Source organism: Equus asinus, chromosome 28 (genome assembly GCF_041296235.1).
Source record: "Equus asinus isolate D_3611 breed Donkey chromosome 28, EquAss-T2T_v2, whole genome shotgun sequence".
Lineage (NCBI taxonomy): Eukaryota > Metazoa > Chordata > Mammalia > Perissodactyla > Equidae > Equus > Equus asinus.
The window spans coordinates 34,982,209-35,807,363 of NC_091817.1; the positions used below are offsets into that span (position 1 = coordinate 34,982,209).

Sequence of the window (825,155 nt, forward strand, 5' to 3'; positions counted from 1 at the left end):
GACATCCCAGCAAACATTCCTCTGCCTATTCTGATCTGTTCAGTTTATAAAAGACCAACTTAGGGGTTGATCTCTTATTGAAGCTTTTCTTATGGTGAATGTATGCATATCCATTTATGGTTACTTTTGTTGTTCTCATCATGTAGAAGATATAGATGCTTGTTGTAGAAGTTTAGAAAATAGAGAAAATTACAAAGAAAATGATCGCCGTGAAGTAATATTTGCATTTCCTTCCAGTCTTCTTCTCTGTATATATTAGTTATATAAATGATGCCTAATCCTGCTTTGTTCACTCACATATTATGGGCACTTCTCCATGCCATTAAAACATTTTCATAAGCCTAATTTTAATTGTTTTTGTGAACTAGTCCATCTTATGAAAGTACCATGGTTTATGTAACCCATTATTTATCGTTAGACATATAGTTTCTAGTCTGCTTTTATAAATTATGCATTATACAATGCTATGATATTCTTGCATAAAATGTGTCAACTGTGCAAAGATTTATTTGTTTAGGATAAATTCCTCAACAAAAAAAAGAGTTCTGGGTCAAAGGTGCAAGCATTTTCAAAGCTTTTGTTATATTTTTGCTTTAGATGATTTGTAAATGTACCTATGATCTTGGAGAAGAAGTCGTATCTATTTGGTTGCAGTTGGATAATTGGTGACCTCTCAGACAATGAACACTTCTATTAAAAATTTTGGAGTTTGGGGGCTGGCCCCGTGGCCGAGTGGTTAAGTTCGCGCGCTCCGCTGCAGGCGGCCCAGTGTTTCGTTAGTTCGAATCCTGGGCGCGGACATGGCACTGATCATCGGACCACGCTGAGGCAGCATCCCACATGCCACAACTAGAAGAACCCACAACGAAGAATACACAACTATGTACCAGGGGGCTTTGGGGAGAAAAAGGAAAAAATAAAAAATCTTAAAAAAATTTTGGAATTTGGATGACAGTAAAAGCAATAGCTAAGATAGACTTATCAAATCGAGTGGATAACAGAACCAGGCCACCATGCTATTTAAGAGAATTGGCTTTCAGACACTGTACTTTGAGTCTCAGTTCCTTGGGGATTCTGCCCTCCTGGGCTTTTTGTATTCTTGGTTCTTGATGGATTTACATTTCCTGAACTTCATTTGCATCTGACCTTTTCCTAAAGAGCAAAGGATGAGAACCTGGGTAGGTGTGCACTCCACTTAAGAACCAGCATCCCTTTACTTCCTCACCATTCGACCTTGGGTTTTAGCCAGAGGAATACAGTCCTGATTTCTCCTCTTGATTTTGCATTAACAAAGCTTTTTTAAGTTCACACGTGCAGAAAGACTTGATATAGTGGGAACATCATTTTGTTTCAGGCAAGGGATAATATGTATGGGGGAAACATTGAAACTGAATTCTTGCATATTTAAAAAATTTAACCCATTTACCCAGAGGCAGAAATAATTTAGGGCTTAGGAAAAAAATCACAGGTAATTTTAAATTCATATGTTATTATCTGACCTAAAGCCATATCTTTCTTCATCTAGATATCAGTCTAATTCTAAGAGAAACATCCAAGGGGGTTTGAATGGAATTTTTTTAATGTAAAGAAATGGCACACTTTTTTAAGCCAAATTGGCTTTTCACAGTGGCAGACTTGCAGCTGTTAACTAATCCCATAACAAGCGGTATTTACCCACACATTTTCCAAATTAAATATGGGTATATGCAGGCCTGGCTTAAGATCCCGTAATACAGATACTTTACCTGCTAAGGAAAAAAAATTAAAACCAAAATCGCCCCAAGGATTATAAGCACTGAGGGAGAGGTGAGGATAAAAAAGCCAGAGAGGGGATGCATGTCACTTTGCAGAAGGCCCACTTAGGGCTGAGGGGAGGAGATTACAGGGATGGTTACAGAATAAGTAAGTGCCTGAGCATTGCTTAGGAGACCTGATCAATTATCCAGAACAAGTCATGCTTACATTGTTAGAACCTAGGTATTAAGACCTGCCGTTCAGGCAAGCACTGATGGTTGTTCTTTGCTAGGAGGTGTTACAATTTTTTTTTTCAGAATTACTGTGTAATTTCTATTTGCTCTCTCTTTAAAATTCTTTTTCAGACAGTGAAATGACATTTTTATGTCTTTAGTGTAATATGGATTCAGTTCAATACAGTTTTTGAAAACAAGAAGTTAATCCTGCGCTGGGCTAAAACTTGGATTGGTAGAATGGCCAATCACAGCATCTCCCCCTAGCCTGCAAATTTTTTGAGAATCCCATTACATTTTATTCAGGAGTTCCTTACCAGCCAAATGTATTGTTTCCATGGCTACAATTAATGGGGAAAGCAATTTTATAAGACTGATGTAAAAAATGAGCACTTCATCAGCCCCCCTGCTGGTTGCATTTAGAGACTGGAGGAAGGAAGTCGGCTCTTGCGGGGTTGGCAGAAGCTCTGTGGTGCAAAGGGGGCAAAACACTGAAAGCAGAAGTCAGAAGTGTCTTCTCAAGTGTAAGGAATTACCCCAGAAGACTTTATTAGGAATTGGAAAATGCCATTAATTGTGACATCTTTTCACACACTCTATTTACAGAATCGACTCTATGACAACCTTAAGAAAACAATAACCCGTTCCTTAAAAATACAGACGTCCCTTCTCCTTTAATTGGTGAAACAGGTTCCAGAGTATTTGGTACAAGACAGATAGACCCAAGAAAGAATGAAAGCCTTGAGGAAATAAAGAACTCGCTTTCTAACTCTAACTGTCACTCATTTCCACCACAACGTTTAAGTTTTAGGTGGTTATGACTCAATCATCAAAATTTCTCTTGATTAGCATTTTTATTCATTTATTTTCTGAAAATGCATACAATGAAGTGAAATCCTTGTCATCTCATCTCATTTTCGAAAATATTAAAGTGAAAATAAAAGAACCACAATGCAGTTTCCTAAGCATCGAAAAATGCTTTTGCTCCATCGCCCCCAGCTCAAGCCCAGAGCAGAAATCTGGAGAGATTTCTTGAAAAATTCAGGGGCTTACTGGACAATGGTCACAGGGCATTTGAATGACTATTAAAAATTTTTTTCCTGGAGCCTACTCTAATTTGAGGAATAAATGAAATGTGAACAATTCTGTGTTCAGTTTAGTACCATCATGTAGCTTGTGACAAAAATGTTGCCCTTTTCCTATTTTCATGTGACTGGAAATATGGGATGAACCAAATTTTCTTTTTTAAATAATAGGGTGTGGACAAGCATACTTTTTGGTGAATGAATGCAGTTTAATTCCTTACAAGCAAATCTATTTGAGAAACCATTTGTTTATATTTCCAGGAGCACAGCTATTCTGTTGTTTTTTGAAATTGCATGAAAGGCTGCTCTTAAAAAGACATTTCCCCTGCAGAGGGCAGTCTGCCTCTACAAAACACACCCACCCCGGCAGCATCTGAGTGTAGAGAACAAGTGTGTATAATTATTTTTAAGCTGTGAATGTAAATAATTCTTTTTCTTTTGGATGAAGCTATGGGGAAAAAAATCTTATATATTAGAAAATTATAGATTGTGTTTAGTTCTATGTGTGTGTTTTCCTCTTGTCCTTTTATATATCGTCTTGCTGACCAGCTTTTTTTAAAGATTGAAGGCATTTTTGAATAAGCATTGAGCAAGAGAGATAACAAATAAGGTCCCAAATGCGGGGGGGAGGGGAAGGCTGGGAGGGATGGTAATGAGGAGAATAAGAAACACATCAGGCTGGCATGTAGATTAAAAATGTATTTATATGAAGAATTTGAGGACCTACAGATTGTACCACAAATGCAGAGAAAATAAAACATATCACCTGATATTTTTTTAAAATACAGAAATTAATTTCAATTTAAAGAGGTCTTTATCTGCAGCAGGGGATATTTAATCTGAAAAGTGTGAGAAAATAGGTATTTCTTTCCGTAGTATTTCTTTCCTGTTTGATGTACGTCTCCGTCTGGGAGAGGAATGGATTAAATAGAGGAATAGAGGCAGCTATTCCAGAGGAGAATCGGAACGTTTGGAGAAGAGGCACTGAAATGTGTGTAACTGATGCACAGATAAACACAAGACAACAGAATTCCCAAACAGTTTAATCGCAGGTTTTCTGGACTTTAAAGGAGAGGTTCCATTTTCTGCTGACCAGGAGAAAAGTGCTTAGAGATATCGTGAAGGCTTAGTTTAAGAGTGTGTGAAAAATGATCAAGCTCAAATGATCATTTCAATAGATCAGCTTTAATGGGCAAAATAAGCCACCTTCTTGGTATAGAAATTCGTAAACACTGAAAAAAAATTGTACGGTTTTTGTTTATTGAAAAACATAAAAAAGAAATGTGTAAAACATTCCTTAAAAACACAGTAACTCATATAGGGAAAAATGCTCAGAAACTTATGTCTTGGGAATATTACAGGAATCTGCAGCTCACACTGATTTTCGCGTCGTGAAGGCAAGTTTGGAAATACCTTTGAGAATTTCTCTTTTGCTGCTTGCCTGCCTATTTACTTGCCAGCATTTTCTCTGTTCTTTTTCTGAAGCAGTTTGAAAATGTGATTTTGTCAAGATGCTTTTGTGAAGTGCAATTTATTTACTTGCTTTTCACCACATATGTTTTTATTAACGTGCAATTATTATATAGCACGATAATGCCAGCACAAAATTTATTGTCTCTAAATGAAGAGGAGGGACTGTAAGTGGTTTAATTTTTGAAACTTACATTTTTGGAGCCGGCTCTCAAATCATGCAGCTTTGTAGTCTGCGATTTATGACGGCTGCGGTCGAGCCAGGTGGAGCAAAAGCCGCAAAATGGCAGGACAATTACTATAAGGGAAGATCATGGAAGAGTCTTGTCAGTTCCCAACGTGAAATTTAATCAGGTTACATAGACTGATGTGATCTATCTTGTTAGCCCACTCTGAACTATTTTGCTAATATATATATAAACCTTTCAAAATTTAAAACATAGGGAGACTCAGAACTGCATAGGTTATCATCCAGATGTTTATTTTACTGCCATGAATTTTTATATTAGCAAGTTTATTTTAATCAAGTGGCACATTTGATATCATATTGATATTGCACACATAATCATGGTTGTTAGAAAGAATTTTATTTTAGCAAGTTTACTATGATCAAACAGTCTATTCTCTGTCATATTGCATTGTTCTATACTATCATAGTTGCCAAGGCCAACAAATAATTCTTCTTTTCCAGAACTATAGAACAAGTATAAAATGTTTGCATACGTCAGACTAGCTCGTTTTTGTGGGGTGTTTCCCCCTGTGCTATCATAAGCATTTGGGCATTGCTTATACCCTCTGATCTAAACAAATCTTACAAAGTTATTTGTGTTGTGTCCTTTTGTTTTAAATGAGCACACTTAAAACTCCTTGAATACAAAAACTTAAATATGATAAAATGTACAAACTACTATTAAGCCTTCCAGATATTTAAAGAGTTATAATGTTGGATAGGTTATTTTCCACTAAAAATTGAAGACTTTCAACCTGTAAAACTTGTGTGCATTTTGTGCCACCAATATTGATAAAATTTATGCGAATGATGCTCTTTCTTCACTCACACACACAAACACACACACATATATATATGAATATATAAAATATATAACACCCTTTTCTACAAAAAATATGCCTACTTTCTTCCATGGCTAGTGACATACACCTAATCAACTATTTGTAAATTAGTACCCTTGCCAAAATATGACTTTTACTGTCTGTTAAGTGCATCTTGAATACAAAGTTCACACAACTGGATTGGCCTATTTCTCCTAACACATCGTGAACAATGCTTACAGAGAAAAGGGTGGTTGGCTTTTCCGTGGGTTGAAAATTTCAAATAATATTCCAACTTGTATATTGTATGTGCTATCTAGTGATCTTAACATCTTGGTTTTTTTAAAAGATTGTCTTAGAATTTTACGTATACGTTGGAATTATGAAAAAGTATACTAAATGTTTTTTTCCCCTATCATCTCAAGAAAACTCAATTTAAGTAACTTTCGCATTTGATTTGAAAGGCAGAAGCATTCAACGCTGTGGGTTACCCCTCTGTCTTGAGTCTGCATTGTGTTGTGTTTCTTGCCACCTTCTGCAGCTGAGTGCAAAAAAACCACAGTGGGAGCTCTGATTTTTCAGCCATTCTGTATCTTTGTTGCTTTTAGACTCTTAATTCTGCTTGAGTTTATAATATTTGCGTTTGCTCTTATTACACCAAAAGAAATTCCTTGGAATGCATATTCACTTTCTCTCCATTCCTTTCATTTGCAGATAAAAGGCAAATGCAGATTTAAAAAAAATAAATAAGTACGATGTGGTTAGGACCATTCATCACATTCCCTGTCTGCTGGGTCTTTGTTTCTGTTTCATGCTGTGTGCATTACATTACATTTCTGAACCTGTTGTGAGGTTTTTTTTTTTTTTAGCATTTTTCTTTTGTAGTTTATTAAAATAAAAATATTTTCAGGCAGCAGAAATCCCATTGGTTCTTCGGGAAATCTTGCCCCACAGGCCTTTGCAGGACAAGAACAGATTGTCTGGGGCCTAATTCTGAGCATTGTTTTTTATGAGGAAATCAAAAGTATAATTGTTAAAACCCAGTGTGTCCTTTTATGTCTGGAAAGGAGAATTAAATTGCTGGTGGCAAAGCAACAGGGGACAGAGAGAGAGTGGATGTGAGGCAAGCCCTCTGGAATTGAGGGTTTGTTGTTGAAACTAAAGGGAGAATACACTTCAGAGTGTACCCAGGCGAGTGTGCATTTGGCAGGTAGCTCATGGGACCCACTGAGTACAATGCAACGGGAATCGAAAAGGAATAAATGCAATAAAGTGGTCTCTTTGGCCATTCAGTCTGCTGCTATCAAAGTCTTTCTTAAAAATCCCAATTTGCAAATGGTGGAGAAGACATTGCAATTCACACTTAGACGATGGACTATCAAACACGGATCAACTTTGGTTCTCTCTAGGATAAAAATTTTCATATTCTTGAGGGCATTTTACCTCCACACATGCTTTTTCAGCATTATTCATAATAGGACTACTCTAGTTTTTAGACCTGTCCTTCGGTTTTAATTCTGAGGATAAGTAGCTTGAAATTTTGATTTCATTTGAGGTGATTCATTTTCTGGATCTGATCACTAAACGACGTGTCTTGATTTGGGACTTGTGGCATAACAGTTCTAGATTCCTGGATTGAGTGAAGTTCTGAGACCATCCCCAGAGGTCTGTCTTTCATCAGAATATTCAGACCATTTTGAATTTTGCCTAATTACGTATAGCACCTCTGCATATTTTAGGGTACATGCGTAAGACAAAAGATCCTTGAAAACACTTTGTGTTCCAAATTTAATTGGAATGTAACAAAATAGATTTAAAAAAAAGTGCTGTGAATCCTGACAAAACCTTAGTGGTGTGCTGTGGTGGACAAATGGTTAAAATATACACTCATTGGAGTATGAAGGCAGTTCTTCTTGGCTGTCAGATAGTTTGACCAGTGTCAGGCTATCCTGACGCGTGCAGCATACCTTCATTGCATCATAAATAAAACAGACAAATTACTTTTTTTTTTCCTTAGGATGGAATAAGCACCATGAGAGAGGAGGGAAAAGGATTGGGGCGGGGGATAAGGGTGATTTGGAGGGTCTGTGTGGGGGGAGTGAAGAATTAGAAGGGAAAAGAAAAAAGAGAGATCCTTTCAGCCCCTCTATGAATCTCGGAATGGCAGCCGAGAACAATGAGAAAACCAGGCAATTACCTAGAATCCTGTTCCCTTATCCAGACATAGAAAATATATTCTTGCAACAGCCTTCCTTCCATCCCCCACTCCCCACCCGCCTCCTCCCCTTCCCCGTCTATCTAATTCAGTTCTTTAGTGGAAGGCCCAGCAGATGTAACAAAGGGAGAAGGGTTTCTGATGATGGGCCACTCAGGACTCGAGGGCCCAGCCTTCCAGGTCTGCAGTGGGAAACATTTTTTTATATTCTGTGCCCTCACAGACTTTGGTAACCTCTGTAGCCACAGCAGTGAAAAATGAGCAGAAAGGTATTTTATAGCCTGAACTCTTTGCCTGATTCCCTGAAAACCAAGTGGCCAGGATGCTAAATCACGTGGCCCAAATGCACCAAGCTGACATATCCCTTCAACTTTTGGAAATTCCACCATAAAGTGACTAGGAATTCTAGGCTCTGAAACTATTTTACCCGGAAACCTTCCTGAATTCCACTGAGGAGTTCTGCTTTATTTCTTATGAAATCATTGCAGTCCTGCAAAAGGCTGCCCGCTCCCAACTTTTCCCTTGGATTAGGCACCAGTGAATGAAGATGCTGGTAGCATTGGCAATTTGACAGGTTCTGCCAGAGTGATTAGAAAGTCTGCCCTTTCTTCACTCTTGCGCTTTCTGGCCACCCAGCCAAAGCACATAGGACACGTATGGAAGGATGAACTGAAAATGACTGCTCCCTTTGAGGCCTTTGCAGTTGGAATGTGTGCGTCCTATTATATGCTGAACAGAAGCATTTGGTTAACCAGTCTATTGAAGACTGACATTTAAGTGAGAACGTGTGACTGAACCCCTGTCATTTATATTCCAAGATGGCAAGAGTGGCTCTATATATGATTTCCTGAGTCCTCCATCCACCTCCACCCACAATAGGCAAGACCTACTTTGCATTGTCTTGAATGGCGATGGTTTATAACACACCATCCACACTTCTTGTCTTGACCTGTAGTTCATCCTGTGAGACAGCTGCCTGGGGTTAGGGTGTGGTTGGCAGCTGCTTACAAAAATTCCTCTGTGTGCTCTTTATAGTACCTGTGCAACCACTATAAAATGTGGAATACCCAAGCTTTCCTATGGCAATGCTTACTCAAGTATAGTGCTTGAAAGAGACTTAAATTTCTTCTTGGAAAAGCAATTAGCAAAATCTCAAAGGCCAGGAGATTGCCAAGACCACCTCTCTACCTTAGCCAAAGAAGACTTGTTGGCGTTCACTGGCTTCTTTAACCTTTTCCTTTAAGTAAAATAGATTTACTAGAAATGCCATTGTTTCCAGTGGAGTGGTGATGTTTGGTTTCAAAGTGGATGCAAAGTGCTTGGACATCTATTGTGCCTTAAAATGTGATTTACATCTTATATTATGTAGTTTTCACTGAATTTATTTTTACAACTTGGTTGTGAGTCAGGAAGTGTTGGAACCCTGGTTTAGACTTCTCTGCATCATCACGTAGGATCTGAAGGTTTGCCGTCGGAGTCTAGGGGTTCAGATTCCAGTTTTGCCTCTTGCCTGGTGTGATGTCAGGGAAATTGACAACTCGTACTTAGGTTGAGACTCAACTTCCTCGAGGACAAAAATTCATCAGCAGTATGGTGAAGTTTAATAAAATAAAAGCATATCATATCGTTTGGTAAACTACCAGATACCTAGAAATGTTAGCTATAATTATTCTACTATGTTCTCATTAATATTTGTTGATTGAGGCTGCATTTGTGTAAAGATAAGCCTAGATGAAGCACCTATTTTCTCAAGAGAGTTGTATTGTTTAGGGCAAACTCCTAGAAATAAAGTTAATTCTGGGTAAATACTAGAAAATATGTTGGGAGATGACAGTGTCCAACTTAAAAATATATCACCCAAAACAGCTTTAAATTTCCAGATAGAGCTTTTTTCCTTTCTCCTTAGAAGTCACATCTGAATTTGATGTAAGTTCCAAAATTCAGTATTGAGACAAAATGTAAAATAATCCAATTAATGAGTCCCAAGTGCAGTTTATAAGTTTATATAGCAGATTCATCATTAAAAAAAAAAAAACCCTGATATTCTTACTAGTGGTTTTTCTGATATTTAGATCAACTTAATTGGACCCCTTTGAATGCTTCTTGAGTATCATCTTTCTAAAATTTATCTACTACTGACTGTTACAGATGATCCTTCATTAGGTGAGATCACCTAGTTTCTCCAAATTTAATTTCTATAAACTTTGTGTTTTAACAAAACTTCACTGCAGTAGAGGTTTTTAATTGTCAAGATAATTGTTTTCAACCTTACTGATTTTTTAATTCCCACCATCTAATTCATTCATTCTATTATAATCACCTTCATTCCCCACACTGACAATGGGGGCACTTGTGCATGTTGTATGATGCATCCTATTAGATAGAGCCCTCGGAGCTGATCGGGATGGCTTTCATTTACAGATCTCACATATGAATAAAAATGTATAAAATCCAGAGAAATTCCACAAGTCTGACAGAATGAAGCAGAAAACCTTTTCTGGGTGATTATTGTACTGAAACAGCTCACCCAATTTTTTCGCTAGGGATTGGAGATGCTCTGGAAGGATTCCAGCCCACCCAAAGCAGTTCAAGTCCTTTATTCCGTCAACTTAAATGACCATAAAACACTTATTTGAGTGAGTAATTAAAAATATTATGTAAATAAATATTATGTAAATAATATATAAAAATATTGTGTATTAAAAAATGAGGTTATAGCATTACGTTTTTTAAAAATATTTGGCAAATCAAAGTTTTATTTGAAAGAATGGCTTTAACTTTGGGAGAAGCACAGAAGCAGAAAGAAAGGGTTAAAGATCATGCGTTATTTAAATACACATAAACTCTTTTAAGATGCTCCTTAGATGGTGAGATTTGTTTTTTAAATGTTGGAGGATGACAAGTAATTCTAGAGGGACATCAAAGGACAGAGGATGCTATATCATATTAAGATCACTGTTTGGTGAATCTGTGCAAGGCTTTTCCTTAATCTAATGTAAAGGTTTGTAAGAACCTGTCATCTAGCTGGTCGGTGGCTGCTTTTTACATAATGCCCTTCAGCATCATTGATACCAACCTCGATGGCATTATTATTGCTATTTACAGTCGCGTGCTAGTAATGTTAAACTCGAATGGGATTAATAAAGTAAATTAAGTGATAAAGATTTTAATGCTATTAAATACAATCAGTAATACTTCTTGACAGCCCAAGAAAAGGAATAGCCTGCCATTAGCCAGCCTAGATAGACTACAGTCTATAAACACAAAGATTCCTGGTAATTCATGTTGATAAAACTTACTTTCTTCAAGTGGCTTCCCTTCCCCCTGATTTCATATTTTTTTCCTCCCTTCTCTTTCTTCCTCCCTTCTTTCTCTTTCTCCCTTTTCCCCTTTCCACCTTTTTCCTTCCCTTTTCCTTTCTTCCTTCCTTTCTTCTTCCCTCCCTCCCTCCTTCTCCCTTTCCCTCTCTGTCATTTCTGTGTGTGTAAAGAAGCATTCTTCACCATCTTTCATCTTTACTGCTTTGTGGTTATTCTGCTGTTATTGTCTGGAAATTGACCACTGCCTAGCAATCGTGTGTGTAACTTCTGCCAATAAACCTGCTGGCTCAGCCTGCTTTCCCCCCAGCTCTCTTTGCCTTCCTTAGCTAGTGCTTTCCTCACTCCCACTGTCTTCCAGCTTCCACCTCAACACTCTTCATCCTCCCGCAGATGCTTCCTGGGGTTCTTTTTGAAATGGATGCTAGCCTTTTGTTCCAGTCCCACTCCCGAGCTGCTGGGGTCAGGCAGCTAGCAGCCTCCCTGGGGCAGTGCTATGATGAATTTTGGCATGGCCAGCCTGTTTAACAACTCCATCGCAGAGTGCCAGCTTCCTCAAAGATTGAAAGGAGCTGTGATGAGCTTTTTCCAAAGGCTCTACTCAAGTTTTGAAATGCCAAAGATTCCTGTGGATCTCTAAATTATGTGGTAATTTTTTGAACCACGCCTTCCCATTAAAAATGAATTTTCTTTTCCAAGAAACATGGCTACTCAGTGATCTTATTAGTTAAGCACTCAAATTTTCCTGGGATCCATGTTGTTTGGATTTAGTAATTTTTTATTTAAAAATGTTCAAGTCCTGACATCCTTTTTACTGCTGATTGTCAATTATGTCTCATCTTTGCCGTCATTCACGTGCTTTCCTCTTTTTAAAGTCATAATTATTATAAATGATTCCCTCAAATAATTCTTACAAACCCTAGTCATTTCAAAAACATTTAGAAAGTCGTTCTGAGTGCAATTTTTTTAGTGGGTAGAACCAGTTATTTCAGCCCAAATTATTTGTCTAGCTCCACATGTATGTGAAAAATTGTTTAAATTAGAATACACTTCATTTTCTTTTATGGTATTAAAAATTTATCTTTCACAATTATTTTATCTTTCTGTATCTACATATTTGGGTTGTAATGTGGCCACTAAAGAGGCAAATAGTTGTATTGAATTGGGTCTACTTAAGTAGTGAGACAAGGAAGTACTGCCAGGGACCTTCTGATGTTAGTCATGAATGAGAAAACATTTAAACTTAATTTATGTGGCTGTGTACACAAAACAGGAGCATTATCACATGGCCTCTTTGCAAATCAGGTGTGCCTTTCAGCTGGACTTCACTGTGATGACCCCCACCTTTTCTGGAACCAAAGAATGGGAAAAAAGTACATCAGGGTGTGTGTGTATGTTTCCACCGAATGTGATGAGTGTTCTCAGGAAGGATAACTTGGGTTGAGTTAACAGCTCTGTACCCTCCTTCTTATCCTTCCTGGTATTCGTTAAGTTAATATACTGTTGCCTGCATGGGGCACCTTCTTTGATGGTAAGTACAGTTAAATGCCTATTTAGGCATGTCATGGACTAACCAGTGCAAGAAGGTGCCTGAAGCGTGGTGCAGAGAGAGAGAGAGAGAAGTGTTGCTATATATTTTCTAACTTAAAAATGCTTCTTCTTAACAATCCTTTGCAGCTGGCAGAAGGCTAAGGTTTCTCACACTATGAAAGGAAGTCAGACCATAAATAAGCCAGTTGAGCACACCTGGAAAGAATAAAATGCCTTTCTAGACTTTACACTGTGCTTAGAATGGATGCCAGCCTGGTGAATGTATTCAAACGGTATGGAAGAATGTGTAAATGCCACATTAGTATAAAGCTAGGGAAATGTTTCCATGTTTAATCTCCAACTTTTAAACTAATGGTTTACAGGAGAAAATATGGAAAGGCATTTTTCAAAGTTTAATATCTTACTGTCGTGTTTGGGGCGATGAACCGCTTTCAAAAAGTAATGACAGAGTAAGACAGAAAGATATGGTACTTTCAGAGCCAGATAGAGACTAACAGACTTTCCAGAAGTTGTCACAGTTTTCACACTTATGGATCTAATTCAAAGAGCAAAGATAAGCAGTACATTCCTCATCTGATGTGCGTGAAAGACCTAATGTGATCCAGTGATTATTAGCTCGTTTTACCTCATCTCCTTTCAGGACATCACACAAGATTTTGTATCACTGCACTGGTCAGACACGCACTGGAGCAGTTCTTGAGCTGGAAGTTGTGGATGCTTCTGCTTAATCATTTGGCTGTCAGTACTGTCTGTGAATTCCACCCCATCTGGCTTAGGCCTTTTGCAAATTTTAAGGTAGGGTACTCAACCTCCCCAGAAGCTGGGCACAGCTGAAACAAGTCAGCAAACTTATTGGCTGTATTACTTTTGTCTGCAAAGCGTGCATTCGTAGGCTTCCTTATCTGCACAGTAGAGTTCACGTCTAGGCCACAGGGATGGAAGGGAAGCGCCTTGTTTGCTGGGCCAGGCACGACGGTGGGATAGAACTTCCAAGGTGAAGAAAACAGAGCTGGTCTTGTATGACCCATTCCTTAGTCTACTAACTTTGTCCTCAGATTCTGAAGTCCAGATGGGTAAGAAAGCTGTCTTTTTGTTTGGTCTGTATCAGCTTTTACAGATTAATGCCAAATGCAAGTTGATTGTTTAATACATTTTAAAACATTTATGGGTGTAGCAGGAAACTAAAAACAAGTATGTCTGGGTCTAGCTGCCTAGTAGTCACATTCTTCCCTCCTTTCCAAGTCCATCTCCTATCGCTGTGTCCCTGTAATGGCAGACACAGACTCTTCGTGTTTCCCAGCCAGTCTACTGCAGTAGGCCCCTCAGGCACAGAGGGAAATAGCAAACAGTGGAGGAGGGCCCCCGAGAGCAGGTGGAGAGGCTCCCTTGTAGGATGCATTATTCTCACCCAGGGAGCCTCTTCCCAAAACATGGGCTCTGCCTCTCACTCTGAAGCCAGAAGGGCTGGGAGAAAATGAATAATTATTAAGCGCCTTTTGTTTGCCAGGCATTGCCAGGACAGGCACTCAGTTTTTCTTGAGTCACTGTGGTTGTGTAAAGATGTTTTCTTTGATGGGTTTCAGACTTTTTCAGGGAATCTGTATCTCCTTCTGAACCTTCATGGACTAACATTCCTGATGATTATTTTATTCCAGACACTGTTAGAATATCACTTTGTATTACACAATTAAATGTATTTAAGGAGAGGAAAGTCTGAGTGTTTGACTTTTTTTATACCAACTTAGTAAGTCCTTCTAAAAGGAAGAGTAGGGAGGAACCAAAAGAGGAAAAAGCCTATCGTCAGTTTGTTTATTCTGTGGAAAAATTAGTTGTATATTTTGATTTTCTCTTCATTCACTCATTTTTTTCCTTCAGTAACTCTATACTGGGTAGCTCCTTTATGCAAGGCATTGTTCATGGTGCCATGGGGGAATGAGAGTCATGGTCCTTAACCTCTGAAATGTGTACCTTAATATCATATACAGAGGTGTGCTATAATTTTTATATATGTCAACAACTGAATTTTCTGAGTCAAGATTTTTTTGACAGAGGAGTCAAGAAACAAATGAAAATATTTGCCTTCTTTTTTCAGATTAGTGATAATTCCTGCTGATGTTAAGTAAAAAAAACCCCAAACCTTTTTACCTTGAATTTTTAAGAAATTTTTTGTTCCATTAATTAAGAAATTCAGGTGTTGAATATGCTTAGAGGATTCTCAAAGAAGGGTATCTTGGCTGAAAGACTAAAAACTTAAGTTGATAGTTTGCTTCAATAATAATTAAAGCCAAGTGTCCATTTTAATATGTTTGTTTGTAGACCAAATACTGAGAATACTTGCCTTCTGATAAAGATGGAACTCACCGTTCATAAAGTTACTATATATCCAAAAGGAGAAGAGTAGTATTTTCACAGTTATGTGCTGCTAATATTTAAAGTGTTGCTTTTCTGATACTATTGCTTAAAATTTCCAGTGGTGTAAATTAGACCCTCTAATCCTTGTCTCAGCAGTAAGCAATAATTGAGGATATTTTATGGTTTCTATCCGCATGGGAGAATGGACCGCATAATTCAAAAGCAGCAATCTTTGCATTCAGTTTATTTATATTGCATTTTTTAGTTTCAATATTTTGAGGAGGGAAGGAATGGTTAAATAATGTTTTCTTAAGTGACCAATAACAGAGATAGAAATGTAATAAAGAAATAAATGGGGATAACCCACATTAATATGCTTTTCTTGTGTATGAGTTCAGTTTATGTTCAGTTTTTGTTCAGTTATCTTTCAGCAACTATTTTCAACTCCTCACAAGACTCTTGGCTGATTTTGGAAGCGTGCATCATCTTTCGCATTTTGTGATCTGTTTCTTTGTTTTTCTAATATCAAAGCATTTTTAGTTTATCATATTTTAGTTCCTTTTTGGTTCAGAATCAAATGGAGAAATCAAACATGAGAGTGAAGGAGGCAATATTACTAGTTTGTTAGGAATGTCACATAACACATGTGGGTATTGTATGTCATGGTGTTATATATAAATCTCTTTACTGAGTTTATAACTTTACTGTCAAAATTCACCTGAGGGTGACGCTCTATAGGTAAGAAGTCTTAATTGAAGAGAGATTTACAAAACCAAACCTTAAAGAAAACACCAGAGAATGTTTCTAATTTTCTAAGCACAGTTTTCATATTTGTATTCTCTCTAGTATGGCTCTATGATTTTTAACACTAATTTTGACAGGCAGTAAGTTTAATTATTACTGAGCCTATTAAAAAAACATATATAGATATATAATGTAAGAGAGCTGGCATCTAAATATTTTGCTTTCACATTCATGGAATATCTGTTAACAAAGTTTCATGAGGATTTTTAAATCATTACATATCACAGTTATACCTCTAATAAACTAATTATATATGTTGTTTCTACTCTGTAATTAGGTGTAATTACACTAATTGCATAAACAGATGATAATCAACCCGAAATTACTTTATAAAACAAGAACATTTACACAACAATAATGTCATTAAAAAAACATAAGCCCCCAAGAATGAGACAAAGCAAGCACCACCAGGAAATTCAGTTAAGGATTAAGTGTCTAGCACCGTAGGTATAATAGGAATGCTGTCACCTTCCCATTACCCTAATGCACTCTATTCCTCTTAGATATAGTATGTTTAAATCCTGAGCTGTGAATTTCTAGGCCTTTGTGTCTTTGTCTCACCACCTTAACATTTTTAATGTAGTTTTTGTTGTGTAAATCTATATAAGTGCCATCACCCGTCAGCGGTGACATCTGATGGCATGAGGCCGACCTAGTCTGCATGTATTAGGGCTTTTTGTGTTTGTGCAGTGGAACCTACTTAAACAAATGCCAGTTGAAGGAATAAACCTGTAAAAGGAATACATTTTCCCTGTTCTGAAACAATAGCTCAGTGTTGAATGGATGCCCATGAAAAGAATAAATCACATAGAAGGATAAAGCTCTTTTCCTCCAAAAGGCAAGAAGAAGGTAATGATGATTTTGACCTTTTGAGGAAATAAATCTCCTGGTTTATCAGTTTAATGTGGAGACGAATCTAGAACACATGCCAGGAAGCCTCCTTGAAATTATTGCTAAATTTTGGATTGTCCAAAAAGAATTTCAAATAACAAAAGCAATATCAAGAACTCAACAATTTTGCAAAAAAAAAAAAAAAAAAAAAATTGAAGCCCCAGATGGGCCAGGAGCACTCTTGACATTCCTTACATAACTCTTCAAGATTTGGTCCTTCTATCAGTGCTGGACACCCAGTAAACCAAACACTTGGAATGCTGTGGTTTAAAGTAAAATCAGCCTCCATTAAAATACAGTATTTACATTACAATTGAACTTTCATATTGTCTGTGAACAATAGTTTAGGAGCTCTAGATCTGTTATCAGATATGCCTTAGGTAGCATTTGCTGTGAATTTACAATGAACTTGGAACTTTAGAAATGTATAGATCTTTGAGTCTTGAGCTCCTAATACTTGGGGGATCTATGTCATGTGAAATTTCAGTGCCCATTATCACATTAATTTGTAGCAGAGCCATTGGAGTATATTTAAGATCATTTACGACTTGAGATGCCAACTCAAGTTCAACTGGAGAGCTTGAAGACATCAACTTGTATGCTGGTTTCTACATCAATTAAAAAATGTGGACAAGAAAATAATGTAAATATAATTTTCACAACTGCTGGCTGCTGATATAAAGTAGACACACAGATGCTCAATAAATACTTTCAGACCAAATATATGAATAGAGGGAAAAAAAGAAAAAAATAGTATTTGGTAGTTTTCTCCAAAAGAAAATGTAGAATGTGAGCAGTGTTTTGCCTGAAAGCTTGGTAATGTTACTTAAATATTTTAATAAGACTTTATTTTCTCTGGTTAGAAACTACTATTTATTATAAAATCTTTGGAAACTACAAACAGGCACAAAAGAAGGAATAGAAAGGCTTTGAGGTATATGCTGCCTTACTGCTCTCCAGGAAACTTCCACTCCCACTAGTATAGGGTATAAGAATGCCATTTCCCCTCATCTTATCAGTATTGGGTGTTTTAATTTTTTAAATCTTTGTTAATTTTATGCACAAAGTATTATGCATCATCTTCAATTCTACAATACTGCTTTTTAAAAAATTTCTGTTTCCACTTGATTCTATCCAATATAGTTGGTGTTTGATAAATGTTATCTAAATGCCTTTTCTATGTTGAGAGAATTCTGCAATGTTTTGAGTCTTGGTGGCATCCTGCCTTCCACTGTAAAAACTGAAAAGTTCCAAATCTTCCTTATTATGAGAATACAGGCATGTATAACAGGTTCTACCCATAGGAGGCCCCTGATTCAGACTTGAGGTAACCCTAAGGTTACCTCAAATGTTTCTTTGTGACAGTTGTAGAAAGAGTAAGTTCCTGGGGAGTGCTGGCATCTGTGTGGGTATCCAGTCCACTGATGGGAGTGTCTGCAGCAGGGCTGCATTGTCCAGTGCTCAGCAGGAGCATGAGTAATATCCTCACTAGACCAACTCTGCTGGAGTTCTAGGCGTTACACCCAGCTTTGTAGCTCTGAACTTGTATCTTCAGCTTTCATGACAATTCTGTGAGCTAGACAATATTCTTTTGGTAAGTATCCGTTTTGCTTAAATAAACGAACATACCTTTCTATTACTTGTGACTCAGGATGTTAATTGATAAGTAATACTAGGACTGGCAGCTTCCAATGTTGCTAGTCAGTTTATAGAAAAAGAATAATAAACTCAAAGTTGTAAATTCTTAGCTCTAGAAAGGGACTTTCTCTTGCAAACCAAAATAATATGTTCTCTCTTGCAGCCACAGAGTTGAGGAAATTCAAAGTAAATGACAATTGACCCCTCCCCCAACCCCCAAGGTTGTTGAATTACCAAATCAGTTGAACTCACTTCCTGGTGAAAGTGTGTTGATGGAGAAACAGTGAAACTTCAGAATTAAGGTGGGGATATAGGGAAGAATTCGAATGATTCAGACTATAATGAGCTCCCAGCCCCATGAGGCTGGAGCTGTGGGCTGAAGCAGCCTTCTTGCCCTGTCTTGCTTGAAAACTCTGGAATGACCTACTTGCAAAGGGAATCTAATTCTCCTTATGGCCCATTCTCAACATCATACACCATCCCCAGCCTTATATCTAAAGACAGATCTTATGCCCTGGAATACCAGTTACAGAGTTGGAACTGCAAGATTTTGCTTTTATTTGCAAAAACTCTGATAATATGTGCGTAAATGGATTCTAAAAGTACAAGATCAAGGGAGAAAGGAGGACTGTAATTATAAATTTGGCTGAATTAATTGATATGGATACACTTACTACAGATTCTGGATTCTTAATAGTATAGTATAGTGTAGCATATAGTAAATATTGTATATAGTGTGGTATAGTAAATAACTGAGAAAACCTGCATGCCTGATGAACTGAGGTCTAACTTCAACCACCACAATAGTCTTAATCTCTTAAAGTCCCAAATCTATATGTTTAGAGTTTCAGAATTCTTTAAATGAAGAGGAGGTCAGATACCCTTCAGAGGGAGAAATCTACAATAACGTCTCAATTAGTGTATATAAATCTTCTTATCCTCTTCAAAGGGACCTGAGCCATTCATCAGGGTCACTGGGCACTTGGAGGAAAGGGAAATATTTAGAACTTTCAGAAAGTATTGGACATTAGCTCTGAGCTAACACTAAGTCCTGAGGACCCAGAACGCAATGTGGTTTTTCTGTAAGAATATGGGTTTTATTCAGATGATAGAGATTTGATTCAAATCTGCCTCACTGTAGGCCCAGTGGGACCCTGACTGCACCCCTCAATTATTTCTTTAATTCATGAATTTATCATTGGAATGTGTATTGTTAGCAAAGGAAGAACGCCATAATGGCTTATGATATATTAGAAAGGACCAAACAAAACCGCTGGAATTCATCTCAAGAAGAGAGTAAATGAAGAGTAATACCACATCCCTGGGGAACTGTAGAGATAAGTGTCATCATAAACCACTTGAAATAGGCAGGGACGTTGAGGCTTATCATTTCCTGACATAACTAGTGGTGCAGATAGGTCTTGGAGAATGCTGGTGGATTATCATTATCACAAGCTTAAAAAGTGGTAACTTCAGTTAAATCAAGTGTTCCAGATGTGATGTCTTTACTGAAGCAAATGAACATAGCTTTAAATATTGATCTTGCAAATCTTTTTTTCTCTGTCTGAGTGTATCTTAGAACACCAATAGCATTACGCTTGGCATGGAAAGCAATATACTTTTGCCACTTTGCCTCAGAGTTATGTAAACTCTCTGACCTTGAGCCTTAATTTAATCTCTAGGGAACTTGAACATCTCCTTATCCCAAAGGGAATCAAGCTAGGCCATTAAATTAATAACTTCATGCTGATATGATCTAGAAAACATGAAGCAGCAGACATTCTAGATACGTGCATGCCAGAAAATGGGAGTAATACCCGTGAAAAAATAAGGCCTGAGTTGCTCACTGAAGCATATAGAAGGTCCAGTTTGGAAAATTTCAGGGTATCTACTGAAGTTTGCATCTTCTAACATTAAGAGACACAGAGATAAGTGGGTCTCTTTTAACTTCGAAGGCAATATATGCCACATTTGGCTTTACTGCTTGAAGCCGCTTACTAGGTGTAGCAGATGCTGTCAGAGTCTCACCCATATCCTTTCACTTTTACCCCCACCCACCTCACCGCTTCAAAAAAACTTACAACTGCCAGCACCTGCATTCTTTTTCCTGAGAGGTTTCCCTGACAGCCAGAGCGTACTTTCTTGCCCATTACTGAAAGTGTCTTGACAAACTGGGTTGCTGGATGAAGACTACATTAAGTCTCAGCTGAAGAAGCATAGCAAAAGCCCCTAGAGTTTGGGATTAAAGCTGTGCTTTCTTAGTCAAGTCACTAGTTTATTGAGAAATAGCTCTCAACTTGCTTTAAGGCCCTTATAGAGACTAAATGTTTAACCATGGCGTACCAGATAACTATTCAACCTGAGGTGCCCCTGACGCATGTTATGTGATTCACCTAGCCATATATTTTGGTGTGCTAAACTTCAAGACAGTTTCAAGTGGAAGTAGTATATATGAGATCTAGCTCAAGTAGGTTTCTCTCAGCTCATTCTTATGTGAGCTCACCCATAGAGGAGGTTTCTAGGACCAACCGATTAAGGATGAAAGAAAAAATGGAAGCTTAGTTACCACTGGTTCAACAGGGACTGTTTTAGTTTTAAAAATATGCTCAGGAGCAGCCTAGCCTCAACTCACAAACTTCATCTCTTCAAGGTTGACTTAACAACTGTCATTTCTGAATACTCAGCCTGCTATCTGCAGCCTCTAATATGGTACCATACTCAGTAGAGATTAGTCAGACACCTAATTATATTAGACTGTGTCATTATGGAGAAAAGTAATTTTAATTTTAATTTGCTTTCATTTTCTGACATATTTTAGCCAGCCCTATCATCCTTAGATTCACTAAAGACTTTATTTTCCATTCTTGTGTCCCACACCACATAGTTCCTGAACATGAACTCACTTTACATCGAAAGGGGTAAGGCAATGGATGTAGCCCATGAGATTCATGCAATCTCCCAGAAGCTGTAGTCGAGTCTGTGAAGTGTAAGTTTTGGCTTTCCAGCCTTTGAAGTTTAGGAAAGCATATAGAAAGAAGAAGGTAGGAAGGGATGATAAAGGACAATCTGCCATTTTCTCCAATTCATGCAATCACCTAGAATGGTGGAATGGTCTATTGAAGACTCTGTTATTGCTTCAAATCAGAGACTATCTTGTGAAGTTGAGGTGCTGTCCTATGGGATGCAATGTATCCTTTGAACTAGTGGTCAAAATGTGATTGTGTCTGTCATATCTAGAACATATAAGTTTGAGCACCAAGAAGGAGGAAAAAGGAATGGTACCTCTCCTAGGTACAGCTAATAGCACATTCACAAAAGTTTTACTTCCTGTATCATTTAGAGTTTAGTGCAGGAAACAAAAATCACTCCAGGTATTTTAGGCAGAAAGACCTTTAATATAGATAATTAGGTGCTGATAAAATCATTGGAAGGAGGGAGAAGAAGGAATCAGGAGTCATTTCAGGAATAATTGAGTTCAAGAAAACCACCTATAGCCACAATTCTGGAATTGAGTAATTAAAATGAAGAAATGGTTGGAATGGTGAATTCATATCAACCATATCTGGAACATTTCTCATCTCAGAAACTCTGGGATCTGCTGCTTTAGAGACTTAGTACTCAAAGGAAGATGGCATCCATCAGAGGAGCAGCAGTTATTCCCTTGAATTGAAGCTGAGCCAGCCCATCTAGTCATTTCTGACTTCTAGTGCCATTTGACAAAAATGTAAAAAAGAGTGTTGAGGGTTGGCATGGGAGACTTTTTCCTGTCAATAAGGTTACTGCTATATAATAGTAGCAAGAAGGAGTATAAAAACCAGGGGATGCTTGGGGGTGCCTTCTTGTATAGCTCCAATGATAAAATTTAATGAAAGACTATATCAATATCTCAAATCCCTCAGGAATGCAGGTTTAGGTCATCACATTGGGTAAAGAAACCTGGTCAGCTGAGGAGCAGGATGAAATTGAACCTGGAAGGGGGAGTGAAGGAGGGAAGTCAAGTCTACCAAGAATAGCAGTGTCCATTTGCAGATTAGTGTAGCATCTGCTCATATTTCCTTACCTGCCATGTCTCATATATGTTTATATACCTTAACAGATTTCCTTCTGCTTTCCTCTTCCTTTTCTCTACTCCCTTAAATTGTATTTGTTAGTGATTGTTTGCTACACGGTTTAGTCTATAGATTGAAGAATATTAAAAAGTGACAGTACTAGAGAAGATCTTGGACTTAAAGCTGGATGTATTAACTTAAAGGTCTTTGGGTTGTCTACCATTGGAGGAGAGAAGGTGTGCTTTTAGATAAGGACGGTTGTATTATGTTAGGCAAGAACTCTTTTGAGGGAAAGCAAACATACAAGAAAAATGTATGTTGATGTGGAGCAGTCAAAGGGTGGTCTTTCAGCGAACAATTGTCATTATTTTGGTCACTCAGTATCTGAAACTCCTTCCCATGTTTTGGGTTCTCCCTCATCTTATGAGCCTGGTGGTGGTAGTACCTACCTCTTGCTGGAAAAGCTTAAAATGCCAGTCATTTGCTTTTCTACTTGCTTTGGCTCTCTTGCAGCTAAAGTGCAAGCACATAATCTAGACTCCAGGGACAACTGCCCTAGAGTCACAGAGAAGGCACACCCTCAAGGTGGTCTCCCTTGTAGGGGCAGTGGCTGCAGAAAGATCACGTTCCTGGGACAGCAATGGTGCTGCATCAATGAGAGCATCCTGTGTTCCTGCTTGTGTTCTCAAGTGCTCAGCAGTAACAGGAGTAGTGTCCACTCTCCATTGGTGTGAGGTGTGATTTTGGGAGTCTTTTTGTGTTGACCCAAATCTAGCTCTCTAGCCTTTCTGGGAGTTCTGTACATTACCTACTATTCTTTTTCTTTTTTCATCAGCTATGGTTGGTTTCTCTTGCTTGCCACAAGGAAAACCAATGTGTTCAATGACATACCAGAAGGAGAACTGGACTTGTAGGCAAGAGCCTGGGTTGGAAACAGGGTCTGTCACCTAGTGGTCATGTGACCTGGGCATATTATTTAACTTTCCTGAGCCACAATTTCCTTATCTGTAAAATGGGAATAAAAATTCCCACCACAATCATTTGGCATAAAGATCACATGAACTAATATTTGTGAAGGTTCTCAGACTTGTGCCTGTCATATCTTGTTTTTATTGCTGTTTTTGTTTTTAAATAAGCAGGATAATTGGAAGATATAGTGTTTGAGTAGAGAGTAACTGTAATCTTATCATGACTATATTTAATAGTACTTTCATTAAAATGTCCCAGGAAAGAATATGTTGTCTTGCTTGTTCCTGAGAGTACATAAAGTCATGGAGTTGTAGTTGCCAGTTTGGAATGCAAGTGTTCTTTACTTTTTGTTCAAGCAACTTCCATAGCACATAGTTAAAATTTCTGAGGGTTATCTTGGGAACTGGACAGTAGCTAGATGTACTTTTATATCTGATTGCTGTTAGAAAGTTTAACAAAGTTGGTGAATATATTAACAAATATGCCATTTGTGGTGAAAGGCAGCTTGCATATTTGTCAATTAAATTATTTTATTCTTACAAAGGAATATTATATATGGAAAGTATAAATAATAATTAAATAAACACCTATATAACCATCACTCAACTGAAGCCTCTTGTGTAATTCTCTCATACCGTTTTTCTCTGTCTTCCCTGTAGGAGTATGCATGAAAGATGCCTGGAATTATGTACAACAGACTGTTAACAGAAGCAGGAATCATGGTGTACTTTCATTTTCTTCATTTCTTTGTAGTTTGAATTTTTTAGGACAGTGAATTTTTTCATTTGGGAAAATAATACATTAAAAAAAGTAAAAGAACAATTATATTAATTACATTGGAGTAATAGAAATTAACTAATGAATTGGAAAAAATAAATACAATAGACTTGCTAAATACATGAAATTTTAGAAGCACGTTAGCAAAAATTATTTAGACAATGATTAATTTTTCTGATATAATTGCTGTCTGCTATTTGTAGTGATTAAAAGGGTGGACCCTGCAACCAGTGGGTTTCAAACCCAGCTCCAACACTTATTGGCTGTGTGGCCTTGAGCAAGCCACTTTGTGCCTCAGCGTCCTCACCTATAAAATGTGCATAGCTTATAGAATCAATCTCGTAAGATGGTTGTGAGGATTAGGTGGATAATTACTTAGTACAGTGGTGCATAAATAGTATGTATGTACATACAAGAAACAGAATTCTGGGACGTGTAGCTCAGCCTAGCCAAACAGATGCATTATAAAGCCATCACAATCCTCCATTCTCTCCACTTGCTCTTTGAAAAACTCTTCTTACATGGAGAATTCTTTCTAGCCTTCTGATTTGCTCATTCAGTTTTCAGTGGTTTCTATTCTGCTCTTCACTGCTTTTGTTAAACACCCCCATCCCTTTTTTTTCTCTAAATTTTGAAGAATTCATTGTTGTTCTCAGGTAGTTTCTTCTCTCCCTCGCCTCTTCTTCCTTTCTTTCTATTCTATTCTTGTCCCAATGGTGAAATAACCTCTTTAATCCCATTGAGACTGTAAGTTAAACATTCTCTACTGTTTCCTGCGTTAACATTAGGTCTATTTTCTCTGACTTCTCAGTTGTTTGCCCTCTTTGAATTTGCTGATAATCTTTATGTGTTTAGTAACTTTTCCTCGTTGCCTGATATTTAAAAATTAAGATCTTGTGTCTCGTGGTTCCTCAAAGAGAATGTGCCTTAAACTCAGCAGAAGGCTTTACTAAAAGTACAGACCCCTATGCCCTACCCCTGGAGATTCTGATTTGGGGGCTTGGGGACAAGATCCAGGAATCCTACTTTTAAAAATAAGTATCAATCTTTGACACCACTAGTCTGTATGGATCAGGTTTGGAAACTCCCAATCTGGGTTGTTCAGTATTTGTATCTAGTACAAGCTTATGTTGGCTGCAGTTGTGTATTTCTTTCTGTTCAGTTTTTCTTGTTAGTTTTCTCCAGGCATATCAGTTGGTGCATTACTGGTAGGTCTTTCCTTTCCCTACTCACAAACAATAAATAGGAGCTGACCATCAAGCATATCCTCTGTGAGTACAGAGTTGGTTGTAATGGGCTTCTTTAGCAGTATGCTATATATATTAAATATGTATACGTATATGAAAACATTTGGATTTGAATATTTTAGTTAATTTATTTTGATTCTTTACTGTTTAATAAGCTAACAATTAAGGCTATTAATTTGCCTCTGGGCATAGCTTTAGGTACATCCTATAAGTGTTGCTGTAGTAGTGATATCATTGTTATTATTTCCTAAATAATATGTGAGTGCTTTTTAATAAGGAGGCCCTAAAAAGTGTTAAAGTTTTGAAGGTTTTTGTTTTGTTTAAGCTTAAAGGTTTCTTACATTGTGGACAGATAATGGACTATAATGCCTGTATAATTTTTACTATTTGAAGTTTAGTCAGTATTTCCTTGTAGGTAATACATGGTAAAATAAAATTAATATTCTGTGGGTATTAGAATGTTTGCTTTATGTGGGGGTAATCATGTGAGTTACTATTTATATTTTGACTAATCTGTCAGATTTACTCTCTGATATTTCTTGTATTTTTACTTTTCCTTTACTTCTTTTAGATTTTTTAAAAAAATTCAGGGCAATGCTATTCCATGTATAAAAGTTAGTGATTGTTGTAGCTTCATTATATATTGTACTTTTCATCAATATAATAATACCCTATTTATTTATTTAATGCTTTTCTTGATTTTTGCTCTTATTAATATAGGAACTATCACTTTCTTTTGATTTATATTAGTCTGTTACATCTTTATCCATCCTTTACTTTTCAGCTTTCCATATCACTTTATAAGTGCCTAGGCAAGTTTTGTTGTTTTTAAAATCCAATCTAAGAATTTTTATCCTTTAATAGAGATGTTTAACTCATTTATATTTATTATTATATTTAGTAGGTTAATCCACATTACTCTTGTTGCTTTCAGAGCTTCTTTTTTATAATGTATTTTTGCTGTTTCCTGTCTTTTGTATCATGAACATTCTTTGCTTCTATTTTTGTCAGCGTTTTGGAAGTTATATATCCAGACTTTAATTCTAGAAATGGTAATGATGCTCTTTCAAATGCGTTTATTACTAAATATATTTTTTAATATAATTTTCAAAGCTGACCAAAATAATAGCTTAAACAAAACACTAATTGGCAGCACTCTCTGACTTCCATTGCTAATGGTTAATGAGAAGGAGAAAGGAAACTTTCTCCATCTTAACTCTTGCCAGTTATTACAGGAGCCGACAGGAAAAACAGCATCCATTGCTGTTGCTGAGAATGGTGACAGGAAACAACTTGAGTTTTTGTGCAGATTTGTGTATAGGAGGTATTATAGTTTCTAGCAAATAAGAATATATCTTTTTTAAGACCATAATGTATCTGCATCCCATGTTACTCTGCTGTAATTAAATAAAAATGTAATGGTGCTAGAAAAGATGCAGAGAAGGAAAATGAAAACAATTAAAAGCAGTTGAGAAGCTTCCATATAAGGACACATTTTAAAATAATAAATTTATAGTTCCATTGACAGGTCAGAACTCTGAACAAAAGGAAGCTCCCTCAATATGAGTTTTTAATTGTTTTTAATGTAATGAATTTCTTTTCAAAATATTGGTAATTTATAAAAAAAATCATTACATGCATATTTGGACCCCTTTAAAAATGGGATATGGAGATTATTGCTTATTTGATCAGAGATTAAAAGCCCTGCTGAGATCATTTTTTGTTGTATTTTTACTTTGAATCAGGCCCTGACTAAATGCTTAAATTGACATAGTCTTTTGTGTTGGAAGTGATCAAAATGGTTCAGATCCTCACCATATCTATCACTTTCTTTGAGTTGAATTCACTTCATATAGTTTTGAGATTATTCATGTTTTTCTTAGATGCCCAAAGCCCACATTTCTGCCTTGGAGGTGGTATGGAATAACACAAAATAGAGACCTAGAACAAAAGAGAGAAAAAAATGTATAGGGACTCACTGAAAGGCAAGAGAAGTGGAGAACTGATTAGCTAGCAGTAGAACTGTTGGTCAGTTTGGTATGGTGTATTTTGGGAATCCTACAGGTTTAGCCATTTTTCTGGGGCTTTTCAGTAAGCCAGATAAATGAGATGTCTGACCTGCTGGTTTGGGTAAGCAAAAATGTGTAATATCAGAATTCCTGTACATTACAGAATCATAATTTACCATGATATTTTGTATATAAATGATGACCCAGTGAAAGGACTAGGTTCTACAATTTATTGGTATCTTCAACCCTCAGAGGAATATTTTATAAGAACTCATTAAAAAGAAAGTTTAGAATGCATCATGCTTATGTCAAGCATTTGGTCAGTAGTACAATAACTGGGGCAATTGTTACCAAGCAGATTGTATCGTAAAGTGTATATTCTTTAAGAAGTGCTTATTTCCTTTCACTAGTAGGTGAGGATCATCTGATGAGAATGACTCTTCAAAGTACGTCTTAAATCAGGAATTACCTTGCCAAGGAATTCTGAATATTGGTAAATTCATTTGAAAGCAATTATGTGGAGCATCTGTCACTGTGAAGAAAACCATTTATAAAACCTGTTCAGCAAAAAGTTTTTCATATTTTAGAGAAAAACATGGAAGTACTATGACTTCTTTGGAATGTAGCCCAGTAGAAGGAAAACAAATATATGGAAGTGAGTTTCAGGATATTTATTCCCCATTCACAAACAACGCATTTTTCCAAGTTAAAAAGGTCTGACTATGTCTACGTATTTTTGGCATCCCCGTTTCACTAGTAGCTGATGAGTTATATAATTTCCTCTGCTCTACGTCTATATCAGGAAGGGTATAGCATGAAGATGGGATGGTGGTTCTAAGATATGGATATCAGTTGATGAGGGAAACAACCAAATGCCAGACAGGTTTGAAGGGCAAGTTGTTTACATTGTGTCCATTCTCTCCTTTCTTGCCCAGTTGGTGATCTATTTATAGGTGCAAATAGGTTATGTTGTGACTTGTCATGGTGTGCTCAGTGAATGAACTGTATTTTTTTCAGTCTTGTTAATCAAGAAAGCAATTCCAACAGAGCTTGACAATGCAGACAAAACTATTATGTGACCCATGAGATTTTTTTTTAAATTGAATTGTGATTTTTCTGGAGGCAAGAACAGTAAGGGATACCTGTTTCTGAAAAACGTTGAGAGACAAAGGAGGGTTTTCAAGCAATCAAATGAACGTAGATTTGAAGTAAATGAAAAGAGGGAAAACCAAAGTGACTGTGTTTTGCATGTCTCAGAGCATGCGCATTTATTTATTCCATTGTTTGTGACAGAGTATGTGATGTCACCCAGTCCCGGCCCCTGGAGGGGAACCTAAGTGTACCCACTGTTAACCATAGTGTGATGGACTTTGCCAAAAGTTTAAAGAGAAACACATGACTCCTGGATTGCTCCAGTATCTAATTAGATACTGCGTAGTGGGAGAATGTTGAATAATAAGAGCAGGAAAAAAATCTGGCATGTCTTTTGTTGAAATTCAATCCTCTTGTTCCCCCCCCTACATTCTCTGCAACAGGCTGAAAACTTTTCAATCACTTTTTTTTAAGGATGCAGTGAATTTTATCACAATTTTGTCAATCAAAACCACATGTGCTTGTTCCATTGATGACAGAGAATAGCAAAATCATATTTGTTAAGACCCAAACGCAGGTAATAAATAACTGGGATGCAATGTGAAATCTAATGTTCTTTAAAAGAAACAATGTTGCCAAAAAATCTAATTTGGAGAATAAAATGTACTTTTTGAAGAGAAAACCATGTGAAAGTAGCGCTTGTGGCTCCATGACCCTTTTTTCCTATCAGGCCAATTCTATTTTTCTATCCTGAGGCCATAATAAGAACTCTCCTGCAAAGTGCCCAGCATTCATATCATGGAGGCTAAGCTCCCCAAATGTGGGTTATGGTTATGACCACGTTTTAGAGCAGAGGTGGGAAAATTACCGTTTGCAGGCAAATCTGGCCCAATGCCTGTTTTTGTAAAGATTTATTGGATCACAGCCACGCCCATTCATTGACATGTTGTCTATGGCTGCTTTCATGGTACAATGATGGAGTTGAGTAGTTGCAAAAGAGACTGAGTAGCCCACAAGGCCTAAAATATTTATTATCTCACCTTTCATAGAAATAGTTTATTAGCCTCTCTTTTAGATGATCAAGAATATTCAGACAAAATACAATCAAAATAATTGACTCTTGGAGACAAAGGATTAAGGACTGTGGTAATTTAAGGAACACTTCCATCTGATTCTTGGGCTATGCCATTGTTTTGTTTTTTTTTTAGTGGTATCAGGAAGACTAATCCTGTGTATGTGATAAAGGCCATCAGCAGCCACTCAAGGACCTCCACTGTATATTACTGAAATTATTTGATCTTGGGTTTGGCTTTGGCGAGTATCCAGGACCTCTCTATCTCCTTCCTTATGCAGAAGGGCCTGGCTGTGACCTAAATGCATAGTAGCTGCTTTAGGAGCGTGGAAGCTTCAAGTTCCTCCTTTGATATCATCACTGTGGAATGGTTTGTCCCAGCATTTGTATCCCAGGATAGTTAAGGACCAATCACAGCCTTGCCTTTAGAAAATGATGAATGTTAGGGTGTCATTACGTCTGTTTTTATTTTTAGCTTTGGAACCTTTTGATTTTTGGAATGCTATCAATTTTAATATGATTGCACAAAAAGAACAAAAGAAATGTAATGGTATCTTGAACAAGATCTTTGATCTCTTAATTGATGAATTAAAGACTCTCAAAGGCCACGCATCCGGCGGAATGCTTCAGATTTACCGGTAATTTTAGAAGCGCTTTGTTATTAGTTCCTTATTTCTACCCGTCCTGCAAAAGGTATTTCAAAATGTATGTTAAAGTCAAAGCCAAGCTGCCTCTCTTCTCCAGCGGCTACAGAGCTCCAGGGAACTTTTCTAGGAAGGCAGTGTCAGGATATTTGGAAAGGTTAATTCATCTCTAGGTGATAGGAACCAGGTTCTGTCCATTTGAAGGGAAAGAATGGAAGGGGAGAGGGGAACAAAAATGAGACTAGGAAAAAAAAAAGGCTATATAACTAGAGAAAATAACCATGAAATGTGTAAGGCCTGTGGGCCTTTGCTTAAAAGAAATCAGGCTGAGGGCAGTTAAGAATTTGAATGTTAATATGAAAGGTCTCTGATTCGGTATTTTCAGGTGATTAATGCTCTTGGCCGTCCACCACATCATTGTTGGTAAGTATGGAGATGGTAATCATTTCAGCAGGTAGGTTTGATTTTGTGTGTTCCTTATTTAACAAAGCAAAGACGGGAAGTCGATTTCTCAGCAACCTCTTCCAGCTCTAGTGTGTTTGTGTATCTGAATTGTAGAACATCTTTTAAACTTACCCTGCCACTCAGAAAATAAGCTGACTCTGTTGTGTCCAGGGAAATCCCTGGGTACTGAGAACTCCTGGTGCCTTTGGGACATACCGAGTCCACGAATGGTCACATGTACAAATGGCAGAGATACACAGCTGACAGAGCTTGTTAGACCATCTTCTTGGGGAGATCCATGAAGTAGGCTATTTTGATATCAGAAAGGAGAGAAGAATTAGATAAACATGGCATGCCTAGACCTCTCTGGAAGGATTAGGTCTCAACTGGAAGTTTGAGTTTAGTTTTGGGGACCACATTTTAAGAGGTATATTACACAATGGAATATGTCCAGGGTGGTGAGAGGACTTGAAACCAGGTATTCATTCATTCAATGAAGTTTTTGAGTATTTATCATGTCGTAAGCACTGTACTAGCCACTGGAAATACAACAGTAAACGACAAATATGGAAGCTACCCTCATGGAACTTACAGCCTAAAGGAGAAAATGGAATAAACACATACAGAAGCCAACTAGTTAACTGACAACTCATGAAGGAGCTGTGATCAATAGGGAGGGGTGACTAGGTCCTAATTTAGAAAGATTGTCAGAGATAGTATCTCTGAGGAAATAATATTTAAACTGAAGACTGAAGGATGGGGAGGAACAGCGTAAAGAACATTCTGGGAGAGTGCAATGGTCCTGAAATGGGAAACAATTTAACATGTACTGGGGACTGGAAGCAGGCTGTTTTCACTGTACTGCAGTGAATGAGGTGAGGGAGATAGTGAAGCAGCATCAGAGAGGAAGGCTTTGGTGAGATTACTCAAGGTCTTAAGGACCATGGGTAGGAGGTTGGATTTTTTTTCTGAGTGTCATAGGAAGCCACTGAGGGTTTCAAGCAAGGGAGTAACATGATCTACTTTACATTTTAGAAGGACTACTCTTGGCTCCCATATGAAGAATGACTGAAAGAAGGGTGGGCTTGGAAGGGGAAGGGGGCAATTAGGAGACTGCATTACCTCAGGCTGGAAATCATCATGGCAGTGGAGATGAAGAAACATGTGTGGATTCACATACATTGAAAAGGAAAATTAGCAGCTCTTGTGTTGGATTAGAAATGAGGATGAGGTATGATGAAGAATCAAACATGACTTTCAGGTGACTACCATTTGCTAAGATGGGGAAGAGCAGGAAGAACGTGTCTGAAGGATATTGTAGGGGAAATCAAGAGGCATGACTGGAGAAACTGGAGATGTTTTGTCTTGGGAGATAAAAACTCTGGGGAAGACAAAGTGCTTCATAGTCATCTTTAAATCAATGGTTCCTAACTATGTGTGTGTATGTGGGGGTGTCACAGATTATTTTAGAATCTGATGGCGGCTAAGGCTCCTCTCTACAAAAAAAAGAAATCACATATCTAATATTGAATACAATTTTAAGAGCTCAAGTGACAACCCAAAGCTGACTCATGGATTATTCGTGAACCCCGTCTTAAGAACCCTTCCTTTAAATATGTGAAGAGCCCATGGAAAAAGAATTGCCCTAGTATCATCATTGCTCAATAGATAATCTGGATTAAAGTCACCTAAATTTGTTGAGTCTGAGATTCCCAATTGGCTAGATGAAATTAATAATGTCTGTTTTGTCGTTATATAGCTATTCTAGGATTTAAATGAGATAGTGCTTTCTTAATTAATATGACTGTGTAACTACTAATACTTTAAAAAAATGAACCCACAGGGATTAAATATGGCTTAGATGAAGAGGAGCTTTTGATAATTGGTAGCATTCCACGGCCAAAATGGACGACCTGGTGAGATAGTGCTTCATGAAATTGTTCAAGCAGGATCTGAATGATGTCTTGCCCATATTGAGGTGAGGAGAGTTGGACTAGATGATCTCTAAAACCCTATTCCAGTCTTCAGCGAAGCCTAACTACATGCAAATTTGTAAGATTCAATGGGGAAGTAATCTGTGCTAGGCAGTGTTAAATCACTAAATAAATAAGTTATGGTGGCAGACGATGCTGGGTGGTTGCTCCCATCCAAATCCACAGACCTGTTTCCTATAGTCACCTTCAACCAAGGGTGACCATATGACACATACTCTACCTAATGAGCAAGCAGACATTTCTGGGAGAGCTTTTGCTTTTCTAATAAAAAGTGGCAGACCCAACTGGTAAGATGTTTTGAACTTTGTTCTTTTACATTTACCTGCTTTGTCCATGGGAGTGATGCCAAGAATTGAAGCAGCTGTCTTGTGATCTTGAAATAACAGCCATGAGGCAAAGGTTAAGAGAATCCTAGAGATGTTTTCATTTCTCTTGGGTATATACCTAGTAGTGGAATTGCTGAGTTATTTGGTAACTCCATGTTACAATCTTTTGAGGAACTGCAAAACTATTCCACAGTGGCTGTACCATTTTACAACCCCCTAGCAATGTGTGAGGGTCCTATTTTTCCACATGATCTCCAGCACTTACTATTGTCTTTTTGATTACAGCTATACTAGGGGGTGTGAAATGGTCTCTAGTTGTGGTTTTGTTTTGCGTTTCCCTAATGACTAACAATGGTGAGCATCATTTTGTGTGGTTATTGGCCACTTGTATATCTTCATTAGAGAGATACCTATTCATATATTTTGCCTATTTGTTAATTGGCTTATTGATCTTTTTATTATTGAGTTATAAACATTCTTTATATATTCTAGATACGAGCCCATATCAGATATTTAATTTGCAAATATTTTCTCCCATTATGTGAGTTATCTTTTCTCTTTCTTAATAGTATCAGTTATAGCACAAAAGTTTTAAATTTTGAGGTAGTCTAGTTTGTCTATTTTTTTCTTTTGTCACTTGTGCTTTTGATGTTGTATCCAAGAAATTTTTGCCTAATCCAACATTATGAACATTTACTCCTATATTTTCTTCTGAGATTTTTATAGTTTTAGCTCTTACATTTAGGTCTATGATTCATTTTGAGTTAATTTTTGTGTCTAGTGTGAGGCAGAGATCTAACTTCATTCTTTCTTATGTGGCTATCCAATTGTCCCAGCACCATTTGTTGAAAAGACCATTATTTCCCCATTAAATTGTCTTGACGCTGTTGTCAGAAATCAATTGACCACAAGTGTTGTGGTTTATTTTCGGACTCTCAATTCTATTCCATTGATCTATATGTCTTTCTTTATGTCAGTCCCACATCTTCTTGATTTCTATAGCATTGTAGTAAGTTTTGAAATCAGGAAGTGGAGTCCCAAACTTAGTTCTTTTTAAAGATTATTTTGCCTATTCTGGATCCTTTGCTTTTCCCTGGGAGTTTGAGGGTCAATTTTCAATTTCTATAAAAAGTGAACTGGGATTTTGATAGAAATTGTGTTTAACGTGTAGACCAATTTGGTGAGTATAGCCATCTTAACAGTATTGTCTTCTGATTCATGAGTATGGAATATCTTTTCATTTATTTAGGTTTTATTTAATTTCTTTCAACAATGTTTTGTAGTTTTCCATATACAAGCTTTGCATTTCTATTCTTTGTGATGCTATTATAAATGGAATTATTTTCTTAATTTCATTTTCACAATTTCAAGTATAGGAAAATACAATTTTTTATATTGGTCTTATATCCTGCAATCTTACTGAACTTGCTTATTAATGTTAATATTTCTTTAGTGGTTGCCTTAGGATTTTCTATGTATAAGATCATATCATCTGTGAATAGAGAGAGTTTTACTTCTTTCTTTTCAATCTACATGCCTTTTATTTCTTTTTCTTGCCTAATTACTCTGGCTAGACCCACCATTACAGTGTTGAACAGAAGTGGTGAGAGCAGATATCCTTGTCTTGTTCCTGATCTGAGGGGGAAAACATTTACTCTTTTACCATTAAGTACATGTTAACTGTGGGGTTTTTGTAGATGCCCTTTAACAGATCGATAAAACTCTCTGTAATTCTAGTTTGTTAAGTGTTCTTATCATGAAAGGGTGTTGGATTTTGTGAAAATTAATAAAAGAAAACCTCATTTAAAACGGAGTCAGAAGGCCAGAAGGGGTAGCTCCCATGCAGTACTACTTGAGGTCAATTACAGGAAGCGTTGTCAATTATAGATCTCAATGTGAAGAATCCTCAACAGGAAAGAATCATAAATTACGGGCCTCAGTAGGAAAGATATAGATTGCATCTCCTGGAGGAAATCGACTACCCCAGCAACTAAACCAATGAGAACCTCTTGTCACCCTTGAACTCTTGCTTTCCTCCAACAGACTTTCATTCAAAGCAACCCTTCCCAATTTCCTCCATTTTCTCTATACAATGATATTCCTCTCCTTTTCTTGTTGGACTTACCTCTGGCCTTTCCTATAGCTTGCTTGTCCCAAAATGTGATATCTCTGCTATTCCCAAATAAACCCATTTTGCTGATAAAATAATGGCTATTTTATTTTTTAAGTTGACGATTTTGTCAAATACTTTTTCTGCTTATGTTGAGCTGATCATTTTTTTGTCCTTTATTGTGATAATATGGTGTATTGCATTAGTTACTTTTGGATTTTAAATCAACCTTGTGTTCTTTGGGTAAATCCCACTTGGTCATGGTGTAGATGTAGTTTTTTTTTTTTTAAGATTTTATTTTTTTTCCTTTTTCTCCCCAAAGCCTCCCGGTACATAGTTGTATATTCTTTGTTGTGGGTCCTTCTAGTTGTGGCATGTGGGATGCTGCCTCAGCGTGGTTTGATGAGCTGTGTCATGTCCGCGCCCAGGATTCGAACCATCAAAACACTGGGCCACCTACAGCGGAGCGCGTGAACTTAACCACTCAACCACGGGGCCAGCCCCTATATTCCTTTTTATATGTTGCTGGATTTAGTTTTCTAGTACAGGCATATCTCAGAGATATTGTGGGTTCAGTTTCAGACCACCGCAATAAAGCACACATCACAATAAAGCAAGTCACAAAGTTTTTGGCTTCTTCATGCACCTAAAACTTATGTTTACACCATACTGTAGTCTATTAATTGTGTAATAGCATTATGTCTAAAAAAAAACAATGTGCACACCTTAATTAAAAAATGCTTTATTGCTAAAAAATGCTAACCATTATTTGAGGCTTCAGTGGGTTGCAATCTTTTTGCTGCTGGAGCCTCTTGTAAAAAAAGCACTATCTGTGAAGCACAATAAAGTGAGACATAATGAAATGAGGTATGCCTATATTTTATTGAGAATTTTTGTATCTATATTCATAATGAACATTGGTCTGTAGTTTTGTTTTTTTCTTGTAATATCTTTGTCTGGTTTTGGCATTAGGGTAATAGTGGCCTTATAGAATTAGTTGGGATGTATTCCTTCCTATTCTGTCTTTTGGAAGAGTTTGTGAAAGAATGGTATTAATTCTTTTTTGAATGTTTGGTGGAATTCACCCGTGAAATCATCAAGGCCTGGACTTTTTTTTTGTGGGAAGTTTGGAAATTACTAATTTGCTTTCTTTACTTTTTAGGTCTATGCAGATTTTCTCTGTCTTCTTGAATATGTTCTGCTAATTTGTGTTCCTAAGAATCTGACCATTTCATTGAAGTCATCTAATTTGTCAGTATACAGTTGTTCATAGTATTCCCTTAAAATAGATATTTTAAAAAAATTCTGTAAGGTTGGTAGCAAAGTCCCTTATGTCCTTCCTGACTTCAGTAATTTGTGCCTTCTCTCTTTTTTCTTGGCTAGTCTAGCTAAATGTTTGTTAGTTTTGTCGATCTTTTCAGATAAACAACTTTTGGTTTAGTTGATTTTCTCTATTTTATTTTTTTCAGTCTAGTGTTTACTATTTTCTTCCTTTTGCTAAGTTTGAGTTTAGTTTGCTCTTCTTTTTCTAGTTTCTTAAAGTAGAAGTTTAGGTTATTGATTTGAGATCTTTATTCTTTTATAATATTGGTGTTTACAGCTATAAGTTTCCTTCTGAGTACTGCTTTAGATGCATCCCATAAGTTTTGTTATGTTGTGTTTTTGTTTTCATTCATCTCAAAGTAGTTTCTAATTTGCCTTGTGACTTCTTCTTTGACCCATTGCTTATTTAGGCATGTGCTGTTTAATTTTCATGTATTCGTGATTTTTGTTATTGATTTCTAATTTAATTGCATTGTGGTCAGAGGAGATACCTTGTGTGAGTCCAGTCTTTAAAAATTTATTGAGGTTTGTTTTATGGCCAGCATATAGTTTACCTTGAAGAATGCACCATGTGCGCTTTAGAAGAATGTGTATTCTGCTCCTGTTGGGTGGATTGTTCCATAGATGACTGTTGCATGTAGTTGGTTTATAGCATTGAAAATGCTATAATTGAATATGCTATAATTGAACATGGGATATCGAAGACTCCTTCTATTGTTAAATTGTTTATTTTTCTCTGAATTTTGTAAAATTAAGGTTTTTGTGGGGCTCTGTTGTTAGCTGCACATATTTTTATAATTATTATATGTTCCTGATAGATTGTTCTTTTTAGCATTATGAAATGCCCCTCTTTATCACTAATCACTTTTTTGTTTTGTCTGATATTAATATAGCCATCACAGTTCTTTTGTTATTGTTGTTTGTATATGTTTTTTTGTCATTTCACCTTCAACCTGTTTGAATCTAAAGTGTTTCTCCTGCAGAAGACATACAGTAGGTAATGTTTTTTAAAAATCCAAACTGACAACTGGCTGCTCTGAAAAGCCATCTTTGCATTGTTCCCGTACCCAGCACCTGCTTACCGCAGCCACCTCCGCCACACGCCTTGGCCGCCGCTGACTCTGGCAGCTTTGTCGCCAGAGTCCTCGAACTCTCGCTTCCTTTTTAATCTGCTGCACCGGTGTGCCCCACCATGTCAGACGTGGCCGTGGACACCAGCTCCGAGATCACCACCAAGGACTTAAAGGAGAAGAAGGAAGTTGTGGAGGAGGCAGAGAATGGAAGAGACACACCTGCTAATGAGAATGCTAAGGAGGAAAATGGGGAGCAGGAGGCTGACAATGAGGCGGATGAAGAGGAGGAAGAAGGTGGGGAGGAAGAGGAGGAGGAGGAGAAAGGTGATGGTGAGGAAGAGGATGGAGATGAAGATGAGGAGGCTGAGGCAGCTACGGGCCAACGGTTAGCTGAAGATGACGAGGACAGCGATGTTGACACCAAGAAGCAGAAGACCTATGAGGATGACTAGACAGCAAAAAAGGAAAAGTTAAACTTAAAAAAAAAAAAAGGCCTCCGTGACCTATTCACCCTCCACTTCCGGTCTCAGAATCTAAACGTGGTCACCTTCGAGTAGAGAGGCCGCCTGCCTGCCCACCACAGGCAGTGCCACCGGCAGGTGACACATGCTCTTCACCACCCAACCACAACCACAACGTGAATTTGCAACAGGGGAGGAAAAAAGAACCAAAACTTCTAAGGCCCTGCTTTTTTTCTTAAAAGTGCTTTAAAAAGGAAAATTTGTTTGTATTTTTTATTTACGTTTTATATTTTTGTACATATTGTTAGGGGTCAGCCATTTTTAATGATCTGGGATGACCAAACCAGCCTTCGGAGTGTCCTCTGTCCTACTTCTGACTTTACTTGTGGTGTGACCATGTTCATTATAATCTCAAAGGAGAAAAAAAAACCTTGTAAAAAAAGCAAAAACAACAATAAAAAAACAATCTTATTCCGAGCATTCCAGTAACTTTTTTGTGTGTGTACTAGCTGTACTATAAGTAGTTGGTTTGTATGAGATGGCTAAAAAGGCCAAAGGTAAAAGGTTTCTTTTTTTCCTTTTTTTGTCTATGAAGTTGCTGTTTATTTTTTTGGCCTGTTTGATGTATGTGTGGAACAATGTTGTCCAACAATAAACCGGAATTTTATTTTGCTGAGTTGTTCTAACAACAACAACAACAAAAATCCAAACTGACAGTCTCTGCCTTTTGGTTGGATTATTTAATCCATTCACGTTTAGTGTTATAATTGATATGGTAGGAATTATATCTGCCATTTTGCTTTTTGTTTTCTACATGCCTCATGTGTTTTTTGTTCCTCTATTCCGTCTTAATTGTGTTCTTTTGTATTAGATACTTTCTAGTGTTAACATCTTAATTCCATTAGAGACTTTTAAATTACATTTATTTGAGTTATTTTGTTAGTGGTTATTCTAGGGTTTATCAGTGTACATTTTTTTTTCCTGAGGAAGCTCTGAGTAACATCTGTTGCCAATCTTCTTTTTTTTTGCTTGAGGAAGATTAGTGCTGAACTAATATCTGTTCCAATCTTCCTCTATTTTGAATGTGCGTCACCACCACAGCATGGTTGAAGAGAGGTGTAGGTCTGTGTCCAGGATCTGAACCTGCAAACCTGGGCCACTGGAATGTAGTGCACCAAACCTAACCACTACACCAGGGGCCCAGCCCAATAATTATACATTTTAAGTTATCAGAATCTACTTCAGATTTGTACTTTGTTTTAATGAAATCTAAAAACTTTATTCCTTTATTGGTACATTCCCTCCTCCTCTTTTTGTGCTACTGTTGTTATACATATTGTGTCTAGAAATGTTACAAATCCAACAATGCATTGTTATAATTATTACTTTATTTAATCTTATGTCCTTTAAAGAAGCCGAGAAAAGAAAGGAGAACATCCTTTAGTATTTCTTGTAAAGCAGGTCTACAGCAGCAAATTATCTTGGTTTTTATTCATCTGGGAGTATCGTTTTCACCTTCATTTTTGAAGTATAGTTTTGCTGGATATAAGATTCTTGGTTGACAGTTTTTTACTATCAGCACTTTGAATATGTCATCCTACTGCCTTCTGGTCTCCACTGTTTCTAATGAGAATTCTGCTCGTCATCATATTGGGGACATTTAAATGTCCTCAATCTGATAAATCTCTGAAGTCCTCACCTGAGAACTTCTCACTGGCTTTCTCCTTAAGCCCCAGCCATGTGGCCAACTTGCTGCTGCTCTCTGTCCCTCTCTTTCTTGATTCCTTTGTCTAATTTTCTTCTTTTCTCCATTCAGGGTTCCCAACCCCTATCTCTCCTGCCTGCTTTTTTTTTCCTTCCTGAGTATCGATCTTTTTAAGAAACATTGTGGTAAAATATACATAACATAAAATTTACCATTTTAAGCATTTTTAATTGTATAATTCAGTGTCAATGAGTACCTTCACAGTGTTATGCAAACATTTATCATATCAATTTCCAGAACCTTTTCATCATCCCAAACAGAAGCTCTATACACATTAAACAATAAATTCTTATTCCCCTCTCCTAGTCCCTGGTAACCTCTAACCTGCTTTGTGTGTGTATGAATTTTCCTATTCTAGGTATCTAATATAAGTGGAGTCATACAATATTGTTCTTTTGTGTCTGGCTTAATTCACTTAGCATAATGTCTTCAAGGTTCATCCATATTGTAGCATGTATCAGAATTTCTTTTTTTTTAATGCCGAGTAATATTCCATTGTATGTATATACCATATTTTGTTCATCTACTCATCTATTGATGGACGCTTGGGTTGTTTCCACCTTTTGGCTATTGTGAACAATGCTGCAGTGAATGTTGGCATACTAGTATCTGTTGGAGTCCCCATTTTCAGTTCATTTGGATATATACCTAGAAGTGGAATTGCTAGGTCATGTGGTAATTCTATGTTTAGCTTTTTGAGGAACTTCCAAACTCTTTTCCGCAGCAGCCACAGCATTTTATATTTCCACCAGCAAGACACAGGGCTCCAATTTCTTTACCTCCTTAGCAACGTTTGTTATTTTCCGTTCTTTTGATAATAGCCATGCTAATGAGTGTGAGCTGTCCTGTCTGCTTTTCATTACTCCTCTGTCTACCCCTTCCAGGGTGTTGATGAAGATTCCTTTTATTTTACTGTGTAGGGCAAATTATCTGAGAGAACAGGAAGAAGCTATCTGTTATAAATTTGTCAACTTTTAAATTATAAAGTATTTCTAATATAGAGAAATGTATAAGATCTCATAAACTGCAATGTTTTAAAATCAGGTTTATCAGATCTTACCATTTTGCCATATTTGTTTTTTTTTTTTTTTTATCTTTTATAGTGTTTGCCGTGAGATGGCCTTCCTACTTCATCAGTGGTTACCTGTCTATAAGCTAAATGAAATGATTAGAATATTTATTCTCTTCCAGGTCCAGAGCAAGTGCCCCATTGTCAAGATCTATTTTTTGTTGTTTGTTGTTGTTATTTGTGTGTTTGTTTTAAATTTCTATTTTACCAACTTTGTATGCAAAGGCGTTTTCCATGTTCAGAATGAAGCTTTTCTTGACATTTAGGCAGACTGATTTGCAAATGAATCTTTCCACATTTCTCAACTTGCTTTCTAAATTATCATTATTACAGTCTCCTTCTAATAGGTACACCTCAGGAACTCCATTCTTCATGTGAGGAAACTGAAGTTTGGAGAAGGATAGAGGAAACACTTAAGCAGATGGAAAGGTCAGCATTAAATAAAGGAATCATGAGAATATGACAGTCACTCTTTTTGAGAAGTTATGCTCACTTTTCTTACACTAATGCTTGAATTCCAAGAAATCTTGCTGCCATCATCTTCAGCATTTTGAGAAATCCTGTGAGATTGTATCTGTTTACACGACTGAGAAAGTTCTAGTATTTTGTTAAGTGCTTGGAACCACAGAGAAAGTCAGAGTAGCAGGGTGTGAGAAGGTGGAAACAAATGTAGAAAAGGACTGCAGGGTTCAAGGATTCTTTGGCAGAGTTGATCCACTAAAATCTTTGAAGGGGATACAGTGCTTGGATTTGATGCCAAAGTTCCAGAAAGAATAGAAAGACCTAAGATAATAATGGTGATTGAAGAAATAAAACTATACATTAAGCTTTTTTTTTTCAGCTAAGGAGATTAACAATATTTCATATTTATTTAATACATTTAATCCTTTTTGGCTTATTAATATTTTATATTCATTATCTCATTTGATTATTACAATTACCCTGAAAAATACTTTTTCTGAATCCCGTTTTGTAGGTTAAAAATAAAAGGAAAGGCTCTACTTTTCATTGATCAGTTGCTATATGCTGGCCACTTGACAAACTTTATCTTATTTAACCATAAAATAGATATTGTTATTGCCATTTTTCAGGTTAGGACACAGGTGCTCAGTGCCGTTCCAGGGCTATACAGAGAAAAGCAGAGTAGAGGCTCAAATTTAATTCTCTTTCTACCATCAATGTTAACTTCTAGAATTTCTTAATCTGACACTATAAATCCGTGCTGTCCATTATGGTATCATATTAGCCACATGTGGCTCTTTAAATTTAAATTAATTAAAATTAAGTAACATTAAAATTTATTGCCTCAGTCACAATAGCTTCAGCACAAAATGCTGAAGATGATGGCAGCTCAGTCGCACATGTGGTTAGTGGCTACCATTCTGGACACTGCAGCTATGAAACATTTCCATCATTGCAGAAGTCCTTTAGAACAGGGCTGCTAGAAAGGCAGTGCCAAATGTCTAATACTTTTGTCGAGTGTGCATATGCCAAAGAATGAAAAAAGGGGGAATCAAGAAAACGTGGTAGCAGAATAGAAAGCAATACCAATGAACCCACTACTTGTTTTGTTAATATGGGGGGTGAAGCAAATTATTACCAAGAGTGTATATACAGCAGGCAAGAAGAAAAAAAGAAAAGATGCCTTCAACTCAGCGTATGGAAAGTAGCAGAGGTTGTGGGGAGAATGTATTGGTAAATGTGGTAGTTAGTGAATAAGTATTTGAGTGTCCGTAGGATGCTTAGTTCTATACTAGGTGCTTGAGGGTACGTATTAAAAATAGACATGGTCTACTGCACAGTTTGTGGATCCTATGATTTTTCAGAACTCCCAGAAAAGCTGACAAAGAATTGCCTTGTGCACTGCACAAGAACCATACAGATAAAAACCATTCATACTGTCAACACAGTCATACAGAATATTGGCTATTATTTTCTCCCTCAACAAATGTGGGAGATAGATTGCCTCAGGCAAAATAGTATTTTACACATGGTTTCCCAAAAGCCCAGTGCATATTTAGAGCTCTTCTCAAAATGTTTGCATTTGTTCTTCCAAAAAGAAATTTGCATGACATTTTAGAATTGCATTCTGTCTAGAAAGCAAATCCTGGCTTTTCATATTTAAATTCAAAGCTTTCTGATGTAAAATCTGCCAGGAAAATGTATGTTCCAAATTAGGTTCTTCTTAGAGCACAGCAGACTTTTTTGACCATTAAAATAATTTGGGGGAAAAATTCCTAACATCATGCTTTCCTTCTTTCTTGGTTGAGAAAACTGTAGATGGTGACTCAAGGATCCATCTAGTCTTCTACCTACAGAAAATTGAGGCTGAGTTCTATTTTGAGGGGGCTGCCCAGAGACAGTCATGTGCTGTTATTGGCTAGCCACTTGATGTCATGGTTTTTCCATGTAAGGGCCATTAATAGAGTATTTGACAACAGTAGCAAAAAAGAAAATTCTTTGCTATTAAAGTAGTTGGTGACCAATGTGATTAACAAAGCTTGGTGAATTGCTCAGGTTGGATAAAGGGACTCTTGGTAATCCTTCCAATTCGCCTCCCAAATTGACTTCATTGAACATCATCTCAATGAGCATGATGGCTTGCAGCTATGATCCTTTGAATTTTTCATTTTGGGGCAGAATTGCTCTTGTTCAATTGTCTGTAAGCAATTGTTCAGCATTCTTCCGTTTAAGACTCTGCAGCAAATTAAAAAAAATTCTAGTTCTTTTTTTTTTTCATACTGTCTATTGTAGAGTACCTACCATAACAAATTCTAATGTGACTAGGCTTAAGCAACAGTTATGGTCTGGAGGCAGAGATAAAATTGGTGGGACCAGAACCAGTGGTGTGGTTACTTGGTGTGGTAGATTCCTGGCCCCTTGAAGCCACACCACATGACTTTGGACTTTAGTCATGTGACTTGTTCTGACGAAGGGGACAATAGCAAATGTGACACAGCAGAAGCTTGAAAAATGCTTGTGCATTTGGGCTTTCCCTCTCTGACTACTCTTTGGAACTCTAAGACCGCTATGAGAAGAAACCTGGTCTGGAGGATGAGAGACCATATGGAGCAGAGTCCAGCAGTCCCAGCTGAGGTCTCATTAGACAACCAAAATGGCAGCCACCAGACATCTGAGTGGGACCATTGGCCTCAGTCAATTCACCAGCTAACTTCAAAGATCTGCCAAACTGGCCCAAGGTAGCTGCACCACCTGGCTAAATCACAGAACATCCGGAGAACCACCTTTTGGCATTGTTGATCTCTATGATTTGTTTTATATTACCTAATTTCTACTTTTATCTGCATTGTTTCTTTCCTTCTACTCTATTTGTCCTCTTCTTGTCTTACCTTCTTAAATTGAGTGCTTATTAATAATTTTTAGTCTTTTAAAGAGGTTGAGAAAACTTACTTTAAAGGTAGAATTGAAAGGATTTAGTGGTAAATTGGACACTGGGTCTGAGGGAGATAGAAGTATCACAAATGACTCTCAGGTTTTAGAATGCGTTTAGATTGGCATTTTCTTTGCTTTAAAGGTCCCAGATGGGTTGGCCTCATTTGTGTGAGTTTAGCTTTAACAGAAGTCTCCATTAAATCTCCAGATGGTATCACAGGTGGTAGGTAACTTTGTTATCTTTTAGTAGGATGAGCATGACAATAGTACTGATCTAATAGGATTATCTGAGAACTAAATGAGATACTACATGTAAAGCATTTGACGTGCCTACTAAATGTTAGCTGTTACTATATTATTATTATGCTTAGGCAGATATAGTGCAGATCCCAGGATGGGAATTGTTTCATTGAAGACCACGATTCACTTGGCAGGGCCTCCCGCCGAAGTGGGAACCAAAGGCTCAATGTTGAGTTAACTGAAATGTGTCTCCAACCTATCTCAGGCTTGTCGAACTCATTGGTTCTTGAATCATTACTTCTTTTATTTTTAAACCATGTCCTTGACATGTTCATTAGATCGTCTCACTTGATATCACTGTGTAGTGGTTCTTCATGATTTCTTTTTGTTCCAAATATGAAGAAATGGAGGTGCTGAGGGATCCATAGAGTTAGTGATGACATTGAAATAAAAAATCTGTATTCTGCGTTGTTGTTTAAGCTTTAGAATACTTGATTTCTCCTGAAAATTTCCCAAGTCATTTAAAACATGAAATGAATTTTTAAAAAGTATCTCTTTATTTTCAGTAAGCAGGGTTTGACTACGTCCCTCTGGGCAGGTTTTGTCCCTCCCACCTGTCCTCTCCAATTGGAAACTGGGGGTCTCTGGGCAAAGGCAGGCTGTGGACACCTGTCCTCTACGTTGGTGGCAACTGCTGCTTTGTCCTGAAGCAGTCTTCTTGGCTCTTTGTTCTTGAATTCCGTTTCTCTTCAATTCTGTTAAATTGTAACAGAAAATTACTCTTCTTTCTGTTGTAGGAAACTATTTCCCTTTTCCCTTTTGGGCTCTCTCAATAATTAACAATTCTTTATTTTAACACATTGCACAAGTATGAGGTCTTGTATTTGTACCAACATTTGGCGCTTTTTATTAGCTCCTATGTTGCTTCTGACAGGAATGCCTTTAATTCTCTTTGAGGTAGATGGAAGGTGTGCCTTGCTTCAGGCCCTGTGGCTGCAACAGTATATTGGACGGTGCTGGGTGCCCTGTTGGTGCCCAACAAATACGCTCTAATGCTGATGAGAATGAGCAGGCGAGGGAGAGCCATCCATCAACTCTCTGTTATATGGTATTGAAGCAGAGCGACTGCGGTGCGGACGGCAAACCTGTGCGGTCTATGTGGAGGTCTGGGCGAGGTACTGGGCACGGAATGCATTAGTTAAATCTTGCTGCAAGTAAAATACCTTCACACCCTCCACCTTTGATTATTGCATCTTGTTATTGCTGGCCAAAGGAACACAGCTCATCTATCCTGCTGCTCTATTAAAGATTGTGGCTCGGCTTGTCAGTCCTTTATATAGCACAGAAAAGGTGGGTGGCAGGGACACCTCCACTCTGTAACATAGCTAAAGGCCTTCCTGATCACATGGCACTTTTGGTACATGCGTTTTGTAGATTATGAAACAGATCTTGCCTTAAGTAGGACGTTTCTTTTGGCAGAGCAAAGTTGAAATGCAGAAACATTTGGCAATTTATATTATCCTTTCTACTCTATGAACAGTGAAGCAACAAGCAACCCACAAAAGGAGATGCTAAACATTTCAATCAACGTTTCTATGCCTGACGGACTCCTGCCATTTTGAACTTGCAGAGCCGAGAACTGAGTTTCTTTTCCTGGTTTTGCAAATTTCTTTACCTTTTCTGCTCCCCTGGTAGAAACTATAAATCATCTTAAATAAGGTGGCTGATTTTATTCCATTTCTGAAAAAAATTCAGGTTTTGCAGTACACCACTTAAAAGTACCCCACATGTCACTCTCACAAAGCATTTTGAGTTGAATGGGAGCTACTATGAACTCTGTTTTTTAACAGAGAAGATCGTGTTCTATCATAACAGTAGCTGCTGCCACTGAAATAATTCTGAGTTGCCATAGTCAGCTTTCCATCTCAGATGCCATAAATACAAGAGACTTATTCTCCAAGTGCTTTAAGGAAAAAGTGTGATTACAGTTTCTTCCATGGCTGCCTCGATTTAGAGCCTGAAATTCTTTAAAAGCACCTTCCAGATTTGAGCGGTGGTGGGAAATTCCATCTGGGCAGTTCTTCTGTGCAGGATCTGGGAGCGGTGCTAATGGGGAAGGGGGCTGGGAGTGGAGATTCTTACAGTTGGAAGAAATAACTACTTAAAGCAAATGCTAATGATTTAAAATGTTATTCCTTCTGTGCTTTTAGAAAAAAAAATAAAATTAAAGTAATAAAGGCTCACAGCCTGTACCTCATCTCCAGTCACTCCACTGAAATTCCCAAGAGGGTCTCGGCTCCCCTCTCCTCCCTTTAAAAATGGTGGACCTGGAACCACTTACAGGAGAGGTTTAATAAGAGGCAAATGTGTTTTATATTTTGTATCTTGTTAAGTGAAAAAAGATGGATTCTCACAAGTAGTCTCTTGGTGCAGATCTGAGTGGTCTGTGCATGCAAACGTGGGGATGCTTCACCAGCCAGCATCTCCATTCTGGTCCCCCATGGCTACTTAAAATCCCCCCTCCCATGCCTCTCTCCCCACCCCAGAGCCAGCAGAGATGAAATTGCTTCATTTGTAGAATGGATCTGCAGATCCAGGAAACTTGTTTCTATCTGATTTGCTGATAATTTACTCCTCATTTGATTTAGGGGGAAGAAAGGGGGAAAAAAAAAGAACTGGTTTCAGCTCACATAGCCCTTCCTCAAGGAAAGCGGGATTGCTATGCAGGTTGGAGAAAATCATGATTGAAAGCAACTGAAAAAATTAATAAAGATTTACGCAAAGGTTGCACATTTGTTAGAGGAAAAGCAGGGAAAAGCTTGCACCTGTGATGAAGTGACCAAAAGAAAACCAAACCTTAAAGTAGCTCATTGAGAACTGGGCAAGGGAGAATGATTTAAAAATATATGTATTTTATCTTAGATATATAATTTTACAATGAGACACATTCCCTTTCTGGCAATTTTTTTTTAATGACCTTTGGGTGCCAGATAGCGCCATTCCTGCTGTCTGCTTTCACTATTCAGCATTGAGGAAGCCCATTATATCTGTCTTTGATCCAAAGATCGGGATTGCTAAAACTGATGGCCACAATTAAAGGCAGTCCTGTTGAAAAGCTGACCTCTGTCTGCTCTCAACTGCATGTAAACTTTTCAATATGGATGTAATTTGGTATTAAATTACCCATGCTTTATTGCTTTTTAGTACAGCCCTGTCTGTTGCCTTTTAAAGATAAAGGTAACATAAAAGAAAAATTGTGGTGTGTCTGCATAATTATGTAATTATAAACTTGTTTTCCTACATTCAGAAAACCCTTTGTGTGTGTGTGCCTCTATTGAAAAGTAATAGGCTGGGAGGATTGGAGAAGAAGTCTTTATATTTTTTTTCTCCTGATCTGTTCAACTTAGACATATGCTGTGCAAGATAGGTCACTGTATTTAACCATTTTAATCTTGGCTTTCAGAGGGTATTCTTGGTTTAGAAGTGAGGTAGGTTTGTAAAAGATGTTGCTATGTTTATTCTTTAGAATTGGCCAAACCAGAATGGAGTTTATGCCAGAGCTCTCAGGCAAAACCTACCTGTTCCGCCAAAGATTGGGCCTGTCTTCGCAACATGATAATGTCCCAAATGTCTATGCTGAGCTCTTGGATGACTTAAACCTCACTAAGCTTGAAATTAAAAATGACAGCTGCGATTTTCTCTTGTAACATTCTTGTTTGGGGTGAATTCTGCTAAGAGGAACCAAGAACGAGCTGGAAAGACTGGAGGAGATTTTGCTTTTACATCGCAGAGCTGCCTGCACCTCACAGTTCTACCAGCTACCGCTCTGCTATTCCAGCCGTGAAGAGCGTAAGCTATCATTAGAGTTTGATATAGGTTTCTAGAATTGCATTTTCTGAATAGAGACAGAATATCTGTTTGGAGGGATAATTGAAATCACAATCCCATCATAAAACTTGGAGGAAGATACACTCTCAGGCCTCTGGAAATGTGCAATAATTCTGTGTGTAAATGGAGATTTTTGAGCTTGCTTCCTTTTCTTGTTAAATGTTCCATGGCAAGATTTTCCAGTAGAACCACATAAAAAGCCAAGCAGATGAAAAGCTGGTATCAAAACAAATAACCCAAGGGAACCAAGGTGTGTTCCAAATACCTCAAAACACAATAAAGCAAAATTCCAAGTTGGAGGAAAAATGTCTATAGACTGGAGGCCAGTCCACCTCTCCCTCCTTGCTGGACTTCCTCTGAGTTATGTGACTAGTCTGCTGCCCCCTCAGCCAGCCTGATCCTCTGGGCACACAGAAGAATTGTGGCCTGACCCGTGTTGTAATTCATCTGGTCACTCTATAAAAATTGCATCCTCTGGAAAACATATGCTATATACACTTTTATTGGCTCTCATGCAAAGAGGTAATTCCAGAATATTGAGGAAATGTTGAAAATAGATTCCAAGGTAGATTTAATTCCCTCTACCCCCAGAACTCCCCAGCATAGCTTGCTTTTAGAGACTGCAACCAAATGGAAGGCTCAGCTTCAAATAACCTATGTCAAGCTACTGTTTGAACAGGGCTTATTCTTTTTCTTTCATTTCTCCACCATGGATCTTTTTTACTCTGATGTTGCTAGTAACAATGAGATGGCTGGGGCATTAGATATAGTGGGGTTTAAGGGTTGGACTATGGGGCTAGATCTGAGCCATCCAAGATGGTAGTCACTAGCCCCATGTGGCTGTTGATATTTAAATTAATTAAAATTATGTTAAAAGAAATTTGTCAGTCACACCCACTACATTTCAAGTGGTCAGTAGCCACATGGGGCTAGTGGCTACCATCTTAGACAGTGCAGATATGGAACATTTCCATCACTGCAGAAAATTCTATTGGACAGCACTAGGCTAGTTAGACCTGGAATATCAGCTCCACTCTCATCTTGGCTTAGTCACTGCACCGAAGTTTATTCATCTGTAAGACGGGACTAATAATAGTATCTACATTTTGAGGTGATTGTTGGGACAATTGAATGAGGTAATACATGAGCTTTCCAATAGAACTTTTTGCAATGATGGAAATGTTCTATATCTGCCTTGTCCAATATGATAGCTACAAGCCACATGAGGCTACTGAGCACTTAAGTTGTGGCTAGTGTGATAAAGAATACGAAGTTTTAATTTTATTTACTCTTTATTAATTACAATTTAAATATCCACATGGGGCCAGCGGCTGCTGTACTGGACAGTGCAGGTCTACAACAGAGCGCTTGCTCAGTAAACAGTAGCTTTCGTCTCCATGACTCCTTCCACCAATTTGGAAAAAGTGTGTATCACACGTTTGTTTTGAAGTTTAAAGGAGAGAATGTTCATGAAAGTACTAAAAAATATTGCTTATTTAACTTATTTTTTCACCATGCATTGGATTTATTTACAAATATAAGGCTTACAGAAACAGAAGAGTTATGAATAGGAATAACAAAGCGTTATGAAATAGTAAAGGACCAAGTAATAAATTTGTCTTCTAAGTGCTCCAATAAGTTTGAATTCTAAGAAAGTTAAAAAGTACAAGTTCAGAAGACTAGTGAAAGAATTGTTATTTTTCTTTTTGTCTCCCTTAATTTCATGTGTTATCATTAATATATAGGTCAAATTTGATATTTTTTAAAAGGCCATTGCATCAGCTCACGTTTTTTCCAGTATGAATATTTTAATCTAGCAGTTTTCTCACTTGTTTTTGCATGTAGCCACAGGTTTGGGGAAAAACAGAATGTTCCCTTTTTAAATGCAGCTGCTTGAAGCTGTCTGATGGAGGAGAGCCTCTGTGGTGCGAAAATAAAGGGTTTTAGCCAAATCTTCAAGGTGAGCAGTCTTGCTTTTATTTGCTTACTTGCAGAACTTGTTTGGCAAAATTTCACTTGGCGTTTGATCGTGAGGGTTCTCGTGTTGTTTTGCGGGAGTTTGTCCTGCGATCCCAACCAAATCATAAGCTTCTTGAAGGCAAAGTCTAGAGTTTTATACTCATCTCCCATCTAGCACAGAGCTGGGAGGTAAGTAGTCTATAAATATGTGTTGACTTATTATTGATTTTCTCTACTGCCTTTTTCTTTTTGTAACACCAAATTTTATTGTGTAGTTGTGACACAGTGAATACACATAAGGCCCTCTGTGGCCATGAATAATGGTTCTGCATTTTTTTACACTCACAAAACCTCTGGTGGTTTTGCTATTGCATCCCAAGGACTTCCAACAGTTATGGAGCCCTGATTTTAGAAAAATCAGATCACTTGGGGGCCTCAGCATCACGTACAACCACTCTTTGAAGATCATCACTTATTTTACCAGTATAGAAACAACCTGACCTTCTTAATCTCGGGAAAAATATTCCATTTATCCTGAAACATTTGGTAAAAATTACAGTGTCTATTTAAAAAAACCATTATCAATTAAAATTAGGTATGCAAGAGAGGCTGCAATTTGGGATAACTTTAAAGATTCAGTTTTGTAAAAGATCTGAGAAGAATTTAGCTCCTTCTAAAACATTCCATTGAATATTTTGATCCATATCCATTCTAGCATTTCTTTGCATGAAAAACACCCAAACTTAAACATTCTTTTGGAAATTCACCAGGAAAGCCAATTGTGAGAGAAATGTGTCTACTCAAATAGACTTGGGCCTGAACATAGAATTTACAGTTGAAAGAGACCTCAGAACTCAAATAGCCTGGTACTATAGAGGTTAATTAACTGACTCACGATTACGCAGAGCCAAGATCAGGTTCAATTCAACTCTGAAGGGCCTGTTTTTACTTGCCAGTGTAGACGCAAGACGTGATTCCCTTAAATAAAAATGCATCCTGAGCTCAGGGCTGGTTTAACTCCAGTTGTTACAATTGTGCTACCTTGTGGGCCTTCTGCTACATTTTCATTAATCCCTAACTTCTCATTGAGATTACTTTATTTAAATGTCATCACCCAGCTCTAAAATACGCTTTTAAAATAACCGTGGTGGCCATGGGATACAAAGTATTGGGAGAAAAAAAGGAAGCAGTGGAAGCCAACTTTTGTTTGATATGTAGACATGTTTCAGTGTAGTGGGCCCCTGGTGGTGGTACTGAGGCAGGCTTTACAACCAGGCCCAGACATCCCAGCTATCAGAGGGCAGCTGCCATTGCCACTGACAGGGTTGTGCCTTTGGAGGCATTTGGGTCATTGGTAGAGTAGGATCAGAGAAAAGGTATAAAAAGTGAGATGAAGCAAAGGGGTCTATAAACTAAAGTCTTATGATGCAAGGTGGGGTGGGGGAGGCTCCTGGCATTAGACAGAGAGAAGATCAGAGTCAGTTAATAAGTTTGGGGTGCTGGCGACTGAAACCAGATCACTGGTGGCTGTCAGCTGGAGAGGGGTGTTATCCCAGGTGGATGGCGACCTGGTCAGCTCTGCTGCAGCATGTTCCTTAGTATTCATTTCTCTCCACTCCTGTTCACTTTTTTCAGTCCTTTGTCAAAAGACAGTGAAGGGTTGGCCTTTTCTCCCCCATGCTGATACAGGTAAAGGCAGAGACTGATGGTGCCAGCCTTAATTCCCCAAAGAAAAGGGGATCCAGATTTATGTGAATACCTTTAGTTCTGAAACAAGAAAAGATGAAACGGGTTGCATTCATGTATTCATGAAGCAGGCAGTGTGGGTATGGGCGAATTCTGTACAAATTCACTTATTGTTCCATCCCTCTTATTTCTGAAGACCCTGTGCTCATTTTCCCTCAATAATGTAAAAGCAGTTTTAGCACAACTGAGTTTTCAGATTTAAAGCGAGGTATCTACAGTTCAAAAATGCCCTTTGTGTGTGTGTTTTTGTGTGCAAATAGTTGATTAGAAGATCAGTGTGATTCCACTGGGAGCAAAAGTTTTTCCTGTTATGAGATTTTTTTTTTTTATCAGTAAAACTAAAGGACGTCTTCCAGCGAGGAGAATTGTGGTCACGGGTCAGAATTTTGACATCTTGATAAAGATGGTGAGCTGCGACAAGAAGCCAATTTTCCTTTCTTGGTCTGTATCACTTGTCTTGCTTTTCCACTGATAGGTGTTCTATCTTTGATAGCTGGAATGACAACTTTTATGGGGACTTGGAAAAAACTGGATCTAGAAACAGTGGTCCTCAAATGTTTGTATGTCCATAAATCACTCAGGGTACTTGCTAAAAAAAGAAGCAGATTGTGATTCAGTAGGCCTGGTATGCGGCCCAGGAATCTGTAATTTATACAAGTAGCCCAAGTGATTCTGAAATGAGGCCACACTCTGAGAGGTATTGGTCTAGGACAAGCGTGGGCAAATTATAGCCTGTGGTCGAAATCTAGCCTATTGCCTGTTTCTATAAATGAAGTTTTATTGGGGGCTGGCCTTGTGGCCAAGTGGTTAAGTTCACACGCTTCGCTTTGGCGGCCCAGGGTTTCACTGGTTCGGATCCTGGGCGCGGACATGGCACCACTCATCAGGCTGTGTTGAGATGGTGTCCCACATAGCACAACCAGAAGGACCTACAACTAGAATATATAACTATGTGCTAGGGGGCTTTGGGGAGAAGAAGAAGAAAAAAGGAAGATTGGTGACAGATGTTAGCTCAGGTGCCAATCTTTAAAAAAAAAAGTTTTATTGGAACTCAGCCACCTACATTTGTTTTTCTGTTGTCTATGGATACTTTTACACTGTGATGGTAGAGTCGAGTAGTTGCGACAGGGACTATATGGCCCACAAAGCTTAAAATATTTACTATCTGGACATTTACAGGAAAAATTTGCTGACCTCTGGTCTAGGATAAGGGAAAATTTTCAACTTTTTGATGCAAGTCAATGTATATATACACACATGTGTTTATAATATATGTATATATGTGTATGTGTGTATATGTATATATATACACACAGACACATACACACACATATATACATGTGTATGATATTTTAAGGGCCTGGTATTAGTTTACCTGTATGAAAAGTACATACAAGGGTGGATGAAGGTGGTGTTGTCTCAGTAATTTAACAGGAGAAGTGTAATACGGAAGTTAGTAGTGTCATCTCTGTGTTACACAGTGATCCAAGAACTGGCTCCATTACATATTGGACTTGTGACCTTGGACAAGTAGCTTTAGCTCTCTGATCCTCAGTTTCCTAATCTGTGAAAAGAGGGTGACAGTAGTACGTACTCGGGATTGTGAGGATTAAAAAAGATAATGAATGTGAAGTGCGTGGTATTTTGTCTAGCACATATCACGTACTCCGTGAATGTTGGCTCTTAGAATCATTGACATCCTCACCAGTGTTGTGTGCTGCTACTGAGTAGCAGGGTATTAAGGTCAACAGATTTTGCTACTGTGCCTGTTTCAGCCCACTGGGCTGACAATGTGGGCCAAACTTCAGGACTCTGGACAGCCTAGCCCCTGAATCTTTCGATTCTGAACCAGGCATTTTTGGAGGCATGATCTTCTTTTATTAAAAGTCATTCCAATTTTCCCCTTGAATATGCAATTTCAAGGAGGTGCTCATATCTTTGGAAGTGGTTATTCCAATCTCCTTTAAAAATATTGCTGGATTGTAGCCATGAAACCCCATTCCCCATCAAAAGTTCCATCAAACAACAGCTAATAAATGGTAAATTAAGATAAGGATTGAGAAGAACCTGTGTACTTTGTTATGCTTTCTTCAATCTAGGGTGAATCACTGATGGTGGATATGATACAAGTGCACATTTTCAGTGCAATTATGAAAAGATTTGCCTATAATCCAATGGCTATTTTGTTTTTGCTCTGCTTATTAACTATGGCTAAGTGGTTACAAAAAACAAATGAAAACACAAGATTCAGGTTAAACACTATCTTTGTCCTATTTAGAGGAGAGGTTGAATTTATCCTTAAGTAAGGAAAGAACAAATAAAATATCATCATCATCATCACAAATGTCTCCTGTACCTGCTGAATGCAGGGCTACGTGTGGGTCTCTGGGCACACCCCTGTGCCTTTACTGTAAGTAAGTGATTCTCAGTGAGGACAATGTTGCCTCCTCACCGGAGACATTTTTCGTTGTCACAACTTGGGGGGGAAATGCTACAGGCATCTAGTGAATAGAGGCCAAAGATACTGCTAAACATCCTGTAGTGCAGTGGACAGCATCACCCTGCCCCCACCAGAGAATTATCTGGTCCAACATGACAATAGTGTTGCTGTTGAGAAACTCTGATCTCAGGAGGGAAATCTAGGTCCTCCATTTCCTGGAGCAGCTCCTGGCATTGGTACCAAGTGATCAGTGATTATAGCCCATTGATTGCCTTGAGCTCCCCCTCCAAAATCTTCTTCCTCCCTTGCAGTCTTCCTGTCATTGACTAGTTTGATACCCCAGAAAGTATACTTCCCAGTTAAAAACAGTTTATAAAGTAAAATGTATTCACCTGGGGGAAGGTTATAACAGAGAAGAAAGGATTCAATCATGATATGGTCCGTAAGTTTTTTGAAGGTCAATGAGTCTTTACCTTTGTGGTCATCCAGTCTCACATACCACAGTGATTCATGGTGATTTCAAGTGCCTGACATGAAACATTATCTTAATTTTAACCGTTGCGTATTTACTTTAACACATTATAACATGTATTCTAATTATTTAAATATTATAATATATTACAATAAGAACACAGCTATTAAAAGTAAAAAGAAAATGTTAATAGTATTTAATAAATATTAATTAGAAAAATACAATTGACATTAAAAGTTTGTTCTAAATGTTAATTTTAGTAAACATTTAAATTTTAAAAAGTGAGTTCTTGTAAGAAGAAATATCAGGTAACACTTTAATGGCACAGGATATAGCAAAACAACAAAGGTGACATTAAATTTTCTGAGATCTGGGGAACTCTGATGTAGTCCACCCCCCTTGTTTTACACGTGAGGGTAGTATTAATAGTGATTTAGAAAGTGCTGTCCCACTTATCTATTACTGTGAAATGAAACACCCCAATGCTTAGGGGCTTGTTCATTTTGCTCATGAATCTACAATCTGGGCAGGGCTTCATGAGGACAGCTCATCTCTGCTCCTCTCAGCGTCAGTTGGGATGGCCAGATCACTTGGGGCTGGAATCCTCTAAATGCTCGCTCACTCACATATCTGGTGGTTGATGCTGGCTGTCAGTTAGAACCTCAGCAGGGGCTGTGGTCAGAACGTCTACATATGGCCTCTCCACGTGGTGTTTGGCTTGCTCACAACATGGTGGCTAGAGCCTCAAGGGTGACCATCCAAGACAGAAGAACAGGCAGAAGCTGTTTCACCTTTCATCACTTGGCCTCAGGTGTCATGCAGCATCACTTCGATCACAGTCATAGGGAGTGGAGACATAAACCCCACTTCTCAGTGGAGAAGTGTCAGTGTTACATGGTTAGAATAACATGTGAGATGGGATATATTGTTGCCACCATCTTGGCAAAAAACAGTCTATTGTAAGCACCGTAGCATATATATAGTATATTTAAATTCTTGAAACAATTTTGTGTGAATCCTTTTATCACCCTCCCCACCCCTGCTGTTTTCCAGATTACAAAATTGAGGCTCAGAGATCTTAAGTGACCTGCCCGTTAATACTTAGCTAGTTTATGGCTAAAACAGAGTTAAAGCAATTTTGGGGTCCAGAAAAGCAATCTTCACCAGGTTGTCTAGTTCCTAAGAGTTCTTCTCACCTTCTCTCTCATCCTCTCACCAGGGCTACTGCCTTCCTTCCACCTGGGACCATTCATTGAGCAATCCTAGAAGGGGCCAAATACAGAAACAAAGATCCGTGTCACTGCCTCCCCCAAATGTCATCAAATGCTGAGACACTTTCGTGAGAGGCTATTTACTATGTTTTGTTCAGCCAAGCAACTTAATTTCTTTTCGACACTAAGACTGAAGGTCAAAATGAGTTTCCTGGTCAGCTTAATGCAGAGATAATTGTGTTGACCACATTTTATTGAGTCTTTAAAACATTTTTCAGTTTTTAATTGTGAAATATTTCATATAAAACACAAAAATAATACTCATTACCTACCACCTGGCTTTGACAGATCTTTGCCATATTTATTGTTTCACTTTGAAAGATAGGACATTTTGCGAATATCCAAATCCTCTCTCTCTCTCTCCCTAGAGGTAACCACTGTTCTAATTTTGTTTATATCATTTCCAAGGATGTTTTCATTCTTGCTTCAAATATATATCAGGAAATAATATATTCTTTTAAATATATATAAATTCCTACATTTTGTTAAATATTATAGTTTTGAGATTTTTCGATGTTTAAACTTTAGGAAATAATTTATTCCGTTATTTTATCTGCTGTATACTGTTCCACTGAGTGAAAAATTAGTTTATTCATTCCTGTTAGTTTGTTTCTACTTTTGTTTGTTTGGTGTTTTTTTTTTGCTGTGATGAGCATGCTGGAGTAAACATCCTTATTATGTGCCTTCCAGAGCATGTGCAACTATTTCTCTAGAATTGATCACTTGAAATAGGATAGGCACATCTTCCTGTTATAGGAATTGCCAAATGTGCCTTAAGTTTCTTCACTTAATTATATATCACAGTTCTAATTTCTCTGCTTTCCTTGCTGACATTTGGTGTTATCAGCATACTTATTTTTTTAACAAATGTGATGGGATTAAGATGACAATTTTGTATTGTTTTAATGTGCTTTTCTGTGATTACTAGTGAGTTTGAACATCTTTTCATAAATTTACTGCTCATTTGAAGTTCTTACATTAATTGCCTGTTTATTTCCTTTGCCCATTTTTTTCTATTGTTTCTTTTTCTTATAAATATGTAGGAATTCTGTACATGTTCTGATCAGAATACATGCAATTATAAGTGTGGAAAATAGCTCCATCTGCTCTATGGACTGTCTTTTCTCTGTGTTCCTTCTGTGTTTTATCATTCAGAAATTTTAAATTTTAGTACAACCAAAATTATCAGCCTTTTCCTTTATTGTTTGTGCCTTTTCTGTCTCAAGAAATTCTTCCCTACTGGGATGTTAGAAAGATATTTTCCCATGTTTGATTCTTCAAATTGGCTGATTTTGCCTTCTCATGTTTAAATATTTAATCTATGTGCAATTATTTTTTTCCATTTTGGGAGAAAGTAGCCTAATTTTCTGTTTTTCTAAGTGGATGGTTTATTGTCCTAGCAGCATTTGTTGAAAAGTCCATCATTTCTCCCATCGATTTGCAATGAAGCTCTGTCATATCCCAGGTTCCAATATGTTTATGATACTGTTCCAAGTTTTCCCATGTCTATCTCTATGATGATATTAGATGGTTGTAATTAGTGTAACTTTATAATAGACTTTGCTATCTGGTGAGGGGAGACCCCTTCCATTGTTAATTCTTCTTTCTAAAAATTGCCTTGACTATTCTTGACTTTTTGTTTCCACGTGATTTTTAATATCAACTTGTCGACTGCTAGGAAATGCCCTGCTGTGGGTTTTGATGGATATTGTATTTAGTTCATAGATTGTTTTGAGGTGAATTTTCATCTTGAAATAAAGTTTCACTGTCCTTGAAAAAAGTGTAGCATTCCATGTATTCAAGTCTTTCATTGAGCCTTCAGGCCTCTATCTTCTGACACCTGTGTGTGGGAATCAGTCAAATACGCTTTTCTGGAAGTGCACGCTGGCTCCTGCCATCCTCCTCTATCTCCTGAGCTCAGTGAAGAGCCTGCTGTGTCAACGGTGATGATGGAGCGGCTCTGATAGCCATGGTAGCGGGCACTATGGATATGAGGATTCCTGCCCACCATTCTCGTCAGCCCATTGGTTGCTGGAATCCAGCTGCTATGATGGCAGCAGGGTAGAGAGGAGGAATTGGAGGCTGAGACCCAGGCATCAGGTCTGAGGAAGAGGCTGGAAGCTCCAGTCATTGGGAGTGTACAGTTATTTCCTGGGCTCAGTTGCTATATATCTGTGGTTTGGGACATAGTTTCTGAACTAAACTGCTTGAGTTCACTTCCCATCTCTACCTCTTACTAGCCTGAGAACATTGCTTAGCTTATTCATATTTCATTTCTTCCTTTGTTAAATAGTGAACTTCATGGGGTTGTTCTGAGAAGTAAAAGAAGTAATATCAGTAAAGTTCTGAGAATAGTGCTCAGCTCATTGGGGGTTACCTGCTGCTCCAGCATCACCATTAGTATTGTTATTATTATTACTGTATTGAACCATCTTGGATTCAAGCTGTATTTTCTTATGTGTGTTTTCTCTTGAAATGAGCTTCCTGGGACATACTCCGTCTAACCTATTGGAGGTTGATGGTGTCCATTAGCACATTCAAGGTTCTTAAAATACTTGAGGTAAAAAAACTGTTTAATCTTATTTAAGCCAATATTTCCCAAATCCACCTGTCCATTGAACTCTTCTTTTGTCCAAAGAGTACCTATTAACATCAGTGTAATTAGTATTCTGTAGAAGACAATTTCAGGAACAGTCTTTAGGGCATTACTTGTAAAAATTATCTTTATTTTGACATATATTACAGAAAGACATCCCAAGAAGATAATTCTTCATGGTGGGGTTTGAAAACAGAGGTTAGCTGAAGAACAGAGATTGACGTTAGTAGGCAGTCTCTGATCAGTACAGTATATCCTCTAAGTATATCAAAAGCCATATCATAAATTCGCCCAACAGCTCCCACTGATGACAAACATAGTCACATAACTTATGCCATTAAAAAAAAGAATGGCATAAGTTTGTGTTTGTTTATTTTAAAGTAGAAATGTCGCATATTTGGTATCTATCTGACTGCCTGGTGCAGAGGGAAAATGTGATTCATTTTGTAGAAGCCCCATTGGACTTTATCCTAAAGGCAAGGAGGCCAGTTATTGGTATTAATCACAGTTCATTTACTGCTTGTTTTTGTTTCTTCAAAGGACTCAGTTGTAATTAGGAATGGTATTTTGGGAATGTTGGGAATGCTACTGGGATATAGTCTGACTCCCCCACCCACCCCTCATATGTATATTGTTATTTCCTTAGCCATATTCTCCACCAACAGCCTGTGAAAATGTTGACTAGTTAATTGTTCTGAATCAAGAACACAATGCCTGGGCAAAGTGCCGAGGAGGCGGCTCCATGCTGCCACCTCCCCTGTCACTGTCCTGTCACTGCTCTTGCTACTCTTAGCTGAGCTGAAGCAGAAGTGGATTATACTAGTGTTTGATCCAAATAATTAGCTTTTTATCATGAAAAGCAAAGCAGAACTAATTGTGGACACTGTTTCCTTTCCTTTTGATTCTCAAAAGAGCTTTTCTTAGGATAACTTCCCCCAACCCCTTTTGCCTCTCTCCTTTTTCCCCATGTGGCACTTCTTATTGCATTAAGATGGCACCTCATTGTGGGCCATGGATGAGTCTGAAAGCTGCTGGGGCCAGGACCTGGTAGAGAAGGTCTAACCAACCAGAGAACTAGAACTGAGGACTAAACTCTCTGGTCAGGTCATTGGTCTTCTCAATTATTCATCATTAATTCTCCATCATACAGATTCTTCCCATTAAAGTGTTTTAGCAGATAAAGTGAGCAGTGAAATCCAGATGATTTGCTGATAAACTGTAAGACCTCCAGTTCACGTATGTTAGAATAACATGCCTAGTTTTCATTCTATGTCCTTCTAGAATCTTAAAAACAATCATTTTACAGCCTTGGTTTCCATGGCTTGTATTTATTTCTTTCAACACACTCATGCCGAGTAAGATGTCTTGGGTTAACTTGAACTAGGAACATTTTGTTGTTTTACAGTTTTATGAATGAAGTTTTATAGATGTTTTTGTCTCATACATTCTTTTCAAAGAAACTTCATATATTTACTTAAAAATCTATGAATTACTCAGAAATCAAGTGAAAGTAATAACTCTGGCTTATCTGTCCAAGCTATATTTTTATGGGACTTAATCACCACTGTATTTAAACAGAAACATTAAAATACAAAAAGAGGCTTGTTTTCATTAAAAAAGAAAAAACTGGTAACACTTGCAATATGTAAACATTGTTGGCTGGTAAATTATAATCAGATTGCTATTGGATTACACATTACATTGTGCTAATGCTAAAAGACCGATTCCCAGTGATGTCAATACAGGCTCTGAGCAGACAGGATCTATTACTATTAAAAAATGCTGTGCTAACAATTTGCAACAGACCAAGGAGTAATTTAACTGGGGTAGGATTGGCTAGAATTGTAAATAGGCATTTCTTTTTATTGAGAAAAACTTTCAAATGTTAGATTTTAACTCTGTCTGGGACCAGATTCATTAGACACGGACTATTTTATTTAAAAAGCATCTTTAATGCTGCCAAGTTCATTTCTCTGTGTATAGTTGACTTTACAATAGGATTAAGTGAAGGAGAAGTTGAGGTTTGCAGAAGAGTTTTCCTCTTTGTGCATGCCTCTGTTTTCACTGCAGATAAAATAGGAAGTGAATGGTCATGTAAATGGTTTTTAAAGCAGATGCTTTTTATTTTATACTGTTTTTTACCCCGGAGAGACAGTATGCATCTGTGATTCTAATATGTCCGCTAGTGGGCGCTGCAGCGCTTCCAACTTTCTGTATATTTTTATCTGGGCACAGTATTAAAAAATCACATAGTGAATGGCGAGTTTCCCTTAAGAGCTACTGTCCTGTCAAGAAAGACAACAAAAATACATTTGGAAGATTATATCTACTGAAATTATTTACTAAAATTTTAGAACAGAATAATGTGCTTGAGATTGCTACTCAGTTTTTGCTGGCATTCATTTGTGTTTGTGAATTGTCACATTTATTCTTGTTTGATAGGCATATATGTTGAAGCCCATATTATGTGGAAAAGAAAAGGTACTAATGCCATAGCACAAATTAACAATATTTATTAGGAGAAAATCCTGCCTTTTTCTATTAAAGAAAAACATTTAACATGTTCAGTTTATGTAATTTTTAGTATGAAGCAGTGCAGTTGTGGCTAAGGTGTCTATTTGATATTTAGGGAAGAATTTGATGCTTTAATAAGGGAATCCTCTGTCTCCCTCATCCATCATCCGCCATCCTCATCCATCCAAACACCACTGTAAATTTGTCAGAGCCTTTTCCATATTCAGTACTTGTATAAATAATGGCTGCTGTGATTTGAAAAAAGGGAAATGTGCACTTTCTGGCTATGTTATATATCTGATCACAGTCATGGCAACATCTCATAGTTTTTGTTTAGCATTGCTCAGCCTCAGTGCCTATAATTTAAGCTCCAGAGCCAAAGGACATTTTTGTGTGTTGACCCTTATTGTGGTTAGTACTTGCCAAAAGGAAATCAGTTTAGGGGGCTTTTCTATACCAGACGAAACAGCCTCTGCTCCATTACTATGCTTTTATCATTGCCCATCACCTCTCCTTCTCTCCTTTGCTATCTTAGGGATTACGCAGGTTCTCTGCAATATTCTGAAATTAATCAAAGGAAGCAAAACCCCATGCCTTATTATCCATCACAGAAAGAGAGTGGTTTCCACAATCCAGACCGCTTTGTGATGTTGTCCAGTTGTGTAACTAGAATTTTATTATCTTACAGAAAAAGGTTTTGGTTTTCACACAATGAAACCTTTTCATGTTAAACTCGTATGAGCAATGGACCCCTCCATGTGAGTGTGACAAAGGGTCTGAATTTAACTGATAGGCATTTCCCTTATTTAAATAAGGAAGTGATCTGTGAACAATGTCCATTTCTTTCTTTGATTTTTAGCTTAGCAGAACAGCTGTATGTCCTTAATGCAGTTTGGGTCATGGAAGCTTTCTATGCAATGAGATAGCAGCAAACTTACAGGATACTTATCCAGTCTGGACCTTGTATTCTATCTCATCTCTGTATAATCATGCTCTACAAATTATTTTTTTCCACTAAATTAGTGGCCATTGTACAGATTGCAGACACTTAGTTTGATTGAAAGTAATAAAAGGAGATTATCCACTGGGTTGGTTGAGTGAAGGTTCTGATTTGACCCACTGCCTGGAGAGAAAAGAATTAATCTTATAAACCCGACTCACTTCTGCCATGCTTTGAAAAACTGCCAGGAATGCATTAGATCCCTTTTGTCTTAAGTCCAGTGAGAGCTAAAGATGGAGTGGGACAGATCCAACGTATGAACCAAATAGACGGTGGCCCGCGTGTTATGCTCTGAGTGGTGTCTTCAGCTGTGGTGAGGGCTTTCTTTTGCTCCCTGAGTAAATTCCAATCACAACAATCTTTGAATTTGAGGAGGAGGAGGAAGAGAACGGTTTTCATTTATTAAGTATATTCTTTGTGCCACGGACTGTTTTAGATTCTAAGTTTAGAATCTAAGTTTATTTAGATTATATATGTTTTTGTATCGAAACCTCATGAAACAGAATATTATTTTGCCAACTTTATGGGCATAAAAGTAGGTACAAAGAGGTAAAGTGCAAGATCCTACAGCTGATAGTAGACGCTTTGAGATTGTAATTCAAGTTTTATTTTTACCCCGCAAAGCACTTTCTTGTAAACGCTATACTCACCGCCGTTCTCCAAGATAGCAGAGGTGAGACGTTAATTCTAGGAGACCAGAGTGAGATCTTGCAACACGTCCAACTTCAGGCTGGCACAGGGAGGCATTCAGAAAAAATGAATGAATAAAGAAGTACATCACTGATGTTGAGGGGAGAACATTTGTCTTTCTAGGAGATAGGATGGGGAATTGCAAAGGGCACAGGCTTTGGAGCCAGCCAGACCTGGGTGTAAGCATCCCGAGTCTTCCCTTTGTTGTCACTGGGAGCACAGCAATAACCTCTCTGAGCCTCTGCTTCTGTGTCCACAACATACCGTATAGGTTGTGGAGAGTGGGGAAAGACGGCCTGGTGAGTGTTGGATGGCAGATACTAGCATGGAGGTCTGTCAACAGATTGATGGGCTGCCTTGGTTGGGAGGTTGGAGGTTGGGGATGCTATTTTGGCACCAGAAGGAAGGCAGAGGGAGCTTCCCATAGGTCATATTAGAATCTTAAGGCACCTAATTCAAATGGAAAAATCCCAGTTTAGAGGTAATGAATAGTAGGATTCAAACCTGCCTCAATAACCTTTGAACCCTAAAAAGACAACCCTTCCCCCAGAGCTATTTTCAGGATACCCTTTAGGCAAAATGGCTGTGTCAACTCTGATCATTATTTTAGTTGTGTAATTTCCAATGAGCGTCTGGAACATGCTTCTTCCTGTTCATGGAAGCAGCCATGGTTTCACAGGAGAGGCACCGAGGAGGGCCTCTCACATCCACTTCTCTCTTCTTTGTATTTCGATTTCTGTCCTGTTTTAGCAATAAGAGTGAGAGAAATGGAGAGAAAACAAAGAAACATTGTGCTCAAAATAGTTCCTTTCCCTCAAGTTCTTCAGGTCGTTCTGTTTGTCTGAGGGTGTTTTCCTTTGATCTTTTGTTGTTGATGGTTGCAATCTATATTCCCAAAGTTGCCCCTTTTATTAATCTTGAGATCTGGTAAGATAGAATGAAGGAGGGAAGAAGAAAGAGTAAGAGAAAAGGAGGTCAGGAGGATAAACGTCGTGGAATCAGGCTGGGAGGCCATGAGAGGACAGCCCTTGCTCTGCAGGTCAGAGTGCTAAGGGCTGCTCTGTGAGCTGAACCACAGACGTGGCTGTGGGACCTATCGAAGCCTGGTGCTCATGTGTGTTATGGGGGGTGTGTGTGTGTGTATGTGTGTGCATGCATGTGCACGTGTGCATGCTCCAGGCTTCAACAAGCCTCTTCCTGCTGTCCCTGTATTTAGGTCTTTATTACCCACTAGCAGAATAGAATGATGCTATTATATTATCTTGTCTACCTGGTTCCAAAGACAGTAGTACTAGTCTTAAATCTTTCACGTTGTTATTCAGGTAATTTCAACCTAAAGAAAACCAGTCCTCCACTGTTTCTCTGGCAGGGAGAGAATGTGCTGTCTCTCTAACCCAAAGCTTTAGATATAAGTGAACTGGCAACTTGGAGGCCAGGTCAAGGACTGAGTCTGTTTTTCTTTTTCTTGTCAGTCTAAAAGGTTTTTGTCTAGTGTCTGGACAAAACCTGAAGGGGTCAGGATCATGGGTGGAGGTAGCGATTCAGTGCCCTCTTGATTTCTGATCATTGGGGCCACTGGGACTGCCCCTTCCTGTCCCTGTGCTGGCCTCTTGGAGTGGGTGTGTGATAGGAACTCTCTGTAGAGCCCCTTGGGCGTCTGGTTAGGGTTTGGCCTGACAGCTGCAGAGCACTCTTGTTGCATGAAAACCTCATCTGATTCTCCCATTCTTTTCCCTGCTGAAGGAAGGAATTCGACAAAGGAGGCCTGAGTAGGGAGTCCCTGGAGTCAGGCTGTGGTCCTCTCTCCGGTTCCCTCTTGCCTTTGTCTGAGCCAGAGTCAGGCTCCTGGTCTGCAAGTTGTTCTGCAGATGGCGCAGCAGCAGCCGCCCAGCTGGGCTGATTTAACCCACAGAGTGTTTGTGTTTGTGTTTGACAGCCAAGACGGGGAGCTGGAAAACTGTTTTCATTGGGATCAGCCTCAGTTGTTTCTCCAAAAGCAGTTGGTTGAACGGCTGCGTTCTTTCTGGAGCCATTATGCCACGAGGTGAAGTTTGGATGAAGGACAGATGTATTATCTAGGAAGGAATCTTGGTTCTTCTTCCAAAGAATGTTCAGTCATTGCCTGTGCCAACAAATGAAGCTACTCTCCAGTGTTCTGTTTATGTAGAGTCTATTTCTGGGGGAGAAAAAAACCCTATAACACTAATCCTCCTTTGCTCTCAAGCAAGTAAGTAGCAAGTGTAAGTGAATATCCATTTTATAGGTGAAGAAGGAGAGGCACTGAGAGTAAATAGATCAGTGCTTCTCAAACTGGCATTTGTTTATGAAGTGCCTACGGATCTTGTTATAAATGCAGATTTTGATTCCATAATCTGGAGAGGAGACCTGAGAACCTGTCTTTCTAACATTTTCCATGGCGTTACAGATGCTGCTTGTCTGTGACCCATACTGTGAGTTTCAAAGATGTGACTTACCTAGGCATGCGGTGAGTTAGTGAGCACCTTACTAGATAAGGCTACTTGCGTATGTCCCCAGGAGGCAAACCAATATAGCCTTCTAATAAAGACTGCATCTAGATTATTTCGAAATAGTTAGTTGAAATATGAAACACACCACTTACTGGATTTGTGACCATAGGGCATAAAACAACCAGATTGACAGGTTTGGTTTTTAGCGGAATTACCTAGTTAGCCTGGTTTTATGCAGCCATAACTATAGGCTACCTTAGATAAGACAGCCATAAGAAATTGTATCCAAGCATCAGAAATTCGGAAGTGCTTAGAACGGAAGGCAACTGCCAGCTTATGAATTCAAGTTTCATTCCAACTAAAGCCCTTAAATTGTGTGTGTGTGTGTGCACGCGCGTGTGCGCATGGTGCATAAATAAGTCCAATGTTACTCTGTTTCTAACTGTGCTCCTGTAGTCTATTTCCTTATAACACGTTATCAAGGCAGAGCTGGGCTCAGTAAAAGACAATCTTTCCCATGTGTGGCTACTCACAAGGATTGCACAATTTGTTGATGACTCACACATCTGTGTGGAAGTATACGCTACTGCCCCCAGCTGCAGTAGTTTATGCCTTTCTCCCCTCCAGAATATGATTACCCAGAAGTATGTAATAGTCATTTAATGGGGAGCAGGTGTAAGAAGAAATGCAGCAATTTTGAACAAAAGGAATGGATGCAAATTGCAGCATGAAGGATTTAGGTTAGACATCCACATGTGGGGAAAATTCTCTTCTGCCAGTAAGAGCAGTGAAACATTGGAACATAGGCTCAAAGCAGAGTTGTGGCACAGTCTCAGGGCAATTGAAAGAAAAGGTCACATGGTTTTATTTCAGTGCTTTCTATACAGCTCCTCTCAGAGGGAGGTGAATGAATTCTGCAATTGCTGGAGATCACTTCAGTTGTGTGATTCATGAGAGATGAATTCTGGGGACATCTGATTACAAACCATGTCAAAGAGCCACATATTCTGGAGATCCTTTTTGATCATTCTAATTGATACCAGGATGTCATTTTTTGGCATGGGGGCAGGAATCCAACAAGTATTTAAGACCAGTTTCATGTAATGTATTTTTCTTTGGATGATTTTCACCTACACCTTCAATGATAATAAAAATTGTCTTCCCTAAGGGCTCATGAGATATTGTAAGTAGAGTATCACCTGGAATACTCAAGGGATCCAAGGGTTATCAGATATTCTTTCTCCCAGTATTATTTGGAATCTTCCAAATTTTAATAGTCTATACAATACTCCTTCATTTTCCTTTATAATTGGAATTTCGACGAGGGATGCCTAGAGGCATTGACTTTCCTCCCTCTGAATGATTTGGTGCACTAGGCAACAATAAAGGATGTCCATACATTGGTCCAAAATTGCCACTCTGCTATCATTTTTGGCATAATACCATATTAAAACCCATGTCTCTGGAGAGAGTGACAGTGCCTGAAAATAATGGAGATTAAACTTTCCCAGCTTTTCGGAGGATCCTGAAAATAAAATGCTATGTGTCTTCTAAGTGACTAATGGTACCTTCTTATATACAGCATCATAAGACATTGTACGCACACACACACACACGTGCACAATCACATAAAGATGAGAAATGGGCATTTGAGTGTCTAGTGAATATTTTCTGGGTCCATTATATATGGGGTCAGCAGCACTGTACATTCAATAAAATTCACAGCAGGCAAATAGGAACGTGGAGAAATTCTGCAGATCTTTTGGAGCCAGATAACTCAAACATCAAGAAGGTGAGCAAATTTGCAGTTTTTGAAAGCAAGAATTAGGAAGGTGGAAAAAGAAGATGGGGGAAGCTGTTAGTGGGGAATGACAGGCCTATATTTTAAAGATTACTGTGTGGGGGGATTTATGGTGCTTGGATTCCATACCTTTCTCTTCTGTTATCTTTATCCCAATCACAGAATCTAACCCTAATTGAGCTGACCCATCAATCAGGCAGCGTCTGGACGAGAAAACCAAATTCTGTGGTGGTGTTTTTGGTATTAAATCCAAGTTAGCTAAAGCTAAGCCAACACAACAATTCATTCTCATCAGCTTGTCAGATTACTAGACCAATGAGAGTAATTAGTATTTTGAAAGAAAAGAAATGGAAGCTTTGTCCCTAGAACAATTTTTTTATTCCACAAAGTTCTAGAAATTTGGATTTCATGGATCATTAAATTTCAAAATTTTGCCAATCAAAATGCTTCCAGGAAAGTATTTCCACATTGAAAAAGAAAACTCAACAAACAAATAGAAAACAAAATAACCAACTATCACTTACTATAACCATCATATCATAACAGAAAAGACATTTGAACACTGAAAGTGTGGGAATGAGATATTCCCAGAATAAAGGATCTCCTGTGTGTTAAATAAATTTATCTTTATGACAACTAAGTGAAGACCAGTGAAAATTTCATCATGGACCAACACTGGCCAACTGATTGGGATTTGGGAACCACTTCTGCAAAAACCAGCTGCTTGTTGAGAAGTCGATCTGCTCGAAGGGATGGGGTGACTTCTGGGGGCACCTTGGACTTTGGCTGTTGGTGATCGTCACTGATGAGATAAAAAGGCCATAAAAATAAAAAACATTGGAATATTTATTTAAAAATATCTTCATAAATGAAAACACATTATTTTGACTCAGGCTTGAGGAATTTCCCAATACCCAATTAATTTTTTTGTTTCCCCAAGATTTGGTAATTTTGTGGCCTTTAAAATATAGAAAGATATGAAACCTGCTTTTTTGAAGAAAACACACTATGTCTAATTAAACTCTGCTCTGTGTTCCATTGTTGCAAACGTGAGATGACTTAACAATTTCACTGCAGAAACTTGTACGTCATAATATCTGAAACAAGAAATCTTCCTATTACAGTTATATAACTTTTAGTATTAGCTATTAACTCCTCTTACTATTATGTTATACGTAAAGCTTTCTGAACCAGGAAGACTTGGTTGAAAGGAAATGAAATGAACACCAATACTTGAGGATTGAAAACCAATTGCAAATGCCTAGGTTAGTCCAAGCCTTATATACTTACCTCCCAGTTTGTACCTCGCTTGGGTGTAATAGTCCATTTTTTCACCCAGATTTTGTGTTTGGAAACACATGCTGTGGATGAGGTAAGTGTCCCAGGATAAGCTCCCTTTCACCGTTATAACCATTTGGAGCAATTGTGGTACATAAGAATGTCTGGGCCTGACTTGGTAGTAATCACATAGAGTGGTACAGCAGGGGAGACTTGAAGAATACTTATTTTATAGATGAGAGAGGGGTAGGGAAGCATCTGGGGAGGGAGTCAAGTTGAAATGCAGATGTCTGAGAAAGGGTATAACAGGACCCAGAAGTGGAAAATTGAGGAAGATGACAGAGTTGAAAGGTATAACAGTATTTCAGATAAAACTTTACGGATTCCTTCCAGCAGTATGTGGATTGCAGTTGGAACTAAGTCAATGGTTTTGTGTATAATGTGTTCCACAGCCGTTAGGAGATGCCAGATGTGTGTGTGTGTATTATATTCTTTGGATAGACACTGCTAACGAGGGCCTGCACATGGTCACTTACCTATATTTGCAATCAGCTACAGCTTTCAAGGGCCATAAGGGCATCTTCCAGGTTCATTGCAACAGGAGCTCTCCCATTGTGTGCTGTGATGATAACTGTGGCAAAAGAAGATGTTGCTTAAAACATTTGCTTATTTAAATATTATATGGCCATTACACATAGAGAGTCTGCTCCAGTTTTAGGATCCCTGGACACTCTTTTGTCTTTCTTGATTCAACCCTTATAGCATGGACTGCTTTGGCTTGAAGCAAAATTTAAAAGGCCAAGCATCACTGAGTTGACCTTCCATGAGTAAACAATTAGTCTAAAGATCACAGTATAGTCCTTTTATTAAGCTCATTTTTGTTTGCTTTTGGGTTTTTTTGGCCTGCTATACCAAGGCATTCAAGTACTTAGGTCTTTGTAAAACTGTGTCTTTCCTCCACTTGTGTTAATACAGATATTAAGTCTAATAGTATCTACTTAGCATAAACAAGAAGATAAAAATGATTCCTATGATTGAAATGTTTGTTATTTAGCATTAAGCATCTTCCTGCTCCCATGCGTTTTGCATTTTAATCCACTTGGTGCTTGGTTTGGGGATTGCTAGATTAGTTTTAATCCCCTGTCTAATAGTGGAGTAGTCGTGAGATTTATTACACAGGCAGGGTTTGGTTCTTGGATTTAAGAGGGCTCACGTGCACTCTTCATGCATATTAAATTTGGGAAACCACCGGTTCAGTATAAAAGGTTGGGGAGACATGCTTTATCTCAGAATGGTTCTCTTTAGGCACACAAAGTGCAGACAGCATTTATTGCATTAATGAAAAGAAAATTGATTACAAGTGTTTCTCTCTTTTGGGGTCAGACTAACGTTCTCAGAATCTGTTTTGTTTTTGTTTTTTTTCCTTTTGAAATGTGCTCTATCATCATTTCAAAGCATTCTGGATGTTTTGTTTGGTGCTTGCTATGAATATTTCTTAGGAGGCCACCTCTAGGGGAAAGATAAATAGCTTATTATATAATGAGTTCTTCCCAAGAAAAATGGAAAGGGTTGAGTACTACCCAAACAGAAGAATAAATATTTTCAGAAATCTCAGAAAAATAGGATAGCTCACTATTCCTAGAGAAACCTAATCCTTGCCAAATTTTCTCCAACTTGGTGTAAAAACATGCTATTTTCAACATTGGAGGTTTATTATTATTATTATTTTAATATTTGCTATGTTTCACATGATGTGGAAGATTCTAGTTCATAGAAAACTTGAAAAAATCAGAATACTGTGACCTGCACATTTTTGTGATTAATAAATGAAATTAATACTATAGCAAAACTTTTAGTGGTAGTGTTGTTTTCTTCCATTGTTCCTCTTAAGTAATTTCAACTTAAGGAAAAGAATGGAATGTATTATGCAGTTAAGTGATAAATAGACAAGTGCTAGGAACAACTTGGGTTATTGACTGGAAAATGCAGATTTTTATGGTGTCAAATTACCATCCAATGTTTTGAATGAATCTTACCCACAGAATGTGAACTTGTATCCAGTGAACTCAACCTGTGACTTGGAAATCTTATTTAGTTTGTCTTTCAGGGCTTTTCTTCCCATTAAGATTTGATCCTCTGGAGGAAGAAGAGAGGTATGTGTAATGGTCAGTGGTCTCCTAATAATGAGGAGCCCAAATGAGGGCAAAACAGTTCGGCTTACTTAAGAGTCATATTTAAAATTTACAAAAGAATGTTTTCTCTTTATGATTTGAGAGTTCAAAGGAGCACTTCTATGTTCATTTTTTCTGTCCAATTTTGACTTTTGATTTTGTATCCAAATTTATATTTTTTTAATTAAATTTGTTTGGTGCTTGCAAGTAACTCAAAGTTAGTGTAATTGGTTTCCTTGAGAGACCAGAACAAGAAAGAAACGCTTTCTCTTGGAATGTTACTAATGCTGTGATTTTAAATACCACTCAATATGACTTTTAATATATATATTTAATAATATAAATAAATGGATGTCATAGTAATTCTACCAAATTTGAACTCTTGTTCAGCTTTTTTTTTTTTAATATTGGCACCTGATCTAACATGTGTTGCCAATCTTTTTTTCTTTCTTTCTTCTTTTCCCCAAAGCCCCCAGTACATCGTTGTATATTCTAGTTCTGAGTGCCTCTGATTGTGCTATGTGGACACTGCCTCAGCGTGGCTTGATGAGTGGTGCCATGTCCATGCCCAAGATCCAAACCAGGGAAACCCTAGGCTGCCTAAGCGGAGCAAGTGAACTTAACTACTTGGCCATGAGGCTGGCCCCTAGTCTAGCTTTTTAACATCTCTGTGACTCAGGTGAGAATATACTGTTGGATGTAGTAGTCTCTAAGGTACCTTTTGACTCCAGGAATTTGTGATCCTATGAGCTATGTCAAACAGAAGTCTATAAGCCTATTAAATTTCTGTTTTGAAAACTCAGCCAATTGTTTTGAAATATTTCTTTCATATTGAATAAAACATTAATATTATGATAATATTTTCTATTGCATTTCATCACCATGCAAATGTCGGCTCCATGAGGGAGGGACATCATCTATCTGGTTCACTGTGGCATCCCCACAGCTTAGAATAGGGTCTGTGACATGTCACATTTAATAAATAAAGGATGAATGGATAGATGGATGGATCTACAGAGAAGAGATGTTTGAGTCTCTTCTTGCAAGTTGTCAGACAGCAACTTCTTGATCTACTGTACAGACTTAGGGAATGGTCAGCCAGACTATACAAAGGGGATTGGGGAGGAGGGGATGGAGAGGGGAATGGGTTTGAATCTGGGGCCAAAATTGGAGTATAATGTTTTCATTATATATGTAAAATATGTAATATTTATTATAAAATAAAATATAAATATATAAAAATATATGTTATGTATATAATGGAAATATGCTATACCTCAATTTTTGTTGTCTGAGAGTTTCCTTCTTGTCATAGTTCGTTGAGTGTTTTTATCATAAAAGGGTCTTGTATTTTGCCAAATGCTTTTTCTGCCTCAATTGAGATGATCATGTGGATTTTTTTCACCGTTCTGTTACTTCTTCATATATTCCATCCAGTTTTATAGTAGTTTATAGTGGGAGGGGGACAAGTCTGATTGCAATCATTCCTTCATGGCCAGAGGCCTCTGGATCCTGAATTTTTTCGAATATCTTTTTTTCGTATCTATTAATGATTAACTATTAACATCCTGGATTCATTTTTTTTTGTAATTATTTGTATCTTTGGATATTTTTCCATCATCTTCTTTCTGTTTTCTATTTGTCTTGCTATTTCCTTGCTTCTTTTTCCATTGTTCTTGACATATTTTTTTCTGGTTGACTGCATTTTTGTTGTTGCTGTTCATTTCTGTAGTTAAATAATGTCTTAATCTACTCTCTAGCAAGTCAAGGTTCTCAGAACTTTTAGCTCACAAGAATCACGTACTGTCATTATTCAATAGTTTAGGTCTACATTTTTGTTTTAAATGCCACAAATTAGACATCATCATCATCATTAGTATTATTATTTTATACAGACCATATTTGTTTGGATTTACATCCATACTTACCTTTTGTTTGCTTACCACTTATTTCTGCATCTGAAGTCTCCTTTGGGGGTTATTTTTCTTTTTGAAGGACATGCATTTAGAAGTTCCTTAGGTATAGCCTCTTCATAATAACATTCTCAGTTTCTGTGGATTCATAAATATATTTATTTAACCACTTCTCTAGAAAGATAATTTTATTGAATATACATTTATAGATGGAGAATAATTTTCTCATCACTTTGAAGCATTATTCTACTGTCTTCTTATATCTAATATGAGTATTGAGAAGTCCATGATAATTCTAATTGTTGTTCTTTTGTAATTTTTCTAGTTCCTTCTCACTGATTTCTCTTAATATATTCTCTTTGTCTTTGGTATTCTGTAATTTCACTGCAGTGTATCTAGGCATGGGTCTCTTTTTACTTATCTGACTTGAGGAATGCGGTAGCTCTTGCGTCATTGGAATCATGCTTTTCATCAGTGCTGAAAAATTTAAACCATTATCTCTTTAAATTTCCTTTCCTCCGTTTTCTTTATTTTCCTTCACTGGTATTCCACTCAATTATTCTCTCCTTCATGTCTCTTAACACCTCTTTTATATTTTCCATCACTCTGTCTTTAAATTCTTAGTAATTTCTTCATATGAATTTTCAATTTCATGAATTCTCTCTTCAGCCATGATGATTCTGCTATGTAGCCCATGCCATAAGTGTTTTACTTCAAAACCATATTTTAATGTCAAGTTCCACTTATTTTTCTCTCACATTTATCTGCTAATTGTCAATACCTTTTTGTCACTTTGTTTTATCATGGTAACTGTGCTCTTATTTCTTTAAATATTTTTTTCATAGATACTCTCTATTCTGTATCTGAAAGTTGCAATGTTTACATTGCTTGAGGATCTAACTCTCCCATTTGTCATTTCTTTGACTCTCATTCATAGTGACTTGCCTTCACATGTGCTCATTGATATTTTATTGTGAGCCCTATTTCTTGATATTAGTTAGAGGGGCTTCTTCAGACCTAATTTGTGGATATACTTCTTCAGGAAAGATGTTTCTTTCTGTAGCCAAGAGATGCCTCCAGTCTGCCACGAGTCTTGGGGGTTTGGATTAGTGCAGAAGTCCCAGGCTGAACTTGCTCTTTCCTTGCTGGCCCAAGACTCAGTACCTTGATTGGAATGCTTCAACTGGCATTGCTTTCAGAGTAAATTTGTCTCTCCTCACTATCTGTTGCTCTGTCCTCAGTTAAAGCTTTTTGGTGGAAAGTGTGAAGTGTGAGACCTTCCCTATAACTTGTGAGACCAATGATGCCTTAAGAATGTGCCCCATGCAGAAGATAGTTGTTCTGAATTACAAGGCTCCCTCAGGACTTTTAGATAGTCATAATGCTTCAAGGAGAAGTCATATAGTTTCTTTTGAAATATTACTTAAAAAAACTGTTCCTAAAAAATGCATAAAGTTTACCTTTTAATTCAAATATTTTATCTGTAAATTCTTTTGGAATTTCTCTATACACATCTCTCTTGCAAATAATGACAAGATCGTTTCTTCCTTTCTAATCCTTTTAGCTTCTATTCATTTTATTTTCTGACTGTACTGATTAGAACCTTCAGTACAATGATGAATAGAAGAGGTGATAATGGGCATCCTTGTCTTGTTCTTGATCTTCAAGGGAATGCTGTCAGTGTTTCTACTAAATATAATCTTTGCTGCAACGTGTGTGTGTGCGTGTGTATGTGTACGTAGAAGAATTAATTCTTACCAGAGAAGTTGGAGAGAGTTTTGTAAGATTTAAATTTGATCCTGAAAATGAGTATGTTGAGATATGTCATAGCTCTATGGCATGTACTCATTAGATTATATTGACTAATAAAATAAAAGGTTAGAAAGGTTAATAAAATTTTTGATCTTGTGTTTGCACATTCTTTATTCATTTATATATCTAAGCATAACAAAGCTAAACACATACGTTTTGTTTCCTAGCTTCCTTTGTAATTGATATACACATTGCCTTTCTGTGTGCGTAATTCCAATATCAGGCAAAATTAGTAGTATAGTAGAACTCAAATATTCCTGAAGTTAGGGTCTTTCAGAGAGGAGTATTGATGGGGTAGCATTGATTAATTTTTTTCCTTTTTGCAAAGTTTCTTCTTTTTCTCACTTATCCTGACCAGAAACAGGTACATTCCAGCCTTTAGCGATATCGTTAGCTCTTGAATTCTTTGAGCCTGAGAAATGTTTTATAGGAGATGTGTTATTTGCTTAGCTCTCAGCCACCTGCATTCTAGAATGTACTTCCTTCCCTCCATATAAAACCATGTAGTTTTTCATGCTACCAACACCCTTCTCCCCACTAACTGTTTATTGGATGAGGGTGGCCACTGGCCTAGACATATATTCTTTCCTGAAAATTGGAATTGGAACCAAGAGAAAGCCAGAATTCTCTCTTTAAGTAGGTGAACTGGAAACATATAAATTCAGGAGCTATGGCATGGCCATTTGTACCTGCTATGAGATCTGTGGATAAGAAAAAATGATTCTGCAGAGCAGGAAAGAAGAATTCAAAGAGAAGTCGAGGTAAGTTATGGGAAGAAAGGACTGCCAAGGTTTCTGACAACATTCTTCTTTCTCATTTCGGTTTCTTTCCAAACCTAGCTGCCTTACAACCTTTGGGTTCATGAGACACCTCCGTCTTCCTATAACGACTCTTCCCAAAGGCTTTAGGGGACCACAGGCTCAGGTATCTAATACACCTAGATTTAAATTCTAGTTCTAGTGACCCTGAGCAAGTTGCTTAACTGCCATGAACCTCAGTTTCTGCATCAGTAGAATGGGGATAGTGACTTCTATTTTGCAAAGTTCTTGTGAGAATTTGAGCTAATGCATGTAGTGGAACAACTGGTTCAGAGTAGATTTTTAATAAGTAATAGTTATTACTTTTAAAATTATTCTCCCAGCCTGATATGATATCTGATAGTGCATTGTTTGCATATTTATTATCACACATCCTATTCTGCCTTGTGTTATTGCTTCTTGGATGCTCGCCCTGTCCTCCCATTAGATTTCAAGCTTCCTGACAGGATGGATACTAACATGTGCTTCTCTATATCCTATCAGAACCCCCCCCCCAAGTTTGTGCTCAATAAATAATTATTGGATGGGATAAATACTTTGGGGATTTCTTGTCAGAGAAAACTAGAAGAGCCAAGAGTAGACCACTTTACCTATTATTTATGATTGCTCCTTTTATAAACCTAGCCAAGCACAAACTCTGATGTCTTCTCTTCCAGAAAGAACTTCCCTTAAGTGAACAGTTCTCCTCCTCGGATAGGCCCCTTAAGACTCTATATTGTTTTAGTCATAGTTTTTCAAATCAAATCCTATGAGGACTCCAATATATGAAACAGATTTAAGCAGAGGCTTTGTGGCTGAGTAGGAGAGAGGCCCAAGCCCCATATCCCATCCCCATGGTAGACCCTGAGGCACCTTAGGGCTCTGTGGAAAACATTTTGAAAACCATTACTTTGGATTATCTAGGATAGTCTATGTAACCAATAGCTATCAGGTGTTTTTACTGAATTAAAAAAATGTGAAACCAAAGGAGCAAGATGCCATAACCCTTCCCAGAGTGATTATGAAGGTTTTAGAAAGCTTTAGAGGATTGTTGTCAAGCCTCTTAACGATTGAGGGTGTGGGAACTTTTGGCCACTATTATAAGCAAGAGTAGTTTTGATGAAGCAAGATGGAAAATGTTTTGGGCTTGATGTCAAAAGACATGATTTTGAATTCTGGTTCCTTTTCTTACTGGCCAGTGATTTTGGACAACTCTGCAACCTCACTAAGTCTCAACTGTAAGTTGGGAATTATCATCCCCATCTATTTCACAGATCCATGAGCTCAAACAAGACGGAGAGGTAAAATGGTGTTCTAGTCTGAAAAAATAGTCCTTTATAGATGTGAGACATTTTTAGTAACAGGATTAAGGGACTAAAGAGAAAAAACACAGTGTATACAATTAATGACTCCCCCTAAATCTGAGCTATTTTCATCTTGTGAAATGATATACACATATTCCTTATTGTTTTCACCTCATATATCTCAGGCTGGGTATTGGAGAATCTGGCAACCTGGAAATGCCAATGGGTACAGACACAAAAGGACCCAAGAAAAGACTGCTCCTTCTAGCCAAAGGACCATAAAAGAGACAGCTTAGGAAGACAGAAAACTTTCAGTGTATTAGTTTGCTAAGGCTGCTGTAACAAAGTACCACAGACTGGATATCTTAAATAGCAGAAGTGTATTGTCTCATGATTCTAAAGGCTAGAAGTCCAAAATCAAGGCATTGGCAGGATTGTTTTCGTCTGAGGGCTGTGAGGGAAGGATCTGTTCCAGGCCTCCCTCCTTGGCTTGTGGGTAGCTGTCTTCTCTCTATCTCTCTTCACATTGTATTCCCTCTATGCATGACTCTGTATCCAAATTCTCCCTTTTTTATAGGGACACCAGTCATATCAGACTAGAGGCCACCTTAAAGACCTCATTTAACTTGATTACCTCTGTAAAAACCTTATCTCCAAATAAGATGACATTCTGAGATACTGGGGGTTATGGCTTCAAGATAAGAATTTTTGGATGATGCAGTTCAGCCCATAACAGTAACTGCTATACTCCGGCCAAACATCACAGAAAAAGTCTCTGACCTTACCCCATTATCTACCAGCAAAGGCCAAGTGGAGAGCTTATACTTCTGCCCTTGCCAGGCTGTAATGAGGTGCCTTCCCTCTCATTCCCATGAGTGAGGACCATGTGGGGAGCCTGCCTGGACTTCCACCCTTACACAGGGGTAACGGGGTGCTCCTTCACCTTCCTCACTGTGGTGGTGTCAGAGGAGGCCTAGTGGAGAGTCAAGATGTCCAACCCTGCTCAACAGTAACAAGATATCGGTGGAGGCTGTGTGGGGAGAAGTAAAGGAAGCTCCTCTCCCAGCAAGGCTGTTATCAGTGGAGGCCTGGTGGGAATTCTTTTTTTTTTTTTATTGAGTTATTGATAGGTTACAATCTTGTGAAATTTCAATTGTACATTAATGTTTGTCAGTCATGTTGTAGGTGCACCACTTCACCCTTTGTGCCCACCCCCCACCCCACCTTTCCCCTGGTATCCACTAAACTGTTCTTGGTCCATAGTTTTAAATTCCTCATATGAGTGGAGTCATACACAGATTATCTTTCTCTCGCTGGCTTATTTCACTTAACATAATTCTCTCAAGGTCCATCCATGTTATTGCAAATGGAATGATTTTGTTCTGTTTTGCAGCTGAGTAGTATTCCATTGTATATATGTACCACATCTTCTTTATCCATTCGTCTGTTGCTGGACACTTAGGTTGCTTCCATGTCTTGGCTATTGTAAACAGTGCTGCAATAAACATTGGGGTGCACAGGACTTTTGGGATTGCTGACTTCAGGCTCTTTGGATAAATACCCAGTAGTGGGATGGCTGGATCGTATGGTAGTTCTATTTTTAGTTTTTTGAGGAATCTCCATACTGTTTTCCATAGTGGCTGCACCAGTTTGCATTCCCACCAGCAGTGTATGAGGGTTCCTTTTTCTCCGCAACCTCTCCAACATTTGTTGCTATTAGTTTTAGATATTTTTGTCATTCTAACGGGTGTAAGGTGATATCTTAGTGTAGTTTTGATTTGCATTTCCCTGATGATCAGCGATGATGAGCATCTTTTCATGTGCCTATTGGCCATCAGTATATCTTCTTTGGAGAAATGTCTGTTCATGTCTCCAGCCCATGTTTTGATTGGGTTGTTTGATGTTTTGTGGTTGAGTTGCGAGAGTTCTTTATATATTAAGGATATTAAGCCTTTGTCAGATATATGACTTGCAAATATTTTTTCCTGGTGGGAATTCTTAACTCTTGCTCACACCTAGCAGCAACAAGAAACTCTCTGGGTATCAGTGGTGGCTGAGTGGAGAACCTAGACTTCTATTCCCACTTGGAAGTAATGAGATGGTGTTCCCCCTTCCCTGCTGGAGCTGTGTCAGAGGAACCTTGCTAAAACAGAAGATTTAAATAAGATCCAGTCTTACCACATAATATCCAAAATGTTCAGGTATCAGTCAAAAATTACTCTTCATATCAAGAACCAGGAAGACCTCAACTTAAATGAGAAAAGACAATCAACAGACACTGCCACTGAGATAACACAGGTGTTAGAATTACATCTAAGCAGCCATTCCTAAAAATGCTTCAGTGAGCAATTAGGAATAAGTTTGAAACAAATGAAAATATAGCAAGTCTCAGTAAAGAAATAGCCTCAGTACAGAAATAAAAGATATAAAGAAGACCCAAGTAAAAATTGTAGAACTAAAGAAATACAATAATGGAAATAAAAAATTCAATGGATGGGCTCAACAGCATAATGGAGAGGAGAAAGGAAAGAACTAGTGAATTTGAAACTAGGACAATAGAAATTACCCAATATGAACAAAATAAACAAAATCTCAGAAGTATATGGGACTATAAAAAAAGATCTATCGTTCAGGTCATTGAAGTCTCAGAAGGAGAGCATAAAGATGGGGCTGAAAAAGTATTCAAGGAAATAATGGCTGAAAATTCCCCAAATTTGGCAAAAGACATGAACCTACAGACTCAAGAAGCTGAGTGAACTCTGGACAGGATAATTCAAATAAATCCGCATTAAAACACATTATAGTTGTACTTTTGAGAACTAAAGACAAAATAATTTGAAAGCAACCAGAGAGGAATGATGTATTATCTATAGAAAAAATAATTTGAATGACAGAATATTTCTCCTCAGAAACCATGGAGACCAGAATGCAGTGACATGAGATTTTTCAAGTACTGAAAGAAGAGAATAGTGAACTCAAATTCTATTTCCAGTAAAAATATCCTTCAGGAATGACAGAGAAATAAAGATATTCTCAAATAAAGAGAAGCTAAGGGAATTTTTTGCCAGAAGACCTATTCTAAAAGAATGGCTAAAGAAGGTTCTCTAAACAGAAAGGAAATGAAAAAAGAAGGAAACTTGAACATCAAGAAGGAAGAAAAAACAACAGATATAGCAAAATCATGAGTATACATACAAAAGACTTTCCTTCTCCTCTTGAGTTTTCTAAACTATGTTTGATGATTGAAGCAAAAAAAAATTACAACACTGTCCAATATGTTTCTTTCTGTATGGACAATATTCAAGACAAATATTTTACAAATAGGGAGACTAAAGTGACATCAAGTGACATAAAGTTTCTAAACTACTTGCGCTGGTAAAATGTTAATATCAGTAGACTGTGGTAAATTATGTATATATAATTTAGTACCTAGAACATACACTAAAAAAGCTGTACAAAGAGATATACTCCAGAACAAAACCCAAAAACTGTAGGTAAATCAAAACTAAATTAAAGAATTATTCAGGTAACTCACAGGAAGGCAAGTAAAAGGAAGCAGAAACAAAGAAAAATAACCCAGAGGGAACACACAGAAAACAAAACATAAAATGGCAGATTTAAGTCCTAACACATCAATAATTACATTATATTTAAATAGTCTACATATGCCAATTAAAAAAGAGATTGGTGGAGTTGATAAAAAAGAAATAGCCCAACTATACGCTGTCTAAAAGAAACTCATTCAAATATTATATAGGTAGGTTGAAAGTAAAAGGATAGAAAAATATATACCACACAAATATTAATCAAAAGAAAGCAGGAATAGCTAAATTAGTGTCTGATAAAGTAGACTTTAGGGCAAGTAAAATAATCTGAGACAGAGAGCCACATTATGTAATGATAAAAAGATCAATCCACCGGGGCTGGCCCCGTGGCCGAGTGGTTAAGTTCGCGCGCTCCGCTGCAGGCGGCCCAGTGTTTCATCGGTTCGAATCCTGGGCGCGGACATGGCACTGCTCGTCAGACCACGCTGAGGCAGCGTCCCACATGCCACAGCTAGAGGAACCCACAACGAAGAATACACAACTATGTACCGGGGGGCTTTGGGGAGAAAAAGGAAAAAAAAAATAAAATCTTTAAAAAAAAAAAAAAAGATCAATCCACCAAGAAGACATAGCAATCCTAACTGTGTATGTACTGAACAACACAGCTACAACATATGTGGAGAAAAATTAATAGAACTGAAAGGAGAAATAGACAAATCCACAATTATAGTTGGAGACTTCAACACCCCTCTCTCAACAATTAATAGAATAGCCAGACAGAAAGTGAATGAGAATATGAAAGAACACAACACCACCATCAACAACCAGGATCACATGACATCTATATAACACTCCACCCAACAATAGCAAAATACATATTCTTTTCAAGTATCCATGGAACATATGAAGATAGACCGGATTGTGAGCCATAAAACAAATCTCTACAAATTTAAAATAATTGAAACTATACAGTGTGTTCTCTGACTACAATGGAATCAAACTAGAAATCAATACTAGAAAGACAACAGGAAAATGTCCTAGTACTTGGAAACTAAACATATTTCTAAATAAACCATAGGTCAAAGAGGAAGTTTCAAGGGAAATTTAAAAAAAATCCATGGAACTGAATGGAAGTAAAAGTACAACATATCAAAACTTGTGGGGCACAGCTAAAGCAATGCTGAGAGGAAAAGGTATAGCACTAAATACTTATAACAGAAAAGAGGAAAAAAATCTCAAATCAATAATCTAAGCTCCCACCTCAGTGAAGTAAAAAAAAGAAAATAAAAATAAATCCAAAACAAGTGGAAGGAAAGAAATAATAAATACACAAGCAGAAATAAATGAGATAAAAATCAGTAAAACAGTAGAGAAAATCAATAAAACAAAAAGCTGGTTCTTTGAAAGGATCAATAAAACTGACAAATCTCTAGCAAGACTGACAAAAGAAAAAAGAGAGAAAATACAAATTAACATCAGGAATGAAACAGGGATATCGCTAGACTCCACAGACATCAAAAGGATACTAAGAACATAGTACAAACAACTCTACACACAAAAATTTGACAACAAACTACTAAAACTCTATGAAATAAATAATTTGAGTATTTAACTCTTAAGGAAGTGCTAGTTGTAATTCAAAACATCCTGAAAAAGAAATCTCTGGGCCCTGATGTGTTCACTGGATAATTCCACCAAATGTTTAAAGAAGAATAAACTCCTATACTACATACTAAAAAAAGAAAAGAAAAGAAGATTACAGACCAATATCCCTCATGAATATAAATACAAAAATTCCTTACAAAATATTAGGAAATAAAACTCAGGAATATATAAAAAGTTATATACATCACAACCAAGTGGAGTTCATTCCAGGGATGCAAGGCTGATTTAATATTTGAAAATCTATCAACTCAATCCACCATATTAACAAATTAAAGAAGAAAAACTAGATGATTACATCAATCAGTGCAGAAACAGCATTTGGCCAAATTTAACACCCATTCATGATGAGAAAAAAAATCTCATAAAACTAGGAATGGAAGAGAATTTATTTAATTTGGTAAAGAATGTCTACAAGAACATACAGCTAACATCATACTTCATGGTGACAGACTGACTGCTTTCCTGTTCAGATCAGCAACAAGGCAAGGATGCCCACTCTCACTATCGCTATTTAACAATAGTACTGTAAGTTATAGTCATGGCAATAAGGCAAAAAAAGGAAACAAATGGCATATTAATCAGAAAGGAAGAAGTAAAACTCTTCCTATTTACAAAATACATGATTGTCTATGTAGAATATCTCAAGAATCTATTTTTAAAAACCTCTTACTACCAGCAAATGAATTCAACAAGATCTCTGGGTACAAGATCAACATACAAAGTCAATTGTATTTCTATAGACTAGCAGTGATCATGTGGAAACGGAAATTTAAAATACAGTACCATTGAGAGAACAAAAAGACAAGCCACAGACTGGGAGAAGATATTTGAAAACACATATCTGATAAAGGTACGATATCCAAAATGTACAAAGAACTCTTAAAACTCAAGAATAACAAAGCAAACAACCCAATTAAATAATGAGCAAATGATCTGAACAGACTTCTCATCAAAGAAGATGTGCAGATGGAAATGAATATATGAAAAGATGCTCAACGTCATAAAAGAAAGTCACTGGGGAACTTCTAATTAAAACAGCAATGAAACACCACTACACACCTATTAGAATGACTAATCCCAAAACACGGGCACCCCAAATGCTGGTGAGGATGTGGAGCAACAGGAACTCTCATTCATTTCTGGTAGGAATGCAAGATGGTGCAGCAACTTTGGAAGACAGTTTCTTACGAAACTAAACATAGTCTCGTCATATGATTCAACAATTGCACTCCTTTGGTTTTACCCAAATGAGTTGAAAACTTACATACGCATAAAAACCAGCACACAAATATTTATAGCAGCTTTATTCAAATTGTCAAAAGTTGGAAGAACCAAGATGTCCTTCAATACGTGAATGAATAAACAAACTATGGTACATCCATATAATGGAATATTATTCAGTGATTTTTAAAAAACGAGCTATGAAGCCAAGAAAAAACATGGAAAAACCTTAAATTCATATTGCTAAGTGAAAGAAGTCAGCCTGAAAAGTTTACTATTTAATGATTCCAATTATATGACATTCAGAAAAAGGCAAAACTATGGAGACAGTAAAAAGATCAGTGGTTCACAGAGGTTGGAAGAGGGAGAGAGGGATGAACAGGTGGAACAGGGGATTTTTAGGGAAATGAAACATCTCTGTATGATGTTGTAATGGTGGACACATATCATTATACATTTGTCAAAACTCATAGAATGTACAACACAAACAGTGAACTCTAATGTAAACTATGGGCTCTAGTTAATCATAATGTATCAATATTGGCTTATCGACTAACAAATGTAGTACCACACTAACGCAAGATACTAACATAGGGGAAACTTCAGGGCACGAGGAGGGGTATATGAGAACTCTCTGTATTTCCTCCTCAATTTTTCCGCAAACCTAAGGCTGCTCAAAAATAGTCTATTAATTAAAAATAATGCCATTACAATTTATAGAAAATAGAATATTTAAATGTACATCGAACAGAACATGTACAGGACTTGTATGCTGAAAACTACAAAATGCTGTTGAAAGAAATCAAAGATTCAAAAAAAAGGGAGATATTGCTGTGTTCATAGATTTGAAGCCTCAACACAATAAAGATGTCAGTTCTCCCCAGTTTGATGTACAGGTTTAATGTAATTCCTAACAAAATCCCACCAAGATTTTTGTTGATAAAGATGAATATTCTGAGTTGTATATGAAAAAGCAAAGGAACTAGAATAGCTAAGGCACTTTTGAAAGAAATAGAATAAAGTGGAAAGAATCAGTCTACCCAATTTCAAGACATATGTGATAAAAAATGACATAGGGCTATATGCACGTGCCGCACCCATGTCAGATTCCAGCACTTGATACTATACAATATTTATGTATGATGTTAACTGTTGGGGGAAACCGGGTGAAGGGTACTGGGGACTTCTCTACTACCTTTCCAACTTCCCATGAATCTATAAATAGTCCTTTTTTAAAAAAGTAAATTTAACTTTTTCAGCATTATTGTACAATTGACATTTAAAATTGTGAGATATTTAAAGTGTACGTCATGGTGATTTGATAAATGTATACACTGTGAAAGGATTCCCACCATTAGTTAATTAACACATTTGTCACCTCACATGTTTATCTTTTTTTGATGAGAACATTAAAGTTTTACTCTCTTAGAAAGTCTCAATTATTAAAAGTTTAAAGGAAAAAACAAGCACGTTGCAACTGTTAGTCGTTTGCTGGTTTAGCTGCCAGTCCTTGTTCTTATCCTTCTGTGTTTTAGTGTTGTTTTGGGAGGGCACCAGGGATTTGCAAGTGACTTCTTCCAAATTCCTCTCTCATCTGGCTTCTATTAGGTCCTACCAATTAGTGACTCTGAGGAGGTACTAGAATATAGAATATGGGGAGAAGCTAGTGTCTTTTAGCTTCCAGCTTCCATTGACATTTTTCTAGCAACAGTGGACAGCTATATGATATAGCATTTTTTGGTGGTTCCAGCACATGTTGTCTGGAGCCTTTTCCTTGGTTCCATCACCAGTACTCAACACTCCTCAGCAGTTCTTTCTTTAGTCATGAGGTACTCCTTCGTAGTCATGGCATTGCAGTTTGGTCCTCTTCTGCGCTTCTGGGCTCTAGTAACACAGCCACTTCCATTTACCATCCCTAGGGGTGATGGTTGGTTTGTCTAGTTAGTTACTAGTCTTTAGGTTACCTCATTCCTTTTGGACTCTCTCAGTCCTTTTAATACCTTTCTAACCAATTCCCTGTATTAAATTTCTCTGTTTGAAATTCCTAGAGTGGTTCTGTTTCCTGATTTGCCTTTGACTAATACATCACTATTGGATGAAACAGAGCTAGTGCTACGTGTTACAGGAACTAGGCAAAATTCTTTCCATCTCTTTATCTCAGAGCTGAGCCACCATTCCTAGAAGCTTTTTTTTGGCAGAACCATCTGGAGGTGAGGAAAAGCATGGGATGTCTTAAACCTGAATTGTGGCTGAAAGTTGGCTCTAAGATCCCTGAAATCTTAGTGGGAGTGGTGGGGACTGAAAAAGAAAACATCATTTCAAATTGGAACACAATTTTTTAACTTGCAAGAGAAATTACACTTGGATGCTGTTCCTTTTTTTCTAGGAAATCTGCCTGAATAAGCCAAATAAAAACAGAAATATATTTGTCCAGGGGTTCTAACAAATTAAATCATTGTGTACTTCCTAGACTTTTTGATTTTATGTTCCTGGAAAAAAAATTTGGAGGATGAACATAGAGCCCAACTTTTTAGTTTTACCAAGGAAGATGTTAAAACTGGGAAAAAAATAGTAATAGTGTATCACAATAATTTAATTAAAGACAGAACAGCTTCTTTAAAAAGTAGATATCAGAAAAACAAATTGGGTTTTAAACTTGAGAAAATGTGCCTTACAGAATTTCACCGTTTGTTCTTGTTTATTAAAAATATATACTCATGGTTCATCAAAAATTCCCACTTGTCTGGCGTTCAGGAAGTCCTGCTAGATAACTTAATGTTGATTCCATGGTGTAAGTAGAGTGCATTTTTGAGACAATTTTTCTATTATGGAGAGGTTTCTTTTGTAAGTAGATTGAGACAGCACTGTCCTAGAAAACTTGTTCACTCTTTCAAAGATGTGTGTCCTCTTGTTTTAGAGTTGCAAATAAAAGTTAATGGTGATATTTTCATGAGAGACTGAGATTCTGTGTTTTCAGGAATCTGTATTTATTAGTGTCTAGGTAAAAAAGTACAGCACAGAGTTGAGGAAAAGGAAAGTCTCCTTACTTTTGCCTGGAATACATTGCTGTACTTTGAATACTCAGAGACTAGCAACTCTGAGAGCATCTGCAGAAACTCTCCTTGACCCATGTATTAGCTTTTTCATATTGGACTCCAAGGATAGTGAGAACAGTGATGCTCGCCCAAGTGGCTTTGCAAGCATGCAAGCCAGAGCAAAGCACGTCAGATGCTATATGGTGACTGTAAAAAAGAATTTTCAAGCACACATGAAACTCTCCCTTTGAATACCCTTAGATGCTCTTGGGAGTGAGGGATTTTGATAGGAAAGCATAAAATGCTCTGTGAGCTATGTACTTGGTTGTACATGGTATGTATCAGTTAGCTGTGGTGTATAACAAACCACCCCACAATTTAGTAACTTAAACATTTATTGTGTCTTTTAATTTTGTAGATTAACTGAGCAAGATTGGCTTGATTGGGGATGGATTGTCTAGGGTGGTTTTATATGTCTGTGGCCTCAGGTGGAATGGCTGGAAATACTGAGTCTAATGGGACCTCTTTCCATGTGGTCTCTCATTTTCAGAGGCTAATCCATGCTTTTGCACGTGGTGGTGTCAGTGCCCAGCTGCAAGAGAAGGAAAGTACTTTTTGAGCCTCTGAATACATCACGTTTGTTAATATTCCATTGACTAAAGCATCCATTGGTTTGGGTGATATTCAAGGCTAGATTTAAGGGAAGGAGAAATAGACTTACCCCTGGATAGGAAAAGCTTCAAAGTCATATGTAAAGGGGCATGGATACGGGGAATGGAGTAATTTGTGTCCTTTCTGCAATCTACCACATGGAATGATGGTGAGAATCTTAGCTCTGAGCGTATATGACACATAGGATTCATTATCCAGAGGCTTAGCATGGCTATAAGTTTCTAAGTGATGGGGAGGGCCTCCATCATTGCTAAGAAAATTTTTGTCTTCACTGGCAAGCATCACCTGCTGCAGCTTAATATTGTACCATTTATTAAATTATTGTCTTTCAGCTTGAGACTCAACCTTGTATATGCTGCTTTCTGATTCTAGAGGCTGGAAACCAGCAAATTACTTTTTTGCCTTGCTGCTAGGTTCCCTGGTAAGTTCTGCTAATAGGGACCACTAGAAGGATTCTGAAAGGCTGCAGAGGAAGAAGTGACACGCTCTTTTGGCCTACTTCTTATGGACTTCCTGTCAGCTTTTTCTTTATGAGTATCATCCCAGCATCATTTTGTCACTCTATCCATGGAGGTTCTTCCTGCAGTGGCAGTTGACTCCCATTTGTGTTTTTCTCGTATCTTCAGAGCCGGGTTTATCATGCTGCACTCAGCTCTGCCACCTAGCCCACCTAGCACTCCCTCCTCAGAGAACCAAGTTTGGCCCTTCTCCAAACCTTTTAGTTTTAATAATTCCAACCTCTTCCCTTTATTCTCCCAGTCCTAGGGGTGGTTGGTGCTTACTTAATACCTTAGGGTTCTTTTTGTCTTTTCAATTAGCTGGCTAAGAATTCTTTATACCAAGTTAACAATTCTATATATTAAAGTTTCTCTGTTACATTGACTGGTGTAGTTTCTCTCTTCTGCCTGAACCTGATCAGGTAGGAAAAAGAAGACGAAGAAGGGAAGCTGACTTGAAATGTTCAAGGCACCACTGTTTTTCTGCTATTAGTTGCCTAATTACAATTACAAAATATTTAAGACATTGTCTAACTTCTGTTATGAAGCTAGCATAGCCTTCATAGCAAGACTGCACAAGGATGGTGTGCAGAAAAAAACCCCAGCCTATCTCTTAGAGAAGCAGAGATGCAAAGTCAAGGAAAAAATATTAGCAAGCCAAATCCAATACTTTATATAAAGAATATTATTTTATGTCCTGGGCTTGGTTCTGAAATGCAATTTTGGTTTAGCATTAGAAAATCAATTAATATTTGATTATTATATATCATGTAATGTATATATACATTATTACTTTAAAAAGAAAAATGATATCATCTTAATAGACACAGGAAAAGAATTTGATAAAATTCATTATATCCAATGTGAGAATTTTTAGCAAACTAGGAATAGAAAGAAACATTCCTAATCTGATAACTAATATTTTAAAAACCTGCAACAAACATCATTCTTAGTGGATAAGCAATAAAAAGACCTTTTTTCTGAGATCAGGAAACAACAAATGCATCTATCATCACTTCCATTCAACATGGCACTAAATATCCTAGCCAGTGAAATAGAGCAGGAAAAAGAAATAAAAGGTATGGGATTATAAAGGAGGAAATAAAACTATCATTCTTCCTAGATGATATGATTGTGAATGTATAAAATCCAAAGGAATCTATTGATAAATTATTAAAATTAGTAATAACTTAACAAGGTTGCTAGAAACAAAATCAAAATGGAAAAATAAACTACATTTGTATGTATAAGCAACAAACAGAAATAAATTAAAAAAAATCACTTCTAAGAGTATCAAAAATATGAAGAACCTAGTAATAAATCTAACTAAAGATGTGTAATGTCTCTAACCTTAAAATTAAAAAACTTTATTGAAAAGCATTTAAAAGGTCCTGAATAAAAGGAGAAATGTAGCATGTTCATGAAATATAGCAGTTCCTCAAAATTGATCTAACATTTCAGTGCGGTCTCAATCAAAATCCCTACTTAAAAAAATACATGTATAGAAATGCAAGGGATGAAGAACTTCCGAGAGCCTTTCAAAGAGAAACATAGTTGAGACTTCCTTACCAGATGTCAGGATATGCTAGTAGGCCACATTGAGACAGTGTAGTAATGGCACAGGGGTGAGTAAACAGGCTGATGGAACAGAGTAGAAACCTGAGAAGCAGAAAAATCCATGTGTGTATATTAGATAGATAACAGAAGAGATTTTACAGATCAGTGAGGAAAGGAGAGACTTTTCAGTAAATGGTGTTGGGGCAATTGGTTATTTATATGAAAAATAGAAATGAAATTGGACCTCTACCTCACAGTATACAAAATAATCAATTCCAGGTGGAATAAAGACCTGAAGATGTAATAGACAAAGCAATAAATCTTTCAAAAGATAGTTTAGGAGAATATCTTTGTGACCTCAGGATGGGGAAAAATTTCTTTAAAAAGGCACAAAAGTACTTACCATAAAGGATAAATATAATAAATAGAACTACATTAAAATAAACAACTTATATTTATCATACGACACCATAAAGAAAATGAGCAGAAATACTATCTCATGGGGAAAGATATTTGCAACACATATAACTAACAAAAAAAGTAGTATCTAGAACATTTAAAGAATTCTGGCAAATGAATAAGAGAAAGACTAATCCAGTAAAAAATAGATGAGAAATCTGGACCCTTCACAAAAGAGCGAAACCAATTGGCCAGTAAACATAAGAAAAAAAAAATGCTTCTCTCTCCTGGTAATTGGGTCACTCCAAATTAAAACCAGAAAAAATATATCGGTGCATACCCAACACCATATTAACATTTTAAAAAGTTGTCAAAGACAAAGATCTTTGGGAATTTTGCTGATGAAAATGTTGAGACAACCATATTGGAAAAGAGTTGGATTTACTTGGTAAAGTTGAACTCACGCATGTACTAAGACACAGCATCCCCACTCCTGGGTATATACTCTAGAGAGAGTCTTGCTCACGAGTACCAGGAGACAAGAACAAGAATGTTTGCAGTAGCATTGTTTATTATAGCCCCAAACTGGAAATAATCGAAATGTCTGTCCACAGAATTGGATCAATAAAGTCTGATATATTCATAAAATGGAATACTACACAGCAATGAGAACGAATGGACCATGGCTACACATGACAAAAATCAGTAAACTGTATAATATTGAGTAAATGAAATAAACTCTGAAGAATAATGATTCTATTAGTATAAAACAAGCAAGACTAAAATCTTGTTGGGATTAACATACAGAGAGAAAAACTGTACGGTAAAAACACAAGGAATGACCGTCTTAAAAGCCAGGAGAGTGGGAACCTCTTAAAGGGTTGTGAGCAAGAAAGGAAGGATCATCGTGGAGTCCAAGACAGGGAGAAGTGGGGTATGGGAAGCGGCTGGTTTCTGAGGTGTTGGTAAAGTTCTGCTTCTTAGCCTGGTTGGAGGTCATGTAGGTTTTTGCTTTACACTTTTTCTTTCAACTGTACACATGTATTTACACTATGCTGTATATATAATATATTTCATAGTTAAAATGAATTTTTACTTCTCTTCTAGTACCTAGTATTGAAATTGTGGAGAAGGGAACGTGAACCTGGAACCTATGAAAGGTTGCTTCTTTCAAAGGACACTTTCTCTCAAAAAAAAGTAGTTTTTAAAAATTCCTTTGCATGTATACAAATGTTGATGTTAATTATCATTATTAATCAAGGTTAAGTCAGTTCATTATGGATTTGGCACAGTGTTGTACTAAAAATTCACGGGGTATCAGTCCTAAAACAGCTATTTTTGTGGTTCTAGGAATCTTAGCATCACTGGCTAATGTCTATTTTACTGTGAGTTGTCACCATCATGGAAAACACTGTCCATAACTCTTGAAAATGACTTGTACACTAGTGGGTTCAGAATGCCCCAGAATGCATTGCTTGGAGCACCCCTACATTTATAACCCTGAGTGGAACTCCATTTTGCCATTTATACGTCAATGCTTTCCTTTGGGGAGCAAAATTTCCACATTAAAAAAAGCAACAAAACAGCAATTATGTAAATTGAATGGAAGAAAACCAGTAGTGTCCTGTTTGAGGTAATTTTCCCCATAATGGGTGTTGGGGGCAGGAGGAGAATGGGAAGGACTGGAGGTTAAAAATGGGAACTTGTGTATGTGTATGTAATAAGCTTGCACAGGAGGCAGATGCATGGTGTGGAAGTCATGTATAGAGGCAATAATCTGTGACAGAAAGATTTACATAATATTCTTTCAGGGCAAGTTCCCCATCTTAAAAAGATGGTGAAATGCAGACGGCGTTCCTGACTGTAATGAATCTAAATCAGGTAAATAATTTGCACTCTGAGATTATAGCCCCCCCAGTCCACACTTGCTTAATGGATCTATTACAGCTTAGAGAGTGACGAGAACTGAAGGTACCCTGACGTGTGCATGTGACATACGTGAAACACTGCATTTCAAAAGGCAGAATGGTCTTGATAGACATTCGTGATTTTGATCATACCGATCATAATTAATAATTGGTGTATTTACAAGTAGAAGAAAAATCTCTGTAAGTCACAAAAGGAATGTTGCTTTAAACACACACACACATATACCCCAAAACTGGCTCAGAGGATTCTAGGGTAAATGGCATGCTGCAGTCCCCCTGCAGCGGGTCTGTACCATAAGATGAACATTATGTAAAACATCCATCAGCTCCCCTTCCTCTCCCTTCTCCTCTTTGGCAGTAAATTTTCATTTGGTAGTGGGATGCTTTTGGCAAAAGAACGAAAACCAAGAGCACAAGGTGCTGTTCACCCCATGTGATGTCACTCAAAACGGGACAGGGATGAGATCCAACTGCCCACCTGCCTTTAAATGTGATGACAATTCTTACATGTTAAGCTTTCCCTGCTTTTATTTATAAACACCTCACTTGTCTGTTATGCTCTCCATTACATCCGTGTAATTCTGAGTGACTTTTCCCTCTGCTTGTCAGTTGGACCTGAAGGTCTTTTTTGTGGGGATGCATCCGGTGCAGGGAGGCTAATAGACTTGACTCCAGCAGCCCGATACCAGATTTACGAGTGCTCACTTTTTACTGCGCAGTAACCATAAGCTGTTGCAAAGTCTTGACTTGGATACTTAATACCTTGTCTCTATTACACAAGTTTCAATTAACCTGCAAACCTCTTGGTTAGTGTAGTGCTTAACTAGAGCTAGAGTAATTAACCATCTGTGATTACTACACAAAGCAATGTATCTTTTCACATGCATGGAAACACAAAGAAAAACGCCTTTAAGACTTGATTTCTTCCTTTGACTATTGTACATGGATTATATTGTCCATTGTGTATGCATGGAATTTCTTTTTTAGGGAAACACAAAATACTGAAAAGGAAGCAAATCAGAGAACATATGCAAAACATCATTGTGGTTGTTTGTTTTCAATCTTTTCGTTTTCTTTTCAGGTCATCGGTATGGGGACTAAAATGAAATGAGAGAATTCTAATTAGGTTTAAAATAAAATACAGTTTATTTGGCAAGTGTGTCTGATTTGCCAAGGCACATCCCTGTTTCAGATGCAGGCGACCGTCAATTATTGCTACACATTTATCATCATAAAATGCTTATTTTGACTTTTTTTAAAGAAAGGGAAAATTTATATATGTATACACACACACACATACATATAAAGGGCAGAGCAAGGAGCTGTCTCTCAAGGGTAGGCTATTATTTGCCCCTGCTTGGAAGAAAAGGCTTTCTCAATGGGATTATGTCCTCTCTCATAACCTATCAGTTGTCTGATCAGAAATTCATAACGCAGCCCATCTATCGCTCAGCTCGACCAGGGCTGCAGGATTGAATTTAAATAGGCAAATGCCAGACTTGGGCGTTGACATTCTCTCTGTCTCTCTCAATCTTTCTCTTTCTCCTGTCCTCCTCCCAATCATATTGTCTTTTTCTTTTTCCTATCTTTTTTTTTTTTAATTCCTCCACACACCACCATTTTATATTAGGCATGAACTAACGTGATGAGAAGTTATCAGGAAATGGAGGATGGATGGTGAGTGGAGAGGCAGACACAGCGAGAGGCAGAGGGAGGGAGGATGAGAAAATGAGATGGAAGGAAATTGTAAATTGTTGCTGTCATACCCTCGCTGGGAAGTAAAACCTGGTTGCTATTTTTTTCTTTTTTTTGCATTTAAAAGGAAATATTTCAGGATAAATTACTTAGCACGTATCCTTACTCAACCAGCAAGATGTCTGTGTATATATAGTTTACATGTGTCCATATTATCCTCCTTCTTTTTGTGTGGCTGATATATAGAAATTGCATTTGAATCTGTGCGTTGTTGATCTTGGCTTCCTTTGGTTGCATGGCTACCAGGGGTGTCAATTCTGTAGAATTGCAACCCGATGACATTTAACTTTAAACTGATAAAGTAGTAATTCAGATTCCCTGTTCCCACTCTTCCTTCCCATCCTCTCCGACCCCAATAAAAGTAAATCAGATTTACCTCTAAGTCCAAAAACCACAATGGAAGGAAAAACTTGTTTAATTGAGAGCACATTAAACTATCTGTAGAACTTAAATGTTGAAAGTTGAGAGTTTTCCTGTTCAGACAGCAGGGATGAATGTTAATCACACTGTTTGGGCTATGCTGCGAAGGATTAAAAAATGAAAATTACTGTGAGAAAACTGCGTATAGTCCTGCCTCTCTTCTCTAAAGAAGGTGGTAAAATTCATTCAACTTTATGTCAGATTGCTAGCTTTTAAAAGTCATGCCACCCTCCCTCTCCCTCCCCAATGTCTTTTCACTGGGCCAGACAGTGAATCTTGAACTAGGAGTTTCATTGTGCTGGTGCTAACATTCCTCTCCTCGTGGCTACGTCTAGAGAATTATATCCCTTGATTTTGATGTTTCCGTCAGTAATGCTTAGTTAAAAAGAAACATTTATAAGTATTTATTATTTTTAAATCACCATCAATTTACTGGCATTTAAATTTATTTCGGAGGACAAACTCCAAATAAATTTTGTCCACATGGGAAAACATATGGTGTGGGGATATTGCACAACTTGTAACAAATACCCCAGCCTTAATAAAAAGGATATTCTGCACTTTAATATTTTATTTCTGCCTGGGGAAGGATAGTGTTGTATACCAGAAGATGTTGCTAAACATTTTCATTTTTAGAATTATCTTTATGCAACGTTACAACCTCCTTCCTGTCTTAGGATGTTGAAAACTCATTGATTTTAAATGATAGGAGTTTTGATAACCAGAAGCAAAAGAATCAGAGAAGCTGGTCCTAGTTGTCCAGTTAACCAGTCACTGACACGCTAGGACGTGCAGAATTTCCTTTGTTACCATGTTCCTTTTCAGATGTCTCCACTAACATGCAGGCACTTGATCCATGGAGAATTCAATTAGTACAGTATTTGGTCCAGTTGCTGCAGAAAAAATAAATTTAAACCAAACTCATCGAAGACTCAAATAAGTCTCCTTCATTCTGAGGTTTGCATTGATAGATAAGGGAGCCCTTATGCTCACTCTCCTTGGCATTTTCTCACTTATTCAGTTTGATGAGCCCCCCAGGTGTTGCTGTTTTTCAGGAAAGGCTAAATTATATACTTATGGTGGGTCAGGGTTTTACAAATGTCTTTTTTTTTTAAACAGGTTATTGAGATATAATTCGCATGCCATACGATTCACCCATTTAAAGTGAATTCAATTGTGAATTGAGTAGTTTCTAGTATATTCAGAGTTGTGAAAACATGGCCACAGTCAGTTTTAGAACCTTTTTATCACCCCCAAAAGACATCCCATACCCATTAGCAGTCACTCCCCATTTCCTCCCAACTCCCTCCCCAAACCCCCATCTCTAGGGAACCACCATTCTGTTTTCTGTCTCTATGGATTTGCCTGTTCTGGACATTTGCTATAAATGGAATCATATAATATGTGGTCCTTTGTGACTGGCAGATGTGGTTCTAAACATCTCCTGAGGACTCTGACCTCTTTGGGAGTCCAGAAGGATGCACATACATTGAGATATTGAGAACAGTCTTAGAGTAATTGTCCCTCCTGAAGTCAGGGACCGCTATTTAAGAGCACTGTTCACTTGGCAGAAATATTCTTTGTCCATATGAACAGCAGATTCAGAGGAGAAGAAGTGGGCAGGGGATAAAAACGTACCCTTGAAGTTGGCCTGTGGGTCGCTGTGTCTGTCCCAGAGGTTTTCCTGTGGCATTTATTTTCTTCCTTAGTGCGTTTTGGTAAGGGAAGACACCAGTAGAGCCTACTCATTTCTTTCCCCAAACAATAAATATTCATTCAGTAATTGCTTGGATTCACGTTTAACTCATATATTTGTTATTGTAAAATAAAATTGTACAGTCTAAAATAAATTAGGGTGGTCTAAAAGAAGTAAAAATGGTGAAAATGGTTTTATAGCTTAACTGTTTGCAGTTTAATTCACCTGTGCTACAAGCCAAGTAAAGGTCGAGAAGACTGAATAAGTTTTGGCAGTCCCTTAGCCTTCTTTTCAAGTCTGTAGGTAGGTAGGTAGATGAATAAATAAATAAGTAAAAGCCATAAGCAGAGCTCCAAAGATGCTTTTTAGAAATCAAGGGCTTGCATTTTTGCCAAATGGCCACTGGTCACCTTTTCTCTCTGCCTATTTACACACTTTTTTTTTTTTTCCTGCTGTCTTCCTGTAAGCTGGCTAATATAAGTACAGGATAGTTTGTCTTACTCTTTTCAAGCTTGATGTGTGTCCAAGCCTGCTCCTGAAACCCTAAATGTTCCATTTTTAGACCAGAATCTTCCACCGGCCCATAACGGTCTGGCATCTTTCACAGACCTTCTTTACCATGCAGGACTGGCGCACTTGCAGCCAGCCCACTGGGCCATTCTTAAGATTGTTTCTCACACTCCGCCTCCCTTTCCTACTCAGACTGTCTGACCTTCTGAGCTTCCAAGAAAGCTGCCTGGAGAGAAGCCCAAGCAGCCAAGTCTTCCCTCTGTAGTTTTTTCCAAAGGGGAGTCACAATACGGTTCAAACCCGTCAAACTGTCTTAGTTCACGGGGAAAATAATCTAGCCAGGTAATGTGTATTGTTTTTCAATGGACATTTACTATTTGTTTTCTTGTCTCTATTACTTCCTCTCTGCTTTGGTTGTTTTCTTTTGCACATTTTTTTTTTTTAAAGAGCAACAGAATTTGCTGGAAAACCAATTTTACACACACAATGAATCTTTATCTCCGTATTATTACAAGCAAGAGGTGGTAGGGGATCCGTGGGACCGGAAGTACAATAAATTTGTTTCTCATTTTCAGCTATAAGCCAGGGTCTAATACTGTCTTGAGATTGAGTAAAAGAAATACTGGATTCTGTGGTGCTCAGGCAAAGGTGGGCATATATCTGGGGTACAAAGCTGGTTAAAAGCCAAGGTCATGGCAACTGGGATTTCTTCATTCAAGGACATCCTCATGAGTAGTTTCCATTCACAAAGGGAATCCAAATCAGGCTTTTGTTTTTTTTTTCTTTTCCACAGTGTCAAACAGATAATTAAAATCATAAAAATCTGGAAAAAGGAAGAAATTCACTTGTGTGACAGGAGACAAGTACACAATTTAAAACTGACCTCTTGATAATTAGATCAAATGGGGTTTATTTGCCGTAGTGAAGATGTTTCCGAGAAGCCTATAAGGGGAGAAGTTTAACTACACAAGGACTGTAAGGGTTACCCTGATGTCAACCGAGGTTAGTTTGTCCTTTGAGATTTAAATTGATGGTTCAACCACATGTCCTGTAGAAAACCGGAAAGCTCTCACCAAAAATGCAGTTTATTTCTGGGGCCTGTGTTTTTACAGCCCCTCCTAGCTCTAAGAGCTTGCTTCCACTGACTTCTCAGTCCCCACATAAACCACACTCTATCAAGCTTTTTTTTTCTGGAAATATCTGCATTCCACAGTAACCTAGATATGGAAGTCAGTCCTTACCTCTCTTTCCCCCCAAACCACTTACATAAGATATGTTTGAGCAACCAACTTTGTTAAAGGTTTGGAGGAAAAGAAACTTTACTTTGCAATGGCACAAGCACCTTAGTAATAAATATGTGCATTTATTCAGGTAAGTTTTTTGGCCTCTTAACACCAGAAATTTCTGGTTACTTTTCTCTGAAGTCACTTCTTTTTCTATTTCACACCCTCATTTCTTTTCTCTTTCTGCCCACCTCCTAATTTCTATGTTTGCACATGAAAAACAGTTCAGCATTTGTTTTTGGTGGTTGTTTTCATCTTCCGATCAGGCTCTACTTCCACATGCACAGTGGCATATGAAAGGGTTTCCTATCCAGAAATGGTTTATTCCTTAGCATGAACGCTATTGCTCGTTGTCAAAAAATGTGTTTGTCTGCTGCATAGCTCCCTAAGGACTGAAGATGATGAAGGCAGAGCAAAATCAAGCCACCTTTTTTTTTTCCCAATGGCAACTTTGGAGGAATTCCGTCATGTTTCCGTGGACGGTTCCACGTGTGACACTAGATATGACATTTATAGTTTTTATATTGCATCAGTGAGTTGATTTTAGATCACTGAAATAGTTCTATTTGAATTCTTAAGGTGGAAAAGTAAGATTTGTTTTCCTCCAAGAGTAGGAAGCAATTGAAGCTACAGAGAAATAAAAAAGGAAGGAACTGTGAAGTTTCTAGAAGTAAATATGAAAAGGTATTTTTGGATCCTGCTAATAAATGAAAATGGTGTCTGCTGAGGTCAATATTAAGAATTTCTCATGCTGGTTATGAAACTTTATAAGTGAATAAGTAAATAAATCTTGTGGATGACAAAAATGAAAGAAAAAAATCCAAACCCATTCGAAATATAATTTGAATCTAAATTTCTTACAAAAAAGAAAATTTCGGAGGAATACAGCTAATAGCTGCTTATATACAGTAGAGAAATCACCAGTGTTTGAAAATTCACAAACTTTTGCACAAGGTAGTCTCTTAACTCTTACTGGATTCTCTCCACAAAGCTGTGACATATAAATGAAAGTATAAAGATAAAAATAACATTGTACTATCAGGATTAAATGAAAGCAGATCCTGGGCAAAATTTTTGCTCTGATTAAAATAGATTGTTAGACTCAGCTCTCCCTTGTGTGTGTATGTTTTTAATTCATCTCACATTGTTTTATGACATTATATAAATTTCAGGTATACATCATTATATTTTGACTCCTGTATAGACTGCAAAATGCAGCAGTCTATATGTTCACCACCGAAAATCTAGTTGCCATCCATCACCGTACACATGCCCTTTTACCCCTTTTGCCCTCCTTGGGTCCCCTTTCCCTCTGGCAACCACGAATCTCTTCTTCGTATCTATGTGTTTGTTTATCTTCTGCATATGAGTGAAATCATACAGTAATTGTCTTTCTCCATCTGACTTATTTCACTTAGCACAATACCCTCAAGGTCCATCCCTGTTGATGCAAATGGCAATATTTTATCTTTTTTTTTACAGTTGAGTAGTATTCCATTGTATATATATATACCACATCCTCTTTATCCATTCTTCTGTTGATGAACTCTTAGGTTGTTTCCACATCTTGGCTATTGTGAACAGTGCTGCATTGAACATGGGGGAGCATAAATCTTTTCAAATTTGTGTTTTCCTGTTCTTTGGATAAATACTCAGAAGTAGAATAGCTAGATCACATGGTAGTTCTATTTTTAATTTTTTGAGAAATCTTCATACTGTTTTCCATAGTGGCTGTACCAATTTACATTCCCACCAGCAGTGTATAAGGGTTCCTTTTTCTTTACGTCTCCAACACTTGTTATTTCTTCTCTTTTTAATAATAGCCATTCTGAGGGACGTGAGGTGATATTTCATGGTAGTTTTGATTTTCATTTCCTTAATAATTAGTGATGTGGAGCATCTTTTCATGTGCCTATTGGCCATCTGTATAGCCTCTTTGGAAAAATGTCTGTTCAGATCCTCTGTGCATTTTTTGACTGAGTTGTTTGTTTTTTGTTGCTATTGAGTTCTTTATATGTTTTGGTATTAATCACTTATCATATATATGATTTGCAAATATTTTCTCCCAGTTGGTGGGTTGTCTTTTTAGTTTGTTGATGGCTTCCCATCTTTTGTGTTTTGATTTTAGTCAACTTGTATCCAAAATTTAGCTTAATGGGGTTTCTGATCAGGTAAAAATCAAATGTAAAAAATCAAAAATTGAATGTTTTTGTAGCCTGAACAACGGTATTTTCATGTGCAATTCAGATTCTTTTTCCTGACCAGAAGCCTGCTGGTTTTCATCTCTATTTCTACATTGGTGAAGCTCAGTCCTCTTGGTTTGTAAATCTTGATAGGAATTACTTTCAGGTTAGCAGAGTTTTCATGATGTCATCAGATATTTCCTGATGATAACTCCTGGACATCTCATACCCACCCTATCTCCGCCTGAATATTTAAAATTGGTGTGAGTGTTAAATACAAGGCGTAATCTCTTATTCAAACATCTTGAAAGGTCTAGGTATTTAATATGTGCACATACTTTTGAGAGGGTTCCAATGGTGTTGATAACTAGTTTAGTTCAGCATGCAAAGCAGCTGATGGATCTGTACCTTTGACATACACATTTCCCACTCTTTAGTGGGATTCTTTTGGAAAGTATGTTCTAAAATAACACAAAGTAAGTTCCTTGAGAGAGCTTCAGTGCTTCTAACAGAACAAAACAAGAGAATGGGATCATTTGAGGGCCCGCCACTGAAAACTATAGTAAAGTTGGTTTGATAGAAATGTACCAATTCCTGTATCTACATCTGTTTTTCAAAACTTTTGAATATGTTTTCTCTCGCCATGTATGTAAATGTATGCGTGTGAGTGTAGGTGTTAATTGTTGATGATGGGTGTTTAATTGACAGATCCAGTAAGAAAAGTTCTATTTACGGTCAAGGAAGATATAGAGGCAAAGGCAGCTACAACACTACCCCACCAATACCATATCTGCCATGCCTGGTCCAATATAAATACTTCTAGAGAGAGATGATGGAGTGTCAGTCACAAGAAATTCATAAACTTAAGATGAGTGGTATACACTCATTGCTTATCCCCAATGTTTTGGTTAGCTGATAGTAACAGAAGTATTTGAATTATTCTGCAGCATTATAAAAGACAGAACTCATGTCTAGTATTTTCAGTTCTTACCCTCTTCATTAAGTATGGCATTCATTCTTTCTTCTCTGCTAACATCCTTCTTTTGTACTGGAAGTTTCAGGTACCTTTCCCTTGACTGTAAGATGCTCTGCCCTAACCCACTAGAGTACATTATTTATCAAAATGCCTCTGAATGTATCTGTTTGCATGTTATGTTCAGTGTGGGTAGTGGAGGGGAAGTTTTCATTCTAGTAAATGTGACCATGAATGCCTCCCTTGTAGTTGGTGACATGTAATTCAAATAAGTCCCCTGACCCATAAGGAAAGCTGCAGGAGAAATCACTGATGGAAGTCACTGTGGTGCTTTTCCACCTATGTCAGAGGGAGATGGATATACAGTGGCTTTGGTTTCTAAAGCAATGGTTCTTAACTTATTTGCGGTTGTGGATTCCTTTGAGAATCTGATGAAACTTATGCACACACACTTGTACACTCCTCAAGTTTTGCAAAGTATTTCAGAGGATTCTTGCACTTCCTGATGCTCATTAATGATCCTATTAAGGCTTAAGCATCCAGGTTAAGAAGTCCCTCCTCATCATCTAGAGAACCCACACACTGACTATTCTGCATATTAAGATAAAAATTCATTTTCGAAAATTATAAAATTGAATGGCCATAATAAGTGATATTATACTTTATGTCTCTTGGGATTGACCCCCGGCCCCCCCGCTTCTGTGTCCTGTTTCTTTATCTTTCCCATTCTTTCTCTGATTTTTGTCCTCTCACTCGAAGCTCTGTCCCAGTCTGGATATATGACTCCGATTTCTATTCAGGTTTCCTTCTTATTCCAGTTCTTTTCATTTGAAATCTCTTTTCCATTCCTACTAAGCTATGCTTTTTTCCATCTGTTTCCCAGATGCCTTGGTTCCTTTACGGGACTTGACAAATTAGATGGTGGTGCTTAGAGGAAACGGTCTGTAGCATGGTTCCATAATTTTGATAGCAGCCACTGTGCAGTATGACAAAATTGTGATAATCCAAGTTTCATTTTGTCAATATCAAAATGCAAAGAAAGAGAATAAGGGGAGGATGTGGTGGTAACATTTTACAGGCACAGAAATTTTGATGTAAAACAAAGAATATTGATGTTTTATCAAAAATGTTTAATATTTCATGTCACTGTGCTATGTGAATTATGATCCAGGAAAATGAGGCACCGACTTTGTTTTCAAGGGTGTTTAACAAGAGCTTTCAGTTTTAGAAGTAAAGTTCTGGTTACCCATAGTTGATCTTTAAGTTATTTACTTCTGTGCCACATTTTAAGTAGAGTCTGTTGAAACCAATGAAAATGAAAACCAACGAAGTGTCCATTTCAAGATACACCTTAGAATTAAGCAAGTTAAATCAATGGAAATCAATAGAATGTTAGGAGAACCAAGAATACTACCTGGCAGGAGAGCAGTGAAGTAGGGAATTAACTTTTCACGCCAGAATCAGTATATTTCCACTGCAGTCCTGGGGCTCCGTGGGCTCACTAGGGTGAGTAATCTACATGTGATTTCTCAATTTTTAACAATTTGAGGACAATGTTCTTGTAAAACTGCTATGTGATACCATCTACTATAGGGCTGGAGTAGGGACAGAACTTGCTTTTTTGAACATATGCTCCATCAGGCCTGAGATCCAGGTATGTATGAAACTTCCTTAAATGTGAAGATTCTAGCTCTCGCTTGCTTTTTTGAGAAATTCTTGATAGTGTTTGTTGAGATTTTGGTCCATGTGATTCAGTACATTGAATTTTGTACATTGTTTGAGTAGCTATTATAGCATGTACTATCTAAATAGTTGTTCATGAGCTCAATATGCACTAAACAGCTTCTCATCAGATATATCTTTTTAGAAGACTGTCTATCCCACTCCCATTTAATGTAATTATAATTCTTTCCCATTAAGAAAGAAATTAAGATGATGTATAATGAAGGATTTAGGCTAAATATAAGGAGTAATTTGATAATTGTTAAAACCACGCCAACATATGAATGGTTAGTATCAAGTTCTTTTTCTGAAAGTCTTGAAACCACAGTCATGGTTTTTCACTTGTCTGAGATGGTTTAAATGTAGCCCTGCCAAAATTCTGAAGAATTTTTTAGTAAACTTTTTAAAGAATAATCTATTTTAAAGAGTTGAAAGTTGATCAAGGCATTAAAGTGTTCTGAGTTACAGATGATCTCTAGGTTACCTGTGTACATTTTTAAAAGTACCTTTTATATTATGTTGCACTTATATGAGTTCTGAGCAAGTAATTTTGTATTTACAAAAGATACTATGTAGCATATTAGACAAGAAGATAAGCAAAGGGGGCCCTGTCCTACATGAAAGTACAGTGTTGTTCATGCCTTTTACTGTCTTTGTAATATTGGTGAACGTTTTATGGTATTCTTCTACAATTAAAAATGTCACATGTACAGATGTGGTGCAGAGTACGACCCAAAGACTTAATCAGACTGAAGGAGGAGCTCTGACTTAAGAAGCAGGAAAACTTCCCTGACTGTGTTGAGAAAAGTAAAGATATTTAGATTTTTGCAAACTTCCTAATTAAGATATAAAGCCATCTTCACCCTCTACTTCAGGATTCTATGCAGAAGACAGCGATCCTCTATTAAGTATCCACCAGTAATATGTTAAGTTGTAGTTGAACTAGTGACTTGGAAATGGGCAAATTGAGACGTGGTTGTTTTTACACTGCAAGAGGTTATATTTAGACCAAACTTTCTTGTAAATTTTTTTCAGTGTGTATTAACTACTACATTTATTGATAATTGCCAATACTCAGTTATTTTTGTCTAATAAAGTGGCAATTTCATCTTTCCACCTAATTAGATGTGTTTTGCAAGCTATAAATGCTGTAGGTTCTCCATTTTAAAAAGGAGATAGCAATTATACTTGCCTCATAAACTTGTTGTGAGGATTAACTGAGATGATACACACAACTTTCTTATACAATGCCTAGTACAGTAAATGCTCATGTACTCTTGCTAGGATCACTTTTGTTATTGATATTATGTATTTAAAACCCATTGTATTTGTATGGATAGTACTACTACCAAATTTAAAGTTTTTTTCCTTTGGTAGCTTGAAATATCTTAACAGCCACTGGATAGTGAATGAAAGATGGCCTCAGTAAATCTGCTTCCATGTTTTGGTGTAGATACTGTTACCTAATTCAGCTTTCTATCCTCAATGCTTTGTAAATGTCTTTTACCTGGTAAGGGCTGGTATATATTGAACTGAATTGCATTGAACTGAGTTTCTCTTAAGTTACAGAACAGTTTCTAATTTCACCCTATTCTTTTTGGAAGCTCCTTACAAGAGATATCAATAAATTAGGAGAAATTGGAGTGTATCTCAAGATAATTGCAAAAGATGGTGATGGTAAGAAAATCGCGTAAAATAGTCACTACCTTATCATTAGATGTGCTGAAACACATAAAATAGGCAAATGGGATCCTTGGGGGCAGAGGGGAGAGTTTGGCTACTGGTCAGACCTGTACCAGGTCACCTCAAGAATCATGCCGGGGATGACCTTAAATTAGTCAGCCTTCATGAGCTCCAACAGGTCCTTCTTCCATCCTAGCCCTTGTGAGAGAAGAAAAGGCACCTGAGAGGAAGGGACTGGGCATCCCCAACTCTTAAAGAACAAAATCTGGTTTTTGTTAAAGTTGTGTTTTCTCTTGGACTCCTGGTATTGATGGAAATTACTTTTAGCCATTTTATATGGTATATCATTTAAATTTGGACAAACATTAAATTAGGCATTAATTTCCTATGTGTAAAGATTTTATACAGCTATAAAACTAAACTAAATTTACAGATTACTATATAAATTTACTATAAAAACCACTAAAGTTTAAATTAACAACATTAATTTAATGTTCTATGTGATGTTTTGCTGAAACCAAAGCACTGATGGTAGATTTAATCATTGAAAAAATATGTTTTCATATTTGATATTTTACTTATTAAGTTGATTCCTTGGACTTTGAGCCTGATAGGATTATCATTTTAATAATTTTAATTTCTTTGGTTATTTTTCTTTTTACATACTGAATTCATTTTAAATCACTGATCCATCAGTTTGATAAGAGGCAATCAATTGGATAGTGCTACTCAAAATACAATATTGAAAAATTTAAAAATGTGCTTTAGTGAAAAATTCTTTACTATTATTTTCTACATTTCTTGAGAATGAATTGTTGCAAGTTCTTATGAATAAACATGGGAGTCTCACTATTAATTTAAAACAGAGATATTACAATAGGACTGTTATGGTAAAGGTTCTTTGGAATTTGGCTTGTCCATATTAGTGTGTGTCAGATGATGATTAAATTTTCCCACCAATTTCCTCCATTCCACCTGCCATGAAACTTTCATTCCTACAATGTGCTGTGAAGTCATTTGGCAAGAACCTATCATTATATATTAAGCTGGGCTTTGCTTTTTTCTCATTAGACGCTAACTATTAAAGGAACACATCAATCTACCACACTGTCATTTTCATGATGTCAAATCAAAAGCTCAATTTATTAAATAACTTAAGAATCTATGTCTTATTCTGTGAAAATGGCTCTCAATTGATAATTATCACCGCAAAAGAGAAATTTTGTCTTTGGAGTGTAAAGAATTCCACAAGAATATCATGATAGATGTAGCAGAATAATTTTGTGTTTAGATTTTTTCAATTTTGTAAAACTTTGGCATAGTACATGAATATGTTCTTTGAATGAACGCTTTGAGGGACCAGGATGAAGAGAATTGAAATGGAAGGAAGTTTCACTGTGAAATGGACGTGTCTACTACCCTGACCATATGTAGAATTGATTTTTCGAAAGAAAAACATGGAAGTCTTTGTTACAGAAGGTAGTGATTCCCAAAGCATTGTAAAATTGAGGTAACATTGCAAATTATTTAGGTTAGCACAAGAAACTTCAATGGCTGAGGCCTACTAAATTTGTCAATTGATACTTTATACTTAGCTTGTTTTATTGCTAATTTTAGTTGTTTCCTAAGCTTCTCATAAACACCTTAATTCTGGTAGTAAATTTTTACTCTATGGCATTGATTTGTCTTAAGAACAAACTGTGTGTATGTGTCTGTGTGTTTTAAACAGTAATTTCATTGAAGGAGAAATCAGAAGTGTCAGAAAACGCGAAGGCTAGTGCTACTTAGTAACTCTGAGATCTTTGAAAAGTCGGGGTCTCTCAGCCTCAATTTCCTTATCTGTAAAGTGGGACTAACACTACTTGATCTACCTCATCAGGGGGTTAGTTGTAAGGAAAGAGTGTAAGTTTATTGCGCTTTGAAAGAGTGAAACATGTATGTATACATATGTTGTTGTTATACTAAATAGACTCCAAATGCTAATCAAATGGGTTTAAAATTTTATGTATTTGCAATCATTAAGATTTTCCAGTTCTTTCACTTCTATTGAATTTGTCCACCCATTATTCCATCCTTTAGTTGCATCATTTTAAAAGTTATTATAGACCAGATCTCGGCAAACTGTAGGCTGCCTGCCTGCCACTTGTGTTTGTAAATAAAGTTTTATTGGAACAAAGCCATGCTCATCGATTTACTATTGTCTATGGCTGTTTTTTCACTACAATTGCAGTTGAATAGTTGTGACAGAGACTGTAGGGACTCTAAAACCTAAAATACTTACTATCTGGCTCTTCACAGAACAATGTTGGTACCCCCTGTTACGTATCACTAAAGTCCAGGGCCAATTATAATCCTGTCCTTTCTGGAAACTAAGTGCTTGATAGATGATGTCATTTTGTTTAAGATCCATACGCTACTGTAAGGAACTAAGCGGCTCTGAGTGTCCCCTGTTAGTAGGCAGCAGCCTTACCCCTCCTCTTCTGATCCATGAGTTCAAAGACGTGGATGTCTCGAGATCCTGTTTCTTTTCTTGCTGCTTTCACGGCTTGATTCCTTAAAAGAATATTCTCAGTGACTTGAATGATGTTGCTGAAAATTTCAGTTAGCAATCTAGGCACATTTTAAACCCAGTTCATTACCAGGGTACAACAGTGAATGCAGGCTAATGTCTTACACATTTTTAAGCTCAGATGGAAGGTTGAATAATGTAAATTATCAGCCCAGCAAATAGATTACGTGGAAATGCACTTATCTGTTTTTTCCATTTCCAGATTTTTATATGTTTAAGATTTTAAACTTGATATGCTATATTCATGTGAATTGGGAAGTATCTAATGGGAAAGATGGGGGACTTGGCATTTTCTGCAGGTTTACTTTTCACTAATTTAGAGAAGTCAGAGGTGTCTCATTTAAAATAGAGAATTTTAGAGCTGAAGCAGACCCAGAGATCAGCATTTCCCAATCTCTTTTGACCCATGGATCATTTTCATAGTAATTTATAATCTTGTCAACCCACTTAGGAATTTTTAAAATTAGTTCATAATTTTTGTGTGGCTTATTATGAAGAGATAATTTTAAGTGAAAACTATTTTATCTTAGATTAGTACATTATTAAGGATTACATTATAAATTTTGTTTTAACACAGTTATTAATGATATATGTAAACAAATTTTGCCTTTTTCATTTAATGAGTGAGTGGTAAATATTTTTTAAATTCACAAAGAAGAAATTATGAAAGGAAAAAGTGAATTGTCAAAAAAATTGAAAATGATATTGTTTTCATATGTAGTTTTGGAATTGAAATGTAGATTAGTATAAAAGAGGCAAAAATTGCTTTCATGATCTGAAATTTGAAATTCTTAGATTTTATGCTATAAAATTTAATGTAATTTTTATAATTTTTGTGTTAGTGCTTTAAATGATGAGATCAGGGAGATTTGGAGTTCCCTTCTCCAAAGAAGTCAAGTTGACTGAAAAGTCCCAGTGGAGAGCCAAATTGGATATAATTGTGTGTGTGTGTGTATATTTCATTTTAACATTTTTCAAGTACTAGACATATTTATATGCTATATAAGAATTTTGGTCAGATAAACATATTTTTTGAACCCCTTGAGGCAATTTGGCACAATTACTACTATTTTAATCTCCTCCGGAATTTTCATTTCAATATCCCTCCCCCCCAATTTTTTGGTTTTTGGCGTTAACTAAGGTCCATGATGCTTATGCATTAAGCTCCACATGACCATGAACAAGATAACTTAAGACTGTGTGATGGGCAGGGACATTGGTAGTTGGCTCTGAGTTCTGGGTCCAGAGCACACTCATTGCCACTAACCTCAGGCTTACTCCACATGCACTTGGAGGCTCTTGAACCCTCCAATTTAAAAGGAAAGGGTATTTCAATTATTATTTCATTTATTTATTTTAAAAAGGAATGGAAACAGATAATATTGACAAGAAGCCTGTGGTTTTCTCTTTTTACATACAAAGAAACTGGAACCAAGAGAAGTAAAATGATATGTGCAAGTTCACACAGTAGTCTAATGGCTAAGCCAGGGCTGGAACAGGACTCCTAACTCTCAGTGCATCATTCTCATGTTTTGACTGAACCGTCTAGCTAGTATCTTGCCACCTGAATGCGTGTGATGAAATAATGGTACTGTGCCCTGCACAAAGCAAGTGAAGTTGATCTAGTTGTGGTTTTCAACTGGTGGCTCACCAATTAGCACACCCAAAAACATGTATTGTGTTCTAAAGCTGTTATTGAGCAGAAGGAAGCCTGTCCAATTATTACTTGGATGTCTCTTTTGAAGATGCTGATCCTTAATGTGCCTTCCTTTATGATATACCAATATTCTAATGGTGATTATTTGTGTGTAAGTCCAATCACAGCAAATACCTATTCCATGGCAATTGCTTTGCAACAAAGAGTATTGAACCTGAACTAATGAACCATTTATTGGAAGTGAATCATTGACTGAATGAGTTTACAAAGTGACAAAAAATTTGGAGGGTACTCTAGTGCAGTAGATTTTCAGCAAAAACAAATTTTCCCCAAACCAATATGGAACAATTTGTTTAAATCATTGCTACAAATTCAGACTGAACATTAAGTGGAGTTTATTTTAGCATGTCATCTCTATTGGTTAGTCAAGTAGAATTCCATTAAAGATATGTGTTCATTTGTAAAGTTGTTTTGTTCATGATTATTTTTCCTACAGATTGTAATGAAAGGATTCCTTGAGTATCTTCAGTTGATTGTTGACTGTTCGTGCATTCAGCTAATATTTATTAATTTGTCGTCCTTCCCTTCCATTGTTAAATTTATCAGATTACGTTATCACCCAACTCAAAGCTATGCCGTCATCTTGCTGGAGATTGTTTTAAATTAGTATTACTACCAATAGGAGTGGAAGGTTTCCTTTTTGTAAGGTAGTGTGTTTAGTGGCTACTTATAGTGAAGATGAAATGCTAGCATATGAGAGGATGCAAAAGATCACAGCATTTAGGAATTTACTCTGGTCAAAGTATGTGTCTTTATGAAATAGGAATATACCTGGGTTTCCATATTTAGATGTTCATATTCTTCAAGCAACACTTTAGAATTATAAGGAAAACAAGGCCTTAACTAACTAACCATCAATTACTCTGTTTTCCAGTGTTTCTTTCTTCCACTCGTCATTGCTGGCTGCATTTATTCTTGATGTAGTCACGCTGCACCTGTGTACATTCCCAAAGAGGTACCTTTCAGGTATATTTGAAGACATAGTCTGACCACTATTTAATAAAAACTGTATTTATCAGCACCAAAATTAAAAACAACCAAGGTTGCAATGAGTAAAATCGTCCCTATGCCCATTTGTCTGTTGTTTAATTCTCTCTAACCAATTGTTGTAATGATCATTATTTGGAAAAATAAATTTTTTTACCTCTGCATTGTGATATCTTGGAAGAAAGCCATTTGTTATAAGACTTTTGCCTAAAATCCTAATTAAACACTTATGCTCTTGGGTTGTTCATGAGCCAAACATCTCTGCATCCCGTTTGGGGGTCGCTGGACTAGATGGGAGATGGTATCTCCTGACTTCCACATCCCTTTAAAACTTGCTAATACCAAGCTCTTCAAGCAAACTAAATTATCATGGGAACATTGATAATTGATCCTTAAAAAATATTACGTAAAAACTCTAAAAGTTTTTATGCTGCTTGCCATGATTAAGAGCCATGAAGTTCTCAGTGGGAAATTCGGTTACAGAGTAAAGTCTTATTTATGAAAACTTTGTAGGGAACTCCCACCATGAATCTCAGTGCCATGCTGAACTTACTACCCAAATGAGGCACCTTTGAATAATATCTCCTTTTCTTTGAGCCCCAAAGAGAGTGGGGAACGAGGGGAATATAAAAATACAAACCAGGCTTCTTTTCTTGCCTCTTTACTCTCTCAGTGGGAATCACCATTGGCAGATGATTCACGTGGCTCTGTTGTAAAATCGTGGATTTTTAATATCTGGACTACTGAGTGCAAACATAACATTTAAATAAAAATAATGCAGAGTTATTTATCTTCACCAAATCTTCTCTGTCCCATAGAGGATGCGAGCTGTCTCTTTAATAATGCAAAGGAGTAGTAAATTTCAAGCTGAGGATGGGCAATAACAAGGAGAGTGATCTCCACGCTGCCCTAATGTCAGTGGAGTGCCTTAGGAGAACACCTTATTAGTTCTAACAGGCTGGTTAGTGCCGGGTCACCTCTCTGCCTCCATCTTCCCCGGCAGGGTCACTCATCTCTGGACTATATTTGGGAGGAAAGAAGTGAGGGGGAGGGGAAGGAATATATTTAGAGCTTCTCTCATCTCCCCAGCATTGAGAGCTGTTTATTTTTATTCGTTGTCCAATTGTGTTAGCCTCCTCCTCCTCTCTCCCTCTCTCTTTCCTGAGCTGCCCATTCTTCTCTTCTGGTAGTACGTCTGCACGCATTCTCTGTGTTGAGTTAAAGCAGAAACCCCATCAGTGGTTTTTCTCATTATTGTTTGATTTTTAGAAATCATCTGAAATAAACGTAGTTTATAAATCTGTATTTAAATGAGTATTTACTGTGCTGAAAAACTGGAAGAAGGGCCCAGCATAAGTCGGCTTCCAATTAACATGACAAGCTGAAAACAAATTGGAGGGAATATAGATAGACATTTGTATACCTTTTACTGTTTTAAAAAATTGAGATCAATATATTTTGTAAATCAATCACATTTTAGAATTGCGCTTAATATGTTTTCACAAAAGAAAAAGATTAACTATCCTCTTTTTAAAAATGTATTTTTGTGTTGTCTTTGATTTTTTTTTCATCATAGCTACCGACATCAACCCGTTCTCCTCCCTAGCCCATCCCCCATCCCCCATCCAAAAATGAATGCAAAGAAATACTATTAGGCTGTCTGGTTATGTATTTTTTATGAGGCCATACAAGACGCTGCCTGACCCCTTGCAGCTCATGTTATAAGCACACTGAAGATGCTTTTCATTTGGGTTTTGCTTTTCAGCCTGGATGACCTCTATTAAATAAAAAAAAGGGAGTGGGGATGGGAGGGAAGCCCTAATATGTGACCCCAGGGACTAGTCGCTTCAAGGATTACATTTAATTCATATGATAATATTGAAATAGAACGTTCCTGGGTCTAATATTTTGGTTACTTTCTCTATTTCAGAGACTCATTGATGAGTCTTGTCATAGATGTTTTTCATCAATTTTGGGCAGAGAGCTGTAACTTGTACATTAGGGTCAGATTCTTAAAATTACCTTTTTTCCCCCCTTTTCAAATTCAGGCCATGAATATAAAACATCTTTCTTCTCATAGTTTCTCTGAGAGACACAGAGAAATTAATTTTTCTGATGTGTGTCTGCCAAGAGTTCTGTTTCAAATAAAGAAAATTTTTATTTTGGCATTTCCTTAACCATCCCCAACAACTGATCTTCAAGTTCTTTATTAGTATGAATGCTAACATCTTTTAAACTCCTCTCTTCCTCCCTCCCTCCCTTCCTTCTTCCGTCCCCTACAAAGTCAGCTGTACGTATATAATGGTATTCTCTCATATATGGTATATATCATGATCTACCCAATGACCGGCATTTGGGTCCTTGTGCCTGGTACATATATATGCTGTAATACATATTTTTACATTGCTTTTTATAATTATCCTACTTTTTATAATGCCCCTATTAGTTATTGAAAGCTCGGTTGCATACATTTTAGGGACTTATAACTTCACCTTACATTTTTTTTTTCCTTTTATAGTGAAACATTGTTCATACTATTTAAGTTTAGCATTAATGTTCAAAACCAATTTGCAAAAGCATGCCTCTGGCCACTTTTTAGAATTCTATTTCTATTAAAGTTTCTCACAGTATCAGGTGCCTGTTTGTCTTTGCTGGTTAAAATGAACAGGTTGAGAAATAGAATTGAACTACATGCCATTCGCTGTGTTTTGAAAATGTTTTCATTCCTTTCACTTAACAGACTAGCACCTAATTTCCTTGCATCAGCTGCTGTTCATCAGTGCTGCAGTGGCTCACTTGTCTTCGAAGGCAGCTTCCTTGGAGGGACAGCAACATTTCACTGGAGCTAATAAAGTCAATAAGGATAATATTATACAGTAGGCCACTAGAAAACCAGGTGCATTTTGCACAAATCATTCTGTTTTTAATTCCTACCAATTTTACACTTCATGAAGAGTGTTTAAAGAGCCCTATTATTATTACTTACATTAGCTTGCATATATATTTAATTGCCATTTTTCTTTTTCTTTCCCTTTTTTAGTTGTTGCAAGAAAAAGAAAGCAAAGAAGAAAAAAATTGTGGACATGTTCACACATTTTCATTACCACAAAAGTACTGATGAAAACGCATTGCAGTAGCTCGAAACCCCATCTCAAGCCAGTCTCTTATTACCCAGGTATTGCCACAAATGTGATTCAGCAAATAAAGCCCCTAGCTGCCTTGCCCCCTCTGCAATCAGAGAGCAGCAAAGTGGATCCGCAATGGGGTTTTCACAATGACTCATAATTTCCCTACATTTGTTTGCATCACAATCTTAACATTTTTGACATCTGGGTTACCGGTGAAAATGTACATGTGTCTCTGTGTATACATATAGCACATGTATTTTGTCTTGGTTAGTCATTGTATGTGAGGGGGATGTTTTAAAAACAGAGACTCCAGGTTCTCCTTTGTAAAGCATTAAGCTGTGACCCTCCCCTCCTCTCTTCCCTCCCCCTGTAGCCCTGGACTTCATGATGCCTTCTTGACTGCTAGCTGAACATGGAGTTGTCTTTTTATTTTTTTTTATAAACCCAGTCACAACACAGAAAGAGGAGGAGGAGGAAGAGAGAGAGAGAGAGAGAAAGAGAGAGAGAGAGTGAGAGAGAGAAGTAAAAACCCTGAAGGATGGTTCTCAAAAATTCTAAAGGAACCACAGGGAATTCCTTTTAAGAGCAACAGAAAGCAAGCCTAGCTGAGGTAAGGCAGATGTGGACAGCCTTTCTTTTCTTCTCTTTTCTTTCCTTCCCTCTCTCTGTCTCTTTCTGTGTATGTCTCTCTCCGTTCCCCCTCCCTGCTCATATCCTCTTTCTCTCTCTCTCTCTCTTTCCCTTTACATTCATATGTTCTCTCTCTCTCCTTCTCAAGAGCTGTTTCTTTATGGATCTGGGAGGGTAGGTGGGTGGGGGAGCAACCTAACTTCTTTCCTGCTTAAGCAATCTGAGAATGGAACTCATGTGAATATGCAAATAGGACTGCCTGGGCCGCTGCTGACACGTGTATGTGTTGTATCTTTCTCCCCACCTTCCTGTCTTAGCGTCTGATCTTCAACAGATTGCTGTTGTTTCTTGTGATCACCAGCACAGCGTGCTGGAAAGAGAGATGGGGGGAGAGGTGGGGATTGGAGGGAGTGTTGTGGGGCTGGAAGGCAGGAAATCAGACATGATTGCTGTGACTTTTTTATATTAATGTGTGGCTTTTTTCTAGCTCATTTGCATGTCAAAGTGGCGGAGGTGTGAGGGCAGAGATTAGTATGGAGATGACATAATGATGCAATGAATTAAATGTGATCACTTCTCGGAGCGGGGGTGTGGTGGGGGGTGGGGGGCAGCAGCGAGGTGGGGAGGGGTGGGAGCCAGCAAGACAGACGGAGTGAGAGAGCAAGAGGGGAGAGCGCTTCTGATCTTCACCACACACTTGATTGATGTCACCAGCGAGCAGAATGCATCTTTTTATTGTGATGATGGTGATGGTGGTGGTGATTGCCATGATTACACTTATCGTTAGTGTGAAATTTGAATTTTAAGTGGTCAGTGCTGGAGCTCCAGCGCACGTGATTGTTTGGTCCATCAGTGCAAACCCTTGGCTGTCAAAATTTAACGGCGCTCCACGTTTGCTTTTATTTAAAAAGGAAGATACAACATACAGGAAAGAGATTACTAATTTGTGATGTTACACAGTGGGCTGAGATACCAAGGTTTTTCATGGAGCTTCAGTTTTCTTGTGCGTATGAAAAAGAAAAAAAGAGGGGAGCGAGATTAAAAACATTTTTATTATTACAAAAAAAAAAAAATCTTCCACTGGATCGGTGGGGTGGCAAGGGTTTCAACCGTTGACAATAAAGAAAACGCAATTTCATCTCTGGCATTCGGTGTTATCTCCGTTTAATAACAAAACCAAACCAGACTGATTACTGAACAAAGCGAATTCTTAGGCAGCTCGTTGCAGGTCTGAACGCAGGAGTAAAAGCTGAACATTGTCCCCCTCTTCCTGTGGTTATTTTGAATGCAACACCTGCAAATATACACGGAGTCGGTGTAAAAGGATTGGTGGGGGAGGAAAGGGGTGTGTGTGTGTGTGTGTGTGTTTTTTAAACTTTCCTATAATTAAAAGAAGAAAAAGAATATAAACAGAAACTACAAAGGTTTTTAGACTTCATTGATTTATTTGTTTTGGAAGTCAAATTCATTCTGTCTGCCAGTAAGTTTTCTTCTGGTGAGTCCTCGGCTACTGCTGGTTCAGGAGGACGGACTTCCTACCATATAGACAAATCAGTATAGAAATTTAGGACTAATTGTTATGTGTGCAATAACCCTGATGATATAAATGAGCACTTAGGAATCCACAGAACATCACTAACATTAATTTATTGAAAAAGAAAATCCAAAGCAACTCCATTAGTTTTTCCCTGTTATTGTTAAGGACTTTAAATGGATTTCCTAATTGGATAATTTTATTCACAAGAATAATACACAAATGGAAAACAAGCCCTAACTCTGGAGGTGGGGGTGGGGGGTTGGAAGGAGGAAGAGTCAGTGTAAGAGCGAACCACTGTCAACTTCTAGAAAACCTGCTGAGAGAGTGCACTGAAGAGAAAGGCGAAGATTCAGAGAATAACACCCACGGGTGGGAAATAGCTGGCCAACTGGGGTGGGGGCAGACACAGGCTTTAAGCATGTTGAAGCAACACAGTGGATAAATCCGCTTGCCTCTTTTTTATGATATTTAAAATAATGTTCATCGTTATTGCCCCTCGTTGATCATAGGCACTTCAAGTTCGTTCTGTCTTAGGTTTTCCTAAGTCACATCTCCACCTTCTTTCACTCACTCTCATCCACATCTTTGGCATTTTCTGTCCACCAAGCTCATCTTCTTGGAGTGGCACTTGGCCTTGTGTCATGTCTCTTCTCTTTCTCAGATGAAGGTAGCTGTGCTTACCATAAGCTGGCTCTCCCTGAAGGGTGTGCACGGCTACTATTAATAGAAAAGCGTCTTGTGTCCTATTCTTACACCCTTTGCCTGCCCAATACATGGAATGAATTGAGACAGCCAGAGAAAAGTTCTCGAGCGCTGGTCTGGAGTGACTTTCCTCCCACACATCAACACCTGTATCCTTATTTTCCGTCTGTCTCCAGGTAGTACCGCGGCCTCCTCTACCTCCTGCTTTCCCCTTGCCTTAGTCTTCTAGGCCAATAAAGAAGAAAGGCAGGGATGAGGATTGTTCCTATTGATCTGCCCAAGGGGATCATTAGGCATCTGTATCAATCTACAAATCAGTGGGCCTGTGTTACTAGCTTGGGCAGTCATTGCCAATTTGTTCCTATTAGATGGCGGAGCCTGGAGGTGTTTGATGAGCAGATCGGGTCTTTATCTCAGCACTAGAAAGTATGCAGGCTTGCTGCCAGACGGCAGAGGGATACGGGCTTGTTTTTTTTTCAGTAGGGGGGACAGGGATCCTTATGGGTGTTTTTTTCAGCCTGAAATCTGTCTGCACCTTAGCTAGACCTACGTCCTACCCTGCCCTCACCGAACTGTCTCTAGTTAAAATCAGCCCCCACTGTGCCTCCTCCAGCCCTGACATCTTCTCGGAAAGTTGCCCACAGAAATATCTTCTTGAGTATTCTCTTGTAATCCTTTTCCAACCGACATCTGAACAATTGAAATGTAAACACTTTTTTTTTCTTCCTCCAGTTCCTTTGCTACTAGGAGCAGTGTATTTACTGTTGAGGAGGTGACATTTTTAGCTGATATTTTCTCTGTAGTTCAATTAGAGAAAGTAAAAGTTAAAGCTCCAGGTAATTTTGTTTGGAGAATCCTATTCACCTTTTCTCTCTGAATTGAAATCTAGAAAGAAATGTGTTCTCATGGCTATCTTTTTTAATTTTTATAAAATCTTTAAAAATCATCTTTTTCTCTAGTCTTGGGCTTTGAAAGAGAAGCAACTATGGTGAAAGCCAAGTTCTTTCGTATGCATGTAGATTTGAAAAATAAAAATTATGTTTCCATGGGGGAAGGGGAGGGGATAAGGATAATGAATGAATAAGCACAATTTATGCCGTTGCTGCTGCTAGCGTGACATTTCCTCTTCATTATTTTGCGAAAACCTCAATCTTAAACCTGGTTTTACTCATTCCTGACGTGAGCATTATTCAGTATAAATATCTGTCCACTGCCAGACCTCGGCGATGCTCTCAGTGACATTTCAGCTTTATGGCTTTTGGTGGGGGAGGAAGCTGGGAGGAGAGGTGGGCTGACGCAGATGGGGAGGGAGGGGACCAGGCAGCGTCCACTTCCTGGGAGCTCTGTTTTTATCCTGCCCTTGAGTTTGTTACTTGAGAATAATAAACTGTGATTCCGAGCTGGGGCCCAGGAGGTGGGTAAAGGAGCTCAACCTGAGTTGTATAGTTAGCACTTCTGTCTTCTCTTGAAATTTGCTCATCATTCCAAAGGGGCAAAAGAGGTCTTTTTTTAAAAAATATAACCTTTCATATTTTGAGTGTTGAAAATAAGATGGAACTCTGTTTACACTGCACACCAATTTCCAAGTGGTTTTCGCCTGTTTTTACTTATCTAACAGACTTCAGGAAGCTCTTAAAAACCAAAACCCTGCATTTTTCTTTAGAAGACTTTAAACATAGTGATTATTACCATTTATTAGTTTGTATTTACATTTTCTCACCTGTGTATTTTTTTCCCCCTTCTTGGCCCTATTCTAATTCATCCACTCTAAAAAAGCACTCATTTCATTCCTTTTGACAAGAGCCTGCTTTTTTTGGTTGTTGAGTAGCTAACTGAACTTCACAGAAATACATCTGTGTGGGGTATATGATTGTTGGAAGTTAAACCAGCTTAATTGATCATAAACCAGACATCCAGTCAGCTGTCATCGTTACAGTGTATGTATAGAAATCGATTTGGAGGAGACTCAGAGGAATGTTTTAAGAGTTTGTTTTGCAAATATTTATAAACCTTTTTCTCTGGAGCAGAGTCTATTTTAGAATGCTCATCAAACTATTAAGAACAGAGCTTATTTTGAGGAAGATGCTGCCAAAATCTGGTGTTTGTTTTATCTTGAGGGTTGGGAGTTCAAATTTGTTTTGCCACTGACATACTGTCAAAGCTAGAGATATCTGTGAATAAGCTGGTTATTTTATTCATAATCAGGGTGCCCAGCCCCCTTCCATTTTTTCAACCCCATGAGAACTTTAAAATGAGTGAAACAACTCAGGTGCTCACTTGGCTATTCTGCCTGGAGGACAGCAAGTGGACCTCTCTGCATTTCTCTTTAGCAGAAAAAGGAAACCCGTCATTTTCTCATCACCTAAGGGCTTCTTACTTAAGGATGTTGACAGAATGTTGCAACTTTATAGGAACTTATAATCAGTGAGAGTCTGGTTCCTCAGCCAGGACATTTACAGTTTCCAAGTCACCTAGCTTGTGTACTAGGGACATTACCTTGATTTCTCTCATAGTGATAGAAAACATTTTCATTCCTTAACACACTCTTCGTTTATTTATCCATATATCTCCCTGGTTTTTCTTGTTTTATTTAGTGTGGCTTCATATGTGCCATTTCTCCGGTGAAACAATTGATACATTCTCAGCATGCTGTTGTGTGTAGAAAAAACTCCTAGATTAATGGTCAGTGTCTCACACACGCACATTTGTGTTGTGATACTACAGAGGAGCTGCGAATTACTGACAAGATCTCGAATAATTCCTAATGCTGTCGAAGGCTTCATTTTCTCCTCGGCATGATGGATGAGGCCTAAGAACTGCTTTCTGAGATCATTATGTGCATCATTCTGTTAAGTGTTATTAAAGTCCGTCTGTCTGAACGCAGCCGAAACAATCTCTTGGCCCTTATTTTGCTTGTGTTTTTAAAAATGGTAACTGCAGATCCCTTTCTTCCTAATGTGAGCTTTTTTGAGATCATTTGACTATTAATTTGTGCCGTAAAATTATGAAGAATTGTATTTTTATTTCTGCTTAAAATTTGATAATATTAATCCATAAATGAATTCTGGTTTATTTCTAGACCTTAAATTCACAATAAATGCTTTAGAAATACATTTTATTAGGAAAAAATAGGAGATGTGAAAAGTATCAGAATTTGGGATGTGGGTCTCAGTCTGTAACTTCAAAGAGATTTACTAGTCTTTTATTTTCTGGACTCCAATTGTTTTAAATATCATTGACTATTTGTTAGCTTGAATTGGTTGTGCAAGGAACAGGATGAATTTGAATTTGACAAATATTTCATAGAATTCCTCCCTCCTAGGCAGATGTATTCAGAGCTGACAATGCAAAGACGTGTAAATGGGAATGAAAACTTTTCCTCCAACACTTGGTCAGGGAAAGTTTGTTTTTATAAACTGTGTATTTGGAGGACAAATTTCCCTCGATTAGGGGGCACTTGCTGTTTTTGGATGGGGATGGGTGAATGGGGGTCTGGGAGTAAAGTAGCATGCCCCGTTAAATTACAGATGGCTCGTGTTATATCTCAAGCAATTTCACCCAAACAGAAGAATTGACTTTAAAGGTTTGTAACCTTCCTTTAAGCGTAGGTTTTTCTTTGATAATAAAACAACTACTTTACAGAACATTTCATTATTACCCAGTAGCCCGCCCCCCATCACCTTTTTTTGTTGTTGTTCCTGTCTGGGCAGTATGGTGGACCATCTTTAGACCCCTGGCAGGCTCATCAAAAGAAAATGAAACAAACAAAAAGAAGCAGATCGTCACACTTCCTTTTAAAACACTACTTCTCCTTTGCAGAGATTCAGTGAGATCTAGAAAGGCTCACTTTTATACTTTTAATAGAATTATATAAGTTTGATGCACAGCTGGGATAAACTCAGCCATCCACAGCACAGTGAGTTTTTGAACATTTAATTTTATATTTGAATAATTCTCCAGATCAGGCTATAATCATGAATGTCATATAAAAAGAATTTTTTTTATAAATTACATTATTTCACAGATGTGCAAATACTTCTGAGAAAAAAATTACATTGATCAGTTTTTAATACCCCCCTGTCTCACCCTTCAGTCAAAGGGAAAAATAGCTTTTTTCCCATCTTTGTCTTCAGAAAGGTGCTAGATTGTAAACATCTGAAGGAAATGAAAGGGGGTTGGCCAGTCCACCCCAAACTCTTTCCAGATTTTCAATCCTTTCAGCAGCAGCCTTCAGCTTTCAGAAAAGAGGGAGGGTCTGGGGGAAAAAAAAGAAAGGAGATGTCTCTGTTTATTATTAAAATTTAAAGTGAAAAGCATTGCTGTAACTGGCTAATTTTGAATCTACTAATTTAGAGGGCTTGAACAACAAGAGGTAAAATTTAGACAACGTGTGTACTGTGATGATTGGGAAAAGATAAGGCATTTGCAGCTAATTAAGATCTAATTCTGCGAAAAGGACAATAAGCAACAGATGGCTATCATTTCTTTTATAGTTTCTGAAGCAATAGCATGTGCATATTTAATTCAAAAACTGTTCAGACAAACAATTATTTTTGCTTAGGCAGAAAGATGGTTATTCTTTGTACAGTGTTTCTGAAACATCGTCTATTTATTCCGGCTTAAATAAAGGCATTTTGGAATTTCTGTGTTTTGCAAATATTGGAATATTTCTGGAAGCAACAATTGAAGTCTTGAACTGTGGTCATTTTGGGAACAGTCACCTGTGGTTGGAAACACTGCTGTGACTCGGGGCTGAATGAATGAACAAGTGCTTTTGAATCTGAAACAAACAGTTTAATTGAAAGTCTTGCCTGTGTTGATTTTTCCGCGTTTCTTTCGTTAACGACTCCGACCTAGTAACATGGCACGGCCTCCGCACCTATATAATATCTGGATATTTGATATGTCAGCATAAAGGTATTCTGAAAGTGGAAAAAATTGCATTAGCATTTGGCCCATGGATAATGGTTTGGTTAAGTTTCAGTTTTTCAGGACTTCTTTATTCACCCCAAATACGTATTTTTTTCTTGAACCAAAACACTGAGAATAATATACAAAAATAAAACAAGGTGTTGTATTCAGATCAGTAGGTATGAAATCACAATTGCCTCTCTGTCTTTCAGAAACCATACATGCCAGATGCACTATGAGAAAAATAATCTAAAACGTTGGGTTTATTTTCAGTATGCAAGTAGTATAAAAATATGCAAGCTCTGATCGTAGTATGCTGGAAACCACTCCACAAAAATGTGTAACGAAAGCTGTTACTATAAGTGTGGTTCATGTATTGGAACAGCTGTGACAGCCTGATACAGTTTAACACTTGTTCAATTATAAGAAAAATTCAGAAGGGAACTAGATTTAGATAAGAATTTTAAATAATCCTTGAAATTTCCAAGGGAACTTCTCCTTCCAGTCAAAATCACCCCTTTTTCCTAGCTGGTCCTCTTCTCTTCTCCTCTGTTTACTGCCCACCCCCCTTCTAGAGACCTTGCAGGGAGCAGCTGCCCTGACTTGACCACCTCCTCCTTCCAAACTCCGCTCATGTTTTATGTTTTTTAGGGTCTGGGTTACAGCGATTTGCAAATTATTTCAGGTGTCTGCTCTTTTCTGTTCACTTAGAAAATTGCGAAGAAATCAGCTAATAGCTGGCCATACTTTTCTTTACACCCATTCTTTTTCTCACTTTCAAGTGATTTTACTATGCTTTTATGGCAAGTATATTTTGGTGCATATAAGAGAGGCTGACAGTGATATTGGCACCAAAGCTTTAGTTCTGGCAATTTGAACACACCATACTGTTTTCTTTTTGTTCAGCAAATGCTTGATTGATGTGGGTGCAATGTGCATGATTGTATGTATATATTGTATTTACATTGTATATGTGTGTATGTGCATGTAATGTATACATACACACACATATATGTGTCTAATGTGCTGTAGTGTTTGTGTTCCCTCTAGACTCATTCCTGGAGTCTAGAGGGAACACATAAAGAACTGAAGACATAAAGAACGTACGTTCCCACGTGTAAAATTTCCTTTGTTTAGCTTCACTTTTTATTTTCTAAGCTGAGTTGTCTCTACAGTTTATAATGTGTGAAAGGCTTAATTTGTTAATACTGCATATTTTGAGAGTGACATTAATAGTATTTGCTTGACGTCCTCAAAAATCAGCATTTTAATATCATTTTGAAATTTCCCGCCTCCAGAAAAAAAAAGAAAACCCACAAAACAAAACCTGTCTTTAAGCTAACAGAAATTATTTAGTCTTTTTCACCTGAAAGACTATTGTTTTCTTACCTTGACTAAACATAATAATCTCAGGCATTTTCAAAAAATTCCCCAAATCCTCAGTGTTTATGACCAAAGTCCGCTGGCAGATAGCAAGGAGAAGTACATGTTTGTACCAAGGGGACAAATGGCCCTCAGATCTCCATTTATAGAGATGACTGTTTCAGCTTCATAATTTCCATTAACTTTACATTATTTAAGTCTTTGAAAGTGGATGGGAGAAACAAGATACTGAACTTTTTCCAGTGCTTTTTCAGGACTCTTGGCGTCCAAGAAGCTTACAAAAGGGACTGTGCTTTAAGAGTCGGGCTGGAAAGGGGAGAAATGGTGAAAGCTATCTTTTTTCATTCTATAGTGGTTGGTATGGGCAATTTAAAGTAGGATCCTGGAATTTCCAGACCCTGACTCTATCTTCTAAGTCATTTCTTTACCTGGAATAAAATGTTGCTGTAGAAATTATTGACATAATAGTCCCCATGAGGACTCATAGCCATCAAAGTGAAATCTCACAATAAATTCAGAGGCCACCTGGAGAACCACCGTTAAAGAGCTTTTTAGAGGAGGAAAAAAAACTTTAAAAGCTTAATTCTTCTTAAATATAAGTTCACTGATCATGTTTCTGTACCACTTTCCTAGAGTTTAGTTCTTTACTTTTAGCTTTGTTAAATAATCCTTTAAAGCTTTTTTGACAGCAAAAATGCTGCGTTTTGTATAGATGACATCACTAGCCCAACTCCAGCCACGTTGAAAGCTGAGAGGTTACTAAGCAATAAACCTCGGTCAGGATTTCTGCGTCTCTCGCGGCATAAAAGCCTTAAAACGTGAGGTGGGTCTTAGTGATCTGCGGGACAAACATTCCTACTATAATACCAGGAGCATTATTGATCAGTTTGGGGGGAACATTTTTTTAAAAGCTAATTACTCTTTGCAGAGTCGAATAACTAATGCTGTTTTACACTTAGCACTTAAGCGGTGCTTTTCATCTTCAAAGTGCTTTGAAAACATTAACTAATTAATCATTAGCTAATTTAGCAATAGACGATAAAAGTTAAGAGACTAAAAGAGGCTGGATCCCACCAGTGTTTTCCGCAGTGACCTCTCTGTGGAGTCAAAGGGAGGGTCTTTGTCTGGAAGGGAACCGTGAGGCACGCTGCCAGGTGTGGGTGAATTTAGCAGACACTGCTCAGGTAATATCATAGAGAACCGAAACAAACTCTTGTAGATACTCCTGTACAATCTTAACAGGTAATGATCAGCTTTTTTTTTTTTTTTAAACTCATTTAAAAAAGCCACCTTAGTAGCAGAAGCCCTAGCAAATATCCAGAGTATATAGGGATGCTGAAATTTACAAGTGTGACAATCACGGGCAGAGTGGGAAGTGTGTGCCCAAATGTATATGAGATCTTTACCAGGAAACCTTTCTGGGTCTAGTGCAATGTAATCCATGAATACTGCCCTGGAAATCTAGCTTAGTTTGGGAAACTCAATGCAGAAACATAAGAGAATTTTCTTGCATGTTGTAACAAATACAACACTTTCCAGGGGGCTTGCCTGCTCTGCACTGTAGCCCCATCCATTATGTGAATGAGATGTGAACATAGTTCCTTGTTTCTCTCAGATATCAGCAGACCGCACAAGCTGAGTTTCTTTAAAAATACGGAGACAGTTCATCTATAGACTTATTCTGAATGCATGAGTATGTGTGGTCCAGCTCATTTAAAGAAAGAAGCACTCCACAAAGGCCACTGGTATTAAGAATGTGGTACCAGAGATGGCAGTTTTGAAGAGTGAATATACTTTGCTTTGCATTCAATTCCTTCTCGATCCCACAAACCCTTTCCTGCAACAAGGAAAAACAGGATTTCAGAGTATTAGAAAATGTCAAGTGTTAAAAATTTGTTCTCTTTGCTCTTGCCAGTTATCACCAAACTGTTGGTAAACAAGGGGAGAGGAGACAGGTGGTGGTTATGTTTTTTCCATGTGAGTACTACAGAAAAATTATTATCTGATTGAAAACTTCCCACCAGCCAAACTTTGACATCCCTGTAGAAGGTAATAGACAATGCATGTCTAATGCAGTTTGTTAGTTACTGCAGAATTACTCAGTGTTCTAATGGAGAAATTTAAGTGGAAATTTTGTACATGTGTCCTGGTATATATAGTACTTAAAAAGCTTTACTTCTAGTTATAAGCTTTTCAAGTAAATACAGATCTACATTATCCTAAGCTTGAACTTGGCTGCCATTTTAACTTCACTAGTCCTCTTGAATGTAAACCTGTCTCCCCCCCGCTCCACTTTCTCCTCTTACCTTTATTTCAAGCTCATCATTTCTTACAGAGGGATAATTAAAAAAAAAAAATCTACAGTGAAGTTTCAAATTATTTCCGTGATTTGGAAATTAAAATTTAATGCTTCCCTTGTTAAAATTTTTTAACAATTTTTTTTCGGGGGGGGAAGACTTCATATTTAAAGGTAACTATTTTTCAGTTTACTTTTTGCCTTTGGATGGTAAAGTCCCTTAATTTAAACACTTTGAAGAAAGCACCCCATTCTCCCCATCCTCCATCTAAACCCCTCTGCTTGCCCAAAGATCCCATCATGATGGCAAATTTTTTCCTTGCTTCTGGGGCATATCCTTTTGACAGCTACCGTCCATGAGGCAACTCTCCCCTTTAGCTCCCTCCCTTTAACTTGTTAGGGAGCCCTTTGGAAAGGTCAGGAGCCCTGATTATCCCTGAGGATAAAGAAATTATTGACTGGAGATTGCTGCTCTCCCATTTACACCTATTCTGCCATATTCTTATATCTTTCAAAAACATTTCATGCATCGACATGAATCATCGCCAGATAGAAAATCATATGAGAACGAATTTATATAAAATTGAAATTAGTATCCTACAATAGTTATCAGTGAGGAGGCAAGTGTTTGTTCCCGAGGGGACATCTGGTGATGTCTGGAGACCTTGCTGATTGTCACAGCTGTGTGGGGGGGTACCAGAGACATCTATTGGGTAGAGGCCGGGGATGCTGTGCACCACCCTACAATGCACAGGACAACCTCCTAAAACAAAGAATTATCTGCCCCGAAATGTGAATAGCATGGAGGTTGAGAATCTCTGCTGTTTACTTATGCCTATGCTTGGAATGTATAGGCAATCGCTTTTAGGTGGGAACTTATTTTCTTTTTGATAGTGCTTATAAAATAGATTTTTATTTAATTGGGGTTATCATCCCTTCTTGCTTCTTAAATGTTGCTTTCTTCAACTCAAATAGTTTCATAAAGGGAGTGGGAAACTGTGGCCCTGTATCCTTTCCATTCTCACTTTTAAAAATCATAGAGCAAGCCTGCCAGAATGAAAGAGAAGCGCACACAGGAGCAAGGATGTACTGGCGGAAATGTGAGACAAACTTGCAAAACCTGGATGGATTTTTATTTTTTAAAAGATACCTTAGCTTCTGCATCCCATGCAGCTTAAGAAGATACAGAAAGAGACTTGATGCTTAAGATGTGGAGGGTCCTCCTTGTGTCTTTGCTCTTCGCCCCTCCTCACCAGGATTCTTGCCTTTTCCATTGTGATTTCAGGGATTTAAAAAAAACCTTTTTCAGAGAGGATCCTAACACAAACTGCTTGTACAAATCACAAGCTAGAGATTGCAGAAAAGGCCCCCAAGGTCGCTCACTGCTGGTGATTATTTTTCTGGGTGTTGTTAACTTTTACTCAAGAGTAGCTGGAAGGAGCTGAAAAAGAGAAGCTTTAGCTGGAAATTAAGAAGCAAAATGCTGGGAGGAGATCTCTGAGGAAGAACATAACGATCTATAATAAGAACTGATGTTTCAATGACAATATCTATATTTTTCTTATCTTTTTTGAACAGTGAAGGGTGTCGGACTGGGTGTCTCTCCAGTTACATCTATCCCCCTTTTAAACTAGCCCTTGCTGTTTAAAGTGGAGTTGAACTTCACTTTCCCAGTAGATGGCATTGTAGTCTGTTCAGTGGAAAAGAGCTTCCTGTAACCAATAGGACTTTAATTTTTTTCCCTGAGCTTCTTCCTTGATAACGTACCCCCCTCCCCCTTGCATTAAATACTAGCTTGAGGTTATAAATAAGAATCTTGTTATTGCTAGTTACCTGTAACTCTCAAAAGATTTGATTTAAAAAAAAGATAAAGTAGATAATTTAATATCCCTATATCAAATGAAAAAAAATATAGACTAGATCTGGGAATGTGGCATATAGAAAAAATATGCAAGCATGGAATATTTTCAGACTACACTGTTTCAAAATGAGAGCTGCCTCTGGTCTTCCTAAGTACACTTTTCGGGTATTAATCCATTATACTTATAGCATTTTAGTGTCAAGGTGAAGAGACACCTTGAAGAAGTTACTCTGTCAAAGATTTTCAAGACAATGTATTCTTCTTGACTGAACCCCCAAAAAACTTTGAATCCTTTTTATTAACTAATTCCCCCCTCCCCTTTTCAAACCATCTTAGCTGGATTTCGTGTGTATTGTATGTGGGACAAACAATTGCATATTTTTTTTGTTAATTATAAGTATTATTTTCATGGTATTTTGTTCCCTTCTTTGAAACCATTGCACCTAAAAATAACGGCAGTGATTGATTGAGCTAGGGGAAGTTGTCATTACTTAGTGTTCGAAAAAGGTGCCTATATGTACATTATTATTATTATTTTGCTGCTTATGAAGGTCCCTGAAGAATAGTCAGACCATTAAACTGGATTTCAACCAAAGAGAAATGATGATATGGAGAATAGATACATTGCTTTTTTTTTAAATTCATAATGAGGATTTACCTATGTGAATACCTTTTAAAAATAGAGGTTGAATGTATTGACAATTACAATCAAAATGGATTTTCTTTTCTTTTCTTTTCTTTTTTTTAGATAAACTTTGAAGATGGAAATACTGTGTTTGTGTGTCTCTATGTGTGTTTTAACAGAATGTGGGTTGTCCCTGAAGAGTCCTTTTTCTGTGATGCTACTATGTTCTCTTTTAAAAAATATTTTGCTAAACTGTGAACTTCCCTCCTCCCCCAACAAAATCTTCTTTCCACAGAGTATAATCTATATTGCTCTGATAGTCATTTGGTAATAATATTTGACTTCCATTTATCAATACCATTTCTTTCCATTATTTTTAATCACAAGATTATGAGCTGTGTATTTAGTTATTATTTAAGCTAAATGGTGTCTTTGGCTGTTAGCTTGAAAAGATAATGTCCCAATATCAGGATTAAGTTTTCATCTGTATCAACTGGCTTAAAAATACCCAACTTGATTCCTTTTGAATTAACTGAGTCTTATTTTATTTTTTTTTCAATATCACCTATCACCATAGTAACCACTAGCTGTCAGTTCAGCTTCTGACATTTTTCTCATTTGGTAAGATTTCAGAATTGCCATCCTCCCTGCCAACATGTCATGAACAAGAAAAAAAAATTGCATGAAAAATCTAATGGGTGTCTGGTCTGATTGTCCTCATTCGTGGCAGGAAAGACAAAAACTGATGAATTGTGAAATGTATTCAGAGGGATTCAAGGAAGCAAGTGCCTGGGACCCCCTCCCCCCCAACCTCGTTTTCATTTTGTTATGCTTGATGCACCGTACATGCTTACCCTGACACTTGGGTTTGTAGAAATTTAAGATGAACAATTTTTACATTCACCCTGCTGATCTCTCTCCCCTACCTTGTTTTTTTGTAAAAAGTCATCATTAAAAATAAAGTTACCGGGGCTTCTGTTTAGCGTGATTTCTCACTCAGATCATAGATTTTTAGTAAGTCCAAATTGGCTTCCAATATTTAAGATGTTGTGCTTGCAAATGTACAGCTCTGTCTTGGAGCCACATATGGACTGTGGATGCACACGGTGGGTTTTGTGTGTGTGTGCGGGTGGTTGAGAAAGGACATTAGGTCCATTTGAAAAAAGAAACAAAGCTGATTCTGGACCTTTTCTAAGAGTTTGTTTTTCATGGCAAAGAAAAGTAAGAGAAACGCTGTATGTTCTAATTCTTTCCAGCATTCTGGTTTATCGAATGAATGGTGAAAAAAAACATGCTAATGAATTTCTGCCCCAAATACCCGGCAGGGTGGTTGATGAAAGGAACTATTTCTATATTTATTTCCTTCCTTTTGATTGCCAGACTTGTTACAGCAAAAAGCAAAAAAAGAAAGGGAAGTGATAATGTACTTTAGCTGATGTAAACATGCAAATTATTGAATAAATGTTACTGATATGACACAAACATATACCCCGTATATGGATCTTATCACTGACACCTAGGCAAGACATGTAATATGTCTGTGGTCTGAATACAAATAAACATATTAAATATATTAGCATGTATTTCTATCCATACAGATGTTCGTACTGTTAATATATCTTTAAGCTATCTAGGTGTACATGGGTTTTATAAAACTTACTTGTCCTTCCAGAGGTTTTGTTTTGAGCTAGATCAATCTTATAGAGTATTTTTTTCATGACTGTCTACAAATTCAGACTCAGCAGCAGGAACTCATTCCAGAAACATAAAGCTGATTTGATAAGCAGCTGCAGAATCCAATGCTTTTTACTAACGGGTGGACAACCCCAGGATCATGCACATAGACGTCGAGATGTTTCCATTTCACATTTCATATGCTGTGGCTTTAGCTCCTTTTAAAAAATTCACACACTGGACAGTTTGGGGACGTGTTGTATAATTTCTTGCAGATTTTTATTCACAAGTATATTTAAACATTACATATGGCTACGAAGGACTGGAAAGACCCAGTGAAAAAATCTCCATTAAAGCCCAAAGTCTCTTAATTTAAAAAGCAAAATCACGTGTATATTTTTGATTCAATTTATGTGAATATTAAAACATTTAATGTTCAGTGTAGGTGGATTGATAACATGATTTTGGCATTGATTAATGTTGTGCTGGAAATATGCATGCATAAGTGCATACATAGGTATACGGCTATAATGTGTGTGTAAAATTAGCAATTTGGTTCATCATGCTTTTGTTATTTGATTCTTTTTAAATTTAAACACTTTGGAGAAACCAAACGAATAATGCCTGAATGTTTGCTGCTATTATTATGAACAAATATAACCCTTGAGAAATAACTAGAAAACTGATATTGAATCTCAGGGTATATTTCAAACACATATTTAGAAGTAGAAAAATAGAAAGTATTTTTTGAATACAGGCAAATAAATTTACCTCATAAAATAAAAAAGCCAGAAAAATATAAATCTTTTAATAAGAAATAATAATATTTTTATAAGCTGTATTTTAAAATGAATGGTGTAAACAGAATATACTTTAATGCCTTTATGCTTTATAAGATTTATAACAATAATCAGCAAAGCCTTGTAACTGTGTTTGCACCTGTGTGCCTTCAAGCCCTTGGACCTTGCAGTTAATTGTATAAATTCCATACACTATGAGAAAGCATGATGTATCATTTATATTCAGCATGTGTCATGTGTATAAATATTAAAATATATTAGCCAAAAATGGCTGATTATTCTTCAAACATTTTGTGATAAATCTTATCTTTTTATGGGTTGGGTGGGGGAAACTAAATATTTTATGCTATTTGGAAATATCCTTTAAACAACCTAGATTTATTATTAACATTTTAAACATTCATAACTGCCTTAAAATATTCGGAGACTTAGTTCACTGAACAGCCCTATACCCGGGCAAAGTTATTTTTGAATGCAGCATATACAAGCAGTTCAGACTTAGCTGATCTTCAGTGTGGTGCCTGTGTAACCGTCCACTGGTGCCGAACTTATGTGGATTATGTGTATAAAACACCCATTTGTGGATATGTTCAGAGTTACACGGGATCCTTGATATAGATCCAGCTAGGAATACCGTATTATCTCTATGTGCAGGGATGTTTCAAAACCTATACAATTATAATTCTCATCTTTTAAAAATTATTTTAATCTATCCTAGACAGTAAGGCAGCATATAGGTGAATTTCTGCATGCAAATACCCTTTTATTTTCAGTATGTATTTGAGGAGATACTTTGCAAATGTGGGTTGTATATATTCAAACATAAAACCATAAGTCAAATATATGAAGGTCTGACGTAAGAGAAAATGTAAAAAATTACAGTGATACATATTTATTGAGACTGATAGAGATGCCTAATGAATAAACAAACACAGGGTTGAACTGTTTTACAAATGTATTTGGCAACTGCCCGTAGCAGTGAGTGTGTACATTTTGAGGGGAGGAAATGTCAGAACAGAGTCTTGTAAATACATGCAGCTGGAAAGAATAAAATAAAAAATGATGACTAGTGCTGACAGGCAGACTTGGGGTGTATGATATACTTTGTTCATTTGATTCTTAGAACTCAGTCGGGGGTTAAATTGGAATCCAGACATCAAAGAATTCTTCCACCAGACCCAAATTTTGCCCGTATAATTTTTTTCTTACAGTTGTCATAATTTTAGCTAATTTCACAGTACAATAAATTTTTACCGTTTGAAGTTTTTTTTCTTCTTAAATATGCACACAGTATGTATATAATATATCTCATGTGAACTACCCACACACTTAATGTTGGGTACACATACACATAAAAATGATAGACACACACATGTGTGTGTCACACACGGGCCCGTACACACATTCACAAACAGAGCAAGGAATGGTGTAGGCAGCCCCTGTCTTCGTCTGACCCTAATCTTGAAACATTAAAGAGAAAAGACTAACTGTTTTCAGTAGTGATACGTTTGTTTCTTTTTTTTGCCTTTTTCCCCCTCCTGACTGTTGTGTCTGAAAATGTTGGAAGCATGTGGTGCTGCATACTTGTAGGTTTTGCAGATTTCTGTACGATTTTTATCTGAAGGTGAGGGCTGAGGAAATACATCAGGTTGGGGTGTTTGCCATTTAGCCTCGTTCCTCTTATCAGATCATTTTGTCATGTGGGCCACAAAGAGGGAACTCCTTTAAAGAGAGAGTAAAAATAAGCATTATTTTATGCGTATGCATTTTTTTCCTTTTTAGAGTCACAACATCATTTCTACGTATACTTCACTTTCAGCATTCCTTAGGTTCATTGGCTTATGATTATAATTCCATTTACCATTTGCATTTCTCAAATAAAAGTGTTAAAGGTAAACGCGTTTTTTTCCCTGTAAAAAGTAAGAACAGTGATAAATCACATCCATAAGGTAGTGTGTCATTTCTGAGCCATTGGTGTAAGTTCACTGTACTTGAATTTACCTGAATATGCCACTTACGATAAAGAAACACATATAAATTGAGTAACAGGATTTTCTTTACCCGTGCTTTCCATAGATCTAAGAATCTTGTTTTGTGGATGGTGAACTCGCTGTTTTCCAATGAGCTAGGCTGGTGCAGGGCTGAATCTTTTGGTCACCACTACCACCGGGGGAGGTAAGCAAGCTGTGGCTCCCATTCCATGAAATTAACATTGTTTATGGAAGCCCCAGATGGAGAGAGAGTTTCACACCATGAATGATGTGAATTAAATTTATTCGAGGTAACTAACCAATCTCCATCACTTCCTGCACTATTCAAAGGGCATGCAGAGTCAGGGAAAATGAACTTCCGGTCTCCTGCTATTAAGAAAGGATCTCCTTCCACTTACATGGAGAATGATTAGACAGGAGCCATATGGGAGAATGAAAGCTATTATGAGTATGTGTTGGTCATGGCTTTTGGGAACCAAGTGAGAGATGCTTATTGTCTTTTAGGATTATTGGGTAACTAATTATGGTTCTTGTTCCAACCAGTCATTCATCTACAATTAAAAATGAGAATATGGATCTCAAAATTGGCTATAAAATCTTGCAGTTGGACCTATGGAAAATCCTAGATGACCCTCATGATGGTGTACCTGCCATTTTTCATAAGTACAATTACTCTTTGAAATAATTTCCAAGGAGAGTGGATCTCCCTGGGAATTCTTAGAGGAAGCCAAGTTTCATTTCCCTAAGCATCTATATAGTTCAGGGGTTCTGAAGCTGCATGTTGCTTTTCAGAGTGAATATTTATTTTGCTGGCTAGCCTGGCTATGGTCTCACTATTAAACAACTACCATTAGAGGTATCCAATTAGCATTCGATTTTTTAAAAAGAGGTACTGGTGAGAGACTACCATAAGCTTTGTTATGCTGTCCTTCGCAAAAGATAAACATTTTCTTTCTATCTTGATGTCATCTTTTCAGGTTATTATTTGGTCACTAATTTATCTCACCATTAGCGAATTATGGTAGATTATTGCTTGGATGCATTAAAAGCACCAAGGAGCTGTGGTCCTGTGGCTATTTCAGGCAAAGTCATAAGCACACTCTTTTTTTTTTTTTTTTATTGTCCTCCCAGGGAGCAGAATTTGAACTTAATATTCCATGAAATAAGCCATTGTAATCACGTTGGGTTAATAGAAGAAGTAAAATTGCCTCTCCTCTCACAAGACATTAGAGCAAGGCTGCGTTATTAAAGTTTTCTTGCGGACAGGCGGTTTAAAATATATCCTCAGTGGCTGATGCAAGTCCTTTCAGGGTGGATGACAGCTTTTCAGATCTTAATAGGCTGCTCATTCTTGGCCCACTAGTTTCCAGCAATTCTTCCTTTTGAGCCAGACTATGACATGATGGCTAAAATCTGACATAGCAGAGTACCATGGCCTGTGCAAATCCTTACTAAGTGGCTTCATGTAAATTTGTATCAATAAGTAAACAATCAGAACTTGTAAACACTATTGATTTAGACCACTTATTCTCACCCATTTGACTCACAAAAGTCTCTCTCGCATGGCCTTCTTGGAATTCACAGTCCATTGGTACATACAGAACAGTAATGGGAGTCCAGCAAGGATGAGATTCTGTTTGGCCCCAGAACTGCTGAGTCAATGGGGGATATTATTCAAAGATTTAAAAAAAAAAATCTCGCTGGGGAGTTGCACTTGGTCTTAGGGTGAGCTAAATTTAAGTAAAGGTTATAAGAAGAAGGCAATGAGGTATTTATGTGTCTCTCCTCCTCCCACACCCGACTGCTGCCCAGCATCTGCTGATGTTCATGTTCAGGTCCAGCTAATATTGGGAGGGCAGGTACTGCCCACCAGCCCTCATAACAGACTCCAACACTTCGTGGTTCTGAGTTGACTTTGAACTTAATTTGATTGGGGGACTGTAACTCAGAATGCATTTTCCTTTTAGTGACTTTATGAGCAAAGAAAAGGAAAAGGAGTTTGTTCTCAAATGCTTCATAAATGCCATTTTCCAAGTCAGGTTTTGTAGAAGAAATGTAGAGAATAATGGGTACTTATCTGAGTATTTCTCAGCTCCATGGGAAAAAGAAAGAATTGTTTTGAGGGTTGGGATGGACTAGTTTGAAGCTTGCTTTAGCTTTTTCCTCTTCCCGTCCTTGTTTTGGTTTCTCTTTCCTCTCGGCTTATCGCCACTCCGTAGGACTGAACAGATGAATGACTGCTACACTGATGGCGATGCTTCACGGCTCCGAAGATTGGCTGGAGGCAATTCTTTGTTACTGGCATTGCCTTCAGCCTGCTAGTTGAGAGGGAATACCTAACTCACGTGGTGTGTCTGATGCTCAGTGGTTGGGAAGATTCTCTCCCAGCATAATGCGAAATACAAGCAGCAAACCTCAACTGTATAGAAAGTGATTATCAGGGAGCTCCCTTTATCTCTAAATATAATGTATAAATAGATGCATAGTGAGGGAGATGGAAAAGATGATATTTTTGACCTTCCTACACATATTCAGTATTTGTAAATAGCTCAATAAGGAGTCAAATGGTTTATTTTCCAGAGAATCGAGAAGCTCTTTTGAGCTACTTTATGCTCACTTTTGAGGCTGGACACAGAAGATGGAAGAGAATTTGATTTAATTAAACGAATGTTTATTCAACATCTGCTTTGTTCAAGCACTGGCCTCACCCCCTGAGATCCCGGATGCAAAAGACGAGATACCGGGCTGCAGGAAACTTGCTCCTGCACAAGACCACACCCTTCCTCTAAACAAACAGGAAGCAGGATTAGAAATCACAAGCAATGCCTTGGCTTCTCTTCTAGGCCCGCGCATGATGAATATGGCTTCCTCCGCAGACCCCTGCTTCGTATTAGGGCAGTGGGCTTCTAGAGGTCGCGTGCCAGCATTTATAGATGGAAACATGTTAACAGCTGCCTGTTTTGTCATTGTTTTCTAGTCCCAGCGTATACGCCTATTTTTCCCATAATAATCCTTAAGTACAGTCATGCAAATACACAAATAAGTTATGTATGTATATCCTACACATTCTAAAGCATTTCTCTCGTTATCTTTTGCACGGGCAAGCTCTTTGTAGGAGAGTGTATTTTATCTGTGGTGCATAAACAGTTAGCCTTTTGTGTAACTTTTACTTGAAGATAGTTCTCTGCAGATGCTTAGCGTTTTTCAGTATTGACACAATCCATTCTCAGCTGATAAGTTTTAGCCCTTTCCCTAGTCAAATGGCATCTAAAATTTAACTAAACATTCCCTCTGTGTTTACTCTTAGAGTTGATTTGGGTGGTCGGTGCTGTTTGCTTATTCATGAGTCGTATTTAAAATGCTGTCTTTTCTAAAACACCCTGTAGGTTGCTGTGCTATGAATTTGTAGCTCTGCTACCAACTATTTTCCCAAAGTTCTACCATTTATGTGTGCCTTGACCATGATAAGGTTTTAAAACAAGTGTTGTAAACATTACTAGCTACTGGGGAGGTTAATGTGACATATTCTTAAAGAATACTGACCAGGACGAATCTCTCCAGGGCTTTCGGAGAGCACTGGGCACTTTCACCCTAATTTAAATTTAATAGGACAACATTCACCATTTTCAAAGGGTAGAACTTCCAAGGAGGGGAAATGGTATAAAGAAGATTATGAAATCGTGAGAAAGAATAAAAGTGTTCTTTAAAAAGCAGATCAATAGCTGGCTTAAAGCCTTTAGGTTATAAACTGATAATGCAGAGTATTGAAATAAAAATATGGAGCTTGGCCATGTGATAGAACAAGAGGGGAAAGCCAGTTCATTAAAAAAAAAAAAAAAAAGATGTAAAGAAACCCTTCAGCGTGCACTGAGTAATGTTTGCACTGGGCCATCCTCTGCATTCAAATAAAAATATAGGCTTTTAGTTGATATGCTCAGGTTTGGTACAGTGTCTGAGGGTTTCCCTCAGGTTGACTTTGCATTTACGTGATGGAGTGAAGAATTGCATACACTTTCAGAGGGGGCAGAGGAAAACTTCTACAGATGCCACTCAGCAACCTTTGCATGTATATAAATCGTACCACCTTGACTGAGAGACATGGACATTACAGATTTCCCTATCAGGTTGTCTGCTGTCTCTATCAGTTATGCTTCTTAGTTACAAACGTTGAAACTTACTCTGGGCAATTAAGCAAAGGAGATTTATTAGGAGGAAAAGAAGGGGAGCAATGAGCACCTGCCAGAGACCAGGGCACCAGGTTTAGGGAGGGGCAGGAACAAAGGAGCCGGCAGGGCTGGAGGTATGAAAAAGAAAGCATGGCACCCCACCCTAGTGAGGATGGTCTGGTTCACTGGCCATAGTTGCGGCTGCGGTGAAGGACTCACCATCCTCTCTCTGTTCTTGTATCACTTGCTCGAGATGTAATGTTTTATGAGAAGGCCTCTGCTTGGTCAAGCTGAGACTGCAGGTCTACCTGCAGATCCCCGGGAGGGATCAGGCCACCACAGATTCTCAAATGAGAAGCAAACCCCTGGGCTTCGCCTCTCGGCAAGCCTGCCCTACTGCACTACTGGAGGAGAAGCAATTATCTATGGAAAACACAGTGCACTTGGGAAGGGGCATGGCTGCTGGGTGCCCAGAAAATATGTGTCCACTATACTTTCTAAGTAAACTGTACTTCTTAAATAGCACAATTGCAAAGTCTTGTTACATACTCATGAAGTAGTTTAAAAAAGAAAAGACACATCTTTTAGGTGTATAAACTTTTAAATGGCTAGACTAACCAAGAAGCACAAAATTAAAATATGGGTGAGAACATCTAGTTTGGCTTTGTATGAGGTTGTGACTGACTGTGAGGTGAAGGTCATATCTACCATCTTTCTCATGGTTTCCGTAATGCTAGGGAGCTTTTAATTTGCCTATGTCTTGCAATCTGTCTTACCAAGCTGCCTGATGTTCAAGTGCATGGGTGAGTGAAGGAGAACCAGGCTTATGATTTGGCTCTATACCAATTACTCAGGCCAGAGACCCCAGTTCCCCTGCCTGTAAAACAGATCTCACAATGAGTGCGTAGCGTTGGTTTGAGCATTGCATGAGATAGCTCATGTGAAGCATCTGACATCAGAGTTGGCTCACAGAGCATTCTCAGTAAATGTTAGTATGGTGGAGGCTGTCAATGCTTCCACTCATATCCCCTTGACCCACCTCCATGTTTACCTGTAGTTGCAGTGGACAGTTCCAGACTACCATAACTTCCCCTCTCCAGGGTCTCTTTTTCTTAGTCTGTGGGATATCTCTGGGCCACAGGCACTGAGCAGCACGAGGTGCCAAGAATTTATGCCTCTGGGGGCAACTCCAAACCAAGAGGGGACATGAAGGGGGTTGAGGGATAAGCACTCTGCATCTCTACCCTGTTGTGGAGCAATTCTGAGCTTGTTCTACATGGTTTCATCAGTGATGCCCCAGCAGGACTGAGCACTAGGTTCACATAGCAGTCATTGGCTTGCTAGTGCACCATTAGTATTTTTCTCCTTTCCATACTCCATCACTTGTCCTTCCTGGGTTCACTTCCTGAATAAACTCCTTGGACTCAAGTCCTTGGATCAAAGCCTGCTTTTGAGGGAAACCCAACTCAAACAGCTGTCATAGTCAGCAGAGAAATTGTTAAAGGAAGGATTAACCCCAAGGATAAATTTGTTTTTGACAAAAAATTATGTTTTACCTTATTTGTATTATTATTTTTTGGTGCCTGGAGTAAATAAGGAGAGAATAAAGAAAGAAAGACAAAAATCATTTGAGGCCAGAATTATTTGAAAAGTGATAGATTTTCATAGGTTTTGGGGAGAGGAGGGAGTGATAAGCACTCATTATCACTTGAAGAAAATTGAGTTCTGAGACTAAGAACAGGATGCTCAGAGTCATCCCAAGGTTAATAGTATGTTCTTAGACACAAATGGATGCTTCTCAGAGTCATAGCAGTTCAGATTTTCCCCAAATCAGGATTCAGGACACTGTGCCTATGGCCTGGAACTGGCCGTGAGTTGAGGAAGAAATTGACAGTGTGAAGGTAGTTAATTACTGAACAAAGCAGAGAAGCTATTTAGAGCATCAGACAGTTGGGAGGTTGGGAATTCTCAGTTCCAGGAAAGAAGATATGGAGAGCTTCTTAAGTGAACACACAGCATGTAGGCTTCACAGAGGTGCCTCATTCTGCCTTACTGAGCCCTAGCCATACCTGTCTTTCAGTTTCTCACATAATATTAACTGCCTCAGGAGGCTTCCTCATGAACTTTCCTCAACCTGGCCAGTTTTTACACACTCAAGATCGTTCATTTGTTTGACTCCTTATTTTCAGATCTCAATTGTATCAGGTAGCATTTGCTGCATAACAAACCACCCCAAAATGACAATCGTATAGTTGCTCACAATTCTGTGGGTCAACAGTTTTAACTGGGTTCACCTAGGATGGCTCACCTCTGGTCTCGACTGTGATAACATTGTTCTAGGCCTTCAACTGTGACAGTTGGGATCCCTGGGCTTGACTCTCACAGAGCTGTTCCAACAGCATCAGAGAAAAAGCTGCAGGGTCCCTGGAGACCTAGGTTCAGAATTCACATAGTGTTGCTTCTGCCAGATCCTATTGGTCAAGTCCAGTCCAGATTCAAGGGGAGAGGAAATAGTCACTACTTCTCCATGGGAGAAGCTGTAGTGAATGTGTGGCTACTTCCGATCTATGATGCCACTCAAATATGGTTTCTTTAGGGATGTCTAACAACTCCCATGCCAGGCTATGTCAGGTGCCCCTATTTTATTTTCTCACGTCACTCTGTACAACTTCTGTTTAGTACTTGTCCAAATGTGCTATTCATTGTACAGTTATTTTGTTAATGTCTGCTCTACTCCTGCCTCTGTGTTTATCATTGTATCCTTGGCATTTAGCACAGTGCCTGGCACAAAATAGTTAATAACTGTTCCTTGGTTGAATGAAGGATGATTTTTGGGGTCAAGTATAAAATTAAGCATGGTGGTAGAGAAATTATTCTGGAGGAGGTGACAGAAATTGGCCATGGAAGTTGCAAGAAGCCCCTGCCTGTGTGTATGCTGAGATCAGTTATGAGTAAAATCCTGAAGGCAGGAGCATAAAATTCTAGCACCAGATTGTAAAACATGCCAATAATCTATTAGGAGTTTAATGCATACCAAAATAAAAGAAATTCTTTTGGAAAGCTAAGAGAAGGCAAAAGCACAAAGCAGGAGTAACTAAACAAAACTTGCCTTCATAGTTTGAAGCTGGAATTATTACATACTTCATGATCATTTTTCTATCTGAAAAATTGGGCTATGTGCATATTAACCAGAGTTCAGTAACTAATAAGACACTATGAAACTAAGAAGGTGGTTGGAACATGCTTCACTTATGGACTTACTCATTCTTTTACAAAATGTCTGTTGAGCTCCTCCTGAGTGTAGTTCACTCTGCTAGATGCTTTGCAAGATGTAAAGCCCATAAGGAAGGGCCACACATTAGAGTATAGTGGAGATCTAAGGTTTATGCACAAATGTCTATCTTATGATATGGAAAGTAATCTATGTTGGAAAAAAGGCCTGTGTAAAATAACTTGAGAATTCAGAGGATGCTCAGGGTTCACTTCTGGTCAGTGTGTGTTTTTTCACTTTTCTGCTTTTTTTCTGAGATTGAAAACTGACTGTCTTTGCATGTACTCTGCTCCCTGGGAGGAATCTCTCTGTTTAGACACAAGAATGACTTTGGTTTTTGTAAGCCATACACAGCCTTAGGCAAAGAAGGTGCTTTTGTTTTTGGTGTCCTACCATTCACACTCTTCAGTCCCAGTCTCTTCTGGGTCACCCTCCACCTGGGTTTACCTTCTGGGGTCATTGTTCACGATCCCCCACTTTCTGCCCACTGCCTACACACTAAAACTTAACTTTCAATATTCCATTCCTGTAGAGAGTGCTTCTACTAGTTAATCTGTTCCAGTTGTGCCGACCAGGGGGTCTTTTGGAGACCAGAACTTACTGTAAAGTCATATGACTTTTGGGAGTCATGTCAGGCTGACAGATGGAGGTTTTGGTATAGATAGCTTTCTTTACATCTTTCTGTTCCTTTCTTGCCTTGCTAGTGAGAATGGGATTCCAAAACCTCAGGGGGTGACAGAGAGACAATTAACATGTATAGATTTTTACTATGTGTCAAGCACAAAACCAAGTACTTTCACATGTGTATTTGATGAGGTCCTTAGTTACACACAACAGAATCCACTCTAGGGAAAGTCACAGGAGATTTTAAGTGATATAGATAACTCAGACTCAGCAAGAAGGCCTGAGATACAAACCCTAAACTGAGCTTCCAGCAAAGACTCCTAGAAACACACCAGAGAGCAGATTTGCCCCAGGAGCTGCAGCCTTTACTGTGATCAGGAAGCTGGGGCCACGGCTACAGGTTCAGAACCATGTGTTGCTTAGTGATCTGTACCCACAAAATGTACCCCCAGCGCTTGGCCTCTTTCTCCATATAACTCACATGGGTGTTTTCCATTTAAAGAATCCTAATGACAGAGAAGGCAGGAAATGCAGCTTTTAGGTTCTTCTTGGGAAAGGTGAGACAATACTCTGTAGGGAGCTATCAAAATGTGGAAAAGAGTTCCCCAAGATTTTGGGAAGTGATGACAGCAAATGTTTCCTCCGCAAATTCAAATCACACATTTTGAATATTTCATTTCCCTACAAATGATTTAATCTAAACTCTGTCAGTCAGGGATTAGTAGCTTCTCTTTTGACATTAGGGAAAAAGGCACGGAGGACCAAATAATTTGTACAGTGTTGGGGAATAGAATTGGGATTAAAACCTGCAGTAATCTGATTACAAAATCATCTGATTTCCTTGGCATCATTTTTGGTTGTATAGAAGAGTATTTGTCTTTCCTGGCCTTTGGGATTATCTCAAAAAGCAATGATCACATAGAAACTTTGTTGTTAAGCTGATGATTTTCATTCTAAGAGTACAAGTTTTTTAGAAATATTTTCAAAAATGTGTCAGCAGCCTTGTTTCCATCAGAGAGTATAGAAAAGGGGAACTAAGAAAATCCTACCTTCCCCCTTCCATATAGAACCCTTGGTAATACGCAAAGTGGAAGAAGCATGGGCTGGGGGCTGGGGAGTTGGTCCATGACACTTGTTGTTCAGGCTTTTATGGTGAAGTTGTGCTAATGTCTTTAACCACTTCCAAAGAAATGACAAGCAGAATTCTGCACCAAAAAGGCCTGAACTTTTATCAAGTGCTAGTGTCTTTAGGAGACAGCATGGGAGAAATATAAAACAGGCCTGAGGAAGGTGCAGAGTCTGCTTTGTTTCACTTTTTTTTTTCTATCAAGATATAAGTGAGATCTTTCTATAAAGACCAAAATGTCTCCACGAGAATTGCCATATTAGACAAGAGCTCTTTTTACTTTTTATGCGATGCATTTGTATTGAAAACACATGTTGGAGGCCAGAGTAATTTTCTTTACAGACAATGAATCTTACAACTGGTTTAAACAATTTTTTAAAACTTAAATGTTTTACCACTCCTTGTGATTGGTAGGACTCAAAATTGCAAAAAAAAAAGACAAGCAAACAACCCCAAACAGACAAAAAAAAACCATGAAGGAGAGAAAGAAGACAAGAAAAGCAAAAATGGAATAGAACTGTTTGAAAAGTTGCAGGTTACAAGAAATTAAGGGGTACCGAGAGCCTTCAAAAGGCAGTGATTCTGTTGCTTGGGAAATTTTGATTACGATCGTTCATGATATACTTTAAGGAAAATTGCATTTATCACTTTTCAAAATGTTGGTAATTTGATAATTCATCAAATTTTTAACTAGAAAAGAAAGCTATTAGAAACAAAAAACCACTTTGGGGTGATCTTGCTTCGAGATGGTCTGATACTAGGTCCCTCTTTGCTGTTTGGTTTCTGTCCGGCGATGATCAAGGCAATATCTTTAAACAAAAGTGGAAAGTTGTTGTGACCTTCACTGTCAGACTCAATTTGGACCAGGCCATAGGACTTTGCATTTTATTTTTTAAATTAGCTGTTCCTGTCTCTTGGTGTTTGTCTACAGGCCGCTCCTGCTGCATGAAAAAGACATGTGGTGGGATGCTTTTACTTGCCTTCACATTCCCTCATAAACAGCATTGGGCTACCTTTTAAAAATGCTCTGAACCAAAGTACGGCTTTCGGACATTGTGAGTTTTCTCTTTGGCTTTATTAACACGTGAAGCAGTTTTGTCTCCGCGTCTTAGTCGTCTTGGTCAGCCTCTCCCCATGTTTCCCTCCCTCCTCCATGGAAGAAAGTATGTTTCTCTTTTTTGCTTTTGTTTTTTGTTGTTGTTTTTGCTTTCTTGTTGTCACTTTGCTCTTGAATTCTTCAGTATTATTTTGTTAATAGCCATTGGAATTGTAATTTTCAAGCTCAAGGGCAAGGTTGGATCTGGGGATGCACTACTCTAATCCTTCTAGAAGTGAAGGAAACTGGATGCTGGAGAAATGAAATGGCTTGCTCAAGATCGCACATTGGGTTGATAGTCTGCAGACTCTCCATGTGAATCTCCTTCCTCTGTGCCAGAGGGCTGATAGGCAGAGAGAGATCGTGAGGCAGGTGAGGGCTGCTTCTTGCCCTAAGTGAACAGTTCAGAGGTTGAAGTGATTGTACAGGCTTTAATTTGCAAAATTAAATTAATTTTGACTCCCCAACTGTGGCACTGTAACAATAATAAGATTTAAATTTAGCGCTGCTCTTTTACCATTTTTCTTGGTAATATTTATCATTTTATGAAGTAGGAGCTACAGGACATTCCAGAAACTTATTTTAGACAACAGGGGACTTCAGTCCACAACTGGGACCTCCAAATGGTCCTGAGGGAAACTATGAACATAATTCCTCATCTCAGGCTGAAATTGGGAACTATTTCCTCGTATTTAACTGTCCAACTCCTCTTCTCTGGGGGAAAAGACAGAGATTTCCACTCTCCTTGTCTCCCCTCAGGTATTGTTTTGTTTTGTTTTTCAATTAAAAAATGGACTTTACACAAATAAAGATAGAAGAGCTGAAAAGGAGGGGTAGATGATTGTCAATGGCTAGTTCAGTTGGGGAGAGCTGGGTCAGAATCAGATCTTATCCTCCTTTCCTTCACATCTTACGTGCTCTGTAATTTACTGAAAGTTGTGGATTATTACGGAGCTAAGAATCTCATCATCACGATACAGCCCATCTGAAAACCCTGTATTAAAACCAGACCACGCTGTGATCATCTCCCACTTGCTGAAGCTCCCTGGACATCTTTTGTGATAGCTTTGTATTTTTGTATATTGAAAAGTTTAACGTGGAATTATTCCTCCTGAATCCAAATGCTAGATTAACCTATATGTTATCTACGTATTTATGAGACACTGTGATACTGGTTTTCTTTTATGGTGAATGAGACAATGTATGGCAGTATTTCATGAGGATATAATAATGCTATGCAGGGTCCTAAAATACAGTGTGGTGCAGTGCAATTCATGAAAACATAATCATTTCCTTTCAAAATGGCAAATTCAGTTTCCGTGCTAAAGAACCCTACTCTGACCGTTGTTACCGATGGAAATCGCATGTTGTCATCACAGCATCTAAGACTCCGTCAAGATCAGCAGCTGGTCTATCCAGATTGGTGCATTTTTCAATATTCAGGCCTTCCAGGGGTTCTTTGACGTGGTCTGAGCCTCTTTCTGTTTTATTTATCATTCTCAGTCTTGTAACATCACTGTTTACTGGATTTGTAGCCGCTGAGCTTTTCTTGTATAGGATGCCCAAATCCTCATGCGCACGACATTGCAGGACAAGCCCCTTTGCTAGGTTTAATTAGGGACATATCTTTGATTTCTTTAAGCTGTCAAAAGTAAGTATCAAGCCTCTACAACAGGACCAGGGACCAGGGACCTTATTCCTGACAATGCATGGAAGGAGAATCTTCATGGACTCTCTGTTTTATTAAAAAAGTGCGAAACAAACCTGGTGCAGTGTATTAGAACTTACATAGCATTGGGCAGTTCTCTTTATGGTTCCTGTATCAGCATCTTAGACTTAGAAATGTGTGGCCCACGGAACTTCACTGTAGAACATATCAAGGACATTCTGTACCCCGACCCACCCTTTGAAAGAAAACTTGTCTGTGGTTGGAATAAGGAAGTCTAAGAACAAAGGGAAAACTTTAGCAAAGAAGTAGAACCAATGGGGTTATTTTATCCTACAGAGAGGGGACATGTCCCTTCCACCAGAAGACTCAGCATCTTCGTGAACAATCACTTTTTCCACTGGTAAATATATTTAGGGAGAAGTGCATTTAGATGCCATCTTTACTCATTTATTCTTCAAACTGTAATACGGCACATTTTGGGTTTTCAGTGTATTGCATTTTAAAACTAATGATGCATTCATTCTAGAGCAAATCTTATTTCTAAGCCCTAATTTAATAGAATTAAACTCTAAGCTGAATTGGTTTTATGAGATAAAACTCTAAAGTTGATAACTGCATTTAGGAATAGTTCAGGTATTGAGTTTCTAATTTGCTTCCTGAGCATGGAAATCCCTCAGATAATCAATATTGACTACCTTTAATTGGTAGGAAAGGCTCTTGCTGAGTTTTCTCTCTTCCACTGAAGGAATTGCCTCTGCACATCAGTTGCCTGTGCCGCTCTGGTTGGTCACAACTGGAGAGCCCTGGGCTTGAGTTTATTTGAAGTTGGACATCTGTTCCTGTCCAGTTAACCACAGCTACATTCAGCTCTGTTCAAACAACAATGGGGCATGGAAACATTTTTTCTGTCCACTTTATAGAGTTTCTGGGTTTTAGTTATCCTTTTAAGACTGTAAATTTAGTTTTTATTGAAGACATTATTGTTTTGTTCAGTGGGGGCGGAAGGCAGGCTGGTCAAGATAAGATCAAGAGCTTTCCAGAGGGTGGAGACCTTTCTGATGACGGTGACACTTTGTAAATTGTTCTAATACCTTCTGTAAATGAAAATCTTGCTAATTGTTAAATGAAGTATTCACAGATGCTACAGGCATTTGGAAATGGATTTCTCCAAATCCCTTATGAAACAGATGCTGGCTTATTTTGGTACAGAAAATATATTTTAAATGTGAATTTAAAACATAGGCAAATGTGTATTTTACTTTTGGAGCAGAGGGCACCTATTCTTCCCATCCTTGATCCAAATCCTCTGACAAAGAACTTTTTTTGTCCTTACTAGTCTGGGGAGATTTTATTTAAAGGAATTAAATGTGAATACTGTAGAACTGCTTCTGCATCCAACCTCATTTTTCAGAAATAAGGCAATTTAAAATTTTTATTGTTTCTTTTTTCTTATTATCAAAGTAATACATGTTTAGTGTAAACCATTTTTTAAAACGATGTAATAACACACAAAATAAAGTAAAAACAAAATGTAACTTCACCACCAACACATAATCACTGCCATCATTAAAGGGTATGTATTCTTTTTTTTCCTCTATGCATATATATGCTTTTGTACAGTTTATGGAATCAGAATCAAAATGCACACACTTCTTTGTAAACTGCTTTCTAAATTTAAGGTTATATTCAGAATATTTCTCCATGTTATTAAATACACTTTTACAACATGATTTTTTTTTTTTTGATGAGGAAATTGGCCCTGAGCTAGCACCTGTTGCCAATCTTCCTCTTTTTGCTTGAGGAAGACTGGCCCTGAGCTAACATCTGTACCCATCTTCCTCTATTTTATATGTGGGACGCCACCACAGCATGGCTTGATGGGTGGTATAGGTCCATGCCTGGGATCTGAACCCGTGAACCTTGGCCACTGAAGTGGAGCCTGCTGAACTTAACCACTATGCCACTGGCTGGCCCTGCAACATGATTTTTTAATGGTTCCACAGTAGGGATGCACCATAATCTATTTAACCAATTCCTGTTATAGGGCATTTATTTTCTTCCAAATTTCTTTGTATTATAAGTAATGTCATGATAGATAACCTTGACCATAAATTTTGTAAAGCAGTTTTAACTCTCTAGATTTTATATGTATAGAAAATCTTGCTCCAAATACTCACACTTTGTGAAGCTTTTGTGGTGTGTTTGCTGACTTACTTTTTCCTCTCCTTTCCATTTCAAAAATTCTCCATCATAATGATGAAATGTTTTATACCTTTAGATTATTTGTGAAGTTTAGTTTAGTTCTTTAAGTTCTACACTCTAGTAAATACTTTCTGAGCTCATTATATTTTTCAAAGATGACTAAATCTGTGTATTTTATTCCCATCTATAAATTTGCATTAATTTAAAGGTATGTGCAGAAAAGGTGAACTGATTCTCAACTCAGGAGAGCTTTGGTGTTTGTTTGAAGTTTATGGCAGTGTTCTTCCTCCTCCTCGGGAAAAATCCCTCTGTTATTGGTGACTTGCCAGCTGCTCTCATGGCCTCCCACCTGTCATGCTGTGGCTGTTTGTGGCCCATGGAAGTTGGCTAGTTCTCTGATAGTTCAGAAAGGCCACTGAATATGAAATCCAGCCTGAAAGGCTGGGAAAGTAAATCATGGGTCTGGCACATTTCAATGCAAGTAAATTATGTTTTGTCAGCTTCATTGCCCGGAATTTCACGCGCAAATGTGGGACGTTGAACGACTGGCATTTGACAATAAAAAAAAAAAAAAGGCTAACACCTTATTAATGCAAACAATCTCTGATTCAAATGGCTGCAGGCAAGGAGTTGTTGCTATTTCAATGGGGACAATCACCATTTTTCCTTCTGTTCATATTAATTTCTCAGAAAAATTCACAATACTTTTTCTTTTCCATTTTTCTCCTCACTGGATTGGAAACACCAGTGCCTTCTTTGGAAAAATACTGCCTTTTGGAGGTTTTTAGAAACTAGGAGGTTTGGGGTCCTCATTCATCCTAGAGAGCCCATGTATTCTGATTTATGTGACCACATGCACATCCTCTTGAGTCTGCATCCGGGCGTGCCTCATTTACCTGCAGATCCTTGGGGTTTCTTCTCTGTGGTCAAACTCTCGGAAAAGCTCTTGTTGAAAATCCTAGGTACGGGAGCAGCACTGTAGGTATTTTGTGTCTGGACACATGACCAGAGGTTTTAGGTTGACTTTTAGAAATATAAGACTTGGTTCTTTCTTTTTTTGAAGCGAGAATAAATTTCTTTGTCTCATCAACTCCAGTAATCTTGGTATTTTGCCTTTTCCTGTCTGTTGGATCAGAGAAAATACCCAACTTCATAGAAGCAAAAGTCAATTCCTAGTTCAATTCTGTATGTTCATTCTTATTTTTATCTGTCTAAAGTAGGAACAAATGTGTACTTTTTATAATGTTAACTTTCTATACCAGAGGGAATCTGACACTCAAAATTCTAGCAAGTTTATGAGTATATTTGACCTGAAACTTTTTGTTTTTGTGGTTTGTCAATGCGGATAGGGGGAAAGATCTGCTTTGTCTCCTCAAATATCTATTTTGCCTCTACTTGAAAACATATACACAAAACATATATCCAAGCAAAAGAAATTGTGTTGTATGTGTGTGTTGGTGTGTGCTTTGTGTTCAGCTGAAAGGTTTTGCAAGAGTGTAATCTTCAGAATCAAAGACAGGGGTTCTTTTATTGTGGACTTGACTGAGATGCAGAATGGACAAATGACCAAGTCTAACAAATGTGACAAGAGGACATCCTCAGAGATTTGGGGAAACTTTTTCAGTCTTCTCAGTTAACTTCATAATGAACAAAGACCTAGTCTCAGGCAATACAATCACATGGGGATGAAACTTTGACCTTGACTTTTGAGCATCCTGCCGAGCTTTCAGGCCTGGGTGAAAGGCCTGGTCTTTCTAGGAGAAAAGTCTGACAGAGGAGTCAGGGCTGAAAAACTGGAGATTCTGCTACAGCCGTGGTAATGACCAATTTTGTCACCTTGAGCAAACAGGGCGTAACATCTGTTCACAATCCTTTAAGACCCAACAATCCCCTATCAATAACAAATATTTCATAACATCTTCTTTACCATCCTGACAAGAAATACATAGACATTATAACCTACCCATTAACATAATTTGAAAAAATCAATTAAATATCCCAATAGTACTATAACACAAAATTGAAAGGAAAAATAGCATAAAAAATGCTCATTTGAATATGAAAATACTCAGGACAACCACACTAGAAAACATAATGAAGAAGTCAATACCTATACCCACGTGGAGATTCACCATGGGTCAGTGACAAATACAGACTGATTAGAAATGTGTTATATTGGTAACTTGGTTTTATTAAGTGGCTTTGTCACAACTTTCTGATGTGCGGAACAATTCTTGGTAGAGTTTGGAAGAAAACAGCGTACAGTTGTCCCTTGCTTTATCGGGCAATTGCATTCCTGGGAAATTCATTTGTATTCATACTGAATGGTAAACAGTTTGTTTATATATGAAAGTATTTAGGCTCTAGGCTCAGATAGTGATTAACAAATTTTTACCTTTGTAAATGTCCGGTAGAGTGTTGGGAAGTCATGCAGGGGGTAGATGCGACAAATCTTCATTGTGAGAGCTTGTTCTGAGTCGTGCTAGATGTTTAACATCCCTGGATCTGTTCAGTATATGTCACTAGTGCCCCCCATCATTGTGCCAATCAAAACTGCCCCCATGAAATTCCAAACTATAGAACCGCGGTGGAAGATGGTGTGAAGAGGAATCTGAGAGACACAAATCTGTGAATGTTAATACCTCAATAGTTAAAAAACAACAACCCTGTGATGTCAAATTGGAGCACAGACTATATCAGTTTAGGCTGTATATTGATACATTTTGACATATAGTGATAAAGCTTCTTCATCATAAGACTTCAGTAGGAATTCTTCAATTTTTAGCTTCATAGTTCCCTCTGAAAGTACTTTTTGAAGTAATTAAAAATATATATGCTACATTTGAATGCATAACATGTGCCAAGCACTGTGTGAAGCAGAATTTATACTTTATTTTGTTTAAACCCTCACCTGTAACTTTTGAAGATGTCAGAGAAAACAGAGGTTTCAAGAGGGTAGAACCCCAACAAAACTTACTCAACTGCTAAATGTCAGAGTACGATTGAGCTCAAGTTTGTCTGCCCTCCAAGGAAGTAATATAACAGCCATCTCAATACAGACAACCTCAGGAGGGTACAGTTGTTGGATTTTTCTCTCTTTCTGTAAACTGCTCTAAAGTATGCTTGAGGAGTGTCTAAAATGTGGTTGCCCCTCTTGTAGAACTTTGAGGGCCTTCGTTCTCTTACATGCTGTGCCCTGCTGAAGGTTTTCTTATGCGCCGCGTTCTAGCGGTTAATTTTCCCCTCTCTGTATTGAGTTCTATATTTTAATCTATGTTTGAGCTCTTCGTAGAAAAAAAATAGTTTGTAACCATGTTTTGACAGCAATAAGACAGTCTGTAACTTGGAAGTGGAGATATTGTGGTCTTTTGTAATTGTGCTTAATCACAATATATTTCAACAAAAGGAAAGTTTATAAGGATGAAAAAAATGAAGAAAGAAGAAGATAATGGAAGTGGCACAGAGCTACGTGTGTTTTGCCCTAGAGGTCAGCGCGGTTGGTGGGTCCCAAGTTTTGATGGCGTGATTGGCATGCCTCCCTGGTAGATGCTGGTGAGGATGTGCCACCTGAATCTTCTGGGGTCCCTTTTATAGGATGGTTGCCCGCCCTCTACCTGCTGCTGTGGAGGCTGCCGCTTACTTCTGCAACCTTCCCCAGAAAATTGGCCTTGGCGCAGTAGAACTGCTTTGCCAGGAAGTTCTGGGAGTTATATTTCTACACCCACAGCCCTGGGTATCCTATAGTCAATAACCAACTTGGGTTGGGGGTGACAAAACCTTGTTCCCTTTCTTCAGGCCAGGACTGACTATGCCAGGCAGTTTATGCCCCAGAGCTCCCCATGGAATTGGGATGAAGCTAGACTTCACCCAAAACCACTTCCTTCCTCCCTCCTTCCTCTGCGTCATCCTGCTACCTTCACTCCCCTTCTCCTGAGAGCTCTGACTCAATGATTCAAGTGCCCATCTCAAGACTGTGAAACCAGACTTGAGACAGACCTAGTTTTCAAAAGGAAACCATATTGATTGCCAACCAAATTCTGGCAAGGCTTCTTTTAAAAAATAATGACCATTTTATTGAACATTATTTTTTGTCCGTAGCACTCCACAAAGCACTTTATATAAACTGTTTCTTTAGCTCACACTGAAAATCTTTTATGGTTGAGGAAACTGGGCTTAGAAATGTTAACTAACTTGCCCAACAGCACACAGGTTCGTAATTGATGGAGATGGGATTTGACTTCAAAACCTGTGGCCTGAGCCATGTTATTCTGCTGAAATGCTGGTTACTGATCACTGAAGTGATGAGCTCTCAGCAAGGTAAGCCATGATTTCCAAAAGTCAGCATGGTTTACTAAAAATAAGTCTTGCTAAATTAATTATATTTCTCTTTTTAAATGAGTGTGATATTTGTGGATTTTACCAAGGCTGTTGGTAAAGTCTCTTACATATCTTTGAAGACAAAGTGGAGAAATATGGACTGACGGGTGGAATATTAGTAGTTGACTAATCACTCTCAGCAAGTTGTGTTAACCAGAGAGGATGACCCTTATTTTATCACCACTCCCAAACTGGAGGCCCTGGTATCACTTTTTATTTTAAACAATAACTCAGATGATAACACAGAAACTACACTTTTCCGGGCTGCAAACTGAGAGAGAACTAATACATTGGCTATCAGAGGCAATGTGCATGGGACATGCTATGGGAAGAACTGCTCCAAAGGATTTGCCAGTCCTTGTTTTTAATCTGTCAGAGATCAAGTATCAAGTATCATTGTCAAAGTTTCATAATAGCTTTTTGCTTGGGCTCAGGCTTGAACATAGACCAGGTATAAAAAATAATACCGAAAATACAAAGCTATCGAGTGACCCTGACGGAGTCTACCTTCTCCTGGCCATCTTTTGTCCTGCGTTAGACATGATCCTGTCCATGTTGCCTCAATTCTGAGATTAGGACCTGTTTCAGCTGGTATTTAGGGAAATGCTGCCCCCATTGAAACGATCCTGTGTCCAGACTAGATTGAGTATGAAGTTTATAGAAACAAAATTGCTTTACTCTTCCTCTGGGTCTTACTAATGCTACTAATGAAAAATATTATTTATCAAATACTGTATACTAGATGCAGAACTGGATACTTGCTATACATTATCTAATTTAATCTTCATACAACCCTGAAAGGTAGCTTTTATTAGTCCCATGAGACAGATGAGTAAACTGAGGACTCAGGAAGCTGTCTAACTTGCTGAAGGTCACTCATTTACCAAAGAGTAGATCCAGGATTTCCCTCAGATCTTACTCCAGTCACACTCTGCACAGACTTGGCTCCTCAACTCACCACACTGATGAGTCAGTCCATTAACAGATGCCTTCTCAGGGAGCCTTTTTCCACCAAGGCTCTGACAGGAATGTGTTTTCCAGGGTCTGACCAAATCGCCTTCTGACATGGATTTGTAGTGGGATGCTAACATTCCTGGATCAGGGAGCAGTATCATCCTAAAGGGTTTTTAAAGTCCTAGAATCTTTGAGAACCAAAGAGATGGGTGTGATCTACAATGGAAAAGCTGAGAGAAAAAACTATTTAAAGACATTTTAACAATAAAAGTGCCTGACCGGAAAGTTTCAACCAAGAGGTCAGTTGACTGTTGAGGTCTGAAAACTTGTGATGGCCGATCCTTCATGGCTGAATTTGTCTTTTATTTTTATTAAAACTGTGTCTTTTAAAGTGTGCTACACTGGGAGGCTGGTTTTCTGTCCATGTTGAAAGGTTTGCCTCTGTGGATGAGAAGCCCCAGCTTTCACTGTAGTAATGTCACATATTTTCTCATGCGCAAGTAGGTAGCAAGAGGGCGCCCAGACATTTGGCTTACTGCTGAGGAATCTGTGCTTATTCATGCATATTTACGAGGTAATTAGTTGTCCATTCATTCATTAGTGTGTTTATAGGGCCACTCGCAAAGCCTCTCACTTGCGGCTTGGAGAAGAGAGACAGCCAAGGCTGGTCTCTGGGGGACACTTGGGTTAAACAGAGTCACAGCTGGATTTAGTGGAACCCACCAGTCCTGAAACCAGGACTAGTTTAGTAACTCAAATGTGACTTGTCAATCACCTTGAAATGAGGTATTGAATTGGCTCATTCATGTTTCCCCTCCAAAAGTCAAGTAGACACTCAGGGATGATAGACGTTTCCCCTTTCAAAGCCTTCCACAGCCAGGCAGACATTTCTATATTTCCTTTTTTTTTTTTAAGTAACTCTTATTCAAATTGAGATGTAATTTGCCTATAGTCAAATTCATTTTTTGGTGTACAGGTCCATGAACGGTGATGAACACATATAGCTGTGTAGCTATCACCATAATCAAGGTGCAGAACAAATGCCACGTGTTTTTAAAGTAAAGAATTTTTGCATTTTATCTTTTTCAAAATCAATTGAATAGATCTGAATTAGACATGCCTTACTTCGTGGAGCAAGAAAAGGCGATATTTTCAGAGAGAAAGGTCAGTTGGGGGAAGGTTTTAATCCATGATAACACATGTAGTTGTGTGAGCCCTTTTGGGGAAATCCTGGTCGAGCCAGCCTGCCTCAGTGGAGTGATACAGCCTCAGAGTGAGGTCAGCATTCTGCTGACTCAGTTGATTTAGGGTAACGTGTTTTGTTTTTTTTTTCTTTCTATTAAATGAGGATAATGTTTTCTTCTGCTGTGGTTTGGTGTGAATTAATATTATTCCTGTGACCCCCTGATTAGAGTGGGCGTGGGCCTCTGTATATTAAAACAAGCTCCCTAACCACTTAAGGCTGGGCCCACCATGGAGAAGATGCTCCTTGCACAAGCTGCTTTGCATTCCCGACGAGCCCCTCCTGGATATCAAAGGGAGGCAGTTTGTAAAACCTGTGTTTTTGAAAATCTGTCCCTACATTACATCTGAGAGAAAAAACGTCTAGCTCTTCAAATCATCTTCGCACTTTCAAATCCCCTCTGAATCTTTGTTTTTCCCAGTTCCAGGTCCTCCACAAACACGCTTCCTGTGGTTGCGTGCATGTTTCAATATTTAGTTCCTTCAGTCATTTCAAAACGACTTCAAACTCACCTCCTTCAGGAAACCTCCACCCACTCTAACCTTTCAGAAGAGTAGAGGGTATCGATGCTCGGCTGCTTATAAAAAGAGGAGGAGTTCCTCCCTCCTCTCCCTTCTTCAGTTCCTGTTCCAGCAGCCTTTTACGTACTTTCTCAGTGCCCATGTAGAGGCAGCGAACTGTGGGGTTAAGTGTTCCTTTTTTAGAGTTGAACTGCTGTTTATCACTTCTATCTATCTATGTATCTATCTAATCTCTAACTATCATCTATCATCTATATCTATCATCTATCTGTCATCTCTGTCATCTCTATCTATGATCTATTTATGTGTCATCTGTCTACCTATCTATCTTTCTATCAATCAATCATCTATCTAGCGCTCTATCCTCCATCCATCCCTTGGGCATGCTATTTATCCTCTCAGGGTCTCCGTTTCCTCATCTGTAAAATGGGGTTAATAATAATGCCTCATAAGGCTGTTACAAAGTTAAATGATATAATGAAAAATGTATACATAGCATATAGAACAGTTCCTGTCAAATAGGAAGGCTCTATAGTGTTAGCCTTCAATGTCTTTATTATTTTCATGACCTCCTTTTCTCCTTCCTCCTCCTATTCACAAAAGCAGGACCATGCTTTCTCATTTGGGACTTTCCTCAAACCCTACCTTCAAGTAAGTCCACGTGTTGGTAGCCAAACAGCAGTTCTGTTCAACCCTCCTTCTCGTACTCACTTCATCACATCGAGGACTGATGTGAATAAGCTTCACCACAGTTTATAGCTCTCTTTTCTATTTGTGGATCGTTCATTTTACCCCCCTTTCTTTACTGCTATGGTTTCATGTGGCTGCCAATTTCAGTTTCTCCATTCTCCAAGGTGTCTGTTCTTCTTGAACACATGTTCGAAAATGTGGGTCTGAGTGCCCAGGTAATATCAGTTGCAGTCTTTGAAGGGTTTGTGGGTTATGGAGCTTGGGTGGGCAATTTGCAGCCCACTGCCTAATTTGATATGGCCTGCCAGCTAAGGATGGTTTCTACAGTTTTAAATGGTTGGGAAAAAAAATCAAAAGAAGACTTTTTCATGACACATGAAGATTATGTAAAATTAAAAATCCAGCATTTGTGAAGTTTTATTGGAAGACCATGCCCATTTGTTTATGAATTGCCTATTTTTAGAGTTGGACTGCTATCTATCTATGTATCTATGTATCTACCTATCTATCATTATCTATCATCACTATATATCATCTCTGTCTCTATGTCTTTATCAATCTATCTATGTATCTATCTACCTACTTACCTATCATCTGTGTTACAACGACAGACTTGAGTAGTTACAACAGAAATAGAATGGTCTGAAAAGCCTAAAATATTTACTGTCTGGTTCTTGACAGAAAATGTTTGCTGACTGCTGCCTTGGAGTCTTGTTCTAAGTAAACCCACCAGTGCCAAAAGAGTACTCTGATGTGAGAAGTAGGGGACTGAAAGGAAGTTATTTTAAGTAGAGTTGTCTTTGAGTAGCTGTTGTCTCGCATTTTCAGTATTTCCTATTCCTTGTCTGATGTATTTAACATATTTGATGGGGTGTGTGTTAAGTCAGTTTGCATAAAACTTGCGCGTCAAGTCAATTTCTTGATTCTCTGCCCACCCTGTCATGTCTGAGTACTGGGTTTCACAGGACACAAACCCTTTCCTCAGTGGCGAAGACTTTGTTTCTTTGTGAACTATTGTAGCTCTTCTCGAATTTCTTTTATCGATGTTCAAAACCAGGCCTTTTGTGCCGAATATCTTCACACGTTTTAAAACAGTGCAACTCCGGGCTTTTCAGCTGTGCACGAGGAAGGAGCATACGCATTGTCTTTCTATTGGCGTGATTGACTTGTTCTTTAAATAAAACTCCAGCCTTTGTTCTCAGTTCCCCACTAACTGCCATATTCAAGTTGTTTGTTCTTGTCTAAAACAACTTCAGTTTGTGCCAGTTATTCTGCAGTCTTGCAAACAATTAAGCACAATGTTTACAATGTAAATTGACACCTATTCTGAAAAACTTCTGCAAAAACAAAGAAAGAAATCCAAGTTACACAACGGAGAAAAAAGAAATCAAGCAATTCTTTATTTTGTACATAATATGTTTCTGAAAACTTGTCCAAGAGTTGAACAATTGATTCCTGTGTTGTAAAGTGGGAGTTCCATTTGCAAAGAATTTTTTAAAAAAATGTCACAAAAGGCTTCATTCTGATTTGGGCAGACTATGCCTTCCTTGGGTCATGAGAGCTGAGGCATGAGAGGTGGCAGTGGGTAGGGAAGTGACAGCTCATGCTGGATTTTAGGGAAATAGAGCCAGGCATCTACCCTGACTGTGGCTGATGGTTAGGCGGCCCCTAACCTGGAACCTCTGTTTATGGATGTGTTTGATTCCTAGAATACAAGTAGGGGCAAAAGGGGTTTTGTTTTTTAAAAAAATTATTCCACCATATTAATAGTAGCACAGAGCCTTGTCTCTCCCCCTTCTGTATACTCCCCCACCCACACACACTTGTGGCTGTCACCTGACTCTTCCCAAAGGGAGAACCATGGTAAGGTAGGAGGGGACAGATGTTGAGACAGATAAGGGACTCAGATTGGAGACTGCACCCCTAGTAAAACAGCTGACTCCAAGTGTCCAGCTCCTGGCCACATGTGGTCTACCTGCTTTAGGCAGCCCATTGCAACAGCCATTCTTGGAGCCTATGGTTGGGAGGCTGCTTCCTCCCCACCCCGGTCCTGTGCAGGCTCTGGTAACTCTCCAAGGACCCATCCTCCCTCAGCCACCTTTTCCCTTGGTGGCATCAGGCAGTGTCATTATGGGATGGCTTACAATCCTTGTTTTTCGTGCAAGTTACAATAGTTCATGAAGCTGGATTGCAGAGTTACACGATATACTGATGTGCAAAGAAAATGTAGTTTTTGAATGTTTTATAGCAGATCTACTCTTCCCTGATAGCCTTCACACTGCTGGGTATTAAGGAAAAATAAAATTTGGTCTGATTCAATAATTTCAAATAGTTTCTTAGGTAAAGGTCTGTTTGGGGTAAAGGTTTAGTCTTTCAGATTTCTTCTTTTGCTTCCGTTGTTCCCCAAGAGAGCCCCTAGGTGGTTGGAGGAGGGATCTCAACTCATGGTGAGGGGGAGACTGTGGCTCACATAGGCAGCCTCTATACTGCCCACTGGATCCTCTTGTGGCCGTGGCCATGTCCTGAATCTGCCTGGTTGCCAGGTGCTGGCACTACTGCTGAAGTTTCCAGCTCTACAATCATGGTGCCTTCTCTCTAAGCCTGGTCATGCCAGGAATCCTCCCAGCTGACTCAGCCCCTCTTTAGCCCTGACCCTGAGTGCCTCCCGTGATTCCTGGTTCGGGATGTCTCCCTTGCAGTCCACAGCTCTCGGGATCACTCAGTCTCTGCTGTGAGCATCCCCTCCCTTATAAGTTCATCACCTATCTTCTGGGTCATTCCGCAGGGTACCTAGCAAGTAACAGATGCTTGTCTTGTCAGGTAGGAGCTGAAAAGGATGCTAAAAAGGTAAACTCAGCCTTTTCCTCTGCCTATATTCCCATGCCCCAAATTTGACTCTGCTACGGACACCCCAGGTTGGTATGGGGTAGGAGGAGTCAACATCTGGTATAGTCTTAGCTGACTCTGAGAGCCTAGTGGGAAGGAAGGCCTCTCTCTTCTTTGTTTTTTCCATTTAATATATTTCACGTGCCTCCCCCCATCCAGGACTCAGCCTGGAGAAAGGAAACAGGACATGCATTTTGTTTACCATCTGCTTTCATGTTGCTTGACCCAGTGTCCTACCAACTCCCCTGGGGTGGAAGGGATAATCTTTCTCTTTCCCCTTCCTATTTGAATAGAATATTCCCCTTATCCAACCTCCTCTTCCCTAAGCCAGTGTTCCCTTCCTCTATCCCATCCCCAGCCCCTGGAGCTGGAAGAGTGAAATGGCTGCCGAGGGACATGATTTATGGGGAGGAGAAATGGAGATCACATTTAGTTTACTATTTTCAAGATATTGTCTTGGTTTTACCTCAGTTTATGGTATGAAAGGCAGTTTAGAGATTCACTGTATAATGTGGGACAGCTTAGGGTATACGGGAATTGCCACAGATTGGTTGAGAACCACATCATCCTGTACCCTGTAGGCTCATTAGGTGCTGAGGACACAAACTACTTCTGTCCTTGAATGTGCTATAGAGTCCATCACACTCTGGAACACAGGGAACATTAAATCCTCCATTTTCAGATGATGATATTAGAAGTTTCCTATATCAAAGGAAATCATTGTTGTTGAGAAAAAGTCAGCCAATTCCTCGGGATCAGGCCAGGGAAAATTACATTGTGTATCCAAGTAAAATTGGGTTGGAAGGAATACTTAGGTCACCCTTAAAGATAAAATAGTCACATAACTTTCAGCCGAGAGGAGATTTGGCCTATTTAAGGGGCAGCTCCACTGCGTTTCTTTCTGTGGTGGTGGTATGGGCTTTAGGGACTGGGGGAAGGGTGCCTTTTAGCAGCAGGAGCACGAGAGTGGACTCTCGTCTCCTTCTCCATTTCCTCCCCTTTGCCGGTTCCCTTCTCCCTCCCTTCCCACTTCTTCCATTTCCATCTTTACTGCTCAGAGCCCTACTGGTAGCCTTATTGTATCGTTAGGGTTAAACATTCCCTTGTTCATTCACCATGGATTGAGTACCAGCTGGGTGGTGGAGAGGTGAAGATTAAGTTCCTGTTTGACAAAGATGCTTGGACAAGAGAGCTGCCCTGTATGAGATGGGATATGAGGGAGTTGTTCAACATGAGAGGAAGATGACTTTGGGAATGGAGAGGGGCTGGAAGGTCTATGGAAATGGGAAATGGGGAAGAGAAGGGATGGGGAAAATGTTGCTAGCAAGACTAGCAGGAAGTGCCTGGTTCACCAAGTGTCTCCCTCAGAGGTTAGTTTGGACCATAGTTTCCAAGGTTAGGGTTAGGATGATAGAGATGGCTGGAATCATGAACCCACTTAGCATATTAGAGGGCAAGCTCATGTCTCCTTGGGACTGGCCCACTCTGAGAGGGTAGTAAAGTTCATGGGTGTGTACAGGCTGTTTCAGTGCTGTGGGTTCATGTTTCCTCTTTTCCTTGATTCAGAGAAGTGAAGAGTGCTTTAATCCTGTAAATTTATGATGATGGACTCAAGACAGCTTCACAAGGATGGACATTAAAAATGCCCTGAACATTTTATTCCATTCAACTCTACAAGTGTATTCCATTTGACTGAAATTTTACCAAGACTGTTTGATTTTTTCATTTAGAGTCATTTCTTAGGTAGGGGCATGCAAAGATTACCTTCCACCCTGTCAGCTTCTCATATACATGTGCCCCCTGAAAGGTTCTGAAAATATACCTGAAATACTCCAAAGCATATTTTCAGTTCATTGTCTGTGCAGATCTAACTTTTTTCTGCTATTTTTTTTTTTATTAATGTTATGATGGATTACAAGCTTGTGAAATTTCAGTTGTATATTTTTGTTAGTCATGTTGTGGGTACACCACTTCCCCCTCCGTACCCTCCCCCCACCCCCCCTTTTCCCTGGTAACCACCGATCAGATCTCCTTCTCAATATACTAATTTCCACCTATGAGTGGAGTCATATAGAGTTCGTCTTTCTCTGACTGACTTATTTCGCTTAACATAATGCCCTCGAGGTCCATCCACATTGTTGTGAATGGGCCAATTTCGTCTTTTTTTATGGCTGAGTAGTATTCCATTGTGTATATATACCACATCTTCTTTATCCAATCATCAGTTTCTGGGCATGTAGGCTGGTTCCACGTCTTGGCTATTGTAAATAATGCTGCGATGAACATAGGGGTGCAACGGACTCTTGAGATATCTGATATCAGGTTCTTAGGATAGATACCCAGTAATGGGATGGCTGGGTCATAGGGTATTTCTATTTTTAACTTTTTGAGAAATCTCCATACTGTTTTCCATAGTGGCTGTACCAGTTTGCATTCCCACCAACAGTGTATGAGGGTTCCTCTTTCTCCACAACCTCTCCAACATTTGTCGTTCTTGGTTTTGGATGTTTTTGCCAATCTAACGGGGGTAAGGTGATATCTTAGTGTAGTTTTGATTTGCATTTCCCTGATGATTAGCGATGATGAACATCTTTTCATGTGTCTATTGGCCATATTCATATCTTCTTTTGAGAAATGCCTGTTCATGTCCTCTGCCCATTTTTTGATCGGGTTGTTTGTTTTTTTGTTGTTAAGCAGTGTGAGTTCTTTGTATATTATGGAGATTAACCCTTTGTCGGATAAGTGGCTTGTAAATATTTTTTCCCAATTAGTGAGCTGTTTTTTTGTTTCAATTCTGTTTTCCCTTGCCTTGAAGAAGCTCTTTAGTCTGATGAAGTCCCATTTGTTTATTCTTTCTATTGTTTCCCTCAACTGAGGAGTTACAGTGTCCGAAAAGATTCTTTTGAAACTGATGTCAAAGAGTGTACTGCCTATATTCTCTTCCAAAAGACTTATTGTCTCAGGCCTAATCTTTAGGTCTTTGATCCATTTTGAGTTTATTTTGGTGTGTGGTGAAAAAGACTGGTCAATTTTCAATCTTTTGCATGTGGCTGTCCAGTTTTCCCAGCACCATTTGTTGAAGAGACTTTCTTTTCTCCATTGTAGGCCCTCTGCTCCTTTGTCGAAGATTAGCTGTCCATAGATGTGTGGTTTTATCTCTGGGCTTTCAATTCTGTTCCATTGATCTGTGGACCTGTTTTTGTACCAGTACCATGCTGTTTTGATCACTGTAGCTTTGTAGTATGTTTTGAAATCGGGGATTGTGATTCCGCCGGCTTTGTTTTTCTTGCTCAGGATTGCTTTAGCAATTCGTGGTCTTTTGTTCCCCCATATGAATTTTAGGATTGTTTGTTCAATTTCTGTGAAGAATGTTCTTGGGATTCTGATTGGGATAGCATTGAATCTGTATATTGCTTTAGGTAGTATGGACATTTTAACTATGTTTATTCTTCCAATCCATGTGCAAGGAATGTCTTTCCATCTCTTTATGTCATCGCCTATTTCTTTCAAGAAAGTCTTGTAGTTTTCATTGTATAGATCCTTCACTTCCTTGGTTAAGTTTATCCCAAGGTATTTTATTCTTTTCGTTGCGATTGTGAATGGGATAGAGTTCTTGAGTTCTTTTTCTGTTAGTTTATTGTTAGTGTATAGAAATGCTACTGATTTATGCACGTTAATTTTATACCCTGCTACTTTGCTGTAGTTGTTGATTATTTCTAATAGTTTTTCTGTGGATTCTTTGGGGTTTTCTATGTATAAGATCATGTCGTCTGCAAACAACGCGAGTTTTACTTCTTCGTTACCTATTTGGATTCCTTTTATTTTTTTTTCCTGCCGAATTGCTCTGGCCAGCACCTCCAGTACTATGTTGAATAGGAGTGGTGAAAGTGGGCACCCTTGTCTTGTTCCTGTCCTCAGAGGGATGGCTTTCAGCTTTTGTCCATTGAGTATGATGTTGGCTGTGGGTCTATCATATATGGCCTTTATTATGTTGAGGTACTTTCCTTCTATACCCATTTTACTGAGGGTTTTTATCATAAATGGGTGTTGGATCTTGTCGAATGCTTTCTCTGTGTCTATTGAGATGATCATGTGGTTTTTGTTTTTCATTTTGTTGATGTAGTGTATCACGTTGATTGACTTGCGGATGTTGAACCATCCCTGTGTCCCTGGTATAAATCCCACTTGATCCTGGTGTATAATCTTTTTGATGTATTGCTGTAATCGGTTTGCCAAAATTTTGTTGAGGATTTTTGCATCTATGTTCATCAGTGATATCGGCCTGTAGTTCTCCTTCTTTGTGTTGTCCTTGTCAGGTTTGGGGATCAGAGTGATGTTGGCTTCATAGAATGTGTTAGGGAGTTCTCCATCTTTCTCAATTTTCTGGAACAGTTTGAGGAGAATAGGTATTAAGTCTTCTTTGAATGTTTGGTAGAATTCTCCAGAGAAGCTGTCTGGTCCTGGACTCTTGTTTTTGGGGAGGTTTTTGATTACCGTTTCTATTTCCTTACTTGTGATTGGTCTATTCAGATTCTCCATTTCTTCCTGATTCAGTTTGGGGAGATTGTAGGAGTCTAGGAATTTGTCCATTTCTTCCAAGTTGTTCAATTTGTTGGCATATAGTTTTTCATAGTATTCTCTTATGATCTCTTGTATTTCATTGGTATCTGTTGTGATTTCTCCTCTGTCATTCCTGATTTTATTAATTTGCGCTTTCTCTCTTCTTTTCTTGGTGAGTCTGGCTAGGGGTTTGTCAATTTTGTTAATTCTTTCGAAGAACCAACTCTTTGTTTCATTGATCCTTTCTATTGTCTTTTTTGTTTCAATATCGTTTATTTCTGCTCTTATTTTTATTATTTCCCTCCTTCTACTGACTCTGGGCTTTGTTTGTTCTTCTTTTTCTAGTTCCGTTAGGTGTCGTTTGAGGTTGCTTACGTGAGCTTTTTCTTGTTTAGTGAGGTGAGCCTGTATTGCGATGAATTTCCCTCTTAGGACTGCTTTTGCTGCATCCCTAATGATTTGGTATGTCGTGTTCTCATTTTCATTTGTCTCCAGATAATATTTGATTTCTTCTTTAATTTCTTCAATGATCCATTGTTTGTTGAGAAGCGTGTTGTTTAGTCTCCACATTTTTGCACCTTTCTCTGCTTTTTTCTTGTAGTTGATTTCTAGTTTAATAGCGTTATGATCAGAAAAGATGCTTGATATTATTTCAACTCTCTTGTATTTATTGATGTTTGCTTTGGTTCCCAAAATATGGTCAATCCTTGAGAATGTTCCATGTGCACTTGAGAAGAATGTGTAACCTGCTGTTTTTGGATGAAGTGTTCTATATATATCTATTAAGTCCATCTGGTCTAATTTTTCATTTAATTCTATTATTTCCTTGTTGATTTTCTGTCTGGATGTTCTGTCCATTGGTGTTAATGGTGTGTTGAGGTCCCCTACTATTATTGTATTGTTGTTGATGTCTTCTTTTAGTTCTATTAAGAGTTGCTTTACAAATTTTGGTGCTCCTGTGTTGGGTGCGTGTATATTTATAAGTGTTATGTCTTCTTGGTGGAGAGTCCCTTTTATCATTATATACTGTCCCTCTTTATCTTTCTTTATCTGTTTTGCTTTGAAATCTACCTTGTCTGATATTAGTATAGCGACACCTGCTTTCTTTTGTTCATTATTAGCTTGGAGTATTGTTCTCCATCCCTTCACTCTGAGTCTGTGTTTGTCTTTGGGGCTGAGGTGTGTTTCCTGGAGGCAGCATATTGTTGGATCTTGTTCTTTGATCCATCCTGCCACTCTGTGTCTTTTGATTGGGGAGTTCAATCCATTTACATTTAGAGTGATTATTGAGACGTGGGGGCCTACCACTCCCATTTTGTGTCTTGTTTTCCGGTTTTCTTCAGTTTCCTTTGTTTCTCGTCCCATGGTTTAATCTGTTCTGATGTAGAGCTGCTACTCTCTGTTGTTGTCCTTCTACTTATCTCCTCTGCTCTTGGTTTTGTAGCCCCTTTCCTTTTTTGGATTTTTCAGGAATGAGGGTTTTCCTGAGGATTTCCTGAAGAGGAGGTTTTGTGGCAATGAACTCCCTTAATTTTTGTTTATCTGGGAAAGTTTTTATTTCTCCATCGTATTTGAAGGATATTTTCGCTGGGTAGAGAATTCTCGGCTGTAGATTTTTGTCCTTCAGATTTTTGAATATATCATTCCACTCTCTTCTAGCCTGTAAAGTTTCTGCTGAGAAATCTGCTGATAGCCTGATGGGGGTTCCTTTGTAGGTTAGTTTCTTTTGCCTGGCTGTCCTTAATATTTTCTCCTTGTCATTGACTTTTGCTAGCTTCACTACTATATGCCGTGGAGTTGGTCTTCTTGCATTGATAAAGTTTGGAGATCTATTGGCTTCTGTCACCTGAAGATCCATCTCCCTCACCAGATTTGGGAAGTTCTCAGCCATTATTTCTTTGAATAGGTTTTCTGCCCCTTTCTCCTTCTCTTCTCCCTCTGGTATACCTATAATCCTTACGTTGCATCTCCTAATTGTGTCTGATAATTCTCGGAGAGTTTCTTCATTTCTTTTAAGTCTTGCTTCTCTCTCCTCCTCTGCCTGCAACAATTCTATATTGCCATCTTCCAAATTGCTAATTCTTTCCTCCATATTATCGGCCCTACTGTTCAGAGCATCTAGATTTTTCTTAATCTCCTCTATTGTGTTCTTCATTTCCAATATTTCTGTTTGGTTCTTCTTTATCGTATCAAACTCTTTTGTGACATAGCTCCTGAACTCGTTGAGTTGTCGGTCAGAATTCTCTCTTAACTCATTGAGAATCTTAATGATGGCTGTTTTGAAGTCATCGTCATCTAGGTTATATATCTCATTTTCTTTGGGATTGTTTTCTGTGTATTTGTTGCTTTCTTTCTGTTCTGGAGATTTAATGTATTTTTTCATATTGCTTGATGTTGTTGATTTGTGCCTCCGCATGGAGATAGAGTTTAGTTGCTCCTTTCACTTGTTTCAGCTGCTGCGGTGGGAGGAGCAGCTGTTTATATTTCACCAACCAGGAACCCTGTCCGTAGTTGCTAACTGGGCCTGGGCCCCTCTTCGTAGCCACAGTGGCCCTTTGGATTCCCTCCTCTGCCGTGGGGGCCGTCACAGGGGGGCTTCAGGCTGCAGGTGCCTACTGTTGCAGCCCACCTAGATGTGCTCTCTCCTTGGGGTCTGCAACGGTGTTATGGGCTTTTCCAGCGGCCAGGGGTGGGATCACTTATATTTGTCGCTCCGTTGCTGTCGGCACCCACCAAAACTCACTTGTCCTCTATGGGTCGCAGGAGAGCTATTGGCATCTTCTACAGTCTGTGGTTAGTACACCTAGCTATGCTGCTTTTGCCCTGGGGTCTTCCAGCCTTGTGGCTGGCGGCTGGGTGCCTTCTACTGGTGCTGTGCAGAGGCTTTCCCTAAGGCTGCTGTGAGCCTGTAGGGTTTCCCCCTAGGCTACTAAGCTGGGTCTCTGGAACTCTCTCCAGCCCCAGTCCTCTCTGAGATCTCCGGCAATCCCTAGCCTCACGGGGTGGGCAACGGCAGCTGGGGGTCGCCCCGCCCTCTGGGATTCTCTCCGGGCCTCTCCCGGAGCCGTGAATGCTCAGCGTGGCCCCTCTGCTAATGGCAGACAGAGAGTTTTGTCTGCTGCCTGGCGGAGCTCCAGCGCTTCCCCTCCAGGTCGCAGAACCGGCCTTTGAAAGTTCCCCCCGCCCCGGTCCTCTCCGAGATCTCCGGCAATCCCTAGTCCCACGGGGCGGGCAACGGCAGCTGGGGGTCACCCCGCCCTCTGGGATTCTCTCTGGGCCTCTCCCGGAGCCGTGAATGTTCAGCGTGGCCCCTCTGCTAATGGCAGACAGAGAGTTTTGTCTGCTGCCCGGGCGGAGCTCCGGCGCTTCCCCTCCAGGTCGCAGAACCAGCCTTTGAAAGTTCTCCCCGCCCCGGTCCTCTCCGAGATCTCCGGCAATCCCTAGCCTCACGGGGCGGGCAACGGCAGCTGGGGGTCGCCCCGCCCTCTGGGATTCTCTCCGGGCCTCTCCCGGAGCCGTGAATGCTCAGCGTGGCCCCTCTGCTAACGGCAGACAGAGAGTTTTGTCTGCTGCCCCGGCGGAGGTCCGGCGCTTCCCCTCTGGGTCGCAAAACCGGCCTTTGAAAGTTCCCCCCGCCCCGGTCCTCTCCGAGATCTCTGGCAATCCCTAGTCCCACGGGGCGGGCAACGGCAGCTGGGGGTCGCCCCGCCCTCTGGGATTCTCTCTGGGCCTCTCCCGGAGCCGTGAATGTTCAGCGTGGCCCCTCTGCTAACGGCAGACAGAGAGTTTTGTCTGCTGCCCGGGCAGAGCTCCGGCGCTTCCCCTCCAGGTCGCAGAACCAGCCTTTGAAAGTTCCCCCCGCCCCGGTCCTCTCCGAGATCTCCGGCAATCCCTAGACCCACGGGGCAGGCAACGGCAGCTGGGGGTCGCCCCGCCCTCAGGGCTTCTCTCCGGGCCTCTGCCGGGAGCCCTGAATGCTGGGCGTGGCCCCTCTGCTAATGGCAGACAGAGAGTTTTGTCTGCTGCCAGGCGGAGCTCCGGCGCTTCCCCTCTGGGTCGCAGGACCGGCCTTTGAAAGTTCCCCCAGCCCCGGTCCTCTCCGAGATCTCTGGCAATCCCTAGCCCCACGGGGCGGGCAACGGCAGCTGGGGGTTGCCCCGCCCTCTGGGATTCTCTCCGGGCCTCTCCCGGAGCCGTGAATGCTCAGCGTGGCCCCTCTGCTAATGGCAGACAGAGAGTTTTGTCTGCTGCCCGGGCGGAGCTCCGGCGCTTCCCCTCCGGGTCGCAGAACCGGCCTTTGAAAATTCCCCTGGCCCCGGTCCTCTCCGAGATCTCCGGCAATCCCTAGTCCCACGGGGCGGGCAACGGCAGCTGGGAGATCTCCGTGCCCTCCGTGTCTCTCTCTGGGACCCTCCGGGCGCCCCGAGCACCAGGCTGGGTCTCCCCGCCAATGGCGGGGAGAGACTCTCCCCGCGGGCTCAGGTGTGCAACTCCAAAGTTTCCCTCTGCGTTTAGGAGTAATTGCAGGGGGTTTAGGTAGGGTTCTGGTCACCTGTTTCCACCATCGCTCCTCTGTTGTGTTCTCGCTCCTGCCCTAGATGTGTGTGGATCCTCTGGGGGCGTCCGTTGGAAGAAAGCCGCTTGCGGGTACTAGGCTGCCCGTCGGGGTCGGAGAGTTTTCACCTATTTCCACATCCTCCCGGAGGAAAGTCCATCTGCCTTCCGATGTATAGTCGCGTGGGTGTCTCAGACGTCCTGAGATGCTGTCTGGATATCCTTTGTCAAGCGATAAGTGTCCAAATAATTGTAGACTCGAAGGGCGAGAGACAAAGAGGACTACTCACGGCGCCATCTTGGCTCTTCTCCTCTAACTTTTTTCTGCTTTTATAAAGTGAAGCCAATATACCCTACCCCAGCAAGCTGGGCACGGGAAGCTACAGGTATCTACCGACATTGGTAGTGATGTCTCCCACACATGTTCCTGATAGGATTTTGTTCTGGTGTCTTCCTTACCTGTCTCTGAGGCCCTGATCCTTCCTTGGTCCTTCAGTCTTGGTACTTAAGCTTTAGATTTTTCCTTTGGACTTTAACCTGAGCTACTCTTTCAGGTCAATGGAACATTGTAGGAAGCTTCTTGCTAAACCTCTGGCTTCAGAGAACTCCATTCCTGACTTGCCACTGCACACATATGCACATGCACGCGCGTGCACACACACACACAATACCCACAAACACACTTACACCCCCCAACACCACGCACAGAACACATACATACACACACATGGACACACACCATTCATCACACACACACGTGTGCACACACAGTGGTAGAAGTTGACCTGTAGGACCTTACTAAAACATACATTCGGCTCTTGCCTCCCTTCTGTCCAGCTTGAAGTTTGGAAACAACTCCTTCAATCAGATTAGAAAAGACCCCTCCTTGTCCACACCTGACACTGAAATGGGAACCCCTTCTTTGAAGTAGCACTTTATACTTCATAAAACACTTTCAAACTCATCATGTCTTTTAGCTATCTGGAAGCTATGTTAGGATTCATTAGGGTGCTTTGAGCTGTGCACCTTATTCAAGCCTTATGTAGCTGATTTTCATCTGATATAAATTAAATTGGCAACATGCTTTTTTTTGAACTGGCAAGGGGAGCCATTTTTTCTATGATTTGCCCATGTATCTAATTTTATTAGAATCTATTAAAAATGACAAGATAGCGCATATCAAAAATCTTTTTATCTCCCCCCTCCTTTTTTTTTTTTACAAGAGGACAGACAGAACTGCGCAAAAAGTGAAGGCATATATTAGCCACAGCTCTGGTCAGATCAACCCCAGACAGGAAAAGCAAGACATAAGTCCTAATGGAAGAAAGGCTTTCTGGGCCAATTTGGAATATGCTAGTAATGTACTAAGTTCAATAGAAATTTTTAGTGGAACAAACAGTATTAAGTGATCAAGTTGAAACAGAGACCTGGAAATGCTAAGGAGCTGAGCATGTCACATTCAAGTGCATATGGCAGTGACAGTGGGGCTTCATGGGCAGTCTTCTATCCCTACACCACTGCTGATAGAGAAACAAATTTCTTTTGGAAATAGCAGGAGTGGGGAAATAGAAATATAATTCAGCCGACTGTGTGTGTTTCCAAGAATTCTTGGCTCTTAGTGACTCTAGAGCTTGAACATGGAAAGCTGTTTGAGGAAAGTTGAATAGATCAAAAAGCAAAGCATCATTAAAGTATTTCAGGTACTTTTGTCTTTACTCCAACATTTCTGTTTTCCAGCAATTCCAGGTTTTACCTGGAATTTTTAGTTGGGCATGGAAGATCACAACCTGTTAGCCAAAGGCAGTCATCGTATTATTTTGATGAAGCTCAAAGAGCTGAAATGGAATAGAAGAAGTTCACATTTATGGGGATATTGTGTCAGACAGATTGGGCTAGATCAGCAAACTGACCAAAGATGTCAACACAAGTTTAGTTCTCATTCATGCTTACTCATTGTCTTCGTCAGCTCAGGTGGCTGTAACAAGAACAACGCATACTGGGTAGCTTAAACAACAGGAACCTATTTTCTTACAGTTCTGGAAGTTGGAAGTCCATGATCAAGGTGCCAGCATGGTCAGGTCCTGGTGGGAGCCCTCTTCCTGGTTTGCAGACAGTTGTCTTTTCACTGTATCCTCACATGGCATAGCGATAGATCATCTCTCTTACGTCTCTTCTTATAAGGGCACTAATCCCATTCTTGAAGGCTCTACTCTCATGATCTAATGACCTCCCAAATGCTCCATCTCCAAATGCTATCACATTTGGCATTAGGGCTTCAACATATAAATTTGGGGTGGGGGACACAAATGTTTAGTCCATAGCACTCATACACTTCATCCATGTGGGCAATGAGCTTCTGTTCATAGTTGCTTTTCCTGTACTTGTTCTGCCAGAAGCCCCATCTTGACAATGGGCTTCAACAATCCCAGAGGCAGGGGAGAGACACACTGTGTTAAGCCATGAATGTTCAAAGTTTCCACTTGGATGTGACCGGTCAACACTGGTCATATCTCATCTGATAAAGCAAGTTGCACTGCCACACCAGAGTTCAAGAAATACAATCCTCCCACACTGCCTAGAAAGTGTACTGGATGTTTGTCTATAGCTCCAACGACTACTACAGTTATACTTGAAGATGTTGGTATCTATTCTCCTTGACCTTGAGAAATGATTTGTATCTTCTCAAATCCTAAATCCATCCCATTTAAAGGATCCTTTCTCCCCCCCCAAAAAATGAATGTATTAAATAACCTATTTCTGTATTTAGGAAACCTTCTTTAAATTAATTCAGCCTACAAATATTTGTTCAGCTTTTTTCTGGTGTAGGCATTATATTAAACGCTATCCTCAAATTTCTTACTGTCTCATGGGGTGACAGATGTTACAGACAAATCCTTGCAGAATAATAAGATGACTCTTCTTCTGCAGATAGATTCAATGCGGAATAAGAGTAATGGAGAAGGTGTTCTGAAATCTTCTTGGGAACACTCAAGACAGTCTACTTACATTGAAAGAAAGTTACTTGCGCTGCACTCTATATTTCTCCCCTCTTGTTCTGGCCTGAAAATTGTTATCATCTTTGAGTAAAAGCTTTCATGTCCTTGAAATAAATACTATTCCACTTTCTTCCATCTTCTTTTCTATGCAAAATGAGCACAGGTCTTTTCATTTTCATGGATCAATTTTCCTTTCCTTTGTGGACCTTTTGAATCCTACCTTGCTCCCAACCCAGATATGGAAAAAGTGATGAGAGCACAAAGAAGGAAGGCACATTTGGTCAAAGAACAGGCTGACTGGAAAACATCATCAACTACTTCAAGGGAAAATGGGAAATTAAGCATAGTTTTCTTGACAACCGGGAGCGAATCAGCTCACGTGCACCTTAGTACTGAAGCTGCCTCAAAGCTGGAGAGGGTCATCTCTTCATTCTTCCGGTTCCAATTCTGGATCCATCATGCAAACCATACAAAGGAACTTCCAGCTCACTTCACTTCTCCGTGTCATTGGAATCCTCTCTGAGGAGTACTTTGTCTCGTGGCTTCTCCAATACTGCAGAAGCTAGTTCAGATACTGTTTTTGTTTGCTTTGTGCTGTTTTTGGTAGCAGGGGAGTCAAAACATAGAGTTTCACCACGTGCTACCTGAACACCTTTTCCAGTAATTTCTGAGGGCAACCACCTCCACTCCTCTACATCTTCATGTCTTTCCCCATTCTAAAGACCATCTGCAAAATGAAACCTAGGTCTTATTTAATCGTTGTTAAATGTAGTATCTGTAGCAGATACTGTAGCAGATACCCTATTGGAGGAAATACTTCTTTCCCACTCCTAATGTTGCTAGTATAACTCCTGGCCTCCCTCTGACCCCATAGACATGGATTTAGCTGATGGGTAAATTTGAGAAGAATAAGGCATCTGCTCAGTTCTATGCGTCTTCCTCTTGGAACCTGCCTTCCCTCCAGGAGCACTTGATATGCTCTGACTGTGGGGAAAAGTCCACCTAATTGTGAGCTTCACTTATTAGACTCTTTATTCAATGTCCTCCAACTTAGTCGTTTTCATTAGTAGAGGCAGTATCTGTGCCTTCCTCTGTTACTCTTACTGTTTGTCTATTCAGAAGCTGAGTAAGAAGGAGCGTTGTTAGTTATTGAGCCCATCACACCAGCAGGGTAAGAAATGCATTTCATGACAAAAGGCCGGATAGTTAGTGCCTTGGGCAGTGAGTGGACCAGTCCGAGCATTCCAGAATTAGCCCTGCTTCCTTTATCCTCTAGAGGCTCGCTTTAACCAATTCTTCCAGAAAAACCTCTCTAGTGACTCAGACTCATGTCTGATCTCTCCTTCCTTCTCCTTTCTAGAGCATCAATAGACTATCTGGCACATTGTGGCATAATTTGTTCCATTTCTCAGTCTCAGTTTCTTCATCCATTTTAGAGTACATTACCTTCCTCACAGTTTATTTTGGGGGAGGGTGACTGAGGTTTTTTGTATAGATACTCAAAATCACACAGGTACCTGGAGTAGAGTAGGTGCTCAATGCATAGTTACTATTCCTGTTGTCTTTATTTTTGCATAATTTCATGTCTTATATGTTTAAGATCCTGAGCTCCTTGAGGACAGGAACTATGCCTTATATATGTTTTCCCATCTTGTAAAGAATTGGTAACAAATTCTAAATAAATTATTGAAAGAATTTCTAGAAGCCTACATAAAACTAATCCAGCCTACTTTTGAGAACTTCTGAAGTCTAGTTTGTGCAGGAAGCACCCGTGTTCCGTTATGTTTTCTGTGTATAAGTCTGCATTAGGCATTCACTTAGATGATGAAATATTAAATTTGGCTGTCAAACAGCTTGCCTTCTTATTTCAAAACTCTTTCCAAAACTTTAACACTTATCAGACACTATAATGGAGAGGATTTTTGAGAAACAATATTTAGCAATATTTCTCAAAGAAATGACAGATGTATATATGTGTATTTAACATATAATACCAGCATGTGAGTAAATAGTAAAGAAAAGAAACACTGGTTAAAGCTTATAAAGCACCTTGCTTAAAATAATTCCATTTATTAGAAGTTAGTGTCAAAATATGCTTCTTCAATGTGTTGTACGTCTTATGCTCATTTCAGTCTTCTTCTTTCCCTAGTCTTAAGGAAGGGGCGACTGTGGGCTCTTTATGCCATTTCTTAGGCTCTTAGGTTAGCATTCCTTACAAAGTAAGTGTAGGGGCTTATGTCTAAATGACCCCAAGTAAACTGGACTCTAACAACTGTGGGTAATCTCAGCACATAGCAGAGACCCAGCAGGTTGGCCATCTGGAATGAAAACAAATAGCTTCCAGAATGATGCAGAAGTAGACAATGTGTCTTCAGGGAGAGTCAGTGCTGGGCGGATGGAGAAAATGGATGTCCACCTGCTTGGCCCTGTCCCCGAAGGAAGGTCTCCAAGAAACAAACTTTCTTCCTCCCTCTCACTTCCCAATCTATTTCCCCCTGGGCTCCTTCTCTTTCTTCCTCCCCGTCCCCCGTGGGTGCAAGATGCAATGAGTTGAAAATAATCATTCTTGGTGGGAGAGTTTTATAAGAGAAAGTGGTGGGATTGGCAATTATAATTATATAATTATAATTAGGTATTAGATTAACTGTCTGTGTGAAGGAGAGAAAGTCAAGGAATGAATTTTCCAGGGGCCGTAGAGTCCGTATGCAGTGCTCGGAAAGCAGTTCCCGTTACTGTTAATAGGCATCGCGTAGATAAATCTCCAAGCGCTGCACATACTCGTCTGCCCAAACCTCACTCTTCCAGCTGTCATTTTGCCCATTCCCATCTGCTTCTTGTGCTCTAATAAACGATAGCACTAATTTATTTAGCACCTCTCATCAGAGCCCCCAGGGCTGCTCCAACCCCGCAGGGATTCTCTGCCAATGTGTGATGACCTCAGAGTGGACACATGGCCTGCTGCTTCTGGACGTCAGTACCAGACTCTGAAATAGGACTTTGCCTTCGGGGATGCTCACCATCAATGGTGTGATTTTTCCACTGCCCTTTTCAAATCCCTTTAGCCTTGAGAATGGAAAATTTGGCCCATTTCTCCAGGGCTGCGAATACCCCGGGAGTTACTTGCCTACAGAGGGTCTAGAATGTTTGTAGATATTTATGGTTGCTTTTGAAAATGTTTACTCGTCTTCTATCGAGTCTTCTGGAGGTGACTGAAAAGAAAGAGAAATACATAACCTTGGCATTATTTTTTTTGAGAAAGTTTAGCCTTGAGCTTACATCTGCCACCAATCCTCCTCTTTTTGCTGAGGGAGTGGCCCTGAGCTCACATCCATGCCCATCTTCCTCTGTTTTATATGTGAGATACCTGCCACAGCATGGCTTGACAAGTGGTGCCTAGGATCCGAACCGGTGAACCCGGGGCTGCCAAAGTGGAGCACGCGAACTTAACTGCTAAGCCACCGGGCCAGCCCTAACCTTTGCATTTTTGAGGGTAATGTCAGTCTTTGAGCTAGTTACTGGTCTGCCAGGTGCCTGGATCTGTTTCTTCAGTGCACAGAGATGGTGGGCCTGAGAGCAGTGAGTGCAGTTGGCTGTCTTGTCCATGACTAACTTCTTATAGACTCTGAGGCTTGCAAGCTATAGTTCATTTGCACATTGAATGATTAGGCGTGGTATCTTTTGCAATATTTAAAATAAATTTGGTATACAAGATTTGGAATGCATAGGCAGCCTTGTGGCTTAGTGGTCAAGTTTGGTGCGCTCTGCTTCAGTGGCCTGGGATCGGTTCCTAGGTGCAGACCTAAACCACTCATCTATCAGTGGTCATGTTGTGGTGGTGGCCCACAAACAAAAAGAGGAAGGTTGGCAGGGTATGTTAGCTCAGGGCGAATCTTCTTCAGAAAAAAAAAAAAAAAAAGATTTGGAATGCAGTGAGACAGACAATTCAAGAAGTTAAAAACATTCACCTATTTCTTGTAAACTGATGCGTTGAATTTAGAATCTTTGAGCCAGTGCAATTGGTTGATGTTGACAATTTGTGGAAGACAGAAGAAGAGAGGCAAATGCCTGAAGCTTTAAAAACTGAGTCAGGGAATCCCAGACATGAGATTTTTACAGGAAATGGGAACACAAACTAAGGGCTTGTGCTGGGGGGAACTGGAGGGGTTGAGAGGGATGGGGTTTTACTTCCTGTGTACTCACAGGTTTCTAGCTTGCCACAGCCAACCTTGTCTTCTTCTGACAGTTTTAAAGTAATTTTGAAAGGAAGTACATTTCTGATACTGTTTTGGAGAAAATTAAGAAAAGGGGGTTTGCTTTATAAAGTTCAGAGGAATGTTTCTCAAAGTATGCTTCAAGAAACTCTGGCCTGACAAGATGTTGTTGGAAAAGAAGGAGTCTCTGATCAAATAAATTTGAGACACACAGCATAAGTTTTTCTTTCTCCTGGAGATTTACAAAGCACGTAGTATATTAAAGGCTCTGATAAGTCTTGCAATAAATAAGCTGGTTTGACTTTGTTTATCCAGTGTTTTTCAAACTTCTTTGAGCACAATGTTTTTGTTTGTTTATTTTCTGGACCACATCTGTGCATGTTTCTTTTCAGGGAACAGGCTTTGGGAGATGCCAAAGTACAATCAACTCTCCTGGACTATAACTATTTTGTGAAGCAAAATATGCCCAAGTGCACGAACCTTGTCTTGTGCGATTTCTGAGGTGTCATTAAAAATACCTATGATGTACCATTTCCCTCTTGGGATTCTTGTGGTCAATCAGAGCACCCACTAAAAGACATGGTCAGGTTTCCTTCTTCTTGGTGCCAGAGGAAGTAGATACTGGCACACTTCTCCTCTTGTCCTGTGATTTAAAACTCTGCTTGTCCTTTTAGACCAGGGCTCAGCAAACTTTACGTGTAAAGAGTCAGATAATGAATATTTTCAGTTTTTCAGGCCCCAGGGTCTTTGTAGCAACTACCCAGTTCTGCCAGTGTAGCGCAAAGGCAGCCATAGACACTGTGTAATGAAGGGGCGTGGCTGTGTCCCGGTACAACTTTATTCACCAAAGCAGGCAGCGGCAGAATTTGACCAACCTCTATTCTAGCCTCTGTTCAGGGTGATTCCCTTTGAAGCCTTTCTTGAAGTCCCAACCACTGTGCCTGTAATAGGTTGAATCTTTGTTTAGCAGTCACTTTATTCTGTCCGTCTGTGGTATCCGTTGTCTGTCATTTAGGTTATCCTGAGGGACGGAGGGACCCAGGAATGGCATTGTGTCCCATCTCATCTCTCTTATCAGGCTTTCCCTTCCTCCCTCCATGATGGCCTCTCTGGCCATCCTTTGGTTTCTCAAACCACTGTGCTCTGTGTCTTTGAGCATGCTGTTCCCCTGCCTGCAATACCCTTCCCCCTATTCTTCCCTGGCTGCTTAGCTCCTGCTTTGGTGTAAGGTCTTAGCCTACTCAAGATTTTCCTGACCTCATGGATTTGGTAAAACTCCCTCATTATAAGGACTCAAACTTTCATGCACCTCATAAACCCTGGCTCAAGTGCAATTTCCCATTAACTTTTATGATTAGATGATAAATGTCTGTCTCTTTCACTAGACTCTAAGCTCTATAAGTGCAAGAATCAGGCTTGGTGTTTTGCTCACTGTTAAATCCCCAGTGCATAGCCCAGTGCCTGCCGTAGAATAAGTGCTCAATAAAAATTTGTCAAAAAAATGAATGCATGAACTAATGCTTCAATGATTGAACTCATTCAGTCACTCATTTACCAGTGGCTCAGTGTTTGTCTAAGAGCTTGCACATGGATGCTTGATAAATATTTTAAGAAATAAAAATCAGTGACTACTGTTACTCTCAATATCTAAAAGTGACATGGACTTCCAGCTGTGACTCCCTCTGGCCTCAGTTAGAAATTTGTAGGTTATGCCTCATGCCACATTATGGCACTTTCATCCAAATATTGGATTTCTTTTCAAGTTGAACTGAACTACAACTGCCAGGCACAAACTTCACAATAAATGACAGAGAATGATTCCTTTCTACCTGGGGAACCTTCAATATCTGTGCTGAGCAGAACTCAGCTGGACATTAGCACCTAAGAATAAAGCCTTATAGCATCCTTTAGTATTTTTTTTTTAATTAAAAAAAAAGATAGTAAAAGGTGCCTTTTCAATGACAGCCGACCTGAGAAAAGCCACCAAGTGGAAAATTCTGAGTTAAGATGCAATTGTGTTATTAATTGTTTTAGGGTCTTTTACAAAAGTCATAACATAGTGAATTTGGGATGAATAGTTGCTTTTCCTTTGAAACTCAGTATTCTTAGCTGGCAGAAACCTAATGTGACTGAACTATATAGTGCATCTCCTGGACCTCTAGAGAAGAATGCCTCCAGCCGGGAGTGACGCAGCACATGGAGATCAGAGCTCCAGTACTGGGTTCTCATTCCCGGTCCCTCCCCTGATATGAACAAGCTTCAAAGAGAAAGAGAAAACAGGTGCTTGAGGGCACGGCCAGGAAAGAGAAGTCTCACCCGGGCTGACATGGGATCCTATTAGAAATTTTGGTTACACGTTGTTTGTGCTGGTCAGTGATGATGCCAGCAGAGAGGTCTTTCTATGTGGCCAAAGATTGCATGAAGGGCCAGGTGTGGAGTTCCCTTACAGGGCAATGCCTCAGCTGTGCTCAAAGGCAAATGTAGAGGATAGATCCCTTTGGAATGGGCCTCCAAGCACCAGGAATTCCCTGGTATGGGATCTTTGGGCTGTGTTCCCTCTTATACACATGACCTGGGACATATGGCATCTCAGAAGTGTGTGAGCAGTGCATTTGCAAAGTCAGCCCACGTACATGCATTTCAGACTAGAGTATTTTTGACTTCCCACTTAGCCCAGCGCCCCAACGACTGTCTTCTCTCAGTTATATGTTAGCTGGGGTAGCATGAGGGACGTATGTGCCCAACATGGCTCTAAATTTCTGGACATTAATTTAGGCAGGGGCTAAGTGTAAACACTGGAATCTATCTGGCTTCCTCATCCCTTAGACTGTACATGCCAGACATAGGTCCCTAGGCAGGTCACCACTTTCGAGTGCCCCTTATATGCCAGCACTGTCCTGGCATTATGGTATCCCCGTTATGATAACTCATTCCCCCAGAATGATAACTCATTCTCTCAAGTCGTCGTAAGAACTCTGATGAGTAGGAGTAATTCCCATTTTACAACTGAGGACTCTGAGGCTCAGGGGATTTGTGATTTCCCTATGGCCACCCAATAGGTAATAGGCACAGATAAGTTACAAAGATATTGTAAAGCAGAAGCATTAATTCTTTGAAAGATTGTATGGGATTTTCTGTTCCCAGTGCCGCTTTAGAATTGCTGCAAAGATGGCACCTGATCTATGTACCTGCCGAGTGTGCTCCTGGCTGCATCTTGAAACAGAGGAGATATTTATGCCAGTCCATGGGAAGAACTATGGCTGAGTATATTACTCTGGGAATCTGTGAGCACCGGATGAGTTCCCTGATAGGATTCCTTGAGTAACATTTGACAGAGCCTTTCTGCCCCCATCTAACCTCAGCTATTGTTACCATTGAGAGAACATTTTCCTAGGTCATGCTGTTAAGAGGGAATCCCAGCCATTGCTATGCCATTGACAATTCACTGCACAACAATGACTGGCTCCATGTATACTTTTTGTCTTGTCACCAGATGCAAGGAACACCTGGTTGCACAGGAGCCTTGAAGAGTTGCTTGGCCCTGGAGATCAACGTCATTGTGTAGATTCCCAAAACAAGTATACCAGTTTTTGATTATTTCAGAGTCCATCCCTGCATAGTTCCTATTCCTTCATTACTGTCAGGAGTTCAAGTCAGGTTTTCTTCATTATGGTGTGTGTTTTTGTCATTGTTTGTCTCAATGAAACTCTGAAGCTTCCTGAACTCTGAATAATCAATATCCAGCTCATTACTGACAAAATTGTGAGTAATTAAAGCTTGAAAACAAATTTGGAATGCAATTTGAGAAAGCACTGCAAAGCCACGACCACCTTCCAATTCAATGTGCATTTTTGTCTCCCTTTCCTTGAATGCATTTGGTGTTACTCGTCTTTCATTGCACCAGCAGGGACCCAAAAAGAATCTCTTTAGAACCTGTAGTTGAATTGAGCATGGTGTCTGTTTCTTTAATGCTTTGATGTAAAATATAGCAGAGTTGCCAGACATCTGAAACCCTAACTGAACCTTTCCTGAAAAAACATGGGGTCTGAGGGTCTGAGCCCTGTAAGAGCTTTTGCTGGTATCATAAAATGATGCTGCATTCGTGAGAGGACCTCTTATACATGCCATTTGTACACAAAATCTCCTGGCAAGAAAGCTATCCATCTCTGTGGTCTTGAGGTGGGGGCTGAGTTAATGTCTGCTAACCTGATGAAAATCACCTTGCCATGAACTCTAAGTTGAAATTCTGTTGCCATTTTCCTTCCTCTCCCTTGAAACAAGACGTATTAATTGGCTGCATTGCCCCTAAACAAGTATTTGCTTTTTTTTCCAGCATGCAGTAGGATCTCTGTTTTTCCATAAACAGTTGCAAATGATAAAATAAATCAATATTTGTTAATGTTATGATGCAGCAGCATCCCCCAGATCTGCAAAGAATGATTTATAGACTACAGCATTTCAAGCCTGACCCGTTCGGGTCTCAGAAAGCACTTAAAAAATAAATTTACCCTGGCCTCTCTCACCCCATTTCAAAAAGGGTGACAAAGATGAAGTAATTTATAAGTCACACTTTTATTAATGCTTTTAACTTTCATACACTTGGCTTTGTTGGCCTTCGAGTGGCATTAGTGCAGGCCCTGGTTGAATGGTAACCTTCGGCACTTTGAGGGGGGTTCGGTACAAATGATCAACTCATAAATAGGTGCTGGGCTCCACATTATCCTGCCATAAATTCACTAGACCTTTCAAGTACATCAAGTAAGAGCGAGTTGAACTAGGCGTTTTGCTCTGAGTTTACAGACTAATGCAGTACTAATGAGGATCTGGGCAAAGGGTTCCCAGAATGATGTCCAGCACTTTGCAATAGGAGATGCTGCTTATCATGATGGAGAGAAGAACCTTGTAACATAGGAGTCCTGGAGAGCAGGTCTGTCTGTTTTTAAGGGGACCAAATGGATGTTCTGAAGCTCTTGGAACTCCTCCTTCGCAGCCAGCACAGGAAAAAGAGGAATTGACTTGAATTTCACAATCTGCCTGTCAAAACTGTGATTTCAGGACTTACCGTTTAGGTGTCTGTAACACGAAAAGGAGAATAGGGAGAGAAACTCCCTGAAAGATGATAATAGCCACCTATTTGCTTGAAGTCTTTAAAAATGAGTCTGTTGTGGTTTACAGGATTAGTGATGACAGGGTATTGACCTGGCAGAGCAACTTTGAGAAGCAGCAAACTACTGCTTTTCTCCTTCCCTGGAGTACGGTGAATGAGTCAATGTACTACATTGATTAGAAGGGGCGGGGGGGGGGGGGGGCGGGAAATAACCCACTGAAATCATTGACCCTGTACTTCAGAATGGCTTTGGACTTGATTCATAGCATGAAAATTTCAGGCACGCCTTTAACTGTCAGTTCAAGAGATCACATGCTCCAATGCATGTGGCTGCATGCAAAGTGGTCAACTGTGTGGTCATCCAGATTGCAACTCCAGTCCTTCTCCTTCTTCTTCCCCAAACCCAGTGGTCACGAAGTCATATCGTTTAATCTCTCCTGCTATCTCCGTTACTCGTGTCTTTAAGCCCAGTTCACAGCTTCTGGGCTGCTCCAGGCCTTCAATGTCTTGTGCCAGGAATTTCAAACCATCAAAAAAACCACTACCTGATTGGTTTTCTCTAAATCTTCACTTTCATTTTGTCAACTCTGTGCTCAGGAACCCTTAGTAATGGTCGACTCTACAGTCTCAAGTCCCGTCTTCTTGGTCGCGTGTCCGTGGTTCTCTGGCTTGCACAATCTCAACCCATTTCATCTGCCTTCCTCTCCTTTGTTAACTTGCCTTTCAGGTCCTGCAGTGCTCAGTCCCATCTGCATCAAGTGCTCAGTCCCTTCTTCTTGCTGGGAGAGCCCTCTGCCTATCCAGTTCTTACCCATCGCTCCAGACTCGGCTCTTTCTGTTTGTTTGTTTGTTTTAGACTCCCTTGGTGAAGGCCATTTTTTGGATCAGGAGTCAGCAAACTTTTTCAGTACGTGGTCGGATGGTAAATATTTTCAGCTTCTGGATCATAGAGTCTCTGTGGCAGCTTCTCAACTCTGCCATTGTACAGTGAAAGCAGCCACAGACAGTACATCAGTGAGTGACTGTGTTGCAAGAAAACTTTATTTACAAAAATATGTGATGCGCTGGACTTTGCTCATGGGCCTAGAGCACGACCCCTGAACCCTAACTTAGAAATATGGTGGAGTGGCTTTCCAATGAGCTCACATGACAAATTTAACCTTTTCTCATATGCTTCCTTTGATAGCTTATACGTGAAGTTTATGTCAGATTATTTAATGTTTTATGACTCTGTCATCTCCATAATTAGATTTTAAGTATCTCATGTACAAGTATCAGCCAGAAAGTTTAGTGTAGAATAACAGAGCTGAAAGAGATCTAGTCCCACCATTTCACATATATGTGTCTGTACCCAAACCTGTATTATCTATAATTGTTTCTCTCTCTATGCATATATACACATGTTTTCTTATTCAACCTTGTTTTAATGGGTCTCAAAAATATGTGATAGATTGTTGGTCAAGTTGTGTCCATTAAAAAGTACTGATTTTAAAAAGTATATGTATATACATACACACATACTTTCACCCATGGAAAGTTTACCCCTCCATAGACCCATTAAAGGATTAACTTGAATATGAAGAAAATAGCTTAATAGTAATTACAACAATAGCTAACACTTTAAATATATCAACTACCGTTACTATATACACTATAAGGGGTGTGTGTGTGTGTGTGTATACACACACACACACACATACACACACATATATAGTTTAGTTTTTGCTTTTTGGGGTGAACTGGTCTCTTAGATCCAGATTCTGGATTTCTTCTGTCCCACCCATTCTCTCTCATTTTAGTTTTATAGATGAAGACATAGGTATTGAGCCTATGAAAGGCTAGGGTCACACACTTTAGTTACTTGAAAAGTGGTAGCTTTCCCTAGGTCTCCTGACACATGTCAGACTCATCCCACTGCCTTGGAGGAAATGCCACAGTGTTGATGAGGTTGCTTTCACTGGGGAGTAGAAGATGGATAAACAGTAGATTAGATTTGGGTCCTTGTAGGTCCTTCCAGATAAATTCTGCACAATTGACACAATGTGGGATGTTCTGGTTGGAGAGAATTAGGTGAAAGATTTCCTATGTTGCTAGGATGTTTGAAGACCACTTTTAAGCCTTTCCTAGAAGCCACTTCCTGCATGGAGCTTCTGTCACTAAGTTCAGGTTTACACTAAGGGTGGGTTTGGCTGTAGAAGTCACCGACCCTGGTGAAAAGCCTAGATCAGAAGAATGACCTTCTCTACTTGCAAGTGTGAGCTTTAGAAAGATCATCCTGGTGGCATGTCTCACCAGAGATAAGGAAGTCAAACTGGATGGGATATTACAGATAATAATAATAGATTCTATTATAGTTGGTATTGTTCTCATTATTCTAATACTTGTTGAGTGCTTGCTATAGGCCAGGCATTGGGCCAAGTTCTTTGCATGTGCCTTCATTCACCTGTTACATACTATCTGGCATTCTCCCATTACATTAGAGAAATGTTCCCTAAAATTGGTGACTATCATCCTACTTTCAAGTATAGGGATTTTTAAATTTCTTCAGGGATTTTGGAAAAAGCTGGATTGATTGCAACATGATAAATACTAGTGTTTCAGTATAGGTGGGATGTGATCTGTAATTTTGAGAAGTGGCAGACTGTGTAAAGTCAAAAGATCTTCTGTGAAAGGAAGTGTTAAGCTTCCTTTGAAAACACACCTATTATATATTTTAAAATTTGTATAGAAAGACATCTTTACAAAACGTCCACCTGCTGAGCAACTTTTTCATTAAATCATGAAGATCCCAAGATTACTTCTTCACATAAATTCAGAATGATTACCATCATCCAAATGATCTAGCCAAGCTAGAGGTGTTATTTGTTTTTTTGTTTAAATTTTTAAAAATAATTACTGTGTGTTTCGTTTCAATTTTGTAGATTTATAGTAAGATAGAGTGTCTGTCTGGCTACTGTTTTTCTCCACCTTCCAGCTGACAACGGTGGGGAGAAGAAATAACTCCTTGTCATCACTTTGCCTGATTTCATTTAAAATATAGAAGCTAATGGAAAAAATTGAGGATACAGATCCCATTCAGCTTTCCCATCACCCTGGCCTCCCTGCAATTAAGGACATATATTTAATTGTAGATGTTACTTGCAAGGAGGAATAACTGGGCCAACAGACTCCAACATGATGATTAGAGGAGGCAAAATCATTTACAGTTTAAGAGTGGTACCCAATAAAAGAAGATTGAAAGAAATGAATTGCTACAATGAGTTAAATTAAATTCAGCACAACTAATAGTAGATTAAGCAAACATTACAAATTAAAACCAAAGCTCCAGACAAACAAGGGAACAAATCTTGCCTGGAGCTGAGCTGCCAAGGGACCCAGCTGATAGCCATGGCATGTGCCTTTGCTACAGGAAGGCGTCCTTGACTATGGGAGGACTTATTGGGTCTGGGGTGCAGGAGAGGAAGGAAGCTGTGGTAATAACCACTGGCACAGCTAACAAGGCAGACTTCTGCTTTGGTGCAAGAGCCACGGCTATCTAAATCACTATCACAGGATGGGCTTGCGAGGAGAGTGTGCCTCAAAGAGCTTGCGGTTGGTAGAGGTCCTGAAATGAGTTGGGAAAAAGGCTCTAGGTTTCAGCAAGGGGAGGGAGGTGTAATGCCCACTGTTTCCAGGACTGCGTGATTGGCATTTTTTCCTTTTTAAAAAGATGTTTATTAAAATATATATACCGAAAAGTGCACGAATAATGCATACAGCTCGATCGATTTTCACCTGTGCAATTAACTCCCAGATCAAGAAAGAGAACATTACCAGTATCAAGAGAGTCCCCACTACTGCAGGTCACTGACCGGCTTGCTGCTTTGCCATTGCAATCCATCCAGTTGAGAATCCTGGCTCACTTATCAGTGCATCTCACCTCCTACCCAAACATTAGCTTAAAATGAGAGAGAGAGAGATGGGAGAGAGATGAGATGAGACAAAGAGAAACAGATAGAGAGAGATTGATTTGCTCTGAAAAAGCAGATCAATTTATGTATTCCTGGTTAGGAAGCCAGATGTGTGTAGAGCTAGAAGGAAAAACTGGATAAGTTTTGGTGTTTAGTTTGCCAGGTCTATTTAAAGTGGATTCACTGGAGGCCCAAAGCTGAGCATTCAAAGTAGGACTAATATCTACCACTTAGTGCAGGTAATGCCTTCCAGACATTAACGAATTATTTCCTGTGGCACCCTAGCGAGAAGTAGGTAAGTATTGTCATATCTGCTTTATAAATTAACAGGCCTAAAGAGATTAAGGCTGCTCCAATTTTGGGACTTTGCCCAATAAGCTGCTGCCTTATCTGCCACCTTTGTGCTCAGTGGATCTTTAGGCTGGCCGTCAGTCTTCATGTGTTCGTCTGTACATTCACTTCCTCATTCATCAAACATCTGTTGAGCAGTGCTAGGCTGCATGGAGGATGCTGAAATGAACAAGGCATAGTCTATCCTCAAAAAAGGATCATTCTTATAGGGGTTAAATCTTAAATCCCATCAGAAGGCAGGCAGATTATATAGATGTGTGACCTGGCAGGGATAAGACAGTAGGGAGTGAGGAGAACTGTGGCAAACTGGAGGTTTGCCTGCCCCATCTATTTATTATAACATGATGCCTGCCCCAAACAAACCTGTCTATGATTAGGATTCAACAAAGGCAGCTAGTTTGCAAGACTTTCGGGAGGAGGAAGAACATAACTTGCTATAGTGCAGTGTGGTACATACTGTAATAGAAGGAATGGAAGCACAGAGAGGAGAGCTATTCCTTATGTCAGGAGGACAGAGGAAGGGTGTCAGGAGTAGACAGAAGAGCACCCAAGGGTGAGGTGGGAGGGCTCTAAAGACAGATTTACAACTGTAAGATCTTAGAGTTTGAAGCCAAGTGGAGGCCCAGCCCATGTTTGGATGCCTCCAGTGAAGGGAAATTCAGTACCTAGAGAACTCACCCCTTTAGTAGATGAGGGGGAAGCAGCAAGCTGGTGGAGACTACCATAGGCTTGGAATCAACCTGTCTGCGTTTGAATCCAAGATTCTACCACTTACTAGCCCTATAACCTTGAGGGAAGTTATTTAACCTCTCTGTACCTCAGTTTCCTCACCTGTACATGGTGATAATAATAAAATTGTTGCAAGGATGGGATGCAGACAAAAAGCTCAGCACAGTCTTGACACACAGGAACACTCAGCTAGAGTCCTTCCAAGACAATCAGAGCTGAGTGAGGCTTTGGAATTGAACAGGGCTCCCCAAATAGTGATAAACTGCTGAACCCCCAAAAGAGACCATCACAGCAGAGTGAACAAAGTCATTATGAAATAGGTAGTCTCCTGCCTATTAGAAAGGGAAGGGACCAAAGATCGTCTTTGATGCTTTCATGGGTATTAGCCACTGTATGGCTTTGATGTGCCCTGGGACATTTAGGCTGTACATGTCACTTTCAGATCACACAGAGAAGAGACGAGTGTGAGCCTTGCACAACGCCGACTCAGATGTCTCAGATAGAAGCTTCCAATTCAGGAGAAAGGCAAGAGCTAGCTGTGGTCTCTAAAAGAACTAAGGCAAAAGCACATTCTAGTTTGGTTTTCATCGTATTGAAGGGATAAAGGTATTAATTAAATGTCATTGGCAGGTGGGAGTTCTGATACTTTCACACTATAATGGGGATATTGGGCAACTGTGCTCTGAGCTTTCTATCATGAAATGTTTTTTTTTTTTCCACTTGGTGTACTTGTATTTGCAAAGTTCCTGAGTGCCACACTGATTGTTTTAATGTCAGTTCTCCTGGATGGTTTATATTATCCCCTTATTTTGGGGTAGAGGTACGAGGCCCAGACAAAGGAACCATTTAGGGTTACAGGGTGGTGGAATTTTAGGGCTTTCAAAGACTGTGGAGATCATCTAGTTAACTAACCTCTATTACAGATTGAGACAGTGAAGCTCAGAATAGCAAGTTATTTACTTAAGACCATGCAGCTGGTTAGTAATAAGAGCCTAGGCTTGAATTTAGTCCTAAAACTTCCCAGATAGTTTATATTGAAGTTCTTCCATTTTTTTAGTTGAATGGCCTTGACTAAGTCTTTTAACTTCTTTGAGCTTTCATTTCTTCTTTTGTGAGGAAGGGTAATAATGATAAATACAATAATTCATAGGGTTGCATGAAGACTCAAATAGGATAGTGAATGGGGAAGCATTTTGTAAACACTTTATACAATTCTGTAAAAACTTTAGGTATTATTATTGTCTGAAGTAATTCAGCAAAATAGTAGAGAGTCAACAAATAAAACTCAAATAAAAGAAACAACTGGATTTTTAGAATTGGAAAGGACCCTTAGGTTAATAACCAAGTAACTGAAGACTTCATTACAAGTCTTATTATTAAATCAAGGAATCTTTTTAAATGTGCATTTGTAAACTGACTTTCTATGAAAATAGAAAAATTTTCATCATCTCCGAAAGAGGACGTTCCATCAGGGGCCTAGATATTCTCAAGACTGATCCACAATCCAGTTTATTAAAAATGGCATGAAACTATTTGGTTGAGCTGATCCACAATCCAGTTTATTAAAAATGACATGAAACTATTTGGTTGAGCTGCCCAGCTTCATTCTTGCATGACTGGATGAGTCATACGATTTCACTTTCTTTTTAGGGGTTGCAGGCTAAATGGGGAAAAAGGCTGTGGCAGGGCTTAGGGTTAACCTGGAATAGATACTAGGCCTCAGATCCAGTATCCAATAGCCAAGACATTCTAAGGCCAAAGTGAACGTAACCAACTTCTCCTTTCTAGATTTGCTCTTCTCATTATTGTGAGAGATGAGGAGGCAGACATTGCAATATGTGGCTTGCAAGAAAATGCTTTTATTCCCTTGCACTGCTGTTAAGCAAAGCACATGGAGTCAAGATGGGTAGGAGGGAGAGCAGGTGGCAGCAGAGAAATCTGGGCGAGGCTGACTTTTTCTTCAGATTGAGTAGGGTTTTGATGGTCCGATGATTTCTGAAAACTATTGGCAAGGTCAGGTTAGGTAATGGAGAAAATTTTTTTTTTTTAATCACCAAAGCCGGCAGAGAAACGCCCTTTAACATCCCCTCCATTGCTCCCGTGCATGTTCAGCACTACAGATCGGACATTTCGAAGGGCGATTGACATGAGAGAGGTGACAATGCATTCCCACTCTTCCTGTCCTCTTTTAAGATCCTGTATTCCACCGACTTCCCCAGTAAAGGCACTTCCACTGTTAATAATTTAAATAATGAAGTAGGCTCAGAAAGAAGCAGCACCGTGAAACAGACAGAGCTGTGTGGAATAGAGTCCATAAATCCGTGACAACATAAGGCTGAATTTTGGAGCAACTACATGGCTGATGCGCTTGCTCTGGCCCATATGAGGGGACTTGGGCCCCCTTGAATAAGGCTGCAGCCCAGGCTGCCTCTTCCCAACTGAGGAAGGGGCACGCTTCCCGATGGCAGCACCTCCCTGGGTCAGGCGCATTTTCATTGCATGTCGGGGAGATTGCTGCAGCCCTGCCCGCTGCATCTGCCCTGTGCAGCTGACCTGCATTACAGCTCTGATGACGCTTGTCACTGAAAAGAGGTTTCAGCCTCAGGAATCGCCTTAAAGAGGCCTTTTAATTCCTCCTGGGAACTCTACCTGCACCTTGGGATTGTGGAGGGGTCACCTCTGTTCTGACAGCTGAGGAGAGTGAGCATCTGCCATTCAGTTCCTCCTCCCATCTTTTCGTTAACCCCTTCCTCTTTAGGAAATAATGCACTTATTGCTTATTACAAATACGTTACAAAAACAGTAACAAACAACAAAGCAAAACAAACCCAAGTCAGAAAACTTACATGAAAGAACAAAATCATCCAGCACTTTATCATTAATTGTGTTATAAATTCTGCTTCTCAATATAGTAGTTTCTTATGACTTTTTTTGTGTGTGAGGAAGATTAGCCCTGAGCTAACATCTGTGCCAATCTCCCTCTACTTCATATGTGGGATGCTTCGACAGCATGGCTGATGAGTGGAGTCGGTCTGTGCCGGGGATCTGAACCTGCAAACCCCGGGCTGCTGAAGTGGAGCACAGGGAACTTTAAGCACTCGGCCACAGGGCTGGCCCTTGTTATAACTTTTTAACTTGTGGATGTATGTCCTCAGGCCCAGCTCTCTTTTCCAAGTTCTTTTCTTTTTAAAAAAATTATTTTACACCTTCATGGTTTTATCTACCCCACCCCCTGCCTCTGGCAACTACCCATCTGTTCTCTGTATCTATGTGGTTTTTTTTTTTTTTAAGGCTCCATGTATAAATGAGACCATATGGTATTTGTCTTTCTCTGACTTATTTCACTTAACATTATGCCCTCAAGATCCATTCATGTTGCTGCAAATGGCAGGATTTCCTTCTTTTTTATAGCTGAATAGTATTCCATTGTATATATATACACCACATCTTCTTTATTAATCCATTAACAGACAGGTTGTTTCCATGTCTTGGCTATTGTCAGTAATGCTGCAGTGAACGTGGGAGTACAGATGTCTCTTTGAGATCTTGATTTCATTTCCTTTGGATATGTATACCCAGAAGTGGGATTGCTGGATTTTATGGTAGTTCTATTTTTAATTTTTTGAGTAACCTCCATACTGTTTTCCATAGTGGTTGCACCAATTTACATTCTTATCAACAATGTACAAGTGTTCCCTTTTCTCCAGTCCTCACCAACATCTGTTATCTCTTGTCTTTTTGATAACAGCCATTCTTAACAGGTGTGAGGGGATATCTCATTGTGGCTTTGATTTGCATTTCTCTGATGATTAGTAATGTTGAGTGCATTCTCATTTACCTGTTGGCCATTTGTATGTCTTCTTGGAGACTCTTTTCTAGCAGGTTCTTCTCTAAGCCTGCTTAGAATGCTGGGTTATTGCCCTTGTAGGTTGTATACTCTGAATACTATATGCTCCTTTCTAGCTCTTCATTCTTCTTTCTCTTCTAAGCTGTTTCTCTGACTTTCTGGAGACCCAAGCCAGTGTATCCTTCACTCCTCTTTAAACTAATATGTTTAAATGGCTGCATGTCACATAACCAAAGGCATCTGCTTTGAGCTCTTCTTAAATCTCTTGTCCAGGCTACTCCCATCCAGGTACACTACCTTCAAGTTCATTCAGTTCAATCCAATTCAACTGACATTTATTGAATGCCCACAAGTTGTAAAGCCTTAGGCTAGATACTGGGACTCTGTGTCTGTCTATGTCTCTCTTTCTCGCTTTCTATCCTTTTATACATCTTCTGTCTACCTAGAGCATAATATATAAGAAGTCCTTACTTATAGAAGCTTATAGACTGGTTTCTTAGCATGTCCAACTTTTCTTCTTTCTGATATTTAGAACTGTTCACCAACAACAATAACAAACAGCAATAAAACAGGAATCTCAACCATTCACCATTATTTTCTCTAGCAAAATGGGATGAATGAAATTCAACAGGTTCCTTACAGAATTCATTTCTGGATTATTCTCCCAAAGGAGAAGTCATTTCATTCTGATAATAAAAATACACTCATAATCCAAGGATATGGTTTTAACCATTTCCCCCCTTCTTCTTCTGAAGTTTGTATCATGGAGTGTTCTTGAGAAGCAAACTGAACTGTTTTCAATGTGCACATCCCTTCCTGCCCCAGCCTGTCTCCTAACAGAAAGATTAATATTGAGAGGTAGGGTGACTGACTGTGATGTCCGACCATGGGCATTAAACTGTGGCTTTGAACCCTGGATCTTCCATTACTTGGATTGTGATTTGGAGCAAGTTATAGTCTTTGCATGTAAAATGGTGATGAAAATAGTACCAAATTCATAGAGATGGTTGGAATGATTAAATTGAATGAAATAATACATGTAATTTAGCATAGTGCCTGATGAAATGCCTACTTGAAAGGTATGTTGGAAAGAAAATGAGATGCTAGAGTCCTGAGTGGGTGGGTGAGACATCTTACTTTAGAAAGTGGATAGTTTTTAGCAGCATTTAACAGGTTATATTGGTGCCATTAGTTTGATGGTTATAGATATTTCCAAAACATATATCTGCATTTTTTCCTGAATTTGGATATCAATGGATCTGAATGCTCTTGGGCTGAGAAAAGAAAGGGGAGAGGGGGATCAGTCAAAGGGTATTGGTGGTCAGATGGACTTGTGTCACATTTGGGCAGAACAGATTTGTATAATAATGGAAGACTATGTATGCACATAATTCAGCTTTTGATACTCTTCTGTGATAACATCAGCACCTGCATCTTGAATGCCAGCCATCCCTGCTTCCTCACCTGAAGGTGCCCAATGGACATAACCACTTTCTTTCTGAATTCACAGTACTTATTTGTACCCATTACATTTTTCTTCACATCCTGCTTTCTATTACAGTTACTTTGCTCTTGTCGAATCCTTTCCTAGACAAGAAGCTCAGCACCATTTCCTCCATCCTTCTTGCACCATCACATGGTGGATGGAATTGGATGGAATGCTGCCATTCACTCAGGCAAGGCTCAAATCTGCTGACAGCATGATGGATTCCTTCTAGTCCAGAGCCAGTAAAACCCCAACAGAGGGTCAGGGCAATGCTGAAGCTGGAGGGCGCTTGGAGAGGTAGGTCGGGAGTGATTTCTCCTCTCGGTCTCACTTTCCAAAAGTGGCATCTTTCATTAGTGTTTAAAAGGTGTAACATTTTACGTGAAGGTTGTCAAGATGATGATGAAAAGGGAGAAGCAATGAGGAAGCCAAGGTCAGTGTGCTCAAAGTGTTGGGATGAGGCCTTGGACCTTACAGCAGGATGTCCCTGTGTGGCCCCTTCTATGTGTTCCCTCTCACGTCACTGGCCAGTGTTATAGGCTGAGAACTACCCCACCCCTGCCCCTAAGCTTACCCATCTTGTGAAAACCTGGCTGTGCCCCTGCATGAGTGCCAACCAGCTTTGCTCCATGTTTCTGTCTAAGCCCCCATGTACCCAGATGAACAAAAGCCATGGCCTCAGGACCTTTCAATGTCTGGCCCTGCTCCCACTCTAGTCTCTCTTTCTCTTACTGTGCTGTGATCACATGGGCTGCCTTGTTGTTCTTCAAATATGCTGATCATGTTCCTATCTCAGGGTCTTTGCACTTGCTGTTCCCTCTGCTCAGAATATTCTATTCCAGGTGTATGCATGGCTGATACACTCCCTCATTTCAATCAAGTCTCTCATTACATGTCACCTTCTCAGAGAGGCCTTCTCTGACCACCCAAGCTAAAGAAGTTTCCCTGTCACCCTCTGTTTCCTTACTGTGCTATACTTTTTTTCACACTCAACTGGATGTTATGTTACACATGCATTGATTATTGTCTGCCCCCCACCGCCCACTAGAGTGTAAACTCCTTGGGGTCAGGGACTTTGACTCTTTTGTCCATAGCTATATCCAACCCCACTAAGCAGTGTCCAGCACATCATAGGTGCTCAAAAAATTTGTTGCATAAATGGATGAATAGAGTGACTTTTACCTCTCTCTCCATTCGTCCATCCAGTCAATGCACAGTGATTGACCACCTACAGTGTGTAAATGAAGGTATCCTAGTCCTTGCCTTCTAGGCGCTGACAGTCTTGAAAGGGAGATAGATACGTAGACAGATACCAGATATTTAAACAGGTATTTATGAAAAAGTTTTACAGGTGCAATGATAGAGCTAGGGGTAGGGTATTTTCTCAAACACAATATCAGAGAAGCAGCAGATAATGTGCTGACATTAAGTATACTCACTTAAGAATTGAAGCCACAAATAGAAATATATGGGTATGTATGTGTGTTTAGTGTTTTGGCCTTATAAGATTTCATAGAGTTTAGAGAAGGACTCAAAATGGCTTTGCAGTGATGTTGCAGTATGTCAGAAAGGTGAAGAATTCACTTTCTTTCCCCCCAAATGAAATACAAGCAGCCGCATTTTTCCCAGGTGGGCCCAGACATTGTACAAGGCCCACATATTTTTCAATAAGAGACTCACATTTGCTGTGATGCTAGAAGCTTCCAATGGGCCTCTGAGGGTTGTAAATTATATGAAATAATTTTCCAGTTACTAAGCTGTTGTTTTTTAAAGGATGGAGAGGGGAGGGGTGATGATAAAGCTTTCCTTGGACCCTGAAATTACACCTTCTTTCAACCACATTCAATAAATCTTTTTGAACGTTGAATGTTTATTCTCTCAACAAACATTTACTGAGTATCAGCCATGTGAGGGGTGCCATGCTGGACCGTGGGGCCATCTTTGATTGGTGTAAAATCTGTAGATCCTTACTGGAAAAGCTGCTAGAAGTGGTGTAGCTCTTTGTTGTTGTTTGTTTTAGCATTTCTATTTTATTGCTGTGGTTTTATTACATCCTTGTTGTAGCAAGTCACATAATATAGAGGTATATAAATATGTGTGGAGAAAAAGTAACTAGTGTTCCACTCTTCCTCCTCATTCCTACTACCCCTTGTAATTAATCTTTTCAGTAATTTGGTGGATATCTTTCTATACCATTATCTTTGTACACACACACACACACACACACACACACACAGAGTTTCCCTTTATTTTACAAAAATAACATCACATGTATTACTCTGAAATGTACTTGTTAAACTTACTAATGTGTAATGAACATCTTTCTAAATCTTGTTCTTTTTAGTTTGTTTGTAATTTTCTGTAGAATAGGTATAACAAAATGTAGCCACCCATTTTCCTATTCATAGACATTTAGATGACTCAAGATTTTTTCTATAATATTCGTTGTTTAAATAAACGTCCTCACACATGTTTTCTTATATATTCGTGCTTTTATTTCTGTTCATGGATTCTGATAATGTGATTATTACATCAAAAGGTAAATGACTTTTTACTGTTTAATGAGCACCACTTGATTACCTTCCAAAATATTGTAGCAATTCATATTTCCTTCAGAAATATACGGGAGTGCTTTTGTCTCAGATACAATGCCCAGCACGGGATGTCATCAATATTTTTAAGTTTTGTTGACAAGGATAATAATGGTACCTCAACAATGATACTTCATTGTTGCTTTAATTGATTTTACCTGGCTATCCTTGGGGTTGGCATCTTCCTTACATTTGTTGGACATTTGCTTTTCCTGTTCCTAAATTCCTGTCCACAGCCCTTTGCCTGTTTTTCTTTTTCTTATTGATTTATAGGAGCTCTTTGTGTATTAGAGATAATAATGCTTTGTTGGTCACATATTACAAGAATACAAGGTATATCATCTTGCAGATATAAATACACGCTTATTTTTATGATTTCTGTCCTTTTTTGTCTTGCTTAGAAAACATCCCTCTTCGGCCTTTTGGATGTGGTGCTCACTAAAACTGTGAGCTTGATAAACTAGGGTCTTTGGGGCAGAGCAATGTACATGGGTGGTGCTTTGTGGTTCCGATGTGACATTTCAGGGTCTGGTGCTGCCATGTACTTCAGAGAAAGATGCCATGTGCTTTAGCATTTCCTTCCCACTCTTCTACTCGATTTTATCATAGATTTACCTGCTGACCATAGATCTCGTATCCTATCATCAATGCCTAGGATACTTCTGCTAGAAAATGTTTGGGATTCTCTGAACCACAAAGCGAGAATATTGAAAGTAGTGGTCATTAAAAGACAACTTAGCATTTCCTAACATCTCAAGGCCATTTCTCATCCTGGGAAACATCCATAGCAAAATACCAGTTTGGCATAGAGCCCACTAACTCACCTCTTCCCTGTGGAATTGTATCTGATTGCCTTTGCTTTGTCTCTCTTTGGCCCTCTTCCCTGAAGGGGTCGTCAGAATTGCCTAATATCTCTGACCCTTTGGTGCATCATCCTGGGAGTTGGATTTTATACAGAATCAATTTAACTAAAATACGCCATTGGTTTTGCATCTAACGTATCATTAGGAAGTAGTTTCCATTGTCCTGGTCTTTGAGGACTTTAGCATGTCACCAGGGTAACTGAGTCATTTGTTCCCCTTGACAGGACTAATGTCCTGTCCTTCATAAACAAGGGTGACTTCAGAAGGACGCAGGCTTTTAGGTGAGCTGTTTTTCTGATGATGGGGTTGGATATGAATGTGTAGATTTTCATACACATTTTCCCTGTCCTTGTGACTGAGCTATTAAGAGAAAGCCAGAAGGTCAGAGCTATAAGAAACTTTAGGCAAGACAACTGAGACAGAGAAAAGTAAAATGGACATGCTCAAGTCTCATAGCTCATTGATGTATACTAACACTCTTTGTGGATTTATGACAACCACAGACACAACGATAAAAGGATTTATATGTGGAGTCTGGTAAATAAAAGCGGGGTCAGATAGACCCAGCATCATATGTATGACCAAATCAGAGGGACGCTGACCATTTCTAGAACTCTTAAAGGTAGTTTAGAGCAAGAACATCATCTGGACCTCTCTACCCATTTTTAGCTGTGGAAATGGAAACATAGGAAAATGAAGTGATGTGCCCCAAATTAGAGCAATCATTAGCAGCAGTGTGAAAGTTGAATTCATATGCCCTGATTTTCTGGTCTAGCCTCTCTATACTGCCTTATGTCCCTCCTGGTTGATGCGGTTAGTTGCAGGAGTAATTTTGTCAGTGAATAGTAAAGATTGAAGGCCAACTCTTTGCAGGGACCAGCATCTATTGGGGGACAGGATCTGTTGCCACACTCACATGTACCCCTTTAACCTGCCTCCCAGCTAAGAAGGATTATCTTATCTTGTTTATTCATTCAGGAAATAAGTATTGGCCATTGCTAGGGGCTCAATAAATATTTGTGGAATCATATTGAACTGATTTGAATTGTCAAGGTACCAGAAGTAGGGGCCTGAGCAAGTGGCTAAGATTGTGTTTTACCAGTGGGGATAAAAGATGCAGCCCACTGACAATAAACAAATCCCTTTTTAACAATTCCACTAAAAACATGCTATATAATTGAATATGAATACAAATAAAAGGCACCTGGTACAGCTTGTTCCAACTTCTCTTTTATTAGAATCTAAGTGGTAACATTCATTTCCAGGCAGTGTCACTAATGTTGGTTTTGTTCATTATTAGGAGACTGTAGTTATTGCACTCTGAAGGGAGAAGCCCTGGGTTTAAAACTGCCAGGGCTGGCAAGTGGCCGAAGAATGAGACACACTAGCTGATTGGCCTTTTATGGAGTCAGTGTGTCAGAAAGCATCTTCAGAAAGCAAAGTGTCCCTTCCCTGTGGCCTGCTTTCCCAGGGGAGAACGGGTACTTTTTCTCCTTCTGCTGTAGATGTAGCACGGACTTCAGCCCAGAAGATGCTGCCTGATTTCCGATCAGGTACCCGGGGGCAGCTGGAGGCAGGCAGCTCATGGATGACATGGTTGTGGTCATGTGAGATGTGAAGTCAGCTGAGAAAGCACCCGGGGCTGCAGTCCTGGAGGAGCCCTGATGTTTCATTATTTTGATTTTAACTGGCATGAATAGAATTTGTGGACAGTCTTCAGAACAGGGAGAAAGAGGAAGAAAAAGAAAAGAAGCAGACAATAAATTACAATAATAATTTGTGAGCCAATAAAGAGCTCACTTGCACCACCATCACGGCCCTAGTAAGCTTCATGTTCATGTGACTTATGAGGCTGTAGTAATCCTCTCACTGATGATTTCTGCACTAAGTTTTTGTTGTTGTTGTTATTGTTGCAAATGTTTGGTAACGAAGGGCAAAAATCCATATTGGGTCTTGTGATTTTTTTAATAAGGAAAATGAAATTCTTTTCCCCTCCCACCTCCTTTACACATTAGCTGGGAGCAGTTTCAAAACCTGGGGACAAGATCCCCTTTGGAGTTTGTCCTTCCCCATTTTCTAATCTGCTGGAGAGGTTTCAAGGCAGAATGGTAGCCCAAATTGGGTTTCTGTCCTGCATCCCTTTTCTTCCTGAGACAAAGGGAAGAGGTAACTTTCTTCCTTTGGGAAGAAAGACTCCTGTGTGGAGTCTTAACTTTCTCAAGGGGATCCACGGGAGCAACAGGTGCATGAGGAGCCTGGATACCAACTTCCCAAGCAAAATGAGCATCCTTTCTCCCTTCTCCATCTTTGTGAATGAGAATGCTCTCCCAAAGGGAAGGTCAAAGAAACCTGCCACAATTTCAGCTCTCTATCTAGATGCTTTAGAACCACACCCTAAATGCTTGATGTTTGCTCTCACAATATGGGCCTATTCAGGAATTCTTCTATGGGCTTTTACAGAAGATGTACCTCATTTCTACACTTGCATAGTATTTGACCATTTTTAACAACACTGTTATAGGTATTATATAATCATCATTTCAGCCCTTTGAAATAGCTATTAGTCATCACATTTTTAAATAAAGAGACTGGGGGTCAGAGAGGAGGTATGTCTTGCAAGACTGCCTGAGTGGTGGGTGCAGATCCAAGACTCCTATAAGAAAAGACAAGCATTCCCACCTCTCCTGGTTGCCTCTGGAGTAGCACAGCATTTCCCATAGGTCCAGAGATGGGTGTGCTTCTGTATTCCACCACAAATTTTGAATAGACACATCAGATTCAGGGGAAGGTTTGAAGACATTTGGTGCCTGGAGCGGCTCCCTTTGGGGGGCATTGGTCAGAGGGAGAGTTTGCTTTATTCTAGGAATATATTTTTGATTACTTGATGTTAGCAGACCATTTGCAACTCAGACATCAGACAGGGTTTTAGTCTCCAAAAATCTCTAGATAAAATGTCTAAGCCCCCACCCCCTGCAAATATGTCCTATGAAGATATAATGCCCTTTATGATGCTTCTGCAGATTTCCAAAGGGCTTAAGCATCCTTGTGGTTACCTCTGGCCTCCATGCTCCTGCTTCTGCTGAATCAGTTCATCTTGGAAATTGTCTTGATGCCCTTCTGTCATCTGTGACATAGAATACAGCTGAGAAGCTCGCCATCTTCTAATTTCCTTTAGACAAACCACTCACGCAAGGTGTGTGTGTGTGTGTGTGTGCACTTGTGCATGTGTATAGAAGACTACTGAAGTTTGGTAGGGCAGGAACAGTTAAGTATCACCATCTGGCCCCCTTTTCAACTCAGGTTCCCATTTCCTATGTTTTTGCAGAACTCTCTTCCCTCCTCCTTTCTTCTTTCCTCACTCGCTTTCCCCTCCCCCCTTTCCAACTCCGGCCCTTTTAAATGCATTTCAGTTTAGCTACTTTATTTTCTTCTGACACATGCCCTCAAGTTCTCACCTTCCCCCTAAGCACCTTATCAAAGGTATTTTTCTTAAAAAGAAGATTCCCTCCCTAAGAGGAATTCTGATGCCAGCTAAGGCCATGTTTTCCAACCTACTACATAAATGATCATTAAAACGACAAACTAGAGAACCCAGTCTTGGATGTCCAATTGGTCTCAACATTTTAGTAGTGATTACAGTGATATTAATACCTTATAGTTATGGAAAGTTTTCAAGTTTTCAGAATTCTTTACCTCTACATTAGCATATTTTATCTATTATGCTAATTTTCAGATGTTGAAACTGAGCGTCATAAATAGCCAGGAAGAGAGCACAGGCTCCCTGACTTTTCCAGAGCTTTCTCCATCATATCAGTGTAGGAATAATTCTATTCTAGTCCATACCTCTGCATTGGTTGGATTCTGTGTTTCATTGTCACACAATGCATCAGGCTTGAAAATGTCAGCCATTTTTTATTTATATTTGCCGCTAGCCTCCCTGGGCCTTAAACTCTGAGGAACTGACTTTCTGCTTTTTTTTTTTTTGATGAGGAAGATTAGACCTGAGCTAACATCCATTGCCAATCTTCCTCTGTTTTGGCTTGAGGAATACTAGCCCTGAGCTAACATCTGTGCTAGTCTTCCTCTACTGTGTATGTGGAATGCCTCCACAGCATCACTGACAGCTGGAGTAGGTCCAAGCCCAGGATCCAAGTTTGCAAGCCTGGACCACGGAAGTGGAGCATGTGGAACTTTAACCACTTGGCCATGGGGCCCGACCCCTGACTTTTTGCTTTCTGACGTAAATATTCAACCAGCAGCCTCAGGTGGGCCTCTGGTTCCCTAGCCTTTGTCACTTTCTGGAGTTCCAGAAACACTGTTCAGTGAAGGCTGTAGCCTTGTAGGGCAGGTCATGAGGGCACGTCAAATGCATGATCTGTTTCTTTAAAATTTGACTACTTCTCTCTCTCCATTGGCTACTTCAGCCGGCCTGCATAGACAGTGGTTTCTATGTAACATTTCTTCAACCAGGAAACTCTTCATCAGACAGGATCAAGGACATATTACAGCTCCAGCAAGACAAGGGTTAAAATTATTTTACCCACAGAATTTCACGAATAAGTAAGCCAGTTTTTGGTCCTCTTTGCCATCTCTTTATGTAGTTGTCTACACTCTCTCTCCCAAGAATGCATTATCTGGACCATTATGGAACCCATGAACAGAGGTGCTGTGACCTCTGGCTGACCTTGGCCTGCTGATGTGCTGCCATGCACTCCAATTACTAGGATATGTAGAGGCGACCACAGCCTTCCAAGACCCTTGAAAGTTTATAGCTGTGTCAGGTCCTTACCTCTTTTCAATGGTATTGGGCGACTTCTAGATCCTGCCGGCATTTCTCTTCCCGTGTGACATGTATGCTTGTTCTGAAATGAAGGCGACAGAGCTGTGGTTGGTCTCTCTTATTGGAAAACTGTAATTTTCCACTGCCTGGGCTGTTTTCCTTGGATGATGGGCTATAAGAAGGAACAGTGAGAATAGGAGGAGATTGGTTAATTTCTTTGCTTACAGCAATATTGTTTTTTTATATTGTAGGGACATCTAGAGTTTTGTTGACTTGTTACTTCCAAGTCTCTCTGCTTGTCTTTTAGATCTCATCCTCATCCCTAAATTGACAATGACTATGCAAAACCTTTAATGGTTTGGGAATATTTTGTAGTTGTTGCTCTTTTTTTTCTGAGCATGGATAATAAAGAAAAAATATTGCTATTCTTTGCATTCTAGAGGCAAAAGAAAATTAGATACCTGTTATGTAATATGCTCATGACATTATATAACGTGTCTTTCTGGAAATAATGCTCCAAGCTGTTCTGTTCTCCATTTGCTGTGATTCATGCAAGGACTGTATGTTACACTTGTCTATTTACCAAACTCGGAGATAAATTAGGTTGAACCCTATGAATTTGCCGATTTTGTAGATCAAAAACATTCAAATATTGGCGGTTTCAGAGGGTCCAGCCTGTATCAGCATCACAAGGCAAACCTGATGAGAAGCAGGAGAGGTCATCTGGTCCATCTCCCTGTCCACAGGCAGGCTTGCATTTCAATCATATTCAGAAGAATCTCTTAACTCACACTTTTTAACATTTGTTTTCAAAGAATGAAATTCCTAATGGAGTTCTGGGTTAGTTAAGGGATTGATTATCAATATCAAACAGGGGACAGGTCATTCTGGAAGTTCAGCAGAAGTGGCAGTGACCTCTGCTCTTTAAGATCTTACAGGACACCTCGCACATCGTGTCAGCCTTGGTAGGCGTGATTGAGGTTTTAATAACATTGAAAGATTCTCTGTTCCTTTTACCTCTCACCAACCAGGTCTGCATTTCCATGCTCATCAAACACCTGTGCAGACTGTCTCTGATTTGCAACTTGCTTCAGATTGTGTCTCAGATATTAACCCCGGATGTGACAATATAAGCTCAACAGACTGCCTTGGCCACCTTAGCAGGTGGGTCCTCAAAACAAAGAGAAGGAAACTGCTTACTTAAGCAATGAGATTTCCAGATAAAGCAAAGTTGTGGGGATGGTCTCTGGACTCTGGGTAGAGTTTTCCGGGTGTAGCAAAGCCAGATGCTCAAGATGTCTTCTCTTCCTCCCAGACTCCTCACTGCGGTCAGAGCCTGCAGCCTCTCCCTACTCCCACTGGTCCTTGGCCAGCAGCTCCTGACACCCAGAGGATTCAGCTTGGGGTATGTGTTCACTCGAGCCAGTGCTTATTCCAAGCATTGAGCTTGCTCTTCGCTGAACTTACTCTTCTGTTGCCAGTAAAAATGTAGCCACTCAGTCCTGGGTGTGTTTGTAACAGCATGGGAAAGCAAGAGTTTTAGATACTGGATATTTTTTGTGATGAAGAGCATGGAGGCAGCCTCTCTTCATTTGCCTAGGAACTGAACTCAGAACCTTTGTACTCCATGACATTATTCTGACATGAAAGGCACAAGGTCTGGATGTGGGATTGTCGATCACAGAAATTTCTGTGCAATATGTTAACTCTGTTTAAATGAGATAAAAGTACCCAGTAAGGTTCTTGGCCCTTCACAGACTTCTGTCGGATGCAGAAAGGGTATAGAATCATTGGCTAAAGAGGAAAGATGAGAAGCTTTTGGGTCAGAAGGCTTGGGTTCAGCTCATATATCCGGCCACTTGTATGTGTCTGACCTTAGACAGGCCACTCTCTCAGAGCCTCAGTTCCCATTCGCAAAGTGGGATCCCTGCACCTCCCAGGATTGACCTGTGGTCTTAAAATGCAATCATGGGAGTGAGAACACTTTGAATCAAGGATGATACAACCTAAAGGTGTTGGGTGTCTTTCAGCCTCCAGGTCTGATTCTTCTTAGGCCTCAGATGTCTCTGCATGATTGGAGAAAGGGTTGGGCTAGGAGGCCTCAGAAGTGGATGTTTCTTAAAATTGATGAGCAGCTCTGAGTCCCCACCAGTTTCTTCCCCAGCCATCAGGAAACAGCTGTGGGGTTGAAGGGCTGAGAGGAGCTCAAGGGCGGCTGGGGGCCCCGTTACTGAAGACACTGCTTCCCATCCAGCCCTGGATCCCCACCCTCCTGCTGCTTGTTGTTAATGAGGGAGCTTGGTCCAAATGCTGCTTTCTGGGGTCTGATGAAAACTGTAGCCTACTTAAATCACTTTCCTGTGGCCTTTAACCTAGAAAGATTACATTTCGGGGCGAGGGGGAGGTGGGTGAGCAGCAGAACCAGCCTGCTGTCAGAGAACAAAATCAAATTTTTTATGTGATGTTGCTGCATTAAAAAGGCCAATCTTGTGTCATGTAACATGTGAATAATGGCTCTAGCATGTGATGTCAAAATTTTCCACACGTCTCATAAATAAATCCAGCCACACCCCCTCCCCCCAACCACCACCCAAAGGCTATCCGTTTTTGAACCTCAGCTTGCATCCCAAATTAAGAATGCGTTCAGATTCAAGGTTAAAGGTACAGTATCCCCTTTCAAAAGGCACATGTCAGTGTTTCTGCTGAGAATGATAAATAGCATTTGAAACAGGCTATCAATTGTCAAGACTCTTCCTCCTCCTCTTCCTCTTCCTCTTCTTCTTTTTCACCTAACTTTGCTGAAGGTCTGATCCTTTGGAAAGAATAGATGCTGTATTAGCCCAAGACTTGATGAAATTTTCTTTAAAGAAAACCACTTAAGTGAGATCCCTAGGGGAAAAAAAATCACACAAATAATCCAGTGGCCCTCAAGAGTGAAGAAGCTAGATATAGCACAGCTGCAATTAGTATCAGCAGCATAGCCAAGCCAAGGGCTTTTTATTGCAAGAAGAATATATTCATTTGAGACCTGTCCACTTGCATGGAGATGCCAGGCACAGATACTGACATTACTCTGAAAATCTAGAATGTTGATGTTTGCCAAGGAGATTCTGCCTTCTCATTATCTTTTGTGACTGATATAGGTGACTTTCAGAAATAAGAATCCAGAGCATCCTTGGGTCCCACATACCCATTATTGCTCCCTTTCTTTTAATGTTAAAAGACTGGTTAATGGTCAACATACAGGGATACTTTTTTCGACAAAATCCAGCGTTATGGAAAGCTCCTTGCTGAAGGAAAGCTGCTTCTTTATTCTCCCTAAAGGACAGAATGCTTTTTTGTTTTTCCTGTTTCCAGAGGGTCAGGAGGAGGAAATAGGCAGGAGCGTGATGGCCGAGAACCAGAGAAGAACAGGAGGGGAATTTGGCTTAATTTCATAGAGGCTCAAGTCCCCCTGTCTGCTCACTCTGTCCCTCCCCTCTCTCCCTACCTCGCAAACAAAGGCAGCATCTTTCTCAGATAATGCCGCGTGTGTCAGAAGCGAACGTTCTGGGAATGTACATGGTGACCTGCTCTGTGTAACAAACGTCAACCCCAAACCATACAGAAGTCGCTACATCTGTTTTGGCTTTGTTCGCAGCACAGAGGGGAGGGGGGTGCACTCCATGGTCAAGGGCCAAACTACATGTCATATTTCATTACCTTCATTAGCTACTACAGAAGGCTGCATTCAAAGAAAAGGTTGGTATTAACTCTTGAGCCGCCAGCCTTTTCTAACAACCATTTTCACCTTCACCCATTGCTTGCCGATCTCCATTCGTTCATGCTGTGGGCTCTGATTTAACTAAACTGTAAATCAGCCCTGAGGTCCACAATTTCACCTTCTTAACTTAAAGGAGGCAAGCTACTGTTTTATCCTAGGTAGCTACTTACAGGACGGCTGAACATCTGGAATCTATTAGGACAAATGCTAGTGTGTAAACCCAATGGGGAAAGCGTATTTAGAATTAATAAAACTTTCCCTTCTTATTTTGTCCACAGTTGTCTTTTTCTTTTCCCCCTCACATTATTTCTGTGATTTAGTATTGCCAGCTCCTTTCTTGGTTGCTTTAGTGAGATAAGATGATGCTTATTGCTGCCTAGCTATTTTTGGAGAATTTTTCTTGATATATTTTCTTGTGATGACATGAAACACACATGGCTACCACCCCTGGAAATAAGAGCCCATTTCCCCGTATTCATTAAGGTATACTTTACAATTGCTGAAATGAAAGTAGGTGAATGTATAAAGTAGATCTTTATGCCGCATGGCTATAAAAATGGTCAGTTTGCATGCTGCATATTGAATACATCATGATTCTATTTAAAATCATCTGTGGCCAGCACATGCTGGTATTTAATATTATGAAGAATGACCAATTGGCCAGCATAGGTCAGAACACACCTGGACTGTGGAATTAGGAGTCTGGAATTTTGATTCGTCGTCCTGGCTCTGCTATTGATTTATTGCCTGGTATTAGACAAAGCTCTTGCCCGTAATTCTCCCATCTGTAAACTACGGAGCATTATACCGTCACAAAGGTTCTGCGAGCTCCAATGACTTCATTTTAACATACTTTGAAAAGCCCTGAGAAGACAATACTTTAGAATACTACTCCATTAAGAATACTATACCATCATCCATTTATTGTCATTAATACACATTTGAAAGCTCTACACCGGTGGTTCTCAAGTATGGTCCCCAGGCCAGCAGCCTCAGCAGTGGCTGGGAGCTTGTTAGAAATGCACATTATTGGCTGAGGACCTGCAGAATCAGAAACTCTGGTAGTGGGGTAATTCTGGTGCACACTTAAGTTTGAGTAGCACTGATCAGTACATTTGGCTTCAAGTCCCGGAGTTAAACCCACAAAGCTCTATCAGCCCAAGCAGATGTTGGAGTGGAAGCTCAGCTCAACCAGGATTAAAATGTGTTACCTAAAAGCAACTCGAGACTTGTAAGGAATGTGGGCCCTCTCCAGTTCTGACTTGTGGACAATGCCAATGCAAGATTGTTTTTCTGGTTTTGAAATGAGTTTTATAATTTGTGCTGATCATTACTGGCACACTAAACTCAATAGCCCCCTTTGTAAACTGGGTGTGTCTAATGACATCTTGGATACAATTTAACTTGTGAGGAATATAAACTTAGGAAGATTGGCAACCACCACGGGAATGCGGCCATCAAGCTTAGATTTGGGACTTAAGTGCACACAGAGGCAGAACAATGCCAGAGAAAAAGGCATCTAGAACCTTCTCTAGAGTTGAGACACTAACATGGACATACTTACTTTGCAGATTGTACCCTTTGAAGTAGAACGAGCGGAGGGATGACAGAAAATAATGTTCAAGGTCAGAAATGCTGAGCTCTCTGTGGCTGAGTCACATGTGTCCATCCCTCATGTTTTACAGGAGTTGTTGTAAAATAAAAACGAACCACAGAACGGACACCTGGATATGTGATCTAGTTTTGTAACTCAGTAGCAATGTATAAATTGCAACTGCGGCAGTATATGCTGCAAGTTGGCTTTCAGTGTGTATCTCTATCTAGTGCTACCTTGTGCCTATAATGACTATTTTCACAATAGAATAAAAATTTATACTCCCTTTCTCCGTCTCCTTTTGGTGTTTCAGGTTTCCATAAGATCCAGGACACTTTCTAAATTTGAGAGAAGGGCCGGCAATGATGGCAATTTTTTGTTCCCATTTTTATCCTCAGACCAGCCAACTCGATTATCCCTCCTCTAAATATGTCCCAAAGTTTGGTCCTAGAATGAGACCTTTTGCATGGCAAGTTTCAGCCTGGAGCAAATTTTTATGGCTGAATTATAAACCCTTGAAAATAAGGGTTTATAATGGAAACGCTGACACAACCTTAACTCTGGCGGCGAGAGTGCAATGCGATAATAAATGAGGCAGAACAGCAAAGTGCTGCTTTTAATTTATCATTTAGTAGGAGAAAAAGGCCTTGTTTACTTCTTCTTTTTCATCTTCTTCTCTGCTTCCAAGACTTGCAACCATTATTTTGAAATGTATTTTATAATAAAACCTCAGTGGTTATGTTGCCTAGGGCCTGAGTGTCCATTTTAGAAAGGGAGAAAGAGAGAAAGAGAGAGAGAGAGAGAAATTTTTGAGGCCTAAGAAGCATATTCTGTTGACTGATTATGTTTTGACTGCACAGTTGCTGCCCGGCTGGCAGTGCATTTATTATGGAACAGATCGGCTGCTCAGCTATGATCCAAAAGCACCCCAAACATATGATCCTATTTGGACGTGTCTATAATAGTGGCAGTAAAAATAATAATAATATCTGATATGGCTTCTAGTGCTTTTTATTCCAGACATCAGTGTATTTTAAGCACACAGATTATAGCCTTTGCAGTCAATTATGTCATGGAGTTTAGTATCTTTCCCCATTGCCCACATTCCCGTTTTCTGGATGGAGACACTGAGGGCATTCATTGCTGGTGTGATTTCTGTAAATTCAATTCAATCCTTACTAGGTCTCTGTATGCTAAGCACTTGATGAGGACACGAAAGAGCAGGCCTCCTCCTATCTGGGGTTTTAGAGCATAATGGGCAAAGAAAACATATAACAAACAAAAAGTAATGGTGTACAACATTATAACAACAGAGGCCTGTTGTAAACCATGAGCATGACATGGGCATTTACCTACTCCGAACCCTGACTCCATCATTCCTATTTCTTCAGAGGGGCCAAGGACACAGAATCTCTTGTACACACCTGTGTACACTCTCTACAACACCTTCCTCCTCTGTCCTGCAGCTTTGACTTTGCTTTGACCAATAGGAGGGCTCAGTAGAAGAATGAGAGGCAGGAGGAGGGTGAGGTCATGGTGTTTATTCCTCTGGCTCCTTTACTTCCTGGCTCAGAATTGGTTGCATTTCTCTATTGAAGAGGGCTCCTCTCTGCAGCCCTCTCCCAAAGCTTCTGTTCTTGCCTGGTTCTGGCAACCCTGCCCTCCCTGGGCACCTTCAGGCCTAGGGTAGTAATGGCTCCCATGCTGTTGATAATCCAGGGTGCTTCACTCTCCCTTCTAGGTTTCCCTATGTCCAGCTCACCCCTCTGCAAATAGCCCCTTCATTAAATTCTTCTCAGTTACCCCATTGGAGTGTGTGTGAATGGCTTCCTGCTGGGACCCTGGATGATACAAAAACCATACAGAGCACACACACACACACACACAAACACACTGTAAGAAAGCAGTGAGAGTGTTTAGGCAGAAGATTTATAGAGTAGATCTATCCAATGTTGGGATTTGTGGTGAGTACATTATGAAGTCACTTCTGATGATTCCTGGGCCAGATAATGCATCCATCATGCAAGGCGGCAAGCCCCTGAAATTACATCAGATTTACAACATAATAAACTTTCATTAAGATGAAGCTACATGAAACTTATTCCCCTTCATTCTCAGGACTAAACAAATGCTGCTTGAATACCTAATGAACACAGGTCTCACCCAGATCGGTAATGCTGGTGTGAAGATGTTAGAGAGGAGGAAACCAGGAAACACAGAACATGCTGCTCCATGGAACATCTGAGTAGTTGAACAATACTGGTATTGTTGCCATCAATTTTCTTCAGTCATCCAAAATGGGACACGTGAGGCCACTTGCTGAAGTTGATCCATGCTTGCACCCACCATACAGGTTCCTGAGAGCATTTTAATCTTGGCGTGTCTTGTGCTTTATTGAAGGGTTTACACCATTTGGTTACTTTCTCCTCTGATATTGCACTGGATAAATCAGCTGTGATTATGCCTTAGCATTCCAGAGAGCAAATCCCCTAATGATAGGATTGAAGTGGTTCAACAGAAGCTGTCTCCTAAGGCATAATTCAGAAACATGGCAACTTACTAAAATGATAGTGTAGGTATAAAAAAGCATCAGATCATAAGGACAAAAAACATTGAAGAGGAAGTGATGGCAGATAAGAAATAACAAAATTTTGGACTTTCGAAAATGACTGGACTGGTGGTAACTAATTTAGTGGATGACAGGAAGGTGAAACTATATACTGGCAAAAGGCAAAGTCCATAATTGAGCCAGTATGTGGGGCTAGAACATGAAAGATTCTGCTACTGGAGGCACTGGCTGTCTTGCGGGTGTGGGAATAGGTAGGGCTGGGAACGGAACTGGTTGGAAGTTGCATAAAAGATAATTGATCCTCTAGACTCCTCTTCCCTGTCCTTCTCAGTGAAGACCCCTTTGCCCAACTTCATCAGAAGCCTGGATATCTGGAGAGGCTGAAGAGGCTCCGATTTGGGGAATCAGGTGTAGCTGAATGATACTATTCCATGCCCATGGAGATTAAATGAAGGCTGCATACTGAATGGTGAGACTTCTTGTTCCTGTCTGCTACTTGGTTGGGAAGATGTTGTTGACCAGGTGTATCATCTTCAGGCTGGATACTGGAGGATTCCTTTCTGAGGGAGTTGACCATTTCAAGAGAAAAGATCTATAGATACTGTCAGTGGGGATCCCCCTAAAACAGCCAGGTCCCCTCCTGAATTCAAAGACTATCAACCCCACATAGAACTTCCAACAGCTTTTTAAAAAATATCTCATTTCAAAATATGAATCAACAGACTTTTGAGGAAACCGTTACCTTGAAGACAGGAACAAAAAGAAAAAAGAACTCAGAGAAGACAGAAACAGTGCAGAGAGCAGAAGAAAATATAAAAACAAAATTAAGATAATACTTAGAGAGAAAAGGGAAGATCCATGAAATAAGAGTAGTGTGCTATTAAAAAAAAAATAGTTCAATGGGGCCAGCCCCATGGCTGAGTAGTTAAGGTTCCATGAGCTCCACTTCAGTGGCCTGGGTTTGCAGGTTTGGATCTCAGGTGTGCACCTTATCCATTCATCAGCCATGCTATGGAGACATTCCACATGCAAAGAAGAGGAAGATTGGCTGGTGCAGGTGTTGGCTCAGGGTGAATCTTCCTCTAGTGAAAAAACAGGAAGATTGGCAATGGATGTTAGCTGAGGGTGAATCTTCCTCACAACAAAAAGATAGTTCAAGATGACATATCCCCCAAGTACCCAGGCAACAAACAAATATGGCAGAAATTTCATATAAATAGGGATTTAAAATTTCAGAGAGGAAAACAGTCCCAATCAGCATCAGCTTTTTCAATAGAAGCTCTGGAAACTAGAAAACAATAAATGTTGAGCAAAAGTTATTTATAATGTAGAACTTAATAAATGGTCAAATTGTTGCTTAAGCCTGAGAGTAGGATTTACCTCCCTTGTTCCTTTTCTCAGAAAGTTATTGAAGGATGTACTTTAGTGATAAAGATGAAATAATCTAAAAAAGAGGACATAAAGATCCAGGAAACAGATGATTTAACATTACAAGCAGACAAACGGACTTTTCGAGGATGATGGCAAAGAGATACCTCAGGATAACTGCTGGGCAGAAGGCTTAAAACAGAAACTCAGTCTAATTTGAAGCAATAAGACAGGGCTCCAGCATGTCTCTGAGAAAAAAAGTGAATAGAATAGCTAATCTGATCAGTTTAAACATATTCATAAGAAATTCATAAATGTAGCAGAGAATTTGGGGATAAATTAATGGTAGATATGTAGAAAACTGAAGACAAAAAAAAAAAGGGCATTACTAACTCCTGGAGAAACAAAAAGTTGTGGAAGAAAAGAGCTGTAATTATAGCAAACCACGTGGACTATGTGTGAATAATGCGTATGTAGTAATAATACAATTACAATGTAGACAGCAAGTATTGTTTTAACAAAAAATCGTTGTATAACTATATCAAAAGAATGGTATGTGTGCACACGCACGTATGTGCTTAGGGTTGTAAAAGATCTGAATCCTTATTTTCCATAGTGTGAAATCAGTAGACAATATATATATAAACAAAGAAAATCAAGAAACACAAAGAAACACAGACTAGTTAGAAATATGGAGACAAATACCAGAAGAAACAAGTAAAAGAATTGAAAGTGGTTTCCTCTGGGGAGCAGGAATCAGGAGTTGAAAGACAGTGAAGCAGCGAACTGCTATTCCTCACGAGAGGCCTTAAGAACTATTTTGCATTTTCAAACTATGTGCATGTATTATTTTGTTAAAAATAAATATTAAAATCGGGAAGTCAGAATTTGTTTTTTTCTTTTCTTTTTTGGTCGTGGTTAAGAAAAGACTCATGATTATATGTATGGGCTTAACATGACAAAGGTTCATTCCTAATTTACATAACTCAGCTCAGTGGTGGACAGGGATCTGCTCGACACGGTGATTCAGGGACCCAGGCTCTCAGGGCCACCATCTTGCAGCAGGCCACCTGGAACCTGGAACACAGAGCCTCCTTTATTGCTTCGAAAGAGGGAATGAGGGGATCATATGCCAGCTTTTAATGTTTCTACCCAGCAGTTATACATGTCACTCCTCCTTAGAGATTGCGCCCCAGACCTGACCCTGTCTAATAGCAAGAGAGCTGGGAAATGTGGAAGAGCCACAGATATTCAGGAGGCAGCTGATGCTCCTGCTACACTTCACTTGGGGATGTTCACTTTCCCAAAGGGGAAGGATGGCAGATAAACAACTGCCACCGGAAGAAGAGAACTAGGTTTGAATATTTTCCTCAAATCATATCCCAAATTAGGGTCCTTAAATTGCTACTTATAGTGGGCTTCGTGGAATAATTGAGCCCCTTAATATTGCATGCAAAATTTTATACCTGTGACATTTGTTCCTGGGCTAGAAAGCTCATAACTTTTAGCAGATTCTCATAGGAGTCTGTGACCTCAAACAAGTTAGAAGTCGCTGCCCTATATGTCACTACCTACCGTATCAGCACTTGGGTTCACCTGCCCAACAAAATAGAGGCTCACACTTTGCCTCTCATAAGTCTCGAGATTCAGATTTGTCATCTAGAGACTGGAGTAGTGTATGTGGTTGCCTTTCCACTGAGCCAGCTGCCAGCTGAGCACCTGAGGCATGTTTCCTGACTAAAGGGGATCTTTCTTTCGTGGCTAAGACCCTGTAGGGACCAGAGGGGGCCCTGCGCGGGCTCCAGTCTGAGCTTTTCTCAACTTGATGGGCAGGTTTCCTCATTTATTAAATAGAGAATCCAGTAAGAGATGTTTTCTTCCAGCCCTATGACTCTGTTCATAATCTTTGCCCAAAGTCAGCAAACTTTTTCTGTAAAGGACCATATAGTGAATATTTTCAACTTTGTGGGCCACATGTTCTCTATCACAACTGCTCACCTGTGCTGTCATAGTGTGAGAGAGCCATAGGCAAGATATAGATGATGGATATGGCTGTGTTTGAATAAAACTTTATTTAAAACATGATCAGCAGGCCATAGTTTGCCAAACCCTGATCTACACCAGTGATTCTCAAAGTGTCATAGCAAGACCAGTAGTAGCAACATTACCTGGGGATTTGTTAGAAATGAAAATTCTTGGGCCCCACCTCAGACATGCTCTATCAGAATCTTTGAAGATGGGACCTTCAGAAGCCTTCAGGTAAAATTTTGATGAATGCTAAAGTTGGAGAAACATGAATCTCCCTAAAAAAACGCTTAATGATTCCAGGTTTATTCAGCTGTGGTGCTCTCTTGCTCAGGTAATAAGGCAGGGAATGTTAAATGAAATAACTAGCTTTATCACCTCTGCCTTCTCCAAAGCCCCCAAATTATAGTAATCTGCTCATCTCCCCGAGCAAATTATCTCTTTCTGTTTTGTTCATCGTAATCACTGCTAAAGCTTTTAATATGGAAGAAGTGAGAGCTGTTGCTTTCACACACGTCTTCTTCATTTGTTATTGAGTAACTGATATTACCTTTCACGTGTACCCAGGGACATCCTTGTAAATAGCAAATAGGTGTCTAAAAAAGCAGCCTTTGAATAGTAATAACACTTAGCAGTTATGTTGCACTGTCATGAGAGGCAGTCTGCACATATATACACTTTTTAAAATATGAAGTTATTCACAATTGAAAGAAATTAACAGGGAAAGATGAGTCAACATCAGAATTCAACTGGAGTGAGCCTTGCTGGCTCATAGGAGTTCTTGGTGGCTCAAAGCATCCCAGTTATGACCTGGGTGTCTAGGTTAGGTGAACAGAGAGAAGAAAATCTTAGGAAGTCTTGGCGCAATTGTTTCATCAGAGCCGATCTTTGTTGCTGTGCAATGAGTGTAGCTCCCATTCGGCTTTCACTGTGGGCTTTTGCTTATGTGCCTTACAGTTTCATTTGTGGAAGTATTCGGGTTAAGTTCCTCATAGACTAGGCCCTTGTCTGTCTTAGTAGGACCTAAATGTTTCACCTCATACATGGCAGACGTGGTGGAGTAAATGAGTGAATGAATGAATGAACGTTGTGCAGGATTTTAGGACCCAGTAAAGGTGACCTCGTTCTTTGGGTTTTCTTTTCAATCACATCCAAGAATGAAACAACAACAACTCTTCCTCTTCCTCCTCCTCTTCCGTCATTGTCTTCTTTTCAGATGGATTATACCCATCACTAACTTAAAAATTAAATTCTGACGTTCATTATAATTGGATTGTGGATCGTGGCATTAATTGGATTTACTGATTTTATGATGGGGGTCTTTGAATGTGTGAACTTGAGCTCAGTCAAAAAAGAAAAAAGTGATATCCAGAATTCCCAAGATAAACTTATGCAAATGTGAGACTCAGGAATGCTACAGCCATATTCCAGTTTCTGTCTTCAAAATATGAGACATAGTTTACTGCATCCTACTCTGTGTAGCCATCTCCTGGGGATTCCAGCTGGATCCCAGCCTGGGACAGTGCTAGGGACACTACGGGCTTACTCCAGAGAAGATGAGTCTCATGATGTTCAGAGAAAACACTTAGTTCTAGATTATCTCCCCAGAGTTTGCTTGTAGCTGTGTTCATTTTCCGCTCACCTGTGAGTTTCCCATTTAGGAACTTTATGATTAATGTTTCACTGAAGAAGACAAATCCCTCCTTTCAGAATTTCCTTACCATCTATGTTGCATTTTAATTAACTGATATGAGAATATCCTCCTTTCGTTAATGAAGATTCTATACCTTATTTAAGATCTAAAGAATCTCCTTCCCATGAACTTCTCAGTGTGGAGTGATCTTGACTTTCCTTGAGCTCAGGTACAAATTGCTGGTCATTATTTTTGTTTTGACATGGTTTCTTAGCGTTATTTAAACTACTGATTAAATCATGAATTGCCATTTTACCGTTTTATTTTCATTAATTAGATGAAACTGTAAGCTCTTGGAAGCCAAGAACAAGGTGTTTGTGGTCTTTTTAAATCTTTTGGCGTTTAGCATGGTGCAAAGGTTCATATGCAGGAAAAGATTGTAGCTGAGAGGAGGTAATAGCGAATACGTCAGTGGTGGTTCTCATACGTTAAGATTTTCTCTGTCTGATGTTTGAAAGTAGTTAGAACCCAGCTTAAAACGGCAGAATATACATTACTGGTACCATTTAGGGGTTTATAGTGATTATAAACCTGCATTTGAAGAATACTTCATATTTTGCAAAGTATTTTTACCATTTGTTTAACATAACATTAGTAGACACGGAAAGATAATTAACAGAGAAACTAAAATCTCACAGAGTGATTATCTTGCCTGTCACGTGCTAATTGACTGAATAAATGGGCAAATGGATACAGGATTTTAGAATAGAATCTGAACTGGAATTGTTACATTTTGAGTTGAAGGCTAATGCTCTTTATGCTTTTTCTTTCACTCTCCCTTCAAGAGCAAGGGTAGAGGTTAGTGCAGCATCTCTTAGACCAGAGTGGCTACACAGGAGTGTTTGGGGCACCTATTTCTCTTGCCCAGCACGGGTCACTTTCAGTGTCTGCTCTGTTTCCCGGGGGTGAGCTTCTGAAGTCAGCTTTGCATCCAGCGATTGCTCTTTCCATTTTGTAACATTTCGTCTTTCTCAGTCTCTTCCACGATACTCTTGGGTACCTTCAGATAAGGGAAAAAAATCTCAGGTTTGCCACTTGCGCTAGTGAGAAACTTGAGACAGTAACTTTCCTGAGTCTCAGTTTCCTTATCTGCAAAATGGAAATGAAATGGCACCCAGCCATAAGAGGTGTGAGAATGAGATGAGGTCCTGTTCCCTGCTTAGCACGGTGCTGGCACACAGTAAGTGCTCGCCAGATATTAGCCAACGTTATTGTTGACAGAATTGGAGAGATGCACTGAGAACAAAAGGACTTTGGGACAATGTCATCAACAAAGTAGAAATTAATGAATATTTCCTTAATTGCATTAAATTAAACTTAACTTGGCTTTCTAAAGGAGGCTTGTTGATCCAGGTGGGGTGAGGAACAGGGGTCCTTGCCCTGCACATAGAGAAAGGAAAATTTCAGCAGGGCTACAGCAATTAAGACCGATACGTTAGATGGGATGTGTTTCTTCTTGCAAAGCCTGGCCATGCTAGGTTGTGAAACAGGGGAAATGCAGACCTCTTTTACATTCATGGGAGAAGATGCAGAGTAATCCTGCCCCGGATGCTGACTTCCCTTCCAGGAGTAGGGGATTGGCCCAATTCTGTCGCACAATGTGCAAGGATGTAAATCCGATAATGTCATGCCTTAAAAAAAATAAAGAAAGCCAACCGTGCTGATTGTTTATATGGACAGCTGGCACACCTTAAGAAGTGAGAACGGTTCAAGCAGGAATGTAATAAGGCCCAGGAAAGTGGCAGCATGAAAGGGATGACCTTTATTTGCAATCATGGCTGAGATTTACAGTTTATTACTGATAGCTTTTATAAAGAGCCATTCAGTTCAGAGGTGAGAGGTTTGTCATCTGGAAATGCAATTAACTTTACCTTATCCCAATCCCCCTGGTCTTCATGTGAGAGCAGCACTCCAGCACTTCAGCAATATCATGATTTCCCCTCTAATTTCATTTCTGTCTATTGCATCCCCAGGTCCCTGGCATTAACGGAGTTGCATATTTTTACTATTATTATTTTTTATTATTGCTACTCCCTGTCATTGGTAGCCAGAAGGCACTTGTGTATTTTTTTTAGATCTAAATTATTTGATTTCTGAATGAGGAAACCTCAAGGCATAAAGGCTTTTTAAACCATAGCAGTTGGAATAGCACACAGAACCCGGACATGCTGTCTTAGGTGCCTGAAATTAATTATGGGAATGGAGAGGTGAGATCAAGGTGGAGTCGTTGTTTTACATAAAGAAGGGACCCTGAGAGTTTAAGCCCTTGTATTCCCACACACTTTAGTGATAGACACACCGCTGCTCCCTCATGTCTGCTCAGACACACGAGTGTGTGGAGGAAGCACAACACGATTGGAAACATGAAAAAATGAAAGCGATTTTGGCACCCCTGCTGTGTGTGTATGAGAAGTCCCGAAAGGTCTATTTTTGTTTCACAGGTTCAGTTTTATGACCCTCTCTTGTCTGTTAAGTCAGGTCTGCAGGAATTTAAGAGCCAGACACAAAAGCAAGAATTTAGTACTTTTTGCCAGTTGGTTTAGGTTATTTGAAATATAGCCTAGTATATTTTCCACACTAGGCTGCTGCCAGATAGAGCAGAGGAGGGAAGTGGTTCACAGAGCCTGCATCCTTGGATTTTTCAAACTCTGAAGAATCAAGGGAGAGGAGCGGGATTCTATTGGGGGTCTCATCACTTGATGCCACATTGTCTTGAGGCTCTGGCAAACTCCCTCTACCTCCAGATAGCCCCTCCACCTGCCTTATAAAACCCCAAATGGAGGGACCTTTTACAAATTCCTAAGGCTCTAACTGAAAACTATTTCCTCTGGGGTAGGGTAGAGCAGAATAATTACTACCCCTGCGTTTTTCATCCCGATTTTATTGTGGCTATTATTTTCATCAGTGTTAGAGGTTAATATCCCTATTTTTCCCCTCCACTGCCTAAATATAACTGGGGCTCAGCACACAGCCAAACCAGGTAGTGAAGGAAATAGCATTGCCTCCAAAAGAGGTTCGGATTAGTCCCTCTGAAATGAGGGTTTGGGGCCCTAGGGTAAGAATTACCCTGCTGCAGCTGATAGCAGATGGATTTAAACCCATAGTATTTCTTTTCTCAGCTGAGAGAGGTCAGGTTAAAAGATTCAGAAGGTGAATAGAGCATGAAACGATGCGCTTATATAACTATATTGGTGCTACAATAGAATGGCATCACTAAGAGTAAAAGCATCCAAGAGCCATTTTTAATAGGAAGAAGGAAAAGCAGACGCCTCGGTCGAGCATCCTTAAAGAACTCTTTGCAGGCAGAGCAGGGTTGAAGGTACTTCACTTAAGGGACCGTGCTAAACTTGAAAAGGATATATTCAACTGCCCTTTCCCATAGAAGTGCCTTTAAAATTAACTTTTGGAAATCTCGTGTTTTAAATCTTGTTTGTCTCCGGGCTGTGTCTATACTCAAATAATAGAAATGGGAGAGGGGGCGAGCAAGGAAGCAGAGGGGCTGTTGAGAAGGCTATTGGAAAATTCCTGTTGAGACACAATCTGGGCTTAGATCAGGGTACTGACAGTGGAGATAGAGAGAAGTAAATGGATATGAGATACATTTTGGAGGTAGAGCCTACAAGACATATTTCTGGATTGAATATGATCAGGAGCAATCAATATGGGGTCCTGAGGGAAGTCAAGAACATTACATCCTGGAGCAAATGTATCCATTCACATATACTCCTTACTTAGAGTTCCAAATGCTATAGAATTGACAAACCATTCCCATTGGGAACAGCACCATCGTCCAGCTCTGATAAACCTAGGTTGTTCTCAGTTACCATCTGTGGCTCAGTGATGTTGCCCAGGTTCTTCTCATGCAATTGAATGTTCCAGCTATGGAAGGAACTCATTAGGGTGTGCCCAGTCTCTTCCCAAACAGCACCTTCTTTGGAGGAAGAACGTGTGTAGACCAGCATCTTTATTACTTAGAATCAGCATCAATGATGGATACTGTGATTTAAGGAAGATTCAGTATAGGGATCAGCCAGGTGTTTACACTTAGGAAGAACAGAGTATATAGGTCTTTGTTAGAATACCTCTGGGCCACCAAACTCAGGAATCATAGTGGGTCATAGGTGTGACTGTTGTAAAGCTAACATGGACCATGATGGCAGCATGGAGGCCATGAAAGGGGTGAACTCAAATGTGACTAAATACTTAATGAGTTTATGCCAGCACCACGCAAGGTCATGGGAATTCTATAGTGAACAAAATAAACACAATGTCCACCTTGTTAACTTGAAAAGCCTCAAAGTGAGTTTATTCAGGAATAGCCAAAAGAATTACAATTCGGGATGTGCACGCTATGGCAAACCGTAGGCAAATCCAACAAACAAAGAAGGGAGCTGCCTTTATAGAGAAAAACGGGGAGTATGGAGAGGCTGTTCTAAATGAAAGTCCACTAGGGGAAAGTAACAGGCCAGGGTGGCAACGGCTTCTCATGGGCTGAGCTGTGGCATTTCTCAATGGCTGGGCTGTTGCCAGGTGGGGAGAAAAATCTCCCTTCAGTAGTAAAGTGGTTTTATGCCCTGTCCTAGACGCAAACATCAGTCTCTTCCTGTTTGGTGTAATTGACAATGTGTGGTAGGGCATGAGAGCTCCCCCTACAGGCATTACGGACTATGATTTAGTTAAGGTTTCTTTTATTATTATTTTATTTCCACAACCAGTACGTGTTACATAATTGAATTTGGAGAGTTTTTTGGCCCAAAGAGTCAAGAGTAAAGAATTGAAGTGAGAACAATTAAAGCTTATTATCTTTTCCACTTTTTAAAAGCGTTGTACCACGAAAAGTTGGAGACCCCTGGAACTTGGCTCTAAACCCTCTTCTCTGCTATACTTGCTCCCTAGGCATTTTCATCCACTGCCATAGCTTTAGATACAATTTATGTGCAGATAAACTCAAATGTATGTGTTACCCACCTTTTTTCCTCTGAGTTCTAGATGTGTATAGCCAAGTGTCAGTTCAGTATTTCTGCTTAAAGGCCAAAGCAGCAGTTTAAACTAAATGTGGACAAATTGAACTCCTGTTTTTCTTCCCTAAACTTGGTGCTTAATCATCCTGGTAAATTTCACTACCAACCCTCTAGATCCTGCAGCTGCAAATACAGGATTCTTTCACCCTCCACATCAAGGCCACCAGCTATTCTGCAGGTGCTGCCTTCAGAATACCCTCCCATCCACTGCTTAACACTTCCAGATTACATTGCTCATGACCGTGATGTAAGCATAGTCGTCTCCTGCCTCCTACTTGATTGGTCTTCCTCTTCCCACCTTTGTCCTTGTTTCCCTTGTCAATTTTCTACTCAGAAAACAGAGAAAGATTAAGTACAAAACATTTTTTTTTCTTTGCTGGGAAAGATTTGCCCTAAACTAGCATCTGTTGCCAATCTTCCTCTCTTTTTTTTTTCCTTCCCCAAAGCCCCAGTACATAGTTGTATGTCCTTCTAGTTCTTCTATGTGAGCCACCACCATAGCATGTCTACCAACAGATGAGTGGTGTGGTTCCACACCTGGGAACCAAACCCAGGCTGCTGAAGCGGAGCACGCCGACCTTTAACCACTAGGCCATCAGGGCTGGCTCAACACAAAATTTTTTAAAATGTAAATCAAAATGTAGCCCTTTGCCACTCAAAACCCCATCCTGTGGCTTCCCATCCTTACTGTGGTCCCCGAAACCCTACAAGTTCTGGTCCCTACCTGTCTCTTTGACAACTTCTTTCACTAGAAGTGGCTTTAGTGTGAAACAAGTTTCATGGCCCCTCATTTGCATAAGTCTTTTCCAAGATTCGGGAGGTTCCCTAAGCATTTTTTTTTTTTTAAGATTTTATTTTTTTTCTTTTTCTTCCCAAAGCCCCCCGGTACATAGTTGTATATTCTTCGTTGTGGGTCCTTCTAGTTGTGGCTTATGGGATGCTGCCTCAGCGTGGTTTGATGAGCAGTGCCATGTCCGCGTCCAGGATTCGAACCAACGAAACACTGGGCCGCCTGCAGCGGAGCGTGCGAACTTAACCACTCGGCCATGGGGCCAGCCCCTAAGCAACTTTATATTTGTAATTTTTTCTCTGTCTTAAAGAGGGTCCCCCAAATTGCATGAGCTTCAGCCTCCATGAAACCTGCATCTGCCTCTTTGCTACTCTCCCTCCTTCTTACTTCTTCTCAGTCACATTAGCCTTCTTTACCTTTGTCACACATGGCAAGCTCGTCCCTACCTCATGACCTTTGCATTCACTCTTCCTCTAAAGCACCACATGGCTCCCTCCTCCCTCTGTTCAAGTTTCTCCTCAAACGTCTCCTTCTGAAAGGGATCATCCCTGATGGCTCTCTCTCTGCATGCTCTACCCCTTCTTTACAGCTTCCCACTGACACATCATTATACATATTCTTGTTTTTTGTCTTGTCCACTAGAATGGAAGCTACACATAGACAGGGACTTTGCCTCATTTACTATCGACCCCCAGATCCAGGAGCAGGGCCTGGGCCATAGATGGTGCTCAGTAAGTGTGTGGTGGATGAGTGAAGGTGGAGACCAGCTGTTCTCCATCTTCATTCACACAGAAAGAGTTTGTTGAGAACTGAAAATGTAGCACAAGGGAAAGAAAAAAATTACTGCTTGGTGGTGAGGTCTGCAGAATATAAAGAAGGGGAGGCAGTGGGACCCAACTGTCTGGAGCAGTACTGTCCTCTAGAACTTTCTCTGATGATGGAAATATTCCATATTTGTGCTGTCCAATATGGTAGCCACTAGCCACTATGGCTACTGAGCACTTGAAATTTAGCTGGTGAAACTCAGGAGCTGAATTTTAAATGTTATCTGATTATAGTTAATTTTACTTCAATTAATTTATTGGGTTTAATTAACTTAACCTTAAATAGCCACATGTGACTAATGGCTACCACATTGATCAGCATAGGTCGAGGGACCCAGCGTCCTTTGTCTAGGATAACATGATATAGCCAGATGCCAGTGTTGAGACCAAAACCAAATGCTCCTGATTTTAGAAACAAATGTTCCAAGATCCCCACAGATAGTTCCAGGGTGTAAAATGAGTCATGTTTTCCAAGATGCTTTGGGATCTTCCAAAAGCAGGAACTTTCTAAGAACAGTGTCTGATATTTAGCAATAATCAGATTTTTTTTTAGATTCAGCCAGACTGGATAGCTCAGAAACATACACGCAACACTACATAAGGTTAGAAACAAAAAGCCAGGTGTCCTACACCAATTAGAAATAGGAGCTGCCGGCGAAGGATGAGATACAGTTGTAATAGGTATAAAGTTCCACACTTAGATAGGGATACAAACAGCCAAGATCCAAAAGAGAACAAGACTCACCAACTGCAGAGCTGGTGGGTGTGAAAAACACATAAAGCGAAGAATTGATGACCAACTAAATAGTGGTTTGCGTGGCACCACCAATTCCATTTTCAAATGCAGGCTGTATGGCAAGGGCGTCAAGGTAAGGAACTGCGTTATTCTACCTCACCTGAACAGATTCTAACCACATCTGGAAATTTAGCTGTGGTTCACATCCCCACAGTTAAGGAAGGAAATAAAGTGGCACAAAAATGATATAAATGTTGGAAGAGCAAACTTGGATGGACTGACTGAAGAAGGTATTTATATCCTCCCAAAAGAAAGACTTCCATGGGGGAAGTGACCACAGTCTATAAATACCTTCAAGGTAACCATGTAAGTGAGAGAAAGGGATTAGTCACCATCTTCCGGGATGGCAGGACCAAGAGCCACAGCCTAAAGCTAAGAAAGAAAAAGTATTGTAGCTATTAGTGAAAAATTCTTTTAGGTGCTAAGGACTGGACAGTGGGCAGAGCTCCCCAGGGAAGGAAGCCAGGTCCTGTCACTGCACTCCGAAGCTGATCGAATGAGATAGTAATGGAAATAAAAGGAACATCAGACTAGGGACTTATTATATCCTGTGAAATAATTGGTCTGATAGGTCTGGAAATCTGCCCTTGGCTGTGGCCCGTGCGAGGCCTCAGAGAAAGGAAAAAGCTCCACACGGGATTTCTCCAGACTGCCAAAGCAAGGCACATGAGGAGAACGCCCTCCTGACAACTGCTTTAAATAGGCCCCGAGTTTGAAGTTGGGTGCAGTGTGACCTCATTTGCCCACAGCCTGCTCGCCTGGATTCTTCGTTTCTCTGACCAGCTCTGCTGTGGGAGTTGGGCTGAGAGGGGCCAGGGTGCCAGCTGTCAGGCCCTGTCCTCGGGGTCTCTCACTGAGGGGAGGGTCCTGCAGCACCATGTGCCGCCTTCCAGGATAAACCCTGGCCCTGCCTGATCTGTGTGGGCAAAGCAGGGCTATGGCTACTTCAACAATGATTATCAAAATGCTTGACTTCGCCCCTCACCTTTCTTCTGAGGACTTTATGAACTAATCTTCTCTTCTTCAGTCTTCCCATCATGCTGAGGCATTATGGCCCCAATCTCTTGGCATCCTAAGCATTTGAGTTCCAGGGGGTTTTAGAAACCATATCATCTTCCTGTATTTTTCACAATGAGAAAACCAAAGCCCAGAAATATCAAGTGACTTGCTCAAGGTCACACAGCTCATTAGGGGCTGAACCAGACTCCTGATTCCCTGTCCTTTGTCTTCTACATTACAGTGACCTGCCTGGCAAGGGGAGAAAATGACACATCCATCCATCCAATAAGTGATTATTGTCTCTTATGGTAATGAATATGGCACTGTGTTAGATTCAGCAGCTGTGTTGGGGGAAGAGTTGAAATATGGATCATGCATAGATTGTAGCTTCAAGGAGGTTCATCTCCAAAGCAGAATGTACCTTCCTCAAGGGGTGCACAATGCAATCCACTGAGGGTATCAGAAGAAAATGTTAGGGCTTCTAATACATTTATTTTATCTCATCCTTGAAAACTGTCTACTATTTTTTGTAAGTTCTGTTATGTAAATAATATTGGTACTTTAGGTGTATATATGAATGTGTATTATATATTTTATAAGTTAAATAAGTATGCATTTATTGGGAATGAACAAGCTAAATAAACCAATTTAGATTTGGAGCAGCAAGATATACTCATGTAATTATAATGGAATTATAATGGAATAGTGGATAACTGGAGACCCGAGGCAGGATGTGGTGGGATTAAGCAGAGCATGGAGGAGGAAGTGATGTTGGGACTCTGCTTTGAAGGATGGATAGCGTTTGGTAAGGTAGAAGAGGCAGAGGAAGTGGGGAGTTTCCATGTAGGGAGGAGAATCCTCACAGCATGAAGATGGGATTTCTCAAGGGAGTATATGGGAAACACGAAGTAATTATTATTGGCTGGACCTTCAGGATAAGGAAATGAAATAGTAGTAAATACACTTGTAAAGGTAGAGTTGTGCTGGACTGCGGCAGGCCAAAAAAGTTAGGGTCTGTCCTCATAATCTGCAAGGGTAGCCCTGCTTGTACTAAAATGGAAGTGGGTGGATGAGATCAACAAGTTCCCAAGGGAATTCGTATGAGCTGATTTGCAGGAAACTTTTTTTTCTTGGTTAAGAGTAGAAAGAAGAGCTGTGTACACAGTAAGAGATGAACAAAGACATGGGAGTGAGGAGGGGGAAGGCACTTGACAAATAATATTGTCTCTTCCCCAGTCAGCCCTAAGGAGAAAGAGGGGGTGGAAGGTGATGGAGCTGATTTCAGGAGGGTACTTGAAGCACAAGCAATGACCAGGTGACAAAGTTTGCCACATTTGTTGTATCAGTTCACTACTACTAGAATATGCTGTGTAACAAACTACCCCAAACCTCAGTGGCTTAAAAGAATCACTTATCGTCACTCATAGGTGTGTGGGTCAGCTGGGGTGGCTGTTCTGTCTGGAAGTGGCTTCATGCTACAGGTCTTCAGGTCAGCTAGGGAGTTCTCTGTGTTCATTTAAGCACATTTTAAGTCATTGCTGACATCACACATGCTAACATCCCGTTGCTTAAGCAAACCACATGGCATAGCCCAATACCAGTGGAGTTGGGGGAACATACTCTACCTCTGTGAGACCATGGCAAGGGTGTAGATGCATATTGCTCAAGACAGAAGTGAAAAGTGTGACCAATAATTCAGTTTACCTCAGTCCACACTCTAGATCAGGATTATTCATATTCCGAACTCATGAAAAACACACTCAACTCCACCTCAAGACCTCTGGTGCCAGACGCTCAGGGTGGCCATCACTGGAGACTTCACTCCCTCTGTCTTACATTCCTCTGCAGAGCACCTAGGGAGAAATATTCTAATAGAGAACATTGCAACATTTGATGGTGGTTGGGCCCTCTCAAGCAAGGGTGGAATTAAACTCTGATGACAGGATGGAGTGAAAAAAACAGAAGTCCCTTTTCTCCTGAAAGCGCACAAGACAACTGCTGGACATGTGACAGCTCATGGAGACTGGCAGAAATACATGGCTTACTACACAGCCTCTCTCAATAGCTCTTCTTCTTCTTTTTTTTTTTTGGTGAGGAAGATTAGCCCTGAGCTAACATCTGTTGCCCATCTTCCTCTTTTTGCTTGAGGAAGACTGTCACTGAGCTAACATCTGTGTCGGTCCTCTTCCACCTTGCATGTGGGATGCTACCACAGCACTGCTTGATGAGTGGTGTGTATGTCCAGGCCCAGGATCCAGACCCACAAACCCCAGGCTGCCAAATGGAGTGTGCAAACCCAACTACTACACCGCCATGGCCAGCCCCTCGATAGCATTTTTAATGTGACTTTTATTTGTACTTAGGGACTGGGGAGTTCAGGACTCATTTCTCATTTATTTCTTCGCACTCCTTCCTTTTCTTCCCACAATAATTAAAAGAACTACTCTCGGTAAGGCATAGCTTAGTGTCCTTACTACTTTAAGCAGTCATTAATGTCTGTCTCACCTCCACCAGAAAGTAACCTCCACGAGGTCAAGTTTTTTTGTTTTTCGGATTTTTTGTTTTTTTTTGTATTAGTCTCTTTTGTTGCCTGCTGTATTCCCAGCACATAGAACAATTCCTGGCACATAGTAGATGCTCAATAAACATTGGTTAAATAAATGAATGTATATGTTTGCTGTGAGGGATGGTGATGTTTCTTGACCTACAAGGGTCACAGGGTAAGCCAGCTTGAGAGTTGTACTGAGGGTAGAACTTCTTCCAGTGGACTGCTTTGTTTGTTCATTACTCAACTCACAATTTCTAATGTTCCTCCATGTTATACTATGTAGACAGGTGGTAGGAAGTGGAACTTTTCAATTCTGACTCTTCCCACCCTTGTCCCCTATTGATGGTGAGGGCATCTCCAATAAGTATGGAAACATGTTGCAGATGAGCTCATTGTTCAGTTTCACCTAATTACACCTTTTACCCGCTGTGTCCCTGCCTGTGTCTTAGTTTTCAGACTAAAGTGCAGAAATCTCACCATTGCCTCTGTGAAGAGCCTTCTTACTTGAAGATGCCATTTAAGTCACTTCTTCACAAAAAAAAAATGACCCCTAGGATCTGTAATGCAATTTTCCCATATGTGTCCTACTCAGATTTTTACTGCATATTTGTTTGGACAATTTCAACTGTACTTCCCACTTTCAGGAATTTGAAGAACCTATAAGAGCTGAACCCTGGAGAGGAGTGGGAGACACCATTGTAGTAAACATTGCTGTTGTTGTTAGCAGTGATAGTTTTTTTTAGTAATCCAAGTGAAGGTGCCACTAAGTGATAACCACAGGGTGTATTATTAATATATTATTAAATATGTTAATAAATTTATACTATTAAATGCCCTAAACAATATCCAAAGCATCTAAAAATGCAGCTTTCTGAACAGATACCAAATCTGACATATTCTTTGCTTCAAAAAATTTCAAACTAGTATATTAGAGGTCACGAAAGTCTCTAAGATAAGTTAATTTGCTTTGACAATCTTCAGTTTTTATAAGATGAGTGATATATTGAATTATTTTGCTGTCATTTCAGTATTATTTGAAATGACAGAGGTATGCCTAATGAGTTCCATTGCATTCGTAATCTTGTGAAATTGTGAAATGCTTGATTTAGTTGGCCAACATTTTCTGGCTTGCTCATGACTCAAGCCAAGTGTTCTTGTTGCAGTCATTTTCAAACGTATTATTATATTTATATTTCTTGTAGAGTTATTCCACTTGAAATCCAAAGTGATCTCAGTTAGGTGGTTTTAAAATCTTATTAGCATAATGATGTCTTAGGGCAAAATATGATTTATATCATGTCTCATTTACAAAGAGCTTTCACATACCTTATTATATCACTATCTCCATTTTACACAAGAGGGAACATAGACTCAAATATCTAGCCAAGAATCATGCAGCTAGGAAGTGACAGGGCTGTGTTTCAAACTTTTCCTCTTGGGAAGTTGACTATAATGGTCTTCAAAACAACTTAGCACATTTTTCCGTTGCTCCGCGTGAAGATGTAAGCATGATGTATCTAGAGTAACCCTCTCTTTGTATTGCAGCCAGTAATGCTCTGCAGTTCTGACTGTATGAGCTGATGTTCCTGGTAAGCATTTTTCCGCAAAATTAGGATGCCCGAGTACTAGGCCTCTTCATGTTAGAGGTGTTAGTTCTGACTGTTGGAGATTCATCTATTCAGCAAATATTTGTCTTGTTAATTGTGTGTCGGTTTTTCTAAAACAACTTTGATTTTTCTACTTCTTGCTTTTCAATGGTTCTGAATATCTACTCAATGTTTGTGTGTATGAATATCTATATCTGCATCTAGATGCTACATATCTGTCAACTGGTTCAGCTAGTTTCTCTTCACCTGGTTGATTAATACACGTGAGCTAGTTATCTAAATAACTCGATTGTAGAATCAATTTTGATGAACTGTTGCTCTGAGTAGTCCTGTATGGAGCTCACCTGATCTTTGACGAACTTTGAGGTTTCCTCATTCTGTTGCCTTTCCCTGGGAGATTTACATCTCCACTCTATTCATTTTTTCATGGGTATGCTGTGGGAATAACTTTGATCCCATTTTTCTCATTGTTGCTGCCACTGTAATGTGATGTATCTGCTGTGAATACTGTACTGAAGTTTCCTCTAGCCACCAAGGCTCTGTTATTTAGGTGACTTGCTTTTTCAGAGTTGTGTATCTTTGGGAAGTTGCGTTATTGTACAGGTCAGTATAGCTAAATGCCATCATTGCTTTAGTTGGATGCCTTTGCAGCACATGAAGCATTTGCATATCCTCCCAGTCCCTACTCACAGACACTGCTGGCTCCTCCTTTCTCCAGTGTCTTTCATCTTTCCGGGGCCTATCTCCACCCTCTGATTCATCACCAGAAGGAGACTCTTCATCTGTTGTTGGTTGTATACTCATTCTCAAGTAGCCTTATCTTTGATGCCTTCCATTTGAGCTCTAATTAGCAAGAGTCTCTTCGGCAAGGCCCCATTCCATTTTGCACCATTCTGTTCTTTTACCCAGTTCTTGTCAATATAGGATTTGGGCTGATCAATAGCCTATGTGTTTCTTAACCATGTATTCTCTTCTCCTTTTCCAATTGGATTGGTTCCAGATAGCAGCAGTGTTGTATTTTTGTTTATTTTGATTGTTCATCTCAATATCTTTACTTTTTATACTCTTTATGTTCTCTATATATGTTCTATATATAAAAAGAGTTCCTTTTTATAACTCTTATGTTTGAGAGTGACATTATTATCTAAATGTTTTGTTCAATACTGATAAACATCAGTTCGTTAATACATAATTGTTGATAATTCTAGAAAGATGTTGTATTACTTTTCTATGCTGCTGTAGCAAGTTACCACAAACATAGTAGCTTAAAAGCAACACAAACTTATTATCTTGTAGTTCTGGAGGTCAGAAGTTGAAAATGGGTCTTACTGAGCTAAAATCATTCTTTTCTGGAAACTCTAGGGGAGAATCCATTTTCTTGCCTTGTCAAGTTTCTAGAGGCTGCCCACATTTTTATGCTCATGGCCCCCTTCCATCTTCAAAGCCAGCAATGATTGGTGGAGTCTTTCTAACATTGCATCACTCTGACACTGATTCTTCAGCCTTCCTCCTCCACATTGAAGTACCCTTGTTTGTATATCGGGCCCACCCCAATAATCCAGAATAATCTCTCTATCATAAGGTTCTCTGATTAGCCACCTTAATTCCTTCCATAACCTTAATTCTCTGTTGCTCAGTAGCATAACACATTCATAGTTTCTGGGGATTAGGGTGTGGACATAATTCCGGGAACCATTATTCTGCCTACCACAGGTGGTGATAAATCATAATGTCTGAGTGCATCATTTTCATGAACAACATGATTTAACTACTTTTTAATTCACACATCTAAGCCATCTTTTGTCTTTGGAACTGTAGCTGTGCACTGGAGAGAGAGTTCTGTTAACTGCTAGAGCCAAATAAATGGATCAAGAAGAAGTGATTCAGAGGGATAGGGGTCATAGGCAATAACCTTGGTGTTCCTCCATGTCTTCAGCTTTGGGTTTGTTTGTAGGATAACTGGTTTGTTCGTGTGTCAGAAAATTTCCAGCAAAAGGTATTTGTCCTTTTAGGTATATTTTAGATTTAGAAGCAGTTTCAGTAGTTGAAAAGGTAGAAATTCTCATTTCACATTTTAAGTCACTTTTTACCTGTAATACGTCTTTGGATTGTCACTGATTTTCCATCTTTATAGAAAGCCAAATAGCTGCCTGATCTGGAACTCCTGACTATAGATATAGATGCTCATGCCCGTTAAAATTTGAATAAGAATGGTAGCATGGTAATATTAATTCTGTAAGCAATTGATGTATTTGTTTAATATACTGTACATTACAAACAACATAACACTGTCATGAAATGTCATTACGACATTTTCCAGGTTATATTTTTAGCCAATCTAAGAGAGGTTGTTAGGGGCCTGGTGGCTTGGGATGGCTTGCTAGGTGACTTACAAATTTACTTAAATCCTCCTGAAGTTTATGGTCTGGAACAATGGGCACAGCATGGGGCGGTAGAAACTTTGTTTCTAGTCCTGCTTCTGTTTTAATCAGCTGTGTAACAATGGGAAGTTTCTTGATATCTGTGAGCCTCACATGCCCCATCTAGCAAGTGTCAAGGTTAGCTAAGAGTCTCATCTAGGTTCAGGGCCAGAGTCGCCAAATTTAGCAAATAAAAACGTGAGGTTCCCACTTTAATTTGAATTTCAGACTTACAATGAATAATTTTTTAGTATATGCCCAAAATATGACATGGGACATATTTATACTAAAAATTATACATTGTTTGTCTGAAATTCAGATGTGACTAGGCATGCTGTACTTCTGTTGACAAGATAAAGTGGTGTCAGGTATGTATGCTGTCATTATCCCCTTCTGTCAGCTGTGAGACATGTTTCCTATCGTGTGGGAGCCTGGCTTTCCATTTGTCTCAACACAATGCTCCAGGTAGCCACTACCAATCACTTAGAGTTGGCATGGATGATAAAATTCAAGTTCAATACATATTTGTGGGATGGAAGAGTAGCTGGAATCCCTAATTTAATCTATCTTCATTCTATTTCTAAAGTTCGATGATTCTATAACATTTACTTAGTGTAGGTAGGAATAAAGAGAAACAACATATATAGACAAGCACAAAGTTATGTGCAAACTGTAGAGAGATTTGGTTAAATGTAGATCTCAGGAGGGATTAAGGTGACACTCAATACTTCTCTTTTCCTATTGAAAGCTTGAAATGGAAGATAGGATTTCAGGAATAGCTTGGATTTGAAGGCTGATGTGCTGGAGAAACATCAGAGAGGTTAGGTTCAGTACACTGATGAGGTGTTCCGCTGGATATTTTTCGTTTGCCTTTCCATATCTTCTCCCCTCCCTTCCTCACTCTGTGTTGCGCCCCAGGAGATCAATCAGTATGGACCATATCAATGGAATCCCTTGCTTTCTGGTTTCCAGTTGGATTTGGCAACTATAAATCAAGAGATTGGAGAGTGGGAGGAGAGCAAGGTGGATATTTATTCCACAGTAAGTGACCAAGGGTTGGTTGCATCTCTTTTACTGAAGACCCCAGATCCTTTCTGGCACACTCCTCTTACAGCTCTTCTTCTCAAGTTATAGGATTTACTCCCTCTCTGTGCCCCGTCAGATCTAGGGGTAGTAATGCCTCCCTGCTGTTGCTAGTGCTAAGGTGCTATGCTCTTTCTTGTTTCCCTAAACCCTGCTCTCACCTTGATAATTAATCTGCTTATTAAACTCTTTTCAAATACTCATTTTGAGTACGCCACCTGCTTCCTGCTGGGGCTCTGACCGGTACATGTGGGTACTACTATTAGCTGACTATATGAGAGTGTGGGACTCGCAGAGGTGCAGTCTCTTGTCCAGGATCACATAACTCATAGGTGGCAGAACTGGGACTCAGACCCAGTGTCTTCAAGTGAATCTGAGAGAAATAAGAGAGAAGAGAAAGCATGTCAGGAGATATGCAGGAAATCTGGTGATGGTCTTGGAAATATGTAATATATTTTTCTTAATTGCCCTGGAAAATATTCTAAGGAAACAAACCTACATCATGATCTATTATGTCTCTCTTTTTTTTTTTTCATTTTAGGAAACTCAGAATAAGAACACTTGTATGTGCTTATTCTTTCTTAGTCTTTTAAAAAACTGAGAAATAAATGAAAAAGTAGGGATAATCTCCCAATTTTATGATTCTTGGCCTAGTGCTCTGTACTCTAGAACATGCTGCTCCAGTACCTTCATCACTTTTCTTGAAGTCTAAGTAACTTTACCTTTTAAAATGGAGATCCTTCTGCCAAGCATGAAGGTATTTTTGGCAAAAAATTATTACTATTATTTTTTGTCAAGTAGCATGACATACTTAATATCATATGCCTCCTCTGTCTGAGATAATTGTGAATGGCTTGGAATTAAGGCACCCATCTCAGATCAGACCATTTCCCATGAGTTTTCTTTGCTGCCAGCTAACCTGGGCATGGCGAGGAGGGGCAAGCCCTGGAAACCCATGTCTCTCTGACCTGCAGTCCTCTCTTGTATGACCATTTTTTCTTTTTTACCCTTTATGCATCCTGAGCTCACTCAAATTTCCTTCTTTTCTTACCAAACACGTCTTTTCGAAACTTTAGCTTGCCTCACTCTCAAGTTCTTCTTGAGTCACGCCAGTTTCTCAGTTCCTGCTTTATATTCCCACTGATGTTTGCTGGGTTAAGTTCCATCAGTGGTCCCAAGAAGCATGAGTGACATTGACAAGGCAAGAATATGGTACAGATGTCAGGAGGAGGATGCTACCCCTCATTCCTGGATGGAGGAGGGTATGGGGGCACCCAAAAGATCCAGCATGTCCTAAAAGCCTATGATAGATGATACACGGGTGGTCACTCTGATGCGTTAGCTGAGTCCTTTATTTGAGCAGAAGAAATAAGGAATTTTAAGCTAAAATATCTTAAAGTAGTGTTCAGTGAGCCAACAAGTTTCTGAGGAGAGGTGAGGGTTTCATTAATGGGGAAAAAATTGGTTCCTCATGGTATTATTTTAGCTAATTTTATAAAACTGGATTTTAGTTATGCTGTCACTGTAGGGGACTAAAGTGACATTGAAAGGGAATACTTTTTCCATAAAGGATTTTCTTAGGAGATGTAAGATTGGAGGAGCTTTATTTCAATGTTGTATGATGCACCTGTGCCAAAAAATTCTGCTCTAGGGACTAGACGGGTCAAAAACTTTAATTTGTATTTTTCTCCCTAATTCCTGAAAATTAAACCATATTGAAATGGACCAAGAGTAAACCTAGGGCTTTATTATAAGCACATCCATAGGTTCAGCCACAACAAATGAATTTATATGATCCTCCTGGCCAGAGCCAGTGGTGTGGCTGAAAGATGGGGTAGAGACACATGAACCTAATTGAACATTCACCCTCGTGTGGGAAAACCAAGTACCTTTCGTTGGCATTGAATTTCTTTCACAGAGAGTTGTACCAAAATAAACCCATTATTTTTCATGGAACTTAAGCTAGACCTGTTATTTTCCTCTCCATGTGAACCAAATAATTCGGGCAGTGTTTTCCTAAGTTAGTTTGGACTGGTAACTGGCCTTGAACCCAAAATGAACTGAAGGGCTCTGGTCACGACTGAGATGAAAATGTAACTGATTCACATTCCTGAGTGTCCTTCCCTGATGTTTGATTTAAAGTTTAAATTGAGGCATTTGCCCCAAGAGCCATCAACAGGTGACCCTCAGCCTTGCCTAGGCTCACAACGCTTCACTGTATGCTGTGTAAATCTAGTATGTAAATCACATAGTTTTCTCCCTGGGTAGTTATATCAGTATTTAGGATCAGAATTGCCATGTTCTTTATCAAGCTATTATTTCCCCATATGTAAACGCTTTAAAAAAAGGGTAAAGGAGGCCAGCCCCATGGCTGAGAGTTTAAAGTTCCACACGCTCTGCTTCAGTGTCCCAGGTTTGCCAGTTTGGATCCCTGGCATGGACCTATTCCATTCATCAGCCATGCTGTGGAGGTGTCCCACATACAAAAAATAGAGGAAGATTGGCACAGATGTTAGTTCAGGGCGAATCTTCCTCACACAAAAAAAAGAAAGGGTAAAGAAATTTTAGTACCTCAATAAAATGTTTCCCATTCAAATCAGATACATTTGCATTGCAAAAGCTGCCACTACTCTTTGGCTATAGAGAATCTGTGGTTTCAACCCTCCCGTAGTGACTTGGGTTGCTTGGGGAACCCATAAGACAAATCAAAGAATGTGGACCAGATTTGAAAAAAAAAACCAGATGTGCTCCCCTGAGAGCAGAGGGAAAGGCTAGCATATTAGGGAAATAAAGATGGCTTTTCTGTAACTTTGAGAAGGGACGGAGAGGAATATATATCAGGAAAGGGGAAAGAGGACAAAATAAACAAAGTTGGGGTAATACGCTGGAGAAAAATGAGGACTGAAGAAGAGTGTTGGGGATACAGCTGTACTGCATCCTGATCCAAGCATTGAAATTATCCTGAACTGGCAAGATGTTGACTTTGGGGGAAAACAGAACAGAATATTTCAAACCCAACTGCCTGTAAAACATTTGTCAAGACAGAAGGTACCAGAAGGCTAAGAGCTGCAGATAGGGATTAATTTGGGGAAAAGCAGGGTGATTTAGAATTCCTGAACTTGGGGACATTCAAGCTACTAGTGTGCTCACTTTAATCCTGATGTTAGGTTTGTGTGTATGTAGGCTGTCTACTGTTTGCTATCAGAAGTTTTCCCAGCTGTTCTTGGATGCTTCTTTCTTATATGTTCATTTTGGCCAAGCATCCTACATGGCTGGACTGCCTATGAACATAGAGGGCTCTCCTTCCTTCTTATCCTGAGCCAGAGATCATTCTCTTTTGTATCGGCTGTTTTCCTTGGAAGCGTGAAGCATTAGCTTTAATCAGTTTATAGAGCCCCTGACCTAATTTTACATCTGCAATAAGATCACTATGAATTCTCTGCTTCCCTGTGGAGGATAAAGCTCTGCCTTCCCCCTCCCCTCTGCAGTCTTTCTTTGTGATGGACGTTAGAGAGCCTGGCAGGTTCTGTTCCGCACTGCATCGCTCCAAGAGCAAATTTATTTATATATTAATTTCATATAAAAAAGATTTCTCATAGGGAACCAAAGATTGAATCATAGGCAGAAACCTGATTTGAGGTTGAAGGCAGGATGGCAGCAAGCAATGTGAAAGAGCAAAAGCTTTGGGGGTGGGAAGTGAGCAGGGTTTAAAAATTTGCTTCCATAGATCTCTGCACCTTTCTGTCTCTTCAGCATATACGTGTTGAGTGCACATCTTGTGTATTAGTTTTCTGTTGCTGTATAACAAATTATCACAAATGTAGTGGTTTAAAACAATATCTGTTGCTTATTTCACAGTTTCTGTAGGTAAGGAGTCTAGGCTCTGCTTAGCTGGGTTCCTCACTCAGGGTTTCACACAGCTGAGATTAAAGTGTTGGCTGGGCTGTGTTCTCATTTGGAGGTTCAACTAGGGCTGAATCCCCTTCCAAATTCCCCCAGGTTGTTTTCAGACTTCGTTTCTCTGCAGCTGTGGACTTAATGGCACCTTGCTTCTTCAAAGCCAACGAGAGAGAGAGAGAAAGAATCTTTGCTGAAAGCTTTAACCTCTAGACACTCTTTTAAAGGGCTCATCTGATTAGGTCAGGCCTACCCAGGAAAATCTCCCTTTTGATTAACTTAGTTAACTGCTGAGAGGTTTTAATTACATCTGTAAAATCCCTTCAGCATTGCCATGTTACGTCAGTTAGAAGTAAGTCATAGGTTCCAGGCCTCTCAAAGAAAGGGTATTTTATGAGTATGGCTCATTGGGTGTCACCTAGGGGTGTGTCGTCCATATTCTATCAGTCCTCCAAGATTCCTGGAGTCCCAAAACACCTCATCTTCAACACCACTCTATTGTTTCAACAACAAATGTGGTCAAAGGAACAGGAATACGTGTCTTTCCTAGTGGGCTGCATTTCCTTCTTGCTTAGCAAATTCATTTATGAGTTCCCTTACACAAGTTCATGTGGATAATAACAAAGAAATGGGAAGGAATTAATTGGAGTTTATTTATAATTACACTCAAGCCCATTAGTTACACTCTCTCTCTCTCTTTTTTTTTTAAAGATTGGCACCTGAGCTAACAACTCTTGCCAATCTTCTTTTTTTCTTCTTCTCCCCAAAGCCCCCAGTACATAGTTGTATATTCTAGTTGTGAGTGCCTCTTGTTGTGCTATGTGGGACACCGCCTCAGCATGGCCTGATGAGTGGTGCCATGTCCGTATCCGGATCAGAACCAGTGAAACCCTGGGCTGCCCAAGTGGAGCGCGTGAACTTAACCACTCGGCCACAGGGCCGGCCCACCTCTCTGTCTTTTTTTTAAATTGCTTTTATATTGTAGGCGCCTCGGACTTTTAAAGATTTGATAAGGTTTGATATCTGCCTTCTCTGAGGACTTTATACATAATAAACCAGTTTCAAAGAGGGGCAATTTTTTTGTGTAATTAATAAATTATATTTTAAAACGTGCCCTGAATATCGAAGACTTCTCATTTGTTTTTGTAAAAATCTTAATTTTTTAAAGAATTAGTGTATGAGAACTTGGAACAAGGTAGAGAGATTCAGGGGCATTTCTTTTCTAATACATTTGGGAGGAGATGTTTAGGGAAGAGAAGTTGACTTTCCACTTTTTTTTTCTCTAAGACTGAGACAAACTGATATATCAATTTTGCTCTGGGTAATCAAAGTTCTCAAGATTATTCTGCATCCAGAAAGTGGACTCTATCTCCCTTTGGCTCTCTTCATTTATTCATAAGCCTTGAAGATCGGAACCTAGAGAACTGTGCCCACAGTGCAGGAAACCATCATATCCTCCAGTTTAAGGGTTCGTGAGAGTCAGGGATCCCATTCCAGAAAGAAATCCTCAGGAGAAGGAGTTTAGAAGACCCAGGCAGGTAAAGTCCTGGAAGAGAAGGAGTTTAGCTTACCTATACTAGTTGATCTTTCTGCCTCTTCTTTTTTAACCTCTTTCTTTTTTCCCCTTCTACTTCACTGTAACTTCTCTCACTGCCTTATTAATGGGAACTTGTAACTTCTGAAGCCAGATTTTTAAGATAGTCGTTCTGCCCTTTCTATTTAACAAGAATTTTTAGGTAGGTACATGACTTCTCAGTATTCATTTCCCAGCTCTCCTTGCAGCCAAGAATGGCCATGTGACTAAGTTCTGGCCAATGGGATGTGAGCAGAAGTGATGTGTGCAACTTCTGGGCCATGTCCTTAAAGGAAAGGGATGTGCCCTCTCCTTTCCTTGTTTCTTTTCCTACTGTCTGAATGCGCAGGTGAAGATGGAAGTGGGATCAGCCACATTGGCTCATGTGATGGAAGCCATGTATTAAGGACAGCAAAGCATCAAGAGTGAAGGAGTCTAAGTACCAATAAAAATGTGGAGCCACTCTCCCCACCCTAGGATTTTGCATGACAGAGAAATAGACTTCTAGTTGGTTAAGCCACAATTAGTTTTGGTGCCTGGTTCAGTCGGCCTAACTGCTATCATAACAAATGCATCAGCTTAGAGAAGGTGAATCACCATTAGGCTTGAGAGCAAGGCTTTGGTATCAGGCAGACCTAGATTAACTTTCAGTGCCACTCCACCACCCACATCTGTGGCTGGGTTCTAGTTTCATCTTTTGTAAAATGGGAATGATAGTAAGTGTCTTACAGCATACTGTGCAAACCAAGGGATGAAGATTCAATGGTGTACAGACTAGATATGGTCTGTGTTCTCACAAAACTGAAGGTGCAGGGAGGGAGATACATAAGAAAGATAATGCATAAATAAAGCCAAATTGTAAGCAATGCTGTGGAACAGCAAAGGAGAATAATGAGCAGGGGGTTCCTTAAAGGAGCTCAGTGAGAAGAAAGCAGCTGTGGAGAGCTCATCTCTATGGCCCTGTCATCTATGCCTATGTGTTCAGACCAGTAGATCACTCACCCTTCCCTTGGATCTTAACAAAGTGCTGTTAAAATACTTAAATATGCATTGAGCTGTCCCCACAAACTAGACTATACGCCCCACAAGGGCAGTGTGCATGTTTGCCTTCCTCATTGCTGTAAATACAAGGTACCCTGTTTTAGCTGAGTGAAGAATGACTAATGATCAAAGCCTGGATTTCACATCTTCTAAAAGAGGTTTAGTCTTAGCATCTTTAAAGACAACTGGGTTGAAGCTATTCTAGCAAGGTATTATCTCTGAGAACTCTATGTAAAGTTACTTATATAATTAATATTTATACTGAATTCTTATCCCTTAGCACAGTGCATGGCATGCAGTGGGTGTTTAATAAATATTTGTTGAGTAAATGAATGAGTTTGTAGTAACATATCAGTTCTCATGGTTAGAAATCTCGACCTGATGAAGATTCTAACAACTGGGGCTGAGCAAAAGTGCAAAGCGCCCCTTTGGGAAGCACTGAGCTCCCTGTGGTGGGAGGTGTTCAAGAGAATCATTCAGGATTTGGAGGAGGATGTCACACTCTGAATGCAGTGCCATGTCTTCCAAATGCCTGCCAAACGTGAGAGCGCCTGTTCTCTAAACATGTGTGTAGTTTGTACCTGAGGTATTTGAAACTGATTTTTAAGGAGTTCTAACCATTTTTATTAAAATAGTCTCTGTCTCTGAAGTTATTTAGACAAAGTCTGACTTCTGTCCCAATGAGTCACAAACTCTGAATGACATCAAGTTCTCCTGTGCTTCTTGGGCACGACGGGGAAACTGTTGAAGCCACTTGGAGACCAGGGACAAGCATCCTGGTCCAAGTTGTGTCATTCCATACCCGTGTGTCCTGCAGGGACCTTCTAACACTGTGCTCTAATAACAATACCTTTACATATTTCCTTCATGAAAGTCCCCACGTTATATTATAATGATCTTTTCGGGTCTGTTTCCACTAGTAAATTATGACTTCCTTATGGGTGTCTTTTTCATATTTTGTCTCAGTGTCTAACACTATGCTCAGCCTTGATGAGTGCTCAACGTTTCTTAAGTTACAAAAAAATTCTACTGTCCTCATGGGGAGAGAAAAAGGGAAATATTTCTCTGATCTTCATGAATAAAGAAACTAAATTGTAGAAAAAGAGGAAATTGCCACAGAACTGACTTCCACAGCTGGCATTCTGGATATTCCATTTTTCTAGGTATTTCACTGTGGATTTCCATTCCACAGTGGAAGCCTGTCCATGGACATGAGGGGAAACCCCACGGAGCTCATGTGAGATGAGGGTGTGAAATAGATATATTTCTGCACCACTTTATTTTTTGTCCCCTATGCACTGGCACACTAACTTGTCTCTATCACTTTCCCTCCTTCCCCTCCCACCATAGCCTTACCCATCGTTTCTCATTACTGGCTTTTACAAACCCCCTGCTCCTCACTCTTTTGGATTCCCACAGCCATTCTTGGGAACTGATACTGAAGCATCTGTGAGCCAGCATTTGTTCCCGCATCTCCTTACGGTGACTAATGTGTAACACCTGTCCCATGGATTCCCTCTTGCCCTCTTACGATTGGATTTATCACAGCAGTAGTTTAACCATAACTAGAAAAATGTAGCTCTCTACAGTCCCTATAATGTGGAGGTTCCTAATGTGGTTTAAGTTATTCCTTGCGTCATAAATAACATAGACGGCACTATTATGGACGAATACCCTGAAAAGAAAAGGCTCCAAGATCATAAATAATACACACAATAGGGGCTTGAGAAGACTCGTGGAAATGCTTTGGTTCCTGCTGGAGGCCAGGGAGTAGGTGGCTTCTAGGAAGGCTTGGGATTTCCGGCCTCAAGCTTGGAGAGAAATGTCATTGTGTCTGTAAAAATCGTTCCAATTCAGCTAACTTAATTGTGTGGTCAAGGGGTCTCACCTGGTCAGAGGCCAAGATCAGCGTGGTTTCCCTGCCTGAGACGGGAAGAGGATCAGTTTGCTGGTGCATTTTTCTTTTCCTGTATGCCCCCATTATTACTAGGAAAGGGAAGAAGGAAGAAGCAAGTCCGTGTTGCATGAATGACCTCGGTCTCTGCAAGGACCACAAGCTGCATTTTGTGATCACGTATCTTTCCATCTGTTCTATTCTGTGTCAGTCATCCTGTTGTGAGTCGCTCCCATTTTTACCAGATTAGGCCTATCAGATTATAGGCTAAAGATGAAGAAAGTGCTACCCTTCCAACAAAACGCTTTCCACTTTACCTCAAAGGCCTCTCATTCTCTTTGCTTTGAGGAAAAGAGAAAGAGAGAGCGAGAGAGTGCGTGTGCAGTGCCCTTTATTTAGACTTTCATCTTAACCTGGGAATACCTGGTCTTCTGTTTCCTTCCTTCTCATGTAACTCTTCATTGATTTTCTTTAAATCAAACAAGCCACCATCACAGACTCTTACAAAAGAAAGTCAGCCATGAAGGAGCCCTGGGCTTGGAATAGAAGCCAATCTAATTTTAGTTGCTGGCAAACCTCTCTAAGTGGTGGACAGTGGTCAGAAGTCCATCTCAGTGTGTGCTGTCAGAACCCAACTGCAGCTGGCCACTGTCACTGGACCCTCTGGGGGACCCTCACTGATGACAGTTTCCACCATAATTTCCTGGTGCGGTCCTTGTCTATCATAAGTAGGTCTTTCATTCTTTACTTTTTAAAAATTACAAGTGCTTCTGATTTATGGATTAATCTCTTGGCAGTCTCGTGGGTGGGGGTGCTGTGCCTCATTCTGGCTCCCAAGCTCCTGCTGTTCTTCATGGGAGGGTCGACTCTGCTTTTGGCTGAAGTCAGGGGCTTGGGCCGACTGCGAACCGCCAGAATTCCCAGGACATATCTGCAGAATCCCCAGCCTCCACAGACCAACCCTTTAAATCTTATTATAAGGATGCTGCATTATTAAAAAAAAATGAATTGTTTGATTTGTTCATACTAATAAGTTCCAGAAGTTCTTGTAGGATTTTTTAAAAGGAAGAAGTAGCGTGAAGAATTACTCACACATTATGTTCTGCCTTGAAAAATAGTCCAGGCCCTATCTGCTTATTGATATAATTAAAACTGGATTAGTAGGATGGATTATAGAGTTTCTAAAACCATTAGGGAGTTTGAGCTCCAGAATTTTCCTACCTTTTTTCCTCCTCTCTACTCCCTTTTCTCCAGTTCAAATTTATATATGTCATTATATCCAACTTAAACAGGCCAGAGTCTCAGACATGGGGCTTTGGTTGGTGAAATGGAGAAATCTTGGGAAATTACATGGAATGTTTGAGAAGAAAGAGACTTTAGAGATTAATCAGGCAGTATAGATGAGTGGTTGTGAGTTAAGTTGGCTGGATTCACATGACTCGGTAGCTGTGTCAGTGTGGACAAGTTCATCACTGAGCCACACTGCGCCTCTGAAACGCAGCTTCCTTGCATGTAAAATGAGAATAATAGCATCTACTTTGTAAGAGTATTTTGAAGTTTCAGTGAGATTATGTATGTAAAGGGTCCACTTAGTAAACATCCAGTAGAAGTTACCAATCTTATCATCATCATCATCAACATCATCAACATCACCTAGTCTAAACATCTGAGGTTTTTTGGGAAGGAAAACTGAGGTTCTGAGAAGTCTGCCACACTTGCCCAGTAGCTGAGAGCTACGAGCAGAAAGGAGCCCAGGTGAACCTTCTCTTAAGCGAATGACACATATTATATAGTTGTCAGAAACTCTCACTAAACTCCTTTCCCCGCTTTTTGCCCTAAGGTCAAATTTGCCTCTTGCTTCAATGGAAACAGAATACGTAGAAAAGCCTACTCCCGGTTCAAATTCATAAAGCCAAGGTTGATCGACATCAAAAGTCTGAAAAACAAAACAGCCTCTGTGAGAGCACAAAAGTCAGATTGAGGAAACATTTGCTTGTTTCATGAGAGACCTCTGTCTCACTGCCAGCAAGATTCTGGTGTCTAGGGGGGTGTGTGGCACCTGCTTTGGAAAGGTCTGTGGAAGGACAGTGATAGGCCAGAGATGCAGGTGTGTGGTATGATTCTCAGGAGTACCAGAGAGAGATGGCTTCTCAGCGGCAATAGTCTGTGACTGCTGGGACATAAAACATGCAAACCCCTCTTTACCAAGGGTGAACAACCTGGTTTTGGTACTAAATTCTCTTGTCTCCTTCCCACCACTTTGCCATTAAAATGAAAAATGGTTTGGGGTTGATACCATATTTGAATAGATTGACAACACACCCAGAGGGGAGGGACTATAAACAATAAGATAGTAGATTATGCTCTAGAAATTGTTTGAATGGAAAGGAAGGAGTTGAATTAAACTGATGTGGGTTCTGTAACTGACCAGTATATCCATAAATCCATAAGTTTTGAGGTACCTGCTGTGTGCTTTGCTGTATGCAGAACACACGTGGTATGAGTTCTAAAGGAGTTTGCATTGTGGTCGGAAAAGACGAAATATATGAAATATTTGGGGAGCAGTCCCAAGAGTAAATAACCGAATGACATTTTATACACATACACACACAAGCACACAGAGTTGATTCTTATTTGTTGTATTTATGTTCTCTAGTCACTGCAAAAGCTGAGTAGCGAATATTGGACCATCGCTCCTGGGGAGATCAGGGCTGGGTTCCTACAAGCCTCTGGTCACAACATTTTGTCAACCATTTATGCATAACCTTATTTCATGTGTGTTTCTGTTTAACAACGCCTTATTTAATATATATTGCTGATTCATTAACACTGAACTCACAGCCAAGAGCAATGTGACTCATGCTTGAAGGAAGCTTATCTAGCACACGTATTTTCTCCGTAAGGCACATGACAGCCTTCTTGGGCTTAGAACACTAGACACCACTTTTGCACTGTGCTTGGGGCCATTTTAAACAGTGAAATCATCAAGAAAAACAACACAAAAAGGCAAAAAAACAAAAAAAAGAAAAGAGTACTAAATAGAGAAAATAAAATGGTACTAAAAATGGTACTCATAGAAAAGAAATGGTACACTGTAAAAAGGTGTTGTTTACAATATGAAAACAAAAAAATACAAAGCTGTATTGTTTACAATATGAGAACTGAAAGAAGGGGGCAGAGCATCGCCTCAGTTGACCACAGGGGATAGTGCGTGAGGGCGACTCAAAGGTCTCACGGCTCTGCCCGTATCCTTGGATGACTGTGAAAGCACCACAAGTTGAGCTTGAGATTACCAATAAATATTAGTGAGAAAGCAAATCCACAAATGATGGGGATCTACTATGTCTTTAACGTTATTTGGTATTGTTGGAGCTTTTATGTGGCTGTATGCGCTGTGGAAAATGAGAGGAGGAGGCAATCAGTGAAGGTTTGCCGGAGTAACAGAAAATTTCATGGAGAAGGTAGGACTGGAATTGACTTTTAAAGACGAATAAGATATAAGATTTTCAGAGAGGAGGGATCCCAAGCAAATATGCAGAGGTATGAATGATTTTGTGTTGTTGGGGATGTGAGGAGACTGACCTATGGTTCAAAGAATGTCCGTATCGAGGAGTAGTGGGAGATGAGCTTGGACTGAAGTAATGGACGTCTATGATTTTTGCCCTCCTGGCACCCATTCTCTTTTGTCCTGTTATCACCTCAGTCTTCCTTTAGCAAAAAGTTCCTCCCATTCAGTCTATATGGTTTGTATGGGGCCAATTCTTTCCCCAGCCTCCATGTGGACTGTGACACAGGCTTGGCCAATCAGGATGTTTTGTCCCTGTGACCACAGTGATTGTAATAAGGACCATATGACCAATGACAGTATCTCTGGAAGTGTTTTCCTGCTAAGATTGATAGTTGTAAAAAGATGAAGCTTGGAGCTGTTGGGGACCACCAGGAAGAGAGAACCTGTCTGAGAATAAAAGCAACACATAGTGAAAAGAGGGAGAGAGAGAAAACAGAGAGAGAATTAGACTGGACATCATTTTTTAAAAGTCTCTGGATCCAGCCATGCCTGAAAGAAACATTAGACTTTTCGTTTGCGCGAGCCAATCCATTTTATTGCATTTTTATTTCCTCAGATAGTTTGAGTTGGGTTACAGCCAAAAGACCGGTATAGTAAGTAGGTGTCCAGGGGAAAGGGTTTTGAGTGAGGAACAGACACTGTCTCAAACTAGCTTTAGTGAAAAAGGAGGTTGTTAAAAGCCACAGAAACTCGCATGGAATCCAAGCATAAGAAATTTACCTGGGCCTCAGGAAAACTGGAAGTGAAAACTGAAAACTCAGGAATTAGGGTTATTCTCCTACGTATCAAGGGCTACATGACTTTGCTTATCTCTATTTCTCTCTGGGTCTCAGCTCCATCCTCCTCTCTCTTTCTCGGCTTACAAATTTTGCTCATGGCTGGGCATGCTGACTTTGACTTTTAACATCGTTCCCAGTGCCTTAACCAGCCCAGTTTCTCAGAATCCCAGTTCCAGAACCCTGAGAGAAGAACCTTATTGGCCTAGTTCATCTTTTTTCATAAGACCAGCCTATAGATTCTTTCCTCAAAATAGGACCCTCCTCAAGTCCAATTGCCATAGAGCATCGGAGGTAATGGTTGTATGGATACAGTAACAGACATCTCTGACATGAATAAGTCTAGGTCTGAGAAAGTTTCCAAGGTCAGATGGGGACATTTGGACTTGAGATTGTGGCAGTAAGAAGCCAAAGATCTCAGAAGATAGCTCCATCTTTACCTTTATCTCAGAACCCCTAACTTCCTATTATTGAACATGAGAAGGTGGGGCTACAAAAATATACGTTTGTATTAAGCAAAGTATTTTATTTTTTAAAAAATATTTATTTAAATATAAATGTACATAAATATATGTATAATTAGGGGCTGGCCCGTGGCTGAGTGGTTAAGTTCGCATGCTCTGCTGTGGTGGCCCAGGGTTTTGCTGGTTCGGATCCTGGGCAAGGACATGGCACTGCTCATCAGGCCACGTTGAGGCGGCGTCCCATATGCCACATCTAGAACGACCTGCAGCTAAGATATACAACTATGTACCAGGGAGGATTTGGGGAGATAAAGTGGAAAAAAAAAAAATATATATATATATATAATTAACTATATGTACACATATGTATGTATACACTCATGCACCACATAACATTTCAGTCAATGATAGACCACAGAGATGGCAGTGGTCCCGTAAGATTAGTACTGTATCACATAGGTGTGTAGTAGGCTATACCGTGTAGGCTATACCAATCCATAACAGCAAAATCGCCTAATGATGTATTTCTCAGAATGTATCTCTGCTGTTAAGCAACGCATGACTGTATACATAGAAATATATATGTATGTATATATATATGTATGTATGTAGATATATACACGCACTGTATGTCTATGCTTTTCCTCATATTTCACTTCCTTTGTTTGGTTTCATTTTCTTTTCTAAATTCCCGCTGAGGTATCACATATATATGTCTGTAGGTATATACATATATAACCATATACATGAATACATACTTAGGCATTAATTTGTATATTTTGCAGGTATAAGGACAGACATTCTGAAAGCTGATACACAGTGTTGTCCATTGATTACAAATATATGTGTGTGTTTTTAAAAACCAGAAAGGATTATGACACTTGCTTAGAACTGTTAAATGGTTTTCCATTATACCCTGCTTTTTCCATTCACAGCTCTCTAATCTAGTGTATAACTATATATTTACATATTATTTATTCAAAACACTGTATTCAGTGCCAAGTGCAGCATGAGCACACAGCACTTGTTTAATAAACGTTTGCTGAATGCTTGACCAAGTTGACTTTGTGCCTATGGATTCAAGAACCTTCTTGCAATAGCTCTTGAGTTCCTCCCAGAGGTCCTCTGTCCATAAGTTTTGAAAAATGGTTTTGAGGTATGTGCAGCTTCTGAGAACCCAGGTCTCTTTATTGTCCACAACAGAGTCCCCACGCTTCAATTAGATGGATGCAAAATGCTGCTTTTCTATTGAATTTTCTACCGGATGCAACTGTAGCTATTTCTCAGAACAACGCCCAGACCAGTAGACCTCCAGGCCCCATTTTGGATTTTTACGCTCCGTAGATGGTTATCATAGCCCCCTAGGTTGTTATTTAGTCAAATTATGTTCATTTTATCGCCTATGCCTTTCCTCATATTTCACTCCCTTTGATTTGTTTTTCTTTTCTTTTCTAAATTCCCATTGAGGCATCACATTACCCCTAATTGCCTGCAGTGTTCTAAGTCTGGTCTCATTGCTGACACACAGACACAGACTCTCATTCGTGGTGTGGGATGCCCTTGTGTGCATGGCTGAGAATTTTACTAGCTCAGAGAATTGCTGAACTGCACTTCTTGCCTAACCTCCTGATGGCTCTTTACCACTACCCGACTATTTTGTTGTTTTTCTGTTACTGCCATCTAGGAATCCCCTTCAAGTTAAATTCCATCTTTAAGTTTATTCATCCCCAGACCGATCATCTGCATTTGTTCAACCACTGCCTCATTGTGTTACTTTTGACATCTATTACTAAGATCCACATATAGCTTAGCATTGTGTGCCAGTCTTCAAGTGCTGTTGGGAACACCTCCCAGTTTAGTGTCATCTGCAAATGTGATTATCATGATAATAGTAATAAGATCTTCCTCTCTCTTTCTTGATTCTTAATAAAGTTGGTAGAGTAAAGCTGTGTATCTTTGCAGATCATATAGTCCAGGCTTCCTTCTCACAGCTCTGTCAATTTCCACTCATTGCTGGGCTTGGTTTGGAGTCTGTGAGAGTGCTGAAGGATCCACCCAGACTTCTTTTTATAGAAGCACTCTTCAAGTGCAATTTACCAAACCTAAGGGTAGCTGTCAGCCTTGGTTTCTTTTTCCCTGTTGGGTTCCTTCCTCTCCAATTTCATTTCAGAGGTAAGATGCATCCCCTGTCTGCTCCCCTCCACCTCCAGAAAATTGTAGATTGTTAGTTGATGAACGGGTGAATGAATTAATAAATGAATGAATGAATGAGGCTCTCAAGCACTAGGTTGCTTACTGCCCTGAGGTTAGTAGATGAACCTTGAGAAGCCAAGGAGATGGTTACTTCCCATTGGTCTGATGTATGTTGCAGTGTTCTTTTGGCAATTCAGTGTCAGGCTGCGCTTCAAATTGAAAGCTTCTGCCATCTTCAAGACCAAACCTTGCATTTCTGCTTTTAACTCAGCCCCTGCATTTATCCACTGCATGAAAAGCCAAACGTTACACCTTGTAATGCATTCCAGCGCACATGGCATTGGTGCCCTGCCTTCTGACCTCATCTCTTCCCTGGGACTCTCCCACACAGTCACACACAGTGTAGTATTAGGAAGGGTTACTCCATGAATTTCACCTTTATTAGTAATACTTTATTTCTCATTGGTTGGTCTTTGTTGTGTTATTCTACATCTTTTTGAGTGTTTAATATTTCATAATAACTTACAAAATATAAAAATAAAAGATATGAACTTTGCGTTTAAAAGACTTCCCCTTTATTAGGGAGGACTTTCACAGTAAATAGATACAACAAATTATGAGAAAGCACTACAGATGAGATATGTGTATAATACTGTGGCTCCAGAGATGAGTGAACAACTTCAGCCTAGTTGGATGTGGTGATGGTATTATTAGGGGTGGTGGGAAGGGAGTGATATAAACAGAAAAAGCTCAGAATTATCTAACATGAATTTAAATGAAAGATGTAGAGTGTATGTATTTTTCACAAAATTCTTTCTTACGCATGATCAAATTTGAAACTTACCAAGATAGCCTATGAATTTACAGCAACTCTATAATGGAGCATACACATTTTCCATTATAGGATATAGTATAAGAATATATGATGCTATTTATTTGTAGAACTTTGCTGTGTCATATTTGCCCTTGATTTAAAGCCACAGGATGTTATTACCCATCATTAAAACATTTTAAATAGGGAACTGCAGCAATAATAGTCCAAAATATTCAAAAAGTATTTGTTGAATGACTATGAATGAAGGAAGCTGGAAAGGGATCTAGAATGCCAGACCAGGAAATCTAAACTTTATTTACATGGTACTGAGGAACTATTTCAAATTTTTAAAAAAAGAGTTACCCGCATAAAGTGTGGTTTTAGGAAGATTTAATTTAAGTTTGTGGTAGATTGAAGCAGTCAGAGAACAGAAACAGAGACACCTGTTTGGTTTTGGCGTGACATGTGGTTAGTATTTTGGACTTTTGATTTATGTAACAAAATTGTCAATATCTCCAGCCTACAAATATTATTTTTTTGCCCATTGTCACACGTCTTCAATTCTTTTTTGCATTTCATGTAATGAAAACTTTCTGTGAAATTTCCAAATTCTGAATTTTTCCAAGAAGATTCTGAAACAATGATTCAAAGTGGTTCCTACGAACTAGTTGGTGGAATATTATAGCCATCTTCTTTTCCTCTTATTGCATGTATTTGTAAACAAAAGATAGGCATCTTCCCAGAGAGATTTGGCAAAATACATTCAGCTGTGTGAAAACAGAATAGATAGTTTCTTTGCCAGGATATGGATCTTGGATTCCAGATGCTTCTTTGAAAAATCAATGATGACTACCAGTTTTGGAGCTTGAGCAACTTAATGGTATTGACGTCATTTAATTAGACAGGAAAACTAGTGGAGAAATATTGTGTATATGTGTGTGCCTCTGTGTGTGTGTGTTTGGTGGAGGAGAGGAAATTCTATTTGGCAATGTTAAATTTAAGACACCTATTGGTCATCTAAGTGGAAAAATCAAGTTAGAAATGTGTGTATGTCTACACACACATATATCTATATCTATCTGGTGGTGTTGGCTTGGAAGTTATAGTTGGGAATAATCAACATAGAGATTTTTTGTTGTTATTGTTAAATCCATAGGAATGATTAGATATCCTGGTATATTAGTCAGGGTTTGCTAGGCTCTGCTGCAGAAACAAAAAAACCTTGGAAATCTTAGTGACTCAACATAGTAAGGTTTATTTTTGCTTACTCAGAGTCAGATGCAAATGTCCTGGGCAGGTGGCTCTCCTGTAAGCAAAGATCTCAGGAACCTGAGCTTCTTCCACTGTGGGATTCTGCCAGCAGCAATGCCAGGATCTACCTAGATAAATTTGTTTTATCATTTATCATTTGTTTTCTGTATGTCCTTCTATTTGTTTTGATTTTTTAAAAGATTGATAAAAAATTTTTTTAATTCAATTTTAGAATTCATTAAAATTTAATACTCTAAAACACAGCTCTTGTTTTGAAAAGTATGTACTTTGGCAATTTAAAAAAATTATCAATTGTCTCTTAATAGTACGTAAGTTTAGACTGGTTAATTAGATATATGAGAGATTTTGGTCTGTTTTGTTTTTATACAAATAATCATTTCAGGGCATTTGTTATCTTGCCTAAGGAATGATTCAGAGTGCTGGATAATTTGGTTAATTTAACTTTGATGTTGGGGGACCCCAAACCGAATCATGCCATTATCTGGACAACTGCTCCTCCATTGCCTTGATATTTTAAGAAATAACCCTCCGTACAGGAAACAGTCTCATCAGTGGAACCTCACTCAGCATAGAACATAAGTCTCAAGGGGCTGGAAATAAGCTGTGTGCGTCCTGGAGGGACTTTTCTAATCCACAGGCCCTGAGAGATAACTCTGTATTTAGTATTCTGTCAAGAGACTACAAAGGTGCTGTATTTATATATCATACCTGAGAATGGTTTAAAACCAAGTGCTATCAAGCCTGCTTTTGTTCCATATATAAGAAAGAGATTTATAACAAAAATCATAAATAAGAGACAAAGGAACTCTGAAGTTTCTTTTTTCTTCTGCCTGCCTTTCCCTATTCAATGATAGAACAATTTATGAATCTGACAAATCCTCCCCTAGATAATGGTAAGAGTAACATAGTGTTCAGCTGAGTAACTCCGGGCCACTAAAGTTTATTAGTCTGTGGAGCAACAGCGGCAGGATTGACGCAATAATCAAATGACACACTTGATTTGGGCTCTCCCTGTCTCTCTCTTGCCACCAGAGCCCCCGTTTCCCTTCCCTCCCTCTCTTCTTCCTGCCTGTACCTAAGGAAAACTAAATAGAGGGAATTTGAAATTGAATAGGTTGGCAGAAGTAGACTCCCAATTTCCACAAGCAACATTCACTCGGAAAGTATGAGAAGTCTGTGCCAAAAGATTAAATGAAAATAAGGAACATGGTCGTAAACATGTTCTGACTAAATTTTTGGTTTGGATCTGAGTAACCTAAGAGGCAGAAAGAGGAGCCTATTCCGCATGCCTCACTCTTAGGCCAACCCTGAATTGTGGGGACACCAGGGACATCATCAAAGAGCATCAACAACTTGAGTTAAACCAATGTTGATGGGTCAGAGTTGGCAAGAAGTCAGAAACTTAGGCACTGGAAACTAACTCTACTGTGCTTTGAAAACTGTGGACTCCATGGGGCGTGTTCACGGTAAAAGCAAAGTTTTTAAGAAATCACTTACTCCAGCACTTCAAAATTGAAGCCAAAGGGTGAATCTGGCTGTCCATTTGCTTGATTTGGACCACATTATTTTGTAAAGTTGAATTTTAATGCCCTCAGGGGAGATTTTTGCGGTCCAGCCCACCACGGGGCTTCACCTCTTCCTATTATCTTCTGCCTCTTCTACACACACATACCTTAACTCCTAGCGTGTGAAGGCCTTTGTGTTTGAACCATAAGTCCATCCCTTGCATCTAGTAGGACCATGGAGCAACTCCTGATTGAAAAGAAGTGAGAATCTTAAACTGGCTCCCTCATTCTCTATTCCTGAGAGGATGGAATTCAGTGGAAATTGTTAAATGTCACCATTGTACAGGAGACACGAAGAAGTTAACATATTATGAGAAAACCACCAGAACTGACACCCAGCCCAAGAGACCTTCAGCTTTTTCAAGACAGTGAATGAAAAAGGTCTCTCAAATATCAAGAAACATACTTTATAACCAGAATAGTCTGTGATGAATGGGGTAATAATATTCCACCCTGCCTATAAAGAAAAGTGGTATGGACATTATTGCTTTTTTGGACACTGGAGCAACTGTATCACTCATTTCTGAGAGGTTGTCAAAAAAAATTGAAGGGTTTAAATATATGACCTTTTACAGGAATTACTTCAACAATAGCTTATTCTACCAAGTCCACTGAAGTTGCTGTTGCAACAGTGAATTTCCTGTTGCGAGATGCAAATTGTGGGCTAATTGTAAAATTTAATCCAATCTGTTTGGAGCAGTCCTCTAAAAATTGGGTTTCTGAAACACTATTTTCTGGGTCAATACCAAATATTCTGTCTCAAAGAAAAAGGAAAAAAGAAATAGTAATATTCAGAAGGCAAAAGCTGTCAGAAATACAGACTGAGCTTGAAGCAAATGGGTTTTGCTTTGTGGATCAAGGTGGTAATGAGATACGGGAGTCATCCAGATGGACACAGAACACCAGCAAAGGCTCCAAAAATCAGGGGTGGTCTAGATGCCAACCAGATATGTATAATAAAGCAAAATAAGAAAATGAATGTATGTTCCTTCTTTGGTTAGTCACTCTCCTATGAGACACCACGCTCTTATACCTGTCTAGACTGTGCACATGATCTAGCCTGAACGAGAGCCTTTCAGAAATACCAGAGTGAGGTAGGAGAGAATGTTTACCAAAATAGATAATTGAAAGCTTCACTTCTAGCCTGTCAGTTTTGCCATCTGAATAATTGCGAGTGAAGCCCTGAATAAACTCCATGTATAGATGAGTTGTTCAATTTAAATGGTGTCACCTATAGTCATTGACAACTCCCTGGATCTTTTCTGTCAAGCACCATATGTGCACACCAGAGACATATCCAAAGGCTACTGGCAAACATCTTTAGATAATGAGTGCAAATTAGTAACTAGTTTTATACGTCACAAGAGATCATGCCATTTTAATGTAATGCCCTTTGGGTGAACAAATGGGACAAAGATCTTTTAGATACTAATGAATAGTGTCTTACAAGGATTAATTTGCCCAACTTTTTGCTGAGTTGACATCATATACAACATGGCTTGATTTGTTGGGTCTGTGATGGGGGTGGCTCTAAGAAAAAAATGAATTCTAACTTAGAGCTTTAAGACTATTATTTAAAAGGAATATCATTCTGGACTTTCAATGAAGTACCTTCTCATAGGCTTAATGTGTATGGTTGTGCAGGCTGTACCCTCATTCATATACAGTGTAGTCTACATGGATGGTGTCCCCTGGGGTTGTGTGTGCACAGCTAGTGCAGCTGTTTGCAGTGGCCCTGATAGCTTCTCACGACTGATCATCATTTCTTTCTGAATGACACCGTGTAATAGTAATGGTGAGTGTAATACTCCATTGGATAAACAAGAATTCGGTTATTCACAGGATTTATAGTCATTCTGATCAGGAGTAGAAAGGCTCTTGTTTTTGTTATATAAGGGAGTTATGTCTATATGTGTGTGTTTTTGAGTAAAAAGTTAGATATAATTTTTTGGCTGCCAGATTTCCATATATTAAAAGTATAGATAATTGCCAGTATTGACTAGGGAACAGGGAAATAGGCATTCTCCTAAATTCTTATTTGGTAGCATAAATAGATAGAGGCTTTCGATTTTTAGGGAAATCTGAAAATAGCTGTAATGTAAAAAATGCTTGTATCCAATGACCAATGAATCCCTTTGGGACTCTAACAGAAATGCTTCCACAAGGGTTCAATATATGTATAATTATTGTTTATTTTAGTTTGTATTGACAAAGACAGACAGACAGACAGTTAGACAGATCCCAAAGTAGGGATCGGATTATGTCATCTATGGACCGTCTGTCTGTGCAGTGGACCACTATGAAATGGTGAGAGTGGAGCAGGTCCACTGGTTGCCTGTGCAGGGCACAACATTGCACGCATGCATGGCAACCCTGTCTGTTGATAAGAACTGACCTCAGGAGACCCAAGATATACCATTAAGTGGAAAAAGCAAGTTGTAGTACAGTATTTAGAGTATGATTCCATTTATACAAAAATTATATAAATAAAAATGACACCGATACACATGCACACAGAAACAATGCTGCATGAATAGACACTGAATTGTTACCTGTGATTCTCTTTGGAAGATAAGATTATAAAGGACTCTCCTTTCCTATGACGTATATTTCTATATTTAAAAAAATATTTGACAATGACCAAAAAAAGGACAAGTTTTTAAAATTTGTAATTGGAAAAGATAAACCTACCAGCTTCCTGACTGGGAGTGCATTTGGAGGTTTTGCTTGGTCACATTTATGATCATGAATTCTCATGATAATGTGAATCCCCTAGACAAGGATAGACTGGGGGCTGAGACCAGCTCAGAGCTAATTCCTGGCTCCGTAGAAAGAGAGAAACCTGACTCTTCCCCAGTGATGATGACCACAATCTCTCACAGTGGTTACTTGCTCTGTACACTTGAACCAAAATTTTGACAAGGTGCTGTTATATATATTCCCTAGGACTGACATTTCAAATAAGTAGTCACAAACCAGGTTGACCACATCTACTCCCACACCTCTAAGAAGTCCTTGAATTTTTGTGTGTTACTGAAGGATCAAAATGACACACTGTGGAGTGTTTTTCCTTGGCTGAATAGAAGACCAGAACCCATCCAGTCGTCAAGTGCTGGTGGTGGTGGAAGGATTCTTAAGAATTTGGGTGTAAGCAATTGTGAGAATTTTAATGGAAGCTATGGAAACAATAATCAGGGTGCCTATACATTCTCTTCAAAGATTATTTTGTACATAAGGTAGGGGTTATCTGCCCTTTTAGAGACATTTCATTAAGACATTGTTTTTATTGGTGTTTAAAATTGGTGAACTGGAGAAAAGTATGTTGGCAAGTAATATGTTTGTATTCATACGCACATTTAAAAGTGGCTGTAACTTCAGTGTGAGATAGTCCTAGAAAGGTAGCTTTCTTCTTCAAAGGTCTGAATAATGAAAAGTCATTCCAGGTTAATGCTTTAGAAATTTGAGTTGGTTATGGGTTGATGATCACCATACTGGTGATATATATCCATTAAATGGGGACCCACTTATTCTCAGCATCAGTAATTGCGGGGCGTCTCCTGGTTTTTCATTTTGTGGACACTGGAGACTTTGTAAATGATTAAGATTTCCCTCTTTTAGTTTTCTAAGAAAGACTTGGAAACAAATCGGTGGTCCATTCAGAAGAAGTCTGTAAGACTCAGTGCCATTTTGCTTTCATCCATTTCTGGGTCCAGTTTATAACCCCTTTATTTTTCTGTCTACTCCCTCCCTCCCAGTTTCTTACTTAGGTTGCCTTGTGTTATTTTGTGTAATTGTGAAGCAGGTGTAAATCTTTCTTAAGGATAAGGAAGGATATAAATGAATATAGAGGTAAGTAAATAAATGTGATGGTATTTTGTCTCCCATTTGATGAGGCTCAGGGGTCCAGTTTCTCTGGTGCTCACTGGAGTATCTAAGGCTGTCGTAAGAAACAAAGCTGCCCACTGCCTGAAGCTGCTTGGGATTGGCTGTGATGCATTTGGGAGCATCTGGATATTTTCTTCCGCACACGTCATAAACACAGCATAAAAGGAGGAAGCTGTGGAGACTCTATCTGTGAGAAAAGTTGTAGACTTGCTTTTGGGGCCTGGAGGAAGAGGGGCTTCAGGAGGGACATGGACTTCCAGGATTCAGAAACTCAAGAGAACTCGTCTTAGTTGTTAAAAGATAAACCGAGGCATATTAAAAATTTTAGAGTGTATTTGAGCAACAATTGATTCAAATCAGGCAACATTCAGTCTAGCAGATAGAAAGGAGTTCTGAGGAGCTGCACAAAATGAAAGGCTCTTATGGGCAGAAGGGAGCAGGAGCAAGGAAGTTATGCTAGGCAAAAAGCAGGTTGGTTATTGCAAGGTTGCTTTCCTTTAGGGGATAGTAGGGGTCTATTAGGCAGATTACCTACCTAGTGCTGATGAGGTGATTCCTGACTGATGGGTTTAAGATTCCATTTCTGGGAGAGCTGAAACTATAATTAAGTTAAGTCTCAGTTTGGTGACACGGGGCTTAGCATAAGTGACTCTGTTTTGGGCCTATTATTTTTAACATAGTATTTCTCTAATTGCCACTTTGGTAAGAGTAACGTCCCAATTTGACTCATGAAGTGGATATTTTTAGAAAGCTGGTATTTCTGTTTGTGATCACTTCTTAAATAACTTGATCAGGAGATGGCCCATTTTTGCCCTTTTATGTCCTATCTACAAGAGCATTTCAGTAACCAGTACAGTGGAAACCCCCTTTCTTACTTAAAAACATTGGTTCGAAGTCCTAATCACATAGATACTATGACCATCGCATAATCAACCTTGTAGATGAGGAGGCAATCTAAAGATGTCCTTCCAAGGAAGACTTCTTTCTTCCCAATGATTTGACTTTTTGACCTTCTTGTATGCGGTAATGAGGGACACAATTGAAGGCAGGGGGCTACTTTCTTTAGTAACTTACTGTGGGCTGAGAATCTGGGACTTGGGAGTTCTTTGTCCATGGAGTGCTATCTCACTGTACCTGAGCCCTGGGAAGACCAACAGAAATATGCTGTTCAATCTCCAAAGTAAAGTAAACTTTAAAGTATTTTTCATTTATATTTTGCTTTTTTTGAAGGCACTCAAAACACAGTAAAAAGACTACCACATTTTTATGGATAGCATCTTGCTGAAGGAAGTGAATGGCATTTTTAAAAATGTTTGGGAAGTTAAGGCCCAAAGAGAGACACAGAACAATTAGTCAGTGATGAGTCTGGGCTAGAATAGAACTCCTCCATCTGTCATTTGTAGCTCTGAGCGACAGCCCCATTCTAGGATCAGAAGTCCAGTTTAAGGGATATTTATTTTAATAGGGAGAATCTCAACCTTTAGAGACCAGACTTCCCAGCTTACCCAGCGAATATTCAGTCACTTTAGTGCGTATTTGAAGGTCATTAGCTACACAAAGCAAGCCCAGTGCCCAAGGAATGTGTAGAGGAATGTTAATTCTAGGAGCAACCATAACTTGATTTTCTTGATTTCCTTGAGTTTAAAGTCTCAACCACAATATTACATTACCAAGTTATTTGCATTTGAAATATAATACCTGAGGGGTTGCCATTTAATTAAATTACAGTGCTACCTCCAGGCTGCAAAGAACCAGGCTGGCACTCCGTGTAGATGGTGCCCGTGGTACCTTTGTACCCTTCCTGAAAGACAAGGGACTGGGAGAAGGAAACCCCGATGGTCACCAAGTGTGCCAGGGCTAAGGGCACACAGTTGGCTGATTTGCACTTAAAAATGCAGAGTGGGGAGCAGACGGACAAAAGCCCCTGGAGCATGGAGAAGAGCACTGCTTTTCTTCACACCTGGAGGCTCCAGGCTCCAAGTTTTCTAAATGTCCTTAAGGAATAAAAATGGTGAGTGAAAATCCCTTGGCCTTATTACAACCACAGCCCAGCCCAGGCTAAGATTTTTCCCAATGAGAAAGAAACTAGTTCTTTAATCTTCAGAGTCAACATGGCAGGATAATCAGGGTAACAGTGGTACCCTCTTTCCCACCCTCTTGAGAATCCATCGTAGGCATTTGACAAAAGAGGCCACCAAGAGCCCCACTGATCAAAGCCCCTGCCTTCCATGCCCCTCAGCCTCCATTCATTGACCAAGGGTGGGGGCGGGAGTGACCAAGGTGTCCACATAGAGCTCTAGGCATCACATGTCCTACAGCGTCAGTTCTCAACTAGGGGAGATTTTTTTTTTTTCCCTTCTAGGGGGCATTTTGCAATGTCTAGGGACATTTTTTATTATTTTGACTGGGGATGTGTTCCTGGCATCTACTGGGTAGAGGCCAAGGATGCTGCTACAGTAAACAGGACAGCCTCCCACAACAAAGAATTATCCAGCTAAAAGAGTCAACAGTGCTGAAAAGTTGAGAAACCTTGTTCTAACAAAAGATGAAGTCACAAAAGAGTAGATTTCAGCTATTGCGTTAGTTGTCAAGATAGAAAATAATCTATAAAATGCACTACCCCAGTGTGTCATTCAGGGTCCATCCTTGAAAGTGGAAACCACTTTGGTATTTAAAAAGGAACAAATTCAATGCTGAAATTCAGCTGTGCACGTGAGGGAGAGACTGGAAAGCAGAGAAAACAGTGAGGCAAGGCAAAGATTAGCAACAGCAGGAAGCTGCTACCACTCCTTGGCCAAAGGACAGAGGGAGGAGGTGGCATTGCTGTCAAAGGATTATTGTAGTTAGAATCACAGCAGCCTGCCTGGTGGCAGCTAGAGGTCCAGAAATGAGGAGGCTTCTGGAGGTGCAACCTGAGGAAAAAGGGGGCAAATCATCTGATTCTTCTTTCTTTCCATCATGGGATCTCCCACCAGTACCTCCTATCAGCTGAGCCCCAGCAGGAAGCCTGCCGTCTGGGAGCCTGGGGAACACAGCTGCAGGGAAGAGGGATCAATGAATGATTTCCAGTGCAAATAGGTCCAAACTGCAAATAGCTACACGCGACCTCATAGAACCTTGTGAACTTTCCAGAATACCAGAACCAACAACGGTGTCTTTGACTATCCCAAGAGTTCTACCTTACAGCCAGGACTGTTCCACCGCGGAACATCACCTCTCCCTATGCCTTGGAACTTTAGGCTTAAAATAATTAAAAATTCCCTGAAGAAAGAGAGGGCAGAAAAAAAATGTCTCTTTTTGCTCCAGCCTCAGGAGTAGCAAACTTCGTGTGTTGAGCGGCCTCACAACATAATGGAGAGTTTTGTGTCTCTGTGTAGACAGCAAGGTTTGTTGGAAATCTGTGTCAACGTGCAGAGCACACACTGTTAATTTTATTGTGTCTGCGGCAAACTCTATCCTTCATTGTCAGGCTTCAGCTCATTTTGGTGGCAGTAATCTTGCTTCTTGTTTCACTCAGACGTCTCCTCTCCATGAGTCCTGCCCCTCTCTTAGCTGGAGTCAGGCTGAAAGGAGGAGGTTGTTTGGGAGCTAGAGAACCTGCTGTGCCGGGTTTTATTTTTCCTTACAGTGCAATTTTAAGAATCTAGACAAAGCAAAGGAAATTAACTTATTTATTTTCTATTTGAACTGCCCAACAGGTCCCCAAACTCACAGGGATAAAAGTGGTAGATTTTTAAGTGTCTTCTTTAAGAAAGTTCTACAGATGCTTAATTATTTTTGCCCTACTTTTTGATTATCTGCACAAATGGAGATGTGGAGGGCACAAATCAATAAAATCCCTTGATAATCAAAAAAAATCTCAATGTTGCCATTAGTTTTGACCTCCTCCCCCACCAAACCTTTTATCAGGGCTACTAAAAAGTGCCTCTGCACCCCCTGGGCTCTCAATATATTCAACTTGTTGACAGGCTGACTGATAAAATTGTCTGATTTGAGTTTTATCTCTTTTTCCCTTCTCCTGCCCACTCTCTGGGGGAGGTGCTAATGAGCAGCACAAGAACAAAACCACAGGAAAAAGAGACTGCAGAAAAGCCGGGGTAGCACACAAAATGATTAAATAGCTCCTGGGTCCCTGAAACTTTATAATGTCAGCTTTGTGAGATTTTTCTTTTCCTTTTTTTCCTGAAGTAAATTGAAATAACTCAAATTGGGCCAAGTATATGGGGCCTTCACAGACCCTTGCTTTGAAGCTTTGGCTAGCTTTTATGTGGTATTTGTTTTCTGGGGAAGGATTTTTAATTGTTAATTTTTTCATAAGTGGCATTGACGTTACTCCTCATGCTGGGAAAATGCCCAGGCATCGTCTTAAACAAATTTAAGGCAACTGAGAATTGGGATGCTTGTCTTGGTCCCATTAGGGATGACTGTAAACAAGAAAGAACTTGGTGACCAGATTAAATTGTTTTTCTTGTTTTGTTTTGTATTTGCCAAATGTATTTATCCACTATTCAAAATGGACTCACGGATACCATAGAAAGAGACCAGAACACAGCTGGCTGCACACCCATGTTAGTGCACCTTGCACACCCTTCCCTGTATCCCCCATGCTGTAGGAATCTGGCAGAACTGACAACGAGTAAAGCATATGGTGATATGAACACAAGATCTCTTAAAAGTTCCAACTTGCATTATTCTTTAAGATCTGCAGTAACACCCCTGTTTGGGTCTAGTGCTGAAGATGACCACCTGTCTTCCCATTGTGCCAGAATGTGCCCCTAAATGAATGGAGTGGCTGATAAATTGTGCAAAAGTGAAATGAAGTGAAAGGTTGCCATGAGGAGGAAAAATGAGTTGGCATCTGATTTGATCCCTACAGGGGATCCAGCAACCCGTCCCTTTGGGTATTGCTCTCCACAGAGGAATGAAGTTTCTTCTTTCTGAAGGGGAAAAGTGGTGCATTTTCTGATTTTCATCTCAGTGTTTTCTTCAGTCATTTTTATTTCAGTTTGCCAGCTATCCTTTGAAAGCAATTTCATAAACATCAAAGTGGCTATGAAATTCAGTGTTTGTATCTGGCAGGTGGCTTATAAAATCGAACTCAGGAACCACCTGGATTTGAAAAATTGGGATGATGTGTCAAGGTTCAATCAGAGAAGCAGAACCATCTTGAGCGATTAGAATAGGATTCGTTGCAGGGTTTAGACCTTACATAATTGTGGGCGCTGGTAGATTGGTCCAGTAGGCTTTTGCCTTGGCATCCACTATTGGAACTGAAGTTGTCATTGGTCAGTCAGACCAGCAGTTAGGAAGAAAAGCTTGAAATGGACAAGAGAGAGGATGAACTAGAAACTCATGAGGGTAAATGAATTCATGAACGCAAACTGGAATCCCCGTCTATCTCTGACTACTTCCAATCTCAGGGCCATAGATGACTGTGTTCCAAACCAGGATATTTTTGAGAGAGAAAGAGAGAGCTATATTTGGTATACTTATTTATTTATCAATCAAAAATTGTTTTATTGTAACTGTCTGATTCCACTTATATGAGGTACCTAGAAGACTCATGTTCATACAGACAGAAAGTAGAGTAGCAGTTGCCAGGGGCTATGAGGAGGGGAGAATGAAAATTTATTGGTTTAGTGGGTACAGAGTTTCAGTTTTGCGAGAAGGAAAAAGTTTTGTGGATAGATCGTGGTGATAGTTGCACAACTATGTGACTGTACTTAATGCCACTGAAGTATACACTTAAAAATGGTTAAAGTGGTAAATTACATGTTATATATATTTTACCACAATTTAAAAAAATAAATAACTTAAAAATATATTTTAAAAAAAGATATTTTATTGTATTGGTGGACCTATAAATGGTTCTATTTAAAAATTATTTTTTAAAATATAATTCTTCTTAAAAAATTAAAATACGTATCAGTGCACATTATAGCAAAATGAAACAACTTTTTATATAATTATATGAACACTAAAAAATAGTGTAAACAGAATAATTATTCTTAGTATAAATTCACATACTGTTGTAAGTTTCTTAGCCATGTTTCTAATAATTATCACTAGTATTCTTAAGAATGTAGTTTTTTCAATGTTATTATTATTTTTAACTTTTTCATAAAATTGCCTGCAACTTTCAAAGTTGCATTTTTTTGTTTGAAACAACTGACACATTTAATCTACTAATCTTCGTAAGCAATGATACTTTTAAGTAGAATATTACTCCATCCACAAATGCTAGATAGATAAGCTCAGAGAAAAATTCCACTACATGGAATATAGCCTCAATTCTTTTTTTGTTTTTCATATTGAAGTGTGTAAATATTTCAGCCACAGTATTTTCACAGGTACTATCTTATTGCTTTAATTCAGGGAAACTTTTTGTGATAAAAAAATTTGTGACATCAAATTATCTATCTCTTTCTAATTCTTTTGAATGTTTTGCCAAATTAAGATGCTTAAAATCATAGCCTTTTTCAGTTTCAGTTTATCCCAGTAAAAATATGAATTTGTAAAATTTTTAAAAAAGAGATCTGTCAAGAGATTCTTTGTGTAATTTGAGATATTCTAAAGCTTATTTATAGAATTTCAAAATAAAATCTTGTACATCATTTGTGCTCTCATCATTTAATATGTTTAAATTTCCTTCTTGCCTTTTTGGGGATAAATTTCAGTGTATTCTTATATACAAATTTTGTTTCCAATAATTGCCATTCACTGAATTCTTCAGGCTGTAGTGTTTTGGTTTGCATTTATTGAACCCTTGACTAAAGCTTTCTAACTGATTTTTAACAAAACGCAGACAAAATTGAGTCCTCATTTATTTACAAAATTAAAATCATTGTAAAACACTTAGGTTAATTTATAAAGTAGTTCTTCAAAGTTTCAAGTTTAAAACCCAACTGATAAAAAACTTAATGATAAGCAGCAAAGAAAGAAAAATCATGCAATCATGGGAAATTCTTTTTAAAAAATTTTATATCAGCTTCGTTGTAAAATCTTTGTACCTGAATTAACTTAACTTTGAGTATATAAAAAAGTAAAATTTACGTCTATTTCAACTGAAATCTAAAGTGAATGAAATTAACTAAGAAAAAGATTCATTTGATCTAAATGAAAAGTCATGGTTGATAGAGTGTCATTCAATCGAATCTTCTGCAACTTTTCATGTTAAGTCATCATTTTCTGGTACAGCCTTCTTAGAATAACTACTAACTTTTTAAGTGGAACACAGTATTTCTTCAGCAGATTATGTTTTTTGCTTTTCCCGTGGTCAGTGATATCACTGGGATCCCTCCATGGTGGATGGTAAACATCCACACAAATTTTGTGCAAGTTATAAATGCTCATTGACTTTTTTAAGAAGCAGAAATTCAGAATTAAAATTTTTTTAAACATATGTTTTTGTGGTTTTGAGCTCATTGCTGGCTAAGGAGTTTATTGCAAAATAAGAGAGCATTATTGAATATTAAAATCAATAAATAGTTGTAGGTTCTCACCATACAGTAAAGGACAAAACCCAATAGTAAGAGCACACACATTACTCTCTCTATGATCCGCTATAGGACTGCTATAGTTTTCTACTTTTCCTGCTGACCTTACCACCTTTGTGCATCTTATAGGCACGGACCATGGCAAACAAGAAGCCAGCAGAAATACTAGTGACAAATAGTTCTCTCACCACCACTATAAACCAGAAGAGTTAGATCTCCCTATATGCTTATTTTATCAGCAAGTACCCTGCAAGCTGTCCTTGAAAGAGAGGTACACATTGCCCCTGGAAAGGGTCTAGGAAAGAGATATGGGGTAACAGTAGTCGTCTTTTGGATTTAACCATGTGCTAACGTGAGAATTCTGTTACTACACGTGCATCTCCTCCACAAGTGAGCAATACCATGGTAGAAGCTGGAAGTACAAAGTGCAGGTCTCCTAGCTCCATCCTGGGTTACTTTTTTAATGCAACTGTGACTAATAATAGTTCATTAATAAGAGAAAAATCCAAGACAAACGCTAAAACAAGTGAGACACCAGGACGACGGGAGTAACCTGGGATTGTCCTTGGCCAATCAGGACATGTAGTTACCCTACTCAAAGGCAACATTTTTAAAAATTTGTTTGTATGTTTATTTCATTGCTAATTTAAAGAACTTGAAGTAGATTTTTCTCAACTCTGAGTTCTCTTTGTTGGCAAGCTGATCATCCCAAGGAACCATTAGGCCTTGGTTAAACCTTCAGAAGGTAGCATTCTTTGCAGCCTTCTTTTCTCAATAACAAAACCTGGGTGTTAATGAGTAATGAGTAAAGGTGCAAATTCAGCATCGGGCTTCCTTGCCGTTCTTAGGAGAGTTGATCCCATTTGGTTTGATGTGATCAAATTTGAGATTATTCTGCATATTACTTAGTCTAGAAAGCTGTTCATATGCTTTACACTGACCTAATTGGTAGAAATGGTTCTTAAATGGAAATAGTTTCAATCAGAATTAGAATAATTTCTAAAATTATAGTGTTTGCTGCAAATAACAACATATCAAATTCTGGGAACTCTTACTAGGGTTCACATCTTTTAACAAAACTTGAAACAGAAAAATGACTTTATTCTGCTAATCTATTTTATAAATTATTATCCATTCAGCATATGCCTAGTTCTCTATAGTGCATCATTCCAAAAATGTGTGTCTTTAACCCTTTAGTCCTCCAATGAACATGGCTCTTCTCTTGCAACTTAAATCTAAATGATTCCTGCTTACAGGAATATGTTTTGGGTTAAAAAAAATCTTGTTTGGCTTTATTTTGAACATAATGCCCCATTTGCATTTTCTTATTGTAGCCTGTCACTCGTCACTTCAGAAACTTTCCTTGAAGAGTTTGTAGTAGCTTTTCTCTCTGAACACCGTTGGTTTCTGTGTATGAGCTGCTTGTACAGTGCAATGATTGCTTAAAAACACTATAGTTACTTTAAAAAGATGACTTTGTGTGTTTTTTGTTCCCATGACAATAACACTTTGCAGGTGATTATTAAATTAGAGATTTTCTTTGTTTTTCTAACAAAAAAAAACCCTTTTTATGTCAGCGCCAATTATGAGTGGTAATTTTTCACATTTTACAAAAGATTTTTCTGTCCTACCTCCACGCCCCTCCCCTAGATAAAGAAGGGCTTTGACATTCTATGACAGGAAGGGTTTTTTGCATACACAGTGCTTTTGACTTTTCTTTTAAAAAAATCTGTTGACTCTATTGAAATGTGACAGGACAATATTTAACCTGAATAGAGGCATGTTGACTCCTCTTATTAAAACTGACAGTTAAGGACGTTTCTCTCTTTATTCCTTCTGATACACGCAGACAAGTCTTCACTGCTAACTAGTATACAAAATCAAAAACAAAAAAATACAGAGCAAAGAGATGACTACCTTATAAACAATATATGAATGACAATCGCAAGTTTAATCTAGCAAAGAAACCTTTTTTTATCCTTTAAGAAAATTAAAGCCCTTTCACATTAACTTGATATATGAAGACAGACTGACATCATTAATTTTCAAGTATTCACTCTTCTTCCTTCCCTAGCTGCCTTTCCTCTGAAAGATGTGGAATGTTCCACCAAGCCCTGGACAGGACCACAGCGACACCTATGGAAAGAGTCTGGGGCCTTGTGTGACTCTTGTGTAGAGCCTAAAGCTCTGTGTCTTGTTTCTTGGAATTCCTTAGCCTATTTTGCTCTCATGGAGCAAAGATGGTGGCCATGGAGGCTGTCCCTGAGCTACATATTAACTGATGCTTGGTCTCTGTGTTTAAAAAAAAATGGCTGGTTGGGGGCCGGCTCCGTGGCCCAGTGGTTAAGTTCAGGCTCTCGGCTTCACTTCGGCCGCCCAGGGTTTCGCCGGTTTGGATCCTGGGTGTGGACATTACACCGCTCATCAGGCCATGCTGAGGTGGCGTCCCACATAGCACAACCAGAGGCACTCACAACTAGAATATACAACTACGTACTGGGGGGCTTTAGGGAGAAGAATTAAAAAAAAAATGGCTGGAAATGTCAAGGTTTTGATGTCTTTCCATCTTGTTGGTCCAATAAAGAGCCTCATTATTTGCATGAAAGAGGCTTAAGTTTCTTTGAGTTGTGCATGGAGTGGGCCTCTTGGGGAGAGTGCAGTTGGGAACCTGATGCCCACTCTCAGGGATAGGCGGGCACCATATGGAATTTGGAGACTTGCCAAGACTCTGGGTACTTGTGTACTCTCCTCAGATTCCAAGAGTCAAATCTCTTAAAAGGAACTGTTGGCTTCCTTATGTATAATGCACTGGATATTTATGTAATATAAATAAACTGTCCGCTGAGATTCACAATTTCTTTTCGTAAACGAGAGTATTATACAAGGATTAATGATGGAGTAATTTTTGTCATAATGGAATTTGAGCAGTAGTAAAATCATGAAGGGAACTGTTTGCTATAGTGCAGACAAAGTTACATCTTATTCTCATTTCCATGCTGAGCATTCTCTCCTCTGCATTTATCACCGAATAAGGATCCTTTAAGTGATCATCAAGTTTTTCAACATTTTTGTTGTAGAGTCAGACAAATAGCAATTTGTTCCATGGCAGTCTTCTATATCAATCAAGCAGAAGAATCAGTCTTCTGTGCATTAAGACTGACCTGTCCAGTTTCTCTCTAGAAATTACACTATTTATGTTTCTCAGGTTATCTTGAAAGGGGCCAGGTGAGACACTTGGTCAAGGCAGCCTATAGACTATACCATGGAAGCAATTCTAGATTACTTCTCTCTTGAGAAGAGGGACCCAACAGCGTTTATGGTAAAGGAGACCCCTCTCAGGTCTTCAGGTCTAAAGATGTCAGAAAACATTAAAAATTGATGTGTAAAGTTCAGTTTCTATCCTTTGTGTGTGTCAAGATTGTGAGAAAGGCTGCCAAGTCTATTATGGTGTCTTACTTAGTGTTCCCCCCACAAACAGACCTAAGGTCAAGGATTTGATGCAAGTGGTTTGTCTGGGGAATGGTCCCAGGTGTGCTGGAGGGGAGAGGAGGAAGAGAAGGCAGCCCTTGAGGGATGTAATTAAGTAGGTTAGTTGTGTGGACAAGTGGAGCTTCTTCCTGTTGGGGGTCCTATCAGATGCTATGTAGACCATCTTTCAGAATGGGACTATTGAGGGACAAGAAAGCTATTTTTCTGTAGCTTCTATCCCTTATTGGTTGAGGGTCATTCCTGGGGATTAATTTCTTAGCACTTCAGGCCCCTCTTTTGCCCTTGTTGAGCACACTGCCTTGGCTAAAGAGAACAAGAAGGCAATGTGTATGGGAACTTTCTGCTGGTTACCTCTGGAATGGCCTGAGGGATATGGAGAAGGCACCAGTAACTTCTGGTACACATGGTTTACATGATTTAGAAGGGGTGATTATTAGTTCTTCTTAGTGTTAAGATGAAGTATGTATGTGTGAGTGAGGATGGGTATTACCACTGCGACTCTCAGGCACAGGTGCAGGGCTCATTTTAGACACAGAGGGAAAACTGGCACAAGGAGGAAGGAGCTACAGATTCTCAAGCCCTCTGCTTGGCTATTTGAGCTCTAACTGAATGTAAAAGGCAAAGAGAAGAGACTCATTAATTGAACAATCTGGCTGCCAATAAATCACAAGGGTTAGCATGTATGAGAGTGAGTTGTGGGCCACGACAAGTTATGTTTTCTCTTTATTTCAGCTACCATTAGCTCTCAAAGAGTGCTGTCTTGTAGAACTTGTAGCTAGTTATGTATAGCTATTGAGATGTGGCTAGTCTGACTGTATTAGTTTGCTACAGTGGCCATAACAAAGTAGCAGAGACTGGGCGGCTTAAACAACAGAAATGTATTTTCTCACAGTTCCGAAGGCTAGAAGTCTGAAGTCAGGTGTTGGCAGGGTTGATTTCATTCAGAAGCCTCTCTCCTTGGCTTGCAAATAGCTGCCTTTTTGCTGCGTGTCTTCATATGGTCTTTCCTCCATGTGCATGCATTCCTGGTGCATCTCTGTGTGTCTAAATTTCCTCTTCCTATAAGGATATCACTTAGATTGGGTTAAGGCCTACTCTAAAGACCTCATTTTAATCTAATTACTCTTTAAAGACCTTATCTCCAAAGATAGTCACTTTCTAATATGTTGGGGAATGGGACTTCAACATATGAATTTTGGCAGGGAGGGACACACAATTCAGTCCATAACAGTGACTGAGGAGCTATAATTTCTAACTTATCTAATTTTAATTAATTTAAATTTGAATAGCCATATGCGGCTAGTGACTAATATTGGACAGTGCAAATCTAGAAGATTTACTTGTTAGCTTTTCTCCTATGAATCCAGAAAAGTCTACAGCAATGGGATTCCTCCTCTACCACCGAGGGGATGGTTCACCTGGAACACCAGTCAAGGAGTTGTGTCCTGGGGATTCCCCACATTAGGAAAAGCCAAGACTCTTTCATAAACAGTGGAAACTGAGGCTGGAAGAGACAGGAAAGCAGATTCCAAGGTTGAAGATCAAGAAGAGAACCGCTAACCAGAGTCAGGGGCAGAAACCTAGAAGCTGAACAGGAGCAGAAGAAAATTTGGAATAAAGTACAAAGGGTCCTGGACACTTGCTACAACTTTGATTATAACTGGTTTCATCTTATTCTTGAGCTGCTACAAGTCTTGACAACACTCTCTAGGTTAGATTCATTCTGTTTAGGATAAATATTGAGTTAATGTAAGATTTAAACACCTTTTCATGGGAGGTTTCTCTCCTTTTAAGCTATTTAATCCCACCAGAATTCTTGTCCCAGTAGCCTCTGGGTTCAGGGGAAGAATATGTCTTCTCAATGGCAGCCAACAGGAAAAGGTCCCCAGTACACATGCTATCCTTGGGTCTCCTCTATGGCATGGGTGCTTTGGGGAGGCCCCTGACATTCACTGCTGGTTCCCACTTAGGTTCAATTGGATCTAGCTGGTCTTTCCGGGTTCTGTGTTGACCTGGCCATTGCCTATGATCCCCTCCATGTGTGATGTCTTCTGGTCTACAAGTTCTCCCACCAGTTCCACGTCCACACCTTTGGAGGCATCTGGTCCCCCTCGATTGCCTATATTCTGACACAGGCTCTGAGAACTAGGTTGCTATCTCTAGACCAATGGTTCCTAACAGGGAGTGATTTTCCCTCCTTCTTAGGGGACATTGACAATGTCTGTAGATATTTTTGGTTGTCCCAAAATGGTTGGCAGGTGGCAGCTACTGGCATCTAGTGGGTAGAGGCCAAGGATGCTGTTAAACAACTTACAATGCATAGAACAACGACCGCAACAAAGAACTGTCCAGCCCAAAATATTGCTGAGGTTGAAAACCTCCTTCTAAACACCTCTTTCAATCATTTCCAAACAATCCTTTGGCAATTAAACGTTCTCTTGGTGCCATGCTTAAAGTAAGAATTACTTTAGGAGACTTGCCATCTACCTGACACTTACCCTCGGAAACAAAGAGCTTCACCATATTGGAAGAAACATCATATTGTGTGAGGATTCCTATCACCCCTTGCTCCCAGTCTTTCTCTGGAGTTTTGATCCTCAAGGAGACTTGAATCTAATCTGTTTTGCTTTCTGTTTATCATATCCCACATGTTACTCTGCTCCATGGCTAATTGATTTGGGTGTCTCAGGCTTAGCTCCATCAAGAGAAGCTTTTACCTGTCTACCCTTCCCTTGAAACAGTGAAACCCATTTATTTAATGGATAGTGAGAGGAATCCACTTAAGGGAAATAATTAAATGGTTTAATATTTTCAAAATATCACCCCCATTATGCTATGGCTAATGGGGTTACTATAGAGCTGTTGGTGAGCATACAGTGCAAAGACGTGTCAGGTGCATGGAAGTACTGTGTCTGCGTGGACGTCCTATTCCATAAGGCGAATCACTCATGGTTTAAAGGGGGAGCTCCGGTTTCATTCTCAGCCCCACTGCCCCTCCCTGCTTCCAAGGATCTTAAATCATGTCCTTAACCTTGTTCCTAATTGCTGCTGCTTTGAGAGGATTAGAGTGGGGAGTAAAGGCAGAAAGTTAGGGAGCTCCAAATCTTCTCCATTCCCTTCTCCTACCCCTGACCCTAAGCAGTCTATACTCCACCCCATTCCCTGAGGCCCTACTCCCAGCCCCAACCCAAACATGCACAAAGAGACAGCAACAATGAGAAACAATGCTGATGAGAGGAAGACCCTTGCCTCCCTGGGGGTCTTTATTGCCACCTTGGCCTCTGTCCCACTGAGGAGTAGTCAGCTCCAAACCCAGCACCTTCTGGGCCATCCTGAGTGCTTTCCCTTTGGCCACGTGGCACAGGCAAGCAACTGGCCTGCAGATCTGAGAACCCGTCTGCTTGCTGTTGCCTGGAGGAGACAGAACCCTTTGTGTCCAGGGTTTGGCAAAACATGGAGCATTTGAAATCAGGCTGGGCCCAGAAACTCAGGTCTAGTTTTCTTTTTATATATAAAAGATTTTTTAAAAATCTTTAAATTTGTTCTTCAAGAAGAAATAAACCTTTATTAGACCATACGTATTGCTGTAAATTTGATTGACCAGATGTTTGTCAGATTTAATACACGCTGTTTAAAAAGTTACTTTCTACATCTTGACTGAGGCCCTTTCTGGTGAGGAAGGAGGCAGTTTATAGGAAACAATGAAATCACTTTTTACACTTTACAGATGCTCTAATCCCATTACAGACTGAGGTGTTTAAAATTCTTGGTGTTTTCTTGGTTTATTTTTATGGTATAAGTGATTCTGAAGGAGAAAGCCAAGGCAAGAAAATATTTAAATGAGGCATCCCCCAAGCGGGGGTGGGGGTGGAGGGACGGATACAAGGAGTGGTTGAGGGGTGTTCTTTGTATTCGATTTGCTTTCCAGCCCTGGTTACTGGCTACAGCTGAAAGGCTACTGCTAGCACTTTGATCAGTGATGCCAAGCTCTTGAACCAAAATTCTGGAAGTTGCTAATCAAAGGAATTGGGGCTAGTTTCTCTCCAAACTGAACTTGTCTTCCATAATCCCCTAAAGTTCTCTCCTGAGAACAGGCCATTAGTGTGTTTCCTAAAAGGGTGGCAGACTCAAATGCCCACAAGGACCAGGCAGTCAGCAAAATTGACCAAAGTCAGCCAGACAGCCCACTGTGGCAAACTAGAGAACTCAAGCCCCATCAAAGGAACAGTGGGTCCTCAAATACAGCACCTTGTTGCTCCATGGGGATGTAAGCCCAGTAAAAGGATATTTATGAGAAATTTCCCAGTTGTTTACAAGCAAAATTCCTCTATGGGGTATATTCTGCCTGAGGACCACAGATTTGCAAATCTTGTTCTAGCAAAATATGTGTAAACAGAAGTGCACCATTTATAGGTGAGTAGTCCTCAAGTTTGAATTTACCAGGATTAGTAAAATTAGTTTTAAACTTTTGAAACTGACACAGGAGTTGTCAGCCTTTTATTTTGTTATGTAAGGATATTACACAGACACAGTTATTATTTACTCTCACCAATAAGTTTCATAAAAGAAAGTATATTTAAATAATCCCATCTTCCACCCTCCACTTCCCAAAAAGGAGTATGAAGGAGACCATCTCAAACTTAAAGGCAGCCTTTGAGATGAATCACTTTATTTTTATGGAAAAATCTTCAAATTATTCATTTGCTTTTAATTTTCTAGTGAACACTTCATCACAGACCAATGGTGATCTACAGACCATTGCCAAAGCTGTCCCACCTATCAGTACTGGTGTAGGTTGCTTTCTTCCTTGCCCTTCTTGCTGTCTATGGCTTCTGACCCTTAGAAGCACAGCTCATTAGAGTTGGAAGAACCTTAAAAATCATTTAATTCAGTCAGTTGATCCTACATTTGAAAAAGTTGTTTCATGGGTTAGGGCTCATTGACTTAATAACTGAATCTATAATTATTTAAGTCACATATGGAAGAAATATGTATTTTTTTAAATTACAAAAATAATGCAAGCAAAAAGAAGAAAACAAAGATGACCCCAGTTCTACTTCTATGTGATGCCACATTTTGGTGTATACCCTTCTCATCTTTTTTCTAATTGTATATTTGTTTGGGATCCTACTGTTTGCTGTTTCTGTGTTTTTACTTCAACAATACATTGTGAACATTTTTCTTTACTCAGTGACCTTCAACAACACCTTTTGATGGCTGAATAACATATTTTGTGGCACAGTTTAATGTTTGTGGTTATATATTCATATTATTTCTCATTTTGAATTTTCCAAAGAGCAGTAGAGTGAATATCATTGTAGCTGTAGAGTCCACCTTCTAAATATCTTATTTTGCTTATTCTTTTTTTTTATACATTCCTAGGTCTCTAGTAAAATCCTTATATATAAACACAAGTTTAGTTCATCTATATTCCCAACCTTGACCATTTGTGAACTATTTGGGGAATTAATAGTGAAAGATAAGTTCTGGGGCCAGTTGGAGCTGTTTTTTATAGTGTGTGTTATTAGATTATCAGTCTGAAGCAATATTGAGCCACTCTGGTAAAACAGATGACTAGTGCTGGTCCCATCAATGGAAGAGAGAACATTTGCACCATGTCATCTGGCCTCAGCATTTAGCTTTAAGACCACACGTGTGTCAGGAAGCCATGTGAGTATTGATGAGTTCAATACTGAGACAAGTTGGAAATGCAAGGACCATATGATTCAACCATTCTTCTTGAAAAGACATGGGAAATGCCTAGCTCTTTTAATATCTGGTTGCATCTTCCCATATTATTTAAATGGATTTCTAAAAATTATAAAATGTACCCTTTCCAGAGAGATTTAGAATCTCTTTGTGTTAGGTCCAGTTTGCACAGAAATGTTGTAAATCTTCCTTGTGAGCCCTTCTTACCCAGGTTATTGGAGGCAATTTCATTAAATGTGTCATGGTTTATATCCCCGTTCAGAATCTTCTCACCATATGGCTCAGCTTTACAGTTTAGTTCTTCCTTAGAAAAAAATAAGTTTTTCTTAAGATTTGGGCATATTTAATTTTCATGCAGTTGTATTTCATGGAGTACACTGCCTACTGTACTTTGAACTATCTTCTCTGAATGAGAGATGAAAGAAAAGAAGTTCTGCATTTGGAAGAAGTTTAATTTTGCTGCCTAAGAATCATAACCAAGTGTGAGAGGATTTCTTGGTTTAGAAAGTCAAGGTTAATCGGGGGAAAATAGTGTTGGTGTCCCATTTGGCTCGAAATTGAATTCTGATGGTTGGAATCTGCTTAATTCACTCTACATTTTTCATAAGTCCAACTGAGCAATACTCCAAGGCACTGTCAACCAGTTGACTATGACATCATCCTCCTAGGTGTCTTTGAATCGTTATTTCTGAGCAATGTGCATACTTGTTTATCGTCTGTTGCTAAATTAGCATGTAAGTTCTATGAGGGCATGGACCTTGTTCTTTTGTTAACAGCTAGAGGCTCAGTACCTACTTGAGCCCTAAATGTATGGGAAGTGCCTAATAGCTACTGAGAGAGTGAATGAATGAATGAACCATCAAAACTGGTTAATTTACTAGTGACATTATTCACACCAGCTAACAATAATTTCCCTTGGTCATGCACAGTTTTCAGAATCAAGATATTCTCATAGAGACTGGGTCTGCAGCAGGAGAACCAAAGAACATCTCCTAGCATTCATCTTCAGGACCACTGAAGAAATAAAGCCCTAGAAGGAACAATGGGTACACCTTGCCCAGGTTTGGCTTGAAAGAGAACTATTTTCTGGAAGAAAACACAAGATTACCTATAACTATTTCTGCTTTGGGGACACCTGCTCTGTGCCAAGGTACCCAGATACGCCTATGCAAGCAACCTTGATATTAGATTAACCCATTGTCTTTATGATTTCTAGAGTTGTTTTTTTTTTATCATTGACTATTTTCTGTATTGCATTCATGGTAAAATTGCCCTCTTTTATAATTCACGTCTCTTTCTCAGTTTGTTTGTGTAGCTAGTAGCTAGAAAAACATGGAGGGCAATAAAAAGAAAGATGATGTGTCTTCGGTTTAACACTGTTGTACAAAAGGGACTGTGTATCTTGTATTCATCCTTAACTCAAACCTGATTTCCTGTCATTCTTTTTAGTTAATATTGCTCCAGAATTACAATTTAAGAATTACAATTAATTAATAAATAAATTAAAATTGAATAATAGGTTATGAAACCAGCCCTTGAATAAGACGTGAGGAGGCATAAAATAGAGCACGCTTTGTGGCAGAGAGTACTGTCGTACAGAGGAAGGAACTAAGATGTGACACTGTAGACCTTAGCCCAGGGCCTGGCACATACTGGGTACTCAATACATATTTGTTGATTTAAATTATTTAATCCTTTTATGCTTGTTTGACCATTTATACAATGGAAATAAAAATAACTTTCTAGGATTATTAGGAGGATTAAAGATGCTTATAGATACTTGTTTTCTGGCACCTTCTAGGTATTCAGTAAATAGCAACAACCACAAGCTATATGTTATGGACTGAAACCTTACCTGCCAGATATGATGGTATTAGGAGGTGGGGCCTTTAAGAGGTAATTAGGATTAAATGATGTCATGAGGGTGGAGCCCTCGTGAATGGGATTAATGCCCTCTTAAGAGTCATGAGTGAGCTTGCTTCCCTTCTCTGTTCCCTGCCATGTGAGGATACAATAAGAAGTAGGCAGTTTAGACAGGCAGAGGGCCCTTGCCAGAACCTAACCATGCAGGCATCTTGTCCTTGGACACACTGGGCTTCTGTGGCTAGACCATGAACTGAATTGTGTTTAAAATTTGATAGAAAATAATATTTTTTGTCTTATTTTACATGTCATTCTTTACTAATATTTTTGGGTCCGTTACATTTCTTCTCTGTGAACCTGATTTTAATGCCCTTACCCATTATTCTACGGGTTATTCATCAACTTCATAAATATTTATTACACAGCTACTATGTACCAGGCACTGTTCTAGGCATTGGGAAAACAGAAGTAAGGGAAACAGCAAACATCCATTGTTGTAAGAATTAAATGAGATCATGTCTATAATTCCCATAACGCAGAAGTGTCATACAAGACTCCAGCAGGTTATCATCCAATCATTCTTGGTGTAGTTATAAGAATCTCTGTGTCAGGAGCGTCAGTTACTATTTTGGGAGCAGAGTGTTTCTGGAATTTTTCCTACACTGAGTTGGCTAGTGATGACTTAGATGTTCATGGACATGACTATGAATCTCACATAAATATATTTCTCTAAAGCCAAACTAAATGTAGCCAAATTCCCAAAATGCCAGGGACTGCTTGCGTACCACCTGAGCAGAAGTGTAACAGAGCCAGTGTGAAAAGACACAACAGCCTTAATTAATTGCCTAACATATCTCCCTGCACTTTACAGCTAATCTTCCTCTGAGTGGGATAGGTATCTAGAGCTTAAATAGCATCACTCAGACCCTATGTTCAGGTGGGATTATTGAAATACAGCTAAGAGGTGTGGGTTCAAAATCACCAGCATTCTTATTTCTCCTTCTTGCCACACAAGGATTTTTGAATCGGGTGTGCACTGCCATGTTATAGTTGAGCATGCAGCATCGAGGGTGACAGAGAATCAGGCAGCTGCAATGAGAGGTACAGGTTTTGTGGGACTAATCCCATTCCTTACCCTGATTTCAATATGTTTTCCACATAGTCTGATAAAGGAGGGCTGGTTTTTGTTTTTAAATGCGCTTCAGTTCATGGTAAGCTACAGAAGGCCAGTGTCCAAGTAGATTCCAGGTCTGCGCATTTCAGCTGGATCTCATTCCCTCTAAACTTGTCTGTTTGCAAATGTTCCTGCCAAGCAGGAGTGGTGAGAGGGAGGGAGGGACTTGGTTAGTTGGGTTGGTTCTTGCAGTTGGAGGATGGAGAGGTTGGGGGCTGGGAGGAGTGGAGAAAGGATAACATGTTAGACATCGAATTTATATCAGAATAAGTATGTCTTTTCAAGAAAGCACCACTTGGAACAAAACATCACCAAATCTTCGCCTTTTACTGAGAGCAAACTGGCCACTTTTCATTCTGCAGTTTGATGGCTGTTGAGCTACTTAGGTCTGAGCCAGAGGCTGGCGGGCTGTATGCAGAGTGCTGTGTAATTGTGCAGTTTTCTGTGGTTCGCCTTTGGAACAATGTCTCATAAAAATCTTAAGCAGCTATCACTTTTCATGGCTAATGAACTGAGGAACTGGGAATGAGATCCAGAGCCAATTCTTGGATTAAATTGGAGCCTCAAACAAGGCTGTGTGTAGGAACTGGGGGGAGGCGGGAGACTGGAACCATGGGATGAGGGCCGATAAGCTCTGACCCTCCTCACTATGCCTAGAGACCTGCTTGAAGAGCTCACCAATGACCAATCAAGGCAGGACATGAATATCAAAAGGCTTCTTTGAGTGTCAATAACACATTTAGTGTGGTTTTTCCCTCTGTTTGTTTTCCATGGGATTTCTAAGAGGCTCTTTCTCATTTTACAAAATATTTGAAGTAAGAAGCATTTACATTCACATGCTGATCAGTAAGCAAATGGTGGTGGCCTCTGGTGAACAGCGGAGGGGTGAGAGGGATGGGGGCGGGGATCAGGAAGCCTCTAGCACAAAGGAATGAAGTAGAATGGGACCTGATGGTCTCTGGTAAAGGTGGGTGGTCTATTGAGAAAGGCGTTTCAAGGTAGATTCCATCCCGTGATGCACACATGCAGATAGATAAATAAACCAATAAATACATGTCCTCTTTCCCTTTATTCCACACTAAAGACAACGTCTGCAGGTGCCTTAGCTCCCTGAGGAGCAATGACAGTGAGCTGGAGCCCAGGTATAACTGCATTAAAAATATTTCAAATAAGTCCCAACTAGATCTCCTTGTCTTTCATCTGCTTTTCTTTCTGCAATACTGCAAATTTCCTTTCCGTTCTTTTATTTTTCTGCCGATGGTGCCTGCACTCATTTCCAGTGGAGGACATGAACATTCTTTCGTATGGCAAGGTGAAAATAATTTTATTTTCATCACTTCCCTCACCTCCCCCCACCCCAACCTTGTGATGGATTTACTTGAAAAAAAATAATGACGGGGCTTCACAAACTGGCCTGACAGTTGTGATGCGGAGAGCGAGCTGGCTGAGTAGGGACGGTGAGGCATCTCTGTACCTATTATGGCAAAAATCGATAATGCTTTCTGTAAATTGCTCCTCCCAAAGGAGCCGAACAAATGCAGGAGACAGGGGAAGCCATCATTCTGTGTGAAGGCTCCGCACACTTGGACCAGTGCAATTATGAATAGGAGGGCGGTTTGGTCTGCGTGCGTGTGTGTGTGTGTTCAGAGTAACAATTCTGGGGAGCGGGGAACTTATTCATCATAAAATTTTAATTGTTTGCCTCTTCTCTCGGAAAGGTACATCCTTCCGTCTGTCCTTCCAAGGTGGGAGAGCCTGGAGTCGAGTTACCCCAGTAGAGTCTTGGGAAGTTGCGATGGGTGAATAAAGGAGAATAGTCAGCCTATTTAATTGTTGATTTCCTGCTGGGGCCTTATTGTTCTGGTGCTTTTCTGAAAACTCTCTTGCAAGGGCTTTGGGAATTCTATACTGGAACTATGACTGTAAACAACCTTGTATGTTTGTGTTCTTTCACAATTTTCTTTACCTTCCAAATCTCTCATCTTAGTAATCTTTGAAAAGATAATATGTCACAAGTTCCTTCAGGGACTATTTTTTCTTTAAGATTATGACTCCCTCCCAGCCCACTCCACTCTACTCCTAAATTGCAGAAGGCAATGGGAGTCATTTCCATAATGATGATTTTTGTGGGCCACGGCTATGTTTACTTTTTTTCCTAGCTAGAGGAGCCTAAAAATTAATTACTGCCATGAAACACAAGTTGATGAAAATAGACAAAAGATGTCAATAAAATCATTTTTCAACTGATGTGTTGGGTTAGGGACGTGAAGTACCTGGAATGCAAAGGTTTTATGCAGGTTGTTTAACTAGCTAAGATTTACAAGAAATATGCTCTGTTGGAAAGACTGCTGGATTTAGAGCCAGAAGACCTAGATTTAAAGATCAGCTATGCAACTTACTAACTTGAGCCGTAGTACATTTCAGCCTTGATGTCTTCCTCTATAAAATGGGGATGGGGGTTAAGCTGTCTCACAGGTTGTGAGAAAGTTGTATGAAAATCTATTGCTAACATTAAGGTTGTATAAGGATGTAAATTATTAAATAGCATTGAAAAAGATAAGCAGGATTAGGCCCAGGTGTACTTGAATGGGAAGGCCAATTGGGTCTGTCCACAGCCATACAGTGCCAGCATGCTTGACCTCATTTGGTCTTGGACACTATTCATTAAGGTCGATTTCCTTTGGAACATGAGGCTATAAGAAAACTAGATTTCAACCCATGTTGGAATTGAACACGTATGTGAGGGGGAAATGAAACTGTGGAGGTGCAGGTAGTTGGAATTTGAGCTGAGTACCATGATCTGACAAAACTACATTTGCCGTGATATCCAGCTTGAGTCAGGCAAGTAGATTGGGGGTTGACACTATATCCTCAAATAAGAGGTAGGCGCAATTTCAGTGGGGAGGGAGGCAGCAGAGAAACAGAACAAACTATCAGAAGGCAATGAAAGATTCTGACAGAGAGACAGACAAACAGACACTTGGATTTTATCTGAAGAGATGAGACTGGCAGAGTTTCCAATTGTTTTGTTTAAATTAGTGGGAAGAGGACTACTGGGTTAGTGAGTGTGAGGAATCCATATAAATCCCTGAGTAAAAGGCAGATGGTGAGACAAGGGGAAAAGAGACTAAAGGTTTAGAAATAAGGGAAGTGGACACGACACTTTGGAGAGTATCAAAAATAACCAGTCATCATGAAGGAAATAATGGTTGAAAACATATTCGATTTGATGAGGAAGTTGGGAATAAAAGGTAACACACATGTTGAAGTGAGTTAGGCAGACGTCTCCGTGCAATCAGGCATTTGAATCCACAGGCAGAAGGTGAGTAAGAAGGTGGGGTGATTTAGAGAGCACTTGGATAATGGACACGTGGGGACATAATTTGAGAAAGAGAGTCACAAATACAGAAGATTTAAAGCCAATGGAATCCTACTAGGTTGATAGAACTACAAAATATAGCCCATATCTCTAGGAAATGAGCTGAGAGTTGAGGCAAACGGAGTCACCAAACCCATCCCAGGCCGGAAGTGAAGGCATATCTTTTCAAAAGGCAGCGTTGTCTGATGTCTGCCCCCTGCTGGAAGCAGCTGCCTTGACTCTTAAGGGTGGAGGCGAGGGAGAAACTGCAGGAAAAAAAAAATTGACCTATTAAAGTCAATAATCCCAGGATCCTAATGGATCCAACTGCCTCTGAATAGCATATTAAAATTACCAAAATTGTCTTTTAAAACCTACTGATGGGGGTCACCCAAGCAGCATGCTCCCAGTTGTTAATAATTAATACAGAGCATCCTGGGGAGGAATCACTGTGGATAATTGTAGCCAGTCTGGCAGCCCAGTGTGCTGCAGGTCGGAAAAGGGCAGTGAGGAAGGAATCATCCATCAAGCTGGTGCCAGCCGCCGGGTATCGGTGGTCTGCTTCCTTTGGCTGCACTTATTCTTCTGATGGGAAAGCCTTCTAAACAAGGCTGTGAATTGGTTTTCATGCTCGCATTGACAGATTGGGAAAGCAGTTTGTTCTACCAAATTTAACAATGATATATCATTATCACAACTTTGGGGGAAATCTATAAAATCAATAAGTTTGTAGCCTGAACAGGATTTGTATCGCTCGCTTGCTGTGCTGGTGTCAAAGCTTGAGCATATGGATTGAGTCACAGCCTGAGATCAATGGAATTTGTGGACAGTGAGCTCAATAACAAGCCCTTCTGAAAAGAAATAGATGTAAAAAGCAAATTTACTAGAGTATAAAAAAAAAAAAAAAGCTAATATCTTTTCCGCGCCTGGCTGTAAAGTGCTGTTTGGCTGCCTTTGGCTGCGGGTACTTTGAAAGCTGTCTAGGGTATGTGCTCGCAATGCTGAATGCCAGCTTCATGCATTGCATGTACAGTTGGGTGCTTCTATTTGCAGGGTTTGTACTAGGAAACTCGCCAAGAATAGGAGGAGGGGGAAAAATAGCCCTTTATATTGTAAACTGAATAAAGAATAAAAACAGCCAGTGTGTCTGCTGGGGAAAGACCACGGTGGCTTTATTTACTTTGTGCTGGTAGGACTTGCTAATGGAGAAAAATAAAAAGGCATAATTAAATAGTTTAATGAATTCGCAGCTCTTTTGTTTGAGTGGGACGGGAATGCATGTTCCAGAGAGGCCTCACAAAGAGCTTGGCTGGCAGTGAGTTAAAAGTAGGAAATCAGTTCTTTGAAGGCATTTTTATACTTCATTATCCCAGCATGTAAAATGACTTGTACTAAACGATTGAGGATTTTATTTTTCACTCTCTCTCTTTCTCTCTTTTTTTCCTAAACAAAAGAGAGCATGGGGTGACTGGTGTCTAATTCCCCTCTGGGTCCTGGAGCCGGGAGATCACCAGGCTGATCACCAGGCTGGTGGCCAGTCCCTGCACAGGAGCAAAGTCTAGGGCTCTGAACCACGGCGGAGCCCACGGAGCAGCCAACTAACCCTACACCTCCGCCATGCACAGGCCCCTCGAGGTGGCACCGGTGGCCCCTGATCTCGCTCTCATGGGGGGAAGTTATCGCCTATTGCTGAGCTGCGAATTGGGCTGTCCTTTATGTTGTGTTTTCTGAGCAACCAAGATTACTTCTTCTCTCTTAGGGTGAAAACAAAAGGCAAAAGAACACGTGAGGGAGATGGCGCAGAGTTTGGAGAGCACTGACTCTGACTGTAAGCCTTCACCTGGTCTCCTCCTGTTCCTCGAGGAGAATGTGCCTGGGAGGGCAGGTCCTTCAGGGAAGCCCACTGTCCACCAGCACCCAGCTGTCCCCCACTGGCCACCAAATTCTCATGTTCAAATTGGCCAGCTGGGCACCAAGGGGCTGGTGAGGGGTAGGAATGTTCGCCATAGTCAAGAGTCAAACAGGGCTTGTGCCACCTGCCCAGACAGGTAGGTTAGGCCCAAGAAAGGTAACTTCAGATGGCAACCTGGGCGGGGGCTGGAAAGGGGCAGATTTCAGGGGTCTAGGTTTGAAGTGAGACTCTTCCTGATGACCCACTGAGGAGAAGGCCAAAAGGAGGGCAGCCTTTGACCCTGGAGGAAGTGAGACAGCTTGGACTTGCAACCACGAGCCATAGCATAGTGGCTGAGGAGCAGCCCGTGGTACCTCAGCGCAGGCACAGGCCTCTTGTTTTAAAACCGTGACTGGCTAGTTGAGTTCAAGTCAAACTTGGTGGTCACAAAGCTCATGATAATTGAGGCCCAGGATGAGCCGTGGGTTTCCTGGGACTGGTCCTGGCCACTCTTCAACCTCCACATGAGCCTCGTGTGTGAAGAGAGTAAGCTGAATGATTGCTTTTTCAATACCTTGATTATTTTAAGCGCTTGGCAGGTTCTCGCCTTTTCTCTCCTCCCCTTCTCTCCCTTCTCACGCTGTTTGAGCCATTTCCCAGAGGGTGTGGCCAAGGCCAGGGCAACAGGGGACGTCCCTGGCACGTGGCAGCTGCTGAGAGACCCTCTATAGATTTGTTGCTATTTCTTTCTTCCAGCCAAAGGGAAGGCTCTCTCCTGAGCTTCTGTGGCAGCACTTTGAAGGCAATGGAAAAATAACCCGGCTGAGGTGGTTCTAGGTGACATACCTGATCCATCTTTAAAGGAGAAGGGCCCTCTTGGGTCTGAAAATAATTATTGTTTCTTTCTGGCAGCCTCTACTTTTTTTCTCTCTCTCTCTCTGCTGTACTCACACCTTAGTCTTGTTTCCAATTCGAGAGTCCGCTGTGTGGTTTCTGGGCTCGGTCTTTCCCCAGCTCAGCGGTGTGCCCTGATACCCCTCCACACTGTATCTCTGCTCGCCCCGCTTCGGGAGGCTGGTTCCTGGTGGCCTTTCTGCTCGGTCACCTTCGACATGCTGGAATCGGCTGCCAGCAGTAGGGAATTTCCATTCAGCTCTTTGCCAGGTTCAGAGATTTGCATTTACAAAGCTTCTCTATGCCTTTAAACGGTTCACATTTGCTTATAAACAACACTTGCTGTTTGCATCTTGTTAAATTTTACCTCATAAACAAATATTACTATGTGAGCCCCAGCCAATAAGTGTTTAATCTTGACTCTTTTTTTTTTGCCTATAATGCATCGACTGTAAACCCAAGATTTAAACTTTATAGGATATTTCTTTTCTCCCCAACCCCTCTGGGGAGCTGACGGTTCGTCCGTGTGTGGGTATTTGAAGTATTTGGACCCATGTGTATGAATACCAGATAGGGAGTGCATTTTCGGGGGTGAATATAGTTGAAGACTCTGGTTAAGCAAACAAACCCAAAATGGACAGGGTCTGCATTCTCTCGCCATCTTTGATTCGGGTACTGAAAAGCATGACAAATTATCTTCACAATTAGCCCTAACTTTTGAATTACAGCATTTCTTTCCGTATAATGACCAGGCTATGTGGTAATTTACAGCCAGTCCCCGGCCTTGCTGAGTAGCAGGGAAATGCTGTGAAAGTGACTGTTAATATTGATCAATGAGGGCTAGAGAGAGTTGCAGACCCTCAGCACTGCCACTTAAAGTGGGCAGGAAACCCAAATTGACCAGTAATAAAGTGTTTGAGGTTGTATGAGGCGGCTCCTGGGGAAACTGCCTGCTCCGAGAGGGGAGGCTGGAGGAGAGAAGCTGTCAATTACTCTTGTTTGATGCCCGGTTACTGAGCGGGACCGAGCGGCTGGGGCCTGTGGCGGGCAGAGGACGGGAGGCAGAGACAGCCTGGATCTTTCCAGAAAGCCACCTTTGTCAGTGTAGGAAGCCAGACACACAGGGGCTCTTTTTACATTCCTTATGGGTCCAGAGGCCTGGAGCTCGCCCATTATAGTGGCCCAGTTTTCTTTAATTTAAGGGGAAGAAGTAAAACCTGAGCTGTTTGCAACCTTTCCCCTACTTCTGTGCTGGACCCTAGTTGATGATTAGGCTTGGGTTTGGGCAATTATTGGAGTTATGTGCCTGAAAGACCAGAAATGTAAAAAGATAGATGTGGGAATGAAAATCAGCTTCTGTTATGGGCATTGGGCATAAGTCTCATTTAAAGTGATCCTGTTGTCATTACCATTTTACAGATAATTAATAATAATAATAACAGCATGCACCGTGTGCTCTGATTTCAGTGTTAATGGATTCACTCATTTAATCCTAACAACAACCCCTTGCTGGGAGGTGCTTCTGTTTTACTGAGGGAATAGTGTATGATAGCAGTTTTGATAGTAATTCTCCTACCTAGGAGAGAGGAATCAGAACATTCTTGAGACAAGACCATGCTCCGGATGAAGAGATCATGAGAATCTTTCTTTTACCCCCAGTAATTGTTGCTGGAGTACCAGATTTCCTTTAATGAGCCTGTGGTACACTGGCTCCATTTGGGTTTTGTGTTGTTAACCTTCCAATTCATTGGGCTTTAGTTGCTTTAAATCAGCTGCATCTTCTTAATTGAGAGGCGGGTGGTTTACTTAAAGCTAAAATCCAGTAATCAACCAAAAATAGATGATTGCAATCAATTTAGTTAGATTAAAAGATCAAAAAGTATTGATAAAACTGACTACAGTTACTCATACAGTAATTCTGCTTTTCCTATGTCTTACCCTATGTCATTCAAGAGTTCTTTGTTGTTATAAGTCTCATGTAAAACTCTTTTGGGGAACTCTTCCAATATAAGTAAATACATTTTCTTTCAACTTAGGAATATTTCAAGTGTACAGAAAAAAAGTATAGAGGTTAATATCTATCTTACCCACCCAGCTTTGTCAAATCTGAGCATTTTGCCACATTTACTTCAGACTTTTTCCAACATATAAAATGTCCCAAGTCCATTTGAAGCCTCCTGTGTGTGCTTCTCCTTGATGTCATTTCTCTTTCTTTCCCCATCCCCCTTCCCACCCCACAAGAATTAACTGCTCTCCTAAATTTGGTATTTTCTTCTTTTGCTCACAGGTGTGCCACCATAAATGGCATAGAGTTTTGATTTGCTTGTTTTTAAATTTTACATAAATGTTATCATACCGTATGTCTCTATCTGCCACTTGCTTTTTTTCACTCATTACATTTTAAAAATATCTCCATGTTGGTATGTTCAAGACTTTACTGTCAAGTATGCCAAAGACCTGTTTTCTAACTAAATTCGCCATCATTCTCTCCAGAGTATAGATTAGACGTGTGTCAGCTGGCTCTAAGCAAAGGGGTCATTCTGGGTGGAGTGATGATTATAGCTTAAATCATGAGAGAAAAACAAACACTGAGAAAGTTGGGCAGAAAGGGGTTTTCAAAAATCAGCTTGACAACCTTCAAATAAGTTGAATTTAAATTTTTTTTAAAACCTTTGATTAATTCAATCCACACTAAGTTGTATAATAAAATATATTGGGTGCTGAATTAGGTTTTTAACTTCCAGTTCACTCTTATCCAACTTATTCGGATTGAAATGGACACAACATATTAACTCAACAAATATTAAACTCCTACTACATGCAGTATACTGTGCTATGTGCCCCAGGGGAGGAAGAAATTAGTAAAGTAAGAATAGCAGAAGACACATAACTGAAATACGAGTCAAAATAAGCACCATAAAGGTGGTACGACAAAGCATTTCGATCTTTAAAAGCGGAGAGATTCTGGGTTGGAGTTGGCAGAGCAGGAGATGATGCACTGAAAAGTTGGTATGTGACATAGCTTTGAAGAATGGAGAACTGTGCTTATGAAGGAAAGAACTTAGGCAAAGGCACCGAGGCAGAAAAATTCTAGCTATTGTTATGGGACCAGCAAGCAGCTCAGTTTCTCAGCTCTTCCAGGGTATGAAGGAGAATCAGTGGAGTAGGGGTGGAATGGGAGATTGGGCTGAACCACAGAGGAACTTGGATGCTGGTCTCTCCTGGTAGCCATTGCAATGTTCTTCAAGGCATGTAGAAAGATTACTCCAGAAGCAATTTCTAGGTGGCCGAGAACCAGAAGACCCTTGAAGCTGTACATCTGCTTAGGAGGCATTTGGAAGAGTCTCTGTGAGATATATCACGGGTTGGGACCAAAGCAAAATCCATTGTCAAAGGAACTGTGGCAAGCAATCAAGAGGGACTTTCTTGGGGGCTGAATGTATAGGACAACTGATTGGATATGGGTTCAAGAGAGAATCGGAAGCTGAGGGTCCAAGGCTGGCTTCCTAGGAGAAGAGCTGTTCCTCAACAAAAACAGGGACAGCAAGAGGAATAATGATTTGTGGAATGGGGAGAGGAAAGTAAATGGAATTGTTTTGGACACTATCAATTTTAAATCACAAGAGAGGACAACTCAGTGAAGAATATAGGTCAATAGGAGCTGCTAGCACCTGCCATGTCTGGCCTCTGGGATCCACTTTGCTAACCATGCCTACCCCACATAGGAAGTATCGGGGATTTAAATGCCCATTGGGTGCATCCATTAACCAATGACTGAGGGGAATTTGTGCAATGGTGGGTTAGAGTTGGCTCATACTGGCTTGCAAGACCTGGTTGCTAAATTTTTGGGAATTTTGCAAGTCGGTTGTTAGACACAGCTGTTATTAAAAATTAAATTACACTTACAATGAAGTAAATTATATTAAAAGTAAAGGTAATCAATCATCACTTTCTAGTTATTTCACTGCATTTTATGATTCCCTATGCTTTGTGTTTTGTATCTAGAAGTCAGCAATATTATATAGTGGTGGCTGCTGATGGCTTTCTCTTCCCAACTCCGTGTTGAATGATGTTATGTTGGTAGCGTGAAATCGGTCATGGTGGGAGTATTTACACCATAGAAACCAGCAAATGCTACAAATCAGGGGTCACTCAACTCCACTCCCACTCCTGCTGGAGAACTAGTTGTTAAAGATTTACCAGCACACTACTGAATTAGTAAAGAAATCCTTAGGCTCCTTCACCCCTCATGTGGGATAGCTCCGAGGTGCAAATCTACACCGGCTGAGTTCCCCAGCAGGATTAAGGTCCAGTTTCCCACAGTGGATGACAAATGCTTGAAGATAAATCATTTTTGGCTGCCTCTCTTTCTCTTTTTCACTGACCCACTCCTTTCCCGATAATTCTTGGATCACTTCCACAACAAACTACTTACAGTTAAATACTAGTTTCAAGGTCTGCTTCTGGGACAACCAAAACTAAGACAAATGACAGGAATGGTTCCTCTTTCTGATAAGGGTAAATGACAAGCTGAAACAACAGAAGCCAATGACCGAGTGGGTGGCAGCACCTTCTCATGAGGAGTACATACTCTGGGGATGACCCACTGGGGATCAGCACCAACAGGTTTCTTCTATTAAATATAGTCATCATAACTTTAAAACGATTGGCTTCCAATCGTTTATTTTCTCTCTTCTGTGTTTGGGAGCACTCTGTAAGTGCAATTTTTTGTTTATTCCTCGAAGAACAGTAGTAGAGTGAACAAATAATTGGTCACTCTTCAGGAACTGTGAGTTCCAATCCCTCCGACATGTACAGCTGCAGGGAGAAATTCACTTAATAACTGTATTTGCCTTTTAAAAAAAAATATTGAGATTCATGTGGTATGAGCAGCGTGTTTTCACTTTTTCAGTCTGGAATTGTGTAATCTGAAATCCTATAATTTGTATTTCTTTGTGACTGCTAGTAGGAGACAAATTTGCTTGTCTTCATCTCACATCTTACAGATGTTTATCACTTTGTGGAATGATCTTAATTCCATTGAGTACTTTTAAATATTGGTGGGAGCAGTGAGAGTTCGCCAGTGAGGATGGAATCGGCTTGCTTTGTATGGCCACCTAATGCTCGATTTCATCTTGTTTTTTATTTGCCTACTTTTAACTCCCTCCCTCTGCCTTGGGTCCCTTGAAAACTTACCACAGTGAAGCAGAAAATTTTTAGTGCATCTTAAACCTGAAGATTGCCTGTCTGTGCTTTCCTATCCATCTACCTGTGTGTCCACCTTAATGTACTTTTGTTTAGTTATTGGAACGTCCAGTCCAGTGTCTGCCCTGAACCTCTGGGGATGCTTAAATCTTTCTTACTCATGAAGTGATTCAGGTAGGCACAGTCTACCAATCTCTGCACGCTTCTTTATTACCAGTTCGTTATGAACACCGTTTCATGGCTCTCTCTGCTACCAGAAATTATAGACCTTCCTCCTACAAACGTCTCCCTCCCCACCCCCCACATCAATTTTTCTGCTTTTTCTTGCATTCTGGATTTTGGTTCCTATTTGAACCTCCAGAACTTAGTTTTAATATTATTGGCTAATTAGTATATATCTTTTAAAAGAATGACTCTTTTTTGTTTTTCTTAGGTGGGCTGTTATTTTTAATGATTGGTTTAATGGTAGTCGAAGATGTCCTCACCTAGGGAGGTCCTTTCTTTTGGTCCATAATGAGGCATAACTCATTTGCGCTATCCTGAGCTTTATGGAGGGACTGAGGATGGGGGAAGAACCTTTTTAATTTATTACATCTTAAATGAACTGCTCCCAAAGCAAAAACAGAACCAAACAAAACAATAGGGCAGTAAAGCTGTGTCTGTGTACTGTTTAGTTTGATGTTTATTGAGCTGTATAGGGTTTTGCTGATGAGTCTGAAATTGGTAGGCAAGAGTTACTATTTCACTTGAATCACTCTTTTGTATTCTGTTTACCCATGGCTCTTTCTCCTTTTCCATCATCACCCCCATCACTACCTCTACCTCCTCTACCGAGCAGTCTAAATCTTACCGCCATTAATTACACCCATGTCATTAGATAGTTATGATGGTTCATTTCACCATAACTTGAATTTTTGGGGGGGAACAAGGTGAAAGAGAGGCCTCTTTATTCATACACTTAGGCACAGTGGACTAAGTTCTTAGATACAGGATCTCAAGAACATTTGTAATTTAATAGAAACCCTTTGTCTTTCCCTTTTTTTGTGAAAATAGAGCGGAACATTCAATTCAGCTTTCCACTGAAATGCCACTTCATTTCATCTGTGGGATCCACTCCCTGTATTCTGTACTGCCCCAGCTTTTCAGGCCACATGATAACAAGGAATTGCCCACCAACACAACTGACTTTTCACCTGTGCCATTCAAGCACGTTGTGGAGAGGCCGATAGCTGCACAGGAGGGAAAGTTGGGATTTCCGGGGCACCAATTGAATGCAATTTACATTCCTGCTCTTAAGGGTTAAAAAGCACTTCATTACTGAGGAAGTCTCACCAAACCTACTGTTATCTGTTCTTTGCTCTTGATTTACCTGTTGGTGAATTCTGGAAGGAGAGAGAAAACCCCAGCATTTAGCACATTTTTGAAACATTGCTGGGGAGGCCAAAGTTGGCTTTGGTATGTATCCCCTCCAAGCTGTGCAGATGCTGCCAATAAAACGTCCACAAGAAGCTCTTTCTCTGTGCTGCATCCAACCATCGTCAGGACCCTTCTTCTTGGCCATTTGGTTCATTCTGCTCCTTTGTTTTTGCAAAACTTCCCCACCCAAATCCTCCTATTGCAACTGTGACAAAGAGGGTGCAGTTTTTATCACCCCAGCACGAAAGCAGACTCGGAACTTAAAGAAATTGTCGCTCACGGCAACATTGCTCTCTCTGCTTCCCTGATTTTGGAAATGAGGCATTTCATTTCTAACCATGGTTTGAAGATTATATAAATGCATTTCACACAATACAAAACACCAGCTGTCTATAGATTCTAATATTTTTTTCATTAAAACCCCTTTGCTTCTTTCCTCTAGCTTCTCTTGATAGGTGCAGTGATAGAAAGCTCCCATATACCTAAGACTTCCTTTTATTTTCAGACTCAAACTTCAGAATATTTTCAATATCTGCAACATTATCTTTTGAATAATAATTACCTCTTATATTAAATTATAAGACAGCAGGATTCAGGATTAGATCTCCCCATATTATTCTAGTGAAGGAAATTATGACAGGGGTCATTTTTTAGAATTATGTAGCAGGGTAGAAGGTCCTAGGCAGCATTAGAAGGCAAAGGCGTTTATAATTAAATTGTAATTTAGGCCAGTGATTTATCGTTTTCTCAATGAAAAATTTGGTGCTGCTGAGAGATCCTAAGAGGAACTTTAGTGAGATACAACTTAATGAAATAATAAAAAGAAAAATTATTCTGGAATAGATTGTATTACGGTGGCGGAACAATTGCAGCCTGCCTTCTGTGGGTATTTCCATTTGCAATCCTATTTTTCAAGGATTTCTAATTGAACTATCATTTCTTTTCAGGATAAAGCGTGGCACGGGAATTTTGAATTTTATATCTAGAACATTTTTGAAGACTTTGAAAAGATAATTAAAACCTTTTGTTTGTGTTTTTCATGTACACAAATACATTTGGAAACGTTTGCCGATTTGCCTAAAAACTACTCAAATTGAAGAAATGCTGTTTCTATAACAACAACTTTTATAAACCCACCTGATTTATTTATTTTGGAATAATAGATGATTTTCTTTTGTTTGTTTGTTGTGGAGGCTTGTGTCCACGAAAGTGGGCCTCTGGCATTTGTTTATTATTTTTCTTTCTATATAGAATTCTGCATCTCCCGTGGGTGAGATATGAGATCCAATCTATGGGATGGATATACACAAACCAAAAGAGAGGCTGCAGAATATGAATCATTCTTCTATTGTAAAATTAAAAAGTGAGCGCAAGTTTAAAAGTAAAAGTGGAATCCTTTGCTAAAAAAGACCTTTCATAAGCTTTCGAGATGAAGTCAGCAGTTTTACAAAACTAATTTTGACCAAAGATTTGGCTCATGATAAGGCCAATTCAGTTGGTGTTTTGAACTGAGAGATTAGACAGTTGAGTTATTAAAAAAATAAAGTATGTCTTGCACTTGTGGTGTGAGGCTTGCATTTATTTTAATTCAAATTGTTCACTTATTGTTATATTTTAATTGTCTCCATAGAACCTTCATTACTTTAATGATCTTGATGGTGGTTCTTTAAAAATAATCACGCTAATAAACTTTTAATGGCATGTGTTTTAAATAATTGATTGAAAATTGTCTAAATATCTGTTTATCCAATAGTTTGTAATAGCTTCTTCACTAAACACCTAATCTATTGGGTAAATAATGTGTGTTTCAAAAAATGCACTGTGTATTTACATAATAGACTTCAGGTGTATTAAGAAATTCTTTAAATATTTTTTCTTCAGAATCAGAAATTGGTACCATTCATTGAGTAAAGAACACGCACTTGAGGAATTATCTAAGTACATGGTTATATGAAAGATCATAATGTCTTGTGAGGACCTATTATGGTTTATTTTATCAGTTTCTGATTACATAGTAAGTTTTGTCTTTTTTCGTTCTTAAAATGTATCTGGCAGGCTTTGGGATGAAACTTTTAGGGAGATCAGAAGAAAGGAATGCTTTTTAATTTTCAGTACCTGCTATATAGTGATGTCCTTCTGAATACTGTTGCAGGATATTAACCTGAAGTTTGTTATGCTGTGATCTTTCTCTGTTCTTCAAACTTGAAGCAGAACTGACTTGGTATGGTGGCCCTGACATTGCTCTACAGGCAAAGCCCAGTGGTGATTAAAAGCAAAGGCAGGCAGCATGGCCTTGGGCAAGTGACCTAATTGTTTTTCACCTGTAAAAATAGGAATAATATTAGAATCTGCCTCATAGGGTTGTTGAGTACATTAAATGAATTAATACATGCAAAGTACTTACAGCAGAGTTTGGCAGATAGTAAGTACTTAAGTGTTAGCTAATAGGTCTGTTTACTTGTAATTACAGAGCATGACCATCTTCATTAGACAGATTTGACAGAAATACTCTATTAAAGCCCTGTAATAAACACTTGGCAATCTAAATTTTACCTACCTATGAAAAACTTTTGAAAGTGAAGCCAGGAAAGAAACAAACCACTAGAAGTGACTGATACAGAAGGTGATCCATGAAACATAGCTTTTTTATTCATGTGAAATATGTTAATCTGTCATTTTATATCAATTCTTATGTCTTTTTTTTTCACTTTTTATTTTCAAATAATTTTAGACTTAGAGAAAAGTTGTAAAACGGTAGAGGAAGTTCCCGTCTACCCATCACTCAGCATCCCCTAATGTTAGCATCTTGCATAATCTTGGTACAATTGTCAAAATGAAGAAGTTAATATCAGTAGAATACAATTAACTATACTTCAGACTTTGGATTTCACTGGTTTTTCCACTAATGTCCTCTTTCTGTTCCAGGACCCAGTTCAGGACCCCGCATTGCATCTAGCTGTTGGGTCTCTTTAGTCTTCTCTAATCTGTGACAGTTCTTCAGTCTTTCTTTGACTTCCATGATCTTGGTGGTTTTCAAGAGTACTGGCCAGTTATTTTACAGAATTGTCCTCAATTTAGCTTTTTCTGATGTTTTTTCATGTTTAGATTGAGGTCATACAAGTTTGGCAAGAACATCACAAAGGTGATGCGCCCTTCTTAGTCCGTCATATCATGGAGTGTGATGTTGATATGTCTTATTACTCATGATGGCAATCATTACTGATGGTGATCATCAGTAATAAGTTAAGATGGTAACTACCGATGTTCTTTGCTACACATTTACTGTTTTCCCTTTCTCCACTTTTATTTCTTCAGTTATTTATTTATACCAAAATGAATTCATAGATATTTCATTCTATAGATTATGACCCAATATTACTGTTAATCTTTTTTTTGCTCAAATTATTCCAGTTTGAGCCACTGGGAGCTCTTTCAGTTTGGCTCCTGCATTTTTTCAACATACCCCCATTCTAATTTAGGACTTCCTTACTCTCCAGCACCACAAGACATTCCAGACTCATCTTGGATTTAAGGGGCCCTGGTTCCTTTGATTGGATAATAGTATTTAGATACCAATATCTAGACTCTAAGGTGCTCACTACTACTATGGCATCATTGCTTCTAGTCCATCTCAGCAAGCAGAGCTCAGGAATGTATGTGTGTATGCTAAGTCATGCATAAAACCACATCTATAGTTGTTTATGGATTTTTAAGTATCTTAGAATTGTCTGCCATTTTTGGTTTTGTTCTTTAATGACCAACACAGAAGAAAAGTGATGAAAGCTTTTTAAGAAGACAATAGTATGTTTGTATAGGTAGAAAAATTTTAAAACTGGAATTTAGCACATATCCAGGTTAGGACTGTGAACCTATCTTAGGATTTTAGGTAAGGTCTTGATTCTTTGCTATATGAAACAGAACAGGAACTTTCTCACACTTCTTGCACATCAGTAACTTGGGGACCTGGTGATGACTTACCTTGACATTGTCAGGTATCTGGCAACTTGGGAACAATGTTGAATCACTTGTCTAATAAAAACATGATAAGCAATTGAGAGGATGTTGTAATAACTGGGTGACAGTTTAATGTTTATATATGTGCTAAAAAACATTTTACATTTGTGTTTTGAAACTATGGTTCATTTTTGTTCAAATATACATGCATTTGTGAAAAAAAATCAGTGATTTCCAAAACTTCACTCATATTTTAAACACCTATGTGTGTCTTGATATTTACATGATCTCTATTTTCCTGATTGTTTCTTAGTGTTTAAGTAAAAAAGTTAAAAACTCAGAAGTAGACATTTTCCTAAACCCACTGAATAATTCTGTCTTGAAATACAAGAAATAAGTGATCTCGGAATTGGTTTTTCTAAGACTTAATTCAATTAACATACTTTTTTTTCCCATTCCTTATTTCACCAAGAAAAATTTTATAAATAGTTAAACCTCCCTTTTTTTTTCTTTTTTCTAGCTTTTTTTTTTTCTTTCATTTCTGCATTAAGTGTTGTGTTCCCTTTTGGTCGTCTATAAGCAAACAGCTGCTATTAGAATTAATTGCTACACGCTAGATAAAATGGTCACTATTGATAATTGTACAATTTAAACTTGAAGCTTACCAGCACTGTATTCCTACCTTACAACTTATGTTTAAAGAGTGTTTCCATTATTTCCAAAAGTCTCTGGAAAGATTGAAGATATGAAAGCCACAGCCAAATGGGTAAAGGGAAATTAAGGAAGGACTTTTGTGTGGGATTGCTGTGGGAGAAGGAAGGTAGCTAGAGAATAAATCAGACTGCCACTTATCATGTTCACAAATCTAATGTCTTTGATAGGGCTGACATTACACACAAACCCACACAAAGGGAAGCTATGAATTTAGAGCCTAACAATGTAGTACTACTTCCAGTTCCTGTTGGTGTGTCTTAAAAACCAAATTATATGAGGAGCTTTCCATGCTGAATGGTTGCTGAGAGTTGGAGATAGCTCAATGTATCTTTCAACAATGTCTCTTTGACTCAGAGTTCATGAGTCAACATACTGTTTCCTTGGTTAATGGCGATCCCAACAGCCACCACAGAATTGGCCAGTGTCACAATGTTAACTTGAGGAAGAAGCTCAAAGCACTACTCCTATTTCAACCTCTTTACAAATTGAAAGTCAAATTAGTTGCTATGGCAGACCCTGATGTGCCCCACCCATATCCCATGGGCACTCACCTCTTACCACTGAAGCCTACTTATTGAGAACAGCTGTGACTCTTTCTGCCAGAGGATATTTTTTCTGATTGCACATTCAGCTTCACCAGCATATAGGGCAAGCCAAAATTGTCAGAGAGTTCATGCCACCAGAAGCAACCATCAACCAATAACAAATGAGGGTTTTGTGGATACACCCTACCTCTTCCCTTGGTTAGAATAACTCTGGGGCATATGGAACATTTTCTCCCACAGTCTCCAGTGGGTTTAAGCTCTAATTGCTCACTTACTGGATAATGCACCCTTACTGAACTCCCTCCCTTCCATGTCTCATGCCCTAATCACTTACTAGTTTTTCCCAGATCACCTCCCAAATAAACTACTTGCATTCTGGTCCTTTCCTCAAGGTCTGCTTTCAGGAGAACCTAAACTATAGCCAGACTAAGTTTAAGTTATCTCTTGGCATAAGATAGTTTCCAATCCCTTACCTCCTCTCCTTTGCTGCTCCTATATGTTTACTTTGTTCCTCTGGCCTCTTGTCTGGTTAATTCCTTCCTAAAGAGCTTGGGAATGGGCAGGATAGAAGCCAATGGGGATGCTGAGACAAACAGGTATCACAGAGTCAGGGCAGGGAAGAGGAATCATGCTATGAACTAGGCCCTGGACCATATTAAGTGCTTAACAAAGGTTATCTCTTCTCATTCTCTCGGCAGCCCTGGGAAGGCTGAAATATGTGGCTCTTTTGTAATCACTGTTGTAAATAGCTCTCTGGTAATGAGGCAGAGTTATGTATCTAAACAAGTTGCCCTCTCCTCATGTAGTGCCATGCCATGGATCTGAACTGCCTCAGCTTAGTGAAATACTTGGCTTTTCTAACTCTTGGGTCAATCACAGCTGTTTTTTCCATTGGTCAGTAAATGGCTTAATCATCATGTGGCCTTTCACTTCATATTTGTCACTGTCAAGTTGACTTTGTATTTTGGAAAGCTTCCAGCATTCATTACCACAATGAAAAAAGGAGAGATGCAGTGGGCGGCTGGGTTGATTTCCATTGAGAGAAGTTCACATGCCCAGCACAAAGACTTGGAAAGCTGTTCAGAGGGGCCATGCTTGTTCTCAGTACTTATCCCTCCAACGAAAAGAACCTGCAAACATATATATTAAAAAATATTCATGGTTATTTGAGTCTGCAGAGTTGGAGCCATAACCTTGTCCAGAATTAGCCTGCGAGATAGACAGGGCTGATAGCAGAGCTCACTTTGGTACTAATTCATTTATAATTTTTTTTGTTTCTTCTCACCTTGGGAGCCATTTGTAGGTGCTTTGTAATCAGTCCTGAGACATGCAAACTCATAGCTTGCTTCCTTTAGTGGTTGTAAGACAGGCAAAGAATTTCTACAAAAATCTTCTCATGAATGGAAGACTGGCTTTTTATTTTTGTACATTGTAATTGGGATCCTCACTGAACAGAAGAACCTTTTGCACTGACTCACAGGGCTTTCCTGTATGTGACTCTAATAACTCGAGTTTGTCCTTATTAGACAGAGGTCAGTCTGGCCTTTATGAGGAGGAAAAAGCCCGATTTTCCTCTTACCCTTTATAGTGCAGGCTATAAGCTGGTCCACATTCTCACTTGTCATTTCCTTGCCTGCTATGGTGTTGGGAGCTATCCAGGAACACTTCCTGATGCAGCTCAAACACAAATGTCTTGAGAAGCCCTAATCCAAAGTGAACCTTCTATAAATAATAAACAGCAAATAGGCTCCATTTAGTTATATTAACCCCCAAATAGGTCAGGCACATTGTTTAAAAATGCAAACATCACAATAAAACAGATTCCCTAGATGCAGAATTTGATGTGTATGTGCAGATTTTCTGGACGTGGTACAGAAAAAATAGCCCACACCTATGCTTCACCACTTAAAATATTTATACATTATCTCTGAAAAGTGCTACTTTTGAAATGCTATTTATTATAAGCTGATAGAACCAAGGGCTCCCCGTCCTCGCTGAAGTCCTTCTTATCTTTCCTGAGTGCTGAGTGGTTACTGCTAACTTTACTTTCTGAGACCTGTGGTGTCCTCAAGAGAATTATAGCTCCTGCCAAATTTTTCATGATTTCTTGCTGAACAACTTGGCATTCGTCTGCGATCCTCTTTAGTTTCTTCACTGGGTCTAATTTCACATGTTAAGAATCTTATTGTTTGCCAGCCAAAATAAAACGGCATAGTTCCAAACTATTTATACAATTCAAAACATTTTTTTCATTTGGAGCTCCGTTGGCTTGCCTTTCTGCTTCGATCGTATGTTGACTTCGTTTCTTTCATGCCAGGAATAATTAGACAATTAAGTGCTGATGCTCTGGAAATGAAATGGCATATTTTCCTTGAAATTCTCACCTACAAAAATACCCAGCGTAATTCACAAGCCCCCTTAAAATCACATGGGTAATGTGTTCCATAGTGAACTCTAACATATAGATCCGAAAGTACTTGCACTTGAATAAAGATGTGGCACTGTAGTTCAATTGAGGAATGACAGTAATTACTTTTTCCCAGGGAAGAGTAATTTTTGCAATTAAAAAATATACAGGGGTTGGATGAGACATTTCTGTAATTCCCGATTTGCTTATGGCTCAGCCATTCCCCATGTCAATCTGTGATTCTGTTGTAATGATTTCAAGAGTAAATAAAACTGCATGATGTCTCACCAATATATACATAGAGAGAAGCTACCTTCATTACTGTGTTGCAATCTCTTGACTCTTTCAAACTAGTTATCTCCTTTAAATCTTCCTTTAATTCCTTCCCTTCTCCTTTCCAGGCCCTAGAATTGCCATAATTAAGAGATGAAATATGGGGGGCTGGCCCCGTGGGCAAGTGGTTAAGTTCGCGCGCTCTGCTGCAGGCGGCCCAGTGTTTCATCAGTTCGAATCCTGGGCGCGGACATGGCACTGCTCGTCAGGCCATGCTGAGGCGGCGTCCCACATGCCGCAACTAGAATGACCCACAACTAAGAATATGCAACTATGTACTGGGGGGCTTTGGGGAGAAAAAGGAAAAAATAAAATCTTTTAAAAAAAAGAGAGATGAAATAGAAGCACAGTTTAGTTGGGATCCTGCTATACATCTGGCTTTATTCATTCATATAAAAAGGATATAATACAACTCCCAGCCTGATCCACAGGGTCCCCTCTGTAGCTTCCCATGTGAAGATTTCAGTGATCTCTGGAAATCTCTTAAAAAATGAAACTCTTCAAGTTTTAGGAGAGAGTTCCTTCTTCTTCTCCCCTACCCATGCCTTACTTACACACTGTCAATTCCACCACATCCTATTCATTAGAAGCGAGTCAATAAGTCCAATCCACCATCAAAAGAGGAGAATTAAGTTCCATTTCTTGAAGGGAAGAATGTTGAACAATTTGTGGACATATTTTAAAACCACCATAATCCTGGAGAAGGACTTCAGGCAAAGGAATGACATGAATCTTCAATAGAAACAGTTTGGTCTAAAAATAGGGTGCAAAGTGTGCTGATACAAGAAGAGGCTGAGTTATTTAATTATAATCTCCTTTACCCACTAAATCTGAAAGCTTATTAAGGCAGAGACCACATCACCATCGATTCCCCAGCATTTCAAATCCCTTGCATATGAGCGATGCTCGTTAAATATTTTTGGATTGACTGAATCAATGAATCAGTAACTCAATAGATGAAAAGTTAATGAAGAATGAGTGACTTGGTTGCATAACTTGAGAGACAGCATGTCAAAATGCTCAAGAAGATACTCTCTGGAATCATACTACCTGGGTTATCATCCAGGCTCCACCACATACCAGGTGTATTTTCTTGGAAAGTTGCTTAATCTCTCTAAGCCACAATCTTAGAGTATATGGGAATATTAACAGAACCTGTCCCACAGAGTTATTATAAGGATTACATGATATTATTAGGTATAATATTTGGTGCACAATAAACAATAAATGTTAGCTATTATTATAACTGTTTTTAATAGTCAAGTTTTCCAGCTATTAAATAGTAGAGCCAGGATTTGAATCCACATCTGTCTTATTCAAAAGCCCATAGTCCTAACTTCTGCACCTTCAAGATTGGAGGTAATATTACTCTTTCATGGGTGGTAATAGTTAAACTCTTTGGGCCCCTTCAGTCAATACTTTGGTAGAAATACTGCAATTATTGGTTTTTATCAAGTCTTGGGTTTTTAAACTCACTTGTGAAGGAAGACAATGGAGCTCCTTGTGGTTTGCTGATGTAGCAGATTTTTCTAGGCTAGTTCCTAGACAAAAGCAGGTAATACCACCAGGACCATTTTTAGAAAACACTTGTTTTGATTGACTAGTCTATAAAACAAGAATGGTAGCAGCAGTGAGAACCCATTCTAGTTTATGTTTGATAACTGAGAGACCCCGTGTAACCTATGTTGGTGAACAACTGAGAAACCTTTAATTTCTTATGGACGCTGGTTTTTCTGTGCTTTTCTTTTTACAATGTTCTGTCTTTTACAGGGGTGGAAATAGGTGTATGTCTCAGTTATCTACTGATGAGTAATAAGCCATCCCAAACCACAGAAGCTTAAAACAATAACCATTTAATTGCTCACCAATCATTAAGTCAGAGATTGGGCTGGGTCCAAATGGGCAGCACTGCTGGTCTCACCTAAGGCTGGATGGATAGAGAGGGAGCAGATAGTCTGAGATAGCCTCATGTGCATCTCTGGTGTTGGTACTAGCTGTCAGCTGGACCACGTGTCTCCAACATCTGACAGGGGCTTATTCACATCATGGCAGCCAAAAGAGGAAAAGTCCCAAGGTACAGGTGCTTTTCAAGTCTCTGTTTATGTCACATTTGCAAAAGTCCCATTGGTCGAGAAAGTCACATAACCAAGCACAGATTCAAGGGGTGGAGAAGTAAACACCACTTCTTGGCTGGGGGAGCTGCAGGGTTGCGTTGCAAAGGAGTGTGCCTTGTAAAGAGATGAGAGAATCACTAGGACCCTCTTTGCAAACGGCTCCTACAGTGCGGCAGATGGTTGCAAGTTCATATTTGTATGACGTGAAGCAAGTCCTTAAAAATCTTTTGAGGAGTTTATAGCTCAGAATTATACTTGGCACAGAATTGACTTGAAATGTACTTCTTACGTAGCTGTGTCAGGCAGGCTATGAGGGTACCATATAGTGTTAATTGGTGATTTCTGAAACCTTAAAGCACATGCCCTGCACATGGATGCTAGGATGCAAACAGATCTAAGAGTCTGCAATTCTAGCTTGGCACTGCTGGGTGGATGCAAAAGCCTTATTTATGCTTCTTAAATACTATATGTCTCCAGAACTGGGTAAGCTTTGCTAATGAAACCTCATAGTCATGTTTTCCACGGTTTCTTAAGAAAATTAAAAACCCCAGGAAACTCTCAGAAATTTCATTGATTCCATCTGACTTATAACATAGAACTCCTGATACAGCTTTCTCAGGGAGCTGCCATGCTGTGCCTAGCCCATCTCTCTCTGACTCCCCATCTCCTTAGCTCCATGTCTACGTGAGGCAGCTGTTTAGATGCACAGCAAGTTGGGGAGGTAGGGAGGAAAATAGGAACATAGACCTGATTTGTGCCAAAGCCCAACAAAACATCTGCGTGATGCCTAGCCTGCTCCCTCACTCGTTAGATCAGAAAACGCGCCTGCTGCGTCTGCTCTCACCACTCTTTACCTTGACCTTGCAGCTCAGACATGTTGCGAAATCAGTGACTCCAGGCAATCAACCTGTGGGACCATGTGGCTACTCCCCTGAGTGCTTTTAGAAATTTGGGGGTTTCCTAAAATTGTCCTGTCCCCATGGCATATAACGTGAAATCATGATAGTGTGCATATTAGTGATATGGAACCTTAAAGTTTTCAAGTAACTAGATCTTATTTTGACATTTTGAATCAGAGGAAATGCAACATTATCAGGATAACCTCTCCTAGGTTTGTATCTCTAGGTTTAATTTATGATTTCTTGAAACAACCAACATCAATCATTTGGCAAACATTTCTTGGATCATTTTAAATGGGTTGATTTGCACTAAACTCACTAAACGTCATTTCCCATAGTGTCAAATGCCCACTGAATATACACGTTCTCTTGTGGATTTGGGGTTTTAAATTTAAAAAAATCCTCATTGTCTTAAAGACAAAACTATAAATATCGCTGAAATTTGGGGGTCTAACAGAAAAATAATCTTTAATATTAGCAGTTAATAAATCATTAGAGGATGCAAATGATGGTATTTCCCTTTTGGTTGTACATAAACAGAAAATACACTATGGGGCTACTTGTAAATGAAATGAAGAAGAAAAGAAATGAAATGAAGAAAACAGCTTTCATTTCTCAACCTTTATCAACACACTATAAATGTATCTAGTAATAAAAGACCCAGATGTTTGGATACCCATTGAAATAAAAAATACAGCTTAAGGAAAAAGGTGTAGTATGTTTCTTCTAACATCCCATTTTTTCTCTAAATGGAGATGTTAACAGTTAAGCTCCTCTTCCCTGGAGATGTACAAAAAGGCTCTGTTCTGGCGAAGACGACAAACAGGGGTGGGCCAAGGCCAAGACATCCAAGACAAATTGGCTGTGTTTCGTTCCTTTCCTTTGTGCTAAACCTGTAGACTTTGGGGCTCTCCTAAAGAAAGGGGTTTTGAATCCAGAAATATGTGCCACAAACTTAACAGTTGTTCTCTGGGGTTCTCACAAGTCCAGGCATGCCAACTTCTACGGTTAATACAGCGAGTTAGTATATCAGACACTCCCTGTTAAGAGGGAGCCCTGAAGCTCCTGAACAGAGGGAAGGCTCAGCCCAGAGGCTTGCAGCCTGGATGGCGGGTGGAGACCCTTGTGCTTCGATCACACTGGACAACTCTAGAGACCAACCATTTAACTCATTGGTTAGTTTCCTTACCACCCGGAGAGCACGCAAGAATTCCCTGAGAATCTGTTGGGTTTTTCCATCACCGTAGGTCAAAGTTTTCTAAAATGGGCTATGCAGGGCACTGAGCCCCTGATACTCCTGGAAAAGAAAAAGAACTCGTAGCTAGAAAGGTTTGAATATATTATTATCCTCTTGGGGATTCACATAAGCATATTAAAGGTTCAGAGAAGTTCAACATAAAGACAAGTTTTTAATCTTGTTTAAGCTATCTTTTCCCACACCCTTGTGAGTACAGATTTCTTTTCTCCTGACATGTAATAACATCCCGCACGTCAGAGAATGTTGCTCCAGGTATTCTAAGTTTGATCCTCACGTTAAGCCAGACTCTTAGAGAATGACATACCTGGATCTCCTGGCGATGGCTCCTTGTAGAAGAGGATTTGCTATTGTGTCATTAGCCTGCTCAAGGGTCATTTCAGGAAAGAGACATAGGGAATGTGCCATTCTATTCAGTGTGGGCATCTCGTTAAGTATGTAATCCACATTATTACATACTAGACCAATTATAAAGACCCACAAAGAAATTCCTACTTTATGTTATGGACCCATGTATTAGTTTCCTGTGGCTGCCATAACAAATTATCACAAAGTTGGTGGATTAAAACCACACAAACTTATTTTACAGTTCCAGAGATCAGAAGTATGAGATGGGTCTCACTGGGCTAACATCAAAGTATTGGCAGAGCTGTGTTCCTTCTCTAGACTCTAAGGAGAATCCATTTTCTTGCCTTTTCTAGCCTCTAGAGGCTGCCTGCATTCCTTGACACATGGCCCCTGTCCATCTTCAAAGCTAACAACAGCCAGTTAATTCTTTGTCCTAATTATAACTTTCTAGTTCTTGCTCTTCTGTCTCCCTTTTCCACATGTAAAGGACCCTTGTGATTCCATGAGACCTACCCAGATAACCCAGAATAATTTCCTTATTTTAAGGTCAGCTGACTAACAACCCTAATTCCATCTTCAGCCTTCTATCCCTCTTGCCATGTAACCTGACGTATTCATAGGTTCCGGGGAGTAGGACACAGACATCTTTGGAGAGCCATTATTCTGGCTACCACAACCCAGCGTGCATGTTGTTCTCTTTGCTTTGGCTTCTAGGATGCTCAGAGCTATTTAGTAACTGTACTGGCCTTCATCTTATTTTCCTGTCCTTACTTTCATTTTGTTCCCATATCATTCTCTTCCAAAGTTTATGTCTCCACACATGCTCACACATATATAAACCATATCAAAATGTAGTAGAAATAATCACTACTAGTAATAAAGCTCTAGAACAGGGGTCAACAAACTACAGCCATGGGCCAAATTTGATCCACCTCCTCTTTTTGTAAATAAAATTCTATTCAAATACAGCTGCTATTTTTCTGATACAAGGACAGAATCGAGGAGTTGTGGCACAGACTGTAGGATCCACAAAGAAGAAAATATTTACTATCTGGCCCTTTGCAGAAAAAGTTTGCCACCTCTGCTCTAGATACTGAGGCTTAATGGCATTCTGCTGTCTTTCTTTCTTTGCTGCAAAGGGAGATGTTGGGTCAGAAAATCACTGAAACATGTTGCATAATTACCTCTATTGTCATTTTCAAGTTTTGGCTTTAGTAGAGGGTTGTAAAATGACCCAGAGAATCTGGGACAATGTGAGTATAATCTAAGTCACTTAATAAAATAAAATGACATGTTTATCTTATTAAGTTAGATTGTATCTACATATTTTCAAAAGGTTGTAACAGTGGCATAAGACTCTGATTAGGTCTTGTTTATCAGTGGTGTCTACCTGGGCCACACACAGACACATACACACACCCTGCTGCCCGCTCTGCTCAGCCTCTGGAAGTCTGAGAAGGAAGTGACTGTCGGCTATTCTTAACATTCTACAAGTCTAATGAGATTGGACATTCACCCTTATTATACATCACTGATGGTTTCAAAATGGGACCACAACATTTTAATAAATACATTTGTTTACTAGACAAAAATTATAATAAAAGATACCTGCGAAAATAATAATGTTGGAAATCTCTAGAATATAGTCTGTTTCCAAAATTCATGTAATTTTTATTTACCTTTCCTTTAAATCGGTGTGCAATATATGAATTATGAACTGTGTAGATGATGACATTCTTTATGACCATTCCCAATGAAGCAGATTTGAATTTTCTCTAAAGGTTGTCTGCATTTTGAGCAATCTTTATTTAAAGCAACAGTTCTGTGGGCCTTATGACTAAGAATCTTAATTTTGAGCACAGTTTATAAACAGAGGGAAGCATCGGATATTAAATCTGGAGAACAGGATCAGGTATCAGGCACCTCCTATCTGAGGGTGCTTACATTAGACAATGCTAACTAGGTTTAGCACTTAGCAAGGTGTGTCTTTTCCTTTTTTTTTTTTTTAAGCTTTATTGAGGTATTATTGATACGCGAAAAATTGCACAGGTTTAACATAGCATCTTGAAGAGTTTGGACATAGCTTACACCTGTGATACCATCACTACAACCAAGGTACATATCCATCACTTCCAATAATTTTCTTGTGTTCTTTTGCATGTTTTTGTTTGTTTGTAAGAACAGTTAACATAAAATCTATCCTCTTGCTGGCCCGGTGGCGCAGCAGTTAAGTGCACGCATTCCGCTTTGGCGGCCAGGGATCGCCGGTTCGGATCCCGGGTGCCGACATGACACCACTTGGCAAGCCATGCTGTGGTAGGCGTCTCACATATAAAGTAGAGGAAGATAGGCACAGATGTTAGCTCAGGGCCAGCCTTCCTCAGCAAAAAGAGGAGGATTGGTGGCAGATGTTAGCTCAGGGCTGGTCTTCCTCAAAAAAAAAAAACCAACAAAAACTATCCTCTTACCATATTTTAAAGTGCACAGTAACAATACTGTATTGTTAACTATGGGTACTAGGTTGTACAGCAGATCTCTGGAATTTGTTCATCTTGCATAACAGAAACTTTATACCCGTTGAAAAACAATTGCCCTTTTCCCCCTCTCCCCTGTCCCTGGCAACCACCATCCTGTTCTCTGCTTCTGTTAAGTTTGACTGTGCTATATATCTCACAGAAGCGGAATCATGTAGTATTTGTCCTCTGTGGCTGGCTTATTTCACTTAGCATAATGTAGTCCAGGTTCATGAATCTTGTTGCAAATGGCAGGATTTCCTTCTTTTTTAAGGCCAAATAATATTCCATAAGGTTTTTTCAGCTTTACAGTGGTTTAGAAACATTAACCAAAACCCAAGGCTCAACTTGCTTCAGACTCCTGACTGTTCTGAATTAAATTTCATTCTCTACCTCTTGGCTCTCTCTCTCTCTTCCCATTTTTGGTTAGCTCCACCCTTCCTAGTCTTAATCTTCTCATGTTTCCAGTAACTATAATTTTAATGAAACAATCCTTTTAAGGTTCATGTTTTACTTCTAAAATTTACTCTAGTCCTGCTTCATTCATTTGATGAGACACTCTACCTTAATTTTGGACAATGGTTCTTAAATTCGGTTTGTACAGTAACCAGTAATTGGATCAATAACTGTATATTGCTCTTCTAAAACAACAGTTGTCTTCAATTAAAATATCTTTTTCTTCTGGGCTTTCCTAATTTACGCATCCATTTTAGTCTGGGAATAATGGCAAGATGCTTATGGAATCATTTTCTACCATGTTTGACCATCTCAACTTTCATTTCTCTACCTTAAAATAAATAATAAATAATAGGTTACTGTCTCCCATAAGACCAGAAAATCCACGGAGAGGCAGTCTGCTTCCGGTTTGACATTGTGTAGCATTACCAAAACCTTTCTAGTCACTTTCTGCCTCTGCTATTCTTGTTGGATTTCTGACTTTTTATCTCTTCCTTGGCACTCACTCTTTGCATTCAATATCTTTCACCTGTGCCCTATGTCATCCTCTTTGCATGATGCTGGTGACAATACTTGAGTCATGCTAGTCTCCACACAATATGTAAGGCACTTATCCCCACACAGAAGCACAAATGAGGCAAAGGTTCACGTACATTCAGATCTTTTGCACAGACTTAGTTTTAGTGTTAGATTGGCTGTTTCTATATAAAAATTATGTGTTCTGGTTAGGCAAATTTACACAATATACTCCTACTACTGAGTTTCATCCTTAACTTAAAACTCTTCTCTAATTATTTTTGGAGAAGAAATTTACTGTCACTTACTTTACACTTTCCCCAGGTGGAGATCTATGAGAAAATCACAAATTCCTTGGGGCCGGCTGGGTTGCGCAGTGGTTAAGTTCGCACATTTTGCTTTGGCAGCTTGGGGTTCGCAGGTTCAGATCCCGGGTGCAGACATGGCACCACTTGTCAAGCCATGCTGTGGTAGACGTCCCACATATAAAGTAGAGGAAGATGGGCACGGATGTTAGCTCAGGGCCAGTCTTCCTCAGCAAAAAAAGAGGAGGCTTGGTGGCAGATGTTAGCTCAGGGCTATCTTCTTCTTCAAAAAAAAATTGAAAATCATAAATTCCTTTCAGTCTTTTCCTAAATAAGTGCTTAAAGTACTAATAAATTGATATATCCATCCTTAGTAATTTATTATGTATTTAATGTGAAATGAATTTCTATTACCATCATCTACCTCTTTTTTGGAAGGGCAGAGCAATGAATAATACTTCACAGGCTTTTTTTTAGTTGGAAACAGTACTTCCACTTTGATATGTGGTGAAGAAGTCAATGTTCATTCTAGCCATGACCTCTGTGGTTTGCAGATTTTTATCAACTTCCCACTCAGCCTGCCTCATTTTTAGCTGAGCATACATATTACCACTCTCAATTCTCCTTGATCATTTTGATTGCTATTTTCTAGATCTTTTCCTTAAACCAAACCTCTTTTTTTTCCATATTTACAGGCCTCTGAATTTCTTGAATTCTTCTGAGACCAAAAGAAGAATAAATCAAAGAAGAACTCTTACATTGGTATGTAGACACATCCTATTGAGATGCCTAGAGTTACTGATGGAATCTTTCTTCACAGTGCTTTGTCTTATTCAAAGTGCTTGAAGGTTGATTTCTGCAAGGGGGGTGTTCTCCTGTCTGATTTCCTCGACTTAATGATTTGGAATATGTGTGACATAAAAATGAGCAACGTATGTGTTGATGGCTTTACTTCCCAAACTCCTATATATTTTTTCTGATATTCTGGCATGAATTTGACTTTTGTTACTAGAGCTTTGATGTCCTCTGCACACTACAATGTATTCACCAACTACTTAAATTTTGGTCCTGAAAAATGAATTCATTTGCTAAAGATTCTGTTGGTATGTAGGTAGGAACAATTGGCAATTTCTAAGGATAATCTTGTCATTATAAGTTATGAGCTTTCATAATTTTAGGGTTAATTATGGCTGATTTTGGTGAGTGTCCTATGCGTGGATCATATATACATTTTTCCTTGAGACTGAACTTAACTCTGGGTCATCATTGTTGTAGAAATGAATGAAGCACAGTGATAAGAGAAATCCATAGGATGTTGTTTGGAATCCACTGGATGTTTCTTGGAATTCATTTCCATGGCTGTAGCTAGACTTGAGGATACGGCAAATGCACTCACCAGAAAACTGTGGTTTGAGTTTTCTTAAAGAAAAAGAAAGGGAAGAGAAGGAGAGTTTGATTGTCAGGGATGTTGGAAGCAGAACCAAGTTGACATTTGCCATTCTTAAGCCTCTTTGTTATCCCAGAATGCTTCTGACTCTGGGAGCAGTTCATTGTCCAGCAAAACGTCTTTCTCTCTGGTCTGAAGTATACAAGGCAAGATTTTGTATTGCTTTGGAAATATACTCCTCCATGCTGTGATCTGAAAATAGTAACCCTGTTAAGAAAGAGCAGGGACTTAGGTGAATGCTTCAGACATTCATCTGATGAAGTGTTGAGTAAACCAGATGGTTGTTTTCAGATGCCTTGATAAAATATTTTAGAAATCAGAGCTGGTTCCCATTAAAAAAATAAGCCCCCAGGAGGGATTTGCTTATGACTTTCACCATTTTGTTTTCATTTATTTCAAGTAGTTTTTAAAATTAAGTATATCTATGAGCACAAGCCAAGCTTGGACTATAGATTTTTAAAAGTCGATGTACTTGACCTTGGATATTTGCTTGCTATCTGTGACACCTAGTCACCTGGTGCCCTCATCCCGGTTATCAGAGTCACATCTGCTTAGATGGAGTGCGGATATTTGTGCACGTCGGAGCCCAGAACACTTGAATTTTCCAACCATGAGAACACTGGGCGTTTCTCTTTGTGCATGCTAATGGTGTGGACTGATTTTGCAGAATCACTGCAGCAAGTTGTAAATGATGTATGAAATGAGAAATTCCTGTCCAGTGCGCAGAGCGAATATATACAGTTCTGTGCAATCACTGCAGTGCTGGGCTATTTGTTTTAATATTTCCTTCAGACATATAGTAATTTTTTTGGTGAGTCATATCCAGATGATTGCCATTGGCACAGAGCACTGATTTCCTTTATATGTATTTTGAATGAATTTCAGCCACATTTAAGTTTACTTTAATTAATAGACTACTAGATTTTAGAGGATTTGACCTTTAAAAAATAATATTTTTATGAAAACAATAGCAATATATTTGTTTTGAAAAAATTTGGAAATATTGAAGAGCCTGAATAGTAAAATTAGGAACCATTTAATCCCTTTATGGAAAAATATCCTTTGTTTACATTTAATATATATCTTTTAAGATTTTTATCCTTTGTGATTAGATTGCATTCTTTTAGCAAAAAATTATTCTAACTTATTTGTAAAGTTTTATTCCCAATTACCAATAAGACTTGAACATCTTTCCATGTTCTTCTACAATGTAACTTTTAATCACTGTGTACTATTCAGTTACGTAGATGTAGCTTAAAGTTTTACCCATTCCTATTGAACAGTAAATATGTAGATTGTTTCTAATTTTGCTAATGTGAAAAATTTCCTACATCAGTGCTGCAATGTTTATATGGTTTTTGTGATTTCGATAATTATTTGGTAATGCCAACCTTGCTTCTGTTCCTTTTTTAAGATTTTCTTGGCTATTTTCTTTGTTTTTCCATGTCGGATTTTGATGATGATTGGATTGGATTTACAAATGATTGGAGTACAATGGGCATCTCTGGGATATTGAGTTATTCCATTGGAGAGCATAGTGTGTCTTTCCATTTATTGGTAGATTTTCTAACATACATTCATCCTTGCATACCTGAAAGAAGCCTCCCTAAGTTATGATAATATTTTAGAGTTTCTGCATATAATGCCTGTTATATCTGCAAATTCTCTATTTATGCCATTTTTGTTAATTTCTTGAACAGTGGTAATTGTAGCTTCATAATATTGACTAACAAGATTTTGCCATCCTCCCTAGCTTTCTTCTGCTCACACTATGCTCTGGAACAGTTTAAATAGCAGAAAGTGACCCGCTCTTCTTTAGATGTAATAGAATTAATGTCTGCATCTGGCTCATTTTGGGGGGAACATTCTTTGAAATGTCTAATTTCCTTTTAAGATTATTGACCTGTTGAGGTTGTTTTTTCTCTCTCTTATTGAATCAACTTTGTTAATTTATTATTTCCCTATTGAAATATCAGTTCATCTAGCAGTTAAAGTTGTTAATATAGATGCATCCAAAATATTGTTACAATTTAAACATTAAACCTATAAATCTATTGTTAAATCACTTTTCTCATTCTTAATATGAGTCTTTTTCTTAATTAGCTTTGCCAAAGGTAGTTTTGAAGAACCACCTATTGAATTTACTTGCTATTTCCATAGTTTTTCTGTTTTCTTACCAGCTTCTTAAGTTGCATACTTTGTTCATTTATCTTTTTTATTTATTTACTAATAAAAATATTTAAAACTATGAATTTTGCTATGATTCCCATTTTAGCTGTGTCATATAAATTTTGATATTTTGTATTCTTATATTATTCATTGTTTAATAAGCTAAAGTGACATTTTGATAACTTTTATGTCCCAAAATTCTTTCAAAAGAGTAATTTGAAATTTTAAAGTTTTAAGATTTCATCTATTATTATTAATTTCTAGTTGGATTTAGTTGTCTCTGAAATATACCCACTATGATGTTTACTTGAATTTTATTGACATTATCCTTATAGAAGAGTATATGTGATGTTCTTCGGGAAGGAGTCCGTGGGCACTGGAAATGAAAGTTATTTTACTTAGAGTAGAGATTTAATCTTACTAATTATATTATCAATCTCTTCTACATCGTAGTTCATTTTCTGTTTTCTTTGGTCTCCTTTGACCAACAGAGGGATGTTGAAGTCCTTTATTAATTTGTTCTTATTATTCTTTAACTCTTATTTATAGAAGTAGTTTGCATTCTGTGAGTCAGTACCGTGTTATTTGACATATAAACATTGTATATTTGCGTTGAATTGTACTCCCTTAATATGAAATCTCTCTGAACGCTGAATGGGTTTTGCTTTGAGTTTTTATTTGCCTAGCATTAATATTAAAACTTTTGCTTTCTTTTTATTTGTTTCTCTTTAATATATCTTTGCTCATCTTTTTACTCATCCTTTTTGTACTCATTTGTCTTAGGTGTATCTCTTGTCATAAGTACATGATTGGATTTTGTTTGGTGACTCAGTCGTCTACTTTTTATCTTCTGAAAGAGGTTTAAACCATTTACAAATATTGCTGTAAACAAAATATTAGCCTTACTTCTTTCATTATGTTTTCTTTTTGATTCTTGTACTTTTTTTCTATCCTTCTCTCTCTTTGGGCATATAGACTATCCCATTCTTTGTTAATGTTTCATAGACTATATGTTTGGTATTAAATTCAATTTTTCATTTAAGTTTCTCAAAAGCATTCCTTAATCTATAGTCTCTGTTACATTTAAAAGCAAACAGCATTTTTACATCTTCTAGTTAAATGGAAGAATGTAGACACTTCCCACCCCCACACATATCACTGTTCTCCCCCAGCCCTGTATTTTGGCCTTTGTTAATACAATCTGAGGTTTTAGAAAAAGGGCTATTTTAAAGATTTTATTTTTTCCTTTTTTCTCCCAAAGCCCTCCAGTACATAGCTGTGTATTTTTTAGTTGTGGGTCCTTCTAGTTGTGGCATGTGGGATGCCGACTCAGCATGGCTTGGTGAGCAGTGCCATGTCCTTGCCCAGGATTCGAACTGGCGAAACCCTGGGCCACCAAAGTGGAGCACACGAAATTAACCACTCGGCCACGGGGCTGACCCCGAAAAAGTGCTATTTTAAAATATCATTATTCTTACAACATATGCCTTATTTTTCATGAATAATGTTTATGATTTCTATTTAGCTTTTAAAATAGATTCGCTATAATTATTTTGTTATTTCTATATTTAACTGGTTTCACTATTCCCAATAAGATCATTATATCTTATTTTAGACCTCTTAATTTTTCTTAATCTCTCAGTAAGTTTAAGTATGGTTTTAGATAATTTTTTAAGCAGGATGCATGGTTGGTATGTTTTCTGAGTTCAGACATTTGTGATGACATTTTTCTGTTCTTTGTTTAGGTATACAATTCTCAAGTTGCACCATTTCCCCTCAAAATTCTGTAATTTTGTTATATTGATTTCCACCTCATAGGAGAAGTCTAAGGAAAGGCTTTTTTTTTTTAATTGTGGATAATTAGGGTGTGAGTGTGTCGTGTATTGTTTTTCTGTGCCTGGATGCTGGATGTTTGTGAGACTTTATTCTTGTAACTCAACAATTTTGATAGGATGCAGCTGGGTATGGGTTTGCCTTGATAATAATCATCCTTTTCATCTGTAGTCACTGGAATTTTTTCAGTTGATGAGTGTTTTCGTCTATTATAGCTTAAATTGCTAGTTTTGTCCCATTTATCCTGGTCTTTTCAGGAACTCCAGTGATCTAGACGTTGAGACAGTAAGTTCTGTGAAGGCAGGAACCATCCCAGTTCTGTTCACTGCTCTCTACCTGGGTATACAGGTCCAGAGCCTGGAACATTCTAGACAGTCAATAAATATATTTAATGGATAGATGGGTGATGAATGGTAAACCCCATCTCTGACCTTCATATCTACTTTTTCCTCTGTAATAATTTTCATCTTATTTCTTCCTCTGCTTTTTAAGGAAGTTTTGGGAAATGGGCTTTCCAGGAAACCCATAGAGCTGAAGGCTGTCCTTCCAGGCTAACCTGGTCAAGGTTACCTGGGCACTGACTTTGCTTCCCTCATCCCCCTCTCTTCCTTCTCACCAGGATATAACTTGAATGGAACTGTCTTTGGCTTGAGAACTAGCAAAGTCTCATAAGTCTGAAACATTCCCTCTTAGCACATCACTTGTTCAAGTTCTTCCCAAGTGATGATTAAATCCGAGTATAAGGAGGAGGAGGTGCAGCTAGGACTGAGCTTACATCCAAAGATCCCCTCTTGGGCGGAGAGTATCACTGACAGCTGACTGCCTCTATGTCAGCTAGCTTTTGCTGCGTAACAAACCACCCCTAAATTTAGTGGCTCAAAGCAGCAATCATATATTAGCTCATGATTCTCTTGGTCAGTAGTTAGGGCTGGGCTCTTTAAGTCTCACCTGTGCACAGTCATGTCACTGCAGTCAGCTGGTGGGTCAACTAGAAGTGGTCCTGATGGCCTTGTGCATGTGTCTGGTGTTGGAACCACATGTCTGAGAGTTTCTACAGCAACAAGTGAGAGCAAACCCTGATGCACCAGCACTTTTCAAGCCTCTGATTGCGTCACGTTGCTAAGGCTCCATTGGCTAAAGGAAGTCAGCTGAGCGTCCCAGATTCAAGACCTGGAGAAATAGACTCTAGCTCCTTTTTTTGTTTTCTTTTTGTGAGGAAGATTCACTCTGAACTAACATCTATTGCTAATCTTCCACTTTTGTTACTTGAGGAAGATTAGCCCTGAGCTAACATCTGTGCCAATCTCCCTCTATTTTGTATGTGGGTTGCTGCCACAGCATGACTTGACAAGTAGTGTATGTCACCGCCCAGGATCCAAATCCACGAACCCGGGCTGCCAAAGCTGAGTGTGCTGGACTTAACCACTATGCCACGGGGCCAGCCCCAAGACTCTAGCTCTTAATGGGAGGAACTGTCATGTCATATTGCAATGGCATGGATACAGGGAGTGGGCAAATTTAAGGCCATCTTTACAATTCACTATATTCACTTTAGGGACCCTGGAAACCAAGGGAATTCATGCTGAGTCATATCTTTTCCTGACTATGTTGCTCTCTTGGCCAATTAAATTGGAAATTAATTTAACCATACAGTGTGGGTTTGGTCTCTTCCAATTGATTTGTAATCCCCCTTGAAATGTTACAGTGTGCTCTTTCTATGTTTTCCTGATATTTACTACCTTTAATGTAGATTTGTATTTTGCCAGTGCATTTTTGGTTACATATATTCTTGTCTCATCTCATTCATCTTTCTTTTTTCATTCTGTTACTTTTTCATATTTTATTTCTCCTTATAGTTTTCTATACCTTTTACAATGAGTTCTATTTTGCTCTATATTGTAGATGCTAAATGGTTTAATTTATCTAAAAAATAGCCATTATATGTTTACTTTGTGCCGAGTACTGCTTTAATGCTAAAAACACAGTAGTAAACAAGACTGGGCCCCTGCCCTCGAGGAATTTACAGTTGGGTAAGTCTTCTGATTTCCTCCAGTATAACATTTTTAGAGGCAGTGATCTTCCTCTGAGTCTGTGGGATGCTTTTGCTCCCTTCTTCTGCACTCGTCTATTGTAGATACTTTGTTCTGTGTTCGTCAACAGACTTAGGGATTTGCTCTTATATATGGCCTCTTGTGCAATGGTCAGATTTCCTTCTTGGATCTATATATAGAGGATGTATTAATGTGCATATCTCCTAGTTCAATTACAAGTTTTCAGGGAGCATCATGTAGAGATCTAAACCCTGAAAATCAAGATCTCTGTTCAAATGGAATACATAAGAATCTCAGTTTCCCAGCATGCACTCCTATTCTCTGTGTTCTGCCCCAACTTCAGTACTTCAATTTGCAGGTAGTATGTCCCAGGGATATGCCATACTGCCCCACCCTTCTTTTTTTTTTCTTTCTTTCTGTATTTAGTGTCTCTGAATGGATGGCAGGTGGGTTAGTGGATAGATTTTTGTGGAAAAATATTCCAGCTCCTTATAAAACAACTCTTGGCTGGTATAGAGCCAGTTGCTAGTCTTCTTACCTCCTAGGTCTGCAGACTATGAGGCCCTGAGGAGTCTCTTACTTGTTGGTGATGGGGGTAGGAGGGGTCATTTGACCTAAGGAGAAACATACGGTCTCTTCCTGTCTGCCCTGTGTGTATGGTTTTATAATTTTTTTTGCAACCATTTTTATTAGTAATATTCTATGCATACAAATAAGATGTGTAAGATATGTGTAAGTTATAAAACATAATCATGAAATGAATAGCCATAAACTTAAGACCCAGCTTAAGAATACTTACACCTATGGAGTCCTACCAGCGATGCTCAGATAAGGGCAGGACAGGTGTCTCCATCTTTACAGGTGAGTAAATTAGACTCAAAGAGATTCACGGACTTGCCCAAGACACCTAGCCAGTAAATGGAGACAGGGCGACTTGAATGGGGCTTATTTTATGACTCAATGGGGAGGCAGTTTCCTTTACTCTCTCTTGCTTTCAAATAGGAAAAACGTGAGCATTTGGAGACATGGCAATTGGGAGCTTGCAAAGGAGGAGGAAAAAAAATTCAGAGAAGGACACATCAAGCAGAGTTCCACTGCTCCATCAGAGAGGTCTTTTCTTTCATCTCTTGTCTCTGACCAGAAAAGCTCCTTAGGGAAAGGACCACAGCTATGAGCCAGTGACAATGTGTGGGGGCAGGGTGCGGGGAGACTCTAGTGGGGCAGACTGTGGGGAACATTAGTAGGGCCCTGGCATCTACCTGTGGGCACCTTCCCTAGTCCTTACCCTGTATCCTTCCCACAAGAGATGAACACTATTTGAAATATTGTGCTCCCTACTCCCTTGCCTTTCAAAAAACGCTTTTGTTTAAGTTATACAGTCAGCCCTCTGTATCTACGATCTGCAAATTCAACCTTTGAATCAAACAAAGGATTGTGTACTGTGTTTATGATCTGAGGTTGAGGAACTAGCCCATATGAAGGGCTGACTAAGGGTCTTTCGCTTCTGCGGATTTTGATATGGGCAGGGAGGTGGTGCCGGAACCAATCCCCTGCAGACACCCAGGGAGGACTGCATGTTGAATTGAACAATATATTGTTTAGAGTTTTAAAAATTTTTGAGTGTAAATTGTATCACAATGAGTGTAGACTCAGGCAAGTGACAGATTTTCACTCGGTGTTATGTTTCCAAAATCCATTTATGTTGTGGCATGTAAATGTATTTTGCTCATCTCTACTGTATAGGAGGGCTTTGTGGGAATGCATCCTGTTTTTTAAATCTATTAATCAAATTAAAAACAAGGTCTTTGTCTAAAAAACTTAATGTTGCTTTTGGTGTATTTTTCCTAGTCTTCATGTGAACAGTTTCTTTTGGATATACAGATACCTCATATTCATAAAAATATATAGCTATAAATGTGTAAATTGTAAATGATTATAAGGTCTTATGATCATTTTAATGTCTGCAGAATCTAAGTACTGATCATATATACCTTCTCTCCTTTTTTATTCTATCTCATTAAGTGTTTATCAATTTTATTATTCTTTTCAAAAATAACTTTTGGCTTTGTTGATCAATTTCTGACATGTTTATTTTCTATTTCATTAATTGCTGCTCTAATCTTTATTATTTGATGTTGATATTAAGTTTTGAAGGACAGGTAAAATTTGGCCAATTTAAGAGCATAAGATACTTAAATATTTGTCAGACATAAAATGTTCTTGATAGCACTCATGAACATATAGGAAATACTGTTTTAATGTGTGTTGTTAAAGTAGTTAGTCCTATCGGATACCCTGAAGTTCAGAAATGTTAAAACAGAAGTCTTTTACACTTAGAATAATTTGATTTCATTTAAGCAAGAATAATCTTTTCTGAGATATCGGTGATATTTTAGGTTTTTCATTTATCTCCTAGATTTACCACGTTCACCTTATTCCCAGAATGTTCTTGTTCCTTTCTCTTTTTCTAACTCTTGATAAAATCAGATTCTAAGATGGAAATATGCCTTCTGGGGTGCCACATTAGACATACGATAGATAAGTGTTTTTCTAATAGTTTTTATCTGCTATCCAAACCCATCTTATATACATGACTCTGTTCTTAAACTATTATTGATGTTTATTTCTTTTGGCTCCCCGTATTTCCTAGCAAGCATTTTTTCCTCAAATCTATCGCCCATTCTTGGATAATATCAATTTTCTCCACCTAGTATTTCTGTCTTTGAAAAAAGCAGAAGGATGACACTGTTAAATGGGCCATTTAACTGAAGAATGGCATGTCAGACATTCTTTTTCTATATATATATAATGAGAGATATGTATATAGGTTAATGTATGTATTTATAGAGATGAATATTACAGCTATTTTATGATATTTAAGACTAAATGCCACAGTTGTATTTTTTTTCAAGTTAAGTCTAAACTTCCCTTAAAGGAAAGCTGAGAAAAGTAGTAATTTGGAACTAGTTGGCTTAACTTAAAAAGCTCCCCTGTGACATCGGAGTGTGTTTCATGCAATTGCTTTCTTAGACTTCCTCATTAAAATATTGACTACTCCTTTTCTTCAGTAAATGCTAATCCCGGCTCCCATGTACATGTATTTACATTTCACTGCAGGCAGCCTGCCAGGTTAGAAATAAAACCAATTTGTTAATATCACTATTTCCTTTTCAGCAAAGAAAATATGCATTAAATTAAAGGATTTCTAAAAATAATAAGAAACGGCTCCTGTTGATACCAGCCATTTATTTGTCTCTCTGGCTTAGGTTATGACTTCTCATCTTTACCAGCCTGCATTTCTCTGCTCCTCTCAGCTTTGGCTATCTCTGTGCCGAACTCTGGATTCTAAAAGACCCCATCACAGGCCCTGCCCCCTTCTCCTCACCTTTCCCATTGTGACACTTTTACTAGTCCCTGCCAGCACCTGTCTGAGAGTGCAAAACACTATTTCTAAAAGAATGTGAGCAAATATGGTTAATCCTGGCAAATAACATGCTGCTTTGCTGGAGCATTCTCCCCAGAAATCTTGGAAATCTTCGAACTGCAAGAGGGTTCCCATTTGATTTATGATTTATAAGTGGATCAGTGTTATTAAAATCCACAGGAGTCTTTTGTTCATTTAGTCATCCTGAGGGCCACCCATCATGCACTCCATACACTATTTTGCACAAGAGCATCTTGCTGGAGCCCATCGCTGTTTCGTAAATAATCCTTCCATAGGAAGCAACTAATTATGCAACTGAACCTCAAGTCTTATTAGTAACTGTAGAATGTTTGTGCACATTGGGTTATCTAAACTTGCAAAGTCAAACGAATTTCCAATAAAACTAACAACTTATTAACCTTATCAGCATTCTTTGCCTGGCTGGATGCTACTCTTTACTTTGTTGAATATTTCATTTATAAAATGGATTGATGGATATTTACTATTATTACTGTAACCCGTGAGGGAAAAAGGAGTCATTTGCAAATGCCACTGTATGGTTGGTGTTGGGAGAAGTGAAATCTGGCATCTAAAAAATGGTGCACATATTTTGTTAGGTTTTCCTGATTTTTCTCCTTATTTCATTTTCCCCCTGTTATTTTCCACTCTATTCAAATGGTGGCCTTTGCTCTAGCAAGGTTAGAAGAACAAGGTCTTATTGATAATCTTCATGTTCCGTTTCTACTTTGGGGAAAATATTAAAGAAAGAAAAGATTTAGCCTAAGTAGTTGACTGATTACTTCCTTTCCTATTTAGTCTTAACTGGCTTTAAGATTTGGCATCCTCAGTTCTTTACTGCAAAGATTCCATAATGGCTGTCAAAATTAGGAACAATTCCTTCTCTTGAGCCCTTTCATATTTTATAATTTTATTCCATCTTACTCCCATTCAGCTTGAACGGAGTTGTTGGCCTCTCTCTTGCATGATTGTTTTCATATTTTAGATTAGTATAGCATCATGTTCATTTTCTAAATTCCTGTACAACCTTGGGCTGGGTGCATACCAAGAGCTTAATGGTCCTTCTGCTATAGCCTTTGGTCCTGAAAGTGGTCAGCATTGAGATCCTTCTCAGGAAGACATATTTCGCAGTGCAGTGTTGTTCCGTGAGGACAGCCACCTCCTCCAGCTGGTAAGCAATTTATGCCCTGAAGCATGAAGATTTCATAGCCCTTGTAATTTTATCCTTCCTGGTGTCACTGCAGGTGCTATTTTTATTCATATAAATATTTAATCTTCTATAAAACTTATTAAGCTGTTGGCCTCAATAATATTTTTTGGCAGCGAGTTCCCTAGGTTAAAAGGACACAGTCAAGTACAACAGCTTAGCTCAAGATCACAGTTTTAAATAAAAGTATAACAGGTGATTTTCTGAGATTTAAAAAAAACTCCAGCAAAGCTGTTTGGGTTTCAGCTATGACATTTCCCAATAACGCTGCCATGATCTCAGTAGCACTGAGTTGGCATGTGAGAGACCAGGAAGCAAGCTCAGTTGAAACTAAAGTGAAAGTAGTTAATAGATGTCTTTTTCTAGACCTAGTGAGGAGGAAAAGCAGGTAAAACATATAGACTATATGTTCTTCACTTTCTTAGCATTCAGGCCTTCAAGTTAAGATTTTTGTGTGACTCTTAATCCATGGAATTATTTCTCCCCATTGGTCTTCCCTTAACCCTGTTTAAGTAGTTGGCTTCTTATGATGGATACTTCTTTTCTTGTTAAAACAGATGAGCTTTCCTGAGTCTCTTGGTTGGTTGGAGGACCAACTAACAGTGTGCAGTGGCATCCTCTAATTCCCTTTAGATGATTTTCTAGAGATGAAGTAGTTTTCTCCAGTTGAATTCAGTTAAGCCAGATCCACAGTGGAATATTTAAACATAAGCAGCTTACAATGATTGACTATCCAGGTGGATATGAATTAACTCTGGAGCATACATTTTTTTGTCTTCCTGGATATTTATGGTGGTTAGCACATTTGACCTTGAACCTAATGGACACTTGTACCACAAAATAGTCTGGCATACATAGACCAGCTTAGAGGGTGGTACAGATAAGTCAATCTCTCTTGGCAGCCCTAATATAGGAAGCTTATGATTCTCAAGGAGGAAAAATGAACATACATGTTATTAATACAACATAAGCTGTGGGATATATTTTTTGTGGTGCCATCGAGTCAACTCCAACTCCTATCCACCCTCTGTAGAGCAGAGCAGAGCAGAACGCTGCCCAATCTTTTTGCACCATCCTCTCATCTTTTGGCTCTATATAAGACAATGCTCTTCTGCTCTGCTGCTGTTCATAGGATTTGCATGACCAATTTTTTGGAAGTGGGTGGTCAGGTCCTTTTTCCTAGTCTGTCTAGTCTAGAAGCTCCTTTGAAACCTGTCTATCATGGGTGACCCTGCTAGTATTTGAAATACCAGTGACATAGCTTTCGGCAACACACAGCTGCCACAGTATGATGACCAACAGATGAGTGGTGTGGTTCCCTGATCGGGAAATGAACCCAGGTCACAGCAGTGAGAGCACGAATCTTAACCACTAGACCACCAGGGCTGGCTGTGGGATATGTAATGAAGTTATGCCTTACGAGGAGTTATAAGGGCTGTAGGAATTCACAGAAGGAATTGGTTATTGTTACCCAGAGTGCTTCAAGAGGAGGTGGTATTTGAATGAGGTCTTCAGGATTCCTGAGATTTGGACAAGGGAAGTAGAAGTGAGGGAGCAGGGAGTTACCAAGTAGTGCATGCTGAGGCAAGAGTGCCATTCAGTAATGACAAAGCTTCAGTGTAACAGGTTTGTGACTCCTAAAATAGATTCTCACCTGAAGAATCACTAATGAAATTAAGTGTTGGATCAGTCCATATCATGTGGAACTAAATTTAGTGCTAATCTTTCATTCCCTGATTGCCATCCTTCCTTTTGATGTCCTCCTTTAAAAGATTCTCATGGGTCCAAATATCAGGGCCCAGTATTTTCTTAAACACCTTAAACTCATCCTTAGCAGTTCTTTAGCTTTTTACGTTAAATAAGTGACGGAACTGTCATACATGCTGGTAGAATGCAAAATGGTACAGCCGCTTTGGAAAACAGTTTAGCAGCTTCTTATAAAGTCAATATACATGTACCATCTGACCCAAAAAACCCACTCCTAGAGATTTGCCCAAGAGAAACGAAAAGTTATGTTCACACAAAAACCTGTCTGTGAAAGTTTATAGTGGCTTTATTAATAATTGCCTAAACTTGGAAACATTCCAAATGTCCTTTAACAACAGTGGTATATCCACACAATGGAATACAACTCAGCAATAAAAAGGAATGAACTACTGATGCACGAAACAACATGGATGGGTTTCAAATGCGTTATGCTAAGTGAAGGAAGCAGACTCAAAAAATCTCTGTGTTGCTGATTCCGTGGAATTCCACTCTATTGCATTCTGGAAAAGACAAAACTATAGGTCTAAATCAGTGGTTACCAAGGACTGGGGGGGGGGGGGTGAGGGGGAGGGTTGACTAAAAGTACAAAGGGATTTTGAGGAAGTGATGGAACTTCTCAGTATCCTGGTTGTGGTGGTGGTTACCTGACTATGCATTTGACAAGACTCACAAAACTGTACACTAAAAATGGTAGATTTTATTTCATGTAAATTATACTTTAGTAAGCCTGACTTTAAAAAGAAGTGGCCAGTGGTGTGATTACAGATCTGACGTTTTCACTTCACATTGGTGCCCTGTGGTAGAATCTTCAATGCTTTACATGGTAACATCTTCTCCACCTTAAGAGGTTTCGTTTATAAACTTCCGTTATCCTTTGAAGAAATTTTTAAAACTCTCTTAGAATTTTGGTGGAGATGCTCAAAGACCTAATGTTTAATGCTAAGAGCTCTCTATGAAACACAAGTATTTCATATGTAAATAAAGAAGCACTATTTTAGAAAGATTGGTTATTTCATATATGACTGGGTGGCTCTTTCGAGATGTGGGCATGACACGATGGAATCCCACATAACTTCTTTGCTGTATGAGTAACAACCTATAGGCCTTATAAGATGTGAAGATTTGAATCCTTTAAACCAATCTGCACATCACCTTTTCCAGATATGAGTATGCTCTCCGAGAGTCCACTGTCTCCAAGCTTCCACTCAGGCTACTTAAATGTTATTGAAGAAAAATCACAAAACTTGCTATGTGGTACAATAAAAAATCATTTGTTCTTCAATGATGCCCAATTATTCCTCTATTTATCTATGGTTTAAGAGGTTGTTTGTATCTCGTTTGCTTCTAAAATGGATTTCAGGTGGATCCTCTTGGTAAAGTAGAAATTCTGAAATTAATCCATTTTGCTGGGTCACATTCCCGCTTCCATATCCTTCACTTTGCTAGAAAAATCTCTCTGTATCATGTTGGCAACTTACTGCCCTCTTTCTGAGTCTCAGCTTCGCTTCTCAAAAGTGAGCAAGTACAATGATGATCTGAGAGATAATTTCCTCAATGGTCCCCAAGCACTCATGTCCCCTTTCATTACATTTGTCACACTATATTTAATTAATTACTTATTTATTCATCTCCTACATTAAACTATAAGCTTTTTGGGACCATGCTTCTCTTATTCACTGTGGTATCCTTGGCAGAAAGAAGGCACTAGTGAAATATTTGTTGAATAAATGCAGGGCACTTGCCATCCGTAATAGGCCCCAGTTGTGTTACTGACTACGTGTCTATACCATTCTATATTTTAGATTAAATAAAATAAATACAGAGTAAAATAGCTTAATTAAGTATCATCTACCTGCAAAATATTATTGGTAAGGAAAAGCGAAGTTACTGCCATTACAAAAATTTTTGGTTTTGGTGTATCTGAATGCTTTGTTATAATTTTCTCTTTTGTACATGATTTGTGTAGTTGCCTATTTATTTTGGCTGGGATGTAACCAGGTGGCATTTCCTTCAAATGAGTGTTTTGTAAAGTTGGTGCTGTATCTCATCTTAGTTGATATGTGAGTAGCACTGAGTATGTAGTTGGTGGGTGGTCTCTTGACATGTGAATAAATGTGATTGCTTCTTGGGATGGAAAGTCCAAGGTGGCATATACAATGAGATTTCAAATTTCAGGATAGATCTGTTGTTATTTGTGGATGTTGATTGATTTTTTTTTAACCAATTGTAATCTCTGAATCAGGGACTAACATTTTAAAAAGCAGGTTTCTACAAGGATGTAACTATGTGGCCATTAGATAGAACTTATATATACTATACATAGCACTTACATATACTATATATATACTATGCATACCACTGTGCTATACAGAGAGACTTTAACTTTGAAATTAAACCATCTTGGATTTTTTTATTACACATTGATGCAGTTGTCAAAATCTAGTTCCTCCATTTACCACAGTTCTTCGTTCTTAATGGGAATTTAGGTCAGCCCTGAACAGTGCCAGGACATCCCCAGAAGTTCCCCCTAGGAAACATGGGTGCCAGACATGCAGAAGAAGATCAGCAACACTGTTTGGTAAAGTTATGTTCCCTCCCAGTTGGCAGCAGTGCCTGGTTCAGTTTGGAAAACGGTGACTTGCAAAACAATTTTCTTTTTCTCCTATTTTTTTTCTTTTCCTTTTTTTAAACCACTTTTTCTTCCCAATGTAAAATTATTTTATATCCAGTTCTCTCTGGAAACAATGCATCTATTTAGATAAAAATGTAAACTCACGACGCCACATTTCCAAACGGGCTGCGTTCCCTGCAGTCCCACTAGGCTCTGCGGCCTTTGAGTCTTTTGAGTCCAGATGATAAGTGATGGGGGCGTGAGGTTGGGGTGGGAGGTGTGTACAGTGCGTAGAGGTTAATTTCCCCAATGAGAAGAAATGCCTACCACATCCTGAAGGAAGCCCAGTGCCCTCTTAAAGATAGCAGGATCATGGCACTCTCCATCATTGGTTTCACCATGGCATCCACTCGTAGAGTTTTACTCTGATTTCCACGGCTTATGCTTTCCAAACTGTATTCATTCTTTTGTTAACAAATATTTACTCAGCACCTCCTCTGTCCCAGACACTTCTGGGTCTTGGGGAATGCATCAATATTCAAAATGAGCAAAGCTTTCTCTTTGTTGTTTTCTGCTGTCCTTACTACCCTGGGAAGTCAGTACGACTTTTATTTATCATCCCCAGTAGGAAATAGACTTTGTGGCTTTCCTCTGAGATCACACATGAGGTTATTAACAAGATTGGAACTAGAAACCAGATCTTTGTGCTCCCGGCTAACCAACCACGCGGTTCATTACACCAGACAAGACCTGCAGGCTGGGAGTGGCAGTGGTCAAGGTGCCCTTTGGATGGGTGCCTGGTGCATTTGTCCTTGGATTGTGACCTTCCAAAGGACCACCTAACAGCTTGTCTTTGAGAAATGACCTGCCACTTTCAAGCGGTGTCAAGGAGAGTCAATTAGACAAGAAGATGGGAAGCCGAGTATTGAGCTTTCAATTTTCTTTTTGTGTATTTGGAAAATAAAAAAATATATGATTCAAGGAGAAGGTGCAAAATGAAACAGTTTTCTCAAACTCTTCTGTCTGTTGAGACGCTACTAATCAGAGTGGCTTTTTCTCCCCCTGCTTCTTTTATTTTTTATTTTGGAAGGGGAGGGATGGCCCTGCTGAGTTTTGGAGTATGCCTATAGCAGCTTTTAGCAAATCACCATCCCAGCGGTAGGTTCAGCTTTGAAGAAAGATTTACAAATCTCTCACTGCTTTATAAATATCTGCATTTATATCTTAAAGAAGAAGAAGAAAAAACCCCTCACGGTTGGTCTCAGCCTCCTCACCCTCCCCCATCAACTTCCCCCTTTCTTCCTTTCCTCTTTCAGAAATTAAAGATTGTGATGTGTGCAGGAAATGAGGGTCTATAAAATTGTGATAAAATGTTCCTGCAAAATTGCCTTTGAATTTTCGCCTTGAATTGCAGGCGAAATGAAATTGTTCGCTTTCAGCATTGCTTTGTTTTTGACCCCTTTTTGTGAATTCTCAAAGGAAAGAAACATATTCCCATCTTTTATAGTAATCAAATTTATCTGGCATCTCTCAGCCTCTTGAATTACTTATGCTAGAGTTGGCCAGCCTCAGGATGGCTGTGGCTGGTTTATTTATTTATTGTTCTAAAGTGAGGGTTTTTGACATAAGGTTCCCTACATCATCCTCAGGGAGCAGAGGAGAAAAATCGAAAGTGCTTTCTGACATTGCATACGTGTGTCATGTATACATGTGCATATGTGTTGTAGAGATAAAAGATAGCCATCTAATGAGAAATAATAGGGGACTTCATGATCATCGGTCATAGCTGCTTAATATTTTCACATGAGAGGGAAAAATTTTCACGTCACTGATAGAAAATTATGCGTAAAAAGCAAAAGGAAAAAACCATCTGGAAGAAGGCAAAGGCTTTGCATTTGAACAAAAGTGCTAACAATAACCAGTTGTAAACCTATTTAGTAACTAGTTGGTTTTAACAAGTGTTATTTCTTTAACATGTGATTCTATCACCTTGTAATTTGGGGAGTTTAATACGGCTCTTTCACATAAGAACACAAGATCAGAAGAGTGAACATGGCCATAACCTGCAGCCGCATTCTGTCAAGCCTAGCCTGGTAACCCCAAATTCTCCTGTAACGTGATTCATTCCTTCCTTTTTATTTCTGGTCCCTTGTGTCTATACTCAAAAAAAACCTAGGCTACAGGTGCAAAGCCACAGAAATCAGATCTGAGTTTCTAAAGTAAATCTCTCTTATGTTGAAAAAACAAAATAATATACAACTATTAAGGAGAATACATAACTAGTACTTCTTTGTGTGGCCTTAAACTCCACTTGGCTTGAGTTAAAAATCAGCTAAGAGAAATTGTATTTTGAAACCATTACTGAAGTCTCAGACATCCTTTATTCAAACCTGTGCTTAGGAAACTAGGATGCATGCAAGTGTTGAACTTCTTTCATGCTTACATGTTTCTAAATTATAGTAAGTTAACTCTGAAAATCTCTAAACAGTCACCTCATTGTTTTTCTATTATTTTCTACAATAGAAGCAAAGTATGTTTTTGCTACAACGTACTCTCTCCGTACTAATTTTTCAAAGGTTTTTATTGTGTGTTTCTGGTTTATTACTTTTCTTAAATAGGAACTCACATAAAAACCAGCACAACATATTCGTTAAAGCTATTCTTATTTAGTTCAGTAAGAGGTTCATACAAGTTTAAGAAAATAAAAAATAAAGATTCTTAGATAAGGTGTGATTTTGTGCAGTTTGAGCATCTCTCACACACTCTACCTCTGCAATATTGTGAGATTTCAGAATCGTTGGAATAGAGGGTAGCATGCAAGTCACTCTCTAACGTATTAGCATCTATCTGTGTACCAGCATTTAGGAGAACAAATTTGAGGATTAAGCAGAAAGTTAGCAAGTTCAGTTTAAGTGGAGAGGTTTGCATTAAGTTAATCAATAAGATTAGGTTTACTTTATAAATATTTAACAATCATTACCTGTGACTAAATTCCTGGTTAATTTATGGAATCAAAGGAATTAACCAATCCAACTGTCACGTTTTGTTTTTGATGGAAAACAGAAGAAAATTCAAGAAGATTTAAATGCAAAAGCATAAGTTTTCACAGCATTTTTGGTGGGGCTACCAATTTCAAGAGGATGTAGCATCCGTTATGAGCCATATGCGATAGATCAGCAACTTGCATCTCAGTTTCTCCTTTTTCCCTTATAAGAAACTTCTTAACGTTTATATAAATACTTTAATCCACAGAAGAGTGGGTTAACATGATTCTTAATTGTAGCAGTCAAGGAAATAGAAGGATCAATATTTATTTGAAATAATTTTTAAAATAGTTCTCTTCTGTTCCCTCAGAGAAGGCAGCAACGAATACTTTTCTGGTGTGGACACAGTCATTTAAATGTGTCCAGGTTTGCAGTTGTGCCTGTGAATCAATTTAGTGTGGGTTTGTTCACATCTAAAGGAAAGTTAAATGCTGACTTTAAAAGTAGAGAAACGTTCCATAGATATCCTTTGCTTTCAAAAAGCGTGCATTTGACTGTGATCCTTAAAAGCTTTTATTGAACTATTTTCTTTTTCTGTTTGCAAAATTCACAAAGGGCTGTTCTGTAAGCCCTCTTCATATTTTCCCGTTTGTCCTAAATTTTGCCTCAGGGGAATAAACAGCAACAGTGTTCAATTTCCTATTCTGAATGTATATGCCAACACAGAGAGCTTTTATTACAAGGGAAGAAATCAAATCATTGTCACCTGAAGTGCTAATTATGTCTGATAAATGTATGGCATACACTTAATGCAAAGAGAGCTAAGGAAATGATACACCTTCCGTAATTACAGTGACCAACCTAGCTCCATCAATCTAAATTTTTTTTCACTCCATGTTCATTTGAGTGGCTTTATTTTTATTAAATGGCTTTCTTAAGCTTCAACAGACCCACTTGCTGCTAATAAGGAAGCTCACATTAAGCATTTTGGAACTGCTTACGATAAGAAGACGTGTTACATGATACACACCCAGATGAGTGTGCACAGATTAACAAGAACCGCAGGCGAATACAGTTACATTCTTCTCCCCCTGGGGCATGGAACTGCAAACTGAGGGTAAAATTTGCCATTTTTTGCTTGCCTAATGAATTGGTGTATCCCCGTTAACTAAGGATACTGTATTTCTATTTCAGGGGAGCCTGAAACCCTTCCATACAGCTGACAACAGACCCTTTAGCCCCCTCCCCGGGGACATTAAATGACCTCGTGAGTAGGCATGCTGCCCTTGGAACCTCTGATGATAGCATTTAGGAATTACTTCTCTTCCCCTGTTTTTCTTCATGAAAGAAAGCCACCATTCTTCTCAGAGCCAAATTGTATGTGTCCTCTAATCGAACCTGACACCCTTATACAAATGAAATAAAAGTAGGTTTTAATTAGACTGAAGGGTGCTGATTTTCTCTGAAGCTGCTTCAGAGTCCCTCTCCTCCCCGAGTCCTCCAGCAGGCTCGCCCCGTTGTTTCCCACATAACGTCCGGATTTGGCTGCAGAAATGTTGCTCTGGAGTGTGTGTGAGCTCATGCCTGTCATTGGGGCCGAGTGACTGAATATGATGCTCAGTTTTTTGTTATGCCATATCGCCATTCTGGGCTTTTATCTATTAATTGCAGATCCAGCCAAGGTGCATACTGTGGACACCATAAGTATTTGGGCAGACTTTCTCCTCGTCAGTGAAATCCATCCAAACCTTCCTTTTGTTGTTTTTGCCTTTTTTCTCCTTCTCTGTCTGTCTCTTTCTCCTTAACCCCCCTTCACTCTTAATCTTCTTAACCTCTCTCATGTTTCTCTCTTTCTAGTTATTCTAGCTTTCTTTTTCACTGTTAATTTTTAACAGATAGCCACTAGTTCTAATATCTGTATTTTTGAAGATGGTAGAGAGGCTCACAATTCTTCCATTTCCTTTTGATGACCTATCTGAGAATCTCTGTGGGTTTTGGGGAAAAGTTAGTGCTACCTGATTGAAAAAAGTCGTTTGTGGTAAATATTGAATTCTCCACCCATTTTTCTTTTTTAAGTCATAATTATAATGCCAGAGTTCAAAGTTTTGGTTGTTACAGTTATGCAAATAGGTAAATCTAGAACGAAGATGTAGCTTTATGGAATACTTTTTTTTTTTTTGTCTCATAGTTTTGTACCAAATTTTCAAATTGTCAATTTATTTTAGCCTACTTTAATTGCAGAAGATTTGCTAACATTAAAAATGGTAAACAGGGGCCAGCCCCGTGGCCCAGTGTTTAAGTTCACGCGCTTCGCTACGGCGGCCCAGGGTTTCACTGGTTCGGATCCTGGGCGAGGGCATGGCACCCCTTATCAGGCCACGCTGAGGCAGCATCCCACATACCACAACTAGAAGGACCCACAACTAAAAATATATATATACAACCATATACTTGGGGGATTTGGGGAGAAAAAGCAGAAAGAAAAAAAGAAGAAGAAGATTGGCAACAGTTGTTAGCTCAGGTGCCAATCTTTAAAAAGAAAAAATGGTAAACATATTTGGACTTAATTCAGTTGGGTTCTGATTACGTAGGTGGGGTGATAGGTCATTATGAAAGATTCTTAAAGAATTCGAAGGACTTTCATTTTAGCCTGGAAAATTCTCAAAGTGTGAGAAATATTTTAAGAAACTTTCCGTGAGTTTAAAAGACTAGTATTTCCTGAAATTCATATGTTGTCATTGAACGTATTTAATCATAGTGGTCAAAGAATAAATGTGATGTTCATTGTAATAGCGTATTATCACAGTAAAAGTTATATGTACTTCTCTGTGATGTGGTAATTAGCTTTAGAAAATGAAATAAACGTTTATTTCACAAAACCGACTTCCTAAAAACAATGAAGTGTTGGAATTTGACTTCTTAATTATACAGTTTGTTGTAGTCAGCCATAAGTCAAATATTATAATATTAGGGCAAATTCCATTCATCAGTATATACGCAAGAGAAATAAAAATGAGTGTCCATGTAGAAACTGGTACATGAGTCTTCCTAACAGTGTTATTCACAATAGTCAAAAAGTGGAGAAAACTCAAATATCCATTGCGTGATGAATGAATAAACAAAATGTGGTATATCCTTACAATGGAATATTATTCAATCATAAAAAATGAAGTATGGAGAGACGCTCTAACATGAATTAACCTTGTAAATGTTATGCTAAGTGAAAGAAGCTAGACACAAAGGATCATATATTATATGATTCCATTTATATGAAATTTTCAGAATAAGCAAATATATATAGACAGAAAATAGATTAGAAGTTGCATATGGCTGGAGAAGGGTGAAAATGGGGTGTCTGGAAGTGAGTGCTAAAGGATGCCGAGTTTTTTGGGGGGATAATGAAAATGGATGGTTCCCTAACTCTGTGATTATACTAAAATCCATTGAATCAGACATTTCAAATGGGTGAATTATATGATATATGAATTATAGCTCAATAAAACTGTAACCAAAAATATTGGCACTTGTATTTGTACATTTATATCTTAAATGCTAATGAGCAAAGAAAAAATCTGATTACTTTTGAAAAAGAAAACTACTGTTTGCTTAAAGATATTTTGCCTAGAGCGAAACTTTTGGGTTAAAACTCTAGCTAATATGTTATGCATATTGACATTATAGGACTTGCATTTATGTAATAACAGAAATAATAACTTTTGTGAGTGAAGCTCTGCAAATAATTTCTTTTTATTGGTTGTTTTTAACATTTTGATATAAATCATGTTCAAAATTTGGAAAGAGTGAAAAGAGTAATCAGAACTCAGTCTATTCTTATTTAAAAAAATAATACAAAGCCTTTCTCATTTAGATTTGAATGTGGTTAGAATACATTATTTTAAATTTTGCTTTAAAAATATAAACTAGATAATGGCAGCAGTGCTTTTTTTGAGTGTAAAGTTTAGCATACATTCAGAGAATCATATAAAACATATATATATATATTTGGTTTACTGGATAAAGAAAAGCTCTTATATATCCAGCACCCAGATTAAGGAATAGGTCACCGTCAGCTCCCTGGATGCGCCCTTTGGTCTCCTCTCCAATCTCAACCCCTCCTTCCCCAAAGAGAACCTCTAATGTGCCTTTTGAGATAATCATTTCCTTGCATTGCTTTAAAATTTTGCTACATATGTGTGCATTACTAGGCAATATAATTTAGTTTTGCCAGGTTCTTAACTTTATATAAATGGAATAATTTAGTATATATTTTTTGTTATTTGTTTCTTTTGGTCAAACTTACATGTGCAAGATTTATTTAAGACAAGAGTAGGCATCTTATTCTGAAGACACATGTTACTAAATGTTTCACAACTTTGTTATTCTTCTCAAAGAATCAGCCTTTGTTTTTTTGATCCATATTTATTCTATTTTATTAAACCCAATTTGTGTATTTACTATTTTCTTCCTTTCATTTTCACTTCTTTTTTTTGCTTTTGTTTTATTACTATTTTTATATATTTAGAAATGAATGATTGATCATTACATTTCATAACTTTCCCCAACATTCACTCATCAAATTATGCCGCTTTAGTGATACCCTACACGTTTTGATATGTAGCATTTTTCATTATCATGTATTTCTAAATGTTTTCTCGCTAGGTTTCTACGTTGATCCATGAGTTATTTTGAACTATTTTTTTTTTTAGTTTTCAAACTTTGGAGAATTTTCTGGTTTTATTTTTGTTTAATGATTTCTAGTTTAATTAAGATCTGGTCAGAGAAAATGTTTTTTTTGGGGGGTGGGAAGATTAGCCCTGAGCTAACTACTGCCAGTCCTCCTCTTTTTTGCTGAGGAAGTCTGGCCCTGAGCTAACATCCGTGCCCATCTTCCTCTACTTTATATGTAGGACGCCTACCACAGCATGGCTTGCCAAGCGGTGCCATGTCTGCACCCGGGATTCGAACCGGTGAACACCCGGCCACGGAGAAGTGGAACGTCCGAACTTAACCGCTGCGCCACCGGGCTGGCCCCAGAAAATGCTTTTTTATGACTTCAGTTGTTAGAAGTTTTTTGAGACTTGCTTTATGGATCAACATATGATGAATTTTTGTAAATTTTCCATGTTTGCTTGGGAAAAAACTGTATTGTGCAGTTTTGGGGTATAGTATTCCATATAGGTCATTGGATTTATTTTGTTAATCATGTTTAAATCTTCTGTATCCTTATTGACTTTTTCTGTCCATCCAATAATTAGCAAGAAAAGTGTGAATTAAATTTTTATCATTATAAAGTGACATTCTTTATTTTTGTCAATGCTTTTTAAGAAAACTATAGTTTTACTAATATAGCTCTACCATTTTTCTTTTGGTTGATATGCCCACGTTCTATCTTTTTCTATCTTCCTAGCAGAAACCTTTTGTATCCTTAATTTGTACTTATGTCTCTTAAAGTTATCACATAAATCGATTTTGTTTTTATCCAGTCTGACAACCGTTGTTTTTTAATTGGAGCTGTCAGTTCATTTATATTTATCTTTAATGTAATCAGTGTTAAATTAAGGTCTAAATTTGCCATTGTGTTTTAAATTCTCTGTTTTTCCAAGTTATATGTTTGTTTCTCTTTTTCCTATCATCTTTTGGATGGTTTTTCATCGTTACAGTGATTTCTTGTACTAGTTTCAAAATTATACTCTGTTTTCATTCTTTTATTAATGTTTCCTAGAAATTGCTGCATATGTACTTCCCAAAATCTAAAGTTAATCAATATTTTTGCTTTTTCTCCAGACAAAAAAAAAGGGCTTTGAATACTTTAACTTTATTTACTCTCTTTCAGATCTACATAATTTTGTAATGCATGTGTTTTAGTTTTCTTCATAAGTGTTATTGTTCATTTTGTGACAGTTTGTTTAATTGAATCCGTACAATTAGCTCTTTCTTATATTTTTTCTCATATCTCAGATCTTTCTCTTAGGATAACTTCTGCCTTCTGAATTGTCATTTCCTTTAGAGAAGATATTCTGGTTACAAACCTTCTCAGTTTTTATGTGTTTTAAAAATGTCTTTATTTCCTTTTTACTTTTTGTAATAAGGAGTCTGACACCATTTTTTTGATGTTTGTTCACAGCTTTTAAGCCTCGCTTTCTTCTTCTTCCCCTCGGTCCCACTTCTGGATAAACGATCAGAGAGCCCAGGTGCTCTATCCTTTGATGCTGGTGGTGGATTCAAGCCACACAAGCCTCTTCCCTTGTCTGGGAGACCTCACTCTGGGCCCACCCCCTAACCACCATGAGAGCCCCAAGCCAGTCTCCTTCCCCGGGTCTAGGCCAAGGTTTTTGACCCCCTAGGAAGGCCTGCCCTCTTCTCCCCAGAAAGCCTCAATTATGTGAGTAATGAACTTTTTCATACCCTCTTGATGTGAGTGAGTGAGAGTATGTGTGTGTCTTTGTGTCGTGTGACACTGGTCTCCACATCTAAGCCAAGTTTTCAGTTAGGGTCCATCCTGTCTCCCTCTAATATTCCCAAAACACTATTAAAAGATATTTTTTCTGAGTGTGAAATTCTAGTTTTCCAAGTATTTTCTTTCACCATGATAAAGATATCATTCTTCTGTCTTTTGGCTTCCAATGTTGCTATAGAGGTGTCAGATGTCCATCTAATTATTGCTCCATTGAATGTAATTTGTCTTTTAATTTTTTTAGGACTGCTCTTAAGCTCTTTACTTTATCTTCAGTATTCTGTAGTTTCATTATGATATTTCTCAGTGTGTTGCTTTATTCATTTTTCAATTTAACACAGCTTGGGATCTGAATGGCTTCTTGAACCTACGGACTACTGTCTTTCATCATTTCTCGAAAACTCTCTGTCACTATTTCTTTTTTTTTTTTTTTTTTTTAAAGATTTTATTTTTTCCTTTTTCTCCCCAAAGCCCCCCGGTACATAGTTGTGTATTCTTCGTTGTGGGTTCCTCTAGTTGTGGCATGTGGGACGCTGCCTCAGCGTGGTCTGACGAGCAGTGCCATGTCCGCGCCCAGGATTCGAACCGACGAAACACTGGGCCGCCTGCAGTGGAGCGCGCGAACTTAACCACTCGGCCACGGGGCCAGCCCCTCTCTGTCACTATTTCTTCAGACATTTTCTCTTTCCCATTCTCTGCATCTGCATTTTGAACTGCCATCAAATATGTTAGGCCTTCTTGCCCTATCATCCCATTACTCTTAATTCTTTTCTGTATTTTCCATTTTTACTACTCTGTGGTGCACTCTAGATACTTTCATCTGACTCATTCCTATTTGTTTATTTTCTCTTCAACTGTTTCTAATCTGCTGTTATGCTCATTTACTGTGTTTTTAATTTCAGTTATTGCATTTTTTAATTTCTAGAAGTTCTACTTCATACTTTATCACACCTGCTAGGACATATTTTTATAGGTTCTTGCATATATTTTCAAGCTTCATTTTTATTTCTTTAACCTTGATGAGCACAAGTGTTTTATCATCTGTGCCTAATAATTCCAATTTGTAATTCTTTTACTGTCATTTGTCCTTTTCTGTTTTTCTTACTACAGTGCCACTTTCCCTTGCACATTTGAATTTTTTTTTAATCTGAGTTGCTTATTCTCCTTGAAAATAATTATTTGTGGCTATTATTTGAAACAAAGGATAAAAGTGCCTCCCTCCATAGATGATTTGAGTTTGCTTCAGCCTGACACCTAGGAGAATTACCTTCAAGACTAACCTAAATTGAATTCTTGGTGTTAGGTTTTTTTGGATTACTTAGCTGATGTGCTTTTTGCTTTTTCTCAATGTCATTTTTTCTCCAGGCTCTACTTAGTGCCCAGGAAAATTTAATTCAGTCCACTGAGAGTGAAGGAATGCTGGGTGTGTTTGTTTCTGACTGACCCTTATTCTGAGGGTGTGAGTCTTTGGGAATCCAATTTAATTTGGAGGCATTGGCTTATTCGGAAAATACCCGCAGGGCAAAAGAAATTTTAGTGCTCTACTTCCCTCTCTGGGTTTCTGCTTTCTCTGATATTTTGCACTATTTTTTTCACTAATTTATCAGATCTTTGATAATCTTAAGAAGTTACTTTAAAAAATGTCCAACATAATTTCTGATTATTTTCAGTGGAAGGATTGATTCAAATAATCCAGCCTGCCATATTCTCAGAAAGTGAAATTTCATGCTTAATTTTTTTTCAAAAAAACCTGTTATTTGAACTACCAATTCATCTGACTCATATTCCCATTGTTGTGGATAACAAACCCTGTCTTTAACTTTGAGAGAAAGTCCGTAGCTGAGGATAGAAGATACATGATCAGGGTCTCTCATTTTAAGATCCCAACCTCAACTTGGTGGGACTCATCAGTCTTCACAGGATCTGGTTACCATTATTTTCCTCATTTTAAAAATGTATAACTGGGGCCAGCCCCGTGGCTGAGTGGTTAAGTTCATGCGCTCCGCTTTGGCAGTCCAGGGTTTCGCTGGTTCAGACCCTGGGTGTAGACATGGCACCACTCATTAGGCCATGCTGAGGCACCTTCCCTCATGCCACAACTAGAAGGACCCACAGCTAAAATATACAACTGTGTACTGGGAGTATTTGGGGAGAAAAAGGAAAAAAAAAAAGAAAGATTGGCAACAGTTGTTAGCTCAGGTGCCAATCTTTAAAAAAAATAAAAATGTATAACTGAGGTACAGATAAATAAGTTATTCATCATCACACAGCTTTTTTTAAGTGATAGAGCTATAACTCAAACCCAGATCTATCTGAACCACAACTGTGCTTTCAATCACACATATGTTTCCTCTTACCAGGCTCAAAATTATTCTAATTGCCTTTTTGATTTTGTTACTCTGCTTTGGCCTTTGGCATCTTATAAATTACTTCTACACACACCCCATGTTGGCATGGGCTGGTGTTCCTGGGTTTTGCCCCACTCTCTGCCTCTGGCCCCAGAAATTTGAATAGTAGTCATTAGGAAAGGTTATTTTTGTTCCAAAGATGTTATGAAGAGTCTAGCTAGTTCTGTATTGCACCAGGTTTACTGACCCAAACTCTCTGTGTGTCACTATTGAAGTCCATAGATAGAGTAACAACAAATTTATTATGACACCATCTTAATATAAAGCTGGTACATATTCGTTATAGAATATCAGAATATATAAGTGAGCAAAACCAAGAAAATAGAGGATACCTGTAATCATATCCAGTCAAAGACAATCACTTGGAAATCCTTCCAAACTCTCTCTGCATATATATATACCCTCTATATTTACGTTTCTATTCCAGAAGGGAATCATGCCATACATGCTGTTTTGTAGCTAGGATTTGCCTGCATGGTATCACGTGCCTTAATGATGATTACATGTTGAGTAGGGAACAGCATAGATTGAGATCAAAGCCAGAAAGCAACAGGAAATCAGGCCAGAAGCCTTTTCTAAGGTACTGCAATCTTCACTTTGGGAAAAAAATAAAGAGTATAATATGACATTTTCTAACATTATGCAGCAAATAATTACTTATCTATGGAACATCGCTGTAAAGAGAGAGCACTTGTTCTCTCTGAAGCAGAGATAGTGATGATGGTTAACATAGAACGTATTGTCCCATGTGGTTAAGGGCTATCGTGACATGTTGTTCCTGTTGATCTTTTTCTTCTGAGTATAGTTGTTATTTCAAAGCATATAACATTGAAAATGATAACCGTAATTTACAAATATAAAGATATTTGCATTTAGGGGACTTTTTAACATATCACTTAAAAGCCCTGGAAAAGTAGTCTGTATTTCCATTAAACATGTGAAAATCAGAAAATGTTGAAGGACAAAGTTACCCATCCCAGGGGTGGATGTGATTTTGAAGTGCAAGAGCTGATTGGTGCAAAGAAGTCAGTATGTTTCTAATCAAGAGATTATAAACAACCGTGGAAACCTAGAATGGAAATTGTCTGACAGTGGGTCAAGTCAAACTATAATATCCTCATTTTATGTTACTGAACTGCTTTGTGGTTTTTAAAGCCCTTGCTTATGTAAGACTTTTTCTAGTCCTACATACCCAACTTATAACAAGTCATTTAATCTCTCTGAGACTGTTTCATTACCTGAAAAATTAGTACTTTAGGTTGTTTTCAGTTACTTGTTATTATTGAAACAGTATGGCTGTGGGCACCCTCACACTTATGTCTTGGTACATTTGACCAAATCTTCCTGCAGCAGATTCCTAGGAGGGAAAATTTTATATGAAAGGATATGCACACTGAGAATTTTGATAATACCAGATTATCCTTCATATGGCAGTACCAATTCACATTCTCACCATCCGTGTATGACAAACTAAATTTTTTGACACTTAATATTATTTTACAGCTTTACTGAGATGTAATTGACATATAATAGTATTATTAACAGTTATTTTTTCAATCAGGTGGGTTAAAATATAAAACATCACATTTTAAATTTATGTTTTAGTCATTGCTAGTGAGTTTGAGCATATTTTTCATATGTTTATGATTCATTTATATTTTCTGTAAACTGATTTTGTAGCTTTTGATCACTTTTCTATTGTGTTGTTTGTTTCTTATTGATTTATAAGTGCTCTTTAGGGATATATAATATACATGTTTTTGTTTATTTAGGAACAGTAGGCCTCAATTTTCTTTTTTCCTTTTCTTTTTTTCCCTTCTGCTTTTCCTCACTGTGAACTGGAAAACCTTTAATCTTTTTCTAAACTATGATGCAGTTTTCCTAACTTTAGTTATTTATCCTTCAAAAGTTGGTGCAAACAGTGCAGCCATTTGTCCTGATTGGCCTGAAACAGTTCCTGTTTCTCATATTGTCCCAGCTTAATTATTAATAGCACTGTCTCTCACTTTCCAAAGTGTACCAGTTTGGGCGATAAATTATATGCTTCCCCTGGGATGAGTTCACTTAGAAAACAGGCTGAGCCTGAGGCATTTGGGGACATAGGTCTTTACCAATGTTTTCAATTTCGCATACAGTTATTGTATATTCAATTTTTTTTTGTTTAATTTCTTCTTGAGCCAGTTTGGAAATTTACTTATTTTCCTAGAAAATCACCCGTTTCACTTAGATTTTGAAATTTATCGGTACAAGATTGCATGAGCATCTACTTTCAAGTGCTTTGTAAGTATCATCTCATTTTGGCTCCTGCGTATGTTTCAATATGTCCCTTTTCTGTGTGCTAGTATTAACCATGTTTCTTCTTTTTTGCCAAATATTTTCCTGTTTTATAGATTTTTTCATTTAGTATATCAGATTTAGTGTGTTTTTGTTTTCTAACTCATCCATCTCTGCTTTCTTTGAATTTGTTATTACTGTTATCTTCTTTTTCTAGCTTTTTAAATTAAATGTTCAGTTAATTTACCATTCTTTCTTATTTTCAATGAAATACAATATAAAGTGTAAATTTTGAGCTGTGTGCCACTTTGGCCATGTCTCTTAGAATTTGAAGTGGGTACTCTTACAACCTCATCTCTAATTAGTTTGTAATTTCTGTTGTTTTGTTTGTGTGTGTGAGGAAGATTAACCATGAGCTAACATCTGCCACCAATCCTCCTCTTTTTGCTGAGGAAGGTTGGCCCTGAGCTAACATCTGTGCCCATCTTCCTCCATTTTTTATATGTGGGACGCCTGCCACAGCATGGCTTGATGAGCGGTGCTAGGTCTGCGCCCAGGATCTGAACCGGCGAACCCTGGGCCGCCAAAGCAGAACACATGAACTTAACCATTATGCCACCAGGCTGGCCCTGTGATTTCAGTTTTGATCTTACAAATGTCTTTATATGTCAGTAAATGTATATCTACAGTATTTAAAATTTCCTGATAGCATTCCATTGTAAAAACACACCCTTTCTTAAATCTATCACCTAATTTTGAAAGTTTATATTGTTTCCAATTTTTCACTTTGATAAGCAATGTTACAATGAATATATTTATTCACTAGTTTACGTATATCTTTAGAATAAAATTTTAGGAACAGAATTTTGGACATTTTTTAGTCTTTTGATACACATTGAAAATTTCCCATTAGAAAGAGTACATCAATTTTCAAACTCTTGTTAGCAGTGCATGAGAATGCTCATTTCCTCACATCCACAACGCTGAGAAGTGTTGGGCTTTGGCTTTAAAAGAATGAGTTTGAATTTCTTACACAGAAGCCAAGGGATGGTCATCCCTGTGGAGTTATCATTGCCTCCAAGGCTGATAGGGTTAGGAGAGGGAGGAATGATATTTTAGGACCAAAATGTCAGACCTGGAAGTTCCCTGAAAAATTATCTCATTTAGCCGCTTTATTTTTACACATCAGAAAATTGAACCAAATGGCTTTCTATGTATTTTTTATTTTTTATATTAAAAAAACTCAAGTACATATTCTCAAAGCATCATTAATAAATGCTTATTATACTGGCTGTGTTAATTATTTTTATAAAGGAAGTAAATCATGACACACATATACATCCTCCAATCAACATGTATGTATTGAGTGCTAACCAGGTAAAAGATATAAATGCAGAGAATAAAAGTTTATGGTTAAAGATCATCATTTAAATGCTACGTTTGGAATCCCCAAGAAAATATTTTCATTTATTGTTAATAGAAACAGACCAGGATTTTAGCAGTGAAATCCTTTTTGTTCACTAGCTTCCCCAGTAGAACCTGATTGCTTGACTAAAATCCATCATCTTAGACACAAGAGATACTGAGGCAAATTTAACAGTAGATGCTGCTCCCCAACCCAACTTCCCCCAAACTGTGGTCAATTGATGTATCATGCCAAATAAGTCAAGTATTTAGCAGTATTCTGTCATCAATCCACTCATTCCTTTATCAAATACGTCTTTGTGCCAGCCCTGCTGTGAGTCCTTTGAAGAGCAACATTAAATATATTGTAACTTTGAGGAGAGAGTCACACACATGTAAACACTACTTCCAGTGGCGTGAGAAACTTCCTATCATACAAGTTTGTGTGAGGTGCGTAGAACACACAGAAGGGAGCCTCTAACTACTTGGGAAAATTGAGGGTGTTCGTAGAGATGGTCAGAAGTAATAATGCATGCAAAGTCATGGAGATGTGGAGAATGTGTCCTGTGTAGGGAACTGTGCTCCTTTCAGCTGACTGGTGATTAAGAAATGGAGAAGAAATGCAGGCTGTGGAATGTGTTAGGTTTACAGTACCTGTGAGATCAACAAAGGGAGATGCACGATTGGAAATGTGCTCTGGAGCTTCAGAGCAAGGAAAAGGTCTGGGAGTCACTAATATGTGTTTGCAGTTCAGTGCTTTAAACAAGAGAGGGTGTGTAGATTAAGTGAAGAGGATTGAATCAGAACCCCAGAGCCACTCGGGTCAGGGATCAAGCAGAGTAGGAGTGTTATTTGTGGGTGAGTTTTAGGAAAGAATAGGTAGATTAGGGGTGTGGTCCAACCTGTAGAAAGGTCAATTAACCTTAGGTCTAAAAACAGCCCATCGGATTTGGCCATTAGGAGATTCCTCTTTTCCCTGTGATGATAAGGATGGAGCCCAGATAGCAAAACCATTTTGAGTAGAAGATTTGGAGAGAGACGATGTGGATAATCTTTTCAAGAAGTATGCCGGTGAGGAGAGAAGGGGGAGACAGAACACAATTCAGGAGAGTTAGAAGCAAGGAAGGGCTTTGGTTTAGGGGGAATTTGAGCCTGCTTGTAGGAAAGAGCTAGAGAGAAAAGAGGTGATGAAGAGAGGCAGCAGAGAGACAGGACTTTGGGACCCTGAGCATTATGTTAAGAAACTTAGGAAACATTCCCTCATCTTTAGCCTGGATTCTGTGTTAATGGAAACGGTGGAATTGCTGGGAAGCAACACTAGGACAACTTTCCAGATTGAGAGCTGAAACAGTCTTCAGCAGGGAGAAAAAGGTACTTCACCTCAATGGAATATGAATTTAAAGCTAGTTCAACGTCACTGGCTACAAATGAAAGGCATTAAAAAAAATTGTTTTGCAACGTCCTCGAAGCAGTAGGTAAAATAATTTTATGCATCAGAGTCTGGTTCGTATGTTAAGTTGGTGGTCATCTTTGGGTACTGGTTATAAAGTCTCTCTGCATAAATTTTGTTACGATTGAGCAGAGGGAAGTCATTACCCTTAAGAATATCTCCAGAAGAGGATTCATTTATATTTGTAATCTTGAAGGACTGACCTCATTTACAGTTTTATTTTAACTATTTCCAAAAAATTCTATGAGGAACTAAATCTCTTGATGACTTCTTCGCTTACTGAGGAAGACTTTTAGTATGTGCTCCAATGCAAATGTCTCAAAACTGTTTTGCCTAAAATAACGTTTTTAGTTCTTTCACCGAAGATGCTGGCGGAGCCTTGAGATTCAGAATCTCTATGCTTACTACTTCTTTTATGTGACCCTAAGAGTTAAACTGCTACACTGGGGGATTTTTCTTTAAAATTAATTTAACTGAAAATCTCTTCAAATTGTATTGTTGGCTTTGGTGCAGGGCATGAAATAATTTTCCATCGTACCCCACCATTCCTCGAAGGTCAGACTTTGAATTGGGCTGTTACTGTCTTGCCGCAGAGTTTCCAAGCTACGTTAATTTTGGGTCTGCCGTTGATGGATGGAGCAGTTTGAATTCTGACATGTAGCAGGCCGACTTGAATGACCTGCAGAGGCAGATGTCAGCCTGTTATTTCATGCCCGTTTGTCAGGAAGGAAAAACAGCGTCTGTTCAGGCTGTTTTATTCTGGGTTGCCTACGTGGAAGTGTGCAACCGTGTGCTATGCTTCGGATAGGTTATGGGGGCAGGATGTATGTGGTATTTGTTAATATATTGACACATAAAGGAACATATGAAGGGTGTGTGTGTTATGTTTTTATATGCCATTTAATATTTTGGTATATATAAATATTTATGTGGATGTAAACAAAGGTGTGTATCTTTGAACACATACACTACAAAATTGCTTAACTGTTTAGAGGAGTGTATCCATTGATCATATACTCACGTATCTTTCCATGGACATATATTCTTCCCATTGAGATTGCGGAGCATATCAACATGGCATAGGTACAAAGGGGGCATGTGTGGATCCTAGATGGCAAGGAGAGCAACGCTATGGAGTTAGGAGTATGAGGCTGAGAGGGAGGAAGTGGGAAACCAGAAAAGGTACAGAGCAGAGGCTCTATATCCTTGCAAGGTCTTAGAGCAGAGCTGCAGGCTAAGGCCCAAGCATAGGGTAGGAATAGTCTGATGAACCATCTGATAAAATAAAAGAAAACAGAGTTTCATTGGGAATCAGAGCTCCTTGCTTGAGTGACTTGAAATTATCCCAAGTTCACGAATCACTGTGACCTGTGGCCATCTAAGCCCAAGAGCCCCCTTCCCTCCTTAAGCAGCTGCCTTGACAAGGAGGAACAAATCAGGTGGAAGGGTTTTCAGAAACTGCCCGATTTCAGTGTTCTCTGAAGAGGGGGGTTGGAGGAGGATGTGGGCTGCCCCTCTCCATCCCAGCCCAGAACTAGTTTTACCTGCTTCCCACCAGTTTACAGAGACTGACTTTTGTTTGTTTATTAATTTTTATTTTTGTAAAGTAAAGCATGCATATAGTTTTGAAAAGTCAAAGAATACCAAAAGGCTTATAATATAAATAGCACTTCCCTAATCCACCTCCCACCCCTAATCTTATTCCCAAAAGAGAGCAAACTGTCCATTCATTTATCTGTCTACTCACTAATGTTACTATTCCTTAATGTATCCATTTTAGCCTAATGTGTGGACTTCTATTTTAGTGGATGGGGATTCAGCTCTGTGTGCATCGTCCTCTGCTTCCCCTCTCTCATCCTGCCTAAACCACTATTCAGGTTTATATCTTTATGCCAAGTATAGTGTGTTCAAAGTTATGTTGTGTTTTTTCCTTGCTAAATTTTCTTAATTTCCTCAATGATTCTTTCCGCGTGCTCCAACACATTCCCAATTAAATCTTCCATCCGCTCATACCTCTCAGACAATATATCATTTGTATTTTTCAGCAGCCCTACCTATTTCCTGTCCAGGCTGGACAGTCACTTTCTAGACCTGCTCCAAGGCCACTTTCTTTTGTTCTCAATTTTGTTCTCACCTTGATATTACCACTCCTCTCTTTCTTGTGTTTGGTCACTTTTTCTGGACTCTTTACGCCTTCTTCTTTCTCAGTTTAGTCCCTCATTTTGTCAGGGGGCTTCGCTAGTAGGTTTCTCAGAAGACATGTATTGAGAGGTAAATGTTTTGAGAACTTTTTGAAAATATCTTTATTCCACCCTCAAACTTGATTGGTACTTTGGGCATAGAATTCTAGTTCTAAAATAACTCTATCTCAGATTGTTTAAGGCACTGCCCTGCTGTCGTTTAGTTTCCAATGCTGCTGCTGAGAAGATGCATGCCATTTTGGTTTCTGTTGCTTTGTATGACCTGCTCTTCCCTCTGAAAACATTTAGAATCTTCTCTGTGTTTCCAGTGTTCTGTAATTTCACAAAGATGTGCCTTCACATGGGTCTGTTTGCATCCACTGAGCACGGCACCTACTCAGAACCTCTTAATCTGAACTTTTTCTGTCTTTTATTTCTGGGAAATTTTCCTGAAATATTTCTCTGATAATTTTTTACCTCTGTTTTCTTTTTTTCTCTCTTTTTTTTGTTAATCAGAAGTTGGACCCTCCTGGATGTATTCTCTATTTTCTTATCTTCTGTGTTGTCTTCTCATTCTACTTTCAGGGAAATTTCCTCAATTTTTAAAAAATTCTGAAAACTTGGCATTCTCGTTTTTTGATTGTTTATGTCTATATAGCATTTCATTTTTGTCTTGTAGATACAATACCTTCTCTTATCTTTCTGAAAAGATTATTTCTTTTGAAAGGTTTTCTTTTGTTCCCTGCATTGTTTGTTTCCTCAGAGTTCTTTTTTTTTTGCAGTTTATTTCAGTCCCTGTCGTTCATTTTCCTCGAATGTCTTGTGTTTTTTGCCTTCCTGGGTTCAAGAGTGAGGCACTAAACAAATTGATTGGCTGGGTTTGTGTACTGTAGGATGGCGCAAGGAACCAGTGTTTTTACTTGGGGACCCCCAAGTGGTAGGTCTCTTTTTGAGGTCTGTTCAGTTTCTCTAGAAACTCTAATTTCTCCTCTGCAGGATATAATCCTGGCTGGAAGAGATCTGGAAGCTTGGCGGGGATATGGACTGGGGCAACACCGTTCATCTAGCAAACTTTCACTCAATGCTCTTGGTTTCAGTCCCAGACCCAGGATCTCTGGATCTAGAGCCACTTCAGCTTAAATGCTCCCCAAAATAAACCTTCCATCTTCTGCAGAAATGAAGCAGGAGTTGATGAAGGAGGGACCAGAAAGCTCTAAATGCTCCTTCTACAAACTTTCGGTGAATCCTCCTATTTTCAGCCTTTTGGGGATTCTGCAATGAGAGTCAGCTTTCTTCTCATCCCTCTGCAGAAACTCATTCCAGCTTCTTCTGCTGTGCTAAGGCAATGATTACTCTTCCCGTGGCTTGCTTTCTTCCAAAGATTTGTTGACACATCTCATCCTCTGTCATCTTCTTTCCTATTTATGCCTTTTTAAATTTTTTGATTATTATTATTCCCTTTTTTATTCTCATTATTATAGGATTGGGAGAGGAAGCAGATAAACACATGTTCAATCGAACATGTTTAACTGGAAGTCTGTGAGGCTTTGCTTTTAGACCTGCTTTTAATGCCTTCGGATTTGCACAAAGAAACTCCTGCTTTAAGAGAAGAGAAAAATCCTCATTTCTCATTCTGACCTTGCACAACCCAGTAAGGTGGCATGTTTCTGTTTTAATATTAACTTTCATGAAAGGATGTGATTAAACCACTCTGCTCTCAAGAGCATACCAATAACTTTTCAATGACTATTGAGTCTCCTGGGGCTACTGTAAACCCATGGTTTAGGGATTCTTGGTTTGGAATTTTCTATTTGTGGACAAATGGGTTTATCTTCTCCGAAACATATTGGTGACTTTTCTTGCATAGACAACAGTGAAAAAATCAAGGGGGAAAAAAAACCCTCCAGTGCAATATATCTGAGCAGGGGAGCTGGTATTTGCAGATTCAGCCAGGACTGTAGCAGGAAATGCTACTGTGAACTTGATTAGGCTGTTGACAGAGGTTCTAAGATGTTCTATAGTAAGTTCTTGGATATGAGAGAAGAGGAGTAGGAGGACTACACGGTGTAAAGGAATGTCGCTGCTCCACCTACATGCAAAGGACTATTACATGATATTTTTCCCACATGACTTCTATTTGTTGGACCACAAGCTCACCTACTTGTGTGCCTGAAAGTCTACCAAATTGCTAATATACAACTCTTCCTTCTTTTTTCTTTTGCTTTCCTCTTCTCTTTTCAACAGGACCCAGTGAAGCCTCACTACCTCTCAGCAAAGTTAAAGTCCATGTCCCAAGACCTACTTTTAGATGCTTTCATTTTTAGAACAGTGTTTTGGAACATAAATATAAAGAGTCCATATTAGGAGAAATAATTTGGGTTCCTACTTCATTCATTCATTCAACAAACATTTGTTGCATATCTCCTATGTATCTGACACTGTGCTTTGTGGTGGGTATGTAGAGTTGAGTCAATCTTTGATCCCTGCTTTCAGAGAGTGGACAGTTTAGGGAGAAACAGATATTTTACCAGATAAAACATACAGCAGGTACTATAATAGCTGTTTATTAATTTATTTACCAAATGTTTATTAAAGGCATATATTCTGTTGAAGGTATACTAGATGCTAACATGCAAAGTAGAACCCTTCAAAGGGCTTGCAGCCATTTGAAGTCATTGGAAGGACCCAGGGGAAGAGTCCAAGTGAAAGCCCTCATAGCATATCTCTAGATATTGAAAAGTCACAAGTAAAAACCAGCCTGTAAAATAAGATATTTGCAATTTGCAATGCCTAATTGGTCTGATTCTTTCCTTGCCTCTTGACAATCCATTCTGTAGAAAGCAGTCAGATCTTCTAATAAATATACACCAGGTGAGATCAGTTACCTGCCCAAAATCAAATCAATCCCCTGTTAATTTCCAGGTGGAGAAAAGTTAAAATCAAACTGTCATGGAGCATTCTTATACATCCAACTTAACTTCACATTCATGATATTTCCACAGAATAAAATTCTCTGAGTGTGATAATTTTATCTCTTGGAGGACATTGTTATACTGCCCTCAGGATGTAGCGTATAAGTTAACTCTCATACTAACAGTGCATGAAAAGGTCAGTTTCCTTGTACCCTATCTGACACTGGGTATTCTTTGTTCTTAAAAAATATTTACCAATTTGGCAGATAAAAATGACATATCATTGTTTTATTTTCAAGCCTCCATTTACCAGAGAAGCTGAGAACAATTTCATATGTTTTCTAGATCTATAATTAACATCTTTTACCAAATCGCCTAGGCCAGTTCTTGTCAGGTTTTCTATTGGGTGTCCACCATTTCATACTATGTTTAAGCACTGTCTATATTTTGCAAATTTTTGTCTTTTATGCAGTGTGCGTAATTTGTTTTTCAGTTTGTTCATATAGTATCTTTTAATGTGTAAGTTTTACATCTTAATTAGGCTAATCTATAAATCTCGTGCTTGATGGAATCCTCAATTTTTTTCATTCTGAATCATGATCTATTTTAAACATTCAAAAAAATCATATAATACATATCCATGCACCCACAACTCGGCTTTAATGTGCACCCATATGCACAGCACATACACGTACCCACACAGACACACACACACACATTTGCTTCAACCTGTCTTTGCAGAGACAAAAGATACAGCTTTAACCTCTTTTTATTCCCCCAAATAACCACTGATATCCATGTATTTATTTTATACTGGCTACTTTTTCTATCAATTTAAAATGCCACAGTAAATTATACAAATTCTTTTATATATTCAATTTTGTTCCATTATCTACCTATTTCAAACAAGAACCTCTTTTTTTTTTTTTTTTTTTGGTGAGGAAGACTAGCCCTGAGCTAACATCTGTTGTCAATCTTCCTCTTTTTGCCTGAGGAAGATTGTCCCTAAGCTAACATCTGTGCTAATCTTCCTCTTTTTTATACATGGTACGCTGCCACAGCATAGCTTGATCAGCGGTGTGTAGGTCCATGCTCACTTTGGGATCCGAACTCATGAACCCCGGGTTGCTGAAGCAGAGCACATGAATTTAACCACTACACCACTGGGCCAGCCCCCGGAACCTCATTGTTTTAATTATTGTAGCTGTGTACATGTTAATATCTGCTAGAGTGACCCCTCTTTAGTGCTTTGTTTTTTTCCCCAAAATTTCTGGATAATCTCCTGTTTTTATTTTTTCAGATGAGCTTTGGAATCATTTTATTAAATTCTACCCCCATCCCAAAGAACCTTAGGGATTTTTATTGTAACTGTGTCAGATTGTTCAGATTAATTTAGCTGAAGTTAATAGCTTTACAGTTATATACCTTTCCATATAGCTACAAACATGACTTTGTGTCTATCTATTTAAACCTTCCTTTATGTCCCACTGTAAAATGTTGCAATTACCACCATAGAGGTACCATGCAACTCTTATTAAATATATTTCTAATAATTGTATCTTTTAATTCTCATTGTGAATGGGATGTTACCATTGTTTTTTTCTAACCGATTGTTGCTAACATTTAGGAAAGCTATTGTTTTTTTTTAATTAACTGAATTTTACAATTTGCCATCTTGTTGAACAGGTTTAGTTTTTGTAGTTTTTCTTTTGATTCTCTTAAATTTGTTAGGTGGGCAATTATATTATTGGCAAATGATGACGCTCTTGCCTCTTCCTTTTCAATACACGTGCTTCCTAGTTATTTTTCTTATCGTATTGTTTTGGCTGGAACTTCCAAAAAAGGTTGAATATTAGGAATAATAACAATAATATCAGGCAATCTTGTCTTATTTCCATTTCCAGGGTTTCACCATTAAGTTTCACATTAGCCATTAGCATCCAATAGATATCCTTTATTATGTTGAGGATATATTCTCTTCCAGTTTATTATAATAAGTTTAGTTTTAAAGATAAATTTGAGGGGTGTGGGAGTGTCCAGTTGGGATATCAAGCCAAGGGAAGAGATCTAATCAGGGCTTTCAATATCATATATGAGAATTGAAATTATGACAGTAAGTGTAAAGTTATGAGAACAGATAAGCTCACTCCTGGAAAGTGTATAAAAATGGTAAAGAAAGATCAAATAGGATGAGGAGTGAAAATAAGCTACTCAATTCTATTATTCTTAGGTCATTGGTAATTATTAACCTTGTTGAGAGAGGATTGAATGCCATACATTGTAAAGGCAAAAGCCAAATTAGAAGAAAATCTGAAAAATACATATCCAGAAAACAGAGATGCCACTATAAATAACTATTTCAAGTAGATTCATAGTAAGGGGCATAGACTGGCAGCTTCAGCAGGAAGAAGGGGCAGAGGATGAGATAAGCCTTGTTAACAGAAGAAAAAAAGGGTTGTAAACAAAGGAGAAGGGGACTAGTTGGTGGATACGGATGGTGGTGGGATGGCGGGAAGGTCTGTGGTCAGTAGGAGACAGTCTAGATCACAGAGTGAGAGATTAGCTTTAGAAAGGAAGGGGGGTGGGGAAGGAGAGATTATTCTTCTGAGAGAAGAGAAAAGGTTCTTTCACTTCCAGCCTACCCTTGCAAGTTTATCACAAGCCTAGGACATCCACTCCCTGCTCACAATTTAATAAAACACTGGGTCACACTTGTGTTGACATGTGTGTATGTGAGAGAGTGAGTGAGTGTGTGGGAGTGTGTGTGCCTATGTGAGAGAGAGAGAGAGACAGGGACTGTGTGGGAAAAGGCCACTTTCTGGGCTGACAACATGAGTAACCTGCAACTCCCTGTACCTCTGGCAGAAAGTTGAGGAGTTGCTAAACAGCTAAACAATTCACTCATCCAATGGCTTCTACTGACTTCCAGAAGCCTGGAATAAAATTTCCAAGATTTTACAAAGGAGAAAGCAGTCCCTCTCCTGCTGCTTCTTCTCTGCTTTCTTTGTCACCAGATGCTGCTTTCAGTAACTCGGAAGGGCCTGCTTCCTCTAGGAAATGGGTCCTTAATATTCAAAGAGCATGTTGCCCCTGTGTTGTGGGCCCTTCATGTTGGTTGTCCTCAAGACACACTACAGAAGGGACTTCTGTGTGCCCTTATAGCTTGTAGGATCCTTGGATGCAAAAAACCCATTTTGCGTTTAACCCAAAACAGCTCACTGATACGAAATTCTATGAATGTTGTATACATACTTGTAAAAACTATATATGTAAAAAAATCCAGAAAAGTATACCATTGTCTATTTAAACATTAAACTATTAATATTTTACATATTAGAGTTAATGAGATTATGACTGTTATAATTAAACATATATAAATAGAACAACTAGCTGAGTTGCCTTCTCAGTATCTACATTTTTCCCCAGTACAAAATGACCCTAGACTTATTTCTTAAATTTCACCCCACTCTTGATATGAGCTCCTCTGAAGCGAACACTTCTCTGAGGGAAAGGAGTAGAATTAGTCCCTTTTTAGGAGAAAAAATAACAATGTTTAAATTTTAGTTCACCGGTGAAGCATGATAATTTCCCAATTTTGTGAAACGTGCACGTTTTCTTTTTACACTTTGACTTTACACAGTGCGTGTGTGTACATATATATGTGCACGTATGTAAATACTCATCTTTGGATCCAGCTTTTGTCATATGTGATATTTTGATCATTTCTTTATATCATAAAAATGTCAGTAATATTATTTTGATCACTTGGTAATATTCTCTGTTATAGATATATTAATTATTTTACTACACCTCTTTTATTGTACATTTAGGGTATTTTAAATATTTTACTATTAAAAATAGTACTCTGAGAAACATCACTGCCCTTAAACCATTGTTTTTGTCCTGGCTTTTTTGTAAAGGTAGATTCCTAGTAATAGAATTATAGACTCAAATGCTGTTTTAAAGGCCCTTGATGCATGTTGCCAGTGCCTTGAAAATAGGCCGTGCCAGTTCATGCCACTTTCATGGTCACCAGCATTGAGCAGCACCATGTTTCTTTTTTTTCCTTCTTTAAATGAACTCCTTCAGGTATAGAAAAAAGTTACAGAGAATGTAATCAAAGCCACGTACTCAAAACCCAGCCAAAGAAATCAAACGTTAGGAGTAGCCGTGAAGCCCCCATCACATTCCCCTCACCTTCCTTCAAGTGTTACCCTCTTTCCTGAATGTGGTTTTATCATTCTTGCACGCATCTCTCTACTTTTACTGCACTAGCATTTCTTAGACATGTACGAATGTGACAGATGACAGAACAAGATTGCATTGTTGATTTAATTAGTATTTCTGTGGTTACTTGTGAGTTTGAACACATTTCATGTCTTTTGGCCACTCAAAGTTCCTCTTATGTGAATTGTCTGTCCCTTTTAAAATTGGCCTTTGGTTTTTCCTTGTCAATTTCCATGTCCTTTATATATTAAGGAGATCAACCTTTAGACATATTTGTGGAAAACATTTTATTTGTTGTCTTTTAATTCTGTTTAAGATGATTTTTGAAGCATAGAAATTAAAGTACAAAACAGCTATAAATCTTTTTATATTAACTTCATCCATTACTTTCATGCTCATAAAATCCTTCTATGTCCAGAGTCCACATAATCATATGATTTTCTACTAGCTTCTTTTGTATAATTTTGTAAAGCCAGGCACCTACTGTGTGCTTAACTTTTAGATGCTACTGGGACAAGAATGAGCTTTTATATGCCTATGCGTTTTCCCTTCTTCCAGTCAAATGTAAACATTTTAAGGGCAAGAACCCTTTCTTATTCTTTTCTCCAACTCCACGCCCGGTATTGGCCCTCCGGGAAAATAGAAATTGCTAGTATATGTTTGGTAAATAAGGAAATGACCATAGTATTCATATTTTGCCCACATCCATCTTAGTGAAAACATTTTATGACCCTTTTGAAATCTATCTGGGAGCATTTTCTTTCTTCCTACCTCCTCTTACCCCTCTGGTGTTTCATTATATTAAATAACTTTAAGTAAAATTGCTTACTTGCTTTATTTAAAAATAAACTCCATTTCTAATTAGAGATGCAAAATATTTTTATACAGAAAAACACAAAATTAAACACGAAGAAAAAAATTAACAGCATACTTCTTCCAACCCAGAGACAACAACTTCTTGAATAATCTAACCCAATTCTGTGCATAGGTTTGTGATTTATATGTGGATAGAGAGAAACTGTCTCTAGTGAGATGACACATAGATGAAATAGATAAGATGATAGATACGTAGAGATGAAGTGTTTAAGTTATGCAACCAACTGATTTGAAGTTGGAATTTCCTTGTCTTTTATAGCATTTATTTTTTTCTTAAACTCTGAATGCTACATTCTGAGTTAATGAAAATATGAATTTTTAACATATCCAGAGGAGAAATGAATATTCCCAGGTAATGCTTAGAATTTGCGTGCCAGGTTGGTTTCAGAGAGCTTTTGCATATTCAGGAAGGTGGGTGAAATTCACATCTAAAATTTGTACCTGACTCACGACCCAACTCCAGGTTTCTCTTTGGCATCTTCAACAACTGAATGGTGGTGCCTCATTGCATCCGTCTCAGAAATCACCCTTCGTGGTTCTTACCACTGCTCCGTGTTGAAACATATTCCCAGGGAAAGGTCTGATGCCAGGATGCACAACATCAGTTTGAAGTTTGTAATGCCTAGTGCATTGGCAACCAGGCTCTTATTACACGGTTCAAACAAACAAAAGAAAACTGAAGTAAACATTCATGTCACCTCTTTCTTGGGGAAATGTTTTTTTATTGCATAACCACCTCCTTCTCCCAAAGAAATTAGATTTTTAAAAATATGTTTAAATAGCAACAAGATTGTGATTCCTCTTGATAACAGTCAGGAAATTAAAAGTTAAGCCCGATGCTCTCTCCTTAACTTGGACTGTTCTGGCTTTTTCCTCTGTATGTTTATGAGTTTAACAGCTGAACTTTCTGTTTCCTGACTGATCTTCACTTATGTCATGACTTTGTTGAAATACGACTTTAAAACATCTTTAACGGGTCCGGCCTCGTGGCGCAGAGGTTAAGTTCACATGTTCCGCTTTGGTGGCCGGGGGATTCACTGGTTTGGATTCCGGGTGCAGACCTGCACACCGCTTGGCAAGCCATGCTGTGGCAGGCGTCCCACATATAAGGTAGAGGAAGATGGGCACAGATGTTAGCTCAGGGCCAATCTTCCTCAGCAATGAAAGGAGGATTGGAGGCAGATGTTGGCTCAGGGCTAACCTTCCTAAAAAAGAAAAAAATCATTAATGAGCTGCTCTTCCTGGTCAAAATGTGGTGGCAGGCCCATGCCTTAGATTTGGTCTTTTCCAATTTGCTGTCTGTCTCCTTTTCCATTCATAGGTGCAGGATTCAGTGGAAACCATTACCTTGAAGATACTGAGCAGCACCTAACATCATTTGCTAATGTAAAATTGTCTTTCCTCACTTTATGGCAAGGTGCAGTTGACATTTGAGTCATTATGCATTTAATTTCATTTGCGGGAAATAAACACTATAGGTGAAGTGAGATCCCCAGATAAAACCTGTTTCTTCTGAGAGCGGAATGGCCCCCTCCAAATGATCAAATTAGCTTCCCTCTTGACCACATAAGGGGCTTTTTTGGAGGTGGAATTAAAACTGGAGACCTTCATTTGTCTTGATTTTCTTGCTAAATGTAAACCGTTTCAAAGAAGGTTGAAATGAGACTAACATTTTCCGAAGTGTCTACCTTTCAGTCTCACTGAAGAAAACCTCTGGAATTTTTTTCACTGTGCTGAAATATCGTGACACCTGTCTAGACCAATTAGAGAGAGAGAGTGGTTGAGACTCTGCAATAGAAATGATGGATGTGCTGGGGATGGTTTTAGTGACTCATTAGCCAAATGCTACGAAGATATAAAAGTTTTTGTGGTTTTTATTTTCATTTACATCAAGAGCCTGCTTAAACCTGTGCCATCCTCTCCATTACCTCTTTCTTGTGCGGTTGAAAGAAACGATCTATTGAAACCACCCCACATGCCTTGCATTTAGTATGCAACCTGTCTCCTTGCCTGTGTCTTTTTAGTTATCCCAATCATATTTCTAACTAGTGGGATTTCCAAACTGGAGGAGGAAAGTGGCAGGAACTTAAGTATGCCTTAAATTCATCTGTGTATGTCCATCTCCCAAGCGCAAGTGATGGACACACTACGGGATTTTTTTTTCCTTTTCCTTTCTTTTGAACTTCATATCACTTTATGGGGTTTGGCTTGCTTTGTCTTTTATTACCCTCACCCAGCCTCTGTCTTCTCATTCCCTCCTGTGATTGGCCCTGTGGCAGGCACATCTTTCTTTGGTGCCTTGGAACACACTAGCCCTTTATTCATATTAAGTCCACAATATCATAAATGAAATTTCACTTTGGGTGTCGAGGTTGCCCTGCTTGTAATATGAATCATAAACACCAGCAATGCAATTTTAAGAAGCTGATTTTTTTTTTCCCAAGAAGGAAGGAAAATAAAATCTGAATTTGCTAGAATCCGACTACGCTCCACCTCCTTGCTTACTTACTCTGAACAAAGGCTGGGCAATCTCAATCCTTCTGAATACGGTATGAAATTCCAGGCAGCATACAGAGCACGCATGGAAACTGAATGTGCAGCAGGAGATGGATGGCACCGCTCGCAGTATTTACGTATCAGCGGCCTTGTTTGTGCACACACACATGCGGCACACGGGAGGTGGGAGGAATGGCTGGCTATTGGTACAGATTTATATTTCCCATCACTGCTCTCTATCCTTTGGGATCAACTTTGTCACGGGAACACCGGCGGGGGTTTATTACAGTGTGTGACAGCAGGTGTGGGGCTGTGTGTGCATTGTAGATTCATTGTCCTCCTGGATCAGGATTTATACAGCCACACACCCCTTCTTTCCAAGAGCTTACTTGGTGCACAGACATTCCTATATCTGCAGGACTGGATCCTGCACAATGGCCCTTGAGTCAGTGGCAGGACCCTACGAATCTCTGCTAGGGCTGGGAGTACATTCAACCAAATTAGGTTCTAAACGCTTTCTGCTTTTCATTTTAAAATTTAGATTATTTAAGAGACACAAATGCAACTGAAAGAAATAGACTCACAATGCAACAAGAAATTCAGAGGTTTACCAATGTGACTCAGAACAATTAAAATGGACATATATGCTTTCTAAAGCTGTAAATTTAATCAAATTGAGTGGTAATTTATTGATTATCTACTACAGGCAAGACAGGCCTAGTACATGGTATTATAAGGAGCACAAGAGAGTTTCTAGATTTCATAAAATTCGGCTTCTCAGGATACAAATGATACAACTCCCCTCCCATCCCCCTGGACCCCTTGTTTTCTGGTGAAGAAATCTTGTTTAGGATCAAATGTAAGCTCATTTGGGCCAGAGCCCTTTTTGGCAGACTATTTTTCCAAGCTTGAAAAATAGGGATGCTTTATAAATGGATACTTTGTCTCAAAATAAGTAGATCCATAAATTTAAACTCCAGGAATCATCTAATTGTTTATAGCTGAGAGAAGAATTAAAAAATATACTGAGGGGGGAATTAAAGTAATAATAATTTTTAAAAAATTATAAAACGCAATGATTTATTTGATAATGAAGAAAGTTTATAAATTGCTTTCCTTAGTCCTAGATATGTGATCAAAGAAGGAAGGAGTTGGAGGTAGCATTTTGGGTAGTTATTAAGTAGAATATTACATAGATATTTCCCATTTCTGGGCATTGTGCTAGGCACTGGATACCAAAATCACCAAGATAAAAATCCTTGACTTCAAGAAACCTATAACTCTGGGGATATGTTGCACTAGCCCCTTAGCTTATCCTGCTTTGTTCCCACCAACAGCTGTTTTCTTAAAGTATGTCAAGTGTTTCCCATATGTGATCATTAATATGAACAAATGGTTTAGCAAGATCCCCATCACAGGTTTATGCAAGATTCTTCATTCAAAGGAACTTAAATCACAGGTTTCTCTTGACAAGCTGATCAGTAAGGTTTTGAGTTGTTCCTACCTCTGTGCCTCAAATTTTCTAGCTTAAAAAGGATGCTAAGGAGTTTGTGATATTCTCTTGCACTTTAGCAACACACTGATCTACTGAAACACTAATCTGATTGTATCTTTCCTTAGCACAGCATATAAGACCCTTCATGATATGGGCCCTGTCTACCTCTTCATTTTTATCTCTTCTTCCTTCTGTCTGTCCCCAAATTCTAGCCATCACAAACTGCTTGGAGCTCCTGTATTCACTCTGCTCTCGCCTACATCTGTATCTGTGTATATGTCTTGTCCCCCAAACTTTTGTGAAATTTCCTCTGCTCCGCTGTTCTCCCCACTTGGCACATCCACTATCTCCTTCAAAACTTTGTATATACTTCTATTTTATCATCATAACGGGATATTATTTTTGTTTTCACGTCAGTCTCCTCTATCACGTGATGATAAATTTTTTGATGCAGGGAACAAAGATATTTATGGCTACATCAGAAGTATATGATGAAATTCCTCTTTATCCCTTTATCCCCTACACCAAGCACAGAGCCTGGCACAAAACAGGTTCTGGATAAATATTAATTGGGCTAAATGTTGAGGGAGACTGTGCAAGTTATGTGAAATGACCAGAAAAGAAAACAAAGCATTAGTATCTTATAAAGGTGGTGAGTCCCAAATATGAGCGTCACCATGGTTTAGAGGAGCGGAAAGAAGGTGAAGAGCAAGAGGGTTTCTGAGTCTTCTCGGAAAGCAGAGAGCCCGAGAGGACATGAAAGGTAGGAAGAGTGTTTGGCAGGTGGAAAGGAAGGATGGCATTCCAGAGAAAAACAGCACTGGCAGCAAAGGGCAGTAGACCATTCCTAGTCACATAGCCTAGATTTTGTAGGTAGTTCTCATTTCACGTCACTCAATTCTGTTTAATGAAGGCCGTTCATCAAATGAACATCTAAACGTAATTTAATTTTCATGTCTTTGTGGCCTCATCATATAAATAGATTGACAAGTCAGAATATATACCCTGGTTTTAGATTGGAAAATATGGGCACAAGTTTCCCATGTAAATTTGCATTTAAAGCTGGAAATCTGCTGTGGAGGGCAAATGGGTTCAAGAAAACCAAACCCATGGCATTTTCTTGCATGGCTTTGCTTTGGTCTGTGATCCCTGTTCAACTGCTTCCATCCTGGATATAAGAGACAATTAGATCTCCCTGCCCAACACAAAGTCAAAACTAGCAAACTTGTTATATGATATGTCAAATATATTATTTGGTCTTATGCTAATGTCATTTAAGAATTTTATGTCATGGAGAACAGGGAGCTTTTAGAGGCTTACTAGTCAGTGGTTCCAGGATCACTAGCGTCACTTGAGAACTTGTTAGAAATGCAGAGCCCTGGACCCAATCCTAGACCTAATGGATCAGAGTCTTCATTTGAACAAGCTCCCAAGTGATGCGAAGGCTCCTGGTCTTCAGACTATTCTTTGAATAGTGAGACTTGCAGCCTTTTTCCACTAGCTTTTCTCGTCTGAAACACAAAAACACAGAAAATGATTTGAGAGGATATTTTCTCAATCTCTCAAAATTAGTACATTCTAGATGCAGAGGTAAAAAGTTAATTCATAACATACAATGTGTGCCTTGGAAGATAAGGGCTTAATTCTCTTGTGGATCCCCAATCTGGAATGGCATCCTGAATCCCAGACTTGAAGGAGAATTCAGGTTGATTCTGTTACGTGTAAACTTCGTGACGTGTGAACACGTTGCACTAGGCAGATGTGAGCTGTGATCTTACTGTGAGATGTGTGCCTTCTCGTTAGTGACTTGTTTATTTTTATTCTGAATTATCAGACAACAGAACTAGCTCCTTACAAATGGCAACATTCTAAACATTTAGCAGATTTTGCATGCCTGATTTACAGACCCAAATTGTGCAAATCTAGCTGTGGCAGAGTTAAGCAAATAAAAGCACGGTACATGTTTTCCATAGCTCCATATATATATTGTATTTAAATGACTTCAGAATCTAGAGACATTTTTCTCAGACACCTAAAATAAAAATCACTTATTTTTTTCCAGAGTGCGTAGAACAGCCACTGGAAAGGTGGTAATAGGAAAGATGAAATTTTTCCGTGCTCTGGGCCCATGAAAATGAGACCGTAATCGACGTTATTTGGCAACTTTCTCCACTAGCATTCATTACGACAGTCACGTCTGTCCTGGGCGTGTAAGTGTGTGTGAGATTGGATCTGGGAAAAGAAGAAATGTCTTTGAGCATGAGGCAGCATTTGGCCTCACTACCTGGCGTAAGAAATCAGAGAACTCGGAGGCGCATTAACAGCCCGGGACTTCTGACGGTGACCTCCTACAAAATTGGATCAGGCTTTTCCCTTGCAGTTGTATTAAGCTCACACATTTGATGAAATGTGCTTATGAAGCCGGCATATTTGACTGCTTTCTTTCTTTCCATTTTTTTTTTTTTCTGGGGGATAGATTCTTTATTATCTGCTGAATTCATTTCACTCTGTCAATATTCTATAGAAAAATGATGGACATTCTATAATTTTGACTTTTATATTAATTCATAATGTTGATGGCTCTACCGGAGGGCTGCTTTCTCTCTTATAGCCTTTCCTTCGCCTCCCTCCTGCCCCTGACTTGGGTCTCTCGTTGTTCCATGCGGCAGCTAAGCTTATGACAGCTGCGTTTCTCCTTATTGCCTGAGTGTACTGCAGGTCTTTTCTCATATTAGACCCGTGATCACGGCAATGAAATTCAGATTTATAGCTGGAAATCAGCCTATTTGTAATACAAAACATAAACATTGGTGCATTTGAAATTGCTAAAGAATTTTTTTTTCCTGCTTTGTAGTTTTGCTTTCTTGGAACTTCATGACTTGAGTCTCAAACAAGTGCTATTTTAAAATTTTCTGGCACCATGTAATATAATTGATAATAGTGTTTAAGCAGCATCTAATATCATCCAGCATAGTGCAAAGTGAGCCATCCTAGGATATGAGCTTAAAAAATTGCATTAACACTTAGACAAAATGAAATTTTTATACTTGATTTGCTCATGGTTGGACGGATGCAACTAAACACAATTTGAGCTGTCACTTTGCAAAGGGGGAAAAATATGCAACTTTGGAATGTTTCAAATGAGCCCAATATTAGATTCTATAACTCAGAGTGACACAGGAAATACTATTTGCAACATGATTGGTTCATTAATATTTGGTAATTGTAGTACATCATTTTAAGGGGGAAATAAAATGCAAACAAATGTGTGCAGCTCCCAGTCAGTCACTGCTTCTCAACTGCCACCACCAGGAAAGGTTTGGGAGCTAAAGGCTACATGTACTGGGGAGGTTACACTTCCCCCTCCCCATTTTCATTTTGGAAGAATAATTTTCATCATAAACCAACATGTCAGACAAAGCATCTACATTTTAAAAAAATATTATTTCACGATTTTCCACATGCGCATTTGATGTAAACCCTGGAGGTGTATTCCCTGAGCACCTATTACCTCCATTTTAGGGAAATTACATTAAATTATTAGTGACAAATTTACTTGTCTGCCAATGTATTTTTCTGGAATTTTACTACAACATCAATACTTGGCTGTTTTATATGGGCCCTCATTTACCTGTCTTTGAAGGCAGCCACCCCTTGGGGAGCCCTGTCTGTCACTAACGGAAGCTGGAGAGAGTCTTTAAGTTTAACATTCCTAGTTTTGAATTAGATGAAAAAATATGTTGCACTTTAAAAATGTAATGTGCCCTTCTGAATTTTGCAATTAGGCAACTTGTTTTGTATTCCATTGTCTCAGTTTTTGCACAGGGATAAAACAACGCAGATCATCACCAGGTACTCAGGTATGGAGGAGGGCGTTATCTTTAGGTGTAAGATATGTCTGCCAGGGACTGACAGCAAAGTGGGGATAGGTGGTTACGTTGCTTGTGTTTATTTTGGGGAAATTAGTGCAGAGAGGATTTTCTGTGATGCGAATGAGCCTTGAGCTTCAGGGTGCCTCACTTGCATGGCACCATTAGTGTGCTGGGAGCTGCTGGGAGCTATGCAGGGTGTGAGTGGGGATCGGGGAGCCAGATGTCACCAGGAAGCTGTCAGAAGCCTCATAAAGGGATCTGAATGATCAAGACCCCAGCTCTTTGTTGTGATTTATTTCCTCATTTTAAGTAAAAACTAACGTTAGAACCTAATTCCATATTCCTATCTTACAGAGAACTCTCCAAATTCTATAAGCTTCAGAGCCCACAAAACCTGGATCTGTTGCTAAAATAGGATGTTATTTTTCTTTGCATCCCAGTTGATGAACAGAGTTCTGGTAAGCAGAAGCAGCATGTCGGAGGCATACAGCAAAAGTTACATCTCAAACTGTAGCATCCTGTTGAAGGAAATTATAAGACAGGTGAGCATGGAGCGTAAGGAAAGCTTGAAACAAAGGGAAATTGAAGAATAATAAGCAAGAATCTAAGTCCCAGGGAGGGGGTGTATTCATCTCTCCAGTTTCCCTTCAACATAGAAATCTTCTTCATTAGAGTTTACTGAAGCAATGCTTGGCTCTGGTGACATTTAAAACCCTCCTATCCTGTACTCTGTCTGCTTCTCTGGTTTCTATATTATTTTTTCTTTGAGACTTTCAAGTTGTTTCCTGGAAGATTTCATTTCATTTTTAGTTGAAGATCTGGTGTCTTCAAGCTGATTAAGACCCTTCTGTGTGGTGGCTTTACCAAAAATATGTGAATAATTTGTTGTAGTAGATACTTAAACTTAGAGTTGAGAATTGTACAGATATATTTTTTCTAAATTCTCAGGAATTATCTTCCTGAAAAGTGTGCAGTTCCGTACGGTTTAAATGTTGGCTATGGCCTGTTCTTCCTCATTCTCTACCAGCCAGGAGCCTCCATTTTCTAAAGGACTTTTCCTTCCCTCCCCAAATAAACACAACCATTTAGATCAAATTAACTAGAATAGCTGTTTCAGCTGACCTAAATTCATCCTCTGCTATGGCTTGGGAGGTTTGACCTTAATTAAACCTCTATTTTGCCAGAGAATGAGACTGCTGGAGGGGAAGACCATATGAATTTCTACTTTCATTTCAGGTGGAACATTTGTAGCACCTGGGAACAGATTGTTAATGAAATATTTGTTTTATCTGGCAGTGTTTTGTTGCGACCTGGAAATTTGGCAGTTTGGCAAGTCTAAATGGGGAAGAATAGTGGCAAACGCCATGGAAGGGAGACAATCAGAGGTCAATACTCCCAAAGGAGATAGAAGGGATGATGATTCAGGACAAAAGGGAGACCTATGGACCATGTGGAAGTAGTATTTTCTTTCTAACTTCCTTCTAATTTCCCTTCCTCATTTAATCATGGTCCTTGGTGTTAGGCAACTAAAATTCATTATTACATTTAGTAATCAGAGCCACCCTGTAAGACAGATTCTGTGATCCTAATTTTTCCCAAGAGGAGTCCAACGTGCAGGGTGATGTAACAATTTGCTTAAGGTCATCTCAGAGGCTAGCTGGGATTCCCACTGACTTGTGCCTCACTCAAAGTTCCAGTCCATTTCTTCTCTGCTTAACCACTTTCCATTCATCTGCTGATTCTGAATGTTGAACTGTTTTGAAATGTTTGCACTTAATTCTTTGGTCAATTTTAGAATCTTTGGTCAATTTTGAATAGTACCTTGTAGTCTTTGACTATATTGTCAAAAGTTGAGTAAAGAGCAATTAATAAATAAAGATGTGGCTCAACTAACTTTGGTTCCTAAGGCATTGCCTTCACTTAAGGGGAAAGGATCAGTGATGAACTTGGGAAGGAACTTGGAACCCAGAAGAAAACTGGACAAACCTATGCACTCCATCTTAGGCTACATCAGCTCTAGTAGTAAAGTGTTACGGGTTCACATTCATTCAAACCAGAGACTCTTTATTCAAAGAAAATGTTTAGAAATTGTTAGACTGTCCTAACTGTTGAGACATTTTTGCTATCATGTCCTACACCTCCACCTTGATAGCTACTGAAACTTCACGATGACTTTAAACCAAGCAAAAATTTTAGGAAGAAGGTTGGGGTTGGTGGGTGACAGCCACCCAGTGGAAATGTCATCAGAGCCTTTCGGTTTTGTTTTTCATTTATTGCCCAAAGTGTAATAATTGTGTTTCTTTGACACTTGAAATCAATGCTTCCATTTATAAGTCTTAACCTGAGGAACAGATGTGTGCTATTACACTTGTGCTTTTTTTCCTAGGATGCAACCAAAATAGAACGTTCTTCTTCTGCTTCCACCAATATCCTGGGTGCCCTCCACCCATTGAACGTAGTTGTAGCTCTAGGACTTTAAAGGGAGCATGTGGGTTAAATTAATCAGTTGGACAATGACTAAGTATTTATCAAAGCCTACCTGTGTGCTAGGTATTTTGGAGGCACAGAAGAAATATAGCCATGCTCATAAATGTAGTCAGAGAAACATGCAACAGTAAAATTTACAGGGCATCACGTGATGAAAACTTGAGTTGTGGGATAGAGACTGTTGTGCACACTCAGAGAAAGTGTGTGGGGACCAGGGACATTTTCATGGGTGGGGTTTGGTGGGCCGGAAATGGCGCAAAGCTTTCCTGGCGGGAGGCACAGGTGAGGCAGGAGGTGGGTATGTCCTGCAGTCTGCAGCTGAGGCTGGGTATCAGGAAGAAGTGGAAGTAGACTTGGATAGGGAAGTAGAGGACTCTATAAACTTTGTAGGGTATTCATCATGAGCCTTTGAAAGAACATCAACTATCTGAGTTCAAAAGAGGTAGAACCATTGATAGAAACGTTACAAGCTTTATAGAGCTATATTTTATTTTCCCCAGGCTGCTCATTCTTATTAATTTTTGTATAGCTTTGGGTAGAATTTTGAAAGTCGTGTTGTCTTGAACCTTCTCATAAGACAGGTTTTATATGTAATTTTTCTTGTCTTCCTATCTTAAATGTCCGTTGATATCTGGTCAATGTCTTCACAGACCAGGACATTCCTGATTTTAAATATGCTCTTCTCCCCCTCCACCATAAGCATCCTCTAAATTATCCATGGTAGTCAGCTGTGACAGGTCATGGTCCCATCACCCTCATGCCTCATGTCACATCCTGGGTCAGTATTCTGGTTCAAAAAATGTGATCTTGGGGTCGGCCCCGTGGCCGAGTGGTTAAGTTCTCGCGCTCCGCTGCTGGCCGCCCAGAGTTTCGTCGGTTCAAATCCTGGGCGCGGACATGGCACTGCTCATCAAACCAGGCTGAGGCGGCATGCCACATGCCACAACTAGAAGGACCCACAACGAAGAATATACAACTATGTACCGGGGGGCTTTGGGGAGAAAAAGGGAAAAAATAAAATCTTAAAAAAAAAAAAATGTGATCTCCTAAGGGGGCCGGCCTGGTGGCGCAGCAGTTAAGTTTGCACGTTCTGCTTCGGTGGCCCAGGGTTCACTGGTTCGGATCCTGGGTGCGGACATGGGACCACTTGGCACGCCATGCTGTGGCAGGCATCCCACGTATAGAGCAGAGGAAGATGGGCATGGATGTTTGCTCAGGGCCAATCTTCCTCAGCAAAAAGAGGAGGATTGGTGGCAGATGTTAGCTCAGGGCTAATCTTCTTCAAAACAAACAAACAAACAAATGTGATCTTCTAAACTACTGGGATCTTCTAATCTCTAAAGCAACAGAAAATGAATGGAGGTCTAGGGTTGAATCAATTGACACTAAAAATATATTGCATCCACCTGGCATCTTTGGGGCCAACGTTAGTTTGGGGACACTGTTTTATGACCTTCACAGATTTAGCAGAGCTCCTCTTACCTGTTTAAAAATTAAAAACCATAAAATAAGGAAGTTGGAATTGCAGAGATCTCTCCATGGTTTGAAATCTACATATGAGTCTAAAAAGTGCTTCTCATTTTGTTAATCCTCCTGTGAAAAGGAAGAGGACTAATTTTGAATGTGGACTCTGTCATTACAAGCTGTGGAAGCTTGGATGAGTTAGTGAAGTTCTCTGAGCGTGCATATCCTCATCTGTAAATGGAGAATGATAATAATCCCCTATTATAGGCTTATGATAGAAAAGTACATACAAAATGTCATGAACCTGGCAGAGTGCTTGGCTCATAGTAGAAGATTCTGTGTCTTCTCATTGTGTTTGTGTTTGTGACTAGATAGAATTTTCAATCCTAGGATGTGGTGGACTTTAATTTGGTGGAGAATCACCAGCAGGCATTTAAGAGCACCGGTGGACAGTGGTGGTGATCTTGCCTCTACCAGCCTGGGATTCTCTGGTAACTCAGCTATGAGGAACTGCCCTAAATGTGGAATACTATAATGATGATCATTATTAACTGAAGTATAGACACCAGACAGCACTGCTAGTGTCCAGTTGTAACAAATTCATTTGCCAGGGAAAAGGACACCCTGTGGGTTGCATGGATTTTCCGTTATGAGTGAAATGACAGTACCTGAACATTAGTTAATGACTTAGAGAGAAGTGGCTCAATTGCCTTGTAGGCCAATGTGCAGACCCAAGAGAAGTTCGCGGGCAGCACTGCTTTGGGAGTCAAAGAGAAATGACAAGGACATTATTTAAGACACCCAAGTGAGACTGTATGAAGGGAAGGGGTAGCATCTGGATAGCTGAAGGAAGGCACTGTCATTCTCCTACTCAGAAAATACGTCAATTCTAATGATTTGAATGAGATTCTTTTTTTAAAGCAGGGTGACATTTTAAAGTCCTCCCTGTGGTATATTCTTTTAAAGATGATTTCCTATAAATGAGATTTCTTCAGTGATTTTCTCCTAGAAAGACAATTCTAACAAAGACAATGCATTTGACTAATAATAGCTCAAATAATTATATCTATTTTTTCTAGAAATTTTAATAAAGAAACAATTTTTCAGGCATCTCTACCTTATATATAAACCTCTATTAATTGTACAAATTTATCTTCCTAGTTAGAAGCATCAAAGTAGATGGTCAGTTTTCTTGGCGTGTTTTCCGCATTTTTAATATGTTGTATCCTCTATAACTCTAAAATGATTGAGGACAATTTATTTAGAATACAAATAATTTTATTGTATGTATGGATGTACTACATTTACCTGCACGGTCTCCAGTGTGTATTTCAGCAACTTCTCCTCTAAGAATGCATGTCTTGTATTTGTCTTAAATATTCGGTGCCTTTTATCTGCCCTTTGCTGTTTCCCTCGCCTCACTGTCAGGGCTTGATGAGGAATCAGCTGCCGGAGTGGTCGGCAACTAGATTCCCACATTACAAGCAGCCCATCATATAAATTACAGCTGATGCCAGAGACCCTTTCTTCCAGTTGCAAGAGTTACTTACATTTCAAAATGGTGGGGAAATTGAGGTTTGGTTCTGAGCAGAAAGACCTTCTCTGTGCATTTGCTGTTTACAAACTCATCTGCACCTAATCCTTCATTTCAGCTCAAGATGGAGGGTTTATGATTAATACGGTTGACGCAGAAAATGGCCGAGCGCTTGGCTTCTTTTAAATATATCATGCTCAGTGCACACAGTCTCTGAGCATCAGTTAGAGAGAAGTGACAGCCAACTTGACCTTTCTCTCTGAATCGCATGTGGAAAAAGGGAATTAGCTTGCTACAATAGTACTTGAACTTGCTTTAACTTATCACTTTCCTCTTTAGAAGGAGGAATGCACGTTAGAAATGCAAAATCACCTTCAGGCCTCATGTTGTTTAAAATGAAACTAAACTTCCTCTTAATATTAAATCAGATGTGTCTTTCAAAGGAATTTACGACGTTGATCATAATAAATAACATCCATATTTTCTTTTCTCTCTCTCTTTCTTTAAACTAATATTTACATTTTGTATTGAGATGCATTGTATGTGTGTGTGTGTGTGTGTATTGAATTTTGCAATGGCTATTGAGCTTCCCCAGGAGAACATATGAACAATAGGTCCACTAGTGAGGTACGAGTTATAAAAGCTTTTAAATTGGCTTCCATGTAACTGGAAACTAAATAAATGGCTATGGAAAATGCAAAAGGAGACCTAGCAGGGTTTTTTCCATACTTGCCAATTACTGCTATTAGAAGATCTAGTATGCTCTGCCTATGCCCTAAACAGCTGTGACTGACACAGACCTTGGCCAATCATAGTGTTTCCTTGTCAGCTGTCATTAGCCTGTGATCAATTACCATGATTTTAGACTAACTTAAATGGAAAGCAAAAACACATTGTTACCCAAAAGCTCATCAGGTAAATATGCCACATAAAGAAATATATCTTCTCTGACCTTTCTGACATTTTCAAACTGTTTAAAAGCTGAAGTTAATTCTTTCTGATGGCCTTTCATCTTTAGTTGACAACAGAGAGCCCCAGAGTGGTGACAGCTCTTGTCAAGTGGGACTGTCTTATCAAAAACAATACCCTCCAGATCTTTCAATCCAAATATTCTAATCTAAAATAATTGCATTTAAAATTTCATGTAGCTTTTATGTCTGCCCTGAACCATCGTGGTATGAAACCACACAGATGTCTTCCTGCAGCCCACTTTAAGCTTCAAATTTTCAATATGCTGGTTTAAAAATGCATTATAGAGGTAACATGCAGCCCTGAGATTATAAAACTGGAGCTGGAGTGAACGGCTACAATTTGTTCTGCTGTGTCTTTTGTTTGTATCTACATGCTTGGAAGGTGTTTCTGCAAGCGTTAGTCTCTGTTCTGTTTCTGTATCACTGTCCTTGTGCTCAATACAAGCAGCATAAAATCCTGTCTCTACAAAGACAGCAGAGATCCTGGATGAGGCTCTGAGATGATGTGAATCATCTGTTGAATATTTAGATTTCTAACACCGTGTTTTAGTTATAGCTTCCAAACTCAATTCAGTCTGTGATTTGGAAGAACCCTGTAATTGACATGTAATTGTAAGCAGCCAGCGGTTTTATCCTGTGTCTGCGCTGGATCCTAAGTTGTCTGTAGAAGGACTTTGCTGATTCATAGATTTGAAGGCAACTACCCATCACCTGTTACCAGCCCTGTTGAGACAGGTACTGATGTTCAAGAGACTAGTTTATATTTTGGATTCAGAAACATTTATTTTTTGACAGAATTCTCCCACAGACCTGTGCTTTTCCTATCTTCATCAGATCTGGACTCCCTTCTCATGGTCACTGACCAAGCCCTCTCTCAGGCATCATCCCTGACTGTTTTTGTCCTGGTCCCTCCTCCAGCAGTTGTCTTGGGACACATGCCTTCTGTTCACCAATTCCTTCCCTTCCCTCTGCTCTTCCTCCAGATCCAACTCTTGCCCTGTGCCCCTCGTGGTGTCAAAGGTTTTTGATAGCTTTGCCCCCTTGAATGTTACTTAGTTGGGTTTGTTCTGAGAGGACCACATTTCAGATTGCAAGGAAAAAGTTATCCCACTCAAACCAGTTTTCATTGTTAAAACACAGCAGACTCACTTCTCATTCACACAGGTGAGAGCAGGGCTGCCTTGCCCAACTTTCTCCTGTAGATTCAAGGTTCAGATTCAAGCAAAAAGAGCCAAGAAGCATGATCTTTTAAGATCTTCCCTGATTTAAGCCTTGAGAAAAAGCAATATAAGTGAAACTGAGCATTCCCTTTCTGTGTTAGCTTTGCTCTTAGATATATGGTACCTGGAGAATCTTTTTATTTTTCATGTTAAGGTTTTACTCAAGAATGAAAGAAGGAAAAGGGACGCCAAATGGTGTCTACATCTTTCTAAACACCAACATGGAAAAGAAATGGTATGTTCAAAATAGGAGGATCTATTTCAGAACTGGAAGGAAAATTGTGTTCAGAATCTGAGTTGAGTTTCCACATTGCATGTACACCCTTGACTGTTATGATTTAAGTGACTGGATGACCAGTCAGCTATGTTCCTGACTAGACAGAGGCCCTATTACCAACTCCACTTTTGTCGCTCCACGTGCATCACGTTTGTTCAGATATGAACGCTTGCTGTACATCTTCACTCTTTTCACACCTATTCTTGTTCCTTTCTTTTGTTTGAAAGGATGCTTAATCTTTTTTTCCAGGCATACATATTACTAAGGATATTACATAAACCTTAAAATTGAGTTATTCATTTTGGGCAGCGTAAAAGGGAGGTAGCAGAAAGCCTAGATTCACTGTGCAGCTTGATCTTTGGATCTGAAGAAAAGTCCTAACAGAAAACAGCAGTGTGCCAACGGTGTCCAAGAGGTTAGGGTTCAGATCCCAGAGGCTGATTTTACTAGGACATTAGCAGTGCTGTGACCACACCCTCCCCCGCCGCCACAGTGACATGACTCTGTCCTGCACTGTTTCTGCAAGATTAATGGGCCTAGGGTTATTTACACAGTGTCACTCACAACATGCACAAATGCATACACCAATCCTGAATACCACACCCAGCTAAACCGAGCACAAAATCCCCCTAGACTGGGCTCTACAAAAACATTTCTAAGTAGCTACCATCCCCGATTCTGGAGCCCCATGAGCATCATATGGCCCTGAGAGGTTATTTTTAGGAAGGACCTAAGGTCTCACTATGCCTGTACCTGGGCGGTTTCTACCAACTTTACTCTCATATAAATGAAAGGTCACCTTTGCCCCCAAAAGAGCAAATCACTACCATCTTGCTTCTAGAACCTCCCACCTATTTTCCTAAAAATTGCACTGCTTTGTATTGCTCCTGCACTAGGATCATTATGTCAGAATCCTGCCTCATATCCACAGAATAAAAGCAAAAACTAAAAACATGTTGGATTTTCCTTATGTAAACAAAAATAGATAAGGAATCAGCATCTCTTCATTTATTCTTACTTTACCCAGAGGGTTATCTCTCTTTTGAACCAGAAGAAAAGTTCTGAGTGAAAGCCCTGGGTGGATCAGAGCTTAGGGAACGAAATTCCTTATGTCCCACACGAGCCTCATCCTCCCCAAATGAAATGCATCTGTCACAGATTCTGGTGAAATTTTGACCCGCAAACAATTCTGAAAGTTTGGATTTGCTTTTCTATATAATAGTATACCAATACTAGTTTTCTGAACTAGATTTTAATTTTCACTAATATAAGTGAAAAATTCATTTTCATTTCATCTGTTTTCCAAATTCTATAGAATTAACTTCTCCACTTCGATATTTTATTGGTGTTTTATCTTGGAGAATTTTCTATTGCCTTATAATTTTTTTCTCTTGGAATAGTAAAATACTAGAAGTTTTATTGGAAATACCCACTTATCTTTTCCTTTGTTTTATTGCCTTAAATCTTTATTTGCTTTTTTCCCACTTTATTGAATTTTGCTTCCTTTTTTTGCAAATGCCCCTCTTTGCATTTTTTCTTTTGCAAGTAATTCTTTTTCCCTCCCTCCTTTTCTTCCTTCATTTCTTATTTCCTTTTTTTTTTTTAAGGTTCAGATATACTGGTTTTATATATATATTTAAAAGCTTTAGAAAATTATTCCAAAGTGAATTCATTACTTTTAGTTAAATCAAAGGCAAATTGTTTTTCCATGTTTAAAGTGTGTGTTTCTGTGCTTTCAGAATGCAGTTCATTCCACTTAACATTTGTAAATGTTAGAACTATTTTGTGAGTTACCCTGTAGGTTGAAAACCCCTAGTCACCAAGCAGAACTTACTTACTAATCGATGACAAGATGCCCCTCACACCCTATCAAACTCCTTTTTGCCCGCAATAGAAATACACTGCTTTATTTTGTTTTTAAACAGCTTTATTGAGATATAATTTACATGCCACAAAATTCACCCATTTTAAGGGTTTTGAGGAAACAGAAACCTCCTTCTCCTTCAACTGCGTAAGTGTATTTATTATTTGAAACTGGAAAAGCTACAAAACATGATCAAATAGAAATCTTAAAACATTCTGTGAACCCCATTCGGTTTTAATGCATAATTTTCCTATTACAGCTGCCTGTTTGCGCCTCTGGAGTTAAGGTCACAGCAGCGTTTGCATTATAAACCCTTTTTTCCAGGGTTTATAAATGCATCTGCTATTGTTTGCTCATGACCGAAGCTTGCCTCATGAGGTTTCCATGCAGTAGAGCAGCTTTTGGGGGTTGAGTTTTCTTTAACTAAATTAAAATTTTAAAACACCACATTGCCCTTTAAAAAAAAAAAATCATTGCAAGTGTCAAAAAGCCTAGGTAGGAATTTCTCCCAAATAATTTTTTTATGTCTATGCAGTTTTTAATTGCTTTTCGATTCCAAAAATTCTCCACTGTGCTCAGGTTGTGATTAATGATATTCACCTCAAATATTTACAAACCTAAATCCAACTCGGTTTATAAACTAAAAAAACATGTTATATATAATTGCTGTCTTTCAGCATTGTTAACAGAATTATTTTACAGTTCATGATAAAGCCCAAAGATGGCATGAAAAGAGAGAGAACCTGTCATGCTTCGTGAGAAGTTATACATACATATGTATGCATTTGAGAGTGCCTGTTCTCTGGGAGAGTTTAAAATATTTAGAAAGGAAACCATTTACATTTTAGGATCATATTTTGCCTTTTTCAAAACAATAAAAGTGGGTGGTAGACACAGAAACAACCATAAATTATTGAACTGGTTTTAAATGTTAAAGAATGAAAATATGTATGATCATGAAACAAAATACAATATTAGGATGTCAGTTTAAATGAAGTATAATTGAGAATTCTGACTTTGTTTGCACACAATTGCCAGAAACTTCTAATCAGACATTCACTTGTTAATTTTAGGAGGTGTTTTACTTTTCAATCACAGACTGGTAAGTATGAGGCTGCCTAAATATCAGCAGTTTCAGAAGTCGGGTTTCATCTTGTTCAATTTTATTTAATTTTTTAAAAATATTTACTATTTTTCATTGAAATGTGTATTTTTTATGAAAAGGTGAATAAAATCAAAGGCAAAAGATTATTAATGAGTACAGTGTTCTGACACATGCAATTTGATGGGAAACAGCTCTTTCTTCCCCAAAACATCTACAATGCTCAAGACATGAGCACTTTTCAGTCAGGTCCATTTCAGGGTAGACAACAAGCCCCCAGAAGTCAGGGACTCCTTTTTCTCGCATATCTATGTCTTGCTCATCCCAGCACTGTCCGTGCCTCCAAAAGATTTATTGAATGAAGAAATGTCTGTCCAGCCCACCCAGGAGTTTGTGGACAGCAATCAAGAACTCGAAAACCAAAACTGTTTTTCTAACCTTCTTCCCACCTCCTGACTTCCAGAAGCAAAACAAAACCAGCAAACAAACAGAAAGGTTTAATGTGGATTTATGCGACCTAGCACGAGGTGACAGCTTGAGTTCATATTTCAGCTGTTTCGGCTTGAGTTGAGGTTCCAGCAGCAGCTGACAAAGGCTAGGGAGGTGCCAGAGAAAGGTCTCAGAATCCTTCTCCCCTCCGAGGCTGCGTTAGCCGTCCTCAGCCCTGAAATACAGTCGCTTGCCTCCCCAACCTCCCAGCTTTTGACAATCCTTTGGATTCAGAATATATTTATCAAAGCCAAAATTTTTCTAACCAAATAAATACAATTCTAAACTAGAGTCCAGAAAAATAAATGTGTTTGTTCCCTGCTAAGATATTTAATGATCCTCATCTCTCCCAGTCTGATATTTTTTTACTGGGAGATTCTATTTATCATCCTGCTTCTTTAACAAAGTATGGTTTAATTTGATTGTACTATAAATTCAGGAACATTAGAGGAATGGGAAAAATCATTTTATAAATTCAGTGCTAACAGGTTTAATCCTTCAAGGTAGTATTTCAGTTAGCAGACTGTTTGTTTTTCCTGTGGGTAAACAACAACAAAAAAGGTGCCTTTGAATGCTTTTATCCCCAGCAAAGTGAAGCATTTTTCAGAGTGAGAAATATACGAGGCAGAGGGGGGAAATGCACAATGGTCCTATACAGGGATATCTCCCAAATAAACGTGACTTTCTGTATTCTACATTCACACATGTGTGAAGAAAAAGGGTCACACGGTATCCAGAAAGACAATACAATGATGGAGGTGTGAAATCATCTCCTTTTGTGAGTGAGCGTGTCAGATTTTCATTCTGGAGTGAAAATGAATCTATCGTTTCCAGCCCCCCACCATTTTCCATTCATCCCTGAATAGTTTTTTGCTCTAAAGTTAATGCTATTAAATGTGGGCACTTTGGCTCCGGAAAAATCCAGAGTGCAGGGCTCCCTAAGAAAAATTGAAATCTTGCTTTTGTCTTCTCTCACACCGCGGAGTGGGGTCTTTTGAGGCCTGGCCGAAATGGTGAGGAATGGGGGACACTGCCCCTTGGGAAGCTGTGCTCCACTCCAGAGTGTCAGCAACAGCTAGGAGCTGACTGCCTGACTGTTCTCTCCCGGTGCCCATCCCCCCACACACACCTGTTCTAAATACCTCTTGAGAAATTTCAAATACATATGTACACATTTTGGATTGATTCAGGTAATAACTCTGGGGTTTTCACAGCCTAAGCAATTTAAGAATAGTGTCTCTTCTTTCTATACAGTGATCTAGTCTGAAATTAGGATTTGACTTGATTTGGTTTGAACTTTTGTCTGTAGCCATTCTCAACTGGCATCTCTAGAAAGTTTTCTTTGGCGAGTACACAGATCCCTAGCTTTTTGCTATTCCTGATATAGGCAACAATGCCTTTAAAGGATTCCCCCACTTCTCCCCCCTTCCTCCCTCCATTCTCCGTCCCTCCTTCCCTCTCTTCCCTTCCTTCCCCCCTCCTCCTCCCTGCCTTCCCTCTTCCTCCTCTCTCCTCTCTCTCTCTTCTCTCTTTCCTTCTTTCCTTTCTTCCTTATCAAGTTACCTATGACTTTCCTGTTAAGCAGTCCCCCAGTGGCTGAGGGTAAAATCCACAGTCTGAATCCTTTTCTTTTTTTAAGTTTTCATTTAAAAATAAAAATGTGGGTGCTTCCAATTGTGTCTGCTGATCCCCTCTATTTAAATCAGGGCATTCTAAAGGCAAACTCCTTTTCATCGTGGACAGCACGTTCAATTTCCCTTCTTCTCCTCATAGGGACACTAATGAAGGGCTTAAAATTGATCATTTTATTTTTTGAAATGGAGGAAGTGTCAAATATTCGAATCTGTCTTGATCATTTATTTTCCACAAGCGGGGAGTAAACACTGTGCAAGCAATACATGCACATCCTATAGGTCGTGATGATGAATAAATTGGTCGTATGATGCAGAAATCAAATGATGGAGGGCTGACGACGAAGAGCGAATCAAGTGTTTTTGCCTTCTCGCTTCTGAAACGGCGTGAAGTCAGAGATTTTTACGAGTGATTCCAAACAACTGCTTTTCTACCAGAATGAAAGTTGTAGCTTGTGCATATCAAGACTGGAAAAGCAGGGGCATTTGCGCCAATTTAGAAAGGAGGAAACATCAGATTGATATGAAGTTTACGGATAATTGAAAGTAGGGTGGCTATTGCTGCCATTTTTGAAATTTGGGCATCTGCAAGTACTAAGAAGAAAATAAGTGGAAAATGGAACCTAAAGAACAAGAAAGAGTAATTAAGAAATATTAACAATAAATGCAGTTATGTTCAGTGGGCAGTTTTCATGGCCACGCTTTCCATTTTTTCAAAGTTGTTTTTTCTTTTTGGCAAAATACCCTTTATAGTGATCAAATCTGGAACCAGAAGTCATAAAGCAAGAACTCTGCTCATGGACCAAAGTTGACAACATACTGAGTATGACATCCTTGTCAAGATAGGGCATGAATCTGCTGGAGGGTAATTGCTATGTCTTTGGTATTTAGTTAATATTGCATCATTTCAACTAGAGGAAAAGCCACACAAAAAACTTCATCTGAAAAATTTTGTTGTTGCCCGCTTTGGAATATTAGCATTAATAAATATTTAGCTTTGGAAAATTTTTTTTCAGTTTCATCAAAATGAAAGCAATGTTGTTGTTGTTTTCCACTTTTCAGAGATCTCTGAAACTAGGCAAATAAGGGCTTTCACCTGGCCTATATTTGTAATGTATCTTCAAAGCAGAGAGTGTCACTGGAATTAAATTCAACACCTGTAGATTTGGTGCCTACCATGTACAAGAAATATTAGACCAAACACGACGTAGAATTTCCTATACACACTGTGTTGGGAGCCTTTGTGTTCACAGTCTTCTGTTTGAGATTCACAGTTGGAACATGGGGCCAGCTTCAAGAACATGTAAGAAAATAGGGGGGATATGTGGAGTTCGTGGACAAAAAGAAGTTCTCTGAGGCTTAAAGCCAATTTCCACATGTTTTGCCCATCTCTATTCCTCAGTCTAGGAATAGGCTGGGAATTGCAATGCAGTTTCCCCCAGTGTCCTCTTTATGAAACGTACCCTGTATGAAACTCACCCTTCTCTTATTCTTTAGGTCAGAGAGTTGAGTATAGACTTCAATCCTTTGTGGCCATTCCCAGTTGAAATGACCAATGTCATGTGAGGTTTTTCATGATGGAACTTGGTTGTAAGTTTCCCTAAGATAGTGTTCACGATGATAATACTTTGTGTTGGTAGAGAAATTTTAAATTGATTGTAGTTCTTTCACATTTGTTTCCTCATTGAATCTGCTAAAACAATCGTGTTGGATAATTGGGGATACCTAGTATTCTTTCCATTTTGTAGAAGCAAAAATGAGTTACATTAAAATCACATGGAAAGAACTGGACAGAGGCTCCCTCACTCTTAGCCAGGGGCTCTAACTACTGTCCTAACCAGAGGTCCCCAGACCAAGCCCCAAGGGCCTGTTATTTCAATGGCCCTGTGAGAGAGGAAGGGTTTTTATGTTTTTAAATGATTACATTTTAAATAGTTTTATAGGTACTTACATAATAGCCTTGACTCTACCTCTTTGCCCCCAAAGCCTAAAATCTTTACCATCTGGTTCTTTAGGAAAATGTTTTCTGACCTCTACCGCATCCTCTGCAGCCCTCCAGTTCTACTCTCTGGACCATCCCTACCACATATCCTACGCAGGGGGGTTGGGGGGGGGGGCTGGGGAGGGCGATTTAGATTATTGACTCTGTAAGCAGATACTAACTCTTTTTTCCTCGTGTATTTGTCACACTAGGCAGGCTCTATGCACGTGGGAATTTAGCTGATACTATTTGACCATTTCATTCACCCAGACAAACCCAAGGATGTCAGGTATGCCTGGAATCCGTATGTAATTTGGGGTTAAGGTTAGATACGAGGATGCGGTAGAAGTGGAAAAGATCTAGCTGCTTTCACTTTAGTGTCTGATTTCCAGAGTAAAGCTGGTTTCAGTCAAACCTAGCACCAGCGATAGTTTTCTCCTGAATCCTTATATCCTAAAATAAAGGGAAAATGTGTATCGCGTTTAACTCCCTACCCTCGCCACGATGAGGCTATTCATCGCGTTCCGTTTCAGCTCTTTTGTGGCTCTGTTTTTGTTTTTTGGTTTTCTTTTAACTTTTTATTAAGATTATGATAGTTTACAACCTCGTGAAATTTCAGTTGTATGTTATTGTTAGTCATGTTGTAGGTGCACCACTTCACCATTTTTGCCCTCCCCCCACCCCCCCTTTCCCCTGGTAACCACCAATCAGTTCTCTTTGTCTCCTATGTTTAACTTCCACCTATGAGCAGAGTCATCCAGAGTTCGTCTTTCTCTATCTAGCTTATTTCACTTAACATAATACCTTCAAGGTCCATCCATGTTATTGTGAATGGGACGATTTTATCTTTTTTTTATGGCTGAGCAGTATTCCATTGTATATATATACCATGTCTTCTTTATCCAATCATCAGTTGATGGGCACTTAGGTTGCTTCCACGTCTTGGCTATTGTAGTAATGCTGCAATGAACATAGGGGTGCATGGGGCTTTTGGAATTGCTGATTTCAAGTTCTTTGGATAGATACCCAGTTGTGGGATGGCTGGGTCAAAGGTATTTCTATTTTTAATTTTTTGAGAAATCTTCATACTGTTTTCCATAGTGGCTCCACCAGTTTGCATTCCCACCAGCAGTGTATGAGGGTTCCTTTTTCTCCACAACCTCTCCAACATTTGTCACTTTTTGTTTTGGTTATTTTTGCCATTCTAACAGGTTTAAGGTGATACCTTAGTGTAGTTCTGATATGCATTTCCCTGATCATTAGTGATGGTGAGCATCTTTTCATGTATCTATTGGCCATGCGTATATCTTCTTTGGAGAAATGTCTATTCATATCCTCTGCCCATTTTTTGATTGGGTTGTTTGATTTTTTGTTGTTGAGCTGTGTGAGTTCTTTACATATTATGGAGATTAACCCTTTGTTGGATAAATAACTTGTAAATATTTTTTCCCAACTAGTGGGTTGATATTTCTTTCAATCCTGTTTTCATTTGCCTTGAAGAAGCTCTTTAGTCTGATGAAGTCCCATTTGTTTATTCTTTCTATTGTTTCCCTCATCTGAGGAGTTATGGTGTCCGAAAAGATCCTTTTGATACTGATGTCAAAGAGTGTACTGCCTATATTCTCTCCTAGAAGACTTATTGTTTCAGGTCTAATCTTTAGGTCTTTGATCCATTTTGAGTTTATTTTTGTGAATGGTGGAAAAGAATGGTCAATTTTCATTCTTTTACATGTGGCTGTCCAGTTTTCCCAGCACCATTTGTTGAAGGGACTTTCTTTTCTCCATTGTAGGCCCTCAGCTCCTTTGTCAAAGATTGGTTGTCCACAGATGTATGGTGGTATTTCTGGGCTTTCAATTCTGTTCCATTGATCTGTGCACCTGTTTTTGTACCAGTACATGCTGTTTTGATTACTGTAGTTTGTAGTATGTTTTGAAGTGAGGGATTGTGATGCCTCCAGCTTTGTTCTTCTTTCTCAGGATTGCTTTAGCAATTCGGGGTCTTTTGTTGCCTCATATGAATTTTAGGATTCTCTGTTCAGTTTCTGTAAAGAATTTCATTGGGATTCTGATTGGGATAGCATTGAATCTGTAGATTGCTTTAGGTAGTATGGACATTTTAACTATGTTTATTCTTCCAATCCATGTGCATGGAATGTCTTTCCATCTCTTTATGTCCTCATCAATTTCTTTCAGGAAAGCCTTGTAGTTTTCATTGTATAGGTCTTTCACTTCCTTGGTTAAATTTACCCCAAGGTATTTTATTCTTTTTGTTGTGATTGTGAATGGGATTGAGTTCTTGAGTTCTCTTTCTGTTAGTTCGTTGTTAGAGTATAGAAATGCTACTGATTTATGTATGTTGATTTTATATCCTGCAACTTTGCTGTAGCTGTGGCTCTGTTTTTTAAATAAAGACAGTAGATGGTACAGCATTTGCTACGCATGGGTTCCATTTTAAGAGCATCTTGAAGGTTAGGCTGTTTGATTGACCACATCCGCCACTGGTAGACGTTTTGCAAGATGAAACTCTCAGGCCTAAATCGTCATTTTAGTTAGAACAGAGCTCGAGCAGCCCTTAAAGTGGAGAACGACCTTGTTAGGCTACCACAAGCAGGTAGAGCAGTTTCTCCAAGCTCAGCAGTCTGCAGGAGGGGTGGGTCCAAATAACCACAGTAAGTGAACTGGATTTAGAGAGGAATATGAAACACGTGGGTGAAAAATGGACGTTTTTCTGCCTCAGTCTACCCAGGAGAGATTTTAGAAACTGTCTCCACGTGGTGGCCAACACTGGCATGGCAGTAGGCTTAGGTCAAACATGTCCCTCCCTGCTTAGCAAGAGGTGGAGAGAACTCAGCAACTCCTGATGACAGGAAAGTTGAACAGCTCGAGAAGCTGAGGCTTATCTGACCAGCGGACCTGTGTTTCCAGTGAATTAGATTTGAAGCTGCCTGGGGAGATGTTTTTGAGGGGCAATAGTGACTTCTCTTTTTCTTTTAAAGATAATGTTTATTTGGTGTTCCTGTTTCTGAATGATAAAACGTAACCCAAAGTAGAAAACTTGGAAAATATGAAAAAAAAGTGAAAAAATCCATAATCCTCTACCCAGAGCCACCCATAGGTACTATTTCAGTGCGTTTAGTTTTAGTTTTTATTTTCTGTTAATATGTATAATTTTATATGATGTTGAGATTACGCTATATTTGGTGTCTGTTCTGCTATATATTTTAAGTAATGGTGATGTATGATTTTCTTTTTGCTGAGTATTTTTAATGAGCATGTCAATGGCATAGTATTCCATCCCATAATTACATAATTTCTGTATTCTTTCTCCTAGTAGTGGCCATATAACTTGTTTCACTTTATTCACTTGTTAGAATAAATAATATTGTGATGAATTTTTTTAGGGAGGCTTTCTGGAGATGGAATTTACTAGTTTGAAGGGTAAAACCCTTTTCAAGATCTTAGAAAGTTTATATCAACTTATGTTCTTCTCAGCTCTCTATGAGAGCACATTCTCATCCAACTTTCAGATGTTCATTTATTTTTAGTCTTTGCCAATCCAATTTTTTTAAGAAGATCTCAATGTTTTAATTAAATTTAATTTTTTCATGGGCTTATGAACCAGTTATATTACCTTTGAGAGTTATCGGTTCATGTTTTTGACCATTTTATATTGGGATAGTCATCTCTATTTTCTTTTTTTTTTTTGAGGAAGATTAGCCCTGAGCTAACATCTGTGCTCATCTTCCTCTACTTTATACATGGGATGCCTGCCACAGCATGGCTCCATAAGCAGTGCGTAGGTCCGTACCCAGGATCCAAACCGGCAAACCCCTGGCCACCTAAGTGGAGCGCACGAACTTAACCACCATGCCCCCGGGCCGCCCGGTATTCATCTCTTTTTGTTATTGACTTGCGTGATATCTTAAGGCCATCCATCAGATTGTAAATTATTTTACCAAGGAGATTGAAGGGAACCAAATGAAAGCAGTCAGAATTAGGACTTCATAGATGTTGTGGTTTTACATGAAAGATTTAAATAAATGTAAATAGTTCTTCTTAAGAGCTTTTTGGGGTATGGTATAGAAGATTAGAGCAGCCCCCACTGCTGGAAAAAGGCCTTGGTTCTCTTCGCTTCACTTTAGTGATATGACTGCTTTTCATAATGGGAAGGTGTTTGCTTCTGTGTCTCTACTGCATCTCAGTTAAAATTAGGAGCTCCTAGTTTCGTTATATCTGAATATGCAGTCATGTACTGCAGAACAATGTCTTGATCAATGATGAACCACAGTTATGACAGTGGTCCGATAAGATGAGTGCCGTACAGCCTAGGTGTGTAGCAGGCTGTACCATCTAGGTTTGTGTAAGGACACTCTATGATGTTCGCACAGTGGTAAAATCACTAACGATGCATTTCTCAGAACATGTCCCCGTTGTTAAACGACGCGTGACTGTATAACCAAAATGCGGCCTGAGCATCGTAAGAGGTAGGTTTGTCCCTGTGCCCAAACTTTCTGTGGCCTCCCAAATTGAAACAATTAAAACATTGTTTTAGAGTAAAATATTTTACGTAATAAAACCCACCACCCAAATTTTAAAATGTTAACATTTTGCCATAGTTGCTTCAGACCTTTTTTTTCTGGTTTTCTTTTCTTTATTATGAAATGAGAAGTCACAACCCCCTAATCCCATTCCCCTCCTTCTCTCTTGAAGTTGATGTGTTTTGTTCCTAACCGTTTGTGCTTTTATTATCCATAGATGTTTGTTACAGTATTCTTTATTCTGTTTTAACAGGTTAGATTAAGCATCTCTTTTGGTAACTTGCTTTTCATTCATTTAACATTATTTTCAAGATAGCATGACTTTTTAAAATATTAAAGTCTGTATTTTCAAATGCCATATATGCCCAGGAATATCTGGTGGGGTGAATGTGGTGAAAGTGACAAAATTGAACAAAGCAGTAGGATGCCGCGGAACTAGAAATCAAAGCAAGTATCGATTAAATGCCTGATCCGTTGGGTTCATGGGGGGGATGTACAAAACCATAAACCTGTTCTCTGCCCTCAGTGAGTTTTATTTTAATTGAAGAAAAAGGAAAGTAAAAATGCACACATGACATGTTAAAACAGAGTGCCAAACAATTGTTAAATAAAAGTACAAGCAACTTTTTAAATGTCACAAGGCAATATATGCTTAAGTGTCAAGAGATGAATTGAGTTTTCTAAGACATAAAACTTAGAAATATGGAAATATATTTGTTGGTAAAACACTAAATATTTTCTAGAAAAAAAGGCTGTCACTCATGGTGTTGAGATTTGCCTCAAGTATTTATTGACCACCAGCTCTGGGCAGGACATTGTGTTAGGTGTTAAGTATAGCTTCCAGATTTGGAGTCAGACTAGATTCCAATCCCTAGGTTCAGGGCAGCGGTGTTCATGATGAACCAGATTCAGGTTATCATGAATCTAGAAGGAGTAGGGTGGTGGAGGTGGTAGGCTAAGCCTGTGTAGACAATGGCAAGCTCACTGGTATAGGTTTCAAAGATCCACAATGCTATTAGAAGAGAGACCATGATCTGTATGCTAAGCCAAAAGATATGGCAGCCATGGGACTATGGGACAAGGAGAAATGGGACAGGGAAGAAAAAGTCAGCTGCCTTTATATTTCTAGGTCACATTTCAGGTTCCATCTCTTGTGAGGTTTCTCATGGTTTCTTCCCAGGGAGGATGTTGCTTCTTTAGAACTAGGCCACTTTGGATCTTTCTCTGTAGCCTTTGGTCCAATCTAGTTAGTACAGTCTTATCCAGATTTGGAGGTTCGTCCAATTGGTGTGCAGAGGCAAGTTATCCCACACTCATACAAAGAAGGTCTCAATATTTTCTCTTGTAAAATATTGGGATGTTTCCATGCACAAATAAGATGCTCCATATATATTTCTTGACTCCATTATCCAATAACTCCAGTGCTCCCAACCTTACCCCAATATGTGGGGTTGGGGTGGGTGGGGAAAACTAGAAGGGAAGAGCTAACATCTGCAGCAAAATCTGAGCATAAAACTTCCCAAATAGGAGAAGCCAATTGATGTCAATAATCTCAAGAACTCACAAAATAAAAATTCTGTTCTCTAAAGAGAAGCCTCATCTTTCTCTGTCCTGAAAGTAAGCTTCATTATACCAGGGGAAGTGTATTCACCAATGGATTGTTAGAGTTGTTTGTTGTTTTTTTTAATGACATTTTAATCTTGAATTTATTCTTCATTGTGTAAACCGCTTATACAGTTCTCAATCAGCTGCCATCATTTTTGATGACCCGTAGTAATATAGGGAGGCAGCAGTGGACAAAACCCAAAGCAATTGACAATCCAAATGCTGTTAGTGTTTGCTTGTGAAATGTAACATCTGGTTTTCAACTGCTGATGGGTTCAGATTCGTGGGCGTGCAACCTCTGCAGTCACATGGGCCCTTTGCTCAGAAGTGCCCTGCTCCTGGCTTAATGCTCTTCTGTTACTGCCTTGAAATGCTAATCATTTTTAAACACAAGAGCCCCACATTTTCATTTTGCACCGGACCCTGCAATTTATGTAGCTGGTCCTGGTTTCAGATTGGCTTTTCTTGGATAGATTGTAACAAAACTCTGCATCCCTAGGACATCCATACTGACAAAAAGAAGAGACTTCCTAAAAGCAGGTTAGGTGGCTGACATCCAACCTGTGACTTTCCTTTGTCTGATACCCACATGGCTAATGGAGAGATAATTGACATGCAGTGAGAGTCCACCTAGAGCCCAGAGCAGGAAGGTGAGGTATTACGTGTGACATCAGACTTTAAAGGTCACAGAGAACAAACCCGTCCTTCTCTATAAGAACTAGGAAGGTATGGAGAAACCCACTCTTTAAGATATTATTTTTAAAAAATGTATGACCAAGAAAGGTATTCTAGCATTCCAGTATGAATTTTAAGTCCTACTCTTGGCCAGTGAAAGAGAACAGATGTGAACTGATATTTATGGATGAAAGGTGGTGCGTGGCTTGACCTGGCTGGACCAGAAGAATTTGTCCTGAGGAAGACATTTGATAGAAAGGAAACTGCAGAGAAAGCAAAAGCAGATACAAGTCTGTGAGCCCTGGGATTTGTTCCTACAGAGAAAGCCTTGCAACTCTCTTAGGGACCTGCCTTTCCCCAACTGTCCTGCCCCCACTTCTGAGCTACACTAGGAGCCTGGGGTACCCTAGCAGCCTGTCAGGAGCCCCTGATCCCCTTCCCTCACATTGAATCAACCTTTGAAGCAGTTCATCCTTTCTTCATGCCCTTGTGATGAGATGTTTGGGAGCCACCAGTGACCATCTCAAATGTCTACAGTGACAGTGATGATGTCACTGTATGTCCCACAGTAATGCAATGCAGCCCTCAACATTCATTCATTTATTCATGCAACAGTTACTAAATTTAGCACTCAAGGGCTTTACTGAACTCTAGTGGATATACTATATTCATTTCCTAGACTTGTTGTAACAACTTACCACAAGCTGGGTGACTTAAAACAATAGAAATTTATTCTCTCACATTTCTAGAGGCTGGAAGTATGAAATCAAGGTCTCATCAGGCCTATGCTCCCTCTGAAAGCCGTGCCTGCTCCTAGCTCCTGGTGGTTGCTGGCAGTCCTTGGCTTGTCAACGCATCACTCCAATCTCTGCCTCCATCTTCACATGGCATTCTCCACTATGTGTCATCACATGGCCTTCCTATAAGGACACCAGCCATTGGATCCAGGGCCTACCCTAACTCAATATGTCCTCATTTTAATTTAAATAATTACATCTTCAAAGACCCTCTTCCAGATAAGTTCATATTATAAGCTTCTGGGTGGACGCAAATTTTGGGGGGGGACACTATTCAACCTAGTACACACAGATTTTCAAAAAGATACATTTACTGCTCTCAAGTTGCTTGCCATCCCAAGTGGGAAAAGACACATATATCTTCTACAGATACACAGTGATAAGGCCCATAAGAAATGTACAGATCTAGTGCTGTGGAAAGCCAGAGGAAGGGGAGACAGTTTCCAAAAGGCAAGATCAGGAAAGGCTCCATGGAAGAGCCATGGTTGTTGGGTTTTGAATGATCAGTAGAACTGAGACATGTATAGATAATGCACATAGAGAGTTTGGGAAACCACGGGAGCCAGGACAGGAAGGTAAGAATCAGAGGGTCATATACACATGTGAGTTATTCAGGTTGGCTGGAAAATAGAAGATGTGATGATGAGCAGTAGCCAGAAAAGTAGGCTAGAGCAGATTGCAGGCATCATGAATGCCTGCCTAAAGCATTTGAATTTGGTTCAGCATGTAATGAGGAGTCACTGATTTCTTTTTAAGGGAGGTGATGGATTGCACTTTATGCATTAAGCAGAATCAACATGGTGGAAGTATGTAGGATGCATTCATTTATTTCTTCATTTGTGCCAGGCGTATTTATTGTCTACTGGACTCTGAGGACTGTAGTAGATATAAGAATATGATGCTGAGTTGCATTGATGTTTCCTACCCACTAGAAGCTTTCTGTCCAGTAGAGAAGACAGAGAACTAGAAAATAGAAATTGAGTGTTATGATGAAATGTGCAATGATGGGTGCTATGAGAACATATAGGAGAAACACTTATCCTAACCATAGAAAGCTTATAAAAAGGTGATGTTAAAGCTGAGATGGGAGGACAGGTGATAAAGTGGGTACTCAGAGTGCCCTGGGTAATGTATTTGAAGGCCCAGAGGCAAGAACCATCCAGGGGAGCTGAAAGAAGTTCCCTGCAGGAGGAAGGGTGGTGGATACAGACGGTCAGCACAGGCTGAGTAGAGGTGGGGGAGGAGGTCAGAAGTGAAGCTGGAGAGAGAGAGAAACAGGAGCAGTTTTGAACTCTATCCTGAAAGCAATGACATAGGCAGAGCTGCAGGTTAGAAAGGCTCCCAAGGGCTGTTTTGTGGAGGAGAGATTAGAAAGTAGTCAGGGAGAGAAACAATGATGGCTGACCCAGGGCATTAGCAGTGGGAATGGAGAGAAGAAGCTAGATCTGAGAGCTATTTAAGAGGTATAATCTACTGGACTCCAGAGTGATAGGATGTAGAGTGGAGGAAAAAGAAGGAACCACAGATGACCCTTAGGTATAGACAAAGGAATGAATGGCTCAATGACTTAGAAGCCAACATGGGACTGGTGGGTGAGGGGGGAAAATGTGGTGAGTTCAGTTAAAGTGAATTTGAGGTTCTTGAGGGATATTTAGGAAGAGATATCCAGTAAAGGGATATAAATTTGAGTATCGGTCAGAATATCTGGGCTCAGATAACCATGTCAAAGCCATCAGCATAATAATGGTAACTGAGTGCAAATAAAATCAAAATAGAAGAGGGCCTAGCTAGAACCATGGGAACATGCGCACTTAAGGAATGGACAGGCAAAAAGGACCAAAGGATGTGACCAACGAAGTAGGATGAAAACTAGAAAAGAATGAGTCATGGATCCCAAGGGAGGATAGTGTTTCAAGAACGGAATCGTTGATTTTTTTGAATGCAGCTGAGAGAGCAAGGAAGTTAAGGACTGAACACTGTCCCTTGGATTTAGCAACCAAGCAGTTCTTGGTGCCCTTTGCAAGAGGACATTGGAGGCCTTCATCTGGCCCATGGGACATGCTGATCTGGAAGAGGAGAGTAGAGACAGAAATAAATAAGATGATTAATAGTCAGGCAAGCAATCTCAAGCTTGGGTAGCAGGGGTGATGTTATTGACAGAAAGAGGGACACAGATGGAGAAGTTATTTATGTGTGGGGAAGGGAAGATAATGAGCTCTATTACTTGCAGTGAAAGCATCCTGAGGAAATCTCCTGCTTGTACAAGCAACCCCAAGACAGACATCCTCACACACGTTTCCTTGGAGACCCGTGCAAGAGCTTCTCTGGGGTATTGAGGAGAAATGCAACTGCAGTCCTATTTAAGATATAAGGCTATTTAAGCCAATAGGAATTCCTGGGTAGCTCTTCGGAAGGACTCTTCTATTTTATGCTCCCACTAGCACTATGTTGAGGGTTCGTATCTTTGCCAACTCTTCCTAATGTTTGCCAGTCTGATAGGTGTAATGTAGTATCTCACGGTTGTTTTCAAATAAATTTCACCTATTGCTAGCAACGTTATATCTTCATACATTTATAAACATTCAGACTTTTCCCCTCCTTGAATTGCCTAGTCATATCCTTTGTCCATTTTTTTTTCTTACTGGTTTCCTGTAATTTTCTCATTGCTCATTTGTTCATTGTGTCTTTTTGATGTGAAAATCTGCAGTGACTTTAGACATTACAAATGGCTTTCATTTATTAGAAATCCATAATTTTGATGTTGTCGTACCCGTTAATACTTTTGCTTTATAGTTTCCTTCCCCTACCACCTTCCATCATCACAAAGATTTTCTCATTCTTTTTCTTCTTCTGGCGTATACTTTCACCTTTTGCTCTACACTTCTTAATCCCCTGGAAGTCCCTTTCCAATATGGTGTGACATAGGGATCCACCTGACTTTTCCCCCTCTGTGTGAATCATTTTCCCCAAACCATTTAGTAAGCAACACACTCATTCCATTGGTTATTTGTTTGTTCTGGCAACACACCACATGTGTTCTAATACTGTGCTATGTCTTTGTGTTATATCTTGATATACGTAGAATAAGTCCCATATTTTTGTTCTATTTATACTTTGATATAAATTTAAGTATAATTTTGTTCATATCTTTTTAAAATCCTGGTATAATTTTGATTGAAATTATAGGGAATTTTCAGACTAATTTTGAAACAATTTATACCTTGACAATATTAAATTGTTAACATCGTGAATAGGGTATGTCTCTTTCTTATTCAGACCTACTTTGTATCCTTCAATAAATTTCAGAAATTTTTTCTATTCGGGCCTTCTGCCCTTTGCATTAGGTTTATTACTTGACACTTTTTAGTTTTGGATATTGTTGTGAATGGCATCTTGTTTTCTGTTACAGTTTCTAATTGGTTATTGTTGGTAGAGGAATGCTATTGATTTTTTTGAGTTAATCTTATATCTGGCAAAAGTGCTGGACATTTTCAGTAGTTCTAATTGTTTGTTGTTCTGTTGAGTTTTCTATTATAGATGATCATATCATCTGCAACAAATCACAATGTATCTCCACCTTTCAAATATTTACAGCCCTCGTAGTTGGTTTCTTGAATGATCTGGTCTCAGTGAGGGTATAAACAAAAAGTAGTTTCATTCTTCATATCACTTGCCCCTTCAAACCCACAGTGGATTGAATTGTGGGCCCAAAAAGATATGGCCAAGTCCTAACCTCAGGTACTAGTGAATGTAACCTTATTTTGAAATGGGGTCTTTGCAGATACAGTTAAATTAAGGATCTTGAGATGCTATCATCCCAGATTTAGGGTGGGCCTTAAATCCAAAGATTGGGGGCCTTATAAGAAAAAGTTGAGGGAGATTTGAGACACACAGAAACACAGCAGAAAAGTCATGTGAAGACAGAGCTAGAGGACGGAGTGATACATCTATAAGCCAAGCAACACCAAGGACTGCCTTCGCCAACAGAGGCTAGGAGAGAAGCATGGGACAGATTCTCCTGCAAAGCCTCCAGAAGAAATTAACACTAACGCCACCTTTGTTGCAGATTTCTGGTCTCTAGAACTGCAGGAAATTAAATTTCTGTTGTTTTAAGCCAACAAGTTTGTGGTAATTTGTTACGGGAGTTCTAGGAAACTAATAGACCCACTTGCGGGCTTAATCTTCCCTGCCCCCGGATGAAATTTTGGGAAAATTCTACAGTTTTTCCAGCCACTCTTTATTTCTATTGCATTTGCTGTCCTAATTTCTTGAGTTAGATGTTTCGGTCCTCAAGTTTTAGACTTTTTCTTTACTAATTTTTCTCTAAGGAGTTCTTTCTGCATTCTACAAGATTTTGGGATATATATGCCAAATATATACCAGATATATGTGTGTGTATATATATACTTATTTATATATATAAATATATACACCAAATATATACATGATTGGTATGTAATATCGGTATATATACGTTACTTTTGCAAATATTTATATATAATGTTTTGTTATCCTTTAGTTATAAATATTTTCTAATTTTCATTGTGATTTCTCTTTTGAGCCATGAAATATTTAGAAATGTGTTTTTGTTTCCCAGAATAAGGTTTTTATTTGTTGTTTTGTTGTTCTATCTTTTTGTTATCAATATTTGTTTATGGTCTGAGTACAATTTTATCTGTAGTCAAATGAGTAGCCAATGGTCCCAGCATCATTTATTGAAAAGTCACTCATTTCTGCACTGATTCTGGAATATCGCCTCTGTCACATATCTAGAGATATATTTTCCCAGACCTGCTCCTAGACTTTATTCTGTTCTGTTGGTCATTTCATCTTCTATCCACTAACATCGTACTGTTCTAATTGATATGGGTTTATAAAAATTCTGGCAGGACAAGTCTTATCTCCTCGCGATCTTAGTTTTGTCTTAATTACTCTTGTAAATTTCCAGCAATAAAATCCCTGTTGGTTTTCTTTGTGGGAGGATTTTTGATTACTGATTCAATTGTTTTTTATTGGAATTTTCATTGAGATTGCCTGGAATCCATAGATCCATTGGGAGGTAACTGATATTTTTTCACTATTGAGCCTCTCCATCTTTGAATGTGGAATGGTTCTCTATTTATTCAGATCGTTTAAAATTATTCCAATAAATGTTTAGATGTATTATTAGGCACATTGTATTTTTATGCTTTTGTAAATAGGATCTGTTTAAAATTTAATTTTATAACTTTTAGTTGAATTATATAGAAATACAGTTGTTTATTCTATGTTGATTCAGAATAACATTGCTAAACTCTCCTAATAATTTATTTTTAGATTTTCTTTTATTTTTTTACCTTCACAATCATATCTTATTCGAATAATTCTGTTTCAGCCTCTCCAATCATACCTTTTATTTTGCTTCTTGTGCTAGCTGTGACCCCTAGTACAATGTTGAATAGCAGTAGTGAAAGTAAGAGTGCTTTCTTATTCCCAATTTCAAATAGAAGGCTTTCAGTGTTTCACTATTAATAAGATGTTTGCCAGAGGTAAATACCCTTTATCAGGCAAAGGGTATTTAATTCTATTCCTATTTTGCTAAAAGTTTTTATATTGAATGGATGTTGAATTTCATCAAATTCTTTTTGCATCTATTGAGAAAATCAGATCATTATTCTCTTTAATCTGTTAATGTAGTGACTTAAAGTAATTAATTTTCTAATGTTAAACAAACTTTTCATTTCTAGCATAAATCCTACTTGGGCATGACATATTATCATTTTTATATATTGCTGGATTTGGTTTGCTAATACTTTAGTTAGAATTTTGAATCTATTTTCTGAGTGATATTTTCCATAATTTTCCTTTCTCATAATGTCCATGTCAGGGCTTGGCATCCAGTTTTGCTAGCCTCATAAAATTAATTGGGAGAGTGTTCCCCTTTTGTGTGTATTTAAGTGTAGTTTGTTTGATATTAAAATTATTTGTTCCCTGATTGTTAGATAAAACTCATTGGTAAAGCCACCAAGGCACTTAGTTTTCTTTGTGGAAAGATTTTTGATTGCTGATTCAATTATTTTTTTAAATGTTTCTGGCAATATTTAGGCTTTCTTTTCCTTTTGGGGCCACTTTTGGTAAGTTTTATTCTAGGAATTTGTCAATTTTATCTAAATTCATCAATTTATTGTTATAAGTGCTCATGATATCCTCTTGTTATGCATTTTTATATCTGCAACATCTATGAGTAATCTTTATTTTCATTACTAACGCTGATTTTTTATCTTTTCTATTTTTTTCTTGATTTATCTGACGAGTGGTTTGTCAGTTTTGTTACTCATTTCAAAAATTAAAAATTGAGGGCTGGCCAGGTGGCGCAGTGGTTAAGTTGCACGTTCCGCTTCAGCAGCTCGGGGTTCGCCGGTTCGGATCCCGAGTGCGGACATGGCACCGCTTGTCAAGCCATGCTGTGAAAGGCGTCCCACATATAAAGTAGAGGAAGATGGGCATGGATGTTAGCACAGGGCCAGTCTTCCTTAACAAAAAGAGGAGGATTGGCAGCAGATGTTAGCTCTGGGCTAATCTTCCTCAAAAAAAAAAAAAAAAAAAAAAAAAAAGCCCAGCCTTAAAAAAAAACTGTTTTGTTGAGTCATTCCACTGCATATTTATTTTCGAGTTCCATTTATTTCTGCTCTTATTTTTACTGTTTCCTGCTTTCTACTTTTCTCTGTAAAATAAAATAAAAAAACTTTTTATTGTGGAAAATTTCAAGCATATGCAAAAGAAGAGAGAATAGTAAAATGAACCATCAGGTACTCATCACTTAACTTCAACAACTGTTGATAAATGATCAGTCTTGTTTCGTCTATATCCCTTTCCACTTTCCCCTTCCCTTAGATTATTTTTTAGGGCATAATCTCAGCCAGCATGGCATTGTCTCCATAAACATTTTAGTATATCTCTAAATGATAAGGAAAGGTGGTTTAAAAAATTTTTTATATTTTGGAAAATTCCAAATATATATAAAAGGACAGGAAATAGTGGAGTGAACTTAATGTACCTATCATCCAGCTTGAGCAGCTATCAATTCATGATATTTTATTTCCTATCTCTCCTCTTCCCCTCTCCCACATTATTTAAATAAAATATTTATTTAAAGAAACATTGATACATATCTTTCCATTTGCAACTCTGAATATATCTATAAAAGCTAAGAACTTCTTTACGAAATATAGACACAGCAACATTTTCATATCTAAAAGTTATTGACAATAATTCCTAAATATCATCAAATACCCAATAACTTCTCATTTTCCTAATTGTCGCATTTTTGTTTTTAGGTCTCCTTGAATCAAGATTCAAATCTATACATTTCATTTATTGATAGGACTTTTACATCTCTTTTTCATCTATAGATTCCTCATCTCTCTCTTTTGCTTCCTATTTTTGCTTTGTTTTCTTTGTAAGTTGGTTGATTAAAGAAACCAAATCATTTGTCTTATGGATTTACCCATGGTTTGGATTTTGCTCTTTGCATCCCCCTGCTATCATTTAATGTGGTCTGTTCCTGTATTTTGTATAAATTGATAATTAGATCTACAAGTTTAATCAGATACTGGCCTGGTGGGGTTTTTTTTCAAAAATGCTTTATAAGGGGTGACATATACTTTCATCAGGAGACACACGAGGTCTGATTTTCTTTGTTGTAATGTTACAGCTATTGATGATTATTGCCTTGATCCATTAATTCATTAGTAGTTGCAAAATGGCAATATTCTGTCATTTACCTTCTGTTTATTAGCCAGAACATTTCTTAAAGCAAAATAACTTCTCAGCAAATATTTGGTTACAGGTAAAATTTATGTGGGAAATGCAGGACAAATATTCAATTCTTTCCCTTTATTTTCCAGTTTTCAAAATAATGAATTGGTTCTCTAGAATACTCTAATGATGACCAATGTCATCCAAAGTATTATTACAAACTCATGGATTTTAATAAGGTGATGTCTTTTGATGGGCTTAAGTTATTATTCTCATTGCTACTGCTCATATTGTTTCATTTGTGGCCAGTGGGAACCCCTGTAAATTGGCTCCTGTGTCCTTTTGATATAGCCCTTGTCATCAGTGGCACCCTCCATGATTTTTGGCACTACGAGATGCTCCATGTTCATCTTGTACAATTCTGTCCCAGACTGGGAATCAATTATTTTTCCAAGGATCCTTGGTTCCTCTTGGTTGGAAATAATTAGGGACCACAATCTCAATGTTAGACCTGCTCATTTATAATAGGTTGGTCATGGTTTGTAAGAGTTTTCAATAGACAAAGTTAGGACATGCTTTTTTTATAATCATGAGTTCATACTGATACTTCCAATTCAAATTCAGGGCTACAGGCTTTTACTTACCTTCATCAACCTGCATATCCTTTCTCCCATGCTGAGAATCCCTGTGCCATACGACTTCTTATTTTCTTTACAGTGTGTATACATATAGAAAAGTCTCCGTGTAACAATACCAATATTACCACCAACGATATAATTATTGAAAATAGTTTGACTTTTTTAGAGTATATTTCATTAAGATTTACTGTCAACTTACTATATTTTAGACTCTTGGGCTATTTCTTCTCCAAGGGATAATATTTCCAACTAGTTACACAGTTAGGCGACATTGTTTCATCTTTAATTTCAATGTTTAAGGATTGCGTTTTTAATTTAATGTTTTATGCTTTTACTAGATTCCAAAGGCAAATTCACAAGACAAGGTATGTTCATAGCTAACGGTATAACTTCTATTACTGTCTCTCTGTTACCTCTCTCTCCCTAAAGGAGAGCCATTACTGTTTATTTTTTGCTTATTTTTTTGTATAAAATAAGTTCTTTACAAAATATAGACACGTCAATGTTTTCATATCTAAAAATTATTAACAGTATCATGTATATGATTAAATTCACTCATCTATCATAGCATAGCTCCCTTCTTAGATAAATGATATCATAATATATATGCTTTCTTCCACCCTGATTTTTTCACTTAAAAATGTAAGAAAAACTTTTGACAACAATACCACTATCACATCTAAAAATTTAACAATATTTCCGTAATATAATTAAATATCCAGTCAGGGTTCAAATTTCCCCATGATTTCATAAAGATCATTTTTATTCTTTATTTTTTAAATCGATTTTTATTAGAACCAGACCCTAAGCCTCTTGATTCTATACATTCCCTCCCCCACCCCGTCTGCCTCCTCCAGCAATTTATTTGTTGAAGAGAAAACAGGTCATTTGTCATGTAGAGTTTTCCACAGTCCGACTTTCGCCGATTGCGTGTCTGTGACACTGGTGAACATGTTCCCTTCTCTTCTGTATTCCTGTATGTTGGTAGTTAGGTCTAAAAATCCTCTACTCTTTTTTGATATATTTTATTCTTTTTCTACTTTAAGATGGATGTTTGTTGCACTAATGTTTATCCTTTCTTCCTTTCTAAAGTGCACATTTAAAGTGATGTATTTTCTTCGACATACAGTTTTGCCTGCATTCTGTAAGTTTTAAAATGTACTTTAGCATTTTCATTGTTACTCAGTTGTAAATATTTGCTAATTTCTGTTAGGATTTCTTTCTTTGACCTATGGGTTTTCTTTTTTAGAAATGCTTCCTAAATTCTGAACTTATGGAGGTTTCCCTAATTATATTTATGTTATTGATTTCTAGCTTAACTGCAGATAGTCAGAGAAGATTTCCATGTTCTTTGTAGTAGCAGTGTATAATGAGGTCAATCACTTCAATCCTTTGAAATTGCTGAGATTTATGTTATCATTTATGACCCAGTATATGTCCCATTTTTGTAAATGTTCCATGTGTGCTTGAAAAGAATGTGTATTCTGTTTTGTAGTTGGTTGGTGCAGTGTTCTATATACTTAAGATGTGCTATATGAAATTGCTATTGTTGGAGGTCAAAATGAAAATTCTGCATTTTTGGGAATAGTACATTTTATTTAAAATATATATGGTTAGCATTGACAGTTTTTCTCTGGATGAAATATTAAATGATGTATTCCATTTTTATAAAATTTGGCACTTTTAAACTCTATAAATTATTCAAGCCCTCCAATTCCTTCTTCTCCATTGGGGATGTTTTGCTTATTGGGAAAGAGGTCCAAATCCTGATAAAGGTGTTAGTACATTGGATAAAAGTCTTCTGAGAATGTTGGACACAGCTAACATTTCATAGCTCAGTTTACGTACTTTTGCTGTGGCAATTTGTGATGAATGTGGTGGAGTACTGGCATGCAGAAGTTTGGGAATGTGTCTGATAACCAGTCTGGGTTGCTTTTAGATAAATTTTTGATGCATAATTTCGATTTCTTGGTAATATGATGCTGCTGCTATTGTCTAACTCAAGTTTTAAAAAGAATAATAAATTATGACTTTCCAAGCCTGACATGCGGTCCTGAGAACCATATTGGTAGTAGTTATGGTATTGGTGCACGTTTGGGAGTTTTGTCAACATCCAGCCATTATCCAGGTCATTTTCAATTGTCATACAGCTGATTCTTGTCACAGATTATGTCTTCCTCTAAAAATGGCCCTTCAGTGGTAAGCAGTGGGTGTATCTCCAAATGTTTTAGTTTTTTAATCGTCAGTTGGTGAACTCACTTGTCTAGTTATTTTTTTTACCTTCCCTATTGCAGTCAGATGTTGAGAAACTGTCATAGATCTCAAATTGTGACTTGCGAGTTGGCTGCTACATGGCTCTGAATTGACCTTTCAAAACAGAGTTGGGTCTCCCCAAGACCTTTGAGACTCAGATCCACAGAACATAATTTCTGAACCAGCAGCAAATAGCTCTTTAACTAACAAAGCTACCTCCAAAGGCAAAATTGAAGTTCCAACCTGTTTCAGTGGTACTGTGTCTGTTTAAATTCATATATTAAAAAAAAGTATTTAGAACTCTTTTGAAGACACAGTGGGGGAAAATATAGCAATAGCAAAAACATCCTGAGTATCAAAGAAAATTAAAGAGTAGAATTCTATTATAAATTCTAAAGAGACAGTAGAAATTTTACTAGATATCAATTTTACTAATCTCAGACAACTTTTAACTCATCTAATACTATCTGTTTCATGTGGTAAAACCTAATATTTTCATTAGGTCAATTTTAGTTTTTTGTTTTTCAATTCTTACATGATCTGTCTACTTCACCTATCAATAACAGAGAGAAATGAGTTAAAACCTTCATCACTCATCAATTTGCTTATTAATCCTTGTAATTCTATCAAGTTTTACTTTATGCATTTTGAGACTATGTCATGGAGTACATATGCATTTTAACTTTTTAAAATCTTCCTTTTGAAGTGACACTCTATCTCTAGTAAATTTTTGACTTAAAATTTGTTTTGTCCAAAAATAGCATATCTGTGATAGCTTTTTCCTCCATAGTGTTGCTTTCATTTACATTTTTTCATATTCTTCCAACTTTTCTGTAGGTTTTAATATGTCCATTATAAACAGCATATTATTGTGTTCCCTATATTGCACTTTATAATTTGATAATTTTTTTATCTTGGTTATCTTAGTTTGTATTTTATATTTGTATTTCTATGTACACTTTTTTCCTCTCTTGCCTTATTTTGGATTAATTGCTATTTACTCCATGTTTTTTCTTCCTGGTACTAGTTTGGAAATTATAAACCCTGTTCCTATTTTTTTCATGTGTGTTTATTATAAGATATGTTAACTAATCAAATTATAAAAATAATCAGTATATTTCCCTACTCCTGAATCACACAAGATCTTAGAAAATTTTAGCTGTACTTGCCCTCTTCATAATATTGTTACCATGTTTTATTTCTATTTAACCCTACAAGTCATTACTTTTAAAGTCAATATTTCTTTAGATTCACCCACATATTTTCTACTCTCTGTGCCTTTCATGTGTTATCATATCTCTATCTTCAACTTGTAATAATTTTCATAGTGCTCAGAGTATAACCTTTAGACTTTCCTTTAATAATGGTTTAATGTTGGCGAACTCTCTGTTTTTGTTTTTAAAAGATATTTTCCTCACTATTTGTAGAAAGCTATATTTATAGTTATTTTCCCTAAACACATTGAAACTTTCATTCTGTGGGCTTCTCACTTCCATTGTTGCTGATCAACAGTCAGCTGTCAACCTATTTCTTATCTGAAGGTAAACTATATGCTTTTAAGACCTTTTCTTTGTCTTTACTATTCCTCAATTTTAATATGATGTGTCTCAATATAGATTGTCATCTGTCCTGCTTGAGTTTTATTAGGATCCTTGAAACTGACTTCCATTACTTATGGAAAATTCTCTGGCATTATTTCATATATATCTTCTGCCTGATTCTCTCTGTCTCTTCTTCTCCTGGGATTCTAATTAGATGTATATTAGAATGTCTCCCTCTAAATGTCATTTCTCTTAACCACTTTTTCACATTTTCCATATTTTTATCTCTCTGTATTGCATTCTGGACAAGTTCTTCAGATATATTTCCCATTTCACTAATTCCGTCTTCATCTATTTCCAATCTGATCTTTGGGTTGTTCTTTGAGTTTTTAGATTTCGGCGACTAAGTAAATTTTTTTTTTATTTCAAAAAGTTCTATTTAATTTTCATTCAGTCTGCCTGTTGATTTTTCATAGAGACTGATTCTTTTCATGTGCTTTTTATTCTTTCTAATTTGGCTTTAATAATTTTATACACACTCATATCACAGTCTCTGTCAGAATCTGATCAGAATCTATAAGATTATATCACAAGTTCTAGAGAGTACTAATATGCTCTTTGATGGGTTTTCCTGATTCTCCTTTGAGGTAGATTTTTTCATGGTATATTTTGTAAATTTGGATTGTGAGTTTATCTTCAGTGGAAACACTTGTTGCCCAGATTGGAGCATATCTGTCTAGAAGGATTTTGTACTACATTAGCTTCTGGGATTGGTCTCCTTGTACAAGTAAAACTTTTCTTTCTATGCAAATTCAAAGTAGAGAGAGATTTCATATCTTTCTAAGTAGCATGGCAAATTTTTTTTCTAGCCTACCTTTTACCAAAGATGAGCCTTCTGAGGATCCTAAATTATGTGGGAGTTATTTTAACTTCTCAGCACACAGGGCATACAATCTTATTTCCTGTCTCTCTCTGGTCATTAAGTCCCAAATCACTGGTGTCCTAAATTTGAAACACATGCCCCTGTCCTCACTATACTATCCACAATGACAGCTCATTTGCTTACTTCTCTGGTTTTCAGCCTTCTCTTCCTTCCTGGTATCTGAAGATGTCTTCTTTTTGTAAGATTAGTTGTGGATTTAAGAATTTAAAAGTGTGGATTTAAAATTTTTAAAAATTTTTTTTAAATTTTAAAACTTTATGTTTTATTTAAATTTTCTAGGTTTGTTTCTAATGGGAGGGGTTTCAGCCGGAACAGGTATTATAGGCTCACTTTTGCGGGGCAGTCAGATGTGTAGATGTGACAGTAGATGGGAAAGTAAGGGGCTTCATTAGCCCTGATAGAGTCAGTACTTGAGATGTTCAGAAGCATTTTTCAAGACCATATCAGGGTCCCCTCGGGAAAGTTGTGGTTTGTAGGCGCTCTCCACAACCCTGAAGTTGTAAGTCCCCCACATCCTAAGACTAAGTGCAAGAAATGTATCCCATAGCCTTTTGTATTTGGATTAATCAAATGTTGCAATTTATATAAAACAAGACAGTACAAAAGGGATTGGAGCTTCACAAGGTTGTTAGTACCTGGAATGAATCCCCAAATCTCAGCATGTGAATTTTATATGGCTGCTTAAACTCTGCTGCTATGTATCATCTGATATCACTCCAAAGCAAGAGTTGGGCTTAGATGGGAAATCTGGATAACAAACAGTTATCATTAAATTTAGGCTTAATTTCCTATCTTCCTGTATCTTAACTGTGAAGAATGTTGGCGCTTTTTGGGAATGAGATATGTGTCTATTTGAGGTTTCTGGGAATGAGTACATTGGAACTTTGAGTTTATGAAGATTAGATACAACTTCATGGAAGGTGAGTGAAAGCTGATGTGAAGAACATGTTCACAAGGATTCCAATTTCAATATGGCCAATCTTTGTATTGATTGTGTCTTGGAACTTCTCCAGAACTCCTTTATGAAGGATATTCTCGACTCTGGGGTTTCGTGATATGTTTTTTCTTGCTCTGATTTTCCCAACCAGTTGTGACTCCGTTTGCTTTCTATATTCCAGGATTTTCTAGTCCTTGTGTTGATCCATATTTTGTTTCATAGTATAATTATGCATCATTCATTTGAAAAGCAGTGTTTCAGTTATTTCAGAGGGAACTTGAAAGGAACGGGAAGTGTATGTATGTACCCAGTCTGCTATTTTGAATGGAAAATTTGTTCCAAGTTTTGTGGTTGATTAGCGACGTGGGTGGTAACGCAAATATTAACCCTTTACAATTCTTGTAATAGAATTAGTAACTATTTAAATATAATACTTTTTAAAAAATTACTGCTCATACTTAAACACTTCTAGATTAATCCCTGGGACCCATTTGAATGTAACAAGTGTTCATTTATATAAATTTATTTTTTTCCTGCAAATGACGTCTGATTTCAGATGTGAACAGAAGAGTCGGAATTCTACTACTTATTAGGCTTAGTTCCCAACTGTCATAGTTGAAATGTTAATGTAGGTAGGACTTTAAGAGGAATTAATATATTTCGTATGAAATCATGCACATAAACAAAGGTGAACCAGTCATTAATGCCTTCAGTTTATTCTCTATGTTGGTAGGCTTGTGCCTAAATTACAATATAAAATTCCTGTCTCTTTTTTTTTCCTCTCCAAAGCAGCAGTACGTAGTTGTATAACCTACTTGTAGTCCTTCTAGTTCTTCTGTGTGGGATGCCACCATATCACAGCTTGACAACGGGTACGTCGTAGGTCCATGCCCAGGATCCAAACCAGTGAACCCTAGGCCACCAAAGCAAAGCACACAAACTTAACCACCTGCCACTGGGCTGGCCCCAAATTCCCTTCTCTTGAAAATACTTGGAGAAGGTCAAAACTCTGGCCATTATTTAATGCCTCCTATTGAGAAAATTTTTCTTTAAAAGGCAGGATGGGTATTTCTTAGACCTGTCCACTAAACAGGCCTAAAAATGATGGTAACTCAAAAGTAATGAACACACATTGTCCAAATTGTGGTCTCTAAATACCATTTCCCACTAAAAAATGCTATGGCTTCTTAAAGAGTTGAACGGTTCCATTCTGTGGCAGGAAATATATAAGGTCACAACAAGATTCTTATTGTGCCAGAAAGCAAAGAAGCTATCAAAAATGAAAGATCATGTCAAAGGACACAAGAATAAACATGAATGGGCTCCCATGGACAATAAATGGAACACTACAAGCATCAAAAAGAATAAGGAATGGAATTGATTGAAACATATTAAGTCCAGTGAAACTTAAATGAAGAGAGAGAGAGAAGGAAAGGAAAACCAAAAGCAACCACCACCACTAATTGGAAACCCTTGGAATTAACTTCACATTCTGAAAAGCGGCAACTAAAAGGAAAGACATAAGTAAGCATTTATCCTGTCTTTCTCATGTGAATTGTATTTCTGGGTAGCTACAGTCCCAGTTAGTGAAGGAAACTTCTTTAATACAGAAGAATTTCAACTAACACCTACAGAAGAAATTACAAAATTAGGTAATCACTATTTTAAGACCCTTAATGGAATAATTGGTACTTCTTCATGCTAAAAACAGGATGTTTTCATTTAATCCCTTGTAACATATAAGTATTTTCTACATTGTCCAGAGAGAATATTATATATATAATATAAATAAGGCATATAAATTAAACATTTCATATGTATATAATAAGCATTTGAAAAAAGAGATAGATGAAGCAAAATCTGGAGCATTATTGAATGTGGGTAATGGGAATTCAGATATTATTATCTATTTCTCTATGTTTGAAATTTTTCACAATAAAAATTAAAATAAATGCGTTTTGCTTCAGTGGAAATGACAAGAGTGGGAATTTAAAGGCTTGGAGGCTAGTTTTAACTCCATGTAAGGGAGGTCTTTTAAATAAGACATCACTTCATTGAGTCGCTGTTTCCCTATCTATGAAATAATTTGTACTACATCGTAGGGTTTCAAAACTTGTTAATTGGAATTCTTATCTGGGGGAATAAGGAAAAAAGAGGATTCTGTGTTCAATGTGAGCTTGGAAGAACCTGCATATTATGTTCTCGTAGAGTCATAAGACAGACTAACGCCTTAAAGCCTTCCAGAACTTGTGAGCAAGCAAGGAACCATCTGTACAGTTGAAACTCTTTAGCTCAGTATTTCCCAAATAGGTTTCATGAAAATACCCTTCTCCTAGATTTTTTCATTTCACACCTATGAAACTTTGGGGAAAACCCTGGACTGTAGCATTCCTAAGGAATCTTTTGGTGCTGAAATTCTGTGAGTCTGTGATTCTGCAAGTCTTTTAAATGACTATAGAAAATCAAAATAACCAGTTAGTACAGTGGGGAAAAAAATCATTCAAATCAGTTGTCTGACGGAAGAGCCTATTTAGTTCGGCCCAAATGTTTTATCAAGAAGCCCCAGGTAGACCAGCCTGAGTGTTTAAGAAAAATAATCTTGGCAGCATCCTATGAATCTAAGCTTTGTTATATTTGTGAAATGCTGAGCTTGAGCAAAGCCACAACATTCGTTTGGTCTATCACAGTGATCAATGCTGATGGCTCAACAATCAGATTGGCCCCAGTGATGGATGTCAGTCAGAAAGTTCACCAACAGGCAAGTTCACGGTCTGCATATTGCCATGAGTCCCTGAAATGACCACCAAGGCTTCATTCGAAATTGATTTGATATTTGATCTGGAACATGTTTGTAATTACCTTATTTCCTCCATACAAATAATTTTTCCAATCTTCACTCAGTTATTAAAATTCATACGGTGATAACCATAAAAATGTGGAGGCTGTAAGGAAGTCCATGGCTGACCATCATTTACATAATTTTTTTCTCACAGATACATATTGTCTCTTTTAGCCTCCTTGAAGATAAATTCAGAACATTTAAAACAGAAGTATAACTCCCCAGTCCCACAATCTTAAGGAACGAGGAAGCTGCTGTCAACAGTTTTCTCCTATTTGCTTTTTGTAGTATTTTTTGGAAAGTTGGGAAGTGAGGAAAAGGAGGCAGACTCAGGAGTGGAAATGTTTAAATAACCACAACAGGAAAAGCCTGCCCAATTCTATGTCTGTCCTAAAACTATACAATGTGTGAGTTTTTAAATTAAACTTGTAATCTTGAGATAATTGTGGAATCACATGCAGTTGTAAGAAATAACACAGAGATCTCATATACCCTTCAGTCAGTATCTCCCAATGATGACATCTTGCAAAACTATAGTACAATGCCACAACCAGAATCACAGTATACAATGTTTACAGAGTTCAGAGGAGATGCCAAAAGTGAGAAAGAAGAAAGGTAGTGGGCAAAGATATAGTGTCTGCTTTTCTATCTCCCAGGTTTTAAGACAAGAAATCCACAATACTACTTTTTTCAGTAATGAGGCATCCTGATCCTTTCTCTTTCTGCATTTGTGTAAGTAAATCATATGCTTTTATGTGTACGTAAAGTGTTAATATACTCAGTAGCCATAATTAGAAATAAACATATACAGTATGATTCTGTGTATGCTCCCCCACCCATCTCTGCCAAAATACATAAGGTCTCAAAGTATCTCAAGGGCAAACTAATGCAAAATTTAGGAATCCAGACCTAACAAGAAGATCCCATGGATTGAATGTGCTGTCTTATGAAATTCTAAACCTGTCATTTATTTTGAATGTTACAGGAAGGTCTGTACACAACATGTCTCCATTTGGGGCATGCAGAGTATTAGAACAGAATGGTCAGCAAGGTGTTGGCTGGTCCCTGTCCATTTACCTTCAACAGACTTTTACTTCCATGTGGCATCTCTGACGATAGCAGAATCGTTTCTCTTCTTTCCTCCTTTGGAAATAATTATTTATCCAAATACTTATGCCAGATGAAGGCTGCTGTAGCCATAGTGCATTATCTATTCTTGCCCATCACTCAGATCCTTGGGTGATGCAAAAGTGTGTGTGCCAAGGGTAAATATTTGACCACTGTTCCAGCCACCATTGCACAGCCCTTGAGTGACCCTGCATTAATTAGCCGAGAATTTCAGGGCTTTGAATCTGATTGAATCAAAATATTGTTTTTACAAGTTGATGAAGGCTCTTGATTGATGTGGGCCCTGCTGATTCTTTAAAGGATTAAATTGTATGTACAGATTACGGAGTCCTGGCTGTCACTGCTTAAAAGGGGATTGTTTTTTAACAAAGCTTTAAAAAAATAGTGCTATGGTGTGTTTTCCTCCCAATGGGTGCTGTGATCATTTCAGTGGACATGTACGTGTCTAAGTTTAAAAGAGAATTAGAGAAATTGAGGGAGATGGTCAAGAAAAATATCAGGTAGAAATAAACAGGCAGAAGAGCAAAAGACAAAAAGAAATGGATAAAGGAGGAAGAAGTGGCTTGGCTTCCATTCATCCTGGAAATATGTTTTGTGTGCTCATCTCCCGTGGTAAAGCCTGCCATATTTTACTCCGGGTACAGGAAAGGAACACAATCATCGGGGTCTGAGCTGGTCAGGGCTTAGAGGAATTGAATGGCATGCAGCATCTCCAGTGAGATGCACTCACATGGCCCCGGGTCACACAGCTCTCTGCCTACTGAACCCAAGAGCCCCATGGCATGAGTGAGATATGATATGACCCAGAGTCAGGCCCTTGTCCAGAGAAAGGGCAAGACAAGAAAAGCTTCAGGGAGAAACTGGCATGAATAAAGATGGAAGAAGGAGGAGCACAAATTCCCCCTGCAAACCCTTCCGTGTTAATGGGAAATATCCACATCCCCAAACAAGGCAAGTCTCGATATGCCACCCTCTTATATTTATCTTACTTAAGATCTTGTATGTTGGTCCCATGTTGATGTTTTCCCCACCTGCAAATTTACAAAACTTTAATTTCGTTGTGCACATGTTAACTTGAAAAATGACTTTTCTTATGGACTCTGTGTGGTGTAATGAATCAAAACCAATCAGCATACAGAAGAAACAACAAAACAGAGCACAAATCATTGTGTGCCCAGAGCAGGGAGATTGCCGAAGGTCTTAGCTGGCAACCCCTTACGCAGCTTCTGAGAATGAACCTCTGGTTTTTAAATACTTCTGGGAACATGCCGCTTCCTCTAGGTTCCTTAGGAACAAATTAGCTGGACTCCTGGATGCTTTTTGAAGTTTTATTCTCTTTTCACTTGTACAATGAAGGGGTCCTGAAAACTGGTTAACCCATAATGTTTAATGTGGTGGGTAGGACACGGTAATAGGTAATAGTGACCTGGAGCATGGAAAGGGGGACTCTGCAGGAAGTAAAACTATATATGCCAATAGCTTAGTTTTTTGAAAAAAAATCATACACACAAAACTGCTTAAGGATCATTTAAAAGAGGGTGTCAGTAAGTACTGCCTTTGTGCATTTGGGCTGCTATAACAAAGTACAATAGACCAGATGGCGTATAAACAACAGAAATGTATTTCTCACAGTTCCGGAGGTTGGGAAGTCTGAGATCAGGATGCCAGCATGATTGGATTGTAGTGAGAGCCCATTTCCAACTTCTCCTTGTCTCCTCAGGAGGCAGAGAGCAGGGAGAGGAAGCAAGCTCTTTTGTGACTCTTCTAAGGGCACTAATCTCATTCATGAGGGCTCCACCCCCATGACCACATCTAATCCCAGTTATCTCCCAAAGGCTCCATCTCCTAATACATTGGAAGATTGAGGGGAACACAAACCTTGTCTATAACAAGTACAGAGTAGTGGCTTTAAAATTAAACTCATGGAGTTGGAAGACAAGTAGAACAAAGGAGAATGCTGGGTAGGATGTGATCAATGGGGAAGAGCAAAAGGCAGTGGGTCTTCAGAAGCACCTTGAGGGAGATGGCAGATGTGAATGCACTGAGAGCAGAGGGCCCTCTCCTAAGGGACGAAGGAGAAGTCATAAGAAATCAGTGTGGTTGGTGATTATTTAGCTTGGTTGAGGCAGGAACATGATGTGGGTAAGGGGCTGAAAGACTGTTTAGGGAAGTGACCTCTTGATGGAGGACCCTCAGTCTCACACTGAGATGCCACAAGCAGAGACGATGGATACATACTGTAGAAATGTGAGCAGAGGGGATAACAGGAGGAAAGACCCCTAGTGAGGACTCTGTTACCCTTTGTCGATGTAGCTGCTAGAAGCCACACAGACCTGATTTTAGTGGGTCTTCAGTCTGGCTGGTTATCAGAATAATCTATGGAATTTCATAATATATAAGTTCCTGGTCTCTAATCTCAAAGAATTTGATTAGGTAGGTCTGAAGTAGGGTCCAGAAACAGGTAATTAAAAGTCCCCAAGGCCGGGGCTTCTAAACTTTAAAGTGCATACAAATGACCTGGAGATCTTGTTGAAAAGCAGACTTTGATTCCATAGATCTCTGGTGGGGTCCGAGATCCTGTGAGCCTAGCAAGCTCCCAGATGTACGGTATGCCGGCCCCAATTTGGCCAGCAAGACCAGGATGATCTGATAACCAAGAATGTTTAGGACTCTCTTCCTGAGAAGATCTAAGGTCCAAAAACAGTGTAGATGTAGTAACCTATCTGGATGAATGTTTACATTATTTCTTTAAGCAATGAGAAATAAAGAGGTGATTGTGTGTGTGTGTGTGAGGAAGATTGGCCCTGAGCTAACATCCATGCCAGTCTTCCTCTATTTTGTATGTGGCATGCCGCCACAGCATGGCTTGATGAGCAGTGTGTACGTCCGTGCCTGGGATCTGAAACTGCGAACCCCAGGCGACAGAACTAGAGCACACAAACTTAACCCCTATGCCCCTGGGCTGGCCTGTGATTTTTTTCTTTCAAGAAGAACCAAAACATGACTGCAAAACAATGACACTCTTTCTTGCATCCACATTCAAAATCAGTCTCATTGTACTTTAACCTCACAGTTAGTGAAAGGGATAAGAAAAAAGAAATCTTCAAGTTTTCCTGGAATATATAAATAATGGATTATTCTTCTAGATTCTTCTTCCTGTCTTAAGAATTAAGCTGGCATTATTTCAAAAAAAAAAAAAAAGGCAGAAAGGGGAGAGAAAAGAAGGGAAGAAGGAGGAGGGGGTGAGGGAAGGAAGGAGGGGGCAGGCTGGAGAGTCGTTGTAGGTGTTGCTAGACCAGGGAAGACTGTAGCCATGTCGGAGAGAAAGGTGCTAGAGAGCTACACTTAAATTGTACGTTGTGTGCATGCAGGTGCATATGTGTATATATGTGTGTATATAAACATAAAAGGATATATAATGTAATTATATATTGTAATGTATATATATACATATGTGTCTGTGTGTATATATAATTATGTATTATAATATGTGTGTGTATATACGTGTATGTGTGTGTGTGTATAGAGAGAGAGGGAGGGAGCGAGAGAGAAAGAGCTGGTGGAAAATAACCATTTAATTCTAAGATAATAGTTAGAAATATTATGGTTATCTATAATATCAATAGATATTAATATAATCTAATAGTTATATTTTATTATCATCATAAAGTTAACCTTATTTGATGCCTGCCAGTGGCAAGCAGCATTCTGAGAACCACACATGTGAGAACTACACTTCACTGAAACAAACATTTTAAATCAAATATAGTTACAGCCAAGACCATTGACTGCCCTCATTTCTACCTTCTATTTTGTGCATATGAAAGTCCCATCCTCCCTTTGCAGGCAAAAATCCTGCTCTTTTTCCGCAAAGAGCCAAGGCTTCTCTGTGCCATGGCTTCAGATGGTGTGGAGCCTCCATTCCCTTCCCCAGACGAGCTCAAGAAGAACATAGCTGTCCCCCACTCCGGTTTTGGAAATGAGGCTTGGCCATCACTGAGAAGTCTAGGCACTCCTTCGGTTACCTTCACTTCGCTTCAAATCGGGGAGAGTTGTGAGGGTCTTCAGTGTTGAGACACAAGAGGGAGCACCCGGGTGTGGCGTGGACTTCTGGGGGTGCCTGCAGCAGGTCAAATATTCTTGCAGAAGAGCAGTGCCTCAAATGCAATAAAATGCACCCCACCCCTCATTCACTGTAACTCTTATTATCTTGGGCTCAGGTGTGTTGCATGAATATACAATAATGGGGCTAACAAGATGGTTTGGGGTCACAGAGGGATAAACCATGGCGTAATCCAGTTCCTAAAGCCGTTCTGGTAATGAAAATTGTAGAGCAGTCTTGTGGCTAGTTTTGTAATAAAGATATACAAAGATGAATATAGGTTTCCAGGAATTAATCTGAGAGCATTTGATCCAATTTATACTGGAGTGGCTGCATTGAAGGCAGCTCGGTAGACAGGATTCCAATTTAGGTTGATAGAGTGCTGTGGGGTCCCAGGGAGGAAGGGTTCCCTGTAATTGGGAGATGATTTTATTTTTGAAATGCCCATCTCTTGGCTTTGTCAAAGGCCATGCATCTGTCTGCCTCGCCTGTGAATGCAGCCAGGCTCAAGGCACCGAACCCTGCGGTGTAAGCTTCTGGTTCAGTATTCAGCATGACAGACAGGCTTCCAGTTTCATTCTTTCAGAGGGGACCCCAGGACACACTGCATTTTATTGTTGCAATTGTTCTGTGGACCGAGAAACATTAGACCCAGGGAGAGGGGAGGCTCAAGACAGCTCTACGTCGCCTTCTCCTGCCCCCTGTCCATTTTTGACCTGCTCGAAGTAGCCAAGTTTAAGGCTCCTAAGGGTTTTCTCTCTGAAGCCAGGAGCTTAGGTCTGAGGAGCATGGAGAAACCTTTCTTACTTTGTCCTTGAAAATGTGTCATTCGCTGGCAGATGGCCAGGTTGGGGACAGAACTGGAGACAGCTGAATTCAGGCCGTGACTCTTGAAGAACTGGAATTCCTGGCACACTCTTAATAAAGCAGCCCCAAGCCAACCCAAGAATGTTGACTATGCCTACCTCATTGTCATGCTTTCTGTCTGATTCTCTGAGCTGCCAATTCAGGAAAAAGTTTCTTTAAGAATAGTTAGATTCAAAACCCATTTGATGATTTCCATTGACTTTCCTTTTTTTTAAAGCGGCATTAGGGAATTATTCTCTTCAAATCCTGCCTCAGTAGCTGTTAAGAGAGGCTTGTGTTAAAACTCCTGTTCTGCTTAAGATAAATCAGAAAGCGTTGACTTCTGGCAGTCTCCCTCAGAACTCTTGGGTCTCTTCTTTGTAGTTTTATTTAGTCCTTTTCACTGATTTAATTTTGACCATACGTGAGTTTATGTATTTTATCATATATGAGTTTATGTATTTATGATTCACCATAAAAATATATCGTGGTTATTGGAACACCTTTTTAAGCCCAATTTGAAAAGGAATCTGTACCACATTTTTATTTGTACCATGAATTATCCTTAGGGTTTTCATATCAGTGTTAGAAAAGTTGGCTATATAACTGTTTGTTGTAGTTTATGAGAGTGAAATTTAATGATTACTGAAGCCTTTTTATTTTCCCAATTTTAATTCTATTTTCACGCTTTCCCAAATTGTGTATGTTTGCCTGTGTACTATACACACAAGATAGTGTAAGATGTGAACTGCCTTTAATAACGAATAAAAAAGCAGTTTGTATTCAGCTTCAAATAGCCCACAGCTAAAATGAAGGCTATGGCTCTACAACCAATGAACCCAGAGTTTAATCATTTAGCCTGCAGATTATAACTTAAGGCACTTTTAGAGGATTTTCAAATATATATATATATGTATACACTCTGGAATTTGCTTATTACTTATATAAATCACCTTTTTGTTTAGCACAAAAGAACCAAGCTTTTTAGTTTGTTTTTACTTTTACACCGTCTCAGCTTAGATTATCTTTAATGGGAGGTGGGAGTGGTATTTCTAGATGCAGCAAATGAGTAAAAAAATGCATTTTCAATTGTCAGTAATATTTAATTTCTATCAACAATTTCTTAATTGTTCTTCTGAAAAGCAAAGCTTTAATGTGTCAGCCTAAATTGCAATACAAAAGAAATCAGAATTTATGCTGTTAACATTTCCCATTTTCAGATATGACTGATTAGATTAGAGAAAATTATTCCTTATAATTTCACTATAGAAAAGCTATATGTCTAGTCATATCACTACATCGAAAGGAAATTAAGGAGAAACGGTTTCTTAAAACAGTGTTTACAGAGTTTTGTTGGGTTTTTTTTTTTGAGAAGGAAAGGTTGCAGCATCTAATTTTACTCATGGTTTGTCTTTATTAAAAGCTCTTGTCAGGGAATTAAACTTTTTAGGCCTGGGCATTGCTTTAAAAATACAAAGCCTATCATGATGTTGGTCTTATAATAAAAATTAGACTGATTTTAATTTAAAGAGACTTATAAGTGGTTCTCTTAGGAATTTTGTTGTTTTGTTCACCAGGTCAGTAGACCAATGGAAACATACCGGTGACATTTAGCTTGCAAGTTAATGAAAAACAAATTCCCTATTGAAATAAACTAGATTTTTTTTTCTTTTCATATAGAGAGATCAAGTTCATGCCTAAGAAACTTTCCAGAGAGAAAAACTCTACCAAGTTTCTTTCTCAATTTTTAAGATCAAAGGCCTTCTGCATCATGGAACTCACCATTTTGAGGGGAAATCTTGCTTTCTTAGAATTCACTAATGTCATTTGGTGAGGTTGAACTTTTTTTAGTATTATATAAATGTTTAAAACAGAAAAAAAGTTGAAGGAACCGGAAAAGCATTTTAGTTTGAATGATTCATACGTAGGCATCTTAGGAAATGCATATTGTGCATGAGAAAACCATACCTACGTTGTAAAAGATGCTAAATCAATGTGTGTTTAACTTCAGATGAAAGTTGCAGAGCAGAAGCAAGCATCTGTTAGGGAACCATTATATGGGGTTGCATTTGTGATGGGAATCCTAAGGATTTTTCTGCATATGTTAACTTTTTTGGGAACCTCAGTGATGAAAGCTCACAGCAGAGCAAGTGTATTTCTTAACACAAATTTGTAAGGACAGTTTTGATATCTTTATCTTTAATGTTTCAAAGAAGCTTTGTCAAAGTCCAGTTTCTGTAAAATGCGTACTTGGAAAGTGTCAGATCACAGGAAAAGAAGAAGACTTTTAAATATTCAAGGAATATTTGTTTTTTAAGTGAAGCTTCTAAAAACACTGCCTGGCAAGTCTATTTTTAGGGTACCAGATACCTCTGCCCATAGCACATTCTACCTTCTCAGAGAGGAGACAATACAAGGAAATGGGTGACTAGGTTTCTAACTACTGTTTACAGCAAATGATCAGTTTGTTGTTTTTCTTTCCAAATATGCAGGTTAAGATAATAAAAGAAGTGATAGTGGATTCCTTGTGGAATTAACTGTTCTTCTCAAGCTCCATCCTGGCATCAATAACATTTGTGTGCTCTTCCGGCCCTGCCTGGGAGTATACATGTTTGTATATACAGGTTTCACTGGCAGACCTAATTTCAGAATACATAATGCATGATTTTGAAACCAATTTGTTATTGTAATAAAATATTTTTTAGGAATGCATGGAAGTACTCGAGAGGAGAATGTTAAATTATACATGCATTGTGGCCGAGTGGATTCATTTAGCTCCGTCTGCAGGTGAATCTCCCCGTGACCTTGGCACTTGCTGGCTAGTATAGAATAACAATCAAAGCTTGGATTGGAAATACGACCATTTCCAAATATTAACAACTTCTTTCAAAGGAAATGCTGATTTCAGCATTTATGTTAATGGGAACATCAGTATCTCTTTCAGAGTTTTTAGGGGAGGGGGAGAAAAAAAAAAAGCAGCCCTGCTCTTAATAGGATTAAAAGCCAGGCTTTTTATTTTCAAAATGCTAATTTGTTTTCTGCATTCTGTTTTCGTATCAGGGCTTGTTACTCCCTACTCTAGGGCCCACAGGCCACCAAAGACTCACAAAATTGCATTGGTAACGATAGGAAAGTGACATAAAAGGTTTCCGTCTGAAAGGAATTCTATATTCTTACCAAACCTATTTCCTCCTTTCTTGTGAGTCAGCTTGGGGCAGAGCATTGGAGATAGAGGGTGGGAGAGGACAAATATGCTTCAGGTCCTGGGCCTGACTCCTATCTACCTACCCTTCCACATTAGGGAGCAAACTTTAGTCATTAGAGGGGCATTAATTGAAACAGCCTGTGACCCACTTGAATCAGATGAACTGCCTGGCTTGGAGAAGTTGGGCTGTGAAGTTGAGTCGCCCGAGGCACATGACATTGTGTAATCTGCTTATCTTGCAGGCTTTCACCAGCAGCTCACCCACGGCTGTCGGAGCTGAACAGTGGGGCAGAAAGAGGAGGCCAGAACTGAGACAATAATTCACCATGTAATTTGTTTTGAGATTCCTCTGATAGATTTTACTACCAAAGAAATTTGCAAGAGAAGGGGACCTTACGCCCTGCAGCCAGTCCGATCTGATGACTAGAAGGGGCTACACCATGCTGGAGCCCAGTGTTGACCTTGTAAATGGGACTCACCTGTCCTTACCTGGTTTAAAGATGAATTCCCTCCCTTCTCTCTCTCTTTGCTTCTTCCTTTCCTGTCCAACCAGGGGAGGAAGAGAGGACGTAGAAAATCAAGTTCCATGCAGGTTGATGAAAACCGGGTATAGCAATCCAAAGAAGCAGGTTAATTTTAAGTTCGGGTCTGTTTGGCAAATGAGGTGTCCCATTTGGGGTAATACGTGGTCATGTTTTGGCCCAGCAGGTGTGCTAATGTGAGACAGGTTTCCTCTAGCTGCCTTATTTAGGGGATGTTACAAATGGAAAGACTATTTAAATGCCCACCAACACTTTAACAAAAATATTCTAACTCTCAAAACCCTTTTCTGAAAACTAGAAAAAAATATCCAAGGGAAAAGGCCCAGGCTTTGGGTTGTGCTCACTTGTGTTTTTAATCGTTGTTTCATGACCTATAAAGTCACTTTTCTAAGAAAAGAAACATAAAGGAATTTGGTAACGAAAAAAAAGGGGAGAGGGCTGCTGAGGCATTTCCTTCCAGCTGCTGAGAGAAACCGAACTGGCTATTTTCTGTGGTGCTTTGAATGGTATTTGCAGGGTTCACCTTTCTTCCTTCCTTACCGACTTTGTTGGATAATATAAATATTGAGGCTGTTTCTTTTTCCTGCCAGAACAGTTGGTTTGGTCGGAGTCGTGTTTTGTTTTCTTTTGAAGGAACAGCAGATAAAAGGGAAGGCATCATCTACATTTTGCTTAGTACATTGGTTTCTATTCAATGTCCTTCTGGAAAGAAAAAAATTCCTTCAATTAGCATTTCTCACTGAAACAAAGAGTTTGTTCTGTTCAAGGCTCGTTAGTGAAATATTCTAAGGCATATACTATCGTGGCCCGTTGCCATGAAAATGATTTGTGAGTCATGTCTTAATTAAGGGGGCGCTTGGGCCAGAAGATGTGCAAGCAAATCCTGACTCAGAATGGGAACAAAACAAATAGATGAACCTGTAAATGTTCTCTCCAACTTTAAAAGGTGTTCTCCATTGTCCCGTGCCAGTTGAATATGTACTGTAGATTCTGAAGAAAGAGAAGACATTGGACATTGATTCAATGGAATGACCTTGGCATATGGGAGTATTCTGTGCAGAGAAAATGTGATTGAAGATGGCTGGTTTTATCTTGGTAGAGGAAGCAGTGTCCCAAGGAAGGTGAATAAGGAAATCTTCTCGAGATGACACTGGTTAATGGTTCTCCAACTTCTTTAAGTGGAGGGCAAGAGAAAATTGGATAGCCAGCCCTGGTTGTCTAATGGTTAAGATTTGGTGCTCTCACTGCTGCAGCCCAGTTTCATTTCCTGGTCAGGGAACCACCCCACCCATCTATTGGTTGTCATACTGTGCTGGCTGTGTGTTACTGTGATGCTGAAAGCTATGCCCCTGGTATTTCAAATAACAGCAGGGTCATCTATGGTGGACAAGCTTCAACAGAGCTTCCAGACTAGAAAGTCTAGGAAGAAAGACCTGGCCACCCACTTCTGAAAGTATTGGTCATGAAAATCCTATGAATAGCAATGGAGGATTGTCTGATATAGGGCTGGAAGGTGAGAGGATGGCACAAAAAGCTAGGAGTTGGAATCTACTCAAGGGCACTAACATCAGAGAGAAACTGGGTTTCAGCTTAACATGGAGAATTAGTTCAAAGGAAGAAAAATTGTGACTGCTTAGATTACCCAGTATAGTGGGTTGAATAGTGTCCCCCCAAAATTTGTGTCCACCCAGAACCTCAAAATGATCTTATTTATAAATAAGGTCTTTGCAGATGTAATTAGTTAAGAATCTCAAAATGAAATTATCCTGGGTTTAGGGTGGGCATTAAATCCAATGATTAGCATTCTTGTACAAAAAAAAGAGATGGAGATGTGACACACACAGAGACACAGGGGAAAGCCATGTGAAGACAGTGGCAGAGATGAGAGTGATGAGTCTGCAAGTCATGGAATGCCACGATTGCCAGAGCCACCAGAAGCTAGGAGAGAGGCACGGAGTAGATTCTCCATCAGAGCCTCCGAAAGGAACCAACCCTGCCAACACCTTGATTTTGGACTTCCGGCTTCCAACTGTGAAAGAATAAATTTCTTTTGTTTTAAACCACCAAATTTGTGGCAGTTTGTTACAGCAACCATCAGAAACTAATACACCAAGAAATACAGCACCCATTTTGGGTATTTAAAGCCTAATGAGAGATAATCTTAGCAGGAGATAGGTCTGGTTTTCATCTGCTGTCTGCAGAGGCCTCTTAGTCTCCCTTACATGGCACAAGGCTATTAGGGCATTGACAAGACCCAGGGCCCTCTGGCATGCCCAAACAGATCTTCGGCTGGTATTAGGAAGAAATAAAAAGACTGCTCCAGGAGAGGATGTTCTGGGAGGCTCAGGATCACCCTGATCCAGAATCATCATGGCTCTGGATTGAGCAGGAAGCTTCCACAAGGGGTCTTCTACTCCAGTGGATACAAATCCAGGTATCCTAAGAACTGACCTTTTCTCCTAGAACCACAAAAAATTTTTTGTTACTCTTATGCCCTAGAATTTGGCCAAGGAATCCTGAGCACACAGAGATATTCCCCAAGTACCCACCTTTCCCAAACCTAGCAATGAAGTTAGACACACACCGTAGGTTGCATTGTGCGTTCAGAACTCCCCAACTTGGAGAATGTGTTTACGTGAAAGAGGGACTATCCTGTGTAGTACAGAGCACTAGATCTAGCCTGCTCTGGGTGGCCTGGGACAAGGCATCTAACCTACTGAAACCTTATTTTTGTCATCTATAAAAAGTGGGGCTGGCCCATTTTTCCCTGAGTTCTCAGGAATAAATGAGATAATGTGTATGAAAATAATTTGGAAACTCTTAGATGCCCTGAAAACCTTAAGTATTTCAGGTAACCTTTGGGGAAAAGGACCCACAGTTAATTTTTTACCCCTTAGCACCACCTTGTGTCCAACCTACTACTCTTGAATTTTAGAGTTCTACGTTACAAAAGAGACCAGAAGTCACTGAGGGATTCATTGGAGTTTTCTTCCTAATGTCATCAATGTGAAAAGAAAAAATTGAATAAACTATCTATGACCCTCACTACTCTTTAGAATAAGCACCAGATACAAATGTCTGACAGTAGACAGATGTTTCCCTACTAGTCAGAAGGCTTGGCAACTGAGAGGCATCCGCAAACCCACTAATTCCAGTATTTTTCTCCCTAAGAGAACAAAGAAGACCTCCAAAGTTAACTACATTGATTAGCTACCAATATTTAATATTGTAATGTGGAGATGACAGAATTTTGGAGAAACTACTGTCTAATTCTTATACTCTGAGCAAGCTTGACCACTAGGCATAGAGAGACCTCAGCAGTACAATTCTGAAGTATGGGGATTAAGTGTGGGTTAGGCTAGAGAACAGACCCAAGCTGAAGGTCTAATGCCAGAGGTTGGCCTCATTATAAAGTACAATGGTGTGCTAGGCCTGATCCATGCCCTTGTTTGTATTGAGTTTGAACTAGTCGGGGTGCTGATGGAGGCAAACGGGTAGGGAGGAGGCAGTATAGGAGCCAGAGTGTTGGCAGAGTGGTGATAACTATAATCCAGTGTAACGATGTTGGAAATCGTATCTTCAGTGATGGGATACTCAATATAATTTGAAGTTAGAGAGAGTGAGTCCCACCTTTAAGGGATGAAGCCAAGGGTGGGTGATAGTGGAAATGCAGCAGGGGCTATCATCTTGGAAGCGAACTCCGGTGTCAACCTAGGTGCAGGGTGGGGTGCATTGTTGCCATTGAGAGGGAGGAGGCTGGGCTCACTAGGCCTGCAAGCACCAAGCCGTTGGCCCAGGAAAGTTGGGCTGTTGTGGTGAGTGAGGACAGAGATCATGACACATTGCCAGGTTTATAGCCCATGGACTCAGGATGGGGGGAGGTTGGAGCCAGAGGTCAAAGATCTTCTAGACTTTTAGACAGGGACTTGTGACCAGGTAGGAAGAACATGCTTGACTCACCCTAGTCCTGGCCATGAGCGAGTGACAAAATATGCTCTGACTTATGGACACAATGTGTGAGACTATGCCCTTGGCCTGTCCCTAGTATATGTCCTGTTTTGGATTATAATTGAAGCCATCTTTGAAGAATCCCACCCACTTATTTTTTTATTATAAAGAGAAATGCTTTGAGTCACTGGAGAATTTAGTTGTTTTTGTCTGACTGAGTGTATGTCATTCTGTTTTGGGTGTTTTGTCTTCCCACCTAGACTATAAGCTCTTTGAGGATAGCATCTATACCTTTAAAAAAGTTTTTTTCATCCTTGAAAAAAACCAATCCTAGGACTCAAAAACAAAACAGACTAAGAACATGAGTGCATGACCTATTCCAGGTGGCAATCAATTGCTTTCTGTGGCCAGGAGTGGGGACAGCAGGATGGAGGGTGGGTGGATGGTAGGGGTGATATTATATTTAGATTATTGCTGTTTCACTCCACATGGAGCCAGGCAGCAACCAATCACAATCCCTAATACTGTAGATTATCACGTGTGACATTAATGCACGTGAAAATTGGACCGTTAAGACCACATTCAGAGGCTAATCACCCTCTTTAACATCCTCTCCATCAACCAAGTCTTGGTCTTTGCCTTCATTTGTGAAGACTCTTGGTACCACTGGTTAACTAAAATATTCCGGAGCAATATTTTGAATCACTGGCATTAGAACAGCGACTGCATGGTTTACGGTATTTCAGGCAAAGGTCTTCTTGAATGCAGGCAAGGATTTTCTGCTTATCTTCCTGTAATGGTGCGGGAGCTTTGCTAGGGGGTGGATTCTGAAGTATCACTTAACAGCAATCTATTTCCTTAAGATTCTTGATAACATGGTTTGTATTTCACTGCTAATAAATAGGACCAGTTTTATAGAAAGGCTTTTAAAAATACAGAAGCATTGGATTTGCCTGTACTTTTAAACAAAAATCATTTTGTTTGTTGTTTTTTGACACTCTCATTGTCATTTTAGAGGCATCTTTGAAAAGGGAGGCATTTTCTCTGGTGAGACTAGTGAACAAAGATGCTTCTCATGGCCTCTTCTGAGATGCATCCCATCCTGGCACTTTGCAGTTCGGGACTGTGGGGCACAGCCTTCACCCTAGAATATTTCAGCAACTACTCTGACAGAGAAATTTCTGAGAAGGTGCCATCCTGGCAGATCCTAAGAAATATTCAGATCCAAAATAGATTCCCAATTCCCAAATATTCTGCTTCAGAAGATAAATTTAAGGGACCATCTTGAAAGAGGATGTTAATGGTCCTATCAAATTTGGTTGCTTACAAATATGTCCATTCTTGTCAAAAGAGTTGCTGTATAGATTTTTGTCTTGCTCTTTTACTTTTTCAATATTTATTCATTCAGGTTGAGAACTCTTCCCAAGCAGAGTTAAGAAAGATAATGAGTGGGGAACCCAGGTACTTTAGGGGACTTGTTTCTCATTTCTCAAGTTGAAATGCAAACCTACCCCAGGGTACACAAGAGGCCCACACAGCCCAGCCCAGGCATCCCAAAGCCCACAGGCATGGATCAAACACGCTGGGAGGGCCTGGAACAATTAAAATCGACTTTTGATTAGAATTAGTGTCATGGAACTTGGTATTTTGTTTCCTTTTCAGGAATAAGCCTATTTTAAGGCATGAGATTTTGTTGTAATCTGAAGGGAATAGAGAAAGCAATCAGTGGGGGGAAATTAGTTGTCTTGAGTAAAATATAAGAACAATAAACCCTAATTATTTTGAATTTGATAAATTCCAAATTTGTAATAATTTGACCTGGTTAGGAGAAATTTTAGGTTTCTGTTACCTTTGCGCTAAGTTTGTAAATATGGACTATGACAAAATATGATGGAGCATTTCTAAACTAAAGTAACTGATTTTTTTTTTTTGAGGAAGATTAGCCCTGACGTGACTGCTGCTATGTGTTTTTGCTGAGGAAGCCTGACCCTGAGCTAACATCCATGCCCATCCTCCTCTGCTTTCTATGTGGGACGCCTACCACAGCATGGCTTGCCAAGCGGTGCCATGTCCGCACCCGGGACCCAGAGCAGAACGTGTGAACTTAAACATAACCACTGCGCCACTGGGCTGGCCCTGTAACTGAGCTATTTTTAAGGATTTGAGCTAATTAATTATGACATGCAAGTATTTAACACTTGTTATCTGTATAACTTTTCTAAGGCCTTTCACTTAGAAACAGTTCTTCTATTTTTTATTTTTTTTAATGTCACCATCATTTAATAAATCATTCTTTTTTAAAAAGATGATTTTTTTAACAAAAAGCAATTCTAAAATTCAGTTGTTTCATGAAGAACGGCCTTATCGCATAGTTTCCATCTGAACATACATGGAAAACGAAACATGTTCCCTGCCTTCAGTTTACTGTCAGGAGAAAATTCTAGAACTCCAGTTCTCCTGCCTCTGAAAATCAAATTGATTCAAATTCAGTATGGGGTTGCCAGATGTAGTGGATAAAAACATGGAACACCCAGATAAATTTGAATTTCAGGTAAACAACGACCACTTTTTTTTAACATAAGTATGTTTGATATCTGGACATATGCTAAATATTTTATGCTAAATATACTACATATTTTAGCATATCATCTGTATATATAGTACATCCTGTATTTTATCTGGTCTCTCTAATTAGGGAGAGATTTAGATTATGTTTATTCCTTTTCTCTAGTGATCTCGTACTATTTCGCCTGTTTAATCAAATCTTCAAGGTCTCTGTATTTTAAATATGGAGCAGAGTAACACCTCCCAGCCTTGTGGAGTACTTTAACTTGACCTGTCTCTGACCTGATGAACCATGAAGTAGAAACAACTCACACAAGTAAAATTTCAGAGGCCACGTCACAGATCACAGGCATATCACCCTCCCATGTCCCGATTATGGGACCTTCTTTTTAAATTGCAGAGTCTCCGTATGGACCATGCTGTTGATCCAAGCAGAGTACAGAGCCTACCGAACCCTCAACCAGGGCCACTTTCTTAGCATCTTGGAATTCCCCAGGGATTTCATCATTTTAACTTGGACCCACTCCAAACCTGCGCCTGGCAATTAAGATGATGGCAATGATGATTCAGGCTTTATGAAGTACTGACTTGATGGGGTAACATAAGAAAAGAACTACAGAGCCATAAATGTAGAGAACAAGCATGAAATCAGTGAGAATCTTGGCATCCAAAAAGCATTTAAAAAATCAGCCCTGTCAGTGTCGTCATGACAAAATAGGTCTGACTTTTGAAGGGAACTTGCAGCCAGTCCGATAACTGACGGGTCTGATAAAGAGTTCTGGTTTTGTTTCCTCTGCTACTTGTATCCAGGGGAAGAAGGAAGGGGATCTTGTTTTTTAGTGTGATATTTACTTAGAGATAATAAACTGAAAATCTGTGGTCCCTGAAATAGGCCACAAAAAGATTTCTGTAATTGGGAAATCGTCAGCATCTTGTGACGTATTTAACATTTGGTGCAAAAACTAGTCCACAGAAAACAAATGAAAGCAAAACAAGGGAAAACTTTGGAGACGAGCTCTGGATCTTCATGGCACTGGGTGCCCCTGCCCAGCCTCAGATCTTCAGTGGACGAAATGTCAAATGAAACAAGCCCTTTTAATTCTTCTGTTGAATCCAGCTTCTAATAACAAGCATCCTGGAAGGGAAACAGATAACATTTGTCTTATGAAACGCAGCAGCCGGTTCCCTTCCTGAACACAGACCTGCTCACGGGACTTTGTCCTGAGTTCAGGCCTGACAAGTTTGCAGATGCCCCAGCTTGTCAATTAATCAGATCCAGATGCTTCTTCTGAACAAGTTTCTCACTGTCCCTGAATCCCTTCGCATGGAGGGGATGATGGCAGAGGGAGAGGGATCCAGGAAAGCCAGAGTCCATCAAAGGACTCTTTATTCTGAGCAATTCGGCCATGTTCTCTTTATAATTCTGTTTGTTTCCAACATGGAGCATTTGCGCTAGCCAGCAAGGAAGCCTGGATGGGAGGGAAGATGCCCATCAGACACAGCTGCTTAAATTAGATGCAGCATGTAGACTTGAGAGAAGCATGTGTGTCTTCATTTCCATTCTTCACTCTTCCGACAACTCGTTAGGTGGCCCAGTATCTCCTGAGTTGAACTTGGAAAGGATGTACAGGCCTGAGAGAAGATCTGAAAGAGGGTAATTTCGTCAAGGCCCAGTGTCATGTGGCTACTTCTAGCTGTTAGAGTCAGTGCCTATCAATGACCTTCCAATGGAGACCTTGACTTATATTTGGAAAGGGAGTGAGGGGAGGGCAGGGGCCAGAGAAGAGAGAGGAGGAAAAGAGGAATAGTGGCGTTCTCTTCTATGTGTGTGTGTTTTGGGGGAGGGGGTGAATGGGGAGTTCATCCTCAGAGGTTTTGGTTTCTCCGCTTCACAGTGCTTTCTCCAGCCACCAGCTCATCCTCACACCCACCATTGCTATCCTGACACTTGTCATTAAGAGCACTGCCACTTTCTGTATTTAATCGACTTGTCCCCATCTGCTTTTGCAGCAAGAAATAAGAGGCCCCCCGGCAGTTACCCCAGGCAGTGTGGTAAAAAATCGCAAGCTTCAATACTGTTTGACAAGGCAAAGAATTACCCAACTGCCACATGGCGCTGGTATTTGGAAGTGCTTTCCTTTAGAAAGTTCCAGGTGCCTTTGCTCTCTGAACACACAAACTGTTTATGAGTTAAAGTTGTCCTCATTTATAGGGGGGTCTGTTTTCTTTCTTTCCCTCTTGAAGAAACCTGTGATTCAGTGGGCTATAAAATGGAAAATAAAGATCAGAGGTAGTGGAAATAATATAATGTATCTGGGTAGAAACATTAGAACTCTCCCATAAAATGTCAGGCATTTAGAAATTTTCACCCTATTATTTCACTGTGGCCTGTTGGAAGCTGTTCTCCCTACTGGTCCTTTTGGCCTTGTTTTGGGACATCTTTGTAAATTGGTATTCTCTGTTCCTTTAACTCTCAGCTTCCCGAAGGAGGGAATGCCCATTAAGAACCACTTTGAATGATTAAATTTGGTTTTTTCTTAGTTAAAATTGCTTTGATGCGGACTGACATGTTATGTCTCCACTGAGAGATTCCAGAATGGCTTTGGTCTCCACCTGGCCATTCTGAATGGTGTGATTTGGAGTTTTTTGTACAGTGGGTGTTTGTCTGTTTGTTTGATTTCCAGCCCACAAATTGTCTATCAGAGAGTAGAGTACTAATAAATTGTTTATTTTCCCAAAGCCCCCTTTCTCTCTGCCTGACAGTCTTGCTTCTTTGAGTGTGTTAGGAAACCTTTGTTCACTAGGTTTCCTTTATCTTCTGGGCGGCTCCATCACATTTCTGTTGCCAGTGGTTGGCCCTCTACAGCTGACCAGGCAAGAGGGTCGGCCACACCATGGGCCCTGATTTGTCCTGCCCATCCTTGTGTCATCAGCTGTCTCAGTTCACTGAGACCATCTTAAAAGCCAGTCTTGTTTTAAAACACATTCTCCAGTGGAGGATGTTCAGCAAGCAGGTCTGGAGGGTGGGAAACCCCAGCCACTCAACACTAGACATCAACCCAATCTGAATTAAGTCACCTCTCAGAACGCTTTCCTCTGGTCCTGAGATATCATCTTTCCTTTCTGTCCTCTTTCCTAACCACCTCCCCCTTCCTCCTCAATAAAACCCCAATAGGTTTCTCTCCAGAGAACAATGTGCCTCCGTCTTTGGTGCCCATCCAGAGCTCAGAGGGAAAGTTGAGGTCAGCGTGGCAGGCTGGACAGCTTTCTTTTGAGGCAAACAGATGGTGAAGGTTAAATGACAGCTTTCTGACTGCCTCTTTTGAAGTAATTGGAGATAATTTGTATTTTGAATCAGAACTTGACCATTGTCAGAAGGGAAGAAGGTTAATGTGGAAACGATTTTGTATTAGCCCCTGTTTCTTGTGCTGCTTCCCTCCCCACTTCTTTCTTTCTTTCCTTCGGATCCGTGTTTCTTTAATCCTTGCTCCAGGCAATTGGTGAGATCGTCTTTTTGGCTTGATGTGCCCCGTTTTAGGCTGTGGCTGTTATGAAAGCCAACAACAGCTTATTAAGGCCAGTGATAATCTCCTCTCCTGATGCATTGTTGCTTTCCAGAGGTCCAATTAAGGCCTCGCATCGGAGACAAGATCTTGTAAATCTACGGCTCCTTACATAGTCAGTTTGCAAACAAACACACAGACTCCTTCCTCATCTCTGCTTTCGAACGCAGACTGACTTCCTACCACGGAGAACAGTGTGTCTGTATTGAAGAAAGGGACACAATTGTCTTTCACTGCCTGCCACCCGGCCTCTCCAGACACTTACAAAAATGTATTTTAATTTCAAAGCCTGGCTTTGGGCCCCAACTCTGATGTGGAGCACAGTATTGTTTACCTCCTAACGGCATCCTTTCAAAGAATTTACAGTACTTCTTGAAATCCCACTCGGGGAGGGAAGCAGAAGAAAGCTCCTGAAAAATGAGAAATGCTTTGCCTGTTCTAGAAAAGAGACTTAAGGGAGTGGCATGTAGATTTTCCCTCTTCCTCCTCCCATCATAAATTTGCCCAGAACCAGCAGTTCTTAAAGTAAAAGTGAACAGGGAAAGAAGTATGGTGTTATTGTCAGTCTCCATCTAGGGGGAACCCGGGTGGGAAAGATGCTGCCTGCTGGAGGTGGCCATAATATTAATCGAGCCATCTCATAACTGTGCCATCTGGGTATTACTGGGTACCAGGGACACTGGTGAAGGGCGGGCACTTTATAATTTCCTGGCATATTGGGCGTAAAGCGTCATGTGTACAGCTGATGAGAATAGGGGAAGCCACACTTTCACAAGCAAGCACTGTCCCTCATAGGTGTCTCTGGGGGATGCTGCTTAGGACGAGTAAGCTAGTTCCCTGTATGTCCCACACCTCCTGAGTGTTAACAATAGGAGGGAAATCTGACTGCCAGATGGGTGAAGATGAATCTCAGTCCGTCCTATATTGAGGTCTGAAAAACAAGAAATTAGCGATACTTTTCCCTAAAAAGAATCTGACTATAATAACTAACATAAAAAATAGAAGTTTTATTTGACACCACCATGAAAAGTTTTAATCCATAGAATCCAGAGAGAAAGAGGGAAGGTGAAGACTGAAGTCTGTCTACAGAGTGTTTAAGTGCTATTTACAACAGAAGTGCTGAAGGCAATATTGTATTTTATTCATATACATCTGATTTATTATGAAGCACATTTTTCCCACTAACTTGGAGAAAGAAAAGAAGAGATTGTCGTGTTATTCTTGGCTTTTTCTTAACCATCCAAGGTAGAGAAATGGCTGCAAAACCTTTAGAAGCAATTCAAGTACCTCGGTGGCTTTCATCAGACGTTCTCTGTACAAGGAAAAGAAAAAAATTGTTCTATCTTTTTATTTTTACTTTGCTTTAATCTTATTTGATGATGTCTCAACAGGCTGGGACATGCTTTCTTAGATGGCAATTTCACTGCACCATATGTGTCTCTCACAAGATAGCAGAGTGAGATGAATCTTGGCAGGAAGAGAACTAAACACATCGACAAAGAAAAGAAAAAATTTATTTACTTAACTCCCTGTTGCCTGCATACATTTTCCCCCCTTGTACTCTGGCTCCCAGTGTGGTAGTTCAGACTTAGTTTGTTATAAACAGCTGTGTGAGATGCAGGCCCCTATTTATCACTTTTTCTGATCACCTGCCCTAGTTTTTCTGAAAACCCATTATAAGTATTTCAGTGGCCAGATGATGAAGCACGGTGCATGGAAAGAGAAAATCTGTTCCTCCCAGACCCTCTATGTGGGAGAAGCCCCAGGCTTGCTGCTAGAAACAGCAAAAGCCCCTCCTTCCCCTCCCTATACTTGGTGATGGACCTGGGGTCTATTCTGCCAGCCAGTCAGGTGGGATCCTCAGTTCTGCTGGACACCTTGTCCATCTTGCCCTCAAGCTTGCTTTGGACATTGGGTTGCTATTAAGTCATCATAATCTGATTAACATGACCAGTTTATGCAGGATGGATTACAGTCTAATCACTGCCAAATAAATAAGCAGAAGTTATTGCAAGTGACGTTGGAGGTGACCACTTGGTTTGGGCTATATTGGGAAATGGCTCTGATATAGCAGAGTTCCATCACAGGGACCCAAAGATGAGGAAGGGGGCTTGTTTGCTGTCATGCATTCAGGTCACGGGGGCTAGAGTTCATGGTGACAATGTTGAAACTATGGAACATGTTTATTTTTGTATTCTGTGATGTTTTTGGAGAATAGCCTATGACCTTGTTGTGACTTCTAGCCCAGACATACACCCCAGAGAATGAAGCTCAATGAGCTATTACAAAATGTGTTGGGATTTAAGTGAAATCCAGAGCTTAAGTACAAATAAGGAATACTTTTCATCAGCCGTCTTTGAGAAAAAAGAAGCTACAAGACTTCTTATCCAGGTATCAATTTAAAATGTTTGGAAGCATTATTTTATTTGGGTAGAACATCCATGTTTGACTTTTCATAGGGCTGATAAGTGACACCGCACTTGTCTCCCCTTGGGTTAGAGTCATAGGTGATGTGAGTAGGGCAGTTAGCAGAGCATGGTGACATGTGACAAAGGGTACTTGAAGAATAAAGTTTCCCTGGAAAACTCAGCTTGTGGACACACACGGGGGTCATGGGAAGGAGACTTTGGTCACACAAGAAAAGAGAGTCAAATTCAGAATTAGTTGCCTTCAGGTGTGCATGTTGACTGGTGTGTTATTTTCCAAGAGTCTTATAGGGAGAAAGATCAGTCTAGAGCAGGAAAATTTAAGTGTATTTGTTTTACTACATTAAAAGGAATATAAACGCAGCCCGACAAACAGGTATCTAATGTTCTTTTGCTACTGGACAAAATGCCTTACTTTTCTCAGTTATACTGAGGTCCTCAGAGAACAGAGTTCAGAGAAAATTTAGTCTCTAGTTCTCAGAAAAATATCTACGATTTTGTAGTTGCGCACAGCCCTTCCCAACTCTACTGACTTTTCATTTGGAATCTAATTGCAGTGATAAAATGGCAATGTAAATGTGGAATTGCAATTTCTAATTGCTTTAAAAGTCAAGCTGATTTTATTAATTTGGTAGATTCCATGTCCTAGGCATTTTCAGCTTCTGCCTCAGAAATTTACATTTGGACCAGAATAGAATGATTTCTGAATGAAATGGCAGAATGTTAGTCAATATGGATTTCATGATTAATTTTTCAATTACTAATGGTATACTTATTAGGTGCTAAAAACATGTATAGGGCATAATAGATATATACATTTCTCTTAATTGTGCACTTTCTTGGCTTTGCAAATTGAAAGGAAGAGGTGGTAAAAATTACCGAAAGCAGGGTGGAGAGAGAAGCTTACTGGCAATGATGTAATTTCCCTTTGGTATCGCATCCCAGTAAAAACTCAAGATTGCCCCATTATAAATACCAGATCAATGCAATTTATTTCTTGAGTTAGGGCTCTAGTTAGAAGTCTATTTGGCTGAGATGAGTAAAAGATGCATGACCATGTGCTTTCTCTCTCTCCCTCCCTCTCTCTCACACACACACACACACGCACGCACGCACGCACGCATACTCGTTCAGTCACAGACATACTTACAGACATATATGTGCTGGGATTATTTATATCCTTTCAACATAAAACATCAAGATGGAGTTAGCAAATGTTGATGCTAGTTGTGCATATATATATATTTACACTGTACACACAATATCAATTGCACATTGAAAAAAAATGAGTTACTGCAATGCCTCTTCTAAAAAGCATTCCAAAATATAAACCCCCTTAAATCATTTGAAGTCTCCGAATCCACAAAAATCTTATTTTTAAGCTTCAGGAACAGGATATTATAAAGCAGGAGGTAGATGTGTGTTTCAATTTATCCAATTTCTCTGGAATAAAACAGTACTGAAATTGATATGAAAATGAGATGTAACCTGCATGGTTTGATCAACTAACTCCTTTTGGAAGAAATAATTCTGAATTTTAGCAAGCTCTAAGGATTCCAAACTGCATTAGGAGACAAATCATATGAACTCTGGAAAAGTCTCTCAGGGTTAGATAATGCGAAGTAGACAATAAGAGCCAGACGCTAGCTCCTCCGCCCTCGCTCTTGGTTAAACATTTCCCACAGCTGCTTCCTTATTTATCAGAAGGGTAGTTAATAGTTCAGTAAATAGATTATCTTTTTAATTAGATTTCTACTTTTAAGACAAAACAGATGCGTAATTTGGTCAAATTATTAGCTCATTTGTACTAAGTTTTTTTGTGGGTTTTTTTTTTGCTAATTGGGTACTTATTAACTACTGTTGTTCAAACAAGGGAGCGTTGTTTCTGGTTGGATTCAGTTTTTGATTGTGGGGGCCACTTAAAAATTCCCTCTCATTTCCCCTTCGAATGCACTATCAGTTAATTCTCAAGAGGAATCCAGACAAGGTGTTAAAACTAGGATGAAAGCATTGTAATACCAGAAAATCTGCTCTGTCAAACCAGAGGCCGCTTTGCTGGTGGGAAAGCAGGAAAAGTAAACAGTAGCGATCTCTCGTGTAACAGAAGATTTAGGCATAATTTGTTTAAATAGTAGCAATAATGATTATTAATTCACCCTTTGAATGTTAACAAAGACCTGCTTTTTGTTAGTTTGTGCTTTTGATTCATTTTCAAGCTGAAGTTTGTTTTAGGCTAATGCTGCCATCGATGGGAAATGCAATTAGCTTTACTTTCCCACTCCCCCGCCCCCCAAAACATATTTGATGTTTGGTAATACAAAATAAAATAATTCTCTTCCAGAACACTGCGTTGCAAACGTTGTGATCACAACAGAGGGAATTTTTGTTGAATTCTGCTCTACTTCCCTGGGAAACAATAAGGAATTCTTTTTGTTCTTTGCCACAGAAGGTATAACAAATGGATTTCGAAATACCTGCACTCTATCAGCGGTGCTTAGAAGAAAGAGAAAAATCAAAGCAAGAAATAAAAATTACAAAATGGTAGAGCCTGACCACTTTATCCACAATTTGTGTCTGACCTCATTGTTGAAAAATTTTGCGAAGGATCACGGTGGCTAGTTTTTCTCTCTTTGACGCGGTAACATTAAAAATGGTTTTAGGTATATTTTATCCTGTTTGGTGTAAAAGGGACAGAATCCCTGGAGGACCTGACCACAGGGGCCCCTGGCGTTCTCCAAAAGACAGCCCTTTGCTGGGCCTGCTGTCAACAGAGGCAGGCTCAAGAGCAGGGTCCAGCTTGTCCCGTCAAGTTTATCGTCCACTCCATCAAAGGGCCTAATGGTCAGCAGAGGGGGCTAAATGTGTCCCCCGTGACCTGACATTAACGGAGTGGACTGGTTTAAGTGTTACTGAGGGTGTCTCAGAATGATTTGGACGCCAATACCCGTTTCCCTCAATAAGCCGTCATTTGGGTCATGACTCAATACCGCTTTGCACTGACACGGCCCAGCCCCGAAGTGGTCCTGGGGGACGTGGCCTCACCTCTGAGACCAGCAGACAGCAGGGCTGATCAATGCCCTCTGACAACAAGTGAAACAACCACCTTTTCCCTCACCCTCCACCTCTTTGCACCTCCCACCCCCTAGCCCGTCTGACCAGCTTGAAAATGATAAAGATAAATTGTTTTATCTAAACATAGAGCCTGACACTGAGAAAAGACAGGAGGAGTGAGGAGAACCGCCCAGTTTGTCGAGAGTCTTAGATTCCAGCTTTTTGCTTCTCATGTAATTTTGATGGGAAAAAAAATCAGTCTGTATATCAAATGTACGGCTCGACTGATCCAGAAAAAAAAAAGAAAGCCTGGAGTTGTGGTGAATATTTTCTCCTCAGATTTAAGCTGGCCTATAAACATTAGCTTTGTAGGCGTTAAGGAGACACTGGGCATTTTCTGTGTTTGCATTGGGATTCTGACAAAACCATATGCATAGGAAGTAAATTTAAATTATAAGGTTCTTTAAAAAGCAGAGTATTTCTCAAAAGGAAACCAACAACATAATACTGATGTGAGAAATCTTTAGAAAGGGCTTGAAATACTTCTAAAAAGAAGATTCCCTGCAGAGTTCTAGAATAACCATTTAAACCATTTTCACATTCCTATTTGTTTGGCTTTGAAACAAAACTAAAGAAGATAGTAAATGTGTGTTTTCTCTTACTATCACGATTGTCGTTTTCTTCGTGACATAAAAAAATACAAAGCTGTAATAACGCCCAAGTAAGAATTATGACGTGTGTGAAAACATGTATGAAAAATATTTTAAATGTATTTGGAATACTTGAAACAAATGGATTAAAATGTTTAAGAATTATGTTCCATTTACTAATGATAATGTCACTTTTCATATTGATTTTAATGTAATATTTCTTTGTGAAATAATTTTAAAATCATTTTCCTTTAGGCAGAAAAGGAAAAAAAAACATTTCTATTAGATACAGGCTTAGCCTCCTCATCTAAGACTATAATTACTTCTGAATATTTAAAAGAAAAAAAGTGTATCAGAAGAAAATTTAATTTCAAAGCATCACCTTTTGAACAATTTCTAAATGTCTTTTTTGTAATTTCTGAGAAGTAACTAAAATTCCATATGTAATTTTTTTAAAAAACAAATACCTGTTTTCAGTTTTTGGCTCATGCGAGCCGTCTCTACCCATATTTTTTCATTTGCTTAAGCAAACTGGGAATGCAAATCAATGGGAGAAGAGTGAAATAGTTTTATTTTTGATAGATAATTATAATTTACTAGTGGCTTTTATCATTTGATGTCTAATTTGTTTAAATAGCAATTCAAAAGCACGTTTTATTTACATAATTATTTATATAAGTTCTCTCTGCTTCTTGGCTTTATTAATTTTCTTTTTGTATTTTGTTCACGCGTTCTAGTGGAGTGGAGTAAATATGTTGTATATACAGTGGTTCCGTGTGTTATTTCAAAAATAGTTTATACTATTAGTTGCTTAAAGATGATGTTTAGAAAATGTACATATTTATATGGGTTATTTATAACAAAAGATTGAAGTACGTTTTATTCTTTGTATACCAGCATTAACAACAGATTAACGTCTTCCTTTTGGGAAGCACAAATATTTATTATATAATTGCACTCAAAAAAAAAAAAAAAGGCTAAACACCCAAAGTGTCAAAAAGCAAGCTTAACAAATTTAAAAGCAATGAAATGAAAACTCAGTTAAGCACAAAAGGTCTTTTTTGAATTTAGTGAAAAGCTGTTGCAAGAACTAAAGAAGACGAGATCTGTGCCTCCAGTATTCGGTTTATTAGGTCCAATGCTCGTCTTCAAAGGAATGTCACAGCCATGTGGCATTTAAGGATTTAGAGGAATTCTGAGAATTTGAGTGCTTTTTGCCAAAATGGATTCCATGTGCACTTTAGCCATGAAAACTGGGTTAGGGTCTTTCACTCACTCTGTGTCCTCCAGCTATGCTTGCATGGTTAGGTAACTACAAAATTATCATTTGGCAAAAGGGGAAAAGTCAAGGAGGGATGGACCTAAACAAAAACTATACATCTTCGCAGAAGAAAAATCAAGACTCCTGTGTTCACAGTGAGGAGCATGCAGGTGTGGTTGCAGAGCTGGCCACCCAAACAAGAGGCTGCAACTTTTCAGTTGCTGCAGCAGCATTTGGTTATACCTTTATTTGCTCAAAGCATATGAAGATGTTTGTAAATGGTTTTAAAGTAACATGGGGCATTGTCTGTGTTCAGAAGTTCCAAAGGAATCAGGAAAACCAGATTTTTGTTACACTTTAGAATAGTAGTAGCTACGAGAATGTGGTGTGGAGTGATCCTAAGTGCCCAAGGGAAGCACAGAGCCAGGAGGGAGCCAGGACATGCCGCCAGGGCAAACTAGGTTAGGATCCACCCACGACCAGTCCCTTTCTTGATTCAGTTTTAAATAAGGCAGTTTGGACCTAGTGTTCAGATAAAAAGAGCACAAAGTCAACCTTGTACTATGAAAATCAAACCCTATTCACTATCCAGACCGTCAGCAAGCGTTCTTTCCAACCCACCCTCTGCCTCCTCCTGTCCATTGATAAAACCTGGTTCTAGGGTTAGGAAGGGAAGTGACAGGGATCATAAGAGACCTAATTTTGGAATGAGAGCCTCTTGTCCCTGGAACTAAAGCAAAGAGCCAGAGAAAGAAAATGTTTCAGGAGAGGGACTGAGAAGAAGAAAGTCTGAACTTGGAACAAAAGGAATGAAGTAGGATTTAATTTAAACCAGGGCATTACCTCCTTTTTATTAGCTTTGATTGTGCGTAAGACATTGCACAGTTTTCTTTCTTTCTTCCTTTCCTTCATGCTTTCTATTTTTAATTTAAAGCCAATTTGGCAACATGGGGCTTGTTCTGTAATTATAAAAATAGAATAGTACAATAGCCCATGTGCAGGAGGGGAGGAAATGGGGGCATGTACCCTAGCTACGAAGATCACTGAATTTTTTACACAAAGAACAAATCTCTCTATCCTGCATTGTCATTAGGACAGAAAGATTTCTTTTTTTTTCTGTTTGTTTTTTTTTTTATCATTTCACTATAAGAAAAGGACCCCTCTCAAGATGAGGTTCTTGCTTTTGCGGTGTTGGATATGTTATTATTATAAAATGTGGTTATATTCTCTGCCTCTTACATTAACAATGGGGGCAGGGGTAGGGGGTGGGTCCGAGGGGCCTGAAATGACAGAATGAGGGACACACAATAGGATGGCCGTGACTCTGAACAAATAAATAAAACATGCGAACCACAGTCTCTGCCCTACCTCCCTCCCCCTCCCCCCAGCTGTGATTAAATTTGCTGTGGTCATTTCCCAAATGTCTGCCTGATAAAAAAAAGAGAGAGAGAGAGAGAGAAGCAGCAGCAGCAGCAGCAGCAGCACCCAGAGCCTTTCTCACACCGTGAGTTAAAGCAAGGGCCCTTCCAGGAGCTGGCGATCTCCACTCCTGCCAGTCAATCCTACTAGCACAGACATGCATGCCGCTCTCATTAGCGAAAATGCTCCACATCTGATTGCTGTCCTCCCCCAGCCCCCTAAAAAGAAAAAAAACACCTACCAACCCAATAACACCAACTCTGCCCCCTTAATAAACAGCTTCCCAAACTACCCCCAGCATCACGCTGAAACCCTAGGCGCCCGGGGCTCAGTAATGGGATTTCTCATACCCCTTCCTACAACCACCAACGCAGCTTCCCAGCAACCTATTGAATGCACAGGGGGAGAAAAAGAATACATTTTAATAAATAGAGGGGAAAAATGATTTGGGTCCTGTAGCCCTGTTCTTTAGTAATAGAAAAAGGTGAGGTTGTTGGGGGGGAGAGGGAGGGGGAATTTAATATTGCAAGAGATAATAGCAACTATGTTAATATCCGGAATTTTCAATGTACCATAAGTACATTTTGTTTTTCCTTTTAGCACGATTTATAATTAAAGATTTTAATCTGGCTTCACATTGAGTTAATAAGCCCTTTGATTGATTAGGATTCATAAAATTGCCATTTCCCGCTGACGCTTTGTGTTTCTGGGGATGTTCTTTTGAAAAGCTGGGTTAAGGTGAATGGGAAGCAGCCATTGTCTAGGCCGAGCGGTGCCAATTCTGGGAACTCGGAACTGCTTTATTCAGAGTTTGTCCCCTGCAATATCTTGTTGTTCAGCCAAATTAATGCAGATAGGATCTGCCGGGCTACCGTTTAGCCGTTTGTAGGGGAAAACTTTTTTTTTTTATTATTTCAGCAGGTGTTCCATGCAATTTCTGCCTCTGTTTCCTGACCTGTTCTTTGGCTTAAAAATAAAATAAAATAAAAAACCACGATGAAATCACCTCAAATTGATAAATAGAATGTTACAAACTCTTTCAAAGATAAAGGAGAGAAAGGTTCAAACCCAATACACATGAATGCAGCAAACCCAAGAAAACTGGGCTCTGATTTTCCTTTTAAGAATTCAACTGCAGAGGCTGTGCCACCACTAAATTATCCTTTTGCATTAATGGCCAATACTGCAATATGTGGGAAGTGTCCTCCTTCAGCTAAAGGGATGTCTTAGAAATGTAAACACAAATGAATAAATAGGCGAGCGAGGCCGAGGGAGGGAGGCAGCGAGTCGGTGTGCTAATGCTGTTTATCAAGTTAAATAATACATCCTGCCACCCCTCCCTCCAAAACCAAACCAAAATTAAGAGCAAAATCAAGAAGTGACGATAAATTTTGCGAAGGAGAAAAGAAAGAAGGAAAGAAATGTGAGAAAGAGCTGGTGATTTGAAATGTCCTGTCAAAGGGCCCCTTTCTTCAGTTCATTGTACCCTGCATGTCTATACGGGAGTGTGTACAAGAGAATTCTTTTTCCCCCCTTATTTTTAGCAGGGGAAAAAAAAAGTGACTCTCTTCAGCTTCCGAAGGGCCTCACTGTGGGGACTGAACCAGAGCAAATTCCCTTTGTGTTTCTTGCTGTGAAGGGACCTGCTATTGTTGACTGCCGGGCCTCTTGTGAGATCCAGCAGGGCTGTGGGCTGAGGGCTGTGGGCGAAGCCTCTTCAGATAACACTCAACTTGTTTTGGAATCGATACTGCCTCCTGTCCCCTGTCATCCACCCCAATTTACTTGGCACGACTAGCGTTTTTGTATCCTTCTATTATTCAGATGTTCTCCAAATGCAAACATTTTTAGAGCTTAACGAGAAAAACTAGAAGCCATGTCCATAGCATGTCCAGCCCCGGAGGAAACGCCCAGAAAGCTTCCCCCAGGGGGCCTGGGAGGTGATGCTGTGCTCACTTCTCTCCCACACGTTCTTCACCTGGGGCTCCGTCTGTCTCGTTCCTAAGGCAAAAATCCCATTTCAATGCCTGTGTTGCCAAAGACCTCCTCCCAGCCAGCCTCTTCAGTCCTTTTCTCATTCCATCCCCGTCACACATCCTCATCATGCCCCTGCAGGGTGGTCTGTCCCCACCTCCCTGGCCCCTTTTCCCCCTGAGGTTTCTGTTTTTGCCATAAAATAGCAAACACCAGCCCCAAGTAGACAGTGGCCAAACCCGTGGAGTGAAACTGGTCTGGGTTTCCAAACAGACAGCGATGGCGCTACCTACCCCAGGAGTCCTTGCTCTGCCTTCACTGACCTCATGAGTCCCAGACCGGCTGGCCTGATTGGTGGGCTTTTAAATGTGACTAATGAAGAAAACTTACCCTGGAGCGGGGGGGAGGGTCCCCCTCCCTACAATCAAATAGAATGTGCCCTGACGCATTATATTTTTTACAAGAAAAAAAGAAAAGAAAACCCAGCACACACATTTGTGGCAATGTGGAAATAAAATAAATGTAAAACAAACTCCGGTGTTTATTTTTTTCTATCCCAGGTCCTAGGCAATGACAGCAGAGAACGAATAATTCCCGATGCGGTGTCTTCCATCAGTTAAAGGTACCTTTGAATGAATGTCAGCTCCTTTCTACCTTAGTGCCAGGCGATCGATGCTTCATTAGGGCAGAATTGTCTTTTGCCCATGCAACCTTGAAAACAGTCCCTTTAATTACCTGTGAGGAAGTTGGGGACCCTCTCTTTTCCCCCCATCTTCCTCTCTCCCTCCCTTCCCTCTCTGGTTCCTCTCTCTCTCTCCCCCCCCTCCCCCCCTCCTCCAGCAGAAGACTTAGGGGAGTGGGGATAGGTAGATGGGGGTCACTCACATTTGTTCACAGTCAGTCTGAGTGCGTCACTTCTTGATAGAGAAGCTGGGAGGAGAAGAAAAGGTGGGGGTGGGGGTAGGAAGAAAAGGAAAAGAAAGAACTATGGGGCCCTGAGGTGAGAGGTCAGGGTTCAAGTCCAGACCACAGATCTATTGAAGAGGTTCAGCCAGGCAGGCTTCCACTTGTCAGCCAGCTCTGTGGATTCTCAGCTGGTTCCTTTACACCACGGCTCCTCGCATCTCCTCGCTGCTAATTACCAGGGGTTTCTAACTAACTGAGAGCCAGGCTCCACCAGGGACCCCAAAGGGATTTCTACAGGCTTCACCCGGGTCATAGGGAAAAGGGCGACCTGTGGGCTAAATATTTTAGAGGGATATGGGGAGAGATCGGCAAGGAGCAGCACAGCTCAGTTTAATCCCTCTCATCGAAAGCAAAGGTGTTCCAAATAATTGTAGGCCCGGCAAGTTGAGCACTGGAAGAAAGTGCATAAATAATCGTATTTGTTATGCGCTATTAAAAATTCAGAAAGATTTTAAATTCAAGTGATAATCTGGTCATCCTGAGGGATAGGCTTGTGTTTAATAGCCAGGTATTTTTACCTATTCAATTATGATGAGAAATATTCTAATGAAGTCATAAACCTCAGCAGAGGAATGTTAATCACCTGTGCGTGTTATGTTAGCACCGTGTTGAAAAACATACCTGCCCAGGCTGACGTGCTAATTCACTATTGCATTTGGAACTCTTCCATTCAGAGGTCCCCAGGCACCTGGAAATATACGGCTTAAAACAACCAAATTCATGTGATCTTCTCTCCAGTGGCCGTATTTCTATCCGAGCAAGGAGTCAGGGGTCAAGAATGCATTTCCCCCCAAATTTACACAACAGAGTTCAGTTACATTGAGCTGTCTCCTTCTTGACACCGCTTACCACTGCCTACATGCACACACAAAAATTCTGCAGGTTTAGGGTTCCAGATAAAATATAGGAGGCAAGTTCAGTTTTAATTTCAGATAATGAATAATTTTTTAGTATGTCTCAAATGCTGCATGGGACATACTTGAACAAAATTACTTATTGTTTATCTAAAATTCAGTTTGAACTGGGCATCTTGTTTTGTTTTGTTTTGTTTTTTACCTTGCTAAGTCTGGCAACTCTTAAACCCACATATGTCCTGCAAACAAATGAGGTTTGCAGTGGTTTCAAGTCACTTAAAAGATACCCAACTGTAAAAGGATTTATTCGAATATCTTCAGGTCTAGCTTGTGGCACAGAAACATGAGATGTTATCCTGTGTGCAGGTGCCCTGCTCTGTCGAGAGCTGTCTCATTCAGTTTCCACATATAAACTCCACCGATTCAAAAGGTTACAATGGGCAGGTGCCTGTCCATTCAGCTCCGTTGTATAAAAATGAGAACGCTGGATAAAAGAATCTCCAACCTCCATTACACATGCTCAGCCCATCCTGTCATCATCATATTGCAGTCCTGTGTATCAGCCCAGTCCTGCCTGGACTGCATCCGAGGCGTGTGTACACCCCTGTGCAGCCCCACACAGGCCTGCACCTTCTGGTCCAGCGACAAGCAGCAAGCCTTCACATGCACTGGATCTGCACTGGCAAGTGCACAGGGATGATGGGGGAAGGTATCTGGTATCCATGCTCAGCACTTGACCTCACTCAGGAACCTGTGATGTCACCACATGAAGCTAAAATAACCACCAAACAGGAGAGCGGGAGCCCAGGGCTGGGAGGGGAGGCATGGGAGGAAGGGGAAACACACTCCTGTATATGCTTTGCCGGCTGCACCATGAGCAGTCTTTGTGCTCAGTGTCCTGTGTGAGGAATAGGGAGGAAGGCAGCACCCAGGCCTCAGCCTCACATGCACGACCCTCACGCCTACTCTCAGTCAGGAGGTCAGAAGGCATTTTCATAGCCTTTATTTAGTAGGCCAAATAAGTAGAAGAATTAGATTTCTATTTATGTGTTTCTGTCTCATGTTTTTAATACTTTGTATAAGGTGGGGGGTACACGTCAAATCTCACGTAAGTTTGCTGGGTCCCATATAAATATTCATAAAGAGGAGAATGTGTTTCAGGATGCAGATGGGCCGGTGGAGAGCGAAGGTCAGGCTGACCTGAGGCTTTTGGATAACTCCTACCTAGTGGGCAGGGGGCAGTGCTGTCATTTCTGGAAAGAGGAGAGGAAATGTGGTCTTTAAGATGACTGCCACTGGCTGTTCCCAAAGAGCAGCTCATTTTCCTGGATCCCAAATCCCCTACACTTCGGAAGCCTAGAGAAAGCCGTGCACACCTGCACCTTCACATGTGCACGAGCCCTGCCCAGCCTGGCTCACACCAGCGTCCGCAGTGACCTGAGTGAGCACAGTGACAGATTTTGCACACGGCTGATTCTGGAAACATGCGGATATGGTGTTCCTCGTCTTGGTTGCAATCCAGGCATGTGTTCAGCAAAGAGCACAATATTGGATCTAGAAAACAGTGAAGGTGATGGTTGCTAAGGTGATTTTCGGAAGGATATTATTTCTCAAGGAGGGAAAAGAACAAGTGGTCAAGAGATGCAAAAGAAAAAGGAGAGCGTGCGTGTGACTTCTGGGGAGTAAGGGAATAGAATTTTCTGCAGAGGAGAAAATACCTATTCTTTTTTTTTCCCCTCTGACCGATGGTGAAATAATTCTTCTTCTTCTCTGTTAAGGTAGGAAGGTAAGAGACTAGGAGTATCCTCCTAGAAATTTTGGTGAGACGAAAGGTAGGATTTGGAATCTTTGGGGTCCTGAAGCAAAAAGGATCCTTTACAGAGGCTCCTTTACAGAGTTTCTTATGATGAGAGAAAATATGTTTTCCCTGAAAGTACATTATAAAAGTGACTTTAACAAATTTTTTTTAAAAAGAGTTCCACGTACAAAGCAGAAATGTTCTGTTTCATTTTTACTCATCTAGGAGCTCAACTAGCCCAAATGGCTTTGGAAGCAGCTTTTTCTGAGGGCCATTGAAGCCTCTGTCCCCTTGAGCCCGCGTCACACAAAAGCCAGTAACCATGTCACACCAAAGACAAATGCATTTTGTTTAAATACAATGTTAAACACATTACAAGTTATGACAGTGCGCTCCAAAACCAAACCCTAATATAAGTCACTGAAGTGTAGCGCTTGTAGCTGCATAGATACACTGATTAACATCTGTAGTATTTGGACGATAGACCTCCACTTTTATAGCCTGAATATCCATTGCGTAGTCTGTGAATTCCTACTTCTATTCATATATGTGAGTGTGCAGAGAAAGACAGTGTCTGTATATCCTGGGTGTCAAAAAGCAATTTCTTGCTGCAGTGAGTTTAATGTATTCAGTAACCTTATGTTTATTTGAGTATTATTTGCTGAAAACACTTGGAAAGCTTTGGCGTAAGAGTGTAAGAAAAGCCAGACCAAGTGTTGATCCTGAGGCTGCCTCTTCACACACCGATGGCCCGGACCCACACGGGCCGACGGTGGGAGAGCCGTCTCTCTTTACTGCACAGCATCAAATAAGGTCAGTAATGCTGCTTGTGCGCCTTCTTCTTTTATTGTCCATGTTATCGAGGAAACCTATAAAAGTTCCCTCTTTTGATATCTTGACCCACGGTGTTGCTCGCATGCTGCTTTGTGGTTTAGAGATTTAAAGAAACAGAGAGGGAAAAGGAGTGAGAGAGAGAGTTTGCCTTAGGTGATAAACAGCAGTGTAAGGCCAGAGGCCTTATGAAAAAAAAAAGAAGAAGGAAAAAAATAAAGGAAGAAAAAAAAAACAGAAGAGAGGCAATCGTAGCAACAAGGGAGTTTGGAAATGTTGGGAGGTTTGGGGGCTTCAGGAAGAGGTGGGGGCACGTAAGCCAACGTAAAATCAGTTTCACTTGGCAGCAATGTAAAATAGAGTTCCAAACGTTCACAAATTCATTTACGCCCTAGCTTGAACGCAGGGACAGGTGCGTGACGTACATGCGTGTCTACAGGGCCACACGGTCGCAGAAGAAACTCTCGAAACCCACAGGTTTCAACTCTCCTGGTTTTCAAAGACAAAAAAAAACCTTGTTTGATAGCAGGTTATTGGTTTCCGTTTTTAGTGGGAATTTGAAATTAGATGCTCTCACTCCCCCCAACACACAATCTTCCCTATCAGATCACAGCTTCTCAGGCAGACCTCATTTCCTATGCCCCTGCCTCATCTGTTAGCAGTGGTGTTTCCTCGAGTAAGAAGTCTCAGTGACTTTGGATTCGATGGATGTCATTGGTTGATTGAAACAACCACTGTCCACTCGCTAGGACTTGCATCACGTATCCATCCGAGACAATGCGCTTATTGAAACAGTGGCAGGAGGAGGTGGGGTTGTGGTTGGGAGTTTGTTCCATGACCAGGAAGGGCAGACATACCTGTTCATTTTTTCTGACTGCTTCCACTTGGGTGTCAGGCTAGCCCAAACACTGATTCTAAACTGTCATGTCTCTGCTAAGTTAGCAGATAGGCGTGTGCCAGGACTGGGAATTCAGGGCCTATGTGGGGAAGCCCACTTGTGCAGGAGAGGGTGACGCTTGTCTGTTTCTTCTGAGGTCTCGATGTCTCCTCTGATCCTTGCTTTGATGGGAGGGAGGATTATTTCCTCGGAAAGGAGAGAAAATTTGTATGACTTTTTCAGAGAGATGTGATTTGAGAAATGTGTACTAAGGTTTCTGTTTCTGGAATGCAGTCAGTATGTACTTCTTGTTGGTATACCTTAAGCTGGAGTTTGAGTTTAGTTCTCAAATGCGGGGTGACTTTTTCCCTTTTCATGGACCTTTTTATTAAATTTTATTCTAATACTCCTTGGTGAAATTTTTTCCAAAGCCTTTATAGCAGAGGAAACAGAAGAGGGCATAAGATGAAAAGCTGGAGGCAGTGACATGAAGTCTTTTCTGTTTTTCAGTTTAGTCTGGTTAGTGAAAAATAATAGTAAAACAATTATACAACAGTCATCGACGCCATGTGTGCATATGCCAGGGGCTCGTGCTCTGCTAACGTTGAACACTCACGATGTTCTCCTGTGACAACCTGGCTACTCCGCCATTTTTATTTTCATAGTTTACGCAGACCAAAAACAAACAAACAAACAAAATCAGAATGCAGAAATGACTGTCAATATCATTTCGGAAAACTTGTCAAGCAGTGAGCCCCATCTATGAAGAATAAAGACAGGGAGAAAAGTTACTCTAAAGAGTGGCCTTTTTAACACTACATCAGCAGGTCCCAAACTCTTTGCTTGTGTGGATACAATGTACTACTTTGTGGCTTGAAAGTCCACAGGATTTCAATAAAGCCAAGACCCGAAAAGGTCAGCTTTGGTCCCTTCACCACATGTCAGTTTTTCCTGGTATTGGGTAAGACAAGGCTAATTTAGGCACCACCATCATCTCACGGGGCTCCTGAAGAGCGGCTGAGCTGCTCCAGGTATGGAGAGGACTGTCTGGTCTCAGGGCCCTCAGACATTGCTTTCCAGTTAAGCAGGATTGTAGCCTCTGTATTTGTAGGTCATGGAGGCTACCCCCTTAAGTCATCAAGGAGTGATTTTAGAGCTGGCATCAAAACACTCCCAGGCTTTCTTCTCTTAGGGCTGAAAGCAGTATTGATAATGCTGAACTCTGAGCCATCAGCTGCTGAAGTTTTGACGATAACATCAGCCAGAAGCATCCTGTCTACTCAGGGCTTGGATGCGCCGTGTTGAGTGAAGACATTCAATTGGTCGTAACTGAGTCAGGTCTCTTACTTGCCCAGCATGTGATGAGATAGATAACTTATTGCTGGTATCTTTTGGATGCTTAGGTCAGATAAACACTAAGGCAAATTAACATGAACTTGAAAGGTGGGATTAGCCAATGCTGACTGTGTGAGTTTCTTTCTTTCTTTTTTTCATAAAGAATGTCATTGAATTAACCTATGCAAATACATCTTCCCAAATAATAAAACACAGATCCCTTTTTAAATGTGTGCCTACTGTGTATTGCTTTCATTTTAATAACAGCAGATTAGTTCCTCCCATCCTGGAGCTTCAAACCGTAGTCCTCTGACAAATCCAGAATCTCATGGGCTATGCAGAAGTGACTGGAAGAAAACCACAGGAGGATGGAGACAGCTTTAGAGAATCTGGTCTAACTGGAGTGGGGTTCTCCTGGGTGTGGCCTGGTACCACTTTAGGGGCACACACAGCAGCATTTCTTAGTAGTTTATTTATTCTAAAGTATAGTAGAATATAATTAACACATTAAATCCATGATTTTGTAGATATTTTAGCTTAGGTTGCAATTAAATGAGGTTACATGTTATGCATATTGAATGAATTGCATTTCTTTTCTGCAATACGTTCACTTTCATGATGCCCAGTTATGGCAAGAATCATAAAAGTGGTCCAAGAATGTCTAAAGTAGGCAAATGAAAACCTTTTGGGTAACTTTGGCCAGTATAAACTGAGGCTATAGCTCCCGAAATTTTCTCCTCTAAGAACCTGTTTCATTCTTTTTTCCTGATGTAAACTTCGTATTTTGAAAGATTTTTTCAGCTTACACAAATGCGCATTATTACATAATAATTTATTTTTCTATTTAAAGATATCTATACCTGCTGATGAGCATAAAGTAGACAGTGTTCCTGATTGAATTAGTGTAACTCCAGCAAACCGCAAACAACTAAGCATAATGTCTCCTTAGGACTCTTGTTTGCAAGTATCAGAAACCACCTCAAGCTTGTCCACTGATGGAGAATTTCTTCTAAATATAGAGGAATATTTCATGGAACCCAAGAGCTAACATCAGGAACAGCTGGATCCAGGAATTGAGGGGTAACCACAGCCTAGGGAGAATTTTCTCTTGGTCTCTTATCTGTAGTTCTCTTTGCAGATCTTTATTCTGTCTCGGCAGACTGCCTTTTCCTGTTACCCTCTCCTAATGGAAGATGGAAGAGGCTGTCCACAGTTCCCAAGTTTACATTCCAGCAATGTGAAAGACCAGCTGGCTCAGGGCTGATTCCCTGTGTCTGGGGAAGAGACACTGATTGGCCCTGCTTGGGTTAGATGTCCACTCTGATCTCACCACAGGTGCCCTGAAGCTTGCTCATACCAGCTCCTGAGAGCCAATGGTTAAATTTTCAGGAATTTTGATGAGCAGATGGTTCAATACAACCTTTTTTTTTTTTTTTTGAGGAAGATTAGCCTCGAGCTAACATCTGCTGCCAATCCTCCTCTTTTTGCTGAGGAAGGCTGGCCCTGAGCTAACATCCATGCCCATCTTCCTCTACTTTATATGTGGGATGCCTACCACAGCATGGCTTGCCAAGTGGTATGTAGGTCCACACCCGGGATCCGAACCAGCGAACCCTGAGTCACTGAAGCGGAATGTGAGAACTTAACCACTGCGCCACCGGGCCAGCCCTCAATACAACCATTATTGAAAAGTAAATTATTTAAAGTTACAATTAAATAAATTATATTTTAAAATGTAATACTTCCTCAAAAGTAGTTACTTTGCTACATTTTACTGTCATTTGTGCTCTCGAGCACAAACGTCTGTGTGCTCATGTCTATTCTATCTATGTCTCATGTCTGTTGTATCTATATGGTGGGACTATCACTTAATGGTGTGCTACTATATTCTCTTCTCAGCTCTTCGTTCAGTGATATAATGGTGGAAGCTTGAAATCAGCCATGGTGGGAGTATTTACACCATGGAAATTGGTAAACAGTATAAATGAGGGTGGTGATGTTTTTTCCCAGAGAGCTGTTGTTAAACATTTATTAACACATCACTGGATCTAACCCACTCCAGACGGGTATGGGGCCTGGGTGCCTTTCTCTGTAGAAAGAAAGAATGGTGACAACATCCCATCTCATGGATGGGTCAGGGAAACGGGACCATTAAGAGAATCACTAGTGAACTGGACTCGACCCTCCAAAATCTAAAGGCTTTCCTTTTGTACAAAGTGAATATCCTGGCGCTTGTTAATTTGTTTATATGCTTTCTGCTATAAAATGTCATGAGAAAGACTAAGACACTATTATTATTTGGCAACTATGATGGTAATGATGATGACCGGAACAGTTTGACTGTTGTATTAAGACTTTTTTGCACATATGATCATATATGATCCTCAGAACACCTGTCACTTCCACTGAGTTCATTTTAATTGAAAAAATATTTATCAAGCACCTGAAATATTCCAGGTTCTGTTCTATGCACATAAGATACATCAGTGAGGAAAACAGACAGAGGTCCCTGGTGTTTACTTTCTATCCGGAGCAGACACATAACAGAATACACATAAGAAAGTTACACATTCTAGAGTACCATAGAAGGTGCTATATGCAATGGAACAAACCAAAGAGTGCAGGATGAGGGGACTGAATGGTCTGGGGATGGGGCAGTTTGCAATTTTAAATGAAGTGGTCAGAGTAGAACTCATTGAGAGGATATTTAAACAAAGACTTGAAGGAGGAGAGAGAGTTGCTTTTGTGGACATTTGGAAGAAGAGTGTTCTGGACAAAGGAGACTGCAAGTGGCAAGGCCCTGATGTGGAAGCCATGCTTGGTGTGTCAAAGAAACATTAAGGAGACCACTGTGGCTGGAGCCTAATGAGCAAGAGGTAGAGAAATAGGTAGTTAAAGAGGTAAAGAAGGTGACGCTGTAAGTCACCTTGTAGGCCTTTGTAAGGACTTTGGCTTTGTCCTTGAATGAAAAGGGGGGCCATCAGAGGGTCTTGACCAAAGGAGTAACATGACCTCACCCACGTTTCAAAAGGACCACTCTGGCTTCTGAGTTGAGAACAGAGGAGGGACGTAGAAAGCCTACTACTATAATCCAGGTGAGCAATGACATTAGCTCTGACCAAGGCAGCAGCCACGGAGGTGATGAGCAGTGGTGGGGATCAGATTCTCCATGCGTTCTGAAGGTAGGGCCAAGAAGATTTCCTCGGGGTTTAGATGAAGGCTATCAGAGAAAATTCAAGGATGACTCCAGTGCTTTTGTCTCAAGCAATTGGAAGGATGAAGTTGCCATCAACTAAGATAGGCAAGGCTGAGGGATGGGCAGATTTAGAGGAGAAAAACAGTTTAGCTGAGTTGATTTTCAGATGGCTATTAAAAATCCAAGTGAAGATGCTGAGTTTCCCAATTGGATATTGAAGCTTGGATTTTTCTAGGGAAGTGTGGGCTAAAGATGCAAATGCAGGAGTCCTTGGGACATAGATGGTATTTAAAGCCATGAAACTGGATGGATGTGGTCACCAGGACAATGACGATAATGACCTGAATAAAATAAAATTGATGATGCAAGAACGGAAGGGAGACTTGCTGGAGAGATATCCTTCAGGAGACAGGAGGAGTAGGATCTAGCATGAAGTGAAGGCATTGAATTCAGAGAAGACTGTGAGTAGTTTAGCTTTGGTAACAAGACAGCAGATTATGAAAAGTACAGTTGGTCATTGATGGGTGGATGTGTGAGTTAGGCGCCATTGGGAATTCACTTCTGATTGTGCCACTTTTATTGGTAGAGTAGGAATCAAGGTCCTCAGCTGAGAGTGAGGATGGGGAAGAAGGCAGTGATGGTTTGAGATGAAAGGAGAAAATGTCATAGTCAACTTGGAGAATGTGGTGGTAAATGAGCTACATAAATACAGTCTGATCACTGGGCAGCATGAAAGTCCACTTGAGATTCATGGTCATAATATGAGTACAATTATTATTTTTCTATTACAGTGAGGAAACCCAGGCTCAGAGTAGTTAACTTACTTGCCTGAGGTTACACACCTAGTAAGTGGTGGCAGAGTCGGGATTCAGATTCAGACAGTCTGGCTCTGGAATCAATCCTCTTAAGTACCGTGAGGTATGCTTTAGAGTTAACTAATAAACAACTGTGATTCTCTTCTTATAATGAAAATGGCTACTAAAATAACAGCATTCTATCTATAGAATATAGCAAATCCACAATTCAGATCCGTCAAAGGTAATAGCCTTCATTAAAAAGACAAAACAAGTTCTACATGAAAATTCTCAGATAAGAAAGGCAGCGAAGTGAACTCTGGATTCGTGTTTCTTGAAGGGAAAGTCATTATTGAAAGGTTTGCAAAAGCATTTAAATAGTAGGAGATGCTGACCTGGGAGATAGGAAGAGACCAATCTAGACATATTGGGCAGTGGGGATCTGTTAAGCAGAACTAAAGTGTGGAGAAGGATGGCCAGGATGTGCCAGGCCTGCGCCCCAAACCAATTTTACCTGAAACAAAGATTTCTACTAGGAAACACAAGATATCTTGAGTCTTGTAAAAGCCACACAATTCATAAGTTTCCCAACAAATAATGATGGTTTGGAAGAAAAAGCTATTTGGTATATTTGACCAAAAATAGTTATAACTCATCTCTTCTGTTCATCAGTAGCTTTAAAACAGCTTTCAGGTTCTCAACACGTTGGCATGTTTCTCCCATACAGAACTATCCCACTTGGATAGTTAGCCTTCACCAGGGGACAGAATTCAGTTCAAATCCACACCAGCTTGTCAAGCGTCTTTTCTGCCAGACATTGGGATTATGGAGATGAATGAAAGACAGACTTTACTTCATGAAGATCATCATATAGAGGTAATATAGATAAGTGACCAGTCGTTGTTAGGGTGAAAAGTGTATGGACAGCAAAATATATAAAAGATGGCACTTCAGAAGCCATAATGAGCTTATCTTAATCAACAAAAACTTCCAGAAAAATATAGGATGTTGATAGAGTTAAAATTGTAATTTAGAACCTCGCTCTTCAAAAAGTGGTCCACGCACCAGTGGCATTGGCCTCATTTTGGCAGTTTCACATGCACATTACAGTTTGAAAAGCTCTGTCCTAACTTCTAGGATAAAGGAAGCAGCTTTCCAGTCATGGAAATGCATCTCTGGAAGTTGTGGTCACGTCTGAACTGCTTAGAGAAGGTAATTACCTTAGGATACCAGTGATGCATTTTCAGCTGCCAGATAGAAGGCAATTGTTCCACTCCCCCCACCTAAAAATTCCCTCACAGGGCTGAATCTTGGATATAAGGGGAAATATTTTCAAAGAAGTTTCTGTTGCCCAGTTGCTGCATGCCATCGCATAGCCTAAGATCGTCTAATTAAGCCACTAAGAAGCAGGTGTCTCAACTGGGACGTAACAGCAACAATTACAAATGACACAATTATTTCTAGCACTTGAAGTCAGAATTTTAGAGTGTGGAAATTATTTTCCACTGATTTACTATTTAGAGGAAGACCTAAAGTTACAGTGCCACTGACTTCCTCGGAAGTATGCCTCTTTCTGGAATTATTCTGCAGATTCTGGTGGGTGCTTTCTCATTTCTCACCTGGACACCAGACACGGGCCAGAGAGCAGGTCTGTTGAGGCTGTGCGCTGACCTCAGCAGGCTCGGAGAAGGCAGAGGCCAGGCCAGTCTTTGCTGTCTCCAAGTGGCACTGCAGTGCGGCTGGGGAGCTGCCAGCAGCCCTCCCCATGTGGGAGGGCACCATGCTGATTCTCCCAGTGGGAGGCTGGTTGAATACATCACACGAGTGAAACCTGCTGAATTGGCTTCTCTAGAAGGGCTAGAATATTTTTTATTAATCCTTTTCCTTGGCACCAAATTCCCAGATTTCTTCTCCTTTCCCATATAGGCTTTTTTTTTTATGAGCGTACCTGAAATTAATAGCAAATCTTTTGACCGAGGCCACTTTTCTCTTAGCAGCTGCGTTGTCCAATGGGCAAAATTATCATCTACACACAGGGGGTCTAAACAGCAGAATGAAATACAGAACTGACCAATATCTAGATAATTTAGACCCCTGATATATTTTACTCTATTTTCAAAGTAGAGGAAAAGCTGCTCACCCTGCAGCCTCATTACACGTATTGTTTTCATACAATGCGTTAATGCCTTGTGACCTCTTTCTTGGTACGCTCATATTTTATTGTTTGCTGTCCTCAAGGAAACCCTAGCTTATTAATTGTTAAACATGTTAAGGAACTGGGGATTCATTACATGCTGTTCTCAATTCAGAAGGTTGGACAGCCAGATGCCTGTCCTATATCCAGGAGGCTGATGTTCAGTAATGTATCATTATAATGTAGCTGTTGTAATGAAGCTGAGGTCCTGGGTGTGATTCCCCGGGTGCCGGTTACCTTGCCTCTCTGGCTGCAGACCATAACTCTATTCTGAACCTGCGCTTTAAATGTGTGGTGTTGGTCAAAGCGAGCTTGAGGGAGAGGCTATGACCAACACATCATCGATACTTCAGGAACAAAAACTCACAGCACATTCCATGGTGCTAAAGTGTATGTCAGTTCCTTCTTGGAGCCACCTCCAGCCAAAGCTGAATTCTCCCCCCTCTGAATTCCTATTGCACTTTTCTACTCTGATGGATCTTATCACGTTCTGCTTTAGATTCCAGTAATTAATGCCCATGTATTGTCTTCTCTGCTAGATTGCAAACTCCTTGAAGACATAAACCATATTGAATACATCTTTATTTCTCTTACAATGCTCTTGCATGCTCCATAAATATTTGTTGAAAGGGTGAATAGAAGGATGGATGGTTGGAGAAATGGACAGATGAATAAGTGTGCAAGTTGTCTTTGCGAATTTGTTGGCTAGTACCTCTATTGATATCCATCAAGGACAGATAACTCAGAGTTGTAAAATATAGTGTTATAATCATGCCTGATAATGATGCTACATCTTCCACAAAACTGATAAATCTGATAAGGTAGTGTACATCAGTTACTCATAATATGCTGATAATGCATAGAATTTCCCTTCTCACCATCAGAACCAAATCCTTGTAGATATTTAATTCACATCTAAAGCCTCTATGGGTGATTGCCCCCATTTTAGAGCAAAAGAAACTAAAACACAGAGCAGTTGAATTGTTCTGCATATCGTCATGTAGTGCATAGTCAGATCAGTGGAATTAGGGCGTGTATTAGTTATCTGTTGATATGTAACAAATTATCCTCAACATTTAGAAGCTAAAAACAGCACACATTGATTATCTCAGTTTCCCTGGTGAGGAATTTGAGTGCAATTTAGCTGGATGCCTTTGACTCAAGGTCTGTCATTGGCTGAAATCAAGGGGTCAGCTGGGGCTGCTGTCATCTCAAGGCTCAACTGGGGAGGGTCCATTCCGAGCCATTCACATGGCTGTTGGCTGGGTGTTGGCTTGAGCCATCAACTCTTGGCCTTGGACTCCATAGGGCAGCTCACACATGGCAGCTTGTGTCCTCCAGACTTAAGGCTCCAAGAGAGTGAGAGAGAGCAAGCAAGAGAAAAGTCACAATCTTTTTGTAACCTAACCTCAGAAGTGATACCCCACCATGTGTGCTGTATTCTCTTCGGGAGAACCGAGCCACTAGGTCCCACCCACAGTCAACGGGAGGGGATGACATACGGCCTGAATATCATGAGGGGGGATCATTGGGGGTCATCTCAGACACTGTTGACCACAGTGGGCCCCCGAGGTTCACAGAAGGACCATCTGCGAGCTGCCTCTTGCCTGTCTGTACATACAGTGTTGGTCAGAAGGTGGTGCCAAATAAGAGATCACAGAAGCATCCTGTCTCAAAAGTGAAATGTCTTTTCTCCCTTTTGACAGAATGCGAAGGTAGGTGTGGCTTCTTGCTGAAAGTTCTACCAACAACCCCTCTTATCCTGAGTGGCACCCAAGCTTCTTCCCTCCACCACCTGAGCTGTCTTTAATAGATGGCAATGGATATCTGGGAAATTCAAACAAATGTATAGCCTCGCTCTGCAGCCACAGTGAACACCTTAGGCTGGGATCCTCTGAGATGGCAGGATTTCTTTGGCCAAAGGGATCAGTGATCAAAATGCTGAGTATGTGGGTGTAGGAAGGAAAAATTCTGCCTGATGGTTGGTGGAAATGAAACTCCGCTCTGAAGCCAGTTGTCTCTTGTGTTGGAAATGAATGCTTTGAATTGACTAAAATCCTCTAGGAATTTATTCCTTTGTGTCTCTTAAAGCGAGGCTTTCAGGATAGATATAATCAAAGAGATACAGTATCCTGGACGAGGAGCAGAGGGTGTTTCTAAGCCCCTTTTGCTTCGAATGGTCATTTGCCCTGAAAGTCCACTGTTATCGCCAAATATCCTTAACTCCTTAAGCAAGAGAATGACATTTTATTAAATAGCAATTGCTGGATTATTAGCCACTGGGCTTAAAACACTGAAGTGTCATCGTTCTCCCTTCTCTTGCCTCAGATCAACATGGTTTAAGCTTCTTCTGAGATGTGAAGTTCATAACAAGCATTTCTCTCCATCCCAGCTCAGAATTAACCAATAAATTAGAATAACTAAGTGAGAAAGGGTTAGATAAAGGCAGTGTCGAAACTGGAGGCCAGGGCCTGGGTCATTTTGAATATGAAACAAAGCATGGTTTATGTTTTATATTTTATAGGTTTTAAAACAAAGCTAAAGTATAGCATTAAAGATCAAGGTCAGGGTGTTATCTTTTGTGGGGTGAACGGGGTGGGGGTGGTGAGTTCGCAGCTTATGCCAAAGACGTGGCCCCTCCTTTCTCCGTAACATTTATTTTCCTGAGCTTCTGTCTAATTAATATAAGGCCTTGCTCAAGCACACTGGCCCTCATTGGGCCTGTCACTCGTTAATCAAGCGACCCTTCTAGCCTTGGGTAATGACCTTGAAAGAATATATCAGCCCATGATGGCGGAAGTGAGGAATTAAATTGTTTCTCTGAGTGCTTATGGTCATTGCTGACAATTTATATCTCACAGCTGCCCTGGGCTGGCCATACTGGCCATTGTGCGGCAATCATTTTCCTGGCCGGGAATGGATTGTGTGCCGGACAGGGACCAAGCTGGCCTCCTGTACGTCTCCATCTTTATGTTATTTCCCCTCCCCCCCGCCTTCTCTTAATCACGTCTTTGTTTGAGAGGCAGGGATTGTACAAAGTTAAAAGCTTTGTCATTAAGGCCACCAAGAGCCAAAAGCTTGGGGTAAATCGTGTGTCTGGCTATATACCCTGCTTTGTCTCTGAGCACACTGCTTTCGCCTCTGCTGATGTAAGGCTTAAAAGGGAAATGTCTTGAGAATTATGTTAGCTCAAAACTCATAAGAGAAAAATTACTGGAAATATTAAAAGGCTGCAAAGGGTGTATTGTGTACAAGTGATTAAGCTTGAACCCTTTCTGGGTCTTTCTAGGAGGTCAGGGAGATATTGGCTGCTGGTCCTGAGGGGAATAGGCAAGGATGGGGACTTTCATCCTTTTTCCTTTTATGGTGGTATATTTAGACCTAGTGGTATCTTGGGGTACGCTGGTGTGCAGCTAAATCATACCCTTGTACTAAGATAAATGTTATCTGTGCCTGAAATTAAGCACCGTCCATCTACCCAGAATCTATACACCTCCTTCTCTTCTTCTATTTACTCTTCTCAAAACTAAGTAAGTGAATTTTGAGAGCTCTTTTCTCATCAGAAAATCTTTTTCATTGTTTCACAACAGCATAGTTGGGTTTGCAAAAGAATTAAGAGGAAGATTCTTCCCCTTAGCTAAAATTCAGCAAATAAATAGTGTGCTGTTGCATAGCTCAAGCTACAATCACTGGTTTTTGTGCGTGAAGCTTTATAAATGCAGTGGCATAGCTCTGATTTGTCCTAGGCTTTCTCTAGTATATAGGCATTCACTGGTTATCACTGAATGTATGTGCTAAAACTTCAAAGAAGAGAAGTCACCAACAGGAACCTCCAGAGATGAGGCAAGAGATAAGGGTTTGTAAAATCTAAGTTGTGATTCCTTCATCTTGCTGACTCCTAGCTCGGCGCTTAGTCTGTTTATCATTATTGAATAATGCCTTCCCTATGCAGGGAAAATTTTTTTCCTGGGGTCTATATGGCGTGAGAGCTTCTGCAGGTCACGGCTCCCCCTCCATCCTGTCCCTATGGGATCACATTGCATAGAGTGGTTGGTGGAAGCAAGAGGAAAATGAGAGCTTCTGTCTAATTGCTGGAGCACGCTGGCCTTCCGTGAAAACAGGACAAATATTCATTCTGCTCTCAGCCCTTCTGGGGAGAGATGTGTACAAATGTGGAAAACCAAGACTTTTGACAACATAAGTGCAAATGAAGGGAGATTAATAGAATGCAAGCCAACCACATACATGCTGATCCTAATAAGATTCACATCGAGATCTTTGTCCTTTAAGGGGGGCAGCTCACTGAAGGCAAAGCCCGCACTGTTTTTTCTTTGAATTCTTTACCACACCGACTGTAGTGGCTTACATATAATAGGCACTAAAGAAAAAGGAAAAAGATTTGTGGAGCGATGGGATTAATTCATTCAGTCCATGATCGGAACACAAGTCAAGCTGGTTCTTCAGCTCTTTGGGAAATAGGACAAAATTGCCTGCTATGGAAGTGATTCTTATCCTCTGTTTTTCTGTTTCCATTGCACACATATGCTCTACTGGAAAGGGCACGAAACTCAAAGTCAGAGGCCTTACTTCCAGTCTGATGCCAACAGGCACTTGAGCATCAACTTTGCAAGAGTCATCCCTTCTCTGGGAGCATTAGAGTCTATAACTCTTAAATGAAGGAGCTGGACTTCCTAATCTCTATGGTTCTTCCCTGCATAACATTTCTGTAATTCTAAGGGACTGCTGTCACTTTGTGGGAAAGAAGGCCAAGTCATAGGAAGAGAATGTGTTTATGTGTAAAAAACTATCAGCTTTGCCTGTGTGTCTTGCATACAGTAGGTGCCCATAAAGGTGGCTAGCATTGGTTTGTGAAGGAATTAGATGACAGGCAAGAAACCACTCAGTTCAAGTCTGTGTTCACATTCAGCCTTCTGTCCTTCCCTCATGAGTTACTGTGGCTCCTGGCACAAGCAAAACCACAGGATGTCATTTTTCCAATACATACTTCTAGTGATAAGGCTGCTATTTACCTGAAGAGTTTACAAAGAGAAATGATGGAGATTTCGAAAGTTTCATTTGCTTTTTTGCCTAAGATCTCAAAATCAATCTATCGTCCCCTTTTGTTCCAGCTAGATTTTTATTTAACTATCTGTGCATCTGTATTTTCACTGGCAGAGGTCTTAATTGCTACATCTAAATATTATAGGTTTTCTTGTTTGTTCTGATAAAGGATAGAGTTTCTCTGAGACAGGAACGACTTCTTTGTGAGGGGCACGCCAGAGGCAAGGCTAAATTAGTGAGAGGAAACTTCAGGAAGAGGCGAAAGAGAAAACTTCTTATTTCCTTTGTCATCCCTCCCTTCAGAATATACACGTGAAAAAATTGAGCTTTCTTTGCCCCAGCACCACATAAATTACAGTAAAACGTGCCAAGCATCCAGGGTGAGTGACCGTTTGCAGGGCTGATTGTGCCATCTGGGCATGTGAGGAAATGACATGCGTGTGGAGCATGCGCCCAAGCATATCGGTGAACACTGCCCGTGGGACAGGCCACCATTTCATGGGGAAGACAGTACCAATCCCACCTCTAAGGTGGCACCTCAGAGGCTCTTAGCAGAGTGTGCAAATCCAGAGAGGGCACATGTGGTCACAAGTTCAGAAACCACTTAGTAAGCATGTTAGGGCTTCCATCTAAGCAGTAAGAGAGAGCTCAGTGCAGCAGGCAGGTACTGTGTTCCACAAGTTCTCTGCTAAATAGCTTTCATGTGTTTTAGGTTATTTAACCTTAAACATTTTTTTCCAAAGTATGAATAATTCCAAATTATTTCATAGGAAGTTATGTGTATTTCTTATCCTCAAAAACAACAAACATTCATGCTCTGATGCCAGTCTTCATTGATTGAATAATAATGAATTCTTCCTCCAGTAGTCAGTCAGTGCAGACACACATAACTGACAATGAGAAGTTCTGTGAATCATTAAATAACCAAGGCCTCCATGCAAACTTGCTATAATTTTATCCAAGGGAAAGGAAGTTAGCATTTTCATTAAGACTTGTGAAATATTTCTTATTACGGGAAAATATTGTCTTTGCAGACACAGAATTCTAAGGACTCAGGGCTGGAAACCACTGCTTTTACTAGTGGAATTTTAGGTACTATAATAAGCAGAAGTGAAAAAATTCAGTCAGTGTGAGAGTTCACTGTTTTGAGCAGGGTCCAAACTAACAGGGAAAACTATTCTTAGAGTTTTCCCAGATTTCACTACGTTTTCTCACAGTGGCTTCCACAAGAGCCACCAGGAGAGAGAGGGGTCATACGGGGGGTTGGGAATAGAACAAGAGTGGGGTTCAATGTGAGCCAGAGATATCACCCCTCCCTCAACCTGGCTATAGGGTCTTTCTGTTAATTTAAGTAAAAGTTGACCAGTATCCTTCTGAAAGGTTCAGAGTTAGTGACACAGCGACTTAGTAGAACAAGTGATTATTACTATTATTAGTGGAAATTCATATTCATCAAGCTTGGTTTTGTGTCAAACTCCAATTTAAACTCTTTTCAACAACCCTTTAATGCAGATATTGTTTTCTGTATTTTATTGATAAGATTCGTCAACCAGAAAGTGACAGAGCCACTTTAACATCGGCTCTGTAATCTACTATATAGTATCCAACCAACCACCCAAGAAGGAGACCTAGTTTAAGTTTGATAATTGAAGGCTAAGATTCTCTAAATGTTTTGAAAAGCAGGCAGCTATTTAGGATTCGCCTGTTTGTTTTGGTTTGACTTTTTACACTATGATATTCTGAAGTGCTGTATCCAGTAATCTGAAAATATTAAGGGTCCAAAAATTATTTTGTGTATAGTACTCTGTGATAGTTTTCCTGGTCCCTCTAACCTTAGTTGAGAGTTTGTATCTCCCTTCTCTTCAGGAACATTAGCTTGTGCCAACATATTATGAACATCACGTCAGTATATAACTATTTCGGCCCTTGTTTCCTCTATACTATTTTATGGACTCTTCCAGAGCAAAATCTATGTCTTCATAGTCATCTTTTATTTTTTTGTGTATGTAAATAGTATATGCTAAATAAATATTTGTTAAATTAAATTGATTTTGTCTAAATTTGCATTTAACTCCATAGATGACCCAGTATTCCTTCAATAGCATTAATTCCACTTCTAATATGTACATTTTCTAGACACCAAATGTTTGTAGAGAAAATGAATGGAGCCAGTAGACTTCCAGAGCAGAAGGGGCTGGAAGGTGAGGAAGCTGAGTGAAAGGCAGCCCAATTGCTCTTCTAAACCCAAAGAAAGAAGAAGACCAGTGCTTGTGAGCTCACACTTACCAAAACAACTATTTCATAGGATATTTTCCAAAACTCTGTCTCCTCAAGTGAAAGCCCATGGTTGAGTGGCCATTTGAATTTAGAAAAACTTGAATGAGTTTAGAAAAACTGCAGACAGGTTTGTTCAGCTCTGCCATTATAACTTTAGTTTTCACCCTCAATGAAGACAAAAGATTATATAATTTCAATTCTAATTTACAGAATGTGGGGCAATTTATGGAAAGTTTCAGAAAATGGAACTTTGAGGATTAGACGTAATCATAAAATATGACAATTGATGAAAGAAACGATAACATTCCATTAAATCTTTTTAAAAATGAGATTTGAAGCAACACTTTTTTTGGAGACTTTATTTGTTTAGGGCACTTTTAGGTTTATGATAAAATCGAGAAGCAGTTACAAAGATTTCTCATACACTTCCTACCCCCCCATATGCACAGCCTCCCCTATTATCAAGGTCAGTCACCAGAATGGTACATTTTTTACCAAGGCTGAACCTACCTTGACACATCATAATCACCCAAAATTACCAGAGTTCACCCCTGGTATTGAACATTCAGTGAGTTTGGATACATGTGTAATGACATTTATCTGTCATTATAATATCACACAGAGTATTTTCACTGCCCGAGAAATTTTCTCTGCCCCGCTGATTCATCCCCTTCTCCCCCCGCAACCACTGATCTTTTTTACTGTCTCCATAGTTTTGCCTTTTCCAGAATGTCATATAATTGGAATCATATACTACGTAGCTTTACAGATTGATTTCTTTCATTTAGTAATATGCATTTAAGGTCCCTCCAAGTCTTTTCATGGCTTGATAACTCATTTCTTTTTAGTGCTAAATAATATTCCATCGGCTGGATGTTGTTTTTGTTAGTGCTGTTGAGTCGATTCTGACTCCTAGTGAGCCTGCGTACAGCAGTGCAGAACCCTGCCTGATATTTTTGCGCCATCTGCTCGTCTTCTGGCTCTATATCAGACAACGCTCCACTACTATTCATAGGGTTTTCATGGCAAATTGTTTTTGAAGTGGGTGGACAGGTCTTAGTCTGTCTTAATCTGGAAGCTCCACTGAGACCTGTCCACCACAGGTGACCCTCCTGGTATTTGAAATACCGGTGGCATAGGTCTTAGCATCACAGCAACACACAGCCATCACAGTTTGACAACTAACAGACTGTCGAGATGTACCACAGTTTATGCATCCATTCACTTACTGAAGGACACCTTGGTTGCTTCCAAGTTTTGGCAATTATGAGCAAAAACTGCTATATGCAACCGTATACAGGTTTTTGTTAGACATAAGCTTTCAACTCACTTGGGTAAATACAAAGGAGTGTGATTGCTGGGTCATATGGCAACAGTATGATTAGTTTTCTAAGAAACACCAAACTGTCTTTCAAAGAGGCTGTACCATTTTGCCTTCCCACCAGCAGTGAATGAGAGTTCTGTTGCTCCAAGTCCTCGACAGCATTTGGTGTTGTCAGTGTTCTGAATTTTGGCCATTCTGATAGTTGTGTGGTGCTATCTCATTTTTGTTTTAGTTGGAGCACCTGTTCTTATGCTTATTTGCCATCTGTATATTTCCTTTCATGTGGTGTCTCTTAAGGTCTTTGGCCCATTTTTTAAATCAAGTTGTTTGTTTTTCTACTGTTGAGTTTTAAGAGTTCTTTATATATTGTGGATAAGACTTCTTGAGCAGATATGTCTTTTGCAAATATTTTCTGCCAGTCTGTGGCTTGTCTTCTATGAAGCAACACTTTTAACATAGGTTCATTCTCTAAAGAAAACCTTACTCTTCCATCCCAGACTTCAGTTTGTGAAAAGTGCCTGGCATGAAATTAAATCAAATACACCATGCATCTATGTACACCAACCCCAAATGGCAAGAGTTTCCATACTTTCTCTTATGTATTTTTTTTAATATTTCTTCTCCTTTTTTGGTTTTAAGGTCTGCTTTTTGGTGAGGAAGATTGGCCCTGAGCTAACATCTGTTGCCAATTTTCCTCCTTTTTTTTTTTTCCTTCCCATGCCCCATTACATAGTTGTATATTCTAGTTGTAAGTCCTTCTAGTTCTTCTATGTGGGATGCTGTCACAGCATGGCTTGATAAGAGGTGTGTAGGTCTGCGCCTGAGATCTGAACTCGCAAACCCTGGACCACCAAAGCAAAGCGTGCAAACTTAACCACTTGGCCACGGGGCCAGCCACCTCTTTTATCTTTAAATACATAATTTTCCTTGTACCTAAAATACTGTAATTTTTGTTTCCAAAGAAAGGCATCAGATTTTTTTTCTTTCCAAGTACACTACTAATAAACCTACTGCTTCCTAGAAATTTTTGTTTTGAAAATGAAGTAGCCTTAATTCCTAGTAGTTTGTGAGTAATACCACTTAATTATCTGAGTATGGTTTGTTACTCGAATCAATTCTTAGTGGCAAGTAACTCCTGGTAGAAGAAATAGACCAAGGTGTGGTGATACGCCACTCCATCCTACTTTAGAGGGAACATGGAGAAGGTCTGGGTCAGCCTTCTGAGCCCGTCAACCACTAATGTCCGTGGGAAGAGAGACTCTGCTGAAGTGAGACCAGAAAGACAGCAGGTGACATGCGACCAAGAAGAGCCAGGAATCGAGAAATTTGGTCTCATCTGGGAGGTAGCAAAAGAAAGGAATTCAAATTGACAGAGATAAAATCTCAAGGTTCATGATTTTGAAAGGAGGACAATTTTATGACTGAGAATGAATAATAGGCCCAAGGTAGAGAGGGGTGGAAAGGAGTTAAGAAGGAAGGAAAAATTTTTAAAAAGAAAGGCAAGTAATAATCTGTAAATAAGTAAGATTTTAGAGAAATGTAGAGAAAGGGATTTAAAAAAAGAAAATTAATAGAAAATCTTAAAAAGAGACAGATTAAATGTTAAGCATGTAATCTTAGATCGATGAAAATGGAAAGAAATGGGTCTGGAGACCCAATAATAATAGCTAATAATGGAGAAAATATCTTTTTTGCAATGGAAACTTTCCGTCTTCTGATTTACTGGTGGTTTCACTGTCACAAACAACCATCAGTTAGAAATACTGGAAAAATTTTTAGGCTTGAGGTCAAGATGGGTCATTTTGAATCCTCTGGAACTCAGCAGATTGCTCCCTGTTCCCTAAGAAGTTGATGGGTTTGGAAATGTTTATATCTATTTGCTTACTTACGTGAGACTTGGGAAATTGGCATTTTCCATTAGCAGACAATAAACACCACTTAGTGCCTTTGAGACTTTGCGAGATCTCCTTGCCTTCACTGCTCTGCCTCCTTCGTGCCACAGACCTCTCTCAGTGCTTTGTGCTCTGTGGCATAATGGCCCCTGTTCTCTTTGGCTGGGAAGATGTGTTAACCTGTTAATGGCAAACCGGTCACCTAGTGCCCATCCTATGATTTTCAAAGACCTTTGGACTGAGAAAGGAAGGCAGGTAGTAGAGCAGAACAGGAAACAAAAAACCCAGCTTAAGGGTAATTTAGATCAGATAGATGGACATGTTTTTTCGCATAGCAAAATCTGTTAAACACTCTTGCTCGTTGTTGGAGGAGCTTGCTGCATCTCCCTCCATGCAGGTCTTTAAAATTCTTGTCTCTGTGCATGGTTGACTCTGTCTTGCTCAGGGCAGGGTCTCAAGCTGTCAGCCCTGGAGCTGGCTGTCCCCTCTGCTGAGGCCTGGCCAGGCAGATCTCCCTTTGCAGCCATGAATGGGAACTTAACAGTGATTTAGGTTGGGGACCTGGGGAACAAGGTGACTTCTGAAAGTCGACCATTTGGCAAAGGTAATTGAACAAGGCAACAAAAAAGGATCTAATGGGAAGGCAACACAACTAAATCCTAGAAGTGTACTTCTTTATTCAGGTAAGTAAGACCTAACCACATGAAAAAGTAAATAACATTGCTAAACAATGTATGCCAAGTCTTAGATCAGTACTTTAAATAAGTTAGTCAAAAGAAGCTGATCTCAGTGACTGGAAACCATCAGTGTAGCAGGCACTCTAAGTGGCCTGACCATATTCCTTAAACTTGCCCTGTCTCATAATGGGAGCCACGAACCACAGGTGGCTCTTAGGCACATGAAATGTGGCTGGTCCTAGTTGAGATGTGCTCTAGGTATAAAATGCACACCAGATTTCAAAGGCGTCTTACAAAAAAGGGGAAAATATCTCCATAATTTATTTATATAATTACATGTTGAAATGATAATATTTTAGGTAATATATTAGGTTGAATAAAATACATTATATTAATATTTTAATAATTATATAGAATTAATATTTTAATAATATCACAAATAAACATATTATTATATTATATATAATATTAAATATATAATTTAAATAATTATACTATATAATAAGTAATGTTATAATTAATATATTAGTAATGTAATAAAAATATATTATTAAAGTTAATTTTACCTGTTTCTTTTTACCTTTTTAAATGTGGCAACTAGAAAACTTAAAATTATGTATGCAGGTTGCATTTCGGACTCACATTATATTTCTACTAAACAGTACTGCTCAGACCTGAACTATTTCAGTATCTACATCTCTGTACCTGAGGGCTTCCTCTGAAATTGTGGCAGGATGGAAGTACTTGGGAATTAACATTCTTCCCTCTTCCACATTGGCCCTCAACCAATAACTTTCAGGAGCTGGGGTATTTATCCTGCACCTCACAGGTGAGATAATTCTAAGATGTACCTTTTGCACCATTTCCAATATTTTTCCCGCTGCTGCCCACTGTGGTCCCAACTTCCTTGCTGATTTTCCTTGCTCTTCCCAAATAGACCATACGCCCTCAGATTTCTTGCCTTGGGTACTAAGACTACTAACCCGAACTTAAAGACAATCACAGAAGAAGGCTGCAGGATTAGACATGACATTTGAAAAGTAGATGAGATTTCTAAAGGTAGATGGGAAGGAACATTCATCTGTACATTTGTTCACCGTTGAATTTTATTGATGAGTATAGAGAAAGACAGACATTGTGAAGGCAGAGATGACCATGCCCATTAGAGGAGCATGAGATGAAAAATAATTCAAGAGCAAAGGAGATGAGTAGGAGATACAGGTAGACAAATATGCAGACCCTCGACCGTCGATGGTCTCAATTGCTTTGGAATCTTATAGGGCACAGGAAGCTTCTCATCGAAGGTGTTGGATGACGGAACAACATAATCACTGCGAGCTTAAGGAGGGTTACTTTAATGGGAATATGGGGATGCTAGGAAATGATAGGAAGGGAGACTCTGAAAGAAAGCAGGCCAGTTCAGCCAGTTAGATTTGTTGTGAGATGATGAAGATCTCAACTGGGGTACTGGCAAGAAGAAGTTGAAGGGAATAATTGCCCTAAATGTGTATGGTGTTGTACAGTTTATCAGGTATTTTCATGTGCTCAATCTCATTTTATCCCCATCAACCTCCATCAACCTAGTAAGGTAAACAAATGCAAAGAAACATTTTGAAGGAAGATGTGACAGGGTTTGGTGTGTAACTGGAAAGGAAAGTATCAGAAATGAGCCTCCATGTGGGGAGATTGGTGGTATCAGTGTGCCATCCATCTATCCCCCCACCCATATCATCAACACAGGTTTACTGAGCACCTGCTGAGTGTCAGACACTGCTCTGGGCCTTGGGAGTACAACTGTGAGAAAATCGGACAAAGCTCCCTGCCCCACTGGAGTTCCCATGATGAAAATCATGGGGAATGGAGGAAGGAGAAATTGACCTGGGGAGAAGGTGATGATTTTGGTTTTAGATACATTGGCTCCTAGGTACACTTTTCACATGAAAATGCCTAATGGTTTACAGGCTCTTTGAACTGTCATTCCAGAGAAAGTGCTGAGCTGGAAGTATGTCTGAGCATCACCTGCAGAGAGGTGGTATTTGAAACTTCCAATCACTACCCTATTGCAGCTAAGTCTCAAGTGTTAGAACTTTCAATTAAATTTGCATACAGTATAAAGATGACAAACTTTGGGTACTTGAATATATTTTTGTGCATGTGTGTGACTGTATGTGTCTCTTGTGTACAGTTAGATATGCATGTATGTACACACACACACACACACACACACACACACACGTATTTGCTTTTCTAACCATGCCATTCTGTGGACATCGGCCATGGTAGAATGTAAGCCCTGATTACAAAGGACATGCTGCTTTAATTCCCTCTGCACAGCCCCAGCTACACCAGTCGATTTAATGCTGTTATCTTTTCTAGCAGTGATCATACTCAGTGTTAGGATTTTGTGTGACTTGTTTAACTTTTCAAAATGTGTTCATAAAGGTCATGGCATTGTATTCTTAAAAGAACCCACGGGTCAGTGTTTAATGATGAGGGTGAAGAGTTAGCAATAGAGGTGCTGACATGTTTTCCCCTCTTTCTGTCTTTGAATGTAAATTTATTTCATAGGGATTACTTAGTTCCATGTTATAGCCGATGAATGGCAAATGACCAATGGAAACAATGTGTTTGCATCTGCACAGAGAATGTAATGTTTTGACTGACTCTACATCATCTTCCAGATGGGCTTGTTTGACTGATTTAGCCCATCAGTCCAGCCACACAATCATTCCGTTTAAACAGCTGGTCAGATGATCAAAATGGTTAGACATAGATACAGCTCAAAGAAATGCCTCCCAAATAGAGTCCCAGATTTCTCCATGACAGATTTTAAATGGTCCCAGATTCCCCGTAGCCATAAATCATTTCAAGGGATTTTTCCAGCCTCTTCTCCATTACATACTTCTAAAAACACTATATCCTCAAATTCTCATATTTGTTCTTTCTCTACTCTCTCTTTCTTCCTCCCTCTCTCGGTCTCTCTCTCTCAGTCTCTTCATTTCTCTCCCTTCCTTTTGCTACTCCATCCTAGTTTAAGCTTGATCACATTGGCTTCAGACCTTCACTCCATCTTTGTTACTCAGGAATCTCTTTACATATTTGACTTGGTTATCATTAGCCAGTACATTCTGTTCCAATTTAATGTGCTGTGTCCTGCACATCCCTGAGTGCACAGAATTGGTAATTGGCAGCCTGGGAAGCTTAACAAAAAGACGACAAGACTTGCCGAGCCTCAATTGTGCTGCCGTCCTGCACACACAAATCCGATTTAGGTCAATGAAAGTTATGTAGATAAAGGCGGGGAAAGGGGGCCTTCAGAAAGCAGATTTCCTGGCCTGTATGAGATTCAATGCATTCTGGGAAGTAGCATGCAAAAGTCTCTGAAAAGCCTTTGGGATACATACCTCACAATGAATATGCTGGAGTTCTTTTTATTTTTACTTATTTGTGTTTCTCAGAACATGAGTCCTTTTGGTTTATAAGGAAAAAAAGAAATTGGAATAAAATATCAAGATGGAAAAGATGACTAAGGCCAGCTCAATTGTCATATTTTTTCCATGATCAAACATATGAAGGAGAGAGGAAAGAGTGGGAGAGGCAGGCAGGGACAGCTGTTCTAAGGTAGATCAGGAACATTGGGAATTCATCTTAGCTCATTCTTTCATTCACAACAATTTGATCAAGCTCCGTGGCCCACCCCTCACCCCACTTCCACCTCTAACTTGTAGGCAGGGATAGGAATGACATAGGGTGCTTAGGGAGAAGGTAGTCTCAGATCCAGCAGATCTTGGTAACTAAGGCAGATGTTCAGTTTCATTGAGCTTCAGTTCATCACTTATAAAACAGGGATAATAATACCTATCTCATAGGGTTATTGATAATTAAATGAGATGATAGATGCAAAGTTTGTTCTTAACCAATGGTTGTTAGTATCAGTAAGTATAGCATGATAACACTAAAAATAATAGTTTAGAATATTTAACTTCATCATATATAAAATGGTAATTCATAATAATAGGACCTAATTCATAGAGTTATTGTAAGGAATAAATTTAAAAATAGGTATAATGCTTACCATAGTATTTGGCATATCATACACCATCAATAAATAGTAGTCAATAGTATTAGTAATAGTAGTGCTAGTACTAGTAGCAATAGTACTACTACTACCACTAGTAGTATTAGTAGTTAACAGTAGTAGTAGTCATCGTCACCTACCAAATACGGCTTCATCTTTCACTATGGCTAAAATATCACTTCCTATGTGGAAACTTCCCTTCCATTGTCAACCCCTCTTGCCTCTGCAGAACTAGTCACCTGGCGTAGCCAAGGAGAGAGAATGGTTGACATCCACAGGATGAATCCTCCTGCTTATTCATCGCCTCCCCTGTGGTGGGAAAGAGCAAAAGATCCACATGCTTTGTGCTCACTCTCATAGGTCTATCCACATGTCTCTTTCTTAGACCTCCTTGTTTTCAATCTTCCAGTGTTGTTTCTTCCAAGCTCCTGACCAACCAGGCATTTGCCACTGCTCATAGGTGTTTGTATATCTTATCTCAGACCATTCCGTCTTCACCCCAAATTAATGCCCAGATGTACTACTCAGAGCTCTGCCTTACGGGAGAATGACCCATCACCAGTCTTGTGGGCCACCCTTGAGTGAGCCTATCAGATCGTTTATAATTCACACCAACATATTGTGCCAACATATCCATGAGCCAGTCCCAAGTTCTTCCCTCCTCCATCAGCTGGGCGTAGGGAAATCCCCCTATCCCAAGGCAAATCATGTGGATTGAGGGAGGGGCCATTGCAACAGATTTAGCTGACATGGGGATCTTGGCCACCTGTTCGTGTATCTCTGGACCTTCCCAGGCCTGGTTCTGAATATACCTACCAATTTCCTTGTAGGATGGTATGTTTGTCTGCCTATCCAACCTTGTGACTCAATGGATCTAATAATACCCAGCTCATGAGGGGCTGCTCCAGTCACACACTCACTTAGAGTCCCATGATCAGACGCTCAGTCACTACTAGGGTTCAGTTGCACACCAGGGACAGCTGTCCGTCTATCTCACCCATCAGAACATTGTGATTTTTCATCTGATTGCCAGCTCAACTTTGCTGCCCATTTCAATAATTACAACCATCCTGCCTTGAATGGTTACATAGCACTGTCTGACCTTCACCATTTCAGAATCTCATCACCTCATTGAAATTAGGGAACGCTGTTCAATGATAGCATTTCCTTTTGACCAACCTGACCTATAGAGGACAGCCACCAGTGAGTTTCATAGAGACATCCATGTCCCTCTCACTAGTGTGTTCCTTACTGATTCAGTGATGGGAATTTTCTCTGGGCCTTCCCAGGCAACATAGTCAGGTACTGGGTTCTACAGTGTTAGATAATAAATTTATTCTAACATTCCTACCTCCTGACCCTTCTGACCCTTTCCTGAATCCAAAGCAGTTGTATTTCTCTATCTCATTTGCTATAGACCATCACCATACCCAAGCTTTTGGGAACTAACCCAAGCAAGTATTAAGACTAGCTCCAGGTATCTTCACCAGATCACAATAGAGTCTTCTTATTCCATTAAATTATTCCTCTACCTGCCTTATTTTCCAATTCTCCTGTTTTAATATCCTTTAGATCTGTTGTCATGGATGTTCCACGTTCCACTATAAATGTGCCGTGTCCTGCAGTTTCTTCAGTGTGTAAGCTATTTCTTCCTGGAGCAGGTACTTTATTTCCCCACTTCAGTCCTCCCGAGATCTAACCCTGGTTATCAGGATGTAGGCAATAAGGGTGGTGAGAGTGAATCCTGAGGACCACAACCGTGATCCTAAAAAGAACCTGTCTAGATGAGGTCTTTGAGGATGAGTCTAGGTGAGCAGAGATGCCCTCTTCCAGCAAAAGGGGTGGGGCTGCCTCTGCCAACTTTAAGGTTCAAGGGAGGCTGGAAATTCAAGATTCTTAGAAGAATCAACATCTAGAATTCTTGCATTTCAGGTTTCAAGGTCCCACTCTTTTTCTGTCAGAGTCCCAACTTTGGCAACCTGTTGAGGCTGTGTATTTAATCACTTTTGTAGTTCTTCTACCCTCAAAATTATACCCCTTGCTTGATTCTCAGCTCCGTCTGCCATGTGACTGTCGTGTAAGATGAGGGTCTTCAACTGCTGCCATAGAGACTTCTGGGTTTCAGAGCTGCCTTGGATTGAGAGTTGTCTAATCTGAGAGTTTATCATTTTTTTGAAGGTTTCCAAAACAGTTAACAAAAGTCACTCAACTTCACAATATTTGTAACTATAAGGTCCCAAGGCCATGCAAATATTACTGATACCACACCATTTCATGGTTTGCCTTCTGCTTTCCTTTCTTCCCAATTTGCCACAGGGGAGGTTCTTGATATTTGTGATACTACCACATGTCAGTGTTATCACCGCTCCCCGTACCAACTGCTTTGGCCTGGGTTACGCCAGAAGGAAAAGCAGAGGGGTTATTTGGGAGTGACTTTGGGGAGTAGTAGCAAGGGGATTGCAGAAAGATACGTGGAATAAGGGGAGGCACTCCAAGAGTGATTGTTGAGTTGGCCACTGCTATAAGCAGTTGGTGCTTAATCCCACCGGGAACTTCTGAGGAACTTTTTGAGATGGGTCTCAGAGCTGTCTACCTGGGCTATAAATAGTAGAAGCAATTTTCTGTTAACTTTCATTCCCACTTGGCCGATTTTGAGGTGGTCATGCCTGAATGTTGAGCAGGTTCTGCAGGAGTCTCATTTTACAGTGTCAGAGATGCATAAGGCAAAAGCCAAAGTGATGATGCACATCCCGGGGCAATGTGCTGTTTGGCACCTGCAAAAATCCAGGCAAAGATTTTTGTGCGTAGCTGGTCATTACCTTAATTGCTGGAGTAGATGGGGCAGAGAAGACGTGAAGTGATGCACATGAGTTGCCCTATACAAGATCTCACTGAGGTCTACCTCTAAGGGCCTTTCTAAACCAAGGTGTAGAATGAGGGAGAAGTTGGCTAGAGAAAGTGCATTGGGTACTGAATTTCTTCCTAAAGGAAGAAGTGAAGTAAAAGAGGAAGTCTTCCTGATTTCTTTCCCTGATAAAGAGAAATCTCAGCTGCCACTTGTTCAGTGGACAACCTGCTGCACAACTCCAAGGGCTGACATTCATATCACCATGAGGCAAATTCCTCCCCTTGGAGTTGTCCAGTACGTCACCTGTACATCAGTACATGGTGACCCTGGATGATCTTCCTACCTTTGGAGCAAATAGTCCAAACTGAACAAAACACAGTCCCCTCCCTTTGAATTTTGCAGTTTAGTTGAGGCCTCAGATAAACAATTAGAATACCATAGAACTGGTGATATAATTGTGGTCTATATGAATTGCTATGGGAAGACAGAGGAGCGAGGGATGAATTGTGTGAGGTTTGGGTTGGGGCATTCATTCAACACAAATTTATTAAGCATTTACTGTATAGGTGCTGGGGACATCGTGGCAAACAAAATGGTCACAGTCCCTCTTCTCATGGTTCTTACACTCTGGCAGAGAAAACAGACGATGAACAAACAAGCAAGAAAAATAGCAGATAACGGTCAATGCTAGGAGAAGATTTAACATTGAGTGATATAACAGCCCGTGGCCAGATAGTCACTTCAGAATAGTTGATCAGGGATGTCTTCTCAGAAAAGGTGATATTATAGCTAAGATCAGAATGACAAGAAGCAGCTCATAGGAAATCAGTAATCCAGGGAGAGAGAACAACCAGCACAAAGGTCTCAAAGAAACATGCCAGGCTCACTGGAGAAAGGGAAAGACTGTCTAGACAGAGGTGGGAGAGGAAATAAATGAAGTGGGAGAGGTAGTCAGAGCTCGGGTCATGCAGGACTGTGCGGTGTGACTTTTATTCTAAATAGGTGTTGAAAGGACTGGCTAATGGATTGGCAAAGAGAGGAGCACAATGAAGAGATGAGACCTGGGTGAATGATAGTGTGGTTGTGCCAGTTACGAAAACCAGCTGAGAGGGATTTGGGTTTTAATGGATATGGAGAAGTTCTTCAGATGGGGGAGGAGGAAGAGTATTTTAAAAAGAAGGAACGGAATTCACAATACCCAAATATGAAAACATTCCATTCTAGTAGCTACCATTACGATCAGCATGTACTCATGAGAATCAAGGCCAAGGTCAAGTAGCTATGCCAGAGAAGAGAAGGCCTTGAAAATATCTAATTGATTATTATCGACTATATGTGACCGTATATTTCTCCATGAAACTGCACTTGGAATTGATTTGATCCATTGGCACTGAATTTCTCTGTCCATCAAAGAGTCTAAAAGCTGCCTTGAGTGTTAAAATTTGAGGCTTTGTAGATTCAGAACGGGGATATCTTTTCTCAAGATGTATTCAAAAGACATCACAGACACTCAACAAGGTTCTTATTTTGGTAGAAGTGTCAAAGACACAGCCTCCTTTGACAAAGGAGGAGAGAGACACATTGCTTCTATTTTTGCCATTTAAGGCCTAAGCCTCACTAAGCCGCAGTTTTCATTCATGTCTGGGCAGTAAAGTACCATTGCAACTGTGTATATTTCCAATGTGTACTATTCTCCCTGGACTGTGTTTTGCCTGTTTTGGATGATGACTTGTTGGATGATGGAGAATAAATTGAGTATGATTCAGGGTTGTCCAAAGTTCAGCTCACGCTCTTTCCCTTAACTGGTTCCATGTGATAAAATGAAAGCCTTGTTTTTGTGCTCTGCTCTGCCTAACTCACATATGTGTAATGACAGTCTGAAGACCTGCACGTCCCTGCTTGAAGTTTAATATCCCTTCACCTGCAGGGAATATTCCATGGTCGTATTCTCAGATCTCTTTTCCTGGAACATGCTCCTCTCCTCCTTTTTATGTTAAGATGTATGAAGAGGAACACAAATTAGCCCTCACCAGCTCCTTTCCATAAAATGTAAACATTTACCCCAAAGCACTCCGAATTAGATGAAACCTTAATGCTTCCACACTGCCCATGTCACCCATTTCACAGATGAAGGAGTTGAGAGCTAGGAAAAGTAATTCAGCGTACTAGCTGCAGAATGAATCCACTAGCCCTCTATGAGTCTTGATTAGATATTTCCAGATCACCATGTGGATTATAAGGGGTCTGGTTAGATAATAGGATCAATGGGCATTTGGGGAAAGTAACTTTATATCAAAACCAAATTATCACCTTTAAGCATTTGCAAAAGGACTACATATATTATCCTTGCTCCCTTGCCTTGGGCCTAACATTTGTTGAGCATTTATTATGTCTAGTTACTAATCTAAGCACAAAATTTTGCAAGCTCATCATGATGCATTTTGTTGATGGGGTGGCGGAGGATTAGACAGGTTAAAAACTTATCTATCGTCTCCCAAGCAAAGCGTGGCAGAGCTGAATTCACATTCATCCTCTGCCAGTGAATCCACCTGTCTTTCTACTGAGTCTGATGCTAAGTAGGGTACCACAAACTGTGGTTTAAGCAGTTCTTCGAGGTGTCAGTCACTACAGAGTGGGAAGTATTTTGTATTACACTGAAAGGAATATGACCTTCAGCCCAAAAAACCAGGGTCTATTGTGTATACAGTAGGCACAATCCGTTCTGGATCTTCTGTACCACCTGGGTTTCCATTTTACTCCCCCTCCTTCTTTACTGGATACAATTTCACTCTTTTCCACTAAAAAGAGGACACCCAAATTGAGTTGTGCCCATCTAAAGGAACAAAGGAGCTGTAGGCAGACACTAGACCAAAAAGTCTTACTAAAACTGGAAAGGGTGTTGAATCCGTCCCAAGAGTGTGGATATAAAACTGGAGAACTAGAGGCAAAGGGAGATGGAAGAAGGAAGCGCTCCACGTGTGGGTCTGTGGAAGGGCCAGGGGAGAAGGATTCGTGTTGGAAGCCTTTAGGAAATGCTGACTATTCCACATGGCACAGTTTAGAATGGATTTCTGGACACAAAATAAGCATTATCGCCTTGGTTCAGCCAAGAAGAGGGCTCTCTGAGGCTGCATGCATATTAAAGTGTGTAATCTTGCTGTTACTGTGGGGAAATAATTTACAGGATCCTACAACCCACTGCCTCCTGTCATCTGCTGGGACCCTGTGGTTGCCGTGGCTGCACGTGGGGACTCAGCTACTGAGTTAATGTCACCTACTGTGTAAAATTGCACCTCAGCAGAAGGAGAAGGCTGATTGGTCTCTGTCAGGGCTACATGTGGTGAAGGCTTAACTGGGAGAAAAGCCATCTGAACCCCCGTGGCTCCTGGTGAGGAGGTGTTGGAGCCAGGCCTGACACAGAGACCTGCTTTGGTGTCACAGTGTAGGATCATTCTGGCTAATACGCATGGACGTTCTGTTAGCAGGTCTGTGCTAAACTTCAGAGCATTTCCTTGAGACACTGTGTTAACCTAAGAATGTGAGTATTCAACAGGGGAAGGAAATCTGGAAACCAAGACTACACGTCCACAATATGCTATTTATTTTAGGGGGAACAGAGTTAGGAGGGCGTGGGATATAGAGGGAGGTGAGACAGAGACAATAGGAGAAAACTTGTCCATCACATTTCTTGGGCGTCTCTAAATCTCTGGGCCAGGGCCAGGCAAAGGGGCACCATGGGAGTTTGGAACTAGTAGCATTTCATGAACAAACAGATAAACTTGCTGTTAAAAGTCTTGTCATCTCAGATCAGATCAGGCCCAGGATTTAGGGGGTTGAATGCAAGATCCAGTGAACAACAACACCGCTGTGGACCTGGAACAAAACCTTTATCCACTGAGGTTTCTAGTGTCTTCGTCTGCGAAATGGTGAAGTTGGAACGTCGTGAACTTCCAAGCCCCTGCCTCCCTGACCCCCATCCTGCCGTGACGTAAGCTCTTCCGTCTCCAGATCCCACGCACTGTCCAGTAGAGTGCCTTGCACATAGTAGGAACTCAGAAAATACTGCATGGAAGAGAAGAAAACATCCAGCAGCAGCGCCAATCAACCCTGTGCCTTGAGCAGGAAAGATTCTGCTGCAGTGAGCCCATGAGTGTTACCGGGGCCGTGCTCCTTGGTTCTGCTCTGCAATTCCTCAAGTTCTCCATCGTGAGAACAGTGACAGGACATTTCGAGGCAGCCAGGAAAGTCTCACAATGTCAGCTGCTGGGGGTAAAGTGAGAAGCAAAATCTATGACGCAAAGATGATCAGGCGCACCTCCTGAGACTCACAGCCCGCACAGGAAGTAGTTTTAAAGATCCTTTAGACTCACAGCCAAACAGACTGGAATCTCTTCATTCTTGTCTGGACTTACTGGCCTTCTGATTTTATTTATATATATTTTTTGCCTTTTATTTTCCCTCTTCAGTGTGCTTCAGCTTTAGTCAATGCATAAGGGTGACTGGCTAGTAGTTCATGGATGATGGGGTTCCTAGGAATAAGGAGACAGCCCCTTGACTTTGCAATCAAGCTGGATGTTAGAGTTTATTCTTGAAGGGGGTAAGGGAAGAAACCAGTTAAAGAGCAGGCGGTCAGCCCCACTGCTTACGCTGGGCCTCCCGTAATTGACATAAGCCTTCTCAGAGAGGCAAGAATTTGTTTGTTTGTTTGTTTATCTCCACTATCAGGTGGTGTGCTGGCTGGCGTCCTGCATTTTGACAGCAGAGCAGGGAGGATATACATATATATTTATATTTATTGTATTTTTTTCAAGCACATTCTGAAAAGGCTTGGGTTGATTAATATTTTCCGCTGTCCGGTAACCATGGCAATAGGGTCAGCAGATATAATACTTAATTTAATCTTCCAGCTGCCTCAGTGTGCTTCACGGTGTCCCGAATAATAGAAAGCCTTTTGCCTCTCTCTCACTCTCTCTCTTCCTCTCTCTCTCTCCCCTCTCGTATATTATTATCTTTGCCAGTGGCTCCCTCACATGACCCAAAAGGAATACACTGGGCTTTTTTTTTCTCATTTCATTTTGTATATGCACTTAAAATAAATTCCTGTGTGATTCCGCTTCCAACCCGAGCCAGTTCCCCCTTCACCAACCCTACCACCCTCTCCCCCTCCACCTCCACTCCCCACAGTTCCCCCCCACCCACACTCCAGCAGCCAATCTCCACGGAATGACAGGAAACGTGGGAAGATCCTGATAGCTTTCATAGCTGCACCGTAAGGTTGATGAAACACACTCCTCGGCCAAATGAACCCATGCCGACTCTCCTTCCCGCCGCAGACCCAGGCGATTGGCTGAGAGCGCCTTGCTGGTCCGATTTGCTCTCCAGGTGGGTTAAGCGCATTGCTTTGTCTTCATTTGGCCCAGTCCCCTGTGTCATATCTCTATTTTCCTTCTCTTTCCTTCATCCTCCTTCCCCCTGATAATTATCTCTTTTTTTAAGCTACTATGTTTTTGCACACACTCAACATTTGGTGGGTTCTAGGAAAAAAGAGAAATTGGTTTAGAAACCTAGGTAGATTTTTATGCAGGAGCAAATCCAAAGACAGACCGTTTGGGGAGGATAAGGGGGTTGAGATTTGAGTCGGATATTTTTGTTTTTCCCGCTTTCAAAAAACCTGATGTGAATTCTCTAATTTGAGTTCACTTGGTTCTTTTCTCCTTCAGCTTATCACCCTGCCACTGTTTATTCCACAGCTATTAAAAGAAAACATTAAGATTAAAATAGTACTTTTTTCCCAGCTGGGGTGTGGGGTGGGAAGATATTTAAAAAAGAGAAAGAAAAAAAAAGAGAGAATGTTTGGAGTGTGAGTTATAAGAACACTGTAACATTTTTTCCTTTTCGTTTTATTTATTAATCATGGTTTTATTAATCCTGTCATCGACTCAAACAATAAACGTATTTTCCCATTTACATCCCCCCTTTACCTTTTGTTGTTGTTTTTGTAATAAAGATCAATTTCCAGAGCAGAATAGTATTTTTTTAAAATGAGGAAATGAACAACTATCATCCTCATTTCTTCCTCTGAAGAGCATAAAAGCCAATTTATTCCTTCAGGATTCCATATTTTTTGTTTTTGGAAGAAACAGGTCAGAAATATCACAAAACATGCCAATCGTGCATCCATTGGCTTTAGTCTGAAATTGAAATTGAAATTGGCCAATTCAGTTGATTACATTTTCCCAAAGTGGAGAAAGTGTCCCCCATCTCTGTTTGATGATAGCATGCTTCATGTAGATATGCATTCAACACCTTCGCTCTTCAAGGGCAGCTTCCTGCTCCTTTTTCCCATTCCCCCATTCAGGAAACAGTGCATCCAGTTAAATCATAACACTGTCTGTAATTGACGTGTTGGTAATCGAAAGCCACAGGAGGTGGGTTGGGGACTGGAGGAGAATGGATATGCAGCTGTCAATCTCATAAAGTAGGTGCCACTGTGGAGCTACCACCAACAGCAGACAGTGCAGTTGACGCCTTTTGCAGACAAGTCTCATGTTTAGCCATGTGACACTTCTTGGGCAGGTCCTATGTATGTGAACAGTTATGACTTGAAGCAAAAGGAAGTCCATAGTTGTCAGTGTGCCCATCATCCCAGACATCCTCAGAGACAAAGGTACCTGTAGATTTATCCTGGGCTGCTAATGCTGTTTACTTAAGTGACCATGACATACAGACCTTGGAACATGAGGCATACAAACAGCTAAGTATGGATATATAGACAGACCCCTCGAGTTCATCACCATGGCTACGAATACCTTTCAGATGAAATCATGGCTATCCACAGGCCATAGGCTGACTCCCATGTTAGGGGTGCATCTTCTAGCTCTGATTAGAACATCCCTCGAGAAAGGGGAAAAGGGGCCGAACAGTTCCAAGTGGATACAACACAATGAGCCTGATTATCCTGGTCCATGGAGCCACAGGACACACCACTGAAAGCACTATGAAGAGTATTTGCCATCGTGTTTAACACTATTATGCTAATGTTTCAGGGAGGTGTTTTAGGGTTACAAGGAGCCTAGATTGAGTTTATCTCACTTAATAATGTCTATTTTAATAATACCCAGGGAAATGAGAAGAAAAGGAAGCCATCTCCTGAGCACACAGCTGAGAATCGGAAAGAACTAGAACATCACTTGGGGACATTCAATAATTCTAGTGGTTCAGCAGCTCATCATGATCTCACGGGGTTACCAGGTCATCTTCTCTCTCCTTCAGCAGCTGATGCCCATCGCTCCTACACTAGCAAATCCATCAAGTCTTGGACTGGGTATCCAAGAGATCCGCTAATCTCCTTCTCTGTTTCTGTTTCTCCTGGTGGCACCAATTCTCTATGCTCTCCTCCTCCACGGCTTCTACTATCTTTCTTGGGATTCCCAGCTTCTGCATCACCTACCATCTTGATGGCTCTGAAGTCCACACTCCTCACGTGTGAGGGTCTAGGTGGTTCATCTCCACACAGTGTAGAGCAATTTCTTAGGCCAGGCTGCTTCATGGGCCCCTGCCCCAATATCTGTGATTGTCTTGGGATCTCTAACACTTTTAATTGTGGTCAATTGTGTTGGGGCTATGAGGTACAAAGGAGGCATGATGACCTCTTAAAAAAGGGAACATGGGCATGGTGGGCCCCCTAGGTTTCTCAGCCAATACCTTTAATCATTGAATGTCCCAGGATCCTCGACTTAACCCTGCCTGGCAGGTCTTGTTGGTGTTAGACATAAGGCTTTATCAAAGAAAACCAGAAAAAAAATGTGCATTTTCCAGGCCACTTTCCTTAATGGCCTTTTAGAAGTTCCCATTTATATTCAAAATGGACTAACCACAGGTTTCTTGATCTATGGCCCTTTTTTGCCCGATCACTGACTTTTAATGCTGTATCTTCAACCACTTTTCAGTGGGTTTACCTCCTGGTGGAAAGAAACAGAAGAGAGATAACCTGCTGCTTGTGGGAGGCACAGTTTATCAAAGTAAACAAATGGCTCTTTGTTTAAAAAAAAAGTCCTACATAATAGCAACCAGACCTTTTCTCTGTAGCATCTCTCCCCAGAGGTGTAAGGAAGGCTGAACTTTCAGTGGCTCTTCACGTCCTTAAGGGAGAGGTTGGGCATGGTCTGTCATGCCAGCATGGCTTCCAGACATGGGCCCAGGATGCTCTCTGGACTCCCATCTTCCCCACACATCAGCTTTTCTTTCAGGTTTCTTTTAATTTTTCTAATTAATTTTGAGAGCTCTTTGAGACATTTTCTATTTTGTTCACAGTTTGAGTCCTGCTCTGAGGTGTTCTCGATAAATGTCTTGGTATCTTTAGCAGAATTCTTTCAGTGTGATGGATCCTTCGAAAGAGACTCATATTCCTGTTTAATTTAGATGCCTGATCTGATTGTCATTTTCAATCCAGCGATGGCTGTGATTATCGACAGTGACCTATAAATCATGGGCACTCACAGCACTGTTCAGACAGGGAGGAGGGAGACCTCTGGTTAAATGTTCCAGAATTAAGGAGCTCGCATATGATATGACTTCTTCTTGTGAGTTGCTGGGATAACTTTACTTCTAAAACAGCTGGCTTATTTTATGCTGAAGGCTGGTCGGTTCCAGAGTTTCAAATTGTGAGTGATGTGTGTGGGTGTGTGTTTAAGGAGAGACAAAACACTGAAAGTTTTTAGTGTAGATTTTTGTGACTGTTGTACATTTTTTCTCTTTCCATATTTTTTAATTTAATTGTTGAGATCTGCTCTTATAATATCTATAATCTCCATTCGTGAAGTTCTTATCTGGATTTTCTCAGGCTTGGTTTAGTTTGTTCCAGCATAAAGCTGTTCCTCTCTCGTGTTTGCACATCAGGTGGCTATTTGTACCATAACATGAGGAACTTAGAAGGCAATTCAGCTGTTTTCCCAAATGTGTGACTTGGAAAGATCCAGTATTCCACAGTGTGAAAAACACAGATGTCCGCCTCCACTTTGAGGAACGCCTGTCAGTCAGTTGCCACCTGTTCAGAAAGGGAACTGCCAAATGCAAAGTGGCAGCTTGTCACCAACTTCCCAAACTCCAGCACACTAATTAACTCATACTCCCTCATGCAAACTCATTTGTAACCTACACAAAGATGCCTCTCTCTCTAGCATGGCAGCACCCAGGACGATGGCCCACGAGTGGATGAACCCGCAGCTCTGGTTGTCTTTCTTGGCTGTGACCCAACAGAGGTCATGGGCATGAGGGACTGGGAAGGTGCCTCTGAGTTTCTCCTGCAGGCCATCCAATTCTCTTTAGCTACATGCTATTTGCAGGCTCAACATCCTGCAACCTAGGATGCCAAATGAGACCCTTAGTTAAATGAGCTAGTGCTGTAGTTTTTCCTATGACGGCAACCCCAGCTCCAGGTCTCATAAGCACATAGCTCATACATTTTGGGGGGTGGGTTACTGTTAGGAGTGAATGTGGTACCTGCTTCTTACTTCTTGCCTTCATCCTGTAGTGAAATTGTCCAGCTCCATCCAGATCCATTGCCCACTTCAGAATAGACGCATTCATTCCTCTGGCTGTTGGAAATGTTGGAAGGTGACAGCTCTCAGCAGAGTCCTCTCTCTAGTAGTTGCCTCAGGTTATAAACCCCTTCCCCAGAGGCAAACTACATCCCATTCTGGAGTTCTCCCTCAGATAAGGCCTTGGTTTTATCTGCATCACAGTTCAACTTTTTCCTCAACCCAGTCTTGCTTCCTTCACTCCATCAAAGGTGGTGCTGATCTCTAGCAGACTCCTCAACGAACTTCATGTATGGCAACCGAGTCTCCATACCTAAGACCCATTCTCATTAAGACCTTCACTGCAGTGCCCTTGAGACCTGACAAGCTAAGACCTGAGAGACATGGTCTGATGTATTTGGCCCCTGTTCACCAAGTAGTTATTCTTTGCGCTAACTTGTATGTCTACCATGACCGCCAAATTTCATGGAAATGCCCATCCTTTAAAAAGGTGGTGTAGTCATCATTCTTCTGTAAAGGAATCTCCAACTGTTCAGTTGTTGAGGTTGCAGGTCTTCTGGAAAATAGTTATTTTCACCTTTTTTATTGATGTGTACTTACATATAGCTAAGAGCACAGGTCTTACGTGAACAGCTTACAGGTTTACTTTTACATACTCATGTAACCAAATCCATATCAATATGTCAAATACATCCAGCATCCCAGGAAGCTCCCTCATGACCCCAGTCAGCTTTCCTCCACCAAAGGCCAATACTATTCCAACCTCTACCCACATAAATTCATTTCAAAATGATTATTTTGTGTATTTTGAGTTTCTCCCTTTCATTTATGGTCTTCAAACCTTGGTGAGTGGTGGTGGAGGAGCCACCACTTCTGTTATGCTTTTAAAAGGCAATAAAAACATTTAGGAAGCAGCATGCACAAGGGAAAAACGCACACCTCAATATTTATATGAAGCACTTAAAAGTATAAGCAATGACGTTGTTAATATTATACACATGTATAACTGAATAGGCATTTATAGTTTACAGAGAACTGTTTGCAAAATGCTACACAACCAAGGTGTCAGATTATTTATCACTTAGCAGGATGGTTAGGTTGGAGTTGGAGGAGTCATTAGGCTGGGAATTTGAAGTCAAATTAGGATAAGCAATTTAAGCTCTGGCTATATTGCCAATTTTGGTTTTCTAAGGAGTCATACATTTTATAAGCTATCACCTTGTAATCCTTATAATCCTTCTTTCCCCACTGCTGTTAAGTTCCCTGACTTTTCCTGACCATATCCTTTGGGGCACTTCAAGCTTCAGTCTCGCTCCTTCCAGTGCTATTGCCAGGATTCCCAGAGAGTTTCAAGTTGCATTTACTGAGGTCCACAGTTGAGGCTTTCTTTCTCCGGGGAAAAGAGGAAATAAAGATATTGTGTAAATAAATGTGGTTGCAGCGAATTTGTCACATGGTCCTCCAGTGGCTGAGGACTGAGAGAGGCTGGAAGCAGATTGGTATTTTGCTCCTAATCCACGTGCTGATCAATTGGAGAAGGTGGCACAGTCTGCACACTTGTCCCCTGAATCAGTCAAGTCCCAGCCAGAAAAAGAGAGCCTAGATACTTTGTATAGAGAAGTTAATGTGGGGTCTGGTTTCGAAGGTCTTGGGAGGGTATAGGGAGGCAACCTAGGGATTAGCAGTAGCAGGGAGCCACTACTACCCCTAGCCCAGAGGAACAAAGGGAGGAGGTGGTGGTGCAGAGCCCAGGAACCAGGGCTATCTGGAGGGAGCTAGAATCACAAGAGCACTGTCTGGCAGAAGCTGGAGTGTGGAGGAGAAGCAGCAACTTCCAGTGGGGCCACCCACTGCAGAGGCAACAGGAGAGGGAAAGTGGGAGAACTACCTGGCTTCTCCCTTATTCCCATCCTCCGGGCTCCTGCCATTGCCTCCCACTGGCTGATCCCAACCAGAAGCCGTTTGGCAAGGGAGCTTCCGGGAAATAGAGTTTGCACAGGGCAGCCCTCTGGAGTATGGAGCAAAATAGAAGAGAGAGTTTGGATCTGACAGCAAAGATGCCAATGACCAACCCACCCCTTTTCCCCTCTCTCATTAACTGGTGAAGAGAAACCTTCCTACGTCTTTGGTGTAGAGCTAATTTTTTAAGATGTGCTTCTAAGGAAAGCGAAAGACTGACCATTTAGCGCGTCTTTGTTTTCACTGCCTGGGGGCTTCCAGCTGGAAGGCTGTGCTAAGGGGCTCTGTCTCTGGCTCTTTGGGAGCTTATGGATGCGACGCCTTACTTTAGGATTTACGGGCTATCTCAGTTTCATAAATCAGCGACGTGCGCTCTGTGTGTGAGAGTCTGCAAATTCTAAACTAATATGTCGCTCTCTTTCTGTCTAGCATCATATTTATGTTAAGGCTCCATAAATCGTGCTCGACGTTTCTGCAGCACGACCGTGATAGAAAGTGATGTAACCAACAATAAGAAAGAATGGAAATTAAAATGCAAGAAAACAAAATGAAATGAAAATTCATGCGACCCTCGATTTAAAGCCGTTTATTTCAGAAATGTGCATTGATTAGGGGAAGAAAATCAAGTATTCAGTCTGCATTTAGCCACTTGGCCGCTAAGCCATTCAACCTGTCCTTGCCATGTCAAATATGCCTCTTGTGAAGGCCCAAAGGATTGTTGCTGGATCAGAGGCAATGGTGGTAAGCTTCTGAGCCTTAATGTCTGTTCAGGGGCAAAATTTCCAGAGGTATCTTAGGGGCCATTGCATTGAGGGGGGATTTTCAGGGCAAAGCTACCATTTTCAGGGACCAAATTTCCCACAAGCAGGTGAAGACAGAGGGCACTGGAGGAAGCACTTCTTAGGCTTGAGTTAGGAATTTTGCCATTTCCTGCCTGGCTTAGCCGACCCGAACTAGGTGAATTTCAGCTGCTGCTCCATTTTAGCAAAAGCATTTTTGTCATATAGATTTTAGTGTATTTTATGCACACAGATTTCTTTCTTTGTATCAAACTCCTAGAAGGAGTGAATGTACCAGAGCTAAAGAACAAGCCTGCTAAGCGGTTCCCTTGGCTGGTAGAGGGCAGTGATTTCAAAGGGAAGCCACCCGGATACAGAGCATCTTCCTTTTTCTTTAGGGGTATTTGCTTTTCAAGTTTGTTTATTACATTTGAAAACTGACTGAAACATCAAGTTATGCATTAGACCAAGGAATAAAAGGTAATATTTTAACATGCTAAAGGAATTCTGCCAGCCAGTCATAAGTATCAATCCATCACAATTATTAGAAACAATGTACTCTGCAGTAGTGAAGAGATATAGCCAATATGCAGACACATACTAAATAAATTCCCTCTAAGACTGGCTGTTTCCTCCCCTGCCCAGGCAAATGCAGAAACTGTTTATACAAAATAGAAATGTTGAGAGGTGGAACTCAACACCAAATAGTTTCTTTTCCCTCTGGTTTCAGTCATTCCTGTAAGTTTCCAAGTAGAGTTTATATCAGCACCTGGTTTCTCTCTTAAAAACACAGATTGGCCCTGGGTTTGGGGGTTTAATATACACAGAATATGATTATAATACTAATGACTACATGTAAGCATCAACAAAAACAGCCATGCGGGAGGAAGAAATGAGGGGTGGGTGGAAGAGGCAAATTGATTCAGCCCAGAAAACAGACTTCCCCTAAGTGTTTATGCACAGATGGATGCCCACTTTTGTTTCTATTCGCATTCCTTTCTTTTCCAGCCATATCTTCATTAGCCGAGAGAATGCTGGAGGCAGCCCCTCTTTCCTGTAGCCATTTGCTTTACGTAAACCAGCTAGCAAACCGCTCCGTTCGTATTGATGTAGACATTACCACAAATCGCCACTTAGGGACCTGAACGAATTGACTAACTGGTTTCAGATCCAATACACATAACTTGATCAGACACAAAGTTTAAGTACACTTGCAGGCATGCCAACTGCACCTACCAGGAAGTGACTCTTTGGCTGCCAGCTTAAAGAGGCCCTTAGGGAAAGCCGGGAGGAAGGCATGCAGACCTACGGGTGAGGCAGCAAGTCTGGAGGTTTCAAGAAGAACAGCCCAAGGTGGAAAGCAATAAGGCATTCTGGGCAGGAAGCAAGGCAATTTCAAAAGCCACATGGACACTTCAGTCCAGGGTGCACTTGACACAACTTTCATTAGTTTGGCTTTTTATCCTCTCTTCCAGTGGCTCTGAGGTCTGGGAGACTGAGTGTCAGATGACATGGGAGATGACTGAACTCAGATCAGAGAAAACTCAGCTGGTCAAGGGTCAGCTGTGCGTGCATCTGCCCATCAGTCTGCCAGGCATCCAGGAACAATGGCTTTTGAGTTAATTGTCTTCTCAGTAGCCAGGAAATTACCTGCAAAGAACTGGGCAAAGGCCTTGGGAAGAATGAACAGCACTGACCTTGAGTTCAGGGCTGGTCTGTGGTGTGGTTGGGGCTGAGGACCACGTGAGCCTGTTCTTCCCATGCACAGCAGGCCAGCCCAGCCCTGATTAAGTCGCTGACCATGCTGGAAGCAGTCACTCATTTCTGACTCAACCTGATTATTATTGCATTAATCACTTCTCACTCCTTTGGGATATAAGTTTTTGTTTCCCTCCAGTCACTTGGGAGTGAGAATGCTGCTTTTCTGTGACATGAAGCTTTCCCTTGGAATATTATGTAATAGAACTTACAAGGCTGGATATGCAAATAGAGGGATTGGTTGGACATGTAGCCATGGAAGTTTCTAGAAAAGATAATGAATGAGAAAAATCTGTCAGTTCAACTGGTATGCATGAATCTGTGTGCAAATCGGTGTGTATTGGGGTGGGGACAATATTGATAAAGGGGACCCAGATACGATACTGGCAAGAAAGCAATGTATAGTCTACTAGAAGCAGACCAGGCTTGCAGCTGCAAAACAATAGGTGACTCAAGAAGGATTGAAAGTTAGAACAGAGAGGAGGGCTTAGTTGCAGGGAGAGAGGTGGATATGGATAGACTTCAAGAAAAAGGATTGCATTAGAGTGGGAAGCCCTTAAAATCTGAAAGAATAATCCTGGTTTGAACAGAGAAATATATTTACTTCTCTAATTATCATATATTTATATTATTATGTGTATATTTACTATTTTGTTTATTTTCTTGTTCATTTGTTTAATGTGTACTTATTGACCACCTACCATGTAGTCAAAGCATTGTGGATACAGTGAAAAATAATGCAGCCATGGTTGGTGACCAAGTAGAGTTTACATCTTACAACAGTTGTTAGGAGCAGGTTATTGAAGGTTTAAGGATTTGGCGGTGGAAGCTTAATCCTTACAAACTGAAATCATTTAAGGGTAGAGGTGATTTTAAAAGTGATACAATAATAATGATGGCAAATAATAGTGAAACAGATTGAGTACCTAAATGTACCCAGGAATTGTGCTAGGGGATCTCTCTATATTATAGCATTTAATCCTCACAACCATCTTATAAGGGAGAGGCTTTAGTCCCATTTTACATTGTGGCTTAGAGACGTTAAGGTACAGCCCACAAGTTATGGAGGAAGATCTGTGTTTCAAAGTCAGTCACCTATGGCCCCAGCTCCTTCGCTTGTTCTCCTCTATCATGCAGCTTCCCTGGGGCAGTGTGGAAGCTGGGCCGTGTTGGAGAGTGACTGGTGTTAGGGAAACCAACTAGGGGCACAGTAATATTATTCTTCTATGGGAATAACGGTGAGCACACGAGGAGGTGGAGAACATACAAGCAGCAAGAGAGATGGAGAAGTCAGACTCAGTAGTCTTCAGTATGGAATTTGGAGGCGTGTGGATCTGGATCGTGAAGGAAGAGGAATCGGGAATGGCTCTTTAAGGTGTCCAGCTTGGGTGACCAGAAGGATGGAAGTTCAGTGACATTGGAAAAGTTGGAAAGATAGAGTCAGAGGCAGGAGATGGCACTGAATTTCGTTTTAAACAGGGTGCATGTAAGGCGATGGCTGGACATCCTGATAAACATAACTAATAGGTAGTTAGATATATAGCATTTGAGAGAGATTTAAGTTAGAAATACAGATTTGGGAACCATTAACAAAGGGGCCAAGGAGGCAGCAGTACATAGCTGAAAGCAAGCAGTTGCTTCTGGCTCCTTTATTCAAAAGCACTCAATGGGCATAACAGGCAGTTGGCATTTCAGGGACCACCTGGTAGACCAGGGTTTCTCAATCTCTGCACCATTGACAACAGAGCCAGATAATGCATGGTTGTGAGGGGCTGTCTCGTGCATTGTGGGATGTTTAGCAGTATCTCTGGCCTTTACCCACTAGACACCAGTAGCAACTCTCCCTCTAGCTGTGGTACCAAAAATGTCTCTGGACAATGCCAAATTCCCCTGGGGGACAAAATTGTCCCTGGTTGAAAACCAGTGAGGTAGACCAAAGAAGTTCCATTCTAGTCCCTATGACTATCTATAAGCATATATCATGCGTATATGCATATATATCTATATGTATATCATGCTATACATATATGGACATGTATACATACCTGTATGTATGTAACTTCTTTATACATATTATGTATACCCGTGCTACTTTTTCAGTCAATGGGACTCAACCCTTGCAGTCACACATGTATGAAAAATGACTCTGATGTATAGTGGTAAGAATGCTGAATAATTCTGAATGCTTTGGCATCAGTCACCTGCCTATAGTTTGAAATCTTCTGAGGCATGTTCAAAATCACTTAATTATACCATATTATTTTAGTGCCTGTGTCAAAAACAGTTGGTGCTCATCAACCATCCATGTCCTCTCTTATGTTTCTGAGACGGTTGAGTTAGAGCCAGATTCTACTCAATGGATTGGAAGAGAGAGAGTGACATGTATCACTTCTAGGATGAAACAGATAAAAGCCAGGTGCCTTTTCCATTTCTTTTTCCCCTGACACAATAGCATCAGAGGCCATATTCCAGATGACTCAGCTTCATGCTAGAGGAAGACTGCCTGACCCCTATGCAACTTTGCATGGATATGATGTGTCAAGCCACTTAGGATTAAGGGTTTGTTTGTTACCATAGCAGAGCTTAGTTTAACCCTGACTGATAGAAATTGCAGGAGGAGCAAGAATATTTTAATGAGGTTTTGCCAAATGTGTATCCACTTTATAGGACTGTTACAACCATATACAAAAACTGTAACTAATAGAGTAGTAAAATAAAAGTTAGTCATAGTGAGAAATATGACCTCATATTGTATATTCATTCAAAGAAACATCAGTTAGCTGTCACCTTTGTAGTTTCCTGGGTTCAATGGAGTTGGTTTTTATTTTATTTTTTAAAGCAAGATGATTCTGTTAAACGGAGCTTGTATCGTTAAAAGGCGGAATTATGTGATATACAAATTCAGTCTTTTTTTCGTTGGTTTTTTTTTTTTGAGGAAGATTAGCCCTGAGCTAACTACTGCCAATCCTCCTCCTTTTGATGAGGAAGACTGGCCCTGAGCTAACATCCATGCCCATCTTCCTCTACTTTATACGTGGAACGCCTACCACAGCACAGCTTTTGCCAAGTGGTGCCATGTCCACACCCGGGATCCGGGCCGGCGAACCCTGGGCCGCCAAGAAGCAGAACGTGCGAACTCAACTGCTGCGCCACCGGGCCGGCACCAATTCAGTCTTGATTTCAGAGTATCATGTGCACCTTGAAACTAATTTCCACATTGCTTAAACCAAAATAAAATGTTCACTAGTGTGAACAAGAAAGGAATCACCTATGGTTTTTTTCATATGCACTTAAAAAAAAAAGGTTTGGGGGCCGGCCCCGAGGCTAGGTGGTTAAGTTCACGCTCTCCGCTTGGGTGGCCCCAGGGTTTTGCCAGTTTGAATCCTGGGCACAGACATGGCACCGCTCAAGAGTTTTAAGATACTCTTTCACAGGTATTTGAATAACTGCGATGAAATTTTGTGGGAATTGGTTGTACAACAGAAATTTGTAACAATTACATAAATGGTGCATCTCATGTTTTTACACTTGACATGGTATTTTCCGTATTTATCCCAAACATAAGGAAAATACAGAAATTTCTTCTCTCCCCGGCAGTTTTAAATGCTGTGATCAAGAGGCCACACTGAGGCAGTGTCCCACATGCCACAATTAGAACGACCCACAGCTAAAATATGCCACTATGTACTGGGGGGGAATTTGGGGAGAAGAAGCAGAAGAAATAAAAGGAAGATTGGTAAAAGTTGTTAGCTCAGGTGCCAATCTTTAAAAAAAAAAAAAAAAGTTTTGCAATAGAAACCGGGCAAAACTTCACAACTCTGTGGTATAAAAAACATGGAAACTTCCTGTCTTTGGAAAATATGTTTGTGGAAGGACTGGAGTTAATGTGATGATTCTTGAACTGGATATCTCACTAGATGAAGTAATGATATTATTCCTCCATTCTGAGCTGCAGCGGAATTCTTGATAAAATTTTTGGCATGTCAACTGATAGAATTTCCGTTAAGTTAACTTTAAAAACCTTGCAAAATGTAAAGGTTTTAAGATACTCTTTCACAGGTATTTGAATAACTGCGATGAAATTTTGTGGGAATTGGTTGTACAACAGAAATTTGTAACAATTACATAAATGGTGCATCTCATGTTTTTACACTTGACATGGTATTTTCCGTATTTATATAGCATGAATAGAGACACTGTTATCATTTTGTGATTTTATTAAAGTGCAGTTCAGACAAATTTTGACATGGTAGAACACAAGATTTCAGTCACTGATCCCTGCTTTTAAAAGAACACTAGCAATGTCGCAATTACTATGAGCTTTGTTTTATTCTGTTAAAAAAAATATCTGAAAAGATTGTTTTAAGCACTCTGAATCAGAATTTTGGTCCTTTTTATAAGGTGTTTTTCCCCATAATTCTATTCTTAAGAAAGCAAGGGGAAATTATATTAAAACCAGAAATTATTTGTGAATATTTTCCCTTAGAACTGAATTTATAAAGAAGAAAGATTTCTAAGATGCTGCTGCCTAAAGTAAGAAAGTTGTAGGAGAAAATTGCTAGCAGTGGTATTTGTTGCAGTGTGGACCTAGTGCATCGGGTAGCAAGGGTGTGTGACGTTAATTGTTGAATTATTCCAGAGCTTCGAAAGGCAAATCTCGTGCTTCTATGAAATATGCTGGATTCAGTTGGAAAAAAGCCCTAAATGGGATGATCTGCAGAAGATATGGAATCATTTCTACGTTGCTCATCTCACTTTGTCATAAAATGATCTTTTTAATGAACTTTCAGTTCTTAAATCATATCTTAATGAGAACTTGCTAGCCAGATGGGATAGAAATAAAGATCAAATATAGTTGAATGTGCATATAGATTTTCATCAGGAATACATTAGAATCCCAAACATAAGGAAAATACAGAAATTTCTTCTCTCCCCGGCAGTTTTAAATGCTGTGATCAAGAGGGCATTTTCCCTAATTAATATATTTTAGGTATCAGAGAAGGTATTGATGGTATTTAAACGGTGAAATCTTCTGGATAATCCAAATGAATTACTCAGAACCTTGGAAAATGTGGAGGACTAAACAACTATTGAAAACAATGATAATAATATAGAAGAGTTTGCTACGTACTGGATACAGTGTTAAACACCTTGAACGTATGATTTTATTTAGTCATCACAACTATATGAAATAGGAACTATTATTGTCTCCATTTTACAGATGAGGAAACTGAGGTTAGGTAAGTTGCCCAAGACCATTAGCCAGTAGGTAGTTAAGCTGGCATTTGATTCCAGAATGGATGCTCTTAATCACCATTCTGTCTTGGCCCCTAACAGCTGAGCATACCATTGGACATCAACTTCATTAGTGGATGGGGTAGTGGAAATCAAAATAATGTCTAGGCTGATGGACAACTTTTGCTGGGTTTTATGTGCCCTGCCATATAGCTTTATTCTCTGGGCATTCCATGCTTCCATAAATCACAGCCAACTGCCTGGATTGGGGAAAACTTGATCAGTGAAGCCTTTCCCAATAGAGTTAAAATACCTCCTACTAGCCCCCCAACCAATGTTTTCTTGCCCCAACAGGATCCTAGGAGGCAGCCATTGTGAGTCACCTGCTGTATCCATCCATGTCAATATCAACATGTACTGTTAGCCTTGTAGTTCCCCCAGCGTGGGCTGACCTTGCTGTTGCCTGCCATTTGCTGTGGGATCCCTGCTGATGGAGGCTTTGTTATTCTTTCCATCCTTCTGGCCTTCCCTTACCCCTATGCCAACCAGTGCTGGCCCATGTTGCCCTTCTCACCACCACCATACTGGGCTGTCCTTCCTTCTTCTGCTACCTTCATGGCTGCTGTCCTCAATCTGCCATTGGTACAATTCCGAGCAGGAGCCCTGAAGGATGGCCCCATTCCTTTAGCTTTCTTACATTATTTGGAGCTCTTATGTCAGTTCCCAAAAGAGTGGCCTTGTTCTCTTAAGTTCTTCTAGGCTCCTCTCTTGAGGAAATTGTATCAGTTGTCTATTGGTGAGTAACAAATCAACCCCCAGAAACTAGAAGCTTAAAACAAAAATGATATATTTGCTCACTCATCTGTAGGTGGACAATGTGGGTTGGGCTCAAGTGGGAGGGCTCATTTCTGCTCCACACAGTGTCGGTTGAGCTCATTTATATGTCTGAGTCAACTAGGAAAGCTTGACCTCTCTCTCCATTTGGTCTCTCCTCCTCCAGGAGGCTAGGCTAGGCTTTTGTCACATGGTAATGGATTCCAAGAGCAGCAGGGGAAGATAAACTCCAACGCATAAGCCCTTTTTAAACCTCCACTGGCATCACATTTGCTAAAATCCCATTGGCCAAAGCAAGTCACTTGGCCAAACCCAGAGTTAATGTGGGAAAAGACTACACAATCACATGCATAAAAAGAGAGGTGACTCATTGGGCCATGAAAGTCTACCTGGAATTGGTTCAGAAGACATGTAAGTAACTCTGCTCTACAATGCCACACCCAAACTGTCTGCCATCAGTTAAACTCAAGTTTGATATTCGAGGTTCTCACCAATGCGGCTCTCTTCCAAAATTATCTTTTTATAAACTTCTTCAGGAACCCTCTACTCTAGGCACTGTTCCTATTCACTGTCTCTTCCCATTTTCTCAAGGTCAAACCCTTGCTCTTCTAAATAGCAAGCTATTTTAGCTTAAGGAACACTAGTCTACCAAACTCCAATCTCCGGTCCCATTTCCCATCATTTCATTTCTGCTACCACCATCATCTTATCAGCCTTATTTTTCCAAGTAGGTTTTATTCTCTAACACACGTATACCTAAGATACTCAGGAACTTGAATTGTATCAGGCTTATGGTGAAAGGAATTTGCCTCAGCGATTGTGAATTCTCTGCAAGGGTTGAAGTGGTCTTGTCCTGGGGTATAGGTAAAGCCTGAGATCAGGAAGTGTGCAGAGCAGAGCACAGTATACTGAAGAATGTATTCTTTTCAACATTTGCAGACATAAATGGATTTCATTTCTGAAAAGATAAAATAGGGAGGAGAGGCCCTAGATTCAGCGGAGAGGAAGGTTCTGGCCTGGAATAAAAACTGCATGACACAACCCATGAGGTCAATGAGCACCCTGGAGTTAGTTTAGTATTTGGAATACCATTGGTCTACCTTTATTTTGGGGGCTCCCTGGAATTCTAGAACTCATAGGCCTTTCCTGGCAAGCAGGATTCCCCAATGCAGAAAAAGAGTGGTGGAGTATTGCTATCAAGTGACAGTTGAGGTCCTCAACTAAGCTTTTGGATAATCAGATGGCATTCATTTGATACGCATTTATGGCCCAACTACTATGTGCCAGGCACCATGTTCGGTACTGGGGGGCACAATGGTGAATGAGAGAGAGGCAGTCCCTGCTCTCACGGAGGACACAGTCTTAGACAAGTGACGGACCTTTAGAGAACTGTATAATAAGTTCTAGCTCTGGGCACTGTGAGAGCATGCAGGAAGGGGCTTACCCCAGACTTGGTCAGTTAGAGAAGGAGCAGAGAGCTGTGGAAGAAGACGTGAATGGGTCGGCCTGAGGGGTGTGTGTGTTTGTGTGCCCGCCCGCATGGGTGCACACATGCCTATATGTATGCAGGCAGGTGCTTGTGTGATGGGGTAGGGCAGTGCACAGGGACACCCCTGTGGGCAGAAGGAGTAGTTTGTATGAAAATAAGAGGTGAGAGAAAGCATGTTGGGTTTGAGACTCTGAAATATGTTGAGTGTGGTTGGCTTTCTGAGGAGGGAAGAAAGAGAAATGAGGTTGGAGAGCAACCAGAAGTCTGGATGCTATAGGCCTTGTCAGCCACGTCAAGGGGCAGAACTGGAAGAAAAGCCTAAACTCAATCACGAAATAGAACGACATTTTCATCTAAAAAATTTTTTTCTTAAAAGAAATTTTGTAAATGCTAGTTTTTTTCCCCCACTATCAAGTTTCTCTCCAAAGAGACTTGAAGCCTGGATGGTACCTAACAGTTGTGTATTCCTCATTTAAAACTAGCCAGGAATGGGGTTGGTGGGGAGGCTGCATAGAGAAACGTGGGGCTCATTGCTTGCTTGTCTATTGAATGGGGTTGAACGTTACAGAACAAAAAGGAGCCAGCATCTTGGGCCCCACCTCTGCACTCAGCCTCATTCCCTAGATCACCGTTGGTCTCATCTGCAGTGACATTGTGCAAGCAATTTGTCATTTCCTCTTACTCATTTTTAAACCCCTGTTTGACTTTGCTATGACCTGATCTATTTTTAGTCTTTCTCATGTTTTTGTTAATTTCCCAAATGCGCACAACTAGCCATTAGTTCTTTCTTTACCCTTTGGAGGACAAAATTGGCGGGATCCTTTTGTAGCTGTGTCTCAGGGGAGACTTCAAACCTTATAAAAATTCCATTTTTTTTTCCTTATGGGAAATGCTGTCTGGTTTTAAAGGCATGTATGTGGCTGTATCTTTCCAGTTATCCAAGCAGAAGGTTCCTATTCCTGTCCATGTTTTAACATTGTACATTTTTATGAAATGTAAAATAAAAATAAAGTGCCAACGCAATGCATAAAATGTTCCTGTGTCACTGGAGGAATATAAATGAAAGACACTGTATTTCTAGAGAGGCCTTTTTCATCGAAGGCATTCCTCTGGCAGAACAAACAGATGCTGAAACAAGGGAAATTGGAAGTTGATTGCTTTAAAGGAGAGTGCTTTGGGAAGTATGGTCCTCCACAGTGTAGCTTTGGGAACACAGTTTTAGCTGTCCCCTCTGATGCCAGGCCTCGCATCTAGGGCATTTTGGCCCCAAGCTGACCATTCCCCATTGACTCACCCATGTCACACAAAGGGTGAGCTCATCCAAGTGTCATCTGATATTCCAGTGGCCCATCTGGTCACCAGGCACCTACCTCCTGGGGACATGGAATTAGGCTGTGTCAAGGGAATGCCCAGGGAGAAAGTCTCCAAACCTTTTCTGCATGAGTTTGGGGCTTAGTGCATTATGATTGGAGTTTTTCAGACTGGTATCTGAATCGTTAAGACATTAAGGGCAGCCACAACTTTAGACTCTTTGGGAGTGAGATGGAAGACAAAACCCAACTATGACCAGGAGGTGATGTTATCTGGCCCATTGGAACACAGGGAGGACACTCCTTGGAAAGAGCGTTTTCTCCAACACATTGGTTCCAAAGCCTCTCTCATCACCCGGGGCCTGGGCCTGTATTTGCCCAGGACATCTGCACCTTTCTTACCTGCAGACCCTGGACTCTGGAGCAGAAAAGGAGCTCTTCACCCTGACCCATATTCTACCCCCTTGCAAACTTGACATTCTTGCAATCAAGCCCCAGGCACTGTCTAGTGGGGGATTTCAGACTGTTTTCTTATTACTAAATGGAGAGGTATTAACAACACAATGCAGAAATTAAAAAAAAAAAATAAAGGCGGAGGGTGAGGAGTTGTGGGGAGTGGGGGAGAAAAGAAAAGACAGCCGCCTGCTCTTTTCTTCTTGGTATTATTGTTTGTGACAAAGCCCTCGGTCCATTTTTCTTCATAATTTGCAGGACTCCTAATGGGAACAGCACCTCCCAATTACCATGGCTGCCAAAGGCTAATTTGGTTACCCTCCGGATCCACAATAGCGAAACTGTGTTGAGCGTTTGTCGATATTTGCATACTATACATACCAGGAATGTAAACCAGCTGCCTGGCCCCTCGCCCACTATCATGGCAATTATGGGTCATTAGCTGCCCCCCTCCTTCTCCCTTTTTCTTGTTCTCGTCTTCCAAGGTCTGGTAGGCAGTGGTAGGCAGCTGACGGATTTGCAGAGACAAGAAATAAGAGAGCTGAGCTGCGTGGCCTATTTGTTAAGAGTCCGAGGCTGATGGACTGCCACTTGAATTGTGCTAACACAGCCCTGTGCTTTTATTCATGAGTGCCTCCTCCTTTTCTTCCACCCCTCCTGTCTCCGACCTGTCTTCCCCCTCTCTTTAGGGGGTCAGTGCGGGCCCCGCACGTGTCTATGTGTGCACATTTGTCCCGGCAGCCCAGCGTGGACCTCTGGGCAAGGCGTGTGCCGGCACTTGGCACTGGGGACGCACGCCAAGGGATGAGGGCTTAGACATGCAAGCCCAGCCCAGAGCACCCAAGCTGGCCCACATTAGAAGGAGGGGGTGCTTCACTTTTAAGTTTTCTCATTGAATCTTAGCCCCATGTTGAGGGGAAGGGGGGATGCAAAGAATCAGAAAGAGGCTTAACCATGACACGCCCTCTCCTTTGGAACAGTTCGTTGTGTCTTGTGGTAGTTAATGGGAAGTTATGGTTTCGAATATAATTTTTTCCCCCTTCAAGCTGCTAATTTTATTGACAATATGGATAGATTGAAAGACCCAACGCTTTTGTGTTGTTTTGTTAAAGCAAATAAGTGAGGCACAAATGTAAATTACATCTCCAGGTTCGCATTAGAGGTTTGCAAATAATACTGAGCTAATGGTTATTGCGAAGGAAAATAGCACTGGGATCAATATTCTATACAGTGGAAGGCGATACCTCTCTCTCTTTTAATCACCTCATTGCAGAAATGGCATTGAAATTTGAAATCTCATTTTCTCCATTTGTACAAATTGAACATAAATCACTATGAGTGAGGGGAGGTGGCAGGCCCCTTCACTCTTTGCGGGATTGCATTACTAATTAGTGTTGGGCTAAAGCAGTGTACAGCCTGGGAGAGGCTTTGCTAGACCTCTGGCCAAAGGCAGAATGCTCTGGAAAGCCTGGACCTGTCGGGGGAGGGGCTTTGCCCATCTAGCGGGGAGTGGATGAGGCCGGGGTCAGCCCGGCAAGAGGATGGAAACAAAGGGCAGAAGGCATTCAGACCTTCACTGGCTTATATCATTTTCTGCGCCGGGATGGCAGCTCCCGACCAATCCCCTTAGATGTCAGGGGGTCAGAATGTATAGGACATCACTGTTCCCAGTAAGAAGCAAGTGAGATGTCAGCTCCCAAGCTTTGCCTTTGTCGGTGACTGTAGGAGTAGAGATGAGGGTACCAGAGGATGGGAAAGCCCTGCTCAACATGGGCCCCACCTCGTTACCTCCCCAAGCACCTCCTGTGTACGAACACCAGTCCCCACTTCCTTCTCTCTGCCCTGCCCTTCCTTCTTTCCTTCACTTTATCCACTTGTCCTGTGTGGCTGTCACAGCTCTTAGCTGAGTGACAGATATTTTCTACCAAGGATATTCAGAGATATCAAAGGGCCTCTGGTATTGTACTCACTTCAGCTACATTTTCTCCATATCATTTAAAACGTCCTTCACTTATTGGCTATGGGGTTGTCATGGGAAAGAACTCAAGCCCTCTTTCTCCCTCCCTGGGCTGTAATATCCCATGGCCATGTATTTCTGGACTGGGCAGGTATGGGGAGAGAATGCCTTATATCAAAGGTGACAAACGGTGGGTGAGAAAGTTGGTATCCAAAAATTGGTAGGGGGAGAGAGTAGGGCAGGGGAGCAAGGTGTCAACTCAGCTTGCAGAACTGCTGGATTTAGGGCTTTGTTCTTTTTTTCTTTTTTTTAAAGATTGGCCCTGAGCTAACATCTGTTGCCAATCTTTTTTTTCTTTCTTCTCCCCAAAGCTGCCCCCCTACTCCAGCCCAGTACATAGTTGTGTGTTCTAGTTGTGGGTCCTTCTGGCTCTGCTCTGTGGGTCTCTGCCTCAGCATGGCTTGATGAGTGATGCTGGGTCCACGCCCAGAATCTGAACCGGCAAAACCCTGGGCTGCCAAAGTGTAGTGTGCTAACTTAACCACTTGGCCTAAGCAAGAGTTGTGTAGACAGAGCCCTTGACTCGTCTTTGCAGCTGGCCACTTATCCTCTTGCTTAGAGTAAATAATGTTCTTCTAGGTGATTAATGGAGGATGTTTAGTTCATTAAACTTGACACCCCGAGGGCAGGATGGACTGGTAAAATATTTATATATTTATATGCAAGGCTGTTCCCATAAGGGCCAGTGTCTGCAGATTTAGCACAAAATGGGACAAGCTACTGTCCATCAAGGTGGGGCCATTGACAATGGCCATTGACACCAGTATCCTCTGATGCAGCCATTGGGTCACCATTAGAAGGAAGAAAGACACCCATTCATTCCCAGCCAGGAAGGCCATTAAGAAGACCACAGTGGGTCCTACCATGGCCAAGCACAATCTCAAAGACAGCCAAGGCACCTGCCACATTCCAGGCACACTTCTGCCTTCTTCTGCCTGCCTCTCCTCTGTGCCTGGGGAGAAAGGCAGAGGGATTCCCGTAGATTTATCAACACTCCAAGAATTTTCCATCCTTTCCCTCATCCCTAGCAGTGGCAGGAGGAGTTAAAAATAGGGAAGGTTAGGGGGAAAAGTGGAAACAAGCTTCATTACCTAAGGTCCCTCTCATCCATTTCAATAGATGAAAGCAGAGAAAATACAGCAAACCCCATCCAAACAGTAAGCAGGTGGTGGCTGCTAATAGAGAAGAAATAAAAACCTTTTAGAAATCAGAGCTGACTACAAAAAACACTGAAAAAGTGGAATGAGAGTTCTGAACAATCAGTTCAAAGAAAAGGTGTTTGAAATAAACCCTTAAAAACATTTCAAATACTGAAGGAAAAAAAAAAGCTGCTTTAGGTACTTGAAGCCAGGGTGACTTAATCTGGAGAGAGGACTTTTTGGATTCTACTTGGGAAAAAAGAACGGATGGGTCCTTGGCAGTACTGGGGGTCAGAGGACAGACCCCCACAGGTGCTCATGGGCTGCGTTGCCTTGATTGCTAATCACAGGTCGATCAACAGCTCCTGGCTCGACCTGGGGCTTTTAACCTCCCTGTGCCTCCATTTGCCCAGCTATAAACTGGGGTTACTAATAGGCGCGTCCTCTCACCTCCAGGTCCCTGAGGAGGTATAAGAGGATAATGGACCTGATCCTATTGATGGAGAATGAGTAACGGCCATTTTATGACCTCCACCTTTAGAGGCCAAGCAGGTAATCTCCCAGAGGCATTTTGGGGCCCTTCCCCTTTTTGGTGAGTTTCCGTATTCATTCATTTCACATGAGGTGTGCCTCCTATGTACCAGGTATGGCGGTACGTGCTGACACAATGAGGAAAGCACACCCACTCCTCCCTCAGGTTATGACTGGTTGAAGCAGGCAGGTAAGGCAACAAGTGACTATAAAAGAGTGTGAGGGAGCAAGCATGGGATGCCTTGGGAGCGCAGCCTGGAGAGGCTTCCTGAAGGAGGTGAAGACTAAGCTGGCTTCTAGCAGAAGGGCAGAAGTGGCTGAGTGTCAAGGCTGCGAAAGGCATCTCAGCCAAGGGAATAGCGTGTGTGAAGGATGAAAGGAATGAGTTTGGAGAATGTCGACAGGACTCTTAATGGCAAGGGATTTGGAGCATAAAGGCACAGTGGAGACAGGAGCCTGGGGTAGGAAGCAGAAACTCCCAACAGGTGCTGGGGTAAATCAGGAATTGCATTCAGCAGCAGGTCTGGAGGTTGGCAGTTTATAATTACAGAGGCTCCCCAGTCGTCAACCAACCCAGGATCCTTTTATTTTTCTGAGCTGCTGTCCTTAGGAGGAGGCTCCCATCTTCAAGTTTGCCTCACTAGTAAGGCAGAAGGTTGTACAGACATGATGTAGGCACTGAGCAGGCCCTAGCACAGTCTTTTCCTACATATAAGGGAGTACGTGCGGATTTATCTCAGGTTTGGTCTGTGACCATTATCTTGATGAGATTTGCATTCGTCTTGCATCCACACCCTATCAGATATTTTCACCTCACTTCTCTGTTTTATGAAAGGGCTAGGAGTCCTAAGGCACGGGTGGGTGCACAGAAAAACACTTAGCAGAGAAAAAGCCAAGAAATTTAGAGATTTGCTGCAGTGAAAATAAAACCTAAGAATCCTAAAACATAGGATGACATCGCATCCCAATTTGCCCAAGGGAGACCTGGTGTATGCCTATTGTCTTAGCATTCTGTCCAGTTTAGCATTTGTCCCAGGTTTCACTTTTGTTATTATTTTTTAACAAAGGGTCATTATTAATTGTTGCATTAAAATAAGCCAGGAGGGGCCGGTGGACATCCACTTTGTTCTGCCGGCTCCTGCCAAGGTCTCATCCAGCTGTGTGTGAGATGCAGGTTCAGTGAACACAGCTCTTGTTTTAACTTGCAGTTAAGGCTGAAAGACGACCAAGGGATGACCCATCTCTCTTTCCCCAGTTTGTTCCAGACCTAGGTAATTGACCCCCTTTTCTCAAGGGCAGCATGCAGAGTGCTTGCTGATGATGCGAAGTGTGCTCAGCTGTGAGCACTGGGGTTCAGCTACTCCCCTGGGTCTCAGGTGGTGGTGAGAAGTGGCTGCTGCTGCCCCTACTGGCTGCCTGTGCCGCGGCCAGCACCGGGGCTCTGGGGGAGCAGCAGGCCACTGACGCTTGTTGGCAGGGTCTGTGTGAATTGTGGAAAACGATAGGGTAGGCGTCTAGGAAAATATTAGTTCCATGCCGGAAACAGAGTCTGAGCAGCCCTTGCCATAGAACACAGAACTCTTGCAATATCAGTTTTGTCATTTATTATAATTTAAATCCACAACTTCTTTAATGTGTTATTTGGTAACATTTTTGTTTCGAAATAAACCCTTCTGGTAGCCGTGAGCTCAAAAACAAAAGAGCATGTTTAATGCAAAATTAATTACTGAGTTTGCGTTTCTTACAAAAGCTGATGAACATGTATCTTACACAAAACAGTTATCAACATTTACCATCCATGGTGGCAAAGGACCACAAAATTGGCTGACAAACATCAGCATCTAATTCTAAAAACTGGTAGTTGTTTTAAGACTCTCCTGTAGATGATGAGTTCACACATGAGTCTGCAGACGGTGGATTTACAGATTCCTCTGCAAAGCAGGATTTTTCATTTATATCGGATGACTGGGTCCTGGGTTGTTTTCAAAATTTCACTCAATTTTTTTTTTGTTTGAAGTCTTTTTATGCATGTGCAAAGCATGAAGTGTTTGCAGTTAATGTGTTGGCACTTTAAGTAGAAGAAAAACTGCAAATAGTTTAAGGCTATCACTTTCCTTAGTGCTATTAGATGCTTCAGAAAGAAAATCAGTTAATTCTAATAATTGGTTCAAATATTCACTTCCAATTGAGGAAATCAAAATGTAGCTTCTGGAAGTTCATTCTGAAGAAGGTGAAACATCTGATCTTATTGTTAATACTAGTGTAAAATTCATTTTTTAATGGCATTTTTAGTTTAATATTGAAGATAAAATGCTTAGTTTTTTGCAGTGATATGCAAATTTTGTAGTGACATTCAAATTTTGGTAAAGCGCAGCTTCATGGTAAAAGCAATATTATTAAAAAATTAAGAAACTTTTGGGGCAGAAATAGGTTTGGGATTTGTTTTGGTCTTCATATAATTCATACTTTGCTCCCACTAAGCTGCAATGTTAGATCAACTAAAATAAAAGTTGTAGTGGTTTAAATTTACAAATATTTTTGTATATCTTGTTAGAGTAATTGAACCACAAAATTTTTCTAAGGAAGCTGATGTTGAATATAAAAAAATACTTTCCTGTGGCAGCATACACTTTCTCTTCACTGCCCACTATCAATAGGGTTTTTAAAGATTTTGCACCTTTGAAGAACTACTTTGTAAATCAACATACATGTTTTGCCATAGTATTGAACTCCTTTTGTAAACAAATTTGTAAATTTTGGTTGCATTTTATTCAACATCAGTTGGATAACTTTAATCAAAGTCTCCAAAAATAAAGAATAAAGTATTTAAAAAAATTCATTTTAAAGCTTTTAACCAATTGCAATTGTTGAAAACAATGCTTGCAAACAGGAAGACAATGAAATTTATCCCTAGAACAGAAAGAAAAGAAAAATGAACAAATTAAATGTTGACAGCTCAAAAATTATAGAAGATTCATTTTCAATAATTGCTCTTCAGAATATCTTGATCTATTGGAAGACTCTTGATGGTGTTTCCATTTTTAATTACATAAAGTTAGGTTCTTGCCAGATGGAATGAAACTGAAAGGTTATGATTTGGAATTACAGACAACTTATTTGAAGAGTTTTTTCTTGAAAAAAATATCTGTGAGAGATAAGTACTTGGGAGGTAAAATGATAATATCTGAGAAGTTATTTGGGCTAAAATATTTACACATTTAACATGAAAAATAGAGAATTCTAATACTCTCTAGTAGAATTTGCTCTGAACTTACAAGTCATCTTAGGAACTTTGGAGAAACTATTTTTCTCAATTAAAAATAATATTATAATCTACAGGGAAGATTCAATTGAGGGTGTCAACAGTTTCAAATTTATTAACAATAAAATGCAACTTTAGTACTTTTCAGTATGTAATACCTCAAAAAGCTTTAAAAATGCAGCTTTGAGGAAGATTATACGCAATTTTATGAAACAAAAAGATTAAAAAATAAATCTATGTTAAAAAAACGTTCTTTAGGAAAATACCAGACATAATAATATTAGGAATAAGTATGACTAAAAAAACCCATTAAAATATATGAATATATGCCAAGCACCATTATTCTGCTAATGGTATTATTTAATATTCGGATAATACGTTGAACAAAATAAATTATTTTTATTTCGCTTTAATGAACACAAATACGTGTTATATTTATTTCATTTTTGTTATACTAATTTCATTTTTGGAAATAGATTTTAAATAAAACTACTTTATAATTCTGCCAATATAAATGAAATCAATGTACTGGTCAATAAGTTAATATTTTAAATTACAAAATTTTGATTGTTCCTAGCATTCCCTTTTACTCCCAAAAATGTCCTTGTTTGGTTGATAAATTATGTGGCTTCCCCAAAAATAGGAATAAAGACTGAAGTAATAGCAAGAAGAGAGAGAAAATGGAGTGAAGAGTCAGAGCAGAGGAAGGCACAGGAAGGAAAACTGGGGAAGCTCAGGGAGAGGAGGGAAGGGAGACCGGAAGGGGCATGGGGAGTACCAAGGGGGCTGGGACAGCATCCTGCTCCAGAGGAAATCCCTCCTAGGGACCCTGGCAAATGCCAGGAGAATCTCAAGTGTCAGGCAGATTTTGCCAACTGCTGTTGGTTTCCTATACGTCTCCTAGCTTATTTTTGCCCTCCCCCCAATTAAATGGAAGCGACCCCATGCACAAGTCAACCACTTTGGCTATTGTTGTAGAAACAGTTCCTCCCAAGGGTGGCCTAGAGAGCTGAGTACCTCACTGTGGTATACCCTGGTGAGGGTGGGTAACAGGGAAGAAGTGGTAGTGAATCCCTGAAAATGGCCCCATGACTTCATAATATAGGGTTCCTCTGGTGGGAAGAATCCATCCCCCTTTCTGTGACACTGTGAGACACTGTGCTACCAATTGTTGATTCTTTCATTCTCTGGTTCATCTGGTACTCAGTCACTCAATCATTCATTCATTAACTCAATCAACCAACAAACATTTGTTGAGTACTTACTATGTGCCAAGTGCTTTGTTAGGCACTGGTGAGGCACAAAATGGAATAAGGCAAATCTTAAAAGTGTGCATAGTTCCCAGTTCCAGAAATGGCAAGGAAGCTGCCAGCTGGAGTGGAGGCACGTAGCAGGTGTGTAGGGGACCCAGAAGGACATCTGCTTAGAGGGGGCCATCACGGGGGATTGATGCCAGGGTTTCCAATTGAAATTAGCTTTCCTCTCCCCCTCCTCCACCTCCCCTGGGAATGCTGTCTCACCTGGTGGGGCTTTTATGTCAGAATTCAAGCCACTGCTCTTTGCTCTTGATATTTTTAATAGTAAAAGAAGAGCAGTAATGCAGATCCCTAAAAATGATTCTCTTTGCTCCTTTGGTGTGGTTTCCAACTGTTGTTTCATTCCTGTCTGGTGTCAGACTGTGTCCTGGAAAAACTTTTAGGACCCAGTAGCTGTTTCCCATTCCAGGCTCCTCGTGTGTTGTTTCTGGGCACAGAAACAAATCCAATTCAAGCAAATAATGCTGTCATCGGGATCTTGTGCAGGCGTTGGAGGGGCGCAAGACTGGCCAATGGAGTGCTATGTTTAAAATATCTTGAGATCTTCAGAAACATTTGTTTTTATTCAGAAGTGTTCATTTGATGTTTCCCTGACCCACGCAGTTTCCCTATGGGCTTAAGCTCCCATTTGTTTAAGAAACAGATGGGAAAACTAGTTCAATTTGTGTTTGTTTTAGCATTTAAGACAGCTTACCATGAGTTGGTAGAGTTTGGACATTGCAGATAGTGACACATTATATTTAGCAGGTGTGCAAGGGAACAGAATCATGTGACCAATTTAGAGAGGCGGAAGCACGGACCTGCCCAATTCTACAGAATAAATCAACGGTGGCACTGGAAGGTGCCCTGCGATTCTTCCGTGGACTCATTTAACTTGAGTGGGATGATCCAAAGTAGGCACGAGAATCTCAAATGTCAGGCAGATTTTGCCAACTGCTGTTGGTTTCCTATATATCTGCTCTTATTTTTGCCCTCCCCTCTCTATTCAAATGGAAGTGACCCCATACACAAGTCAGCCAATGTAGGCTATTATTATCTGATACAGTTCTTCCCAAGCATACCAGAGAGCTGAGAAGTGCCCCAACCCTCAGGGATGGGCCCTGTCATACTCAGGGTCCTGGCAGGGAAAAGACTGCACAGTCAACATGTTAATTTAATGAAGAGAGTTTAATAATGGAACTGTTTATAGGGGTGAAAGGGTAAAGGGAGCTGACAAGGGATGATGAAGCACCTCGGAGGACTGAAGTGGCAAAAGGAGGAACAGGGAACTGGTCCCTGGTGAGACCTGTGGCTGTGAGAGAGCTGTGGCTGTAGGTAGAGGGATGTGCCAAAACCATGGTGAGGCAGGGAGGGGGCTGGAGTAACCAATACCCTGATCTCTGACCTCCTTCTGGGTCTGCTCCTTGGTCAAACCCAACTGGAAGCTGTAGGACCAGCAAATCCAGGTGATGCAGTTTGTGAAGGTCAGTCTCCTAGGACACAGAGCCACGTGGGTCTGGAGGGGCAAATAGAATAACCAGCACAGCCCATACTTTTGGAACACCCTCCTGACTCAGGCAGTTATGACCTGTCCAAACTCAATATGCTGTTTCTCCCACCGGTGGCAGAAGTAGGAAACGTGCCCTTTCAATGTGATGGAGCCTCTAGCAGCAAACTAGAAGTTTTGTGGCTCTATCAGAATCCACAGACAACAGCCTACAAACAACTTAAGTGTGACTTCACCTTGTGCCACCACAGGCAAGATAATCCAAGAGCTACTTTTTTTTGAGTCTTTAGGTTTGCCATTTTTTAAAGATTTGAAAAATAGAATCCTGAACTTAGAGTCAGAAAACCTGGGCTCCTGTTCCGGTTGACTGCAGTAATCCTCTTTGAGTGTTTTCTCATCTATGAAATGAGGAAATTGGGTTAAAAGCTTGTTTAAAACTCCTTTGGCTCTAACATTCAGTAGGTCTTTAAATCAAAACCAAAAGACTACTAGGAGGAATGATATGTTTATCCAGGAGAATGTCTGAACCATCCTCAGACATGAGTATATGAAGAGGCAAGAGGAGGTTCTGAAATGCTCAGGCCACCAGGCCAGTTGGGCGTCACACTGTCAGAATCGGAAGGTGGGCAGGTGACTTATCACCATGAAGTGGGCTGGCTCACTTGCTTAAAATATTAGATGCTCTCAGATGTCTCCACTTGCTTCAGGGTCTTTCCTAGACTAAGATTAGCCATACAGACTCAGGCAGCTTCTGAACTCTGCCCTTCTCCACCATGGGAAGAGAGACATTTGAGGCTCCCTTATGTGAGCTCCTCTTAAGGCAGATTGCTCATAAAATGCCTTTTCTATAGTTGCCTTTAAGTAGTCCCCAGGGGTATCAGAACCTATAAAGGGTCCTCTAAGATCTCCTTTTACCACTATCACCCAAGTCAATTGGACCCATAGTATATGGTAAAGCTGAGGACAAATGAGGTTTAGAAAGATAGAGTCATGAAGTGGAGGTCTCTCTTGCCCATGTGTAACAAATACAGGGTGTGACTAGCCTACCTTGGCCCATCTCTTCACCTGGGATTTGGACTTGCAGGTTGGCCAGTGGTCAAAATCAGCTCTCAGAAAGATGCACCTGTGCCACACTTGCCACTTTGCGAGAGCAGCTCCCAAAGCAGCACTGGTTACACACCGTAAGAGCAATCAAGATTCCGACATGGCACAGTTAATTGTTGACTATGATAACATATCTTGTTATCAGTTTTTCTTTAATGAATTCCTTAATAGATGTCATTAGACATTAAGTGCTACATTACTTCCTCTAAGAAGAAATATTTAAGGAAACTACACACAGAAAGTTTCTCCATCCTGAATCAGCCCTGAATACCACGCTTAGCAATCACCAGCGACTCTGTGGAACCATGTTCTTCTTAATGACATGCTCACGTGAGCTTCTTTGTCTTCCGAGAATATGTCTTTGAGGATGGAATTTGAAGCTACAAGTAGATGTTTGTCCAAAAAAGGGAGCAAAAGACTTTGAGTTCTAAGAAATTCACTGGGTCCCACAGGAAACACGTAGCCATGACGAGAAATAGATAAACAATCTCAGTTTGTCAACACCCTGTGTAGGGAATTAAACTCACAACTTCCACGTTAATGACACTTTCGCATTTAAGTTCCCGTGTGCCACACTGAAAACGCATCCATTGAAGGTGGAGTTTCACTCCACAGAGCTGTCTTATTAAGTGAATGTGTGTGAGGTGGTACCTGTCAAAACAAGATTCTGGAAGCTCATTTAGAACTATAATTTGGGGTGGGGGGAGCAGAGGGGATTGTATCATGTAGTACTATCACGGTTTTCTTAATGTCATTATTGCTATTAGTAATTGGTTACTCATTAGTGCTAAGCATTAATTGTTAATATTAATAATAGCTGTGTCAAGAACCAGCAGCTGCTCTCTGCTGTGTCCAACATGGGCAATTCTAGATCGTCAGCTTAATGGACAACATGCTAAATGTGAAGTCAGTTGTAGACCAAGCAGCAAGGGGCAAGAAGCAAGGAGCAGGCCTGGAGTCCTGTTGGGGAGGGTCTCATTACAGGGGCAGGCCTTTTCTGGCCTGCAGACAGCTTTGCATAAGTAGACAATGCATCACAGCCCCCAGGAAGATAGCAAAAGTGCATATTATCTGTGGGAGAAATGGAAGAGTCAAACTTGCTACTCAAAGTCAAGTGTGCCCCAGTGATAGGAAGCATTGGCATCACCTGGAAACTTATGAAAGTACAGAGTCTCAGACCCCATCCTGAACCTCATGAATAAGAATGTGCATTTTTACATAATCCCAAGGTGATGGATATGCACATTAAAGTTTGAGGACCACTGCACTAGATTCTAGTGATTCTCCAACTCTGTGGTACAATAGAATCCTTTTGGGAGGTTTGAAAAAACCCAACACCCGGGCTCTACCCCAGACGAACAAAATCAGAATCTTGGAGGCTGGGACTAGGCAATAGCATGTTTTCAAAAGCCCCAGGGGATTTTAATGGGCAGTCAACTTTGAGAACGTCTCATCAAGAAGACTGTGACACTAGATTAACTTAAAATCCTTCAAGAACTTGGAGAACTCCTATTCTAATCCCTGGAATAAATCTGAGACTGCTGTATGCATACAGGTGATCTACACCAACCTGGATGCCTCCCTTTGACAACCCTGCCCCTCCCCTCCATGCGTGGCCATCCTCCTTCTAGAGCCCCCAACCACTCAAGGATCATTGGTGAGCCTTTCTTGGTCAACATTCTCCTAATGCCTCTCTACAGTCCAGTCCTGGCTTTTGTTGATTCTTTTCCCTCCAGATGAGACCATCTGTTTAAGAATCCTCTGCTTTCAAGCAGCCTCTGTGCTTTTCAAGGTTTCAGTTATCTGCTGGAGTAGAGGGGCTGTGGGAGGGTGAGATTGGGGAGCCTTTCTCTGCACCCTCAAGTACTTCAACAGCAGCCTCTAAAGATGAGGACCTCACCAGTCTTCTGCCTTGAGGGAAGGCTCCCATTCTTATCTCTAACATGATGATGCTCATACCTACCTTACACTTTGTGTATTAAATTCCAAAGCACTTATCATAACTTCTTATTTCCTTCTCCTCACTATGTGATCCAGCCAGAAAGGAGACCATTATCATGAGGTCAATGGATAAAGTCAGAGCTGTCCCCATGGGAAGGATGAGTAAGTCAAGAACTGTGGATTTGTGATTGGGGCATTCTAGATAAACAGTCTCCTCACATTTGAGAGACACTGTTAGTTGTCCCTCCAAATCCTTTCTCCCTTCTTTCATAGCAAGATAATTTCTCTGTTGGGCACATTGCTACTGAGAATAAGGACTACATTTCCCTGTCTCCCTTGCAGCCAAATGTGAACATGTGACTAAGCTTGCATGTCGATTTCCAGGAAGCTTCCTTAAGAAGAAGCTTGTGCATGCCATTGTGCCTCTTCTTTGTTCCTTCCACCATCTTACTGCTTGGAATATAGATGCAGCCATCTTGGACCACGAAGAGGGGGACCATCACTTAGGGATGTTGGAGCAGTGAGCTGGAAAGGACTGGAGTTCTTGAGATGTTTGAGGTACAGGGTCCTGGGCAGGTTCCATTTGGACTTTGTTTATGTGAGCATGAAATGAACTTCTATCTTGTTTGAGTCACGATTGTTTTGGCCTGTCTGACACTTGCAACTGAACCTAATCCCAACTGGTGTACCACCTAAAGTTTCTTCTCCGCTGACCAAATTCCACTTCTGAATATTTCTTTCTTTGAATGTTAAAACTTGTATTACTCATCAGGAGAGATTGGATAAAATGCAGATTCTACAGGACGGGCTCATAGCTTTTATCTTTATGAGTAGCATTCTTAACAGGTTGTTCAGCCCTGGGAAAAGTGTGTGGACAGCACTGGGGGTACTGAAAGGCAAGAGGGGAGAGCTGAAGAAAATTTACCCTTTCATCCTGCCAACTATTCTTTTGGGACAACTTGTCTTGGGACCGTAAGAACATGGGTTGATTATCTTAGACACTGTTACCTAATTTTTTTTTCCAATTTTTTATTATGAAAATTTACAAAGACATAGAAAAGCTGGAGAAATTTTTACCATGAACAACCATACACCTACCATCTACATTCAGCTATTAACACTGGAACACACTTGCTTTATCACAATCTGTCCGTCTATTCATCCCTCTGCCCATCCATCAATCCACCCTTTTTTTTGAAATTGTATTTCCAAGTAAGTTGTGGGCATTAGTACACTTCCTCTTGAATATTTCCCTGCTACCTAATTCTGTTCATTTTTACAACTTCGTCTCTGTTTCTGTTCCAGGCCATTTCCCTTCAAGGAAGGAGAACAGGGCGTCCAGGGCCAAGAATTATGACTAGAGATCTGGATAGAATTTCTCTTGACTCTTCCAGCATCTAAAGTTACTGGGCAGTTAATGGAAGTAGCTGCCAAAGACAGACAGAGATGCTGTCCTTCTGGAGAGATCATGCCTCCTTGTTCTCTACTCTTAAAGTTGCTCTAAGGTTGCTCTCTAGATTTCCTTGAGCCCTACGGGTCTCTCCCTCCTTGCCCGACTCCCGCCATTTAATTCCATGGCTTACTGAGGTACCAAGATCATTCCCCTTAAGCCAGAATCTTCTCTATTCTTCTCTTCAGCTAGATCCTCCTCCATACACTCTGCAGTGAAGCCTGCCTCCTTTTCTCCCATCCTTAGGGCATCTGCCCAAGTGTTCTGTACCTGTCAAGTCTTACCCATGTCACCCTAGAAAATCACTTCATTTCCCCTTCACTCAAACTTCATGTTTTGCTCTGTGCCTCCTTTCTTAATGTGTCCTGTGGTTGCAATTTAGGCTTCATCAAAACCTCAGTATCCTGAGCATCCTCCCTCCTGCTCTGTGGAAATCCCAGAATATCAGACCTCCTGGAGCTGGAGAGGGATGAGGAATTCAAGATTAGGTCCCTGAATTTTCTAGTAACGAAACAGGCACCTAGTGGAGTGTGTTGGATAAAAGTTGCCGCTGGTTGGGGGCTGGCAATGTGCCAGGGATCATCTAAGCACCTACATGCACTTTACCCCTCCAGTAGCACTCTGAGGGAGGTACTTTTATTTTTCTTCCCTTTATGGATGAAGAAACTGAAGCACAGAGAAGTTAAGTAACTGGCCCATGCTTGTACAGCTAATAAAAGTCTTCCAGAAGTATTTTTTATATCAGGGAAGCTCAGGTTGGAAAGAATGAGTTTTGTGGGAGATTTGGACCTAATGCTTTGTAGAGCTACAGTTGTGTTTATATTTCCATGTTGCTGGGTTTTCATTGGTTTCTCAAGGTGGTGTTTTTCAAACTAAATCTTCAGACCCCAAGGGTTCACAAACATCCTTGTGTGTTACTACATTTTCTTTCAAAGGGCTCTGTGCATCCTTCCAGTTTGAGAAACTCTGGCTTCGAGGCCAGGAGGTAGGGTCTGTCCCTCCCAGTCTGTCCTCTCCTTATTGTTATGGGCCCCCTAGACTATCATGCAGGCCGTTGGTAACTCTGTCCCTGAAATTCTGTTTCGCAGTCCATCTGTGGTAATTTGCTTATCCATCTCATCTGGACTTTGGGCTAGAAGTGGAGCCTAGAAAGGAGAGAAGGACTCAGGGAAGGGGAGGGAAGGGAGAGGGTGTTTTCCAGGCAGGGGCAAACCCAGAGGTGAGAAGTCATTGGAGCGTTCTGGAACAGAGGTGGCAGGACTGAGCAGGGTAGTAGCTGCCACAGGGTACACAGGCAGCTTATCTGTGGAGCCTTGAATGCCAAGCTAGAGAGTCTGGATGATGCTCTAGGCAAAGGGGAGCCAGAGAAGGAACAGATGAGGAGGACCCAGCTAAGGTTGCAGTCTCCAGTGAAACCTCAGAGGCACCTGGAGGAGACAGGCAAGGTGGCTTCCGAGATGGGGCAAGGCAGGGGCGGGGCAATCCCTGCAGCTGAGCACAGGGCACCAGGAGAGCCATGTGGGAGAAGAGGCCCTCTGCCTCTCTCCTTTCACCATGGGAAGGAAAATACCAGCGCTGGAGATGGCTCTGCTCTCAGCCCCTACATACAGTTTTTAGCCCTTCTTCTGAAAGATATTGTTTAATTCTGCTTGTTGAGCTGCCATTTGCTTCCGTGCAGCGTTAGCTGGAGAGAGGGGGAATAACCATCAACTCAGAGAACTTAAATCAGAGAAATGCGGCGAATGTTCTCGTGTTTCTCACAAGCACTGGAACCTTCTCGGCACTGCTCTTGCCTGTGCTGGGTCTCCTGGTCTAGGCACCACGCCAGCCCTCTTGGGCATGTTCATGTCCATCCCTGCCCGCCTCTAAGAAGGCGAGAACCCCCTCCTGCCCAGCCTCGGCAGCCCCACATTTTGTCCCCACCATTATGTCCCCATTTTCCAGGCAACCTGAAGAAAGCCACCAGAGAAGTGGCCTTCGATGGTCGAGGGACCTGTACTAGGAACGTGAACTTTCCCATGTGGACAAAGGAAAGATAAGGAAAGAAGGACCCAGCGGCAGGTCAGGGACTAAGTTAGTCCCCAAGCCCCTTGGCGTGACCGAGCCCCAGCACAGCTGTGACATTAGCAGCCGGCATTTGAGGCACAATAATAATTCTTCAGATCAAAGCGGCTCCGTCTTTAGACAATTATAGTAAAATTGAAGCTCTCCTCTAAAAGAAACACATGCTCCTGTTGTTTTCACCCCTCCCCCTCTTTATTTTATTCTTTATGAACAAATTGGTTTTCAGGGCTATAGAAAGAACCGATTGGGAGCTTAAATTCTCACTGTCTGCCCAGGGGAAGATTTGCAGGGGTGGACATGGAACATCTGAAAGCTGATTTCTTTTTTTTTAAATTGATATCCAAGAATAAAAGAGAGAATGGTAGGAGAAGCTGATCAGGAATGAATAAAGTCTCCTTTTAAGCTGAAATAACCCCCTCCCCCCATCTTCCCTCCAGAAAAGCTGGACTGTAATTGCTTGCAATCACTCGGCACAAATTGTCTGCTCGTATTTGCTTTTTAATTTTGTATAATCTGGTCCATTTCGCTCTCTCTGCCTTTGAGCTTAACCTCTCCCTCCCTTTCTTTCTCTCTCTCTCTCCCCCTCTTATTCCTTCTCTCTTACTCTCTCTCTTTAATTCTTCAGGACTGTTCAAAAAGTTAGTAATAATTCCCAATGATATTTGATGGCTTTTACTAAGCAAAGGCACTCAGAGAAAAGAAAAAAATACATATTTTTATATATATACACACACACATGCTGAATGGAATGGATCTGGGCTGCATCTGCTTACACGTTCATTTCTGCATCCTAAGTATTGTTTATATCCATGCATTAATACTGTTTCTTGAGGCATGGTAGACATTTTAATAAATAAATGGACTGACCCTGAAGTGAGCAAAGAAAAACGCCAGAACAAGAGAGGTGATTTCTCGGAGTTACGGTACACCATTCTTTTCTTGTTTTAAGCAGGTTTACGCCTGCTGGCCCCGGACATGTCCCCACTTGTTCTCTTTCTAATGGACACGGCTTCTGTGCAGCGTGCTGCAACGTCCGTCCTTCCTTCCTTCCTGCCACCTCCCCAACCAGTGCTCGTCCTGGTTCTTCTGCCTGTGCTTTACCTTTGTGGGGACCAATGAGTCTGGAAGGAGACACATCAGTTGGTATTGCTTACTTTCCAACTATCTAGAAGGTGACAGGGAGGTGAGGGGGCATTTAGATGGGGAAAAATCCAGGGGAAGAATCCTCAATGGGCAGAGAAAAGAAGAAAAAAGGAAAAGATGTGGGTGTAAAGAGAAAGCAAGCAAAATGAAAAGCACAGGTTATACTGGAAGCCATGGATGCGACTCAGACTCCAATATGTGCTGCTATCAGTGCCATCTGCCCTGGTCTTCTGAAAGAGAAATGAGATGCCAAGAGAAAGAACTTCAGTCAAGCAGCATGTCTAAGAGTTTGATTTCTATCCTGCCTCTGATCCTTACTGTGTGTCTGTTTACAGATTACTTAACTTCTCTGTACTTCAGTTTCCTTTTCTGTAAAACTGGGATGACAGTATAACCTTTCTTATGGGGTTGCTTACATGGAATAACAAATATAAAGTGCAGAGCAAGTACTTGGCACGTTTTAAGTGCTCAGTAAATATTAACTCATTATTTCAGTTTAATAGAAAATGACTTAAGTTATCGGTCAGGATTCAATCAGGGAAGCAGATACTAAGAGCATTACAAAGTAAGGAACTTATTACAGGCATCAGAACTTGCACACTTGTGGAAAGAGATAGGGAAGTAAGATCTGGAAGGAAAATTAGAGAAGCAGAGAGAAGTCACTGGCCCAATGGTTCCACTGGAGAATTCTACAAATTGTTTAAAGAATTAATACCAATTTTACACAATTTCATCCAGAAATAAGACAAAGAGGAAACACTTCCCAATTCATTTTATGAAGTTAATATTATCCTGATACCAACACCAAACTAAGACAATAGAAAAAAAGAAAAATGACAGACTAATATCCCTCATGAACATAGATGCAAAAATCTTTAATAAAATACTAGCAAATACATTTCAGCAATATATAAAGAGAATGATATACCATGACCAGGAATGCAAAGCTGGTTAAATAGTCGAGAATCAAGCAATATAATCCACCATAGTAACACGCTAAAGGAGAATCACATGATCACATCACTTGGTGCAGAGAAAACATTTACAAAATTCAATACCCATTCATGATCAAAACTCTCAGAAAAATAGGAATAGAGAGAAACTTACTTAACTCTATAAAGAGCATCAGCAAAAAACCTGCAGCTAACATTATACTTAATGATGAAAGACCAAATGCTTTCCCCAAACATGAGGAATAAGGCAAGGGTGCCCACTTGCACCACTCTTCTTCCACACGGTGCTGGAAGTTCTAGTCAGTGCAATAAAACCAAGAAAAGGAAATAAAAGGCACGCAAATTGGAAAGGAAGAAATAAAATTTTATTTTGCAGAAAACATGATTGTCAACATAGAAAATCCCAAGGACTTTACCAAAAAAATAATAATAAAACCATCTAGAATGAATAAGCAAGTTCAGCAAAGTCACAGGACTTGAGATAAACATCCCAAAACCAGTTGTATTTCTAGATACTAGCAATGAACACATGAAAATCAAAATGTAATGCCATTTATAATATCTAAAAAACTGAATGATGGGGGCTAGTCCAGTGGCCTAGTGGTTAAGTTTGGCATGCTCCACTTAGTGGCCTGGGTTTGGTTCCCAGGTGTGGACCTGCACCACTCACTGGAGCCATGCTGTGGTGACCAACCACATGCAAAATAAAGAAAAACACAGATGCTAGCTCAGGGCCAATCTTCCTCAAGCAAAAAGAGGAAGATTGGCAACAGGTGTTAGCTCAGGGCAAATCTTCCTCAGCCAAAAAAACAATAAAAATAAAAAAAACTTTTAAAAAATGAACACTTAAGTGTAGATCTAACAAACATGTATAGGAGTTGTATGTTGAAAACCAAAAAATACTAATGAGAGAAATCAAAGAAGATCAAATAAATGGAGAGATATACTATGTGCATGATTTGGAATACTCAACATAGTAAAGATGTCAGTTCTCCTTGAACTGACATGTAGGCTCAACATGATTCCTATCAAAATCCCAGCAAGATTTTTTTGTAAATATAGGCAAGATTATTCAAAAAATTTATATGTAAATTCAAAGGAACTAGAATAGCTGAAACTATTTTGGAAAAGAAGAATAAAGTGAGAAGAAATTAACTTACCTAATTTAAAGACTTCCTGTATGGCTACAGTAATCAATACTGTGTGGTATTGCCACACAGATCAATGAAGAAGAACAGAGAACCCAGAAACAGACCAACATAGATATGTCCAAATGATTTTTGATTTGATATAAAAGCAATTCAGTGAAGGAATGATAGCCTTTTAGCAAATGTTGCTGGTGCAATTTGATGTCCATGGGCAAACAAAAATGAACTTCAGTAGCTGGCCCAGTGGCGTAGTGGTTAAGTTCAGTGTGCTCCACTTCTGTGGTCCAGGGTTCACAGGTTCAGATCCCTGGCACGGACCTACATCACTCATCAAGCCATGCTGTGGTGGTGACCCACATACAAAATAAAGGAGGATTGGCAAAGATGTTAGCTCAGGGCCAATCTTCCTCCAACAAAAAGAGGATGATTGGCAACAGGTGTTACCTCAAGGCCAATCTTCCTCACCAAAGAAAAAGTGAACTTCAATCCAAGTTCACACTATATTCAAGAATTAACTCAAAGTGCATCACATAGTTAAATGTAAATCATAAAACTATAAGATTTTTAGGAATAAAATGGGAGAAAATCTTCAGGATATAGGACTAGGCAAAGATTTCTTAGACTTGACACCATAAGCCCAATCCATATAAAGAAAACTTGATAAATTGGTTCAACAAAATTAAAAAATTTGGCTCTGTGAAAGGTCTTTTTAGGAGGATAAAAGACGAACTACAGACTGGGAGAAAATATTTGCAAACCTCATATCCAACAAAGGTCTGGTTTCTAGACTATATAAAAACTCTGAAAACTCAACAGTAAAAAAGTGAGCAGTCCAATTAGAAAATAAGCAAATGCCTTCAAGAGACATTTCACCGAAGATGATTTACAAATGGCAAATAAACTCATGGAAAGATGTTCAGCATCATTAGCTATTTGGGAAATAATAAAACCGCAATGAGGGGCCGGCCCCATGACCAACTGGCTGAGTTTGCGCACTCCACTTTGGTGGCCTGGGGTTTGCTGCTTCAGATCCTGGGTGCGGACCTACACACAGCTCCTCAAGCCATGCTGTGGTGGCATCCCACATAGAAGAACAAGAATGACCTACAACTAAGATATACAACTATGTACTGGGGCTTTGTGGAGGTAAAAAAAAAGAGTGAGCTAGAAAAGGAGAGACAGGGCTGGGGATTAAAAAAAAACACACACAATGAGATGTCATTAGACAGCTACTAGATTGGATAAAATAAAAAATAGTGACAACACCAAATGCTGGCAAAGATGTAGAAAAATCAAATCACTCATACATTGCTGGTGGGAATGTAAAATGGTACAACTGTTTTAGAAAAGCATTTAGGAGTTTCTTAAAAACTAAATATGTAATTATACAACCCAGCAGTTGTACTCCTGGACGTTTATACCAGAGAAATGAAAACTTACGTGACACAAAAACCTGTGCATGAATGTTTCTAACTTTATTTGTAATAGCAAAACACTGCAAACAACCCAGATATCCTTCAACAGGCAAATGATTAACAAACTGTGCTACATCCATACTATGGAATTCTGCTCAGCAATACCAAGGAGCAAACTATAGATGCACACAACAACTTGGACAAATCACCAGAGAATTCTGCTGAATGGAAAAATCCAATCATGAAAGGTTATATACTATATGATTTCATTTATATAAAATTCTTGAATTGACAAAACTATAGAAATGGAGATGAGATTAGCAGTTGCCAAGGATTAAGGAGAGAGTGGGGATGGGAGGGAAGTGGGTGTGGCTATAAAAGAACACTAGGAGATATCCTTGTGGTGGTGGAAATGTTCTGTATCTTGGCTACCTCAACCTCAATATCCTGGTTGTGATATTGCAGTGTAGTTTTGGAAGATGGTATCATTGAAGGAAATGAGGTAAAGGGGACATATGATTTCTGTGGATTATTTCTTCAACTGCATGTGAATTGACAATTATCTCAAAAAAATTAATTAAAAAAACAGGAGCTCATGCTGGCCCTGTGATATAATGGTTAGGTCTGGTGCACTCCACTTCTGTAACCCGGGTTTGTGGGTTGGGATCCCGGACGTGGACCTACACTACTCATCAAGCCATGTTGTGGCAGTGACCCACATACAAAACAGAGAAAGATTGGCACAGATATTAGCTCAGGGACAATCTTCCACAAGCAAAAAAAGAGGAAGATTGGCAACAGATGTTAGCTCAGAATCTTCCTCACTAAAAAGCAAAACAAAACAGGAGCTCAAGGCATCTAACGACTCCACAAACTTTTCCACATTTAAAATAAAATTAATTTTTTGTGTTTTGTCTGTTTTTGTTTGGAGGGAATAACTTTGTATATCTCAAATCTGTGTCTGTTCTCTCATCCTCCTCTATCTTACTGATGCCCATCAACAGGTAAATACCTGTGGTAGAAAGGGCAGAAGTGTTCCAAAAGCAGATGGAGAGTTTGTTGGATTAGCTGCAGCAATTAGGCAAATGAGCTTCTTAGGCAAGTCAGTTGTAACACTACAGACTGGGATATTTATTCTCCCTGTCATTGTAGACAAGTTTCAGTTGCTACTAATGTGAAGCCTTATTGACATGTTTCAGTCATGTTGGTTCCTTAATTATTTAAGGCAGGGAAAAGAGAGTTTACAGAGCAGGCGATCGGAAATCATTCTGTGTTTTTACCAAGAAGGAAAAATATCATACAAAAGCATAAGAAAATGAGATAAAGATTGAGGGTCAGGAGCAGGGAGAGGAGAGGTGACAAGTATAAGGACAAAACCCAAGAGTCAGAGGAGAAGCTCAAAGCTCAGGTATAAGAATTCACTTGGGTGTGGTAGGCAGCAGGTAACCGCTATGGAGTTGAAAATGTGTCTCTAAAGGAATAGAGAAAAAGAGGGGAATAATGAGAATGAGCAGGAGGTTGGAAAGAGAGACGGAGACAGATTTCTTTAAGGATGGATTTTTTTAGTTGGCTAAAGAGGGGACAGAAAAATGAAAACCAACAGCCATTCCCGGAAGAGGTAACAGGGGTTGTGATGACACAAGCCACAGTGGTTCAGGTACCTTTCTATGAAGCCAGCCCATAGAAAGTGACAGAAGAACCTTTTAAACAACTGAGCTTAAGTGCCCCCTTCTTTAGCTAGTGTCACAGTCTTCCCAGGAGGAGGTGGGATGGAAGGAATTACAACCAGACAAGCGAGTCTCTCTTGAGTTAGGCCGTGTGTTAAGAACTTTCTGTGTGCTATCTCATTTAGGCATCACCACGAAGCAGGTATTACTCTTTCATTTTATCGATGACTGAATGAGTGGTTAAATAGCTTGTCCAAGGTCATCCTGCTAATAAGTAGCAGATCCCCATGGAAGGAAACTTTGCAGCTCCCACAATGCACTCAAAGCCTGGTGCTTTAGGGCTGCCACTGGCAGGAGAAACATTCCAGGAAAGGAAAGACCAGACCTCATTGTCTCCATTTCTGCTGACCAGGATTCCCACTCCCAGTGGGGTCTCTCATCATTGCCTCTTGACCCACCAAGCTGGTTTCAAGGGAGATGCTACCACATGGGAGAAAATGGTCAGTTTCCTCAATAAAAATCCTCCAAAATTGGAAGAGGACTGTATTGGTTGTCGGGGGAAGGTGCAGGAAAGGATGAGACATGGGTCCTCCAGTCTACTCAGAAACACAAGGTTCAGCCACCCTCCATGTGAGGTGGTCCTCCTCCATTTCTAACCTAAAGCAATCAGTGGTTTCCCTTCTGCCTGAATGTTATCTATAGTCTGATCCTAGAGCCCAGGATCCTTCCATTACACTGTGCTGAAGGGAACTTATGGGGCTCTGATTGAGCATTTGCCTGGAAGGTAATTACAAAATTTAAAGTGGAGGCAGGCAGAGAATTATCAGTACTCAAAGTATATGTGTATGGTTTTCAGTAGTCGATGCTTAGTAATTATTTGTTAAATAAATAAATTATCAAATGCAGCTTGATTCAATCTTTCCATCCAGATAGAAGGTAGAATGACATCTGGATCCCATTCTGCAGGCTTTGGAGGAGCCCTTCATTCATTTCAAGCTGGTAATTTTCATTTTGATGTCAAGGCAGCTACTTTTAGAACTGAAACAGAAGAGATGAAAGATTGTGATTTTTGAGTGGCACCTGCTTTCTGCCGTAGCTGGCTGTGGTCTTTTCTATCAGAATGTACCGTCCCACGTTTTCACAGCCTTTAACAGTAAGCATTCTGTATCAAGAAAGTAATATTTGCCAAGGAGATTCAATTGTGGATGTTTTCTAGAGGATGAAGCCCCTGTGCCTCCTTGGTTTGTCTTTGTCTTTTTGCTTTGAGTGTGGTATGGACGGTGATCTGTGCAACCACATGAGCCTTCCTATGCTGCGGAAGATGAAGGAGGGAGTCTCTTCAGTTTGGAAATTAATCCCAGTCTCTAGCTACTTTAAGAATGGGACAGATTGAGAAAGCTCTTTCTTTTCTTTTGTTTTCTTTCCAGGGACTTGAAAAGGGAAACGAAGAACAACTGTGAAGTGTCCCTGTCTCATGACCCTGTCATATTCTCAGGGAAACGAACATGTGGAAGGCTGCAGGACATCCCAGCAAAAGAGGCGAAAAGCTCCTGACTCTTGGGAAGAACGCTGCCCCTCACTTCCCCCATTAGAGGGAGAGCTCCTCTAGCACCCTCACCTTTTCTGGACTGTTCAAAGACAGCCAGTATGGGTTCCTGGGCTGGAGAAGTCCGACTAGCAATTTTTCCCAGGTAAGTAATACTCCTGCTTCAGATTCTAAGGAATTTGAAGAGAAAAAAAGAAGCAATGCAATGTGGTTTGTGAAGTGGTACCCACCACCTGGGTGGTAGTGCATGTGTCACAAGTGGGAGTAATGATTGGACCCCTACTGACCCAGTGTGAAAGATTTCTCCAGTTGGGCTCCCTTGCTACTCCCCAAATCAGACAGATTTTCTCTGTAAAAATAAATTGGTACCTGCTTCTTAACAAACAAACCTTTGAGGGCAAAAAAAATGCAATATTAAAAAAAGAAGAAGAAAATTACATGTGTATTTTCTCCTGACACGGTTTTAAAAGCTGTTTGTAGCTGATTTACAATGCTCATAGTATTCAGCTTTTCATTTGAAATTCTAATAAGTCCTTTGAATGGGTTGGAGCTTGTTAGGAAGTAAAGGGAATGAAATGTCTTCATCGAATTGTGAGGTTTTACTGGCTTCTTCATGGACATCCCAGGTCTCTCCTCACTGTCACCTTTCTTTCCATGGAGTGTTGTTGAATTGCTATGGGCAGCAAAGCAAATACAGAGTGGGAAGAATGGCTGTGCAGAACCATCATGTGTGTTCCATTTATAGAGCTGACTGGCTCTGTATTTTCCACCCGTTAGTTTGCAGGTTCCTATGATGCATGAATGAATTGGAAGAATGATCTTTCCATTCTCCTTAGAAATTCTCCTCTGACAGTACAAGTGTAAGGTTCCTGGGAAGTGTATAGACCTCTCAGATCACAGGTGCTACTTTTATGGACTAATGTATTCACTTTGTTTCAAACGCAAACGTTGGCTGGTATGAAAACTGGGCTGTATAGATCTTGTTTCCTGTTGAGAGGCCATGCTCTGATTTTATGAGCTCCTGTCTCTGTGATGGGCACCAAATAATGCCATCGTGGTTAAGAAAAGACAGTCCAGTCAGAATTTGTAATGACAAGTAAGCTACATGTTCTCATTTGGTCTGACCTTGGCAAAGATGAATCAAAGCCCAGGTTAGTTTTCCACACAGTTTTTTTACTGCCGTATGTTCTAATATTCTAGCTTTTCCAACGCTGCTATCGTAAATGATGGAAAAGTCTTGAATATTTGCATAAAATTATAGAAGATTTGTGACTGAAAGGATAGGATGTTACTTATGCAAATCAGATACGTCTTTTCTTGTGTATTTGTAGTCACTTCTCGCTCCTCTCCCTAAGCCACACACCCCCTTTTTCAGGGTGACCCTCTAACTTGGAAAAGGAAAGAGTAATTGTGAAGGCTTTGAGGGGGTTGAGGAATGAATAGAAGGTGAGGAAATTGAGACATGTGGAAATGATTCTTTTGAGCAATTTGGCTGTGAGAGCGAGGAGAAAGAGCCTCAGTGTTTGCTACCCAACCTGAGTAAAATTTCTGGAGAAACTGTTGAATTTGGTAGGCCTAATGGTCCCACTGCTGTGTTCAGGAACTCAAATAAGGCATGTGAAATCCTCATGAGATATTTATTCCCTTTGGATTGTTATCAGGTTCAAAATTCCTACCGGTTTTAGTAAGTGCTAAGTTTGCATCAAAGAACCTACCATCTTCATATCACCTGTAAAATAGTTTCTGGTTGAATACGGTTCTGTCTGGATTTTCTTTCTAGAATAAAATTAACAGATCCCTGAGGTAGTGGCAAAGGCATGGTAATATATTATAGACTCTTAGAATGTTCCAGTTACCTATTACCTTACAAACCACCCCAAAATGCAGTGGTGTGAAACAACAATGATTTTATTATGTTCACGGATTCTGGGGGTCAATAATTTGGATGGGGCACAACGGGGATGCCCCAACTCTGTTCCATGGTGTTTAGAGCTCAGTACTGGCTAACTGAGAAGAGATTCTTGACTATGTTGGGTTCAACCACTACCTCTACAGGTGACAATATTTCTAGCACCTGAATAAGTTGGAAAAACATTTTACCGACCTAGGACTGTTTGCGTGCATTAGACTTTTTAGTGTCTTTCTGCCAGTTGGAAGAGTTCATTATATTTTTAATGTGATTAAAAAATTAAAGTAAAATAGTGATTTTTATATACAGACGTTGATGAAAGATGTGTTTTTAAAGCAGCAAATTAAAATCTCATTCATATTTCAGTGAGAATATTTTGTGCTTATCTGTTTCATCTCTATTTTTGACCTATGGCTTAGAGTTCACAGCATGAAGGAGATGGTGAAATCTGCTCAACATAAAATGTTAATTGTAAGTAAATTACAGCACAAACGTTCAATCAGCCACATTAATTCTACATAAAGTGAATTATTGTAGCAGAAAATTTTGAAATGTGACTGAATTTTATAATCTTCAGTTTCCTTTTTCTACCTATCACACCAACCCTGATTCCCATGTGTTTATCCCAAAAGCTCTGAGCTCTTGGTGTAGTGTTAAGCTCATTCTACTCATGGTATTTTGAAAGTTAAGTAAAGTGTGCATCCCTTCCATCTCTCCAAATGACTCTGAATTGTACATAACTCGATTTGCCCCATGGCAACTTAAATGAAAGCTTTGATATTTTTCAAGCAGAGAGTTGGGCTTTTAAAATGAAGGTGTTGAGTTTGTCATATGAAACAGTTCTCTCCTAAAACATGATCAAAATGTCCTCTCATATAATATATATTAGTGTCATAATTGTAATATATAATACATATTATAATATATAATATAAAATATTTATATAAATATATAAGTATTTATATATTTATTTAATATTATATATATGTTATAATTGTCATTTTCTCCTGGGTTTAGGTCTGCTGTAAAGTTAAAAACTTAAAAAAAGATTGCTTTTATGGCCAAAAACCAATGGAGCTTCCATCTGGGATCATTTCTTAGTTCACAGAGAAATACTAAGGGAATAAAAACTCTTACCCAAAGACTAATAATAATTCAGAAAATGCTTAAAACATCCAGACTGCACATGGTTCATTCTGTCAACTAAGTCAATTGTTCATTAATAGCAAATATTCTAGTGCTTCCTTGAAGAGGAATGCCTCTATATATTCGTTGTGTAATTAGAAATAGGGATGCTGCTCATTATTAACAGGATATTTAATCCAGTGACTAGATGCCATTAGACACTAGACATGAGAGAAGCCACAGATTTTGCATAAATACTAGGAGGGGAAGTCTTTTCATTTACATGGTGCAACTAACAGCCAACTGAATTCAAGTAACAAGTGGTCTAATGGAATTGCACAGTAGGGGTTCTCAACTCCTAGTTGCCCTCTGGTCTAAAGTATTTTGTGATGGATCTGGTCTGCTTCCTTCCACTTAGCAAGGTCTAGTGTATCCTTAGTGGATCTACAGTGTTTATGTTTCATGTGTGAAGATTGTAATTAGTTTTTGGGTGGTGAACATGATGTAATCTGCACAGAATTTGAAATATATTACGATGTACACGTGAAATTTACATAATGTTATAAACCAATGTTACTGCAATAAAAAAAATTTTTAAAAAGTGTTTATGTTGAAACTTTGGGTCACATTCTGGAGGATCTCCATTTCAGATTTGCCAAGTCAGAAGCTGTAACTCTCTCCTGGTCTCATCTCACCCGTTGTGGCAATATTATTGCTCTGGTATCTACTCTGTGACCACAGGAGAACTCAATGTAATGGAACATGAAGTGTGACACATGTATTGTTGCCCACCAATGTCTGGTGTCTGTATTAAGGATCAGTACTCCCATTAGTTGAAGGTAGACTCTTTGCTTTGTTCCCTCAGATAAGCCATTCCATTTAACACTCATGAAACTCAATGGAAGGTTGAAGCAGCCAAGAAAACTAGAAATGCTTTATGGGCTGCATTAATAAGGAAGATGCAGAAATGGGAATCATAGTACTACTAACAGAAAAAGACTCCTCCTATAAGAGGGATGAGGGAAAGAATTTCCAATTTGCTAATGGCAGAAGCTGTTAATCTGCAAATGGATGCCGGCATTGGTGAGTCCTCCATTGACATGCTCAGGAAAGCTTGAGGATTAAAATCTCTGAGAGAGTCAGAATTAGGTATCTGGTACCATTAAGAGAAAAGGACCATCAGCTTCTTAAGAGGCTAGATCTTCTAAAGAAAATAGCAGAATCAACAATTTGGTAAAGTCAAATGGCAGTTACTTTAATTTGAAACTATAGGCAAAAATATTTTGAAAAAATGAAGATGGTGTGATGCTTCTATTATAATTTTCTTCCTCTTTTTTTATGCCCCAAGTTCCCATTCTGGGCTCTTAGCATCTTCCATCTTCTATTTTCCTTTTATATCATGTAGAAAATCATAAACACATTTACAACAAATTGTTAGAAGCCTATATTTTCTCTTTTAGAGAACAATGACTATTGATTTTGTAAAACTTATACCTGTTCACTTTGTAAAATTAAAAATAGTAAAGTACAAAGAAGAGAGCAGAATGTCACTAAAAATTTCACCACTCAAAAATAGTCATCTTTCAGATTTGGTGAACATGTTCCCAAGCATTTGTTTATTGTCTTTATATAAAAGAAAAGAGAGAAGGATGATAAAGACAGAATCAGAGACAGAGGAAGAGAATGAAAGACCCAAAGAGACTGAGACTTAAAAAAGAGATTATGGGGGCCAACCTGGTGGTGTAGTGGTTAAGTTCGCGCACTCTGGTTTGGCAGCCTGGGGTTCATGACTTTGTATCCCGGGCACAGACCTACACACCACTCATCAAGCCATGCTGTAGCAGTGCCCCACATGCAAAATAAAGGAAGATTGGCACAGGTGTTAGCTCAGGGACAATCTTCCTCACCAAGAAAAAAAGGAGAGATTATGTGTGACAATGTCACTAGACTTTGTTATATTAGAATTTAACAGAAAAAATTATAAAGGGGAAACTGAAGGAATTTCTGATCCTCAGAAAATATTATTTTTCATTAGAATATAGTTCTTAAATGATCTATCTCTGATTAAGAAAAAAGATTAGGAAAAACTTTGTCTAGATCCATTATTCTTTTTTAACTTCACGTTTCAGTACTATGCTGTATTGGTTGACTCTCTGCTTAAAAGATGAGAAAATTAGCACACAGCTGCCCAGTTTCCTTCCCCTGCCTCCTGATATTTATTGGTTATTGCCTTACTTTGTCATTTTTTTGTAACATTTTTGTCACAGTTTGTAACATTTGTCATCTTGTTCTGAAACCATGAATACCACATTTATTTTGTCCTATTTTTATATTTCTACATTTGAATAACAATTCAGTGCTAAACTCAAGATTTTTAGACCCATATTCTCCATTGTTGCATTTTTTAAATTTTGATTTCTCTTTTAGTTGGATGAATTTTATCTTTAAGTAGTCTTTCAGAAAGATTTTAGACGCCATGTTCTAAGTTCTGCTATGCTTGACAATGTCTGTTGCCTTTACAGTCATGCACCCACACAACAGTGTTTTGGTCAATGATGGACCACATGTACAATGGTGGTCCCATAAGATTAGTACCATATAGCCTAGATGTGTGGTAGTCTATACCATCTAGGTTTGTGTAAGTACACTCTATGATGTTCACACAATGACAAAATCACCTAATGTCACATTTCTCAGAATATATCCCCATCATTAGGTGACACAGGACCATATAATCAAGATAAAAAGTGAAGGCATAGAAAATAAAATAAGCAAAAATAAATGAATAATTGAAAAGACACTTCAGCTGGCTATAAAATTTTCAGATCATACTTTCCTTCCCTCAGGAATTTGTAGACCTTTGCCCATTGTCTCTTGGCACTGACTACTGCCCTTTAACCACAAAGTTGTCATTCATATTTTGTTTGATTGGTAGATGGGCTCATGGATTCTGTATTCTGAGTTCCTTCATATTTGAGTCTCTCACTGTTGTGATTGTATATTAACATCAGCTTGACTATGATATGATATTTTACCGACCATACTTTTTTCTTTAGAACCTTGTAAATATTGCTGCTTTATTTTCTGGGATTAAATGCTGTGGAGGCTCAGCTGATTTTTCTGCTTGTAGAGAACTTGATTTTTCTACTAAGTAACTAAAGAATTTCTTCTTTATCCTTTAAACTCAGCAACAAAACCAGGACATACTCAGCATCAACTAATTTGTATCTGTTTTTCCTAGGTTATACTCTGCTCTTAGAATGATAGATCTATTTCTTCCTCCTTGACGGAGGGTGTATTCTGGTGGACTTTGTCTCAGAGAAGCAGGGGCTCTGTTCCTTCTCCTGAGACTTTGTTAAATATCTTTCATCAGGGTTTACTTCATGTATGCAGAAATATATTACCCTGGAGTTCTCTCTCTAAAATACTGAGCCCAGACAGTTTTTCCTGTCCCTAATAAGAGGTGTTATAGTGATAGATAGAGGGCCTCTATTCTTTTTTCTTTTTTTTATTGAGTTCATAGCAGTTTAGATCATTGTGAAATTTCAGTTGTCCATCCCCACATAGGTGCTCCCCTTCACCCCCTTTTCCCAAACCCCACCCCCATTCCCCTGGTAACCACTGAACTGTTCTCTTTGTCCATGTGTTTGTTTATCTTCCACATATTAGTGAAGTCATATGGTGTTTGTCTTTCTCAGTCTGGCTTATTTTGCTTAACATAATACCCTCCAGGTCCATCCATGTTGGTGAAAATGGTATGATTTTGTCTTTTTATGGCTGAGTAGTATTCCATTATATATATATATATATATATACACACACACCACATGTTCTTTATCCAATCATCAGTTGATAGGCACTTGGATTGCTTCCAGATCTTGGCTATTGTGAATAGTGCTACCATAGGGCTACATAGGTCACTTTGGATTGTAGATTTCAAGTTGTTTGCATAGATACCCAGTAACGGGATAGCTGGGTCCTATGGTATTTCTATTTTCAGTTTTTTGAGAAATCCCTATAATATTTTCCATAGTGGCTGCGCCAGTTGGCATTCCCAACAGCAGTGTATGAGGGTTCCCTTTTCTCCACACCCACTCCAAGATTTGTTATTGTGAGTCTTGGTGATTATAGCCTTTTTAACAGGTGTAAGGTAGTATCTTAGTGTAGTTTTGATTTGCATTTCCCTCATGATTAGTGATGTTGAACATCTTTTCATAGGCTTACTGGCCATCTTTATATCTTCTTTGGAAAAATGTCTGTTCATATCTTCTGGAGGGCTTCTGTTCTTGAAATTACTGATTCAACCCAAGGTGCCTATGCACACCTTCAGTTTGTTTCTCTCCAAACTGTGGGGTATTTAGGGAAAATGCTAAATATTTTCTTTCTACCTATTCTGGGGTTCAGGATACAATTGAAAGCAGCATGGAGGCACATCAAAATAATATTTCTCCTCTTCTGCAGATGATACTTTTTGAAATTTATGACTCAGGGTTATACCATTTTCTTTGTTTGTCAATGCTGGTGAGCATTTTGCTGATTTTTTACTACTTTTTACTCCTTTTGTTAGATATTAGAACAGGGAAATTCTCTGACCCAAATTCACTCCCATCTTCCCCCAAATCTAAGACTCTACATTTTAATGAAAGACACCTTAGCAATATCAATGCTATACCAAATAAATGACCATATGTCTTCTTTTAGGTTCTCTCATAAATAGATGCTGAGACTAGTAAAAGTACTTTATTTGTAAGGCGATTCCAGGAACTAGGAGAAGTGTGGGAAGCAAAGCATGGAAGAAAAGGATGCTAATAAAGAGTGTATTAGCAAGCAAGTTGCCATTGCCGGCAACTGGAGCTTAATTCCACTAGCAAAACTCGGGGAAGAGTCTAGAACACACACTTCACAGATACCTTGCCCAAAGGAAAAGGGATCTGGTATATTATACACGCTAACTCCTGTTACTCATTGGTTGAGACCTGCTCCCAGGGGTAGTAATTTCCTTTCACTTCCTGCCTATCACATGCACAGGCCTTGCAGCAGGTTCAGAGGTGTTGAATAAAGATCTCAATAAGATACTGGCTCTAAAAGATGGAAGTTGGGCTGTCATGCCCTGAAATGGTAAAATCCAAGGGAAGATGGCCAGAGCATACTGTGTGATTGTGAATTTCAGGCATCTTGGCACTTGGGTAGAGCAAGGCTTGGAGGAAGGAGGATTTGTCAAATGGTACCATTTGGGTGGTCTCTACTTGATACTAAGAGTATATCTTGGGTAATGATCCCTTCTAGCTTATATAGTTATAATGTCTCTTCAAATTTAATGAATGCACCTGTAGAAAAAGCAGGGAAAATATCTTGGGAGGCCTAAAAAAAGGTGAGGGGGAGCTATTTTAGTCAATAAACCTGGAAAAACTGTGCACACTTTTTAGAATTATATATATGATATATATATATATATATGTACACACATCTATAGAATTATATACATATATGCACAGACATTTAAATAATATTTGTTATATATATGAAAAGGTTTTATAAGAGGTGAGCAAAGGTGAGGTAAGACACACAAAATAAATGTACTTGATGCTACATGTTGCATGGGTGCTGTGTGGACATATCAATTGAGAGCGTCAAGAGTGTTGCTGAGTTCATCCCCATCAGTTTCCACCTGGCAGGGAAGGGATCACATAGTTCTTATGGAGGCCACCACATAAATCCACTCACCTTCAGTCCTACTTTCAAATAATCCCTTTTATAAAGGTATCATGCTGATCTCAGTTTTAGAAGGGGCACGACTTTTGACTGCTGTACATGTCATATGTTGGAATGGAGTCCACAAATCCACCCCTTTCCCTCCGTGTGAACTATCTAACCTAGTGGTTAACAAAGTGGTGAGTTACAGTAAATCTAAGAGGAAAACTAAAAAGATCTCCAAGCTCATTGAGTAAGGTAGAGAGAAGATGATCATATTCAATCCAGCAAGTTAGGGGATTCTAATCAGCGATTTTGCATAGAAAGTGAATATACAGAATATTACATTTTGAAAGGCAAGTGTGCTTCAGAAGTCTCATCCAAGGGACTGGAAAGGTGTATATATTCATGTTGTAAAGGATACCAACTTGCTCACTTCATGGTACTTGACAAAATTATCCATACTAGAAATCCTTGTTTAAAAATTCCTGAGTGTTCTGTCTTATGTTTTATTGAGGAAAAGCTAAATCTAGGATGTCAAGTAGGGGAAGGGAGAATGTTTGATATTTATTTGGCTAAAATAAAGGAAAACCACGGAGTAACTTAATTACTCAAATATATGGTGGAATTTTCTGTGGCTATTTCTGCATAATTATTCTCCATATACAGAGAAGAAGAAGAGAAGGAAGGAGAGACTAAGATAGACTAGTAGGGAATGTGAAAGAAAATGAAATCACCAAAGTCATGAGGCCTTGAAATGCTGAACTTTGGCTTCCATTAGCAAGAGATTTTGGTCAGACATACATAACTCCTCGTCAGGCTGAGTAGATAAATCATCAGAGCAGATCTCTAAGAGATCTTTGAGGGCCTACTTCTGAGGTCTTTTAGAGGAGAAACTACCATGGTTTCTCCAGAAACCATGTTTCTACCAGAAACTACGAAAGGTTTACGTGAAAGGTCCAGACCAGAGTTGGAACATTATTATAATGTTCAGAATCTCCGATCATTCTCTGAAAGGAGATTGTCTATCCTTTTAGGAAAATGTACATGCAGAAGCACATCTCAGTAACTTCCTTCCACGGAACCATTTGCTTCTCTAAACTCCTTAGTCTCTAAATCTATACAATTCTGTCACTAAACATTTGGGCTACTCCACATGCTTGCAAATGTGTTTCTTCCAGTCTTTATATTTCATTGTCACGTGAAGTAAAGCTTCAAATTCATCTATAAATTTACATTTTGTTATCAGCTGAATGGTGTCCTCCCAAAATTTATATGTTGGAGTCCTAACCACCGTACCTCAGAATGTGACTGCATTTGGAGATAGGGTCTTTAAAATGGTAATTGTTAAAATGAGTTCAGTAGAATGAGCCCTAATCCAAGATGACTGGTGTCCTTATACGAAGAGGAAATTTGGATACAAACTTGTACAGATAGGAAACGGTGTGAAGCCACAGAGAGAAGACAGACACCTACAAGATGAGGAGAGAGGTCTCAGGAGAAACCAACCCTGCTGACACCTTGGTCTCAGATTTCTAGTCTCCAGAACTGTGAAACAATAAATTTCCATTGTGTGAGCCACTCGGTCCGCGGTCCTTTGTTACGGCAGCCCTAGCAAATAAACAGATGTCCTGCCATTTCACCTTCTCTCCTTTACCTTTGCCTTCTCTTGGATGACACGTCTAGGCTTGCTAACATTTCTTTTCCTTCTAGTCATCTTTAGAACACGTGCTACCCTCCCTTCTTCAGGTTCCTAAAGTAGTATGTTCACTGAGAGCTATCATTTCCTTGCTGGCCTACCCAGGCCCCCAGCAATGAGCATTAGACCCTGAGAACTGTTAGGAGAGAAAACATTGTGAATCCCAAGACTGACTGTTGAGCAGGTTTTCATGCACACAACGTGTTGCCTTCTATCACTTCCATTTTTTTTAAAAGTATATGTTTTAGAGAAATTTTTGTATTTGTGTTTGTATGGCACATCGCAGTTTATAAAGAATTTTTACAGACATGTTTGCTTAATCTTCCCCATGTTTCAAGTCAGTGGTTTTTCAAGACCCTGAAACTCAGAGGGCTTAAGCAACTTGATCAAAATGACACAGCTAGTAAATGGCAGAGCTGGAATTTGAACCAAGGTGAAGAGAAGTCATCCACTCCCAATGCAGGATGGTCAGCAAGAGCTGTTTTACAGTGGGGCTGATTTCTCTCTCCTCTGAACTGTACTTTCGTGATCTTTCTATTGGCATGCACCTCTAGCTAGGTGCTTGCTCATGAATCATGATTACCCCAACTAAATTGGAAACTCTAGGGAGGCAGTTTCTGGGCTGTGCTTTCTGTTTAGTTATGGTGTTTGAGGAACATTTATTAATTGATTGGTTAAATGGACATTTGTTTTTACTGGAGAATTTGGCACATCTCTTGGTATCCAGTTTTCCAAAGATATATGCAAAAGTGACAAAGTTCTCACACTGTTGATCTGGTCTTTGTAGACAAAGGTTAGGAAAGAGTATGTATAAAAATAATACCATGGAATGACATTATATTACAATAATTATAATTATTGTACCCTGTATTTATATAGCTCCCTCTCTCTCTCTCTCTAAGGGGCTCATAGTCATTTGTAGGCAGTGGGCCTTATCCTGCCGCTAAATAGAAAATAAATTGCTTATCTCTTGGAAGAGAATTAACTCTTTCAGGCACTGGGGTACCATTTAGTAAATTAGTAATCCTCTAAATGGCACTCTAGGTACGTCAGATCCCCCGTATAAACTGGAAAATGAACGTGTTCCCAGTGCTTAAAAGAAATCAGGGCATGCCTAACAGAAATCAGACAGCAAGCTTAAAATATATGTAATGTGCTTACCTCTCTCCTCTAATAACTTTGTGTGCATTCTCATGGAAATCTGTTTGTGACTAAAGATGAATCTATTTGCTAAAAGCTGGCACTTCTGATCTTTTAATCTACTAATATGAGAGCAATAAAGGGGAAAGGGGCAGATGATAGGAAAAGTAGAGTGGGGGCGTTTATACTCGTGGGATCAGTGACAATTTGTTCAGCTAAACAGATTTTGAGGAACTGATGAATTTTTTTCAAAACCATTTGGAAGGCTGGCCTTGATCGTTCCCTTCGGTCCTGAAAATGTTCATCTACTACCAATATAGTAGTTAGTGGGTTGGAATTACCCTCATGTGTCTCCTTGGAACCGTTGCTAAGGTAGGTAGAGGCCCAATCATGAATCAACAGGAGCTTTAGAAATTCAACTCCCATTCAGTGGGAAATGAAGTTGAGGAAATTAACACAAACTCACAGATGCTGGAGATTTTCCATGGCAAGCGTAGAAAAACAGGCATGGTTAATTGGTACTGAATTAGACCATTTTTTAAAAAGCAGATCAACTGTAGTCTTTCTCTCTTGTTTTCACTTTCTCTTTCTTGCACGTCTCCCGCATACTGTCTTTAAGACATTTCTCCCCAAATTATGATCTGATCACCTCATCCCATGTAAAATTTTTGGAGTTCACGCATTGACCTACATGCTTCTTGGACGCACTTGCTCGTGAGGTGTTGCTACACTGAATTCTGATTGTAATTCAGTAACACGTTATTGATTGTTGAGACTTTCGGTTTATGTGCAATGAGATAGAATTTGGAAACTGGTGGTGTCTTATTGACTTTCTGATTTGCACTGCTGGGAAGCTCATTGGATGGTCAGATGGGTTGCTGCCAGGCAGTTTGGCAGTTCAGTAAACATTCTGTGGCTATTCCTCCGAATCGTGTCGCATTCTCATCAGTGTCCTCTCACTTTGATTCCATGCACTTAGGAACAACACATTTCACAACTAACTGCTATCTTATGTCCAGGAGTTAGCCTCTCTCTGAAGCCTCATCCCCCATCTTTGGTTTTTCTTTCTTCTTCCTGCCCCACTGACAGACAGCTGCCCAAGGCCTCTTTACACAAGCCTCAGCTTTTCAAGGTAAATATGCCACGTAAGTCCAATTTCAGCAATCCACACACCTCTGAGCCCCTCACACTCCAAGGAGCATCCTTAAAGAGAAGAATCAGCAGGCTGCTAAGAAGAAATCAAAGCAGATCAGCAAAATGTCTTGAAAGGGGGAAGGAAGGATGACTAACGGCCTTCATTTTCCAATACTCAACGTGACTGGTGACAAAAATAACCAGTAATGGGGAAAGTGTATATTCAGTCTAATTGTATAATTGCAGGTTGCTTTCTGTACGTCACACAGGGATTGAAGTAACGCAGCACTGGGAAGTAGCTCAGTGCTTTCCCTCCTACGTATACGTGCATTTTGCATTTAGTTGCACTCGTGCATGAGTAAAAGTCCAAATGCACCAGGTTTGAAAATTCCCAATACTCACCATCTCAAGATGAAGGTCAGTTGCAGTAGCACTCTGAGCTCACAGGTAGCAAAGTGAGATGAACAAAGCTGGCATGAGAAACGAAGCCACTAATTCATCTCCCAGGTGGCTCTTTTAATATTCCAAACTGCATTTAATCATCAAGGAGGATGTTGAACCAAGGAGCCTGGTCAGCAGTGCCCTTCTGCTGACTGACTTTTCAAACTTTCTGGCAAGTAAGGACGCTGATGGATTTCTTATCTTGCCCCTATTGCTAACACTAGAGCCTCGGAGACTTTTCCAAGGATGAGAAAGCTGGATTCCATTCATTTCCTTTGGGTTTGAGAGAGGAGGGCAAAAACCCCAGCGGTTATATCCTATGATGGTATGAGACAGATGGGCTTCTCTTGTCCAAGTCCCCACCCCTTCCTTTTTGACATTTTATCACTCACAGATTCGCACTATCCTCGGTAAACACAGCCACCGGCTTCACAGCCCTGAGCCTCTGTCAACTTTGTCTCTGATCCTGGCTGCCACTTTCTTTGTTGTTTGTGGCTCTGATTTCCTCTCGACTGGAAAACATCATCACATTCTAGGCAGTAGGAAGTTTCCATGAAGAGGGCATTTGTGCTGCAGTTGTTGGAGTAATTACCACACATTTTATTTTAAAATTTTCAAGAGGAAGCTGGAAATATAGAAAGAGTTTGAGTTTCTGAAAATTCTAATTTAACTCAAATGTAGTAATAATAATTAAAGGTTATCATTAATGCATTATTATTTTTTGTTATAACCAAGGACTTTTTTTAAATTCCTGAATTTTGTATGACCCAGAGGCAATGCAGAGATGAATAATATGATTTGCATTTGATATTATTATTTTTCCTGTCAACATAGAAAATTACTGATCCACTAGAACTTAAAATACATTTGGATGATTATTTCCTCCATCTAGTTTATGTGCATTTTGTAATTTGCTTCACACCCTCTTCTCTCATGATTTTTGTGGCTTTGTTCAAATGGCCAAGACTGCCTTTGAGCCATTATGAGTTTATAATGATTGATGGACTTATCCCAGGGACCGCATTATCAGCATCTACCCTTCTGCAGGGAAAACATCTTTACCAGGGAAGATCCAATTTTTGTTTTCCCCTATTTGTTGTTAATCTGACTTTGTGATAATGTCATCAAGCCTTATTCTATACTTTTTCTTGATGAGCTAGAATTCTCGGAGCTGAGAGTTGCAGGCATGGGAGAGAGTGATAAACTGGGACCATGGAATTAGGCAAATACACTTTTGACATTCCCCTGCCTCAGACATAAAATTGACGGACCCGCATTTATCATTTCTTAGGTTCAGAGCAATCCCAGAACCACTTGTCGTTCAAAACAGCTCTATTAGAACATCCAACTCAAGAAAAGGAAGCTGGATCAAAAATTGAACATTTATGTTGAAAGAGAATAGTGCCCTTATTTTCAGCTTTCTTTGGTGCCAATTGACTTAAGAAAGAGGAATAATGTTGAGAAAGACTACAGAAAAATTTGCAAGGACCACTTTGGTCTGCAAATATTTTGATTAATTAACAGGCATTGATGCTTAGTGGGTAAAATTACAAAGAGGGCATATCCCTAGGAAGAAGTCTGACTTTCTTTTGATTAATATTTCCCATCTGGAGACAGTTTTATGCCCCAGAAACTGGTAAACATAGACTTGTTGGTGAAAATACCAATAATAGAGTATCTCATTTATTCAGAAATTGCATACAGTAATATTGATTATTTGGAACAAAAGAAAAAAACTGGAAAGTAAAGGAGGGAAAAAGCCTTCTACAGAAAAAAAGGGATGACTCAAAATGCCTGCAGTAATACTGATTAGGTGAAAATCTTTCACATATTCTTATTGAATATATTTTAGACATATTTCATTAAAATATTTAAAGTGAAAACAACACTTTGGTGCTTGAAGGCATGCACTTCAGTTTTCGACCACATTCATACATGAAGACCCCTCATTCCCATGCTGGATAAAAAGTCATGTTGTGCAAGCTCCTTTCCCTAAAATTAATGTACTAATTTCTACAACACTCTTTGTAGTTGGCAAGTGAAAGACGGTCACCAAGAAGGAAATTGAGCACATGGGTCTTGCCTTTGTTATTGGTTAGTTGTGTGACCTTGAACCAGCCATTTAAGCCCTCTGGCTCTGAGTTTTTTCACCTACAGAATAAGGTATTACTCCAAAATTAAGTTTCTACCATTTGTGAGAAGTCATTTGATTCTTATATAGTGGTCGTTCCAGTTGATAATCTCAGGCCGCTGGGGGGCTCCAGTCTTCTCAAGGCTATTTGGCTAAGAGACTGAGGAAGCTTCTGTCTAAAATAATCCAGACCAGCTTGAATCAATTATAAGGCATCTGTGGATGGAGGAAAGGCATGATTTGGAACTCAGAAGAGCCAGCGAGACTTGGATGCATCCTTGGGGACAGGCTCCCTCAGGCTCTTGTATGAATCCAAAGACCTATTTTCAGTGAAGCAGTTGCCAACTCGAGAGAGAAGGTTGGAGCACTTTGGTTCCCATCTACTGGAAACAAATGGGGAGGGAGCCATACCCACCCCCTACCCCCGCCACCGCTACTTCAGCCAAGATGTCACATGCATTGATGATCTCAAAGGACGCGGTCCAGCCAGGCACATAGGGCCCTGACAGCCATAGTAGCAGCAGGCAGTGGGTAGCCATTGCCCGATGCTCTGGGCTGAGGGAGGACTCACCACCCATTTGGGGAGCATCAGCAGATATGCCCGGTGTGGACATCAGTGTTGGGAGGGCACCCTTGAGGTCTGCAGTGGTGGCCTGGACTTCAGCAGCAGATATCACTGACAGGCCCGACCAGCCCAAGAGGCAGATGGCAGACTCTAGGAATAGCTGCGGTGGCTCCTCTGTGAGTACTGTGAGAACCAACCTGGCAATGGGGCAGACTTGAGCAGAAACTGAGTTTCTATGATAGCACATGCAGGCAGGAGCCTGGGAAATGTAACTCATGACCATGACTTTATCTCAGTGGTTTTCACCTGGGGCGGTTTTGCCCTTCAGGGACATTTGACAAGGCCCGGAGGCTTTTTGTTTTCACAACTGTGGGGAGAAGAATGCTACTGGTATCTAATGGGTAGAGGACTTGAATGCTACAGTATACAGGATACCCCAACAGAGACAGATCTGGTCCAAAATATCAATAACACCAAGACTGAGAAAACCTAGAGCCCTTCATGCAAGTGTGACAAAGGAAAATACAGATTCCACCTGGTTACACCAGGAACTCGAGTACGTGCCATATGGCAAACCACTTTAGCAATGAGGGTGATTCTATGATCATAGTAACCTCAGTCATGCCGCTAATTATAGCTCACATGTATTGAGTCCTGTCTATTATCTGCAGGAAGGTTCTAAGCGTGTCACAGATCTGCACTCATTTAATTCACATCACAACTCTAGGAAGTAGGCATGACTCTTACCTGCAACTTGCAGACAATTTAAATAGCCATCCTGGCAATTGACTAGAAAGTGTCAGCCAAAATCCTTGTTTGGGTAATTTGTGTGGTCACCTCAGGCAAATGGTCCATGCAGGGGGACTGTTGAAGTCATTGACCTTGCTCATCTCCACGACTGTCCCAGAGACTAGAAAACAGGCCAGCCTGGTACTCCCAGAAGCCTGCTCTGCATCTTGAGATCTGACCACCTCCAAAAACACATTACTGTTTTCTGCAGGAAAAAAAAAAAAAAATGAAAGAAACTACAAAACCACAGACAAATCAACACAGCGTGAGGTCTCGTGGAAAAGGGTTGGCAAGAATCCAGTGACGCCAAGTATCTGTTAAAATAGATCATGAAGCCCCCAAAGCCTGTTTTTGACTCAATTATTCAAACACATGCAGATTGTTTTTACATTATCCAGATAACTGAGGCAGGGTGGCCCTGCCCTGGTTCCAGAGGATTTTAGTGGATAGACTAATGAGATGGACTAATTTAGTCCTCTAGCCCGTGGTTCTGTGGCATTGGCTTCTTTAAAGGACTACCACAGTCCTCCTCCGATTCACCTTTTATCTCAATCAATCGTCTTATATTTACTAAGGGCCCCAGGAGTGGGACGGAGAGGTGTAGATCATTCAATTTGTCACAGCACATATTTTCAATATTATGATAAGAAGACAAGGGACTCTGCATTTTGTCAACTTGCAAGGCCAAGATCGATCAGCAAATAGATGGGCCTCCCTGTATTCTGAATTAAAGTGTGTGTTTTGGCGGTTTATTGACAGTTGATAACTACTGACCACTAGTCCTGATAGAGTTGCAAAGGTCGGGTCAAGGCAGGTCAGAGCCACAAAGAATGCCTCCTGCTCTTGGAGCCTGCTGCCCTCCCAGAAGGAATGTGCAGGTCAATAACTAAGCCACCTGTAGGGTCTGGAGGCTTTTCCAGTTTTTCTCCTTCTGGCTATGCTGTGACCTAACCCCCATGCAGCCTCATCCTCTCCTGCTTTTCCTGAACACTGCTGCCCTGGGAGTCCCACAAGTGCCAATGAAGCCAAGGCTCCACTAGCAAGGGAAGGAGGCAGCGGGCCACTGCAGGGTGGGCTCAGTGCTGCGTCCTATCGCCGATGCTCTTCCCGAAGGGGTTGCCAGCACAGGCCACACTTCTGCCCCATGACCTCAGAGAGTAAAGGACACACAGAGGTAAAGGAAGTGGCTGTCTTTATGGCTCCCCCAGGAATGCTGGCTCTCCTGTGCATATGCAAACCACTCTTGGCAAGCAGAATTTTAATTAAAAGCCTCTCAGAATGCCTCTCCAGCTGGGGTGGGCCTGAGTTGCCAGGAGGGGCCTCATCAAGTGGATGTGAAAACACACAAACGATAGGCCTTGTTCCCAGGAAATGTCATCTGGTCTGCCTCACTTGGTGCCTGGCGGAGGAGGAGAGGAGGGGGTCGTGCCTGCATGTTTGATGCTGTCTCCATTGTCTACCTGGAAGATGCAAATGATATTCAAATTTGGCTCCAGTGTACAGGCTGCTTGCACATACCCCACAGCAACCCTCAAGCAAGTGACTAATGGGAACATGTGTTCTTTCTATTTTTATAAGACTGGGAGAACAAGGGGATGGAAGGCTAAACTTGCGGGGTTTGAAATCTCTCTTTTCAGGGGACGTGCTGCTGTCTGAAATGATAGTAATACCCAGTGGCAGCTCCATGGCAGTGGCCCTGACCTGTTTAGATGCTCTGCTTCATGGAGGCCCTGGAACTGGGTATATGGCCCTGCCTGTCCCTTCTATCCAGCCAGAAGGTGGCAGACCAAGGAACACCACAGGGCTCTTCGGTGGCAGGGCCCCCAGCCTCTCTTCCTGATGGTTTTCTCAGGAATTAGTCTTGGCAGGACTCCATCTCAGCGGGCACGAGTGGAGTGATCATCCTCAACATCAGTATTGTTGGGATAAGAATGATCTGCATTTTTAATTAGATGATTCAAGACTGTCTGCATGTGAGGTCAGCTGAGTGGAGCTTGGAGGGGACTTAAGTAACACCTACACCTGTCCAAAGCCTCTTTTGTAGTCTCTCACAGCCCCAACTGGAAAAAATGAGAAGAAAGATTTCATCCAAGACAATCTTAGTATCAAAACTCCATTTTGGCTGCTCAGTTCCCTTTGTTGATACTGCTACGAGGCTGTGGCGGGCCTCCCACATCTCAGCTGCTTCTCCTCACACCTCGATCGAGTGAACAGGAATCATATGGCAAAGAGGACGCCCAAGATGTCAGACGAGATCTTTTATGTGAAAAATGATCTCCTACTATGTGAATAAATGGGTGCAAGAATCTTGAAATGCTAGGATTTGGAGGGATCGAAACAGATGGCCTGGCTCAGTGGCCGTCAAACGGAACTCTAAAATGTCTTTTCTGAGGGAAGGAAGTGGTTGGGCCTCTGGACTCCTCACCTCTTTGTAGAACAGTCTAGTTCCAATGGATTTGTTTTATATCGTATACTTCTGCACTGAGACTATAAAATGGAGCTACGTGCTAACTCCAGTCAGCCAGTATGGGCTACCTAAAGTGCTGTGATGAGGACCCGAGGGCCAAGTCCAGGATCTTTGAAAAAGAGGGCTGGATCCAACAGGCACAGGCCTGGGAGATAATGGCATTTAAACCATGCATTTATGCTCCCTAGTAGAAAATGCTACTTTTTTTAAGAAAGAACTTTTTCTGAGATTGTTAGAAGTTTAAAGACCACCAAACTTTATTTTCTTGCATTTAGATAGGAATCTTCATCCAAACCTAGGCAGAGGTACGTTTTGATTTTAATGATGAAATTCACAAATGCTCAAGGTAACCCATTATCAGCTCAGCAGTTCTTGACAACCTCTTGATATAGGGAAACCAACCAGCTGCCAAACCTCAACCTTCCCCTTGCCAAATGAGGAGAATCTTGGGGACGAGATTAGGATCCCAAGGTCGACTTGCTTCTTCCTGCTTGGAGACCCGTCCCCACTGACACTATTGGGGGTCCCCGGCTTGTCTCATCAAGGCCATCGGGTGTCTCCTTATGCTGGTTATAATAATTGTTAGAAGTCAGGTTATACATTTCAAGTATCTTAACCAAAGTGCAGCCCCTTGACAAAACTTTTAGGATTTTCTATCTCAAAGAAATAAAACATGGAGTTGTATAAAAAAGATGCTCATTGCATTATTCTGAGTAATTTTTAAAAACCTGGGGTTAACTAAATATCCAGCAATAGATAATTGGATTTATAAATAATGTAACATTTATGGATTTTATATATATACGTGTGTGTACATATATATGCATAGTACATATGTATGGAATATTGCAAAGCTTGTAAAGACCTTGCTTTTCAAGAAGATGAATGTTTTTGAAGACTATAAAGTAAAACAAACAGGACACAAAAATTACGTAAAATAGGATCCCAAATTGTTGTATATTTGTATAGATACATACCTGAAGGAGAGAAATATATACATACACATGAGAAAAAGTGGTAGAAGAATACACCAAATGTTGATAGGGGCTTTCCCTGAATGGAGGGATTGTGGTTGAGCTTGGAGGCCTTTTTGTAACTTTTCTCTGTTTTACAAATTACTTTTGTAATCAGGAAACATGTTTTTAAAAAAAAGCCTCTGTTCTGTAAACATTAGGGTGCTTTATTTTTAAGGGTGTCTCTGCACTGAAGTCTCTAGAAACAGGCTACCTTAGAGAGGATCTATAAAGAGAAAGTGAAGTGAGTTTTCTATTAATATCCACTTGGGGTCAATATGCAAATGGCATCATTGAGGCTAAAAAGAAGCCCACTCTTTCTCTGCAATTAGGTGTTTGGCCTTCTTTATCAGGGAGCTTGCTGCAATTTTTCCATTTCTCTTTGCTTGTGTGGAGACAGTCAGAATCCATGCCTTGTCACGTACTAAAGCTGCCATAACCATGGCCTGCTAAACTAGCCCATTGAGTCCCTACTATGTGCCAACAATGTGCTGGGTACCGGAAATACAAAGGTAACTAGGATGTCATCCCTTCCTTGGAGGGAAATTTTTGACTAAGAGGCACATACAAATGTAGACAATTAAAGGTTAGAACCATGTGTCACCTGTTATAATTCATCTCCACCTACTTCATGCAAGGCATTGTCCTAGGATACCTGCACATGTCACCTCACATGTTCACACCAACCTGCAACATGGGCGCCATCTCCCCATTTGTGAGATGGGAACAGTGACACCTCTGAAGCTAGCTGGCAGGTGGTAGAGCCAGGACGTAAACAGCAATCAGCCTGAACTTACTTCTAGTATAACTCTGGAGCCAAATTGATGTCAGAATGAAGAGGAAATCTTTGATTCTGCCTGCAGAATGCAAGCTCCAAGTGGAAAGAGTTTTTCTGGTTTTCAGTCCATTTTGTTTCCTGCTGTCCCTAGCACCTAGAACAGAGCCTGGCAAGAATGCAGAGTGGGCATGCTATAGCCATGGTAGGGTTGCCAGATTTAGCAGATAAAATAAAGGACATCAGTTAAATTTAAATTTTAGACAAAAAATGAATACTTTTTAGTAGAAGTATGTCCCATGCAATATTTAGGACATACTTATACTTAAAAATTTTTCTTTGTTAACTGAAATTCAAATGGTACTGGACACCCTGGTACACCTGGCAACCCTGAGCTGTGGCAGCTGATGGCAGGGTGGTACTGACTTAGGTTGGTAGGGGATAGGAAGGCCCTCACCAGTTACACAAAACAGACAAGGCAGAGGGCATGAGCAAGGCATGGAGGGGTTAGGATTCTTGGTTTGTTCAGGGAACTGCGAACAGCATCCTCCGGCTATAGTGGGGAGCAGAGTTCCCAACTGGGGATTTGAGCTGACATGTTTTGTTTGGCCTTCTACTTTTAATTAGTTACCAACATTTAAAATCTGGTCAATTTCACGATTAAATATATATATATATATATATAGGCTTTCGGTGAGGTGGTGGCACATGGGTAGGAATCTGAAGGTCTTTATTTCCAAATGACAACAATCAGCAGGAGATGAGGAGTAGCTGTTCCTTTTGTCCCTTGTGTGGGGGTGAGAAGAGAGAGGCTGGGCTCCCCTGTTAGCTGCACTCTCCTAGCTCTTGCTGTGGACATATGTTCTCTCCTCCTGGACCATACAGCCTTCTGTGTCTCCTGTGTTATGAATTATAACAGGTGAGACTTGGTTCTAACCTTTAATTGTCTACATTTCTATGTGCCTCTTAGTCAAGCCGCCCTTGTTGAGAACTGCCCCCTCGGTGTAGGGTGACTGGGGGTAATTGCTCCCCCTGTTGTAGGTGATTGGGGGCATTTCCAGACCTGCTGGAATTGTTCCCCCTGGTGTAGGGTGTTGAAAAAAAGACAAGGAAGGAAGGAAGGCCCTGTCCAGGTTATCAAGGGCCTGTAATCCATGCTAAGGAGTTTTCCTCTACAGACAGAGAGATCAAGGGGGTGTTTCATAAACCAGGCAAGTGACATACCCACATGTCCTTTAGAATGTAACTCTGGTGACCTCGAGAAGGATGGATTGGAGCAGACAGTGACTGGAGTCAGTATGGAGGCCATTGCAGTAGATCAGGGTGGTGAGAATGATAGGGAGGACCCGATGTAGAGGACAGCTCAGATAATCATTAACTGTCTTCGGATCCTTGTTGAAGGGCCGACGTTGGATTCCCCTCATGAGTCAGTTACGACCTTGTGAGTTTAAAAGGAGAGCATGGTAGGTTTAGGGGATGATAACATGTAATGATCCACATTTATATCTGTCTATCTATTAATTTATTTATGGTGGATGAAGAAGGAAGAAGACAACAGATGGAGTTAGAAATGGACATGACCCCCCATTTGCTCTGCAAATTCTTCTTGGCTTAAGGAAATGTCACTATCCCCCTGCCCTGTGTGTCTGGCTGACCTGGGCTGTCCTCGCTGGTCGCTGGGGGCAGATGCATTTGTGATGGAAGAGGCGTACTCACTGTTGGGGGTTGGAGGCGGGGGGGGTGGGTATCTCATGTTCACCCATCAGGAAGGAGCATGGGGAGACATTTTCTTCTCTGGTAATAAGATTGTCAGGGCCCCTTCCTGGCCTGAACGGATGGATGGAGGCTGCCAGGATGGCGAGCTCACTCTTCTTAATTAGCACTAATGCAGTTGAGGCTGTTTTCTTAGCCCGACCAAAGGGAATAGTAATTAATATGGTGGGGGAGACAGACGGAGAGTTCAAGGCTGGCATGTGTGCCCCTGACCCTGGGGTCACTGGGGAAGGGGAGCCTGGAAGACAATAGCCTGGCTCCCGCAGGCCTGGACAAAGACTGGCCCTGGTTCTCAAACCTCAGCTCACTGTGGCCTTCCCATTAATGAGAAATTCTGTCCCTCCACTTCTGGAAAAGCGACTGGTTTATTAACCCTCCCAGCGAAGGCGTGTGGATGTGTGTGTCTACATATGTGTGAATGTGTACATTTTGAGGGAGAATTGTTCTCCCACTTAAACTGCTAACTTCGCAAAACCTGGGGAGGCCCTTCATTCTCCATGCTAGCATGTGGCTCCTATCGGTGGTAGGAGGCACTGGACTTATGCCCCCAACAAGCAGAACACAGGTTCCGCAGCATCCATTTCGCCTTGAAGTCTGCACAGGATCTTGGGCCTGGGAGCTTAGAACTGAAGATGGCCTTTTACAAGCTGGGAAGAGGCCATCTGAGGGGGACAGGTAGCTGGAGCCCAGGTGTTTCTGCAGTCAGTGGGCTGGAGAGCAGGCAGGCTGACCCACACGTGACAAGTGCTCAAAGTGCTGGCTCCACTTTCCAGGGCATCCCTGAAGAGGGATGGAATGGGAGCGGGTCAACTGATGGTGGGTGGGATCTAAGCAACGGTCTCCCTCATTAAGGATGACCTTCCCACTCCAAAAGACAGGTGGACATGCAGCACCATAATGTATGAAAATACACTGGACTGTCAGTGCCTCTTCCTTGTTTTGAGACACTGATCTTCCAAGAGATGAATTTGATTCTTTCAGATTTTGCCCTCGACTTTCCTTAGGCGAGTTCTTTTTTTTTCTTTAATTACATATTGCTGCCTAACTCTTTCAGGTCAGCAGCAATGTCACCAGCATCAGCCATGAATCATGGCCAAGCTGACATTTTAAAAATGGCATCGTCAGGGCAGTGAGTGCAGGCCAGACACCAAGGCACAATGGCTGGACCCCGTAAATTACACTGAAAGTCTAATCAGAATAATCAGCACGCTGACATCTTTATGCATGTGGGCAGACCACGGGCAAGGGAGAGGCGCGGCCTCCGATTTTTTCTTGCTCCGAGGTTTCACTTACAGCAGATTCCAGTGCTTTTTGAGGATCCAGAGAGAATCTTCAAGGTGTATCTTTTGAGCACTCTGTGACCTCTTTCCTCCAGTTTACATTTTATGATAAAAACAAATATAATGAGAGCCTCTCAATAGTGTATTGGTTTATATGCAGCCCATGCAGCACAGCCATATATTTTTTCCTGCAAACATCCCACACACATGTATTTTTTCATCAATACCTGTACATGAGTGGCTCTCACTCTTGCACACACACTCACACACACCCCATCATTGTGATTTGAAGACACTCATGGGTGCTTCCAGCTATAGAACTGTATTCAACCTGTTTGCCTCTAAGAATGGTTTTCATTATTCTGACCCCAATTCTTACTGATCCCCATTAATATGATTTCTGAAGGCCAGACAGGACAGCCACCGTCTGGCCAAGACCATTCATCACCTTTTGTACCCCGTTTTAGTTTTTGACCTTTCCTTTTCTCTCCTTGAATCCTTTCTCTGTCTCTCTCAAACTCTCTTCTTCCTTTCTTGTGTCTCTAGTTTGCAAAAAAAAAAAAAAAAAAAAAACTCTCCCAAAGCTCTGGGCTCCCCACCTCTAATAGAAGGTCAGGGGTGCTCCTGGCCATACATATGCAGAAAAAGCGCCTCCCAGTGATTAATTGGCTCCACCAGGTCACAGGCACAGAGAGCCCATTTGTCACCAGCCCAGCTCTGGCCATCACAACCAGGCTGCCCAGAGCTTGTGGGCAGCACAGTGTACACCAGCTGAGACTAGCCAGTTAGTACCCACTGAGGTGTGGCCAGCCACGGCCCAAGGGTGAATGCTGTGGGCTAGCTGGAATCAAGGAGAGGATGGGAACCAAAGGAAAGAAGAAAGAAAAAGTGGAAAAAAGAGGATCCTGATTGACAGACAAGAAGCAGAAACATTTTCTTAAAAGGTAAAGGAGTTGCTTCTGTTTTGCTTTAATTGATTTCTCAAACATTTATTGGGCACCTACTGTGTGACAAGAATGAACAAGACGTGGTTCCTTAACCTGGTGCTAGAGACTGTTGATGTTATTTGAAGTGTCAACATCTTTGATAGATTTTGCCTGTCTGATTTTTGCAATGATCTCAAGAGAAAGAGGTGGATGCTATTCATATGCTAATGTTTCACAAGGGTAAACTGAGGCAGGATCTCTGTGATTTGTCCAGGGCCATGCTGGGAGTTGATGACTATACCCCTTCCTCTAGTGCTTCTTTTGTTATATCACACATAGGAGGGGATCCATCAGGATGACCCAATTCTGCCATGCCCTTGGGTCCTCCAGCATATCCTGACCTTGGGACAGCCCTCAAACCCTTTGACTCCTGGACATAAAAACATGGGCTCTGGTTTGTGTTTTGGTTTTTTGACTCATCTGCTACAGGGCCTCAGGCAAGTCACTTTACCCTTTGCATCCTCAGTGTCTCCATCTTTAAAATGGGTTTCATATTCTTAGAATGGTGGCAATTAAATGAGATCATAAAATTTGGAGCATTGTGCCTGGCACAGATTCAGCAATTAGTAAATTACTAGGTGTGGAAGGTACATTTATGTTTACATATACACATTCTGTCCATTTCGGGCTGTGTGCGCACCCCGACGTGGCCCCAGCATAAGCCTGTATCCTGAGCCACATGGTGGGCAGGGAGTTGAACACAAGGACAAATGCCCCACAATGCAGTTCCCAGAAATATGCTTCCCCAGCTTTTCCCTGTCCATCCTGCTATCACCAGCCCTTCCTCAACCTTTGTTACAAGGATCCCTACAGCCAAGTGTTTGTGCAATAAGCACTTGTTGATAATTACTACTAGAAAGCACTGTGTTAGACGCTGAGGGGCAGGGCAGGCGAGGTGAAGGGGGAACGAGCCAGTGAGAGAAACCAAGTCTGGGAGAGGATGGGATAGGCAGAATCAGTCCTGAGACCCCAGTTATGAGACTTCCATGCGGATGTGTCCTGCTTAAGAAAGCTCCAGATAAGAAAGTCCAGCCGAGCGAACAATTTCAGGAAAGAGAGATTCCCATAGAATAACATACACTTTTGTGCTAAAGAAAAAAGATGATTGACTTTTAGGTCAATAGTTCATTTTACTTCCAAACGAGCTGGTTGCAGAGTTTCTTGAAATGGCAAGCCACTTAAAGAATTGGACTCTAATTCTGTGTACAAAGTATCGGTAGCTGGAATTGTTGGGTGGCGTTGATTACGAACACTTATGTGGGAAGTACAAGATCAATTTCCAAGATACCAGAGGCCCCCACAAGAGTAAAGGCAAGTAACGGCCCTTGTTTACTGAGCACCTGCAGGTGCGAGGCAATGCGTTGAATAATTTACATGACCGATCTCACTCAAGTTATACAGTAATGCTGGGGTGCAAGCGTTATTACCTCTATTTTACAAATAAGGAAACTGAGGCACTAAGTGATTAGTGAGTGACGAGAGTGGCCTGAAGCCACTTAGGATGTTTTTGGCTGAAAGTAGTAAACATCTGTTTCAAACTGGCTTAAATAATAAGAAAAGGTATCATCTCACCTAACAACAAGTTTAGCAGTAGGGCATGCTCTCTGATGGGTGGATTCAGCGGTTCAGTGATGTCATCAAAGGCCCGGACCTTTTCAATCTCTCTCGCGTAATGCTGTCCTTATGTTATCTTGCTCTTACTTCAGGTCCCCTCAAGGTTTCAATATGAGCACAGAAATTCCAGTTGTTACACCGAGACCCAATATTATCTGGAGGTAAAAAGGAAGCATCAACTTCTAGGTGTCTTCCCAGAAGCCCTCAGGAGACTTTCCTTCTTCTCACTTAGGCCAGAGTTGGATCACATGACCAGACCTAAACCAATCACTGACAAGTGAATGAGATGACCAAGACAGCCCAGACTGGTCAGTGGCCAGCCTAGTGGTGTATAGAGAAGGATGGAAACTCGGGCAAAATCCCAAAGAGAAGGGGGAACTGGAAGTTGAGGAGGCAGCTAACGTTGTCAGCCACAGCCAGCATTCCAACAGTTTCTGATAGCAAGAGGAAAAGAGAGAGAAAATCATGTCTATCTACTACTTATCAATGTTGCAGGACTTCTGAACTTTTTTCCCTAACAGCTCTTAAACAACAAAGGGAGGTACTATAGACTGAATGTGTCCTCCCAAAGTTCATATGTTGAAGTTCTAACACCCAATACCTCAGAATGTAACTGTATTTGGAGAGAGGGTCTCTAAAGAGATAATTAAGTTAAAATGAGATCATTAGAGTGGGCCCTAATCCAATCTAACTGGTGTCTTATAAGAAAAGGAGATGAGGACACAGACGTACACAAACAGAAGACCACGTGAAGACCCCAGAGAAGATGGCCACCTACAAGCCAAGGAGAGAGGTTTTAGAAGAAATAACCCTGACAACACTGTGACCTCAGACTTCTAGACTCCAGAAATATGAGAAAATAAACTTCTGTCGTTTAAGCCACCCGGTTTGTGTTACTTTGTTATGGCAGCCCTGGTGAACTGCTACAGGAGGAATGTCAGTTTTTACAGTTGTTCTGCAAATCTGTATTACTCATTGGAGATTGGGAATGGCAGGGAAGGGAGAGGGAGTTAGGAGGATGACTGCTAAGAAATGGAGGAAAGATGCAGAGAAAGAACTGCATGTGAGTGTTAGATAGGAAATGTGCATGTGCTTTGGCAAGTCGATTCATCGAGCACTGAGTTCAGACCTGAGTCTGGATGCCTGGGACATTCACAGCACCACCGACCTACTGTGAGATTGAAAGGGAAAGTTGCTTTGTGTGGAAAAATGAATTTGATTTGAAGAATGATCTGTTAACTCTTTGGTAACTATAAAATAAATAATGCATGTTTTCTGTGTGCCAGTCACTGTGCTGGGGCAATGAAGAGAGATAGACAGGGTGGTCCCTGACTTCAGGGAACTGGTATTTACTCAGAGAATGAGTTTAGCATGAGCGATGGGAGGACGATTAGCATCAGAAATCTGATTGCCAACCTCCCAAACTATTGTCAGAAAGTTTATGATGTGCTGCGGTCATAGCCATTTGTAAAGACAAATGGCCCCATCCAAGGTTGAGCAGAGGAAACCGTCTACAGAACTTAACCCCAATAGGAAAAAAGCCATCTTCCTAAAACATTCTGTTTTATTTCCATAAATTATCTCCTTGTGCTCCCTAAACAGAGAAAAAAAGATGCTTGGATTTGATGTAGAAATAAGTAGAAAGCAAGGGCTTTCAGGAGACAAAATACGTGGGGTATGTGTCCCCCAAAGCATGGAAATGTATGTCTCTCATGAGGAACCCCTAGGCAGGTGGTGGGTCTTATTGAATATATGTGATTCGTCCTGGGATCTCACAGATATTCCAGGTAGACTTTAGGGAGATTGCTCCAGTTGAAAGACTCTGGGTTGGTTTCATCTGTGGCTTTTCTGAAGTTCTGCCAAACCTAGGGCTTTACTTATCCAGAATGAGTCAAGGCAGAGTGTTGTCTCAAGGCTCATCCTACGTGCATGCACTCCTGAAGAGAAGACTGAATCCTGCTCAACATCCCTTCCCTGCCAAGCTGGAGCCCTGGAGAGAGAAAACCATGGCGGCCCACCTGTGAACAACCTAGGGCATCGGAGTTCCACTACCAATGCAAATCCTTTATCAACTAACCCCAAAAGGGGGATTTATGGCAGATGTACAAAGATGACAATTTATTTAGGCTCTCCTGCCTAGAATTTCTTGTCTTTTTTTCTGTTGATTTTTATTGGCATAAAATGTTTTACATTTACTTTTGCCCATTTATCACTATGACAGGGATGTTTGGATGATGACTATAAATGAAATATGTATGCATCCTGAAGATATTTATGTAATTTAGCAAAATTATTTTTCAGGTTTGTTCAAAAGAATCTGCTCAGTTCATGTCTTGCTAGCACCACAAAACACTTTACTAATCGCACCCTAATATGCCAATGAACATGTTACTTAAACATACCAAATATGTGAACATATAAATAGTGTTAAAAAATCTGTTACTCAATAAATTATGATCACTATGTTAAAATACCAATTTCTAGAGAAAATTGATTTAAGACAAATAGCTAATCACAGTACCCTGTGAAAGCAGCACTTTTTCAGTATCATTTAATTTTGAAGCCAAGAGATTTGGATGGTTGTTTCATTATTTTTTTTTCCTATTCATTTGCTGAGCAATTGTCTTCTAAAACATCCTACTTCTGCACTTGTATCCACTGGCGTGATACCAAAAAGATGTAAATGATTTAACTGAATTAGTTTAATTAGGTAAATTAACAGTTGAGCATATCACACACAAGCTTGTTCTGTTTATACTACGTTATGGAGATAATTTAGTGCGGAAGAAGAATGGGCATGACCAAAATTCCAATGCAGGGAGCCAGATTCGCTGGCAAAGGAAAAAATGCAAAGATAACAGTCAGTGGAATTAAATCTGGGTAAATAATTTGTGTGCAGGATTCATTATGTCATTTGAGTTGTAGATGACGACCGGTTGACAGTCAATGAGTGTACAAACATGTTGCTACTGAGCAAAAGTGTGAAGACAACTAAAGTGATTCTGACCTTTGCAGGAGCATATCTTCAGGAAAATTCCAACATCCCTTGGTAATTCAGACAAATCGAGGCAACAAAAGGAGGCTGGCTAGCCAAAAATCTGAATTAAATTTTAAAAAATCCAAACAAGGCATAGTTTGATTGCTTTCAAGTGTACGCAATTAAATCAAATAAAACAGGCTTTTTCAACCTTGGCATTATTGACATTCTTTGTTGGGGTTGGGGGACTGTCCCATGCACTGTAGGATGTCTAGCAGCATCCCCGGTGTCTACACACTAGACGCCAGTAGCACCCCTCTGCCCCCAGCTGAGACAACCAAAATGTCTCCAGACATTGCCAAACGTCCCCTGGGAAGGCAGGCCAAAATCACCCTGGTTAAGAACCACTTGAAATAAAACCACTGCATATTATCTAATATGGATCTTTAGAAATCTTGCTTTAGTGAATTACTCACGAAGTTGTAACATTTGTAGCACTTACAGGGGATATTATATAAAATTTTAAAATAGTATTACCTTAAGTATTTGAAACATCCTGTTCTTTCTCATCCACTCATTCATTCATCCATTCATTCGTCAAGCAGATATTAAGTACTGAGCACAGAGCATCAGTGGATACAGAGTATCAACACCTTCAAGGGCAGGACCAGTCGGGCTGACCTGTGAATGAAAATCACCCAGCATAGAGTAAATGCTGGCAGGTGTGAGGGGGCTGAGGAAGCTGTGTGCCTTTGTGAGAGAGCCCCAGCCTTGGATAACTTGCTTTTAGTTCTATGTGGCAGAATACAAGGCCAGAAAGGAGAGCAGGTGCCACCATGAAGGTGTCAAAAGTTGGCTAATACATTAGCTGACCTAGTGGCAATTTGAGAAATTGGAAGTTTTTAAGCAAGGAAGTGTTATAGATAGTCAGTGTTGACTTTTGGAAAGGGCAAAGGTTTTCAAGTCACACCTACACAGGTTAAATCCTCACTCTGCCACTCACCAACTGGGGTACCTAAGCAAATAGCAGATCGTTGAGCCTCATATCTTTATCTATAAGACGCAAATGATAATAGTTACCTCATTGCAAATCGTAAATGAAACACCAGCTGAAATATATGCCCCATACAAGTCACTAAGTAATTATTAGTGTTCCATTTCTTCATTAGCCAGTCCACCCCACTTACATTTTTCTCATGAAGGATGCAATGGAAAGCATACGTTTATGAGGTTCACATTCCCAGACATCTGGGTTGTGTTGATGAACGTCACTGAAGTTGTCCAAACCTTGCCACTGAATTTTGTTTATTCTAAAGCTAAGTGTTTAAATCCCTTAAATTGGTAACGTCAGTTTGACGTCCATGTTAATCTTTCATGAGTCTTTAGGGTCTGGAATCTGGAAGTGGCTTTCTCTACTATGTTCACGGATCTGGAGCCAAATGTGGTCATTATTACCATGGGAATCAGGGAGAATGGGGAAAAGCACCCGTTGGAAGAAATGCTCATTTTTTATACAAAGAAACTGAAGTGTTTTGCCAAGCAAGTTTCTGGCAACATGTCTTGAATGCCAGCATTTTCAATCTGTTGGAAAACAGTGACAACCAAACAGAGAAGGGAGACCTGTTTTGCATTTGGAAATACCAACAAAACCACATTCCCACCCCTTCTGCAAATTTATCACTAACGTGAACTGAGCTTTGTATATATAATGGAATGCAGGGCTGAGCTGTTTTCTTTGGGATTCTGACATGCCTTTTTCTCTCCCACATACCCATTCCACAGTGATATGTCTATAAATGAAGAGGACGTTTCCAAGAACACATTTTATTGTCAGAAACATATACACATAATGTAGTAAACACCCTGGGTGAAGATGTGCTCTTCCCCCCAACCCGTGGCTGGATCCTCCCTTCCCTTCACAGGACTCCTGTCCTGTGAAAATGGGATTCCCCACCCCAGGTGACTAAGCTAGGTGCTCTAGGTGCTCTGGAAGTGCAGTCTTTAGGGCTGGCTGGTCTCAGACCCCAGCCAGCCCTAAAGACACTTGACATCACTCCCTGCTCCCCTGGCCACCACCTGCAGCTGATGAGAAAATCAGAATCTTCTTTAATCCCTTCCGTACCTAGGGACTTATTTGCTGAAGTTTATTTAACTTGTGTATGTTACAGCTATAATTACATATAAGTTCAGATTAACTCAACAGGGAAACGGCAAATTCCCAGTGGCCTCATGTTCTAGAAGGTTCTAGAAGGAATGATCAGCTCTTGTGTTACCTAACCAGGTTCGTTGTTGCCTGCTGCCCAGAAAGCCAAACACCAAGATGACGAGATTGCAGCAGAGAGAGAGTTTAATCAAAAGGCAGCCATGTGAGGAAGCAAGAGCATGAGCCTCAAATTCGCTTCCCCAAATATCGGGACGTAGGGATATTTATAGGATAGGGAGCAAGGTGGTCTGAAATGTGGAGATAGGTGATTGGAGGTGAGGAGAGGTGAGGTAAGTGATGATCTGTGCAAGCGTAGTCAGACTCCACGCCTCTTCATAGGACCCATGTTCACAAAATGGTGGTATTAGCATGATCTAAGACTGGAGTTTTTAGCCTCTTGACATCAAAAGGTTGCTTATCGGACATCTGCGCAGGCCCACTTGATGGCTTAGTGGTCTCAACCGGCCTCAAGTGGACAAGGGGTTCTAATTTCTGAAAAACAACTCACACACCCATTACCATGGTGACCGAGGCTCCAGGGAGATGTTATCTATAGGAGCCCAGTGGGAGTCAGATAGCATATTGCCTAAATAGCACAGTTAACAATGGGTGGGTTAAACAGCTAAAAGCTATAATCAGTAATTGCAAAAAGGAAAAAAACCTTTAGTTCCTAGCTACTTACTCATCAGTGGCTAACTCTGCCAGTTTCAGTCCCTCCTATTCTTTGGTATTCTTTATTCTTGAGGGATTCGGGGTGATGACCAATCTAGCTACTTCCTGCTGAATTGGGGTGTAGAGCTCGGTTAGAGAAATGAAACTGTTTAACATTCATCTGGAAATATTCTCTTGTTCCCAGCCTCATGTTGACATTTTTGTATTATTAGAATTTTGTATTTTGCTCAACATCTGAAAAGCACATTTTATAATCAAGTGTCTGACCAGAAGGATAAGAAGTATAGACAACCCAAATTTTAACAGCCCCTGTAAAATAGACCTAATCCCAGTGGGGCCTCCATCTGATCTCCAGGTGGGGGCAGAAATCTGGTCTCAGTTCCTGATAGTCTTTTGTTTTACTCGATACGCATCAGAGACCAGAGCAACAGCCTATACCCTGATCTTTCAGTTGTCATTGATGATGTCCGTCAGCAAAGACTGTCTGCCTGGGGGGTCATCTCATTCCTAAGGAACTCAGAAGAACAAAGTTATTAACTTATAGCAGCTGGGAGGGTCCATAAAATCTACAGAGCACGTTTGGGTTAGTTAATCAGAGGCTATTCAAAGTTACAATGTGGTTTCTTTTCTACAATATGGCTTCCCTTATGTCAACCTTGTGTTGACCGGCATCACTTGTGCTGCATCTCTATCCCATTAGCCACTCTCTTTCCTCTCCTGGCCTTCCACAGCCTTTTCTTTTCTATCTTTTTTACAAATTTATTTTGAAATCATTTTGACTTAGCAGAAAAGTTACAAAAATAGTTCAGAGAGCTTCCATATACTCTTCACTCAGCTTCCCCTAATGTTAACATGATATATAACCATAAGATAATTATCAAAACTCAGACATTAATATCAGTGTGGTGTTATTAACTAAACTACAGTCTTTTTTGGTTTTCACTCATTTTTTCCACTAATGTCCTTTTCCTATTCCAGGATCCAATCCAGAATCCCACATCGCATTTAATTGTCATGTCTGTTTAGTCTCCTCAAATCTGAGATAGTTCCTCAGTCTTCCCTTGTCTTTTATGACCTTGACACTTTGAAAAGTACTGGCCAGTTATTTTATAGACTGTCCCTCTATTAGTATGCGTCTGATGTTTTCTCATGATTAGAATGAGGATATTTGTTTGGGGCAAGAATACCCCAGAGGCGATGTGCTCTTCTCTGTGTGTCATATTGGGGGGACATGATGTCCATCTGTCTTATTACTGATACTAACTTTGATCACTTGGCTAAGATGGTGTCTGCTGAGTTCTCCCACATAAAGGTACTATTTTTCTCTTTGTAATAAATAAATATCTTGGGAGAGATACTTTGAGACTATGCTAATATCCTGTTTCTCCTTACACCGTGTCTGCTCGTTTTCACATGCGTGTGCACACAGATCTTGCCTGCAAAAGTGGACACTGTGGTGGACTAATGCCAATTTTTGGCTTGTCTTATTCTTTGTCCATTTGTTAATTGGAGCTCCCCAAACCTTCTTGTCTGACCCTCCAGAACTGGTATCCTCACCTTGCAGGATTTGGTCTAGCCTCATACTCTGGTCCCTAAAAAGGGCTCTCTAGATATTTTTTTAAATGGAAAGAAAGAGGAGAAAAAAGTGACAAACAAAGGAATCAAAGAGCCTAGAAGGGCTCCAGTCTGGGTTCACCGGCTGATGTTAAACGAGTCACTGTCCTTCTTTGAGCTTCAGTTTTCTCTTCTTGAAATGCCATCTCGAAGTCCCTTCCAGCTCTAAAACGCTATGATGCCATGACAGGAGGTCGGGTTGTGACAGAATCTGCAGCTTGTGTCATCAAACTTCCCAGCAGTAAGATGAACACAGGGCAGCAACAGCCACAGATAGGGGAATTCAAGGAGAAGGGGAGGAAATGGTCCATGAATCTTTTACCAGCACTGGTGATACCGACATTAATAATACTTTCCACACGGAGAAACACATTGGAGGGGATGCTAAGGTTTGGGGAGGAGTCAGTCCCATTTGGGATGAGGTGTTTAATCTCTGCCTGGCCCTTGAAACAGATGAATCAGCCCTTTCTCCTCAGACTGAAGAATCCACAGTGTGTGTTTCCACTGTCTTTTTCATTACTTTGCATCAGGCTTAATACCCATTTAAGGCTTAATGGTGGCAGAATTACACTGGGTGTAAAATATAGTTTCTAACAGGATAGTTTAAGAGCTGAAGTTCCCCTCTTATCCTTTGTATAAAACTCACAAAACATCCAGGCCACAAGACTAAAAAATTCTCTTAATCCCTTGTAAGCTAAGTCAGTTTCTACTGATTTCCAACCCAGTGCCAATTTTTATTGATATTTCAAATATACAATTAGAGACTACAGTTTATCTTGCCTATCTTTTAGATACATCAAACATTGTTTAAAAATGTTAGAACATCAGACATCATTAAAAAAAATAAAAAGACTGAGGGAGAAACGTTTGTGACTATAAAAGGGAGGGTTGGCTCCCGGGGTTAACTGTGAATGTTGATGGGAGCAAGACACCCAGGAGCTGATCATGGGTCGTGGGCTTCTCCGTTACAGGGAGAGAGGATTCCAGAGATAAGTAAACCAGAATTAGTTCCGAACTCTTCTTGTTTGAGCCAGCACTTGTTAAACTCCTTTTCCCAACTAGTCTGTTCTCAGATCTGCTAGCAGATAAAGGAACGCGCTGATTTGGGATTGTATCTCAATTCTCCACTTTTAATAAGGAACTTTTCAAATTTCACTACAAAGTTGCTTTCTGTAAATATGATTTGGAAGATTACAGGCAAAGTAGGGGGTGGAAGAATGAGTAGCCAATAGTCACAAATTATCTTGGAGATCCTGTATTATTGATTGAACTGTGAAGTTAGTTCCTTTCAGACAGGGACACATCTCTCTCTCAGTCACTGCTCTATCTCTAATGCCAAGCACAGTGCCTGGCACACAGTAGGTGCTCAATAAATCCCTGATCCGTGAATAAATGGTTGCTTATAGAAATTCTCTCTACGTGAATTGAAACCTGAGCTACAACCATTTCATTTATTTTGAGGTGATGGTTGTAGGCAGGAGGTGATCTAACAGGAATAATAGCACGTGGAGGTCTATACCTTTCATTTATATAACACTTTGTAATGCTATTTTTCAAAATGCATCTTTTGGAAAGTTAATAGATATTATTCAATAAAAAGGTTCTGTGGTCAACGTTGAACTATGAAGGCTAAACAGTTTGGTTTTTTCTTTTGAACTGTAGGACTCATCAGGGACTTTGATGCTTTGAATGGGTGTTGGGACCTAGCAAGAGAGCTATTAAGCACTTGACTTCTGAATCTTTTTTTTTTCTTGGAGCATCTTTCATGCTAATGACCAAATGAGCCCAGTTTGAGAGACATTGATAATATACAGAGCATTGTATTTTGGTAAATCATCCTGGAACATTTGGTTTCTTACTGTTGATTTTGGATTAGTTATTTGTGTGTAAATTAAACATATAACATGAAAAATGCCCCTAGGCACTCAAATACTTGTTCAACAATGAAAGAATCAATGGATGAGTAGATTAGTGGCTATATCAGAATAATATTGTTAGATAAATGACATAAGGATTAACATCATCATTACCAATATCTAAGAGAGTCGTTGAGATTTCCCAAAACCACAAATATTCTCATGTGTAACCATTTTTTACCATTCCCATTCCCCCCCAGCCCCCAATAAAGCTACTCATTACCTTTTGCCAATAATCATATCTTTTTAACCAGTCTTTGCACATCTGGTCTTGCTGCCCTCCGTGCCATCATGCCCAGGCCCCAACATGCCTATGTGTCCGTCGTCAGTCACAGGGCAGTCCTCAGCTGGGTGCCCAGGGCCTCTGACAACATGATCTCAACTCACCCACCAGCCTCATCTCCCTTTGCCCCCTTCTCTACAGGCCACATTCCACCCGAACCGGCCTCCCTCAGTTTCCTGAGTACGTTGGGAAATTTCTCACTCCTATGCTGTTATTTGTGGTGTTTCCTCTGTCTGGAATGCCTGGGGAATCCCACGTCGTTTGTGGAAAAGGCCTCTTGAAATATTACCTATTTTTTCATTTTCATTTCAAACCACCGCCTTCATGAGAGTATCTCAAGTTCTGCTATTTTCTGAATCTCCATGGCATTCTCTTATATCACTCATAATTACCTAGTACTCAGCTTTTCCTGTTTGCCTCTTTCCCACCCCACCCTGCCCCACCAGACACACACTGAATTGTAAATTCCTGCAAGGCAGCATTTTCAGTATCTAGCCAGCTCTTTGCACACAGTGGGCCCTCAGCTAATAATTGGTGCATTGAGCACTCTTCTTAAGATCCATAAGTGCATCTGTATTATTGTTTTTCCATAGAGCAGTGCAGAGAGACACAGGTCTCGCCCTAAGAAAGCCAAAGTTCTGAATGGGAAGCCCAATTATCCCCTAGAATTTAGAAGCATTAAATTTACTAATGGGCTATGTTGCGGAAGTTCATTTGTGAGTCTGTTGTTGGGAACTTGGGTTAAATTTTCCCTTAGAAACAGTATTATGCACGGTGGTGGTGTCTCCCAGCCAGCCCACAAAAGCCTATTTAACGTGTAATGTGTCTAAAGTCTGATACTAATAGCAGCCCCCGGGGTTCATCGGCCTCTTCTCTCAGGCCATTGCCAGTCTTAACACTACAGACCTTGCCCTGAGGCAAAGTACGAGGCAGGGATGGAATGGGATAAGGGGCACAGGCTCCAGCAGCTGTGGATGAAGGCGGGGAAGGAGGCAGGAAGGGGAGGGGAGGTCTACTGTGAGCACGAAGGAGGAAAGCAGAAGGAAAGTGGCCATGCGAAACTGAGCCAGGGCTTCCCATCTGTCTGCCTGCGACGGCCGTTCTTGTGTAACGGGCACAATGTAAGCCGAGTGCGTGGGACTTTGGGGGACAAATACATTCTCTGACATTTATTTTTATTAGGAAGTCTTTGGCAAGCTGCCTGCCTTTGCCTGTCTTGGAGGTTTCTGGTTGTTCTTCCTTTAATTTTAACCACAGTAGAAACTAAGTACATCGACAAAGAAACCATCGAAAGACATTTTATATAAAGGCACCTGCTATGATATAGACTGGAGGCCACAGGCTTAAATGCCTAAGGGACCAGGCAGGCCAGGGAAATGCATGATGCAGGGCAGGAGTAAGGACGTTGGGGACTGTGGCAACCTGCAGAGCACATGCTCCATCAAAAAAAGGAAGCCTCTACTTAGCTTCTGTCAAATGTTCGCCCAGGGTTCAAAATACTCAACTTTTTCAAGAGAAGCCATCAATCTGAATTTTTTTACTATCCCCAGGACTTTGTACGTTGACAATTTAAAATTTTTTAAACATTGTATAAAGCAAATATACATACATACATATATTTATGGGTCTCACCCATGAAATCTTTGCTGCACACCATCATATTTCACTTAGTGTGGTCCCTCCCTCCAAAAGAAAGAATTATGAATATAATTCTTGTAGGTGGAATCATATATTCCATTTGATGGGCATTAAAATTTCAGAGATGTATTCCCACAGAAGAAGATTTCTGTTCAACAACACATTGAAAAGCACACTTCAGGGAATAGTTTATGTACATCTTTCAAGGGGCAAGTGCCAATTTCTGGTAAAATTTTAACAATAATGCACCAATCTCTGTTAAATTTAATTGCTAAACCTGTAAAACCCAGGGTAAAATCACTCAGAAAACTGAGGAAATTTCCAACCAAGGACTGGGATACATTTAGACAGAAACTCCTGTCAGCATCTCTGAAGTCAACTCCAGCATATGGCCATTTTTATTCTCTGCAGATTCCCTATCACAGGACTCAGTCTTGAAAATTCTCAGTCTTTCTACAGTAGCCACTAGGGCCACTCACCCAGAGTCCAAGGGCCTAAAGGTCCCTGGCTATGATCTGTTCACCCTTTCGAAGCACCGCACTAGCACGAAAGCTGTTCTGTTGATGGCCATCAAAGATGTATTCTGAAGACCTCAATGCCACCAGCAGCACTGTCAAAGGGAACAGCCCTACCTATCTCAGGTGTCAAGCTCTATGCTACATCTATGTGGCGAACAAATGGATATCAAAATCGTGGCATCTTGCCTAAATTTCGGTGCTGGATTCTAGTTCTAGAGCTGCCATTGTGAACCTGGGCAGGTCACTTAAATTCTGTGTACTTTAGCACCCACATCATCAAAAAGGTACCTACCCCATGGTTGTGATGAGAATGAGGCGAGATCATGCTTGTGCACAGCACATAATTTTGTAGTCGGTGCATGGCAACCATTGTGATCATTCATTCTTAGTAATATCATTAGCATCATCAGAGGATGCAGCCTCCCCTGTTTGATTCTTCCTCCACCCACCAGCAATTGCCCCTTAAGATCACACAGGTCAAGGGGCAGGAGATGGGTCAGCACCACCTGCGCTGTGGGTTCAAACTGAAGACGCTTGTCCCTAAAATGAGAAGTGCAAGTGTGTCCCATGAGTCAAGATTTCCTACCAGTTTCTCCAGGGCATAGTTGTCTCCAGACCAAATGTAGTTATTTTTTCTTGTCTCTGGGCATATTCATGGTTAATGATTCAGTCACAATGTGTCTTCTCCATGCTCAGGGACATCATTGGGCTCTCCAGGAAACAGGAAGCTGTTAAAGGACATAGTGTGTTCTTCTGTTTTGCTGTCTGCAATGCCTAGCTTCGCACAATAAACAAAAGGATACTTAATAAGTTGCTTTTTTAGCAAGGAAACTACTCACTTTGGGTGAAATCCTCATCTAGAGGGTGGATCAACGCTTTCATTTCACATAGCTGGCTTTGACAAATGAAGGAATCATTGTACTGAATTCAGGGAAAAAGCTGTTTAAACGAACAGTGGGAATCCCTTGCACAAGGCCATGTTGAAATGAACGGGGAGAGAGCCAAGTTTTTTTGGGAATCCCTAGAGCTGTGTCTGGAGAGTTGGATCAGTCTGGCAGATGAAGACGACTCTGGTTGTCTCAGCTGGAATTGGATGCAGTTTGTGGTCCTCTCCCAAGGGACAGTTTGGATAACATGTGGGCCCCATGGGAGGCCATACCTGTCTCCCTTCTGTGCAGAGGCTGAGCCATTCTTCAGACCCTGACACACAGCAGCATCTAAGCCAAAGGCCTGACCCTCTGGTCCACCCGATGGGACTGTCAAGGCCACTGTTGCCCTGACTTTGAGACTAGAGGGCCCCAAGGTCAGCCAGTTGGAAGCCGGATTTCCAAAGCCCTGCTCTGCTTGTACTCCTCTCTTTTCCCAAAGGAGTGAGTATTCCCAGCCCAGAGGCTTCCAGACACCACACATTGAACCACAGCCCTTCCAGCTGTTAGGATTCCCACTTGCCTTTATTTCTTGGCCAGCCTGCACTGGGGATGGAAAGGAAGGACAGATGTGTCAGTGAGGAACCAGTAGCAGCTACATCTGCTGCTGTTTAGAGTTATTGGCATCCACATCCCTTTCTCTGTCACCCCATTGGCTTTAGACCTCAAGATCCTGCTGGGGACTCAGGCCTGTCCTGTTCTTCCCTCTGAGTTCGCCCTCTCTAGTAAAGGCGGCTTCAAGATCATTGTCTCCGCACATCTATTTTTATGGTGGATACAACAATAGACTTTTCTTTCCTCTGATCTGCTCTGATATCACTTAATGCAGAAATGCCTACAGGGGGCTTGGAATGAACAACCATCCTCTTAGGTCCCAGGCCAAATCCCTCCATCCAAGCAGAAAAAGCAGCTCCACAGGCTTCTGCAACCAGAGCTTCTTCCCCCACCCTCGACAACCTTCCCACCCCCATCCTTGGCTGCTCCCCAGTGGCCTGAGACTCCCTTTTCCATCAGAGGAGAGGGTAGGTATGTTTCCCTCAACTGCTGTTTGCTTCCCCCCTGCCTGTGGGAATCAGAGGTTGGGATAGGAATTGATAAAAGCAAGCATTTTGCCATAAAAAGAATCTAAGAGGGCAATGGAAGGCCATCTGTGCGATTCCCCAGGCTGTCTGTCTTTGAAAAGGAAGATCTGGTCAAACCTACAGAACTTGCTGCCTCTGGAGTTTACTCTTTATTTCACTCTGTGCAGCACGTCCTTGCGTATGAATTAAAGATTAAAGGCAACTTAACCTGCATTTTGCTACATCTCTATATACAGGAGAGGAAGGGAGGGAGGAGTGTGTGTGTTTGGCATGATCTCCTGGTTCTACCATCAGACTAGAGATGGGAGATTAAAGATGGAAAGGTCGGTGGTCTCTTCCTGACCCTGCCACTCCTTCATGCTAGGACCTCTGGCAAGTCACTGAACTGGTCTGTGCCTCCATTTCATCAATTGTAGCATTAGTATAATGATGCCTCCTTGGACTACTGATGTTTCCTCTGCCACAGCTTGTGGGGCTCAGTGTGGTGCTAGCATCATTCCAGCACTGGCCGTTTTACACAAGACACAAGGTATGAATCACCTTGCAGTGGGGAATCAGCATTTGGGCCCCTCCCTCATGTTGAAATGCCATCAGCTTGGGATGGTGCACAGCTGAACTGTAACCAGTCACCAAGCTGCTTCTAGTCACCAAGCAGAGTAGCTACCTTCGCAATCCCCTGGAACAGGGTTTCTAACCTCAGCACAGCTGACATTTGAGGCTAGACCATTCTTTGTGGTGGGTGCTGTCCTGTACATTGCTGGATGTTTAGCAGTGTCCCAAGCCTCTGCCCACTAGATGCCTATAGCGCCCCCAAGTGTGACAACCAAAAATGTCTCTAAAACATTGCCAATTATCCCCTGCAGGACAAAATCGCCCTCTGTTGAGGACCACTGCCTTAGAATCAGCCACTCTTGGAGGAAGCATCACCAAAACCCCTGATCCAATTAATTGTTACTATAAGAAACTGAGACATAAATGCATGGGCTAACTCAATGCCTCACTCCAGGAACTGGAATGTCATCAGGGAATATAAACCAGCCCCAACAAAAATCCAAGAAAATAAGGCCACACAAAAAAGTAGATTCCCAAGCCATTCTCTGTTATTTTGCAGGCATTCTTCATGCCACTCATGTCCTGTTAGTGCAAATCATGGATCATTGACCTGATAAAGACCACCCTACAGCCCCAGAGTTGTGGTAACATCTGATGCATACCCAGAGTTTTGCAGATACAGGCAGGATATGAGCAGGAAGGTATTTCACAGACACATGTGGGCTAGGTGTGTCCATTTGGCTCTGGATCTGTAGTTAAGTGTCTATGTAGCACACGTTAAACAGAATTTACTGCATTCCATATGAATGTATGTGCCTGGAGCAGCTACATTAACCTATCAGTATCTACCAAAATGAATATGTCTTTAGGATGAGACTTCTTAAATATCAAATAGAACAAAAGACAAGAGAGGGCCCTAAAGTTGGACACTGTTATCTGTGGTCATCTGAAATCATCTTCAGGTCCAACAAGGTCCTAACTGGTCCTGCCTCAACTATAATTCGGTGCTAGCTTCTCTGGTTGCAGAGACCTCAAGGAAGGGTTTTGTAAATGGACACTGGTGCCTGCATGGTCTGAGATGGAGGAATTAATTCAGGGTGCTCTTTGCAGCTGATGCTCAACAAGGCATCTGACAGGGCATCCTGAGGCCAGTTTCCAGTGCAGATGTTTTTGCTCCACTATCTCTTTCTAAAGAAAATGGAACGTGTGTCCCCTCCTTCCCCTCCCTAGGGCATGTACCCCACTGGGCATCTAGGCTGGATGCCTCATGGAAACCACATTCCTAGGAGGAACAGTTTGTATGGCACTTTCCAACCTCTTCTGGAGCCAAGAAAATATTTACATTTTGCTGTTGGTGTTGAACAGGTCCCAGTCATTTCCTCTCCTTTCAAGAAGATTCCAAATGAACATAAATCTCACCCCAGCTCTGACAGCCTCCAGTCATCTGTTTACCAAAATAAACTTTAAACATACATTGAAAAATAATTCCTAGTGAAATATGCATCCCCATGGCATTCAAGTCTCGTATTTAATGTCTTTTTTATGCTTAATAATGCATCAGAAGCATCCCCAGTCTGAAGCTGCCATTACATCACAGACATGATGTACAGGGCCCATTTCAATGACTAAAAAACTTGGAGTCAGTTTTTATTTAAAAAAATACTAATGTATAATTACAGTGGCCTCCTCCCCTCTCTGTGTATTTCTTTTTAATAAATCTGCTGCTTGATGAGATCAATCCACTGAAACTACCTAGAGAGGTTCTTTGCTTTATACAAATAAAGAGACATGCTATATAAACAACTCCAAAATCCCCTCATTAGAAGTGAATTCTGTTTGGAGAGCATCCTGGTCTTCTTTTTTATTTTATGTTGCTTTATTTTTTTAAAAAATCATCCAGGATTGTGTAAAGAGGTACAGCTAAGCCTTGTCCTTCCTGGTAGACATAGAAAAATAGAATGGCAAAAACATTGGCATTCATTTCAATTCTGGTTCCCTAAAGTTAAAAAAAAAAAAATCAGGAAAGCCCTATCTGCCTTCTGTTAATTGCAAAGTGAACATTGCTCTAAAAGTCTTTCCTTATTACCGATTTAGTTACTGACGCCGAGAACAGCATGGATGGGAGGAACGATGAGGGTTGAAAGTTTCCTTCTGGAATTTTCCAAAGGCTCATATCACCCTTAACGTGCAAGAGCCCCAGGCCCCATCACGGACATCTGTAATGACTACATTCATGCCCACGTGTGATTTCTTTGCCACGCTGGACCATTTCAGATGGCCTGAGGATGATGCAACTTTGTGGGAGCGGCCAGCGTATAAGTGCGTGCAGGCTGGGCAGTGTCTGCTTACCTTGATTTGTGGCTCTGAGGGCCAAGTGAGATAATTAGATAATGTATGCAAAGTGCTTACGATGGGCATGCACCTGGGAGACACTCAGAAAATGGCAACAGTTAGAATTTGGTGGGGCAGTGGAATGAGTGACTAAGAGTGTGGCTGTGGGCTCAGATAGTCAGAGGCTAGGTGGGACGTTCCTGGACTCAGAGACTTGGTTTCCTTATATGTAAAATGGGCGTAATACTTGCCAAGAGAGTAGATCTTAAATGTTCTCACCACAAGAAGGAAATGTAATTATGTGACGTGATGGAGGTGTTCACTAACGTTATGATGGTAATAATTTTGCAATATATAAATGTATCAAATCAACATATTGTATACCTTAAACTTACACAATGTTACATGTCAATTATATCTCACTAAGCTGGGAAAAAAATGGGTATAATAGTACCTACCATGTTCTCTTACACGGTTATTATGATGACGGCAATGAGACAATATGTATAAAGAGTAAAGCAGTCACTCGATGGCAGCTATTAACAATAACACCAACAGCAATAAATGTAATCAGCCCTGTAATTTGCGAACACTTAGATAATGTGATTTAATAGTCTCTTTGTAGCCCTCCCACTTATGATTTGCTAATGATGGAGGCTTTGGACCCATAGCACTAAGTTTGAGCCAAGGTTCATCTTAGGAGATGGGAAGACTTTTTTGTCCCCTGCAGAGATGGTAAACACATGTTTTAGGAAATAGGGAAAGAACTAAAGGATGGCTGCGTTCATGACTTGCAGGTCTTCCATTTTGATAGTTAGTTCCCTGAAACCATTACAGACCACAGAATCTAAGCTGAAGTCAGTCCTTCTCTTGATGGAGGACCCTCTGTTTAGAGACCGAAGGCTGGCTTTGTCCAAAGTCAAGCTGAGAGAGTTAGGGACGCAAGGGGAGAGAGGCTTCCCTCGAATGCCGTTAGCTTTTCTCCAGCCCTTGATGCTGGTTTCTTGGCTGATCCCAACAGGTAGAGCGCTTCTGAGACTGAATCCTGAGAGTTCCCATCAGCACAGGAAAATTTTTCTTTCTTTCTTTCTTATTTTCCTGCTTTTTTCTCCCCAAATCCCCCCAGTACATAGTTGTATATTCTAGTTGCTGGTCCTTCTAGTTGTGGCATGTGGGACACTGCCTCAACAAGGCCTTATGAGCAATGCCATGTCCGCACCCAGAATCCGAACCTTGGGCTGCTGAAGCAGAGTGCGCGAACTTAACCACTCAGCCACAGGGCCGGCCCCAACATTTTTCTTTCTTAGTGCTTTTCTAAGATCTGAATTGTGGGATTCCCCAAAGGGACTCCTCCTCCCTTCAAACTCCTCACAGGAGTTTTTCTTCCATCTTTGCCTGGAAAGGAACATCTTGAGATCCAAAGCCAAAGCAACAGTAACTCTGCCTGCCACCAGCCAAGACATTTTGGGCAGTCTCTTCATGTGGCTTGTTCACCCTTAACCCTGCCTCACCCTCCCCTGCAACTCAAGCTCTAGACCCCCTCCCAGGGCTGACAGGCCTCACAATCTGGAGGTAAATGCTGCAAGCTTTCCCTTTCAGAGGCGGTTTAAGAAGTTACCATTTGGCTGTGTTCGCCACTGGCTTCCTTTCAGTTCCCCAGCAGCCCCCGCCCACCCAGTTCAGCTCCTTTCTTGGTTTCCCTATTGTTCAACTCCACGGTACTTTTTAAGTGTCAAAGCAAATTTGTGTTTCCAGTCGGAAAGCACCTTTTGCTTTTTGCCTTTTTTTAATTGCATGTGGCCTTCATGATTCTTAATTCCCACGAAGAACTTAACTATGTCCCTAAGAAAAGACACAAACACACACACCAACGCAGCCGGCAGACGTTCCCGTGTCTTCGCACACCCTCGCAGACACACAATTGCACGCCGCAAAGCTGGCTAATGTTGATGCGTCCAGGTTGGAAATGACAGGATATTGTGGAGGGCCAGTCACTTAATGAACCCCTGCGGGACCAGTCTTGGTTACTAACAATTTCTCTCCGACTCATCAGGCGAGGGAATCGCAGCCTCAGTGTTTCACTCCATCACGTCCCCCCACTGCCCCTTCTTCCTGCTCTACACAAACAAACCAATTATAGCAACGGATATAAATTGGACCCCTTTTCTCAACATGCTCCCTCAACCTTTTTTCTGCCCTTCCTTACTTAGCTTCAGTCAGCCTGCCCACCAGGTGGACGATATACACATGCACACACACTCATGCACACATGCACACAAATACTCACATACACACGTGAGTATGTGCATATGCATGCTCTTGCGTATACTGTCTGTCTCACCGCCTTCACTGACTTCCTGTTCTTTGGTCTAGCCTGGGTTTATCTGTCTTTATAGCCCTTTAATCTACTATTATGTGGAATACAGCTTGAGAATCACTTTTCTTTATATTTTTTACCTTCTTTTCATACTGCAGCCAATCCCAAACCTTCCCCTCCCTCTGCCATACCTTAGGGTACCTTCCTGATTTATTCTTGGACAGTGCCTTGAGTAACTCGTATTGGTATTCACTGCGCCCTCCCTCTTAGTTATTAATTGATAGCTTGGAGGCTTTGTATAAAGACCTATTCCTGCTGTTAAAACTAGCTGTTAAAACGTTGGATTTACAAACTCTTATAAGGAGTGAGAAGTTACCTAGTTGGAGTCTGAGCCATTGTAAATAAGACAACAAGATAGTTAATTGCTTCAATGTCAGGACCACTCAAAGTATGGTCCGCAGGCCACTCCTGGTCTGTGAACCGTTTGTTAGAGGTTTTCAGCAAGTTCGGTACAGAAATTCTGAATAAGAGTTTAGAAACTTTTATAGCAACCTACCATTGCTGTACATTCAAGCAACATTTTATTTTTCTAGTAATTCATTTCTGATGGATTTTACAAAGCATCAGTCCATGAAGGATTGGATGTTAACAACAACAAGAAAAAGTTGTCCTTTACTACAAATAATCTGAGATGCAGGATTCTCCGTCATCATAAGGATGTTCAAGTTTACCTAGAGAAACGAGGGGTCTCTTTGAATAATTATTTTGGTACAATTAAATGTTTGCTTACAGATCTTTAACTGTTTGAGTGGATGGTGTGATAAAAAAAAAAGGCGGAAAAGATTAAAGCTAATATGTATCTAAATAAAAATTGCAAGAAAATGAAGAACACCCAATCGTGAAGAAATGTAGATATGTGGGAAATGACCATATTTTGCAATGATTCTGTTTTGAAATAACTTTGGGGCAACAAATCTATTATGTAAAGCTGCCGTGGATCCTAGCAAGTTGACCCCATATCCATATTCTGGAGGGCGACTCCTTTATAATGCTGGATCAGGTTATCCTACTAACTTGCCTGTTAAAAACGCTATGCATTTGTTTTTTGGGGGAAGACATGGTTAGTCCTTTGGCATCTACAAATCTCCACGGAGTCAAAACCTTGTTATAGCAGGCTCTATATGCTTAAGCCTCCACATGGACGTATAAACATTTCAAAGAGAGACTTCTGCTCCCTCTGGCATGAGGAACAATCACCCAATTATCTAAGTAGAAGGATAGGTGTCTATGGCAAATTGTAGGCTGGCAACATTCTAGAAATAATAATAACTTGCATTTTCAGTGCCCTTTCCCATTTAGAAAGCATGCCCACTTCGATCAACTCCCTTGATGCGCTGAGCTGGCCAGCAAGGGAGATCAGGCAGGGCTTATTACCTCCATTTTGAGGCGGGCATCAGGTACCTAGAACTTATCCGCTCCACTGTCTCTGTGTGTCTATCCAAATGCTGCCTGAGGCCCCAGAAAATTCCAAGGGAACAGAAAGAACCTCTCCTTGCGTCATTTTTTGCATTGTGTAATGCAAAGAGAACCTGTGAGGGGACACTAGTGGATTCCAACCATGTCCCTTCTGGTTTTGGGTTTTTTTTTTTTTTTTCAAACCAATACCTGTGGGTGTTACTGGATGGATTGTGACTGGAGGCAGTGGAGAGAAAGGGACACCGGGCATTAAAAATGACAAAGCACTTTCATTTGTGAGAGCCATCCAAGGAAGGTGGAAACGAACATATTTTTCTGAGAGAAAAGCAATTTCACAAGCCCCGCCTGTGCACAGATGCACAGGACGCTGGACCTGCTCGGGATGGCCTCCGACATTCCCGGGGAAAGATGGATGATTGATGTTTTCTCATTATGTAGGCTGGGAGGGAGTTTTATGCAAAATTTAAAGAAGGCAAGAAATCCCAGTTCCTGCCCTTCTTCCTTTCATGAGGGCCTTCCTGAACTGGAGACGGACAGACGTGGCGACAGAGCTGACCCAGAATTACACAGAGGTGATGGGATCATTTCTGGGCAGTTAGTTGGGCCAGACAGACATCAGCAGGCCTGGCTGCTGTAGAGGATAATGTTCCCTCTGGGGAAGAACACAAGGTAATAAATGGCTTTTGCAGCAATTAAATGCAAGAGCAAAAGGTGAGCCTCTAGCTCCACCGCATCATCTCTTTTTTAAAGAACAACAAAAACGACCGTGAGCCACCAATTCAGAAGAACCTTCCTCCTCACCGGGACACAGGCAGCTGCCTGCTTTTCCTCTCAGTGAACTTTCCACTGCAACTCCTTATGGGTTTCACAGATCAGATGTTCAGGAGGAGCCGAGAGAGTCCCATTCCACCCTGCATTTGCTAAAATGCATTCGGAATGACATTATTATAGATTATGCAAGAACGGAACATGGTTGAGATGAAAAAGTAGCCCTTGATGCTTCTGAGAGAAGGAAGTCAGACTGACCCCTTGGAGACCGAGCTTCTGACTCTGTTTTTCCACAGATCTGCTTGCCTGAGGGAACGGTTCAGCTCTTCCTCCCTTTTAATTCCTGTCTTGTGGGAGATGTGAAAACATGAAGCAAGGAAGAATAACTCTGCAAACTCCCGTCACACACCAACAGCTTGACACACAAGCACACACACACACACACACACACACACTGGAGTCGAGGTTGTAGAACTTTACTTAGACTCAGTGGCTTCCTGATGGGGAGAAGGACTCAAGAATTGGAGGTAAGGAAGGCAAGCACTCACCTTTGCTCTGGTTAGCTATGGGGCCTCAGGGAAATCACTTAACCTCTCTGGGCCTTAGTTGCCTCACCTGAAAAAAAATGAAGCTTTGGATTTGCTGACTTTTGTGATTCCTTACAGACTTAACATTCTCTGATTCAGTGAATTCCTTTCTAATTGAAAGCCTCACTCAGGAAGGCCCATGGGTTTTGCGTGTGTGTGTGTGGGCACGCACCCCAGCTGTGCACAGCAGATAATGCAAGGACTCCATTTTGTTCTCTCTGGAGCCCAGCCTCCATGGGTGTGCTATCTGCTGTCTTTCCCCCTCCTTCCGTGCACTTTTGATGGCCCTGTTATATCCAGACAGCTACATCTTCTGGAAATCATAATCAGAGCGGTGCTGGAATGACACATCTCTCAGACCCCGAGCGTCCACAGAAACCAGCACTCGATTCCTGCTGGAGGCGGTGGAGGTAACCACGGCCCACTCGAGCATGCAGGGAGATCGGCCGCATGCTCCAGTGCACCGCAGCACGTCAATACTTCTGAATAAACTCATCAACCCATTTGCACCTTTGTGAAAACGCATCTTGGAATCAGTGAAATAGGTGTGGCAGAGACAATACAACATTGAGAGGTGGAAAAAGAAGAAAGAGAAGGATTACAAAGAACAAACTTATTGTTTCCAAAGGGAAGGGAGTGCTGTCTGTCCAGAAACTTGGGACAAGTTTGGGGAGATGTTGCAGACATCCAAGAAACTGGAGTTCCTTCTACCTTCTTCCCCTGGGCCATATGTCCATCTTGATGTTTCCACTGATGCCCCAGAGGGAAGAAACTCCCCAAGTCCTCAGTTATTTTGCAACTACTGTTGAGTAGAAACAATCCTCTCTTAGCTGTCTAAGAACTCATTCCACACAAAGCTGGATACTCAGATTCTAAACCTTCCCTTTGACTTTTTTCCCTGGGCTGTGTAAGACCCACTTCTGCTTATCATCCATCTTGTGATGGCAAAGCAGCAGTGCTGGGTCAAGGTTGGAATGTGACAGGAGCTCCTGGTTGATGGGACTGTGTCACCATGTACTGTATATTATATGCCACGTGGGTCAGCTCATGTCGGAATAAGGTCCTGTAAGTGTGCACAGATGGCATCTGGGGATCCCATCCCACTCCTCTGATAAGGCTGAATACCAGGCTCCCCACAAAGTGGGAAGGGATCTGTGCTGTGCTGATAAGCGGCTCTCAAATTTTCCAAAAAGACCCAATTTGGAGCATTTGCTGATCTTCATGGTATAAATGCTCCTGCCATGACTCCCACAATAATGGCTATAGTTAACAACAACATAATTCTTGAAAATTTAACCACCAACTCTCATGAGCCAACAGGCCAGCCCCAGCACCCCACTGAAAGGGATTCCCATGATGCTAATGGGAATTACCAACACTGGCATGGCCTTCCTCCTTCCCGTAGAAATCTGACTGGTTGTTTACCCCAGAAATTAGTAGTAGAGAAATGCTAAATGTCTGCTAGGCCAAATTCTCCTTTTTCTTGTACCCCTTCTCTTCTCTCTCATTCCCATCCTTGGGAGGACACTTCTAGGCCCATGACTTTAAATTCCGTCTATTTGCTGAAGATTCCATAAACTGTCTCCCTTGAACCTCAGACTCTTCACTTGAGCCTCTAATAGGCATCTCAAACTTAGCACCTTTATAACAGGCCTTTTCGTGTCCTCCAAAACTTTCTCCCCCAGTCTTTCCCAACTCAATAAATGGCACCACGGCCCACTTGCTCAAGGTAAGTACTCTCCTTCACTCTCCACATCCAATATATCAGCCAGACTTTACCTTCCAAATACATCCTGAATCCAGCTCTTTCTCCCATCCCTACTACTAACATCCTGGGCCAAGCACTATCATCGCTTGATGAACTACTACAGTTATGTCTACACTGTTCTTCTCCACTCTACTCTTGACCCCGGAAATCTGTTCTTTATACCATAGCCAAAGGAATCTTCAATATTCAAATCAAGTGATATCACTTTCTCTCTGTTCCCCTCCCTCTGCACATACTCACACACCTATACCCAGCTTGAGACACTCCAATGGCTTTGTATTACACTTAGAAATGCCTCCAGACTCCTTATTCTTACTCTGCCTCCTGTCTAACCACATCCAGTACTGTCACCCTAATCACTACACTCCAGCTGCATCACTCTTTTCTATTCCTCAGGCATGAGTCAGCTTCTGCCTTTGCATTCAGTTTTCCATCTAACTGAGTCCCCTGATCTTTGCATGGCTGACTCTCCTTATCGTTCAGCCTCATTGTAAATGTCACCTCCTCAGAGAGACCTTCCCTGCTTACCTTTGGAATGTATTATCTGTCTAGAATGCAAGTTCCATGAAGGCAGAGACTGGTGTTAGTTAGGCATATATAAAAAAGGCTGCGACAAAGAGGCCCAGTGACAGAGCAGCTAAAGGACAAGTTCATTTCTTGCTCACAAGAGAACTGTTCAGGTTTTTCCTTTATGTTGCTGTGCTGTCTCCCATGGCATCGCCACCATCTGCAGGATCAAGGCTGGGTGACCACATGTTTCGCACAATGGCAAAGGGATCTAGGAGGAGGTGGCATACCCACCATCTTAAGGTCTAGGCACAGATATGGGTCACATCTCTTCCACTCACCTGCCACTGATGAGACCTCCACATGGCCGCTCCTAACTCCATGCAAGGCTGAGAAATGTAGCCTATCCACAGGCCTGGAAGGACACCAGGGCACTTCGTACATGTCAAATGAATAAACAACAACAACAAAAACAATCTTCTAATTTAACAAGTAAACATTTCAATTCCCCTTTGGAAACCATCAAAACTGCAGAAGGAGGTTAGGAAGGTAAAATACAGCCTTCTCCAGTTTGATCCTCCATGGCACACTTGCACATGGAAGGCATTCATAAATGCCAGTCTTCAGTTATCACAGGCTTGACCAAATTCTCCGCCCTCTCCTCCCCATAGGCCTCTACCCGTCACACAAACTAGAAAGGCATGGAGAAAGATGTCCACTGGGAGGCTAATGAAGAATAGTGTGTCTTTTCCATTTTCAAACTCCCTATCTTCTTAGACCCCTCAGCCACTTTTCCCCAACTTCAACAGAAGACTGCATTCCTCTAAGGCCCTGTCCTATTTATTCCAGGTAGGGTGATGACTATGAAAGAACAAAGGAGAAAAATAAGAATTCTACAGTAAGCCATTGTTTTCCTCTAAACCTTGTTAAAAGTCTTACTCTACCTCAGATGTACATGTGGGCATATTTAACAAAGTCCTGTGGGACAGCTGGCATGTGTGGGAACAAATCTGTAAATGTCTTATATGTCTGCACTTAAGATGGGAAACTGGGGCTTATTCCTGGGATTTCTGTACTCTTCTGTAGTGAGTTTTGCAAATCAGGGCCTCTCTTCTGAGCATCTGCAGTGAAGTCCAGTCTAAAGGCCTTGTTTAAGTACTAGCCACATAATTGCTTATGAAAGAGAAACAATTGGTGTCCTTTATGCAGCAGTATAGGGGCTTTAATATTTCAGAAAAATAATTGATTTGGTAATAGTTATAAGCCCATTAACAGCAACTGTGTACCAGGCACTGTTTTAGGTGCTGGGAATAAGGCAATGGGCAATTAATTCAGACTTTCTTAAAGAAAAGAAAGTGGAGCATCGTTCAGGGTTTCTTAACCTCAATCCTGTTGGCATCTGGGTCCAGATGATTCTTTGCTGTGGGGGCTGTCCTATGCATTGTAGGATGTTTAACAGTATCTCTGGCTTCAACCCACTATGTGCCAGTAGCACCCGCACCCCCAGGTGTGACAAGTAAAAATATCTCCAGACATTGCCCTATGTCCCCAGTGGTAAATGGCCATCACTGAGAAGCACTGTTCTAGTGCGGAAGAGCATGGTCTTTGGGATCAGATCTGGGTTCAAGTCCTGGCTCCACTAACCTTTAGCTTTAAAATCCTAGAGAAATTTCATTATTTTCTGGCCTTGGTTTCCCGATCTGTCAAATGGTTTAATAAAAGGATGGCATAAAGTAAGGAATATAAGATGCTTAGGTCAATGTTTGGCACGCAGAAGTACTTCTGGAAATGTTATCTAAAAGGTATGAAGTTTGATTTCTTCTGGGACCATGTAAAAGCTTCAGTTAATACAAAATCTGAGAAGTTATTTACCATACCATTTTTTATGATTCAACAAGGTTTTGTGTGCCATTATAAGCATATCCATATCCTTCTGTCTCTGTGTGTGTAGGGCATTGTTTGAAACATTAAATAGGACATCAAGGGTGTTGGTGGCATAGAGATAGAAAATTACTAGAGTTCTTGTTCTTTATTAACAATTCAGTATTTTCTAGCACTTTCCTCTGCAACAGCTCTTTGACCCACTTGATACTGTGGTGGCTCCCAAGAGAATATGTTTTCCTGCAGGTATCATTGTCCTCTCTCTCCAGAAATCCGGTCCCAACTTTCCTCAGTTTATTCCTTGTGATTGGAGCTGGGAAATAGCACGAAGTTTCAGAAGGAAAATTCACGTGAGAATGAATATGTACTTCTAGTAGAAACTGGATTTTATCTCTAGTGACTTTTAAGCTGTGAACAGCACCAATTACTTTAGGTATGTGTTCATCCTACTTCCAATTCAAGATGGTAACTTTGGTAACAAAGGCATCGGCATGTGAACAGCTGGTCGGATGAGCAGTGCTGAATGTAAAGTTTGTACAGAGGGAGGAGGGGGACCAGGAACTGCAGTATCAGGCTGCTGAAACACTGTCAATAATCGTGTGGGAGATCATTAGGACCAATCACCAGACTATCGGGACTGACAAGGATATATTGACAAGTGCCATGCTGATTTCACCAAGGAAATTAAGCTTAAATTGGAAGGATGGTAGGAAAAAAATATGCAGCAAAATATATTTTTAAAAATTATATATGATGGAGGATTATGAAAAAACATTAAAAGAATTATAGAAGTTTTCTGATATTTTAAAGAAAAGTACAGGAATGATAATCAGAAATAGCTTTTATGTCCCAGTTCTCTGTATCCCCATGCACCTTATGTGACTAAGAAACAAAGCGGACTTGAAAGTTATGAAGAGGCTCCATGAGATCCAAAAATCGAATGTTACCGTGTGGGATCCTTGAGCCAGTGCGTTGAAATGTGGTGGAGAATGTGTACATCTGGATAAACAGAGAAAGAAGTGGAAGTGATGTCCTTATGGGAATATACTTCAGACCACCCAGTCAGACGGATCAGTGGCTAGTGCTTTGTTACCCAGGATTACAAACTTCACACATGCAAAACGCACCAGTCACAGGGTTTGTCAACTCTCCCCACATTTACTATGTATCACCTTCTGTTAAAGATACACTTCCCGAAACATTCTTGACCTGCCTTGTTCAACATTTCATCCATTAGAAGGTTGAGAAAGACAAAAGAGTAATGGCTAATTTTGGAGTTGATTCTAATAAATCTAGAGGAACTGGGGATGAAATCACTTGGTGGGATACATTTCTATATGAATTTTCATTTTTTAAATTTAATCAACTTTATCAAAGTTATTAATACACATAGCTTTTAGATTCAAATACTGCTATCAGGCTTATTTAAAATAATACACAGGGGCCAGCCCCGTGGGATAGTGGTTAAGTTCACGCACTCTGCTTCTGCGGCCCAGGGGTCGCCTGTTCGGATCCCAGGCACAGACCTACACACCACTTATCAAGCCATGCTGTGGCAGGCGTCCCACATATAAAGTAGAGGAAGATGGGCATGGATGTTAGCTCTGGGTTAATCTTTCTCAAAAAAACTACACACTTTCCCCCGAAAGTCTCCCACCCCAGTGCCTACTGCCCAGAAACAAATTCTTTCAGTTCTTTTAACTGATTTCTTAGGAATGTATCTCCACATCTCTAAATATCATTTAGTATTCCTATTTCTTGATTTTTACTTCTAGGTGTCATCTGTTGATTTCCAACTATGGAAAGAGGACCCACCACTCTTTTAAATCCCATTTCAAAAAAACCACATAAAATTTCTATCCTCCCAACATTGTGATATTATAATTTTCACTAGGTCAATAGTCAGCCTAGCTGAGCCACATAGTATACTACGATTATTCTTCTTTTCCTGCATAATCCCATTTTCAGTGGTTCCGTTTTTGTTTTTCTTAGTTTTCTATGTAGTAATTACAGGCATGTCTATAAACTCTCCCTCAGTTGTGTACATCTCTTCTCAATATATTCAAGTATATGTGGTGGTGAATCAGTTTCATCTTGTTCTAAAAGTTCCCTCAGAGCTTTCTGTCCTGCTCCCATCGAGACTAGTCGCTCTATAAGTCTGGAGCCTCATTGTTGCCTCAGGATGTCCCTTCCCATCATCCTGGGGATTCCTTTCTCCTCGTGGTCTGTTGGAGTCTCTGTTTCCTGCATCCCGTTTCATTTAATCCCTACCCAGTAGCAGATACTGTTATTAGATCCATTTTGCAGATGAGCCAAACTGAGCCATGGGAAACTGAAGTAAAATTCCCCAAAGGCATATGGTTTTGGCACAAATGGCACTGCCAGGTCTCAAATCCACAATCCATATTACACCAAACCCATGTTCTTAATCACTCACTGAACAGTCACAGCACCACATTTGGCAGTCGTGCTGAGAGGATGGCGAGGTGGCAGAAGCCAGGGTGGCTAAGGGTCTTGTGCAGGCTGTGCTTCCCAAGTTCGTCAGTTTGTTGCAACATTTTTATTTTAAAGCACTTTTACAGATCCTGACTCACTATCCCTAAAACGGCAGCTTCTTATTTCTTGGATTAGTGGGTAAAAAAAAAAAAATAGCTTCTGGGCATGTGACACTATTCCCAGGCCTTTAATGTCAGAAATAATGATCGTGTTAAATTGGAGCTCATTACCACAGAATGAGACCTCACTGAGCTCTCTTTTTGGGGAGTTGTTTAATGATTTTTTCTTCTTCTTCTTCTTCTTTTTTTTTTGCCTCCTCCTCAGTAGCTCTGACATGGTACACCAGGGGGGATGTGGGTGTTTGGAGTGGCAAATTTTTAAATAATAAGAAAGATCTCCTTTCATCTATGTAAGGAAAAGGGTCCATCCTCCATTGTTCTCACCAAATGCTGGCTGTTCCTTTGTTATGGTCTCACGGAAATTTCCTGAGCCCCTTAAGCCACTAATACCAGTTGTATCCCCAGCAGCCACAACACGTACTTAAAGCATTATATTCAGCACAGCCTTTCCCATAATGAATCTGACAATCCTGTTTTATGATTTGTTGAGTGGTTAAATCAAAATATACTGTTCTCTAGAACCGGCTCTCCAATGGAATCCCTGCTGGGCCTCCAGCCACTAGCACAAAGGTTTGGTGTGACCATTCTCAGAGGGCACTAAGGGGCCTGATTAGACCAGGGTGCTCTCCTACGCCGGGGACTCCAGAAGAGAGCAGCCAGCCTCTGCTTTCTGCCTTCCGGGAGCTCCTCTTGTGAACTATCAGAACTATGGTGACCAGAAACAAATGCCCCACTTGAGGAGGGAACTGCTGTCCTCACTGCCTTCTACGTGTACAAAGGACACTGACATGCAGGAGAGCAACAGAAGGGGCAGAGAGCTTGCTACCACACCACACAAGAAACAAGAAAGGAATTGGGAACATTTAATCTGGGGAAGTAAAATACAAAGGTAAGGCTTTTGTCAATTGTCTCCACATACTTGATGTATCATCTTATAAAGGGGATTTTTCCCAACTCGCCCCAAAGGGAAGAATGGGAACCAAGGGGAGGAAATGATAGGAAATCAAATTTTCACTCTAGATTTAAAAAGAGCTTTCCAACAGAGCTGTTGGGAAACATCACAGACTTCCCTGTGAGCAGCTATGTATTTCCTTTTATTGGAGGAATCAAGAAAGATGGGACATCTACAGATATTCCAGAGGAGAATCACCCACTAGGCTTTAGGTAGGACTCATAATCTAAAATATATCTTCTAATTACATGGTTCTATGAGTCTAGGAGGTGGGGGTTTATTAGTCACTTTTAAAATGAGGGGCAGACCTTTTGGCAATTAAACAAGAAAGATTTTCTAGATAGGAGGTACTACTTTACAGTAGAGGTCAGCAAACTTTTTCTTAAAGAGAATAAATATTTTAGACTTTATAGACCATTTAATCTCTGTTGTGACTACTCAACCCTGTTACAGTGCAAAAGACAACATACAAATAGACAAGACACAAAAGAATGAGTGTGTCTGTGTTCTAATAAAACTTTACTGACAAAACAGTGGGCCAGATTTAGCCCATGAGCCACAGTTTGCTCACCCTTGCTTTAGAGAATACTGAGAAACTCAAGGAATAAAAAGGCTATGCTAATGCTGTGAGTGTGCTTTTGAGTGTCATACTCATGTATAGCATTCATACATGTATCTTTGGTTATGAGGGTGCGTATTTGTGTGTATGTGTGGTTTGGAGAGTGGTGAGGAGAGAAACGGACAGAAGACACATCTGCAAACAGAGGGATAAGGCTTCTAAGATGCGCTGGTCATGGTCTGCACCGATGAGTTCTCTGTCACAGCGATGTAAAGGCTCCAGGCCCAGAGGTCCCCCAAGGGAAGCTGTACACAGTGTCTGAAATTCCTAATATTTCACTCTCTTTGCTTTGGGCATCTGCCTTGTGAAGGAAAAGGCCTAACTAAATGTAACTCTGTTCTGAAAGAGGGAAAACATAGATACTCAGATTGGTCTATCGGATTGGCTGGCTGTCACATAGACCTTCAAACAGGAAAGTCGGGCCAGATTGGTGCCTGGTGTACCCAGGACCAGCAAGGCAGTCCTCAAATCCTGGAAGGAAGGTAGCTGGGGAGTGAAGAGAGAGGGAGGAAGTGGGGCAGGGCAGGGATTTGCATTGCCTGCTTGTCAGGTCTTCTTAGGGACTACCCTGCATCCTTGCCCCCAACGTCCTGCCCATTTATCTGGGATAATCTTGGGGTCATTTTAAACAGGCTATTTCTAAGCCCCTGATGAGCATTTGCAGAGACTAGGACATCTGTCGGTCCTTGAGCCGGCATGGTTATAGTTGAAGGTGGTTAAAATACTGAAAAATCTGTTTCTTAGAATCACCATACTTTTTTGGAGGGTTTCTTCTCCCAGATCATTACCCTTTGCTGTTCTCTGACCACTTTCCTCGTTGACAGCCCTTTCTTTCTAACAGCATCTCTTTTCTGCATCTGAACTTTAAAAGCCTCCTATTCCAGATAACATGCCCCTCCCCAGGCCTGGGCATGCACATATATTTCAAGCAACCTGGAAGAACCTCCGCCGCCATTTGCGGCTGCTTCGTGTTTCCACGGCGGCCATCTTGTCATATCTAAAGAGAGGGACAGAACAGCCTCCCCGGTTCCATCTGAAGTGTGCTGTGTAGTACTGATTTTTTTCCAGTCATCTCTAAATAGAGGTTTCTCTCCCCCTCCTACCAGCTCAGCACCCGAGCGCGCAATGAGCGTGCCCTGCATTTGAAATCTGACATCTCCCTCTCTCACTCATTCAGTCCGTCTTCAGCTTGGCAGAGCGCTTAAAAATTGGTATCCCTTTAACTAGGCGAGCTATTCTTCTGCTGGGAGATGACCTTTTACACAGAAGATAGGGCTGTCATAAGTGATCTCTGATATATGGAAGTTTCCTGTGTGTTCCACACCAGAGCGCAGTGGGTGTCTGCAGCATGATTCTGTGCAATGTATGTAAAGATGTGTTATATGACTATATATGGACCTGAATAAATACTTGAAAATACTGCCAGCCCTCATGAGGAACATCCATTCAATTTTTTTTAATTGAAAAGAAAAATTTTGTCTGATTCAAAGGCTCTTGGGAGAAAAGATGGAAAAAAAAATCATTGAAAATAGGCAAAATTGTCCGTGGGTTTTACAGAAATTAGTTGTACTCAAAGTTATGAAAATAATCTTTAATTCTTCCCACAGACTTGGGGAGTGAAAACAATGAATGGCTTTTTATTCTCCAAGATAATATGTTATCGTGAATTCTTCAGCATTACTCCTCTTTTCTTATCAGAAGACTAATGTCTGATTTTTTCCCCCAAGCAGAATATTGTTACTTTTTTCAAAATATTAATATATATTTCCATGGAGTTGTGGAATTCATGATGCAGAATGAAATGGGAAATTTCCAAAATGGGAAATGATAAGGATTTGCTTGCATGGCATAAATCCACTGAGTACCACACTCGGTGTTAATGAGTCTTAACTTCAGGACCTTGTCATTTGTGCAAATAATGCACGTACCATGGGCTATTAGTACACCAAGGAAACCAGGCTCATGCAATCTCATATAATAGGCTGTCAGAGAGAATGGAAATACCAGGGATGTGCTGACCACCTGCAGTTCCCTCTATTTTGTCAGTTAAGCAAGAATCCTGGGATGACTGCTCCTGGAGTGAAAAAAACTACTTCTCTTTGCTACTGGGCCCTTTCTCCAAACTACTGGAGAAATGGATTCTGAGGGTATTCCTAGTTTACGTGAGGGAGATTACTTACAGACTAACTCACTGGGTGATGTCATCTTTGACGAATAGAAGGAAAGCATATGTGGTAGGAGACTCATGGTTATCCCACCCTAAGCCAATTCCAGGGTAGTCCATCAGAATTCAATGATGATAATGACATCGAAGAATAAATATTTTAAGCCCTGAGTGTCACCTAATGCCCACTTCGATCTCTAGAGTTCCTCTTTTGACTTCCACGCATATGGCCTGTGTTTCTGATTCTCAAGGTCATTGCCTAAGGACTGTGCAGACCTCCTGTGTAACTTCATTAAGTGGCCACTTGCAGACATAAACCTAGGGACAGCTCTGTTGCTGTGACCAAAATTCTAACATTAAAATTCCTAATGCAAGCTAAAGAAGCTATTGTTCCTTATGAAAATGTAAATACTTTTGAGGAGCTAAGTGATGTTAATATTATGACTGTAATATTATTTTTACTATTCAATAATAGTCTTGCCCTAGCCACGGTATGTACTATCTCATCTCACTTTGATCACCCAGCATGGTAAATATATTAAAAATAAGGAAACTTGGATTCAGAGAGTTTAAATTTCTTATCCATACTCACATCTAGTCAGCAATATGCTTAGGATTCAAATCCATATCTATCTGATTTGAAAACCAGTGTACTTATGGGTTGTCTCATAAGACCCTTTCCAATCTGTTTACTAGCTGAAAGCCATTTTGATAAGAGAGGAACAAAAGAGAAAAAGAGAGAGAGCCCACATTGATTAATTTAAGGTGGAGAAGATGCTACAAGAACATGGGATGGTACAAAGAAAACATTACCTCACATAGCTTTGCCTGGGGCAACCTGCCCTTTGGTTATTCTTTGCTCAATTGATTTGAGGGAGGATTTGCGAGCCCTTTGCCCAGGATCTTTCTGCTGGAAACTGAGGGAAGGTTGTGACATGAGCTGGTTGCAGTTGGAGCGATTGGAGCTGCCAGGGTCAATAAGTAACAGCAACCTTGGTGACGGCCAGGGCAGAGGTGCCCCAGCTCTGAGATGGGCAGCTGTTTTTACATGCTCTTTTGTAGATGTGCCAAAATGTGGTCAAATATGCAGGAATCTGAAGAGAAGCCTCCATGTATGGCAGGCGTGCACTTGGACCTGGATGTCCAACCACAGCTGAAAGGAAAGTTTTAGGAACTTTTCCTCTCAGGGCATTTTTTTCATTTGCAAGGCACAGATCCCCCAACTCCAAATGGCTGAAGCAAAAGGAGATGTAGTGGCTAACATGACTCAGAAACCTACAGGAAGATCCATTTGGATGGGTAATCAAGTCCGAGGTAGATTATGATTAGGGATTTAAACAAGGTCACCAGGTTTCTTCTCTCCCCCTGTCACTTGGAGCTATCTCCTCCATACTGGTTCCTTTCCCTGGAGGGGTTTCCTTGGTTACAGCATGCCAAGCCCTATGTTCTCTCACTGCAGATGCTCTGGGAAAGTGGGAACATTTTTTTCACAGAAATTCCTGCCAATGTCCTATGGGTACCTACTGGGTCACATGCCCATCCCTCAACCAGTCATGGTGGACCAGGGGGAATGCAATATGCTGATTGGGCTAGGGCAGAATCAGATGCTGTAGCCCTGGAGTCAGCCCTGCCCAAACCCTGTGAACAGAAATGGGAGGAGAGACACATCTCACAATGGCTGCCATCAGGAAAGGCATAAATGGATGCTGGGGGTCAAAAGGCAATGAATGTCCGCTGTATGATGTATCTAGCTTTTTCACTGTCTACAAACATGTGAATGAACTAAGTGGAATGTTCCATTCCCTTCCTTTGGTGCTGGCTTCTAGGCCCGTATCAGTAAGCGAAGCCAATGAAACAAGGAAAAAGGATGCCTAAGGCTTTCTAAGAGTGTGTCTTTCTCCAGTTATGTGAAGCTGCAACGCCAAATTCATGCCTTGTACATGGTTGAGACTTGATGTTTATTAGTTCCTCATACTGTTGTTTTAGGAAAGAGTGACCCAGAACCTTGCTACTCAAAGTGTGTCTCACATGCTGGCAGCATCAACATCACCTGGGAGCGTCTTAGAAACTTGGAATCCTTGACCCTACCCCAGACCTGCTGAATTTAGGTAATGACCTGGAGCAAGGGTCCTTTTCTGCCAAGTGTCAGTTAGTAAATAGTCAGCTTTGCAGACCTTAGGATCTCTGTAGTGACTACTCAAGTCAGCCTGCTGTTGGAGGGCAAAAGCAGCCCACAGACGATATGTAAATGAATGAGTGTGGCTGTGTTCCGATGAATCTTTATTACGAAAACAGGCTGCAGGCTTGATTTAGCCCTCAGGCTGTTGTTTGCCAATCCCTGGCCTAGCGGAGGAAACATCATAACAGGGGTGGAAGCCTCATGGTTCTCACCTCTGCTTTGGGTTTACCTCTCCAGATGAATTATTAGAACATGACTGGAAAATAATCTGCTCATGCGTTCATCTCTTCATGATGTGTGTGTTGAAGCAGCCTCTATTTGGGAGGCATTTTGCCATGCAAAATGATAGAAGGGACCCAGAACTTCCTGAGTTCCTACCGAGTGGTAGTACTCTCCAGAAGGCATGTACTCTTGCCGTTGTGGAGAAATGTGTGCTTGTGCACAGGGCAAGGCTTTGCTGTTTTGTCAAAGACAACCAGTATGGAGGAGATAGCTCCAAGTGACAGGGGGAGAGAAGAAACCTGGTGACCTTGTTTAAATCCCTAATCATAATCTACCTCGGACTTGATTACCCATCCAAATGGATCTTCCTGTAGGTTTCTGAGTCATGTTAGCCACTACATCTCCTTTTGTTTGGCCAGTGGGGTGCTTTGTGCCCATTGCCCTGGGGAGCCAGACACAGTCTCAGTCATGGAGAAGAGAACATCCTCAACTTGCCCAGATGCAGCTGTGAGGTGCAGATTTGCAGGAGAGCTAACAGTGTCCACCCCCACCCCCCAGTTCCTTCCGATCCACTTTCCTTTGCTTTCACCACAAGGGATTGCAGGCAACAGAGAGGCCTCCACAAAGATAAACTTCACAGAGCTCTGTCACAGGCTGCAGGGTCCCTCTGTGGAGATGCTATTCTCTTCCCTTTGCAGCAAATGTCAGCTCCGCTGCCTCTTCCCAGCAGCTCACGTCTGCATGCGTTCTTTCATTTTTCTCTAGAGATCCTGCCTGTCCAGGACGTTTTTTATTTTACATTTGAAAAAGCAGAGGCTCTGCACAGAGCCTGAGTTACCGGCTCCAGGCCCAGCGCTGCTATGCAGCCTCAGATTTTTTGCCTCGGGCTCCCTATGTCTTGCACAGGGAGGGGGGACACTCCTTTGTGCTAACTGTCACTCCACTGGCGGTCCTGCTGCTGGGTGGGTAGAACCCATTTCCTGGCTGAGGAGCAGCTTGTTCCTTCACTCTGACCACATACCAGATGACAACTCTTGGCTTCACACATGGAAAAACAATTCACAGCCCATTTGTTGGGTCCCCAAACCTCAAGAGCAGAGAGGAAATTATTCAGTGCAGTTCATCCAGCCAGGGGCTGCAGGCATGTGCCCTGTCCCCTCTCATGTTTGTCCATGTTCCCCTTCCTTCTCAGTCTCATCCCCTTCCTCCCAGGCCCTGCCTCATTAGGGGAAGAATTCACCAATTCCTCAAGATTGTAGCGAGTCTTCTTGTCTCCCCTCCTCTTCCTCATAGCCAGACCCAAGAAGGACAATCAGACCAAGCCACATGGGCCAGTAAGGCAAGATAATCTCAGGGCTCGCCCTGGCCTGAGCAAACTCTTGGGTTCAAACGGCCAATGACACACATTTGCTTCACTGGAAAAACTTAGAAGTCATACCACATTCTGAACCTCGCCTTCCCTCAAAAAAAGGATCAAGGAGTCAGCTGGGGAAGGCTTGGCCTAGATGACGTAGAGAGCATGGCATAGACATTTTCATCAAAAACCAGCCCATGTTTATTGAACATCTATTAAGGCTTCTCTGAGGAGTCTGCAAAAGCATCCTGGCTGGGCTCCCTGGTTCCATGATTGCACCCTCCCCGCACAATCCATGCTCCACACAGCAGCCTGACTGGTCCTTTTAAAACATCAGTCATCTCACTCCCCTGCCCAAAACCTCCCAGGGCTTCTAATTGCACTTAAACTAAACTCCGTACCCGTTGCCTGTTTTCCATTGGGATGTTTGTCTTCTTCTTGCCAATTGGTAAGAGCTATTGGTGTATTAGCGATATCAGTCATTGGTGGTGCAAACATTTTTCTCAAATCTGTTGTTTTGTCTTCAGACTTTGTGTACGGCATCTTTTGTCGTATAAAAATTTTACATTTTTATATAGTCAAATATGTCCAACTTTTCCTTTATGGCTTCTCAGTTTCTTGACTTGATTAAGATGGATGCCCTTCTTAATGTGATTGTTAACCTGGAATCCACTTGGATTTTTCTTCTGAGAGGTTTTCGTGGTTTATATTTTACATTTAATTCTTTATTCTATCAAAATTTATTTTTGTATTTGGTCAGAGACGGCAGGGCTAATTTTCTTTTCCTCTAGACAAGGGGTTGGCAAACTATGGCCACATGCCAGATCTGTGTTTATAAATAAAGTTTTATTGGAACACAGCCATGACCACTTATTTATGTACTGTCTCTGGCTGCTCTTACACTGTGACGGCAGGGCTGTATAGTTGCAGCAGAGACCATAAGGCCAGCAAAACCTACAATATTTATTAACTGCTTCCTTACAGAAAAAGCTTGACCACCCCTGCTCTAGATGACTATCCATTTGTGCCAGCCCAATTTGTTAAACAAACTACCTTCAGCCCTCTGAAATGAAATAGTCTTTGTCATATATGAAATTCTAATGTGTCTGAGGATCTTTTCCTGGATTTTTCCATTCTGTTCCACTGATCTCTTTGTCTGTCTCTCTGCCAATACCACTTAGATTTGATTACTGTGACATTATATCTGGCAAGGCATATCCCTCCTCACAATTCTTATTTTTCATGCTTTTCTTGGCTCTTCTCATGCGATTACTCTTCCATTAGAATTCAAGTTATTTTTGTCCATTCCAAAAAAAGGGAAAACTTTCTTGGAATTCTAATTAGAATTGCCTTGTTTATATATGTATTTTGAGAAGAATGGATATATTTACAATATTAAGTCTTCCTATCTCAGAAAATACCTTTCTATCTTTTCAGTTCATTTGGGGTCTTTTAATAAGATTTTATAATTTTATCCATATTGATCTGTATTAGTCAAGATCTGGTCAGAGACAGAAACCATGCCAGTAATTTGAACATGGAAAATTTAAAGAAAGACTTATTAACTAGTAAAAAGTGGTTAACTTTTAAAAGGGTTAAAAGAAGAGTCTCAGGAAGACAGGAATAGCAAATGCAGGAAGGAGCGATTCCCAGCGCTGAAGAGCGGCTCACGAGGACGGGACAAAGAACTTGGGAGAGGGAGCCTTCCAAACCCGGGGCTGAAATTCGGACATCACTGGAGAGGGTGTAGCTGCCACAGGAAAATATAGCCTGGGTCCAAGTTCTTTTTATGTGACCTTTATCCCTATGTATTTTTATAGTTTTTTTTTGAAATCTCTGTTGTCATTTTTTTCCCATTCTCATTTCTAGGTGCTTATTGCTAGTAGAAAGTGAAGCTAGTGATTTTTATATAGTTACCTTTACTGTCTTTACTAACTTGTCTTATTTATTTGACTAGTGTTTCATTAGAGTCTCTTGAGTTTTCTGGGTATTCAAACATAGAGCAAGAGAGATAATTTTATCTATTTTTCTCAATATTGATAGCAATGATTTCATTTTCTTGCCTCAGTGCATACACCAGTTCCTCAGATAATGTTAACTTGCCATTTATCTATTCTACCAAAGTTTTTTTTATATTAAATTCCTTCTATCCTTACTTAATTTCTGTCTCCTAGATATGCCCAATTCTGAGAGATGTATATGGCTATCTCCAACTCTTATTTTAATTATTAATTAATTTATTTTAATTTTCTCATATGCTTAATAGCTTTTTTTCTTTATATATTTAAGTGTTATGTTATATGGTGCATACAGGTTTATGGACATTGTATCTCCTTTATAAACTCTGCTTTTTAACGTTATCTCATCACTCTTCCTTCTGGTCTGTACCTTCAACCTTAAATTCTACCTTTTCTGAAAACCATATTGCTAACATTTGCTTTCTTTTTTGCCTGGTTACTCTTTGTCTATCGTTTCCATTTCAATTCTCCTTTCTCAGTTTCTCATCATAGAACCAAATAATGGAGCATTTGCTTGCATTTCCCCAGAAGTTTCCACAGTAACTGTGTTTTTAGACTTTTGCACCTCTGGTTGTTGTTTCCAGTGGGTCTCAGTAACACTGGATGCTACTTTCAGTCAGAAATAAGCATTGCACATGTACTCTGCTCTGTCCACACTAGTTCACCCCTAAAAGAGCACTGAAATTAGTGCCCTACTGAATAGGATAAGTGCTTTAGCAGAAGCCTGCGAACAAGACTACAGTCCTTTGTGATGAGACTCTTACCACCCTGGACATGCCTGATTTTATTTTTGCTCATATTGACCCAATCTGTTGATCCATGTGAAGACAGAAGTGACCACAAGGCTACTCTTCCTTTCTGCTTATGTTAACAGTAACTTCCATGTATTGAGTCTGACTCTGTAGCAGGCACTTTGCATACTCTACACACATTGTCTTAGTTAATCGTCACAATAATCCTGGAGAATATATTATTATCCCTGGTATGCAGGTGAAGAGAGTTAGGTAACATGCTTCCAGAAACACAGCCTCTAAAGAACAGAGATGGAACTTGGCATTTATTTTGTTTTACTCCATGCACTGCTTCTCCCTTCTCCAGAGTCCACCAGCCTACAACACAGCCTCAGGCTGTGCTGAGATCGGGGCTGTGGGCTGATAGAGGCAGAAAGTGAAAGCATTCCAGAGTGACCCAATAATGGCCATTTCACCAGCTTCACCAGACCGGCACTGAGGATTGCCAACATAATATTTTCGTGAGCTTCATACCTTTACTCTTCCATGGCTTAGAAATCAGATATTATTGTTAAGCTTCTGAAAGTTTAGTAGATATCTTTTATAACAAGGGTTGGGGTTATGCAGATATAAGAATAAAAAACATCTGATCTCCCCCAACTTGCCATTGACAGATCCTGCTGCACAGGATCATGGGAATCATTCATACATTGTGTTCTCAGGACTGTGCAAGACACTGGCATAAAAGTCCTGCAAGGTGTGCTGTCTTCTTCCTTGAGAGTTTTACACTTCACTTAGCACATGTACCCCCAAAAGAAAAGTTTTAAAAAGGTGGATGGTACAGAGCAAGGGGAGGTGCTGCAGTAAGTGTCTCAGAAGGTCAGAAATGATGTTCTCCCAGGGAAAGATTTAAGGAAATAATGCACTTGAGCTAGGCTAAAGGGAGATAAGAAGTTAAGCAAGTGAGAAGAAGGAAATTATAAGATGAGGGCAATGAGAGCCAAAACACAGAGGGGAATATATCATGATGAGAAGGAACAGGGAGCAGACCGAGTTGGTCAAGGAGGAGAGTCTGGGTGAGAAAGGTCGTGGTGGAAGGTAATGCTGGGGTTATTGTGGTGCAGATTATGCTCTGGTTAAAGACTGGACTTTATCTGGTGGGCAGCAAGGAGCAGTTGAAAGTATTGGAGCAGAGACAGCAGGTACACGATAGTTGCTTAGAGATGTTAATTCCACAATGGCTATGGTGGGTTGGCGTGCTGAGGGAGAGAGAGCAGTTTAATAACTGGTACAAGAACAAAAGCAAACATTTCACAAAAGAAAAACTTTAAAGAGCCAGTAATCATTTGGAAAAAAAGGGTTAGCTTCATTCATTATTAAGTAAACGGAAATTAAAACGACTATGAAGTCCCCATCCTTGCCCCTAAATGCAAAAAGATTGTAAAGTCTGCTATTCAGTGTTATCAGAGGAAGTGACCTTGACACTTTCATATACTGCTATTGGGCATATAAGACATTTCAGGGAAGAATTTAGAAATATGGACCAAGATTTCCCAAAATATTCAAACCCTTTCACCTATTACCTCTATCTGAAGAATTAATCATAAGGAAATAATAAGTCTGTGTCCAACATTTTAGCTGCAAACATCTCCATTGCGGCACTGTTTACAATAGCAAAAAATAGGAGCAACTTAAATGTTAAGGGTTAGGGGACTGGTTAAATAAATGATGGCACAATGGTGGTATCTTCATACAATGGAATACCCTGCGACTATTAAAAATGATGTCTATGAATAGCAGTTGAGATGGAAAGATAGTCACGAGACAGTGTGTTCATCCTTTCTCATTGGTCTCTAGGAATACTTCAGTCATAAAGTGAACATCTAAATTTGCAAGGCTCTGTCTCTGGGGTGTCTGTCCTATTACACTGGTCTATTTGTCTATCTCTATGTATATGCCACACTGTCTTAATCACTGTAGCTTTAGAATAATTCTTGCTACCTGGTCGGTCTAATTCCCTGCCTCTGGCTGCTGTGTGGAGAAGAGTTTTGGGTGGAGGGACAAGGTGAAAGCAGGGAGATCAATTGGGGCGCTGTTACAGTAATTAGAAGTAGAGGTGGTATTGCAAATGTTTCTGAAAAAAATCGGAGTTACTCAAATGCTCTACAAAGCCCAGGGTACTAAAGGGCACTAATAAGAACTTCTTATCCCATATTTTGGCAACTTCATAAATGATCTTACCTCATGGAACAGCTCCTCTCCTCTCAGACCAGTTTCGTAATCATCAAGGAAGAGAAATCAGTTGCTGAGTACAACAGTGAATTTAAAGTTCTGTGTCTCCTGAGTCACCCGCCATGTCTTTCATTTATGCCTCCAGATACAAAGGAGGCACATATTCCTCCCCCAACTACCACATTCCATCCGTCTCTCAACCACATTTTTCAGAAAGTGTGAATCGCCTCATACAGTGGCTGCCATTATAAACACCATGAATTAAGACTTCAACATTGACTCGAGCCAATGGTGAAAGATCAACATGGCTGCTCGTGCAACAAACATTAAGAAATCCCAAATGGGGGCTGGCCCCGTGGCCAAGTGGTTGAGTTCGCGCGCTCCGCTGCAGGCGGCCCAGTGTTTCGTTGGTTCGAGTCCTGGGCGCGGACATGGCACTGCTCGTCGGACCACGCTGAGGCGGCGTCCCACATGCCACAACTAGAAGAACCCACAACGAAGAATACACAACTATGTACCGGGGGGCTTTGGGGAGAAAAAGGAAAAAATAAAATCTTTAAAAAAAAAATAAAAAAAAAAAAAAAAAAAAAAAAAAAAAAAAAAAAAAGAAATCCCAAATGGTTGTGCCTTTTTAGAACTAACAAATGAGTTCAAAGGGTTTTCTTCCTTCCATGAAAATGAAATGAATTCAAGTTTAACAAGTAGGTGGTGAAAGCCTTGCTGACAGGGCTGGAAAATTCTATGGAAGAGCTGATGGAGGGTTAGGGAGAGAAAATGGTCCAAGACCTAAAATAATATTTCAGGAGTTTTCTACGATATTGAAGAATTACAGCAAGTCAGTAATGACCTTCTTAAATTTGAACTGTTCTGCAATTTAAAACTGTACCTTCAGTAATTATGATCCAGCAACAGCATAGATAACTCATTGGTTCCGTACTAAAAAATTATATAAAGTGTGAGGTAAAAAGTCAACTGTCTGTATCTTTAAAGAGGAATCAAATGAAAAATCAGCTTAACTTGCTTTTCAAGTTACCAGTAGCAGGAAGGAACACAGTGAAGAGGACTGTGATAAACATCAGGAGTTAGACTTCTTGGAATATGTCTTGTTTCTTACATTTGACTTTAGAACTGCATGACCTTTTACATAATTTTAAAACAAAAGTAAACTTTAAAAAGCCATCCTTAAAAATCAAAATCGGAGTGAAATAAATGAATCCAACTCTGTGTCCAGTGGGTGGCATGACCACAGAGAAGGACTCATCTAAATAACTTTAAAACGTAGAAATTTGATGTACATCATTAAGGACAAAAAGAACTACAAAAAAATATGAAGCCGTTTTCAGGAATGATACTGCAGGTAGTTGTAGCGTCATTGTTATTCTGGGACTCGGGTGTAGAATGTGGAACAAAGCAAATAAGTATTTAGATTAGTGTCATTGACAACTGAGATTTCTAGCATAGGGAAAAGGAGATACAGCTGAAAGATCAATACGGTTAAATTAAAACCTTGTAATTCCGAATTTGAATGGAAAGTATCAGTATGAACCTATAATGTATTTTATTTTAAATATATATATGCCGATATATTTTACATGATTTATATAGTATAGAATGTATGCATTTACATAATATGTGTGTGTGTTTATATAATATGTGTGTGTGTGTTTCCTTGCCATGTTCACTGAAAGGCTTGGAAACAGTGATCAACCTATTAGCTATGAGCGTTGACCAACCCTAGCACCTAGATTGTAGTGTATAAATATTACTTCTCACTAAAAGAATCCAGGGCTTCTTGGATACATGGCTAATTTCATGTCTGGGGCAGGAAATATACAAGATAAGCCTGGAATATTTTGTCACAGCAGAAAGCAAAAACACATGAGCCAACTTGAAGATGCTCCCATTGGCCAAAGATGACACAATATATTATTCAATAATAATAATAACCACAGTGAATTTCAATGGATTGAAACACAACAAATCAAATAGTTAGATTCATGAGGTCATAATGATTCAAAACAAACAAGAAACGCAGAGAAACCAAAACTCAGGGTAAACACATGAGGGGAAACTCCTCTCTATAAAAGTATTTCAGCTTTATTTAAAAAAGAAGGAGGAGGAGGAGAAAGTTGGAACGATAGAATAAAAAGAGTCACATTTTGTAATCCATTAAAGAACCGATGGATCTAGGCAGTGAGCATCAGTGGCTGTTCTCATCAAGGAAAGAGCTAACTAGGCATTAATCCTTCCTGATGGAGATACAAGCAGCACCACATTCTTCCAAAGAAGTGAATCTAATGAAGGCTCTGGATCCAAATGCCAATTTACCAGAGATGCAGAGGACAGCAGAACACGTAAATACCACCATGAGAGTGCCATCAGAAAAATCCAGACTGTTTGAAACTCTTAAGGCCACATGACCCAATTTCTTCAATAACAACAATAATAAACTTCCAAGGACAAAAAGAGATAGAAAAGGAACCCCAGTGATTAAGGAGACTTGAGAGACCGAACGACCAATCACATGGTATGGACCTTTTGGGGATCTTTTCAAACTTTTAAAAAGTTAAATTAGGGGGCCAGCTCTGTGGTGTAGTGGTTAAGTTTGCATGCTCCACTTCTGTGGCCTGGGGTTCATGGGTTCAGATCCCCAGTGTGGAGCTAGCATCCCTTGTCAAGCCATGCTGTGGTGGCATCCCACATAAAATAGAGGAGGATATGGCATGGATGTTAGCTGAGCAACAGTCTTCCTCAAGCAAAAAAGAGGCAGATTGGCAACAGATGTTAGCTCAGGGACAATCTTCCACACCACAAAAAAAAAAAAAGAAAAAACAGAGAAAGAAAACAAAAAGTTAAATTTGTAGGACAATCAGGGAAATTCAAACACTGACTGGATATTTGAAGATGTTAAGGAAATATTTTTAAGTATGATAGTGGTATTATTAGTAGGCTTTTAAAATATCTTACTATCTTTTAGAGATGCATACTGATATAGTTATAGATGAAATGATATGTCTGAGATTTGCTTCAAAATAATAAGGTGGAGGACTGACCCCGTGGCCAAATGGTCAAGTTCACCTGCTCTGCTCTGGCAGCCTGGGGCTCACAGGTTCAGATCCCGGGTGCAGACCTACACACTGCTCATCAAGCCATGCTGTGGTGGCATCCTACTAGAACGACTTACAACTCGGATATACAACTATGTACTGGAGCTTTGGGGAGAAAAGAAAAAAGAGGAAGATTGGCAACAGGTGTTAGCTCAGGGCCAATCTTTGTCACCAAAAAATGGTTGCCTTAAAAAAAACAAACAAGATGGGGGAGAGTGGGGGTGATAGATGAACCAAGATTAGCCATGAGTTGATCATTGTTGAGGCTAAGTGATAGGTCCATGGAGGTTTATTCTTTTCATAACAAAAAGTTTTTTAAAGACATAATTTACATAGTTTCATATATATGGTATATATATAATAATTCAAAAGATATCATTAAGAAATAGCCTACCCCACCCTCTCGTGCTTCATATTTTGCCCCATTGCAGTCTCTCTTATTTCCTCCATCAACTGCTTTCCTTGCTTCTGCTGCCAAAGGTGATTCTGACGGGCCTTCAGAAGGTCTAGAGGGTCTGGTTAACCTGCCTTATCCCAGCTCATCCTGTGCATCCTGTATTCCATTCCCGTTTCATCCCAAGAGGACATGTACTACGTAGCTTTGATTTGGCAGATCCCGTCAATCTCATGGGCAGTAATACAATGTAGAGTTTATTTTAGCAGCATAACTTCTTTCAGTAGCTCTGTAAGTCATTGTAGTCCAAAGTTTACGCAATCATTAATAGTCTGAAGGGTTTAGCTTAAATTTTCAGTGACACGTTCTTGTATTGTACAGGGAAATCGTATATTGGAGTAATGACAGAGATGGGAGTTTGTGAAGCTCTCTTTGTAAATTTCTAGACCAAAGAAGTATTCAGAGGCATGGCCTGAGGCGTCGAAGGAGAATTTCATCATGTACTGCCTCATTCTGTTCTTTGAACACAGATAATCTTGTGCACCCGTGCTTAGCAGAACATACGATTTTTGCTTCAATTTTGCCATCAGCTCTCCAGCTGGACCAGCAGTGGCTTGATTTTCTGGCTAACAGGAATTGAACAAAGGGGCAAGAAGGACAGACCCCCATGTTGCTTCCATATTCTGGTCCCCTGAGACCCTTAGGGGTAACCCCTGAAGGGATCTCTCTTGGACAGGACTGTATTGTGATAAGCGGCTCTTCCTTCTTGTCCAGCATGGACCTCTGATGGCTCCTAGGTCAAAGGGAATGGAATGCAGTTGGGCTCTGCTCCTCTAATCCATCTCCCCCAAAATTCCTGACCTGAGAGCTACACTTCATAAAAGACCATGCAGCTAAGCCAAGGGGTCATGGAATGAATAGCCACGCAACTGGTGAGAAATGGAAGCTGAGAAGCAATCTGACAATTCCTCTCTCTTAATTTAAAGAAAATGGATCTGGAGACTTTAGAAACCTCCCAGCCCCACAAATTTAAGTCCCCAGGCCCAAGTGTCTCTAATTCTTCACACTGGAAAAGTTAGAAGCCTCAGGACAGGCAGCAACTACAAGTCTGTCTCTAGATGTTCAACTCATTAAACTCTGTGAAAGCAATTTGACAGCATCTGGGACGTGTTTTGTCATTAGGGGTGGGATTGGCACTGTTATTTATTTTACCAGGAAGAGGTGTGTGTGAAGGTGTCTGCATGAGAGGGTGTATGTTTCAGATGTAGGTGTCACTGAGTTTGTGTGTGTTAGGGATGGGTGTGAGTTTTTTGAGGGTTTCATTGCTGTTTTTGTTTTGTGTTCATTCCTACTGAAGAAATGCCCCTGAGCCCCTGCGTTCAGTTCATCTGGAAATTCTGTGCTTCTCTCCTGTGTTAATGGAATCACCCAAAGCACCGTCCTTCCTCTGAACCATTTTGACCATGATGATTCCGAGCAGCCAAAGAGACTCAGCTCTGAATTTTACATTTCCTTTCCTCTTATCTAGAGGAACAAGTTGTCATTCTAATTAAACAACAACTTTATTCCATGATGCAAGGAATAAAATCTCGGAATGACTTTCACTAAATTCCAGTTTAAATAAAGTCTTGCAAATAATTACTTGAACATAAGTTATTTACCCATTAATTCTTTATTTGAATTTGGAGGAATTCAAATATGTTTTCTGGCAAGTGCTTCTGATAAATGACCCGCTTTATTAGTAGTAGGTGTCTTATTCTTATAATTCCTAATGTATAATAAGCAGAACCCAGCCATTTCTGTTTCATGTGTTCTTTTTAAACCCTTTATCTCCCTTTAAAAAAATCATGTTTAATACATCACAGACATGATCTTTTAAACTGTTTTCAGTAGTTATGCAAAATCTTCACAAAAGTACTGGTGGGCAGACTACAGAGACCTCTCGACTTTAATCAGCCACGAGAGTAGGCAGGATTTAGAAGTCATTTCTCAACTCGGGATCACCTGCAGAAAATGAAAAAGTCCCAGGGAAGACTGCTGAGTATAAAATGCCATTGTGTACATAGACTTTTATGGACTCTGAAAAGCCCTTTGACTCCTTGGAAATAGAAGCTATGTTGGAAGTGGAAAGAGTAGAAAAATTTGTGTGACATGTGCATGTGAACACAGCACTGATGTTTAGGCTTGAAAAAGAGTGAAGAGGTCTAGGAAGGGGGCTCGTAGCCACTGAAAATCTTAACTGTTCGCCCAGAGGGGCTGGACTGAGACCTTGAATGGGAGGGAAAGGGCATCAAGATCAGTGAGAGAGACTTTGAACTATTTGCCAGTGACATTGACTTCAGAGCCCCAAACCTGACAGCAATAATCCAAGAACTGGAGCATGGTATGGAAAATGGGCTCAGCATGAGGACGAAGAAACCATATTTAAAGGAAGCATGATAAAGGGTAACTACCGTTCAGGAGAAGCTGTGGCCCTCACTAGTGTCTGCCACAGCAAGCCCAGATGGGCGATGACGGACTGCAAAAGCGAGCTGGTTTCTGCTGACAGATAGAGTTTCCAGTCCTACAGCACTTCTCGTTATGTGACCTTGGGCAACTCATTTAACTTCTCTGGGTTTCATTTTCTTCACCCATAAAGTTGGGGGTTGGAATGGCTGATTTTTTTAAGAACCCTTGCAGATGCAACATTCTACAATTCAATAAGAATGCATAAGAAAAAAGAGTTTGGCTTTCCAAAAGGATTGCAATTCTTAGAGTGTTATCCCAAAGAGTGTCTATCCTCTCTTCACTCCTAGTCATCTTGCAGCTCTGGGTAGCCAGCCACCCATGCATACACCACAGACTGTCTAGAAAACAGAGAAGGACCTAGTAAGTCTGAGATGGCTGAACAAAAAGAAAGAGAACGACTTAGACCTTGCTGTGGCTGGTGAGGCATATATAGGTTGAGTTTCAAAGCAGTCATACCAGAAGAACAGCAGTCTCCATCACACCCCGAGATTGCCCCTTGACTGGACCAGGGCAGTGTGCTGTGCATGGCTACCCTGGGATGGAAGTCTCCTCTAGTTGACCCTGATAATGTGGTCATCACACCAACAGCCCCAACATAAATATGTGGAGGGAAAATTACAGCCGGGAAATTTGAGTTGAGCCTGCATCATATTATGGGTTAGCACGTGGGCTTTCCTAGACGACAGGTAACCACTCCAGGCACCTCTGAATTTCCTGTTTATGTTCATGTACCACCCAATTAACACCTAGTTAGTGGCTGCACACTTGCACCGACTTTGCCTTGTCACCACTACCCTGCAGCTCTTAACTACCCCCAACCTGCCTTCCCATATAATAGAACCTGAATTAATACTCTCATTCAGGCAGAACACAATCCATTAAGAAAAAAAGAAATCAAATGGCTTTGATGAGAGGATGCACACGACTTGTCAAATGTAGCCATTCTGTCATTCCCCGAAACAGACACCCAGGTGAGAATGCAGCTGAGTTACAGTGACATGTGCCAGGTGGCATGAAAGCGATCACCATACAATCAGGTTTCTGCCTGGATTTGAAGTATTTCCAAAGAAAGGCTGCTGTTGCATATCTGTTCTCACTGGCGCTGGGCTTTTCTGGTTACGTGGCAACCAGAAGCCGGAAGGTTGGGGGTGGGAAGCCAGGAGCTCAGTGTGAAAACTTTGGCCTTGAAGTTACAGTTTCAAGTGAGGAATAATTCTTTGCCTGGTGGCATAAAAGGAATCTTTTGTGTGTCCTAGAGCCATATCACTGACAGACTGACCAAGTAATACATTGAAACGATTTCAGAGTGAGTATTGAGAGACTCGGCGCTTCAGATGTGCCTTGTCTGTAATCTCAAAACTGTGAGAGGACCACCCAAATTCTAAGTCATTAAGCTGAATGTTTCCATACTAAATAATATCTTTTGCTTGGTAGTGCATTGCTGCTTGATCCTGGCTGTGCATCCGAATTGCCTGGAGCTTGTTAATAATGCAGAGACACAGACCAGATCTCCTGAGTCCGAATCTTCAAGAGCGGCAGCGTCCGCCCTTTTGACAGGCTCACAGGTGGCTCTGCTGTGCGCTCAGGATGGAGAGCTACCAGCATGGTGCTCTGCAGTTCAGCCAGGACTTTTTCACCCATCGTCTCATTTGGTTCTCCCTACAACCTGTGAGGAAAGAATGGAATCTCTTTTACTGATGAGAAATTAGAGAGAGACAAAAAGTTCCAGCACTTTGCTCGAGACCCCAGAGTCAATAAGTAGCCGAGGCGGCTGGGGCCTCCCACCACCAGCACTGTCTCCAGGGCTGTGCGACCTGTGCAGGTGCACAGGATCCAGCACTCGGGCGCCTGCTGCCTAGTTTAATGCTCTGCTGCTGCCATCTTGAAATTCTTAATAATTTTTGAACAAGGGCACCACATTTCCATTTTGCACTGGGCGATGCAAATCGTGTAGCCAGTCCTGCTGTGTAGACCATTGCATTGTGTTGATTCAACTGTAGTAAAATACTTGGAGTGTTTCTCTCCAAAGTGAATCCCAGCTCTAGAGTCGTTAGCTTGAGTGTGCTAGAACGGCAACCTAGGGGAGAATAATAACAATATATAATAGTACTTTCATTTACTGAGCATTGTTATGAGCTTTTCATAAATCATATCACTTAATCCTCACGACAACCTAATGTAATTATTGTCACCATTTTATAAGTGAGGAAACTAAGACACAGAGAAATTAGACAGAGGTTGTGTTGTATGTGATTGTATATGTCTGTGATAACGGTGGATTCTGGACTCAAATCTCAGCTCTGCCATTTACCAGCTGTGTGACCCTAGGCAAGTTACTTGACATCTCTGAATTTCAATTTCTCAGCCAGTAAAATAAGGGTGATAATAATTGCTTTAGAGAATTGTTTTGAGGATTCAATGAATTAACATGGACAAAGTGGCCAGCACATAACAGAAGCACAAAAAATGTTGGGGCCTTTAATAACCTTTGCACTCAAGAATATTACCTGTGACATACCAAAATAGATATTTAAATGGCACCTTACTTAAGGATCTGAAGTGTTTTCACAGCACCAGATAATATAGTCAAGGTGTAATTAGCCATGCATTATAATATTTTTAAGTGATTCAAGTGACACTTCTTATGTCTAAGTGTAATCTTTCCCACTTTAGCATTTATCATAGTTTAATAACTACTGAATGCTGTTGAATTAAAATGCTATTCTGTCTGGGGCCATGTTGACCCTTAGCATGGTAAAGCTCATCCAGAGCTCAGCTAGAGCCGAGAAAAACGCTCACCAGAGCAACTGAACTCACGTGCTCTTCGGAGACAAGAAAAGATTGTAAGTAAAATGGAGAGCCTCTGAGATTTCTGAGACACCGGGCAGCTTCACACTGGCACGGCTCAAGAAGCACAGGCTGAGGGCTTACTCCTAGGAATGAGACCTCCATAACATTTTACAGAGATGGGTTTGCGCTTCTTCCATTCTTCACAAGCTCACAACCTGTGTGGTAGGAAAGGGATGTGGTGTTAAGACCTTCTTTAGTTATCTCCTCCATATATACCCGCCAGAGTATACCTACTATGTGCTTGTACCATGGATTCGATGCTGTATATAGATTCGCTCGCAGAGTTCCCGTACAATCTACACGATAAGTAATACTGCCCATTTCACAGAGGAGGGAAATGAGGCTCCATGGATAGAACCAATTTGCTTGGTGGTGGAGGATTCAAACCCAAGTCTTGGCCAGAGCCTGGACTCCTTAAGTTCCTTTCGTTCTTTCCATTCCTGCAGGCGTGTGTTCTTTGTGCTCTTTGATGAGAAGGAAGAGGCCAGGCCTAACAAAAGTAGTCATTCAGTTCACCCAGTGAATGAAGGAATGTGAGCTGGATCAGAAGAACACCAGAACATTTTAATGACGGTATGAATTGGCTTGAACACGTGATCCAGTCAAATGTACCATTGTTTTGAATTATTCAAAAGCTGTGAAACATTTGTTTTTCTAAGTGACCATTTTTCTTTTCTTTATTGCACACTATCCTTCTTCCTTCACATGGTGAAATGTGCCAGTTTGATTTAAGGGCATGTGGTCTTCTGGGCAGTTAGCCGTTTTGGTTCAACAGTCGCATGGGATCTCTTTCTGTCTCGTATATCTCAGACTTGGCTCCAGAGCCGTGGAGCTCGATTCTCCCAGTGACCATTTATTGAGAGGGAATTCAATACTTTGTAAAGCCATATGAGGTCACTGAAATAATTTTAGTAAAAATCCCTTTGCTCCCCAGAAGAGTTCCCTGGTGAGCTCCTTGGAACCCAGGAGACTGGACAGAAATTGCTCACTGGGTGAGAGAGAGATTGTGTGTGTATGTGTGTGCGCACACACTCGCGGTGTTGAATCCAGCAGAGGGACGGCATGGGCCACGCACGCATATCGTTCATGACCCGGCCTCCCAGACTGGATCCTCAGAATGTGGGCAGATAGACAAGAACCCTTTTCAGCTGTCTCAGAGCACTTTAGAATCTCAACCAACACAGAAAATAATTTTCTACCAATGATTTGACACAGTGATTTGAACTGTACTCTATGGTCTTGACATGGTCTAAGAGCCCTCTGAGAAATAATGAAAACTTGGAGCCCGCACCTCATCCCAGAAAAAATTCCCACATGCCATACACACGCACACAACTGTGTAAGCAGTATCAAGTGATTTGTGAAATCTATGGATTGCCCTTTAGAACCACCGCTCCACGGAATTTCTTTCCTGTCTCAAAACAGTCTCCAAGACCAACGTCTTTCTCTTTCCATCCCTCTCTTTCTGTCATAGGAATCCAAAAAGGACAGGGTTTAATTTTCTATGGTGTTTTTTTTCCACCGTGTTATATCATAAGCCCTTTTCCTCTTGCTGCAAAATCTTCATAAGGCTCACTAGTAATAGCTGTGAAACGTCCCATCCATTAGCTGTCTCTGGATTTTCTTCTTTATTGGTGAACACTGCAACGGTTTCCAATTGTTTGCTGTTTAAACTAACATTTCAGCAAACAATGTGCTGCCAGCATGTCCCATTCCCCACTCGAGCTGCCAACCCTTTTCCATCCTCTTGAAGCATCGTGGTGGTTATCATTTGCACTTACTTGATTTAAATGTGCTTGCCTCTGTCCTTCCTGCCTGACCAGAAAGCAGGGCCATTTTTCTTTACCTCCTCTACTGGATGCTTGGTTCTCTCCCATCTTGCCACTACCAGTTATTCCTTTTTTTCTCCCCTACCTTTTGTTTTGTTCTTTTCCCAAACACACCCAGGTCCTCCTCATCTATATAAATCTCTTTTGCCTCCATGAATTTGCATGTGTTGGTTCCTCTGCCCGGAATACTCTTTCCTCCCACCCACACTTGGAAATTTCTACCAACCATTAGACTGAGAAAAGACGTTACTTTACAAGGTGACTCCAGGGTAGGAAGAGGGAGAATGTGACCTTCTGTGAGGACTGTATACTATGGTAAGCTGGGGGCCAGAGGCCTGACGTGGCTGTGCGCCTGTCTTTAAGGATTTCAGCCTCTGCAGAGGTGAAGATCTTGGGAATCTTCGTAAGTTCCTGAAGCAGAACAATGTGCTGGGAAAAGCACAGTGTTTAGGATTGGCCTGACATTGAATCAAGTCTCAGCTCCAGCATTTACTAACTCTGAGACCCTACATATGCTGCCAAACACCAGTTTCTGCATCTGTGAAAGAATTAATGAGATATTACTTGGCCTGGTACTGAGCCCCATAGCCAGTGTCTCATAAATATTTTCTCTCCTCTATGACAAGCCTTCGTACCCCAGCAATGTCTAGCCTCGTGTTTGACTCAAGAGTAAACACTCAATAAATGTTTGCTGAGTGAATAAACATTGACTGATAGCTCCAAGCGTGGCACCGGCCCTCATCTGCATCCTTGCTCCTCCTAGCCCGGGCAGATGAGCAGGCAGTGCCTCCTGCAGCCCAGGACAATCTCTGTGTGAAGCAGAAAGTCAGTGATTGCAAGTGCACACGCGGCCAGACAGGAACTGTCTCCAGAGAAGGGGGTGGCACTATGCCAAGTACCTGTGGCCTCTTTGCAGAGGTGCATAATAATTATGATCCCTCATGTTCCTTCTGGAGGGTGCCTTTCTTCTTGGAACATGTGGCACTTCACAGACATCATCTCAGGGATCGTCGCCACACGCCTGTGAGAGGGCAAAAGCACAGCACAGCTTGTCACCTGCCCTGTGGGCACCTGGCAAAGGAGGGTAGGTGATGAGAAAGGATGGGGGTGGAGGAGGCGCATGTCCTCATTGTGCAGGTGAAAAGATGGCAGAGAGAGGTTTCAACAGCTCACCCACCCTCAGAGGGGCAGAGGGAACAAATTCAGCATCTCTTTCAGGTCCGGGAGCACCTAGGCAGTTCCGCGGGCCTACATCAGGCTCAGCTGATCTTGGCTGGGGATCTGCATACTTCTGCAGTCCCAAGGTCCAGGCTTTGGCTATGACACTCCCATGAATGGGAAAGTCCCCACCCAGTGGCAACTGAGAGACGGGGAAAGAGGAAGATAAACCTCATAGATCCAGAGTGCTTGCAAGTTAATAGTTCAAGTCCATTAACTTAAAACTCAGTCCCACGTCTTTAAAACTGCACAGAACAAGGATGTCCTACAACTCACCAGCTCATGGTGGGATGATGTTGTGCCAAGTGTTTGCTATGCCCGGGAGTTCCCCAGCTGTGCCCCACCCAGACTCTGCCGTGCTCTGCTGTGACAGCACCCTGTGCTTTTTCCTTTGTGACATTTGGCTAATTTGTAATTACTTGTTTCTTAGCATGATTATACATACAATTATACATATGGTCTCCTTGACTAGAAGCAAGCTCTATGAGATCAGAGAGTACTTGTGTCTAGTTCCTCTTATATAGCCCTACTACCAAGGATAGAGCATTCAGTAAACATTTGTTGAATGAACGAATGAATTGTAAAATTTAAATGAATAGGAAAAAATAAGCCAACAAAAATCAAATTATAGGAAACACTTTGTACCAAGATGAGATGACATTTGTTACGGGTATATCTACCCATGGCCTTACTTGTCATTTCTACCTACAATTGTAAAATGAAATTATTGTCTGTTACACAGAATTAATGGCATAAATTTCTGCAGCTCCATGAGGCCAGGGGTGTTATTCATCTTGCTTATGCATTGTATCCTAGGGGTTAGCATAGTACATAGCACAAATTATGTACTAAATAAATATTTGTTAAAGGGTGGATGGAAAGAGCCTGCAGATGCTTTAAAATTCATCACTCCATGCTCCATTAATTAAGAATATTGGATAATTAAGATATAATCTAGTTGAGTTTTTTCCTTGTATTTTATTTATCTTGTATTTATCATTATTCTCTGCCTCATTTAGAAAAAAAAATTTAAGGTGCCAGCAAAATAAGCCTATTTCACACTATTCTTTTATTCAACAAATATTTTTTGAGTGCCTCCTCTGTGCTATGCACAGGGTTAGGTGATGAAGATGCAATGGGGAAAGGACAATTCGCTGTGCCTGTCTTCATAGATATTACAGTATTGAAAACATGCTGGCCAAGCAAGTCAGTAGAATTTGGAGCAGTGCTTAAAATATGTAACAGTTAGCTTTTGCTGCATAACAAACCACCCCAAAACTTTGTATTTTAAAACAACCACCATTTATTTAATTTGTGACTCTGTGGGTCAGTAATTTGATCTGGGCTCATCTAGGCAATTCTGTTGACCTGAGTCAGGCTCAGCTGATCTCAGCTGGGGCTTATTTGAGCATCTAGGTTGGTTAGGAGCTGACTGGCTGTCAGCTGGGGGCCCTCATTCTCCAGCAGGCTAGGTGAGACTTATTCATGTGGAGGTCTCAGGGTTCTAGGAGCTTAGGAGTAGAGGCTGCAAGGTCTCTTAAGGCCTACCACCAGAACTCACACAAGGTCATTTCTGCTGTGTTCTATTGGTCAAAGAAAGGTCAGCCCAGATCCAAGAAGTGGAGAAATAGACTCCCCCTCCTGATGGAATGAGTTACAAAGTATCGTGATCATTTTTTTTAATCTATAACAATATATTTTTATTGTGATAAAATATACGTAACATAAAATCTACCATCTTAACCATTTGTAAGTGTACAGTTCAGTGGCATTGAATACATTGATGATGTTGTGCAACCATCACCACCACCCACCTCCAAAACTCTTTTCATTTTGTAAAATGGGAACTATACCCATTAAACACTAACTCCCCATTCTTCACTCCCCCAGCCCTGCAACCACCATTCTATCTTCTGTCTCTATGTCCTCTATAAGTTCCTCACATAAGTAGAATCATACTGTATTTGTCCTTTTGTGACTGGCTTATTTAACTTAGCATAATGTTCTTAAGGTCCATCCAAGTTGTAGCATGCATCAGAGTTTCCTTCCTTTTAAAGACTGAATAATATTCCATCATATGTAAATGCTACGTTTTACTTATCCATTCATCCATTGATGGACACTTGGGTTGCTTCCTTCTTTTGTCTATTGTGAACAGTGCTGCCATGAACGTGGGTGTGCAGATATCTCTGTGAGACCCCACTTTCCATTCTGTTGGACTACCACAATGTATTTACCAAAACATGCTTTAAGTCTTTCTATTTCACTTTAGTAGTTCACTTCATATAAACTAAGCATGATATTAAAGAGATACAGAGCCACCAGGAAATTTATTTGACAACTCTTTGTTAAATGTTTTATATTCCTTAATTCTGAAAGCCTGTCTGCCCTCCCCCTAAGCCCACAATAAGGCAATGCTATTTTTCAGTTTTACCCCCAGGAGACAAAAACAGCTCCATCACTGTAAACTTATGTGGGCACTACCACTGCCTGGTGGTCAAGGGCCCTATTTGTCCTGCAACATCTTGCATTAAGCACACGCCTCAATCATATTCCGGGTACTGAAATATTAGATGAATTCATCCATGGTTCTGGATATTTCTTTGTGACTCATTTATAGAATATTCAGTGATCTTTCAGAACACTCTGTGAAGTGTGCCGTGTGGGTCTGGTGAGGCCTGACACCCTTTAGATACTCCTACTGTAAATTGGATGCGCCAGCTCCCGAGAGCTGGTGCCAAGGTGTGAATTAGATAGAGACGCTTTCGCCTGTTCCTCTGGCCTCCTGACTCTGTTCCTGGGCCATCCCATGGCAGACCAGGTCTCCAGGCAGCATGCCTGACCTCAGCTGCCCAAGGAGGGGGGGATTCCAAAGTAAGTAACAGTAGGGAACTTAGTGGCTCCTGCATCCTGTTTGCAAACTGACAAAACACGGAGCTGTCAGATATATGAGCTTCTGCTGAGTCCTCTCCTCGGATGCAAATCTTCTGTAGGTGGGGAGTGTGGTGGGGAACTGAGATCCTGGGGAGGCAAGGACGGCAGGGAGGCATGTAGGCCAGGGTGGAAAGCCAAGCCATTTTTGGCTGCCATAGATCTCCCAAATCCTGTCAGAACCAGTTGTCCAGCAGGAATTTTCCCTTCATGAGAATATGAAAAATGCCAGCTGCCTGCTAAGTTCCTCTGGGAGCATGTCCTCCTCTGAGTTTGCTTAGAAAAGGGGGCCAGCCCAGTGGCCCAGTTGTTAAGTTCGAGCGTTTCACTTCTCGGCAGCCCGGGATTCGCCAGTTTGGATCCTGGGTGCAGACATGGCACCGCTTGGCACGCCATGCTGTGGTAGGTGTCCCATGTATAAAGTAGAGGAAGATGGGCATGGATGTTAGCTCAGGGCCAGGCTTCCTCAGCAAAAAGAGGAGGATTGGCAGCAGTTAGCTCAGGGCTAATCTTCCTCAAAAAAAAAAAAAAAGAAAGGGCATCGGCACAGTGATTTAGGTTGGTCACAAGCACAGAGGCAGAGGGTTGGACAATGTGCTTAGAGGCAAGTCAATTTTCTTTTTTCAGAGTCAGTCTTTGAGGGGAGAAATCCCTCCTGTTGACCAAGCTGTCGCCATGTCTTGTGGGAGAGAATTGTCACCCTCATATTCAAAGAAATAAAGATAGTCACTTCAATACTGCCCCAAAGTTGTCATAGAAAGTAGTCTAAAAAATGAATACATTATCTATGAGTATATATCTGGATATGTAAAAGTTTTTAAAAACATTTTTTGGATGGATGGACACCAAACCTCTAATTTGCTTACCTTTACAAAGAGGGAAGGAGACCAGAACTGGGGATGGTAATCAAAGAGAACTTCAGCTTTATCTGTAATAGTCTATTTTTTTAGAGAAGAATGGATTCCTATATATCTTGTGTAATTAAAAATTAAATTCAAAAGAGAAAATAAGGAAAGTCATTTTGGTTATCTATTTCTGTGTAACTAGCCACCTCAAGACCTAGTGGCTTAAAACCACAACAATGTATTTTTTCTCACCATTCCAGCTGGGCAATTCTACTCCACATGCGACAGCTGGGGTCATCATGCAGCTGCATGAACTGTGAGCTGAGCTGGAGCTCCAGGGTCTCTGTCCACATTCTCTCTTCCCTCAAGCCCAAGCTTCTTTGCAGAAGGAGGGCTGGCTTCCAAGGGGACAAGCCCAAGAACAAACACTTATTGAGCCTCTACTTGCATAGAGTGCTAACGTCCCATTGGCCAAAGCATGTCACATGGTGTCATTGTGGTAGGGACAAACAAAGGTGTGAATCCCAGGAGGTGTGGTTCATTGTGGGCCACCAATATGGCAGTCTACCATAGTCCTTCAGTTATTCCAGACCACAAGATTCTCTTGGGGACAGAGCTCAGGTAGTGATGTGGCAGTTGCTGACACTTTCCAAGCTTTGATGAGCTTTTCTAGATCTCAAATTCAAAATTCTGAAACCCACCTTTCCTCCTTTGCTCTTATGCTTGCTTTTGCTGTTCCATTGCATCTTCCTTTCTCTTCTTCCCTCCCTCATCCAGTTTTTTCTTTATTTGTTTTTGGGTTTTCTCTGTAGGAGGTTGGGTTAGGGGCTCATAATCCTCCATCACTTTCTTTTGCATTATTACCTGAACTATGCCATCAGGGAAATACAAAAACTGATTCCAACAGCTTGTAAAGATTTAATAAAAGGGACAGCATGGAATTCTAGGTCCCCCATCAATATGTATGGCTCTCAGTTATTCAGCATTAATCAGCACCTTTGTGCCAGACACTGCCATGCATATGTTAAGGCCATATTCTCAGGGGGTAACAGTACCAGTGCTGTACATAGACTACCTGGCTTCAAATGCCGGCTCCACACACTGTATAACCTTGGCAAACTTCTGTGCCTCAGTTTCCTCATTGGGTGGTTGTGAGGATTAAATTAGCCCATTAGCTCAAATAAGATTATCTGTTGTTGTTATCACCATCATCATCACCTGTATCTTGCTTAACTCTCCCAACAATCTCACACGATAGACATTAACCCTCTCATTGTGTGTATCAGGACCCTGAGGCACAGAGAAGCTGAGTAACTTACCCAAAGCCACAGTTAATAAGTGACAAACCCAGGATTCAGACTGACATCTGTCTGACTTCAAAGCTATGCACTCAATCACTACATTTCTTACTCGGGTTTATAGCCCCTCAAACAAGAAATGTTCTGGTGGGTGACCCTTATTTAGTTTTCTACCAATAGTTGTTTGATCATTAAAAAAAAAAAATCCCATCTAACAAGACCTGCCCCATGATCAATACCAATCCACACTGAATCTTTAATGCTCTGTCTTATCAAATTAGCAGCTTCCACCACAACTCAGGGTGAAATCAATGTTCTCTTGACCTTAAGCATGCACCAACTTGCAAACACTCATGCCTCGGGGCTTCGGTGGCTTGTGGGTGAAGGGAGCCCCTCTCAGACGTGTCCACTTCAACCCAGAAAGAATGCAGTTCCGGATGAGTCGAGACCCCACAGGCCCTGGTGAACCCAGTAGTCATGGCCCATTCATCCCAGGTCTTCTGTCCCTTCTTCCAGGATCTGGGGTGTCTCTGAATGTCCCTGGGCACACAGCACACAGCCAGGCAGCCTCTGGCCTCCACTTTATCCTCAATGCAGCCGTAATAATAGGAGGTTTCTCAGCCTCCAGGTTCTCCTCTCTCTAAACCCTCCTTTCATCAGCACTTTTCTCAAACATTTAGCAAGCCACAAAGTTTTCCCCCATCCCACAGGCTCTAGTCTAACACTTGTCATTGCTGTGCAAGTTTCTGCACTAATTAGTGTCACTTTCTTCCCGGTACTCATCCTCCACTCCAGCCAAAGCCACTCACTCTTCTAGTCTCCTATATTGCTCCGACCTCTGGGTCTATGCTCATCCCAGGGCTCCTTGCTGCAATTCTCTGCACCTTCCTTTAATTCTGTGTACCTTCCTTTCATGCCCACTTGGGGTCTAATAATCTTTCATGTCTTGTTAAAGTTTCAACACAAAACATTCCAGAAGAGTCCAGCCCATTTTTTTCTCACCTCCTCTAAACTCCTTCAATTTTTTGAGTCTAAAGAACATGCTTTAGCACTTAATTGTCTATTACCTTGTGTTGTCTTCCTTCGTGCACTGCAGCATCTCCCTAGGCAGAAAGCAAGATGCTCAATTTTCAAAAATTATATTATACCTTCTCTTGTAATCTTCATAAGAATAATAATAGGTAGCATTTATTAAGTGCTTACTACGTACCACGTAGTGGCTTAAGCAATTTACAAGTGTTATCTTGTTTACTCCCAGAGTGTTTTATAAGGTAACTCATTATTACCTCCATTTTGCAGATAACCAAAGCCCAGGGGTCACATAACTGGCACCGAGTCATCTAGTTGGCAAGCGACAGAACCAGAATTCAAATCCCGGTAGCTTGACCAGAGTGTGTTGTTCTGCAGTCAATACCTGTGTGAAATTGTGCCCTAAAATGTATACTGTCACTGACTCTGTGGAATGACTACACATAGTGATGAGATATAATTTGGGTTCATTTCTCTATTGCTGCATAGCAAATTACCCTAAAACTAGTGGCTTAAAACAACACTTATCATCTTAGCTTCTATGGGTCAGAAGTCCTGGCATAGCTTAGCCAGGTGCCCCTGGCTCTGGGTCCCTCGCAAGCCTGCAGCCAAAGTGTCAGTCATCCCAAGGTTTGAGTGGGGAGTGGTCCTCTTCAAGCTCACTTAGCAGGTTGTTGCAAGATTTGTTTCCTTGTGGGTTCTTGACTGGAGGCTACCCTCAGTGCCTTGCCATGTAGCCTCTCCATAGTACAGTGCACAACCTGGCAATTTTCTTCACCCAAGCATACCAGGGGGAAGAGCCAGAGAGACAGGGAGAGTGCAAGCAAGACAGAAGTCACAGTCTTTGTAACCTAATCCGGGAAGTGACATCCCATCACTTTTGCCATCCTCCACTCATCAGAAGCAAGTTACTAAGTCCAGCCCACACTCAAGGGGAGGGGCATCACACAGAGGTATGAATACTAGGAGGTGGAAATCATGGGGAGCCGTTTCAGAAGCTGTCTGCTGCAAATCCATAAAAGCCATTAGGGAGGCCTCTCCGAAGAAGGAGCATTTAAGCTGACTCCTGATGGATGAATAAGAGTTAGCCAAGATGTATGGGGTGGGGAAGCCAGACAGAGGGAAGAGCTCATGGGAGGCCCTGGAAGGAGCTGGGCTTGTTCAAGGAACAGCAAGTTGTTCCATGAGACTGGAGTGTGAGGAGGAGGGGGAAAGAGACCCAAGACGAGGCTGAGGCCTTGTGGGCAGGTTTGGAGTCTTCCTCCTTCTCCTGAGAGCAATGAGAAGTTCCTGTAGGACTTCAGGGAGTGGGATGTGGGTATGGAGAATGTGTTAGAGAAGACCACAATAGAGGACGAAGGCGGGAGGCTGTTACAGCTGGAGAGGAAGAGAGGTGGTGAGTTTGAGAGAGAACTTGGATGAAGAATCAACTTAACCAGTACACTGCCCAAAGACTGTTCAAATTCCGAAGTACTAAAAAGTTCCTGCCAGGAGAGATCTGATTCCTTTTACATTTCTGTCTGCTGGTTCTAGGTGAAGCTGTCATTCTTAGGCTCCTTTTAGAATCTGGAGGAAAGGAGACTTTTAGTGTTAACTCTCTAATTTCGTGGCAGAACCACCCCCAGCATTGAGGTGCCTCATCTGGAGTGGCATGTTCTCCATGCGTGTGCCTCCATGTGTCTCTGTTTTTGATGTTTTTTCTCTCTCTTAGTTCTAGAAGTCTCTGGCCTTCTCCACTCTTCTTACTTGCCATCTGAGATGGCCCAGCCCACTTCCTCACCATTTCTTCCCTTCTGGAAGACTTTATCATTGCTTTCCCATTCCTATTTCTTCTCTCTCTCTCTCTCCATGTTTATCACTAACACGTCTTAGTTTGGATTTTCCAGAAATAGAGCCAGAGATAAAAATTTGAGAAATCATCTATTTGGGAGGTAATCCCAAGACACTTACAAGATCAACAGCCTAATAGGGGAGTGGGGAAGGGAAAGAAGCCCATGGAATGTGTATTATTGAGAACATTTCCACTGTGGACAACTGGAGCTTCACTCTGCAGGGCCACTCCAAGAGACAGTGCAGAACAGACACTCAGAGTTGTACCACTCAAGGGGTGAGGATGCTGGTCTATCATTGCTTGACTGCCTCCTGCCCTGGTGGCTCTTTGGCACGTCCCAGCACAGGGCTGGGGGACTCCCATGGACAGAAAAGAAAGCTCCCAAGAGGGAGTCACCAGTGTTTGCAGCCAGCAGCCTTCATGTGTAGGGTGTGTTAAGAGGACATGAGTGGGACTTGACAAAACCTACTGTAATAATAATAGCTAAAATGCTTTTATATAATTAATCTATTTCCTCCTCACAGATATGCCAGCTCAGTCCTTGACACATGAAGGTGCTTACCAAATGTTAATTAAACTTGTTAGTATTGCCACTGTGTTGTCCAAGGCCGTTCAGCTTGTAAATGTCAGAGCTGGGACTCCCACCAGGTCATGGGTGCTGAGTCCATTGGTCTTTAGACTGTAGAACAAGGAGTGTGTCACTGCCATGAGAGGTCCCGCCTCAGCTGTGGAGACAAGTTGAAGAGAAAGGTGACTGACTGCAACATTGCCATCTTGCCCTGGGTCAGCCCAATTAGCAGAGTTTGTCTGATAAAATTATGAAGAGAAAAACCCCACAATGACCTCTAGGGATGCACATGAGAATGCAGGAAGAACAAATGAGGGTGATAAAAAGTATATCCCGGCTGTCTCTATTAAGCCAAAAGTGGCAGATTGAAGAACAGTCTGTTGGGCACTATCTCACATTTGCTTCTGGAGACCAAACTAGCTTATCTGATTGGGGTGCGTGGGGAGGAATCCGCCATTCAGAAAGGGCCCATTCAAGTAAAAACCGGTCGTATCTATTCTTGGCCATAGTATCTTCTTTTATTCTGGCGCCTTGATGTTATTTCAGAAATGTGGGTCTCTAGGGTAGACTCTTAGCAGAATGGCAACCGTGGAACAGAATGATGGTGGAGAGGCTGTGTGAATACTGGGGAGAAAACCCACTGGACTTGGGAAGGACAGCAGCTCCAGGCTCGGCTCTCTCGGTAACTAGCTGCATGCCCCTGAGTAGGGAGAGAGGGGAGCGGCCCTAACGTCTAACACCCCTACTATATGTAGGCACTGCCCTTGGCGCCTTTGTAATCCATTGCAGTTGATCAGCACAAAGGCCTGTAAAGTAGACATTATCATCCCCTTTGTACAGAAGTTTGAGACAATAATCAGCTTGCCCAAGTCACTCAGCTATTAAGCAGAGAAGCATTTGGACTCAGTCCTGCCTGAATCCAACATCCTTACTCTTTCCACCCTGCTGTGCCTCAGTTTCCTTCTGTGCTTTATAGGACTATTATATCACAATGCATCAAGTGCCTTTTTCTAGAGTATAATTTTCCATGTGCATCAGTGTAGACTATTGCGTGAAGCAGAGCCCAGCTCCTGTCGTGCTATTCAGCACCCTGTTTAGGAAAAGTAACCCCAGAACACTCCATTACACGTTCCTTTTCTGCACCAAGTGAAGGAGACTATTACTCGGGTGAAGGGCTTCTCGTCATCCGCAAATCAATGGGACGCTCTCTGGTTCTAGCCAGAGAGTTAGCAAAACACAAATGGAATTTTTTTTTAAGCTAGGTTTCCTTTTTATTATTATTATTCATGCCAGGAGTCCACTGGGAAAATCTTTATCTGCATTAAAACATACATAAGAAGAGGAGAGAAGAAAAGGCAGACAAGAGTGTGTCCTACAAAGGGTTTCTTTGAGCCCAGCTCTGCTCCTCTGTAAAGTTCTTTGCCGCGCTCTCCACAAAGATGGAATCTGGGTTCAAGGTTGAATGGAAGCCGGCTCCAGATGGAACGCGTATCCCCTGAACACACCTCTAGGAGATTAGCCCGTCATTAAATATTTGTAGGATAACAGGAGAAGCCTAATTTAGTTTTTGTTTCTTTCTCTCTGTGGTTTAATCACAGATGAAAGAGACTAATAGCACTGCAGAGCTTTCTGGTGATCAAAGGCCAATCAATCCCCTTTGTGGAGTAATTAACTATTTGCTAAACTTGCAGAATTGATTTCCATTTAGGGCTAAGAGAGAGGGTTTTAAATGAAGACCAATTCACCAGGCGAGAGGAGGGAATCTCGGGGCTGATGCCAGGAGATACTCAGGGTGATGAATTGGAATCTGCTAATTAGAGACTGAAAAATACAGCCAGAACCTGACCCTATTCAGGAGTTCTTTAAGGGAAGGACAGGCAGGAGGAAGGGTGGACGCGGATGCTGTCTTTATCTGCCAGGCAGCTGTGCACACTTGAAGTGGAGAAAGCCTTGGCATCCTGTTTGGGGCAGAAAAGGCTTGATTGCAAGCAGATGCTGAGCTGGGCAGGAGGTGGAATGCATGTGGTCAGGAAGTCAGGGTGGAAATCCACAGGTGACCAGGGTGTGGAGGGGAGCCCCCTGACACGAGGGCGGCATGTGGGCACACCCCAGAGCACAGAGCTGGTTATTGTGCCCCCCCCCCGCCGAGATTCTACTTGTGCACTTGAAACTTGCATTTGAAACCAGTCACAAATTTGGATCCTGCTGGCATCTCTACAGATGCCACAAGGATCTGATGCATACACTTGGGATCTTAAATTAAAAGTTTATGCCAGCTTAAAACTATAAAGACTTGAGACAACCTAATAACGCCTCTGTTTAGGGTTGCCAGATAAAACACAGGATGCCTAGTTCAATGTGAATTTCAGATAAACGAATAATTTTTTTAGTATAAGTATGTCTTAAATTATTTGTTGCTTTAGTATAAGCACCTCCCAAATGATTTGGTGTTTCTTTGAAATTCAAATGTAACCGGCTGCCCTGTATTTTTATTTGCTAAATCCCGCAGCCTTAAGTGATTAGATTTGGGCCCTCTATTTACTAAGTCAGAACATGAGTCTCAGTTTCCTTCTCTAGGAGTGAGACATATATTAGTAACTAATTGTTTCATCGTGAATATTAAATGAAATAACTGAATGTGAAGCACTTCAGACGATCTGGTACCTGGTACATTTATGTTCTCCGTAAATGTTAGCTACAATTATAGCGAACACTATTTACTTGATAAATACAAATAATAATGTTAAATATTAATAATGGGTTTCCCTTTTTCCTATCTCTTCCTCCTTTATCTCCCACTTCTTTTCTTCCTCTTTCTCTTCCTTGCCTCGTTTTCTGCCCCCTCTTTCATTTCTCACTGCAAACTGAATGAATGTGTACTAACAGTATTCATATTATTTTGTAAATTGCAGTGTCTTTGTCCATTTCCCCCCCGCAGAGGGCAGGATGGGTGAGTGGCCATGAGCTGGCTCAGGGTGCTAATTCTATGATCTTGGCCATCCTCTTTACCCTCTCCATGCCTCGGTTTCCTCATATGAAATGACAATAATGTTGTGTGTCAGATTAAATGAACTCATGTAAGGAGAGCACCTAAAAGTGTCCAGCACATTATTACTAATAACACTTATGTGTTAGTTTGGGTTCCCCCGGAAATAATGCAGTAAATGTTCATTTCAGTAAGGTCACTCAAGCCAAGCTGGATGCCAGTTCAACCCGAGGGAGTGAACAAACGGATGTGGGTCCCAGCTGTGGCCAGAGAAGCTCAGATATAAGTGAAAACCAGCACGAACGCCTTTGGTGAGTTGAGCCCATGGGTGGCTCCAGTGTTTGGAGCAAATGAGAACATTTTTCCTGTCTCCCACAGACCAGGTCTGCCTGTGCCTTACCCTTTGCCAGAGCAGAGGCTCCCAGCAGGTCGATTGTGATCGAACAGTGTTTCTGGAAAACTTAGATGATCAATTTCCCCGATGGCCACTGCCACCATGACCTCCTTGCCACAGCCTGTGTGGATTCTCCCCAGAAGGGGGTCAGGGCAGGTGGGGATGTCTTTTCTGTGCCCTGCTCCACCTCTAGACCACACAGCTCCTGGGAAAACAGCCTGGCTCGGGCACACCAAGCCAATTTGGGGAGGCCGGGCTGGATGGCACTTCTAATTGATTAGCGGGCTGTGGCCTTCACCATAGCTGAGGTCCCAGATGAGGAAAGGACTCAGGCAGGCTGATTCTATTGTACTCTCCTTGTGCTACCCCAACGAGCTGATCACCTACCTCCTTTACTTGATGCTTTCGTATGTGCCAGCTGGGTTCCAAAAGCTTGACAAATATTAACTCAGTTTATCCTTATAACAACCTGATGCAGCAGGTAACATTATCACCCACATTTTGCAGATGAAGTACACGCACAGAGAGGTTAAGCTATTGCCCAAGTTCACACAGCTATTGAGTGGTCCTTTTATCGTTACAAATCCTTTGAATGGAACTCCACAAACAGTTGCTGAGTACCACTTTAGACAGTGCAGTGTACCAGGTGGTGTGCCCAAGGATGCCTTAGACCCCATTCCTGAGCTCTCTGTGGGTTCAAGGCATGAGCTAAAGAGATGTGTATAAGATATTACCAGAATGGTAATTCTCTAGACTGAGAGAAAATTGTAAGTTTCTCAAGGGATGAGGAAGCGATGAATGGACAGAAAAGTTGTGATCTTTTGGGCTTGCCACTATTCCTGCAGCCAGGGAGAAGGTATTTTACTGGGTATCCTGGCAGGGGTTTAAGAGTTATCATACTACATAGAGAAGGTCTCCCAGCTTTGGGGCCCTAAAAAGGTTTAGAAGATTTTGTAATATTCAAATGGAAGCTCTCTTTTGACCAAGTAGGATCTGGACTAAGTGATCTGAGTGAGTCTTTTGGGAGAGTGTGCTGTGCTGGGAGGTCCCCCCTTTCGACCTGCCTCTGGCTGGCTGGACACACAGAGGTAACCGGAACTGTGCTGCTGAGAAGCCTTTGAGAAGAGAAGAGGTTAAACTTGGTAGTGTTTTAAAAGGATTCTGTTTGATTCTTTTTTGTAAATTGAATTCACCTATCAAACAGCCAGGACTTGATATTCATTGGCACATGAGACCAATGTCTGTGCAACTCCCCATCAACAGGAGCAAGATAATGCACACTTAAGAGGGAGCTGCGCAAAATCCCAATTGCTGGTTTAAATTATTTAGGAAGCAGGGAGAAAAGTAGCTGGGGGAAAAAAAGGTCTCCCCAGTGATGTTTGGAGAAGGGATCTCAGTGCTGGCCATACCCTGTCCAGGACTGACCAGCAGCGTTTAAATGCAGGGGCTGCTGTGAACTGACTCACTGCTGGATAATTACGTTAGGGACCAATACGGCCTGTTGAAAATCAATTCTGCTGGACCAGTGTGTTTGTTCGGAAAGCCACTCAGCCAATTCAGGAGTATATTAGGCAGCAGGCCCAGTGCGGTGACCTCTTCCGGATTGGGGTTGACACTTGGACGAAGGCGTTTGTCCAGTTAAAGGACAGTACTAGCAGCAGGCTCTTATCTCCCCTAAATTGGATTACTCAGATCTGCTTGTTCTCTTTAAAGATAGCTACTCTTGGGTTTTTTCCCCTCTCTTTCTATCTGTCTGAGATGGTTACCTAGTGATTACTGTTTAACTTGCCATCCTTATGTATTCTCGGACCGTTAACACTTAATGCCACCAGTGTCACTTCCCTTTCCTACGTAGAGAAGGTCATCTGATGCTGACACCTGCCTTTTTCAGGTCACTGGTTGGACCAACAAATGGGTTGGGATCCAGGTGAGTTGGCCTGTGTGTTCTTGAGGAGATTATGGTTGGCAAGCCTATGATTTGCTTTCCAGGGGGTGGAACAGAAACCCAGGGAAGCACAAACTTCCCTTCAAACACGCTAACTCCCTCCAAAGGAATTACCCCCAAGACGCTATCCTTGAAAACTCTCAAGCCTGCTCACCAACCAATGTCCCTTGAGTGAGAGTGCCAGCCGGCCACCAGGACTGTGGAGAGATGCTGCCTCCAGCCCACTGGAGCATTGCAGCCCTTGATGGAAGAGTTAGGATGCCGGAGAAATGATGACTGAGGAGACTGCCCATGAGAAGCCTGAAAAATCCCACATGGGGCAAACTCTCTTGGTTGAGTCTTTATTACCTGGAGCTGCAACAGCTGCCGCCACACCTAAAGTTGTATAGGGTGTCAAGAAGACATTGAGAAGCCCAGGGAATCCTGCGTACACCTCTTATAAGAATCCAGGAAAGACTTATTGTCGCAATTATGGTTCTTTTAATGACACATAAAATGAACTGCTCTGCATATCTATTCTCTTTGACGGCTGAGGATTCCACTGTGATAAAAGCAGGGCCATGCACACGGTCAGTGATTTACATTCCTGAATCCCAAACCCTGTCAACCAATTAGACTGCAAGAAGGAGTGGCACCATTTTCTAATGAAGCTATAATCAGGGTGCTCCCTCACCCAGAAAGAGCAGATATTCTTGTCCCGGATGGAAAAGGTCATCATCGGGAGAAAGGGTTTGAAGAAATCAGACGTGGTATCAGAGCAGCTTGCTATAGATGTGTTCTCACTGGAATCGGGGCTGGTAGACACACAGCATCCCCTCCCCACCATTTCACTTTAAAGAAAGTAGCCTTTTCTATGTAGAGAAAGGCAACATGGTTTCTGAAATAACTAAAATAAAACATGGGAAGGCAGAAGCCATGAATATCAGGCCCAAGCTCTCAAGGATCACTGAAATGGGAGGAAGGGGGAGGAGGGCAGGGGAGGGCAGAAGAGGGGAGGGCAGAAGAGGAGAGTGGAGAAAGGGAGAGAGAGGAGGGCAAGAAGGAAGGAGAGAGAGAAAAAAATAGAGGAAGGAATAAGGCAGGGAAGGGGAAGGGAGGGAAGCAGAAGGGAAAGAGGAAGTAGGGAGGGAGAGAGAGAGACAGAGGAGGATAGATAAACTCCCTCTCTACCCAAACTTCCTCACATGCAAAGACTGATTGATAACATCTGTACTCCTGGGCTCTTAAAACCATTGGGAAAACAAAACGAGATCCTGTGGGTGAAAGATACGATGCAATCACCTTTCATTGACACGGCTGCTAATCGCACCTCCCCCGGGACAGCACTAACCACTGTACAGCATCTCACAGATCCTGTTTGATGATGATGGTTGTGCACTTGGCTCGAGGTGATGCTTCTGATCACTTTGTTCTCCAACATGGTGTCAAGATTCCAAGGGGACTCCCGGTCGAGCCTGCCAAGTCCTCCTCCTGCATCCTTCCCAGGTTTTCAATACCATGACTGTGGCAAAACAAAGGTGCAGAGGCACTGGGGAGCCGTGAGAACTCCCTTGGGGGACCCCTGGGTGGAAAAGTTTAAAAAATACTCCCTAGGAATCTGTTCTGCTTTGATCTGTATTATGGATGACCCAAATGGAAGGCCAAGAAATGCAAGATCCTCTGGAAACCTCAAACAGGATAATGAAGCCATCCCATTCTTGCTTCAGATTCTTTTAAAAGAGTATTTTCCCACTGTGTTTTAATGAAGTCATTGGTTCTCCACCAAACCAATTTTATTGCCGTGAGAAGATGTCTGATTCTCTGCGTAAACACACCAGCCTCTCCTCAACAAAAGAGAATTCCCGGGACTGCTGGCGGCTAAGTTGACAGGGCCGTGCTCCTCACCTGCATTGGTGAGAGCTGGTCGTCCATGGGGAATTTTCCTGTCCTTAACCGGGAATGTGGGTGCCACAAGAGCCTCCCGAAGAGCACCAAGGGTTCAATGAGAAGAGATTTGAGTGCTTTGCTTGTGCCAATTTGGCTTGTGTGGCTAATTGCACTGTGTGCAGAAAATAACACCTGCGAAGATCAGTCCGTCCTCTGAACACCAGACTCTCAAAGTCAACGACAAAGCTCTCTGGGTGAAGCCCATCAGTAGAAACGCCCGTGGAAACATCAAACGCGGCTTCAAGTGGAAAGAGACTGAGAGCGAAACTTTAAAGATCAAGGAGAAGGCTAAATTGAACCGAATTCTTTCAGGGTCTGAAGGGGATGGAGGCTGGGGTTGGGGGCTGGGAGGGGGGAGAAATGACACACCCTGAGGGTGAAGGACCCTTCCAGAGGGGTGATTAACAACCCATTGTAGGAAGACTTACTGACTGCTCCCAGTGGCATGGAAGAACGGGACAACCCTGAGCTTCTCCTTAAGACCTATTTTCTAACCAACTTCAAGTAAACTTGGAGTAGTTGTGTGCTTGAGATGTAATTACATGGGGTATGCCTCGGCTGCCAGCAGAAAATAAACCATGGCTTTGACAGGTTGGGACGGTTTCCTTTTAAGTGGGCTGCCTGCCCAAGCTCAAGGAGATTAGTAAACAGAGATGGAGAGGCCTTGTTTATAGCGAGAAAGAAGCCGGCCACACTGGTCCTCTGAAAGGTGTTTGTGAAGCTGCTTTCCCCCTCTCCTTAACCAGTCGACTGCCTAAGGAACAAGTTGATAGTCTGCCAGCTTTTTAAGAAAATACTTAAATATCAAAAGTTTTCACTCTTTACTATGTGTGCAAAATATCAGCTTAAAACCCAATGGAAGTCAAAGTTCTTGCTTAGCATACAAAGGTTTCTGAATTTTATAGTGTTCAGGACTTTAATCTACAAAGTATAATTTAATCCTCTTCGAGCTATCTGCCCACGGAGCCCTGGTTGTAAATAAACCATACGGTTGCAGTGGCTGCAGCCACAGCTGCCTGCCTCCATCACTCATCCTTAGTAAATATTTCTGCAAAACAGATGAAATTAACTACTGTAACAGATAAATAGAGGGTGTAGTTCTCAGAGCAAATGTTTTACCACAGCAGTCATGCTTAAACACGACCACGAGCTCCGAGTTGAGACTCAGCCACCTGCCGATGACTTTCTCTCTCGCTGAGCCCTGGTGCACCTGGTTGCTGGGACCTACCTCTGAGCAGAGTGAAGATGGCACAGAAACACGCACAGGGCGAGGAGGTTATGTGTGAGGGACAGCCTGACTCCTCGGTGCTCCCACATGGAGCAGATGCTGATGTTCTGACGTGTGATGAGTTATTCTACAGCAAGGCTGTAGGTGCAATTACAATTGCAGGAGTATGCAGTTCTGAGCATCGAGGCCTGGAGCGAGGAAGGGAGAAAAGTCCTTTGGAGGCAGTACCCTTGTTGCTCCAGGTGAAAGAAATGATTGCAGTTGTGAGACCTGCCATGTCAGGAAGTAGAATCAGATGGAAGAAGGCATTTGGGATGACAGGAATTGGAGACCTAACTGGTAAACTTGGACTTTGCGGTCGTTTCAAAGAGCAAACATTTATTTGAGTGGGTCTTCTCTATATGACTCTGGTATCACAGAGACCTCGATTTGAAACTAGATTCTTGCATCTAACAGCTGTGTCTCTTTGTGCTGGTTATTTCACCCCTCTGAACTTCCCTTCCTTTCCCCTGTAAAATGGTAATAATGGTACCTCCTTGGAGTTTGTGAGCATGAGGGTTAATTGGAATAACCATCATCATCATCATCATTCTTAAACTAAATTATTAGTAGTATTATACTAAATAATATCATCACTCTTATACTAAATAGTAATAATTATTATCATTGTTGTCATGGCAATAGTAAGTGTTTACCTTCATGATACGGGGCGGAGAGAAGGTCCTATCTCTGCCTTGGACTCTTTAGGCCACAGTCTCTCTGGCTGGGGCTGTGGTTCCCATTTCTAGCCACTGAAGCTCAAGATGACACCAGTGCCCCATTCCATGGCTTTGTCACTCTCCATAACTGTTTCAGCCAATCAGTGGCTCCTCTGTGCCTCAGATGTGCCAAGGCCTGGCCCAGTAATCAGAAGTTGCCTTTCCTCTTCTGCGATCCCCGGGACACGGGGGCCTGTGCGTACAGCAGGGGCAAGGTGGCAGATGGCGGCAGAATCCGGAGGCTCATAGGTCTGAGAGGTTTTCAAAGCCAGGTGTCAGCGGCCTGTGAAGGGCAGATGTTTACCTGAAGGCTGGGAAAAGGCAGGTGGAAGGTGTGTCGATCACATCAACATGCCTGCTCTGTGCTGCAGGCTCCCTGAGGCTTCAGGGGAAGAAACGAAGGGTGAGATGACCTATGATGAGGGACAGCGCCTTCATCCCGGCCTAGAAGACATCCCCAAGAAATAAGAGCACAGAAGTGGCTCGGGAGAGAATGCTGGTTTCTTTCCAGCTCAGTTTCATAGCTCAGAGCCAAGATGTTCCAGATCCCAGCCTGAGCTGAGGCTGCGGCACAACCGCACCCTGAGGGGCGGCAGGGCCCTGGGCTGGAGTCGTTGTGGGACATGGCAGCTTCAGAGCAGCTTTGGGGACCTCTCACTCATGGATTAGCATCAGATTTGAAAGTAGCTGAGTCCAATTGGATAAAATTTTAAAAAATAAAAATAAAAAGGATTTAAATTCAGGGCTACAAAACAAAAGACTGGTATAGCCCAGTGGCATAGAGGTTAAGTTCATGCGCTCTGCTTTGGCGGCCTGGGGTTTGCGGGTTCGGGTCCTGGGTGCGGACACACACATTGATCACCAAACCATGCTATGGCGGCCTCCCACATACAAAGTGTAGGAAGACTGGCACAGATGTTAGTTCAGCGACAATCTTCCTCAAGCAAAAAGAAGAAGATTGGCAACAGATGTTAGCTCAGGGCCAATCTTCCTCACCAAAAAAGTAAAAAAAGAGAGAGCATTAACTAGGAACAGGGTTTTTTCCCCCAAACCAATCGCATTCACATTCTTTAAGCTAAGAGTAGGGCTGGGCAATTCCACAAACAGGACAGGGAATCCATGGCAAGTTGGTCTAGGCCCCAGGTTCCTGCAGAAATATTTAAATTGAGATATGGCATATATATATATATGCGTATGGCATATGACATATATATATGAGTAATTCTTCTCAGTCATTTGAGAATAAATTGCTGGAATCCTTCCTCCTAATCCCTAAAGACTTCAGTATGTATTTCCGAAGAATAAGGACATTATTTTACATAATCATAGTACAATTATCTGTCAGGAAATTGAACATTTATACCATATCATCAACGAATCCACAGGCCAAATTCAAATTTTGTCCATCCTTCCAATAATGTGCTTTACCCAGAAACGCATATTGCCTTTAGTTGTCACATCTCTTTAGTTTCTTTTGAACCAGCACAGTTCCTCAATCATTCTTTATCTTTACCCCATTCTTTTTCTTTCTTTAACCTTGACATTTTTGAAGAGTACAGACCGTTTATTTTGTAGAAGTTTACTCGATTTGGGTTTGTCTGATGTTTCCTTGTGATTAGTTCCGGGTGATGAATTTTTGGCAGAAACACCCAGAAGTAACGTTTTGTCTTCCTCAGCGCATCCAGCTAGAGGGATACAATGTTGGGTTGGTGCCAATATTGGTGATGTTATCTTGGATTACTTGTCCAAGGTGGTGTGTGTCAGGTTTCTCCTCTAGATAGTTGCTATTTTTCCCTTTGTGATTAATGAGAAATTTATGGGGAGATACTTTGAGACTATGTAAATATCCAATTCTCGTCAAACTTTCACCCACTAGTTTTAGCATCCGTTGATGATTCCTGCCTGAATCCGTTATTACTAGGTTATTTGCCAAGAGGAGATTTTTCTAGTTCCATCATTCTTCTACATTTCTTAGTTCAATTCCACTGCGATGAAGAGCCTTCTCTACCCCACGTTTGTCTGTTTATTTATTCATTCACTTATATCAGTATGATTTCATGGATTGTTATGTATCATTCACTGGGTTGTAACCCATTACTATCACTATTTATTTTCACATTCAAATTGTGGCAGAGTTGGACAGTGGGAGCCGTTTCTCCCCTTTTGACATGTCCTCTTCATTTATTGAGCACTTTCTGCAACAAGATGTTCAGGCTCACCTTGTACCTTACCTGTCCTAGAATCAGCCATCTCTCAAAGGGATTCTGAATCATCCTTTTAGTGGTGAACGGAATTTTAAAACCAAGATCTAGGCATTAGGTTCTGGGCATCGGTGCCACGAGTGCGTCATTATTTCTAGGTCCTCTCAGTGGACAGAGCTAGGATCTATATCTATTTTTAAAACATACTGAAACTTTTAATTCCAATCATACAGCATTCTAGGGTTCCCTTTTTTGTATATTTGGGGGAAAAAACTGCTTCTCCAATAGTGAGACAGCTAGCTTCCATTTTTCTCTCTATATTTATTCTATTCTCAATCTGAGAATACATAGAAAGTAGTTTTTGAATTGTTCACACATACCACTGTAGAAAAAAACTATTAACGACAGTTCAATACTTCTCTACACTTCTTTTGGTCTTTAGACTGAGGCTACACAGTCAAAACATTGTCTTGAAACGTTACTTGGAGTGGTTCTCCCCCACTCTTCGTTCAGTCGCTCATGCTGCTCATTTGAAATATAGTTTGATTCGTTTGTTTCTCTTGGGGCTTTCTCCTTATCCTGGTGGATTTTTTGACTATTAAAACATTAATGTGACTATAAAAGTCAAAACTAAATAAAAAAGTGTATTCAGAGAACCTCCCCCAAACCCTTCTTCCCTGTGTCCACCCACCCCTTGCAGGGAACCAATCTTACTCACTTCTGGTTCTCTTCCCAATATTTCTTTTTGCTGAAATAAGTAAATAAATGTACAGTTTATTTCCTCTTCTTTCTTATAAAAAAAGAGAGCATACTCTAAGTGATCTTTCACACTTAGCTTTTTTCCCTTAACAATACATCCTGGAAATCACTCCCCATCAGCTCGGAGAGCCCTTCCATATTCTTTCTTAGCTCAACAGTCCTGCATTGTGTGATGTGCCAGTTTATGCAACCAGTCTTCTATTTGTGGGCATTTAGATTGTTACCAGTATCTTGCGATTACACATAATGCTTCCCTAGATAACCTTGAATATCTGCATTTTCGTGTAGTCGAATAGGTATCTTCAGGCTAAATTCCTAGAAGTGAAACTACTGGGTCACAAGGTAGACAAATATATAGTTTTGTTAGATATTGCAAAATCCCCCTCCTTAATGGCTGTACCAGTTGGTATTCCCTCTAACAAGGTATGAGAAGGACTATTTTCCCACAGCATCACCAGCAGAACGGATCAAGCTTTCCAATATTTACTAGTCTGACAGGTAAAAAATAGTATTTCAATGTCATTTTTTAAAGCAGCTTTATTGAGCTATAATTCACATACCACACAGTTCACCCACTTCAAAGGATTTTAGTACATTCACAGACATCTCCAACCGTCGCCACAGTCAGTTTTAGAAACCTCGTACCCATTACCTATCGCTCGCCTAGCTCCCCATTCTCCCAGTCCTCAGCAACCACTAACCTACTTTCTGTCTATAGATTTGCCTGTTTTGGATATTTCGTCTAAGTGATCACAGAAATATGTGGCCTTTAGTGACTGGTTTCTTTCATTTAGCATGTTTTCAAGGTTCATCCGTGTTCTGGCATGTATCAGTACTTCATTCCTCTTTGTGACCAAATAATATTCCATGGTATGATCAAATAATATTCCATTTTATTTATCTAGTCAACTGTTGAGGGAAATTTGGGTTGTTTCCACCATTTGGCTATTGAGAATAATCCTGACCATCATGTATTGTTTTTTGTTTATTTTGATTTTAGATTTTTTGTGTATGTGTAAGGAAAGTTCATCCTGAACTAACATCTGTGCCAATCTTCCTCTATTTTCTTTTTGTTTTTGTATGTGGGACACCTCCACAACATGGCTGATGAGCGGAGGATCTAAACCCGCAAACCGGGGCCGCAGAAGCAGAGTGGCAGAGCTCTAACTACTGGGCCACGGGGCCAGCCCTGTACACTGTTTTTCGTGTGAACATACATTTTCATTCCTAGGGATGGGATTGCTCATTCGCATGGTAACTCTATGTTTACTTGTTTGAGGAACTGCCAGATTTTTCAGTATAGTTTTAATTTGCATTTCATTCATTATGTGTGAAGTTCGACATTTTTTCTTATGTTTAAAGGTGATTTTTATATATTTATTCAAATTGTCGCTTCATGTCCTTTGCTCACTTTTTTATTGGGTTGTTAATTTTTTCTCAATTTTTGAGAGGCCTTTGTATATTGCGAAAAATTAGCTTTTTATCTGTGCTACATATTTGCAAACATTTTCTCCCATTTATCGTTTGTCTTTTGATTTTGCTTATGGTATTTTTTTCCATGCAAACTTTTAAAACATTTTTTATGTCACCAAATTTATCAAGGTTTTCTTTTCTTGTGTCTCTGGATATTGTCTCAAGTTAGAAATCCTTTCTCCACACCCAGGAATTCACCCGTGTTTTCTTCCAGCGCTTGTAGGGGTCATTTTTCCATATGGCTCTCCGATCCGCTTTGAATAGTGTTCTGGTGTGTGGTTGGAGGTAGAGGTCTACCTTTACTAACTTTGCTAATTGGCTACCACTGTCCTCGCACCACTTATTAAAACGTTCGCCTGCACCCTAGTGATGCCAGCTTTATAAATTCCCGTATATGTTTGGATCTCATTGCGGGGCTCTGTCTGTTTATTCAGGCACCAGCACCATGCTGTTTTGTTTCTCATCGGCAAATTTGATACCCTCCTCTAGGCCCCTGTTCTTTTGCTAAGACCCTTGCTGTCAGGAAGTCCTTCCTTGTATCCATGCTTCCATTCCCCCTACTGCTACTTAAGTCCATTTCCTCTGTGAGTTCCCTGAACACAGGACTCTCTTTGTACACCTGCCTCTGAGTTGTCAGGTGCTATGAGCTCTCTCCTTTTGTGCAAATGTGGCCACTGCTTCTTTCCGGCCCAGAGGTGACTCTCTCTCATTGACAGCCCTGACTGCCGACTTTACAAGTAATTTGCTGAGTTTGTCAAGCCCTGCGGAATCATGTAAATGCTATTATCGTTTTTGTCATCATCATCATCAGCTAAAGCATCAGCCGCTTCCCTTCTTTCACCTATTGTTTAGAGCAAATGCAGTAGCTGCCAATGCTCAGAATAGAGGCTTTATCTGTGGGATATCGAGTCATAAGCCCTTGTAGGTCAGTTCACGTCTTAAAAGTGTCAGATAGTCCAGGAGAAAGATCATCATATGCCACCTACTTTTCATGGTTAAGCAGTTAATGTATCTCGCAAGGGTTGAGGAGTTAATATATCTCACAAGAGTACCCTACCTCCACCCCAGATGAATTCTCTCTCCTACTCCTGATGTGATAGCAAAATGTCTAATTGGGAAATATATTTATGCTTAAGAACTAGTTGTTTAAAAAAAGGAATGGGGGCTGGCCCCATGGCATAATGGTTAAGTTTGGTGCACTCCACTTCAGCAGCCCAGGTTCACTGGTTCGGATCCCGGTCATGGACCTACACCATTCGTCAGCTATGCTGTGGCAGCAACCTACATATAAAGTGGAGGAAGATTGGCACAGATGTTAACTCAGGGCTAATTTCCTCAGCAAAAAAAGAAAAAAAGGAATAGTAGACTTTGTAAACCTATTTCTCCTACTGTTATAAGGGAGAACACAAGGTTATATGCTTGGGACAATTAACCACGATTTGAGTCCATTCAACAAAGATCTGGAGAGCAACTGCTCTGTGAAAAGCATTGTAGCCAAACCTGTGAAGGACTCAAAGATGAATAAGATGAGATCCTGCCTTCCAGGAGTTCACTCACAACTGAAGGAGATAATGGGAGGAGAGAGAGAAGCATGATGTCATTACAAGGCAAATGAGAACGGATGAACAAAGAACAGTGGCAAAGGGCTATGAGAGTGTAGAAGAAAAACTTTTCATTCTGGGGCTTCTTTGGGAAAGATGAGATTTAAAATTGGATTCTGAAGAACAAGTTGGGTGGCTCAGGAAGATAATCTGCCTTTTAGAATGGATTAAGCAAAATTACAGAGGCAGACACAATTGAACTGAGCCACATGAAATGACTGTTTCGTAGGTGAAAGCAGTCCCACATTGGCAGGCTCATATGATTCAATGCAATGCATCATATTTTGGGTACTGAAGACTGGTCGTAGATCTAGCAGAATTGATAGACTAAGATGGAGGGATTAAGAGAAAGAGACCAAGAGAAGGAGACCAAGTTGTGGAGGATTTTGAGTGTTAAGATGAAGAATTGACTTTTATTTAGTGAGATTTGTTTAGTTACTTATTTATAAAACGTCCGTTAAGTTGGTATGATGTGCCCAGCCTCCTGGTTAGGGAAGCTCTGAGAGCAGAGCCATGTTTCAGAAGGATAATTCTGGCAGTAGTGGGCATGGTGGGCTGGAGACAAGAGAGACTGTGGATGAGAAGACCACTTAGGGGTTCTAGGAACTGAAGGACAAATGAGAGCCTGAGACGCGGATGTGATGGTGACTAGAAAGGAGAGAAATGAAAGCCACTCCAGAAATGGAATTGACACCAGAGATTGTGACTGAAAGGCAAGGCAAGGGAGAAAAGGCTGATCAAAAGTCTCTAAGGCACCAACTCAGGAGAACTGGGAGGCTCCCAATGACCTCCATCTGTTCATTCATCATTCTACAAGTATTTATTGAGCACCAACTCATTGCTTGAGTTATGAGATAAGCAATGTTTCAGGAGCTAGAGACACGGAACACATGGCTAATGCAAAGAGACAGACAGTGAATAGGTAAATAAATTAATATATGATGTAATGGTAGAGAGTGGTAAGCACTATAAGGAAATGTTATTCAATGTAAGAGAACCGGGGAGGGTAGGAAAGGTGTGTTCCCAAAGGATAATCATGGAAGGACTGGTGGAGAAGGTGACCTTGGAGCAGAGAGCTGAATGATGTCAAGGAGGGGGTCTGGGAAGACTTGGGGAAAAGATTAGCAAGCATAGAGGCCTTGAGGATGGTATAAGCTTGGAGCATTTGAGGATCAGCTATAAGGCCAGGCCAGTTGGGCTAAATTGGGAAATAGGGAAACCAGTAGGTAGGACATGTAATGGCGGGATGGAGTGAGAGCAGTCAGGGCAGACAGTTTGATTTTATTTTGAACATGCTGGGTTTTGAGTTTGGAGAGATGACCTTTTAAAGTTTATTTGGATCCTATGTGGAGATTTGACTGTAAAAGAATGAAAAAGTGAGAGAACTGATGTGGTGGGGATGGTGAGAAGTGGTCAGATTCTGGATAAACTTTGACATTAGAGCTAGAGAAGCTGCCAAGGAATTAGACACAGGGTGTCAGGGAAAGAGGGGAGTAAAGGATGGCCATTATTTCCAAGTCTGAGGAAGGAACAAGATTTGCATAGAGAATCAAGGTTTCTGATTTGGATTTGGCAAGTCTGAGACGCCCAGGAGACATTGAAGTAGAGAGACTGAGCAGGCAGTGCAGTAGAGGAGCCGGGTGCTCACAGAAATTGAGGCTGGGAGATCTGAATTTGGGAGTCACCAGTATATAGATGCATTTAAAGCTCTGAACCTGAATGAGACACCTAAGGAATAGAGTAGATAGAGAAAAGGATAAGCTTGATGATGGGGCTCTGTGATGGTCAGTGTTTACAGCTAACGGACCAGAAAAGGAGGCTTGGAGGGAGGGGCCAGTAAAAGAGGAGAAACAGGAGACTGTGAGGACCAGGAAGCCATGCAAAAGAAACATTTCAAGGAAGAGGGGATAATCCACTGTGTCAATGCTGCTGAAAGGTCACAGAAGATGAGGACAGAGAATTGACCAGAAAATTAGCACGGAGATGTTGGTGACCTTGCCAGACAGTTTCAGTGGCGTGGTGGGGGAAAATATCTGAGGAGACATTGGAAGGTAAGGAATGGAAACAGAAGTCATAGACTGTTCCTTTTAGGATATCTGTAACAAAGAGAAACAGGAAAACAGAATAGCATTTCTTGGGGGAAGAGTTGGACGTGGAGTCCCAGCAGTGTTATTGTCAAGGAAAAGAATGTTTGTCTGCTGAAAACAGTGATCAACATGAGCAAGAACGTGATGATTAGTAAGTAGGGAAGGGGAGTGGGACATCAGCTGGAGACCAGAACTTGGGCCTTTCCTCCATTTCCAGGGGACACAGAGCAAAAGATGGAGATGCAAAATTCATAGATTTGACAGTAGACAAATGAGGAATTTGTTTTGTTTCTATTAGTGAAGTAAGAGGCAAGCTGCGAGTTAGGATGGAAGAGGTACCAGAAGTTCAAGAAAAGAGTAGAGGGTATGAAGCCATCATCTTGGAGGATGGGTGAATGAACTAATTAGCAAAGCGTGGTAGGATTGTTGGCTAGTACTGAGGTCCATGTGACACTCGTGGTCATACATTTAAAGTGAGATCAGTCAGCCTGGCTGTGTTGTTTTCTTCAGCACATTCTGCTGCTCGCCTGCAGGTAAGGATTTTTTTAAATATTTATGTTTTAAGTATAAAGAGTTAGGGTTTTGACAAGCAATGATGGTGGAAGAGAAGAGGGTTGCAAGGAGGCTGACTGGTATGCACAAGAGAGGGGTTTTGGTTATAAACTTTGGAATCTAGAATGAATAACACGGGAAGGGAAACACGAGGCAGATGATGGGCATAGAAAAGGGGTTAGGAGCCCCAAAAGGGATTGAAGACTTGTTGAAGTTGGAATACTAGAGTGAGCTGGGAAGATAGAAGGTTAAAAGAAGTGGGATGCTTTAAGGAGAGAATTTTAGAAGTGATGCAGTTGCTGGTACTGACAAGGTCTAGGGTATGACCATGGCAGTGGTGACATAAAGGCGATAGGGAAAAAGCACATTAGAAGTGAGCAGGTCAAGCAACTGAGAGGCCAATGTGTTAGATGGATTGTCTATGTGAATACTGAAGTCATTAAGAATAATGACAGGGAGTGATGGAGACAAAGACAGTGAGCCAGGCATGAAAAGACTCAGTGAATCAGCAGATGTGCTGTGCAAGGTGATCAATGACTGTAATGAGAAAGGGTATTGGGTGGCACAGTGTGATGGCATATGCCTCAAAGGAGGTCTTGAAGGAGAAGATAAAAGTAGCCTGGAAGTAGCAATGAGGGGCAATGAAGACACCCATCAACCTCCTGGTTCTGTAGTATATGGGATGTGGAAGGAAATAAGGTCACCACTTAAAGGGCCTACAGGGGAAGCACTGAACTCCGGAGAATGCTGATGCAAAACAGTGAGAGAAACATTTAGAAGAGAGGTTCAAGTGATAGGGGATTTTGGTGATAAAAGACTATGAGTTCCAGGGAACACAGTATAAGGATTTTGGGGATTTGGGGATGGACAGAAGATTGGGTCAGATTAGGAATGCACAGCCATGGAGGACAAGCATCTGTGAATATATGGATGATTTGGAGTCTTGGACTTACAGGTAAACTGAGGTAAACAGGGATTGTAAAACAGGATGGTATTGAACCTTTTGATTTTTTAAGGGAAAGTTCTGAATTACACCTCATTCTTGGGAGATTTCTTAGGCAGATGGTAGTTCTAGAAAGTGATGGTCAGACCAGGAAGCCAGGGGACCCTGTTGGCCTACCTTAAGTCTTTCTCTAGGTGACGCTACAACTAGACAGGGAACTCTTAGGGAGGAACAGTGGAGGTTTAGGAGGAGGGGAGACGAAGGAGGAAGAGAAGGACGTTGGAAATTGTGGCACTTGTACATTTGGTAAGGGCTGAGGACCCTTGAGAATAGGGAAGATGAGGTCACCAAGATTATGGAGAATGGATTCAGCTTTAGCAGGTGGGAGGTTTGGAGCCCGGAATTATTAGGAAGTTTAAATGAGATAACTACCACCCATGAGATAACTAGAGTCCCTGGTGCTTAGAAGGTGAACAGGTTTGGTTCCCTCCCTCTCCACCACCTTCCATGGCCTCCAACTTCCCCTCCAAATCTGCACAGGCGAAGCGCTCAGGACTAACGGGAGTATGGGTGTGGATCAGTATAGATCCACCTTCAGCTGTTAGAACAACTTAAAACACATGCACTGCTGTAGAGGACTGGGAGCAGAATCTGGTGTTGAGTTAGAAGAAAGGGAATCTGTAATGTGCGGTTTGTAGAAATGTGGCCCAAACACTTCAAGACAGTTACAAAAGCTCATGATCTTGAACCCAGCTATTGGGAGAATAGAATGGCAAAACCTTTTGTATATTTAGAGATATTATTGTAAGTGCATGAAATTTGGCCAGACAAATGCAGTCAATACCCTGATCTTGAGCCCTCATTGACAACCAAGAGTAGAAATAGCTGTCAGAATTGTATTTGAGTTTATTTTGATTGCTTTAACTATAAAGTTGTAGATGCTTATATCAGTACCTTAAGTACATCAATTAAACAAGAAAAATATTCTGTAGCTGAAACTTCGCTCCTGGTAATATTAGATAGATTCAGAAAAGCTATACAGAGTAAAAAATAAGCCATTTGAGGAGTACTTTATCACTTTATCTTTTTATCTCCTATCCACTCCAGTGTTTGCTGAATTCAGAGTTTTAAAATTTCTGGAAAATTTGAAGTTATAGGGAAAAGAAATTGTCTTCATTTGTTTGTTTGATTTGTTTTCTGGGAAAAAACACAGGACCTAACGTAATTCTTGGTAAATATTTTCATTATTACTGTTATCACTACAATAGTTTGGCATGCTTTCTTACTTAAATTTACCTTATTAACCTAGGAAAATGAAATGCACTATCTATTTCTTGGTTTCCCTGAAAAATAATCACATTTGGGTTATTTAAAACCATGGTTTTGTCACATAATAATTGGTTCCACATTTGCTAATTGAATTTACCTTTAAATGTTTTAAACTTTGTTGTGACTAGAGCTGCGGAGTTTAGTATTTTTTTTTAATTCCTTTGTGAGAAGCAGGCAAACTCAAGAACCAAACAAGCCATCAACATTAGGGTGGAACAAAGAGAGTTCTTATGTCAAGCAGATTCAGAAAGCATTCATTTTCCAAAAAGGAATGAGAAAGAAAAGGAGGAAAAGGGATCCCCTTATCCAATTTAATGGGCGATCATAGGACTGAAAGGAGGAGGGGCCGGGTTCAAACTTGGCAGCCTCTCTGAAACCGGTCCACTCACCGCCTTGCTTCTGTCCTGGAGCCTCTTGAGCCTGCAGCAACTCGTTTCTAATCTCTCCAGCACAAAGGAGAGCGACTGCGAGTGGCCACTCAGCCGGCCGGCGGTCCTTTGAGGAGCAGGCAGAACAATGGGCTCCCTGCCACCCTCCGGGGCTGAAGGGGACAGGAAGTTGACAGCGGTGAAGGCACCGAGTCCCACTCCCTTCAGTCCCGAGGACTGAAGTGGTCTCCTGGAAACAAGACTGTATTTCATTCTTGCCTAGAAGTTTATTATTCTATTGGTCCTCAGCATTTAGGATAGTTAATGAGTTTTTCGCCCTTCCTGCCTTTGTGCCCTCACCATCCCCTCACTCTAACCCCCTGCGGTCTGTCATCTGTCCCCAACACAGGTCAACAAATTCAACAGCCTCTTCTCCCTTCTTATCCTGTGTAGCTTATCCTCAGCACAAAGGCAGAGATGCAGCTGATGACTCTCCCGGCCCCTCTGCTTTCTTAGAAGCCTCTCCTGCCCTGGCCCTGGAGACACCATCCTCCGGGTTCTGCTGCCTTTCTTGTTAACCTGTCCCTCCTTCCCCTTTCCACCTTCAGAACGTGAACTCTTCATCCAAAGACATGTCTTTGGCCCCTTCCTGTCCTCTCTCTGGTTTCATCCTAGACATTCTCCCCTATTCATTTCTGAATTTCATCCATTTTCAAATCACCGTTTCCAGACTTCATTTATTTGAGACTTCACCTTCTAAACATTTTCCCCTGTATGAGCATCAGAACCCTAAACTCGCTAGATGTAAGATGGAAGTTAGCAGCCTGTCCTTAACCTGCCCCTCCTCTTGTGTACCTCCTTTCTCATAAAGGTACCATCATTTTTTTTGGTCACACAGGATAAAGCCCCCTTTGACTTCCTGTTCTCCCTCATCTCACATCGAATTTGTTGCCAAGCCCTACTGTTCCTGGTTTAAGCAGCTCTCTTATCTGTCCACTCTTTTTCCAATCCCTTTGCCATTTACTCCTAGTTCAGGGCCCTCATTATCCCTGGAAAATACAAATGCCTTCTGATGACTCCTGCCACACATACACATTCATTATTGCTCCCTGTCAACTCATCCTTTACCCCACCATCAAATGAATATTCCTAAAATAAGACCATGATCAGGACACCAGTAGATATTATATACATATATTTAATCCCTTTCTCCTCAAAAAATGTCTAGCAAATGAGTGTGGAGGGAAGGATGGATGGATGAATGGATGGATGGATTGCCGGATGGAAAGAAGGAATGAAGGAGAGAAGGAAGTAAGGGAGGGAGGGAGGGATGTACAGAAGGAGGGAGGAAGAAAGGAATGAACTACAAGACAACCATAGCTTTATTTCTAGGTTTGTTGTTAGCTCTGCCTCTAGAAAAATCACTGGCCTTCCCTATGCCTCAGTTTCCCTCTTGGAAATTGTGAAAACCCTTACCACCACTCTTGTTGTATAGAATATATTCTTCATTGACTGCCTCGAGGGCTGCGCCAGCCCTCATGGAAAGAGATCACTGTACACTTGTTGATACCATTGCCTCATCACCTTTGTTTCTGGTTTTGATTAGTCCCAGGTCAAAGTAAATGCTTGCTGGTCAAATGGTCTTCTTCCATCCTACAGAGTCAATATTCTTAATCACCAGGAAAAGATTTCGTTTTTCCTCCTAAGCAGATAAAAGTTTTTGAGAGAACTTCAAAGAGGGTTTGTTTGGGAAATCAAGATGAAAGAGGCAAAAAGAGAATTAGTAAGTTTCCCTCTGAGTGGTAGTTTAACCAGAGACCTGTGTGACTGGGAAGATACACAACCCTTTGTGACTTCAGATATTTGTAGGCGGTAAGAATGGGCAAGCCAAGTTTCCTGGTTCATCCTCATGGGAAGAGAGGAAGGCTTAGGGCTCTACTATGTTATCTAAGTGATTTAATCGTTCATGGACAAGTTTGAGTTCTTTCCTGTCCCTCAATAGTAGATAAAGAGTTGGTTATATAATTTCCTTCTCCGCATATATAATTCCTGTATACAATCCTAATCTCCTGGAAATGGCTTCCTATTTATTTAACAGCTCAAATTTTCCCCCAATTCCATTTTTATCATCTGACTTTATCATGTAGCCAACTTTTTCAGAATACCAGAAATATCTCCCAGCCTGCCCTTCTTTGAGAGGGAACTTTAGGAAAAAGAGAATCAATATGCATTTTGACTGCTCAGGCTCTAAAAAAATGCATCTTGTCCTAAGCCACGCACCTAAGACACAGAGTTAAATGCGGGTAGGGGAATTTCAGAAGATTCCATTGCTTCCTTCTGCCTTTTTGTTATTCTGGTGGATGATGCAGTACTTTTAACCACTGATTCACCAACTGCATTCCCATTTTCCAGTTCAAGGGCACCACTGCTGAGATTTCGTTGTGACAATCTTTTCCCAACTCCCTGATACAAATGATTGAGTAGGAATGTCATGATTTAAAATCCCCCCCCCCCCCCGGCTACCCCATAAGGTTCTTAAACTTTGACATCTTCTCTGCACAGGAGTCATGTTTCAGCTCACTGGAAATGCAGCAGAACTTGCATATTTGTTTCTTTACTATCCTATGTCAACAGTCCCTGTTCCTACACAGAAAGTGCCAACACTTCTAGGTATTCTTACCACTGAAATAGGTTGGAGAACTACTCCTTTTCACCACATCTCATGGGCAGATCCTGACACTCATGAGACCAAAGTTGTAGCTGCGCCCTCTGTACAGACCAGGGAGCATGGTTTCATTCCGTGGCAACAGAAGAACAAAGGACTCCAGGCAAAAGGTGAGGGATGACTCAACTCAAAGCACTGCTCTTGTCACACAGAGGGATTCTGAACACATTCTTGCCGAGAATCTCTCTTGCACATGTTCTGCTCTTGGGGTGCCCTTTCTACATATGCTGCCCATGGCTTTCTCATTAAGGATGACTGAGATAACCCACGATCAGCAAGAAAAACAGAAGTATAGGGATTTATCCAAATAAGACTCAAGTGAAGAGAAAGGAAGAAGCACAAGTAAGTATGGGGTTGATGTCTCTCTTCCTTTCAAAAGGAAAGGGACAAAACCAGATAATGGGGAAAACCACGGTGTCTTAAGCCCATTGTCTTAGTATCTCTCTTTTAGTTATCTCCTTCCTCTTCACCAAATCTCAATCATATTTCATAATGTTTATATGTGTTTCATAATGACCCATCCTCCCCGACACCAATATGCACTCATCACCTTTATTCAGTGATCATATTACCTAAACGATCCACATCCACCCCTGAGCCTGCAAGCTCTTCCCCACTCAAGCCTGTTTTCAAAATCCAGCCAGGCCATCTGTGTCTTAAAGCAAGCCCTTAAATAACAAACAAAGCAGTTCCTGACTACAAAACACTGACATTTTTATCTATCACCTTCCTCATATGATCATCAATGCAATAGACTATCTCTAACACATGCCTGCATTGCTTGCCTCCACTTTGCGTTATCTAACAAACATCCTCTACCTTTCACCACACCTGTGATCAATCCCCTTTTTAGTGTTTATATTAACCAGAGCCTGAATGATAACACCCTAATAACTCTGTCACTTAACCTGCCCAGATTAATTATGAAATCCAATTCATTCACTGCTTCCACTTTCCTTTCCTCTTTCCCTTCTTCGCTGTTAGCTGCTACCTGGGCCACCTGGGCTACGTCTTTTGCCCATCAGTAGGTGGCTCAAGACCCTCTCCTCTCTCTTTCCCCTTCCTGCCCTAAGTGTGCGACTCCTGCTCTTAGAGCGGCTGCTTAGGATGACCCTACTTGATCCCTGTTACATTCCTCCGGGCTTGTCAAAGGTTTGCATTGTGTCCCTGAGTAGCTGGGGCATGCCATGAAGAGTGAGCACGGCCCAGCCCTAATCATGACAACCTCAGCCCCAGTGAAAGATGAATAATAACAACTGCACTAGCCAGTCCCAGAAGAGCCTGCTGAGGACGTTTGTTTTGGAATAATGAATATGGAAATTTGGAATCCATAATAAACTGCAAGCAGTCTTTCAACTCGCTCGTGCCGAAAATTCACACTCGCCTTTCCCATAACTTGTCACTTGTGTTTTTTATTGTTCGATATGTAAACAAGGCCGGGAAAGCCTTTGTTCCTCGGTGCCTACTTAGATTTGCCCATTAATCCCAACCCCCCTCCCTTTCCCACCAATGCATGCAGGATTACACAAAGCAAAAGTCATTAATTTTTATCTCTGACTATCTGTAGGGTTTTTAATGTGGCCTGGCTTGCTTATGCACCACCAATTACATGTCATAAGTGCTTGTAGATGCTGGAGCAGTATCATGGGTTGATGAATCACTGCCTCCCCTCCTGATTAGTATGCAAGGGGCTGTGTTCCTCTTTGAGCAGCTGGCATGCCAATGAGGATCTGGCTCCGCCGGTCAAGGCATCTGGACATGAATTCAATATGGATTGCTTTAATTAAATGGCTAAGCGCACAAGACGCTAAGAAACAACTCCATCATTGAGTGAAACTCGAAAATATAGTCGACACAAGCAAGAGGGTGGAGAGAGTAGGAAGATATTTCATCAACACCACCCACTCTACCTAAAATCCTTGAAATCACCTCGTGTGAAGCACAACCACTTGCTAAAAGCGTGATGAATTGTGGAATCCACAATGAAACCCCAGAGGTGAATCTAGTTCATCACCCTTAAATTTAGAAATCAAAACAGCAAAGCTAAACCTCATTTTCTGCCCTTTGAAAAGGTTTTATTTTAACTGTACAGTTGCCTGCAAACTACTGAGGCGGCAGATTTCAAGAAGGAAGGACGCAGTGAGAGGTGGGTAGCAAAGTCTGAATGTACCTGTTACCAGCACTCCTGGAGGAAAAGAAGCTAATGCAGCTTTGCAAATATCAGGAGGCCAGAGTGGTCCATCAGTGTGCTAATTCACAGAGGAGGGGAAGGGAAAAGAGCATGGATTCTCACTGTCCACTTGGGAGGGGCTTTGCATAGATCAGAAAGATGAAGTATCTGCCAGCTCATGTTTGCTTTCAGCCTACCCTTTATTAGTCTATTTCAATAAGGAAACAAATGGAATATTTTCATAAGGAATAGCTGTTGCAGCAGTAACCCCGGTTTTATTCTTCTGAGCACTTATCTTTAATTCTGTTGCAAGTTTCCTCATTGTATTTGGTTTGCCTGTATATTTCATTGGGAGGCAGGATAGAATAATGGCTGAGAGCGAGGACTCAGGATTCAGACGCATCTGGACTCTTATCCTAGCTTCATTCATTTCTAGCCATGCAGTCTTAGGCAAGTTATAGGTCTTCTATAAATCTCCTTTTCCCTGTCTCTGAAATGGGGATAAGATTGAGTTAATCCACACCAAATCAATAACACATACTCTAGACTCTCAAAATTGATGGCTACTGTTAATGTTTTGTGGAACGGGGCCTTATCAGTTGTTGATGTTTTACTGACCAAATACAGGGAATACCTGTTTCCTGTAATTGACTAGATTTACCTACGTATACCAGTAAGGATTTAAAGAACTTTATTACTATGCAACTGCCACCTCTCCATTTCTACTCCTTCTCTACTGCCCATCAAAGATCTGGTACCTCCAATTGATAATAATATGCACTACAGATGGACCTGGGGCTCTATTTTCTTTTTTAAATAATTTATTAGGCCACCACTGTTCAAAAGACCCTGAGGCACTCTGCCTTAAAAAAAAAAAAAAGAAAAGAAAAAGAAAGAAAGAAAGGATATTAAAATGGTAAAACAGTCTCAGCATTCTGGCTGGTGTTCCTCCCTCATGCTGAGCTGAAAGGTTGATGACCAGGAAAGGAAGTTAAATGCTAGTGTCTGTGATCACTCTGTCCTTGCACAGTGCATTCTCTAGGATTTTATAAATCCATGAAGGATTGGGGCATTCCACGCCAGCAAGATCATCAGAGCCCTAAGCGTCCCCTAGGGGCAAATGACAGAAAGCAGACTATCCATGGTGCACAGAATTCAGTTAAACCACACATGGACAGTATGTGAGATTGCAATAGTAATCAATCACAAAGATTCCATTTCAGGGCAATTTAACATTTGACACACCAGCCTGCCAGGTCTAAGCTTGACATAAAGGCAGTGTTCTTCAATAATAAGGAAAGACACTTGCTGAATCTTGTGATTCTCTTTTGGGTCTTCAGAAAGGGGAAGTCCAAGCTAGGTTCTCCTTGGAGCACCATTCATTCACTTGCCATCTGCCACCTTTGGAAGGAAGCATGTTAGTAAAGATGGCTGTCATTGGAGAAGGAACCTGTGGTTTGATCCAACCATGGGTTATGGATGTTTTCAAAATGGTGGGCCCAGGTCTCCTTCTGAGGAAATTGGGGAGGAGATAGAAGAGGGCTATTTGGTTGAGCACTGACTCTTTGAGGGTGGGAATGGGATTAGGGAGTGAGCCGCCATATCTGGTCTGGTGGAGTAATTGAGACATTGGGCTGCAGTCCTTGCAGTGGTGGGTGGAGCGTAGCAGTAGAAAACAGTCTACTTGAATCTTAAAGTCAGCTGACGTGCTTTGGATTGCTTCTTCCTGTTCCAAGTGAATAAGAAAAATGTAAGGCGTATGCAGAACTCAAGAACAAGTAAGCCAACAGGCTTATCAGAAAACTACTATGCCAACAAATGAAAACCAAAAATAGTCTGAGCCATTGAGACTCATGACCATTAGTCCAGGTTCCTTTCTTGCCAAATGTTGTTTTGTGTTATTTAGACAAAGCCTTTCAGAGAGACTTTGGGAGATATGGTTTTCTTAGGAGGTTTTTTCTTTCCCTATGAGTGTTGAGGTACCATTGTAGTTCTTCAGAACCACAAATATACATTGAGAACCACTTAGTAAAACTATGGAGTTTGATGAGTTTAACAAAGCAATCAATTGTGTTATCTCCAAGGTATGTTGTTATTAGGTGTTTTAATAGGTTAATTAAGATGCTAAGGACCCAAAAGAGAACTGCAGCTTCTTCAGTTTTTTTAAATAACTTTATTGAGATACAATTTATTTACCGTAAAATCCACCCATTTAAAATACGTAATTCGGGAGTGTTTAGTGTATTTACAGAGTTATGCAACCATCACAACAAAGCTGAGAATATTTTCATCACCCCAAAATGAAACCCCATACCCATTCACAGTCAGTCCCCATTATTCCCTCTGCCCAACCCTTGGCAATTACTAATTTACTTTCTTTCTCTATAATTTTCCTATCTGGACATTTCATATAAATGGAATCATACAACATGTGGTCTTTTGTGACTGGCTTCTTTCTCTCAGCATGCTTCAAGGTTCATTCACATTTAGCATGTATCAGTACTTCATTCCTGTATAGCTTCAGTTTTAAAACTCACGTGTACACACTACCCATTGCACAGAGAGATGGAATGTCAGCTCAGAATGGATGTGTTAACTTACTAGCTATTGGACATTAGCTCATTATTGGATGTTAGGCTTTTTAAATACACTTCAGTTTCTCTTGGTTTTGCCATTTAGATTCCTTCCAGATTCCTGAATTCTTGAATGGCCCTTGCATATGATATCAGATATTATTCTTTATGATTTATCTGTGTTAGGAAATATAAAGTGTCATATTGGCTAGTCCCAATACTCTGGATCTTGTGAACTTTTTTCATGGAAAATGGCTTGGATAAGGAATGACCACACATTGTATAAATGCAATGAGACTTTAAGGAACTGGGTGTGAAAAAAGAAGAGCTCCCAGCCAGGAGTGAGGCAACCTGTACCTTACTGCTGCTCCCACCACTGCAGACCTTGAAACCATGGGCATGTCACTCAGCCTCTCGACTTCTGTCTCCCCATGTGTAAAATGGTCAGACCTCCCAGGCTTCGGACCTCCACTGGCACCCTCACTGCTTGAGAATCAATGCCAACTTCTTAGCATAATCTTATGAGGCCCTCATGATATGGCCTCCACTCACCTCTTCAGCATCGTCTCTCCTGTATGTTTGTAGTATTGGACCAAACTCCTAATTCCACCACATCTGCATCTCTCTATGTGCTGCTCCCTCCATCTGGCATGCCCTCCTGCCTTTCTCTTCCAATAGAATCCCTTCCCATCCTCCCAGGCCCTACTCAGATGTCCCTGTCTCATATGGGAGACTTCTCTCCATTCCCCAGGCAGAGTTATGAGACTCATCCCCAGATCTTACGGCACTTACTTCAGTTAGAGTCATTACCTTACTTTGCCATAATTGTTTGTTTCCACATCTGCCTCAGCACCTCCCACTCCAAATCTTAGGCAATCTTAGTAGATGGCACCTCTAAGCACCCAAACCTTCCACCATGTCTGGGCCATAGTAGATCCCCCTGAATGTTTGTTAAGCATACAAATTAATTAATTTGAAAGAACTGACCTCAAATTAGCTGTCCAATTCTCTTGTCCTCATGTCACCATCCTAGACTGAATTGCTATATTGCCTCTGGCTTAGACTATTCCAGAGTTCCAGAGTCTTCTCTTTTCCTTCTTTCTTCCTAGAATCCATTCTCCACCAAGAAGTCAGAAAGGTTGTGAAAGAGTCAAATGAGACCTAACGTACATGAAAGAGATTTGCAAATTCTAAAAGCACTACACACATATAAGGTTTTTAATTGTTTAATTTTATGCCTGTCCGATTTTGATTTTTAGAATAATAGTGATCAAGAGAAGGGTAAATGTTGCATCCCTTGAGATAATTGGAAGCACTTTGGGCTGTCGCAAGACTGAGGCCAAGAACTACAGAATGCATGATTGTTTTCTCAAGCCTGTGCCCCACATCCAGAGCTCCACACACAGAGCCTGGAAACTCCAACTTCCCCTCTAGTCTTCACAGGTATCTGCTCCAGAAATTCTATAATTCCAGCCAGCAGCCCTGAAATCATACCAAAGGCCTTTCCTACTGTGTGTAAGGTTAAGAGTAGTGGCTGATGTCACACCCATCCTAAAATCCATGGGACAGTTTCCTTCCACCTACTTTCATCATTGCATTCTCTTCCCTCTCTCTCTCTCCATTCTGCTGTGAGAAAGCTCCTAGGACCACTTTACCTCTTCAGTTTTCTTTGTGGAAACTACCATATAACTTCCTCTATCCATGATCTTCCCACAAAACTGACATCATTCTTTCTTCTGCCAAAAGCTTTGGCATCTTCTCATGATAAACACTGTAAATAGAAGTATGAAATTGCCAATGCGCTGTGATTCCAACATTTATAGCTACCCATAAAAGAAGCTGCTGGAATCAGAATGCCCAAGTCCATCTGCTTCTCTCCATCCCGGCTTAAGGCACCACCATATCTCATGCCTGGACTGTTGCAAACATCTTCCTTCTTCTCTCTGACGGCTCATTCTCCACGCAGAAGTCTGAATGATCTTCTTAAAACAAAACTCAATCAGATCGTATCACTTCCTTGCTTAAAATCACACGGTATTTCCCCATACCATATAAAATTGAGTCCAGACTCCCTAACCTAGCCTATGACCCTTACATGATCTGGCCTTGACCTCCACCTCATCTCTTATCTCCCTTCCCTGCCAGAAGCAAACAAAGGACTTCATAGTATCTAGTCCTTCTGCCTGGAATGTTCTTCCTTCAGACTCTCCTACAACCAGCTCCTTCTTGCCATTCACTTAAATTAAATGTCGTCTCCTCAGCAAGCCCATTTCTGCCACCCAACCTGAAAGATCCCCCTATATTAATCAGGCTGAGAGAGGTTGTGCTGTGGTAACAAACAACTCCAACATCTCAATGGTTTAACGGAAAAAATGTTTGTCTCCTGTGTTATTTTTCTAGAGTTGCCATAGCAAAATACCACAGACTGGTTGGCTTAAACAACAGAAATTTGTTTTCTCACAGATCTGGAGGCTGGAAGTCAAAGACAAGGTATCAGCAAGTTTGGTTTCTCCTGAGCCTCTCTCCTTGGCTTGAAGATGGCCACCTTCTCACTGTGTCCTCACAAGGTCTTTCCTCTGTACACACGTAGCCCTGGTGTCTCTTTATTTGTTCAAATCTCCTTTTCGTATAAGAACACCAGTCATATTGGATTAGGGCTCACCCTAACAGCCTCATTTTAACTTGATCACCTCTTCAAAGGCCCTCTCTCCAAGTAGAGTCTCATCCTCAGGCACTGGGGTTACAGCTTCAACATATGAATTTCAATAACAGAATTCAGCCCATACTTCTCCCTTACCCAAAGTCCGCTGAGGGTCCAGGTAACTCTCCAGGGCTGTTGTCCTTCATTCTTGGAAATCCATGCTCCTACCGTTTCAACACAAGGCCTCTTCCATGATTACCACAACAGGGTTAGAGAGCTCTAGAGTGTCTCACACTGGAAATTAAATGATCTAGCCAAGGAGTGATATGAGTCACATTCATTCGCATTTTATCGGCTAAATCATATCACATAGTCATGCCTATTTCAAGGTAGGTGGGAAGTACAACCCTTCAAGTACCCAGAAGTAGAGGAGAATGGATATATGTGAGTACTAGCAATGTCTACCACATTCAAAGATCAATCCTACAAGCCCACAGCAAAAAAAAGACCACGGCTAAAGCAATTATCCATGATGATTAAAAATAGACTGAGCCTCCTGCTGTCCCAGAATGACACTGATGCTTTAGGGAAAAAAAAAGAATCCAGTAATATCAGGCCCTGATCCCTCAGTGAGTTTCAGAATCCCTCTGGCTCAATTGCTGCCATGAGTATTAGCCACCTCCTGTCCACCTGGTCCATTAGTCCAGTCTGGCTACACTTGGCTCCCTGCCCAACCTAAGTGCTCTTGTCAGCCACTCCAGTCCCTTATGTCATGGATGTTCCCATCCGCTGGACTTCCTGCTGGGCCAATATCAACCTGAATCACCTCTACCACACACTTGGACCCAAGCCACGGACTCCTGCTGAGGGAAGTCGTTAAGGCAAGTGGACGTGACCTCCCACAGGGGGATGCTGTGACACCTCAAGGAGGCTTTGTAGCTCCTGAACAGATCTTATATTCATCTGTCCCATCCTCTTAAGCCCAGGCCAACCTGTCTTTTCTTATCCACTCCTCTTTACTCCCTCCTCCTCCACGCTCCCTCTTACCCAGCTCCCTAGTTCCTCAGTCCCTTCTATCCACTGCTTCTTCTTTGACCTTAGTACATACACAGACTCTCCTAACCTGGAAAATTCTGCATTCAATTTTGCCATTTACTCAAATTACTGACCTGTATCCTCCTTCATTTCTTGGTTAAACGGCCCAAGCAGGTGGTTCATACTCACTGCTTCCAGTTCTTTATTTTCCTTTTCCTCGTCTACCTTCCACACTCTTTTTCTTCTGAATGACAGCCTGGGTCCTCTTTATTTCTCCTACTCCCTCACTTCTTATAAATCCACTTCCTCCTTGGCTTTGGGAATCCCACATTCTGCTGACTTGCCTCCCGCCTCTCTGACCATCCTTCCTGCAACTGCTCTGGAATGAAACTGGCCACTTCAATGAATCTTCCCCTCAAACAACAATGCTGCTTTTGTCCTCTGTGTCTTTGCCCTTGCTGTTCCCCCCACCAAGAATGCCTTCTCCACTTTTCTCAGGCTGTCCAGGTCCCACCAGACGCTACAAAGGGCCATCCTTTCCATTAATCCTTTCATGGTTCCTCCCAGCCACCACCATCACTGTCCTTCTGAACGTAGAACATCTAGACCAGGGGTTGGCAAACTAGTAAATATTCTAGGAAGACCATACTTTCTCTCTCAGAACTGCTCATCTCTGCCATTGTGAAGGGGAAAGCATCCATAGAGAAGATGTAAATGAAAGGGCACGGCTGTGTTCCAATAAAACTTTATTTACAAACACAGGTGTCAGTCCAGTTTGGGCCCACAGGTTGTAGTTTACCAATCCCTGATCTAGGCCATTTCTAGCCTGACTCTTCTAAATAGCTTCTTACTTTTCATAAATGAACGTCTTATTTTCCCATGAAATTATTAAGTCCTTGGGGGTAGAAACTCTTTTTCAAGCTTCTTAATACTTTGAAATGCACCTAATGAGATTCTATAAGCATTTGTCAGTATTCAGTAGAGAATGAACCAGTGTGGAGACAGGCCTCATAATGGTCCATATAGCTGGATGCTATGTAGTTGGAACACCCAGCAGAGCTCCCAGAACATGTTAGAAGCCCAGTATTTTCTACTGTAGTTCTTCCCAAAAAGCACTTCCCAAATCAAGAACTACTGGAGAAGACTGGAAACCGAGACTCTGCAGACACGACAAGAAGCCTCACCACATTCCTGGGCTGGCTCTGCAGTGGCAGTGAAATAGCCCTTCCAAATTTCCTATTCAGATTTCCATATCACAGCATCTTCCTATCACCATTCCACCTGATGGGACTGTACATCAAGACAGGCTGTAGAACCTTGTTATTCTGTTACGGCACTTTTAAATGAGCAAGCTTCTTTAAACCTCGCTGTCTCGCCATTAAACGTGTGAAAAGTATATCATAAGCTGCAAAAAACAGTCCTGAGGATTCAGGTGCCTTCTCTCTTTTCAGTGCCTTCTGAATGATTTCACCTGCGTCTGGGCTCCCCTACACCTCCATGTCTTTATTATACATACCAGGTTGGTCCACCAGCAGGTCATCAGCTTCTCTCCCTCTCTGAGCTGCATGTACAAGGCCAATGCTGCCTGCTCACTGAGCAAAGTCAGGTCCGCTTGTGCAGAGTGGAAGGGAACAAATGGGCTGTGAGGGCTGCACTTTGATGCCTTTTGGTTGGGAAATACGAGTTTTATTCCCAGCCTCTACCTCCGGGATTTTTATGTGCTTAATGATTTCGTCCACTTTGTAGTTATTTTGGTCCTCGTGAGGGAACATGAGTGCAGCTGTCATGGAAAGTTGATAGACACCTGGAGTTTTCCCTCTCTCTTTCTCTCTTTTTTTTTTTCCTGCATACAATTTACCATGCTTATGAGGGGGTGCTCGCCCACCTCTTGGGGGAGGGAGACAAAGCTGGTATTTTGTCTGTAGTCAAAACACAAAACAAAAGGAAAGGCCTCTAGCAGAGAAAGGCAAGTTGATCTGCCTGCTAGGCCTGCCACTCTGGGGACACCTAGGGAAGAAGTTTCTGGAACAAATATGCCCAACCATCTTCCTGCACTGGACTCTTCTAAAACAGGTGAAAAAGCCATTGGCCTATTGTTCAAGAGCTTATCATCTGAAAAATGCTTTTCTGTGTTGCTAAAGTAGCAATGGAAATAATGCTGCCTGCCACAGACTGGCTGGGTCAACAGGGAATAACAATTAATAAAATATAAAAGCCCTTATGGAGCATATCTGTTTGCAACTATCACTTCGTTTAATTCTCCCAACAATCCGAGGCGGTCAGGTACTGTTGTGCCTTGACTTTTCAGATCAGAAAACTGAGGCTCAGAGAGGTCCCCCAGCTAGCCAGTGACAAAGCAAGTCTCTACTGCAAAGTCCTGGGTCAGAGCTCCATGGTGTCAGAGCTCTGACACCAAAGTCCGCAGTGTCAGAGCTCCATATCCCCTTTCTCTGCCAAGAGAAGAGCTCTGGGGTTCAGGTCCCTTCTGCTGGCACCCATACATCTACAGCATTGGCGTAAAGTAGGTACCAAGTCAGTGGCTGATGTGTAGAACTGAATCCTCTGACTGTAGGACAACTGTCATCAAAAAATATGACAATGCCAAGCTCATCTTCTGCCATGTCGCCTCTCCAAAGCAGGAGATGTTTGTGGCTTGTGAGACTGTCGATTCACTTTATGGCAATGAGATTTTTAAATAAAGCACGGCCAGTGATAGAGAGGTGGGAATGGGCACAGAATGAATGAGGGGAGTGGGAATTTTGGGGGAGTGGGTGTCCCACGGATAGCACACCCACTTGGAGCCCACAGCGAGATCAGATAGCCCCGTCATTCCCAGCTGTCTCTTATGGATGCTACAGCAGTGCTTGCTAAACAGCAGAGACATCAAGCATGAGTGGGTAGGAAGGGTGTGGGGATAACATCACCAGAATTAGCACCACTCCCTCCATGTCAGCAAGGGGAAAAGTTGTCACTATGTGAAAGGAAAAGTGAAACCAGATTTCCAAAGGAAATGCTCCCCTCCAGCTCTGATGTGGTGTGATGTGGATCTGTGGTTGTCAACGGACTTTTATATTCAATAAATAAATGCTGTGTCATTTGCCACCTTCGTCCTTATTACAGTATTTTGTGTAAGTGGCAGTAGCTAGGCTCTTCGTTATGGTGGCAGCTCATGGGTTTGGTTTAGTTCACTGTTGCTGTTTTCTGGAACCAGGGTACAGCAGGTTCATTTGGAATGTGTTTTTTAAATAAGGGGTCATTAGCTTGATGGGCCAATTTGGACGATGAATTCCATATCAAACCAAACTTCATTGTCCATCTTCTGAATCTCAGGCCCTCAATTTAGACAGAGCTGAGGATCTTTCTGTTCGTAGTTATTGTGTCCCTGCAGTTTTCCCTCTTCCAGACCTCCAACCTTTTCCTCCTCCTCCTTTTCTCCCTCATTTGTACTGGTTACTAGTCTCTGTCCAGCTCTCTCTGGAGATAAAGACTCGCTTTAGCATACAGCGCGCTCTCCTTAATGCAACCGAGTTCACTCTCATCATTTTAATAGTGGACCTAAGGTATGTTGCCATGTGAACAAGCCATCACGTCACCATAGCAACCAGCCAGATTGCAGCACACCAGTCTAAGGATTGGACCTTTTTTCCCCCCTCTCTCTCTCTCTCTCTTCCTCGCCTGGGCTCTTTCTTTTGTTAAATTTGCTGAAGTGCTCACAATAGGAAGATTCAGTCTGCTTTTTCAAGCGGGGTTTCGTTTAAACCTGTAAATTGTTGTATAAACAGAAAGGCCAGTGTGGCACTAGACTTGCTTTCAAAGACGACCTTGATGAGGACTTTGAATGTGGACCCCACCCCCACTCTCTGCCATGCCTTACAGTTTGATCAAAAAAGGGACGATCACACGTATTGGTGGCATTTGGACTTAACCAACCCCCCGCCCCTGAGTTTCTTCTTAGCTTCCCCCAGCAGGGACTCTGTGACTCTCCTGCACGGGCCTGGTGACCACAGCTAAGCCCTCGACTACGCTCCGAAGCCCTTTACAGTTTCTGAGCTCGGTAGGATCTGAATTAGACCCAATTAAAGATGTGGATTCTCCTTCTCCGTTCTCTATTGCCGAGTAACCTGTGCCGGTTCCAATTCCAACCGCGTGGGGAGAGCAGGGGTGTTGAAAGGACAGATGATAAAGGGACGTGTGTCGTGTCCGCCTGCCCATATTCATCAACGTTGCTTGGCCTTTGATGCGCCTAACCTTCTCATCTTTGTTCGGGGAAGCATAAAGAATCATTCTTCCAGGGCCTCACATCTTTTCCCACTTTATGCCCTGCTCTCTTGCGCATGGCGCATCTATTACCTGCTCCGATCCTTGCGCATCCCTGCCCCCCCCACCCCGCCCTCTGCAGCTCCCCTCCCCTTCTGCTCCTCACCCCTTCCACAGCATTTACTGTTGAGCACGTCCTGACAAATGCACTGGCAGGCCAGGCTGCGTGTGGGCCCGACCGCAGGCTCAGCTGCAGGCAAGCCCGGGTGGGGTAAACCGCCCTCCACGGGCAAGAAGGACCAGTTCAGATTTGTGCATAAAATTACAGCAAACAAGCCTCAAATAACGCAGGACACTTTCATAATTGATTTATGCAGGGGCGCTGAAAGTTCTATTACCTTTTGTTTAGCTCAGGGGGCCTGACTCTATGCAATCCATTGCTGAAACTAATTACAAGATATAATTAAACTGTGACACAAAGATATTATACCGTTAGTTTACTAATGACACCGCGAAGCTGTACCACCAGCACAGGACAGTGATTATGCTTCATTTATTATTTATCCTTTTGCTAAATGAGACGCTGACATTTTCAAAAATTACTTTGAGGTTTCTTAATTGTCAGCAGCAGGATGGACTAGAAGGAGATCTCCTCCCTCTTAGTTACTTATCTGAACCTCAGAAGCATTATTAGCCAAAAGGAAAAAGGATGGGGGCGCGTGGAGCAAAAACAGTTACCCAATAGTAATAGGTAAAGTCTAATTGTGTCTTTTGAACGTTTTTGAATTTTTACAAACAGTGCTTACAAACAGCACTCCTGGGTTGGTGACCCAGGGTTTAGGTCCAGGAAAGAGAAAGTTTTGTTGTGGGATTAAAGGTGACTCTTCTTCTGTAACTTGGACAAGCGCAGGTGGCCCTGGATATGTATGGGAAGGGGCCGGGCGTGAATGGCTGGAAGGAAGCTGACCCCAAGGCATTTTGCAGAAGCCTGCCTCAGCAGGCAGAAAGCAGGTAGGGCTCTGATGTTATATTATTGTTGGGGTTTTTTTCTAACAACTTTTCCCCTTATTGATTTTCCCAAATGAAACACCTCATTAACAATACTGACTTGGTAACTTTTGCATATGAGAAAAGTCAAGTCTACTTATGGTAAAGACCAGGGCTAATGTGGTTCTGGTTTGGCCTTTTCTTTTAAATCTTCCGTAAATGGGAGAATTTCCTGTAAGGACCCACATGCCCTAAATGGATTCTTTAGCTTCACTGAAAAGGTTTCCTTCCTCCTTTTCTTTCTTTGTTGCTATCACTCTGGCTATAGGCAGAAAGTACCCTGGAGAAGACTGGAAATGGGAATTCCCTCTATCAGCTTTTCGGATTGGAATTCTCTGGGCCCATTTATTTACCATCCCGACATCTCCATGCATGAACCTAGCTTTATTACCCTCTCATTCATCACATCCTCAGAACAATAAAAGATTAATTTACTGGCTGCTGTTTGATGAGTTTTTGATGCCGCGAATGTGCGTGCGCACGGGTGTGTCTCCTTACGGCCCATCTGGGTCAGGCATCCTACAAGGTAGCGCTGGCCCCGAATGGCCACTAACCTCTCCGTAACCCCAGTGGTGATGCAATCATGGCAACTGCTGGGCGGCTTGAGACAGGGTTTAATTTCTTCTGAGTGTAATGGCATCCGGCATCTATAATTATGCTATTTTCTCTCCTGTGCTGATTAAATACGATTTACCCAGAGAGCTAAATGATGAATATCTGAGTGGAGTGTGTTGAGCCAATAGCTGGTAAAATAGCCACAATAAATAAACTTGGAGGGAGGGAGGGGGCTTAGCAATGACTCTGACTCTGCCAGGTAACATGGGCAGGTGCAAGGGGAGAGAAAGTGAGATTAATGCTGCAGCCAGAACAATACCACCCCCCAAGCTTCTATTGAAAGGAAAAGCAAGCCTGAAACCTGGAATTCTCACCTTGGGATCTCGCTGAACCTCAGCCATCAGTAAACAATCAGATCCCCCATCCATATCGTGGTTGATGTTGTTTCCAGCGCCCCCACCTTAAGAATAATCTTCCATCCCTGGCATATAGCTGAGAAATGAAATTCAATATCATCTCTTCCCATCACCCTGGACCTGCTCATCTCACAACTCCTGTGTTTATTAAAAGGAGGCCTGGCTAGTCTCAAGGTTCCTCTTTCTGTGTCAAAGATTCTCACAGATTGAGCGAAATGTCTGTGCTCTTCTGATGCAAGGGCCGAGAGCCCGATACCAAAATGGGCTGGAAACCCTTACAAGCTTTCCCCTCCTCTTAGCCCAGAAACAAACGAAGAATTTTTAGCAATGACAATTCCTTTCCCCACCCATGTCAGAATTATTATGCAAGATTATGCTTTGGGTGTTTGTATTTACTGGTGGGGAATGCAGTGTAAATGTGAAGGCCTATACGTAGCACTGTTTGGCAGTGGAGACATGGAGGTGATAGAAATTAAATGGTTTATCAGAAAGAATTTATCAAGGTCACCAAAGTACTAGATCTAGTGAGGGTGGGGAATCCCCAACAAGCGTATTGCAAGGTCCTTTCTTTCAAGGCTTTATTAGAGTATTATTTGGTAGAAAAGACTCTATATACATGGAATCATTTGAGAAGGATACCAAATAGCATCGACTAAGAATTGGGTTGAAGTGTAGAGATTCCGAGAAAGAATGGGTCATTGTGGGTTGGGGGCAGCAGGGACGACCCAGGGCAGGCAATGATCCTCGAAGTAGATAGACAGTAAAGGGTGTTGGGACTGGGGCATGGGAGTGGACACAGAGAGGGTGGGAGGGAGAAATGCAGGGGCAAGGATTGCAAGAGAGAGAGGCAGCATGTGCCTATATAAACAGTCGTGTCCTATCGCCTTTAGATTTTATCGCTTAAGACCCCACTTTTTCTCCATATCTGCTTTCTTTTCCTCAATGATGTTCACTGAGGCTCAGGGTTATCCTGTGATGGGAAATGGGTTCACAATGGGAGTTTTTCTCTGGGGTGAGAAACCTTTTGTCTCTGCACCTAGGGTTTGGGTGGGACTAGCAGCTCTGGAATTTGCTTCCTCTTGGCGTTAACCTTCCTCGTGATGAAACACCCATGGAAAGAAGAGACTGTCCTCTGAGAGCCTCTCACAGTGGACTGGCCCATTGATGGCCCTCACTGAGCCTGGACCAGGCGGGGACAGTCTGGGTAGGGGCTGTGGATGGCGGGTGAGGTTACGTCTTGAATGTCTTCGACTTTCAGGCTTAACATCTCCTACTTTTGCAGCAGCACCTTCCTCCTTGCAACTCCCAGGGGAGCTGCAAATGGTTTTAAGAGCTTCTCTTACACATAACTGTAAACAGGCAGGGAGTGGGCAATGACATCCTCATAGGGAAGTATTCTTGGAGCTGATGTTGATGCCGATGAAGAAAATGCCATTTCCTTAGGCCCTTTGCATGTTGTAGTCGTTCTGCTTTCCTTCTCTCTTCTGCTAACCTTGCTTCTTTCTTCTTTGCTGCTGAAGGCTCATATAATAAAACCATTGTATTTCTGTTTGGGTCTGTTTCAATGCCTTTTTTTCAATCCCTGGTCCCATGGCATGTTTTTGTGCTGCTTTTGTCTGTATTGTCTTTTTGTTTAGAAATTATGTGAAAGATGAGCCACTCAAAAGAGAATACACTTTGGATGGTCCAAAGAGATACTAGTATTAACAGAAATCTAGCAGAAGGGAAATTTAAACTGCGGGTTTTTCCTCTTGGTGAAGGGTGTAGTAAACCAAAAGCTAGGAGCCGTATCACAGGAATTGCTGAAATCAGGGGAGACTTAAAAACCTTTGGAAAAATAACAGCCCATGAACTCCTGTTTTTTCACCAGTAGGAGAAGCCGAGAAGAAATTTCATGTGGTTGAATAATTTTAAACATTCTGTGTTCAAAACACAAATTATCCAATGAGTGTGGAGGATGGGGGCAGAGGGTGGCAATACAGTTTCCTCTTAGTGAAAAGGGTTCAGTAAATTCTTTTTCAATTGAATTGAATGATAACAGGAGGGAGAAAAGTATTGGTTCTTGTGCCTTTGATCTGTCAAATATTGAGAAATGTTCTAAAGTGATAAGAGCTATCTGCAAGGAGTGAAACGGCCATGTGGTAGGGGGTGAAGCCCAGAGGTGTCATCCTTTCTCTCCAGCCAGCTGCTTTTCCTGTTTTGAGAGGTTACCTCTGTTAGTCTCCTGATTTTACGTCATCTAGTCAGTCAAACGTGCAGCAGTTGAGAGAGCAGAGAACTTCTCCTGGGAGCTCAGACTCTATAGCCAGACAGTCAGAGTTTCCATTCTGGCTTGGCCATTTATTAGTCATGTGACTTTAAGCAAGTCATTTGATGTCTCTGAGTCTCAGTTTTCTCATGTTTAAAATGGGGATGAGCGCACCTACCTGCTTTAGTCAGAGTTCCCCAGAGAAACAGAGCCAATAGGATGTGTGTGTGTGTGTGTAGGAGAGAGAGAAGGAGGTTTATTATAAGGAATTGGCTCACGTGGTTATGGATTTTGGACTAATGAGTCCAAAATCTGCAGTGTGGACCAGCAGGCTTCAGACCCAGGAGAGCCGAGAGTGCAGTCCAGTCCCAAGCCCAGCAGGTGGATAACCAGGAGACCCAATGGTGTAGCTAAAGCCCAAAGGCAATCTACCAGAGAAGTCCCTCTTGCCTTGGCAGGCCAGTCTTTTTGTTCAATTCAGGCCTCCAGCTGATTGGGTGAGGCCCACCCACGTTATGGAGGGCAATCTGCTTTACTCAAAGTCCACTGATTTAAATGTTAATCTCATCCAAAATCACTTTCAATGTTGATACACAAAATTAACCATCACACTATCTCATAGAGCTGTTGTTTTCACCTGACACATAGTATGTGCCATCTAAGTGTTTGTGCCATTACTACTACTATGACAATGATGACACATGGACAGTGAGAATTATTAGTATCCCTGTTACTGATACCATATGGAGTCTGATATACCAGGTTTCAAAACCCAGCTGTATCACTGATGAGCTGTGTGACCTTGAGCAGGGTCTTCAGTCTCCTCAAGTCTACATTTCCTCGTCTGTAAAATGAGGATGAAAGGAGGAGGCACCTCATAGGGCTGTTGTATTAAATGAGTTTACCAGGTACAGCATTTGGAACTGTGTTGACATGTAGTAAGCGCCACACAAGTGTTTGCAGCTACAGATATGATGATGATGATGACGACGATGATGATGAATATTACCATGATCAGCATTGCTACAGAATCTGACACATTTCTGACTTTGGGCTAGATCCTCAACCTCCCCCAGGCTCATCTATAAAATGGAGACGTAGGTATAGCATTTTGAACTATGTTTGATGCATGATAAATATTATGCAAGTGTTCGCTACTATGGTTATGACGATGATGATGAGTATTAATATTATTAGCATTACTATGGAATCTGATACATTTATTAGCTATTGACTTGGGCAAAGTTCTCAAATTCCCCCAGTCTGCATTTCCTCATCTGGGAAATGGAGTTGATATATAATAGTATCTTCCTTACGAAGTGTCTGTAAGGAACAAGTTAGATAGAACATGGGAAGCACTTGGCGCCGTTCCTGGCCCATCTCCCACGGAAAGCACTCAGTGGATGTCGGCTGCTATGTGTTTGTTCAAGCATCAAGCACCAGGCATTGGGAACTCTCTCATTTTCTCAGCTCTCCGCTGGCTCCATAGCAACCCCGACACACTGTCGTTAATTCAGTGATGGGGACCATATGACAACCCAAGTTAGCCATCCCATTTTTGGACAACTCTTAGATTTAGAAGATTTTTCTCTTTTTGTTTGGAAATTATGTGAAGATAAGTTATCAGTTATTATCAGCAATTAGTGTGAGCTCTGTGGTCTGGGCCCCTGCAGAGCACGTTTGTCCTTCTTCCATATGACAGCCCGCCAAATATTGGAAGACAGCACTCACTTCTCTCCTAAGTGTTTTTGTCATCAGACTAAACATCTCTAGCTCTTTCACCCTTTTGTCACATAACACAATTCCCAAAACCCTCGCTATATTGATTGCTCTCATCTGGACCTACTCCAGGTTTTCAGTGGTCACCCTAAAATATGTCACACAGACAGCATTTAGCACTCCAGATGTACAGACTTGCCCCAGAGAGGACTGCTACCTACCTTATCCTGGTACCATCTTCATTTATGAAGATGTCCTGTCTGCAGTAGCTCTTTCAGCAACCCCGTCTAGCCTCTTCTGTTTTATTTTGAGCTTCGATTGACTCATGCCCATTATGCAAGGATGAATTATAAGCAAGACCATCCTCCTTTTGCCTTTGACAATTGAAGTTTTGAAACTACATGTAAATATCTCACAGTCCAGTTATATTTTATCTTGTTAAATTTGGCCTATTTCAAATGACTGAGTTGTTCTAACAGAACAATTATTACATTTTTATTAGAAAATTAATTCAGGCTTATTGTAAGATATTTGGGAAATACAGAAAGGTGCAAAGAAGAGAATAAAAATCATTTACTTTTCACCATCCAGAGATAACTATTGGCATATTGGTAACTTCTTCACAGTCCTGTTTCTTGCATCTTTTGTGTGGATGATGTGTATATTCATGCACTTGTCGTTGCACAATTGGGATTACATTGTATATACAGTTTGGGTTCCTTTTTTTTCTATTTAATATTATATGGTGTGCTATTCCCTACCTCATTAAGTTATATTTGGAAACTTGACTGCAAAGTACATCCTACAGACATATGGATAATCTATAATTCATTTAACCATTCCTCTATTGTTGGAAATGATTATTTCCCATATTTGTCTGTTATAATCAATGCTTCAGTGGGCATCTTTGTCTATATCAGTGTTTCTCAACCTCAGCACTATTGACATTTGGGGCTGGATAATTCTGTGTTGTGGGGGGCTGTCCTGTGCATTGTAGGGTATTTAGCATCACCCCGGCCCCTACCTACCAGATGTCAATAGTACACACAACTCCCCACTAAGTTGCAGCAACCAAAGATGTCTCCAGATATTGCTAAATTTCCCTTAGGTAGAGGGGGAAAATGCCCCCCATGGAGGACTACTGGTGCTTGTCTCTTCAGTTGCATAGGGGGAAGGGGACCGAGGGAGCAGTCTACCCCAACTGCACGGGTAAGGGAATGCATTGTCAATAGAGCATTTTAAAACAATAATAAAACCAACTGAAAAGTGATCTGCTTTTTATTGTCATCACGTGCCAGTACTGACAATAATAAAATTCTCCTTCCTGCCAAGGTAGAATGCTCCCATTCTACCACCTGCCACCCCTCAAAGGTTTTGCCATTATCTCTCAAAAAGCCCTAAAGCATACTGTTTATGCTCCCTAAAGTTTGACAGAATTTTAGCAAAACAGGTCTCTGGGTGAGTTTTGTCTATTTTTTTTCCTTACAGCCTCCCTGATACTCACAGATTTCGGAACCATTGGAAAAGGGTCAGGAGACAGTTGCTACACTCACAATCATCTTGTCCTATTAAGCACTGTTTTCTTACTGGGTCAAGTTCAAGGAGCCTAATTCCCTCTTCTCTTAGGGTGTGTTTTCTCCCAGGTTTCTGGGACCATATGCTTGAGGGAGTTTCCCAAAATACATTCTCGTTATAATACCCCTCTGTTTAAAAATAACTTTCAGTTTCTTCATTTCCTGCTAATCAAGTATAAACACGACTCTAACCTGTCCCTTCCAAGACCATTTCCCATTCCCATTTCCCACAGTCCCCGGAAAGGCCACTCCTGCTGCATGGGACCAATCTCCTTGCTGCCCCATGAGCACACACTGGACATCATGGCTTCACACATGTTGTTCCACTTCCCTGGAATGCCCTTCCTATTGCCTATACAAACTCTACCCACAGGAAGCCCGTCTTGGGTTCTAAAGCTCTCATTGTTATTCTGTGTCTTTAAACTCTTACTTCGTGATGTGATCTGTATCACAACATATGTTGTATCCTTGGGCACTTAACCTACATATCTATGTATTTATAATTGTTTTAGTAACTTGGTTTCATCCTGACAATTAGAATATAAATTTCCTGAAGGCAAAGATGTCTTAGACTTGCATATCTTCTAAAAAATGAGTCTGTAAATATTCAATAAATAGCTGATAATAATGTATAATTTGTTCTGTTCCAACATTACTTCCTCATTTCCTAGCTTAGCTCTATAAATTTGGTGCAAAATTAAAAATATATGTGTGTCATTCCAATATCTGTATTTAACCTTAAAATTAACTAGCTAGACATCCAAACCTAAGCTTCAAAAAATTTACCAGGTTTTTCCATCGCTCATCTATCTGACAAGTCTTTCTGCAAGAATCAAATGATCAGTAACTATCTGTAATAGTTCTGGGTACCTCCAGCCCTCTTTAGCTGTTTATAGCTTTCAGCATTCAAAGCCAAGCCACCATTTAGCATAGTTTGCAGAAATCATGGGATCTGGCAACTTTGAGAGTGAGTGCTGGCTCTACAGAATCTTGTACCCATTTCCAAATGTCATCCCACAGTAGATTTTAACTGAAAATAATGTCTAGTACTTCTCATCATTTCCCCAAATTTTTCAAACTCTGAACTCTTAGGAAATTATCATCGTCACGTTATGGGGGAAAAGAATTTCAGGAAAATTTAAACTCTAAATTTTAACAACCCAGAGTACTAAGAAGCAAAAAGATGCTATAAGAGGAGAGAAGATGGCCAAGGTGAGACGGGAAGAAAAGAAAGATCCTATGGCTATGTTTCTCTTGAGAATCAGCACATTGCTCTTGTCTATCCATCTGTAGTACCGACTGCAGCTAGAAGTCAGAGGAGAGCCCAGGGAGCACAGCAAAACAAAATGAAGTTAACCTTGACTTAGGAGACTCAAAGGGTTGTCCTAGAACAGACCAAATTCTATTCTGAGGATCTGTTTTTGCAGAAAGAAGCAGATTTTCCAGTTTCAGAGAAACAAGAGAGTCCTTTTAAGTTCTGCCTCCAAAAGCTCCTTGACCAACAACCTTCTGTGCTCACTGTCCTCTTGGGGTCAGCCCACATTGATTTAGTGATTAACTCCAACATTTTTCTGGCTTCTCCACTACACCAGCACATTTCAGGTTTCTAAATATAGGTCAACCCAGGCAATTAGGAGAGAGCTTCTGTTTTTGAAAGGTATTCAGCAGGCAGAAAGCCCAGTTTACAAATGAGTGATCATGTTTGGCCTCAGATGACTTGACTGACAAGGACTGCTATTTTCTGAGCTATGTGTTGGGATACATGAGAAACTTCTGCAGTTATTGCTTCAAAGACTATATTAACCACAAGAAACTTTAATTTTCCATGAAAAAATGCATTTGTCAATGACCTTGTTGGCCACCTCCATTTTAGGTTGCCGATTTTGCCATCTTGCTGTTCTTGTTGTGGTCTTGTTGTGGGATTTGTCAAATGGACTCATGGTCCCATTTATCAGTTGGCCATTGGTAAGTTAATCAGAAGGTTTCCATTCAGTCCCCACCTAACTCCACACCCTTCTCTCAGGACTGTCCAAGCTAGGAAATTGATCACACTGCCCTGGAAGGCTAGAGATGATAATGTGGCATTGACTCAGGGTAGGACATTATTTAGGAGGCCACCACTCAGGCCGACAGATACCCTGTGAGTGGGGCCTAGCAGCCTGTCATTCCTGGGCCCAGAAGGTCAATTGACCCAGATCTTACATTCACAGAGTCTCAAATATGGACTCTTGTCATTATCTCCAAATGAGATGATACTTTCCATTTTGGGAAATTAGAAGTATTAATGTGTTAAGTGTGAATATTCATACTACCACAATTTTTGAAACTCTATTTTGGTATTTATTGATTTTTAGAAGTATATATATATATGAAGAACCAAGAACAAAATATATGGAAACAAAGGAACAGAGGAATCTCTCCTGGATTTGGAGCCCACATACACAGTTTAGGGAAGGAGAGCAGTGTTGTGCACAAAGGAACTTGGTAGAACCTAAAACCTTGTTCTCCAATGTATGGTTCAGCAATGTCAGCCGCCGCTGAGAGCTTGTTAGAAGCGCAGACTCTCAGGCCCCACACCAGACTTGATGAACGAGAATCCGCATTTTAAGATCCCTAGGTGATTCCTACATATGTCACAGTTGGCAAAATTTTGATCTGAAAGTCTACCGATGTTTGGGGTTCAGTTATCAGACTAGGATTATGTGGATTTTGATGTATACAGAAGCCAGGGCTATGCCTTGTTCCTGCCAGGACACTAACTGAATTTTACCTTCTCTGAAGAGGAAGGAGCACATAAAATGAAATAACCTCTCATTGTGAGATGTTAACATATCAAAGCCATATTTTCTTTCTCTCTTTTCTGTACTCTCTCCCACCATAATGGATATGGTTGGCACATTAGTAATTCAGAAGCTTCCTGGGACTTGGGACTTTTCAGAGAGATGGAAATTCTTGGGCATCCCAGTGTTTAGTTTTGCCTTCAGCACTGCCAGAAGGTCTCAAGTTGCAGAGATGAGAACCAGTAAAACATACCCGGCCATGTGGCCGCTCATTTCTAGATCAGCGGAGACACACAAATCAGTGAAATTTTGGAATCAACTGACTGCAATTCTTAAGCTACAGTAGTGTCTTTCTTCCTCATCTTTAGTTTTCAGACCACAACAACCCCTCTCGGACGTCATCTCTAGGCTATTGCAGAGTCCGTTGTCCTTTTTTTATGGACCAATTGCCTAGAATCTGACCAGTGCAATGGCCACCTAACTGAAGCGTGACAACACATTTCCATTGCTCTTCCTGATAATGGATTATTGACTCAAAGTGGACCCAACAGCTTTTCCTGGTAGAAACCCCCATTCTCCAGCGCCCCCCTGCCCCAGGGATATTGCTTCTTTCTTGAGGACTCTGAATTGCCTGACTTATTCCTCCTTCCTCCCACCTACTCACTGCCATCACGTTGGTGGCTTCCTCCTCTGCTGTGAGGTGAGCGTGACTCCTTCCCTCTGGTCTTGGGCCATTTTTCCTAGGCTGCTTTTTTTTAAATTTTTTTTTTATTTTATTTGTGGTCTCTGTCATTCTGCTGGGGCAAGGGGGTAAAGAGATCTGACACTAAGTGCAGGGAAATGCTGAATCTGGAATCTATCTTCCAGACGGCACAAGAATAAAAATTCATGGCAGGACGGCAGCTGCTGACACACTCCCAAAGACATATTGCAGGTAGCATTATTTATTGTGGCAAGGAGTTCATAGAAGTGCTACCTCAAAGCACCCTGAGAGATCCTGAAAAGCCCATCTCCCATCACGTGAGGCAGATTTATGGGGGCTGCTCTTAGAGAGGTCAGGCAGTGCGGCTCAGGACGCAGGCTCCTTCCAGAAAGCCTGGATTCCCTTAACGTATTCAGTGCAGTTTGATTGGTTCAAAGGAGGGCTTGAGTCTGTAATGTTGACCATAAAATTGCAGTGACACGCTGCTTTAGATAAGAGGGCTGGAAGAAGGGGGCAGGGATACTGTGGGCGCAGGAGCAGCCAGCACAGGCAAAACCAGAGCATGTGCTCATATTTTAGGTTAATGTGCAGGGAGAGGATGGGGGATGGGACTGGACGGCTTAATATGTTCACACAAAGGAAAGCTGAACCCACCAGCCTGCACATGGCAGACACCCTGCGTCTGTACACGTTAAGCCATGTGTACAGGAACACGCAGAGTCACATGGGGACCTGGAGGTGCCACCCAGACAGAAACGGCCAAAGCCAGGCCAGCCAGCATGACCTCCCCATTGTCCTAGAGCCATCAAGGGAAGGACTGTTTTCCCATGACCCCTGCCAACCTGATCGGGTATCTCCCAGGCTCTCCATCAGTCCCACGTATGTGGTATCATTCCCCATACTGCTTGCTAACCAACCTTGGATGCACAAATTTCCATTCCATGCCCTCTACACAGACACAGCCCAGAAATGAGGCTCTTCTGCAAGCTTCATGGGGCTGAGACTGATGGGAGGCTGCCAGAGAAGAGCTCTAAGTCCTTTTTCTGAGATCAGTGACATCCTTGCAGGCCAAGAGAATGCTGGTCAGGGCGAAACGGCCTCCATGTCTTTTCCTGAATCTAGGGTTTTGGAACCTCGATCAGGTAGGTGAGCACCACTTACTGTTTCAGGATGAGTACCTTTGACACGAATTTGCTTATCTGGGTCAACTTCTACCCATCATGCTTCGGGGGCACCACATCGGTGGTCCCAATCTGTGACCTCCTGTGGCTGGCTTGGTTAAGAGATTTAATTGCTGTCAACTTTCCACATCTGAGTTAGAGAGATGGAATAGATAAGGGGATGAGATGGCCATCTAAATAATTGAGGTGATTATCTTTTTCTGAATTATTCAGTTAGGAACTAAATTGTCCTATAAATTCACAGAAAGGTAGGTTTTGGTTTGAATTATACAGATAATAGCCTTAATTCTTCACTTCACGCAAGCCTGTAGGTCCAGTTGAAAAGTGACTCTTTCTCCCTCTGTTGAAACTGACATTACTTAGACATTTGAGTCCACTTGTTTTTAAATGTTCCTCTCAACCAGGTGTCCCATTCCCATGAGGCATTTGGGATACCCATTTTGGTTCATAAGACTGGCCTCTAGAATGTGAACTGTAGGAGGTGGGAGCATGACAGTTTTTAAACTTACCAAGATGAGCCTCTTCTAGTTATATTCTTCTCAGAGTGGAGAAGCTATTAAAATTTATCCATTGCTTTTTTCTCCCTCTGAACCTGGCCCATTTAGAGGCTCCCATCATTTGTTTGCATACTCTGTTGCTCTCCCATCTCCCAGCCATGGTTTTTAAAATATAAGCCCCTGCCACTGTTTAATGCTGACTCCTCACAACAGACAGTACAAGGCACTGTGCTTTTTCTACTTGGCTTCCAGATCTAGCCTCCTTCAAATTCTGTCCTGAGGGATGTGACCACTGACTTTGCCAAATCCAGGAGGATGCTCAGAGCCTCTGAGCACCACTGCTCAGTTGGTCCTCCTTGCCCGTTGGCCTAAACAGTCGTTCCTCCGAGTACCACTGTTGACCCCCTGAGGTCCAACGCTTGACCTCATTAATTCAGAAGGGGAGAAAGCTAAGTGAATGTTTTCACAGTCTCCTTTTTCTCCAGGCCAACTGGAGGTTATCAAGGCCAGAGGCTGCTTTCTAGTTCATAAACCTGTTAGGGTATTCGGAGTCATGATTCTCGTATTCAACTGTCTATGCTTTTCCTTGGGACAACTAATCCCTCAGCGTGACTGGTGGAAGCCGCAGTATTGATTTCTGTGTCTCTCTAAACCTCAGTTGTGTTCAACGCTTGTTAGACATCTGAAGGAATATCCAGTGGGCTCTGGGGGCAATTTGAGAGCGAGGCTCGATAGGCCTGCTCTTGAGAGAAGTTTCTGTAAGGTTGCCCGGCAAGCCAATCGAATAAAATGAGAGAGAGGGGAGAAAGTGAGGGAATGGAGGGGATGAGAGAGAAAGGAAAGAAAAAAGAAAAAGAGGAAAGAGAAATGAGAGAAATAGGAAGGAGAGGGAAGAAAGAAAAGAAAGAAAAAAGGAAGAAGAAAGAGAAAGGGAACTCTCTCCTACTAGTAGAAATCTTGAAGGATTTTCATCTTTCTGCTGCTTTAGTCTCAACTCTCCCTTTGTTAATAAAAGAACATTTTTCATTTTCTAAGCAACAACAGCTGGAATGAGAAGAGGCAATCCACATATGTGGCTGGTGCGCATGTTGGGGTGGACCTGTGGGAGGTCGTGAAGGGTGTGGACTTCGTTGAGTTTTGTGGTACTTGTTTGCTTTCATCTCGGCTCCTATGCAAATGAGGGGACGTGACTGAGGATGCTCCTGATGGAGCAAATTAAAGCTATGAGAAAAATTTCTGCAAATTGCAAGATTCTCTTCCGAGTTACCACCCATCTTAAAAAAATGCTTCACGTAACAAACAAACAAAAAATCTGGAATAAAATTTCTTTCCAGTGATTATAATCACAACATGAAAGACTGACTCATTGCAATAAGCCATCAGGGAGTTGGCAAAGATTTTTCTCTGTCATTCAGCCCCTGGACCTCTTTAAGATGCTCAGGCTGCAAGGCCTCTTGGTCTGCCTAAGACAGTGGTTCTCAACTGGGGGCAATTTTGCACCCCCTGACTCCCATCCAGAGGACATTTGGCAATGTCTGGAAACGTTTTCGATTGTCATGACTGTGGCATGCTACTGGCTTTTAGTGGGTAGAGGGCAGAGATGCTGCTAAACACCCTGCCACGCACAGGGCAGGCCCCCAGAACGACCAGTGATGCAGTCCGAAATGCCAACAGGGCCAAGGTTGAGAAACCCTGCTTTAAGCTACAGAAAAGTACGATTTCCCATTTTTTTCTTTTATTTGCTTCCTACTTTTACCTAAGACCTTTCCTCAGCAAGAAGTATATGCTAGTCACCTCTTGGGCATTAAAAAAAAAAGGAGAGACAAAGTTACTTTTCTGTACAGGCCATACTCACCTAAGTCTTTCTAAATCAGCCTCTCTGGGGATGAGGCCCAAGAATCTATATTTTGAAAACTTATCCAGCTGACTTATATGCAACCAAATTTGAGACTCCTGGAAAGACAGGTGTCCCCTTCAAGATGCTGTCAAGTGTTAAAGTACATGCCCATATTTTTTTCAATCAGAAATCTATTTCCTGAGTTCTAGAACTGGAGCAAGGTCCACCAGTCTGACACACCCCAGAGCAATGCACTTGCATCTTACGGATGCTCTAGCGTCGTGGCTCATTTCTCCACCTAAAAATCACATTCTGCTCCAGCACGAGTGTGTTGAACTCCTCCCAGCATCTCACCCTCCTCAAGTGGGAAAGCCTGGAACATTGGTCTGCAAAAGGAGAGAATTCTTGGCTGTTAGAGCTCCCATGTCCTGGGGCCCAGAGCCACCTGTAGACCATGCCAAGGTTACCTTTGTTCCTCAGTGCTGTTCAGGTGGAGTCCAGAGGGACTTGCTCAGATGCTCCTCTGCTATTTGGACCACAGCAGACCTCACTTCCATAACAGCCTCCTGGAGCCCTTGTTTTCTACAGTGGGGCTTTTGGACGAGTCCTTTGTCTACCAAGTGGCCCGTGGAACATATTTGGGAAGGGATGATAGCAAAGGAATCACACCAAACTCGTTAGCTGAAGAAAGACAGAGCAATTCACGGTCGTATACACCACGGTCAAAATAAAGCAGAGATTTCAGGTGATGCTATGGGTAATTAAGATTTGTATAATCTGTTTTCTTCCTGCCTCCAAAGACAGAGAGACAGGTTACCAGATTACCCCAGTTGTTGTTGGTAATTGTCATAGTTCTGGGCTTTGCTGGGCTGTGGTGAGCTGACTTAGAAGTACGGAATGCCTCCCATCCCCTTTCCTTTGCTTCCTTCAGCTCTTGCGAACCTGGTAGCTCCTAGAAGGTGCATGGTGGAATATGGGGCAACCTGCATAAATAGGACCAAATGGTCAACCCTTTCTGGGCCTGGGCCTCAGCCTGCCCCTCCCGGGCTGAGGCATTTCATTGGTTTTCCTCTTCCTCTGCAGCCTGGGCTCTTGCCCCTCCTCATTACCTTTCCAAGACTCTAGCCTGCCCCTCATCAAGATTTATATCACCACATTCATTAGGTGATACAATACTGTCAACAGAATCAGCGGTGGCAGCAGCGGCCTCATTATCTCCGTGGTTAACCCCTGCTTCCCCAGTGTTGGTCTCTGTCAGGGATTTTAAATTCAAATTAAATTTTAATGCGGCAGCTTTGATGTTTGAGGTAGAACTGCCTGGTGAGGAGGTGGCTGGGGATGGAGAGCCTATTGTTACGTTACTTCTCCCTCTTAGGAACTCCAAGCAAAATGTCCCTGGAAAACACTTTGTCTCTTCAAGGGATTGAACAGAACATCCTGATGCTCGACCTTATTTTATTTTCTGGTTGGAAAAATAAATTAAGAAACACGTATTTCAAACATGTATAGATCATACCAGATTGCCTGAGGACTGGAGTATTTGGGTCCAAACACTATATGTGACACCAGGGGCCAGGTAAGGGATCCAGCCTGTAAAATAATAATGCTCATAATTTATATTTAGAGAGGAAATTAGTCACTTTTGAGATTTTTCTGACATTAAAAAGAAATAGCACCCTTTTCTGGGCCTTTGTCTTCTTATAGTTCTAAGTGCACAGATATTGATGTTTGAGATATCAAAAACACACACAGTTTTAATTTTCATGCATTTACAAACTTGAAGTGAAGTTGTCCCAGCCATATCTGAAGCTCGGCAAAGTCCAAACCTTGTCTTATTTCAGGTATCGTTATAAAGTAATGAAACAAATTTTCGCTATGTGACTGGTATATGGTAGGTACTCACCGAATGTTAGTTTCCCCTTCACTTACTGTGTCTCTTTTGCCCACTCCCATGCCTATCAGAGTAGTGGTCCTCAATAAAAACTTGTCGGCTGATTTTCTTAGCCCAGCTTCTATCCAACGGCCTCCGCAGTTAATAGCATCACAGCTGGCCATTCAATCACATAGTAAGGCCCAGAAGTCTCAAAGATGCCATGTGAGCTTTCTACCTAATCACCTCTATGACAATCAGCAATAGTCTGTCTTAAAATTGTTGCTTGAAGGAGTAGAAAACAACGTAAATAAAGCCTAATATTTATTAAGTTCTCACTACATGCCAGGCATTATGCTCAGTGTTCTCATTTATTCTACCCAAAAATCCTACAAGGTAAGGTTATTATCACACAGACACTTTTCAGAGGAAGGAACGAGGCTCAGAGAGGTTCTGTAACTTGCGCAAGGTCACATAATAAAATAATAGCGTCTGAACCTGGTCTGTCCATCTCCAAAGCCCATGGCATTCCCTCTACTGCCCCTCCTTCTCTCTGAAGATGAGAATTCCACGTGGTATCAGAGCCACATCTGTCCTATTTGACTTCTACATGTTGAAGAAAGCAAGTTGCAGGTGGAAGGATTTAGCTTATTCCACCTGTGATAATTTATCCTGCACTTACCTGGTTCTTCCTCAAGGTATACTAGGAATAAAGACAAAAACAGGGATTGTATTTCTGTTGGAGGTGTACATCTTTGTAGCAAGTCTACTGTGTTCATGCAAGAGGACAGGGTTACTAGTTGTCTGGAGGATGACAGCATCTCTCAACACTCAGAGGAATTTGCCTAGAATCAGTACCTACAGCACTAAACACTTGGGCTTTGAGACCTGGGTTTGCATTCTGACTCCATCACTTGCCAGCTCAGTGACCTTGGGCCATTACTTAACCTTTCTTAACCTCAGTTTCCATATCTAAAAATGGGAACTTGTCATTTCTGCTTCACATGCCTATTATAAGAGTAAATGAGATGATGCATATGAAGCATTTTGAATTGTGCATGGCCCGTGGTAGGTGTTCAATAGATGGTTATCATCACTATCATGGTTGATGTCATTATCAGTAGTATTTAGTCCTAGATAAATTGATACAAAGACCTTACCCATAACCAAGACCCAGTGCATAACATTTTATCTTGGATCACTGGTCAAGGGCATGGATTCTACTTACATTGCTCTGAATAAGGGACTGAGAAACAGAGGAGTAGGAAGCAAGAAGAAAACCATTAAGAGAATTGTTTGCTAAATGTGTTAGATCTTTTAATGCACAAGTCAATCCTGAACACGATAAAAGAGAGTAATTTTCTAATTGTGCTGATATATATTATCTTCACATTAGAGCAGTACTGTCTGTTCTCAGATATATTTTCAGAGTGAGCCCTAGAAATGCGCTGTTTAGTATTAATTTCCCACATCGAGGGTATGGAAGACCCGTTAAAGTTTTCTCATCCTTCCTTCCTGAACTTTATTTCCGCGATCTTCATAATTCTGTTGTAACACTGCACTTACACATTATCATACAAGGTCTTGGCTTGTAGTGATGTTTTTAAATGAGAGAATTTGGACATTTTTATGCTTTTTCAGTTATGTCTCTTAAAATGAAATTTCATAAGCATTTAGCTGGTAATATGAACCAATTGCCTGAGTTATTTCCAAACAGATTGTACAAAGGTCGGGATACCATGGTTTGATATAGACACACACACACGCACAAAGGGGATTGTAATGAAAGGGCTAGATCTATGACCCTCTCTGAGAATAATGCATGAACTGTGGCTGAACCATGGGACCTCATTCAGGGAGTCACAACAGTGGCTGGGGCACCATTCTTGCTCCTGGTGTAATATGAAATGGGAAAGGAGCTATAGGCAGCCATCCCACACAGTGTTTGGAGAAAGCTACTTCCTGTTGAGGAAAGTTGCTAGTGGGCAGGGTCCATCCAGGGCTTTTGGTTCCCTCTGTTACCCACCTTTCTTGCCTATGCATCTCCTCCCTCCTGAAACCCCATGCCCTCCGAGTCCAGTGGCAAGTTGTGAAAAGGCAGCCACTGCCTTGTCATCCAGTCCCTGTCCGACGCACACCCAGCCTCTTCACTTGCTCTCAGAAACCCCCCATTGGCCACCTCATAGCAGCCTCCTGTCTATGCCATTGACTGAAAAGCAAATGGATTTGCTGACATCCTAAATGTTGTTACCTAGTTCTGGAAATGGAAAATGGGCAGCCTTAAGAATGTTGAACATTACCCCAAGAGAATGTCAAACACTGTGCAAAAATGTTGTGGAAGTTCAGAAAATGTGCTGAAACCCAATTGTATAGCCAGAGAGCCAATGGGAAAGGTTTAATAAGTGCACAAACTAAGCCTTTAGAAAATTCACATCCTCCTTCAGCTACTTCCTCCAAACTTCTCTCTCCAGTTGACAGCAAACACCTAAACACAGGCAAGTTTTGTTTCCTGTTGATTCCTAATCATTCTTTAGTGTAAATCCTAAGCAGGGAGGACACTGGACACAGGAAGAGAGAGAAGCAGATTTTGAACTGTCCCTGACCTGGCTCAATTCATGGACAATCGAGAGTTAGCCATTCTGGAAGAGCATGGCTCTGGATTTAAGACAAAAATCCATGCACGAAGGAAAACCAGAGGGGCCCACACTTCTGCCTCTTCCATTAGGGTCACTCGTTCCTGGGCCTGCTGCAAATCAGCATGCTACTTAGTGACTTCTCTTTGTGTTCTACTGTCACCAAAATGAGCACAGGACCCAGCCTCCAACGTTCTAGTTTTAAGAATTCTTGCTGATGTTTACAGAAAACATTAGGACGATCAACATGTCAACATTGTGCAGGGAGGGACCATGTATCTGGGGAGAGGCTGTGAGGCTCGTGGTGTGGCATCCATCACCTGGGCAATTTTATCGCCTTCCAGGATGTGGTTCTCAACCTTATAGACTAGAAAACTGATGCTGCCCACATTCCAGGAATGGGCCCCTCCCCCTGTCAGGGACAAACTCCCTTAAACAAATTTGTGAAATAAAACAAGGGCACTTTACAAATTTACAATAAAAAAATATAACCCATTGCAATAAACATCCCAACACAACCAGCTCTTTCTGTCACTGAAATAAGGGTACATGGAAAACCAAATCATAATCACAATGCGAATGTATTAACTTTCAGTGAGAAATAACTGCCCCAGAGACTGGAATTTGCAGAGTTGTAACGCGGAGCCTTGTTCTTGTAGGCGTATTTACTTAGAAAGCCAAGGAATAATCTGAAGGTTTTCTAGTGAGCATTGAATCTGATCAAATTAAGAGAAATTAAGCAACTGTATAATGGATAGTCTTGCCAACAAGCCCAAATACTCGAAGTCTGTTGGCCAACACTTACTGAATCTATATCCACATTGGCTTTGCCAATAAAACTCCAATAATGCTCCAGCTCCAAGGAATGATTTTTACCAGGCATTGCCAACTGTTCATCTCCATGAATCTCCTTGTTCTCCGTGTTGCTGTGGCTGATCAACCCTGCTTCTAGTGAACATTCTCTTCCATTCCACATGTTGGCATATCCAATAGGTACCGTCACACTGACCCATGTGTCAGTCTGTCTCTTTGAGGTGACTGCCCACAAAGAGTGAAACCTTAAAATCCGTGTTCCTTTCATTCATTTTCTTCATTCCCAAATCCTAGGGGATCTTCTCGTTATTGCCTTCATGCACAAATAACAGAAGATAGAGTAGAATAGAATATATTTAATTAAACTATGGGGACATTACAGGCACCGAAATCTTAAAAGTACTATTTATAGTCATTCCTGGCTTTCATTTAAACTCTAAATCCCCTTCCTAGAAATTTCAGTGGTCTCCTCCTGAAAATCATTCTATCTTTACCCTATTGGTGTTGGATATTTAATTAAGGGTACTATGGGTTGGCTCCAGATCTAGTGGGATTCAGAGTCTCTTTCACAGTCTGTTTCTCACCAGCTGTGACTCCTGGTATTGCCCAGGAACTCCCCCTCAAGGATTCTAGCCTTGGATAATGGTTTATCACACCTACCTGTGACTCTTGTCTCTGCCCCAAATGTGTGTCCTTGATGTCTCTCCCTTTTTTTCCAAGGTAGTTAGAATGAATTCTTTCTGGAGGCCACCTGCTTCAGTGGTAGACACCATCCCTGAATCTCAGCTGCGTTGTCTTGGCTCCTTCTAAAACTCTTAGTGAATATGGTATCTTCCTGTTTTGAAATTCAAGCCTCCTATTGAACATACCAAAAAAGTCTCTGCTTCCAGCAGGAAGAATACCTTCTATTTTCAACCCATTCCACAGACAAAGATAACTTCTGTGTCTCGGGATCAAGCCTATCTGAGCTCAGGTGGCTGACCCCACCCACAGCCTAAGGCTCTCCCTGGTGCCCCTTCAAGTGCCCACCCTCTTCTCGTTTGTGCAAACACACACAAGCACACTAGAAAAAGCATTAAGAGCCAGGCAATTCCCCTTAGATGCTTCAGGAAGACTTGGAAGGAATGGGTGGCTATAAAAGATGATCCCTTTTTTAATTCTTGCCCTGTTCCCTCCAAACTCAAATATGTTGAGTGTCCTATTAAAATGAAGCCTGGCAAATCTGTAACTGACAAATGTCAAAGCATTCTAGATTTGGGCTGGAAGTAGAAGCTGCAGAGGCTGCAATGCGCCATCACCCTGGAGTAGAGAAAGCTGTAATTTCTTTGCACTCTCTGAATCCCATTACTAAAGGTCTGAGACATCTTCGCCACCTCCCTCAAGAAATGTCTATACCCAAAGGTCACACCCTGTGCTGCACCCAGTAATGTATACTAATCACAGCTAAGGTTATTAGCCTGCCCTCATTCCACTTCTTCCTGCTGGTAATAATAAATTTCCTTCTCCTTCTAGATTTGCAAATGGCATTGGGCAACATTCACATTTGCCTTGTTTTATTTTTGTTTTTAGTTTTCTCCCCAATCTACACAACTATCTATAAGATAAGTAACATATTGAACTTAAATATGGGTCTTAAACAGCATCTCAGAACCCCCTTCCGTCAATATTTAGCAACTGAAGCTCTGGGCATGCCCTCTGCTTATCAGAGGGAAAGTTCAGAGAACACTGTCAAGACCTTTTCTGCAAATGTAGATAAAACATCAAACAAAGCTAAAAGCAAGAAGCTTGACAAATGACTAGCACCGGAAAGTTCTTCCCAAAATAGGTGGAACGCTCAGGCCCAGCTCCAAAGCCAGGCCCAGCTAACCTTGGCAGGGTCCTCTGGAGCTCTCATGTGGAATGATGAAAAGCATTTTCACAAAAGCATGTCAAGCTTTCTTGAAATAGCCGTGATGGCTCTTGATAGATTCTGGTTCCAGAGCACAAGTAGTTAAAGGCACCTGCCTGTTCCTTCAGGGTCAACACACCTGCTCCCCAGGTGCTCAGCACTCTTAGGGTGGCTATCCATTAGAGAGAAGGGGAGAGGTGAGATTAACAGATGCTGTCCACGTTTCAGGCTGTCTGATCAGGGGCGAGCAGATGCTGTTCTGAACAACTCCATGTTGAGACGTCACTAATGTAAAAATTAGTGTTTTTCTCTTTCTGCCAGAATGCAGGATTTGCATTATCCCTCACACGTATCCCTGGAGGACCGGGGTATAATCTCATAACCAGCAAGAAGCCAATAAACCTCCATTCAGAAGAAAATTCAACTCCCAGAAAACTCAGAAAGCTTGCTTTCACTGGCAGCTGCCCAAACTCCTCTGCCCTACGTCAGGGAGCTGCCAGCATTTTGGGGTGTGTGTCTCTCTCACTTCAGCCTGCGGCCTCCTGTCTGCCCTTTGATGGTGGCTGGGAGCCACTCGTGCACTCAGTTGCTCATGAAATCAGTGGGGAGGAAGGTAGGGTTGAGCCCAGCGTAGGTAGACACACACCGAGCATGCGCGGCTCTGAATGTTGGGGAGCGCAAACCTTGGGCTCGGCCAGAAGGAGAATGGGATAACGCTACAGGCCCTGGAGAGCAGTTGGGCATCAGCTTAAGGAACTGCACGTTTGTGCTTGGGGTTTGGTTTGTAGTGGTGGGAGAGATCAGCCTGATCACCTGGAGTGTCTCGCTACTGGTTTTCCATCTTCCAGACTCTCCCAGTCAGTTGGAAGTTACTCAGTCCTGGTCAAAAGGCTCTCCTGAGGCCATTCCCAAATGCTACATGTTCTCATCTGAGGTTTCCCATGTGCTCATTCGTGATGCTTTCCTAGGTTTGCTTTGATAGGATTTTATTCCTCTAATGAAGCTGCCTTAACTCTCCTCCCAAGCACCCAGCTAAGCCCCAGGGCTCTACGGGAACTTGGGAAAGCAGAGGCCAAGAGGCTCTGTGAAGCCCTTTTGCTGCTCTTCCTTCCTCTACCCACCTGGAAACCTGTAGAGCACAGGGGCAGGAGACGCTGCCCTAGAGTGATGGGGCAGGTCCCTGGCGAAAGCTGGAGCACAATTGTTGTGATGTGGAACGTGACAGAAGAAACCCAGCCTCACCATTAGTCCCACTCTCTGAGCCCAGGCCCAGCTGCACCTCCTTTCTGCCCTTCGTCCCTGTCAACTTCTATTCCTTCTGGAAACCTTCCTTGACATTTGGTTTTTACTTAGCACTGCAGATGACTTTCCTCTAGGCGCCAACTCTCAACTTACATTTCAGGTTAGGAACATTGTTAGCTGATGTGGAACCACGTGGCATTTCCTTCCCTGGTATTCATCAGGCTCCTGCCCACCACAGGGCCTTTGCATTGGTTCTTCCCACTTCCTGGAATGCCTTTTCACTCGCTTCATGCTGACTCATCTTTGCTATCTCAGCTTCACCACATTTCTTTAGAGAAGCCTTTCCTGACTGCTCAGATGAGGTCCAGTCGCCTTATCAGGTTCTCATGGTGCTGAACACCCTGCAATTTTGTACTCACTTCATTTGGTTAGAGGCTGTCTCCTTCACTAAACTATAATCTCCTTGAGGGCAGGCCCAGAGTCTATTTGGGCTCATCCTTGATTCCTGTGGGCCTAGCATAGTGCCTGGCATATAGTAGGTACTCAATAAATGCTTGCTGAACCTTTGTGATTTACAGAAACAGCTTATCCTCTTAGTTCATAAATAAATATATCTATGTGTGTACGTGCCTGTGATGTATACTCTAATACCTATAGCTTCTATTTTGTAATCTTCATACAACTGATGCTCAGAAGCTGCCTTTCCTCAGCAGTCCTGAACCAAAGAAGGGGCATCCCAAAGCATCCTGAGGAATTTCATGCCACCTGCCCAGGCTGTCTGCAAAAACTCTCTCTGTCACACTCCCTCCCTTGCTCCTGGCTTATCCACATCTTGATTCACCTGCTAAGGTCTTTCGCTTCCCCTCCGACCCTCCCCAAGTAAGCAGCTGGTTGTCTCTTTAGCCACCATCGACCCATAAGACCGAGACCGACTGCCCTGGCTTTGCTGGGCAACTCTAGAACCTGTAGGGAAGGACGGATGTGGCTCCTACTTGTGTGGCCGGCAGCCTGGGGATGGCGCTGGTGGTGACAAAGCCTGGCTGGCCATCCTGGGACCTCTGCTGTATATTAGCAAGCACTGCCTCTGAGCTGCGAGAAATGCTTCCTGCGCCTGTCCCCTCCTCCTCAGAGACAAGTACCTGGGGCACATGACATGGGGTGTGAAGCTGAGTGGTTGTTTCCTCCACATGGAAAACAAACAGCTCAGTTCCCCTGAAGATGCTGTTTTGAATCACTCACCTATGTTGCCACAGAAAGGGGAGCGTAATTGCTGATGCGGGGACCACATGCCCTGTTCTCCCCTTCGCTGTGCATAGCTGGAACAGAAGCACCCTCGTAACAGGGTCAGAGGACCTTTAATTCACCAACTAAAGCCACACGCTTGATTTGTTCCCTTTGGAAGGGTGTTCGGCCAGACACAGGCACCTGCCTCCTCCTCGACCACACGGCCCTTCAAGCACCCCGTTTCAAAGAGGAGCAGACCAGCACCCAGGGTGCCCCTGCCCACTTCGGCAGAGGAGCCCGTACTCAGCCCTCGCCGTCAGCTCATCCGCTGCACGCCTTCCTTTTTGAAGGAGCAGAGTTGATTCAGTACTTTGGGGACTTGATGACATTAATGGATCTGTTTTATGTAATACGAAGTCGTTATTAACAGCATCCTAGATCATAAAAAAGGTATAACAAGAGACAAGGAGGGTTTTCCCCCCTTGAAGATAATAGCAGTCAGACTGAAGAAGAGCCGGGTCGCTGAGCCGCTCTCCCATTGGTGGCTTATGCCCCGCACTGACATTTCTGCAGTTTCATCAGAAATTCTAAATAATCCATGTGAAAACAGACGGTTATTTACTGAAGATATACGCACTGCATGTGCCCGTAATGCACTGAAGACATAATCTTGGCTCCTGGAGCCGCCTTTTGTGTATGGCTGAGGTGGCAGCCGCTGCTGCAAACCTCAGATGAAGAGGACCTAGACATCTGTGGGGAAACTGAGTTGGTGGGTGACAAAGTATGGGGTTTGATAACACGAGGGCTGAAGAAATCCATCTCTGCTTGTGGACAGCAGGCGGAGCAGCGAAGGAGACACATCTGGCCAGCAGCTTGAAATAGGACCGAGTCACAGGGCCTCCCAGACCCAGCGGCTTTGTGTTTTTTCAAGCTGGTTCCCATTTTCTGTAAGTGAAGAAAAGCATCTTCGGCTATCAGTGAAGGAGCAGATATACGGGATTCCGTCCCTCCTATTTTGTCATTAGAGAGCTGGCGGTGTGCAGATGCTGGTGCAGCCGGGGCACCCAGCTCATTTTTCCTTTCTACGCTAATAGGACCGGATTGAGAAACAGAATCACATGGGGGGATGCTGAGTCCGGCTTCTGTCTGGGGCAGGGAGCCCTGGATTCCCCTGGTCAGATTTGCATTTGGGAAATGATTCTGGATGCCCTCAAAGGCCCCTTTTCTGTCTCCTTCCGGACTCTCCATCCCCAGCCCCATGGTTGCCTTTCTCCCCCTCTCTCCCTCTGTGGGGTGGCAGGCAGGAGATGCGGGCAGCCAGGCTGATAAAGAGCCAGACCCCAATCCTCCTCCCGGGCTCCCCACAGAGATTGAACATCTAGGAGCAAATGGGCAGGGTCAGAGCATTAATGGGGGCACGGGCAGTCCATCTCTGCCTGGCCCAGACGGATGCTCAGCGGAATGTTCTCAGCCCTGTGTGTGAGAGGGCAGAACCCCAGAGGAAGAGCTAGACTCCTCAGAGCCAGGCTCACAGGGAACATGGATGTTTGTTTTTCTGCAGTTTGAATGAGCCTGGTCCTAGCTCACACACACACTCACACACTCACCCTCACACACCCCCATTCACACACCCCACAGACACCCGCACCCACACATACTGACATCCTCACACCAACATACTCTCACCCACACACACGCATACCCTCGCACACCCATGAACCCACACACTCACACACCCACATTGCCACACTCCCACACACACTTATCAAGGTGATCAAGGTTTGGACCTCTCTTCTAATCGCACAATTTGCTTTCAGATTTGGCTTCTGTCCTCAGAGTCACAGCGTGGTAAATCTGAGGAACATACCCTCCAGGGGTTCCCGGAGCCGTTTCCCTCCTTTGCAACAGCACATCTATGGAGCTCTGGGCTGGTGCTTCTCATGAGGTTACTTCGCCTAACAATTTTTGTGCAGCTTTGAAAATCAGGTTTAGTCCTAACAGAGCATTCCTCTGGGGCTGTTGTTCCATTACTGTTTTTATTATTTATTTGTAGGGGTGTGACGTACAGGAGGAGGGGGAGAAGATGTGTGTGAGTGTGTGTGTGAATGTGTGTGAAAGAGAGAGACCATGAGAGCTACAAAGGGAAGAATCGGTTGGTTCAGCCTGAAGCATTTGTACGGTAGTCCCTTCCAGAAATGTGTGTGCGTGACAGACTGTCTCAGATCCGGCAAGACAGAGGGAGCTTTTCCAGCACATATTATGAATTCCAAAATGTATAATAAATACACATTTTACAAAAGCAATATGTGTTTTAAAATATAATATATGCAAACAATCTTATAAATCACTAGGCTTGACACTAGTCAGCCGAAGAGGCTTCTGGGGAAATGGTGGTGTGCGTATGTTTTTAATAATGTAAAAATATGTGTAATATGTTTGAAAAACAACAGCCAAAAACCCCTTCTACCTGCCAACGTTCCAATACTTATTTCCCAGGAGCCTGCTGTATCCTAGACTCTCAGGGAAATAGCAGGAGGCTTAAATAAAAAGTATAAATATGAATAAGATGGGAAAGCTCCACCCATCTCAGTGTATATTTTCCTAATGGACTTGACCAGCCCAGGCTTCATATGTCAAAAAATATGCATTTTATGGTCTTCATGCAAAAGTTTCTGTAATATTATTACATGAGGCAGAGTCAGACGGCAAGAGAAGAGAGTCTCGTCAGAGTCCCCGTTCCGACATACCCCATGGAGCCTTATGCTGTCATGGTGTGTTAAGGGCTAAATGTCAACCCAGACTATGAATTTTGTGCCCTTTGTCAGCTGGAGACGCCCTTTGGATTTTTTTCAGGCCCGTTTCTAGTATTTAATGGTTTAATGGAGCTCTCCTGGTGTTAGGTAGTAATGGTCACAATGGGATTTCTGGCTCTCACAATTACTCTCTACTGGATCCCTTAATCTCTTCCAGTAGCTGCATGGGTCTCATCTCCTTGTGGGTACCACCTCACAGGGCATCCGTATCCGAATTCTAATCCAGGGTTGATGGGTAAACAGCGAATCTCTTTTGCTTCTCCACGCTGCCTCTATCTCCTCCCACCCAATCAACCAAAACTCACAAAACGGACAGGAATTTCTCAAGTGTGGCAGCTAAATTTCCAACACAAAAATGAGACATGTGCCCAGACAAGGTAAAGTGTATTTATAAAGAGGAATTCTACTATACAAGTACACACTGGAAAAAAATAATACACACATATATTTAGATGAGAGGATATTCATTGCAGTGTTGTTTATAATACTGCAAAAAATAGATGCAAAGTAAATTTCCAACAATGCACAATTCTTTAAATAAACGATGGTACATCTCTGTAGTGGAATACTATGCAACCATTACAAAAAGAACATTTAAGGTCTTGGAAAAGTTTCATGATATATTACTGAATGCAAAAAGCAAGTTACAAAACAGATCAATTTAAGAGCATTCTACATTCTATTTCATACATTATTGCCATCATGTATTACTTATTGAAGGCTGCAAAGTGCTAGATATTCTATAATGAGCTCATTTTGTTATTTTCTTACATATAATAATATTCAATTAAACATTTAATATGTATTAATATTCAGTATATATTTGTATTTATAGAAAAATATTTGGAAGAATATACCTCGAAATGTTAACATTGGTTTTCTCCAGAGGGGCAGTTTGAGATCATTTTTATTTTCTTCTCTTTACCTATCTGCATTTGTTTCTGCAATCAATAAAAACCGTTTTTTAATAAGAATGAAAAAAGTCATTGGAAAGTATTTTAGTGGCCTAGGAAAATAAACCAGGGCTTAAATCCTTAGAGTCTACTGTGCGTAAAACAGAAATCAGGCAGTGGAAGAAATACGACGTCAGTAGGTGTCACTGCAATGCACCGCTGCCCTTGGACCCCTTTAGGAAACTTTCGCTGGTGGGTGCCCACATCTTCGTCTTCTCTGGGCCCCCCACTAGTTGGGAGTCATCCCAGGACCAGGCCAGGAGAGCTGTAGGGAGAAACCAAGTATCAGATCCCAAACTTTAAGTTTTTTCACATTGACAGCTGGAAATGGGCTGCGGCCAGAAATGACCCAAATTACCTTTTCCCCTTGGTCTTGAAATACTTGTGAGTGAAGGAGATTGGGCTCAACACAAGTAGGACCACTCATAGCTCTCTTTCATTCTCTCCTTGCTGGGGGTCATCAAGCCTTTTGTCTCTTCACAGGCCCCACTCAGGACCTTATGCCTCATTGTCATAAAACAGGTAGAATGCCCTCAAAGAAGCAACACCAAAGAGAGGACGAGAATGACATTGGTAAAGAGTTGCCCTAAACCAGGTGCCCACATAGATTTATGGGAACACAGCAATGCTCGTCAGTTCACATATTGCTTATGGCTGCTTCTGAGCTACGGTGGTCGAGGAGACAGAGACCATATGGCCCACAAAGTCAAAATTATTTACTATCTGGCCCTTTACAGAGAGAGTTGGACTTAATGTTTTATTATATATTTGGGATTTTTGTCTGACTTCTCTGTCTGGGATGTAACATCCGTGGAGGCAGAGCACGAGGTTTCCCCCGTGGTTCTCTCTCTAGCATCAAGAAGAGTGCCTGACACATAGTAGACACTCAATAACTCAACAGTGAATGAAGGAAACTGAGCATAAAAATGACAAATGAAGGACTTAATCTGGAGGAAAACGTAAGCCAAGGGAAAGAAGATCCTACACAATTGTATCGCACTGTCTAAGAATGTAATGCAAACGTATTTTAAAGGAGATCAAAGGTCATAAAGCTGGAAGAAAAAGGAGATTGCAAAGTTAAAAGAAATTGAGGACCAAAACACTATTATAGAACTCAGATAAATTAGAATAGCAAAGACTAAAATATGACTGGCCAAAATAAAATTCTCATAAAGAAAGAGCTTAAATTAGTCATGGTGAGTGCAGGGGGAAAAAAAGACAAATAAGAGGAAACGTAATCAGTGTGAGGGCAATCCAGAAGCAATCCAGCAGAAAGATAAGTGGCGTTCCTCAAGCAGACCCACAAATGAAAATTTTTTCAAAGATAGAGTAGCCAAAAGGATCCCCTAAAGTGCAGAAATAACGACAGTGTGAATAAAAAGTAAATTAATTACAGCCTGGTAGAGAAATACTAACCCTGAACTATATTCTGGTTAAAAACTTTCTTGAAAACAAAGAAAAAGTTTCACTTTCTTTAAAATCGAAAATGCTTGTCACCAGCAAAGAGGATGAAGTGGGAATCCAACAGCCTTTTGACTTTGCCAAGGCTATACTCACTCATTGACAGAGACATAGGATAATGTCTGCTCAGTACCAGGGAAAAGAAATGTGCCTCCGGGATGGGGAAAAAGTACAGAGGATAAGTTTATCTAGTTTACAAGCATATATCTAGAAAAATAAAAGACACGCACACACAATCTATGGACTTCAGAAATTTTCTTTAGAATTGCAATTAAGTTTTTTTTCATGTTATGTGTCATTTTGGCATATCCACTGAATTTGTTTGAAGCGTCCTTGTGTTGGGAGTCCAGTGGATTCTCATTGGGTCGTCTTGAAAGGGGGCTTCTCCAAGTCTGGCCCCAAATCAGGCCAGTTAATCAGGTAGGCTGCCTCTCCAACTCCCTGATGCTCTGCTATTTATATTCTCTGATTAGTGTGTTCCACAAGCCTTTCTACCAAGCGTAGCTGTTATCAACAGATTACAGGAGCATCTTAGATACTTTTTAATTAGTCACAGTATCTTATTTGTGGAGTTGGTGATTGCTCCTTTGGATCAGCTGCAGGACTCCGTTCTGAGAGGAGCAGGGTTAATATTTCACGCAACCTCTTTTGAGCTACAGCTATATGTCCTCATGCCTTGAGCCTGTTCTGCTTGAGAAATGGCTTCTAGGGCCTGCCAAGTTTCTAACTACAAGGAATAATGCCATTGTTGAGAAGATCCAAAAACCACATGAATGACAAGATCTGGCTGCCTTCACTATGCTGTGTAAGACTGTGAGGGGTGTAGCAAGGAAAGAATTACTCAGTACTGACACCTTAGACAGTTCAGTAGCCATTTCCATTGGGCTCCTCGTTACTTTTGTCTTGAAATTATTTTCTCAATGTAAAAGACACAATGTTCCATTGAATATGAGCTCCTCCTTTCCTCTTTATAGCTATAACATAGTATATCATTTTCAGATCACTAATATGTGATAAACTATAAATACCTTGTATACTGCTGACTCCAAGTAGAATAAAATACCTAATAGGCTTATTTATGGCAGATATATGTATCTTTTTGATATCTGGTAACAAGAACATGATTGCTATCTGGGACTCAGTTCTCTGAAAACTCCTTGAGGGGAAAAACCAATACCTTTGACTGGTTTCTTGAGGTTACAATTTCTGTCCTAGTTTAAAATTTGTGCAAAGTGAATTAATTCTAAAGTGGGCAAAAAAATCTGTAAGATAAGATGACTGGCATCTTAATTTGTAAGGCGTATGAATGAGATGTATCGACAGGGAGGTTAAGACAGCACAGGAAGTAGTATTGCAATCAATCGAGTAGGATGGGATTGCCCCCCACTTAGTGGTAGGAAAAAAATAGCAGAGGTGAAAATTCTTTGAAACTGTCCTCTGAGCAAGCAATCACAACTTTATTCCTACATCAATATGAGACTTCGCCAAAAACAAACATGCTGGGATTGACTTCCTATTTTGACTGTCTGAGACTATAATTAAAACATAATAATGGCAAAATTGTTTAAGAGATCTCCAACAACAAAGATCTTATTTTAACTGTGTAGACTATCAAGATGAAAATTTTTTTTTATTATTCTGTTTGAGAAACTTCTTCCTTGACTTTAAATGATCAATTATCAGATTGGTGGAAAAGAAAAAAGCACCCAAGAATGTTTCCTTTTGGACACAAAAATTGCAAGGTACATCTTTCTTTCCAAGGAAAAATGAAAGCAAGGAAGATGAATTTAAAGTAGTGTGACTTAGAAAATCTTCGGTGATTGCTCTCTCAGCTTTTATTAGGCACGTTGCTGTCTTACAGACAGAAATGCTTTCATTGCATGACAACTACAAAGTGAATAAAATCATGAAAATTTAATTCATTGTACAATTCTGGAAGTTCTCTTCTATAAATGGTGGACCCTAAGGAAAACATATCATACTTCTGGATTTTAATAAAGATTTCATGGGGCCGGCCCCATGGCTGAGTGGTTAAGTTCTCGTTCTCTGCTTCAGTGGCCCAGGATTTCACCGGTTTGAATCCTGGGTGCAGACATGGCACCGCTCATCAGGCCATGCTGCGGTGGCATCCCACATGCCACAACTAGAAGGACTCACAACTAAAAAATACACAACTATGCACCTGGGGGTTTTGGGGAGAAAAAGGAAAAATAAAATATTTAAATAAAGATTTCATGTACCCAGTAAGAAAGACAAATAGGATGCCATCTAGAGCCAAAAGCCACAGAGAGTGGCCTAGCCCTGGGACTCTGGAGCTGCAGTGCACTAATCAGATGCTTGAGAATGATCCACCATTTTAGGCGAGGATGATATTAAGTAAATCTGGGGTAACGTTCAGTTCATTCCAAAAATTAAATATTTTTATTAGACAGAAAACAGGGACATTAACATGCAATTTGTCAGCTCTGAGATTTATCACAATTAAAATGCTGAGATTGTACCAGCTTAACAAGTGTTTGTCAAGCCCTTAGCAAGTCCTTTTGGGAAAAAGCAAAAAAGTGTAAGGCATAATCACTCACTTAATGATCATACCAGTATATTTAATGAAAGCAATTCAGCATATCCAAAAATACATTATGTAACTTCACCAATTTCTCAGTTTCTATAGAATGCTTCCTTTAAGAAACTTGGTATTTTGTACCTAGCTGACCTGTGCTAATCATCAGAAATTCCTCCTAAACCTTGGGAGGTGGAAAGGAGAATGGTATAGAAAAGTCCTAATGACTTCTCAGTTTCTGAAATAGCCTTGATTTAGCCCATAGGATAGAATGTTTGTGCCATCTCAGAAACAGGTTTTCCCTTAATGTAAACGAAGATTTTCCACATTCCTGGAAATTTTAGCATTTGTCTTAAGTGATTCCCCTGTGAGAGTATGAAAGTATTGTCTACTTTGGGGAGGGGGGGAAGGAAATAACTACAACAGAAATATGACAAAATTACCTCACATTTAAGAACCGAAGAAATGAAGGAGAGGTATAATTTTCTTACTTTTTATTGTATTCACTATTATGCAAACCTGTACCATGTAAGTAATAATTCTGTAAGAAATGCAGCCGTTGAAAAACAATTACCCCTCCAACGCAGGGTTTCCTAAATCAAACAGCACAACCAGCTAGATCAGAGAGTACATGTTTATAGTCATCCCCCTTATCCACGGTTTTGCTTTTCGCGGTTTCGGTTACCTGCAGTCAACTGTGGTCCAAAAATACTAGATGGAAAATTCCAGAAATAAACAATTCATAAATTTTAAATTATGTGCATTCTGATTAGTGTGATAAAATCTTGCACCATGCCACTCCATCCCACCTGGGATGTGAGTCATCTCTTTATCCAGAGTATCCTCACTGTATACACTACCCGCCCATTAATCACTTAGTAGCCACCTCAGTTATCAGAGCAACTGTCTCAGTATCACAGTGCTTGTGTTCAAGTAACCCTATTTTACATAATAACAGCCTCAAAACACAGGAGTACCGATGCTGGCAATTCGGATATGCCAAAGAGAAGCTGTAAAGTGCTTCCTTCAAGAGAAGAGGTGGAAGTTCTCGACTTAATAAGAAAAGAAAAAGTCTTATGTTGAGGTTGCTAAGATCTACAGTAACTTTTGTTACAGTATATTGTTATAATTGTTCTAGCTTATTATTAGTTATTGTTGCTAATCTCTTACTGTGCCTAATTCATAAATTAAACTTTATCACAGGTATGTATGCGTAGGAGAAAACATAGTCTGTATAGGGTTTGGTACTATCTGAGGTTTCAGGCATCCACTGGGGTCTTGGAACATATCCCCTGTGGATAAGGGGAGACTACTGTGCACAATCTTCTGTGTTAGAAAAAATATTCAATGTAATAGTCATAATTTTATGCTAATAAATATGAAACAGAGGTAATTTATAGCTGTCAAGAGAAAATGTAAAGTACATTGTCTTCAGAGGGAACAGAAGTGATAACAACTTAAAAATTGAATATGAAATCAAATCTACTACAGAGGACACCAAATTCGGAAAGTTTTACAAATTTTTACCAAACTTTAAGAAAATCCCTAATTTAATCTATTTCAGAGAATTAAAAAAGAGGAATGTTGCCCAATTTATATTACGAGGCCAGTATAAACCCAAAACCTGGCAAGACCAAAACGTGAAAAGAAAATTAGAAACCAAACTCATTTATGAACCTAGATGCAAGAGTCCTAAATAAGCAAGCAAATAAAAAACTAGCAAATTGAATCCAGCAGTATATAAAATATAAAAATTCATATTAATGAAGAAGAGTTAGTTTCAGGAGAGCAAAAGGGTTCAAACTCAGAAAAATCGAGTCACATAAGCTACCATAATAACAGATGAAAGGAATAATGCCATATGATCATTTCAACTGATAGAGAAAAATCATTCAATTAAATAAATGCATATTCAACAAAAAATTCTTTGCAACTTATACATAAGAAAGTTTCTTAACCCAATAAAGGGTATGTGTCAAAAATATACTGCAAACATCATACTTATAGCATTCCTATTTGAGTTATTTTCTTTGGGGTGCATAGAGAAAATTAAGAAAATGATATTGACTATTATTGTGAAAACATTTATATATATTTATACTGGCCAGGATATTTCAGGGAGGAGGAAGGGAAGTTAATAGAGTGAGTTATTCCTATCAGATTATCAAAACAGATTAAGAAGCAACAATAATTAAGGCAATTTGGTGTTGCTAAAGAAATAGACAGATGGAAAGAATCCAGATAGAATCCAGAAATAGACCTAAACATGAATAAAGATAGTATGTCAATCAGTAGAGAATAGACAGACTATTGATGAATAGTGTGGAACCTCTGACTAATCATTTTGGAAAAAAATAAGGTGATATCAATAAACCCAATAAATTCCAGATGGATCAAAGGCTTTAAAGTAACAAAAGCATAAAAGTTACAGAAGAGAGCATAAGTGAACTTAGTATCCTGAAGTGGGGACACTTTCTAAGAAGAAGATAAAGACCAGAAGCCATCAAGGAAAAGATGGATAAATTTGACTATATAAAACCATCAGAGAGGCTGGCCCCGTGGCCGAGTGGTTAAAGTTCGCGCGCTCCGCTGCAGGCAGCCCAGTGTTTCGTTGGTTCGAATCCTGGGCGCGGACATGGCACTGCTCATCAGACCACGCTGAGGCAGCGTCCCACATGCCACAACTAGAAGAACCCACAACGAAGAATATACAACTATGTACCGGGGGGCTTTGGGGAGAAAAAGGAAATAATAAAATCTTTAAAAAAAAAAAAAAACCATCAGAGAAAAGCTGAGCAACCCAATACAAAAACAAACAATGTAAAACATTGGTATGACATCAAATCAAATATCAATTGGCAAAAATGCAGACATTTGAAAGTACAAATTCCTAGCAAGGGATTATACCACCATTCTTTGTTGGAATATAAATTTGTGCAACTATTTGGAGAACAATTTGGTAGTAAACGTAAAAAGTTTAAATACATATATTCTTTGATCCAATGTTTCAATTACAAGAATTTGCAGATATAACTCAAAAGTACACCAAAACACCCATCGACAGATGAATGGATAAAGATGTGGTATATATATATATATATATATATATATATATATATATATACAATGGAATACTACTCAGCCATAAAAAAGACAAAATTGTGCCATTTGTGACAACATGGATGGACCTTGAGGGTATTGTGCTAGGCAAAATAAGTCAGATAGAGAAAGACAAATATCATATGATTTCACTCATATGTGGAAGATAAACAAACACGTAAATAAGAAGAACAGATCACTGGTTACCAGAGGAGAAGGGGGTAGAAGGAGGGCAAAATGGGTAAAGGGGCACATATGTAAGGGGATAGAGAAAAACTGAACTGTTGGTGGTGAACACAAAGCAGTCTACTCAGAAACTGAAATACAGTGATGCACACCTGAAATTTACACAATGTTTTAAGCCAATATTACCCCAATAAAATAATTTTTAAAAATAATAAAAAAAAATAAATGGCAGCCAAGAATGATTATCATGATCAAAAAAAAAGGTACATCAAAAATATATGCAGGGATACTCATTGAAATATTTTTAAAGAGAAAGAAAGCCCTAAATAACTGGCAAATGGAGGACTGGTTAAAGGAAGCGTGGTATAACCTACGATGGAACACTACACGGCCTTTGAAAAGAATGGGATGATCTGAATGGACTAACATGGAAGCGTCTGTCAAGCAAAAAACACAAAGTGTCAATTTAAAAAGTCACTAAGTGTGATTCAGTATGAGTCTTCTGAGTAAAAAAGATAAAGATGGATGGATTCTTTATATTGTATTATGTATATTTTATATATAAATTTTGGTTGTATATGCATGGAAAATGTTTCTGAGCAGATACGTGGAAACGTCCTGCTGAGAGGAGTAAGAACTTATTTTTAGTTTATGCCTTCCTATTTTCAAGTTGAATTTTCTAACCACATGGTAGAATACTTTTTATTTTCATATCCAACAGGGGTCATTTCGATAGTGGGTTTATGGGCCATTCGTATTCTTCATCTGGTAATAAATGTTTTTCAGGTGGCCCCTAACCCTTGTCCCTGTTGCTCTCTGCACTGCCTCCTTGTAGATGTGAACCCAAGACTACGGCCAGGTGAGCATTAGGATGCCCTTATCAGATAAATGTAGCCTCCTCGGGGGCTGATGGACTGATAGGGAGCAGGGACATTGTGTGCTCGCTATCAGGGGGATTTCTTCCCCTGGAGGTCAAAAGAGTACTAAATATCCATTGAATAGTTTGGCAATATAGTGATAGTATTGATATTTTTAGAAGACGTGTTTCTTTTTACTTTTCCCAAACTAACTTGGAAATGGCGTTCAGCTCATTGAGGGCAAGAATTATGTTTTATTTGTTTTACTTCCTTCCTCCGACTCCAGCACGGTGCTTAGCACAGATTAGGTGCTCAATAACTATGGGTGAAAGGAATGAAATTAGAAGCTGAAGGACTTTTCCTTCCTTCCATAGGCAAAGTTTGCACTGTAGGACAGTGTCATATTCATTGATTTAACAAATATATTTGCAAATTTTTTTATACATAGCTATTCTCTAAAGTAACGGGTCTCAGACTTCTTCACAGGCCGGTAATGTTTCACCAAAACAGTTGGGAGAGACAAACATAGGAGACTCAATATTTTATTTTGCGGTATAAAGTCATTTAAAAACATCTACTACAATCTGCTATCACTATCATGCCATTGATAAAAAAACATTTAACACCAACAAAACAACAAAACAAAACAGGGAGGCTATAATCTCAGGATAAAAGCCATTTCTTTAAATAGCCGGTACTCCTTCTTTTTTCTCATTTTTGCCTTTGATTGATGAAAACTCCATCAGGGATGAATGTTATCCTATGGGCTGTGTGACCTTGGCCTATTACTCAGCCTGAGGTTCAAGTTGCTTCTCTGTAAAACAGGCAATAATAGTACCCAGTCTGGGTTTATTATGAGGATTAAATGAGATAATGCATATAAATGACCTACCAGTGCCAGGCAGATGGTAAGCATCCAGTAAACATTAGCTATTATTATTGTTGTGAATGATGATATTGTTGTCTTGGAACTGCCACTGTAGAGACTAGGAGGAAGCACCAGACCTCATTTCTCCCTATGAGAACTCAGTGTCTAACTAGAAAGAGAAGCGGGAGGTGAGGAAATGCCCCAGGAGCGATGTGGACTATGAGAGGCGTAAATGTGTTGTCAGACGAGGGAGGCAGTGAGTAGAGTTGGGGAGGCACCGGGCAGGTGGACCAGAAGATACGCAGGTCCGCATCAGCGGGGATGGAATCCCACCCTTTATGCAGCACTTATGGCACACTAGACTATATCAGGTGCTTTACAATCTTCTCATTTCACCCCTATTCAAAAGCTATGTGGCTGTTCCTATTGTCATTCCTGTTTTACAGATGGCAAGACCAAGGTGCAAAGTCACAAAGCTGGTCAGTGGCAGAAGTGGGATTCTGATTCAGTTCTCCTTGACTCGAAAGCGGGGCTGCAGTGTAGACCCAGGCATCCCCCATGCTCTTGACAGTGCCTCGCTGCCCCTCCAGAGCAGTGTGGGCTTTAGCCAGTGGGCCAGGAAAAGCGGCCAAGGAGGAGTGAGCAGGGGCATGACCCGCCTAGGGAGGCGGCATAAGAAGATGGCATATGGGAGACAATGAAACAGGGCAAGAGTGAAAGCAAGAAGATTGGGTTAGAGGGAAACAAGAAGGGCCCATGTGGTCGAAATGGTTGCTCCTTAGAATGATGGGAGCACTCATGTGCCCAGGATATTTCCTTGGGTCTTGTAGCCTAGACTTGGTCGTTAGTGGACACTGTGTAACCACATGGCTCAACCCTGCAGCACGTTCGACTCAATGCTGACCTCTAAAAAACGCCCACGCCAAAAATTAAATCACAGCCTCTCGGGTGAAGCTCAGAGTAACAGATAAGGTTTCATGAGAACTTCAAAAGAAGAACACTAAATCACCACCACCACCACCAAAATCCCATGCTTAATATTTCTTTAAAATGAGGACAGAAATCATACAAATTTCCAGGATTCAGGTCTCTTCCTTCCAACATCTCTTCAAGCATCTTGATTGCAACCTTGCTTCTTGCCTCCCCACCCAGAACACTCTATAACTCCCAATGCTTTCCACCATGCAAGTGAGTGGTCCTGAAGCTTTGACCTCATTAGCTTCAAGGGAATTCTGTGTCTCGTCCTATGCTTCGTCTTTTTTTAAACTCCCCACCTGATTCTAGTGAGCATCCTGATGGAGGGCCTCTGATCTCTATAGAGCATTAATGCCCTCCACAGGGCACAAGAACCTCTTAATAAGTGGCCAGTCACCCCTTGTGGTTTTAACATCTATCACATATGCACTCGGCCTAGTCATGTCCTCTTGCAACATGAGCCACCATCTTGCAGTCAATCGTGGAATATTTATTGAAGCACCTGCCATGTGCTTGACCCTGAGCTGGGTGCTGTGGGAGATGTAAGACCGCAAAAGTTAACTAAGAGCACTTGCTGTTCTTCTGCACATTGCTGGCGCTTGCTATGTTTTGCCTTTCCTGGGGTGCATGTTTTTTAGGCACTTGGGAAGGATTTGACAAATCTCTACTAACATAAGTTGCACGAGAACTTGCTTCAACAAGAATTTGGGCAGAGTGGATTCGAAGTGATTTTTTTTAATTAATTGTAACATGAAAAGAATCTCAGCATCATTAGTCATTAGGAAATTGTAATTTAAAATCACAATGAGATACTTGTAGATGCTTATTAGGATGACTAATATCAAGTGTTGGCAAGAACAGGGAGCAACTGTAGCTGGCATACACTGCTGATGGGGATGCAAAATGGTGCAGCCACTCTGGAAAATACTTGGGTGGTTTCTCATAAAGTTAAATACATGACCGAGGACCAAGCAGTTCCACTCCTAGGTATCTACCTAAGAGAAATAAAAACATGCATCCACACAAAGTCTTGCACAGGAATGTTCACAGCAGCATTGTTCATAATAGCCAAAAAGCAGAAAAAAACAAAATGTGCAAATGCTAGAGAAGAAACTGTGGTTCATCCGTGGAATACCACTTAACAATGAAAAGGAACAAACTACTGATCCACAAGACAACGCGAATGCATCTCAAAAGCATGTGCTAAGGGAAAGAAGCCACTAACAAAAAACTGCCTACTGGATTATCCCATTTATATGGCATTCTGGAAAAAGCAGAATAATCGGGACAAAAATAAAATCAATAGTTGCCTGTCTGAGGGCCAGAAAGGGAGATTGACAAGAAAGAGCAAGAAGGAATTTTTTTTAGGGGTGGTGGTATATCTCAATTGTGGTAATGGTTACATGACTGTTTACATGTGTCAAAACTATAGGACCGTACACTTTAAAAGGGTGAATTTTCCTTAATGTAAATTATACCTTCAGAAGCCTGACTTTTAAAAAATACTAAATAAATTAAAGATAAATACCAAGTTAGGACAAAGGATACATTCTTAGAATAAGGAAAAGTGCCAGGTTAGAAGATGAGGGTAAAGAAAACAAAAACTAAAGCACTTTTCACCCCAAAAGTGGAGTCAGGCCAGGTCTTCATTCCCATACGTTGTGTCCGCGGTGGTTTCTGAACAGTCTCCAATGCTGGGCACTGCTCAAAGCCGTACTTCTACACAATGTGGAGCATTCCCTGGGCCCACCCTGTTTGCAGTTGCCCTATGGTAAGTAGCTGCCTGGATTTCCTGCTGCTCTCTTTCCTCATTTGTAGGAAGCGTGTCTTCAGGGCTGGCAACCAGGCCGTGCTCCAGGCCTCCCCTGGGTCTCCATGGTTATCCCAAACCAAGGGCACAATGCAATGTTTCGGGTTGCACCAACCCGTCATTTTAAAACAAAAGCCTAATGAAAGGGCAGGTGTGCCCGGAGACCTCAGTGATTAGCTGTAATTCTTGGCAGAGTGTGACATGCTTATTCTTCTGAATTAGCGTGGGGCACAAGGCATTTACCATGGTGCTAATTGCTATTGGATGAAAACAAGCAGCCCCAGTATGTGGGCATGAGGCAAGACAAAACAGATGCCAAAGCCATTCAGAGCCATACCCTGCGTCAGACTCTGCGCCGCTGGCTGGGAATGCGTTTGTCTACATGTCAGTCTCCTGTGGGTCGGGCGTGGGGAGGAGAGCCTGGAATCCGACATGATGCTGGTTGGGTAACTGGGCAACCACGCCCCCTTCTTCCTCCCCTGCCCTATGCTCGGCACTTGTGCTCAGCGCTGTTCTCCACACTGACGGAGAGTTAGGGAAATAATGGACACATTCTTAAACATCTCCCCCCAAACCTTGCCGTATATGGAATTTCCTCTGCAAGCAAATGATTGTGCTTAAACAAAGCCAATTGTAGGCCAAGTTTAACTCACACCACCAGACTTCGTCAAAAATGCAAGTCTAGGAAAAATGACAGATTTCAATGTCATTTATTGTGGAAAAAAATTTATCCACATCCTTCTTCCTTGTGTTTCTTCTTGTCTTCCCAGTGATCACCATAGACATATGGAGATGGAGCTATCTAGAAAACCAAATCTTCTGAAATCTTCCAAGTATGGTAACAGAGGTCAATAATAGAGCTAATATCACAGTTCCTTGTATCAACAGGTACCCAGAGATGGTGATGAGGGGACTTCATGAACTGAAAATAAATACCCTTCCTTGTGGTTCTTCATTACTTCTCCTATACTTAAAAGTAAAACTCTGGAAAAAATAAAATGGGAAAAAGATTCTCTTAATGAAAGTTTGCTTATCACCTTAAAGATGAAGGGAAACAGCAATGCTGAGCCTTTAGAATCTGTGGAGGTGAATCAGCCTGTGGGGGTGAATCGAGTCCGTTCCTAAGAGTCTAGCCCAGCTGCCCCTCAAGGCCACCCCAGGCTGGACCAAGCCTGCTGATGGAGACCTTTGGCAGGCAGAAGGGATGCCGAATGCGGAGGTGTCATGGCAAATGGCAGGGCACAGGAGGGAAAAGCATCCTGTAATAATGAAGCTGCCATTTGATGTCATCTAGGATAATCAACTTTGTAGGAGAAAGCTCCATATTTTAGTGAATGTCCCATTTTCGAGGCTGGGGTCCTAGATAAATATGGATCTGATCCTGATTAGTCATCACGAAAGTCTACTCTGTATGCCCAAATTCTGCTTCTCCTAAACCTGGTCAGAATTATTCTCCCCACTGATACCTAGCTGCCCCTTTGCAGTCTGGGGTGATCATGAAGAAACCATGTGTTTCCTGATTAAGCAAGATGACTCCCCATGACCCTATGCCCTTGGACCCAAGACGACACTCCCCAACGACAGTCAAGAGGGGATAGCGTCACAAAAGGAATGGGTATTCCACAAGAAACTGAAGGGAGAGAGGGTAATTAACTAAATTGTTTGCTTGAGTCAATCGAAAATGGATCAAAACCCACTTCTTCCCTTTGCCCTATTCCCAATCGAACTTCTCTGCCATAGTTATTTTTTCCCTCTTAACTACACCATGCTCCTAAGGCTCTCACAAAAATAAAACCAATCCACAAATTATGTTTTTGCTTTTTCTTTACCATGCACCCAACTGCAGAGATATCCTGGAAGTATACTGGGATTGGAGTCAAGGCACTGGGGTTTCAATCTCTTTTCTGCCTCTCAATAACCGAGTAATTATGGCCAAGCCCTTAAGTTCTTCGAGTGTGCCTTTGTGTCTGTAAAATGGGGATAGATTGATGAAATTCCTCCTTCATAGAAGCTTTGTGAAAATTCGAGGTAATAGCACCTCTCATGATGCTTGGCATCTAGTAGCTGTTCATGTATTTCTTGAATCTCAAAGGGGAAAGTGTAGACATTATCTTGCAGGTCAGTTTGCTCCAGAAGGGGAAAAGTATAGTCATTCTTAAAATGTTTGGTGGTTACATACCCTCCCCAAAAAATGCTGATTTTGTGATGATAGAGTTATAAAAACACTGGAATTCAGAAAAGAACCAGCCTGACCTGCCTACTGGGCACACAGGCTGGCAACAGGCGCTCAAGTTCAGCTGTGAGTGTTGTCTTTGCTCAGAGCACCTAAAGGTTACATTTGCATTCGTCATCGCTGCCCTGTCACATTTTGATAAATCGGAAAGCAGCTAGATCTTTATCTTGAAAAACTTCAGTCCCTTTGCTGTAAAGAGAAAGCAGTTTGTTTTCAAAATTGACTGCTCCATTGCCGGGCGTTCCTCCATCCTCTGGTAGCAATTGAGAAAGTGGTCAGGTTTGGGAACTTCCTGCTGGATGATGAAGTAGCTCATGTGACACTCACGCCCAGAGGCTGTTTACATTTTTATTACCATCCTTGGGAACTTTGCTTTTCCCTTCAGGGCTGTTTGAGCTTTGGCCAGCAAATAATCAACTCCCACAAAGGGTAGAACCTGAACTACCTTCTTCTGCTGCCAGTCAAAATGCTACAAATCAGTACAAGGGTTTTTACGCAAATGCCCAGAAACTTCAATTAAAGTGCATGATCTCCATTTGGGACAGAAAACTGACCAGGGAAATTCCAGAAGGGCTGATGAGGTCATGGACCAGAGTTTCCAGGGTGACAACACAGAGATTTCCTCATCCCTCCTCTGAAGTACCTCTCAAAAGTACCAAATACCCCACAGGCTGATGGGAGTGGCTAAAAGTGTTTTCCTCCAACCTACATGGTCAAAGCACCTCAGTTTATTCCAAGAGTCCTGTGGAGAACTTGCCATTCACAGAAAACCTTTGTGTGGTTCAAGGATGATGGGAATCTGAAAGCTGTGTGAACATCAAGCTAGAAGGGAGGGAACTAGCCCTGGCCTGAAGGAAATGGAAGCCAAGCCGACCCCAACTCACTTTCTCCCCTCAGCCTCTTCTCCACTCTCAATTTCCCAGTCCCCTACTGATTCCACCCTTGTCTCCAAAGCCAGGTTCTTCCTTTGCCATGTATACTTGTCCTCCTAGTAATAAAGAAGTGCCAGAACTTCCTAAGATTCTGATTTGGAGAATCTTGAGACTTTAATCAGGAGCCTAGTATTTCTAGAATGATCTACATGAGGGTAGTTAAGAGCAAAGTTGTAAAGGAGAAAAATAAAAGATGCTTAAACATGGAGGGAAGAGGAATGGGTGGAGGATACAAGCATGAAATTTAATGGGCACCAAGAAACCCTGATTTATTTCTGGAAATGAAAATGGACACCTCAAGGGGACAGGAGGCAAAAAACTATGAATAAAAGCCCCATTTAAGGGAAATGAGTAAGAAATGGAGGATGGTGAGTGAAAACTTGGAGTATGTGGCTCAGGAAATCACTCTCTGGCTCCCGTTTTTATAGGCTGCTCCCCTCTGCTGCCCAGCACTTCCTAGCCAGTGACAGCTGAGCCCCCCTTTTATTCCTACAGGAAGAATTTAACAACAGTGCATTTGCAGAGCCAGAATAGCAGTCTAGAGGCTGTGAAGTAAGAGCTGGGACAGGAGGGCTTTGCAGCCAGCAGCTCCTTTGGCCCTGTGTTAATCTGTCTTGCTGTTGCTGCAGAAGTATGGTCTGTGACTCTGGAGGACGTGGATCGTTCCCTCCCCTGATAGGGTCCCAGGCAGAAGCAGGAGGTGTTCCTGGAAGCAGAGGGACATGAATCAGGCAACACATTGAGTAGGGGGAAGAGAGAATCAATCTAGGTGGAGAGCTGGTCACACCAGACATCCCGGAGATGAATTCTAAATGTGGTCTCTTTGGAGAGATTCCATCACTGGGTTCATTATCAGTTTTTGCTGTATAAAACACCACTCAAAACTTAGTGGCTTAACACATCAGGCATTTGTTACTCAGCTCATGATTCCATGGGCTGGCTGGACAGCTAGGATGGCTCTTCCAGTCTGGACCAATGATGTTGGTTTCTGTGGTCTGCTGGAGGCTTGGCTGGAGCTGGATGATCGGGTGAGGGGGTGGGGGGCTGGTCTCACTCATAAGTCTGGCAGTTAGCCTACTGATTGGTCTAGGAGGGCCTCCCCTAGGACTTCTCGTCTCCACTCCATGCAGTCTGTCATCCTCTCACAGCCCAGTGCAAGCCTTTTCACACAGCAGCAGCATCCAAGAGAGCAAGCACAGAAGATGCAGGACCTCTTGAGGCCAAGGCTCAGATCTCATACAACCTCACTACCACTACATTCAAGGATTGGGAAAATAGACTTGTCCTCTTGATGAGAGGAGCTACAGAGAATAAGTGGTCAGTTACAACCTACCACAGCTAACAATCCCACCACCAATGTTCTAGTATTGAATCTGCTCTGGTTGACTACACCACCTTGGGCAAACACTTTGTCTCCTCAAGGCCCATTTTCATCTCTTTCATCATCTAGCATTAAGAGACATGGAGTAGATCATCTCTGAGGACACTTCTAGCTCTAAAATTTGATGATGACAAGAATTATAGTTTGACAACAAGTTTTGGCAAAGATGTGGAGAAATTGGAACCCTTGTGCACTTTTGGTGGGAATGCAAAATGGTGCAGCCTCTATGGAAGACAGTATAGATGTTCCTCAAAAAATTAAAAGGAGAACTACCATGTGATCCGGCAAACCCGCTTCTGGGTATTTATCCAAAAGAATTGAAATCGGGATCTCAGAAAGATATTAGCCCTCTCATGTTCTTTGTAGCATTATTCGCCAATAGCCAAGATGTGGAAACAACCCAAATGTCCATCAGTGGCTAAATGGATAAAGAAAAATGGTATATACATACAATGGAATACTATTCAGCCTCAAAAAAAAGAGGAAATCCTGCAATGTATGACAACATGGATAAACCTGGAGGACATTATCCTAAGTGAAATAAGTGAAATAAGCCAGTCACAGAAGGACAATACTGCAAGATTCTAATTATATGAAGTATCTCTAATAGTCAAATTCATAGGGGCAGAGAGTAGAATGGTAGTTGCCATGGCCTAGAAAGAGGAGGAAATGAGAAATTGCAAAGCAATGAGTATAAAGTTTCAGTTATGCCCAATGAATAAATTCTAGAGATCTGCTGAACAACACGTTGCCTATAGTTAACAATACTATGTTGTGCCCTTAAAAATGTGCTAAGAGAGTTCATCTCATGTTAAATGTTCTTACCATAATAAAATAAAAATGAAAGTAAAGTAAAACAAAGTATAGCTTATATTTGTTGAGTGATTACCATGTGTCAGCACAGTTCTAGGTGCTTTACGTGCAGTAACTTATATAATCGTCACAATAACCCCAGAAGTCCCATTTTACAGGAGAGGAAACTGAGGCACAAAGAGGTTAAATAACTTGCCCCAGGTCACACAGTTAGCATGGCAGAGTCAGAATATGAACACAAGTTTCCTGACTCCAAAGCCCATGGTCGTAACTGCTGGGCTGTGTTGCCTGCCTGGAGCATCACAGTTCTGACGTGAATGACTGAATAGCAAGAATGCATTAAAGATGCTCTGTCTCTCTTGGGACTGCTCCTTCAATGTATTCCTGTGCTTTTAAAAGTTCTTTTTCTGGGGGCCAGCCCAGTGGTGTACTGGTTGGGTTCACACACTTTGCTTTGGCAGCCCAGTGTTCACGGGTTTGGATCACAGGCATGGACCTACACACTGCTCATCCATCCATGCTGTGGCAGCATCCCACATAAAAAATGGAGAAGATTGGCATGGATGTTAGCTCAGGGACAATCTTCCTCACTAAAGAAGAAAAAAAGTTCTTTTTCTGAAACTCAAGTGGTTAAACATAATTCTTGTTCCACCTTCCTGCTCTCATATCTTTATCCTTCCATCCATCCATCCATCCATTCTTTCATTCACAAATATTTATTAAATTCACACAAATGTGAAAATGTGTCATTATTAACAGTCACAGCAGCTGGCATTTTGTGTTTTCATTCCTTCAATTTCGTGCTTCAATTTCATTTCCTCTAGCTTATAGGTTAATGACATTGCTATACCCATATTACAGATGGAGAAGTTAAATCATAAAAGGATCATAAGGCTATTTATATTTATATAAAAGATAGTGATAAAATTGCAGTTATGCTTTTAGCTACCCTATTGTCCCAAAAATCAGATTTCTGATATTTGAGTTAGTAATGAATACTTTATGTTAAAATGATACTTTATTTTATGCTTGATAGTACTTTAGTTTTTAATGCTTCATATGATTCCAAGTCTAAACAGTATAGGAGAGTTTATAATACAAGCCTTCTTCCCTCTGTTCCCCAAGCGCCCCAGTTCTCCTCCCCATGAACAATGTTTTTTGGTTTCTTCTACATTTTTCCAGAGCTATTTGACACATTTATCAGCAAGAACATATACATATATATGTATATGTGTGTCTATTTTCCCCTTTTGGTACATAAATGATAACAAACCAGATACATAGTTCTATATTTTGATTTTTTTAAAGTAATGATATATTTTGGAAATAATTCCTCAAGCTTTTATGGGTGTATAGTATCCCATTATATGGATTTAAATAACTTATTTAACCAGTCTCTTATTGATGGGCTTTTAGGTTATGTGTAATCTTTTGCTATTCTAGATAATGCTGCAATTAATAATTTTGTTCATAAATCTTTTAACAAATGTAGGGCATATCTGTTGCACGGATTTCTGAAAGAGAAATCACTAGGTTAAAAGTTAGCTGCACCAGGGGCTGGCCCCGTGGCCGAGTAGTTAAGTTCGCGCGCTCCTCTGCAGGCGGCCCAGTGTTTCGTTAGTTCGAATCCTGGGCGCGGACATGGCACTGCTCATCAGACCACGCTGAGGCAGCGTCCCACATGCCACAACTAGAAGAACCCACAACGAAGAATACACAACTATGTACCGGGGGGCTTTGGGGAGAAAAAGGAAAAAATAAAATCTTTAAAAAAAAAAAAAAAGTTAGCTGCACCAGTAATAAAGAACACACTGAGTACCAGACCTTGTTTTCTAAGTACCATTCTCCACTGAAAGGAGACAGGTAAATCATTTTGGAAAGTGGTCAGTTCCAAGACAGGAGGTAGGAAGGCGCGAGATGAACCTGGGGCGTCTTATGGTGCCAGAAAGGAAAGAAGTGCTCAAAGAATAATGGGAACTTGACAAGAGAACACACAAGTCAGCTTGAAGGGGAGTCTACGGACCAGTATGAAACAATTTGGTCATCAAAATAATGATAGCCACACAATACAAACTACTAAATCCATGAATTCATCCGATATAAATAGAATACTTCCATAGTCACAAAACATGTCCCCCAAAGATACTTATTAATTACAAAGGGAAAAATAGTAAGCTGACAGATACCACCATAACCAAATGACCAAAATAACATCACCAGTAACAGAGCAAACTGACATCAAGTGAGTACTTATACGATGCACTGAGAATGACACAACATCACTCCTGTGGCTTTTTGCCAAAAATGCACCTGCTGTATCTAATCATGAGCAAACATCAGAAAAATGAAAAATGGAGGATATTCTACAAAATAAGTGACCAGTACTCTTCAAAAATATCCCTAAAGACAAAAAAGACTGAAGAATTACTCCATGTTAAAGGAAAATAAGATATCACAACTAAGTATGACAATTGATTTTAGATTGGATCATAGACGAGCATAAAAATATTTTCTTTTACAATGGACATTAGTAGGAGAGTGGATATAATTTAAATAAGCTATGAAGATTAGATAATAATAGTAGGTTGATGTTAATTTCCTGATTTTGACAACTTTCTTGTGGTTAAATAATAGAATGTCTTTGCTTTTAGAAAATTTTTAGAGGAAAATTCATTGGGAAAATTGTATATGTGTGTCCATACATATAGATGCATATAGCTATACAGATACATAGATATATATGGAAAGAAAGAGAGAAGAGAGAAGGAGAGAGATTGAGAATTATAATGCAAATCTGATAAAACGTTAACATTTTGACAACCTGTGTCATGGGAATTCTTTTCACTATTTTTGCAGTTTTTCTGTAATTTTGAGATTATTTTTTAAATTAAAAGAAAATGTATGTGCATTTGAAATTTTAATAGATTTTGTCAGATTGCCTGCCATCGAAACTGTACAAATATTCTCTTCCAGCACCAGTGTTGTACAAAAGTGGCACTTGATATTTACAAAATACATTCACGCTACACCAGGAGAATTTATTACTACTCCAAGAAATAGGCGAAGGTATTCTCTCCGTTTTACATAACTGAGGCTTCCAGAATTGTAGACAGTAAGAGTAGTGGTTAAGAACACAGGATTTTGAAACAATAATTATATGCTATTTCACTCCAATCAGACTGACAAACAAAAAGTTTGAAAATACCGAATGTTGGCAAGGATGTAAAGAAATAAAAACTCTTATAATCTGTTGGAGGGAGTGTAATTTAGTACAATCATTTTGGAGAGCAATTTGGCAATATTTAATAAAATTGAAGATATGCACGTCCTCAACCCAGCAATCCCACTTCTAGCTGTGTGTCCTAGAGAAACGCTCCCCTCGACGTGTGCACAGACACACTCTCAGCACCTGGTTCCCAGCAGTGAGACTTGTGATAGTGAAAAGTGGGAGAAAAAGTAAATATCCACCAGAACGGCTGAATACATTGTGGTCTGTTTATTACAATAATTAATAATTATAGTAATTAAAGTAAAAGAAATAAAATTATAGTCATACAAAAAAACTCAAAAACGTAAATCAAGAACGCAATTTACAGAAGAATTTGTACCCTTTCTGTGCATTTTTTGAGTGCCATATATTGTTGGTAAACATACTCACATCCATGTAAAACCTTTCCCAGGGAGGGAACCAGCTTCAGTAGAATGGTTATCTGGGGATAGAAAGTGAGAAGAACAGGAATGAAAAAGTCTAAAAGGGAGATCCATCTGTATTTGTAACATTTTATTGCCAAAGAAATAGCTATAAAGCAAAATGACAAAAGTATCAATTAACATTTGTTAAATCGAGTTGCTAAGAACATAGATGTTTATTAGATTATTCTCTGTACTTTTCTGAATGTTTAAAATATATGATAGCAAAAGAAAAAAGTGGGAAACAATCAACATGAGCCTTGAGGTTGAATAATCCTAAATGCAGATCTCCTCCAACACTTACCAGTTGTGTGATATTGAGTGGTGTCCTCAACATCTGCGGACCTCAATTTCACCATGTGCAAAATGGGAATAGTACTGCTTACTTTGGAAAGCTGGTGTGAAGACTGAATGTGGTGATCTGTACAAAGTCCCAACACAGTGCCCTAGTAGGTGCTTAAAAATAGGAGTTATTACTATAATCCAATGATTCTCAACCAGGGACAGTTTTGCAACACACCCCCCCACCACCCACCCAGGAGACCTTTGGCAATGGCAATGTCTGGAGACATGTTTTGGTTGCCACATGGGTGAGGAGATGTTAGTGGCATCTGGTAGGTAGAGGCCAGGATGCTGCTAAACATTCTATAAGGCACAGTATAGTGCCACCCGCTCCCACGACAAACAATTATTCGGCCCAAAATCTCAATAGTGTTGAAGTTGAGAGACTCTGCTATAGTCCACAGCCACCTGGAATTTGAACCAGCCCTCCTGACTCTCAGTTGAGTACTCTTGCCTCTACAACACATAAAATTATGAGGCTAGGGTCTTTCTAAATGACTAGAGTGACTTGTAATGGGTATTAGTCCTCCTTCTAGCCACTTAGTTTCCCGTTGGGTAAAACTTAATATGTTGCTGAGCAGAAGAACTATCTTGCATATAGAGGTCTTCATAAATATTTCTTGAATGAATGCATCAATCAGCAATCAATCAATTAATGAAGCAACCTCTTAAATGGAGAAGGTCTAGTCACTATTCTTGGCTTCTTTGATTTCTTATTCATTTGAAATGAGGGGCTACTCAGTTTTCACTTTCTTACATAAAGAGAAAAACAAAAAAACAAGTGAGTCGGAAGTTCTCAGAGCCTTGAAACCCATCTCAGAGAGGTCTTCTCACAACTATGAGCTAATCTTCCAGTGGCCCTTGTCAAAACACCTCTGGAGTTTGCTGAGACACAGACCTCTTCAGCTTAAACTGACCGTGGCCACACACAGGAAAGTGAGGAATTAACCTAAAGATGATGAGCATAATTATGACACTTAAATTGAATTTGATTCCACAGCTGTGGGAAGCACTTACTTTTTTAATGCAGCATGAAGAATACATACAATTTCTTGCAACTGCTTACTTTTTGCTTTATCCTAGGCACTGATTTGGGGAACCCAGACATTGTGGTTGATCAGAGGACAATTTTGAGGCCCTTCTATCAATTTCTTCACCATCATTTTATAGGGTAAGTCCTGCTTCTTTCTGAACCTCATTTTTTCTAACGTTTCCTTTGGCAACGCTGAAGCTCTCACCATTGTTTCAATGAATATAACAATTCCTAAAATAATACAGACATGTTCTAGTTTCTACTTATGTGTGTGTATGTCCAACAAGACCTGAGGAGAGGAGATTCACCAAACCAAAGAGTGCAGTGAATACAAAAGTCGTTATGACGAGACCTAGCTTCTAGTCCTAACTTCCTGCTCATAACTAGCTGAGTGACCTTGATCTAAGTCACTTGAGACCTCAAGTGACCTGAATGACCTTACTTAACCCCTCAATTTCTTCATCTGCAAAATGAGAGATTTGGACTGGATTATTTGGAAGGTATTTCCCTAAACTCTTTAATAGCACACCCTCATGAAGATCGAAAAACATTAATTTAAAGCAATGACTTCAAAGTATGACGGGCAATCCATCTCCTTCCATCGCTGGAGCACTTGCTGGAAGTGTACCTTCCCCAAGCCCCACCCCAGATCTACCAGGTCAGAATCTCTGAGACTGAAGAGCAGAAAATCTACCTTTTTCACAAACTCCTCAGGTGTATTGGACGCATCGTAACATTTGAGAACCATTGCCCTAACCATTGAAAGTATCATTCTGTTCACATGTACATTCAATTCTGGGAGATGTAATAAGCCAGGTCTGGGCCAGGCAGAACCTGGCTGGAATCGCTTGTGTTCGTAGAAGAATTAACAAGGTTGGCATCTGGTGGCTGATTTATCTTTTGTTTCTTGGCTCCTGACCTTCCCCTCTGGCTCAGTCCTCCACTCAACACTTCTTTGGCCAGATCTAGGTGTCTTATGTGGGATCCTTGGCTCTCCTCCCCTTGCCTGCAATTGAACGAGAGTAAAATCCTTTTGGAAATGACCACTGAAGGATTGACTCTCCTCTAGACTCTATTCAAAACATGATCCTGTCAGTCGGCATCACTCCCAGAGACGTCACAGTCATCGCCTCCTCATTTGCAATAGGCTTTGCTGTCAGTCTTTTGCTATGGAGGGTTAGGCTCTGCTCCCAAGGATGTCATCACTATGAAATGACTAAGGGGATGTGGATGAACGTAAAGTACGTTTGTATGTGGAACCAAGATGGCAGACTCCTAGAGAGAAGGGTCTGTGCCCGGAGATCCCAAATCAGACAGCACCAGACCGTGCTCAGAGCTCTGGACTGTGAATCAGAAAAACATTCAGGCTATGCTGTAGTCCGATTCAGTTGCCAATCCAGAATATGTGACATTTCAGGCTTTCTAGGTTGTGTGCCAAAACCCTCAAGGAATCACAGGCCCCCCTAAAGAGACTTATGTCTTAAAGGAAAACTGAATCCAGGCTTTGAAATACAAACAGGGTCTCCCAGTACTGCCTACAGAGACTCCCCATCAGGATCAGTCTAATTGCTCAGTGGGGTGACTGTTGCTCTTCATCAGAGCTTCAGCAGGTGTTATTTTCTGGCATCAAATAAAGGGAATTGGAGCTTTAAGAACATAGTGTTGCTGTTGTCTGCTGTGGGTCACATTTAAAACTCTCCTCCCAAATCACAGGCGAGGCATTGTGTGTGATCTGTCAGGTAAAGTACTAACAAGTGCCCCTTCATGAGAGAACCAGTCCCTGAGAAAGAGCGTTCTAGACAACACCACTGCTGGCAGGGGATGGATGTGGGCTTTATTTGATTTGGGGTTGATTTATTTGTTTGCCTTGCTTCTAGAGAAACATAACTTGGATTTAATGTCTCGAATACTGAATCCAATACTTCTAGGTTCACTGACTTGTTATTATTTAGCATTTATGAAGTATATGTCAGTACACTTGGCGCTTTACAATGACTCATAAAAAGGCATGTTCCTGGCCGTTGAGCATAAGGTGGCTACTGGTTGAATTACTGCCTATGTGGAAATGATCACAGGACAGATCTGGATATCCTTTGCCCTTAGAACAACTATATATCCTGGTTGCTCACTGCATCTGAGTCCAAACAGAGGTCTGGTAGCTGCTGCTACCCTTTCGATGTCAATATCCTAATGAAATAGACTCAGCATATAGTTCCTGACACTTAGGAAAAGCTTAGTAAACACAGATGGCTGGATGGCTGGCTGGCTGGATGGATGGATGGAGAGCTCTCTCTTCAGTGGACATTTGTCATTTCTTGTTTGTTCCTCCACCTGTGGCTTCGTTTATGCGTCTTACAAAACTTGCTGACTTGGAAGGGAACTGTTATTTAAGTGGCTTTTGCAATGAAGGTGAGATCAATATGTCTATGAGGTGGACAGAAACATAATGAGAAACTGATTACACAAAATCATATGAACTTGTTAACATTATATCAATGTCAATTTCTTGGTTTTAATTGTATAAGATGTTACCGTTGGAGGAAGTAGGTAAAGGGCATAGGGGAATCTCTGTACTATTTTTGCAACTTCTGTGAGTCTATAATTACTTCAAAAAAAGAATTACATGAACTTCAGCCTTCATTTCTTTGTAGTCACCTCCATGCCTCCATCTTCTAGTCCCTAGGCCCTCCACTAATGATAGCAAGTCCAAGTGAGTCAGTTTGGGACTTCCAAAAAAGCAGAATCCAAAATAGAATTAGACATGCAAGAAATGTATTGGGGGAAATGCCTGGGAAGCATGAAGTGAGAGGGAGGAAGGCAGGGAGAGTCTTCAAGCTGCCTGTGAAAGGAGAGAGGGAAGGAAGGATCGGGTAGAAAGAGCTCAGACTGCACCCATGTCAGAGAACAATCTCAACCAACCCAGTAAGGAGTCCCTGAGAAAACTGCCTGTTAGAGGCATCCTACATGAGGCTGGATGGCCCGGTTTTCATAACCCCACCAAGTTCAGTCACCACTGGAGCAACCTGGGAGCAGTCTGGCCTGGAAAGAATACTGAGTGAATCTAAAGGTGCAAAGACAGCTGGAGGTCGTGAATCGGCTATGCTTCCAGAGCAGGTTATCTTAACGGGAGAGCTGAGCAGGACATCTCCAAGGCCATCAGACCAAGCAAAGTCTTCCACTTAGTCCTCTTGCCTTCCTACCCAGCTCTTTAGCGACCATGACCCCTTCTCCCTCTGTTGGACTTATATTCTAACTCCCAAACCAGAGTGAATTCCACCCTCTGCTGCTTCTATATATCTGCTCCCTGCCTATCCAATACAGTTTAGGAAAAGTCATAGAACTAAGCCAAATGATCCACCATATGTGTGTGTCATCCAACATCAGGTGGCCCTTGCCACCCCTCAGTCTCCTTTGTTTTCCGTCTCCTGTTGATTCCATGTCACATTTTTCACTGTGTTTATTGCAACCCCATTCTGCTTTCTGCAGCCCGCATTCTTGCTGTTTTCTGCATGGCCCTCCCACATTCGCTCCCTAAGCACTCCCCCTCTCCACATCCACAGCTTTCTTCATCCCCTCTTCCTTCCTTTGAGGATTGGAGAAGGAAAGCTCCTCTCCTCAACAACGTCTTCCCTCTCTTTGACTCCCACTTGCTTTCCGCTTGCCTGTTTTGGTTACCTTAGTTATCCCTCTCTGTCTTATGCATTTTCTTTCTCTCTGCTCCACTGGATTCTTCCCCTCAGTCTATGAACATTGGCTTCTTTATCCTAAACTAAGCTTTCCCCTGATCCTTCTCCCCTTTTCAGCTGTCCTCACGTGTCTCTCCCCTCTTCCTCATCAGACTTTCTGAGAGAGGTTTCTACACTTGCTGCGTCCTCTCCTTTCTCACTAGGCACTCCTCCTCCTTCCCCCTGCCACTGAAATGGAGCTTCCTCCAAGCTCTGTATTGCCAAACCCAGTGCCTCATCTTGGGTCTCACCTTCTATGACCTTTTATCTTGTCTGCCACCCCCTCACTCTCCAACTTTTCTCCTCCCTTGGCTTCTAGGCTGGGCTGCTCCCAACTCTCTTCCTGTCTTTCTGATCTGATCTTTTCTGACTTCTCTTCTTATTGCCTCTAAATATAAATGTTCCTCCAGATGATTCTGTCTTTGTCACTCTTGACTTGACTTCGCATTCGCTCCTCTTACATTCTCTTCCATTTTCATAACTTTGACTCTGCCCGCTCTGCAGAAGTTCTGGGTCCCCAGCTCTAACTTCCCTCTCCAACTTAAATTCCTCAACAGTGTCCCAGTGCTTCTTGCCAGAGCTTCAGATTCTGTGCCTGCACTTCCCTCCCACACTCTCTTCTCTTCCCGGCTTTCCTATCTCTCCTAATGAGACCCCATTCTGTCAGTCACGCAGGTTGGAATCTTATAGTCAACTTGACCCTTCATATCTCTTTCTCTCTCTTCCCTCCACAGTCTCCCCCAGCCTCTCTGTGCCCACGGTCACTGCCCTAGCTCCAGCCCTCACTACTTGCTCTCTAGGTTCCTATAGACATCTCAAAAGTGGCCTTTCCACCTTGAATCTTTTCCCCTTCCAGGCCATAATAGTCACTGATGGCAGTTTTATTTTCCTAAAAGCACAGCTTTCATTATATCTCTTTTGTGCTGAAAAACTTTTTGATGGCTCTACATTGTGTACTCAACTCCTTCCTGTCTCGTAGCTAAAAATAATCTCCTCCCAACTAAACTGTCATGCTATTTTCTTCTAAATGTCCTTCTTTTAGCACTTATTAGTAGCAGCTTATTAACAGGCTAATTCTCCCAGCTCGCTACCCCCTCCTCACTGACCCCCAAATAAATAAAGATGTGTGTGTGTGTGTGTGTGTGTGTGTGTGTGTTTATTCTTGTTCCTAACCTATTCCTCTATATGTTCACCTGGAATAACCCGCCCCCCAGAAAGGATGTGAAAGTAGATCATTCTGTTGGGTTCTACTCTTAAACAGGGGTCACAGGTGGTGACGGAGAGCAAGGTTCTGGGATCATTCTGCCTGGGTTAAATCCTGTAACCTTGGACACGTAATTTACCTCTCTGAGCCTTGGTTTATTCATCTATAAAATAGGCTGATAACTGTATATATGCCATAGGATTATTATGACAACTAAATAAAGTAACGCACACAGCAGGCTTAGAACCACACTTGGCACCTCCCAGTGCTCAGTGTTAGCTATTGTTATCACCGCCATCGTTATTGTTTTATCATGCTGGCAGCATGACATTATCCACAGCTTAATTACTCACTGTTTGGCAGGAGAGACTAACTTGGGAATTATACACAACTGATGAATTAATATCCTGAGTACTTCCATTAAGACATCAGGCTAATAATTTTTGGTACTTTAGATAACCCATGATGGGTCCCAGAGGATCCTGAAACCAAGAGTCTGCATTTTTCCTGGTAGGAACGGACTGTTTTTTTGAGTTTTAACTCTCCAGAGTTTAACGTAGCAGCTTCCACTACTGGACAACTGTAAGCTGAACTGAAGAAGGAGGAAAAAAAGTCCTGTTGACACAGAAATCCCTGGTCCCCTGCACGTGAGATAACACACAGGACTCAGATTATAAATGAGACCAAGGACCTGGCAAAGACGGAAGAAGACAAAAAGGAGTAAGGAAGGGGTTTATTAGAGGAAGTTTTAAAAAAACAATTTGAAATGTAAAAGCTGATTCTAGCAAAGACATTGAAATGAGATTTAAAACTGCACAATTAGATTGTTGAACAACATTGTGGATATAATTAATGCCACTGAACCATACACCTAAAAATGGTTAAAATAGAAAATTTTATGTTGTATATTCACACAATTAAAAAGTAATAAATATACATACCAAAAAAATGGACAGCTAAAATGTATAGCAATTTATAATAATATTTTTGATTCAGAATTTTGTTTGTATAACAGACCCACTTATGCCAGCTTAGTGTTCATTGAGCGCCTACTGTTTACAAGCACCATGCTTGGTACATTGTATCGTGATGTGTAGCTGCATTTTTTATGTGTTAGTACTCGTGTTCATTACTGTTGATGAAAGACTATCATGCATGAAAGGGTAAATGGTTATCAATGTGGTCATAGACCTGTGGGCAAAGTACGCCTGTCTTAATTGAAAGAGAGGAAAAATAAGGACCTGGCTTGCTTCTTTTTCTCAATGAAATGACTGTAAGATTTATCCAAGGAACGCATTCATTTTCATTACAGTGTAATATTCAGTTGTACAAATAGAATTCAAAACATTCTGTTGATGGATCGGTGGTTGCTGCTGTGAACATTCTTATCCTGTGCAGGCATTCTTATCCTGTATCCTGTATCCTGTGCGGGTGTTCACAGATTTCTCTCCACTGGTGTTTCTCCTACTTGAGAGCTCATCACAGTCACTCAGAGCGTTCACTCAGATGACGGGGCCCCACCCTCGGAGTGTCTGATTCAGTGGAACTGGGGTGGGATCTGAGTTTCCATTTCTAACAAGTTCCCCGATGATACTGATGCTGCCAGCCAGGGAGGGGACCACACTTTGAGAACCACTGCTTTAAGTTATAGGAAGGGATTTGCTGGGTCAAAGGGTATGCATCTTTTCTGCTCTACCATTTTAAAAGTAGCATCTTTACACTCCACCAGCAGTGTATGAGTGTTTCATTGTTCTGTCACACCCATATCAACACTTGTTATTGTTAGACTTTAATTTTTGCCAAGTCAGAGGATGTGGTAGTCTCTTATTGTAGTTTTAATTTGCATTTCCTTAATTCCAATGAATTGGAGCACTGATTGGCCATTTGGATTTCTTTTTCATAAAGTGCTATTCCAGTTTTTTGCCCTTTTTCCTGTGGGTTGTCTTTTTCTCAGGATATGTCAGTACTATTGCTGAAAAGACCACAATAAAATTTTTATTAATTAACTTTTAAAACCTAAAGAAATCTTAGTATAGTTGGACAAACTCTTCTTTAGTAATAGCAAAAACAGGTACAGAAGAGAATTCTTTAGATAGCCTCTCTTTGGAAAATGGCTTCAAAGAAAAGTTGAGGACTTTTTCTCCAAACAAGTTGCTAAGTGTAGAGGCAAAACCACGTGGAGGAACTATCAGCATTCTTCATACATCCACTGAAAATGTGTCTGTAAGCACAAGGCCATCTTTAAATGGTAATAATGCAACTGAAATAGATCATTCAAGGAAAGGAGGCCTATTATTGAGGCCAACATGGCCATTGACACTTGTTAGCTTGTCTCTGAAGAACAAACTTTTGAGCAGCAAAAGCTTAAAGTGAATGAAATTGTATGCAATTCTCAATCTGACGAAAGCGCTTTGGGCTCTGGGCCAGAGAATAAATTTGAACCATAGATGGGAATTTTTTCAGGGCCTTAAATTTAAATGACTGAGATTATTTTTAAAGTACCATCCTACTCAGGCTTTCGGAGTAAAAATGTGCTTTTCAATTTTTAAAAAAACTTCGTTTCAACATAGGGATGGAATGCAACATCTTTGACCTTAGATGGTCCAGAAAAGCAGACACTTCATTCTAGTGCATACTCAGTATGGAGTAAAGACACTTATTATAGCCTCTTTCAACTCACAACACACACCCACACACACAGACACACCCCACATACAAATATACACACAGACACATTTGATACACAGTGTACATCCATACGCGTCCACACACACACAGAAACACACATGCACATATATACACAGACCTGTTAAATACACACATTTACATGTGCTCACATGCACACAATTTGTGCCTGGAAAACTTGAAGCAAATATGCATATACTTCGAGTTGGTATAAAGGGATATATCTTCCATTCTGAAAACACTAAATATTATATCATGAAAACAACTATAACTCTCAGTTTCTCAAATGGTCAAGAACAAAGGAACCATTTTAGAATGACTAGTTTGTGTAAAACTTAATTATCTAGGAACTGAAGGCAGTCGCAGGTTTTAAGAGTGGAAAAGTATACCTCAAATTGTTGCTTATTTTTGAGGACGATTAGCCCTGAGCTAACTGCTGCCAATCCTCCTCTTTTTGCTGAGGAAGCCTGGCCCTGAGCTGATATGCATGCCCATCTTCCTCTACTTTATATGTGGGACGCCTACCACAGCATGGCTTGCCAAGTGGTGCCATGTCCACACCCGGGATCCGAACTGGCAAACCCCGGGCCGCTGAAGCAGAACATGCGCACTTAACCGCTACACCACTGGGTCAGTCCCTGTTGTGTATTTTAAGGATGCCATACCTAAACATTACACAGATTTCCTTTAAGGTACAAGCATTTAAAGGGAAAATGTGTTGCTATGGCTTTCTCTTCCACTCTCTTGAATAAATAAGGTAGAATTAATGGTAAGTATAAATTAATCTGTATAGCTGGGAAAGGACCCCCCCCCCACCATAAGAGGCATAATGAAGCTGCTTCCTAAAGCTTGCCCCCCCTCCACCCCTCAGCACCTCAAGGCTCAATGGGTGGCAGTTGCCCAGGTGGCTGCTTAGGGCCCTAGACAGTGCAGATTCTGTATTCCCAATCCATGTACCTGCATACTTCTTGTCCTGAGCCCTGTGCTCACAACTCCACATCTAGCTGGGGAAGCCCTGCTTGGGAACACAGACCCATAAATCTGTGACTCGGCAGCTCTTCATTGGCCAAGTCTTCTCCCTCAAAGCCTCTGGCCATGAAGGCAAAGCCAGACCCCAGTGATCACCAAAAGCTGTCAACAGGGCCTGGTGTTTAGGATGCGTTACTTCTGGAACCTCCATGGACCACTGTGGATCAGCTCTCTCCTAGAATGTTACAACTCTGGTGCTTAGAATCAAGAGATAAATGACCCCCTGTCAGCCAGTGAAGCTCACTTGGCCAAGGTGTCACCCTTACCAGGACCGTCACCATGGAACGTTGGCTAGAAAGCCTGAGACTGCTCACAGAGGAGTGGACTTTCTGGCTTACATTCTAGAAGAAGGAGACAGGGGAGTAGCCTCATGTGGTGACACAGTGTCTGTCACCCCACAGCTACCTGAGGCCCATATCCCACTGAAGCATATCCGATTGTGGAACTAGGCAAGGATCCAACCTCTTGAAGTCTACAGATCTACAGAGGCAGCACCGGTTCATCTGCTAGTCCTTGTCATCTTGCAGGACTATCTTCCAACACTTTCACTTCTTCAATTATCAAGACCTTAAAGTAGTTGGGGTGTGGGACTGCCACCCTCTCTGCTCATCGCACAGTTGCAGGGACCTGTTTCATAACACCTGCATCATCACTAGGGGCTACAATCTGGTGAGGTTCCAGAAGGTTCTGAAAGAGCCCATGGAGGGGCCCACTTTGGACTATGCAGAGGCCCCCTAAACTTCCCTCAGCCCATGCAGAGCTCTGAATGGGGTCTTCCACTTCTTTCTAGACAATGTATTTGGACACAATCATCATTTATTTATATAACCACATCTCAGATGGCCATCTCATTTGTGACATCTCTTGATTTATTCATGTATTTACCCATTCATCCAACAAACATTGGTTGAGTGTCTGCTGTTTGCCTGACACAGTGTTGAGTAGCAGGAATCTAAAGGTGAATAAGATATAGTCCCTTTCCTCAAGGAGCTTACAGCTCATGAGAGGAGACAGATGAGTAAATCAACAATTAGAGAAGAATGTGGTAACTATTAGCTTTAGGGGAAATGGAGAGGAAGCTTCTAAAGCAGTTATCATGTCCATGAGCGTAGAGTTTAACAACATGCAATGTCATGCTTCGGACCCTCCTTCACAGGGTTTCCAGGTTTACGCTGCTGAGATAACCAATTTCTCTAGGTCATGCCAGTGTGGAGCAAGGGTCATGTCGATGTGGGTGGCTTTGACCTCCATCTACAATTGTAGGACCTCCATTCTCACTCAAAACCTCCCACAGATGCTCTGGGAAGTGAACCGGAGGGGAGGAATGTCATGTGTGTTCTCATAAGTCCTCTTAGCCCCCACTGATCTCTGAGTCCTCTGCCATATATCAATCTTTGAGTGACTATGCCTCATCCTGCCACTGACATTGCTGTGGTGAAGGTGCATGGCCGCTGTTCGTGCAAAAGCACTGCTTCCTGTCATTCCCAAAGCTGTGGCATTGCTGTTTGACAGCTTCTCCCTGCTGCCAAAGCTGGTGATATCCCACGTCACTGTGCCAGTCACTAAGGGGAACCAGCTGAAGTGGGGGCTGATATAGCCATGAACACCCATGTTCACTTCAGGTGGACATCTCCCACAGTTCCCCCTTCCTATTTCTACCTTTCGTCATTGCCACCACCTGGAAATTGCTGCTCTGCTGGAGGAGGACCTCTTTCCTTGACTTTTGTTCCACAATCAGTTGCCTTGGTCCCAAAGTGCTCCTGACTCCCATGTCCTGTTTCTCAAAGAAGCTTTGTGTGAAAGAGGGTCTCGAACTTTTCACTTGTCACCAGGACTCAGACCTGTGTCCTGGGCTCTGGCCTGGAAGAAGGAGGAGAGAAGGATCACCTTCACAGTGGAAGGCATCCTGTGCCCCGAATCTGCCCACCCGTTTGATTACCATGTCACTCTTCTTGAGTCAAGCTTATATACCTGACCCTCTCCTCAGGATGAATACTTTTCTAGAAGCTTCCTTTATCTGCCACTCAAAAATACTCCCAGCAGATCTTTCCACAGCTCTCCAGCCATGCTTGGGGGTTTGAGGCGGGGAATCCTTCTGGATGCTTCTGTTAAATTTTGGAGCTCTGTTGATGTGACAGGCAACATATCCTGACAACGTCCTGACGCATTTTGTCCTCCACTTCTCAATTCAGATGTTCTCATGTATCCTCTAAAGAAGTAGCAGCTGAATAAGAGGAGTCCCCAGAAACAAGTATTTTACATCCAAAAGCACCAACTTTCATTGGACCCATGGTGCCATTTCCTGTTCCTCACAGGGACCAACACACCCAATGTAGCCTTCATGAATATCCCATGCTAAAAAAGGTCTAAGAGCCCAAATCCTGCTTTCACAATCCTTTCTTCAAGGGAGGGAGCCTTGCATGGCGAGTTACCTCCAAGAGCTCCTGGCCATCAGTGTGCCATTCAGACCTGGTACTTGGAGGGGACCTCGAATCCAACTGAGACTAAATGCTTAAGGGACTCTAACATCCCTAAACTTCCACCGATGTCCCTTCAGCAAGAACTTTTCTGGCTTTTAGACGGCTTTTCTTTTTAATTAATTCCATAAAAGCCAGGTAGTTGTTGAATAGATTCTGAATAAGTGAGATGTTGCATAAATCCAAAGTAAGGGGCTAAACAGACTGTACCCAAAGAGCACATTGTGTTGGATGCGTATGCGTTTTCATTGTGATCTTTTTCTATGCTATAGAATGATGGAATTGCTGAAGCAAAACCCTGATGAAAGCTATTCACAATTTAGCGTTTACCACCATATGGAAATGTCAATTCCATCTACCAAAGAGAATATTACAGGCATGTTCAATATAAAATGCAAATATAATAGCTTAGTGGGCTGGATATGTCATCTGTGTTTCACTTAAACCTATTACCTTGGCAGATTAAATACAGTTCCAGATCTTTCGCAGGGAGGATATTCTGATAAAGTTACATCTTAGATGAGCTTTTTTGGCTCATCAGTTCAATTGCATGTGAGTAGAATGAGGACAAAAATGGAGGAGGAATAAGAAGGGGTGGGGCATAGCCATGGAGAAATAGGAGGATCTGCCCCACAGACCTTCCAGTACCCACTAAGAAATATTGTTATTTGCTCAAGGATAAATATAAGTAATTTATAACAAAGATTTATCTCTTAGGTAATGAAATAGGTAAGAGTCCACCAATCCACCAGGCCTGCCCACACACTTCCAAATTATGATACTTGCTTGTGTAACCCAACTCAGATGAGCAGAGCGGAGCACAGCCTGGGCTATGACGCTGGCTTCACCTTGGTGCTTCTGCAGCCATTTGGGGCACCCAGCTCCCTTAGCTGAACTCCACAGTAGTAGACCCCTCTCTCATATGACCACACACTCCCAACTCTGACTTCAGCTTCACCTTTAGAACTCATGTGCATGCCAGGCTTTGTCTTGCTCTTGTCACTGTCCTATTGGATATTCTTCTTGCTTGAATGCCACATAATTCATCATTACTTGGCACTGCCCAGTTCCTGCAAGGGCTCCCCCAGGACCATCCTGTCTCACTTCCCACCCCCCACCTTCACACCAATAGAAAGGTTTCTGCCTCCTAGAAAAGCCCACTTTAAGCCTGTACTCCACTCAGTACTCCACTCTGGCTTAGTGGAGATTAACCAGCCCCATCCAGTTTGTCCAGCATAGCTCCCTTGTCCCATTGTCGCATGATCACTTATAAGCATTGGGGTTTGTCTATCCAGCGGCATTTCCCTGTGGGCTTTTCCAAGGGAGCATCTTGCAAATTACTACAGAAGACTGCAGAAATAATTGATTCCTTTTAAAAAGAGCATTGCTTCCACAGCTTCTCTCATCCTTTCTGCTTTGTCTTACATTAATATGCTGTGAATATTATCTGTTAATAGCTGTTTATATTTATAGTCAAAAAACTTGAAGAAATTTGCTCAATGGTTCCTGCTCTAAAACATTCTACTTGGCTCATGCTGTTAGCACCGTCTTCATGCCAAAGAGGATAGTAACCCACAAAACAATGGTTACTGGGCTGTTGGGGTGGAGAAGTGAGAGTGGGAGAAGTTGATAGTAGTGCAAAAAGGATCTGGAAGGGAAATCTGGGCACGCAGGGCTTTATTGTGTAGTTGCCAACTGGGCTTCAGAGGGCTGGGTTCTCCTGTTGGTTCTGCCCTCATTACTGTGTAATGCTGCACTGATTGAATCCTACTCAGCCAATTTTCTCCTCCACACGATGAGGAAGTTGACCTAGAGCAGATTTTTCAACTTCAGTCTTCTGTTTCTATGAATATGCATTACCCGGAAGTCAAGGCAGATGGCTAGTTAAGAATCCAGAAAATTAGAACAAAAGCATCAACTACCAACTTCCATTTTTATAGTATTTTCTGCCAGACTTCGAGCTCAGCACTTTACATACATTATCTCATTTGCTCCTCACAGGCATTTTTGGAGGTTGGTGTCATGGTCCCCATTTCATAGAAGAGGGACCAGTTCTCAGTGTGGTTACCCAATTTTGTTAGGATCACAGCAAGAATATAAAAGAGCAGAGATTCCAATCCTGCTGGAACCATCTCCAGACTCGCTGGAGTGAGACTCAGTAAGAAGTTCCAGAGCCTCCTCTCATCATTCTTATCATCTGAAATCTTACCATGCTTCTCCCCCGACACTCTAAAGTCCTGATTTACCCCGTCTCCTGATCTAAAATGTATGTGTGTCTGTGCCTTTGGCTCGTGTGAAAGGTGGCATAGTGTTTTGGAGTTCTGCATCCATTCTTTGCAATAAGATGGGAATCAATAAGAAAACAACAAAAATGAATTTCTGAGCAGCAGCTTGCAATATAAAACGTAAGTGAAGACATGACCCAAAGAGGGCAAGATTTAGCTCAAAAGAATAGCTTTTTAAGACAGTCACGTAAAATCCTCTTCATATGGGCCAAGAGACCTAATATGAGTCAATTGTAATTCTGCTGAGGTCACCTTGGAATCATAAACATTGCGAGGGGGCAGTGGGAGACCTCACCTAGCTGGCAATGGATTCTGAAAGATCGCCCAGCCTTTGCATCTCATCACAGCAAACCAATTCTGTTTCTTTGAGAAAAAACACCACCCCACCCCCAACAACCAGACAACTTCTAGTGACTGACAGTTACTTAGGTGAAGAGTTCCAAGAAAGTGAAGGTGATCCTTTGCCAGAAAAGAAGTTTTGTACAAATTAAAGAATGAACTCCAAAGTCAGAATTGTGCTGTGAACAAGGTCATCATGGTCTCTATTTGGAAATAAGCAAAAGCTCTACTGTTTCATCAGTATATTCTAGCGGTACAGTCAAGCCTCATTATTCACAGACTCTGTATTTGCAAATTCACCTACTCACTTAAATTTGTTTGTAACCCCCAAGCCAATACTTGCAGTACTTTCATGGTCATTTGTGGACACATACAGAGAGGCAAAAAATTTGAGTCAGTCAATGTGCACATCCCCAGCTGATGTTGAATAAGGCAACGCTCTGCCTTCTTGTTTCAACTCTCATACTGTAAAAAGTGTTCTTTTCACTGCCTATTTAGCGTCATGTTTTTCACATTTTGTACTTTTGGTTCACTGTTTAAAATGACTCCCAAGCACAGTGCTGAAGTGCTGTCTAGTTCTTAAGTGCAAGAAGGTTGTGGTGTGCCTTACAGAGAAAATACATGTAGTAGTTCAGCTTCCATCAGGCACGAGTTACAGCGCTATTGGCCAGGAGTTCAGTGCTAATGAATTAACAACATATATTAAATAAAGTGTCTTTAAACAAAAACACACACAAGACAGGGTAATGTGTTGATCAGATAACAAAAATATTGTGACCAGAGGCTCAAAGGAACCTAACTCTCCGTTTCCCCTAGGAGCAATGATTCAATATTTGCTCATTCAGAGTCTGTGATGACTTTACAGGACATAACAACCATGAGTAACAAGAACTGACTGTATTTACAAATTTAGGAATTCTTAATCCTGTCTTGAGATATTTCTTGGGACTGCCAGGGGGCTCTGGTTCTACTGATCTCATGCCATCTCTGCTTCATGGGAGACGGGAACTTACAAAACCACCCTTATTCCTCCTTCTACGGTGTGCAGCTTTTCGCACTGTTTCATTCAACCAGTATTAATTGAGAGCTCCATAATCTACTGGATTCTGGAAAAGAAGCATTTAGCATTCTCTGACCTCAAGGGATTTCACCTTTGTCAGAAAGACCAGGCTTAAGGCGGCAGGTGTAGCCAGGTCAAAAGGAAAGAGAAAACATCTTAGAACTGAGAGGGAGAAGAACAGGCTCCCTGAGCCATTACCTATGGGAAACAGGCTATTTTTCTAATAGTAACCTTCAACTGTTAATTTAGTGTTTCCTCGCAGGAACTCCACAAAGGAAGTTCAGCTTTAGCCAGAGCTTCTAATTAACTCCAAAGTTTCTACCACATCAGCAAACACCTAAAGACCACCCCAGTGTTCATTTCTCACCTGACAGAAGTAAAAAAACTGATGTAAGTGAGAATTGCACCATAGGAAATCCTTTTTTCACTATGGGAAATGGTTGCTGTATTTCCCTCAGCTTGATTATTTTGTGGGCCTGTAATCTTACACCTAAAAAAATAACATTTGTGATACTCAGAATAAAAATAGTAATATTAATTTATTAAGCACCCAATATACACCAGGACCTGTGCTCAGTGCTGGAAACAGAGGGTAAAAGACACAGTATCTGCCTTTAAGTGTCTCATGGTCAAATAGGAGAACCTGACCATTGTCAAAGCGGGGTAAACACTGTGAGGGAGGGAAGCAGGGGCAGGGAGACTGTGACAGAATGTAATCCAAAGTAGGAGGCTCGGGGGTAGGTAATGCTTCTTGCTGGAACAGAGTCTTGACGGTGAAGGAGTTGACCAAATGAAGAAAGTAGAGTCAAACCTTTCAGGAGGCAGGAACAATGTATGAAGCCCTAGAGGCATGAAAGAGCCATGGGGTGTCCTACGACCCAGATCACAGAGTGGGAGATGGAAGAATTTCAAGAGACAAGGCTGAGGAGAGGCAAAACCCCGATCATGAGGAACCTCAAAGGCCAAGTTAGGAAGGTGGAATCCACTGAAGCATTTCGCAGGGGCAAGCAAAATAATCATATTTGCACTTTCGATAGATCAATTAGATGTAGTACAGAGAATGCATTATGGGCTGGGCGTGTCTGAGAATGAAGAGAATAATTGGGCTGTTAGAAAAGCCACTAGGGAAATAAACCAAGAGAGGAGCAGTAACAATAGAGTGAGAGAGGGAAGTGAGAGAGGGTTCCGGAAAGGAGAATCGAAAGAACTTGAAGAGCAGTTGGCAAGGAGAGGGAAGAGGGAGAAGGGATGCAGAAGGAGGAGCAGCTTTGGGGATGACAATGAGTTCAGTTAGGGGAGTATTGAGTCAGGAAGCTGTGGACCATCCCAAGAAGGGGTCGGCAGGCAGCCAGATATCCAGGGTTGAGTTCAGGAAGGTGGTTTGGGCTAGAGATGATAATTTGATAGTCAGTTTAGTGATAACTATCAAAGTCGAGAGTTTACATTTACCCAAGCAAAGTGTGTGCAGTTGAGAATAAAAGAGGACCACAGTGACCCTCTTTGGGAACACTAATATTTAAGGGATTAAAAAAGGAAGGTAAGTCTGAGATGAAGCAGCCATGAATGAAGGAGGAAATCTAGCATAGAATAGCATCAGATATGACAGAAGAGTGTCATAGAGGAGGGAGTGGTCAATGGAGTCTAACCATGCAGGAAAGGAAGGCACAATTTAATTGGTCATTAGTGACCTGGAGCAGTCTTAATGGGGAAGCAGAAATGAAAGCAGAGTGCTCTGTGTAGAGATGCAAAAGGGGGTGCAGAAGCAGAGACAGGGCCAATGTAGACCAGCCTCTGGGGAAACTTGACTTTCCAGGGAAAGAGGGCGATAGGAGTAAATGGCGGTGAATGGGAAGTTCGGCAGAGTGCTGCCACTGCCAGTTAGAACTTAGCAGCGGTTCCTAATTGCCGGCAGGATACAGGGAGCGTTTTCAAATTGCACGTGACTACAAATTACACAGACTACAAAATGAAAAGCTCATACTGAGGGAGTGGGGGGTGGGCAATGAGAGAGGATCAAGGACAGAGGAAGCTTTGAGTCAGGGGTTCTGAGGCGGATATTTTTTATGAGAACCTATGAAGGATAATAAAGTAGCATCACATTAAGACTCAGAAGACCCGTGAATGCCTCTTACTAGCTTTCAACCTTAGGCAATTCCAGCACCTCTCTGAGCCCAAGTATCCTCATCTGTAAAATAAGCTAAATACTATCTATCTTGCCTGGTTGTAGTGAGAATTAAACAGGATAATATGTGTGAAGAGCACCTTGGAAACTGGAAGTCTCTGTACAATTGTGTGAGAAGACGTGCCTCCTGCTGCCCTTCGCCATTGGTTCAGGTGCCTTTTCTTTGGTGGGGTTATTTCAGGGGCCATGGAAAAACTTTCTTCCAAACTACAGGCAGGATCCTCTTTTCTGGGGATTTCTATCTTTTTGTCCTACCCACTTGAGATGTAGAGTTCTGCGGATGAAGAAGAAGAAAATTTTTAAAAATTTTTTTAAATGTTAAAATAGCACTAATCACTAATCATTTTAAAAATTGGTGGAGATACACTTGAAAAACATGCAAACACATTTCTTTCTACATATTTAATCACCCCAACTATGAGCTGTGGAAAAAAATCTTTGTGCAGATCACTACCTTAGATAAAGACGACATTACACCATGCCTGCTAAGATGCCAGTGACCACAAGGCAAGCAGACCATACAGACACCCATTTCCTTCCCCTCTTTATTGTTTTAAATTAGCACTTCCCTCTTGGTCCTACAAAACACACACTCCTGTGATGTTTGCAATGCAGTGCTAATATCTATATCTTTTTAAATAATATTTCCCAGAAAGACTAGGTGTTTAAAAAAACACAAAATAAAAACAAAAACACCTGTGCTAGGTGTTTTAGACTAAAACAAAGATTGCAAACTGCCATGCTGTGAGCCAAGATTATCCTCACCAATATGTTTTATGTGGCCCATAGATTGTTTCGTTTTGTTGAGGAAGATTAGCCCTGAGCTAACTACTGCCAATCTTCCTCTACTTTATACATAGGACGCCTACCACAGCATGGCTTTTGCCAAGTGGTGCCATGTCCGCACCTGGGATCCGAACTGGCGAACCCCGGGCCACCGAGAAGTGGAACGTGCACACTTAACGCTTGCACCACCGGGCTGGCCCCTGGCCCATAGATTGTTAAAAAAGAAATAAAGAAAACTTTGAGCCAATGTTTCAAAATTGATACATTTTATATTTAAATATACCAATTTCTACCATCTCTTGGAACATTGAAACATCAGGCAACACAAGACACCATTTTTGTTTCCCTGAATAAAAGTGAATTGCTCTGTCTCCAGTTCATCCCAAGCCCCACTCCTCCCTGTTGCCTCCTCAGGGTGGTACCCACAGGTGTCTGGAGATTTCAGAGTGTATGACCCTTGGTTTAAAGCCAAACCAGTACAATACAATGGAGGAGAAGAAGTTTGATTCTGAGGATAGAGTGGCTAAAATAAAGAAAAAGGAAGTACACTTTTCCCAGCCCAAATACTTGGGGTGGAGTGCCTGATTCCCAGCCCTTGGACAGCATTCTGTCTGCTTTAGAATAGGTCTCTACAGAAGTGGAAGTCAAATCTTTTCCTTTGTGTGCTTCTTTGAATGACAGAGATTAAAATACAATCAACTACTTCCTTTGGGAAAAGCCTAATGCATAGCCCCAAAGAAATTTGTATTACTTCAAAAGCTGAGGCATTTGGCCAAAAGATTCCAGAAGGCTCTTCTTACCCTCACAAGGTCAAGAAACTTTGATAACCTGTGACGGAATGGAAAGACATCTGGTAGACCACACGTTAGCCTTAGGAAGATAAAGCTCATTCTAAGTCTTATTAACACAGACATACTGGCCATGACTAGGCTTTGCCACACAGAAGAAATTCCCAAGCAATGCATTCTTGGGCTTTCGTCAAGAGGTCTGTTGTCTGTGGAATTTCCTATTCTCCAGCCCCAGAGAAGAAAGCAATCCCCACCCCCCTGGCTTGGCCGTCATGAGGTTTAAAGAGGATCATTTGTTTTCATTACAGCCCCTTGAAGCCCTTCCTTCCCTCCTCATTAATGAATTTCCAGTCTTTCATCAAAAAACAAAAACAAAAAAACAAACACAAAAAAGGACCTGACAGAGGACATGGTTAAGTGGCTGGCGCGCATGGCGGTGCCGGCTTTAAAGAGAGGAGACGGCCATTTACTGATTGCAAGGAGGGGTTGACATCCTTGGTTAGTATGCTAATTTCGTCTCCTGCATTTAACATTCAGATCAGGTCCGTACAGGCCCTCCAGAGCAGCAGAGTCCAGGGATGGGTGACTGTCTGCCTTGCAGCGTTGAATATTCTCTGCTTGAATTACATAAATGCCCAAACATTCTGTCTGCTCCGACTTTCATTCCCTTTTCCTCCCTCTCAGAGAGACACACAGACACAGAACCACACACATGCAGCACACACTCCACAGAATGCCATCACAAACACACACACACACAAACACTACAGACACAGGTCTCCACGAATGCTGAAGAAACGCAATGTAAGGTGCCCGAGTCATCCACAACTGGCTTAATTCCTTCTCCTTTGGGTCTCCAAGGCACATTTCTACAGGATCTATTTCTCCTGCTCCTGAAACTTGCCATGTATTGGGGAGTCTGAAATAAGGAAGCAACATGAAGAGTAAAATCCCAATCAGAAGGAGAATATCTTATCTACTGAGCTTCCAGTCCCAGAAATCCTAAAAAAAAAAGAAAGAAAAAAAAAAAACAGAGAGAAAGAAAGTCCCAACTCCACTCATGTGAAAGAACTCAGTTAACTGAACACCCAGAAAGAAGGAAGATCCGGCTCCTTTTATTCCTTGGGGTCCCCACTTTGTTGTGTGTGTTTAGAACCCTGTATTAAAAGAGTCCTATTCATGGTTGGTTTTGGACTCACCAAGCCACAGCTGGGTGACAACAGGAGAGGAATCCCAAACCAGCTCCCACATAGTGGTCCAAATGGCAAGGACAATACATTTGCCAGAAGCCCAGTCTATGGAAAACTGAATTTCCTCAACCTCCTTTTTCCAGGATATTTCTGTAACGTTGCAGCAGCTTCCTGGAGACAGAGAATCAGCAGCTTCTATTATCAGAAGGCACATTTAGGGGTTGCTTTAATAGATTGAAGCAATTTTGAGCAAGCAGGAGCTCCAATTAAAAAGAAAGGACAGGTTGGTTTTTATTATTTTGTTTTGGTTTTTTTTTCTCAAAGTATGACATAACTGTGTAACCTGGTGTGCTGTGGTTCCTTCCTCTGGACATTCTGGTGGTCCTTGGTCCTGTCCCCTGGTGCCCACACAATATTCCGAATTCGGCTGAAGAACACCGGGCAATTCCTGTCGGAGCCTCCGACAGGAGCGACGAGTGTTTTCTCCGAGCTGCAGACTTGATTTGCCTCGATTTTTTTTTTTTTTTTTTTGGCTCTGGTCCAAGATGTTTTCCTGTCATCATTTCACTGTCTTTTCCAGTAATCCCTTTTTTAAACATTGCCAACAATTAGTCGATTTATCTCCACCACCACCACCCCCACCCCCATATCCACGAAAACACACACTCCACTGAGCCCCATCACTGTCTTGTTTTGCCTTGAAGTATAAGAAATTACAGCTTCTCATTAGCTGGAGAGCACGTTTGGAACGGCTTTGTGTTTACTCACTTAGTAAGTGATGCTGGCCTTTTTAATTATTCTCCCTCCGCGTGCCATCAGAGAGCAGCAAGCTGTTCCAGTCAAACCCAGCGACTGCATATCCTCCGCAAGGCAGTTGGAAGTAATCGTGTTTTACCTCACGGCTGCTGCTTTCTTCCCTTCCTTGTCAGCAAGCCAAGGGATCCCCCCAAAGCTCTTACGTAGGAGATACCAAAACTGTGAGTCACCTCTCCCTGCCAGAGCAGAGGGAGTCCACTGCACGTTGCACGGAACAGCAGACCCAAGATGGGGGTTTCCTCCAAGCCACCAAGATCCCTGGAACCAGATGTCCAGCCATCGCTTCATCTTTCTTGCTATTGCTCCCTCTTTCTCTTCCATCCTGGTCCATGCCTTCGTTTTCCAGCGCTTTCCTCCTTTTCTCTTCCTTTCTGTGTTGCCGACAGCCGCAGACCCAGCAAGAGCTGGGTCCCTCTCGCCTTCTGTTATTTTTTTTTCCCCTGCTGCAGGCTTTGGCTGCTACCTCTGCAAGCTGGATCACCAAAGACACACGACTCACTCACAATGAATAATCAATACAGATATTGATCTGTGGAAAATGTTTGTAAATTCCTGAAAGGGAATCAGGAGCAGGGGGCAGGGAGGCTCGTGGGGGACGACACTGAAGGGCTCGCGGCGGTAGGAAGCAGAACTTCTTTTGGATCCCAAGTCTTGCTGGCTCCGAGGTGACGGTACCGGAATGCGTGCGGACGAGGGTGCGCGCGTGTGAGTGCGCGTGTGACGGGGGTGTTCTGTATTCTCCTCTCTCTACAGCTGCTTTCCCCGAAGAATCAGGAGCCAAATGGTCGGGAGCCCCCGTCAGTGCCATGTCTTGGCTGCGGGCCAGCACTGTTTTGTTTTCATTATCACACGCTACTTTGCAATTTGCATAAATACAGGGTTATTTTTTATCGTGTCGCCCAAAAGATAGAAAAAAAAACCCAGAAGTCTTTGTTGTGTGCAAGAGGGGCTTGCTGCCTACTCATCATGGCTAAGGATTTAGCTATGTAGAGGGCTCCAGAAGAAATAGAGCAAAGAAGTGGTAATCACAGAGAGAAAAGAATACAGGAGAGACAAAAAGAGGAATTCAAAGATAACTGCGGGGCACTCAGCTTGGTAGAACCAAATATTAAGGATGCATTTTCCTCTATGGAGAAGAAATAGAGCCTTAGGCAAGCAACGGAGGAAGACCACCAAGGTCTAACCAGTGCCCTATAGTACACACATTTCACTCTCTCGGCTGGAAAGAACTATTTATCCTTGCTGGAAAAGGTACACAGGCTGTTGAACACAAGCTTGTTTTTTCTGCCCTGGTCCAAAACCTGGAGAGAGTGGGAGCAGATGGAACGTCCTCTCTCAGCTGCTGTGCAGCCCTGGTTTTCCAGCAGGTGAGAAGATTTGGACTTGGTCTGTTTTTTCTCAAGTTTCCTACAGCCTGAGCAGTTCAACTGAGGTTCCAGCATTGCACTTGCCCTAGTATTGAAAGGAATTTGCATCTTCCCCTTGCCTCTTTCACCTTCAGAAAGTGGGCGCAAGAGTGTCTTATGCTAAATGACAAGCTATGGAGGACTTTCTTCTGTCTGCTCTGAGTGCTGGCTGTGGAGATGAGGCCTCCTGAAGTTGTGCCCCCAAGTGGATGTCAGGCATGCTCACGTGTCCCGGGGAGTGGCACCTTGTTTCAGAAAAAGCTTCCAGCTCTCTCAAGCCATTGATTGGTCCCCCTCCCTCTGATCTCCTATTCTTTCATCTCTCCCCCACTCACTGTTTTTGCGACTTGAGATCATTCCACTCTTTTCTCCCCTTGCTCTATCTATCTCCTCCTGGCCTGGTGACAGAAGGGATGCGTCACCTTTGAGATAGCCATCTAGAGTAAGACCTCCGCATGAGGATTCAATTCCAGCACCCCCGTCCTGAAAGGAGCCGTCCGCTTTATCAGCCAGCAGCAGCAGCAGGAGGAACACGGATTTTTTTATTCCCTTTCTGGCTTCTGATTAGCTCCAGCAATCCAATTAGTGGAGGAATTCATATCACACGGGCTGAGGTGCCCCTAGTCATCACAGCAGCTCAAACCCACTCATAAATTCTGCCGATGCTACATCTTCCAGTGACATGGATTAATTACAGCACCAGGCCACACCAAGCGGGTCTACCAGTGAAGGTATATGTGAATATCAGAATTAAAGAAGAGGCAAAAAAGGGATGACTTTTGTGTATCACCAAGAATTCATGAAGGCTGCCCTGTGCATCCTCCACTCTGCACATCTCACATTGTTCTAGTCTGTATCGAAGAGACCAAATGGGCCAGAATTGAGCATTCTGGAGGATTCAGAAGTGGCTACATCATGGAACGCCCATGTATTTTCTTCCTATGATTGAGACATTTATCATGAAACTTCAGGGCTCTTAGAGACTGCCTAATTTCCTGCCTCTAGCCTATACTTCCCCCAAAATAGTTAACCTACTTAAAATAGCTCCATGAAGAGACATGCCATTATCTTCACTGGTATTCCATTCCACTTGGGTACAATCATGATATTGTTGTGCCCTTGCATCTATTTACAATTTCATTCCAAATTTATCCTTACATTCATCAATCTCCAACATCTATCTATCCATTCATCTAGCCATATTCATTTATATATCAACTATTTATTCTGCTTCCCAGTCATCTATTCATCCATGTGCGTCTAGCTATCCATTTTCTAACCACGTATTGATCTATGAATATCTTTCTATTATCTGTCATCTACTTGTCTATCCATTTGTGTCTCTATTAATTCATTCATCTGTATTATCCATCTGTTTTTTATCTATTCATTAATCTATTCATGTATCTATCTGTTCAATCATCTATCATTTGCTTATCAGTTACTTTTTTACTGTATGTCTTTTATTAGCTATGATCTTACCAGAATCCCAGATTCACATTCTCAGTCTTTTTTGAGATGAATAATGTCCAATTTACAAATGAAGTCTATAAATGCTATACAGTCGGTTATCTGTTCTCTGGTTTGAAAGAGTCTTGTGAACCAAAGAAGTCAGCGCATAAAATCACATAATTTTCAATGAGTTAAAAACTACAAGGAAAATATTTTGTCCTGGATTCGTGGAGCATTTTCCTTGCTTAATAAAAGTATACATTTCTGCTCCCTTTTAAACTATGGCTTTGAAAGAGAGGAGTTTCAGATAATGTCTACACACAAATCTCATTCAGGCTGTTATATCTACCACTGAGAGATCTTCATGCAAGTGATTCAGTTCACCCAGAGCTAACTTGAGATTATTTTTATCATAAAGCAAAACAGATACTAAACCCTAACATGGCAATGTGGTTATACATGTTTAGATTTATCCTATATCCAGGTTGAGAGTGAAGTAGCAATTTGGGAACTAAAAATTTGATTTTTTTTTCCTTGTTACTTTTATCTAGAATATATTCAAGTCTGGGCCAAAACTTCAGATTCAACACCTTCTCAGGGTGGCCCCTAGTTTGTTAGCTCCAAAGAAAATGGGTCAGGCAAAGCATTATTGGGTTGGGAAGAAATGTTAATGAATGAATCTCATTTCCGATTGGGACAGAAACTACAGTTTGTTGCTGTGAGTTAAGACTGAGGAGTTTGACCAGGTTTTCTCTAAGTTGCTAGGGAATTCCTTCCCAAAGAGTAGCACAAGTCAGATCAAATCCAGCAGCCAATCTCGTTGTCTCTGACCTCCCTTGTCATCTCTAATATTCTGTTGGTGTGTAGGCAGTATTGTCAGTTAAGGATCCAAACTTGGGCTGTTTTTTTAACTAAACTTAAGCATACTTATTATGGTAAAGACCATAAGGACCTCATCAGTTCTGGACTTGTAGTTCTTAAAGAGTGGGCAAGGACCCAAGCTCGTGTCCTTCAATAAAACAAGGAAGATGGAAATCACCTCGTTCTTCTTCTCATGTTATTTCCATTTGTTCCATCACCCTAGTTTTCTGTATTCGCTTGTAGTCAGAAATGAGATTACATGATCTCCTGTTCTAGTCTTGGCTTTTTTGTTATGCTAAGCAGGGCTGACTTCTCCATTAGGCATAGTAGATGCAGTGTGTAGGGCCCACTACACTTTTGGGGGCCTAGGAAAGGGTTTTAATTTCTTTTAAAGTCATTAGAAAGGTAAACTTTTTGGTCAACTAAAATGTTTTAATATATAATAGTAATATACTCATTTTTATGCCAATGCAATCATAAAAGAGAAGTTTGAGTAATTTTTTAGGGAGGGAGGGGCCCATGAATCAGGACTTGGGGCCGATGAAAGCAATGAGTTATTTGACTCTGACGTTAACCAGATTACTTATAACTTAGTCTTTAGGCTCAAAAGAACATGATGGTTAGGGAGCCAGATTGCATGGGTTCAAATCCTGGTGCCACCACTTGCTAAAGTCATTTAATTTCTCTGAATCCCACTTTCCTTAGCTGGAAAATGGATATGACAATAGTACCTAATGCATAGGGCTGCTGTGACGATTAAATGAGATTGTACATGTAAATTGCTTAGCATAGAGTCTGCACATAATGAGGGCTCAATGAAATTTGTTATAATTATTATTATTGTTATTGTTTTAGTTTTGATGTCTGCTTTAAATATCTACATCTGTGTAATCCAGTAGCTATGACTAAATCAGTTCTTTTTATTTAAAAAAATGAGATTATCCTCTAGTCACCAGGGATGGAGAAAAGGATGGTAATTGGAGTTTCCTCTTTACTCTGGAAATCAGAAAATTTTCTCTCCTAGAAGTAGTAAAATCTGTGCTATCTACCTGGAGCTAGGTCTTTTTTCAATATTATAAAACTCCCCTAATAAATCAGCGTCATCTCTCCTGGTCAGAGATTTGATTCTTTCCTAACCTAAAACAATCCTGCAAAAATCTTATTAAGAACCACAGGTTAAGAAGAATATTGTCAAAACTTTCTCTCTCCTTTTCTCTCTTTACTTTATTATCCCCTCATTTTTTTTGTCATTTAACTCCAATTATGAGATGCTAAGTGCTTTTGGAAATTTCATTGTTAATATCTTCTTACAGCGCTATTAACGTAAATCAAGTTTAATAGTGTCCCAGCAAGTGTAAAAGCAATCAAAAATTCAGTACTCACGAATCATTCTGTAATTTCAGCATAAAATGTTAATAGAAATAATATCCAATACCATAAAATATCGGTAAATTCAACTTTAAATATATGTAATGAATTACTTTGCTGTCCTATAGCATTCGTGGAATATTCTAGGATGAAGTCCTTAATTGGCTGAGCCATACCTCAGTCATGCTCAATCCGCCACAAGTCCCCTCCTCTGCTTTCCCCTCACTAGCCAATCCCAGCAGAATGGACAGCTCAGTGACAGGCATTTCTTCATCCCAGACACACTGAGTTATTTGGCCATAAGGAAAAATGACTCAGAATCAGGGTAGGAAGTACAGTCAACTTGAAGGAATTCAAACTAATGAGCACAAAGACATTGTAGTTCAATTCTAAGAATATTGATCAGTAGCTGTAAGGGCTTAGCTCTGTGCAATCAGCAAAGATGGCTAAGACAGAAGCCCTGTCCTTGGGGAGCTCACATTTCCTGAGACAGGCCAAAGCCGAGGCATATATGACTAACAGTATTTCAGGCCCAGCTGTGAAAATGGCTATCACGTGTGCGTAAAGGAAGGCTTTCGTGGACCAGGAGTTGGTCAGTTAATTTTAAAAGTTGGCTAAAGGGGCTGGCCCTGAGGCCGAGTGGTTAAGTTCATGCACTCCACTTCAGCAGCCCAGGGTTTCATGGATTCGGATCCTGGGCATGGACGTGGCACTGCTGATCAGGCCATGCTGAGGCGGTGTCCCACATAGCAGAGCCAAAAGGACCTACAACTGGAATATACAACTATGTACTGGGGGGCTTTGGGGAGAAGAAGAAAAACAAAAAAAGAAGATTGGCAACAGATGTTAGCTCAGGTACCAATCTTTAAAAAGAAAAATTGGCTAAAGCAGGGGCACATAAAAAAATATATATAATAGCATGTACTTTAAGCATTTTAAACTTAAAACAACATACGTCTTTTTGCATTTTGCTTGTCTATGGTGTCTTTGAGTGAAGGCAGCCAGGAGGCCATCGGAGTGCAGAATCCCTCAGTCACGGTGTCCTTACCCACACAGCTGTTTTTAGCAACTGACCTGAGTATTTTCAGAGTCAGTTTATCTGTCATAGAAACAACTCCTTTTATACTCGTGTATCTCTGGTTTGTGTTTTATTTAATCAAATTATGAATTTCATTAACAAGAATGACTTCCATAAAGAGGTTTGGGGACAAACAATGGAATATTAGGAAGGATTACAACCAGCTGGAGGGGCCAGGATTGCTCAGGTGCTGCAGGGTGTAGGGTACTGTCTGAGACCACATGGAACGCTGTGGGCATCAGTCAGCAGGGCTTCCAAAGGGAATAAAGTGACTGTCAGCTCAGCCAGTTAGTGAGTGGATGTTGCTGATGGAGATTCTACTCCAGAAACAGAAAGGTGAGCCCAGAGACAAAGAACAGAATGTTCCCTCAGAACAAAGATCCACGTGGGCCAATATTCAATCTGTGCTAGGATTATACGAATCAGAACACAGTGTTATTGGGTCCATCTGACATCAGGGAGTCAAGTTAGTATCTTTTGAATACCCCTCATCGAACAGCTTGTGGTGACTCTGATCTCCAGACATTTATTCAAATCTTCTTAAACCTCGCTTCATTTATAGCCTGTAAAGATATTCAGAAAAACAAGTCTCGAGTTGTTTACTCTATTCTAGACAGTCACATTTTCTGTATTTGTCCTAAAAGAGCTTTCCTTAAACCAGTCCTTCCTCAGGTGTGGAATGCACATCCACAACGATGTGAAAGACCATGTTTGGAGGTGCACTAACAATTTTTTTAAATTTTAACATTTATGCATATACAAAAATATATCCAGCACGTAACCTCACGATTTCACGGATATTGTCTTTTAGGATGAGGTTAAATCTATTCAAGTAAAGTTGTGAGTCCATTGAAATAAAAACATTAAATGCCAGTGAAGGTGATGCAGAAATAGGACCAAATCCGGAAGGTGGTAGTGAAACGATTGAAGGTCAGGAAAGCTCAGCTTAAGCTTCAAGAGATATCCCTCAGTTCAAGTATTCTATACTTCAGCCACTCCACCATGGAGACTTTTCAAGTAGCAGATTCTGGAAGCCATAGGTAGTCTGAATTCATGTGAAGCAAGTCACCTTCTTGATTTTGTGTAACTTTCCTGTGCCTTACTGTCTTTGTCCATTTGATCGGCGTGAGTTTTTAAAAAAATACCTGAGAGACCTCTTTCTAGCAAACAGTTCTAGGTGGCTGGTGCCGCCTTTCATCAGTCTGCCAACATGAAGTCCTTTTTCAGAGACAGTAAGACTCTGTTGGCCATGGTTCTGCAAAAGCTTTTCTTTCTTCGTAGGCCACACCTAGAGGTACGGCGGAGGCCCTCAGAAACAGCACTTGAAGAGTATTGCTTATTTGACTTGACTTGTCTTGCTTAGGTGAGCTTGGCCTGCTCCCCACGGCTCTGTGCTTGGAAGGTTCCATGTCAAAAAAATTGATAGAGCCTCAGAGAAGCGATCTGGAAGCTCAGTGTGTGACTGATTTGAGAAAGAAAATTTTCTGAGCGTTTTATATGCATTTTGTGCTGCTAAATCCACTTTTTATTTTGCATTTTCTTCTACTTATGGAAAGTAATACTTTAAAGCCAAGTATTTTCAACATGCCGTTTTGCATTGTCGATCTTAGTATCTGACACTCATATGAAGAGAGATTATTCACACCTGGTAAGTATCTTGTTCAACTTTGGAAAATAATTATAACCAGCGGTGACGACTTCAGGGCTTGTGATGTTATAGAAGTATAAGAAAAAGATGTGAGAGACTTCTGGGAAACGATCAGAGATATGGGGGGGGAGAAAGGGTTCATCAGTGAGTTATATATACTAGAGAAAAATTTAAAACAACTTAAATATCCAACAATAGGGAGTATGTTAAATAAAATGTAGTTTGTCCATACAATTATATACTGCACAGCCATGTTATGAAGAGATATTTAAAAACATGGAATGTACAATACATTGATAAGTGATTTTTTAAAAAGTTAAAAAATAGCATAGATAGGAGATCCCAATTTTATTTTTATATCTATAAAAAATGCAACTTTCAAGATAAAATATATACTCATACATAAACAATCTATAAAAATTAAATATATGTAAATGTGTATAAAATATATACACTGAAATTGTGACAGTAAACAGAGGTATTACAGTGTTTTTTATTTTCTTCTTTGTGTTTTTTCTATTTTCCAAATTTTCTACAAAGGTCAATCTTTTACAAGCAGAAAAAATAACACATGGCAGATATATATGTTTATTACAAGGCAAGGCACAGATAGCAACCCAACATACAGAATTACTTTTATTTATGAGCCATTTGGCTTTAATGCTACCAATTTTGTAATCCTAGAAGCATGTTTATCTAGTAAACCCTGTTTTCCATTCTGATCATGGCCATGGGTTGGGATGTTGTGATTAGTCAAATCTTCTTAGAAGTATCCCACATGGAGTACCAGTTTTCAGAGAATTCGAATATAAATACATGAGACCAGGCAATATCAAAAATAATTTAATCATCCTGAGTCGATGCAGACGAATCTCATAATCCCTTAGTGCTCCAATATTCTTTTCATTTTGAACATCAGTGACCTCTGAGTGAAGGAAGCACAGAGGTGAGAGTCAATAGATGTGTCCCGTCAATGCCCAGCTCAACTTCTCCCTGCAGACCTTCTGGCCTGTCAATCCCACTGGTGGTTCCCTCTCTGAGTTCTTGGGCTCTTAGAGTATATACCTCATCCTCTGGCATTCTGTCAGCTCCTTCCCTGCCTCTGGTCTCCCCAACCCTCCCAAAGCCCCCTATCCTGACCAGGGAGGAAAGCACAGCCTCAAGCTCAGTTTTCCAGGGAGATCAGAATTAAGTCAAGTGCAGGACCTCAGATATGGTGGCTCAATTACAACAATAGTGTCCTGCTATGCTTCCCAAGATTTCCTGTCCCTAATGAATTCCAAGGTGCAGTGGCCCCAGGAATCAACCCTTGGGTTCCCATCTTAGTCTGTTTGGGCTGCTATAACAAAAATACCATAGACTGGGTGAGATATAAACAACAGAAATTTACTTTTCACAGTTCTGGGGGCTGTGAAGTCTAAGGTCAAGGCACTGGCAGATTCAGGATCTGGTCAGGGCCCACTTCTTGGTTCATAGACGGCCCTCTTCACATTGTGTCCTCACATGGCAGAAAGGGGACGGGAACTCTGAGGTCTCTTTTATAAGGTCAATAATCCATTCACAGGCGCTCCACCCTTATGACCTAACACCGCCCAAAGGCCCCATCTTCTAATACCATCACGTTGGGGATTGGGTTTCAATATGGGAATTTTTAGAGGCCTCAAACATTCAGTCTATAGTGATTACCTTGCTCTTGGTAACAGTGCTTCTTCCCAGGTCTACGGCTTTGCCCCGTGCAGGATATGGCCAGCAATTCCCTAGAATACTCTTGTTCCCTGTGTACATCCTCCCTCATACTCTGAACACATCCATCCTCAGTGCTCCATCAAAAAGGGTTCAGGGACTCTGCTACCTACAGAGCATCCTTATGAAAATTAACCAATGGGGACTATTCTTGCAAGACAAACAAACAAAAACAAGAATGTAACCACTCTGGGTGAACACAGCCCCACAGACCCTTAGTTTGGCAAGCAGAGTGCAGGGCACATGCATTTCAGCTCCCAGTAGCTCCCTTGAGTGGGCACATTTGTGTAGCACAAAAACTGCACAATGAACACAGCAGCACTGAGGGATTCCACAGTCACAGAGCGTCAGAAAAGACTGCATATTGTGTGTGGCCCCTCGGAGCTTCAGAACGCATGTGGGTATATTAAAAAGCTCTGCAAAGACCTGTATACCAAGACCTGTTTAACTTCCTTTAACCTAAATTTTAACCACATTTCTCAGACTTATTTGTCAATGGAAATCAACTCCTTTTTTTTTTTTCCAGTGGTTTAAAGTTCACCTAGCTTTCCCCCAAATATATTTTCCAAAGGAAATTTTACCCAGCTAACTGGGGCCCTACTGCCCATAGACGGTGGCCTTCAAGCTCTCACCACTCCTTACTCCTGGGTAGGGCCAGTCCAGAAGTGGCCATAACGGCACTTGCTACTCTCTGTCTTGGGGGCTATTCCTTTCATTTCAGGATTTCTTACCACCAGCCATTTGTCTAAACTGTGACAGGAAATTGCAATGTCCCTCAGACAAATGGCCTCACAGATCCAACAGGGCCTTGGCTGTCAACTGGGCATGTCTTGGGTATCTGTTCTGCCCTAGTCAGCAAATCTCACCCAGTCTTAACTCCCTCCTCTTCCACAGCAGGACACATTCTTAGACCACCTGCACCACCCCCTAATTATTCTGTGTAGTTCTTTCATTATTTCTCGTCTACTCAGCCAGAACTTTTGGAGGCAAAGACATGAAATCATCAAGCAACATTGATCAAGTGCATCTAGTGCTGGTACATGTTGATAGACTACTGAGAGTTAACTATGTTAATAACCTGACTTGTTAAAAACAACCACAGCAACAACATTAGATCTGTATGTTGTTTATATGAATTTCTGTTACCATAAGGAGAAGCAAAAATCAGATATAAGAACCCAAACGTCCATCAACAGATGAATGCATGAGCAAAATGTGGTATATCCATACAATGAAATATTATTCAATCACAAAAAAGAATGAAGTACTGATACATGCTACAATATGGATGAACCTAGAAAACATTATATTAAGTAGAAGAAGCCAGACACAGAGGGCCACATATTGTATGATTCCATTATATGAAATATCCAGAATAGGCAGATCTATAGAGACAGAAAGCAGATTTGTGGTTGCCAGGAGCTGAGAGAAGGAAGGAATAGGGCATGCCTGCTAGTTAATTGGTACAGTTTCCATTTGGAGTGGTGAAAAAGTTCTAGAATTAGATAGGAGTGATGGTTACGCAACATTGTGAATTTACTTAATGCCACCGAATTGTAAACTTTAGAATGGTTAAAATGGTAAACTTTATGTTATATGTATGTACAATTTTTTTTAAATCAAACTAATTCTAAGGAAGTTCTGGGCACTGTAGAGATGCTTAAAAGAATGAGTTGAGTCATTCCCCGGAGCAAACCCAGGATTATTCTCCATAAAGCATCAGTGGACAGGTTGATCACAGCATCTCTGTTGTGAGATTTTTTATTTTTTTAGAGTAGTTTGACTTTTCTAGAACTTTCAGCAATGCATTATCTATCTATCTATTTATTTATTTATTTATTTTGATGAGGAAGATTGTCCCTGAGCTAACATCTCTGCCAGTCTTCCTCTATTTTGTATGTGGGATGCTGCCACAGCATGGCTTGATGAGTGGTGTGTAGGTCTGCACCCAGGATCCTAACCTGTGAACCCCAGGCCATGAAGGCGGAGTGCGCAAACTTAACCACTATGCCACTGGGCCAGCCCCTGTTGTGAGATTTTTAATATTTAAGTTTCTTTTAATTGTATGAGCCACAGCACACTGAGTAGTTTCCTTTTTCTTGTTTAGGCATGGTTATGACACATGACAAAATTTTCTGGTGTGCTATCTCTAGCCTCCTAATGTGTATAAATCTAGGTAAGGCCCTACCTTGTATTGTGCTCCATTCTGCAGGATAAGTGATTCCAAAACTACAATAAATATGGAATAATTGAAGAGACATAAGAGTTGGGGCAAGGATGGAGTGACATAAAAGCTTTCACTCTCAGAATAAAACTGGAGGAAACCATGACTTCTATGCGCTAGAAATGACTCATGGACAATATAAATTACCAATCAATCTTTTTTTTTTTAAAGTCCTGGCATCTATAGGTTAAAAGAAATTAGATTTTTTTAGGTTAACTACAAAGCCACCAGCAGGGGGAAGTATACAAAGGGATGTCAGGACCGCCTTGGGGCCCCAAAATGTCCTGGGCTCCTCTGTAAACAGGGAGCTTTCCTTTGTGCTTTCAGTAGAAAAAATAGCCTTATTGTGAGGCTGTGAGAGAAACAACCTTTAATCCTTGCAAAGCCCAATAATATTATGTATATTGACTAAAACCCCGTAGAGTGGGCCTGACGGGGTTTTTTCATTACCACGGTACATTGTAACCTAGCTACCTTTGAAAAGTAACCAACATCAAGAGGCACTTGACATTTGCAAAGTATTATGGGTGTCCTCTCTATGTCCTCTCAAGTTCCCAAATTTACAATGGTCTTAATTTAAAAGTTAAGCCAGGGGATCAATTGCTTAGTGTAGGGCCAGGCTGCCCTTTTTAAAACAAAACAAAAAGTACCAAACCCCTGTAGGCCAGTGTGACCTGACTTCCTCATGTGGCTCAGGTTTTGGTGGGTCACACATTGCCTTGTGTTTAATTTTGAAGGAAGGTGTCTGAACCCCAATCGGACAGTCATGTTCCACTCCTCCAGGTGTTGCTGAGATGTACGAAGGCAGCAGCAGCTGGTAATGAGTTGGTGAAAATGAAAAAGGAACATAAGTAGCTTCTTTCGCAAATCCCCTGGAAATGACACGGAGCCCTGAGGATCGATAGCATCGATCTATCCCAGGGCTACAGCCCTGCTCCATCTGACTCATCCGCAACAGTCAGCCCAGGGAAAACAGCAATATTATTATGGACAAAACTGTGACCAAATCAACTGGGAAAATCAAACTCCAGCTTGCTTTCAGCTCCCTCTGTTTGGCCATGGGTCAACATTAGAGCAAGGATCAGGCTGAAATCCCAAGGGAGAACTTAAGTGGACTGTGGCCTCGCTTTCAGAACATATCTTTATGACCTTCAGTGATATTTGCACCACTGTCTGTCTCCTACCAAAACCCAGATCATCATTTAAACTGACTCCTGAACTAGGAAATTAGGGAGTCTACGTTACTTTTCTGAGAATGTTGGGATAACGTTTGAGTCTGTTGTGAACAAATGGTCTATCAATGTTTCATATCAAAATCAGGCAGGCTGTAATTATTACTAAGCAAATTCAATTTGTTTACTATAGGCTAGTACTGAGACTACAGAGATGAATGGACGGACTCTTGACTCTGGAGTTCAAGTCTTTCCAAGGGAGATAGATACAATACTAGTGATATCCAGTATGGCAAGTACTGTTGCAGCAAATCAGGGGAGAGCTCTGGAAACCCAGAGGAGGGGAACCAATTCAGCTGGGGAAGGTTTTGCAGAGAAACTGACACTTAGGCTAGAGCTGAATTCGGAGAAGCCCTGAGTGCCATGGTAAAGAGTTTGGATTTGCCTTGCAAGCAGCAAAGAGCCATGAAGCAAGAGACTAACATAATCACATGGCAGTTTTGGAAAGATAACTCAGGTGGCAAGTGTATCCGTCAGCTCTTGCCACAATTATGCTGTGTAACAAACCTTCCCAAAATGTAGTGTCTTAAAAGCAGCAAACATTTATTTTTCCCTTCTGTGTCTACAGGCTGGCTTAGCTGGGCTTGGCTCCAACTTGTGAGATGGGTTCAAGTCAGCTGTAAGTGTTTTCTCATTCTTCTTAGAGCGTTCTTCCAGGGCATATTATTCTCATGGCTGATCAACAGAGCATAAGAGCATGAACAGAAAGATGCCGTGCCTCTTGAGGTCTCGAATCCAGAGCCAGTGTGCAAGCACAAGCACATGCATGCACACACACACACCCACACACACATTCCATCAGCAAAATCAAGCCACATGGTTGAGCCACACACCAATTCAAGGAGGAAATATATTTCATTTTTACTGAGAGGAACTGCAAAGTCACAAGGCAAAGGGTATATATGTAAAATTCTAATAAATAAAGGGCATGAAGAATTGCGAACAGTGATTCACTCGACCACACTAGGAAGAGGAGAAGCTGGGGGTGGAGAAACCATAGGCAGCTTATGATATGTTGAGTACGGTCCATGTAAAACAGAAGGAAACAATCCATTGAGCGACACAGAGAACTTTTCTGAAGCTACGTAGTCCAACCAAGTTGGCCTCACCCATATATTTAGAACAGAGAGAAAACTCTAGCTAGAACATTATTAAATGGTTGGTTGAAACATTTAGGAATTCCCGATTGAATTATAGTCTTGGCAGCAACTGCCTTCCAGACCCATCTGGTTTGAATTGGCAAACCTGCAGCTGTGCTTGTTGGTGTGGGTGAGCCTTTCTTTGAGTAATGGGCCTGCATGGAAGGGGTGGGGAAAGGGAAGAGAAGGATGAAACTGTTGTCATGAAAAATGGGTAGAGAGACAGACAACAGAGCTACTACTGTTTTGCTTTGCAACATGGAAGTGAGCTTGTGGTTCTGGACCAGAGGATAGATTCTTGTAGGATTACTGGGTCCTCTCTGCTTCTCTTGAGTTGTCATACCCAGTAGATGCTGTCACGTCACGTACTTGGGTTATGAATTGATTGTTTCGCTTTTATGGGGCTGGTATAATTAGTTTCACATTTTTAATTTATAGCATCAGCTAAGCTTTTTAATCCGTTATTTATGGCAAAGAACTAAGAAGTAAATTGCCTCCTGCCCCCCTCACAGAAAGCATTTTAGTCCCACAGTTTGTAATCAGTTGTTTGGCTAAGACATGTGGCCTTCTTAAAGGAAAACTTTTCTCACAGAGGAGTTGCTCAGCTTCTTTGAATTTCTTCATGTTTGAGTCCTGGAAACTCTGGAAAAAAAACAAAAGCCTCAAATGTTTAAATGGAGTAATGTTTCTCTAAAGCTCTGCTTTAGGAGAAAGTGAGGCTGGCAGGGATGAGAAACTCATGCCAGGAATGTTCCACTTAAAGAAAGAGTCTTGTGTTTGCTCACATTTTCTATCGTTAGCCGCCCCCTATGCTGTTCTCAGGTGTATCATTACCTTTCAAGCAACTAAGGAAGCTTGAGCATATGAGAAGCAAACTCAAAGAGCTGGGGTATGTGAGAAGAGGTCTGTGCCACGAACCGAGGGTCTTAGAGATTAGGCAAGCGGAGAAGGAAGCAGCCTAATAGACTCCGAAAGCATCCTGATACACATCTAGTTTATTTAATAGTGCTCCCGATGCATCTGATCTGGTTTGGGAGAGAAGCTGAGAGGTTTTTGGCATCCTCCTCCCGTTGAGTTGTATTGATGGCCCCACCATAAGTCACTTAAAAAAAAAATCACAGTCACACTTATAGATCTGGAAAGACAGGATACTCATAGCTCACACTTAGCATTGTTGCTGAGATGGCACCAGGGGATCATGGACTGCGTCCAGACTGGTAGCCCCCGTGGTAGCTTGAGCTGTAAGCTACAGTTCAGGCTTCAATCCTGACTTTGATCCTTTGCCCGAGTGCATTTGAGCTGGAGTGTTGAAGGGTTAAAGATGAAGAACCAGGCTGCAGCGGGAGCAGCTCCTACAGGACACAGGAAAGCGCTGATGCAGAGCCAGGCCCTCCTTCCCCCGGCCTCCCCCGCCGCCCCCATCCAGGCTGAGGGGTCTCAGTGTTTACTGAATGTTAAATAAATACCAATTGAATCGTATGTTTAATGAGGTGTATCAAACATGTAATAAGATACATATCTATTAAACAGTTGTGAAATCTCAGTAAATATGTTCTTAATAATAAAGGGTGCAGATGGCTTACAGATTGGGCCAAAGAACAAAGACGAAAGGAGCTTATGGAAGGAATAGGAGAGCCATCTTCTGAAAACCGAGAAGACAGCTGATTTTCAGCCAGAATTTGATACATGTATCTGCGCTCAGCTAGAGCAAGAATGGGACCCAGGCCCACAAAGGAGAAGATTATAAACTTTGAAACCTACCGACTAGGGGAAATAGCAACTAAAATTAAAAACAGCAAAATGGTTGCTCACAAAAATGTCACCAGTGTTTCAAACATACCTTCAGGTTTTAGCGGAACACGATTCGCAGCATCACACATTTACCCCTCGAATGTCCCCAGACTGCAGGGACTAGCCAAGTATTAGAAAACAAAAGAGTCAAATGATATGTAGGTAAAGGATTATTAACTTGTTTTTCTTTCTCTAAAAAGTGGTAATTATCATATTATATTGCAATATGCTATTGAGGTTACATCAGAAAACTAGTATTGAAAACCGATCTCTTTCTCCTTGCACACATAGGTCAGGCTAAGAGTCTGCTTAAGTGTGATTGTTTGCCAAATAATTGGTGCTTAGAGTTGAGAGAAAAGAGGGGGAAGGCAAAATTTGCGAGGGCAGGGTGTCTTATAGTGAATTCTGAAATAAACACAAAGCTCAGGATCATGCTTCCCAACCTTTCTCAAGTCTTTGCACACAACGAAAATGATTCTATTTGTTCAGCAGACTGGAGTAATCAAAGTCTGGGTGCTGTCAGCCCAGGGGCTCTGATCCCTCAGGCCTTGCCATGCCATCTTGAGGGCAAACTAATCACTTTCTTCTCACACTGTTTGGGAAGCCATATCCTATACCATGCAGAGACACTGGAGCTTCCAGACCCCAAACCTAACATTCTGTCTCTCCAATCAGAAACCATCCCAGCTTTGACACAGTCAAAAAGTGTGAAGATGTATATACAAGGAAAATAATAATTAACATTTATTGCTTTCCATGTATTTGACATTGTTCAAAGTGTTTACATGTATTAACTTATTTAAATAATGTGATAGCTAGGAGCTAGAGATTATCATTACCTCCACTTAAGAAATGAGGAAATTTAGGGACACAAAAGGAAAAGTCACTTCCCTAAAGTCCACCAGCTGGTAAGTGGTGGCACTGAGATTCAAACCCAGCTGCTTTGGCTGGAGAGGGCATATCTGTAACTCCGACTTTGTATCAATACTTTCCAAGAATGTCAGAGTCAGGGCTGGCTCCGTGGCCGAGTGGTTAAGTTCATGCGCTCAGCTGCAGTGGCCCAGGGTTCGGATCCTGGGTACGGACATGGCACTGCTCGTCAGGCCACACTGAGGTGGCGTACCACATCCCACAACTAGAAGGACCTGCAACTAAGATATACAACTATGTACGGGGGGTTGGGAAGATAAAGCAGAAAAAAAAAATATATATATATATATATGTAAAAAAAAAAAAGAATGTCAGAGTCATGGGTCACAAAGAAAAGCCCTTTTGTAGAGTAGATTGAGGTAAACACTGGAGGCAGACCACAGCCTCAGGCATAGGGGCGGGGGCAGATCAGTAAGAGGGCCGGGTGGCTCTGTGTCTCCCACACTGGAACATGTTTGCACTATGCAGTGTGCCATGGCATACCAGTTAGGAAGTTCTGCTCTCCATGGCTATCTAGAATGTTCACAGCAGGGTTATTTATAATAGCAGAAAAAAATGCTTTACAGCAAGGCATTAGATAGACTAGATGCGTGATAGAAATGGATAACGTCCAGATGCTAACATACTAGGGAGTCTGCATAAAGTTCAATATAGAGGTATATTTGTTGGCGTGGAGAGATGTTCATGACATACTATGTACAAAAAAAAAAAACAAGTGACAAAACAGTATGTGGAGTTTGATCTCATTTTCATTTTTAAAAAAGGGATAGAGAGAGAGAAAGAAAACAGGCTTATAGAGTAGTCACCAAATGTTTACAGCTGTGATCTCAGGGTAATGGAATTACAGATGCTTTTTTCTTTTTTCTTGTCTTTATCTTTTTTCTATAATGAACAAGGATAACTTGAAAGTTTTTTTAAAAAGAGAAGTCACCTGCTTAATTCCTACAGAAGAATTATTAACGTTCAGGTTCCATTTCCGTCTAAACATAGTTTCCCGGGACCAGTGACTTTCAACCTTTCATTGTTGTTGTTTTTAGCAGCAGAATTCTTTTTCTAATAAAATCTTACTCGCAGCCTCAATATATAAAAACAGATCAAATAGAACTGCTCTGATTGAAGCCAGGTGTGAGGCCAGCACCACCACCCGCTTACTGCCCCCCGTGCCCACCACCCCATTCCCAAAGGGGCCAGGTTCACAAAGTGCTGCCAGGGACCCCGAGCGGAGATCCTCAGTAGCCTGAAAAGCAAGGTTTGAAAGAATAAATCTATTTAAATAATCAAAATAGTAATAACTGAGAGAAATAATGCAAAACTTGACTATTTAAAAAAAAAGATTCCTTGAGATTTAAATTTAAGTGCATAGACTTTGGCCAGAATCCTGCTCTATGGACACTAACTAGAGGCCACCAGGTGGTTTATCCATGTGGCAGTCTCCTAATATCTAGCACAATGGCTTCACCACAGATACAGGTAAACTTCCCATGCTACGTAGTTTTACTTCTACTGCTTAATTTCTGCTCATTTCTATATTGTCCTCAAGTGTCATTGAACCTCAAGAAGAGTCCAGAAAGAAGCCCAGTACCCAGAAACTCTAATTCCCCATAAATGAAGCTTGCCTTTATGATGTTTGCCTGCCTCTTAAAGGAGCAAATCAATTGCAGTTGGTAGAAAGTGATTTTAAAGAAAACTGGAGTTTTTTTTTTTAGTAGAATATGGTCCCTAACAACTAACACTTGTGGCTGATAAATAATGGTGAGGTGAGACAGACCAGAACGAAGCCACAACACTGCCCTACAGTGGACTTTGAATCTAAAGCCACAGGCTGTTGACCCCATCCTCTGTTTCTCTAGAATACACCCAAAAGTCAACCAAAGAGATTCAGTCTCAAAAGGAGAGATGAGTAGAGCATTAACGTATAAGAATTGGGTAAGTCATCACTCAATCATTGGCAGACTATGGGGTTGTTATCTTTGCCTTCCAACTGTTCAGGAAACCAAAATGACATTTGAAAAAAATCTTTCTGAAAAAGAAACCAAGACGTTCCTACCTCTTTCCCCTTTCCGTGGTTTTCTTGTCTGCCATCTCTGTTGCTCTCCCACACAGAGTAGCTTCATGACTCTTAGAAAGGATTAATTGTGACACGATAAGCTCGGCTCTCCCAAGCTGAGTTGAAATCTTGTTCTGTATGCTACAGGTTATTAGGGTTAGCCGAAAGAATGTGCATTTATTTACTGAAGGTACTTTATAAATCAATACCTTGTTTTTGAATTCAGGTCAATAGGAATAACTCTGAAACACAAGCAACAACTACAGCAACCCTAAAACAGCACTTTCAACTTATTGATTTTTAGAAAAGTATCTTTTCCTGGCATTATTCACACACCCTTGATAAGCAACTCAATGCAATCAAAAAATTTAATGGATTTTTTTTACCCCCAAAATATATATTTATATATTTTACAACATGTCTTTGAATTGCAGCCAGTTAGGTTCTTTGAAAAAGATAAGTTTGGGGGAGAAATGAAGGTTGGCGCTCGCATTGACGCCTTCCCATTTGTGTAGGGAGGCATTTTGCTGATTCAGTGTTAGAGCACAGCTAACGGATTCAATAGCTCTTTACCATTTAACTTCATTCAGTCTTTTGGTGGTTTTAGATATTTCTCTAATTTCGCTGAGAAAATTCTCTTTCTTTTCATGCGATAGTATTTATCAAGCACCTTCGCTGGGCATAGTCTTTTTTTTTTAAAGATTGGCACCTGAGCTAACATCTGTTGCCAATCTTTGTTTGTTTCTTCTTCTCCCCAAATCCCCCCAATACATAGTTGTATATTCTAGTTGTGAGTGCTTCTGGTTGTGCTATGTGGGACGCAGCCTCAGCATGGCCTGATGAGCGGTACCACGTCCCTGCCCAGGATCTGAACCGGTGAAACCCCGGGCTGCAGAACTGGAGCGCACAGACTCAGCCACTCAGCCACAGGGCCAGCCCCTGGGCATGGTCTTGACCTGGGACACTTCAAAAAGCAAATGTAGACAGAATAACTCTTACCTTCCTTCCAGGCCAGGCATTCTTAATCTGGGTGGCCATGGACTTCAGGGTGTTAGTGGACCCCCAAAGTTATTTACAAACGTGTGTGTGTGTGTGTGTGTGTGTGTGCGCGCGCCCATGCGTGTGCATGCTCCTTTCTTGGAGAAGGCAGAATACGCATGGTTCTTGAGGGAATCATGATCCTGAAATGGCCGTGAATCCTAGCTCGAGAGCAGCAGTCCTCAAAGTGTGGTCTGGGAACTCCTGTGGTCTCTGAGGTCCAATGATTTACATATTAATATAAAGACATTATTTGCCTTTTTCCTTCTCATTCTCTCACAAGTATATAGTGGAGTTTTCCAGAGGCTACATGACATATATTGCAACAGATTGAGTGCAGAAGCAGATCTGAGAATCCAGCTGTCTTCCCTTCAAACTAGACATTGGAGATTTACAAAAACGTGATACAATGCCACTCTTCTCACTAAATTATGTTGGTTTGGGAAATATGATTATTTTAATAAAAATATGTTACTACGTTAACAAGTAATGGTTTTATTTTATTTTGAAATGAATTTTTAATATATTTTTTCAAATTTCTCCATTTCAATCTCTAATACTTCCATAGATACAACCAGACAAATAAAAGCTCTTTAGCATCCTTAATAATTTTTAAGCTTGCAAACAGGCCCTAAGACCAAAAATGGTTGAGAATCCCTGCTTTAGAAGATTTGGGGCTTTCTCTGAGCGACACTAACAGGCAAAAGTAAAAATAACAATAAACAGTCTGATAATTAATTTTAGAAGTAGATAGTTTGTGCTCTTCCTCATATATTGGGTTGAACCATATGAAATTGCCAATGTTTGACCATTATTTGCTTATGAAGATGGTAATTTCACGTGTAAATCCTAACACAAAGTATTATTAATCCACCAAACGGGTTAGGGTTGCTTTAGCACTTCAGAGCTGTTTGGGCAATGTTGGTAAAACAGTTTCACTGCTTTATCTGCACCCTCTTATCCAGGTTCCTTCTGTAAAATAACATTTTCTTTTCCAAGTATTTTATTCATTAATTTTGACTATAAAAGTAACATATAACTTAGGAGAAGTACAGAAAAGTACTAGAATGGGCATCCACAAGTCTTCATCCAGAGATAGCTTCCTGCCGACCGTTGTTACCAATATACTACTTTCACTCAGTTTTCTAGGCATATTTTACCTGAATAAGAGCATACTGTATTTTTCAATCTTGAATCCTATTTTTGCCATTTAATACTATTATATGAACATTTCTCACTTTATTTAAATCTCTTCATTTAAAAAATGTAAATATTTTTTCTGATTATAAAATTAAACGCCAATTTTTTAAACTTTGAAAATATAGAAAATTGTGAAGAATTAAATCACTCTAAATGGCACCAGCCAGAACCATCATGCTTATGATTTTCATTATTTTTCTCCATTTGCACATACTGTTTTACACTCTGGGTATCATATTGTTTACGCAGTTTTATATTCTGTTTTTCATATGATAAACATTTTTTAGATCAGTGGAAGACATAAATAGTTTGTTTATGGGATAAATTTTATCAGATGGATGTAACATTATTTATTAACTATCCCACTATTTTTTATATTGTTTGTACTTTTTCACAAACGTAAATAAGGCTGCTGTGAACATCTTTTGGCAGACATAAATCTTTTTCTCTCCTAGAGGTTTTCTCACCTTGTTTCTCAAAAATAGAATCATCCTATTTCAACTCAGAGGTTTCTCTCACGCCAGCATGGCACTGATGGTGTCAAAGCGCAGGAGACAGAGGAGAGAATGTTCTAGAGGAAAGGGCAGCTTCCCCAATTCTGTAGGATAGATTCCTAGAAGTAGAACTACCGGCCAAATGGCGTGAACATCCATTTGGCTCTTTTATTGCCAGAATGTTTTCTAAAACGTTCTCCCAGTTTACATTTCCCTCTGCCACGTTAGCGTGGCTATTTTACTTATCCAGCCGGAACTAGTTTTCTCTGTGTCTCTTACGCATTCCCTTCCTCCCCTCCGCTCTGTTTTCCAAAGGAACTTAAAAGGAAAAAGACTGTCTTATTTTAATTTGCATGACTTTGATCTTTAGTGATATAGAAATGGTTTTACCAAATATTGTTTGCTGGCCACTGACTTTGCCTCTCTCTCTGGTGAGTCACTGTTATTTTCAAGATGGCTGACTAGCGCTGGAGTCAAGCCTTAATGTCTCCGGTCTATAGTTATAAAATCAGTGAACCAACTGGCCCACAGGGCACTGGACTCATCCTCTGGCTTCATTATTACCTATTTGCTAACCAAATGAACTAACAAGTCACTATGAGAAATATCCCTGGCTAGAAATACAAAATGTTGAAACCACAAGTAGCCTTTTCATTATACCCTATGCTGCTCAATACCCCACTACAGTCTAAATTTGGGGCCCTGTAATTTAAGAGGAAAGTGAATAACTTAAACTTCAAAAGAGAGTAGTAACAGAAGAATAAACTTGAAACTGGTCTTATTTAACTGGGAAACGAGTGGTTAGGAAGTCCTAGACCTGCATGTCATCTAGTACCTTGCTGGATCTTTCCTTTGGGTTGAAGTTTCTTGAATGATCTCAACAGCCTTTCTCTGTCTATGTGTATCCACATATCTGGGATAGTAAATCTTAGAAGACAGGGGCCATGCCTGATTTTCTTTTTACAATTCTGTACAAATAGATCCTTTCTAAGTATTCTGTTTGGTTGTAAATTGAGCTAGCGGCCATGTGTACAGAGGAAAAAGGAGAATGGGGAAGAGAATGGTTGTAAATATATTTAATAGAAAAAATACTGAATACTTGATAACAAAGGAGAGGACTCCAGATGCCAGTGAGAATCTTTGAATGAGAAACCTTGAGAAATCCTACTTAAGATCTAACCAAGCTATGGTCCAGATGCAAAAGGCAGTAGTGACATATAAGCTTCCCTAGGGATATAAAGAGATCAAAATTGAAAGGGAAACACCCTGACATGAGTGTCTAAAAACAGCAGACTCCCTGTTTTCCTGTGTTCTGTTGACCAGATCTCTTTATTAACTGTCTCCCAGGCCTCCCCAGTATCAATAGTGGTTCATAATGATGACCTGGGGGCACAGCAAGATCTTGAAGTGCCCTCTGACTCATCAAAGAAATATTAAATTAAATGTATTTTGTTGTGGTCTAATTCTTTTAAAATTGGTAAGCCATGTATGGTATATATGATAATTCTTTATTAATCCAATATTTGATTCGACCAGAGCAATATCTGAGTAATCCATTTCCCAACCACAGTGAAGAGTTGATGCTAGTTTTTAAAATGTAGTTGAACATGCCTCAATTGCATGTCTATTGTACGTTGCTCAAGGAATTTACATAAGCACAGCTGAATATCAGTTGTTTTCGTGCTCTGTGATAAAAGTTCATTTTTAAAACCTCAAATTGCGATTTGTCAAAGTCCATTTGCCAGTTCTCTAACAATTTCAGCCAAACTGTAAATTGTGAAACTGTCTGCATCATTTGCATACATAATCATGGTAGAGTGATGGTATAATCTAGGCACATCATTTATGAGAAGCAGGAACAATAGCAGCCAGCTTCCAATTCTTGGGATACTCAGAGTAATTTATTATATGGCTGATGTTTTCTTTCTAATTTCCACCAAATGATCTCTTTTAGAATGATGAGCACTAAGGATGGCTGTCCCTTGTGTATTATCTTTACTGCTTTCCTAATCTTGAATTGAGAGCCAAGATGACACCATGTTACATGTCTGCTTCAGTCACACACACACACACACACACACACACAGTAATTTCAGTCCAAACAATATCACAAGAGTTCAATGAAACATCTTCCTCAAATGGTGCCCCGTGTTAAATTAATTTAATCTGTGGATCCAGTTATTGAGTATTCTTTTCTGTGCATTGAAAACTTGCCAATTGCTTGCTTCCTATTTTTAATCAATCTTGCAGATAATTTACCAGCCAACTAAATCGTTTTACTGGCCTATCACACTCCTCTACCCGACAGAGAGCAAAAGTAAATACAATCAGTCTTGTGTTGCACCATCGGAAATTTATGATGACCCCAGGCAAGTAGCTTTCTGCAAGACTAATTTATGTATAGTCACATCTGTCACTGTGGCACTTGGACATGTCTTAGGCTTTTTTATTAGTTATTCCTGGTAACAACCCTGTGAGATCACAAGGTGGGTCAGATACACCCTTTCTCGAGAGGCCTCTGAATTGCATTAGATGCTTACATTTCGGGACCCAGCCCTCAAGTAGCAAGTATAGTGCAGACCACAGACCAGGACCACCTCAAGTCCTCGGACTTAGAATCTCTGCCAGGCCCAAATTCATTATTCCACTTATTAATTTCTTCCCCCACGATAAACACTGCAGCCCGAGAGGAAATCACTTTCCTAGAGTCATAAAACAATTTAGTAGTAGTAAGATTAGGTTCCCTTGAGAATTAACGGTTAACAGAGACTCAGACAGAACTGAATTCGAATCCTGAGTCAACCACTTACTAATGGTATGACTTTGGGTAAATTGTCTACTTTCTTTTGCAACACTATCATCTTCTTTAGAGTGGGGAAAACAGTGCTTACCCTACTGGTACTGTAGGGGTTGAAGCAATAGCAGCTGCTCATCTAAGTGTTTCTGGGCTAGGCTATTTATACTCCTTACTGTGTTTAATCCACCCCACAGCGTGGCAAGGAGTGAGGATGTCTCTGTATAGAGCTCCCGATACAGGATCCACACTCATCCTTCGGGAGCACCAGCCATCATTACTGCAGTCCCACAGCAGAGAACACCACCTCAGTTGTCTTTCTTTCCTGTCTGAAAACCTGCTGTTTATTTACTGAAAATATCTTGGAATTTAGAGAGGAATCTTTTCAATTCACATTGCAAAACCACAGGTTAATGGAATTTAAACTAATTTTGGCTCAAAATACTCATGTGGGAAGAGAGCAATGGGCGAAGCTCTCTGCGAACTCTCAGAACAAATCCATATAATCTCAGTTTTCATATACAAGCCTGAAACTCACCAGACCCAGCTCTCCCCCGAGTTACAGATACGCAGCTGTCACTGTCTCAAGCAGGAGTCATGCTCGCGTACCAGGGAGCGTTACTGAAGGCTGGTTTTATACACAGGAGGCTCTTAGAACAGCGCGAGTCCTGTGGTAAGTGCTCAGTAAGCGTTAGCTAGTGTTCTTGCCACGAGCGTTCCCCTACCCCATCCCAGCCCACTAGTTAGGTTTGATGGATCATTCTTTTTAATATGCAAAGCTAGGAAGATTCTGCTGTCGAGTTTGAGATTTGTTTGAATGGATTTCACATTTTTATGGCCGAATGATACCATGTAACTTTTTATAAATGTTTATGGAAAAGAAATAAATGTGCATGCACTAGGCATGAAGCATCCTTAGAGATATAAAGATGAAGACAACTTGAATCCTGACCTCAAAGAGCTTACACTCTGTTGAAGGAGAGGCATGGGGCCTGTCTCTAGTGCAAGGCAAACTGTGGGAATTTTTTAATAATGTATATATGTAAAGTGCAACTCGACGAGAGGAATCATGGAACTTCCCAGATGAGATGAGAGCAGAGCCTTGAAGGATTAGATCTTCCTTCCCTCCTTCCTTCCTTCCAGCTGTCTACCCACCCTTCCTACTAAACACCAGGCACTAAATGATAGGAATGCAAAATCAGGGATGCATGACCTCCATCGTCAAGGCCATTCCAGGCATAGGGAGGAGATACACATGTAGATCAATGGCTACTGGACAGTGGGGTAGGCACTCATAAAGTAGGCACAGAGGGGCTATGAAAGCCCAGAGGAGGGTCTTCTAAATTGGAATGAGAGATCTGGGAAGGCTTTCAGGAGGTGGTGATGCTTGAGCCAAATTTAGAAGAATCGGTTGGGAATTAAGAGGGTATAAGATGAGAAAGAAAAAGGAAAACAAGCTAGGTCGAGGCATGGAGGCAGGAAAAAGGATGGAGCTTTATGGAGCCCCAGGCAGTTCAGAACATGCAGGAGGGCTGGGGATGAAAGCAGAGTAAGGTGGGCAGGAAGGTGAGGACTTTGATGGGGGCAGAGGAGACCAAAGGAGATGGCCCTTCCAGACGGACGGACAGGCATAACCAAAGGCACAGAGGTGTGAAAGGTGAATTACCAGACAGAAGGCCAATAAGTGGTGTAGTGTGGCTGGGAGAGAGACGAGTCTGGAAAGGTAAAATGGGGCAAAGTCTGCCTTCCCTCTGTGGAATTCCTGTCTGGCTCCCTCAGCACCATCTGGTTGGCCCCGTTCTCCATGGTACAGTGTAGTCATTCTGACTCCAGCCACTCTAACATCTTCCCTGCCATACCGATGGTTTTATGACTTTGATTTTGATTCTGGGCCAAACTGGCCATATGGCTGGGCTGCCTTAGTACAGAAACTCTTTGAGCCCTTTGCCCTGGGTAACGTTCATATTTCCTTCTCGGGCTTCAGATTTCTCTTCCATGTGGCTTTTGATTGGCCTCACATTTCGGCCAACAGTTAGTGTCAGAAAAAGATGGTTAGGAAATAAATACCTAAGAGATAGTTGGTTCAAAATGAAGGCACTCTTTTAACGGAGTTCATTCTAGAGAATTTCGAGGGCTCAGAAATATTGGGTCTAGCCCAGATTTCGGCCACATCTGTGAATTCTCACAGGGTTGGTATTCTTACCCGTCGTCCTGAGGTGAAGAGGACGTGTTGCTCTGCAGCCGCCTTAGAGTGAATAGTAGTGAGCTTAAATCTTTGCATTTAAATGTCTTTTTTTAGAAGATGATCATATGAGCCACAGAAAAAGAAGGCTCTTCCCACTGATTTATGTTCTTGGTGTTTTCTGGGAATTTTGTCAATCTTCAGAGAACAGTCTGATCATTTTTAGACTGCATTAAATCCCTCAGAAACACTGGCATGCCATAAGTGCCTTTCATTTTTTAATCTATAGTAAGAATTAGTAACTGACAGCAATTTTTTTAAAATAAATTTAGTCAAATAAATGCCTGCTAGGCACCAGCTCTTTGTTTAGTATTGCAGATGCCAGAGAAACACAGTGCCTTTCCTCAAGGAGGTTTCATATAATTCAGGATTACCTACAACAAAACCAAACAAAAATAGTAAATCTTCCTCTTTTTCATATTGTTAAGGAGTTTCCAACATCTCTTCTCTTGCTCAAGAAGAGCCTTTTTCAGACCAAGGCAGTTGGAGGGTCAAGCGTAAGATGCTCTAGCAGCATTTTCTTCTCAGATGGACAACAAAATCATTAAATCCCTTTGAATTCAGTGAACCTGCCTAAATATGCCAGATTTATTTCGGAACAAAAGGAAATCTATTTGAAACACGCAGATCATTCATGGACAAAACTGTCCTAACTAATCAGGCTCTTTTGGTTGAAACAAACTGAAACCAAACTCACATTAGCTTAAGTAAAAATGAGAAGGTATCACTTCATCTACTAAAATGCCTGGGTTAGGTAGCTTCTGGCTCAGCTGGACTCAACAGCTCAGCCAGTAACATCTGTCTCATTCCCCACTCTCCCCATACCCATTCAGGTTCTGTTCTCCTCATTTCCAGGTGAGCTATTTGCATGTGATAGCCCCTGGCAGCTCCAGGCTCACATCCTACCAATATAACCAGCCCAAGAGGAGAGCCTCCCATTGCCAATGGCTCCAGCAGAGTCCTGGTTTGGGCTCTCATTGTCTCAGCTTGGGTCCATCATTGTGGGCAGGGTGGTGTGGTGTCCAGCTGGCTCGGCTTGGGTCAACATAGAGCCAAGGGATAGAGTCAGCCCTACCCAAACCAAGTGGACCAAGACCAGGGTAAGGTGCCTCCCCGAGAAAGAAATGTAAAGTGCGTCTTCCAAAAGAAAGGGAGGGGGCACGGAGCAAGCAACAGCTACTATCCCTTACAGTTGCCTCAATAAATCCTGAATAAATCGGGTGGGACAAGTCAGGTGAAGGTCTTACCAAAAAGAAAAAAAGCAAACAAACAATGTAGTTGGTAATAGACAATTAAAAAACAAAATATGTCATCAAAACATTTTTGTTTTTTTCTATCTTCAAATGCCAAATCGCTCCTTTGATCGGACTCTTTTCACTGATTTGGATAAATTAGACTATAATTGGCCCAGATGATTCCTAAACTTCCTTTAAGCTAAAAAAAAAATTCTATGATTCTATGAATTGGGTAGGTTGATTAGTTCATTGTTTTGGAACCATCTAGAAATGGCTTTCGGGTCATAGAGTTAGGTAAACTACATGATACTGTGTAAACGGTCTGACACTTCACAGGTTTTTCCGGACCACGGCTTCCCCACGAGGCCAATCTGAGATTCACTCCTTCAGGAGATTCTTTATTTAATATCATCTTGTAGAAGCAGCAAAGACAGAATTCAACACTATATTTGGATGAAAATACATCACATCACTTTTCATATGATTATTTAATAATATTAAATTTTTCCTTCAAATTTACAATCACATTCTCACCATAACTCTAAATAAATAAAATAGAAATTCATGAAGCAAATTTATGTGTAAAAGAAAAAGTATTCCCTAGAAAAATATAATAAAGTAGCTGAATAATTTTTTAATTATAAACTGTTAGAAGCAAAATAATAAAGTCCAGACATAGACTAGAAATTCTACCAATTTGATTTGATTTATTGCTATTAACTTAAATTATACTTTTCTGAAAACAATATAATTTTTTAAAATTTATTTCCCTCTTTATAACACTGGTGTGTTTTACCCAAACAAAAACTCTCCAGAAGATACTGATCATTTTATTCCATCTTTTCCATCATGCTCATGTTTGTTTTTTTTTTTAGATATTTTATTTTTCCTTTTTCTCCCCAAAGCCCCCCAGTACATACTTGCATATTTTTAGTTGTGGGTCCTCAGCACGGCTTGATGAGTGGGGCCATGTCTGTGCCCAGGATCCAAACCGGCGAAATCCTGGGCCACTGAAACAGAGCACACAACTTAACCACTCAGCCACCGGGCTGGCCCCTCTCATATTTTCTTTTACTCCCATTTTTTCCCATGTGGAACCTCAATTACAACAAAAGGTAAACATGGTGCCCACCCAGTGGCATGGGGGTTGGGTTCACGCTTTCCACTTTGGCAGCCTGGAGGTTTAGATCCTGGGCATGGATACACACGCTGTTCATCAAGCCATGCTATGGAGGTGTCCCACAAAGTAGAGGAGGACTGGCACAGATGTTAGCTCAGGGTCACTCTTCCTCAGGCAAAAGGAGGAAGAATTGCAACAGGTGTTAGCTGAAAGCCAATCTTCCTCACCAAAAAAAAAAAAAAAAGAGGCAAGCATATTTCATGAATTGATAAGAGTGGTGATTGTTTTTTTCAAAAGATCATAATAAATCCAGCTTTACCAGCTTTAGAGTTATTCCCTAGGCTTTTTTTTTTAACTAAGTGTTGCTAATCTACAAAACACTTACTTCATTTCTGAAATAAAAGTTGCATGGAATTCAGTGGCACTTCAACAACCTTCGTTTTGGAGTTAGCGCTGTTCCTCCTCTCGTAGCATCTGAACTATCACGATGCTACCTTTTCATCCACCATGCCCTCCCAGATGTATTTGTTTTAATGATAAGATTCACTAATTTTTGATCATTCTAGAAAAGGTAGTAGCTGGCTGCCTCTCTCTAGTGGATTCGGTGCTCTTACCTTAAGGTGTTAAGAATTGCTAACGGCAGTAAGGACTTGTGTAAATTACAGCCATGCAGAGAGGTGTTGAAAAATCAATAAGTAATGAAATAGTACTGGAGTGAAGTAGCCAAGAGAGCAACGGGTGGAGATCTCCCAAGGACACAGTTTCATTTTGTCAAAAGGTAAAAGAAGATGTTCTGATGTGTTTCTATATAACGGGCTTCCTTGGAAACAAGAGGCTATTGGCATAGATGGCAGGAGAGTCATTCTAACATACCACGAAATACAGCGGACTACAGACTTGTTGGTACAACAGTTTCATTTTAGATACCAGTGAATTTTATTCCATTAAAGCAATAAATATGGCATTTTCTTCACCAGTTTTGGTGTCTGTCCCGCCACAGATTTTCTGTACCCTGGATACCCAAGTATACCCCATTTCCTGCATTCTCTAAGGGACCATCCATGTTGCCTTCAGAAACCACCTTCATCCTTTCTGACCATGCATCAGCAATGCTCCCCAAGAATGTGATGGTGTGGTTGAAGCTGGACATCAGGTCCCGCGGGTTCCCACCCATCCATAGATGACTCGAGATACATACGGCCTGGATGCTGAAACTCACTAGGCTAAGGAACATTCCAATTGTTGAGAGTCCCCGAGCTGATATTTAAATCTGCTGATTAGATCTTTTTGTTTTTTTCTTTTTAATTTGAAACAACTTCATATCCATGATTTTTATTTTGATGAATTGTTCTGAGATTGTAGAACTGAATTTTACAAAAAGAAGATTGTGAAATATTTGACTCTAGGAGAGAAGTGGGTGGGGGAGATGGATCCAGATTAGTCAACTTTGGGAGAAGCTTCTTCCCTTCTGTTTCTGGGGGCAGATTCCCTTTCATCTCTGCCCTTCCCACTGGTGATAGCTGGCCTTCACTCCTACACATCCATCTGGTATAGAAAGGGAGCTCCCTACAGGGAAGGATGAGCCAGCCACCAAGTGAACCGCAAGGTCTAGATCAAGGAAGAGGGAACCATAAAGATGTCACCCAAGAACTGATTGAAATGATGCGATTGCATTTGCTTCTTATGTCTTTTTTTCATATGTATGTATGTAACTTCTGGCTTTTGTTTGTCAATAGACCAATGAAAACTGGAGAATGTCCCCAGCTCTCTTTTGGGTCAGTTGGTGTCACTCCAGCTACGGGAGTTGAAACTAAAAAAAAAAAAAAAAAAAAAATGATACCAGCATGGAAGAGAAGCAAATAACCATGGGTGTTTGTACAATTAAAAGACTTTTAGTCTTGGTGATATCGTGACTTGAGTCTTAAGACACCAAATAAAATATCCTCCTTATCTCCTTTCCCTTTACCGACACCCAAGTACATTTGGAACACTGACAGGCAGAATCTTTTATATCTGATAAAACAGGGCAATAACCATAAAGTGAAAAGCATTGAGATGTGAACGAACTGCCAGCCCATTCCCAGCCCATTTATGATGTGTCGAGTATGTTTCCTGATAACTAATGAACTAGTTTTAATTATTTTTTTAACTCTCACGCTGTGTCTATCTATATCAAGCGGCATTAGAAATGAAAACCTATATCATTTAACAAAAATATGCATAATTCAGGCTCCAGAAAAACACTTTCCTTTGAAATATCCAGATAAATAATTAATGAGGAAGTGGTTTCGGTGGCTGGAGTTATCTGGTAATTTGACTTCCCTCTTCTCCTTGCACGAACATACAGAATCAAATTGCTTTCTTTGTCCCCATCATATGTCACCATGTCTGGATGAGGGTACCAAGATGAAAAATCCAACAGACAAGTCATGGTGCCACGCACTGTCCCCAGTTTGCTTGTCCGCCCTCCGCTTGATGTACTCACGGTCCATCTCTGATAGTCATGCTCCCACACCACAGACGTAGCGATACCCACCACCTCCGACAATTCATCCATTGATGCCGTTATCCATTGTTTATGACATTGCGACCGCAGTAATGAATTGATGTGTCTTGATCTTCAAATGCTTAGACAGGAGGGCACACATTATAAGAAAAAACAACGTCGAGACAACTCTGTTCAGCAGGGGTTAGAAATAGATATTGTACAGGAAAATGCATTAAAGATGAAGAGGGTTTTGTTTAACATGATGGTTTTAAAGACGTAAACAATTATGATGGGCAATAACTCCTTCAGTCAGAAGATTGTGGAGAAGCCCTTCGCAGGCCCAGGTGCTGGTGTGATTCCAAATCGTGCTACCACCATGGAACACTAGGGGTCACCATATTTATACCAGTGTCCTGGCTCCATTGCCCTCCAGAGAGCCTACCATCCTGGAGCTCTTGGCTCCCTGTTTATTCAAGGAGTGCTGCTCAGTGCCTATCATTCATGACGTGTGACCATCTGCAGTCATTTCAAGCACCACTGAAATAATGGGGTAGAGTCCTCTCTAAGCCTCCTTCTGGTGAATGACATTTTTTAAGGGCCACCTAAGAGTTATCAATCCGTTATTTTGGGCTAGATGTAATTATAAGGGGTGTGCAGACCCATTCACCAAATATAGAACATTTTCATTCAATGGCTACACAGTATTCCAATTCAAATGTTCTGCTCCAGCCTGATTCTTTCCACCCAGGATGACACGTTTTTACTTGCCAGGATTGATACTTTAGTTGAGTGTTGACTAAAAAATTAATATCTCTCTCCTCTTTTGTTTCTCAACTCATGTTTTCAGTCCTCAATGTAGAAATGGTTTTCTAAAGAAGGAATTTAAGCAGTTGTCTATAATCTACAGATATGTTATCACCAAGCTCTACCACAGTCCCTAGCATCAGAATGGGAAACTGTTGGCCCAGGTCCAGAGGGGGCCCCAACCTCATAGTGATATGATTCTGCTTACTTGTATTTCAGTTTTAAGGGTAATCCTACCCACCCCACCACCATAAGCAGGAAGCTCTAGTTATCTCACTTGGGGTAGAGCTTCTGAAGGCTAGGATTAAAGCAGTTGAAGATCTGTGAACAGCATTTAAACCACAAAAAACAGTACTGCAAGGAAAACAGATGGCACTTGATAATAATGGTAAGATCATAGCTAGATAAAGTGCACTTCTAACTCAAAATTAATTTCAAAGCTTCTGGGTTTTTTACATGTTCTCTTTGTTTCTCCTTCATTTATTTGTTGAGCACCTAACATGTGGAGGCATATGTTAAGCAATGGGGGAGATACAAAGATATACATGTACAAAGAAGGTAACTAGTGGTTACTGTTTTCTCTTCCCCATCCTCACCATTTGTGCTAAATATACCTCTTCTCCACCCGCCACTTCTCTCCCACCTTGTCCAGTGATGGTCTCTTACTTTCTCCTCTCTTTCTGGACTCCCCCTCACTTGCCTTCACCCATGCTCTTTTTTTCTCTCTAGCTCATTTAACTGGATATAATAGTAAAGAACGTGAAATCTGTTTTGTAGTATGTGTTTATCGTTCCTGTACTTAATTTTTACAACAGGCACTTCTTTCTCTAAGAAAAGAAAATATTTATATGACTTTCATTTTCACATGTAGCCTTCAGCCAATTCTTTTCTGTAGGTTATCAGCCCTTGATAGAAAAAACAAGGGGTTCCCCCTTTCTTCCTCCAGAACGACCATGGTTTAGTGGGAAATAATTTAAGCTATTTCTACGTAGCAAATTAATTTTGCAAAGCCAATGGTACAGAAGTAGAGAAATAAATCAAAAGCAGGCAAAAGGTGGTATTTGTTAAGCAGGTATTTTGGGAGACTTAAAATATGCTTCTGTCTAACCTGAAAATTAAATTCTTGTGGGTCCAACCCTTAATTCCTACCAAATTACAATGGAGTCATCCAGAGTATAATCAGACCGAAGGGTGTATTTGCCATTATTTGTTTTTTAATTTAAATTCTCCCAAACCCTGGTCTATAAACACCATACATAGGCGAGTTCTTTATCTAACTTGAAATAAGGAAACTTGCGTCATTAACTCAGTGGTTCACAACTTTGGCATTCCATTTCTCTGGAATTGGGAGTTCTTAACAAACTGACCCTTGGCTATTTGCAGCTGCCAAATAGTGGGAATAGAAGGAGAAAGAGAATTTCTCCAAGGCTCAGATCAGTGTGTGTTGGACTTGGACAAAAATTGCAACGGCATGCGTCAAAGACATAGTACTCAAGAAAGAGACTGTGTAAAGTCTGGTTCGGGCTCAGTCACATCATACATTTTATTTTCTTTTTGGCCCTCCAGTTGATGGCAACCATAATAAAATTTTCTAATCAGATGCTTATCCTTACTACATCCAAAGCTGCACTTGGATGGTTCTGCTGACATTATAAATAAAAAGGCAATAAAACAGAACTTCCAAACCAAGGTTCTATGAACCCGAGTAATTCCACAGATGAGTTGAAACCTCCTGAAAAATATATGTGAAACTTTGAACATATGTTAACGTTTCTGCAGAGAGAGTCCGCATTTGCCATTTCCTCAAACAAGCCGTTCCCCGCAGCAGCTGAAGAACCCACTGGCCTTGAGTGTCTTGACTTAGCGAGGTCTTTCAGAACTGAGTCAGGAATCCCCTGGTCAGGCTTCACCACTGTGTGGACTAGAAAAATCTGATTACTAAGAATAATACTCTTAATATTTACTGAGTGTTTGCCACGTGCCTGAGCACTGTTCTAAGCACATTCTGTGTATTCATTTCGTCCCCATCAGGCAGGAGCTATTATTATCCCCATTTTATAGCTGAGACTGCTGACACGCGGAGAGGGAGGCAGCTTGCCCAACGACACAAGGTGGGAAAGTGGCAGAGTTAGGACATAACCAGGGTCTGGGCCCATAGTTCATGGGCTTGACCAAGTACTTAACCACTATGCTACACTGCCTCTTGACTGAGGGGTTGTCCCTCTCAAACCAAATAGAACTGAGAGTCTAAAGAAATGTGAGCACTAAAAAGTGAGGGAGAAAATAAAGCTTAATGTGCCTCACCCCCCTCCTCATTCCCAGGATGCTGGCCGTTCGGAGGAATACCTGCAGGATGCCAAGGCACTCCTTGGCACTAAAGAGGGTTCCAAGGGCAGCAGGAAGGGCCTATGGGCCCAAGGGGTTGGTTGGTCATCAACCAGCAGGACCCTTAGTGCCTAGCATTTGAACAGCACTTTCCAGTTGAGAATCCACTCATTGGATGGGGGGGGGGCACGGGGGGGGCGGCAGAGATTATTTCACAGACTAGAAAACTGAGGCTCAGAGAGGTTGACCTTCCCTAGGGTCTCAAGACTAGGACACAGCATAGTATGTCTGGGACCCAGGTCTCTGGACCCTGAAAAACAAAACAGCCAAACGGGCAAGAATCCACGTGCACACAACTCCGCTGCAGTGGACACCTTTTTATTTGTGGGCATGTGGTAGGCGCTACCCTGAACCAACACAAAGCACATGGCTTCCGTTCTCTCATTTAACCCTCAAAATGACCCAGTGAGGTGGCTCTTATTTCCCCAATTTCACTGGGAAACTGAGGCATGATAGCACAGCTAGTAATTTACAAAACTCCGACTTCATACCCAGATGTGTCTGATTCCCCGGTGTTTGCTCTTCACCGCTGGGCCATGCCACTGTCCAAGGAGACAGGAAAAAGCAGAGGAGGAGGAAATGAACAGCCTGGTTAGTGTGATGAGCAATGCTTTCTACCTTCTCCGAGGACGGTGCAAACGGAAATCTGTTTCAGCACTAGCACAGGAGGTTAAAATTAAAGAGGACAATTACGAGCGATTAGTCACCGGCGTGGGGCTCTCTGGGCATCTTCGAAAATAGGGTCAGCTCTCACTCACTTGCACCTGGCACAGAGAAGCCATCAGAGAAGTCTTTTCTAGGCTTGTGATTCTGTGATTAACTCTTTCAAAGGAGCCAGACGGCTGAAGCTCTTTAGAAACAATGGCCCCATTTCTCAGGGGCTATCGAGTCAAGCGAGTCCTGAAGAAATTTCTTTGGCACCCAGGGATCGTGAAATTAACACCAGAGCCTCTGGCACGGGATCACTGTCCTCTGTAGAGACCTCAGGAAGGCAACAGTCACTTAACCTTTTTGTTCTAAAAACCCAGGAAGCCCGGGCTGCGGGTGGCTTGGGTTTCAGCGCCTCTGAATGCATCATTTCAAACAGCTGCTCTCCCTAAATTTTAATTCATTCCAAGGTCCCAGGAGAAGCATCCTGAATGGACACAGAGGGGCGGGGAGGGCTTGAAAGGCGGGTGGGATAAGGTGTTCGGAGTGAGACTCTGAGCTAGAGGGAAGGTACCAAGTGAGGCTCGAGCTCCAGCGCCAGGGCAGAAGGGGCCCAGGTGTCTCCAAATCCCCTCGGAATAAGGAGAAAGACCTGAACAGGGGCCTTCAGGAGTTTTGCGTGGACCCCCGTCAGGGACAGCCAATGGCGACTGAACTTCTGCCAGCAGCGCACCCAAAGGGAGAGGCCCGGACTGTCGCATCTTTGATGTGCTCAGTGGGTGGAAGTCCTCCCTGTGGAGCCCTCCCCCGGCTTCCAACATTGTGTCTACTGAAGAGTGTTTTCACAGCCCGGAGGAGGCCTGGCCCCACCTGGCTGCAAGCCAGAGGAGGCACAGGCTCACCTCCAAAGGCGGCTGGCATCCCCAGGGCAGCCCAGCCAGGTACCCAGCTCCAGCCCGAGAATTTGGGTTTCTCCTCCAGCAGCAAAAAAGATACGTATCTCAAGAGTTCTGGCTGAAAGAGCTATGGGGAGGAGGGAGCCAGAGAAAGGTCTGACTTATGGTCACTGTAAAGGAAAAGACAAGAAACTCGGGGGATAGGGGCTGGCCCCGTGGCCGAGTGGTTAAGTTCGCGCGCTCCGCTGCAGGCGGCCCAGTGTTTCGTTGGTTCGAATCCTGGGCGCGGACATGGCACTGCTCACTGCTCATCAGACCATGCTGAGGCAGCATCCCACATGCCACAACTAGAAGGACCCACAACGAAATATACAACTATGTACCGGGGGGCTTTGGGGAGAAAAAGGAGAAAAATAAAATCTTTAAAAAAAAAAAAAAAGAAACTCGGGGGATAAAAACCCAAGTGGGGCGGGATAGTGACGGGAAAGGTTGTTTCTTTTTTTTTTCTGCAGCAGTTTCTCTTTCCGAGATCTAAAATCTGCAAGTGTTACGTCAAAGCTTTCTCCAAATGACTTGATGAGAGTTTTTTGTTGTTGGGTTGCTGCACTCCCGGGACTCATTGGGATGGCAGGATAAAAATTAATTAGAGGCTGTTTGGAGGGGGCTTTGCAAGACAGCCTGAGGCTATGCTTCAGTCTGGTTGTTAGAAGCAATATCATCACCGCCTGCTTCCCAGAGAACAGACCAGCACTGGGGCGGCCGGGGGAGCCATGGAACGTTCAACACAGACATCACAGCCAAGACTTCCTCCCAGAGAGATTACTTACCACAAACCAGTGGATCTACCTGCTGACAACCTCAGAAATATGTCTTGTTTCATTTTCAGATTTTTAAGAGGGGTTACATATGAAGCTTACAGAATCCTGATGAAACCACTCCAGGAGAAGGAGGTGCTGCCTCTTCCACACCTCTGAAGATGACATTCAGGCTGGGCAGAGCCACCAAGCACACACAAGGAAGGCAAGATGCTTTCCAGGCACAGATTTATCTCCTTTGAGGAGGTGGCGAACGGAAACAGGGGACTCTGGGAGTTGGCACATTTCTGCATGACCAAGACTGACCAATGATTCTTTCAAATTCACACAATTTGCAGGAAAAATATCCAAGCCCTCTTCACTCTTCTGGTCTTTATCTTCCTCCCTTCCCTTGGTTGGCCCTGGGATCCTCACACCTCCTCTCCTCTCTCATCCACGTGTAATCCTCCTCTACTTGAAGTACTGGTCCAATGGGTTACCTTGAAGTTTGAATAATTGGGAACTAGCTCCTCCAATCCAGACAAAATAGCTTAAAGCATGATCCCAGTCCTGGCATGTCATCAGCCGCAAGTAGCTTTTCCGGCTGTCTATTTCGCCCTGGAAATGGAGAATGCAAAGTGGGCAGATGCTGGGGTCCCCCTCTTAAGGGCACTTTACCCATCACGAAAGATCCTGTGCACTTTGTATATATAGTTTATCTCCAGACCAGCGTAAAAATGTTAGCTAGTTAGTCTTAAAACGTTTCCTGTGATGCAAGTAATAATTGAGATCCCTGTTTTATGGGTGGAAAAACTGAGATTGTTCATATTTCCCCAGTCCAGAAAAAGGCAATCTGTGTATGAGCTCAAAGAAAATTTGGCAACTCCTAGGGCCCCTCCCTCTCCCTGGATTTAGCTGTGTCTATTTTATCGCCTCTACTTGCCTCCTTGAGTCATGTGGAGGGTGGGGGTGGGGTGAACCAATGGGAACAATTACCAAAAGAAAAATAGCAAGTTTTCCCCCAAACAGCCATTTCCAAAATGAATTCGCCAGCTGCATAATATGAAATCGCACCTCCGCACAACATTCCAGCCACCTCCCACTTACACAGGTGCGTTCTTTAAGTGAGTCTTATTCCCTTGACCTCAGATAAAGACTGATGATGGCACTCACCACATCTTCAGAAGAAACAGGAAGACTTCTTCCTAGGAAGGCTTACCTCCGAATCTGAATGCTTGGCTTATTTCAGAGGGGGTGTAAGACGGTGGTGAGCCAAACTAACATGGCTTCCACGTCCCGACGGCTGATCTTACACATACCCAGCTAGACAGGATATCGTCGCCGGCGCACAGAGACAATAGTAGCTGGTCAGTGAGCTCAGGGGGCAGCCTAAGACTACCCCTTGCCCATTTGTTCTCTGCCAAAGGGAGGTGAAAGGAGAAAGATGAGGGATGCTCTCAGAAACTGGGTCCCTACTAAAGTGAGGGTCAAGGGGTATGGCTACATAAAGCCAAATCCTCTCCACTAAGTGGTTTCAAAACTAACCAGTCTGCCTGAAAATCAATCTGCCGCTTTATAAGCAGCCAGCATACTTAGAACCATGGAAATTAAAGATGGAAAGACCTATTAAGTCTTCTAGGTCATTCCCTAGGGCCCAGTGCAGGCTCATTCCCTGTAGTACATTTGTTAGTGCTGTGTCAGGCCTAATTTCAAGTGTCTCAAGCAATGAACATAAAGGAGGCAGAGACAGTGGTGTCTGCCCACCCGGGTGAACAATGATCTTGTGATTAGAGCTCTCTGAGCTGCTCGCTGGCCTTTGGCATGCCCGGAAAGGGTTTAGATTCCCCAGGGCTTGGCCCAGAAGAAACCAGCAGCTTCTAGAAAGTAGAGACATTTAAAGAACTTCTTCACCTCTTTGTGTTTAAGCAGAGTAACATACTGCCTTTCAGAAGCATCCAGGCGCTGGCCTCTTTGTAAATAAATTGCCGTAAGGGAAGAAGAGAGAATCCAAGTGTACCAAGGCTCCTTTTAAAATTAAATAAACCCTACCCCAAGGAATACAACCTTCTCCATCACAAATTTTATTCTGGGTTGGTCAGTAGTCAACTAAACCACATTTCCAACCAGTGGCAAAATGGAGGAAATATCTTCAGAGATGCCAGGACTTTATTCTAGAACATTCAGGATGCAGTGATACGAAAATAAGGACAGATGGCTCACAATAGTACAGTCAAGGTTTTTCTGCGAAAACCATTTCTCTTTTTATCTCTGTTCCAAGCTAGAGAGGAAGCAAGTCAAATTCACAGTTTCAGGTGGAAGACCCTTTAAATGAGGTAAACAGAAGCCAAAGCCAATGGAATCCAGAGAACAATTGGATCAAAAACCGGTTGCAAGCAATGTTTTTACTGCTCAGTTTTGAAATGATGGAGAAAGTCCCTTTAGATATTCATCTTAAAAATTCCAGATCCAGGCATTGTAAAGTCCAGCTCTGTTCTACAACACAGGTGAAGTGAAAAGCAAGTCATTCCTCAGTCCAGCGCAAAAACTAGGCAACGATTTCTCTACACCAAAGATGGTGCAAATGTTACCACTTCACATTTCCTGGAATAAGATCATTCAAAGATATTCTCTTACCCTGTATCTGGTCCAAAGGATGAGGCCCATTTTCTTTCCTGGATACTTTAAGCAAAACTGAACTTTTAAAAGCCTGAAGTTTGACTCCCAGGCCAGAGGCACATTCACTTCTGAAGTCTCCCTTCTCCTCCCTTCTCCCCACAGCTCTTTTCTCTTTCGCTCTAAAACATTATCTCATCTCAGCATTGCAGCTTTTTTAAGTTCAATGTCAATAGCTAGTTAGGAGAGGGCAGGAGGGTCAGGGCTTAGGGCTCCAAACCGTCCTTGACGTTTCTCTGTAGACTGATCTGCTGTTTGCATCAGCCCAATAAAAAAAAAAAAAAAATCCCTCTTTACTATCTGAGAAAAGATCAGAACAGGAAAATGTCAGTATGAGAGCTGACAGAATTCTGATAAGAATGAACTGGAAATGAGAGAAAGAAAGCAAGAAATGCTGTCACTCTAAGAAGTTTTTAATTTAATGTTTTTAGACAAATATGTTTCCCGCTGAGTGTGGATGTGTTTTTCACACACAGCCCTTCCATCCCTCCACCTCTTTTCCAGCTCTCCTTGAGAGAAAGGCTGTCTATTTTGACTTGATTTGATTTGATTTTTACGGTCCTTCCACAACCTTTCAAATATCTGGAAGGGTCAAGCCTCCTGGCCTGAAAGCTGTGAGCACGTTCGCTCCCACAGAACGTTTGTAAGCCCTGGAGTAGTTTCCACTTTCAGAAGTATCTATACATATTTTTAGAGTTAGAGAGATAATTTAAATTCTCAGGCTTAATTGAACCAACAGAATGGAGAATGGAGTGCTACAGATGGAAACACTTTCCAAGTGTGACGACCTCCGAGTTCAAATTTAATACCTACATAATAAAGACTTGAAGATAATATAATGGGCATTGTTTCTGTGGCTCTATTTTTTTTCTTTTTACTTGTGTAGCAACTTTATTATTAGAGGAAACGACTGGTGTTTTTAAATACAGGCTACACGAAACATCAAGAAGTGACCCCCATTAAAAGATATATTTTTCATGATGAAAAAGCCAAATTTTTGATGACTAAAACACTCAATAGGAGTTAACTGTTCTTCTGAATGAAAAAAAAACCATTTCTGGAAACTAGAGAATTGCCTGGTTCACCAACAAAGCATTTATTGAACACTTACTCTATGCCTGACACTAGCAGTCCTTTTCTATCATCTCAGCTAATCCTATAATAACTGTATGAGGTAGATATTATTATCCACATTTTGTCAGTTGAGGAGAATGAGGCTAAGAGAGGGTGGGTTTGCCCAAGGTCACACAGAAATGGCATGACAGACCCAAGGTAAGCACCTGGTGGGATTGCTGAGTATCTTGTATGTACAGGATACATCCTGTACTTAACAAACAATTTTGTCCTGTGTCTTTATTCATTTTGTCAGGACACCTTAAATGTCCTATAATCAGCTATTTTTAATAAGTTACACAAGTTTGTTAGAGCTGTTTTTCACATTTAACTGGAACTTTTGTATTTTTATTTGCTCCATCTGGCACCCCTGACATCTAGGTCTCATGATCCCAAATCCAGAAGTTTGCCCCAAATGGAGTGGGTTTTTCTGGACACTGGATGAAACAAGCAGTGTGTACACTAAGTTTCATCTATGGTAGTTAAGATTATGGACTTGGGTTCAAATCCTTACTCTACCACTTACAAGCTGTGTGATCTTAGGCAAGCTTCTCAACCTCCCTGAGCCTCAGGTTGCCTATCTGTAAAATGAGGACAAGAGTAGTGCCCACCTCATACGGTTGTGTGGAGAGTTAAAAAGAGAATAAAATAATTAACCCAGTTCTCTGCACATAGTAGGTGTCCAAGAAATATTAGTTATTACCTATGTCTTCAAAATCGTTCTACGGCCCTTCTACAGCGTAGCTCTGCTTGGGTCATGCCTTGCTTTAAAGCATTCGCTATCTATAAGAGACAGTGCAAATTCCTTAACTTTGTAATGTCTTACGTGTACTAACCCTGCCAAACTTGGTGGCCCTAATTCTTACTACTTCACATAAGAGATAGTCCATCAGTGTTTGTCAGGATAATCTGTTGAATATAACTCTGAATTTGATAAAGGAAACAGTTGTGTTTTCAGATTTAAGTGTGAATTCTTTTTCTGCCAAGTAGGATTTAACTGATACTGAATTTGGGCCTCTTCTGTCCTTATAGGTGGAATTCACTTTTTAATGAAAGACATCAGATAGCTTAGGACGTTCTAGGATCCCCTGAGCAAGAACACCGCACTAGAGTGGTTAGAATGCCAGAGAGAGTGTCGCAGGAGGCATTGTGCTTCCTGGTTTATCAGGAAAAGAGGCTGGGGTTTGACTCTCCACCTTCCAGGCTCACCATCCCCACCTCCTCTGACCAAGCCCGTTTGAGATAAATGCCTGCTTGAGGAATAGCATTGTGCTGCCTGGCTTAGAAGTAGCCAGGCCATAAACACCAAGGAGGAACTTTACTGGCCCATCCTCAACTCACTATTTTATTGTCTGGCATTTCCTCTACCTTCTCTTGAAATTGACAAAAATGTCTTCTGTGAAACCCGTGTTTGGTTTTCCAGACTTGGATTCACGTTATCTGCGAAGGCTTCCTATATAGCTGTGTTGTCTCCTCTGGCCCTTGTGATATTGTCTCTTGGTCACCCTGTGTTCCTGTAACTGAAACCAGAGGTGTCGACCACTGCATAGATGCTTCCATCGCTGACCTGGGAGACACTGAGAAATACCCCGGCCCTGGTGACACCACTGTGCAAGTGGCAAATCCTGAACGCCGAGAGGTGGGACCAAGTGAGAGCTTAAGTGAGAAGAGAGGGTGGAAAACAGCCCCAAAGAGCTGACATTCCCCTACGAGAGAAAAGAAGCGGTAGGCCAAAGGCTTGCCTTAGTAAAAACCAAACATACAAAACAGGCCTCTTTACAGACACAGGACCTGCATCCCTGAGGCCGCACTCCTTACGGATTCATGCATTGGCATAAGTTCTAAATTGCTGCCAGTTTCACAACTGTTTTTAATTTAAAGGCCTTCAGGCCATGATATTCCAGGGCAAAGAGAGATTTTTCGGCAAGCAGAGCAGAAGAACGAGATCAGAGCGCCCCCACCGTTTGCAACAGCCCACTTCACCTTCTCGGCTCCTGAAATCGTAATTAATTTCTCCCCATCTCCAAAACGTCCTTCCATTCGGAGATAAGCGCACACGCTGGAAACCATTCAGAGGAGGCTCAGAGGGGCAGAGCAGTCAAGCGCAGCAGCTATAAACATCACTTCCTTTAAGAAAAAAAAAATAATAAAAAGACGTCTCAGACTTTTCCAGAACTTAAGACACTGTGTGTGACGTCTGAACTGTAACATCAGCCATCTCCGGAGGCTGATGGAAAGAGATGGGCTCAGTGACACCCCCAGACAAGGAGTTCACTCAGGCAGGGAATACTGGACAAATCCCTTTGGGGAGGAAAAAACAAACAAAGGAAGGCTCACCTCACTTTACAGTAACCCAGTTGCGAAAGAACCGGAGAGTGAGCCAGGGTAATTATACAGGCATTTTATTATCCACTGCTGCCTTTTAAAAGGCGAAATATGAACTTCTAAATGCTCTATGTGGGCTTTTCTCCACCTCCTCTTCCTCTCAGCTCCAAGGAAAAGGCAAGAAGAGTTAGGGCCTTGTCCAGCCTCTTCTCTACCTCTGTGCCATTTAGAAACAGGCACTCCCTCTCCAGGGACAATTAGAAAAAGTGTCCCCCACCAGTAGACAAAAGCCCATAGGCTGCTTGCTTGAATGGCCAACTTCTCCTGTGTATGAAGAAAAAGTTACCTGTTCCTCCAAGGGGACACTGCCTGGCGTCAGGGCACACAGAGGGCAGCTTGGCAGGTAGAACATCTCTGGTTTTAGCCCACAACGGGCCCCCTCAGCTGGGCCCGTTTAAAAAATCCACAAAACATCCAACCATGCACCGTGGCCCTAATGGGAATTATACCCCCGCACACTTCTGTTATTTATTGACATCTTATAGACGATCATCTCCCTCCTCCCAATCATCAAAGCTATTTGTCCGAGAACATTTTGCCCGATTCCCTCTGAGTGGTGATTGCATATTCACAGCCAAGGGCACAAAAGGGAAGGGATGGAGCTTAGGTTAGGAGGGCAGAATTTAACCCCGAGACCACACTTCAGTAATGGAGCCAGGGGTGATGTTAAACAGCTCCATGCAGGCTCCCCTGTCCATCAGACGGAAACCTGTGCTGCCCCTTATCAGAACCGAGTGGTCTGGGGTGTGGTCTCACTCCCACAGGCAGAGCTGGCAAAAAAAGAAATTTACAGGGCTCTGAAAACTAGAGCAACCTGGCTTTAAAGCCCTCCTTATACAAATCGCTCCCAGACATTCCCAAAGGCCTTTCTCTTACTCAAGAAGAATACCATCGACCATGCAATGCACCTAGAGAGACCAGTACGGCAGAGCGAGGCTTTGGGTCCTCTGGGGACACCAACAGGGGCATGCCAGAAAGGACTGACAAGATGGGCTGGCATAGAAAGCTTATTGGAAACAGTCATTAGCCCCCAACCTCCCTGTGGGAGTGGGCTTCATACCCACTCATGCCTGCTGTGTCCTCCCTTCAGCATCTGTGACCTCAGGACCTCTGCTGGCAGGCAAGGCATGCAGGCCTGGTATTCTGGATCCTTCTAGTGAGTCTAGACCAGACTTGAGAGTGAAAGCAAAAAATATAAGAATGAAACAAGAGGATCCCTTATGAATGGATCTGAGTCCTGAATCTCTTCCCAACATGGCTTTAAATTTTCCTTACAAATATTTGGATCTGTGCATAGCAAGTCTGATTTCGTGGAGCAACTTGCTCTCTCTGTGACCCCTGGGTCCAAGAGTTGGCTGGAAACAGGAACGACGGGCCAAAGCCTGGATGGATTCAGCTGGGCTCAGTCCCTGAAGGCTTTGTTCTTCAATCTGTTTATACAGTTTCCCGTAGGAGTCTGTAATTTTAATCAGTAAATATCTCCCTTGATTTATCACCTTCTATTGACATAGTGGTAATTCAAGCAGTGGAACTAAAGCTGGGCCTGCTGTGTGTTTTTTCCCCTCATTGTGCCCGGCCTCTCTTTGATTTTTCTCGGTCCTCTTAGGTAATTGGTCCGCCTCTGACACTCTCTGTATGACCGGCTGTGGTCAGGGGTCAGTGGGTTCCCCCTTCCGAAGAGCAGAATGTTCTAACCAATCACAATGCAACCCCATCTCGAGTTTGCTAAAACCAGAGCAGACAAACCACAGACTGATAGGACCCAGTGGATTTCATCTTAAAAGTAGAAATCCAAGATGCTTATAAAGAACACTGTTATTCTCTCTAGCCCCAGAGACAGTTTGGAGACTTAATCCGCTGATTTAGTATCTCTGAGTTGAACAGGGAGAGCCTCCTTCTGAAACCTTCTGGAGCTGCCAATTTCTACATTAACAGATTGATCCCTCTGTAAACATGGGGTTAGATAAGGTCTGGTACTCAGTTCTACTTTGTATTAATGCATTCATTTATTTAGTATTTATAGTGGTAAATTAGTAACATTCTTTGGGCACACAATGTCCTGATTTCAATATCATGTTTGACCAAAAATGATTTCTTGATGGTTAAAATAAAGAAATGAGGACTTGCTAATCATAGAGCTAGGTGAGTTCAAAGCTGGCTTGATATGCTCCAAGGTTCTATGCTAAGCTACTTATGTTTGCAGGTCGCCCAGAACTAAAAGGTAAGGCTTGAGGTTGGAGGACACGGTCTGGATTCCCAAAAGATCTCAGTGAACTGAAATGACGGGCAGAAACTTAAAAGGATAAAAATCAATATAAAGTTCTGAACTTTGGTTTCAAAAATCAAATGTTAAAGCACTAGGGGCAATCCGTTGAAGCATAAGTTTTGTGAGACTCTGTGAGAAGTTTAGGGGTCCACAAGATCAGTAAACACTAACTGAGTGACCCATGGCTGCCAAAAATATTAATGAAATCTTAGGTTATATTGGTATTAGCATCTCATTCTGTGCCAATCTTCCTTTATTTTTTGTATGTGGGACGCTGCTTGATGGCTTGATGGGTGGTGTGTATGCCCACACCTGGGATCCATACCTGCAAACCCCAGGCTGCCAAAGGGAAGCACACGAACTTAACCACTGAACAACCGGGCCGGCCCTGAAAGTTTTAATCTTTTTAGCCCCTATAGTGACTAGAACAGTGCCTCATATCACAGAAGCTTATTTAGGTATCATCTGAATGGATGGATGGATAAGAAGAGAAGAAAGTTACCCACTGATCCACACATACCTAAAATACTATGTTCAGTTTTCAACGCCGTGCTTAAGGATGGACACAAATAAAGTGGAATATGTCAAGAGATGAATACCTGGATAGCGAAGGATTTTGGAATCATGTCATAAGTGAAAGAGTTGAAGAGACTGGTACATTTAATTGCAAATAGAGGAAGGCAAAGGAGTCTTAAGAGGAAGGCGAATTGGCAAAGGGGAGAGAAATATCATCCAGATTTAGAATTTTGAAGCCAGGTGTGTCCGAAAGGGATTTAAAAAATTTACATCGCTTCAGAGGGTAAAAGTAGAAGCTACAGATAGGTAGATCTGAGCTCAAAACCATGAAGTCCCCATCAGCTAGAAGGGTTCTCTGGTTCCTGCAGAGATGTGTCCTGATTCTACTGATGGGTCTTTCTCTTTATCTTTCTCACTTAAGGCAGACTGTTGTTGGCAGCCCCTACCTGGAGCAGTTCCTCCCCTATGACGCCTTCACAACTAATTCTCAATGCTCCTTTCTCAATGTTTTATTTAATAGTGCTTTACATTAAATTTAGTTTACTTGTCTGTCTCCTTCATTAAGTTATAAATTCCTTGAGAACAAGGCCTGTGTCTTTCATATTCTTTATACATAGTAGACACTCAATCAACCTTTACTTCATTTGTCAGGTTCAATAGAACTTGGCTGCCTCTTTGATTCAAGTCTAATACCAAAAAATTATTTTGGTCTAGTCTGAGATCTGTGGAAACACGGAGACTGTGGAATAGCAATATAGCAATGTTGGTTCTCCTCCAAGTTTCTGTGTATTTGGGGGAAGATCTCGTCTGGGAATCCATTCTTTCCATCTTTAAAGGAAGGATGCCTGTATTCTTGAGGCTCATAATCTTATGTATGTACATGTTTCATACTTTCAAATGAAGGTAATCTCTGAACTTTAGGTGCCGTTATGATGATATATATCACATTAAAGAAACACTTTCTTCTTCCCTTTTACCATCAGCATTCTTTTTCGTTTCTAAAGTTCCTACTATGAAATTCTAGAAAATTCATTTCAATAAAACTCATTTATCTGCTACCCATCCAAATATGTATAAACCATTGGAGATTCTTTTGCATATAATGGAAGAGATCTTTACCTTTTTCTTCTTAAAGGAAGTAATAACTATTTGGGCTTTTCTTAGTAACTCAAATCATTTATAGTTTAGTTGGGGGATATACAGATTTCACCTTCAGATCACATTAGAGGATCAGAGTGCCTCAATGCTTCCATGACTTAGTCACACTGATGGTGCACATCCAGGTGGGGCCAAGAATGAAATGACGAAGGCAGTAATCCTTATGCTTATTCTGTTGGGTGAAAAAAATTGCTCTGATGCAAGCCTTGTGCTATTTCCATGATTACATCATTGCCTTCTTACTGCATTAGATTGGAGGGTGGGGCTGGACCAGCACTTCAATGAGAAGACTTTTCTGGAAGCTTAGCTCTTGTCAAGCCTACATTCCATCACACTGCCACATTCTTTCCCGAAGGTGGCAGCATTCTGGTGAATGGTAAAGTAAAATGATTTCCAGAGAAGTAATTAGCAAAGTGCACGGAGGCTTAAGAAAAAAAAAAAGACAGGCTATCAGTCAATAAATAATAAAAAATTCAGTTGAGGGCATTTTTCCATCTTGGTGTTCTTGGCTATGAGAGAGAGAGAGATTCATGAGGACTGGTCAGGTTACCCTTTCTTAGTTCATGTTACACAGCTTCCATATAATGCAATGTCCACACATAATGAGTGGTGATAAGGATCGAAAGTGGGAACTATGATTTCACTTTCACCTGGCTTCCTATTATCATTTCAGGCTTTCAGGTAGGGCTGTAAGATACCCGATCTTGGATATTCTTGGAGTAATTGCATAGACATTGATCTCTTAATGGTAGATGATGAGTTAATTCATCCCCAAACCCTTCTAACGTGGCAGATGAGGAGTTATTAGTCATCAAATTCACTCTGGGCATTACATATTCTATTATTTATCATTTACATATAAATGAAAGTGTGAGCCTCTCACAGGAGAAACTGGTCCACAAGCAAAAGAAAAGAGTGGAGTGGTGTTGGAAGGCTGAGGCAGTCCCTGGATGATTCAGAGAATTTCCATTGCCAAAAGACCAGGGTCAGTGCTGGCCAAAGGATGAGAGAATAAATAAATAAATATGGGATTTGGAGAGAAGAGTGTGATATGGGAGACAGGATGGGTTGAGAGTGGCTCTGGTGTTAGAAGAGGAAGGGTAAAGAGTTAGATTCATTCAATTACGCATTCATTCCACAAGTGAACTCAAACTTGAAGGCTAAGAAAGAACCAGCTACACAAAGAGAAAAAGGCTAGTGACAGAGGCTTTTGTGAAGGCCTTGAAGCAGGGAAGTTCTTGGCAAATTCAAAGAAGCAAATTGTGAATGGCACTTCCATTTATTGAGCCCCTATCATGGTCAGACCCTGGTCTAGACGCTTTGTGTGTTAACGCATTTACTCCTCCCAGTCCTATGAGTAGACATTGTCATTATCCTCACTTTACTGGTGAGGAAAATGAGGTCAGCATGTCTGATACATAAAGGACCAAAGAGAGATGGCTGGGTATCATGTTGGAGAAGTAGGCAGGGACCAGCAGGGTTTTTAGCTGGGAAGAGGGATTAATCTGATTTGGGTTTTGAAACAATCCCTCTGGCCACTCACTGATGAATGGACTGAAATAGGGCAAGAGAAGAAGTGGAGGGACCATTTAGAAGGCTTTTCAAGTTCCAGGCAAGAGTAGACATGGCTGGGCTGGGAAGGTGGTAGAGGAGATGGCGGGAAACGGTGGATTCAAGGCATGTTTTGGCTGGGCTGAGATTTGAGAGGCAGCCAAACAGTGAGGACATAGAAAGAAAACACATGGACTCAATCCTAATACCAGCTGCCTTCCACTATGAAAGAGAGGGAAGGGAGAGAGAGTTGAGCAATAGACTCCTTGAAGCTGGAAGATTTTCAGGCACCTAACCAGGGTCCTGCCTTACTGTCAATATAGGACTTAAATACCCATTGCCGGCATGTTGTGGTTTGGCTGCCCTAATTCCTCTCATGTTTTTTTGTTAAATGAGTACATACATACACACACACACCCTTCCTGATCCACTAAGCACTTAGAAACAGTCAACAAGTAAGGCTTCCTTCTGGGACTAGGGAATTCTCCAGGCAGAGAAGAGAGATTAGCTACCCAGAAACTGCAGTTAGAAAAAAAATGAGGACGGAAATGGGAAGATGGCTCACCTGAGGGAAACAGGTCCAGCTAACCTCAAGCCAATCATTAACTCTGCCCAAGGCCTTTGGGACACTCACACACTTGGAAATTTCAGGAGCCCGGAAACTCAGAGCAAAGTTTATTTTCAGAACAAGGCCTGAAGAAGGAAGCAAAAGATAAACACGTACTAAATGTTTTAATTATTTGAAATGGTTTCCACCCCAACACCATTCCCCAAATCTTAAAAGAACGAGGGTCGAGGAGGACGTATGGGAGAGCATTTTCCTCCAGTTCTCTGCCATCCCAGGCCTGCAACTTGCTCCCGCTTTCATGACATTTCCTTAATGGGAATGGATGGGTAGCCCTGTGGCTGTTTTGTGACTGTAGCCCAAGCTGGGCGTCAGAGCCTGGTGAGTTTTCCGGCAGCCGTCTGGAACCGTCCTCGACTTCAGAACAGTAGCCACAGTTGGTTCTCCAGGGACTGCCTCCGAGTTTCATGTGATACAGTTCTTCATCTGGGTTTTATAGAGAACGGGGGTCTTGACCCTGCAATGGAAGAGAACACAGCCTTGTTAGCAAACTGTCCGGGGAAAACTTTAAGGAAAACGAATGTGGTGGAGGAGAGGGGAACTGGGAGGGGCTGACGGAATACAGGCTGTCCTGGAGCGCTGGGCCCCAACAGACTCCCTGGGTGTGGCCTTCAGACTAGCAAATCAACTCCAGATATCTCCAGGAGAGCCAGAGGAGAGGACAAACGTGTCAGGAAAAAAATAACTGCTAATATGATAAAATGGGAGTGGATATGACAGGCCGTGGCCCATCGAAGATCTCAGGAAACACAGCTCGGAAAAAGTACAAAAGTCCTTCAGTGTGAGGTAATGAGGCGCGTCTAATTATATTTAAGAAAGAAACAGCAAGAAATGCTTTCAAAGCCTTCCCCTCTCTCTTCCCTCACGAATGAGTCCAAATCCCAAACGGAGAGACACCGTTATTTCAGAGAAAGTGAGGAATTTCCAAGAGCATCACGGGAAATAAGGTTGTGATTTTCCCAGAACTGAGAAAAAACGATCACACAAACCCTTCCCTGCCGCCTCTCTCTTCCCCTCCCAAAAAAACTCCCATCAGGAAACAGCAGGAGGAGGAAGAAAAAAAAAACACAAAATACACAGGCAGCCCCACCATGAGAAATCAAGGCAGTCGAAATGACATTTGACACCGCCAGGCCACAGCTGAAGAACAAGGGAAAAGTTTGAGGGTGACTGTCACTGACCCATAGTCTCTCACTCCTAACCTTGGTCTCCAGCATATGTTTCTCATTTCCTTGCTTATAGCTGGTCCAAGCTAATGATATGTGTTTTGGCCGGGATCCCGTGCTTGGCATACAGCCGGTCTTGTTCTCATTGTCCGGGCTACTTACAGAAACCTCTTTCTCTGTCTCTTTCTCTCTCTCAAAAAACCGGCTTTAAAGAACAGTAAATATGCAAAACAGTCCCCGGGCTCTATACAGCTACCATCTTGAACATGGCCCCCTCTCCCCTAACACACCCCATCAATAAAGGCCTGAAGAGACTGCCCACGGGTGAGGGGTACGTTCAACACAAAAGCAGTGGAAATTCAAACAAATTGGCCCATTAGAGTCTCACACGGCTATAAATACAGCTCAGCTCGGGCTATTTTGAGGGACGGTGGCATGGGAAAGTTCGGCCTGGAATCTTGAGTTTGTCAGAGGAGACGGATATCTCCCAAGACATGGGAAGAAGACAAAGCGCTCGGCGGGCCAGGAGGAAGGAGGGTATCGATTCTGGTCGGTTCCAGGGCGAGGTCGAAAGTGGACGAGGAGACGCGGCCAGGCCTCACCCCTGTGTACCAGGGCTGCCGGCCTTGCCGTTGGAGGCGTGGGCTCTGGTGTCACTCAGAATGTCTGTAACCTCTAGAAAGGCTGAACGTGCCCTTTTGCTCCTCAGGGGTCAATGGACCATTTCACTCTTCCTGAAGGACTGGGCAGGGGAGTGGAGGAGGGGTGGGAACCAGAGTGGCCCAGCTAATCTGGGCAGGCTCTGGGCTGCAACCGGCATGTCTGGCTGACCCAGAAGAGAATCCTAAGGAGCCCATTTTTGACCATCAGACCCCAAAGTGTGGCACCCAGTATGTATATGTTATGAAAATAGGGCACAGTCGCATGGAGGTTAGAAAATTGGGACCTATACGTGAGTAACAAAATATGTCGGCAGAGAATACGTATGCAGATGTCTGGAGCTGCTTCACATTTCCCCCAGGAATGTGTCAACAGAAGGCAATTAACTGCTGAGTTAGGAACAAGTAAACACAGAATATGCATATATTTCTGCATTGTGTACCCACCCACTTTTGGGGAACACAGATCCCCCTTTTGCAGTTGCACTGCTGGTCTGTCTCTGTTCGGAAAGCACGCCCAGGACAACTTTGGATTTACGTAGTTACGACTGTTGGAGCAACTTCAGGAGTTGATCGAGCACTGTCTGAGGCCTGGGGCCACACAGAAACAGCCCTGGCCACTGGGCTTCCCGCCTCATGGATGCATTGAATCTGTCCCCACACCACAGTTTCTTGACTGTACATCCCAGTTCGCTCGGGACAGCCCAGTTTCTGTCTGTTGTCTTGGTGTAATTATTAATAGCACTTCTTTTCACTCTCAAAAGTGTCCCAGTTTGGATGATAAATTATATGGTTCCTCATCTAGAGTCTCTTTTTCAAACGTGCTTTTTTTTGGTGTGAAATATAATACTCAGAGAGAAAAGTGCAAAAATGTAGCATCCTCTGTCTTTGAGGCTCTTTGGAACTTACAAAATCAAGAGAGGGTTCCCAAATTATCAAGAAAATGGCTTTAGCAGATTAAATTTTAATTAGTTCAAGAACAGCCTCCACTGCGTTCTCAGCTTGAATCTTTGCCACAGGCTGTAGCTGGTGCTGTCGGCACGGATGTCGTCTGCTCTGGATTTTCCATGATGCGCCTGAAACCTCAGGCTGACCGACCTCTTCCACCCAGCATGGGGACAGCTAGGGCACATGAGGGCACTTGTCCCCATACAGCCTGGAGGGGAAGAGCCAATTCAGGTTACCATGACAACACTCTTTCCTGAAAATCTCTGACTGACACTTCCTGGGGAGACAGGAAGTAAGGACAGGAAGACACCGAGGTCACTCTCTTCCCATGTCCAGCTTTCCCCACCTCCCAGGCTTGGCTGATATCTGACCTCTTCCAGCTCAGCCTTTCTTCTCCCATTTCCATCCAGCATTTTCCTTCTTTGCAGCCAGCCAATGGAACCCCAAAATCTTTCCATAATAAGACACGTAAAGTCACTAGTGAGATAACAATGCTTCAGAAAACTATGCGTCTGATTCCAAAGTAGGAAATAACTTATGGTCTGTCTGCTCTTTTGTAATCAATGTTGCGACATTAATAATCCTTCAACAAATGTTATTGAACACCCACTCTGTGCCAGGCACCGTGCTAGAGATTGGGTGTGGAGTGTTGAAGAAGACGGATACTGTCCCTGCCTCCATGGAGCTTACAGCATCCTGAGAGAGAAAGGCATTAGAGGGATAATCCTACAATAAATACACAACCACTGGTTGTAGTAAGTACTACTACAGAGGAAAAGGGTGAAGGAAAAGAAAAAAGAAAAAATACAACTACAGAGTGCAAGAGAATGTACAGCAAGCAGATCTACCTTACATTTGGGTGAGTCAGGGAAAGCCCCCCTCATAAAGCAAACTTAAGCTAGGACCCAGATGATGAACAGGAATAGGCAAAGAATGTCCATTTATATCGAGAGTCCATGAATCTTCACTGTATCGGGTATAACCTTGCGCATTACTGAAATATTCCACTTTGAGACCAGAAGAGTTTAGGGGTATAACTTTCAAACCTAGATATTTATAACCTGCATCAAAAATAATCCAAGAGGGTAATAATACCTCCTTGCTAGGTTGTTAGCTGTGTGTGAGGCTCCTAGTTAGTACTTAAAATGTGAAAATGGTTGGAGCATGGCGTTCACCTCTCTGGGCCTATTTTGGCTAATGCAGGGTCTCTCATATCAGAATCTCCAGCACCTCATGTGATTCAAAGTGTTGTTACCACGTAGCAGTTTTACATATTAAATGCTCAATATACATTGAATGAATGAAGGAATCAGTGAACAAATGAATTAACTTTTCCAGGATGTCTTCTATGGGCCAGGCACTATGCCAAGTACTTTCACAAATACCCTCTCATTTCAACACCTTAACCTTACTGCACCTTTCTCAAGGATGGGATCCTAATATGATAAACTAGACAATAACCCTGAAAATAATAATAAGATATAAACCTAATGAAGTTGGAGAAGCAGATCAGGAGAAAATTCATTTTCAGGATCATTTTGAAATAGCAAGGGAAGATGCAAGCCCATGAAATGAAAGGGTACCAATGCTCCAAAGAGTCACAGAAGTAGGTTCTCATCCTACTCTTTCTCATAGAGGCTTTAAGGGAGAGAAGGGGTGAAGTGGGATGGATGGGCAGCGTTGCTAAAACCCAGAGAGCAGTCTGAGCTCCTGAAACAGTCCATGGAATGTTTTGTAGACAGAGATGATGCAGTTGGAGTCTGTCGTCCTTAGGACAAGTGTTGGATACACCCCCAAAAGTCCAGGGGGGAGTGGGTTTGGAGAGAATGGAGAGAAGAGAATTTGGGCTCAGTGGACTGTTTAAGTGCAGAGAAGCTTCAGAAACACTGACGTGAAAAGGCTGACATTTATGGGGCACATGGTAATAGGGCTGTTTTCTGAAACAAAGCTAATGAAAGGAAGTGCGAACTCAAAAGTGGCTTCAAATCTCACTGGTTTAGGATGGGAATTGGATAAGGAAGGAAACTAAGCAAATGATTTTGTATTTTAAGAGGTTCCTCTAGTCTAAAAGAGGCAAGTCTTACCATGAATGACTTAGACAAAAGAAAGTTGGAACAGAGGTAGAAGTTTATTTCATCAAAGATGGCAGTGGGAAGCAGAGAGGACTTTTAGGGTCGGAAATCTCTACCTTTTAAAACCATTCACATTAAACCGAGGATGAATGGAAAATGAAAATGTCTGAAAAGGTTCAAGGGGGTAGGAAAAAACCCAAAGGCAAAAATAATTGCCCCTTGTAGGGAGCTCTGATGTTCCAGAGGATTTTCTGCAGAAACCGTCTTGGGTTTAAACTTGATGCTCGTCTGTCGGATCCCCGCAGTTTGCTGAGATGGTGACAAGTTCCATAATTGTTCCGGCTTTATTGTCTTTCCTCCACAAACCTATTTGTGAAAGTGCCATAAAATTGTCTTACCCCGTGCTCTCAGTTTCAGGAAATATGACACCCGGCAGATTGGGAGAAATTATTTTTTTTTCCTATTCCGCAGTCTCTTGGCACAAGTTCAGCATTGAAATGGTTAAAATATCAGCACATTTCACTGGTCTTGGGTTACTCATAAACATTCAGCAAAGCAATTTCACTCAATCGCACATATTAACTGCTTAAGTTCTTCTCTCTGAGGATGTGGACTGTTATTTTATGCCAAAAGTCCTGTAATTAAGTTTGACATAAGCGCATGGATTAAATATGTGGTTGGTGGGGGGGGAGGGGAGTGGAATGGAAGGTTTTCTCCCCTCGCCTTCTTGCCATATGGAGACTGTAACCAAATAATGTGCAAAAATTTTTAAGAGAATTTCCAATGTTATTACTCAGTGTTGTTTATCAGGTAAGTGACAAGGCCAGTACAGTTACAAAACCAGTTTTCCTTTTCCCCAATTTAGCAATAAGAACACAACAAAACATGACTCTTACAACAGCCTGAGAGCCTTATAGTATAGTTTTTATAAGCCAGAGAACAGAACAGCTACCAGAAACTCTTCCATTGGGCAAGCGGCTGTGACTACGGCTCAGAGCTAATTTGTCAAGCCGATCGAATTCAGGGATATATTTTAAACGCTGAAACCATGATGAGGGAGCTGTGCATCGCAGCCCTTTGTCAGTTACATTAAAGGATGCAACATTCTGATGCTCTTCGTTCTCGGAGGACTTTTGTCAAGTCCAGATTATCCCTGTCTGAAGGGTCCTCAGGTGACTCCAAAAAGGCCCAAATCACTTAAGCAGCATAATAACAAATTTACTTTCCATTTCTGGCCATATTCATGAAGGTTTCTTGTGGTTTAAGAGAGGAATGCTCTTGTTCCTCCCTTCCTAAAAACAGATGAAAATAGCTTTCTCAAACGTTTGAAAGAGAAAACATCCTCCTTGAGTTTCCCCCAAATTAGAGGGAACACACAAAAAACGAAGTCAGGTAGCAGGCCACCTCCCGCCTTCCCTCTTGGTGAATTTGTGCCAGGACCGGTACCCAGTTCCAGATCTTTCTCTTCCTTGGTTTGACTGAGCTGACGGCCTTCTTGGTGGCTTCGTCCTGCTATAACTTCTTTAAAGCATCGAGAAACGTTACCTAAATCGCTGCCAGGCTCGAGTTCTTTATACTCCACCATTGCTCTGAAGAATCTCATTGCAGCCATTCCCAACGACCTTCGGATTTGTCTCCATTTCCCTGAACTCCAGCATGAATCTTTTCCTTTTGGGGGGCCACAGTCTTCCTTTTGGAGGCTGCTCACAACATTGGAAGCCCCATAAATCTCCATGTTGTGCTGACTTCCACGGTTGGCTTCCAACCATTTTAACAGGACCATTTTTATTTTATAACAGGTGGCTCAAACTGAGAGCGGTGTTGAGATAAAACCTTGGTATTTGCTACACCAGAGTGAGAATAATGTACTTAGGCTCAATACAACCCTCCATATTCCCCATAATTTGGGAGAATATCTGCTACATCACTCAAAAACCCATTCCAAGCCCTTCAGGAATATTCTTGTTGCTTAGCTTATCTTCTTTGTTTTATAACTTATATTTCTGCTCATTAAATTACATAAGCCTGTTACTAAGCCTGCAGCCTTAATGTATTCCAGGACTTCTGAACTGCACTGTATTCTTCTGTATTATCTCCCAATTTGATAGCAAATATAATTACCTTCGACTCTCCTATCCATGTCATTGTTGAGCATTGTCTGGTTCTCTTAAGCGGACTTCATCTTTTCTTTCATATCTTAGGTGGTTCTTTTTATTCCCAAACCTTACTCTCTAACAGAGCCAGTTCATAAGATTTGTCCAAAAGAGGTAATGAAATGCATACTTTGCCCCCATAGTTGGGCTCTTGCTTCAGTCATGAGGGGTGGGGTGAAAAGACTCTAGTGGTTTGCCATTCCCGAGTCTAGTCCAGTGACTTGAAATTAATGAGACTGACCCAGGCCACTCTGACAGAGGTGTGCGCATTTTGCTTTCTAAGTGTGTCTGGTTGCATTTTCCATGGACCCAAGTCTACCATTTTATTCTGTCAATGTCCAATCTCTGGATAACAACTCCAGAAAGAAGTGAAAGCCGGGCAAGAACACATGTCACCATAGGCTAAGTGCCAGGCGGAATGTGGCTGGGGTTGCATGAAGCTGATGTAAGTGAGGCGAAGTGTGGTATGTTAAGAATCCAGGGGCTCCAGCATAGCCGTGCAGCCCTTCTTGGAGGCCTGTTGAAAGCTTTCTGCACTTGAGCCTGTCCTACCTTTGTCCCCAAATAAGAACTTATCTCGATTTTTCCTCTTAGATGCTGTCATGTTTTGCCTCCAGACTGGAGTAATTCCAGCATGGACCTTGCATTCCTCCTGTGCCTCTTGTCCTCCCTCTGAGATACCTACAAGACTGAGAACCCGTTAGGAACTTCTGAAGTCTATGCTCACAGCTTTCTAATTCTGACTATAGCCACGCTGAAGAGGATGGCTATTTTCCCTGCAGTTTATATATAGCATCTTTCAGTTCGTCTTCCTGAGCATGACTCAAAATGACGCACCCCCATGCTTGTCAATAAGTGCAGTAAGAGTGCAGCGAATAAGAATGCAGCTCTGAAGCCCAACCACCTGGGCTCAAATCCCAGTTCTGACATTTCTTAACTGTCTGACCTCAAGCACACTAGCTTAACTCTCTTAATCTGTATAATAGGGAATAATAGTACCTCCCTCTTGGGGTTATTGTGAGAATTAAACACATGAAGGGTTAATGAGAGTGCTTGGCCCATGGCAAGCTTTCAATAAGTGCTGGCCAAATTCCAAATTTTCTAATGAGTGTCAGCTACATGTTTTTGGTTTGAGATGAACTGGTCCTTCAAAGAACCAAGATACTCAAGCTCACAAGGGGATGAGTGACGAGCACATCCATGTCTTCAGGTTGTACTTCACTTGGCAGCATTTAAGCACAACCTGACATTAAGACTAACAGTCTACCCATGACTCAACCTCTCACAGCCTAGTATTATTTAAGGACATGAAAACTCAAGAAATGGAAATGTTGGTGTAAAAATTAATAAGAGGATTTCATTTCAAAGTTCTTATTGTTTCCTCTGCTGCACATAGATAGATGCAAATGACAGAGTTCTTGTGCAGGCTCCCTGGAAAAGCCAGAACGCGGCTAGAGTTTCAGGGTGAGCTCAGCAGCCCTGCAACCTCGAGCAAGACCTTCAACCAAACTCTTGACCCCCAGCTGCCAAACTGGGATAACTCACCCCCAAGCCTACCTCACAAGGCTGTTGCAAGCAAGAAAGAGAGTAAAAACATGTGGCTTCTAGTAAATAATCTATCTTGAAATCAATAATAATACTTTTTAAAAATTAATTAATTTATTTATATTTATACAGAATATTGCTAAATACCCTTGGAGTACCCCATTTCTCCCATCTCACTGTCCAAGTTCGATCCTTTTCTAGTGCTCTAATTAAGTCTTATTTCCTCTAAAAAGTCACCCCTGCATGTGCACACACAACACAACATTAAACTTTCACTCTTCTGAACTGTTAGCCTGCTTATTACTGTTCTTTCTACTTGCTTTGGTATTTAATTATGTATTCCAGGAATTGGCAGACTTTTTCTATAAAAGTCCAGATAGTAAATATTTTAGGCTTTGCAGACCATACTGTCTGGCACAGTTACTCGACTGTGCTATAATAGCACAACAGCACCATAGATGATACATAAATGAGTGGGCATGGCTATGTTCCAATAAAACTTTATTTATAAAAACAGATGAGACTGTAGTTTGCAACTCCTAATCCATAGCCTGGCCTTGTTCTTGAGTGCTTTTATTTGTGCTTTTTTTTGCCTACCCAGTGAAATTGTCAGGACCTTAAGAACAAGAGTCTTTGTTAGGCGTTCATAATGCCCTATTCCTCGCTTCTCCTGAGCCCAGCACCTGGTTCAGTACAGACTCATTAGATTAAACTATCTCATGGGAAAATTGTGTATTTATTGTGAATAGAAGAACTTAGACAACCAAGCCATGCCAAATGCCTTGAAAAGTTAAACAAGGGAAAAGAGATGTGTTGTCTCTACGGAAGGAGATGACCATCTGCACGTCAAAGACATAAGTGTAGGAGAAACATTGCCCAATGATCACCGTCAAATCCTGAGGGAAAAGCTATGGAAAACACCTGAAGACCACATGTTCTTGGAATCTGCGCTCTGTGCCTGAATAATGCCATATAAGACTAAGAACATAGAGTAGCCTGAGTTTTTCCTAAGAACATAGTTATAACTCTGAATTCACAGACAACTTATCATTCTTTAGAGGCCACTCTTTTGTCATTATCCTTGAATTTAGAATAGTTTCATTACTGTTTCCCATTTAGATTAATCTAAATGAAATAAAGTTTTCATTTTATGAAAAAAAAAATGTTTTTATTTGGGGAAATATGATACTCCAGGGGCAGATAGGATAGTGGTTAAGAGCAGCAGCCTAGAGTTACACCTAATTCAAATCAATGAGCCTTTGAGTGAGTTGCTTACCCTCTCCGAGCCTCAATGTTCCCTCCGTAAAATAGGAATTTTGTGAAAGTTAAATGAGACCATGTATATGAAGAACTTTGTATATGGCTCAGGACAGAATAAATACTCCATAATTATTAGCATCCAGTAACAGCAATAGTGGCAGTCAAAGTTACAGAAGTAAAAGATATTTCTTTAAGCACAGAACTACCAAAGAACCCAGGAATTCCACTCCTAAGTGTATACTCAAGAGAAATGAAAACCTATGTCCACACACAGAAACTTGCACACAAATGCCCATAGCAGCATTAGTCATAATAGCCAAAGAGTGGAAACAACTCAAATGTCCATCAACTGGCAAAGGGATAAACGAAATGTGGTATATCCATACGATGGACTATTATTTGACCATGAAAAGCAATGAAGTACTGATACACACTACAACATGGAAGAACCTTGAAAACACTATGCTAAGTGAAAGAAGGGAGTTACAAAAGACCACATACTGTATGAGTCCATTTATATGGAGTGTCTAGAATAGGCAAATCCATAGAGATAGGAAGTAGATCCGTGGTTGTCAGGGGCTAAGAGGAGAGGCATAGGGTTGGAGAGAATGAGGAGTGACTATTACTAGGAGTGGAGTTTCTCTTGGGGATGATGAAAATGTTCTAAAAATAGATAATGGTTATTGTTGCACGACTCTGTGAAATACTAAAACCACCAAATTGTACACTTCAAAAGGGTAAATGTTATGGTATGTAAATTATATCTCAGTAACATGGTTATTTTTTTTAAGATGTATCCTTTAAAAAAAAAAGTAAATTAGCTATCCTCATCGAAAATTAATCTGTGGTATATACCTCTTTTCCTTTGATATGAGCTAAATATTTATAGTTTAAGACTTCCACACACAAAAAAATGTGTTATATACAGATACATTTTTAAAGCAGACTAGTTCATACATCCATGATGTTTAAATGTACTTATCAAGGATGTGTACACATAATCTTCATTTATAAACTCCAGTTAGTTGTACGAATTACTCAGAGGCAAGAACTGTGTTGAGGGCCTGTTGTGCACTGCATGTTACCCTGGACGTAGGGACATAGGAGAGAATAAGATCCTAGGGTCATGAAGCTTGTGGTTCAGCAGTTCTTTGCATATCACACCAACCAAGATGATTTGGTCATGCTCCACTTTTCTGTAGTTTATATCATAAAAACAATGAGAATTTTCCCAAATATAAATCATACTATCATCTTAAATCTACCTTTTCAAACCCTTCTCCCCAAGGGCACACCACTCCCATCCCGAGTTGAAAAATCACAGTTCTGGATTCTAGAAGTTTCAATAAGTTCAGGATCCCTAAGTTTTACGTAAAGAAGTAAGGGTCCACCAGGCCATACATGGATTGCATTTTCTTACTTGGAGACCTTTGGTAGAAGAGAGATTCTCAGATTTTCATGAACATAGGAATCCCTGGGAAGCTTGTTTACTGTGCAGATTCCTGGGCCTTAGCAGCAGAAAGGCAAACTGAGTAGGTCTGAGAAGGAGCGCAGGAGACAGAGTATTTAACAAGCACCCCAAGTCACTCTGATGCAAGAACGTATAAACCACGCTTGGAGAAATACTGCTCTCAAAGGTTGGAAACCAATGTGTTGTGGGATGTTTATTAAGCACCAACATTAAACATACACTGTCTAAGCACTTTGGGGAATATGAAAACATGTAGTCTCTCCCACAAGGAGCACATAATCAAGTCCGGAAGACTTGAAAGACACAAGCATCATCGCTGACTGTACATGCTGGACGTGATCAGTAACAAATGAGTGACTAAGACCCTCAGGGCTGTAAGAATTCAGAAGAGCAAAACCACTCCATGCGCCCAGGTGGTTGGTGAACTTTTTGGAGGAGAGGGGTCACTTAGGCCTAACCTCAAAAGGTAACTATGTTTACAAAGAGGAAAATGGAAGAATCTAGAGCAGACAATAAGGGAAATTCGTCTCAGAGCAATTGGCTATAGTGTGTTTATGTGAGGAATAGAAAGAGGCCCAGTTAGGAAAGCAGAGTGAGGCCAAATTCTGGAAGGCCCTATATGCCTGGCCAAAGGACTGAGACTTTACCCATAGAGTGTGGGGACCCACTGAGAACTTTTGAACAGGTGAGTAGCATGCCAAGGTCAGTACTTTAAAAGGATTAATCTGATAATAAGTCACTACGAGCATTTTTGGAATGAAATGATACATAAATGATGGAGCAATAGCATGATAGAAGTAGAATCTAGAATGGATTGGATAAAGAGGAAGACTAGAGATGAAAACCATTTGGAGGGGCTGGGATTAGTCCTCCATGACAGCCTTCCCCCCAAAAGAATAAGCACGCCATCACAGAATTCCTATTTTACTTAAAATAGAAAAGCAATACTAATATTCTTTCTTACGCTCATAACAAGAGAGATGCTAACTTGAAAGAGGCAATTAGGGAGTGAGATTATAATAGCAGTAATAAGGGACATGAAGATAGAAGAAAGGATGTAACCAGCCTTAGAGATTAGAAAAAAAATGACTGTGGGGTAAGGAAGAGAAAGAGATGGAACCCACATCTGCCAAGCCCTGTTTGGAGCTCTCATCCTGAGAACCTTGCTCATGACAGCTACAATGAGAAACGTTGCTTCCCATGAAACTGGTCCACAAACACATTAGAAGCAACCTTTACAAATGGCCACAGTGACTACCTAGGAAAATCTGATAAGACTCTTAACCAGAAAGGGAGATTCGTCATTGTGTAGTAGTTAATAATCATATACCCAAACAATGCTTTATGTTTAAGGAAAGACATCCCTGATAATAGAGCTTAAGGGAGAAAAATAGCAAGTTTAGTTATTATTTGTTAGACAGCTTTTGCCATGTCAACAAACTACGCAAAAACTTAGTAGCTTAAAACATTAAACCATTTCTCACAATTCTGTGGGTAGGCTGGACAACGTGCCTGGTCTGAGTCGGCTTGACTGAAATGGGTAAACAAAAATGGCCTCACTCTCATGGCTGGCAGTAGGCTCAATGTCAGCTGAAGTGATTCTCCCATCCTTCAAAGGCTAACTAGGGCTTCTTCACATGGTGGTCCCAGGGTTTCAAAAGGCAACAAGGGAACCAACCTCAATACACAAGCATTTTTCAACATTTTTCAAGCCTCTGCTTGTGCCACATTTGCTATTGTCCCATTGGCCAAAGAAAGTCACATGGCCAACCACAACCTGTGAAGGCACTTCTCAAGAGCACAGATGGAAAAAGGGGGAAAATATGTGGCCACTTTTACTACCACAGCAAGGTATGTTTAATATATCATGCACCTCTAAAGGAAGTGGCAATTATCTACTTAATTCTGCTTAAAGGATCTAGGAGGATAAGGGTCAAGGTTGGGTTCATGCTGTACTTATCTGAATGTGAATATTGGAACTATTTTAAAAGAAATTCGCAAATATATATTACTGATAAGAAAGTATCAGTAATAAAAGGAGGAGAGAGAGAAGGAAGGAAGGAAGGAGGGAGGAAAGGAAGGGAGGGAAGGAGGGAAGGCTTGTCGAGGAAGAGAGAGAGAGTGAAGGAGGAAGGGAGGGAGAGAAGGAAGGAAATAGGAAGGAGGAAGGGAAAAAGGAAAGAGAAAGATATCTTTCTTGGCATATCTAGCTCATTACTTTGCATTGGCAGAACACTACCAGTCTTATAAAGATCCTAAACTGTCAGGTTGTCCTTACTTGTCTTGTAAAATAGCCTCCTATCTCCTGAACTCTTGCACAGGTCAGATTTTGGCAGCTGTGGAGGAGCTCAACAGTGTATGTCCAGGACCCTTTCAGAGAGCAGAAGCCCAAGTTTCCATTCCACAAAGTGGTAAATGCTTGGACTGCTGGCCCAGCCTTGGAAAGACCCAAGATGCAGACCAGCAACACCCCATTCTTAGGACATAATTAATGCGCTGTTAATTTTTTTTTCATCAACAAAGGATTACCAAAATACCGCATGATTTCCTTCAAAAATGTGACCCTCCCTTTCCTGTCTCATTTTTCTTTTCCTGGATCCAAACGTGGTTTCCATTGGCTTCATGAAAACAGTTATTTCTGTTCATTTTCCTCAACTCGTCTCAGTTCCTTGATCCCGAGGAGTCCAGAAATGCTAAAGCGAACTGTTAGCATGAAATTAAGCTGCTGCTTCTCTCACTCAGAGGCTCTTCTCTAAAACGCCTCTCCTGCTTGTGAGGCCAGTGGCTTCCTCTGTGTCCCACAGCAAACCTCACGGTGTTATAAAAAGCCAACTAACTAAATAATGCCATAGGAATCTTAATGACTAGGGTCGTTTGGCCAACAACATTACACAGTTTTTTCCCCTCAGAATTCAAGCATTTAAAATTACAAATATCCCATCCAATTCAGATTTAATTACCACTGTTCAAACTTTAAGAACTTTTTCGTTTTCAATTATGTAAAATTGGAAATAATGAACTACTGCCAAAGGATGGTCAACTGACTCCTTTTTTAAGGGGGAGCAGGAAAGTTGCATACTTGTCTCTTCCTGATCAAATTTTCTATTGTTGACTAGTCATTTTTCTACCGAACTTCCCCAAATCAGCCAGGTCAACTTCTCTACATTTATCATCAACCAAGAATGAAGTTAACCTGTGATGAGCCCTGATGTTTGATTTGGCCATAGAGATCGTAGTTTCCAGAACAAAAGTCCATGTCTGAGAGCTAGGCTGATGCAAACTCTGAATGGCAGAGGGCATTTTAAGTAAGAACTGTCATGGAAAATCCAGGATTTAACAGTCACCATCAACCCAAACAAACTTGGAGCTACTCCACACCATCCGTTGGGTGAGGAAAGGGAATGGGGGAGGCCAGCACCTTTAGGGCTTCTAAACGATCCCACTCATGACTTGTCCTGCTTCCTGTGAAAGGCTAGACTTTAAAGTCATGCACATCTGGGCATGCTTTAGAAACGTGGCTGCTGAGAAGGCAGGGCTAGGAACAAAGGCTTCCTTCAAGAGAGCCCTACCTATTTGGGAGAAGTCTCCTTGCAGTAATAATGGATTCATGGTAGCAGTTTTCTGAAAATCCATTTCGGTATGCTTTGCAATAGTCCATTGTCTCTAACAAGCATCTTTTAAAAAGAAAAAAATACACAGTTTTCTTTTAGTACCCCAAATCACCTTTTTGAATGGAAAGTACCCATCTACCTATCAAGTAGTTCTTATAATGAGACTGACTTTTGCATTACTGAAAAAGAAAGTTTTATATATATATATACCTATATGTATAGATAGACGGATAGGTGATAGATAGATAGACAGATGATAGATAAATAGATAGATAGATATGGGTGTGTGTATGTGTGTATATGTATATATACTTTATATAATGACATGAATCTAAAGTATGTGTGTGTGTATCCTTATATCATAGCATCCATTTGAATTGGGCTGCGCCTCATCACCACTGGCAGTTCTGTTTACAGGGAAGGACGAGGAACTGGGGTGAGGACTTTATTTCCACTGAGCTTCTTCTTTGGAAACAAGAATCCTTGTGTCTGGGAGATGCTCCCAGTTTCATGTAGGAACAGCATCCTTTATATTGACCACTAAAACCTAAAGCCCTAAGGATTTTTTACCTTAAATGTGTGCTGTTTTGGCTTTGAGGCACATGGAACTGTTTTTAAGAGTATATGTGCCAAGTGGAAAAAAAATCCTTCTTTATCTTTATGCTGGAATTCTATTCACGCTTCTTCATTGCACAATCTTATCTTTGGGGGGTTTTTTTGATGGCCTTCGCTACACATGTCTCCCTCACTCTTCACCCATCTTTAGTATTACAAGGTTTTATGAAGGTTGAACATTTTGTACCTGAGTAACACTTTTTCCCCAGAATATATTTGTATTTACCAAAGTCTCAAATTACCATGGTAACTATCAAGAGTCCCGAAAATGTATGTTGCTTTTTCTGTGCTCAACCTACAGCAAAGTTGCCACCAATGGCCACAGAGATTACATAAGAATTACCTCCGGGGCTGAGAAAAGAGCCCCTGCCTCATTAATTTCTTTCCATTTTAGTGCGTCTTGGGGGAGATTGAACGGCAAACCTAGGAGGATAATAAAAGCATCAATACAGACTCTTCTTGTTCTGTCTCAGGCAGGGAGAGACTGTCCAGTGCCTGTGTGTGCCCAGTCAGTGGTGCAGGGGAGAGAAGAGGAAGTGTTGAAAAACGGAACAGGAAACAGATGGGAGATGTGATCTCTCAAAACTCCCAAAATTCTGAAAAACCTCAGACCAGCCTGGTTGCTTGAAGATTAGAACAAAAGTGAGATCTGTGCATTACCAAAGAGGTCAGCGAAGCAGGCATAGCCAGGAGTCGTGTCACATGGACACCAGATCCTACTGGCTGCAGTTCAGCAGTAGCAGAGGGAAGTGAGAAAGCTTGACCACCACTGAGTTAATTTGGGCCAAGAGCGAGGGAGAAGGGTGACACTGTTGCAATGACAACCTCAACTCTAGCTTCACGTTGACAGCTGAAATCTCTGCAATCATGTGATTTGGGGTTAAGAACACTTCTTTCTTTACTGAGAATTAAGAAGTATTTACCAAGAATTAAGCCCTTGATGGCAGCCAGAGGAAAAGGACTCAGTCTTCCACATCTGCAGGCTTTTGGGCTCTTGGAAGGGAAAGGAGGGAGCAGAGTCTGGAATAAATGGGTTGGGGTCATTTTCAGTGACCCCAAGGCAGAAAGTTCAAAGAATCTAAATGGCTTCATTAAAATTCATCACAAGGTGCAGTTATTTATCTAAAAATGATTCCTATGCCCAAGTTCAGAGCTCTGGGAGAAATTGTTGTGGTGATTGCTTTCCCAGGTTGGAACGAATATCCAGATTTGAATCTTCCTTTTCTTCACTGGTTTGGCAGGTGGGCTGTGGGGAGAGGGGGAGTGATCTCTCCCTAACACCAAAAAGTTGAACCTGCTTCCTGAAGAGATGCTAAAATCTGACAATCCAGCTGACCTCCCCCTAACAAAGACAGAGAGCAATGCCATCCAGCAATCCCAGACACCCCTCCCCCTCCCAGGCAACTGCATTTCACTTGTGGCCTTGCACAGCCTGTGGTCAGGAAAGAGCCTTTGAACACATCTCCAGGGCTGCAGCGATTAGAAGGTCTTTGATTACTCAGCTCAGCTGGTCCTCCCTTCTCTCTATTTCTCTCCTCTCCTCCCTCAGCCCCCTTCACCTTACTCAGTAGCCCAGACAGGTTTTTTTTAAGCAACCAATTTTTTTTCCTCTCTTTTCATTTTCCTATAGCATCCTAAACCTCAAGATGTGGTTAACACTAATCCTGATTTATTTAGGGTTTATCTGCATTATTAATTCCAATCATGAAAAAAAAAGTGCTCCAAGCCCTAGTTTGTATACAAAGTTTGGGTGTTTGTGAAAGGGGCCAGCAATCCCTGGGAAATATATTTTCTTTAGATACCTTTGAAATCCAAACAACTTTCTTTTCTAGTCTGAAAATGTTCCTTGAGATGAGTCCCATCCTTCACAATTTCATTTATTATTATTTTCCCCCCATCAATATCCTTTGAAGCTGCTTCCTGCATTAATCTGGACTTAATATGGATTTAAACATTTACAATGGGAAATAATTTGGGTTAAAAAATAATCTTCCTTGATAAAGCTAGAAAAACCCCCACAACTGTCACCATCTCTGACAGCCAGGAATGGAATGAGATTTTTGAATATGCATATTGAAGAAAAGGGAAAGCAAGACTAACAGGGTGGATGTTATATTTTATGTTTGTCAGCTGTTATGACTGACTGGAGTTGAGTGATATCCAGGGTCTTGACTCGTTGTTTGAATGAATTCATCATCACTCAGAACATACGAACAGTTATTTGGTACATACGATGTACTAAAAATACCTTCCGCAACTGTGAGGGAAGGCTGTCTCTCAGAGGGAGCAGCCTGCACCCATCGCTCACAGAGGAGCTGCCCAATAACTAACAGGTTCCAACCCCCTTCCCACCCATCCTTTCCATTTTTCCATTCTTCAGTCTATTAACTGGTATAACGCTGGAGGTAGAAAGTTCACATTTCTTTGACTAGGCTCCAGGCAAGGCCAGGATTCTCCAGGGAATTCTCCCTGGATTTGACTCAAGGAGCACACGGGGATTGGAATATTTTCATGGGAATTTAAAGGAATTCAGATTTGACCTGCAAGTCTACTTTATCAGACTTCAACACTTCAGGCAGTCCTAAAAGTGTTTGGATTTCTTGGGAACTTGACAAAAGGGGCTAGGCTGAATCTAAGAAGTGCCCCTTTTCCAGGATGGAAAATAATGTGGTATGGATTTCACTACTCTCCATTCCTATGCCTGTGTCAGACATGACTAATCAAACACAGCATCCTTTCCCATTGAGCCAGGAGGCAGCCTCTGTATCCTTCTCAACACAATGGCTTGGGAGCCACCTGCAGTGGATCAGATTTGGAAGACACATCGAAAGTTATTTTACATTCCTGCTGGGCCCTGAACCACTTGGGGAGACTCTTGGCTGATCTCAGGCTTTTAGCATTCCCCTTCAGCCTATGTTGTGCATTACTGCTGGCTCCTATTCCTGTTCTTGATAATATGGGGCCGTGGTGTTGGGAACAATTCCGGAAAGGCTATACAGACCAATGTGAGGGCAGGGGTCCTTTGACTGCTGGAGCTCTCAGAACCACCAGTGCTAACCAGGCAAATTGGAAACTCAGAAGGAGCCACCCTATTCTTGTTCCTGAGCCCCAGAAAGTCTGACTCCTGTGGATTTCCTTCCAGCATCCCTCAGTCACTTGGGCCAGGATATAAGGTAGCTGGGATAATCTTCTGATCACTTGACCACTCAGAACCAATTATATCAGATTCAGAGGAGTCTCACAGCTCTTCAAGGCCTTCCTCCAATGTGCCTCTGACGGGTTCATCAGGCTCATTCCTCTCGAGGTCCCTGTCACATCAGCCAGTTGCCATACTCCACACAAGACAGTTCTTCCCCATCCAGGAAATCCTTTCCAGTGGCCACACACTCTCCTTCCCCCTCTAAGACGTCTGCCCCAGCTAACTGACTCTCGTCTTCACTCTGTGTCCCTCACCAATTTTCATCTGTGCTGTACACTTCAATAACATTTACCCCTTTCCAAAGTAATATAAATTCATTGTAGACATTTTAGAAAATACAGATATACAAAAAAGTGGAAAATTAAAATGACTTGTAATTCCATTAGGATATACATGATTTTCCTTTTATGAAATATTTCTTTTTTATTGTAAAAAATATACATACTTAAAGAAAGTGAATTTTATAATTTCTTATATATAAATTATACCTTAATAAGCTGAGCATGTATCTATATATTATACATAGAAAAGAGTACATATAGTGTGCATCTGAACTTTATATGCTTTTTAAACAAAAACAAGGGTTTCATATTTTGTGTACTCTATTGAAAAGTCTGTAAACTTTGTTGTCTATAAACTTTTAGATCCTAAAACATAATAGCTGAACAATCTTAGGGCACATACCTACATTTCCAGTATTCCAAAGATATGTCAATGTTTGCCCATTCTTTTTTAAATTTCTTAACAGCTTTATTGAGATAAAAATTACATACCAAGCAATTCACCCAAAGTGTACAATTTAATGGTTTGGGGTATATTCACAAGGTTGTGCAACTATCATCACATTCAATTTTAAAACATTTTCAACACCCCACACCCCTGACAGTCATTCCCACGCCCATTCTCCGCCAAACCCCCTCAGCCCTAGTCAGACACTAACCTACTTCCTGTCTCTGTGAATTTTCATGTTGTGGACGTTTCGTGCAAATGGAATCATTCAATATGTGGACTTTTGTGACTGGCTTAGCGTGTTTTCAAGATTCACCCATATGTTGTAGCATTCCTTCATTCCCTTTCATTCCAAATAATATTCCATTCTGTTTGCCCATTCTCTGCAAGAGTTTCTGGTTTTCGTTTTAGTGATGTCAATTGCAGTACTTTACTGAATTCAGTAGCCCTCACATCTCCCATCTGTGCACACTTGAATTGTTCCAGTGATTATTTTTTGTAGGATTCTACTGAATTTACAAAGAATCTTAGTTCAGTTCAGTTCAACAGATACATATTGAGTGTTGAAATGTGCAAGGTTCTTTGTTAGAAAATGCTGAGGATACAAATATGAATGGCTATAGCCTCTGTCATTCAGGAATTTACAATCTATTTATATCAAATCAGGAGAGCAAACCATGTCCACGAGTTACTCTTTAACTTTTAACTAATATTTTAATTTATGTTATTTGGGTATTGACGTGTAAATGTCTTTCAAGTTTATTCCATGTGTTTTTATGTTTATACTATGGTATTCTATAAGCCACTCAAAAACAGAAACTATGGGTTCTATTTCTTTTGTGTTATAGTAATGTTAATGATAATCATAATTACAGCAGCTACCATTTACTGTGTATTTACTTTATTTGATCTTCAAAACAATCCTGTGAGTTGGCTATAGTTATTTTCATTTGCAGATGGAGAAACTGAGGCTTGGAGTGATAAAGCAACTTGCTGAAGGTCGCTCATCCGGTAAGGATGGTTGCTGGACTACACTAGGCCCCAGCTGCTTAGAGAACATTCTTAGCAGCCAGTAGGTGATAATTGTCCACCTGCCACCGTGGCAGGCAGCTCTGCATTTTGGTCTGGGCAACCTGAACTAGTCTCTGGGGGTGATAGACAAAGTCAAAGGGTCTCAAATCTTCATCCTGTGGCATTTGTGGTGGTGTCCATTTCGTTATTCTCTTTTTTTCTTTTTTGAGGAAGAGTAGCTCTGAGCTAACATCTGCCACTAATCCTCCTCTTTTTTGCTGAGGAAGACTGGCCCTGAGCTAACATCCGTGCCCATCTTCCTTGACTTTATATGTGGGACGTCTACCACAGCATGGCTTGACAAGGAGTGCATAGGTCCACACCTTGAAACTGAACTGGTGAACCCCAAGCCACCAAAGTGGAACGTGTGAACTTAACCGCTGTACCTCCAGGCCGGCCCCCATTATTATCTTGACAATGATGGAAAACATAACTCCCCAAAGGGCTGCCTCTGCTTGGTACAAGAAATCACTGGATGTCATCTTTGGAATTTACCGTTTTGGAGTCAAACTTTAGAAGATGCACTCAGAAATAACAAATTAGGAACCTCTCACACCCCAAAATGTGCCATTTGGCGGAGCAGCGTGACAAACGGCAGGATGTGAGAACTCAGGCCTCTGATGTTGGGCCTCTAGAACAGTCCGTCTACCTTCCTAAGACACACTGGACTGGACTGTGCTGGCATCTTCAACAAGAAGGCAAGTTACTCCATGAGTCCACATATCACAACGAAGACACTCAATAAATATGAAAGAATAATGATTGTTTCTTTCACATTCGCTGACAGGATAAAATCCTGGTAAAGAGCCTTTAAGGTCTAATTACTTCGTAGGCACTGAAACCAAACTGCTAGCTGAAAAATTAATTGTGGAGCCGTCGAAGATAGAGTTGTAGGAAGTTGTTTTGAACAGTGGTGTCACTCTGAAACGCCACGTAAGATGAGGAGCAATAAACACCAATGCAAACTGCCCAAAGTAACTGAGCGAGAGGAGGCTAGAGGTGCAGCTGGCACGGAACGGACTCCCATTCATTTGCTGTTTACTTCAGTACACAAAATATGTGTTGAGGGAGTGACCAACTGAATTAATTATTTAACACAAAATGTCATTAGGGACATTGAGAACAATATGCATATGATCTCCATAGCACCAGTGAAGGCCCGAAATATTAATAACAGCAATTACAATATAATTAACATTTACTGAGCACTAGCTATGAGCCAGGCCCTATTTCAAGTGCTTTAAATATATTATCTCATTTAATCCTTACAACAAATTGTGAGGCAAATATTGTCCTCATTTTTAAAATGAGGACATGGAGGCACAGAGAAGTTAAACAACCTGCCCAACATCACACAGTTAGTAGTGAAAAAAAAAAAGAAAATGCTCAGAATTTGCCAGGCTTAGGCATATCCACTATGCCATTCTTTAATTTCTGAAGATATCACTGAGTTTCCAGGATCTTAAAGAAATATCCAGAGATTATCCAGTCCGTAGTTTTCAAACTGTTCCATGGAACCATGGAAGTCGCTTCAGAAGTTCTACCAAGAATAATATTCAAAGAGATTTATGCACCCCTATGTTCATCACAGCATTATTCACATTAGCCAAGATATGGAAGCAACCCAAGTGCCCATCAATGGATGAATGGATAAAGAAGATGTGGTACATATATGCAAGGAAATACTACTCAGCCATGAAAAAAAGACAAAATTGTGCTATTTGCAACAACATGGGTGGACCTTGAGGGTATTATGCTAAGCAAAATAAGCCAGACAGAGAAAGACAAACACTGCATGACCTCACTCAGATGTGGAAGATAAACAAACTCATGGATGAGGAGAACAGATTAGTGGTTACCAGAGGGGACAAGGGTGGGGTGGAGTGCAAAAGGGGTAAAGGAGCACATATGTATGGTGGTAGATAAAAACTAGACAATTGATGGTGAACACGATGCAACCTATACAGAAACTGATATATACTAATGCACACTTGAAATTACACAATGTTATAAGTCAATATGACCTCAATAAAATAAAGTAAAAAAAAAAAAGAGTATTTTTGCCAAACAGGGATGAATTCAGCTCCCTGGGGGAAATACTTGCTGCTTGAACTTCCTTTAAATATTGGATTTCCACACAACATTTTGTTTTCATACAAAAGAGAGAAAGAGTATTCCATTGGTATAGGTCAGTGGCTGGCAGATGTTTTCTGTAAAGGGCCAGACAGTAAATATTTTAGGCTTTGCAGGCCACAAGGTCTCTGTCACAACAACTCAACTCTACTGTTGTAGTGCAAAAGCAACCATGAACGATATGTAAATGAATGAATGTGGCTGTGTCCCGATAAAACTTTATTTATAAAAGTAGGCAGTGGGCCACAGTTTGCTAACCTCTGGTCTACATCATCCCCCTGCAATCAACTGGAGTTTGTCTAAACTTTCTAAATAGGGGTTGTCTTGCTTACACACACACAGGAGGTATATTGTCCAAGACCCCTATATTTATTAATGCCAGTCATCAGAAAACCCATGCCACAGTTTAAAGGAAAGGAAACTAACGTGTATTGAATGTGAACTTTGTGTTGAGTACTCTACTAATGGCTCTACATCAGAATTAATCCTCAGCATAACTAGGTAAGGTGAACGGCATGATCCCTCTAACAGAGGAAACTGAGGCTTAAATAGGAAACTGAGGTGAAAATAGTAGCTAGAGTCAAACCAAAGTCTCGCTATATGCTATCACATCGTGTTGACGCGGCTTAAAGCCACATCGCCTGACCGGAAGGTCATTGATAAGTCATCTTCAGTCAATTCGTCTCTAGGAAAAACCATTCAAGTTCACTTCATAACATCACTTTGCTCCTCCTCGGTGCTTCACCATCTCTATTAAGTTAGAGACTTAAACACTAGGGCCACCATTTCTCTATGAGCTTTCCCAAGCATAAGACAAGAGGAGAATAACCTTGCAATTTCGATAAGCTGTTCTCCAATTTATGTTTTCTAGTCATTCATTGTCTATCTTGGTAGGTTGCACTGGGGTTTGTATTAGCTGGTGATCCTCCATGATCCATATGTCTTTTATAAAGATCATTTTTTTCTCCATCTTTTTTTTTTTCTACCTCCTGTTCTTGCTATGCTGGGAAATTTCAAAATTCTAAGTCTTCAGTAACCTCTTTTTGTCAAACCTCTTTTTTCATTTCATGGCACTACCAGCTTGGTTATATGCCACCAGCAGATAAAGAAATCTAATTTCTTCCTCCTGCATGGGATAGGTTGAAAATGTGAGGCTGAGCTACTGGTGGTCGGAATACTAAATCTCTTCCAGAACACACATTCGTTGTCTTTTTTCATGTTCACCAAAATGCCTTGGAATGGAAGGATCTCTTACATCTATTTTTAATTTGTTCTGGATTGGTTTCCTTTCAAGAACCGATTAACCCCATGCAACTGGCAATATGAGGTTGGTGCCATCCCAGAAGTCAGTGATAGCATCGCCTCTAGTGGCTCTCAGTTCCAGAAAAATCCATGTCCTCAAGCTACCATAGCCCACCTCCACTACTGAAGGGGAACCCAGCTGGCTGTGAAACAGAAGAGAAATCCATCACATGTGGAAAACTCAGCCACCGATAAGCAGCTCTGCAGGCCTTTCATTTGGGGACAGACCACGGAACTGGCCCACCAGCAACAGTCAAACAGTCTTTAGCTGTGATCGGCCACTTCCATCACCTCCGAGACTGGCAGGTTTCCAATAAAGCCAATAGCCCCCTCCCTCAGGGTAAGGTCATCAGCAGGAGGCAGGCATTGTCGGTTAACCCAGCAATTTGACAACAGTGTTAGCTTACACTCTATTAGCCAGCAGCTACACCCTGACCTCTGACCCTGACATTGACCTCAGACGGCCCTCTCCTGAGGTAGACTCTGATCATCTGATTTGGCCCGCCCTGCTGGTTAGCATGAGAGAAGGCCCCTCAGTACCAAGCAGGTCTCCCTGGTCACCTCTGCTCCCAACAGAAGACATAGGCTTGAAGTACAGAAACAAGCCAGAGTTGAACCCAAGATGCCAAAGGTGAAAGTTCAGAAGCATATCCATCAGCAGCCTGTCACCAAAGGACGATGTAAGAACTATGGAAGCTTTCAGCGCAGGAATAGCCGTTGTCTCCAGACAGTTCTGCTCCTTAATGGAAAAGACATATCAAAATATGGCTTACAAAATACAAAATAATGGACTGAGATGTACATTATATGAGGGTGTTAGATTGCAATGTACTTTACAGTGGGGGAATTAGATTGAAGTGTTATGCCAGGGTAGTTAGGTTGAAATATGGATTATCCTAGGAATGTTAGCTTGAGATGTGCTTTATAACACAGTTGTTAAATTAAGATGTGCTCTTCAGTGCAGGCATTAGCCTGAGATGTGCATTATAGCAAAATTGTTAGGGGAAGATGTGGATTCCACTTTGGGAGGGGGAGAAGAGAGAGGAAAACACCTTGTATTGAATATTATTCAAGGTTACGGAATGTCTTCTGCATTATGTGGATTTTAGGAGTTTGATTGCAGGGGAATGAGAGCATGAAGTATATAAAATGCTCCTTCCCTTCTCCTTTCTCCCCAGTCAAACAATCTGCCACTTTCCCCACTTTTCCTGTTAGGGACTTAAAGGCCTCCCCCATCAATAAAAACATTAGCTCACTAAACAGCCTGATGGCTTTTCCTTCCCTGGCTTAACCCTTCGGGAGCTGGGGTTTCCTTTGGATTTGTAAAGATATTGATCCCAGATAATGTTTGCTTTTCTAACTCTCTCTTCCGTGGACTTGATGGATAGGTTCAGGGCTCCATCTCGGCAGCCAACTCACCGCAGCTACCCAGGGAAAGGGGAATGGAAGGCGAGACAAGTGTTCAGTAGTTAACACCATTGGAATGCTTTCCCTGGGATGGACAGGCAGAAACGCAGTGGCTGGGGAGAAATGTGGGGGCTCCAGTCCCTTTCAATCAGCACAGGATTTCACTTTCGATTTTCCTCATTCTTATCCTGATCCCTCTACCAGTATTTCTTTACTTCAGCTTAGAGTGTTGTATAATTTCTAATGAATATCAGATGCTATCTCGAGGTTGGCCGCCCTGAGTTGTGTTTTTAAAGACTGGCTTTCCAGTTAAAGAAAGTGCTTCTCTGCAGCATTATCGATATAGATGAATACAGGTAGCTGTGTGGTTTACTTATGATGCCGGTCTAGGTGGGGCCAGTTTGAATAAACCCTCACCCCAGATACAAATCTTACCCAGGAAAAATAAGTGAAGCGAAATGGGAGCATCATTTTGCTCATTAACCACGCGGCCTGCAAAAGTTCACCAGCCGTCTCCCCAACAGTGTGTTTGTTCTTTCTTCTCTTCCTTAGCTTGGAAGATATAATTTACAGCCTCCAGAAGTCTAGCCGAGCGTGATTGGATGGTGTCCAGCTTTGCCGGAATCAGAGAGGTGAGTTCCAGCCTTCTTGTTTCTCAATGAAAGAAAATGTTATACCAGGTGAGTTCACGCAGTCAAAAAGACTAACCTGCCAGACAAGGGCACCAAACAAAACCAAACAGTTCAAAGGAAATTGTGGTGTTACTAGACACCCCTGCATTGTGCCTTGAGGTTCCAGGAAAGAGGCAAGCGGCCATTTCTGTGTGCATTTTGTCAGGCTCTATTTCTCTAGATAGAAAAGTGAGTTTTGCTGCAGGACAACAGTATTACCTTCCCTGGCTGAACTTGCTGTGGGTCAAACACAAGACATGTGACAGAAATATGCTGGCCAGGTGAAAAGCAGCTCCACCCACCTGGTGTGTCTTTGCCAACTTTAGTCTCTTTGTCGGCATTCCCACTCCTCCTCTCCGAGAGCATTTCCTGGTGAAAGACTTTTTAAAAGTTTGCCTTATTCTCCAGCCTGGTGTGGGTGTCCATTCCTGCCTCATTTTCTGACATCACATTTTCCTTAAAAATAGGCTATGAGAGCTATTTCTATCCCCTGTCAAGGGATCTGTCCAGCCAGACTCCCACGGGATGTAGGAATGAGTTTAAAACCAATCCTGGAGAAGAAAAAAAAAAAAGAGGGTTGGCTTAGACCCAGACTCCATTTTTAAACAAATCTTCTGTTGGGTCAAGTGAGATATTTGGGGCCCCTCCCTATGAGAGGGATTACAATATGGTTCCCTTGAAACACCACCTGAAATCTCGCTCCAAAGAAGAGACCAAATAGCGTCCCGACAGAATCACGGTGGCCTGGTGGTCAGAAGCAGTTTTGGAATCAGTCCCACCCCCATCACTTAATTGCTTTGTGAATTTGGGCAAATCACTGGACTTATTTGAACCTCAATTTCTCCATCCACAAAATGGGTCTAACGGTAGTATCAATTTCACAGGGATATTACAAGGATCACATGGGCTAATGCACATAAAACACCTAGTCTTATGCCGGCCTCAGGTTAATCCCTCAACAAACAGTGGCTGTCAGCTTTATAACTTTATTGCTATACTAGCAGGTGTAACAGTGAGCCTGTTTACCTCGGGCTCCCGCAGTGTAGCCTTATCATATACCACACCAACCCTCATGCGCTCATTAACGCACCTGGTTTTAGAAACAGGCTGTGTCTCCTAGCCTCGCTCCTTTACAGAAGCACCGTTTATGAGGATTTTCTCTGTACAGGAAGAAGGGCAGCCCCGCCTATGAGAGGAGAAACAGATTAGAAGGGCCTCACTGATGGAATATAATCCCCGCTCTGTACTCTCTGGTAACTAGCCATGATTGTGTTTCAAAGGTAACAGCTCATCTCCACCACAGGGATTGGCACACAGTCCACAAATAGGGCCTAATGTGATCCGACAGGCCTGATTTCTCTAGATATATGTTAAAACAACATGCCCAGTGCTGATGGCTCCAAGGTCCTGACCTTTAACGAGGACTTATGACGTAAGGCAAGCTGCCTAGGAGAGCAAGCAGGGCAGAAGGCCAGAGGGACAAGGTCATTGGCTAATGAAGTGGTCAGCATTGAGTTTCTGTCACTCAGCTGGTTAAGAGGCAACTGAGAGGGAAGTAAAAGAAAATGGGAACATTTAAGAAACAAAGGGATGGACCACATTTGAGCTAACACTCCAAAACCGAACTGATGTTGTCAGAAGTCAGGGTGACGAAATGCAGCACATCTGAGCCTTCATTGTGGCCATGTTCAGTTTTACCTGCTGAACACAGGCTGGTTGAAACAGCTTTTGAAAGAAGCTAACATTATATAAATTCCAACTAGGAATGAAAATGAACAGGTACTAACCCAGCCTGCTCTTTGGTTCAAATCGGCTTCTGACACATAGGAAGGAAAAGTACTCAAGAAAGTGGGCTTGGAAATGGATTCCAGATCGATTCTCTCTGGGCTCTGGGCAAATACCCTCTGAGCTTCAGCATCATTATCTGGAAAACTGGTAACAGTACCCACCTCAAAGTGCTGGTAGAATTAGGGGAGACAATTCATGTCAAGGGCGTAGTATGGTGCTTGGCACAAAGCTATCACTCAAATGTGAGCACTTATTATTGTTATTCAACATGCTCTAACAATCTTAGAGAGAAGTGTGGGGCTTTTTTTTTTCCTTTTTTTCCCAAAAGCCCCCTGGTACATAGTTGTATATTTTTAGCTGTGGGTCCTTCTAGTTGTGGCATGTGGGACACCGCCCCAGCATGGCCTGATGAGTGGTGCCATGTCCGCACCCAGGATCCAAACTGGTGAAACCCCAGGCTGCCGAAGCGGAGCGCATGAACTTAACCACTCGGCCATGGGGCTGGCCAAGTGTGGGGTTTTTAAAAAATGGATAATAAATTGGGTGTTGTAAAGTAAGAAAACAACTCAATCAGTTTCACAGCGGCAATTTCTAATGCTTCCCATTGGGCAAGTTCTTCAGACTCTCACCAAGCCAACAAACATTTGCTGAAAACTAATGAGTGCTGAGCACTATGCTAGGTCTTGGGATGGGGTTGTATATGGATCAGAATCATTCCCGACTTCATTCTTCACAGCCTCACTGGGGAGGCAGAAACTTCGAGACTTACAGCATAAGTGGTAGTATATTTCAAGACTATAGTATGGGTGGGGGCAACCAACTCTTCCTGAGAGCATCAGAGAGAAGTTAAAGAGATGAAGACGTTCATATCTGTTATAGCACTTGATTGTCCAAATGATGCCTTGGGGGCAGGTAAGACTGATCACTCTCCCCCATTCATTTTATATATAAAGAGGTCAAGACCCAGTCAAGTTACCCTTGCCTTTGTTTGCAGTAGTTTGTAGTAGAACTGAGACCATTATCTCAGTCCCCACACTTCCAGGACGGAGCTTCTTGGCAGTATCAGAATGAATCATGACCCCTGATGCCCATCCGAGGTCCTAACTACCGCTATCATCAAAGCCAGATTTAACCCACCTCTTGAACATCCCAACACACAAAGATGTAGAGGATTTCAGTTCCATGTCCTGAATTAACTAAAAGATTCTTTCAAAACTTTTCCCTCTCGTTTCCCAAAGTGAAACACTATGGGCGAGGGAAAGAAGCCCTGAGTGGACAGATGGAGGAGCAGCTCGCTGGGCTCAGCAGTGCAGGGTCTCCCTCCAGTCCCACCACCACTGATGCCTCAGGTCCCCAGATAGGGAGTCATCGCCCCTGCCCACCTCTGTTACAATGATGATCTGAGGATGAACTGAAAGCACTGATCTGAGGAAGTGCTTTGAGTGTTGAATGGAGGGCATAAGGTTCCATGGAAATGATTATCAAATTAGAATGGAGTAGCCTGGGAATAAAGAGGTCGAGTGTCACCGGGGCAGCCAACTCTCTATTCCCATCATAACCCAACCCAACCTCTTTCTCAGAATTCAGTTCCTTGGGATTTTGGGGGGTTTGGAGACTAGTAGAGCAGCACAAATGCTCATATCCCATTAACCAAGGCTGCTATCTTTCTTTCTTTCAAATATGCACCCAGATTTAAGCTTATTTTCTGCTTATAAAGATAATATATAATCTCTTTTTAAGATGCAAGAAATTTATCAAAGCATAAAGAAAGTTAAAATAACCCTAAATTCCACCACCCAGAAACAAACACTGTTAACTTGGACTACATCCTATCAGATGTCTTCTGCATACATAAATATATATGTGTCTTATTTTATGTCGTGGTATCATATTACACATGCTGTCCAAAACAATATACCATGTCAGTGAATTGTAGATTTGTATGTTCCTTTTCAACGATTGCACTGCATTCCAGTGTTGGATGTACTGTCAGTTATTTAACGAATCCCCTAAGGATGAGCAGTAATTTTATTATAAACGATACTCTAATGAACATCCTTGTGCTTGGTGAATCTGTCCAATTGTCTCCTTAGGATAAATTCCCACAAGTTGGAATCGCTGGGGAAGCTGTTCCCTTCAGCCAAATGATAAGAGAGAATTCACATGGAGCGGTGAGGGAATAAAGGGACAATGACCAGTCAAGCTGACGAGTCCCATCAATCCTGACCTGTGACGATTGCAGGAACCCTTATCCATTCATCCATGGGGAAAGGAGGGTGAAAGAAGGTGAATTTTCATATCCCTGAGATTGACATCATGACCTGAGGGTCTAGAACTAGATGACTGTGTTCCTTCACTTCCCCACTTCCTGTGCTTCCTGCCCTGGCCTTTAGATCCATTGCACATCTTATAGCCCACTCTGCAGCACTTTCGTCCCCTCGTCTCAACCATCAGTCAGTGGGTTCCATTTTCTCTTGACTGGGCTTTCTTTCTGATGCTTTTCTCCATATGGGGCCCAAAGGTTGATTAACTCTTTTGGGTAGAAGTAGGCACTGATAGCATCCAAGCAGTGAGTTGAGTTGGGTGATTACACTGCAATGTTTTAATTTGCCTTTGGACAAATTCCATAAGCTTTCCCAAGAAAATCTCTCATTAGATGTAATCATTTAATTTAAGAACAGTTGGGAGAGGAAGATGAGCTAAGATGACAGATGGAGGAATGCAGATGTGTGTGTCTTAGAGAGACTCAAAAGCGCTCTGAGGATTTGGCATCCAATGAAACACAATGTCGGCTTTTAGTGCTCGTGTCCAGGAATTTGAGAAATTTTCAAGAAATCATAAAAATACAGAGGTTTTCTCGGATGACAAGAAGTTTTCATTATTTTCTCTTGTGTGTAAAAACGTAACAAGGTCAACTAAAGAACTAGATACCCCTCTACAGACCCCCCAAATCCAGCAAACACAAAAAATAAAAATTTGAGTGGCCTTGTAGGAAGGCAAAACAAAGCAAAAAAATAATAGCCAGGCTGCTGTTAGAGAGAAGTTCCCTTTGCTCACATTGCCACAAAGATAACTTTTTTAATTCCATGCTTACACTGGTTTCCTTCAATCCTTCCTGAATTTTCTGGACATCCTAATTTGGTGTTTGCATAATTCAACATCTATTATTGTTTTAGGACCACAGTTATTATTTTAATTATAATTTTAAGCTGCCTAATATACCCAGAGGTCATTGGGCATCTAAAAGAAATAAATAAAAACAACTTGCCATTTTTAAAAGCAGCGTGTTTATTTGGAAGTCTCATGAGCCTCTCAACTAAGACATCATAAAACCTTCAAATAAACTAAAACGGAAGCAAAATAAAATGACTGGTCTTAATCTCCTTAGAAGGCAAGCAGGAGAAGCTTGCAGCTGGCTGCATGCTGGCATGAGAACTCTCAGAATGATTTTATTGCTGAGTTTGGGAACCCCAGTGTACGTCTTGATCCCCACATGCCATATTGCAATCTGCATAGTCCTAGTCCTAAATTTATAATCCTTGAGGCTTGGTATGAAGTTTTAGCCAATGAGAGGTGAGCCTAACAATGAATTTGATGCAGAAAAAGAAAGAGGCATTCTAGAGGCTTGGACGTGCCTACCTACTGACTACTTCATCCAGATGACTTTGGATGGCTTTCTCCAGTGGAGGTGTCAACAAAGCAGATTGAAGTCTTATCGACTCTGATATTTTGAATGTAGAATTGCTAAAATATCAAAGTCTAGTGATTTTACATTTGGAAGGCTAAAGAAATTTCAAAACAGTTCCATAATGTTCCCACATGTGAGTTTCCATAACAGAAAACAGTAAAATCATTTTCAAACCATTTACTGCTAGCATTCTCCATGTAATCAGAGCTGTTATGGTTTATTAATCAACAGAATTATCTAGTGGGCAGGAGGTTTATGCTGCCGCAAGACCTTCTTGCTACACAAGTTTGCAAGTCAGTAAGCATTATGGAATCCACTGAACAAGCATAGTCAGGATTTCCAGAGGGTAGTATCTATTCTCTCTATTCCAAGAATGGTCTTAGATAGTTTAGGGTGACTCTTTTTTGGGGCACAAAGAGCTAGACTGTAAAATTTGGGTCACTGAAAGTTCTGAGAACAAGGCAGAGAGTGTCATCCTCAGAATGGCAAAGGATGGGCTCCCAAAGATCTCCTTCCTTACTGTGGAAGAAATAAGAACGAAAAGAAAAGAAAAGAAAAGGAAGGAAGTTGATCCCCAGGGTGGCAAACTCAAATGGCTGGATGAACTAAGTAAAGAATAAAAATAAGTGAAATAGGAATGGCACAATTCAATAGGGAGAGGTGGGGACTGTGGAAAACATGCTCAGCCTAAAGGGTAGCTGCTGCTCAACTCCAGCTGATGGTTCCAAGGCCCAGTATAACCAGAGTTTTCAATTCTTCAAGAGAAGCTGGAAATACATTTTTTTTTACTTGAAATATCTCAAATTTTGAGTGTTGGCAATCAATTTGATACACTCACACAACATAGGAACCAAAGAAGAGATTCTACATGCCACATTGAGCTCATGGGCCATAAGTTTGTAAATTGTATGAGGCAGAAGTAAGCAGTTGGGAACTAAAAAGAGGACCAGGTTCTGAAGCCTGGAATGGATCATTTATATTAAAGAGTGCTTTCATTCTCTGTCTCAGGCAAGGGAGAGTCTTATCATGTCTTGGTACTAATTCCCATCTGTAAAGGAAAATATATACTTTTTCTCTCCCGTGCTATCTAATAACCTCAAACCTAAAATAACTTTTAATCTGCTTTATTCTTTCTTGCTGATTCTCTTCATAAATATTAGGCTGATGAATGAATTCTGTGTGTACTGAGCTAGGCTAATGCTTAGGATCTCTTAGCCTTCTAAGATGAGGATGAATTGATGCCTAAAAAGTATTTGTAGAAGGTAGAAATCTGTTTTGAGCCTATCTGCAAGATTTCTTGGATAAATTATAGTATAGTTTATTGGTTATTTAAGGATACTATCCTTACAGCATTCCTGGCATTTCAGCTTAAAAATATTGATATTCAGAAGGTATATCAGTCAGTTTTTACTAAGTAATGCTGCAGTAACAAACAATCCTTAAGTCTTAGTGACTTGTAACTAAGGCACATTTTTCGTGCACAAATTATGTGAAAGTATCTTTGCTCCATTTCATTTAAATCACGTGGTTGTATCTTGGCTCCATTTCATCTTTATTCTGAGCCTGGGGCTGAAGGAGCAGCTCCTCCCTAGCTTCAAAATAATGTCATGCTGGAAGAGAGAAAAGAAACCACATGATGGCTTTTAAAGCTTCTGCTCAGAAGTAGCATACATTCACTTCATCTCACGTTTTATTGGTGGCCAAAACAAGACACATGGCCAAGCCCGATGTTGATGAGGCAGGAGAAGTATTACCCTCTTGTAGGGAAGAACAATATTCAGGAACAATAAAACACTCTTCCACAGAGGACACTGCCTCAGAGACTTTGAAAGGGAAAAATAATGGGGAAGTTCCCCAACATCTCCTGTTGGAGAAACAAAGCTAGCCCTCAGGCTCCATTCTGACCTTGGTAGGGACTATTGAGGTAATTTGAGCAGTGAGTAGTTAAATACATGGCATTTGGAGTCAGACTTCCTGGATTCAAATTGTGGCTCTACTATTTCTTGGCTGTCAGGCCTTGGGTATGTTACTCAACACTCTTATGTCTCAGTTTCCTCATGGAAGCACATCTATCTCATAAAGCTGTTGGGAGGATTCAGTGAATGAAGGTATTTATTTAGATATGTGTTTGGCACATGCTAAGTATTGACTGCTACTGCAGTGGTGATAGCTAGAAAGCCATCAGCTCAAATGCATCTCAACCACCTTCTCAGTAAGAGTCAAAACCCCTCCATTAGAGCTAGATTACTCCAGGTCTTTTTGGCTTCAAGAATCCCATATTAAAAACCATTTGCTTCTGGAAGGGCTAAACCCTTTAGTCTTTATCAACTAATACCTTGTTGGGAATTACTTTGAGAGCATGTTCCAGCAGGATGGGATATAGGAAAGGGTCCCAGAGAGAGTGAGACAGAAAAAACAGAAACTGAGGAAGAAGGATCCCCAAATAAATTTGCCACACTTGATGGTTTTACCAAGAGCGACTCTGATCAGACCAGTGGTTCTCATCCTTGGCTACACAGTAGAATCCCAGAGGATGCCCAGACCACACCACAGACTAATGACATCAAAATTTCTGTGGGTGGGATGCGAGATTCTGAACATCTTAAAGCTCCCCAGGTTCTTCCTCTGTAAAACCAAGGGTGATCAACGCTGGAGCAGTCTACCTTCCACTCACAGCACCTGATTGCCTCCTTCTTGGTCCCAATTTTGGTCCACCATGGATCTGCATTAACCCCTGTTTCTGCAGAACAGTCCAGATTAACTGACCAGGAGAGAAACACTTGCTGACAAAAAAGAGGGAGAGATATGGCCAAAGTTAAGCATTTGCCTTTCCTCTCCTCCTGATTGATCACTTTATACAATAATAAAACTTTTAAAAGGTTGAACCTGAACTGAGGCTGTGACTGTGACACAATTAATCAAACTCTTCAAGAATCATCTTACATTATGTGCTTCAAGCATTGATCCACTTCACTAAAAGTTGGCCTGAAATACAACCTAGACACAAGATATTGGATCCATAAGAAATGGCCAGGATGCTGTCAATTGCTTTGTATCTCCATAAGATATGTGGAGCTGCCACTGACCAGACCATAAAGTGGACAAATTCAAACACATCAGCAGGGATGTCATCAGTCCCCACCTTGCCCCAACCTGCTGGGAATGGAAGTACAGAGAAGAGAGAGCTGATTATGTGTGTCCCTCAAACCTGCTATCACTGCACATAGACAATGATAATACTCTTAATCCATAAGGTTCCCAGTCTCCCTACCTGTTCTTGAATTGATCACAGACAATACTAGCATCCCTGGCACCATAAACTCTTCCCCATGGAGGCACATTTTTGGGGTCTTATTGATAGGACCAAATGCATCCCCCTTTTTAAGTCACAGGTACAATCAAGTCAATAACAATATCTAGCATCTCTGTGCAGTGTTTTCCAGTTGGTCAAACACTTAAAAGTCCCCAGACTCAGTTGAGCCTCACCACAATCCCATGAGGTAGGTAGATGAACCAGGATGTATGATCCCCATTTTACAGAAGAGGAAACTTGATGGGGAAGTGATGCGAGTTGCCGAGGTCATGGAACTCAGGGTGGAACTGGAACACTTGGTTTTAGGACTTGGATCCTGTGGCTTCTGGCAACTTCCAGGCAACATGGGAGACCACGAAGGAAATCATATCTTGCACTGGCCCCAGGAAAAATCACATTATAGGCAAATCTCTTTGCATGCCTTTCCTTGCCCATCCCCTTCACCAGCCTTCCCCCTCTCCTCCAGGCATCTCTCCCACCCTGTGTCCTCCCATTGCATCAGCCCACACTTTCACTAGCATCTCCAGGTCCAGAAGTCTCCCTCTGTACTTCTCTCTTGAAACTGCCCTGGTCTAAGCTGGTCCAGTGGAAAGACAGATGTGCCCTCAAAGCCCAGCTTGCCCTTGAGATCTAGCTATGTGACCTTGGACAAGTTACACTACGCTTTTGAGTTTCCTCCTCTTAGAATGGGTTCTTACTGTTACTTACTTCTTAGGGTGTATGGAAGACTGCATGAGTCATGGACATAAAGCACTCTGGACCATGTCTGGCATGTATTTGGTGCTCAAAAAGGGCAATTGTTTTAAAAATCATTTATATTTAGTTTAGTTTTTTTTTAAGATTTTATTTTTCCTTTTTCTCCCCAAAGCCCCCCGGTACATAGTTGCATATTTTTAGTTGTGAGTCCTTTAGTTGTGGCATGTGGGATGCCACCTCAGCATGGCTTGATGAGCAGTGCCATGTCAGCCCCAGGGATCTGAATCAGCCAAATCCTGGGCCGCAGAAGTGGAGCGCGTGAACTTAACCACTCTGCCATGGGGCTGGCCCCTATATTTAGTTATTAACTATATGTAATAGGTATAATAGCTAGCATTTTTTCAAAACCCACTATGTACTGCTATGTACTGCATTGTTCTCAGTACTTTTCATTCTCTCACTGTTTTCTGATGACAACCTTGTGAAGCAGGTACTGTTGTTACCCCACCTTGGGGATGAAGAAACTGAGACACAGAGGGGTTAAACAGAGCCTGCAAGGGATAGAACCTGGACTGGGGCTAAGTGGTATAACTCCAGAACCTTCACTCTTAGTTCAGATGCAAGATCCAGTTGAATGGGGGCGGGTGGGTAACAAACTTTTAACGTTGCTTCTTGCCATTTGCATTTTCAACTTAGAATATCTTTGAATAAAAGAAATGGCTCAAGCATATAGCACTTACTTGGAAAGGAGTGAATTAGTGATGGAGAAACATCTGCTATTACAGACAATAAGTAGGAAAGATGGTTTTTCTAGGTGCTGCTAAAATTATAGCAGGAATAGAGTTAGGAATCGCAAGAAGGTGTTAACAGTGATAGTTTTGTAGAGCAGGACTGAGCTCAGGTGAAGATAGCAGGGTTTTTCATTTTCATTTAGTACTTTTCTGTATTATTTGAATTTTGGAACCCAGGTCCACAAATAGGTTTCGTTTTATACCAAGAAGATTTATCTGAACAATAAAAGTATTGTTTTATTTTGTTATTTTCTTCCTTATGTTTCATATTTAAAAATTAATGAATGTGATGTTTAAAAATTATACCATAAAACCAACCACTTGCTCCGCTCCAATGTCACACCTTCAAGCTGCTTATCGTCTCAACACAGAGATAAGACAGAGCAGATGACAGAACTGGAGCGCCCAGCAAGATGGGTTATATAATTAAGTGCCCAAGAACGCAGAGCCATCTCTTGAGACTGTAGGAGTCCAGCTCTCTTCCCAAACATGGTATTTTCCCTGGTGTTTTTTTTTTTTTTTCCTCCACCAGAAATTTTCCACTTTAATTATGTGGGTTAGGTTAGCGGAGTTCACCTTCAGAACTTTAAATGCGCAAACAGCTAATCCCTTCCATAAGACACATTTCTGGGAAAGCCCAAAGATAAATGTTTACAGCCTGTGCTGGGAGAATGGAACCCAGTGAAATTTGAAATGATTTAAGCATGATGTGCCCGTGCCCGAAGAAACAATTTAGAGAGAGCTCTAGCCTCTATGTTCTCGAATTCTAGCCTTCGTTCTTAGAGAGAGTGGACTCACTGGCAACGCTCGGGGGTTAGATTTTTCCCCCCTTCTCTTGGTTTTGCCTTCAACTTGAGGAGGATGGTAATTAAAACCATACTTAAAATATTAAGTCTACTACCTAAAGGAATGAAGTTTATTAAAGTTGCTAAGCATTAAGTACAGAAACTCAAAATAGCCTGAGCACACTCCCCTCGGCATACACCCAAAATATTGGTTGAGAGGAGCCTGAGCATAGAGATGGCGAGTACACATACACACATGCACACACACACGTCAATACATTGATATATCAATAAGTGGAATGCATTTCTCAAATAACTAGCATTTGACAAGCAGAGAACAAAGATGACCCATAATTAAGGTACTTAGAAGGACTGGTTACTTAGCAAAATTGTGAAATGGTCTCATAAGGGTTCAGAGAAAATAGGAACCATGCTAAATGCCACTTAACCTCTTTGAGGCCTAGTTTCCTCATCAATCACATAGGGGTCAGTGATATCCCTTTGGAAAGATGTGGAAAAGGTGTAAGGAGATACCCAATGCAACACCCAGCATGGAGTAAGGAGGTACATAGTGTCAGGCCCCTTATTCCTAGGGGATCTCACGGTGGTTCAACTGACGAGAGATGAGCACTTCCTCTCTGAAGGGCTGGGTGGCATCTACAGGGCAGTCCAGGTAAATTCCAACTATGGTCAAGGAGTATTCGGTCACCATCCTTCTCTCTGTAATAGGACCAGCTGTTATTCAACTTTCCCTTATTGAAGCAGTTAGTTTCAACACCCCTTTCTTAAGTTTAGAGAAGAGCATCGGGGTTTTAAACGAACTAATTAATCAGAGACTATTTCACAAATTCCAGCCTGGCTCTTGTCCCTTTCCTGTCTGTCAGCAGCACTCCATGGTCAGTGGCTGCCCTCCAGTGCTCCCACTCAGCTCAGCGAAGACCAAGGCCCCCCATCCTTCCGTCTGGGAGCTCTCCTCTTCCCCATTCATCACCGGGGCCCTGCAATCTCGCCTGTCGATGCCCAGCTCTGGCTTGATGTCTCAGTTCTGGAACAGAGATGCTCCAGCTGCTACCTGGGAAGGCTCTGGCCCCAAAAATATTTAGTTAGCAGCCATTCAGTTAAGTGGAATTGACTTTTTATCGGCTTTTCTCTGTACGGCTGCCACCAGCGAAGGCTGTTTCCTCCTTCCTTCTTCTCTGCCTGTCAGTTCCCTCCACATTCCTATCGGCAGCCTTTAGCTCTGATCAATACTAACCGCTGTGTAACAGCTCACGCTTGGCTGCTCTGGTTTGCATCGATCAGACCCTTCTTCCAACAGGTAGTCAGCTATTTGAGGCAATGACTTGAGATAAACACCTACTTTTACTTCAGGCTAATTCATTTCAGGTGGATTTCAAGGAGGCCCTGCACCCCTTCTCTGTTAGACAAGCTGAAATCATAGAGTCAAGATCAACTCCTCACGTGCTCAAGATCCCAGGAGACCTTTCTTCCTCTCCCATTTTTTTCCTTTCCCTTGTATTTTGTAAGTACCACTTATAAACAAGATACCAAGACTTGGGACATTGAAAATGCCACTTCAGAAAATGTGTCAGCCAGCCATCCCTCTTTCCTTTTAACGAGATGCATCCAGGACTGCAGGAAACCAAGGGCTGCCACGGAGGCAGCATTGTCGCCGGGCAACCAAGCATCCTACTAGCTTCCCCAGAACTAATCTCACAATATCCTGCAACCCTGATTCTCTCACCACCTCAGGGGGCAGTCCTTGAATCCACCCTCATCCTTGTTGCAGACTCACAAGTGAATTTGCCAGGAGCTGATATCGCAAAACCAGTGGTTATTTTGCAATTGATTGGGGGTTGGTACAACTTCATGGCATTTGTGTTATAACCAGAAAACACACAAGACTAGATGATATACACCTTTTCCCCAACATGTACATTCAGTGTGGCTGAATGGTACATCTGATACCATCATGACCCTGTCACCTGGGTCCCCAACTTCCTGTCCTTTTTCTCTTTTTCCAGCCGCACTTGACACACCCACTCATCAGTCCTCAAGTCCTGTTGAGCCTTCCCTTGCAGTACAATTCCAGTGTCCCCGCCCCCTGTCTCAATTGCTAGCATCCTATTCAAGCCCTCACCTACTGGTGCTTGGACTACTGCAGTATCCTCTAGCTGGTTGCCTGGCTTCCAATTGTTCCCTCTTTGTTAGTTTCACTCTGCACACAGACTAGTCTCCCTGGCACTCTGCTGTGATTGCTTTTCTCTTGGAAATCTTCAATAGCTTCCCATCGCCTACCCTAATGGAGGCCAAGTTCCTCAGTCTATCATTCTGGCCTTCAGAGATCTGGTTCTTAGCTGTCTCTCCAGACTGTCTCTCCCTGTCCTCCAGCAAAAATCCCACACTCTAGTCCATCTGGATGATTCTACTTCCTCTATAAGAGTTTTCTAGCTCTGTGCCTAAAAAACAAATGTCATGCCCCACAATGCCTTTGAAATTGGTTCAAATCCTGGCTCCACTACTCATTAGCTGTGTGACTTCAGTCGAGTTATCTAACTTCTCTCTGCCTCAATTTTTCATCTGTGAAATAGGGATACAAATAGCACTGATCCCATAAGATGTTTATGAGGATTAACTAGGTTAACCTAGGGTTAACTAGGTACATAAGGCACTCAGAATGGTGCTTGCACATAGTAAATCCGAACAAAATGTTTCCTCTTAGCGCTATTGTTATTATTTTCCCTACTCCACTAAGCCAGAACCCAAAGCATACCTTCTCCATGAATATCCTCCAAGTCACCCTAGCAAAAAATACTCATTTCTTTTTCTGTCATCCATAGCCCTTGGTTTATACTGATAAAGTAATAATGATTACTGGTGTTAGGTCCATGCTCAGTACTTTCATATGCATTGTGGCTTTTAAATCCTTGGGCTGGATACCATTCATTTTCCCCAGATGCACTCTCCTTCCTTCTCCACCTTGCTTTTTGTTGCAGGAGGCCAATCTCTATGTCCAGTGGCTTCCAGTTGGATTTGGCCAAGGAGCACTGGCAGGAAATGGGCAGAGGAAGAAGTGTAGGTCGGAGTTTTTGTTCCCCCAACTCCTTCCCAGCCATGTCACTGCTAAACAGCTTCCTCTCTCAACCCAAGGTCATGGCTCCTGTCAAGTGGCCCTCTTGCCCCAGCTGCTCTGTCTCAAGCTTCTTGTCACCATGTCTTCATGCCTCTTCACACCTGGGGTGATAACATGGCCCCAGGGCACTGCACTCTCCCTTGTGGTTCCCTGAACCCTGACCATACCTTTGTAAATACAATTGTCCCTATATAAACTCTCCCCAAAGTATCCTAATTCCAGTGTGCCACCCAGCTGACACAGTTCTCATTACAACCCTCCAAAGTAAGTATTGTCATTGTTACCAAAGATGCCCAAGATCACAAGCAAATGGCGGAACCATGTCTGCCTGGCTCCACAGCTGACACTCTGAGTGACTCCATTATGGTAGCTCTCCTGGAGTAAGTTGTAAGGTGGCTACTTCTATGTGGATTTCCACATCTCTTAGTCAGAATATATTAGTTTGCTGTTGCCACATAAAAAAAAAAAAACCCAAAACTTAGAAAAAACAGCAATCATTCATTAGCTCACCATCCTGGGGGTTGGCAATTTGGGCTGGGCTCAACTAGGAAGTTCTTCTGCTGGGCTCCCCCAGATTTGCTTGTATGGCTGTAGTCAGCTGGAGGATTTTCTGAGGCCTGGTGATCCTGGATGGTGTCACATACATGTCTGGCAGTTAGTGGGGAGTCACAGGGATGACCAAACCACGTGTCTCCACTGCAGACTAGCCCAGGCTTCTTCACATGGTGGCTGGATTCCAAAAATAGCAAAAGAGAGCAAACCCCAGTGTGCAAGCACTTTTCAAGGCTCTGCTTTCCGCAGGTTGTCTGTGGTCCCATGAATCTAACCCAGATTCAAGGGCTGGCAAAATCAACTCTACCTCTTGATAGGACGAGCTACAAAATCCTGAGGCCATTTTTTTTTTTTAATCTACCACATGGGATACTCCTTTCTGGAAAGATCTATGCCTTGACAACTTCATATCCTGTATCCTCATAACCCAAGTCAGAAAAGCAATGTGGGCAGGTCCTGTGTTTTAGGGGGTGGGGAGTATCCGCTTTATAGCTTGGTGAACATCTGACACTCTTCCTGCCTGTTACCACCAGACTGAAAATAATTCTGAAAGGGAAGTCTCTTAAAACTTAGCATGAGGGAGTGGAATTTTTTTTAATTAGGCTTCAGCAGAATTTTTAAAAGAATCTTTCTTTTCTTCAGTTGCCTCTCCCTTGTTATAAATTTTAACTCCACCCAGTGGCATACCACAGCCAACCCAGCTTCTCCTTCCCAGTCTTCCACACCCCTGTTTGCTTGGCAGCGATGCTCAGCTCACATTGCCACAGAAGGCAGAGGGAGAAGTCTTGCTTCCTGCTCTCCTCACTTCCTCCTTTCTTTCCTCCACTCCTCCTGGAGCTTATCCTTATCTGCTCACTCCTGCTCGGCACCCATCTGGGGCCCTCCTAAGAGCAGGATCTAGGAAGAGCTAGAAGGTTTGCCTATAGGGCTGTACGGCTCCCCAGGTTGGGCACTGTACACAGTGGCCTAGAGCCTTAGCTAGAAGACTGGAACTTCAGGAAGCCCTAAGTCAGAATATTAATCTAAAAAGTTGTTGCATGTGAAATTAAGAATACCTGTAAGAGTGTGAACTTAATGTGGCTAGCTGTTCATTAATTTATTTCACAAGTAACTATTGAGTTCCTACTATATGGCAGGAACTGTGCTGGCCCTGAAAATATAAAAGATGGTCCCTGCTCTTGAGAAACCTGTGTGGGCAGTCAGGGGGTGGAGGGGTGGAGACAGACACATGAAGAGATAATGTCAATTAGTGAGGTAAGTGCTCTGTAAGAGGGTGTCCTGAGAAGACAGGAAGCCACTGCACCTAGCCTGGGTGATTGGGGACAACTTTCTCAGAAGGAGAAATGATGGAGATGAATCTGATAAGGTCTAGTCCAGCACTGTCCAATAGAAATACAGTACAGGCCATGTAAGTAATTTTAGATTTTCAAGTAACCACATTAAAAAAGTGAAAGAAAACAGGAGAAAATAATCATAATATATTTCATTCAACCCAATAGATCCAAGAAATTGCCATTTCACTACAATCAATCTAAAATTGTATAAAATATACAATCAATATAAAAATTATTGAGATATTTTATATTCCTTTTATTGTACTAAGTCTTTGAAACTTAATATGTATTTTATACCTACAGCTCATCTAAATTTGGACACGAACTTTTCAACAAAGTAAAATGTCATCCTATCAAAGCAATAAAATTGTGTTTAATGGGAACATATTTTATATTGCTTCAATTTAAAATTTTTAATTTAAATTAAGTGAAATAAAATTAAAAATTCAGTTCCTCACTTCCACTAGCCACAGTTCAAGTGCTCCATAGCTGTGTGTGACTAGTGGCTACCATATTGCAAAGCACAGGTCCAAAAGGATAAACAGTTGTGAAGCAAAGAAAGTAGAAGGCATACGGCATTTTTGACAGGAAAAAATAGTGTAAGCAAAGGCACATAAAATAGTATGGGATTTGGAACTGTATGCAGCTTAATATTACCATGACATAATAGGCAAGACTAGGGATGGGAAATGAGCCAAAGGTGGAAGGATAGGCAAGAGACAGTCATAATGAGCCTTGAGTGCCCCAAAAGAATCTAGAATCATATATTTCATAAGCATATAGAAAGAAAGAAAAGAAAAGCTGGTCACACTCCACTAAATCGGTTTTATAACTCACTAATGGGTCACACCCACAGTTTGAAAAGACTACTGTTAGTTGCGGCCCACTTCAATGGCCTCCCACTTCATTTAGCCTCTGCTTTGAAGGAAATAGACATATTCTTGAATAGAGAGATTCTTCTAATTTCTTCTTGCCCTTAGATTGCTCCCAGATTCAACTTCACAAAGCACGTGAGTCTCACCTTTCTTGGAGAATGTTTAACAGGATGCACTAGGAGAGCCTAGGATGGAGTGGGTCAGAATTTTTCCATGTCCAAATCTCATCTTCTGGGAACCCTCTGGTCTCTCTACTTCTGTGTATATTAACCTTGGTTTGAGATAGAACACGTGGCTTTGCCAGCCCTCCAGGCTCCAGGGTGAGGTGTTCAGCCATCCTGAATTATAGGCCATAGGAAGAAAGGACCTCTCTTAGCAAAGCCATATTCCCTTCACTTTCTGCTGGAAAACAGACCACCTTCAGCCCATCTCTTATAGTACTTTATTGAAAGCTGCCAGAAGTAGCCAATCCACCGCAACATCCTGAATTTTTTCTACAAAATTAAGCTTTGATTGGTACTCGGTCTGCGTCCCTAGGTACAAAAAGCAACAGTTTCGCCCACTGTGTAGTGAAGACCTCCAACTTCTCAGCCTGGGGTCTGGCCCCCTTGTTGGCTGCCCCCGCCCTCCTCCACTTACAATTCTATAATTTAGGGGCTATTTCTTACAATGCTTTCTGGTCCAAACTCCCATTTCTCATCTTGAAAGTTAGCCTTGCTTATCCAAGCCCTCCTTGTCCTAAGGGAACGGCCTTAAAGTGAATAGCTGTCAGCAGATCCTTGTTAATGTGTTAGAATTGTCAAAGGAGCACCACCACCACCTCTGCAGTGTCTGGGTTTCAGTGGAGAGACTCTTGAAGGTAGAAACAGTCGTCAAGATCCAAAGGGCTACATCTAATGGTGGGATTTCAGGCACAGGACTGAAGGCAGGAAGATGGAGTGGAGAAAGTAAGCCTTTTAAAGCCAGGCAACCCTGGATTTGAGCATTGGCTTCGTCACGACTATGTGGACTTTAACCAGTTACCTCTTTAAGCCTCAGTTTTCTCGTCTGTGAAATTGTGAATAACAATACCTCCTATAATTATGAAGGCTAAATGGAAGATATGAAGCACCTAGCACTGGGATAACCATAGAATAGGTGCCCCCCAAAATGTTGGTATACCTTTCTAGAAGCACTGAGGTGGTAGAAGGTGGGAGACGCTGAAAGAAGCCAAGCATGGATAATGGGCTCTGGGACCTGGTAATCTTGGGGCCGGGGTGGCCCTTGGATCCCTAGGATCAGACTTAATGGTCCCCCTCTGGGCACCAACTCAACAGTGTTTGCTGAGACTTGGAGATGAGGAGCAGCAGGATCAGGGTTTGGTTTCTTCAGCGACTGGTCCTGACTCTCCAGGTGTTGACTTCCCCAAGGAAAAACAATGCTCAGAGTTGGTGGCCAGCAAAGAGGCCTGGAGAGAGAAGCCAAAGACAGCTATCTCTGTGACTTTAGACCCTTTTGGAATAGTACAGCAGAACCTTGGATCCCAGAGTGGAAATAGCAGCCACTCTCTGCCTGGGAGCAAAGGTAGGCTGACCATCCACCTCATGAGGTGGCGAAGCTTAGATTCTTGCAGAAAATCACCAAATGAGCCTGCCCAATTTTTGATAACTTAAGGGAAGATTCATAAAGAATACTGAAAATATAACTTCAGTTAATAAAATTTGAACTTACCTTCAACCTTAGCGTTAGACCAGTCACCAAATAGCCTCAGAAAATGAGTAACATATTCAAAATCTACCCTCTTAAAAGTTTTTTTTAGAAGTCCTGGTCATGCGGACAGCTACTTGCTTTAAATCATCTTCTCTAGAAATATAGAAATTGACACCCTTCTACCCTGTCTGTAGGAACCAAGACCTCCCATCAGTGTTTGATCCTGCTTTCCGTCTTGTGCATTTGTGGCTCTCGCCTCCTTGCCTCACCCCAGTAGTTCACACAGTGGGTGTATGTGATTATAGCCTGTGGGGGTTCTTGCTTAATTATAATTACTCACATTAAAGCAACTCCTTGGACGATGTCTCATTCTCCAGGCTCTAACATGGACATGGGCATGGATAGACGTAGGCCGTGTGTATCATGGCCTGAGATTTCTAATTTCTAGAAGGCATCTTTATGGAAACTGGCAGAAATTTTTGTACTATTTCAGGGCTTTTGCTAACCCTCAACTAGAACTTGTTCTTTATTTCCCAGCCATCTTCAGGATCAGGTGAAAGGTCTTATGTTATTCCTTCCTAGGAATATAAAATGGCTTCCTTCTTCCCTTCCCTTCCCTTCTTTCTGCCAGCTTCTCTCCCTCCGCTCTTTGTTCTTATCCTTTCTCTTTTTCCTGTCATCTTTCCTCTTCCCTCCTGTTGTCCTCCTTTTGGTCCTTCTTTTTCCCTAACTCGTTCTCTCTCTCTCTCTTTTCTTTCTCTCTTCTCATCTCTCTCCTTCCCTCGCCCTTTCTCCCATGACTAATTTAGCTGGTTTGCTGCTGCACTGTTAAATTTGTTTTATCATTTTGAGTGTGTGCCCAGAGACTTTCAGGCAACGGGCAAACTTTGAAAATCCCTAAGACAGTACCATCCAAGGTGCAGGGCTTCTGCGGGTGCCGGGGTGTGAAGTGTGTGGAATGTTTCCAGGGTGCAGAGGAGAACTGACATGCCTGGCTCTAGAGGGGCTGCAGATCCCCTATCTGGTCAGCCAGGCCCCTGGGGGCAGTGGCTGGGCACCCTCGAGCAGCTCCTCTTGATGTAGAAAGAAAGTGGTGATGTTTGAAGAGCTCCTCTCTGCTCCACCCTTCATTAAACTCCCCCTTCCCACCCTATTAGGAAAAGCTTTTATTAAAAAAAAAAAAAAATCCTTCCTGTGTGATTTTCTTGTCATCTTTTTAATTTATGAGACCAAGACTCCCATAGTTCACTGAATTAAATCATATCTCCCGCCCCATCTCTTCCACTCATTTTTCTCTGTCTTCCTTTTTTATAGACTCCTCTGTGGATTCCTGCCTCTATTTCTCTGGTTATCTCATCCTTCTCTTCTCTGCTGACACCCTGCCTTATTTCTCTCTCTCTTCTCTCTCTTGAGGTGGGGTGTTGTAGGCAGACAGGAACAGAGAAAACTGGGGCACTCTGGAGGCAAGTTTGAGAAACGTGCCCATGGCATTTTTCTAGAGCATCCCTAAAAATGGAAGAAAAGACAATGAGACACCCAGAGCCACAAGTCCAAAATTCTGCAACAGCAAACCCGCTCTCCAGCCAGTCTTCAGTGATTCTTGAGAGAGGAGAGTCAGTGGGCTTTGGGGTCAGGAAGAACTGAGTCTGAATCCAGGCTTCATCACTTGCTCCTTGGTTGCACGAACATGTTAAACCTTCTGAGCCTTGGTTGTCCTATCCGTAAAATGTAGAGATAGTCACACTTCTTGGAGTTCCAAGGACAGAATGAAATAGCAACTATGACAAGTGTTTGGAATGTGTTAAGCACACGGTGAATATTAATTTCTTTCTTTCATCTCAGAGAATATTGAATCTGTGAAGACTTAGGGTAAATAACAAAGAGTGGCAGTTGAAGCTGGTGAGAGCACAGCATTTCATGTGTTGGTTGGTGCTGTTTCCTGCGGATGGCAAGAGCCTACAGGTCAATTTTTATTCTGGGTATCCTGTAGTAACTGCGTTCGATTCTTTAATGTTTAAATCGTGCCTGCTTTCCCTTAGCTGGCATGATGGTTAGACCTCCCGCTAGTGTGCTTATTTATTTTTTTTAATTTCACTAGCAATGTGTGAAAGCATTCTTATGGGAAAAAGGCAAAATCAAACGCAACAGGATAAAACAAAAATGCCCCTTGGCCATTCCCAGAAGTCCTAACTCTGACCTGGAGGTAATAACAGCTTGGTGTGTGTCCTTTCAGACCAAAAGGAAAAACTTTCATTCACACACATATATGTACACATAGATTTATTTTGTGTATAGATTTATTTTGTGATTTTGATCATAAAATGTATTCTCACTGTTATTATTTTGCAACTTGGCTCTTTGTTTCTTTATTAGTTTAAAATGTTCTGGAAATCTTTTCTTGTCTTTATCGAGAGCTCCGTCTCATTTCTTCCCCCTGCTGTAGTGCCTTCCATAATTCTCCCACTAGAATAGAGGGATGTTGTCTTTTTCATTTCTTTATCCCTTGAAGCTCTAACATGACCTGTCATATAATAGGTATTTTACTACTATGTTAACAATTACAAATGTTCCCTAAATGATTGAATGAATTAATATGGATATACCATATGCATTTTTAACCATTAACCCTTCCCCTACTGATGGACATTTAGGTTAGTTCTTCTTTTAAAATCTCTATTACAAACAACACTGGAGTGAACATCATTATGCCTGCCTTGTTGTGCGCATAGCCATGGATTTTTCTAGTGTAGTGTAGGTCCTAAGAAGTGGAATTGCTGGGGTAAGGGAGAGTTCTTTTTTTAAAAATTGATCCATGTTGCCAAAATGTCTTCCAAAGACAGTGGTTCTAATCCACAATCCTACCAATAATACCTTTTCTTAGATGTCTTTTTGATGGTATGTTTCCAAAATAGTCATATGTAGTTCTTTTCTGTTTTGACTTCAGAGAAGGAGGAGGAAAGAGGGTAATTAGAAAGAAATAAGGGAGGTACAGAAATTCATTCATCCACTCATTTTTCCAATCATTGATTCCATTCTAGGCTCTGCTCTAAATGCTGAGAACATAAAGATAAATGAGACCTGCTACACACCCCAGAGGATTTCATGGTCTGGACTTAACACTTAGATACTCAATTCTTAAAATGCAATAGCATCAAGAGACATGACAACTAAATGCATAGTCTGATCCTGGACCAGGACAAATAATAGCTATAAAGAAAAATATTGGGACATATGGTAAAATTTAAATGTGGCCAATGGATTAGATAATTTCCTATCAATGTTAAATTTCCTGATTTAGATCATTGAACTGCGCTTACGTAAGAGAATGTTCTTGTTCTTAGAAAGTACATGTCAAAGTGTTTAGGGGTAAATACACGTGCTTTCTCCAACTGACTCTTAAATGGTTCAAAAAATATGCATTCATACAACTCAGAGGTTTCTTTGATGAAGGAAATGTTCTATATCTGCTCTGACTATGTGGCAGCTAAGAGCTACGTGTGACTACTAAGGATTTGAAATATGGTTAATGTGACTGAAGAACTGAACTACTAATTTGATTCCTTTTCAATTTCAATAGCCCCATGTGGTTAGTGGCTACCATATTGGACAGCACAGATACAGAGGGAGGGAAAGAATAATAAAATAAATGTGACAAAATGTAAAGAATTGGTGAACCTGTATAAAGGATGTGCAGAAATTCTTTGGATTATTCTTGTAATTTTTCTTTAGGTTTGAATTATATATTTTTAATTACATAATAAATGCAACGTCAGGTCAGGGAAATTCAAATTAAAATATCACTGAGATATATTTTATTACAATTAAATTGTCACAAATAAATAAAATTATACTATCCAGGAGCCACAGAAAGGACACGCTCAGACATTACTGTTGGGTGTGCAAATAGGCACAACCTTTTTTAATGTATCCTACAGAAATACTTGCACAAGTACATGAGAAAACATATAAGGATGTTCATTGCAGCTTTATGTGTAATACCAAGAAATTGGAGACCGTCGAAATGTTTAACAACCAGAGAATAGTTAAATGTATTTTGCTTTGTTCTGATTCTGGATTACTATAAAGTTCTTCACCAGATTGAGGTAAATCTTTATGCATTGGCGTGGAAAGGTGTCCAAGATAGATTGTCGGGTGAGAAAAAAGCAATTTGCCAAACAAAATGTTTAGTATGATTGCATTTTTGTAATAAAAACACTAAAACTACATACGCACACACACTCTCACTCACATTTATAAGTACATATGTACATAGGCAAAAGTTTGGAGAAATACACATGAAACAGTTACCAGAGCATTCTCCAGAAATTCCTTGAGACCTGTGGAAAGACCACCCAGCTCCGTCTCTCGAGTCCTCGGGCTGGCTGTGGAGGGTCCTCTCTGAGGCGCCTGTGCTGTAGCAGCAGACGTGCCGTGGGGCAGCCAAAAATCTCAAGCTGGTGCCCATCCGCTTGTTACCTGCACCTCCAGGCCTGCACCACCAAATCTCTGGAACATGCCCCCTCACAGGGCCGGCCATTTCCAGGCCCGCATGATGCCCCTCCCCATGGCCACCAGGCCTGCAGGGCAGGCAGGGTCATTATTGAGTTCCAACGAAGGGAGTGTTTATTATTGTTGTCGGTTTGATACTGATCCCAAAAGGACCTAATCAACAGGTAATAAGACCTCATGGGAGCGATTAGAAACCTCAACTTTAACCCTGTTATAACCACAGCAGAGAAAGCCAGAGTCACTGCAGTACTGTGTCCCTCACTCTACAGGGCCTGATGGGGAGGAGACAAGGGGCAAGTAGGGGAGAGCCAGAGAGGTACTGGTGGGTGTGCTCAGGGATGGGCTGCAAAGGGAATCTGGGAGGGGGACACATCCAAAATTGAGTCTACCCCATAACGTACACCACCACCACCACCATCATCATCATGCTTAATTGAAGAGCGGTGCTGGGTACACAAAGCACAAAAATAGTGAAGCCATGGTCCTGGCCCCAAGATGCCCACAGACATGGGAATATAATAGGAGCTACACTACAGGATAGGTTTGTTCGGGGCACAGGGGTGGTACAGGCGAGGGAATTATCAACCTTGTTGGGTTGAGTGAGGGAAGGCAAGAGCACCAGTAAATTGCTATCTTGCAGTCTGTAGATGTGACAGTATCTGTTGTTTGGGCCTAAAGGGCTTATATTTAGACACCCACTTCTTTGTCTTTGAGGCTGCCTTAAATCCTGTTTCTTTCTTAATAAGTTTGGATATAAATAAATAAAACTAACTAGTAATTAATTTAAAAATACATACTTAAATATTTGCTTTTGGGTGTTGCAAGTGACTCACCTGCCAACTAATTAGATGAAAAGTTAGTCCCATCCATTAGCAAAATTTAATAATGCCTGATAAGATAACAGCGTTGTGACCCATTTCTCATTACCCACATGGCAACCAAGTGTGTTGTTACATAATTATCCCATGAGAACACCCTTGGAACTGGACCGACTAACTGCACCCCAGCACATCATCAACGTTGTTGATGGACAGTTGATAAATATTTTGATTACTTAAAGTCTCCAGAGCAGGGCCTCTGTGATGGATGATGGAGACAAAGTCACATTTGCAAAGGTCACATTGGCCCCCTGTTTTTTCTAACTTGCACAAAATTACAACAATCTTTCTTGTTGCACAAAATTTTGCATTTTGCATAAAACTGCTGCAAATGTCGTATCAGCTTGGTCAACAGGTTTGACCAGGCCCAGGAGCACAATAAAGACAGTGAAATTGGACAACAGCACAGCAGCCGTCACTCTGCTCAGTCTTTTATTGCCTTTGAAGAGCATCACACTTAGAGAAGGAGAGTTTGTACATTCACAACTCGCTTGATCCTGGATTCTCCTTCTCCTAGAGCAGAAGTCCTGAAACCGAAACTAACACCATATAAAAACCAGTGTGCATTTGAAGTCTTCTCAGAGCTGGTAAAGAATTTCAACTTCATTAAATAAAGAAGAAACGTAAAATTACACAGATTCTTATTTCACAAGCACTCATGCAGCCATATAGGACCTGGCGCTGGATGTGAAAAAAAGAACAAGGTGAGATCCTTGCCCTTAGAGAGCGTGCACTCTAATTGAAGGAAACAGATATAATTGGAATGTGATGAGAAAGGTCAGGCAGTAGCAGAAGCTCAGGGAACTAACAGGAGAAATTTCTAACATGGCTTGGAGGAAAGTGGTCTGGGAAAGCTTCAGAGGGACATTTGAGCTGTGCTTTGGATGATGAGAAGATTCCCCTGGTTCTGGTGCTGGTGTTCCAGGAAGAGGGCCTTATGCAAAAGCACAGAGGTGAGAGAACGTAGGTCAGCATGCACATGGGAGAGTGGGAGAGATGTGGAGGCAGAAGGATGGCTGGATCCAAAGAAGCCTCAATCATAAAGGTCTTGAAGGCCATGAGAAAAATCTTTGACCTAGAAGACCATGGAAGCGTTCAGTTTTTTTTCTTTTTTAGAATTAACAAATAGAAATTGACTGTTAAAACAAAGTGGCCAAGGATATATTTATGTAAGAGTTTTTGTCATCAAGCACACTGAATGGTGGCTGAGTATCACAATATTTTCTAGTCCTGTTCCCTCTGCAGGTCACTTGTATCATCTTGTGAGCTCTCAGATGGCCCAGTGACAGACTTGTCTGACAGGCCCACTACCTTCAGGGAGCTCACGGTCAGGTGAGGGACAGCCTTGCATTTGATCACTCAACAGCGTGATGACAGAAGCCAACGTAAAATGCTGTGGAAGCACTTAAGGGGACAGAGGACAGGGTTGAAGGGTGGCCAAGGAAGGCTTCCTGAAGTAAGCAACACTTGAGCTGCACGTTGAAAGTTGACTGAGAGCTAGCAAGTTGAAGAGGATTCAGAATCAGGTCTACACTGAAGTCCACTGTGGCCCAGAGGGGTTGTTCTCTGGAGACCCTGTTTGTTCCCATTACTTTTGTATAGCACGGCCCATGAACTATGAGCCAGCCTGCCTTAACTGGTGAACACCTTCCCTTCCCCCTCTCTCAAAAAGAAAACATGCTCACTCCTTTGCTGAGAGATTTGCCCAAATGGTCATATTTGAATCCATAAGTAGGACATAATTCCAGAGTGCAGAGACTGAACGTATCATTTTACCCATTTATTGTGGCAATGGTCTCAATGGCTATTCTTCTGGAGACTTGCTCATGCTCAGGTGAAGACAGGTGCATTTCATAACCTAACCTATCAAACTACTTTGTCCCAAAGAGACTTGGACGGTTCCTCCTCTGAGGTCACCATCACCAGATGTTCCATGAGAAGCCATGAGACAAGGAATTTGACAGAGGCATCAGGATACCCACAGTTAGCTTGGACTTTGGCCAAATTAATAAATTCCTTGTGTTGGTTTCTACAGCTTTCTCACAGTATCTGCCAGGACAACCCCAGTTTGGTCTGAAGACCGAAGAAGATGATTCTATGTAAAATATCTCTGTAAAGAGGTCTACAAATAAAAGGTGGTGTTATTTCATTAAACTCAGAAAGCATTCGTCAAACACTTAGAATTGTCCAGGTCCTATGACTGGGACGAAAAGAGTCAGGAGACATAATCCCCACCCTGAGGAGTTCATGGACTCACAGAGGAGTTCAGACAGAAAAACAAATTAACTGTAATTCAATATGAAAAGTGCTATAATAGAGAGAGGTTCAAAGTGCTGTGGAAACATGGGGGAGGAAGTAATTAATTTTCAGCAAGTAGCTGCGAATGGGTGGTGAAGGTGAACAGAGGTGCTGCAGGTAGAGGGAGCTGCTCTAGGACAGGCCTGCAGGAATGAGGGCTCAGTCTTGTTGAAGGAAGAGGGAGGGGCTAGTATGGGGTGATTGAGTGTGAGGCACATGGGACAATGCCTGGAGATGAGGCTAGAGACCTGAGGTGCTCTTGGCCCAGGATTTTAAACCTTATCAAGTAGAACTGGGAGCCACTGGAGGCCTTTACACAGATGTACGTGGAGGGACACTGGGATCCAATGGCTACCATTCATTGAGCACCTAACATGTGCTAGGAACCATATTAAGCACTTACCTGTGTTTTCTCTTTTGACCTTTACAAGAACCTATGAGATAGGTGCTATTATTACTCCCCTTTCACTGAAGATGAAATTGAGGCTTTGAAAGAGTAGGAACTTACCCAAGATCCCCCAATAAGTGACAGAGCTGAGGTTCTGACCTTAAGCCCAGGTTATACATGTTTTTTAATTTTCATCTTAACAAATGCAGATCAACTAAAAGACACAAATACCAAGGAGAGAAAGGCTAGCTGTGATTATGACTGTGGCAGTGCTTCGGAAGGTCGAAAAAGTCTATGCAGATATCCCTACATGTCAGCAGCGGGCCTGCGATTAAGAAATTCACCTATTCAATTCAACAAATGTTTTTTGAAGCACCAGCGTCACACAAGGTCCTATAGGAAAGCAAAGATGATTTAGAGCAAAGAAACTCACTTCTGGGAGCTTCAAGTCCAGTGGAAGAAATAGATTAGCATGCAGAAATACATTCCCAGAAAATGAGTCTGGAAAAGAGGAGGAGCATGTCCCCTGGATTTAGAGGTTGGAAGAGGCCGCATTTGAGATGCGTCTTGAGGCTAGCTCACGTGAATGCTTCCCTTTTCTTACTCTAGAGGTGCAGAAGCGAGGATGGAAGAAACAGGACTGAGGAAGTAGCACCCAATTAGTGAGGGGCTCATCGGGAGGGGTAGTGAGCAGAGTGAGGATGATTGGAGGGTTGAGGCTTGAAGCCTGGGGCCTGCAGAGCAGTGGTGTCATTAACAGAAATAAGGAAGTCAGGAAGAAACCAATCTCAAAACGAAATTGAATTCAGAAGAAAGGCTAAACCTCTTTGTGGCACTCAGTTGATTTCTCTCAGAGCAGTGGTTCTCAACCAGGGGTGATTTTGTGTCCCATGGGACATTTGGGACTGTCTGGAGACTTTTTCAGTTGTCCTAAGTGGGGGAGGGAGGGTACTACTGATCTCTAGTGGGTAGAGGCCAAGGATGCCGCTACAATGCACAAGAGAGTCCCCGTCACAAAGAAATATCTGGCCCCAAATAGTGCCAAGGTTGAGAAAACTTTTGGGCATTCCCCAAAGTATGACCTAAGCATCGTATGAGAAAATGGAGAAATAAAGATAATTCAAAGGCCATTAACAAATAGATTGCTTCTCAAAGTACATATTTCTAGTTGTAAAAATTGTAGAAAGGGTAACAGAGAGCTTTGTTTGGGATTCCGGAATGCCTACCTCTGATGACTGCACTCCAAGCCCCCAAAGAGCTAATACACTTTACTTGGATTCCTTCTTTCTCCTGTCAACACATTGGGTGGGGAGAGGGTGAGACCACCCCCTCATTCCTCAATCACACCCTCCCTCCATACACACGCAGCAAAGGAGAAGCCCTACAGAATTCCGCTCATCTTCCTTACTCAATAGAACAATATCTTATTAGCATGGTAGTCATATTACTCATGCCAAAAGACAAGGTCCTCAACTTTATGAGCAATTCTGGGGGGTGTAAAGCCCACCTTAGAAATTCGGACTTGTCAGATCTTAGATGGGGCCCAGAAATTTACGTATTTAACTAGTACCCTTAGAAATTCTGATAAGATGGGCCATGGGCCACAACTGAGAAACCCTTGCAATTGGGGCGGGAGACGAAGGAGAAATGAAGCAGGGCAGTTTGCATCAGATTGGGCAGGACAAAAGCAGGCAGGCTCTGAGTGCTGGGGTACTGAGCAGACAGGTTTCCATGGTAGAGAATGTATGCAGGGCCTGAGAAAGGTCTGAAGCACAAGAGGAAGGACATGGCGGATCCCAAGAATGGATAAAGAGGACAACAACAGGTGGTGCCGGGGACCAGTTGTTTTTTCTGATGTTTTACCCTCAGAATCTTTTCTCTGGAGAATTCTGGAAATTCTAACTTGTAAACCAAAATCTGGGAGATGTTCTGATTTAAGTGGGGTGAAAGGGCTCTCTTGAACTCTGCTACTTTCTGACATTTCTGAGAGCCAAATTCTACCAAAGAGTTGCAAAGTGAATCAAACCCAGCAGACACTCTTCAGCCAGACCAAAGAGGAAAAAAGGCACACTCATTGTTCAGGTCACGTCATCTCCTGAGGATCTAGTGACTGAGGTTTATTTGTTCATTTGATAAATGTTTTTCTGAGTACCGAGCATGGGCCAGGGACTCTTCTAAAATATAAGTCGTATGCTGTGGCTATCCATCTACTGTCCACCTTTTCATTCTTCCTCTGCTCATTAGCCCAACTCTCAGAAGTGAGGAAAAGAAACTAAGTGAAACTCATAGTTTGGTTACTTGCTAATTTTAGTGAGCCATTTGGTGGTGGAATCCTGGAAACTGTCAACAGTAAAACCCAAGGCTTCTCTCACGTCTCCTTCATCTGAATTCTCCTTGTTCTTCATCTTTGCATGTAATGGGCTGATTATTATGGTGAGATGGTGAACCTGTAAATAATATCTCAAGTCCTCAAGACAATGTTCCTAGGAAAAGGAATTCCGGGGGAGGGGCTCCAGATAGCAGAAGCGAAAGTTCCATTGGGATCACACTAAAGCATGGCGGATGCTAATGGCAGACTGAGGGACCCAGATCAAGATGAACATGAGACCTGTTCCTGCTCCCTCCCTACCCTACCCCACTCCACTTCTGTTTCTACTGAGAACAGGACACACAAAGCTCACCTCTTAATGTTTCCAAATAATGCTGTTTTAAGAACCCAGCTGTCTGGTGTATGACAAAAATTAAAAACCCCAACAACAAAAATTACTATTCAAAGAAAAGTATTATTTTAGGATGACATTATTTTTTAAATTCACATTTTTCATTTGTTATAACATGTAGCAGTTCTGTGAACACATAGATAAGAGGATACAATAGATATTTGACAGTGTAGTTCTCAGAATATTTGCATATCCAAGAGATTATTTCAGCAAGCATACTTAGACTGACCCTATTAACCATTCACAATATTTTGTCTTGAATCCAATTCACACTCTGTAGACATGTCCAATTCACATTTCAGCTCTTACGCTGTTTTCCCTTTCATACTTTATATTAGGAAATAAATCCATAACATCAAATTTCATGACAACATCTGCTCTGGTGACATGATTGAAAGGGAATTTCACTCATGCCAGGTTATTCTGTTTCTTAATTTGTTCTTTATCATACCTGAGAAGCAGGCTGTTTTATCAAGTCCAATATAGAGAATGGAAGCTACTGGTGCAGAATTCACAACCGGCACCAGCCCCAGCATTCTGGAGGGTGACTGTAAGAGTCCTCTGAGGTGGCGTTATTGGCAGGATGACCAGAGAGTAATTCCAAGGCATGAATGTCTTGCCACCTGTGCTCAAGCCAGTTCTGCCAAGTTAGCAAGCAGAGCATTCAAGATAAAGGTAGGGGCTAGCCCAGTGGCGCAGCGGTTAAGTTCACACGTTCCGCTTCTCGGCAGCCCGGGGTTTGCAGGTTGGGATCCTGGGTGTGGACATGGCACCGCTTGGCAGAAGCCATGCTGTGGCAGGCGTCCCACATATAAAGTAGAGGAAGACGGGCATGGATGTTAGCTCAGGGCCAGTCTTCCTCAGCAAAAAGAGGAGGATTGGCAGCAGTTTGCTCAGGACTAATCTTCCTCAAAAAAAAAAAATAGAGGTAGCTCAATGTATATAATGTGCAGTCACTTTTTTATGAAAAAAAATGTGATGGTCAAAAAACATTAGTCCTTATATACTAGGGACTCATATTCTTGTACACCAGTGTTCATAGCAGCACTATTCCCAATAGCCAAAAGGTAGAAACAACCCAAATGGCCATCAACAGATGAATGGGCAAACTAAATGTGGTATATCCATACAGTGGAACATTATTCAGACACAAAAAAGAACAAAGTTCTGATATATGCCACAACATGAATGAACCTTGGAAATATTATGCTAAGTGAAATAAGCAAGACACAAAAGGACAAATATTATATGATTCCATTTATATGAAATATCCAGAATAGGCAAATCCGTAGAGATAGAAAGTAAATTAGAGGTTCCCAGGGGCTGGGGCAGGAGGGAGTGAGGAGTTAACGCTTAGTGCATGCAGAGTTTCTGTTTGGGGTGATGAAAAATTTTGGAAATAGATGGTGGTGATAGTTACACAACATTGTATATGTGACTAATGCCACTGAATTGTACACTTTAAAAATGGTTAAAATGGCAAATTTTATGTTAGATATATTTTACCATGATGAAAAATTAAATAATTAAATTTATAAAGGTAAAACCTAAAACCAGATGATTAAAGTGAAAAAAAGCATGAAAGCTAGAACTGAGAAATTCAACTAACTGAAGGTAGAAAACAGAGTGAGCAGTCATCTCAGAGCTGCTCAATTCACACTGTCCAAAAAGAAACATGTCTGTTGTCTTCCTCCTGCCTGGGCTTCCCCTGTGGATGTTTACAGCACAGATTTGTTGCTGCCTTTCGAGACCTCATCTCCGACGTTTAGGGCCATGGCGCCTGTTTTCTCCAGCTGAGCTCCCCTCTGCGCCAACACACCTGACGTGAGATGAGGCTCCAGAAGCAAGCCAGCTCCCCAATACGCTTCTGCCTGGAGGAGGTGTTTTAACAGATGTCACGTTCTCTGCCTTCTCCCAGCCCCGCTTCCCTCCCACCAGCAGAACATCAGCTTCACCTACTGCATACTAGGAATTGTGTTTTCCCCATTTAAGGGATACCATAAGTGAGCCTGTGGAACGTAGGGAGGTCTCCTGAGTTGACGGGCCATGAAAGGCCTACCCATCTCTCAGCCTCCAGCTCCTGCTTGCTGTCAGAAGGAGAAAAGGTTACTTTCTGGAGCCGTTATGGGAGCCCAAACCCAGCTCCGGCAGCAGGAGCAGGCAGGATGGCAGTAAAGTTTCCATATCCCCCGGGGATGTAATCACATTCTCCAGCCAGGTGCTGGGAGTGAGGCTTGTGGCTTCCAACCTTCTTGGCCCGAGGCCAGAGTTTCCAGGCCTCCCTGCACCCTTCAGATCCTTCCCATCATCTTTCCAACCAGAAGCTTGTTAAGCTTTTCCTGTGCTTTTATTCAGATTTCAAGGCACCCTCTGTGTGTTCAACTTCAAAGAAAGTTTGCTGCAGTCAGTGCAATTCTGTAACAAGTGGAAGCTCCAAACAGCTCTGTCGAAAATGGTTTTGTTAAAATGAATGGGGCTGGGAGTCTTCCCCCACCTTTTCTTTCCAATGAAATTGCATTTGTGTCTGGATTAACTTGCCCGATATCAATCCCCAAATTTTTAAAGATGAAAAGAGAACAGCCACACAATATTTAAAATGTGAAATGATTACAAAATGGCACCAGGCCAATGTTTATGAATCATTGAATATGATCATAAAATCATAAAAAATAATCACCAAAAGGTAAATAAATTACCCAGCTTACGGCTTATTTTGTGTAGGGTCGGACACAAAAGCTGCAGCCATGAATGATTTATGCCTGTTTTAACAATAATACTCATTTTACTGAAAGATGGTCAGCACTTGGGCTGCTGTGGGCAACATGCCAGTTGTCGAAAGGTTAATGTTTCAGCAGCAATACACTAAATTATGAATAATACCGGTCCCAAAATGGAAGGTTATTAGCTCAGTATGCTTAATTAGCCCAGCTAGAACTTTGCCATCAAGTAGCAGTCCCCATTACTGCGGCACTAGCGATGATGGGGGATGGCAGCCTTGGGCTTCTAATGCCAGAACGGGGGCAGGTAGAGGCACGAGGGGTGTGGGGTGTGTCCTTTACTTTCTTTTCATTTGGTGTCAGGAAAGCATCTCAGAAGCTGGTTTTCAGGATTTTGGACTCTCCTACGGTTTATCTTTGAAGACTTCCCAGAAAGAAAGAGCAGAAATTATTTGGGAGGGGCGTGGTAGTCAGCCTTGTGGACCCACCATGATTTGCTTCCACATCTGCATGTTGCTTGTTAGCTCAAGACCTACCAAAGAACATAAGGTACCATTCACCAGCCAAGCTGATCCATCAGCACTGACCCAACACAGGTTTTTATTGAACAGCTACTATGTCCTGGGCATATACAAAGCAGTTGACAAGACAAACACATTTTAGATCGAAGGGAGGGGACAGCCCGTAAACGACCAAACTACGCCATTAGTGCATTAAGTACAGCCACGTGACTGCTTTGAAGGGAAGGTTTAGAACGCCAGCACCTGGACTGGAGTCGGGGTAGGGGTTCTTGGAGAAGGCTTCCTGAAGGAAGTGCCATTTGCTCTGATCTCTAAAAGGTGAGTAGGAATTAGTTAGGTGAAACTCTTCCAAGAAAGGAACATCTAAGCCAAAATGGTGGTAGAGAATGATGCAGCCATTGCATAAAAGGGGTTTAGAAGAGCATTGGCCTGCCAGGGCAGTAAGCATGCTGTTGAGCACCCAGCTGGAATGGGTATGTATGTTTGTGCATGTGTGTGTCTCTGTGTGTATGTCCACACCTGGCCCCACCATCTCCCCACTTCCTCGCCCCATCCTGGCTTGGACCTGCCAGGTGCTCCGGTTTAAAACTTGAAGTTTACAGCCAGGAGTAGGGCTGGGTTTACAGCCATGCCATGCCGGCCACGTCCCATGCCGGCTGTCTGCACCACCGCCTAGTTCTACTGAGTACTATTAGTAGCTTGTTTTTCTAAGCCCTAAAATTCATTTTCTTTTCCCGCCTCGCTTCCAGAAAAATAAATAAAAGTGAACACATCACTCATTTAAGACGAGGAATGGAATTTAGGTTGCGTTTTTCTTTCTATTTTTATGATTAGTTAGAATTTTCCTGGGAACGCCGCCAGGAGGGCATTATGGTGAGATAATGTCCTGTATTTAATCAGTACTGCAATGGCGAACTGCGTTCTGTGAGGAGAAGCCGAGTTAACGCATCCCTCTCTATCTGGTCTATTTTCAGGATACGACGGGGTGGCCCAAGATGCAGACGAGACTGAGAGGTGGCAGGGCCCCAGGCTTGTGTGATGGCCCACGGGTGGACAGGACGCAGCTGTGACTCATTCTCTTCATGCAGGACCCATCAGCTCTGAGAGCCCTGAAACCCCCAAAGGAGCTGCATGAACAGGGCCCCCAAGCAACCAAAGTGATCGACCTTGGTGGACACTTTTGGCATCTTCCTCTGCATCTTTCAGACGTCCGTTGGCCTGGACACACTTCTTGCTTTCAGACGTGCATCCCTCCCCTTTGCAACCCAAACCCAATGTGCGCAGGGGAAGCACAAGGCTTCTAGGGGAACCTGGAAGTCAGCAACAGGTAGGACCGGATCGGCTCCTTCACTCTGCATGTGCGTGGTCATCCAGAGATCCCCAGAACCTCCGCTGGAGGTGACAGCTGGTGGTGTGCAGTTTCCAGAGTCGTTCTTGTTTTCTGAGATGATTGATCCATCACTGAAGAATGAAAGAATCCCTGGCAGTGGTAAAATAGAAAAGGCTATCTTAGAGAGATGTCTTAGAGAGATGTCTGAAAGGGAGGAAGAAAATGAGGACCCAGGGAAAAAGGAGAATGGATTTAGCCTCAAGGAAGGGAGAACAGAGAATAGGCGAATGGATCAGATTGACTTTCTCTGCAGTTAGCGCTGGTGGGCAGGAGGACAGGAGCATGTGGGGCACGCAGATGCTTTCCCATTTACTGTTGTCCCTATTAAATGTGGGGTCTGCAGGAGCCGTCTGTTCAGGTAAAGGCAGTGGAGAGAACAGGATGCCCCAAGCAACCCATAAATAGCAGGGTGAAGACAAAGTGTTTATTACTTAGCCTCATGAAGCCCATATAATGCTCTCCCAGGGTGCGAGAGAGCAAGAGCATGTGTGAGCTGGCCCATGTGTGTCCCGGGAGTGGGAGTCCCAGACCTGGTGTTCGCGCTTGGCTTGATTCTATGAAGGCGTCTATTTGATGGAACGTACGGGAACAGTTCATAGCCAGCCCAGCAAAACTTGTGCGGAGACAGAGCTTTCTTTTTCTCTTTCCTTTTCCTGTTTGCAGTGAGAATGAGGCCTTTCTCTTTTCGGCCCTTTGCTCTCCCCAAAGTTGTCTCACGAGGTCATTGCCAGCTGACAGGCTTCCTTTCAGTGCAAGGTTTGGACGGAAACAATGCTCTGTTTTCTGGGGGGCTGCTGAGACTCTGGGCCTATTCCTGACCAGACTGCCCTAAATTTAAATGGGTTATTGTTTTAGTAGGGCTGTCAGTTTCTGCAGACAATTTGGTCTATACGATGCAAGACTTTATCCTTTTATGTGTGTGCGTTTGTATGTATCTTACTGTAGATATACATACCATCACTATTGAGCAGCAGAACAGTGGTTTAATATCATCATGTTTAGTTTCAAGCCAGGTTCAGCCACATTATAGCTGTGTGTCCTCTCTAGCTGGGCATTAGCATCCTCGGTTCAGACTAGTTTACCTATAAGACACCTTCTAGTTCAAATGTTCTTTAACTCTGTGATTGAAAGATATTGCATTACCATGTTCAATAAAAGCGTAAAAGCACTTTCTCTGAATGGCTTATACATTGGCAGAACTGATTTCTAAGAGCAAGGATATGTGCTGAATGTTCTGTTGAATCTCCTGAATACTGAATTTACCGGTTTGCAAAGATGAATGGAAACTGGTGGAAAGTAGAAGAGATCTGTGTTGTCAAGTTCTAGGGTCTTAAAAAATCCTGATAGAGGGCGGCTGGCCCCTTGGCTGAGTGGTTAAGTTCGCGCGCTTCGCTGTAGGCGGCCCAGTGTTTTGTTGGTTCGAATCCTGGGCACGGACATGGCACTGCTCATCAAACCACGCTGAGGCAGCGTCCCACATGCCACAACTAGAAGGACCCACAACGAAGAATATACAACTATGTACTGGGGGGCTTTGGGGAGAAAAAGGAAAAAAATAAAATCTTTAAAAAGATTCCATTTAAAAAAAAATCCTGATAGAGGTACTCAGGGTTATCACCTACCATAATCTTTGTCAGCAGTGGATGATATTTTGAGAATTAAGAAGCACTTTCAAAAGTGACATATTAGGAATTTCTGAACGAGGACCCAGCTCTGCAAATTTTCATCTGATGAGGGACGGCAAACAGATACAAGCAATTCACCAAAACTAAGGTTGACTATTTTTGATCATTATGAATAATGATCAAATGCCATAATATCACATTTCAGAGGCTTTGGAGGAAAGTAGCAGGATAGTGGCAGGACTTAGCAAGCCCCAGCCTCTGGGATACTGGGAACCCTCTGGCGTAGCCAAACTCAGGCTGGTGCTGGCTGGCTCTGCAGCAGTGTCGCCAGCACAGAACTGTGCGCCGGCCTTCCAGGAAGGTAAGTCACTAGCTGGGCCAAGAAAGAGGGATTCCCTGGGATTCTGCCAATGAGTGCAGTGGGAGTCACAGCCCAGCAGCCACTGAACACCACTGCCAACTCGTTTGTAGATCTCTGTGAGGTGGTCTTTCCCAGGCTGGCTAGCCAAAATCCTTTTTGGAAGAGCCTGACACTGCTGCCTGCCTGGTGAGTAGTCTTCACTGCTTCTTCAACATACCTACCCACCTTCTTGCCTTCCTTCTCCAAACATTTATTGAACGTATGCTATGTGGCAGACACTGTGCGAGGCACACAGTACTCATAGACTTAAACAAATGATCCCTGAGCTAAAAGTAATTTTTGCCTCATGAGAGAGATAACTAAGTAGACAATCACCAATATAGTTTAAATAGGGTTATGTACACTGAACTCACAGAGCACAGAATAGGAAGAAAGTGACTTGGCCTAGAGCAGATGTCAAGAAGATGTTTTGGGTAGATATTGATGGAGATGGGACAAGGTATTCCCAGGAAAGGAAACACAGCCTATTTGGGAATTATGGGTAGATATTTTGTGGATTGAGTGTAGGATTTGGGAAGAAATCAAGGCTAGAGAGGATGTTGGAGACCACCAACCAGCCTCAAAGCAATCACAGCTTCGGTTCGGGAATATTTCTTCATCCTTATATCCTACAGACAATTTCCCAGGCCTGGACTTTGGTGGGGGGAATCTCCAAATCGTGCCGTCTTTAATAGAAGACTTGATGATCATTATTAAAACCTGCAGGTCAGTGTCTCTCAGAGTGGCATCCTGCCTCTGTGTCTGTAAGGACGAGAGCCTTGCCTGGTGCATTCACCCTATTGCCGAATGAATCCTGAGTCACAGGGCTTCTATTGTCAGGAAGCTGTACTCTGATTCCTGACAGTGCATGGTCAATGGATAGTCTGGTCACCACATCCGTGATTTAAGCACAGTGGAGTCCTTGATGTTTCTTGCATTAGACTCTTTGTTCAATGATATAGTTGGTTTCACATTGGCCCAACCCTCTCCTGTTTGATTTCCCCTTGGTAAAAGATGTGCATTGATTGAAGAGATGCGGGTGCATATGTAAAGATGTAATACCATCTTTGCCTTTGGAAGTAGGTGTATGGCTGAAAAGCCTACTGAGATCTGGACCCATGCCTGCATTATATCCACATGCAGAGGCCCCACCCAATCTAACCCTTCCAATGAGCCATGCCTGTCTGCTCTTACCTATCTCTGGCTATATCCCAGCCCCACACTCCTACCATGGGGATTAAGTAGTATGACCTCTCTTTCAGGCCTTATATAAGATCAAGACTCTCCAATGACTAGCCAACATGGCCAGCACTGTAGAGGTTAGAAGACTAGCCTTCTCATGATAACACTAGTTCTTATTGGTGGTTCTGTCTTCTGAAATTGATGTCTCAATATCCCTGATCTCCTGAGCACGTACATCTGACTGCCTTGAACTTTAAGACCTAGTTGATGTTTTAAATCTCATGAGATTACCTGGATTCGTGGCCCCACAACCTCCTTGTATGCACCACACCTGCCTGGTCCCTAAAGATCTGTCTGGTTATGGAGCCCTAATCCTCATTTTTCCCCACTCATTTCTCCCTTGTCCTTCTGCACGCTTAGAGTTGACAGTGAGACAGACTTCATCTAGGTGGTTCCTCCTGTATTCTAGGCTATGCATACTTACAGAGATGGTAAGTACAGGTGCATGAAATGAAATAAATCGTAGTCTGCCTCGGCTTATAAACTTTTTGTCCCTTACAACTTAAGACACTTCCTGATCTTTGAACCACGTTAAATCTCATTATGTATTAGAATTTGGCGACACTATTCTTCACTACTGGAAAGAGCCCAGGCTGACATGAACAAAGTATTCTCGTCCATGGAAGAAGATGTATGAATACTACTTGCTTGTAGAGTCCCATAGGATTCTTCTCTGTCAGCCTCCATTTTTAATTAGAGTTGTAATCATCCCTCAACGGGCATCTGGAGGCTTCATTAAATCTACCGGGTTCCCTCTGATATATAAAATTGGTGATGTTTAAAATCTTGGCCGGGGGGCCAGCCCCACGGCCGAGTGGTTAAGTTCGCACGCTCTGCTTCAGCAGCCCAGGGTTTTGCCAGTTCGAATCCTGGGCGCAGACTGGTACTGCACATCAAGCCATGCTGAGGTGGCATCCCACATGCCACAACTAGAAGAACCCACAACTAAAAATACACAACTATGTACCGGGGGGCTTTGAGAGAAAAAGGAAAAATAAAATCTTTAAAAAAAATCTTGGCCACATCAAAAATAATAGCAAGTTGGAGAAAATGTATCTGTCATCCAGGGGCTTCAGGTAACATAAGTTCCCCTTTCATTCCTATAGGACCAAGACTTTTCTGTAGTCAGCACAAAAACAGCATCCTTTCCAGCTGGTACATTTGCTTCACGTCCACTTCACATTCCTGGAGCCTTACATCTTTATACTCTCCAGTTACATCTTTAGGAGCTGTTGTTCAGGCCCCTTTTATGATCATGAATGTGGCTCATTGATGCTTCTTGCATGATTCCACTGAGCCTGTGTTCCTCTATCTGTATAGAAGGAGGTTGCCCTCCGAGTGGCGTTCACCAAGGGCCTTTCCAGTAAGCTACTCTGAGGTCAAACCTATAGCTATTGGGAGTGTTCCAGAACCTCTCTACTTCCATTCAGACTCCTGTCCAAAGCAGTCTACTGGGTAGGGCTTCCAACCTTGGTACCCTTGCCTCACCATAGAACTGCGAAGTATCTTATAGTGGTTGTCATCTGTGAATTACTTCACAGATCCACTATAGGTAGTTACATGACCTTTTGAGATGGACCAGTCTTTCCAGGTTTGGGGCTAGAACGATAGGTCTAGACCAGGGATTCTCCATAGTGGCACCCTTGATACTTTTTAATTGGAATTTTTTATGGAGATGATTATTCTTGGCATTTTGAGCCAGAAAATTCTTGGGTGGTGGTAGGGGGCTTTCCTACGCATTGTACGATATTTAGCAGCATCCTTGTCCTCTACCCACTAGATTTCAGTGATACCTCTCCCTCAGTTGTGACAACCAAAGTGTCATCAGACATTGCCAACTGTTTCTGGGTGGTGGTGGGAGGCAAAGTCACCTCCCATTGAGAACCATTGCCCTAGACCTCATGCAGAACAGGTATGTAGACCTGGGGCTATGTGGCATTTCCAGTGGGGAAATGTTCTGGAGTATTTGCAGAATCTTCTCTGGCCTATAAGAAACAGGAAAGAAAAGATGTGACCACAAAGAAAGTCACTTGATCCATGGAACCCACGGGACTTTCCACCATTCCTTTATATTTGTTCACCCTCATTATCTTGTATATCAGAGAATTAGTCAGATGTGTTAGCAGTTGTGACATAGAGGGAAGCAGTGATGTAGAGGGAAGCTAGATTTCCTTGTCCAGCCACCTCATGTCCTATTGTAAACACTTTGTCTATGTCGTCTCAAGGGGTCTTGTTAGAATTAAGCCCCTAATAAACTTTGTTTGCATGTTATGCTGACTTAGGTAGCTCCACTAAGCCAATGTTTTTCTGAAATGCTGTTTCCTACGTCTAATTTGGCCATTGACAAAGATTCTGGTAAAGTTGTGATGTTTCAGAAACTGTGTCATCATTCCTCAGTGTTTTCATCACGCTTCGTTTCAAAGAATGCCTTTACTCTAACAAGCTCATTTGAATGAGCAGTGACTAACAGAAACAATTGCACCTGTAGACATCTGTCCAGGCACACCACTTCTTTCATGCCTAGGAAGTAGAGTCTCCCTATATTCACTGCAGAGTCTGCTTTTATCTTGTACAAAAAGTGAAGGTAAGTTGGTGGGAAAAAAATGTAAAATTCATTAATTCATTCAAAGAAAAGTCATTGAGTAGGACATTGTGCTAGTTACTGTGAGATATTTAGAGACATATAAGACACAACCTCAGAGTTTAAGAGCTCTTTGCTTAGTAGTAGAGTCAAAAGGTGGACAAACAATTATAATACAAGTCAGGGGTACTATAACCCAAATGCTATGGGCCTTCCACCATTGGTCACAGGAAAAGAAGGTGGATTCGGTGCACTACAGTCCATTGCCCAGCCACAGATTCTAGAATGCATGTGTAAATGGCCCATGAGAATGCTTCATCTCCTTCTCTGACAGGATTGTATAGGCCAGTGGATCAGGCAAATGTGGCAGACAGAGAATAGCTGCACTTTCCCGAGGCACCTGACAAATGACAGTTTGTCCATTTATCCCACAGGAGAGAAGATGAAGCATGAGTTTGTTAGTAATTGGTTGACCGTAGTTGGTGTCAGTATGGAGGGAGATTTCTGGTGCTGTGACATTAAGGTTTTGGTCTTAATCCTTGTGCGGTTGTCATGAAGTCGTATGTTGCAGAATAAAGAACTCAACAGATTTTGAAGGGCTGAGGCAATGCACCAAATCTAACAAGGTGGAATATAACAAAAGAAAATGGAAGATCTTGTCTTGGATCCAAAAACCCATCTGCACAAACACAGGAGGAGGGGGCCCGGCTTGGCAACAGATGTTGAGAAAGCATTTTTTCCCCAAGATTTTGTGTGCATTAAGAATCATCTGGCATACTTGTTTAAAATGTGGATTCCCAGGTGCCACCCCCAGATTGTCAGATTCAACAAGTTTGAGATGGGGCCCAAGAAACTGCATTTATTAATGCTTCCTGGGTTATTCTGAAAGAGAAGCTCCATGGGCCACACTTTGTGAACCACTATCTTAGAGGTTTAAGTTGATAGCAGGAGGATTCCACAATTGTATTGAGCAAAGTGTAATGAGGAGAACAAAGGAAGTGAGAGCTCTATTGTGTTAGCCAGAGCACATGTGGATAACTTACATTTAATCTTGGGCCATGACCCTTTAAGACGAAAGTCAAACTGTAAACAGGGAGGCAAAGGGACTCAGGGCCAGGTCATAAAAAACAGTTGAAGGAACCGGCAGTGCCTAGCTCAGAAAGACCAGAGAGAAGAGGACAGGACAGGAGAAAGGTGGTCTGCATCAGGGAATTAAACTTGCTGTGTGTGACCTCACAAAGTGATATTAGGACCAGTGGGTGGGGGCTACAGGGGAATCAATTTAGGCTCAAAATAATGACCATCCTTCTCCAAGGGTCAGAGCCATCCAAAGGGCTGGAGGTGTTCCATCATGAATTGGAGAAGTTGTTTAAATGGTTCTTTTAGGAAGTTGAGTAGTGAATGAAAGAGTGGGACATTGAATATGTGGTCAAATCAAGGCAAGTTTTGTTTGTTTTGTTTTTAAAAGGAGAGAATAGAGCATAGGTAGGTTTCCAAATAGAAATGGATTGATTGAAGAAAGACGTGAGGGTGCTGGGTGCTGGTGCACCATGGGGACAGTAGGGAGAGATGAATAAGTGCAGGAATAGGGGATTGGAGGGACCTGGAAGTGTCGGGCTCCAGAGCCCAGGAAAGATTTCCAGTAGAGGCAAGGCAGAATAGGATAAAGGAGGGAATGGTTAAAGATACAAAGGCATTTAATGGTGGAAAAGGAGGGGCCATGCAAGGCACCTTAAGGTAATACAACGGAAAAGTTGATGAAATTCATTCTAATCATGTCTTGAAGAAACAAATGGTTGAAATCTGTTGCCCAGAGGTAGGAAAGAAAGATTGGTGGGGGCTCGAGGAATGTAGAAAAGGTGTGGAGTAGTAGCTTTGAAGAATTTGTTGAGGAGTCAACAGCCATCCATGATCGGCTCTTGCATTGCAGAACTTTGTACAGGGTGCAGTCAACTCGAGTTCTTTACATCTCCAGCAGTGCTGAGCAATCCAGAGGCCAAAGTGAAAACAGTGGGTGGCTGGGGAAACCTGGGCTGGGACTCAGCATGGTAGGCCAAAGAAAGGATAAAGGAACTTAAATTTCAGGCTCACAAAGATTGGTAAATACCAAGCTTTGACCTGTCGAGAGCAATGTGGGTTTTCTGCTTCAGAGCCTCTAAGCAAGCATCTATGTCCATTAAACTTAGAAATCCCAAACCCTAGAGATACCCAGGAGTACCCAAGATACATGAATTTCATTTCAAGGATGTCACCTTTGTGCTCCCATCTTGGTCATTACAGAGTTGGGGCTTTTCTGACTTTGAGGTTGTATCCATGTGGTGTGCGTTCTGGAAATACTGAGTTTATATTAAGCCTGGAGATTTCAGGAAGTGTGCAGACCCTATGGCCACTGCAATTTATGTCAAGAAGTATAAGCTATGAGGTTTTCCATACACTTTCTCCCATTTTTCTCATTTACTTCCTAGTGGATTTTCAATATATTTATGGAAAATAATGGCTTTAACATGCATGAGACTTACAAGATTGACACAATCTGAAAATTCACCATACCTGTCTTTGACCTTGAACCCATTTAGTTCAGAAATCTCTTCAGATAATACGCAAATCCATGGGAGAGATCTCGAAACAGGCTTGTCTAAGTAGAAGTCTTAAGCCTTAACCATTTGCTTCCTCATTGTTTTTGCATGATCAGCTTTTAAATATTTCTTAAATGCTGGTAGAAACACGTTTTTTTAAAGTAGATTTCTTGCAGAGTAAAAGTTTTTTATAAGGGAATCTGTTATTGGCTAAAATCATGGGGAGAGTAATTTCATTTTTAAGAACTTTGAAAGACTGAAAAGAACCAGGATTAACGCCTCTATTTTTAAAAAGCAAAAGGGAAGTTCGTAATATCCTAATCTGGAAATTTACCTTAAAAAAAAATGATGGCCACATCATCTCTAGAATAATCTGTAGTGAATACAGTGTTGAGAATTTATATCACTTGACAGAACAAGTCCTGTCAAACTGATTCATTTTTTCCCATGAAAGAGTAACAAGATTTTAGTAGACTGAGGCAAAGTGATAAATGTAATCTATATTTTATTCAGCAAGATGCTTGAACCTGCGCCATCCGACATCCTGGTTGATAAATTCAGAAAATTTGGGGATTGGCATTAGATGTCCAGCGGGCACTGGTGCTCCCATCCTGGGGTGTGGATTTAATAGCACATCCCTTCTGAGAGGCCCTGCAACAGGGGAAAAGTTACCTGATCTGCTTTAAGAGGAAGAAATGACAGTAACTTACTCCAAAAGGATCCTTTGAATCCTGAAAAAGAGAGCTGACGTGTCTGTCATTCATGGTTTTGATTATTTAGATATGCTCAGAAGATCGGTTATAAATAAAATAAAATAGATGCTGCCTGCTCAAAGGCATTCATATACCCTGCTTCTACATCCTTCTGAAAATTCCCCAAGAACTTCCCGACAGGATCAGTTCTCAGGCTTCTCTATCACCAAAGAGAGGGAAAAAAAATAAGAGGAAACAATAACTCTGAAAGCAAGTGAGATGTGTGGAAATAAATCTGTCATACTCTGTAATTCCAAAAGGGAAGGACACTTCTGGAAATTCTATTTCAGCCTAGGAAAGAGTCTGCAGCTAGAAATGGTTATGATATTACGTGGATGATTAGTCTTTGGATTTGCATATCTCCCCTGCTGCAGGGAATCCAAGCGCCTTCGTAACTTTGTGTCATTTTAAACTATTACTCCTCACAAGACCCCCCCGAGGAAGTCTGGTGGCTGCTTGTGTTCCTCATATTTCAGTAACTTTATGGCTGAAATTGGGTATCTCAGATACCTGTATACAGAGAAAGTTTGTCCTTGATTATATATCTTTATCCCATTGCCCCATTTCCCATTACTAACAGATTCAACCCAGAGCCCACTAATACCTAAAAAGAATATCTTAGATTTTTTTAGGGCCCTCTAGTTCACAATCATTTGATCTTCACAGTCCAGCCCCAAAGCGCAGACAGGTCACTAGTATCAGGATAATGTTAATCATTTCTACCATGTATTGAACACCTGTCAAGTGCCAGGCATTGTGCTAGATGCTGTATATCTACCTTCTCATTTACTCCTCAAGCAAGCCCTGTGGGGTGTGTGCGCTTATCTCCATTTTACAAAGAGAAAACACACTCTGAGGATTAAGTGACTTGCTGGAGGCTGTTCGACTCTTAGTGGCAGAGCTGGCGCCAGAACCCATCTTTGGTGATCTTTCCACTCTCTAAGTTTTAAGAAAAGATCTTCATTCTTTCAGGTAGTTAAGGAATCCTTTGTTATATTTATTCACTTCTCTGTATATTTTTTAATCTGTTTATTGATTTATATATTGTACATCACTGCAAGCTATATCCATCTCTAACTTGCAGGCCTTCTTCATGCCTTGACTATCAGGCATGTCTGTCTTGAGCTCCATCATCACCTCTCTGATGTCCTGCCCTGAGCAGATTAGGAGAGAGGTTCTATGCACTAGGTACCAGCAAGGGGCTTTCTGTTCTGTGACCATTTGCCTTGAGAGAGAGAAGTGGTAAGTAACTAAATCATATATTTTTAAATACGCTGATGATGAAAAGTGATTGTCAATCCACCTTGTACTATTATTATTGGTCATTTTAGCCAATCCCACAGGCTCAGTAGTTGAGATTGTTTCTTTTAATATGTAATGAGTAATTATTTAAAAAGAAATAAAGAACCAGATCTCAGAAAACCACTCTGTGGAAGTCCTAAACTATGCATTCATTCAGTCAGTCAGTCTTTGTTAGGCATATCCCTAGGCCCAGAACGGTTCGCATCTTGGAATCGTTATTAGCAATTCAGTGTCGTCATCATCATCATCGTCATCATCAACATTATCATTATCCTCCTCTTCACCATGGGCACATCACTGAGTACCAATTAGAACCGTGGGCCTTTATGGAGATGTGTACAGTGTGTACTCCATATGGTGCCTATCCTTGGGGAAGCAGGTGGGGTAACCCATAACATGAATACAAATCCATTCATAAATGCATGTGCATTTCCACATCGTCACAGGTATTGAGTAATGAAGCAAATGGATCTTGTTGACATTATTTTGATGCCTGTATAGTAGTAAACGAATCCAGGAAACCTACCCAGAGAGCTGAATATGAGAAGATGGGTGAAGTCAACTTCAACACTGCGCCTGGGACAGGATTCACTTGAAGAGGTGAACCTGAGCTAGACTCAAGGGTGGGAGGAGAACTTCCCACACATCATTTCCTAGGTCCCTCCAAAGTTGAAAGGCACCAAATTAAAAGACCTAGAACCAGTCTATATTGTTTCACATAATTCCCACCACCCTCTATCACCCCTTCCCAGCACTTTAGGCTTTAGTTTGACAAAAATTGATAATAATTCGACAGTGTCGAATCCGTGACAGAGGCATCTCAAACTCACAGCCTGGACTTTGGAAGCCGTGTTCCACCTCATTCTTTTGGACTTTTAATTCAGCCAGGGTTCCATAAATATTCATGTAGATAATAAGAATGACTTTGAGACTCTCAACACCACTTTATTTGGGTTCTAAAGCCACAAAAATCATTTGATTGACCAACAGAGCTATCTACCTAATTGACAACTCAAAACAGTGAGTCCTTGGCCTATAACATTTGGAAGTTTAAAATTAGAACTTGTACAAAATATTTTAATGCTTGTAGAAAAATCCAGATTCCCAGGGATTTAGATCTTGACATGCCTGCAGAGACTTATCTATGGCTGGACCTCCACAACCAGACCCTACTGCCAGCTTTGTCCACCGATCTGTGAAAAGATCTCAAGAAGGTAAACTCATAATATCTGAATTCTGTGCTTCCTGGTTGCCAGGGCCATCCTAACAGACATAGTGCTGGAAATGTTTCCCAAGACATAGGAATGTATCTAAACATTGAAGATCAGTAATTTGTTAACATTGAAGGTCCCACATCTGGATTTTACTAGGGTCTCACAACAGATGCTGTATTTCTGATTTTCTATATAACTTTCTGTATAAAGGTAAACATCCGCATCAAAGCACTCATATCCTCCTGGTAGAGTCCCACGTTTACCTGCCTTGGGGTTTATGAATTCATCCCCAAGCAATGATTACTTAATGGTCTCACTCTTGCATGATCTTCCCATGCCTCCTTCCACCTCACCTCACCACCCCACCCAAAACTAAAAGGTGTATGAACACAGGAGATGACAACCTGGGGTGGGAAGTGGGAGCAAAATGGCTGGTGGGAGTCTGTGTTCTGCCCTCTGGCCCAGGCGAACTATTCCCTTTGATTCCCCCCAGTTGTTCCACCCTCTAGTTCACTACCTTGTGGTCTGCTTTTGGTGTTTCCAGGGATATCATATCTCCACTTTTCTGTAAGGATAAACAGACAGTTTGAGGCTCCCATGTCTTTATTAAACATTTCCTCTAAACTGCATGCTTTGGCTCTGTGCCCATGTGCACCAAGAAAGCTTTCCCGGGGCAGCCGAACCCCAGGGCCCTGCCACATGGTTCCTCATATAAATAGCCCTTTGAACAGGCACGGAGGCACCTGCGCTGACTGCTGCCCCTCCTCCCTGCCTCTGGGGTCTTCCCAGCTCCCTGGGTCTGAGGGCTAGGAGGATGCTGAGAAGCTTCCTCTGTTCCTGACAGAATGAGGAAGAGCAGCGGCAGCAAAGACCAGGAGCCAGTTGCACATCCTCCCTCTGCACTAGGCCAAGAGTGGCTGGGACCTGTGGTCTGACTCTGGGGAAGGGAGGGTGCCCGGGCCTGCAGCAGTGATGGAAACGTAAGCAGGAAACGGGAAGAGGAAAGGCTGCAAATAAATAAATAAATAAGGCATGTTTGACCAAACGCCCAACACCTAAATCTCCAAGTCCACTGGAGCAGGAAATTGAGTGGCTGGAGGGAGCAGCCTGGCTCTGCCCTCCCCACACCCTTGGCCTGGAAGGTTTTCTAGGCTTTCCAGACTTTTTTTCTTTCTTTCTTTCTTTTTTTTTTTTTAAAGAAATCTCCATCCTATAGAGAAAGAGGAAGTGTATTTTTAAAACAGAGTGAAGACTCAATGGCCACAGATCTGAAAAGAGATTAAAAGAGGAAGAAAGGCTTGCTGAAGGAAAAAGAAAAGGGCACCCAGAAGTGACTGTGTGTGTGTGTGTGTGTGCGCTCAAGATAGTCTAGGAGACAGCCTTCAAGGGAAAAGAAAACAAAGGAAAGTGTGACACGAGAAAGAGAGAGAAATAAGTGGGAGAAGGCGTGAGTGTTGGGGGAGGGGGCCGGGCGCCCGAGGGGGAGAGGCGGAGAGGATGGACGCCGGAATCCAGGCAGAGCCGGCAGTGGGGACGAGGGAGGGAGGGAGACGCACATGTGTGCGAGAGAGACAATGATGTCAGCATTTCCTTCTGGATTGGTCACGTGGGCCTTGCCAGGTAAACAGACTGGAAATAGACTCCATAAAGGCTGCGCCTGCTGGGGGAGGGCGGGAGGCGCTGCCGCCGCACCCTTTCCTCTCTGCTGCGTCCTGAACAAGCCGGTGTTCATGTTGGCGGCAAGGTGGTCTCCGAGTGGAACTGCACTTTTACGAGCCAAGGCATATGACTCAGGGAGGGAAAGCTATTTGCTTTTATAATTAGATCAAGGAGTTTAGAGACATTTTGATTTCAAAAAAGAATGGAGGTGAAGATGACTGTAAATCTGAGCTCAGATGCTGTGTCTTGGGCGGCGGGATTGCTTATCCTCATTTGTCTCCTTGGAAGGAGGTCAGATGGGTCTAGATTAAGGATGGATTGGAAGGCTGCAGTGTAGAATGAAAGGATCAGATGCTGTGATTATCAACATTAGGGAAAAGAGGATGCTAACAGACTCCAGGAGAATATATTAAAGGAGTTTGCTACAGCTCAGTATGTGACGTGGTGCCCACAGGGAGGAATTGAGACCCCAGGAAAGAGATTAGGTGAAAAAAAGACAAGTTACTATGATTTTCAAGCAAAGTTTTTTCAAAATGATATAAAACAGTCCCCAGCCAAAACATGGCAGTTCAGGGCATTTTAGAATGGCAAAGGCACGTCTGGAAACTTTATCTGAAAAACAGACTGGATGGAACAGGTGATTTTTCCACCTGGAAAGGCCCAAATGGTGTGTTTGGGGAGGTATATGGCTCTTTCCTCAAATTCCTGGAAACAGGGCCTTTGCATCTATGATGGAATGGCTTATTTAGGTCATTCTTTGAATAATTTTGAATTGAAAGGAACTACCTTATTTTGGTCATAATTTTCTATGTCCTTGTGGAAATTTGGCCGAAGCCTGTGGCAGGGAGAGTGACCAACTGTCTCAGTTTTCCAGGGATGAGGGGGTTCCTGGAATGCAGTTTTAAGTCTAGGACAGTCCTGGGCAAACAGGGACCAGTTGGTCACTGTGGTGGGAGGCCTCTTCTAGTCTAGATAGAAATAAGATAATTCATTGCCACCCTGCTCCACCAACAAACAAAACAGAAAAATGCTTTCTCTCTTTTTCTTCTCTTTTCTTCCTCTCTCTCCCCTCATTTCTTTCCCTCAGCCTGCCCTGATCTGTTTATAGCAGGGACACTGCAAGACTAATCTGAGTATATGTGACTCTGGACATGGACTTAGGAGCTGACAGAATACAGCCAAGTTGAGCAGTTCGCTTTAGTTGCACCTGGGAAAAACAGGAGGGGAAATAAATATGTGCATCCTTGCTGTCAGCCCCCCCCCCACCCCCCACTTCCCTTATGCCATGGGGGGAGGGGGAACATGAGTGCCACAGTGTACTTTCAGCCCTTGGGGTGAAAGATAGATATTTGATACCCCTCTCCGTTTAACAAAATACGTCACTCTGACAAGACTCCCAGCCCAGAGTTATTTTTGCAGCATTATGTAATTGGATTGCCTGGTCAGGACTACTTCCTTAACAAGGCTTTTAGCAACTCCTCCATGTGGGCCTGGCCAGTCCTGCCCAGTCACACACACTTGCTTCAGCCCATATCAACCCAGCTAAACACAGTGAGGAGACATCAGCCCACAGTGCTGGCCCCCTCATCCCCTTGCTGCAGAACCCCCGAAGGAGTGCTTCAGTGCCTGGTGGCACACTGGCGGCCAGTTTTAGTGGAAGACTCCCATGTCCCAACGTCAGTATCCACAAAGCAGGCATTTTTCTACTGAGAGGCTGAGGGTCTGCTGCCTCACATATCCTCCCCAGTGCTCCGAAGCCAGGGCCTGAAAAACTGAGCCCATGGGGCAAGCCCAATGTGCCCAGGAGACCCTTCTAAGGCCTGCCATTTGGATGTCACTGCCCTCTCTTCTTCCCAGTTTTCTGGATTTTCTCTTATTTGTTCATGAGTAATTGGTCATCTGATCATCCCTTCCTGTTAGCCTGCTGACTCACAGAAGTTAGGAACTTGTCTGAGCTTCAGACACAGTAAGAAAATTTACAAAGTAAAACAAAAGAGGCCGCTTTGAACTTCCCCTGGTATGGCCTGCACAGGCCAACAAATCCAGGGCTACACTGGACAGTTGTTTCAGGGGGACTTTAGGTTGCTGTCATCCTGGGGGCCTGTTCATGTTGTTGTATTTCATTGTTCTTTCTGTCTTTTGGCCTTTAGACGAAATCCTCCCTGACTTTCAGTGACATGTCTCCCAGCCTGAATCTAGCCCTGAATCCACACCAAAACCAGAGAACCCTTCCCAGAATATTGTTCCTTCCCTCCCCTCAGCTCATCTGCACTGCATATCTCTCCTGTCTTCCCTTGGGTCCCTGGTTCTTCTGACCTTGACAAGAGGCAGACGATGTAATAGAAATAGCTTTAAAGCCAGTTGGAGCTGAGTTCGAAATGAAGCTGAGCTTCATTTCATTGATAGCTGTGTGATCTTAATCTCTGAGTCTGATAGTCCTCATCTGTATACCATAATACCAGTCCTCATCTGTATACCCTAATACTGGTAATAATACCAGTTTCCCAAGGCCGCTGGGAGAACTGAATGCAATTACATATAAAGTGCCTGCCAGGGAACTAACACACAGTAGGTGCTCGACAAATGTGGAGCTTTCAGGGAGGCATGAAGAGAATAGGGCCTGTTGGCTGGGCTCCTGAGAGCTGACCTACATCCCCTTTACTACACCACCCTTCTCCTGCTCCAGGCTCTTTTAAAGGTGCTGAGCTGAATCTCACCATCATTTGGGGTGGGGGAGTCAGGAGGGAAAGGGAAGAGTTGTTCTTGGTCCCAGGCTCCCAGAACAGGGTTCCTGGGATAGAGAAACCCCTACCCCGGACCCCCATAGCTGTTCCTTTTGGAGAGGCTTCCCAGCCTGAAAGTCTGGCCCCCCATCTGCCCTCTTACAGCCACGGTCTCCCTTCAGACCCCTCCAATGCTGGGCACTAAGTTCAATGTATTAGCTCTGGTTTTGTTTGTGCCAAGTTGCAGGGGCCACCAAGTTTCCAGAGCAAAGGGGCAAAGGACAAGTGTGGTTTCCCCCCAAGTGTCGCCCTTTATGAACTCTGCATCTCTGTTGCAGGGGAGGGTTCACTTCAACTCTGCAGCAGGAACTAGTTGGAACCCACAGGTCAGGGACCCCAAGGGAAAACAGAGGTACAAAGGGCCACAGGCAAAATAATGGGGGGGGGGGACAAGGAAGGAGAGGTTCCCTGGAATGGGGGGTGGTAGGAAAAGCCAGCACCCAGGGCACCTCTAGCTGAAGCGCACAAACGCCGAGAGCCAGTGACGCTGGCAGTACCTGGAGGGGGGCAGGGCAGGGTGGAGGAGAGCCTGTAGCAGGCACACCACTGTTCCAGTTGGCAGGAAGCCCTTCCCTGAAGACTGTAAGTTTAACCTTTAGCATTCAAGTGTCGGGGCTTAAGTGTCGTTATGAGCAATTCTTCCTGCTGCAGCGTTCCCAGACTGCGGGAAGAGGGGTCGGCACAAATCTGCCCGCTTTCCTCTTTCTTCCCAGACAAAATGAGACCGAGGGAGACGTGCAGAACCAAACACGCAGACACAGGCACTCCTCGAGTCGGCCCCTCGCTAACCCTAAACATCCACTCCCACCTCCTTGGCCAGCCCGCTTTCTGGTCTGCCTCAGTGGCGAGCAGGGCCCCAGGGGGTTCTCCACTCACAGCTTTCCCCGGCCGCCTCGGCAGGAGCGGCTGCCCGGGAACCCCGCCCCGTGTCCTCCCGCAGTTGGGTTCAGGGCCCCCAACTGTCCCTGCTGATCGACACTACGGCCCCACCTTGGTGCCCTGCAGGATGGAGTTGGAGCATCTGTGTCCCGAAAGAAGTTGGGAAGCCGGGTGAGGGCGGTGGAGAGAGAATCGAACCACAAGCGGCCTAGGGTGGAGAGTGGGAAGTGGGCGGGAGGCAGGCTTTGGGCCTGGGAGCTCAGACACCCGCACGAAGTGTACCCGCCGCCTTGCCCTCTCCTTCCCAGGTGGCTGCTGGGGCCAGGCCCCGGGCCTAGCAGTTTTTCTGTGGGGGGGGGGGGGGCGCCCTGCAGCGGCGCCATGGGGTGGTGATCGAATCGCTCCGCCCGGGGCCATTTCCCCGCCCAGCTAGGGGCCGTGGGACTGTGCCTTGCGCGCACCTGTGAGGGGCGCCCGGGTCCCAGGGCAGCAGTTCCGCGCCAGCTTAAGTTCCCCAGCCAGCGTCTCCAAGGTCCTGAGCGCCCCAGCTTCCTCTCGCGAGCCCTGAGCCGGCAGGAGAATAAAGGTTTCCCCAAATAGGGCTGAGTGTGCCAGACATTAGGGACGCGCGCCCTGGCTCAGTGAACTGTGATCAGTGTCTCGGGAAACCGTCGGGGTCCGTGAGGTTATGGATCTTGGGCAGGGAAGAACAGCGCCTGGTCGCTACAACACCGAGCCCTGCGGGCAGGAGAACGGACGCAAAAAGGGTGCGCCCTATGTCTTGGCCAGAGGAAACTGGCGTCGAATGTCCCTGCTGCCCTGCGGAGCCCTGGAATTAAAGAGAGAGGCGGCCGCGCCCACAGGGTGCCACTGCCCTGGCACCGGCTGGGCCCACAGGACATTCGCTGGGAGCCCAGCTAGCCAGAGTCCCAGCCCGTGCGCCCCCGGCCTGGCAGGCACCAGACTCCTCCGGGCTGCGCTCTCTGCCCGCCAGCCTTAACCAAGCGCTGGCCCCAAATTTCGTGCCATCCATGTGGAGGAACATCGAGTTTACCTTTTTCTCTGTTCCTAAGAATGGGAAACAAACGAATTGGAAAATTTTTGCTTTGGAAAAATATCTGTTCGATGTTGTTTGGTGCTTAAATTGTCCTTGGAATTTTTTTTCAGCTTCATTTGTAAGAGAAAAAGAAAGTTGATGCGCACCCCAAACCTTGTTTCTCTTTAAACCGTCCCCTTAGACGTACAGTCAGTTACTGCAGATGTTTTCTGGGGCGAAGAGAGCGAAATGGAATGAGAGGGAGGATGAGGACTGGGGATCTCTCATTTTAAATCCCATTACCGGCTTTGAGGAAAGGCGCAAAAAAATCAGGAAAAGATAGTTCGTCCCCCACTGATTTCCTTCACTTCAAAGATTTCCCTTGTCCCTTAAATCAGAAATATTATGGCGCTAGGTATTTCTCAAGAAAAAAAACGCACGTATCTTCAGCATATGTACATGGTATAGGTCCCTTTTTACATTTCTCAGCAAAAAAAAGGGGGGGAGGGAGGGACAAGGCACTCAATTCCCTGGCTATTAAACAAGCCATGCCTGCAAGAAATGCAGGCATCGGGGATTGCTCAGCCGCGCATCCCTCCATTAGCGCACGCCTGCGTGTCTGCGTGTCAACAATGCACGTGCTACCATGGGCACCGGCTCCCCACGCCGGCCCTAGCAAGCTCTGTGCAAATGGGCGCCAGGTCTCAGTTACCCGCTCGCAGTCGTGCTCCCAAGCCCGCCGCCCGTGCCTCTCAAGGATCCCTTTTTTCTGCCTCCGGCTGGCAAGTCGGAAGCCTCGATCGTTCCCCCTCCCCAAGTTATGCCCTTGGAAATCCCTAAAGCGAACGTAGCAGACCAAGGGTCTCTTGCCCTCGAGTTGTTCACTTTGTTGCGTTGAGATGAGGTTAGTTCTCTCTTCTCTTCTTTACCCGCCCCAGGCTTTAGATGTAGTGCAAACTTCTGGTACCAGGTCACCAAAAGGGAAGCCAACGCTTGCCGGTGGGGCAGGCGGTGCGGAACCCAGGAGAGCCACCAGCTCCGAGGCGCCTCCTGCCCCCAGGTTGGATTTCAGATTTCCATTGCAAAGGAGCCAAGGAAAGTGGGAATCTGACACAAACCCTGGAACTGACTAATTGCCCTGCATTTTCACAATGCGCCATGTATTCGAAATGAAGGGCAGGCTTTATCATTTGGAACTCTTTCAAGGACCCGGGCGCTCCAAGTTTGGGGCTAATTCTTTCAAGGTTTTACTTCTGAGAAATAGGGAAAAAAGAATGAAAGAATGAAACAAACCCACAATCCATGTACTGGGGATGGCACTCAAGAGTAGGTTGTGGTCTCTTTTGAATCGGGAGTTCAAAAGAAAAAAAAAAAAGGCTTGTCCCCTCCCCCTTGCCCCAGGGATGAAACCTCTCTAGATTCGAGCGGCCAATTTGGTTTGATTTCCGTGGTTTGGAGGCTCTGGAGGGGTTAGGGGCACCGGGGCTAGGAAGACAGACCTAAGCTGCCTTCTGGACCAGCTGGTCCTCTCTTGGCCCTGGAAGCAGAAGCTGAAGTCGGGGTGATGCGCCCTCACTCTGGCAGCTGGAGGGAGCGTCTGGGGAGCGCGCCGCCAAGCCTCCCCTGCCTGCCCTTGTATGTGGACCTCCTCACTTGCTTGTCTCCCTGTCTACTCTCAGCACCCCCTACCTGCCTCCTGTCCCCCAGGGATCTAGTTCCCCTTTCTCTCTGTCATTTTGAGCCAGTTCTTTTCCCACCAAAAACTCCTTTTTCTTGGAGTAACTTTAAAAAAGAGCTGTCGTTGTCCTGAAATCCAACCTTGCGGGGATGGATTTGGGAAGCTCTTTCTCAATTGAAGCCCTTTTTGTGGGCACCGTGTACACGCCCCTACGGTCCCTAGGACGTCACCTGAGCCCTGAGACCCATAACCTGGCGCACCCACGCAGCGCCAAAACAAAAGGGGACTTCAGACGCTTTGCTCTTTTCCAGTGAAATGCCTCAGAAACACATCTGAATTTGGTTTTTGGTTATCTTTCAGGCGTGATAAATATTTTGACAAAAGTATTCTCCAGGCTGCCTGAGTTGGGGGAAAGAAAGCTAGTGACCGAACATGTGGGCACAAAGCAAGAAGCTGCACGTAATGGACACCACTGTGTACATCCGCTCATGGCTGTGAGGAGCATGAGCCGAGTCTGAGGGGTTGGCGCCAACATCCAAACTCCCCCATTCTGCAAAGGGCACCCCTGTTTTCCGCAAGCAGGGAGCAATTTTTATCCAGACCCAGCTGCTCATCCTCTGGTATATTAAGAGCAAACTTTCTGATTTGGTGGTTGAAGCTTGGGGCACAGTGGTTTAACCATAGGACAGAGCTGCGGATGGAGCAATTCTGGATGCTCAGAAGAACCTCACCCCGCACCCCTAGGAGAAAGAGGAACTGTTCGATTTGACTGGGGGTCAGGAGATGGGCTGGGGGGGTGGGAGGAGGGAACGGATGGATGGAGCGCCAAGTGCAGCGCCTGGCTGCCGCTCTCTCCTTTTTGTCCCCCCCTACCACATCTTCTGCTATTTCCAGAGGCAGGAGAAAGGTGATCTCGGACTTGACCCCTAAATCACAGCTGCTGGTGGCTGCACCTCGCTCCGGGATGAGCGCAGCCCCTTCCCCGGGCTCGGGCAGTTTAACCCTTTCATCCCCTCACGCTCAGGGGCCGGCGGCAGCGGCGCCTCTGACCCCGGCACGGCGAGCAGCCCGCCTCCTCGGCGCGGCACCTTGGATCCCACGAGGAGATCACAAAAGGGCGAGACTGCGGGGCGCTGCAAGCCTGAGGCACGGGCCGCCCGGCCCGGAGGAGCGCTGCCGGGGAGCCCGAGCAAGAGCCGGAGTTAGCGGAACGAAGAGGGATGTTTGGATCGTGTTAACTACCCAGACAGATGCACTTCGGCATGTCTGCATTTATGGAATCCATATGTTGTCGTGGCAAATGAAAGGACAGTAACACGTACATACAATAGACTTAGAATAACAATACACATTCAAAAAGGAACCCGCACATTCCTCACCCTGCAACCCTTCCCTTAGATGTAGCTCTGGACTTGGACGGAGAGGCGTTCTTTCAACCTCCCCTGCCTCCACACGGGGTTTTCTTTTTTTCTTCCTCCTCCTTTTTTTGTCTTTGTGTCCCCAATGCCCCAGCAGAAGAAAACCCAGGGCCCAGAATCTAGGCTCTTTGGGAGTGAGATCTATTAAGATCCCCTTCACCTCCCTTCCCCCTTAAGACTGGCCCATCGCATCTTTAGCCCTTGGTCCAAATAATAGCTGCTCACACTGCAACCCCAGATTCTGAAAATTGCAGGGGAGCAGATTCTTCCGCAAATTCACCATCCACATCTTCATCATTAAACCAACACTTCTATGTTATATATTTGCAAAAAAGTAGCTTCAAACAGATCTGGAAACAAAAACCCCCAGCAAGAGCACAGAGCACACGCATAGCTCTGTACAAGACCTGCATGTATGTACACCTTGCATATCCGTGTGCATATATATATTCACACACACACAGATGCAGAGATACCGAAAGTCATCCAAATGTATATTTATCTACCCATTTATGCATATATCTTTGTGTTTATATATACATCCATTCATTTGAGCGAGAGGCAGAGAAATATACACATCAATGCAATATTTAGCCTACATTCCACTTTCCCTCTCTACTGTAAATGTCTTAAAAACAGATTGGTCTAAAATTTTCTGCCCTCTTGCCAGCTAAATGAAGGATTTAGATTCTGAATTTCTCAGTTCCTTTTTTCATTTTGTACATAAAATAATCCATATAGATGCTGGATTATCGCCTGAGCATTATTCAATCATAAGAGCTTGGTACCTCTCCTCCTTATAACGAATTCACTCAGTAAAAATTAGCATAAGTATTTACCAGATTAAGCTGACATTTTCCTATATTGCAACATGAAATACATTTATATCCAGAATTTCCCCCAAATACCCTATACCACTGGGGAGACTGACCTCCTCGGCGCCGTTTTGTATAAGAAACAAGCTACAAGTTCGCTTCTAGTACTATTTACATTTTTAAAAGAAAATAAATACATAGCCTTTAAGTGAGTTTTCAAGATGTACAAGGAGAAATTTAATTCTGCTACATCTTAAAAAAATAAACTAACAGATTTATGAAGATTCGTGAAGACAGATAAATAGGAAGCAAATACATACTCCTGAGGGTCTGAACAATTTTCCTTACCTGACATATTATGGAAAAAATTCAGAATTTACCAGTCTTCCTTCAGTCAGCTACATTTTACACTGACCTGCATTTTGGACTGAAAGGGAAAAAAAAAAAAGATTAACTGTTGTTAATGAAAAATTTAAAATAATAATCAGAAACCGGACAAACTGAAGGTAAAAATATACAATGGCTACAATAAAGATAAATATTTATTTAATCAAAGTAGAAGTTGTGTTTGGACTGTAGGAATGTTTCATCCTTCCCTTAAAAAAAAAAAAAATCAAGAAAGAAAAAAGCCAGAGTCTTTGCAGGCTCCTGGAGAGTTCCCATTGTCCAGGGCTAGCGAGAGCCCAGAATGGCATTAACCTCACAAAAGACACATTGTGCAGGGGACAAAAAAAAGCCCCTTCTTCTACAATAACTTTTAGCTTTTTTATTTTTAGAAAATGACAAAGGTTTTGCAAGCACTGACTGGTGAAACCTGTAGCAAGCCAGGCTGGACTTGGCTTTATTGATCAACTGTCCCGCATGGAAAAGCAGCCAGGAAAAGTTTGAATGGCAATCCAGATTTGGCTCATAGAGAGGAAACCCCCGATTTTTCTAAATGTATTTTCTTTTTTTTTTCTAAATAAAACAGCATTATTCCCAGAGTGAATTCAGAAGGATTAGATGAGGTAACCCTGCAAAATCCTAAACCCGTTTCCTCCCCCCTAGTCTTGACTAAGAAGCTGCATGCTCTTAAGAGCATTGGAAAAATCTCTCAAAATGAAGAATTCCTTTCTAATCAAACAGATTTCTTGATTAATTTCCAAATTCCTTCTAAAATAAATAATCCAGCTAGGCTTGGGCAAAAAAATTTCTTTTTCTAAGCAAAATAAGTTTTAGTGCGAGTTCTCTCTCTACCTGATGTTACAGGGTTCACTAATAATGCTTTCACAAACATAAATGTTGTTTTTACATTTGTTTGCAGATCACTTAAAGTGCAAATTGCATTTTATTTTATTCCAGACATTGTAATTTCAATGGTACTAGTTCATATTTAGAACTTACATAAATACATGCTTGTCATTAAAAAAAATCTATTGCTGTAGCAGTGACGCTAAGGCTAGGATTAGAAAGGGGGGGAGGAAGAAAGAGAGAAAGAGAGAGAGACTGAGACTCTTGTTCTTCCTGCATTTGTTTGCTTGCTTTTTGGAGGTACCGTCCACCCGCCTAAGTGATGGCTTTGATGTACTGGGAATCGGTACAGTAGCAGGGTCCCTGGCTGCTGTCTTTGATTCCAGGGATCTCCTTTGGGCTCTGGTGGATGTACTGCTCCTAGTCTTTATCTGAAATCCATCCTCTCATTTCAAGCCCTTTGGCTTCGAGACTCTGCTCCAAACTCTTGGAGGTAGCTTTAAGACTTTTTTTTTTTTTTTTTGGGCATTAGGGAAGGGGTATGTAATTTCCCCCCTTTCTCCACTCTAGACCTTTCCTCGCTATTTAAATATATTGGCTTTCTTTCTTACGAATTTAGTCTGAAATTATTTTTCACTGCCTTTATTACATCCCTGCTTTTGATGGCAAAATAGCTTCCTGTGTTTTGAAAACATCTGCTTTCCAGGTTTTACACGAGAAAATTGATTTTACTTTTCTCTTCAGTCCAGAAAGGTAGAAAGTTGGACTTGTTTCCAAGTGCAACTTTTCCTTTTCTTGTCTTTCCTTAAGTTACCCCCTTTCAGTTCTGATTCACGTTCCCCCTTTTATTTCTTCTAATCATCACTCCCCCCTTCCCCTCTCCTTCTAAAGAACCAGAGAAGATTGATCGCTTATTTCAGAAGACAAAATTAACATATTATATATTTTTTTGTCTAGTCTATGGTATGTGTTAAAGTTATCTCCGTATTTTCTATATTTGTCCTCTGATTTGGGGGGAGCTAATTTTCCTCCTTTAAAAAAAATCTCAGATTTGCAATTTAAAGTGGCCTGTATGCTAAGTCTCTGCCTTTCACTTAAATCTTTGCTTTAAGCTATCCCACTCTATTCTTGCCCCCCTTACTCCTCTCTTCGTTGAAGATGCTTTCTTCCCATTTAATTTAAGCATCGCTGCTTTTGCCAAAAAAAGAAGAGAAAGAGAAAAAGAAAAAACGAGAAAGAAGGAGAAAGAAAAAAGAGAAAGAAAGAAAAAAAATCTTAAAAAAAAAATCTTAGCCAGGTTCCTATTGTTGCTTCTCTGCATTTCACTTCTCGGTGTGTGTGTGTGTGTGTGTGCGTGTGCGTGTGCCGTGTGTGTGTATGTGTTTTTAATACATGCATAAACTTTTGGTGCCTCTCTCCCTCTTCCTGGGCTCTTCTCTCATCCTCTCTTCCTGCTCTCCTGGCCCTGCTCATCACTTTCCCCTGGTTTTTTTTTTTTTTTTTCCTCCCTTCCTCCCCTCTGCCTCCCTCCACCTCCCCCTTTTCTTTTTTGCTGAATCTTATTGATCCAGAAGGTGGCTAATTAGCCCTTCCCGTCGTGCCTGGGTAATGAAGCACATGCGCACTGAATTAATC

General features: G+C 40.9%; 1 protein-coding gene and 2 long non-coding RNA genes across 5 annotated transcripts; 2 read left to right on the forward strand and 1 right to left on the reverse strand.

Annotated features, from left to right (window-relative positions):
* The first annotated feature begins 36,573 nt into the window (after positions 1–36,573).
* LOC106842141 (prothymosin alpha-like) lies at positions 36,574–38,408 on the forward strand. Its single transcript, XM_014858484.3, has one exon. It carries the CDS (start codon positions 37,589–37,591, stop codon positions 37,919–37,921), a length of 333 nt encoding a protein of 110 aa, XP_014713970.1. The 5' UTR covers positions 36,574–37,588; the 3' UTR covers positions 37,922–38,408.
* A 73,749-nt stretch (positions 38,409–112,157) lies between these two features.
* On the forward strand, positions 112,158–801,748 carry LOC123281727 (uncharacterized). Of its 2 annotated transcripts, none has more exons than XR_011499118.1 (8): positions 112,158–112,272; positions 196,238–196,327; positions 296,514–296,580; positions 418,141–418,202; positions 496,002–496,265; positions 670,394–670,481; positions 766,147–766,226; positions 799,915–801,748. It is a non-coding gene; the product is annotated as an uncharacterized lncRNA (long non-coding RNA). The 2 variants fall into 2 exon arrangements; XR_006521407.2 differs by lacking the exon at positions 112,158–112,272 and adding an exon at positions 195,898–196,086.
* LOC123281623 (uncharacterized) lies at positions 687,929–691,827 on the reverse strand. 2 transcript variants are annotated; one of them, XR_006521266.2, is made up of 3 exons: positions 690,862–691,827; positions 690,437–690,679; positions 687,929–690,264 (listed from the first exon to the last, which is right to left on the reverse strand). It is a non-coding gene; the product is annotated as an uncharacterized lncRNA (long non-coding RNA). The 2 variants fall into 2 exon arrangements; XR_011499042.1 differs by lacking the exon at positions 687,929–690,264 and having other exon boundaries at positions 690,360–690,679.
* Positions 801,749–825,155: the final 23,407 nt, after the last annotated feature.

Bases quoted from the DNA above. Each gene is read 5' to 3' on its own strand.
- LOC106842141 (XM_014858484.3), top strand. From the start codon at position 37,589: ATGTCAGACGTGGCCGTGGACACCAGCTCCGAGATCACCACCAAGGAC.